This window comes from Emydura macquarii, unplaced genomic scaffold (assembly GCF_026122565.2).
Source record: "Emydura macquarii macquarii isolate MOO-44397 ecotype Brisbane River unplaced genomic scaffold, CSIRO-AGI_Emac_v2 contig_2805, whole genome shotgun sequence".
Taxonomy (NCBI): Eukaryota; Metazoa; Chordata; order Testudines; family Chelidae; genus Emydura; species Emydura macquarii.
This window is the reverse complement of record NW_027132942.1, coordinates 3799001-4835719: the sequence shown is the minus strand read 5'-3', so window position 1 is coordinate 4835719 and position 1036719 is coordinate 3799001. Positions and strand designations below refer to the sequence as shown.

Sequence of the window (1036719 nt, the reverse complement as noted above, 5' to 3'; positions counted from 1 at the left end):
ACCTGAAAGGGGGTTCCAGGGAGGATGGGGCTAGGCTGTTCTCAGTGGTGGCAGATGACAGAACAAGGAGCAACGGTCTCAAGTTGCAGTGGGGGAGGTCTAGGTTGGATATTAGGAAAAAGTTTTTCCCTAGGAGGGTGGTGAAGCACTGGAATGGGTTACCTAGGGAGGTGGTGGAATCTCCATCCTTAGAGGTTTTTAAGCTGCGGCTTGACAAAGCCCTGGCTGGGATGGTTTAGCTGAGGTTAGTCCTGCTTTGAACAGGGGGTGGGACTAGATGACCTCCTGGGGTCCCTTCCAACCCCCATCTTCTAGGATTAGTCAGCCAAGGCGGTGGCAAGCTGGGGGGATTCAGGGGAGAGGAGAGCCCTGATTTAGGGGGGAGCTCACCTGAGCTGAGGTGGGCGAGCTAAGATGAACCCAGAGCAGGGCGCAGCCAAAGCAGTGGAGGAGGTTTGGGGTCACCCTGTGTGGCAGCGTGTGAAGGAGGGAAGCCAGGGAAGGGACAGGCCCCTGGGGGGGAGTACCCTGAGGAGGGCAGGGTGGGGCACAGGGTGGGAAGCAGCCCAGGCAGGGAGCAGCAAGGCTGGGGACTGAACAGGCCTTGGCTGCGTGTTGCACGGTGCCTGGGCTGGTAGCCGGAGTAGAGGCCGTGCCCCGTTCCCCTACCCACCAGTGGGGCAGAGAATTAAAGACTGGCTGAGTCACTGCAGGAGAGACGGTCAGGGCGCCGGGCGCCAGGACTGCCGGAGGCCCCTTGATCAGAAGAGACTGGGAGGGGTGCTACCGCAGAAGGGGGACGCTGCGTGACCTGGCGGAGGCTGAGCACTGGAGCGAGAGCGGGGCTGCAGACTTAGAGAGATGGCCTGCAACTGCGGGAAGGGGCGTTGGCCTTGCAGACCCAGTCCCCAGAATGGCCAGGAGGAGGCGCCATCCTGCGGTGAGTACAGCACCCTTTCACAGTGCCCCACATGCCCCCATGGGCCTCCTGAGACCCCGCCCCTTTGCTGTGGATCTGCCTGGCTTGGGGTGTTACTGGACGGCGCCATCCATACAAGGGCCACATGCTTGGCTGGGGGGTGCCTGGCACCTGTCCCACTCCCCACAACTCCCTGGCTTTCCATAAGCTGGGGTCTGTCCAGGAGCAGGGAGGACACTGCCCCCACCCACCCAAGCACAGGGCCCTGAGGGCCCTGCTGATATCTCCCTGTTATAGCCATTATGGGGTGGCATCAGCTGCCCCCCTCCCTGAGCAGTGTGTCTTAGGTAAAACCCCAGCGAGGTGCATGGGTAAATTGCCCCTCCCAGAGGAATGGGTTCAGGCTCTCTGCAGACTCAGACAGATGTTGCGGCATCGGTTTCACTGGGGCACATTCTCAAGTTTTTCTTCACAGTCACAAGGGCCAGACACAGTGTAGTGTGACTCAGAGCTGACATTCTTTCATCGTCCCGTGACTCCTGGTGCTGGGCTCTGGGCACGGGCCCATTGCAGGTGTGCTGTGGCACATGTGCATGCCCACCACAAGGATACCAGAGCTGCACAGAGACTGCGTCAGTTCATGGCAAGCTGGACAAATGCTGCTACAGGAGAGCAAGGTCAGATCCTGCACTCTGTCGGGGGCACAGCCTGCCCAGGCCAGTGCTACGTGCTGTGCTGGGGGATGGATCTCTGTGCCCAGTCTGACGGGCAGCAGATGGCTCCACAGCACAGGGCCGTCTCTCTCCTTTCCCCGGGACAGGCACTGCGTTTCCTCAGCTCTCTGGTAAGGCATCTTTGATGGTTCCAAGAGTCTGAGGAAAATTTCTCCCTTTCATATCTGGGGCACTGCAGTTGACAGGGCCTCTCTCTGTCGCTCTCTCCCCTGCCCCACTGGCTCACTTTTCTCAGCAACACCTCTCACGGACAGCCAGTGAGGCTGTAGTGTGGACAGCCTTTGCTCTGCACCTTTCCCCACGTGGAGGCCTCAGCAGGAATCAGTGGCCGTCTGGCTGCTTGTCTGCATTTCTTCTGCTTCTCCTAGCTGTGTTCATTCACTTTGTTACGTTGCTCTAGTGGCCTGAGGCCCCAGCCAGGACTCCATTGTGCAGGGCGCTGCACACGCGTATAAAGACAGGGTCGCTGCCCTAGCAAGCTCACCACTGAGTCCTGCACATATTGGTGGTTTGCTGCTGGTTTATCATCCTGACAGCGACTTGGCTGTTTGTCCTGCTGGCCAGGAGGGTAGAGCTGTTGCACTGCGGATTCATAGATTCCCAGGCCAGAAGGATCTACTGTGATCAACTAATCTGAACTGCCCCAACTAATTCCTAGAGCTGATCTCTTAGAAGAACATCCAACCTTGATTTAAAATGGTCAGCGATGGAGAATCCACCACGATCCTTGGAGCTGTGTTCCAGTGGTTCATCACTCTCATCCTTAAAAATTAATGCCTCATTTCCCGTCTGAATGTGTCTAGTTTCAACTTCCAGCCGTTGGATCATGATAGACCTTTCTCTGCTGACTGGAGAGCCATTATCCAATACCTGTTCCCCATGTAGCTAGTTACAGACTGGAGTCAAGTCACCCCTTCACCTTCTCTTTGGTAAGCTAATCAATGGAGCTCTCTGAGTCGAGATCTGTGAGGCAGGTTTCTGATCCTTTAATCATTCTCATAGCTCTTCTCTGAACCATCTCCAGGTTATCAACATCCATCTTGAACTGTAGGCACCAGAACTGGACGCAGGATTCCAGCAGCAGTCACACCAGTTGCAAATCCCGATGTAAAATAACCTCTCAACTCCTCTGTGAGATTCCCCCGTTTATGCATCCCAGGATCCCAGTGCCTTTTTTGGTCACGGTGTCACACTGGCATGTGGGTGTTGAGGCCAGAAGGGACTGTCATGATCCCCCAGCCTGATGTCCTGCCTTGCACAAGCCAGAGACCTTCCCCCAGGGCTGCCTGCAGTGCAGGGAGTGATACAGCCCTCCGGTGCTGCAGAGGGGGAAGTTTGCTGAGTGCTCTGTTCTGTATGTTGGCTGGGGGGCACAACAGCCCAGTTCTGCTTGGACAGACAGATCCCCCCATCCACCCACAGAGACCCCAGCAATGTTCTGAGACACACACACACACGGCCCCCAGATCTGTTCCCCTGTACCAGTCGGGGACTGTTGCATTCTGCACTGAGGCTGGTTGCTTTGCTGACTTTCTGTGCGGCTGGGTCACTGGTATGGGCTGCTCCACAGCTGGGCCGGCCAGGCAGAGCCAGGTTCTCCTCGCTCCATTGTACACCTGAGAGGTTGCTGTCTTCAGCAGAGCGGGCTGCAGGACACAGTGTGCTGGGCAGCCAACTGCACAGCGAGGCCGTGTGTGCAGGGGAAAGGTCCTTCGCCAGCGGTTGGCCTGACATGTGCTGAGTGCCCGGTTAATTAGTTTCCTGGGGAGGCTGCTGTAACAATGGGTCAGTTCCTGAGAAGGCGCTTTGGCTTTTCTCAAGTACTCTGCATATTTTATCATAAAATGAAAGTAGCTGGCTCTGCAGAACGGGGGATCTCATGCCAGCTAGCCTGCCGCTGGCTCCCCAGCAGCACAGAGAAGCTAGGTCACAGAGCGTACCCTGTGCCCCACGAGAGCTCCCCCACGTCTAGCCACCAAGACCCCCGTCCTAGCCTCTGCCCTTGCCCGAGCACTGCACTGCCTCCACTCGGACCGCTCCCTGCGGCCCGGGGCGTGCTGGGCTGAGCGGGGCCGGAGTGCTCCGCAATGTGCAGGACTGAGCCCTAAGAAAAGCTGAATGTCTGGAAAACCATGACTGAGCAGGGGGATGGAGGCAGCTGGGAATCGCCCCTTGGGAAGGGCCAGGGGCCCTGTCACTCCCCGACAGGGGTGGATCCAGCTGGGAATCGCCCCTGGGAAAGGTTGGAGGCCTCGGCCCTCACTGGAGACGTTTGAAAGGAGACCGGACAAGCATTAGGATTTGTGCTGATGGGAATAACCCTGCCTCAGCCCCCAGAGACGGGCTGGATGAGCTGAATGGGTTTTTCTGTCTCTGAGCTCTGTGTTCCTGTGCGGCCTGTGTTCCGCCCTCCCAGGGACACGACTGCAGCTAAAGACACTTATTAACATCGTCACGACTTATGTGACAGCAGCACCCAGAGATCCCGACCGAGATCAGGGCCGCATTGTGCCAGGCACTGCCCACACGTACAGCGACTGAGATTGGGGCCCTGGTGCACCAGGCGCTGCCGGACACTCAGCAACCGAGAGCAGAGCCCTGGCACATCAGGCTCTGCCAGGCACACAGCGACCCAGCTCAGGTCCCCAGCACGCTGGGCGCCATCTGGGCCTGCAGCAACCGAGAGGGCCCTACTGTGGCACCTGCTGTTACTCTGCTGCTACCAGAGACCAGCTATTGCTTTTCCCTCTCCTGACAGCTGCCCATGGGTTATTTACAGAACTGACGGGACGTGTTCTTCTTTCACCCTGCTGCCATGAACTGAATGCGCAGGGACGCTGCCCTGCCCTTTCTCTAAAACTCTGCCCCAGTGAGGAGTGCAGGCAATTTGCTGACAGCTCCCAGCAGCGAGTAGCTGCATGTCCTACCTAATGCTGAGCATGCATAGAGCAAAAGTGGTTTTCCGTAGGAGAGTGGTTCTGGTCAGTGCATGTGGGGGTCCCAGGCAAGGGGCAGTGATGCTATCCATTAAGCAGTTTTAATTCAATTGAGGGTATTGATTAATCAATTAGAGAAAGCTTGACTCCATTTCTCAGCAGTGAGCAAAGTCCCATCCAGTGACAGACAGTTGTGGACTGCAAAAACAGAAGCAAGTTTTCAGTACATGCCGGGAATTTCACTGGGCCTTTGGTTTGCACGTAGTCCTCCATCCACCTTGGATGTCTGTGCCAGTTAACACACTGCCTGGGCCTGGCACTGGGGAAAAATCCGGTTCGTGGGCCATGTGCTGGCTCTCTGCACCCGGGCAAAAGCTGTAGCCTGGGTCTTGTGCCAGCTCTCTGTGCCAGGGAGAATTCCAGCGTCTGAACTGTGTGCCAGCTCTCTGCAATGGGAGAAATTTGGAAGTATGTAACTGATCTTTTAAATCAGTTTCTGTATCAGAGAACTGGAGGATATCTAATGTGACACCGGTTTTTCAATAAGGCTCCAGAGGTGATCCCAGCAATTACAGGCCGGTCAGCCTAACTTCAGTGCCTGGCAAATTGGTTGAAACTGTCGTAAAGAACAGAGTGATCAGACAGAGATGTGAACACGATTTGCTGGGGAAGAGTCAACACGGATTTTGTAAAGATAATCGTGTCTCTCCAATCTACTGGAATTCTTTGAGGAGGTCAACAAGCGTGTGGACAAAGATGAGCCAGTGGATGTAGTGTACTCAGATTTTCAGAAACCCTTCGACAAGGTCCCTCACCAAAGGCTCTTAAGAAAACTAAGTAGTGATGGACTAAGAGGGAAGGTTCTCTGATAGGTCAGTAACTGGTTAAAAGACAGGAAACAGGGTAGGACTAAATGGTCGTTTTCAGAAGGGAGAGAGGTAAGTAGCGGTGTCTCCCAGGTGTCTGTACTGGGACCAGTGCTGTGCAACATATTCATAAATGGTCTGGAAAAAGGGACAAACAGTGATGGGGCAAAATTTGCAGCTGATACAAAACTACCCAAGATAGTGAGGTCCAAAGCAGACTGCAAAAAGTTATAAAGAGATCTCACAAAACTGGATGACTGGGCAACAAAATGGCAGATGCAATTCAGTGCAACGTGAAGTGATGCAAACTAATTGGAAAACACAATCCCAACTAGACCTATAAAATGATGGGGTCTAAATTAGCTGTTACCAATCAAGAAACAGACCTTGGAGTCACTGTGGATAGTTCTCTGAAAACATCCACTCAATGAGGAGTCAAAAAAGCCAGCAGCATGTGAATCATTCGGAAAGGGATGAATAATAAGACTGAAAATATCATAATGCTAGTGTATAAATCCATGGTACGCCCACACCTTGAATATTGTGTGCAGATCTGGTCACCCACCTCAAAACAGATAAATTGGAATTGGAAAAGGGACAGTAAAGGGCAACCAAAGTGACGAGGGGTATGGAACAGCTTCCATGTGAGGAGAGACTAGTAAATCTGGGCCTTGTCATCTTAGAAAAGAGATGCCTGGGGGGATATGATCGAGGTCTATAAAATCATGACTGGCTGTACAGAAAGTAAATGAGGATGTGTTATTTACCCCTCATAACACAAGAACTAGGGGTCACCAAATGAAATGAAGAGGCAGCAGGTTTAAAACAAACAAGAGGAAGTATTTCTTCACACAACACACTTGCCAGAGGATGTTGTGAAGGCCAAGACTATAATGGGGGGTGCAGAAAAGAACTAGATAAGTTCATGGAGGCTAGGTCCATCAATTGCTATTAGCCAGGATGGGCAGGGATGCAACACCATGCTCCGAAGTGTCCCTAGCCTCTGTTTGCCAGAAGCTGGGAATGGGTGACAGGATGGATCACGTGATGATTGCCAGTTCTGTTCATTCCCTCTGATGCGCCTGGCACCAGCCACTGTCACAAGACAGGACACTGGGCTAGACGGACCATGGGTCTGACCCAGTGCGGCCGTTCTGATGTTCTTTTGTTCTATGCCTGGGCCGTGTGCTGGCTCACTGCACTGGGGAGAATTCTGGCGCCTGTGCCGCAGAGTGTGTCTTTCTGATGGCGACCGTTCCGGTGCGCAGGCTGGGTGCCAGCTCTCTGCATCAGGACTATTCCGCTGTCTGGGCTAGGTGCAGGCTCTCTCTGCGCTGGGGGGAAATCCCACCCCCAATTTGACACTCCAGGTTTTCAGCACCTAAGTGTTTTCCCAACAATGTTCCCCGACCCAAGACAGCAGCATTTCTGGAGCAAATGTCTGTCACTCGGAAGAGACAGCTGGATGGTTTGTGGAATGCTCCTGTTCTGCTCTTGTTACAGAGAAACAAGGGGATGAACAACCAAAATTAAAGGCAGAAAAATTCAGCCTGAAACAAGGAGATATTCTGTCCTTTTTCTTCCACACAGGGTGCAGTTGGCCTGAGGCACTCACTGCCACAAGATGTCCTGGAGGCCCAAGGCTCAGCACAATTCAAAATAGGATGAGCCTTTGGTCTGGAGAAAGAGACAACCCCGAGTCACCAGCAAGAGGCTGAAATATAGCCCCCTGAGTCAGGGACAAGCTGACAGGGAACGCCACCTCTAGGCTGGTTATTCCATAACTGGCACCCTCCTCTGAGGCACCTGATGCTGGCCATGCTCAGAGAGGGATTGGAGTAGATATGGAAGGTGGACCTAATGGCTAGAGCATTGGCCTGGGACTCAGGACTCCTGGGTACCAGTCCCACCCCTGCCACAGACTCCTGGTATGACCTTAGCCAAGCCAGTCTCTCACCTCCTCAGCTGTACAATGGGGATAATAACCCTTCCTAGTAGTATTTGTATCAAGTAGTGCCAGGCAAGGACCAGTAGCCAATTGTGCTAGGTGCTGTACAAACAAAGACAGTCCCTGCCCTAAAGCGCCTCCAGTCTGAATTTCAGACAAGAGCTGGGGGCAGAGGATCACATGGACATGATGAGACAGTGTTGGTCAGCTCGATGGGCAGTGCCCTCATCGCACCAGCAGCCAATTATCCATTGTCACTTTTTTCATAGAATCATAGAGTTGGAAGGGACCTCAGGCGGTCACATCTAGTCCAACCCCCTGCTCAAAGCAGGACCAACCCCAACTAAATCATCCCAGCCAGGGCTTTGTCAAGCTGCAACTTAAAAACCTCTAAAGATGGAGATTCCACCACCTCCCTAGATAACCCATTCCAGTGCTTCACCACCCTCCTAGTGAAAATCTGTTTCCTAATATCCAACCTAGACCTCCCCCACAGCAATGTGAGACCGTTGCTCCTTGTTCTGTCATCTGCCACCACTGAGAACAGCCTAGCCCCATCCTCCCTGGAACCCCCTTTCAGGTAGTTAAAAGCTGCTATCAAATCCCCCCTCATTCTTCTCTGCTGCAGACTAAACAAGCCTAGTTCCCTCAGCCTCTCCTCATAAGTCATGTGCTCCAGCCCCCTCATCATTTTTGTTGCCCTCCGCTGGGCTCTCTCCAACTTGTCCACATCCTGCCTGTAGTGGGGGGCCCAAAACTGGACGCACTACTCCAAATGTGGCCTCACCAATGCTGAATAAAGGGGAATAATCACTTCCCGCGATCTGCTGGCAATGCCCCTCCTAATGCAGCCCAATATGCTATTAGCCTTCTTGACAACCAGGGCACACTGCTGACTCATCTCCAGCTTCTTATCCACTGTAACCCCCAGGTCCTTTTCTGCAGACCTGCTGCCTAGTCAGTCGGTCCCCAGTCTGTAGCTGTGCATGGGATTCTTTCGTCCAAAGTGCAGGACTCTGTCTTGTCCTTGTTGAACCTCAGCAGATTTCTTTTGGCCCAATCCTCCAATTTGTCTAGGTCACTCTGTATCCTATCCCTGCCCTCCAGCGTATCTACCACTCCCCCCAGCTTAGTGTCATCTGCAAACTTGCTGAGGGTGCAATCTACCCCATCCTCCAGATCATTAATGAAGATGTTGAACAAAACCGGCCCCAGGACCGACCCCTGGGGCAGCCCGCTTGTTACCGGCTGCCAGCTAGACATGGAGCCATTGATCACTACTCATTGAGCCCTATGCTCTAGCCAGTTCTTTATCCATTTTATAGTCCATTCAGCCAACCCATACTTCTTTAACTTGCTGATAAGAGACTGTGAGAGACAGTATCGAAAGCTTTGCTAAGGTCAAGGTATATCACGTCCATCGCCTTCCCTACATCCACAGAGCCAGTCACCTCTTCACAAAAGGCAATCAGGTTGGTCAGGCATGACTTGCCCTTGGTGAATCCATGTTGACTGTTCCTGATCACCTTCCTCTCTTCCAAGTACCTTAAAATGAATTCCTTGAGGACCTGCTCCATGATTTTTCCAGGTATTGAGGTGATGTTGACCAGTCTGTAGATCCCTGAATCCTCTTTCCTCTCTTTCTTGAAGACGGGCACTAGATTTGCCTTTTTCCAATAATCAGGAACCTCCCCCAATTGCCACGAGCTTTCAAATATAATGGCCAACGTCTCTGCAATCACATCAGCCAACTCCCTCAGCACCCTCGGGTGCATTGCATTTGGCCCCATGGACTTGTCTATGTCCAGCCTTTCTAAATAGTCCTGAACCTGTTCTTTCAGCACTGAGGGCTGCTCACCTCCTCCCCATTCTGTGCCGCCCAGTGCAGCAGTCTGGGAGCTGACCTTGTCTGTGAAGACAGAGGCAAAAAAGGCATTGAGTACCTCAGCTTTCTCCACATCCTCTGTCCTTTTTGTAGGTTTCCTGGTAAAGGAGCGTTGCTAAGGAGGGATTTGAAGGCGGATAAAGAGGCTGCTTTAGGGATGAGCACAGGCCGCAGCCCCCAAGCCTCAGGGGCAGCGTGAGAGAAAGCACAGAGGGGCTGATTTGAAAATGTAACAAGGAGCGATGGGCTGGTTGGAGGCAATGCGTTGTTTGCCTGGCCTGGGCAGGGACCCTCTCTCACTATGGACTAGACCTGCCATGGTGCAGTGATGCGTTTGCACTGTGCTCCCCGTCTCCGGCTCAGAGCCGTCGCGCCAGTCACGGCAGACTCGGGCAAGTTTGGGTGGGATTTACGCAGCAGACAGCAGGGCTGTGTTTGAAGTTGTTTCGTTGCCAGGACAGTGCTGAGACCTGGCCCGTGAACCATCCACGTCTGTTAGCTAGAGAGCAGGCTTCTGAATGCGCTGCACACCGCACGCCTTGCGCCGCTAACGAGCCTGACCCTCGCCGTGGGAAGCCGTCACCTGTGCGTGTGGAGAGTGACTGAGACTCTTTCTCAAGCACTGTCTGGCCGTTACTGAGGATGGCAGTTTAATGAGCCGTGTGACTGGCCGCAGCAAACTGTGCTGAGGCATCAGAGATAGGAAAGAAATGCTGGCGCCTTCTCTGCCCCGCTCCCCGTTAGCACGGGGATAATTAATAACAGCTCCCAAGGACCTTCTCCTTACCACAGCACACATCCCCATCCACAGGCCGTGGGCCGGCTGCAGGGTGCACGGGGGCCTGGGTCCTGCACAGCTCAGGCTCTACAGATAAGGCATAAACAACTGCGAAGAAGCAGAGAGTTCAGCGGGATTTATAGGGTAATAGCCAGTGCAGCCGGCTGTGCGGGCTGGGTCCCAGGTGTGGGTGACTAGGCGCTGCCGGCAGCCTGGCTCTGCGCCAGAGGAGACCGTTCAGAGAACCAGCGCCCTGCCCTCAGACTGCCATGCCCGCTGTTTGGGGGGCTGCCCTGCCTCCAAGGGCTGGGATTCCTCTGGCCTTTACTGTTCATGCCCCGCCTCCGGCATCGCGCCCATTCCAGGGGCTGAGCGCCTGGCCGTGCTGTGGCATTAGCGCTGTCACTTACTGCCAGAGCCTTTCCGGCATGGTGCCTGTGTGGGGCACAAGCACATCCATCCCCCAGGGGCACCGCCACGCGGGGCTGAGCAGGGGTTTTATCAGCACTTGCGCACTGCCTTGCAGCCAGCCTAACCTGCCCTGGGCAGACGTGGGTGTGCACAGCCGTGGTGGCCAGGGGACAATCCTTGCACACGTCCTGACCTGTCTCGCCCTCCGCACAGCCTGCAAGGTGCTCACCGGAGAGTCTCAGGGAGCACGCTCCCAGCAGTCCCTGCCAGCACCCACGGCAGGAGCGCAGCTCTCCTCTGGCAGGCTGATGCAGGGCCAGCATGCTGCCAGCTGCAGCCCAGTGATCGGGTCGCCCCGCTCCGGGCCCTGGCTGCCAGAGAGGCTGGGGAATAAATAACAGGAGCTGAGTGACCGCCAGCCAGAGCTGAGGGGCTGGCCAGGCTGCTTGGCTCAGCTGAGGGGTTTAGGTACGGGCCATGGAGGCCTTGAGCTCCGCCTGTGACCCCGTGCCTGGGTACCTGACTTCAGGGCCTGCCTTTCAGGGTGTCGAGCACCCAGCTGCACCCGTCCCCTCGGTGGGTGTCTCCCGCTGCACCCAGGAGCCAGCCTCTCGGCTCCTCGCTCTGCAAGTCCTGGCCCCTGCTATGGCGCACGAGGGCTGACGCGGGAGGGGCTTGTCCCGTCCTGAATCTGGTCCCACTGGTCAGAGAGGAGGCGGCTCTGGGGCAGCCGCTGCCTTTCACCAGCTGTCAGGCTGCTTGATGCTCAGCAAACGATGCTCAAAACCACCTGAGATGCAACCACCTTCCGCTCCCCGTGCCCGGCCCGCGGCTCTGAGCTGCACATCCAGCACAGCGGCTGCCATACGGGCCCAGCCAAAACCATGACAGCTTCCCTGGGAAAGGGGGAGAGGGAGCCCGTGTGGCAGGAGCTGGTCTCTCTTGCTCACGGCTCTCTGGGCAGCGCCCAGACACCATGGGGGAGACCCAAGCGCATTGAGTGGAATTCTGCACGGTGCCTCCCAATGGCGCCCTCCCCGCTCGGGGCTCTTGGAGCCGGCCAAGGTTACATTCCTGCTGCAGCTTGCGCGGCCTGGCCCGTAGCCCCTTCCTGCTGGGCCCTTCGGCTCGTCCAGGCCGGCGGGATGGCTTGTGGGCAGACGCTGCCCAGGCCAGCCAGGCAGGGATGATGAGCTCTTGTGAATCCGGAGGTGTTTGATTAGCCCCAAGGAAACGAGGCGCTTCCTGGTTTATTAGTGGGGTGACATTTCGGTGCAGACCTGGCTCTGGCCTCTGCTGACGAGATTGATGGGAATGAAAAGGCCTGGCTGAGTGCCTGCCTTCCCAGCCACGCACTGGATGGCCGGAGCTCCCAGAGAGCAGCTCCAGTTCTGCCAGCAGGCAGACATGGGCCTGGGCCTCCGGGGGATACAGGAGCCCCTCCGCGCCGGATCTGTGGGCAGCAGCTGGCAGGAGCGCTGGGTGTAAAAATTCAGAGCAAGTATTAGCGCGGGAGGTAATAAACGGTAAACCTGGCCAGCGAAAGGGCATCAATCTTGTTAGGTGCCGTTCACTCGGCTGCTTCATTAGCCCATAAATCCGCTGCTCGCTACATTGCAAAGAGCTTTCATCTTCCCTGAAATAGGTTTTAATTTAAATTGACATTTCCATGTTTCTGACGCCTTCCCCCGGCTCCTGGCTCCTCCAGTGACGGGGCCGGCCGGGGCTGGCTCTGGGGGTCCGTGCTGCTGGCTGCGTCTCACGGTGGAGTCTGTGGCGTGGCAGACATGGGGCAGGGCACTCTTTGGGGTGCTGTAGGACGGAAGCAGACCGGCACTGTGGCCAGCGGGGATGGCCCGGCCTTGCATCCCCAGCTCCCGGGGCTCTTCTCCCAGCCCCACTGTGCAGCTCCTCAGGCAGCAGCTTCTTGTCCCCCATCCCTAATGTGGGCTGTGCACAGCCACAGCCCTGTCTTGTCTGCTTGCCCCAGGAATGACCCGTCTCTGGCTCCCTGCCCCGGCTCCGAGTCCAGCAAAGGATCTCTGTAGTGTCTCCCCCTCCCTGCGGGGCTGGCTGTAGACAGGTCCAGCTCTGTGCGGTGCTGGTTGTGGTATCTCGGTATGTCTACGGGCTCGTGAGTGCCTCCTGCTCCTCAGGGTCCCTTGCCCCTCTTGCATAGCTACCTCGAATGACCTGGGTGCCCCTGCAGCCCGGACGCCTTTAGTCCAGTCCTGCTGGTGTCTCTCTAATGGCTGGATCCCCACAGTAGTCCCGTCTCCAGAGCTGATGCTGGCCTGCTGTACTCCAGATCCTGCTTTCTCTGTTGGCCGTCTCCTCTTGGCGGGGGGATCTCCAGCTCTCTGGCTGCAGGAGGTCTCCTCTCTCTGGTAGCAGAGTTTTGGCAAGCGCTCTGGACCCAAGGAAACTCTTCGCCGTTTTCACAGCTCAGTCCATAAGGGCAGGCCGAGGTGTGGTGGTCAAACTCCCATTCGTGTGCAAATGCCTTGAATTCTTCAGAGGCAAATTGGCTCCCGTGTTGATGAATACAGTGGTTCACAAAGCACGCCTCCAGTTTGCCAGTCACTGACTTGCTTCTTGTATCAGGCAGGGCATGGCCCTCCCAAACGTTTGACCAGCAATTCACTGCAGTCAAGTACCGCTTTTCCTGGAAGATAAATAAGCCCACACCACCTTTGTGACGCTGGCAGGGTTTGAGGGACCTTTTATGATACTATTTAACATCAATATTTTAAAATTACAATAACTCACGAGCCAGGCCATGTCAGGTACCATTAGAAAGGTTATATTTTGCTAAGGACAATGACATTGTTTATGTGCATGTGTCATATTTGCATTGGACGTTATGGGTGTGTCTGTATTTCACCTTGTGCTGTGTTTCTGGGCGACACCCCAGACAGGATGGCTGCAGCACTAGCTGGCTTAATGGCCCATTAAGGAAACTCACGGGTACAATGGGCCCAGGGGGAGAAGCCAGGGATATACCTGATGAGTCACCAGGACTTACTCATGTGACCCTGGACTCCATCTTATTCCTGTAAATTTCCACAAGCAGCATGGCAAAGGCCAAGGGACATAAAAGGCAGCTGCACCATATGACATCCATTTTGTCTTCAGTCTTCACCTACCTCTGGATCAACTCATCTACAACTGAAGCTGTGAAACAAAGGACTGAAATCCATCCAGGTGTTGGATGTGCACCAGAGGGATTATACAAGCCTGCAAACTCCACAATTCTACTAGAAACCCGATATAGATGGACTTTCAAATCATTTGTATGTGTCTGATTGCTTTAATCCTTTAACATTTCTCTTATAGTTTGTTTTTTTCCTTTTATAATAAACCTTTAGTTTTATTTACTAAAGGATTGGCTGGCAGTGTGGTATTTTGGGTAAGATCCAAACTTATATTGATCTGGCACTGTGGCTGACCCTTTGGGTCAGGAGAAACCTTTTTGGTAAAGAGCACAGAGTTTACATAACTGGTCTCTTTACTGGACCTAGTGGCTGATTGGGAGCCAGAGACTGAAATGCAGTAAATGGGGCTGTGTATATTTGTATATTGGCTTCTTGATAACCAGTGTGGGGAATCAGAAGCAGTTTGTGGCTGGTTGGGAAGTCTGGCTTCAGTGTCACCCACCAGTGCTGGGAGAATCTGCTCTCCTTTTACAGCCCGCCCTGACCTTGGTATATTCAGGTGGCTGCCCTAGGCACGGACGGGTCACAACCTTTTCTATAGTTGGGTGGGCAGGTCATGGGGAAACAGTCTCTTCCTGCTGATGGTTATCACACGACTGTCAGGAGTGACGGCCTTCTGTCGAAGAGTGGACGTCCCAGACAGCCGTCAGTGCCAGGTGTGCGGCGTGCTCATCTTTCATTAGCAATTACGGGTCTGCTCCTGCCGGTACTTGGGCTTTGTTTTCTGGCCCCCTGCTAGCATGGCTCTCGTGACTGCCTGGAGCGGGGTGGCCTTCTCCGGAGCTTCTTCGATTTCCATCAGCATCGCTGCTCAGCGTGGGAGATAGTGCAGCCTGGGAATGGATTCCTTGTCCTGGATAACAGTCTCTACCTGGCGGCGCTGGAGACGCATCACCTTGTGCTGCCCTGTCTCCGGGGCACTGGGAAGAGACTCTCAGGTTTGTGGCCCGTTTGCTCTATTACTGGGTGGCCATAGGAGCACTGACTCCTTGTCCTGGATAACAGCTGCCAACGAACACCTCGTCCCTCCAGCGCATCGCACTGCAGCGCCAGCGGCTCTCCCGGCAGGTTGTACTTCAGGACAGGGGCATCCGTTATCAAAGGCTGGTGTCCAGCTGTCCTGCAGTGACTCGCGCGTAGCTACCAGCCGCCGGGCAGCCAGGGCACAAGACCACATGGCTGTGAGTCTGTACTTAGATTTCACCAGCCAGGTACCGAGTGTGAACGCCCCAGGCACTGTAACAGCTGCCCATGGAGTCACAGACAGTCCCCGGTGTACTCCAGCCTGCCTCGCCAGCCCGGACAGCCTGCCTTTGTGACAGCTGGGCCCTTAGGCCAAGGAAGGATCACAGCAACGTTCAGGTTACTGCCCGTCCAAAGGACTGGTCACCTACCCCAGGTCAGATGCACCTTGGCTCTCACAGCAAAGACAAAGCCTGTAGCCAGTCCTACAATGAGCTGCAGACAGATGTGTTACCAGGGAGAGGCAGTCCGCATTATTGACCAGGTTACAGCAGGTAAAGGTACGTATCCAAATGAGGTACAACCTACGTTTCAAAGCAGCGTCTATATTCAGCAGTGTCTGAGTGCGGACCTGGGCTAAGCAGCCGGGGCTGCCTCACTGCTGCCTAGAGCCTTGCCCAGAGTCCGAGCAGCGCTGCAGGAGCGCCAGGTCCGTGTCAGGGCTTTTATTAACCCTGTCCCGCCCTCTGCTCAGAGACTAATGGGAGGAATTCACTCATCTCCCTAGGGTGGGTGGAGAGGAAACAGCGAAGGCTTTTGTGCTCTTTAACGTTCCATTCTAGGTGGGCTGGTGTCCATCCAGCTTCCGTATCCAGCAGGAGGGCAGGGCGTGGAGCCCAGCACCTCACACTAGCTGACGTCTCTCCTGGCTGGCCATTTACAGGTATAGGGGCTAACAACGAACATGTTCAGTGCGCAATGCAGATGCTATCAGTGCGATTAACGCCGCAGCAGCGCGCCAGCGAGTCCCAGCGCTGCATGCCTTCGCATGACTCCACGCCCCATGTTAACAACGCCAGCACTCAGCCCAGCTGGGTGTTGTCAGTATCCAGCTGAGGCCGGGGGAGCTTGGCGTGAACTCACCTTTAGGGCCCTGCCCAGTCCCACTGACCAGCCTGGCCTGCAGCTGACACACGGGTTCCTGGCTGCAGCCAGGTGTGGACAGGCGTTGGGCAGAAAACGTATCGTTCCTGTGACATGCTGCACCCGTCACAGACACGGGGCTGCAAGTCTCTGGCTGCCTGGCTCTTGTGGGGTGCAGAGATGTTGTAGCCGTGTTGGGGGTGCTCTGAGCACCTCTGCTGTGAACAGAGACCCAGGATACGCCCCTCACGCTGCCTGTCACATGTTGGGGGGGTGCCGAGTTTTATGTTTGTGCCCCTTGTTGTTATCCTGTCCCGAACCGGATTTGCTCTTGGACTCAAGGAGACAGTCACGGTGTCAGGGTCAGCCTCTTGTATGTGTCTGACTGAAACTCTCTGGGACCCTCCGCTGCTCCTGCACACACCCTGCCAACATGGTGCAGTTTGTCACATGCCTTGCTGCGCTCTCCTGTGTGTGGCACGGCTCCTCCGCCTGCTCAGGCTGGGTCCCACCTCAGGGCTCTCTGTGCCCCTCTCGGAAACGGCGCAGTCTTCTGGGTCGGCATCTCTGGGGGAGCAGGGCCCTGAGACAGACACAGCCCCAGGGCCGGGGGGAGAGGCCAGCTCAGGTCAGCCTGATCGACAGGGCGGGCAGGCCAAGGAGGGAGCCAGGAGGGGGGGTCCCGTCCTCCGAGTGAGCTGAGCTGCCTGCCTGGGCCGAGAGCGGGGCCGAGCTGAGGACAGAGCAGCCGGCGGCTGGAGGCTGGAGAAGGAGCCCAGGGAGCTGAGCTGAGCCGAGCTGAGCTGAGCTGACCCACAGCAGCAGAGCCAGAGGGGCAGCCAGAGAGTGGAACCGAACCGAGTGGAGCCGAGTGGAGCTGAGCCGAGCGCAGCTGAGCAGAACTAAGCGGAGCTGTCCCCGGGCTAGGGCTGGAGCCGTCCAGAGGCGGGTGGGTAAGTGAGCAGCTGGAGGCAGTGAGGGGGACCCTGGGCAGGGCCCGGCGCAGGGAGACACCCCCAGCCCAGAGGCCGCACAGGTCGGACTGGGAGAGGGCCGTGACCCTGATGGGGCAACGCTGGGAGAAGGGCCCTGCCCCTAGCGCCGGGGGCGCATGTCCACCCCAGAGCTCGTGTCTGACCCACGGCGCAGCCAGGCCTGGGCAGGAGCCTGCGACGTGTGACCTGGACTGTGAGCGTCCCCCAAGCCCAGAGACGCTGGGTGGGGTCCCTGGGCCGGGGTGGGGCTGGGTGATGGCCTGCCACCTGTCCCCTCTTCTCTTATTTGTTTCTGTGATGTTCGGTTGCTGTTTGTGTCACACGTTGTGTTGCTGTGCGCTGCGTGCACTGATCAGTGGGTGCGGGCAGCGCCCGGTGCAGTTAGTGCCCGGGGTGCGGACACCCTAACCCCTGCCCTACGGGACCACAGCAAGGGGGGGTCAAGCCCCGGGATCCTGGGCCCAGCCGTGGCGGGGTTACAGGCACCCACCACACAGGAGAGGGGCGGGGAGCCCTCGCGGTCGGGCCGGCCTGTGGGTAAAGAAAGTAGCAGGCTCCACGGCCTGCCCCACGTCTCTGCTGTCCAGTGCGAGCGCCTCTTCCTGGCGCAGCCGCTCACACGGGGGGATCCCAAGTGCCACAGGCTGTCTGTGCTGGGCCAGGGAGTCTGTCGAGTCCCCAGCATTGCACTAGCGGCCCGTGTGTTCACGGCAGTAGCAGGGGGCCCATCCCCTCCCCTGCAGAGTGGTCTCCGGTGACAAAGCGGTGCTGCCCACAGCGTCATTCTGCTCCGGGCACCAAGACGTGGCTGGGAGGTTCGAGGCAGAGGTGAGCTGAGTGACGCCCTCCCTGCCTTGCTCCCCAGCGAGGTACGGTAACAGTTTTACTACTGGGGCCATTGCCGGGCTAGCCCAGGGCTCCGGGGGGGGGTGGGGTGGGGTGGGGTGGGGGGTGCTCCACGGCTCACTCTACCCGCGGCACTGCAGGGACTCTCTGCTCCCACACGCGACGCTGAACAAGTGGCACTTCATTATACCCGCCCCACTGCTCCCTTCAGCTAGCCCCCCCTGCTCCCTGCTCCCGGGGGTCCCCTCACAACAGCCCTTCCCGGCAACCCAGGCCGTCTGACTCCTGTTCCACGGACTGCAACGCAGCCGCTCGGCGCTGCTGGGTCGGACCCGTCAGTACGTGGCTGGGAAACACCCTGCTGGGCTGTGCTCCTGCCTCTCCCCGAGCACTGGGTCTGCGATCGCCCGGCTGGGGCTCCGTGCCCCATGGATATGCACACCAGGGTGGGGCAGGGCCTAGGGAACAAGCCAGGCTGTTCCAGCTCTCAGGTCCATCACGTCCGTCCTGAGCGGGCTGCGCCAAGGCTACGCAGGTGGCTGCGTTCAGGGCTGCTGCCAGGGAGAGAACGCAGCGTGCGCCGGGATGACACGCAACGTGGGGTGTGACAGTAACTGCCCTCCAGCTGCCGCCTGTGCTAGGCTAGTGCCACAGAGACAGCGATGGTGGCATTGTACATCAGTGACACAGCCTTCTCCTGCACGCAGCGCTGGCATGCTGTGGCAGCCGTCTCGCTGCGCCGCCCAGGGACTACACTTTAAAACGCAGGTCCGACTTTCCAGCCCATCTCCCCCTTTGCATTTTTCTTTGCTACATTTTAACAATTTTAAAAATACTTTTAACTAACGTTCAATCTCCCCCCACGTCTGTCTGCTACTCACCCCTCACCTGTCGTGTTTGTTTGCATGCGCAGCCAGAATGGGTCCCACCTGGGTCATTGGCTGGCTTTGTTTGCAGCGCCTGTCTCTGGCACGTTTGGAATAGCTTAATCTTCATCTCCTGCTTCCACAGCTCAATTTGTAGAGTTTGCTCAGTTGATTGTTGAGTCTCTGGAACAAACTGAAGAGTGGACGGCTGCTATTTAACTCTCCAGTGTCTGTCTCCGGAGTGTCTGACATAGGCGAGCCAGTATTTTTCTTTACAACAGCTGCAATTCTCCATCCTTCTTCTCCATCCAGTTTGAGACAAACGTAGTCCCTAGGTTCCAGGTCAGATAATTCGCTAACTGAGTGACACTGCCTATAATAAGCGCTTTTATTCTTGTGATCCGATCTGTCTTTTCTGGCCCTCGGGCTGACCACTCTGGGGCTAGATTCTGTTCCAGGGCTGGAGTAGGAGACCTGAGTTGCCTTTCAAGAGTTGGGCTGAGGTAGCTCAGAGGAGCAAAGGCTAGATCTTCCTGCTTTGCTATTTTCTGGGCTGTCTTTACAGCCCCCCTCAGTTTCTACGTTTGCTGGTAGGGACCATGGGCTGCTGGTGAAGTTTTGTTTTGGGATTTACTGAAACTGAGCTGCAGCGAATGTTGGTCCATGTCTGGTCAATGCTTGTCTTGGAATACCGGTAAGAGAGCGTGCTCTCCGATGTCTGGACAATACCGCTACATGTTGTACCTTTCAAATATATGATTTCAATCCAGCTAGAAAAATAACCCACTACAGCCAGATAACGATGGGCTCTGAAAACGCGTACAGCTGCTGCTGGACTCTTCCAGTCGCTGTCTGCTCGAGGGGTTGTTATTAGAGGCCCTTTGCGTTGTGTTGCTCTGTTAGTTCTGCAGGTGCTTCAGGTGCTTGCTCAGGTGTGTGCGCGCCCACGTGCACAGTAGCCAACATTTGTTTCCCGGAGCAGTCTCCGTAGGGCCGGCTCTGGCGCCTGCTGAAGCCCCCGCACTTATGCTGTGGTATATGCGGCACTGCTGGCCCTGTGCCCCTCAGTTCCTTCTCTCCACCCGTGACGGTTGTGGGAAGCACTCAGTTAGGCTTTAGCAGTTTCAAGTTTTAGTAGTGTAGTTATGTCAGTGTCCTGCTTAGGACGTTACCCCGTAGCGTGGCATGCCCCGCCCCCCGGGTGTAAGCCCTGTGCGACTTTCTGCTCTGTGACCCCCACGACAGCTGCCGGCAGTGTCCGGGGAGAGCACGTGTGAACTCTGTAAGGGCTTCAGACCCCAAACCCAAAAGGACAGGGAAATCCCACTAAAAGCCCGGCTTATGGAGGCAGCACTGAGACCAGCCTCCAAATGCTCCCGTGCCAAGTTCGTCAGCCTCGGTACAGAGTGCCCTGCCGGCACTGAGCTCTTCGCGGCACTGCTCCTCTGCTCCGGCTCCCAAGAGGAGAGGGACCAGTCCCTGGCACCGAAGAGATTGAAGAGGGGGGCACCGGGCACAGAACCCTTGCCGGACCAGCGACCCGAGCCAAGCCACCTTAGTCCAGGGGCTGCCCCTAGAGCACCGGCCCCATTGAGGGAGCCACCTCCGACTCCACCGGGCGTAAGGGGGCCCCTCCAGTTAAACGTCCCATCGACGTTGGAGGCGTTTCCGGCCACAAGGGACCTGATAGACCATCCACTGCTGCCGACCCCGAGGATCGCTCCAGCTCTGGATAGAGGGAAGGCCCCGTTGTTGATGGGGAAGCTGGCGATGGCTTCCTCATGGCACGCACACTGGTCAGCATCGCCAGGCCCACGTTCACCAGCACAGAGGAGATCTCCACCCGCACAACACCAGGCATCTGGAGCACATGTGCAGGCTCCGGTGCCCAGATGTTCTTCCCGGTCCTCAATATCCCGGCACCGGTTCTCAATGCCTCGGCATAATCCAGGGAATCCCGGCGCCGATCCATAGCGTCCCGCGTCCCAGCACCGCACTGGCACCCATCAGGTCGATATGAGCATCCAGAGGTGGGGAACGCCCCAAGTGGACCTCTTTGCTCCCAGGTGGAACAAGAAATGCAACCTGTTCTGCTCAATTCATGGGACCGAGTGAGGGGCACTGTCTGATGCTTTCCGCCTCCCATGGACAGGGTCGCTCGTGTACGCCTTCCCCTCTGATCCACAGAGGCCTGCTGAAGATCTAGAGGGAGAAAGCAGACGTGATTTTAATAACTCCCTCCCTCCCCGCCCCCCGGAATTGGCCCATTGGCCAGATCTGTTGTTGCAGAACAACGGACATCTCCTACCCCCAGATTTAGTCTCCCTCCACCTGACAGCATGGAGGCTGAGTGGTTGACTACGGATGAGTGGGCGTGCTCATTGCAGGTCCAGCAGGTTCTCATGGGCAGCAGGAAACCCTCTACCAGAATATCCTACCTAGCCATGTGGAAGAGGGTCTCCTGCTGGGCCACGGATCAGAATATCCCGCCCCTGCAGGCCTTGATACACTGTTCTGGACTTCTTATTGGGGCTCCAGGAACAGGGCCTAGCGCTCTTGTCAATAGGGGTTCACCTCACAGTTTTATTTCAGTTTTTCACCCGCTGATCCAAGGGAAGCCAGTGTTCTCTCACCATATGTCGGCCAGATTCCTCAAAGGTCTGGAAAGACTTTACCCCCAGGTCTGGGACCTGTTGTCTCCATGGGACCTAAACCTAGTTCTGTCAAAGCTAACGGGGCCCCCCTTTGAGCCCTTAGCGACTTGCTCCTTGTCGCTCCTTTCATGGGAAGTGGCTTTCCAGGTGGCTGTTATGTCGGTGCGTAGCGTCTCTGAGATAAGGGTGCTCACCGCGGATCCGCCATACACGCTATTCTACAAGGATAAGGTACAGCTGCAGCCCCATCCAGCTTTCCTGGCCAAGACAGTATCCCAATTTCACAGCAACGAGAGCATATTCCTGCCGGTGTTCTATCCTAAACCACATCATTCCCGTGAGGAGCGTCGATGGCATACCCTAGATGTCAAGTGGGCGCTAGCCTTCTACAGTGAGAGGACCAAACCTTCTCGCAGGACCACGCAACTCTTTGTTGTGGTGGCGGAAGGGATGACCTGTCTCCTTCTCATGGGTATCTTCCTACATCAGGCTCTGCTATGAGCAGGTGAGCTTACCTCCACCGGAGATCATCACAGCCCTCTCTACCAGGGCTCAACCCTCGTCAACAGCTTTCCCAGCACAGGTCCTGATACAGGACATTTGTAGAGCTGCTACCTGGGCCTTGGTCCATACCTTCACGTCCCATTACGCCATCATCCAACAGGGTTGGAATGACACCAGCTTTGGGAGGGTAGTGCTTCAAATGGCACATCCGTGAACTCTGAGCCTGCCTCCAAGGTACTGCGGGTAAGTCACCTAGCATGGAATCGACAGGAGCAAGCACCCGAAGAAGACGAGTCGGTCACTGACCTTCTGTAGCGGCTGTTCTTCGAGATGTGTTGCTCGTGTCCATTTCATGGCCCGCCCGCTGTCCCCGCCGTCAGAGTTGATGGCAAGAAGGAACCGAGGGGGCGCAGGGCCAGCAATGCCTCATATACCGTGGCATTAGCGCGGTGCTCCAGAGCTTGCCAGAGCCGGCCTTATGGCTACTGCTAAGGAGAAAAAATCCCAGCTACCGTGCATGTGGGTGCGCACACCTGGACTGGAATGGGCGTGAGCAGCACAGCTCGAAGAACAAGTTACAGAAGGCTAGTGACAGTCTTTTTGCATGAAGATACTTTATTCTGCATGTGCTTGCTGATTCCAGGCGACCACACTGACTAATTGGCCCCTTCACGGCATTTAGTTAGACCTTGATGTCCTTCATGGATGAGCTCTACCATTTCTCCTCTCAAAGCACTTGGGCTCGCAATGCGATCACCTTTAATCATTAGTCCATTGAACTTGCTTAATTGTCCGCGTACAGCGAAGTCGTCTCTTGCCACAGCCACAGTGTTCTTCCAATACTTGGGCCTTCCTGCCTGAGTGTAGTTGAAAACCTCTCGAAATTGCATATCTGCCAAAGTTGCTTTTGTAGCAGGTATCGTCTCCTACCTGACACCGGTCTGTAACCTTCCACACCATCCATGTAAGCCTTCACAGATTCCTCCAGCCCACAGGTGTCTGAGTGGGAGACAGTCTCTGTGGCAGTGTGTCTGCTCTTGTCAGATTTTTACAAGGGATATGCTCAGCGACTGGGTTAAATCACATTAGCCCAATCAAAGGACATTGGCATCTCAGTGGTGCTTGATCCAGGCCTTTTCTACTGATAAAGGGTCCAGAAGGAGTGTGGCTGGTTATCAGTTTCAAGGAACCCACCCCACACAGCTATTTATAGCAGTTCTCACGTGCCCGGCACTCCTCTTCCATCTGTGCATATTGGTTTTCTGCCTCTCTGAGTCTACGAGAGCAGCCTGCTACTGGCAGGTAACCGTAGCAAGACACACCAGGGCCATCGCTACTGGCACCAGCGCTGATCATTGTGAGACCGTGTCTGCACTTGTCGCCAAAGCTGGCAGCAGTCGACTGGAGAGACGTAGCTTGCGTCTCTCCCATTGACTTCCTGACTCCTACTTAGCGCGGTCTCTTCAGTTCGCTGCGCCAATGGGAAACGCGCTCCCACCGATGCAGCTTGACTCCACTTGGCGGAGGTGGATCAATAGCATCGATTTCCAGGGCCATTGAGTGGGTCTCCATTTCCGCTCCATCGAGCTGAACAAATGGATCTGACAGTGCCGTCAGTCTAGCCACAGCCTGCGTTTGTTCAAGCTGGAGCAGTTGAGATACTTTCTTTTGCCCTTTTGAAGACAATCTCCTGCTTTGGCCCTCATAGCCAGGGGTGTTGGACCTTAATAGTTCCTTCAGTGGCTTTCTCGCTGTGGAAAGGGCTTGCTGTATTAGCCACGCTAACTCACCATCTCTGACTATGACACTGGTGGGTCTCTCTCTAATTGGTGTAGGCAGAAAACACACTTTTCTTTAGCTTGAGTCTGGACACACTGATTGAACTCAGAACATCTTGGAGGGTTTTGTCCTCATCCTCCATGGATACGAAAATGCCAGCCACACAAACGATAATCATGTCACACAAGCCAAGCCTCTTAGACAAGATTCCACAGACGCCCCAGTGTTTTGGCCAGGCTGGTGGAAACACCCTTTCTCATAAAGCACAGTAAACTGCGCTATAAAATGCTCATCTCACTTAGCCGGCTCCACGTGGTCATTGTTCTCACAGCTCTCCTCTGCAAAGGCAAAGGATCAAAGACTCGTTCAGCTTCCTGCCTGTGGCGTAGAGGCAGGAACTTGTCTGCACCTCTCCAGCTCCTCAGGGAGCTTGGCTGTGATGTGACACTGCACCAACCGCTCCATCCAGGCGGGTCTGGCGAAGCTGATGCTTTCTGGGGCATGAAACGTTGGCATTTGGACAGAATTCTGCTGTTTCTATTGTTCTTCTGACTCCCTGTCGGGTTAGTGCCGCAGACCGGCAGCCTCCGTGTAAAGAACCATGCAGCCTGCCTCTGCACTTGGTCGCCATGTGTTTCGTGATCTTCTCACAAACCAGACAGTACAACGCAGCTTAAACTTTCCTTCCCGGCCTGTGCTCACGAGCCGCGCTCCTATCCTGCCACTGCTTGAGAGCAGCCCTGGGCCTCAGCCGTTACCCAGCCACTGCAGTGCTTTGCAGTGCCGCGAGCCAGCAGCGTGGCAGTCGCCTTGCAATCTCCAGCACTAAAACACATCCCTTCCTATCCCACCAGCCGTCCCTAGCCCGCTCCAGAGCAAACAGCGCTCGCCCTCCAAACAATCCTCATCCCCATCAGAGGCTCTGCGCCCAGAGCGCCTCATGCCTTGCGCTCCGTAGGCGCACTCCAGCAAAGCAGCCTCAGGGTAAGTGCTGTAAGTCAACCCTGCTGCCTTGGGGTGGAGTCTGTCCTTCCTCACCCGCGTCACTGGCTGCCCATACGCCTGTCAGGGCTTTGCAGCCCCTCGACGGAGGCTGGGCAGAGCTGTGCTCTCTGTGGCCAGGGAGGCCTAGAAAACTTTGCCCCCCGAGTTCAAACAGCAGAAAGATCCAGTTCGTTTGTTAGGGGCTTGTATTCCCTTCCCACATGTGCTCTGAGCTGCAAACTCAGCTGATGGGAGGAATCCACTTGCCTGACTCAGGTTCGGGGGGGGGGGGGGGGGGCAGAGCAGCCAAGTCTTTTGTCCTCTTCAATGCTCCCAGCCTGTCCGCAATCGATGGACCTTTCCTTCCTGCTAAGCTCAGCCCTTCACACTCGTTAATGGCTCTCTGCTGCCCAGTGACTGTCACACTCACAGAGCTCACAATACCTACACGGTGGGATACAGATGTTATACCCAGGCAGCAACTCACACGCATTCTAAACACCGAACACCTTCTTCCTCTGCTTCGAGTGCTTGCTCTTGTCTGCCCCACGAGTGTTTACAAAATGCATGGCGGTGCTGGCGGCTCACCTAAGATGCCAGGGCGTGCAGATTTACCCGTACCTAAACGACTGGCTGATCAAGGGCCGGTCTCACTCTCGGGTCCGAAGCAGCCTGGACCTCGTATGTACCAGCTGCTGCCATTTGGGTCTGTTAATAAACGAACAGAAATCACCACTAATGCTGGCACAGCGGATAGCATTCACTGGAGCGGGCCTGGGCTCCACGCGGGCCAGAGCGTTTCTGCTCCACCGTCACTTCAAAGCCATGTTGGACATTATTACTCACCTGCACGGGTGCCCTCACGATAGCCAGGTCCTGTCTGCAGCTGCTGGCCATACGGCGGCTTGCACGTAGGTCGTGAGGCTCCCACGCCTAGGGCTCAGGCTGCTTTAGTCATGGCTGGCTTTGGTGTACATCTGAGCAGGCACTCCCTGAACCGAGCATCACGGTCCCTCCGCGCGTCCTGTCCTCACTGGAGTGGTGGCAGGACCCTCGCTCGGTGCTGCGGGGCATGCTGTCCATGGAGTACAGAGTCTTGGACCCATCCCCATTTACCTCTCTCCATTGTGAAAACTGACCATTCATTCTTAGCCTTGATGTCCTGTCTTCTAACCAGTTACTGATCCAGGCGAGGACTGTCCCTCTTATCCCAGGACAGCGTACTTCACTTGAGAGCCGTTGGTGAGGGACCTTGTCAACGGCGTTCTGAAAGGCTGAGTACACTACACCCACTGGCTCACCCGTGTCCACATGACAGATCGCTGAGGCATGATTTCCCTTTACAGAAGCCATGTTGACTCTTCCCCAACAAAGCGTGTTTGTCTGGTTATTCTGTTCTTTACGACAGTTTCTACCACGTTGCCTGGCACTGAAGTTAGGCTGACCAGCCGGTAATTGCCAGGATCACCTCTGGAGCCTTTTAAAAAATCATTAATTTATTGATTTGTTCCCAAGCCATCTCTGTTGATATAGCTGAGGTTAGTCCTGCTTTGAGCAGGGGGTTGGACTAGATACCTCCTGAGGTCCCTTCCGACTCTAATATTCTATGATTCTATGACACCTCAGTCTGGGACGGTTCCTCACATTTGTCCCCTAACAAGAATGGCGCAGGGGTGGGCATCTCCCTCACATTCTCTGCAGTGAAGACTGAATCAAAGCTTTCATCTAGTTTCTCTGCACCGGCCTTGTCTTCCTTGCATGCTCCTTTAACACTCCGATCAGCCCGTGGCCCGGCCGATTGGCTTCCTGCTTCCGAAGTACTGTAAAGATGTTTGCTCTTAGCTTGTGTCTTCTGCTCGTTGCGCTTCAAATTCTTTTGTGACCTGCCTAATTGGTACTTTTACACTTGACTTGCCAAATGTTATGTTCCCTTTAGTTTGTCTCGGTGTGATTTGTCGTCCAATGGTTGAAGTTGAGATATGGTGACCTTGGCATGAGCTGGCACCTGGTCTGCCAGCCTCACACTGGTATTTTGGGGGAGGTTTGGAAAGTTTGCCTCATGCCGGCGCTTCACACAAGCTGGGGGGCGAGGCAGAGCCTGGGGTAGTTGTTAGGGTAGGTTTGTGCTCTGATGTGAGCCAGGTTTTCACAGCCCGCTGACTCTGCACAGGCCTAGGGAGACGGTTCTGCAGCACAGAGCTGTGCTTGGGAGGAAATCCCGCCACTCCCTGGCATGCTGGAAGGGAACTCTGCATGTGCAAATGTGCACAGACATGCAGGCACACACGGGGGGGTGTAGCCATGCTCTTGCTCTCTCACATACACATACACATGCAGCCATGCACACACACACACACGCACACACACACACACACACACACACACACACACACACACACACACCCCAGGATGGTCTTTATGCACACGCACACACACTGGATGGTCACCCCCCCCTGCGGGTGCATACACACAAGAGGGTAGCCATGCACACCTGTGTGCACACACAGATCCTGGATGGTCACCCCATGTGAGCACACACACTGGCAGTAGCTATGCTCACACACACACATGCATGCACACACTGGATGGTCAGCATGCTCACACATACACACACACCCTTACACTCTCATTGGATTGTCACCATGCTCACACACGCGCGTACACACACACCCTTACACACTCATTGGATCGTCACCATGCTTACGCACACAATGCGTACACACACTGGGTGGTAGCCAAGCTCACACATGCACACACACACCCTTACACACTCATTGGATGGTCACCATGCTCACGCACGCACATGCATGCACACACTGGGTGGTAGCCATGCTCTCTCTCTCTCTCTCGCTCACACACACACACACACACACACACATGCATGCACACATACTTGCACATGCACACAGGGCATGGTAGCTATGCTCACACACAGAGACCCGGGATGGTCACCATGCAGACGTGTGCACGTGCACACACGGGTGCTCCTCACGCTCACGCCCAGGCTGGTCTCCATCCCCCTCTGCGGGCAGTCCCCAGTGGGAATCTCTCCCTCACGCTGGCTGTGCTGACAAGGCGGCTGGTTCAGAAAGGAGCCATGGCCACCCTGTGTCTCGCTCCCTTTCCCACACGCTGCCTGGCCTTGATTGATGGCGGAGCGCAGGGGCCTGCAGCACTGGCTCCATTAAGCATGCAGATCAGCCCAGCTGCCTACACAAGCACGGTCCGCAGCCACAGCTCTCCTGCCGCTGCGGCACAGAGCCGCCGAGCTGCCTCCCCGGCGCGCTGTGTGCTCAGCAGATGGCCAGCGTCTGTCGAGAGAGCAGCGCAGCCAGCAGCCGAATGAGGGCAGTTTGCTATTCTCCTTAACTACCTGGAGCTCTCTGTCCATCTGCCTCCGCTGAGCAGCCAGGCCCCGTGGCTGCCCCACACCCGGGGAAGCACAGCCCGGCGTGGTGGGGCTGTGCTGTGCCGCCGGAGCCAGCGTCAGGGCCGCTGGGAGCTGAGCGCCCTGCTTCCCAGCACCGCGCAGTGTCTGCTAGACCCCGAGCCAGGCACTGCCGCGTGCGGGCCCACCGGGTAGGGGGAGCAGAGGTCCCGGTTTTATAGGCACAGTCCCGATATTCGGGGCTTTGTCTTATAGCAGCGCCTGTTACCCCGTCTGTTCACCTGCCGCCGTGTGACGGGAGCCGCCTCTGCCGGCCTTGGCCGGAGGAGCCAAGGGTGAGATGCTGGAAATGGGTCTGGAAACCAAGGGTCACCTGCTGGAACGGCTGGTGCGTTAGCGAAAGGGCGTCCCTCTGCTCAGGACAGCCGACGACTGCCAGTGCGACAGGCCTGGTGGGGAGCCCAGCGCTCCGGGCCCTGCCCTCGCCACGGGGCTCTCTGCAGAGCCAGGCCCGTCTGTGCTTGGGGGGCAGAGTCAGCAGTGCAGCTCACAGCTCAGCCTCAGGCCGGGCAGCCGCATTATTCACGATTCGTCATTGGGCTTTGCATCATCCTAGTGCCAAGGAGCCCTAGTCACAGGCCAGGCCAGCCTGCTCTGTGCCGGGGGCCGCACGGACACAGAACGAGAGACAGCCCTGCCCCAGAGCGCTCACAACGGACGCATGAGACAAGAGACATCCACTGGAGACGGGGGCACAGGGGAGCAAGGAGGCCATGCTGGGCAGTGGTCTGTTGTCAGGTTTTATTTTGTAGGCATCCCGGCAAAGGAGAAGGGGAGGAGGGATTTGAAGGCGGCCGTTCTGCAGCTGTTCATAGGGGGTATTTACCAAGCGTGGGGGACAGCAGAGGAGAACGCACAGTGGTGCTTGTTTGACAAAGTGACAATTGGAGAGAGGCCAGAGGAGAGCGAGAAAAGCGAGACAAGGTTTAGAAAAGCTGACCTGTGCGGGAAGGGTAGCAACGACGAGCATGTTTAGTCTTGAGAAAGGAAGGCTGAGGTGAGAGAGACCGGATCTCTTTTTTCATGAGCTACAAGTCTGAGTCATAAAGGCAATAGTGTTGACGTAATATACTTAGATGTCGGTAAGGTGCTTGACTGGGTACTGATTACGCCATAAAATTGACACGGCACACATTAACTGGACTAAAAACTGGCTAACTGATAGGTCTCAAAAGGTAATTGTAAACAGGGAATTGGCGTTGCGTGGGTTTGTTTCCTGTGGGGTCCCCCAAGGATCGGTTCTTGGCCCTATGCATTTAACGTCTTTATCAATGACCTGGAAGAAAACATAAAATCATCACTGATGCAGTCCGTAGATGACACAGAAATGGGGGCGGGGGGAGGGGGGTGATAAATAATGAAGCGGCCAGGGTCACCGCTGCTGAGCACTCTGGATCGCTTGGTAAACTGGGCACAAACAATCAATGTGTGTTTTAATACAGCTACACCTCGGAACAAAGAACAGAGACACTACGCCCAGGATGGGAGACTCTCCTGGGGGAAGCAGCGACTCTAAAAAGGATTTGGGGCTCCTAGCGGATAAGCAGCTGAAGATGAGCTGCCAGGGGCTGGAAGCCGAAGCTAGACAAATTCAGCCAGGAAACAAAGCGTGAATTTCTGACGGCGCGGCTAATTAACGACTGGAGCGATTTGCCAGGGGCTGTGGTGGATTCTCCGTCTCTGACAATTTTTAACTCAAGGTTTCTAGCAGCTCTGCTCTAGGAGTTATTGCAGGGCAGGCTGCTGCCTGTGTCATGCAGGAGGTCAGTCTCGATGGTCACAACGGTCCCAGCTGGGCTTGGAACCGATCAATCTATGAAAAACCGTCGTCAAAACCGGTAAGGGCGGTTCTTAAAGGACAGCGCCCATTTCTTCTTCATGCCCACTGAGAGTCGGACACGAAGTCCTGGTGTGACAGTGACGCCTGCCCCTTTCATAGCCTGGGGCGGGCAGGGACGGAGCCTCCTGCCCCTACTCCAGAAAGAAGAGAAGCAGGCAGGTGCCGGGAATCAGCCTGCAGCTAATCAGCATGGCGTGATGGGCCACGCGCTCAGCTGGCCCATGTGAAGGGGGAAGACCAGGAGCCAGGTGCTGCAACCAGGGAGGAGTCTGCCAGCCTGCCTTCCCCCCACCCCGTATGGAGCCCCTCTGGGTCAGAGAGGGCCCTGCCCTACCCAGCAGCCACTGGAGGAGGCCAGGCTGAAGCCCTAACCAGACTGTAGTTTGGGTTCCCTTTTGCACACCTTTCGTTCGTGTTTGTGACGCCAGTACACAGAGCCCTGAAGAACAGGACAGGAAACGATCCTGGGCGTGGCTGTGTCTGTGCCCAGCGCGTGCCTAGGGCCACCAGCATGCGGCTTCAGCTGCAGCAAAGGGAGCGTTAGGTTGGATATTGGGGAAACCTTTCGAATGTCAGGGTAGTGACGGGCTGAACTCGCTCATCACAGGGGGCTGTGGAGTCCCCGTCACGGGAGAGTTTAAAGACCTGGTTGGACGAACACCTGTCAGGGATCAGCGAGGTTTACTTGGTCCTGCTGAACTCTATGACCTGGCCGGATCCCTTCCAGCCCAATGTTTCTATGTGAGGCTAACAGCATCTCCGCTCGCCTGTAAAAGACTCAGTCTCTAGCCCGCATGACTGCGCTGAATACCTTGAAAACGTGACCTGCGTATCACCAATACTGCAATGTCTGCCGGAGTCTGCAGAGAGCCTGAGCCAAGTGCTCTGAGAGGAGGAGCTGCCCCGAGTACCCAGTGCAGTGATGCTACCTGACTCTGCCGCTCCTGAGGAACGCTCCAGGGAGGGCTGCCAACTTGGTCATATTTAAAAAGCGGGCGCTCCAGCAGGAGTGCCAGGACCTCCCTCACTTGGCCTCATCCTCAAGGCCCCACCCTGCCTCCAAGATCCCACCCCTGCCCTGCCTCTGCCCCCCACTGCTTGCTGCTCATCCCCTGCCCAGGCAGCTCCAGGGTGAGCCTTCAGGGAAGATTTGCTGGTCCGTGGGTCCTCAGAGCCCCGCGGCTCTGGTGAGGGCGACACCTGGGAGAGCTGGGGAGGAGCGTTTTGTGGTGCGCAGATGGGGCATCGTTTATGGCCAGGGCATCAGCTGGAAGGTGGGCAAGGAGGGGTGACGGGGTCTGTGTGGGGCTGGAGGCAGGACCCCGGGTGTGGCAGGGATGGGGTGGGAATGGGGGACCCTGGCGTGGCAGGGGTAATGGGGTGGGGGCCCTGATGTGTGGTATGGGGGGGGTGATGGGGTCTGTGTGGGGCTGGAGCATGGCAGGGAAGGGGGGGCCCTGGTGTGGCAGGGGTATGGGGTGGGGAGGAGGAGAACGGGGCGGGGGCCCCGGCGTGGCATGGCATGGCGTGGTATGGTATGGCATGGCGTGGTATGGCGTGGTATGGTATGGGGGCGTGATGGGGTCTGTGTGGGGCCCCGACCTGGAGGGCAGCACTGCAGGGTTTGAGAGGCAGCGTTCGTCGCTCCTCACTCTGTGCTCCCTGGACGGGGGGGTCTGCGCCCCGGCCCCCCACAGGGCTCCCAGCCCCTGCCCCTGAGCAGCCCCGGCCGGGCTCTCTCTGCGTGTCCGCGGTCGCTCTGCCCAGCCCGCGTGGAGGGGGGCTCCCGTCCCCTGGGGAGCGCTAATGAGCCCTGCCGAAGCCCAGGGCCTGGGGCGCGGGAGCAGCGTGTGGCGGCTGCAGACTCAGGGACTCATTAGCTGCCTTTGGAGCCGGCACAGCTGCTGCGGCGCTGGCTGGGGCTCGTTAACCTGCTGGCTGAGCACCCAACCCGCTCGCATGTTAATGAAGAACCTTCCTGCAGCTTCCACGTTCCCAGACTCCAGCACACGGCACCAGTGGCCCTGAGCGCTGGCCGCTCTCACCTGCCCCAGTGCTGGGCGTGGGGCCAGACTGGGACAGGCACTGCCGGCCTCCATCAAGGGCCCCGCTCCTGGCGTCATCATACTCCAGGGTCATCGCAGCTTTCACGTCACACCCACTCCTTTTCTGGCCATCATGGCTGTGACTAAATCCTGAAAAACCTGCCCTGCGGTGCCTGCCTGGGTCTGCAGAGAGCCTGCGCCCGTTGTTCTGAGCGGGAGTGTCCGGTGCATCTCAGTGGGGTGTGATCTCCAAGATCTCAGTGGGGTGTGTTCTGGGGGGGACTCTGGCCTGGCCACTCCACGACAGGGTGGGTCATTGGGCAGATCCACAAAGCATCTAGCCCCAGATTGGCTCACGCCGGCTCTGCCTTGGCAAGATTATTGAGACGCAAACTGGCTCCCATGTCACTGGCCTCTGCTGGGATCCTGCCCCTGCCAGTGTGACGCCAGGCCCTGGCACGGCACAGAACCTGCCCTGGGGAAAACGCGGCTCCATGCAGATGCTACACGTGTGCTGGCCAGGAGGTGCTGCTGAGCTGCCGGCCGGCCTGCCCCAGCAGGAATTGCACTGGTCAGACCCTTCCTTCCCAGCAGCCTCCAGCTGCTCTGGGCTCCTTCCCCTGCACCCGCCATAGGGGTGGATGTGCTCAGCCCCCCACTGCCTCGCAGGCAGCCGCCCATCACCCGTTTGCTCAGCACGTGGAGGAAGGAAGCCTGCAGCTCATGCCCCACCCAGGAGAGACGCGGGCGGGCGGCGGGCCAACTCCCTGGCCTGGCCTGGCCTGGCCCGAGCGGTTCAGGAGGGAGTTGCAGCTGGTCGTGCCATAGCTGCCGCCACTAGAGCCGGGTGGGGACAGCAGATTCCCCCAGAGCTCTGTGCCCTGCCCTGGCCCCCTCGCCGCTCCCCCTACCCCCGGAGGCACTCCTGACCTACAAGACCTCAGTGGGGGCGCAGGCTCCTCCATGGGCTGGGTGTGTCCCCAGGCAGTGCCGCCTGCAGCCACTCGGTGGGCCCTGTGCGCTGTGGGGTTTGGCTCCCTGCCGGGGGTTCCCACGTGGGCCATGGGGGAGCCCCCGTGCCTGGCGCAGGCCGTGCCGCTGGCAGGGCCTGTCTGGGCGGGGGGATATTGTTCTTCCCGGAGAATGCTGGCTCAGACGTCTTCCGCAAAATGTGTGTTTGTCACAACAATTTTGTCAGCTCTGAGCAATTCCCCTGCACCCCTATAATCTCGGTGCCAATCAGCCCCTTAACAGCTACCTTGGTGGGAAGCAATTCCCAGCCAGCCCAGGGCTTTGTTGCTCTGCACAAATATTTAATCAGACGCTATAATCATGCTGTCAGCAGAGCCCGCCCCCCGGCGTGCTCTGCCCATTGCGCTGCGCAGCCCAGCTGCTTCATGGGGCCACAGCGAGGAAGGCGGGGCTCGGCCAAGGGGGCTGCCTCCTCCAGAACCAGAAACTGCTCTGGGTGGGGGAGCTGCCCCCTCCCTGCCCTCCCCGAGCACACGGGCACAGCAGCCCTCTGGGCCGAGCCGGGAGAGCCCACCTCTGTTACGGGCCACTGGCCCCACTGCCACTGCCCCACCCGTTCGCTGGGCTGGGGAGACATGGGGCGCAGCGGGTCAGACACGATCTCGTTCTCCTGCTGGGGTTTGGTGTGTGTCGTCCCTCCCCCAGCTGTATCTGCTCCTGGCCGGTCCAGGGTCGGAGCAGGGGGCGTCGTTGAAAGATGCCAAGCAAAACTCCCGGTGCCCTGTGGGAGTTCCTGGCAGCACCGCCCGTTCCCAGCCAGGGCTGCCTGACGCAGTGAGCGATGGGCCTGCCTGTCTCGTGGGCATGGCGAGGCCCAGGCTGCAGGAGGGAGCGGCAGTGCTGAGCAAACACAGGGGAAGCGTCCCACGACGGCTGCGCTGAATTCCCCAGGGCGCGTAGGTGTTGCAGACTGGAGGCCCAGCCAGCCCAGCGGCCTGCCTCCAGCCGGGCCACCACCAGAAGCTGCAGAGGCAGGTGAATTCTTCCAGTCCATCCTTCAGCCTTTCCAAGTGCTTGGCCTTGACTCCCGAGCCGTGCGTGTGGCTGTGCCGTCGGGACACCTGTGTCCTTTGAAGACGCTGGGTGCAAGCTCCACGGGAGAGCAAGCTTGCGGGGCGAGCGTGTCCTGAGCACCCGTGCCCGAGTGCGAATCCCAAACATGCCCTGGTGAGCGGGGCGAGCTCCCTGCACCGGCTCGTCACACGCCAGCCCCTGCCACCTGCGGAGGTGCTGTGCCTGGCGCTGGCGAATAGACCAGACCCGGGGCCTGTGGAAGTGACACCCTCAAGAGCCTCTTTCAGGGCTCTCAGAACATTTGCCAACTGCAAATCAGGCGCAATTCCTCCTAGAAAGGAGCCGCTGGGGATAATTCGCGCTGCTCCGGGCAGGGGGCGCCTGCTCTGAACATGACCAGAGAGGTGCATGGGACACAGGCAGCAGCTCAAGGCATGCCGAGGGCGCCGGTGAATGGTGGAGACGTCTGTCCGCGGGACTGCTTCCTTTTGCAGCCAACCAGGTGGGCTGGCGAGGCCAGCCTGGAAAGCAGCACGTGTCAAACGTGAGCCTGTGTCTGCCAGGCACCGAAACAGGCAGCAAGGAGCAGGCGCTGGCCCATCGAGCAGGAGCAGAGATTGATCGCAGCACGTGACCGGTCTCGCTGCACGTCCCAGGGGGAATTAGTGCAGAGACAAATTAATAGGAGCCGCCCGGCCTCAGCGCCATCCCACAAACACGCAGCAAAGACAGCTCTGCTCCACGGGGACCTCCCAGTGACGCCAATGCCGGCGCTGAACTTCAGCTCGGCCCACCCGCCTGGCTTCTGTGAGCCCATGGCCTGCACCCAGGCAGCCAGACACCCACAGCTGGGCACATGGGCTCCCAGGCTCATGCCAGGCTCCCGCACCCTCACCCCGTGTTCACACAGGAGCACACAGGGAAAGGGCCCAGGTCCCAGCTCATTCCTGGCCCAGCAGCTGGGTCCCCAGCCCTTCCCGGGTGTGGCTGTCAGCCTGTACCGCCGGGGAGCTGGGAGCACATGGGGGCACCGGGGCAGCGAGGGGAGAAGCGAGGAGCTGCTGCTCACCGAGGCAGGGGACGCTGTCTCGGACGGCGGCGGGCTGTCTGCTGAGCTCAGCGAAAGCGCGCGCAGCATGCTGGTGCCCGAAGGGCTCTGACACGTGGGAGCTCAGCCCTGCCCCGCCATCACACACACAGCACCCAGACCCGTGCCTGGACGTCCTCAGCCACGGGCTTGCTGGCTGGCCCGGGAGCGCGGCACAGGCACGTCTCCACCCCCCCACTCTGCAGCGAGGATGCAGCTAAGGCGTGTGTTTGGCTAGTCGCCAGTGCACCCCCGCCATGCCCAGGGCCTGCATGGGCCGTGGGAGCTTCCTGCTGGTTCGGATGCAGCCCCGTGGTGCTCAGCCCGTCATTGCACAGGCCGGCTCCAGTTCAGACACTGCTAAGTGCCGCTCAGCCAGACAAATGATGCCCCCACCCCCCACTCGACGTGCTGCTCGGCCCAGAGGCACATCCCAGGGGTCAGGTCAACCAGTGTGTGAAGGTGTGACGCCGGGGTTCTGGCAAACACGGCAGAAACCTGCCGTTATAGGACACGCTCTCAGGGACGGGGGCATTAACTGGGCCCTGTCCCAGGCAGGGAGCAGGGCCAGCCTCTTACGTCCACCTCCCACAAGCTGACGTGTGGGATGGGGTGACTGGCCATTCCCCAGCTCCCTGCCCCACTATGAGGACTTGAAAGAACTGCCCCTAGCACAGAGCCCAGCCTCCTGCACGCCCACAACCTGAGTCAGGGTGGCTCCTTGGCAGACAGGAGACAGACAGCACTGGCTGAGAGCCTGGGGCAGACAGGCTGGAGTCACAGAGCACCCCCAGGCCAGAGCCCCGTGCTGGAACCGGCCCTGAACCAGACCAGTGACCCCTGCTCCGTTTGGGGATGGGCCCAGAGAGGAAGCGGCAGGACCTGGGGAAGTGGTGCCGGCCATCGCTGGTGTTGTCTGGAGTTACACGCACGTGCCCTCGCATGCTCCGGGGAACTGGCGCCTCCCTGCTGCCTGGGGCCCCAGGACCATGCTCCAGGGAACCCAGGGCTCGGCTCGGCGTGCAAGCGGCTCCCTTGTTAGCTCAGCAGTCCGGGCATTCGCCTGGGCGGCGGGAGGCCAGTTCCAGTCCGCGCTCTGCAAGGGATTCAGACGGCAATCTGCTACTTCGCAGGTGGGTGCCCGCCCCTGGGCTGGGGGCACGTCAGTCTCTGCAGCAGCTGTTACACTTTGTCTATAGACCGAACGCACCGCTGGCCAGAGACGCAGCCTGGCGGGGAGAACGCACGCCTGGGGGGATGGTGCAATAACTGGGCCTGGCCGTTCCCTCATTGTAAAGCGCAACGGTGGGACAGCAACGAACGAACGGGCTGTGAACAGACGAACGACGCCAGTCCACTGCCTGGCCAGCTGCTCCCTCGGCCCCGGGCGAGCCAGCGTGGCTCTCAGCAGCAAGGCATTCTCGCGCTTGCCCTGCGTGCTGTGCCCTGTACCCGCCCCGGCATGGCCGCGGGACGGACACGCTGCCTGGGGGGCTGGACCGGACAGGCCCTCAGCCCTGCCTGCTCCCTTGAGCCAGGCATGGCTGGAAACAGACGCTCCTGAGAGGCCCTGGCAGCAAGGAGGGGGGCTGGGATCAATGGCTGGGTCCTGCGGGGTCCTCTGCGGATGGAGAGGGCTGGGGCGCAAGTGGATGTGGTGGGGTGCTGGCCAGCACCTACCATGGAGACCCAGTCAGCGTGCTGGCCTCCACGCTCCTGCAGCCAACGGGCCACCGAGCCCGCTCCAGCCTGGCCGGCGCCGGCGGCAGGTGATGTAAATGGTGTGCTCAGTTCCCGGGACCCCGTGGCAGTGCTGATGGGTGGCAGTGCAGGCTCTGGGCATGCCCTGGCACGTGCAAGTGGACGGCTCTGCACACGCCAGGCCCTGCGGGCACCTGAGCTGCAGCATTGACGTGGGACTGGCTGTGCCCAGCAGACGGGGCTGAGAGCCGGGGACCCCGCCGTGGTCCCAGGGGTGTGAGTGGCTGGACTTGCTCTGTAGCCCCAGCCCCCCGTGCAGCCAGGATCCCAGCCCTGCCACATCCCTCAGAAACAGCTACAGGTGTTTGCAGCACAAAGCACAACCGCTGGAGTCCCCAGCCTGGTGCCCATCTCTAGCGCCCCTCTGCACTGGCGTGGTGTGAACTGGTTTGACACCCAGATTTCCAGGGCAGCGCATTCACACAGCCGCTGTCTCTGGCTGTCGCAGCTTTGGTGCAGCCAGAACGAGTGCATGTCATCCATGTACCCACTGAGTCGCCTGCCCTGGCCCCCGAGCAGCCTGTGACTGCTGCAGCGGAGTGCGGGTGTGTTGCATGCTGCCTGGCACGGGGGCGGTTGAGAACCAGCCGGGATCGCCAGCCGGTGGGCTGGGCTGACAGAGCCGTCTCGCCCTGCGCCAAGACAGCCCTCCGTCCTGTATCCTTGGCAGCGGGGATTGATGGGCTGGGGGAGAACCTGAGAGCTCAGTGCCGCGTCCGGGCGGCAGGTGCTTGGTGCTGGCTGGCGACACACACGGCCAGCACGAGGCTGCCGCTGCAGAACCGACCCGGCTCACCCGCCTGGCACAGGCTGGCCCAGGACGCAGGCTGCGCTCCGTGCAGCCACGACGCACTGTACGCAGGGGCTGAACGCGCTGCACTGGGGAGAGTTGTGTAGCCAGGCCTCGTGCGCAGCAGAGCGGCTGCTTTGCCAGAATCAGCCGCTGGGAGGTGAACGCAGGGGCCGTGAAATGTCGTTGCCCTTATTGTGCGAGTAAGGGGCAGCAGAGCCATGTCGCCTGTCCTCAGTGAGGGGCACCCGCCGCTGACCTGCGCTCGCCTGTCCTCCCCTCCCGTCCTCTGCTGACCTGCGCTCGCCTGTCCTCCCCTCCCCTGTGCTCTGCTGACCTGCGCTCACCTGTCCTCCCCTCCCCTGTGCTCTGCTGACCTGCGCTCGCCTGTCCTCCCCTCCCCTGTGCTCTGCTGACCTGCGCTCACCTGTCCTCCCCTCCCCTGTGCTCTGCTGACCTGCGCTCGCCTGTCCTCCCCTCCCCTGTGCTCTGCTGACCTGCGCTCGCCTGTCCTTCCCTCCCCTCCCCTGTGCTCTGCTGACCTGCGCTCACCTGTCCTCCCCTCCCGTCCTCTGCTGACCTGCACTCACCTGTCCGCCCCGCCCGTCCTCTGCTGACCTGCACTCACCTGTCCTCCCCTCCCGTCCTCTGCTGACCTGCACTCACCTGTCCTCCCCTCCCCTGTGCTCTGCTGACCTGCGCTCGCCTGTCCTCCCCTCCCGTCCTCTGCTGACCTGCACTCACCTGTCCTCCCCTCCCGTCCTCTGCTGACCTGCACTCACCTGTCCTCCCCTCCCGTCCGCTGCTGTCCTGCACTCACCTGGCCTCCCCTCCCCTGTGCTCTGCTGACCTGCGCTCACCTGTCCTCCCCTCCCCTGTGCTCTGCTGACCTGCGCTCACCTGTCCTCCCCTCCCCTGTGCTCTGCTGACCTGCGCTCGCCTGTCCTCCCCTCCCCTGTGCTCTGCTGACCTGCGCTCGCCTGTCCTTCCCTCCCCTCCCCTGTGCTCTGCTGACCTGCGCTCACCTGTCCTCCCCTCCCGTCCTCTGCTGACCTGCACTCACCTGTCCTCCCCTCCCGTCCTCTGCTGACCTGCACTCACCTGTCCTCCCCTCCCGTCCTCTGCTGACCTGCACTCACCTGTCCTCCCCTCCCCTGTGCTCTGCTGACCTGCGCTCGCCTGTCCTCCCCTCCCGTCCTCTGCTGACCTGCGCTCGCCTGTCCTTCCCTCCCCTCCCGTCCTCTGCTGACCTGCGCTCACCTGTCCTCCCCTCCCCTGTGCTCTGCTGACCTGCGCTCACCTGTCCTCCCCTCCCGTCCTCTGCTGACCTGCGCTCACCTGTCCTCCCCTCCCGTCCTCTGCTGACCTGCGCTCACCTGTCCTCCCCTCCTCTGTCCTCTGCTGACCTGCGCTCGCCTGTCCTCCCCTCCCGTCCTCTGCTGACCTGCGCTCACCTGTCCTCCCCTCCCCTGTGCTCTGCTGACCTGCGCTCGCCTGTCCTTCCCTCCCGTCCTCTGCTGACCTGCGCTCACCTGTCCTCCCCTCCCGTCCTCTGCTGACCTGCGCTCACCTGTCCTCCCCTCCCGTCCTCTGCTGACCTGCGCTCGCCTGTCCTTCCCTCCCGTCCTCTGCTGACCTGCGCTCACCTGTCCTCCCCTCCCGTCCTCTGCTGACCTGCGCTCACCTGTCCTCCCCTCCCCTGTGCTCTGCTGACCTGCGCTCACCTGTCCTCCCCTCCCGTCCTCTGCTGACCTGCGCTCACCTGTCCTCCCCTCCTCTGTCCTCTGCTGACCTGCGCTCACCTGTCCTCCCCTCCCGTCCTCTGCTGACCTGCGCTCGCCTGTCCTTCCCTCCCCTCCCCTGTGCTCTGCTGACCTGCGCTCGCCTGTCCTCCCCTCCCGTCCTCTGCTGACCTGCGCTCGCCTGTCCTTCCCTCCCCTCCCCTGTGCTCTGCTGACCTGCACTCGCCTGTCCTCCCCTCCCGTCCTCTGCTGACCTGCGCTCGCCTGTCCTTCCCTCCCCTCCCCTGTGCTCTGCTGACCTGCGCTCGCCTGTCCTCCCCTCCCGTCCTCTGCTGACCTGCGCTCGCCTGTCCTTCCCTCCCCTCCCCTGTGCTCTGCTGACCTGCGCTCGCCTGTCCTCCCCTCCCGTCCTCTGCTGACCTGCGCTCGCCTGTCCTTCCCTCCCCTCCCCTGTGCTCTGCTGACCTGCGCTCGCCTGTCCTCCCCTCCCGTCCTCTGCTGACCTGCGCTCGCCTGTCCTTCCCTCCCCTCCCCTGTGCTCTGCTGACCTGCGCTCGCCTGTCCTCCCCACCCGTCCTCTGCTGACCTGCGCTCACCGGTCCACCCCCCCCCGCCGCTGTCCTCTGCTGACCTGCGCTCACCTGTCCTCCCCTCCCGTCCTCTGTCCTCTGCTGACCTGCGCTCGCCTGTCCTCCCCTCCTCTGTGCTCTGCTGACCTGTGCTCGCCTGTCCTCCCCTCCCGTCCTCTGCTGACCTGCGCTCGCCTGTCCTTCCCTCCCCTCCCCTGTGCTCTGCTGACCTGCGCTCACCTGTCCTCCCCTCCCCTGTGCTCTGCTGACCTGCGCTCACCTGTCCTCCCCTCCCGTCCTCTGCTGACCTGCGCTCGCCTGTCCTTCCCTCCCCTCCTCTGTCCTCTGCTGACCTGCGCTCACCTGTCCTCCCCTCCCGTCCTCTGCTGACCTGCGCTCGCCTGTCCTTCCCTCCCCTCCCGTCCTCTGCTGACCTGCGCTCACCTCTACTCCCCTCCCCTGTGCTCTGCTGACCTGCGCTCACCTGTCCTCCCCTCCCGTCCTCTGCTGACCTGCGCTCACCTGTCCTCCCCTCCTCTGTCCTCTGCTGACCTGCGCTCACCTGTCCTCCCCTCCTCTGTCCTCTGCTGACCTGCGCTCACCTGTCCTCCCCTCCCGTCCTCTGCTGACCTGCGCTCGCCTGTCCTTCCCTCCCCTCCCCTGTGCTCTGCTGACCTGGGCTGGCCTGTCCTCCCCTCCCGTCCTCTGCTGACCTGCGCTCGCCTGTCCTTCCCTCCCCTCCCCTGTGCTCTGCTGACCTGCGCTCGCCTGTCCTCCCCTCCCGTCCTCTGCTGACCTGCGCTCGCCTGTCCTTCCCTCCCCTCCCCTGTGCTCTGCTGACCTGCGCTCGCCTGTCCTCCCCTCCCGTCCTCTGCTGACCTGCGCTCGCCTGTCCTTCCCTCCCCTCCCCTGTGCTCTGCTGACCTGCTCTCGCCTGTCCTCCCCTCCCGTCCTCTGCTGACCTGCGCTCGCCTGTCCTTCGCGCCGGTCCCCTGGGCTCTGCTGACCTGCGCTCGCCTGTCCTCCCCTCCCGTCCTCTGCTGACCTGCGCTCACCTGTCCTCCCCTCCCGTCCTCTGTCCTCTGCTGACCTGCGCTCACCTGTCCTCCCCTCCCGTCCTCTGCTGACCTGCGCTCGCCTGTCCTCCCCTCCTCTGTGCTCTGCTGACCTGTGCTCGCCTGTCCTCCCCTCCCGTCCTCTGCTGACCTGCGCTCGCCTGTCCTTCCCTCCCCTCCCCTGTGCTCTGCTGACCTGCGCTCACCTGTCCTCCCCTCCCCTGTGCTCTGCTGACCTGCGCTCACCTGTCCTCCCTCCCGTCCTCTGCTGACCTGCGCTCGCCTGTCCTTCCCTCCCCTGTGCTCTGCTGACCTGCGCTCTAGGCTGGGCGCCGAGGTGCGCCCACGTGGCTGCGGCTAAGACCCCAGCAGCCGTGCGGCCTGCCCCTCTCCTGCAGTTAATGACGGCGCCGATTCGACCCGCCCGAGCATCCTTGCCCCTGGTGGGTGATTCCTAGAGCCGCTCTTGTTCCCGCGTCGGTCTAGGAGCGCAGCCGTCGGCCGTGTCTGGGGACAGGGAGACACAGCACTCGCTGGCTGTGCGGGCCCTGCCTCCTGCTGGCCCCTGGACACGACGCTGTGAGAGCGGCAAGCAGCGGTGGCTAGTGGCAGGAAGAAGGAGCCACGGTGAGCCCGTTGCAGCGGCAGCGGCACAGACATGGCTGGCAGGAGAACCCCGGGAATGCAGCTCTGCACCCCAGGACAGCACCTGTGAGTGGGTGCAGCAGAGGGGGAAGGGCTGGTGTGTTAGGGGACGTCCGTCTGTCGGCCAGTCACACCGCAAGGTGGGAAACTGAGGCAGAGGGTACGTCCCAATGCACTGTGGGATGGTGTTTGCCTTTGGTCCCTGCTGTTGACTGTGGCTGTGCTGTTTCCCAGCTGGATGCTGGGCTGCTGTACACAGATGCGGAGCGTAGGAGAGGGACGCATGGCCGCATGGGGTGCCCGGGGTTGTTAGGTTTTCCCAGGTTACTGGCTGAGGGCTCGAGCCGGTTCTGGTTTGTGGGGTTCAGAGGAAGCCCTAGACATCGAACCCGGCCCTTGTTGCCTGGCAGAAGGGTCACGCCACATTAACCCATCACTGGCTGTGTCCATCTTCCCGTCAGCCGGCTCATGGCCGAGGGCGGGTGGGACCCAGTCCTGCTGGCCGCCCTCAGGACCAAGGGCTGTGGACTCAGTGGGGCCAGCAGAACTGGGCCCCGGGCGACCAGGCCTGAGCGGGACAGAGCCAAGAGGCTGCCAGCCCTGCTGTCGGGGAGCAGGTGGGGCTCTCTGCCCCCCAGCGCAGTGGGGTAAGGAGCCTGGTGTGGGCGTTGAGGCAGGCCCCCTCCTGCACAGGGCGGCGGGGCTGTGGGGCTGTCAGACCCTGGCCAGTGGCCCATTTGCTCCCTGCCGTTACCCCAGGGTGAGTGGTAATTCCCTGGGCCCAGGCTCGGTCCCCCACCCTTGCAGCGCCCGGGGCTCCTGCCGGCTGCACCACCGGGCGAGTCAGAGCCCGTCACTCCCCGCCTGCCCACCCACGGGACGCACACATCCCGCTGGCGGCCAGACTGAAAACAGGATCAAAGCGCCACTGCCGCCAAGCTGAGAGATGCTCACAACCAGGCAGGGCAGGCGGGTCCTGTCTCTGCCACTTGGCAAAGCCAACAGCCGGGCCCTGGCCGCCCCGCCCCACGGCGCAGCCGTGCCAAGCCAGCGTGGGCCAGCCAGGCGGGGCAGGGTGCCTGCCCCCCTCGCCAGCCAGGAACCGGGGGGAAACGAGCTGGGGGCGCAGCAGGCGGGGCAGGCTCCTCAGGGAGGGGGGGCACCAGCCCTGGGCACAGGGGCCTGTGGGCTCAGCTCTCTGCCACCAGCTGGCCGCTGCCCCGGCTCGCTGGGGACGGGGCTAACGTCACGCTGCTAACTGGAGAGTTGGGGCGAGGGGTCCCAGGAGACAAGGCGCTAACCCAGGTGCTACAGCAGGGAATTGAACTGAATTGTCGTAACACAAACGTACCCAAAACCTAGGCCAGCCCCCGTGAGGAGCTCTGCCAGGGCTTGGTCGGGATCACGTACGTCGCTCAGGGCGTGACACCCTGCGCGTGTGAGGGACGTGAGGCAGACATACGTGCCTGTGTGGGCAGCGCTCCCGCCGCTGGTGGCGGTGGTTTTATGACGTCTCTGGCGCGCTTTCTCCCATTGGCCCTGGGCAGCTACACGGGCAAGCTGACAGCAGCTGCAGCGGTACAGCCGCAAGCTCACTGGTGTAGACGTGGCCTGAGTCGCTTAGCAGGGGGACGTCCGTTCTGGGTGGGAGGAGAGGGCAGGTTGGCTGCTCAGCTCTGAGAGGTGCAGCTGCCGCATTCCTTGCTTTTGACAGGCAACAGGCCGTAAAGGGGGGGGAAGTCTGGCCTCGGTCGATGTGCTCAGGATTCAGCACGGCCGGCTGCTCCAGGCTGGCTGGTCGGCCGTAACAACAGCTGCCCTAGCCTCTGGTGCGTCTCCCAGGCTGGGGGCTGAGCCAACATCTGGCTGAACGCATCCCCCGCCTTCACTGGTCTCGCGCCGCCGGGAGGATGGAGGGGGCTGGCTCGGCTCATTGCGCCGTGGCCGGGTGGCAATGGCAGTGCAGAACTGAGCACCACGGAGACAGGACAGTAGGGGCAGAAAGGAAGGGCCGGAGCCGGCTGTCCCGTGGCTCTGCCGGCGTGGCAGGGATGGCGGCTGTCCTGTGTCTCTGCCGGCGTGGCAGGGATGGCGGCTGTCCCGTGTCTCTGCCGGCGTGGCAGGGATGGCAGCTGTCCCGTGTCTCTGCCGGCATGGCAGGGATGGCGGCTGTCCCGTGGCTCTGCCGGCGTGGCAGGGATGGCCGGCTGTCCTGTGTCTCTGCCGGCGTGGCAGGGATGGCGGCTGTCCCGTGTCTCTGCCGGTGTGGCAGGGATGGCGGCTGTCCCGTGTCTCTGCCGGCGTGGCAGGGATGGCCGGCTGTCCCGTGTCTCTGCCGGCGTGGCAGGGATGGCCGGCTGTCCTTGCTTGGGGCTGCACGTCACGCTGGTGCCATGGCTCTCGGGAGGCTGGGCCAAGGCTGCTCAGCTGACGTCAGGCTGCTACAGACAAGCGAATGGCACAGGCCCAGCTGGATGCTTGGCCCATTTTCTGTAACCGTTTGTTCCTGGGGGACGGGGCGGGGACACACCAGTTTACAACCTTTCACCAGATTTCCCGCAGGGAGGCTCTGAACCGGGCTACGCTGCCAGCTCAGCTGTTAATACGGGGGCCTGCGAGCCCCACCCAACACCCCCACGCAGGCTGCCAGACAGCGCCGGGCCCACAGCCCCGTAAGCAACGAGTTCCTAGGAGCCCCCGGCCCCCAAACAGCAGCAGGGATGTCCGGCCCGCACCACTCCAGCCACCGGAGGGCTCTCTCGCCCCATAGCAAGCACCCCCCCTGGAGCCCTGGAGCCCAGGGACACCCCGCCCCCTCTGCCCCCCGCCCCCCCACAGACACCCCCTCTCCTCTGCCCCCTCTTTCTCCACCAACAACCCACCCCCGTCGCTCCCCTTCCCCCACAGACACCCCACCTCTGCTCCCCTTCCCCCACAGAGGTCCCCCCCCCCCCCCCCCCCGCCACTGACACCCCATCTCCCTGCGTGAGGCCCAGCCCCAGGCAGAGCCAGCCTCCCGCCCGCTGCTAAGTCAGGCTCCAGGGGCTTTAATAATTAACGCTGCTGCAAATTAATGCGGCACCGACGCAGTCGGGGCTCGTTAATGGGCGCGTGGCGGCGCTGCCAGCACCCGGCAGGGCACCATCCTGCAGCCCAGGCTTGGCCGTGGCCGGGCCCTCGCTGACGCCGGCGCCCTGTGGCTGCGGCAGCCTGTGCCCCACGCATGCTGGCTGGGCGGCAGGCCGGCTGGGGGCAGCTGTACCCGCACAGCCGGCTGCCGCACGCCACGCAGGCTCAGGGTAGGTGCTGGCTGCTGCTGGCTGCCTGCCTGAGCCGCTGGCCACGGGCCCCACAGGCCAGGTAACAGGCCTGGGCCACAGCTCGGCCATGCCCCCGTCTTACCAGCCATGCGCCAAAGGCCGTAGGCACCCGTAGTGGGGGGTGGGGGGGCTCCTCAAGCTCTGGGGGTGCCTGGTCTGTGCCCCGCTTGTAACCATCACTTGGGGGTGAGCTCGTCAGCGGGCCAGGCCTCGAGGCCACCGGGGAGGTCCCATGGGCTCTGTGACGCCACTGCCACCCCTGCCCCGTGCGCTGCATGGTGCCGTGCCGCCAGTCCAGCCACGCCAGGCTCCCGTGCCCGGTGCGGGCACCTACCCAGCTGCTTCCAGCGCGAGCTCCGCTCTGCCGCCTGGGCTCTGCGGCGCATTGCTGCAGGCTGCCGCGTGCTGTGTCGCCAGCCCTGAGCGCTCAGCGCCAACGTGCCCCTGCGTGCTCCAGATGGGGCCTTTGCTCTGGTCGTACACGGGGGGTAGGGTCACTGGATGTGAATGGCCCAGCCAGTATCTCTGGGTCCTGCATGCACGCTGTAGCTGGTTGTGCCATGAGGCCAGCACCTAGTCCCTGCCCTTTACATTCAGGGCATAGCAGTACAAAGCCCCAGGGAAACTGAGGCACACCAAGGGATCATAAGAAGAGTACCAAACGTCCCGGGGCAGCCTGCCCAGTGAGTGGAGTTATGGGTCCTGGCGCCGTGTGCCAGGGCCTGTTCTCACATCGCTCCGCTCCCAGCATCACAGCCATGTGCCGATGCGGGCGGGGCTGGACTCAGGACCAAATTGTGCGAACTCTTGGACTCTCTGCGGGGGCCCAGGAGGGTGAATGTGACGGAAGGTGAGGCCCTGGGGCTGGGAGCGCTGACTGCACAGTCCAGGCTCAGCTCTCTGGCGCCCCGCACAGGGGGTGCGGCTCCATGGGGCTGTGCAGCTCCCTGGGGTCTGGCCCCTGCCCACCCCTCACCCCCGGGGCAGGGGCCAGAGGCTGCATGGGCCCACATAAGCCCTCGCTGTCTGGGCCAGTCCCATGTGGCTGGGGGCGGGACACGGGCTGCATAATATCCATTCCCTGGCACCAGGGCGCGCCAAGCACCAGGCGGAGGAGTGGGGGGGCTTGGCTGGCCGGCTGTGCCGTTTGACTGGTGCCCATCCCTGTGGTATCAGGGCACCAGGCGGGTGACGAGCGAGGCATAGCCAGGGCCCCAGTGACCTGCCTGGCATCAGCCCCAGGGACCAGGTGCGGTCGGTGCATTTAAAAATGAGACCTTGAATAATGGCAACAGTGTCTCGCTCTCTGTGTGTGTGTGTGTGTGTGTGTGTGTGTGTGTGCACACCTGCCCCCCCCCCCCCCCCGGGAGCTGCTCATCAGCCCCACACCCTGCTCCCCGGGGCAGGGGCAGACAGCCCCCCTAGCGCTAGTCGCCAGGGCAGGAGGCTCTGGGTTCGAGTGCTCTGCAGCTCCCTGACACCTGCCCTGGCCCTGCCTGGCCCCAGCTTTGTTCTGGGAGCTGACTCACGCAGGGGGCTGAGACGGACACAGGAATCGCTGGCTGGGCGCGTGGACCAGGGAGTGACTCGGGCAGGCCACACGTGTAATGTTCCCTTCTGGCCTCCACATCTATGAATCCAGGAATTAATCTGCCTCCCTCGCCGCCCCTTTGGCTGCCCCCCGGCGCCTCCCCGCTCCCTGCCCTCACGCCCAGCGCCCCCTCCTCCCAGCACTGCACTGCACTGCACTGGGGGCTCCTTTCTTCTTGGCCGTGTCTCTAGCACGGTGGGGCGGGGACCGGCTGCTGCCATACGGGGGGGAGGCAGTGCCCACCCCTCTGCTCTGTAAATGCCTGCACACGTCGCCTTCGTCCCTTGCTTGCATTTGTGCTGCCTGGGAGCAGGCCAGCACCCCGTGGCCCCCCTAGCGCAGAGCGCCCAGCGGCTTCTTCTGGGGAAAGGCCTGAACCCGTCCCCACGCCGCCAGGACTGGCCCAGCCGCTGCCTGCAGGCCCGAGTGCTGGCTCTGCTGCCCCTGCTAGCATGGGCGATGCTGGCTTGGTGCAGCTCTCAGCACAGAGATCCCCTGCAGCTCCCCACTGCTGGCCGGCCCAGGACAGCAGGTGCACTGGGCCCACGCCACGGTGGCAGGGCAGTGTGGGGCCGGGCAGGACTGACGCTCACAGCAAGAAGGCGCTGAAGGAAAAGCCAGAGACGTTTCCTTATCTGCAGCATCAGGGCTTTGCTGTCATTAGGAGCACACTCATCATCTCATTGACAGGCTGTCGCTGCTGGGATCTGCCTCTCCAGGGATTTGCTCTGCAGACTCGGTCCTCTGGAGCTGCAGCGCCCACGGAAAGGAATGGGGGTCTGGCTCCAGCCCTGCAACCTCCCCTGGACAGAGCAACCCGGGCCCACATGGGGAACTCAGCGCTGCAGCCTGTGTGTGCATCCCAGGGGGTGGGGCCCACTGCTGGGGGTGGATTGGCCCAGGAGAGGTGCAGGCTGGGCCACCTGATCCTATTTGTACTGCAGGGCAGAGGCCTGCAAAGATCCCACTAACCCCACTAGCCCGGGGTCCCCACACTTCGCCTCCTGCCCCGCTTAGCAGTAATAGAAAGTGTCCGCACGCCCCTCCCCGGGCCAGGAGCTGAGAGCAGGGCCACAGCCGGCGCCAGGGATGGGGACGCAGCCGAGCTGGGTGCAGAGTAGGGCTGGGTGGCTCTCCCTCCCTGCCCCCCATGGGGGCTGGTCCAGGCCCCCCACACCTCCCGGATGTTCCTCCGTGCCCCTCTGGGAGACACACCCCACAGTTCGGGGAGCACTGCACTAACCGCTGCTTAGCAGAAGGGGGGTGCTCTCCCCCCTCCCCCGTCTCTGCAGGCCAGCTCGGCCGGGAGGGGGAGAAGAGGTGGTGGCCTTGCTCCTGCTTTCCCCGGGGCAGGTGCCAGCTCTCCAGCACCTGCCTCTCCTCTCTCTGGCCTCCGTTCCTGCTCCCATGGGCCTGCTCCCCCAGCAAACCGGCGCAGGAACACAGCCTATGCCCGCCTCTGGGCCTGGTGTTCTCGGGGCAGCCGAGCGCCCGGCAGGCAGGGACCGGTGCTGGCGGGTGGGCAGGGTTTGTGGCCACCAGCAGCGCTGTGCTCCCTGGGCCTGGGGAAGGGCTGAGCCCAGCCGACGCACTCGGCCTCCAGCTGCAGCCCAAGGCGAGGGGCACATGGCCCCCCTGGGCTTTCGGACTGCAATGAGCAGCACAGCTGCCCGGGTAGCCGTGGCTGGGTCACGGCCAGAGCCCGCGGTGGAGCTGGAGAAGTCCCTCCATCGCACGCATTCCAGCCCCCAGGGGCGTGGCAGGAGGGGTCCCTGCAGAACAGGCTCTGGGCAGGATAATACCAGAGACAGTCTAACGCCGCTAGTGGTACAACCTCGTCTGAACCGTGAGTAGCCTGGGCACCCCTGTGCGGGATTGTGCAGAACGAGCGAGGGCCGAAGGCAGCGCGAATTGTCACGGGCCTGGGAAAACTGGCGTCGGCAGAGACCAAAATGACTGGGACTGTTCCGTAGAGAGGAGATGAGCAGGAGAGGCTGTAATTAAGTCTATACACTAATGGCCTGACTAGAGAAGGGAGATCAGGAGCATCTGTTCTGCTGGGCTCCTGGCACAAGGATAAGGAGACGTTCAATGACGGTGAAAGGTGGGAAACCCAAAACATAACAGGAGATTAGACTGTGGAACTCACTGCCACCTGATGTCGCTGAGGCATAGCACTTGGCAAGGTTCAGTGAGGGACTGGACTGTTGTTGGGATAACAAGAATATCCAGAGTCATAATTGCACGATGTAATCCACGACGAGACGAGCTGGGTGGAGACAGGTGAGCCTGTCATCCGGTCTGCCACTGCGAAGAAGAGCTGCCTTCCCACGGGAGGCACTCTGCTTAAATCCAGGCAACTGGGGCCCAGCCGCTCTAAGTCCCTCAGGCACTTCTTATCTAACTACATTTAACACTACTTAACAATTACTTAACGCTGAGTAAACTACTTCGAACAACATAGAGTTCGAAGAAGGGGAATAGAACTTGCAGAGAGCAAGGCTAGTTCCAGCAACCCTCCCGGGCGGAAAGAAAGAACTGAGGGGGCGTAGGGCCGGCAGTGCCTCGTGCCGTGGCATGTGCATGGGGCTCCAAGGGGCACCAGAGCCGGCCCTACGGGGTCTGCTACGGGGAAAAAAGTTCCAGGAACCAGTGCACAGTGGCGTGCGCACACCTATAGTGGAATGGACATGAGCAATGGATCTCAAAGCAGAACCTTACGCTTCATCTGGGACGTCACCTGATCTCTCCCTGCTAGGACAAGATCTTCCTGGGGGCCTGCAAGCCCCTGCAGCGGCTGGGACGGCCACGGTCAGGCCAGGATGCTGGGCGAGGTGAACCATGGGTCCGATTCAGTCTAGCAACGACTCAGTTCGAGGGCCAGGAGGGCCCCCTGGGACCATGTAGTCTGACCTGGCTAGCGCAAGCCAGAGCTGCCCACCCTCATTCCTTCTCAACGCTAACAGGATCCACTCGAGTTCAGAATCGCCAGCGATGGGACCCCCACCCCTGCTGGATGCGGTTCCCATTGCCCCTCCCTCCCCCCCCCGGCTGAAACGTTCTGTTTCTGGGCTGAATTTGGCTGGGATCAGTGCCAGCTTTGGATCTCATTCAACCTGCACCCGTCTGTTATCAAACTAGCTCCTCCCCCGGGGGCACCTGGCATCGCGCCTCTGACGTGTCACTGGAGAAACGCAGGAGAGGCGCCCTCAGGAGAGGCGCTGCCAGGCAGGTGTTGCAGGCCCCAGATGGTGTTTACAGCGCTTCCCGGAGCCTTTTGAAGCGCACACCCAGTGTCCAGTGACAGCCGCACGAATGCGCTACTCAGCCGTGACACCACCTCTCTGCCACCACTGCCCTGCTTAGCTGTACACGGATCACCGTCACCCTCCTAGGGCTTGTCTACACAGGGAAAGCGGCCAGCCTACCTATACCAGTAATGCTATGCCGGGAATTCGCCTGGGCAGACACGCCCTGACCTCCAGCATTGTACTGAGAGCTCATGTCCAACCGGTTTTTCTGCTGTGAGCTCCGTGTCCTTTCCTCGCAGTCTCTGATACAGGCTCCATCTTACAGGTGCATTCTTGGTTTCTAGACACAGGACCCTGCATTCGGCTCCATGCTGTTCAAATGAGCCCCTTTAACCAAGTGATCCAGATCGCGCTGTAGAACTGGCCTGTTCCCATCACGTGCCACTCCGGAAAATGTGCATCAGCTGCAGTTTTACCAGCACTGCTTGCACAGTTCCCTCCAGACCATTGATCAAGATATGGAATAGCACTGGGCCGAGAACAGAGCCCTGTTGGACCTCACCAGATACTCCCTCAATGGAGGACGAGGCCCCATTTTCAGTTACTTTTTGAGGCCTGAAGAAGAACTCTGTGGAGCTAAAAAGCTTCTCGCTCTCATCAACGAGTTGGTCCAATAAAAGATATTCCCTCGCCTGCCTTGTCTCCTTCTGAGATCTGTCAGTGAACCTGTTTTTAATCAGCTTCATACGGGCTACACTGATCACTGTACAGAGCTGCTTGTAAAAAACCAGCCTGTCATGCAGGACTGAGCCAAACGCCTCACACCAGGCTTAGGATCACCCCCTTTTGGCCAACACTCCTGGCCTTGCGGGCTGTCTCCTGCAGGAGGGGAAATGGACGATGGAGCCGGGCGCAGTCCTGTTTGTGTAGGTGGAATGTACAACGCCCCATTTCCCTGAACACAGGAGAACAAACAGCGGCTGGCTCAGAAATCCAATCCAGGCCCATGTCCCCAGGGACATGTCTATCGCTGCATCCTTCCCAGGCCATGCTTACCACTTCTCTTGCTATCTGCTGGCTGGCCTGGTTTCTCCGTCCCACCCTGATGTGCGTAGCTGCAACCATCAAACCCCAGCCCCAGGGAAACCCTCTGGTTCTGGCCCACATGGCTCAGCTTCCTCCACTCAGTGCATCCGGCCAGACAGCAGCTCCCTCTGGGTTCAGTGCCCAGGGCTAGTTCTACACAAAGAGCCCCGTGCAGCTCAGTTCCCTCTTTCACCAGCAGAAGTTGGTCCAATAAGAGTTCTTACCTCACCCCCTTGTCTCACTACACAGAGGGTCATTTCATCGCTCCTTCCAGGCAGTGAGCATGAATGAAAGGTGGGTAGGACACCCCTCGACTGTGTGTAAGCAGATCTCTGATTGTTCTACAGAGCAAAGACACACCATTAACACACCATTAACACCTTCCAGCGTAACCGTCTGTTATGTCGCTGTTACCATTACCAACCACACTTGTGAGCTCATTTAACAGCTCTCAGGTTGACAAGACACATTTTCCATAGAACTATATTGACTGGCGTGAATTGTGCCGCCATCCTTTAATCTTTTACTGACTGTGTCCCTTTCACATTCTCTCTGGTAACTGATGGAATAGCAAGTATGCAATTAGCACACGACGAGATGAATACCTCATCCTGCCGCTTGCAGAACAGAAATACGGATTGAATACGTTTGTCTTTTCTGCATCACGACCGATCATTTCACCATCCTTCTCTAGGCTCAGTGTGAACCACTGCTAAGATCTGGTTTGTTCCCGATAGATTTAAAAGAATTAATCCTTATCATCCTTAGTCCTTCACGGAGAGTTTAGCTTCCCTTAGCAGTTGTCTGTTTCCTAGCTGCTAATCACTGCCTCCAGCTTTTACATTTGTTAAATATTTATTTTTATTCTTCGTCCACCTCACAGCCCTTCCCTTCGCAGACCGGTGTGTTCTGGGAGTCCACAGCATTCCCAAACAACTCCAAATTCTCACATTTGTATGTTTACATATTTCCTCCCCCTCACTTTTGCTGAGGATGGTTTTCAGCTGTGGCAATGGGCTGGGCCCTTTTAATGCACCAGGCTGTACCTATCACTGTCCAGGACTACAAGGTGGGTGAGGTAGTATCTTCTATTGGACACCTGCTGTTGGTGAGAGAGACTTCAGCCAAGCCTTCAAGCTACAGAGCTTTCCTCAGGTCTGGGAAATGTACGGAGAGTGTCACAGCTAAATCCAGGGTGGAGCAGATTGTTTAGCAAAGTAGTTAACACGTTTCAACACCTCTGTCCCTACAGACCAGGACACGCCAACGCAAAGCGACACCAGCCCCTGCCAGAACAACAGACGCAAAATCCGCAGCCACATCTCCATTGCTACGATGATCAGCACCCCCCACCACCGCAATAACACCTTTCCAGGTCCATGGCTCCCCACACGCCTATCACAGCACGTGCTACACCTCACTCAGCCTGTGTGCTGACTGCCCCAGTCACAGTGAAAGCAGGCGCTCACTATGCTCGCCGAGGAGCCCACCCAGGAAAAAGACAAACACGCCCTGTCACCCTGTCTTCCCAAAGCGACGCACCCCCCTGCATCTGACCTGTCCGTCCTCATCCTCCAAGCAAACCCGCACAGCGCTGTCAAAAGACGAGCCAGGGTGCTGAACTTCATACACACCATGGACTGGCCAGAGACGCTGGATTCACGGCTCATTACAACCCACTAACAACCCCCCACCGCCGCCTCCCTCCCTCCCTCCCGTGACTGGCAGGGTGTTAACGGCCCCTGCACCTGGACCGGTCCCTTGAACCGTGCTGACCACTCACGCTAAGCCACCTGCTGCACCGTGGATCTCGCCGTGCCGTGACCTGCCCAGGACACTGCGTCACCAGAGCTGAAGAAGAGCTGCGGGCTCTGCATAGCTGCAGCCTCTTGGCAGACAAGCTGGCGCGCCCAGTCCCAGCTCCTCGACTCTGCAGGCCTCGCAGGCCAGCCCTTCCATGGCCGGCTTCCACTCCAGAGCCGGGCATGCCATTTCCTGGCGACGCCAGTCAGTGCCTTTCACGCCCACAGTGCCGGCCCAGCCTCCAGCGCGGCAGATTCTCCTCCCCTGCAGTGGCCACGGCGGTGTCAGGAGCGTGACCGGTGCTGGCTGGGAGCTCTGGCCTGCCCGGGACCAGGCGCACACTGCACCAGCACCAGCGCAGGATCGGTGCAGCCAAGCCCCGTCTTACCCGCGGCTCCATCGCAGGGACCTCAGCCGCACACTGCAAAGCGCAGCCGCCTCGCCAGACGCTAAGCCAAGCCCTCACCCCAGCCAGGCTGGTGCCGGCCGGCCAGAGCTGCCTGCTAATGACCGAGGCCCCTCATCGCAGCCTGCCCCAGAGCCTGGCCAGACAGCCCCCCCCCCCCTCGCCCAGGGTCCCTGCTGGGCGCGGCCCTGCATTTCTGCACTGCAGCTGGCTCCTTGCCTCGGGCCCCACGCCGTGCCCAGCCCCGCCCCAGGATGTCTGATGGAGGCACAGCAGTGGGAGGGGAGGCGAAGGGGTTCTCTGCCCAGCTCCGCCTGCCGGGGGGTTTGCCTTCACTCAGCCAAGCAGCTGCCCGCCCCCCCTCCACAGCCATGCAGCCGGGTGCCGCGCTGCGAACAGCATCCCGCCGTAGCTGGCAGCGGGTGCTGGACCCAGCGTCACAGCCCCCGGGCGAAGGGCGCTGCGTCGCCAGCAGGAAGGCAGAGCTCCTAGGGCTCCCCCAGCACCCAGGGCTCCCCCGGGCAGGGATCACTGCAGGCTGAGGGCACGGCCTGGGGATTCCACCCCACAGCAGGGATTAGTGGGGCAGCGGCTGGACAGGGCCGGCTCCCCATGGCCAGGGGTGTCCCGGCCCTCACCGCCCCGCTTGTTAGTGGGGCTGGCCAGCTCCCCGCCATAGGCTCTTGGCCCCTCCGCCAGGTGCCCTTCCGGGGCGAGGGCGCAGCTGGTATCTGCCCATGGGGCTCCCAGCGAGCTCCCACCAAGGTTTTCCAGGGAACAGGGTCTCCAGCTGGAAGGCAGAGCGGGGCAATGGCCCGAGGCATGGAGAGAAGGACTCAGCCTCCCTGAGCCCTGGCCTGCCCCACTCGGGCTGGCCCCGCACCTGCTAGTCAGGGATGTTGAAGTGCCTTGTCCAAGGCCACAGAGCCATGAAAAGAGAAACCATCTTTGGAGCCTTTGCTCTCAACACCAGACCCCGCTGCCGGCTCCCAGCCCCCCAGCTCTACCCACCAGACTCCACTCCCTGCCCAGACCTGGGCACGGAACCCAGGCGTCCTGGCTCCCAGCCCCCCACTCTGACCACCAGACCCCTCCCACGCACGCACAGGCTGCAGTTCCCAGTAGCCCCCTTGCTCCAGCACTGCCCCACAGCCCAGCCCCGCTCTCAGCACACGACTGCAGGACAGACCCTAGACTAGGCAGGCTCCTGGGCGTTGCTCCTGCGCACGGGGAGGGCCGGGGCTTGGGCCTGTCACTCCAGCCCCCCAAGGCTCCATGGGGACACGGACTGGGCTGCAGGAGGCCGTCTGTTCACAGGAGCTGCCCTGCCACGTGCTCTGGGGACAGCAGCCAGCGGGGCCCTGCCCCTTCCCCATAGCCTCTGCCTGGCCAGGCCAACAAGCCTGACCCCTCGGGCTTTCATGGGGACGTTGCTCTGCACCCCTGCCCCCCAAGGCGAGAGCAGGACAGGCCACGGGGGGTGAGGGGGCAGCAGCCGCAGCCCGTTGCAGAGACAGGCCCTGGCTCACAGGGGGAGAACGTAGGCCAGCCAACGCCCCGTGCGGCCTAGGCGCAGGGAGCTGCAGGCGGCTCCCCACTGCAACGGCTCCGGCTCACGAGTGCGGGGAGCAAGCAGCAGAGGGGCAGTGGCTGGCGCGCTCTGCCGGAGCAGGGCAGGACCCGAGCCGCGCTCTCTGGGGCGGGGCGGGATGCTCGGTGCGCTCATGGACGGCCAAGGAGCAGCTCTTCTCTTCTCGTCGGGTGCTTTCGCAGCAGGGCTGCGGGGCCTGGCCCAGCCCCCGGCGAGGCAGAGCTGGCGGCAGCACGTGCCAGCGGCGCGGAGCCCGTCGGGGTGTGGCAGCTGCTCTCCGTGCCACCCGGCTCCCCGCAGGGCCAGCTGCACACGCCACAGCCCCCCTCCCCATGCCACTCACATGCCTCGCAGCAGCTTAATGGAGGCCATTTATATGCAAAATCTCCAGGAAAAAGTGGTAATTAATGAAGTCCCTTTCATTACCATTATGCAAATGTGATTAATTTCAGCTGTTATGAATATGCAAATATTACAATTATTATCTAATTGCCAGTGCGTGTGCAGACAAGCAGGCGGGATGATGAATCACAGCCTTGGCCCTGGAGCCGCCGGGCTGGCACACGGCACAGGGGGCACCTGGCACATCCACTGGGCGCTGGCTGCAGGGGCTGAGTGCAGGAGCGGCGCGGCGCCCGCCCGGGGAGGGTGCAGGACTCTGGGCTGAGCTCGCAGCAAGCGCCGGGGCAGAGCGAGGACGTGACTTGCCTGAGGCCACGCACTGAGTGTGAGGAGCAGGAAGTAGACCCAGGTGTCCTGGCCGCCAGCCGCACGCTGCTGCGGGGCTCCTCACCGCGAAGGCCACGCGTGCAGGGTCCAGCCCAGCCCCGTGCGTCTCTGCTGGGCGGGTTTCAGTGGGGTCCCGGCGCCAGGCCAGGGAGGCGCTGCTGCCCTCTGCAGAGCCCCCAAACCCAGCTCACCGTCCTGCACCAGGGCACAGGATGGCACAAAGGAGGGGGTGCAGGCAGGGGCGGTGCAGCTGCTCACGCAGGGGAGGCAGCGCCAGGGAGGGAGGACGCAGACACGGATGGCCAGGCCAGCCGTTGCACCCTCGAGCACAGAGGAAGGAGCTTCTGTTTGTTCTCAAATTGCTGGGCCTGGCCACAGCCCGGCAGCCCTGACGGGCCAGCGCAGCCCAGGGGCAGGGCCCTGCACCGCACACGCCGCCCAGCAATTACTTGTGCTCTCCAGAAAAAACAGTTTAATCAGAAAAGCCTCCATAAAACCTGTGCCCAGCATGGGCCAATTCCTGTGCCCTGGTGCAGAGAGAGGCCAAAGCAGAGGCCAGGATGCAGATGGCGGGAACCGGCTGGCGCGAGGTGCATGGGGAGGGCAGGGACGTTTCAGACGTGAACGCTATTTCTGCATCTGTGTCTAAACAAAATCTCCATTCAAGTGTCTCTGCACAGACACACAGTGACCGAAATAAGGACCCCGGCGCGCCAGGAGCTGCACAGACACACAGTGACCGAGATCAGGGCTCCGGCGCGCCAGGAGCTGCACAGACACACAGTGACCGAGATCAGAGCCCCGTCGCGCCGTGTGCTGCATGGACACACAGTGACCGAGATCAGGGCCCCGGCGCGCCAGGAGCTGCACAGACACACAGTGACCGAGATCAGGGCCCCGGCACGCCAGGAGCTGCACAGACACACAGTGACCGAGATCAGGGCTCCGGCGCGCCAGGAGCTGCAGAGACACACAGTGACCGAGATCAGGGCTCCGGCGCGCCAGGAGCTGCACAGACACACAGTGACCGAGATCAGGGCTCCGGCGCGCCAGGAGCTGCACAGACACACAGTGACCGAGATCAGGGCCCCGGCGCGCCAGGCGCTGCACGGACACACAGTGACCGAGATCAGGGCTCCGGCGCGCCAGGAGCTGCACAGACACACAGTGACCGAGATCAGGGCTCCGGCGCGCCAGGAGCTGCACAGACACACAGTGACCGAGATCAGAGCCCCGTCGCGCCAGGAGCTGCATGGACACACAGTGACCGAGATCAGGGCCCCGTCGCGCCAGGAGCTGCAGAGACACACAGTGACCGAGATCAGGGCTCCGGCGCGCCAGGAGCTGCACAGACACACAGTGACCGAGATCAGGGCCCCGGCGCGCCAGGCGCTGCACGGACACACAGTGACCGAGATCAGGGCCCCGTCGCGCCAGGAGCTGCAGAGACACACAGTGACCGAGATCAGGGCCCCGGCGCGCCAGGAGCTGCACAGACACACAGTGACCGAAATAAGGACCCCGTCGCGCCAGGAGCTGCACAGACACACAGTGACCGAGATCAGAGCCCCGTCGTGCCGAGTGCTGCATGGACACACACTGACCGTACACACAAGCCCATCGTTGCTTGGGCCTGTCTGCTCCAGCCCTGGGCTCCTGGGGCTCTCTGCAAGCTCCACAAGGTCTGTTCTAGCCCACGACGCCTGTGGTCGCAGGTCACCGCGAACGCTTTGCTGGGGGCCAGGCTCTTGCTCGCCCTGGTGATGGGCACTGCCTCGTGCTGCTGTTGGCTGCAGCACCCGCAGCTCTCTGGGGTCTCTCCCATCGCTGCACTCGCCCGGCCCGACCCCTGTAGTTTGGGAGGCCTGGGCCCCAGTGGGCTGGCTGCAGCCGGGTCCCGCCCGGAGCCTGCCCCAGCAGCCAGGTGTTGCTGGCTGGAGCCATCCCACTGCAGCACCAGGCGCATTACAGCCTGCTCCCCGTGTGCGTCCGGGGGCCCTGCTGCCCTGCGTGCACGTCTCCGGGTGGTAGTGCCACGCAAACCACGGGTGCTGCTGCCAGCCCAGACGGGCTGGGCCAGGAAATGCCCTGTCCCGGCTGCAGACCTTGCATCCTAGCAGCTGCCGTGGCCGTGGGGTGCGTGGGGGCAGAGGCACGCATGGAGGGAGGGCTGGCCTGCAGACAGACCGCTGAGGCGCTGGCATTAGCCTGCACCAGGCTCAGCCCGTCTAATGAGCGGTGCTTAGATCCTGCCTCTCCCAGGGAAAACACTAATTACACGGCTATAAATAAAATAACATACTCGCTGCTGCGGCAGCCAGGGCACGTGCCAGCGCCGCCGAGGAGCCCTTCCTCCCAGGCAGAGCCCGCAGCGCACAGGGAGGGGCGGGCTGCAGGAGGACTGGGTCCGACGCCAGCACCAGGCCTGCAGGACCAGCGCCACCTGCAGCCAGCTTTGGCGATGCCGGCGTCACCCGGGCGTTCTGCGCGGCAGGTTTCGGGGGGCGGGAGGGGTGTCGGGCTGAGCCGTGTGAGCCGCCTTGGCCCCAGCACCCTGCACCCCGGGGTGACTGGCGGGCGTTCCGGGTCTGCGTGCTGCGTGGTTGCCTGGGGCCGGTGTCCCCGTGTCTGGTCCCTGACCTAGCGGCCTGACGGCTGGCGGGTCAGGTCGGGGGAGCGTGGTCTGCGTCCTGTGGGAGGCGACCCCCCGCACTTGCTGTCCCGGCCCATGCAGCACCGGGGGGCTGGGTCCTGCTCCCGTCTCAGGGAGGTGGCCCTGGGTCCCCGGAGATGCGACCCAGCTGCACACGCATGATCCTGGCATCAGGGGCAGGCCATACGCATGTGTGCATGTGGCTCTGTGCCGACGTGTGCGTTTGCACATACAGGCTGTGCCCACTCACGCCCTCCCCCGCTGTTCCCTGGCTCAGGGGGATGGGACTGCCACGCAGAACCCCGGGGCAGGGCTGGGGACAGACGACCCCAGCCTCCTGGGCACCGCTGGGCTCCAGGGACCCTACAGGGCTGGCATGGCCCCAGGTGGCTGACTGCTCCCCCTACACCTCTCCTGCCCAAGACCTCTTGCATGGAGGCTCCTGCCCGCATTCGTCAGGGCACCTCCTTCCCAGCGGGTAAGCCCCGTTCCAGGGATGCCAGCCGGCTGGCCTTGCTGCCTGGGTCAGTTGTGTCGACTCACACATCACAACTCTCTGTCTAGGGCGCCTGACCTGTGGGACACTGGGCCCATGTCGTTGGCTCCGCTCTCTTCCCCTTGGCAAAGCCCGAAAGGGAAACCGGCCCCTGTGCTGCTGGGACACAAGCAGACGTGCTAGGATGGGGCGCTGGCTGCGTACAGCAGGGAACTGCGGGATGGTGAGGGGGCCCTGCAGACCAGTGCCCTGATCTGTCACTGGGTGTCTGCAGCGCCCGGCGCGCCGGGGCCCTGTCCTCGGTCACCATGTGTCTGCAGCCCCCAGCGCTACGGGGCCCTGATCTCGGTCACTGGGTGTCTGCAGCACCTGGCGCGCCGGGGCTCTGATCTCGGTCACTGGGTGTCTGCAGCACCTGGCGCGCCGGGGCCCTGATCTCGGTCACTGGGTCCATGCAACACCCTGTGTGATGAGGCCTCTTGGTGGCCCCCTAATAAAATAAGTTTCCCGTTTGGGAGCCATGTTCCACCTCCCCCAGGATCCCTGGTAGTTTGTGGCTAGGAGATTCCTATCTCGGTGCAAGCGCCGCAGCCGGCCCGAGGCAGGTGCATTTCCGTGGTGGCGTTTGGCCGGAAAGGCTCCCTGGCACTGCCATCCTCCCTCCCAGTGGACGGGTGCGAGTGGTTCCTATCAGCAGCAGCATCGTGGCTCACACAGTTCTGCTGCACTTGGGGAATTAGGTAACTAGGCAACTAAGGAAGCACCAGTACTGGAGTGACACGGAGTGAACAGTGACACCGAGCCACAGCGCAGCCGAGGTCCGGCTGGTCCCCTCCCCCCACAGCTAGGCAGCAGCCTGCACCATCACCAGACCCCAGCTGCACGCTAGGACGACAGCTGTGTGACCCACCCACATGGTGCCCCCATGATGCCCCCCGCCCCTGGTTCCAGCCGTAATCCCTTCTGTCCCCTCTACACGGAGCTTGTCCCGGCCACACCGGTGCCAGCATCTTGCAGTGCAGGGATTTCCCTGCACCCCACCCCCAGCAACTCTCCCATCACCCCCCAGAGGTCAAACCAGCCACGATGACGAACACGCCAAGAATATACCAACTTGTCATCTGAAGCGTCAAGTGTTGTACCTGCAGCGAGCAGCCCAAGCACCAGCACAGCTCCCGCCTAAAGAAAGTCCCTGCACAGCCCCGAGGCAGTCCCTGATGTCTGCCGGGCAAACGTTTCCCATTTGCTGACCTTATAAAAATGGCGACTGCTGCACCTCTTGCAAAACAGCTGATGAAGAAGGAAAGCTTCCCACTGTTACAACGGGAGGAGCTTGGTTTGCCGCACCGATCAGCAAAGCCAGTGCTGACAAACTACCTCGGAAGGCTGCCAAAGACCAGGCCTCTCAGAAAGACTTACAAGCCAGTCCCCGACAAAGCCAGTTTTCGAAGTACTTACTGCGGCTGTTACGAATGCTGGAGCTGCAAACAAACATGGCTGTCGCATCACACTTTCGACGTAAGCGAGAGAGACCCACACTACAAACTGGAGGCCAATGTTCAGCGTACTGTCACGTGCTAGTCCTGACAGTTGGACGCTGGTTCTGAAGAAGGTTGGTAAATGCTCACTGTCCTTCTGCAAGAAATTCAACTGATGGGTTAGACGCATGCGGAGCAACAGCAAATGACTCAGCAGCTGCAAAAGTGAAGACCTCTCTCACCACGTTCAGAAAACGTGCACACCTGGCTGGTGACTGCACCGAGTATTCAGGCTGTGCACGTTATCTTGATGTCCATGGTAGGCCAGTAGATGGATTTCTAGATGTTCAGGTTATAGAAGACACATCTTAGAAGAGTTAAATGCTTGTAAATTGGACACCAAACAGATGGTTGCTTACGCATTTGACTGAGCAGCAAACTTCTCTGGAAGACATGGTGGAGTACAAGCTTTGCGCAGAGAAAAGTGTGACCTTAATCTCTTCTATACACACTGCAGAGACCATCATAACTTCAGTAACCGAAAAGATAACGGAGGAAATAATTAAGCAATCAATTTGCAAACACCTAGAAGATAATAAGGTGATCAGTAACAGTCAGCATGGATTTGTCAAGAACAAAGCATGTCAAACCAGCCAAATAGCTTTCTGTGACAGGGTAACAAGCCTCGTGGGTAGGGGAAATGGTAGATGTGGTATATCTTGACTTTAGCAAGGCTTTTGATACTGTTTCATGTGACCTTCTCTTAAACAGCCTATATAGCAGCCTTTAACTATCTGAACGGGGGTTCCAGGGAAGATGGAGCTAGGCTGTTCTCAGTGGTGGCAGACGACAGAACAAGGAGCAATGGTCTCAAGTTGCGGTGGGGGAGGTCTAGGTTGGATATTAGGAAAAAGTTTTTCACTAGGAAAAACCCCAGAAATGTGATGGCTTCGCTAGACTCTTTTTTGTCAAGAAAAGTCCAAAAAGACGATTTATTCATGGAAAGAACAGAAGATGTTCTGGGACTGAAGTGCCAATTAGTCCATCCTGGGAAAACCTGCTGGCTGTCTCATGAGTGATCTTTGGCTGTTGTCTTAAAAATGACTGCAATTGTTATTACTGGCTTTGGAAAGTATCTAGCGAGATGGGACGGATCTAAGTAGCGAGGTGGGTGGGCAAGAGAAGACAATCATCATTCTCTCTCTTGTAAGTTACTGTTGCAACGAGTTGGGTCATTAACCAATGACATGCAGACATCTGTTACAACAGTAGTCGATCTGTGTCCTGCAGTAGAAGCTATACTTGGATCAGAGAGATGTCCATTGAAAACACACTGGAAGAAGCAAAGACTTCAATCCAGAAGTTGACCAGTGAAGACTCTTACATTGAATCCTTACGTGAAGAGGACAAGACGTGTTTGTGAAGACAGATGAAGAAGTGCAGAGACTTGATTGTTACAAACCTACAACAGCAACTTCCGGATTCTGCTCAACATACAGATGCCTGTCGTATAAAACACCGACAGCTGAGTGGAGCGAGGCACTACCAGGAATGGGGCTGGGACAGGACAGGACAGGAAAGGACAAAAGAGTGAATATGAACCCAGACTGGAATGGTATATGACGAATGAATGAGTGAAGACTTGACTGCAACTTCTTTTTTTATCATCACTAATGGCTCAGCCTGATCTTTATGCTGCATTTCTGGGGATGAAAGAAATCGGAATTCCTCTCTTGCTACGTCCCGCCACACCCGGTGCAGCTGAGCGTTCTGTTAGCTCGTTGAACAGAACTTTGGGCTCAGAAAGAAGTCACCTTCTGCCTGATCATGTGACCGAACTAATGCATGTATCAACTGAAGGATGGACGTACCGGAAAAGCAACACGCCGCCGAAGCCGAGCGCCCGGCGTTTGAGAAGCTGTGCAAATTTACAGCAAGAAGGATGGCGCGTCACAGGAGGCCTGAGTAGCCAACTTTAATTTGTGTGCTGGTTTTAAAAGAGGAGTTACATCTACTAGATCGGCTGTGAAACACTTTCCAGTTTTGACCGAGCTGCCACACAGCGCACCTGCAGACTCACCGGCTCACCCCTTGGCCTCACCCTCCTGTAAATTCAACCCCCCATTTCAAGTCCTGGGGGAAATACTGCCCTGCAGTCAGTGGAGGCACTGCTCTGTGGTGTTCACTGCTGGCGCACAGCACCGAGCCCATCTCTGGGCTGTCAGGGCTGCCTCTTGCTCATGGCTGGCAGGGACGACTCCCCTGCTAGCAGTGCTGGGGGGACACAGCGGAGAAGGGGAGAGCGTCTGAGTAGATCCGTGCACTGTCCGGCACAGCGGGGCGCTGATCTGTGCAGCCTCTGTGCTGGAGTGTGGCCTGCATCACCCCAAACGCTCATCAGAGCTGGAGCCAGGAACCTCCCGCTCCCAGGGGTGCTCCAGACACACCCACTTTCCCTCCACCCAGGCAGCTGCCAGGCCCAGCATGGGGAGGAGTCGCCGAGGCATTCGGTCTCCAGCTGTGCCTGGCACTGGCTCTGAGCCAGCCAGCCCCGGGCTGCTGTGGCAGGTGCTGTTAAGCTGCCGTGACATCTACAGGGGAGAGTCTGCAATCCTGAGTGGGCCGTATCCAGCCCGCCAGGACTGGCAGCTTCTCAGGGCAGGGACGTGTCTCACTGAGGGTGTGTCCTGGGCTGAGCGACCTAGGCTGCTGCAGAGGGAGAGATTTCCTCAAAGCCAGAACAGTGCCGGGAAAGCACAAGGACCAGGCGCTTCCCCAGAGTAACCGTGTGGCCTGCCTGTTGTCCCCCCGCCACGACTGGAGCAGACGTGTGCACAGCACGTCTCCAGCTATTCCACTTCCACCCCAGCGCGCGGCCCTGAGGGAGCAGGGCTGTGCGTTCCAGGCAGGATTCAGGGGTGGCGAGGCGGAGGGCCGGAGTTGCAGGGCTCCCGCGTGTCGCCAGCTTTGAAGGGAACACGCAGGTCTGTTTTCAGCGGTTACGTTGTGGTGACTGTACGTTGCGGGTGCAGCCTCCCGCTGGGCTCCCCGGCTCCGCCACGCTGGCCAGCACCGCCTGAGAGCCGTTGGCAGCCGCGCTGGCCCCCGGAAGGCAGAGAGGAGGAGGATCGTTCTCTAGCGGTGACAGAAAACATCCTTCACGCTTTCTAAGTCAAACCCCAACAGGCACTTGAGTGGCCCCCCCGTGCTGTCCGTCGGAGGCAGCTCGTGACGCCCGGCCTGGTGCCAGCAAGGGCCCTCGGCATTTGACACCTGCCTTGCAGGGAGCGCGTTTGCTGCATGTCCACAGACAGGAGGGCAAAGATGCCATCAGCCTCTGCCCCCCCCCAGTGGGATTTCCAGCCTCCTGCCTGGAGCTGGCCGGGGGCAGCCAAGCAATTCCAGGATGCTGCAGCTCCTCCATTAAACGCAAGCCAGGTGCAGGGAAGCACAGAGCAGGGTGGCTACTGGCTGGATGCAAGAGAGGCAGCCGGGGTGGATAGGCTCTGGGGAGAGACAGGACCCCAGAGAGAGGACCTGGCTTGTTCCTCTGGGCCCATAGCACCATCCCCTGGCCCAGCCGGCAGATGCCCCACCTGGGCCCCCTCTGCTGCTCTCCGCCCCCCCTGTGCTCTCTGGGTGCCTGGGGGAGCTGGGCCACAGCTGTAACTGGCCAGCCAGCTGCCGTGACACTCCCGCCCGCCCAGCGTGCTCTGCAGAAGGTCATGCCAAGGAAAGGCTGCAGCCGGCGTGCGCTCGTTCCAGAGAGCTAGTGTCATCGGGGCTGCAGGCCCGGGGCTGCCCTCAGCAGCACAGTCTCCTTCCTGCCCCAGTGCACCGATGCCATCCTGCACGGATACACACAGGGCTTCCCCAGGCCCCGGCAGCTGCAGCCTCCCTCAGCAGCGGGGTCTGTCACAGCCGCGTGCTGCATCCACACCCTGTCAGCCTGGCAAAGGCCCCTTCCTCTGAGACGGCAGCGCCCCCACAGCCCCCGAGATGCCTTTCCTTGTCCCTACTCTGCGGGGAGCGAGTGTGTGCTGGCCCTGCACCCCGCAGACTGCAGGGTCCTAGCCCAGGGCCAAGACCTGGCCCAGGCACCAGCGGCTGGTCTGTACGGCACCCAAGGGTCACGGCCAGGCACCCTGCAGGACACCGCTCCCAGCCCACAGGTGCCCAGCCTGGACACACATCACCCACACGTGCCAAAATCAGAGACCAGGCCCCCAGTCACACGACTGGCCCCAAACCACTTTCTGCACGGATGAAATGCTGCCTTTGGGTCCCCGCCTCCTGCCCCGGCACGCAGCAGACGGATCTGCTCCCAACTCCTGCTCCGGGCCCCTGCTGCAGCACCAATGGCTGAAACCGGGGCTGCCTCGTGCTAGGCCCAAACCCACACGGCGCGGGAGGGTCCCTGCCCCACAGCGCTGACAGCCTGCTGCTGTGTCTGTGATGCGGAACCTGGACCCCACCCAGCTTGTCACAGGTAGGGGCCACCGAACAGCTGTGGGGCTGGGCAGGACCCAGCGTGGGAGCCTGGGTGAGAGCTCGTTAGCGCCGCCTGGGGCAGCCGCCCTGCAAGCCCTAACGTGGCACTTGAAGAGCCCGGCTGTGAGAGCTGCAGGAAGGGAGCGGAGCTGTGACCTGCCTGGCGCACCCCCGGCTCCCGGCCGGCCACGCCGGGCTCCTACAGGGACAGCACCTGTTCCTGCACCAGAACAAAGCAAACAAGGATTCGTAGGGCAGCCACATGCACACTAAGCACGCTGAGTCGCCGCCCGACCCGCAATCCAGGCCTGACGCTAGCCTTTCTACACACAAGTATGGGGATCTTCACCCCCAGCGGGGCAGCATCTGCACCCACAGCCCAGCCCAGCCCCCTTCGCTCCAGCTCCAGGCAGAACCAGGCAGGGGGCGGGAGGGCAGCTGCTACCTTCTCTGCAAGCCAGGCCGCTCACGGCCACACTACACCTGCTGCCCGGGGCATCCCACCAGCGCTCCAGAGACAGCTGCGGGGCCCTGGCCATCAGCTTTCTTGGTTTCTTTTCCTGGCTTGGGGAGCAGAGCGTCCCCTCGTGGTTACAGACTTCACAGCCAAGCGCAACAACACCCTGGTGGGTCGGCCGAGGGGCCGGAAACGTGTGGGGCTCTCGTGCAGCCCGCTCTCGGCGGGGAGCAGTGACAGAGCTGGAAAGCCCTGGGCTCCCCGAGCCGAGCCATGACAAAACACGGTGCGAACGTCCCTCACGCAGGGCACGAGCTCCTCGTCAGACACCTTCCTTCCCAACGCCGCGGGGGGAAGGGGCACAGCCCTGGCTCGGTTCTGTGACCCGGACGGGTCTCCTTGCAGCGCTGCCGAGCAGTTCTCAGCTGTCACCTCTGCCACGCGCTGACCCAAATCACAGCGCGGCCCCAGCTGTCCGTGCCATCGCCAGCCGCCTGCAGCAGGGCTGCCGCCTGCAACGCGCGGGTGAGAGGGGTCCATGCCCGGCAGGGCGGGCGCGGGGTGAGGAGGAGGAAGATTCAGGCTGAAGCTGAGGCAATCTCTGCCAGCTGCGGGGAGGAGCGGCATTGCTTGGGCCAGCAGCACTAGAGAACCCAGCGCCCAGGAGAACAGCGCCCAGGGAGCTGGCCGGGGCTGGCCGGCAAGGATGGCAGGGGGCGCCCGTCCTGCACTCCTCCGGTCCTGCGACGCGGTCACGGCCGGCCCGGCTGCGCTCCCTTTGCTTTGGATTCCTGCAGCCAGTTTTGGCACCAGGATTTCCCCAGGCTGCTGCGATTCAAACAAAGGCTGTGTGGGAGCCCCAGCGCTGATGGCATTAATTTGTGTGTAATGGGCTTTAATTAGCACCAGCTCCTCGCACCTCAGGGGGGAATAGAGAGAGAAAACAGAGCAGCAGGGTGTCGAATGACTGGCGGGCCACCAGCCCACTGCTCCTGCACCTGACAGCATAGCCCTACACCAGTGTGTGTGTGTGTGTGTGTGTGTGTGTGTGTGTGTGTGTGTGTGTGTCTCTGCGTAGCCCTGCACCACAGAGTGTGTGTGTGTGTGTGTGTGTGTGTGTAGCCCTGCACCACAGAGTGTGTGTGTGTGTGTAGCCCTGCACCACAGGGGGGCAGGGGGTGGGCGCGCTAGCAGCTGGGGGGCCTCAGGCTGTGTTTACACCCCCCCCTCCCGCCAGGGAGCAGTGCAGGGCCGTGGCCCTGAGCTACAGATGGGACGGGAGGCCTGAGCGGCTGAGTGACTCGCCCCAGGTCGCACCTTCCCAACACCTGCAGAACAGCCGTGTCTCCCCTGGCTAGCCCGTGCCCCTGCCACCTGTCGGATGCAGCCAATGGTGCCATGGCCAGACTGTGGCGCCCCATGGGATTCACTGGGCCCTGCCCAGCACCATCTGTAACGCTGGGAAACTGAGCCCCAGCGGGCCCAGGACATCCCCATGCCTTGCCAGGCAACCGTGCCAGGCCTCCTGACTCTTGGTGCCAGCCGTATTCCCTTAGACCACGCAGTCTGCCCTGGTACCAGGCGGCAGGCTGTTCCCCCACCCCTGCCCTCCAACCGGCCAGCGCTTTGCCCAGGGACTGGCCTTCTCCCAGCTGCACTGGTAACAAACAGCCAGGATGGGAGAGATCTAGGACTGCTTCCTGCCTGATGTTCCCAGGACCGTCCCTCGCTGACCCAGGAAATCAGTCAGGGGGCTCAGTACACACTGCCAGCGGCCCAGTTTTATGGGCTGCCAGCAGGGCAGTGAGAGGCAGCAGGGGCTGAGCAGCTGCTTCCAGAAGGGACCTCTCCACAGGGCTAGGGTGGAGGCAGAAAAGGGCCTCCAAGCTCCCCTCCCGTACAGGGCCTAGCACCGCAGAACCTGCAGAACCATCCTGCCAAGCCAAGGACTGGCCCTGGGGGCCAGGCAGCTCTGTGGGGCCTACGAGCAGCTGTGACGGGCCCAGTCTCTGCACTCGCAGCCGGCTAGAGAGCAAAGTTATCAGAGCCCAGCCCGACACAGTCAGCAGAGATCTCCCATATCCTGCTGTCTGCTCCCTGCCTCCCCGCTGACAGCTCACGCTGCTCCCATTTGTGCTCAGCGCCTAGCCCTGGCTGGGAGATAAACTCCCAGCGATGCAACCCAGCCGTGCGCCGGGCAGCTGATCCGGCGCGATGCTGGTGACATGGCACAGGGATAATTAGCCAAGAGAGAGGGAGGGCTCCCCTCAGATCCATCCCTTCCTCTCCACGCCCACAGCCAAAGCTCTTGTTCCTGCCCCATTCTACCCTGCAATGTCCTCTCCCGGGCCTGTCTGACACGCCCCTGCACCCCACGCTGGTGCTGCCAGTTTCCCTGTGCCCCACCCGCTCTGACTCCCCATTTACTACGACAGCGAATTTCAGCTCCTTGGCACCCCGTGCAAAGCTCTGCCCTCCCCGGCTCGCTTTCCTTGTGAGGCTGCAGGTTGTTCTGACCCCTCCGCCCCACCAAGCTGCCTCCTTCCTGGCCCCTGGGCCAGACCCTCACCGATGCGCCCTGTCCTTCTCCCAGGCAGCCGGCTGTGCGCGGTGCTGCCTCCATGAATTCATGCCCGCCACATTTCAGTCCCACCTCTCCCCTGCTGTCTCTGGATAAGGCACTGCCCCTGCTCTGCCCTCAGCCTCCCTGCTGCCCTCAGATCAGGCGCTCGCTGGCGGAGCAGGGCCCGTCCATGTCGGGGAAGCAGAGAGCATCTGCCGATAAAGAGCAAGCACGGCCCTCGAAACGCTGACGTCTCAGGGACGCCCCCGCAGACCCTCTGTGGAGGCCTCGTCCCTGGGCAGGCCCGTGGCTGTAAATCATCCTCCACTGCCTCTCCTTGGAGGGACATCACAAACGCATCCGTGGCGAGCACTGGGAGAAGACGCCACAAGCCAGATGAGGGGGGCAGGCCAAGGGCAGCTGCCCCCCAGCATCGCCCCCGCCAGCGTCCCCATCTCTGCCTCTGCCCCGTGCGGGTGGGGAGCGCAGTGCGCTGTACGCATGGCCCTGACGCTGCTCTCTGCCCCGGATGTCTGCGCCCCAGCATGGCATGTTTGTCACAGCAGCTCGCAGGAACGGGAGCGCCAGGGGGCCCCCACACTAAGGCTTCTTCCCCACAGCTGGACAGATACTTCTGGCTCTGGGAAACGAGGCTAAAACCTCTGCCCCCTGCAGGTGTCTGCACCCAGCCCGGGAGCCTGGCCCGGCAGGGACCTGCAGCTGGGGGATGCCCCATACCCAGACATCTCGCGATCTTACACCATGGCATAAGCAAAATCCAACCCCACCTCAGGAGTGAGGCCAACCCCAGCTTCCTGAGGGCTGGCACTAACCACACGCCATCGCCATCCACGGAACCCCACTCGCCACGCCAGGCAGACTCGGTGGGAGTACGGGCCCCAGAGAGTGGCACCCCAGTCCCCTACACACACACACACACACACACACACACCCAGCCCCCTACATGTGCGCACGCACACACACACACACGCACGCACACACCCAGAACCCCAGCCCCCTACACACACACACGTGTGGGGGCAGCTGTACTTGCAGGAGGGGGATGTGATCCTGGGACGCTGTGACACTGGACAAGACTCAGCGCATGTGCTGGACAATCAGCTGAGCTGCCAGCGTGAGGCTGTGGCCAACGATGCGTAAACAGGGGAATCTTGAGCAGGAGTCGGGAGATTATTTGACCTCTGTATTTGGCTCTTCGGTCTAGCAGAGACAGGCCCAACGTGATCCAATGGCTGCAAGTTGAAGGCAGAGACATGCAGGCTGGAAATCAGGCGCACATGTTTACACACATTTTTACCAGCGAGGGCAAAGAACATTGGCACAATGAACCAGGGTGGATTCTCCATCCCTGGCAATGTTTAACTCAAGGGTGGATGTTTTTCTAACAGCTCTGCTCTAGGAGTTAGCTGGGGACAGGGCTCTGGCCTGCGTTACACGGGGGTCAGACGAGATGATCACGATGGTCCCTTCTGGCCTAGAAATCTATGAACCGATGTCCTGTGCAGCGACCGTGCACGAAGGCGGACACACCAAGTCAGTGCAGTCACCAAGAGAAGCAGCCACAACCTAGGGAAGGGGCAGGAATGGGACTCCCCAGACCCTCCTTTCAGTGGGCAGGAGACGAGTCGGAGACCCGGCGTCCATCTGGAAAGGGGCTGGGGGCAGTTCCATGGGGTGTAGCAGGCAGACATGGCTGCAGGGAGCAGAGCAGGAGCGGTGGCTAAGGAGGAAGCTGCCGGCTGCACCAGTCCCAGCAGGGGAGGCCGTAGGGCACAGAGGCCATGGGGCGCAGCATGGACATGCCAGCTTGAGACAGCAGCTGCAGGAGCAGAGCAGGTGCCAGCCCCGTGTTCATGGCCGTGCAGGAGGCTGGCGTGCCGTGGTGATGAGCGAACACCCTCAGCTAATTGCTCTCCTGCAAGGCCCTGTGTGTTTTCTAATCCAATTACATTCAGAGAGATTTCTTCCTGGCAGCGGCAATCGATGAGCCCCGTGTACTGCATCTCTCCCCCCTCCACAGAAAATGGATATGGACGAGGGGAAAATTGAATTTGCAGCCATTTTTACTGGGATTTAATTGGCTAGTCTCACCTCGCTGCCTTAATCCCAGTGCTGACACACGGCAGCGAGGCCGGCAGCTCCCCTTATTTATCACTTCTCAAATATTTGCCTTTTTGCAGTTATGGGAAATCGATGGCCTGGCCCAGGGCACGGTGGGAGTGGCCTCCCAGCCAGCCGTGGATCCATCAGCCTCTGCCACCGCTATCGACAAGGTGATTGGGCTTTAAGAGGCGCTTTGATAGCAGAACTGGCGCACATTAAGTGCTCGTCATTGGGGTGATCATGACTTATTACAGCGGATTCTCTCCACACAATGGCAACGAGGCGGGGCCTTGCCACAGGACTCGTCCATGCGCTGAACAAACAGACGCTTCGCCCCGCCATTGCAGAGAGCAAAGGGGACTAGGGCACCACCGCCAGCGCCCTCGGCCCCACTGGGGAGGGGGACCCAGGCCTGCCCTGTCCCATCCCAGCCCTAGGTGTTCTCTGCCCATCCCAGCTGACATCCTCATCCATCCCTACTGCAACTCCCTCCCTCCCTGGAGGTTTCCACTCACCTGGGTCCGTCCAGACGAGGAATTTGAAGAACTTGCAGCAAGCTGCAGGAATCCCTGACGGGTCACAGCCCTGGGAGGCCAGCTCAGCCAAGGCTACCACACCCCGGCCCCCCACTAAGCCGTGAGTCTGGGAGTCTCTCAGGCTAACAGCCGCCATTGAGAGCACAGGAGCGACACTGCCATGCGTCCCCAACCACTGCACGCTGCTCCTCCCTGCCCCAGCGCCCGCGTGAGGCTGGCAGGGACTCGACGGGCGGAGGTTTGCAGGGCGCCAGGAGTCAGCAGGCCATGCTGCAGGGCTACTGCAGACTGCCTGCCCTGCATTTCCATCTTGCGGAGCCCAGCAGGATCCAGAGGCCAGACCTGCTAAAGCGCTCAGTTCCCCTACGCACCTCCACACACGACTGGCGGGTGTGCTGGGTGCATTGGGGGTGCCAAAGACAGGGAAATCCAGCCCCGAGCAGGGGGGACCTCGCCCTAGTGCAGGCCCCAAACATGGGGGACCCCAGCTGTAGCAGGGACCCTCAGCTCTGGAGCAGCTCCTGGCAGATGGGTGTGCTCCTGCCGCCCTTCTCTGGCCCCAGCTTCCCCTGCACACTGCCGGCTGCCCCTGGGGGTCCTCCCTGGCTTGCCCTCCGCCCAGCGGCCCTTTAAACGGGTTTCCGAAGGAGCAGCATCCCCTCCTCGGGACTTCTACCACTTCACTGGGGGGAACCCTGCACCCTGCTGCGCCAGCTCCAACCCAGGGACCAACAAACAGGAGTCACGTACAGCTCCCTGCTCCCTCTCTGCTACCTTGCAGGCCCCATCCCAGCTGGCCCCTCATCATCACCCTCAACTCAGGGTTACAGCCCCAGGGCCGGGCTGGGTCCTCAGCCTGCAACGCAACCAGAACAGAGCTCTGGTTCCCCCTCAAGCTCCCATAGCCCGAGTCCCAGCCAGGGACTGTGCTGTTGCTAGGCCCAGACCTGCCTTTTATTGGGGCCTGCTGGGCTCCAATTGGCTGCTTCCATATGGCCCCTCTAGGCAGACCTGGAGGACCCACCTTCGCTGCTCCATCTGTGCCACACTGCAGCTTCCTGGGGCGGGCTGGAGAGGGCCGCGGGGGAACCCGACCCGAAATCCCTGCATGCCCCAGGCAGCAAGTCCTACCTGACTCCTGCCTTCCCGCACCCTTCTCCAAATGTGGGTGGAGGCGGTTTGGGAGCTGGGGCCCTGACCCGCGCCCGGTGCAGAACCCGCGATCGGACCCGCCCTGGCAGGCAGGGGAGGCTGTGCTCTGCTGGCAGTGCTCACACAGCGCCAGAGCTGCACTGAGCATGGGGAGTGGGAGACCTGCACTGGCCTGTGCTCCTGGCCCCACAGCTCTAACTGCATTGCTCAGCTCTGAGCTTTGCCATCAGCTACTGGAGCCTGGCTGATGGCGCCCCAGCAATCTCCTGCTGGCTGGCAGGGACTCTGCTGTTCGCACCCTGCCGTGGGGCTCCCCTCCCGCCAGAAAGGGTTCCAGGGCCCTCGGCGCCAGGATGCTGCCTGTATCAAGCAGGGACCTAGAGCCGCTGGGTCGGACCCTCTCCAGCTCATACAGGCTCCGTCAGGCCGCCCCCTGCCATCCTGGCCTCCAGATGGTTGCAGTGAACCAGGCCACACCATGCCCCCCGCACGGCCCTGGCACCGGGGGAAGGGATCGCCACGCAGCGTAGCGCAGACATGCCCGTGCATACACTGGCAGCTCCCCCGCAGCCATGCTGCTGAGCAGAAAGGCTCAGATCACGTCCAGCCCAGCACTAGCTGCCAAAGGGGCAAGTCCCCAGTCCACAGCTGCTGCCACTCAGAGCTTTTCTCTGTGACAAGCTCAGATCTCCGGAGTCAGAGCCGGCCTGGCTCTGCCTCGCCTCCCTCCCACCAGGTTTCCCAGGACAAGCCCAGGGAGCTGGACTGGAGGAGACACGGGGACGGAGGGGAGCAGGGCACAGCGTCCGACTGTCCACGGCCGTGCGGACAGGCTTGGCTTGTACCTGTGCAAGGGGTGGGTGCCTCTGGCTACACAGGGCTTGGCCGCAGGTCCCAAGTCTGCCCAGCCCTGAGATTTCCTCCTCACGTGCGCCGAGCTGGCTGCTGCAGGGGCCCAGACAGGACCCGTTGGCATAACTGGGCCCACAAATGTTCCCAACTGTGAGCGCAACTGTGAAAAGCGGGTGCAAGTTCATAAGGTGTCAAAATGTGTTCTGAACTCCAACACCTTCTGAACAGAAATCTGCTGACCTCTAGCTTGGGACGTGCAATGGGTATTCTGTGCGATTTCTAACACGCCTCGATGGGAGCCGGTGCCAAAGAGAGACTGACAGAACGACCGAGTTAGTCTGAACAAAACAGCCTCTGGTATCACTCCGGCACCCTGTTACCATCACGCCTGGGAAACACGAGAGTCAGGGACCAAAAACTAATAAACCAAAATTGCTGTGTCAGATATTAGGCCTGCCGTGTACAAAACAATGCAGGGATGGGCTAGTCCACCCATTGCTCCCGGGGGTCCTTCAGAGAGAGAGACGTTTGTGGGAAAAACTGGCTGGCAAAAGAAGCTTCACCACCCTGGCTCCCCCGCCCCATCTCCTGGGACCCCAGCCCTTCTTCATCCTAACGCTGAACGACGCCCTGGCCAGACGGGGCCAGCGGGAAGGACTCAGATGACATTGCCACCTCCACTGCCCCCAGCTAAATCCTGAATGCCACCTGGCCTGTGAGACTTTGTCTGTCCCCTGCTCCCACTGCCCCGGAGCCTCAGAGTTGGTGCTACACCCCAGCTTTTAACCCTTCTCTTGGCAGAGCCCCCTCGTGGGGCAGACCCCCAAGGACTCTCACTCTTCCTTCCTTGACTAGGACCTCTGCGCTCCAACCCCCATTTCACACCAGGAGCGCCGCTCAGGGAGGCTGACTCCTGGCAGAGACTTGTATGCGTCCAGCAAGTATTTGCAATGACACCAAAGAGCCTTTTCCAAACATTGGCCAACGGGAGCGCGGCGCGGGAAGCGCTTCGGTTAGCAGAGAGAAATGCAGCCACCGCAGCGCCCTTCTGGTCAGCCGGCGCTAGGCTGTAGAAGAGTCCATCTCAGGCAGCGGCTCTCTGCAGTCGGGTCCCAGTGACAGCAGACAGCTTCTTTTAGAAGCCCACGCTTTATCCCGCAGTCCTTTGTTCTCCAGGCAGGTGAACCCGCTGCAGCATAGGCCAGCCCCCAGCCCACTCCCCACGGTGCCCCCAGCGAGTCCCCAGCCCCACTCCCTAGCACCCCCGAGCAAGCCCCCGCCCCACTTTCTGCAGCGTGGCGCCCCTAGCGCCACACTGGGCTCAGCACTTTGTCCAAGGACACACCTTAGCATCATGCTACAGCGGTGGGCTGAGCCGCGCCTGAGGGACGCGCCCCTCGCCGCAGCGACCCCTCATCCAAGGATTGGCCCAATTCACCTGAGCCTTGCTTGCTCCACTGGGCCTGCCAAGTCTCAGGGCCCGTCTCTCGCCATCTCCAACGCAGGCCTCGTGTGTGACGGAAGTGGGCAGCTCAGCGCAGTCTTGCTGCACCTGGGCGCTTGGCCGATGTCCAGTAACGAGCAGCCAGCGACAGCGACGCCGGGAGGCAGCAAGCAGCCGCTGCTGTCGCCGCAGACGTGACTCCGGCAGGTCTCGGAGCTGCCAGCTTGGCAGGCGTGACACGGCTCTGGAGCGACGGACTCAGAAATGGCCTTGGGGGGGGGCCTGGTGCAAACTGATCTGGCTGGGCACGGCAGCTTGGCTCCCTGCACGGGCGCAGGGGAACAGTCACCAGACCTCCCAGTCTTGATGGGCACGGAAACCCCTCCCAGCAGACCAGCACATGGCCCTGAAGCTGGTGGGCGGTGGAAATGCTGCCACATGGCAGGCTGCAGCTGGCGGGCGGTGACACGGGCAGGGCGAGGAGCCTGGCAGGGGCAGGCAGGGTGTCTGGGTTCCCAGTGACGTGCCAGGTCCTGGGGACGGGCAGGGCCTGGCAGGCAGAGGAGGCAGCTCCCCTCACAGAGAAGCCCCCCATCTGGGTCCCAGGCATCTGTCCTCACAGTGCCCTGCCCCACTCTGCTGGGCTCCCCATGGGCACGGCCCTGCTGCCAAGGCCCTTCCATCCCGGCAGCAGGCGGTGAGCACAGGGCTGGAAGGAGGTGAGATGGAGCCCCAGCCTACTGGCGGAGACGGGGCAGGTGGCAGGGAGCAGCGCGTCCTGCATAGGCTCAGTGCAAACCCCAGTGGGAGGGCAGCTACCACAGGCCCTCAGTGAGGCCTGCCAGAGGTTGGGGGGGAAGCTCCAGCCCCCCACGGGCCAGGGGAGTAGCAGCAGCACAGGGAACAGCCAGGGATTAACAGGGACCGAATGGGTCCTGTCCCTGCCCCATCCCTGCACGTGGGTCCTGAGCGCTCAGCCCAGCAGAGCCCGGCAGGGCGGCCCCTGCTCACCCACACACTCCCCGCCCCTCGCACCAGGCCTGGCCCCCGTCACGCTCAGCAGGGCTGTCTCCCCGGTGCCCCGTCACGCTGGCTCAGCGAGCGGGTCCCCCGGCCCCGTTACCCCCTCCCGGCACAGACTGGCTCTGCGCCCTGGCCTGCCGGGCACTGCCTCGCGGGGACCTGGCTGGGGCAGGGACCTGGCAGCACAAGCTGGTGCGTAGCCAGGCCCCTCGTGCAGCCTGGCTGTGGGCAGGAGGGGGGCAGTGAGGGCACGTCAGTGACACCCCCGGCGTGTTGCCCCCTCCTCCCCAGCCCCCTGTCTCTGGTTGGGGGCCCAGCCCGCCCCAGACCCTTCCATGGGGTGGGGTGTTCACGCTGCCCCCCCCCCCCCCCCGCTGTGGAAAAGCCCTGACTCCCCCGGGCTGACCCCTCTCACCTCACCAGCCCCCCATCACCGTTGCCGTGGTTACCAGCACTCGGTGCCCTTTATCCTGTGGCATTTTCCCCAGCCAGAGACTTAACGAAGAAATGTTGAAATGAGCCTGAACAGGCCCTGTGACGCGCTGCCCCTCCCCCGCTCTCCCCACGGGCTGGGCCCCGGCTTTGCCCGCTGGACACCCCCCCCGCCCCGGCTGTGCTTGCCTCCGCCCCCCAGCCGCCCTTCTGCGTGCTCTGCTCCCGGCCCGTCCCTGCGGCTCCATTCACTCACGCACACCAGGCGCGCACCACATCTGGGGCAGAGCACATCCCCGTGAGCCGCACCCGCTTCCCGCCACGGCCGCCACAGACACCCCCCGGCGCCTTGGGTCCGGCCCGACGAGGCGCGAGGAGTCTGACCCCGCGGCCAGGGGCTCCCAACGGCACCGAGGTCCCAGCACTAGAGGGAGGTGGGTGCAGGTGGCACAAAGCCCACGGGGCAGAGGAGGAACTCGCCCCATCACCGAAACGCTGATTGTGGGACTGAGACGGCCGAGGGAGGGGCCAGGGCAGCAGGAGCCGGCTGCTGCGGCTGGGCCAGAAGCTGGGTTCACCGTGAGCACCTGGCCCGGAGCACGAGGGAACCCCCGGCACTCCCCAGCCTGCGAGCGGACCACCCGTGCCCGCGGCGTTAGCGATTCCCTGCCTCCAGACGGGCCGACACAGGACCCGCAGGCTGGGCACTTGGCCCAAGTCCCGGCTGGGCAGGGGGAGCCGCGCTGCTGGGGGGCTGCCCTAAGGGCCCTCAGTCCCGCTCTGCCCCTCCTCCCCAGCAGCAATCTGCAGCCTCGGGCCATCTCTGCTCAATGTGCACACCTGTCCCCGTGCAGCCAGCGTGCACACCTGTCCCTGTCCTGCTCAATGTGCACACCTGTCCCCGTGCAGCCAGCGTGCACACCTGTCCCCGTGCAGCCAGCGTGGCGGGGCTGGGCCAGGCTCTGGGCCATCCCACAATCCCCCTTAGCGCAGACTTGGCTTGGGGCCCCTCCCATATAGCCCTCCCGAAAGGCAGGGGAGTCCCGACCCCCTGGGCCTGCTTGTGCCTGACAGGGATTTAAACCCCCCTTTGCCCTGTGTCGAGCAAGGTTCTGCCGAGAGCAGTCTGTGCTCTGCAGCCGCGGGGCCCAACCCTGCCCAGCTGGCTGGCCCCTGCCCCCGCCGCTTCTCCCGCCTCTAGGCAGGGGCTGGCTGAGTCCCCTGCTACTACGCCCCAGTCCCAGCTGGCTAAACCAGCTGGGCAACCGACCCACAGGAAGGGCTGGGCCGCCTGCTTCTGCCCCAGAGAACAGCGGGGCCGGAGGGAGCGTTCCACTGCCCGGCCCCGGCTGCTCCAGCCACCCTGACAGCTCTTGCAGTACCACCCCACTGCACAGCTAGGCCAGGCTACAGCGGCCCAGTTAGACGGTCTCCAGCCTTGCCCAGGCCCAGGGGAACACACCGCCCGGCAGGGCTTCGCAGGGGGAGGAGCAGGCAGAAGCGCGCATGCTCCTTTCTCCTGCTCAGCAGGACTGGCCGGGGCCTGGGATGCAGCGATCCCACCTGGAATTCCCGAACAAAACGCTTCTTCCCCAGGCAGCTCACGTCATTAGTCACGTCCCTTCTGGGCACAGCAGTGCCGCTGCAGCTGCAGGCTAGAACAGGCGTAGTACTATGACGGCCCAGTCCTGTCCGTTAGCCCTCTCTGGGAAGGAACCGAGGACTCGGCAGAAAAGACCCACTGAGACCCAGCACCGGGAAAGTCTCACAGCACTTCAGCAGCAGCAAAGCCCGGAATAGGAGCCAGGCGTCCGGGTGCTTGTAGCCAATAGGGGCAGCGCGCCTCCCACCGCCCCAGCCTGGCCCATGCGCACACACTGATGAATTCGTCAGTCACTCTAACCCCTGCTCAGCATCGCCAGCCCTTGTGTGCGAGCCACCCTTTGGCTTCTGCCTTGCAGGTCTGGTTCAGGCCTGTCAGGGCAAGGACTGGCTCTGTGCTGTGCTGTGTGGGGTGGGGTGGGAACACCCCGGCGGTGGAGTGGTGTTGAACAAGCCCCAACGCAGGTCCTGGGCCGCCTGGCTCAGTGCACAGAAGCAAAGCAGCCTGGCTGCAGAGCAGCTGCCCGCCACTTCACCCTCCCTGCAGAAGGGCCGCCGGGGAAGCAGCCAGGTTTTGTGCCCACACAAAGGCCTCTCTTCCCGCAGCTCATTTAGATTTCGGCAGCGTTTGCTGTCCCCACGAGGAGCGAGGGCCTGAGCACAAATGCAGGCTGCTGCCAGCTCCTGGGGAAGGACCCAAGGAGCAGGGCCGTTGGAGAGGCAGGCTGAGACACGGCCCCTGCCCCACCCTCAGGCACCTCGGCTCAGAGAGCGACACACCCAGAGAGCGAGCACACCAGGCCAGGAAAGAGCCCAGTATAAACGGGGACGGAGGAGAGAAAACCTCAGCTCCAGAGAGAGCGCAGCTTACCCCACCCGCCGGCGTGCCGGGGTGAGACCCCGCCTGGGGACTGCTCCTGGCCGGGTTCTGGCTCACTGCTGTCCAAGCTCCACCACCCCGCTGCCAGCGCTGCCCTCGGCCGGGCTTTGCCAGGGGATTTTTAGCACTTCCTGCCTCTCCCCAGGACTGGCTCAGTCCCCACCCCCCATTGCAGGCCCACGGGGCAATCGGGGAGACTGAACAGTGGCCTTGATGCTTTCCTGGAGTGAGTCTCTTGCCACGGCAGCATGGGGCCGCCAGAACCAGAGCCCTCAGCCCAGTGGAGGTTGGGATCAGCAGGGCAGGACAGGGCAGAGCATGGTGGGCGCGGCCCCTTCCCCAGCAGCAGCTCCTGGGCTCTGCTCATGTGGCTGAGACTCGACTCACGCCTGGAGATGGGGCTCGCAGGCCAGGGGCGCAGGGCAGTGCTGGCAGCCCCGGATGTTCCTGGGCAGCCCTTCTGCCAGGTCTGTGGGCAGCGAGCAGGGCCCGGCCCGTGCCAGGATCCCTTCAGAACTGAACGCCCATCCATGCCCCGCCCGGAGCGCCGGGCCAATGCAATCCCTCGCTGGCGACCCTTCGCAGGCAGCACTTCCCCACGCGCTGGGGCCAGGGAGTAAAACCAAAGCGCGCTTTACTGGCGGGCGAGTGGGGGGCACGAACAGCCGTGGGAAAGCCGGCACTGTCCAGCTGGCCAGCCCCTCCCTCCCTGGGCTGGGCAGTCGTGTCAATGGCAACCAAGGCATCCGCCACTCCCTCCTCCCCCGGCACAGCCCCTTGCAGCCGGCTCCATCGCTTTGGTGCTGGGGCGGGGCGGGGGCGTCCCAGAGACCCCCACCGAGGTTGCTCCTGCTCTGGCTGACATCGGTCCAGCCGCCCCCGGGCTGCCCATTGCTTATTCTCTCTCCAGCCTTGTCCTGCACCGCTGCTCCGCCGTGCCCGGCTGCGGCTGGCGCAGGGGGCGTCCTCATGCCAGGCACACGGGGGGCCATCCTCTTCCCACCAGGGATCAGAAGCTCCATCACCCCCAAACTGGCCCGAGGCTGAAACGTGAACAAGGCCTGGCTGTTCCCTGGCCCCCCCGAAGGAGGCCTGGCCGTTCAGCTGCGCGCCCAGGCTGGCAGAGAGCCCCTGTCCCCCGAGGGTGCTCAGCCAGCTCTGGGTGGCTCTTCGCACCATCCGCCAACAGGTGTCAGCCGGGAGCTCCCTGCTCTCCGGGGCCGCAGAGCCCCAGCCTCATACGTCTAGCCCCAGCTCAGCCAGCCTAGGCCAGAGCAGCAGAGCTGCCCCGCAGCCATGACACGGGCGGTGCAGAGCGGCGCCTGTGCCCGTGGCCCAGCTCACTGCAGGCTCGTGCTCCCGGTCAGCCTCGCTGGGAGCAGTCAGGGCCCCGCTCTTGGCAGGCAGCCTGTCGTGATGCCGTCCCTCCGCAAAGGGGCCTTTCAGGGCAACTCTTCCAAAGAGCTCAGGAATGGATCCTGCAGGCTGCCCCCCAACAGGGGCAGGAGACAGATTCCCCCCACAGTGGGTCCCCCCCCTGCAATGACCCCTCTGCATGGAGTTCCCCCCCATGGGGTCTGGCTGCCCAGGCGCTGGGTAAAGCCTGGAGGCCTGATCCGTTCATGCCAAGGCTGCTGGCACGTGATGGGCCCCTGGACCTGACCTCGTGCGGGACAGCCAGGCTGGCTGCGTTCCCCAGTGCAGATTGTGCCCCATGGGGCCGCTCCGGGGGCTTTCGCTGCATTAATGGGGGTGACTTGCAGCCTCTGGCTGCACAGGGACGGGCACGCACAGCAGCATGCATAGCCAGGCGCAGCTAGGCTGTGGGTGCAGCACGCTCGGGGGCAGGGCCGGGTACATGCTCGGGGGGCAGGCGTGAGCACAAGGATGCAGGGACTCAGGAGGGCACCAGGCAGGTGCTCACACACAGCGCTGCAGGGCAGGTACTCCGTAGAAGAAGGGGCTGGCTTGTCAGCAGACCCCATTCCTGAGGCGGGCAGACGGGACACAGGAACACTGCTCTGCCCGGGGAGTTGCTGCATTATCAGGGCCACGATCGAGATGTTGTGTCTGCAAACGGACAGACTCTGGCTTCCAGCTCCTCACAGAGACACGGCCAAAGGGAGGGTGACGCAAGAGAAGTGGGGAAGGCGAGAGCACAGCAGGAGCAGCATGGCTGACGTGAGAGCGCCCAGTCAAGGTGGCCTTTGGGCCCACCCCTCCCCGGTCGGGTCTGGGCGCTTGTGCTGTGTGGCCCCCCACGCCTGGGCGCAAGGAGCTGGGAAGCTGAGAGCTGCTCCTAGCAGGAGGCAGTGCAGTCACGGGCGGGGTCTGGGGACATGGGTCTTGCCCTCCGTGGTGCCGCATGCCTGGAGGCCTGGCTGGAGACCCCCGGCTGGGGCCTGGCTGGCAGAGGGCGGGCACCCCCCTCAGTTGGCTCTGGGGGCACCTCGCGTGTTCCAGGCCCAGTGCAGAGAGGCTCTGTCGGGTCCCTCGCCTCAGAGGCAGGGCTGGTTGTGCCCTGGCCGGGGCGGGCAGTGTGTGTTTATGGGGTGCCGGCCCCGGCGCTCCTGCCTGTCTTGCTCCCAGGAGGCCCCGTTCCAGCCGCAGCAAGACACCCCCCACCCTCCCCCGGCACCCGGCTCCCTGCTCTGCGTGCAAAGCTCCCCTCACAACCCATGTGCCTCTGGAGAGCCAGCCCGCGCCAGCCTGGGGCTAATTCAGAGCCAGATGGAGCGACTTGCCTGGGATGACCCGGCCAGAGGGGGGCAGGGCCCCACCGAGAACAGACCGTGTCTCCGTGGCCCAGGTCCTAAGGAGCTGGCCACGCACAGAGAGCCGCAGGCACTAGCCCAGGGATTGGGCTTGTCTGGGAGCTGCCCGGGGGTTGGGGCCGTTGGTATCAAACCCAGCGCTGCACCCACGCACTGCCCAGCAAGCCAGGCCTGGTGCAGCTGCACGCTAGCACTAAAGGGCTGAGTGCCGGGTCGTCGCTCAGCACCTTTAACACTGGACACACCGACGCACGTGCCAGCCCGACGCCCGTGCGCTCACGCAGCCGTGGATGCTCCCCCCCCCCCCCCCAGCCGCTCTCACCCTGAGTGTGCACACGCCCCCCCCCCCCCCCGTCCCGTGCACTCACACAGGAACGCCCGTTCACCCCCAGCTCAGAGCCGCAGGAGTTTACGCCTTTCTTTAGAGGCATTGTCTGACTTAAGGCACAACCGAGCAGCTCCTGTGTTTCTCACACCCTGGACTGGCACTCGGGCATCGTGGAAGATGGGACAATCCCCATGACGAGGCTAGAGGAACAGGTTCCAAAGCTGCCCCTGCCTTCCTGGAATCAATGCGCAGGGACTAAAGCCGGAGTGAAAGCAGCACGGGGGGGCTGGAGCGTTGCAGCAGGGTAATTTGTTTCCTTGTTAAGTGATATTTTTCAGTGGCCTGTTTATGGGAATGGAACCGCCCCGGGTGTGAATTATTCATGACTCCTGCCATCTCACTCTGCAAATATCAGTTTCTCCAAGCTGAGCCAAGCAGCACTTAGGGCTAAAAGCCTCGTTAAATGGAGCTGGGCCCTGGTGACCTGGGGGCAGGCGGGAGGGAGGCTCACACCTGAAAGGGGCCCTGCCCCAGGGGTATAAATGCAGCGTGCAGGTCTGCAGCTCACGCAGGGCTCCAGGAGCAGAGCCTGGCACTCCAGCCCCCCCCAGGGGAGATGAGCCCCCTGCTCCGTGATGCACGGCATGGTCTGGCCTTTCCAGGCTGACTCCTGCCCCTCGGTGCCCGAGACCCTGCGAGCAATTCCCATACACAGCCCAGCTCTCAGAGCGGAGCCAGAGCCACTGTGTAGAAAGGAGCACCCGTGACTCCATGGCCTGGGCCCCCTTTGCAGCTTGCAGGGATCCAACTCCTGCCAGGCCCAGCCGGGAGAGGACACACCGCTCTGCCCCCCAGGGAGACTCTCAGCCCCTGGATCCAGCAGCGCCAGGCCTAGGACCCGCGGCCCCAGGAGCAGCTGCCCAGAAGCTGCCAGTGGCAGAGAAGCTGTGAGCGAAGCGGGTGTCTTGCAGTGAGACACCCGGCTGCAGACTGCGCCAGAGACCACCATGCAGCCAAGATGCAGATTGGCGGCAGGCAGGAGGTGGGCCTAGCGACCCTGGAAGGAAGCAAGGGGTTCCCCAGGGCATGCCTGCCCCGCAGCCTGACAGGTGCAGGGTGTTTACCTCTGGCTTCTGGCGTGAGGCCGGGAGCCCTGAAGGCTGGCACAGAGGTGGGGCTCTAGGTGCACACGGGGACTAGCCAGCCGCGGCTCCCTCAGCCGGCATGGCAGGGCTCCTGGCTTTCTGCAGCGGCACGGGCGTGCTGGCGCCTGCCTCGCCGGGAATCACAGGCCCCGGCAGTGCTGGGAAGCTGCTCCCTGCACCGCTCTCCTGGCAGCCAGCGCTCAGGGCAGCCCCACGCAGCCCCCTCCGTGTTTGCATTCTCTGGCCTGCACTTTGCACCTCATGTCCTCACCCCCCTGCACCGCTGTCGACCTAAGGGAGCTGGGGGTGCAGCCCCCTCTCCTCCCGGCCAGGGTTAGCCAGAGGCTCCGCTGGACTTGGGCTGCAGCTCCGGGCACTTTGGAGAGCCAAGCACCCGCTGCCACACGGCGCAGCTGGGCTGGGCTCCCTGAGCAGGGGACAGAGCCGCCCCCCGGCTCCTGCAAACGGGGGAGCAGCTCAGCATCCCCTGACCCGAACACAGGCCTGAGAGCCTGCCCCAAAGGGCCCAGGGGCCCGGCAGGCATGCAGGGCTGGACTGAGCATGCAGGCACACACACCCTGTGCCCTCTGTCACACACCGGCCCCCCAGGCCCTGCATGTGCCTGTGCACCCCATAGCTGCAGCACCCCGCTGTGAACCAGGGTCCAGCTGCAGACACCTGGAGATCAGCATCTCAGCAAGCCTCACTGGGCGCACGGGGAGCAGCTCACCCAGCTGGGACTCTGCAGCGGCTCCACATTCCTCTTTGCTTGACTAACCACAGGAGCTTCCCTGCCTGCCCGCGAGGACAGCCTGCAAGAGCCTGGCAACGGCTGCGGCAGAGCCCACGAGGACTGAGCCGAGCAGGGCCCGCACCGGCCCCAGCGGACAGGGCCTCTTGCTGCCCCAGAGGGGAGGAAGCAGGGGTGCAGAGGAGGAGGAGAGACACCAGCATGGCAGAGAGAATTCACAGTACATGCTCCTTCACCGAGACGCGGCCCAGGAGAGCAGAGGGAGCGCCATGCCGTGCCGCGCTCGTGGGTAACGGCAGCAACCGCGGAGAAAGGGGCAGGAGCGCTGGCCGGGGGGCAGCTCCCAGCTACCGCAGCAGGGGGCACTGGCTGGGGGGGCAGTTCCCAGGTACCCCAGCCCCAGCGCCGTGGGCCAAGATCCCCGTGACAACAGGGCCGGGCTCTGAGCAGGGAAAGGGGCAAAGGGCCCTGCCCTCGAACCCAGACCGGGATTCGTAACGAGAATCGAAACACCCCAGGGGTGGGGGGAGGCGACAGGGCTCCTCCCACAAGCCCGGGGGAGGGGGGGAGACACGGCTCCCCCCTCAAGCCCATCTGAAGGCTGTGTTCTGGGGGTTGAATGCAGAACAGTCGCCCCCCCCCCCAGCCTTGGATCGCTCAAGGGCAGGCCCGACCGTCCCCCCCGGTCTGGGCTCTGCCCTCCCTGCAGCAGAGCCCCCCCCCTCCACCCATCAGAGCAGCCCGTGGGGCGGGCTCTGGCCTGGGGGTCTGGTTGGCTGGGGACTCCCCACCCCGCAGAGCGCCCGGGCTGGCGAAGAGCTGCCACCACGTCCTGCCCCCCTTCCTGGCACGGGCAGGCTGCAGGGGGCTGGTGCTGGGGGCTGGTGCTGGGGGCGCAGGGACCCGGCCGGCCCAGAACCTGAAGCGGAGGGAGGGGAACAGGCCGAGGATAAGGGGAGAAGAGGCTGCTGGACCAGGGGAAGGGGGGCCCTCGCTGAATTCCTGCCTCCCCCGGGGGGAAGAGAGGGGACCAACCTGGCGGAGAGGGCGGCCCCCCCACAAATGAACACCCCCCCCCCGCCCCGGGGAAACAGCCCAGAGTGCACCTCCAAACCCACCTGCGCCAGGCCCCTGCAGGGTAGCCCCAGGTGGGGGGCTCCTGAGTAGCCCCCCGTGTCTTCAGGGCCTGGCCCCCAGGAGCCGGCCCACTCTCTGCCAGGGCCCCATGGGGGAGAGGGAGCAGCCTGGGGTGGGGCAGCGTGCAGGGCAGGAGAACTGCCCCCGGCGGGCCAGGGCACGGGCAGGGCTGCCCCACTGAGGGCTGCCCCCAAAGCCCTGCTCTTGCCCCGCTCCCCTGGCGGGGCGGCCCCAGCGCAGGAGGCAGTGGCAGACGGGGAGGAAGGAGGCAGCAGCTGGGCAGGAGCCGGGGCTGCTGCCGCTGTAATTACTGATTAAAATGCAGATGCTCCCGCAACTGCAACTTCTCATGTACCTCGCACGCGCGCTAAATCACAAGCAACAAGCCAGGACAGCAGCGGTTGGTGTAACAGGAGCGCGGGGGAGAGCCGCACACAGGGCCCGCTTCACACCAGCCAAGGCAGCCCCTGTGCTGCGACACGTCCTGGGCGCCAGCCCCACAGCCGGCCCCACAGCCGGTGCCCTCCTGCAGAGCGCATGGCCCGGGTGGTGGGGTGGCGGGTTAGCGGCAATGGCAGCGCATGGCCTGGGTGGTGGGGCGGGGGGGTTGTGCCAGTGGCAGTGCATGGCCTGGCAGAGGCCCAGCTGGAGGGGGCAGTTAGTGACGGTTGCTGTGCATGTCCGGGGGTGGCCCAGATCGGGCAGTGAGGGGAGGGCGGGTTAGTGCCCGGGGCAGCATATGGCCCAGGGTGCAGAGGGAGGGGCAGGGCAGGGCAGGGCCAGGCGGCTGCAGCGGTGAAGGACGTGAGTGACCAGGGAGACGCAGGCAGCGGAACAGCCGGCCAGGACCTTACCGGGCTGCTGACTGCAGGCAGAGATCCTGCCCCCCACGTGTGGAGGAGGAGGGCGGGTGGGCACAGGCAGGGCAGGGCGAGGGGAAGTGGCTCCGCAGTGACTGGACCAGGCCTGGCTCAAGGGAACCAGCTGGGGGCTGGAGCCAGGCCCCTGTGAAATGCACGGCTCAGTGGGTACCAGCCCACCCTGCCTAGCAAAGCGCCCGTGACGCCTGGCCCCCAGGAGCCGGCCCAGGCTCTAGCTGGAGTCTCCTGCGAGACGAGCAGACCCCGGGCGAGGCACAGCCATTTCCGCGGGTGACGATCCCTGCGGCACGGGGACGGCCGGCCAGCCCCAGCCCCAGCCCCGGCGCACACCCCGTGACCCCTCTCCGTCTGGGCTGTTATTTACACCCACTGTGCGAGTCCAGCCATTAACAGACGGCCTACAGCCCTGCTGGTGGGTCACTCCGTCACCCCGGCCTAGCCGAGGGAAGAGCAGCCTGCGGTGCCGGTGACAGAGGCCCCGCTAGCCCAGAGCCCCACTGCACGCTGATGGGCACAGGTGTGGCCGGGCTCACCAGTGAAGTGGTCCCGTTAGGGCTGGGGTCGTGCGCACACAAGGGGCCGTGGTTCAGGCTCCGGGGGCACAGACGCAGCACTAACGCGCGTGTCCAAAAGCCAAGCACCCCCACACCTGGCTCACTGCCCAGAAACCTCCAGAGGAGCCCCCCCATTCAACGAGCTCCCCCAAATTCAACGTGCCCCCACAAGCTCCCACCTGCCCCGGGCTCTGCAGAAGAGGCCTGGGGAGGCAGATGAGCCCCGCAGGGCAAGATGAAGGTAACGACGCAGGCGGTGGCCAACAGGCATAACGCAACGGTGGCGCTCAGCGTGCAGACCTGGCCCCCCTCAGACAGTTAGCTGCAGACTCGAGGGGTTCTGGGAAGAGCGAGGAGAACGGGGGGGGGGGGGGGGGGGGGGGGGGCCTGGGGAGCCGCCGCACGAGAGAGACGGGGATTGTTGCCGTGGGGGAGACGCAGGAGAGCAGGCATGGCCCAGCTGCACAGAGATCTGCAGCCGCGCACCCCGTTAGCGCATGCCCGCGCGCAGGCTGCCTGCGTGGCCTGTGCACAGAGACACAGGCTGCAACTCCCACTCCAGCTTGTCTCTGCACCCCATGCCCACCCCCCTGCACTCCACCCAGGCTGCCTGGGGCCCGGCCCCTCTCCCTGCGCCAGCTTCAGTCCCTGGTGCCCCAGCCCCTGGGGGGCTCCATTGCAGGGAAGGTCCTGCTCAGCCCTGCCCCCCTGCATGCAGCACGCTCCCCGTCGCGCTGTGGGGTGGCCCAGGCACATTCCCGCTGGCACACAGGAGCGGTGAGGGGCCGGAGCACGCTCAGAGCAGGTGGAGTCTTCAAAGAACTTAGCTGCCGAACACTAAACGCCAACGGAGCACCTGCAGACCCATTCGCTGAGGCTCCGGGATTGGCTGGTCGCATGCAGGCACATGTCACAGGGGCAGCAAAAGGTACCATGGGGACCCCCCCACACACCCTATTTCACATCTCTGCTCCGCAGCATGGAGGTGCGAGGGCCTCCCCGTGAAAGGGCTGGGGGGGGAATTTAACAGGGGCTAAATAATGAATGTTCCCCCACTCTCTGTCTTGGAAACGGCTGAACCGCTGTAGTTGGAACGTCCAGAAACATTCAGCCTGAGCCAGACACCTGGTTTGGAAAACGTCTCCCACCCACTTCAAGGTTGGCACAGTCGTAAGCGACTGAAGACAGGGTCTCTTACAGTGACAAGTTCTAGTCAGCCTTCGCTATAGGCATCACCCCAGCTCTGCCCCATAACGCACGGCCGAGAGGCAGCTGAAGGGGAGCTCCTGTGCGCCTGGCTCAGAACAGCACAAGAATAAGGGGACATTCAATTACACTGAAAGGTGGCAAATCCAACTCTGGTCAAAGGAAACACGGTCCCATACACGTGTAATTAGACTGTGGAACTCACTGCCACAAGATGTCGTTGAAGCCAAGAACTTAGCAAAATTCAGCGAGACTGGATGTCTAGAGGGACGGCAAGCACATCCAGAGTCAACCCACTTCATGTAAACAACATTTTGGGAGGAATAAAAACCTGCTTCCTGTCGGTCCCCCCAACAGGTGGAAGGCTGTGCAGGTGAGAACCCAGAGTGCCAGTGCACTGCGCTTCCTAAGTCCACAGGCCGACGCAGTCTGCCCTGGCTGCCCTTTGCCAATGACATGAAGGTGCAGCCCCGCTGGGGATGACCCTTAGGGAACTGCATCTAGGACAGGGACGGACGCAGCCTTCCTGCCACGCCTCGCTGGTGAGACGCTCACTTGGGTGCTGCTAGCCCCAGCAGCAGCCGGGGCCCCCAGAAGCCTGCCTCCAATCACTAGGCACTGCCTCCCAGTAAGGCAAGAGTCGGGCCTGGAGGATAACCGGGGAATCACCGCCCCAGGGGCTCTTTTCTGACCCTGGAGAGGCTGATATACCCCAGCCCCTCCTTGCGGGCGTCACCCAAGCGAAGGCTCACCTCTCTGAGCAGCACCCCAGCGCACCCCAGCACAGCAGGCTGCATGTGTCCCTCCCAGCCCAGCTCCAGGCTGCTCCCAGCAAAGAACGCCCAGCTCCGTGCTGCAGGGGAAGTGGGGGCCCTGGGCTGCTCGCCCCCAAAGCAGTGCCAGGGATTAGGACTTCCCCCACTAGCACTGGCCCTCTTCCCACCCATCCTACCCCAGCCCAGCCAGCATCATGGCAACCGCGAGAATGAGGCCGCGGCAGCTGCTCTGTCTGTAGCTGAGGCCTGCTAGGTCATCCCAGGCCAGGGAGCCCATCGCGGGCCCTTCATCCCAGCAGAATGGAGGGGTGATGGCGCGTCCCCGCCCGGCGTCACCCTGCTCTAGCCACGCCCAGGCCCAGCACAGGGAGGAGCCAGTGGGATGAGCGCGACGAAGGACAGCTTTGGCTGTCAGGGTGGCCGCGGCGCGGGAGCTCTGCCCTGAGCATGTGGCGTCCCACAGCCAGGAGGGCCCGAGGCAGCAGGGTGTCGGTCCTGCACGGCGAGGCCCAGCTTAACCCCTCGCACCCACTCTGGACCAGGAGCCCCCCTGCACTGGGGCACCCCCAACCCCGCTGTGGTGCAGGCTGAGCTGAGCACTTGGCGGGGGTCCCTGCTCCACACACGCACCTGGGCTTCATCCCCACAGCAGCTAGCTGTGGGCAGGGGGGCGCGGCGCTGCAGTCCTTGCCCCCGGGCAGCATGAATTCAGAGCAGGTCGCTGCACGCTGAGACGCGGCAGGCGGCGCGAGCCCCACATTCACTCCCACTCTCCCGGGGACTGAAGGGCCCAACCCTGCCCCACCTGGGCCCACGTCTCCAGCTCAGGACATCCTCGGAGGGAGACAGCTGCCACAGCAGGGTGCCAGCTAGGTGCCCCCAAGGCAGGCCACAAATAGTGGCTGCCCTGTACCAAGTCCCCCCCAATCCCGGTGCAACCCCCAGCAGCTCTGCACAGCACACCACGGAGTACTCCCCTCCCCGGCCTGCCCACACCCGGTAACCCTGACAGGCGGGGAGGTTTCTGCTTCGGGGTAGCCAGCTGGGAAAGGGTCCCAGCCCCAGGAGAGCCTGGGGGTGCTGGGGGCCACAGGGCTGCCTCCCCCTCCTGGCACCGCGCTGTCCAATGAACTCCTGCCATGCACTTAGGGAGCACGAAGGGCAGCCCAGGCAAAGTCAGAGGCCAGGTAAGGGCTGGCTGGGAAGATGGTCTCAATCCGTGCCCAGGACCCCCAATGCGCCCATGGGACAGCGACCCTCAGCCTGCAGACACACCACACTGCCCAGCGGCCCCCCCACCTGCACAGCAGGACACTCCAGGGGAGCCCCTCTGAGCCCCTCACCTGCTCGCCTGGACAAAGGGTGTTTAAACCTCTTCAGGATGCTGCAGCTGTGACATCACCCTCATTCCCATGGCAACGAGAGCCAGAGGGGAAGCCCAGGTTTAGGAGCTCCCCGCAGGGGTGCAGCCTGGCTGAGCCAGGAAACCAGCCCCCGCTGCGCCGGCGGGGGGACCCGCTGCTGCAGAGGTGACCCCGGGGGCTGGGTAATTAGCCAGGAGCAGACGCCCGCCTGTAAATACCCCGTGTCTAGAACAGGCACGGCCGAGCCCTGGGGCTACCCTGCAGGGGCCTGGCGCAGGCGGGTTTGGGGGGTGCACTCTGGGCTGTTCCCCCAGGGCAGGGTGTGTGTGTGTTTGTTAAGGGGGGGGGGCCTCTCCGCCAGGTTGTTCCCCGCTCTTCCCCACAGGGGAGGCAGAAATTCAACATGGGACAGCCCCAGAGCACAGATCTCACGCCATGCCTTCAGCAGACGGGTCCGCAGCCCAGGGCCCGTGTAAGGAGCGTGGCCGGGAGCAGGGCATAAATCCCAGCCTCCCGCCAGCACACTCCTGCCTCCGCTTCTCAGTGATGGGGCAGGGCCCCCCTTCCCCTGGGGCAGCAGCCCTTTCTCACCTGCTCCCTGGGCCTGTTCCCCTCCCTCCGCTTCAGGCTCCGGACCGGCCGGGTCCCTGCGCCCCCAGCCCCAGCCCCCTGCAGCCTGCCCGTGCCCCTGCCGTAGGGCAGCCGCCTCCTGCCAGGAAGGGACTCCAGGCCAGGGCCAGCCCCCCGGGCTGCTGTGATCAGTGCAGAAGGGGCTGTGGGTGGGCATAGAACAGCCTGCCCCAGGCTGGGTCTGGGCAGCAAAGACAAACGGACACAGGGCACAGCTGACACGCAGAGCTCAGCCGGCGGGGTGGGGGTGTGACGGAGAGCTGCGTCTGGCGGCGCTAGGGCCGCCGTTTTCCCGCCTGCCCTGCCAATCCCGTCTCCCTGACGTGGGAGCAGGCGTGGGCGTGCAAGAGCGAGACTCAGCTGTGAGTGTGCAAGGGAGAGGGGGTTTGTGGGGGTGTTTCTGGTGCAGGGCTTGGGTGTGGGTGAGCTGTGGGGGTTTCTAAGTGCGCATGGGGGCGTCGCCAGAGGAGGCTGCTCTCGCCCTCCCTGCAATACCCAGCCTGCCGGCTGCCCAGAGAGCTGCCAAGGAGAAGGAAGTGGGCACTTCATCTCCCCTAAGTGTAATTCATGGGCTGCAGAGCTCGCTCTGTGCTGCTGCCTTAATTGGTACAAGCTGCAAACGCTGTGGAGCCTGGAAAAACCACACTTGGAAATGAAAAATATAACAAATCAGTGACTCTTAATGAAGCTGGTTCAGGGCTGTCTGTCCCGGGGACGCCACTGCTTCCGAGACACCCGCGCCCGCCGGGGGCCCCCTCTGGCCCTGCTGGCTTCGAAGGCTCCCTTCAGAGCCCGCCTCGTTAGCCCCAACCCGCAGTACAGGGATAGGAGCAGCACCCTGTCCACAGGTGGCTCTGCTGGGGGCCGTCCCCTGCTTTGCTGGGTGCTGGCACAGGGTCACCTCTACCAGCCCCACAGGCACAGCCGGCGCCTTGGCTGGGGCCCACGGCAGGCCGAGGGGAGCCCATCTTATGCCAGGCGGGGAGCCCCGGGGAAGGCGCCGAGCAGCAGCAGGCTTGGTTTGTGCTGTTGGTTCAGCGGGTTTCTCTTTCCACTGGGGGCTGGGCAGGGGGACCCGGCCTTATTTGCATGAGGAGGGCGGAGGGTGGGGGGCTCTGCTCTGAGGAGGAGTGTAATGGCCTTGGCTGTGCACAGAACATTAGCTGTGCTTCGCGGGTATTTACAGCGGGGAAAACAAAGTCATAACTCACCCGACAAATCATCTGCCAGGCTCTGTGCAGGGAAGCCTGGTGGCCCCGTCCTTCCACCATGCAGTAGGTGACAGCCCCACTCCCAGCGACCCCCCCACCCCCTCCGCAGCCCAGACCTCCCCGCAGGCTGCACCCAGCAGCAGCTGAGCCAGGGTGCTGGGCCGTGGCAGTGTCCCACGGAGGGGAGAACAAGTGGCGCAGCGAAGGAGACGGCTGGGGAAGGAGCCAGCAGGCTCCTCTCTGGCCCAGCCACCAGTGTTAGCGGAGAAGCTTTCAGTGGGCAGGACAGGGGCGAGGCGGGGGGCCCACGGGGAGACAGCGCTGCGTGTTCTCCCGCTAATGGAGGGCGAGGACAGCAAGGTGCTGGTGCCGGGGAGACGCTCTCCATCCCTCTGGGCGCTGCCCCAGAGACGCAGTGAATGAATAAAGCACCGGGGTGGGGGGGCGACCAGCCCAGAGGGCTCGGAAGGGGCGAGGTGCCGGGCAGCCAGCTGGCTTCACACAGGAATAAGGCGCAGGAGGAGCTGTGCAGAGACCCCGGCTCACTCAGCCAGGCCTGTCAGAGCAGGCAAGGTGCAGCAGACCAGGGGAGCCCGTCCCAGGGGGGTGCAGAGAGCAGCACCACGTCTGCGCCCGGCCGATGCTCCAGGGCAGGGCCAGCACTGCAGGATACTCCAGGCAGCAAAGCAGGGGCTGCGAAGGGGCTCCCCCCCCCATTACCTCCACGCCCAGGAGAGCAGCTGCCATTGCCAACAGCCCGGCCTGGGGCGAGCTCTGCCAGCAGCGCCTGGGAACGGCTGCAGGGCAGGGGCTGCCGTCACTCTTGGTTTGCTCACGGCTCCCAGGAGAGGATTGTCTCATTCCTGCCGCTTCCAAAAGGCCCAAGGAGGAGCAGCTTCACCCCCCCTCCCCATGTCCCAGGCCCCCCAGGCCCAGCTGCTGCTTGGCACAGGGGCACAAGGGCACAGGCAGACACCCACGCCCAAAGCCACCAGCTGGGGGGGAGGGAGGGGTGTCTCAGTCAGGCATGGCGGTCTACGCTGAGCAGCGCCGAGAGGCAGGAGCTAGGGCAGGATTGCCCCCCAGCCCCTGCAGGCAGAACTCACCCAGCAGGCCCCACAGCGCGTGCGTGGGGTTTACAAGTAACCCATGCCGGTCCTGCTTCTTCCTGCCGGGACCCGGGCCCAAAGCAAAGCTCCAGAGAGGCTGGAAGCGGAGGGAGGGCTGGGAGCGAGGCCGCTGGCTCCGGGGCGAGGCAGGGCCTTCACCCCACTGCTCACAGGGAGACCCCCAGCGTGATGCCCCTGCAGCCCAGGGAGGCAGAGGGAGGCGGGCTGGCTGGCACTCCACTACCCCCATGGGCCCCCTGCCAGAGTCAGCGCCCAGCACCAGCGCGACGCCTGGGTCCGGCGGAGATCACGCTGGGCTGGATAGGGTGACCATGGGACCACGCCCCCCCTCCAGCCCAGACTGATCGGGGAGAAGGGGGGGAGCTGGCCCCAGCATACCGAGTACCTAGAGGAAATCCTGCCCCATGCCCTGCTGCCCGACTGGCGGAGGGAGTGGGAGCTCAGGCCTGCCCTCGTGTGGCAGGGCACCTGGATCTGGGGCAGCCGGCTGGCCCAGGGCAGGGCTGAGGAGGAGACACGCACTGAGACCGGAGCACGGGGTTCGGGAGCAGCAGGCCTGAGGCTGGGGCTACGGGACCAGGCCAGGAAGCTGGTGGCTACGGCCCCAGCATAGGAGCCCTGGCCAGCATGGCAACCCCAGGAACAGACCCCAGGCAGCACAGCTGCGAGCAGGACTCACCCCACACCCAAGCATCAGTGCCCAGTGCTGGGGCAGAAGGTGCCTGGTCTGGGACCAGGCCGAGAACGTCCCTCTGCCCATCAGACGCTGGGACTCAGCGCATTGCGCAGCAGTGGGGAGACTCCCCACGGGGCCCCCCAGCCCTGTGTGCAGGTTTGGCTCTGCCCAGGTGAGGGTGTTGCTGGGTTAACGCCTGCCTCCCCAAGCGCAGGGAAGGGCAGCAGCAGGCTGGGCCCAGGGGAGGCAGGCAGGGGTCTTCCAGCATCTCCCAGGACTCAGCCCCGCCTAAGCACAGCAACATACTTTGAGCAACAGTCCAGCCCCCACAGCCTCAGCGCAGCCCCAGATCGAGAGCTCAGAACTGCCCAGCTGCAGCGCTCAAGGGTGGGAATCAGCCCCCAAAGGGGTTCCCCCGGGGCTGTGCCCAGCCTGGGGGCACCACTCACCGCGTGAGGTACTGCCTGCTGCTCGCTCCAGGGATTAGCTCATCCGCGGTTCCCACAGCGTGGCTCCAGCTGCACTGCCCACCCGCAGCACCTCTCCGCGGCTCACCTCCCGGCCGTGTCACTGGCCCTGTTCCCCCTCTGCTGGGCTGGGAGTTATAGCATCTCACTAGCCCTAGCCAGGCTGCCCGCTCGCAGCCTGGGTGCCCCTCACCCAGCAGCAGGGAGGGGAAGCTGGGCCTGCCCTTTACCCTCAGCTCAGCAGCCTGGGTTGTCTCTCTCTGGCCTCCCTGTTCTATCCCTGGGCTGCTTCCTACCACTGGTCCCCCTTCCTCACTGGGCCTACCAGGTCCCAAAACCTCTGCCGTGTCCATCCCCCCCCTTCTCCTAGCAGTATCTGCCTTTTCTCAGCAACCCCTTTGCCTTTCAGCTCCCGGGCTTTATAGGCCCTGCCTATTCCTGCCCAGCTGAGCCTCCTTAATTAGCTGCCTAATGGGTTAATTGGTCCATCTGGCCTGCATTAAACTCTGCAGGGTGAGGGTGGGGTGCTCATCCTGTCACACAGCCCTGTGCGATGTAACATCTTTATCAATGAGCTGGAAGAAAGGATACCAGTATTGTTGGTAAAATTAGTGAGCACACAGACACCGGTGGAGTAGTAAATAATGATTCCTCCAGTCCAAGGCCAGAAGGCACAACTGCGATCATCTGACCTCCTGTATAACACAGGCCAGGGGACCTCCCCACAGGACTTCCCAGGGTGGATCTGTTAGAAAAACACCCCATCCCAATTTAAAAATGGCCAGTGATGGAGAATCCACCAGGACTCAGGTCCCCCAGGTCAGTTATACAGAACAATCTGGACCACGTGGTAGCTTGGCACAGCTCAATCTGTCACACGTCTAGAAACAGAGACTGTGGCTCACTCTGACGAGATGGGGACGGTGTCCTGGAGCGTAGTGACAACGAAAAGATCTTTGAGGTCCAGCTGGAAATCCAGGGACCAGGAGCTCCCAGTGCAAGGCAGGGCTAGAAGGGCGAAGGCGATCCTTGCATGGATGAGGAGGGGATACTGCGTGGTAGCAGGGAGGCGGTGTCACCCCTCCATGTGGCTCTTAGAAGATACGGCGTCCAGTTCTGATGTCAACACTTCAAAAAGGGTGTTGAATAACTTGCAAGGGTTCAGAAAAGAGCTACAAGAATGCCTGGAGGTCTGGAAACCTGCCTGCTGGTGAAAGATTAAAGACGCTCACTCTATTTCGTTTACTGTCGAGACGGTTAAGAGGTGACCTGCTCACAGACTGTACATGCTTACATGGGGAACAGAGTTCTGCTAGTGGATGGCCCTTGAGTTGAGCAGAAAAAGGCAGCACAAGATCCAATGGTTGCACACTGAAGCCAGACACATTCAGAGTAGAAATGAAGCTGTGAATTTTGAACCACTGCTGGAGGGTAATAACCCCTCAGAACAGTCTACCTAGGGATGGGCAGAGTCTCCACCACTGGGTGTCTTTACGCTTTGTAAAGGACCTGCGGTGACAGGCTGGAGGCAGGAATCCCTGGGTGAGGTTCACTGGCCCCGGGCGAGCAGGAAGTCAGGCTGGATGATGGTCTCCTCTGGCCTGCAAATCTACCAGTCCTTGCACTGGGGCCGGCCGGAGCTCTCAGCGCCTGGCTAGGCTTGTGCCTGCTCTGGGGCAGAGGAAGGAGAGGGAGGTGGGGTGAAAGCTGGCCCCAAGCCACATAGGGCTACGGAAAGGAAGCGTGTTCTCTGCAAGGACTGGGCCAGGAGTCCTGTGCAACTCCCCTGCTATGCCGCAGCTTCTCCTCTCTGATATGGGGAGACCAATCCTGACGTGTCTCCCGGGGGCCATGAGGATTCACCAGCCTAGGTCTGAGGAAGCTCGTTTAGATTGTGAGCTGTCTGGGGCAGCCCCGCAGCCCCCGGCCCCTCTGCCATGCCAGCGTTCGCAGGAGCTAGCTGTGTGACCGTAGGAGCCCCGACCGTAGCCAGCCAGGAGCTGTGTGACCGTAGCCAGCCAGGACCGTAGCCAGCCAGGAGCCCCGGCGTGGGGTGTGCGCAGACCCATACAAAGAGTGCTGGAGCCGGCGGGAGCAGTTTCCGCAGGAGAGGGGAGCTTATCATGCGCCAGCCAAAGAGGTTCCTGTGATTCACACGCTGCCCAGGAAGGTGCCTCCTTCGGGGCTTTCCAGCAAGTGTTGGGGCTGTAAGCCCGGCAGGCGTCCCAGCCCTGGGGCAGCCCCTTCCCTGCTACGCAGCGGGGGGACAGGTCTGATGCTGCTGCTCCCTGCCGGGGGCCGACACAGGGCGCATGGAACAAGCCAGAGCCACGAGCCAGGCAGGCTGGGTATTTTCATCCTCTGTCAGGGTGCCCGGGTGTCCTGGCGCACAAAGGGGCAGCCGGGAGGCGCTCGGTGCAGGCCGGGCCGTGACCGGGCATGGAGTGTGTCTGCCTGGGGCCATGGGCACCGTCCCAGCTGAGTAAGGGGGTCTCCTCTCGCGGGCGCCAGCATGTCAGAGCCACTCAGGGCAATGAGCCCAGCCACACCAGGCCCATGGACCGTCTAGAGGGGCAGCTAAGTGCAGCTCTCCTGGGGGCAGCCCCATCTGCGCAGAGCGCTGCCCCGCCCTGCCTGGGAGCCCCACCGGCCCACTGGGGCCTGTTTTCCCAACACTCCTGGGGTCGCTGGCACTGAAGCTGCCATTGCTCGGGGAAGGGGCTGGTTGGGGGCACAGGAGCCAGCCTTTTGCTCCTGCCACTCACGCCCCCTCCGGGCCCTGGCTGCCCTCCCCGGTGTCTGCTGCACGATCTCTTGGATGTCTCTCATCTCTGTGACCCGGCTGGTTCGAGCGCTGGCCTGGAACTGGCTGCAGGGCGACTTTGCAGGCTGCGCAGAGGGAGACAGAGCAACAGTAGCTCCAGCCAGGCCAGCGTCTGCAGGAGAAAGCCCGGCGGAGACACTACCATTGATCCGACACAGGGTGGCGGGGCAGATGCCTTGTGTTGGTTTACCTCTTTCCCGGAGGGCCCATGGCCATGGCAGCCAGACACCAGCAGTGAAGGCTCCGGAGGGGCAGTGCCTGGCTCCATGGACAGCTTGCAAGTAAGGCCTGGCCCCTGGAGCCGGGGACAGAACCGAGCACTTATAGAAATGCAGCAGCATTCAGCTCTCAGCTGCGAGGGGTTGCAGAGGCGTGTCTCGAACGGCTGGCCCAATCGCCAGCGCCAGGCAGCTGCTCCTGATAGCACAGTCAGAAGCATCTCGTGTAGGGAAGCCCCACGCTGGGATTACAGCCCGGACACCAAGGCTAACATCAGGTTCTCCAGAACGGGCCACAGAGTACGTCGCGACAGCCCGGAGCAGGACCTGGGACTAACACCTCCAGCAGCAAGGCCCCCCCCCGGTGCGGCACCAATCTGAGCGGAGAGCACCCCCTCCGGAGCCCACGCCCTGCAGCACGGGGCTGGGGCACTGGGTCAGCCCCTATCAAACCACCCATGCTTATCACTGGCCTCTCTGCCCGGAGGAAGCCCAGTCTCCCACCGGTTCTACAGCAGTTTCGAGCGCTGATCATTTCCTGGTGCTTTAATGCTAACCCCGCAGTCAGAGCAAGTCCTAGAACCATGGGAACCGTCAGATAACGATCATTCGTATTCAGCACCTGTCACTCATGGCCGCGACTCAGCTTCTGCCGGGCCAGCCACGTCGCCAGGTCTCCCAGGCTGCTCTCGGAGTTGCTACTGGCAGACGTGGGAGCCTATTTCCACTGGGTTCTAGTTCTAAGAGGGGATAAATCATTTAAAATAAAAAGTCCTTTGCACCTGCTTAGTGCGTTCACGCTTTCAAAGCCCTGGCTGCACATTAACAAGCCTGAGCCTCTCCTGCCCTGCCACTGCTCTGGTCACCAGGGGCAGCCTGCTGTTTCCTCTTCCACCAGCTCCTCTTGCCCCTGCCTGGCCAGACCCTGTCGAACCATTTCCAGACGGGCAAACTTGTAACCCACTCTTCTCTCCGCCCTGCAGCCGGAATGTCCCTGGATGTCTGTAGGCTTTAGGTGGGTTGAATCTAACCCAGTCACTGTCTACATTCAGCAGTGTCAGACAAGGGTCAGGGCTTGGGATCCGGAGCCCTCAGCCTGCTTAGCGCCACGCCAAACACACCATCGAACACCTTCCCGCCTTTCTTAAAGATACAGAGCAGGGGGCGGGGGAGTTACAGCATTTGAAATGTGACGTGTTAAATACACCTTTCATTGTAACCACACCCCTGTCCCTTCCCCCTTCACCGGAGAGCTTTAGACGGAAACCTCCTTGCCTGACCGTCTTTTAGTTGGTACGAAAGATGGTGATAACCGTCCTTTGGCGGAAGAGACGTGAGCTGAGACGAGCAGGAGCTGTCATCCCTGTTGCTATTAAAGTCTGATCCTGTTTCCTAGAAGACAAACACCTACCAGAGGGGAGAGAAAAGCACAGCGGATGGAAAACGCAGCTTCTCTCTCTCTTGCCAGCGTCACTGCTGGAGAAACACAGCCCCAGCCCAGGGTTGTATCAGCCACTCCAAGACCTGGCAAACTCGTACCAGCATCGGGCTGTTCAGGACATTTAGCTTTTAGCTGCCTCTTTTTGGTCACAGTCTCACAGCAGCGCTGCAAATACACAATCTTGGCTGGCTGAGCCAGACTCTCATTAGACAGAAGGAAAAAGCAGAGGGATAAGAAAAAGAAACACGAACACACTAGGATGGGGTGGGGCAGGGATTTGTGACAAAGCCTCACAACCCAGGCAGTGCCAGTGGAAGTGGCGATGTCATCTGGGTCCTTCTCTCCAGCTCACTCTGGTCCAGAGCTCTCTCGCGATCTGGGGTCCCAGGAGAGGTGGGGGGCAGCCATGATGGTGACGCTCGCTTCAGGAGTCAATTTGTCTCCCCGAAGTCTCCTTCTTTCAGGACCCCAGAAGGCAGCAATAGGAGAAATAGCCCATGTCCTCATATTGTGTCCACCTATTAGGCCTAGTTTCTGGGTCCATTGATTCCTGGTCCCGCCCTGTTCTTGTTTACCCGGCGTGATCGTAAAACGCAGTCCTCGAATTCCGTCAGGAGGCCTTTTTGCTGGACTAATTCAGTGACTCGCTTTTGCACCGTCCCCATCAGTGTTCGTTGTTCCAGGCTATTGTGACATCTGAGGAATTTACATTCACATTTTACAGCTGAGCTCACAATTAGGGTGAATTTGTATGCCCAATTATTACTACACACCTTCCTGAGCCCTGGGGATCCGCGCTCATTTCAGTGACATCTCTCTCTTGCCAGTCACTGCTGGTGAATCAATCAGTCCCTTCTTCGCCGTCTTGGAGCGGAACACTTTTCATGGAGGTGACTCATCTCTCCAAACACAGAATGCTTAGCCGTGGGCTTTGGTTCCTTTCTGTTTTGATTGTTGGTTGAATTACTAGTGAATATTTTATCTCATGGATTGTGAAACTGTCACATTTCAGTTATCAGTATATATTCATTTTCTTGGAATCCTCTGCAAGCTTCAGCACACATTACAGAACTATACACCACGTAAGTATAGAGATCACTTCACTTCACCCCCCACTGAAATGCAGCCACTTCTCGGAGTAGACGGGAGTAGCTGTTTAGCAACGCTACGCAGCATTGGAGGGACAGAATGAGAGGGATCCTGCTAAAGAATGAGTAAATTGCAGTTACTCAGGTGCCACCCCTAATCTTGCAAAAAAGGGAACCAGGGAGGCAAAGGGTAAACCAGCAAAGGGTAAACCAGTGGCAGGTTCAAAGGCTATTCAAGCCAAACAGAAATGCTTCAAACTTTGTAAATCTAACCCTCACAAAGCCAACACACAGGAGCATAAATCACAGCAGGTGTAAGTCAGAGAAAAATTAGAATGGCCAAACTACAGTTCGAAGAACCAATAACTTCAGTGAGACCTGGACAAGCCAGGAACCAATATCTTTAAGTCTATCCCAAGCAGGAAGCCTGGGACAGAACCGGTGAGTCCACGGGGTCACCAAGGGCTAAAGGGAGCAGCAAAGGACGAGCAGGACACTGCTGAGACACTAAATAATTCCTTAGCTTCAGTCTTCACCACCAGGGCTCTTGGGGAGAGCTGACCCCCCCTTGCTGTGTTCTGGCACCAAAGACGAGGTTCTCTCAGACACCGAGATGGCCAGAAGTAACACTTCTAGTGCAAACTGATCGTTTAAAAACCGGTCAGTCTCCAGGCCCAGATGGTATAAATCAAAGAGTTCTTGACGGAGCTTAAGTATGACGTAGCTGATCTGCTACCAAAACTCTGCAATCCCTCATTAAAACACACACTGTTCCAGTGGCCGGGAGCGTAGCAAATGTACCTATCTTTAAAAAGGCTCTCAGGATGATCTGGAGAATCACCGTACACCTTACATTTGGCCCTGATACACTGGTAGAAACAATAACGAAAAATAGAATAACAAAACTCCTGGAAAAAAGAGAGAGAGTTCTGTGGCACTTTAAAGACTAACAAATTTAATTTTAGCATGGAGTCTGCAAAGGAAAACTGTGTCTCACTAATCGCTTGAAATTGCTTCAACGTGTCAGTAGAGTAGTGGGTAGAGGAAAACTGGCTGACGATTTATTTAGACTCCAACTGGCCTTTCACAAGATCCTGCACAAGGGGCTACCAAAGAAGCCAAGTCATCTTTGGGTGAGATGCAAAGTATTGTCATGGATCAGAAATTGCTAACGAGCCAGGAAACAGAGAGTAGGACTAAATGGTCAATTCTCATCACAGCAGAAGGCGAACAGCAGGGCTTCAAGACTCTGTACCAGGTCCCGTGCTGTTTGATATGTTTGTTAATGAGCTGGAAGGGGAGCAAAATCTGCAGATGACAGAGAGTTATTTAGATTAGTCAGGACCAGAGAGGACTGTGAGGAACTTCAGAGAGACCTGGACAAGCCAGTGAACGGGCAACATGAACACAAATGGAATCCAACATGCACGGATAAGAAGGGCCCGATAAAAGCTTATAAAAATGCATGTTCTAGAGATGAGATCAGGAACCTTTTTTCTTCCTGTCTCACAACACAAGCGAGGGGACATTCCGTGAGACTAAAGAGGGAAACTGAAAACCAATCAAAGGAAACAGTTTTTCACACACTGTGTACTTAGCTGGTGGAACTCATGGCCACAGGAAATCGTTGAGGTCAAGAACTTAGTAAGACTCACAGGGGAGCTGATATTTCAGAGGCCAGAATACCCAGCGTTATCAGTACTAGGGTCATAGATTTTGTGGCAGGGATATTGAACCTGCTGCTTCAGGGTTCAGGCCAGTCTCTAGCTGTATGACCAAGATGAGAACAAATGTGGGGCGGCCGATTATTGCAGGGCTCGCACACCTTCCACTGACGCACCTGGGGCTGCCTCTGTCTGAGGCAAGCTACTGGGCACAGTGGGCCTCAGGTGGACTAGTTCCTGGTAGCACACAGAAGTGTGCCGAGGTCTTTTCTACCTCCTAGAGCGGGAGCAGTGCGCTGGGGTCTTTGGGTCAGCACCGAGCCAGGCGAGCGAGCAAACTCAGCAGCACACTGGGTCGTGATGCTCAGCCAGTCACCCTGGCCGCTCCACGCAGCACGTCAGCTTTCCTCAGGGGGCTCCCAGCCAGGCACTGCCGAGGCATGCCCAGGCCTGGCCCTGCTGAGCTCCTAAGAGCCACTCAGCTCACATCCGAAGGCAGCACTCACCGCTTTCCCGCCTGCCTCTCACATTCCAGCCTCCTGCGGGTTCAGCGATCAGCAGCTGCTGGCCAGGCCCACCCCGGGGAATAGAGGCTCCCGCCTCAGTCGCTCTGGATCCTGGAGGAAGGGTGCAACAAGCCCATGTAAATGTCCGAAAAGCCACCCGAGTCCTTGCCACTTGCTGAAAATTGTCCTTCCTGCCCCTCCCGACGTGCTGACAAGCTCAGTGCCTCCACTCCAGCCCGCGGTGAGATTCGGGGGCCCATCGGGCCTCACCAGAAACGCCTGCTCGTTCTGCTGGCTTGTGGCGGTGCCGTCCCTGCCTTGCAGTGCTGCGAACGCTGCTGTCCTGCCGCGGTCAGCGGCGGCACCACGTGGCCACAAAGCCACGGCCTGGCTCTGCGCCACGGCAGCACCAAGCCTGCCAAGCCCCTTCCACCCCCCCAGGCCCCCCCTTCTCCAGGCAGGAGACCTGAAAGAGATAAGCAGAGGGCTTGGTCAGCTGGTTCCTTGTAGGCACCGAGTGTCAGGGACCAGGCTGTGGGTGGTGTGGTCAGAGCAGGAGTCAGTCCTAGTGGTCAGAGCAGGAGGTCTGAGCCAGAGTCTAAAAGCCTCAGGAGCCATGGCCGAGGGTCCCTGGCATCAGGGAAGGCAGGAGCAAGGCTGGGACAGGACCAGACCAAGGGCAGGGCAGAAGCAAGGCGGGAGCAAGGCATGCACAGGAAGGCAGGGGCTGCTGGGCTGCTGGTCAGATCAGGTGCTGAACCTGCAGCCGGGCCGGCACTGGGGTGACTCCGGCAGTTCCCAGGCAGTGGGGCTGAGCCGAGTGGCTGTGGCGCGGTGAAGGGAGCAGGGGAGCAGGGTAGCGGGAGGAGCGAGGCTGCAGCAGGTAGCGGCTTTAAGAGCTGGTGTTCTGCGCATGGAGGCAGCCGACAAATGGGGCAGCCAGGCCGGTGCCGTTGGCAGAAGAGGGGATGGGGGCGACCGAGAAGGGAGAGGGCAGATGAGCAGGACGCACACAGCTGGGAAGGGGAGCCGGCAGAGAGAGGAGCGGGTGACATGGCCACAGAGGCAGCCTTGGGGGCCGAGTCCGGCGTGGATGGAGGGGTGAGGTGGGTGTGAGCAAGGCCGGAGGAGAGAGCGGGGTTTGCTGCCTGGATGGCGAGACGACGTAGGAGACCAGGTGGGAGCAGGCGGGGCAGGGGCACGAGGAGAGGGTGCCCAGATGGCAGGACGGGAGCCGTGAGAGGGCAGGTGACACCCACTCAGGGTAACTGAGCCGACCTGGGTTCCGACGGGGCCCCTGTGGGAACTCACCCTCGTGGGTGACCAGGGTGTTCGGCCCCTCTGCGTCAGCCCGGCCTCTCTCCTGGGCAGGAGCAGCGCTCAGCCCTGAGAACAATGCTCCCTTTGTGTGGAGCCATCTAGGCCTCCCGTTTGCCAAGGGCTGCTCCTGGTAACGGCCCTGCGCTTTATCAGTGCTTTCATCTCACTTCCGCTCGCGGTGCTCTGTAAATCCAGGGCTGCGGCTCCGTCTCACGGGGCATCTGCACTGGCTGCAGCCAGACCCTGAGTGCGAGAGCATTTCCACCCCTTCGTGTGCTGCGCACGTCCCGCTTCCCAACACGCACTTGTGCTGCTGCGGCCGCCCCTCGGCCCGGCCCGGGGCCCGGCCTGTCACAACAAGCAGAATCAGCACCGCCGGGCACCGCACCCTACCAAGCACAGCAGGGAGGTGGGCACACCATGGCTCTGCCCTGCCGGGCTCTGGCGACCACAGGCTCGCTGGAGGGGGCTGCAGGCCTCAGCCAAAACGCTGCCCGGAGGAGGTGCTGAGCTGTGTCCTCGCTGCCCTGGGCCTGGAGCCCACAGAGGGAGCAGCACCCGGCAGACTCCCCACGCTGTGCGCACCAGGGCGGGGAGCAGAGACGCCAGCCGCCTTTCAGCCGCCTGCGTCCCAGAGCCGGTCCCTGAGCGGCTGGACGCCCCGTGCCCTGCCAGCCGGGGAGCAGGCGGCGCTGGCTGAGGGGCTGGGCGCTGGGCAAGGCTCACAGCCTGGTGGAAGGAGCAGAGTGCCAGCACCGGGCACACGTCCCCCTCCCCCCCGGCCTCGGCTGCAGAGCACTGGCTGGAGACGGGCTTTGCCCCGGGCCTAGGGACTCCGCTGGTTACTATGGCAACAACTGTGATGTCACAAGCGCCGCATTGAGAAGCTGGGGCGGGAGCCCTGGGTCGGGCGGGAGCCGCCCCGCTAATTAGATGGTAACGGTCTCAGAGGCCGTGGGAAAGGGGCTGGGTTTGGCCGCCCCGGCTGTGAAATCATTGCCGGGCTCCATGCCTTGTTGGGGATGAATTCCGGGGCGAAGGACTGGCCCCAGCAGCAGTCACCCGGCTCCCCGGGCACTGGCTGGAAACGCAGGATTGATGCCCAGCTACGAGGGGTTTGGGGCGCTCGAATTAATAACACAAACCTGCGTTTAAAAGTAGATTAGGCCATCGGTTACTCACCACAGGTCTGGGAGCTCTGCTAGCAGCAACCAACAGCCAGTTGATCAATGGTTTCATGGGTTTCAGAAGCTCTGAATTATGTGCGGATAGGACATTTTCTTGCATTAATTAACATTTTGTAACAAGCCACCACAGTTAATAGCATTTCCTCTCTCCCGTCTCACCAGGAGCCCTGGCTCCCCTGCGGGAGAACCGTCCCTCTGACTGTGGGCAGGCTCCCTCGAGCTGGGAATTGGAGCCGGGATAGGCGGTGGGGGCGAGCCGCTCCAAGCTGCGACATGCATTGACGCCCCGCCTCCCGTTTAAAGCAGGGTGTAGTACCAATGACCGGCCCAAGCGCCTTGCCTTGCCACAGTCAGGCATGGCCCCAGTGTGGACAAGAGCTAAGGGGTAGGGGTGAGACTGGCCCCTGGGAATTACACGGTGCCCAGACCTCGGCACAGCTCTGCAGAGGGATGAGCTTCACCCTAGCGGAACAAGCGGCGAGGTCTGTCTGTCCCAACACGCACCGTCCTACGAGGCAGAATTGGAGCACGCCGCTCTCGCAGCGCAGCAGCCAGCCGACGTAGCTGAGGGGCCGGGCACAGAGCAGGCTGCGGTGCTGTGCTGTGCTGTGCTGTGCAGACGGCAAAACAACGCCCCTGCTGGGCCCAGGCAGGGACCCCTGGAGATCAGAGCGATGCTGCGGGGAGAACGGGGCTCTGGCAGCGTAGCAAGGGACAGGGCTCTGCCTTCCCCAGCACGGTAGGCGTTCGGTGACGGAGAGGGGGCTCTGCTGAGCAGAGGCGCATGCCTGGTTCCCTCTGGCAACAGCGGTCCCTGGCCCTGTGCTTGGAGGTTAATTCTCAGCTGTCCGGTTCAAAGGCAGCCCTGGGGGGGACGCAGCAGGTGGGACGCAGAGCGGAAGGGGGAAGCTGCCGCAATCAGCTCCTGTTCCCGCTGGGAGAGCGAAGTGTTCAGCCTCTCTGCTCAGTCCCTGCCGGACACATGAGCAGAGACCCTCATCGGGCCAAACCCCGGAGTCAAACCCCCAGAGTGGGAGCCAGCGGAGCGGCCCGCGCTGGGCACCCTATTCAGTGACAGGACCATTCGGTGGAGAGCAGACCTGGGACAGAGCCCTGCAGCTGCCGCCAGTGCCATCTAGACGGCCTGCAAGGCAGGCCCGGGGGAGGCAGGAAGGGTTGGACTAGCCCCAGAGCGCCTGGGATGGGGGGTGGGTGACTGTGCCCACCCACTTCGAACAACCAGACACGCCAGCGGAGGCGGCAGCAGAGAGCCTGGCTGGGCGATGTGCAGCCGCAATATCTGGGCCGCGCAGGCTGGTGCGAGCGGGAACAGGAGCGTGTCCCCTCGGAGCTGTTGTGACAGCCAGCCACTGCTCTGCAGCCGGCCGGGCAGGCAGATTCCTGCAGACCCTGCTCAAGACTCCCGAGGGTTTGCGTTCCCCTGGCCCACTTTTCGTCCTCTGGCAGGGTTTGCTGTTCGCCCCGGCTGTGTTTCTGTGCTCCCCTGGTGCTGTCAGGTAGCGCCTCGCGGCTGGAGGACAGGCGGCAATGCAGCAGACCTGACCGAAGCATTGGCACACACGACCCGCGAAAGGCCTGGTACATGCTGTGAGGAGCGGGCACTGGAGCTAGATGGGCAGGAAGCGCGACCACCCGGAGTCTCCATCCAGCACAGGCAAATCAAAGATGGCACTGGGTCCGTACTGCCGACTGCTCCATACACGGGGCCTGCCGGGCACTCTCCCTGCACACAGGGAAGAGACCACCCGGAAGCGGGGTCCTGGCCGGGCTCCAGTCACTTTCATTATTGCTGGGGCGCAGTGTCTCGTCCCCCTGGGATTGCTCGGCTGAGCAGCACTGGGCATGTCGGAGAGAGGCTCAGGCGCGTTCTGCAGCAGCGCCCAGGAGCTGGGGAATGTAAGAGACGCTCAGTGCAAATCCAAAGGCAGCCGGACTCCAGCTAGACAGGCCTGGTCCGTCCAGCTGCACACCTGGGCTTTGATCAGCCAGCCGAGCGGGCGGGAGGGAAGCAGCTGACAGGCCACCCTGTCCAGAATCATCAATCCGAGACTCCGCCGGGGGGAAGGGAGATGGAATTATTATTATTGTCCCTGGGGCGGCAATGAAGCAAGTCCAGAGACGTGGAGTCAGAGCTGCAGGGTTGGCAGGGTTCCAGCACGGCCAGAGTCTCCGGGGGAACAAGCAGCACTAAGCATTTACTCTGCTCTCTGCCATCAGGTGCTGCAGTGATAAGCAGCCAGGTCTGGGGGGAGCTGAGCTTGCTGACCAGCGCCACGAGCTCCCCGGGCCCACCGGCCAGGCAGGCTGAGCCGTCAGCGAGCAAGGCACGGCCTTAGCCAAGCGAGCTAGGACCCAGCCAGAGGAACAGTGCCCTCCAGCCCGTGGGATTGGCAGCAGCGGATTTGGGGGGGCTGATAGTTACATGGGGCTGGGCCTGTTTGCACAGGAAGCAGGAACTCGGTGTTAGCAGCCCCCGCTGCATGTTACCCGGAGCCAGCACTGAGCACCCGCAGGGAGAAAACCCCGGCCGGCCCCAGGGCCTGCAAACTTTACGGGAGGGTTTCTGGAGATGCCTGGGAAGGGACGGCAGCGCCAGCACTTGGTCAGCCCCACGAATTCACTTCTGTGCTCCGTCGTCCAGCCTCCCAGCCCAGCACACGAGACAGCGAGGGTCTGCTTTAGTCAGTCTGCCACAGCTCCGCAGGGACCAGCGTCTCTCAGCCAGCACACAGCTGAGCGAACATCCAAACACAGCAGGTCTGCTGCCCACCACGGCTGCAGCTCCCACCCCCAGAGCCTTCTCCCCTGGCCTCTCTCCGTGCTGGAAGGAGGACAAGTCCCCACTCCCCCCCGCCCTGCCCTGCTGCAGGACCCCATCTCCCAGCTCCAGCCCCTCCCAACTGAGCCATTTGCTGGCTTCCATAGTCACTTGATTGACTCCTTGCCAGCCGGCCCCAGGACTCCCGGCCCAGAAAGAGGCGGACCAGCCTGTCACAGGGCCACCCGCCCCATGCCCTGCTGCTAGCCGCAGAGGGTATTCCTGACCCCCCTTCCATTCTGCAGGGAGGCCGACCTCAGACCAGCCACCGGCCCCGAAGGACTTCCCCAGCTGCCAGGCCTGGGAACCCCAGGAGGCGGCGGTGGGGCTGAAGCAAGGGGCACACAAGGCCCCGCCCCCTTGGTTCAGTCCCACGCAGTGCCTGATGGGTCAGGGCAGCCAGGGGTCACAGCCAGAAAGGGCAGCACACGTCTGAGCATCGGCTCAGAGCTGGGCTCCAGGACTCAGCCGCCTGCCTGCCGTGAGCGACTCCGTGCTGCAGAACAGAGCCACGCTCATCCTTGGTGTAACTCCTGCGACTCACCCCCAGCCAGAGTTACAGCCCAGACAACCCTGGCCCTTCCTGGAGAAGCCAGAGGAGACGGCTCCCGTGCTTCACCAAGGCCCCTGCCCCCCCAGGGGAAGGTGGAGTTCAGCCTGGCAGTGGATTCCCCACCACGTCGGCATCACCCCGTCAGCCCTGGTGCGCTCCAGAAAGGCAGTAGCGGGGCAGGAAGCTAAACGAATGACGGCCCTTTCCAGGGCCAGCCCCAGCGAAGCTGGAGTGTGACATCCCGGTGACGGACAGCGTGCCAGAGGGATCGCTTTCCCTACCTCACCGAAATGGAGCACCTCTGGCTTGGAGGCTGAGAAAGAAAAAGGTAGCCGCACCCTGAGAGAATCAGCAATGGGACAACTCCAGAAAAGCCGTGCTTCCACTCGAGACGCCGGTTAGCTTCCGCCTCAAGAGTGGCCAAGGTATCCTGAGGCATTGCAGAGCAGATTTTCATTTTACAAGGTCAGGAAACATCTGTGGTCTGCATGATGAATGGGCCCCACAGTCACACGGCAGATGCCAATCACACTGTTCAGTACCAGTAAAACACAGAGCAATTTCTGGAGGCCTATAGCAAGTCTCCCACCCAGGGACTGGGAAGTCAGACAGATTCCTGGGCCCCCAGTACCTAGCCTCATCCAAGAGTCTGACCTTGGCAACCCTTTTACAATTAGCATTCTTACCACCAAGAGAAGCTTTGCTGTAAGCCAACAAGTTCCTATATCTATGGTCAACCCTCACCTCTCTGTGCACGAGCTGAACCTGAGGAACCTATCCGCCTCCCACTCTGGCTTCGCCAGCTCCAGTAATATCTCGATTCCTTGCCTTCCTCAGCTTCTGCCATATCATCCGCCGGGGAGGTCTTTGCAGTGCCAGGACTGGAGGAACTCAAGTACCAGACAAGCATTAACACCGCTGTGTCTAACAAGCCCCGACGGTACATCCAAGAGTTCTGAAAGAATTCAAGTATGAAGTGGCGGAGCAGGTGGCAAAACATATGCAAATTCTAATTAAAAAGAGCTACTCTATCTGAGATGGAGGGTAGCAAACGTTATACCTGTATTTAAAAAAGGTTCTGGGATGATCTGGGGAAATGGAGATCAATAAAACTTACTTCTGTACCTGGTAAATTGGTTGAAACAATAATTAAAAATAGAATAATAAACATCTGGAAGGTCAGAATATGCCAGGCTCTGACTAACATGGATTCTGCAAAGAAAAATTGTGCCTCACTGATCTATTAGAATTCTTCAAACATGTCCATAAATTAGTGGATAAAGAAGAACCAGTTGACATTTATTTAGATTTTCAAAAGGCCTTTTGACAAGGTGCTGCTTGGCAGTTTACTAAAGCAGCCAAGTCGCCATGCAGAGGAGAGGCAGAGTGTTGCCACAGACCAGAAACTGCCCCAAAAAGCAGAAAACAAACGGTAAGAACCAATGGTCAGTTCTCATCCTGGCCAAAGGTGAACAGCAGGGATCTGAAGGGTTTGATATATTTATTAATTATTTGGAAAGGGGAGCAGTGAGGGAGCAACATATACAGATGACACAGTTATTTAGGTTAGACCAGACCAGGAAGGGTTGTGAGGAACTTCAGAGAGATCTGAACAAGCCAGGGAACGGGCAACAGGACGACAAATGAAATCCAGTGTTGACAAATGTAAAGTATGCACACTGGATGGAAAAACAAACTCCTTGAACACTTGTCAGGGCTCTAAATTAACGGTATCAGTTCAGGAAAGGGACCTGGGTGTCCCTGCCCACAGCTCAATGGAGACCTCTGCTCAATGTGCAGCTTCAGTCAAAAAGCAAACACGATGTTAGAATGGGATAGTGAATAATATTTACACAACTCAGAAGTGCAGCACTGCTCCTCCCATCTCACAGAACAAGGGGTGGGAGGCTCAGAGCAGGGCAACAAGAGTGATCACTGGCCTGGAAAACTCTCCGAGGAAGAGAGAGTTAAATTACTGGGATCGTTACCTCGGAAAGGAGATAAACATCTATACAACCAGACTGGTCTAGAGAAGGGAAATCAGGGGCATCTGTTCACTGTGTCTCAGAGTAAACGAACAAACAGTCAATTAAATGAAAAGATGGCAAATTCAGAACTGATCAATAGAAATACTTCCACACCAACTGTGTAATTAGACTGTGGAACTCATCGTTACAGGATGCTGCAGAAGTCAAAAAGAGTCAGATTAGCAAGATTCAGAAAGGAACTGGACATGTCTATGGAGAACAGAATATCCACAGTTCTCAATAGTAAAGTTAACAAATGTTGGACAAATATTTAACCACGTGACTTAAGCCAATCTCTGACCAAAGGGATCAGGGTGGGCCCTAATGAGAAGGCTGAGGCTGGTTTCCCACATCTGCCTCCAGTAGGTTCTCACACCAACCTCCGGGCAGCCAGGGCACAAGCCCCACATAGCCTGTGAGTTCTGTACTTAGATTTCATCAACCAATTACTGAATATAAACTCCTCAGGCACTGTACCAGCCTGACCATGGAGTCACAGACAATCCCCTTGGGTACTCCGACCTGTCTTGCCAGCCAGGACAGCCTGCCTTTGTGATAGCTGGTCCCTTACACCAAGGAAGGATCACAGCAATATTCAGGTTACTCCCAGTACCAAAGGATACATCACCTACCCCAGGTCAACTGCACCTTAGATCTCACACCAAAGACAAGATATGTATTCAGTCCTATAATGAGCTGTATAAAGATTTATTAATAAGAAAAGAGTTATTTGTAAGGTTAAAGCAGATAAACATACACACACAAGTGAGTTACAATCTTAAATTTCAAAAGGTAATAGACGCTTCTATAATCAGCAAGCTTTTTATGTCCTTTAGAGTTAACCCAGGCTAAGCACTGGGGATCTCTTGCTTATGCCTAGAATACCTTGCCCCCCCGAGTCCAAGCAGCTCAGCGAGAATCAGTTCCTTCTTGTTTGTAGGTTTTATTCTCTTTTAGGAGGTTTTATTCTCTTCTTCCCACATACATTTGGCTGCAAAACTCAGCTGATGGGAGGAGTCCCTTGCATGACTCATCTTCATGGGGAGGAGGCAGAACAACAACAAAAGTCTTTTGTCTTCTTGTTGACAGTACACAGGGAAATTCCAGTTGCAATGTCCCACAACAGGCCGTCTAGTATTGATGGACCTTTCCTTCTGGGAAGGGCATAACATCTTCTGTTGGAGATCAGCCCTTCCCACTAATCAATCTCTCTTTCCTGTCTGGTGATTTACAGTCCCAGAGGCTCACAGTACAATGGCTCACATGTTACCCTTACCATATGGGATGCAGACGTCTTCGTAAGTGAGATTAATGCTTGTGAGCAAATCACAAGCACTCGGTACATTCTAACCACGAAACACATTCTTAGAGTTCCAACACGCGTGTTGACAGCACTAACTCACAGGCCAGCCAGGCCGACCCAGCTAGGTGTTGTCAGTGTTCAGCTGGGACATGGGGACCTTGGCATGAGCTGGCACCTGGTCTGCCAGCGTCACATCCTTCTGTCTACAGCAAGGGCACGTCGTCACTGGCTATGGACTGGCATAGCAGTAAGTTTGTATTTTTGCCTCTGGAGAGGCCAACCAAACTGGGGGCTGGGAACAACGGTGTCCAATCAGATTGCATATGCAGATAACTGCCTCCTCATTTGCCACAGCTCACCTGGACCCCGCACAGTCAGTCAGATAGCGCACAGATCTATGCTTGCTGAAGGGTCATGGAGGTGACGGACAGTTCTGCTTGGCTCGTCACGTTCCCGGCCCTGAGCCGGCCAGTGTGGAAGGGAAAACAGTTATGCTTCAGCAACGCCTGGCACGAGGAGAGTGGAGAACGTCCGGGATGGCTGGTACGGGCAGATCCTGGGGACAGGCTGATGCGCATGCTAGAGTGCAGGGCAGCCACTGCTGGTGGGGGGCACCTGTAATGAGCACCCCTTTGGATCCCATGTTCACCACTGAAGCGGAAGGGGCACTGGCCCCCTAGGCTCAAACCAGGCTAATGAGATAGAAAAGGGGAGCTGGGAATGGTCTGTACCATTCCATGATGCTGCCGGTGCAGGGGCTGAGCAGCGTAGTGCATCTCCGTGCGAGGCAAACCGTGCCGTGCATGAAGGGGAGTACGAGGGAGCCAGCTGCTGTGCTGAGAGCAAGCAGCGCTGCCCGTAGCAGGTGGAAGCGGGAGGGACGGAGGGCCAGGAATCTCTTACTAGTGAGATTCAAGGGACCCAGCGACAGGTTGGCCCCACAGAGCAGGGCTGCATTAGCTGTCTTAGCACAGCCACCTATGGCTGTTTGCACAGCAGATCCCTGCCAGCGCCAGCACCCCAGCCGCTTCAGTTAAACCCCTTCACACCAGACGTCCAAGCCGGGCGGTGTCCAGTTCTGGGCACCACATTTCAGGAAAGATGTGGACAAATTGAAGAAAGGCCAGAGAAGAGCAACAAACAGGATTAAAGGTCTAGAAAACATGACCTAGGAGGGAAGATTGAAAAACACTGGGCTAGTTTAGGCTGAAGACTAATCTGTTCATTCCCTCTGCTGCACCTGCGTTGGCCAGTGCTGGGAGACAGGATGCTGGGCTAGCTGGACCATTGGTCTGACCCGTGTGGCCATTCTTAAGAAGCAATGGGATCAAACTGCAGCAATGGCGGGTTTAGGTTGTACATTAGAACAAACTTCCTACTGTCAGGGTCGTTGAGCCCTGGAGCCAATTGCCTAGGGAGGTGTGGAATCTCCGTCATAGGAGGTTTTTAAGAGCAGGTTAGACAAACCCCTGTCAGGGATGGTCTAGAGAATGCTTGGTCCTGCCGGGCGTGCAGGGGGCTGGCCTGGATGGCCTCGCGAGCTCCCGTGCCGCCCTACGATTCTAGGATGTCCGATTGCACCAGCACCGGCGCCTTGACTACTGAGCAGCTGTTTGGAGTGACGACTTACCACCTAAAGATGTGTGCGGCATGGTGGGCACACAGGGGGTGACTCACAGTGCAGTGCACGTGGGGGTCCATGTCCTGGTCACGCTTTCCAGGGGTGCTGCACAGCTGCATGGGGCAGGCACGCTGGGTGCGCATCCCAGGATCACAACAGGTGCCTTGTACCAATGCTCGGTTGCACAGAGCAGATGCCTCCTGGTCAGGCTTCCCTGAACACAATAGCTGCCGTGTTTGGACATCACTGGTTTATCCTGCAGCGCACGTTAGACACGTTCTAACCGCCTTGCCTCGGACACAACCCAGCGGCCGCGCAATGCATTGTCCTGCTGCGAGTCACAGGGCCAGGCTCACCGCCCGATGCTTTGCTGTGGGGGCCAGCTGGGTCCGTGGGGGCACCCAGGCCGCCGCTGAGCCCAGCAAGACCCAGGCGTGGAACACACTCGGCTAGCCAAAGTGCGTCGCACAGCCCAGCGCGGGCGAGGCCAGCGGCAGAGGGGCTGAGGAGGGGCGTGTGCACGGGCTGCAGCTGGCAGCAGTTGGGGCAGAGGGAGGGGATTTCTCGGTTCCCAGGGTTACAAAGCCCACCACAGAGCAAGTTCTCACAGGGGTTGGGAGCTGCCATCTCTGTGACAGCCGCGTCAGTCAGACTCTGCTTCCTTCAATGGAGACAGGGCCCTCCCCCTTTTCTGACAGCAGCTTGGAATAATCCAGGTTACCTGTTCCGGTGCAGAGCCCCTGCCACGGCCACTCGGCAGCTCCCCCGGCCTCCTGGTTCTCCCTCCGCAAGAAGACAGCCGGCCCGGACTGTCACACGAGTCTTGCTGCTCCAGCACCGCCTCACTGTGGACCCCTGGTGCCAGCCAGCACCCAGCGCCTTTGCTTTAACTAGCCCAGCCTGGCTTCGCAGCACGCAGGCTTTGCCCCTTCGGCCTCACGTGGGGACGTCCCAGCTGGCACCTGCAATCTGTCTCTCCAGCCCCCAGGGCTTCTAAGTGCCCAGAGGTGGCACTAGCCAGTGAGCGGCTGCTGGGCCCCAGCACAGACAGCGCACCGCAAGGAGGGACCCTGCCCGGGCGCCTGGGGTCCTGGCACACCGAGCCCTGCTCACCCATCTGCCGATCAGCGCTGAGCGCAGCCGGCTGTCAGTGCTGGGCCACGCGGGCTGCAGGAGGGATTTCCAGGACATTCCTCTCCCGCCGAGGCAGACGGCTCAGCCCAGCCCAGCCAGCAGGGACTGTTGTGATGCTGCGGCTCCCGCGCCTGCCTTCCCTCCTGCGCGCAGTCACTCCTGTGGGATTGCTCCGAGCCTCCAGCAGCAAGGCTGGGCACGAGAGGCAGCTCTAGCTCCCGCGTGCACCCGCAGCCAGCCCGGGAGAGGGCAGGCCTGCAGCCACGTGGGGCGCAGCCTCTCTGCCCAGCCCGGGCCAGCCATTCCCAGCCTCGCTGCAGACAAGTAGCAGCCCTCGGCCTGGCTTGGAGGACTGCACGGTTTGCACCAGCGGGATGGCATGCTGCCGGCTGCCCTCTGGGGCTAGGGGCCTCTTTCCACCCCACAGCCCCTCCCAGAAGCCTCCCGGGCGTGAAAGGCAGCGAGGGTCCTTAGGCTGCCCACTGCCAGTCATAAACAGGGCAGGAGCTGGGGAAGTGAGAGGACAACCCCTGCCAGTGCCGGCGCCTCCTGGCACCTCCCCCTTGGACTCTCCTGCACCACAGCCCCCTTCCCAGGCCCTGGAGCCCTGCGAGAAGCTGGCACTGTCAATGGGAGAGGGGTCGGGGAGCCCAAGGCAGCAGCCAGACCAGGGCTCCTGGCCCTGCCACGCAGAGGCAGAGGAACACCCACACCGGGGCCAGCTGGCTCTTCTCCTGCCTCACTGATCCTCGCCCGTCCGCATCTGGCTCAGCCAGGCTGGCGCAGGCTGCGGGACGAGGGGGTGCATGTGTCACACGGGCAGAGAAGCACGTCGCTCTGTCTCCGGGGCTGACAAGACGTACAAGGCCCCGGCTGCCACCCCCACTGTGGCCCAGCACCTGGGCAGCAGGGAGCGGTCGGGGCTGGCGTTTCAGGGGCACGGAGGGGGAGGGCACTGATCAGCGAAGAGAAACGCAAACAGCCTCCACACCAAGGCATCCCAGCCATCTGAAGCAGCAAGCCAGGCCTGCAAAGCAAATTCCTGCCACGGGGCCTGCTGTGCAGAGAGCCTCAGGGCCCCTCTCCTGGATGCCGGCGGCATTAGCCCAGGCCCTGGAACGCTGGTGGCTGCCTGCCAGGTGCAGAGCAGGGCAGGGGCCTGGCAGCACACGCCAGGGTGGGCGTATCTGGCACCCAGGTGCTGCCCGGGCTGGAGGGACATTCCCACGCAAGGGGCAGCGAGATGGGCACTTGGAAAAGCAACAGAGAAGCTGTTTTCGTTCACCCTGACATGCCTATTTGCCTCTCCCCTCTTCCAAGCCTGTGCCAGCCCGCCCAGCCCTTTCCTCCTCTCTGTCCGCTCACGTCCCGCCTGCTCCCTCTGTCACCTTCGGCTGCGGGGACCCGGGGGAGTGGTGCTGAGCGCCAGCAGGCTTTGCTTCGGGGGACTGAATGCATCCTCCTCCCACGCAGGCTGTTCTCGCCAGACAAGGCACGTCTGCTGCGGAGTCTCCTGGGAACGGTCCAGGGTCGCTCAGGGCTGATTTCAGGAACAAGGGACAGGAACGGCAGCACTGAAGGAACCTGTGGAGAGGCAGCCAGAGGGTGCAGCGCAGCGCGGAGCAGACAGGGCCGAGCTCACCAGGCTGCGGTGCGAGCTGGCACCCAGAGGGTGTTCCCAGCCATAGGCTCGTCCCTATTGGGCTAGGTCACAACCCCCCTCCCTACCCGTCCCCCTAACTCGCCCTTGGCTCAGGAGAGCCCCAGAGAACGGGAGAGGGGAACGGAGAGGCATGGCAGGGCTCCTGGGCTCCCTGTAAAACAGGCCAACTGGAGCTCCCACCAATTCCTAAGATAACCCACAACCCTGTGGTATGGCAGCCCCGCTGGTGCCAATCTCCTGCCTCTTGCTCAGGGCACAGCTAAGCGGGCAGGGCGAGGAGCCCCCACTCTAGTTCTTGGTGCAGGCCGTAGAGTGGGACCAGCAGCTCTCAGACACGGGCGGGGTTTGCCATCTGTTAGCAGAGCAAGTCACATTGGGCCGTCCCCCCTGCAGAGTCAGGCAGGAGCTGGGAGCTACCAGGCAAGGTCTGGCCCTTTAAGTCCTGACTAGCCTTTGCGCGGCTGGTTCTAGAGCAAAGAGAGAGCGCAGTGAAAACCCCTCCCAGCTCCAGCGGATCCGAACCACAGGGCCTGCCGGCAGCATAGTCCACACTGCTCAGCTTTCAGCACATCCGCACCACAGACGCGCTGGGGGTTTGAGGGAAAGCTCTGCACGCTCTGCCAGCAGTTTATCTAGCGCGCCGGGAGCCGGCGTGCAGGTACCCAGCACACTTGCTTGGGAACATTCACAACTTGTTAACGAAACAAACGGCTAACGTCAGTCGACACCACAGCCGGGCGCAGCACACGGCAGCCGGGCGCAGGCTACTGCAGAGCCCAGATCTGCTCACTCGGCGGGAGGGGACACAGATGCAGAGGGGGACGATGCGTGCTGGGATAGGTAGCATGTGCCTCCGAGGAACGTGCCTGTTTCATGTAGCCGAGGAGGAGCTGTCCTGCGGCTGGGATGAGCTGCCTGGAGATGCCACTTGATCTTTCATTTGCTCTACCCAGGGTGGCAGCTGGAGCTCCGTGTCTCTGAGGTGTCAAGTAAGCCACCGCCTCTGGAATCTGCACCATGAATTGTTTGTCCTGCAGGTGAGACAGCCCGGGCCGCACTCACCCCAGTGTTTTGGAGCCTGAAACGAGCAGGGAAGGAGGGGGGCGGGGGAAGGCAGCTTAATCACAGACTCTTAACTCTCAATCATTTGCTTTTTAAAAGCTGCCTTTGCACTCAATTTGGAGTCTCTGGGGCTGCAGACTCCAGCTCTTTAAAATCAAATGGTGCTTAAAATTAATTCTCTTCACTGATGAAAGAATTTTGATTGATGAATTACATTTCTCTGCCTTTCTAAATGAGTGTTGGCCTGGGAGTCTCTCCAGCCTCACACCCATCCCCCACGCATACCCTGTGACCTCATAGCTCTTCCCAAGGCAACGCACTATGACATCAGCAGGGCGGGATCAACTGTCCCGGGGGCCCCTGGATACAAATCTTTCTCCTAAACTAAAACAAAACCATCACATTATGGCAGCGGGGCTATTAACGCTACACTAAACTTGCCTTTTCATTAACATAAAGCCATTCTGTGGTTACATAAAACTTGGAGAACAGGGGCGGCCATCTGTGGCACGCGTGTGTGCCAAACCTGGCACGCGGGATGGTTCGGAGCGGCACTCGCACTCACGCTGGGCCCACGGCACGTGGGAGAGGGGCGGGGGGAAGAGGAGGGCTTTATTTTTGTGGGACCCCCCTTAGCCTGAGGCCCTGGGCTGCAGCCCCTAAAGCCCCTGCGTTAATCCAGCCCTGGACATCGGAGCGACAGCATGGGGGAGGTCTCGGGGCAGAGAAAGGGATACGGGACCTGGGTTCCGAGCATAGTTAGTGATGCACTAGAGAGCAATTAAACAAGACCAGGAGCGAGTCCTTCCTGCACAGGGCTGCAAGGGCTGTGAACCCACCCGCTGAGCCCTTAGAGACAAGTCTACCTTCCCCGCCCTTCCCCTTAGAGGGACCACTGTGGGACCCCCCAGCTGGGGCTCTGCTTCTTCAGAGCCCGCCCAGGCCCTGCCCAGCTGGGTGACAAGGAGAGGAAACTGTCCGTGGACATTTGGGGGACATCAGAAAATGGCTTTGGGGTGTTCACTCGCCCAGGCCGTCAGGGCTCCCCAGTGTTTGCTCAGGGACTCACTGGGGCGCGCCTGGGAGAACCTCCCTTGCGAAGCCATGCAGGGGGGTGGAGAAAGGGCGAAGAGCGGAGGAGGGGCCCGCCCACTTCAGAGCGGCTGCAGCGGTCAGAGCTCTGTCGCTGCCAAGCCAGGCAGGTGAGCCCAGGCACGTGCGAGCTCCGCCCCAGCCAGGCTGCGGAGGAGGGAAGGGGCCCTGCAGAAGCGTGTTGACGATGCTCTGCTGGTGCTGCTGCCCCAGCACAGGGCCATGGCCATGGCCTTCCGGCAGAGCCCTTCCTGCTCCAGCGGCTCCAGATCACGGTGCACGGTGGGCCCAGCAAGGGCAGCTAGGTGCAGAATGAGGCTCAAGTCCCACAGCCAAAGGCCAGACTGGCTGGCGTGCTCCTCTACCCCTTGGCCAGAGCCCGGACATGGGGATGTGACCATGCCCTCCCCTCCCCAGCCAAAGCTGTGACTGCGCAAGAACGCTGCAATTACTGCCTGCCAAGGACCAGGGCGAATGGAGATGGATGGTCAGCGCCACACCACATGCATTGCACTCCTCCCTCACCACCGGTCAGAGCTGTGCCGTGGAGCCGCGTGTGGGAATCCCATCTATGCTGGGATGTCAGAACGGCGGTGAGTGGCAATGGACAACAGACAACGGGAGTCCAGGAAAGTCAGTATTAGATACAGGAAGTATTGCTGTGCCTGGCTGGGGCTCGGTGCTGCTCACACAGCACAAATAGTGACAGCCATGCCCCGGGATGGGGTCAGTGCGCAATGGCGTGGGGTCGGAGCTCCCCAATGCCACGGCCTTGACTGAATGCCCTGAATGAGACTGATGAGACCCCTGGGCAGAGCCCTGGCTGGATCCCCAGCACCTCAGCAGCTGAGGGGTGCCAGGTGCCCAGTTTTCAACTGGAAAGATATCTGGCCAGACCCCAAAAGTGCGGTTAGCACGGGGCGGGGGCAGGCGCTGGCTCCTACCTGTGGCTACCCCATAGCAGTTACATGAGCTGGACACGGATCCGGCTGCACCTGGCCACGTGTGCGTGTGAATGCTGTGACTGTGACGAGGGAAAGTTAATTCAGCACCTGACTCAACCAACACCACTACAATCGCCCCTTTCCCTGGCGGTCAGGCCGGTCTGGAATGGCCCAGAAATGTCTCCGGGAGGCCGCTGGAACGCCACACAGGGAGGCAAGGGCTCCGAGAGGTGGTGGTGCCCTGCCACTCTCGGTTACAATTGCCCGTCTCCAGCCCCAGAGCACAGGTGACTAAGCACGCAGCACAGGTGACTAAGCACCCAGCACAGGTGACTAAGCACCCAGCACAGGTGACTAAGGCGAGCAGTCGTACATCAGTGGTAACAAGCCGTACGCAAGCACAGGGAACCCAATGAGGGAGTGTGGTAGGTATGACTGACCCCCAGGAGTGCTGGGCAGGACATTTCCCCCCCAGTCCCCTTCCTCAGACGTTGGTCTGGGAGACAGTTCATGCCCCAGTCACACAGCAGGGCTCAGCCTCCACTGGCTGTCTGGGCTGCTGCTCCAGGGAGCTCTCTCTAGTGGGAAACATTCAGCAGATAACCTCAAATAACCAAATGCCCTCCAGCTACACCTCACGTGCTGGGCTGGATGCGGGGAATCAGTGGGGAGGGGCTCTGGCTGGGGCCAGGCAGGAGCTCAGATTGGGTGGGTACAATGCCCCCTCCGGCCGCAGCAGCCATGAAATTGTAAGCAGCCCAGCGTGTTCGACATTTGCTGTATGCACCGTGCCCTGCAGGTACCTCTCCAGGCTGCTCTCCTGCACGACCGTCCGCTGAGGAAGAAGGGAGGCTGGGGGCTGGGCGACGCGTCCCCTCAGTAAAGCTGTGGGTGGGAGTTCATGAGAGAAGTGGGGTCTCTGGGCCAGCTCAGCCCCGCTTGCACAGCATCCCGGGCTGCTGGAGTAGCAGGCCCAGCACCCTTCTCCGCTGACGGCTCTTTCAGAGGGGCTCCCTCGCTCTTCCCACGCCGCTCGGTGCTGAAAGGTTTCCTCTGTTCATCCAGCTGCTCTTTAAGCAGCTCTGGGGGCTGCAGATGCCCTCCCCCCTAGATCAGGGCGGATGTTGTGTGTGATGGTTCTCACCCCGCTGTGACCTGGCACTCCTGGCTTTGCTCCTTTCCCTCTGCTGCGTCCTTTTTGCAGCTTGGCTGCGACCGAGTGCTCTGCATCAGCAGGCTGAGAGGAGCATATTCCCCAGTGCATTGCTCAGACGCCAGGCATGCGATTGATCCAGCACACTCAGCAAACAAAACACCTCCGCGGTTCATGTGCTGGTCAGCGGGGATAGCACCCGGCGGGCGCATTCACACAAACGCCGTAGGAACACTTTCCTCTGGAAGGCATGGCTCCTCCACTCCCCAGCCCCTCCCGCAACGTCCAGGGAACTGGACAAGGGCCTGGCCCCAGCCCTGAATAGCTCACACACCAGGCAGACAACAGGCAGGAGACATGCTGGCCAGGGCACAGTTGCTAATGGGCCGGCCCTTTCTTTGGGTGTTTGTCCTGTGCCTGTCCCTTCCAGCCTGGCCCCCTTCCTGCAGGCACCCCACGGGGTGGGGGGTTGGCTCTGGGCCCAGCACGGGGGAGGACTGCACTGCACGATTGCCACAGGGAGAAAAGGACATTTTCATGTATGGGCTGAGAGGGCCGGCTGGGAAGGAGAGAGACGGGGGAGTGAAATGTGGACACTGGCCGGCTGAGCTGTAGCCCCCCGTTCTCAATCTCCTGAGGCCGTCAGGACGTGACAGACGGGACGCAGCCCGGGCTGGGCCTTCGTAACAGGACCACGGCAATTACCCATCGAAGCTGTCCGTCAGCTGCCCTCCGTGCGTGGAGCGGTGTCTGGGGAAGGCAGCAAGGATGCTGGTAGAAGTGCCGGTCCTGTCCCCGGGCCGGGTTCGTTGTTAACGGGTATTGTTCCAAACCTGCTCCATGTTAGCAGTGGTGGCGGCACAATGGGGCTAGCTCGGCCCCTGGCATGCTTTGCTGCGATTGCTGTGGGCAGCGAACTTTCCCCTGGGACCAAGCCATTCCCAGAACGGCAGCCCAGCCCTCCGCATCAACGCACAAGGAAACACCGTGTGGCCGGGGAGAGGGAAGGGCAGGAGGGAGCTTGGCAGAGCAGCCCCAGACAGATGCTCACGATATCTCCTCCCTCCCCTCCCCGCAGGGTTTGTCCCTCTCTCGTACGCCCTTCCCCTGCGCCAGTGAAAAGCGACACCTTTGTTGTTTTAGAAAAGGTCAGAAACCGGGCAGGGTCTCTCCTCCTGGGCCTGGGAACTCCCACCAGCCCTGGGGCATGGCCGCTCCCACTTCCAGTGCATGCAGCTGTGCAGCCCTGCCCGTGCTGGCCACGGCTCGGCTCGTGCGGCTGAGAGAGATTCGGAATCAAGAGGGAAGGCGCCAAGGAGCCGAGCCTGAAGTGAAGTCATGGAGATGCCTTTGAAAGGCATGAGGGGGAAGTAAAAAGGGAGTGACTTGGACAAACACAAAGACGTGGCTTCTACCCAGAGAGGCCCTGGCTGCCGTTTAATCATTTTTCCCAACGAATCTCACACAAAACGTCTTTCATTTGGTTTTCAAACGTCGCAAGGTTTTCTCTCAATGTAAATAACGGCCCCTTCTCTGCGTGCCCAGAGAGCTGCTCCCTGCCTGCCCGCCAGGCCCACGCTGCCAGGGGAACGGCTCTCCGCTACCCAGTGCGCAGCAGTGTCACCGCCGTGGGGTTAAATCACTGTTGGCTTATTCTGCCACCTCGGAGTGAGCTGGGCACGGACGGACCGGCAGCCTCGAGTCAGGGCGCAGAGCAGGTCGGCTGCGCGTGTCTGACTCACTCAGCTCCACGCTCTGCCCTTCCCAGCTACAGGGCCATGGCACCCGCCCTGATGCCACGTGCCAGCATTACAGCAGGCCATGGGCTGCAGCCCTCCCCACGCAGTCTAGAACCTGCACCTCAGTTGCCTCCCACTTGTGTCTACTCTGCAGCCAAGTATCACCAGCCTGGCGCCTGCCCACGGCTTTCCCACAGCACGGTGCCCAGGGAGACCAAGCATACACGGAGTGCCTGGTGCAGTGGGCACGGCCCAGATCTGATCTAGACCAGCCCTCCCAGCTCCGCTTCCCAAGCCATGCCCACAGTGCATGCAAAGTAGCACCCAGAGTTCAGGGCCATAGGCACCAGCAGCCAATCAACTGCAATAGTGCCACAGCTGCTTCACAGCAAATACAACTAGCAAAGATACACACCAGAGCCCTGGGCTCCAGCTGCTCAGTGCCAGGGCTGTGCTCAGGAAATCCTCTATCACCCATGATCTCATCATGTCCTGGGTCCGTACTAGTCAATATTTTCGTTAATGACTTGGATAACGGAGTGGAGAGGATGCTTATAAAATCTGCAGAGGACCGCAAGCTGGGAAGGGTTGCAAACACTTTGGAGGACAAGATCAGAATTCAAAACAACCTTGACAAATGGGAGAATTGGTCTGAAATCAACCAGATGAAATTCAATAACGACAAATGAAAAATACTTCACGTAGGAAGGAAAAATCAAATGTACAACCACAAACGGGAGTAACTGGCTGGGTGGCAGTAGTGCTGAAAAGGATCTGGGGGTTACAGTGGATAGCAAATTGAATATGAGCCAACCACGTGACACAGTTGTGAAAAAGGCGAATATCATTCTGAGGTGTATTGAGAGAGGTGTGGTATGTATGTCAGACACGGGAGGTAAGTGTCCCGCTCTACTACACTGGTGAGGCCTCAGCTGAAGGACTGTGTCCAATTCTGGCACCACATTTAAAGAGAGCCCAGAGGACATCAATGAAAATGATAGATGGTTTAGAAAACCTGACCTGTGAGGAAAGGTTTAAAAAACTGGACATGTTTCTTCAGAAAAGAAGACTGAGTGGGAGCTGATAGCGGTCTTTGAATATGCCATGGGCTGTTAAAAAGAGGACTGTGATCAATTGTTCTCCATGACCACTGAAGGTAGGACTGGAAGTAATGGGTTTAATCTGCAGCAAGGAAGATTTAGGTTAGATATTAGGAAAACCTTTCTAGCTATAAGGGTAGTTAAGTACTGGAACAGGCTTCCAAGGGAAGTTGTGGAATCCCCGTCACAGGAGGTTTTTTTAAAGAACTGGCTAGATGAAAGGAGATGTCTAGAAGTATTTTCCGCTGACTTTTTCATTTGCCACCTGGGAACTCATCCAAACTTCCTCAACTTTGGAGAATGGACAAAGTGGCAAAAGGAAAAACGAAACTCTCTCTCGCTCTGGAAGATCACCAAAGCTGAGGAAGTAGCAAAAAGAGAAAATGAGAAGTGAAGAAAGAACTCTTGGATAAGCATTCACTTTACAGCACTCACTGACAAAAGGAGAAAAGGGGGAGAGAGGATGAAAACTGAAATTTAAAAAAATACAAATAAAAATTCTTGAATAAATTATTTCGTTTTGGACCCTGCCAAATGGAAACAAGTTTGAATTCTTATCATGAAATTGTTATTCTAGTCTGGAGGCTAGAAGTGAAGAAAATCAGCTGCCTTGCACTGGAAGAGCATGCTGGGTAATGACAGCATGCAAATGAGTATCTCGCTTTGCTGAAGAAATCCTTTCCGCAGCTCTAACACAAAGCAGCTTCTGATCAGGATGAGAGTTTAACTAGACCAGATGTCCATCTATCAGGATGTGTTTCTCCATGTTAGGACCCAGCAGCAGGGGTCTGCACAGGGCAGGGAAATGTGTTAATGTGACTAGTATAGGAAAGGCTGAGAAAGAATTAAGGAGGGTGTGACACTGGCTAGATTAGGGGGGCTCTTGAGGTGTATTCAGGAGCTCTGATTACTCCCTTCTAAACCAATCTCGCGTTGGGGGTGTCATGCTGGCTGGATTGGGGGGGCCATGTATTATGTTGTTTAACATCAATACATCGGAATCATAATAATTCATGTGAGATATGCCATGTCAGGTGCTGTTAGAAAGGCTATAATGTGCTAAGTAAGATAATGTTTCTGTTCATGTGTTGTGTGTGTAATGGAAGCTATGGATATATTTGTATCTGTATTTCACCTTGTGCTGTGTTTCTGGGCGACACCCCAGACAGGATGGCTGCAGCACTAGCTGGCTTAATGGCCCATTAAGGAAACTCATGGGTACAATGGGCCCAGGGGGAGAAGCCAGGGATACACCTGATGAGTCACCAGGACTTACTCATGTGACCTTGGATTCCATCTTATTCCTGTAAATTTCCACAAGCAGCATGGCAAAGGCCAAGGGACATAAAAGGCAGCTGCACCACATCCATTTTGTCTCCAGTTGTCTTCAGTCTGGATCAACTCATCTACAACTAAACTGAAGCTGTGAAACAAAGGACTGAGACCCATTCAGATGCTGGATGTACACCTGAGGGACTATACAAGCCTGCAAACTTCACAATTCTATTAGAAACCTGATAAATATGGACTTTCAAATCAATTGTGTGTGTCTGATTGCTTTAATCCTTTAACATTTCTCTTATAGTTTCTTTCTTTTTATAATAAACCTTTAGTTTTAGTTACTAAAGGATTGGCTGACAGCGTGGTATTTTGGGTAAGATCCAAACATATATTGATCTGGCACTGTGGCTGACCCTTTGGGTCAGGAGAAACCTTTTTGGTAAATAACTGGTCTCTTTATTGGACCTAGTGGCTGACTGGGAGCCAGAGACTGAAATGCAGTAAATGGGGCTGTGTATATTTGTATATTGGCTTCTTGATAACCAGTGTGGGGAATCAGAAGCAGTTTGTAGCTGGTTGGGAAGTCTGACATCAGTGTCACCCACCAGTGCTGGGAGAATCTTCTCTCCTTTTACAGCCTGCCCTGACCTTGGTCTTTTCAGGTGGCTACTCTAGGCATGGACGGGTCACAGAGGGTGTAGGCAAAATATGTCAGAGCTGCCTCTGCACTAACTCTGGAAACCAGGGGAATAAGCAGGAAGAATGAGAGGTTCTCATGCATGAACACAATTGTGATGTAGCTGGCGTTACTGAGACCTGGTGGCGTGACACGTGACTGGAATACCAACAGGGAACTACGCAGGGAAGGGCGTCATTAGGGGGAAATAAAGGATGTAGCTCCACATATCAAAAACGTACATAAAAACCTTGGAGTGCAGACACACATGGGAGGTGGAAATAGTGAAATCCTATGGATGACAATAAAGGAAGCCAGAAGCACCGTGTGAGGCTAAGCACAAGCCATTAGCACATGAGCCATCGTGCAAATGAGATGTAATGTGAATGTGGAAGCAATTGTGACAGTGCATCTGTTCAGGCCCTGAGCGTGCACAGTGCTAGAATAGATGTTTCAGATGCCGGAGCAGAGTCACACTGAGCCTCATGCAGTCACGGAGAAGTGCTGGGCAGTCGCTTCTGAGCGCTCGCTGATATTGTATGGAACCAGAAGCTCTATCAAACCAAAGCTGGAACAATCACCCCCACTTAGGGTGACCATATGTCTCCTTTTGGGTGGGACAGTCCCCTTTTTACGCTCTGTCCCAGGCATCCCGATTTTTTATGGCAAAACTGGGCCTTTGTCCTGTTGCTCTTGCGAACAGATCACCAGCTGGCAAGAGCAAATGGAACAAATCTCCCATTTTGCCAAAAAAGTGGGACTCGCCTCCCTAGTGGGGCACAGAGGAACATTCAGGGGGCGGGGGCAAGTGGCAATGCCAGCCCCGTGAGTGCGGCGGGCAGCTCAGGCCAGCCGTGTATGGGAGGGGGGGAATCTCGGGCGAGCAGCTCTGGCCTGCTCCAGGCAGGGGCGGGGGGTTGGGGGGGTCCTGGGGCATGCTCCATGCAGTGTCCTGTTTTCCCTTTGGGAAATATAATCACCCTACCCCCACTAAACCCACTCAACTTGCAAAGCAACCTTCCAGAAAGAGGGAATTAGTTTGAGCAATAGTTTGAAACATTTCTCATCATCCCAGAGTCTGCCGAGGAGGCATGCACAGAGCCGGCAGAGATGTCTGTTCATATGGTGAACTATCTAGAGCAGACCCAACTCGCTTCATGGCTCAGTTCTAGTGTCTGTGATGTAATGCCAATGACTGCGGGTTCAAGTCCAGCTAATGTAATAGTACTGGAGGTTCGTGATACTTCTACAGCTGCGAGACTTGGGTGACCTACAGAAAACACCTGAAAAACCTGGAACGCCAGCACCAGCACTTTCTCCAGAAGACAGTGTGACCAGATGTCCTGATTTTATAGGGACAGTCACAACATTCATGGCTTTTTCTTAAATAGGCACCAATTACCCCCCCACTCCCATCCCAATTTTTCACACTTGCTATCTGGTCACCCTACAGGAAGATCCCCAACATAAAGTGGGAGGATCACCACACTAATGTCAGTGTCCTCATGGAGGCCAACATCTTCAGTGTTGAGGCCCCGATTATCCAGCACCAAATGAGGTGGAGCGGGCACTGCATGCGCATGCCTAATACACATCTACCAAAACAAATGCTGTACGCCCAACTCACCAAAGGAGAACGGAAACGCTTTAACGACACCCTCAAGATGGCTTTGACATCACACACGGGGGGACAGTCACCCAAGACAGGGCTAACTGGCAAAGGACTTGTCAGAGAAAGAACGGCCACTTTTGAGAAAAATAACCTTGCCCTGGTCACAGAAAAATGCCAGAAAAGAAAGGGCAGACAACTGTCATGCAGCAATCGTGGCCCTACCCTGCCTTCCAACATCACCTGCAACAGTCACCAAGGGTCCCATATAAAATAAAACCTGTGAAAGAGATCATCCTCGACCCTGAGGGCTGGCTGACAACAGGGGGAGGATGTGTCACAGATTGTGGATACCTTAGAGCAGATCTCTTATGCCAGAAAAAAGTGTCATTTTATTCATAATTAAGAACAATGCAGATTAGCTGATGCACTAGTGACTGACTTAAACCTTGAAGTTCAGACAGAGGATCTTGGGAAACTCAGCTACTCATTAAGAACTGATAGGCTCATAGGTAGAATATAATTAAGCAATTGACGCACAGAGTGCTGTGGGAAACTGACTGAACCTGACCCTGAGCCAAAGACATTTGGGGTGAAGTTCACCCTGTGCAGAGGAGGGTCAGCAGAAGGGCTATGCACCACTCTGGCTCTAGAGGAGGAGCGGGTGAATAAGCCTTGCAGAGGTAAATGCAAATTAGGGCTCTAAATGACTTGGTAGAGAATTAATAGCTAGTGCATCAATCCAAAGAGAGGAAGCTAGAAACGAAGGAAATCAAATAGGAGTCAGAAGTGTTCTGACAGGTAATAATCCCAGCTCACTGAGAACGCAGGACAAGGACTTGTTTCACATTTAGTCAAATATGCTATAAATGCAATAGAAAGTCATTTTCAATAGAATGTTGCACAGTTGTCCCGGGTGCCCACCAGTGTGCAGAACAGCGAGACAGATCTCCTTCCTGGCGGGGGCAGAGAGCGACTGCAAAACCACTGCTCCAGAAGGGCAGCGCTGCAAGGTAAGTGCTAGCAGGGAGATGTCCGAATGCGTACGGTCAGGAGGGCTCCCAAGTCCCACTGAAATCAACAGTCAACACCAACCCTGAGCATTTGAAAATTATGAGACAGCCTCCAACACCTTTGAGATTTTTAAAAACAACAGGTTTTGCATTATCTTATTTACCTTCCAGATTTTGAGCCTCTAAGGGTGCCTTGGGGTCAGGCTTTCAATCATTTCTCTGCAACCATAAGAGCTAGAAACTTACTTTTTTTAATCCAAAATGAAAGCAGAGAGATTCTTTTGTTATCACATGACTCCGGGAGATAGGGCTTTAAGAAACAAACACACCAAATATAGACAAACTCATGAAAACATAATGAGTTTTAGCAACACGGAGTTGGATGCCAAATTCCCACATTATTCCTTTGAAAATCTCCCTCTGAAACCTAAAGCCAAGATTTTTCAAAAGGAACTAGTGACTTTGGATGTCTAACTTGAGAGACCAGAAAGGGTCAGAATGTGCTGAGCAAGCACTCAACATCAGGCCCGTTTAGGGCCCAAACTTGAGTGGCCCTAAAGTTACTCACTATTTATTTTTGAACATCTTGGCTTAAATTTTAAAATGTCTGCCTAGCGAGTGTCCCATCTGAGACAGCTGGAGATAGATTTTCAGAGATGCTGAACATCCACAACTCCAGCTGAAGGCAACAGAAAATGCAGGTGCTCAGCATCTCTGAAAATCAAAGTTAGGTGTCTCAGGTAACACTGGAGCAACCAAAATCAGTGGGTGCTTTTGAAAATGTAGGTTTAAATTATATCCTCTGTGGAGACAAAATCGCATAGTGGCGTCTGCAGCGCCACGTGCACCGCCCCCACCACGCAGATAAAGAGGCAGCCTAGGGAGGGTTGACTCAGCAGCACGAGCCGCACGTACCTGTCTCCTTATAAGAAAATGAAGCGACCTCACTTGCTGGTGCGTGGTCAGCAACTGCCCGGGAAAATTGGAATCACCTGGTTGGCTGGTCCATACCTGCCCGGGAAATCAGGAGCACCTGGTTGGCTGGTCCATACCTGCCCGGGAAATCAGGAGCACCTGGTTGGCTAAACGCAAGCCATGATCTTAGAAGATCATGCAGCAAATAGCAACCAATGGGGCTTAGCCTCTGCTGACCGCAGGAAACTATAAAAGTTCAAACCCAGGTAGCAGAGAGAAATTGAATCCATCCAGCATCCCGCGTATCTCCTGGTTGTGTCAGTTCGGCGGGCTGACGCACTTCCCCAGCCCGCTTCGCTGTGAACTGATCACTCACAGTAGCTCTCTCCTGTCTGCAGTATCTAAAGCAAATGGCAATTGAATTTGGCCAACATGGTATACCTGTATATAATGTTTGAGAGTATGGATTAACTGTTTTCTGTTGTGTTTGTCTTGTAACTTCTTTGGGGAACTCCAAAACCGGGCACCCTAGTGTCACACACTGGCAGCCATGCGTTGATCCGGAGAGATCACAAAACGCTAAAGTCTTGGGTGGTGCATTTTATCCTTTCGCGCACAGAGTTCTCCTGCCCTTTTCTATCACTGTTTGCTGTGCAATCGTTTGCTGTGGAACTGTTTATTATAGAAATAGAACTGTTTATTATAAGGATAGAATTGTTTATTGTAAAATAAAGGGTTTATTGGTTAAGCAAACCCCTAGAATCATCACTGTCTCGCCGATCCCCCATATCCCAAACCGAACCTATCTGAGAGTTTTTCTCTCTGTTTCCACATCCTCTAAATTGGAAACCAGAGCACAATGCAGTATTATCCTAAGGACAACACAGAATATTGTAGCTAAAGAAACTATTCAGAAGCCTAAAGCAATGCTTGTTTCATAGTTTGGACTTGCAAAATACCAATACAGCAGCAAATAACTACTAAAACTTGTTTTTAAATAAAATAGTATCATGTAATAACTTCCTGGCTGTAAATGCCACCAAATTGCACATAGGAAATCCAACCCTCTGCAGTGGGCCAGCCCAAGTTTTATGCAACAGTTAAGTTCCACTTAAGCCCAGATGTTATCATAAAAAACATTACCTACACTAGCAAAACTTAGTGTCTGTTTTTCAGCAACTACATAGCGGCACTGGTTCTCAAAAAACAAACAAACAAAAAAAAACAACCAAGCCTAATGTTTGCTATCACAGGCCCAGCCTAGGAGAATTACCAGATGTCTGGTAAGGCTCAGGTTGTCAGGAAAGAGAATACCACATTAAGATAAATTAGTACTCCAGTGAACCACCACAAAGAAAAACTCTATTAGCCCTAATAAAGCAGAAATGTAACAGAATATGGTAAATCTAGGAATTAGAGAAAAAGTTATAACAATTTACAGATAGAGTTTACTCTGTGTCGGTAATTGAAAAGCCGAATGCAGTAGAGAGATGCTTTAATGAATAAATGCCCTTCTGTGACACACCATAACCCAAAGAAGCACCATATTCATCATTCCTGTCTGGTTGTAATAGTTCATTCTAAGCATGCCATAGGAGAGAGCTAATGAAATGTCATGATCTGCTGAAACCCATTGGGCTGTCAAAATATGTATGTTGCTAGTATGTATCAAGTGATGAGATTTTGCTGCTTTGAAATATGTTATAAGCTTGCTAGTAACACCTAGAAGGCATCCATGCCCAGGAGGGACTCAGCAACCATCAACCAGCAAAGGAGTTGTAAACAAAGGATTTACAATACAATGACAGTTGCACAAGACTATACAGTAGAAATTGCTCAACTCTATGACTCAGTCGCACAAGATGACGCTGGAGGGGATTGAGCAACCTTGTGACTCAGCAGAGCCTGCCTGGACATGTTCGGACTAGTGTCTTCCAAAAACATGGACATGAATATAAAATAAGGGACAATAGCTGTATGCCTTGGCCTTTCTCCTCCCCCACCTACGCTGAAAGCAACAGAGACGCTGGGAAGACAAAGACATAAACTGAAAAAGACTGACCCTAGATTTGAGGGGAAACCCTGTGTATTAAAGAGCTGTAACATCCAGTGGGGTGAGAACAACGGCTTAATTAGATATTGTCTAGTGTTATAAAGTTTGTCAGATTGCGCATTTATCTTTATTTTCTTTGGTACCTCTCTCTGATCTTTTATGTCTATCACTTCCTCTCACCTAAAATCCATCTTTCTGTAGTTAATAAATCTGTTTTTTATTTTAACTAAAACAGTGTGCTTTGGCTGAAGTGACTGGAAAATCTCAGCTCACTTAACAAAAGCTAGTATATATCCTCTCCATATTGAGGGAGGGGTGGATTAGGTGATAAAATTATCCTGGTCCGGCATCTGACTAGGGCAGAACAGGGCAACTGAAGGGCACAGGGCAGGGAGATGAAGTAAACTGGCTGGTGCCTTTCTCTGTGAGATTCATGAGTGGCTTTGGGAGCATTCCTGCAATCTAGCTGGGTGTGGGGCTTCACATGCTGTTGTGCTGAGTGGCAACAGCACCTGGGGGATTTTGCTGCTTGTCACTAGCACAGCATTGTGAGGGACAGCCCTGGCTGGAGAGTTAAGAGTTCACAGTGGTACCCCAGTCCCAGGTTGTACCCTGGGGCAACCTATCACACCTTCACAATCTTTTAATGTCTTTACCCTCACAACAGCCCTGGGAGGCAAGGCAGCAGATGGGGAACTGAGGTACAGAGTAGCTAAGAGACTTGTCCAAGGTCACACAGGAAGTCTATGGTGGAGCAGGCAATTGAACCTGGGTCGCCCACATCCTGGCCAAGTGCTTTAGCCACTGGACCATTCTTCCTGCCAGTAATTTGTGTTATTTAAAGAACACCATCAAACCTTAATATTATCCTGTGACAACAACTAGCATGGCAGATGAACTCTCAGAAGAAAAAAAAGACATTTGCAGTATCAGATGAGGGTCATCTATTTTGGCAAGTAAACCTCAATGAGACAAGTCACAAGATCTTTAATGTAACATTTGGATGTTATAAATGTAAGCGAATGACCTTTAGCATTAGTCCTGCTCCTGACGTATTTCAAACAGTAATTGTGTGGATCTTTGAGGGTTGAGGTGTTGAAGTTTTGATGGCTGCTGTTTTAAATTAGGCTAGAACTCTTAAAAAGCACAACTGAAGACTATAAGTTTTACAGAGAGCAAGAAAAACTTCAGGATGAACTTTAAAATGTCAAAATGTAGTCTGGCAGAAATGATCTGTATTGAGTTCTAAATTGAGCGAAGATGGTTTCATTGTCAATTGAGATAAAATAGAAGCAATAGCAGCGATGCCCAATCTATAGTGTAGAGCAGATCTACAGACATTTATGGGCATGATAAACTTCTTGGCAAAATCTATGGTCAATATTCCTTTACCAGAACAACTGGCAATTGAAATTGCATGACATTGAGCAGACATTGGAAGGGTAAAAACTCTGGTCATTAGAGATCCTGTATCGAGAATCATTGCAGTCACTAGCTTGCCCAGGGCTGCCAAATCCCAGTGGGACCAGATTGAAAGCACAGAACAACAAGCCTGGAGCAGGCAGTTAGTAGTCCTGTCCTGAGGAAACCAGCCAGGCACTGAACATGGACACCGATTATGTCTGACTAGTTACCAAAGAACCTTTTAAAAGTATTTTTTTTTAAATCTATTGGCCAGCTTCAGTACGTGTCACATTTTCTCAATGGTAAAAGTTTCCCTTTTCTGGTGGCTCACTTTGAGCCCAGGTAAACTCCTGGCCCCACTGAAGTCAAAGTCAAAACTCACAGTGACTTTAATGGGGCCAGGATTTCACCCCTGGTGGTTTCACAAAGAATAATGAGGTAATATTAAGAAGAGAATGCTATGTCTGAATATCAAGGGAAACCTAACCTGACAGGGAGCTCTTCTGGCAGAGACCCTGCCTGAGAGGTGTTTGTACAGTACCTAGCACAACGTAGTCCTGGCCCTAGGCACTTCCACAATCAAAATAAATAGCTATGGATTACTCTTCCAAGAGAATCCCTTGACTTGTTTAAGCTTAGGCTGGTCAAACCACTGGAGGATGTCCCCCAGAGAACAGTCCTGCTCTAACCCCAGTGAAAGTAGGAGTTAAACTGCCTCGTCTCTTCTCTTTTGTAGAGCACTCGGAGCTCTGTGGATGAAAAGCACTAATAAATAAAATAGTAATATCAATAACAAGCTCTTATATTTTCCACTTCTTTAAAAAAAACCCCACCCACCACACTATGTCTTTATTTTGGAAGCTTTAACAGGTTTACAAACCCTATCCATGCCCATATTAGAGACCACACAATAATCATTACAACCGTGAGCCTTTGTTTAGACAAACATTATACAGTAATGCAAATACTGATCTCTATTTAACAGGGTGTTACCGTGGGACAGAGCAAGCACCTTTGCACTAAGTCTCTGATTACACATATTTAACAAATGAGGCATGTCTATCAAATGTCCACATTTTAAAAAATAAGTGGACAGGTGTGGTAGGATTTTTTTGGAGGTGAATGTACTTTATCTGAATATTGAATAAATGGTAACCAAACATCTAAGTATCTATTTGTCTTCTGTCTCCTTTGCTGGATAAGTAATTGGGGAGTTATTTTTTCCGTAACAACTTATAACCACTCATATTTTTTTAACCATTCCTCTAGAGTTAGCCTTCTTCAGAAAAAGAAATATAGTCCATCAGAAGCCCAGCAGCTACTATCAGATGAGAGATTAATTCTTCATTTCCTTTTGTAAGATCATTTCTGCTAGGAAGCCCCAGGAAGATTACTAAAAGAACTTTTGGTAATACATATTCAGTTATGAATTGCATCCTAATACTCTTTAATGACTGGACATATCCACCATGTATGCATAAAATCTCCTCTTTCACCACAATTTCTCCAACATTTATCCTCATTCTATCTATCCATATAGTGAGGTACCATTGAAACAGTATTTTAAAGATATTGTCTTTTATTGTGCTTCAGACTGAGTTGCTGATCCTCTTTTCCAGATCAAACCCTATTCTTCTGGGGGTAATTTGTCTGTCCAGGTCTTTTTCCCAGCCTGTTACATATGGACTCTTTTTTGTTACGAAAGCCGTCTGCAAAGTTCAATATAAATTAGTTATAGCTTTGTTTGTTTCTTTCCTATTGACCAGATGCCATCATTTCTAGACTAATTCAGACTGGAAATAAGGCGGACATTTTTAACTGTGGGAGTAATTAACCACTAGAGCAATTTACCAAGGGTCTTGGTGGATTCTCCATCACTGACAAAAGAGTATATCTAGAAAATTGAGAAACACAATGCCTACCTTGGAAGTATTGGTACCAGGGATAGTTAAGGTAGTTTTGATCTCTAAATAAATTAGAAAACTTTCTTTGCTGAATAGCTGGTCAACCATATGTACTCCATGGCTCTTCCAATCTTTAAAGCTCTCTGGTTTGGATTAGTATCTTGATTGTTTGCAGTGGTGAAGGAAAAGAAAAGAACTTTTATCATCTCTGGTTCAATCCCAAACCCATCGGAGTAGTCCTCACTAAAGGAGGTGTATACATTTCTGGAGGGCATGATTTTATTTTTATTAATCTGTGGTAGCCTAGCAATGTTTACACTGCTGCCATTTTCTTGTTCAATAAAGACCCAGTGTTTGGTTGGTTAGAGCACCCCTAGTCCACTACGGCTTCGAGGTGGCTGGCTTGACAGTACCATAGACGATTTGGAAAAGCTCATCCACCCTGTTTAATGGGTCTGTGAAAAGTATCTGCTCACACTCTTGATCTTTGCTTATTCCATATAAATTCTAACAACATCTTCCATGTTTCTGCTAGTTTTTATGTGGGATGATTACAGGAAGATTTTAAAACAAGAAGACATCCTTGGCAAAATGTTCATTTTTACTGGGGCTAATCCTCCCAAACAAGAAACTGCAGACTTCCCCCAGCACTCCAGATCCCTTTCTTTGCTGAAGAAGTGATTTGACATTTAAATCATACAGCTCTTCTAGACTGCTAGATTTTAATTTATATTTTCCATTTCTAACTTCTGTTGTCCTCAAACCACCTTGGACAAGCTCATAATCTGCATGTTTCTGTTGAAGGACTCAGCCCTGGGAATTGCTCAGCACCAAAGCCTCAATCTAGCAAAACACATAAGCATGTGCTTACCTGTAAGCACATCAGTACTCCTCACTTACACGTATGCTTAACATTAGAGTAGATGCTTTGCTGGATCAGGGTTCTGTTACTCAGCATCTTGCAGGATCAAGCCCACAATGATCAGTACTAAATAGTTAATAATTCTGAATCATCGTTTTCAGAATGAACAGCCAGTTGACGAGAATGCAAGATGTTCATCCCTTTCTTGGAGCTAATATTTTAGGCTGATTCTTCTTGCAGACTCTGGAAGTCAGCACTGCCATCAGCAGAGGCGACGTGTGGGCTCACGTGCCGCCCTCCCCCAGATTTGCTGCTTGGCTATTATTGAGCATGCTCACACGGGCCGAGCATGCTCAGTAACACCGCTGAAGCTGGTTGCCTTACACTGCCCCTCCCCCCACACACACACACGCTATCGGCAGGCATGGGTCGTCTCTGGCCATCAGGTAGTATTTGGAAGATTCTCTTTGCAACCAGAAGGGCTGGTAACTTAGCTTAAACTATTTTAAAATGTATATCTCACAGGCACTGGTAGCGCTATCGGAACTGAGCTGGAAGGTCACTCTGGCCTCGTCTAGCTTTCTTTGCAGACATTTTATACCACTGGAACTGAGGTGCGCACACAGCTCCATCAGTACCTGGCAAGTCATCAGACAGGTGGCACATCACATTCACACACGTCTGTGAGCTTTTGGAGTCTGAAAGCAGTTTCCATTCCCTAGGTGATCTTTCAGTCTTGGAGGCTTTCGTCAAGGACAGAGTCTGGGTCATTTTACTGTTCCAGGCATTTTTCTGGTGCTGGTCATTGTCGTGAGGCAGAAATCCTCTCTGAGGAACAGCTCTGAGCTCAGACACCGTCCATGTTATGTCTGTGGTAGGAAAACATTTATTTGGGATAGCAGATGGTCCAACCCGTTTCCCGCCAGCACACAGCAGAAGGGATACACCACTGGCAGTTTTCACAAGTCATTTGGTTTGTAAATGGTACCACCTTTAGTGTCCTTCAGCTCTTGGGACACCACTTTGTTTCTTCGTGTGGTCACAAACAACAAGTAAAGGTGCCCAGCGAGTGCTCTGCACTGACACGTTTGTTTCTGCTGGAATGCCAGCCACCTGGCACTGGTGCTTGAACTACTTTCAGTCAGTCTGCTGTGCTCTGTCAGTGATGGTGAGTGGGTGCGGTGCCCGTGCCCATTAAGAAGAGACTGGCTGATAGACAGATCTTTGTCACTGATGTCTGTGGGATGACTGAGGGGATGGATAAAGGGTCTGCAGCCCATTTTACAGGATAACTGGTTGGCCTGTGAGTACCGCTGACCCAGAGGTATAAGACAGCCAACAAGAAATACAGACTTGGAAAGGCAAAAAAGTAAATTGAAATTACACAAAAGTGAGGTGAGTCACCGGAAATAAGCAAAGAGACTATAAGACAAGTAGAGCCATGACCTGTTTACTAATGTACCCGGAACAATAGGACACAGAATCAGCATAAAGATCAGCAGGTGATGGCGTAACTTTGTACTCATGATACAAAGTCCAACCTGTAACACGCTCAAATGGTGTACGTTCAATGTCCTTCGTTTGGACAGGTTTGTTCCTGCTCACGTTGCAACATTTAATGAGTTAACATTTCAATGTAAAGACAAGAATTCAGGACAGAACGAGAGCTCTGCAGAAGAGCCGTGCGCTGGGGAGGACTCCAAAACAGCTTAGATTCCATAGAACTATTTCTGATCACTCTTCAATAACTGTAGATTCATAGATGTGTCAAGCTGGAAGGGACTTGGAGAAGTCATCAAGTCCAGCCCCCGGCGCCGTAGTAGGACCAAGTAAACCTAGACTGGCCCTGATAGTGTTTGTCCAACTTGTTCTTAAACATGTCCAGTAATGGGGATTCCACAACCTCCCTTGGAATCCTAATCCAGGGTTGAACAACCCTTAGAGCTGGAAAGCTTTTCCGAATAGCTAATCTAAATCTCTCTTGCTGCATATTAAACCCATTACTTCTTGTCCTGCCTTCAGCAGACATGGAGAACACGGATCATTGTCCTCTTTAGAACATACCTTGACATATTTGAGGACTGTTATCAGGTTCCCACTCAGTCTTCTCTTCTGAAGAAGAAACATGTCCAGTTTTTTTACCCTTTCCTCACAGGTCTGGTTTTCTAAACATTTTATCATTTTCATTGCTTTCCTCTGGACTCTCTCCAATTTGCCCATGTATTTCCTAAAGTGTGGCATCCAGAATTGGACATATAATAACAACAACAACAACAATAATAATAATGAGGAAATCAGGGAATCTTGTACAGGAAGCAGAGAATTTATCAGGGAGCAGCTTGAGAGGCCAAGACCAAAGTATAAACATAGCGATGGTAAGAGTATCTGACAAAACCACACCTATATATTGTAAATCTGCAGAGTCACATGTGGTTTGCCTGAGAATTGAGAAATCACTGAAGAGAAGCTCTGAAATATAATCTTCCATTTATCATGGGACTCAGAAGAAGCCTGCGAAAGACCAAATGTGGCTTCTGTCTACTGAAAGGGTGGGAAAGCAGGGCAGGACTGTACCAGCCAACTCTCCACACCTCTTTTGCAGGCAAAATATTCGACCACTCCCCTCTTTCTCTCTTTCTTCCTGGGCCCCTCCCATCTCTTCCTTTTCTTCTTGTTACTCTCTTGCTGAACCTTCAAGTGCCTACCAAGGGACCCACTGAACTGCAGTAATCAAAACATTCGGGTAAAGGCAGTTTGCTTATTGCACTTATTTCTTCTCTACATACATGACTTTGTTTTAACCCTTCCAGGATGTCAAGAGGGAATTTGTTTGCACTTGGCCTTTGTCACTGCACCTGGAATCATTTGCCAAACTCAAGTTGTAGGGTTTTGGGGGTTTTTTGGCAGGGGGAGGGGAGAGAAGTCAACTGTGAAATCAGGCAGTCAGCATAGTAAGTCCTGACCCAGGTAACCAGCGTGTGTGTTTGTGGGATCTACAGGAGCAGAGGCAGAATCTGCCACTGCAGGCTGCTTTGTGGCCCGTTCTGCAGCAGCACAGCCAGCTCTGGAGCCCATTCTGTCCGGAGGAATGGCCAGCGGCATGTGGAGCTGTGAAACCTCCAGTCCTGACCCACTCCTCCCCTCTGCATTAGAACAACCTTGCTCTCCCTTTATCAAAAGGCCTCCTCATTAAGTAACTGACTGCTCCATCCCCTCACTTCCAATAGGTTTTGTGGGTGTGACAAAACCTAACTGGTTAAATTCCAACTAGATACAAGTATTGTAGTGTGGGCTCTGAATTGGTTGAGGAGTCAGGATCAGCAAGTGACCACTAAAGGTGAAACTTCCAAAGAGGTAACAGCTTTGAGTAGGTCACTGAAGGAGTCAGCATTTGGACCTGTATTTAAAGTTGTATTAAGCAGAGAAAGATGTAATATCACCCATGATTGATTTTAACCAGATGGGCAGCAAACACACAGCAGAATGCATCCAAAGTGACCTGGAGACATTAAGGCACTGGACTGCATGCAACGAGATGAGATTCCATGCCAATAAATATAAATCCATGAAGCTAGGGAGAAGAAACAAACAGCAGCAAGTCTGAGAGACTGAGGCTAACAGGTGATAAAGCTACTAGTGTACGCTCCTGAAATATAATGCACATGTGAAGAAAGCCAAGATTATTCTCCAGAGTGCATGCATGGAGGGGGGGAGAAGGGGACATGCATGTACAGATAACAGGGTAATACATGCCCTTGTATGACCTCATCTGGAATGCAAGGTGCCCCTCTGGTTTATTCTATTCTATTCAGGTTCTCATCACCCCTTCCAACCACGCATTAAACAACGTGACTAACATCCATCATCTGTTGTTTGTTCTCTCTCTGGGGGAGAATTGTGAGTGCAGTGGGGTGTTCTGTTTTGGTAGGGTTTTGGTTGGTTGGTTGGTTGAGTGTACGTGCTGCTCTGTGTTTATGCTAGAATGGTTCCCAAAGTTTTGGAAAGATATAGACAAAAATGACACAGGGATTGAAACATACGACATAGCAGAGACTGTAGGAGCTCAAGTTTTATAATTTTGCACATGGAAGAGTTGGAGGAACAGAATCTCTGTCTATAAATACCTTCCAGGTAACAATATAAATGAAGGAAGGGGGTTAATTCATAGTCTAGACGTTGGTAGGACACGGAGCAACAGCCTGAAGTTAAAAGGGGAAAGCTTAGGCTAGATATTAGCAGGGCCGTTTTAAGACCTTCGTAGGCCCTCGGCACACTTGCCTTCGTAGGCCCCTGACCGAAATAACTAATTTGATTTTAAGCTATTAATAAATAGTTTTTTAAATAAAAATAAAAAATTATATATACAAATTTTTTTTTCATAGGCCCTGCAAGTTTCGTAGGCACTGTGCCTAATGGATAATACGGCCCTGGATATTAGAACAAAATTCTTACCAGTAAGAGCATTGGGTGAGGCCTCATCACAGCAGAGACTGAGAAGAGGTTAGAGAAGGTATTGGTGAGACGGGTAAGGAACAGTCCTACAGAACGCTATCCTGGAGACCGTGAGCCAACCGGGATAGAGCTGGTGAAACAACCACCACAAACTGCTGGCAGCTAAGAGGGGGGGAAATCTTTCCAAGTTCTGACTTGCCAGCAAAGATTTATGATGTAGCCAATGCCTTTCTCCCAGAGCTCAGAGGGGCTGCTGGGAGCTGAAGGATTTGTTCATTTATCGCTGCTAATGGGGGCAGCCCTTGAAAACTGAATGCTCCCCCTCCCCCCAGAGCAGGCATAGCGTGGGCAGCGAGGGAGAGAACATTCAATCTTTGTGGCCATTTGCACCTTGCCCTCTCTGCTGAAACTACTAGAATGCGCCAGGAAATCAACACCTACCTTCACAGCTCCAGTAACCACCCCAGATAGAGCCAGAAATCAGTTAACAGCCAGGCACTCAGAACCACTGAATATGCGCCAAGGAGAAAAGCTGGGATAGGCACCTTGACACGCTTAAAATCCCCTTCACGAAAGGAGGACACCACCAAGAATCCGCTCGCATCATGGAACAGGCCACCCAGATACCCCATGAAAAAGTGGTTCGGTACCGGGGGCGGGTGGGGACGACACAGAGGGGGAATCCTCCAACCCATCACCTGCTACCCCACACTGCAACCATATGAAGTAGCATCAAACAATTACAGCACATACTCGATGGGAACCCCAACCTTAGAGATATCTTTCCCAAACCCCCTCTTCTGGCCTTCAAACAGCCCCCCAGCCAAACCAAGCTCATCCTCAGAAGCAAGCTGCTCACAGACCAGGATACAGCCACTCAAAGCGGCACCAGACCCTGCCTGAACAACAGATGCGAAACCTGCAGACACATCTCCACTGCTACCATGATCAACACCCCCCTCAACACACTTTCCAGATCCATGGGCCTTACACATGCCTAGTTATAACATGCACTGAATGCCCCAACAATAACTATGTGGTGAAACCAGACAGTCAATACACTCTCAAATGAATTTGCACAGAAAACTGATAGAAGTCAAACACTCTATCATCTGTGGGGGACACTTTTCACAAAGCGACCCCTCTGTCTCTGGCCTATCAGTCCTCATCCTCCAAGGAAACCTGCATACCACTTTCAAAGGTGGCGCCCGGGAGCTTAAACTCGTAACTTTGCTAGACACTAAAAATCATGGTCTCAGTAAAGACACTGGATTTATGGTGCCTCACAATCTGTAACGCGTTAACCCCGGTTTTTGTCCTATGACTGGAGAAGTGCTAGCGGGCTACTTAACTTTGAATGGTCTCTGGCAATGCCAAACAATCTGTTCCTCCTTGTGTTTAGCTCCAACACTCAGAGGGTTGGCCTTCACTACAGCCTATGTCAGTATCACTGCGTCATTCAGGGGTGTGTGACACAGTTACAGCGACCTAACCCCCCGGTGTAGACAGTGCAATGTCGACGGCAGGGCTTCTCCCATCAACATAGCTACTGTCTCTTGGCGAGGTGGAGTATCTACACCAACAGGAGACGCTCTCCCATTGGTGCAGATAGCGTCTTCACTAAGCCCTACAGCGCCACTGTATGTGTGGACAAGTCTGGAGTACCTTTCCCAGACCTGAAGAGAGCTCCCTGGAAGCTAGTTTCTCTCAGCAGCGGAAGTTGGTCCAATAAGATATATTACCTCGCCCACACGTATCTAGAACGTGCCCACTGCGTTTGGAGCTTCAGCGCTGTAGCACTGTGCTCTAAATCCATCGAACTGCCGTCAAGGGGAAAAGACTTCCATCCATTGCCAAGCTCAGCTGGATTAGACCCGGGCCCTGGGTGCTCTAGGCTCCACTAACAATCCTTGAGCCACGTGGCTCCCTGAAAGACACTGTGGCTAATAGCCGGCCAGTAGCCACTGCTGCCACGCAGCCGTGGCAGGGTATTTTAGAAGGCAGGATCTGCAAAGCCTCCTATGGAAATATCTTTGATGGGATCCTGGGGCAGCAGAAGAGAGTTGGGACCCGTTTAGACCCCAAGCAGTGATAGAAACTAAGAAGCAGGGATGCCTGTTAGACAGAGATGAAGGAAATCTGCTGGGTGACCAGCTGATCCTGAGCCAGTTCAAATTGTTCCCTACAGCGTATTCCCTGGTACAACATCACCCTGAAAGCTCCACCATTTCATGTCCATGGGCCCGTATGTATTGTGTCTCTGCCCATGCAATACATCGTAATTTCATCTCCCCTGCAGGCATACTGACTGTGCTGATAACGCCCTATCGCAGATTAATACAGGTGTTAATTAACACTGTGCCTGCAGTGCTGTGGCGTGGCATACTGCTGCTTCTCATTGCCTCCAGCTCCTCACCAGACAGGTGGAATTCATTTTCCAAAGAAGGTTTCATGAAGTCTGTAACAAGTGCTGCACCCCCTTCATCTGCTGATGATGCTTATGGGGCAAGATTTGTTCTTTAGAACATGCTCTGGGTGCTTAGTTATTGTCTAACTGCTTAGAGATTCTTTCACTGGAGATGGAAATTGGGTTTACTCATCTGCCATTACCAGGATCACTCTCCTTCCAGTTCTGAAGACTGGTACTACCTTTCCTTTTCTCCAGTTCTCTCTGTCCACCATAGTCCTACATGTCTTAAAAACAACCCAGCCGGTAGTTTGGTAGGTTCATTAGCTAATTAAGGGAGTGAGCTTGGGGAGGGGGAGTTAAACTGAAGCATGATTTGTGGCAGGGATAGGGTAGAGGAGATACACATCAAGTTTCTGTTAGCATCATGGTCTAGGAAGGAGATACAGTGAGGGTTGATTAGGGGGCGTCAGTAGCTGGATCTGGCTTTGCAGAGGATCAGGAGGCAAGCCAAGGAGGAGTATGTTGGAAATCGCTTCTGGCCGTGAGCCAAGATGGAGATATCAGCAATAGGTAGGGACCAGGAAGTTATCTGCAGGGCTTAGAAAATAGCTGGAGTGCAGGGAGGTGACTGAGAAGTGGGTGTGCAAGGAAGGAAGAGGGCCCAAGGCTTTGCTGGGGAAATAGGAGGTTGGTAGGGGGTTAGAGGGAATACGAAGGCGCTACCAGTGCAGTTCTGCCAATTCTCAAAATAACTCATGTTTTTCTCAAAGCCCCAGTTTCTGGAGACATTATTTATCATTGAAATTAAATTGCATTGTAATCCCCCCTTCAGATAGCTCATACAAATTCTTTTTGGGCTGAAATCTTAGACCAGAGGGGACTGATTTTTTAAACCTCTCAGTAAATCCATTCTGAATTCTACCTTTGTGTACAAAAAGCTGACTAGCTGTGTCCTGTAACTTCCAATCAGAAATGTCATAAATGATAAATCAACAACATCAGAACAAATTTTGCTCAAACTTAACTTGTTCCATAGATCTCAATGAGATCTCAAAACAAGCCCATGTTTGAATGAAATTCATTTGGTATTTTTGAAGTTGAGGGTCTATCTTTTTTTAATGCATATGCCATAGAGATTGAATTTTCAAGTAAATCAAGTACTCAAAAGTGAGAGTTAATCAGACTTAATGTAGCATTAATGGTATGTTTAGTTTTCTTTGGCATGGGATTAGTGAGTTCAATAATGTATTGACATTCAGACTTCTGAAGAGAGCCGATGAAATCCTGCCTCCACTGAAATCAATAGGAATTTTGCCATTGACTTCAATGGGGCCAACGTTTCATCCATAGCAAATGGAGCCATATTACACAGTTCGAATGGCAGCTCTTATGGTTTGCAGAGCCCGGCATGAATACAATAGTTGTAAAACCATTCTGGCAGGCCATGCTAACCAGGAAGGGCAACCATGACTCCTTTTTCATTTTTTTATAAAAAAGAAAACAAAACAAATGTGAATGAACTCGTTTTCGTTATAACTATCTAAGCTATTAATAAAACATCGAGAGTGCTGTGGCACCTTAAAGACTAACACATTTATTTCGGCATAAGCTTTTGTGGGCAGAAGTCCCACATGATGCATGAAGTGGAAACTTCAGTTTGGTAGGTGTGTATACACACGCCAGGATGGGTGAGTTACGTCACAGTGAGGAGGGTAAGGGCTAACACGGTTAATGCAATCAGGGTGCATGAGGCCATTTGCTACAGTTGATGAGAAGGTGTGAATGTCAAAAAAGGGAACTTTATTTTTTGTAGTGGGCTAGCCACTCCCAGTCGCTATTCAGACCTCGTCTGATATTATTAACGTTAATTATTAATTAATTACTAACTAAATTATTAATGACAAAGCTGTGTTAAAGGGAATGTCAAGTTGAAGAGTATTCCTTTAAATCGAAAATGTTAGTTTGTTAAATCAGTTCAGAGTTTAAGTTAAAATGAAAGTGAAAGAAGGTACAGCTAAGCCTTCCACTACCTTCCTTACATCTTGCTGGGATGATCCTTCTTTTCCTAAAGCAGAATGCTGTGAGTTAAGGATTGACTGATCCTTACATTTTACTTTACTTCTGCCAACATGTAAGGCAACTGACAGTAGCTGTTTGCAAAGTTCTTCAAATTCTTTGTATTTGCTTTTCTTTCTAGCAGGTGCTTCAATGCTTTTAGTTCTATAATAAACAGAAAAAATCATATCTCCTTTAGCTCCAACAGTCACGAGTGACCCTGAAATAACAACTCAGCCTACATATGAGTCCTAAGGAGCAATCCTTTAACAGTCTGGTATACACACACAAAGATGAAGGAAGGTACAGTAACAAACTAGTGCGTGCAGCCTGGAACTCACTACAGTAACAAAACAACATAAGAACGCAACATGCACCTGCTCACTGAAGGGACAGACACTTGTTCAGGGAACAGAGATAGCATCAAGCTTTTAGGAGGTCATTATATCTAAAGTGCTGAGAATGTTCCAGCAGACACATAAAAGGCAAGGTCCTTGCACGGGAGAGCTCAGAGTCCAATTCCAACAAAAAGTTTACTCCAAGCTACAGTGAGAAGAAAAATATGATTACAAATCCTTTGACGACATCCTTTTACAACCTTATATATTTTGTGGATTTTTTAAGAGGTCATAAAATGTGCAGTTTACATCTCGTGGGAAAGTGCACAAACAAGCAGGTTTCTCAAATGTGTCTGTGTATGAGCCAAGCTGACTGTCCAGTAAACACATGGCTAGGGTGTTTTCACATTAATATTATAGAATCATAGAATCATAGAATATTAGAGTTGGAAGGGACCTCAGGAGGTCATCTAGTCCAACCCCTGCTCAAAGCAGGACTAACCTCAGCTATATCATCCCAACCAGGGCTTTGTCAAGCCTCACCTTAAAAACCTCTAAGGATGGAGATTCCACCACCTCCCTAGGTAACCCATTCCAATGCTTCACCACCCTCCTAGTAAAAAACTTTTTCCTAATGTCCAACCTAGACCTCCCCCTGCAACTTGAGACCGTTGCTCCTTGTTCTGTCATCTGCCACCACCGAGAACAGCCTAGCCCCATCCTCCCTGGAACCCCCTTTCAGGTAGTTAAAAGCCGCTATCAAATCCCCCTCACTCTTCTCTTTTGCAGACTAAACAAGCCCAGTTCCCTCAGCCTCTCCTCATAAGTCCTGTGCTCCAGCCCCCTAATCATTTTGGTTGCCCTCCGCTGCACTCTCTCCAAATTGTCCACATCTTTTTTGTAGTGGGGGGCCCAAAACTGGACACAGTATTCTAAATGCGGCCTCACCAATGCCGAATAGAGGGGAATAATCACTTCCCGTGACCTGCTGGCAATGCCCCTCCTAATGCAGCCCAATATTCCATTAGCCTTCTTGACAACCAGGGCACACTGCTGACTCATATCCAGCTTTTTATCCACCGTTACCCCCAGGTCCTTTTCTGCAGAGCTGCTGACCAGCTCGTCGGTCCCCAGTCTATAGCTGTGCATGGGATTCTTCCTTCCTAAGTGGAGGACTCTGCACTTGTCCTTGTTGAACCTCATTAGATTTCTTTTGGCCCAATCCTCCAGTTTGTTTAGGATTATGCATGTGACTGAAGCCAATCCAGGTTTCAGTATAAATATTCTGCTTTTTAAAAGTTGCAGAGGCAATGCCGGGCGGGAGCACACAGGGTCACATGCCCTTCCCCCCTGATTTCTGCCAGGGTTCACACCAGAACCTTTAAATTGTGACACTCCCTTCCCCCCACTATCAACAGTTACACATCGCCTCTGAAAAGTTGCATAATTCCATACCTACACAGGAAGCCCTCCTGCCTCTCAGGCACCTGTGTCTGAACTGTCCCTTTGTGCAGCATGTGTGCGGCTCCTCCACAGTCTGCACCAGCCTTGCTGCACAGGCAGCAAAGCTGATTTTTAAACAGCAATATATTGGCTCTCTTTCAAAATACCATCTCTGCTTCAACTACTTTTTGCCTAATTGCTTCTCAGATTTATTGTTTAATTAAAACCGTTCCTGGGTTATACAAGCAACAAATCCCAGTAACCCTTTGTTTTTCAGAGGGGTTTTGTATCTATCTTCCTCACCTTCTGAAAGAATTACTGGCTGCAGTGTGAGATGCTGTTTGCCAAGTTTCACCTGGTGGCAAACACGGAAAGCTGCAGTCTATAATGGAAGCACTGACAAAGCTTTATCTACAGCATCACAAGTGGCAACGCTAAACACCGTTTGAAAGCCCAGTGCAGCAGGCATTTTAAAGCAATGCAATGCAACATATTCTTCATTATGTAGCATCCTTCACACTGAGTGTCTCAAAATGCTCCAGAGAAAATTCATCATGAGCCAGAGAGAGAAGCAAATAAAGCTTGAGGGTGACACTTGGAGAATGAGGGAGAGACTTGGAGAGAGTGCATGTCGTGTGGGTGGGGGAAGGGAGACTTTCCTAGCCCAAGGAGAGTCGGGGGAGGAGCAGAGAGGAGCACCACACACAGGAGATCAGAGAGTCAGGCCCGTGGAGTCTGTAATACCAGATAAACTAGTCACTGGATTCAGTAACGGGGGTTTCTCTAGTTCCCTTGTAGGCTAGTCTTGGGATGCTATATTTTGGGTTTGCAGCTCAAACATCTTTCTAGGATAGGTTGATTCTGAACACTGCACCTAAACACCCTGAACTTGGAGGAAACTTGGCTGAGGAATTCTTAATTTCAGGATTAAAACCTGGATTTGCCTGTTGTAAAACCTGGAGTTCAGATCTGAGTTTTCAGCTGGGACCATTCTAGAACAGAAATGCTGACAATCTGGGAAATGATGCAGAGAGCAGAAGCTTTAGAGAGATCTGGATTAAGGAGGATGCAGCTCTCGTAGTGATTCTAGGCAGCATGCATACTAAAGAGCTCGTTAGTCTAGCAGAGAAGAGTTTAATGAGATCCGGTGGTTAGAAGATGAAGCTAGACAAACGTGTACAGGAACCAAGGCGCACATTTGTAACAGGGAAGGTGATTAACTATCGGAACAGGTTCCAGGAGTGTGGTGGATTCTCTTTGTCTTCCAGTCAAGACTGAATGACTTTCTAAAAGATACGTTCTAGTTCAACCACAAGTGATTGGGTTGGATGCAGGAATTGCCAGGTGAAGTTCTCTGGCCCGTGTTATACAGGAGGTCAGAAGAGTTTATCACAATGGTCCCTTCTGGCCTTAAAATCGCTGAATCTATTGTATTAGTGTTAACTGTTGTAAAAGTGAAAATGGATCCCACTATGAAAATACACAAAGATTTACAGATACCCAAGACACCTGTTATTTAAAATAAAATTCTAAATTGGAGGTCTTCGCACGCAGGGCACAGTCACGCTATGAGACCGGGAGCTTTCCTCTTTTTGAGAGAGAGGAAGGGGGATGGGGACTGGGTCCATTCTCTGGAGGCCAGGTTCCCCTGATCTCTCTGTAGTAACAAAGAAGACGACAAAAAATTGACTAGTTAAAAAAAAAAACCCCAACACTATCCCTGGCTCTGTAGAAAGCAGTCATGGGGAAGGGGAATGTGTGGGAGAGAAGGATATCATTCCCCCTCAAGTGCTTGTAGCAAATTCACGGAAGAGCTAAGGCAGTCTGAAGCTTGCTTTGTGACTCACTCTTTGCAGTTTCAGGCTTTTATCAGTTTAGATTGCTCTAAATTGACTCCTAAGACAGTGCCAGGGCGTTGTGATGATCTATAGAAATGCCTTGCACTCAGCAAAGCTTATTTGTTTTTTGTTTTTTTAAAGATTACTTAGGATTTCATTAGAGTTAAATTCTCAGTGAAGGTTTGGTTTCTTGTCTACTAAGATAAAGTGAATAGCTTGGAGTTCTTTTTCCAAATCCCCTTCCTCCACCCTTTTTGCATGTATTTTTTTTCTTACCTCTCTTTATTGAACATTATTGCTCCTTTTCTTTTCAGCTGAAGACTGATGTGGAGGGAGCCACCATTTAGACTTTTTAAAAATGTTGGATCTGTTCATTTCATTATTTTCTTTCAGCACCTTTTAGATAGTAGAATTCTTAATGTAATTAAAAACACAAAGCTTAAGGAGAAAAGCTCCAAGAAGCTGTCTTCTTGTACATATCCATTGTAATCAAAATGCAAGAAGAAAAGTAAAGAGAAAACTTAGTACAGAATGGCTTTCTGCTTTTGTGAGGTCTTCTCCAGTTGCCCTGAAGGGCATGAATAAGGATTTCAGGATATAGGAATATAAAAATTGCTGACTAGATCAGCCCCAAGGTCCATCTAGCCACCCTGTCTCTGACAGTGACCACATCAGATGCTGCAAAGATGTAAGAACCCTGCAACAGACAGATGTGGGATAATCTTTACCCCACATTAGTTCTCATCCTGGTTCTAATAGCTAGGGATTAGGTTAAGCCCTAAAGCATGTGGTTTAATATCCCTTCCAATTTTTTTCTTGACCTTAATTATGACAACTGAATATTCTTGATATCCATATGAATGTAGTGCATGGATAAGATGAAGATTGACTTGGCTTCAAGTCATTCAGTGGCCTGGGCCCAGCATATCTAAAAGAGCATAAAGCTCTTGGATGAAGGCTGTGGTCAACAACTCTGCTCTTCAAGCACAATGGAACTTTTGAATTACAAAGGTAAAGCTCATCCATGTGGATGACAGATTTCTCAAGGGCTAGTCTTAGACTGTGGAGCAAACTTCCACAGGAGCTAAGGACCATCACAAATCTCTCCACCTCCTGCTCCATAAGCCAGGTGCACTTCTCTGAGTGCCTTCTCCACCATAAACTCAGAGCAGTGTGTGCATTTAAAAACAAAAATCTCCCAAAACAGAACATTCCATTGCATACAGAATTCTCCCTCTTGGGAGAGGATGAGAGAGAGAATAACCCGCACAGAACAGACGTTAGGCAAGTCGCTTAATGCACGACCGGAAGGTACTCAGATACTATAGTGATGAGGGCAGGATAGAAATCTATGCAGAACAGATGTGGCAATGCTGCACACATGGCAAGTGGTGACTTGCAGACAGGGAAACGTGGGAGGGAATGAAAGCACAGGATCAAGGGTGACTTAAAATTTCTGGTCTTGGGAGTCTGCCTCACGAGGAGTCAGAGATAGATCTGATACTGAAAGAACAACTAGTTCCCAGAGGGCCGACTTCAGTCCTTGAAGCGTTTAGTGGGTGAAACAAGATAGGTCAGGGAGCTGAACAGTTAGGGGTTATCTGAACAGAAAGGACATACAAGGGTGAGTAAGACTTCCCAGTTTGAGGAGGGCAAAGAATGGAGCCGGGCAGCTCTCCACACAGAAGGGGTTTGGGGAGATAAGGAACTAAGAAGTGTTGAGCCAGCCAGTCATATTAGGTCATTTGTTGAAGATGTTGAGCCCTTCAGTTTTGGAGAGATGTGTCCCCAAGCTGCTGATATGAACCCAGACAAACACCACTCCCTCTATAGTATTTGCAGAGTTCCTGTTGCTGTGGTACATCGGAGCCATCTCTCCCCCAGTTTGAAGTGATACTTTTAAATGCTCTCTATTCCAAAGTCTGATCAATGACTGCCTCACATTTATTACTGGTCCCCTCTCTGATTTATTGGCCTTATATGTTTAAATCTGCACCTTACATTTGTAACCTCTAAGGCTTGGAAATGTATGTTAAGTGGTTTCCATGATGATATGAAACCTCAATGAGCATCCTGGCGGGGGGATATTTATAAACAACATTAAATTATTATCACCCCCTTAGCTGCTGTTCTTACATTCACAGGACTGTACCATTCCACTGGCATTCAGATGGAGGTTTGTTAGATGCAAACAAAATTGATATTCTGAATTTCTGATTCACTTGATAGTTTTTCCTGAGAAACTTATAACCCTTACTCACAGTTCTGGCACAGGTAGAGAACCATTTGTGCCCTTGCAGCTGATTTCTCAATGGCTCACAAGGCTGTACCTGTTATTCCAGCAGGGATGACTTCAGAAACAAGAACACCAGACTGCTGTTTACATAGAATAAGTATCTATCCCAATATCTCCTCAGACAGCACCCAAATGTCTTTCCTTGTCAAAACCGTGTACTCATCCTGTAACAAACACAGTAAAAGATGACAAGCAGGAACTTACTTGAAGGCTGGACCCCAAAGCAAGAGGTACAGGTGCTGACAGGACTTTAGCCAGTCATCCATCTCAAAAATATCATGAAATATGTATCTGCTATTACAAAAGCATTTTTTAAAATGACCTCTCAAGGCAACTGGTTCCTGTCAGGGTTACCATAAAGGTTGAATTAAATGCAAAAAACTCAATAGGGGATAGTCTCACCCTGCTCCCACACTCACAATTCTCCCGGGGTGAAATTCAACCCTGTGCAGAGGGGCAGCAAAAGCCTCATGTCCTGCTCCAACTCATAGGGAGGGATTAAATAATACATCGCGTTGAGCTGGCCCTCTGCCCAGGAGAGACTATCACTCATGGAAAATAATGGGAGTTCTACACACAGAGCAGAGGGAGAATATCACCCTGTGTTTGTATAACATTAAGGCAGAGATGTTAATTGCACTAAGGTCAGGAGAGGCAGCATTATAGTTTTCCACAGCGGCTGTGATCTAACCCTGCTGTGTAACTGTATTAAGGGCCTAATCCTGGTCTTTGCAGAAAGCTAACCACAGCCACATAGGTAGTTGCAGTGGGGCATAATCTAATCCTGCTTCTCCCAAGCCTGCGGCAGGGCATGCATAGCAGCTGTAGTCTCAAGGCTGCTGTAGCATGCACGGCGAACTCTGACTCCTATACATGGGATTTGGCCTTTGGATCCACACTTCCATGTATCTGCTGGACAGGCCCTCCCATCTCCTCCATGGACCCACTACAGAGGATTACTATACCCAACATTCCGCTGCCTGGCTTCTCCATACACTCCCTCTCTTTGTAGAGCAGAACTACATGGATTGTACTGTGGTGATGGGGAACCCTGTGACCGTTACAAGGCCCAGGAAGAATTGCCACAGCTGTTGCTGCAGTCAGGAAAAGAGAATTGTCACAGACCAGAGGTTTGGGATTAGCTGCTGCAAGAACAATCCGTTCATTTCCTCACTTTTTCAGGATTACAAATTTACAGCAGGGGTTTCCTCTGAAAAGGGACTCTTGGCTTATTGTGACCCAGCAACCTCAGGATCAAATGACTCAGTTTACAAATTTAAAAAAAAGTTTTTATAAATAGCAGCCTTCAGACCTTGGGATCTGAATCTCAGTTTGGGGTCTTTCCTGTCTGCATGTCATCCTCAGCGGGAAAGCTGCTGCAGGGCAGCACCATACCTCAGTTACACAGGCACAATTGTCTCTGTCTTCTAATTACACCACTACTTCTCAGTTACACCATTATCTTCAGTGGGGTTGCACACATGCAGCTGAGGACAGAATTTGGCCCTGCAATCAGAACTCAGGTGCATGAGAAAGAACAGAATTAGTTCTGTAGTGCTAAAAGGAGTATAAAATTTAAAAAATCATTTTTCTGTTACTAAAGTTGGGAGCTACCACTCGGATAGTGGCAGGCAGCTGAGCTATTTGAACAAACAGCTGCTATTTTTACAGAATCGGTTTTCAGATCAGAATTGCATTCCAAGATATTTGTCTTGCATTGATATACAGTATTTTGTATTACTGCATCTGCTACATGGGTCACAATTTGAAACTTTGAGGAGGATTTTTTATTGCAGGTAGAAGGTGTTGAGAGTTCCCTCAGTATAAAAGTACCAAACCTTGTAACAAGGTCTATGAATTTTCTGTAAGATTAAGGTAGTCACTCCCTTTCCATTCTAAATGCTTATCAGGGTAAGAATTTAATAAAAAATCCACACTTGTACTTAGCCGATAGAATGTCTGATAGCAGCATTCCTCATCCAGTACATACAAGCCAAGTGTGAAGTTTTAAAACAACATGGTCTCTACGATATTTGAGCATAAAAGTCTCCACCATTTTCTTAACTTGTCATGCCTGCTTTTTAAAACGTTTTTAAACATGTTCTGGTAACAAAGACAAACAAACAAGCCAGCCAGCCAAATTGGGCTAAAATTATAGTTGACAGAAAAGATGGACTTTGTTAGCTTGAGACCAGGCAGGTGATCTTTCAGCCCTAATGGTAAATGTTATGACAAGGTTAAAGTTAACTGAATACAGGAGTTTTGTCAGAATATCAGGAAAAGCTTCTTGGCAGTGAGATGTATTGACCTGTGAAAAAGACACCTTCCTTCCCAAGGAAAGTATCAAAATCCCCATCACTGGCCCAGGCCAATGATTCTCCCACATCAAAGTCCTGAGTTAAATTTAAGATCTCAGTCCCTCTTCTCTGGATTGCCACGGTCTGTCCCTTTGAGTGCTATTGAGCTCAGGGGGAGCTGAGGGTGTTCGGTACCTCTCAGTATGAAATCCTAGTGCCCAGACTATGAAGGACCACTGCTGAAGGGCTCCAAACTCCAGAAGTCCTAGCTAGTTCTCCTTGGCTGGGTATAAAGGCCATGATAAGAAAAGCAGCATGAATTTAGAGATGGGTGGGGAAGAATATTGGAAAGACTCTGACCCCAAACAGGCACAATAATGTGATTTGTAAAAGGCAAGCTTGCAGGCCTGTACGATGAGATTATGACATTTTCAAGTCTGCAACTCTGGACCCATGGGAATACAGGAAGGGTTTCAATGAATTATTATTATTTATAATGGAATGGTGCCTTGAGGCTCCAGCTGAAATCAGGGCCCCTTGGTGCTAAGCACTGCACAGACACATAATAAGACACAGTCCCTGCCCCACAGAGCTTACAGCCTCAATGGATAAGACAAACAGAGAACGGGAAGGAAAACAGAGGCACAGAACATAAGAACAGCCATGTCCATCTAGCCCAGTATCCTGTCTTCCGACAGTGGCCAATACCAGGAGCTTCAGAGAGAATGAACAGAACAGAGTGATCATGAAGTGATCCGTCTGCTGTCATTCAGTCCCAACATCCGGGACCAAATCCCATCTAGATGAGACCAGCTGAATACCTGCTTCAGTAAAACACAGTTGGAGACTATCTTCAGACTCTGCCGTTGCAACACCCAGGACCCTGCACCACCAACCAAAGGATGGAAATTTGTTTGAAGACAGTGTCACGCTGGCTGGATTAGGGCAGGGAGGGGGGCATTTATTATACTATTTAACACCAATATATCAAAATCATATGCGAGATATGCCATGCCAGGTGCTGTTAGAAAGGCTGTAATGTGCTAAGATGATAATGTTTATATTCATGTGTTATACATGTAATGGAAGTTATGGATATGGTTGATATATCTGTATTTCAAATTGTGCTCTGTCTGGGTCACACCCTAGACAGGATGGCTGCAGAACAATAGGCTGCTTAATGGCCCATTAAGAGATCCACAGGTACAACGGGCCAGGGAGAGAAGCCAGGGATATACCTGATGAGTCATCAGGACTTACTCATGTGACTCTGGACTTCATTTTGGTTCCTGTAATATTCCACAAGCAGTATGGCACAGACCAAAGGACATAAAAGGCAGCTGCCCAGGGGCCCATTTTGTCTTCAGTCTGTCTTTCAGTCGTTACCTACCTCTGGATCATCTCATCTACAACTGAACTGAAGCTGTGAAACAAAGGACTGAGACTCATTCAGGTACTGGAGGTACACCTCAGGGATTATACAAGCCTGCAAACTCCACAATTCTACTAGAAACCTCATATAGATGGACTTTCAAATCATTTGTATGTGTCTGATTGCTTTAATCCTTTAACATTTCTCTTATAGTTTCTTTCTTTTTATAATAAACCTTTAGTTTTATTTACTAAAGGATTGGCTGACAGCGTGGTATTTTGGGTAAGATCCAAACTTATATTGATCTGGCACTGTGGCTGACCCTTTGGGTCAGGAGAAACCTTTTGGGTAAAGAGCCTAGAGTTTTAAATAACTGGTCTCTTTACTGGACTTTGTGGCTGATTGGGAGCCAGAGACTGAAATGCAGTAAATGGGACTGTGTATATTTGTATATTGGCTTCCTGATAACCAGTGTGGGGAATCAGAAGCACTATTTGTGGCTTGTTGGGAAGTCTGACTTCAGTGCTACCCACCAGTGCTGGGAGACTCTGCTCTCCTTTTACAGCCTGCCCTGACCTTAGCCTTTTCAGGTAGCTACCCTGGGCATGGAAGGATCACAGCCAGTGTTAAACAACACTCTGAGGTGTCCCTGTATTTGTAACTCTTCCTCCAGGTGCTGTCAGTAGCAAAAAAGGCCAGCTTCAATGTTTGAACGCTTAACAGTGGTTCAAGACCCCACCCAGAAACCTAGGAAACTATTTACATTACCCTAGGCACCCTTGGGCAATACTTCCCTGCTTGCAAGCAGTGAGTCCAGGAATTTAAAACAAGGAGGGAGGGGGGACAAAAGAAAACACTTAGGAAAACCAGCAATTAATAATATTAGATAAGCCTCCCACCCCTCCAGGATGTTTTAACAATAGTCCCCACCTGAGCCCTCCTCTGCTAGTGAGTGGCAGATGCATTCCAGCCACTTCCCTCCTCCCTAGCTTCTCACTCACAGTTTGCTGTCTTGAGTAGGTGGGATATAAAGATTCTGCAAGGTCAGTGCTGCCTGGTCTGCTCTGCGGTGCTACCACCTGCCCCAGCTGAGGTGATTTCAGCTTTAATTGCTGACTAGGGAGACCACACCTGGCTCCCTTCGGCAGGCTGCTGCTCTCTGCAGCTTCAACCCAAACTACCTCAGCTCTGTACTGTCCATTGCCACAAAACCAACACAGCTCTTTGCAGAGAAACCACTGCTATCTAGGCCCCTTAACCAGGTGGATGCCCTCAGTAGAAAACAACACTCTTTTTCCTTTACTGTAGCCCAGTCCAGGAGACCTTGTCCAGCTGTGCCGGATTGCAGTCACCTTCAGAGTGACCACAGGCACGTTGGGTGCAGCTGTCTCCTGCCTTCATCTTCCAACATGGCCAACAGCATTTTATTGACCCCAAGCTCAAAATTTAATGTAACTTTAATCAAAATGCTCCAAACTGTTAACAACAGGAAACCAATGAAGCCTAGATCTGTCAGTCAATTCTTCCAGCTCTCCAGCAGATCCTAGCTAAGAGCTGGCTCCTCTGCAAAGCCCCTATCTGTCTGCAGTTTTTAGGCAGCTCTTCTCTCTATTCACCAACAGGTGTCACGAGTGAGCTCCCATCCCTCCATGGTTTCAAGTCATAGGGTTACATGTTGAATAGAACGACCCCATTTCCCCGCCAACTCTTCGCCTCTGAACATAACTTCCATTGAAGCTAGCTGTGAAGACACACACACACACACAAAACCCCCAAAACAGTCTCCATGCACCAAGAAAAAGTACTAAAAACAATAACTGACATGGGAAACTCAACACACCATGGTAAACAGCGAGGGAATCTAAGCACAGTATTCAGAAGAGATGTCAAGACTGTTGACAGTGTGCTAAGGCTCCTGCTGCCCTGCATGCCAAAAGAACATCAGCAACTAAGGGAGACAAGGCGATAACCCACAAAACACCAAAATCATCAATGCACATGAGCCAGAGCAGCCAAAATACCCTGATCATCTCAAAGGCATAGAGATAATTCAGGCAACCTCACCTGTGCTGGTTAAAGCATAATAGGAGATACTAGTGCTGCAAGGAACTGCTTTGAGGCCCAGGGGACAAAAGGGGAAACAGAGCAAATCAATACAAATATTTATAAATGCCAAAACTGAATCCAAAGCCTGGAATAACCCTTAACAGACCTAGCTCCTCACTTGAGTATGGTCAGAATGGAAGTGAAATCACAGCTGGACTCAGAATGGAGCTCATCTGCCAGTGCCTCAGAGGCACAAATTTCCTGGAGTAATAGAGGAGCTCTGGTTTATCACCCAGTGAGGAGCTGAGAGACTCAAGAGTGGGGATCCAATCAATATGGCATCATTAGAGAATGTAAGGTTCCCCACACTATCCTGACATTGTGCCTCAACCTCCTTCTGAGGGAACTACTGCTAAGTATCAGCACAGATCAGTTTTCATGGCCCATTCCATCTCCCTCTCGGCTATGACGATCAAGGAAATTGGTTGAAACTATAGTAAAGAACAGAATTATCAGACATGTAGATGAACACGATTAGTTGGGGGAAAGTCAACATGGCTTTTGTAAAGGGAAATCATGCCTCTCCAATCTATTAGAATTCTTTGAGGGGGGTCAACAAACATGTGGACAGGTGTGATCCAGTGGATATAGTATACTTGGACTTTCAGAAAATCTTTGACACGATCTTCACCAAAGGCTCTCAAGCAAAGTGAGCTGTCATGGGATAAGAGGGAAGGTCCTCTGATGGATCAGTAACTGGTTAAAAGATAGGAAACAAAGGCTAGGAATAAATGGTATGTTTTCACAATGCAGAGAGGTAAATAGAGGTAAACAGGGGGTGTCCCCCAGGGGTCTGTACTGGGACCAGTGCTGTTCAATATATTAATAAATGATATGGAAAAAGGAGTAAACAGTGAGGTGGGAAAATTTACAGATGATACAAAATTACTCAAGATAGTTAAGTCCAAAGCAGACTACGAAGAGTTACAAAAGGATCTCACTAAAATGGGTGACTGGGCAACAAAATGGCAGATGAAATTCATGTTGATAAATGCAAAGTAATGCACACTGGAAAACATAATCCCAACTATACATGTAAAATGATGGGGTCTAAATTAGCTGTTACCACTCCAGAAAGAGATCTTGGTGTCACTGTGGAGAGTTCTCTGAAAACATCTGCTCAATGTGCAGTGACAGTCAAGAAAGCTAACAACATGTTAGGAACTATTAGGAAAGGGATAGATAATAAGACAGAAAATATCATAATACCACTATATAAATCCATGGTATGCCCACATCTTGAACACTGTGTGCAGATCTAGTCACCCACCTCAAAAGAGATATATTAGAATTGGATATGGAACAGCTTCTGTATAAGGAGACATTAAAAAGACTGGGACTTTTCAGCTTGGAAAAGAGACGACTAAGGGGGGATATGATCGAGGTCTATAAAATCTTGACTGGTGTGGAGAAAGTAAATAAGGAAATGTTACTTACTCCTTCACATAACACAAGAACCAGATGTCATCCAACAACAGGCAGAGGTGACACGTGGGGGGGCACATGGGGTCACGTGCCCCCCCGATTTCTCAGGATGCCTGTCACTGGGACGCCCAGCAGTGAGGAGGCAGCAGCTCCCCCCCAGCAGCAGCACTCACCATGTGTCTGTGCAGCATGGGCAGAGAGGAAGCAGCAGGGTGGCTGGCTGGGCCCCCCCGCTACATGGGGCTGCTTCTCCTTCGCTGCTGCTGAAGTCCCGGTGCCTCTCCCTGCCTGCTTTGCAGACTGCCCACTAAGATGAGTCCGGGTTGGAGGCAGAGGCAACATGTAGGGTGGTCATGTGCCCCACCAGAACCTTTCAGTTGTGCTCCACCACTATCCACAGTTACTTGTCACCTCTGGCGGCAGGTTTAAAACAAACAAAAGGGAGGATTTCGTAACACAACGCACAGTCAGCCTGTGGAACTCTGCCAGAGAGTGTTGTGAAGGCCAAGACTATTATAGGATGCAAAAAAGAACTAGATACATTCATGCAGGCTAGGTCCATCAATGGCTGAGAGCCAGGTGGGCAGGGGTGCAACCCCATGCTCTGAGCGTCCCTGGCCTCTGTTTGCCAGAAGCTGGGAGTGGATGGCAGGGGATGGATCACTTGACTGCCTGTTCTCTTATTTCCCTCTGAAGCACCTGGCATTGGTGGCTGTCAGCAGAGAGAATATTGGGCTAGATGCACAATTGGTCTAACTCAGTATGGCCGTTCTTATATCAGTTGCCAATTAATTCCAATTGTGATGTTGATATTTGTCCACTATGAACTTGACGGTGACCACCAACTCATTTATTGTAGCCTATCCATCCGAAAGCAAGGACTGCTGGTCATTGCTGACCTGGGCCAGATTCAAGCCAGTTCCGCAAACCCATCTCTTTGACTATGTTAAAATAGTGAAATCATGAATATGTAAAAGCTGACTACTGAGCATGCACTAAAACTCTTCTGGTATTAATTTATTCATCTTAGCATTGTGATGGTTCCATGTTATGGATCAATGACAAAATGAATAGGATTTACATTGTAGATAATATGTAGATGAAGTACACCACTTGCTAAAAAACAAATTAAAATAAATTCTGGGATTAACGTAAAATCACTCCCTTCCCTTTCTCTTCCTGTGAAGTGCGGGGAAGAAGAACAAAGGCACTGCACGAACTCTGCTATTCCCAACTTGAATGAAGGAAGAGCCAGAGGACTCATTGCAATGGGGCAATTGCCTCTTTGGCTTTTCTGAACCATCTGATCCCTCCATCCCACCCAAAATGTCTCTTTCAGAGATATGCTCCATTTCATCTTTGATGAAAAGGTAACACCCAGTTGCCACAATCTGTTTCATTCTCCCATGGCTGCTGTGGCTGCCATTGAAAGGCTCTCAGGAGATCTTGAGCGGTCATACACATAAGGATCCCCATGATGGTACACTGAGGAATCTTTGCCCTTCCTGCTGAGTTTGGGCAGAAGCCACCCGAATGTTACTTTTTCAGCCATGGTGGGGGTGATAAGAATCTAGAGACGAGCACAGTGAATGGGGATGAGCGAGGGGGTGGAACAACGGAACCGGGTGGGGTGAGAGAGAAAGGAGGAGGATAGAACAATAACTCCACACTTCGGTAGTGTTTGATGTAAGGATCTAGGAGTGCTTTACAAACATTAGGTAATGAAGCATCACAAACCCCCACAGAGCCAGGATTGAGTCTTTTACAGATGAACAGTGCATCTATTGGCCCAGTGTGGCTGTATGGCATACTAACATGTTTCCACTACACACCTGCACCCCTGGTGCAGCTCTCTTCTTTCTCAAGGGCTGCTTGGCTATGAAAGGCAGTCCAATCCCTGCTGAAGACCTCCTTCTACTTTATCTGCTCTTCCTGACAGATACCTCACCATCTCCGGTCTCCAGCTGCCTCCTACTTTCCCTGCACCCCTACTCCTTCCCCTGCCTATTATCCCTTAGCACTGCAGGATGCCAGCTTCAAAGTTATTTGCACTCACCAGCAAGCTATGTGGATATACCCCTCAATGGTGCTGGATAGCTGACCTGGCAACGCCTACTGGGACTATACAAGTGGCATTAAAGCTTGTAGCAATAAGACAGTAGTTCTGGCAGCTGGGGAGGACTGAGCTGGTTTGGGGGCCAAGGAAGAAGACTCTAAACTGGAGGGGAGCTGCAAAGGAGGAAAAAGTAGGTTCTGATCTGGCAAGGCTGGCAATGGGTAATCAAAGGAAGAAATGGGCTGATTTTAGGAGGGGAATGAGAAGAGAAACAGTGTGTGAGTGAGTGAAAGAACACAAGGAATAAATCCAACAGAAGGATGGAGGAACAAAAGAAAGAGACAAAGACAGGAACTATGAGAGAACAAATCTATAAAAGATTTGGGAGAAAAGATGGGAGAAAAAAGCTGAAAAAGAGAAGGTGAATGTTGTTTACTTGATTGGATTTTTATTTCACAAATGGCAAGGGGCATGTTTTTGACGATCACCGCTAGTGCTCCTTTCTCCTGACTCCAGCTGCTCCTTCCTTTTTGATGCTTCTGCCTGTCTCCATCCGTCTTCAGTCTCTTCTTTTTGTCTCCATCTCTTCCTCTCCAAAGGTAGCTCAGATGTGGATCTTTAGTATATGCCTGGCAAATCTTGGCCCTAAGGCCGGGCCTACTCCAACAAGCAAAAACTCATGACACTGTCAAGAGGCACTTGGATTCATGGAAACATGGGAGAAAATGCATGACGTTGTGATTTTTATGAATGATTTTTAACAGCCCCATGAAGATGTGAGGTGCACTGAGTGCCAGCTTGATGCAATGTGGTGCACACCCATGTGTTCAGGAGGACCACCCCCCACCCGCAGGCCCCTCACAAAAGAGGAATAGCAGGTTTATCTGCCTCCTGTCAGACGTTACCTGTCTCCACTGCAGGGGGGGTTCTGCAGGTGAGCTGCCCCCACCTGAAACAGCTGTGGAGCCCAGGGGGAGAGGAGAGCAGGGGGCAGACTGTGACTACAGCTGAGGTTAGTGTGGGGGCTGCTCACACACCCCTGTGAATCCAAAGCAGGAGAGTAAGCAACAGTTTAACTCTTCCCTGCAGGAGAAAGCACAGGGGCTGGGCCCAAGCATAATTTTTTCGGGGCCAGTACAAACTTGTAACAGGGGCCCCCGCCCACAAACATACCCATGGGGGTTGCAGCCTGGGCCGGGCCCCCCAGGGCCTCCAGGTCCCAGTAAAGTGTACCCTTCCCCCCCCCATGTGGGGGCCCTGAAGGGGGGGGGGCACTGCTACCCACCAGGGTGCCCAGGCCAGGCTGTCCCGAGGCAGGCCTGCCATAGGGCAGAGAGAGGGAGAAGGGCAGTGCAGGGGGGCAAGACAAAGGGCAGAAAGCAAGGTGGGGGGAGCCCCGGGCTGAGAAGCCAGGCTGGGGGGCAAGGAGAGACCCCAGCCCAAGGTGGCTGGTGTGAGGATGCTGAGTGGCACTGAGTGGGGTGCAGGATGAGCGGGGAGCCAGGTGCTGAGGGGAGGCCAGGGTGGAGGGGAGGGAGGAGTAAGGGGTGGGCAACAAGAGGTCAGTGATGAGAAAGCAGAAGGGGCTGGGGGGCAGAGGTGAGGGAGAGGGTGCAGGGGGCTGGGGGGCCAGAGGCGAGGGAGGGAGAAGTGGGGGGCGGGTGCTGGGGGGGTAAGGGGGAGAGTGGGGGGGCTGGGTGCTGGGGGGCAGGGGTGAGGGAGGGAGGGAGAAGCGGGTGCTGGGGGGCAGGGGTGAGGGAGGTGGAAGTGGGGGGCTGGGTGCTGGGGGGCAGGGGTGAGGGAGAAGGGAATTTAGCGCTGAGGGAAGATGGGGGGTGCGCCAGAAGCATTGGGACGACTGGGGGGGCTGGATGCTGAGGGAGGGGGGGCGGGTGAGAGGGCGGGGGTGAGGAGAGGGGCAGCGGGGCGCGCTAGGGGGGAAGCGGGGGGCAGAGGTGAGGGGGCAATGGAGGACTGAGGGCCCGGGGTGAGGGTGGGGAAGCGGGGTCTGGGCGCTGAGGGAAGAGGGGCGCGGCGGGACGGACGGACGGACGGGGGGTGCCGGACGCGGGGGGCCGCCTGGCGCAGCGCCGCTGTGGAGCGGAGCCCGGGCTCGAGCACGGGCACGCGCTGCTCGTGCGCACCCCGGCCGCGGGCGGCGGCGGCGGCGAGCTGGGCGCGCGGGCACGCGCGGCTGAGGCGGCGGGCGGTCTCGGTCTCGGAGCCGGAGCCAGCGGAGCGGCCGGGCTAGTGGCGGACGGAGCCGGAGCCGGATCCGGAGCGGCGGGAGGGCAGGCAGGCAGGCAGGCGGGCAGGCGGGCAGCATGCGGGCGGGCGGCGACCCCAGCCCCGCGGTGAGTCGAAGCGCCCTTCGCGCGCGCCTGCTCCGGTCCGGTCCGGTCCGGTCCCCTTGGGCTCGGCGCCCCGCCGGGCATCCCGGTGCCGACCCGCGCCGGCGGGGCTGGGCTGGGCTGGGCTGGGCTCGGCTGGGCGCTGCGAGCCGCCGCACGCCGCCGCCTGTTGAGCCGGCTCCGGAGCCGCTTCCCAGGGCTGCCGGCTGCCCGCGGCGGGACAGACCCAGCCCGGCCCGGGAGCCCCGCGGGGGGAGGGCGGTGTGACCGGCTCGGCCCCGGCCCCGGCCCGTCTTGGCCGCGGCGGGGGGCGGCGGGCGGGCGGTGGCAGCTGCCCCGGGCAGGGGCCGCACACACTCCCCGCTGGGCCGCGCTGCCGCCCGCGCTGTGCAGACGGGTCGTGCCGCCTCAGGCGCCCGGCAGCCGCGGGGTTGGCTCGACCCCCGTGCGAACCTCTGCCTCGGACCGCTCCGTCTGTCTGACCCGGGAGCGAGCCCCAGAAAGTCCGCCGGAAAGTCGGGCCCGTGGCAGCCGGGCAGCCGGGCGCTAGGAGCGGAGTGCGGCGTTGTCGGGCCGTGGCTGGCTCCTCGCAGCCGCCTCCTGCACGGAGGACTTTGTGTTCCCTCGTTACGAACAGCCCCGGGTCTGGACGCGTAGACCCCGGCAGATCTGCACTGCTCGCGCAGGGTCTTGTTTCCCTTCGTTATTGGTAATGACAGGGCTTTGTGCACTCCCTCCTACCTGCTTGGTGCTGGTGTATATTGTGTTTTCACCTGTGTGTCTGAAATACGGTTTCCTTTTTCTTTTCTTTGGCAAGCACAAAACTCCTTTTTATCAAATGGTGGCGTTGGCTGATTTGCAGAGAGAGAGCAGGCACTTTACTTTAGCAGACGCACATTTAGGTGGTTATAGAAAATCTTCTCCAGTTTTAGTCTTTGGATTTTTTTTTTAACCCTTTTAAAAACCAATTTACTTAGAAGGAACAACAAAGGAAACAATCCAGGTACAAATTAACTCACAAGAGAGGAAAGTGTATTGATGTAATGAGCCTTCAACTATTAATGAAAATGGCCGAGTGACCTTTTTCAGTGGAAGAATGTACCCAAGTCGTCATGGTTTTGAAAAGTTCATCATTTCCGGTTTCATATAAATATTTCTCCCATTGACACTTTTAATAGGTAAGGAATACACATGATCAGACTGTCTGATTTTACCTGGGGGTGCCTATGATAGGAAATTTCGTAGGAATGTTGCCTTGCCTGCTCCTCCACCCAGAGACAAATGTTCAGAAACAAAATTTTGGATTTCAACCAGGTCTACCATGCAGTCTGGAAAAGAGGCAATGAAATGACACCATTCTAGTAGTAACCCTCAAAACCAGATTCTTTCAGAATGGCTGCTTCACCCTTTCAAATGGCAATGGAAAGTGTTGGGCTTTTTATCTTCAAAGCTTTTGTTCTTTCAACTGCAGACGATAGAAATATAATGACAATAACCTGACTTTGGTTATACTGGTTTGTGGTTTTATGCTTTCAGACAGCTTTAGAAAGGAGCCTTCTTGCTTCAAAGTAGACGCTTAGTGATTTAAGCGAAATATGGAGTAATTAGAGAACTACCTAAATGCTAATAACTGTCAGTGCAAAAATGTGTTTTATCATTTTTTCCTTCAAAGAATGAAGTGCATTAATATGATTTGTGAGCCTCGTACTCATGCTGTTTGCATATTTTTTTCTGTGATGAGGGTCGGTGGTGGTCACTTTCTGCCCTAAAATAATATTAATGGATGACAAAGAGAAAAATGATTTGAACTGTCTTATTGTTATGAATAATGGTAATGGTGATTTTTAAATATTGAGTAGGTTCTTATAGGTGGTGGCATGTTGGGTGCTAAGAACAAAATTATTTTGATAGTAATTCTCAAAGGCCTTTAACAAGGAGTGGAAAATAATAGAGAATTTCCGCTCAGAGTTAGATATGAAATATTCAATGATAGTTGTCTATATGATAATTTGAAGCTGGAGAAATATTTTTAAACTCCAATCTAGCTCCCTCCTTTTTCTCACAATTTATTCTCAGAGGGGCACTAAAATAAAATGTGTAAGATTCCAAATTTGCCTCCTATTGGGCTGGTGTGGTGTCCTTTAGATTAAAAGAAAAAGGCCCATTTTAAAAATGCAAATGGCGTAGGTACTTTGTGAGCAAGTCACCTGTTGGGTTGTTTTATTAAAAGAGCAGTGACAGGCAGATTGTATGAAATCCCAAGACTTCTGAATTATCAGGACCTAAAGTAACATTTTTAGTGTTTAGCTTCTTGGGGTTTTTAATTTTCTCACAGTGGGCCATATGACAGTGCAAAAGTATAAGCCGTGAAGTCATAATATTGAATCAGAGTTCAGTTTAGACATAAAAAATATAACTAGAGGAATTATTATTGTGGAAGAGGAAAAACTTATTCTGCAAACTAATGCATTTAACTTTCTGATATTTCCAGTATCTTGAAACTATTTTTAAACTCCAACTTGGCATTTCAGTTGAAGTTTAAATGCTTAGCATAAATTAAAATTTATAAAAATATTTCCACACTATTAAACCAACATATATTCGTATAGATAGCTCATACAGAAAAAGATGGATTCTATTTCCAGGACACTGACTGGCAACTGTTTCAAAGCATTTTGAAGATCCATATTTATTTCAACTATCACAGATATAACTAAATTAAGTTGTACTGTCAATACCAAATAAAATGTTCTCTTGTCAAGTATAGAATTGAGTTATAAAGAATGATTTATTCTGGAGATAACTGGATAATCGTAGCTTCAGATGTGCATTCTGTTGAATATTTGCTGTTTTGGAACTCTCCAAAGACAGTTAACTTGAGCAGGGAAGGTGAGCAAATACAGTCTCTTTATATAGCCTGTACAACCATCTTTGTTCATTTTTCAAAGTAAATGTTAGAGATATGACCAATTTAATTTCAGATTACTAAAGTCCTACACTGTAAATTACTTTACTTTGTTACTGGGGTGATTCTTCCAAGTCTGACAACGTGATTTTGAAAACAGCTTTTTAAATAAAGTATACAGCACTCCTTACAATAAAGTGGGAATTGCTTGGCTCACAAGAACAGTTTTATGGTGGGTGTCAGTGTACTTTAATCCTGATTTTATTATTTCTGCCATGGTGGTTAGTTATGAATCTGAGAACTTAGTTGGGTAATATATCCATATGCTAAAGTGTATGATCAGCAAACTGAACTTTGTAATCAAGAAGTAAAAGCTGCGTATCACAATAGCCAATCTTGTGACCTGAATGTGTAGTAGATAGTTTCAGGTTATCTGAGTTTCTAATGTGCTTTTAACCCATTGACTCTGTGATTTTCTTGACATGTATCTTATTTCTGGAATAGGATGCACCATGAACATTCATGCAAAGGAGTTAAAACAGCTTATGGCTGAAGAGTTAATCTATCTTCAGCTCAAAAGATTTTTTATAATTCAGCTTAGTTACAAATATTGCCATCTGCCATTTTCTTTTTATGTGCATGACCATAAATGTATCTTGGATAGATGTACTATTGTGGCTCTTAGCAAAATAATAAAGAAGCCATAGTTAATGTTTTATTCTGATACATTCTGCTACTGAAAATGTAAGTTGTTGGGTAATCAAATTAGAGACAATTCTATCTATTTGTTTGTGGATTGAGAGGTGTTCAGGTATTTTTAACTTATTTTTTGCTTATGGCACTACTTTTGGGTATGTTTGGACTGGGTTTTGTGCTTCTCTCAATGACAGTTGCCTGAGCTTGTGATTATAAGGAGGAAGATCTAAGCTTATGGGTAACAGAGAAGAAATGTTTTCCTCTTTGTGTCCACATAATGCAGGGCTGTGGGAAGAGATACTTAATGAGGATGATTATTGCTGTGTCTGTGGCTTTCTATAAATCCACTTGTAATGGAGGCTTTGTACAGTTACTTCTGAATCTGTACATTTAAAAACTGCAAATAGCGATAATGGAGCTGGCTAATAGCAGACTGTCAAGTAAGTGCAATCCTTGTGATAACATTCAGCCATAGATCTCAATTTAAGTATTACTTTTACCAGCAAATAGCAGTTGCTGTATATGTAGTTTTGTTTTTTTTTAAATTTGTCGCTGCCTGTTTCATCCTTACTTTCTTGACTCTTAACTAACTTTCTAATTAAAAACAGGTTTTTCTTTCTCTCCACTCTGTCTCAGGGAGACTGTACAATAGATTCAGATTGTAGAGATTTAACGGATGCAGAAGATTTGCAGTTTGGTAGGAATTTTATTTGATGTTCAGAGACTACTAGTAACCAGTAGGAAGAAGTTTAGTAACCAGTGTGACCCTTCCGTGCCAAGGGTAGCCACCTGAAAAGGCCAAGGTCAGGGCAGGCTGTAAAAGGAGAGCAGATTCTCCCAGCACTGGTGGGTGACACTGAAGTCAGACTTCCCAACCAGCTACAGACTGCTTCTGATTCCCCACACTGGTTATCAAGAAGCCAATATACAAATATACACAGCCCCATTTACTGCATTTCGGTCTCTGGCTCCCAATCAGCCACTAGGTCCAGTAAAGAGACCAGTTATGTAAACTCTAGGCTCTTTACCCAAAAGGTTTCTCCTGACCCAAAGGGTCAGCCACAGTGCCAGATCAATATAAGTTTGGATCTTACCCAAAATACCACACTGCCAGCCAATCCTTTAGTAAATAAAACTAAAGGTTTATTATAAAAAGAAAGAAACTATAAGAGAAATGTTAAAGGATTAAAGCAATCAGACACATACAAATGATTTGAAAGTCCATCTATATGAGGTTTCTAGTAGAATTGTGGAGTTTGCAGGCTTGTATAATCCCTGAGGTGTACCTCCAGTACCTGAATGAGTCTCAGTCCTTTGTTTCACAGCTTCAGTTCAGTTGTAGATGAGATGATCCAGAGGTAGGTAACGACTGAAAGACAGACTGAAGACAAAATGGGCCCCTGGGCAGCTGCCTTTTATGTCCTTTGGTCTGTGCCATGCTGCTTGTGGAATATTACAGGAACCAAAATGAAGTCCAGAGTCACGTGAGTAAGTCCTGGTGACTCATCAGGTATATCCCTGGCCCGTTGTACCTGTGGATCTCTTAATGGGCCATTAAGCATCCTATTGTTCTGCAGCCATCCTGTCTGGGGTGTGACCCAGACAGAACACAATTTGAAATACAGATATATCAAACATATCCATAACTTCCATTACACGTATAACACACGAATATAAACATTATCATCTTAGCACATTACAGCCTTTCTAACAGTACCTGGCATGGCATATCTCACATGAATTACTATGATTTTGACACATCGGTGTTAACATAATAAATGCACTCCCTCCCCCCTCCCAAAAATCCAGCCAGCGTGACAACCAGTTTAAACAAAAGCATGATTAATATGCTTATTAAATTATATAATAGGCAGCAACCATTTTTGTAATGAGGCTTGCATGATTATGAATGAAAAGTTGAGACTTGTACTTTATAATAGGATTGTACATTTGCAAACCGATCTAGTATTTGTTGGATCAGCTAAATGCCACTAGGCAGCAGTTTTATCTGGTCTTGTTAGTACATTATAAAGGGCAAACCTCTGCATTCTGATTTTACAGTGGTTTTTAAAGTGCCTTTTAGAATTCAGGCCTGAGTTAAACTACTTACTTCCATTATGCAACTTAATAATAATAATAATAAAACCCCAGAGCTAAGATGGCAGGGGAAAATGCTGATGTTATGCTAACACAATAGAGAAGACTGTAAAATAACCCCTCCACTTTACATAAGACATTATCAACACCTTACTCTCTATTAGGTAATTTGTGTAGTAGTTTGTAAGTTAAAATTGCATCTGTGCACAGCTGAGCTATATGTTAAGAATGTGTCTTATAGTTGTCACTCATGCATCCTGTCATCCCGTGTGCTCCCACTTGGGTTCCTAGGCTGTGTCTGCCTTCTGCAGCCTGGGGGACAGAAGATCAGTGCTTCCCTCCCTCTGGCTCCAGCAGGGTCCCCAGTGCCTATGAACCCAGGCGGAGTGCTTTGCCGTGTGCCCTACTACAGCCGGGGGAAGCACTGATCTACCATACCCTTGGCTCCTTAGGCAGCGGCTCCCTTCTGCAGCCAGGGGAATGGGAGATCAGTGCTCCCCTGCAGTGTGGGGGGGGGAGAGGGGACTGCTTGCAGAGCAGCCAGGATCCACCATGCTTGAGGAGTGGCAGGACTCTAAAAATCAGTGCCTTCCAATTTGGCTTGCACTTAGCAGGCTACCCACCATGACTTAGCTGCCAGGCCATGTGTTTCAGTGTGACGTGACAGTCACATCTACACTAGTGCTTTGTCTGTGAGTGTGACATACTGAGAGTAATCTGCAGGTGTAAAATAGTGAATGTAAAAATGAGCACCGTAGCATCAAAATGTTTACTTTAAATATAGAGTGATTTGTAGTCCTTAATGGTGTATATGTCAATACATTTTTAATGAGTTGATAGACTGGAGGCCCTTCAGGGTTGTAAAATTGATATTTGTGGCTCCTGCGCCGAAAAATAGCAGTGGTTCCCAACCTATCTTATCTTATCTGTACATACACTTTAAAGGCATGTTTACTTCAGGCAAGAAATATGAAATTCCCTTATTTCCTTTTCTCATCTGATATCATGTGAACATAAAGAAGTGATATGTGTGGCCGTACATTGGAAAAGCCTTAATGAGAACAGGAAGTAAGTGTTATTTGGTTCTGCAATTTGTGGTGGTGATGGAGATGATCTTCTCTTTGCATTAGGAACCTAGACCACAGTGTTGGGGATGTCTTAGTTCATTAATTTCTTTTAATATATAAAATGGTGACTTCTTCAGTATATTAATACTTCCTTTTTTCTATTATATATATCTTGTATAAGTATAGATTCTTCATTTTCTTTCTATTATCTACATAAACGTTGTTCATTGTTTGGAGTATTAACCAAGAAACAAAGCTCAGAATCTTGCCAGAATCTTTTGTGAATACAAGTCTCAGGTGATATTATCAAAGTGAATACTTAACATTATGCAACAGGGTAAAGGCACAGTAATTACAGAATAAATGTGCGGGAACTGCTCTTCATTGGAGTGGTGTGGGTTTTATTTGTAGATCTTTCCTATTTATTTATTTTTCACTTATTGTGCTCATGCTATATTATTGAAAATGCCACAGAACTATAGTGAAATTAACCACAAAACTTAGAGGATAGCATTCAGTCTAGGATGCATATGAAAAATGTTTTAGAAAAAGACCTAGTTAATTGTCATTAGTGGACAACAAATTATATATGAAGTTGCAGTACGGAGGCCAAAATGACTGACTTTGGGCTGTGGGTAGAGAGGCAGAAAGTCTTGTACCTGTAAAATGATAATCCCCGCTCTCTGGGGCTCTGCTGAAATTACATCTAGGAGTGCAGAACATCTAAACTCTGGTAAAATTTTCTCATCAGAAAGCTCATCCTACTGACCTGGAGGCCAATAAGAGAGATTAGTAGAGTGGAGGACATCAGTGTCCAGGGGCAGTGCCTGGGTGAGAATTTCATGAATGACTACTTGGAGTGTGGTGCTTATTAGTGCCTCCTGCTGGAAGGACTACCCATATTTCTCAGCCTTGGCTAACAGGTGGCAAATTTTGAAGGGCCCCCACCCCAATGTCTTCATCCCATTCTTTTTTAAAATATCCCTAATTCATCTAATTACTCATCCCATTCCCTCTTCACTCTCTCCATTTTCCATCTTCTTTCTCTGTTATGGGGGATGTATAATTCACTGGCATCAGTCTTCACTTCCCATCTCTTCTGGTTCTTAAGTTCTTAAGCATTCCGTGGAGGGATTGGGATCGTCTGTGACTCTTTTTAGAAACGCAGGGAGGGGAGCCTGAATATGTTGCTGTTATTTAATATTTGTTACAGTGTATGGATGACCACTGTACTTTACAGAAAGTCACAGCCCCTGCCCCAACCAAGAGGCTTACAGTCTGGGAACCTTCTCTTTTCCTGAGCTTAGGATATATAGACTTGAGTTGTTGGGATTTTGGGGGCTGGGCTATGAGGTTCTCCATTGCTTTGGAGAGGAGAATGGGAGCAATATAGGTAGCAAACCCTGGTTGGCAGCAAAACTGGAGAAGCACCCTACCATACCAGGACAGGCCACTAGCAAGAACACCTCTTCTAGTTCTGTCATGCAGTGCTATCCTCTGTGTGGCAGAAGCATGGAAGGAGTAATCCTCAGCAAAGGGGCAGAGTGCATGCAGAGTAATCTTCTTCTGATCCGTGTCCTTCCAGGATAAACTTCCAGGATACAACTTTCCAGAAAGGTATTTATTTTTCAGCACTAAACTCCCAGTTGCTCCTGATATGTAGGTAAATACTTTCTTCAAGCCTTACCAATGAGGAGAGGAATTACATTTGCACAAGGGGGCTATAATTGGGAGTTGAGGGTTGAAATTGAGCAGAAGAAAAATGTAAGGATGAATATGTGGCATCATGTCTCAAGGGCAGTGGTAGCAGAACACCATCACTTATTTAAAAGTAATTAAGCAAATCTGTTATATTTACTCTGGAGAAGAATCCTGTACTGGGGTAATAGGCCTCTACCATTTATAACTTCCAAAATTCAGTGGAGTGTTGAGCATTGAACTGCATGAGCTTCTTTACACGTACGTTCTAGGTATAGCATTCAGGTCTGTCTCTATAAGATATATAAGATATATATAGTGCAGCTGCTTATTTTTTTTCCAGTGTCTGGCTTTTTTCTTTCTGTTTCATTTTAACAGATATCATTGACTGGGATCCTTGAGCTTTGTACCTTTTGGGGGCAGGAAGTTATTAACATAGGACCCTTGATTCATGATTTAAATTTCCTCCTGTTTAGCTTGAGAGAACCAAAGTTAGACCTTGTGATGTGCCTGGAAGACCACACTGTTTGCACACATTTTCCTGGAATGAGGGTGGAAAAGGGGTGGCTGTTTGAGGTAGTATTTGGAACTCTTGGTATTTCAGTTTGTCTTTTATTTTATTTTATTTTTTTTTAATTCTCCATGTGCCTAGAGATGTTTTGGTAGGTTCACTATATAAATTGGGAAGTAAATGAATCTGAGAGGAGGTGTAAAGTGAAGGGATGATAATATCCCTATCTTTGATGCTGTTATGTGTATATATTTTATGATGTGTGATTAAATATGTAGTTTGTAAAGAGCTTTGGGATTCTTTGAGTTGAAAAAACACTGTGTGAATGGTGCCAGTTGTACACCACTACTTTAAACCTGACGGATTAAATGTGTTACAAAGACACTGTATATTTATTTTGTCTTATACATATCAAGATAAGACACAGTTCCAAGGAGGAAAAACTGAAATTATGTTCTCTGAGGGAACTTTTTACTAAGGTGCCCATGACTTCAAATGTGAAATAGTTACGTTTGCTTATATTTTGTTAAAGGGCTATCATAAGGACAAATTTGGCCCAAAGTTTGTTATGCAAAACCCATGGTTTTACAAAACATAAAAACAATAGAAATATTTTTAAAAATTCAAAGGAAAGTTTTTTATAAAATACAAATCGCAATCTTTGTAACTTGTAGCATGCATAGAACTTGAAAGTGAAAATGACATAAACATAATATAAGATTTTCAGTAGTCTATTTTCATTGTCCAAGCAGAAGGACATGCAAAAAGTAACTAGCAAATAGAAAAAAATTAGGGCACTAAAGATAAATACATGTAGGCAGGAAATAATTTCATGCATGTATATAGTCCTGCTGCCTTTGGGACTGCTCACATGTCTAAATGATTTCAGGATTAGGATCTTAATTAGATTTAAAAAAAAAATTTTTGTATTAAGATAAGAGAACCAATGTAAAAAAATATTTGTAACCTGTCAGTTTTAAGTGTGCATTTTTTATCACGTTTTAGTTATCTGTTCTAAAGGTAACTTGGCCAAATGTTGGTTGTTGACTTGAAACATTTCTCTTAAAGTACGTTAATTTTTCTCCCTTTGTGGAGAATTTGATTACTGAGGTTCTGTTTCCTTGTGCTAATCTTGTTCCTGGGTAACTTTCAATTATTGCAATGTTAGATATGAAAAAGAATTAAACCCATGGAAACAGGTATTTCAGCAGATTGTAAGGTAATGGATTTAGTTTTCCCACATCTCTTGCTATTAAGATAAAAATGGTAAACTTTTGAAAAAAACCTGATTGATTCCTGTAGACCTGAGAGACTGAAGTTTCTATTTCTAAAATGGTTGCTTTTCTCACTGGTTTTATTAATTTGCTGTGGTTCTCAGTAGTACTTTTTGGGTTTTTTTATTTTGTTGCTTGGGAGCAAATGCTTCCTGGCGGGGTTTGAGTGTCTGGATTGAACCTTTCATTTGGGTTATTAATATAAACCAATCAGATGGATTTAAAATAGGATAGTACAGAGTGGTGTAGCTGCTTCCTATCCCATTGTAAAACTAATTTTAAAAATTCCCCCACCCCAAGTTTAACCTCCTTCCTCACCACAACCTACAATCCATGTAATTTACAAAGGTGTTTAAGGTCTTCACAATTTTACTTGCTTGTATGCTGTATCCCCCTCCCCTGCCCTTTGTCTGTTTGGGTCTTTAGGCTGTAAATTCTTCAGGGTAGGGATTCTCTTTTTTTTGTGTTTGTATAGCACCTAGCACAATGGGAATGTGACCCTAAGCACTCCTTGATGCTAACTGGCAAAGAATTCACTGTTCTGTAACAACAACTCTTATCAGACCTGACAAACTCATTGCACCTAACACTTCGCTATCATAGTAGTTATCTATAAAGAATGTCATGTGAAATCTTAAATGAATGCCAAGATTATGCTGGTCATTAATATTGTTAAGAAATGCATGTACTGATTATATTTGAAAAGCTATGTGTATATACTGAAAATATTTCCTTATAGTTTGTATTAAAGTTTTACTCCCAAGCAGAGGTGAAAAACTGGTTTTGCCAGACAAAAGGATGTATTTTCAGATGTCTGCCTAAATTCATATGTAGATTAAGCATTGTAAAACCACCACAATGGAAGCTCTATTTACATGTGAAAGTCAACAGGAAAAACCGGTCCACAGGGGAATGTGAAACAAACAGGAGCATGGGAAGACACCTTGGAGCCAGCACTCCAGGAGGAGAACCACTGGGGTCATTCTGTCTTTTGGGGAGAAAACAGTGAGTTTTGGGAAATATAAGGAAAAACAAAAAGACATTGGGAAGCAAAAAGGATAGCGCTTTTTGTGTTCATGAAAGTTGGATCCTGACCATGAGGGCTAGTGACGCTGGGAGTTCGCTTTAGGTGAGAAATAGCTTTAGGCAAGGATTTTAGACTGTTAAGTTTAGACTCTAGGAAACATCCTTTTTGTTTTACATGAGTGACCTGTTCTTCTTATCCTTGCTCATTGGTTCTTAAATCTTAATCACTGAAAATAAGCATCTGTTCGTTTTCACCATAAGTAGATTCCAATACTGTGTTGTTCTAAAGGGACCTGATCCTGAGTTGTACCAGACAAGTGTGTGTATATTGTCTCTTTGGGGAGAGCTTACCAGTAATTATGGTGAGTGTCCACTGACTTGTTGGATATCGCAGGGGGGCACCTCTGAGGAGTGCAGGGACTGTAATGCATCAGCTGTTAACCTGAAAGGCAAAGCACTGGCCGGCAGAGCCCAGAGGAGACTGGTTGAAGGGCTGAGTGTGTCAAGGTGTATAATAAAACCAGCAAGGTGCATAATTATACAAGGTGTATAATAAAACAAGCTTGTGATATCTCATACTAAGGCCAGGTCTCCACTAGAAAGCATTTAATGGAATATCTATATGGACAAACCCTCCTGGTGTAGATGGCAAAAAAGTGCTTTGGCGGTATAAGTTACACTAATTCCCTGAGTAAAATAAGATATGCTGGCAAAACCAGGTTTTTTTTGCTGATATTGCATTTGTGCTAAGGCCTTTGCTGGTATAGAAATATTACAGTTACACTGGCATAAAAGTGCTTTTGCCAGTATAGTTCATTTCACTTGGGGGAACTGACATTAAGCTACATTGGTAAAAGCAACTTTTTGCCTGTAATAAGTTGGAGAAATGGTCTGCACAAAGTTAAATACCTCTAATCAGTTTAAAGTAGTATTTTGTTTCTATTTTTCCTTGTTTCCTGCATACTACTTAGTTATCTGGGGCTACTACAGCCTGGGTCATGCTCATACAGAGCTGTTTTCACCACTGTACACTGCTGTGTCTTGTGACAAAATTGGAAGAGCTTTATATATTCAAAGTATTAATAATTATGCTTAGCTCTTACTATACTTATAAAGCTCTTACAGACCTCAGTGATAAAATTGTATTGTATTCACTCTTATAGCTTGTATGATCTCTGCATATATCTTTCTTAATGTTAGGGAGCAAAGGGTGAGTGGGTTGTGTACATTGGGTGTAGTAACAGTGAATTCTGTGGCATTTTATGGTAATGAGCTGCTAGACTTTCTATTGATTTCCAGACATTATGTAATGTTTGGTGGTACTTCAAGCTGTAGAATTTTTCTAAAAAAGTGAATAAGGGTTTCTACAGGGGCTCAGATACTAAGGTGATTAAGGCCCTGAAAGTACCTAGATGCAGAACAGACAATTTTCTACTTCTTGAAAAATAGCCTGCTCAAAATCACAAGAATTGACAATCTACCCACAGCGACAATGAGAACAAGAGCCTTTAAATACACAACAAATGATACGTTTTGCTCTGTTTGCCCAGTTTACAAGCTGTGTGGGGAAGGAACCATGTGCAATTTATTGGTACTATGTGGTGCTGACCATGTTAGTGCTGTAAAATATTAAATATGAATTGGTACTAATAGTTAAATTAATGAAAAATAGGTTATCTGTACATATAAAACTGAATTAGAGGTGGATTATTCTTAATTTATTAAACTTTAGAGAGTTGTACTTTGAAGATTGTCGTCTTTAGCAAGTAGGTCAGGGCTGTACTGCTTTTCCCTGGTTCTCTTTCTTTTTATTACTAAAGATGAGTGCTGGTTTTAGATGTGATCAGAAGGGTAAACATTTTAGTTTGGGGTTTGGTTTATTGTTGTGACACCCTGGTGCTGGAAGTAGCCAATATAAACATGTAGTGTAGCAACTGAAGGGCAAGTGTTCTGTCTGGAGCTGGCTGTTGTGAAATTATTGGTTTTCTGTATATCTGAAGTGAGTTGACAACCCACTGGATTTTAATTGCACACTGTAATTAAAATAAACACTATAATGCTAATCATTTATGCATTTTGCCTTTGGTTGAAGTTTTAAATTAGAAGCTGCTATACTTTAGTGAAAGTGTTTTATTGTTGTTGTTGTTGTTATTATTATTATTATTATTATTATTATTATTATTTTATTAGGCTTCCTTTTTCCAGCCCGGTAGTATTTCTGTGAGAGTGGATAAAATATTGGTAGACAGACTCATTTCTGTTTTTCATTACCTAATTGTATATTCTAGAAATAAAGTAATTATTGCTTTTAACAAAAACTGTCTGACTTGAGTGTTTAATTTCATCAGACTCAAGCAGTCACTGATGAAGTGAATAAATGACAGGTTATACATCGATGTAAATTTGCAATTATTTATTTCTTTGAGGGGCAAATAATGATATTTTATTTCTGTCCAAAAACTAGTGTTGAAAATCAAAGTAACATACCAGATGTTTTTCCTAATGACTGCAGTTCATGGTCTCTTTTGTATGGAGGAGGGTTTTGAACTGAGTTCAGCTCCTGTCTTTGTAGTTTCTCTCGCTTGTTAGTGCAGCGCTTCTCTAACTGTTTCCATTCTGTGGATCACTTCATGAGAGAGTTCAATGGACTAACTTCCCTCCTAATCTCCTGCTGCTTCTAAAAGTGCTTCATTCTGTCGACTGCTGGTAAGGGATCTATGGGCTATGGTTCATGGCTCAAAGTTTGAGAGCCTCCGTTTAAATTATATATTTAGTTCATGTAATTTTAAATTGGTACAGTGTTTTTCATAAGTGAAAATGGGTGATAGTGATGTGCAGTTGGGAATTTATAGAAGTGAATGATTAGCTAGTGCTGCTAAAGTTCCATCCCAGTCCTAACCGGTAAAGGTCCTGCTGTCCTAGTCTTGTTCTGAAATAAGGCTCTTCAACAGAGTTTGAGTCACAGTACAATTTTCCTGAAAGATATAGATAGACAGGAATTTTTTAATAACACAGTTGAGAGAAAGTTCCTTTTCCCAGGAAACTAGGGGAGATAGTTGTTGCTAATATACTTTCTGTCATTGTGATTTAGGCTTAATGTTAGTGAATTGTGCGGCAGTTTGACATGAACAAACCAATTAGGATTAGTCTGAAATCTCAAAACTAATCTAATTTGTGACACAATCAAATTTTGAATCTTGGTGTGGAGAGCTGTAGTATGTTAATCCACTGCATCATCTACCATTCCCCAGCCAGAGTTGGCATAGATCACCTTAATGATGGGGCTATCTAGTCTTGATGTTAATTAAGATGATTTTTCCCTTCTCTTACTTATACTAGGTCAAAGTTCTCTTCATTTCTAAATTGCTTATATTCTGCTTCTATGGAAAGAAGCTTTCAGATTTGCTTGATATGTATAAAAAGCCCTTGAAGAAATTAAGATAATTCTTGGGATATATAGAGATTATTAGAAAAGTCAGATAAAATATATCAGAAAAAAAGTCTTGTGGATATAACTGCTTTTCTTAAAACAAAAAACCTCCTTTTTCTGTTGAATCAGATTGTCATTCTAAGGTCTCTAAATGATATAAAAACATAAAATAATTTCCCTTCAGGAATCTATTAAAAATTATCTGGTTCAGTGAACATTCAGCGCAAGTTCATTTTTGGAATCCATTACGTGCCTTTAGAAAGGCATTTAAAAAAAAGCCACCAGAAACCTTGGTCTAAGATTTGTCTAGGCAGGAGTGCATTAGGGAATATCATGGTTTTATTTTTATAATGAAATTGTGCAGAATTAATATTGATTTATTGTAGCAGCTTGCTAGCACCACTGTATCTAAGGGTCACTTGCCAATTCTGTTTGTATAGTTGTGCTTCTGCGTACTTCCTCAGTTAAGCTCTGTTGTTGTGGGGGGTGAGGTAGTAATGGGGATATTTTATTATTTTTAAAAATCAATTTTTGAAGACTTTATTATCTGACTTAAGTTCTTGTCAGGCTGAAAAACAGCACATAAATTCTTGGGGGAAGTAGAGGCAAAACACTGTTAGAAATGGGTTAAATTAAGATGTATTTTAATGCTAGATTTATTTTCATTTTCAGACATACTTCTTAAAAAAACAATTTCTGCAGACACTCAGTCCTAGTGTAGACTGGTGTATTTTGGTTCAAGTCATTTTAAATGCTTGGGTTTGTTAACTGTGAACAGCAGCTATTGTCCATTTACATTTTCCATACCATATATATTTACATTCCATATCAAGGCTTCTATCAACAATTCAGTGGGCGTCTGATTGTTAATACTTAATATATCAGTGTTTAGTATTTCAGTACATGTTGAAGACTGGTTCATTCATAGTGGTGTAAAGTAAAAAGAGTTTTAAAAAAAGCAGGGATGTAACAAATATTGCATTCCTGTTTGCTTTGTATATGAAGAGTGATAATTTCCCAGTGTTTTAATTTAGTAAATAGCAATCCAAGGAAAAAGCAGAAATAATGACCAGACCTTGGTGATGTGGCAGTTAATCTGATTGTTTTAGAGTGCTGTTTGCAGGTGTGTCAGTGCAGTATTTGGACAGTCAGCATTCCAGTGCAGTTAGTCATGCTTCATTTGGCGGGAGGCCAAGTTGTTGATATCCTTCCCCCTCACCCCCCCATTTTGTTTTTATCCATGAAGTCTTGTGTTGTAGTGAATACATGGACTGGAGTTTCACAATGCATATTTTGCACTGACTTCTTATGCAAAAACTGACTCCACGTCTCAGATATCGATGAAAGAAGACTGTGGGAATACTCTACAACAAAGTGCAGATACCTTCATCTTCTAAAATAGCCTTACACAGCTTTATTCACCCACTTGCCAGGATAATTACTTTTTTTTTTGAGGGGGCAGACAAATAAATAATTATTTTTAGTTATAATTGTCACCATGATAAAGGCTGGGCAAATGGATTTTGTATTTAGGCTGGTAAATTGACATGAAAATGTTTGCAGGGCTTCTCTGAAGTATGCAGAAAAAACTGTGGGTAAATTTATTTACCTAATCTCTTGGGGGTAATACAGCTGCAGGCTACACAACAACCATAGTGAGGAACTAAGTGAAATTCTAGCATGCCAAAATGTTCTAATTTAAATAACTTCTCAAAAAGATATTTAAGTCCAGCAAACTGAATGACTGCTATAAAGATATGTAATTCTGTTGCCAAAATTTTTTGCTGAACAGCCATTTTTATTGCAAGTCAGTTATTTGTTTAAGTCTCTTTAGCCTGCTTATCATTGGTTTGGCCAGTGTTAATAGAAAAGTTGCAGGTATATTCTGTTAACTCAATGTTTTATTGCAGTCAGCTAGAAAGTTGGCCATTTTTAGCACTCAGCCTACAGCTCAATTGCAAAATCAGTTTTAAGAATGTAGAACTTCACAGAAGATCCATGCTTCACATTACCTCATTTTAGTTCGGATATCACCTGTTGTGGTACCCAAAAAACCCTATCAAAACGTTGATAGCATTAGCGAACAAATCATGGTCATGTATGTGATAGTAAAACAAAATGTTTCTGAATCTTCCACTGAGAATTCATATTTCAAGTGTATTGTTAAGTCTGAAAACTATTCAATAATCTTTGTTACTGGTTCATCAGCATCACAACACAGGATTCTTATATCTTTCAAACCCATGCATACCATACCTTTCTATTACTGGAAGCACTGTGCTATCCATCTTTCAAACCTTTTTGTCCAAAAGTCTCTCTTTGTATCCATTATTTGTCAAATATCTCTTAGCTATTTAAATGCTAGATACAACACAGTATGTTTGCAGGATATATTGTATTGTCTTATCCCCTACTCTGAACTAGTTCAGTAACTCATATTGTGCCTATGTAAAGATGCTCTGTGTGCTGTTTATGCTGCAGATCTAACCATGTTTAACTGTAGTTGTGAAACATTGTTACAGGCTAAATCCTTCTATCACACTTTTGCTTACCTTTGTGGACAGAAAATATTCATTTTAGAACCAAGTTACAGAACCACATTTTAGTTTGTTTGTTTAAAATTGTGTCTGCACTAGACTTTTCCCCCTAAAATTTCATGCCATTGCAACTACTAGTGAAAATGCTAATCTAGACCAGCTGCTGATGTTCTGACTTCTATATCCTCTAACCTAGAGGACAAGGTGGTGTAAAGCATGAGGGATTCTTTTTCCAAGAATCAGACAATACTGAAGAGGTTTATTCATGATACGGGGAAGTCTGATAAATCAGCTTCAACTTCATGGTGTTACAGTGGTCAATTATATACGCTTTCTTATCAATTACATAGTATGTTTAAAATTCTTTATCTATTCATTTACAAATACAGACACTGTCCCATCTGGAGAGAACAACATACAGAGACACTTTAATCACTCTACTTACATCAAGGATCCTAGGGCTACACTCAGGGCGGGGGTAGGATGGAGGAAGAAGGGGTAGGGAGTCCTTACAGATAGGTGGCAGGTGAGACAGAAATTCTAAAAGCAAATGTGTTGTTCTCATTGGAATTAGAATCACTAAGAGGACATCTGGCTACCTGAGCCATCGGATGTTTACACTAGCCATTGTCCTTGAGGCTCAGGTATGCTCGTTAGCTATTTAAATGAGTTTCGACCTACAACTTGTTAGCTGAAAACAACCTCAAGCCTTACAGTGGTTAAAAAGTTGATGGCCAAGGCCCCTTGTCTACACTGGCACTCCGATTGTTGCTAATACCTGTGGAGTTGCACTGGTGGTAGTATCACTGGTAAATTATAGGGGAAGAAACGCTAACGTAGAAAAGGACTATTGAGGTTATAATATAGTTCTGTAATATGTTGGTAACGTTTTTCTGTCTATGCTGGCAAGAAAAAAGCATGTTTATAATATGGTTTGGTCACATGGATTTTGTGTGGCATTGACAGGATTCTACTTTGAATTTCTTAGTTTTAGTTGATCCAAGTCCTGCTTAACACATTGTTTGGCACACAAAATGAATTAAAAGCTGACCAACTGCTAGGTCTCAAAATGTAATGGTAAATGGGGAATCACCATTACATAGGTGCATTTCTAGTGGGGTCCTGCAGCGATTGGTTCTTGACCCTAAGCTGTTTAATGTTTTTAACAATGTCTTGGAGGAAAACATAAAATCATCATGGATAGATTTTGCAGATGACACACACATTCGGGGAGTTGTAAATAATTAAGAGAATAGGTCACTGTTACAAAGTGATCTGGATTGCTTGATAAACTGGGTGCAAGCAAATATTATGCATTTTAATATGGTTAAATGTAAATGTATACATGTAAGAACAAAAAACATAGGCCATACTTACAGGATGGGGGACTCTATCCAGGGAAGTTCTGAAAAAGATTTGGGGTGATAGTGGATAATCAGCTGAACATGAACTCCTACAAGGTGTGTGGTGGATTCTTCTCTGCCAATTTTTAAATCACAATTGATTTTTTTTTTTTAAAGAGATTTTTTAGGAATTATTTTGGGGCAGATCTTTGACCTTTGTTATATGGGAGGTCAGACTAAATGATTTCAGTGGTTGGTCCCTTCTGGCTTTGGAATCTGAATCTATATATTAGACTGTATTAATGCGTACACACAAGGGGATCAAATTAAGGTTGCACAGGCAGCCTTAATTTTGGTATTTTCTTACTTTTGATTGCTTCAATTTGTAACCTTAATGTTCTTTTAACATAGTTTCTTGTATGTAATCTCTTAGTTTTAAAAAAAAAAGTAAACTGAAAAACCAGAAATTCCCACCACATGTCATCATTTTGATACTCATATTTTTCATCAGCAGGGCTGGAACCTTTAGATCTACCACACACCTCTGCCACTGGAGCTAACAAAGTAACTCATAGCAGTAGTAAGTTATTATCTATGTGAACCAGCACTAGAGGGTGATGGGGTACCTTACCCTCCGATTTCACAGATATATGCAGACAGAGAAATGGTGAGACTCAGGAATCTTGGGTTCCATTCCAGATTCTGGAAGGGAGTATGGGCACAGACTATTCTGTCATTCCCCCTAAACTTGACTCCTTCTTCCTCATCTCCTCCAACCTATCCCTGTCACAGTCCTGTCTCTACGCTGCCTCTCCCTTTCCATTCCCTTCACCTAGTCAGTTCCAGTATTCACTCCTCAGGCATCAGATTAATGTATTATTTTTTTATAGATGGCTTTGCTTCCCTCTGAACCATGTTGATTTTTTTAACCAGTACGGCCTTCTTCCTCGATTGAGAGTTTTGGGGCATCTGGTAATGTGTTCTTAAATTATTTTCAATTATCATTCACATTTTTCTGATTTAAATTCTTCCCAGCTGATTTGGCTCATAATTGTTTGTTTTCTGAAATTGCTTTATTAAAGCACCTGGTAGATATCTTATTGGTCTGGACTTTATTCTGCTTGCACCTTGTAAATGCAAACATGTCATGATAACTTGTATCTAATTACATGATCATAGTATTTTTTCCAAGGACCTTTACCTTATTCAGTGCACAGAATGGACAGTAGCTGCTCAATAAACAGCTATTCAGCATGTTGTTTTCTCTTTGTTATTTAACATGTGGCCTTATATCTCCTGTATGCTATTGAGAAGCATGAGGCCACACATTAAACCATGAGAAGAAAAACAAAATATTGAATACTATTTGTTAATTGTGCATTAAATGAGGCAGGCATCCTCTGGAAAAAATAGTACATGATCACATAATTAAAGACTATACCATAATACATATGCATATGTCATCCTGACCTTATCTAAAAGAGTACAACCCTTAGGAAGGAATAATCAGTTGCAAAAATACAAAATGGAAAATGACTGCTTAGGAAGGAGTACTGCAGAAGAGGATTTGGAGGTTATAGTGGATCACAAATTAAATATGAGTCAACCATGTAATACTTTTGCAAAAAGAAAAAAGCCTGAACATCATTCTGGGACGTATAAGCAAGACCCAAGAAGTAATTTTTCTATTCTAGTCAGCACTGATAAGGCCTCAACTGGAGTAATGTGTCCGATTCTGGGCGTAACACTTTAGGAAAGATGTGGAGAAACTGAGGAAAGTCCAGAGGAGAGCACCAAAAATGGTTGAAGGACTAGAAAACATGACCTACGAGGAAAGGTTGAGAAAATGGTTTGTTTAATCTAGAGAAGGGGAGATGGTGGGTGGGGGGGACAGATATAACAGTCTTCAAGGACATAAAAGATTGTTATGAGGAGGAGGGTGATAAATTGTTCTCCTGATGCACTGAGGACAGGACAAGAAGGTAATGTACTTGAATTGCAGCAAGGGAAATTTAGATTAGACATTAGGAAAAACTTCCTAACTGTAAAGGTTGTTAAGCACTGGAACAAATTATCTAGGGAGGTTGTGGAATCTCCATCACTGGATTAAGGTATAGACAAACATCTGTCAGGGATGGTCTAGATAATACTTAGTCCTACCTCAGTGCAGGGGGATGGACTAGATGACCTATCAAGGTGCTTTCCAGTCCTACGTTGCTATGATTGTATGGTCAGTATTACAGCAATGTTTTTAATAGAGTTTGCTTCAAAACAAACTTTTTTGTTGGGTTTAAATTTCAGAAAGTCTTGTGGTTTTTCTTTAGTTTGTGTTCTCAATTAACCACTCTACACACTTCTGTATAATCTTGTTAATGAAATTAAACTGGTTCTGCATGATTGCTGAGGCATCTCTGAATAGGTAATAGATTTTTTTATGGACCAACAGATTTAAGTGATTCCATGCTTGAGATACAAGCTTTTAAAATGGACAAGTTCACAGTTAACATTGAAGCATTTGTGAAGAATGTATCTGCCTTGGTGTCTTTCTATATGTTGATGTACTGAGAGGAGTACAGTCACATATTGCTGTGCACTGGTTTGGAGACAAGACTATTTTAGGATGCAGAATAAAGTTAGTTTGATTTGTTGAAATAAGTAACATTTTTTGTTCATTTGTTCAGTGTTACGGTGCATGAAATACTGTCTATTGTGATGGTTGGATTTAAAAGGTGAATAAACTGCTGTTTTAATTTTTAGAGTAACTCAGTTGTTTCGCTTGTTAAAATATGTAATTGCCATATGCAACACACCTTTTAAGTTTTTGGTCATTAGTCACCTACCTTTTGGATTGTTATACATTGGTTTAAGTTAGATAACTGCTCATAGACTTTCTCAAAAGGATGAACTCGAAATGAATGAATTCACAGAAGCTATATATCAAATAAAGGCACGTATCATCATGAAAGTAAATATGGAAAACCAACCCAGACTGGTAGCAGAAGGTTCAGGTTTCAGAGCAATTCTTGTGACCTTGACTGTGCACAGAAGAGCTAGATGTGGTACTGGGGGGGGTCTGAGTGGACACTTGCCATCTTGCTTTGGTTATTAGTGAAATTTTTTTCTTTTTTTGGGCTGAGAGTTCCAGCTACCAGATTTTTTTTAGATCTTTATTTGAAAGTGTTTTTAACAAGGGACATGAGAGACTGAGATATAAAGAAACCTTTTGAAGTTGAAAGTGGGTCTGCATGAAAATGAATTGCTTGTCTGTAAAAAGAGTCAAGTGTGAAAGAACAGGATAGTTCACTAAATGAAGTTGATATCTGAGTAACACACTATAGCAAGGGAGAGAGGAGAATTTTTAAAGGTCAGAAGTGGTCACATGATCTTAAACTAGGCAGTGGAAAGACATGAAAGGAATTGAGTAGAAATGCTTCAGTTTACATTTTTCACTTGGAAATGATTTTTTTGGTCATAAAGAGAGAACTAGAAATTCACTGAAAGAAGCGGAGAATCTGATTCCCCTGGGATCTTGTCCTTTTTTCATTCAACATTTGCGAAGTTTCACATCTTTGAAAGATCAAAGAAAAAAACAGTTCTTTATTACATGCACTTTTCCATTAGAAGTAACATTCTATGCTAAATACTCTATTCATTTAAAGTGCCTTTGCAGTTTTTGTCTTAAGTACCGGATTTCTAGTTACTGCAGGTTTCTTGTCATAAATACTTCAGTGATCAACATAATTTGCAGGTTCTCATACCATAAATAGTTTTTCTAACTGAAATAATTTTAGATTGCGAAATGTCTTCTAAGCACCAAATACTGTTTAAAAAGGCAACTAAAATCTAGGACTGTGATATATGGATGCCCACATTTTATTCTGGCTCACCAAGAGCAACTGAGATAGTTGAGTTGTCATAAATCACTGTCCTCAGATTGTCTGGATTGGGCTTGGGGCGTGGCCTTCTTGATGGTGAAGCCTCATCTGTGGATGAATAGCTAACTAAAGCTGAATCCAAGTAAGAGAGATGTATTGTTGGTAGACAGAGAGAAAGCTTTTGAAGGACTGGTCAGAACCATAATGTTGCCATCATTTGAGGGCATCTGCTTTCTGATAATCAAAATGATTCACAGGGTCTTCTGTTTCTGTTCACACAACTGCTTTAGTAAAGAGAAATGCCTTTTACTGTCAAAAGACTTTGCTGTCCCTGTTGGATGCAGTTATGGTGATCCATAGTGATCCAAATGTTTGTCACCTCCAGACTTGACTTCTGCAGTGCTCTATACCTAGTGCTGAAAGTGAATGTGAAAGTGAATGCTATCAATAAACATCTAAAGGACACTTTAGTCACATTCCCATTACACCAGCATTGTAGGAAGTATTTATTAATCTTTGGGCTGAGATAAAAAATGTGTCCGAAAAGACAAACTTTTGGAAAAGTTCAAATAGAGAGAAATTGAAAGCTACAATGCAACTCTTGTCCAGCCTGGCGGTGGAGGGAGGGAAGGTTGTGATGTTGTTTGCTGTGGCAGGAGAACAAGGAAATCTGCAACTCTAATTCTTATGGGTTTGAGAGGGCTAATTGTCTGTACATTTTTAAAACATGCTTTTATATGCAAAACTCTGTTTAAGGTCCTAAACCACATACAAGTTATATGTTTATATGTGTTTTGTTAAAGTAAATTTGCTTTTGAAACAAAAGGCCTTGACTTCATGGCTCAGTCTTTCTCATGACATCATGGATCCCATGACAGCTCTCAACATTAATTTGTTTATTTGATAAGCAGCAGCAAATACTACTGTACAAGATGCGAAGGAAGATATGTTCCTAGCCCCAGTGAGCTTCCATTGTAAATACTGTAGACATATTTGAGACATACACATGCAGGAAGATGGAGAGAACAATGTTTATTATGTGTTCAGCTCTTGTAGAGGAACCGCCTAATGCTCAGGTCTTGGCAGGAAACATAACTTTGTTTACTTTTAAAATGCATTAGAATACTATAACTGTCCATGTATTTTATTAATGATATAAGATCTGACAGTCTTCTCACAGGTGTTTTCAAATATGTTTTGGTTCACTTTTAAGATACGATGCTACTAATCAGCCTTGCAAAACTTTTTTTTTGGATGGGCCAGTAAAAAATAAAATATCATTTTGATTTTTCCTCATGATTTTAGTAAGGTTGGGTGAATAGATTTTTGCACTGCGGCTGGTAAATTTTCATGATTTTGCAGTGCTCTGTTGATATTTTTATTTTCTACGGGCATTTCTACAGCCTACTTTATAACAGTCGTATGGTATTTGGAATCTTACACACTAATTTTTGTTTTTCAGAGAGTTTTACAGTTCATCTTTAAAATGTAGCAAAATTAGTTTTCTAACTAGCTAGAGAACATTTTAGCAGCTTCCTCTATTAGTCAAGTTTATGAAGTAAAGTTTGATTTAACTGAAATTAAGTGGAAAGACCACAAACTACAAGTAGGCTAGTAAACTCATTCTAGATTGATGCTATTAACTACCTGACTTATTTTTCCCTACATCTTTCTCTGTTGTGTTCTGGATTTATTTACTTTTTATTGAACAGAATTGTTTTGAATTCCAAATCTTATTTCTTCTTTAAAATATTTTCCTCAGATTTATTTCTATAACGTATAGTTCATGGGGGAAAATGGCCCTTTATGGAGAGGGATAGATGTTACACATAACGTTAGGAAAATGTTGGATTTTGAAACACCAATATGGAAATTCGTTTAATAACACTGGTGAATGTAATGTGGTTGTAGAAAAAGAGATATTTTGGTTAGATCTTGATGCAGGTGCTTTAGGTTTATGGATTCTAAGCTTAGCATATAAATTGGTAAACTGGGCAGTGGATATTTGATTTTGGGATGAAGAAAATCTTTTAGGCAATGCAAATAGAAATATAGTTTCAGTGGTGCAAAGTAAGTATTATCTCTAGGGTGGGGGAAGAATGACACTGATCACCATAGTTAAGAAAGTCTCTCAAAATTTAAACTTTGATTACTTGGATTTCTTCCATTTAATAAAAAGGGAAGGATCAAATCATATGATTAAATATCTTTTTGTGGGAAAATCCAAAAGAAGGAAAAATCAGCAGTGGTGACCTTGTGGAGTTAGTCATTTCTTCAGAAACCATGCTGCCATTGTTCCACAGAGGATAGAAGGCACTGAAAGGAAGATGATAATCTAAGCAGCATTTATGTTTTGGCAGGATTTTAGGGGAGCAGGTTACAGAGTGACTGTTCCCCATCTCTAGGCAAACACATTCCTTTTCCAAATCTGTAGAGTTTGAACTGCAGTGTTTTCTCTAAGGGGCTTCTGCATGCTTTTGGGAGTAGAGCCATCAACTACCCTTTTTCCACCCCTGTTCCTTGATTCCACAAGATTCGCTGCAGCCCTTAATAATTAGTTACAAAGATTACTCTAAAATATTACTCTTGCCTGATCATGTACTTCATTTCTGCACAAAACATTATTTGACTAAGCACTTTCACAGCATGATGCGAACTGTCCATAGCTTCTTCAAATGTCTGCAAGCTGTGCATTGCAACCAAGGGTATAAGCAATATCTTTCTCTGTTATCATTATGCTTTGAAACTGTTCAAGAAGGTTGCATTTATTTATAGTTGGTCTCTGGGTAACTTTTGGATGTTAACGGTATGTAATGTTTGCAAATACGAATTGGTAGCTCGCTCAAGTTGTAATTTGTGACTAATTTTTGAAATAACAAAAAACCATTATTTCATTTAATACATTTTCATGCTGAGTCAAAATAGCTCAGTTTAAAAAAAATTCTTCTGACCTCATGCTCTAACATTTATGTTTACAACAATTAAACAATGTTTTATTGATTAGGAGAAATAGATAAAGCAGAGAATTAAGCAGAGGTTCAGAGAAGGGCAAAAAAAATGACTAAGGACCTAGAAAAACTCTTATGTGGAGGCAGATTGAAAAGATTGGGATTGGGATGAATAAGAAGGAACATAATAGTATTTAAAATAAAAAATTGTCTACAGAATGTAGATCAAGACCTACTATTCTCCCTGTTCCATAATACAAAACAAAGGGACAGACAATGAAATTAAAAGGTGGCAAATTCAAAACTGGTAAAAGGAAATGCTTTTTCACACAATGTTTAATTAGACTTTAGGATTTATTTGTGCAGGAAGTTGTTGAGGTGAAGGGTTTAGCAAAATTCAGAGTGATTTGATGGCAAGAGTTGATAGTTATTGCTAACAACAATTTTGGAAGAAATGAAACCCATGGTTTTAACCAGTCTCTAACTAGTAGAGTAGAATGAATCCTAATGTGTGAGGCAGATTATCCCACATCTCCTTGCAGTGGGATTCTTGCAGCTTCGTCTGAAACATCTGGTGCTGCCACTGTCAGAGATAGGATCCTGGACTAGATGGACCTTGGGGCTGATCTGTTATGGCTGTTAACGTAGTTTATTTTCATCTGTTTGGCTCTGTGTGTAAAGGGCAAAGTGCACTTCATAGTCTGCCTTGCAAGTAGGATTCCTATGTAGTGGGAGACTTTAGCACTTATTTAGTGCTCTGCAAACTGACAGATTATATCTGGGCTATGTAATAGAATTTTTACCTGCTGGGTAAGTATTAAAGATTTTAATATTTAGTTTAATGCTCTTATTTTCCTTGTATCTGATCTAGTGCCCATTGGAGTCATAGAAAGGCTCCCATTGACTACAGTGGACACAGGGTTAGGTCCCTTAAGAGACATTCCTGTATTCTGTCAAAGGGTGTTGGCCTGTATCCCCTAGCCCAGGAAGGATTAATGTCAGTCTCATGTCTTCCCTCAGGGCAAGGTTTATTAATTCAAACAAAACCAAAGTAACACAAAACAAAGCTATTCCCCTGCCCATCACAGGCTACAGGGGCCCAGAGGCCTTTCACTCTGCACCTCTTTCTCTGCTTCAGGGCCAGTCACAGGAGCTCAGCTCCCTCCTGCACCTCTCCTCCAACTGAGCTCTCTCAGCCCTTTCCAGGGATCACCTGACCCTTTCCAGCTGGGTCTGAAAATTGAACAGGGCTGCCTTGTCCCTGGGCCTTTAAAGGAGCAGACCACACTGTTACGCCTGTGTTTTATGACATATAAAGGACTGATCTGCCTTTGCTTGGCGATTAAATACTGATCTGGGAAAATTTTAATTGCAGGTAAGCAATAATTTTGCGTAATATTACTCTGGGAGGAATTACTCAATTAACATGTTCCCAAAAGCCTGTCCCAAAGTATTGCCCAGCTAGCAATATTTTTAGCCATCTTAGATTGCATGCTTTAGAAAGTAACTTCTTTTTCTGTCTAATTTGCCTGTAAAAGATATTTTGTTTAGTGCAACTTGAATATAGTCTCAAAACTGGGGCAGTCACTGAAGGGCACCTCAGAGGGAGAAACTGCCCTTAAATCTCCTGAGACACAAGGTGGGTGGAGAGGTAACATCTTTGGTTGGACCAACTTCTGTTGGTGCGAGAGAGAGAAGCTTTCGAGCTTACATAGAGCTCTTCTTCAGGACCCAATGTAGCTCAAAGGTTTGTCTCTCTCACTAACAGAAGTTGGGTCAATAAAAGATATTAACTCAACCACTTTGTCTCTCTACTATTCCGGGATTGACATAGCTACAACAACACTTCAAATCTCCTGTAAGGCAGAGCCAGGGTATGTAGCTGTGTAAGCTCAAAGTGCAGTCAGAGCAGCAGTTGTGATCTCCCTCCCAAAACTGTCAGAGGAGTATAGGGAGAGTCCAGTGAACTGAAAGGTATCAGATGTGGTCACCTCCACATCATTCTTCGTAGCACTCCTGTCAGGCCGGCAGTATCCTGAGTCCACAAATGAAAAGACTGAGGCACAGAAGTTTCATGGCTTGCTGTTTCCTAGCTCTGGGCTTGAACTACTGTATCACACCAGTACCTAAGTGAAAACACTTTTATTTTGCCATTCTTACCAAGAATGAAGGTCAATACTCTACATTCTTACATGAGGGTCAATACTCTACATTTAGAACCTTGTTTAAACTTATTTTCAATGGAAAGTAGAATTCTCCTAGCAGAATTATATTTCTTTTCTTGGTCCCCTCTGTCAAAAGCAAAGCTTTTGATACTGTCTCCCACAGTATTCTTATCAGCAAGTTGAAGTATGGGTTGAATGAATGAACTATAAGATGGCTAGAAAGCTGGCTAGATCATTGGGTTCAATGGCTCGATGTCTACTTGGCAGCTGGTAACAAGCGGAGTGCCCCAGGGGTCAGTGCTGGGGCCAGTTTTGTTCAACATCTTCATTAATGATCTGGAGGATGGGGTGGATTGCACCCTCAGCAAGTTCACAGGTGACAGTAACCTGGGGGGAGTGGTAGATACACTGAAGGGCAGGGATAGGATACAGAGTGACCTAGACAAATTGGAGGATTGGGCCAAAAGAAATCTGATGAGGTTCAACAGGAACAAGTGCAGAGTCCTGTAGTTAGGATGGAAGGATCCTATGCACCGCTACAGACTGGGGACTGACTGGCTAGGCAGCAGTTCTGCAGAAAAGGACCTGGGGGTTACAATGAACAAGAATCTGGATATGAGTCAACAGTGCGCCCTTACTGCCAAGGCTAATAGCATATTGGGCTGCATTGGTAGGAGCGTTGCCAGTAGATCGAGGGAAGTGATTATTCCCCTCTATTCAGCACTGGTGAGGCCGCATTTGGAGTATTGTGTCCAAGTTTGGGCCCCCCACTACGGAAAGGATGTGAACAAATTGGAAAGAGTCCAGTGGAGGGCTGCACTTTACCCCAAACTGGAAGTTCTGCAACTCCAGGCATGGCTCTTGGTTGGTTTTCTGATTAGAGACTTCCTGCTTGACAGAGGTACAGCAGGTATTGTTAAACAAGAGAAAAGCATATCTGGGAAATACATTCAGAAATGGAAGAGATTTCACCATTAGTGTAACTGGTAACAAGTTCTGTCTGTTCGTTCTTCTCTTTCCACTGTCCTAGACTACCTGTTGGAATTTAAAAGGTCAGGTTTGACTTTCAGTTCCATCAGAGTTCACTTGGCAGCTATCACAGCCTTTCATTCAACTCTGGAAGTTTTTTTAAATTTTTGATCACCCTACAAAGTCAAGATTCCTCAGAGGACTGATTCATCTTTTTGCACAGATTAGCATACCTACCCTAATATGGGACTTGAATTTCATTCTTACTAGCTTTATAAAGCACCCCTTTGAGCCATTAGCTACATGTTCGTTGCTTTACCTATCCATGAAAACAGCTTTTGGTGGCCATCACTTCTGTGTGGAGGGTCAGAGAAGTAGGGCCTTTAATGGCAGATTCTCCGCTCCCAACAATGATTTTCAAGAAAAAAAATCTCATTACGACCACAGTCTTAAGTTTCTTCCTAAAGTGTCTTATGAATTTCATATTAATCATACCATTCATGTTCTCTTTTTTCCCCTAAAACCATGTCAGACTAGGGAGGAGACCTTTCACACCTTGGATGTCAGGAGGGCATTAGTCTTCTATCTGGACAGAACCAAACCATTTAGAAAATCTCCCAGAATGTTAGTTTCAATTGTGGACAGATCCTAAGGATCCACAGTTTCCATCCTAAGACTCCTGAGGTAGATCTCTGGGTGTGTTATCTTGTTATAGGTCAGCTAACATTCAGCCTCCTGGTATGTTAGCTCATTCGACAGTGTCTGAGTCTACTCCTGTGGCATTGCTCAAGGATATTCCAGTTGCTGAAATTTGCAAGGCTGCAACCTGGACTTCACTACGTACTGCTTGCAAACACTGTGCTTTAGTTCATGCCTCTAGACCAGATAAAGCTGTTGGAAATGCAGTTCTGTCTTCAGTATTGGAGTCTGCTCTGAAGCTCCTTCCCATCATGAGGATACTGCTTGGGAATCAACTGAGGTGGAGCATCCGTAGGCACAAGGAGAGGTTACTCACCTTGTTCAGTAACTGGAGTTTTTTGAGATGTCCCCCTCCCCCCCCATGGGTTAGGATGACTCGGCCTTGGTTGCTCACACCCAAAAAGATATGCAGGAAAGCACATGCAAGTTTGGGTTGAAGATTAACACAAGTGAGACCAAATTACCGTTCCAGCCAGCCAACAGACAAACTGGTAACAATGTTAGACCCGATATTGTCATCAATGGTGAAGCTCTAGAGAGTGTTAACTTCTTCACTTACCTGGGTATCACAGTGACAAATGATAACTCTGCAGATGCTGAGATAACTTCACATCTTCAAGCCGTATCTAGGGTTTTTGGCAGCTTCAAAAAGCAACTTTGGTCTCAGCATGGGATCAAACTGGCTGCTAAGGTCAAGGTCTACAGAGCAATGGTGATACCGTCTATGCTTTACTCTGTGGAGTCAGTGACACTGTATAGAAGACATTTGAAAAAGCTGATGAGCCTCCAACTGAGACACTTGCTGCAAATCATGAACATCAAGTGGCAAGACCGAATTCCTAACACTGAAATATTAGCAAGAGCTGAAATGCCCAGTGTAGAAGCAATAGTTACTGCTTCACAGCTGAACTGGTCAGGATATGTCACCCATATGCCAGAACACTGGCTTCCGTAAATCCTCTTTTATGGGGAACTGAAAGAAGGTAAACAAGCTAGGGATGGTCAGAAGCTACGCTACAAAGATGTCCTTAAGAGACATCTCAAGACAGTGGGCATCGATGTGGACACATGAGAGACACTGGCAGAAAACCGTGTACAGTGGAGAAATGCTGTATCTGAGGCCGTTGAAAAGTAGAAGAAAAACGATTAGCAACTTATCAGCATCAACATCAGCTAAGACACATCGTGGCTTGAAATCAATAGAGAGAAATCTTCTGCCCTCATTGTGTCTGATGTTTTTGTTTAAGAGCTGGACTTGTGTCTCATCAGCGTGCGGGAAAATGCCAGCTGCTCTCTACAATCATAATAGTTTGCGATGGACAGCCGAAGAAGAAGATACATCTTTGGTACAGGAGATGAGGAAGCGTAGAGTGCAGTTAGTGCACAAGGTTAGTTATCTCTCCTTCCCTCTTCCTTGACATGGTACTTCTGCATATGCAGTCCAAGCTTTGATCAGGCTGTCTTGCCACCATCTCACATTGCAAGCCGTATAGATCTCTTTTTGCATCGTTGCTTCCCCTGGAGTTACTGGTGTCTTAGATTATTTCCCCCTCAAATGAATTTGCTGCATTCTTCCAAGGAAAATCTCATTATTGAATTGCATGATTCTCATCTTTCTTTGTCCATTTGTATTTTTCTCTTCTCACTGGTGTTTGCAATTCCTTCAACTTTAGAATCATTTTTGAATTTCAAGAACATACATTTTACTACTTGTACTGGATCATTAACAAAGATGATAAGACCAAACCTAATACAGGTTCCAGCAGTACTGAGGAGACACCTTCACCAGCTTAGTATTTGATTCTCATTTTCCTTTGTTTATGGTCCTTCAGCAAGTATTCAGTTCACATCCAAGCCAATTTTGATAGTAAGATGTCATAACGCAGCATCAAACGGTTTACTAAAATCTGAGTATATTACAACTACTGTATTATCTTTATCGACTAATTACACTTCTCAAAAATAGCAATCCATTTTGTCAGGCACAATGTTACCTTTATAAACCTCAATGCCACTTATTGCTTCTGGTTGTAAGAAGATAATGATCTTCTAGAACAGTGGTTCCCAAACATTTTCCCTGCATGACCCCATTTTCAGATATGTTGTTTCCCATTACCCCCAGACAGCATGGAAATTGCAATTTAAAAATGGTGCCCTCCCTGCAGTGTGACCTCACACACATTGTACATGCAAGGTCACGCCACAAGGAGGATGCTATTTTGCTTTACAAAATGGCGTCCTCTGGACTGCATGACCTCACATACACATGGTGTGTGTGAGGTCATGCTGTGTGGAGGGTGACGTTTTGTAGAGCAAAATAGCTTCCCCCGTGCGATGTGACCTCATGCATATGGTGCATATAAGGTCACGCTGTGCGGAGGAGGCCATTTTGTAAAATGGCCTCCTCTGCATGCTCGGGATTGCCATACCCTCATCTGCTGATGAAGCAACTCCACTTGGGGTCACGACCCACAGTTTGGGAACTGCTGTTCTAGAAGTTTAGTGTGTTTTTTTTAACCCTCTTAATACAGATTCTTTTACTTGGAATTTGCAATAGCTATCAACTCTTGCTTTATATCTGTAATGAAAACAAAAAAGAAAAACATGGAACTGCAACATTATGTGTTATCAGTAATGCTCCCTGAGAATAGTTTGCCTGTCATAATTTTGATTATCTATCTAATTGAGATTGTAAGATTTATTTTCCTGTAAAGTACCATGTGTGCCTGTGATGCTATGTAAATAGTTTTTATAAGGTCTTAATTACATCCTGATTGTCCAATATTTCTTTATTTTTCTTGTTAGACTTTAGAAAGGTCAGTATGGAAGCCTCTTTGGCTCTTTTTAATTTTTCCTCCTTCATCATTTATTAATGGTCCAATGTTCTCTTGAATGGCCCTCTTCAGCATGATCTCACTTGGCTTTTACATTACACTTACCTTGTCCTGCAAGCCGTTACTGACTATAACTATTGTTTGTTTGCGCTCCCTCTCGCCATTTCCAGTACAGGTTTGTCAGACTTTTTGAACAGTCTCTCTGGAATTCATATTGATCACCACATTGACCATCATATTGTTCATTCTGCTTGTGTGTTTTACTGCTTCCCCCACCTTGTGTATGTCTTGTCTATTTAGATTGTAAAGCTCTTCAGACCGGGAACCATCTACATGTTTGTACAGTGCCTATCACAATGGGCTCCTGTTCTTGGTTGGTCCTTAGCACTACTGTAATAAACCTGATGAATAATACTTGTTTCTTACATTCTCCCTTTTCAAAGGGGCTATAGTTTGTTGTGCCTTAATTAGGATGTCTTTGAGAATTCCACAAACTTGTTCCACACTGGTGGATTTTAATACTTCCTCCTATCTGACTTTATTAGACTTTTAATTCCACAAAAACTTCTTTCCTGAAATGAAATAAATACCTTTGTTCTGCTGCATGCTGTGAACATTGTCCTAGTTCCATGCTTTGCTGAATTCAAATAGCTAATGGTCATTGGCAACAAGCTTTTCTATTTTCACATCCTCAATAGGTTCCATTTATTTGTAAGAAGCAGATCCAGGATGGCTTCTCCTCTGTTTGGAATCTCTCTTTTTTGAGAGTATAAGGTTGTATGCTATGTAATTTAGGAACCTCTTTGATGCCTGTTTGGCTGTATTGGTTACTCAACAGGGAACTGGCTAATTAACCTCCCCTCCATCCCCCAGATGAATAGAGACTCCTGTGGCTCCCAATACTCAGGGAGTTACTCCAGGAATGTGTTTTTTTGTCCTTCAGATTTTGGGGTCTGTAACAGATCCCACAGTTGTTTCTCCTCTGTTTTTTTTTTTTTTTAATTTCTTTTATGCTTAACAAAAGAATTTAACCACCATGCTCTTCCTTGTTAAAAATCAGTTTTTGTTTTGTAATAGACTTGGAACTTTTTTCTTTGCTTGTAATTCTGATCTCTTCATAGTCATCAAATGTTGCAAGTTCTTATCATCCCTAGAGCTCTCTTGATGTTGCTGCTTTCTAGGCTCTCTCTCCCACCCCCAACTTAATATCTATTTTGGATTATTTTTCTCCAGCTTTAATTTTTCTAGGTTGAATCTGATTTTATTCCCTGTTTTAATTTCTGATCTCTTGGTCACTGGATAGTGTTTTGCTGTTTTTCGATGTCTCCCAGTTTTTAATATCTGAAAATGAAATTGTGGTATTTATTCCATCTTTATATTATTAATGAGGATATTAAATATGGCCAGTCCAAAATTCTGATCCCAGTGTTACCTTACTGGGAACGTTCCCCAATGTGTTTTATTGATATGTGTTTGTTAGTCTTTTACTTAGTTTCCAATCCATGTACTGAGGCCCATAGTTCTATTCAAGCTTGTTTGAAATTAATTTTTCAGAAATAGTTTTTCTCTGGCATTTTTTTTTGTTCCTTTTAAAGAGAAATGACATATGTTAAAAAAATTTTTTTATGCTGTATCAGAATCTAAAGTCCACATAGTCTGTCTTAATACAGTTTTTTCTGGAAAACTTTAAATATATGGTTTTTAGCTAGTATTTGCAAATAAACAATAAAACAATATCTCTAAATTGATACAAAATCATCTTCCCTGGCCAATAACATTTTTTGTTAAACAGAATGGCATATAATTTAAAAAAGGAATTAATCTAAAAGTAGCACATAATAGACCAAGAGAGGTAGGATAACAAAACTTGATTTTTAGAAAAACATGTTGTTTTTTAATTAACTGCAGGTTGATGATATGCAGGTAGAAAGATATGAAAGCAGAGCATAGTCATGCACTTGAGAGACTTAGTGTGGGAACTTCCTTCTGTTTTCTTTTTAGTTATAGGAAAACCAATCATTAACCTTTACAATGAATAGACAGATGGTGTAACTTTCTTTGATGGATATTTAAGATAACATCTGTCAACACAAAAATTGGTAGGTAGATTTTGAGTAGATCTGGTGCAACAGATGTTTTTTAAAAATTGGTTTTAGAGTTTTAAAATTGGATTTAGCGAATTTTTAGCTGTAATTCGTCATAATTGAAACTTTATGCATCAACAGTTGCTGTGTGGGATAAACTTTGTGACATTGTCCTTACCTGTTCAAAGCATTTAATCAGCTTCCATGGAAAGTTAATTTTCACAGAGGCCTATATAAATGGTCTAATAGGCCTTATATACTGATATAAAGTCTGGTTGGTAAGGGTAAATTTGTAAGTTTGGTATGAGAAGAAAGCTGCGTTAATTATCAATACTCATCTGTCTATTGAACATGTATTTTTAATGCACCCCAAGACCCTGGCACTTGGTTGCTGTATAGATAAATAAAAGAGAATCTCTCTTATCCAAGAGGATCCCAACTTTCATCTCTTCAACATTTTGTCACTTTAAGTGTGATTTTCTTCTGTTGTCTTCATTTAGGAGGCTGCCCGCTACTGTGCAGGGGTTATTAGAGGGAAGGCTTTCACGAAGAGGTGTATATTGTGTATTGCTCTCTGGAAGAGGGCTTAACCTGATGGCGGTGGTGTGGAATTTCACAGTCGCGGGTGCCTGCCACTGAAAGTGCATAACTCCTGAAAGTTTCATCCGGGTTTTAGTTAGCCAGAGCATCCCTGTGGATTATAGCTGTTGTTTAGGTGCATTATGGAAGCAGTCCTGAGATAATGGGGCCTTCATTATTATAAATGTAAGTAGCAGTCGAGATCTCTGTCAGAATTGGGGCCCCACCCCACTGAATTCTTTAAAAATCATCATGACTTTGAAGCAATTCTACAGCTGGTTACAGTGCACCAGCATGATGTGGTGTTACCTCTTTATGCTAGCTAGAAAGCAAGCTGATTCATGCTGAGGACTAGCTGCAAACTGTTGCAGCACATCTCCAACGTTCTGGGCTGTTACTTGTCTTTAGTGAGCTGTGAAAAACATTTTTAATATTTTGGGAGAAGGCTTGTTCCAGCTGATCTAAGCCAGGCGTAAACAGAGAAAATAGTACAACTCCAGAGAAAATAATACAAACACCCCTCATCCCCCCAATAATGATAATAAGTAAATAAAAAGATTTCATGGTCTAGTCAAAAGCATCTGGCAATCCAGATTTGGACCCCGGTCCACCTGCATACTACTTACTACCCCTGATCTAAGCATTCCAATTTAAATGCTCAATCCAGGGCACCATTGCAGTGATTTGGTAATGCAAGGAAATATTGAGGAGAGTATTCTTTCCTTAGCTGGAAAATAAAGTATTTTATTGTTGGGTTTTCCAGTCCAGTAGTTGAGGATCAGTTTTGCACTCTAATAATAGCCAAGCAAATTTTGTCCAAGTTTTTCCTCAACCTTAAAATGAAATACTAGACTAAGATCCCATAGATTCATAGTAAAATTGTTCCAGACTAACACTTGGCAAAGTGATAAACTTCTGAAAACAGAAGCTCATAATGGGAATGCTGATGCTAGCATAACCATAGCGTTGCAAATGTGATGTTATGAGAACAGCTTTTGCATATTGTTCATGAATAGCTTGGAGGTAAAAGGATTAGTATTTGTTAATCCTGTGTTGAGTATGCTACATTTTTTTGGTTGCTGGACTCAACACATACACTGGTAGTGTACATATGCTTAATACTGTATGAATCTTCTTCTCTGTTCCATTTTTTTCCTCTAGCTGAGCATTCTCTTCTGGTGTGAAGAGAAGCCTTTGTTGTCATTTCAAATTTCCTGCATCACCTACCTGGATTTGTCTGCAAAGAGAAATTAATACCAGAAATAACAACTTCAGTTCAGTTTGTAGTATTTAATTTGCTGTCTGAAAGTACTTTTGCGCATTTTGTGTGTGGGACCAAATGGAGGGAAGGGGGGGATTGTTCTATCTAAAAATAGCATGATTGCTTTTTGTTAGGTGACACCATACTACTAGAGGTAAAACAGTAGATTAACCCCCTTTTACAGAAGGGAATATGGAAAATAAATTGCCTACCATGCTGACAGGTAAGAGCTGAAAATAATAGCCACATTGTGAGATCTCTACAAACAGGCGTGTGGGTTTCTTTATTGGCTATAAAATGAAGTATTCTTGTGTGAATTTGTGTTTGTGTATATATAAATCTTAATTTCTCCTTTTTGAACATTTCCATCATGTAGAAATGACTGCTCCCATCCCAGCTCCTCTGGAAATGCTTATATATTCCCTTAAGAATGAAAACAAAGAAAATCCTGAGTATCTGTTTAAGTAGCTCAGCCTCATTCTCTTTTTTCCCATTGCTGTTGCCATAGTCACCCTGTGGCTGGGCTTTATACTGTCAACTTTGCAGGGAGGTGTCAGCAAAACATGGTGTATTTTAAATATAATCCAAGACACCATCCAGCAGCAAATCAGCTCTTTTATTAAAAATTTCTTTCCTCCACAAAATCTTCACTTTAATTTGTTCCCTACAGAAAAGGGAACAAACTTTCATTACTTTAATTTTTAAACAAATAATAGTTTTATAAAATGGGTGATATGCATGATTATAGCCAAAATACAAGGGCTGCTGCTGCTGATTTACAATAGGAATGGCCTAGATATACTAATAATAAGGTTAGTGAATATATAGGAATCATTAATCTACTTGACAAGTGATATCAGTGGAAAGTCTGTTGGCTAGAAAATAGAGAAAGGTGTTGTACAAACATGGCATTATGATTTTTTTGAGGAAACTGTGGTTTTTATTCAGTAAAATAAATATGTAGATCAAAGAAATTTGAATTAAAAAAAAAAACAACCTAAGAAATTGAGTCAGTCATTATTGCTTTAATTCACCCTGTTGCTGTACCACACTTTTTCAGACTATGTAGCATTGGTCATTTTATTCTGAGAAGGTATTTGAAAGCTGGGTGTGTTTCATTTGGATGTACTTCAGTATGTACGGTGTGATTCAATATAGAGAATAAGATGAATTAAGGTGACACTGTGGTAGTCTTTAATTTCTTTAGCTTTAAAATAAATAAATAAATAAATGCAGAAACAAGTATTGTGCCCAGTTAGGATACGCTATGGAAGGGAATGTCCTCTAGGAGGGCTTGAGCTAGCCAGTGTTCTTATTAAAGTCTTCTGTTAGTACTTTTTAATAAAAACCCGTAGATTTCTGACAGAGTTGTCTTCAACTCAATTACTTTTTTCAAAAAAGTGAACTCAACTTTCTCAGCGAAATTGAGATGCTTCCCCTTTTTCAATTTCAAATTCCACCACAGTGGAACATCATCAATGGGCACTAATCAATAACCACTCTCAGTAACTGATTTTTTGCAAATTAGCTAGTATACAAACAAATGCAATGCTTTCCACTGGAGCATCATTCCTGCTGATTTAGAAACCAATTTAATTGAATCAGTGCACCCCCCTGATGTGGACAACTCCTATTTTGTGTTGAGTACCAACTTCAGTTTTGCTGAAGAGCCAAATCTAAGCAGAATCAAAATAAGGTACTCTTAATCTGAAATAAGTGGGTACACCAAAGAGTGTTTGCAGAGTTGTTGTCATGTTGGCCCCATGATATTAGAGAGACTCACAGACTCTAAGGTCAGAAGAGACCAATATGATCATCTAGTCTGATCTGCACAACACAGGCCACAGAACCTCATCCATCCACTCCTGTAATAGACCCCTGACCTATGACTGAGTTATTGAAGTCCTCAAATCATGGTTTAAAGACTTTAAGGTACAGACAATCCACCAGCAAGTGAGCTGTGCCCCATGCTACAGAGGAAGACGAAAACCCCCTAGAATCTTTGCCAATCTGCTCTGGGGGAAATTCCCTCCCAACCCCAAATATGGCAATTGGTTAAACCCTGAGCATGTGGGCAAGACTCACCAGCCAGGCACCCAAGAAAGAATTCTCTGTAATAACTCAGAACCCATCCCATCTAACATCCCTTGACAGGCCATTGGCATATCTACCACCAGTAGTCAAAGATCAGTCAGTTGCCAAACTAGGCTGTCCCATACCACCCTCTTCATAAATGTATCAACCTTAGTTTTGAAGCCAGCTGGTTTTTTTTGCCTTCGCTGCTCCCCTTGGAAGAGCATCACTCCTCTGATGGTTAGAAACCTGCATTTAATTTCAAGTCTAAACTTCCTGATGGCCAGTTTATATCCATTAGTTCTTGTGTCCACATTGGTGCTGAACTTAAATAATTCATCTGCCTCCCTGATATTTATCCCTCAGATGTATTTATAGAGAGCAATCTTATTCCCCCATAACCTTTTTTTGGTTAGGCTAAAGAAGCCAAGCTCTATGCGTCTCCTCTCATAAGGCAGGTTTTCCATTCCGCGGATCATCCTAGTAGCCCTTCTCTGCACCTGTTCCAGTTTGAATTCATCTTTCTTAAACATGGGGGACCAGAACTGCACACAGTATTCCAGATGAGGTCTCACCAGTGCCTTGTGGGTTGGTGAGGAGATATCTTTTATTGGACGAGCTTCAGTTGGTAGGTAAAAGAGACAAGCTTTTGAACTTACACAGAGCTCTTCTTCAGGTCTGTTCAGTCATCTCTGCGTAGGCTTGGCTCTTTCACCAGTCCAATAAAAGATATTACCTCATTCATTTTATATCTCTCATACAGGTGGGCTGGATTTATTTAACTACATGGCATGTAGAACAGCCCTAAAAAGATCTCTCCACCTGCTGGAGGAAGTCTAGGTTGGCATAAGACTGCTTTAAAAAAAGAAAATCAAGTAAACAAAATCAGCACTAACTTTTTACCCAGTGTCTTCTGCAGCATTCCTCAAGAAACTAAAAATGTTCCAAAAATATCTGTAAGAGTTAAAACAGGCATCCCCTTGAAATGTTTTTTTACTCTGAGAGGCTTCTAGCAGAACTGAAAAGAATCAAATGGGGAAAGGGAGAACATGGGATATTTGATGCTGCTTAAATTCACAAGTGCATGTGAGTTTGAAAGAAAATTTAAATATTTGTATGGTGCTCTTCTTTGAGTAGTGCCCCTGTGGGTGCTCCACTCTAGGTGTGTGTGCACCTGCACTGCTGATTGGAGAATTTCAATAGCAGTCCATCCTGCGCATGCTCCCTGCCTACCATGAGGCTAGCCAGCATGCACGGACATTTCCTCCTCAGTTCCTTCTCCTCGGCCTCTGCTGGAAATGGCGTTGAGAGCTGTTTGTTCACGGATCATTAACTCTTACAGTTTTGCAAATTTTTAGCTTCTCCTGAAACTCTTTTCTTTTAATATCTTGTTTTTCTTAGTTGGACATGCAAAAGAAAAAGAAAAGGGAAAAGAAAACATAAGAAGAGTTAGTTAGCTGAGGTTAGTCTTGCTCTGAGCAGGGGGTTGGACTAGATGACCTCCTGAGGTTCCGTCCAACTCTGTGATTCTAAACCTGGTGGCAAGGTCAGCCCTGGACAAGGGTGTGCCTGGCTCTCCAGGCTCAAAAAGTGTATTAACTGCAAAAAATCCATCCCAGTGATGGACAGACATTCGCAGTGCATTTGGCATTTGCTACTTCGGGGGGAAGCACAGCCAACAAAAGTGTGAGTGGTGCCAGCAACTAAAAGCCAGGTCCAGGAAGGACAAAGAGTTAAGTCTTAAACTCCTGTTTATGTAGTCGGCCCTTCAACCTCTGGAGTCCTGTCAAGAGCTATCACAGCAACCTTCTACACTGAGGGCAGGTGATCCTAAGGAGACAAGCCACTCACTCAAGATCTATAAGAAAAGATCTGTGAGTCCCCAGAGCGAACCCCGATGGAGCAAGAAATGATTTCCGGCCCCCTCGATATCTTTTGGTACTGGTGATACTAGGGACATGGTCAGTGCCGCACTGACAGAGGAAATTGGTTTGCCCAAAGACCTGATGAGCACAGCCAGGAAAGTACTGGTACCGCGGGAGTGTAAGAAACATAGAAAATCTGCCCCAGGGAAGGCTACGTTGACTCTGACAGTGGCATTGACATGGGTGTGTGCGGCATCAACTGGCTAGGTCCATGTCTCCAACTCCATCGAGCCTCTCAGCACTGACAACTACAGTCCATACTGTCACATTTCAGATGCGGAGCGAACCTCTCAGTGCCCGATGCACTGGACTTGCCCCTATTTAGCACCGGGAATCCGGTACTGAGTTTGCCCAGACTGCTGTATTCAATGACATCTCTGGGCCACGCACCGCCTTTTTCCTCATTAGAGTTGGACAGTGACCGAGAGAACTTGGATTCCCACTGCTCATTTTACCTGCCATACGGGTCCCAATCTCTTAGGGGTGCCAGGCATACCACCCACCTGACCCTCAACCCCCATGGTTTGGGCAACCATGGTTCCAGCCACTGGCCCCCTACTCTCTGTGGCTGTATTGGGACCCCTGGCAGGACCAGAGGAAGAAGCCTCCCAGGCACAGTGTGGTGTACCAACAGGGCTTCGGAACTTCCTGAACAACTGTGGAAGGAAACTGAAGCTGAGATGAAAACAGAGGACACATCTTAGGTCCACTTTTCGTTGTCCTTACACGATGAGGTGGTGATTTCCCTCCCCCGCTTCTCCATTCATATAGATGATTTTAAACCATACCAAGACTCCGCTCAGAGGGTGGTGGAGGCTTTACAAATACAACTGCATGAGGTGACAGAGGCCCACTACAAACTGATGGATATCTTACACTCCTCCATCTCTGCCAGAGTGACCCTCCTAGTTAATGAGGCAATCCTGGACCCTGCCGACTTACATGGCAAAGCCCTGTGTCCATCCTGTTGACATGCAAGGGGGTGGACAAAAAGTATTATGCCTGCAAAAGGCATGGAATTTTTAATCTGTTTGGCAGAAAAGTGTATTTGTCAGCCACCCTTCTGTTCTGAGTAGCAAACTAGCAGGCCTTTTTGGCCAACTGTGACTACCAAAATTGCATTATGTTAAGTGCATTTATTGACCACATCCCGGACCATCTCAAGGACCAATTTATTGCGACAATCAACGAGGGCCAGCTAGTGTAAAAAAACGTCTCTCCAATCTGTCTTGGATGTGGCAGTCACGGTGGCACATTCAATATCCATGGCTATAGTTATCTATACACCAGCCTACAAAAGAAAATACAACCCTTAACCGCAGTTCGAGCCCTGGTCATCGCAGTACACACCAATACCCATCACAGAGGTCATACGAGCCACTGAGGAAAATGTCAAAGTTCCCAAAGTGGCAGCAATCAGGACCAGAGCCTACCTAATCTCAGCCCTCAACCTCGAAGCGGTAGTTTTGATGGGTTGGTCAAGGTGCCGATAGAATGCTCCCTCTGCTACTGTATGCTGGAAAACCCCACTCCTCCTTTTGGAACAAGTACTGACTGGTGGGATCACATTGTAATGTGGGGTTGGGATAACAAGCAGTGGTTGCAGAACTTTTGGATGCAAAAGGCCACATTTCTGGATCTGTGGCTGAGCTTGTCCCAGCCCTTGCAGGGATGGCAGAATGAGAGCTGCATTGACAGTGGAGAAGCAAGTGGTGATTGCATTTTAGAAACTTACAATGCTGTTTTGCTACGGATTAGTGGGAAATCATTTTGGAGTTGGAAAATCCACAGTGGGGCCATTGTCATGCAGCTGTGAAGGGTCATTAGTTGTCTCCTGTTATGCAGAACTGTGACTCTTGGCATTGTGCAGGATATAGTAGATGGATTCACAGCAGTGGGGTTACTGACATGCGGTGGGGTGATATATGACATGCATATTCCTATTTTAGCACTAGCCCACCTTGCCGCAGAGTACATCAACAGAAAGGGCTACTTTTCTATGGTTATGTAAATGTTGGTGGATCATCAGGCCTGATTCACTGTTGTCAGTGCAGGCTGGTCAGGGAAGGTGCATGATTGCTCATGTCTTTAAGAACACAGGACTGTTCAGAAAGCTGCAAGCAGGGACTTTCTTTCCTAACTAGCAGATTACCATTGGTGATACTGAAGTACCGTTAGTGATTCTGGGGACCCAGCCTACCCCTTGTTCCACTGGCTCATGAAGCTGGAAGCTGTACACTCAATAGCACCAAGGAAAGATTCAACTGCTAGGTCAGCAGATGCAGAATGACTGTTGAATGTACTTTTGGTGGATTGACGGTACAATGGCAGTGTTTACTCACTATGTTGGATCTCAGTGGGAAAAATATCCTAATGGTTGTAGCTTCCTGTTCTATCCTGCATGATATCTGTGAGGCAAAGGGGGAAAAGTTGCCTCCAGAGTCGAGGTGGGAGCGGTTTGCTGACTTTGAACATCCAGACACAATGGCCCCTAGAAGGCTCAGCATGGAGCTATGTATTGAGGGAGGCTTTGAAAGAGCACTTCATTGATCAGCCACAGTAGTGTTCTGTGCTGGACTGTTTTCTTGGTCTGAAGCTTTGGGTGGTGGTAGGAATTGTGTATCACTTGATGTACAATTATAAATATTGGACTGTTTTACTGGACATATGTGCTCTTTGAGGAGTGCTGTACCACTGTGGATTCTGCAATTTGTATTCTGAACTAATAAAGATAATTTGGTTAATAAAGATAAAATACATTAACACGTTTTGTTGGGTCAACATGGTTTTTGTGAAGGGAAATCATGCCTCACCAAATTACTAGAATTCTTTGAGGGGGTCAACAAGCAGGTGAACGAGGATGACCCAGTGGATATAGTATACTTAGATTTTCAGAAAACCTTTGACAAGGTCCCTTGTCAAAAGCTCATAAGAGAAGTAAGCTGTCTGCGGATAAGAGGGAAGGCACTTTCATGGACCAGTAACTGGTTAAAAGATAGGAAACAAAGGGTAGGAATAAATTATAAGTTTTCAGAATGGGGAGTGGTAATTAGTGATATCCCCTAGGGTCTGTACTGGGACCAGTACTGTTCAACATATAAATAATCTGGAAAAAGGGGTAAACAGTGAGGTGGCAAAATTTGCAGATGATTTAAAACTACTTAAAATAATTCAGTCCAAAGCAGACTGCGAAGAATTACAAAGGGATCTCTCAAAACTGGGTGACTAAGCAACAAAATGGCAGATGAAATTCAACATTGATAAATGCAAAATAATGCACATTGGAAAATATAATCCCAACTATTCATAAAAAATGGAGTCTAAATTAGCTGTTAGTCGTCCAAAAAAAAGATCATGGAGTTATTGTGGATAGTTCTCTGAAAACACCCACTCAATGTGCAGCAGAAGTCAAAAAAGCTAACAGAATGTTGGGAATCATTAGGAAAGATATAGATAATAAGACAGAAAATATCATATTGCCTCTTCATAAATCCAGGGTACCCCCACATCTTGAATACTGTGTGCAGATCTGGTCACCCCATTGCAAAAAAGATATATTGGAATTGGACAAGGTACAGAAAAGGCCAACAAAAATGATTAGGGGCATGGAACAGCTTCCACATGCGGGGAGATTAATAAGTCTGGGACTTTTCAGCTTAGAAAAGAGACGCCTAAAAGGGGATATAGTAAAGGTCTATAAAATCATGACTGGTGTGGAGAAAGCAAATAAGGAAGTGTTATTTACTCCTTCTCATAACACAAGAAGTAGGGGTCACCAAATGAAATTAATAGGCAGGAGATTTAAAACAAAAGAAAAAGAAGTATTTCTTCACACAACACACAGTCAGCCTGTGGAACTCTTTGCCCGAATATGTTGTGAAGGCCAAGACTATAACAGGGGGTTCAAAAAAGAACTAGATAAGTTCATGGAGGCTAGGTCCATCAATGGCTATTAGTCAGGATGGGCAGGGGATGCAAAACCATGCTCCAAAGTGTCCCTAGCTTCTGTTGCCAGAAGCTAGGAATGGGCGACGGAATGGATCACTTGATTGCCTGTTCTGTTAATTCCCTCAGAAGCGCCTGATATTGGCGACTGTCAGAAGACAGGATATTGGGCTTGATGGACCGTTGGTCTGACTAGTATGGCCCTTTCTATGTTCTAATTTTATTCTCCAGAGATAGAAATGTATAGAATGGCAAGGACGGTGCAGAAAAGCTGTGTGCAAAAAATCAACATGCAATGCAATATGAAATTTTAACACAAAGTAATGGAATGGAACTTTAAAATTGGAAAGGCAGTAAACATTTCTGTCTATTTCAGTGCACATATGTAATTGGTTGTGGATACAAGCACAAGCCGTGGCTCTCAGAGGTCAGTGTATGTGAAGCTGTGATTTTCCTTGCTGTCCCCCAGTGTGGAGTGGTAGATGTAAGGTTGCGGCCTGTGATTCCATGTGGTACGGGGAGAAGTGTAAAGCGCTGCTACCATAGAGCAAAGTGCGGGGAGCTTAGAATTTTGGGACCTGTAGGTCAACCAGGGTCGGCAGCATGTGGGTTTGCTACCTGAGAAAGATCCCTTATGCCCCAGTGCATCTCCCTCTTGTTTTCCTGCTGGACCTCCTGGTCCTTTCTCCTGTCATGCTGTCTGCCATGTTGGCCCACCAGGCCTTTTGTTCACAGTGTGATGAATTAGTGGCTTGTAGGATCTTACTGAACATGTCCTCCTTAGTCACCATCTTTCTCCGTCTCATTAAGGGTCAGGAGTTTTGTGTGTGTGAAGGTGGCACCCCTCAAGGCTATGATGGCAGCAGCTGTCTATAAAGGCAGGATGTATCATCGGATTTACAATCAAAACCGAAAGGAAAAGCTAAGGTTCAAAACTCCCTTCCCTGATTCCCATAACATTTTTTAATAAGACATGCTTATTGACACTTCAGCTTTGGAGTGTGTCTACAAAGCACCACTGTCCAGCTGCAGACATGTTGAGTATGGCTGTGGGAGGGAATTTTGGTTGCATAAAACAATAACATTTTCATCCCTATTCCATGGATATGAATCTAGGGCAGTGGCTCTGGATATTGTCACTGTTTTCCACAGGCGGAGGTGGTTTTAGCTGATGTTTCACTCTGGAAGGTAACAGAGGTCACAGCAGCTACTGGCATCTCGAAGCCACCCAGGCTCATGTGCCTCTACTCTAGCCTGTTTACTGCAGTGGTGCCAGCTGATGTCATTGCAGTGCTGTGTGAAAGTGTCCTACTGTGGACGACGAAATTACGCAGCAATCCCTAGAAACCTTAGAGAGAGGATTGCATAGATCTCCATGAAAGCTTCCTGGAGATCTCTTAGGAGTATACCAGGGACACCCCAGTGTACATAAACAAACTGCTCCTCATTTCTTCCGTCTCTTCCCTCCATTTTCCTAACTCAACAGGGGAATGAAAAGCAGATGCCAACTCTACCTCTGCTGTACTGCTATCTCTTCTCATATGCATAAAACAATGAAACGTTCTTACCTGTGTCTTGTTAACTGGGGATGGGGTGGGTGCCGTCTTTAAATTTAAAGGTTGTAAAGAAGAATGCATGCATATATTTGCCTGAGGTCCCTTCCCCTTCATCAAACTTGTGTGTGCTTGATTGGCATGGCAGGACCCATTCCCTTGCTGCATTCCCTGCCCTCTTTTCTCTGTCTGGGGCTCCTCCGAAGTATCCATGTAGTCTGTGGGGCACTGTGGGGTCTCTGCCAAGTATGGCATGCAGCTTGTTGTAAAAGCGGCAGGTCTGTGGTCAGCACCACAATGATTGTTGGTCTCCCATGCAAGCCTTATGGTATCCCTGGCAAAGTTCCTTTGCTTTCACGTTGCACTGCTGCTGATCTCTCTCTCATACCCCTTTGCCTGCATCCCCTGTACAATCTTTTCAGTGATGGCCATGTTACTATGGCTGTTCCATAGATCGGCTTGCACCACATCTTTTCCTCACAGGCCCAGAAGATCCCATACCTTATGTCTACTCCAGGCAGTAGTGCATTGAGTGTGTGGAGCTGGCATAGTCGGTTGGGCAGTTGCACATTATAAGGGAGAGCATGTAGAAGTGCTCCCCAAGGTGGACAATCAGGAAAAGTCATTTCAGAAGTACATATGGTGTGTGTGGGGCTTTCAGGAAGGGTGTGGCTTTTGGTCTCTGTGATCCCTGGCCACTGGGGTTTATTTGTTGTGACCAGAATGGTCAGTGACTTAGGGAAGGGGTATTGTGGGGCAGCTTCAGGAGGGCTATTAAGGCGGACACAGGTCATGCAGTGTCTACACTCACACTTTGTCAACTTTAGTAGGTCGACCATGGCTCTGCTCTGCTTGGGGAGGTGTTTTTAGTATGTTGCCATAATGGAGCACTTACGTCAGTCAAGAGATAAATTTGAGTGGTAGACACATGCACAAATAGGTTGAAGCAAGGTGTTTATGCTGACCTAACTTTGTAGAGTAGACTAGGTGTGATCGACCTGGTCTTAATCTATGCCTCCATCTACCCATCTGTATAATGGATTTAATAATATCTCATAGGAAGAGGTTTTTGAGACTTGATTGTTTTTAATTAATTTGTGGTCCTTTTGGGAAAATGTTCTATAATTGCAAAGGAATTCTTATTCATATAGTACACTAGGGATCTGCTGCTCCTCATTTCTGAAATTAGTGCTGCTTGTTCACTTCAGGATCTGCTCACTTACAGTCTTTAGTACTTAGTATTACTTAAACTAGTCATGAGACCACTTTATTGTATCAGAAAACAGCAGGTAAAGGAGCCCGTATAAACATATATTGTAAAGTATCACTGTTAAGATTTTGTCAGTTATTTTTAGTAAAAGTCAGAGACAGGTCGCGGCAATAAACAAAAATTCATGAAAGCCCGCGACCTGTCTCTGACTTTTACTAAAAATAATGGGGGAGCTGACTGCTCGAGCCCTGTGGTGGTGGTGGGGACTGACAGCCTTGAGCCCCACTGGGTGGGGCTCCAGCTGACACCACAGCTGCAAGGGCTAAAGCTGAAGAAGTCAGGGAGGTTCATTAAAGTCACAGAATCCATGACCTCTGTGACTAAAAGTATCCTTAAATATCACTAAAATATGACATCGCTACTGGCATTATTTTAAATATGTTTCCAGATTTTTGAATTGCCAGTGTAGCATGAGTAGTGACTTTATTTACATGGGAGTATTTCCTACTATGTGGAAACTTCTCATTCTTTGCTTAAGTCTTATTCAGAACGTTAGTGTGTCTTTCTGAAATTCAGATGTTTCACTGCTTTATAGAAGTATATCAAGTGTCATAACTTCTTAAAGAACCTTATTTTGAGAATGTGTTATCCTTGATTTCTTAAAAAAACCACAATCAAGGGTTTAGATCTGTTGAACATTGTAAGGGTATGTTGGTTCTTTTAACTAAATGAGAAATTGACAAGTAATAAATCTTCTCTCTGATCCCAAGAACATTTGTGGCACTTGCCTTCCATTTGGGGTTTAACTAGGCTCAGAATGATTTAGGATTTTCCTACCTGGGGAAATATTCTGGAATATCTATTCCAATCAAGCTCCGTGTTTGGACACACTATTCTGGAATAAAAATTACTTTATTCTGGAATAACTGGTGCACTTCCAAAGTGGAATAATTATTCTTTTTAAAAAAACCACTGTTTTTCTGGTGTAGTGTCCTCACATGGAGCTATTCCAGAATAGCCATTCTGGTCCATTTCCCTGAGTAGACAAGCCCATACTTTAAGCAGAGACCGTACAAGCTGTTGAACTGGAGGTGTAGTTCTTTGCTCATAGTCCCTAGTCTAGGAACTGTTTTGTCAGTAGAGGGGGCATGTCACTATTATGCATTGCCTAAAAATACGTATACTAATTTTACTCATATATTTCAATTTACTTGTATATTTTTGCTGCTGCATTTAGTATATTTGTGAGCAGAAGCGTCCAAGATAATTCTGTGCAACTTTGTCTTGTGTAATGTCTTTCAGACATATACAAAGTATGGGAGCATAGTGAAACTAAGTAAATATTGGGGAGAAGCCGAAAACTCAAATGAAGAAACATCTTGAATGCTGCAATTAAACAGATTGATGAAAGAGCTCAGTTATGCAGGATATGAACATGGAAAAATGAATTCTGAAAAGCGGAGATGATGATTGGATGGCAGGGTGACAGCCTTTCTTGGATGGAAATAAAGGAAAACCACATGAAAATTAACGGACAATGCTTTATTTTAATAGACATTTAGGGGAACCTCATTTCCTTTAGCATATCATGTATTTTTCTCTCAACCGTACATTTCTGTTGCCCTCATATATATAATGCAATTATCATAAGTTTCAATTTAATGTTTAAAATGATACTTCTGTCAGTTTTAAAATAAACGCTGCATTGTCACCCTAAGAGACAAATCAATGAAATAAGAAGCAGAACCTTGAAAGAAAGGACAGGTGGTCACCCTATGGGGCAGTGTCCCTGGAAACATTCATTTCATGGGAGAAATGATGAGAGAATTATGGGAATGAATATATAAACATGATCATAAAAGTCGAAGTTTCTGGGTTATTAGGGAGGTCGCCCCAATTACAGGGGAGGTGCAGAAATTGGAGTGGAACATTAATGGTCTCTTTTGTTTGTTTTATTTCCATTGAAATGAAGGGCCTCTGTTTCAATAGGCATTTTGTAGGCATTAGTTCAGAAAGAAGTACAATGCAAATAGATGCCCCAAGATTAACAGATACGTGAAATTTACTGAAGCCTCTTTCCAATCTCTTCCTCCCATTCACAATGTTACTGATAGGAAATGCAATAAGAGACTGTTCTGACCCCTCATGTTTTGCCTCTTTCTGAGCAAAGAGTTGCAGACCAAATGTGTCATCTTCATCTTGATACATCAGTTGTTTTCCATGCATTAGGGAGGTGACATCTCCACGGAAATCTTGGGGGTGGCAGCCTAAGATGATGATAGTCAAAATAATATATAGACTGATATTAAAGGAAATCAATTAGAGATAGCTAAACTCATGGGCCACATGGAATAGTCGATGCTTTCACTTCTTATAATTTCATATATATAAGAATTGCTCATGTTTGCTTGTATTCCTCTCCTATACATTTGAATGTCACTTGGCTTCTTAGAGTGTAAGCTCTTTGGGGCAGGGACCATGTCTAGTTTAGGGTTTTATAGAGGTACCTCTTACCTTAATAACTGTGTGCTTCCCAGGTTAGATTGGAATAGGTGGGGTGCCTAATGGATTTCATGGAGTCTCTAGCCTTGGTTTTCCCCTGCAGCTTCAGCTTGATGACATCAGCCTCCCCGTGGTTGGTTACTACTTGGTAGTTTGAGTGTAGGTAGCCCTGGGATCACCCACCTGTATGCTGGATTGCTGATCCCTTGGTGCTCTGCCACACTCTTCTTAGTCTTCCTGGTCTTGCCTTTCTTGGTCTCCAGTTCTGTTCAGTCTGCTCCATGCTGCCTCAGAGTCCAGGTTCTCGTCCTTAATTCCCTCAGTATATTCTTTCCTATTTGGACAATCACATGTTGGGGTGAGGGCAGTTGGGGAAGCTGCAGGCCTTGAGAAGCACCACCTGATGGAAATGCAACATCTTGACTCCTCAGGATGTTTGACTTTAGGGAGTTACCAGTTGGTAGCCTACTTGGTCAAACTAATTTTTATCCATTGCCTCTGTGCAAGTGGATTTTTCAAACCCTGACTTTAACTACCTTAACTACCCTTCCTTCAATGTAGGAATTGTCTGCACTGCAGTGCTGTAGTGGCATAACTGCAGCTAGTATAGCCAGTGCCATAGATGCTTCACTTTGCTTATAGTGAATTTCACTCCACTTTAAAGGACTCAACTGTGCTAATCCTCTTGCATTGTAGCACTTGTCATCTACCAGATAGGTGTTAAATATTGCTTTCAAAGAGGATTATCACCTGCTCTGGTTGCAGAAAGGAAAAAGGAGAAGAGAAATTTCCACTCTTCTATGAGGAAGGAGTAAAGGGGACGCCTAATAATATGACTGTAAAGGTGTGAAAGCATTTTGGAATCCTGCAGGATAAAATAAGGTGTTATATAAATGTAGGGATTCATTATATATTTGAGATGGCTTTTGATTTAAATCCATACTCTGGAGGTGCACAGTTACTGTTGTATCACTAGAACCAATTGTCATGTAAAACCTGCATGTTGACATAGGATAGTATTACTATAGGAACATATGATTTGGCTATTTTACTTGTGTGCTAAATTTTTAGTAAATGACTGCAGAATGCACCACTGCTGCATGACATAACTGAAATTCTGCTCTGACGTGATTCTGGTCTGAGAGTTGTCATGTTTCACAATAAATTGATATTCTACATTTACTCAGGTTCTCTAGGTTGTTGGTGATTTTTGTGAAGCATAATAAAAATACTTAAAAATATATGTTGACTAACAATAGAAGAATAGTGGGTGTGTTGTGTGTGTGAAAACAAAAAAGTATGGCTAGAAATCAGGCCTGACACACAGATTTGCTGCTGTTACAATGTATTTCAAAAGTAAGTTTAAAAGAGAAACAACAAACAGCAGGGAACATGGATTACTGTTGTGCTAGGAAAGATCCATTAAGTAGATATATTTAACCTGAGAAAACTCTTCAGCAAGCTTTACTTGTTCTTTACACACTGTTGGCAGTCTATACTAATGGAGTTTATTACAGCTGTATCATCTTTTAAAATACAGACTACAATTTAAAATTTATTTTCATTGAGTTATTTCAGGTTTCAGCTTAGCTGCTGACTTAATGAACAGCAAATACTGGGTATATCTACATAGCAAAGAAAAACCCATGGCTGGCTCAAGCCAGCCGACTCAGTCCCACAATGGGGCTGCTTTGTTGCTGTGTAGACTTCCTGGTTTGGGCTGGAGCCTCGACTCGAGGACCCTGCCAGATTGGTGGGTCCTGGAAGTCTACACCGCAATGAAAAAGCCCCACAGCCTGAGTCCCGTGAGCCTGAGTCAGCTGGCATGGGCCACCCGCAAGTTTTTCTTTGCTGTGTAGGTGTACCCATGAAGGTAAGAGTTAGCTTCTTGCCCCGTGGAACTTCTACCGAAGAGAATGGCCTGTTTATTCGTAAGAGCAGGACTGGCTTCTGAAGTACTGTATTAGTAGGGATGTGTTGCCTATGCAGTGATGAAGAAAACAAGGGTAATGTATGCTGCAGGGAGTTTTTTATGCATCTGCCCAGTTTTATTTTTATGTGGTATATTTATACACATGTGCTATCACCCCAGTTTAGTTCTAAAATCAAGTCATCTGATTCTGGATGTGCAGTTTTAAGAGGCAAAATGATAGAAAGGAAGGAAAAAGGATTTGTAGAATATATATATATCAACCCCCCCCAAAATTTGAAACCTTTTGTTGCTCTAATGAATTATTGCAGCCTGTTATGTAGAAATTAGAATTCTGGCTTGAGAATTGTAGCAAAATACTAGGAGATTCAAGCTGTCTGATTGTAGGCTTTAAATACCCAGAATGATTCATCCTGCTTTCTTGTTGTCTAAACCAGTAGTTAAAAATTACCATGTACTTTAAGAAAATTGAAGGAGGATTGCCACAAAAATGTGAAAATAAATGTGAATGACAAAACATCAAATTATTTTCAATTCCCTCTTTATAAGACTGTTCTTAGTTCAAAAAATGATTATTATTGACCTGCAGTGCTATCAAGGAGTTCATAATTTTCAGTGGAGTTGGAATTCATATTTAGCAGTTGTGTATTCAAGAAGTGTGGGCGACTTAAGCAAATTGAGAATTGGCAGAATTAGATGAGAATTGGAGTGCACAAGACACCACACACAAACTACTAGTAAATTAGCACAGAGGTATTGTTTCAGTACCATTTCTCTTTCGAGTCTTCTCAACAAGTCCAGGTATTGAGTGTTTGTTGCTCCCAACCAGTGGTCAGAAAGGAATCATAAAGTCCTTCAGTAAGTCAGTCACCCTATGTATAATTCTCTTGCTCTCCATCAGACTCTAGCATCTCCAGAAAGTGGAGGAACAGTAACCCTCCTAGGTTGAGAAAAGAAAGCAGGCCTCTGAGACTTGGAAGTCATCCAGTCACACTGTTTTGTGTGGTTGCCTCCACAGCTGCATATGAGGTATGGACAGCCTTTGGGCACTCAGTCCCATGTGCAACAGGCATCTTTAGGAAAGTTCAGCATGGCTGACCCTGGCAAGAGTTATGGGGCCCAGTTCAAGGCAAGACAGTGCTTGCTTCCAGGCTCCTTTGCAGCTGAGCATAGCGAGGCCTTCTACTTGAACCATTCAGAAGGGGGCAGGATTCACTGGAAACTCCTCCCCCCCACAGTCAGATGAGGCTGAGAGCAAGGGGTACTCTTGAAGAATAGGTCATGGAAAGAGCTATTTCTGGAGGGGTGCCCCAAGCAACATGTCCTTTCCTCAAGCTCAGGCTTCTAGGTGTCTGGCCTGCAAATCTTCCAGTGGATGAGAAGAGGAAGAGAGATGAAAGCATTGGCAGGCTCAGTCATCATCCATGAGGCGATACATTCCGAGGAGCAGCAGCACAGCATACCTGCTTCTCCTTATTGCATGGGGTAGAGAGAGAGAAGATGTGCTGTAGCTCATACTCATATATCTCTGGGAAGCATGTAATAGAAGAATATGTAGAACTACTTCCAGCTCCTTCATCCCCATCATTGTGGCTGCAGCAACAAATCAGCTGGTGTTTCAAGCAACAATGCTTCCTTGAGGCAGGCCAACTGGCTTGGGGATTAGGATGCACCACTTAAAGATGCTCTTCACAAATGGTCTCTCAGCCACAAGGCAGTGCCACTCACTAGGAATAGGGGCCATGTGGTGTCTAAGGTCTTCTCTGTCTTCTCCTCAGAGCAAAACGGGAGAGGGACGAGTAGAAAGGGTGCCAACGTGACTTCATTTTCTAAAAAAATCCCTATGTTTTTATAAAATAAAGGAGATAAATGAGAGCACCTGACTTATCTTCTCTGTACCATTGATTATTATCTATATATCATGTCTTGAGAGATACAAGGTGGATCAGGTATTACCTTTATTGGACCAACTTTTGTTGGTAAGAGACTACCCGAAGAAAAGCTCTGTGGAGCTTGAAAGGGTCTCTCTTTCACCACAGAAAGTGGTCTAATAAAAGATACTACCTCACCCACCTTGTCTGTCTTGTAGCCTGGGATGAACACAGCAACACTGCAAACATCTGTCACATATCCTCTTTTCCATCTCTATTCTAAACCAAAGAGTCCCAGTCTTTCCAGTCTTCTTTCATGCAAGTCTCTCTGGGCTTCTAATCATTTTTGTCACTTGTCTTTGGACCCCTTATATTTCTGCCCTGTCTGTTTTGAGATAAAGTGACCAGTGCTGAGGAATTTTTAGAAGGTCCATTATGCTGTTAGCAAAGCAATATTACTGTTCTTTGTATGGTATTCTCTATGAACAGATGTTTAGTTTATCATCCTGACCTTGCTTCTGGGTGAGTTAGTAATAGGGAATGAGGAAAAAATAAGGTTATTTTTTCAGTTGGCATGGGAGGGTGGAAATTAAACAGTGAGTGTGCAGCTGATCTCTGGAAAATCTAGTCATGAATCATAGAATCATAGAATATTAGAGTTGGAAGGGACCGCAGGAGGTCATCTAGTCCAACCCCTTGCCCAAAGCAGGACTAACCTCAGCTAAATCATCCCAGCCAGGGCTTTGTCAAGACGCAGCTTAAAAACCTCTAAAGATGGAGATTCTACCACCTCCCTAGGTAACCCATTCCAGTGCTTCACCACCCTCCTAGTGAAAATCTGTTTCCTAATATCCAACCTACACCTCCCCCACTGCAATTTGAGACCGTTGCTCCTTGTTGTGTCATCTACTACCATTGAGAACAGCCTAGCTCCATCCTCCTTGGAACCCCCTTTCAGGTAGTTGAAGGCTGCTATCAAATCCCCCCTCATTCTTCTCTTCTGCAGACTAAACAAGCCTAGTTCCCTCAGCCTCTCCTCATAATTCTTGTGCTCCAGCCCCCTAATCATTTTCGTTGCCCTCCTCTGGACTCTCTCCAACTTGTCCACATCCTTTTTGTAGTAGGGGCCCAAAACTAGACACAGTACTCCAAATGCAGCCACACCAATGCCGAATAGAGGGGAATAATGACTTCCACCGATCTGCTGGCAATGTTCCTACCAATGCAATGAGGGGACATACAAATGGAGAATGGTTGAAGGGGGAAGAAATTAGAAACTAAGAATATCGCTTGGGATGTTTTAGGTCAGTAAAAGGAAACTTCTGAGGCTGTTCTTTAATTAAAAAAGGTAGTTTATTACCATCTGATGGCTATTCTGTAGATTAGGAACTGGACTCAACTCCCCAAACTCATTTCATGTAATAAAAACACCAACACAATTGGTGGTGACTTGACTCCTCCCTTTCAGATTGGCAGATTTAGCAGAGAAGGGAAGGACTGAATAGGCCACAAAGAAAGAACTCTTCTGTCACCCATTACAGTAGCACCACATCCCATCATTGGCAGAACACTGTGGAATAATCTCATTGCTTCTCCATACTCTTGAGGATGTCTGTTTTGAGGATTTCCAGTTCAGCACCATTCATATGGGAGAAAATTGTGAATTACCCAACTCCCTCCTCAGAAAAAGAGTTTAACTTTTTAAAGATTAAAGAAATCCCATAGCTACAGTTCTTATAGTGATGGGAAAAATAGCTTTTCAAATTTTATTATCTAGACCAGTGTTTCTCACTGTGTCAGGAAGATCTCAGGGACCAGTTCAGGTCCATGGACCGGTCATTGAGAAACACTGATCTAGACTGCGGTTATCATCATAGTTTATCACTCCAAAAGTGCTGCCAAAATTTGGTAATTCTTGGAGGCACAGACTGTTGATAGAAGGCACTACATCAAGCAGTGTTCAAATGTCTGCCTAGGCTCTCCACATTCCCATTTGTGGTTGCTCTTCAGCTTCTGCTTTGTCATACTGTCATCAGTCTTAGCCACCCCGGGTTTCGCTTGATTTAGAGTATACCAGTCTTTTCCTTTGAGGTCAGAGCCTGGGGGGGAATTGGTTTGAAAGAACCAGGTTCTCCAAGATGATTATTTCCTGGCATTTTGTAACTCCATTGCCTTCCACAGTGGTATTTTGGAGTAAGGGATTTTCAGAGGCAAAGCTCTTTCTGCACTTCAGCCTCTTGGGTGTGGATTATGTCCATGCAGGGGGCATCTTGGATCATGCATCATTCTTTTCTCTCTCCTTTTTACTGAAGGTATCCCACATCACGAATGGATATGCAGTCCCTGTGAGGCAGTACAGCGACATCGTGTGATTGAGGTTCAAGATCTCTGTGATGATCCTACAGGGTTGATTAAGTTTGGTATCAGTTCTGTTAAAAAATGACCATACTGGGGCACTGTACTCATCAGTGAGTAGCACAGAGTGAGAATGATTGCTTGGAATGTTTTGGGGTCAGCTCCCCATTTTTCTGTTGGCCATTTTCTGGAGTACACAATTCCTGGAGTTCACTTTCTTTTTCAGCTTATTAATGGGTGCTCTTTGAATGTCAGCTTTCAGTCAAATGTGACCCCAAGGTACACTGGAAAGTCATAGTGCTTAAATAGTGTAACATCTCCTGATATCTGGAGTTTTTGCTTGGTATGATGGTGTTTCAAGTGGAAGGTGCATGCTTACGTATTAATAGGATTGGCGTTCAGGAACCAAGTGTGATGATATTCTCCAAGCGCACACAATGAGTCAGTTAGAATGCGCCCAATGTTCTCAAGTGACCCGCTAGACAGTGGTCAGAGATTTAAAAGCAAGAGGTTCAGGACAATCAGCACCAGTTACTTGACGTTGTGCATGCATTGGTACCAGCAACAGTGGTCTTACTGATCAACAATGTCATTCTTCAACCGCCATGCACCATGTGGCGTACTCCAGCCACATGCCCCCCTACCCCGAAGGGGGCTGAGAAAAGATACTACATCCCCCCAAAGGGTCTGAATTTTTATTTTCACGCCCTCCACCTAACTCTGTGGTGATCCAGCTGCGTTGGAGTGGACTAAGCAATAACCCATGCTCCACCCCAACAGAGAGGGAGGGCAAGAGACTAGACCGTATGAGTCAAACCGTCTTCTCATCTGGACTGTAATTCTGCATCTCTAACTACTTGGCACTGATGGCCAAGTATGATTTTATAAACTAAGGACAGATGGCGGAGTTTGCAGATAAATTACCTAGGCTGGATAGTTCCAGATTCTAAGCAGTTTCACAGGAAAGCAGATTAGTTGCCAGGCCCATATTTCAGGCCGCAGTTGATTCAGTGGACATGGCCTCATGGATATTGGTGACTGGAAGTTTCATGCGGAGGGAATCCTGGTTATGTTCTTCAGGTTTCCCTAGAGAGGTACAGAACACAATCAAAGATCTCCCCTTTGATGAATCACACCTCTTCTACCAGAAGACATCGATTCCTTACATTCACTAAAAGATTCTAGAGCCACCTTATGATCTTTGGGCATTCATACATTGGCACCAAAGTGAGAATTTTATCGTTCACTGCCTATACAATGCTACAGAATTCCATACTTCTATGAACAAAGAGCCTATGAGCCTCCTCAGAAACACCGCAAGGTCCACAGAACCGCCTGTTTTGGCAATGCAGACCTGCGCACAACACACTCAGTCATCACGAAAATGATGTTTCTGAGTGTGACTAGAGAGTTGTCAACCACTCTATACACCAACACTCCTATCAACCGTCCCTTTCAGGGGCCATCTCAAACTCTTTCTACCAGCATGGAGAGCAATAACAATGGACAAGTGTGTCCTGGACTTTGTTCGCTGCAGCTGTACTATTGAGTTTATGACGATGCCATTTCCACATTCCGTGCCCCAATCCCTTCTCAGGGATCACTGTCACAACAGTATTCTTACCCTAGAGGTGGACTCCCTCCTGCAGATATGAGCAGTGAAGCCAGTCCCTGCAGCCGTTCAGAGCATAGGGTTCTGTTTAAACTACTTCCTCGTACCCAAGAAGAAGGGGGCGATGGAGACCAATCTTGGGTCTCCGATGCCTCAACCGTTCACTCACAAACCAAAGTTCAGCATGGTCATGCTAGCGGCCATCATTTCCTCACTAAAAAAGGCTTGTGGTTTACAGTTCTTAATATGCAAGATGCTACTTCCATATCGACATACATCCAACCCACAGACAGTTCTTGAGTTCAAGGTGGGTCCTTGACACGTCCAATACAGGGTTCTCCTGTCTGGACTTACCACTGTCTCAAGAGTCTTCCCAAAGTTTTCTCTGTGGTAGCGGCTCACCTCTGATGTCAAGGAGTTCTTGTCTTCCCATACCTGGACAACTGGCTGCTAGCAGCACAATCCAAAGAGGAAGCTTAACAATCAACATCCCAGATTTTTCTACTCCTCTCATACCTAGTGGTGAGTGTCAATGTAAAAAAATTGACTTTGCACCCTACACAGTCCCTGGAATTCATAGGATGACACATTAATGTGGCTTCTGCATGGGCTTATCTGCCAAGGGACGGGTTCTAGAGCCTACTGGACCAGATCGCCCCTAGTGACTGCCAGCCTTTTGGTCTCAGCCAGGACCTGTCTTTCCCTCCTAGGGCACATGGTGGTCTGCACATATGTCACAGCTTTCATTCGTCTATGGCTACACTAGCTACAACTGTGGCTGCACAAAGTCTGTTCCCATATGCACCAAGCCATGGACACCATACTCAATGTTCCATCTGAGGTCATCACTTCACTTTGGTGGTCGGCAGACCTGCTACAAGTCTGCTCTGAGATGCCCTTCCTTCCATCCTTTCTGAGTGTGACCGTCATAATGATGTGTCACTCGCAGGGTGGGGCACCCACACAGGAGATCTCATGACACAAGGCACCTGTATCGCATGAGAAACCAGGGTGCACATAAACATACTGGAAATTTGGGTGGCACGCAAGGCATGCCATGTGTTCTTACTGGCTATCTGTTATTGTCATGTCCCCATTGTGTTAGACAACATCACCACAGCATACAACATAAACAAATAAGGGGGCACAAAATCCTCAATCTTGTATACAGCCACAGTATGTCTATGGAAATGGTGAATGACACAGCATATCCTTTTGTCAGCAGCCTACCTGAAATATGATTGCCAGTGCACTCACTGGGAACTTCGTAACCAACCACAAATGGGACTTACACGACACAGTAGTCATGGACATTTTTGGTCGCTGGGGTCTCCAATCAGGGACCTCTTTGCATCCCACACCAACCCCAAGTGCACTCAGTATTGCTTAAGAGGGGGACTCGGTGCCTGCTCACAGGACGATGCTCTGGTTGTCTATTGGTCAAACTGGATGAACTATGCCTTTAGCCCCCTATCACTTCTACTGTGTGTCCCCAACAAACTCCAGCGTGAGATAGTGACAGTCATTCTGACTGCTCCGTTCTGGTCCTGCCAATTCTGGTTTTCCCTTCTTCTCCGCACATTGAAACATCCTTCATTCCTGCTCCAGATGTTTTGCTAACACAACACAATGGCAGATTAGGGCACCCTGATCCATGGATGCGCCACCTGTTAGCTTGGCTTTTGGATGGACACCTCCCTTAGCATGAGAATGCTTGTTGCCAGTAAAATTCGTCCTCTCCAGTGTCCGGAAAGATTCTGAGAGATACTCCTATCAGGTTAAAGGGGCACGTTTCACTTTTTGGGCACAACAACAAGACCTTGCCCCTGAAGCTGTAGGAATCCCAATGCTCTTAGACTATTTTTTCTATCTGAAGACCTCGGAACTCGCTCTTAATTCCATCAGGATGCATGTAACAGCCAGTAGCGCTTTCTACTCTCCAGTGGAAGAGCATTCAATTTTTGTTCATCCCTGAACTGTCCAATTTTGGAAGGGCCTTATACATAAATACCTGCCCATTTGGCCTATCGCCCCCCTAGTCCTTACCTCATTAATAAACTCTCTCTTTGACCCTCTGGCCTCCTGCCCCCTTTCTCTCCTTTTCATGAAGGTTGCTTTCCTCATGGCCATTACCTCAGCGAGCGGGTTGGCGAACTGGGGCCCATGATGGCAAACTCAGCTTTCACCACATTCCATAAAGACAGGGTTTCACTGTGACTACGTCCCAAATTGCTGCCAAAAATGGTTTCCCAATTCCACCCAAGTTAACCCATACATTTACCTGTCATCTTCCCCAAGCCATATGCATCCAAGGAGGAACGGCGACTCCATTCCCTCAATGTATGTAGTGCCCTGCCTGTTTAACAACAAAGGACGAAGCTATTTTGAAAATGGCCCAGGCTATTTGTCGCCATAGCAGAGAGAATTAAGGGACAGGCCATCTCCACCTAGAGAATCTTCAAGTGGATCTCGGGATGTATTATACCCTCCTACCAATTGTCGGGACGATTCCCGCCGGTTGGGAAATGAGCCCATTCCACAAGTATACAAGCATCAACAACAGCTATGCTCCATGACGTGCTCCTTGTGGACATATATAAGGAGGCCACGTGGAGTTTGGTACACACCTTTTCCTCTCACTATGCTTTAGAACATGGGTGGGGAACCTTTTTTCTGTCAAGGGCCTGATGGTGGCCCTGGAGGTGGGGGGGAATCGGCGGTGGCGCGGTTTCACGGCGGCGGGGGGTTCCGTGGGGGGCGTGGGGCAGTGCCCGCCGCCGAAGTCCCCCCGCTGCCGAAAAGGGGCAAACGGCGGCAGGGTTTCAGCAGCGGGCACTGCCCCCCCCCCACCACGGAAGCCCGCCGCCGCCGTGAAACCGTGCCGCCGCCGAATTCCCCGCCGCCGCCAGGGCCAGACCAAATGATTTTGCGGGCCTTATACGGCCCGCGGGCCGGACGTTCCCCACCCCTGCTTTAGAACATGATTCTGTGACGGACGTCTCATTCAGTGTAGCAGTTCTCCATTCCACAGTTCCATCATTGTCCTTCATTCCTCCTTTTATATAGGTGTTGCTTGTTAATCAGCCTCAGTGGAATACAATAGGGAACATCAACCGAAAGAAAAAGAGGTTACCTACCTGTAACTTGAGGTTCTTCAAGATACATAGTCCCTATCTGTGTTCCAGTCCCACTGTCCTTCCTCTCTGCTGTGAATCTGGCAACATGGTTGGTCCGCCTCGCCCTTTATTGCCTCGGGTGAAACCAGTAGAGGCAGTACAAGGGTGCATACCTGGACCAACAAGCAATACTACTTTGAAAAGCTCCGGCCCTTGGTACGTAACACATGCACATAACCCTCAGTGGTATACAGATAGGGACCACACATCTCGAAGAACCTCCAGTTATAGGCAAGTGACCTTCTCATATGGATTCCCCCATAGTCCACATATTCCATAATGGCTATCTCTGAAGACTGCTCTGGGAAACTCAGAGAGAAGAGCAGTGCATGCATAAAATCTTTTTACACAGTTAGTTTACTCACCCTGATGTGGTGATGGAATAACCTATCCTGCTTATGAGGATTTGAGGCATGGAAACAGTGTCAACAGATAAGGAATAAACTGTTTCTTTTATTTCTGAGACCAGGTTTTTTAAAGTGGTTCTAAAAATAATCCTAATATAGAAAATATTCTGCACCTAGAAAGTAACTAAGGGCATGTCTGCATGAAGCAGCAGTGTGCACTAGAGGGATGTGGTTACATAAACTGTTAAAAGAACATCCGGGTTGCAGATTCAAGCACTCAGAAGTTAGGAAATGAATACCATGCATTCCATGCATGGACTGGCAGGGTGGTCAGGAAGAAATAGTACATAATTGTGTAATTAGATTATCATAATGCATTTGCACAAAGGACAGAATTAAGGTTTCATTGGACAACTGTGATGCTGGCCTTTCCTAACTTTTAAGTGCTTGACTTTGCAATGTTACTATGGTTTTAATGTAGCTATTTGTATGTAATACTTAACACAGCTCTATACAGTTTTTGGTATGAAATAATAGAAAGCAAAGTTATTAAAAAAAAAAAAAAAGGAAATTCCATCATGTGGAACACATTGATCCCCAGATGATGTATCATCAGGGTTGGGGCCTTTCGTTCCACAGCACAGACCTCTAGCACTTGAGCTGATAGAGTAACTAGTAGCAGTAGTAGGTTGTTATACTTTATGTGGACTAGCCACTAGAAAGGAATGGGGAATGCATTTTTGCCAGTGGGGTTCACAGCTGCCTGTTAGACAGCAAAGGAATGTTGAGATTAATCAAGCAGCGGTTCAGCACGAGGTTGTGGAGGGGCATGTGTTGTAGTGGTTATAATACTATTTGCCTCTGTCATAACAGCATGTCCCTGCTGCCTTCTGCTACTGATCTCTTCCCTCCCTTCAACTTTCCAACTTCTGTCCCCTATCATGGTCTGTCATCAGTTCCTGTCCCATTCCCCCACATACCTCACCCCTTTGCATTAGAGTCATGTTTTCCATGCTCCCTGGCACTAGTGAGGGGAGGAGTTGAGAGCACAGGAGAGACTATCTCTGTTCTTACACTGCAGTTGTTTCCTGACAACTGGGAGAAGTAATTGCAGGAAAAATCCTGCTCAGTGCTGGGGTGAAGCATGTGCAATCTGGCTGGCACATAGGGAGCTGCGTAGTGATGGTCTAGGCTCACTGTGGATGGAATCTTTGGAGAATAATGTTGCCAACTAACAAACCTCTAAGCATGTGTGACTTGTGATTAATTTTAACTGTTAACAGGTGTGGCTGCATCCTCAGGAATTTTGATAGTCATCCACTTCTTAGGTAAGTATAGTGGAATGAAAAAAATTACAAATGATACTAATACAGTATATCTTTAACCCGTTGTATATCAATGTGCATTTGGTTGCAGCTTAAGAGGTTGAAACGTCAGGGCCAACAGAGGTACACGTTTCCAATATGTGACTTTAATTGGAGTGTTTAATATTAAGCTTAGTTAGTATTTCTGAAATGCAGCTTGCCCCCAGCCCCATACAACTAGCTTGAATCTCTTCACTAATACATACAAAGATAGATGAGTCCAGTTTTAGTTTTGAAGCAAGGAATAAAAATCCAGCAAAACCAAACTGAACTCTGCCATCCCAATGCCAGCTGAGTGGATTTAAGGTTGTGAAAGATGGTTTTTATTCTTTTATCTTTCTTTACCAGGGATATTGCTTTAATTAATGTGCAGTTTAGCTAGTCTGCATGAAATCAATAACTTTTACAAGTGGCAGATTATTTTTCCTCCTGAAGAAAGGAATATCTTTGCAGATTTAGATTGTCTTCACTCTGAACTATAAAATCATTACTGCTGAGAATTTTACTCCATTTATAGACCAAACTATATGCTCAGTAACCAAAGGAAGGATTTAATATTTTGGGGTTTTGTAGATGTGTGAGAGATTTATAGAGCTTGATTCATTGTGTCTTTTTAACAATTCACACCTCAAGCTTTTATTACAATGAAAAAACAAGAAATCAGTTGTTTACTTAAAAGCCTAGCAGAGCCTTCTACAACTGTGTATCCCATTGTAAATCCTGTCTTGAGAATGACCCATTTTCTGAACAGAACATTAGGAGAAGCGGGGAACTCTACAAATACACATTTAGTCTTAGTTTGAAAAGGTTTCTGCTTTCTCTAACAAACAGAGTGAATGGTCTCATTTACAAAAACTGACTACAACTTCATGGTGATTCCAAAACAAATTTTAAAAAAATTCTAAAATTCTTTATAAAAGAAAATTATATGCAAGATTGCCCTGCTCACATAAAGATTGCATTTGAAACTTCCAGAATTCACTGGATTACAGAGAGTTGTAGAGAATTACAAGTATGCTGTGCTGTCTCAGTGCCTGCCTATGGGGAGCATTGCCCTCAAATAATGTTGTCTACGGATAATAAATCGGCATTTTACCATCAGACACCAGGTGATTCTCAAATGTCATCTAAAGGTGCCTGTTCACTCTCGGATTTCTGTTGGAGGCTGTAGCTGCCATCATATTGTATTAGGCAGAATTTTGTAGGAGGGAAATGTGACCTTTCTTAAATGTTTCAACTGTGCCATCAGAAGTATCTTTTTAATTAGTCTCTGAAAACTTTGAGGCATCTAGACCAAAATCTGCATCAGAAACCAGAGGATAAGCCCTAGTGAAAAGGACAAGTCAGGAAAAACTTGGCATTATTGGAGTGGGTATCCAGCTTGAACTATAATCTCTTCTAGTGACAGCAAGTGTACACAGCTAAGAGATTGGTGTGCTAGATATGGATATTGTATGTATTTGTGACATTAAATAGTATCTCCTTTTTTTGGAGGAGACATAAACCAGGAAAGATTTTGCAAGACCTTCTTACAGTGCTGCATTTTTATTTTAACAAGTTGTTGAGAAATGTTATGCTCTGGGAACTGGACTTTCAGTGCTGCCCTTATGGTTGAGACTCCTTTGTCTTATTTATCTTTTAAAAACCTGGTGGGAGAGTGAAAAGGAAAGACTGCTCAGCTAAGATGGTGGCTTCAAAAGCAACCCTTCTTCTCCCTACCACCCACACCCTTAGGATTCACCAAATCATGAACTGAAGTTAGGAAAGGTACAGAGTAGGAGGAAGGTAGCTATAGATTGCCAGCTGTTTGATTACATCCACTGCTCTGTAGGTAAACACTGCTGGATTACTATATAGAGAATAGAGAGAGAAAATGGCATGATCCAAAGTAGGCAAGTGTTTGTGTACACTATTTCATAAAGCTGAAGGTTAGTTGTTGAAATGCTATGAATTAAATCTCATGTGGCCAAATTTTAAAATGACCCTTAAAACATGTAATTCCACAGCAGTGCTCAGCAAATTCTTTCAGATGACCTGAGTTTGGGATTGATGGTATGCAAAGCGTAATCATTAAGAGAGTGGAGAAGAGGCTGTCTCAAGACTCTGAGACTGCATCCTTCTCCCTGTGTTTTGTCTTATTGGAGGAGGTCAGCTGGGAGGGTTGAGCTCACAATCTACTATATTTATATAAGCAGGGGCAGGACTTTCAATGGAACTCTGCATTTCGCTCCCCTGGCATCAGTTGTGTCATTCTTGGGCTGAGGTTTGGTGGTGCTTTTTAGTTGTATAAAGCACCTTAAGGGTAGAAGTAGCTGCATCTCATCAGTGAAATCAATCTGAGTGAAACAGATTAGTAAATCTTTAGTTGAGAAAATCTTAAAAGTTGAAATGCTTAAAAAAAAATTGTGGTGAAAGGAGAGGAGAAGATGGCATGCCATGTGGCAGCTGAGCTGCGTGTCAGTAATGCAAATGAAATTAATGCTGAGATTGCCACAAAGATTTCAGTGAAGGGTAAAGCCCACTCTGTTAAAATATCTCTGTAGGCATAACACCACGGGAGAAGGGGAAGAAGAGGTGGACGTTAAACTGTATAATTTTGTATTGCTTTAAATAAAAGGTGAGGAAAGCTTTCAAGGCAGAGTGGGCAAGAGAATACAACATTTCAAAGTATAGTATAGGAAGGCTGATTACCTTTCAGTATGGTCGTTTTTAAGCTGAGGCTTGACAAAGCCCTGGCTGGGATGATATAGCTGAGGTTAGTCCTGCTTTGAGCAGAGGGTTGGACTAGATGACCTCCTGAGGTCCCTTCCAACTCTAATATTCTATGATTCTATGGTGTAACCCCCTCATTATGATTCCTTCAAGAAAAACTCATTATTAAGATTGGTTAATCACAGTGAAGGTTGCTTTTATGTCCTCCAGTGGTTGCTAAAATGAGTCAGTCTTGTTGGCACAATTTAGGAGGCTAATTTCTAATCCATGCAGCACTGAGTCTCTCTTGTTTGTAATCCCTGCATTCAGGAGTCCTTTGAGAGACAAGTTGGTAACTTTAGCCATAAAGGGCAGAGAGTGATTAGGCTGTTTGGCAGAGTGCTATTAGCCATCCAAGGTAGAGAAACAAAGTATAGTAATTGCAGCTGTCATTTTTAGTACAATACAAATAGCTGAAAGGAAATAGATGAGCTAAAAATGGTTCTCTAATGGTAGCTTCCTTTGTATGATAGGGGTGCCAAATGAGTGGATCTGAGTGCTTGGTGCAAAAAGGAGTTGCAATTCCTCCCCATAAAGGTGTTATGAGAATGCTTGCTGCATCCAGGAGAGCTCTACTATGCTATCTGATGAAGTGAACGTTTGGTTACGTTATTTACCTACCAGTTTAACAGTTCAGGCATTTTTCAGTCATCAACCTACACAAAGGTGTTAGAATTTTTTTTACAAATCAGTGTAAAATGTATTTTTAACCTTCATCTTTGTTCCAAAAATGCCAAAGATGGGTTTGTTCAAACTTAAAAAATTACCTTTGAGCTGTGAGCAAGGATGGAGAACTTCAGTGTAAAGGGTAAATGCATGTTAAAACAGGATTAGAGTGGAAACTGTTTTGCAGGTTTAATTATTCTTGTGGTGTCCAGCCTGATTGCTATATCTTTTAGTGGACAATTTAAGGTTATGAGGCTTCCTCTTGTGAGTTTGAGGAGATTTTCAAATGCACAAATGGCTGTTAGGTATCCAGTTCCCATCTGTGCCTTTGAAAATCTTGCCTTTTATGTGTGTGTTACGTGTGAGGTAAATAAACCAAATCTCCCTATGACTGCTGCTTGATATCTGAGTATCTAATACAATTCTGATGGCTGATTTTACAAACCTTGCATCTATTTCAATGACATTTTGTTTTTGTAATGCACACCCTTGCAGTTCACTACTGAAGACATGAGTAGTATCTAACAGGAAAGTAGTATTTACTCCTTGGAAGTACAGTCAGTGATTAAATCAACACTTGCGCTATAATCTAAATCCAACATATCTCACCTGGGTGCAAATCAAATGATTTAACTGGCTTTATCATGCTGAATACTGTCTGTATTTTATCCAATGCAATGCTCAAAGAGAACAGTCTTTAAATACTTGGATTTTCATTTATGGTCACACTTGAACAGGCATAAGCAGTCCAGTGAATCTGCAGAACTTTGAGCATGCACCAAGGTTGTCTCAAAGCTCCTGTTAGTTTTCTTGGTTATGTTCTGCCTCCTACAGAGGGACCAAACCTTCTTTCAAATTTTTTTTTTATTAGGGGTATTCCCACAGTTCAACTAGTCCAGCCACGTCATAAGAAAACATCTGAAAAGATGAAGGTTAAGGGAAAAATAAATAGGTGCCTCTCTTGTGGTGCAGCAGTACATCCTGCTTTGACTTGAGGGCTTTGACTCTCATGCTAGATTTCTCAATTGCTGTTTGCAGTGGTCTGAGGAAACTCACCCCCAGTTTCTCCTCAGCCTCAACTTGAAGCCAGTGAGGAGCAGTCTTCAACAACAGATCCGCCTCAGACACACATCCCAAAAAGGAACTTGCTCTTGCAGACATGGTCCATTTCCTTCTTAACAGATTTGTCTGATAGGAAGGTCTTTGGAGCAGCCAAAATGCTTCTGGAAGAACCTCTCCTCTGCCCCTGCCAAACCAAACATAGCACCTGTTCAAACCTCTATTCTTGAAGTAATCCCATCCTGTTATTTTCCAGGAATGCTGCACTGATCGCTTCTAGCTAGAGAGTGGCCTCCCTGCTTAAATAGGAAAGGAACACTTTTCTTACCTATCTATAACTAAATAACATGTATCTGATAGACAAGTGCTGACTTTTTAAGGGCAAAGCTTTATTCTATTCTGTTTTAATGCTAATTGTGTCACTAATATTCTATTTCTCCTGTCCTGCTTCTAAAATATGTCTATTTGACGATAGTTTCTGTTAGTGACTTGTAATTTGAAGTTCCTGGAGGAAAGTTATTCACTTGAAAGTGGACATTTGCTTGATTCAGCAACCAGCTTCTTTCCACCCAGGTTTTTCACGTCTCAGCTTGTAAAATATCTGTTTATTGCAAATGTGTTGCAATTTGCAGCTGTAGAAATTAACAGGAGGTATGACACATCTGGGTTGACTCTCCTGTCCTGACATAGCAGTTATATGTGTGTTTGTTTATTTGTATTACAATAGAGTGGGGGAGCCCCAGTCATGGGCCAGGATGCCATTGTGCTAGACACTACAAACATAACAAAAACACAGTCCCTGCCCAAAGGGCTTAAGATATTAAATATAAGACGAGGGACAACAGATGGATGTAGACAAGGGAGTACAAGTAAATAATGAGACAATATTGGTCAGCGTAGCAGGCAGTTTTTGCAGCATGCCAACAGCGTACCCATTGCCAAGCTTTATGTAGGAATCCCTGTAAAGGAGACATTTGAGGAAGATTTTGAAGGTCAATAATGAGGCAGCATTGCAGGAAATACTGCCAGAGGTAAGAAAATTTCCTATCAAATGGATTTACCAAAGTCTATATCACACTTATGGGATGGGAGACTTTGTTTTGGAAAGCAGTGACTGAAAAGGACTTGGGCTCCTGGTGGATAACCAACCAAACATCAGCTCCCAGTCTGACATTGTGGCTAAAAGGGCTATCCTAGGATTATAAACAGAGTAAACTTGTGCAGAAGTAGAGTACCTGTGTGGACAGAAAATACTAATTTTATAGCCAAGTTACACAACCACATTTTAGCTTACGTTTATTTAAAACTCTCTGTCCTAGGCCTTTTCTCCCTAAAATTTCATGCCATTTCTACTTCTAGTGAAAATGCTACTGTAGACCAGTTTCTAGAGTTCTGATTCCTGTATCATCTAATCTAGCTCAGAGAATTTCTAGATGAAAAGGTGGTTAAAAAGTTGGTGGCGATGGCACTTTGTCTGCACTGGCACTCCTGTCGTCGTCATAACCTGTGAAGCTGCACTGATAGTATCACTAGTAAATTTTTGGGGAATAAAGGTTAGCATAGAAAAGGCCTATTAAGCTGCTAATATGGTTCTGTAATGTGGTGGTAAATTTTTCCTGACTGTACTGCAAGAAAAAAGCATATTTATAATATGCTTCATAAAATCATAGAGTCATAGAAGATTAGGGTTGGAAGGGACCTCAGGAGGTATCTAGTCCCACCCCCTGCTTCAAAGCAGGACCAATCCCAACTAAATCATCCCAGACAGGGCTTTGTCAAGTTGGGCCTTAAGAACCTCTAACGATGGAGGTTCCACTACCTCCCTAGATAACCCATTCCAGTGCTTCACCACCCTCCTAGTGAAAATGTTTTTCCTAATATCCAACCTAGACCTGCCTCCCTGCAACTTGAGACCATTGCTCCTTGTTCTGTCATCTGCCACAGCTGAAAGCAGCCTAGCTCCATCCTCTTTGGAACCCCCTTTCAGGTAGTTGAAGGCTGCTATCAAATCCCCCCTCATTCTTCTCTTCTGCAGACTAAACAAGCCTAGTTCCCTCGGCCTCTCCTCATAAGTCTTGTGCTCCAGCCCCCTAATCATTTTTGTTGCTCTCCGCTGGACTCTCTCCAACTTGTCCACATCCTTCCTGTAGTGGGGGCCGAAAACTGGACACAATATTCCAAATGTGGCCTCACCAATGCTGAATGGAGGGGAATAATCACTTCCTTTGATTTGCTGGCAACGCTCCTACTAGTACAGCCCAATATGCTGTTAGCCTCCTTGGCAACCAGGGCACCCTGCTGACTCATATCCATCTTCTTGTCCATTGTAACCCCAGGTCCTTTTTTGCAGAATTGCTGCCTAGCCCATGGTCACCAGTGTGTAGCTGTGCATGGGATTCTTCCGTCCTAAGTGTAGGACTCTGCACTTGTCTTTGTTGAACCTCATCAGATTTCTTTTGACCCAATCCTCCAATTTGTCTAGGTCACTCTGTATCCTATGCCTACCCTCTAGCATATCTACCACTGCCCCCAGCTTAGTGTCATCTGCAAGCTTGGTGGGGGTGCAATCCACTGCATCTTCCAGATCATTAATGAAGATGTTGAACAAAACTGGGCCCCAGGACTGACCCCTCGGGCACTCCTCTTGTTACTGGCTGCCAACTAGACATCGAGCTGTGGAACACTGCTTGTTGAGCTCAATGATTTAGACAGCTTTCCATCCACCTTATAATCCATTCATCCAACCAACCCATACTTCTTTAACTTTCTGACAAGAATATTGTGGGAGACCATATCAAAAGCTTTGCTAAAGTCAAGTTATATAATGTCCACTGCTTTCCCCACATCCACAGAACCAGTCATCTCATCATAGAAGGCAATCAGGTTGGTCAGGCATGACTTGGCTTTGGTGAATCCATGCTGACTGTTCCTGATCACCTTCCTCTCTTTCAAGTGCCTCAAAATGGATTCCTTGAGGACCTGTTTCATGATTTTTCTGGGGACTGAGGTGAGGCTGACTGGACTGTAGTTCCCCGGATCCTCATCCTTCCCTTTTTTGAAGATGGGCACTATATTTGCCTTTGGTTTGCTTACGTAGATTTTGTGTGTAGAATAGACAGGATTCTACTCTGAATTTCCTGGTCCAAATCCTGATTAACACATTGATTGGCACATATTAAGTGGATTAAAAACTGGTTAACTGATAGGTCTTAAAACATAATGGTAAACGCGGAATCATCATCGTGTGGGGGTGTGGTCCTGCAAGGATTGGTTCTTGGCCCTACACTATTTAACATTTTTATCAATGACCTGATAGAAAACATAAAATTATCCCAAATAAAGTTTGCAGATGACAAACAAATTGGGGGAGTGGTAAATAATGAAGAGGACGGTTCACTGATACAGAGAGACCTGGGTCACTTGAAACTGGGCACAAGCAAATGATATGCATTTTAATACAGCTAAATGTAAATATATACATCTAGGTTCAAAGAGCACAGGCCATATTTACAGGATGGAGGACTCCATCCTGGAAAGTAGAGAGCATGAAAATGATCTGGGGATTGTGATGGATAATCAGCGGAATATGAGCTTCTAGTGTGACGATGTGGCCAAAAGGGCTAATGCGGTTCTTGGATGCATAAATGGGAATCTCAAGTAGGAATGAGAGAGGTTACTGCTGCTGGAATACTGTGTCTAGTTCTAGATTTCACAGTTGAAGAAGGATGAAGATAAATTGGAAAGGGTTCAGAGAAGAGCCATATAAGTGATTAGTAAACAGACTGGAAATAAAGTATAGATTTTTAATGCTGGGAGTAATTTGGAACAACATACAAAGGTTCATGTTGGATTAGTTAATTATTAGATATTTCGTTACTTGGGTTTAAAAAAAAAAGTAGCAGTTTGACACATTTCTTTCAATATTTGATGCAAACAACTTGATCGGCTCCTACCATAGTTTAACCTGCTGTTTTGATTTAATCCATGCTAAAGATAACTTTTCAGGTGCAAGCTATATAGTTTACTGGTGAAACTCCTTATGAAAGTATGGTTAATGTTGTAGCATAGCTACATGTTACTGTGAATCTTAAATCTAGTAATGCAGTGCATCTTAGTGTTTAGCTATTTGGATTTTGTTGTAAACCTCTTAGATATGATACAGTGGAATCCTCTTAAACACAAATTCCATGTAACAAGTGACAGAACATAATGAAAGCATAAACTGTTACACAAATAAAACTGTCAGATGCATAACACCACTGCTGTAAACAGCTGTGGATTTCAGTATTTCACTGAGTTTAACATACTGGGTTAGGATGCTTGTTTGGGGGTCAGTTTTGACTGGCATGGAGGAGTTTTCAATAGTATGAACATGAAATAACGTTTCTTGACTTGAGAGGGAAACATTTGCTGTTAGTACCTTAAAATATCACTGCTAATGAAAAATGAATAACTGCTCTTATATAATGCTTTACATGTTCATAACACGGTACAAACGTTGGCTAATTAGATTGTTAGCAGGTGCTGTGTGTCTTGAGTATGATTCAAGTAAAATTGTGTTTTGAATTTAGGAGTCCAGTATTTTTAGTTTTACATACAATACTTACATCTGTAAATATGAGTATAGTATAGTACTCAGCACTTACAGAGCACTGTAAAAGCAAATATCTTCATAACTTTGGGATGCAGTCAAAGCAGTATCATTGGTGCCATTTTATAGGAGGAGCAACTGCGGAATAGAGAGAGGAAGTGACTTGCCTGATGCCACATAGTGAATCAGTGGCAGAGCCAAGGAATGGACCTTGAGAACTCCTTGCTTTTACCCTGATCTCTGTGTTCTGGACCAGGCTATCACTAATAATAATTAATAATAATGTTTTGCTGTACTTCTCAGGGAGTTGAAATAGTTGTGGAAGAGGTAGTGGTGTGTAGTAACATGGTGTTAGCTTTATTTTTGTCAGAATTGCTGCTCCTTTTTCTTCTGGAGAGGAAGTAAGGTGTTGGGAGGGGTCAGCTACCAGGCACTGCATGATTTTTAGATTCTTTTTCAAGTGATGGTCCCTATTTTATTCCACTGAGACTTATACACATGTGCCATGCATCGGTAGCTGGAGATTTTGAAAGTAGTAGTGTCTGTTGGTTTGCGCATGTGCCTTTGCTCCACCTCAGGGTTTCATGTGAGGTGAAAAAGCGGGGCAGACCAATGTCTTCCTTCAGTTCTTTCTGACTGTCACACGGTCTGAGTAGAAACCTCTTCTGTTCTCTTGTCTCTTGCGACACACTTCTAGAGACTGAGAAAAAAGACTTTTATTCCTGTACATAGTTAGTATTTTTAGTGTTAGTAGCAGTTTTTTAGGACTTTGGGATGCTGTTTTCACTGGTTGTCTGCTCCCCTCCCCCCAATTACCCACACCTGGGTACTGGATTATGCCAAAGACACTGGGGTGCAAGGTCTGCAGTTCCTGCCCTTGCTCGTTCTTGGTCGATGATGATCACCAACACTGCCTTTTCTCTTTGGGGGAGGCCCACATTGCATTGTGGGAAGGCATACTTTCCACCTCAAGAAGCACCTCATGGAGATTGCCAGGACGCTGTAGTTGGATCCAGGCCAGGAAAACCCCTATACATCAGCCTCAGCAATCTAAGAATATGCCTCCTACTGAGGAGTTCCAGTCTGGTTCCGCTGGTATCATGACTATGGACCCTGTGTCGGGGCCTAGCCATGAGGCAAGGAAGCACGCACATAGCATGGCAGCAAGTCTTCCTCCAGATCGAAGAGGGATACTGCTCCATTCACGAGTTTCGACCACGGAGAAGTGACATTTTCCAAGGCACACAAGCACGACAAAAAGCTTCACAGACCATTGGATCTATCAGTTCCGTCCACCGAGGTTCATACTCCTTTCAGGTTGGCACTGCCAAAGTCAAGGGAATCTTCAGTTCCAAGACAGTGCTCCATTCCAGCTCCGGTTCTGACTGAGAAGTGCATACTGCTGACACCATGGATACTTAGGTCAGCCACTGAGCCTCGTGAACTGTTTGTCTTGGATGAGGTGAGGTCGCCACACCTTCATGTGCTGTCGTCTCCTCTGTGGGTGTGTTCCCCTACACTAGACTTGCATCCTTTGGCTGTGTTTCAGCCCACTCCCCTGGGGCTCCTACGGTTTTGCTGGCATCACCATTTAAACCAGCCTCTGATTTCTCAAGATTGAAGGACTCAGATGGGGCGCAGGGTACGCCACTTCTGTACCGACAGTGTGACTGCCCCAAAGCCTTGCTGGCTTGATGGCAATACACTCTCTTTACCCAGCACCGGGGTCATTGCTACCCTCCTCCATGAGGCCCTCCTCAGCATCTGCCAGGATGGCCGTACTGGTGATCATGGCCACAATATCCACCGTCAGAACCTTTCCACTTTACTTATGAAGAGTCTTCAATCTCAGTCCTTTGGCTGTCATTGAGTAGGTGTTCCAAACTGCTGTTAGAAGATGCACTACTTAGCCCGACTCCACTGGTATCACCGGAACTGGACACTGTGGTGTCTTTGATTCCCTCCTCATCCCCAGATGACTACTGACAATTCCAAGAACTGCTTCATAGGATGGCTGGTGCCCTCAGTATCCCACTGGAGGAGGTGCAAGATTACAGCAGCTGCTTGATATCTTGCATGCCTCGATACTGGGCAAAGTGGCCCTACCAATTAACGAAGCCATCCTTCATCTGGCCTGGACTCTCTGGTACCCCCAGCCACCCGTACATACATCCCTTAAAGGGGAAGAAAAGAGGTACCACATGCTTTTGAAGGGGTCTGAGTTTCTCTTCTCTCATCCCCCCCACTTAATTCCCTCATCATTGAGGCAGTGATGGAATGGGCCATGAAAATCCCTGGTATAGTTGGGGGTAGAGAAGCCAAATATTGAACTATAATACAGTGAATACACCAAGAAGCTGGATATGAGTTAACTGTGTGCCTTTGCTGCCAAGGCTAACGGCATATTGGGCATTGCCAGCAGATCGAGGGATGTGATTATTCCCATCTATTCATCATTGGTGAAGCCTCATCTGCAGTACTGTGTCCAGTTTTGGGGCCCCCAATACAGGAAAAGATGTGGACAAATTTGAATGAGTCCAGCAGAGGGCAACAAAAATGATTAGGGGGGTTGGGCACATGACTTATGAGAAGAGGCTGAGGAAATTGGGCTTACTTAGTCTGCAGAAAAGAGTGAGGGGGGATTTGATACCAGCTTTCAACTACCTGAAAGGGGGTCCCAGGGAGGATGGAGCTAGGCTGTTCTCAGTGGTGGCAGATGACAGAACAAGGAGCAGTAGTCTCAAATTGCAACAGGGGAGGTCTAGGTTGGCTATTAGGAAAAACATTTTCACTAGGAGGATTATCTAAGGAGGTAGTGGACTCTCCATCCTTAGAGGTTTTTAAGGTCCGGTTTGACAAAGCCCTGGCTAGTATGATTTAGTTGGGGTTGGACTAGATGACCTCCTGAGGTGCCTTCGAACCTTAATCTTCTATGATTCTATGACACAGTAACTGGCAAAAACAGTGTTGATATTGCAAATACACACATTCCTTAAGAAGCATTAGGCAAAGAGTACTCACACAAGCACTTGCCAGAAAGGTGGTACCAGAACATCCCAGTACCAGGAATGATACAAGCTCACTCCCCAAAGATATGAGGACACACTGACCTCTCTTAAAGATAAGGTCAGGATGACAATGTGATAGAGATCTTTTCATCAAACCATGCTGTACTGGATAAGGGGCAGTAAGTACCCTATTGCATCAGAGGGAGGCAACTACAAACATCAGAGGGGCAATACACAACTTATTTGTATCAGTGTATGAAAGATGGTCTCAAAGGGGAGTGTCTTTGTTTGGCCACCTGAGAAAAGAAAAGTCCCGCCATTCACTGAGACCCATGAACATGTGTTAAATCAAGGCATAAATTTTGTACAATACTAAAATGCATTGAAGTGTTTTGGGCTGCCTGCATAATTTAAACAAAGTGATTTTCACCCCAGAGAGGTTACTCTGGCATGAGGCTTTAAGTAATTTGGATGACTTTTGAGTGCATGCAGTTCATATTTTGCATAATGCTGAGTTTTCAGGTGACCTGCTTTGTGACCCAGTATTCACTTTCTCTAGCAGCTTTGTAAATGTACGTAGTGTGAATTTGCTATGCAGAGCATGCTGTCCTCTGCTGCCACCATTTCCACGAAAAGAATCTTTCTTGCAATTCAGGAGAGATTTCAGTCAAACTTCGTTACATCATTACTGACAGAGCTATTTCATTTGTGTTTGTATAGCCTGACAAATAACATGCTGAAAACTCGGTGATAAGAGACTCTAAAATGTTTAGGTTCAATAAAAGAAACCAAAGCAGAAAGTGCAAGAGGAAGAAATCCTGGTTGTTGGTCGTTGAGTCACATGCTGTGGAATCATGATCCTAAAAAGACGCTGCCTACAAATCTCCCAGCACACCATTAAGGGAAATAATAGCTAGTGCTGCACTGGCAGCCCTTTCAGAGAAAAAAACTACTTTGTAAAGATTCACAAATGTTCCCTTCTGGTGTAATTTATGGAGGCAACTTGCACTCTCTCTGCCCTTACTTAACAAAGGTTGACAGAATCTTCATGGAAAACTCTAGCAATAGAATGCATACATGAACATATTACTTTCAATTATAAAATTAATTACAGGAATATTTATTAAACCAATCAATTTAGTTCTAAAGTTTATAAAAGTTACTGTGAACAGTTAAAAAGAAGATCTTTTTGAAGTGCATGTTAACTGTAGCATTGATTTTGACTTGAAAGTGTCCAAAAAGCGAATTTAAGGCAAATAAAATTGGCATGAAAAGACGTGTTTTGCTTGTATACATAAAGATGGTACTTCAGGGATTTATGTGAAATAGAAAACCTTATGCAAGTTGCATGAAGCGTAATAAATTGTGTCTGAAAATGCCCCCAGTTTGACTATAAAGGTCTTAACTCACCCATGTAAAAATATTTGTGTAAATGCATATTTCATATTTGCCTTTACCATCCTTGAGTTGCTTTATACTTTTATAAATGACATCTGTACTGTTTTCTTGTAGTGGAGACAGCAAAAAGCGTACACTTTTTTTGATGTTAGTCCTTTGACTTTTTATAGTTTATTTTGGGTACAAAGGAGGATTGATAGAGCAGTGTATAAAGACGATAAAAGCAAAAATAGGAAATTTTTATAGAGCTCTTTGTTTAACTTGCAATTAACTTAAGCAATTTATCACTTACCCACATTGGTTTTAAATGTTTATGTTTAGTTTTATATATTAGTGTTCTCTCTCCTGGTGCCAGCATCACCCCCACTTCAAACTCTAGCCATTTTTCATCTATAGTAATTCATGATATTAACATCCATATTTAATATGTTTCCTAGTGTGCTGCCATGGTTAAGAGAAACAACAAGATTCTAGTATTTATAAACAGGAGAATATTGAGTACAAATTGATGTTATGTTCAGTTTTGGTGTTAACACTTCAGAAAGGTTGTTGAAAAATTGCAAAGTGTTCAAAGAACTGCTACAAGAATTATTCAAATTCTGGAAACACTCTTTGCAATGAGAAACTTGAGGAGCCCACTAAATGATTTATTGAAAAAAAGGTTGAGGTGACTTATTCTATAGGTCTATAGGCTATAACAGGGGTTCTCAAACATTTTTTTCTGGGACCCCCTTTGAAAATATAAGTACCTACCCAGGGGGAAGACATCTGACACTAAGGGCTCTTTGTTTTAGCAGAACAAAGCATAACAAGATCCAGTGGCTGACAGTGAAACTGGAAAAATTCAAAATGAAAATAAAGTCCAAATTTATCAGCGAGGGTAATTATCAATTAGAACATCCTACCTAGGTTTTTGATAGATTCGCCATTACTTGAAATCTTTTAATTCAAGATTGAATGACTTTCTAAGATATGCTCTGGCTCGACTAAAAATCATTGGGTTTGATACAAGAATCTGGGTGAATTTCTATGGCCTATGCAATGCAGAAGGTCAGACTAGCTGATCATAATGGTTCTTTTTGGCCTTAAAATCTGACTGTTGGATTTATCCAGCTAAGCCTCAGGCTTCTTTGAAGTTTAAAAAAAAAAAAAAAAAAAAAAAATTTTTACCTTCTTCTTTTTTTGATTTTGTCTTCATGATATTTGTAGCTGAGCACTTCCTTATCTTTAGACATAATTGGTAAAACATACTAAGCCTGACTGATTTACCCAAATCTCTAGGTCTCCATGTATTCTGGAATAGCCTGCCAAATCATAAACAGGAGAGTATAATGAGAGAACACACATCTCAAGAGGTGATCAAGCCCATTCTCTCTTGAGATCTGGCAATTGGCTAAGTAGTAAACAATTCAATGACCACCAGCAGGATTGCCTGAATGGAGCTAAAGCATCTTTTTCCAAATCTTCCAGCTAGCAAGACAGTTGGTGATTATAGAACCATCTTTTATGGAAAAGCCTCCCACGTTGAGTGGTATGTGGGCCATAGCCTATGCAATGTGTTTTCCTTGTCCCTTTTTGAAGCATTGGTAGAGGAGAGAACTTTGCAAACCTGCTGTTTGCTTTATTTGTTCCTTGTTGAAGTGGGTACAAATCTCATGGCCATCTTATATTTTCCTGAGGTTATGGGTTCTTAGGCTATGTCTGCACTGATGGTGGCAAATTTGCTGCCGTCAGATCGATTTATCCAGTTTGATTGAATGGAAATGAAGACCCGCTCAATCGATCCGGACGTTGATTTAATAAAACGATCTCCAGAAAAGAAGTAATGCTGTATTGAGGAGTACACATTTCCCATTGGCGCAGCATAGTGGAGACGGCACGCAGAACAGAATTTAGGAAAGTGTCCTAAGTTACTCAGGCTACTCTACGTAGCTTGCGTAACTCGTGCCAGCTGCCACTGAATTTGATGGTAAATGTAGACCAGGCCTTAGTCTTTTACTCCTTGATCTGCTGTCCTTGGTCTAGAAGACAGTAATGTTTCTAGTCTGTCTCAATGAAAGAGACTCCTTTATGATCAAGAGAAAAAGCACTTGCAATGTGATTAAAACATGTTTTAAACCTTCCTCCCCAAAACAAACACACACTTTATGCAATTTTTATGTAATGGAACTGTGAAGTCTTGGAACTTTCTCCTTAAGCCACCATCTTGTTACATGAATCTCTGACACTTCCCATTAGTCTGTGTAGGAAGAAATTGACTGGCATTACAATTGTATTATAAATAAAGAATTAGACTAGAATGCAAAGAAAAATACAGCTATCTGGGTTCCTTACATCTCTGTTTCCTATTTTCGCCAGACTTGCTAAATATTGAAAGCTTTTTATTTTCAAATGTAACTTCGCACATTCTCTCAGATTTTTAGGACTGAAGTGTAAAATATTAAATTCTTCCCATTAGTGCTAGCCTCCCCAAATAAGTGATATAATAGCAGATTGGGACTGGCTGCATGAGCTGATGATGATTGGTGGAGAGGGGTAATTCCTACTTGGTTTGAATAAATATATGAGCATCGTAGGAAATAAAATCCTTAAGCTGTAGTTATTGTGATCTCAAAGTAAAACCTTTGTGAATTTCCAGCAAATGGGAGTCTAACATTTGATATCCTATTTCCTGTATACTGGCATGTCAAATTCTTCACTGGTAAGTCTATTTAAAGTTTGGTTGCAGGAAAGAAAAGAAGTAGCACAGATAGAGCAAATGTTAACATGGACTAGAACAACCACCAGAGATTGGCAGAAGAGGCCTTTGCTTGATGATCCTCGAGACAAGAACACCTTCTTGTTTCCCCCAACAGTAGCATACTACAGTATCAGCTTTTGGAATGAGCCCAAACTCTTTTCTGACACTTGAACCCAAAATATACCAAACATCTATAAAGTGGTTGCATTTTTGTACTATGATATACTGACTTAGTTATTAGAATACATGTTGATTTACTTACCAGAATGGAGCCAGGACATGAATTCACATGCCAGCATTGGTGCTCTGGTATATGTTTGCATTTATATAAATATTAAGGAATATTTTTTAGAAAAGGGAAACACAGATTTTTGATTGCAAAGGAAAGGCACTTGTTCCAGGCATGTTTTCGTAGAAGGGTAATTTTAATTAGTTTTAAGGGTATTGAAGCCCCAGACATCTTGCTGTTATTTCCATGATATTACAGTAACTGAATTACACCAAATCTATTTTAACTACACTTAAAAATGGACTATAAAATGGATAGAGAACTGGCTAGCGCATAGGGCTCAACAAGTAGTGATCAATGGCTCCAAGTCTAGCTGGCAGCCGGTCACAAGCGGAGTGCCCCAGGGATCGGTCCTGGGGCTGGTTTTATTCAACATCTTCATTAATGATCTGGAAGATGGGGTAGACAGATGACACTAAAATAGGGGGAGTGGTAGATACCCTGGAAGGTAGGGATAGGATACAGAAGGACCTAAACAAACTGGAGGATTGGGCCAAAAGAAATCTGATGAGGTTCAACAAGGACAAGTGTAGAGTCCTGCACTTTTAGGACGGAAGAATCCCATGCACAGCTACAGACTGGGGACCAACGAGCTAGGCAGCAATTCTGCAGAAAAGGACCTGGGGGTTACAGTGGATAAGAAGATGGATGTGAGTCAGCAGTGTGCCCTGGTTGCCAAGAAGGCTAATAGCATGTTGGGCTGCATTAGTAGCAGCGTTGCCAGTAGATCGTGGGAAGTGATTATTCCCCTCTATTCGGCATTGGTGAGGCCGCATTTGGAGTATTGTGTCCAGTTTTGGGCCCCCCACTACAAAAAGGATATGGACAAGTTGGAGAGAGTCCAGCGGAGGGCAACAATAATGATTAGGTGGCTGGCGCACAAGACTTATGAGGAGAGGCTGAGGGAACTAGGCTTGTTTAGTCTGCAGAAGAGAAGAATGAGGGGGGATTTGATAGCGGCCTTTAACTACCTGAAGGGAGGTTCCAGGGAGGATGGAACTAGGCTGTTCTCAGTGGTGGCAGATGACAGAACAAAGAGCAACGGTCTCAAATTGCAGTGGGGGAGGTCTAGGCTGGACATTAGGAAAAAGTTTTTCACTAGGAGGGTGGTGAAGCACTGGAATGGGTTACCTAGGGAGGTGGTGGAATCTCCATCTTTAGAGGTTTTTAAGCTGCGGCTTAACAAAACCCTTGCTGGGATTATTTAGCTGAGGTTAGTCCTGCTTTGAGCAGTGGGTTGGACTAGATGACCTCCTGAGGTCCCTTCCACTCTGATTCTATGAAAACAATTTAAAGAGTGCCCATGGAAGGGGATTATGCTGATTTACCACAATCGATTTAGAAACTGATTTAGTTAAATCAGTGTAATTTGTATGTGTAGACAAGCCCTACATTCATGTACATGCTGAGGGAACTAGAAGAAAGATGTGATGTACATGAACTTACACTTTGAATTTGACCCTGAGATTGTTGTAATACTGCACTAAAACAGCAAGTAAGTTCTTGTGAATCAACCCTCAGAGGTTAGCGGCCTTTAACTACCTGAAGGGGAGTTCTAGGGAGGATGGCGCTATGCTGTTCTCAGTGGTGGCAGGTGACAGAATGAGCAATGGTCTCAAGTTGCAGTGGGAGAGGTCTAGGTTGTATATTAGGAAAAACCTTTTCACTAGGAGGGTGGTGAAGCACTGGAAAGGGTTACCTAGGGAGGTGGTGGAATCTCCATTCTTAGAGGCACCTTAAGGCGTGGCTTGACAAAGCCCTGGCTGGGATGGTTTAGTTGGGGTTGGTCCTGCTTTGAGCAGGGGTTTGGAGTAGATGACCTCCTGAGATCCCTCCCAACCCTAATCTTCTATGATTCTATGAATGTTTCTAGAACATACTAAGTTGATGTAAGTTCTAGAGTTTAACTTGAAACCCATTTCTGCTGTATGGAGAAGCAATGTGATGACGGCTTAGAAACAGCAGATCTTTAAATCAATCCAATGCATTTAGAGTAGTTACTGGAAAAGGATAAAAGCCTAATTCAAATAACTGTAGTCACGGAGTTTAATGGTAATGTTTTCATAGGGCACACAGAAGTCATTATATATATTTTATCAGAAGGCACAAATCATTAGGGCTTGAGAGCACAGCTGGAGATGGATTGTCAGAAACTCCAATTAAATGTCTGCTCTGGAAGTGGGTAAATGATGTAATGCATAACCCACAAGTTATGAGAGTCTTTTGGCCAAGAATCAAGACATGCTAATTCCCTGCAATTAGGAAATTACTTTCTGGTTAAGACCAAGATGCAGTATCATAAAAAACTGCACAGAGTTTTTCCAGTCGCACAGGATTAATTCTGCACCATGATAAGTCGATTACAAGTATTAGAGACAGGTTAATGAGAATGCTCTGTTGAAAACTCTCCTCTTGATCTGGGCACTAGGTTTAGCTTTTTAATTAGTTCAGATTACAATTTGATTTGTGGGCAGGTGAAGGGATGATGATTTGTAGTCTTCTGGAGGTTTTGAATAATATGCTGCTGTTTGTGTTTCTTTAATTTGCATATCCCATGCTAAAAGAGCTGATGATCAGGTTAATATTTCTTCACACACTGGGTAGATTTTGAAAAACACATTATTTTGCAAAATTGAAACTAGCTCAGAATTGCCAGACAGTAGCTGAGAATAAAGAGATTTGTTGTAAAATCCCCTTCTGTTTAAAAAAATAAATAAATAAAAAATTCAGCCAGTACCTAATTCAGAGAATTTTTCTCTGTTCTTCAGAGGCAGCATAATTTTTATATGCCACATACAGAAGATTCATTCAAATACAGACTTTAATTTTTTTTTACTGCCTCAACAACACAGTCTGTATTTGTGTGTGTGCGAATGTTTTTATTTAAAAAAGTGCTAGGTTTCGAAATGTTTCCTGAAGACTTTGTGCGTTAGCACGAAGTACATGATATCAATGCAGTCGGAACAGTTTAGTAGAACCCAGCGAAAGTTAGGTTGAAATTCTGAAGTGTGGCACTTCATCTTGTAAATGATGCATACAGTAAGTCAACATTTTGTATCATTATATTAAGCAATGGTTTAACCTTTATATATATTAGGACAAATACATTAGATAAATATTTTGTGTACTTGTGGGGTTATTTGTGCATATTAACCCTTTCTGATTATGTGAAATAATATCAAGATGTTTGGTGAAGATTTCTCTTCCCTGTTTTCTCTAATCAAGATACAGTGTTTAATCTAAGCACAAGGAAACCTGTAAAACACGTAGACCTTGACAGCAGTAAAGTTATTTGAACAGAGTGAGTTACTGAATGGAAAGGAATGTGGATTTGGAATTACTTGATTTGGAAGAGGGTCTGTTTGTGCAATGACTTCAGAGGGAATTAGTTTGCCCTGGTGAATCCAAGACAAAAAACAGGGATTTTTATCAAGGCAGGTTGGGGATTAAATATCTGTCCTCTTACTTTCATCATTGGCTGAGCTTCCAAAAGCCTTACGCTTTACTCAGTGGCCTTTCTCTTATATACAGACAGACATACAAACACACAGACAAAGGCCACCGAGTAAAGCGTAATGCTTTTGGAAGCTCGGCCAATGGTGAAAGTAGCAGGACAAACAGGTTGCTGGCCCCATTAGCACCTTCCAGTGAAACAATAAACCCCATCTCAAATCTGCCCATCCTCCCAATAGAGGTTAACATGTTAACACTGAATAATTTAACTGCCAGATAGAGGGAAGAATTGGGGGGAGGAGGAAGGGGGGAAGATATATGGGTGTGTGTGGGATTGTGGGGAGTTACAGGGATTCCCTGATGAAGAGGGACATGGGAGAGTGGCGCACAGGGAGCTTGTGAGGAATGGACAGATGCAGGGAGCCTCTGGGGTGTGTAATGAACTTGGCCAACAGAAGCTATGGCGCATGTGACTCCCTAGTTTAGTTTGTGTTAAGGTATGTGATTTTTATGACCTCTAGTGTAGTCAGTGTGGGACATAGGGAAGGAAGTTCTCTCTAGAGGCCGGGAATGGGAAATGCCTGTTGCTTGCATCTCTTGCAGTCCACTCTGGGTCCCCATTGCATGAAGAATTCATGTGAATGCAAATCAGGTGGCTGTTCTTTGACTCTAAGGATATGTCTACACTGCGAGGGCTACACAGCTTGATGCAGCGTGATCAATTGAGTAGGCTGTGGAGACCCGCTTAATTGATCCTGGAAGTGCTCTATAGCTGATGCAATAAATCCACCCCCTGAAAAGAGTAATGCTGCGTTGACCAGAAGGCATCTCGTGGAGACACTGGGGTAAGGGAATGTAAGTAAGTTGACAGGAGGTACGCAAGCTACAGTACATAGCTTGCATATCTCCCGTTGACGGCCGCTGGCAGTGTAGACCAGGCCCTAGACTTGCATCCTTTTATAAGTAAAATTAACCAGACTTAATACAAATCATTGTTTAAATGGTCACTACCAAGTTTGTAATCTGCCCCCCCCGCCAGTGGAACGTGGTGTAAATCATTGATTTGTTTCCTTGTACTGTTGTAATCACTGGGCCACTTAATCCCCTGCAATCACTGGGCCACTTGATCACTGCAACCTCTCGATGTTACTTGGGGCAGGTCTACGTTTAAAATGCTGCATACAGTTGCACTGATGCTGCTGTGCCGCTGTAGCACGTTAATGAAGATGCTCTAAGGTGATGGAAGAGAGCTCTCCCATCTGCATACTTAATCCACCTCCCTGGGAGACAGTAGTTATGTTGACGGGAGAAGCTGTCCAGCCAACATAGCACGGTCTACCTGAGGGGTTAGGTTGGTTAGATTTTTCACACCCGTGAACAACATAGTTATACCGATATAGGTCTGTACCGTAGAACAGACCTTAGCCTCTTACTCTGCAATCTAGCCCTTAATCTTTCTGTAGCCATAGTCAAATGGATGTTTAGTTTTCCTGATAGCTATTATATTTTCACTTTCAGCCTTGAGAAGCCTCTATAATCTTGTAATAATTATGCGAGAAATTCCTTCTTTGTAATGTTCTAAGGATTTATATGCAACTTTCGGAAAGTATAGTCAACCTTACTTAAGGTCACACATGAATTTTTCTGTCTAGTAATTCGTCAGAATGGAGATTCTTTGTTATGTTTGGAATCCCACTAGGGCCTTTACTATAGTGTTGAGTTTAACTGGGTATAGTTAAATGTTAGTATTGGCCTATGTTTAACTGGCACTATCTATCATATTTCATTTGCACATGCCTTTACATTCATTGTAAAGCAATGCAAAGGACAGTGGTGCTGGATTAGTTGTAATGTGCAAGCTAATTTGTCCGTCTTTCTCAACTTCTCTAGTACTGTAATGTTACAGGCTAGCACAGTGTAAGTATATATGGTTAGATTTTTTGCAGCAGGGCTAAGATCAGTTGTATAAAACATAGTCATACTTGGCATGGCAACATTCTCTAGTGTAGATGAGGCCTAAAAAACTTAATCCATGAATTGGACTTCGTGTGATTATCAAGGCTGTGGCAGTACTTTGCCCATAATCTTGGAGTCAATATTTATAGAGGATTCTTTGTGAACTGAAGGAAGCAGAAATTAATTCTGAATCTATTATTGACTGCTAACATAAAAATTATGATCTGTGGGCAAGTATCTTACTTGTTAGTCTGGAACGTGGGATTTAATCATTCTTTTAGGTGCTATATGCCATTTGCTATGTGCAATTTAACATGAGGAGAATGGGGTCAATTCTTTCAAACCAAATGTATCTTCTCTATACATATATTTTGCCAATATATAGGTGTGAATTGATACGAACGAATACTGCTAGCGAGCAATTCAGTCAAAGAGGTTTGTTTGCAAGCTTTTAATGAGCAGCTAAGGAGAAGCCAAAGGCATAGAATGGAAAAATAAAGTTTGTAGTGACAATTACAGTTTTATTTGCATATTGATTAGTGGGAGAAGAGTACTCAAGTGCTGTCTGCCTTAAAGGACACATGACTGTATTTGTTGATGCACTCATCAATGTAAAATGACCCTCCTTAGAAATTTCTGTTGAAACTTACTTTCTTTTTTTTTCCCCTTGGGGGATCATCTTGAGTATAGACATTGGGAGAATAATTCTCAGTCAGTAATGTTTCTAGGTTCTCTCTGCATTGCCTGACAAGCTTTTGGTATCATGTTGTCACCTGTGTAGTTACTAAGATGTATTAAACACTAGCCTCACTGTAATATAGCTCTGGGCATTGGTTGATTTTTGCTTGAGTTGCTGTGCACACCGACGCTAACATGTCAGATGCAGTTTACACAGTTTGAATGAACATCAGCCCTCTAGCAGGGACTTTTCAAAACGTTACTCAATAAAATTCAGTGCAGAGTTGAAGTAGCAAAGAAGATAATCTTCCATTTTGCTTGTTCAGCTGGTGTTTATTTAAAATAGTGAACGGAACTGAAGAGGGTATCTGTGGCTTCTGGGGGGATGTGTATTAGCATCTTAGACTTTGTGCAGATTTGCTTTGTCTCAGAACAGAATTTGAGCAGAGTGTCCATGTATTACCCAATTTTAAATGTCGCTTTAGTGTAGAGAGAGGCTCGTCTTGTCTCTGCAGTTGTTGGGCTGCCAGCTATACATGTTTAAATGCAAAATGCCAGTACTTGTACACCTTTTAAATGTTGGAAACATAGTGCAGTTTGTAAAAGTGTCATTTCCCTTTGGCTTTCACAGACTGTACCCAGCTTTCTATGGTTAATTCCCTCTGTACTGAAACATTAAACTTTGCTGAAATCAGAGGACTGAGCCTTAAACTTGAATTTGGTATCAGCCTTAAAAACTAAATCAATAGTATGAAGGGCTGAAACTCCTTATGAAGAATGAAATCCTATGATCATATCTGACATAAATCACAGGCCTAAGAGAATATCTGATTTTGCTGTTCTATTCTTGTGTGCATATTCTGTTCTCATTGCCCACTATGTGAGGTCTGTGGTGGACCTGTTACGGCTTGTGTTTTCCTTGGGAGGTAAAGGGAAGTAGAAGATACTGCAAAATGAGAGCTCTGCCCAGCACAGTAATAGAATGAAGCAGATCTTTAATCCAATTGTTGCTTTGAGTAAATTCTCCCTGCAGAAGGTCCACTCTCTTTCTCTGTGCTTAGCAGCCTTTGTCACTGGGGCCTGCTTCCTTTAGAGGTGCTGCCAGAATGTCAGACCATAAGCTATTTTTCCTACATTAACACAGTTGGTAAATTCTGTAGCTGTGGGACCTTGATTCCAGAGATCCTAGATCGTCTTTCACTACTGCTTATATTGGGGCTTAAGATCAGAATGAACAAACAAACGTGTTGAAGACCACATCTAAACAAGATGAGGAAATTTAAGACTTTGCCTCATAATGCAAATTCTGCAACCTCCTTTAAACAGTATCAGAGTCATGCAAGGTATGCTTTAGGAGTTTAATTGCACAGAAAGCGATTTAAAAATAAAATGGAAAAAACCACATTCAGTCGCTTGAGGAACTGTCTACCCAACAGAGAGACTGCCTCTCCTTCTGTCCAGCCTTGCCATAGGTGAGGTCATTGGAGATGTTTAAGCTGGAGCTTCCTTTGGCCTGATCTACACTAGATTGTTTTGTTGAGAAAAATAAGCTTTTTTCAACAAAACAGGGCTGGTGTACACCCTGCAATCACACACACGCCCGCCCGCTGACAAAACTGCTCTGTTTTTCGACAAAATAAAACCATCTCAACAAGTGGTGTAGGGCATTTGTCAGCAGAGTTAGGGTGACGCTCCCCTTACATGGGCTGTGGGGCTGTCAGTCTTGTCAATTTCACAGGGAAATTGACAAGAAAGCCCAAGCCTGGGCTGCTGCAAATCTGGGGCCTGGTACCTGCATGTCAATTTCATGGCTCAGCCTGGCTCCCAGCCCCAGCTCTAATTGACAAGGCTGCCCTGGCAGGGAGCAGGTGGAGAAGCACTGGGACTTCTGGCCCTGGCTCCTAGCTGAGGGTGGAGACCAGCAGCCCAGGCTTCTCGCCCCACTCCCACCTGCCAGGAGGCTTCTCTGTTCCCCTCTCCTCTGGAATGGTGGCCATGTCCATTTCATGGCTCAGCCATGTCATTGACAAGGCTACCCCAGCTGGGAGTGGGGGAGAAGCCTGGCCTGCTGGTCTCTGCTCTCAGCTGGGAGCCAAGGCCAGAAGTCCAGGTGATTCCTTGAAATTGACATGGCTGTCTTGGTGGGGGAGGGACAGAGAAGCTCTGCATGGCTTCCCCTGTCTCCTGGCAGGGAAAGCAGAGGGGAGAAGTCCCCAGCTGGGAGTGGGGTGGGGGGGGGGGGGGGGGGGGTGGCGGCGGCTCCTGGCAGGGAGCTGAGAGATGGGGATCTCAACTCCCCACGCTGCCCCGCCCCTTAGGTGGGTGGTGGTGCTTCTAGTGAGCACTTGGATCCAGCGACCCAAGGAGGGCAGTGTGGACATCAGCCACCGCTATGAATACCTGTGATTGACTATATTGGCAATTTATTTTTTAAGTGTAGACAAGGCCTTAGTATATAAGAACTGTAGCTGCTGACAGAGTGTTTTTTCCTCTTGGGAATTCACTCACTCCTTGTCCCGAATAGCCTGAGTCTGTTTGCTGTTAAAGGCCATTACAAAGCTCATCTATTGTGGCTGGCTATTAGGGAGTTCTGGGGAGTGACTTTTGTTGGCCCACTCTGATTAATTTAATGGTAATGATATTGGCCAATTTATGGATTCAAGCTACTCCAATAAAAAAGACATATAGTATTCCATATTTAGGATGGCAAATGACTGTCTCTTCAACTCATAATGCACTGGTCCAAGAAAATGATACTTACGTCACTAGATATGAGATCTTTACACAACCGATCTAACGAAGTAGTTAGTTACGCAATTTTTATCAGAAAGCATACACTTTTAGTTGTACTAAGGCTGATTTACTAGCACATTTTAATGGGCTTGACATACCATCTATTACCAGTAAAGAACAAAATTCTTTAGAGAAATTGTTCTCTATCTCTGGTGTCTTGATCACTGGTGGTCTGTGGGAGCACTGTGGGTGGTCCACCAAGCTGCATTCTGGGAGGTCTGCAGAGCTGCTCTTGTTACAATAGTAAGTCATCCATCAGTCTTCAAAGTGACACTTGCGGCCAGTAGTAGCCTCCTCTAGGGAATCCCAGGATTTCTGGAGGTTTTTTGATCAGCTAAATTCACAGGAATAAGAAGAAAAATCCAAATATTTCCTTGCAAAATTGGTTCCTACCAGTTTTTTATTTAAATTCAATCCTGATCAAATATGCAGACAAAACTAAAATATGGTTAGTAAACATTGGAGGACACCTTGTTGTCTTAATCTTATCATATTATCACTTTCATGTAGTCAGGTACTCTAGTTACTACAGGGGGGAGGGTGCAGGATTTGGATTAGGTGTATGAAAGAATCTGTATTTTAAGTAGTGGTCTGCAACATGAATGTCTAAGGACCACTGTTTTAGAGAATTTCACAAAGTAAATTACTGAAGTTCTTAAACGTGTGTGTGTGCTAACAGGACCAGATAGGTGTGTCTAATTTTACTTGCAGTGTTTGTGGATGCAAAGGAAAAAGCGTATTTTGCAATAGAAAACCTATCATTTGTTTGATGACCAAAAGGATAAAGACCCATAACCCTGAGAAAGTAACAACCTATTTTCTCTTCTCAGCCTGGAGCTTAAGGTATGTTGTACCGTATTAGGCAGAATTATTGAGAACTTAATACCAAATCTGTCAGAAATGCAAGGACACTTTTCCATTTGAGGTGGAAGGTCAAAGATTTGTTTCACCCTTTTGTATGGTGTTGCTAGATGCAGCAAAGGCTTTTGACATGGGGGAGTGGAACTCTTTGTCCTATATCCTGAGGCTATTCAGAGTTGGACCTAATTTTATTAAAAGCATTATGCTTCTTTAAACCAGTGGCATCTAAAATGTGTAATTTTCCACACACACAGCTTTCATACTGTTCAGAGACCCTAGACAAGGCTGTCCACTACCTTCTTGTAGTTTAAAGCCTCTGGCAATAACCATTAGGAAAAATGCATCACTAAAAGGCATTGCTGTGGGGAATGGATTATACAAAGCATTTTATTATACTGGCAATATGCTGTTACTCCATAAAATTACTATGGATCCATAGTACTTAAGCGTTTACTGATGTTTAACATATGTGTCTGAATTCCATGACTAAAATTAACTAGTTGAGGAGCAGTGTTGCTGTTGTGTTTGATTGGGCTTTCAGGTGGCTGCATTATGAGAGTTCCTGTGGAGAGCTTGCACAATGGGATTGTCCTGACTATAGTGGGAGGGACAGTATTACTCCACTGTGAGGGGATTCTGTCTGTATTTCATCCGGGGGGAGATGCCTGAACCTTGCATGGAGCTGCACAAAAATAGTTAAATGGTTATTGTTCTGCCATTCAGCTGCTGGTATCTGCTCAGTAATTCGGCATTGCTAATGCCAGTTATAGGAGAGAAAAAATAGAGTAATTTAGCTGGTACCAAGAACATCATGGTTGGAAAAGAAGCCCTCTTCCCTGCTGGCTAATGGGTGAGTTCCAACAGTGATTTAGCAGAAATTTAATTTGCCACATTCTTTTGCTTTGTGCACTGTGCTTAGTGAAATTCACAAGTGAAGCAGGCCAAGTTCTTCTAACCTTCACTCAGCTGTTTGGAAAACTGTGGGTATGGCTACAAAGAAACTGTGAGTATGTCAGCAAAGAGAAACCCATGGCTTGCCTGTGCCAGCTGACTCAGGCTCACCAAGGTTGGGCTGCCGGACTCTTCATTGCTGTGAAGACTTCCGGGCTCAGGCTAGAGCCTGAGCTGTGGGACCTTCCCATATTGCAGGGTCCTAGAGCCTGGGCTACAGCCTGAGCCCGAAAGTCTGCTCAGCAATGAAACAGCCCTGCAGCCCAAGCCCATGAGCCCCAGTTGATTGGCAAGGGCCAGCCTAGGTGTCTAGTAGCTGTGTAGACACATGCCCTTTGAGAGTAAAAAACATTGATGTATAGGTATTTTTGTTGTACTCATCACTATAATGTGTAGTGAGAGTGGCGGGTGAGAGAGAGTAACTTCCTAATCCTTTTTCTATCAGTGGACATGAGGACTGTGAGGACTTTCTCCTGGGGAGTAGAAAGGGGACTCCCATCTCCGGGCAGCCAGGCTAAGAAGCTCCATGGTGACCTTTATAGCAACAGGGATTGAAGGAGAAAAGAAAGCACGTATCCCTTTCCTTCTAAGTAGCCCTGGTTAGGAGTGGGGCAAAGAAGAGGAGAAGCCCATATTAATCAGACATTCACAAACTGAGGCCAGTATGAAAAATAGGGTACTCCATTTTGTGTCTTTGCTCAGTTCATAGTGTTTCTTGAAAAGGATCTTGTTTTGACTTGTTTGCTAGATTTTCTGGGGCAACCTTACCCATGCTTAAAAATATATTCCTATTTTATGTAGCGTCCCATGCTCTCAGAATTTATTTTTTTTAAAAAGCTATTTTCCTTGGTCAGTACCTGATTTATTCAAACAATGAAAGGAAAAATGGAGAAGAGAATTAGTAGTATAGTTTTATAACAGTTCAAAGCACTACAATTCTGAACTTCAATAACAGTTCTTCAAGGCTCAGTTAAGGTTAAGTTAGTGTGGTTCCAAATCGTGCATAGAATATATTGGATACCTGCACTTCTTAATAGACATGAGTGTGAGAATCTAATGATTGTCAACATTGTAGAAGAGATGGGGCCAGTACTCTCACATGATAGTTCTGCTCTTTAATTAAACAATATTGGTGCTGAATAATGAATGTTGTTGATAGGCTGTTGGAGTGAACCTTAATTATTTGCTCATTCTGCGTTATGTTCTCTCTTCCTGGAGGCTGGACTGGCTTTAGGGACAGAGATCCTTGCTTCTGCCACACTCCAACACCAAGAAGCATCATATGGGATGTTTTCCTTATTTGTGTAATAATATCTATTGTACATTAGAGGATGCCTAGTGGTTTTATTGATGCAGTTCAGAATTTTGTTCCTCCTTTTTATTTATCTTGAATTGTATTTATTCTTATGTGTAGCACAGTAATAGTTACATTCTGTCTCTATGGTCCTCATTATGAAAGTGTTGGTGATAGAATTATGGAGAGTATTTTCTAATGTTCTACATTTAAATCTGGCCAATTTGAGGACTCATTCTGTAGGTGAGTTTACAGCATTCTGCTAGATCTCTTCATTTGCTAATTTGCATTTGTTGTATATGTTCTTTGTCATTGTGTGTATCTTTGTGTAGAAGATACAGAATATTATTGAAAGACCAGGTAATTTAAATCAATGAAATAGTAAAATCATCATAGCATGCATCTAATGTGTTTCTTAATCAAAACTTGTATGAAGCAGAAGTAAATTGCTTGTCCTTTTTGCTCATTTCTCACTTTAATTTGCAATGTACATTAGTTATAGTGAACTGGTGCCATCACTCTTTTACTCCACGTTAGTCTTAAGTGAACTTCTAACCATGACATGGTTCTGTTCCTTTATCCCTTGTTGCATTTATTAAGCTTTCTTTTGACAAGTTGCCCAAGATATATTTTTAGTATTGTTGTCTGATGAACTAATTTAAGTCAATACCTTGACAAATGGTGGAGCCACTTGGAATAGTTGGTGATTATAGGTGGTCTCTGTTCCTCTGCTGATCTTTACAGCTGATCACTTAATTGCTTTGCTAAGGGTTAGGAGAAGAATACACACTGTAGCTGTTAAAGGTGGCTCTAATAATACATAGAATAAAAACACATTTTAGTCATTTGGTAAGGATTATAATCACGTTATTATGGAAATGTAAGTAGTTTGGGGTGTTTAAAGAGAATACTGCTAAATAGTTTAGGTTCCACATTTGACTCACTTTCAAATTGCTATAATCTGATGGAAAATATTCTTTTGATTCTAAATAATTTGAATCAACATTTTGTTTCCACCCCCCAATCAAAACAAAACAAAAATATCCAACATCAGACAGTCATGGATTTAGGCAAAATATATTATGTGCGCCCAAGCTGCTGGCCCCACTACAGCTGTTTATTAATAAAGTTTGTCCCGTGCTGGGCTGATGTGTGTGCACACAAAGAAATAAATATGCATAAGGTGCATTAAAAGCATGGCAAATTCTTGACTTGTAACTTAGAAAAGGACAAAATGGTTTGAGGAAGATGTCTTATTTTCAAGGGTCTAATAAGGTTTTACTAATGATGATGGAGTAGTAACTCCAAAATAACAAACAAATAAAAAGGCAGTGATCTTTTGAGGTAGCTTGTGAAAGAGAATAATCAAGAAAAGCAACCATTTTAGCAATGAGCTAGGGAAGCTAAAGCCCTTATCAGGGTGAAGTAAGGCTCTTTGAATATGATTTGGAGACCACAAGGAGTTAAATGTGCTTTTAGATATAATTTGATCTCTCTGATTTTTTTCTTAGAAACCAATGAATATGTGTTAAATTTATCTTGGCATATGAAAAAAGATGTAATGACTTCTGCTAACAAGATAAAGGAGAAGGCAGCACTTAATTTCCTAGGTAAAACACAAAATAAAATGATTTGCATGTCTTCAGATGATTATGCACAACCTTGTTAAATGCAGTACAATACAAACAAAGAACAAATGAGTTACCAAGATAAGGATGCATTTTTGAAACTCAAGACTGCTGTCTGCAGAATTCTAATAGAGATGCAAAGCAAGCAGAACTTATTCTGCAGTGGCTCTCAAGTTTTTGATAATCATTGTTGGTAATCAATCAAGATGATGTTTTGAGGAGCACAATGAAATCAAGAATTAAAAAGAGCAACGAAATATCAGTATGAGATTTCATGGGTTACATAGTGGTGCTTTAGTGAGGGATGTGCTCATTAACAGAATCTAAATTGACTAAAGTTAAACTCCTCTGTACATATTTGTTTCTTCCCTGATATCCATGAAACATGCATGTAACTCATTGGTATCACTTATAATTCTGGTTTGCTTTTCTGAAGATTCTCCCATAATTTGAGAATTTCTGCTTTGAAGTATTTTTCATGCAAATAAGCTCTTGGAAGTGATTTTAGAGGGCAGTTAGTCTATTTGCAGACTGTTATAATGCATGATGGTGCTAGTAATGAAGACCAGCCAGCGTACAGTATATTGACTAGTATAGCTCTGTAATGAGGCATAGGGAGCTTTATGCCTAGTTCTGTCTGTTAGAATTGTCTGTCATTGCTTCATTATGGCTGAAACTGTTTATTGGGTATGACTGCCAAATTTTCCACAGGTGCCAGATTAATTATGATGTATCATACTTATAGCAATGACTGTGCATGGTTACTTTTTTCATTGTCTCTTCTGGAAAGCCATTAGAGGAAATGTTTAAACAATCAGAATAAACTAGCTGTAGTACTGTAAATAATTATTTGTAATTCTTTAAAAATGTCTTTAATGGGAAATTAATGCTTGTAAATGGTGCCATGTTTCTATTATAAAACTAGTCTAATTTAAAACTGCTCTGAATTCTCAGAACAGTTGTCATAGATAGGGGCTGTACAAGCTCTCACTGAATTGCTCTGCTACTCTCCCTCTGTCTCCATTTCAGAGGACCTCCTTTAGAGGAGATGGCTGATTTCATGCTATGCCTGTCATTGGTGTCTCTCTTGAGGCTTCTAAATGGGGAACAATTGTGAAGATACTTTTTGAGATGTGTGGTGCTTTTTCTTTGGAAGCTTTGTTGGCTTCGGTCAGAAACATCTGCCTGCTTTGTTTCATACTGTCTGCCACCAATGAATGACCACGAGGCCACTATCCTTTCCTTCAAATAACTATTCAAGGCCCGCTCCTGCTTTGTTGCCATCAAGAAATTGCCAGTTACTGATGACTAGGGTGTGGGCAAAGTCTGTAGCACTATAGCAGGGAAGATGTTGTGGACTGTAAACCCCAGGCTTTTGGTGTTCTGGGGAATGTAGCTTGGTAATGGAATGACCATTTTGTTGTAGGCAGTATTGCATATGACTGGGTAAATTAAAGATTGTAGATTTGACTTATTATATTAGGATATGGTGATGCGTTACTTAGTCAAACATAGGTGGCTTAATTAGGGGTGGGATGGTAGAATCATGGAAGATTAGGGTTGGAAGGAACCTCAGGAGGTTATCTAGTCCAATCCCCTGCTCAAAGCAGGACCAACCCCAACTAAATCATCCCAGCCAGGACTTTGTCAAGCCGGGCCTTAAAAACCTCTAAGGATGGAGATACCACCACCTCCATAGCTAAACCATTCCAGTGCTTAACCACCTTCCTAGTGAAAAAGTTTTTCCGAATATCCAACCTAAACCTTTGCCACTGCAACTTGAAACCGTTACTCCTTGTTCTGTCATCTGCCACCACTGAGAAGAGCCTAGCTCCTTCCTCCCTGGTACCCCCTCTTCAGGTAGTTGAAGGCCGATGTCAAATCCCCCCTCATTCTTCTCTTCTGCAGACTGAACAAACCTAGTTCCCTCAGCCTCTCCTCATAAGTCACGTGCTTCAGTCCCCTAATCATTTTCGTTGCCCTCTTCTGGACTTTCTCCTATTAGTCCACATCCTTCCTGTAGTGGGGGGCCCAAACCTGGACACAATACTCCAAATGTGGCCTCACCAGTGCCGAATAGAGGGGAATAATCACTTCCCTCAATCAATGCTCTTACTAATGCAGTCCACTATGCTGTTAGCCTTCTTGCCAATAAGGGCACACTGTTGACTCATATCCATTTTCTTGTCCACTGTAACTCCCAAGTCTTTTTCTGAAGAACTGCTGCCTAGCCAGTCGGCCCCCAGTCTGTAGCAATGCAAGATTTTGCACTTGTCTTTGTTGAACCTCATCAGATTTCTTTTGGCTCAATCCTCCAATTTGTCTAGGTCACTCTGTATCCTGTCCCTACCCTCCATGATATCTACCACTCTCTCCATCTTACTGGCCTCTGCAAACTTGCTGAGGGTGCAATCCACTCCATCATCCTGATCATTAATGAGGATGTTTAACAAAACTGGCCCCAGGACCAACCCTGGGGCACTCCCCTAGTTACTGGCTGCCAACTAGACATCGAGCCTTTGATCACTACCTGTTGAGCCTGATGATCTGGCCAGCTTTCCCTTCACCTTATAGTCCAATCATCTTATAGTCTTATTCACCTTATAGTCCATTCATTTAGTAGCACTGATGCTACTAAATACAAATAATATTGACAGCTCTTGTCAAAGAGATTGCTTAATCTCTAGAACAGTGGTTCTCAAATGGTGTTCCGCGGAACCCTAGGGTTCCGTGGGCTGAGCGGAAGGATTCCGCGAAGAAGACTGACCATGCCGCCGAATGTTAAAAAAATCTGGCGCCGCCGATCAGCTGTTCGGGCGCCGCCGATCAGCTGTTCGGGCGCCGCCGATCAGCTGTTCGGGCGCCGCCGATCAGCTGTTGGGGCCGCCGATCAGCTGCTCATGCACCGCCAAACATCTGATGGGGCTGCCGAAAACGGCCTTGAAAGCGCGCCGCCGAATCAAGCAAGTACCGTGCCGCTGAAAAGAGGAAGATTTCCTTGACTTTTCGGCGGACGGTATGTCGTGTGGGCAAGGGTTCCAAGGTCATGGTATGTTCGGGCAAGGGTTCCGAGGGCATGGCATAGGCGCGCAAGGGTTCCGTGGGTGGAAAGAAATTGAGAACCACTGCTCTAGAAGTACCTTTGGCTTGATGTGCACAGGCTATGGCTACACTACAGATTAAGTCAACATAATTTATATCGCTGAGGGGTATGAATCAGTCACCCCCCCAAGCAATATAATTTATGCCGATTTAAGAGCTGGAGTGGACAGCGCTGTGTCGATGGGAGAAGCTGCTGCTGCTGGTGCTCGCAGGGGCTCGAGTAATTAAGCCGATGGGAGAACACTCTCCTTTCAGCTTAGAGTGGCTACACTAAAGAGCTTACAGAGGCACAGCTGCATTGGTGCAGCTGTAAAATCTCTAGTGTAGCCATAGTCACAGGTTCTGTAAGCACATGCAGACACTTAAGTACATGAAGAAAGATTGAGCAATGTGTAAAACATGGAATGTAAATGTTTTAGTGCAAGGTAAATGAAGGTTACTTACTTGTAACCAAAGTTCTTCAAGATGAACTGTGTGTATTCGTACTTTTGGGATGTGCCAACCAGGTGCAGCTGGGAAAGTAGAACCTTCTAGTAGTGGTGACTCTTAGGTGCACCTTGCACCCCCTTCTGCCCACAATGCTCGAGTGCATCCAGAGGGCGTAACCCTAGGGGCATTGGTGCTACTGCCATCTCGGTTCCCTTCGATCGCTGAAGTGGAACGATCAGTAATCTTAGAATTAGGACTCTGCGGAAGTGGGGAAGATTGTGTGAATGTGCAGAGTCCATCTCGAAGAACTCCGGTTACAAGTAACCAATCTTCATTTCTTCTTTGAGTGTCCTCTGCATATTTCCACTCTTGGGATAGTTTGACAAGCCGTGTCTTTATAAAGGAAGGAGGGAGTGGAGTCTTAATTAAACAATGACTGAAGTATCGCTTGGCCAAACCTAGCATCAGATCTGGGTGCCAGATCTAAGGCATAATGCTTTGTGAACGTGTGAATTGTACTCCACATAGCAGCCATACATATTTCAATAAAGGGAATATGTTTATCGAATTCTACACGTATAGCCATCTATCTGGTACAATGGGCTATAAAAGGATCTGGAGGGGAGAGCAAAGTTCCTCTATAACATTCTTGAATACAAAGACTAACCCATCTGGATATGGATTGAGCTGAAATGGCCTGTCCTTCAGAAGTACCAGTGTATGAAATAAATATCTTAGGAGAAAAACTGAAGATTCTAGTTCTGTCTAGATAATACAAGAACACTCTTTTTGCATCTAAGACATGCAGTCTAGATTACCATTTATCTGTATGGAGTTTAGGAAAAAACATAGGCAATTTGATACTTTGGTTAATATAGAACTCCAAAACTATCTCCAGGAGGAATTTAGGATGTGGTCAAAGAACCACTTTATCTTTATGAAAAGTGGTGAGGGGAGGGTCTGCCACTAATGTGCATGCAGTTCACTAATTCTTCTAGCAGAAGTAATTGCTATTATGAAAGCTGTCTTAGTAGACCGGTAAAATAGAGAAAAGTCTTGTAAGTTCAAATAGGGAAGATGAGTTCTGTTTAAAGCAAATTCAAATTCTTTTCAGGGACCCAGTCAGAAACTGGATGATAAAAGTTCAATAAGCCTTTAAAAAAGTTCTTCACCAGCTTATACGAGAAAATGGATTTACTGTTAACTTGAGTAAGGCCTCCTGCTGTGGACTTTAAGAGATGATTTAAATAAACCATTGTCTTTAAGCGTAATAAATACTCTGAAACTATTTGAATAGGGAATGAAACTAGGTCAACATTCTTATCAGCAGCCCATATAATAAACTTTTTCCAGTTAGTCATAACTTCTCCTGGTAGATGGCTTTTGAGCATTCATAAGAATTTGTTTCACCTCCATGAAACATGACCTTTCTAAAGTCATCAGAAACTTATCACCCATGCTGCTAGATGTGATGATTGGAGATCTGGATGGAGAACTTTCCCTTCCTGATGGGAGAGCAAGTCCGTTGACAGTGGGAGTAGTTCAGTGTACCACTGTTGTTTTGGCCACACTGGAGCAATTAAAATCACTCTGGCCGAATCTTTTTTTTCTTTAGGACTTTGGGGATTAGTAGGAATGGGGGAAATGCATATGTGAGACCCGTTCAGGAGTGCATCTGTCAATAACTAACTGTCTGAGTCCACTCTTGAGCAAAATTGGGGACATTTCATATTGAGTCTGGTGACAAACAGATCTGTGATCAGAAACCTCCATTGCCTGTGGATGTTCTGAATCGCTGAATCCTTTAGAGACATCTCTTGCATCTGTGAAGAGTCTCTGTTGACACGATCCTCAATCTCATTTTATTGTCCAGCCACATGTAAAGCAACTGTGTTAGATATTGAATGGAATGCACAAGTTGTTAAGCTTTATTGTCTTGCAGCAGAGTGGGGATGATCATACTTTTCCTTGTTTGTTTATATAAACTGTGGACAAGGTGTCCGTAGCCACCTTGGTAACCATATTCCGTATCTGTGGAATACGAGCTTTGAGAGCCAAACAGATCATTTGCAGTTCTAATAAATGTATATGTAACTAAGATTCCCTGAAACTCCAAAGGCCTTGAACTATGAGGTGATGGAGATGAACTCTCCAGCCTATTTTGGATGTATCTTGGGTCACTATTAACATTGGAGGGGGGTGGATTGAATGATACACTTTTGAGTACATTTCATGGATGAAGCCATTATACTAGAGAAAATCAAATTTCTTTTAAAGCCGGTCTTGAAATGGTCACATCATGAGTGTAGTGTATGGAGTATGTTGTAGGTGCCATGAGACCTAGAAACTTTAGAAAATATATAGCCCTTTGAAAGGGTTGTAGCATCAGTGTCTTTATGGCAGTAGTAATTTTCAAAAACCTTTCTCCAGTGGAAAAGCTCTTCCCTCATAAAGCTGAGCATTGTTCCAGTGAAGGGAATCTTTTGAGACAGAAGAAGCAGGGACTTTTCTTTTTATAAGGAGACCCAAGGCTTCAAAAAGAGAAGAGGTCACGTGAATGGCGTCTTTTAATTCCTGTTTGGATTGGCCCTATAACAGCCAATCATCTAAATAAAGAAAGATGAAAATCTCTTGCTTTCTTAGATGTGCTGCTACTGGAGCCCGACATTTGGTTAAAAACAGTGTGGTGGAAAGGCTGAAGAGTAAGACTCTGTATTGGAAGTGGTCTGAACAGAGGACAAAACTTAGATATTTGCATTGGGATAACTTTACAGGCATATGGAAATAAGCATCTTTGAGGCCAGAGCAACAAACCAGTCTAGAATAGATGGGTAGAGAATGATTGGAGCCTGAGAAAGCATTCTAAATTGAAGTTTATTGATGTATCTGTTTAGAGCTCTGAGATGTAAAATCAGTTTGAGTCCTCCATTCTTTCTGGGGATTAAAAAGTAACGGGAGTAGAACCTCTTCTTTGTGGAGTTGAAAAGTACTCATTTTATAGCCCCTGTGCTTAGAAGAGCCCATACTTCCATTGTTAATAGTCTCTTGGGAAGGGTCCCTAAAGAGGGAGGAATTGGGGGGGAGGGGAGTGTTGCATGGACGAAGGGATTTCAGTTGGATGTTATAGCCTTTCTTTACTGTATCTAAAGTCCATCTGTCTAAGGTGGTGATAATCCATACATCGTACAAATTTGGACAGATGGTGTCCAAAAATGAAGGTGGGATCATCCAAGATTGGTATGAAGTTCTTAACTAATATGTGTCAAACCTGAGTCATGACACTTGGTAGGGAGGATGTCACTGAAGAATTCTTTATCCTCATACGAGGTTTGTAAGGTTTCTTCCTTTGTTGGGATTGCGAAGATGTCTGCTGTTGAAGATGCTGATGGTAGTAAGGCTGTCTCCTCTGATTATAGTACGAAGACGATGAAGAAATTGGGATATATTGCCTGTGATATCTGAACATAGGCGTAGATGTCTTCCTTCTATAAAGAAGCAGAAGACCCAGAGATCTTGCTGTCAATCAAGCCTCTTTGAATTTTTCCAACATCTCATCAGTTTTTGAGCTGAATAGGCTCCCTTTGAAAAGGGTAAGTCAGTTATTTTTAATTTCTTATCAAATGGAAGAGAAGATGAACATAACCATGTATGCCTACATAGAGTTATCATGGAAGCCACTGATCTTGAGGCAGTTTCAGAGACATTGAATGATTGACAATCTAATTCAAATCTTCTTTCCCATTCCCGGTTCCGATCTCCACCATTGCTGAGTACATTTGGTCATGTGTTGGCCTTCCTTTATAAGAGCTGATGTTAACTTTCTCTTTTCCTCTGGTAAATGTTTGGGGAGGATAGACATCTCGTACAGTTGGAATTGATAGCTAGCCATAACTGCTTCATAGCTAGCTATGTGCATATTCAGAAATGCTGAGGAAAACTGTTTTCTTCCCAGAGAGTTCAATTTCTTGCCCTTCTTATCTATGGGAGTTGAAAGCTGAAGCGCTGATCTAGATTTTTGAAGTGTTGCTACTATGACCAAAGAATTTAGCTGGGCACGCACATGGAAACAAGTAAATCCCTTATGTGGGATTTGATAACATTTATCAAACCTTTGTAGAAATCGGTTGATGTGAAGCTGGTTTGGACCAAAGGGTGCTGGTTGCCGCAATCCTTCTGAAACAGACAAGTAGACTGTAGCCTTAGCAGTAGATCCCCAAATATCAAAGAATGGACGTGAGGTCTCCTCCAGAAGAGATTGATGATGCTGATTGCATAGCTGAATCCATGGACTTCGGCTTCAGCATTTCAGTTGATCTGGAACTAGAGCCTGGCACCGAAGCTCTTACCTTGAATCTGATGGTTTTGTGAATCTGGAGATAGTTGGAGCTGACTCCAGTCTCCTACTCGGATAACTCTAAGGGATCCTATAATATGATCTAAAAGTTTAGCTGACAAGGCTTATTATAGTTCTAATGCATCTAAGTGGATTCATGTCTTAATGCTGAGGCCGTGAGAAAACTGAGATGGCAGTAGCACCAACACCCCATGACCATGCCTCCTGGATGTGCTTGAATGCTGCAGGGGGTAGTGGAGAGTGTGGGGTGTGTCGCTACTAGTAAGTTATATTGTCTTAGGTATACCTGGTCTAAACATCCCAAAAATGGGAATATGCAGAGGACACTTGAAGAAGAACTAAGTAATACTTTTTAAAGGGACATTTTATGTCTTGTTGCACTTCATTGAGGATAACAGTTGGATTATCTTAAGTTTCCAGGTTTCTGAAAATGGTTAGAAGTGATATTTGCCAATTCAGTGACTAAAGTTTTGTAGTCTCAGTAATCTTGGTCAGACCATTACGCAGTTAGTGTCTTCTGAGGTAATTCCATCCCTGCTTTTATTTTGTTGTTTCTGATAAATGAATTCATCTTTAAATCTGTTTCTTAATAGATCTATTTAAATGTGTGATATCTAAATGCATACAGCACTTTAACAAGGGGATGGTTGGTTGCACTTCTGCAGAGAGTTTGTTGAAGGAGCAAATAAAGAACATATAGTTTTCCCTTTTGTGTGTTGTACTCTGACTTCAGGATCTACAGCATGTGAACTTATTTGAGTAAAAATATTTAAAGTGAAGAATAGAAGCTTCTTAGCTCATGTAAATCTTGTGTGATATGACAAGCTAATGAACATTCAGCTTGTTCAATGTATTTTTTGTTTCTGTTGCCTTCAGCATGTTGAATCTAAAAATGTTCATGTGCTGTAAAGAGGAAAGAAACTAAGGTAACATCCAGAATCTAGATTTTCAAGTTTATGTATTTTAAGTGGTGAAAGGAAAGCTGTTCCTGAGTTCCTTACCCCAACTTATTCTGATATTCTTGTTAATGCTGCATTTTGGACATTGGATATTCTGACTTATTTTTCCCTCATCTGTAATTTTTGCTTTTGATAACCATTGTATAAAAGTTATTCAGCATTTCCATTTGGTGTGTTTGCTGTTCACATATTTAGCAAGGGTTTGTGAATTTTTCTATTTGTATTGGTCTGTGGAAGAGGGACTGAAATACTAGAGCATTTCTATGCTTTTGTTGCCATTCAACAGCTTTCATTTGAAGGTTTGTGATGGAATTTGCTGGTTCCTACAGGACCAATCTCATTTAGTATTTCTGGCAGTATGTATTTGCTTTTGTTACAAGGAAATACTCTAGAAAAGCAATAGAATTTTTACAAAATGAAAATCTTTTATCACAGTGTCTGCAGTTTATAAGAGGCTCTGGGGAAAAGAGTGTGTGTAAGTCTGTATATGAATGAACCTCACCTTCTTTCCCATTCCTGTATCCACCCTTTCTGTTCCTCATGTAGACAGCAACTCTAACTCTGGGAAGGTCACTGGAGTAATGAAAACAAATAAAACTGTTCTATCCTCTTTTGAGATATTTATTGTTTAATTACTTTTTTTCTATTAACTTGTGCCATCAGTGCAATAATTGTCACAATCGTCATTAATACAAAATTTCTCATCTGTGAGCATATTTACGATATTTAGGATATCTCATTATGGTTAAAGGAAATGGATTGTGTTGCTGAAATTTTGGAGGAGCCTAGTGAAAAGTGATCAGGACTTCTCAAGCTAAGATAATAACTAGGAATGTCAAGCGATTAAAAAAATTAATCACAATTAAGTCGTGCTGTTAAACAATAATAGAATACCATTTATTTAAATATTTTTGGATGTTTTCTACATTTTCAAAAATATTGATTTCAATTACAGCACAATACAAAGTATACAGTGCTCACTTTATATTTATTTTTTATTACAAATATTTGCACTGTAAAAAAGAAACAAGAAATAGTATTACAGTTCAGCTCATACAAGTACTGTAAACAAATGTAAATATAAACAAATATGTTTGTCTTAGTGATTGGCTGAACAAGAAGTAGGACTGAGTGGACTTGTAGGCTCCTAAAGTTTTACATTTGTTTTGTTTTTGAGTGCAGTTATTTAACAAAATTCTACATTTGTAAGTTGCACTTTCATGGTAAAGAGATTGCACTACAGTTCTTGTATGAGGTGAATTGAAAAAATGCTATTTCTTTGTGTCTTTTTACAGTGCAAATATTTGGAATAAAAATAATATAAAGTGAGAAGTGTACATGTTGTATTCTGTGTTGTAACTGAAATCAATACATTTGAAAATGTAGAAAGATATCTAAAAATATTTATAATAAATTTAAATTGGTATTCTGTTGTTAATAGTGCAATTAAAACTGCAGTTAATTGTTATTAATTTTAAAAATCGAGTTAACGCAAAACAAAGTAATCACGAGTTAACTGCAACTGATTGCGAGTCCTAATAGTAACTGTAATCAACTCTCATGCTTCAGAGTATAAAGCTAAAGATCTTTAGCAATTAGAAAAGATTTTTCCACATATTTCCACTGTCTAACATTTTACAACTGAGGTGCATTGTTTTTTTTTTTAAATCTTTCTCTGACGTATGAGGTACTGTAGTGACCATTGCTTAGGTAAGATACTTGACAAAATGGTCTCGGTCACTGTAAGAAATTGAATGTTTCTGGATAATGTAGCTGTGGTGTAGGTTTATTCATCCTTGCAATTTCTAAAGTACAGCAGTACAAGTTAAGACTACTGGTCAACTCTGTCTCATAATTGCAGATAAGCTATATTAATTCTCTGCATCACTCTTAACTGTGGATGATATGAGGGAGATTTCCCCTCCTGAGCCACTCTTTTACATGACAAATCTGAGGAACTGTCCCAGATTGAGGTGTCAGTAGAAGAGATTTTGAAATAAATTGATCAATTAAAGAGTAATAAGGCACCAGGACCAAGAATTCTGAAAGAACTCAGACATGAAATTGCAGAACTATATTAACTGTGGTATGTAATCTATCACTTAAATCAGCCTCTTTACCAGATGACTGGAGGCTAGCCAATATAACACCGATTTTTAAAAAAGGCTCCAGAGGGGATTTTGACAATTACAGGCTGGTGAGCCTAACTTCAGTAGCGGGCAAATTGAATAGTAGAGAACAGAATTATCAGATACATAGCTGAACATGATATGTTGGGGAAAGAGTCAACATGGCTTTTATAAAAGGAAAAAACATGCATCACCAATCTATTAGAATTCTTTGAGGGCACATGAACCAAGGGTGATTCAGTGGATATAGAGAGAGCTCTGACAAGGCCCCTCACCAAAGGCTGTCAAGCAAAGTAAGCAGTCATGGGATAAGAGGGAAGGTCCTCTCATAAATCAGTAACTAGTTAAAAGACAGGAAATGAAGGGTAGGAATAAATTGTCTGTTTTCATAATGGAGAGAGGGAAAAGCAGTGTCCCCCAGGGATCTGAACTGGGATGATCTGGAAAAAGGGATAAACAGTGAGATGGGAAAGTTTGCAGACAATACCAAATTGCTCAAGATAGTCCATTCCAGTTCTGGCTGAGAAGAGTTACAAATGATCTCACAAAACTGGATGACTGGACAACAAAATGGCAGATGAAATTCAAATGCAAAGTTGATAAATGCTAAGTCGTGCACATTGGAAAACATAATCCCAACTATACTTACAAAATGATAGGGTCTAAATTAGCTGTTACCACTCAAGAAAGAGATCTTCGAATCATTGTGGATAGTTCTCTAAAAACATCTGCTCAGTGTGCAGTGACAGTCAAAAAAGCTAATGTTAGGAATTATTAGGAAAAGGATAGAAAATAAGACAGTAAATATCGTAATGCCACTGAATAAAATCCATGGCATGTCCACACCTTGAATACTGCATGCAGTGCTGGTTGCCCCATCTCAAAAAAGTTACATTAGAATTAGAAAAGGTACAGAGAAGGGCAACAAAGATGATTAAGAGTATGGGACAGCTTCCATATAAGGAGAGGTTAAAAAGACCTGGGACTGTTCAGCTTGGTAAAGAGATGACTAAAGAGGGATCTGATTGAGGTCTATAAAAACATGAATGGCGTGGAGAAAGTGAATAAGGAAGTTTTACTTATCCCTTCACATAAAACAAGAACCAGGGATTACCTAATAAAATTAATAGGCAGCAGGTGTAAAACAAACATAAGGAAGTACTTCTTCATACAACATACAATCAGCCTGTGGAACTCATTGCCAGGGATATTGTGAAGGCCAAAAATATGACTGGGTTAAAAAAAGAATTAAGTAAATTCATGGAGGATAGAACTATCAATGGCTATTAGCCAAGATGGTCAGGGATGTAACCTTATGCTCTGCGTGTCCCTAAGCCTCTGACTGCTAGAAGCTGGGACTGGATGATGGGATGGATCACTCAATAATTGTCCTTTTCTATTCATTCCATCTGAAGCATCTGTCATTGACCACTGTCAGAAGACAGTATCCTGGGCTAGATGGACCATTGGTCTGACCCAGTATGGACATTCTTATGCTCCTAATAGCCTTCGTTTCGTGGAGTTTTGTTACATCCCTGCTATAGTGGGAAGTAGATTTTGAGATTATTATAGTTTACTAAAGTATTTATGATTAAACTCTGAAACAAAACTCAGACCAAACTAGAAAGTAGTGAAGTTGTGATGAACATCATCCTGCAAGGTACATTGTCTTAGCTGCCAAGAATGATTCTTACTGGTTTTTATTCAGTGAGAGAAATATTTGGCTGGGTTGTTAATTAGGAACCAATATGAGCAGTTGTGACTTTTTCTGTTAGTTCTTAAATCGCTTATCTCTTTGAATACAAACGTTAAAGTTAGTCTAAGAGAAGCTTCTCTGCAGGCCTTAAATTTTGCTGCTGAATGACAATGAAATTAGAACAATTAAATTTATGCACAAAATGAGATGAACCATCTCTCTGGCCTTCATCACCATGCTACCTGAGCACCTATTTGAAAGGTTAGTTTGAAAGATCTTGGTGAGATCTGCACAAGATTAGATTGTAATTGAAGGAAGGCCTATTTAGGAAAGTGTTCACTGGTGTATTAAGATTGTTAAAATTGTTTCTAGGTCATTGGCAGTCTTTTAATGGCACCAGATGACCAAGGACCTAACCTTAAAAACCTCCAGTGATGGGGATTCCACAATCTTCCCTGGTAACATGGAGAACAATTGATCACCAATATAACACCTTTCTGGATCTAAAACTTAAGTCATTTGGTCAAAAGGAGGACTGATTTTAGAGAATTATAAATAAAAAGAAGGTAAAAATGGAATCTCTGGGTAGGTAATGTTGATGTAGTTTACCAATCTGAGTGAGCAGATGTGACTTTATCTGTTAGTTGTCAAATCAGTTATCTGTTTGAGTACAAACTTTGTTAGTCTAAGAGAAGCTTCTCTACAGGCCTTAAATTTTGCTGCCGAATGACAATAAAATTAAAACAATTAAATTTATCCACAAAATAAGCTGTATATTGATGATGCTGACATCCTCCATTACTTGTAGAACATGTGACCCTGGTTATTGTACGGATGTCTCTTCTTGATAGGTTACTGTGATTGAGAATTGGAACTTTAAAGCATGGCGTTATCCAGCGAAAATGTGTATTCGTTTCTGAGAGCTCAGGTTAACTAGTTGTCTAAGCAACTTAATGGTTTAACTTCAGAACATAGAAATTGCTTTAATGTGTTTGTGTAGCCCTTTGTGAATATATTGATATACTGATTTGGATTAATATAAAGCTGCTTTATTATTCAAATACTGATAGTCGTATTTTTTGTGTTATCTTTCCCTCTATTTTTAAATGCTTTTATATTCCTATTCCTATCAATATTGACTCAGTGGGGAATGAAGGACCCTCAGGAAGCTTTGTTTTCTCCTGGTTGTGGAAATAAATATTTGGTGACTCCACAGATAAATGAAAGATAACAGATTCACTCTTTATGAAAAGTAAAGTTCCTCAACCTGTGAACATTTTGTAGAGCTGCATATCTCACCAATAGCTGTTTGAGACAATGAGTGAGCAGCAGTATTCAGGAGATCTCCCAAGCATACATGTTGTGGTTTAATGTATTGCAAATTATATTTTTTAGAGATGGGGTAAATCATTGATATTAATAATAATAAAACAAAGACAATAATCAATGCCCTCTCTTAGCCAGGAAGACTTGTTGATGAAGTTTAATAACTTGTGTTTTCCTCTCTCTACCTTCTGTAATATCTGAATGTCAAGGTTTGTTGTCATTGCTTGTTGTTTTCAGTGGGTTACCTGTCCTGTAGACAAAGGTTTTTAAACTGCAGATTGAGACTTGAACAAGCTTTCAGCATGGATTTATGGTTTTTTCTACCATGACATGTGGTAAATGACATTACTAGCCTTTAAACAAAATCCTTCTTACACAGGAAGGACAAATCAATCATGATGAAGCATGGTTTTGAAAGAAATGCAGTCATAAAAAACAAGTGTAACTCCAAGCTTTTTAGGATCATTTTGTATACTCTGTGTATTGTACAGTAAATTGGTATTTGCCTATTTGAAATGTAAATCTGAAATGCAATATTTATTATATGTATTGTGTTAACATCCAGGGGGGCTCATCGGGGGAAGGGGACAGGTCCCTTTTGTTCTGGGTGCTTTACAAACATACTGAGAGAGTTTCTGTCCCAAGAATTTACAATCTAATTTAAGAGAAGATAGAACAAATGGATATAACAAATTAAGTTCAGGAATGGGGGAGGTAATATTGACAGGGAAACATGGTTCTTTTGATTGGGTGTCTGAATGACCTGATGGCCTTGAGTCAAATAAATTCTCTCTATATAAAACAAATACAATTTGATACTTGTAAGAAATCTAGTTTTATTTAGCCTATTACATCAATTTCTGTTGAGTACACAGTAACTTGCCACCTGATCAGAAACCGGCATAGTGGATAAAAGCCCAAACACTGTGTGTATCCCTGTTCTTAGTGCCTCTTATTTGTCTATGACAGATACCTGAGGATCTGACTCTTTGGCAACATTTATAAAGCTTATCATGCCAATAAAATGTCACTGAATTGAGGAAATTGAGTCATAGGTTGTTTTGAAATGTATGTGAGTTCTTGCCACCTGGCCACTCATAGTGATTCCATGTAAATTACTTTAATGTAGTGCTAGAAATGAAGATGGCTAATATTTATTCCTCTGCCATAGACTGAACACGTTTGTTGTATTACTTATTGTATTGTATTACACAAAGCTAGTTAGGGTTCAGATTTGAAAAAATAGCTCTTTTAGAACCTTAGCATTTATGTGAATTTACTCCTTAGCAAGTCTAATTTGCAAAGATTTATTTCTACTGATACTTGAAGATCTAAAGTGTGATTAAGTCTCATGGATTTGTAACCTCTGGAATTGTATGTATTTATATGCAAGTAGCTGGAGAGAACATTCAGTACTTTGAGAACTAACTGAAGTATAACGTAAAGTTGGCAATTTCTAAGTGTGCTTTCCTGCTGGTTCCCTTTCCTCCTCTCTCCTGCATGCTTGTTCTTCTTTGAATTATTGTTCCCATGTATAGTGTACTCCTTGCACATGCACTCCATGAGCCCAGGACCAGACATTTTCTTTAGCAGTGTCTGTGTATGTATCCCTGCTTTTCTTGCGCTCTGCATTGAGGGAAAATTGGGGCCTGTTGGAACACTCATGTTCCAGGGCACAAAGTTTCAGTATTCATGCTGAGTTCTTTGACTTCTTGTTTTAAATACTTCAAAAATTTTTTATAGTATTACTTTTTAGTACAGTTAGTTAGGAATTAATTTAATAGAGGTTTGGTTCCTTATCTTGGAACCCCACACTGGGAGGAAAGCTGTTGCTGTAGCCCCCCACTCGCCCCTGATCTAATGGATGCGAGGGAATGTGCTAAGGATCCCTGGCTTTAAAAACTGCAATATATACTACAAGCTGTTCCTGGTCACAGACTGCTACGACAGCTGTCAGTACTGCCTTTCCAGGTGCAGCATCTGCAGCTCATTCCCCAGTTGGAGTAAACAGTCTTGGGAGTTTCAGCTCCATAAGTTCCTCATAGAGGGAGCCATGGAGGCAGGATCACTTTTTGTCCAAGGAGACCTCTGGTACACTGGCATGAAGAAGGAAGGAATGGCTCCTCTTCTTCTTTGGTCCCAGGTGATTCTAAGAACTCCACCGCTCCTCCAGCTTTGAGAAACATAAGTGCTCCCACATGTACAAGACGGAAGGTTCCCTGTCCAAGTTCTATAATAAGAGGCAGATGTTTCTGTCCAAAATTAAATCATCTGGAACTTTCTGGTCTAGAGAGGGACCATCTAGTACCAGGAAGGATTAGACTGAGACTTCAAATGGGAAAATCACAGCATTTTTCAGTATTGGGACTGCTTCTTTGGCATCTAAATGCTTGTTGGTACCAATGGATCTGACACTCTCTACTTCAATGGGCCGAGTTGTGGAAATGACTTCATTGACTCCAGCTCACTACTCGGCTCCAGAAGACTGTCCATTGCTCCTGGAACTAGAGTCACCACTTCTCTTTAGACATCAGCTTACACCACTTAGAGATATTGGTACTGGATGAAGTCCATGGTGTTCATCTATCCACATTCACATGTAAGGGTCGAGCTAAATTGTCTCTAGTACCATCAACCGCCTCCTCTTGATCTGGAATCAGAATCTCCACAATTGGAAGATACCCAGCCCCAGACAATGCCCCCAAGAGATCTCTTGAGAGGCTGAAGCGTAAAAAAAATATTGGGAGTTTCCAGGATTCCTTACCATTCCCATATGAGAGACTATCTCCCTTTACTCATTTGTACTCTGCCCCCTCGGGCCCAGTATTGACTGGTTATAAGATCCTGCAATTGCAGTATTGGGTCTCAGAAGATACATGGGATTACCATCCAAAATACACCTGGTGGCACAGGGGATCCAAGCACAGTTAGGGTTCCCAGAGTGGAAGAGGAGCTTTCTCAGGAACCACAGCTCCATCTCCCTGAGGAAGAAGAGCAGCAGGAGTAGGAGGAGTCTGTGCCCTGGATGAGGCAGTGTTTCCAGCTTCCCATCATACCCCGTTGACCCTAAGGCCGTCTGGGACTTAGTCAAGAGAGTGGCAGAATCACTTCAAATTCCCTTGGAATAGGTCCAGGAGGCACCTATCAAATTACTGGACATCTTGCCTAGAATCTTAGAATCATAGAAGATGAGGGTTAGAAGGGACCTCAGGAGGTCATCTAGTCCAATCCCCTGCTCAAAGCAGGAACAACCCCAACTAAATCATACCAGCCAGGGCTTTGTCAAGCAAAAACCTCTAAGGACGGAGATTCCACCACCTCCCTAGGTAACCCATTCAAGTGCTTCACCACCTTGCTAGTTAAAAAGTTTTTCCCTAATATCCAACCTAGACCTCCCCCACTGCAACTTGAGAACATTGTTCCTTGTTCTGTAATCTGCCACCTCTGAGAAGAGCCTAGCTCCATCCTCCCTGGAATCCCCCTTTCAGGTAATTAAAGGCTGCTATCCAATCCCCCCCTCATTCTTCTCTTCTGCAGACTAAACAAGCCTAGTTCCCTCAGCCTATCCTCAAAAGTCATGTGCTCCAGCCCCTAATCATTTTTGTTGCCCTCTGCTGGCCTCTTTCCAATTTTTCCAAACTGTCCCAAAACTGGACACAATATTCACCAGTGCCAAAAAGAGGGGAATAATCACTTCCCTCGATTTGCTTGCAATGCTCCTGCTAATGCAGTCCAATATGCTGTTTACTTTCTTGGCAATAAGGGCACACTGTTGACTCATATCCAGCTTTGAATCCACTGTAACCCCTAGGTCCTTTTCTGCAGAACTGCTGCCTAGCCAGTCGGTCCCCAGTCTGTAGCAGTGCATGGGATTCTTCCGTCCTAAGTGCAGGACTCCGCACTTGTCCTTGTTGGCCCAATCCTCCAATTTGTCTAGGTTGCTCTCTATCCTATCCCTTCACTCCAGTGTATCTACTACTCACTCCCAGTTTAGCATCATTTGCAAACTTGCTGAGGGTGTAATCTACTCCATCCTCCAGATCATTAATGAAGATATTGAACGAGAGTGGCTCCAGCGCTGATGCCTGGGGTATACTGCTTATTACCAGCCGCCAACTAGACATTGAACCGTTGATCACTACCGTTAAATCCAATGATCTGGTCAACTTTCTATCCACCTTATAGTCCATTCATCCAACCCATACTTCTTTAACTTGCTGGCAAGAATACTGTGGGAGACTGTATCAAAAGCTTTACTAAAGTCAAGGTATATCACGTCCACTGCTTTCCCCACATCAACAGAGCCAGTCACCTCTTCATAGAAGGCAATCAGGTTTCTTGAGGACCTGCTCAATGATTTTTCTGGGGACTGAGGTCTGACAGGTGTGTAGTTTCCTGAATCCTCCTCCTTTCCTTTTTTGAAGATGGGCACTGTGTTTGCCTTTTTCCTATCATCTGGGACCTCCCCTAATCGCCACGAGTTTTCAAAAGATAATGCCCAATGTCTCTGCAATCGGATCAGCCAGCTTCCTCAGCACTCTTGGATGCATTGCGTCTGGCCCCATGGACTTGTGCATGTCCAGCTTTTCTAAATAATCCTAAACCTGTTCTTTCACCACTGAGGGCTTCTGACTTCCTCCGTGTTCTGTGCTGCCCCGTGCAGTAGTCTGGGAGCTGATCTTGTCTTTAAAGACAGAGGCAAAAAAAGCATTGAATACTTCAGCTTTTTCCACATCATCTGTCACTAGGTTGCCTCCCCCATTCAGAAAGGGGTCCACACTTTCCCTGACCTGCTTCTACAACTATTTGTTCAGCCTGCTCTCTATCTTCCTCAGTGTGGGTGGGCATTACAAATCCAGGATGAAGGACGGGCTTGCCACTCCAGCCCAGCCATACTTCACCTGAAGGCATGGTGTTTGGATGGATGTCAGATTTAGAGAATGCCTGTTCGACCTTTTTGGTGTAACTGACCAGGTTCCCTTTTTATAAGCTAAGATCCCAGATGTTTTGGACTACTTTTTGTCCTTAAAATTAGCTCCCTCAGGGTCCAACTTTTGGCCATCCATACATTTCATAATCTCTTGAGGGCAGGGACAGTCTGGTACAGCACTCAACATAAGGGGGCACTGGTCCTGATTGGGGTCTCTAAATGGTATTGTAATAGAAATAATAATCTGTAAAAGATTTTTGATGTCATGAAATGAAATGTTAAGGGATAATAGTTTAAATTTCATATAACCTTAGTAATATGCAAACAAGTTCAAACTGGTTGGATGTTGACAACCAAGACTTCTAATGTGCCTCTCTGTGGCTTGCCCATAAAGCTTCTACTAACCACATTTACTAGGAATTGAAATAGAAACAGTTGTGTGAATGCAACATTTGGTTTGGGATTTTAGTTGTATGAAAGCCAGCTCATTCCATTAGTTTGCAGCAATCTTTTGTATTACAATATGGACGTTCATTATGTGGTCTCTCAGCATGCAGCAATACCTTTAGTGTGCATCTTGTGAGGTATGCAGTGAGGAGCAATCTCCTCTAGAATTGGTGTAAGGTGACTGGGGATAGATGGTTTGGATGCTGCCTATCCAAATAGTTCCTTGCTATAGATTTTGATTTCTTTGCATGGTTAACTACTCAAAAATCAGAAAATGCCAATGTTAACTTTGCCTCCTTGTTTGTATGTGTTGAAACATAGCCATTTAGATATGCTATCATAGGCTATTTCTCAAATATGAGAATGTAATTTTCTCCTATAACTTGTGTAGTATCTTCTAGTATTGTGTCCTACTCTGTGTATGGCATTCAGACAGAATCTGTGAAAATCATCTATAATGTGAAGAGTTCACAATAAAATTTACTTGCACAAAATACTATAGATTGTTTACAATCGTAAAATATTGTAATAGTGAAAATGTACTGCCATCTATACAACCCATGTAAATTTGCAGCCACGTTAGCTATGTAATAAGTACCTCATCTCCTAAATTGATCTTAAGGAAGGCTTCAGTCTGCATGTGAGTGCAGGTAAATTAGCGTCATAATTGCTTCATCCCTGGAATCTCATACACAAGGAAAGCTGTGCTGATAGCTGAAAAGAGAATGCATAATAAGTGGGTATAGAGCATAGTGGTAAAAGAAGTTATCCTATAAACATTCCAAATCAATAAAGATGTTCTGACACTACCCACACCTTTTCAGCTCATTAGACTAAGACGTGTTTGTATCAGTAGGTGTCTCCTGTGGGGGAAGTGTGCCTCTGATCAGTGATCCACTGTTAGTTTCCTTTCCCCTTCTGCTGGCTAGTTTTGTGTTAAATGTTTATCCCATCAGTGTCTTGGCCATGGGCAAAGCTTTGTGCTTCTGATATTTAACACTTCTGTATTTGAGGAAAATATCTCTGGTGGGAATCTGTGTAACTATGGCAGCTTTTGCCTCCCCTCTTTGATCTCTCTTCATGGGCAGTGCTAAACAGATTTTGTTAGCCTGTGCCTGTGGACATAGACTTGGTGAATTTTAATTTTGGGGGAGAACGCAGAATTGTTGTTAGCATATAAATATGTTTTAGCAGCAGTGTATAATGCTACTGACTGGTGTGTGGCAATCAGAAAATTTAAAATCAAGATTGGATGTTTTTGTAAAAGAGGTATTCTCTAGTTCAAATGGCAATCAATTCTGGGAAGTCCTATGGCCTGCGTTATGCAAGAGGTCAGATTAGATGATCACAGTGGGCCCTTCAGGCTTTGTCTATGAATCTTTGCCTTGAAGAGTGACGGACAGTCTTACCCTGCATTTGGTTTTCCCCTTCAGTTACTAATTGCTGATGTTTCATGTTTTTTTTCCCTTCTCTTCACTTCCGTGTAATGCAGTGTTCATTAAAAGCCAGTCTCTTTAGGGAAGGTGTAAACAAGCCAGGTCATAATGGAGAGGTGGGACAGAAAGGGTTAAATGGACAAATTCTCCAGACATTCGATAGGACTCCACATGAATAAGGTGGCCTTAAAGATTTTTCTTTTGTATCATTTGGATGGTTTTGGAGACCCAAGTATAAAGGTGGAATATTCAACTACTGAAGAAAGAATTTACAGTGCCTAGGATATTGTTCTGAGGACTCAGGGTGTTTCCTTGACATTTGTTTCAAACTCCTCTCCCTGGTTTAAATTTTCACGTGGTTGTATAGAAACAACCTTTAATTTTATGTAAAGGTAAAATGGAATATCTTTAAAAGATTACTAGAAGGAATATCATACCACATATATAATTATTTTCTAAATGTGGTTCACATATATTAACTTCGAATGCAGCTATGTAAAACGAGCACATTAACTGACTGTAGAGTTGTATAATGAGCATGAAATGCTATATCAACACAATTGAAGTTAATCTAATTTTAAAGAAGGGTATTATTTTAGGCAAACGATGGATTAAATTTTTTTTTTAAAAAGGCAGAGTAATCACAGATCACATCGGAGGAGGAGTAGGAAGCAATGGGAGTTTTCTAAAGAGAACGTTGAGGGCATATTTCCTTGTGGAATCCCCTCCAGAGTGTACTCATTTGTATTGGGTGCTACTTCTTTGTGTTTACTTTGCTGACCACCAGTTGAAATCCCGACTTCCAAAGTGCTAATATAGTGGGATGGTGGGTGGGTGGTGAGGCAGAAACATGAGCTGAGAGAGCTCACAGGGATGAGCGAGTTACCTCTGGCCTGATTCTGACTAGTGTGGGTCTTTCTTAGCAGTATACTCTCTTGTAGTTTTATTATGTGGATCATGCTTGTGAATGTCTTACTAAATTTATGTAACTAATCAATTCAATCCAAAAAGTTAACATAACCTGAATTCAGTTTGTACTGAAACTTAATCCTCTGAATGGCTCTTTGCAAGCACAGAAGTAATACATTTAAAGAAAACCTTATTTCTAAAAAAAGCTTTAGAACTGGATTTAAAGGGAAAACATTTCATTGTGATGCAAAAGTGTCTCATTAACAGGGAACTTCACTTATCAATATAGTATGTCATTGTGTTCACATTCTCCATTACTGGTACTGTAATGCACCTGCTTGCTCAATACTGGTAGTTTTCTCTCCCACTCTGGCTGAACTAGAGGAAAAGATTCTAGCCAGGGGACGGCTCAGGGGAGAGCCAAAGGCTGCAAGAGAGTAGGAGCGTGGGAGATGCTTACAGAAGAAAGGCCAGGTAGGAGGGATCTTGGTTGCTGGGACTGAAAGCTGAGGGCAGGGTAGAAAAGCAGCCTGTTGCTGGCATGGGGCCAGTAATAGTTGCATCAGGAGGATTCAGCATGGTAGTCTGCAAGTAGGAAGTTTGGGAGCAACTGCACAAGCGTAGCAGGATGACTTATTGGGGTCCCCTCCAAAATGAGTCACTTTATTTCCCCTGTATTGAGCCAAGGGGCTTGGTTAGGAATTGTTGATTTGATCTTTTATTGTAACTTCTATTGTGTAAATACCTTAGGCACCTTTTAATTCTGTTAGCCCAAGTAAAATGAATCACAGAAAATGTGTGAATGTTTAAGCGAAGGAACCCACAGAGGACTACAGTCTGTAGAGCCTACTGCTTGGAGTAATGACGTTGGCCTCCAACTTGTGGTATAATGGGGACTGTTTGACTGCATTTAGTGACATCTTGTAGTGGGGTTGGTTACAAAAGAGAGGGGTTGGCCTCCCTTTGAATGAGAGTTTAGGACTTTGGAGCTATTCAGTTTGTGGCTAAATGTGGCTTTCAGCAGTAACAGGTGCCATCTACAGTGTAGAGCAGGGCTTCCCAACCTTTCCAGACTACTGTGCCCCTTTTAGGAGTCTGATTTCAGCCTTGGGCAGCAGGGCTTGGATTCAGCTTTAGCTTCTCCGGGCCCCTGCTTGCCGCTCCCTAACGCCAGCCCTGCATTTGTGACACCTCTAAACCTGTCCAATGAACCTGCTGAGGGTTGCCACCTCCAGGTTGAGAAACACTGATAGAGTATGTAGAGCAGTATAAACTTGCCATTGTATGAAATTTTAGTTTGTACTGACTTCGCTAGTGCTTTTAATGTAGCCTGTTGTAAAACTAGGCAAATATCTAGATGAGTTGATGTGCCTCCTGAAAGACCACTGTGTACTCCTGGTTGAGAGTCACTGTTATAGAGTATGTTCAGTTTGTTTTCCAGACATATGGGAAGTTTGCCTGTAGGAAAATTGTTTATTCACTAGTGTAGTTGTCACACTTAGCATTGTTTTCAACAGAGTGGACCTAACTATGTCCAAAAATAAATAAATAAATCACATTACATCTTTATTAAAGTTACTATTTTATTTAAAAGACAGATGCAGGTTATTATATTATCAAAAAAAAAAAAAAAAACCCACCTCTGCCCGCACATCGACTCTAGTGACACCATCACAGGTTCTAGCCACATCAGCCACACCATCAGGAGCTCATTCACCTGCACATCTACTAATGTAATATATGCCATCATGTGCCAGCAGTGCCCCTCTGCCATGTACATTGGCCAAACCGGACTGTCACTGCGCAAAAGAATAAATGGACACAAATCAGACATAAAAAATAATAACATCCATAAACCAGTTGGAGAGCACTTCCATCTCCCAGGACACTCTGTAGCTGACTTGAAAGTTGATATACTTCTACAAAAAAACTTCAAAACCAGACTTCGGCGAGAAACTGCAGAGCTGGAACTCATCTGCAAACGTGACACAACCAGACTGGGTCTGAACAGGGACTTGGAATGGTTCTCTCATTACAAGAAGTAATTGTCACTGTTCACACATTCTCACCTTCTGATCAGCAGTTGTGAATAGGACCCATCTACTCTAACTGAATTGACTTTGTTAGCACTTGTCCTCCCCATTGTTGTTTCTTACCCTGGGATGTATATCTGTGATATTTATACATATGTATATCTGTGATAGATATACATATCTGTGATTTCCATTTCATGCATCTGAGGAAGTGGGTTGCAGCCCACAAAAGCTTATGCTCGAGAAATTGGTTAGTCTTTAAGGTGCTACGGGACTCTTGTTGTTTTTGCTGTATACAGATTAACATGGCTACCCCTCTGGAACTTATTTAAAAAAAAAAATTTGACTGACACCTAAAAGTTTCCATAAGAAAAATAAACTAATCTTGGTTAAATATGGAGATCCTGTAGATTATATTTTTTATATCCAATATAATTAATAATGCAGTGAAATAACATTCTGAAGCAGTACCAGACCTGTGGGATTAATGTGCAAAGAAGATCTGATCCCTGTATTCATAGAGTCGTAGCTTGTGGACAGGTGATTTATAACTTTCCCTAGCTCAGAAGCTGTTCTGTTCTCCATGTGCAGCTCCCATGCATTTCTGTGGGGTTTTAGAAACACGTTGCTTGCCATAACTGAAAGGTTTTTGAAGGCCGTCGTATCATGCCAATGTCCTCATCGCATGAGAACCGCAATTCTAAATCAGTGCATTGAAAGACACAGCAGAAATGCTGAGCGAGGGTGTGTGTCTGGATAGACAGGCGAGGGAAGCTTTTCATATATATCAGCGGTTCTCAACCTTCTTTTCCCGAGTACCACTCGGGTCAGGTACAGTCACTGTACCTGGCCCGAATGGAACTCGGTAAATAAGCGGGGGGAACACTTTCAGCAGCAGTGGGGATACATACAGGAACCAATGGGCCGAAACCCTGCCACCGTTTGACCGTTTTCGGCGGCAGGTAGGTGGCACTTTCGGCGGCAGTAAGCATTCGCGGCGGCGGCGGCAGGGTTTCTCTGAGGGAGCAGCGGGAAAGATTCGGTGGCGGCAAGCTTTCTCGGGGGTGGCGCGGGGGGGGGAATCGGCGGCGGCGAGGGGTGGGAATCGGCGGCAGCAGGGTTTCTCGGCGGCGGCGAGGGGGGGCATCGGCGGCAGAAACGGCAGCAGGAAACGCCGCGTGTACCACCGAGCCATCTTCCGCGTACCACCTGTTGAGAACCCCTGATATATATATATATCTTTGCTTACTCATGGTTTGAACAGCAGTATCTGCTTTCTACATTGCTGAGCCTGTTTTAAAAAAATAAATGAGAAAAGGTAGAGCCCTGTTGGAGATCCTCTCACAGGCAGAACAAAGATTTAGTCTGATATGAGTAAATTAGCATCTTGGGATCTCATTGCTTCTGCCAAAACAAGTGACTGTGTAGTTGGTTGTAAGCTATTTTGGCAGAGGGGATGTATGCGTGCGAGAGAGAGTGCTTGTCTTCACGGTGGGGTAGTGTGCCCTATGGATATGTGATTTCTCAAGCACACTAACGTGCATTAATTGGTCTGTATAGATTGTGCTAGTGCACACTAAAGGTTCCCTAGTACACTTTAACATAGTGCTGTTTCAAAGAGTGCTACGGTAAAGTACATTGGGGAACCTTTAGCGCATACCAGCAGGGTCTACCTGGACCAATTAGTGTGCAACACATTAGTGCACTTTAGAAATCACATCTCTGCAGTGCACATTGCTGCTTTTTGTATACAAGCCAAGAGCGAGAGAACCATCAACTGCTATAAGGTCTTGATTCTGTGTGCAACTACAATACAAATACTAAATAATTTCTGTTGAGTATTTTTCTCCACAATGCAGACAAATTGCCCTGGGCCCAGCTGTTGTCTTTGGCTGATTTACTCTAAGGATGTATCCTACAGATTTTAATCATGTTGAAACAAATTCTAAATGGTCACCTCCTTAAAAGACTGCAAAGGATTTCCATTTTGTTTCATTGTGTTTAATTAATATATATACAGAAGCTTTGGCACTCGGTGTATATTAAAAAATAGAACTATAAAGATTAAATAGACAATGTTGCAATGCACAAACTCTTATTCTAGTAAATGTTAAACTTATGTTAATGGGATGCCAATGATACAGTTTTAACAAAAAATCCTGACTTTTGAGTGTTTTTAAAATTTATCCTTAGCATCCCAGTAACATGTTTATAAATGCACTAGTGCAAGAGCTTGTGCATTAAAATGTTGCTTTATATTCTGTTTAATCTTTGTAATTTTATTATTAAAATATATACCAATTCTATATCAATTCTCAGTTACTTAAACACAACAATGTTGTACATACAGGACACAGTTTTGTCTGCACATAAATCTGGGCAACTCCCATTGAAGTCATAGAATCATAGACTATTAGGGTTGGAAGGGACCTCAGGAGGTCATCTAGTCCAACACTCTGCTCAAAGCAGGACCAGCCCCAACTAAATCATCCCAGCCAGGGGGATTGATTACTCAGTTGGGTTTTGAGAGAATATATGAAGGGATGGTATTGGGATATATTCAGGTTTTTGTTTAACGGCATGACTAGAAATTCAAAAGACTACACATGTAATATGGACGAGTTAAAAAGTTTGGTGATTGTTCGTGGTTGTGAGAGCTTGCAATCTAATTGAGACAATTTACAAACAGTGGGAAGGGAAAAAGTGACTCTGTAGAATGTTATTCTAAGGACCCATGTTTGTTTTCTCAGTGACTTCTGTTTGATTGTTCTCATTGTTAAAAAAGGTATTTTCCATAACCCTAGGCTTGTAGAGGTGACTTGGTGTCTGTGGTCAAGCTGTATTCTTCCTGGCACATGCATTCATACTAGTAATAGAGATTCTGTGGGTCTTTCAACCTGTTAACCTCCACTTCTTTATAAAACAAAAAAACCCTCACAACACCCCTTCCCCTTCCACTGACCCTGCCCAAATAGCATGATCTCAAAGAAGCTAATTCTCATAATCACAAATTGTCTTTTAGATCAGTGTTTCTCAACCTTTTTGATACCAGATCTGGTTTGCTGCCTGCCTGAACTGTCGGTGAGTTCTCAGGGACTGGTGCTGGTGCATAGACCGGTCGCTGAAAAGCACTGTTCTAGGTATACTCATGGCTAACGTATGATGATAGAACTAAAGAGGGGCAACGTTGATTTAAACAGGTGTTGTCTATCAAATAGTTTTCATTTGCAGTCTCGCAAATAGTGGAATGCAGTGGCTCCAAGAGCACAATTACTTCTTTTTGGAGGGAGAGGCAGATGTTTTGATAACTTATTTTTACGAATGGAAATATTCTCAGTAGCAAATATCATCAACAGATGCCACAACTCTCACTTCGTAGTGTCTGATAATAGTGGGTAGACTAAGATCTAAAGTGGCCAGTCTACATATTTCAGCAAAATATGTTGCCCTCTGTTGCCTTCAGAGTGGTTTTGTTTTGTTAAAATTGCTTTTTACGTCCTTGCTGTGGACATTATTCCAGAAGGTTCCTTTGTGAAAAGTAAATTTGTCACTACTTGGTAAAAGTCTTTCTGCAGAGGTCTTGCAGAAATGTTGCCAGACTCATTCTTCTCACCCCTTTATCATTGCTCAGATATCTCTCTCAGCAGAAGAGGGTGGCTGTCTACCTGAAGCATTTTCTGCTCTATGTTCCTCGGATAATTTTCCAGAACAAGTCAAGAAGAAACTGAATATTGTACATGTGAGAATTCTTGAATTAACTCACTCCATGCCACTCTGCTAGTTCCGAGCACGTTATTGCATAAAAATGCTTTTTCTCAGATAGGGACTATAAGGTTGAGTTGATTACAGGTGGACTTTTGTGTATATATATAAACATAGGCATCCAAACCAGAAACAAGTGATTTATGCCCATAAAGTACGGAATAGCTGAACAAAAAGGAGTGCTGTAAACATACCAGTTTATATTGCTGCTCTGCGGTTCGCCATACCATTATGTACACAAGTGTTCACATATTTGGGCAACATTATGTTTAGGGTTTGCAGAACCATAATCAGCTGTATGAATGCAGAGAATTCAAGCTACATAATAATTCCCTGAATCTGCCATTTCACATGCTTCATTGTTGTGGACAGAGGCTGGCAAATGATAAATTGCTAGGAAATCAGAAATTGTTCATCATGTGGAAAGGCTCAATGGGGGGAAGGTAGAGATGTAAATGTTCTTTTTAAAAACAAACTGCAGTCTTCGTCATTGGTAAAAAGCAACATTTTCTCCACATTCAGTTAAACTGAAAAAAACCCTGGAAAATAATAAGAATTATGACTGGCTTTGTCTTCAACATAGCAATATTCTGAATAGAATTGAAAATCTAACCAAATTACTAGGCTGTTTTATTTCAGCTGTTGATATTTTGAAAGAATAGACCATCGTCTAATGTTATAGCCAGAGTTTTGTGGATGTGTTTATTGTGTTAGTGTAGCTGGAAGGTACTTTTAGGTCTTGTTGAAGCTTATCCAGTAGCAAGATGTATTGAGATGACTTGCATATCTTAATAGTAAATTTTTCATCTTATTAATAAGGAGGAAATGTAAAGAATGCTATCGGAATATTCTGTCTGACATGCAGAAAATGTTAAACTTTTATCGCATTACAACACAAATAAACTCATTTACTGCTGCACAAAAATGATTATGCCTTGTGTTGCCTACTATAAATTTGATTTATTCCTGTAGTGATTACAGTGGTTGATTTGGTGAAAGTTGAAAAAAAAAATTTCTCTGCGCATAACAAGACTTGTGTTCCCATTGCTACTGCACTGCAACATTTTGAACTTGCTTGGCAGACATGACAAAAGAGTTTAATTAAAATACTAGAAGATAAAAAAAAATACATTTGTCTGCATTAACTCTGTACACTTCTCATAATTCTTTTATTCTAGTAATAAAGGAGAAAAGAACATGACTGAAATAAGAGGGTGTTCTCCCTCCACCAGAAAAGGACTGTGTCAGAGCTACGGACCGGATATTTTGGTAATTCTACTGAAGACCCTGAAATGCTATTTAAATGTTAGCTATTGATAAATAAACTGATGAACAGAAAATATGTGGGTCTTCATTCACCAGCAAGGGTTTGATTCTCAACCCAGTTATTACTTGGGACAGCTGAGAGTTTTCAACTTCCTAACCATTTTCAAAAAGCTTTCCCACTACAAACAAACGACCTATCTTTTTGTATTAAATGTGCACCTCGATCCTCCAAATGCAACTGTAAACACAAGTTTCTGGTGCTCACTTTTAAAGTATTCAAGCAAGTCTGAGCAAATAAACGACTGTGATACTGAAGGAATAAATCCAGTGTATAAGAGGCAGATGTGTGCAGTTATTTTGGTGGAACACTAAATAAGAATGGTGTTTTCTACTGTGCAATACCTGTAGGTTAATATTTTTGTATCTCTCACTTATTATTGTAATATTTTAATCATACTGGGGGTGGTGGTAACTTCTTTAGTTGAGGGTCCAACTGAGTTTTTGCTATAAGCCTGCTTTTGGCCCCATCTAAAATCCTGAAACCAAAGAATATCAGCCACAAAATTTGTAGGTTAGCTTTTGGACTGAAATAGAATTTTTCTACCAAACTTGAAGTGAATTGGACAAAGAGCTCCTGAATTATGATACTCTAAAAATAAAGCTGATTACCAGAGTTCAAAAAGTCTAACATTTTTTGCTAAATCTCCCATCCTTCTAAAAATCAACCTCCTCTCCCCACTTCAGAAACTAAAAACCCACAGCAGCAATGTGGAAAGAAGGAAACTCAAGTTTTTGAGGATTTGGGTTATTCAATGCAAACAATATAGGTATAGTACAAAAGTTAAGATACTCCAAAATTGTATTCCTGTTGCTATGTTAAGTTGGCCATTGTGTGAAGAATTTACTGTTTTATACTGTTACATTTATTCCTTAATATATATCTTTAATGTGGTTTTTTGTGGGAAACTTCATTTTATTTTCTGTTATTTACCTTCTCAGCTTTAATGTGGCATTGAATTTTCTGGCACTTTTAAAAAGAAAGGAAAGTTTGAAATACATACAGATGTGGAATTACTGAGTTAAATAAATACAAAGCATGTATTGCATTCATTTCACTGTTCTTACATGTGTATGCAATTGGACATTAGCTTATTATTTGAATGTGTAATTATTACAATAAATGCAGCAACATGCTCAGATAATGGTATACATGTAGCAGATGGATTTTGCAAAATAAAATGTACAGTGTATGCACAGTAGACAACTTTTAATTGCTCTTAATTTTATTATTATTTCAGTTTTAACAAAGCACTCTTTGGGGAGTACATCCATGACAATCTTGAAGTGTTTATAATGAAGCTGTTATTGACTTCTTTTAGAATATAAAAAAGCATATTTTTTGGCAAAGTATAATTCATATATATTTTTTTCATGCTCTCAAATTCAAGCAGAGAAGGGTTTATCCAAAATTAACTCCTTCCCCTCTGCTTCTCCATCCCCTCCCCTCCCTCCTGAAAAACCCCAATCCTTCTGCCCTTACATTTCAGAGAAGGCTCAGATGTTCCAGCCTGAAAGATGCTTGTTGCTTTCGTTTTCTTGGTTTGGTTTTAGAACTGAATGTCCGTCTTGGCTATAGTACCACTGTTCATGTAACAGAACCATTTTTAGGGTCAAACAGCTCTGCATTATTCTTTCTTTGTTTTATTTATTTACTTACTTTTTTTGATAGTCTTGAGAAAGATTCTTGGTAATGGTTCTCAGGAAAAAAAACAGGTGTAACTTAGCCAAAGGAATCAGCTTTTTGTAAAATAATGGTCGAGTTCAGTCCAAAGTACATTGGTGGTTATGGTTATCCAGTTGGGACATACCTGTTAGTTCTCTGAGCATTAATTTGTTCCAAGGAGCCATCTTGGGGTCTTGTGCCAAAACTCTAGTAGCGAGATGGACTAACATAAACTGATGGAGGGCATTCTTCAATCAACTTCAGTGTGAATATAATCTAGTAGTTGCTCTGAAATTTTCCGACATGATGTTTTGGGCCTGCTCTAGATTTAGAGGCTAGCAAGCTGTTAATACCAGCTATTTGAAAATTATTCTGTTATGTGAATAGATTGATATGGGATTTCACAGTTGATAACAAGGTGCCCTCTTTATATCATGAAGCTCATTCTCTTTTTCTCTCTACTCCCAGTATATTTTCACAGTGTCCAGTGAGCCCACAAATATTTGAGGTATGTTTTTAGAATCGTTGAATGAGGATTTAGCCATGTATCTTCCATTAATGTGAATGCAAAGTGAGTAGCTGAAATCTTCCCAGTAGTGTTGAAAATGTACCCATTAGATCTAGCTATTAGAGAATTGCAGCTAGCATTGTAACAGCACTTAACTGCTGAAGAATACTGTGAATTTCAGGCTGTAGGCTTAATGCTGTCATCCTGTTCAATGGGTTTGTCTTGAATCAAGCCACCATTCTCTGGCGAAATCCTTGTACCTTTAGATCTGGAATGACTGATTCACTTAGTAATGTAAAAGCCCATTTCACTTCTAGTCAGAGTTCCAGTTTTTCTGTATTTAAGAAGAGGGCTACCATCTAAAAAAATTCAGAGCCACTAGTCTTAAGACAGCAGTCTTCTTGCAGACGCTATTTTAGAGCCTTCCTGTCCTGATTCCTCACTTGCTCTCCAGCATCTATAACACTTGGTTATGTAGAAGCTAATGTCTTGTACCTCATTTTTTTTGTTCCCTATGACTATGAGTCTCTGTCTCCTGTGTTCGTGGTCTCTCTGGTGAACAGTAGTGGCAGGAGACCAAGGCTGTCTTCTCACCCAGATAGACTCTCCTAAAAAAACCAAAGTGATCCCATTCCTTTGGCCTCCAAGTCTCTAAGATCAGTAGTTCTGCTTGATGTCAAGAACCAAAGTGTGGTCAGCCTACATGAAGCCACAGCTAGAAATCTCCTGTGAACAAAACATGGGATTCTGGTGAGCCCCCTTCCAGAACCAGTGTAGCTCAACTCTCTAGTCTGAACCCTATCGGAATCAGGATAAGGAAGCTACTTGAAACTATGACCACAAAGTGGTTTCCTCACCAGGGGCTCTTGCTCTAATTTCTCCTATTCCCTAGGAGGATGACCAGGGGAAGTGCCATAAAAGATCTCCGATGTGTTCAGACCCTTTTAGTTGCTCCAACCAAAAGAACAAATCTGTGCCTGTCTCCCTATCTGTTTTACTTTTATGGACCCCACAACTGTGGAATCTGAGTGCCTCCCAGTCTTTAATGTATTTTTCATAGCAACACTACTGTAAGATATGGCAGTGCTATTATCTTGAATTTACAGACCTGAGGCACAGAGAGCCTAAGTGACTTCTCTAGAGTCACACAGGAAGTTTGTGGCAGAGTGAGGAATTGAACCCGGGTCTCCCAACTCCTAGACCATCCTTGCTTTCTGTCAGCACTGTGACCATCTCTGTCATCACTTTCTGAGGTATATAAAAAAATGAAGAGTCAGACCAGAAAGGTTCTGGTTAAAAAAGAAAAGAGCCCTGAGAGAAGGAAAAGTTTTCCTCAATCCCCTTAATCTTTGGCGTAATCTGAGTCCAAGATCCCTTTAGGAGGCAGAAAGCAAAGTTTGCTTCTGACAGGTGTCACGAATCCCTATATGTTTTTTGATAGGAGGGTCAGCTCACATCCTCTGACCCAAATTGAAAAGAGGTTGTTGTTCAGGACAAACATTTTTCTACTGATGATTTTAGTACTAATGCTTAAAAAGGCAGTAGATATAGTGGATTTGCTGCCAGAGGAAATCCCTACAAGGAGAAGTAAAAGAACAAAAGCCAGTCTAACAGAGAAAGCAAGACCACCAAGTAATATTACCCTTCTGGTTCAAGCTAGAATTTCATATTCCTGTAAATATGCCCTTTGAGAAAATTATTGAGGAGCAATGGGAACTTCCATGCAAGGCCAAAAGACTGAGTCAGGTGGCTAACCACCATTAACAATCAGATCTGGTCTTCCTTTTTAAGGTTGATTCAGCCCTTTCTTTTCTAGTCAAGGCCACAGCCATACTCATCGAGGGGCATCTATTGCCATAAAACCCCACAGATAGGAGGATTGAATCAGCGACAAGGAAATATTTAAAAGCTTCGTCTACCCTGTGGACTTCAGCTGAAACTCTACTTGTTTTGCCAGAGCAGTAGTGGCCGAGGCTAACAATCTCTGACACGGTACTGCTAAAGTATAGAAAAGCCTTTAATCTGGCACATCTCCAAAAAAGATTTCCTTAGCTGCTATATTTATATCTGATGCCTCCCTGGATGCCCTCAAATACTCAGCTAAGGCCAGAGGCTACAGTTCAATAGCAGCTGACATGTAGCTCCAGGATTGGATGGCAAATCAACAGGAGAAACTGCTCTTAGCCACCTGAAGATACAGAGGCAGTAAGTTACTTAGCAGAACCAAAGATAAAGTGGTAGGGGACTAGTCAGAAAGGTCAAGAGAGATTCTAGCCCCCAACAAGCAATAGAGAGAGACTACAGAACTTACTCTAAACGGGGCTGTCCTTTTGTGCTGTCCAACATAGAAAACCCTACAGGAAAGGATCTAGCTGCACCAGAGGAGAACGGAACAGATCTGGGCGACAAGTGACAGCAGAAATGAATTTTCTGGTCAAACATCAGCCTCCTCAAAACAAACTGCGCAACCTGCTGGCAGCGCAGTTGACCGGGATGAAGTCCCGAGTCAGTGATTTTCTTCTCCAGGTCGCAGCATTCTGTTACTGCAGCAGTAACTTTCATCAGATGGTTTTGGAAATATTACAGAGGGAATACTCTTTGTAACCTTTCAGTTATCAAGGGCATGATTTTATCCCCTCCCTTTTCAAAGGATATGCAGACAGCCATTCCACATCTACAATGAAGAATTTACTCTGAGTACCAATTAATAATCCCATATCCTTCCCAAATTAACAGCCCATTCAGGATGGTTTGGATCTATGGACCTTATTACTCCAAGAAAGGGAATTTTCAGGTAAGGCACAGATGGACCTCATTATAAAATGTATCTGTGCGTTATCTGAAAATTTCCTTTCTTGGAGTATAATGAGGTCTACAGACCCAACCCGTCCTAAATGGGCTGTTAATTTGGGAAGGATATGGGATTATTAATTGTATTCCTTATTCTGCAAGCAGGGTTGTTGCTGTTTAGTCTTAGTGCTTAACACTTAGGTTTCCTTGATGACATGAAGTGGTTAGAGCTTTCCTTGGTGCTGTAAACCTGTCATCTGCCAGGTTTCTCAGAGATGGAGCAACAACACCCCTGCCATTGATTGACAGGTCTGCCTCCAAAGCTGCATAGTACAGAAATCCTGTTAGGTCGACGTAAGTTGTGTTAGGTCAGTCTAATTCTGTAGTGTAGACCAGGCCAGTGTCTCACATGGTGTTGGCAAGGTGGAGTTATTGGGGTGTGGACTTGTTTGCTTCAAGTGTCTGAAGTTTGTCTGGAGAGTGAACAGAGACCCACAGTGTGTTTCAGGTGCCTTTGTGTTACACTCTGAGAAAGAACTTCTATATATTGAGTGCTGAGAAATATTCAGTAGAACAGAACCACAGTGGTGGGTGGTGGGACCTGGTCTGCTGTGCTCAGGCGTGACTGTTTCCAAATGCTATTAGTGTTGCTGGTGCTGCAGTGCTGTTAATGCTGCTGGTCTTGGCACACTGGTGTGAGCTGCACCTACAGAGAATGCATCTTGCCGATTCAGCGGACCTCGGTGTTACTCAGAAAGAAAGACAGATGCTCGGTTGGATGGTAAAGGAGCTTGGCCTTATTTAGCTTTATTTTCAGCAAAACATGACCAATGAGTCACGGGAACACAACACGTATGCTTTTGCCAAGGTAAAGGATCAATCACAATGAAAGGATGTTTGCCCCTCCTGTGACTTTTCCTTTCATACATATATAGAAATGAGTTATGTATTACACTTCAGATATTGTTAGTTACCACCTTTGTAGCTGCTAATATGAATGAAACATCCTCGTCCATTATCCTGTCAGCCCCTCCTGATCTTTATGAGGGGTCTGTGTGTTCTTGTACTATCTGTCAGGTTAGGAATGTGCTTACTTCATTAGCTGATATTCTGACCAGGCCTGTTTGGCTCACAGCCTACTTTGGTTCATACCATTAGCCATGCCTGTGGCTTCAACAAGGCCTACATCAAAGATCATATGTTTAATCTTTCCTTTCATCAAAATCTCTTGTCCCAGAAGAACTGCAGGCTTGAACAACATGACCTGAAGTCCTTTTACCTGACATGGCGTTTGCTACATTTCTAAGTCAGTTATGCTGCCAAATGGAACCAGTTTTGAAACTTTGCTATTGGCAGGGCCTTGACCATATTTCGTGTTGGTTCCAGTCATTTGGACCGTCTCTTGTCTCTGGTGTTAAAGACTCCTTCTGGCTGCAAAAAAGCTCAGCTTAGCTTCTGTTTCTGCCTTTCATATCCCTGTGAAAATAACTAGGGTGTCTGTCAGTTCCCTGGCGATTTTTAAAATGTTATTACAAACTTGTATGCTCACATCTGTGAGTCTGCTGATCCTTGTAACTTGAGCTTGATGTTAATCAAACTCCTGAAGGGCCCTTTAAGCTTTCTGATTATTTCTTTTTGTACCAGCTCTCACTGAAGTTTTCATTATTAATGGTAATACCATAGCTAGTAGGGTCTTAGAATCTGATGGGTCAGCCCACCCTATCCCACATTCCACAAAGTCAAGGCAGTATTTAATTTCATTCATTGTTTTTTAACAAAATTGTATTGATTTACATCTCAAATCAGTTAATATCACTCCTTGAATTTTTTCCCACACTCCTGTTACCAGTGGAGGTAGTGATATCATATCTTGGATGCAAAAAGGCCTGTTAGCAAGTATTCACACAGGACTAAACAGTTCAGAAAGTCAAGCAGATTATTTGTGACCTTTAGAGAAAAAACTGAAGGTCAGTGCATCTCAGCTCAAAGACTGTGTAAATGAAAAACTGTCTCCAGTCATGATGTGGGCTAACTGATGCCTGGATATCAGAGGGCTCACTCGGTCAGGGGATGCCAGCCTCTCTAGCATGTATCTGCAGTGTGCCTCATATGAAATCAGCACCTTCTTGCTTCTGTCATTATTCACTAATAGAACACAGAGGCCACTTCTAGGAAATCTCGTACAACGGGGCTAGGTTACAGCAGTGACTCTTCCGCTCTGGGCTGGTCTATACTTACCGGGAAATTAGGCAGCAGTCGACAGGAGTTACGCAGGCTACGTATAGTTGCTTGCGTAACTTATGTCGACTTCCTAAATTATCTTCTGCGTGCCATCTCCACCATGCTGCGCCAATGGGAAATGCTTACCCATCGATGCAGTGCTATGCTCTTTTTGGAGGTGGTTTTATTGAATCAACTTCTGGATTGATTGAGTGGGTCTTCACTTCCGCTCAGTTGATCCAGATAAATCGATCTGACGGCAGAGAATTTGGAGCCATCAATGAAGACATACCCTTTGTGTATTTTTTCCACAGAGCCACTCTGATCTTCCCTTACCCACACTACTTCAGAGCCCAGCTCCAAATAAAGCTTCTGGAGCTAGAAGGGAACTATGGTTGGGTGGAGGAAATTTAAATCTTAAGTCTGTGGAAAGAAGTGCTGAGGGTCCTATGGCCATCTGGCATGCAACTCAGCATTCAGAAGGAGAGATGGGGGCCTGGAACTTATAGTTACAGAGAACAAGAGTTTCTGTTGGTGAGGACCGACCCCCTTTTAATGATTATTTATCACTTGTATTATGAGAGTGCCAAAGATGTGATAGAGGATAGTGTGTATGTATTTACAGCAGGCACATAAGCTCTCTGTTCTGAAGGGTAATTTTAATAGATTTCAAGGCCAGAAGGAAACATTCTGATCATCTCGTCTGACCTCTCGTATAACATGGGCCAGAGATCTTCCCAAAATAACTCCTAGATCATATCTTTTAGAAAAACATCCAATCTTGATTGAAATATTGTCAGCGATGGAGAATCCATCATGGCCCCTGGTAGTTTGTTCAGCAGTTAATTACTCTCACCGTTATAAAAGTACACCTTACTTCAGTCTGAAATTGTCTAGCTTCAACTTCCTTATACCTTTCTCTAGTAGATGGAAGAGCTCATTGTTAAAGATTTGTTCCCTGTGTAGGTACTTCTAGTCTGTAATCAAGTCAACCCTTAGCCTTCTTGTTGTTAAGATAAATAGATTGAGCTCCTTAAGTTGATCACTGTAAGCCAGTGGTTCCCAACCTGTGGCCCTCGGAGGCTTTCATAGTGGCCCCTGGGGTTTTCAGAGTGGTCCGCAGCTCCCCTCCTGATGACTGCAGAAGGGAGCTGCTGCCTAAAGACCCAGGCAGAGGGCATTGCCACAGGGATAAAAGACTGGTGCAGGGTCCTTGCTGCAGTCAGGGGGACAGGAGATCTGCTCTCCCCTGCTCTGCTGTAGGAGGGAGTATGGCAAAGTGCTCCGCTTAGGTCCATAGGGCTGGGGTCCCTTCTGGAGCCAGAGGGAGAGGAAATCAACACTCCCCTCCCCTGGCTCCAGCAGAGAGCAAAGCAAAGCACTCTGCCTGGTTCCCTAGGTGCTGGGGTCCCTGCTGAAGCTGGCGGGAGGCGAGCACTGATCTTTCGTCCCCCTGGCTGCAAAAGGGAGCCACTGCCTAGGGACCCAGGTGGAGTACACAGGACTACAGGATGTGTACGGTTTCCCTGCTGCAGCTAGGGAGACGGGAGATCAGCGAGGAGACAGCCTCCTCGCTGAACTCCTTCCGTCTGGCTACAGTGCGGAGGTGGGGGGTGGCTGCTGTGGCCCTTCAGGGTTGTAAAAATTATATCTGGCCTTCGAGCCAAAAAGGTTGGGAACCTTTAATCATTTTTGTGGCTCTTCTCTGAACCCTCCCCAATTTATCAACATCCTTCTTAAATTGTGGGCACCAGAACCCAGTATTCCAGCAGTGGCCACACCATTATCAGATACAGAGGTTAAATAATCTCCCAACTGTGAAGGAAAAGAAGATGGGGTCTCTGTTTCTGCTGAGAACTGATTTTTAGTAATGGCTGTAAAAGCCTGAGATGGAAAGTGCCTTTCTAGCAGAAGTTTAAATCTTAGAATGTTAAGGGTTAACAAAATAGTCAAGAGGCCTAGACGCCAGCAGGGATGGAATTCAGAGAAAGACCTTGTAATTTAGATAAGGAGAGTTGAATATACTCAGCTAGAAAAATTACTAGATAGTAGTTTTTCTTAGTATGTATGACCATGGAAACTGTGACGTGTAAAAACTTGTTTATACCACCCTATAAATATGGTCAGTTTTTGGTAAGCATTCGTCATTCCTTATATTTGAAGGGATCACCTTCTTTACGTAAAGAATAAACTTTGACTTTGCTAAATCTGTTGTTTGGCTATTTCAGGACGATCCGCTGAGCAAGAGAAATTGTAAGTAAGGACCCCTGAGTTTGGGTTCTTCCACACAACTAATACTCAAGGTATTTCTGCAAAGCAACCCAGAATCGCATTAGATCTTTTGGCCACAGCATCACACTGGGCATTTATGTTCAGCTGATTATCCACCATGATCTCCCAAATCTTTTTCAGAGGCGCTGTTTCCCAGTATAGAGTCCACCCTCATGTGTATATATGGCCTATATTCTTTGTTCCTGGATGTATATGTTTACATGTAGCTTTATTAAAATGCATATTTTTGCTTGTGCCCAGTTTACCAAGCAATTGAGATTGTTCTGAATCAGTGACCTGTCCTCTTCATTATTTACCACTCCCAATTTTTGTGTCATCTACAAACTTTTTCTTTTAAATCACTGATAAAATGTTAAATAGTGCATGGCCAGGACCCTACTGGAAAAACAACCACTCGATGACAAAACCTATTTACAATTACATTTTGGCACCTATTAGCCAATTTTAAATTCATTTAATATGTGCCATGCCAGTTTTACAATGTTTTAGTTTTCTAATCAAAATGTCCCATGGTAATAGGTAAACACGTTACAGATATCTGTGTGTATTATGTGAACACTATTACCTTTATCAACCAAACTTGTGAGCCTATCAAAAAAGATATCAAGTTAGTTTGACAGGATTTGCATTAATTATAATATTGTCTTCTAATTCTTTAGTAATCAAGTCCCATGTTAGTCACTTCATTGTCTTGCCCAAGATCAATGTCAGGCTGAAAGGCCTGTAATTACCTAGGTCATACCATGTATTCTTTTTAAAAATTGGCACAACATTTGCTTTCCTCCATTCTTCTGGAGCTTCCCCAGTGCTCTAAGACTTATTGAAAATCACCATTAATATTCTAGTAAGCTCCCAAGCCAGCTTTTTTAAAACTCATGGATGCAAGTTATCTGGACTTGCTGATTTAAAAATGTCTAGTGTTAGTAGCTTCTGTTTAACATTCTCCAGAGATACTAATGGAATGGAAAGAGTGTTATCAACAGGACTATATCATCTATTGACTATATCATCATGAATATATCATCTATTTTTTCCACAAATACAGAGCAGAAATATTTATTGAACCCTTCTGTTTTTCTGCATTATTATTGATAATCCTACCATTTTGATCTAGTAATGGACCAATACCATTGTCAGGATTCTTTTTATTCCTAATATACTTTAAAAACTCCTCCTTATTGTCCTTAACTTTGCTAGCCTTAGATTTCTCCTTGTGTCCCTTTGCTTTCCTTATCAATTTTCTACAATTCCTAATTTCTGATTAATATTCATTACTACCAACTTTCTGTCTATATGTTATACATCATTTCTTTATAGCTTCCTTCACATCCCCTCTAAACCAGGTTATTTCTTTAACCAGCCCTTCTTCCTCAGTTGTGAGATTGTAGCCTTTTGGGCATCTTGTGTGGTGTTCTTCAATGATTTCCCAATTATCATTCACATTTTTCTAATATAATTTTTCCTCCCAGCTGATTTGGCTCTAAATATTATTTTTAAAAAGCCATATATAAAGAGTGAAGTAGAGAGGTACAGACAAAATGCATGCAAGTTTTTTATTATACACTTTCAAAAACAGGTTTATCAACAAGTACAAGGTCACAGGGAGTGGAACATTGAAGGGCAGCCAGGGAGAGAGAGAATGTGTGGATATATGAGGAGAAGCAGGATTAGGAGAGAGGCTATCACTAGTGCCTCACTATCAGGCTGAGGCAGAGATAATGTGATGGGTGAATGGGAGGCTAAAATATTAAGTTTATGGAAGCAGATGGGAGATGGGGATGGAAGTAGTCAATAAGTTTGAAAAGCCTGGTGGGCAAGTTCGAGCATATTGCTAGACCAGAACTGGGAATGCAAATCTGAAAGGATAGCGAGGGAGAGTCCTTTGGGATTAAAGGGTTAAACTTTTCTGAAAAGCAGAGTTCACTGTGTTATCATTCACCATTTGGTGATTTCTTCAACCTTAAATTGATTATCAGCTCACATGTTTAGAAATTAACAATGAGTCCAACTTTCTCCTATTATTGGATGCTGACCATTGTATCTTGGGATGGGAGCGCAAGGGGATGGGAAAGAGCATATTCTCTGTTACTGCCATGGAAGAGGAAACCAATATACCTCAAGCTAGTTACATGCACCTGTATGCTTTTGTTTGTGAGGTTAATCACTAGAGGATTAGAATAGCAATCTAAAGGAAATGTTTTATGTTATATGAACTTTCCTTTTTGCAGTCTGAGATTTATTTATAATGCCGTAGGCATGTGACATGGAATCCTATATATGTTAACTCCTCTTTAGCTGCTTTACTGGGAACTTTAAAGCCAGGGGTGGAAAGTGTTTTTGTCTAGGGAGTCTCCACATCCTTGGGATCTTAAGGGTCCTACCTTTCCCTGCTTTAAAACTATTCTCCACTCTAGAGATCTGATGTTATAGCCACATAGTACATTTTTCTGAGGAGGATTGAACTAACCTCCTTCTGAGTCCATTAACACTGCTCCTTTAATCCCCCAGAGAGGGATTGCTACTGAGTGACACAAGGCAGTAATTGCTCCCTGCCTCTTCTCTCCAAATTGAATGAGCTATGGAAGTCATGGGACTGGGAACATCATTACATTTCAGAGCAGCATAGTGGTTATAAGCTTCTGAACTGAGAAATTCGTGTGGCATTCTAATATGCAGGGAAGAAGAGGGCTGAGTAACAGGTGGTATTTAGAAACTAATTAATATTTGTGAATAACAGTGAGTTACTGGTAAGAAAACAAATCAGCTTGTATGTGAATATTTATGATGATTTTCAGTGCTGCTTGGATCACACGATCCTTTTCCAGCTGCTGTGTCTCCTCTCGTGTCATAACATTTCACAGAAAGGTGAAAGCCTTTCTACAGTGTGGAGCCATGTTGTTGGGAGCCAGCCAATTGAGCAGATTAGCAGAGTATAATTTTTTAGCAGAATATTCTTGATAGCTGGGTATTAATGGGCCACCAGGTCCTTTTCCTGGTACAGTAAGCCATGCAATTTAGTTTGAGATTCCATCCCATTACGAGCCAGATAGTGCACACAGATAATGCTATGTTTCAAGTGAACGCAGGTGTTAAGTTTGTTCTCTCTTTTAATGTTGTATGCAAGTGTTTTACAGTAGATCAAATTTGCCTAATGTAATCTTCATAAAACTTTCATTTAAAATGCTCCCTGTAGTTTGTGTTTGTGGAATTGAAAGAAGAGAATCTACTTTGTTTCCTGGTGGGCCAGGGTTTTCTATTTCACAAATGTTCACTTTGCCATTTGAAAAGGATAATAGGTTTTTAACCTCTGTGAATGTTAGATTGTTGCATTTGTGCTCATGGGGCTCTGCTGTATTTCTTAAAGCTTTGCACAGACAGCTAACCTTGCTATACTGGTTTTTCTGTACTCTTTGGATATTTCTACACTGCAATTAAAACCTGCGGCTGGCCCATGCCACCTGCCTGGGGCTCACAGGGCTTGAGCTAAGGGGCTGTTTAACTGTGGTTACATTTGGGCTCAGGCTGGGGCCCAGACCCTAGCACCCTACATTGTGTCCTTTTTCGAAGTTTTTAGACTTCCTTGGTCTTTCACAGGAGATTCCCTTGCTGTGTCCAAGCTATGGTAATGGTATTTACTTTACCAAAATGTGAGGAATGTCATTGCTCTGTGCGCTAATTCTCTATGAAATTAGAAGTCTATGGTTGCTGGAATTGCATATTCTCGTATTAAATAATTGTCATACAGAATCATAGAAATGTAGGGCTGGAAGGATCCTCGAAAAGTCATGAAGTCCAGCCCCCTGCATTGAGGCATGAGCCAGTAAACCTAGACCGTCCCTGAAAGGGGTTTTTCAGATCAGTTTTTAAAAACCTGCAATGATGGGGATTCCACGACATCCCTTGGAGCATAGTATAAATAGAAAGTTTTTCCTAATAGCTAACCTAAATCTTGCTTGCAGGTGATTAAGCCCATTACTACTTGTCCTGCTGTCAGTGGACATGAAGAGCAATTGATGATAGTCCTCTTTATAACAGCCCTTAATATATTTGAAAACTGTTAATCACGTTCCTCAGTCGTCTTTTTGCTCAGCTAAACATGCCTAATCTTTTTTAAACTTTCCTCATAAATCAGATTTTCTGAACCTTTTATCGTTTCTGTTGCTTTCTTCTGGACTCTCTCCAGTTTGTCCACATCTTTCCTAAAGTGTGGTGCTGGAATCGGACACAGAATTCCAGCTGAAGCCTCACCAGTGCCACGTAGAGCAGGATAATTACTTCCCGTGTCTGACATTGACACTGCTTTTAATTCACTCCACAGTAATGAGTAGTCTTTCTTGCAGTCACTTCACCTTGTTGACTCACATCAATTTGTGATCCACTATAGTCCTTAGATCCTTTTCAGCAGTACTGCCACCTAGCCAGTTATTCCCCGTTTTGCAACTGGGCTTTTGATTTTTCCTTCCTATGTGAAGTACTTTGCACTTGTCTTTATTGAATTTCATCTTGATTTCAGACCAATTCTCCAATTTGTCAAGCTCATTTTGAATTCTGATTCTGGCCTCCAAATTGCTTGCAACCCCTCCCAGCTTGGTGTCAACTGAAAATGTTACAAGCATATTCTCTACTCCAGTATTCAAGTCATTAGTGAAAATATTGAATATTCCCCGACCCATATCTGACCCCCTGCAGAACCCCACTATATATGCCCTCCCAGTCTGACAGTAAACCATTGAAAAGTATTCTGTGAGTACAGTCTTTCAACCAGTTATGCACCCACCTTGTAGTAATGTCATGTGGGACTGCATCAAAACCCTCACTAAAATCAAGATATATCACATCTTGCTTCCCCCTATTCACTAGGCTAGTAATCCTGTCAAAGAAGGAAATTAGATTGGTTTGGCATGATTTGTTTTTGATAAATCCATGCTGGCTATTCCTTATAACCCCTTTACCTCCAAGTGCTTACAACTTGATTGTTTAATTATTTGTTCTAGTATTTTTCCAGGTATTGAACTTAGGCTGACTTATCTATAGTTCCTCAGGTCCTCCTTGTTCCCCTTTTAAGATAAGTGCTAACTTTGCCATTCTCCAGTCTTCTGGGTCCTTACCCATGCTCCAGGAGTTCTCAAAGCTAATGAACTTTGGTGTGTTTGTATCAGATCTTTAGTGTGTTTTGTGTACTCCTCTTTGCCCAGCCCACAGAGGATGAAGTCTGTTACAAGAAAGCCTGGCTCATGCTTGTAGCATTGAAGGGGCTCATGCTTGTAGAGGCTCATGCTTGTAGCATTGAAGGGTATCCAGTTTGTTTCTAGGAGTTGGACAAGATGGTAGTTGTCACATCATATCATGATTCTTCTTTGAGTGCTTGCTCATGTCCCATCCATGTTAAGTGTGTTCATGCTGTATGGACAGTTGCCAGAGATTTTTCCTCCAGTGGTACCCGTAGGGCCAGCTCTAGCACCCTCTGGAGCCATGCGCATTTGCACTGGCATAAGGGGCTGCACTGGCCCACTGCCCCTTCAGTTCCTGCTTGCCACCCTGGACAATTGCCAGAACATCTTTTCTCTTGCTCTGCAAGAATCTCCCTTTAGTGGTTAATCAAATAGTGTCTTTCCATAGTTTTAGTTATATAGTTATTGTAAATATTAGTGTATATAGTAGAGAGATCGAGTTAGGTCACAACACCAAGGGACTTCACACCCAGGGGCCCAGGCATGCCCCTGTCTCTGGGTTTCAAACCCTGTGCCTTCTGCAGGAAGCACATGCCCATGAGTGACCCCCACACTGACTGCCTAAAAGTGCCTGGGGGAGTCTTACAGGAGAGACAAGTGCAGCACCTGCTGGGGATTTGAGCCCCACACAAGGAAGGAGTGGGACATAAGACTGAAGGCTATCCTGGTGGAAGCCACCTCAGCCCTGCTCCAGAGCCCAGCTGCTCTGATTCCACCCCAGCTACGCTAGGGTTGGTGAGAAGTGTGGTGCCAGCGCTGAGCTCTTCCTGGCACCGTTCTCCATCTGCAGTGCCGAGGAGGAGGCATAAAAGCAGCAAACCAACAGAGGGGGGTCACCTGCTCAAGTAAAGGACAAGCGGGCGGAAGAGTGCCAGCACCAGCGTTGGCACTGTCAACTCCACAGAGGGCTTTGAGTCCAGTGCAGGGCCCACCACCAGTGCCAGGTGATGCTAGTGACCTGGCAGTCTTATCAACACCTGAGGCCTTTCAGGGAGCTAGGGACTTGCTGTTCCTGCCGGTTCCCCCCCATTCCTTTAGGGCTTAGAGTTCTGGCAACCCCTGCAAGCAGAAAGGAACAGGAGGCTCCGAGCACCATTTCAGCTCTGGACTTTCGGGCAGTCTCTAGGGGCAAGCTTCACATGTTACCGGCACCCCAGTGCCCGGCTCACCATCGGTCCCCCTCTCGGTACTGGTCCCTGGAGCGTCATCAGTCCCTGGAGAGGTGGAGATCCCCGGTTCAGCTCCAGTCCACAGGTCTGTGAAGGTCCCAGTCTTGGCACTGGTCCCCAGCTCCGCATCAGTGTCTGACGCATCACCGATCCATGGGGCAATATCAGTGCCCAGGCCCCTGGCACTCGATGGAGGCGGAGACTAGCACAGCCCATTGTGGTCACCGGGGGACTCCTCCTCTTTGGGTGCCGAGGAAGAGCCAGTGATGCCTCCAAGACATTATAGGAAGCACCCAGCCTACCCACCCTTGGGACTTGGCACTGGCCCTCCCATGAGCGTGTGGCCGGCAGGCAAATGGCCAATGCACTGGCTGTATTGGAATCCCTGGGTTTTTCCCCCAGCACAGGGATTGCTGTCGCACCACTTGGATTCGGCGGCATCCGACACATGGGCACCATGACTGCACACTCGGCACCAGATCCCAACTCTGATACTGACCCTCCAGTACTGAGGTCCAGGAAATGCTTCTGGGGGACATAGTGGAAGCAGAGGAGGAGGGAGCCCCTCCCCCAGTTCAAGACTCCTCATTGTCCTCCCCAGATGGGGTGGTGGCAGGACCTAGCAGTCTTTTGCCACAAGATTACTTCCTAATCCTGAAGGCCAAAGGCTTATGTCGCCTCAACCAATATCTCAAGAAACTAAGGTTCCGCCTGGTTTCTCTGGCCTCTGTCGTCCCCTTCCTGGACCCAGGAGACTGGTATGCCACTCTCGACTTAAAGGACGCTTATTTTCTCATTTCCATCTTCCCTGGCCATAGAAGTTTCCTCAGGTTTTTGGTGGGCATTTGCCACTTCCAGTTCACTGCCCTACCATTCAGCCTATCAGTGACCCTGAGGGTTTTCACAAAGTGCATGGCGGTTGTGGCAGCTTTCCTCAGTCTTCGAGGAGTGCAGGTCTTTACCTCACCTCGATGACTGGGGCAACAAGGGTCGTTTGCAGGCATAGGTGCAACTCAGCATCAAATTAATCCAAGAGGTGGGCCTGCTGATAAACAAGCAAAAGTCTACCCTGATCCTGGCTCAGAGGATAGAATTCATTAGTTCAAGTACTCAACTTGACCCAGGCCAGAGCCTTTCTACTGGAAGCTCGGTTTCAGACTATGTCAGACTTCATCTCCAAGGTCACGACTCATGCAATAATGACAGCTCAGGTCTGCCTCAAGCTGCAGGGATACATGGTGGCATGTACCTACATGGTACAGTATGTGAGACTACACCTCAGGCCCCTCCAAAAATGGCTGGTGTCAGTGTACTCCCTGAGGAGACATCACTTGGACTCGGTGTTTATGGTTTCGCCTCCTCTCCTCGTGTCCCTGACCTGATGGAAAGACACCAGTTCAGTAATGGAAGGGACACCTTTCGCTTCCTGTCAGTGGCCTGGCTGGTGGGGAGCCCAACTCAGAAGTCTCAGGACGCAGGGCCTCTGGTCTCAAGAAGAGCTCTCCCTGCACATAAACATCAGAAAACTCAGGACCATGCATTTGCCGTGCCAGGTATCCCTTCCCAGAATCTCAGGTATGGTAGCGCATGTCCTAACAGACAACACAGCTTCTGTGTTTTATATCAATAAGCAGGGAGAGGCCTGGTCTTTGGCCCTGTTCCAGGAGGCATATCTCCCGGGAACCCGAAATGTGTTGGTGGATTGCCTCAGCAGTGCGTTCTCCCCACACCATGAGTGGTCACTCCACCCAGAGGTCGTCACTTTCATTTTCCAAAGGTGGTTGTCTCCCCAGATGGACCTATTCACCACTAGGCAGAACAGGAATTGACATCACTTCTGCTTGCTGAGCGGATACAATTCGGGCTCCCTCTCAGATGCCTGTCTGATCTCATGGTCAGACCACCTTCTGTACGCTTTCCCTCCAATCGCTCTTCTTCACAGAGCTCTCCTAAAAATCAGATGGGACAATGCGAAGGGTCATTCTCATAGTATCAGGTATGGCCACGCCAGCGTTGGTTCGGCACACTGCTGGATCTTTCAGTAGCAAAACCCCACACACTTCCGCTCCACCCAGATCTGATTTCACAGGACCACAGCAGATTACTTCACTGGAACCTCACCTCTTTGCACCTGACAGCATAGTTGCTTCATGGTTAAAGCCCAAGAGCAGGCCTGTTCGGCAGGTCTTGCTAGGTAGCAGAAAGCCTTCCAGCGGAGCAACCTGCCTAGCTAAGTGGAAATGTTTCACATGCTGGGCTTCAAATGAAATATCTCCCCATCTCATTCTTCACTACAGACCATATTGGACTACCTGTTCCACCTAAAGCAGCAGAGCATTGCACTCTCATCTATAAAGGTCCATTTGGCAGCCATCTCAGCCTTCCGCCCACCAGTGAATGGCAGATTGGTGTTGTCCCACAAGATGATGGTCAGGTTTCTCAGGGGATTGGAAAGACTCTACCCTCAAGTCTGACAGCCCCCTCCACTGTGGGATGTGAACCTGGTCCTCTCCAGGCTCACAGGGCGCACTTTCGAGCCATTAGCGTTGTGCTCCCCACTTCTTCTCTCGTGGAAAGTCACCTTCCTGGTCACAGTCTCTGAGATAAGGGCTCTCACGTTGGAGCTTCCCAGTGTTTTTTAAGGATAATGTCCAATTGTCACCCCATTTGGCTTTCCTACTGAAGGTGGTGACTCAGTTTCACACCAGCCAAGACATCATCTTACTGGTTTTATTTCCAAAACCTCACAAGTCTGCTGAAGAGTGAAGGCTCCATACTTCAGATGTTGAGGGCCTTGCCTTTTACATTGAGAGGACTAAGTCCTTCTGTAAGTCCACACAGCTCTTTGTAGCGATAAAAGGCCTGCCGGTGTTATCCCAAAGAATCTTGTCCTGGCCTGTATCAAAGCATGCTATGAGCAGGTGAACGTTAGGCCCTCAGCCATCGTGACAGCCCATTCCACAAGGGCCCAAGCTTTGTCAGCAGTATTCCTCACTCAGGTGCCAATCCAGAACATCTGCAGAGCCATGACTTGGTTATCGAGCCATAGCTATGCATCCCACTTCTCTATTACTCAACAAGCCCGGAACAATGTCAATTTCGGGAGAGCGGTGTTGCAATCAGCATGCCTATGAACTCAAAGCCCGCTTCTGAAGATACTGCTTGAGACTCACCTAATGTAAAATGGACATGAGCAAGCACTCGAAGAAGAAAAAACGGTTATTAACCTTTCCTAACTGTTTGTTTTTTGAGATGTGTTGCTCATGTCCAGTCCATGACCCACCTTCGTGTCCCTCTGTTGGAGTTGCCAGCGAGAAGGAACTGAAGGAGTAGGGGGGACTCAGTGCAGCACCCCTTATACAGGCGCATATGCACATGGCTCCAGAGGGCACTAGACCCAGCCTTATGGGTGCCATTAGGGGAGAAATCTCCGGCGACCACGCATGTGGCGCACTCACACCTAACATGGAATGGACGTGAGCAACACATCTCAAAGAACAACAGTTACGAAAGGTTAGTAACCGTTTTATCTCCATTGGTTATTTGCATCGAGGGATGCCTCTTGCGTTTGGAACACCTTGGATGTATTTTACTGTCAGGTGGATCCATGTCTCTGTTTTCACCGTATGTCTGAAATGATGTTACTGATCCCATACAAGATGCAGCCTCCCTCTTCTTCTCCTAGTTGAGAACATTTGAAAATGGAGCCTTTCACATCTATGGAAGTTGTAGCGGAGAGGCCAAGGATAGACTGTGTGGGGTTCCTCATCTCTGTGGAAAATTTTGTACTGCCATTCTCCATGGTATAAAATTTGTGCCAATATAATATCTCCCCAATCACTGTAGATTCTAATGCTCTGAGCCGCCATCATGGAGACTGCAGCATACTACATGGAAAAATTCATCAATGCGGGTTAAACTTCTTGTTAATATTTAAACTAACTAGTAAATGCGCAGTGTTTATACACAGTCTCTGTGTAGCTGAATTTGCTCTCTATAAAGCTGGATACAGCATCCAAAACTGAATCAGTCTAACATTTATTTGCAGCTGACAAAATTACATAATATTAGATTTATGACTCAAACAAAACCCAGGACATTTGGAGCTGAAGTGAGCACACAAATTTGACTGGTCTTGCTGTATTTGGGTTTTTCAGTGGCCTGAAATTGTCTGCTGCAAAATCTTGGTATGACTGAGAGTGAGTTCCAACCTTAACCTTGAATTTGCTTGCCTCTCTGTTTCTCTGTCTTCATATTTCCAAAACAGAAGGGTGTTTTGGTAGCACACTTCCTTTACTTATGATATTATGGGAAAAAAGGCAATGTGTAGAAGAGTTGCTGACTTGAACTGCCCTTGTAGTATAAATACAGTATGTACTTAAAAGCATCTAAAAAAAGAACTTTTATTGAGTAAGTATAGGTATGCAATAGGAGATTGCAATTACATATGTTGGGGCTATGGAAAATTACATAGGGTGTCCAGAGAAGAAATACAAAAAACGTATGTAAAAAGCAATGTCATAGCAGCAGAAATTGATACTAGAAATGTGGGAAATTAATATGAATTGCTGGCTTACATAAATTTCAGGCATTTTCTATAGATTTAATAAAGGGTTGCTGTGTCTGAATATAAACAGCTTAAATATCCTTCTCCATACATAATACATCCCAGCATTTAACAAACCACTTACTGACTGAAATATTATTGGAAAGCTTCCATTCTGATATGACTGCCACTCTTGCAAGAGGAACTAGCTGATGAAGGAGAGGGTGAAAAGGGCTAGTCATCACATTGGTACTTCAGGGGTTTTGAAGGCATATTTCACCCACCAGATTATAACAGGTCTAAATCCTGTGAATGATAGAAAACGTATTTAGGATGGTATTGAAACCTCTAATTATCAGGGTTTAGTGTAGGAATATGAACACAATCTGAATATCATAACAGTGAACTCAGATTCTGTATGCTAGTGTATTTAATATTACACAATGTATACATTTTTGAAGCCTATTTAAATGTAATTTCTTTCAAAGCAGTGGCATTAGTTCGGGAATTGCATTCCAAACTTGCAGAGTGAATGTGCATTATTTTTGTCTTGCTCAACACTTAGCAGACTGTCTGTGCTTCATAGACAATAATAAATAATTAATATACAGATTTAAGGACAGCACTGTTCAATCTTCAAAACGGTGCCAAAACTCCTTAGCAAATATGTTAGTTTTTTGCAGAGTCTTTATTAATAACATATTATACATATAGCAGCTGTACTCAAGTGCCATGTTTTAACTAACAGTTAACAACTTATTCAGGCTCAGACAGCCTCAAACAAAGCAGAACTGATGTTCTTCTTGTAGGATGTAGATCTGGGGAGTCCACCTATGGGATTTGCAGTCATTGAGTATCATGGAACCCAGTTCCTCTGGGGCTCTCTGCCCCATCACTATGCGTTATGGGGTTGGGGGCAGTGCTGAACTGAGCGTGGGACTGGTGGATCTATGCGTAATTGTTCCCCTCCGTTGCAGCGTTCGTTTTCATGGAGGCTGGATGGGAATCTGTGTCAACCAACACTCTCCCCATTTCCGCTAACACCCCCCCCATACACAAATTTGACCCTGGTGTGGGATTTATGCCACAATGTGAGGTTTTAACCCTTTCATTCTGTGACTTTCTTTGCTATTATGCTTATCCAGGAGATTTATTTTTCTCTCTCTTATTTTTCCAGGTACTTTTATGGCCACTGTCACCCTAGTGTTTGAGCGTTTCCCGAGCATTTATGGATTTATCCTCAGAACATTCCTGTGAGGTAGGGAAGCATTATTACTTCCATTTTACAGACTGGGAACTGAGGCACAGGGAGATTAAGGTCACATAAGAAGTCTGTAGCATGGCCAGAAATTGAACTGGGAATGCCACTATCTTTTGCCTTGTTCACATACCTGCTTATGTTTTTTTCCTTGTCTAAGCTTTCCCAGAAGTAATCTGTCTCGCACACGGGGGCTGGGGAAAGACCCTATAAAAATACGGTTAGGGTTTTAATGTCCTTTTTTAGTATTGTTAGAAATGAGCTGAAATGCCTTTCTAAAAATATCATCAGAGCTGTTTATGATGTTAAATTCTACAGATAAACTATAAAACATCTTTGCAAGTTAATCCCTCTCTTATCTACGTGCCTAGACTTGGGGTTACGGATCAGCTTTACCCTGCGTCAAGTGAGGCTGTCTCTATCACCTAAAGCAATGCAGAACATGCTGCTTCCTGGCCTATTGTGGGTGTTGTCATCAATGAGGAGCCCTGGATTCATGTCTGGGCAGGTGTGGAATTTCTCACACACACATTTATGTATGATTACGGTTTCACTTACATCATTTTTCAAAGGTCACTCCAGTCCTCCTATAATATTCAGCTTTGTGCTCCTAAATTCTCCTACAAGTGAAATGTTGGTGTCTGATTAGTGACGGTGTTCCTTTTCAAGCAAATATGTCAGAAATCCTGCAGTACGTGTGCACACTGAGCTCTGATTGACATTGTAAAATCAAGTATCAGAAATAGCAGCCTGAAACATGTCATTTTTTTAAAGTAGAGAAGGTTAGGCTCGGGGTTTCCCTCAAGCTTTTCCTTCTCTTCAACAAGTTGATATTTAAATCAGGAGTTTTACTGTATTAGAAATGTTCTTAGAGCTACAGCAATGTTACAAATTGTGGAGGCACCAGCAGAATCCTGCAGTTTAATATTATATTGTCTATTAAAATAAGCAACAGAATTAAATGTGGTAACGTGGAAAAGAGAATATTTCATGCCATCTTTCTAATTTAGCACTCTGTAAAATACACGCATTGCACAATATTTATGCTGTTTATCAACATATATTATATTTTTTCTGTCTGCAAAGATAAAAATTATAATGACTCATGGAACTGTCTGAGAGTATACTAAATATGATTAAAGTGCTGGGCATTAACCTTAACAGTCAATTAGGCTATACCTTGCTCGGCTGGTATTTAGGTGTGTAGAAAGGAAGCTAAAGCTCATTAAATAGGATGCTGCTCTTTGAAACAATTAGGATGTCTTTAAACCAGGAAATCGGTCATGATACCTAAGCGAAGATGGAAGCACTTAGAGGAGGAAAATCTTGTTCTGTGACGTATTCTTGAGACGGTCTCCCAAATTCTGCTGGCATGATCCTGGGGAGGGTGAGGGGAAACTAAGTCTAACCATAAAGCTGGAAGAAAGCAAAAATATTCAGAATCTAGGTATTTTAGGATAAACTCTTCCAAGAACAGATAATATTCAAATAGGCAACTGGCAAACAATGTCAGAAAGAGTACTGGGAAGGTGGTATGTGCAAATCAGGTCAGAAACAGTGTTAGCTGAAGATGGTGTGAATGGGAAAGTGGGTGCCAAAATTCTTGTGCTTCAAAGGGAAAAAATGACAGAGGGGAACTTGTTGGCAAGTACGATTGGAATTCTTGTTTTGCTTACAGATGAACCCAAATTTGACACATTTTGGGTCCAACATATGCTGGATTATTCAGCAGAGTGGGTGAGGAACATCTGAACGTGTTTGCACACAACTGCGAAGCGTTGTTAGAGTTTGGATCTGTGTCTCAAGCAGGTTGGGAAATATAAAACTGAGGAGCAGTTAATGCTGAAAAAGTACAGCCAAATCCTATCCACCATGGATTACCCTCAGTAGGTGTTTAATTGGCCCCTTGTTGATTTTTGAACATCATAGCCCCAGGCACATCAGCAAAGTGGTTAAAACCTATCTAGTAAGAGGAAACATCAGTGGCTGTGTTTGGGATTATACTGTGAGAGCAAGGAGACGAGCCCAGATACCATGAGAATTATGGGAAATTTCTGTAATAGATGAGGGAACGTTCCATAACTATCTGATTACTTATAATACCCTATACATGAGCATTCTCTGACTGCCTAAGGGAGAGTGTTTAGAAGGTTATGTCAGTGCCCTTGAAGGAGGGCTAGCTAAGTGGTGACATACTGAATTAGTGCCCTGTGTAATGACTGCGTGTCTTTGTTCTGTTTAAATTTGCATTGGTTAGTCAGACTTGATGTTACTGTTGTTCAGAGAAGCATCAGTTTAGATGAATCTTCAAATGATTCCCAATTGTATAGCATTTTTGTGTGTTGTACATACAATTCTGAAATACAGCATTCTGAAAGTTTTCAGCTGGCTTTGAGTGGTTGTCATTCCTTGGTTCCTAATGTGAGCCTATCTTTTCTGCACATCTAAGAAAAATGAAGATTAAAACAGGCCTGTCTTGCCCATGCAATATATAGCTGAAAGTGAGATTTGAGTGGCATACAGTAACATCTTTTAAAGTAACTTTTTTGTTTTATCAGTTAAATTGGACAGGTTCTTACTGATCTAGGTCATAGTTTAACTTGGGGGGTTTCTTTAAAATCATTTCCTCAATAAAATCAATCTGATCTGAATGGGAAAAAAACACAAAAAAACCCTAACCCCCCAACACCCCAGCCCTCTTCCTGCTAGTCAGACGAATGGGAGTAAAAAAAGAAAAGGGGAAAGTTTTCAAAGTTGCCTTTTCAGTCACATCAGGTTGGATCTAAGTCAGAAAGGAATGATTTTACACAAGAGCCCCGAAGATAAACTGTAACCTAGATTGGCAGAATTCACATTGTTTTGTAAAATTTTATAACTGCCTTACTTCCTGAAGCAGGCTCTACAAATTGTTTTAAACATAAATCATTGTATGGCTTCTCTTAAAGGAATTTAAGTTGGCTTTTGAACATTATAGTCATGAAGTTAATAAGCTTCAAAAAACTGCTTGGTACAAACTATTTAAAAACTGCAGTTTACAAGAATTTCCTTTAGAAATATGTAAGCCTTGGCAGAGATTTGGGGAAGGTAGGGGGAGCTTTTTGTTTTTTCATACTGAAACTGCCATCATAGCAGTTTTGAAGTTTCAAAGTTAGTTTGGAACACATACTTTAAATTGAGCTTTCTCTTTGCAATTAATATTCTAATCCCAAATTACAAAACAGTAATAATGGTAATTGATGTCATCTTCCAATTCTTTGAATACTTCTATGTTTTAACTTCTGTGCATTTTGTAAGATGTGTTTTGATAACAAGTTTTCACCTGAGAAGTTAAGTAATTAGATAGCAACCCTCAGGGGCTACAGTTGAGCCATGCCTGGCTCCACTGACTTTAAAGCCTGCACCGTGTGTGCAAAAGTTTTTTCAGTGAGTGATCCTCACGATCGCTGCCTCCGATGCTTCGGAGAGCAGCATAGACAAGAGAAATGTAAGATCTGCAAGGCCTTCAAGCCGCGGACCCAAAAAGAGCGGGACGCCCGCCTAATGGCCATCCTGATGGAGTCTGCGCTCCACGCGGACTCCGAGCCACCGCGATCACTGGCGGCACTGAGCGTCTCCTCGGTGCGGAGCTCTCCACCGGCACTGAAGCCTGCGGTGCCATAGAAAAAGAAGCGGCCGAGGCCGCACACATGGACTCCTCCCTGCAACCGGTACAGCAGGGAGCGACAGAGGAGATGCCCTAGCCACGTGCCATGGAGGTTACTCCGGCACCGGCATCTCGCCGGGGGCCTCCCCCAACTCCTGGGGGTGGCGGAGTGCCCCTGCAAGGGCTGTCGACGCCAGAGGCTTTCGCAGCGACATGCGTCTTCATGGGCCTGCCCACGCCTCCGTCCCCCCCTCGGCCGAGGGTTCCGGCACCGGCGTCTCGGGGTAAACCTGCGCTGGATTGCCACAGTGGGTGGAGGGGACAGGAGTTGAGGTCTCCCCCCAGACGGTCGAGGAGGGTCGAGAGTGCGGGCTCCCCTCCTAGCTCCAACTCTGAGTCGTCGAGCTCCTTGACACCGTGTTACCAAGGGCGGTTGAGAGGCAAACGTGCGAGGCGACGCCGTTCCAGTTCTGCCTCGCGCAGGGGTTGCAGCTCAGGCTCCGATACCTCAGTAGAGAGCCTCACTCGGCACCGATCCCTAACACCGGTGCGCAGCCCGATGCGGGTCACGGTGCTTGCCACTGCATCAAGTGCCTTGGCACCGACTGCTTCGGTACCGACTGTTTCGGCTCCGCAGCCGGCTCCGGCACTGTCGGCTCCGACAATGCTTGCCTCGGCACTGTCGGCTCCATCACAGCCTGCTCTGGCACCAATCGCCTCGGCACCGAAGAGTCGATCGCGCTCCAAGTCAACACCACGGAGACATAGGCAACCGCTCCCTATCTAGTTCCCTATCTAACCGCTCCCTATCTAGTTCTTTTTTTATTATAAAGTTATAGTCGTGGCCTTCACAACATCCTCTGGCAATGAGTTCCAAAGATTGACTGTGTGTTGTGTGAAGAAATACTTACGTTTGTTCATTTTAAATCTGCTGTCTATTAATTTCATTTGGTGACCTCTAGTTTTTGTGTTATATGAGAGAGTAAATAACCCTTCCTTATTTATTTTCTCCACACCAGTCATGATTGTATGGACCTCTATCATGTCCCCTCTTAGTTGTCTCTTTTCCAAGCTAAAAAGTCCCAATCTTATTAATCTCTCTTCATACAGTAATTTTTCCATACCCCTAATCATTTTAGTTGCCCTTGTCTGTACCTTTTCCAATTCCAATACATCTTTTTGACATGGGGTGACCAGATCTGCATGCAGTATTCAAGATTTGGGCGGACCATGGGATTTATAAAAAGATAATATGATATTATCTGTCTTATTATCTATCCCTATCCTAATGATTCCCAACATTCTATTAGCTTTTTTGACTGCCGCTGCACAGTGAGTGGATGTTTTTAGAGAACTATCCACAATGACTCCAAGATAGCTTTCTGGAATGGGAACAGTTAATTTAGATACCATCATTTTGTTTGTATAGTCAGGATTATGTTTCCCAATATTCATTACTTTGCATTTATCAACACTGAATTGCATCTGCCATCTTGCTGCCTAGTCACCCAGTTTTGTGAGATCCCTTTGTAACTCTTTCGCAGTCTGCTTTGGGCTTAACTATCTTGAGAAGTTTTCTATCATCTGCAAATTTTGCTACATCCACTGCTTTCCCCTTTTTCTAGATCATTTATGAATATGTTGAACAGTACTGGTCTCAGTACAGACCCCTGGGGAACACCACTATTTATCTCTCTCCATTCTGAAAACTGACCATCTATTCCTACCCTGTGTTTCCTATATTTTAACCAGTTACTGATATAGGAGAGGACCTTCCCTCTTTTCCCATGACCACTTACTTTGCTTAAGAGCCTTCGGGGAGGGACCTTCTCAAAGGCTTTCTGAAAATTGAAGTACTCTTTATCCATTGGTTCACCCTTGTCCACATGCTTGTTGACTCCCTCAAAGAATTCTAGTAGATTGGTGAGGCATGGTTTTCCTATTTCAAAAACAATGTTGATTCTTCCCAAACAAAGCATATTAATTTATCTGTCTGATAATTCTGTTCTTTACTATAGTTTTAACCAATTTGCTTGGTACTGAAAGTAGGCTTACTGGCCTGTAATTGGTGGGATTGCCTCTGGAGCTTTTTTAAAAAATTGACTTCACATTAGCTATCCTCCATCATATGGTACAGAAGCTGATTTAAATGATAAATTAGATACCACAATTAGTAGTTCTGCAATTTCACATTTGAGTTCCTTCAGAACTCTTGAGTGGATACCGTCTGGTCCTGGTGACTTATTGCTGCTTAGTTTATCAGTTGGTTCCAAAACCTTCTTTAATGACACTTCAATCTGGGACAGTTCCTCAGATTTGTCACTGAAAAAGAATGGCTCAGATTTGAGAATCTCCCTCACATCCTCAGCTGTGAAGACTGATGCAAAGAATTAATTTAATTTCTTCGCAATAGCCTCATCTTCCTTGAGTGCTCCTTTTGCATCTCGATTGTCCAGTGGCCCCACTGATTGGTTTGCAGGCATCCTGCTTCTGATGTACTTAAAAATCGTTTTGCTGTAACTTTTTGAGTCTTTGTCTAGCTGTTCTTCAAATTCTTTCTTGGTCTTCCTAATTATATTTTTACACTTCACTTGCCAGAGTTTATACTCCTTTCTATTTTCCTCAATAGGATTTAAATGCCACTTTTTAAAGGATGTCTTTTTGCCTCCAACTGCTTCTTTTACTTCATTATTTAGCCACAGTTGCATTTTTTTGGTCCTTTTACTATATTTTTTAATTTGGGATATTGCACCTCTATTATGGTGTCTTTAAAAGGTTTCTGTGCAGCTTGCAGGGATTTCACTGTTGGCACTGTACCTTTTAATTTCTGTTTATCTAACTTTCTCATTTTTGTATAGTTCCCCTTTCTGAAATTAAATGCTACTGTGGTGGACTATTTTGGTGTGTGTGCCCTTCCTAACCCCTCAGTGATGTTAAATTTGATTATCTTATGGTCACTGTTACCAAGCGGTTCAGCTATATTCACCTCTTGGACCAGATCCTATGCTCCACTTTGGACTAAATCAAGAATTGCCTCTTTTCTTGTGGGTTCCAGGACTAGCTACTCCAAGAAACAGTCATTTAAGATGTCAAGAAACTTTATCTCTGCATCCCGTCCTGAGGTGAGACCCAGTCAATGTGGGGATAGCTGAAATCCCCCATTATTACTGAGTTTTTTATTTTTATAGAATCTCAAATCTCCCTGAGCATTTCACAGTCACTATCACCATCCAGGTCAGATGGTCGATAGTATATCCCTATTGCTATGATTCTTATTATTCAAGCATGTAATTACTATCCATAGATATTATGTGACAAAGTTTGGTTTCTTTAAGATTTTTATTTTGTTTGACTCTATACTTTCTTTCGCATATAGTGAGAGAGAACTTTTTGGGTAGAGTGCTGACTGATAAGAGGCTTGGAATTGTAAGAAAGAAAACTGTCTCCTGTTGTTTGTGCCTGCTGTGTTCAGGAGACATTTTATATACAAAAAAATGTCCATAAACAGGATTGCATCAAAGAAATACCAGATTCAACATGGATTCACCAAGGGCAAGTCATGCCTGACCAACCTGTACGGCCTATTCTGTCCTTCCAGTATATTTGGTACCCTGGTATTACTGTGTCCCATTGATTAGCCTCATTCCACCAAATTTCTGTGATGCCTATTATATCAATATCCTCATTTAATATGAGACACTAAAGTTCACCCATCTTAATATTTAGACTTCTAGCATTTGTATACAAGCATGTTAACAAATTGTCACTTTTTAGCTGTCTGCCATTATGTGATGTAATTGAATGGGATTCTTTTCTTTGACTGTTTCTCATCAGATCCTATTCATATTTTATCATCTTCCATTCTCTTCTCGTTACTAGGATATAGAGAATCTCCATTAATAGATCTTCTCCTAAGGAATGTCTCTGTCTGACCCATGTGCTCCTCCGCACCTGTCGACTTTCCTCCAGCCCTTAGTTTTAAAATTGCTCTACAACCTTTTTAATTTTACGTGACAGCAATCTGGTTCCATTTTGGTTTAGGTGGAGCCCATCTTTTCTGTATAAGCTCCCCCTTTCCCAAAAGGTTCTCCAGTTCCTAATAAATCTAAATACCTCCTCCCTACGCCATCGTCTCGTCCACGCATTGAGATCCTACAGTTTTGCCTGTCTAACTGGCCCTGTGCATAGAACTGGAAGCATTTCAGAGAATGCTACCATGAAGGTCCTGGAATTCAATCTGTAACCTAGCCACCTGAATTTGACCTGCAGGACCTCTCTCCTATACTTTCCCATGTCATCGGTACCTACATGTACCACAACCACCGGCTTCCCCCCATTACTACACATAAGTCTGTCTAGAAGTCTTGAGAGATCCACAGCCTTCAAACCTGGCAGGCAAGTCACCATGAGTCTTCTTGTGGTCATCACAAAACCAGCTATCTGTTTTACAATTTGCAGTGTTGTTGTAATCATGTTGGTTGCAAGATATTAGAGAGACAGTGTTGGTCCAGTAAAAGATATTACATCACCCACCTTGTCTCCCTAATATAATGAACAGGATCTTGAGGCCCACCATCAAATGGAAACTAGTGAATAACGTCACAAAGCATTGACTGACCTTGTGGCCTATCCCAGCATTCCTCCAGATCACTGTGTAAGGTCCTTTGGATTTCCAAGTCGAGAATTGGCAGTGAGATATGTTAGTTCTTTTACCTAACAAATGAGTTGAGTTTGGAGTACTTGAGTATATTGATACCTCAAGGGGTTAGCTGTTGGAGTTACCATTAGTTTCATATGGAGTGAGGCAGTGGCAGACTAATGTGTACTGATGGTGAAGTTCATTTTTAGTTGAAGCCGCATACTTACCTATCCTACATTGTGGATTTCTTTGCAAAACTGAGTATCTTAGAAAACAGTATTAACAGGCAGCTGAAGATGGTGCAAAATTTAACCACATTTGCAAAATTGAACGTAAGCACTAGCCCTCCTTCAGCTTGGTTTTGTTTTGTCATATTATCTACTAAATTAATTTTGATACCTAAGGTTTATATAATAAAGGTGAGTGTAGAAACATCGTATTTGGCAATTTAGCTTTCTCATACCACATCGTCAGCAATTGCTAGCACTGTGAAGCAATGAGTTTGAATAGTTTCCACACTATGTGCATGCTTTTAAACCTGAGACAACTGCTGAACTCATTAAAAATACAAGATCTACATCTCTGTGAATGTATGGAGTTTTGGTGCCAAGATCTCCTTTGGGGATCCATTTAATGCTAATTGAATTGGTTATGTTTTATCCAGTACTAGGGCAATCTTGCTGTTTGGTTAACTAGTGCCAGACTGATGCAGATGTTAGTGTTGGAACAGTGTGGGACGGGGTTTCAAATGAGAAAAGACTGTGTAGTTAAAAAGTAGGTGGGTATTTTCTGTGGTAGGAAGGAACGGCCTGTAAATTGCCATTCCAGGTTCTGTAGTCACATTTATCGACATCAGCTGGGAATCTTTTTGCAGGTATTGGCATCCAGCTGTAGACATTCTGGATGCAAAGTTCCATGTAGAGTGGATATGTATCACATTACATTCTTAGGCAAGGCTGTGGAGACCTAAAAGCTGCCTGAATGAATTGGGCTTGCCATACAGTAGTTGAACAATTACGTGGTTACCTGACTCTTCTGACACAATCAAAACAGCATCTGAATTTTACGTATCTACCGCCAGCGCCGCTCTCTGAGGGATATACAAGTATTAATTCCTCTGCCGCTTTGCCTTTGAGCTCCCTACTTTTACAAAGGTTCCAGTGCCCAAAGGGCCATTCTCTCCCCCCTCAAAAAAAACCACCTAGCTGTGAGGGAGCACGCCGTGACCTGCCCTTGTTGGCCAGCACCCAGGTCACTCACTGCACTGAGCACATACTGGCAGCTGGGCCCTCATCTGTCAGCTACCAAAGAGGCTCCTCTTGGTGCTGGGGACCTGCCGGGTCTGAGAAGCAGGAAGGCTGAGGGCTGGTCAGCAGCGAGAGTAAGGTAAGGGGAGTTTGTGGGGGGAGAGGGGGTGTAGGGGCTCTGAGAGGGTGAAGCAGGTGGGAGAGGCTCGGGCTCTGGAGGATAGAGTTAGCTTGGGCCCTGCCTCCTCCCATTCTTCCAGTCTTTCTGGCGCTTGTGGTACTTCCCCATTATAGCACAAAGATCATTGTTAAATGGCTCTTCAAATTATGGACAACTTTTCAGTAGACAGAAAGTGTGTGAAAGGTCTTATTGACAGTAATATCTGACATATGAACAGTTAAGATGTGCATGGGTTGAAGAAAAATCTTTTGGTATAATGATGTAGGAAATCAAGCTTGTTTCTAATGACTTCTAAAAATCAACAGTTTTACATAAACTGCACTGAAAGCAGACTTCAGTACTTTGTGAGGAAAGAATATGACTGTTAGCAACTATCCTACAAGTAAATACCCACATACAGATGCATATTTTGGAGTAGACTGTTACAATATTGTCTTCTAATGCTAGAACTATCATAGAAGTGTAGGACTGCAAGGGAGCTCAATAAGTCGTCTAATCCAGTGCCTTGTACTCAAGACCATCCCTGACAGGTGTTTGTCTAACCTGTTCTTGAAAACCTCTAATGATCAAGATTCCACATCCTTCCTAGGCAATTTGTTCCACTGCTTAACTACCCAGACAGTTAGGACATTTTTCTTAATGTCCAACCTAAATCGCCCTGGCTGCAATTTAAGTCCATTGCTTCTTGTCCTATCCTAAGCAGTTAATGAAAACAATTTTTCACCTTCCTCCTTGTAACAATCTTTTATGTACTTGAAAACTGTTACAATGTCCCCCCATCTTCTCCAGACTAAATAAACCCAATTTTTTTCAGTCTTTCCTCATAAGTCATGTTTTCTTGAACCTGAATCATTTTTGTTACTCTTCTCTGGACTTTCTCCAGTTTGTCCCCATCTTTCCTGAAATGTGTGCCCAGAACTGGACACAATACTTCAATTGAGGCCTTATCAGTATGGAGCAGAGCGAAAGAATTACTTCTCGTGTCTTGCTTACCACACTCCTGCTAATACATCTCACTATGATATTTGCTTTTTTTTTGCAACAGTGTTGGTGTTGACTCGCATTTAGCTTGTGATCCGCTATGACCCCCCAGATCCCTTTCTGCAGCACTCCTTTCTAGGCAGTCACTTCCCATTTTATAAGTGTGCAACTGATTGTTCCTTCCAAGGTGGAGTACTTTGCATTTGTCCTTGCTGAATTTCATCCTATTTACATCAAACCATTTCTTCAGTTTGTCTAAATCATTTTGAATTTTAATCCTATCCTCCAAAGCATTTGCAGCCCCTCCCAGCTTGGTATTGTCTGCAAACTTTAAGTGTACTTTCCATGCAGTTATCTAAATCACTTATGAAGATATTATAATTAAGATAATGTAATTGTTATATTGAGTTTACAGGTGGCAACACAAAAAAATATCTTTGTTTTCCTGTTACTAGGGTTGGATCCCTACAGCAAAGGAGAGCTCAATTAAAGATGGAGACCAAATTTTAAAAATTACTGCTGATTTCTGACACTTTCTCAAAATCATCCCCTTTAAAGTATTTAAAATTAGACACATAGGAAATGAGGCACTCGCATCACTAAACACTTTTGAAAATCTTTGCCAGAATAACACCTCTGGCTGCACCTTTAATTTATAGAAACGTGGCCTGGTAGGAGTTGCCCTAATGTAACAGGCCAGTGGTCCATCTAATTCAGTATCCTATCTCCAGCAGTGGTTAGTGCCAGATGATAATTCAGAAGAAAGTGCAAGAAACCCTGCAGTAAGTACTTACTGAATAACCTGCCCACAGGGAACTTCTTTCTCATTAAAAGTCTCTAAGGACGGAGCTTCCACCACCTCCCTAGGTAACCCATTCCAATGCTTCACCACCCTCCTAGTTAAAACGTTTTTCCCAAATATCCAACCTAGACCTCCCCCACTGCAACTTGAAACCATTGCTCCTTGTTCTGTCATCTGCTACCACTGAGAAGAGCCTAACTCCATCCTCCCTGGAACCCTGCTTCAGGTAGTTAAAGGCTGCTATCAAATCCCCCCTCACTCTTCTCTTTTGCAGCCTAAACAAGCCTAGTTCCCTCAGCTTCTCCTCATAAGTCTTGTGCTCCAGCCCGTTAATCATTTTTGTTGCCCTCTGCTGGACTCTTTCCAATTTGTCCACATCCTTTCTGTAGCAGGGGGTCAAAATCTGGACTCCAAGTGTGGCCTCACCAGTGACGAATAGAGGGAATAATTACTTTCCTCGATCTGCTGGCAATGCTCCTGCTAATGCCACCCAATATGCTATTAGCCTTCTTGGCAACCAGGGCACACTGTTGACTCAGATCCAGGTTCTTGTCCACTGTAACCCCCAGCTCCTTCTCTGCAGAACTGCTATCTAGCTCGTCGGTCCCCAGTCTGTAGCAGTGCATGGGATTCTTCCGTCCTGGGTGCAGGACTCTGCACTTGTCCTTGTTGAACCTCCTCAAATTTCTTTTGGCCCAATCCTCCAATTTGTCTAGGTCACTCTGTATCCTATTTCCTACCCTCCAGCTTAGTGTCATCTGCATACTTGCTGGTGGTGCAATCCACCCCTCCTCCAGATCATTAATGTTTAAGTATTGACAGCATATGTCATTCAGATTGAAGTTCCCCATGATGATGCAATTTTTCAATAAGGTCTTGCAAGGATATTGCAGGGAATTGCTGTATCTGTTACAACCGTAACTGTATTCAGTATTCTAGATGAGGTTTTACCAATGCCTTATGCTTTGGTAGTAAATACTTCCCTATTTCTGCTGCAGACACTTCACTTGATACATCCTAGAATTGCATTTGCCTCTTTTAGGGCTGCATCACTTTGGTGACTAATAAATGTCCTTTGATCAACTAATACACCCAGGTCTTTCTCCTCCTCTGTTGTTTTCAGGTAATGAGCCCTTGTATGTGAAGATGGTAATCTGTTAATATTTTATGAAAGGTGCAGTTTGGACAGAGCACAGAACAAAGGGGTCCCAGATCCTGATGACGCCTTTGTGTGCTAACATAATATAAATTATTAATAAAGTAAACTAAAATGTACAGTGTCTGGGGAAATAGTGAGATGTTCACTTGTATGCACTCATTTTGGAAACTTAACATTTTATTCCAAATTACTGTCCTCAACGTATAGTCTGAGCCAGCAGGCTGGTGTGCTGGGGATCTTGTTAAGGAGTTTGTTGAGGAGGAGGATTTGAGGAGGCAACACAATTGTCACTGTCTTATATTCCAGCTTTAGAGCTGGAGTAGCCTCCATTCCACCTGTGCTTCCTCTCCACGGGGGAACTGGCTATTAGTTGTGGATAGCCACAAATCCATCAAACTTACTACTCTCACAGTCTGTCCCACCCAGAAATCCCTGCTGAGGATGTGCACAGAGTCCTTGCTCAGCTTCCACCTATGTATACATCTCTACACAGCTTTCCCAAATCCTACCCATCCTTGCTGTGCTGCAGAACCACTCCAGTTCTGCTGCAGACATGATTCTCTGTGTGTAAAAGAAAAAGGATTTACTCCTAAATATCCCTTAGAACAGGATTTACTCCAGAAAGAACTGAAGGTGCATATTTTGCAAAAGAATATTTGAGCACTAAATACTGTACAGTGTCTCTTATTATAGTCCTCTGTTTATTTTGCCAATGTGCTCTCCTTTATTCCCCTACTAAATCAGCACGTTATTTGCCATACCGTCATTTAACCTCCTTGTTAAACTTACATGTATACTCTATAATTGCTAGTGAAGTACTCTCTAATATTTTTTATACAAATGAAACTAGACAAACCTGAATTGTACTGTACTGTACTGTACTGAATGTTAGATGGAGAGCCTGGCTTTGTAATATAGGATAAAACGTGCATGATCAGAGATGCTCATCATCTTCTGTTGCTATAAACTACTGAGATATCATGTGATCAGTGACTGTCAATATTTGATTTTTCAAAACATCCCTGCCAAAGCAACAGTCATGAGCTTGTCACAGTTGTATGAAATCCATAACCTGCAATGGTTAAGTCTTAATATTCATAGACTGTGCTTAAAGATCCAGAATGAATCCTGTGGAATGAAACCTATGCAGTCTGATTGTTGGCTCTCTGAAATTTCATAAGGAGGTCATAGAGCTTTAAGCTTTGCCTTATGAAGGGTAGTCACTGTTTCATGACCTTGATCAACAGTTACATGGAAATGCTTGTCTTGAAAAGGTTTTGCTGATTTTAGAATATTGAAGAATTTAGACTAAAATGTCTTTCAAGGTCTGATTTAATCACTTAAAACTGTAATCAGGCTGCTTGACAAAGGACCAGACTCCTCACTCTGAAAGACTAATTGTCTGTCTTGCTTCTCTTTCCCCTTTTTGTTAATCATATAGATGCCCTTTTTTAAAGTGTTCCATTAAATTAATGAGGCCACCTCATTCAGAGGTGTGGCTGATTTAAGATTACCTTCCTTCATAGTCATTAGCAGTCTTCAGGGTCTAATTTCTTCAGTTAGTGATTTCGAAGCTGACCCTGCCTGTCTGTTGGAGCATAGTGCTTTGCATTCAGAGAGATGGTTCTTATATGATGCCTGAGAGACTTGAGACAATCTGTATAGTTTGGGTTGTTTGTATAAAATAATGTATTCTTTTCCACTTTATAATATTTGTAAAAGCCTTAAAATTAAGAGTATAAGAGTTTGAATCCTTTTTTTGGGTATCTCACTGAATTTTGCATTGATTCTTGTTTCTAATCTTCCACATTTTCTTTGCAAGCGTTTCCTTGCAGTGGTTGCACTTTGCCATCAGCCACACAGGCAAGGAACAAGACTTCCTCTTGATTTTACTTTATTGTAATTACTTCCAGATGGCAAATACCTTTGTCTGCTGTGACAAGGGGTGTGCTATTGGTACAGTATATGTGTGAAAGAGGAAACATTGGACAGGGTTTTTTTGGATGTTTTCACTTGCCCAGAGAGTACTACCCATCGGCACTATATGAATCAAGGTGTTTAACTAATGAAATATACTGGAAAGAAGGTCTGATAAAACCAGTCTGTACATGTTAAGACAAGTATGTTCTTCTTCAAGTGTTTGCTCATGTCCATTCTGAAATTAGGTGTATGTGTGCCACATGTACAGATGCCAGAAATTTGATGGTATCTGTAAGGGACGGCTCTGGCACCCTCTCAGTTCCTTCTTACTGCCTGTGATGGTGCTGGAATGCTCTCTTGCTTTGCAAGATCTTTCGTTCAGCCTAGTGGTTTTCAATCATCTACATGTATATAGCAAAACAGCGAGAGTTCTGTGGCACCTTAAAGACTAACAAATTTATTTGGGCATAAGTCGACAAAGTGGGTTTCTGCCTATGAAAGCTTATGCCCAAATAAATGTATTAGTCTTTAAGGTGCCAAAGAACTCTTGCTGTTTTGCTAAAAACAGACTAACATAGCTACCCCTCTGGAACTCATCTACATGCATATAGTTCTAGTTTTTTGCTGTTAGGTAAGTTTTTATTGGTAGCTTCCAATCCAGGACTCAAGGTGGAAGAGCTAAAAGAACCTGCGGATAACCTGTTTGGCATCCTGACAATGGCAACCCCATCCAGGATGGCACTTTTGGTTCACAAGGGTGTAGCAAAGCTGGTGAAGACCCTGTGGCAGACCCTGGCCTCCCTGTCACCAACATCAAAATGGGCGGAAAAGAAATATTAAGTACCTCTTCAAGTACCTACACACCCGCCTCTGCCCGGGGTCCCTGGCAGTAACTGCAGCCAATGAAGGAGACAGGCAGGATCATATGAGTTTTACCCCCTAAAAAAGGACGTAAAAAAGCTCTACCGTTTTGGGTGTAAAGTTTATTCTATGGTAGCTTGCAGCTGCGCATATCTAACCAGCAAATCCTGCTAGGTAGATACAATTTCAACATTTGGCAGGATTGGAAAAATTTGTGGACTCCTTGCCTCAGGCCTCTAGACAGGACTTTGGGGCAATCATGACTGAAGGTATGGCAGTGGCCAGAGCCTCCTTATAGGCAGCTTCAGATGCGGCAGACTCAGCGGCCAGAATAATAGAATTGTCAGTCTCAATGAGAAGGGCGCCTTGGCTCCAGTCATCTGGCCTCTCGGCCAAGGTCTAGCAGTCCATCCAGGACCTCCCTTTTGATGGCACAGTCCTGTTTGCAGACCAGACAGACTCTAGGCTGCATGGACTGAAGGATTTGAGGGCCATGTTGCACTCCTCAGAGCTGTACACTTCCTGCCTGCTAGGTGGCACTGTAAGCCACAACAGCCTCACAAATCCTGGTGCCAGCCTAAAGGAGACCCCTCCAGGAAAAGGAACAGGGGATATAAGCGCCAGGGCCAATCTACAGCTGTAGCCCCCCACTCGGGCTCGAGCTGTTACCAACCACGGGGAAAGCATTCCTTTTTGAAGATGGCCTGCACCCAAGATTTCCCAAGATCCGGACCATCTGTTCTTTTCTCATCACCTTGCCCCCTTCCTTCCGGTGGGGGCTACGATAACATCGGACTGTTGTTCCTTAGTACGATAGCTTCCGGGTATATCCTGCAGGTCACCTCGTTCCCATCTTCCTACCCATCCTCCTCGTCCCTCTCACGAGCAACTTCTCGCCCAGGAGGTGCAAGCCCTGTTATGAGTGGGAGCCATGGAGATAGTTACTCAAGAACGAAGGGGGACAAGTTTTTATTCCCTGTACTTTCTAATACCAAAGGCAAAGGGAGACTTGAGGCCTATCCTGGATCTGCGAGGCCCGAACAAGTACCTCAAAAGAATAAAATTTCAGATGATGTCTCTATCATCCCTTCTCTGGATCCAGGTGATTGGCACACCACACTTGATTTAAAGGATGCATATTTCCATCTTCCAGGGGCACAGGAGGTTCCTGTGTTTTACAGTCAGCAAGCAACATTACCAGTTTATAGTACTTCCCTTTGTCCGGTCATCCGCTCCCCACATGTTCACCAAATGCATCGCAGTGGTCGTGGCCTACTTCAGACAACAGGGTATAAAGGTTTTTCCTTACCTGGATGATTGGCTCGTCGGAGGTTGATCAAAGACACAGATATGCCACAGCATCGAGATTGTCCAGCTCACTTGCCAGGTGCTGGGCTTGTTGATAAAAGTCAACACTCATCCCAGTGCAAAGGATAGCGTTCATAGATGCGGTCCTAGACTCCACATGGGCAAGAGCATTATTGCTGGAAGACCGGTTCTGAGCCATGTCAGAGCTTAGAGCCCAAGCGTCTGCCTACCTGATCACTACAGTGAGAGTGTGCTTCTGACTTCTGGGACACATGACAGCCTGTACTTATGTGGTCCAGCACGTCAAGCTATGCCTCAGACATCCTGCAGATGTAGCTGGCGACAGTATACTCATCCTCCAGGCACCACCCAGACATGGTCCTCACAATCCCTCCATGAATACTCACTTTCCTTTCGTGGTGGACAATACCGCATCATGTGCTCAGAGGCGTTCCTTTTGCACCCCCATGGCCGATGCTGTTGCTTGTGTCAGAAGCGTCAGATCTAGGGTGTGGGGCTCACCTGGGCACCATGCAGATCCGAGCCTTTGGTCCATGGAAGAGCTGGCATTGAATATCAGTGTTTGGGAGCTCAGAACAATTTGACTGGCTTGCAAAGTGTTCCTGTTCCAACTATCCAGCAAGGTGGTCCACGTGTCTACGAACAACATGGTCGTGATGTGCTATATAAACAGGCAAGGAGGGGGGCCAGGTCCCCAGCCCTTTATCAAGAGGCCATACGTCTGTGGGACTTCTACATAGCCCATGATGTTCTCCTCGAGGCTGTACAACTCCCAGGGTTCAGAAACACCTTAGCGGTTTGCCTCAGCAGGTCATTTTTCTCTCTCCACAAGTAGTCCCTGCACAATGACGTGACTGAAGCAATTTTCTGTAGGTAGGGCACTCCCTAAGTGGACCTGTTGGCCAACGGGTGGAACAGGAAATGCGAGCAATTCTGCTCCCTGTAGGTCTGGATAATGGCTCCCTGACTGACTGACTGCCTTTCTAGTACCATGGTCAGACGGTCTCATGTATGCCTTCGCACCGATGCTGCTAATCCACAAGCTCCTTGTAAAGCTCAAGAGGGACAAGGCGCGAGTCATTCTAATAGCCCCACCATGGGCCCGCCAGCAGTGGTTCGGGATCCTGCTCGATCTGTAAGTGACCCGTCCCAGGTCACTTCCATTACATCTGGACCTTCTCTCGCAGGACCAAGGCCGGCTGCTTCATCTGGACTTGGCCTCCCTGCAACTGACAGCGTGGCTCCTCTGTGGCTAAGCTTGGAGGACCACTCCTGCTTGGAACAAGTTCAGCAGATCTGGTTGGGAAGTTGGAAGCCTTCCACCAGAATGTCTTACCTGGCCAAGTGGATTTGTTTTATCTGCTGGGCAGCCGCTCATATCTCCCCGTCTGAAGCGTTCCTCTAGACCATCTTAGATTTCTTACTCCACTTGAACTGGGAGGGTCTGGCCTTGTCCTCTGTCAAAGTGCACCTGACAGCCATCTCAGCTTTTCATCCACCTATAAAAGGAAAAATGGGTATTCGCTCACGGCATGATGAGTAGATTCCTAAAGGGTCTAGAGCATCTTTTTCCACCCGTGAGAGACTTGATCCCTCAATGGGACCTCTACTTAGTCATATCCAGATTGACTGGACCGCCTTTCGAACCTCTATCCTACTGCTCCCATCTACACCTGTCGTGGAAGGTGGCGTTCCTGGTCGTGATTACGTCCACAAAGAGGGTTTTGGAAATTAAGTCCCTGACCTCCGAGCCCCTTACACAGTCTTTCACAAGGTCCAGCTTTGCCCTCATCTGGCATTCCTGCCGAAGGAGATATTGCATTTCCACCTCAACCAGGTGATATTCCTTCTGGTCTTCTATCCAAAGTCCCACAACAATGCTGAGGAGAAGCGTCGCCGCACCCTGCTTGTCAGGAGAGTTTTAGCCTTTTACATCGATAGGACTACACCCTTCTGGAGATCTACTCAGCTCTTCGTTGCCATTTCTGAACAGATGAAAGGCCAGTCAGTATTATCACAGAGAATATCATCCTTGATCACAGTTTGCATCCGCGCCTTCAACGAGCAGGTAGGAGTTTCTTCTCCGGCTTTGCTCATGGCCCGCTCAACAAGAGCACAGGCATCTTCAACAGCCTTCCTGGCCCAGGTCCCTATCCAGGACATATGTAGAGCAGCTACCTGGTCTTCGGTGCACACCTTCGTGGCCCAGTATGTATTATGCAGTGTACCAGAGACAACACTGGCTTTGGTAGGGCTGTGTTACAGTTAGTGCAGCATGTCTGTGGACTCTTTTCCACCTCCAGAAATACTGCTGGTAAGTCATCTAATTTGAGAATGGACAAGAGCAACCACTCGAAGAAAAAAGTAATTTACCTTCTTAACTGTTGCTCTTCGAGATGTGTTGCTCATGTCCATTCCACAACCCACCCTCCATCCCCTCATGCTGGAGTTCCGGTGAGAAAGAACTGAGAGGGAGTGGGACTGGCAGCACCTATATACTGGCACATGTGTGCACCGCTGCAGGAGGCGCCAGAACCAGCCCTATGGATACCACTAGGAAAAATTTCCGGCATCAGTGCGTGTGGTGCACCTACACCTAGTTTGAGAATGGACATGAGCAAAACATCTCGAAGAACAACAGTTACAAAGGTAAGTAACCGTTCTTTACATTTTTTCCTCAGTAGCAGAGTGGCTGATTGGCTGCAGATGTTCCTGACATCATCTGAGAGAAGGGGTTATTTTATCTGAAAACAGCATATTACAGATGAGAGAGCTCCAGAAAAGCATCACTTATTTTTACTAGTGACGTCCATCATTTCCTAATTATGACTGCTTTCAGGTAAAGAAACAAGTTCTCTTCACTGTCCCATTAGGAACTTTCTTGTCACTGCACTACACAGACAGGGTTAAAGCATTTTCTTTTTGCTGGTGGCACTGGAAGCAATAGGAACGTAATGTGTGTGTATCTGTATTATATGTACATACATGTGTGCATATATATGCTCTGCGTAAAATTGGCAATGACCACTATAGTTAAGGTTGCATAATTCTTTCTATTTAACCATTTGTTTTCAGCCACTGAATATCTGTGGAACTTTGAAGGCTGAACTTTTCCATTTTTTTCTGTATTTTTTAAACATAAATCAAAATAGTTTAAGTGGTTTTGAGAGTAAGAAGAATGACAGAAAGAGAAACTTTTCCCATTAAAAGAAAAAAAGATTAGGTAGTGAACTGGAGAAGTGACTTTTCCTATTCTGGGGGGGGGTTGGGGGAGTCACTTTGTGTATGTTTGTGTGTGAAAGGGTCAGTTTAATTGCACTGGAGTTGTACATTTTTTGAGATGTTAGTAACAGATTATAGATTTGTAAAATTTTCAACAGCATCAAAGTGATTTAGAAGGCTGAATCCCATGGAAAAACTAAATTGTTTTGAGGAGTTAAAAGTGGTTCCTCTATAACTCATCTCTTACTTGGTTTCTATTTTGGGGCTCCTCAACATAGCATCTGTTTTATCCTACTCTTCAAGATGAGAGTCCCGCCTTTTATTTTGTCCAGGGAGGGCTGCTCAGGGCTGGCTCCTTACCTTGTTGTTGGATTCACTGAACCAATGGTTGGATGTTTCCTCTGCTCGCTATCCCTCCTCCCGGGACCGAGCATGCTGCTACCTCAGTGTGGTGGCTTGGGCCAAGGTTTCAAGAAAAGCCACGAAAATGGGGGAGTTGTTTTTGTTTTGTTAGTGGTGTTAGGGTGGGTTTTTCAACAGCACTTAGTGTTGACCTAACTCAGCTCCCACTGAAGTCAGTGGTAAAGCTCCCAGAGTTAGGCCAACTTTGAGAGCTTTTGAAAAATCCTACCTTTATGGCCGCATTCAGAATTCTAGTACAAGCATTGTCTAGAACTCTCCAGTGCTGATTCTAAAGCCATCTCAGTTTCTTGGCATAAGAGCAGACATTAGCAGCTGCATCTATTATCTGATGGACTTGTTAATCTGAAAGCTTCATGTCTGCCGGAGTCCTTTGAATAGTTGAGTATCTGAATTTTAATTTGTTTGATCCTAAATTCCATGTAGGTTTCAACTCTTCTACTGGACTCTTAAGATATATTTTCCTTACAGATGGTATATCTGTGTGAAAACAATTTGCTTGTATTAGCCTTAAAGTGAAAGGAGTACAGTGGATTTACTTCCTTGGGTGTGATGTTTACAGTTCAGATAGAACAAACTGTCGGTTAAAGTTTTGATTGTGCTTATGCAGATACGTGCCATGTATTGTATCCATAAGAGAACCTGTCTGTGCAGGTTTCTTTTGATTTATTTCTTGATATGCTGCACATATATTAAACCACACATATATAGGCATGTGGATACCATGCTGTTAGTGTCAATGTAAGTGCCTGTGTAGATATATACATATGGTTTGGAAAGGAAGGAATGGAATAATGAATATTTTTGGGGGTTGCTGTTTAAATCAGATAACTTTGCAGATGGTGAAGTATTTACAGTTGTTAACACTCTGCATAGCCCTGTGATGTCTTGTCTCTTTGAAGAACGAGTGCCTTGCAGCCCTTTCCTGATTGCTGGTAAAAGCAATAATTAAATGCACCTGGTAATGACATCCCTGCGTTGATACACATTCTGTCACAGATGCTGACTTCCTAAATCAAGAATTCCCATTATATTCTTACACTGGCCCTCAATTTTAATTCAGGCTGAAGGGCAAAATCCACAATTCATAAATGATGTGGCAGTAGATATCTTAATTCCCTACTATATACATTCTTGGCTTCCTCTTCTGAGTGGAATTTGGGCAGTAAGTATTTTCTTATTAAACTGAGATGCTTGTTTGTTTATTTCTTCTTCTATTTGTACTACTAACAATGTGCTGGATGCTTTGCAGGGAGATGCCAGGATGACACCCTTACCCCCGAAGAGTTTACTTTCTAAGGGCCCAGTGCTGCGAACACTACATAGTAAAGCACCATGCTTGGTAGTTAGTGTTTGCAAACAGTGCGTGGAGATCAACTTTCCTAATCAGACTGGAAAACTCTCTGGGTTTAGGGGTATCCATAAAGACCTTGACTTTATAAACAAACGTATTACGCATTTGAAAGGTTTGTGTACCAATATGTTTGAGTAATCTGCAGCCTGTATTTGAGGGGATGGGGAGTGTTCTAATGTACCCTGGCAGAACCTGGTGTCTGTTCTACTTAGTGGATGTTAGATAGCATGATGTGTGCTTATACTTCAGTAGTAACTTTTAATTGTATTCTCTCCAAATTAAAATGAGCTTTTTAATAATGCACAGCTAGAAGAAGTGCATTTACATAGCTCAGCTGCCCATCATCTGGGTTTTCCTTTTCATCTAACCTGTGTTTTTGGTATCAAAGCCTGCTTTTCTTGCCTTTTTTATTATATAGTTTCCAGAGCTGTGCAAGGCACAGCAAGACACAATCCCTGCACCAAAAAGTTTATAATCTAAACTTAGACTTGGTTTAATGGTGAGGGTGCAGACAGAAAAGAGCAGAGGGGGTAGGTTAGGTAATGATAATGTGGATACTTTGTTTAAAGCACTGGCATATTGCTGTATTTTTAAATATGTGTAAAAATAAAATGGATCAGATTAAAAATATTGAAAGTAATTGACTCACTCATTTTATACATTGTGGAAAAAATGTGTCTTCAGAAGAAAGGCCAGGTAACTTCGTAACAACAGAAGCAGGCTGCCGGAAGCAGCACATAGCATTCTTATTAGCCACTCTTTCAGTGAGCAGCATACTGCTGATGGTAACACAATAGCACTTACCAGTATAAATATCATGGGCCTGATATTCAGAGGTGTTGAGCAACTTTCTTTGATTTCAGTTGGAATTGTGGAATTTTTTAAAATTACGCTCCACACATTGAACAAATGGATCAAAAATCTGTCTAGCCTAAACCCCAAAGATTGTTGCGGTTCCAAGATAGAAATTTGTTGAACTAACGACTTGTAGGGAAGTTTGTATTCTCCAGGAAGTTTTCTTCAGGACTTAATTATTTTAAATATATTTATTTTTTGTTGGTTGGAAAGATTGAAGTGGATAGTTATCTACCAGCTCCCCAAAGATTAATTTGTGGGGAAGGTGGTGCCAGAGTGAAGTCTTTTACATGGAGGGTGGATAATGTCATCTGACAGTATTACTCTGTGCTGCTTTTCTGATGCAGTTAGAAACTTGTAGTCTAGGAGTTGTCTCTGCTGTAAGTAAAGCCTGTTTCAATTCCCTGTGCTCTGATATTGAAGTGAAACATGGGTGCACCAGGGAAAATGGCATTGATAGATAAAATGCTCTCATACAAGCATATAGCTTAAATGTCATCGTGGATAAACATAAAACAGATGTTAATTGTAAATCTGGATTCCACTTATTTATTTTTTCTCATTAAAGAATTTGGTCTAATTCAATGTATCTGAACACATACAACTTCTGTGGTTATCCGCTATAAAAATATTTCTTTGAAATAGTTCTGTGATTATGCAAATACATTGTTTTAACAGAGGGGAGAATAGATTTTGGAGACTGATTAGAAAGAGTGTTCTTATTTGTTAGATTACATTTCTGAGGGCAACAGTTGATTTCATCGTTTGTTTTGAAGAGGGGAATTATAGGTCCACATTTTTCTCATCCATTAAGTAAGCAGTTTGACTAAAATAGCAGTTTTAGTCTGTTTTAATGATGTTTTCTCTATGTGGAAGGGGCTATGAGATATTTAAGTCTAAAGGTCTATTGGTAATTGACTAATTGATGGAATTGTTTACAGATCATACAGTGACTATTGCTTTCCATTGGAAGTATGCATAGCTGACCTTTATTCTTGGTTTAAAGTGCAATTAAGGAATACATGCCACTGTGTGTTTAAAAAAAAAAACCCAATAAAACCATGTCATGCACTGATTGCACTAAGTGTATTTTATATTTGTATTTGCATTTTAACCATGGTACTTTTTCTTAGGAAAATACCATGGTTCCTGTCTCCCAATACTTTCTTCTTCGAGTAGAGTCCCTATGGGTGCCTCATTATAGGCGTGTCTGTGTCCCTGCGCTGCTGATCGGAGAACTTTGATAGCAGTGTCCATGGTGCCTGCACATGTGCTGTCTCCCTTTGTGCTGCGCCAGGAGGTTAGCAGCGTGCTTGGGCTAACTGTACTCAGTTCCTTCTCAGCTGCACCTGGCTAGAGACGGAGCATTTAGCAGTCCGTTACCTTCCCTTTCAAGTGTTAATCTTTACTTTGCAAACCTCCCAGTTTGCTTTTTACCTTTTATTTGGCCAGGCCCCCCCCACCCCCCCCAAAAGAAAGACTTTTTTGTACATCGACCCCAGCGAGGGGAGATCCCCCGGGACAAGGGTATGCCTGGCTCTCCGGGCTTGAAGAAGTGTCGCACTTGTAGTGATGCTATCCTGGTTGGAGTCAAGCACTGTCAATGCATTCGCTGTCTGGGCAAGGGCTGCAATCAAAGGAAGTGCTCCATCTCCATCTTGCTTGGTCTCCTCAGCACCACAACAATCCAGTACCCAGGCCTCCTACCAACCATTCAGAGCTTCTAAGTCCATGGACCATTTGTGCATGGGCACCAGTCATAGTACACAGGGAAAAGGGCGGCTGCCCTCAGATACTCCCAGTACATGATCCAGTATCGGTACCATCAGTACACAACCGGAGAGGTTGGCATGGGCAAGATCCTGATCACCGGCACTGCCACCAACACCGGGGCAGTCAGTGCCAAAGTGTTGCCATCGGTCCAAAGACCAGACAGTCCTAGAGTATCCCGACTCTCTGCACCCTGATACCAGGACTCCGGAACTGCGCCATAGCTATTCTAGGGACAGTTCCTGCGGTCACACCCGGCCCCATCATTGTTGAACGCAGGTTTGGAGAGTGAGCCAGATGAGGCCTTCATGTATTCTTCCTAGGCTCCATATAGGACCCATTACCAACAGGGTCCAGGAATGTAACATCAGATGGAACTGCCGCCATTGTGGTATGGGCACCCATGGGCCCCTTCACCAGGCCCTATGCTGCCACAATGGCTCTGTTGTGACCCTGGGCTGCACACTGGCAACCTGCCTTGGGAGCACAGAGTGTGGCCCAAGATCCCCCCCAACACGCTGTCTCGGTCACAGCATTGAAAGCTTCGATCTGAGATGTGGAGCAGCAAGAAGGGTCACAGAGGAGGTGGTCATACCCAACGCCATATCCTCATCATCCCTGGATGATACACTCATGCTGTCACCACCATCTATGACAGATGACTTCAGACAATTTCAAGAGCTGGCAAAAAGTGTAGTTGACACCCTTTATATACCCAGGGAGGAGGTGAAGAATGCTCATCATGAGCTGATAGACATTTTACGTACCTCAGTTACCTCCATAATTGCTTTGCTGGTTAATCAAGCTATTTTAGACTTGGTCAAGGTAATATGGTAAACACCATCTGACTTGGAAGCGAGTGGGTAAGAAATATTATGTCCCCATTAAGGACTCAGAATTTCTTTTTAACCATCTGCCATCCAGCTCCCAACATCCCGAGGATGGCAACGTTATGCTCGAAATATGCTGTAGAACAGGGATTGGAAGCGCCTGGACCTCTTCAGCAGGAAGGCATATTCGTTGGCCTCTCTGCAGTTTAGGATTACAAACTACCAGGTGTTACTATCAAAGCAAGACTTCACAAACTATAGTAGATTCAATGACTTGATTGAGAAATTGCCAGAAGCCTCACAGGACACTTTTAAAGCCATCATCCAAGTGAGACAGCTAGTGGCAAAGACAGCCGTACAATCGGTGGCCAGGACCATCTCCACGGCTGTGGTGATGAAGCAGGCATCGTGGCTCCACTTCTCCAGATTCCCGAAGGAGGTGCAGACCACGGTTAAAGACCTTCCTTTTGAAGGTATAAATCTCTTCACAGAAAAGACCAATGCCTCACTACACTCTTTAAAGGACTCCAGGTCAACTCTCAGATCTCTGGGCATCTATACGCCAAGACAAAAGAGACATTTTAGTGGTCAATACCAACAGAGACCATACTCGACCTAATTTACGCCTCAGTGCAGTTATGAGCTTCAGAGAAAGAGAAATAAATTCTCTAGATGCAAGTCTTCCGGGCCTTAGCCCTCTACCCAGCCACTTTCCCAGAGACACTTTTGACAGGCAGGTTTAGGTGCTGTGGGACCACTGCCATCTACCCTGTTTGGCCACTGTTTGGCCGCGTTCTGCAGCACCTGGGAGTGCATAACCTTGGACAAATGGCTCCTGGAAATCATAGAGCTTGGTTACTTCATCCACTTCACCTCCCTACTCCCTCCACATCCCCTTCCTCAGCCCTCTTCAGGAACCCTTCTGATGAGAGTGTGCTAAGGCAGGAGATACATTGTCTCCCACAACTAGGAGCCATAGAACCAGTACCTCCGCATCTCCGAGGCAAAGGATTCTACTCTCGCTTTTTCCTAATACCCAAAAGGAAGGGAGGTTGAAGACTGATCTTGGATCTCAGAGCTCTCAACAAGTTTATCAAAGCTCAAAAATTCAAGATGGTTACCTTGTCGGCAATGATTCCCTCATTGGAATAGGGATACTGGTTTTTGGCCTTCGACCTACAGGATGCCTATTTTCACGTCTCAATAATACTGTCTCACAGATTCTACCTGCGGCTCACCCTAGGAAATGATACTATCAGTACAGAGTGTTTCCCCTCGGGCTGTCATTGGCCCTGAGAGTATTCTCCAAAGTCCTCTCAGTGGTACCTGCCCACTTACACTCTCGAGGGATTATGATCTATCTCTACCTGGACAACTGCCTCCTCAGGGCTCAATTGCTACCGGAGCCACTGAAGACACAGTACACATGTTCACAGAGTGAAATCTCCAAATCAGTGCCCAGAAGTTGACCCTTGTACCGGTCCAACATCTGGAGTTCATGGGGCCAACCTGGATTCCCTATAGGCCAAAACCTTTCTTCCCCAGGCCGGGGTCCTATCTTTGGAATCGTTTATAGACACAGATCAACACAGTCCTCAAGAGTCAGCCAGAATCTGCATCCAAATACTGGGGCATACAGCAGCCAGCACCACAGAGGTACCACACGCCAGGCTCCACATGCAATGCTTACAGATGTGGTTTGGCTCGATGTACAAGCCAAACAAAGAGTCTGAAAAAACCTTTGTCACTGCCCCCCAAGGTCAAGGAATCCCTCAACTAGTGGAGGAACCCAGCCAACATTGGGAAAGAGTCTCCCTTTCTTCAGATACTGCCGTCGGTACTCCTCACTACCAATGCATCCCTTGGGGGATGGGAGAGGTGGGTGCATCTCAACAACCTAAAAGTACAAGGAAAATGGTCACCTTTGAAAATATCCTTACACATCAATGTCCTAGAATTACGAGCGGTCAGGAACCCCTGCACTAATTTCCTACCACCCATAACAGGGTTTCATGTAAAGATTCTTATGGACAACATAGGTTGCATGTACTATATCAATTGCCAAAGTGGAACCAGAGCACACTCCCTGTGCTCGGAAGCAATGAAGCTGTGGAACGGGTGCCTTCCTCACAATGTCTCCCTATCTGCAGTTTACCTTCCAGGTGCATAGAACGTAGTATCGGACAGTTTGAGCTGTAAATTCCCACAAGATCATGAGTGGGAACTACTCCCCATGGTACTTCATGACATGTTTGCATGTTGGGGAGCACCATCCATAGATCTGTTCACTACCCACCAGAACAGAAAGTGCAAGCAATACTGTTGCAGAGCAGGGATCAATCAGTGTTTCCTGAGCAATGCTCTTCTTCTCCCATGAGACAAGAACTTCCTCTGTGCCTTTCCCCCATTTTCCCTTCTACAGACAGTCCTGATAAAGATAAAGCAGGACAGAGCCCATGTAACCCTTATTGCTCCCACGTGGCTGAGACAGACTGGTACTCTTACCTGATTCAGCTCACGATGTGCCCACTGATCTCTGTTCCAGCCAAGCCGCATCTCCTCTCTCAGGACGGGGGACACACCACGCATCCCAACCTGGGGATCCTGTGTCTCAAGGCTTGGTTCCTATGTGACCCCTCTGGACTTGATCCATATGCATTCCATGATATCATTCTCCTCATCTGTTGCTTTCCTTAAATACAGCCTCATCTCAGAAATCTATCGTGGCGACATGAGCGTCAGTCTATACCTTCGCGAAACACTACGTGGTTACTGGGGATTCAGCCTCAGATGCTATCTTCGGCTCCCCAGTATTATCAATGGTGACTAACTCAACTTCGAAGCCCCAGCCTTCCTAAAGGGGTACTGCTTGGTAGTCACCTACAATGGAGCACCCAGAGGGACACTACTCGAAGAAGAAGTTACTCACCCTGTGTGGTAATGATGTTCCTTCAAGATGTGTCCCTCTGTGGGTGTTTTGTTATCTGTCTTCCTCCCCTCTGCTTTGGAGTTCTAATGGTTGACTCTGTGGTAGAGAAGGAACGGAGGATGTTTAGCACACGTGCGCGGCTACCCTGGTGGTACAGCATGAGGGGAGACAACGAATGTGCAAGCACAGCAGAAACTGCTACTCAAGTACTCCAATCGGCGCACAGGGATGCAGACACACCTACAATCGAGCACCTGGAGGGACACACATCTCGAAGAAACGTTGCAGAGGCTGAGTAACTTCTTATTTAAGGGCCTCGTTAAATAATTCTCTGCTACAGTTCTAATAACATTAGATAGAATCCTACATAAACATGATTCTGGCTAGCAAGATGCTGCCTTGCATTTCTGGCCATGTAGGTAAGACAAACTCTCTTGGTTTTTTTCTTTTGCTAATCATGGTGGTATCTGAGCACCGAAATACAGAAAATGAATAAATAGAGAATATATGATGGTGTGGTATAAAGATTTTATTGACATAACTTTTAAATAATAACTTACACTGGTTTCTCAGATTATCCCAAAAAAGCGCATATAAAACAGTCATTCCAGGCTACTCCCTGATGTATTCTCTGTATAGGATATCACATTTTGCAAATTTTTTATTAGAGACTTTCATCTACCTCCCACTGTAAATCCAGGCTCATTTATTCACTGTGTGTCCATCTTTGCAGACCTCAGAGGAGAGAGAAATATTAAACAGTTCATTTTTCTAGGTTCGCTGTTCATAATACCATGACTCCTAAGGACTTGTGTCTCTGGATCTGCCAGGGCTACATAAGTGTTGAGTACTGCTGGGAACCTCTGCTTCCAGTAGCCACATCCTCTATTTCTAGGCTTGATGATTTCAGATGTTGGAGCTTATACATGTCTCTGTTCCAGGATTGAATATTGTCAATTAAGTCTCAATTCAGTGCATTGTTTTAAAGGGGATTTTACGTTTGAGGGTAAAGGAGATTTTTGTCTGGTTGGTAGTGTGATGGCAGAAGTTGTTTTTTGAAAGGAAGTTGTAGAGAGCTGCTCAGAAGTTGAATGTTAGAAGTAGTCCCAGTAGAGATGCATTTGAAGGCAGAGTGATGCAGCAGTGGTCAAACATACATGATAAATAGAGTGTATAACATGGCTATTATTTCTACTCATGTTCTTTATGCCATTTTGTAATGCTGTGCTGTAGACCAAGGCTTCCACACCATTCCTAAGAGAAATACAATCTAATTCAGCATAAATCAAACATTAAAACTGCTGAATAGTTGTGTTCATGTGTCCTTGCTTTTCTGTTCCTATTCATGCCCTGCTGTTATTACATGTTGCATTGAATTGTTCTTCTAGGAGGGAGCATCTACTGAAGAGGGCATCTTGGTCCTTAATTGGACACTGACAGTCCTTCTCTTCTTTCCCTTTGTTTCGACAATTATGATGGGCATTATAAATGTAGAGAGAGGTCAATCTGAAGGAGATTGACCCTCACAAGTGCTCAGATACTACAGTAATGAGTGCTGTGTAAATGTTTGGATAGCACAAGACGACGCTGAGGCACGAGAATTGGTAAAATGAATGCTGCCAATGGATAGTGAATTGCTATGCCAACTGCAGTGTAATGCCAACCCACCCTGAAGTGCAACAACTCCTGAAGTGTAATAACCATGGTTCTGAATGAGATTTTTGCAGGTTAAGCCTTTGTTCTTCAGCCAGTCAATCATATGTTTACTATGGTTGAATTTTATGTAAATAATCCTACTCCACCTTTTTTTAACAGTTGTACTGTTTTAGCCATAAATTGCAAATAGAATAATGCAATTCTTTTTAAAGAGAGAAAGTAAGCAGGAAAAATGTGTCTCCAAACAGAACAAAGATGCAGTTTAGAAACCAATGGTCAGAGCTCTGACACTTGGTAAAGTCTGTCGTACCAAACTCTGTGGTAAAAGATGCCACAAAATGAGGAAAAAAAGTAAACAAAAGCACATGCAAGAAACCACAGCTTTGCATGCAAGAAATTGCTTTTAAAAATAAGCACTAATATTTGAGGGAAAACACTGCCGTACCTGAGCACAGTTAGCTGATGGCTGCTCCGATCAGGCTTCCAGTGAGTACATTTTCATATTTGTTCTGAGAACACTTGGCTAGGCTAGTAGCATGCTGTGGGGTATTTTTCGGTACATATATCCTTCTCTAACAACTTCCATATAAGGATATCAAAGCAATTGAAAAACACTAAGGAATGTATCCCCACTAAGTAAGTAGTGACTTACTAAAGACCTCGAAAAATCTGTATAGACAGTTCTTCTTCCAATATTCTGCTTTCACCACACCACTAACCATCCTTTCCAAGACTTCGTTTTAACACTAGGTAACATTGTAATATTGACAGCTTCAAAAGGCCACTAATTTACAGAAATGAGATGTTTTTCTTTAACATATACACATCTATATTGTGCTCTAACCTGCTTGAAGAGGGATCAAAATCCAGCCAGGTATCTGTCTTGGGACTCACTTGTTATTGCACAGGATTAGTGAAAACAATTTTAAAAGGACATTAGAACAACAAAAGTTACAAGCAAATAGTCTCATTTCACTAATGTTCTCTGTTTCTTTTCCAATTATTCATTTAAGATTTGGCGCACAATCGATTTGTAGTTTACTGTATGTCTGAGTAGAAAGATCAATACTACAACAGAGGCATTGTAATCACCTTCCTCTTCCTACTACCCTACACAATGAAGTCAAAATCCTGCATTTGGAATCCAAGTTGGTCCTTTGTTGCCAGATTGACTTCAGAAGTGTACATTGTGATCTTATTGAATGGCAAGAAGTGTAAGGAAAAAGACTAAGAAGTTCAAACACTACTGTCTTTGCAAAATTTCAAGATGATTTGAAATAGGATTGTTTACATATGAAATTGAAAATGTACATCAGTGTAATGTTATGACTTCAAATTTCAGTGCCTAAAAAGCCAGGAAATACTAGTTAAAACTTTTAACCATCTGCATGCTGCCCCATTTTGCCTGTGCATTGTGATACAGTCTTTGATAACATACAGTTTCTAAAATACAATACATGATGCACACTTTTTTGCAATTATTTAATTTTTGGAAATGATTTCATTTAAATTACTTGAAGCCTTTTCTACAAGACCTGAACAATATAAATCTGTACTTGTATGTGATTCTGGGTTTGCCAAATGGGATTTGTGCTCCTAACTCCCTTAGGCACTTCTGGAAATCTTACTCTAAATCTAGTAAATGTATATGTATTTTTTGTATGAAGGGTACTATTGAAAGCTAATATGTCTGAGAAAAGTGGAAAATCCTGTATACACTTGGATGTAGCAACTCTCTCATGGGCAGAAAAGGAAAATCTGATAGATTGATAGATTCCAAGGATAGAAGGAACCTTTTGATTTTCTAGTCTGACCTGTATAACACAGGCCAGAGAACTTTCCCCAAAATAATTCCTAGAGCATATATTTTAGAAGAACCACCCAATCTTGAGTTAAAAAATTCTCAGTGATGGATAATCCACCATGGCAGTCAGTACATTGTTCCAATAATTAATTACTCTCACTGTAAAAATGTATGCCTTATTTCCAGTCTGAATTTGTCTAGCCGCATTTTCCAGCCATTGGATCGTATTATACTCTTTCTCTGCTAGACTGAAGAGCCCATTTTAAAATATTTGTTCCCCATGTGGATACTTACAGAGTATGATCAAGTCATCCCATAACCGTTTCTTTGTTAAACGAAGTAGATTGAGCTCATTGCTATGAGGCAGGTTTTCTAATCCTTTAATCATTCTCGTGGCTCTTCTCTGAACTCTCTCAAATTTGTCAGTATCCTTCTTGAATTGTGGGTACCAGAACTGGACCCAGAATTCCAACAGTGGTCACACCAATGCCAGATTCAGAGGGGAAATACTGTTTACTCCTACTTGAGATGCCCCTGGTTAAGTATCCCAGGATTGCATTAGCTTTTTCGGACACAGCATCACTTTGGAAGCTCATGTTCAGCTGATTATCCACCATGGCACTCAAATCTGTTTGAGTCACTGCTTCCCAGGATAGAGTCCCTATCATGTAAGTATGGTCAAAGTTCTTTATTCCCAGATGTATACATTTACAGTAGTTGCATGACAATACTTATTGTCTGCTTGTGCCCGGTTTACCAAGCGATCAAGATTGCGCTGAATCAGTGACCTGTCCTCTTCATTATTTACCATTCCCCCAGTTTCTGTACCATCTGCAAACTTTATCTGTAATATTATGTTTTCTTCCAGGTCATTGATAAAGATGTTAAATAGCATAAGGCCAAGAACTGATCTTTTTGGGACCCGACTAGAAACATACCCTCTCAATGTTGATTCCTCATTTATACTGACATTTTGAGATCTATTAGTTAGCTAGTTTTTAATCCAATTAATATGTGCCATGTTAATTTTATATTCTAGTTTTTTAATAAAAATGTCATGCGGTACCAAGCCTTACAGAAGTCTAAGTATATTATCTCAACATGATTACCTTTATCAACCAAATTTGTAATCTTGTCAAAAAAAGATAGCGTGACAGGGTCTATTTTCTACAAACCCATGTTGATTTGCATTAATTAAGTTACACTTCTTCAGTTCTTTATTAACCAAATCCTGTGTCAGCTGCTCCATTATCTTGCTCAGGATCGATATCAGGTGACATATAATTACCCAGGTAATCTCTTTACCCTTTTTATAAATTGGCACAATCTTAGTTTTCTTCCAGTCTTTTGGAACTTCCCCAGTGTTCAAATTTGCCAAGATGGAGTTAGAGTGAATGCAAGAAAAATGTGGATCTATAAGAAAGGAACAGTAAATGACATGCAAGCAAAATGCTATTCTTCAGTGAAGACGTTCACCACTGTCTTTTATGAGATTCTTTCATCGCTTTGTATAGGCACCTGATGTTCTCTGACCTGCTTTGTCTTTGCCTGTACTAGTTCACAAGATCCTTGAGACAGCTTTACGAGCGTCTACTTTCATGCTTAATAAATAAGTGACGTCAGTTTTAATGACTAGAGGACCAAATACCTATCTTCTAATGTGCTGATATAACACGTGCGTAATACTTCTTGAACTAACCGATATGTGTCCAGTCCCAATTTTGGATGGAATGCTCTGTTTACTGCTTTGATGCAAATAAAAGCACTAAAAGCACGGTTTCAAAAATTCATGTGGAAGCAGCAGGTACTACAATATCAACAGCAGCACCTGAGGCATAGGCAGCCTGCTTCATAGAGCCACTAGTAGGTGTCATGAGAACTTCCTCGCATTTGGAGTTAGGGAGAATATCTGTCTCTCTGTTGAACTCCTTGTTGGCCATCATTATGCTTATGACCATAATGGAGGCTCCAGCAGCTAAACTGACACAAAATGGAATGGATGGACACCCATATCTCACTATTTTATTTTACATCTAATAGTGCCTGCTGGCAGAATGTGTGAAGTATTTGAATCACATCTTTATTTGTTACAGAAGAACCATCTGATACCATCAGAACATATTCCTTCCTTGCAGTGTATTTTCAGCACTAAATTTGGATTGTGTTTGCTGTTTTGAATGTGAACTGTTCTCTTGGGCCAGACGGCATCTGCCACTAACGTAGTACCTTAGGCAAAATTACTAGATCAACCATTTCAATGTGTGTTTCCAAGATCTGGAAAGTTGAGGAGAATAGATCTTTAGACAAGTTACATCTCCCCGGGGATTCTGAAAACAAATAAATGAGTGAGTTTGTGGGGGGTAGGAAACTAGTCCAATAAATACTACCTTCTAAACTTCTTTTAAAAAACCATAGGCCCTTACTTTCCCTCCCCCGTCCCCCCCACACACACGACAGTGGTCAAAATTTTGTTCTTCATTAAGACATGATGATGAAAAATTTATTGTGGTATTTCTGTTAACGTAGCCTATACAACAGGAATAAATAATTAAATGTGAAAGTTTTCAAATTCTTTACATTTAATCTTGATATAAATATTTTAGAAGTCATACAGTGCAATATCAATTTTCTTCTCTTGTTTTTCTTTTAAATATATGCTGAGCTAATTTTTGACCAACAGTAAGGTATTTAGAAGTTCTCTGGGTAGGAAGAGCTGTAGTTTCTTAAGAGGGGATCTTCAGCCAGTTCTGAGCATATTAGGAAGGCCAGACCAAACAGTCACATAGAATGCCAAAGGACATGCCAGTTTAGAGAGATGCTCCAGAGCTAATGCTATCGATCTAACTTATTTGCGATATTAATAAATGTCTAACAAGTAAAGACCATATTCTCATTTCTTCAAACAAAGAAAGGATATTGTCATGTACCTATGGATACATTTCCCTATTTTGACCAAAAGGCTACTGCATAGAAGGGCCAAGATTACTAACTAGGTCAAATGGTGAGAGCCCCTCCTAAAAACATTTCTTTCCAGAGGCCTGTAAATCCTAATACCTGTACACCAAGAAAGAAGTATTAACCAATAGAAGAGAGAAAAATATTTCAAAAAAGAAAACTAAAGCAAAATGATAGAACAACATGACACGTGCTAAACATTCCCTCTCAGCTACGTTATTTATTGTTCCATTGTTGTATCTCATCATTCTACTGTATGTCAACCATGTCTTTGGGGCCGGACTGCAGTCTTTGGTTTTTTAAAGTACCTAGAGTGTTGTGTGGTATTATATGTAGTCTCTGGTAAATCAGGTGAGCAGTAGTTGCCAGCTAGAATGGAATACATTGGTGCTACTGCATCTTCACGTAAACATTCTTCAAGTACTTGGATGCTAAGCATCTGCCACCAGCTGCAGTTCTGCTCTGAGTCCAGTGTTGTGTGACTCTGGACTCAGACTGATTACTTCACTTTGATCATTTTTCCTGACAGAAATTGTCAGCTAAGATGTTCAGAGAATTCAGCTCTCTATCTATAGGCTGGTTTTGCTCTTCTGCCTTGTAAGTCTTTTCTCCAACTGTTATGAACTTTCAGGTTCCATCACGTTTCCGCACTCCAATCAGTTGGTCTGATTGCCTGAGCAGTTCATGAGATAGGGCCACAAAAATCTTTGGTTGCCCCAGGAAGAAGATAAATACCTGATAGTACATTTCTAAACAGGATCTCCTCTCATTAATAAATCATTATTGAGATGTAATTGTGCTGTTTCAAAGAACTTACTCAATCTAGGGGAGTAGTAAATCTGCAATTCTTTTGTCTCCTATTCAGAAAATCTGGCATAAAGGGTGTCGATGCATGTGGCAGTTACTTTGACACAAAAATTGGTTAGACCACCCACAAATATTCAACAAAAAACAAAAAAACCCAACTACACTTGTTGAAAGGGGTGATATTCATGAAGGTAAAGAAGGATTCTATCTTCAAAGAGAAGGGCAGAAGAGTCCTTCCATTTGAAATCCACCATTGCTAGTGCTTCCTCTTGGAGTCCATTGTCTCCAGAAGATTTAGACTTCAACAAATTGTTGTCAAGTGTTATCACTGAAAAAGTAGATATTCCCCTAAATTCTTCATTAGGGGATGGTAAGGACTTCTATGTGCATCTGATATTGAGTCTTTGTTACCAGAGGTGACATATATTATAACAATTAAAGAGTATATGAAAATCCAGGCCCTGCACCATGGCTAGTGCTAGTTCCTGTTGATTTGCAAGTCTCTTCTGCTCATTTAAGGGAATATGTTATTGTTTTCAAATGATCCAAGCTAAAGAAAATTAGATGCTGTCTTTCACAAAGCACATGATTATACTATTAAAGGCATAAATAGCATTGCCCTATTTTATTTAAAAGTTTAGGGATTATAGAATATGGAATTGAAACCAGAATCCTTATTTGAGTTACCTACAGAAAAGAGGAAGAAGATATCAGTCTGGTGATTATTTTTTTTTAAATAATGCAGAGCTTTTCTTGATGGCCTTGAATTATGTTCTCAGCTGCTTAGTGTTCATGTCATCAGTTGTAAAGCTTTATGGTTAAGACTTTGGTCAAGGAATTTTTCTTCAAAGTATTTAATGACTCTATTTAAGGCCTATCAGCTTTTTTGAGATAAAATAGACTAAGCACAAAAGATTTGGTAGGTTGAATAAGGTTCTCATTTCCCCCTCCGCAGACTAGACTGTTCTTTCATCAGGAACTACACTCTGAAATCTAGATTTGGCTCTTATTATCAGTGCTCTTATCCTGACGCAGGACAAGGGATTGTCTCAGAACCACTCGTATGTTCAAATCTGAAAGAAGGTTAGATGTAAGGAATCTATTCTCTTCTGTCGACCCCTTTAATGGACAGGATGGCTTATTTCCAGTGGGCAGAAAAATACATAATAAAGGGAAAGTGGATATTTCCATTCAGCTTTCTGTGTAGTTGGAGGAATACTTTGTCTTTCATTTTATTCTATCTAGTACCTTCAAAAGCTGCAATACACAAATAATGTCAGATTCACTTTGTCATCTATATGAAATTAAAACTAGTTGTCCCTCTCTACTCTTGAAAGGCGTGTAGAGGTGCTCTCTGTTCTTTCTAATTTCAAAAAGAACAGAGCAGTTCAGATAGTTACTGAATCTCTAATGATTGAAATCTTACATCACATACAAGCACTTGAATATGGACCCTATAATCATTCTTTGCTGCAGCACTATTGGTAACAGTAAATGTTTTGTCGTGGCCAGTTTTTATTACAATGTACACGCATGTTCAGGTAAACATGGATACCATAACCCGTTTCAGGCCAGCCACCCCTTTACTGCACAGTGCTGTGTTTGACACTTCCGAAAGCACAATTTACCTTTTAAAGGATCATTTTTTAAAAATGTTTTCCATAACAGAGGTAGCTTGTGAGACACAGGGTCAGATCAGATGGCTATCGGAGAGTTCTAGAAGGCTGTTATGTTATCCCCAGGATCAGCAAGTCCCTTTTCCCCTGGTAGCTGAGCAGGGGTTACCTCAGGTTAATTAATATACCTGGAGCCAATCAAGGCCCTGCCCAGGACTGTTACAAGCCTCCCCTCCAGAGAAGGGGTGTGGCTGGAGTTGTGGGAGTGAGGCAAGACACTGTCAGAAACCAGGAGGGTTTAGGAGAAGGAGCAGGACTTTGACAGAAGAGATCCCTGTAGGTGCAAAGACTGGGGGAGGGAAAAACCCTGCCCAAAGAGGGAAAAGGACCTTTCCCAGGCCTAGAGGCCTAAGGAAAGAGACCCCGCCAGAAGAGGAAGATCGAAGTGGACATTTGGTTCGACACTACCACGCCCAGTGGGGCTGTCAGAGGTCAAGAGCCTCCCCTTGCAAGGAGGGCCAGGAATGGCCCCTGTCCTAGCAGGGTACAGACATTAAGTCAAGCTAGCAGCTTTCCTGAAGCCACAGCGTGAGGCTGCTACTTGTAAGGTCCCTGGGTTGGGGCCCGGAGTTGAGGGTGGGACTGGGCTGCCTTTTACCCCACTGGCCATTCACTGGAGGGGCAGGAGCCCCAGCGAAGAGGCAAGAGCTTCTGAGAACCAGAGAATGGACTGGGAGCCAGCAGGGAGCGGCCATTTTAGAGGCTGTATTACCCTCCCCCCACCACTAGAGGGTGGAAGAACACTAAGGGGTGAAGCAGTTCCCTGATCTACCACTAGAAAGAACCGCTAGACCCACCGAGGCAGAGGAAGAACTTTGTCACACTTGCTGCAGCCTGTAATGTTATTTATCTTTTTAGCTAGCATCTCCCTTCTGCAGATCTCAGAGCACTTTTCAAAGCTGGATGACTTTAGCCTCTCCTTATCCCTGTGTAGTAGGTAGGTTGGTCGATATTACCCCACCTTACAGATTTGGAAACTTAGGAACAAATAGGTGAAGCATCGTGTCCCACAATACTGAAGGCAGCTGACAGATCAAAAGAAATTGGCGTCCTTGTAGATTGCTAGAAGGAGGTTATTGACACAGTGTCTGGCCTGTACCAGGCACAAGACCTACTTGACTGGCATCAAGAAAGCCTGGGGACTAGAGATGATCCAGAATTACTCTGGTGCAACCTTCTCACCAATCTTTCCCCTCAAAACGGAAGATTGGACACAGATCAGCAGTAAGATTGTCAATGTGAAGAGATGGTTTCCCGTTCACTAGGGAGAGACTATCGCACAATTACCTTAGACCTAAATTATTAAAGACTTTATATAACATCAGCAGGAACTTACATTGCATCAGTCAGAAATTATGGGCTTGATGTAGGAATTCAGTGTCCTATGTTATGCAGGTGATCAGACTGGATGATCATATAATGGCCCCTTCTGGCCTTAAAATTGATGGATCTGTTTGATCATGGACAACCAGTGCAGACCACAGAGGATAGATAACTGATCCCTTCCCCCTTTACTGTGGAGCAACAACACAAAGTTATGCTCAATCTGCTGGCTCCGTTGCAAGAGTTAACTAATAATAAATCTGATTTGCAGAGCAGGGCTGATATAATTGAAAATGGAGATTGTTTGGTATGATACGGTGCTATGTACGTTTTTTGATAAACAAAAGAGGCTGGAGCAATGTCTGTTCCATTTGAAACACAAGGGGAAAATATATAATGGACAAATGAAAACAGATAAATCAGTTGGGAGAAGGGATACTTGTTATCAAGCTTCTGAGATGGTATAGTTTATATTGGACAGAAGAGTAAACAAGCAACCATTTTCCGCAGCATCCTTTTTAATCTAAAGCTAATTCATCCAAATCGAGGTGCACTAAGTAATTTACTTCAGTATCTTCAGCTCCGTTTTGGCCATTAGTTGCCCTTTTTGCAATTGACAGGAATATTCCAACAGCACCTACTCAGTGAGGCATGTAGAATCTGCAGCAGCTCAGCAGTATGTACACATTTAATAGCTCAATGGGTGGATGTGCCTACCTTACAGACGGACAAAGGTTCTTCTACTTTTTAACTTTTATGTACACATTTAATAGCTCAATGGGTGGATGTGCCTACCTTACAGACGGACAAAGGTTTTTCTACTTTTTAACTCTGAACAAAAAGGTTAACTTCCGTTCAGTATGAAATCTAACCACTGATAGGATATATAACATATAAATTCATGGAGCTCTTGGATGAGTAGATCTCACTTCATTTTCTCTCTTGAGAGTCAGAGGGCATCTATTCTAGCAGAATCTGTGACATCATCCATTTTGCAGACAGTTGTGGAATTGCAAAATAAAATACCAGGCTGATTCCAGTAGTTTGGGGGCTGGGCTTTGTGCTGAATGGGAGTAAAACAAAACCAGCTTTATGAGGGGTTGTTTTTGTGCTTCTCCGGGGGAACTGATGGAAGTCTAAATGACAGATTTTCTGAAGGCTATTTGAGCCAGGGCGACTAAAAGTATGGGGTGGGAGTGTTACTTGCAGAGCTATTATCGGGACTCTCAGATGGTTGCTTAAAAAAATTAAAAGTTTCCATCAGCTGATGAAGATATACCAGTGGGAGGTCTGTAATGTCTGTTCAATATCAATACAGGAAAGCAGTGTGTCCATCATGGGGAGAAAATACTGGGTACTAAAGGGCTCTTTTAGCAGAGAAACGCATAACAGGAATCAGTGGCTGGAATCTGAAGCCAGACAAATTAAAATTAGGAGCAAGGCACGCATTTTGAACAGTGAGGGCAATCAACCACTAGAACAAACTCCCAAAGGAAGTGGTGGATTCTTCATATCATGAAGTCTTCAAATCAAGACCGGAGGCCTTTCTGGAAGATGCTTTAGTCAAACGCAGGTTATTGGGCTCAATACAATGGTAACTGGATGAAACTTAATGTCCTCCTCTGGCCTCAAACTCAGTGACTCTGAGTCTGAGAAACCTGCTCACTAAATGCAGATATTTTGGATAATATTGGCCTCAGCATTGCAGGAAGGCCAGGAGGGACCACCAGGTCATTGAGTCTGAGCTCCTGTACATCACAGGCCACTAACACCACTCAGTCAATCCCACACCAAGCCTAACAGCTACAATTAAACCAAAAAATTAAAGCCCAAAGGAGTCTATTATGTTCCACAGGTGGAGAATAAGAGCGATCAAGGTCCCTGCAATGGCAGGGTATTAAGTGAGCTATACCCAAATGATCCTAGGAATCAACCTGGGTCTATTTGCAGAGGAAGGCAAAAATACCCAAGTTCCCTGCTGATGTGACCTGGGGGGAAATTCTGAATATGGTGATCAGTTTGACCCTGAGAATATGGGCAAGACCCACCAGCCAAGCACCTGAGAGATGCCATTTTCAGTGCCACCTCAGAGCACCAGCCCAACTGATCAGGTGTCCCATCTCTAACCGTGGCCATTTCTGATGCTTCGAAGAAGGAGACGGGGAGAGGAGGGGACAGCAAACAAATTTACAATACTTCCTAAGGCAGGGCTGGTAATTCCATTTTGGAACTTGCAGGTGACCACCTAAAGCCTGGAAGCATGAGATTTTTAGGAACATAAGACAAAGAATCAGAACGGACCTCTAAAGCCAAGAACCCAGCAACCCTATGATATAATCCGACTTATAAATGTCTCAAGCTCTATCTTAAAACTAATTAGGATGTTTCGGAAACTCACTCTGTTGTTTAGAAACTTGCAAGGTTTGTACATTTTAAAAACAAGCAAACCCTAAGCAGATTTTCATTTGAGCACATTCAGCTGAGTTTGAGTCAATGATTTCACATAAGATACAGATCTATTTTGCATTAGTAAGTTGCTATAAGCATCGTCTGATGGTATTTCTGAAGAGGATAGTAATAGTGGTAATGAAAATCTTGCTGGCCTGCATTCAGTGTGTGGTTTGTTTCTCTCTAAGGTATCCTTGTTTCTGTTTAGTATTCTGTGTACCATACTGAGACCTGGGTCTTGTTTTAATCGGTTTGGTTCTGATTGCTTCCTTGTATCCATGGGTCGCATCTTGAATTCAGTGTTTTGCATTACAAATCTGCTCTCTGGAGATGGGCAGACTATACAGCTCCATCTGCCATGTCTAGTTTTAGCCTTTTTTCAGTGCGTTCTGTTAAAAGGTGAAATACTCATCCCCTCAAGGCTCCAGCTAATGTGTCAGTGTACAATTAAAGATGAATGTTGACCAGATACTGTACTGCAGCCTGTTGAAACTATTGGAAGGCACAAAAGATAGGAGGTGTTAATTTTTACTCTCGGTGCAGATTGTATGTCTGGAGTCATGTGATTTGCTTTTACTTTGAATACAGAAATGCATCCTGTAGGCTAGACTATTCCACTTGTGTGCCTAATTTTAAATGCCCATGAAGATACAAGGAAGGTGGATTACTCAAAAGAATATCATTTGAGCTCTTTTGATCTTGGGATTTGGCTAGTAATATTTCTGAAATGATTATTTGTCATTATTACTATTACATAAAGGAGTTTATTCTAAAAGCACTGTATGAAAATACTGATAAAGACTCTGATACTGTGGTCAGGGCTTACGTAGATTTAAATGATAAATGTATTTATTTACCTCTCAGCGGTTTCTGTGCTGGAGTTGTTTTTTAAAAAAAGTTTGTTTATTTTTGTACTCTTTCATCTTAAAAATGACTGATCCATTTTTGCTCTCATTTTCACCAAAAAACTCACTTTATGGCTATTGACTCAGTCAGAAAAATGACAGTTTTGAGGGAGTTTTAAGGAGTGAAAACAAGTGATATTAGAAAAGGTTGGGTAACTTAAATAATGTCTAACAACCTTTCTAAAATCCCAGTAACTAACTCTAAGAAATGTCTCTCATCTTCAGGGTAGCAATAATAATACTTGACAGCTTCATAGTGTTTTTCATGGTCCGAGCACTTAAACTGATTCTCACAAAAGCTCTGAATAAGTAGTATCCCTATGTCACAGATGGGGAGCTATGATGGGGTGTACACCCCACACAAGGCTTGACTAGGTAAAAAGGGCCAATTCACCCTGTGACAGGCTGCGCCTGGAGGACAGTCACAGCTGATCAGGTCTAATTGAGGGTGAAGTCCAGCTGAACAGGTATAGGCTGAGCTGGTATGAAACCATAAGTGGAGAGCAAGAAGTGGGTTGTAGGGAAGAACACTATAGTCATTCCCGAGAGAGTAGAGGAGTTGCAAAGAGTCCTAAGGGGAGTAAATCCTGGGATCCTGCCTGGGAACACACACTCTTGGAAGAACCTGAGGGGAGGGGAGTAGCCACCGGGAGCAGAGCAAGCTGCAGTGGTAACTGGGGATGAGAGGGGCAGAAGATAGGGAGGAAAAGCAGGAAAGAGCCAAGGGAAATGGCAACAAGGTGGAGTGTGAAGAGACCTTGGTTGCTGGGCGTAGGTTCCCTGAGCTAGACTCCAGAGCACTGGGTGAGCCCAGGTTCCCCTACTAGCCATCAAAGCAATGGCACAATCTGGGCAGTTAATCACAAGACTGCCTGTGACAGGGGCTGGTGGACACTGAGGGTTAAGCCAGCCCCCTGCCACTGGAGCCCTAATTAAAGGGGGAATGGAGCCAGCTGAGTGAGCCTGCAGGGACTGGGCTAACGAGGAGCAGCTGTGAGGCCCACTGGACAGGCCCTATAAGGGCTCACAGGAAGAGACTCAGGACTGACCAGAGGCTCACCGAAGGGAGGTAGTAGGAGCAGTAGCAGGAAGGGGTGAGGAATCAGTCTGAAAGGGAGAACCCTCAGGTGGAGGTGAGCTGCCCTGATCTGGTGGCAGAGACCGTGTGGCCCCTGGCCTGGGACTGTCCCTGTGAATAGTTGGTGGTGGGAAGAAAAGCCTGTAAATAAAGAGCAGTAGTGGGGAGCACGAAGCTGCATCTGCGTGTGGTTTGTGGGGGAAGAAGCGTAAAGCAGCCCGGGGGCGAAAGCGAACCCTTTACATTGCCCAAGATGGATTGTCTAGTGGAACTTGATAACCCTGGAAGGGGAAAACTATAGTGACCTGACTGGAGGGCCAAGCCATGAAGAGGGAGTAACATGAACCCAGACACTGGGGGGAGTGAGGAACCATGGGGCACTCCTGCAAGGAGTAGTAGGCCTCAGGACAGGAGTGTAAGGCAGAGAAGTGAAGTGACTTGTCAAGGTCATGGGTGGAGTCAGTGTCAGAGCTGGGATTAGCGTTCTGGACGATCTGATCTGATCTGATCTGATCACTATGCTGCTTGTCCTTCTCTCTCTCTGTCACAGTGCACAGAAGTGCAGCACAGCTCTGGTGGTGTCTTTGATTTGAAGAACTGATACTTTCTCTCTTCCTGACATCCTTCAAGTGGCAATGAGGGGTGAGCTCAAGATATGTGGCAGGATGGTTGTATACTTTGGAGGTGAGCGGACAGAAAATCCTAGGTGGAAGTCAGCTGAAGATGAAATATTGACGGTTGTGGCTGGTTCTTCTGTCACGTGATTGAAATTTGTGGTTGATACCAATTTCTTTATAAACAAAACCTTAGCGTATTTACAAGGAAGTCAAATAGCCAGAAGAGGTTTGTAAAGTAAGGTCTGAAGAACAGCAGCTTTCTTGATTGGTGGCACTTGCAAATCACAAGGAAAGTGCCTAACTACGTCTCCTCTTCTGAACATTGCCTGGCTTCAGGAAAACCTCATTCCAGGGTTTTTCATTTGTGACACTGTCTCAGAGGGCACAAAGACTTCACCAGCACTTGGACAGCTAATTTAGAGATGCCACAAAGTACAAGAAGAATTCCTTTTAAAGTGGGGTAAGACATCAGAGCTTCCGAAGGACATTTTAAATGCCATAGATGGATTTGTTCCATCAACTTTAAAATGTACAGTTTCTTCAGTAGGTACAATGTATTTGGCAACTGAAACTAAAAACTTCTGCCTGAATAATACAGAGAATAAAATTAGGGTCATGGTGTTCAGAGATGAACCAGAAATGTGAATTTATATAAAAACTATTTCCCCATCCAACCTGTGTTTTATACTATGGCTGCCACTAAAACAGCAGCTCTGATACTGGTATCAGAGGGTACCACAATTTTTCCTATATACAAATTAGGAAATAATTGTGGTTAAGTATATGGGTATCTTTTTAATGGTGACCTCTATGCCTGGTAGGAGTTGCCTTTTTATCATGTGAGCCTTGAGAATAACATGCTACATAAACTGGCCGCAGCGTTCTTATGAAATGCATAGGTAAAGTCATCTTCAGTTTAGTCACTATGAAGTCAAATTTAGTTAAAAGCTAGAAAGCTAAGTAAGTTGAATATGTGAGTGAGCAGTGGTGAAGCAGCTTGAAAATGCTGGCTGATAGACTGGAGTAGTGGCTCCGTGGTGGGGCACTATTTCATCGGTGGCAATGGGGGTAGGCTGAGAAATTGAGTTTCTGTGAAAGAGATGTCAGTTAGATTAAACAAAACATTTAAACATAAGCTTCATTTTTAGTGTTGGGATATTTCCTATAAACACTAAGGCTCATTTGGTAGTTTTATTAGAAAGGTTATTGCCTGAAAAAGGCATAAAAAAGCCCAGGCAATTGAAATATATTTATTATGGTTACAACTGGTATTCTCCTTAGTGGCTTGATGGAATAGGCCTTTACCTTGACCCACCGCTACTACTAACCGTAAACTGTTTATAACATTTCCAATAAAAATATGAATCTTTTGTGAAATTAGATATAGATTTTTATATGGATGCCTGATGTTAAAATAGATGGAATGAATTTTGTTAGCATTTGTATTCATAAAAGTATATTTCCAGAGACTGTAAAAGATGAGATGCAGACTGTTACAGGTTTATGGTATTATATGGAGAAAGCCTACTTCTCAGTTTCTAGAAAGCCTAACACTAAAAGCTTGTGGTTTTTGAATGATTGCTAAGACTGCTCTGCCCTCCTCCCACTTCTGATGTAATGTTTTTAATGAATATTTTTATTTTAAATCGTTCCAGTTTTACAGTCATGGTCTTAAGTGACCATTCTGGATGAAGCAAATCTATTCTGGTTACATCATCAGACCACTTATTGTCTACACAACTGATAATCATTCTTTGATTTGTGCTATTAGAATAAAGCTCAGACCACAAGTGGTATCAGTACAATATTCTCTTCAAGTTGCTGTTTTGTTTTGTTATCTGTTCCTGGTGCCATTGACTTAGGTACTTTAGAAATAGCTTTAGTTTATTTCTGAAACCTAGTGTTATATGCCTCCAAGTAATTAAACTTCTGTTTTCTCAGTGCTCTGACTCCAGGTGTGGAGGCCGCAGACCCATTTCTTTGGTTGGATTGGGAGAAGCTTTGCTGTAGAGTAGACTGGCTTCTATGAGTTCCTCCTTTCTCATCATTACCAGGCATTTCAGTTGATTAAACCAAAGCTGAAAACATCACAGTCATGTGGTTTCTGGGAACGCTGGATCCACCATTTGTGAGGTCCCTCGTCTCATCGTTTCAGGCTTTTCTTCTTCGTTTTCATGTTGAAGATGAATGCAGAAAATTTGTTTTTCATAGCTTGGAAATACACGTGCTTATTGTTGCTGCATTCATTGCACCTACTTGTTTGCCATACTCCCTTTGAAGTTGCTTGAACCTGGCGCCTCGAGCAGCACAGATCAAGCTTTCTGTTAGGATCTACCTGCGATATTCAGCAGCAGCAAGATGATAATGTTAGGATCTTCCTGATGGTTTGGATTAATAAATATGGGTAAACTGTGCTGCATTAGCTGAATAGGCATGTCATTTTATTCCTCACTTCTTAAATGACAGGTGAAAAGCTTCGGCTAATGTGTCTTTAATAATTAATTGGTGTGTACAGGCTCATCTTAGAGCCATTTTCATTTTATATGGTATGATAGACCTGTGATTAATTACTCCTGCTTGTAGAGTTGTAATAGATTAGTGCATTACTTAATGGGAGAAAAGCCTGTACTTTTCTTGTCATTGACCAGATAATAATGAATCAGCTGAGGGACAATCAGCTAGAGTTGAAGCATATTTATTTAAGCAAAAAAAAAAAAAAGAATATATAATGTATATTGTATAAAAAGCATACGTATTTTGATCATACCCCTCTTCCCTACTTTCTTACGCTGCTTGTATTTTTCAGTTGAACTGACTATTGTGAGCACTACTGGAATACAAGTAATTTATTATTTCAAAGATGAAGTAAAAGGGTTGAACCAGTTAGTTCTCTTCTTTGCTTGCTTACAGATTTAAACTACCGGGTGTGGAGTCCAGATCCAGATTGCAAGCAATGTACTTGGAATCCATGTGTGATATGCAAACTCCAACTTTCCCCAGGTGGTTCTCGAAGTAACAAATGCTAGAGAATGTGAGAAGGGGGCATTGAGAGGGGAGTGGAAATGCAAACATAAGAGGCTGAACTCAGGGAGTTCTAGAGCCTGGTCTCCTGCCAATTAAGTTATATGTAAGCTTTATAACTTTATTTATTGCCGGGAACGTGAAGAAGGGCTACCCTATAAACAAGTTCTTATATATTCCATCATAAATTCTACTCAAGGACTCTAGTTTCTGCAGCAGCTTGATTTAAATATCAGATGGACGTCTTTATTGGATTTAATATGAAAATGAATAATAAGATAGTGGCCCAATGTTTGTTTATTTTTATATTAATTTTTACAATTAATTTTACAATTAATTTTTACTGTTTCAATCTGTTTACTGTTTCAATCTGTTTAATATGAGTGATAGGCATGTGCATGGTACTGATGAAAATAAGGCAGAACCCATATTGCCTGTGTTTTCCTCTTCTCTCCCCATCTTCTACTTCTGGATATTACTTATGGGTTAAATAACTTGGTACTGTTTGGTACACCATATATAATCAATAGAATGTGAACATGCTGTCCTGAAATGTGTGTGTTCTGCTGAAAAAATAACACAATGAGAGCAATGCCCAAAAGTGTATTTTAAATCAGTACCTCATTGTTCTTGTAAAGGGTGAGTGTGTCCCACAGATAGTGTAAGGAAGCCTGTGATGTATTTTACCACATTAGAGATCACTGGGTCAGATATTAACGGCAAGCCATCCTGTAGCTTTGTGTGGAGTCACTATTATATGAAAGACTGTAATGGTATGCGGTACCTATTCCATCTATTATGAGCTCCTGAGGGAGAAAAGCAATAAAGTATGCAGTAAAAAATGTCCCAATTGTCCCTGCTATAAAATGCTGTTGGGCCTTCCGGCTGAATGTAGTGAGCAAAAGAATGGGGCTGCCCAGCTGTCAGCAGTCATTTAGTAATGAAATACCACACAGTCATTCAGTAATTCTCTCTCTCTCCTTCCTCAGCACTTTGCAGTTAAACTCACTGAAGAGAAGATTCCATGAAATCAATTAACAGATTTACCAGTTTCATGCTGGGTGGAATTAGTTGCATGGAGAAATTTCATTCTATTTCAGTATTCGGTGAATTGTGAGACCAATTAGTCACTTTAAACTTCAAGAAGAGGCTTGTAAAAATAGCACTGCTAATTTGGCATGTAGACATCAGCAACTTTACCAGCAGTATACTAGCTCGTCTAGTTAGTGATGTCAACCGTGTTAAATATTAAAACCTTAGTCTGCCCAGTTTTTAATAGGATACTAAAAGCTTGTGTTTTTTTAACTATTGCTAACACTGCCCTGCCTTCCCACGTATGAATTTCTTCAATACACATGTATGTAAACTTTGTTTCTATTGAAGATTGGCTGACATGGATACAGGAGTTAATCTGGCTCTGGGTAAATGCATATTCTCGCCACTAATCTAAATGAACTGTGATGGTTGCACTTGTGTTAGGTAATATTTTCTTTAGAAGTATCTAGATTTAAAGGACATTTTTTATTCTTAGTACCTCCTGCCACTGGCCCTTCCTTTAACAGTAGCTGAGCGCAGAATGGTTCAAAAGATTGTCTTGTACAGTTCAAGATTCAAAGCCACTTGAAGACATTCAGGATTCTAATAAACAAAAGACTAAAGAGCTGTTTTGCTGTTTTTACCTGTACAGTTGCCTCAGGCTTTCAGCTGTCCAGAAAAAATGACAAATTGCATCAAACAGAAGCAGTTATTGGTGGCAAGACATTTTTTTGCTACTAATTAATTTCAAAAGAATCCCAACCCAATTTTTATTTTTGCGGTTTCCAATGCACTCTATTGGCAATTAACAGCTTGAAACCTGTTAAAAAGAGATTTAAAAATTCTATGGTATGAATCATGAATTTACAAAGTCCCAGGAGGTAGACATCTTTCTGTATTAGTGTTAACTGGAAATGTTTTAAGATAATGGTTTAATAAATATTTTAGCACTGTCTTAGTGGAATTTTGACCTTTTCATCACCCTTCTGAGCTGAGGATGTTAACAAGGGAAATTGCAAATGATACGAGTGGAAGGCTTGGGCTAAATTACTAAAGTCTTCAGTTCCTTCTTGTCCAAAAAAAAAAAAAAAAAATGTGGATGTCTGTAATTTGAGTTTCTTTGCAAGTTACAGTAGTTACATACAGTACTATTTAACTCTTAGCTCACCAACATTTGAGAGATTACCATCTGTTTGAATGTATATAAACATGGGAATATGCACATCTAGAATCTCTAAAGGGTTAAAAAAGGCTTGTAGTTAATCCAAAACACACAAATGCTGCTACAGCAGAATTGCTTCAAGCTCTTTTGAAAGTCCTTTCAAGTTAAGATGACATTGCTTTTGGTTTTAATGTAACATATTCAGTAAAGCAAGTAGGCACTAGCTCTTCGTTTTCTCGCTCCCTGGTGATGAAAGGGGGGTTATGAGATTCTCATTGAGCTAGATGAAATCTGACTTGCGTGTAGTATGGTCAATTTAAGTAGAACTTTTTTTTTTAAAACAATAGACCAAGTGAATGTGGTTCTTAGACTCAGTAACACAATAGAAACCTTTTAGTACAGCTGGGTGAGAGAAGAGTTGTGTGGTGTGCTCCCAACAAAACAGTGAAAGCATCTCATTGTAAAAGGTTTGGTCCTATGGATCATACAATTGTCCTTCAGCTAGCAATTTTCAGTTTTAAAAAAATGTTTTAGTAGCAATCAACCCCCCTGTGAGCACTATCTGAATAACTGACTGACTTTCTCTATGAACCCTCACTGCAGAACCAGCACTTACGATCAAGTCTCTCTTGTCTCCATCCCCTACATAGATGGAAGAAAATAATTCTGGCTTCTCTTGGAATCTGGGTGCTGAATAGTAAGGTGTCCAGTAAAAACATCAAAGGGCTGACACTTTCATGTGTGATTGTGGTCTCTGCCAGTTCCTTGAAGTTGTTCCTTCCTCCTCTCCATATCACCTCCATCTTGCTAAGGCTGAGTCTGAGCCTGTTGTTTTTCATCCAGTAAGATTTCATATATCTTCAGTCTTCACTAAAAAGAAAAATGGCAACCAGATACTTTTATTAATAACAAGGGGGAAGCCCTCGAATGCAAGCCACACAGGGAAAGAACAGATTAAGTAATATTTAGATAAACTAGATGTACTCAAGTCAGCAGGGCCTGATGAAATTCATCCTAGGGTACTTAAGGAAGTAGCTGAAGCAATCTTGGAACCATTAGCAGTTATCTTTGGGAACTTCTGGAGAAAGGGTGAGCTCCTAAAAGACTACAGAAGGGCAAACATAAGACCCGCTTTTAAAAAGGTGAACAAAGAGGACTGCAGAATTACAGACCAATCAGTCTAACTTTGAGATGTAGCAATCAATTTGTAAGCACATGGAGGGATAATAGATTTATAAGGAATAGCCAGCATGGATTTGTCAAGAACAAGTCATGCCAAACCAACCGGGTTACTAGCCTAGTGGACAGAGGGAAAGCAGAAGATATGGATTGGAAGGGACCTCAGGAGTTCATCTAGTCCAACCTCCTGCTCAAAGCAGGACCAATCCCAACTAAATCATCATAGATGTGAAAGTATCTTGATTTTAATAAGGATATTGATACAGTCCCACAGGACATTCTCATACACAAACTAGGGAAATATGGTCTTGATGAAATTACTAGAAGGTGGGTACACAACTGATTGAAAGACTGTACTCAAAGTGTACTTCTCAATTGTTCACTACCAAACTGGGAGGGCTTATCTAGTGGGGTTCTACAGGGGTCAGTCCCAGGTCTGGTACTATTCAGTATTTTCATTAATGACTTGGATAACAGAATCGAGAGTATGCTTATAACATTTGCAGAGGACACCAAGCTGGGAGGGGTTGCAAGCAATTTGGAGGACAGGACTAGAATTCAAAAGGACCTTGACAAATGGGAGAATTGGACTGAAATCAACAAGATGAAATTCAATAAAGACAAATGCAAAGTACTTCTCACAGGAATGGAAATTCAGATGCACAACTACAAAATGGGGACCAACTGGCTAGGTGATGGTAGTGCTGAAAAGGATCTGGAGTTAAAGTGGCTCACAAATTAAATATGAGTCAACAATGTGATGAGCTGTGAAAAAGTCTGTTATTCTGGGGTATATTAACAGGCATCATATGTAAGACGTGAGGTAATTGTCTTCTATTTGGCCCTGGTGAGGCCTCAGCTGGAGTACTTTGTCCAATTCTAGGAAAGATGTAGACAAATTAGAGACACTTCAGAGGAGAATAACAATAATGATAAGTTTTAAAAAACCTGTCCTATGAGGAAAGGTTAAAAAAAACTGAATGTGTTTTAGTCTTGAGAAAAGAAAACTGAGGGGAGGAAGCTGATAAGTCATCAAATATGTTAAGAGCTGTTACGAAGAGGACAGTGATCAGTTGTTCTCCATGCCATTGAGGATAGGACGAGAAGTAATGGGTTTAATCTGCAATAAGGGAGATTTATGTTAGCTATTAGGAAAAACTTCCTAACTGTAAGGGTAGTTAAACTCTGGAATAGGCTTCTAAGGGAGATTGTGGAATCCTGTCATTGGAAATTTTTAAAAACAGTTTGGGCAAACTTCTGGCAGGGATGGTCTAGGTTTACTTGGTCAAGACACAGTGCAGGGGTCTGGATTTGATGATTTCTCGAGGTTCCTTACAGCCCTATATTTCTATAACTTTCTCTCTCACACACACACAATTTATATTTAAAAAAAAAATCCCAACATGTTCTCTCTCTCTCTCTCTCTCTCTCTCTCTCTCTCACACACACACACACACACACACACACACACACACACACACACACACACACACACACACACACACACACACACACACACACACACACACACACACACACACACACACACACAAAGCACTCCACGGCACACATTTCTTCCTTTGGGGAAAGGATGAGAGAACAAACGTGATCGCTGCATGGTTTGTTGCGTAATGGAAGGCACTCGTATCCTTCAGATACTACGTTGATGAGTGCAGTATAAGAACCTATACAGCATAGAAGAGACTCCAGAAGCTTCCTTCAGATGTTTGGGCGGCTAGGTGGCACCACTGTTTGCTTCTGAGGAGAGAGAAATGTAGAAATAGATGTTTGCATGTTGTTAGCCTTTGAGCCTATGGTGTCTTATGAGTTCCCTTAATGGTCTGACATAAATAGAAATGGAGCCTTGTGCAACTCCTACATGAGAGCTCTCAGTGAATAGTGGTTGGGATCTGCTCCAGAAGAATGAGTGAAGTTGCCCCTTGAGAAGTCTCTTATTGCCTTCACTAGTGTTGGGATTTCCCTTTTCTGAAGGATACCAGTTTGGCTCAAATAACTACAACCCTGCATGGATACAGAAATGTGGATCTGCATCCAGTCTGCATCCCTGAGCATCAATGTCTATGCCTTTGGGCCATACTATGTTAAGAAGGGTCCCATGATCTTCTGTTTTCTCATATCCAGAGAGGCTTTATTAGATTCTGTTGACATTCTTAAAAGAACCAGATAATAACTCTTCCTAGCTGCCAATTGCTCTGGAAGCTTTTTTCAGTAAAAATGTTGTGGCTACTGTGTTGGAGAAGGAGAACTTTCCAATCTGCCTCACAGCTGTGGTGTCACTTTGGATGAACTGTGTGCACAATGAATGGTGGGGTTCCAGCTGTGACCTGCTCCACCTGTATTCTGGTCTCTAGCCCTCATGCTTCATCTCGTGCTGGTAGCCTATGAGCCAGTGTAATCTGCATGGGCAGTGTAGACAGATGGGGTTTTAGGGACAGTGTGTCAGTGGTGGTGTAGAGCAGGTGGTGGTTGTGTCTGAAAATCCACCATTGCATTGGACTTACAATACAATGGATAGCAGTCTCCATCAGACCAATTGGGTCATGTGGGGCAGATGAGTCTTCTCAGTCCTTTTCCTTAACTAATGGATGGGTGGGAAGGCTCAAACCTCTATTGGAGGGGATAATGTCTGCTTCAGAAGAGGCACAAGTGATTACGTCTCCAGCTTTGATATTGAGGCTGAAGATCAAGTCTGTAGTGCATTCTGTGTGAGGAAATCTGCACGCTACCTGGGACAACCTCATATTTGAAATAGCTGACTAGAGATCCCTAGCTAGTGTGTTGGGAGCCACTTGCATAGATATTGGCGGCACCTTGGCAATTCCATTCCAAGGCTTGATAGTATTTCCGTTAGACATTTGATGAACCTGTGCACTACTAGGATTCCTTTATTGGGTATGTCCCTGACTCTGTTGCAAGGTGTTTGGGGTGGGGTATCTTCAAGAGCTGAGGTTAGCGAGAATGGCATTTTGATCACACCACCTTTCATACTTTCTGAGGGTTCTGTTTTGAAATGGATTCTGTAACAAATGGAGCTGATACTTAGATCAATCTTTCCTTTTATCATCAATTGGATTTCACTGCAATTTTCTCATGAGATTTGACCAAATGAGTTGCAGTGGGTAGCTATTTAAGTCGCTTTAGATAATCTCTTAAAAGGGCTAAAAACAAACCACTTCTCATAAACCATCTGGTCTGTGTAAAATATGTTCTGTAGTGCCAAGATCTTCCAAGCAGAGTTGGATCTGTAATCCAGCTCTGCCAATGCTTGGGTATTCAGTTCGTCCACTTAATGAGCTGGTTATTGATGTTTTTCCAAATGTTTTCATGTCTTTAATGCTAGTTCAAAAATGTAATGTGTTGTGAATGCAGACAGAGAGGATACCAGCTGCATCAGGCAAACTCCACTGTATGCTCTCCCTGCTCCCTATAATGGAGTCCCATGCTTCTCCACAGCTACCCTTTTTCCAGAGCCTACGATGATTCTCTTTTCTTAAAAGGCGGTGAGAGGGAATAAAGTAAAAACAGCATGATGAATATTTGCAGATGATTCAAAGCTCTTCTCAAGAGTACCCTTTGCTGGAAAAATGTCTCTTACATTGCACAAGACTTGGATGGAGATTTTCTTCCTCATAGGTTTCAGTCCCAAATAGCTTTTAAAAGAGTACAGTTGTCAAAGGAAAAAGTGGAAGGTTAAAACCCTGAGATGCCCCATGCTAGAGTCATATTCTAAAGCAAAGTGGAACCTGTGGCGTGTTCTCCCTGGTTGGTGATCTTAATACCTGTTTCTGCCTCTGCACATCCCCAGCAGCCACATGACACTGGCTGGTGTCACTTAAATGAACTAATTCAGGGTTTCTCAGACTTTTTTTTGCTGGGACCCTCTTTGAAAATATTTCAGGCCGTGATGACACTCCCTCCCCCCACCATACCACCCTTACTTCTGCACGGCTGCTGCTGGTGGCGGCGTTGCCTTCTGAGCTGGGCACCTGGCCAGCAGCTGCCGCTCTCCGGCCACTGAGCTCTGAAGGCAGTGCAGAAATAAAGGTGACAATACCGTGACCCTCCTACAATAGGCTTGTGACTCCCCAGTTTGAGAAGCACTGAACTAATATTAAATGATGCCTGTGCGTTGAAAGGAGAATATAGTCAGCGGTTTGCTAAAAAGGGGCTCTACAGTAGAAGAGGCCCCATACCTGGTACATCTTATTTTCTGTAGTGTGCTGAGACCACGGCCTACCATGCTGACCGATATTGTCTCACTGTTACTTTGTGTTTCCCTGTCTATATCCATTTGTTGTCTCTTCTTTTATACTTAAATTATAAGTGCCCTGGTGCAAGGACCACCTTTTTGTTCTGTGTTTGTAGTGCCTAGAAGAGTGAGCTCCTGGTCTGTGACTAGGTCTCCTAGATGCTGCAGTGATGCAACACTGGAAGGCTGGGGTGAATGAACACTTAAACTGTGTGGCGCTCCCTCACCTGGCTGTGCAGCAGTAGTTTATCTATTACCAGAGCTGTGTTGACCTAGGAATCACCAAATTGCCTTGTTAATGGCAGCTTCTTTAGAAATAAAGGCAGGCATTACCAGGCAAGGCAAGTATTGTAATATTAAAATTAAAATGTAAAACTTTTTGTGGTTTTAATACATGAATTAATTTTTTTATGTATTCAGTCTTTAAAATGTGCTGACTGTTACCTCTTGGTGTATGTGTGTAATTATTGAAAACCACAGGATTAAAACAGAGCTACGAGATCTCATAAAGAACACACCAGTAAAAGGAATTCTGCCCCTTGCACCATGCGATCAGCGGAAAGACTGAGTAAATACATAGTCCTTGCTACCTGGTAAAAAACTCTGATTTTTGGACCAGTAGAGGATGCATAAGTCAGGTAGCGTCTTCGATAGGTGGGCTACAAATCATATAGAGTTGTATCTCTCAAAGCCCAACGTCTTGAATTGTGCAAGTTAATATGTCCCTGTGTGAAAAACACAGCTAAACAAGCAGGCAATTGATTTGCACATAAAGTGAAATTTCTGAGTGGTGTTCAGGAGTCTCACAAGTGGAGTGCATTGCTGTATCCCTTCTGCAGGTGACAAAGGCCTGAATAACTGGTGCAGTCCCACATCCTAAAGTAAAAGTCTCAAGCACCAGAACAATATCTGCTAAGAGACTCAACGACTGAGGAGCATTACTCCATACGTCTGTTACTTTGATATGCGTGTAGTTGATGAATAAGATGCTACGTCTTCTGTCAGTGGGTGAACTATAGCATTAGCTCTGTTTAAGAGCGTAGATTAGTTATTTCCTTTCCTTGGAGTTTTAGTTGCTGAATGCCACATGAGGGTTTCCTTTATTTTTCCTTAATTTGGATACAGGCTAATATTAAATTTGGATACAGGCTAATATTTTTCCCATTAAAATTTGCTTTGTTCCTTTTTACATAAAGCTTTTGCCTTCAGGAATTTAAGTTTTGGCAACTATCAGAATTAAAATGGCTTTCCTGCTAAGTGCTATAAAGTGTGTGTGTGTGTTGAATCAGATCCTAATGACTCTAAGTGTACATATCAGCACATTAATGCATGAATGGATTGAAAAACCAACTAGCAGTAATTTCTTTCCTTGTAAAATTTTACTGAATGGTATCCCAGGAGGCTGCACATTATATATCCCCTTTATATCTTACACAAGGTCACTTAAAGGCTGTAGCCTGGAAAGAAAGAGTGAATAACTTCACTGCAGATAGCAAATGGAATGAGCCTTTTTTCAAAGGTCTTTTCATTTGCTATCAGCAAAAATCTTCATTACAAAAGGGCACTTCTTTGTGAGGTGCATCACTCTCTCAGGTGGATCTTTTATTAGGGTCCAGGTTTATCTTGAATTGGCCTATTCGTATGGGACAATTCCGTTAGTAAAGAGGACATAAAACTTGTGAGGTGTAACTGAGATATAAAGAAAACATCCTTGTAATTGTTATAGTGGAACTTTTAGATTAGGTAAAAAGTGAAACATGGGCCTCTCCTATAAAACAGACTTCCGCCTCTTCACCTTTCTGGTTAAAGATGAGCAAATAAATAGAAGTGGTTAAGATCATGGGTAGAGTTATCATGGAAAGTGAATATTATCATATCTGTCAGATGAATGTAATGTTTGAAGTCCCTGATTACTGTGGCAATCTCTCCCATGTATAGACTCAGACTTTAAGGCCAGAAGGGACCATCCTGATCATCCAGTCTGACCACCTGCACATTGCAGGCCACAGAATCTAACCCATCCACTCCTGTAATGGACCTCTGGCTAAGTTACTGAAATCTTCAGACCCTCAGCAAGACCCAGTGGCCAGACACCTGGGAAAGAATTCGCTATGCTATAGGAACTCAGAGCCCTCCCTGTCTAGTATCCCATCTCCAACCGTTGGAGATATTTGTTGGTAGTAGTTGCAGATGGGTCACATGCCATTGTATGCAGTCTCATTATTCCATCCCCTTCATTAACTTATCAAGCTCAGTCTTGAAACCAGCTAAGTTTTTGCCCCCACTGCTTCTGATAGGATGCTGTTCCACTCCTCTGATGGATAAAAACCTTCATCTAATTTCAAGCCTAAACTTGTTGATGGCTAGTTTATATCCATTTGTTCTTGTGCCATTGTTGGCACTTAATTTAAATAACTCCTTTCCCTCCCTGGTGTTTATCCCTCTGACGTATTTATAGAGGTCAATCGTATTTCCCCACATTCTTCATTTGACTAGGCTAAACAAGCCAATCGTCTTAAGTCTCCTCTCATAAGGTAGGTTCTCCATTCCTCTGATCATCCCAGTTAGTCCTTCTATGCTCTGTTGCAGTTTGAAATGATCAGTTATAATCATGGGAGACCAGAATTGCACACAGTATTCAAGATGTCTCACCAATGCCTTGTATATTGGTAATAACACTTCCTGTCTCTACTGGAAATATCTCTCCTGATGCAGCTTGGGATTACACTAGCCTTTTTCACAGACACATCACATTAACGGTTCAAAGTCATCCAGTGGTCAACCTGTTACACCCAGACCTTTCTCCTCCTCTGTTGCTTCCAACTGATATGTCCCCATCTTATAGTAAAAAAAATTCTTGATAGTCCCTTTGCACTATTAAATTTCATCCCATTTCTATTAATCCAGTTTTCAAGGTCATTCAGGTCGTTTTATATGATAGTCTGGTTCTCACCACATTGGCAATACTTTCCAATACTTTGTGTCAGCCGCACATTTTATTAGCACACTCCTATCTTTTGTGCCAAGCTCATTAATGAAAATGTTAGGTATAACTGGTCCCAAGATGGATGTCTGAGGAACTCCACTAGTAATCTCCCTCCAGCCTGACAATTCACCTTTCAGCATAGAATATTAGCGTTGGAAGGGACCTCAGGAGGTCATCTAGTCCAGCCCCTTACTCAAAGCAAGACCAACCCCAACTAAATCATCCCAGCTGGAGCAGTCAAGCCGGGCCTTAAAAATATCTAAGGATGGAGATTCCACCACCTCCCTAGGTAACCTATTCCAGTGCTTCATCACACTCCCAGTAAAAAAGTTTTTCCTAATATCCAGCCTGGACAACCCCCACTGCAACTTGAGACTATCGCTCCTTGTTCTGTCATCTACTACCATTGAGAACAGCCTAGCTCCATCCTCCCTGGAACTCCCTTTCAGGTAGTTAAAGGCTGCTATTAAATCCCCCCTCACTCTTCTCTTCTGCAGACTAAACAAGCCTAGCTCCCTCAGCCTGTCCTCATAAGTCATGTGCTCCAGCCCTCTAATCATTTTTGTTGCCCTCCGCTGGACTCTTTCCAATTTATCCACATCCTTTCCGTAGCGGGGGGCCAAATCCGGACACAGTACTCCAAATGTGGCTTCGCCAATGCTGAATCCATTGTGGTCTCCCCTTCAGCCAGCTCCTTACCCACTTTTCACTTCTCATCTTAATCCTCATCTTCTCCAGTTTAATAATAATTTCCAGTGTGGAACTGTATCAAATGTCATATTGAAATTCAGATTAGATGTATTGCATGTCCTTTATCTAAAAAAATCAGTTATCTTCTCAAAGTAAGAAATCAGGTTGGTCTGGCACAACCTATCTGTTGTAAAACTATGTTGTACTTTATGCCAGTTATCATTTACCTCTACGTCCTTAACGACTTTCTCTTTCAAAATCTGCTTCAACACCTTGCCTGCGATTGAGGTTAAAAAAAACAGGCCTCTATTTCCTGTATCCTTTTTTCCCTTTCTTAAAAATAGGTTCTATATTAGCAATTCTCCAGTCATAGGGTTCGACCCCTGAATTTGGGTTTGCAATTCATGTGCCAGTTCCTTTAATATTCTTGAATGGAGTTTGTCCAGGTCCCCTGATTTGGTCCCTGTTTGTATTTGACTTTCACCTTGGTTGAGGTAATTTATTCTTCTATTCCTTGTTTCCATTAGCCACGTTGCCATTAGAATCATAGAATCATAGAATATTAGAGTTGGAAGGGACCTCAGGAGGTCATCTAGTCCAACCCCCTGCTCAAAGCAGGACTAACCTCAGCTATATCATCCCAGCCAGGGCTTTGTCAAGCCTCAGCTTAAAAACCTCTAAAGATGGAGATTCCACCACCTCCCTAGGTAACCCATTCCAGTGCTTCACCACCCTCCTAGTGAAAAACTTTTTCCTAATGTCCAACCTAGGCCTCCCGCCCTGCAACTTGAGACCGTTGCTCCTTGTTCTATCATCTGCCACCACCGAGAACAGCCTAGCCCCATCCTCCCTGGAACCCCCTTTCAGGTAGTTAAAGGCCGCTATCAAATCCCCCTCATTCTTCTCTTTTGCAGACTAAACAAGACCAGTTCCCTCAGCCTCTCCTCATAAGTCCTGTGCTCCAGCCCCTAATCATTTTTGTTGCCCTCCGCTGGACTCTCTCCAACTTGTCCACATCCTTTTGTAGTGGGGGGCCCAAAACTGGACACAATATTCTAAATGCGGCCTCACCAATGCTGAATAGAGGGGAATAATCACTTCCTGTGATCTGCTGGCAATGCTTCTACTAATGCAGCCCAATATGCTATTAGCCTTCTTGACAACCAGGGCACACTGCTGACTCATATCCAGCTTTTTATCCACTGTTACCCCCAGGTCCTTTTCTGCAGAGCTGCTGCCTAGCTTGTTGGTCCCCAGTCTATAGCTGTGCATGGGATTACCCCCTAAGCTCTTCATTATCCTTATTAAAAACTGAGGTGAAGTATTCATTTAAGTGTTGGGCCATGCCTAGACTATCTTTACTTTCCACTCTTAGTGATCCCACTTCTTCTTTCCTTGCATTCTTTTTTATTTATGAAGCTAAGGAACCTTTTATTATTGGTTTTACTTTCCTTTACAAAGTTCAATTCTGCTTGTCTTTTGAGAATTTTCATATTTTTCCTATACTTTCTGACCTCAAAGAGGTAGCTTTTCTTGCTGATCCATCCCATCTTCCATTCCTTTTAGGCTTTCTGCTTTCTCTTAATAACCTGTTTGAAATGCTTGTTCATCCCGTTTGGTCTGCAACTCTTCCCTATGAATTTTTCCCTGTGCTTGGGATACAGGCTCTAGATAGCTTCTGTGACTTTGACTTAAAGTAATTCTATGCCTCCTCCACATTCAGATCCTTGAGTTCTTCAGTCTAGTCCACTTCCCTAACTATCTCCCTTACTTTTTTTAAAGTTTGCCGTTTTGAAATCAAGGACCCTGGTTGCAAACTTTTTTTGTTTGTTCTTCCATTTATTTTAAGCTGAATTTGCTAATGATCACTCAAACCAAGGTTGTCCTCTATGACCTGTTCTTCTGTGAGGCCTCACTACTTACAATAGTAAATCTAAAGTGGCATCATCTCTTCTTGGTTTGGGGACTGTTTGGTGAAGAAATCCATCAGCTATCACATCCAGGAATATCAGGGCCCTGTATTATTAATAGTATTTATCCTTCAGTCCGTATGTGGGAAATGAAAGACTCCCATAATCACACTATTCCCAGTAGTTTTTATTTCCACATCCAGATCGGATCGTAGGGATCTGCAACTTACCCCAAGCACTATCCCAGTGGAGTGTCTAGTAGCTTTCTTCCCCAGTGTGATTTTGACCTGAATAGATTCTATTTTATGCATTCCATCACTTCTAATTTATTTAGTCTACCTCATTAATATATAATGCTACTATACCACCTTTACCTTTTTATTTCTCTCTTCCCTGAACAGCACAGACCCTTCAATACCTGTGCTCCAGTCGTGACTACTATCCCACCATGTTTCTGTTATCCCTATATTATAGAACTAAAAATCACCATAAACTGATATGCAGCCATCATCTACTCACAGTTTTGGCTGCTGGTCACATGGTTTTTGTAGTAATCAGTATCATCCAGATACCAAGGCAAAAGCTGAATAAGTTTGTAGTGAGCTTTCTGGTGCGTGGAGAGGTTAAGAGGGTCTGAAACAGCCAAAGTAGGAGGGAATACGGAGCCCTTCCTGTATGAGCACTGCACATAATTATTTTTTAACTTTTTTGCAGCAGCCTCTGGATTTCACTCTCATAGCTCATGGGAGCAGTAGTACAGGCTGATGCAATTAAAGTGTATAGTGTGTTCTTGCCCTCTCCCTTTCTCTCTGCCTTTCCCAATCTGAAATGGATGAGACTCCGTTTTGTTGAAGACTAGCATGCAGCATGGAACAATAGCCACCCAGGAGTGTTGCTGTCTTCCTCTCCTCTATGCTTACAGTGCTCACACAAGGCAGATGCTGCAGTGTGCACACTCATATGGTAATATTGCAAAAATGTTTGCAGGAAAATATGAACAGAAAGACAGCTCTGGAACAAATCTTGGCCTGTTCTGCTGGGCAGAGATCTGCCTGTCTGATCTGGGGACTTGCCATGTGGTGTGAAAGTTGGACGTGTTGGAAGACAGTCTGTTCATCCCGAAGTGTTTGATTTTCTGCAGTCTCAGTGCAGCTGTCTGGGTCTTTTAAGCTGGAAGTTACTCTGAAACCTACTGCCAAATAAAGAAGAGTTGTAATACATATTAATCGATTTTCTTCAAACATTATTTTGAGCACATGGAAGAGGGTGATAGACTTAAATGTAGTTGGGTCTGAAGACTGTAGTAGTGTTATGTAAGGTACTGTACAGACTATCGTGTAAGAAGTTCATGTTTAGTTTTCTGTATGTGTGCAAGAACAGTTGAGAGAGAGTTTGATGGTAAACTAAAAGAAGCAGAGTTAAGGTTGAGTTTTCAATGTCAGCTCTGAATTTCCTGGTTTATGAGCTCTGGATGTCTCCACCTGAAATGTGCATTCATCCTTGGGGCTGATTCTCAGTTATCTTGAGACTCCTCTGCACTGGTCAGGGTGAATAAATTGTATTTGCTTTTTGCAGAGCAATGATAAGGGGCCCTAGTGTAAATGAGAATCAGACCTTTATTTTTCCCTGAAATTATTATTTTATCATTGCCATGTCTTAATTATTTTACAGGCTATAGAGAACAGTTTTTGTCTCGTGTTCAAGGTGAAGAAAGTTGTTGCAAGAAAAACTTGTTTTTTCACATCCCCTAGTTATGAATACAAATATAGTTGTAGGGATATATTCCATCTATCTGCTTGCTTATTTGACCTTCCTCACTATTGTCTGAGTACCTCCTGATTTTGAAAAGGATCATGTGCAATGTTAACGAAGATCAAAAAGGAAATTAAATCTAATAAAGCAGCAATTATAGGCCATATTAACTAACTGCATATAAAACTGATCATATATCATGTCAGAGCAAAGGTTTTTGAGAATCAATTTCTCAACACCTTTAACTATTGCTTCTTGGAAAAACTAGTTCTAGAGCACACAAGAGAAGAGGCTGTTCTGAGCTTAGCCTTTAGTAACACACACTAGGATAGGTTCAAGAAATAACTAGTTGAGCCATAATAGTGACTATAGTATAACTGAGTTCAACATCTTTCAGGAGGAGTAATACCAGAATCTACCACTGAGAACATTCACGCTTACATTAGATGAGATTTTTTTTTAAAATCAGGGGTATAAACCCTCCATCACGGCATAAATCATACACTATAATTGTCCTTTCTAGAGTGATTCTGGTACCTTCTTTTGAAATATCTGGTACTGCCCACTGTCACAGATAGGATATTGGGTTAGTTAGACTGGAACAGTTTCCACTTCCGTAGGCACTCAGATACCATGGTGAGAAATATACGTAGAGAGAAAAGTAGAGTATACCATTGTGGACTGCATTAATGCATGTATGAGGATTTGTACTTTTAGTGGCATAGAAGCTTCAGGAGAGCCGGGTGGGAGAGGAAAGAGGACACTATACCACAGTTCCAGTCAACCTGTGGAACTCCTTGCCAGAGGATGTTATGAAGGCCAAGACTGTAACAGGGTTCAGAAAATAACTAGATACGTTCATGGAGGCTAGGTCCATCAATGGCTATTAGCCAGGATGGGCAGGGATGCAAAACCATGCTCTGAAGTGCCCTTAGTCTCTGTTTGCCAGAAGCTGGGAATGGGCAATGGGATGGATCACTTGATGATTGCCTGTTCTGTTCATTCCCTCTGATGCACCTGGCATTGGCCACTGTTGGAAGAGAGGACGTTGGGCTAGATGGATCATTGGTCTGACCCAGTATGGCCGTTCTTATGTCTGTCTGTCTGTCTGCTGTTGCAATGTAAGGACTAATCAGTACGTTTTTAAGTATACACAGGAGATACTTCAGGAAATGACAGTAGCTGAGATGAGCCACTAAATATTATTGATACAATATAATTAGATTCCACAGGCCAGATGGGGTACCACAATGTGACACACTGACACTAAACTTCAGAAGGGGCAATTTAAATAAAATGAGGTTAGTCACATACTTACAAATGGTTATCAGATTCCCTCTGTCCTTTTAGCTAATCTGTATGGTACTTGCAACTTGTCTTGTATGTTAGTCCTTTCAGCTCCTTAAACATTTTGTTAGTCAGTTCTCTCCAACTTGTTTTATGTTTATCGTTTTGAACTGATGTTCTGTGCATGGTCTCACCTTGGTCTGCGAAGCACATGCAGCACAATCGTATTAGCTTTTTTACCTCTCTATTTTATTGCAAGCTCATATCCAGTTTCACCCTGAATCTCTCTTGGTATCACAGCCTCCCAGATATTTCTCCCATTGAATATCTTTCAGGCTTGCCCTATGGTTGGCAGCTTGCAGTACTGCGAGACCTAGTCTCATTTTGTCTGTCTTGTTCAGATTGCTTACCTTTTAGGTTACTTTATATTATATTCCTTACCCCCTCTAAACAAAACAAAGTCAAAGAAACCACACTGTGCTAAAAATATGTTTAGGCTGCAAAGTGAAACATTCACAAGACAAGTGAGGAACTGCCTGCACAACTCTACACTGTCATTTTGTGTATATGAATGTGGTAGTCTTCAGTTCTGTAGTTCCACGTTTTCCGTTCCTTGTTCAGAACACAGATCAGATATTTTGCACTGAATGAAGCAGCTGATTTTTATAGATTATTATCCTCACTGTTAATGAAGTAGCCTGCCTCATTCACTGCTCACCATTCTACCTATGCACCTGCCTTGCTTTGTGAGTTTTAAGTTGTTGTTTGTACAGTGCCCCAAAATGCTATAGACACTTCTTCCCATGCTAGTGAGTCAGTGTCTTCCTGAGGGTGGGTAGGGAGTGCAGTGCGTCTTCCGGGGTATTATGTACAGTGCAAAGCGGGGTTCCGTTGTGCTGCAGATGCAGAAAGTCTGGAGACGGCAGGTAGAGTTGCAGCCTCCCTTGGGATTGGGTTTGAGCAGTTCATATCTCCCAACCTGCATATGTGGGCTGATGTTTGAGAGCATTTAAGACCTTTCCACCATTAAAAAGCAGATCCCTTTTGTTCTTGCTTTCTTTATGAAAATTTGTTCCTTGTCTCCTATGTCAGATAAAGACACAACTGATGTGCTGGAGTTATCTTCCTGCTCAGAAAAGTTTCTGGAGGGAATCCCATTGATTTCTCAACAAAGTTGGGATCATTTTTATCTTGTGATCATAAGCAAAGCTGGATCTGGCAGTTCTTCCCCTACAGAAATCTTCGATTCAACTACTCCTTGTCCTCATTTGATTTTCAAGTTTTTCCAAGCATCTCTGCCTAAGTAGCTTAATTTTAATAAGTGTTTTTTTGTGTGAGTCTCTTTTTTTCCTCCTCTAGTTTCTTTGAGACTTCTCATCCAGCTTTTCAGTGTGCTGGTCAGTGCTGGTGACCCACTTGCTAAATTTGTTAGAAGCTCATGGAGGACTTGAGATATTCAGTGGTGGTTATGATTTCTCTCAGTATTTTAAAGTTAACCTTCTCTGCCTCCTCCCAACAGAGCCTGCATGCTCCCTGTATTCTCCAGCACTGCATGAACCATTGGTACTCTTGGCTTTGTTTCTAACAAGTCCAAATTTTCTTGCTTGTTTTCTATGTCTGTTGTGTTTTCTTGTCAGGTTTTTAGTTTTTCTGCCAAACTACAGATAAAGGGGGTACTCGGTACCCTAAAAATTCAGGGGATTTTTGTTTGTTTTGTTTTTGTTTTTAATTTTTTGAGAATGCGAAACTCAAAACCATTAACACAGTGTCTGCCATCTGGGACACTTAGCCCCTCGCTCTTTTTGGATTTCATGTTTTAGGTCGGTCTTATAGGTCCATTGCTGTCAGATGAGGAAATGGCAGTTGGAATCTGTGAAGGAGCTGCATCTGCCAATATCTTTGCTCACAGATGTTCGCTCAATAGTGGGGTGCTAACCAAAAGAAGTGAAGTTAAAGAGGGATTTGAAAGAGGAGGGTGGGTGGAGTGAGGTCATTTGATACATGAGAGACAGTGCAATGTGTAAGGGACAGCAGCCTGGGGAAAGTTATGGGGTTGTGAGCAGGCAAGGACAAAAGGAACAATAAGGCGAACAGAGTCAGCAGATATAGAGCATTAATTCACTTGGATTTGTGCTGCTCCACATCTGTCCCTGCATTGAGCCTGTATGTTCTTGCTTAGTTCATTATCAAACTTATCTCACTTGGTTTGTAGATAATTTTCTTCTCATGCCACCCCTACTCTTAAGGGAGGAGCTCCTCTCTCAGTCTGGTTCCGGATTTCTTCCTCTGCTGGCTGTGCTGGTATGGGTAACGTCAGCCTCCTAAGGGTTAATTGAGCTTAACTTGACTTCCTATTACATCGTATCAAGGGTTGTCTGATTGGGGAGAGCAGTTTGTTTCTAGAAATGGAAGAGTTGAACCACATAAATAGAGGCCCTTTTCATGTTTTCAGTTTCAAAACAGAACGACAGTTTCTCAGATTTATAAAAAATTAAACTATTCCAATGTAGAGGATTTTAATGTATGTATTTAATTTTATTGCATGTAGACAGTTTTTCCCATATACACTGTACTAGGGAGGCAGGCAGAGAGAGGTTTTTTCCTATTGGGTGCAAAAAAAAGACTATGGGGTGGTGGGGTGAGGCGAAGCGAGGCAGAGAACAATTTTGCCTAAAATCTGGTTTCTCTTAACCAAGATGGTAAATTATTTTAAGGTAGCAAGATGAGCCGGTTTATAAAATAACTTATGGGACAACTGATAATTCATCATTTTCTTTTGTTGCAATTTGTATCCAGCTCCTGGGCTTGAAAGGAAAGTCATAAACCTGAGACCAGAGCAAATTTGAAATCGTTTGCTGGAGGGAGACAGGAGTGAGGAGAGAGATCCCTTCTCTTAGTTAGGGTTTCTCTGCAAGTTTTCTCTGAATGAAGGACATGGGAAAATAGGCTGCTGTTCATGTGACATTGTTCTGAGCATTGTTTGATGGAGACAGACCTGAGTCAATACTCTCCAAAAACAACTCATTCAAAAATTGGTCTGGTACATACCCAAGTTGTCTTCTGTGCTAGTTGTAAACCACATTCTCCACCTGATCAGAGGTGATATTTGACCCAAAAGATTAGTTTTGGCCCAGTAATTTTGAATACTTGGGTGTCTGTTGTGGGAAGAGTAGCCTGTTAGGCACTATCTGCTGCTGAGCCAGATGTGAGAGTTCTGCATAAAGACCTCACTCACTCACTCATCTATTAAATAAGTTAGCACTGCACATGCAGAAGTTAGGGGCATAATCTTCACCATTAGTCCAGGCACTCATTCTCATTCTTTTGGGCTGTCATATTTGCAGAGCAGTTTAACACTGGGCAAAAACCAATGGAGGCTTGAATTGAGTTTCCCCTTGGAATAAAGTTGATGCTGCTGGTAATGATACAACTATCTGTCTCTGTCTCTGCAGAGCGGGACACCTTAATAGAGTTTTCAGTAACTCTTTGGTGGGAGACAAATGAGGATTTAGGGGTTAGATACCAACCGGAAGAGAACTGGATGTCAGGCTGTTATGAAGGACATTTTTTTCAGCATGCAGAATCCTGCTTCTGAGCATAGCTGGATTTATTTTTGTACTGAGGTAATAGAAGCAGAGATGGAATAATCAGTATTCTCTCTGAATCTAGTTTAGAACTAGGTTATTTTATAATGGACCCTCTGATGCTTTTGCTGTAGAAGACACCACATAGATAAAAAATTATTTGTATTGTATGATATTATAACATGTGAAGAGATTTACTGTATAAAACAGTAAGAGAGGGAAGAAGAAACACCACTGACTATTAGATAATATGATAGGATGTAAATATTTGCTTTGGTGGATTCTCCTGAGATTTTCCTGAGCCCTGTTATTGGTACCATTGTCTGAACACTTTGTGGTTTTTTTCCGGAAGGTAATGTCCCTAAAATGCTATGCTTGTCCTCACCGTGTTACCAGATTTGCCCTTCACCTTGGGGTATGCTCATTTATTAGGGTTACCTTCCCGGAAGGGGGTGTGATCCTAGGGGTGGGAGCCTAGGGGTGTGATTCTACTAATATACGGCTTGTGTTACCTGTGTGTTCATAGGGCTACAAGCCCCCTCCCAATGGAGCTATCCTGCAGGACCTAAGGTTTTCAGGGCTGGGTTCCTCCAGCACCTCAGTCAAATAAACCCCCCACAGATACACACACACATTCCAGATTAACTGAGTGCAGTCTGAGCGGACCGGGCTATCAGCACTATCAGCTGACCCCTTGTATGTCCTTCAACTCAGCAGGCTGGGTGACACCACACTCTCAGTGGCTACCCTTATATGCCCCTTTGCAACGCACCAGAATACAGCAGGCTGGGTCCAAACAGCACCTTTTTGGCTATTCCCCTTAATTGCCCCTTGGACTCAGTCAGGCTGGGTCAAACAGCACTTGAGCTGCACCCTCATTTGCCCCTGGACCCCATAGTCTAGGCAGAGCAGCACTTCCTGACTGTCCCCTTCATATGCTCCTTTACACCACAATTGTTCTAGCAGTCACCCCCTTGATGAGCAAACCCCACAGGATTTTTGGGCACTCCAGAGATCTTTGGCGTAGGTAAGAGAGGCGTTACTACAGAGCAAGATAGGGACCAAGGACACAAAGGAATAAAATAAAGTTTGGAAAGATAGAGAGAGAAAGTGGCAACCAGCTTGATTATAACAGTTATTTTATTGCTAGGTATATACAACTTATGATAGTAATAGTGATACCATACAAGGAGAGAAAAACAATCAAACACTTACAATACTACACAATTACAGTTAGGGTATTGGAGAAAGCTATCCCAGGTTTGATTACAAAAGTAGAAAGTTATACCTGGACTAAGAGAGAGGGGGGGGGGGGAGAGACAAGTTGTGTTGGGGGGGTTGATCTCACCACTCCATGCAGTTCAGAGGTTCCCAGGAATAGGTTTGTCAGTTCAGGGTCTGGAGTGCTTTGAGTCTGGCAGAGCCCCCAACACGATCAGTCAGGAAGAGAAGACAGGTTACAGTGGAACTGATGCAGAGTTTGGATCCAACCATCAGAACAGAGGTTTGAGCTTTGATAGGGGATTTGTAGATGCCAGGTTTGTTTATGGATAAACAATGTCTGGACAAAAGGAGCTGATCCTTCCTGGAAGGGCGTCTTTTCTTGAGAGAGGGCTCACAATGCAACCAGGTTTCAGTGTTTTGCATACCAATAACTAGAATGGTCTGATAACTGTGCAGCTGGGTGTGTACAGGTGTGAGTTTAGTTACATGGAGAGCAGAGATTTCCCAACATGCAGTGCTTCCCTACTTCAGCAATCCCAGAGTTCAGTGCGTTCCCTGCTTCACCAATCCCAGAGTTCAGTGCGTGTTCCATCTTCGATGTAGAGGAGGCTTCTGTTCTCCATTCATGTGCTAACTGAGATGCTTATGAGGCATGGGGAGTTGTCTCACCCTTGATGGGAGGGTTTCAGTTGTGTCTCCTGCCTTTTCATATTGAAATGTCTTTGGTTTCTGGTTCAAGCAGCCTTTGGTTTCTGGTTCAAGCAGCCTTTGGTTTCTGGTTCAAGCATGGGCTGGTGGGGGGGTAATTCAGGTGAACCAGAGAGAGAGAGTTGGGGTTTTGCGCCCTGGTTCCCCCAGAACACAGAGCTGCTAGGTAACAACCGTCAAAAGGTGAATCTTAGAAAAAGGTTAAAAAACAAAAACAAAAAACCCAAAAGGAAGAACATCCAAAATCTTTGTCCCCAGAGCTAGGAATTGAGCCCTTCTCTGAAATGCTTGTGAGCAGAAACAGTGTTGTGAGAAGTGTAGTGTGCAGTAAATGATCACAACAATGCTCAACTTTCCTCCCAGAATGCTCATAATCTACATGCTGTGCTTCAAAACAGGGCCCAGGTCTGTAACCTGGATACTTGTCTCATGTCACAGAGGCACTTTTGACACGGTGTTGTTAAAGTAGGAAAGATGGTTAAACTTGATTTTAAAAAATCTGGGTTTATGATATATTTATTTGCAAGTTGGGGTGAGGTACTGGGACACCGTGGTCTAATTTTACTGTCTTGTCTTTGAGATTTGATCCATTTTCTCTTATTCTCTTTGTTTATAGGAATAAGTCTGCATCTCTTAATGCTGGATGTATTGACCACTTGCTTCAGACTAAGGAGAACTTGCTCTGCTTTGGAATATGGTGCCTAACTTCTGCGTCCCAGTATTCATTGTGCCAGCAGTAGTTCTGTACTGCTTGATGCCTTCAACGGAGGCAGACAGTAAGTAACATTCAAACTGTGACTTTCTAAAATCTCAGAAACACTCAATATTTTCTTATGTTAAATATTTACCCACTTGGCTAAGGATGTGCTGGGAAATAAATGGAAAAGTAACCCTAATTGTCTTTCCACTGTGATTAAATAGTGCATGCCTGGGAGGGACAAAATAGAACCATATCCTTTTCTGAGACTTTAAAAAACAAACTGCCTATAAGAGACGTGGCATTGGGGGAACAATATGTCCAGTGACTGTGAAATCAAACCCTTAGATTTTATTCTCATCAGCTATAGTGAACTAAACAAAATTTTTGTATTGGAAGGAGGAGGTGCTGCCATGCACAGGGAATCTCCATTACTTTATTTTCCCCCTTCTTTCACTCATTTCGTTGTTCCTCCAAATCTCCATGCTGCTGATGGAGCCTACCAGTCAGATGACTGTATGGATACTGATAAATTGGAGAGGTTTGAGAGAAGACCCATGAGAAGGATTTAAAAACATGCCTTATAGTGAGAGACTATGGAGCTCAATCTAGTTAATTTAACGAAGAGCAGGTTAAGAGGCGACTTGATCACAATTCACAAGTATCTACAAGGGGAATAGAAATATGATCATAGGGGGCTGTTCCATCTAGCAGAGAAATGTCTGACATGATCCAGTGGCTGGGAGTTGAAGCTAGATAAATTCAGATTGGAAATAAGGTGTAAATATTTTAACAATGAGGGTAATTGTACACGGGAACAATTTACCAAGTGTCGTGCTAAATTCTTCATCACTGACAATTTTTAAATCAAGATTGGATTTTTTTGTTAAAAAATCTGCTCTAGTTGAAAAGGAATTTGGGGGTGGGGGCAGTTCTCTGGCCTGTGTTATACCAGGGGTCAGACTAGATGATCACACTGTTCCCTTCTGACCTTGAAATCTATGAACGGGTTGGAGCTGCTGGAGATTGATGAGGTGGCCCTGCTGTAGTGCACATTTCAGTAGAGTGAAAGTAAACACCAGCACTAGAGTGAAAATATTCTGAAGCCCCCAGTTCCGCCATGGTTAGCCCAGTTCAGGAGAGAAATGAAAAAACCTGTGAAAAGGAAGTTTGTGACGGTGGGAGAGGGTAGAAGAGAAATTTGGCTAACTGGACTACTGAAAATGTGTTGCAAGAGTGCTTTAGTGAATGCATTACGCAGCATGCAGAAAGCCCTGCAGGCTCATTTTTCAAACTTGTTTTTCAACACTCAGCTTGAGCAGCCCCTGGATTAGCCAGGCCTAGCCCTAGGTATTTGTAGGGCCATGTCTAAGGTAAGACAGCTCCCTCTGTAACTATGGTACAAGGTTCCCTCCCCCTCATCTCCCTGTACGGGTGGTAGGCACCAAGTCACCACCAGCCAATCTGCTTCTTTTTTTGGGCTGGAGTGGCTTTCCCTTCTACTCCGTTTTGTTGTGAACCTTCAAGACTTCTGATGTTGTCCTTCACATGAAGCAGAAAGGAGAAATCAGAACTCAGCTTTCTGAGCAGGGGAGGAATGGATAATTAAGAAGTTGATGCAGTTGTCTGGTACCAGCGCTGGATGGGATAGCTGCTGAGGAATAGGAATGGTGCTCTGGCTGGGTGTACATGAGATGCGTGAGATCCTGTGTCTCTCCATAGCTCCTGGCTTCCACTTATCTATGCCAGTGGACTGATTTTTCAGAAAGGCTCAGCACCCAGAAATCTCACCGAAATCAATGGAAGCTGCAAGTGCTCAGTGCTTTTTGCAAATCAGGCTGCAAGGGGATTCTCAGTTTTTCTTGAAAATTAGAAAGTCAGGTTTGGGGGTAGATGGCTGTGACGTGCTTCCCATGCTGCTGCCAGCCAGCTTGTTACAATAGTTAGCTGCTTCCCACACAGTTTTTACTTTGTCATCAGTAATTAAGCTACAATTTTACAAATATTAGAGGAAGACACTATAGAACGTGGTAAGAGCCTGGATGGGAGGAGGGAGGGAAGGGATTGAAAGCTTTTAAGTTTGAGTGAAGGAGAGACAGTGGGATCAGAGGTGATGGAAGTGGGATGAAGTGTGAGGGGAGAATAGGCGGAAAGATGAGCAATTAATATTTTGCCAGCAATAGCACTTCTGTGCATCTGGTGACTTAATGTAAAATCTCAATCAGAGTCTCTCTAAGTGGGCCACAACTGCAGCTGGGAGAATGGTCATTAAGCCAGAGCTATCCCTTTCTTAGGTTCTCTAGGGTGTGCTGTTGGCTGTAAACTGTTCATTCTCCTCATCTTCTATAAATAGTTCTTAGTCTGTTTTTGAATAAGAGAGTGCAGGCCTTATCTTCTAAGGTTCAAAGGTTCCTAGTGGATAATTATGCCTAAAAAGAACAAGGAGCATTGCTCCATCAGATACAAAAGCAAGAGAAGTCTGAGGTATCTCAGGACCGTTCTGGTTCTAGTGATGCTTTGTGTTACTTACATTTTGCTAATTCCATGGAATGTTACACTTTTCCATGTTCACATTTCCCAAAATTGGCAGTGCTTCACAGCCCCAGTCCCAAATACTGATGTTTGAGATGTGAAGCGCTGCCTCTTGACAGGCAAGCAGGTTTTTTTCTCAGGCTCCGAGTGACTGAATTGCTTCTTCATGATATGGGAGGCAGATCTCCTGGATGATCTTGCACCCTCCTGGACTGGCACAGGTTAATCGAGAGCTTCTTCAAAAGCTTGGCCCCAGTATGTGACTCTAAATTCCAGTTCTTCCTCTATCCCTGCACGCACTGGCTCTTTCTCAATAACAGGGTGAAACTGTTCAGGACAAATTGGTCTGGATCACAGTATCTGGGGAACAGAAAGGAAGGAAGGAAATGACTCAGCTGCCAGTGGCAGGCGTGGAAAAAAGTGACAATTTCATTTTTCTTTTCTGAACGAGGGACAGACAGGTTTGGGAGCAATCAGATTGACTTATCCGCAGATGGAAATGGTATTTGGTAGAAAATAACATTGCATGCATGGCCATTGAGACCCTTAGGATTGCAGCCAAGGCAGGATACATTGGTGTGTACCACATTGGGATATCCTGGTCCCAGAGGAGAAACCTGGGGCTTGAGGTAAAGAATGAGAACCCCTGCCCTAAGATTTGGAGCTGGATTGATGCATACATTAGTGAGAAGTGACCTCTAGATCACCGTGATTATTCTTCTTACCAGTTGGAAAGCTGTTTTGGAGGGTGCTACAGAGGTGTCAGGCTCAATTAATATCTGTTGAGTGCTCTAAGTTCCTCTGATAAAAGGTGACAGAACAGGAAAAATAGGACTATCATTATTTCTAGATCGTAGGCTCAGTTTTGATAGAAATGGTAAATAATTGAAGGCGAAGGGGGGAATATGTGTGGCTCAGCAGTGTCGTGTATCTGACAACTAACTGTTGCACTGCGTTGTGCTCAGGAGCCCACACACAACCTGGGTTTCCCTGCTTTCTAAGTCTGTTGTTGTTGTCACAACAGATTTTAATGCTGCTGCTTTAGCTTCTTGACAATTAGGCGGCTGTCATATAGTGAGAGATTGAAGGGTGAGATGAAACAGATTGAATATGCATTACATATTGGAATTAGTGCAGGGAACTTGCTACATTTACTTGCTTGGAATTGCGTTCACAGAAGCTGCAAGTAATGGCAGTGCTGAAGAACTGGAGGGTAATAGAAAGGGTGAATGTGTGTCACTATTTCAGAAAAGAGGTGAGACTATGGGTTCCGCTCTGTAAGGGTACCAGAGTCAATGGTATCGCAAACCTCCCTGGTGAGTTACCATCAGAGATAGGTGAGCGTAAGGGTGGGTGGGTCTGTATTTTATTTACGCACATGCAAACACACACACATGTATTGGTCTGGTGCTAGTTTGGTCGAAAGTGCTTTCATATTCTCTGATTGCTTTTGCAGGCTGCAGTGGAGAAATTATTAAATTTTCTCTGCAGTCTGACTGTGTTTCTGTCAGGGTGACCCTAATTCCATTAGATCAGCTTGGAGCTGATTCAGGATTATTGTTTTACACTTTCTCCCTCAGCTTGCTCATGTTTTTCTTTTATGCACACTCTCGGCTTCTCCTTCTGTTAGCTCTCAGCTATACTGGGGAAAAATCGCTTAGCAGATTTCATTTAATGCTCAGTTCAATTGTCATGGAAAAGTTGCTCTTTTCAGGCCTTTGGAATACGTTGCTTGCTTTAATTTAAAAAAAAAAAAAAAAAAGTTTTCAACCAAAATATGTGGAGTCTAGGAAAAAAATCAATACTTTCAGCAGAGGCCATCATTGCTCTTTCTTTAAATTAGGCTTTGTGTTTGACATCCTGGGCATGGCTTCCATTAACTGAGGGGTGGATGAAGTGACCCACCAGAAGTCTTTTCTAACCCATGTGTGTCTTGGATTATCTCAGGCAGAATTCCAAAGGATTTAAAGAAGAAAGCTTCTTCAAAAGTGACCTTGTAGGTTGGAAGAGCTGAGGCAGGGCATGTGTCAGCTGAGGTGTGAATCTGATATTGGCCCCATATTCATTTAAGTATTTTGATTTCTAAAGATTTTGGATGAATTTCATCTTTATTTATTCATGGGGGGGGGGGCAGGGTCAGTAGTGAACTTGTGCTAATAATGGCAGATTGATTGATTGGCATCACACCAGTGATATCTTGGTATGAACTGAGAAACTGAGTGCTGGCTTGTGTCGGAAGGCCTTTTTCCCTGTGGGGAACTGTCTATACAGTAGAACCTCAAAGATACGAACACCTTGGGAATGGATCTTGTTTGTACCTGACTGAAACGCAGACCCAGGAGCGCCACTGTGGGCAAAGCTTGAGCGTATCAGGGTGTGCATGGTGCGGGCTGTGGCCCTTTAAAACTGAGGTGTCCTTCCAGAGCACAGCGGGCCAGCCGCAGCGAGGGCTCCGGCTCCGGCAGCTGATGCTCTAGGCCTCTGCGTCCTTGCAGCATCAGCAGCTCGGGCTGCAGCTTCATTCCCCAGCTGGGACTGAGCTTTCCAGCTTGTCTCCCTCCTGGTGCAAGGGGTGTGTGTGTGAAAACAGCACCTGCAAGAAGGGCACCCACCCCAGTGCTGCTTCCGCTCGGGCAGCTCACACAGCAGTGCTCACAAATCTCTGCTGCTTCACCCCGCAGGTGGCGGGTGAGGAGAGGCAGCTCAGATGCAATACAGGCTCAGTGCAGCGTTGTACCATGCAGTACAGGCACAGAACAGCGTTTGTTTGTTTGTTTGTTTGTTTGTTTGTTTGTTTGTTTGTTTGTTTGTTTGTTTGTTTGTTTGTTTTTGGTGTCTGCTGCTGCTAACTTACTTCTGGTTCCACATGGTGTGCGGTTGACCGGCCCGTCTGTAACTCTGGTGTTCGTATCTTTGAGGTTCTACTGTCTAACAATGGAAGGACACATATATCAAGTGAGGACTTTTACCAGCAGCCCCACACTTTTTGGATCCTAACTTGTGTCAAAAAGAGGAAGCCAGAGATTATGGGAAGATGATAAAGAGTTGTTCATATTTCCAAAACCTAAGAACCGAAAAAGTACTGGTGCCATTTGTAGACGTTTGACCCCGAGTGAGCTCTGTTCTGCTGAGGAGTTTTTATATTGGGATATACAATACTATGTCTGGAAGCTTTGGCAGGGAAGAAAACCGGGGCCCTTATTATTGTATCCCCTTTGACTTTTACCATAGCGCTATCTTTTTGCCCTCATTGCTCTAACTTCCTGGGACGCAGCAGTGACCCTGACTGACCCTGACTCCTTGATTCAGCTGTGACTTCTCAGGCTTGCAAGGTGCTTGACTAGTGGTGACTCAGCAACTGATCAACCAGGAAGATAACTGGTGCAGGCCACCTTTGTGTGACAGCTGTCTCCTCTAGGTGAGAGAGGTATTGCAGAGCCAGGTGGAAAGAACCTCAGATGAAGTTCTGAACCTGAGACTTATCCTTTACCTCCTCCTGTTCCTTTATTCTTTGTTTTTCATTATGTCCCTAAAATGATGTGTGTGACTGTTTAGTGTGGCTTTATAAGGTATGATCCAGATACCAGTGTGTTTTATATTACAAGTAGTTAAGTAAATATTCAAGTAATTTTCTACGGATGTTACCTGTGTTATGTTTGGGTAGCTTAACCATCTCCACTAATAAAGGCCGGAAGCAAACCTATTAAATATTCTTTAGGAAAATACACAATCCCTAAGTTGCATCAACTGCAGTGTGAACTGCAGCATTTGGGGCTAGGTTGGAGTAGTAACCATATGTCACCATGCAGCTTTATTTTTGGTGTTCAGTCCTGACCTTTATTCATCATAGACATAGCGTTAAGAAAGAAATGAATTCTCCTCCTTGAATCCTTCTCAAAATTAAAACATTAAAGCCCCCACATTTGTCCCTTGAATCCCAGCGACCCGTGGTATCCTCTGGTCACCCTAGGGAGACAGACACTACCTTGAGATTAGACAACCATTGATAACCAAGCACCTTATTGCTCTGTCATTCATGTACATTCTCCTCTGACAGCTTGTTTGGGTAGCTACTGTGGTTTCTAAAGCAGCAGTCCACAGTTCAGTTAGGATTTGTCTACACTAGTACTTATTCTGGCAAAACTTTTGTCACCCCCCTGAGCGACATAAGTTTTGCCAGCATAAGTGCTTGTGTGGACAGCGCTGTGTCGGCAGGAGACGCTCTGCTGCTGACATAGCTTGTTTAGGTGGTTTTATTAAGTTGGCAGGAGAGCTCTCTCCCATTGACATAATGCAGCTACACAAGCAAGAGCTCTTACATCAGTTTTAAGTGTAGACCAGCCCTTAATCTTTTGTTTGTTTTTGTCTCTTAAATCCATTTATGACATCATTCACTGGTTTTTGTGTCAAGCCCTTCCTATCCTGGTTTGTCAGGTTCCTCCTATACACATGCATGTTTAGTAATGTTCACAGGAGAGCCAAACCCCAAACATTAAAAAAAACACCAAAAACAAGTCAGAAGCTATTTCTTCCTCTGGGCTTCCCAGTGCATGTATTTTCTTTGTTTTTGACAATGAGACTCAAAGGTCTTTGGACAGGGGCTCTCTTATTTTGTGTCCCATACAATGCTGAGCACATCAGCAGCAATTAATAAATAATAAGGAAACAGTGATTTCAGTGATGAATGTGGTATGGAACTGCCTCTACCCTGTATTTCAGAGAAAGGAGTGGAAGCTAAAGTCCTGGTTAACCCACTCATTGCTGCTGAAATGTGCAGGATTCTCTCATTTTCTGCCAGTGTCAGTTTAGGCTGACATGAAAACTGGGATTAAGCTGCACAGCCAGAATTGCCTCCTACGTTTGCAAGGAAGTTGCTATACTGAAATCCCAGTATTGATCACCCAGCATATTCAGACGTGCTGAGACAGAGTTAATATGTTTTATATTTTTTGAGAGGGTCAGTTGTGTCCTCCTTGGTTGGGCTGCTGTTGAAAGAGATTAGTAAAGTTTCTCTCTCTAACATTTTATCTTCAGCAGAGAATCCAACATTTTAAGCCCCAGAGGGACCCCTATGATCTTCTAGCCTGACCTCCTGCATAACACAGGCCATGTAATTTCACCCAGTAATTTGTGCATCTAGTTTAACAATTTGGAGTTGAGCTAGAGCGTATCTTTTAGAAAGATGTCCAGTCTTGATTTAAAGGCTCAGGTGATGGAGAATTTACCTGCGTCTTTTGGTGATCTGTTACAATGGTTAATTACCCTTACTGCTAAAACTTTACATCTTATTTCCAATTTGATCTTTGCTGATTTTTTGCTTTTACATATTGGGTCTTGCAACTCCTTTGTCTGCCAGATTGGAGATTTCTAGTATCAGCTATCTTCTGTCTGTGAAGGTACTTTATAGTGAGAAAGTGGGTGAGGTAATATCTTTTATTGGACAAACTTCTGTTGGTGAGAGAGACAAGCTTTTGAACTACACAGAGCTCTTCTTCAGGCCTGGGAAATATAGTTGGAGTGTCACAGCTAAATATAAGGTGGAATAGACTGTTTAGCATAAGTAGTTAACACATATTTCAAGGTGAAGTGGTCCATTAATACCCTTTCACTCATAGTGGGGAAAGGTAGCTGGAGGAGTTGTTTAGTGGTAATAGATTGTTGTAATAAGCCATAAATCCTGTGTATATTACCTCACCCATCTTGTCTCTCTAATGTCTTGGGATCAACACTGCTACAACAACACTACATACAAGGTACTTTATATAGTAGACTGTGTGGAAGAAACAAAGCTTCACTCTAAAGTTGAAGTGACTTCAACAACTGTTATCAAGTCATCTCTTTAACCTTCTTTTCTTTTCTATAAACTAGATAGATTGAGCTCCTTCCCTTTCTCGTTTTAAGGCATGTTTTTCAGACTCCAGATTATTCATTCTTGTGCTGCTTCTGAACCACACACAGTTTCCAGCAAGTTTTTTCTGAGGTGTGAACACCAGAACCAGACACACTATTCCAGTTATGGTCTCTCAAAGGCCGCATAGAGAGAGAGAATATCACCAGCTTTGTAAACTTATTTGGTATTCTCTGTTAGTATTAGGTATGATCTTAGCTCTTTTTGCCACAGGATCACACAAAGAGCTCATGTTCAGTTGATTATCAACAATGACCCTTAAGTCCTTTTCTGAGTCACTGCTTTCCAGAATGCAGCCTCCCACCCTGTGATTGTGACCTACATTCTTTGTTCCGAGATGTATGATCTTGAATTTATCTCTATTAAAATACATTTTGTTTGTGCCCAGCTCATCAACTGATTCAAATCACTCTGTATCAGTGATCTGTCTTTTGTATTTATTTATCACCCCACTGGTCTTTGTGTCATCTGCAGGCTTTATCAGCAACAAACCCTTTGCTCTTACAGGATTCTTTTCTCATTTCCGGAACTAGCTATAGGCCAGTTTCATTTGTTTGTCCACATCTCATCCAGCTAAAAAAGTAGTAAGTGTATTTGTAAATATACAGGCAGTTGAGAATTTCTGAGAAGGAAATACTAAAAAATCTTCCATTTGGTGAATTTGGCAGTTTTTGTGCATGAAACTCAGGCTCTGTGTTAATGACATCCCTGTTTTTACTAGTCCATTGAAATGGAGCATAGCAGAAATAAAACCTGCTTGTGAGTAATCACAGAACAGTGAGGTCCATTTTGCTTGCTACTACAGTGTGCTGACTTGGGATACCAAAGAATAGTGGGGATCTTTGCTGGAGCTTTTAGTGTTCAGATGAGCAGTTGTGGGAAGCAATAAAAAGGTAATGGAGACACTTCTGTTTAGTTCTCTCAGTATTTATTATGATGGTGCTTCAAAATGCTTCTGTAGTTTGAGATGATCCAGCTTGTTTTTATAAAGAATCCAGAGTCTGAAATATTTTTACTCAAAACATTCATCAGATATTTTTGATAGTGAGTATATTTGTAAAAAACCAACTCCCATCTGTTCATTAACAATGTCTCCTGTAGTATCTTTACATGTCAATAAATCAGACAGTGCTGTATTTACAATTGCATCCCATGTCCAGTCCCCTGAGAAAACTAGGTGCTTTGCCTATGATGAAAAAAAACCTCATTTATTTTGTAGTGTTATACTGTTGTAGGTGAAATTCTCAAGACGTAGCAATTCTCAAGAAATTCTTTAGTCTTGCACTCTATAAGCATGTGATTGTCAGATTAAACCAAAATACTAATGGTTGTTATGGACAATCACTTTTTCATCTGGAAATGAAATGTAGGTAGCATTACCAGGGTTTTCCCCTGAATTTCATTTAAATCTGGGCTTTGTTTGCAGCATTATTACACCAGATCTTCACAGGATGGCGGCACCTTCGCAGCCTCAGATGGCACCAGTCAGAATGTCTTCCAGTTCTTACTGTGTACGTTGGAATAAGTCTTCAGTGTGTGAGACTTTTCAATTCCCTAGTCAATGGATAGGTTTTCCTGGATTTCCAGTCCTTATTACAGGGTTTAGCAATTACACTTCCATGAATATATCTTGTAAAATGAGTTTGACAGGTATCTTTTGGTCAAAATATAAAAAGTGAAAATTCCACAAAGGAGTCACATGGGACCAAGTGAGTGACCATCCAGAATGGCACATTCTGCAATTCAGAATGTAAAGAGAAACCTTCTGGGACATCACTGAAAACCATAACAATGCTAGTCGCTCAAAGGGGTAGTTGGTCCCTGTTTAATTTGGCTTAAGCATCTGACTGGTTACCGTTCCACCTGATCCAGGATAGGGGTCACTAGTAATGGTCTTATGGAAAGTGTCATGCCAAGTTAGACCAATGGTCCAGCTAGTCCAGTGCTGACCGTGGTCAGTACTAAAAAGGAGAGGTCACGTCCCTTTTTTTCATTGTAAATTCCGTCTGTGCCTGGAGATTCTCTTCACCTTAAATTCCAGTGATAAAAGCCCTTACAAGGTGGCTGTGGTGTATGGAACAGGAGATGACAACTCTTGAGCCTCTTTGGGCATACTTCACAGGCTGCAGAATACCTAGTTGCTTGACTTGGCTCTCTCTTTGAGTGAAACATACTCACTTGACCAGCTAGTGCAGCTGCTCTGTTATTACTAAATAAAATCTATTTTAACGGTAGAGCTTTAGAAAGCCCAGGCAAGTTGCATATGTTTTGCTCATGCAGCAGTTCTGCTCCTGAAAACTGTCTTTGTGATAACCTTTCTGTGCCTTGGCTTGAGAACAAATGGGCTGGGCAGATAGAATAGTATGTTTTCACCAGCTTGAGAAAACCAGTTAATCACTTCTCAGGGTGTTAGTACAAATTTGTTGCTAAACTGTTGCTTCATGGTAGAATTATACTTAAGGCTGTACTGAAGAACTCTGACTTTCTGCTTATGCTACCTTTTGAGCTTTTGGAAATTCTCACAGGTCTCAGCCATGACGGATTATATTAGGGGACAGTGCATTTAAAAAAAAGAGAGAGTAGGGCAAAAACAATGCCACTTTGTTCAGCTGAGTTCTGAAAACATGGGAAATGTTTTCAGCTGTCAGGGAATTTTTCAGATGCTTTTGTTTTGCTTGACGAATTAAACAGATTTTAAAGAGAATGAGAGCATGCTTTACAGTTGGCATAAACCAGGGTTTCAGCAAGGACTTGTCCCTTTGACGTGTTTGAAGAAATTTGTTTTAGAAATGAGAAGGCTATGATCCTTGTCTACTGGCCAGGAACCTGCTTTCTATCTGAAGAAAGATGTATCAGGAAGAGTGAACTGTGGAAGGTAAAAGTCAGATGTTGCCAAAGATTTTGAGGCTGAGAAAGATACTTAATCAAAATACTTAATATTGATGTAAACAGCTGGGTGTATGTTTCAGCACCTTATTGTGTCATGTGGAACAGTGTGCCTTTTTGTTATGTCAGACTGGGTGACTTTGGGTGTCACTTGTAAAGCAGAGTGAACTTTTATAATTTGGTGTGTGCAATGGTAGTCCAAAAACAAACAAACAAACAAAGGTTTGACTGCATGAAGAATAGGATAGAAATAACTCTTCCTGAAAAACTGCGTTCACACTTTCTCAAAAAGAAATTAGCAGAAATAGAGAGGGTTTCAGGAAGGTAATGAGAATAATTAGAGGCTGGAAAGCCTACCTCACAAAGAGAAATTGAAAAGATTGGGACTGATTAGTTTAGAGAGGGAAAAGATAGATGTGTAAAAAATAATGAATGGTCTGGAACAGGCTCTTCTGATTAAACAGTACTTTTTTACACCTACACATGATTACCTGGGGATAGGGCTTCTGATTTTAGGTTTCAGCTGATAAACATAGATAAAACATCCCCAATACCAAAAAAAAAAAAAAAAATTGTGTTTAAACACTGGGAAAACACTGGAAATGGTTGTGTGTGTCTAAGGACTTGTCTACCCTGAGCAGTGATATGCACTACAGGAGTGTGATTTCTTTCGTGCGCTAATGTATTGTGCATTAATTGGACCAGGGAGACCCTGCTGGTGCGCACTAGAGGTCCCCATAGTGTGGTTTGATGTAGTTCTCTTTGAAACAGTGCTGTGTTAAAGGACACTAAATGTTGGTTCTGGGGCCAGTTTTATTCAATATCTTCATTAATGATCTGGAGGATGGGGTAGATTGCACCCTCAGCACATTTGCAGATAACACTAAGATGGGGGGAGTAGTAGATACGCTGGAGGTAGGGATAGGATACAGAGTGACCTAGACAAATTGGAGGATTGGGCCAAAAGAAATATGATGAGGTTCAACAAGGACAAGTGCAGAGTCCTGCACTTAGGACGGAAGAATCCCATGCACAGCTACAGACTGGGGACCGACGGGCTAGGCAGCAGTTCTGCAGAAAAGGACCTGAGGGTTACAGTGGACCAGAAGCTGGACATGAGTCAACAGTGTGCCGTTATTGCCAAGAAAGCTAACAGCATATTGGTCTGCATTAGTAGGAACATTGCCAGCAGGTCAAGGGAAGTGATTATTCCCCTCTATTCGGCATTGGTGAGGTCACATTTAGAGTATTGTGTCCAGTTTTGGGCCCCCCACTACAAAAAGGATGTAGACAAGTTGGAGAGAGTCCAGTGGAGGGCAACAAAAACAATTAGGGGGCTGGAGCACATGACTTATGAGGAGAGGCTGAGGGAGCTAGGCTTGTTTAGTCTGCAGAAGAGAAGAATGAGGGGGGATTTGATAGCAGCCTTTAACTACCTGAAAGGGGGTTCCAGGGAGGATGGAGCTAGGCTGTTCTCGGTGGTGGCAGATGACAGAACAAGGAGCAACGGTCTCAAGTTGCAGTGGGGGGAGGTCTAGGTTGGATATTAGGAAAAACTTTTTCCCTAGGAGGGTGGTGAAGCACTGGAGTGGGTTACCTAGGGAGGTGGTGGAATCTCCATCCTCAGAGGTTTTTAAGGTCCAGCTTGACAAAGCCCTGGCTGGGATGATTTAGTTGGGATTCATCCTGCTTTGTGCAGGGAGTTGGACTCAAGGTCCCATTCAACCCTATTATTCTGTGATTCTATGGTTACAAAAAGATTACTCATTATAGCAGTATATAGTGTAATAAATAATGTGTATAATATGCATTACTCATTACTGTGTATGCAAAAACGAACTCTTGCTTCCCTCCCCCATTTTTGGACATCCGTGTAAAACTCAGAAATTGCCTCAAGTAAACGTCCAGAATGATATTAATGTTCCCAGAAAAACACAATACCTACCTGGTGAGCGTCTTGCCACAAGACATTTATATATGTGGTCAGAACATTCTGGTTACCCTAGATAGGGTGAGAGGTATACGTGTCCCCATCTCCTGAGGCATAGGCCCAATCACTCACTGTCTGGGGATAGAAACTGGGATCCCCTGTGGGAAAGTTATTCAGTAATGGTCCATTATTATGGGCTTTTTTGCACCTTCCTCTGAAGCATCTGGTATCAGCTATTTTCAGACCGGGATTACTAGTCAGGATGGACCACTGGTCTGATCTGGCATTCATGGATTTTAAGTCCAGAAGAAATCATTAGATCATCTAGTGAGTCTGTCTTATCACACAGGCCATAGAATTTTATACAGTTACTCCTGTATTCAGCCCCAATAACTTGTTAGACTAAAGCATCTTCCAGAAAGGTATCTAGTCTTGGGTCTGGCAATTCCTGTTTTCTGATGCAGTGTTTTCCATAAGAAGTGCTGAGCTACAAAAAATAATATGCTGCACTTCTGATGAGTTAAAGGTCCTGCCTGTTCTTCTGTCATTTGCTTGTACGGCACGTTGATCTCCGCACACTTCCAACATGGCATGCAGACGTGGGACAAGTCTGCACAAATATTCACACTAGAAGTCATTGTTTCGGTTACTATAACTTTCTGAAGATTACACTTTTGACTGAAAATTTCCCAACTTGGTCTCTGGCTAAAGGTGAAAGGTTTTGTTTGTTTGATTTTGAAAGTTTGAGCAAAAATGCTTCTGGACATTTTTGAGAATGAGGCGAGTAGAGAAAAATACTTGGTCTGTTTATAAAATAAATACAAATAATCATGCAACATTATTAAAAATACTGCACTACTGAAATGGCTGAGGTTAGAAATCTGACATGGACTAGCTCTCACTGGAAGTGCCTTTCAGTGGTCCAGTGAAAATGGCATTTGATTTGATCAAGATACGACATGTTGAAAAATATGCCACATATATGCATGGTATATTTTGCATTGAGTTTTCTTGCGAAATCATCCAGTGCACTCAGCTAAAGAGTGCTTAGCTTGTATATGACTAATTTAGCTGTATATTGAAAATGTGGTTAAACTGTGTGGTGAATGAAGCAAAGGTCTTCATAAGGTAAAAGTTGCAGAAGGGATTCACCGCTCAAGATCTTATAATCTGCGTGGTGTAAGGCATTCAGGTGGTCTCTACTCAGATGGTTCTGTATTAATAAATATTTCCCTCTCTATTTCTTAATCATGTGAATATGTAAGTCATTTCCATTGTTTCCAGCATTGTGGTTACACTCTAGGACACAAAAGTAACAAAATATCTCGACCAAGACTACTCAACCGTAACTCTGTCCCCTGGTGTATATATAGCATTACAGCACAGTCTGTACTAATGTGAGTAAATCATTCCTCAAATACTATCTAATATCATACTTTTTCTATAACCCTAGAGTTACATGTGAAATATCTTGCAATATCTTTTTCATTGTTATAGGGGCCCAGAATGTGTTTATTGGATTGGACATTTTTATGATAAATTCTCTTTTTTTGTATTTGATTTAGTCAGTGAACACGTGCTATTGAATTTCTTTTTAACCAGAAGCACAGCCTTCGGTAGGGAGTGAGACATTGACTGTGAGGCTAATTTAGTTAAAATTTGTGGCATTTTACTTAATCTGTAATATGTTATGTTGGAATAGCTCACTGCACTTTTGAAGACTCAAGGAACTCTATTTATTTGGCATACATTGAGCAGTGTATCACAAGATGTTTCCTCTGTGTGTAAGATTATAGAAAAATCTGTATAACATTATACATTATATTGTAGTGGGATGATAGGGATTGCCAGACTGGAGTTAGACCCCAGGTCCATCTAGGCCAGGATCCTGTCTCTGACAGTGGCAGTAGCAGATGTCGGATAACCTACTCCTACATTAGGTCTCCTTTTGATCTCTAATGGTTAGAGAATGGGCTAAGGCCTAAAGCAGGACATTTAATATCTCTTCCACAAGATATATAATTAATATTGATAACTGGGAATTCTGTTCTCAATTAAAATGTCCAGACCCTTTTTTAATCTAGGGCTCTGACTTTATCTGGCAGTGAGTTCCATAAAGGAAAGACATGTTCTGTGAAAAAGTAATTCCTAGAATTGGTTTTGAATTTCCCTTTTTTTAATATAAGGGTCCTATCAGCCTAGGGTGGGAGGAAAAGGGGATTATTGGCTATAGATGCCTTTGGAGCCAAAAGCTATATTGATGTAAAAAGTCAGGAAATAGTAGAAAAACAGTCAATAAGTTCAATATTTTTCTTTTCTTTACATTAATTTTCCCCTTCACTGGTTGAGCATCATGGCTGCATGAGTTGTTGTTTGGTGATACGGTCCCAGGTCTGCACCGATGGGAGCTGCTGCATGGTTGTGACATCAAAAAGGCCGAACTAACTAATGACTTGTAGTTTTACTAGTTTTGGAAGACTAGCTATGGGGGGAGGGAGGTAGCCATCCTATTTCAGCTCTTTGTGTTACATTTCACTTACTGGGTAAGAAAAAGGTATTGCATTTACCTCTGACCATGGCTTTCGTATCCACACAAGCGTCCTTTCCTCTTTCATGTAAGGGACTATTTGCTCTTTAAAGTCTTAGAGCTTATCTACACTTACGGCACTGCAGCTGCACTGCTGTAGGGCTTGGTGAAGACGCTTCTCTTATTGGCGTAGGTACTCCTCCACCCCAAGAGGTAGTAGCTGTGCCGATGGGAGAAACCTTCCCACAGTGGCAAACTGTGGCTCTCTGCCACCCAGGGGCCAATACATATCTGTGTGCCCCCCGTCCCCTCATGGCGGCAGCAGTGCCAGCACCCCTTGGGGGGGTGTCTTGGGCCCGTTTTCCGCTCTCCCTCACCCCCCGCTGTGAGGGCAGCTGGTGCGGCAGCAGTAATGTACCGAGGGGGCCATGCACCTGGGTGCCGGCCTTGCGGCAGCACCGACCAAACCCTCCTCAGAGGAGCCGCCCCCTGCTAACATCCCCCATGGCTACGCCAACCTGGCCGGTGGCTTCCTTGTTGCACCCAGCATGCGGGCTCAGAGGACAGGAGGAGGAGGGGCCGGTCACAAACTCTGCTGGTCAGCGTTTTTGGCTCTACAACTGGTTGGTGCGGCCGCCTGGGATGTGAGCCGGGGTGGGGGAGGAGGGGTTGTTCTTCTGAAGAGGGCCTGGCCGGCGCCTGGGGCTATGGCCCGTTTCCCCTGCCCCCCTTGGCATGCCATGGCTCTCCCGTCAAAACAGTATTGTCTACACCGGGGGTTAGGTCTGTATTGCATTACTCAGTGATGTGGATTTTCCATGCCCCTGAGCGACATAGTTATATCGACATAAGTTTGCAGGGTAAACCAGGGCTTAATGTATGCATATTTTATATGTATTGTATATTCTCACATGCTGTTCTGAAAGCTCTCTTAAGCTAGTCAGTGCAGATAAAAAAGCACTTGTTTTTTTAAATAGGAAAGAAACTCTTGTACCTTTGTCTCAGAAGCAAATAAAGATATTGTCTGCTGCGTGAGTTGCAGAGTCCCGCAAACTCGATCTGTTCTGTGTTGTTCTCTGCAGTCATTCTGTGGCTTTAAATAGTTAATTTGTTTGTAAGAGTGAGAATAAAATCTGCAGCCTGTTATGAATAATAGACTATGGTAATAATACTGCTATACACACAGAAACTCTACAGACTGACAGCTCAGCTGCTAAGTGTTAGCTTTTTAAAATATGTACTATCTTTTGTCAACAGAATTAAAAACAGGAACATTACAAGGTTTGTTCTGCATGAGGGTATTTGGTAAGAAAATTTAATGATCAACTTTTCTGCATTTTGACCTTTTAAAATTTTCCGAGCTCTTACATCTTCTGGTGAATTGGTGAGGCTCTCAAATTTAGACATGCAGAATCTTAATGGCTACTCTGACATTTTGCTAGACCTGGCTGGATACCTGTGCTTGATTAGTTTTCTAATGTGCTTGCTCTGCCAAGCCTGAGACACTAGCATTCTGTGCAGTTTAGTTTGCTTTGAAGTGATTGCACTGTAAACCTCTTTCCAATTAAAAGGTGATGCTGCTTGGGTAATGGAAAGTTGTTTTATTGTTCCTGTCCCCTGATATGCATGAAAGTAGAAAGGCTGTAGGAAAGCGTTACCGCCGTTTTTTGTCGTTCTTTGTTCTCTTCTGCAGATCTCTATATACAGAAAAGTAAGAAATCTGTGTGGCTGGCTGATAGTGAATACAGATCCAGATGACCATTATAGGGGGTACAGCTGGGCTGCAGAAGATGCTTTTCTGCTGCTAAAGGGTTTTCCTAGCTACTCTGTAACTTGGCTGATGCACTGAATCTTGCTTAGACCATGGGAAAAAACAGCTCAAGGGTGGGAATAAAGAATCTAGGGTCACTTCTGGATCTAATCCTGATGGGGAGACAAACTCCATACCCTCAGGCAAATTAAATAATGGCCTGTTGCCTCTTATTCCACCTGCAGAGCAGAAACTCAGTGAAAATGAGAGGGAGCTGAGCTTTTTTGAAGAAATAAATATGAAAATCATAATACACATGTAATTTTCCCTCATCATAATGGGAAATGCAAGAGTTGACTGTAGAATCTTGCTATTAAATGCTAGAAACAGATAACAGAGCTAACTAGAGATGCATGGCCTGGGGTCCAGGAAACCAGATACAGTTGAGCAGTGTTGAAGTGCTGCTTGCTGGTTCCCCCTCCCTAACCTGCAAAGAGAAAGACAAATGTTAGCAGTTCACTGATTGTCTCTATGCTGGCAGTGGGTCCCAGAACTGATTTATAGCACTTATTGTGCTTTCAGCGAGCAGCAAATGCATTGCTTAATTATTCATGGCAGATGTATTATTGCAGGAAATTAAGACATCAAGGAAACAAGTAAAAACTGTTACTGAGTAGAGCTATAAACAAGGCGAGGCGGAAGGAGATGTAGGATGGTGCTATTGATATGTCAGAGAGCTCTCAGGAATATTTCACACTTTCAGAACCTAATGGGTTAAAATTCCCAAGTTCTTCAGCATGTAACTCATTGCATGTAATTAATAGTTTGCAAGTGGCGTTTCATTTATTAAATTTGTCGTTTAAATTATCACATTTGTGAACGTGAAAACCCCTTATATTGTCACCTTCAGCAGACAAATTAGTATAAACAAACTTTTCCCTGCTGCTTATGTACATCTTCAGCTATTTTTTAAATACCTGGTGTTTAATTTGCAGAATTGGGCTAGGTCACCTGAGGAATTGCTGTGCCAAACACAGCAGCTGTGGGCCAAATGCAGCACCCTAATGCAAGAAATTAAAACTTACTTTTATCGCAAAGTGTTGCACCAGTATGTTTACACATACAGTTCTACCCTTTAACCTTTTCCCTATTTGGTGTTACTGACTGGGTATAGGATAGCACATCTTCACACCTCTGTGGATGAATGACCTTTGTCCGTAGAGATTTTCTGACAGGGAATCGGGGAACCTTGAGTTCCAAAAGTGTTGAAACCCGTTTGGTCCATAGGTGCCATTGGAAGATCAATTTTTTGCACGACTGTACTTCCATCCTTCCTTTGTCAGATGAGCTTTCTCACTTGCAGTCGTTTCAAGGTTCTCTTAACTTTATGCCCTATAGCTTTGATTGCCTATTTTCAATTGTACACTCTCGATGCTTCAAAATAAAAGTAAAGGGGAAGAAGGTGGCTTTCTGCAAACATTTTCTGTCCTTATTTTTCTCCAGTCCTCCTCATATTGTGGTTATTTCACTCCATCTAACAGAGCTGGTAAAGATGCCAACTCCAATTGATACGTAACCTCAGGCTTCCAGTTTTACAAATAAGTAAGATGGTCATTTCTGTACATCTGTCTCTGGACTGTATCTCCATCCAGGCCATATGCTGCATACTGTCAAGAATACATTTCAGTTCTCACGGGATTGGCATCAATCTTCCATTGAAGGAAAGAAAACTTTTCTCTGTGTGTGGTCCTGGACTGAGTCTTGTTAAACGTATTTTATCTTGGAGAAATTTTCCTTGTTATTCATTGCCCTAAATAAGTGATTTTATTTATAGTTGCATAAATCAGATGCATTTGGTGCTAAGAGGCAGCTGAACAAATGGTTTAGGTGTCCCTGTGCCCTAACTGATGATGATAAAAAATTATCCTCAATGTCCTGTTAAATGTAGTTTTAAAACTTGGCTACAAATAAAGATTTGTTTAAAGTGACTCCAATTTGAGGAATAGGTAGTCTAAAACATAAATATTGTTTTTCTGATGAGGGAATTTTCTCAGTAACTGGTATAGGATCTTTCTATCAACCCACCATTTAAAATATAGCAGTAAATTTAAACTTGTGAAAACTCTACTTCTTCAATTCCCAAATAAATTACATGCCCGTGAAAACCGATAGTTTATAGCACTGAGCACAATGCTTACATAATGAATCATAGCAGTGCAGGCTTTCCTTCACATGGACCTCTGCCAGTGTGCCTCAGTCTCTTACATGGAAGAATAGAAAGGGGAGAGTGTTAATTTTCCATGGCCCACTAAATCTTTGGCCTTTATACTGAGACTGCTGATGAAATGGCCAGTCTGCTTGTAACTGAATTGAGGACATCAGGAGAGACAAGGTGAGTGAGGTAATATCTTTGATTGGACCAACTGTTGTTGGAGAGGGAGACAAGCTTTTGAGCTGCACAGAGCTCTTCCTCAGGTGTACAACTGAGTACATCAATTCATTTCACGTATAGCCGAGCAGCAAATGTCTATCATGGGGCTGTAATTTTTTATCACGGCTGCCTAAATTGCACTGTTTCCCGGGACCTATGGAAGATGTGATAAGCTCTATCTCCCATCACCAATCCCCTGTACTGCATTACAGTGGAAACTTAGTGGGCCTTGTGAAATAGCAAAGCAGGTGGAGGAGGTTGACAGTGACTCTGCTGGATGATAAAGCTTCCTTGAGGGGAGTGGTGAATGTATTTTCAGGTTGTTAAATGAGATTAATTCATCAGCTTCCAACTGCTCCACTTTGCTAGACGGGAACTCTTTGTAGATGCTCCCTTGTTTGTTTATTTTTAAATGCCTGGATTAGTTTAGTGTGAAACTGTTGAGAGAGAGAATTTTGCACAAGGAGTTGATATATAGATCATGAAATAAACACTAATCGGGCTCTTATACAGCCTACAGAAGAAACTTTGCTATATCCTTTCCCTTGCTGTGTTCTCTCTTAGCATGGAGGCTAAATAACGAGCGTTTGCCATAAGGTACTCAGACCTGAATGCAGATGGTGTTTTTGTCATCCTTACAAAGAGTAGGACCTTCAAGTCAGAGTTTAATATCAGTGTCTGGATAACTAACGTTGCATTTGGCATGTGATTGGAGTTTTTAATTGAGTAAGCCTTTGCTTTTACTACCGTTCATATCCATTTTTGAAAAACAATGAAACCTCTCTATCATGTGTTAACTGTTGGAATATCTTTTTCATCTTTTTCTTTTTTTAACAGATTTATCTCGATTTTGTCTACTGCTATTTCTGGGGTTTTGTATTGTATCTCTGCTCATCTGCAGTAACAAAAATTGTTTACTAAAGAAATGTATAGGCAAGGCCTTTTTCATGTAATTATTTTCACTTTGACAAGAGTAATTAGAAAGCTGAGTGGTTTGAGAATGAATTGATTAGATTTTGTGGGAATGGCAATGGTTGGATGATATTGAGATACACGTATATAGAATAACAGATTTTAATGAAACCAAATTGTTTCTGAATGCTTTATAGTTGCGTCCACTTCAGTTGTTAAGATCTCTTTTTGTACAATTCCTTTCAGATACTGAGAAGATGCTGTACTTGGTGACTGACCAAGATGTGAGATTACAGAATATGTTTTCTTACTTTCTCTTACAGTTAGCAAAGTCATCCACTAGTATAAATTGCAACTAGATAATTGCAACGGTTCCTATTATGGAGATTACATGAGGCTATTTTGTCACTTATTTGGGAGATCATGACTAATAAAAGTTCTTGAACTCTTTCCAGTTTATGTATTTGCCCCATAGAAAAGACATGTTTCAATCATTTTAATATTTGCCCTAGACTCACTGTCTGTGATATGGAGTTGAGCCATCCATTTGTTTGCCTTAACATGGTTGCTTGTCTACTGAAATAGACCTGTTAATTTAATTCTATTTTTTAAAATTACATTAAGAATGTTATCAAGGTTGCAAAGTCAAGCACTCAAAGGTAGAAGATACCAAAATTAAGGTGGCCCATGCAACCTTAATTCTGCACCCATGTGCGTATACATTATGATATAATCTTTAATTATGTGATCATATACTATTTTTATGCATGATCTCTGCTTCGTTCAGTGCACAGGATTGGCCTGCTTTTAGAGTTGATCAGGGTTGTGTAGCCAATGAAGTTGTTATTTGTATGACCCCTGCTTCATTTGTTGCTGAAGTTGGAATTTATGTAGTGAATAAGGCAGGGGATTGAAGGTAGAGAAAAAATGATCTCATGATAAAGGCACTTGGATGCTACCTAGAAGAACAGGGTTCTGCTAACAATGAAGGTATTAAAGATCTTTTAAGGAGGGTAAAATAAAGTTAGAAGAATTTTTAAAAGGGAAAGTGTTAGGCAACCTAAATATAGGAGTCTTTGCCACTCCCCCTATAATGTCATGGAGGAATTTATCGCCCAGACAAAAATATATCATTTATCAGCCTATAAAAAGTTTTAAAATGTTTCCTGTGTGTAACATTTTGGGAATGTTAGTGGTCAGGTATGTATTGCCAACCCCTCCTAAGAGAAGCATAAAATGAAGTCACTGACTGCATTGAGACTTGGTGAAAATGCTCAAAGCATGAACTCTGAGTATGAAATCTTCAGACTGAGAAATTGTGCATGGGAAGAAATAGGCACATCTATCCTGGAAGACTTTAAATCTCTTTTCTCAAACATTTACAGGTGGATCACCTTACAAGGAAAAAATCGTGTTTTGAAAGTTGCAGAGAGGTCCTCCAGCTGTATTTAGCGCCCTGTATCTTTTTCCTTACTCCATCCTGCACCTCAGCCCTTAACAGTTGATGCTTTTCAGTACTGGGTCACTTCTTTTGGGCTTTTTATACTCCTCTTCAAATCTTGTTTTCAAATCATAACTCTGAATGAACAGTTCTTCTGGGGAGTGGAGTTGGCATGCTCTATATTCCACTCCCACTAAATTCTTTGGTAGGATATTTGTTGAAATTTCTTAATTGCTTGATTATGACCAGATATTTCTGTTGTTATTGCTTGATTTATTAATCATGAACAAAGTGTTCAGCACTGTGCAGATATAACAAAATGTGGACTGCATGTGCCCCAAAAAGCTTCTATTCTAAAAGACAGGGATGCACTAAGAGCCTGTTTTAAGGTGTCTACTAGTCAAGGCTTGGTGCAAAGTGAACATACATTTTGTGGCAGATTCTAGAATGTGTAGTCTCTTTGATTATTTTGTCTTAAACTAGGTTTTGTAACAGTGAATTCAATACGAAAATGAAATCAGATTAATCAGACCGTGATTCGAACCTTTGGTATTGAACAGAAATCCAGCCAGCCAAGGAAGTCTATGGCCAAGTTTGGTAACATTTTAATATCTGTGTAAAATAAGTATGAGCAGGGATCATGTTAGAACCTGGACATGAATACTGAAGGGACTCCATTTTAACAAGTGGCTAATCTACGTGAACTCATGGGGTGAGTTGCAGATTCTTGCCGTAGCTCAATAATGGTGGGCTGACAGCTGGAGGCAAGAGAAAGTGAACAGGTCACTGATTATTTGGAGGGGGATCGTAAAATGTAGCATTGGAGTACTGGCCCCATCTGGGCCTAGGTAATGCTGATTTCAGTATCTCTATTTGTCCAGAATAGCACAGACTTTTAAAACAAAATGTTCCTTACAATAATGCAAACACAAACCTTTTAAGAAGGTGGCTGTCTGCCTAAACTCATGCTGTTCTGACATTGCAATGATGTTTTCTGTGTAAGCAGCTTCAGTGGCTAAAGTCTGACAGATGGCTACAGAGGGAATGGTAGAAACAGGGTGCTCCTATAAAACAAAAGTCACAAAGAGAATGTGTGTGAGCTGTTTAAATAAAATATTTGTAAAGCATATTTAAAATTTTGGGCCAAACATTCTGTATATACTGTGATTGGTAGGTGAAATTTAGTATTAAGTTTGTTTGGGGATTTTTTTTCCCAGTCAGACTATATTCCAAGTAGTGCAGACACTGACACGTTGTCTGGTCTGGGCAGCTGCATTTCTATACTGGTGGTGAGTGGATGGGAGTAGAGTGACGTGAGCTATGAGGTTTTTCCCTCCATAAGTGTCCACTCTGGGCCCCCCGCTACAGGAAGGATGTCGACCAATTGGAGAGTCCAGCGGAGGGCAACAAAGATGATGAGGGGGCTGGAGCACAAGACTTATGAGGAGAGGCTGAGGGAACTAGGCTTGTTTAGTCTGCAGAAGAGAAGAATGAGGGGGCATTTGATAGCAGCTTTTAACTACCTGAAAGGGGGTTCCAAGGAGGATGGAGCTAGGCTGTTCTCGGTGGTGGCAGATGACAGAACAAGGAGCAACGGTCTCAAGTTGCAATGGGGGAGGTCTAGGTTGGATATTAGAAAAAACCTTTTCCCTAGGAGGGTGGTGAAGCACTGGAATGGGTTACCTAGGGAGGTGGTGGAATCTCCATCCTTAGAGGTTTTTAAGATCCGGCTTGACAAAGCCCTGGCTTGGATGATTTAGTTGGGGTTGGCCCTGCTTTAAGCAGGGGGTGGGACTAGATGACCTCTTCCAACCATAATCTTCTTTGATTCTATTATAAGAAGATTTTTATGCACTAATTTTGGGTACCATATTACTGGGAAGGTGTTTACAATTTTGAGGAAGGAGGGACAAAAGACTATAAGAGCATGTCCAGTCTGTCTTGGACAAGGAACGACTGAAGGCTCTATTCTGCCATCCTGTTGATATGAAATAGGCTAGGTGGGTGAAAAATCCACAAGTACTGTTGGTCTGGAGGACAAGGAATAATTCCAAGGGCCATAACTAGAAGGGGATGGGAGGAAATGTCAGAAAAGGAAAATGTAGTTAAATTTATGGAAACCTCATTTGGAGGTATTTATAACAAGACTTGATCCATTTTTAAATCTTAAATCAAGAGCTGAAGCATCTACAGCTGGGATCCAGACAGCGCTAAAGCATATCAGAACTCCCATATGTTCTAGACAACTCAAGGTTTGAGTTGATCATATAAATACATTTTTTAAAGTTTTAACTTGCTGATTTTTAAACATTCAGAACATTAAAACTACTACGCTGATTTTCTTCAAAATTGTCTTTTTTTAAATTATCTCATTTGACACTTTAAAACCAAACCAAGACTCTGTATATTATAGTTAACTTTATGTAGATAAAAGTGTAAAAGAAATTCCAGTTGTAATATACTGTATTGTGTTAACTGACAAATAGTTATGGTACAAAGAGAAGCCCTATTTTAACGCAACAGACCAAGGAGGCAGTTTTAATAGTTGAGTTTCAGACCTTTTACATCTGCATTGCCTGACTTTTGAAAGCTTGATTTCATATAATCATAGAAGATTTGGGTTGGGAGAGACCTCAGAAGGTCATCTAGTCCAACTGCAACTTGAGACCGTTGCTCCTTGTTCTGTCATCTGCCACCACTGAGACCAGCCTAGCTCCATCTTCCCTGGAACCCCTTTTCAGGCTGCTATCAAATCCCCCCTCTTTCTTCCCTTCTGCAGATTAAACACACCTAGTTCCCTCAGCCTCTCCTCCTTGTTCTCACCTCTAAACTTAATCCAGAGACTCTCAACAGGTTTTTCTCCAGTTTCATACTGAAGGTCTAAGCAGTGATATTGCTCTCTTACATACAGTGCAACTCCTTCACCTTCACTCCGCTGCCTGTGCTTCCTGAACAGTTTATACCCATCCATGACAGTGCTCCAGTCGTGTGAGTTAGCCCACCAAGTCTCTCACCATTAGCTTTGTATTAAAGCTAGATTTATATATAGGGCCTCTGTAATTATATCAGATGGTCCAAACTGTGAATTTTGTTACTAGATTACTACAATCTTGATGTATGATTTTAGTCCCTTGTGACACCTTATATTTTGTGTACTGTTTGTTAGCCTAAAATGCTGGCAGTTGGGGAGACTCCTCTTTTTAAAATGATTGAAGGGCAAAAAAATGTTTATTTTACTGAGTATAATGAAGGACTTCCCTAGCAATGCATTTTAGTGAGTTATTCCAGATATTTCTGTGAGCTGCCCCACACAGAACCTATGACACCAGATTCGCAGTCTCCTGGTATGACCTTTGCCTAGTACCTCAAAGTCCCAGCAATCACTGCCCATTACTGAGCCCTGTATTTTCAGTTTGACTGGTGATGTTCTTCCAACTCTGCAAATGAACTTGGATCAGAGTACTTTCTTGGGAAAGCTTCTCTTTAAATGTATTGAGTTGTTAAATCTAATGCCACAGATACTTTCTCAGTCCCCATAGAAAATACTTTTGCAGAAATAAAATAAATTTGTAAATACAGAAACCTCCTAGAGAAGAAAAAAATGTAATCCTCTCCTCAGATGGTTCCTGTAAAAACTCTAGCAGTATGTTCTTTAAGTGGTATCCATTTTCCTGTTTTGTATTTGTGGATGGCTTTGCAAAGGTAAACTTCAAGTACCATTGCTGTCTTAATACTTTTACTTGGTAATGAGATACAGCTCACTAATATTACCTCACTGTATTGCACATGAATTGTGATTCCATGTACTGGATTTCCATCAAACATGAAACTCAGATTCATTTCTCTCTCACTGTGATGAGGGTTAACGCTCTCTTGAACCCAGAAAGAATCTGAGATTTCAGTCTCAGAAATTCCTTCCCCTCTACAGCAAATGGAAATGTACTGAGTGTCAAGCCAGGTTCTAGCCCCATCTCACTCACCATTCTTTTCTCATCTCCTGATTTCAATCTTCTATTGCTTTATATTTTAAAGTTTGCATACTTTTTAATCTGCTGGAATGTCATGTAATTTGTAGCCCTGTTTGGATTTAGATTTATCGACTGGAGATTTTTTATAACAGTGCAAAAGTACAGGAACCTACTCTCTGTCCAGTGTGAAGAAGGTCTTAACTCAAAACTAGCGAAAACTATCTTTGGGTCTAAACTAAGCTTAAACTTTAGGTTTTAAAAATCTGAGAAGATATTTTACCGAAAACCTGAAATGAAATAGCTACTTGTGCAGCAGAGTTTCCACTATGAGTAGAAAATTTGGGGTAGAAAATTTAAAGTCAAATATGCCATATATAAACTATCAAGGGGTGAGATTTTTTATTATCACTTATGGTTGAGAATTTTCAACACTAACACTTTACACCGTGTCTTAAACATCAGTAACATTAGTGGTTGTCCAGCTAATTTATTTCTACTTAAGGAATATAAAGAGAGAACTGGGATGTCAATTCAAAAGCGCAGTTTTCTACAAACAAAACCAATGAGAGTTCTGTGGAACTTTAAAGACTAACAGAACTCTCGTTGTTTTTGCTGTGTACAGACTAACACGGCTACCCCTCTGGAAGTTTTCTACTAAGGCATTTTCACATGCCAGTGAGGCTAGTAGTTGAGCTACTAATAGGATAAATAAGGTAGATCTAACATTGATCCAATGGGTAGGCACCAGAGTTTCTATTTCCGGCTCTGCATTGGTTTATTGTGTGACATTGGTTAAGACACTTAATGTCTGAGCCTCAGTTTATCTATCTATAGAATGGGAATAGAAATGCTTTGTCATCTACGCATGAAAAGCTGCTATATATGAGGAAAGTGTGTGGTGGTGGTAATTATCAACGTCTCTATTTCCCCCTTAGTTTCTTTTTAAGACAGCTTACAGTATTTGTTAGATTGTTTTCGATTTCTTGTTAATTAATTTAGAAAACACTAATTATAACAACAATAATGATAACAAGGATATCCTTGTGAATTTAGATGCACTTTAAGTTAATATTTTTGTTTGTAGTTTTCCTGGTTTAAAAAAAGACACACGGAATAAATATTGAACTATAAAACATTCTGTGATGCTGTCTGTGAGTGCTTGCCTCTAGCAGACTGTCAAAAACAGGGCAGACACCCCAAAGTGGGGGTATGTTCTAGAATTAGATTTCACCAGCCCGGTAACAAATGTGAACTCATGGATCACTATAAGTAGTCTATCTTGCCATCCAGGCAAGCTGGACTTAGTGATAAATGGTCACTTACACCAAACATCACAAAATATTCAGGTTGCTTTCAGTCCCAAGAAACCAGTCACTTACCCCAGATCCATTGGTACCATAAATCTTACAAAATTGGCTACAGCTGTTGTCATTGGTGTAAGGAAGTATCTAAAGGTTTATTAACTGGGGGGGGGGAGGGGGGAGTTATTTATAGGTTAAAGCAAGCAAACATACACACACAAACAAGTTACTATCTGATTCCTAAAGATGACACAGATGTGGTAATCTGTCAATTCAAAACGTCTTTCAGGGTGGACCCAGGGGTAACCCTTGGGGATCTCTGCCTTAGTTTGACTCTCACAGGGCCAGGGACATTAAACAGCAAAAAGATGAAAAATCTTCTTGTCAGCTATTTTTATTTCCCTCTTCCAGCATTCAAACCAATGGGACGAGGCCTTCTGCACATACTTCTTCAAATGTGGACGGGGCAACTAACAAAGCTTTTGTCTTATAATGGTGCGCTTAATTTTTGATAGTCCGCTTGGATGGGCGTGGGGTGGATGATTTCCGTCTCTGGATTCACAAGTTTAGAGCAAACATTTTCAAAGTTATAAAGCAAAATTTACACATTTCCTTATAGCATAAAAAAGAAATGTTATAAGTGAGATTAAAGCATGCAGCAATTTACAAGCATTTTACAGAGTCTAAACACCAAATACATTCTTATAAGACTAATACCCACTTTAAACACAACTAACATACAGGTGAGCTGGTTTGATTTCCAGCTATGAGTTTTCAGTTCTCAGTTAACACCTATTGCCTTGGCCAGAGCTGGCACTTCGTTTACCAGCATCACACATTCAGTAAAGGATAAATGTTGTTAAATTATAGATAAACTTCATATGCTATTAAATTATAACAGAATATTAATTTTATCATTATTTCTCTGCTTATTCCCCATCCATAAGACAACAAACTAATGAAAACAATCCCTACTCCCCTCTGTTAATGTCATTTTACAAGATACATTATGACAAAAGTAGCTGAACTAGGAGCAAGGAAAAACATCTTAATTTTCGTTTAAATGGGATAAATCTGATTGCACAAAGAGGTTGTGTGGGAGGCTGCAGTCACTGTAAGGATTTTAGATGAATATATTAATTTTTTTTAAATTACAAAAATGGTTTTAGAATGCAGTAGTTACAACCAAGAAGTTAGTAACATTACTGTGGTAAATGGCTGGGATGTGGATCATTGTTCACTGGACTAAGAGCTTTCGGAAGTCGGACAGTTTGAGAAAATAGCATTTTCTTGATTACATAACCCAGGTCACTATGACACCGTGTGACATCCATTCACAGAGTACGTTGGGCTGAAGGGGATAGCAGACTGATGATGAAAGATGTATTTTCCTAACATCTCATGAGCAGCTTCAGGAAACAGATGCATTTGAAGAATGCAAGAAGGCCAGCAAGTGTAGAGCTGATGCATTTTGGTCTGTATCTCCCTTGCAGATAGCTATCTTATCTCTTCTCCTCTTTTAGTTGTCTTGCCTCTTTGTTTGATCTCCTTTTCCTTCCCTGCATTTGTACTGTTTTCCTTTTTGGTGGTGGTGTGGTTTATATTTTTTAGGCTTTTGTCTAGCACTTTTGTTGGTCGGGGGGTGTTATCCCCACCCTGGCCAATACAAGTTTTACCGACAGAAGCACCCGTCTGGACAGTGCTGTGTCAGTGGGAGACGCTCTCCCATCAACACAGCTACCACCACTCGTAGGGGGTGATTTAGTTATGCCGATGGGAGAGCTCTCTTCTGTCAACTTAGAGCGGCTACCTGGGAGACCGTACAGCGGCGCAGCTGCAGAGGTACAGCTGTGCCGCTGAAAGGTCTGTAGTGTAGACATGGCCTTAGAGGGTGGTGGGGCTGGTTCCTAAGGTTATTTACTAGAGCATGTAACATGTGTTGTAAGAGCCGGTTTCCCCTGTTGGGAGGGTCTGCATTATTTGTAAATGGGACTGTCTGTAATTTGAACACCAGTAACTAGTCATGATTTCCACACAAATAGAAAGTATGTATTTAAAAAAATAGATACCATAGCGGTATCTGTTTTAGCTCTTCTTAACTGTTCGGGTTCTCCTGATCACTTCATATCCCCATCATGCCTCTGAGGCTCATTCATTTGCCTTCCTGGGAGGGCCCCACATACCAGAGGCATTCCAGTGGGAATACCAAGGAGCAGATGGTGGTTAACACAGCTTGGACCAGGGATTCCCAAGCTTTTCAGCGCATGGGCCACAGATACCATTTTTACAACTGTGAAGGGCCACCAGTCTCCGCCAGTAGCGGGGCCCCCACATGGGGTGGGGGAAGGGTACACTTTATGGGGGCCTGGAGGCCCTGGGGGGCCCGACCCAGGCTGCAACCCCCATTACCTTGAGGAAAAAATTGAGGCTAAATTGTAGATCATGCCTGAGGATATTAATCGAAATTTACTTCCCTGTATCTATTGTCCACATCTTGTGAGATTTGCAAACCTTGGAGATTTGTAGCGCAGGAGGGAGCCCGTGTTACAAGTTTGTACTGGGCCTGAAAAAATTATGCTTGGGCCCTGGCCAGCAGCTCCCCACCCCCTACTGCAGCCAGACGGAAGGAGTTCCCCGCTGATCTCCTGTCCCCCTGGCTGCAGCAGGGAAACGGCATGCGTCCTGTAGCCCTGTGCGCTCCACCTGGGTCCCCAGGCAGTGGCTCCCTTCTTCAGCCAGTGCTCCCCTCCCTCTGGCTCCAGCAGGGACCCCAGCATCTAGGGACCCTGGCAGAGCACTTCACCCTCTGTTAGAGCCAGGGGAGAGGAGGGGAGCACATCTCCTGCACTGGTCTTGTACCTCGGTGGCAATGTGTGCCGCCTGGGTCCATAGGCAGCAGTTCCCTTCTGCAGCCAGCGGGAGGGGAGTGGTGAGCCGTTGACCCTGCCGGGCACTTCTGGGCCCTGGGGTGGGAACCCCTGGCTTGGACTCTTCATATGTTTCGTTTTGGGGAGGCTGTCAATGGAATTGCTTGGCCCAAATTATTGCTGCTCTGTCCTGGGGTCACCCTAAAGTAAAGGCTTCAGTTTTGATCAGCTGACAAGGACCAAGATACTCCTCAGCACAGGTTAGTGTAGGCATGAAGTTCAGCGCCTTAAAGTGAGACAGTTTTAGAGGGAATTTTTAAATGAATTTATTTTGTGACGTATTTGTCAGACACTTAAGCAATTGAGAGAGCACCTGTGGAGGTGGTGATTATGCTGTTGGGAATCAGTGCTGTGCTTGTTTGGTGGGAAGAAGGGAGTGCTTTTTGTACGCAGTACCATCCGTGTGCATATCTGCCTTATGCAGTGGTGCGCAGTGTCAGTCCCAGGATGTTAGACACATGGCGGGTGAGGTAATATCTTCTGTTCGAGCACCTTCTCTTGGTGACAAAGACAAGTTTTTGAGCAGCTCTGTGTGGCTCAGAAGCTTCTCTCTCTCACCAACAGAAGTTGATCCAATAAAAGTTGCATCTGTCTGAGATATTTATGAAGTCTGTTGATTTTCAGGGCATGCTTCAGGACACATCTGTTTGTGAGGGCTGCTGCCGAGGTGGGATTTTGAGGGCAATCAGATTTGGCGCGGGGAGGGATTTCGTAGTTTTCTGGCTGTTAAATGTTGTTTTTTGTGATTATTGGCAGGGATGCTTGGAGCTTTGCATAGGCACCAGTCTTTATTTTTGTAAGCAATGAAAGCACCTCCCAACCCCATAAATATATAAAACAAAGAAAAAACAACGAGAGTTCTGTGGCACTTTAAAGACTAACAAATTTAATTTTAGCAGGCAAAACAAAGAAGTTATTTATCACTTGTATCTATTACTTTCTGGTAAATTCGGACAAAGGTAATAGCCTGTTTCCAATTACTGTGGTTCTGCTTTAATTAATCTGTCTTCCATTTCAGCAGCCCACTTCCTGTGAAATAGAAATGGCAGGGTAGGCTCTCTTGATTTAGATTTTTAAAATTCCCCCAAGCCAAATATCCCCAACACAAAACAATGTGTTCCCTCTGCTGGAGAGGTGATAGCTACACTCACTGTGAAATCTAATGGCTGCAGCAGCTGAAGCTCAGGCTGACTCACCAATTAGATGTGGGAGCTAATCAGTTTTAGGGACAGATGACCATCAACATTACACCTAATTATAAATGCGTTTTAATTTCGTAATGTTTCCTATTTGACCTGTGCCATGTCTGATCCTTGGAGCCTCTGTGATTGGTGCCATGGAATGCTGTCTTCTGTGCATGGTACTTTGTCTGCCTGGTTTTCTCGGCTGTGCCTTTCTATATCAATCCTCTCTAACTGAGATTGAGGTAAATCCGTTTAAGATAAACAGATTAACACATTTTCCCATGTCTGACTTGAGAACTGAGAGTCTGTCATTTCCCTAAAAGCATTGCATGCGACAGGTCCAGATGCTGAGCCCCTCTTGTCCAGCTGCATTATTTACTTGACTGGATTGGTTTTACAGCTGGTGTCCGGCTGTTCTTTGTTATGTTTATCTGCAGTCTCTGGGGCTAATCAGATTAGAAGATAGCATTATCTTGCTAAAGATTGGATTCCCCTCTGAGTCCAGGGGGTGTGGGCTTTTCCAGTCTTTATCATTGCTAAAACGGGCTGTGCTTTGGGACACGAGTGAGATCAGTCAGAAATGGCAGCTGTGCCTCAGGAGAATCGCTAGTTTTATGCTAGATTCCAAGTTGTAACCTAGTCATTGCAACTTTCCACTAGGACTTTTATGTTTCCTACATGAATTAGTGAAAAGCTTGAGGATAACGTAAAGTCAGTTAAAAGGAATTAAAGTTGAGATTGTTTCTGTTACATGTTTATCCAGTGGGAGTTTTCACCACCTTTTAAATCCTTGCACTATTTTTTCTTCAAACCAAGTCACCATTGTTTAATTGTGGAACTGTGGGTGGTTCAGGAGTTGAACATGCAGGTTACAGCAATGCCACCATCCTTTGTCATAGAGAAATTGTGGCCGTGCCTCCAGTATAGATTTAGTTACTTTTATAGCACCAGAGCTATGCTCTTTCCTTTTCAGAACACAACATATAACATAAACTTGCTTATGATTCTTGCCATAAAAATTGTATGGACACCAGATACACATACACAGTGATGGAGGTGTGAGAGTGGAAGCGTATAAAGCCTTCAGGTCATCAGCAATGGAGACAAGTTAAAAGGAAAGTAGGTTTAAAGGTGAGGGAGAATGTTTGGAAAGCGTAGAGGAAATTAAGAGACTGTTGGTGTTTTCCTGTATAAATCTGACTTTTCAGAGACTTTATAACTTGCATATAAATATTCCCCTCTGGGTTTAAACTTGGCATAAATATCTCAGCCTGGGGTCAAATTATTTAGTAATTTATAAAAATCTGTTTGGCAGGATTTTTAACTGTAAAGTGTTCAAGAACACAATGTGATTAATGCTTGTAAATGCATTGTCTAGATATCTGTTACTTAAAAATATTTGGATTTTTTAAATGGAAATATTCCATGCTATTAATTTTAATGTAGGTTAGTGCCCACCCTGTTTACACTAAGGGAAAGATTATTATAGCAGTTCTATGTCTGCAACAGTTGGCGCTTGCAAAAACTGTGTACATTCAACAACCATGCTAGCTATTTAAGTATTGGTAGTACTGCTTGGGATGAATGTTTTAATGATGGGCTGGCTAAACCAGTTAGTTCTGCAGTTGTTTCTCCCTTCTGTGGATGCCAAGTTGCAAGAATTGCAAATGCAATGGTTTGGCATGTCATCATCCTGTTTAAGGAGTCCCTGAATGCAATGATGCAGCCATGTCATAAGATTTGCCACACTGGACACCCCAAAAAGCGTTGTGGCCAAAAATGCTGCCTTATCTAGCACAGTAATAAGTATGTTAGAAATACATGGGTCAAGTAAAAAAAGTGAGCTATTGGGATTTAGAAAAGTGGCCATTGCACACAACCTGCCTTTTAATCCCATTGGGGGTCCCTCGGTCCCCCCATTCTCTGCCTGTGACACATAATAGTTTGGTCTGCTGCGGGGTTTAATACTTCAGTCTCATTTCGGTTGTTTGGTTTAGTGTGTGGATGCTCGGTGGTGTTGATGGCCTGTGATATACAGGAGGTCAGACTAGATGATCCGGTGGTCCCATCTTACCTTAAACTGACTCTATGATTAACATAAGCCTAGGATATTTTCCTCCTGTAGACTGTGGAAACAAACTTCTTGCATCTTCGTGTCTGGCTGAAATGCTGCCAATCTCACACTATCCTAAATGTTCAGATAGGCCCTTCAATTCCGTGGTGTCTTAGAGTTCTTTAGTTTTACTCATTACAGTAGAAGTTTGAGTTCAAGAATTTAAATTTGCAGCTAGAACGCTAAAACCTTAGCACCCCCTGAGGATTATTCTGTGTCAGTAGAACTTGGTTTTACAATACAGCTACTGTGGTTCAATAAGCAGAATGGAAAGCAAGTTGTACACCCAAAGGAGGGATTCCTGTGGTAATGTGGTGTCTAGCTGGAGTCCTCTGCAGACCCAAGTTAACCAGCCACTTAATCTTGAATGGTCCCTTAGAATATGTGCTAACTACTTATGCTAAACTATTTGTTCCATCTTGTATTTAGCTGTGACGCTCTTAGCACCTTTCTCAGACATGAAGAAGAGTTCTGTGTAGCTCCAAAGCTTGTCTCTCTGGCCCACAGAAGCTGGTCCAATAAATGATATTACCTCCCCCCCCTTTGTCTCTCTAATATCCTGAGACCAACACGCCTACAAGAATACTGCATAGGAGGAGTTATGTTGGACAAGAATGAGTGAGAGATCAGCCTGACTCACAAATTCTTGTTTTTCACTACCATGGAAAATGCAGAAGAAATTAAATGACAAGAAAAGTCAGCAAAGAAGATTTTGGGCCTCATTAAAAGCCAGAAAAAGCAAGACACCATTTGCTCTCCCAACCCCCTTCTGTGCTGCTGCAGGTTGTGGTACTTTCTGAACAGTGCTGTCAGTGGAAACCTGTGGGTGTGTTTTCCACCGAGCGTCTGAATCTCAGGTTTTCTGCAAGGGGTTCTGATGAGCTAGTTTAGTGCAAGGCTTGTAATGTGAGATATGGTGACAGGACTTGTGAGGACTGCTGTTTTGGATGCATGCGTCTCCCTTTAAGGATTCGTTCATATATGGCACATATCCCCCTAAGTGGAGTGCATGTTCTGCATATGGCTGCATGTTTATTTCACTAGTCCAGTTACTTTACCATTGAGTTTCCACAGGAACTCCATGATCCAAGTGCATGAAAATTTATTCCGTTATCTGTCAGTACTGGCTCAGTTAGCACATATCACTACTGTATTTTCCTTTATAGCTGTCAATCTGGGACCTGGGAGTCTGATCTTTGTGTTTCTGATCTTCTTTGGATTTGGGTCAGATTTTTTTTGTTGCTTATAAATCTGTTTTCACAATGATGATATACTCTTATATTGGCTGTATATGCAGCCCTTCCCTGAGAAAGGTATTGAATGAGCTGGAGAGGGAGTTCAGAAAAAATGGTGTGCGTTGGAAGGGCACTTCCTTGTACTCCTTCACTGCACAGGGCACCCTAATCAACAGCATTAAGGGACTAAAGGTTGCCACTGTTTAGATGGCTTGCATGTGATTTGTTCCAGGCAGGCTGCGGTGGGATTGCAATTTATCTATGCTTGCTGTGAAATTTAGCCTTTTAATCCCCAGGATTATTGCTTAGAGTAACAGATGCTTGGAGTGAGAAGTACCATAGCCAGTTCAGTTGCATAGACTAGTCATTAAGTAGTTTTACTGGACGTGTCTCCCCCTGTCAGTATAAAACAAGTATTCTCTTTTGTTGAGAGAATGACAGCTGAGCCACACATCTGGTGCCAAATGGAAGCTAACATTTAAAACACCATACCCTTTTTTTTACATCTACCTGTCAATTGCATAGTTAATAACTAATGACAATGGTTTTGCTGCCTTGGCTATGTTTCATTCCAGACAGACTGCGATGGGATTGCATTTTACTTATGCATCTGGGAGAGGTTACCAGTTTGCTCTTGATTTGATATGTGTTAAAAAAGTGTTAGATTTCTGTATAGACACTTACAATCCCTTGTTCTCTTTTGTGCTGGGCACGAGGGTAAAGGTGAATGTAGTGAGCCAAGACTTTCCTCATTGTGTCACATGTTGATACAAAGAGTATTCCTACTCTGTCCTGAGGATATAGGAAAGTTCTTAGATTGAATTGATTTAGGATTTCTTGAACAGTGTCTCGCATAGAGGTATCAGTTTAAACAGAGAGCTTTCATTTAAATTGCACACTCTTCAGGGCAGGGGTCATGGATTTCTGTTGTTTCTGTAAAGCACTTAATATGCTGTAAGAATAGTAATAAAGTGGCAAAATATTCACTGTTTTAGCCCCTGATCTTATAAAAGGCTCCTGTGGTGTGGCACTTGCTGCCTGCATGAAGTCCCTTGGAAGTCATTCCATGCAGGATTGGGGCCATGTTTCTTAAAAAATGAAATTCCCATCTTCTTCCTGCAAGTTCATGGAGAAGTGTGTGTGTGCGTGCGTGCATCTGTGTCTCTCTCTCCTGCCTTATTTTTGCTTTGGCAAGGGGTGTATGTGTGTAACAAATAGGCTGAGATTAAATAGAAATGCCTTTTTAAAACGTGATCAGTATGTGTAAAAACAAAGGTGGGTGTTAACACACACACACACACACACACACACACACACACACACACACACACACACACACACACACACACAGAGAGAGACAGAGAGACAGAGACATTCCCATAGGAACCCTTTAGCACAGAGCAGTGCTTGGTAAAAAAAATGGATTGGACAGTTCGTGTCTGTACCATGGAAAAAGTGGACAGTTGGAAATGTATGTATTTACTTTCTGAGGCATCCGTAGTGCCTGATGAACTGGAGAGGCTGCTGATTTTGTCATTAAAGCACAGAACTGGGAATCAGGAGATCTGGCTTCATGTCCGAGTTCTGCAGTGCCACAGACAAAGTGGCTTTCTTTCCCCTTCTGTTGCGTGCGTTCAGCATCTGCAACATGGAAGTCATCCTGACCTACATCACAAGGAGCTACGAGGCTCAGTTCATGAGTGGTGGTTGAGAAAAGGGAGCGTACGAAGTGTAGGACTGAGAAATAGCCTCTTTGACCTACTAGACATACTGAAAGCATTTTCCGTTTTATCTTTCTTCGTGGATTCTTTGGAACAGAATCTTTCAGTTTATGTTACTGTTAACTCTAGACAATCCCAATTTATATTGGTATCCCCAATTCATGGTGGTAAAACATTTACACCATCATATTCCCTATATTATGGTGCATAAAGATCTTCACAAGGAGAGTATACTGGGGACTAAAGATCCCTTTAATCTAGAAGAGAGAGGCATAACAGGAACTAATGGCTGGATGATCTAATGGTTCCTTGTGGATTTAACATCTAGGAATATAAATATATGCTCACTATAATTTAGAGTATAGTAAGATCGTTAGTTAATTCCCTTAATATCCTAGACCTTGGTCCTGTAAAGGGTTGTTCCAGGTGTATAACGACTCCTGTATGGAGCCTCACCGATTTCAGGTTAGTTATACATTGTGTGTATATTAGAACAGAAAACTTATTTGTTTTAAATTTACCTTTTTCAATTTCATTGAATGTTCCCTTACGCTTATGTTAGAATCATAGAATCATAGAATCATAGAATATTAGAGTTGGAAGGGACCTCAGGAGGTCATCTAGTCCAACCCCCTGCTCAAAGCAGGACTAACCTCAGCTATATCATCCCAACCAGGGCTTTGTCAAGCCTCAGCTTAAAAACCTGTAAGGATGGAGATTCCACCACCTCCCTAGGTAACCCATTCCAATGCTTCACCACCCTCCTAGTAAAAAACTTTTTCCTAATGTCCAACCTAGACCTCCCGCCCTGCAACTTGAGACCGTTGCTCCTTGTTCTGTCATCTGCTACCACCGAGAACAGCCTAGCTCCATCCTCCCTGGAACCCCCTTTCAGGTAGTTAAAAGCCGCTATCAAATCCCCCTCACTCTTCTCTTTTGCAGACTAAACAAGCCCAGTTCCCTCAGCCTCTCCTCATAAGTCCTGTGCTCCAGCCCCTAATCATTTTGGTTGCCCTCCGCTGCACTCTCTCCAAATTGTCCACATCTTTTTTGTAGTGGGGGGCCCAAAACTGGACACAGTATTCTAAATGCGGCCTCACCAATGCCGAATAGAGGGGAATAATCACTTCCCGTGACCTGCTGGCAATGCCCCTCCTAATGCAGCCCAATATTCCATTAGCCTTCTTGACAACCAGGGCACACTGCTGACTCATATCCAGCTTTTTATCCACCGTTACCCCCAGGTCCTTTTCTGCAGAGCTGCTGCCCAGCTCGTCGGTCCCCAGTCTATAGCTGTGCATGGGATTCTTCCTTCCTAAGTGGAGGACTCTGCACTTGTCCTTGTTGAACCTCATTAGATTTCTTTTGGCCCAATCCTCCAGTTTGTTTAGGTCACTCTGTATCCTATCCCTACCTTCCAGGGTATCTACCACTCCCCCCAGCTTAGTGTCGTCCGCAAACTTGCTGAAGGTGCAATCTACCCCATCCTCCAGATCATTAATAAAGATGTTGAACAAAACCGGCCCCAGGACAGACCCCTGGGGAACTCCACTTGTGACCGGTTGCCAGCTAGACATGGAGCCATTGATCACTACTCGTTGAGCCCTATGCTCTAGCCAGTTCTCTATCCATTTTATAGTCCATTCATCCAACCCATACTTCTTTAACTTGCTGACAAGAATACTGTGAGAGACAGTATCAAAAGCTTTGCTAAAGCTTGTGAGAGTGTAAATAGTAAGTTCAATCAAGTGCTCCTATATGCAGTTTTCATGCATCTGATGAAGTGGATTGCAGCCCACGAAAGCTTATGCCCGCAGGAATTGATTAGTCTTTAAGGTGCTACAGAACTCTGGTTGTTTTTGCTGTATACAGACTAACACGGCTACCCCTCTGGAACATATGCAGTTTGTTGTTTTATATTTCTCTGTCATGGTCCTTCTTATTTATCACATTCTTAGTCTTTTCCATGTTTTCTCATGTAGAAATCTCTTCAGGCTTCTAAACATTCTCCTTTCTTCTCTCTGAACCCTCGCTAAGCAGGGTGGGGAGGGGTGACCAGATCTGTGTGCAGAATCCCAGAGAGACAAGGTGGGTGTGGCAATATCTTTTATGGAGTCAAGCTTTTGAGCCTATATAAAGCTCTTCCTTAGGTCTTGGAAATGTACTCACAGGCTGTGTCTACAATGCAATAAAACCCCATGGCTGGCCTGCGCCAGCCGACTTGGTCTCCCGGACTGAGGCTTCAGGGACTGTTGTCTGATTGTGGTTTAGAGTCGTTCTGGCTTGGCCTGGAGGGGAGGTGAAAGGGTCCCAGTGTTTGGGCTGCAGCTGGAGCCCACACAGCCCTGTAGCCTGTCCCCCATGAGTCTGAGTCAGCTGGCACAGGCGACACACCCAGGCCTGGTCTGCACTACAGTGGTGCTCCTGCCCTTGTTACTCCCCCACTACATCAGCTTAACTCCCCCTGTGCCAGAGGCGTAAGGCTTAGGTGGAAGCAGTTAGGGCAGTGCGGTGTCAGTGCAGACAGTGAGTTACTTGCATTGCCTCTTGGCTGTCAGCTAGGCACAGAGCTCACGGCAGGAGGCCCCCTCCCCGCCGTGGGGCTGACAGCCAGAGCGCTGAGCCTGGCTTGGGGCTCAGTTTCGCAGAAGGAAGCCTACCAGCAGTGACATTGACATTCTGATCAGTTTCATGGCTGCTGTTGTTTCACATTTGGGCTCTGGCTGTCACCCCCTGGGGGGAGGGGCTCCAGCCGTGAGCTCAGCATGGCTGTCAGTGCCCCACAGTGCCCCACGTAAGTCAGTGCACGTGCTCCTGGTGAGGCCATTCACCACCAGCAGGATGGCCACTTTCATAGCTGCCCTGGCTGTCGGCTGACCTAACTTAAATCAACCTAATTTCGTAGTGTAGATAAGCCCCCAAAGTGTCACAGCTAAACCAAGGTGGAACAGATTAGTTAGCATCCGTAATTAACACACATTTCAAGGCACCATTCAAGGTGAAGTGGCCCTTTGCACCTCTCCAGTGGTGGGTGGGGAGAAGGTTGTTTAGTGTGTCTTAGTTTGTTGTAATAAGCCATACATCCAGTGTGTCTATTCAGTCCATGATTTTTAGTGCTTAGCAAAGTTATGAATTTAAGCTCCCAAGTTCATCTTTGGAAGGCTTTATGCAGGTTTCCTCTTGAAGAAGAGGACTGAGGGGTCAGATTTGGAGTGATTTCTTTGTGAAAAATGTTCATCCACAGTGATATGGTGGTTTTGTCTTTTATCATTTTTCTGTAAGAGTTCATTCTAGAGAGTAGTGATTGTCTCGTTTCACTCACACAGATGTATTCAGTGCAGCACTGAATGAGGTACACCACATGGATCTTGAAAGGTATGTTGTGGAGGTGTTGATCATCGTAGCAGTGGAGCTATGTCTACAGATTTTGTGTCTGTTCTTCTTCTTCTTCGAGTGTTTTTCCCTAGGAGGGTGGTGAAGCACTGGAATGGGTTACCTAGGGAGTGGTGGAATCTCCATCCTTAGAGGTTTTTAAGCTGTGGCTTGACAAAGCCCTGGCTGGGATGATTTAGCTGTGGTTAGTCCTGCTCTGAGCAGGGGGTTGGACTAGATCCCTCCTGAGGTCCCTTCCAACTCTAATATTCTATGATTCTATGAACTTTTTCCCACCTCCGGAGACACTGCTCATGATTTACCTAAATTGGGAATGGACGTGAGCAAGCACTCGAAGAAGAAAGAACAGTTACTTACCTCGTAACTGTTGTTCTTCGAGATGAGTTGCTCATGTCCGTTCCATACCTGCCCTCCTTCCCCTCCGTCGTAGTTCCCGCAAGCAGGAACTGAGAGGGAGGGGGAGCCGGCAGTGCCTGTATACAGGCGCATGTGCGCGCCGCTCCAGGGGGAGTCAGAGCCAGCTTGTATAGGTACCACTAAGGGAAAACGTTTTCCAGCACTTGTGCATGTGGTGAGCACACATACCTAAACTGGGAATGGATGTGAGCAACACATCTCAAAGAACAACAGTTATGAGGTAAGTAATGAGGTAAGGGACTGGTGGTGTTGTGAATTGGTGTGTCTGGTGTGTGGGGAGCTTGCTTCTGAAGATGAGCTTGGCGAGGTTGTGGGGGCTGTTTGAAGGCCTGAAGAGGGGGCGGGGTTCAGGAAAGGTTAATTTCAGGATGTGGTTCCCATTGATTATAGGTTGTAATTGTTTGATGATACCCCTCATGGGTTCCAGTGCAGCGTGGTAGATGACAACTAGGGGTGTGCAGTTGGAGGGGATTTTATTTCTGTATGGAAGTAGGTTCTCATGGGGTATTTGCTCCATTTTGTGATGCAATATAACTTCCCTGGGGGAGTATCCTTCTTTGGTGAAGGTGAATTAAAGTGTATATCCTGGACTTTCTCCTTGGAGCATATTCTATGGTATCTGAATGCCTCGCTGTAGATAATAGATTCCTTGGTGTGTTTTTTATATATAGATATAGATATAAATCCAGGAAATTGATGCTAGTATGGGAGTGTTCTAGAAATAATTGAATGGATGGCTGATGGTGGTTGAAGTTGTAGTGGTAATCTATGAGAGCGTTTAGGTCATCTGTCCAGAGGATGAAAATATCATCCATGTATCTCACATATATCATTGGTTTTGTGGTGTATTTGTCAAGAAATTGTTCTTCAAGATGGCACGTGAAGAGGTTGGTGTATTAGGGAGCCATTTTAGTACCAATAGCTGTTCCTGTTTGGTTTGGACAAAGTGTTGAAAGTAAAATTGTCATGGGTGAGGATGAAATCGATGAGTGTGGTGATGTGTTTGGGGTGGGTATCTGAGTGTTGTCCATTATCTTGTAAATATTGGAGGCAGGCAACAATGCTGTCATTGTGAGGATGTTTTAAAAAAATAATAGTGGTAATCTTGGGGAAACACCACAGTCCAGATATGAAATGGTTAAGCTAATGCTGTTTTAAAAGAAGATGATAAATGCTTTAGAATTAAGATCCTAGATAAGGAATTGAGTTAGTACTGAACATTTAAATATGTGGATTTAAAACTGTATTGTAAATACCAGGAAATCATAACATGATTTCTTGTATTAAAGATTAATTTTGTCCTCTAGCAAAATAATCTCTTCTACACTCAGAACTTTTACCTGCATAGCTTACAGGTTTTAGCAGTGTGATGCCATGAATTCATAAGTTGTTCCTATAGTTTTGTTGTGTAAATCTGTGGCTGTTTAGCATACTGAATAATTGGTATAGCTTCTTAAATATGAAATATTGTGTCCATGTCAGTAGGTAGAATCTGCAAGGAGGGGCAGAGCGTTCTGTAAAGTTCAATTAACAAGGTCTTGCAAGATACTGTGGCTTGAATGCACTGGTCTGTCTTTGCTACAGTTGTCTTCGTGCTCTCACTCTCCTGTGGGCTGTGTATTGTTATCGTGCAAAAATGCTCAGAGCAGGTACCAAAGGTGTATACATTAAAAGAAAATTTTACAATAGGATGGATCTTATTCTTTGGTACTTTGATACAAATAGAGTGCACAAAATATAAGGCTTTCTGACAAGATTAGAACGCAGGAGCCCTGAGATCCTTGTTTTCTTTTTTCTCCCCACAAGATTTTGGATTCAGTATGGGGCACAGCAGTTACAGCTGGAGCTGTGGTCAAATATTTCTGCAATTTTTCTCCAGTAATTAACAGGAAACTTAAAAACCAAAACTAAATTTAATTCTTGAACACAAGAAGCAGTGTTTCCTCCTTTTAAATTCCTAAGGAGATTCAGAGATTGAAGACTTTTTAGAGCGAGCAGTAAATGTACAGACACCGTCCTTACTTGGAGTATGCTGGCTGAGAAGTTAATGATACTTTTCTCTGATTTATGTATTTAAGGTTAATAAGAGGAGGGCGAGAACAGGTTTTAGGGAGCAAATGTAGCTAACAGCTTCCTACAGATAATGATCCTTTTAAAACTTCCTAATGCAGTGTGTTCCTCGTTCACCTAATAATACATAATGGGTTTCTTGATGTCAAAAGTTATAAGGTCTTACGCAACTAGATGCCAACGCTGCTGCTGAGTCACTTGGGTACCATCTATTTAAATTCTGCCAAGGTGGCAGTGATTTTGGATCTTAATTTATTTTACAGAACCTTGAACTGCGCTTTATCATGCAGACCTACATATCCACCAATCCTCAGTGGAATCATGAGCAGAGTATTTGCAGAATGTGAAATTCTAAATGAATAAATCCATTCTCCCTCCTCTTACCTACCAGCTACTGAGTTCAGGTTTCTTTCCCCAACCACAGCATATGAACTCACTGACAACACAGACATGTCAGGTAACATTTTTCTACACATTCTGCTCTCTTTAGGGTGGTTGACATTATGACCTGTTTAAGCGGAAGCACAGAGTCCTGAATTCAAGTTAAGGAAGATATGATTTTAACGTTTATGTTTTAGTAATTAATTTTCCAGCTCTCCTGTTAAAGACTTTTAACCCATAACATAAAAAAAGAGAAGATTATCAAAAGCATCATGCATTATAGCTGCCACTCAGTGGAGTTCTTGGGTCTGTATTTGAGGACAGCAGTCTTTGTACACTAACCGTCTTAGTAAATTCAACTACTCCACTGCCCAGGAGGAGTCCATTAACACTTGCTTGGTGGCAAGCCAACCTATCAATGTCTAATGGAATTATGCGCAATGTAAATATACTCAGAAACCACAGTGGGCAAATAACATACCTGGATGCCTGTAAATATAGTGTGGACATCACTAATACTGCGGTTTGTAAGTTATTTCATGAAGTTCACTTATTCATAGGTGAAGCACCAAATAAGCAAAACAGAAGTGGCTGGTAATGTTGTTAATAATGATTGTGGCAGTCTGAAAGATAAATCCCTTTCTGCTGCTGCAGGGTGACCTTTGAATTCATAATACACTGGATGAGGATGTCTCACAATTGGAATCTTAAATATTGTCTCGTTAAATATGAGTTGATGCTACTGTAAATACAGTATTTTTAAAACTCTGTAACTTGGGTAAAGGCTGCATTTCACTTGTTAATGTAGTGTTTCTCCATCCTCCAGTGCATAAGAGTTTCACGGTCTCACAATGAGACATGCATAACACAAAAATGTTGGACGTTTGAAATAATGTGGGACTAAATTCTGTAATGTTGTATTTTCGCTAACCGTAAAACTATCCACAAGCCTTTCTGATCTATAATAAATAGCAGAAGAATACCTGGTTGAAGTAAATTTGGGTCTGATATGATGAGTGGTCCAGGGGGTGAATACCAAAACATTGCAAATCATTTTGTGAGCTATCATTTTAAATTGTAAGTAGTGGGAGCCTAGGAAGCCATTTCTTTGCTGTAAGTAAAGTTCGTTTCCACAGTTTAAATTTGTGTTTTGTTATCTTATGATCATTTTTAAAAAGACAGAAAATGCATGTTGAAATACTATAATGCCAGCTGAAGTGTGCATGTTTGTACATTAACTAACATGGTCAAAAAATGTGTGTCCTTTCTAAGACCTCTGGCTGGTAAACAGACACGCTCCACATTCACAGTGAAAATGGAGACATGGGCATGCACTTGGATTTAGAAAGCACAAGTGAAGGTTTTTAAACGGTTTTAAATGCCCCATCTCATTTTCTCTTTGACAAGCTCCAGGATTCTCCTGGTATTCAGTTATCACTGTGCAGAATTTCTGCTTTTAGAAATATTGCTGCCTCAATTGCTATTTGGTACAGAAAACCTAGACTCAACAACCCAATCGGTTCCTGCTCAGCAAAGGAAGAGGAGTTCCTCTTGATAGTGTTTGTTCCTCTGGAGCATAACTGCAGTTGGCAGCCATCTACTTCCCAGCCAGTTTAAATAGCCAGGCTTTTTTGTAGAGATGGAGTTGTTCTTGCAGTGATGGTTCTCAAACAAGATCCAGTTGCCAGTCACAAATATGAGTGAATTCAGTGCTAAAAGAATTGAGGGACTCACAACATTTGCTTGAATCGAGCTTAATTGGACAAGGTGTTTTGCATCTTTCTCCCACTTATGCCAGATTATGTGATGATTTACACAACCAATGTGCATGTGTATTGACTTGCATTAGGTCAGAAAGGTTCCCACTCTTAAGTCTCATCTTTTCATTACATGGAGATTCAGATTCAAATCCTAGTTTGGGTCCTTAATGAAGTGTACTGGGTTATAAGACCCTTAGGGTAGAAAACATGCTTACTTATGTATATAAAAATATTAAATGTGCTCAAAACTCACACTAAGTAATGAGTCAGCTTGTGTCAACCTAATCCCTAATAGACATTGGTCCAAAAACCAAACCTACCACAAAGGTGGTACCTGCTGTTGAAGAGAATCCCAGAACTAGAGTAGCAGGATGCTGCTGCCTGGCAGGGCAGAGCTGAGTTTGGGGCACTCAGGACTGGACAAGTCAGGCAACATGAAATGCCAAAGTTGAGATGATATTAGTGGTTTATTTTCATGATCACCTGAATCACACCTTCCCATTCACAATTTTGGAAGACAATTTTAATTGTTGGAAGTATGTCTCGTCAAATACTGGTTAGACCACTGGGTTAGTCAACATTAATCTGTAGGTGACATAATTGTTTTCATGGGTCCTGACTTTTGGAGCATGCTCTGAGCTGCAAACTTTAACAATGCCTGGCCAGATGTGTTATCTCAGATTGAATATATTTTACAAAAAGAGGCACACATGCCTTCCTGACCATACTCCAGGGGTGTTAGATGGTTTCTGTGGAAGAAGAGATGACTTATTTTTTTCCACCAGCTGTAGAACCCAGAACTGCTTATCTCTCACTGTGTACCACAGCAAGCTTTTCTTTCAACTGAGCTTTTGTATGTTGATATAAAGGTTAGTTTAATTAAAATGTATGTCATCCTCTCCAGACTTTTAAAATGTTTGCTGACACTGACCTAACATCAGGATGTGAATTGCATGGGAACCCTTCTCCCATTCTCCAGACCAAGATTCATTATGCCTTCTGCGTTTGGGACTGGGATGCTTATTCCTTGGCTAATAAGTTGTGCTCCTAGCTCCATTCTTTAGCGAGGTTAGAAAGTATTAGCTCAAACACTTCCTGCTTGATAGCGCTTACGTGCCGTTTTTTGACCTTGCCACCTCCATGATGTCTGCTTCAATGGTTACCGCGCCTGGATGGGCTCCCCTAGAGGTGCTGACATTGTCAAAGGAAGTGGAAAAAACTTAATTTTTTACGTGACAGAAGGGCCTCTTTTGGACAAGTTCAGTCCCTTCAGGGAGACTTTGTCATGGAGTGTGGCACCAGCTCATGCAGTGGGTGCCTGGCCTCATTATCCTCCTCAGTGCCAGTATCACTGCTACCCAGAACATCTGCCCTGATGAGTCCTTACAGCTCTTGAGCTGGCTCCCCCAGACATGCTCAGCTCCCTTTCCTTTGTGCCCATCTCCAGTATATTTAACACCAAGCTTGCCTATGCAGATTAGGATTCACCAGCCAGAAGCATATGAAGATAATTTACTGGGCTCCTCCTTCAGGGAGATCTCCTTGGGAATGTTCTCTGCAGTTAAATATGGGATGCAAGTATTTGGCCCTTCCTTATTTCCAGGCTGATCCCAGTGTACATGGTTGATCTTGAGCTGTACTATGGCTGGGATACAGTGATTTATGGCTGCTTCTCTTTTGGGACTAATGCTTCGTAGAGTTGGGTCTCCCTTGGATCTTGATATGTTAGCAGGGAAATATCAGATAGGAGTAGGTTCAGAAAAGAGCCACGATTACGTACTGAGGTCTGGGAAACACTCCTTATGGTGAGAGGAATTTGATTTATTTAACTTATTGAAGAGAAGATTAAAGATCATGTAACCACGTTCTAGAAGTACCTACGCAGGGAAAAGACATCAGATAGTAGAGAGATCTTTATCCTAGCAGGCAAAGGCATAGCAAGGCGGAAATGGCAGTTAGTAAAATTCAAAGTGGAAGTACTGCACTACAGCGATGGTGATTAACCATTGGAACAACTTCCCAAGGGACATGGTGGATTGTCCATCACTTGTCATCTTTAACTCAGCAGCAGGTGTCTTTCTAAAGATCTGCTCTAGCTCAATCAGAAGTCATTCGGGTCGATGCAGGAATTATTGGGTGAAATTCTCTGTGTTACGCAGGTCGTCAGACTTGGATGGTTACAATGTTCCCTTTGGGCTTAAAAACCTATAAATCCATGAAACAGAAAGTTGAGGAAATGACCATTCTTCAGTATCTCTAAGAAATGTGAGGACTCTGCCTCATAGATTCTCTTTCAGAACCTGAGCTGGAGGAAAGTTCTTAAATTGGGAAATAGTGTCTTTGAAACTCCCATTTCTTGAGGACTTGAAAACAAGACGAGGCAAAATCCAAGAGAAGGGTGTGTGAGTGAGAAATGTTGTGAGGTGCCTAGCCACACACTGAAACTTTACACGCTAGTAAACATTTAAATGTATAAATGATATTTTGTTTGTCTGCAAGCACTGCTTGTGGACTCTGAATGTGAAAGTGGTTTCTACAAATAGGGTGAAATGACTTGTATAATGGGACTGCCAGAGTGCACTCATCATTAGGCAGGATGCTTTCTTCCTCACCAAGTAGATGAGGCAAAGATCCAATTCACTGCTAGGGGAAGGACAGAACAAGATACAGTATAATTAAAATGAAATACAGTCTCCCTAGCAAAAGGCCTTTTTGAGAGCCAAGGAATTCGTTTGCTATTCTAAGCAGATTGCTTACAGTGGATTTGAATGGAGCCAGTGTCCTATATTTACAAAATACGGCACATTTACTTGTAATTCTTAAACCCAGGGAAAACCTGACCCTGGCAAAGCCCTTTGAACTGCTGAGTCAAGAACCAGCTGCTACAAAGAGGGTTTAACCCTTTCAATCCCTTGTGTAAAAGCGTGTTGTGTTTAATGTGGCAGCATGCGCACAAAATTAATTTTCAAGCAGGAGATTCCAGCCCTGCGTGTTCTTGCTCTGCCTTTTTTCCCTGGCGCTGCATACGCTAGGGGCCCTTTGCACTTTGCAGTACAAAGTAAAACTTGGAAGTTTTGAAGAAAGTTGCAAATAATAAACTACAGATTAGGAGAAAAATCACAAAAGTGAGGCGGAGCAGCCACAGCTGTGCAGACTGAGGCAGCGCTATAGCTACTGAGCTGTTTAATGCCCAGCAACCCGCACTGCTAATCTTCTGCCCATTGTATGTCGTCGATGATGGTAGAAAAGGCTAAATTCAGACATGAAGGTAAACTTATTTAGGGTTCTGTAGGCAAACAGTTGAAAGCATTCAAACGTATGTTGTGTAAATGTGTCTGGCAACCTCCCAGCCCTACCCTCCGAGGAATGAAGTCCAAGGCCAACGCCGAAGGCCCAAATGGGCTGTAAAAAGAGAGGCCGAGGAGTTTATTAGGTCTGTATATTGCTAAGCTACCAGGAAGTGCCCTCAAGGTATAATTACATGGCTGTTTTGGTTCAATTTTCAAATTTTAAACAAACTACAGAGCTGCAGGCTGGGTTGTCAAGGTGCTGAAAGGCGCTTGATTTGAAAATTGCGAACCATTTGTTGCTTCTTCCTGCCACCTTTTTTTTCTCCTGAATAACTGCGATATTGTTTCAAGACTGAATCCAGATGGGCAGTCCAGGACTCTCCAAGTGTTTCCAACAAAGTGAACACACAGATCACAGCTTTTTTTCTGAGTGCAAGAGCCTTGCTGGGGTTGAGGGAGCTGAAAGGAAAGTGGGGTGGGGAAGAGGTGAAGATTTGTTTTCATTTTCTTTCTAAAAATGTCCCGTTGAGCAGTTTTGCAGCCCCATTTTCTTACCTTTTGACATGTTTTCAGAGTAGAGAGAGCACAATGTTCACAGAATATAGTTGTTGAGGAGTATCCACACAGTGATTATATACCTCCCCACCCAGAATGCAAGGAATTGCATATGAGAGAAATGGCAGTTTCATCAGCCTTGAAAAATTGTGATGACAGTTTACCAGCCCTCACATTAAATCTGCTCAGCCACCCTTGCCACGCGGAGAAGGATCAGACTGAACTGCCCCCTCCCCAGTCCACCCCCCTGGGAATTTTATCCACCCATCAAAATCGCCACTGGCTCCAGGTGAATGGGAAAGTGGAATTTTGCAAGGTTGCTGACTAAGTCCTGGTCTACATATAAAACTTAGTTTGTGACCTAGCTAAGTTGCTCAGAAGTGTGAAAAATTCACATCCCTGAGAGACACAGTTAAGCTGATCTAAGCCCTATTATACACATCACTAGGTTAACAAAGAATTCTTCTGTTAACCTAGCTACCGCATCTCGAGAGGGTAGATTTACTACAGCGACCAAAAAAACCCCTTCCATTGCTGTAGTGGTGTTGTAGAGTAGAGCAATGGGACTGGGATCCCTCGGGTCCTGCTGCAATAATAGCAGGAGGGGGTAAAATGCACTTTGTTGAAGGCAGGATTGGATGGGCCAAAAAACTAGACTGTGGTAATTTGTGGGACAACACTAAATCTCTCGTCAGTTTACCATGTAAAAATGATGTCTGAATTCCGTTTCTATATCATATATCAACCGACTGTGGTTGTGGGGTTTTTTGTTTTGTTTTTTAGTAGCGTGGGGGAATCTCTCTCTCTTGCAGGTTTTGTGGGATCTAAGCTTTTTGCAGGTGAAAGCGGGATGAAAATGCAAGGAACAGTGCACGCTGGGAGTGGGTATTGTGGGATGGGAGTGGGATTAAAAAAATAGTCCCACACAGGGCTCTAGTGTAGACAGACTCTGACTGTATAGTGTTCCTGCACTCGGATTGGCTGAGACAATTCCATTTCAATAAGATGCCAGTTCATGGTAGGCATTTAATCTCTTTTCAGCAAGGGTTATGGTTCATTGAGACAGTATTAGAAGTCTGCTGAAGTGCTAAAATACTATGGTAGGCTATTGCTATAGTTTATTAATACCCAACAGTCATGGCCTTACCACTTAGAAGCATTAATCGCATTCACATTACACTTCGGTGGAATGAAAGGGAATGTCTCCCATGATCAGTCCTTAATGTAAACACCTACTTTTTATTATTTATTCAGTATCATCAATGTAGAATGGTGGTTTTCATACAAATAAACAAGGACAGGCAGCTAATCAGAAATGGATTTATACCAGCATTTATACCATTTATATTGGTGCTTTAATAAAAGAGGGAATTTTTAAAATAGTGATCTTAGCTGCTTTCATTTAAAGGAAAATTTCTGTTTCTATCAGACTTTATATCATGCAGGATTCTCCATAACTGACCATTTTAAATCAAGATTGGATTTATTTTCGGAAGTTCTATGGTCTCTATTATATAGGAGGTCCCTAGATGATCACAGTGTTCCCTTCTGACGTTTGAATTGATGAACCTTTAAATCAGGGGTCTGCAACCTATGGCACGCATGCCGAATGTGGCACACGAGGTGATTTTGCGTGGCATGGGTCAGGGTTGGCATGGGTCAAGGTTGGCATGGGTCAGGGGTGGGGGGAAGGGGCAGAGCTGGGAGGGGGGAGCGGCCACCACACAGCGCTGCTTGGGGCTGGGAGGGGCTCCTGGCCAGGGCACTGCCCCACGTCATGTGGGAGAGAGGTGGGAGGAAGATTTGGCATGCCACTTCCCAAAGGTTGCTGACCCCTACTTTAAAACATATAAAAAATTAAAAGGCTTCAAGGAAGGCCAGTGAAAGTTTCAGCGTTTCTGTGCCACTGGGTGCCGCTGAGCTCTTAGAGGCAGCCATGCCCCTGTGAAAGGGCACAGTATTAATTAAGTGGAGTTGAGAAAGTAGAAGTGGCAAAAAGTAACATTCTCATTTGAGAGAGGAGTCAGTGACTACAGAAGAGTGGGGTCTGAGGCATTTGTGTACCAGTAAAACTCCCAGATGTGAGACACAAGGTGGGTGAGATAATAACTTTTATTGAACCAACTTCTGCTGGTGGGGGAGAGAAGCTTTTGAGCCACACAGAGCTGGATCTTAGTTTATCATGGTGCCTGTCAGTGCATAGACAAAACGGCAGCCTCCACCGACTGAACAAGTTTTACTATTTTTCATTAAACAGAATGATGGTTTTTTAAAGAAACTTGTTCGTTGATTTGGTGCAGGATTGTATGATTCTGAAAATTTGAAAAATCATTGAAGATTTGACTGAATATGTTAATGGAAGGGTCTGATGCTGAAATGATTTCTTTATCAATTATTCACTTGACTTCACTTTGTGTGAATTTGTATAAATATCTACACTTTGGGAACGTTAAGAAATGCTGGGTGAAGAGAAATGCAGCTTATTTTGAGAGAGTGATTGTGAAAAACACTCTCACTAAAATGGAACTGAAAACCCAGAGCAGTTTGTACTAGCTATTGGGCATGTTGTAGATGTGAAAGCCCAAGTAACAGTTAGACTCCAATTGGGCTACTGCAATACAGAGCTTGCCTTACAATCTGAGGACTGTAGCATGCTTTGGTACCATGTTGTGTAAATGGGATGTGCGCACATTACAAAAGAATGGGCTACAATCCTTCAGTTAAAAAAGAATGGTGAAACATGCACGCTCCTTATTAGCCAAATACTTAATAGTTGGTTACAAATGGCTAAAGTTCCAGCACAAGTGTCGTTTTCAGAGCCAAATAAACTCTGAACGTAAAAAATGAACGAACAGCACAATCACTGATACCAGCTGATATCAGTAACCCGCTATCACAGACAAATAATTGCAAACCATTAGTAAATCAATTATACTAAAAGGAATACGCAGGATCCTCATACTTTAAAATTACAAATTAATCGGGACCACGACCTTTGAATAAAAGACATACAGTCAGGCGGTGTTCCTGGAGATAAAGATTCAAAATATCCAATTTACACTAATGCTCACAAAGGGGGATAATATGCTCGTTGAGGAATCATGGTTAAACAGTGGAATAAATCAGAGGGAGGAAGAAAAAACACCAACCTTTCTTACCTATTTATGTCAAAGGCGATACAGGATGCAAAGAAATGGTGGAGGTATTCCTCCTCCGTACACAGTCCCCCTATTCTGGCCATTGCCATTCTAGGACCCACTGTGCACAGAGTTAAGCTGTTGTCTAGCTGAGGCAGTGGTTCTCAACCAGAGGTACGCCTATCAGTTCATCTAGATATTTGCCTACTTTTACAACAGGCTACATAAAAAGCACAAGCAAAGTCAGTGCAAACTAAAATTTCATACGGACAGTGACTTGTTTATATTGCTCTGTATGCTATACACTGAAATATAAGTATTTTTATATCCAATTGATTTATTTTATTACTATATGGTAAAAATGAGAAAGTCAGCAGTTTTCAGTAGTAATGTCCCTGTAACACTATATTTGTCTGATTTTGTAAGCAAGTAGTTTTTAAGTGAGGTGAAATTTGTCGTACACGACATTCAGATCCCATATAACAGCACGGATAATAGTGTATATAGTTCCACTTCATAGCTAGCTGCCTGCTACCCTGAATTGTGCTTCAAGAAGGGTGTGCAACTATTTCTCCAATATGCTGGAGGGAATCTCCCTCTTGCCTCCCTGCTAGAGTCCATAGGAGTCCTTCCTCAGCCCCATCACACCTTATAAGATGCACAGGGACTGGGACAGTTGGCTACTGTACATTTCAAACTCCATTAGTAGTGCACACTTAACTTACCTCCTCATGTATACCCAGCTGGCTTTTTCCAGCATCATTCTCATAGATCTCTTCAAGTGTGAGGAAGGGATCCCTTCTCTTGCGCAGCTTAGCATCCTTCCTCAACCCCTTACAGTCTGCAAGAGCCTGTTTGACTGCTTCTGGAGGTCCCTACTGTACCAGCATATTGCCATAGACGCTTCTGTGAAACTAAATTAGCCCGCTTCAACCGCAAATACTTCCTTGGCTGTGCACTTTACAAGTTTAGCCAAAAAGCTGCACATGCTCAGTGAGTAGCTATCCGACCCTGTTAACTGTGAAATAAAAATCACTTTTGGAATGCAAATAGATCGCTGCTCTACGTGAGGGCTATTACCATGCCAAGTGTTACCCTTCAGACTCACCTGGAGTGCTGTCTTTTTTTTTTTTTTTTTTTAATGTTGCAATGATTTTTATAGTGAAAATGGTACACTTTTCCCACTTTCTTTGTAGTCACATGCTGAACTGTTTTCCCTTAAATTTTCCCTTTTAAGCAAAGACCTAGCATGGAAAAGTTCATAAAATTACGAGTAAGTAGAAATAGTTAAGCAGCATTAACTGTAGTGGTCATTGCAACTCCCACTATAATGGTGAACGCACTACTTGGGTGAAGAGTGGAATAAGAGTTTGTTTAAGGATGTGGATCTAACATGTTCCAAGGATCTGCCACTTTTAATAATAAGAGAAACAGATATCATTGTAGAGATCTTGCAGTGGTAGAGGGTGAGGTCAGGCTGTGATGGGCATTTGGCCATAGTATACCACTCCCTTCAGTCACTTTCACGTATAACTTTCCCAGAAGTTTCTCTCTTGGGCTGAAATTTCACAAGCTTGGTCTGATTCCAAAGCCAAAAATTTTTGTGAGGAAGTTTGAGTAAAATCTGTTCAACTATTCCTGGACCCTGAGCATGAAAGTACATGATGTTCCCTTGAAAAAATGTTTTAATTTTTAGATTTGCAGTTTGTTTAAAAAAGAAGTAACTTGGATTTAAAACTTCAGATCTGGCATGAACATAAGCCTCCATAGAGACTAGTCACTTTGCCAGATTTAGAGGGAGAGAAAAAAGAATTGTGTGTGCTTAAAAAATTGCATGTTAAGTATTTACGGTATACAGTTTTCTTGCTGTGTTTCCAGTGGCTATCTGGAGAGATGCAATTCAAAACAGGGTTAACAAACAGGTTCAGATGGGTTGCTTGAGGCTTTACCTGGCCCTTCTCTTCTTGTTGTCCCTCTCCCCATAACTTATTTTAGTGGTTGAACGCTAATCCGCCTCACTCTGGAAAGAATTCAGCGAGGTATCTTTTACTCAGTCCATGTGATACACGTTCTTCACAGTTGCTTAGAGTCCCACACGTTCACTGACACTCTGACTGAGAACTGCATAGATGATGACATTTTCATTAGTCATCACTGACATACGTTTCAAGAGTGGTTGACATACCCCCATCCCTGTATATGGTGAAGCACTGGAATGGATTTCCTAGGGTGGGGGTGGATTCTCCATCCTTAGAGATTGTTAAGGCCCAGCTTGACAAAGCCCTGGCTGGGATGATATAGCTGAGGTTAGTCCTGCTTTGAGCAGGGGTTGGACTAGATACCTCCTGAGGTCCCTTCCAATCCTAATCTTCTATGATTTTATGGTAAGGGGGCCAGGACACGAGATCTGAACTTGGTTGTTTGTACTGTGACATGCACCAGGGTAAAACCTGGACTGAGAATTGCTGTGCCTCTTAACTCTCTAGCTCAGGGTGCCTCTCACGCTGCTCTGCTACTGACAAGCAGGCCCTTCAGACTTTGCTGTCACACAGCCATTAGCATGTGAAGGCCCACGGAAAGTTACATGAAAGCTTTCACAGCCACTCCTGAACATTATACAGGGAGATACCTGCAAATTCCCCCAGCTTTGCACCCCAGAAATGTGCATCTTACACTGCTCAAGACCCCCTTGATCAGAGTAAGCTCATTGATTAGTTCATCATACCATCAAAAAGTCTGAATATGCACCAGCCTTTTGTAACCCGAGTAGATTCCCCAAACTTCAGTCAAAACGTACTGGCTTAGGTAAAACATGAAAATAAGTTTATAAACAACAGAAAGATAGATTTGAAAGGGTGTAATCAAAGAAGTTCAGAATTGGTTACAACAGAAAATAGAAGATAAAAAACTGCAAGCTATTTCCTAAATTTTATTAGGCTAAGTCAAATTTGAAGCCATGAGATTTTTCTTTCCCTAAAACCTACAGCAATCTGTGCTAACTTTTTCCAGTTAGGACTGCACTCCCCTTCAAATGTTCTTTGTCTTCCAAATGATCTTGTTGCCTTCACTATAGATGGGGGAGGAGAGGTGGTCTGATGATGTCGCTGTCACTTATTTTATACTCTCCTCCAGGTGCTGGAAGATCCTTGCTGCGTAGCCCCATGATGTACATGCTCGAGCAGCTGTCTTTCATGTGAATTGTAAATCTCTTCTGTACACCTCCTCTGCTGGTGATGGTTGCTTAACTCTTGGCTGGGGGTTGGTCGCCCCTTTGTTGCCACTGAGGAGCTAGTCTGTGGGTATTCAACATGTTTCAGTAAGAAACATACAGCAAAATGTCATCACTTCATCTGCAATGATGGTGCATTTTAACACGATAGCGATGCTCAACAGATCATAACTTTTCAAGTGATACCTCCCAAAGCGTACTTTGTACAAAGTATATCAAACTGTATACAAGTGGGGATATGACGGTACAGGGTGTTGTTTTGAGGTACAGTGAGTCACACATGTCTTTATCCATGTATGTGGTCAGAGGGTCAGAACATAAGATCTGAGTCTTGGTTGTTTGTATAATCTTAACTCAGAGTTTCCTGACTTTCAGAACTTCAGTTTGTTTTTTTTGTCTTTGAGACTATCAAAATTAATGAATTCATATGCATTTACTGTCTCAAAACTTTTTGTCTGTGAATTTGTTTTATATACAGATATACCTTTATGACTAATACAATCTTTGTGTATTTAGACAGTTGCCAGAAATTGGTGTTGCTTAATGAAAAGTGTAGGGAGAAAGCAATTAATTCCAATGGTGTAAATGCAAGCTGAACAAGGCTATGAGTTTTCCTGGTTTTATTACCTGTGCAAGCCCAATTTCCCTTTGTTCCTTTTTTAAAAAGTTTTTTATTTTTGTGTGTTTAAAAAAAATCAATAAGTTCTCAGAATATACAGTCTGGGGAATAGGTATGCAATGAGATATATAATTGAACTGTGTTCTTCAAGGACAGAAGTTTTGGGCTGTGTTGTATTTGTCATTTAATACATTTACATTAGTTTACTAGCATCACAAAGTAAATAACAAAATCAAAAGAACAAATCAACTGCAGAAATTCGATACAAGACAAATCAGCTCAGCACACTGCATTTCAAAACAGTCAATCGCACGGCAGCCACCATTGGCATGAACAGTAAATCAGGATTTCTCTGGGATTGATGGTAGACGGGAATAAGTACAAATATCTGTCAATATAAACGAAGTAGAAATAGATGTGATTGCAGATAAGTAAATATGTGAAATCAATGCGAGTCAAGCAACCGCAATTCATAATGACTTGTCTTTACTGTCACGACTCTGCGTCTGCTGCAAGCACGACATAGGGAGCTATACAATTTCAGTGTTTTCGGGCTAGTCTACACTAGAAGGGCTACAGTGGCACAGCTGCACCGATGCAGTGCATCTCACTCTATGTTGAAGGGAGAGAGCTCTCCTGTTGGCATAATAAAACCATCTCTGAGAGTGGCGGTAGCTGTGTTGGCAGGAAGAGCTCTATGGGTGTTCCAGCCACTCGGCAAGGTGTACTGAGACACTTGAATGGGACTCTGAATGTGCTTATGGACCGTGAAAGAGACTTCTCACCAAAAGAAATTGGTCCAATAAGAGAGATTATCTCTCTAGTTACCACTGTTGGGCATCTCCCCTTGCAATTGATGTTCTACTGACCTCATGGGGAGATGGCTCACCTCTCGTCTGACCCTTGTTTCCCTCCATTTGATTCCTCAGGCCTCTGCGTATGCCTTTTATAGACTCTTTACAAGATTGCTGATTCAGGTACCCAGGTAATCCAGGTGTCTAGAGGGGTGATAACTGCATGTTCCCGAATCAGGCTAGAATATGGCCGTGTCTCGCGCTCACCAAAGGCTTTTCAGATGCCTTTTAGATAATACATGAAAGCTCTTGTTGAACTGCAGATTTGCCGTCACCCTGGTTGTGGTACTGGCCCGATAGAAGACTATTGTATATCCTTTCCTTCTAACACCAGGGCAGTTATTCCCACACATGGCAATGCCTAAGTACACTGTAGTTACTTACAAGTGCGTTGTGGTGTTCCCAAGCAAACAAACGGTAGTAGCACACTGTGCTGCACATGGAATGGATGTGGCATTGCCTTTGGCCTGCTTCTTTTTCTCTAGGCATTCAGTGGGAGGGGCAGAGAACAGGTCTTCGGTCCTCTCTGACTTTGTCTAGACTAGAACTGAAAGTTGGGTTGTTAGCTCAAACTAGCTAGCGCCATCTAACGAGCACCCTTTAGCACTCTGCTCAGGACGGGGCAGGTTGTTTCCATTTGCTAACTGGTTGAGTTATAACCTTGGGGGAGGCCAGGATTTAATGTGATCAGTTAGCACGTGGTGAAGGAGAAGAAGAATTCTGGTTTTAGGTAGAGCTAGAGTCTCACAGCTTTTAGCCCAGCCAGTGAAAAGTTTTTCTTTAGTACTTGGATGTCCTGACACTTGGGGGAATAACAGGTTTGTTTGTTAGCGTTTGACTCATTCCTTAACTATAAGGATATGGAGGCATTCAGTGCAGTGCAGTACTCAGGATAGATGTGCTGTGACTATTTTAACCAGCCTGCCACAAATTATTTGGCAGGTCACACAACAGAAGACTTCTCTTACAATGCCAGAAGAGCCCCTGGATTTGGATTTGTGAGCAGGGAAGGAGGAGGCACAGGGGTGGTTACTCCTATCTTTCTACACTGCTACTGAGCTACAGGAGGAAGGTTCCCTCCTCTTTGTCATATTCCTGAGCTCTGCAGGAGAGTGGCTCCTTCCCTTAACCACCTGTGATTGTTAACTCACAAGTGGCAATAGGAGAGGGGCGTCACCATGGCTGGTTTTAACTGTGTGTGTCTGTGAGTGAGCAAGAGGTGTTATTGAAATGACAGCATGTGTGCCTCAAACGCTTCTAACCAAGCAAAGCAGTATAAATCTTGCAAAAATCCCTACATAACCAAGTGCTGCAGTATTCTGTGGGACTGAGTCTGCCTAAGAAAAATATGAACACTACGTTCAAAGCAAATAACTAATGATATTGACATGCAGCATAGTCATATAAGTCCAGAAAACCAAGGCCATATTTCATGAAATGTCTTATATTGATAGTTAAATTGGTAATTTTTTTCCAGTTTTGCTGAGTCACTCAGGCCTGAATGTCACTCTGGTTTCTTTGCTCACTTCCAGTTTTAGTTAATAGTCTTTTACCAGTCATGTGCCAGGCTGTACAGATGTATGGATACTTGGATCTTGTTGTAGATCTGAGCCTAATTTTGAATTAAAGACTCAATTGTGCATTAATAATAGTACCCATTGATTTTGACTAGATTCTGAAAGGTCTCAGGAAAGGTAATTAGTGCCCATGAGCAGTATGCGCTGAGCAAACCTCGGTGTCTCAGTTGTTCTGTTATTTCTAGTGATATGATCATATTATTTACCTGCAAAAAATTTATTTACAAAATTAACAGGTTTTAAATTAGAGCACAAAGAACCTGTCCCCAAGTGTCATCAGCCTGAGTCAGTGGGAGTGGGAGTCTGCATTGCCTTTATTTCCACACAGCCAGATGGACTCTCTTATTTAAAAAAAAAAAATGTTTCTGAGCTGAAACCCTTCTTGCTCTGCTGCAGTCTACACTGAATATGTATGACTAAAGCTGCTAAAATTGGTGTTTATAGCAATCGCTCTGGTGGTCCTGACAGGATAACGTGGTACCCACTTCCTTTACTGACCTATGCCTTGCCTATCTGAGGTGGCTGACTCTTGGTGGTGTGGTTGTCTTCCAGGCAAGCCAAGCTTTATGAAAGCTCCCGAAGATCAGATTGGGGTTTCCGGAGGAGTGGCCTCTTTTGTGTGCCAAGCAACAGGAGAGCCCAAGCCTCGCATCACATGGATGAAGAAAGGGAAGAAGGTCAGCTCCCAGCGGTTTGAGGTAACTACGGAGATTTGGAACCAGGTCTGTTACTTGCAGATCTTAGCACGCAGAGTGGCCAGTGTCAGAGCCTGAGTTCTTTCAGTTGCTGTAGGAGACGGGCCTGAGAACTGCTGCATGGGAAATTTTTCCTTCCTTCAGTGAGTCCTGCCAGACATCAGACATTGCCATGGGTGAGCCAGAATTTGACCAAACGTACTGACTTCCTGCTTCTGATAGGAGTCAGGTCTAGCCTTCGTCACCCCAGAACCAGAAGCAGCCCCTGACTAAGATGCCAGAGCTGAGTCATAACAAGCAGTACGTCTCTGTGGGGGTTTTTGGTGTTAGTATGGGGAAGAGGAGGGAGAGTGGGCATGAACGCCTGCTTAGCCTTCCAGCCGCAAGCAAACCAAAATGGCATGCCACAGCCCTAGATTAAAGCTTTCCAGACAGCATTGCTGCCATCCCCGGGTCTGATTTAGATTCAGAATAGGAATAGGGAGGAGATGCTAAGGGGAGAATCTGATTTTTTTGTAAACTTTAAATCCCAAAGAGTAACAAGCATGGGGGAAAGCAGGGCTCCCCAACCTAAACTGTTCTAAGATTTGTAATAGGAAAAGCAATTTGAATTCCTTTCCTCACATCTTCCCCTTCGGGTCAGGCCCCTTACACTCCTCCAACCTTGGGAATGTAACGTGTCTTCCTACCCCTGTCCTCAAAGCTTCCAACTCTTCGATGTTTTTGCTTTTCTTACTGGAGCTGCCCCCTGACCTATCTGCCACTTCCTGGCTCCTGAGGTGGGTTTTCTGGAGTAGAGTTGTCTCCCTTGGGCACAAGAGGCTTCTCACCAGTGAAGTTTCAGTGCCCCTACTTATCTTTCAACTTTTGCTTGTTTCTCTTATTTCGTGCCACTTCATCTCCAGTGGTTTTTGCTGACCACTCTTGTCAGTCTTTTCTCCTTTATCCTTTGAATGTGTAACATTGAGGGTGTTTCACGGGACACAGCACTACATGCAGGAGTGGAAGTAGCCCAGTGTCAACTGGATGCAGGTTATTCTACTGCTCATTGTAGCTGAGCCACTTCATTTATGACCTGAGTGATAACATGATGAGGTGAGGTCTGTGCCCCAGAGGTGTAGCCCCGCTTCCTGGATTATCACTAGCATAGTTCAGTTTTTAATGTTTCCAGTGTGTTGCTCCTTTCAGTATTTGAAACAGGATGAGTTTAAAGTTCACTGGCCTGAGGCTGTGGCTTTGTAATCTGCCATTAAAGAATGGTTTATAATAGTCCAGAAGTATAACAAGTCCCCCTTTTCCCTGCCATGTAGAAAAGTTAGAGTATTACTTCTCCCACCTTTGCATGATGGAAAGATGGGTAAGTATTTATTATACTTGGAAAGGGGCTGTAATTGTGGGTAGTGGTGGCTGTGCTACTGTTGTGAAGGGCCCGATCCCGAAAGGTGCTAAGCATCCTCAGCTCCTGCTGAAGTTAGTGATTCCTAAAGGGGCTCAGCATATCATGTATCAGTATTTCTCTTATAATCCACATGATTTTAAAGCTGTGCTCGTTTACATTTATCAAGGTCAAAGTTGGCACAGTGTGATTAGTAAAATTCCCAGTGTAAATGTGGTTCAGATGTTTTAAGTCAGAGGATCCACATCTGTATTAGCAGGCTGATGTTTTTTCAAGTTTGAATTGTTTCATAAAGAACAACATTGGCTCTCCATTTGTTCCGGGACTCCTCAAAGGACAAATATATTCCTATCCCTGAATTTTCTTGCTTCACTGGATTAGAAACGTCTCTTTGTCAGGTGCTGTTTATTTGTGTTTATACATTCCATCCTTGGATTCATTCTCACTTGTCTCCATTTCAGTAGGAGCACATAAAAAAACCTTTTTTCTTTTCCTTGTCAAGGTTATTGAGTTTGATGATGGGTCAGGATCAGTTCTCCGGATTCAACCCCTGCGTGTTCATCGAGATGAAGCAATCTACGAGTGCACAGCAACCAACAGTGTTGGGGAGATAAACACCAGTGCCAAATTAACAGTGTTAGAAGGTAGGTGGGAATCTCTCGTGTTGGCAGAGTGGTTGGTGGTATGTTTTTTGGCTTTGATATCTGCAGGTGTTCTTAGTGACCCCAGATAATACTGAGGTATTCTGAATTAGTTCTGGAAGGCCATAAGCCTCCAGTATCATTTGCCATTGTTTCCTTCAGTGACTGAAGTCTTTATCTGCCTCTTAATGTTTGTGAGCAGGAAGAAGTTGTAGATTCTGAACTTTACTTTGATGTGCATCATATGAATCATGTAACTGAGGCGTGCCATGCCCTCTGCCAGCTTTTGGGATCTAGCCAGAAAGACACCTTTATGGTCTCTCATCTGTCACAATTATCCTGAAGTGCCCATCTCCATGGTATCTAAGAATCTGTACTTTGAAATGTGGAAAATTAATCTATATTTCTACCCCTTCTGGATAAAATTGCCACAGTTTGTTGAGTATAGGTTTGCAAATCAGTCTTCAGCTTTTGCAGCTGGTATGGAATTTAGCTGTTTTTATTTATATAGTGATTGTGTAAATTGCTCAGAGGTGCTCAAATGCAGGACTTCTCCTTCGAGTGATTGCTCGTGTCCATTCCACTGTAGGTGAGTGCATGCCACAGTGCACGGTTACCGGAACTTTTTTCCCCTTAGCAGCCCCCGTAGGGCCGGCTCTGGTGCCCCCTGGAGTCCCGCGCACATGCCGCGGTAAATGAAACACTACCGACCCTATGCCCCCTCAGTTCCTTCTTTCTGCCCGTGGGGTTGCTGGAACTATCCTTGCTCTTAGCAAGCTCTATTCCCCTTTGAACTATTGTTATTCAAAGTAGTTTAGTTAGTTTTAAGTAGTTGTTAAGTGTTCTTAGCATAGTTAGATAAGAAGTCCCTGAGGGACTTAGAGCGGCCGGGCTATGCCCAGGTCGCCGGAATTTAAGTATGTGCCTCTTGCGGGAAGGCTTTCGCACTCACCGACCCCCACGATCGGTGCCTTAAGTGCCTGGGGGAAGAGCACAGGAAAGACAGGTGCAAGATCTGCAGGGCTTTTAAACCGCGGACTCAGAAGGACCACGAGATCTGGTTTAAAGCCCTGCTCATGGAGGCAGCGCTCCGCCCAGCGTCCAAGCTCTCCCGCTCCATCTAGGCACTGAGCGTCACCTCAGTGCAGAGTGCACCGCCAGCACCGGGATCAGCTCGGCACCGGTGCCGAAGAAGAAGGGGCAGCGCGCGGAGCACGTCCACTCCCCTGTGCCATCGGTACAAGCAGGGTCGAATGTGGAGATGCACTGACCTGGGCCCATCGATTCTTCTCTGGTGCCTGCATCTCCACGCAGGGAGCCTCCTCCGACTCCTGGAAGTGGGAGAGTGCCCCTGCCAACACCATCGCCACTGGAGGCTTTTCAGGGGCAAGAGCCTTGTTGGCCTTGCCTTTGCCACCTCCGCCCTCCCTCCATCAAGGGAGAAGGGGCCAATGTCCCGGGGCAAACCCGTTTTGGGTCCCTGCGAAAGGCAGTGGAGATTCCCGGTAGGGGAGGAAGATCTCCCGCTGAACTGCCACTGGGAGTAGAGCAAGGACGCTCCCACAGCAGTCACTCCAGATCGGCGTCGTCGAGCTGGCCTGCTTCGACTCAGGATGCGGAGTCTCCCTGTCGGCGCCGACGTTGGTCCCCGGCACCAGAGGCAGCGCAGGCCAACAGGCGGCACCAGTCAAGGTCTGCCAGGTGGCGCTCGGATAGCTCCCATTCAAGATCCCCGGCATCGAGGAGTTTGCATGCACTGAGGACCTGGCACCATGCAGTCCACGACGCGGAACTCAGTTGCCGGAGTCCGGCTCAGCACTGCGGTGTTCGGAGCAGCGCCAGTCTCGGTCACCAAAGGGCAAGTGGAGCCGCAAGCTATCGGTACCGAGATGGTGCTCCGGTACCGAGAGCTCTTCGGCGCACACCTCCGTCCGCCAGCACTGCTCGCGAAGATGGAGGCGGTCCACGTCATCCTCCACATCGAAGGCATCGAGGGGACAGTCCCCGGCACAGAAGGGCGCCCAGGACCGAGGACATGCATGACACCACTGGTCCAGTGGCTTGGGGTCCCACGGGGGGACAGTCATCGGGACAGCCGATGCCCCCACAAGGCATCACAGCAGGTGGCGCAGTCAGCCCCAAGTGGGCCCCAGGGACAATGGCCACAGCAATGGCCTTATTGGGCCCCATGGGGCATCCAGATGGGTCCGGGACCCCAATCCATCCTGTCATCGGGGGTTCAGTCTGTACCTCCAGCACAGGAGAAGGCCCATAGACACCACTCCTTGGACGAGGAGTCGACCCTATGGTTGGACCCTCTATGGGCGCACGTCAGGTGAGGGAGCACCTGCAGGATGTCCGTCAGCAGTCCTCTTCCTCCTCCCCAGACGAGGCATTCTCCCAGGATCACATGGCGCCAATGGAGGATTTCAGGGCACACCAGGAGCTGCTCAAGAGGGTGGCCTCTAACCTGGGGCTGGAGGTCAAGGAGTTAGTGGAGGCCGATGATAGCCTCTTCAATGTGCTGGCAGTGGCTGCCCCAGCGAGAGGGGCCTTACTAGTCCACGATAGGTCCTCAAAATCGTAAAGGCCCTGTGGCAAACCCCTTCCTCGGTCGCCCCTACTTGAAGAGTGGCAGAGAAAAAGTATTCTGTCCTGGCCAAAGGGTTCAAGTATCTGTTCACTCACCCGGCCCCGGGAATCTGGTGGTAGACGCAACCACCCAGCGGGACAGGCAAGGTCAACCAAGTTCCACTCCCAAGAACAAAGACAACAAAAAGTTGGATTTCTTTGGGAGAAAAATTTATTCCACAGCAGCCCTGCAGTTCAGGATTGCCAACCATCAGGCCCTCCTGGGTAGATATAATTTTAACTTGTGGGACTCCCTCGAGTGGTTTGCTGAGGCCTTGCCCCATGACCAGGCCACAGAGTTCACCATCATCCTGGATGAAAGAATCAGGGTGGCTAGGGCAGCGCTCCAGACGTCCAGTGACGCTGCTGACTCAGCAGGTAGGGCCATAGCCTCCACCATTTCCATGAGGAGGTGCTCGTGGCTGCAATCCTCGGGCTTGTCCCAGAAGGTGCAGCAATTGATCCAGGACCTCCCCTTCAATGGGTTGGTCCTGTTCTCCGATCAGACCGATGTGAAGCTGCATGGTCTGAAGGCTGGTTTTGTTCAACATCTTCATTAATGATCTGGAAGATGGGGTAGATTGCACCCTCAGCGAGTTTGCGGATGACACTAAGCTGGGGGGAGTGGTAGATACCCTGGAAGGTAGAGGTAGGATACAGAAGGATCTAAACAAACTGGGGGATTGGGCCAAAAGAAATCTAATGAGGTTCAACAAAGAAAAGTGCAGAGTCCTCCACTTAGGAAGGAAGAATCCCATGCACAGCTACAGACTGGGGACCGACAGGCTAGGCAGCAGTTCTGCAGAAAAGGACCTGAGGGTAGCAGTGGATAAGAAGCTGGATATGAGTCAACAGTGTGCCCTGGTTGCCAAGAAGGCTAATGGCATATTGGGCTGCATTAGGAGGAGCATTGCCAGCAGGTCGCGGGAAGTGATTATTCCCCTCTATTCGGCATTGGTAAGACCACGTTTAGAGTATTGTGTCCAGTTTTGGGCCCCCCACTACAAAAAGGATGTAGACCAGTTGGAGAGAGTCCAGCGGAGGGCAACCAAAATGATGAGGGGGCTGGAGCACAAGACTTATGAGGAGAGGCTGAGGGAACTAGGCTTGTTTAGTCTGCAGAAGAGAAGAATGAGGGGGGATTTGATAGCAGCCTTTAACAACCTGAAAGGGGGTTCCAGGGAGGATGGGGCTAGGCTGTTCTCAGTGGTGGCAGATGACAGAACAAGGAGCAACGGTCTCAAGTTGCAGTTGGGGAGGTCTAGGTTGGACATTAGGAAAAAGTTTTTCACTAGGAGGGTGGTGAAGCACTGGAATGGGTTATCTAGGGAGGTGGTGGAATCTCCATCCTTGGAGGTTTTTAAGGTGCGGCTTGACAAAGGCCTGGTTGGGATGATATAGCTGAGGTTAGTCCTGCTTTGAGCAGGGGGTTGGACTAGATGACCTCCTGAGGTCACTTCCAACTCTAATATTCTATGATTCTATGACTCCAAGGCCACGCTTTGCTCCCTGGGCCTGTACACGCCCCAGGCTTCCAGGCAGCAGTCACGGCCCCAGGCACAGCAGCGACCAAGGACTCCGCCTAGGTCCTTTCAACTCTACAGAAATAGGGACAGAAATAGGGGGTTTAGAAGACGGAATCAGCCCCCCAGCTCACCCTCAGCCGCCCAGCAGGGGACCCCCAGGGGGTCGGGTAATCGTAGGAGGCAGGTTTGATGGTGCACCCAAGTGTGGCGCCCCTACTGCTCTCCTGGATCTGCCCCACCCCTTCCGAAACAGGTTAAGACCCTTCTATCCCGAATGGGCAAAGATCACATCAGACCGTTGGGTCCTTGGGATAGTCTCAGGGGACTGCCCTATAATTTACTTCTTACCCCCCCCCCCCCAAAACAACTCCATGCCACATCCCTCTTCAGGGACCCCTCTCACGAGCAACTCCTCTTGCAGGAGGTGGACACCCTCCTCAACATGGAGCGATAGTTATGGTTCCTCAAGGCAGAAGGGGGAGGGGGTTCTCTTCAAGGTACTACCTTATCCCCAAGGTGAAGGGGGTCTGAGACCCATATTAGACCTGTGTCGTCTAAATAAATACATCAAACGATGCAGGTTTTGCCTGGTCTCCCTAGCCTCCATAATCCCTTCCCTGGATCCAGGATACTGGTATGTTGCCCTCGACCTCAAGGACGCACACTTTCATGTGTCCATCCTCCCCAGCCATAAGTGCTTCCTCCGTTTCACGGTGGCTGGCTCCCACTACCAGTTTACAGTGCTACCTTTTGGCCTCTCATCGGCCCCCAGGGTATTCACCAAATGCATGGTGGTAGTGGCTACCCACCTGAGACGAAGAGGTGTGCTAATCTTCCCTTACCTGGATTGGTTGATCGGGGCAGGTCCAGGTCCCAAGTGTAGGAGAGCGTGACCCTCACTTGCTCCATGTGCAGCAGGCTGGGACTGCTCATAAAGAAGCAGAAGTCCACATTAACCCCAGTTCAGCCCGTAGAATTCATTGGGGCCACCCTGGACACCTCCCAGGCCAGAGCCTTCCTGCCTCAGCCACGTTTCGAGGCGATGGTCTCTATCATCTCTCAGCTGCACTGATGCCCCACGACAACAGCCAGGCACTGCCTACAGCTGTTAGGCCACATGGCGGCCTGCACATACGTAGTGAGACTAGCTCGCCTGAGGCTCAGACCGCTTCAGGAATGGTTGGCCTCGGTGTATGTACTGAGCAGACACCCACTGGATCGGGTGGTCAGAGTTCCCCTGCCCGTCCTAGCCTCCCTAGACTGGTGGAGGTCTCCCAGGGCAGTGTTGAAAGACGTTCAGTTCAGGGAACTGGTCCTGTCAGTCACCCTAATCTCTGACACCTCGGATGTGGGATAGGGAGCCCACGTCAGCGCCAATCTGAGCACTCAGGGGCTCTGGTCGGGGGAGGAGAGGTGCCTGCACATTAACGTGAAGGAGCTGAGGGCTATTCGCCGAGCGTGCAGGGTGTTCTTCCAATTCCTGACAGGCAGAGTGGTGCAGGTGCTGATGGACAACACTGCAGCCATGTTTTACATAAACAGGCAGGGAGGGGTGCGCTCCTCGACTCTCTGTGAGGAAGCTACCCGGCTGTGTGACTTTGCCGTGAGGCACGATTTCCACCTGACTGCCTCTCACCTCCCGGGAGTGAGGAACGACGAGGCTGACTGCCTCAGCAGCTCATTTCTACCCCGCCATGACTGGTCGCTGCACCCGGAGGTAGTGACTACGATATTCCAGAAGTGGGGCGTTCTCCAACTGGACCTATTCGCATCGGCCTGGAACGCGAAGTGCCCAAGGTTCTGCTCGCTTCAGGGTCACGAGACCGGGTCGATTTCCAACGTTATTCCTCAGTGACTGGATGGGGACCCTCATGTACGCGTTCCCGCCCATTCCACTGCTGCCCAGGGTCCTACTGAAAATAAAGAGGGACAGGGCAGACGTCATACTCATCGCTCCAGCCTGGCTGAGACAGCACTGGTTCAGCATGCTGCTGGACCTCTCGATCACCCCACCCCTGGAGCTCCCAAGGCAGCCTGACCTCCTATCCCAGGACCATGATCGCCTCTTGCACCCAGACCTGGACTCCTTGCACTCACGGCCTGGAGGCTCTGTGGCTGACGGAGGGAAAGAGAGCCTGCTCGGTGCAGGTCCAACAAGTCCTGCTTGGCAGCAGGAAACCTTCTACACAGGTTGTGTATTGGGCTAAGTGGAAATGGTTTACTTCTTGGGTGGAGTCCCCAGGTATCCCGCCCAGCCTCTAACCTCTGCAGGCAGTCCTGGAGTATCTGCTCCAGCTAAAGTTCCAGGGTCTGGCGCTGGCCTCATTGAAGGTTCACCTGGTGGGCATTTCGGCCTTCCATCAGCCGCTGGAGGGGAGATCGCTATTCTCCCACCCCATGTCGGTCAGGTTCCTCAAGGGGGTGGAGAGGCTTTATCTGCAGGTCCGTGACCCGGTCCCTCCCTGGGATCTCAACCTGGTCCTCTCGAGACTCACGGGGCCCCCCTTTGAACCCATAGCTTCATGCCCTCTGCTCATGCTTTCATGGAAGTTAGCCTTCCTGGTGGCCATTACCTCAGGTAGGAGGGTCTCCGAGATTAGGGCCTTGACCTCGGGGCCCCCTTACACCGTATTTTATAAGGCTAAGGTGCAGTTAAGGCCTCATCCAGCCTTCCTGCCCAAGGTGGTTTCCCAATTTCATTGTAACCAAGGTATTTTTCTCCCCGTGTTTTTTCCCAAACCGCACGGTTCGGAGGAGGAGAGGAGATGGCATTCGCTGGACGTGAGACAAGCCCCGGCCTTCTATATCGAGCATACAAAGCTGTTCCGGAAATCGACACAGCTCTTTGTCGCGGTGGCAGACCGGTTGAAAGGCTCACCTGTCTCCACCCAGCGCATCTCCTCCTGGATTACATCATGCATCAAGTTCTGCTACGAGCAGGTGAGGATGCCGCTTCTGGGGACCATCACAGCACACTCAACCAGAGCTCAAGCCTTGTCTACAGCCTTCCTGGACAGAGTGCCCCTGCAGGACATCTGCAAAGCTGCTACCTGGTTGTCGGTGCATACCTTCACGTCCCACTAGGCCATCGTCCAGCAGGCGAGAGAGGACGCAGGATTCAGCAGAGCCGTGCTGAGGGCAGCTCACCGGTAACTCCTACCCACCTCCAAGGTGCTGCTTGTTAGTCACCTATAGTGGAATGGACATGAGCAAGCACTCGAAGAAGAAAACAAGGTTACTTACAGTAACTGATGTTCTTCGAGATGTGTTGCTCATGTCCATTCCACAACCCACCCCCCGTCCCTGCTGCCGGAGTTGGCAGAAAGAAGGGACTGAGGGGGTGTAGGGCCAGCAGCGCTTCATATACCGCGGCATGTGCGCGGGACTCCAGGAGGCACCAGAGCCGGCCCTAATGGGTCTGCTAAGGGGAAACAAGTACCAGGACCCATGCACGGTGGCGTGCATTCACATGTAGTGGAATGGACATGAGCAACACATCTGAAAGAACATCAGTTACTGGTAAGTAACCTTATTTTTCTCCAAGTGTAATTTTTATTTGCATTTGATGTCTATGATAAAAAAGGAAGGGCTGTTTTCAAACAAAAGATTAAGCAGAATACTTGGTTAGTATAAACCGATGGATAGACTGTTGAATAATAAAATCCTAAAGTGAGGATGGCTTGACTGTGCTCTGAGAACTAAACCACCACATTCAGCAGAAGTTCCTGGCTTGTTTGTCATTGCCAGACTTTACAGAAGAGGAAGGACACTCCAGTGGTTAGGGCACTAGCCAATGACTTGGGAAACTGTTCCGTTCTTTGCCCTCCTGCATAATTCCTGTGTAACTAACACAGTTTTTTTGGGCCTCGGTTCCTCTTCTGTAATGTGGGGTAGTGGCACTGCCCTAGCTCATCTATAGAGGAAGCACCAAGCCCATGGTGGGCATTACCACAGTATAAACATAATAAATGTGTGATTTTGGCTGAGATTAAGCAGGGAATTTCATCCCAAAAGGAAAATGTTTATGAAAGTTCTGAGGGAGTGGAAATGGGGTTTAAAATGGAACGTCTCTTTCAACCCCGTATGTGGCTACATGCATGCTCATGCAGTTGTCAGCTTACTTATTCTGGTAAGGGAACCAGGGAATCTGCCATTCACATTCCCTGAGGGAGAAGATGAACTCTGTTTGTTCAAATATGGTACACAGCTCATTAGACTTGCAAACAACGATTTGTACTTTTTTCCTCCTTTGCGGATTTTTAGAGACAAGTTCTTATTTTCTTAACCAAATCTTTGCAATTCTGTTCTCAGTGCCCCTCTGTATTGTGCCGTTATTGCACCAGATGGCTGTTGTGCATGAGCCTGGGGGTTCATTTCACTTCTGCTACGTTGTGCAGCTGCATTGTGCTGCTGCATTGGCTGTCCCTGAAATCACTTCTTTCTTTGCTCAGGTAATGTCAGAGTGGATACTAAAGATCCTAGACCTGGTTAGCTGATCCTTCAGGGTGCTCTCCAGCATTCACATCTCAGGGCATGTAGTTAGCTCATGGTTTTCTTCAACAAGAACTCCACCCAGCTGTTGGGAAAACGGCGTATGTTTTGTATGAAACAAATGAGAAAATTAAATAGGAGGGTGGAATCCTCAGGGACCTTAGTGGGATTTGGCTTTTTCTCTCTGATAGCAGGGTTAAAATAATTTTTATAATTGCTGGCAGATGGAAATTGAAATGGCACAGATCTACTGTCTTTCCTTTCAAAAACATGACTAGTGCAAAGATCCCAGGTGCATGGCAAAGCTCTGTTGATCATAGACATTCTCATGGTTATATGCTGCTAAAGACACAGCACATATTGATTTTACATTACAAACCCTTTGTAACAATATCTTTTAATTCTTCTCTACAATTTGATCTGTAGAGCACAGACCTGAGCACTGAAAACAGAAGTTCACAAACACTCAGGGTTTAGCTGACTTCTCTGTCCTTGTTGCAGACTAATCTGGAGCTTTATTTGATTTAGATTTCTGCTCTGTTTTGTGCATCAGTGGCACATTGTCTTTTCTGATTGCTAACTTACTCTATTCAGTATATTAAGAGACAAGCTGCAGTCTCATCTCTTCCTGGAGGAGCCAGGAACTCAAACACATGTGAATGTTCTATAACAGTTTGATTCGCTGCCACATCTTTAATCTGCTGCTTCCATCTCCCTGTTTTTTTCTGTCTAACTTCAAGTCGTGTTTGTGAGCAGAGCTGCATATACTTAGCGTAATTGAAAATTATTTCTCCTGTTGATAGCGAATGAGGTAGACACCTCTTCTTCTCTTTTTCTCCTGGGCAGCTGATAAACTGAATTATGTATGAGTCATATTGAACATTTCTGTCTTTTTCAATTATGACCTGAAGCAGTATACAAGTACACTCTTGCATGCCTAGGAGCAGGGTGAATGCAAAGCAAACAGGGCAGGGTTATAATTAATAAATTGACACACATTCCCAAGGAAAGCTTCAGGGACAGTTAGTGGGCCCTCTGTGTAACAAATTAATAAATATATTATTCAGTCGCAGTGCACAGGATTACATCTAGCACTATAGAGCTTTTTAAATAGGAAGATTATAGGAAATGTAAATAGAGAAGGATGAGCAGCGTGGCAAGAATCTGGCAATATTTCCTACACTGACCAAAACTGATTACAGGAGTCTCCACATAGTGCTCTTTAACAAAACACTTTGCATCTTCAGCATCATGGCTATATTAAGACAGGCAGTGGTAATTACGTTCTCCGCTGGTCTCCCGAAATCTGCATTCTGTCAGCATTGATTTACAAATTCCAATTTGTAGGTATAGGGAAAAAAGCAGGGCAGGATCTTTCACCAGGGTTTACCATTGCCCCTGCCAGTGTAGTGAGCTCGTTCAGATGTAAAGTGCTGTGATGTCTGTCTCCTTTCTCCGAAGAGTTTGGAACCTGGGCATTGTTACACTTCGATTTGTAGCCTTGATAAACAGTGCTGAGAAATGGACCTCAACCTCAGTGAACCTTCATGCTCTGTGAGCAGACTTTTCAGCCCTCTGCAACCCAGAGCATCTTGTGTCATATCAAGGCAATATTGAAGGAATACATTTAGAGTTTCATTCTCCTTGGTTTCAAGTTGTTTAATGAATGCTAAAATATTGTCTCTAACTTTCATTTCCAGCATTTGTTTTTACACAAATCCCTTGTGCTGTGTATCCTAGATTCCTTACCTGTGGCATAACTGAGCCTTTTAGAGCTGATAGCCCTAGTGCATTCATCTTGAGTATGCTGCCAGACTCCACCAGAAAGTAGCTCCAGTTGAGGAGAGACAGAGTAGCTGCAGAGGGACTCGTTACACAGTAGGCTTTAGTTTCAACCTAACCCAGCAGGTTAGTTTCCCGTGATGAAGTTTTGCTGCCAAGAGTCAGGGAAGTTCTGGTGCATTTCAGTGGAGCCCTAGAATCTGGTAAAACTCCAGAGTGCACTGTATTGGAATGGGAGGCATCTCCATCTGATTATGGCTCACTGATTACTGAACCATGTCATGAGCTTAATTTCTCTCACCATCTGCTGGCTCCATCCCAGCTCCTGGAGTTACCCAGTTTGAAACACTTTAAATGATAAACACTTGACAGTTACAAATGATTTCTGCAGAGAGCTGGATCTCCGAAGGCCCAAGACAATATGTCCTGTTGTAAAAACTCATCTAACAGCGGTTTCACCCTTGCAATGGTAAACAAAAGTTAGCTGTGTTTAATCCTTATTTATGCTTGGCTAGTTACAAACGGATCAGTAGAAACAGTGTCATTTGGCTAATGTTTGTCTCATTTTCTTTTGCATCTTCTTGCCAAGAAAAACCATGTCAGTAACAGTTATAAAATCAGAGTAATTAGGGAGGAGAATTTGGTTCCATTTAGATGCAGTATGTCTGTATGCAAAGCTGAATGCAGCAACCCCAAATGTACACTGTAGCTCATCTTAAGAGTGTTGAAATGTTCCCTTTCTGTAGAAGAAGATAGGATTAGAAATGTCTTGTCCATCCTCTTGGCCAATGCAGGACTGCTCTCCCTGGTGTATGCTCAAGGAGTCTAGTTGTATATGGTCTAAGTAAGGGTCTTCTACAATCTATCTTGGGAGACTGTGCCACAAACTTAAATCTCACTGTTCTTCTTCATTGAAGTTGGTCTCATTACAGAGAATAGAGATGTGAGATTAGATTAAATGCCCTCTGTAATCATTGCATTGCTGAGTGCTGTAGTACAGTGAGTTTCTGCATGCTTTGTTGCATTGGGAAACTTCCTAATAGCACTGTGACATGGCTAGAAACAGAGCTGCCTAGAAGCATTTTTTGCCTTCGCTGGTGGTGTACCACAAAGAAAAGGAAAAATTAAGCTAATTAGTTGTGGATGACCTATTTTTGATGCTCTGCACTGCCATGCAGGAAAGCCTAGTTCACTGTTCAGTCTCAAGCCCCATGGTGGCAAGGTGCACGTTCTGTTCATAAGGAAAGAACACCTTGCATTACTCAATAGCAAACGGCCTTCTATTGCTCTGGCAGACAGACTTAGCTGTGTTGACTGGCTCAAAGATTTGTTCGTTTCTCAGCTGCTAAAGTGGTGACTACAAAATGAGGCCTTGAGGATGGGGGAGAAATGGGAGGTTTCTTGAGGTTCTGACATCCTGAGGATCATGGGGTAGAAGGGAACATTATGGACCTAACTTTAACTAGGACCAAGAGAATTCACAGTCGCTGTTTATTGCCTTGGTAATAACGGTTGTTACATGCATTGTATCCTGTGTGCTGCTAATACCTAGGCATGCCAGGGTATCCTAAGTGACAGTTTCAGCTGTTCTATATTTGATACTTACAAATCACCCATCACCTCAGAGTCCAGGTGCTGAATTCCCTTACTTATGTCAGATTAAATGAGAAGTATAGCATTAATTTAATGTTATTTTTAAATTTATTTTATGAAAGTGGCTTTCCTGGCTACAAACGAGACAATTTAGGAGTAATTTTCTTAGCTGAAGAACATAAGAATATAAGAAGAACATAAGAACGACCATACTGGGTCAGACCAATGGTCCATCTAGCCCAGAATCCTGTCTTCCTACAGTGGCTGGTGCCAGATTCTTTAGAGGGAATGAACAAAACAGGGTAGTTTATCAAGTGATCCATCCTTCTGTCATCCAGTCCCAGCTTCTGGCACTCAGAGGGTTAGGGACACCCAGAGCATGGAGTTACATCCCTCATCATCTTAGCTAATAGCCATCGATGGACCTATCCCCCATGAATTTATCTACTTTTTTTAACTTAATTATGCTTTTGGCCTTCACAGCATTCCCTGGCAACAAGTTCCACAAGTCGACTATGCATTGTGTGAAGAAGTACTTTCTTATGTTTGTTTTATATTGCTGCCTAGTGATTTCATCAGGTTCGCATGTTATGTGAAGAGATAAAAACACTGCCATATTCACTTTCTCCACACCATTCATGTTTTATAAACCTCTATCATGTCCTCCATTAGCTGTCTCTTTTCAAAGCTGAACAGCCCGAGTCTTTTAAATCCTTCCTCATGTAGAACCTGTTCCATAGCTCTAATAATTTTTGTTGCCCTTGTCTGTACTTTTTTCAATTCTAATATCTTTTTTGAGATGAGGTGACCAGAATTTCAGTATTCAAGTTGTGGGGGTACCTTGGATTTATATAGTAGCATTATGATATTTTCTGTCGTCTTTTCCTGTCTCTTTCCTGATGGTTCCTAACATTGTGTTAGCTTTTTTGACTGCTGCTGCACATTGAGCAGATGTTTTCAGAGAACTCTCCACAGTGACTGCATGATCTCTTTCTTGAGCTAATTTAGACCCCATCAGTTTGTTTGTATAGTTGGGATTATGTTTCCCAATATGCATTACTTTGCATTGAAGTTCATCTGCAATTTTGTTCACAGTCATCCAGTTTAGTGAAATACCTTTGTAGCATTTCACAGTTCGCTTTGGACTGAACTATCTTGAATAATTTTGTGTATCATCTGCAAACTTTGCCACTTCACTTAACTTTTTCTAGATCATTTATGAATATGTTAAACAGCACGGATCCCAGTACAGATCCTATCTCTCTCCATTTTGAAAACGGACCATTTATTCCTACCCTTTGTTTCCTATCTTTTAACCAGTTACAATCCATGAAAGGATCTTCCTCTTATCCCATGGCTACTCACTTTGCTTAAGAGCCTTTGGTGAGAGACCTTGTCAAAGGTTTTCTGAATGTCCAGGTACATTATATCCATTAGATCACCTTTGTCCACATGTTTGTTGATCCCCTCAAAGACTTCTAGTAGATTGGTGAGGCATCATTTCCCTTTACACAAACCATGTTGACTCTTCCCCAACAAACTGTATTCATCTATGTGTCTGATAATTCTGTTCATTACTGTAGTTTCAACCAATTTGCCTGGTAGAGAAGTTAGGCTTGCTGGCCTGTAGTTGCCAGGATTGCCTTTGGAACCATTTTTTAAAAATCAGTGTTACATTAGCTATCCTCCAGTTATCTGATACAGAGACTGATTTAAGCAGTGGGTTACATACCACAGTTAGTAGTTCTGCAATTTCATGTTTGAGTTCCTTCAGAACTCTTGCATGAATACCATCTGGTCCTATTGACTTATTACTGTTTAGTTTATCAATTTGTTCTAAAACCTCCTCTGTTGACAACTCAATCTGGAACAGTTCCTCAGATTTGTCACCTAAAAAGAATAGCTCAGCTGTGGTAATTTCCCTTACATCCTCTGCAATGAAGACCAATGCAAAGAATTCATTTAGCTTCTCCGCAATGGCCTTGTCTTCCATGAGTGCTCTTTTAGGACCTCAATAGACGAGGTCCCACTGAGTCTTTGGCAGGGTTCCTGCTTCTGATTTACTTAAAAAAAATTTTTTTTGCTGTTAGTTTAGTTTAGAAAGCTTAGTATTGTTGTCAATCTCTCCTCCAAATAGGAGAGTCAGCAGATCTGTAGAATTTATCAGACTCAGATACCGTTATTTCCATCTCTTATCTCTTTTTAAACGATTAACTAATGGTACATGACCATATAATGTATCCACAATGGCCAATTCCATCAGAAAACTGCCATGCTCTGAGATTATTAGCCAGGTTCATTCCACTAAGTTTATGAAGCAAGAAATACAACCTTTGAAAAGTTTTGAATGGAATCTAACATAACCAATACATAGTGAAACCGTTGGGAATTGTATCGTGATGTGAAAACCTTGAGTTTGAAGAGACATTGACCTCTTAAACTTGAATACATTTCTGATTCAGAAACAACTGTTCTCTATTTCGTCTACCAAATCAGATCTCCTGTGATTGTGTGGGTAGTGGTGCAGAAAGTTGTCATATCTTGCCTGGCATTCCCGTGGCATCAGTGGTCTTGAAACACCTGAAACTAGTACTTGACCCAGGAAAAGAATGTAAGATTTGGATAGAATTCTGCCAGGTAGAAGTGAGAAAATTATAAATGATAAACAAAAGAGAAAAGAGAACATATTTCCTTGCTATCAGATTCTTGCAATAAGAACTTTTACTTAGAATGGGGATACACACTAGGATCAAGTATATACCAAATAGTTTTCAAAATCCAAAGTACTAAAAATGTGATTCCATTTAGAAAAGTATCTGTATAAAAAAAATCACCATCTTACTCAACCAGTTTGCTGTTTGTGTGTATTTAGAGGTATAAATCCTGATTTTAGTGACAAAAATCACTTTCAACTCTTTTTAAAAAACTATCATCCTACTATGCCAACACAGATAATAGTGCGACATGGATTACATATATTCCTCCTTCAACAGAATTGTTGACTGAGATCCGCAAATTACATCTGGGAACATGTGGATGAGATGTGAATCAGACAAGGGATCCTCTTTGTTGTGACTCCGTGTATTCTCGTCTCTGTAAATGTCCAATTTATTTTAATCTTCCTAAACTTTTGGTGTCGATATCATCATTTGGCAGAGAATTCCTGAGGCTACATGGTACCTTGTTTGTAGATGATAAATGTATTCTTTTATTCATTTTAAATATTCTGCCTTTCAGTTTCATTAAATGTCATCTTGTGTCTGTGTTCTAGGAAATACGAATGAGAATGGTAATTGTACCATTGGTATAGCATTTATTTGCTATACTTATGTAAGGTGTCCTCTCTGAGGTAATTAGTCCTTATCTTTTCAGTCTCTTCTCCTATGGACGTTTTTTGGTACCTCTTACCATTCTTATTGTAACACCTTAACCTCCTTTATTTATGCAAAATACTCTTTGAGACAAGATAACCACATCTGAACACATTAATTTAGATAAGGGCATACCATTGATTTATATAATAGTGATATAATTTCTCCAGTATTCTTCATCCGATTTCTTATGCATGCTAACAATGTTTCCTTTTTTTACCCACTGCTGCACATTGAGCAAAGGTCTTGATTGAACTAGTTACAAGGATGCCCAAGTTATTTACCTTAGTGGTTACAGTGAATTTAGAACTCAGCAAATTGTATCAATAGCTCAAATTATTTCTCTTGGCATAGACTGCCTTGCATTTGTCAATGTGGAATTTCATCTGCCATGGTGTTGCCCATTCACTGAGCTTTCTTTGGCCCCTCTGAAGTCCCTCACAGTCATATTTAGTGTTCACATTAAGCTAAATAATTTTGTGTCCTCTGCAAATGTTGCCTCCTTGATACTCATCCCTTTTTCCAGATCATCAGTAAAGCTGCTAAACAGCACAGAGCTGTATGGCTCAAGAACTGATGTTTCTCACCAACAGAAGTTCGTCCAATAAAAAATATTACCTCAGCCACCATGTCTCTCTAATATCCTAGGACCGACACAGTTACAGCTATGCTACATACAACAATGAAGGAAGTTGAGTTGCATGCAGTGGAGGCATAGTGGAAGACCATGGGATTACATGGGTGTCACTCTGTCCTGATTCGTCTGCAGATCATTTTGCTGGTGGTAATGTGTGAGACAGAACCCAGTTTGACTCTGAGATCACAGATTGAGTTTGGAGGGCTGACAAATAGACAAAATATTTTATTTGTGAGCTGTGTACACATTTGAACTGGAAGTCATTCAAAGAAAATAGACATGGAAACCCACAATGCTGTTTTATCATTGTATTTTACACATAAGATGCACTTAAATGGAGATTGAGTTAATTCCACTAGAAAAGAGAGACAGAGATCTAACTAATGCGTAACTTGGGGAGACTTCAGTAGTTGCATCCATAAACTTCAGTAGTTGCATCCATGAGGTGACTGGCTCTGTGGATGTAGGGAAGGTGGTAGATGTGATATACCTTGACTTTAGCAAAGCTTTTGATACGGTCTCTCACAGTATTCTTATCAGCAAGTTAAAGTAGTATGGGTTGGATGAATGGACTATAAAATGGATAGAGAGCTGGCTAGAGCATAGGGCTCAATGAGTAGTGATCAATGGCTCCATGTCTAGCTGGCAACCAGTCACAAGCGGAGTGCCCCAGGGGTCGGTTCTGGGGCCGGTTTTGTTCAACATCTTCATTAATGATCTGGAAGATGGGGTAGATTGCACCCTCAGCAAGTTTGCGGATGACACTAAGCTGGGGGGAGTGGTAGATATCCTGGAAGGTAGGGATAGGATACAGAAGGACCTAAACAAACTGGAGGATTGGGCCAAAAGAAATCTGATGAGGTTCAACAAAGAAAAGTGCAGAGTCCTGCACTTAGGAAGGAAGAATCCCATGCACAGCTATAGACTGGGGACCGACAAGCTAGGCAACAGTTCAGCAGAAAAGGCCCTGGATATGAGTCAGCAGTGTGCCCTGGTTGTCAAGAAGGCTAATGGCATATTGGGCTGCATTAGGAGGGGCATTGCCAGCAGGTCGCGGGAAGTGATTATTCCCCTCTATTCGGCATTGGTAAGACCACGTTTAGAGTATTGTGTACAGTTTTGGGCCCCCCACTACAAAAAGGATGTAGACAAGTTGGAGAGAGTCCAGCGGAGGGCAACAAAAATGATTAGGGGGCTGGAGCACAGGACTTATGAGGAGAGGCTAAGGAAACTGGGTTTGTTTAGTCTGCAAAAGAGAAGAATGAGGGGGGATTTGATAGCAGCCTTTAACTACCTGAAAGGGGGTTCCAGGGAGGATGGGGCTAGGCTGTTCTCAGTGGTGGCAGATGACAGAACAAGGAGCAACGGTCTCAAGTTGCAGTTGGGGAGGTCTAGGTTGGACATTAGGAAAAAGGTTTTCACTAGGAGGGTGGTGAAGCACTGGAATGGGTTACCTAGGGAGGTGGTGGAATCTCCATCTTTAGAGGTTTTTAAGCTGCGGCTTGACAAAGCCCTGGCTGTGATGATATAGCTGAGGTTAGTCCTGCTTTGAGCAGGGGGTTGGACTAGATGACCTCCTGAGGTCCCTTCCAACTCTAATATTCTAGGATTCTATGATTCTATAAACGCTATTCATAAGAAAAGAAGGCATCCCATCATATTAAACTCTACTAGTGTCCATCAGAAGCTAGAGAATAAGAATTCCTTACTTATGATATGTTTCAAGCTCAAAAGACCTTTCTTTCTGCTGGATCTCTTTCAAGACATCCCATTCTGAGAGCTTCTATGGAGATGCGTGGCAACCTGTTATTGATAGATGTGCTCTCTGTAGTACATATGTCAATCCTGTCTGATTTCTTCTGCTGACTGATAAAGTTGTTAGTGATATGTTTAGAGCTTTTGTAGTCTGCGAGGCTATAGAAATAGTCTCCGATTGAAAACAAAACTGGAAAAATCCCTTGAAAATATCATAGGGAGAAAACCAGTATTGGGCCCCTAGGGAAAGAGACTAGAAAACAGACTAGATGATCTGACAGGTCTTTCCCATTCCTTAACATCTATGGCAGAAATTAACTTCTGAATTAACTCATCATAGCATAAACTCCTTTGTACTTAAAGTTATTTTGGCATCTATGTTGTCATCTACTGATTTGTTACAAGGTAATGTACGTGTGTGTGTATGTACTGACACACATATATAGAAATGGAAAGTCTTAGTGCTACAGTGATCTTCAGTAACTCCCTCCACAGAAGTGAGGGAAGCACGTGTCCAGACAGAAATTGTGTAAGTTGTTCCATGGGAAGAAGACCGCAGTGTAGCCCATAGGGCTAGCTTGCCTTTTTTATATTCACTGCTTTCCATTATATTCAGCAGTAATGCAAGGAACCTACAGGCCTGTGTCCTGTAAGACATTAGCTTCAGCAAGATAACATAAGGCTTGAGACCTGTGAACTTTGAACAGATAAAATTCTGTTCAAAGTTCATAGGTGCAGGGACCGACTGGCTAGGCAGCAGTTCTGCAGAAAAGGACCTGGGGGTTACAGTGGACAAGAAGCTGGATATGAGTCAGCAGTGTGCCCTGGTTGCCAAGAAGGCTAATGGCATATTGGGCTGCATTAATTGGAGCATTGCCAGCAGATCGAGGGAAATGGTTATTCCCCTTTATTTGGCACTGGTGAGGCCGCATTTGGAGTATTGTGTCCAGTTTTGGGCCCCCCACTACAAAAAGGATGTGGACAAATTGGAGAGAGTCCTGTGGAGGGTAACAAAAATGATGAGGGGGCTGGAGCACAGGACTTATGAGGAGAGGCTGAGGGAACTAAGCTTGTTCAGTCTGCAGAAGAGAAGAATGAGGGGGGATTTGATAGCAGCCTTTAACTACCTGAAAGGGGGTTCCAGGGAGGATGGGGCTAGGCTGTTCTCAGTGGTGGCAGATGACAGAACAAGGAGCAATGGTCTCAAGTTGCAGGGCGGGAGGTCTAGGTTGGATATTAGAAAAAAGTTTTTCACTAGGAGGGTGGTGAAGCACTGGAATGGGCTACCTAGGGAGGTGGTGAAATCTCCATCTTTAGAGGTTTTTAAGCTGAGGCTTGACAAAGCCCTGGCTGGGATGATTTAGTTGGGCTTGGTCCTGTTTTGAGCAGGGGATTGGACTAGATACCTCCTGGGGTCCCTTCCAACCCTCATCTTCTATGATTATATGAAATAGCCTAATGGAAAACTCAAAGTATTGGGGAGCTGAAAATAGTGTGTTTAAGGGGCATTTCTGACCACAGGTACATGATCCAGCCACAAGAGCGTCATGGCAACGAATTGACATATATAGCGAGTATATGAGCTACATCCGCAGATACCTAACCCCAAGAAGGAGCATGGTAACAAATTGACATATATGATAAAAGATCATTGATATACTAACCGATAGGAGAAGGACACTCCATCATTACTAGGGTGAGGAAATACAACTGATAAGAAGGGGGAAATCCCCTCCTCCACATACATCAGACATGGTGGCGTCAGTGTATCATATTATAAAAGTTACATCCTAGGATTAGGGCAGTAGGAGAAGGGGATGTAGTCCTTGGGAGGTGCCAGAATGATGCCCTCTGAGGAGGAGAGGGAAGGTGATGGTGATGAGGAAGGTTTCAGAAACATTTCAGATTGTTCTGCAAGGGATGGTGTGAGTATATGGATGTGCAGATGTACATTCTATAGTCTCTCTATATACCTTACTGAGTTGGGGTGTTTGTGACTGTGCTAAATGTATTAATAAACTATTTGTAAATATAGAAGAGTTCCTATAGTGTGAGGGTTGTAATTGTGCACACCAGGGTTCCCAACTATAGAATAATTTGAATAATACTGGGCCTGATTTTGGGACAAGAACCTGTCAACCCCCAAAGTGATCACTGGGGATTCTTAAGTAATCAGCATAATCTATGGATCAGGCTACTGCAGAGAGAACAAAACATTACAATAACGATCTAGTTGCAAAGAATTCAGTGCAAACATCTACTACAAAATGTCATTAAACCCTATGCATATGAGAGGCGTCTTACCCAGCCCTCTCTGGTTAGAGATCCAAAGCGTTCCTGCTAAAAATCACAGCACCAAATAAATAATTCTCAAGACAGGAGCCTGTGTCCTAATGAGACACCCACCAAAAATGCAAGTTTGAAACATCAGTGTGCTAATGCATTCAGAAAGCTGAAGTAACCATAACTGTTTAAAAGCCAGACCTCTATGCTGGGAGAAGTATGATAAAGAAATTTCTCATTCACATATCACCTACAATATGTATAGAGGAGGAAATGTCATTGATACTTTTCCCCTTCCTTCCCCTCTTCAAGAAGTAGTATAGTCAGACCATTATTGTTGATTGACCACCTCTTGATCCCAGCCTGAGGCATTGACAGTACAAAATGAAGCTGGCTTGCAACAAAGACTTGCCAGTGGTGATTATTTTAACAGTTGGTTTCAATACATTGAGCTCAGTCACAAGGCTCAGCTCCTGTTTCTTCTTGGATCTGTGGTTAAAGCACCTATTAACATACAGTGCCAGTTACTGACCAGGAAAAGCCATTGACCTGGTCTCCCAGGGAGTTGGTGCGAGGCATTACAGATACATAGCATTGCCTCAGGAAGGCGTTCTGTTGTTGTTCGTTCATTCATTGTATTCTGGTTTTGCACCTCGCACTGTTGGTGTGTTGAGGGTTAAAATACTTGCCCTCCATAGGCTCTTTCAGAAGCTCACCTGAATGTTAACCTAACTTTAATATTAGCGTATGAAGGCAGCTTCTTCCCGATAGCAATTGCAAACTGTTGATTGTCTTCTAGGAAATTTCTAATAATACAGGAGTCGTTCTTATTGATATTTCGCATCTGCTCGGTTTCTCTCTGCTGAGAGCTCCAGAAAATCTAGTTAAAATCCTTTCTCCCAAAGAAAGCCAATGAGTGTGAGGTATTATAAGAGCCCTCTTTTCAAGATCATCTAGCCAGTATGGATGATGCCAGGGAAAAAAACTGCAGTGTGTTCATTTATCATGCTAATCCTTTGCTCTATTGCATCAATCCCTTTATCACATGGGTCCAGCCCGAATGAAATTTCTCCAAATTCGAGGTTTGTGAGTTCAGTGGAGACATGCAAATGCTGATTTATAGTTGTAACTTCATGAAGTTATATTCCAAAACTGACATTATGATCTTTCAATCACTTTTCCTTGCCCATTGGGGATGACTGGAAGCATTTAACCTGTGGAGTACGTCCTCCAATTTAGAATCCAAAGCCTTGCTTTTTGCTTCACAGATCCATAATTTGTACATCACCCTTACTGTATATTTGGGCGATGCGTGGCCCAGGATCAGGGAATGTTCAATATAGAGAACAAGAGCAAGGGAGGATAAGGATGAGTCTGTTTAGGAGTGAGAGAGAAAAAACAGGCCTTATATCCTCCCACTTTGTGATTCACATCTTGTCATAACCGGGACATGCAAAGCACAGCAGCTTGTGCCTGCAACATCTCAAAGAGGATTTACCTACCAGCTGGAACTCTACCCAGAAAACACTCCAAGCAATGCCAAGAGATGGCTCTCTTTTCCAGGAGTGCAGAAAGAGGGTGGCACTGTCTGTCTGTAGCTGATACTTGAAAGCCATCCAGAATCTATGGAACATGCTGTGTACATTGTTTTTGTGTTGGTCTCAACCAGCTGTTTCTTGGTCTTTGACAGTGAGGAGATCGGGAAATGCTGTCTTGATTCACGCACCCATGTTGAAAGACACATTCGTCCCCTTTTTTCCTAAGGGTGAGGCTGATTAGCTCAATCCCTAGGCAGAGTCTTGCTGTGAACATTTTCAAGTGAATTTCTTCTTTGGCATTAGGTGACAGTTAGATTACACCACTGAGCTTGTTGTCAACACTCACCAGATACTAATGAGGGACAAATCCCTCTCAAACTGGCTATGTGAATACAGCAATTGGGTACCCTGATGTTGATATACTGAAGGTGTCCAATAAAGTGACTTGATTGGTTCAAATGTATCTGCAGGAGCAACATCTCAAGAAAAATTCTCTGCTGGCAGGTTAAGGAGAGTCCACCTGATTAGCGTGGAGTGTAATTATTACATTGCCGCTTCCATCCTCCATGTGCTTGTCATCAAAGACTTTGTAACCGATCAGAGGACTAAAGACACGCTTTGCATGCAGTGAAACTGTACAAACCCTTTTACCTTCACAGTGTGCTGCTCATGAAGGAGAGAGAGGAGAAGGATGCAGAAGGTTCTTGTCTTTACTAATCAAAAGTGATGGAAGTGTAAAGAGAGAGAGCGGGTGTTGCCCCAGGCATGAATTTTACAAACTTTAGTTTGTTGTTCAGTTTGGTTCAGTGATCGTGTCACAACTGATGATTCATTAAGTTGTGACTATGGTAGAAATTACAATGTGCAGATGAATCTGAACTGCACATCTGGGCAATGCCAATGTGTTAATTATTTTAAAAAAATACTCTCTGTAGCTAGTCATCCCCTGCATTCCAAATGCCATTTGATATTCTTGAATCCTTTCCTGTGGATGGCAGACTCATGGCCTTTTTATTCCTGTAATACTATCGGATGTCTTTTTTCCATATTTCAAACAGTGGGATTTGGTTGCCAGCACAGCCTTTGTCCTTGTAGGAAGGAAAATCATTGGTCTTGTAACTCCTTTCCTATGCTACCTGCATTTTTATCTGTAGCTTGTCTTCTCTGTGTCTTTGCCTATAGGGAGAGACTGGCTTCTTTCCTGCACTGAGTCATGTAAAGTGTGATCGCTTCATAGGGGTGACCTTCTGGACTCTTGGGTATTAAGATTTAAATAGTTATCATTGCTTTAGGTAATAACATAATGATAACGACTCCCATTATGCAGCACCTTTCGTCTCAAAGAGTTCCAGGACACTTTACAAACTGTCAAAGCAGCCGCCTTTGGACAGAAAAGAAGGTGACTGGTTAACAGCTTGCAGCAACACTGCTCAGTAATTTGATCTTTAAACAGTGTGCTAAGCCCCATCTTTTCCTAATTCAGAACTCTCTTTGGGCTAGACTTCACTAGAAAATTACACGGAGTTAGAACTCCACCCTGAAGAGTTGTCTGCTAACATCATACTGAGCATGACTCTTCAGTGAGCATAGACAGGGACAAGTCAAGTAAGTCCAGCAGTGTGTCAGCTGGTTGTGGGTAAATGCCGGTCACACACAAGTCGTAGTCAGTATTGCATTAGTTAACATAACTCCTCCTGATAATGTTCTAGCTCAATCTAATTTTCCAGCAAAGATAAGCCCTTACAGATTCCCTCTCTCCCTCATGGGGAGTGCAGGGCATGGCCATTTAAATTAATACCACCTAGTGTGGCTTGCTGCCCTTGTGTCTGTCTTTCAAATTTCAAGATCCTTGGGACAGGGAGCATCTTTCCAAGTTTCTAACGCACCAAATACATTGTCAGTGCTTAACAGCTGTCTGTTGAAATTGTCTGAAATTTGGCCAAATGGTTGGAGTTACCATCCTGACCTTTAGGGAAAGTGCAGTGGATCTTCAGTGATCACAGATGGACAGGGCCTCAGTTTGATGAGCCATCCAGGAGACAAAGTTACCCTACATCATCTTATCTTTCACACAAGCAGTCATGGAAGCATTGATGGCCATCAGGGCCGCATGCTGTGAATCTTGACCATTTGTCTGCTAAAAGAGAGCAGAGAATGCTCGGGGCCCTTCTAACAGAGATTGTCACCATCTCTTGATGAGCGGAATAAGCCACCCACTTTAAAACATGCAATAGCCTAAACGAATGGTGATCAATGCTAGACACATCTAGCGTGTAATCTCCCTTTTCTAAGCAGTAAAAACAGGTCTCCAATTCCACCTGTCAGCTTCCAGTCTCCTCTGTATCCTTCTCAGTAAGGTTTCAGTAAGGCACAGTACAGAAAGTTTCTCTGGAAAATGGCCACTTCCTGTCCAAAGACAATGATTGTACATCCATGCTCCTTCTGGGGTACCTCTTCGTGGGCTTTGATACAGGAAATACCAAATTATAAAAATAGAGTAAGATGTGTGCCGTTGACATTCCACTCAGGTAGTGTCTGTCTTGTCCATTGAGATGACAAATTCTTTGGGAGTTAAGGCCTATGTGTTTGGACAACACCTAGCACTTTTTCTTCTTCTTTCATATGGCTGTTGTAGAGCAATAACTACAGTTTCACCTGAAGTTGATCAAGCCAGATGGGTATGGGCAGTAGGTGGTGATATGTTTGATGGTCTGTTGATTTTCCATTTTCCATTTGTGCATTAAATGTCTGCATCTACCATGGTTGATTCGATTTCGGTTCAGAGTTGACCAAGATGTCCAATGGAGGGGAAGTGTTTGATAGCAAGGTATACTTTTTGCAAGTTTCAGCATCAGGCCCTTAATCCATACAGTGTCATATGCAGATGACAGGTCCTAACACTTTAGGACCATCAGCCCTGATTGAGACCCTTTAGTGACACATGGTACAAGTAATAACCCTATGCTGTCTCCAAGATACAGCCGTATGGAGCAGAAATCACCCAATACGGTTCAGGTCCTTCTCAGACCTGGGCAAATCTCCTTTCATCTCCAGAACCCTTGCTGACCAGACCCACAAGTTCCATCCTCTTCCCTGTGTTGGTCACATCTGATGATGCCTCTGGGAGAGCTGATGAGGCAACATGGCTTGGAATGCCAATAGTACATCACTCTACGTCTTCTTTACATCAAACATTAACAGCACCATTCCCCAACTGCAGTCACTCCCTGGTTAAAACTGAATCCAGATAAAATGGAAATCATACTAGTAGGATAAAGGGAGGCACTTTGAAGTACACACCATCTCTGTAACATCTCTCACTATTGAGGGCATCTGCCATCAGGTTGGGAAGTAGGTCCGCAGCCTTGGGCTCCTTTGGGATCCTCATTGCTGTTGGATGCCTCAGGAGTATGTCGGCCATTTCCATTTGCAGCTACCCAGAAGGCTGCTCTCCACCCATCGGACACAGATCTGGCTATGGTGATGCACATGTTCATGACTTTCCAAATTGATGATTATCAAAACAGCTAACAGAATGTAGGGACTATTAAGAAAGGGATAGGTAATCAAACAGAAAAAAAACATAATGCCACTAAAACCTGGCAGCGTGGAGGGTTTTATGGTCCGAGTGATAGGAACACATCTCTGAGGGATAGACAGTAATTCTGTTCCCCAGCAGCGGGCACAAAACCAGAATCTTGTGGAAGTCTTGGGTGGTGTCACACAGAATACTAGAACATCTCTGCCTTGTCCAAAAATCTGGCATATAGTTGCACTCCTCTCTGTGGCACTGATGGCGTACAAGATCAGTTTAATGTCAGCCTTCTCACAGGAGCTACGAAGAAACTCCACTGAACAGTGCAAAGAGACAGCTTCATTATGCCATGCGACAACAAGCTTCTTTGAGCAATTCTTCACATGCAGGAGCGTTTTTCCTGCAAGGTATGCAGTTAACTCGTCCTTCGTGTGAATATGAGATAGTAGCTTCTTCATTCTGACACTGAAGATGTGTGTGAAGTCAGTGATTTTGTACTGGAAAAGTGCAATGCCATGGAATCTTTTCTTTCTGATAAATTTTTAATTGATTCCTCTGCATACATGTCAAACATGAGGTAGACTTCGTCATAGGCCCAGTATTTTCTCTGCAGCTTCATAATGAAGTGCTCAGCCAAATTTTGACAGGTGTTAACAATTCCTAGTTTGTCAAGACCTTGTACGTCAGCTATACCATCTCTGATTGCTGTGCTGAAAGGCCTCTGCTGACATAAGGCACTGGTCACGTCAGAGGTGTTGGGCTTTGGAAGACCATGCAAGATGTGCATTAGTTTGCTTTTTGCCTGGCACATATGCATTGTTTTTCTTCGAGTGCTTGCTCATGTCGATTCCATTCTAGGTGTGTGCACACCTCCATGCACGGTTACCGGAATTTTATTTCCTTCAGCAATATCCATAGGGCCGGCTACGGCACCCCCTGGAGTCCCGGCCCTATGCCCCCTCAGTTCCTTCTTTCCTCCTCTGATGGTTGCTGGAACAGCTCTGCTTGCTTCGCAAGTGCTCAGTATCTTCAGTAGTTTTGATAGTTGTTGTTATTTGTTCTCTGTTATTTAAGTAGTTGTTAATAGTTCAATAGTTAGGTTAGGAATAGTCTTACTGATGGAGGCAGTGCGAAGACCAGCCTCCGAACTTGCACGATCCACCTTGGTGTCGAGTATGTCATCAGGGCAAAGCGCCCATTTGGCACAGGCCCTGATATGGGACCAGACCTCTTCCTCGTCCCCCTTCAAGGAGGAAAATGAAGAAGGAGCGTGTCTCTCACCATGGCGCAAAGGGTGACACCATTGAATTTACGACTCTGCAGGTTTTTATTAATCGGATGACACCTACCTTTAACTTCCTGTCATTAATTTGCTCATGAAATTACAAATGCTTCCAGACAATAAGTCGCATCTTTGTTGGTGCAAGAAATAACTGGAGCTGAGTCAACATGTAATAGTGAAAGCTCGTTCTATTGCCCATCTCGAATTAGTACTTTTACCTTTGTCCTTGTTGTATGTGCAGAGTCGTATATTCAATAACTATTAAAAATATCAAAAAGATGGGGCACTAAAAAGAAAAGCACTAAGGCCTTGTCTACGCTGGAAGGATAAGTCAACTTATATTTGGTCGACATAAAGCCACCACAGTAATTACTGCGATGATGCATGTCCACCCTGCCCTCCTTGAGTCAACGGTGTGCATCCTCACCAGGAGCCCTTCCACCAACCTAAGAGGCCAGTGTGGGGAGCTGAGAGACCAGCTTCTCAGCTGCCTGGGGCCTGTCTCCCCTTCGGAGCTAGAAGAAGCCTCCAGGAGCTTCTCACTCTTGGGGAGCAGGGTCCAGCTACTTCAGCTTCTTTCTCCTCCCCGCCAGGAGCCAGGCAGCCTTGTCAATTTCATGGCTCAGCTGGGAGCAGTTTCCCTCCCCAGGATCCAGCTGAGCCCTGAAATTGACAAGGGAATGACATGGAACAGCCAGTGTAAGGAACAGTCTCTCTACAGTGACACTGTGTTGCCCTATCTATGCTGACATAAGCCCTACACCTTTCGTTGAGGTCGTTTAATGATGTCGGTATAGCAAGCAAGTTACATGGATGGGGGGGGGAGCATTTCAATGAGTACACCTCCACTGTTTTGTTGACAAAAGCTGACTTGTCGACAAAACTCTCTAGTGTAGGCCAGCCCTAAGTTTAAAGAAATTGCGTGGAACGTAAGTTAAGTCACAAAACTTGACAGCTCATCTTCCCTCCCTTCCTAACAACTGTGTCACTAATACTCACTGAAGCATAGAATCAAAATGCCTTCTCTTATCACTTAACCTTTTCTTTTATAGTATATCTATTTTTTAAATTACGGGTAGCAATATACATTAGTTCTATGCTGCTATTCTAAGACTGACAAGTGGTGGTTTTTATGTAGCTGAAAAATTAATCTGCAAAATCTGAACAACACACAGTGATTCATTATCTTATGCCTGTATCATTGCCAAATAAAATGAAATTGTCCTCTTGATGACATGAATTGCTGATCTTAGAGCTGTTGAGGAAAAGCAGGCAGGGCACAGCCAAATATCTGTGTCGGATCCACCAGCAGGAACCACCCAAAGCTCCAAAGCTGTGTTAGTAAGGTCGTCTCCATACCGGCCAATATGAGGCTTTCAGCTTTTTAAAGGTTATTTTGACATTTATTGTTATAGACATTTTTATCTTAAAGATTTAGGTGACAGATGTATCTGAAACACTGATCTTTGGAGAGGAGGCTGGATAGTTAACTGCAGACCTGAATTGCGTTATGGCAGAATTAAACAAAACAAAGTCTTGGGTTTTAATGTCTGGGTTAGTTTTAAACCTGATGGAGAAAGATGATGAGAAGAACAGCAATGAATGTGGCTTCCAGTCTGGCAGCTGTTCTTGTCTTTTCTCTAAGTACTATTTAAGTTAGCAAATTTTGAAAGTACTTTAGTACTTGTTTAAAATCAAGCACTAACTCCTGTCTGGTTCAGTTTTTCTCTTCAGTCCATTGGCCAACTGTCAAGGCTGATTTCCCTTCCATACTAAAAGAGCGGAAGGAGGGGACATATAACTTATTATTTGGATTTTTAGAAATCTAGAATATTTTTTAAAGGAAAGCTGTCCCTAATATTTTGATGCTGATGCTTTTCAAGGAGGAGAGGTTCCATTTGTGTGACAGCTTCCTTTATTTTGGCATCTTTGGTCTTGTCACCTATTCTGGGCAGTAGAACAAGAAAGCCAATGTTCTGCCTTTACAGGGGGAAAAAGCCTGTTTATGTGCTAAGGATACTTTGAGTGTCTTCTTTCTTTGGATTTATAAAGTAACGAAAAAGTACCCACCATGAGCTCTGACTTTCTTCCCCAAACAGAGTGACAGCTGCTCCTTCTTTCATTTGGCAAACCCTGAATCCTGTGAACAGAAAATACTTTTGTTAAATACAACACAAAACTCTTAGTCAGAAAGCATCTGTGCTATCTCTGTCTGTCACCTAATATGTTAATCACTGCAGTGTATCTAGGTGCTATAGACAGAATAAGAGTTACGTTACGTCTGTCCCTAACTTAACTGAATGCTCCTCCCATTTTAATCCTCCTCCTCCCTTGGGATGGACTCAGTAGCTGTCTTGCAGCAGATTGTGCTGGGGTATTCTGCTACTCTAGAGCAAGAAAGGCCTGCTTAAAAAGGTGAGCCTTGCACTATCTTAGAAGTGGTGATATTCAGATTCACCTCCTTTTCATGGACAGCAGTTGGAATGAGGGAACCAGCACCCTCACACGCCGTGTATGCGTGTTTTTTCAAGCACTCAAATGATTGTTTATTTGCATTGATGTAGCACCCTAATCATGGACCCTTCTGCAGGACCCCACTGTGCTAGGTGCTGTGCAAACACAGAATAAAAAAATGGTCCCTGTCTCCTGTAACTTACAATTTAAGTCTAAGACAAGAGACAGTAGGTGGATACAACAGACCCATCTGAGAAGCACAAGTAAACTGGTCAGCCTGAAAAGCAGTGGTCACAGCTCAACCGTTGCTGAAATTGTTGTAGGCATCATACAAGAGGAGAGTTTTAAGGAGGATCCTGAGGGTAGCTTGGCATATGTGTGTAGGAGGCTCCTACCAAGTACAAGGGGCAGCAGGGGAGAAGTTGCAAATGTGCTTGTTTGAAAATTTCACAAGTAGGCAGGTGAAGCATCATTAGCAGAGCAGAGATCGGGACTCGGTGTCTCCAGGGTACGTGATAGATGATAGACCAGATGGAGCTAGGCTGTGAAGGGCCTTAAAAGAGAAGACAAATAGATTGTGTTTGATGCAGTGGAGGAGGAACTGGGGGAGGGATGCAGAGAGACGGGTGAGGAGGCTGAAGTGACCATCCAGGAAAAGTATCTTAGCAGCAGTCGTTTGAATGGGTATAATGGTGGCAAGATGGAATTGGTCAAGGATGGAGAAGAGGAGGGTGCAGTAGTTGGGATGTGAAATGGCGAAGGTCTGGAAGAGAGTTTTAGCTGAGTGGAGAGAAGAAAGGGCAGATCTTATAACTGTTATTCAGGAAGAATCTAGAGACAGATCTGAACTGAAGATGATGATGCCTTAGGTTACGGGCCTGAGTAACAGGCCGAATGGTGTTCTCCACCGTGATCGCGATCGGAAGCCGTGGGGTGGGATTGGCGGTGGGGGGTTAGGAGCTATTTTATCCATGTTAAGTTGAAACTGATGGCTGGACATCCACAAGGAGATGCCAGAGAGACAGGCTGAAGTTTTTGGTTGGTTGGAAGGAAAGACTCGGATACTGTGGTTATGGACACCAGTATAAATGCCTGTGTTGATATCTAGATCATTAACAAATGAAAGGCATTCATTTTAGCTGACAACTGGTTCCTAAGCGTTGTTTCACCCCTCTTTATACAATATAGTAGAGCACTGGGCTGATTTTGGCATCAGGTTTTAGAGATGCTTATTTGGGTAGCTTCCAGTGCTCGATCTATCAGGTTACAAGTCAGTCTCCTCAGGAAGAAGAGCTACTGGCCATTTTGCTGTAGATGACTTGTGAGATGAGAACAAGAGAGCCCTTCCTCCTGGTGAAGTTGCTGCTCCATGACAGGATTGGCAGGCTGGTGCGGTATTCATTCCTCAAAACATATTAGTCCATTTAGCTGATCAGAGATTGAAATGTCTTATTTGCAATGCAGTCCAATATCTCTACATACTAGACACCTGCACTGTGTGGTTAGCTGGCAGGGTACCCTCCCCCGGACAAACTCCTTGGAAAGAAGTCATCAGCTGTCAATGGTGGGGGATGCTAGTGAATGTTCTGTTTGATCGTGTTCTGTATTGCATGGAGAGCAGACGAAGTGTGTTACCTCAGACTTTACTGAAGACTGAGCAGCTCCAGGGGCTGATGGAGAAAACATCCTGACTAGTGAAGATTTCCTTCTAAAGTTCTGCTTACTTTGTGTCCACAGACAGACTCCTGCTCCCTGGGCACTGCCAGTCCCACAAAGATGCTAACACTCCAAGTACACAGATGATAGCCATACAATTCTACTTACAAGGTCTGGCTACAGTAATTAATTTACATCGTATAGGTTTATGATGCCAGCTTGCCCATGAGAGAGTTTCATTTTTCCAAGCATCAAGACCATCTAAAGAGCATTTCCATGGGGCTGTTCATACTTTCTCTGGATTCTGCTCTACGTGCCTGAGGCACACAAAGCATTAAACAGTGACTAAAGCATAGAGGAATAGGGAAGTATGATCATTTGAGTAGTAACTCTTTCAGCTGAATCAGACAACAGCTATTAGGGAAACAAGTGGCAGCTCTAAATTCTTTTCTTGAGCAATAATTGAAGCCATTAGCACAATCATTTTCACTAGTTAATAGTAGGCGAGTTTCTGAAATGTTGTGGAGTGAATCTCTTATGACTGGCTTTACAGTTGGTGTAATCTGACATTTATTTTCAATTGTAAATACAAAAAATAGGCGTGAAATGTGAAAAATGTGATGTGTCATAAAAGATACAGCCTCCTCATTAAATTTATTACATGTTTCTGAGATACCCAGCAAATGGATTGAACTGGGATGTGTTTGCCTCGCAACATAGTTCAGAGATTTTCTGAAAGATTTGCAAATAAGAGGCTGAAATATAAACCAGCTTTTTGTTATCTGTAGATTTTAGATGGTCAAACATTAACATAATTATCAAGTAGACCAGTTCTGCTTGAGTGCCCATTGCCTCCAATTGACTGCACATCTGTTGCCTGTGAGCTGCTGGTTTCCACGGAAACTGCATGTACCACTACCTGTGAATAATTGAGAATGACAGCTGTAATGAGGGAATTTTGGGCAAATTGTGTAAATATTCGTAACCAGATTACACTGATAAAATATTTTCACAGCAGATAAAGACATAACTTCCGGGCTTAAGGAGATCAAACTGAAGAGGAGCAGGAAAGGGTCCATCTGTGTGAAATCCAAGGGAAGAGTGTTTTAAAACCTGTAACAAATTCCCAGTGTTTCAGAGCAGTGTTTGAGGAAGTTGGATTCTGTGCACCACCTCAAGGGCCTGAAATCCTTTGTAGATTTGTTCCTGGGGGCAGGTAATTGGAATGCGTGAGCTCTGAATATGTAACTACTCTGTGGGCCAGGAAGGAAGAGGCTAGGATGCAGCTGCCTGCTGCATTGATGCCAGTGCCTCATTTGTGCCATACTTTGGGGTACACAGGCACACATGTGCATGCACACACCACCGAGTCTGGAATAAAACAGCTGAATAACAGCCACCAAAACCCTCTTCCTTTACATCTTTCATTTATTTAAAAAACTTGGGCTCTGATAGTTTAATATTCTGAGCAGTCCTTTGTTCTGCAGAGTGATCTGCATAAGCCAAAGCAGAGCTATACCAGCTAGTGTTCCAGTTAAAGAAAGGCTGTGTGTGTGCGGGAGAGAAGGAGTTAGCTGGTTGTAACTGGATTGAGTGTGATCGCTGCTCAGATACTGTAGGCTTGTATTTATGTTGGGTTGAAATGACCTGAAGAATTTCTGTTGCTCGTCTTTGGGTGTATTGTCTCTTGCACTGAGCTTGCAGAAGAAACATGTGCAGTCATGTCAGCAAGGAGATATTTGTATTCTATATTAGCCTAAGATAAAAAACCAGAGTGACGGTTTTGTGTGCTGCAGCTAATGAGAATGTCTGGACCAAGACAGCATAGTTAATGCTGTACAAAGTTAACTTTTCCATTGAAACGGGATTTTTGTTTTGCCAGTAGCAGTTTCTCACCATTGGTAAAGCTGCAGTGCATGCCCATTCATGTGTATGTCCTGCAAAAGCCAGGGGCTGGAGTAACCTGGAGGAAGAGATGTCACCTTTTGTTGGGAAGCCTGTACAGTGTCAACATGTCAGCTCTGGGGTACAGTGTATGCGGCACTCTTAGATATTCCTGATTACCTCTGTGCAGCTAGAGTTATTTCTTCAGTCTGGGAGAAATTCTAGTTGATGAAACAGTTTTCCCCCTTGAAATAATGAACTTTAAAGACTTCAGATCTTGAATGTTACCAGGCTACTTGATTGGATAAATTTAGCAAAGTCTTGACTATGCCTTTCTGAATAGGGTAAGGCTTCCATTTGCTATTTAACAGTCTGTAGTCACAGGAAGTGGTAGCCCAGGGTAAGCATCTTCGCAGACTAGTTAATCTGATGATCTGTTGTAGTTCTGACTTGAGAGACTGCATCTGTGCTGAAGCTGGTCATTGATTTGGGGGCCAGTGGCTATAAGAAGCTTTCATGGCACCCAACAAACACAAAGAGAGAAATGGGGGATATACTGGCAGTGCCTGATTGAAAAGGAATTAGTTTCCACTTCTTACAGTCAGTGATACACAAATATCGAGCAGCCTTAATTCTTCATTAAAAAGTGAGCTGTCTCTAAGGATTTCCATTCTGGTGTGTAAAACAAGGTCCCTTTTAACTTTGTAGGGCTGGTTTTTGTTTTAACAAAGAACTCTGCTGTTGACTGACATGGACTTGTCAAAATTGATAATAAAGGAGGTTTAAATGGAAAGAAATACACTTGTTCAAGTCCCAGTCCGTTCAGGATGCCAGAGCCTTGTCAAAGTGAAATGTGTAACACAGGCTGAATGGTTGAGCGACTTCCATCTGCTTCAAAATCTCTCAAAGATAATCAGGAATGATGAAAATTGTTTCTTCATTTTTGACCTCTAACCAGCCTGTTAGCCTTGTATCTATAAAACAAGGGAAGCCTGCAGACTGGACATAAATTCTATATGATGCTATAGATCACAACATAGTTTGTCAATATGTGAAGTAGAAAGAGTTTGTATAGTTATGGCTGATGTTCATAGTATTCATAAGGAAAAATCCCTAGCTCCAAGACTTACTAAATACACAGACTCCCAAGCAGTACAAATCTTACTCTGTCACTTCATGCAGCAAGTGACGTCCTGGGGGCAGACTAATAGACTGAAGATCACCAGACTGCAGAGTCAGCACCCGCAGAAGAGGGTTAATTCCCAGTGCTGGTCATCTTTCTATCAAAGACAGGGATTCTCCTTGTCTAGAATTGCCACTGTGTTATGTTAGTGTCGTGGCTGAGAAAACCCCGTCTTCTCTGTTCAGCTCAGTTGCTGCCAATACCACCTCTGCCGTGCAACCCTGATCACTCTTGTTGCTCCTTTGTTTCCTCTCTCTACCCCCTTTGGGCCCTTTTCCTGCTGTACCCTACATCCTTTTTCTGGGCACCAAATGTCCTTATTTGCCTTTTCACATCCTCAAAACCCCACTACCTTTGCATTTCCTCATCCACTAGCCCCCACTTCTGGGTGCTCTACAGCTCCCTCTACCCTGCTTCAGTCGATCAGTACAAGATCAGAATTTATATGCTTGGTCAGCTATATCATTGGACGTGTTCTTCTTTATTTTAATGCTCATTACCATGCTCCTGCCCTGAATTCAGCTGTCTCCATGGTCTGTATGTTGGATTTAGTTTATAAACTCCCCCGGGAAAGGAATGTGTAATTTTTAATCTCCGCAAAGTGCCATGCAAACTTATGCTGTGTGAATCTTTATCAATAACAATGATGATGACTCCTCAACAGCACATTTCTGGACAGAAAGGTTTGCTCACAACTGAGCAAGACTTGATGAAGGCACAATATTAACCAGTTCATTCCTCCGCTGGCCTTTTCACCAAGAATGAATGTGCGAGGGGAGTGTCTGGACCAATGACATCTCAGATATTTTGCCAGCTTATTGAATGTGTTTTAGATTCTAGCAGTGGTGGCCCTGGCTAACATAGCCTGTCTCTCTAATGATGCTGCCAGACCAGTTATGTTGCCTGTATTCCCCAGGTGACAGCACTGATGTTTACACACACAAAACTCTAGATAGCTGTCATCTCTCTCAGAATGTCATTCAGTTTTCATTTTAGTGGCTGCAATCTCTGTCTGACACACTCACTTCCCTGGAAGTCTTAGCATAGTAACTCTGAAGTGGCAGGGCTCTGCTATAGTGACTATCCAAGACAACAAAAGGAGGGTTACTGGGGTCTAATCCTACTGTCCTACTGGGAAGAAGTTAAAGATTAGCAACCTGCTGAGAGGAACGGTTTGCTTGGAACAGATGTAGAGGACCCTGAATAACAGGAGCAGAATTGACTGGGGAGAGGAAAAGCAGCAAATATACTTGGCTAGTTTGAGCAGTCTCTTGAAAGATAAACATTTATTACCATGGCAGAGTTGCTGAACTACTAATGCACTTGATACAGCAGAACTGGAATAAATGAACATTGTGTCAGTCAATCCTTTTCATTTTTCTTCACTACTAACCTAGTGATCTGTGCCAGACAAATCGCCTGACTCTTACCTAGTCCAGAATGAGAGGATAATGCACTACCTAGTTGTATCCTGTGTCCTTCAGAGACCTGCAACCAGAGTGTCACCCCACTACATGACATTTGGAATATGCCATGCAATATGTGGTTTTCAGACAGTACTTTGAGACAACTGGCCATCTCTCCAGAAATCCCTTCCTCTGCTGTTGACTGGTGAGTCTTCAAGGAACTCTGAATAGAAGTCTTGTCTTGGATTAAACCTGGGTATTAACATGAGGAAAAACTGGCCTGCCTGGAACATCTTGTTCATCAGCAATACTGAAAAGAAGGCTCATCTGTGGAAGGAACTGATTAGGGAGTCCTTGATTAAAATAGGAAAGCATGTGTTGAGGCTTTGGCTGGTACCAGTTCCTAGATTCTCTGCTGCTGCTTATTGGTAGTTTCAAACACGTGTGGGTGTGTATCTGTGTGTGGTCCATTTTTTTAAAGCTTTCTGTCTTTCTGACTGTGCATTTCAGAAGAATCTTCCTTCTTGGAGGCACGTTTGGTATGACTGGGTGTTCTGTTGCTGAAAGTTTGTGCCAGGTGTCGCTGGAAGTGGGGAACCATTTGAATCTAATGGTTCACTTGTAGAGTCTTGCTCACTAGGTGGCCTGCCTTCGACGATTACTTTATAGTGATAGCACAGCCATTTTTTGAAGTAGTCTGCATGCCAAAGGCCAGACTGTGACGTCTGCTACTGATGGACTGGCAGCGCTGCGTTGTTTGCTTGTGGGGCTCACCTGAACAGAGCTGGCGGTTGCTCCTGTCCTAGAGCCAGTCAAACATGGGGGTAGAGCAGGAGAGGATATTGGTTTGCTGTTTAATCTCCTCTCCCTCCCTCTGCTTTGCTTTCTGCACTAGCATCTTTTCATAGCAATCATAGTAATCTGTGGGCCCTTGGCGTCTGACTGTGTTGGCAACTTTCTAGTGAACCATGTGTTGCTTATTATCATGGTTTCACTGGCTGGTGTAGACAGGATCCGTGTTACTGGGGTATGGTACACTCAACAGAACTGTATGTGTGTGTCCCTGTTACAAGGAGACATGACTGTTGAGCATTTCCCTACCAGTTTTCCAGTACGTGTTCTAGTCTAGGCTGTAGGAGTTTGTGTTCTTTGATCTACTGCATCACATCTGCATAAAAGGATTAGCAGAAAGCTCCCACCTCAGCAGCTTATGGTTGTCATATACTGACACCTGTATTTTGGCAGTTGCAAGCTAAACCCGTACACTTAAACAAATAAACGAGCTGTGTTCTACATGGATAAAATTGTAGGATGAACCTTGCTTTAATTAGAGATGGTGAAACTCCTCAATGCTCCTGCTGTTTGCTATCATAAACATATTGCATACACTGCAGCACAATGAAAAGGAAAGGCTTAGAGGGGCAGGTGTTGTTTTTAAAGCAACAAATCAACCTCAAGATAATTGAAAAAGCTACAGTTATTTTCAGAGCAGGTGGATAATACAGAAGGGTTTGAGGGAAATGTGGCTACCAGACGTCTGGTGTAAAATTAATAGACATTACAAGATAGAGTCAGAGTGCAAGGCCAGAAGGTGCCACTGGACAGTCTAGTCTAGTCAGTCTAGTCTGACCTCCTGTATGCCAGTGCCGATATGATGAAGTGAAATATACCCAGGTAATCCTGGCAAGTGACCCGCATCCACGTGCTGTAGAGGAAGGCAAAAACCCACAAGGTCACTGCCAATCAGTGGTGTACTGAGGGGGACCCAAGCCTCCGGATGCCGGGCCAGCCCTTCACAACGTTCAGGGGATGGGGGTGCACCAGCCCCTCCAACGCCCCCCACTCTCTGCCCATCGTGAAGGGCTGTCCTGGCGCCCCCAGGCTGGGAGTGAGGCCGCCCCATCCGAGCCAGCGCCGGGCTGCAGGACTGGAGTGGCGGGTCAGTGTGGGGCTGTGGGCTGGTCCGTCATGAGGCTGAGGGGCGGCTGCTCCCACACCCCGAACGTGTCCTGAAAGACGCCCCCGTTTCCCTCCGAGGCAGCGCAAGGTTGTGGGGCTGAAGCGGGAGAGGAGGGTACTGCATGGTGGTGGGGGGGGGTGGAGCCAAGCCTGCAGTTGCGTCCCCCACCCCAGGCCTCACACACACACCCCACAGGCACAGACCCCCCCAGGGCAGCTGGGGGGTGGCACTGGGACCCCTCCTGCCCTGCTCAGGGAAGGGGAGACCCACGGTACACCACTGCTGCCAATCTTACCTGGGGAAAATTCCTTCCTGACACCATCAGTTAGACCCTGAGCATGTGAACAAGAACCAGCCAGCCAAGCGCCTGAGGCGGACAATGCTTGGTGTCATCTCAGACCATTGGCCCACCCCATCCAATGTCCTATCTCTAACTGTGACCATCTCTGATGCTTCAAAGGAAGGAAACCAACCCTGCTTGCTTGGAGGGAATCCCTTCTTGATCCCTACGGAGGGTTGGCTGAAGATCTGAAACATGAGCTTTTAGGAACATTAGACATGAACTGGAAGTAAGTCCCAGAGCTACTGAACCGTGCCCCTTACCATCACAAACAACGCATCAATTAATCACACTCCTAAATTTGTCCAGCTCTCTCTGAAAATGAATTAAGTTATTTGGCCCCATGACACGTATTGGGAAGCTGTTTCAGAACCTCACTCCACTGATAGTTAGAAACCTTCTCCTAATTTCCAGCCTGAATTTGTTCATGGCATATTTATACCCATTTGTTCTTGTGCCCGCATTGACCTTTTAGCTTAAATAGCTCTTCATCCTCCCTGGTGTATTTATAGAGACCAATCATATCCCTTCTCAGCCTTCTTATTGCTAGGCTGAAAGAAGCCAAGCTCTTCCAGTCTCTTTTTATAAGATTGGCCCTCCCATTCCCTTGATTAACGTTGTAGCCCTTCACTGTACCTGTTCCACTTTGAATTCCTCTTTCCTGAAAGTAGGTGACCAGAACTGTACACAGTGTTCGAAATGATCTTACCAATGCCTTGTGCAGTGCCTTGCCTTGATAATAAAATTGCATTTGCCTGTTTCAAAGCTACACCGCTCTTGTGGCTCATAGTCGTCCTGTCATCAACCCCACACAGCCTGGTCTATCTCCTCCTCCTCCGTTGCTTCCAACTGATGAGGCCTCAGCTTGTAGCTGAAATTCTTAAGTGCAATAACTTCTTCAAGTAATGTCCCTATGGGTGTTCCACTGTTGGAGTATCTGCGCCCCTAATCAGAATATTTAGGTAGCAGTATCCCTTTGGCCGGCACATGCACCCTGCCCCTCTCATGGTCTGCCTTGAGGCTATCTAGTGCTGTGTGGGTGAACCACCCTTCTCACCTGCCCTTGGCCTGAGACAGAGTGGCTAGCAGTTCTTTTTATATTTGATCGTGTTTAATTTATAGTTCTTCTTAGAGTTTCTGCTCCTTTTTGTAATACCTCTAGAGCAATCGTTCCCAACCTTAGGGGGATGCCAAAGATTCCAGGGGGTCAGCGAGGCTTCAGTAACCTTGAGGTCATTTAGCCCTCCAAGCTCCATGCTGAGCACAGCCGCCTCAAGCTCTGCGCAGGTTGGAATGGAGGAGTAGCCCCACACTGGTGGGGGCCTGGAGTGGCCCTGACCAACCCACCAGAGCCTGCCTCCATTACCCTCAGCCCATGGGATGAGAAGGGATGGGAAGAGGCGGGGCCATATGGGGCGTGCGGTGGTGGCTGTGCCAGGGAAGGCTTAGCTTCTTACCTGGGTAAGAGTCATTGATTATTATGTCATTTAGTGTTGTTATTATCATTATATGTGTTTGTTTATGGACAGTGAGTGGGTGGGGCGGGGAGGTGAAGAAGCCCATGTTTTACCTAGTGTTAACTAGTGGGGCTTTCACTCAAAAAGGTAGGAAACCAGGGCTCTAGAGCATCCATTTTTCATTTCTAAAAATAAAAAAAGTTATTTTGACCTGTTTTCCCTCCTTTTGTTGTGGGATCAACCCCATGAGGGCATACCCGGTTCTCCCCGTTTCAAAAAGTGACTTTCCAGCAGGGAGACCGTTTCCGTGATGGACGGATACTCTTACTGGAGCCAATGCCTTGGAGAGGCGCACATTCTACAGAAATGCACCTTCTGCCAACAACTGAAGGTTAGATCCCAAAAGAACCAGGTGCTAAAGCTGAAACTAGAGAGGTGCTTTTAAACCAGCATCTGACCCCAGTTCTGAGTCCTCTCCAGGATGAAGATAGTCCCTAAAGCCTTCAACCTCTAGGGAAGGAGAATCGTGGAGTAAGCTAGCTGACTCCCAACACAAAGCCTCTAGAAAAAGGGTATCAAGCTCCCAAACCGAGCTCTTGACCAGTCAGGGGAGATTCCCAGTGCATTTGGTCACCTTGGTACTGGCTACTCCAAGACACGGCACCAAAAAAACACAGGAACCCCCAGGTATGAGCTCCACTGTAATGCCTAAACACCCGAGGGGCACAGGCTCTACAGTGATGACACCATCTCCCAAAGACAAGAATAGAGACTGTACCATCTCTACAAAATCGGTATCAACAAAAAGATCATCGGCATCGAGCACTTCAAAGCAGCCCTCATTGGAACGCACCTCCCATTAAAAACACACTGGTACTGATGAGTCTGCACTGGCAATCCCTGATGGTGCCGATTGCAACAACAGTACCACAGGAGTTCAGTTTCTCTATGGACTGTACAATCTCAGAGGAACTGGACTCCCTACTACTTGGTACTGGACCTCCAGTAGTGAGCATATCTCGGTCCCCAGAATTACCGATGGCACCGCAGTGCTCACCTCCAGCGACTCTGTCAGCCTCGCCCTACTGCAGTGGGGTATCAGACAGTAATCAGGATGACAATTTCTCTCTGGTCTCTTGCCATAACCTACCGTTACAGCATCTGGGACCTTCTCAGTACCCACACTCCACTCCCCAATTTTCCTGGTATGGTCATCCATGGGTACCGCCACCCATGCCCTTCCCACCCCCAGTGGCCTTACTGGGACCCGTGGGCAGTCTATAGACCTCCCCCCCCCCCACTTCTTGGACTTCTAGTGTCTCCCACAGGGAACCCACCAGGCATTTCTCTGTGGCCTCCATATCCAGAGCCCCAGGAATAAACTTTTGAGGAGCAGGATGCTAGACTAGAGGTGAGGTGTTCACAGGTATGGCTCAAATTTGTCTACTCTCCAAACAAGGTCTAGGTAAACAAGCTGCTTTCGATACCCTCCAGATCCACAAATCTTGAGTTGTCTGTTCCACCTTCTCTCCCCCTTCTTCATTATACCTTCATATCCCCATCTGAATTTCATCCTTGTCGCCAGCTGTATCTTGAATCCTTGGATCTTCTCTGCCATGAGCTGTGTCAGGTGACATTTTATGCATAAATAGCTTCTATCAGATGCACATTCAAACGGGTGCTGGAACAACTTTTAAATTGGGAGTGCTGAGAGCCACTGAACCAAACTGTAAACCTTGCATACAGTGGAAACCACTTCAAGCTAGGGGGTATGGCACCTCACCCCCAACCCTAGTTCCGGCACCTGTGTACTCAAAGATGATGTACATCTAACTTCTGCATCTGGCCATCGTCTTTGTCTCCGCCTCAAGTTACTGCTAGTTCTGTCTCAATAGCCATTGTTGTCTTCTCTTCCTAGACTCTATTCCTAAGGGAGGAACACCCCTTCTTAAACTTCACCGTTAGCTGCTGGAAAACAAGTGTAATATTAGGTCTCCCAGGGTGTCTCCCAGCAGATGCAGCATTGCTCTCTGGAGGACATTTACAGTGTTTTGTCCAGTCTAGTTTTATATATCCCAGATGATGGAGCTCAGTGTCAGGCAGTATTCCTTGTGATCAGCCCAAACTTTTCTCTCCAAAGCTTGGTTACTTTAGAGTTAAAGTTACTCAGGTGCATGTATTCGCAATTCAAACACGAGAACCCAATGCAATTCTAAATTAGGGCACCATTCCCACCCAACACAATACCAGTGTGCCACAACACCACAAACCATTATCCCAGTGTTGTCTCAACCCTCAGCCACACTAATACACTCACAGACATACTCACTTTCATCCAAACAATACTTTTATCCTGAATGCACAGATCAAAGAACTGGAAAACATACTATGGAACACAACCTCAGCTCTGACCTGCCAGTGCTCTGCTATTCAGTAATTTAATGCAAAGCAGAATGGGGTAATTTTTTACACTCTTTTGTTACAGGTGTAAATGATGATCCTCAGGGCAAGACAGTGGAGAAAGCCACCCAGAGTGCTGCAAATGGATTCTTCATCACTGGCAATTTTTAACTCAAGATGGGATGTTTTCTGATAGATCTGATCTGCTATCTAGTAGCTCAGACTAGATAATCACAATGGTCCCTTCTGACCTTAAAATCTCTGAAAATGTGGGAAGGGATACACTATGCTCATGCGTAACAAACAGATTTAACCCCTGATGTAAAATGCTACTTTCACCACAACTTCAGCTATGGAGCCATGATTGCACCTGGCCCCCTTCAGAAGCATTAACTTCTTATATATTTCTGCTATTACTCTTTTTCCTGTGTAGCCTGTACTTTAGACAGTGATGGATCTCTGTCCTCCTCTGATGTCTCGGCCATATGGGCTTAGGAGTTAGCTACTGGCTTTGAGCTAACAGAACTTGGTCTTCTAACTTGGGCAGCTGAGGTTTTTAGGTCCAGAGTTCCTGGGTTCAGTCCTTGCTGTCAGTGACCCATCTGTGGCATCACATTAATCCTGCAGCCCATAATTATGTTGTCTTGTTTTCTGGCCTCCCTACTTTTCCACATCTGGTGTGACTTCTTTTTACCCTCCCACCTTTTGTCAGCCCCTTGTGAAACCTCATTGACTGCTGCTTGTTCCTTGCATTCTTTTTGTCAAAGAAATCATGCCTATTGCATCTTAATTTTGGTGGCTTTTAGGGTTCCCTAACTTTATGCCATGCTTTTGTGGCTTTGATTGATCTTCTCTTGCACGTTAGTCAGTAGGGGCCAAATCCTGCTTGTCTCATTCATGCAAAGATGGTGGTAGAGCTACATGTAGGCTTCAGCCTGAATCCCCCCCCAAATTTGCTTTCCTGAAATCTAAAACCTTGGTGCTGCTGCACTGAGAGAGCCTCCTCCAGCCCTTGCTCTGCTATACCCAAGTAGTTCAGTTTCAAGCTTCTCTTTTGTATTCATACTCTGAGTTAGTTCTTCTCTATTCATGAGAAGTTGATCCAGGATGGTTTCCCTTTGGGTTGCAATCTCTTCCCTTGTTTGACCATGAAACTTCCTCCATAATGTTTGGATAAGTGTTTGGCCTGTTTGTATTTTTCCTCAGCCATTATCTGGATAGTAAGAATTCCTTCAGAGCCTCTGATCCCGCAGCCTAAGTTACCTTAAGAGTTGATGCCCTCTGTGGTTTGTCCTTTCTTTTTTATTCCTTTGATCCTTACCCAGAGAGCAACACTCTATTTTTGTGGAATTGTAGCTCGCTGACCTAAGTACTTTGGACTAAATCTCTGTCCCTTCCTCTCCCTCTCTGTAGATTTTACTGAGCTATATCAATAGTCTAATGATGAGACTCCTCTCACCAAGTTCCCATTCTGCTTAGCAGATCATAATATTCCTTCTTCAGCCAGTTTGTCATGCTCCTTGCCTTGAGTTCTGAGCCAGCTTTTACCCAACTTGCTGCTAAAACAGCCTAAAAATCTCTCTCTAAAATAGAAGTAAAATGCATAGAACAAATACACCAAAAAGTTCCTTTATTTCTTGGTTAGTTTTTCATGACCTCCTCTGGCTATATTATAACTGCTTTGCAGATATTAATCAAAGGGGAAATAGAGTATCGGTGATAATGGGTGCATGGGAATTTCTATCTCAATAAGAACATCATCCTGCACCTATGCCTTTAAGAATTCCTGGGATATTGTAAATGGCTGTTAATTGTGTTTGAGGGTATGTCTTGGTGTCAGTGAACTGATGGAAAGATCTCCCGCCCTTCGTGGCCTTTGTTGTCCTTCATTTCCATGAATACAAGGTATTCTATTATGAATTCTCTTCATGGTTTCACTAAGGCCTTTGCAAATCTGCAGAAGGGAAGGCAGGCTGCAAAAATATCTCAGAAACGTCAATTACAGAAACCACCTTCTGGAAGAATGGCTTTTTAGATGGATAAATGAAGGGCTAGAATCCAAAGCCCCCCTGAGATTCTAACCTTAACTTGTCTATACAGTAATATGAATTTTTGAATTGCCCAGAATGTTGTTTCCCTGTAAGTAAATAAACCAAGAGAGACTCTTTATTATGGTCTCAGTGATTTGCTCTTGAGAGACGGGCATAGGCTAGCATATCCTAACACCCTTTCTTTGGGATCACCAGTATTGGCTTTTGAAATGGTTAAAAGGAAAATGTGTATAATGTGAATAAGTAGATTTAATTTAGGAAAGAACAAATGGGTGCATGGAAAATGTGACTAGTTTTCACATTTTCCAACCCTGTCAGAGGGTGTTGAATATTTATATACCTTAGGGAGAAGGAAATGAACTAGTTTTTAGTGCAGGAGCAAACAGGCGGAGAATTCTTGTATTAGGATTCTGGTTCGTTGCGTTCCATGCTTGAAAAGCAGAGATCACGTGGAGGAGTTTGTAGATTGGTGCGAGAACTCCCCTCCACACTCTAGCTAGGGTTGGGTGCAGTCTGAAGTGTCGAACAAAGGTTTATTCAAATTATAAAAAAATACAAAAGGGGGACTCAGTAATGAGAATTTTGCTCTGTTTCCAGAAGGAAATCTCTGGAAATGCTTTATATTACCTACTTTATGGTTTAGAATGATTGGCAATTTCTGATTTTAACCTCTGTACAACACTGTAAATGCCACAATGTATACAAAAGAGGTGGTGGTCAGCAGGTCACTGATTGCCTGTGAAGATGTGCTGTTCCAGGCCTCTCACTCTGCCCTGAAAATCAAAACAGGGACATTTCACACTTGCATTGGTGTTGATTTTTTTCCTGATGCTGATAAGTGCAGAGATATTAAAGTGAAAACATCCGTGACTTCTCTCTCTCTCATGGGCAAGAGACTGAGCAGATGGAATATTTTACCAGGGCCAGGACAGAACAGGATTTTCACTGCATATATGGATTTGAAAGGGTCTCTGTTGACATTTTTTCCCTTGGAGGCTATTGATTTTTTTTTTCTCCATGGTGGTAGAAGGTGAGACAAGATGTTCATTATAAAACCCCCAACCCTGGGGAAAGGAGAGAGTGCCAGGGCAGATGTGTGTTCTGTGTTCAAGCCAACACACCTTCATTTCCCTCTTTGGTGCTTTTGCCTCGACTGATGATTCCTGCTCTTCCTTTCAGTGGACAGCTTGCCTGCTTCTCACTGAATGTGCGTGGTGCTTGGGGGAAAGAGAAGAAGCTGGGTAATCTGCAACAGAGTTTAAGAGAAAGTAAAATATTCTAATAGTGCAAAAGAGAGGCAGCCCATAAGGAGGAGAACTGAACTACTGTAGTGGTTGTCATGGCCCTTCCCTGTCCAAAAGCTGGAACGGCAAATGTTAGACATTTTGAAATAAGTTAAAATGATTTCCTATGTAAAATTTGGCATTGATTAGATCTGAGAAGATGGGCGGGTTTTTAATATTTCAAAGGAAAGGGAATTAAATCCTGCATTAGGAGGAGAGAGACTACACACTTCCACTATTTTGATTTTTGCATGCCACACTTTTCCGTATGCAGCTCCTATAGCACAGAAGCCCCCCTGTGATCCTACCGTTGTGCAGCACAGAATGGAAATTAATCTGGGGGTTAGTAGGTATTGAAAAAAGTAATTTTAGCTTTGTGCATCTTGTACGTATTGAGGTTATTAAGGGTTTTAAGTGGGAAAATAAGCTTACTAATGGTTTTGACAGCATTTATCTGGAGGATGGTATTTAAAGCATCACATCAGTGGTGCAGAGGTTAACAATCTTTTATTTTCATTTATTTATTTTGGTGAAGGACCAAACTGTGGGAAATAAAATTTGTTGGAAGGCTCACACACTTCATAAACTGGTGATATTCACTCCCTTCAGTGATGAGACAGGAAGTTGGGGGAGTCTTTCACGAGCTTGTTTTACCAGTCTGCTCTGTAGAGTGTTGCATTGCATTCATATGGGATTTGCTAATTGATATCCTGGGAGTCTTGCCTCACTGGGCCAATTTCCCTCACTGTAAAAGGGGCTGGTAATGCTTACTCTCCTTTCTAAAGCATTTTGGGATCTCTGGATGGATAGCAGTAATATAAGGGCCAGGCATTATTAACGCTTTTTAGCTAACACCAGAGAGCAGTACACTAGGGGAGGAAAAATAGACACCCTTAATTCTTCTTCGAGTGAGGTCCCAATTGTATTTCACTTAGGGTTTATGCATGTGCCAAGAGCCAGAGATTTTGAAAGTAGTAGTGGCTGTTGGTCCATACATGCATCCTGGGTTTTCCTCATGGTTTTTTGTCTAAGGTGATAAAGGGCGGGGCGGGACAGACCAACCCTATCTCTCTGCTGCATGGTCTGGGTCAGAACTATTATGTCCTCTTGGGTGTGTTGCACTTTAAAATATTTACAATTGGACATAGTTAGTTTTACTGGTTTTTTTATAGTTTTTAGTAGTTTCTAGTTTTAGGAATAAGATTGGAGGTTCTTTTTTTTTTTTCTGGAGTTTGGTTCCCTGTGAACCACTGGATTATGCAGAAAACCTCTGACTTTAAAATCTGCACCTCCTGCCCGCTTTCCTTCTCAGTCAGCAACGAACATCAACACTGCCTCTACTCCTCTACTGGGAGAAGCCCACATTTCATCCAGCTGCAGTATCTGCCGGTCCTTCCCAAGCCGCACCTGAGAAGGCTGGGCTCTCTGCCTCTGGAAGTACCTCATGGAAGTCGCCGTGAGACCTCATTCAGACCCTGGCCGGGCAACCCCCCTGTACATCGGCCTGAAGCTGCCAGGAGAGCATCTTCAGCTACAGAGTCAAAGGTCGGTTCCAGCAGTACCACCACTATGGACCCCACGCCAAGGCCTAGTCAGAAGGTAAGCAAGCATGCGCATAAACATGGCAGTAAGTCTTCCTCTAAACCTAAGACGGGAGAGACTCCTTCCACGAGTTCCAGTCATGGGGACAGAACACGCTGTAAAGAGCACAAGCTCAAGAAGAAACTACATGAAGCAGCGGATCCGCCGGTACCAAGTGCAGGCCCACATATACAGTCAACACCAGCACTGCTCAGAGCTCAAGAGCCGTCTGCTTTGGGGAAGGCTATTGCTCCTGCATCTGTTCCGGGGACTAAAAAAAGTGCCCTTGAACCCCGGTGGATCGGGTAAGACCCTCTACTTCAAGGGAGTCATTATCTCCAGCACCAGATATGCCATATCTTAGGCACGCCTCACTCCCTGCTGTGGCAGTGTACACACTTCTGCTGGCTCCGACGGTACCGCCCATGGAACTGGTTTCTGAGTTTTCATCTTCAGAAGAATAAGATGGGGGTCAGGAACTGTCCATCCCTTCTTGCCACTACGAGTACCAGAGGCTGCCTTCTACATTGTGGCAGGTATCCTTCACTCCAGCCACTGCAGTCACTGGTTCCCTGTGCTGTGGGGCCCTCTACAGCGCCCTCAGGATCCATCATGCTGGCCCTAATGAGGATCCTGACCCCAATACTCACCTTCAGAATCTGTCCATTGCATCAGGGAGGTGTCGCCTATTTCACCATCTCAGATACCTTCAAGTAGACTCTCGGAACTGGTAATGGAAGATGAGCCGCTCAGCCCATCTCCGATGATACCTCTGGAACAGGAGAGATTCGCATCGTCCTACCTGATGTGACAGTGACTTCAGCTTTTCCCCCATCCTCTGATGATATCACCAGTTTCAGGATCTCCTGCATACAGTGTCAGGAGAGTTTTGCATTCCCCTGTAAGAGATCCAAGATACTGAGCACGAGCTGCTCGATATACTTCACTCATCAGTGCCGACCACAGTTACTCTACCAATCAGTGATGCCATCCTTGAGCCAGCCATAACAGTTTGGCATACGCCGGCCAGGCTAGACAACACCACCCACGCTTCACCCCATCGGAAGGGAAGGCAAGCTACTGGACTTTTTAGGCCGCGAGGTCTTCTCTTCCACCAGTCTTCAGTTCAGAATTTCGAATGACCAGGAGTTGCTTGCCAAATGCAACTTCCTGAATTGTACAGCAATCACAGCAAATTGGAGGACTTTGTATACAAACTATCACAGCAAGACTGGACCTGCTTCCAGGCAATAATTGATGAGGGGTTGCTAGTAGTGAGGACCTCGCTCCAATCAGTGGTTGATCAAGCTCGATGGCCACAGGCATCATCATGATAAGGGAGGTACAAAATACCATAGAAGACCTCCTTTTTAACCAGAAACTGATGATTCCTTCTGTACCCTTAAGGATTCGAGAGCTACACTCCATTCCCTGCACCTGCACTGACATGTAAGTTCTATCATCCACAGCCCACACAACATTACAGAACCACCCAGTTTTTCCATCAGAGGCCTTACAAACAACCAGGGAAGCACGAAAAAGACTCCAAGATCTCATCCTCAAGTAACATCCTCGCATTCTTCCTCCTCCGAGATGCAACCCCACAGAAGAGATATTTCTTAGAAACCTTAGAGAGCTGCCAGCCACCTTGCCTGTGCCCCCTTCGTGGCTTGTTTCGCACTCTTTTTACCAGCTTGAAATGCAGTAACAATAGACAAGTGGGTGCTAAATGTCACCCTCCAGGGCTACATGATAGAGTTCATCACACTACTTCATCTACATCCTCTTCCCCACTCCCACTTCAGAGACCACTCTTAGTACAGCATCCTCACCCTAGAGGTGGACTCCTTACTACAAAGAGGGGCCATAGAGCATGTCCTTCCAGACTATCAAAGGAAGGAGTTCTATACACCTACTTCCTGATATCCAGAAAGAAGGTTGGGTGGAGATCAGTCCTCGATCTCCGCCGTCTCAATCGCTACATCCACAAACCCCAGTTCTTCTTGAGGATGGAGTGGTTAACACCTTAACTTCCATTAACACATGAAATTACATTGGGCTAGGGGAGGTGCCCAGAGGGACAGAATGGAAAACAGATAATTTGTGAGTACACAGGGACAGATGAAGTAATAAATAGAGCTATGACAATTTACACCAGTGGAGGATCTGTCTCTTATTTTATAAGAATAATGACTTTCCCTGTTCTGGGGTGGGGAAGGTGCGTGCTGAGGACCTTGGATGAAAGTTGCTGTCACAGTCCAAAGTGGCCCTGGTTTTTAATGAACAGTGCAGTCCATTGAATAACTGGACCTGTGGTTAGACCCCGGCCACAGCCTGCTGTTGGAGCATGCAGCCTAAGGTTTCCTCCTCAGGAAGAAACTACCATCATTTGCAAACTCTACTGCGCTTCCAGAGTCTCTGCCCTGAGGTGACCTGCTAGCCATAAAATCGTGCATCTCGGACTGTGAGCGCACGTGGAATATTGAAATCATCCCATCGTCACAGATGGGTGTTTCTTCTAATGAAGATACATTTCAAGAGCTGCTGTTTTCAGAGAATCAGTGACAGCAGAATGCGAAGTCCCCAGGTTGTGTCTGGCGCAGGCATTGTTGAACAATGGTTTCAAAGCTGTATGAATGATATGGATGGTGTAGGGGCCCAAAGAAGGAAATAAACAAAACATCATCTTCCTTTCAGCTGTGTTTGAAAACAAAGGAGGCGGGGACAAGGGAGTGTTTCCAGTGCTTGCCAAGTGGATCCCATCAGCAGGGTAGGAAGAGAGTACTTGTTAAACAATGGTGTGTACCTGGAGACAGTGTAACTTCATAGTAGCCACAGAGTTCAGCTTCCTCGTGTCGGTTGTGTCTGAGCTAGAAGTACTGACAACAGGCTAGCTGGTTCCTTCCTGGGTATCGTGATGACTTAAAGGGCAAAGCACCCTGAGTCTCTACATCGAGCAGAAGAAGGCTCTGTTGGCACTGGCTGTCTGGAATTGACATTGTGATGCAGAGCCTGCATTGAGATGTCTGAGGCTTGCTGCCCCAACGGAAGGTACTTCTTTGAAACTGGTGTTGTCTGGTGTTGGAGGGGAGCACGTTGTTGTGTGAGTGCCTGTAGGGTGCTTGACCACAGACAGAACATGAAAGAGACAGACAGAGGCCTTCCCCAAGCAGTTTGCGATTTATAGAGACAAATGGTAGGTGCCAACGCAGACTGTTAAAGCCCCGGGTGACCTGAAAGTGGGCTCTGCAGACAGCAGGGCAGAAGCTGTTATCAGACAAAATCCAAACCTGCTACAAATAAGAGAGCCCCATTCTTAGCCTTCAGAGCACTATGAGAAAAGGAGTTAAAACCTTTACAGCCTTATTGATCCTATCCTTTCTGAAAGCAAATTTGGGACGAGCTGAGGCAGTGTCATTCTGATACTGGCATTCTCTCCCCCCCTTCCTTCTCCCGAATGGCTTTCAAAGTGTATTAGCCATGAATGGTTTCAAGCTGGTCCCTTTTTTCTTTTTTTGTCTATTATAGCCACTAAACTGATTCAGACCAGCCCTTCCTTACTGTGTTCTATTCCGTTTATCACTTTTGGGACCTGAGCCCCTCGTTTCTCAGAGTTTGGTCAATTCATACATGGGGGAAACATCTCCGGAAATGGGCTTTGGTTTAGTATGATGCTGCAGGCTGAAGAGGAATAGGGAAGCCAAAGGGGAAAGTTGTGAATCTGTTCCTAATACCGTGAATCCTTGTCTGCCTCGCTCATTGGTTAGAAAAGATGGTTTCCTGTCTGATTAGACACGCAGCAGCACTTCTGCAGCTCTGTTCTCTGTGATAATTAGAGAACGCAGGCACTTGGCACGACTGCATCTCTTCTTTTTGGTCATTCAATCCCCTTTTTCTCAGAGCCCATTGTGCTCTGCAGGAGACCTGGTGACTGAGAAGCTGTTCCCACTAGATATCGCTTCCTCTTCATTGTCCTCTAGATTGTGGCCAAGCCACGCTGTAGTGTGTAGTGTGATGCAGAATCACATCCCTCCCATTTCTCAGGAGCAAACGTTTGAGGCCATGACCTGCTTTCTCTTAAAATAAGGCTGTCAGTGGCATATGCACTGACACGAAATCATTCCTGACGGGAAAGAGACACGCAGCCAGGAAAGAAGCATCCCTGACACTGTCAGGCAGGCAAAGAGGAGATGCTTCAGCGTGGAGGCCCCTAATGTTCCAAGCCAGACACTGGAGAGGACACTGGGGACCAGCGTTTGCTGACCAGCCCAGTACCTCGCTTTCTTTCTAGGGGCTTCTTAGCTGCTGGCGCTTTTCCCCTGCTGGCTTCAGGTGTCCGTTTGTCTTGAGGATAGCTGGGACGAGAGCCGCGGACAAGTGGACAGTAAGCATTTTTGGGGGAATTGGTTGGGAGTGGGAATGGGATAAGAACATAGTATCTAAGAACCCGAAGCGTCCCTCCTCCTCTCCAAACAGCACTGTGCCTTTCTCCTCCATTCGGCAGACTCAAGGGGCAGGTGTGCGTAGAGAAGCAGGGTTTTGAGAGCCAAAATTTATCTTACCTTAAAAATCATCAGACATGACTTTGTATTCACTCTGTCCTGCTAGTTCTAGGAAACCCACTTCTGACACAGGGCCTGCAAACAAAGTGAAATTAAAAAATGATTCTGCTGCATCTCTCTGCTCAAACAAGCCCAGGGTACTAGTGTCTGTCTAGGTTCCTATATGGGTGCCCGTCACTTTTCCTCTCCACTCAATTCTAATGAGTGGGCAGGATATTTAAATATACAAGAATGCTGTCTGGGGAGGAGGAGGCAACAGGTGATGCGCACACATTATGCATGTGTGTGCACCTGAGCTACAGCTGGGAAGCTTAATTTTAGTTTTCATCAACTTGATTCCTCTTTAAATCAGCTACACACACAAAAAAATGTCATTGGTGGAATATGACAAATCCCAACTAAATCATTTCAGCCAGGACCTTATCAAGCTGAGCTTTAAAAACCTCTAGGGACTCCACCACCTCCCTAGGTAACCCATTCCAGTGCTTCATCACCCTCCTAGGGAAAACGTTTTTCCTAATATCCAACCTAGACCTCTCCCACTGCAACTTGAGACCATTGCTCCTTGTTCTGTCATCTGCCACCACCGAGAACAGCCTAGCTCCATCCTCCCTGGAACCCCCTTTCAGGTAGTTAAAGGCTGCTATCAAATCCCCCCTCATTCTTCTCTGCTGCAGACTAAACAAGCCCAGTTCCCTCAGCCTCTCCTCATAAGTCTTGTGCCCCCACCCCTAATCATTTTTGTTGCCCTCTGCTGGACTCTCTCCAACTTCTCCACATACTTTCTGTAGTGGGGGGCCCAAAGCTGGACACAATATTCTAAATGAGGCCTCACCAGTGCCGAATAGAGGGGAACAATCACTTCCTGCGATCTGCTGGCAGTGCTCCTACTAATGCAGCCCAATATGCCACTAGCCTTCTTGGCAACCAGGGCACACTGCTGACTCATATCCAGCTTCTTATCCACTGTAACCCCCAGGTCCTTTTCTGCAGAACTGCTGCCTAGCCCGTCGGTCCCCAGTCTGTAGCTGTGCATGGGATTCTTCCGTCCTAAGTGCAGGACTCTGCACTTGACCTTGTTAAACCTCATCAGATTTTTTTTTTTGGCCCAATCCTCCAGTTTGTCTAGGTCACTCTGCATCCTGTCCCTACCTTCCAGGGTATCTACCACTGCCCCCAGCTTAGTATCATCTGCAGCTTTGCTGAGGGTGCAATCTACCCCATCCTCCAAAGCGTTGATGCAATCACTTTTGAACACCACAGCGAATCTATTCCAAAATGTTAGGAAATGTTCTAGGCATCAGTAGGCAGAACCCTGTTGATTTTGGTGAAATTAGGGAAACTGGGAGGAGGAAATGGGGCTGTACAGAGCCCCTAGCATCTGCTTAGCACAACCAGCAGCTTCAGCCAGGTATTGGAATCGTATTGGACCTCCTAAAATACTTTGTCTCCTACTCTGTGCAGGGTTCAGAGCTGTGGCAGGGGAAGTTTGGCTAGGACACTGGAAATAATTGGGAGGAAACAGTGTTGAGAAAAGCTCCCTGGTTGGAACTAGCTTCTGAAATTAGGCAGGAGAAAATAAAATTGTTCCTACATCTGGAAACTAGGTTTAATGACAGTTGAAGGAAACAGGACCCAATGCTGATGATCCCCCACCTCCAAAGAGAGGGAAAAGCAGTCACTTTCCTCAGTGCTACTGACTCTCACTGTTTAACTCAAGTCTTGCAATATTTGGTGTTTTCCTGAAAGCCCAGTTTTCTCAAGCCATGTGAGTACTTGAGAATCTCACCTTCTAATCTCATGGTTGTGGAGAAAAGCTTGAAGTCAAAAACCAGATGGCAAAGGAAAAGACCCAGAACTGCTTGGAGAACAACCAAATACTGTAAGATAACTGGAAGTATTCCTCCACAAGGTCGCTGGTTGTATGTACTGTTCTCGCAAGTGGGCGTGATAGCAGGCTGCAGGGTAAGACTGGTCAGCTTTCCAAGAATCCCTGATGAAGAGCTTTGTCAATGCCACGACGCTGCATGCGGACTTTTCTGGCACATAGTTACTGGGAGCTTTGGATAATAATTTTCTATTCAGCTGATTGGTGCGTGGTCCTGCACAGACCGTCCTGTGAGAGTTACTCTTGTGCACCTTACACAAGCATACCCACAGTATCCCAGAGCACGAGACACACACACAGGTCTCTCAGACTAGCTTGTCTGAAAACCTATTTTTTCTGCATGTTTTTTACATTAACTACTCAAGGCTTCTCTACCCTAGTAGCCTCCATGTCATGGTTGTCTGGAGATCTGACAAGATCATGCTGTCCCATGTACCATGAAAAGGAAATCTCTCCTGTCTGACTTGTGACTGCGTAAGGCAGTGGTAGGGCAGTGGTAAGGCAGTGGGAGGGCAGTGGTTCCCGACCTTTTCGGCTCAAGAGCCACAGATATAGTTTTTACAACCCTGAAGGGCCACCAGTCTGTGCCAGCAAACCCCACCCCACCCTCCCCTCGGCCACTGCAGCCAGATGTGCGCTCCCCCTGGGTCCCTAGGCAGTGACTCCCTTCTGCAGCGAGGGGGAGGGGAGATCAGTGCTCCCCTCCCTCTGCCTTCAGCAGGGACCCCAGCATCTAGGGACCCAGGAGGAGCGCTTTGCTGTGCTCTCTGCTACAGTCAGGGTGAAGGGAGCACTGATCTCCCGTCCCCTTGGCTGCACCAGGGAGCCTGCATCGGTCTTGTAGCCCGACAGCAACACGCTCCGCCTGGGACCTGAGGCAGCGGCTCCCTTCTGCAGCCAGTGGGAGGCGAGTGGCAAGCCACTTTGAAAGACCTCGCGGGCCACTTTTGGCCCCTGGGCTACAGCTTGGGAACCACTGGCATAAGGTGTTACCAGGCTACTCTACCTCGACTGGTCCCTTCAAATATGTGCTAACTAATATGCTAACTCCAGGTGCTGCTGGGAACACCTGTCCCAGACCTGAAGAACAGCTCTGTGTGGCTCAGAAGCATGTCTCTCACCAGCAGAAGTTGATCTAGTAAAAGATATTACTTCACCTGCCGTGTCTCTCTGAGATGCTGGAGCCGGCACGGCTACAACTACACTGCGAATGTCAGACCAGACTTGACAGTCCTGAAATTTCTTAGGAAAAACGAACGTTTGTGTCTTCTTTATGCGCCATAAAGAAGCAGTAACATGGAACAGACCAAACCTCCACCTTTTGGGGTTGTCTAGGTCACTTTTAAAATTAAATAGGTAAATCGTGAAAAACTGAGCCAAAGAACGGTTGCTTCTACTGATGATTAAAAGTCTGGACTGTTTACCCGCACTGATCTTTCTGGCACACCCATCACTGCACTATCGGTAAACTCTAATTCCAGAGAAGAATGAGAAGCCAGTCACCATTCAGCTTAGTTAGAGACACAAACAATTCCGTTTCTGTCCTGGCCAACCACTGAAAGGAGCCTGTTCTTTGAGACAAAGGAGTACAGCAAATGGCTAAAAGGAACAGGCTGGGCTGGTGGTTCCCATCTGAGTTACATGGTGCTCAAATAAATATGGATCTCTCAATCTGAGAAGCTTGGAGACTATGCAAGGAAAGCTAGGCCAGCCGTGATTATGTTCTTCAGAACTCATGGCAGAGCGTTCTCAGTTGAGGGCAGAGGCCTCTGGAAATCCCTCTTCTTGGGAATCCACTGGAACTCAAGGTAGCAAGCTTGAGGGCATCCTGCCGGCATATTTTTTATTTACTTTTTCTATTTAGTTAGTTTTGTGTTCAGAATTAATGAAACACAACAGTAAGACAAAACATAGGGAAGAGACTACAGCCTGACTACAGGCACTTGACTTCACACACATCTTCCATGTACCAGCCACTAGTACCCACAATGTGATGACAAAATACAGCAAGTATGGGAATGTGTGTGACTGTGATGGGCAGGAACAAAAGGAGAAGAAGTCTAAGACAAATATTCAGTCTAGGGAAGAGGTTACATTGTATTAAAGTAGCACTTCTCCTGGTTGTTTCATGGGGATTAGTTTGTTCATAGTCTAAGAAAGTTAAGCCATGATACAGGTGGGGAGTTGGGGAGAGAAAGGGAGGTTAATTTTTCCATTTACTCTTGGAAAACCCATGCTGGTTGCTAATTTTACAATGAGTAAGTAGTTAGAATGAGAGTGCTGTAAACATTCATTTATCTTCTCTCTCTGTTGAGAGGAGGGGGGGAGCGGGAGAGGACATATGCAAACAAGGTAGGGGATTGATTTCAGTTTAAAGCGCAGCTTTAACCCCTTTCTTGCTCTGCTGCACCACTAATGTCTTGAAACCTTTTAGCTCTGGCAAATCAATCCGCACAGTCTGTTCAATGAATAAAAGATGCAGATTGTTAACCCTGCGATGTGGCGGAGTATCTGCTCTGCAATATTTATGAAACTGTCATCTGTTGTTTTGTGCTGGCCTTGTCTCGAGTGCTGTAGCCGTGTTTGTGTGGAAGGTACACTCGCCACGCCCATTGTCTCTGCAGGTGCTCAGTGAGGGGTGGGGGTGTTTGTGCGTGTGGGAGGGGGAACGCTAATACATTCAGACTCACTGTGCTGAAGAGATAAATAGAGTTGCCAGAGGGTTACTAATATCTTGTAAAAGGAGAAATATTCTCTCTCCCTAAGGGATGTGAAGAAAATTAGAGCAGTTACATACATGTTATGAACTTCTGTATCAAAGGGAGCAGGAGAGAGGGCCAGTGAGTAAAGTGAGAGGAACAGGACAGAGAATTCCCACTCAGTGTTCCACGCTGCATAGTTGCGGGGGGAAAGGGGAGTTGGCAGTATTTGTCTTGTGCATGTTTGGTCATAAAATTAGGAAAAGGCAGGATTTTTTTGCCTAGGTGACTCTACTGCAGAGAATATTAACAACAGGTGTTCTAGTTCCACATGGAATGGCTTGGAGCAGAACGTATTTGCACATGCAGGAAGTGCAGGTTCTGAGCAGTACCATGTCTCGATGTAGCATGTCCAGCAGCATTTCTGGAACTGAGAATGAAAGGAAATGTGGCTTTTTTCTGTTAATGCCAATTGATTTTTCCTTATTAAACAGAGCTCTCTGCTGCAGTCCCTGCCACTGTGTAACTGGAGATGCTCTGCTTGCTGGTGACTGTGAAGTTAGTCTATTTTCCACCTTTAAGTAATGTTTTAGGGTTTAATGCAATTTATCGTCATTGAAATTTCAGAAGATGTCAACACTAAAACATTTGCTACTGACATAATAAACTGGAGGCACTGCTGAGCAGAGGTAGCAGTCAAGAAACAAATATTTTTAAATAATCTAGTACAGCAGCTTCTACTGGGAAAAAGAGGACTAGATGCTGTATGAAGGAGCTCTCCACTGTTTGTCAGATGAGGTTTAGGTGAGCAGGAGCGAAGCTGGACTGTGCTCTCTAGATTCCTACTCCTGGGTCTTGTTCCCTGACTTACAGACTTCAGAAGCGAATTGTCTTATCAGGTAATGTTTAGAGCCAGCTCTGATCCACTGGTGCATTGAGGGCTTTATATGCCTCAGATAGTCAGTTCCTTTTCTCCTGAGCATGCTGGGTGGTGTCATTTATGTGCTTGTGCCAAGGAAGAGATTTCTCTGCTTCCAGGGCCGTGATTGTTTCCTACCATATTTTCTTCTTGCCTCTGGTTTCACCTTTCACCCAGTTTTTTCTTTATTTCGGGGCTGGACTGTTTTACTTACACAAACGTGCAGTGTGCATTGCAATTATGCTACAAATCATCCTGCATGAAGTGAGGTGGTCCTGATACTCAGGAAGATGAGAAGGATGCTGAGACTGCTTTCCTTTGCCATCTTCCCCAAGGGAAGCAAATAACTAGCCTTGGCTGAGCTTGGTATAGCCCCTTGGCAGTGGAGATTCTGTCAGGAGATTCTTACTGAAGCAATGGAGAGACTCTTCTCTCATTTTCTGTGCAGTTATGTCCAGCTTTTTAAAGTTATTTAGGCATTGCCGCACTCACTGGTGCAATGCTGAACAGATTTAGGAGCTGAGATCTCATTTTCAAAAGTGATTTAGGCTCTTAGGAATCTAAATCCCATCGACAGTCAATGGGATTTTGGCCCCTAGATGTCTGGATCCCTTTTGAAAATGAGATTTAGGGTCCTAAACCAGTTAGGCATTGCAGCAATGAGCACAGCAACATCTCAATACTTTTACAAATCGACGAGTCTTTGTGAGGGAATTAAAGTGCTTGGTAGACGTGTGCAAGTGGTTGAAGAGTAGGGGAAACAAGGCCATATCTTGCAGGCTAGGCAGGTGAAAGGCAGTGACAACATGCAGGAATGCAAGTTGTTCAAAGTGGCCCTCTGAGAACTGCATCCGACTGCTCCTCCCAGAGTTCAAAAGCCAACATCCAGTGGGGAGCCTGCCGGGAGAGCTGAGAGCTGCAGCATTTTCCGCTCCCTGTGGCTAGAGTACAAACACCCAGTTCAATTCACTTTGACTCAGACATACTAAAAGAGAGTGAAAAGCCCAGTTACAGGATTTCTACATTGACAAATTCTCCTTCAGTGCATTGCTGTCTCAATTGTTGTTCAAAAATACTGCGTCCCAAAAAGGCCTTTGAGAAGAATTCCTCATGACTGCATGTGGTGAGGAGAAATCTGCAGAGCCAGCAAGTTCCCTTCCAGTTCTGTTTGACTAATGCTTCCTTTGCCTTTTTTGAAGAGTGAGGTAGCAGATTAATTTCTGGATTACTGCAATCTTTTTGTGAACAGATTTAACTAGGCTGCTCTAAATCTTTGTCTTGCATGAGGGAAATAACACAGAGGTGATAGCAGTATTAGTCCTTTATTGCCTAAGAAATGGTGGATATTATGTTTTCATAAGAAAAAAATGAAGTGTCCCAGTAAGGATTGGCAGCCAGAATCCTGCAATCTCTTATTTAGGTTTACGTGCACTTGAGAAAGATAGACAAGTCTTCTGTAAGGCCGGGGTGATCTGAACAGCCACACTGCCATCATTTAGAAAGCTCTCGTGCAGACTGATATTCCTTGCTAAGAAGGAATAGAGTCAGTTATAAAGTATGTTCTCCAGTACAGGGTTCCCAGGAGTCCTTGAGATTATGAATGGAGCATGTTTAAATGAGACTTCTTCCTACACTGCCCTTTACTGTCAGAGGAGAGGAAAATGAGTTAAGAGACCCGGGAGTTTATTTCCCTATTGCACCCTCCCCCAGCGCGTGCACACACCCTATCAGAATGATTCCTGAATTTTTTAAGTCACCAAGCCCCATCATCTGGCTGGAATGTGCACATACTATAAATCGCCCCTTGTAAACTCCACTGAATGAGTCCTGGAGTTGTTGCAACATGCACTGGAAAAGAATGCCTCAAACCACTTTCTCTGTTCCCACACAAAAAATGTTGATAGCTTCAGACATGTCTCTGCTTGGGAAATTTTCTAACATAATTTTGAAAAGGCCCAATTAAATCAACTTTAAATCAGTGAAAGCCAAAGTCTAGATCTGGTGGTAGGTGTTTTAAGGTATCCTGATCCCTGTTTACCAAATAGCTTTAAAGACCATCTGAAAATGGGTATATGCAAGAACTGTACCCAGTTTTAAAATTGGTGCTGGGGTGGAAGATTTCCCCAGTGTAAGCATGACCTTAGAATTTAGGTTGCTGAAGGGTATTTCATTAGAGCACAGCACTGAAAAAGCAAGGCAAGCGTAAATTATGGCTACATTCATAGTATCCATCTCCAAGATTTAGCACTGTTGGCATGACGCACGCCATCACCTGAATACTGGCTCTCATACTCTGACTAGGGTGACCCTACGGCCCGTTTTGGCTGGGATGGTCCCTTTTTAAGGCCTGTCCCTGATGTCCTGACTTTTTTGGCAAAACTGGGCGTTTGTCCCGTTTGCTCTTGCCAACTGCTCGGGGCATGTTCCCCTAGGAGGGCAATGGAGGAACGTTCAAGGGGGTGAGTGGCGACATTTGGGGAGGGGGAACTGGAGGTTGACTGATGTGTCTCCATTATGCGCTGCCTCTCCAATCAGGGAGCGATGGGGTGTCGTGCTCACTCTGCAGCCCAGTCAGAGGGCAGTTCAGTCAGGGCTCTAATTCCAATTCTTCTCTGGCCAGGCCAAATCGTGGGCCCCAAACCCTACTGGGCAGCCCGGCTGGTAAGTGCCTGACTGGATCCCACAGCATCCGCTTGTGCTGGGGCACAGAGCATGGCATGATCTCTCCAGCCACCCCCTAAGCGGTCCCCAAAGCTCCCACCTTGGCCTCATGGTCCTCCCTGCACATCGTCCTTCGGGGCCAGTCCCCTGAGCTCTCTCCCCTTTCCTGCCCCAACCAGCTTCTTTCCCTCCCGAGTCTGTCTCCAGTTGCCTACTTCTGCCACTTCCCGGCAGGGGCGCCATTTGTTGCTGAGAGTTGTGAAAAAAAACCACACACCCTGATCGACGTACATTTCGCCAGTGATGTTGGTTGCTGAGGGGATTTGTTAGGTGTGGGCTGCGAATAGTTTTTTGTAGCTTCCTGTTTAAATGCCAGTTAAAGGGGTTGAGTGACTCCATGGGATGACAATGATTAAACATTATCAACTACTATCCTGGCAAGGACACAATTAATTTGGTTATGCAGTGCAATTAATTTGGTACGCAACTCAAATGCTTTCAGTGGGTATTGCTTGCAAATCCCACAAAAGGAAGCTTTCTTTTTAGGCCCCAAATGTGCCTCATCTATGTTCAATTGATCCTGAAGGGACTTGACAGTGTCCCTTTGTGTGAAAAGGAGCTGCTGGTTGAAGTCAAATGCACTCTATGTATTTTTTTTCCCTTGAGGCACGTACAATGATTGTCTCTTTGGAGGGCTCTAAACTCTACGATATGAGCCTGCAGATCAGTTCCCAAAGCCTCATGGGTGAATGGAGACAGAGGAAGAGTGGGAATCTATAACAAAATGTTTACCTTCAGGGAATTCCAATTAAAGGGATATAATGTCCCTTGTTAATGGAAATGAAAGCGTAGTTTAGCCATCCAGTTCAAATTGTTCTGTGGTATTTCTAGGGCACCTATTGCTGTACAATGTAAGTGCCTTGAAAAGTAATTAAAATTTGCCCGGCATTGTCCATACTGGAAATGTTCACACATTTTTCCATTAATTCATAAGAAGGCGACAGTCACACACAGTGTAACAGTTTTTTAATTACCATTCTTTCTACCCCCTCTGTGTTTTCTGTTTTGGCTCCTGGTTAGGTTGGCGAATGTCAAGTTTATGTTGTTGTTAGTGCAGCAAACTTTGTAATAATGGAACTATGATACAATGGGTTCTTTGTTTTGAAACTTATTAATAAATGGAGAGAAAAAAACTCCTTAAGAAGAAAGAAAGGGAGGGGGCAGCAACTTAAATGCAGCTATTAAAGCATATTACTGGGACCCTGGGTTTGTTCTTAATAGAGGAAAATTAGCAATGCAAATATTTCTAGTCACCAATTATCCTTGATATAAATAGAAGGAGGTTGGAGATTTGCATTGTTAATACCAGCAGTGTTGAAACCTTTTCTCAGCAGTTCATCAGCAAAGAAGTTTTGTGTTTTCCAATCTGTATTCATGTGGTTTGTTAGGCTTTGTCTCCACTAGCGCTTTTGTTGGTAACATTTCTGTCGGTCAGGAGTGTGACAAAAACACTGTGCCACTGTATGGTCTGTAGTGTAGATGTAGCCTGAGGTGCCTGGAGATGCTGGTGGGGATGGGAGTTTGGAAACAGGTCTAAGGGGCTGTAAGGAGTACATCTTCTTCTGCTACGATAAACAAAATAATCTGTTGAAGCTCTGCTTTCTTAAAAAAGGCAAACAGCCGTTATTTCCCTGCAGTGTAGCTCCTCTGTAGTTCTATTTCTGTCTCTTCCTTTTAGGGTTCAAGTTGTGAACACAAGCAAATAAAGAGGTGACAAGATCTAAGGCTATGTTTACACTAGAAAGTTTTGTCGACACAAGTTTTGCTGGCGTACAGCCACTGCTGTCATTAAACCGCTCTTGCACGTCTTCACTGTCTCCCTGTGTCAGGGGAGTGCATTCACCCCATCAGCTCTTCTGTTATCCAGGGAGCAGTGCACTGTGGGTAGCGATCACACTGTTCAGCTGGCCACAGGCTGCTTTGGGAAGGGTTTGCAATGCCTCATGGGGCAGCCCAACATCACTAGATTGACAGCCACTTTTCACCTGCCCGGCCAGCCACACTGACACTGCTAAACACAAGAAGCCCCCAGAAGTTGGGGGGGAGGAGAGGTGTGTGTGTGTGTGTGTGCATGTGTGCGTGTGTGTGTGTGTGTGTGTGTGTGTGTGTGAGAGAGAGTGGTGGGGGACAGTGTCCGCTCACTGTCTCTTTTAGTTCAGACAGCAGCAGCTGGAAGCAACCAATCCTGAGGCAGAAGCTGCTGCACAGACAGCTGATGTGCCCCATCTCCCCTCCCCAGCTCAGTGGAGACTGGTATACCCTGGGGTGGGGGGCAGCCCTCTCCTCCCTCCCTGGCTGTGCACAGGATCCGCGTTTGCTGCTGCTGGGGAGTGAGTTCTCCATGGTGAGTTATTTGAAAACTTCCTAGGGCTTTGAAAGGGGACGGGGTGGACGGCTGCAGGTGTGGGGCAGCCAAGTTCAAACTGCTTACCAGAGCGGACATGCTGGGCATTCTGGGATATGTCCGGAGGCCGTTTACAGCGATATAACCAAGGGTCATGCCTGCACTGACGCTTTGTCACTTAAATTTTGCCGAAAAAGTCTCTGTCTGTCATCGAGGTGGTTTTATTTTGTCAAAAAAACAGGGCAGTTTTGTTGGCAGGGGAGTGATTTCAGTGTGTACACCAGCACTGTTTTGCCCAAAAAACTGACTTTGGTCAAGAAAACTCTCTCGTGTAGACCAGCCCTAAGACACATGCTCTCAGGAAATACGGGATAACAAAGCTGGTATGTGGAGAACAAAAACCTGAATGGTCAAGTAGCTGCTTATAGCAGGTCCTTTACAGTTCCACTCTTTTCCATCTGCTTGTAGTCATAGGCACCTAAGAGATGAACAAAATGTCTTCCGGGTTAGGGCCCAGAAATCTCTTCTACGGAAGACCTAACCTCCAAAACAGGCGATTTACCACTTCTTTTTTCAGTCCTTGAGCTTTAAATGTTCTGATTGAATTTAGTGATAACAAGTCATTGCCAGAGGGGAGAGAGCTCCACCAGCCCTGGGGCCGTGGGAGAGAGCCAGCTCCTCTGGTCCCGGGGCTGTGTGGGGCACAGACAGTGCCCCTCCAAAAGCAGCCACGTTCTTATTCCTGTGCACACCCCTGGAAAGCAAGAGTCCCTTAGCTCTGATGATCAGCTCAGTGCACTAAACCATGCTTGCTCTCCTGCTGTGGTCAGTTTTACCATCTCCTATGGTTTTATCTCGAGTCTCGCAGTATGTATTATCTCATTTAAAGCCCCAGCTCCTAGAATCAAGCAATGATGTGAGAATCTCAGCTGTTGTTTAAAACAAAAGTAAATTTCTCACCATGATAGTTACAAAGAAAAACGAAAATAGGAATCAAGTGTCCCCTAGAGATTCAAAATCCAGAAGTCAAATGCTGACTGACAACACTCCCCCAAACTGAAATTTAAAAAAAAGTCTCATGGTTTTGGAGGGCTTGACTCACGATTTTTGACTGTTTGCGGTTGGCGATAGTGTGAGCTGCCCCTTCTGGCCACAGGTTGTACTGACTGTTCAGGTCAGCAGGCTGTGAGGGGGAAGGGAGCTGCTGAGGGCGCTATCTTCATAGCCCCAGATTGGTCAGGGATGCTTTCAAAACACAGGCAGCAGTGAGAACATTTCATAAACCCCAAAGGTTAGGCCCTGCAGCTGCAGTGAAGCTGTGAATTATGTATTCTCTTAATCAAAACTCAGGGCCAAACTTCTAGCCTCAGGGACTGCCTTATATTAATTATATTCTCACAAAGCAAAGGGCTAGGAACTTAAAAAAAGAAAGTTGAATTGATCTCTCACATCTCAGGGCCATCAAAGTAGAGGAGCAACAAAGGCCCCAAAGATGAGGTCTGATTCCTTGCTGGTGCTGTTGTGTTCTATTTGGATATTAAATTGATTTTTACTAGAAAATAATGTGTCTGATATAGAGTCTCTCTTTAGAACAACTTTTGTGTTCGTCTGTATAGTCCTGTCACTGTCCGAGTGCTGCAGTGGATGTGCACGCAGTGCTGTTCTAATAATAATTCTTGGCCCTTTGGCATCTATGGGAATTAAATTTGGTAAAATTCATAGATGTGTAACAGTGCAACTAATAGCAGAACAGTCAATAAGAATATGTGCAATTTTGGGTCCCTCCTTCAGATCATATACAGAATCAGAGTTTGTAATAGCCTCCTCAGTAATGTTTGGATAAGCTGAAGATGAAATAAAGTATTCTCTTCACCTGAAATAAGAGAGAACCTCAGTTAAAGGGGACTTACAGATTGCAGAGAGTTACAAAGGGATCTTACAAAACTGGGTGACTGGGCAACAAATGGCAGATGAAATTCAATGTAGATAAAAGCAAAGTAATGCACATTGGAAAACATAATCCCAACTATACATAAAAAATGATGGGGTCTAAATTAGCTCTCACCACTCAAGAAAGAGACCTTGGTGTCATGGATAGTTCTCTGCAAACATCTGCTCAATGTGCAGCGGCAGTCAAAAAGCTAACAGCATGTTAGGAACCATTGGGAAAGGGGTAGATAATAAGACAGAAAATATCATAATGCCACCATATAAATCTGTGATATACCCACATCTGGATACTGTGTGCAGTTCTGGTCTCCCCGTCTCAAAACAGATCAATTAGAATTCGAAAAAGTACAGAGAAGGGCAACAAAAATGATGAGAGGTATGGAAAAGCTTCCATAGATTAAAAAGACTGGAACTGTTTAGTTTGGGAAAGAGATGACTAAGAGGGGAATATGATAGAGGTCTATAAAATCATGAATGATGTGGAGAAAGTGAATATGGAAGTGTGACCCCAATGAAATTACTAGACAGCAGGTTTAAAACAAACATAAGAACTTCTTCACGCAATGCACAGTCAGTCTGTGGAACTCATTGCCAATGGATGTTGAGAAGGCCAAAAGTGTAACTGGTTTCAAAAAAGAATTGAACAAGTTCATGGAGGAAAGGTCCATCAGTGGCTATTAGCTAAGATGGTCAAAGATGTAACCCCATGCTCTGAGTGTCCCTAAAACTCTGACTGCTAGAAGCTGGGACTGGATAACCGGGGATGGATCACTCGATAAAATACCATGTTTTGTTCACTCTGAAGCATCATCTGGCACCAGCCACTTTCAGAAGACAGGATACTGGGGTAGGTGGACCATTGGTCTCACCTGATATGGACATTCCTGTGTTCTTATAGTTACTTTGTGAATGCATGTGCACGTATCGTGTAATCATTCATGCTGACAGTACAACAGTTGTTAAAAAACATCCTTCAGCAATGATGAAGCAAACATACACTGAGAGGGATGAGCTGATGGTTAGGTCCTTATGCTCTTTCTGTGCTTGGTAACTGTGGAATTGGTATGTTATGGAGTTTGAATTTTTGCATACAATCATTTTAGTCCTGTCTTTAGATCACAATTCAGCAAGACACGTCCTTTGAAAACCACGATTATGTGATAGGGGCCCTCACATGTTTGTGTGGACTTCTACTCATCTTCGTCCCCAAACAAAGATTCACAGCAAGTGCTTTCCTCTCAGTGGGATCATGCTGTTTTCATTACTCTTTATTCCCAGCTGCGTGCCATGTCAAATCAGGCCATAGGTCCATCTAGTCTGGTATTCTGCTTCTATATGCTTCAGAGAGCACCACAACCACATGAGCCTGCACCTAGCGGAATACCTAAGGCAGTACGTGTGGGGAGCTGGAAGATTTCCTCTTGGTTTTCCCTTCTCACCAGCTAATTGTCATCCTTGATGGGTGCTTGATCTAATCTGTTTGCACCCTTGCCCTGGAGGACATAGAACCACCCCCAAGAATTAGCGGTTTGGACTGTAAGTAGCAGGGTAGCCTTGGTAGCATGGGTAGTGGCAGTGAAGGCATGGCTTGGCCCTGCTGAAGACTAGCCACCAGTTTCAAGCGGGTGTGTACTCGGCATAGCTCAGCCAAGCATTTGCTGCTGCTGCCTGTGCTCTCACAGCCATGCTACTATTTATACTCATGCTAGCGCAAGTCTGTTTATGCATGCAGGAGAACCACACCCTTAATTTGAGCGTAGATTATAATGGGCTCCACTTGCTGCTAAGATACATCCTTCTGGCTGCCCTAGGGATTAGCTCATTTCAGATGCAATGGCCCCTTTTGCTGCTCATTTGCATGTACCTTGCCGTGTGACTTGGGGTGCTTCTCTTCGTGGCTGGCGCTCCTTCCAGGTCACTGTACTCCTCCCTTTCTGGGATGTCACAGTCTCATTGTACACACTGTCTCCAGCAGTCTTTTCAGACTGCCGCTTTCCTCAGTGGTTGGTAGGGGAACCCAGACCTGTCCTGTACTCTGGGTTCCAGCCCAGGCACCCTCTAATTAGCAGCCAAGGTTTGCACCATCTTGAACTTTGCTGCCATTACTCTGCACTTTTTCCTACACCCTCTCCCCCTACGTTTCCTTCCTTCCTTCCTTCTTTAAAGTCCAGAAAGTGGCCACTGGCTCCCTCGCTGCAGCCCCTTTCTGCTGCCAGCTTCCTGGCTTTATCCGAGCCCCAACTCTTCCTTCTCAGCTGGCCTCTGTCATCAATCCAGGGTTATGGGCCATCTAACTCCCCTCAGCTATGGCCTGTCCAGTTAATTGGCCCCTTCCCAGCCTCATTAATCCCTTCTAGACTAGTGTGGGATGAACACCCCAATACATAGACATAGCTTCAGACGTGACACAAACCTAATAGACCTTCTGATGCATCGAGAGAGCAGGCCCAGTCCACCGACCCCTTCCTTTCAAACACAGAACTGGGACATTTCCCTCTGCCCCTCCCCCCATATACAGCGAGGTGAGCGGCAAGAATAAAATCATGCTGAAAAGCAAAGCGCTCACAACCTAGTGGCTTTGCCTGCAAGAGCAGCTTTTCCTTTACAGACTGTCTGCTGTGACTCAGCATATTCCCAAAGCCCTGAGGGAAATGCAGGAATTGCCTGTTTCAAATGGAATAGCGGCCGATTTGCTTGTAATTTCAGGGGATAAAGACTTTTAAGAGTCCAGTACGGAGTGTGGGGACTGTTCAGGAGTTACTGAGCCCGCGTGGGATACACAACGGGTTGGTGCCTGCACACTGTCATTGCTGCATTGAGGAGCCTTTCTGCTTTAAAGGCTTATCTCCTGAATAGCAACTGAGTCACCCAGCACAGTCTGATGTGAACATGGAGGAGGGGGGAGCTAAAGAGCAACTTCTTCCATAGTGAGCGAGGGAGAGAAACGCATGTAACTCCTTTGGAGCCCTGCTGCACTTGGCCTTCTCGTCGCCATTTGCCGCCTTTTGTCGGTGGACTACCCTGTGAAGGAAAGAGATCTGGATTGCCTGGGTCATGTTATGCGGGTCTGTGTTAGATTTGCAACTGTCAGTCAGCTCAGTGCGGACTTTGGAGAGAAAACCGCCTGGAATGTGATGATTCAGATGGGTCTCTAGAGGCGTGTGTAGTGTGACCGAGTCAGACCTGACACTCTCTATAAGAGAATGGTGGAAAGCAGGTATGTCAGCCCCAGAATGGTGAAGGTAGCCCTATCAACTGAAAAGAGGTTACCTCAGGTTAACTACAGACACCTGAGGCCAATTAAGGGCAGCCGGTGACCTTTAAAAATGTCCCTTCTGGTTAGAGGAAGACGAGGGATGAGTAGCAAGCTACAGCAGGGTTAGTGGGAGCAGGGAAAGAAAAGGCTTCTCCTGGATGGAAGGCTGTCTGTCCTCCTTATGGGAAAAACAGCCAAGTTAATTAACTGTTGTTTGGCAAAGCACTGGCCACCAGAAGGCAGCATAATAAGCCGAGAGCCTGGAGAGGGGGCAGAGAATGGTGTTCTTTTTTATGTTGAGTTTGGTTCTGTTGTTGTTTGGCTTAGGAGAACTATTCGGGCCTACCCCGAGGCCAATCCTGTAAATATATTGAAAAATAAACCACAGTGAAGGATAAAAATGCAACAGAGTAGGATTGATTTACTCCAGTCTCACCCCCCCCCCCCGCTGCCCCCCTCCTACCCTTTCATATTGCCAGAGGGAGAAACTCTGAGGCCAACGAGTGGAATAAGGTGCCTTGACAAAGTAGCTTTCTAATGGCATCACCAGAAATAGCCAATAAAATGATGCACTTTTGTTGCGCAATAGGCATAAAAATTAAGCTTTCAGGTGTCTGTGGTTTGCACGAAGTGCTGTGGGAGACTGGCACAGTTTCTGTGCCAAGTGGGTTTAATATTCAAACCACACATCCAGGTGTTGCCTTGTGTACGGTTCATTGGCCTACCAGCATGGTTTATTTCTGGGAAGAGCAGAAATAAATGAAGGGGAGGGAAGCACAGTGAAGAGGAACAGCACAGGACAAATAGATTGAGACAGAATGTTTGTTAAATCACATCCTCTACCACCTGACTGACCAGTTGTCACCCCATCATTGACCCACATCTCTTCACTCCCTTCAGGTCTCTTTCCTCAGCAAGTTAAAACAACTACTTCTTCTCATGAAGCATTTTCATGCCCACATCTCAGCTCTCTTGTCCATCTGGCACTTCCTACATCTCTTTCCCTAAAGCTACCTTTCTTGTCCTCTTCTACCCATGACTGTACCTTTTCCATATCACTCACTACACTGCTTGGAATAATCTGCCTTATGGTAGCATTTGAAACCCTAGGAGTGGTACATACTCATTACTGGATGAGGATGGTCCAATTGTTAATGATGCAGAAATGGCAGAAATGTTCAATAGCTATTTCTGTTCTGTACTTGGAAAGAAGTAGGATGCTGTACTCATTTCACATGAAGATGATTAGGTTTTCCAGTCCATTAATGACCAAGGAGGATGTTAAACAGTATCCACAAGGGAGAAACATTTTTATATCAACAGATTGGATAACTTGCATTCAGATGTCCTAAAATAGCTGGCCGAGAAGATCTCCGGTCTGCTGTTAACTTTCAGTGAATCTTGGAATCCTGGGAAAATTGCATGAGACTGGAAGAGCGGTAATATTGTGCCAATATTCTAAAAGGAGAAGTAGGGTGACCTCAGTAATTATAGGCCAGTGAGATTTATGGAATATACGTATGTCAAACAAACCTGATACCTTTTTTTGATGTAAGAATACAAGTTTGGTTGATATGTACTTAGAAGGTAATATACTTAAAAATTAATAGGCAGCAGGTTTAAAACAAATAAAAGGAAATGCTTCTTCACACAATGCACAGTCAACCCCTGGTAGAACTGGTTGCCGTGGGATGTTGTGAAGGCCAAAACTATAACCGGGTTCAAAAAAGAATGAGATGTCCCTAAACCTCTGACTGTTAGAAGCTCAGACTGGATGACGGGATGGCTCACTCAAAATTGCCCTGTTTAGTACATTTTCTCTGAAACATCTGACACTGGCCACTGTCAGAAAACAGGATGCTGGGTCATTGGTCTGACCCAGCATGGCCATTATTATGTTCACATTTAAGGTCATGTGGTACTAATTAAAATGTCTTACAAAAGTTTGATTTTAAATACCAGCACTATATAATATCAGTAAAACTTGTTACATGGATTAAGAGCTGAGTAACAGGCAAATCTTAAAAAGTAATTGTCAATGGGGATTCATCACAAAATGGAGGTGTTTCCAGTAGGTTTCCACAGGCATCAGTTGTAGGCCTAATCCTATTCAATAATAACTTTATCAGTGAACTGGAAGTAAATATAAAATCGCTGCTGATCAGATTTACAGATGATGCAAATATCAGTGAAGTGATAAATAGCAGTGAGGACAGGGCAGTCATATGGAGTGTTCCAGATGGAATGGTAAGCTGTGCCTTTCCAAACAAAATGTGTTTTAATACAGCCAAATGAAAAATTATACAGCTAGAAACAAAGAGTATTGGTTATAGCTACATGGAAGGGATTTAATGATCATGGTGGACCAATACCTTGACATGAGATTCCCAGTGTACATATAAACAGGGAGTAGTGAGTAGGAGTAGGAAGATGATTTTACCTCTGTAGACTGCATTGGTGAGACTGATAGTGGAATACTGTATCTAGTTCTGGTGTTCACATCTTTAAAAGAATGTTGAAAAATTGGAGAGGCTGCAAAAGAGTCACAAAAATGATTTGAGGATTGGAGAAAATGCCTTGCAGTGAGAGAGTTAAGGAGCTCCAGCTATTTAGCTGTCAAAAAGAAGATTGAGAGGTGACTTGATTACCATGTTTAAGTACCTCCTTGCAGAAAAAATACTGGGTACCAAAGGGCTCTTTAATCTAGCCGTGAGAAGCTGAACAAAAAGCAGTGGCTGGAAGCTGAAGCCAGACAAATTCAAATTAGAAATAAGGCACAAATTTTGTGTGTGAGGGTGATTAACCAGTGGAACAAACTACCGAAGGAAGTGGTAGAGTTCCCATCTCAGATGTATTCAAATCCAGACTGAATGCATTCGTGGAAGATATGCTTTAGCCAAACACAAGTTTTTCAGCAGAGAAGTGAGTGGATAAAATATAATGGCCTATAATGTACAGGAGGTCAGATTAGGAACTAATGGTCCTTTCTAGCCTTAAAATCTCTGGATGTATGAAAACATTTTTCTGTGCTTTTGGGGCACTTTTCTTTCCTTTTATCCCTCAAGACTTCTTCATCTCGTACCAGTTCATTTTAAAAGAGGACCTTGAGCGGGGAACGGTGAATCTGGCATCATTGTCAGAGTGAAAGGGGACACACTAAGGCCAGAACAGAGATATAGGCAGTGGTCATCTTGTATCGAGCAACGAAGGAATTTACGAGACACTGAAACTTACTGAGGGCAGGAAATAGGGAGTCAGTGGAGTGACTCAGGGATGGCTGGAGGAAGAGTAACATGATGAGTCAGCAGTGTGCCCTTATTTCCAAGAAGGCTAATAGCATATTGGGCTGCATTAGTAGGAGCATTGCCAGCAGATCGAGGGAAATGATTATTCCCCTCTACTTAGCATTGGTGAGACCACATCTGGAGTATTGCATCTAGTTTTGGGCCCCCCACTACAGGAAGTATGTGGAGAAATTGGAGAGAGTCCAGTGGAGAACAACAAAAATGATGAGGGGGCTGGAGCACATGACTTATGTGGAGAGTCTGAAAAAACTAGGCTTGTTTAGTCTGCAGAAGAGAAGAAAGGGGAGGGGTGGGTATGATAGCAGCCTTCAGCTACCTGAAAGGGGTTCCAGGGAGGATGAAGCTAGGCTGTTCTCAGTGGTAGCAGATGACAGAACAGGGAGCAATGGTCTCAAGTTGCAGTGGAGGTGGTTTGGGTTGGATATTAGGAAAAACATTTTCACTATGGAGGTGGTGGAATCTCCATCCTTAAAAGTTTTTAAGGTGCAGCTTGAAAAAGCTCTGTCTGGGATGATTTAGTTGGGGTTGGTCCTGCTTTGAGCAGGGGTTTGGACTAGGTCACCTCATGAAGTCCCTTCTAACCCTGATCTTCTATGAGAGCTGAGTGGCAGCTAGGGAAGATAATGAGGAATAACCTTCTGGGGTGGACTCAAGAGTCACAAAGAGGCAATTATGAAGGCCTGTGAGCAAAAGGTTGTAGATCAATATCGTAACACAAGGGGTTGAGAGAGAAAGAGGGTTTTTAGAAAATATTTTAGGGAAGGAAATAGGAGTTGGGCACAGCCTTGGAGGTGCAGGAAAGAGGGCAGAGGGACACGAGAGCTGGAAGGGAAGATATGCAGCTTAGTCTTTGCCATGTTGAAGTCAAGTGACAACAGGACATGCAGGTGACATGTCAGCAAGGCAGGTCTTGAAATGAGCTGGACAGGAGGCACATGTGGTGCTGGAGGAGGAAGTTTGTGAGATCTCAGCCTCTCCTGGTGTCCCAACCGCTCTCCCTCAGCATCTGGGACTGTCTGATCTAGAGTCACCCAAAATCACGGTGTAAGAGCAAGCAGACTTCACTCACACCTGCTGTGGTCCCGGGCTTGGGTTTAGAGCCGTGACTGCTCATTATACAATTCTCATACCAAAGTATCTTACTAAGATTGTACAGCAGGATTTGAGACCCAGATGTTCTGAGTCGGAGCAGTAAACAGCACAGAAGGTGAGACATAAGTGGTGTCTATTAGCCATGACCCCGAATTTCTCTCAGCAAATAAGGCTGCTTGATTTCCCTTTCCCCTTCTAGACCCAGGCACACTGTATTTCCCTCTTTGAGCAAAACAGTTGTGCCTGCTCTGAGCTTAGCCTGGGAATAGGTTGTGTGGCCGAAGGCTAAGGTGACAAGACAGGCTGTTTAATGTGCCAAATTCCTTCTTGCTCCCCCTTCAAAAGTCTCCTAAATAGCCACATTTTCTGTGAAGCATGACTTCTACTAGAACCAGACCCTAGTCTATGTTTAGCCTGTACTGCAGTCTCAGGCCTCGTCCCTGCTTGCATCACTAGGCTCTTTGGTCAGAGAGCTGGTGAATGTTTGCTCTGACTCACCTGCTGTATGTGCTCGGTACGTTTCTCATGAGTTCAGATTGTAAACTCCTCAGAGCCTGGGCTGCCTCTTATTCTGTGTATGCAGAGCACCTAACACAGAGAGCCCAGATCCTGACTGGGTGGTATTGCAACAGGCATATTAAATATGAAGCAAAATAATGCACCGGTAAGTGGCTGTCAGTCAGTAAGGATTTTAAGCTATACTTATCTGTTTAGACCACAGTAATGGGAGACAAAGTGGCTAGTGATGAAAAGAATGCTATGCTGTAACCTTGGCTACCACTTCAGCCAAATGACAGTCAGATATAAATCCTGAACCCAAAAGGGAAAGGTGAGCTAGGCAAAGAGCAATAATCTGTCTGCAGATCAGTGGTTCTCAACCTATTTACCTTTGTGGACCGCATCCAATGCTACCTGTCTGGCCCTGAGGATGTCACGTGAGTCACAGCTGTGTGCTGATTGGCTGCAGGTTGAGAACCACTTGTGTAGATCCATTTCACAGCTAATTGAAATTGGATCTAACAAGTTTGTCGGTCCACAAATGATATAGTGAAACCTGTAACACTTTATTACAAAGCCACCGTGGCTTACGCAGCACTTCTTATGTGAGTTCTGTAGAAATGGGGGGTCAGAGGGAGAATACATACAGATACAGTAAAGGAAGTTCTTTAAGGCTGCGACTGTCTTTTACTACGTTTGTACAGTGCTTAGCGTAGTGGAGCCCTGATCCTGATCGGTGCCTCTGTGTTCTACAGTAACATACACAAGAAACCCAAGCACTAATCTAGCCTTAATGTGAACAAATGTGTTTCAGCTGGTGTCTGCTGCCATGATTTCCAGTGGGGCAGAAACACTGTTTTTAGAACAGAGAATTCATCACCAGGCAGAGTTAACAGGGGAAGGCTTCTGTCATGGAAAGCCAAATTTTGGCTGTTTGAGAGCCACGAAAACCCTTGATCAAAAGAGAGAATTTCTTTCTTTAAAAAAAAGGTAGTGTCTTTGGTCCCTGACAATGAGGGGGGCTGATTGCAAAAGCTTCAGCTAAATTGCCATATGTTCTCATTTCCTTGTATATTCTAAGAAGATTTCACTGCGTATATTGCACCTGACCTGCATGCAGCATCCTGCTTTGTTTTTATACAAAAAGCAAAAACATGAAGAGCAAAGTGAATCCCACAGCTGCTGGTCAGTGCTTCATTTAAAACATGAACAATATATCAGTGGTAAAGGTTTTGCTTTGAAAAATAATTTGAGGCCTCTGCTACTCACTAAAGTAGAATCATCTTAATTGGCACAAACCGACCAATCATCATGATTATCTGAACACATTGGGCTTGTTCATACCCATTTTTATTTAACCCTTCTTTCTGTTTTACCCCCCGCCCCCTTAATGGATACAAAGCATGTTTCTTTCAGGACTTTTTGCTGTAGCTGCTGTTCGCACCATTTTTATTCCTCAACTGCCATCAAATAAAGTTCTTTCTAAAATGCCAGTGTCATTTTAACGTGACTCTTATTCTCAACTGGTGCTATGTCCGTATGTAATCATCAGTTATTATTGCTCATTAAGCACCAACAATCTGCTTGGCCTTGTGCCTTGCACAAAAACAGAGCACTTCTGCTGTGAATATTTACAATCTGCTGGATTAGAGATGGCCAAGGAAACCCCAGTAAGGGGAGTAACATGGAGGTCTTTTGTTTTGAAATAGGGTAGACCACGATGGAATAGTGAGTGACCTTGCTATGATTCTGCAGCCTCCACTGGTTCATCCCTAATTTCTCCTACCTTTAGCCCAGCCACTGGCTTATACATGTAGGAATAACTCTCTCAGGCAGCCCAGCTAGAGAGTTTTCTTTTCTCTTTCAGCTCAGCTGTGGAACACGACGCGTCCCTTTGAGTGGAGCAGAACCCTTTCCCCCTTGAAACTTATGTAAGATAAGGAGCTGGGTTTTGCATTTTTAGTCAGACTGGCTTACAGTAAACCTTACTCTGTCAGTAGCTAATAAAGTATGAATCCCCATCCAGAGCGCTCAGGGAGACAGAGGGTTAATAACTATAGTTTTTTTAAGCTCCACTTCATGGAATTGTTGTCTAATGGCGCTTCAGCCTTTGATCTGAAACTAGTGAGTCTATTCATTACCTACTGTATAATGCAGTTGACTGCAGGCTCTTAAAGTGGGTGACAGTGTTATAAATCAACAAAAGCTGATCAAAACTGAGGCTGAAATAGCACTGTAAATACAGACTGTGTAATCAGTTATTGGAAATAGTTTTAACAGTCATCGTTAGTCAGTTTCCTTTAAATCAAGGCACATAATAATCTGGTAATAATAATGACAAGCAGCCCCTGGGATGTCATGGATCAAACCCAGTGTTAGCCATCAAAAATATTTATTATATGCCTTTACAATCCATGCCATATCCCCGGTTATCTGGTCCTGCACTTTATATCACTGTTCTGCTTTGGATCTTTACAGGCCATTGCCTTTGTATATATGTTTGACTTCTCCCAGTCCTCTTCCTTTAGAGACCTGCAAGCCAGCCTGGTGTCTGTGAATCCAGATCTTAAGACCAGTTACATTTTTATCTTGATATTTTTGTATGCATTTTTCTAAAACACATACTAAGCAAGGCATTAAATAAACAGAAGAATACACCTAAGAAGGTTCAAGAGTTAGCCTGGCTGGAGACTTGACAAAGAATTTTTGCATTCTGAAGAATTCCCTGCATTCCTGTGTCTCAGTGAACTCTCATGGCCTTGATATAGTTTCCATCTTCATCTTTGGCAGGAAACTAACTCGTTTTGCTCTCAGGGTTGCGCTGTAGTACATGAGATTGTTGAGCGGTGGACTGCAGCAGTCTCCACTCTCACAATAATATATTGCAATGATCAAACCTTGATGAGTGCAAGGTTGTATAATCCCGGCTAACAGTGGTTTTTCCAGCAGAATGATTGATTCTGATACTGCTGAGAAGATGCCCTTTTTCTGGCCTCTATTAAAAGTGGAGGATGGAATGGTTGTCATCTTGTTTGGTTGGAGCATGGAGATTTACTCCTCCTTCCATTTCAGCTAACTTTAAACTTTCTTCCAGCTGGAACAAAGCACTCCTTCAGTCTAGGTAACGATAACTGAAGCTGTTGGAAAGGAGTCAGACAAGGGCACTAGATTTCAAGGAGATTTAATATAAAGTTGCTCCACAGTAGTATGTGAACTTTCTGCCAGAGGCCATGATTAAGACTGCATTTGAGTGCGTTAGACATTGTCAGATGCCTTTCCTTGTGATTTAATTAGCTTTGTAGGGAGGTTTAGTGTTGGCTCAGAAAATAAATGGAGTGGAGGCATTTCTGGCCCTGTTAACCACCCTTTGAAGTGGTATGTGAGAATTCAGCTTTAAAAGTACTTTTCTCAAATGTAAACTACCGTTATCATAAATCACGGAATAACCATTTAAAGTTGCTCCCTACACTGAGCCTACTGGAGAAGTCTCCATTGTCTAAAAGTTTACAAGAAATTACATCTTGAGGTTTGCTCTGATTGGGGTTGGATAAAGAGGTGATAGATAGTTCTGGGAGCATGACGGAACAGGAGCAGGGCTTCCCATGCAGGTAAAAACAAAACAATAGGAAAGGCAGTTTCTCTCAGAGCAATCTGTCTATGCTTTGAAATGCAGAAGCCAAATATTTACATTGGCTGCATTACATACTTCATTGTACTTCTGCTCTGTGTCCTCTTAGAATCATAGAAGATTCGTGTTGGAGGGGACCTCAGGAGGTCTTCTAGTCCAAGCCCCTGCTCAGAGCAGGATGAACTCCAACTAAACCATCCCAGCCAGGGCTTTTTATCAAGCCAAGCCTTAGATTCCACCGCCTCCTTAGGTAACCCATATCAGTACTTCACCACCCTCCTAGTGAAAAAGTTTTTCCCAATATCCAGCCTAGACCTCCCCCACAGCAATGTGAGACCATTGCTCCTAGTTCTGTCATCTGTCACCACTGAGAACAGCCTAGCTCCATCCTCCCTGGAACCCCCTTTCAGGTAGTTGAAGGCTGCTATCAAATCCCCCCTCATTCTTCTCTTCTGCAGACTAAACAAGCCTCGTTCCCTCAGCCTCTCCTCAGGAGTCGTGCTCCAGCCCCCTCATCATTTTCATTGCCCTACCATAGACTCTTTCCAATTTATCCACATACTTCCTGTAGTGGAAGGCCCAAAACTGGACACACTACTCCAGATGTGGCCTCACCAGTGCCGAATAGACGGGAATGATCACTTCTCTCGATCTGCTGGCAATGTTCCCTATCAATTGTAGCCCAAAATGCCGTTAGCCTTCTTAGCAACCGGGGCACACTGTTGACTCATATCCAGCTTCTGGTTCACTGTAATCCCCAGGTCCTTTTCTGCAGAACTGCTGCCTAGCTCGTCGGTCCCCAGTCTGTAGCAGTGCATGGGATTCTTCCGTCCTAAGTGGAGGACTCTGCATTTGTCCTTGTTGAACCTCATCAGATTTCTTTTGGCCCAATCCTCCAATTTGTCTAGGTCATTCTGTATCCTATTCCTACCTTCCAGGGTATCTACCACTCCCTCCAGCTTAGTGTCATCTGCAAACTTGCTGAGGGTGCAATCCACCCCATCCTCCAGATCATTAATGAAGGTGTTGAACAAAACTGGCCCCAGCACCGATACCTGGGGCAGCCCGCTTGTTACCGGCTGCCAACTAGACATGGAGCCATTGATCACTACCCGTTGAAGCCGATGATCTAGCCAGCTTTCTACCCATCTTATAGTCCATTCATCCAACCCATACTTCTTTAACTTGCTGATAATAATACTATGGGAGATCGTATCAAAAGCTTTGCTAAAGTCAAAGTATATCATGTCCACCACTTTCCCCACATTTGGAGGAGGGGACTGCTGGATCATCCCAATATTTTCCAAGATGGTGGCACTTTGATTGACTCCTTTCTGACTGCTCTAGTTATTGTTGCCAAAACTTAACAAGTGCTTTTTTCCGGCTGGAAAAAATATAAAGTCAGCGAAAATGGGGGAAGAGTAAATATTGTCCACTGTGCTTACAACCCCTCTCCCACAACTGCAACTTTTCCTGGTGACAGCCAACTTTCGAGCAGCCTCTGTTTAATTTTACAGCCATAGTGGCTTCTTCCAAGATGTCAGTGGTTCCTGATGCTGTTAACAAGCTTCCTGCAGGGGTTCTGCTATGACCTGGTGCCTCTCTTCCTTCAATATTGTGGCAGGTGCAGGCTCCATTTTACTCAGTTGGCAGCTTGCTGATAGCTACCCTCTATTTTTAGCTTGTAAGCCCTTCAGGGTAGGGATGCCATTGTTGTCTTGTGTTGTCCAGTACTCAGCACAAAGTGGTCTGAATCCTGTTGTGGTAACACAATAGATGATGATGATAAGATATGGTAAGCTGCTGCTGGAGGTGGGGATGAGGAAAATCTGACTCCTGGCTGGTTCCAGTGTAGCCATGTCCTCTACACAGACAGCTCTCTCCCCGTCGGTAATGTACGGGTAGGCTAATGTAGGGTTGTTTCAAAGAAGTGGAATGATTCCGTAGTGATTCCATTCAAATCTGAAAGGCATCTTACTACTGAGAAAGGGCCAGGGTGTCCTAGATGAAAAGAGTTGAAATCTTGCTAGTGTAATTGGACGTTGTTTTTGCTTCATCTAAAATATGGTTTCAAGTGGAGCAGCATGTCTTTGAGATGATGGTATTAAGAGACTGAGGGCGTGCGTCCGTGCGCACGCGCATTACCAGCTGTTCATGAGCTCATCTGTCGTGACACGATGTGTAGAATCCTGCAAATATATTATGCTTTGCAGTTGCATTAGTATAGAGCAGTGAATAGTATTAAATCAAGTGCCAGCGCTTACGTCAAGTTTAATCCTACTGCAAATTAAACCATGTAAAATCTCTGCAAAACTGGTTTTTTAATAGAAACAGCAGTTCCGTTGTACCAGTGCTACTAAAATACATTTTTAATGATTTTCAACTCTTATTTGCTACATTACTATTTGACAGTGTTTCCATGACTGTTGTATCTGGATTCATGTAGCTCTACCCCCCTTGTTTAACCAAGTCTTATTTTAGTGACGCTGAAGAAATTCATCTGGGCAATTTTGCTTGTACTGTAAACACGTAATTAGGCTTGTGCGAAATTAGTCTGCAGTTCTGTGTCACTACAGGATTTGGGTCAGCAGGCGCTGAACCCTGGTTGAAACCCATATCTCAGCACTGGAGTCACTTCAGGTGATCTATATGCAAATCTATATAATGGTGCTTAAACTTTTGTTTCAGCTTACTGTCTCTTTCCTTTTAAAACTGGCTGTGTAACAAACACCTGGTAAAAACTTTACCCATTTCCCCCCCAGTTCTAGAGAATGTCTGTCCTTTTTTCAGTAATTGACTGCTAGGGTCCCTGTGTTTCTCAGTACATGAAATGTTAATTTGACATTAAATGTTATAAATCTGAGGCTATGGCTGAAAACAAAAATAAAACTTGCATGTAATTCAGAGCTATTTTCATAACTGATGAATAAGCTAAGGTTTTATAATATAGTTATGATTCACTCAATAAGAACACTTGTAGGTCTGTGATTAACAGAACAAAATCAAATTAAATACCTTGACAAAATTCTCTATCATGGGTACGTTTTTGATTTAGGCCATATCTACATTTACAAGCTTACAGCAGCACAGCTGTACTGATACAGCTGTGCCGCTGTCAGAGAGCCTGTGTAGCTGTGTTATGCCTCTTTCCCGTCGACACCATAAAACCAGCTCAAGGAGCAGTGACAGCTATGTTGGCGGGAGACATTCTCCTATCGACATAGCAGTGTGCACACGAGCGCTTATGCCGGCAAAACTTACGTCACTCGGGGAAATGTTTTTTTCACACCCCTGAGCAACAAAAGTTTTGCCGATATAAGTGCTAGTGTAGACATGGCCTTAGTCTGTGAGGTCTACTTCAGGAAAACATTTTTGTGATGCCCAGTAATATTTCTCCTGTAAAACAGCAGAATCATTTTTGGGGCTGTCAAAATTAGCTCTGCACTAAAATCATCTCCCGAAGGCCAGAGCCTGGAATTGTTTTATTTCTTTGCAAAATAAAAAAGGAAGTACAAACACAGGAGGAGGAGAGGTTTTTTCCAAAGCTATTTTTATACAGCTGTATCTCAAAAACAATTTTATGTTTTAAAGTAAAATTGTATGCAGCCTGTGAAATTACTACTTCTGATGTTCTGTAAATAAAATATTTTGACACGGCTGTGATATAGAATGCTGAAAGCTGTCTATTTCATATGTGCACTGTCTAATTACCCATCCTAATGGCAATTATGTAATCTGCTATGTTGTTACAAGATTAGGGTAGTTATTTATGTAGTTAAATTCCTGAAATGTTCAAAGCACTGAAAATTACTGGGGGGAAGGGGAAGGAAATGCAAACATTTGAAAACTACATTTAGAAAAGGCCTTTAGAGTTAGAAGACACACTGCCAAAATCAATGAAATTCACAATCAAAGAAAAACATTGTGAATCTAAATACAAGAAGATGATGCAACTATATTAATAGTGTTATTGGAGGGCATATGTTGGAGCTGGTTAGCATCTGGACAAAGACCTCTGACCGTGCTCATTGATTACACAAATCCCATTTGGTAAGGATAGAATAAAATAACAGATGTCCCTGGCAGAGGGACGTTCAGACTGTGTATACTCTTGCTAATTGCACAGCCATACGTTACCGCCGGTGATAGTATGGTGAAAGCTCTAGTGTAGACAGGATTCAAATGTTTTTATAACTGTGTCCTCTAACCCTGCTTTAGAGTTAGATGACATGGTGGCAAAAGTGCCTGAGGCTTGCGTACACCCCAGCCTCCACCATTAGTACCATCAGCAGAGTTGCATCAGTGTTGATCCACGCACAGCGTTTGCTAGTACTTCTGTGATCGTGTCTCAAAAACGTGGTGCCATTTTCAAATTTGAATTCGTTGTAAACATGGCAAGTCTTTGAGAGTTCTTTAAATCTTGGGACCTTTTCAGTTAAAAATGCTGCGAACGATTCGTTTGCTTCTTCCATGGCATGGTGGAAAGTGAATAGATTACGTGGGGTTTAGCCCTTCAGGTCAGGCCATAAATGTTCAGTCAGAAGAAGATGAAGAATCAGTGTGCAACTTAAACTAACCCATCATATGTCTGCCTATTTCACTGTGAACTGAGGAAAAGTATTGAAAGAATTCAGAATTGTGCTTCAGGGAGGAGGCACTGTAACAGGGAAAAAAGCTAAGGAATAATTCACAACACTTTCGACTGAAGAAGTCTCAGAAGAATAGAACTCTTAGACTTCAGGCTTTCACCATCAGCATAGGCTTGAAAATGAGACAAAGTTTTTGACTGAAGTTAAACAGCTTCTCTAGGAAAGAGACACCTGCAGGAGTGGTTAATGCGAAGAAAGAAGAATAATTAAGCAAAGTAAGACCTAATAAAATGACCCATTGTCAAGGCTGTATACTGAGGGAATGGCATGGCTCAGAAGATTGACAGTGGGATTTGCAGAGCCTTTCCATCTAGGTCATGGGTTCCAATTTGTCTTAACTTGCTAGTGAAAGTTACCATCTGATAGCTATTCAGTGAACTGCTTGAAATGAATGTTATCTCAGAATTATTTCTATCAGACAGCTGCTTGCAGCACAAGAACCACTGTCACAATTGTCCTCCTTGTTGCAGCCTCAACAGAGAGGCAAGGACTAATTGTGACATAAACCCTGACCTCCTCTCTTATATCTAGTGAGAGTCCTTCCAAGGTAAGGCAAAAACGCACAGGCAGGGCAGCGTGGAGTTAGCTTGCTGCAGATTCTCTGCCTGTTTCATGTGTCCAGTCTGCAGGGTTGTCAATCCAGGAATAGATTCACTTTCATCATAATGTTCTGATAAGCAGCATCTTCTGGACCAAAGAATGGGTGAGAAAAAGCTCTTGAAGGCTTTAGGACAACGGAGACGCATCTGCCTCAGTATCAAGAATGGGTTCAGTTGGGACTGGGGACAAGAGGGCAATGAGTGATGATGGCAGAGGGAAAAGAGGAACGTTGCCTGAAACACATATCCCGTTTGTTTAATAGATCTCATTGGGCTTTCCTCTTCGGTACTGCTATGTAAACTTTTAAAACTATATTCACTTCCTCAGTAGCATCAGTCAAGCCTTGCTGTGGATATTTTTTAGATGAGATTATTTTATTGAGTCAAGCACACAGACATGTTTATCTTCTCGTATTGCAAGAGCTAAAATAAAGCATATATGCCTTAACCCTGTGTCTTATGCCACAGTCTCATCTCAGAGACCAATGGAACAATCTATAGGATCTTATGACTTTTGTAGCTGGAATATTTTGAAATTAAATACGTATATGTATATATATAAATCAGGGAGAAATAAAGTAGGGAATATTTTGCTTCCTGTCCTCAACTGCTGCGTAGTGTTAATGCGAGCTGTTAAAAAGCTGATTCATTTCAACCCAGAGGTGGCTGTACTTTGGGTGATTTCTGTGTAGAGCTTCTGCAGACTTTGGGATCTATTTAGCTAGTAAAAGTAAGATTATTATACCTCATTTTGGCATTGCTTTTCCAAATGTAATCATTTTTGATTCTGTGAATCTTTTCTTATTGGTCAGTCCCTATAATCCATGGGGAAGATTTTCAAAGGCACAAATGGCAGGTAGGTGACTAATTCCCAGTGAAAGTCAGCAGGAATGATGTACCTAGATGCCATTGGTGTCTTTTGGAAATTCTTGTTGTCTCCCCTCTGGATTCCTGTGGTAAGTCACTGATGCCTTTCGGGTGCTGAGGTGCCGAGAGCAGAATACTTTGCCCTAGGTGGGGTCTCCCTGGTATCTGTAGAAAGAAGCCACAGCTTACCTTCATGATCTTCTGTGTGAGTCCTCTGCAGCCCCACATCACATACTTTGGGGTCTTGGCCCCATTTCACCAATACCCAATTTGCCGCCAGCTGGGACTGTCAGGTCTTCCTAGCATAACTGCTAACTGATTTTTACTGAGCTTGAGTCTTATTGCGGACAGTACTTCTAGGGTGTCCCAATGCCTTCATGTTACGCCTGTCCTTGCTGGTATTAGTAGCCCAGGTTGCATTCACAGGCAGTTTTACCCTCTTCTTCCAGATTAATTAACATGTTAAATAAAAACTGTCCTAATACTAATCCCCAGTGGTGACACACTGCCATTTATCCTTCCCGTTAGCTACGGACATTCAGTAAATGTTCAGTCCCTCGGCAGTGTTCTAACCTCAGCCCATTTAATTTGTGTGAAATGCTGCAGCACCTGCTTTCCTCCAAAGAGCTCACATTGACTGGTCCATTTGCCCATTAACTTTCTAATTCTATCAAGAGAAACACTCCGGTTTCTTTGACATCTTTTGTTCTTTGCACATCCCCAGTGAAGCTGCTTATTGCAGGGTTCCTGTTACCATTACAGTATGCGTTCACATTGTTTTATGATTGCTGGGATCACTCCTTTTGTCTTTTCTGCATAAAGGTTTGCCTGCCTTTTCCAATCCCCTGATACCTCAGGCCTCTCTAGGGTCATTCAAAAATAATTGCCGTTAGGTTAGTAAATTTGTTAGCTAATTCCTTTTCAGACTGGGATTAAATGATCCAGCCCCACTTTTTTCCTTATTTTTCTTCTAAAAATTGTTCATTGCCTCAAACTCTTCAGAATCTTCAATCTCATCCCCCCTCTGCCTTATGAACGGATCCGCTTTTCCCTGCTTTAGCTGTAAAATCTCCTCTTAACCCCATTAGCAGCATTAACTCATTCTGCTTTCCTGTTGCCCTTCTCTCTCCTGTGCTCCTCGTTTGGTTCTGTATCTTTCTTTTCTTGCTTTGTATCATTCCCTGTCTACGTTTTCAGGCTGGATTTTGTATTTTAACCCTCAGATTCCTAAGAAGCTACACTGGCCTCCCCTTGTCTTCTTCCTTTCCAGCATAACGTGATTTGTTGCATCTTCACCTTTAGGGCAATCTATTCATCCTTAGAACTGGTAGGCAAGTACACAGCCAAGAACACTCAACTACCATCTTTCTTCTCTTCTCCCCTCCACTGTGCCTGCAGACCGGCCCTTCTTCACACTCTGGGACAAGGCTTTCCTACATCTTGTGTCAGAGTAACAAGTGCCAGGAGTGGGCACCCTTTCCTGGCTGGCAGCAAGCCTCACGCTCCCCATCCATCTTAAGGGAGCTGTTTCTGAGCTGCCTCCCTCCTGTTGCTTTCATGCTTGGGGAGGATGGGACAGAATGTGCAGTGGATGGGGAGTGCATGAGGACTGGCTCTGCCAAAGTGTCCTAACCCACTCCTCCCTGCCAGCAGCCACAGACTGCCAGTGTTACACCTCGGGACAGGAGAGTGCTGTGAGAGCTAATCCTAGTGTCTTGGGATTCTTCAGCCTTTTTTCATACTGCCATACTTCTAGGTTTCTTACTCCTAAACAGGCTTCCTGGGAAATCTAACACCCTTCTCTTTCTACAACCCCGTATTCAGTCTGCATTCTGTTAAATTATCTCATTGTTCACAGCATTGTGCTTGACATTGAGCTTTGAATTCCTTATAAAAGACCTGCAACTTTAGAAAACGCCCTACAGTGCGGGGAAAAATATTCTCTATTTTAAAAGATGAATATTCAGAGCTAAAGGGGAAGAGGCTGGGGAAAGCAGAGCAAAGGAAGGAGAAGATTAGCTGTCAGCAAAAATGTGGGGAAAAGAAATAACGGTTCCCATTCACACAAACCAGGGGCTAGGGGAAGAGCATCAGGCCTCGACCAGATAGAGCAGGGACGTTTCACAAACTTATTAATGATAAATGGCACCAAACCAAGCAGGATTCTGAGATGGAGGCAGCCCAGCTCTAATTCCCATTCTTGACGTATCTGTGTCAGAATCAGCACAATAATGGGACTGTCTTTAATTTCCCTTTTCTTCTCAGTAATGTCCTGGCATTTGCTCTTTTCTTTGGATGTCTGAATGGATAATAATAGATTTCTTTTGAAATAATTTTCCCTCATCACTTTACATTACAGCAGCATATTTGGATGTCTAAGGGCCTCTTCATACACTTCTGTTGAAATAGTTTTTTCCTCAGTAATGCTAGTGTAATGGAGGTAGGGTTGTATTGAAATAGTATGCTGACTTTAAAGGCTGAATTCTATTTAAAAATGAAAAGGAAAATGTGGGCATTCTTTTATTAAATCTCTGTTCCATACATACTGCTATCATCAAACATACATACATTTTGTGAATGTCCGAAAATGTTTTGTGTTGAAATACAGGAGGGATGTGCACACGCCTGGAAGTCACTTTCCCTGAGAACGCTAATAATCTTGCACTTATCATTTTAAAAATGAGGGACTGCAGCAAAGTTAGCTTGCCTGGTGATGCAGTACATGTGCAGTTTGTATTACAAGTACCATCCTGATGAGATTTGGAACAGCCAAGCCATGAATACCTGGGAATGAGAACAAAAACACTTCTGACATCACCTTAACAATGGTGATCAAACATATATCCTGTCATTGACATGCGAAGCGACAGAACAACTGACACAAATCAGTTGGAAAGCACAAGAATTAGCTGATGAGATTCTGATCTGTGCAAATAGATGATATTTACATTTAATGAGTTTAAAAATCAGCTACCACAAATGCAGAACAGTGTACTTGAATGGCAAAAACGCAGTCACTGTACCTGACTCATTGATAATGGTCTAATAAGTGCTACACATAGTGAAAATGCAGCAGAAGCGGTACAGTGAAGGCTAGAAAACCAGTGATGGGAGCGAAAGCATCATTCGTCTTAAATTCAAAACAGCGCTCGGATTTAAAAAAACAAACAAGCTTTTAAAATGCCAAGTTTGATGTAATCACAGTAGAGAATAAGTGGTCCTTTCGTAATGGTTTTCAGCTGAAGAAATCAAATATAAAAGCTTCAGTGTGAGAATAACCCTCTCCATCTCTCCCTCCCGCTCTCTTTGCCATACATGTGCATACAAGTTCATATACAGACATCTCACAACCAGCATGTTTTTGAGGGAAGGCTTTTCTCCCAGTGTTCTCAAGTAAAACCAGTACAGAGGTTTGAGCTCACTTGAACAAAAGCAGAATATTGCTTCAGACCTGGTAGGTAAACTGTGGTTCTGTGTTGGAATGGATTCCCTCTGTCATTGCAGTGCCTCCTGACAACTTGTTGCTTCTTCCAAGCACATCACTGTGAATCTCCTCAAGTCGGACTTGCTGTCACACATCAGTCATTAGACACAGAAAATCTTGCAGGGCACTAGAAGCGGTCCTGAGCCTCTCTGCGCATCTGATCTATTCTATCTGTAGATTTAACTTAAGCTACTATGCAGTAAGGCCAGTCTGTACCATTGTGTGTGTATGTGTGACCCTGGTCATGATACATCCTGCCAACACTTAAATACCAATACACATGTGGTAGGCAGGCTCTCAGAGCTGCTTAGGAGAATGTTAAACAACACAGAAAGTAAGTGCCTAGAGAGCTGAATGTATATTAGAGTGTGAAAGAGTTTGTGGAGCAATATGTTGAGGTGTAGGAGGCAAATCATACGGGGCTAGTGGTTAGACAGAGGAAACTCAGGCCCTGCATCACATTGTACAATCTAAATGGACAGTTACACAACCAGCAGAGAGACACTGACTAGTCTGAATGACCAAGGGTGAAATGGTTATAGGGAATTGCAGATACATTGATAGTAGCTTCATATGAACACTTATTTGTTAGGTGGCTAAAAAGGGGACATGTACATAAAATCTTAGTTGTGTAAGGCTGGTTAAAAGATAGGAATAAATGGTCAGTTTCCATAGTGGAGAAAAATAAATAGCAGGGTCCATCTGTACAGGGACAAGTACTGTTCAGTGTATTCATAAATGATCTGGAAAAAGGGGTAAACAGTGAGGTGGCAACATTTACAGATGATACAAAATTACTCAAGATAGTTAAGTCCAAAGCAGACTGAAGAGTTGCAAAGGGATCTCACAAAACTGGGTGACTGGGCAACAAAATGGCAGATGAAATTCAATGTTGATAAATGCGAAGTAATGCATAATGGAAAGCATAATCCCAGCTGTACATACAAAATGTTAGGTTTTAAATGAGCTGATAGCACTCAAGAAAGAGATCTTGGAGTCGTCATGAATAGTTCTCTGAAAACATCTACTCAATATGCAGTGGTAGTCAAAAAAGCTAACAATATTAGGAACCATTAGGAAAGGGATAGATAATAAGACAGAAAATATAATACCACTATATACATCCATGGTACGTTCACTTCTTGAATAATAACTGCGGTTCTGGTCTCCCCATTTCATGAAACATATATTAGAATTGGAAAAAGTGCAGAGAAGGGCAACTAAAATGATTAGGGGTATGGAACAGCTTCCGTATGAAAAGAGATTAAAAAAACTTGGACTATTCAACTTGGAAAAGAGATGACTAAGGGGGAGATATGATAGAGGTCTATAAAGTCATGGTGTGGAGAAAGCAAATAAGGAAGTGTTATTTACTCTTTCATATAACACACCAACCAGTTACTAGGCAGCAGTTTAAAACAAACACAAGGAAGTACTTCTTTACACAATCCACAATCAACCTGTGGAACTTCAGGGAATGTTGTGAAGGCCAAAGGTATAACTAGGTTCCAAAAAGAAGTAGATAAGTTCATGGAGTATAGGTTCATCAGTAGCTATGAGCCAAGATGGTCAGGGATGCAACCCCATGCTCTGGATGTCCCTAAACCTTTGATTATCAAATGATGGGACAGGAGAACAGGGAATGGATCACTCAATAATCGTCCTGTTCTGTTCATTCTCTTTGAAGAATCCGGTTCTCACCATTCTAGGAAGACAGGATTCTGGGCTATATGGACCATTGGTCTAACCCAGTATGACCGTTCTTATGCTCTTAGGTTGGTCTGTCTTTCAGAACTTTGAGTCTCTATACATTTAACTTCAGAACTTGGTAGATTCCTAATACTACAAGCAATACCTAGAAGAAAATACTGTAGAAGGCACCAGGGGTTCATCCAAAGTAAATCATGTCTGGGCTCTGTGTTTACTCCTTATAGCACCCCAAAATATGAGCATTTGGTAGGAGGTTGCTTTAGAGAAACCATTGTGTCAACCATGCTCAGAGGAGAGTGCACTGGTCCAGGATTTGATCTCCTAAATCCACCAACAGGTCTTTTGATAGACATTAGTTAAAGCCTTTAACTTGTTCACACATGGCATTTCATCAGAGAATTGGAAATGTGTGCTTGTTAATGCCTCATTTGGAAGCTGTTGTATATGCATTGTTGTTTTCTGTTCTGAGTTTCTCCAGACAATAAAGAAGAATGTCATTCAACACCAAAAGGAGAGTTTTTATTTACACGTGTATCTCTGCCATAGTGCCATTTCTCCCAGACATTTGAATCCTATATTCTGTGGAGAAGCAAGCAGAGACCTATGTGGGTGTTAAATCAGCATAACAGTAATTCAGAATTTTGCATATAATTCTGTTAATGATGCATGAGCCAGAATAGGCTCCAGCTCTCTCTCCCAGAACGAGGCTGATTTTGCAAAGTAACAGGAGAAAGACATATTTAGCTGTATTTTTGTTAATAAAGTGAGCAGATGTGCTGACTACACATAGGGAGCAGATCCGTTAAGTAAAAATACACAATTTTTATACATTCATTCTTCTGTCCAGAGTCACTTTTTAAAAACAGAAAGGATTGTTTGTAGCTCACTGAGAAATGTTAAATGACTTCATTGAACATTCTGTTAATTGACAGAGATGTGAAAACAAAAAGATGCAGGCAAAGAGTTCCTTTGCATCTGCTCTTTCTCATCCAGGTATCAAAGACAAATCCCAGTTGGTGGGGTGGGGGTGGGACGCAGGCAGGTTTGGATAAAAGGAGAACTAGGCCTGTTCAGCAGGGAGAGAAGATGGCTTGTGGGAGACGGGCGCACCGCCTGCTACATCAGAAATGGGGACAGGGAACAACTGTTCTCTGCAGGCTCCAAAGACCGAAGGGCAAGAATGGGCATAAGCAGCAATGGGGAAAATTCAGGTTAAGTATTAAATTAGCAAAAGCCCTGTGAGAACAGTCTGGGTGATGGAGCCTGCTGCAAAGGAAGATTGTGAATCCATACCTGCTAGAGGTGTTCAAGCAGAAGACATGAAGTTTCTCCTCTCACACTGCTGGGGGATGAGTAAGACGCTCCTTCTGCAATTCTACCCCTCCCCGACAGAACTGTCCTGTGATTCCAGCTTGCAGTTTACAATCCAACATTGATGAAAAAGTGAGCCAAACAAATGTCTTCACCAAGACATTTTCTAGTTATTAGTATCTAAGCAGCTCTTATGAGGTGTCTGAGATTTGTTATAGAATCTTTCCTATGCAACGCCTGACATACACATCTGAATTTATTTTTTTCCTGATCAATTTTAAAGGTGTGTAATCATGCGAAACACAGTCTGTTGACAGCACAATTTTAATTCTTGCCAGACACTCGACAGGCAGTCGGTACGCCAGGAGCAGAGTGCAGATTCCACTGTCCCCTTGTTTTAATAGATTCATTGCTATCGCCATTTCATTAATTGCCCCACCTCTAAACACAGCATTAAAATGTGATCAGCCCGTACTTGCTGTTGCATATTCTTACCATGCTCAGGTGCCACTGCAGAAGAGGGCTGGTTCAGCTTATATCGTCGTACAACTAACTCTGTGAGGTCTTTAGACTAGGGTCTCTCTTATTCTCTTGCTTATGATGGGACCTGATCTTGATTGGAATCAGTGTTAGGGACCCCATTGCAATTCATATATGACACAAGGGACAGCTTGAAGTTTTCATGTGGCAAGTAACTAGTAGGATTCTTCCCCCCAGTAAGTGGAAGATGAGCGAGGAGAAGAGTGCAGAGTGAAGGCTGCTGTTGTCACTGAAGTACTTCCAGATTCTTCCTTTGAGCTTTTTAAGCTGCTGGTATGACTATTATTTCCTCACTTCCAATTTTTTTTAACTGCAACACAGTAACAGTGTTGTTTTAAATTATGTTATTTCTTTTTGTAGCATTCTGAAGTGTCCATGGCACTTGAACCATAACATCATATCTGTGGCAAGGGAGTTTGTCTTGGCTCGATCTTCATTTAGTTCTAGGAACATAACTGTATAAGGAGAAGTGTTGCTAGAGACTAATTGAAAACGTTGCTAGCAGTGAAAGTGAAATTACCCCAGTTCTTTGTAAGCACTGCTCCGGGGTGGTAGTTGTAAACAATGTTAAACATTGGCAGGAAGGAAAGGGGGAGTGAAGGACAGATCTAGTAAAGGGGATTTTCAGAACCTTGCCATGCCACATGATTGGATTGTTGGGACTTTCCAACCACGGTGCAGCGCCACCTATTTCAATGAATCATCTTTAAAATGTGTTAGTCATCAATATATAAAAGGACTCGATTAGAAGTTCCAACGTATTACAGAAGGCTGCTAATAAGAGCCATTGTATGAAATCCAGTAGCAATCTGGTGATACAGTTATGGCATCATGGTTAATGTCCAAAATATTAAAGAACTCATTGAAGTTCAATCATCAATCAAGGTAAATTGGTTCTTGTAGCAAAGAATGCAAATGCGTTCTTTTGATACTGCATGAATACTAACCACCCAAGCTCTGCTCATGCTTGTTTCTATGGTTATCAGTTTGTGAACAGCTGGGTGAGACATGGGAGGTGGGGGTGGAGGAAGGAGCAATAATTAACTTTTCATTTACTAATTACTAGCTAGAATTATCATGATAATCCTGTTTACTGGATTAGTTCTCACGTTATTCCTTCCTTCTTTCCCAATGTCACAGTCCAAAGTGGTGTCCCAAGCACCGTACTTGGCACAGTGATTGCTGGGGCGTTCTTTGATGTCCAGGGGTTTGTTACAAGAGAACATGTTGGGTTTTTTTAAATTTCAGTCTTCCTGCAATCAGAATTTCCCTGAAATACTAAACGTGAGTGAGAGGGTCTCAGTGAGTCATAGCAAGATTATCATTATAATCAAGATATCCTTGGAGTAGAAGCTTGCTTGCCAGCTGTTTGGACCACATCAGTGCCCTCTTCAAATCCCTCAGCTGGTTCCTTCTCACTTTCCATGTCCAGATCAAGACTCTTGTCCTTGCCTTCAAGGCTGTTGCACAACTTTTCCTCACCAAGATCTCCACTCCTGTTTTTATGTCATCCTTTGAGAGAAGCCAGCCTATTTTCTTCTCCCTTTCTGGCTGCTTGCATGCTGTCCTTGTGCATGGAGCTGCCTCCTATCCCAGTGCCGCAGGCATCCAGCCATTCTTCATTAAAGTGTCTCTCTCAGGCCAACAAGCACTAACCGGTGTCAGTTAAAGCCTGTCTAAGTTAGCACCATTCTCCGGGTCTGCCAGCATGCTGTGTCGTCAGCCTGGTTTACTTGCTAAACTCCTCAGTGCTGGGAGCCTGTCTCCGTGTTTTTGTACAGCACTGAGAGCAATGTTAATAATCATCTAATATCCTCTCAGACGCTGCCGGTGGTTTCTGGTCACGTAAAATGGTGTGAAGGAAGAGATGTTTCAAATAAACAATGCGCATGAAACTCCCCTCTGAACTGCACAGACCACGTTCTTCATAGCAACATGAATCTCCATGCCTACGGAGCAGTGTGTTGCTCAGGACTGCCTTTCATTTCTCTGCGTCCGGCTCCTCCCCCTCTCAGCCAGGTTGACCTTTGAAGATCTTTACTGCTTATCTCCATCCTCCACTCAGGATTCTACTCTCGTACATTTTGTTACTTTTCCAACACACACAGAATTACCTACACAGAGACAGGCATCCAATTCACCTAAGCTCTGTCCCAAGATTGATTCTGTCTGTGTGCAGAAGCAATAGAGGGCTAATGGGCACTAATGATAAACACTGATCTCCTCTCATGCTGCCTATGCAAATTTTACACTATGCTTTTAAAATGCAAAGTGAGAAAAAGCCATTTCGTACTAAGGACAAAGCTGCACCATGGGCTATGGGTACCTACTTCTGAAACCTTGCCAATACTGAGATTATATATATGAAAATTGCTGTGGTGAGAATTACATCGTTACATTTCATAAAAACATTCTCATTAAACGTTTTCTTTCAAAGATTAAACTGTCCGAAATAGACTCAGATTTATAATTAATTTTTTCTCCACACACTGCTCTCTATCCCGCTCTTCAGACTACTTTCACGTATATGTGATGTAAGTGTCTGGCCATTATATGGGGACCATAGGAGATGATGCGCCAAAGAACTCACCTGGTGCTGGAGAACTCAGGTGGGTGTTAAAGAGAAGATGGGTCAGCTGTTCTGCATGTGGATGCAGATTTTTTGAGAGATAATCACTGCCATGCGACCCCTCTCTCACATGTCACCAAAGCGCTTGTCAGAATATGGCAATCTACCATTTATAGCTTAATCCCCTTGGTCCCCCCTTGTGGATGCTTTATTTTTGAAAACTGTGGAGATCTGATCTGCTTTTCTGCAACTTGTTTATTTTGAAATGTGGACAAGTAAAACTCCTGCACACTATTGAACTTCAATCTGCGTCTTATAGGTGAGTAATGGCTGATCGGTGGATGTGGAACAAACAGGAGTCATTCAAATATGTTAGTAGCAGGGCATAGCAATGGGTGGGCCAGGGCCCACCAACCTTGAAAGCAAACCCACCCAAGCATTGCTTGAACTACCTGCGCAACTGGATCTTTCTCAGCCGGTGGCTCCCTAACGTCCCGCTTCCAGTCACGTGGCCGGAAGTTCGGGAAGCAAGAATCACTAAGTTGCCCTTGGCAACTGGAGCGCCAGGCATCCTAAACTTCCGGTCATGTGGCTGGAAGCGGGAAGTCCGGGTTTTTTGACCGGCCCACCCATCAGCCAGAAGCCGTGCCAGAAGATCACATCTGGCTAGGACTCTGGTTCGTAGCAAATCATCATCTCAACCTTTCTAGACAGTTTCCAAACTGGATCCTAAAGTCCTAGTTTGCTCCTGTGAACAGGATGGCAGACTCTAAGCCCCTGCGCAGGAAAAAGCAGAACTGTTCTGATGGGTCATGTGAAGGGTCCAGATACATTAAGGTTTGGGGTAATTACTGCTGGATCAAATTGGCTGGTGAGCCCAGTTAGCATCAGGACATAAAAGCGGTGGCAGTCTCCCTTTGGCCAGAGGAAACTACGGAGCTAGTGCAGTGATGCTCTGAGGAAGCTGTAGGAACAGCCCAGCTCAGAAGATGCTTAGGCTGAGATTGTGTTATTGTTTCTGACTTAACACTAAGCCAGGCCACAGGGAATGGGTGAGTTTGGGATGCTGACTCTGGGACCAGGTCATCTGTTTACACACAGTGTGGAACTGAAAATGGAGTGCTCCTAGGAATATGGACGGACATTGTATGTGGTGGTTGGTGCTCAGGCCATCAGACTTCCAAAATATAACTGTTTCTCAAGGTTGTCAAAGAGAAATTGGCAAGCCCAAAAGCAGGAGAGGCTATGGCTGAGCACACTAGTTGACAGAAACTGTTGTCACATTTCTACAATTGTCAGTTAGGACGAGAAGAAAATCTAGTACAGAACTTCCAGCACATCTGGCATAAACTAAAGGTAAGCAGCTGTCCTCCAGGCTGGCCAGCTACCCATTAGCCAAGAACAAGCTGCACAGAAGAGCCAACAGGTAACAGATGGCGTGAGCACATAACTTAGTTACATTGGTTGCCGCTGCCAGTCAGATTCTCTTAATGAAAGAGCCTCCTTTTCACCTGCAATATAAAGCCTTTGGGAGTCTTGTTGTGGGCTAATTACATCTACATCAACAAGGCCATTCTCAGGTCGCTTGATGCTGGTGTGCTAGGCTTACCAACACCCACAGGTATCAGATTTGGGAGCCTGCCATTTCCAGTCTGCCCCTTTTCTCCGGAACGCTGCTCCATCACTGATGGTGCCACTGTTCCAATTTTAGATTAACACCTCAAACACACTTGTTTTCCTTTGGTTGTCATTTATTAGCAGACTATTTCATTCAGTGACTATACACCCTTTCTAAAGCACTTTGAGATGCTTTGGCACAATAAGACATCTAAGTGTAAGTGCTAGTTGGAACTGGAAAACGATTCCTGCAGAAAGAAGGCCAAGTTCACACTCACTGACTCAGAACAAACTAGTGTTTGGGGCAGACTCTGTGCTAGGCAGGGGCAGTACCAGCTGCAGTGAAGCAGGGGATGATTAGTTAAGCATAAATGGAGCACTCAGATGGCAAGTGCAAATATTCTTCCTCCTAACACTAGCGTCTGCATTTCTTCCGCCGAGGCACCCGGCACATGCATAGATTCCGAAGCCAGAAGGGACCATTGTGATCGTCTCTGACTTCCAGTATTACACAGGGCAGAGAACTGCCCCAAAATTATTCCTAGAGCAAACCATTTAGAAAAACATCTACTCTTGAGGGGAAAATGGTTAGTGATGGCACATCGACCACAATCCCTTGTAAATTGTTGCAGTGGTTCATTACTCTCACTGGTACAAATGTACACCTTATTTCCAGCTTTATCTTCACTTCCATCTGCTGCCAGCCATTCCCAGGGGGCCTGTTTGATGAAGTTGACCAAATTCCCTCCCGCTAATTTTGCCTTGTCTTCAACTGTTGCCTATTTCCTTACTGATGAAATGATATGAGGTGAAGTCAGTCTCATCTCAATCCCTGGAAAAATCATGGAGTAGGTCCTCAAGGAATCTATTTTAAGGCACTTGGAAGAGAGGAAGGTGATCAGGAACAGTCAGCATGGATTCACCAAGGGCAAGTCATGCCTGACTAACCTGATTGCCTTCTATGAAGAGGTGACTGGCTCTGTGGAGGTGGGGAAAGCGGTGGACATATTCTTGACTTTAGCACAGCTTTTGATACGATCTCCCACAGTATTCTTATCAGCAAGTTAAAGAAGTATGGGTTGGATGAATGGACTATAAGATGGATAGAGAACCGGCTAGATTATCGGGCTCAACGGGTTGTGATCAACGGCTCGAAGTCTAGTTGGCAGCCAGTAACAAGCGGGGTGCCCCAGGGGTCAGTGCTGGGGCTGGTTTTGTTCCACATCTTCATTAATGATCTGGAGGATGGGGTAGATTGCACCCTCAGCAAGTTTGCAGATGACACTAAGCATGGGGGAGTGGTAGATATGCTGGAGGCTAGGAAATAGGATACAGAGTGACCTAGACAAATTGGAGGATTGGGCTAAAAGAAATCTGATGAGGTTCAACAAGGACAAGTGCAGAGTCCTGCACTTAGGACAGAAGAATCCCATGCACAGCTACAGACTGGGGACTGACGGGCTAGGCAGCAGTTCTGCAGAAAAGGACCTGGGGGTTACAGTGGACCAGAAGCTGGACATGAGTGAACAGTGTGCCCTTATTGCCAAGAAAGCTAACAGCATATTGGGCTGCATTAGGAGGGGCATTGCCAGCAGATGGAGGGAAGTGATTGTTCCTCTCTCTTCAGCATTGATGAGGTCACATTTGGAGTATTGTGTCCAGTTTTGGGCCCCCCACTACTGGAAGGATGTGGACAAATTGGAGAGAGTCCAGCGGAGGGCAACAAAGATGATGGGGGGGCTGGAGCACAAGACTTATGAGGAGAGGCTGAGGGAACTAGGCTTGTTTAGTCTGCAGAAGAAAAGAGTGAGGGGGGATTTGATAGCAGCCTTTAACTATCTGAAGGGGGGTTTCCAGGGAGGATGGAGCTAGGCTGTTCTCAGTGGTGGCAGAAGACAGAACAAGGAGCAATGGTCTCAAGTTGCAGTGGGGGAAGTCTAGGTTGGATATTAGGAAAAACTTTTTCCCTAGGAAGGTGGTGAAGCACTGGAATGGGTTACCTAGGGAGGGCGTGGAATCTCCATCCTTAGAGGTTTTTAAGGTCCGGCTTGACAAAGCCCGGACAGGGATGATTTAGTTGGGGTTGGTCCTGCTTTGAGCAGGGGGTGGGACTAGATACCTCCTGAGGTCTCTTTCAACCCTAATCGTCTATGATTCTATGAAATGACCTGTCTGCTGGTGGAGATTCCTGTTACTTAATGCCTATGTCTCCCTGTTTCCCTTTTCTATCTTCCCACTTGATATCCATGATTGTTTTTATCCAGCTTTTGTATTGAAACCTCTTCCCAAATTCCTTACATCACTGCATGCCAGTATCTCATGTGCACATGGTCATTGAGTTGATGTAGCGTCTGTCTGCATCACCTCGTTCTGGTTCTTAGTCAGACTCTTCCTCTCCAGAGATCTGTTTTTGACCTGCCCAACTGGTGCCATCATCCCATTCCCATCAGCCCCATAACTGATACGAAAAATTCCTCTGAGCAGATTGACAGTGTTGTCTGTTTCCTCTTCTCCAAGCTGAAGTGTGTCTTTAAGATTCCTTATGGACTTTAAGGTGTTCTGGTCTCCATACTTGCCAGCTCCTCCTCCTAACTGCCTTCGTCAGACCTGCATTCCTTGATAGGATTACCAGGTCACTTGTAAGTGTTATGTTCCCCCACTACTTTATTTTGCTACATCCGTCACTCCTGCTAAAGTGCAAAATGAAATGCCACAGGTAGTAAACTTTATTCTTACACCCCCCACAACATTACTGAATTAAGTATTTTGAATGTTAAATACCTGAATTGCCCCTGTCAAAGCCAGGAAATGTAGCAGCAAACCATCTTTTAAAAAAACGAGATTTTAAAAGCTACAGGCTGTTCACGAGAAAACCTTATTCTATTTGCAAACAACCCTACCAAACACTTCATACATAACATATGGAAATATTTTATTTCAGTGTGTGTATGTTCTAAGAGAACATATATAAAAGCTGTCAGTAAAGATATACTGAACCTTTATGTCAATGAAGGATGAATATTTTTTTAATTACAAGATGACATGCAAATATCTAAAAGTTATGTGTCATTGCCTTTGACAAATTGTAAGACTGTAATGCATACACACTGTAGGAACTGAATTAAGGTTATGTATGCAACTTAACCACAAAACCTTAACAGCATCTTTTTATGGAATATAAAATATGCAATGAACAAACAAATCTTTTTAAAGTTTCCCTGAAGTTTCAAAGGATCTGTTAGCAAATTGAAATGTGCCACCTATAATTTTAGTGGAAGACGTTACTTGAAAAGGGTCAATTTTACACCAAATGAAAGTGTATTGGTACAGCGAACTTCAAGCCTGCCATGTGAGGCTCTGTACTATGTGTTTGGGGAGCTAATGTCCCATCTGTCCAGAGTCGGGAGTGTGGGACAATAGTGGAAAGGTGAATGGGGCAGAGTTGGGGTATCCAGCACATGAAGCGAGGGTAGAATGTAGAGGGTAATGTATCAGTGTGTGATCTCTGGCCCGTTTGAGGATGCAGGGCGCAAGAGGCAGGTCTCCAGTCTCGAAGTAGGGGGTGGGTTCATAGTTCAGAGAGTAACCAATAGACCTTTCACTGCCATAGTGTGTGGGGATCAAGGGAAGCTGTTCAGCCCACAGCTGAAAGCTAAAAGGGGAATGAAGGTTAGGGTTGATGTTAGAAGCATTTTTGCTTTTGCTTTATTAAGCAATGTTCTAAGACGTTTGGTTTTAGATTAGTCGATGTTGACTTGTCACCTGCAGTTTCTTGAAGCTTTTGTCTTTTTGGTCATTTTTAAACGAACTCTTCTGAAGTATTGCTTCCCTGAGCCTAGTGCAGTGCCTGATGCTCCTCTGCGATGCATCTTGTGTTGTTTACACTTTTTCATACATTCACAGATTCCAGGGCCAGAAGAGCTCACCGAATCATTTAATCTGACCTTCTGCATCGTACAGGCCTGGCTAGAAACCAATATCTTGTGTTTGACAAAATGTAACTTGTGTTCAGCTAAAGTAGATCTTCCAGAAAGGCATCCGGTCTTGATTTGAAGACATTGAATGGTGGAGAATCCACCACTGCCCTTGGGAGTTTGTCCCAGCACTGGAAATCCAGGATGGAGCTACGCTCCAGCATTTCAGAAAGCTGTGCTCCAGCAGCTCTGCCTTGTCGTTTTCAGAGCCACCCCTGTTCATGCCCCATTCAGCTGTCAAGGCCTGGCAGCTCCAGGGCCAGGAAGGAGGTGGGCCATCATGGGGGGAGGATGCACATGTCATATGATGCTGTGATGGGCTCCTCTGAATGTAAAAGCTTTGAGAGCCAACAGGCCGGAGCGGGAAACAGGACCCAGCGCTTTGGGACAGGAGCTACCACTATGGGGTGAGTGCAGGGTGGCCTCACTCTTCAACTTTCCCTGTGCCTGCCCTTCACACCAGGCTGAGATAGAGATTTCACAACAACACACACACACACAGGAACCTGCTGAATGAATCCTCCCCGCCACACAAGAAAGCAGACTCCTCCCACACACTAAGGGGTGGGGACCTGCACACCCAGAGATGCCTTCCCCATAAAGCTGGGAACTTGATCGCTCTCCTGCCCTGATTTAAAGCCGCCTCAGCGAGCAGGGCTCTCCCAGCACACACTTCCCTTGGTAGAGTTTTCACAAAGGAGGGGTTTGTTTTTCAAGCCCTTCCACACTGTCTCCCAAACACCTTGTTCAATTAATTTCAGACTTCCTTGAAAATTTCTCCATTGGCAGCAGCCTGTACATGAGACTTCCTGCATTTGAAAATTGGGAATCTAATTAAAATCGTAACTGTACAGTCACTGCCAAGATGCCTTCATCTGTATATATACATAACTAAACTTTGAAATATTTCCTGTTGTCTTTTGTACCACTGGAAGCATCAAGATAAACATTACCCCCAAAAGGATTATCCTATAATTAGTTGTAGTGAAGTTTGTCCTTTTAACATTTAGGACTGACAAAGATATTATATCTGTGTGAGTGAAATTAAACACAGATTCGCGGGAAATTGCAGTTCTAAAGTATAAAAGATGGATGGCCCAAAGAGCTGCTACAATAGCACTATTTTGTTTTTCAGTACAGAAAATCTGCAGAAAGAATCACCACATGTAATGTGTACAATAGAAAATCTATTGCAACTATTAAAAACTTCTTACAGAGACTTTTGACACCAGTGAAGCAGATTGCACTCTATCAGCTAGTACATGGAGTTCCTAAATAGTGCAATAACTGGAGCTATGAAGTCTTACAATTATAATTGTGTAGAAAGAAACACAGCATGCCTTCCCCTAGGTTATGTAGTCCTCTTCTTCAGTTCGCCCCACTTGCAGGGTTTTGGAGATAGGAAAGATGTGCAGTTTTGTTAGCAAAGATCACAGCCTGCAATCAGACATCATACGCCTTCATACTTCGAAAAGGGAGCAGAGCGCCTATTGGGTTTCTGTAGTATGAAACAGGTGTTAGAAGCCTCCAAAGTTAAGCAGTGCTGCATGCTTTTGAATGTGTACATCTGGAACAGTTGCTCCCGGTATTTCAATCAATGTGGCTGTTATTCTTGGTTTCCCTTTGCTTTCACTTCACCATTGTCCTGTCTCTTATGTTTTTAGGGGGGTCCTTTTTCTGGCTGTGAGACTTGTATGCATGCTTGTTTCTGCTAGTGCAGCCACGAGCCATGGCCTGAGATCAGCTTGTGTGGATGTGCTGCATTCTTCCAGCTTCTACCCGTTCCTGTACACCAGTGCATATCTGTAGTGTAGATGAGGTCCTAATGTCCACCAGCCTTGGCTAAACTGGGCTCAGCCTTCTTTGTCTCCAGCCAGCAGTGTAGCAGCATCCTTTGCTACGGGCTCAGTTTTAGAAGAGACTAACTTTTAATCAAAGGCCACTGGCAGCCCCCAGGGGAGTTGTGCAGATGAACTTGGTTAAATGGACTATGTGTCACACGGGTATTCAAGTTGAAACATTCTGTCCCTCCCCCCCCCTTTGCAGAGTGCTGCTCCTTTCCCTCCGAGATGCTTTAATTCAGAGAGTGCCTTCCAGAGACTGCATCATCCAGAGTGAAATCAGCGATAACTGACAGGCTCCCTGTCTTCAGAAATCCCCAATAATTGTAACGTACACTCAGTGCCACGGGTTGGTGCTGTGCCAGCTGCCATGGCAGCCTGGCGGCTACCACAGCTGCAAGACCAGCACTTCGTGTGTGTGTGTGTGTGTCCGTTTCGGAAGGGATTATTTTCTGTGAGTTAGGCTGTGGGATGCTGCTTTTCAAACAGGTTGGTGATGCATGCAAGGTAAGGCTTTAACTCTTCCCATCTGGGACCAGTTCTGGCAGAAACAACTGAAATGACTTTGGTAGTCGCATCCTACTCCCTGATTCGTTCATATTGTTAAACAATGGCAGCAATGGCAATTTCTGTTCAGGGAGAATACACAGTGGAAACAATAGGGTTTGCTACAGGTGAGGTTTTCAGCAGCATCTGCAGAGCTGTGTGTGGGGAGGTTAGGCTAGAATAGCGGGGAACACGGGTTGGAATTGAGGGCCATAGGCAGCGTCATATGAGGAGCCACTTATACAAGTGGGGGGCAGGTGTGAGCTCTAGGTAAGGGTAGAAGAACAAAAAGGACCAAGAGAATTACAGACCAGTTACAGCCTAACCTGGACACCTGAAAAGATACTGGAGCAAATCATTCAACAATCAGTTTGCGAACACCATCCTAGAGGATTATAGGTCATAACTAATAACCAGCATGGATTTGTCAAGAACAAATCATGCCAAACCAACGTAATTTTCTTCTTTGGTAAGGTTACTGGCCTAGTATGTAGGGGGGAAGCTGTAGATATGATACATCTTAATTTTAGTAAGGCTTTTGACACAGTGCCGCATGAGATTCTCATAAGCAAACTAGGGAAATTGGTCTAAATCAAATTACTATAAGGTGAGTGTAAAAGTGGTTGAAAGACCAAACTCAGAGTAGTTATCAGTGGTTCGCTGTCAAACTGGGGGATGTCTCTACTGGAGTCCCACAGGAGTCTATCCTGGGCCCAATACTATACAATATTTTCATTAGTGACTTGGATAATACAGTGGAGAGTATGCTAATAAAATTTGTGAATGGACCAAGCTGGGAAAAGTTGCTAGCATTTTGGAGCACAGGATTAGAATTTAAAACCACCTTGACAAATTGGAGAATTGGTCAGAAAAAAAATCAAATGTACAATTACAAAGTGGGGAATAACTTGACAGGCTATAGTACTGCTGAAAAGTACCTAAGGTGATCGTGGATCACAAGTTGCATATGAGTCAACAATATGATGCAGTTGCAAAAAAAGGCCAATGTCCTTCTGTGGTGCATTAAAGGAGTGGTGCATGTAAAACAGGGGAGGCAGTTGTCCTGCTCTATTTGGCACTGGTGAGATCTCAGCTGGAATATATTATCCAGTTCTGGGCACCACACACACACAAACCGGAGAGAGTCTAGAGGAGGACAACAAAAATGCTAAAATGTTTAGAAAACCTAGCCTATGAGGAAAGGCTAAAAAACTGGGCATGTGTAGTCTTGAGAAATGAAGACTGGGAAAGGGGAGAGCCTGGTACCGGTCTTCAGTTATGCTAAGGGCTGTCACAAAGAGGACAATGATCAACTGTTCTCTATGTCCACTAAAGGTGGGACAAGAAATAATGGTTGTAATCTGCAGCAAGGGAGATTAAGGTTAGATATTAGGAAAACTTTCTAACTATAAGGGTAATCAAGGTCTGGAACAGGCTTCCTAGAGAGAGAGTGGAATCCCTGTGATTGGAGATTTTTAATAACAGGTTGGACAAACACATCAGGGATGGTCTATTCGGTCCTGCCTCAGCGCAGAGAACTGGACTGGATGACCTCTCGAGGTCCCTTCCAGCCTGACATTTCTATGATTCTGAGACTATTGGCTGGGTATGAGAATTTGTGTGTCTAGCTGTGTGTGATGTAATGGGGTCTAGTCAATGTGATAAACCTCTCGCTGTCTGGGCGCATAATTAAATCAGATTTTAATGGCTGGTAAAATATAAGCTTGAAAAAATCTCTCTTCTGGCATATATCGGACTGCTGACCGTCCGGTTTTTATGTTGTTTTGCACTTGCTTACCCTGCAGCTTCTGTTTTATTTCTGGATTAAAGGATGTAAAATTTTCTTCACTTTAGGATCTTAAAAAAACAAAGTAGCTAAAAAGCTGCAGTACAGAGGTTGATTCCTTTGGAAAGTGTTGTGTCTGACGCTAAAGCTGACTGAGTTTGTAAAGTCTTTTTATGTGTGGTGCTTAGGACATGAAATGCTTCTAGTAGCCAGAGTGCGCCAAGCGCTAGGGGAGGAAGAGAAGTATGAAAGGTGCAGCTAAGTTGAAATAAAATTTTCATTTTGAAGTGTGTCTTTGTAGCAGTGGGAATTTCTCTCCCTAAAACAAGTGTTTGGGTTCGGCTGACTGAAGACGTGTCTTGAAGTAGGAAAAAGGCTATCTGCAGATTCATTCTTTCTGTTTCTTGGAAGTTGTCTTGTCTGTAATGTAGATGGATTTTAATGAGCTATGGAGTCACTTTGAGGAAATTGGCAACTCTGCTCACTGCTCTGTGAAACAAGGGGCTAGAGCCTTTTTTTTGTTCCTTCTGTAGCATCATCAGATCTGATTGCAGAAACCTGCTAAGGCTTTAATCTGGGCACCACAGAAACCACCACTCAGGCCTTCTCCTCTTTATCCATCTTGCTTCTGGGCCAAGTTCCTGTTGCGGCCCATCACACTCAATGTTTTCTGGCAAAAGGCAGCTGAGGCCTCCTTTGTTCCATTAGCTCCTTTATCATGGCATTGTTTTCTGTGTGGAATTGAATACTTTCCCATGCAGATATCAAATACATGCTAAGGACTGCGGGTGGGCCACTCTCACCAATTCTGCTTTAAAGTCTGTAATTGAAGGGCCAACTGTGAGCTAATGGTGCGAGCATGCTGCTGGGAGTCAGGAGACCTGGTGTCTCACTCAATGACCTGGACTTTGGATTTCACCTCTGTTTGCCTCCTTTTCCACATCTGCAGTGGGGGTAATGATACACTAGCAAAGTGCTTTGAGACTGACTGATGGAAAAGCGCTGAGTGCCCCCAGTGTGCATTTAGTACTGGTTTGTGTTTGCTCAGTGCCTGGAACCAGACAATCCAACGAGGAGGTGGGGAAACAGAGTAGCCAGAGCTTGATGCTGTGTTGTGGGAAGGGCTACGTGTGCTTCGCATTCCCTGAGCTCTGACCCTCTCTGTTCAGGCCCACTAGAGAAGCCAGCAGGTGTGAATTTTTCATTGCCATTTCTTTACCATTCCTCGTTGCACTGTGAACTGCGGTTTTGCAGACTTTCACCGCTTCACAGCAGGAAAGGTCAGGAACCTCATAAACAAGCGAAGCAGAGGACTGGGGAAAAGCAGAGCAGCGGTCCAGGCAGCTGATTCTTTTCGACATTAGAGCACTAATGAATGTTCTGTAATGGTCCTGTGACTATTTCAGGAAACATTCTTCTCCCACCTTCCCAGGACCTCTGGGTTCCCAAGGTTACCTGCCATGACTTTCCTGAGAGAGAGAGAGAGAGCTGCAGGTTGGTTGGTCTGGTGCACCTGCAAAGACAGCTCAGTGTGGGGCTTCACCTACTTCCAGCTGCCGCTGCTTGCCTGGCTCCCTCTCCACTGCTGCCTGAGGTGTCATTTATTCCACTGGATTTTATTTTATGGAGGAAGGATCATATTAATTTTGTTTTGCTTGCATAACCCGGACTGTTATCATCTGACTAATTACTCACACATTTTCCTTCAGACAGCAAATGGGAGAGATAAAGCTGCAGCAGGTTTATGTGATTTCTGCTTATCAAATTACTGTAATTATTTGAAGAATGGCTTAAAATTGTATGGAATAATGAATTTAATTATGAGTTTGCAGTGATGCCTTCTGCTGCACGGGGCTCACAAGTGGGCAAGTTTATCAGAGGCTCTTTGCAGAGTCGCAGCAGGCGAGGATGATGGAAGTTCCTTCCAAAGAGAGGGTCTGACGCTTTCACATGATGCCGGAGCGGCAGGAGGACACTTAGTAGGGCAGCTTGACAGATAGTTCTCATAATCTACCAGCTTGTCTAGTCCATTTTTAATACCAATTGGAGTAAGACAAAGTATCTGAGCTCTCCCAGTGCTGTGTGCGCTGAGGTTAGTTGGCTTATTCTGATATTTTCTGCCTCTCCTGCATTGGCACTGCCAAGTGCATGTGAGAAAACTGCCCTTTTGCCCAGGCATTAGCGACTTCCTCTGTGAGCTGATTTTATTTCAGAATAAAGCCTGTTGGGCAATCAGGCAGTTCTGAGAGGGCTGCTAAACCTGTGGCCCCAGGGGCTCCACATCTGACCTGCACCCCGTGTCGCGAGTACGAGTTGCTTCATGCTGACAGAGATTCATGGGGAATCAAGATGCGATCCTTTGGTCTTGTAGTCTGGTCAAACAGGACTAAACGTTTTCCACACTTGAGATGTGTATTAAGAGTCAAACATCGTTTGACACAAATCAGACATTAAAATGGTAACATCCATAAGCCAGTTGGAGAGCACTTCAATCTCCCAGGACATTCTGTAGCTGACTTGAAAGTTGCCATACTTCTACAAAATAACTTCAAAAAACAGACTTCAGCGAGAAACTACAGAGCTGGAACTCATCTGCAAACTTGACACAATCAGACTGGGTCTGAACAGGGACTTGGAATGGTCGTTACAAGAAGTAATTGTCACTGTTCACACATTCACAACCATTGATTAGAAGGTGAGAACAGGTCTCATCTACCCTACTGAATTGACTTTTTTAGTACTTGCCCTCCCCATTGTTATGTTTCTTACCCTTGGATGTAGATATATACCTCCTATCTGTGGTTTCCATTTCATGCATCTGACGAAGTGGGTTGCAGCCCATGAAAGCTTATGCCCGCAGGAATTTGTTAGCCTTTTTTGCAACTGCATCATATTGTTTAGCAAAGCTGCTTTTCCAAGGTGCGCTACACAGAAGTTTCTCTTAGAAACTTTTCTCTTTCTTTAAGGGATTGATGCAGTTTGCAATAGTAAGTGTTTACTTTACTTGGGTACCAAACAAGTACAGTTAGCCATGTAATTATTGAACTATACCAGAAGATACGTCGAAGAAAACCTTCAAGCTGAAAGGTAGCATAGAATACTTCCGTACGTGAGGAAGAAACGAATACAAATTTAGTGAAGTACCTCAGAAGGCCATGGATCTAATTAATGCCAGTTCAGGAGCCTGAGAGAACCCAGAAAATGAGGAACTAGGTCGGGTCCTTTATACTCCAGTGCGATGTAACTACAGGGGTATAAAACTGTATTCAACTAATGTCCGTGACCACAAACAAGATTAATACCTACCTACCATCCATATGTGGCCTTCCAGATCTCTACAACTACATCTTTATTTATTACTATTTCTGAATAATCCCTGTCTGTAAATGAGGTCCAACTACCTAATGTTACTACCTACTCTGCTGTATGTACCTTCGTGAGTATTTGCTGATCTCTCAGACTGAGTGTGCAGAATTTATGACCTGAGTTTATCTCCTTAGGCCTATAACATTTCAGCTAAGACCCAGCTGTTAGCATAACTCCTCCCACAAGGCCTCACACTAACACAAAAGACCTTAATCTTAGCAAGCCTCTTAACCCACCTACTTATATTTACCTACTTGCCCCCTTGTGTGTTCAAAATGAATAAGCAATGCATCCCTGTCAGTGTTATACCCCTGTAGTGTCATTCCACTTATAACATGTTTAAGATTAGTCATGAGACATGAGCCAGTCCTTCTCCTGCTGGACAGAAAATCTCTGTCTGCTGCATCCCTAGCTCCCTCCACCTACACTCTCATACCAGTTCTGGGTGATTCTCCCCTTGCCCTTTGTAAAACTGTCTTCCTTCTCCATCCCTACCCAAAATTGGCATGGCGTAAGATTGAGGCAGAGTGCAAAAGAAGGTTGCACAGTGACTCTTGGGGTACGTCTACACAGCAATTAAAAGCCTGTGGCTGGCCCAGCCAGCTTCCTCGGGCTCATGGGGCTCGGGCTGTGAGGCTGTTTAATTGTGGTATAGATGTTCAGGCTCAGAATCAGCTGGTGAGGGCCAGCCCCAGGTTTTTAATTGCTGTGTAGACGTACCCTTAGACCTCGCAGCCAGCAGCCGAACTGAGTGGCTCTGCAGATGGCCTTGAAGTGGCCCTGCCTACTGCCTCTTTCTCTGTGGCATAGCTTGTGTTGGCTTTGCCTTTCTTGCCAGTGGAGTGAGTGATAATGTATAAATGAAATTCCAATCTGTTGGCTAGGATCTGTATTTTAACGGACTCCAGATAGGCTGCTAATTGTAGGGTTATTGATTTGCAGAAACAGATTGTTGATACAGGACATCATTTTTTACATCATATGCTGCTGCTGCTGTTTATATCGTCAAGTGACAAAGAAGAAAAGAGTATTATAGAATGATAGACATGTAGGGCTGGAAGGAACCTCGAGAAGTCATCAAGTCCAGCCCTCTGTGCTGAGGCAGGACCAAGTTTGCCTAAGACTCTCTCTCACAGGCGGTCATCCAATCTGTTCTTAAAAACCCCAGTGATTGGGATTCCACAACTTCCCTTGGAAGCCTCTTCTAGAATTTAATTATTCTTCAGATAAAGCCCCTTACTTCTTGTCCTACCATCAGGGAGCCTGGAGAACAATTGATCACTCTCCTCTTTAGAATAGCTGTTAACATATTTGAAGATGGTTATCAGGTAACCCTCAGTCTTCTTTTCTGAAGATTAAATATGTTCATTTTTTTAAACCTCTCCTCAAAGTCAGGTTTTCTAAATCTTCTATCAGTTCTGTTACTCTCCCCTGGACTCTCTCCAATTTGTCCACAACTTTCTTTCATAAAGTGTGGTGCCCAGAATTGGACACAGCACTCCAGCTGAGGTCTCCTCAGTGCGGAGTAGAGCGGGACAATTACCTCCCATTTCTTAAATGCAATACTCTTCTTAATACATCCCAGAATGAGATTAGCCTTTTTTGCAACTGCGTCAGGTTCTTTACTCGTGTTCAATTTGTGATCCACTATAACCCCTAGATCCTTTTCAGCTCTCCTACAGCCGAGCAAATTAGTCCCCATTTTGTAGTTGTGCATTTCATTTTTTCTTCCTAAGTGTAGTACTTTGCACTTGTCTTTATTGAATTTATCTTGTTGATTTCAGACCAGTTCTCCAATTTGTCAAGGTCATTTTGAATTTTGATCCTATCCTTCAAAGTGCTCTCAGATCCTCCCAGCGTGGTGTCAGTCACAAATTTTATAAGCTCCATTATCCTTCCATGTCATTAATGAAAATATTGAATAGTACCAGACCCAGAACAGACCTCTGCAAGACTCCACTAGAGACATCCCCCCAGTTGGACAACGAACCACTGATGATTACTCTATCAACCAGTTTTGTACCCACTTTACAGTAATTTAATTTAGCCCGTATTTCCCTAGTTTGCTTATGAGAATGTCAAGTGGGACTATGCCAAAAGCCTGATAAAATTGAGATGTGTTGTGTCTACAGCTTCCCCCTATCCACTAGGCCAGTAAGGCTGTCAAAGAAGGGTAGATTAGGTTGTTTGACATGATTTGTTCTGAACAAATCCATGCTAGCTATGCCGTATAACCCATTTATTTTCTTACAAAGTGATCGTTTAATCATTTATTCCAGTATCTTTCAGGTATTGAAGTTAGGCTGACTTGTCTATAATTCCCAGGCTCGTCTTGTACAAGCACAGGAGAAGACAATGCACCTTGAAACCATAACATTAGTCAGTATAATAGGCATCTTTTCCATGAGCCTGGCCGAGCTGGGGAGAAAGCAAAGGCTTGTTTTAGTGGGAAGATTTGTAGAAGGTTTGTGCACCAAACTCTGTCATTGCTAATGAGCCGATGGAGGTCAGAAATGGAGCAGCACAGGGAGGCATCCAGGAGTTTTCTTTCATTGAGATCTATCCGATCATTGGCCTTTTTTTAGCTGGGTGGCCAACACCTAAAAAACACCTAGCTGGGTGGCCAACGCCTAGCAGTGGCCAACACCTAAAAAAAAATCAGCCTCTGTATTCCCATCATGTCATTGGCCAGTTGTATAAGTTCTGGGTTTGGGACAGGAGGAAGAGAATTCCTTGTGCCTTGCAACCTGAGATTTCATTACCCTTATTGTTCCCAGCTTTTATAGCTACAAATGTTATTAAATGTCATAAAATTGTCCAGTCCTTTTAAGTCCAGCCATAGTATTTGTCCCAATTTACCAACACACAAAGAGAGAAGCAAAGGCTGTCTCTGAAGAAATGAGAAAATAACAGTCATCTTAAATTCTTAAATTCATGCTGAAAACAGGGAATAAATTTAGCAATAATATTTTGAACACAACGCTGCCTTCGGGAGTGATCTGTGCAGGAGGAAATAACAGTGGCTAATGTTTACCCCCCTCAATCATTTTAAAAGGTCACATCATGATCAAAATGCACTTGCTAATTTAATTTCTGTTCTCAGTGTAAATGTAAGATGTTGCTTTTCTCCATTTGCTAGCAAATAAGTCTTTGGCTTGTTCCCAGAGTAAGTGTGACAGGGTCTAACCCCAAAGCAGAATTCCAGCCTCACAGCCATCCATCACCGTGGCATATGAGTGCCTCACAATCATTAATGGATTATCCTCACAACTCCTCTGCCAGGTGGAGAAGTACTATCCCCATTGGACAGGTGGGGAGCTGAGGTGGAGTAAGCAATTAAACCAAGGTCACACAGGAAATCTGTGGCAGAGCCAGGAATTCAACCAGGAATCCAGAGTCCCACTCATGTGACTTAGCCACTAGGATATCCTTCCTCCCTTAAGAGTGGGAGGAGAAACAGGCCCAGAGAGAGAGTGTCAGCATGTCAGTGGCAGAGCTGGGTTAAGAACCCAGGCCTTCCTAGTCTCAGGCCAGTGTTCTCTCTACAAGACCAACCTGCCTCCTTCTCAGTTCTCTCCCATAAGCTTTCCCTTTCCCAAGCATTTTCCCCTGCATTTATCTTTTCCCGGTGTCCTCCATCCGCTGGATGCAGCCAGCTCTATGCAGTTGCTCCTGGGTTTGGAAGATAGCACAGTAGGATGAAAAGCAGCTGATGGGAGCGCAGCTGAAAATGGCAAGAGTGTGGGAGAAAGAGGAGGACAAGGGAAGACGGCAAAGAGGAAACACGCAGCCCCAGACAGCCCGATTCCCGTGTTAAATTAAGGAGTTTCCAACTCTCCACCTGCCCCCTCTTGTGGGAAACTTTCCAGGCATTACGTAATTCATCCACCCTTCCTTTCAGCCCAGGAGGAGTGATTTTCATTGCACATGTACTGAAAAAATTACTTGTGTGTCCTGCATCTGATGGCAATGAGGTGATATGGGATGTACTGCTGTGCTAGTCTGCAGTGCAGGAGTGACAGTCAGAGCGCTTAACCTTTTGTCAGCTCAAGGGCCTTGGTGTGTTGCTGATAATCCTTAGAAATACGACTAACGGATCAGAGGGTTTCTTGCTAACAAAGATCTTCCCAGAGTCATCTCCCTGTCTTTTAATGAAATTGACAAGAGCTCCCTCACCCTTCTTAGATGAGAGACAGGTCACAATGGGGTCTGGCCACTCCTGGAGACACTCAGGGCTGTGTCTGTGTTGAGGATATCAGAGATCCTTTTATTACACAATTAGTCTGGACCTGCCCTTGGTCCCCTCAACCTTTTTGACGAATTTAATGTAAACTGTCCTCGGCGCTGCACTTCTGTTGAAAGCTGTTGTGCGCCATCTAAATAGTGAAGCCTTGTTATGCTGTTTTTTCCTCTCTGACATTTGCACCAATCGCTGGTTCAGTAAAGTGAATGGCTGAGATTCTCAAAGCTGGCTATGAGAGTTAGCTATACATCTCCTGTTGATTTCAATGGGAGTGTGGCTGAATCCCCTGGTCAGCTTTGAAAATCACAACCAGTAACTTCAGCAGACCAGAGCTCAGGAGAGGGACTGCTGTCACAGTCGTTTCACTGGCGGACACCTGGGAAGCTTGTGTTAGCTGATTTTTCTTATGTCAGAGCCAGAGTGTGTGCGTCTCATTTGTTGGTGTTGGACCCTGAGCAGCAAGTCACGTTTACTAGGCTGGGAATATAAAAATTAACCACTATGGTCTAATCTGCCAGAACTAGACAATTCACAGGCTGCCTCCTCCACAGCACCACCTCTGTCCTACAGAAACAGATAGACTTTAATCAGCATCTGCTCAGCAGAAAGTTAGAGACCAGATGAGTGATGTATATCTTCCTTTGGCCCGACTTCTTCTTGCTAATATCCAGGGACCAACACAGCTACAACAACGCGGCACAATAGACCGTTCTCTCCCATGCCGATCGTTACAGCCCTGGAGAGCCTCCCCCTGTCCCTGGCCCTGACTTACATCCGTGAAGTAACCTGGGAGTGGGTTAAATAGTTCTTTGAATATCAAAGAAAGCCAGTGAGCTTCACTCAAATCACTTGCTGAAAATTGCTCTGATTATCTGTATGTATCGTCACGCTGTATATTAAAAGAGCATCTTAAAGGGAAACATGGAATTGTTTAATGCCTCCAAAGACTAGAGAGCAGAGGCTCTGCGGCAAATGCCTCTAATCTAGGATCTGAGGCAGACCTGGAGTCCAATTGCTTTTGCGGTGTTGTAAAACATGCGTAATTTTGATATGGTAACTGAGGTTTGTTTCAGAACTTCCTTATTAATTGTACTTCATGCACATCACATTTTAGAGACTGAGCTAAATAGCAGTGCTCATGAAAGATGAAACTGACTCAAGGACGGAGCTGTTAAGGTATATAATACTCAAGATAGGAAAATAAATTGTCTTTAATTTGGCATAAATCCCCAAAACTATCACATTTGTTATGAGGAATGTAGGGCTTTTTTCTTATTAGCTGTATCCAAAAATGCTCTCACATCCAGCTTCAGGAATCTAATCTGGGACTAGGGTTGAGCAGCTGATTGTTTGGGTATTAAAGGGTGGTGCTGTCCGACCTCTTCTTGTATGGTCGTTATCAAGTCGCAGCTTAGCTGATGGTAAATCACATTACATCATCGCTTCATTCCAGTTCAGTGTCACTGACGTATTGTAATGACCATACCTGCACTCGTGCAGACAGTCCATGAAAACGAAATCACGTATGGGCTGGCTAGGTCAGGTCGAGGCAGCTGCTATGGCGTTTCCATATGCAGTTCAGCCTCCGGAGCCTCCATTGAAAACATCTGCTCCAGAAGAGGACGAGCCCCTATCTATGCAGGTTTTCTTCAACCATTGAAATGTCCATGCTTTCCCAGAAAGCCTTGTCTAAGCTGGGCTGGGATGATAGCGATGACATGGAGCCTTTTGTCTTCTGGTAATGGTAGTGAAGTCCTTGGAGCTTACGAAGTAGAACAACCCAGTGGTTACACTGTGGGAAACAGCTCTACAATGCCCATTCGACAGTTCCTGCATGTATAGACAGAGCAATGGGCAGTTGGGTCTGGTCTAACCGCTCCGCTGGCTAGTTAATAAGCAGGAAATGGAAAACAGAGAGAGCAGTAACATCATCCCTTGTTTGAAGCTGGCACCATAAACAATTAAGTCTTCCAGAAAACAGAGGGCCATGTGGGCATCTCCAATTTTGTTTCTCATTTTGGGAAATTCACCTTTTTTCTCCTCCTGTCTTATCCTACGACACTAAGTAAAGAATCTCACACACATCACTGTTTGGGATACTTTGAGCTTGCAGCACGAGTGCAACATCTTAGGCACACACGGGTGTCCCAGCAGCCTTACAAGCACTGGCTGTACCTGTAAATCCCATCAAGTGGGCCTTGGCTCAGCTCTGTCTGACCTGGTACCCACCACACTGGTTTCTCCTCCGCGTGCATTGGAAGTCGCAAGCACCGCAGCGGAACTGGCTCACCCAGTCCTCCTCACTCACCCCCCAGTGCAGCACTTCCTGATGGGGAAATCCCTGGCTTCTAGTGACTGCCTTGGATACTCTGGGAGAGGCTGAGTCAGAAGTCCCAGGGTGCATTGATGCAACCATTGTTGTAAGATTTGCTGTGTGTAGAGGGCCAGAAAGGTGGTGTCAGAAATAGTCTGTCTGTCTGTCTGTGCCTTTCCCCCGGCGCCCCTGCTGCCATTCAAGAATAAGCCATCTCATCCACTCAATGTCCTGGCAGTAGTTTCCTCAGAGAGAGACCATAATTGCTGTGTTTTAATTCTGATCTGGTGCATATTGATTGCAGTTCAGTAAGAGATGGAAATAAACTTATCTACTGTAGTAGCATAAAGAAGTTGCACTAGTAATTGTCCTCACGTCTGTTTATCTCTCACTTTGATGTTAGGATGTCTTGCATAACTGAGTTGTGGGAACTGTACACTGGCTGCCATGTTCTCCCTTTTCTCTGGTTTAAAAAAAAATTAAAAAGAAATCCTTTAAGAAATGAAGGAAGCTCTTGGGATTTCTCCTCCCGTGTAGACATAGGACTATGTGTGGTCCAAACAGAGATAGAGCCAGCTGTGCTGGGCTGGCAAACCACAACGCTCTTTAAAAGTTTGGGTTACAGTATTGTCTCTTGTCAAGGGAAAAAGATCATCTTAAATTTCTAGCTTGAGTTAAACTGAATCCTGCAGATTGCATTAAAACACTTCGTGAATGAATTCAGGGGGCTGAATTCAGGGAAATGCCCCTCTGCTGAGCTGAAAGCTTTCCCAGAGGGAAAACAATAGTGTTCCTTGTATGCCTGTGAAAATGATAAAGAATCCCAAGCCATTTTTTTTTACCAGTCATTTTGAAAATTGAGACACTGGAACATGTGCAAATGAGAATAATGTTAGGAAATACATTTTACCAAGTGACGAAGAGGAATTTTAGTTGATCTGCTGAATTGGTTTGTATTAAAATGAAAGTGTGAAAGGTGCTCTTTTGATTCCTATGGCTGTGATTGGTTCCCTGGCTCACTTGCCATTTGTCTGTAATTCATGAGGGCCTGCACAGGGGATTTGTGACATTGTGAGCAGCCATCACTTTTGCTGTACATGTTTCTGAAAAGATGGGTGTTATTGCGGAGCGGTAAACAAAGGATTGAGCTTCTGTAACACGTGCAGCGTGGGTAGAAAGTGTGATGTCCTCCCATTAAACTCATCAGTCACATCAGCCCAACGTTAAAAAGCATCGCTTGTCAAAAGCCAATGTTTTATTTGTTTGTATCTAGATCACGGACGTGCTGCTGGCCTCTGCCGGTGGACCTCTGTTTCTGCCGTGCATGGTCTCTGAAAGACCCGTTGCTGTCCGAGCCAGGGCCATTAGTGGTTCCTCTAGAAAGTACAGTCTAATAGCTAAGGCACAGGCCTGATAATAAGGAAATATATTTCTGTCCCTGGCTCAGCCACCAATTTGCTGGGTTTCTACCTCTTTGTGGAAGTCCATTCCCCGCCAGAAAAATACGGAATCTAACTAATTGCCTCCAAGGTCTTGCAAGTCTTAATTTGCTAATGTTGGTAAAGCATTCTCCTCCCCCAAATCAACCTATTTTGCCATAACTAAACCAATCTGCCTGAAATTCCACATTTGTTATTTCAAGCCAGGATAGAATTTGTCTTCAGTCAAGGTATTTGGGAAACAGGAAAGCCAGGAAAATGCCTGATCTCACTACTGGAATGTTTTCTTAAAGGTTACTGTATTTTATTTGTTGTTTGTCATAAATCAAAAATAGCTCAGCCTGAAAATCCCACATTTCTTTGAATTTGTTGTTCTTGACCCGGACTGGTGCATTAGACAAGTTTTGAGTGGTTAGTTAGCTAAATTGTTTAGTTATAAAAAGCATTTTAATGTACTTTCTGGGTGTTTGGTGCCCAGAAAGCAGATGGCTACACCTGGGGAAACGGCCGGCATGGAGGACTTGGGGGGAGAAAGTGGGGGAGCAGGAAAGGGAGTGCAGGGAACAGACTGCCATTTGATGGGATACGGGAGGGCTGGGATAAGGAACCATACAGGGAGGTGAAGAGGAAAGTGGTCTGAGGGGAAGCAGGTCTGATTACTGCCAAATTTGTCTGCTGCATAGGAACTCTTCTAACTCAGCAATCCTTAAATGTTGTTTTAAGAAAAACCCTTCATTTAAGGCAGTGGTCCCCAAACTGTGGGGTGTGCCCATCTAGGAGAGCATGGAGGAATGTTCAGGGGGACGCAGCAGGGCCTGGGCCAGCCCCCATGGGGGTGGGGAGGAAGAGCACCCATGCCTGCTCTGCACCTAGCTCCGCTCTGGTCCCAGCCCCGACAGCATGGCCACAGCTCTCAGCCCGGCCGTGGCCTCAGTTCCCAGCCTAGCCCTGCTTCTGGCCCCAGCCGGAGCTCCAGGGGGAGAGCAGGCAGGTTACGTTGGGTCAAGGGGGAGCGTGACTTAGAAAGTTTGGGGCCATTGATTTAAAGGGTAAGTTTGATAAATACCAATGGCTGGAATGAGAAAATCCTCACGAGAAAAAGCAAAGCCTAGCCTGGGAATTCGAAAATATACAGTTCATCGGCAAAGCCACTAACCACCCCTACAGCTCAGCCTTTCTGGGGCTCCCTAAGACTCTTTCCCTTTCCTCCCTGAGATCACAAAGCAAACAGGGTTTGATTTCTTTTCCTTTTTCTAAAGAAGTGTCAGTTTTTTCAATCTCTGAATCTCCAACCTTGCTTGAACTGTGCATGTTCGCTCTTGAACTGTGCGTGTCCCCCTTGAACTGTGTGTGTCCCCACTCTTTCTAAGCGACATGGTTGGCCTTTTTTTTTTTTTTTTAAGTGCAATATTAAGTTTTAATTTCCAGGCTTTCAAATGTTTGTGATTTGGGAGAAAAACTATAATATTCGCCAGGCTTTTTCTCTTCAGGAATTGCTGCAGTGACTGCCATTTACAAATCACTTTCCCCAGCAATTACTGCACCATGGCAGCCTGAGATCCATCCATTGTTAGCTCATTTCGACAGAGGGAAAGGCTGGGCTGTTGCAGTTGCCATTGTGTTGCATCTGCTCATGTGACATTTTAAAGGTGACTACTGTTGATATTTACAAACTTACTCCATTTTAACAACCTTTTTGCTTAAAAATTGCTATTCTCGGTTACTTGAGTGTTCTCTCCAATGGGCATGACTTTCCACCAGAGGAAGAAATACCAGTGGATTGGCAGCATTACAGATGGGCTGCAGGAGCCAAACAGAAATGAGATTTTAGCAAAGTCCGACCCTTCAAATGACCCCAAATCTTGCATCCTGGGGTGTGAAATAGAAGTGAATAAACTGTGTATTTCAGCAGAGTGGCAGCAGGAATCCTTCCCGTAAATCTGCGGCCAAGCTTTAGAAAATATGGGAGAGTTATGCTGTCCGGTTAACTCTGTTCCTGTGCATTTTTTTTCTGCTTTGAGCTGCAACCATACTCCAAATGGATCACAAGTCAAATGCCCCATTAATTTTAACAGCAGGTTAGAGTTAATGATATATGGAAATGCTATATTGATTATGTAGCTAAAATGAAAATCTCTGTGCTAGTAGCATGTCAAATCAATGCAAGCAAAGAAGAATGGAAGAATATAATGGATTAATTGATGACTTAAAATAGGAGTAAGAACCAATTATATTATTTTCTTTGAAAACCATTACGTTTTTTCCCTACAAGGGAGTGTGTTTTCTGTACTTTGTCACATTATTGCAATATTACAGTAAAATGAAGTACGTTACAATATTGTGTTGTTTCTGAATACAAAATATTTTTTAAAAAATAATGGATTGAGAATAATTCTAGGGACAATTCTGTTGATACCAACAAATTTACTAGAGCCCCGTGGACCTGCCTGAAAGAGCAACTTTGGGTTCCTCCTTACCATTGAGTCTAAGAACCTGCTCAAAACCTCTGCCAAGGGAGGGTTGAATTATGTTTAAAAATGCAAATACCTCCCACTTGTTACAGTCCTTTTCTGAGTAATGTTTTTGAATCAGCTGCTGGATATGGCCAGCAAAACTGGTTATGAATTGTAAAATTCTTGGAAAATATCAGCAGAAAAAAGTCTCCACTCTCTGGCTGCTTTCCCCTGAATGAGGTATAAGGAGGGAGGGATCTTTCTCAATCCTGTTCTGTAGCCATTTCAGGGAATTTTAAAAGCATATCGGTTTTACTTTTGTTTAAGCCTCTCCTCACCCAATCCTAAAAGTTTTCACTGTCTTATACTTTGTCTTGTGCTTATACCAATTCTTATACTACCCTCATCACCATAGCAGAGTGCTTTCCACAACACACCTAGCATCTAACACTTGTGGTTTATTCTTTCTCCTATCCGATCCCCAGGGGAAGAAGTGTGTGTGCAGTGCCGTCATGGAATCAGAGAATCAGAGAAGATTAGGGTTGGAAGGGACCTCAGGAGGTCATCTAGGCCAACCCCCTGCTCAAAGCAGGACCAACCCAACTCTACAGCCAGTGTTGAGAGTGGAGGACAGGTTTGGTATGATGGCAGGAGCCCATGTTGCTGAGGAGATGAGCGGCAGTGTTCTATATAGTTGAAGTTTTCTAAGTGCTGAAGGCTTTGTGCTGAAGTATATTACGTTGCTGTAATATACAACTGAGAGATGGTGAAGCCATGAATAAATGAGTCCAGGTTGTTATCCGCCAGGACAGGAAGGAGTCTCCTGACCAGTGAGAGATGATAAAAAGCATTCCTGGCAGATACTATTATGCGAGAGTTCAGTGTCAGTGAGGAATCCCAGTGCACCCCCAGACTCTGGTCTGAATTGAACAACTGTGGATGTGAACTTTCAATCAAGGAAACTGCACCATGGTGGCAAATTCTTCAGAATACTTTCCTGAGCCCACACGCACTATCTCTGTCTTGCTCAAGTTCAATGTCAATCAGCTGTTCTTCATCCATGAGCTGGTCCATGGTGGTGGTAGTGGTGTGGTCATAAGTGGTGAAGGATAGTTACGCTGCCTGTCATCTGCCTGTTGCTGGCCCTTGAGTCCAAGTCCTCTAAGAGTCCAAGGCCCTTAGTCGCTGTATCTAGCTGTTGAATAGGACTGGAGAGAGAACTGGTCCCTGTGGGACTCCCGAAGTGAGGGGCCTCGTGGTGGAGGTAGTTTCCCATCACTGTTGTTGGGTGTGTCCTTCCAGGAAGGACTCACCCACTTCAGTGCATTACTCCTGCATCCCTGCCACTGCACTCAGTCAGGACAGCAGAATCTCGTGGGTCAACAGTTTCAGATGCTACAGAGAGATCCAGGCAGTTGAGAATGGATGTCTGTCCTCTGTCCATTGACACAAGAAGATCATCCATCAGTAGCAATAAAGGTGATTCCACCTCATGTCCTGGGTCTAGTTCTCTGTGAACTTGCTGAGGTGTAGACGCTTTGATACTGGGCTAGAACAGATGTATCCAGGGTGGGTTTCTTTAGTGCCAGTTGCACTATTGTATGTTTGAAGCAGGAAAGGAAGATTCCAGCCCTGAATGAGGCATTGGCTATTTCAGTCAGGAATAGCACTGGTTCCTCATGATTCTTTCACCAGTCAGGTAGGGCATGGGTTGGATTCACAAGTCTGGGGTCAAGACTCCTTTTGACAAGTGAGTGCAGTGAGCTCCAGGAATGCTGGTGTGTACAGGCAGAGCGGATCCAGGCTGTCTGAGAGGCTTTCTGAACGCACGTGATCCTTTCAGCACAGCAGGATGATAGCTCTTCACAGTGCTCGGTGCTCGGTTCTGCTGCAGATTGAAGAAATCAGTATTGATTAAGTGGTTTACCTCCTTGGATCCCTCCCTGGGATGAGATTTGGTGACTCTGGTGGAGGCTGATAGGAAAGTTCTCTTGGCATATAGCACAGCCTCGGCACAGGCGTGGAGAAATTGGTTATACTTCCACCAACCTGCTCCAGCCTTTGTTTTCTGCCATCAGGGTGTGAGTTTCTGGCCCTATCTCTTCATCTGGTGCTGGGCATTAGAAAATCAAGATTTCCATGGGCGCTGGGGAAAGAAGAACTGCGTAGGGTCCAGGCTGTCAATTGTCACGCCTAGCGTACTCTCATGTATCCAGTTTGTTTGGATTGGGAATCTTGCTCTTTGGTTAATAAAGTTTCATAGCATTTATGTAGCATGTTGCCTTTTGAGAGTGCTATACAAACATTAACACTTACCCCGCACCCCTGTGTGCTAGGCTACTGTTATGCAGTTGGGGAAACTGAGGCACAAAATGATGATTTGACTTGCTGAAGGTCATACATTGAAACTGACAGAGCTGGGGTTAGAACTGAGCTGTCATCCAGTAGAGCTCCTGCCTCTTTGTAAGGCAGGCCTTGCTTCTCTGAATGATAAACGGTCCCTGGGAGGAATGTCTAGCTGTGTTGGTGGGAAAGTACGTCAGCTGTTATGGGGTGTTTCATGTGGTGAAGCTTGGAGAAGAATCTCTCAAGGGCTTGGTTTTGATTTTATTTTTTTTCAGTTAAAATGAACTTTTTAAACTGCAGCCTCCACACGTCATTTTTTCGAGTGATGCCACAGGACATCAGCGGGTTTGTCATTGAAACCTGTCGATGGCAAGGTTTTGGTAACTGCATAACCTGTGAGAAGCTGCTTTAGACTTGCCATCCCAGGAATTCATACTTTGTTGCCTTTGAAGTACTTTAGTTTCCCTGCACCACTTTCCCTAGGGCAGGTACCACAGTGCTGCCAGTGCTTTTGGGGCGTTCGTTGAGCTGCATGAGACTTGGCACTGGTGGTGAACGTGCACATACGCTCTCATTCCTCCCAGCCGCTCCCCACGCATGCTTTAATGTGGGGCGATGGGAGCTTTCCCAGAACTTGGCTTTACATTGCACTTTTCTGCTGTGGGTTGATATGGCCATTGGTAAAAATACAACCCCATGAAGGAAGAGTCTCCTCTCAAAGCTATTGGGTAGCGTTTGTTAGGCATTCATTAGACAAGCCAGTACATCTTCTTGTCACACAAAATGATGCCACTCTGTTGGGCCCCTGCATTGCTCGGTTGCTTTTGCTTGACTTGCATTAAGTGAGCAGCAGTTCTGTGTAGCCTGTGCTGGAGGAGTGTACTGTGCACTGGTGTTTCGTTAGCCTGCACCTTCCATTGGTTGATCGTGCCCGCTATTCCATCTTACTATCACTGATATTTTTCGTTTGCTCTTGCATTTTAATGCCTCAGCAGGCCTGCCAACCGGGGAGAGGCAAAGGAAGCAATTTCCCAGGGACCCGGCGATTTTAAAAGGGGCTCGAGCCATTGGCTAGCTCCCCGTTCCGCATCTTCTGCACATGGACCATGCCCACAATCCAGCCCTACTCCGCCCCAGACCCCACCTCCTGCCTTGGCTCTCTCTTCTCTTCCACACTCCCCTTCCCGCTTGGCCTCCCTGCAGCTGCAACCCCCCCCTCCCCTCCGCTGTCGCTCACCGCATGTGTCCTTCCTCTCCTCCCCCGCTCGCCATGTCCCTTCCGCCCCACCCCTCCACCAAGCTCCTCCAGCTGTCACTCACCGCCTGAGGAAAGGGGAAGTGTGTACGAGAGGAGGGGACTGAGTGAGGAGGGGCGGGGCCGGGGATGGGGCAGGGGCGGGGCTGCAGGTAGAAGGGGCGGGACTATTCTGCCTGTGCCTCAGAGGGCGTTTGGGAGGCTTGTGAAATGTATGAAGTACTCGTGGTCGTCGGTCAGGTACAGACCTGTTTGAAAGGTTCGTGAGTAGATGGTGCTCGCTCCTAACGTACCCTTCGGTATGTCGCTACCTCCAGCAACCAAGCGTAACACAGGCCTCTTCTCGGGATCCCGTGAGGAGTAAATAATGTCAGCATGGAGGGTGTGAGGCCCACTCACTGCCGTGAGCCACGAGAGAGCGCTCTCCGACCGCACCGCCCTCCCTGTGTGGGGGGTGCACCAGGGCACTCAGCCCACCTGCATTCTGTCGTCACTCCATTTCCACCACGCCTCTTTCTAGGACTCCATGCCTCTGAGCAGCTTCAAACAGCCTGGACTCTACGTTGGACTGAGAGACACTAGGGTGAGGGGTGCTATAGAAAACCAGAGGATGGATAGACTATTTCTAACCCAGTGACAGGTTTATGGCCCAGTAACTCACTAGGAATGAGCCGAGAATGTGCCTTGCCAGAGGCATAAAGCTGTGATCGATTGTGCGAGCTTTAACCTCACGGTTCTCGTGGAACGTATCGAAAAGGTACTTGAGACAATTTTTTGTTATTTTCAAAATATATTGGGCATCGTTTTTTCTCTCCCTCTGCAGCCCGACCGATTGGACTTATGGCACGAAGGGGGCCTGGCTTTACAGGCTGAGGGATATGGAGAACAGTGCACATAAAAATGTTTACAGTTTTCACTATCATTTCATCTAAAACAGTCTTTCTGAGAAATACGTTGACGTAAACAAACTCCCGGCTGTTGTGGGGTAACGGTTTTATGGGTGCCCATTTGTGATGACCTGCAAAGCAGACTCGTGGTGTTACAACCGGTGTGTACGGTGACTAGGCTCCTGGCAATAAAAGGTGCACACCACACCGTAGTACGTTTCTTCTCCCGAACAGATACACCCGCAGCTAGCGACGGCCATTTCCCATTAACAGTGTTAGGTCGTAGGCACATAAATCTCCCAATGAGGGAGCAGGCCACACGGTGTCTGTTCTCTAGGGTAGATAGCATGGGCTGACTCCTCAGGAGTCTGCTGCCAACAGCTGTGTTCACCATGAGCTCTTCTGCTACCCTTCGATGACAGTGGCTGTTATCCATGTGTTTACAGTCGCACTTTGGAGCTGATCCATGTGGTCCCATAAGACTTGTGTTTGGGATTGACTGCCTGTCCCGCACCCTCACTCCAGCTGGTGCTTGGAGCCGTGCAGAAGATGGGAGAAGGGGGCATGTGTCATGAGCCAGTATCCTCAAGAAAAGTCATTGCCTTCCAAGCTGGTGAAAGAGCATAGTGCCTGCAGCTGCCGAGTAGGACAGCTGCTGTGGATGAGGGGCAGGCACAAGGTGCAACATCCCTCTTCATTGCTCCTCTTCGGGGACACAGGAAAGGCTTTCCTCCGAAAGAGGAAGTACAATACCTGGGGAAAGAGGATCCCGAAGAGAGCGCGGTACACATTTCAGTAGCTGAACCTCAGGAAGGAGACTTTAGAAAGGGGAGCAGCCCAAAGTGAGCCTGTAGACTCCTCGGGGCATGCTATTTGGCCCTCTGCATGCCAGTGGGGCACTCCCAGTTCCCTGATGGGGGACAGGAATTCCTCCTGCCTGCAAGAGCTCGGCCTGCTCCCATGCTGTTTAACGTTTCACCTTTTAACTGGGAAACCACCTGGCTTTGACCCTCCCTCCCTCCTTCCCGCTTTTGCTCTTCCGAGGGGAGGTGAAAGCTAGGCTGTGGCTTTGGCTGCCACATGTGTGTTAAGAGCTGCAGTGGTGCCAGGGCTCTGCTTGCCCTGGCCCTGACACTGACTGCCAGCCTGGCTGCACCTTGCCCCGTAGCTCCCAGCTGCCTTGGTTTAAAGTAGCTGGATCACAAGGAGAGGAGGCCTAGGGCTTGTCCGTACTTGAAGATTAATTCGGATTGAAGTAAGGTGTGAGTTTAAAGAGCAGCAGCTATTGCAGAGTAGCCGCATGTGTAGACAAGGCCTTCAAGTGGTGGGTGCAGCTAGTGAGAGTTGGAAGGAACTCAGCCATGGCCGAGCTCGGTAATTACACCTAGATTAGGCTGTCACCCAGGGGGTGAGGCAGGTGCGGTTGTGAGCTCCTCTCCCTGCTCACAGAGCTTGAACACAGAGAGCTTCGAGCGGGCGGTATTTAAACAACACCCTCCCACACACACACACTATAGTGGTAAAGTCAGCAGGGAGGAATGAGCCCAGCTTTCGCTTAGTAAGTGGTGTTTAGTGGGTGAGCATGAGCAGTGCCAGCGCTCTGCCCTGCTGTGCGGCCCAGAGTCACGCCCCAGCAGCTCTTCTGAACACCTCGGGCGGGTATGGCGTGGGGCTAGCAGAGGGACACATTCAGGCCATGGAAGAGGCCAGAGTAGCTCCCTCACCCCTTGGGAGGTTGATATGTGTCACTGAAGCCCTAAGACCATCCCCTGCCCCTGCAGAAGCTCTCACCTGCCTCTTATATTCAAGCCCCGAACAGTGAGGCCCTGGACCTGATGGGGGTCTTTGGTGGCTGCCCCAGTACTGCTGCTAGCAGTGTGCAGGAGGGACCATATGCTCCGGGAGGGGCCCAAGGAGACACCTCCTCTAAGATTTCCCTGGGCCTTGTACCGCTCAGCTCTCAGGAGCAGGATTTTGACTTCCTGGAGGCATGCCCCTGCGCCTATCGGCTTCCACTCGCTCTACATTGGATTGACAAGAGACCGGCTAATTCTAGGTGGGTTTGGACACGTCACCGTGTCGATATTGACTCTGTTACTGTAAGTGTCCTAGAAGCCCTGTCTCTATCCTGGGGTGTGCACAGCATTGCGACAGCAAGCACACACTGTGTGAAACTCCCGGCCCTGGGCACTTTTCCAGCGTCCTCCCTGTCCAAGGTCCTGGAACAGTTCCTAGTGGAGAGGGATGTGCTCTTTGTGCCTGCCGGTCGCCCCTGAGCGTCCAGCCTTCCGTCAAACTGGTAGAGAGCACGGGTCCTGCAGCCTGTATTGTTACGCGGTGGGTGCTAAGTGCCATGATGCCGTGGGTCTCCTCAGACCCCAAGAAAATGATTTTTAAACTGCTAGTGAGAGGGCGCACTGCATTTTCCGCTCTCCCAGGTCACCTTCTTACACGCTTGTAGCGTGTTCCTGGATTGGTCTCTATTGTATTCCATGAAGCTAAGGTTGGATCATAACATCTTTTCCTATCAGTGGTTCATCACAAAAGCCTTTCCTCTTCTTTGACTTAGTCATTTAACAAAGATGGCCAGGTTAGTGCCCCATATGTAGGGGCTGACCCAGGCGACTGGAATCAATATTAAACTTGTGTGGAAGATTCCTTTATCCCATGTTTCTGCGGGCAGGGATCATTGCAGATAACAGCGGAATCTCTTGCACAAATGCATGTTTTTGATTTGATGATTGTTTAATGCTTAACCTCCATGCACACTTTGGATCAAGTTAATTATGGGATATTTTGCTTAGCGTGTTCTGTGTAAACTCTTGAAGAAGCCAGCAAAGACCGTAAATATTCAGCATGGTGATTAAGTTAAATCACTTAGGGGTTTCAGCCTCCCCAGGCTGAACATCTGCTTTCATATCGCAGATAGCAAGGTGCTATGCTTTAAGAACAGGTTATGCGCCGAGGGAATTTCATTGTTTAAAACTGTGTATCTCTCTTCGCAGTTCAGGCTGTACACCACAGCAAAGTGTGGAATCTCCTGTTTTGGGTTCATTTTGAACTATGGAGGAGTAGGTGTTGTGGTTGTGTTGTTGTTTGTTATTGAATGCTGGCTCTGGTGTCTCTGTTTAAGCTCTGCATGCCTTTTGTCTTTGAAAAATCAATGAAGAGCAAACAAAACAAAGGAACTACTTTCAGTAGTACCTTTCACAGAGAGCCTCTTATGTCTGCTGGTAAAGGGGGGTTTCTAGGGAGGTCAGACTGAGAGACAAAATGTGGCTTATGCTCTTAATAAGCTTCAGTAGTTTTTTCCTTTAGAAAACCCCGGCTGCCCCTCGCATCCAAACACAGAAGCAACATTCTAGCGCATTGTTTTGTTTACAGCAGCAGATGTTCCTTGTGCTGTAGAATCTTGATGTACAAACAAGCGGGAAGCGTCTTGGGGATTCTCCCAAGATCCTAGGAAAGGACGTTGAGGACTAGTCACCAAATGGGCCTAGTTTGTGCTGCAGATGTGGAACTTGAAAATAAAAGAGAGAACCAAAGTATCTTTTTCTTGGTGTTTCCCTGGCGGTGGGTGCAGTTTGAGGGAGGGCAGGCTTCCAGTGAAAGGAAAGCATGATGGGGACACAATCCCAGGGGACTTTAAGGAAAATGTGGGGCCTTGCAGATTTGAAATGTTCCAATGAGCAGACAGTCTTGTAAGGGCAGATTTGCAGGTGAGGAACGGGTTTGCTTATTTATGTTCTTCTCTCAAACGAGAAACGGGGGGGCATGCTGAAAATATCTGAATTCCTAGTGCTTTTAAGGCTCCTTAATGTTCCACTGGCTCTCTCTTTCCATGGCAGTGTGTCCTTTTTTATTGCCAGTACAGTACGTCTTGCCACAAAAGTGAGTAAATGAACACAGTCCTGAAGTTGTTTGCCGAATTGGAGCTTCCTCAGGTTTTCAGCACAGGCTACCTAATGCATTCAGCTCCACAGCACACACAGTTAACCTCTGTATTTCCAATCAATTGTATCTGTGCTTTTAACAGTTCCTCAGTGTGATGCTTTCATTTATACCAGTTAGGGATGGAAAAAGTCGTTTAATGAAGTACCCCTTTAAACATCTAATAATAACTCGTTTAAACGGTGAAACGATTAACGTACCCTGGGCAGCAGGGCCCTTTCAGCAGGGAGTGGAGAGGGTCACCTGCGACTGCGCCGCTGACTTCCTTCCAGCCTGCTCCCGGGGGCCCAGCCTTTGCGCGGCTATCCCAGAGTTGCTGAGCCGCAGCTGGGCGACTTTCGCTCGGTGGAGAGGTGCTGAGCCCAGCGCCTGGGCAGTCAGCCCTCTGCACCAGCCCAGATGCAGGCAGGTGCAATGCTGTGCAGGGAGTGGGCGCCGCTGAATTCTTCCACCCTGGACTCCGCTCAGCTCCTCCCAGGGCAACGTTTAAACTAATCACTAAACGCTAAGGCTGCTGCTTACCGTTTAAACATTGAACCCTTTAGCTGCTTGCATCCCTAATAGCCGTAAGCCATGCCAGGGTGCGCATTAGTCAGGCAGTGCACGCCTCCAATGCGCTCAGCTGCGCGTCATAGCTTCCTAATGCACGCTCTGCCATGACTCTCTGATGAGAGCGGGGCTGTCAAGTTTACATCGTTTGTTTCGGACAGGCTCTTTAACACCTGTTTTGGGGCAGGCAGAGGCTTGTGACGTATCCTTCTGCTGTGAGGCTCGTTCCCAGTGGAAGAAAGGAAGGTGTTTCTTTGGTCTCTTTTGAACATTTTTCTTGTTCAGTTTGTTTGTTTTGAAGGTGGCCTGGCCTGTTTGGCCCGAATGGTTGCTGCATGTCTGCGTAGCATCCAGAACACCTGAGTCCTCTTGCGTAAAGGCAGACACCTGCTGTTAGAGTTTATTAACATCACGAGGTTGAACTTCCATATCAGGGAAAATCATGGACATGTCCCGTGGCAGTTGATTCAGAGTTAAATTTAGCGGCGCAGTGAGTGCTCGTTAGGGGGTCTAGTGTGCTTGGAGGGTTTGAAAAGTTTCTGCATGGGGAAGTTGGGCTGGTGCTCTCCAGCAGAGGTGGGGGCGGGTGGCTCTGCTGTCACCAGGACTGGATGCCAGCCTGACGTGTATTGTTTCTTATTGCAGAAGACCACCTCCCATCTGGCTTTCCAACCATTGATATGGGCCCACAGCTGAAGGTGGTAGAAAAGGCCCGCACAGCCACTATGCTCTGTGCTGCCAGTGGCAACCCTGACCCTGAAATCTCTTGGTTCAAGGACTTCCTTCCTGTGGATACAGCAACTAGCAATGGACGAATCAAACAGCTTCGTTCAGGTAAGGCAGAAAAGCATGTAAGGCTTCCCTTTTCCTTCGCTCGTCCCTCCCTCCCGTCCGGTTGCCATTTCAGCTTTTTGCATATAACTCTGAAGTGCAGCTATGCACCTAAGCCTCAACGTTGACTGTATTTAGACGTGTTCCCATGATGATATTCAAATCAGCTTTTGGGAGCCAGTTCCTCTGGTAGGATATCATGGCCTGTTAGAGGGAGAGAGTAGCACAGACATGCCTTTGGGTGCATCGCACAGATTCCTCTCTCAGTCGGGGTGTCCGCTGAAGAGGACAGCTCATAATGGGATTGCCTCAGATCCAGGGCAAGATCAGACACTTCACCACCAGCTGAACAGGTGCTCGGATACTGCGGTGATGAGCACAGTATAAGAACCTCTCTAGAACAGACTAGAGAATTCAGCACACAGGATGTTAGAGTCAGGGGCCATAGGCTGCTACCCCCGGCCCAGAGTTTCCAAGACAGCACTCTTCTTCCTCTTGAAGTCTTCACCAGTCTCCAAAGTTGACAGAACAAGTATAAAGAAAAAACCACAAGCTGAATAGCAAATAAACGACTGGTCTGTAGATTTTGAGAACAGACAGGCATAGTTTCCAAGATGCACTTTCTTATTTCTTATTTAAAAAGTCAACCACACGAACGTGCAATACATGCTGCAGACTTCTGTCCAACACCCTGGCACAAACTAATCTCCCATGGATGGAGATGAACTTGGGTCCCTTAATAATGATCTCTTGCATTTCTGTCATGTCTTTCCATCCCCCAGGAGCTCAAAGCCCTTTTCAGAAGTAAGCTATATAAAAAGATTGCTTAATCTGTCGCTGAAGTGCAGCCGCCTCTGGGGTGAAACACAGCAGCTGTTTAACAATGCACAGCAACACTACACAACAGGGCCTACGGTATCCAGTTGAAAGCACAGAAGAGAGTGGAGTTGATATGGGAGCCTCCTGACTAGAAATATCTTTGGTTGCAATAAGATAATGCAGCCTGCGTGGCCTACCAATGGTAGCTACTGGCACCCAAAAGGCATTGCTTTGTCCAGTGCTGCCAGGACATTCCCATATTCTCTCCTCATAACATGGACATTTAATTTGTGTCCTCATTGTGGAAGCTGTCTGTGGTGCTCTGTCTCTTGTGCTGGCATGAAACAGCCTTTAACTGGGAGAGTAGGTAATTAGCCATCTCTGTCACCTACGTTAGAACTTAGCCTGGCATTCTGGTTTCACCTAGGTATGCTAGTGACCTCTCATTACACTAGTACATCTGCAGCGTAGGAAATTTCACAGTGACCTTTAGCTTATCTCTCCGGCAAACATGGTTTAATCTGGATATGTTTGTGCTGAAAGAAAATATCACACTTGTTAATTATTCTGAGAGGCATTAGGCAAGCAGCAGTAGGAAAGTGCATATGGATCATTTGCTTTTCATAACTGACTACCTCAGCATCAGCAGGTAAAGCTGTAAAGGAGCAAGGCACTTGCTGAACACATCCTCTTTTTGGGCACTTGCCCATCTCCTGCCTGCTCTGCAAGCTTGGAGAGACAGCTAGAGTTTAAAAAGCAAACTTTAACCCCTGCCATAGTGTCCAAGTTTTGTTTCCTTTTTCCTGTTCTTAGCAACGTCTCAATTGAATTTCAGTGGAGGTTCAAACTCTAGAATTTGACTGCTAGTTGAAGACACAACAGTTATCAAGGGAGGTATCAAGGGAACCTTTTAGAACCTCCTCAGCCGTGTGAGAGAAATTGATTAGGCTCTAGTGTAGTACACTGCAGACTTCCAGGTAGGTTTTTGTTTTCAGGGGTGGGCAAAAAGGATGCAAAGCCAAGGTTAGGAGGAAGATTCTCCCATCTCCTAATAAAAGTGGGAATCGAATAATTTACAGCATGAGGCTCTGGTTTTACCAGGTCAGAATTTAGCAGCTGCCGGCTTGTGGTCATGCTTGTAAGTACAATTTGAGCTAGAACCTGGTGTGGAATATGGATTCTTCCTTGCCATGTGCAGTTGTGCTCTTTGTTGCAGGGTACAGGTCAGGCAGTCTCGGATCCAGTCCACCGGCTGCTATTGGAGACTTCAGCAGAATCTAGTAATGAAGGAAAGTTGCTTTTCAGAGGAAAATAAATTTAAACAAGCATTTCGTTATAAAGTATTAATCTTCCTACATAAAGAAGTCTCTCTTCCATTAAGAGCAAAATCAACTGATACAATAGTATCTTATAGCCAGCCTGGCGGCATATCTACATAAGTGTCACCATAGACTGTCTTGGTCTGAGCACAAACTCATTTCATTTAATTTAATTAAAACTAATAAGACCCAGATAGACGTAATGTAGTTAAAATAGTTGCATATAAACAGTAAAGTCCAGATATGATTTCCTGACCGAAATATTCACCCAACACACAGTCATTTGCTAGCTGCTATTTTCCAAAAGGGCCAGAGTTCTACCTCAGCTATATTGAAAGTCAGTCTGAAAATGCCAAAGCCGCTTTGGAAATCGAAATTCTCTCTTGTGAGAGAGACAGTTTTTTCTTTTATTTCTTAAGGCTCCTGGGACAGTATGAATAGCGAGATATAAATAATAAGTCAGACACTTAGAAAAGGTGCACTCCTCTGACACTCCTATTGATATGGGCTGGCAGCGCTGTAGACAGCAGCTTTGAAATGATGTGCAATCAGACCATGCATGCTCAAGAGAGGCTCTGTCCAGCGGTTTTTAGAGGCCTGGTTGTCCTCTGACAGGGGTCCTGGAGATCATGTGCATTGAGAGGAAGACCAGTCAGAACCTTAGGCAGCTGTAGCTCCATAACACTACCAACCGGAGTCTTTGTCAGAGAGAGAACTCCTATTCATGCATGTCCTGGGAGTGTCATTCCTGTCCTTTCTCTTCTGTTTATAGGTATATGCATTTTTTAGTACATTTGTTCATAGTTAGCATGGCTCTTTAGTTTCTTTTTATAAAAGGAATGTATCCTCACCCAGGAACAAAACGTTACTGCTTCTTAATGTCAAGTTTTGTGTAGCAAGTTGGGGTTCTTCTATAGAGGTCCACATAGCAATAGGTACAAAATCTTCTCTAGCTTGTCCACTAAACAGTCAAGGATCAAGACAAGGGATCATGTTCCCGACTGGTGGTATTAAACATTTCCAATACCAAAGTTACCCGTATTTCCTTCCTTTTGTGGTACGTAGGCTTTGCTACAAACCAATCAATCAAAAGACCTGAGTGTTTCCATCCAGGAAGTACAACGTCAAGTCAGCGCCTCATAATCATCGACAGAGGTCGCAGGATGTAAGGCCTGGAGAAATTTTCCCTGAATGCTAACAATTTTAAAACAGGCTCAGCTGAGCTCATTTTACCAGCAGCAGCAGAGGATGTGTAGTATAGTAGGTGGCTTTGAAACAAGTTCAGGCAACTAGGAGCTCCAACTGGTTTTAAAATAGATTTGGGTGAATTTGTTTTCAAACTAGTTAGTGATTTTCCCCACAGTTTATGGCATTCATACTTTCAGCCTCCTCATCACTTCCGACACATGGGTTCAGGAGTCACATGCAGGGAAGTAGTTCTGCCTTGCTCATCAGAAAATTGATTGATAAAATGTAAAAACATTTGTAAAAAAACAATGTTGGAACCAGCTGTAACAACGCTAACATAGACTCATGGATGTAGGACTAGACTCAGCAGGTCTTCTAGTCCAGTCTCTTGCACTGATGCAGAACTAAATATTATCTAGACCATCCCTGACACGTGATTGTCTTCAAAACAGGTTAGACAAATGAAGTCTTTCTCCACCCCAGGTTAGAGGAGGAAATGTGTCAGTAATACTGTTTTGTGATGCCAAAAATTCCGTATCAGTTAAACAATTAAACAATTGTGTTTAACAAGTGTCATCCTGCTGCTGATGTATTTTAGTTCATGGTGACTAGACCTGACAATTGCCAACAGGCAGCTGATTTGATAGTCAGGTCATGAAACATGGCTCTGCAGAAGATCCCCCATCACTCTCAGTGCAAGTTTGGTGCCTCACTCCATAGTGACCATGTGTGCAGCTGCTTAACCAGATTATCCCAGGGTACTTGCGTGCTCTGAGTTGTTAGCAAACACGTTCTCTCCAGTTGTGTTTGATCAGGTTGTAAATCTGGAAATCAGCTTGGCACCTGGCTGAAAAGAAGAGCTGCATAATATCCCTGCAAGAAGCAGGGAGGTACTGTCCAAAGGGACACAGTTCCCCACGTGAAGTGGGTGAGCTCTCTCAGAAATGGGCTGATCATATGGCCCAGACAATACCACTGCCAGCAGACAACATACAAAGGTTTAGAGAGAGGAACTGTAGAGTAAGAATGTATTGTTCTTTGAATATTTGTCCATGTAACTCTCAGGGCATGAGGTGTATGCACACAGCAATAATGGGTCTGCGGAACCAAAGTTACTGGGCAAGGTAAGAAATCCTCTCTCATGTGCTCACATCCCCGAAAAATAACTTGCTTTAAAGAGGCTTCATTATAAACTAGCTGATCTGAGCTGAACTGAGCTTTCTGGGATGGGATATTACTAACCCAGCTCCCTGCTATACTCAGCCTGAGATCCTCAGAAACTAGAGTTGGGGGTTTTCCTTTCTGGGTGTTTTGTTTTGTTTTGTAAGGTGAACTGTGTGTCTATGAAGAGGTCCTGGATTGACAACCCTGGGGCGAGTCTGTGTCAACAGAAATCAGTCCCGTCATTCTCCGCTAGTGGCAAGCAGCTGCTGGTGTTTCTACCACCATGTTGTCTAGACCTGCTTTGGTTGGCGCTATCAGCCCCATCCGCACTAATGCTTCCGTCATTGCTATGGTGGCTGCAGCTGCACCAGTGGTGAATTATGGGTCGGGCAAGGCCACGGAGACTGAAGTCTGCCCTTATCTGAAGAAGGGTTCATCACAGACTGTGGCAGTGCGAGCGTCCCCAAATCCTGTGCAATGTGCTCCAACCAGCCCCTCCAGTGAGGGAGAGGGGATCAGGCTCTATGTCCGCAGAGTCCCTGGCATCTCTGCTTGCTGCTAATAAGGAGGCTAATTTAGTGCCAGTTACGGTGGTGGTGAAGTGATAAGCTCTTCTCACTCGTGAGTGCGTCCGGTCATTGGAGCACACACAGGATTAGGCTGAAAGCTTGTTACTGAGCTGCCCTTTGTCGTAAGGCTGCGTGGCAATCACAGGACACAAGCTGGGCTCAGTAATGTATCTGTTCAGGCGATGCCATCTACTTATTTGGACTCTTTCTCATGCTGGCAGCTTCATGCTCTGTGCTATGCTAAAGCCCTTCTGGAGTGCGAGGGGGCGTCTGCCTTGTCCTGTGATTTTGAGGACTTGTTGCCTGTTCTCTCTGTCACATGGAGGATCCCATACAAAATTTTACATAGCTCCTCAAATACCATGTTTTCCACAAACATCCTCACATCAGTGTCCCTCTGAGAGAGCGTGAAAATGTCCCAAGCCTGCAGGGGTGACTAGGCCCCTGAATAAATATTGTTCTTCAACACCATGAAGCCCTGGTAAGCCAGCGCTCGCAGGGGCAACACATGTCAAAGCCATGGGGAATAAGCTTCAGTGCAGGAAGAAAATGAGCCACTCACACTGAGTTTGCGGGAATCTGTTTCCAGTGGGCACTTGCTCCTGGAGCTCTGTGTAGACAATCACACATCAAAGAAAAGGGTCCAGCTTCTGTGGTGGGTAGATTTAACGATTTGCTTCAAATCTCCTTGGGGTTAGCCCCACTTCAGTGGACCAAGAGCATGGAAGGAATTCCTGGGTTCTGCTCCAGGGATGTGTTCTGTGTCGTTTCAGCACCTGTGTGGGGAGTGACCATTTGTGGTGAGGTTTTTTACATGGTGGTGGAATAGGCAGAGAAAACTGAGCACTCGCCAAATCTTCCAACCGGACAAGGAGAAATGACCCTCTGCTCCCTGTCTGTGCAGCATCAGTGCTGCGTAAGCATCTCTGGCTGTCACTGTTCTGTCAAGGGTAGGAGTCGTTACCAAGATGGAGAAATAGGCAGCAGACGTATTACGGTAAAGAAGAGATTACCCACAACTTCAGCGACTACAAGATCTTCCTTGATGCTTCACTCATCTGTGGACAAAAAACCTCAGAAAATATAACCAGTCCTAAAGTTAAAATGGGGTAATGTCATCCTGGCTGAGGAGAATGCGAAAATGAGCAGTCAGAATTGCTATTCCGCTTCTGCCTAAAGGAACAGGAGTTAGGAGAGAGAGAGAGAGAATAAGTGTAAATATTTTAATTACTTTTTAAGAGGCAAGTTAAACATGCTTAAAATCTGCCTTCTTTGTATTTACAGAAACTCTTTGAGTGTCTTTCTTTGTTTCCCATTGGGTGAGCATTGTTGTGGATAATGGAACGGGGAGCTGTAAATCTGAGATACACAGCACTCGTGTATACATACTGGTATTTATTAATCAATACACTGAACATGATTTGACACTCTGTGTCTGTTTAACCCTGTTTTTCTGTCTGTTTAAATTCCTCAGTTTTCTTTGGTAAGTGCTTGGTATTCAGATCTTACAAATCTGCATAAAGCCAACACCTACCATGAACTGCCTACAGATTAGATATGCATGAATCTCTCCCTCCTACTAACAGCCTTCATACGTGCAAAATAAGACCAAGGGGACAAAACTGGGCAGTAGAGGGATTCACTGCCAATTTGCCTGCCCGGATCTCCACACACGTGACTCTCTGTATTGTTCATTAACCACTTAGTAACTAACTCAAGGCAATAACTGTTTGATGCTCCACATGCTAATCTTAAACCCAGCGATAAAACACACCTTTGCTGACTGTAGCATCCCGTCCACCGGACCTCGTTTTCAAAGAGCCCTCCTTCTAAGATGCACTGCATTACAGCAGGTCAAAATGAGGGTAAGGACTCTTTCCCCTAGCTACTGTCCATATCAGGCAGAAACAGGGGAGCCTGGCTGGTGAGCCATCGTTTCATACCCGTGAGTAGTAGAAATTCTGTGTGGTTTTGTTTGAAAATATTTCCTGTAGAAAGTGAGTTCTACATGACACTCATCTCCTTGCCAAGAAGGAGCCTAATACAAGTTTGTGCAAATGTGCTCTTGTGGAGTGTGAGTTTGCTCTCCTCTTAATTTCATTTCTTTAAATCAACAGATTTTGTCCCACTGGTCACTCTAACCTGAAAGCAAGAATGTGCCCCACGCCAGCAACCATGTGCTTAGCACCCCAACCCTCCTAGCACACTCACGCTCACACACCACTCAGGCTCCACTACGCCACCCCCCTACTATGGAATGAAAGGGCACTGCACCATCTTTCCAATGTCTCTTCCATCTCAATTGCTTGAATAATAATAATGAATGCAAGTGGGCAGGCCAGTCACCAGCACCCCTGCAGCGTAGTGGGGCCCCTGTTCGGGAGGGTAGTAGCTGAATGGCAAACGCAGGGCTGGCTGCAGCACTCCTGGAAGCAATGAGCTTTACTAACCTGCGAGTGTCTCTCTGACTTTACTGCACATCAGTTTCTTTTATTTGTTCCTGTCGCGCTAATACAGATTCTAGCTTTAAAAAACTTTCTGCTTTTTAGTTATAATTTTCTTCCGTTCCTCTTTGTACTAACGCTTCTCTCTAATCTTATTTGCATTCAAATTACCTCACCAGGTGGTACACCAATCAGAGGTAAGAATGCTGAAATGTGTCACGTCACTTCATTTCCTGTCTGCCCTGCTCCTTTTCCACCACTGTTTCTCATCTCCAGCTTTTTTCTCAGCCCTAACTCTGCCAGTGCTCTTGCTCATCTGCACTCTCCCACTAGTGTGTTGATTTTGGTTTATTTTTAGCGTCACTCCTTGTGGAATCATTCATTGCGATTTTGCACTGTTGAAAGGGGGTTATTCAACAGAAAGTTTGCAAACTGGAAATGCTCCTTCCATGTGCCCCAGAGGGGCCAACTCCTCCTGCGGCTTCAAGAACTCTCTAACCTGCCGTACAGCACTGTACAGTAGTCACCTTCTGGGTGTCTGTGCACAGGGAGCTTTAGATCAGTCGCTTTGGTGTAAGTTTAAGGCTGTAACATTTTCACAAGAGAACAATCATCAAGCCCTTTTTTCACTCTGCTGCTGACAGGCATGAAAATCTAATCAGACAAAGATAAATTCCTGAGAGTTCAGGCAAATCTGGCTGTGGGATCAGCAGCCCCTTTGTTTGAGAGCTGTGTGTTTGCTTTCAAGATTGCTAACCCTGTGATGCAGTGGCAGAGTGAGGAGACCCGAAGAACCTGCCCCCTCCCGCTGGAGCCTGGCCAGTTGGCATGGCATTGTAGCATAAAGATTTGTTTTGAGCCAATGACTCAGAAACAGATCTGGCTGCTGTAAGTCTCCATTAGTTAAACCCACCTACGGTTTGACAGCCCAGCATGGACAGGCTTGGGCTAGTTTTTCACAGCCTCTATGCACCGGTACTGATTTTCCAATTGGAGTGTTATTTTTCTAGCCTAACGCTCACAGTTGTCCCTTTATATTAACTTTAGTATGTTAATCTGTGTGGAAAGGCCCTTTGAGTTCTCTTGTGATTTTTGTTACCATTGTTGACTGACCCCTAAATTTCTTGATAGAATTATTACCCCTCCAAATTGTTACAATCTCATTTGTCCAATGCTGCTCCTTCTCTCCCCTCAACCCTCCACTGAATCACTGCTGGCAGTTAATAATTTGACTCTTTGGAACTGGTTATGTTGCTGTGGATTAATGTTTTCAGCTCCTGTAACGTGATTTTAGAGCAAATGTGAATTGCTGTTTCATGTGAATTTGTATCAAGTTGCCTGTGTAGCAAATCTGGGTCAGCGAAAAAGACTGAAATTTGTTTATTTATTTATTAAAAGTGAATCGGCTTATGCGTACGTCATTCCTACCTTTGGAATGCTCTAAAGATAAGAAAGCTGTGATGTTACAAGCTCCTTAAACTATTTCTTCATCTCTATTCCTACTACAAAGCCTAAAAGGAAAGGACAGATTGAATCCTAACTAGCTGAGTGCACCAAGCTTCCAGCCCTGCATCCACAACACATTGCTTTTCTTGGGCCTTTCCTTGCACAACTCTCACGTGCCTCTCTCGCTGTCTGATGACATTAGTGACTCAGCATCAGAACCGTGTGGATGTGCCATGCCCCCTGCTTGGGAACGGAGCATATCTCTGTAATAAGAACCATCCATCTCATAAAACATAAATCCCTTCCTTTCAAATCCTGACAAGGTATTGTAAGAATGTGCTTGACATTATTTAAAATGTGTGTGTCCTGTGTGAATGTCAAAGATGACATTTCTGTGAGTGCAGACAGAAACCATGTGCTCCTTTCTGCCCTCCCTTGGAGGATTTCTGCTAGTCTAACGCCTTTTGTTTAAAGCAGAGGTCGCTGAATTTCTAAAGCTACCAACAGAGTAGATAACACTTGTATAAAGGAGAGATTATGCCCACTTAGATGTGACTGTTCTGCCATGTTCTGTGCCCAGCTGCACTCTCGTTCCTCATTAAGGTAAGTGTGCTGCTTCTCTGGAATCCATTAGCCTGGTCTGAAAGGAAAGCTGCCTCTGCCTGAACCTCCTTTGCGTGAGCATTGATCTTTTTAACTTTGGTGTCATTCTCTGTTGACAGGTTTGGTGTGTGAAGTGGGTTGGGAGTTCCAAGCGTTAGCCCAGTATTTTATGGAGGACAGGCCTAGAGCAATGACAGACCCATTTGCAGGAGTCAGTGCATGATCAACGGGAGAGTAAGATAAGAAATTCCTTCTAAATAGTCCTCACTGAGCCAGGATAAGATTAATTTCTGTGACTAACCTTTTCTTTCAGTTCTAATACTACCAGACATGCCCTTTCTATCCAAGCCTGCAGTAATTACTCAGCAGTTTCTACTCATTAGCCAATCTCCTTAGCTGTAGATGTTATCTCTGCCTTTCAGGTGAAGCCCTGGCTGCCAGTCCAGTCTCAGACTTCTGTTACACTGTTCAGAAAGACATGGACCCAGCCAGTGATTGGCGTGTTAGACAGACAGGTGGACGGGTGCTTTGGAATGGCAGCCGCTCTAAGTCTGAGGAAATGATGCCCTGCCCTCTGTTTTCAAAGTATAAAGCAAGATGTTCGTTTTTGATATTGCTCTGCAATCAAGCTTAATCAGGCAGTGTTTTGGCTGTTCTTTCCTGCTATGGTATGTGTGTGGAGCAGGACGTAGCAGAGTTTCATGGGAACATTAGGTGACATACCAGGTACATGGGCAGCACCAGAAACAGTAAAGAGACATGATCAATTTTAGCATTTCCCTTCCTTACTCTGGTCTTTGTTACCACACTATTGTTTCAGGTAACACCTAAGATTCCTGTGTGGGCAGGAGAGTACAGGGACGGGAAGTATTTTCCTCCCTTTTTTGTGTGTGTGTTTGTGCTTTTGACGGCAGTTTGTGTTCGGTCAGTTTTGCTGTTTCCCCCTTCTCTGTGGTTTTCACTGTCAAAAAGGGGGAAAACAAACTTGTTTTAAAATGTAGAATGTGATTGCAAAACCACAGATGTTGCCAGGGAGACACAGATGGGGTAGCTACTGGAACTATCGGTCACTTGCTGTTTTTAGACTGACTGGGTTTCAAGTTGACTCTGTCCTTTTAGAGCCACACCAATAGGTATTCCTCCTCTTTAACAGTATTGTCATGCGCTGCTGATCCTGAACCCCTGAGATTTATAGAATCCTTTCCAATACCTGGCAGTGAGAGTTCAGAGAGTCCAAGATCCAGTAATGTAACAGGAGACCAAAAGAGTCACTGCTTGTATTCTGTACCTTCCTTTTCCACTGTTTGCTCGAGTTCACTTCAGTTTCAGAGGTCCGGTGCCGTCACCAGCTGTCTCTGGTATATATCAGAATGATTTCTCAGCAGCGCTGGCATCCAGAACAGGTCCCTACGATGCCAATCATCAGAGCCTGGGAGGTAATGAACATAGTGGACACTAACAAGGAAAATATTTTGGTCGTTATCTTGTTTGCATAATTGGCGCCACTAATGGCTAGTGTGGGCTGGGTTTATTTGTCTATTATAGCTGGAAACTGACTTTTTAGTAAAGTACAAAGTACGTAGAACGGAATGAGCCAGAGAATACTAGAAATGCTTCTGTTAACTATTAGCTAGTAAGAGACTTTTTTAAAAAGTATTTGGAGTATGAGACGGTCACAATGTTCCTTGGTGAGCTCAGATTATTTGGGGCAAGTTACTGCAATGAAGCTCTTGCCTCCTCCTCAGAGCAGATTCACAATCCATATCCTTCTGTCCTCACTCCACCATGCCAACACTTAAATACCCATAGCCAGTGTTTCTGAGGGGCAGAGGGGAACCAGAAGGAAGAGTGCTCTCACCAGCCTGAGGAGCTTTCCATGTGGTGTTGGGATCTCTGCAGTGTCGCCTGTCCTTTGGAAAAGTATAGGATCAGAAAGGATTATCACAAGCCCACTAACATTTCCAGGAGGATCTCCTGATAGCTGGGCTGTAAAACTCCTCTGTGCAGCTCTCACTTGATCAGAACTGTTTTCCCACGTCCAAAAAGTGACTGAAATGACTAGAGACCAGAGTCTAGGCACCGGTCGGATTTGTTCCCATGCCATTTTACACATGGCCTTTTGCTCTCTTACTTCATTCAGTTTTCATTAGTGTTATTGGCATGATTAGTAAAGGCTAAAGCATAGTAAGCGCTAGTGTCTAGGACAGGTTTTCGAGCCGTAATGGAGTGGGTGGGTTTCTGTCACGTATCTCTTTCATGTCCTGGGGCTGTTTCTGGAGCTTATTCTTAGCCCAGAGTTAGAATTTGTTCTCTCCTCTCTTTGTGTTGCCATGTTTAAAACACAGGGGGCAGCTGCTTTTTATTTGCTGCCAGTAAGAGTGATTCTGTTAGAATGGAGCAGAAGCCAGCATGGCTCCATTTCTCTGATTTCGTCGAGTGCTGGTCCCTATGTGGATTCCAGGTGAGGGTATGCACGTGCGCCATACGCTGGAGGCGGAACTGTTGAAAGCAGTACCCGGCAACCTGCGTGCACGCCTTGCATCGTCCATGTGGTACGTCCAATGTTTCCTGCAGCTGTGGGGGTCAACGCCTCTCCGGTTTCCTCTTACCACCGCATGGTTAGAGTCAGAATGCTCCCCTTCTCCTCGTATTCCGATATATAGCAAAAGGAAAAAAGAAAAAAGTGTTATAGTTCGCAGAGCTAAGAGATCATAGTTTTTAGTTAGAGCTAGTGCACTGCAAGTTTTCCCCCTCCCTGGGGCAGGCTACCTCACGCGGAGGATTATGCCAAACAAGTAGGATTCAAGAACTGTGTCATATGCCCATGATCGTTCTCGGTAAGCAATGAGCACCAGCATTGCCTCTACTGTCTTGGTGAGACACACATTGTTATGTGGTGCTGCTCTATCTGTCACTCCTTCCCTTTGAGATCATCTGAGGCAAGAGAACTCCAGCTTAAGAAATATCTGATGGAGGAAGCAATGCATCCACGTATGCACCCAGAGGTGTCACTGTTGGACCCTCCGGAAAGACCAAAAGCACCGGTGGTGACCAACTCCCCAGTCGTGACAGCGACAGTACCGACTGTGCTGACCAAACCACATTGTGCTCACAAGAAGCATAGTCATGGGCATACAGACGGATTCCCAAGAGGGGCCACCTCCAAACACCGCGTTCCCTCCCCGGGCCAAGATCAGCCAGGCAAGAAGTCGCATACGAACACGGTGGCTCCCGCCCCTAAACGGGCTAAGAAGGACAAAAAGTCTAAACACGTTTCACATCCTTCCCTTCGGGATATCTACCACACCCCGCGTGTTTACAAAGTTCTTTGTGGTAGTTGTGGTATACATGTGCTGCCGGGGCCACTCTTCATTCCCATATGTGGACGACTGGCTCCTAGTAGCACCATCCCGTGAGCACTTACTTGTTACCATTCAGGCCTTGTGAACACTTCTGGATGAGCTTGGAATAGGTATCAACGAAGACAAATCCACCCTCATACCCATCAGAGAGCTCATATTCATCAGAGCCAGATTGAACTCTTGAGCAGCACGAGCCGTTCTACGAGGAGATCAGTTTACCACCCTCACAGCCATGGCATCACAGCTACAATAATCCCACGCACGCACATCCACCACTGCCTTTCACTCCTGGGACACATGGCAGCATCCACATCAGTCACATCACATGCCCGATTTCTTATGAGATGCCATCAACACTGGATGATGTGTACAATCCACGGAGGGATCACCTCAACAAAAGAGTCTCCCTCTCACCGCCAGTGGTTGCTTCCCTACCATGGTGGTGCGACCCAGCCAAGGTTCTGGCAGGTATCCCCTTCCACCAACCCACCTCAGATATCACTCTTACAACGGAGACCTTGCTCGCTGGCTGGGGCGCCCATGTACAGAACCACATGGCTCCAGGACTGTGATCACCCAGGGAGGCGAGAATGCATATCAACCTCCTAGAACTAAGAGCGATCCAGCATGTTTGTCACGCATTATTCCCACTCCTTCAGGACAAACATGTACAAGTCTTCACAGACAACATAACAGCCATAACTTATATAAACAAACGGGGAGGAGCCAGGTCACTATCCCTTTGCCAGGAAGTACTGCGACTGTGGAACTGGTATCTATGACACATCACTCTGCAGGCAACCCACTTACCTGGCACAACACCTTAGTGGACATGCTCAGCCGCTCCTGCCATCACAACCGCGAGTGGGAACTCCACAACCCCATTCTTTGCAATATCTTCCGGCGGTGCAGTACTCGCTGCTGGAACCTCTTCACCATGCTGGAAAACCACAAACTTTTCTGCTCCAAGGGAGCTCTAGGATTGGGGTCACAAGGAGATGCCTTTCTCCTCCCATGAAAACCAGGCCTTCCCACCCATCCCACTCATTCCTCAAATACTGTGTGAAATGAAACGGGACAGAGCAACACTCACTTTCATAGCCACATCTTGACCTTGCCAGCATTGGTTTACAGAGCTCCTCCACCTCTCATCCCGCCCGCCAATCTGCCTTCCCTCTCTCCCCTCGGTCACTCAACAATGAGGCCACATCGAACATCCCAACACACAACCACTCCATCTCATGGCCTGATATTTAGATGGGGCTCACAAATAGATAATGTGTGGTCCACTCCAGTACAAGACGTACTCGCACATAGTCAGTGCCCCATGACTATTGCCTGCTACCAAACCTAATGGACATGGTTCATGATGTGGATCTCCAATAATCACCACGACACGTCAAAGATATCAATACCCACCGTCCTGGATTATTTACTCCACCTTCGGTGCTCTGGCCTCACCCATCCATCCATAAAGGTACATCTGTCAGCCATCAGTGCCTTCCTTCCACCAGTTGATGGGACTTCTGTGTTTAGCCACCCAACTTCTGTTAGATTCCTAGGTGGCTTACTGAACTCATTCCCTCCTGTTAGGGAACACACCCCAGTCTGGGACCTCAACCTCGTCCTTTCAGCTCCGACCAAGCCACTGTTCGAACCCTTGGCCACTTGCCCCCTAATCCTATCTATCTATGAAGGTAATCTTCCTTGTGGCTGTCACCTCAACCCGGCAAGTCAGTGAACTAGGAGCCATGATGGCAGACCCTCCCTTCACCCTGTTCCACATGGACAAAGTCTCCCTGTGACTCAACCCCAAATTCCTCCCCAAGGTGGCTTCTGTGTTCCACCAGAATCAGGTTATTCATCTCCCAGTCTTTTACCCTAAATTTCACTCCTCCAACAGAGAATGTACTCTGCACTCCTTTGATGTCCTTCTACCTCCACTGTACACGCAATTTCTGTGCCTTTCTGCAATAGCAGAGCACTGCAAAGATTGTGCTCTCTCTTCTCAGAGAATCTCAAAATGGATCACCCACTGCATCACAGAGTGTTACTCCCTCTGCCGCATCCTGTTATTGCCTACATCAGGGCTTATTCCACACGGGCGCAAGCCGCCACGTCTGCATTCCTTGCCGACATTCCGCAGCCTGGACCTCCATCCACGTATTCACGGTGCATTACGCCATAGCTAATGCGTCATCCGCTGATGCACTAGTAGGCCATGCACTACTGCAAACTCTCGCATCAGCCGAGCCCTAGCGCCTACCTCCAAACTGATTACTGCTCGCTATGCTACTGACATTTTGAATCCACACAGGGACCAGAACTCGAAGAGGGAGAGGTGACTTACTGTAACTGATGGTTCTTCGAGATGTGTGGTCCCTGTCTGGATTCCAGTCCCACCCCCGTCCCCTCTGCTACAGGCTCAAGGCTTGCTAGTAAGAGGACAGTGGAGAGGTGTCGACCTGTGCAGCCACAGGAGACGTTGGATGTACCACGTGGATGATACGAGGCATGCACGCGGGTCGACAGATACTGGCTTCAACGGTTCTGGCTCCAGCGCATGGCACACATGCGCACCCACCCCCGTCTGCAATCTAGATAGGGACCAGCACATGAAGAACCATCAGTTACAGTAAGTAACCTCTCCTTCCATTGGGTGTGCTCCAGCAAAAGCACCTGATGTCAACAAGAAGTGACCTCCAAAGACAGTGTCTTTAAATGACTTTAGACAAAGTACTGGACTTAGAAAGGACCTGGGCGGGAATCCCCCTCTCTATCAGTGTGCATTTTAGTGAGGGGAAATGCAAGGCATTGGGCCTCAGCACCATAGATTGCCCAGCTCATCAAACTGATGATGCTGAAAGCACCTTCAGAGGAAGCCACACGTTGGAGTTCTCTCTTGTGGCGGACGTTGACCTGCTGTTCAGGGCAGAGATGGAGAGGATCTGGATAACAAGCTGCCCTAGAATGCCAAGTGGGTGAAATTCTGTCTGTCTCCTATAGACCCACTGGCTGAGGAAGGAGAGTGGGATCCATTAGCACCAGCATTGTGACACTCCCTTTTACATAAACGCAGTCGCCCTAGGTAGTCTGGTGATTCCTGCACATTTCACTTTGTGTTCATCTTCTTCATAGTCCAGGGAAAAGGTAAAACTCTTCTTGTCTTTGTGCCCTCATGACAGAGTCTGAGAATTCACCTGCTAATAAAACTGGGCTGCACTTGTGGCAGGAAAGTAGCCCCAAGAGATGCTGTGCAGAGCTCCCTCCGCTGGTGTCTCACTGAGCAGCACAGCCTCTCCTGACTGGTTCAGGGTTAGGGTTTCAGAGAGTTAAATTGTGTTGGAGCTAGAGAGCTTTCTACACTGACTCCTCCGCACACTAGAGCCCAGCCCGCCGTAGCATATCTGCCAGGCTGATGCCCTTATCAGGATCTGCCTTCCCCATGTTCTGCACAATGCGCTTTTTAAATGCCACTTTTAAATGCTATCATTACAGCTAATGATTTTTCCTAGCAGCCCAATTGTATTTGAATAGATAGGGATCTCAGAAAGCTACTGCGGGGCTGCCGTCCGCGCCCATGTTTAAGGAGAAAAAAAAGAAAACTCCAGAACGAAGATGTGATTGGCAAGGAGGCACGAGTGCAAAATAAAGAGCTGCTTATCAATCAGCAGCACGCATTTCTTCCCTCAGCTCCAGCACGTTCAGCCTCATCACTGGCCTTCCTGGCACCGCAGAGCAGCCAAGGGCTTTCTCAGGGCTCACAGCTCTCTGGGGTGCTGTGACGTTGTCAGAAACAGAGCTGAGTTGTGATCAAGATCGGCTTGTCACAGCAAGTGCCTCTCCCAGCCACTTGTGCTCCCCCTGCCCATGGTGGAGAATGGCATTTTGTTAAAAATCCTGCCACAGTTTCCTTGTCTAATCAGCAGTGTGGCTATCATATCGCTGGGTGGTGGGACAGGGGGTCTGCCATCTGAACCCTTCCCAACAGGACCCCCATTGTAGGACAGTGATGAAAATACTTCATGCTTATTGAGCAGGTTTAAGCCCCTAGATTTCAAAGCTCTCTACAAAGGCAGGTCAAGGTCGGTGTCATTTTCCCAGGTGTTCAGAGGGACATATTGGGGTGGAGAAAGGGGAAGAGACTTGCCCAAGGTTACCCAGTGATTCAGTGGCAAAGATCTCCAGATTCCCAGCCCTTGCCATAGGGTAGCAAATGAGTAGGAAATGACAGATGTGGCTTTCCCAGCAATTGGCAAGTGAGTAATTGTTGATTTGACAACTGTCAAGTTCATCAAAGTAATTAAAAGAACTGATAGCATATACCAGTGCTCTGAAACCCCTCATCACTGTGTCTTCCATCAGCTCGAGACATGAGGGCCCATCAGGATACACTCAGTCCTTCATCCCCACCAGGATTGTTCCTACGGTATGTTTTCTAGTGCCTTGTCCAACCTGCAAATGAAGTTTGCAAACGATGAGGCTCCCAGGAGACAGTTCCAGAGCCTAAAACACATCACTGCCTGGGGGATTTTCCTCATTCTCAGCCTACGTTTTCCACTCTCTTTTCAGCCTCTCGATTCCAGCTCTGCCCTGGCCCCCTTGTTTCTCTTCAGATAATTCCTTGTGGCAGCCACACCCTTCCGATGTTTGCAGATGTGTACATCTCTGTGTCTGTCACGTCATCATTCGTTTGTCCACGAGGAGACCAGTGCTTACAGCCCTGCTGCTAGCCATCACAGTATCACGATGGGGCAGCTTCCTTTTAGTTGTACTGACGACTCTTCACATTTGTTTAGTGGCGATTTCTTTTTTGTAGTGGTAAAAATCTCTTCTGTGGCACAGACTGGAGGTTTCTTTTTACCTCCTACATCTCCTGGGACCTCTCAAGCTCTGTCCATGCTGTGCTTTGTGGCCCTTGTCACTTGTTTCAGGATGCCCGTAGCCATACTGGACTAATCTAGTGGCCTGAGCAGTTTGTAGACTTCTTGCTGAAGCACAGTGATATACACTGAAAGCACCGTTCTCAGAACCACAACCCTATCTATACTGGCTATGGCAAGCTGTGATAACGTTTCATCTTCACCAATCCTCTTTGCATATCTCTTCCTTCATCTCCCCCTTGCTTTTCTCCCCCCACCTACCATAGCTCTGACACTTGGGTGCCTTGAGATTAAGTACCTGTAGATTGGCTAAGGGATGGTCAAGGAGAGGGGGGTCATAAATCAGCACATGCATGAAGGATGCAAGCCCAAAGACATTTACTTACCAGTCTGAATAACAAAAAGGATGTCCTCTTGTGTCGGCCCTATCCCCCTTCTGTCCTCTCACAAAACCTTTACACCCGTGTTTACTGGTGCCTTCATCCTAGGCCAGCTGGCTTCTCTGGGGCTGTAGTCTAAAAATAACGTGTGTGACTTTCAGTTGGGCTGGTAACCTTAGTTCTGGGAGCCTCAGAGGGAGAGGCAGTCCTTAATTTAGTCATAAGTGGAGCACAGGATCTGGTCCAAGAGGTGACTAGAACTGAATTGCTCACTAATAGTGACCATAAGATAATTAAATGTAACATCTGTGTAGGGGGAAAAATACCAAAGAAACCCACCACAGTAATGTTTCACTTCAGAAAGGGAAACCACACAAAAACGAGAAGGCTAGTTAAACGGAAATTAAAGGGAACGGTCGCAAGAGAGCAATGCCTGCAAACTGCATGGGAACTTTCTTTTTAAATGCCTGCGTGCCAGATGCTGGGACTGGACGACAGGGTGGATCGCTTGAAATTGCCCTGTTTTGTTCATTCCCTTTGAAGCATCTGGCATTGCCACTGCCAGAAAACAGGATACTGAGTTAGATGGACCATTGGTCTGACCCAGTATGGCCGTTCTTATGTTCTTTGAACCTGCCCACTATGTAATTAGGGCGAAGGATAAATCACTGCTGGTAGTGCTCCAGTGCCTTCCCACAATTCCTTCCCACTCCCATGTGCCCAGAAGGATAGATAAATTCTCCCATAATTCATTGGGAAGGAATCATAGATCAACTCAGCTTTCTGTAGCACAAAGAACCATGGGATATGCCCTTAGAACTCCTAGGCCTAGTCTACATTGCCAGCAAAATTTGCTGAGCAGAGTAGCTTGCGTAACTTCCTGTTAGCACACTGTCTCCGCTGTGCTGACAGGAAATGCATACCCGTCGACGCAGCGCTACGCTTTTTGGGGAGGTGGTTTTATTAAATTGACTTCCAGGTCGATTGTGCGGGTCTTCACTTCCACTCAGTTGATCTGGATAAATTGATCTGATGGCAGCAAATTTGTCGCCGTCAGTGTAGACATACCCCTAGTGACATGTGCAGGGGGGTGCAGCATCAGTGAGAGCACAGTATTTCAGCAATGGCTTTGCAGTATGGTTGCTCACGTTTGGGTTAAGATAACCTGGTTGCTCAGCACCTGAGTTAACTCTGAAGTGAAGACATATCCCAGAGAGTAACAGGAGGAAATTAAGAGGGGGTAAAATTGGCTAAATATCAGCGAGATCATCCCGCCAGCGAGTGCTGCGAGGCTCTGGCATAGATTACCTAGGGAAGTGGGAGAAGCCCTAACATTTGGCACATTTAAAACTGAATTGGATAGAATGCTAATAGGTTACAATAGCGAGCCATCCTGCACTGGCCCCGGGGATGCACTAGATAACCTAATAGGTCTTTTTCCAGCTCTAGATTCTATTATTCTCTCCAGTTTGTCGGGGCCGGGAAGCTTCCTTCTACTCTGCTGCCTGTCATGCTGATGTCTGCTTGAAGATGTTTTTCACTGCGAGCCTGAGGAAATCCAGCATCCCCCTGATTTCAGCAATAATGCACTAGAGACTTCAGGCTGAAACCGCATTTCGAAAGGGTCCAGAGATCTGTGTGGTTTGAGGAAGATAGCAAGGCCTTTTGTTAGCATGCTGAGTGATTGTTTTCTCTCTCTTGCTGAAGCCTCATTTTCAGCTCTTATGCAACAACAGGGAGGGCTTTGGGCATCATTTGTATTATAGGGCAGAACTCTGTGAAGTTCATTTTTTTTCTCCATGACATAGACTTACGCTACCATCCCCATTTGTCCTTCTAAATAATGTAGGTGGCTGCAGTTGATTCACATCAGTTTTTCTTCTCTTCTAATGATATGAAAAATTGACTTTGACCTCCTTGGCTTGAACTGAGAAGAAGGGAGACGGCAATTTCAGCAGCTATTTACAGCGCTGCTCTCCACAGTTGTTTTGAACCGCGGCGGATGGAAATAGGTTCAAATTCTTACAAGCAAAGGGGTTAATATTTTCTTATAGTTCAAGTATGTGTTTTGTGAGCAGAGTTCTCCTCCTACAAGCAGCTAGAGCCGGACGAATCTGAGCACTTGGAGATGCTTTAAAAATGATTTCCTTCTTGCCTTGGGAAAAGCAGCCGAGCAGCAGTGAGAGCAATGTCTAGGCATTGGCCCTTAACAGTGGCAGGTTACTTTTTAGTCTTGTCACCAAGTGTATTCTGGTTTTTTTACATCATTTTCTCACATCTTTCCTCTTAGGCTCCATCTGCAGCCCAGGAGCAGTGTTTAGGTCCATCTATACAAGGTGGAGAGCAGACATAGCAATGTTAAATGCCATTCCTGCCAAACTGGTGCTGAACATGCGTGGGACAGCCAGTTCCCCTGCAACGGTTGGAAATTATGTATAAAACGTTAAGGTGCATAGAATCATAGACGATTAGGGTTGGAAGGGACCTCAGGAGGTATCTAGTCCCACCCCCTGCTCAAAGCAGGACCAACCCCAACTAAATCATCCCAGCCAGGGCTTTGTGAAGCCAGGCCTTAAAAACCTCTAAGGATGGAGATTCCACCACCTCCCTGGGTAACCCATTCCAGTGCTTCACCACCCGCCTAGGGAAAAAGTGTTTCCTAATATCCAACCTAGACCTCCCCCAATGTAACTTGAGACCATTGCTGCTTGTTCTGTCATCTACTACCATGGAGAACAGCCTAGCCCCATCCTCCCTGGAACCCTCTTTCAGGTAGTTGAAGGCCGCTATCAAATCCCCCCTCATTCTTCTCTTCTGCAGACTAAACAAACCCCTAGTTCCCTCAGCCTCTCCTCATAAATCATGTGCTCCAGCCCCCTCATCATTTTTGTGGCTCTCCGCTGGACTCTCTCCAACTTCTCCACATCTTTTTTGTAGTGGGGGGCCTAAAACTGGACACAATACTCCAAATATGCCTCACCAATGCCGAATAGAGGGGAATAATCACTTCCCTCCATCTGCTGGCAATGCTCCTACTAATGCAGCCCAAGATGCTATTAGCATTCTTGACAACCAGGGCACACTGCTGACTCATATCCAGCTTCTTATCCACTGTAACCCCCAGGTCCTTTTCTGTTCAACTGCTGCCTAGCCCGTCGGTCCCCAGTCTGTAGCTGTGCATGGGATTCTTCTGTCCTACGTGTAGGACTCTGCACTTGAGCTTGGTGAATCTCATCAGATTTCTTTTGGCCCAATCCTCCAATTTGTTTAGGTCACTCTGTATCCTATCCCTACCTTCCAGGGTATCTACCACTCCCCCCATCTTAGTGTCATCTGCAAACTTGCTGAGGGTGCAATCTACCCCATCCTCCAGATCATTAATGAAGATGTGAACAAAACCAGCCCCAGGACTAGCCGCTGAGGCACTCTGCTTGTTATCAGTTGCCAACTAAACATCAAGCCGTTGATCACTACCCGTTGAGCCCGATGATCTAGCCAGTTCTCTATCCATCTTTTAGCCCCTTCATCCAATCCATACTTCTGTAACTTGCTGATAAGAATACTGTGGGAGACCGTATCAAAAGCTTTGCTAAAGTCAAGGTATATCACGTCCACCTCTTTCCCCACATCCACAGAGCCAGTCACCTCTTCATAGAAGGCAATCAGGTTGGTCAGGCGTGACTTGCCCTTGGTGAAGCCATGCTGACTGTTCCTGATCACCTTCCTCTCTTCTAAGTGCATTAAAATATATTCAAAGTAGACACTGCCTTGATCTCATGCAGTTAGTGCAACTCTCTCTCTCTGTTCTGGGGGCTGCTGTTACAATTTGTACCCTTGGTGCTTGGCGGTCTGGACGTGCGAGGAGATAACTTCTGTGCCGAGACGCTTACAGCTGAGTTAAATGTTCCCGGGGCAGAGGGACGCACAGGGAACTCTGCAATGTCCTTTGTTTTGTAGTTTGTTTTTGCTATTTTTTATTGTCTGTAGTCAGGTGAGAAAGCAAAGAGAGAACTGGCCTGGTGAGAGATGATTAAAGGCAAGTCTAAAGATATGGCTTTTGAGGAGGGATTTGGTGGAGAAGAAGGAGGGTGAGCAGGCCGAGCAGGCAGCAGAGCCATGGTGCTGTTCAGCAGAGGCCATGCTTTGACTGTGGAGAGGGCAGAAGCAGTGATTAGGTTAATTTTTGTTCTGCTGCTTTGATTGGAAAAAGCTAATTTAAAAGTCTGTTAAAGGTCCTTTTATTAAATCGGAATCCCTTCCATCTAACACTGTAATTAACATGTAGGTATGTGTGTTTTTCTTTAGTTAAGCAGTGCGTTTAAGTACTTGTGTCAATTGGAAAGACATCAATAACTGGTTTTCCCATGCACTTAAAAAAACCTCACCCTCACCAGCCTTTGGTAACAGCATGGACACCATGAGGCTGCAGCTAGGTACCACGGAGAGTCCAGGGCAGCATTATGTGGTACACTTACCCAGGAAAGCTACTTCTAAAGAAGTGTGTGTGTTTCTTTCTCGTGTGATGAAACTGTTCAGTTGTCCTCTCTGGACTTGCCATAACCTGGGATGTCTTTATCGTCTTGTTTGTGCACAGGGGCTCTGCAAATAGAGAACAGTGAGGAGTCGGACCAAGGCAAATATGAATGTGTTGCAACCAACAGTGCTGGAACCCGCTATTCTGCTCCGGCTAATCTTTACGTTCGAGGTAAGAGCAGCTTCTTTCCAAGGGTCACTCTCTCCCTGTTTAATGAACTGTGTGGCTTTGCAGTGAATGAGTATGTGGTCCTGTCTTTGTGCATTGATAATACTTTGTGGATTGTGTGTCTTGAGTGGCCATTTGCTCAAGATTTGACAAATTAAATCCAAAAGTATTTTTGAATAACCTTAGGCTTTCCTCAAATTAGCAAGACCTGGAAATCCATCCTTACGAGCTTATGGGGTGCTTCTGCTGTCAAAACAGCTGAGTTAAGGCCAGAAGTTTAATTCCTTTGAATTCAATTTTGAATTTCTTAACTTTGTGTCACAGTTACATAAGTGGAGGAGGGGTGTTTCAATCTCTTTTGTATAAAGACAAATCTTCAGTGGAGAAGTATAAAATAAAGTCCTATTCTCCCACTAAGCCAAGGCTTGTCAATAGTGGATGAGCAGGTATTTAGACACCTGCTTTGGAATGTTTATCTTTAAAAACTAGAGAACAAAATAGCTTTTTGAAGTTGTCTCGGTCAATCTTATATCTGCATTGAAGTTAGATCCTATGGGTATTAAAGATACACACTGAAAACCCTGCTGAAAATTAGCTGCTATTCATGCGAGGAAGTCGCTTTCTAATGGTTATTGTCTTGCCTATTTAAACCTACTGTTTTCAGAACACAAAAATGACCAGGCTTCATGGCTGATTGACCTCTTGCCTAATTTCTTTTTCTAAATTAAGTAAGTTTGAATTGTAAGTTTGGAAGGAGGGAGGGGTTCTTTAAATAGCTGATTAACTCTGTCCAGTTCATCAAGAAAAAAAAGTGCTTCCCTAGTTGGGATCTTGTATAGCCAGAGCAAACAGTCAGAAACCCTTGAAAACTGGTTTGGGATTTGCCCAAAGGGGAGGGGGGGGGAAGGGGGGAAAGAGGAGGAGGGGGGAGAGGAGAAGAGAATGTTACCCAATGCTTTTTAAGTAGGTGTTTAGAATCAGACTTTATTTCCACATAGTAACTCAAGACACTGACAACTGTTGGCAAATAAAATCTCATCTTCATTTCTTCCTTTCTCTCTCCTTTGAGAAAAAAACCCCAAGCCAGTCTGGGAAGCTGCACATGCTTTGGTCAGTTGACGACTGGACATCAGGATGATAAAAGGTCACATGCTGTGCATTTGTTTCTAGGTGCAGCTTCCTGCCTTCTGCTCTTTTTGTTTGTTTCTAGGTGCAGTGTCTTGCCTTGGGTTCTTGCTTATTTGGGGTGGGGGGTCATTCTGCAGTGTCATTTGGATTGTAAGACTCTTTGGCAAACTAAAGTGTCTGATTAAACATGCGCAGAAGGTTAAGCTTTATCTGTGCAATGGAATCACTCATTTCATTCTCACAGCATAACTATGGGTCATTTAAACTCCCTGTATTCTTGTAAATTTATTTTTCAGGTCAACTTTAGAAAAATTGATCCTCAGGTTCTCACTTCACTTCACCTGAGGGAGAGGACGTTAATGTGAATTTGTCACATTGCCTGTTGTTGCACTGCCTTTGGGGTATTTACCTGCCTGCCACCATATTTGAGTGTTTTCCTTCCTGCACGTGAAACATGCCCTGTCTTTCATAGAAATGCTACTGAAAATGCTACAGTATTTCAGCTGAATGCAGCAGCTTTTAGAGATGGAGGAACCTCATCTTAAATCTTCCTGATTTCCCCTTAGTGGATGTTCAATCTTTATTTACCAAGAGAATCCCCTTAAGACTGTAAGAAATACAGTAAACTACAACACTTGGCTTGCCACACCGAAGGGGTTGCTTGGCCTGCATGTACTTGAGGATGAGAATGGGTTTACACATGGATGAGAGGATCCAGATGCTTAGTGGAGATTATGCTCCAGACCTGTGCTCAGTTAGTTTTCTGTTTACCATTGCTTTCCTTTTGTGTACATTTTGGAACAAGCCTTTTATTGCACATAATCTTTACAATGTCAGTCTCCAGCCTGCATGATCCTGATAAAGCTCTGCAGTATATAGAAGACAGGTCACTCCATAAATTGTCACCTGATGAAATTCACCATATGTCCTGATTCCTAGATAATATTTATGCACGAGGTATCTGATACCTAGTGTTTTTTACAAAACAAAATGTTCATCATTAACAGGCCAGTTAGTGACTTCAACAAGCCAGCTAACGCAAGAACCGTAGTTTATACCTTTATCAAACTGAAAAAGATCATTTCCTTGTCTCTCCCATCTGGCTTGCAGAATAAGAAGAATCCCTTGTTTCTGCCCATGTGGTTATTGTGCAGTGTTAGCAGACTCGGTAACTTTCAATGGGGTCCTTGGAAAGTGTCTACATATTTGCTAGAGAAGACGTTAATTAATGCTAAATTACAGTAGAATTAAGTGTTCCAGCTACACCACCACCACATGATGGTTTTATAATGATTGACCTTATTACAATGAATACCCAAGGAATTAGCCACTTACTGGAAAGTGTGGCTGAGTATTGCTTCTATTGTAGCTTTGTGAGTGCGGTATTAATTTCCATCCAGTCGTAGTTCTCAGGAGGGCTTGTGCCTGCTTTCATTTACAGCCGATTGGTTTTTTTAATAGCTCAAATGTTTGTTTGTCATTTGACTCCTGGGGTTTCTGAGAATTTCCTTCCCTTTCCCAGCCCCCCAGGAAATCCTTTGTGGGAACCGTGGGTTACAAAACACAAGCTCATTAGCATCTTTATTACATCCCTCACACTAACAAAGGAAGTTCCTGGGTGCTGGGAGTGAGAATCCTGGCACTGCTCAGGGCTTCCCGTATCACTAAAAGAACAGAAGTGGGATGGAGCCGGCCACTCCACAGTGCCTTGCCTCTGTGAATCCTTCAGAGCCAGCACTTCAGCACAGATGGACTTCATTAAAAGTTCAAACATTTCCACACGAGGCATTTGTAAAGGAAGATGGTTGCGTTTTTCTTCACGCCGTTATTTTCATTCTAATAAGTGTGCTGAAAAACAGCCCTCAAAAGTGTTCTTCTAAAATGACAGGTCTATCTGTCTGTAAAGAGAGAGCTGGGCCCACGCCACGCCGCGCAGCCCTGTGCTGTGTGTGTGACAGAGCACTTCACTCTGTGAATGGCTGGGCTTCAACCCAGAACAGCTGGCAGGAGATGTTCTGTGTTCTCTGGAGAAGCAAAAGCATTAAAGAACATGCCAAAGAGAAGGGGCTTGCAGGCCTGAGAATGCCAGGCCGGAGAGGCAGAATTGATAGCGATCTCCCTGGCGTACAGACTCACCAGCTCATTTTTAGAACCACGAATCCTTCTGTCCAGGCGTCCTTTAAACCCGGCCTAGTCTGTCCGAACGGATCGGTAGCCCAGTGCCTGTTGTTTGTGTGTGATTACAGTAGTGCCTCGAAGTCGCATTCAGGATCAGGGCCCCCCATCGTGCCGAGAGCTGTACAAACACTCCTGCCCCAAGGAGTTTACAGTCTAATTTCAGACACGACAGAGTAAGTGAATGTAACAGTGGGAGGGAAGGTGGGCGTAGTAGTAAGACCATGTTATCGCATTGGTTGGTCTTGTGCCCAGCATAATGGCTCCAATTCACGGAAGACCTAATTTCATCCGTCCTCCACTCGTCCTCTGGTTGCCTTCAGCCACAAACACAGGCTAGTGATGTCAGCAAAGGGCTTTGCACATCCATGCCACCGGGGTTGTGCAGGCTCAGTATGGCGCTCACAGCTGGAGAGCAAGTTTTAAACAGCTGCCAATGCATGAAAGGGCCCTGTTCTGTCCTGCAGACAGGATTGGCCTCAGCCTCATTTATACAAGGCAGCTTGACAGGCAGGCTGCATGGCATAATGTAATCAGAGAACGCTCCAGGATTCTCTAGACCTGGCCCCCACCCCACTGCTTGGGGTAGCGCAACTGTCATATTTTATTAAAAGATTTCATAGCCGAGCATTTATTGTGTATTGGGTAAGACAAAAACTCCTACTGTCCAGCAAATGGCCTTTGTTATAGGAGCCTCTTTTTGGATCTTCGAGGCATGACTGGAGCAAGTTGTTGGGGTCTGGGTAGGCGAGGCAGACACAGTAAATTCTCCACCCCAAAGGGTCTGACATGTGCTGTGCATTACAGAGCAGGAACCCTCAAAACTGGTTTTCAAAAAGACAGCTTTAAATGAAGGCACTGCCCCAGAATTGTAAGTCAGTAAATTTAACAAAATCACAGTGAATATAAACGGTATTAATACAATCCCTATATATTTTCCTGCTCTGTCTTTTACAAGGCCAGGCTGGAATTTAATTTGGAAGGGGTAGAATTTGCTTGGGGGCTGAGATCTTACCTGCCAAGTTTCACCCTACTCACTCCTGCGCTATGCTGTGTGTGCCTCCTACCTAGAACCAAATAAAACCAAAATAAAAAATTAGGATTGCAAGTCACTCTGGTCCTGATGACAGCAACCTGATGAGAGTGTGGCTAGCATCTCCAGAAGTATGGCGGGGTCTCCAGGGCTATCCCTGTGGCCAGCTCACCTAACTAAGCAAATTGGCTGCCTTACCGAGACCATCATTTGTGTGTCTGTAAAGTGCTGTGCACATGGTGGGCACTATACACATCACGCTAATAACGCTTACTGAGTAACGCTGGCCTGGAGCAATGGCAGCAGGATTTGAAATATTTAAAAGGAAATGTTTTGCTTATCTAAAATTCGAACCAACTAAAGGAGCAATGACATTCAAAGCTGAGGGCATTGCCAATAGGACAACAAAAGCTGAGGGCATTGATCAGTGATCAAAGCAGAGGGTCCTTGAAAAAGGCTACAGAATAGGAAAACTGCTCTGCCATCAAATACTACACCCACGCTTACAGCAACATGTTCGGTTGTAGTTGTCTCTTATCAGTTCTGATTTGGTGGAGCTGTACAGATCCAGAGAAGGGCCCTGGACATGGTCGCATGCAAAGACTGGGCCTGTTTATCCGGGCAAGGAGAGAATGCATTACTCACAGGAATCTATGACTTACCGTGTTGGAAGAGTTTCTTCGCAGACAGGCTGGCTAACCTAGTAAGGGGGCTTTAAACTAGCTTCGCCGCGGGACAGGGACCTAAGCCAGCAGGAAAGTGAGGAAGTGGGGCACCAGAAGGAAGCACAAGGAGAAGGGGGAAACAGGGGAGGCCTCCTGGTTCATACTGAGAAGGTCGGGCAATCGGCCAGTTATCTTAGGTGCCTGTACACAAACGCAAGAAGCCTAGGAAACAAGCAGGAGGAATTGGAAGTCCTGGTCCAGTCAAGGAACTATGATATGATTGGAATAACCGAGACTTGGTGGGGTAACTCACACGACTGAAGCACTCTTATGGATAGATATAAACTGTTCAGGAAGGACAGGCAGGGGAGTGAAGGTGAAGGAGTTGCACTGTATGTAAGAGAGCTCTATGACTGCTGAGAGCTCCAGTATGAAACTGGAGAAAAGCCTGTTGAGAGTCTCTGGGTAAAGTTTAGAGGTGAGAGCAACAAGGGTGATGTCGTGGTGTGCGTCTGACTGCTATAGACCACCAGAGCAGGAGGATGAGGCAGACAAGGCTTTCTTCAGCCAACTAATGAAAGTTTCTAGATCACAGGCCCTGGTTCTCCTGGGGGACTTCAGTCACCCTGACATCTGCTGGGAGAGCAACACAGCCCAGCACAGACAATCCAGGAAGGTTTTGGACAGTGTTGCAGACAACTTCCTGGTGCAAGTGCTGGAGCAACCAACTAGGTTATCTTATCTTGACCTTATCTTGACCTGCTGCTCACAAACCGGGAAGGATTGGCAGGGGAAGTAGAAGCGGGTGGTAACCTGGGCAGCAGTGACCATGAGATGGTCGAGTTCAGGATCCTGACAAAAGGAAGGAAGGAGAACAGCAGGATACGGACCATGGACTTCAGAAAAGTGGACTTTGACTCCCTCAGGGAGCTGATGGGCAGGATTCCCTGGGAGGCTAATATGATGGGGAAAGGAATCCAAGAGAGCTAGTTGTATTTTAAAGAAACCTTACTGAGGGCACAGGGGCAAACCATCTCGATGTGCAGAAAGAATAGCAAATATGGTAGGCGTCCAGCTTGGCTTAACAGAGAAGTCTTTGATGAGTTTAAACACGAAAAAGAAGCTTACAAGAAGTGGAAGCTTGGTCAGAGAATTAGTGGGGAGTATAAATATACGGCTCGAATATCAGGAGTGAAATCAGGAAGGCCAAAGCACGATTGGAGTTGCAGCTAGCGAGAGATATGAAGGGTAACAAAGGTTTCTACAGGTATGTTACCAACAAGAGGAAGATTAGGGAAAGTGTGGGTCCCTTACAGAATGGGGGAGGCAACCTAGTGACAGAGGATGTGGAGAAAGCTGAAATAGTCTATGCTTCTTTTGCTTCTGTCTTCACAGACAAGGTCAGCTCCCAGACTACTGCACTGGGCGGCACAGAATGGGGAGGAGGTGAACATCCCTCAGTGCTGAAAGAACAGGTTCAGGACTATTTAGAGAACCTGGACATGCACAAGTCCATGGGGCCAGATGCAATGCACCCGAGGGTGCTGAGGGAGTTGGCTGACGTGATTGCAGAGCCATTGGCCATTATCTTTGTAAACTCATGGTGATCGGGGGAGGTCCCAGACGATTGGAAAAAGGCAAATATAGTGCCCATCTTCAACGAAGAGGAGGAGGAGGATCCGGGGAACTACAGACTGGTCAGCCCCACCTCACTCCCTGGGTTGTCTTCTCAGGTGCTCTGGGATAGTACAGCCAATTTCTCCTTTTGTAGTTTTCCGCTGTTGAGAAGTGTGAAAAATGAAAGTCACAGTAGAAATCGTGGCGTCCCGGGTCTCAAAATGCCATTATGTGAATGGGCAGGAACAGATTAATTGCCTCCGCTGGGTTTTCCTAGTCTTGTCGGTGTCTGACTTTTAGGTTGGAAGGTCTTTGGGGCAGGAAAGCTCTTTGAGATCTGCTGATGAAAAGTGCTACAGACGAGGTAGGTGGTATGGGTCTACGGTTTGTCTGTACAGCACTGAGTACGCTGTGATACTCAGCAACTGAGGAGAGTTCCAGCAGAATTGCAGTGCCAGTTGGACTTGAGCTCTCTGGGTATTTTAGAAACTATTTGCTGCCCACTCTGTAGAGCCTTGGAAATCTACCAGTATTTTCTTAAGCTCACGATCATTGTGCTCAGCCCTGTGTGGACATATCCTAGACACAGGCCCCATCTCGACTGCTTACACTCTAAACTATCCAATATCTGTCTGCAGCAAGCGTCTGCAGTGAGAATATTGCTGCTGCTTCTGCATAAAATGATCCTGTCTTGGACGAGTATGAACCAGATTCAGTCAGCATGGGGATTTCAGTGTTCAGAGTCCTGGAGCCATCTGAGGATCTGGGCTGGCAGGCACGTCTCTGACATGGCCTTGATCTTTCTGCTTCCTTGCTGTCTCTATCTGGATTGGGGAGAGAGTGATTTTTTCTGCCTTGTGTGATTGGCTTGGCTGCCCTCCTGCTCGTTGCCATTTTGATGTTGATTATCAGTGTTACCAGAAAGGCAGATGAGTTTGAGTCCTGTTGGGAAACTCAGGGTTCGTGAGACACTGTGGACACCTGGCATGCCATGGCTGATCAGGCGCTCCTGGCGTGGGGACACATGCCATGTCTCTAAATCCTGTGTCCTCATGGCACAGATACCACTGCAGTTTTCACTGTCACTATTCAAAGTCCAGGGCTCTGTAAAAAGGTGACAGGCCTGTTGGTAAGACATGCTTTCTCAGCGTAGGAGTGACAGCAATAGAGAACTGGAGATAAGAGAGAATTGGAATGGGAGCTGGAAGGAGAATAAACTTTCGATTCAGTGTGTGTCAGTCTTTTTTACACACAAAATAGCCACAGCAGCAATTTAAATATTAGCTAAAGAGAGAAGGGAGAGAGCGTTCTGTCTGGGGCTTTCTCTTTCGATAGCCTTTCTGGAGCAGCCTGCTGTTTATTTCCTACCGTCCATTAATATAATAAGAGATTAAGAGATAATCCAGCAATTAGTGATGCGTAACGGACGCAAAACTTGTTCTTGTCTGCCAGGCTAGGAAGTAATCTGTTTGCAGAAGCTTGTATCGCATGCGTCCCTTCACCTCTGGAACTGCAATCGAATGTGTAAATACTTCTGGGAAGGCCATTGCCCGACTTGCTGCCAACATCCCAGTCCCCTCCAGCATTGTGCCCACCTGAGATTTCAAAGTGGAAAACTGCCGATCCTCCAAGAGGACCATCAGCCCATCCTAAAGGCCAGGTCCTATGTAGCAGTGATTCCTTAAGGACTGTAGATACTTGGTGGTGGGTGCGGTGCATGAGATGTACCTGGGCACACTGATGGACTATGGCTGCCACAGCTGCTGTGTTACTGGACCTAGCCATTAAACTAGGGTTGTGGCCTTTCTTACTGCCCTTTGCTGCCCTGCCCTGTTCAGTCGCAGGGTTCAATAAACCTGACTTGTTTCCTCACACTTACCCCACTTGATGTTGTTTTCTGGGCCCTTGTATTGTCTCATGATGCTGCCTATGGTATTATTATGCACTGTGCTAAAATAGGGGCTGCGTGATTGTTTCCATGTATTGCCTATTGCAGTGCACTGGCCTTGGGTACCTCCTTGTGTCTGAATCCGAGGAATGCCAGAAAGCACCACCCCTTGCTTGAGAAGAGCTCAGCTGAGACTCAATCCCTCCCACCCTGCTGAGGCCCCTAGAAAAGGTGGGAACAGGCCTTGCTTTCGGAGAAAGTGTCACAGCCCAGCGGCTGATGAGAGCTGCCCTGCGGCCTCCCACTGGGTGGGGTTCTGCCTCTGTGTACGTCCAGGATGAAGCCGTTCTCATAGGAATAATTGGCATTGATCGGAGGGAGAGGACCGTGTCTGAAAGGGACTGAGGGCGATTTGGGCCTGGACTCAGGGCTGTGTTGGTAACAGACGTTGGAGAGGTGTGATCTCTGCTCTTAGCACTTGCTCTCCAACTGCTGCTGTGTTCCCAGCTGGCTGGTTCAAGTTCCCTCCTGTCAGTTAATTCAAAGAAATAAAAGCAACTGTTTCGCTGTTCTCCTCCAAGCTCCATTACACCTTTTCGGCCTCTGCTGTAGCCCATATTAGCAGTTCATTGCCTGTTCTACATCATGTCAGTGTTGGTTAAAATCCTCTCCTCTTTGTTGACTGACTGTGCTGTACACAGTGTAATGCCACATGCTGGTTTTTAATTTGCAATCTTTCTTCTGAAAAGCGAGTCTCTCCCCCCATATCCCCACAAAGGAATGTGACTTGCAGCAGTCTTTCACCATCAAACCTGCTCTTTGTCTTCTCTCAGCAAGGGTGCGATAACAGCCCATGTGCCACAGATCTCGAGCTGGAGTGAGGTCGTTCTGGCTAAAGAAAAAAGATGTCCCTTATCCATAAGGAAAATGTAACTAACCTCTTACTGTCTCTCCTGCAGGAACAAAAACGGGGACCTCCACATTCATTCCGGGTGTTCTTGTTGCTTTGATTTCTTGTCTATCTAGCACAGTGCACCATCAGGCTCTGCTGCGACTTCACGTGTCTGTCAGTTGTCTAATATCTTTCTGCCACAATTAGCTCTTTGGTTGGAGAGGGGGAGCAGCTCTTCCTGGTAGAAGATTTTCCATTTACCACAAGGAACATTTTCTCCATATTTTGAAGTTATGATCTACATGTATATACTCTTCCCAGTGTGGTCAATGGGTTCAAAGTGCCTTTGCCATCATCTTTATGCTTGGAATGGGAGCATGGGTGTGTATGGAGCAAACCCATGCAGTAACTAAAGTCGTGTGTGTGCGTGTTGCATGTGAGCACATGTCTGTTCTTCTAATACCTGGCCAGGAGAGGGGCTGCCCACTGAAATGCACCTCAGCTGCTGGTGTGTGTGCTGTGCACTCCTGTCTGCTATGTCTCCATGAGTCACCAGTTGGTTAGCGAGGTGCAAAGGCCATCCCCGCTTGTCCCTGGTCAGAGCAGTGCATGTGGAAGGCTCTGTGTTCTTTGCGAGCGTGACGTGTGTGTGCATTGTGGGGAATCCTGACTGACTTCTGGAGTCTTGTCTTGTTGTTTCAGTGGTGTGCGGACAGATGAAGCTTGGCCTGTTTTTACTCTCTGTGTTTTTCCTTGTCTTTTTTTATTCCCTCCTCATCTTCATCGCACTCTGCCATCAAACAAAACAAACTTTCATCTCTCAGATCAGCGAGAAGGTTGGTCCTTTTCACTTCTTATCCATCTACAGTACGCCACGTCAGATGGGACGTTTCCAGTAGGGAAAGGCGAGCCAGCCCCAAAAGGGGCGGGGGCCCTACAGACCCTGGCTCCCTGCCAGGCACGGTCACAGCGTGCCTGATGAAATCTGCTTACTGTTTGCTATGACTTTGGTGATGGCATTGATACACTGCTTGCATGCTTTTGTTGCTTGAGAGTTAGAATGCACAGAATATATTTGCATGCAAAACATCAGCTAAGGTTTCTTTATTTAAGGGGAAAAGTGCATGCTACTGTATGTGGGGTTCTGCTTAACCCATTACCTGTACTAGGCTCTGCACTAATACAGCTGAATTGCTTCTGTTTCCTGGTAGGAGACCCAGAGCACTGTTTGGGAGCTTTGATCTGAATGATCTCCCTCTTTCGCTTTGTGAGCTGCTGGTGGAGAGCAGAAGCTGCCCTTTCTCCTTTTGCTTAATTGTTTAGGTTTTTTTAGATTGCTAAAACTCACTTTTGATCACAGCTGTAGACAATGTCTTGAGTGCTTTTCTCCCCTGCACCAGTATAAAAATAGGGGGAGCTGAGGAGACTGGCCCTGTGGCCGGTGCCTTTCCTCCTGCCCTTCTGTGATTCTCACTCACTTGGCGTGCTGGGTTCTTCAGGCCTCCGAGCCCCCTTTGCATGTCCGGGTGGCAGGGTTTGCCTTTAGCTTCCTCACTTGTGCTGGGTCTTTGCCTTCCTAGTAGCAGAATTAGGAGAGCCCCCCTGATCTCAGCCTTGCTCGGGTGGTACCTTGATAAGCCCAGATGCTGTCCTACCAGAAGCTCTGGGTCACTAGACAAGAAGCAACTGAAGGTTGCTTTACACTCCTCTGTGTCCTGATGCAGCTCCGTGGCCCTGAGAGCAGCGTGTGACTAAAGGACAGTCAAACCTTTACACTGAAATCCAGATCTAGGCCTGTGCTGAGGCCTTAGAGATTTTGTGACGCATTGAGTGCTGACGGAAGGGCTGGGTGTGACAGCCCTGGAGACAGTTTTATTCCAAATGGATCCCTCGTCGGCAGGTCCGTGGCAGGTTCTCCCTGCACCTGCTGAATTGGAGTCACCACCTCTAAGGGGTGGAGGGCGGGGGCGTTATTATCTGTGGCCCATTCAGCCCTTGGGGCCTCTGCTGAATTCTCCAGCAGGGTACCAGTTAGCATGATGGTACTGTGATGTGCAGACTTGCCCCCTGGAGCTGGAGGGACCCCAGCTTGTTTCACACAAGCCGCCGAGCAGCCATCAGAGTTGGTTCTGTTGTGAGGATGATCAGAGCATGTGTAACAGGTCGTGGTAGCAGTAGTTTCAGTGCAGTAGCTTAGTTCCCATTTCCCACGCTGGAGCATGCGCCCATTTAAATTGGACTGAGACAGAGCCTCTTGTTTGCCATCTAAAAACAGACTTCTTGGAGAGTAAAATTACTGGAACCTAGGACAATAATGGGAAATGAGAACAATGAAAAGAAAGAAAAACCCACAGCTGAGCCCCAAAGCTGCCTACGTTTCTGAGTAAACCCCAGACGTTACCTGGCACGTCAGCATTTCGGTGACACGCTTCAATGGACTGGAGCTGAGCAAGCTGAGAAAATGGGTCTCCGCCAAGAGGAGCAGATAATGTCTCATTCTCTCCTCTCTCCATTGGCGTCTCCCTCTCACCCGACCAAAAATACACGTACACAAATATTGAATGTAATGGCAGAAATTAGTTTCTAAATATTCCAATGGGATTTGCAGTGCTTGTAATTTGTTTGGCACTGATAATTACATCTTAGGTTTCTCTAGCTTTACTTAACCCTGTGTACTGCTCACCCAGGCATTGAATTATTGCTCTGCGCCTTCTACAAGGCTATTTATTAAAGAGTTATTTTATCTTGATGCAGTGGATCTTTTCTCTTCTTCCCTCCTTAATGTTGTATTATTTTCATCAGAGAAATTTCAGAGAGTGAATGCAAATTGCCTAGCTCCACAATCTCCCTCTCCCGTACTTTGCTATTAGTATGTCACTATGCTGAATGCTGATGGCGCCAATGCTGCAGCACTGTAATGATATATCCTCTTTTATATGTGGTTGTCAGCGCAAATAATTAGACCTAAAAGTTATAGCTGAAATATAATCCAAAAATGGCAAGGCCCTGTTTTGGAAATTGTCTATAAAATGTCAGCACTCAAGGATGCATTGGGAACATAAATAGTACAGCATTGTTTGAGCACAAGATTAGACTGTAAATGCATTTTTCTGGTTCCAGTTTTTTCCTCTCCTGCTGTTGATTCTGACAATAGATTGTGAGGCTCCAGTAACTACCTTTCCATTTGGAGACTTTGCTTAAAAGAGAGAGATGAAAGGTGTCTACAGCTGGGTAAACCATGCAGACCAGTGAGCCTGTTTCTAGGAGGTTATCTCTTCAATTCGCTCCTTCCCCGCCTCCAGAATGCGACTTGCGGGGAAGAGCGGCGCTGCAGGCGGTAGGGTGGTAGTCCAGGTGCCAAGGCATTCCACTTCCCTGGGATTCTCTTGCTCCCCGGGTCGAATGTAATGAAATTGGGAGTCTGTCACCTCAGAGACGTCTAGTCTCCTCTTTTCCCCACCCTTCTCCCCAAGCCCAGGACAGGGTGGGGGAGCAAAGCGTTCTAGCTCTGCTCCTTCTGGGGGTCGGGGAGCAGAGCAGCTGCTCTTTTCCCGGGAGGGAAGGGAGAGAAGGGCTTGGGTGCAGGAGGAGGAGCAGCTGGCAGACGGGGGGTCCCTGCATACCCAGAAGAGCAGCAGAGACAGGGCAGCAGCAGCAGAGGCTCCAGTGAACGTAGATGAGGGCAGCACTGATTGGCTGGGGGGACGAATCCACCTGCCATCCCTCAGCTGCCACTGTGTGTGGCTGGCCAGGAGAGTGGGAACCGGGAGGCGGGTTGGTGCCAGCATGGCAGTGGCAGCTAGAGCAGCCCAAGGCACAGGTGCCTGTAGGTCAGGGCAGAAGCGGGGCGGGACGCTGACTTTTGGGGAGCCGGAGCAGCGGGAGCTAGAGAGGGAGTCTGGATTCATTTTGGCGGGGTGTTTTTTGGTCGTCTGCTATGGCCAAGATAGCGAGTGGGAAAAGACAACTCCACTTCCCCCTCCCCCAGAGCTGCTGCTAGTTGCCCTGGTTTCACTTTGGGAGTCTATCCCCTGCCTCCAGCGCACACGCGCACGCACACACACACACACACACACACTTGGACTGTAGCATTGCCACGGGAGCACGGCTTTCCTCCAGCGCACGGGGGTGAGAGCTGGAAAGGTCTTGATTAACCCTGGAGCGCGTGAAGCCTTTGGTTCGTGCCTACAGTCCCTCAGGCTGAATAGAGACCGGAGCAGGGGAGAAAGGGAGCTCTGAGTGTGAGGAGGTCACTCTCTGATGGAATCCGAGACTTTGAGAAAGAGCCGCACCAGTAGTGAAAGGAGCAGGGCAATCGATCCGTGCTCTTTGCACTGGATACAGGGAATGTGCACGTTAATGCTTGCTAAATTATTAACACGTCTCCATCTCTTCTGTCTGTGCTGTGGTGTTGCCTGCTTCTCCTCCATCTCCTCAGAGACTCTGGTGCTGGTGCTGGACTGCGTTGTGCTTTCCTTTCCTTTCCTTTCCTTTCCTTTCGCCCTCTCCTGTATGAGACAGAGCAATGGCTCAGATGGCGTTGGGGCACTCACCACTTTGGGGTGTCACTTTCCTTCGCAGGCAAAGGGGGAGCCTGCTGAACTGCGCTGCATTACGCAGCCTCTCGTGGTGCCTAGTCCGGGCTGAATGGCAATGAATCTCATTTTTGACAGTCGGCAGGTTTCAGTAAACGTCTGACTTACACTCGTGTCCATTAAAATCAGGTTAACAGTCACAGCCATTTTCCCCATGCTGTTCTTGTAAAACCTCCAAATCACCTTCTTTGATCTTTATCCGAAAAGAAGATTAAAAAAATTGCAAATTCTTGTTGAGAAAATTGTGATAAAAGGGAGGAATAGTAAGTGTAAGAAATGGAAAGTAACAAAAATTTCCAAAGCGTTTAGGTGGCGGCATAGGCTGTGCTAGCTGTTGTGATTTGACTTGTAAATGAGATGAAATTTCTGAAGAGAGCTGCTGTTTGAGGGAGTTCTGCTGGTTTAAATTATTAGTGGGTTCTCATGCTAGGGGAAGCAAGAGACTTGTGCCAGAACAGTGTGTGTGGATGCTGGGAGAGCACAGCAGCTCTCTCTAATGCTAACTGACAGCATCTCTGCTTGTCCCACTGGACCAACCACTAACAAAAGCTGCCAATTATCCCGAAACGATGGGCTGGTTTGTGTTAGGTTCACCTCGTGCATTTCCCTTACGTACAGTCTGGCTAGATTCTAATCATGGCCAGATTTGTAACTAATGGCATCTCCGAGCCTCCCCTTCTCTCTTCTCCCCCGGCCCCTGTGTAAAAGCTACGCCCTGTCAGTGGGCTCCATTTTTACCAGCCGAGACGGTAGAACTGAACGGAGACTGCTCCTCCCAGCTCTCAGCAGTGACCCCATGAGCCCACCATCAATTTCCCAGGCCCGCTCTAATGTGGGAGCAGGCCAGTTTTGTGGCAGCTGTGCAGTGCATCACCAGCAAGACTGAAACCTTTGGAGGCCAGGTTACTCTCTTTCCATCCTAGGTGTGAGAGGAGAGGCTGTGTGGGGCCCTAGGGAGCAGCAGGGGCTGCCATCTGCTCTTGCTACCCCCATGGTGTGTGCAGATCAGCTTTCACAGGGCACTACAGCCAGCAGCTCCCAGATACTGAGGCCTGAGGGGGGGGGGGGTGCAGCAGGGGGGTTGGGAAGGGAACAGAGGCTCTTGTTTGCATGCTGGTCTGCAGAACCTGGTTGGTTCACCTCTAGGGCATGCTGCCGGGCCTTTGTGGGTCCAGTCTCTCCCTGGTTCAATGGCCAATTTCCCTAGTGATCCAGGATGGTCTGTCAGTTCCTGTTGCTTTCTGTTTTGCAGTGATTTTAAGCTGGTAAATGTGCCTGGGGCAAGTTCTGCACAGGTGGGGACACCCTGGGGTTGCCCAGGCCATTCTAGCCTCTCTCTGTCATGGTGAGAACAGCACAACCCCTCTGTGTAGTGAAGAGGCCCCGGTTCCAGGGAAGCAGCGTGTGGGAGAAGAATGGAGGCAATGCCATTTTCTCCTCATCCTCCCTGCTGTGGCGTAGTGGCTGGCGCGATGTCAGCAGCTAGGACCATGGCCAGGGATTGTGGGAACTGCAGAAGCCAGCCAGGCTGACAGTCATCTGGGTGACGGGGCTGCCCCAGAGTAACGGGGCATCTGCAGGCGGCTGGTGAGCCCTCCGGAGGGGAGAGAGCTGGGCGTTCAAACAGTGCACAGGCGGCGTGAACAATCCTGCCAAAAGTGCCTCCATAAAGGCGAAATGGCGCAGAGCTAGTGACATGTACCCAGGAGGGCTCCTGGGTCGATCTGCCTGCCTCCCTGTCGCTAACGGAGAAGGGTTTGCCTAGAAACCTTTTCCTTTTATTGATTCACTTTGGAGAGGGGAGGAGAGAGTATTTTCTTTGCCATTCATCCCGTCCCTAGGCACACAGACACCCAGCTCCAGTGTATTGTCTAGCAGCCTTTTCTCTTCCCCTGCCGATAGAATAGTAAACAGCAGCTTTGAAAGGGGCTAGAGGTTCTCTCAGTCGCACTCTGCGGACCGAACGGAGACGCTTGCGGCAGATTCACAAGCTGTGTTCTTTCTCAGCAAGGGAAGACAGACTTCCTCGCCGTTACTAAGGAGACAGCCCGGCACTAGGGTCGTTGGGAATGCAGGGTCCGTTCCCAGCCTGAAGTGGATGGTGGGGTAGTTTGGGGAGCAGCTGTGTCTGCGGCAGAGGCACTGTCTGTGGGGTGCAAACAGGCCATTGTAGCCCTGTTCTCGCAGGAGTGGGTTTTGGGAGCTCTTCCTGCATGCTGGTTTTTCTGCGACGCCGACCCTCCTGCATGGCCTCTCCGAGAGAAGTCACTCTCTTGTTTTCCATTGTCCAACGTCCGCGTACCCGAGTCGGCGTGCACCTCCCTGCTTTGCCCTCCCTTAACTCGCACCTTTTTCTTCCTGACACCATAGCGGCCTCTCTTGCCTGCCTGGTGCATGTCCGGTGAATGAACAAAGCTACAGCTTTTCTCTCACATTTTTCTTCCTTTTGAAAATGTGGGAGGGGCGGGAGGGGCGACGGGGGTTGCTGTCCCTGGACTAAGACGGTCCAAATAGCTGCTAATTGGAATAATTTAACGCCACGTTCATTGGAAAAGGAAACCTGCCTCTAAATGAGCAGTGCTGGGGAGCGTTGACTGAAACCACACACCATCATGTTAAACCCATTGCCATGTCCATTGAGTTAACGCGGTGTTCTCATGACTCTGCAGCGCTCGAGGAGACTTGAGTGTCTGTCTGGTTTGGGGATCGCTCCCCTGTCAGCCAGGTAACGCCTCACTGGCGATCACACGTACAGCGATTGAGCTGCGATTTAATAATTGATTAAAAGAAACAACCCGCAAGACTTTGGATTTAGACATCTTAAAAACCACACGTTCTCCTTCCTCCTGGCTGGGAAGGAGCTAATGAGCCTTGTTTTGTTGCCAAGAAGATGTGTCGTACACACACAATGTTGACAGCATTGTCTAATTCATCACCCAGTCATAGCACCGTTGTACACGCCAGCGGGGGGGCTCCTGTGTTCAGTCTCTTTCTGCAAGTCGGTTGATTTTGGAAGGAGTCATCAAAGAAGAGCGCTGGTGACGTGTGAGTCACAGAGGCAGCCCGTCAGACTGAGCTGGTGCGGCTGAGGCTAGTCAGCAGCTGCACAATTTCTCGAGTGTTTTCGCAGTGCCGGGGCTGATGTGGGAGGATGCCCAGTGCCACCGTGCTCCCCACAGGCCCCAGCGTAGAGAGGCCTTCCAACGCCCCGGGCAGTGTGTTGTGACCTGGCGCTCCTTGGATTCCTGACAGATTTCCCTTTGAGGTTCCACGTTGTGGCTGTTTGCTGCTCTGCCAGCCGTGATTGCGCTGATTGAAGAGGACGTAGTTTGAGGAGAGTAATTGGGAAGGAAGGCTCCATGTGAGTGAGTCAGTCAGGAACCCTCCCTGGGCTTTGACATCTCCTTTCTCCTGGAGAAGGCTGGGGAGACCAAGGCTTCCCGGCGAGACACATTCAGGCAGTTTCCCTTTTAACTACAGACCAAAACGAATGTGCCCAAAGCGAGCAGAGATTTACCGAGCACAGTCGTGTTTCTCTACCCTGCTTATGTAGGCCCATAACACTAACCCTGCAGAAGGGGCCTCATTTCTTAGTGTCATTTCTCTGACTGGATGCATACGGCTGGCAGCTTTAGAGCTTTATTGTAGCTGAGAGTTGCTTACAAATAAGTCTTGAGTGAAATACCCTGTGCGGGATTGATAGGAAGAGACGTTGTGCGATGACATAAGGGGAACGAGGTCTCCCAGAGTGCTGCCACGAAGGTGGGAAGGGTTCTGGCAACCCAGCCCTCTCCTGTCAAAAGGGATGTGATGTTACATCTGTCAGGATTAGCGTCTCCTGCCCAGCAGGCTGATCTGGTCAGGCTGTGACGGTGTCGTGCAGCTCTGGTGACTATTTCTTTTTCTGAGCCTGAGTTGCATTTTCAAAGCGGTAACACCAATGTTCATTCGGAAACAAAACCGCCAGCAGCCCCTGCCAACCCCTGCGAGGTTAGGGAGTGGGTTGCTTTGCTCTGAGCAGGTAATTTCATTTTGCAGAGCTTCAGTGGGCCCCGTACAAAGGAAGAGTGTGAGTGGCGTTTGGGCAGGCTTTCCCATTCGAGGGCTGTAATTTAAATGGGGGATGTTTCGTGTTAGTCAGAGCCTCAGTTGGGGGGCGTGGGCAGTGCCAGTGGCTAAGGAAGGAGAGCAGTGTATCTGCTATTTGACAAAACAGCGAACAGCTCTTGTGCTTCATTATATCTATCTCTATGGATAGATACACGACCTAGCCGTGAAAATGTTGAACCTCCCACACCTGCGTGACGCAGCTGAGTGCCATGGGCCGCTTCGGTGACCCTACTAACGGACCCCTCCTTGTTACAGTGCGGCGTGTTGCGCCTCGATTCTCGATTCCTCCGAGCAACCATGAGGTGATGCCTGGGGGCAGCGTGAACCTCACGTGTGTGGCCGTGGGGGCGCCAATGCCCTACGTGAAGTGGATGGCTGGCGTGGAGGAGCTGACCAAAGAGGACGAGATGCCAGTCGGCAGGAATGTCCTGGAGCTGACCAACATTTTGCAGTCTGCCAACTACACTTGCGTGGCCATCTCCTCTCTAGGCATGATCGAAGCCATGGCCCAGATCACCGTCAAAGGTAAGACACTGGCACAGCTTCCCCTCCTTACTGCCCCCACCGCCCTTCATGAGCAAGCTCTGCTGCTTTTCAGCTGGGTTTGGCTGGGCCTGGGCCTCCCACCGAATGCCTCTGGTTCACGCAGCACCCCACGGGCGTAGCAGCCTTGTGGCCCTTCTGGCTCGGGAAGGGAGTTCACAAACCATGGCCTGATTTTCCATGCGTTTTCCAGCTTAGATTTGAAGCTTCACTCCAGCGGCCTGTCTCCTCCCCATGCGCATGGAGTCCATGCCTCATTTGGCAAGGGAGAGCTGTGGGAGACAGACTCTGTGGGAGACAGACTCTGTGGACAGGCCCTGGTGTGCCAAGACTCATGTGCCAAGACTCATGCCAAGACATGTTCTGACTCATGTCTCCAGCCAGCGAAGCCTGGCTCACCCCAGTTCCTGGCTGCGTCTTAGCCAGGGCACCCTGCAGCCCCGTGACCCAACTCCCCTTCTTGTCAAGAGACCCCCAGGGATGGCAGAACAAGCAGGATAAACCCAGTGAGACATGCCCAGGGGCTGTGTGTGTAGGGACTCACCAGGGAGCTCCTTGCGTCCACCCTACGGCAGGGCGGGTCCTGAAAGAACTCTTTAAACTGTCCTCTGCACCCTCAGCCTCCACCCCTCTTTCTTTCCCTCTTTTTGCCTCTCTGTCTCTACCCTCCCATCCTATACTAGCTCCTGCTCTCATGCTGGCAGGCACTGCATTTCCTTGGCCCCAAAATTGGCTTCACATCATGGCTGATTCCTATGGATGCAGAGGCCTGGTCCTGCATTTGGTCCCAGCTTGAGGCCTGAAATTCTGGCTCTACGTTTCCAGCTAGTGCCTGGGTAGGTCCAGAATACCCCTGCCCTCCCCCTCCCTGATGCTCATGTTGCCCCGGGTGCGTTATTCTTTGGATTCTGTCTCTTCTTACAAGCCCCCTCCTGTCTCACGGTCACCTCTGAGCACCAAGCCCCTGCTCAAACAATCCCCTGGAATTGAGATTTGTTCCCCTTTGACTTGGGAGTTTAATACAAATTCTCCTTCTCCAGGTCCTATCACAATAGTGTTTTAACCCTCAGCCACATACCGCTCCCTTTCCTCACATTACCCGGCACCGGTTTCCTGTCACATCCCTGGTTCTCTTATAGAAGACAGGGTTGGATTATTCCTTGCTGCCAATATCATGTGCGCAGCTGAGAGTGAAAGGGAAGAAAGGAGCAGGGAAGGGACTGCTGGGGCGGGGCGGGGAGCACACTGGTTGCTCTTCCTATGATCTCTTTACTTCCTGCCTGCTCCACTCTCCCCCACACTCGGGTGGCCTAAGGTGACACCTGCAGTTTGACACAGAGCTGCTTGTGGAACAGCAACTCGGGCCCTCACATGTCAGCCCCTGGAAGGGGCCCAGGTGGTGCCCAAGGCTTTCTGCTCAGTTCTCATTAGGAGCAAAGATCTTTAAGCCCCTTTCACTCCATTGTTCTGTCCCCTCTCGGGCTGGGTGTTCTCTTAGGCGCCACAGTGTTGTTTCATCTGGTGCCTGCAGAAGCGCAGGTCAGTCACTAGACAGAGGAGGAAACACTTGCGTGACAGTGCTGGTGAATAGCCATTATAAATCAGCCCCCTGGGCGTTCCATGCCGTGTGTTCTAAACTTCACTGCACCGAGCACTGGCCTGCATGCTAATGAGCGAACTAGATTCGCTCTCGTGGGCCATCAAGTGAAAAAAAGCAGATATGTAGCATGTGTCTCCTCTGTGCTACTGGCTGTCCCCTGGGAAAACGTGCGATACCATGAGAAACGCTTGCACCCGCTCAGAATACTCCAGTTCTGTGAGTCGTTGGGGGAGAGCCCGGCCTGCTGCCAGCATCCCCAGCACCGAGCCAGCATCAGCAGGTATTTCACATTGCATTGCCTGAGGCCCCGTCAGAATCTAGCTCCCAGCACGCTCGGTGCTGTGTGCAGTGCCCACGCAGGCAGGGCTCTGTCTCGAAGAGCAGACGTTACTCGGCTGTCCGTTCCAGGAGGCTGTTCTGTAACGCCTGAGAGCAAAGCCTGATCCAAACATCCACATGTCTGACATAGAATTGGATTGCTTTTCTTAACAGCAAGATGGTGGGTATCTCACTTTGGGACAAGGTTTCATTCCCTTTGTGCTCAGACTCGGGCATTGTTGCAGCACAAATAATTAATAACCAGTTACCCAGGCCAGTACGTAGGAGACGTCATTACTGTTCACTTTATTTCACTTACTGTCTTAATGGCTTTGTGCTCTGCAGATTTCTCGTGCTTTATTATCGGCAAATCTGGAAATGTTTTTCTGCAGCAACTACCCCGCTCAGTAACACTTTCGCTCTCAGTGTCCCAGAATTCTTGTGCAGCAATATGTTGTCTGGTTACAGTTTGACACGCCACTCTGTGAAATAATGGCTGGAAAAGTTGGTAATTGCTCTGGCCGCATCCCCTCCCATGTACTGCAGTGCTATCATCAGACCAGCTAACGGCACTTGCCTAGGATGTTGTTTCTCTGGAGTTAGTGGTGTGGCCCCAGGTTGTGTGTGGTACTTAGGCTGTTTCACTGTGTCCCTGCATGAACCTAGCTCCCAGCGGTGTAGCCTAGCCAGGTGAGCACCTCTCGGCTGCCAGCCCAGCCACCCCGACAACAGGCATCCCTCTTAGATTACCTTTATTTAGCCTGCTGCCAGCAAGTGCTTCAGGCACATCTAATACTATGATTGCTCTGTTTATCCTTCCATTAAGAACCACTTCAAGCAATATATGCTAATATCCAAATGCACGTTCCAGGGCATGAAATGATTTCTGCCTTTTAAAGAAGAATGTTAATGGGAGGTGGCAGCTCCATTTTTATCCCTCTGCACATTGCAGGAGTTGAGCGGAATGAATTATTTAAAATGCTCCTTTCTCCTTCTAATTCCAGCGCTGCCGAAACCACCGACGGAGCCATTAGTGACTGAGACCACAGCCACCAGCGTGACCCTCACCTGGGACTCCGGCAACTCAGACCCCATCTCTTACTACGTCATCCAGTACAAGCCCAAATCCTGGGAGGGCCCGTTCCAGGAGGTGGATGGCGTAGCAACAACCCGCTATAGCATCGGCGGCCTCAGCCCATTCTCGGAGTACGAGTTCCGCATCATTGCCGTTAACAATATCGGAAGGGGTCCTCCCAGCGAACTGGTCGAGGCCCGGACAGGAGAGCAGGCTCCTTCCAGCCCGCCCCTAAAGGTCCAGGCGCGGATGCTGAGTGCCAGCACCATGCTTGTTCAGTGGGAGCAGCCGGAGGAGCCCAATGGCCAGATCCGAGGGTACCGGGTTTATTACACGACCGACCCCCATCTGCCTCTGAGCATGTGGCAGAAACACAACACTGATGACAGCCATCTCACCACGGTGGGCAGCCTGATCACAGGGACCACCTACAGCATCCGGGTCTTGGCCTTCACCTCCGTGGGAGATGGGCCCCCCTCGGACATCATCCAGGTCAAAACTCAGCAGGGGGGTATGTATTAAACCTTCCTCCTTAGTGCTCCGTGCCCCTTACCCTCCACCCCTGCAGGCGGCTCTTCAGGGGGCCTCCTGTTTGAGTTTCTGAGCCATGCTGATGTTTTACCAGTTCCGTGCATGGTGCCAGAGACAGCAGCTTTAAACCGGCCGTGCGTGCTGTGGGGAATCGGTGTCAATTTCAGCAAAAATAGCAACCTTCACAGCTCTGTGTTGGATATGACACAACTGGCTGGACCTGTTGGATGGAGCCTGACTAACAGACTTCTGCAGCTCTGCCGGCTCTTTCTGGGAGGCTTCTGTCTGTGCGCGCAGTGGAGTAGGCCTAGGCTGCCCGTTTACGCAGGGGCTGCCAGGGAGCATGGCCTGTGCGGCGATGTTATGTCTGCACTGGAGCTGGAAGATGTGATTCCCAGCTCAGACAGCCAGCCCACGCTGGTTCTCATCGCGCTGGTGTAGCTGTGGCGGCATGAGCAGCGGGATGGGCTAGTCACCAGAACAGGTATCTAGGGTTTCGGCTGGGATCACCCTCCCGGAGCCGTGGCTACCCGGCTATTGTTAGTGTGCTCGCTCGACGAGAGCTCAGGTGGGCATGTCTGCTCAAGTAGAAGTGACCACTTCCAGCTTCCGTGCAGCCATGCACCGACCCGGCCAGGCATGAGAACTGTCGCCTGCCCCTGCCCCTGCCCCGGGGAGTAGGAAGAGAGGATCAAGGCTAAATACAGAAGACCCTTTCCAGGACCAGGTTCAGCCTCTGGGAGCAGACTCTCTGCTGCCCTTCGCACTGCCCAGGCTCTCACTAACAGTTGTTTTGTTGGTCCCCAGTTCCAGCTCAGCCAGCTGATTTCCAGGCAGAGGCAGAGTCTGATACCCGGATCCTGCTGACGTGGCTGCCGGCCTCCCAGGAACGCATCACTAAATACGAGCTGCTGTACTGGGAAGGGGAGGAGGGGAGTCAGGTGAGGAGTCTGCCTTTGCTTCAGCCAGGGCCAGAGCATCATGGCCCAGCCGCTGGGGAAGATCACCGCTGCCTTCGCTGGAGGGTCTCTGGGTGGCTGTATCACCGGGCAGTGACAGAACGGCTTTCTCCTGAAGTCACTGGGCTCAGGGATCGTTCACGTGCGGTGGTGTGAACTCTAATCTCAGCCTCTCTCCCCCACACACTGCTTCCCCAGCACTTGGGTGATTCCAGCTGTTAGATCTGGGGCACGGTGCAATGGTCTCTGGTTTTCAGCGAGGCGCTCCTCATGCTGGGACAGCAGAGGACAGACACATGGAGGGGAATGAAATGAAAGCTTTCAAATGGGCTGCAAAATTGATTGCGAAATGTGGCTGCATGGCTCCAAGACCAGAATGGCTTTGGAGGCCGTGCGGCCTTGGGAGCTGGACCTGTAGGAAAGGCCTTGCAGCCCAGGAGAAGGATGTGGAGGGTGAAGGTGTCCTGGGAGAGTCCCTCCAGAATCCGTGTTGGGTCCCTGGAACAATCAAGCCCAACCCAAAGCAGCCCTCTCAGATGGAACAGTGGGTTCAGTGCAGCATAGTGGTGACGATAGAGACCCAGAGCTGTCTGTGCTCCCTCCGATTCCCGCTGTGGTTCTGCCAAAACCAGTAACCGTCGCTTTACAGGTTGAACTCCACTGAACCAGAGTGAGTTCTTGTAAGCAAGCCACTCGCCCTTCCTGAAGGACAGGTGGTGACAGGGACCCGCCTTCCCATGGGCACCTGCAGGCCTGCTACAAACACTAACCAGGCTGGGGTGAGGTCACAGCTGGACAGGGACTTGCCCCGGGTCTCAGTGCACGTCTGAGGCAGAGCAAGCAATGGACCCGGCTGCCCTGAATCTCAGGCCCGTATTTAATGACTAGGTCATGCCTGCTCCCGCACGGGGCGCAGGGAAGCAGTGCTGTGGAGACAACCGTGCTGTGTGGGCTGGCACCGTGAAGCGTAGCTGCTTCCCTGTGGAGTCACTGTGGCTTCATTCAAGAAGCTCAATAACCTGGGAGACTGGAGGGGTGGCATAGTTCAAGTGTGGGAGGCTGTGTCGGGTACAGGGAGTTCTCTGGGGATGCTTGGCTCAGCAGTTCGGAGCGTGTGGTGGCTGGCTCCCCCTGGCGCCGAGAGCTGAGCCCCAGGGAGACGTGTTTATCTCCCCTTCTCTAAGCATGACAAGTAACGTCAATCTCCCGTCCGTTTTCCAGCACAAGGTGGACTTTGACCCAAGCTCCTCCTATGCGGTGGAAGGTCTCAAGCCTGACACGCTCTACAAGTTCCGGCTGGGCGCCCGCTCGGAGCTGGGGCTGGGAGTGTGCACCCCAGTCATCGAAGCCAGAACTGCCCAATCCAGTAAGTGTCCACAGAGCTGTGTTAGTGAGGAGGAGCAGAGGCGGCCTGGATCTCACCGGGGCCTGGGCGCATCGGGCATTGTGAGACTGGCCAGAGACGCGGCCAAACGGTGTGGGCTAGGGAATGCCAGCCAGAGCTCTGGGGCTGGGCCTGGGGGGCAGAAGGCAACATAGCCAAGTGGTAAGTCCCGTCTTTGTGTCGTTCAGCCGCCCCCTCCTTCCCAGCCGGTAGACTCAGAGACACTGCGGCAGCTGGGAAAGTGCCTTGGACAGAGGGGCAGGCATCTCCGAGTTTGCTTACACGCCGCTGTGCCATTCAGCCAGGCTCTGACTCTCCTAGACACTGGTGCCTCGTGAAAGTGCCTGTCTCGCAAGCCGTGGGACACTCATTCCTTCCCCTACCCTTCCCAACACCTCCCCAGTAGCTTCCAGCTGCCTCTCTGCTGCTCGAGCGCCAGTCACAGGGCGGCGGGCGGGCGCTCCTGTGCTTGTCAGGTGGCTGGGAGGATTGGCGTAGGAAAGTGGCACTGTGTGCGTGCGCGCGTGTGTGTGTGTGCGCGCGCGCGCGTGCGTGCGTGTGAGCGAGTGAGGCTGCTGCTCCTGGGACTGCAGGCACTAGGGGAAACAACAACAAGCGGCAGTGAAGTTAATAAAGGCCAGATTGTGAGGTGACCCTGGCAATATCAGTTTCATCCTCTCCTGCCCCATGAGAGCACAGAGCAGAGTTCACACTGCCGTGCCTGGCAGCTCAAAGTGCTCTGCATAAGCAGATTAGGGCTATCAAAGGGCTGTGCGATAAGCTCATTTTCACTAACAGTTTCGGGGCTTGCTCTCATGCAAAGAGCATTAAAAGGCGAGAAAGAGACATTTCCATTGTACCATCTGTCTGGGATTTGGTGACCATGTGGGGTGAGCAGTTGGGGAGGCAGGCGGCGTTTCCCTGGGGAGATGCTGGGACGAAGCGGCCATTGGAGAAGGAGGGCAGGCAGAGAGGAGCGGCACCACTCACGAGCAGAATGACCTTCCCTTCAAGGAAAAGGCGGCTGCCCCGGTTTTTCCTACTCCCCAATCACCAGGAGTCCAGCAGCCCACTCCAGCTAATGGAGCCTTCGTGCCCGTGCCAGAGACTGGACATAGAGAAGTTCAGATCAAGCTGTTATCAATGTGTGAATGCTGGGGAACGTGCTCTGAATATGGGAATTTGGCATCTTATTTTTTAGCTGGTTTTGATGCCACTCTGCCATGGATAGACAAAGGTTTGGGCACCTCTCCGCCACTCGCATAACAAAGCGAAACAGACAACTGTCCGGGCACAGAGCTGATGGGATTAAGCTAAACAGGAACCAGGCATTCTTATTGCAGGATTAGAGTCTCCACAGAGGGCGTTAATCAGGAACAGCCCCGTGTGTAGACAGCTCCCCGAGGAGCCCTGCATAATCAGAGTAGGAGAAGCCACTCCTTGAGGACAGGGTCCTGAAGGAGGAACAGCCCCTTAGCAGATCTCCGGCTCCTAACCTCTGCACACACAGGCCACTCACTAGCAAGTCCAAACTCACCCTTTGGAGCTTTGGCTTTATTAACAAAGACCACAACAGTAACAAGCAGTGCTGTCCTGGTGGGGTGTCCACACGACAGGCAGGGTGCTGACGAATTGGAAAGGGCTCAGAAAAGAGCCACGAGAACAAGTTGAGGTCTAGAAAATTTGCTGTAGAGTGGGAGGCTAAAGGAGCTCGGTCTGTTTAGATTATCCAGGAGACGGTTCAGAGATGATCTGATCGTGGTCTACCAGGGAGAAGATTTCTGATCGTAGATGCCTCTTTATCCAGGAGAGAAAGGCAGAACAGCTGGCAATTAAAGCTGGACAGATTCAGTGAGAGTAATTACCCAGGAGAGCAACATACTTACGGGACTGGTGGATTCTCTGTTAATTGGCGTCTTTAAGTCAGCCTAGGACATCTGTCTAAAAGTCTGCTCTCACTGTGCCTGAAGCTGTAGGCTTGATGGGGAATCGCTGGGTGGAATTCTCTGGCCTGCTGTGCGAGAAGTCAGAGATAAGATAGCTCCCCCGGCCTTACAATACAGAAGGCCATGAGTGTGGTGACTCTGTAGGTCTAGTGATCGTCCCACCTGGTTGTCCTGGAAAAGGCACAAGTGCAGTGGGACAGAACCAGCAGAAGCAGGTGGACTTCTTCGATCCAAAGAGTCTGTTTCAGGTAATGTTCCTGGCACTGACAAGCGAGTCAAGGGTAGTGCAAAAGGCGTGTCCTTAACGAGGCCGTTCTGGGTTGGGTGGGCTTTCCCAGCAACGGCCACTCCCCTGCTGGAAGTGCCCTGCAGAGAGGTGAGCAGAACCTTTCCAGCATTCATTGACAGAACGGGCTGGGGCCAGGTCACCCTCCACTCGCTGTGGGAGGCAGCGATCCAGGTCTGCACAGGAAGGAGAAGATGTGCTGTCTCTTCACTTAGCCTCCAGCCGCACAGTAGGACCCCCATCTCCTGCGGGCTGTCTCCAGGGCAGATCCTTTTCCTTTCCTATCTGCTTGGTTGAGTCGAGTTTTGCTCAGACACCCTCGTTCTCCTGAGGGTCCCAGAGGCACAGCGATCAATACAGCCGTGCAGGAGTCCATAGCAGCACCATACGAGAGGTGTCGATTAGCAGCGGGACTGTGCCCCACAGTGCTACCTTTGCCGGGGGGCAGGGACGGTCGGTGCTGCAAGGAGACAGGTTTTGGTAGCTGTCTGTGTATCAGTGAATAGTCCCGAGTCGCCTGCCGACGTGATGCTGAGACGCCCCAGAGGGGGGCCCATCCTGTGTTTGGTGAGAAGCTAGTTAAGAAGCTAGTTTAAATTCACCTGCTGGGGCTTTTCACAGGGATCTGGAAGTTAGAAGGGGCCGATGGATCCCCCAGGCAGATGTGGGAGGTGGATCAGATCTCCTGTCCCACAAATATCCTCTCCCTCCCCAATGCAAATGCTTCTCTCTCGAGATCTTCCAGGATGCTTGGGACAGATTTTCCCCTGTGTAAGGAGCCAGTGACCTGGTCAGGGCACAGGCCTGCTCATGCCCAGTGCAGGGCAATAGTACAAGCTTTCCTGGGTGGGTGTGAACGGGAGGGCAGCCGTGTGTCTGCGGGGGAGTGTTTGTGTGGGAGCATGCTGCCCTGCCGCCTGCCCTGTCCGGGGGGTGGACACATGCCATTTCCATGCCATGGGCAGTTCAAGTCGACCCTGCTTATGTTACTGGGTTTCATTTTATTTCCTTTAAGTGTTAAGCGACTGCTTGTGTGTTTTGCACATTGTCTGTGTGACTCTTACTCAGCCAACAGGCAGGAAGGAAAGGGCCAGCGAGGCGCCTCCCTGCACTGCCTTTCAGAGACCCTCCAGAGTGGGTCCTTGTCCTCGCTTTGGGTCCTGTGCAGAGCAAATCTCAGAGCTAAAGCTGGCCTGGCCTTTGCCGCTGGTACCGAAAGGGAAGGGCTTTCCTGCAGCCTCCTGGCATCTCACTTCACAGGCAGCTCCTCTGAGGGGTCCCACAAGACTCCATTCTCTCCCTCCTGCCTCCTCTGTCTTCCCTCTAACTGTCCGTTTGGGCTGGCGCTGCTCGGCTGCACGTGCTGTATCTTTCTGTGCCTTTACTCTCTCCCCTGCCCACGCCGACGGCCTGTCCTCACTGGAGGATGCTGGTAACTCGTCAGCACAGCCTGCAGGTCGTCAGCCTTTGCTAAGACCCCTGCCCCGTGTTCTCGTCCTCAGTCATTCCCCGCAGTGCCAGGAGCAGTGGGCTGGGTGGAGTCTGGGCCATCCCTGTGGCTTGATCACCTCCTCACAGCCCACCCACCCCGCCCCAGCCTGCAGCTGTCACTCATGCTGGTCTGGCTCAGAAGTTACTGTTGGAGGCAGACAATTTTCACGTCAGCTTTGAAGCGAGCCCATGCCTGCCTCTGCCCCTTGCTCCTGTGCAGGCCAGGGATCGGGATGAACCCCATTTACAAGTAATGAACAAAGTGGGCCCCTTTCCAGACGCCTTTTTCACACATACAGAGAAGCCCTGCCACATCCCTGCCAGCCTCAAAAGCGCCGCAGGCTCCCCCCCCATTTCAGGGTACACTGCACAGTTGCCTGTCTTGGTTTTGCTCCAGCCTGTCTTACAACTGTCTTCTCTGTGTTCTCCCGCTGGGTCCTGCCCTCACCTAGCACCAGGCTCCTCTCTGTCCCTTCACACAGTCTCCCCACTTCTGGTGCAAGAACCTTCTCCTCTGTCGCTCCAGCCTTCTGGGTTTTTTGCCATCTCTTCAGCTCTGCTTGTTTCACAAATCAGCTGAAAACATCTCTTTTCGCCTTGCCTCATGTCTTTCGCTCCCGTGTCCTCTTCTCCTCTCTACACTGTTCAGTGCTGTGGCTGCATTAAACTCCAGACAGCTGGGGAGGCAGTCTCTGAAACGAAGCCATATTGTGTTGCAATGCTGCCCGTCAGATATTCAGATACAGATTGCCCCTAATGACATCTCAAATTACCTGTAAAGAAGGAGTGAGAGTTTGCAGGCTCTCCGTGTGTTGCATGGCTGTTACACAGTGCTCAGTTGGCTGGGTAAGAGTTCCCTCTACATTTTGTTTTTCCTTCCGCTCATTTCCCTTCATCTCCCCACTATTCCTAGCCCCTTCCGCCCCACCCCAAGAAGTCGAGTGTGTAAGCACCAGCTCCACTGCCGTCCGGGTAAGTTGGGTGCCCCCGCCTGCTCAGAGCCGCAATGGGCTCATCACGCAGTACTCCATTGCATACCAGGCGGTGGAAGGCGAGGACAGCACGAAGCACGTAGTGGATGGAATTGGCCGTGAGCGCTCCAGCTGGGAGATCAAGGACCTGGAGAAATGGACAGAGTACAAGGTGTGGGTGAGGGCTCACACAGATGTGGGGCCTGGACCAGAGAGCTCCCCGGTGCATGTGCGCACCCATGAGGACGGTAGGTGTTACTGAGCTCCTCCTTCAGCCACTTCCCTTCAGGCAGCCAGGGCCCTTCCTTGCTGTTCTGCTGAGAACCACTTGAGAGAGGGGACGCTGGCCCTGTTAGCATTGTGCAGCCCGTGCCCAGGGCACTGAGGGTGCTCGCTGCTGGCAGTGCCGCCTGGGCCCGCCCTGGCGGGGACAAACGCCTGCATTCACTTTGGGGAGCGGGGGAGGAGAGCACTGAGCGCTCTGGTTCCTATTCTCACAGACCGTGCTCCAGCCTTCCTGCCTTTGCCACACGCCCCTCTCCTGCCGCTGGCCTTTGCTCTGGCATTGCTGTGCCTGGTGTGGGGAGCTCTGGACAGGCAGAGTCCTGGATAACAGTGGTGCGGTGCGCCCATTGCATTTCGGCCCTGCTGGGCAATCCAGGGGGGCGCTTGCCTGGCACTAGGAGAGCAGCTCGCCTGCCCTTGCCTTCCAGGATTTTGTGGGAGCAAAATTCCTTTGTGATGGAAGTGCTGTAGGGTGGAGCCCCCCAGTCAATGGCCACTCCCTCCTGCTTTGAAGGGTCAGGATTTAACCTTTGCTTGTTGGCCAGAAATGCAGAAAATCAGAGAGAGGAAACGAAGCCCATTCGAGACTCCTAGATATTGTGGGAAAGCTGCTTCCACCCTGGCTCCCCGGCAGGCCACAGCTTATATAAATCTGTTCTTCCTCTGCAGAGCCAGAATATCACATGTCCAGAATGCTTTACTGGCTGGGACAGCCTGACAAAGAAATTGCATTGCATTAGCAAGTCTGTCCATTACGTCGTCATGACTTAAGCCATTGCCTTTGAAAGTGTCAGTGCTGAGGGTGACAGGAGGAACTGCCACGGTTTCACGCTGCTCTCAGAAGCTGCACATTGTAATGGGAGGGGAAAGGGAAGCGGCAGACAGGCGAACAGAAGACTTATCTCCGCATGGCCCAGCCAGCTTAGCAAATTGAGACCAGACATTTTGCAGTTTCACTAAATGTGCTGCCACTGTCCCTTGTGCCTCTTCCGCTGTAGGATGTGCTGTCTGGAAATGTTGGTTGACTGTTTCCCTGGGTTTACGAATGCAGCTGTGTGTATTGCTGCCTGTATTGTTTGCTTCAACTCTCATTCAGCAGCGTTCTAGCCCAAGGGAAGCCGCTATCCTAGAAATGTCACAACAAGCTTTCCTGGTTAGTTTTAGGGCGCCGTGGTCGGGCATCCCGGTTCAGCTGTCAGAAACGATTTCAGATTCTTCCAGCATGCTGATGCTCGGTAGATCTCCCTAGGGAAGGAATGTGGAACTCTTGAGTGAGGTGAAAACAAACTGAGCTTTCCCTCTTCAGTCTCAGACCTATCCATGCTCACGTCGCTGGCCCAGGCAGCAGAGCAGAGGGTAACCCTCCCCGCCCCCCCAGGACCGGATTCCTAGAAAACACAGCAGTTAGGGCTTGGCCACAAACTTCTTCACGTTAGCATCCCTTGGTGGCCACCGGGCACAGGAGCTGCTCCTGCTGCTGCCTGCTGGATCCCTCACTGCAGCCTCCTGCCAGTGCTGAGCTGCTGTTACCCAGGAAAACTCAGCTCAGCAGCATCTTGCTTTTTGCCCAGGTTCCCAGATGGGCAGGGGTGGGGTGCAGGGAAGGAAGCCACGTGACTCGCCCACGGTCACTGAGGGATTGGATGACTGCAGGATGCACCAGGCTTGTGGTGGTAAACTTGACCCGAGCCCCCTCGTGAGCTGGCCCAGCGATGTTAAATACTCTCTCCTTCCTTTCTCCATTTTAGTTAATTATCTACAATTAAGAAGGACATCTGGGAAAAATAATGAATTGCCCTGAGGCTTACAAATGGTGCTTGCCTGCTGGGTAGCTGTTTCTTCCCATCTCGTTGGTTGGAATAGCAATATACATTATTTCTGGATGTCAGCTATTCATCCCTAATTATTACCTCAGTGTGATGATTTCTTGCTGGGCGGGGAGTTGGTTCACATAGCCTCTGGAGTCTCCCTGGGGAAGGAAGAGTGGGTGGGGGTCCCTCAGCAGTGGGACAGAGGCCTTGAGCTGTGTCCTGTAGCTAGCTACTCAGCGCTTGCATGGCTAGGATACCCTGCAAAAGGAATACGACCCTGTGCTCCCACGGGCAGCTTTCCAAGAGCAACTGGGAGGCCACGTGTTTGGCACTGGCAGCATTCAGTCAGTGTTGGAGCAGAAAGCAATACGGCTGTAGTTTTTCCAAATGGCATGTAGGGTGTAAACACATGTTTAAAGGTGCCTCACCTTGCAGGGAAATTGATATTTTCAGGGCAGCAGAACTTTTCATTTTATTATCAAAAAGCATTCACTAGCCAGGCATGAAATACAGGTCCCGCAGGTGCCTCTCTGGGGGGTGCAATGACTGCTCTCTCTGCACTCTGGGTTATTGGGTTAGGATGGTGTTTGTGTGCGAGCCGGGCAATGGTGGTGCACGTGGGCTCTGCAGGACAGTTTCAGGGCCTGTGTTATATCTGCCTGGAGCTGCACGCTTGTATTTGAGCAGGGCATCCACCCCGGGGGAAAGTAAACAGCACACTGCAGATGGCGGGGTGTGCTCCTCTTGATCAGTCACAGCCTGATCCATTCCCACTGGGAACAGTAGGCTTCTGTCTGGAGACCCAGGTGGGGAAGGGTGATGGAACATGATCGCACAGGACGGGCAGGGCTGGGGCCAGGAGCTGTTCTCGCTGGCTTGGGAGGAGGCAGGAGGTGGTAGTGGTAGAGTGACCCCTGCCATTAACGCTGTCTGTCCCATGTGTGTTCTAGTGCCCAGCGCCCCACCACGAAAGGTGGAGGTGGAGTCTGTGAATTCAACGGCCATCCGAGTCAGCTGGAAACTGCCGCTCTCCAACAAGCAGCATGGACAGATCCGGGGATACCAGGTCACTTACGTGAAGCTGGAAAACAATGAACCACGAGGGCAGCCCGTTATCAAGGACGTCATGTTAGCAGAGGCCCAGGTACGGCACGGGGACCGAGGGCAGGTGGGCACGGGACAATCACTGTTGCGCTGTCACACACAAGAGCTGGGCTGACGGTCTCTGCGTAAAGCGCTGCACAAATGACTCCTCTTTGCAGCTGCATTGAGGCTCCAAGGACAGACACGCTCTGATGTGCAGGGTGCAGGATGCAGCCAGAGTCACTGGTGAGACCAAGGGACAGACAGAGCTGAGTCCCAAATCAGACTTGTGGCTTCCCCACTTTGAAACAGGCGTTTACAGGTGAATGGGCTGCTGGCGAGGGTAATGGGACCATATTACATTGACCAAAGGTAGGACACTGTCCGTCTCCCTTCCACCCCGCTGCCTGCTCCCCAGCAGACTCGGGTGAGAAGAGAGAATTTGTTTCTCGTAACCCCGTCCCTGCCTGTTCGAGGGACGTGGGGAGCTGGCAGGCAGTGTCTGCATCTTGCCAAGAGCCACGGTCAGGTACAGCTCCTCAGGCAGCACTTCTTAATGTTTGCCTAGAATCAAACCCGGCCCCGCCTGTCTGCACATTGCACAGAGAGCCGTGCAATTCCCCATTGCCGGGCTCTGCCCCTGGACTCCAGCCAGTGGAACAGTCACAAGGCTCAGCCTGGCCCATTTACAGCTCTGCTTTTTTAAGGTGAGACTCCACCCAGATTTACCATTTGAAACGCAAAGGTGAACGAAGCAGGCAAGTCAGGGCGGGACTGGCAGGAGGCGAAGAGGCGAGGCGTAGCCTGCGAATGGATTTCCCTCTCTGCAGGGTTCCACGTTCCCACTCACGTCATGCATTCGGCCGCCAGCAGGCTGCGTGGGGCGGCTCTACTGCCGTGTATTCCATGGGAGGTTTCTGACCCGGCTCAGTCCACGCTTCCAGCACAAGAAAAAGCAGTTGCCCCTCCCTGGGAGGGACTTTCCTGTGGCCAGGGGAGGTCATCAGAGCCTCTGGAGGAGGTCCTGAGCCCTCCACAGGATGGACCTGTGCCGTTCTCTGCAAAGATAGTCGTACAAACGAGTACAAGATCCGCTGCTGCAGGTGACCGATTTGGGCCTGGCCTGCTTGAATCAGGCCCAGTGTAAACACTGGAGATCTGCAGCCATTAATTGGTCCGGCTCCAGAACGCAGCTATGACTCGTGTATACGTTTCTCAGCAGGGAGCCAAGTGCTCAGAGGAGGTTTTCCCCTTCGGATCGGGAAGGATTAAACCCAGTCATGTGGGAAAGGACAGTGCATGTCATCGGTGTTTAAGATGCTGCTTTATGTGAATACGTAAAAAAGCTGCCGGGCGCCTTTTCCTTTCCCACATGAGCATCATCTTCCCTGCCACAGCATGAGCCATTGTCACCTTCTCGTTGAGTCGGGGCTAGGGGTTGATCCCAGGGTTAGGTGAGCGCCAGCACTATTGGTTTGTGGTCGTTTTCAGAATGATTCTCTTCATCCAGTCAATCTCATTTGCATTTCTTGCTCGTTTCATGGACAACGGGGGGTTTACAGAGAGCAGCTCTGATGTCTGGAGGCCCTGGCCAGCTCACCGCGATGAGGACAGATTCCAAGGCTAGAAACTTTCCAAGGAGCGTTCAACTCTTCTTACATTTTCCCTGAACTCCCTTGTGCAGGGACGTGTCCCTGGCCCTGTCCCTGGCCCTGCTGGAGGGGTCAGCTCAGCTCTGAGTCTGTCGGAGACCACGTCGGTATTTCACAGCACCTGCGCAGCAGTTCTGTAGCCGAAGATGTACGAAGGGGGTAGGCAGTCCTCATACATTGACTGTCCTCTTGTCTTGCAGAGAGACTTTCCCGTCCTAGGCCTCGAACGTTCTGGGACTTTGTGATGGGGTTTTTGGCTTGTTTGTTTTTCACACAGAGAAGTAGTGGGCAAGCAAGCCAGTTCCTGGGGTTTTTTTGGCCCTTTGGAGTGCTTCTCGGTCTCTGGCATTTAGAGCATTATGTGGAAAGTTCATCGCTAGCTGTGGATTGCTCCCAATCCTGCCAATCCCTTCATTTCAGGGAAGTCCCATGCAGTGAAATTAGAAGGGAAGCTAAGGCGAGCAGGTAACTGCCATGAGGAGCGTTGCTCTCCAGGAGTGAGTGACTACAGGGGTGAGCTGATAACCTTGCAAAGAGAGGGTGCTTAGGGGAGAACTTTCTCTGTCATAGCGTGAGGAGCTGTCACTGCTTGTGCAGATATGTTTAGGCTCTTCCAGTTGGCCAGTACAGTCATGCAAGCCTGGGCTGAGCAGAAGCAGCCCACTCAACCGTGAACATGCGGAGTGTGGGAAAAGTAACGTTGTTATAAGGGCAATGAAAAGGATTCACCGGGACACCTACTGTGAAGGCCAAGATACAGAGGCAGTTGGAATACATTCACTTTGGTTCTGTTTCACATCCATACAAGATTTATTCCAGTGCACAAGAAGAGAATTAAACAGATGCATATCTGGGGTCAGAGAGGAAGTTTTCTTCAGAGCATGTGGGCAGGACCCCTCCTGGATCATCTGCTGGTTGTGAGCAGGCATATCCTACACAGTCTGTTTCCTGCAGTCGGTATAAAGACATTGGTGTTAAAGCTGATTCATAACTTTGCACTGTTTGAAGATGAGGAAAATAGCGGAGGTAAATGAAGATGAAAGGAAGAATAAAGGGGACTGAAGATGTTCGTTATTCAGATAATAGAGATCCATAGTTATCAAAACCATGCGAGCTGGGTGGAAAGAACTGAAAGAGGCTGGAGAACGCTTGGTTTCCTTTGCCAGCCACCTTCCCAGGGAGCATAATTGGTTGTTAGAAAGCGCCTGTGATGGACGCGAGGCCTCTCTCTTCTGCCATAGAGACGCCTGTGACTTATTTTCCCATCAGAATTCTGTCTATCTAAGTAAAGGTTTAGTCTGTGCCCTCACGTCCTACTGAGAGCCACCAGCAAGGCAGAGTCTGCGTCTGGGCCTCGTGGAAGACCTCCCGGACAGTGACAGGTGCTGCGTCATGGCAGACGTTGGCGGGCGGCATCGCACGTTTGGGCTCTGCTGGCGATGCGGGAGCTAAGCCAAGGCTGGATGCTGGCAGGTTCTAGGTCGTGGAGGGCTGCGCTCCTCCCCCGCTCTCTTCCTGTGAGTGGTGGCTCCCCATTTCTCTGCTGGCTTTGGGACAACCCACAAAAGCCGGGAAGAAAGGATGGGAATGAGTGGAGGAAGAGCCGTTTCTTTCACCTGTGCTGGGTCTTTGGCTCCTGAGTCTCCCTGGGCTCCATGGATGAGTCTGAGAGCGTGTGATCCTTCTCCCAGCGAGACTGGGGTTCTGTGGCTGCCAGAGATTGCCAACGCAGTGTTGCATGAGCACTAGCTTCCAGAGCAAATGGGGAGCCCCCTCCGCCCCCCCATGGGGTCCTCTGCCTCTGCTCAGCCGACCTTTCGCTCTATGTGCACCAGCAGCAGCAGCCATGTTCCGCCTGTTCTTCCCTTCTCGAGCAATCCCGGCATCGTGGTGGGTGCGTCCAGGAGAGAGAAGCCGGGTCCATGACCCTTCTCCAGCTGCCAGTAACTGACCCGTTACACTGCAAATCCGCACAGTGAGCAAAGGTGGGACCAAGCGAATCACCCCCAGAAGGTGACAGAGCTCTTCCAGGACATCAGCTTGTCATTTCATCCTCTGCCCCCGTTTATCAGCTCACGGTCACCCCAGAAAAAGGGAGGCGCTGTCAACGTACGTGCTTTGGATTCCGATGTCAGTTGAATGACGTGATTTTGGAACATCTGGTGTGATGGAGGTAGGCTCCCTGCCCCAGGCCAGGGGCTGGCTGGGTGTTAGAGACGGCTGAGCTCTGATCCTTGCTTCTTACAGACAGTCAGCAGAAAACCCATGGAAGATGGTGAGTCAGCTGCCTTGGAAAGTGACCTTTTCCAGTCAGCTTTCCTGGTGAATCCTGCTCACCGCTGGAAATGGCTTGTGTCTTCTGTCACCTGGGTTTGCGAGAGAGCTCTCACGGCCCCGCACGGTCAGGCGCTGTGTTTCCTTTGGAACGTGCGTCCGTGGCTCTTTCTCCCAAAGCCACGGAGAATGGCCGTCTCCCTGGCACGGAGCAGCCTCCAATTTCAACATGTCCAGTAGCTGTCAGCGAGCCCTCTCCACACACACGCCTCAGGAGACAGCGTATTAACCCCCTTTGTGCCAACCCTCTGCTAATCGGGGGGGGTTCCCATACAGCTGCTGACTCTGTGAGCCAGCTGGCTGTATGGCAACCTGCCCTGGCTGCTGCCTCCACTGCTCCTTTCTGGGCGTTAGCCATGGAGGCCAGCAGGCTACAGGAGCATGTATGGTCCCAAGGGAGATGGTCATGGGGAGGCTGAGGGTGATGTCACAAACAGTCATGCTCTGTCCGTCTCTCCAGCATCACAGCCCGTCTCGGCGCATGTCCCGCCATGCTTCTCAAAAATAGCAGCGGAGTGAAAATAGGTTCTCTCTGCCTAGAGTGCCTGGGAAATTAGGGAGCCCCATTTCCCCTCTGCCCTCCCCTCTGCCTACCGCGCACAAGCATAAACAAGATGGCTTGCACTGAGCCCCTCCTGCTCTGCTTGTAGGGTGATCTGCAGGGATCCTTTCTGAAGCCTCCCTTCCCCTGTGATTATTCACCTGGTTAGGAGCCTGGCTTGGGAGTCAGACTATGTACCCTGCTTTCATGAATGGGGCAAAAGTGAAAAGCATCTGCCAAGAAGAACTCTGGAGCAGGAGGTAATGCGAGGAGCCAGGCACCGCTGGCCTCTCTGCAGCCCGCATTCTGAGCAAGCACCGCACGTACCTGAGATCTCACTGTAGCCACCACATTCAGGGGCACAAAGATGGTCAAAAATCTGCCGTGCCCAGGTGAGCTGGTTGAGAAGGGCCCTACGTCAGCGCTTTAGCCAGAGCCATGGCCAGGGAAGGCAAACGTTTCCTTGTGAGAGGGCCATAACTGTGCTGTGCTGTGCTGAAGTGTAAAATGAAATGCCGTAAAAGCACTGCAGCAGCCATAAATACATGCTGTTAGCGTTAGCACTTCTGCGTGCCATCTTGCTTCATGCACACAGCACCATCGGAACCTTATTTATGACGGCGTCTGCATTCTCAAGAATCTTACTCAGCACCCTTAAACACTTGAGGAGGTAAGTGAGCTGCGTTAGGAGGGAAACGGTTTTATGTGCAGGTGATATTTGCATAATGAAACTGAATTTAGAACCGAGTCTTTGGCCAGGCATGGCTTCTCAAACATGATCCGACACCAGAGATCAAAGGGGTCCTGCCCCCGCTGTCAGCTGAAAGAAAATTAAAATATGTGGAAGATGCAAATTGAAATGGCTCCACCATGGTAAAAATTCATTCTAAAATCCACTGTGCAGCTACTGCATGTACCTTGTTGGCTTATTCCACCCGCTCAGCGTAGTGCGAGGAGGTTAGTGGGGGCTCTGGCCTGCACCTGCACCTGCTCCACCGTTCAGCACATAGGCATGGGGCCGTTGGCTCCGCAGTGCTGCCGCCCGTGTTCTCCATCACAAACTCCCCAGCAGTATTTGGGATGGTGCTTTAATCAAGCTTCCTAACCTGCATGTTCTCCCCTCCCCCCAGAGGCACAGTGCTGGGGGCAGGAATGGACTCCTGAGAGAATAAGCTGCCTGTCCTTGTATCCTTTCTCTAGCAAGACTTCAGGCAAGCTGCTGCAGAGCAGTGGAGTGGACCACGAAGGTTGTGTAACTGCACCCAGCCACCTCACCCACTGCGGGGTGGTTAGTACAGGCAGAACGAGAGCTAGGCAGAATGTGATCACTCCAGTCGGACTGAAGATAACACGCAGGTCTCGTGAAAGTGGCTCTTTAATGATTGCACTCGGTCAGGACCTTGGCTTTATATGGCACCTCTGGGGATGACCTGACCTCTTCCTTGAAATAGACTTTTAAGATGGTTTACGGCACAATTTTAGTTGCAGTATAATGCAATTAAGGTGCAATATAATAGAATTTCAGAGGGCAGTTTATCCAATAGCTGGTTCCCATGAATTTAGAGATTAAACAGTAAAACCTTTGTACGTTTTAATGCTGATGAACGTCTACCAGAGCCCCCATCATTCAGGTATGGCCCAGTCTGTGGCAGTCACCTCGGGGAACAAGAACGCAAGGTAGCCCTTCTAAAGCATCTGCCACCTGTGGCTCTCCAGGCCCTTTGCAAACATGAACGGGGCTTAGCAGCCACCTCTGTGAGGTAGGGGTGGGAACCCTGCCCACACCCGGGGAGGAGCTGAGGCACGGGATCAAGTGACTTTCCTAGGGCCTCACCATGAACCATCAGCACAGCTAAGAACACAACTCTGATTGCCCGACTCTGGTTCCTGTGCATTGACCACTAGACAGTGCTTCCTCTAGCATAGGCATAACTCAAGATGAATGTGAGGCCTTAGCCAAAAGACTCTTTCCATGATCTCTGTGGCCATTCCGTCTGTATGTACAGGAACCTAGCTTCCAGCACGGCCGGTGGTAGCCTCGCTCTAGCTGAGGTTTCAGTGACGTAGAGGCCAGCTGATGTCTTGGAAACCCAAATTCATTAGTAGGGATTCTCAGAAGTCCGTGTCCCTCCCTGGGACTGCAGGTTCACCTGCCCCAGTTGGCTCTTCGGTCTCTTCGCAGGAAAGGTTTCACGGTAGCCTTGCCCACGGGGAGCAATTCTTTCCTAATGTGCATTTACCACGTGCCGCTTTGTTCTTCCACTGTGCGGGGGTGTTGTTTGCATCAGGATTTCTCATCCGCATGTTCCCTGCTTTCCAGGCTCTGGTTTGCAGGGCTGCTCATTCTGTATGAGCCGTGGGCCTCTTTTGTGCTATGTTCATGTGAGGTGGGCCCCAAAGCGCCATAAGAACGGACATGCTGGGCCAGACCAATGACCCACTAGCTCAGCATCCTGTCTGCCGACAGCGGCCAATGCCAGCTGCTTCAGCAGGAATGAGCAGAAGAGGCCATCATCGAGTGATCCATCTCCGGCCATCAGAGGCTAGGGACACCCAGAGCATGGGCATCCCCTGCCCATTCTGGCTAATAGCCATTGATGGACCTATCCTCCATGAACTTACCTAGCTCTTTTTTGAACCCCTGATCATTTTTGTTGCCCTTCTCTGTGCCTTTTCCAATCCTAATGTGTCTTTTTTGACATGAGGGGACCAGATCTGCACGCAGTATTCAAGTGTGGGCGTACAATGGCATTGTGATATTTTCTGTCCTATTATCTATCCCTTTCCTAATGGCTCCTAACATGCTGTTGGCTTTTTTGACGGCTGCTGCACATCGAGCAGACGTTTGCACAGAACTCTCCGCAGTGACTCCAAGATCTCTTGTTTGAGTGGTAACAGCTAGTTTAGACCCCATCATCGTGTACATATAGTTGGGATGATGTTTTCCAACGTGCGTTACTTTGCATTTATCAACACTGAATTTCATCTGCCATTTTGTTGCCCAGTCACCCAGTTTTGTGAGATCCCTTTGCAGTCTGCCTTGGACTTACCCATCTTGAGTAATTTTGTATCAGCTGCAAACTTTGCCACTTTCTCCAGATCCGCCTTCTTGCAGATGATGTAGTATCAAAAGCCTTTTGAATGTCACATCAGCACTTCCTTTAAGATGAACCCCTCTGTTATTTCTTGTGTTTCCAATGGCCGGAAAGTCACCATTCACAACACTCTGGAGCAGAGAGCGGATCTGTGATAGGAGTTCTGGGTCGAAAATCAGCCACCATTGTCCAGAGCGGGTCTGGATGACCCAGTGATTGTAACGTTCAGACCTTGTCTAGTTCCGCTCGTGGAGCTAGCTGTAGGCAAGGCTGGGGGGGACCCTGTCTGCTCAGTTAGCAAGTGGTCACCTCTCCCTCTTTGGCCCTGCTTTGTATGTGTTTTCTCAGCCCTGCTTCACAGGCTGGCTGCATGCGGGCCATTGCACTGTATCCCATGCCTGTCCTTGGATACAGCCCATGCCGCGCGATCCTCTTGTGTGTAAGTGTTATAACCCGCATCCAGTCCTGCTAACCCTGCTATTGTCATGCCCAGCCCCCTTCCTAGAAGGCCTCCCTTAAAATTCTGTCTTCGTTTTTCTCTCCTCCTTCCTTTCTCCCCATCAGTGGAGGGCTGAGGACTCCATCGACCATGTAAGTACCACTTGTGTGTGTGCCAGTTTGGATCAGAGGGGTCTGGCAAATCGATTTCTGAATTTTGTAGACATAGTGCTGTCAAAACATCCCTTTCACTCCCTTAATGAGGCTGGAGAGTTACACTGTGAAGCCTTCCACAAGCAGCAAATCCAGAGAAAATTGGCATTTAGATTGCTGCTAAATGCAGAAAAGCAATTGACATTTTCTATCATCCGTATTTCCAGCTTGTTGCAATGCAATTTTAGGCAGACTCAAGTGATCGACTCAGGAGGCGCGTCCTGCTTTCTGCAGTAGTTGGCTTAGCTAGTTGTATGGTAAAATCAGATCTGTAATCTTTAAACCATATTGATCCTAGTCATGAGAAATAACCTACCCTCTCAACCATGACCTTTGGCTGAAACAGACTAACAGAAAACAATCACTTTGAAACAGGTACATCCAATTTTTCCCAAGTAATTTTGAAATATAAATTTGGAGAAACAAACTAGAAAATGACCTTTTTAGAATCCGCGATTCAGTCACACACCCACTGTGGGCTTTGCAGGCCAGGCCGCTTCTCCCGGTGTTTAACCTGAGGGATTTTGTCGGAGTGATTTGGTGATGACAGCCCTATGTTTACATTGTGCAATCCACCCCTTCTTTGATCATCCCTCATCTTCCTTCCCTCTCCCCTGCTCACTAGCTTTGCTCCCAGTGGCATGCTCTCGCCTGAGAATTTTCTCTTTGCATGGATTTGGGAGGAGTTAATCCTCTTGGGATGTTGAGAGTCTGCCGCGTTCTTTGTGGGTCGTCCTTTGTGGCTCTGTGGGCACCAGTTGTCCTGCGCACTTGCTCACTCGCACCCACACAGGTGTGGAGCGGGAAGGTGGAATCTCACTCGTGCTCTGATTTTGGTGTCCCTCTTGTTGGTGCCTGTTGATTTGTCTCTCTGGCTTTGCTGATTACACTCTGACAGTGGGGTGGTTGAGGTGAGCAAGGCTGGGCAGGTACCTTCCTGGTGGGTCTGGACAGAATCTGTGGTGACTGACCCTGCTGGTGTTTGGACGATCGATGAATGGGAGAACAGCAACGATTCCAGAGCAATCAAAGAGAAGATCCCTTGACAGGCCTTTAAGGAAGCCTGGAAAGCGCGCACAAGTCCCAGGAGGCAGCAGCCCCCTCCCCGCCCCCCCGCCCCCCCTTCCCCCCCCGGGGTCCTTCACACATGATCCTTCACTCCCTTGCCATCCGGCCCGAGTTATTCCTTGTGCTTTAGTTTATGTTCATCCAGTAATAGTCCAGCTCTGGTATCTTGGCCAGTAGCTTTAACGTGGGGCACGGAAGCCAGTGGCTGGGTCTGAACACCTGAGCCCATGGCTGTGGCAGGGTGGGGGGGCGCTTTCCTACCTAGCCCCGCTCAGCTGGAGAGTCTCGCTCAGGGGTTCTCAAACTTTTTTTGCTGGGACCCCCTTTAAAAATATTTCAGGCTGTGATGACCCCCCCCATGCCAGGCCAGGCCAGGCCACCCTGACTTCTGCACTGCTGCTGGGGGTGGCACGGCCTTCAGGGCACCCGGCCAGCAGGTGCTGCTCACCGGCCACCGCTCTCTGAAGGGCTCCTCTGGCTGTCAGCCGTGGCATGTGCAGGGGCTGACAGCTTGCGACCCCACTCCATGATAACCTGGTGACCCCTTGAGAGGTCCCGACCCCCAGTTTGAGAACCCCTGGTCTAGCTGGTGTTTGAGTCTGCAGAGGGCTTTTCAAGTGGGGTTTGCCTTTCCAGGAAGCCCCTGTGCCATCCATAGACAATATGAAGGCCCAGTGGGAGAGGGTCTGTGGAGGGGGGACTCCCCAGAGGAAGGTGTGATAGTTTTGCTGTGGATAAATCCCAGTGTCCCTCTGCACTGTCTTCAGGCATTGGGGATTCACGGGGAACGCACCAGAGGCCCATCTCGTCTCTCCAGATTAGCCGGGCTCTGCCCTCTGGAGTGAGTTAGCGTGCGGTGTGGCTGTGACTGGCCGTTATCCACCCCTGCCCCTCAGACATCGCCACTGGCACCCCCTGCCAGCCTGGCCTGCAGCCCGTGTCAGGCCTGTTAGCCAGGACAGCCGGGGGAGCGCAGCAGCGTTACAGCCGGGCCTCCGGTCTCCCAGCCCTTCTCCTGCATGGTTTGCCTTTGGCGGGTCATTGTCATCAAAGCAGATTCCCTTTCATATGATGGCCAAGTGCTCGGGGTAGTTGCCCTCAGCGTCTGTGAGTCCCACGTGCCAGTCCCCCGACGCCCTCCGTGGGTGGAGCCCCGGCAGCTCAGGGGCAGTGGCCTGCTGGTAGAAAATGGACGGGGCTGGTCTGGCCCAGTTCTTTGAGGGCTCAGGCCCTCCTGGGGACCAGGGAAGGTTAGGGGCTGGGCTGGGGCTGCGAAGCTGCTAGGCGCACTCAGCAGGAGCCGTCATGTTCTGAGCCCGGCCTCCTGGCCAAGCCTTGCCTCCACCAGCAGCAGCGTTGTGCCTGGGGCCGGGGCGAGCTGTTGGACTGAGCTGCAGTGATCCAAAGTTACTGTCCTCTGGCCAAGCCCAGCTCTGAGAACTCGCCCCACCTCCCGTCCGCGTGGCCCTCCCGTGCAACGGTGCCGCAGCGGACTTTCAGCATGTGGGGCCTGAGAAGCATTGCCCCGGTGAGCCGTTGTCTTGCAGTGTCTCACTCCCCCACCCTGGGTTATCTTCCAGGAGTTCCCAGCGGCTCTGCTGCAGGATTCCAGTCAGCTTCAAAAGGAGCCCAGTGCGGGTTCCACGGCTGTCTGCTGACCTGGCCTTTGGCTTCTGTTTGCACCTTTGATTTGTTGTGAGCCTCTTGTGCTTGCTGCCCGGGTACTGGCTGGCTCTCGGGGCTCTCCGGCTCGGGTCAGAATTCAGCATCCGACCCCAAACTTCCTGGGACCAGCGGCTGTGGAGGCGGCTCAGAGGAGTTACTCTGCGCTGGGGTCGGGATGGCCGTTACGCTCTCTCAGCCTCTGTTCCTAGCAAGCTTGGACAGTCCTGTGGCCAGCTTTGGGTATGGGAGTCAGGGAGGTCCCCCCTTCCTGAGGGATGGCACGCAGGATGCCAGAAACGTGGGCCCTTGCACGATGGTTGGCGTTGTTCCGTTAACGCCGCGCGTGCGTGAGGTTTGAGCCTGCTGTGGGTGTGAATGCACGAAACCAAACCAAACCCTTCAGGTGCTGGGCCTCGCCTCTCTGCACCCCGAGCAGTAACAATATTTGTTTCCTGTTGCTTATTTTCTGCTCACTTTATGCCTGGATCAACAGGAAGCCATCATAGGAGGCCTTTTACCGGAAACCACCTATTCCATCACAGTCGCAGCCTACACCACCAAAGGGGACGGAGCGCGCAGCAAACCCAAAGTCGTCACTACTACGGGGGCAGGTGAGTGTGCGCTGCTGCTGGGTGGGCTTCGTGAATTCCTCGCGACCTAGCACAGCTGCTGAGGCTGAGATCGCGGGTTTGGAAGGAGTGGGCAGGGCAGGGAGCGTCCTGGGGATTTCTACTTTTGCCGTGGGGGGAAGGGATGAGAGTTCAGTCTGCATCCCTTGTGCACAGGCTCTCAGGCGTGGAGCACGTGGCCGAGTTGTGCAGGGTTCACACAGAGCAGGGGTGCAGGTAGGAAATGCACAGACACAGAGAGAGCAAAGGGGGAGAACGTGGACCTGCACTATAGAAGAGATGTACATCTCTCAGCCTTGATGTACCACTCAGTCCGGAGAGAAGGGAAGGGGACGCCTGGGCCTATACACCAGAGCTCAGCCCAGCTCCGAAGTGAAGCCCTTCTTGCACTGCTTTCTCATGCATTGGAATCTGCCTTGGGGCAGTTGTGGGGAGTAGCCAAGAGCTGTCTGATGGTGGCTGTAGAGCCGCCTGCGGCAGCCTTCGAGAGGTGGGTAGAAGTGGATCCAGCCATTCTTGATGCTGCTTCTCTACATACAAGTAGACAAGCACAGCTGGAAACCAGCACGTGCTCCTGCAGAAGTGCACCAGACCCACAGGATCTTGCTGAATCCAGCCAGTGTGTTTCCAAAGCGCTACGCTCTAAGTGGACAAGTGTATCCAAAGCTAGGTCTCCGGAAGAGCCCAGGCCCTGGTCAAGGACACGTCAGGCACTTGGGTTTTCTCTGGGAACATGATGGAAGCAGATTTGTGTTGGTCTTGGGGAGAGTAGCATTCTCTAGTCATCGGTTTTTGGATCGCTAGCCCTGTCCTACAGCTGGTAGCCCTTCTGGTCGTCAGACCAGCCCCAGGATAGTATTTGTCACTCGTTATTGTGGGAATGCATTTCGCAGGAGCTGGATAGCTGCATTCGTGGTGCTTTTAGCCAAGGAGCAGCTCTCTCTCTCCACACTGCTCCAGATGGCACAGGATAACTGCAGGGGTAATTACCATGTTCAGCGTCTCAGCTGCACTATCCCCCGTGCCGCACCATGCTGTACATTTAGTTCGAGTCACCACAGCAGTCCTGTAAACGGAGGTTTCCTAAACATCCCAGTGCTATACAGGAAACTCCAGCGGATCCTCCCAGGTTGTGATGCACATTTAAAGGTAAGGATAAGATGAATCAACTTTGAAAAATCATCCGTCCCTAAACACCAGCTGCTGTTAGACACTGAATTGTAAACAGAGGACAACATTAGCAATGTCAGTTTAATCACGTGTACTTAAATAGTAACAGAGACCCCAGTGCTGCCCTCCTTTAGATTTGTCCAGCTCCAAGGGTCTCAGAAGGGAGCTGTGTTGTGGTCCTGTAAGGGCAGAATCAGGCCATAATACCATCAAATACATGTTAATTTGCTATTTGCCTGTGTGGCTGTTTACCACATTTAAATACCATGAGTGGACATGCAGATGTATTTCGTAGGTGGGGTTTTCTTACCACCATGACATTGTCCCACTCATTCTGACTAGTTTCCTCATTGGTTGGTTTGTATCCCAACCTGATCTCATTTGGAGTGGTGACACACCCGCAGTTTAAGTGGAAGGGAGTCATTTTAAATGAACAGTTCTCAACCTGCGAAGGCAACAATCTTTAACTTGTGCAGCGTAAGCAGAATGTCAGTGCCGGGACTGCTGCTCCGCACCAATCGACATTCTCATCATGAATTGGTTCATCAGCTAAACCAGAATGTATCCTGATTGCAAACAGCCGACCCAGCTCCACTTCCTGCCTCTGCAGATGGCCACATTGCAAGGTTTGGGGATTACATTTTTCTGCATCCAGATAGCGCAGGATGCTGGATGTGGGTTTTGTGCATCTGTTGCAACGCAGCACATCAGGGTCCAGATTTTCCTGGTGCTGTGGCACTTGTCTGCAGAGAGGGTACCGTTTGGAGCGGTCCAGGTAAAAACTTGGCTGAATCCAGAATGATCTGTGAGACATATTGAGGTGCACTTTACGGCATTGTACTTCAGGGTCTGGAGTTTTCTGCTGTAGTGTCAGCTGGTGCCTTCATTGCCTGTTTAGACAGTAGAATTTGGGGAATCAGAACCCAGAATTTGCTTTCATCAGCAGCTGGATTTGGATCCATCCAGGTTTGTTTACTGCACTTTGTTATCTGAGCACACGGTTACATCAATCCTCTCGGACTCAGTAGCGCCAAGTTTTCTCTTCTCCTGGCTGCAGGGTGGGTTTGTGGATAGTCACTGTGTGTTTATGTTCCAGTCCCAGGAAAGCCCACCATGATGATTAGCACCACAGCCATGAACACAGCTCTCGTTCAGTGGCACCCGCCCAAGGAGATGGTGGGGGAGCTGCTGGGATACCGGCTGCAGTACAAACGCACCGACGAGGAGAAGATGAACACGATCGACTTTGGGAAAAATGACCATCACTACACCGTGACGAGCCTGCACAAGGGTGCCACCTACGTCTTCAAGCTGTCTGCCAAGAACCGAGCGGGCCCGGGGGAGGAGTTTGAGAAGGAGATCACCACAACTGAAGATGTGCCGAGCGGCTTCCCGCAGAACCTGCGCGTGGTGGGGCTGACCACCTCCACCACGGAGGTGGCCTGGGACCCTCCAATGTTGGCTGAGAGAAATGGGAGAATTACCAACTACACGGTTGTGTACAGGGATATCAACAGCCAGCAGGACCTGACCAACGTCACCAAGGACACACGCATCACCCTGACCAACCTCAAACCTGACACCACCTATGACATCAAAGTAAGGGCCCACACCAGTAAGGGGGCTGGGCCGCTCAGCCCCAGCATCCAGTCCAGGACCATGCCTGTTGAGCAAGGTAGGTGGCACTGTAATAAGCCTTAAAGTCTAGCCCCATCTCCAGCCGAGTGACCCTCCTGTGGGCGTGCAAGGCTGGGTTCCCCTTGGCTCTGGTGAGCAAGGCCACAGAATACCTGGTTTCCTAGCGTAAAACTGGCTCGACACACGAAGCCTTGCTAAAGGATTCCCCCATGTTACCTGTTTCTAGGAGGAGGATTGTTTGGTGGCAACATAATTGCCTTTGTCACTTCACACACTCCCCCGTTTCATCTGTACTTGAGAGGGTCTCTGCTGGCACTGGTGCAGGCCGGCTGCGTAGGATATCTGTGGATCCCGCACCCGAGAGCTGCTGTCTTTTGGCCATGGCAAAGGGCCCAGAGAGTTGTTGGGGGAGAGGAGAGCTGTCAGTCAGTCTGTACCTGCCATTCTCTGGCGTCCAAGAAGGTCGTGACAGTCGGGAAGTGCTGGGCCTGAGGGACTCACTGAAAGGCTGCAGATCTCCCACTGCAGCTGCATTCAGTGAGCGTGGCCGCTGCGTCAGTGGGGGCGGCTGTGCAGCTCAAGGGTTTGTTTTTAATTGCAGTGTTTGCGAAGAACTTCCGCGTCAGCGCCGTGATGAAAACGTCGGCGTTGCTGAGCTGGGAAGTGCCCGACTCCTATAAGTCCGCAGTGCCTTTTAAGGTGAGGGCAGACTGCCCGGGGTGCCCAGGTGCTCCCGTGGCAGGTGAGCAGCGCTCTGAGCAGCAGCCCCTCTACCCGCTGCCCACCGGATGGCAGAGCAAGGTCCCGCTGCTTGCCATCTCGGGGATGGTCCGAGCACAGCAGTAAGGCTTTGGAAAGCAAAGATGCTAACCAGGAAGTGCTGCTGCTTTCTCACCCTTCTTCCTGGCGTTCTGTGGCTGCTTGGTTTTACTCCTGCTTTCCTGGTCTCTAGCCGGGTGCAAACCAGAGCCAGCTGCACATGCCAGCGAAAGGGGTTGGCAGCGTGGGGTCAGAGAACGGAATGATGGTGTGGACGCCAGCAGGCGATGCCCCATGGGAAGCCATGTGCCGAATGCTAAGCCAGGACGGTGGTGCCCACCGTGGGAGGGCATGTGTCACGTTAGGGCGTGTTCTTTAGAATGTGCGCCAGCCCTGGGAGCCTGTTGCACCGTCTCCTCCTAGACAGGTCCCTCCGTGAGCCCTCCGGGTGCCTAGTAATGACAGGCCCAGGCTGCAGACACTCAGCCAACCGCTGTCCAGATAAAGACCTGACCCGAGAACATTTACTCCATGTGTGAAGCCTCCACTTTTCCCTGGCCCTGGCCCACTGATCTCCTTCCACGGTCTCTTCTCCAAAGCATCCCCCTGCTCTGTGCTTGCCAGCCAGCCAGGAGGAAGATTAGTGCAGTCGTCCTGAGGCTGTTATTAATACCTCTTCCCCGCTCATCCGCGGTAGGTGCTCACACCTAGTCTGTCATGCCCACCTGCCCCACCAGGTGTCTGGAGACCGGCTCCTACCTGGAATCAGCTGCACGAGATTCCCACTTCCAACCCAGGCAGGACGCTCCCTGCCAATGCCTACATGAGATGCTTCTGTTCTGCTCTGCATTGGTTTATAATCCATTCTTGCCGCGCTGTGCGGCACAGCACAGCTGGGGCGACCGTACAGCTCTGGGCACTGAGGGTGAGATGCCAGCCCTGGACGTAAGGGAAATACCAAGGCTGCAGACAGTCCATGAGTGATCTCAGCACAGGAGCTGAACAGGGCAGAACAGCTGCAAACCAGCCAGTTAATCAAACCTAGAATGACTCCCTTTGCCCGCCCCTGAATGAACATCTAGCCTGTTGGCCACAGAGGCGTCAGAGCAGGCGTGGCTCCAGGAAACTCTTTAAAGTGGAGCAGTCCATAGTCCCCTCTCTGACGTCTGTCTGGGCAGACCCTGCGTGAACGACTGCTGCTCTGGCTTGTCCAGCACAATGCTGGGCGTTGTTAGCCGCCAGGCCCGGCATGGCTTAGTCACGTGCTGATGGTAATAATGGGCCCAAGCCCGGCCATCTCCCTTCAGCAGCCCCAGCCTGGATTGCTGGGGTGGGGAGCAGCCGAGGCCTGCGGGGTGGATTTCTGCAGACGTGGTGCAGGCTGGGTGAGAGAATCTTGCAGAAAGAAGCGTTTGCTGTGCGGAAGGGCACAGATGGGAGTCTGGGCAGACCCTCCTAATCCATGCCGAGGTGATCACTAGCACTTCCAGGCATTGGGGCTCTCCTGGTGCACCCCCCTGGAACTCTGAAACCAGCAATGCAATGAAACGTGAGTCCTCAGTGAGTCCATTTCTGTCCCCACCCCCATCACCGTAGTATTGGAGCAGCTCACAAGCGCTGATGGATTTATCCTCACCCACCCCGAGAGACAGGAGAATAATACCCCAGTTCTACAGATGGGAACTGAGGCCCAGAGAGATGCAGAGAGCCTGTAACAGAGCCAGAAACAAAACCCAGGTCTCTCGAGTCTGAGTCCAGGGCTATCCTTCCAGTGCTTAATTGGTACTGAAAGCAATTTCTTTTACGTTCATAACTGACATGGCAAGCCGAAAGGTGCTGCCTGCCGGGCCTCAGATTAAGCACTGCATCCTTCTCGGCAGCCTGAAAGCCTCTCACTCGCCAGCAGTGAAATCAAGAGAGCCGGCTTCCGTGGTGAGGATGAACGCCTCTCCGAGGGGAGTTCTGCCGTGGCCTGTCAGGTCGCTCAGTGGGGAGGGTGGGCAGGGCGCATTACCCGGCCGTCGGGCTGGGGCGCACGTATGGAATCGCTACCTGCCTTTGTGCATCTCTCCCCTGCTTGCTGCTAACGTATGCTATCTCAGTCCTCCCTCTCAATTACAAGGATCAGCAGGAATCACTTTGAACTTGCCGAGTTCAGCGGGGAAGAGACAGGGCTTTTGTCTCCCAGGGAGTCGGAGCACAGCAATCAGAGCTCCCCGGGGTTTGGACAGACAGGAGTCAGACACGGGGACGGGAGGGGAGGAACATAGCAGATGTTGTGCAGTGCCTTGAATGGCCAGTTCGGTTTCCTTATTTAGGTGCAGTGGTTTCCCGCCCTGGTGCGTAGGGGGGGACGATGGGGCTGTGGGGTGGTTAGAGCAGGTCAGGTTCCAGAAGGAACAGTGCTGATGTCTTGTAGCCAAGCCATGAGCCGTGCTTCGTTCAGTGTCTGCCCCTGCGGGGGGGTTAGCCCTGCTGTGACGCGGGAGCAGACGGGGCTAGGTACTGGTAGCTGAAGAGCAGCCATGCAAACAGGCGCGCGCGGTGTTAAAGCTGTTTCTCATCTAGCACCTTGCCAGACATGCGGGTGCATGTGAGCTGGAAGGATCCACCCCGGGGCTTTGCCTGCATTGCCTGATAGAAAGTCTCAACCTTCAGGAGTTTGGTTTTACAAGCAAGACTCACCCCTTTACTATCTGCTTAATTCAGGCACATGAGATGCAGAGGACAGAGCTTCGTAACAACTCGCATAGCAGCTAAATCTCCCTGGGAACAATTAGTATTATCTACACTTGATAAACAGGCTGGCACTAAATCTACATCCCAAAGGGTGTCAGACTCCACGTGAACAGATTTAATCCCAGTCGATATTGTTCTGATTGTGAATCCTGATGCTCAGGCAGAACCTGGTGTTATTTTAGTGGGTGGCGGGGAGGAGTGAATGGAGACCTCTGCAGTTTTCCCTATTATGAAATCAATAAAGCAGGTTTCAGTTCTCTCCAGGGAACGTTCACAGCTTCATCTGAGCCAGACTAGAAACTCCCTGCAAAGTGTTGCCTGGCTTTGATGGGCTATTTTAGAGATGTTTCATCCCAGCACACCGGGCCGTAAGCCTCTAACATTGTTCCTAGGTTCCAGGGACTTTCCTTCTTGCATATTTTTCAAATAAAAGTGACATTTTATGCTGGGTGGATTCTCACCCTTTTGAGCTAGGAGCTGGTTTGGGCATTTCTGGGGCTCTCATGGGAAGTGCAACCTAGTAACCTCTTGGAACTTAACACTTGAAACAAAAATGCCAACTCTGTCTAATTGTCCACCCATTGCGCATTTTGTTCTGCGCTGTGTTTTAGAATCCTAGAGCCATCGGGTTGGAAGGGATCACAAGGGTCATCTAGTCTAGCAGGATTTGTTGTGTCTAAACCATCCAAGACAACTGTCTGTCCAGCCTCCCTAGGCAGCTCATTCCATTGTCCTACTGTTCTTACAGGCAGGAAGTTTTTCCTGAGATTTAATCTAAATCTGCTCAGATTCAGTCTGTGCATGATTCAGTTCAGAACATTTTCAAGTGAGCATAAAATCAGCCAGATAAAGGGCAGTCAGCCTCGGCTGCATTATAACCAAGACTCAGTCCCTGAGCAATGACATTTGGACCCATCCAGCTTAGCAAACCTGCCTCTGTGAGCGAGATCCGCAAGAGCAGGGATTTTATCGCGTGCAAGGGCTGGGTCGGCCCAGGGTTTGGCAGCCCAAAGCCCGTTGGCCACATTTCACGGCTTACTGGAGTAGGTGTCACGGAGCCGTTCTGCACCTTCTGATTGGCATTCTAGCCTCCGGGTGTCTTTAGCTCCCACACACACTGACTCTATCCCTGCGCCCTCACAGCACTGTAACGCTCCTGGAGAGGCACTGCTAATGGTGCGTAGTGTCTGAGAAGGTAATGCAGTCTGGCAGGTAAAGGAACAGAACCATTGTGGCAACCGTGAGAAGGTGGGAGAGTGGGGAACGCCAGGAGAGTGTGCCAGTCCCGCTGGCTCTGGACACCAATGTCCGTGCCAGGCAATACAAGTCATCCTCTGACGTCAGTGTGAACACAGCAGTGCAAGTTTGTGTCGCTTCTCAGTCAAACCCAAGGCAGTGCTGCATTAAAGCCCCAAACTGCCCATCCAGTCTGCAGCACTTGTGGGCCTCCTCTGCCCCCACCCCCAGGAAAATAGCACAGGGTTGTTGCTAGCGCCATAGTGTTGCAGGGGTGGTGTGCCTGCAGCGGCCCGGTTTCCGCACCAGCAGAGACAGTAGGCGGCTGACTCAGCAGACCTCCATGTAAACCATGGTGTGGTGGCGAAGGCTTGGCCAGGTTTGTTGTCAAAGCACATTACCGGTGCCCCTGTTCACTGGTTACAGGCGCTACAAGTGTGACATGCCGAGGTCTCAGCTAGGCCAGTCCAAAGCTGCTGCTCCTCGCCCACATCGAGACAAGCAAGTTCCGTGTTACACTCCCGACGTTTCTAGTGACCATCCTTGTGCCTTACACCTTCTAGTTCGAACAGAACCTCCTCATCCTTTGTCCTGCACCCTGCTGATCTTACCAGGGCTGTGTGTTCCCGGACCATCCTCCTAGGCAGGTGTGAGGGAGTTCCTTGTGTCCTCAGCAATGTGCTCGCTTGCTCAGCTGGGAGCTAGTGTTACTATTTTAACAAGGCCTCCTTGGGTTCACACATCATGCCTCGGGCTCCAGCACGGCCCCAACCTTCACACGCGCATTGTATAGACAAGATGCCTTCCTAAAGCGCGCACACACACACACACACAAGCACTTTGGGATGAGTACCAGCACTTAGATGTGGAGACTGGGTGGTGGGAGATCCCGCCTGGTGCAGAGTCTGCGGTGCAGAGCACAGTTAGAGCTGGGTTGTGTTATTCTCGTGTCGTTCTTTGTGGCTCTGAGCGAGTTGGGTTAGAATCTATCCCCAGCCCTGTTCTTGGCTGGAACGTGTTGCCTGCTGCTGCAGTATTATGTTCGTGTTGGTAGGAACTGATGCCAGGACAGACTGCAGAGCTGCTAACGTAACCTTGGCTCTTCTGGTTCTGCTGAGTCTAGTGTGACTGAGCAGGGGGAAACCTGCCAACTCCATGTCTGACATTCCAGAGGCTTTGAGAGGCATTTCTGTGTCTTGATTTTTTGCACTCACTCTAGCGCCCGTCTGATGTGTGTCTCTGGAGAAGGGGATTAAAGCTGAGGAAGAAATAGTCTAGGAGAAGTCACAGCAGAGAACAGTCCCTCCTTTCATAGCCTCTCACCCGGTGCATTGGGGAGCCAGCAGGGGTTTCATCACTGTAGACATCTTTGGTTTTTTAGCAGTGGGACTTGATTTTATGCTCCATCCCTGGGACTGGAGCATGTCAGTGAGAAAATTGGTCGTGTCCGTCCCTCTCCCTTTGTGCTCTGTCACATCTCTTCCTGGGTCCGGAGAAGAGGTGGCATGTGGATGGACTGAGTCCCCAGCCCAACCTCAGCAGAGTGCAGAGACCCTGAGATTGTCCAAAGCCGCTGGGGGCATGGCTACTTTGGTGACATACAAACAGCACCGTAAACCTCACTCCAGGTTTGCTGCCTGTGCCTGGCTGCCCCCAGGGTTTCTTCCAGGGCCTGCTGCTCCTCCTAGCCGCACTTCTCCCTAGAGAGGCTCGATTCCCTGTGGAGTTAATGAGCTGCACCTGCCCCAGTGAGACAGCCGCATTCTTCAGGGCTCTGACCCTGCTTGCGTCCCCTCTCCCTCTTACGCTGCTTCGCCAGGCCGAGCTGCGCCGGAGCCGGAACAAGGGTCATTGGCTGCCGCGGCTCCATTCTCTGGGGACCCCTAAGGCAGAGCATGTTTGTAGGTGCGTGGCAGCCATCTCCACCTGCTCTGGGCACACCCCTCACCAGGTCATGGCAGCAGCTCTCTGCACATTGCATCTTCCGAGCGGTTTGTGAGCCCCCATTGGATTCCGGGCGCGCCTTGCAGGGCCGGGGTTGCCAAGCAGAGAGGAACGTGCCTCAGCCGCTGTCAGCAGGAGTGCGCCTCTGGGGAGTACGTGCTTTTCTGACTCGCCACGTCTCCGTTAAAGCTGGGATTGGGAGATGTCCCTCCGTGCTGGCTCTTCCCGAGTGTTTGGGCCAGCGTGCCGATCCAGAGTTTCTGCCTGAGCCCAGCAGGTGCAGTTCTGCTCAGGCCCTCCCTGGGGAAAAAGCAGTCACCCCAGCTGGAGCCAATTCAGACTGAGCACGTGGGGCAGGTGTAAACTCAGGGACTCCAGCAACCCCAACAGAGCACCCACAGCACCACGTGTCCAGGAGAGAGAGCTGCTCTGTGTCAGCCAGGTGGGTGCGTTGGGAAGCTCCATGCCATCCGGAGACTGCTCTACCGCGTGTCACTTCCCATCTTCTCCAGCAGCGGGTGCTGCCAGTGATCCTTGGCAAGGGCACAGCCGGCAGAGGGAAGGTTTGAGCCTAACCTCTGCTCAGATGGCAGCACGCCAGGGGCTGCTGCGCTGGTGCCGTGGTATCAGAGCAGGGAGCCTGCGTCTGAGGGACCTTCATTCCACGCTGTCGCTGTAAGGAGCCGCGAGTGCTGCTCGGCTGTCTGCTGGGGCTTGCTCTTATTTATGGCTCTCTGTGGAATGCACACAATCTGAACCACCTGCGGTAGGGCCCAGAGCCCAATTATCAGCTCGAATGCCGCCTTCTGTCGTGAGCACGTTCCATCGGCAGCTGCCTGCTGCATGACGTGTCCTTTCCCGTTTCAGATCCTGTACAACAGCCAGAGCGTGGAGGTGGATGGCCATTCCATGAAGAAGCTCATAAGTGACCTTCAGCCGGACACAGAGTATTCCTTTGTGCTAATGAACCGCGGCAGCAGTGCCGGCGGGCTCCAGCACCGGGTGTCTATCCACACGGCGCCTGATGTCTTGCAGAGCAAACCCGTCTCCACAAACAAATACATGCAGGAAGGGAAATTCACCCTCGCCCTTCCCAAGGTCCAGGCCTCAGCGCCAATTAGGTAGGTGTCCCCGCTAGTGGACCAGTGGGGCCAGGGGCGATAGCAGGGTGGTTTGTTCGCTTTATATTCCCGTTGATTCAGTACAATTGCAGAGCAGCCCGCAGATGCTGGAGCCAGGGTTTCCCTTCACCGCCTGACCGCGCATTGTTGACGTGCTGAGCTGCTACGTTTGTGAGACAGGGTCAGGCTGGTTCTCATGCACACAGCTCCCCGTCACCTCTGGGGTGGGATTGACCCAGCTGAGGAGGAGGAGGAGGTACTTTCTCTGTCGCTGCATAACATCTCTTGAATAAATAATGTCTTTAAAGACTTGAGGAGATGAAAGAAGCCAGTTGACAGAAGTCTCGTTTGTCACTGTGCTGTTCTCATGCTGAAACACAGCCCCTGGGGCCCCTGCTACAGCCAGCTCCTATAAATGTCCTTACCCCCGCTCCTGCTACCATGGGCTGTGTGTCTTCATTAACCTAGGGATTGCTAGTGGGGAAAGTTTTGCTCTTCAGAGCAGCGGGAACTGGCCTCTGACTCAGTGACGCTCTTTTGCTGATTGCACAAGGGGAGATTTGGGGACGGGGTTTGATGGGAGGCATTTTCAACTTTTTTCTTCGATCAGATGCTAAAGAAATGTCCTGATCTCTCCTGCTAGTCCCAGCCGCCTGCCCTGACCCTGCTTTCCTCCCCAGGTGGTACTATATCGTGGTTGTGCCGGTAGATCAGACCACCAGCAGCCGCACGGCCAGGTGGCAGACGCCTGATGCGATGGAGCTGGACCAGGTAGGAGTCAATGGGAATTGGTTCAAGTGTGATCTCTTGAGCTTCGCCCACGCTGTCTGGGTCCTGGGAAAGGTACTGGCACGGTGGTGAATTCGGCCTGTGGCTTGTGTGAGATAAAATGCACAGCCAGGCCTGCCAGGCTAGGGATTCCAGAGATTCGAGGAGGAGTCCCCGGAGCTCACCTTTCCCCTCTGACGATAGGATCTGATCATCATAATACTTGGCACTGCCACAGCCTGCCCCATGATCCTTTGCCGGTTTCTGTTTGAGGCTCCCTCAGCCCTTTGCAAACATTAATGGGTTCAGGCCCCCAGCATTGTCCCATCTCTGAGAATGTCAGTTACAGAGCTGAACCAGAGCCCCGGTCTCCTGTGCTCTCACCCCTTCCACGCTGCACAGCACTTTTCATCATCGTCTTAACCATCGCAACTCCCTGCCTGTCTTCAGAGTCAAGTCTGAGCAGTCAGCCAACACCGGGCCACACACGGAACGAGGAGAAAACAAAATACGGACTCGCTGCTGGTGACGAGAGACCCGTCCATCCAGTGCGCTGAACGAGGCAGGGTCCTGTGGAAAAAACAGGGTGTGATTATGTCATTAAAACCTGTGTCATAATACACAGGCACCAGGGGCCGAATGAAAGCTGCATGGGGAGCCTTGAGTGTGGCATTTCCGACGGTCGAACCCTTGACATGCTTTACTGTTGTCCTTTGTAAGTCAGATACGTAGAGGTGACAGTAGCAGGTAGAGACTCCAGCTGGAAACGGGACCCATTGTGCTGTGTGTGGGGCAAATACCTGGGCGTCTTCTGTGCCTGTAAGAGTTTAAATATCATTTCAGCCAAGACGCACCAAGGGAAGGGAACAAGGGCTGGTCACCACGAGGCTGTTGAGTTTGGTTTTAATTTACACACTCACTCACAGAGTTTAAACTGCAGCTGCCCAGAGTTAGACGCAGTTAGGAATATCATCCAGACTAGAAGGTACAGCTGTGAGAGTTAATACGTAGCCCCTCTGAAGAGGAGGTGAGGAGGTTGGGGAGCACAGTACATGAGCTGACTGTGACTAACGGTGGCTCTGAAGCATGCAAAGATTTTTTTAATAGACACTAAAAGGGGCTTTCACTGATGCCAACTCTGCACAGCCGCACTGTAAACAAGCGTCGCGATCCCATGGTGCTGGCATCAGAGCAAGGATCGAAGAGTGCAGATTAGAAGCCAGGTGTTGTTCGCTGCCCATTGTCACCCTTGGCTAAAAGGGACCAAAGAGCGACAGTGGGCAGCAGATATCTGTGGTGCAGCTGGAACTGACAGTTCAGCTGTGATTTCCCCACCCTGCATCTCACATTCATCCCTGCCAGAGCCCTTCGGTCCCGGCCGTGTAACAATGCAACACATCGCAGGCTGTTGGCGTTCTGCCTCCCTGCCGCACGGTTCCCAGGAGATGAGCGTGTAAACACGAGGCTTCTCCTTTTGCCTGCTTTCTTTAGTGATGTTACAACCCCTGTAAGAGACGGTGGCCTCCCTGAACCACCCGCAAAGGCAGGAAACTGAAGAGGAGAGCGAGGCTCAGGCCCTTTGACGACCTGTTCAGACAGGCTGAGCCCGTGGGGACTCCTTAGCCAAGTCAGCCAGGCTGCTGTGTGTAAATACCAGCGTTTCCAGCTCCGCTGCCCCTCTCCGGCTCAGCCCTGGGCCCCGGCTGCTCCGACAGGTTTCTGTGTGAAATGTATTTCATGCCTCCTCCTTCGTTTTAAATTAGAGCTTCTGTTCAGAGCCTGAAATTCATTTTTATTCATTAGAAAATCATCTTTTAACATCGGAGTGGCATTCTTTTAGCGGCATAATTGAATTTTTGTGTGTTTCTGCCCTTTTTCATGGGGTTGTGGCCAACTATGAAATTTGCCATATCTGCTCTGAACGTCCCGTGAAATCTGTTATTGCTCTCCCTGATCTACACAAAGCCCTGCCTGCAGCTCAGACAGCAGGGCAAGACACCCAATATCACTTCTCTTTCTCTACAGTCGCTGCTACCGTAGTCCATGCCCGGTGTCTGCGGAGAGCCCCGGGGCTCCGTGTGCCAGCGCAGAGCGCGGCCCGGTTCCCTGGAAAGCAGCTGGAGTACGTCCCCTGGGCTCTGGCTGGTTTGTGCAATGCCACCTCGGCCCTACTGTGGCCGGAAAGAGAACGAGTCGCAGCGTCTGAGCTCAAGGCTCGGAGCTCTCTCCCTGAACCCGCCTAGATGTGCAGGCACTTGCAGTAGATTCCCCGGGGATGGGAGTCCCTAGCAGTGCCCTCAACAGCTAACGCGTCAGTCACGCTCCCTGTGCCGTACCGTTCCCTGTAACTCAGCCAGGCTCCTTCCCTTCAGCCCAGCATCAGCCTGCGGTGAAGTCAGAATTGCCTTGCGTTTGACATCAGGCTGTTGTCATGGAAATGAGCGTGATGTCGCAAATCCAGCCTCTGACTTGAGTGCAGGGTCGAGAGGAGCGGGAGGGGCTGGACCGGGGTCAAATGAAATGGGAGTTGCATGAAATAAGTGGGGAGGAAAATTCTGCGGCTCCTGCGCCTTGCTGTGCGTTTCGAGCTGTGCCCCAGGCGATGTGCAGCCCCCATGCTGTCAGTCCGTGTAGCCTGCGCGTCTTGAACGTGGGGGCCAGGGATGTAACCACCCAACTTCTTTGTCCGCAGCTCCTGGAGGCCATAAACCAGGGAAGCCAGGGCAGGCGCCAGCGGCGTCAGGCAGACAGGCTGAAGCCCTATATTGCTGCGCAAGTGGACGTGTTGCCAGAGACCTTCACCTTGGGAGACGAGAAGACCTACGAGGGCTTCTACAACAAGCCGCTCTCTGCGGCTCTGAGCTATCGCTGCTTTGTGCTGGCCTCGCTGGAGGATGGCGAGACGGTAAGGGCTTCTTGCTAGAAGGGGCGTCTCGCTCTCCCCGCGCCCAGGGGCTCAGTGCAGGAGCTGGACGCTTGTCGTGAGGAGAGCAAAGCGCAGTAGCTGCTGTCCGTGAATGGTGTTTCCCAAGGAAGGAGCAGGCAGATTTGACACAGCAGATGGGCACTGAGGGAGAGGGCGAGCTCCACCCTGCTGGCTGGTTCGTTCCGCCAGCAGAACTCCACGCGTCTGAGACGCCGTGCTGCTCAGAAAAGTGACTGCGGATCCTGGCCTGTGCTCTCGCAGCGAGCGGGCTGGGAACCCGTGCCCAGCCGCCTCCCCGACACGTCCTAAACCGCTCGTGCTCTGCTGGGAGAGGGGGAGCCTCAGAACTGACGCAGAGAGCAGTCCGACAGCGCTGGGGGGCGGGCGAGGGGGGCTGTCCCGTCCATCCCAGTGGGGTTGGCTCCAGTGTCCTGGGATGATAGTTTAAACGTCAGCGTTGTTCACTGCTCCATCCCCATGTCAGAGGCCAGGAGGGTTGCAGACCCACGCCATTTTCTGCAGGTGCTGTCTCATTTCGGGGCCACAAGTGGATGGCGCTGGTGAGATGATCTATTTTTCCTCAGAGCAGGAGCCGGGCCCAGGGCACGTACACACCCCGCTGCGGGGTGCTCTGCATTCCTGTTTGGAGCATCTGCCCAGTCTACAGGGATGGGGCCCCCTGTTCGGTGACTTACGTGGGTGGAGGTTATTTTGTGGGCAGCACTTGACTGAGGACCACCACGGTTTTCTCCAGTCCCCGGCTCCTGTCAGCGCTCCAGCTGGGATCTGCAAAGCAAGTCTGCACTCTGCTTTGTGATTCCGGAGGCAGCCCTGGTGCATGAGGCAGGGCGGAGTCCTGCGTGCCCCACAGCAGCCCTGGGCTCTGGGTGGCTGAATAGGTCTGGCTCAGAAGCAAGTAAATTCGCCTCTCTCTGCAGCTGGTTCCCACGGTAGCCGGGTCTCTGCTGAGTGAAAGCGGGTGGGTTCCCGTTCCCTGGCGCCTCTCCTTGCTAAGGAAAATGGAGCCAGCCTGTATCTCTGAGGCAGGCTCCTGGCCCCAGCAGGCCAGGTTCGAAGTGGGGGAAAGGATGGCTGCTGCAGTGAGCATGAAATAGCAGAGCAGGAGTGTGCAGCAAGAGCCTCCTGCAGAGTGTTTTGGGGGCAGGTGGCAGCAGCGCGTGTGTAAATAATGGCTGGTAATAAAGATGCTCAGGACCCTCTGCTCAGCTCCCACACTGCGGCTCGCTTCTTCAGCCTCATTTACTTGTCATGGCTCATTAGCACTGGTCAAACTCGCCATGACTCATCCCGCCCAGCGTGCTCCTGGCAAGGGGCAGACAGTCCAGGGCCGAGACTCAGTCTCGGATTCGCAGGGCCTCGGAGAGCCCCGCCTGGGGGAGCAGCCCTGCGAGGACACTGCCAGTCCCACCTCCGGGGAAGCTGGATGCCGAGCGTGTGTAATGTCGGCCTGGTGCAGCCCTCCTGCGAGGCAGCTGGCAGCAGCGTTAGTGCCAGCGGGGCTCCTCCCTGCGTCCCTGACGCTTCGGGCCATTCTCATGTGAGCACCAAGCAAGCTGTCGCCAGCCCCTCCTTCCAGACTGCCTGCTGTGGCCCCCGGGTCCCTGGCCGGGCGCTGGGAGCCCGGCTCGTCGGGGGGCACCGTCTCCGCCTGGAACGGGCCGAGCACGTGGTGGCTGCCACTGGAAACGTCCTCACCAGGGTCCTGCAGGTCGCCGGGCTCCTTCCTGACCTGGGGGGGGGAGGGGAGGCCAGTCAAAAAGGCCAGACGCAAAATGTGAATCTCAGGCTCCTGTGTGAAGTGCCTGCCGGCCGCCTGGCCCGGCCCCGGGACTGTGGCTGCCTGTGACAGCAGCAGCTAGTCCCGTCCGGCAGATGTAGCCCGTAGACCCGTGCACCTTCCCCAGCAAACAACAAAATCCCAGCCTCAGTGTCCAGAGCAGCATGAGCCCCTCCTCCCGCTCCCCAGGTCCAGCCCCGCCTCTCGTCCCCTGAGACCGAGCTGCAGCGAGCCCCCGCGTCAGGAAGTGGGCGAGTGCCGTCGGGGCTGCGCACCCCGCAGCTGGGAGCTAAGCGGGGTCCCCGCTGCTCCCCAGCTCCCTGAGGGGCCCCCACAGACATTGCCCAGGGAAGGGGAAGAGGCTGAAGCCTGCAGGACCCCAGGCCCGAGGGCACATTGCCACTCGGGAGCGAAGCCGTGGGGGGGCCCCAGGTGAGCCAGCAAAGCCGCTGCTGATCAATCCAGCAAGGCCAGCCGGGTGCTTGGCCTGCGTATTGCCGGGAGGACGTCGATGGCAGGGCTGGCTCTGCCGCACGTGTTTGCATCCAGGCTGATTGGGATCCAGGAGAGGAGCTCAAGATGTGCATTGATGTGAGACTAGCCCGCTTGCTTTTCCCGCCCCCCCTTGGTGCCTGCACCCGGGTGACGAGCGTTTTCACTTTGACCTTAAAGCAGGCAATTTATAGATGCCCAGGGCCCCTTTCAGTGACCAAAAACTTGGTCTCTGGCAAGGTCAGTGTTTCTCGCTGCCTACACAGGCCAGCCACGGGCACGTGGCTGATACAGCTCCGGTTTCCTCTGGTAGGTGGAAGGGATTGCTGGGCCGTGTGTAACCTTCCGACCCAGTACGGCTGAGCTGTGAAGGGAGACACGGCGGCATAGCAAGTCCCCAGCTGGGCACTGGGTCTGTCAGTCCTGCCCTGCCAGGCCTGGTCTAGGCAGCCTCTCAGAGGCCATAGATCCCAGAGCCACCCCAGCGCTCAGCGCTCCGGAGAGACCCTGCTAGCAAGAGCCGCTGTGCGCGAGAAGCCCTTTGCCAGGAGTCCTGCTCACGGCAGAGCCGCGCCAGGAGCAGTGTCTGGCCGGGCAGGGGTTCTCGGCTAGACCCCAGCCGCGCCGTGTGCCTAGCAGCAGCAGAGGTGTGAGAAACCACTTAGCGCTCGTCGGCCAGCCTGCCGGGGCTCCCACAGCCCGTAATTGGCTCCTGGGGCGCCTGGTGGGGCGAGTGGGCTGTTCCATTTCGCTCCCTGGGGAGTGTGGCTGGCTGGAGAATTGCTCTGAGTTGGCTTGTTCCATTTCACAAGAGGGGGAGGAAGCGGATGTCCATGGTGTGCTGTGTCCTGGTCTGTTGCTCCTGGATGGGGGCGCGATGGCCTGGTGCAGCGGGAGCCCTCGGTGTGCTGCTCAGCGCGTGCGGGGGCCAGGCCCTCCTCGTGCTGGCACTGGGGAGAGGAGAGGGTGGGAGGTGGTGGTTTCCTTTAGCCTAAAGGCCGTTTGCACCCCCCCCCCCTTCGCTCTCTGCAGAAGAGATACGCAGCCAGCCCCTACTCGGATGAGATTGTGATGGAAGTGTCTTCCACCAAGCAGCAGGACGAGCCCGAGATGCTGTGGGTGATGGGACCGGTGCTGGCCGTTATACTGATCATCATCATCGTCATTGCTATCCTGCTCTTCAAAAGGTGAGAGCCAGGCTGGGCCCGCGCCGCAGCTCTGGACTCCCAGCGCGGGCACCACCCAGTCCGTCTGACAGCCCCTCCCAGTCCAGGGCCCCAGGGCATGGGGGGGACCCCCCCCACAAGGCAGCCTGCAGGGCTGGGTGGTAAAGGCAGTGCAGGGCTGGGTGTGACTGTGACTCCGCAGGTACAGAAAAGAGAGAGGCTGGAGGTGTCGCAGGCCCACGGGGCAGTGGAGGGAAGGGGAAGCGATCTGTGTCCGTGATGCCGCTCCCGGGTGAGCAGCCCCAGGGTGCTTTCCAGAGGGGAGGTTGAAGATGTGGGAGCCTGGCTGGTCCCTCTCAGGTGCCCCATTGAGGTTTTGGGCAGGGGAGCCGGTCTGCTTCGCCCCGCCCCTCTCCTCGGCAGGCCATGGACACGAAGGGCTAACCCCAGACAGAAACGTTCTCTTCCCCGACACCCCTCACGGCTCTGGCTGCCAAGTGGTCCCACTGGTGCCTTGTGCCCCCGCTGAAGGAACTCCATGGGTGAGTCCCGCTCGTGGGCCGTAAGGGCTCTGGAGTGTGGTCCTGTATTGCAGGTCTGTGATGAGCAGTCGGCTGCGTTTGCATGGGTTGCTGTAGCCCATTCAGCTGTAACAGGTTATAGTCTCTCAGCTGCACGCCCAGGTTCTGCTGCTCCTGGATTCTCTGTTTACACGTGTGTTCTGTGCTGGGGAAGGCAGCGGGCTTTGTGCTCTGATTAATGGAGCTCTGTGCTGTGCGTGAGCACTCATTGCTTTTCTCTATCAGTGACCACCTCCTTTCTTCTCTTTCTGCTCTTCCCTGGATCTAGTAAACAAGAAAGGTAGGACTCCATTTTCTCTTCCCTTTTGTTTAACGTTTAACATCTGCTTCCCCCTTTAAGAACCTACTGCCTGGCGTGACTGAGTCTCCCTCCTTCGCATACGTGCAGGTGTGGCAAAAGCCAAGGGTTTTTCTCAATGCTCACCTCACAGCAGGCCATATCCTAGTCTTTAGCGAGTCAGATGGCCAGCAATCACAGCTCGCCAGATTGTTGCCGGATTGTTTTGCAACTGAAATGCGATTGTAAGGGGTGACAGGTGTTTTCTGCACGCCCAGTAACTTCAGACTAGCTGGTCTTTCAGCTGAGAACCTCGGTGCCACTACTCTAACCTGGATCCGGGTCTCCTGCAGCTGGTGATGTTTACCCTAATCTTCCCACGGGTGTGTTGCTGCCAGCTTGTGTCCACTGCACTGACAATGGACTGTGCTGTTTGGGAAGGTGTCATCTGGCCCTGGGCTCCGTAGTTCAAATCCCTGCCTTTGCTCATTAGACCACACCCAGATGGCTGGCCTGTGTGGTAATTCACCTGTGTTTCTAGGAAGGATTTTTGTAAGGAAGCTGACACACACAAGCCGTTTCTGAGCCACCACAAGGAATGTTTGGTGGAAGGGCAGGGTAGATATTTCCTCCTCTGAGTTTCCCACTCTGTCTGTCTGTCTGTCTGGCCCCTTTGGGTGCTGGGCCCAGTTTGGCGTAATTGTGTTTTATCTCTGGCTCCCCAGACACTGGTGTGGGGGGGACTCTTCATACGTTAAATACCTGCACTGGCATTATGTACCCTGCTGTATCTAGGCCAGGCTGAGACAGCATCACCTGACACACCGGCCTCCCAGCTCTCCTCCAGGTGCTGTTAGGTTGGTTTATCCCGAGGCTTTGCTCATTAGCTTCTCTTTGGAGGGTTTCTCCCCGAAGATATTTCTAAGCTAAGAGCGTTTGCTGGGTAGTTCTGAATCTCACGTGAAAATGATTGAATCTAAATATTGGTACATTGCATGGCAGTCTGGAGAGCCTGGATTTGGGGTTCCAGGGTAGCCCTGGGTGGGCTTTTGAAACTGACTAACATCAAACTCCTCTCATGCCTCCTACCCCGCAGAGACCCAAGCCACAAGCCCACGGACTTGGGGACTGAAGCACACTAGCATGTGCCGGGTCTCACCATGGTGTCGGAGAGCAAGAGAGACGATGCTTCCATGTGTGCTTCCCCCTCTCCTCCCAGTGATGCTCTGCAGTCCCTGAGCTCTCCTGTCTGGCTCTCAGACTCAGAGACGGGTTAGATGCTTGGATGTCTCCACATGGTGTGAGGATCACATGCTGCTCTTCCCCCGGGCACCTCCAATGTCTTGCCGTCTCAATGTCCAGCTGTGTTGGCTACAACCTGAACTGCAGGCATAGCGTGGGTGCCCAGAATGAATGAGCTCTGCTGCTCCATAAAATCCAGTAAATAACCAGTGACGTCCTGGCGCGCCCTACGCCGAACGTCAGTGCAGAAACACCTGTGCACAGCTCCGTGGGAGCGTGCCAGCGGTAATACCCTCTGCTGACTAGCGCATTTCCTCCTCCTCTGAGTCTCTGCCCTCCCACCAGTCTGAAAGACAGCTACTTCTGGCTGGCACATGCACGGCAGCTCCTCAGACCAGATTCGAAAGGGAAGAATAGCTGGTCCATTTGCAAAAGAGTGAATCGATGTAATGACACAGGTGAAAATTGGCCCAGGATATTCGTGACCACAGCCCTGCCTCCTACAGAAAGACCTGTGGGGTCTTCAATACTCCCCAGTGGGGCAGCACCTTGGGTTTATGCTTTGCTCCAAAGACACAGCCTCCAGGATCACAGAACCCTCTAGCTCTGTGCTGAGGCATTGAGTCAGCGCTGACTCAGAGACGTGGCCCTGCTCTGTCCCTGCAGCACAGCGCCTCCTGGCGCCGCTGGGGCATTCGGCTCGTTTGGAACCCAGGAGGAAGAGCGGTGCCTTCTGAAACATCCTAGCACTTCTTGCAGGGCCACGTTTGCCTTAAAGGTCTCCCATCCAGTTACCAATCACGTCTGTCCCTGCTTAGCTAGTGAATTATACCACGATCAGCGCCTGAGGTGGTGACATAAATATAGCATTAAGAGACAACAGTGTGTTTTATTGTTCCGTTAATACTTGCCTTGGGTGTCTTCAGCCATTCAGGACATGTATTAATGGCCCAATAAAACATACCCGGAAGAGTCTTTACACCATTACATTATAGCTCTCTGCATTTAATTTTTTTTAATACTTAAAAAAAATCGAACATATCCTTCCGCTTCGGGAAATAGGTCCTACAGGGAGAGGAGAGGAAATGGGGTTTGCTTCCTCTCCTTGCTCCTGATAAATACCTTAGACAGAATATTGCATCTTCGGAGCGCTTCACAAACACGAGCTAGGTAAGCCTCTGTGTCCCGGGCGGGAGGTCAGAGTGCTCCTCCCTGGTTCCCAGGTGGAGAATCTGGAGCGAGGTGAAGGCAAGCGATGTCCAGGGTGGTGGCAGAGCAGGCAGTCACCTGCAGGGTCCTGACTCCTGGGCCTGCTCTAAGCACTTCCTACCAGTCCCGCCCAAGCTGGAGGAAAAGCCCAGGAGTCATGACTCCCGCTGCTGTGCTCAGCCCTCGTGGCCACCCCCCAACACACACAGTGCCCGGGGCATCCAGAACCGCCCGGCTGCAGCCCTGGGCCGTGCAGGGAGGGCTCCTAGGTGGTTTTGCTCTCACTCGTGACAGCAAATGGGGGGCCGGTCTAGCTGCTGGGGGCGTGGCGCTCCCACCCCTGTGCGTGCCATCACCGAGCTCCGGGCAGAGGGACCGTCGGTACGTCAGGCCCTGGGCCTGTGGTGACACTGACGCTGGGAAGCCGAGTCTGCCCTGCTCGCCAGGCAGCTGCATGCGCGTGTCCCGTGGTGGGACATGCACGGCCTCGCTCTGGAGCTGCCCCCTAAATTACACGTTTTCCTTCTCTAGGAAAAGGGCCAACTCCCCATCCTCCAAGGACGAGCACTCCATCGGCCTCAAGGACTCCCTGCTGGCTCACTCCTCCGACCCCGTCGAGATGAGGCGCCTCAATTACCAGACGCCAGGTAGGAGGCTTTGCCCCACCTCCCTGCCCCTCTCTGGGTGTTTTCTGGCGCTCCCTCCCACGGTCTTCTCCTCCTCTGAGATGTTCTGCCCCTTCCCAGCCCTAATGATAAAGGCCAGTGGCCTTTCTGCAGACTCCTCGCAGCTCCGCCATTTGGTCAGACCGCACTGCTCCCCCGGCAGTGTGACCACAGGCGTACAGTGCCTGGAGGGGCCCAGAGTGCAGAGGCCTAGTGTGTTACGTGTGGGAGGCCCTGCCGGTAAGCGAGACTTGTGCACTATCTGGCGTGTCTGCAGGAGGCTGAGCAAGAGGAATTGCTGGGACGTCTGTGCTGAGCCTGTGGGAGGGGAAGTCTGCACGGCTCAGAAAAGCGCTCGGGGTTTTACATTCCGACCTGCCGCAGGGATGTTGGTTTGTCCTGGCACTGACCGTGTCCGAGGAGACTCAGCCTTGCCAACCAGCAGAGTGAGCGCGGAGGCTGGCCTGCTGAAGACAGCAGCTGCCTGGGTTACCCCTGGCAGACTGATAAATGGCTCGAGAGCAGGATCCTCTGGGGAAGAGAGGCTAGCTGTGGCCGGGGCTCCTGTCCAGCTGTTGCCCAGGGAGGGACGCTGCTCCTGGCAGTTCTCGCAGTATGAGGCCGGGGGCTCTGGAACAGCCAGTGGTTCCTGCATGCAGTCGTTTGCCGGGGAGCATCTCCGGTCATGCCTGCACGTCCTGGGGCGCCTTGGGTTCCGGAGATGGCCCAAGTGAGGCAACTGCACTTTCCTTGCAGACAAGTCTCACGCCGCTGCTTGGTAGTCCGTGTGTCACTGGCAGCGCTGGCAGCGCAGTGCCTGTCATTAGAGGATCAGACACCAGCTTGCCCAGCCGCACTGAGACCCTAGAATAGCCCAAGTCCTAGACGAAGCAGAAGGGCCATTTGGCTGTCCCAGTGGTGGGTAAACGAGGGCGGGCTCAGCTCCCTGCTGCCTTCTAGCCTGTGACTTTTCCTCGGACGTAACCTACTTCTCTTTGCTTCCTGCTGATCAGCCGTCTAAAAGCTTTGTCTAACAGGAGGCTTTTGACAGGAGTTTTCCCTGATGGAAACCTGCTGGGTCTGGGCGGGGAGGGTGAGCGTGCGCGGTCTTATTACCGCTTGCAGCTGTTCCAGTCAGCACCACTTCCCAGCTCTCCCCTTCTCTCTGCTGAGGACTCGGCATGACTTGTTCAGCGCAGCGCTGGCGTGGGAAGGGAGGTTTGACAGGCCAGGCCAGGGGCTGCTGCGGGGGGCACTGGCTGGCAGAGCTGCCGCACGTGTTCCAGGTTGGATGGGGAGGATGCGGCAGCAGCTCTGCCACGAAGAGCGGGGCGTGGAATGAGGCAAAGATGCCGCGGCTTTGGAGAAGGTGGTGTGTTGCGGTCTGGGAGAGGGAAGAGCTGCAGCAAGGGCTGTGCCCGTGCCCAGGGTGCCGTGTGGGGCTGGGGAGGCGGGAGGTGCATGCAGCAGCTTCTGAGGGTGACAGTATCTGGGGGTTTGCTCCAGCTGCTCGTGCGTTGGGCACACGCTTTCCAAGCCCGGTTCCCATGCACCGGCCTCACTCCCCAGCTGAGACGCAGCCATTCTTTGGGGCACTGGGTCTGGTTGGGGTTTTGTGTAGATCCTGCCCCTGCTGTCCCTACCCCAGGACACCCCCCGAGGAGGTCAGGTGTGCTTCTGTCACCTGCTGCACAATGGGGCAAGACCCGGCACAGATCTGCACAAGAACCACTTTCAGAGGGCAGAGGGGCGCAGGCCACCCCCATGCATCAGGACGAAAAGGAGGCTCAAACTAGGGCGTAAGGACCCTTGTGCGTGATCGAAGGGGGAAGAAAAGCCCAGGTCCCCTGGCTGCAGAGCCCATGGATCCTGCGACCTGACACTTCCCAACCAAGCCGCGCCCAGAGACGTTGCGCTCTCACTTCCTGTCCCCCTGGTGCTTCTGCTGAGACTGCAGGTCAGCAGGGGAGTCACGTGGCTAGAAACGAGGCGTGTGCGCTAAGTAATAAAGGGGCGCTGAGCCCCGGGGGCCCCACGCCTGTCACCCTCAGACGCTGGGCTGAGATGGATGGGCGCTATAGAGACGAGACACACTGCACGGGCTGGTAGCTGATAGTCCCTGCTGGAGGCCAGAGAGGCCTGGAAAACCTTGTTTAATGCATAATTAATCCGACTGCCATTATTAAATATTAAGCCTGATCGCTCTAATGGTTCCTGCTTCGACACAGGTTGTTTCACGAATTGTCGGCCCCTCTGTGCTAATGGACCATTTTTCCAGGCTGTGTCTCTGCTGAGCCTTGGAAGGTTTTATGATGGGGCTTCTTTGGCTGAGGTCGGCGAGGGCTAGGAAGCCACAGGCTGGAATCCCAAAGGCCTGCCATGGCAGTGGGTGGGGCAGTGCCACCAGGAAGAGTCGGGTTTCTCCTCCCCCCAGGGCACGTCACACCCCTGCCCTGCCTCCCTCGGAGGTGTGGGCAGCGAGTGGCAGAGGGTCAGCGTGGGATGTGTGTTCGTGTGATAGCCCCGCTCCGAGCAGCGCTTCGTTTGTACACCAGCTGCGGTGAAAGGCACCGCTGGGGGTTAAAAACCTACTCCGCCGGCCAGGCCGGGCGCCCTGCAGCTTAGCTTCGTGCAGGAGGAGCCTCCAGCCCATCCTCACTCTCTGCAGCAAACTCTGTGCTTTCCTTTGCATCCTCATCTCTCTGTCCTTTCCCTCTCTGAACCTCTGCGATGACTGTCTGACGGCTAATGGGATTTCTGTTCTTGCCCCGTTTTTTTTTTTTCTTTGCAGGTTCCAGTGTCCCCAGTTGCCCGAATATCTCAAGTTAGTTTTCACTCCTCCTGTATTTGTCTGGACACTTTGCTTTCCTTTCTCCCCTTTCTCTCGTCTCTGTACTTTTTGTTATGTCATTGAAGGTCACCCTCACTCACGGCCGATTAGCGTGGCAGTAATTTCACTCTCTGACATGATTAATGGGCCAAGACCTCCCACGCAGGCCGAGCTCTGGTGCTATTTGCGTCGCACTACAGCAGTGCAGCTCGGCACAAAAGCAGCCTGGGGCGTCGAGGCTTTTGGCCTTGAGGATCTCAGTCAGATACTCCCAGCTGATTAGCAAACAACGGTTCCTCTTCAGCGCTGCGGTCCAGTCTCAGCCCATGCAGATCAGTCTGCTGCGTCCCCTGGCAGATGGCTGGGCACAGCTGGGCGCTGCCGCAGCTGTGACGCTCCCTCTCAGGTGTGGGGCTGGAGAGGCGGCCACTGAAAGGCCCCAAAGGGATAAATTGCAGGGCTCTCCACGGCCCGGGGGTTGAACACACACTCCAGTCACCTTGGGTGGACCAGCTGCCACCGACTGACATGCAGCTGGTTTCTAGTTCTCTGGCTACGGAGAGACACTGGTCAGGGCTTGGCCACACGTGGAGTTATTCTGGAATGGCTGCTTCATCTTTACATTCACACCCACATTCATCCAGAATCACTCACGTGCGTCCACAGCCCTCGGTCCTCAGCTGGCCAGCGGCCGGCGCGTCCCACTGACGCACAGAGCTGTGTGTGTTACAGTGTGGCCGCAGAGTTGGGTGCAGTAGCCAGGCCTCACTGCTGAGTTCACCGCCAGGGACTGGTACAATCTGTGCTCCCAGCGCCGGGGAGCCGAGCGGATGTGCCGGCGGCACAGGAGAGGGCACCAGTGCCAGGGGCCTGGAGGGATTAGTGGGAGCTCTCTGGCCTCTCCCCTTCCAGGGCCTGCCAGAGCTTCCCACCGCTTCGCTAGTCCCCACTCCGCCTGGCCCAGAGGCCTCTGGAAAAGCGGGTTGAAGGCAAGCAGACGGCACAGCAGAGCCTCCAGCCCCCTGCCCTGGCATGTGGTGCTGTTCTGGATCCACTGCTCTGGGGAAGCTGTAGCACCCCCCCAAGGCTGCCCTTGGAGCCGGACCAGCGAAACGGGCCATTGGGGCTCTCGTTTCAGAGAGAGAATCCCAGCTGCAGCTGTGGTGTGCACTGGGGTCCCACGGCTCCGCCGTGCCGATTCGCACACTGCACACGCACACTGCAGTTACCTTCCAGCCGTCCCCCTGCCGGCACGCCCCTCCCCGCCGGTTCTCCTCTGCCCAAACGCTCATCAGCTGCTGCAAAGACGGCTCCCGGCCAACGCTCCCTGGTGCCCTGGCCCGTGGTGCGGGAAGCGTGGGGCAACGGGGCACTGAGCTGTGCCCTCGGCTGGCTAGGTCAGCGTCCTCCGTGACCCAGGCTGGGGGTGGAGACCGGCCACAGCTCACTGGTGAGATGACCCTAGTGCCAGGGGCAGAGGGACCCTCCCTTGCCCCCAGGCCAGTTGTGGGGCAGCGCTCCATGCCACAGCGTGGGCTGTGCCTGGCGCTGGGCGGAGGGAGGCAGTGCGTGTGTTGGACTCCGTGGTGTGAATTCCCTTTATGCCCTGGGCCAGGCCCGGCCCGCATGGCTGCCTGGGAATGTGCAGAGACACTGGCAGGTTCTCACCTAATGGCTTGTCACCGCTGCTGCAGAGCCAGAGCTGGGCCGGCTCTGTCGCCTCTGCAGCCCGGTACCGCCATCCGGGGCGCCACTCAGGCCGCTGAGCTCCCCCAAGGCTCCTGGCGGGGCACCAGCCTGCCTCCCTGCATGCAGATCACCCGCGTGGCCCTAGTAATCCGCATCATGAGCCGGGGGTCTGGGACAGCCCCAGAGCAGCCCACGTGGTCACAAGCCCCAGCAATTTGGAGGAGCGGTTTTACAGCCACGTTCTGCCAGGCCATCGTGTCAGGCATGGGGCAAAGGGTCCTTCGGGGCCCGGGCTCTGCACCCCGCCGGCTGTAATGAAGCGCTCTCTGGTCGCCTTCCTGCCCCTTCCCTCCTGCTGCCAGACCTGGACTCCGCTGGCCCGCGCTCGTCATCCGGCCCAGGGCACCTCTCCCAGCAGGGCCGGGTGCTGGCCCTGGGGACTTCAGCGAGACACAGGCCGGGGTGCAGGAGACGCTGGGAGGCAGCCCGGCCGGTGAATGGGAGCCCTGACGTCCGGAGCAGCCCGGAGTCCAGGCCTGGCCTGGGGTAGCGGAGGAGGAGCCGGCGCTTGCCCAGTGCTCTCACTCAGCAGGGGGCCGCCAGCCCGCCAGGCTCTTTCCGACCGCTCGGGCCCCTGGTAGGGTCAGTGGGTGAATAGCACCTGGGACGTGTGCCCTTCAGCTGCCGCCAGGACTCCCCTGCCCCTCTCGTTAGGGGTAAGTCAGGAGGCGCCCCGGCCCCGGAGGGAGCTCGTGAGAATCCGTGTGTTCAACCTCAGCCTGTGTGGGAGCCCCTGGAAGAGCCGTAACGTAACGCCGGAGCAGGGCTTCCCCTCTCCACGGCCGGGCCCGCAGCGTGTGTCTTGGCAGCCTGCGCCGGGCCGGGGGCCGTCACGTCTGAGCATGCTCACTCGGCCATGCCCATCTGCACATCACCTGTCTGTCCCCCGCTGCCCCGTGTGCTCAGAGTGCGCGCAGCATGCTGTGCACTCCCCATCCATCCCGCCCGGCGCGTCCCATAGTCACTGTTCACATGCCGTCCACGCACCTCGGGCTTGCTGTGCACATGCTCTGGTCACTCACGTCCCTGGGCGCAGAGCAGTAACTCTCTGTCCCCCCGCCCGTTCTGTTTGGTCTGGCAGGTATGCGTGACCACCCGCCAATCCCGGTGACCGATCTCGCTGATAACAGTGACCGGCTGAAGGCCAATGACGGGCTGAAGTTCTCACAGGAGTACGAGGTGAGCTGCACGGGAGGGGAGATGGGTGCAACGCTTGCGAGCCAGCCAGCGCTGCAGGAAGGGGCCCAATCCCCCGGTGGAGGTGGCGTTCAGCTGGCTGGCCGCCCTGCCAGTCGCAGGGGTGGGAACGGGCTGTAATGGCAAGAGCCCTACGCCGGGGAAGTGCCCTTGGCAGTTGGGTGCTTGCTGGCCCCTTTGCTGGCATGAGCATAGTCACGGTCACCCCCGGTTACGTGGCCAGGGAAGGCGAGACCAAAGGGGTTCCCGTGTCTCAGCGTCTCGCCCGGCTCAGGGCCTGAGCTGATCTGGTTTGATCCATGCCTCCTCTGGGCACTCAGTCTGCAAGCACCCTCCACTCTGCCAGGTCCCTGCACACGCCAGACTCTGCCCGGGGGGTTACCCACCTTGCTCTCCAGTTCCCCACACACCACTCAGGCTGAGCTCCAGCTTCCAGCTGCTCCCCTCTGTGCAACGGCATAGCTGTGCCGAAGCACCCCAGAGCTGCTCTGCAGCACTCTGGTCCTCCGCTTCTGTCCCCCTGCACTGCCCGGATCCGCTCTGCCAATACCCCTCGGTCCCGGCTAGCGCCTGGGCTCCCACACACAGCTCTGCCGATGCCCCTCAATCCCGACCTGCAGCCCCCTCACCCCCACCCCGTTTTCTCAAGGACAGCTTGCCAAGTCGTGTGTGGCAGGGGGACGTAGCGTTGCTGCATCTGCCCCGGCACGCTCCAGCCCGTCTCCCCCTGCAGCCATTCTCCAGGCTGGACGGTTCGTTTGACGAAGTGTAATGATGGGGGAAGTTCCCATGCAGCCACTAGAGCTGCAGTAGCAGAGTAAACGTTGCCTCTGCTTCCATACACCCCACAGGAGCCACTTCCGCTGTGCCGGCTTAGATAGTAAATACCTTCCCCCGGTACTGAAGAGGGAATGAACGGGGAACGTGTCCTTTGCATGTGTTATCGCGTCTGGGAGGTGAATTGTTCTCGGCCTCTGCCTGTGGCCTCCCAGTGCTGTAGCGATCTCCATTGATTGCTGAGATGGGACCAGAGGTAAGATTAGATATGCTGGAAAGGAAAGACCAAGCACTGTGAGGGACAAATTCCAGCCAGCGTGAGAGGCCCTTTGTGATGGGGGGTGCGGAGCTGCGTGTCTAAATGACTGGGGGAGCTGCCACTGCACACAGCTCTCCTGATCGGGAGATGTCTTGTCCCCATTAATACCCTTAGCTAGCAGCTCAGCCATGCCCCCCCTTTTGTGCATCTGTGTGTGTGTGCCGTGAGCACGGCGTCCACGCTCAGACCCACCTGCCGTGTGGCTTCGATGGGAGCCCAATTGAAATTTCAAGCAGAACTCTCGGAGGTGCCGTAACCTGATTCTGTCTTTTGTGCGCCGTGAAAGGCCTGTGAGCGCTTGGCTGCAGCGTCTCGTGCGCTGTGAATCCTGCCCGCGTGATTCGTGCCTGCCACACTGCAGCTGGCTCTTGAACTGGTTCAGAAAGTGAGCGCTCAGTGCGTTCCCGTAACCGTTTTCATGGGCTGCTCTGGTCTCGTCTCCCTGTAGCAGAATGTCGTGGCTGGCTGAGAACACCTCTCAGTCATACTCTCCATGCTGAAGCAGCTCTTAAGTCGCTGATTGTTACGTGGGATTCTTCCCCTGGATTCTGCTGCATTTGGCTGGAATCACTGAATGCAAGAGGCTCATAAGGCTCCGACACTGGGGTGGGCTGGAAAGCAGAGGGAAGGGGGCGTGGTGCAACCACCTCCTAGCTCAGGAGACCCCCGAGACAGACAAACCTGGAGTAGGTTTGTGCCAGGGCCCCTTCATCCCATTACCTGGTTGGGCGAGATTGTCTCTGACACCCCCCGGGGCGGGGGCTGGGAATGGAACTAGCAAGGGAGGGTTTGGATGGCCTGGAGCGCGGTGTAAAGTAGCACCGGCGGGAACGCTTTGCAGGGAGTGTTGGAGCAGCCTGAGCGCACTGCAGCCTGAGTGAGCATGTGCACAAGGAAGCAGCTGCCGTGCCCGGAGAGAATTCTGACCGGCTGGAGTACCGGCTCCAGTGACCTCTGCTCCATTACGTCTCCACCTCAGCTGACTGCCCCTTTCCTGGGGGCTCCAGTGCCCGGGGAAATCGGACTCCAGCCTGGGGAAGAATCCCGTGCCTAAGGAGATTGGCACTGCCTGTTCTGCTGGCCTGGCCTGGGGAGCAGTGCAGCTGAGTGAAACGCTCCAGAGGAAGAGGGGAACGTGTTAGAGCTCGGCCCCTGAGCCCCGTGTCCTGTGTTTCGTTTTCGGAAGAGCCACATTTGAAGTGTTTTCACACACAAACCCGCAGCGGAAGTCTCTGTGGAACCGAGGGATCGCAGTGCAGGGATCGCAGTGCAGGCGCTCGGCCGCCCAGACGCAGAGCAGCTACATAACAGCACGTCAGCCAGGAGCAGAGCTGACCAGAGTCGTCAGCCTAGCCATGGTGTGAGCGTCTTAGAGACAGGAGCCAGGCGCACCCGGGGCCTGTGACTGGAGCAGGGGAGGTGGCCTAGGCCTTTCAGTGCAGAGGCTGACCTGAGCGCCAGGGCGCTGCTTGTGGGCCAATGCCTGTGGTTTGGGGATGGCTGGGCGTGGGGAAGGCGCTCCCAGAGGCTGCCAAGAAGGGACCTGACCCTGACCCAGCAGCCTGGCCTCGGGAGCGCGATCCCCGCAGCAGAACAGGCCGGCAGTGTGCAGGGGTGGGGAGCCAAGGCCCGCCCTGTGCTCTGCTCCACACCTGCAGCGCGGGCAGGGGCGCGGCGGGGTCGCGAGCGGGCCTGGGGCCAGGCAGAGCTCCTGGCCAGAGAGGCCAGTTGTAGCTAGAGCCAGAGGCTGAGTGATTGACAGCCTGGGATTAATGGGACTGAATGAAGACAAGGGCGGTTAATTACGCCTCTCACCTGGGTGGCTTTGCGCTGCGCCTGTGTTAGAGCTCCCCCCGTTGGACACCTGCCCGCACTGCAGCTGTGAAGGGCCCGCGCCGGCAGGCAGCCCCGCCGGGGAGTGAGAGCGTGCATTGTGCAACGTGCCCACGCTCTGCTCAGACACCTGGGGTTTGTCATCGCTGCCCCCGGCTCATGGGCCCGAAACGGAGCAGGGAGTCGGCCGGGCCTGGCTCCCGGCCCCCTTTGGTTCTGGGCTGCATCTCCTGGGCACGCTAGGCTGTGCAGGGCCGGGGCACCCGGTGACTCGAGGGCAGGGAGAGGCTGCCTTCCCCTTTCAGCACCAGTCACGCTCCCAGCACTTCCTGCCCTCTGGTTCGGACGCCTGGCGCTCGCCCGGCCCAGCTGCTGCGTGAGTCCGCCTGCGCTGGGGAGAGCTGCAGCGGAGCAATGTGGCAGAAGGGCCGTCTATGGCGTGGGAAACCCCCTTTGTGTCAGCAGGGCCATGCCCTCTGCAGCCAGGTGCCCGGGGACCTGCGGTTCCTAATAGGATGCTGTGGACGGCCCGAAAAAAGGGGAGCCCTGGGAGGTGGCTTGGGGCTGTTGCAGAGCATCTCCGGGGCCCAGACTGGGTGGAGGCTGGAGTCATGCGTCCAGGTAGCGCCGTCTGTGAGGGCTCCACTCGACCATCTGTGCACACGGCCCCCGCTCCTGGAAGGGTGCGACTGCCGAGGCAGTTGGAGAGAGACGTGGTGGCTTCCCAGACACCAGCCCCGTGCCTGGTGCTCGCGGGAAGGAGTGTGTGTGTGTGTGTGTGTGTCCGCTTGGAGGGGTGCAGTCATAGCAGTGAGGCACTGGTGAGCCACGTGGCCAGCCAGGGGTCAGCTCCTGGTGCGCCCAAGAAGTAAATCACAATTGGATTGTTCTCATCCCAGCAACAAGCGGCTCCAGCTTCCCTCCGCCTGCAGGGGCTTTGTGTGTCTCGTCTCCTCGCTGATGGCCAGGCTGGCTGTGCCCCTGCTGCTCAGCACAGCTCTGCGTCCCAGGGACGACCGAGGCTGCGGGGCCAGCGTCTGGTGGACCCGCACTCCCCTTCCCCTGCGAGCCCACGTTCTGTGCCAGTGTTGGGAGGAGAGAGGTGCCGTGCAGCCCCCCTTGCTGGGAGCACTCAGCTGTTACCTGTCTGGAGCCGCAGACAGCCCTGCGAGAGAGCCCAGCACCCGGCTCTGTCTGGGGCTCCGTTTGTGTGGGGTCTGACGCTGTCAGAATGCCTGGCTGCACTGCACGGGAAGCTGAGATGTGGCCAGGGAGTATCCGTGTTCCTCTGCCTTCTCGGTCCCACAGGCCCTTGTGAGCCCCCTTTCATTGTCCACACTGTACAGTGGAGAAACTGAGGCACGGAGCAGGGATGTGACCTGCCCACGGTCACCCAGCAGGCCAGTGGCAGAGCTGGGAATAGGACCCAGGAATCCTGGCTCTCCAGCCAATGTCATAGCCACCGGACGACCCTTCCTTTCAGGCACAGACGTTAAAGCAGGAGCCAGCTGCTGTGGCCGCGGTCCAGCTGCTGCTCAGCGCTCGGCGTGATGATCCGTTTGCTTTCAGCTGCCCCGGAAATGGCCCGTGAAATGTTCTCCGAGAGCTGTATGGAGGGAGGGACCGAAGCAGCTGGCGAGGCCCGGGAGCTGTGTCATTGGGATCCAGACCCATGGTTCCTTCTAGTTCCACAGCTGTTGAGAGGAGTGTTTGGTGTTTGACAAGGTGCAATAACCCCCTGCCTGCTAGCTGAGGGAGTCCTGCCCACCCCGGAGCTGGAGCCGGAGCCGGAGCCGGGAGGCCAGGCACCAGAGAGCTGGAGGGATCAAAGAGCAGGGTCGGGGGAGAACTACACTGAGCATCCACCCTCAGCAGGGCCGCCTCTCCGCACCCCGATCCCCTCTCCCGGGACAGGCAGCCTGCTGGGCACCGCAGCCCTCTGGGACACTTGCAGTCTCACCCCGGGCAGCCGAGCACCTCGCTCAGTGTCACTCCTCGGGCCGCGGGGCTGGGGCTACCCCAGCAGGGTAAGTAGCGAGCTGTGATCCTTCGGGCTGTGCAGTTAGAGAGACCCGACACAATGCAGGGAAGGCTGGTGCTGTGTGTTGAGTGTGCAGTTGTCTGGCTGCAGTCAGCACCTGCATTCCAGGAGTGTGGCGAAGAAGGTGGAAGCTTTGCCAGGGGTCGATTCAGCAGCTCATTATCTCCCCGGTGAAGCCGTGGTTTCGATTGACAGTGGTCACTGGCTATGCTAATCCGGCTGACTTCTCAGGAGGCTTGGAAGTGCTGATGGCTGGCAGCAGGGCTGGAGTCCCCGTGGCCAGGCCTGATTCTAACAAAGCGGGTTTCTCAGGGACAAGCTTGCCAGGCTTAAAGAGCTGGGAAGTGGCCCTGCTGCTTCTTCTGTGGAGCGCCAGCTTCTCGTCAGGGCAGCTCTGCTTCCCCCGATTCTGGCTGCGGGTGAGTGGGTTTGCCAGGACTTTGTTGTCAGTGGTAAAGGAGCTTTGGGATCCTGGGGGATGGGCTCAGTTCATCAACTGCTGCGTGAGCAGAGGGGACAGGCAGCGACTGCTCTCCCTGGCTAAGGAAGATAGTGGAGATGGTGGCATGGGGGCAGGGTACGTGACTGGGAGTTGAGACTGGCTTCTCTGCTTCGTCTGCCATGGATTCCTTCAGGGGCCTGGGACGGGCTGGCCCCTCTCTGCAGTCCAGGTTCCCCACTGTAAAGAAAAGTTGGGTTAATGACATTTCATCCACGTTTGCAAAGTGCTTTGGGATCTGCTGAGGGAAAAGCATCCCTACCGCGCTCTCGCTGCCTGGACCAGCCTCTGTCTGCGCGTTAGCTTGGCAGGATCCCGCACTGCGGCTGACTGGCTCGCTCCGAGAGCTTTAATAACCCACCTGCTCCTAAAGGAGCTCGTCTGACGTGCTGCTTCTTGATTCACGCTCCTGGTGTCTTGAGGCTTGTTCACCGGTCGTTGAAAACCCCTGGGATGGTGCCAGGCTGTTTCTGGCCCCTCCCGTTGCTTTGTGCCTCTCGGCTTTCTCGGGGAAAGGACCAGGGGGGAGCAGGCCCTTGTGAAGTTCGTACACCGGTGGTCATGACCCACTGGCTTCGTTGCGCCGCTGAGTGGAGAGAGGGGGTCTCCCCGCAGGGCTGGGCCGTCCTGAAGCAGACCGCAGGGAGCCTGCTGGCTAACGCGCAGTGGGGCACGTGTGCCGGCCCGTCGCAGAGTTCTGGGTGATGGCTTCAGCTGCGTTCCAGGCAGCCCATCAGCCTCCCATTTACTGACTCATTTGCTTGCCTGAAAGGGGGAACAGGTGCACATTAATTCATCACCAGCGCTTAAATGAAATCATTTCACTTCTAAATGAGCCGCTAATTTGCAGAAGTATTTAATTAGACCCTCTTCACACCCAGGTGCTGCATTGCTCCTGCCTTTCTCACCTGGTCGCCCTCCGAGGGGCTGCTGGTGATCAGACCGGTTCTGCACCTCAGCACAATTACCCTAATGGCAGCGCCTCACATCTGGGCTCTCTGCAGCCCCGTCCCCACCTGAGGAAAGGATCCATTCCCTCGCTGCATTCAGACTCGATTGGCAAGCGTGGGGCTGGGCGGCACTGGATTGTTCTCCCCGCCTGCCCCCAGCAGGAAGGAGCCCGTGAACCCGGCCCCTGCTGTGGGGTGTCTGCTCAGCCGCTGCTGGGCGGCGTGACGGTGTGTAACCCGCAGCCCCGGCTGTGGGGCAAGTGCTCGTCCGGGGCCGGGCGGGGTGAAGGTGTGTGATGCTTCTCGCTGGTGGAAAGAGCTGCACAGCTGTCCTGTGCTCTGCGGCGTCGGGGCGCCTGCTGGGACGGCCGTGCCTGCACAGACTTTTAACTGACTCTGCAAGGCGGAGATGCCAGGAGGGAGGCTGCAAAACAGCCGTGGGTGAAGGTCAGGAGGGAATGCCGTCCCCTCCCTCGGAGCACTGGGCCCAGCTGGCTGAGGGGAAGGAGAGAGCTGTGCGGTGTGGGCATAGGAAGCTGGGAGATCTCTGCATATCTGCTGGGTCTGCCCCCAGGTGAAGAAATGTGGCTAGTGGTGGTGATGCTGAAACACGGTTGGGCACCAGGGTTACATTACCCAGTTGGCTGCCGTCAGAGACGGCGCTAGCGCCTTTGAGGAAAAGAGAAGTTAGCGGAGATGGGCTGGAGCCGTCTTTGCGGTGGAAGTTCTGAACCCAGCCCTCGCGTTACAGCAGGCCTGGTTGTTTGCACTAACGCAGCCTGTCTGCTGCCCTCTCACTCTCTTCCCCTGGGCCTTTGTGGTTCTAGGTCATTGTGACCCTTCTACCAATTTTTGCTCACTTCTTACCGTTGAACTTGCCATTAGGGTAGAACTGTAGCCCGTTATCACAACTGGGCATGCCCCGTTCCACTCCCTGGCCCAGCCTGGACCCTCCCCTTGCCCTGCGTCTCCTAGTCCTTCCGCCCCGCCATGTGGCCTTCAGTTTCGCTCTCGGGACAGGCCCGGGTTCCAGACGGCCCGTCCTGAGCTGGGGGCGAGCAGCTCCCCAGCAGCGAGCAAAGCAGGTGTGAACGTTCTCTGTGGTGCAGACAACGCCCGGCTGCTCAGTAATTGTAACTGCTCCCGAGCAGCCGCAGCTGGCGCTGTGGAACAAGCCAATTGCCAGCATCAGCGCAGAGAGATGTGCGGGCGCTTCAGCCAGGAGCTGGGTGCTGGCGTCCTCCGCGCCCCCTTCTACCAGCACAGCACAGTTGTGCGCCGCCGCTGCTGCTCATTACGCTGATAATAGAAGATTACAGGGTGTCTGCTGGAAACAGCTATTTACAGTCTGCATTCCCCAAACCTCCCATTAGCTTTGCTGTGATGCCACATCCTCCCTGCGAAATCCCTGCCTGCCGGGCAGCGTGCGGCCTCCAAGACCCTGGGTGTGAGACGCGTGGTGTGCTGTGAGCAGCGAGGACCTGTTCATCCTGAGCTCTGTGCTGTGTGCCTGCCGCAGGGTGCTCTGGTGACCTTATCCTTCATGCTGATTGCAGGGCCGTACAGGGAATGATCACATGGGCCGGTGTTTTCACTGGGTGTGTTTCCCTGAGTGATCAACAGATGCTGCTGGCCCCTGGGAGACTTTCGTAGCTGTTAAGGACTGTTACGTTCATCTGGCCTGGCCTCCTACATCACACAGGCCATAGAACCTCCCCCGTGACTCCTGTACCCAGCCCACATCTGGGGGTTGAGCTAGAGCATTGTTACTAGCAGGCGCTGACGAGGCTGGCGATACAGCTCCCAGCATTTCATGGCATGACTCTCGTACCCAGAGCAGGTGTTGGGATGAGGAAGGCTTTGACCATCCCAGCGCAGAGACGTGTTTGGGATAGGCCCTCACTCCGCTCTGTTGTGCATGTCAGAAAACATGCCTAGGAGGAGGAGGAATTTTGGAAATATGGCGGCCAGGCAGCCCTGTGGGGGATGGGCCATGCTGGGTACACAGGCGTCTGTGTGTGTCTGTCTGTCTGTCTCCCTCCCTGGAGGGGTTGTGGGTGGGGGGTGCCGGATTCCAGACGGCCCGTGGCATGTATGTGGAGAGGAAAGGGTCCATATGGGCTGTGGTGGGTACATGGGGGTCCCGGATGGGCCGTGGCAGGTGCGCTGGGGGAAAGGGCCCGGATGGGCTGTGACGATTATGCTGGTCAGGAGGATTTCAGCCCCGCAGCACGTGGGGCAGGACCCGCCATGTCAGGTGTGTCACAGAGCACAGCAGAGGAGCTCGGGAGGGGAGGAGCATCCTTTGCCAGGAATGCAGGCGAGATGGCACTGTCTCCCCCAGCCAGCCCCCTGGCGTCTGGGCCTGCTCCCGGATCTACGAGCACGTCTCCAGGTTCATGGTTCCTGTCGCTCCATTAACTGAAAGGAGCGATGTTTGTGTTGCGTAAGGAGCTGGAGCAACCACTAATACGCTGTCCGTTGTCATGCCTGTCTCCAGAGATGCCTTGTTCGCTCTCCTGCAGGACGTGCTTTAGTAGCCAAACCTCCTGGGCTGCAGAGGCTCCCACTGCAGCTCAGCCCAGTAACACCACTGGGGTCGATATGGGGGTGTGGGCTCCAACAGGAGCCGGTCTCGTGGTGCAGTGATGGAGGCGATCCGCATCGCACCAGCCAGCCCGACTCAAGCCCCAGCAGAGAGGCTGTTTCAGTGGCCTTCCAGTTGCTGCAGGGCAGGATTAATATCCTGGCAGAGATTTGGGGTCGGTCTCAGCTGAGCGCTAGCACGGAGACAGAGAATGCCTTGCTCTCCCCCGGGCCTAACGCAGCTCGGGGGCCATAGAACCTGGATCAGAGAATCCTAGAAGATGAGGGTTGGAAGGGACCTCAGCAGGTATCTAGTCCAACCTCCTGCTCAAAGCAGGACCAACCCCAACTAAACCATCCCAGCCAGGGCTTTGTCAAGCCGGGCCTTAAAAACCTCTAAAGATGGAGATTCCACCACCTCCCTAGGTAACCTATTCCAGTGCTTCACCACCCGCCTAGGGCAGAACTTTTTCCTAATATCCAACCCAGTCCTCCCCCACTGCAACTTGAGACCGTTGCTCCTAGTTCTGTCATCTGCCACCACTGAGAACAGCCTAGCCCCATCCTCCCTGGAACCCCCTTTCAGGTAGTTAAAGGCTGCTATCAAATCCCCCTCATTCTTCTCTTCTGCAGACTAAACAAGTACAGTTCCCCCAGCCTCTCCTCATAAGTCTTGTGCTCCAGCCCCCTAATCATTTTTGTTGCCCTCCGCTGGACTCTCTCCAATTTGTCTACATCCTTTTTGTAGTGGGGGGCCCAAAACTGGACACAATACTCTAAATGTGGCCTTACCAATGCCGAATAGAGGGGAATAATCACTTCCCGCGTCCTGCTGGCAATGCTCCTACTAATGCAGCCCAATATGCTATTAGCCTTCTTGGAAATCAGGGCACACTGCTGACTCATATCCAGCTTCTTATCCACTGTAACCCCCAGGTCCTTTTCTGCAGAACTGCTGCTTAGCTCGTCGGTCCCCAGTCTGTAGCTGTGCATGGGATTCTTCCGTCCTAAGTGGAGGACTCTGCACTTGTCCTTGCTGATGGATGGCCGCGAGGGGTGTGTCTCCTCCAGCCGGCCCCGTGTGCTGTAACGGCCTGTCCTCTCTCCCGCAGTCCATCGATCCAGGGCAGCAGTTCACCTGGGAGAACTCCAACCTGGAAGTGAATAAACCAAAAAACCGCTATGCAAACGTGATCGCCTACGACCACTCGCGTGTCATCCTGACCTCCATCGACGGTAAGAGCGGGGTGCCGGGGTGGGGGTGCCTGAGGGAATGGCATGACAAGCAGCTGGCTGGGGGTCATTTTACCAGCAGCAGACCTGCTCCGCTAGTGCAGTGTGATTAGTGGGGGGGAACAGGCAGGTGAGGGGACGTGTGCGAGGTCCCCCCTGCGCCTCACGGGGCTGCCCTGGCTGCCCTGGAACGGGGGCTTTGAGCAGCCCAGAGCTGAACGTCAGCACCAGATCCTGCAAAAGAGCAGCACAGCTCTGCTGGCCCTTCCAGTGGTCCACGGCTGTCCTGCCCCGCCCCGCCCCGGGCCACGCTCAGCCGTGGCACGTCAGCCAGCTGCTCCTAGGGGCCATGTTCATGGCCCAGAGGGGCTGAGGCTGGCCAAGCACCAGCATCTCGCGAGTGCCCATCCCTGCAGGCGGCTGGCTCCGGCTCCCTGGCGCTGCACCTGGCGTTGAGGTGGTGGGAGGAGCTGGCTGGACAGCCCTGGAGGGGGATGGCTTCTGGCCACAGGAGCTGCCCCCCCCAAAGGGCTACGCCTGCCCGCACGGGCAGTGGAGTGTGCAGCCCGCGGCCTGCCCCACCCTGCGCTCCCGGGGCCCTCGAGGCCATGCGGCCACCGGCTGGGCCGCTCCCCTGGCTGGGCCCCTCCTTCGTCTGTGGTGCCTGGATGACTGGGGAGCACCCAGCTGCCTCTTGGAGCCACGCCCCCAGCTGGCCAGGGATGCTGGCTTGGTGCCCAGTGCCTAGGGACCAGGAGAAGCGGGTCGGCTCCGGCTGGCAAATGGCAGAGCGCCACGCGGCCCCTCTGGTCCGTCCCCGTCCAGGCCCCAGGCAGGACTGCTCCTGGCGGACCTTCCTCGGGGTTTGGGCCAGGCTAGGTGTAAGTGCCCGAGCGGTGGGGCTCCTGCAGAGCGGGCGATGGGACTGCGTCTCCGTCCCCGCCGCCAGGCCCAGCCTGGCCCAGGAGCTCTTTAGGCCAGAGCGTGTGTGGGTGAGAGGCCTGGGGCTGAGCGCTGCCGTCCGAACCCCTCGCCCAGCGCTGCGCTAGGAGGCTGCTGCGCTGACGTCTGCACGCAGAGCGCTGCATGACCGCAGCCACGTCCACCAGGCACACGCCCTCCTGTCTGCTGTCGGCATGGAGGGAACCCGCTGAGCGCTGGGCAGAGGAGCTGGCTGGGGAGGCAGAGGGCAGTGCAGGCTGCTCTCTCTCCCGTCCTTTCTATGCTAATGGGCTGCTCTTCGCGGGGAGGAGGTGGAGGAGGATCGCTCCCAGTGGCATCGTCGTCCTCTTGCCCTGTAGGCTGTGGGGCTCCCATCTAGCTGAGTCCCAGTGATCAGAACCCAGTTACCGCGCGGCTGGGCTCTGCACGGGGAGAGCCCATCTCAGTTCCTGTGGCCAGCTTCGGTAGCCGAGCCATTCCCAAAGCCCCCTGCCAGGCCAGCTCCCTCTCCTTCGCTGCAGGAGGCTGCAACCAGGGGAGGAGGCCAGCACAGGCTAGCGACACCAGCCAGCCCTGCCAAGGGGAAGCAAGACAGCACCCCTCCAGCTGATCTGGCCTCCAGGCCCCAGACTGGGTTACGGCCAGGGACAGGGCGCTTCCTCCCCCTCCTCCCCGGCTTTTCTGACACAGGTTCTGCTGGGAAGCTGCAGGACATTCTGCTGGGGGCGGAGGGGGATTATTCCTCAGCCTCCTTTCAGGGAAAGTGTGAACACGCCCTCCCTGGGGGCATGCGGGAATCCCTGCTCTGCTGGGTCCGGTGCCTGCTCCCCGGGCTGAGTGGCTCCCGCAGCCCATCGAACCTGTTCTAACATTCAGCTCCAGGCCAGAATTTTACTGCGTTTACTTCAGTGGCGGCGCGTTGGGTTGAAAAGGCCTGTCCAGGCACATGCTTCGCGCTGGAGGGGCATGCGGGGTCGGCGGGCGCTTTATACAGGGGCTGCATACGGAGGGGGGTGTATGCATGCGGGAGGGGGAGCGCCATACGCTGGGGGCAGCATGCAGAGGCCCAGAGGAGGGGCAGCTTTTCACATCTTCCCCTTTGCAAAGGGAGGTGAGTGAGTGTGAAACTAACAGAGCAGCCACACTTCGCAACGTGCTGAAAGACCCTAACAGAGGCGGGCACGTTCCAGACAGCCATTTCAGTCTGTCGCCTGGGGCTATACCTGCCCCTTAATATTCCTGCCTGCGAACGGCCCTGTGCGTGCGAGGTGGCAGCTGTCTCGGCTTTCATGTTGCTGATTGCTCCGGTAAGGTGTTAGTTCCTGATCGCCGGGCGGGGAGCGACTCCATGAGTGTCTTGCAGGTTCTGTGTACCGGGGCGAGGTTTGTCAGGAGCATCCCAGTCGTGCTGGCCTCCCTCCGTGTGTAACGTCTCCCTTTGCCTCCGTAGGGGTGCCCGGAAGTGACTACATCAACGCCAATTACATCGATGGGTACCGGAAGCAGAACGCTTACATTGCTACCCAGGGGCCCCTGCCGGAGACGCTCAGCGACTTCTGGAGGATGGTGTGGGAGCAGAGGACAGCCACCATAGTCATGATGACCCGGCTGGAGGAGAAATCCAGGGTATAGTGCTCCTCTCTGCATGGGAGGGACCAGGCAGGGATGGGGGCACAGTTCAGAGCATGAAGTTTCTGCCCCGGTGAAACACAGGTCACCTGATCCAGGCGCCGTGTGGGAAGGAGCTCTGCTCGGGGCGGGGGGTGGCCCCCGGGTTTCATGGGAGAGTCTGCACGGCAGGGAGCAGCAGGCCTGGAGCCAAACTCTTCTGAGTAATTGCTTCCACCCACACGCACTCTCTACCTCCCCTGCGCCACCCCCTGCAAATACCATCGGCCCCACACTGCCTCTCCACACTGCCTCGCCATCGCCCCTCCTGCCCAGAGATGAATGAACGGCTCTGCAGTGGGGCTGGCCCGGGCGCCCGTACCAGCCAAGGCAGGGCAGACAGCGCTGGGAGCACTGGCCAGCCTGGCAGCGTCCCCAGCGATGCAGCATGGCGGGTGGAAGCTCGTTGCAATAACTGGGCTCCTTTGAACCTGCCCCTGCAGGAAGGATCCAGTCCGCTGCTGCGTTCGGCTTTCTGCAGCGCACACACGTCCTGCCCGCTGCGCGCTGGCGGGGCAGAAAGGGGCAGTCGAGGGTTTTTCTGCTCTTGTGCGTTGCTGCCCTGAGCACGCACCGCGTGTAAACGCTCCCTGGGCAGCGACGCTCCAGCAGGAGCCGCTCCTGCGTGTCAGGGTTGGGTTTCCTGCGAACAGTAAATGTGAGCAGGGAGCATTTGCACTTGCAGGATATTTGACGTTGCCATGGGGACGGTGGCTCCCGCTGGAAAAGGCGAGTTGTTTGCAGCCAGGCAGGCCGGGGCCGCTGGAGGGAGAGCGGCGAGCCGGGGCTGAGCCAGAAGCATGGTCCGTGCTCTGCCCTCCCGCGGGTCTCCCCATGGAAGCGGGGGGTCAGCAGCACCTCGAGAGGGAGCCGCAATCTGGCCAAACAAACTGCTGGCCCATGGCTTCCGGGCCCCCCCGATGGGTGCGACCCACCGGCACCTCGCTGGGAAACGTCCGACGCACGCACGGGCGGGCTCTGCGCAGGCTGCAGCTGGCCCGACGGCGCCTGCCCACCAACGCGGTGCCTGGCGCTGGACTGAGCCTCAGTGCCGCCGGCAGCCCAAATGGAGCCACGGGGCGTCTGCTCCTGCGCCAGCCCTCGCCCGGACGCTCTCCTGCAAGGAGGAGGGTCTGCGGCTTCGCAGTGGCCCCTGGGAACGGGCAGTGTCTAAATGGCGTGAGTGGCCCTTTGCATTTCTTTACCTTTGAGGTGTGAGGAACCAGCCCTCCTGGTGGCAGAAGAAATCACTGGCCCTTCGCTTCGAGGCGGTTCAGCTCTCAGAGCCACTGGGCGGCTGTGCGCTTGTTTAAGACAGCGGGTTTCTTCGGCCCCTACCGGCACTTGTCTGCCTCATGCGTCACCGCTGCTGAGCCCTGCATCATCCCCCCGCGACACGCGCTGTCCTCCCCGCCTGCGACCCTGGTCCTGGCCTAGACGCAGGCCCTGGCCTGGCTGCCTTCCTGCACTAGGCCACGATGAGCTGAGCGGCGCCGGCACCATGTGCAGTCTCAGCCACAAGCAGCGGCCAAACGCAGCTGGGAGCCCCGGGCCCCCGGCTCTGAGGGGGGGTCCGGCCCCTGGGCACGGGCTAGCACTCCGACAAGTCGGGGCAGCGCTGCCCCCAATCCGGCCAGGCCCAGAGCCCTTCCCATCATCCCCACCAGGCGCGCGCCCAGGGAGCAGGGAGTGGGGAAGGTGTACGGGGTGGGCCTGAACCCAGTTACCCCCAGCAGTACAGTTACCAGCCCACAGCTCCCCTGCCGACCTTCTGTGCCCCTTACGGAGCTGGCCCAGGCCGGGAGAGGCGGGGACAGGGCATGCTGGAGGCAGTGGGGAAGGGGGCCCGGTACTGAGGGGTCAAGGAATCGCTTCTCCATGAAGATTTCTCTGGATTGCACTTCCTCTGCGAGTGCTCCCGGGGGAGATCTCCTGCCCCCTCCATCGGGGATTCAGTCCCTCACGTGCAGCCTCTTCCCTTGTCATCGCCGCCCCCCCCCCCCGCCCCCCATTGCCTTCTGAAACAGATACCGGGGGGGTTAGTGCTCGCCTAGCGCTCCTCTTGGGCTCCGTTGGGAGCCTGGCAGCCTCACTCGCTGGGACTAAGGCAGGTTCCCTTCGCCAGGCGCTGCTAACCACAGGGCCCAGAGCCTTGGTCAGCCCCCGGCAGGCTGCCCTCCCTGGATTTCTTGGGACAGGCCCTGGTTTGCTGGGCTCAGTCCTTGTGCAACAAGCCGAGCTTAATGCTCCTCCCAAAGTACCCCAGCCCCTGCAACACCACTGACCCTTGATGGTGCAACAGGGCAGTGGCAGGAGCCTGTCCCAGAGACCCCCGTCTCGAAAGCCCCATTGCCCCGCGCCTGTGCAGGCTCAGTACGGGGGCTGCGCGGTGCAGAAAGGGGCAGCCTGATTTCGGGGCCGAGGCCCACAAGTCCCTGCAGTAATGGGGTGTGTGAGGACAAGCTGGCCTAGGCCGTGTGGGGCGACAGTGCTGGCTCTGGGAAGGGGAGCACGCTGCAGGAAAAGGATCTTTAAAGAACATCAGCTTTTATGTCAGCATCTGAGCCGGCGTGATGGCTCAAAGGACCTGCCTTGTTCCTGCGTGCCCACAGGACACACATGGCTGGCTCCTGCGATCTAGCTGCCTTCAAAGCTTTACAATCCCTTTCAGAGTCAGCGGGCAGCCGTTCAGAAACCCAGCCAGAGCTTGGCTTTCCCAGGCGCTGAGCCATGGCTTTGCCCACCCGGTGTGGTGTGCACATGCGTGCGGAGGCGTTACCGCCGGCTCCTGGAGGTCCCAGAGAGCCCGTCCCGGCTGGCCACGGCTGCTGTGTGGCCATTAACCAGCCGGCTGCACCAGAGCAGGGAGGGAAGGCAGGGCCTGACCCGCAACTCTCCCTGAACAGGGGGTTCGTCACTTGCCTCGGGGGGCGGCGGGGGCCTGGCTGCCTGTGTGGCGGCTGGGCCTGGCCCAGGAGTGGGGGGGGTCGCTCAGCAAAGCCGGCAGGAAGTGTCTGTTCAGGACACGAGCGTGTTCCTCGCCTTGACTGAGAAGTAAGCGCTGCCAGAAGAAACCGGCTCTTATCTGCTTTAGTGCCACCGCGCATCGGCTTCAGCATCAAATTTACAGAGCTTGAAAATGGGGCATAAACATTATGGGTAAATTTGGCAGAAAATGGGACTGTCTCTTCTCTGGTCATGAATAAATAATTTTCAATTACCAGCCCAGGCGCTGCTGGGAGCCTCCCCAGGGGCTTCGGGAGCCGGTTCGTGTTGGTACAGTAGCAGCACTGCGGTTTCCACGTGATGGGGGAAGGAGGCGGTCGCGCAGCACCGGCAGCGAGCAGCAGAGCAGCCAGGGCGTATGCAGCCCGCAGGCCACGCTCCGCTTAGCCCATCACTGGGAGGAAGACACGGGCTGGGGGGGGAGGCAGCAGCTATAAAGACTGTGAGAATCTGGCTCTGATTAGCCCCGTTCGCTTCCTCCTGGAGCCGGGGGTGGCTCTGGGCTCAGACTGCAGGTGGGTGGTGCCGGCTGCAGCTGCTACTCACCGGCGTGAGCGCAGCCTTGTTCGCGCTGCAGCCGGGCCATCCGCGGCCCAGATCACCTGCACGCCCACCTGCACGCCCAGGGGTCTTGGGGCGCACACTCCCGAATCCCAGCTCCCGTCTCTAGGACGCACCTCGCCAGCTTCTCCTTGGGCCGCGCAGGCCGGGAGGGAGATCGTGGCCAGGCCCTGCCAGAGACCGAAGCAGCTCGTTTGACTGAAAGAGCCGGGATGCCAGCAGCCCCAGGGCCAGCTTGGATGTGCTGGGAGCTGGTCCCCAGCCCGCCCTGCCGGCAGCGCCTCCTTTACAAGGCCGAGCCCCACCGATGGCTAATGACTCCCGTTGTTTCCCTCCCACACCTTGCCCTGCACACACAGCTAATAACCACCTTCACCATTTCCTGACAAGCACAGATGAGCTTCCAGCCACCCCCCGCTCCTGGGGTGGGGCCGCGGGTCCTGTGCGGCTCACAGGAGGGGATGAAGTCTGTCTGTTGTCAGCCAGGCACTGCTGGGCGTGGGAACCAGGTGCAGAATTAAATAGGGACTGAGGGCTGGAGACGACAAAGAACAAGAGGCAGCTTGTAAAAACCGAACTGCAAAAAGCCGAGTTGGGGAGCGCAGGGGAGCTGATGCCCCGGGCAGGTGAAATGGGGGAGCTGATGCCCCGGGCAGGTGAGGCTGGAGTGGGGAGCAAGAGGTAAACTAACCAAGAAGTCCCCGTGGAACCTGCCCTCACCGTTTGGGGAGGCAGAGGGGGAGGAGATGCAGCTGTGATGGGAGGATAGAGTGAAATGAACCAGATGGAGGGGGCAGAAGAGAAGCGGTCCAGCACTCCTAGGCAGCGCCCGCAGCGAGCGCCGTGACCAGCACCTCAGGCTCCCCTGGCCCCGAGACGGGCTGGCCGTGCTGCAGTGCAGGGCCGTCGCCTAGCCTTTGTGAAGCAGCATTTCTCGGAGGGCGAGGAGCCGGCCGGGGCAGAGCCACGCAGGCCGCGGGTGGGTTAGGGCTGTGGCAGGTCTCCAGGCTGAGTGCAGGGGGCAGGACGGTGGGGCCACTTACCAGCACCCCACGGGCTCACCCAGCCTGGCACCGTGCCTGCAGTGCAGGGGGCACCGGGCCTAGCATGCCGAGCAGCCAGGCATGGAGCACTGCGCGCGGGGACCCGTCTCTCCCACGGTGCCTCGCGTACCAGCAGGGAGGGGACAGTGGTGCTGCCGCCGGGGGGCACCAGGGGAGCGGGAGAGCTGTGTGCTCACCCCACAGCCGCTGAGCCGTGGGGTGCAGCCCAGCCTGAGGTTCCTGTTCCTTCCCCCCAGCCTGGAGGAGACGGGCCCTTGGCTGGTTGCCGAGTGTCCGTGCAGGGGCAGGTGCCATGGTGGCTCACTGGCTGCGTCTGTCTCTCACCCCACCACTCGTAAAGGGGCGTCTCGCCGGCCTCAGACAAGGCTCTGTTCGCCTCCGCACACTGCGCTGTTAGCAAAGGAACTTGCTTCCAAGCCAAGGTCGGTGACTCCCGGCGGGGCCAGCTTGTGCCTGCAGCCGTCCCTGGGGCAGGGCTGATGCGCCCCAGCGGCGGTGCCAGTGGGGTTCTGAGCAGAGGATTATAGGCTCCAGGTGGGCTCCCGCAGAGGGAGAGGCAGCGAGAGCGCTCCTCTGCAGACACCAATCTTCTGAGCGCGCAGGCAGAGAACAGAAAATTACAGGGGGGGAAATTGCTTTTTGCATCAGCGCGTCTCCTCTGTGCCCATTAGCATCCCTCCCGCGTTCCCTGCGCTCTGTGACGGGTACGTGGCAGCAGCCTCTGGCGGCTCTTCCCCCAGCAAACCCCTCCGGGAACATGGCCCGGGGAAAGCGCGCCACGGGGACCGCGAGCACGCCTGGGGCTCCGTGTGCGGCGAATCGCGAGTGAGCCGTGCCCAGAGACTCGCGTTCCTCTCAGGGTGGGCGGCTCGGCCGTGACCCAGCGCAAGCTGCTTACGTGAGGTCCCGCGTCCCGGAGAAGCCTGTTCTCTGTCCCCAGCCTGACCCGCCTTCTCTGTCGTGCTGCAGGTAAAGTGTGACCAGTACTGGCCGGGCCGGGGCACGGAGACCTACGGGATGATTCAGGTGACCCTGCTGGACACAGTCGAACTGGCGACCTACACCGTCCGGACCTTTGCACTCTACAAGGTAACGGCTGGGCGGTGGCTCTGCCCTGCACCCTGCTGCGGTAGGCGCAGCGGCCGTGCGTGGCGAGCCCGGTGAGCAGTGGCTGGCTCACACCCGGCCAGGGCCAGGCACGTGCTGCACTGGATCTCTGCGTCTGGCGGAGCAGGGAGCTTCTCCTGCCCTGGTCAGGAACTGCCCGCCACGCCTGCGAATGCCCGGACATGACAGCGGGCAGCAGCCCGTCGCAGCTTTGCACAGGCTGTGTCTGAAGCCTGCTGGTGGAGGGTCCCTGGGCAGAGGCTGAAGCACAGGGCACTGCTGTACGGGGGAGGGGCAGCTCCCCAGGAGGCGGCCGTCTCTGGCTGGCTGTCTGGCTCCCACGCGGCGCTGCGTGCAGGCCTGGTCCATCGCAGGGCAGGTTATCCACCGCGAAGCTCCGGCGCCCACTGCCCCGTGTTTAGCTGTCCTCGCAAGGCCACCCGCATCATTGGCATGATGAGAGCAGAGAAACTGCCCCCTCTCATGTCTTTGTGCCTCAGTTTACCCACCTGGGGGTAGGGATCCTGGCCCGTCCGTGTGCGGCGCTTAGGAGGGCCACTCACCCTCTTCAGTGTGATCCAGATCAGCGCAGCGTACACGGCGCTTCCTCTCGTGTCAGCTGCACGTGCAGCGCGCTTCCCTCGGCCTCCTCCGCCTGGTCTCTGTGGGGAAGGGGCTGACGGGGTCTTTGGCCCTCTGGCTTTCGAAGCCTGGATGCGTGTGCATGTCAAATGGGCATGGTGAGAACCCCCCTTGTTCCGTGGCTGAGTCCCCAGAGACCGGCTCGTTCCCGTGCTCAGCTCCAGCCCTCTGGTTCCTTGGCAGAACGGCTCCAGCGAGAAGCGAGAGTTGCGGCAGTTCCAGTTCATGGCGTGGCCGGATCACGGGGTGCCGGAGTACCCCACCCCCATCCTAGCCTTCCTGCGCCGGGTGAAAGCCTGTAACCCCCCTGACGCCGGGCCCATGGTTGTCCACTGCAGGTAAGGGCCGTTGCTGGAGGAGCTGCTGTGTCCTTAAAGGCTGCAGAGGGGCACACGCGTTTTAGTCGCGAGAGCCTTGGGCTGCCGAAATAAAACCGGTTTCTCTTATTCCTGCTTAATGGTCACGTGGCTCTTGCTGCCGGCAGGGATTTGGCGCGGGGCGTGCGTCCCCCGGCAGCCCGTGTCTTTGCTGGCAGTGGCGCTGGTCTTGTGGCTTCGCTGTCGACTCAAACCACACTTGGCAATTCAGAGGTGCAGGAGCCACAATTTTCTACATTTCCGGGAGAAACGGCAAACCCGGTTTAGAACCGACAACGTGCCCAGAGCTGCCCTGCGAGTGGGACTCCCCGTGGCCGTGCGGGCAGCCGGACAGACAGCGTTTCTTGTAGCTCGGGGGGGCAGGGCTGCATTCATGGGACGAGCATTCGCTGGGAATATTAGTCTGCTGAAAATCAGCATCTTCTCTGGCCTGAGACTGATCTCCACAGCAGAGGGGAGTGGTACTGACCAGACCTGCCCTCGCCAGCGCCTTCGAAAGGGGGTTTAATGCTCTTCCGTCAGGCTCTGGTTCAGCTGGGAGTGAGGATCATTAAAACACGTACGGTACACCCCAGTCCACCCGTACTCCCCTGGGGTGTCTCTGCTGGCTATTTCCGGGAGGGGGGACTTGGGGCGCGCTGGTCTGAGGGTGGGGGGAGCAGGCTGAGTTGCGAGAGCTCACGACAGGCTGGAGCTGACTCCCGCTCTGCGCTCTGCTCTGCAGCGCTGGGGTGGGCAGGACGGGCTGCTTCGTGGTCATCGACGCCATGCTGGAGCGCATGAAGCACGAGAAGACGGTCGACATCTATGGCCACGTGACGTGCATGAGAGCCCAGCGGAACTACATGGTGCAGACCGAGGACCAGTACATCTTCATCCACGAGGCCCTGCTCGAGGCAGCCACCTGTGGCAACACCGAGGTACCCGCGCGCAGCCTCTTCGCTCACATCCAGAAGCTGACACAGGTGCCCCCGGGCGAGAGCGTCACAGCCATGGAGCTGGAGTTCAAGGTAAGCCAGCGGTGTCGGTGCCCCACCGAAATCCCCAGGCCTGGGCCCCGCGGTGTCCATCTGTCCCACCCCAGCAGAGCAGCCGGCAGTCCGGCACTAGCGCTGGGAAGGGAGGGAGGCGGATGGTGCTGGCCATCGTGAGTCTCTTGTGAAACTCCCAGCCCAGTTCGGCAGCTGTTAAACTAGATTTGGACTGTGGAGTCTGTGCTGCTCCGTGTGTGGTGCCCAGCCGGGTGTGCAGTTATTGGCTATGTCACGGTGGAGGTGCCCCGGCTCTGCCCAGCAGAGGGGACTCTCCCACCCGGCATGAAGTGCAGCAGCTGCTCACGTCGGTGCTGTGGTGCTCAGAGCTTGCAGGGCACCATCCTGCCCTGGAGACCCGTCAGCCTGTGCGGCAGAGAGCGGCCAGCTGCGTGACGTCACCCTTGGCTGCCTTGCTCTAGCATGTCTGACCAAAGCCCGGGGCTCCAGCCTGCTACCGATCTGCCCTCTCCTTCCAGCTGCTGGCCAGTTCCAAAGCACACACCTCCCGGTTCATCAGTGCCAACCTGCCGTGCAACAAGTTCAAGAACCGCCTGGTGAACATCATGCCGTACGAGCTGACGAGAGTCTGCCTGCAGCCCATCCGAGGGGTGGAGGGCTCCGACTACATCAACGCCAGCTTCATCGATGGCTACCGGTAAGGGCCGCGCGAGCAGGTGGGCCCGTCCCCTCCTGCCACCGAGCGGGGACGGCCCCCATTGCGGGCCGGAAATGGAGGGGTGAGATTTGAGTTGGATCGTGTTTCTCTTCGTTCCATTGGGATCCTGGCTGCAGGCAGGTGCCGCCTGACACGTGAGCTGCCCCCTGCCTCGCTCCCAGCGTCTCCCTTCCTGGCCCCGTGCTGACAGGGTCACGGTGCCTGATGCCGGCACCCACGGCCATAGATCCCCAGCTCGGGTCCCTCTGCTCAGAGCCCACCACGCTGTATCCTGGCTCCCTGCAAGCCCAGTTTAAACCGCTGGAGTAGCCGGAGCAGCCTCGGAGAGGAGGGGCCGTTTGCTGCTCACAAACGCCCGGCGAGCAGCTGGCGGCCCCTTGATTCCAGGGGAGTTCTGGGGTCTCGGACAAAAGCTTGGGACAGGCAGAGCTGGTGCCAGGCACCAATGAGAGCCTCGCGGCGTCCTGCTCTCTGGGGACCAATGTCCTGCGTGACACGTTCCCACCGGCCCTTCCAGACGTCTGCTCTGCCCACGCCGGTGCAGCCTGTTCCCAGCCCCTGAGCACCGGGGAGGCGAGGCGAGGCAGGGCAGGGCAGCGGCCATGCCAAGTGCACCATGCAGAGCCTCACCCACGTATGAAACCGCCCCAGCCCTTTCCCTTGGCTTTCACCACAAACTCAAGTGCAGCTGGCCCCGGACCCCGGCCCCTGTGCCCCAAGGGAGACCTGCTCGGCGCTCGAGCTACCCGGGAGCCACAGACGCTGCAGGAGGAGTGGGAATGCAGAGCCCCCCCATGAAACTCTGCCCCACAGGACAGCAGGGACCAAAGGCTGCTCTGACATCGCAGAGGCTCCCGCAGCCTAGCCCGGGCACTGCTCGCAGAGCGCTGAGAGCGGGAGATGGGTCGGTGTCCATCCAGCACTCTGTTCTCATCTGCCTGCTGGCCAGAGAGCAGCTGGACCCGATCCGTGTCCGGGGAGAGGGCAGGCGGGTTAGAGCGGCATGAAGCCAGGAGCTGCCGGCGGGCAGAGCTGGCCTCGTCTCTCTCTCCTGCCCTGGAACCAATGCAAACTCGAGCTTCCCAACTGGGCCACGTGGGGAGGGCTGTGCCCAGGGCTGCCTTTCAGCTCCCCGCCTGGCGTGCTGTGCCCCTGGCGGCCAGGGTCTCGCAGAGGTGGGGGGGAATGGCTGCAGAGCAGCAGGTGGTGCCGGTTCCGGCTCGCTGAAGGGCTTGGTTCTCTCTCCCTGTCCACTCCGCCGAACTAAGCGTCTCCCTGAGCTGTATCCGAAGAGATCAATTGGCCCCAGCTGCCGGAGACGTCAGGAAAGCTGCATCTTTATTAGCTCCGCTGTGTCTTCCTGCACCTTCACTCTTCATTTTTATGCTGTCCTATAAACCCGCCTGGCAGCAGCCTGCGTCTCGGCTGCACATCACAGCTGTCCCGCAGCGCCGCCTTCATCCTTAGCCCCAGTGGAGATTCCATGGTGGGGAACGCGACCGGGCCCCTCTGCTGCGACCTCCAGCGCCCCTTAGTGGTGGAGACACGAACGGCTCCTCGCCCTGGCCACGGCTCCTCCTTGCTGGTCCCAGCCTGGCCCTGCGGCGCGTTTGCCCTGCCCTCACCGAGCACAGGGCAACGCAACCGCTGGGTTCTCCTGGCACGACATCTCGCCAGCGGAGTGCCACTGCGCCCTCGGAGCCCCCTGTGCCTGCCCCACTCCTTCCCCTGGGCCAAGGCCGATGGCAGTGGCTGGACGACCCTCGGGGACCTGATGTAGGGCAGGATCCTTGCCCGGGTTCCTGAAGCCCGTGGCACGCTGGAGCCAGGCCGTGCTCTCGGGCGCTGGCCAGGCCCTCTCAGCACAGCCCGCTGGCCTGTTTGCTGAGCTGCCTTCATCACCCTGGGTACCAGCACCGCGCGATCCCCCGTCGCCGGGTCTGTGCGACCCAGGGGAGTCTCGGGCCGGTGCTCGCTGCAGGGGGAGGCGGCTGGGTGCTGGTGGCAGGGTCGGCAGCCCAGCCCCCGCGTGTCCGTGCAGTGCCGGGGGAGGCGGGTTTGGGGCTGTGTGCAGCAGAGGCGCGGTGTGAGAAGAGGGGCTGTCGTGGGGACAAAGGATTCCCGCTGGCTCAGCGACTCCTGTCCCGCCTCGGCCCCCGGAGAGTCCAGCGCGCACAGGCCGGGGGAGCCTGGAGGCAGGTGCTGTACAGAGCCCCACCTCCCCTGGGTCCCTCCCACAGCCCCACAGGACATCCTCCTTCCCCTCAGACTGGATCCCCCCTTTACCATACCTGCCCCCTGGCTGCCGCGGAGCCCTGCGCCCAGCCGGGGGGTGCCCAAGCCCCTTGAGTGGGTCGGACGCTGGGCGGGGGCTGGCAGGGCCCCTCGCTCGCTGTTCTGAGGCCGGCTCGTGTGTGTTGCAGGCAGCAGAAAGCCTACATTGCCACGCAGGGGCCCCTGGCGGAGACCACGGAGGATTTCTGGCGGATGCTCTGGGAGCACAACTCCACCATCGTGGTGATGCTGACCAAGCTGCGTGAGATGGGCCGGGTAAGGGCTGGGGGGGTCCTGGGCCGGGTAAGGGCTGGGGGGGGGGGTCCTGGGCCGGGTAAGGGCTGGGGGGTGGTGGTCCTGGGCCGGGTAAGGGCCATGCTGCCAGTGGCCTGGGCTGTTCCCAGCCCCGTTGGCTCTGCCCTTTCCCTGCCCCTGAGCTGTTACTGGGGGCTGGTGCTTGCGCTCAGCAGCAAAGCCCCTGCCAGCCTGGCTGGCTCCGCGCTGGAGCCCTGCAGGAACAGGCCAGCTCTGGGGCCAGCAGCTAGGGGAGCTCCCCTGGGTCCCTGCCTGAGGGGGGAGGACACGTTTCTGTCCCTGACCATCTGCTGCTGTGGCCTGACGTCAGCGCGCGGCTGGACGTGATGTGCCAGGACACCTGATGGGGGCCTGTGCAGCTCCGGGGGACGCAGGCGGGGGGCTGACAGGAGAGGGCTGGCTGGTTTGTTACACCCCACGCCACAGGGGGTTGGCCCAGCCCTTGGCAGGTCAGCTGCCCCACTGGCTTTGAGACGTCTGCCCAGTGCCTGGCACGGATCCGGCAGGGAGGGGCAGCTCGTAACAGGCAGGGACGGAAATGGGCTGAAGGGCCGCCCCCCATTCCCCGCCCCGGAGAGCAGAGATGCTCCTGGGCAGGGGGAGTGGGGAGAATGTCTGGGAGCTGAGAGCAGGGGATGGGGCAGGGCTGGGAACACACCTGGGCGGGTTGTTTTCAGTAGCCTCGGTCCCTGCTGTTGACACAGCCGCTCGGGGTCTCCCCAGGGTTGGGTGGCCCCATACGGCCCTCCCTGTTGTCTCTGGCTGGCTGGCGAGAGCCCAGCTGATCCCCCCACAATGGGGGGCTCGGAGAGTGAAATAGCCCAGCCTGCCAGCACCCCGTGCTGAGGTGGCAGACGGCTGCGATGGGGACCCTCGGCCATAGCCCACCCACCCCAGCTGCTGTCTGTGCAACAGCCGGGCAGCACAGAGCTCACGGCTCATCTCCGAAAGCGCCAGCAGGAGTCTGGGGAAGGCCAGAAAACGGGGAGAAAAGCCGGTGGCCCCGGATCCCCGTGTGCCGGACTGGAGCCAGCTCTTCGCTGTGGAGAGCTGCCCTGGCAGGTGCCGCTCAGGCCCGGCAGCTGGTGTCCCATCTTCTCTAGCGAGCGGAGCCGAGGAACTGGGCTGGGGTGAGGCTCCCCCTTGTGGGACCTGGCTTTGCGTCTTCACGCATCTCCTTGCCTGCAGGAAAAGTGCCACCAGTACTGGCCCGCGGAGCGCTCGGCCCGGTACCAGTACTTCGTGGTGGACCCCATGGCCGAGTACAACATGCCGCAGTACATCCTCCGGGAGTTCAAGGTCACTGATGCCAGGGTGAGTGGGAAGCCCCCGGGGTGTGACTAGCTGGCTTGGCCCCTCGGCCAGGGGTGTCCTGGGAGCCAGCCAGCGAGAGGAGGGGTGCAACCCGCCTGGCCAGAGCGGGAGGGGCTGGGATCCCCTCGTGGGCCCAGCAGACACTGAGGGGCGGGTCTCGTTTCTTAGGGCAGGACCTGGTGGCCTGGCTGCGTCTGGGGAGGCCCGGTGGCCCAGGCCAGCGAGGGACCCACGCCCTTCCCACCACCCCAGCAGCGGGCAGAGAGGCAGCGCCCTCCTCCTTTGGGCTGGGGGCCGATACGCCAGGGCAGCCTCCTGAGCTGGGGCTGGGCACCCGGCACTGAGGGCCCATTGACCGCGGCGGGCGCCGCTCCGCTCCACGGTAGAAGTCGGGCGCAACCTCTGCGAGAGAAGAGCCGGGCCCAGACTCGCTCCTGGGTCGCCAGGCCCAGCTCTGCGAAGGCACAGCGGGTCGCTGGCCCCGGGGCCCAGCCCTCAGGCCCTGCGTCCTGGCCCGTGAGCAGCACCCACACAGACGTCTGCTCCCCGCAGGATGGGCAGTCGCGGACCATCCGCCAGTTCCAGTTCACGGACTGGCCCGAGCAGGGCGTGCCGAAGACCGGAGAGGGCTTCATCGACTTCATCGGCCAAGTGCACAAAACCAAGGAGCAGTTTGGCCAGGACGGGCCCATCACAGTGCATTGCAGGTGAGCCGGGCCGGGCCGGGCCGGGCCAGGACTGCCCGCGGACACCCGGTTCTCTGCAGAGCTGCGGGCGTCCTGCTCAGCAGCTCTCCCTGGTGCCCTCCCACTCTGCCGACGGCGCCGCAGGGCAGATTGGAGAACAGCTCCCCTGCCGCCGGGCTGCGCTGCTTGGGAACGGGGAGAGCTGCGGGGCTGCTGCGTGGGACACGCCTGAGCGCCCGTCCCGCCGACCGACCGAGGCACCTGGGAGTTCAGCAGGCCCCCTCCAGCAGAGGCTGCGTGCGGCAAGGCGCAGGGCGGGCGGGTGGCGCCCACGTTGCAGGGGGACGGGAAGCAGGGTGCCCCAAGAGAGTCTCTGTCAGCCCCTGGCCGGAGGGAGCCTGCCTCCACGTGGGCACCTTCGCCAGCCGCAGGGCAGGGTGTCCCCGGGGACCAGTCGCCATCCTCGAGGCCTGTGGCGTGAGGCCTGGGGGGCCCGAGGGGCGGCCCTGCTAACAGCCCCTCTTCTCCCCGTGCTGCTCAGTGCCGGAGTGGGGCGCACGGGCGTGTTCATCACGCTCAGCATCGTCCTGGAGCGCATGCGCTACGAGGGGGTGGTCGACATGTTCCAGACGGTGAAGACCTTGAGAACGCAGCGACCGGCCATGGTGCAGACAGAGGTAGGTGCCGAGCGCCCCTGCCAGCTGTGGGCAGCAGGCGCCGGGTCTGGCCTTGCAAAGGGGAGGCGGCCAGGCCGCCGGGGGGGGGGGGGGGGGGTCTCATTTCACAGAGCTGAGTCGGCTAGTCGGTCCCGGCCTCCCGGCCGGGCACAATCAGTGAGGCCTGGACTCACCCTCTCTGCAGAGCCAGCGCTGCCCGACGGGCTCTGCTCCGCACCCCGCGCAGCCAGGCCGGTTTGAGGCTTGTGCTGTGCGGGGTGGGAGCGGCAGGCGCCTCAGTGCGGGTGGCTGGGAGCTGCCGGCTGGTGCGGCCCCAGCTGTGGCTGGAGACCCGGGCCCCCGCTCAGCGCGGCCTGCCTGCGGCCCTTCCTGCAGGCGATGGCATGGCCAGAGCCAGCCTCAACCTCCTGAGACACTGGCTCCTTGTTCGCCTTCTCTTCCAACGCCCCCAGAGGAAGGGATGGCTCCCGCCCGCTGCCCCTCGGCCTGGGGTTTGTGGGAAGTCCAGCCTCAGTCCTGAAATCCCAGGGCTGCCCTGTGCAGGGGTGGGTGGGCCGAGCCCCTCCTAGACCCTTCCCTCCGCTGCGTCCATCCCGGGCCCTGCCTTGGCCCCCTTCGCAGTCCGTGGGGCAGGCTCTGCTCCCCACTGCACTCATGAGAACTGAGGTCCAGGGATGTCACAGGGGCTCCGGGGCAGAGCAGGTCTCCGGCGTCCCAGGCACTCGTGCTCTAACCACTGGGCCGCCCTGCCTCCCGGCTCTCCTTGGGAACTTCACACCCCACTCAGGGAGGAGCTTGGCCCTGGGCAGAGACATGGGGGTGGAGGGCACCTTCCGTTTGCTCAGGGTGAGTCTCCCCCTCCTTCCGCGCAGGGCCCCCCCCCTTCACACGCCTCCCTCCTCCTTGCAGGACCAGTATCAGCTGTGCTACAGAGCCGCACTGGAGTACCTCGGCAGCTTTGACCACTATGCAACGTAACTAGTGCTTTCCCCCGTCGCGGTGGGATGTCTAGGAGCGGAGACGGGTCCTTCTGAGCCACAGCCGCCCATTCTTCAGTCCTTCTCTACAGAGGAGGCTGTTGCCGAGGCAGCAGCCCTCCCATGACCAACCAATTCTGAGCACTGCATTCAGGAACCTCGCCCCGCGCTGCACAGGGAGTCCCACTCAGCAGCATTTCCAGTGTCCGGTCAAATTTCTGCTCACTTGCCTCTCTCTTGCCCCCGCGGGCGACTGCATTTCACAGCCAGGCTTTCGGTGGATGGAACGGGGTCTCTTTATATGTAAAATAGTTACTCGTACTTTTATAATCTCTTCCCTTCCTTTGCTAGTCCTGCCCTCTGGCTGGGGCAGAGCTGGATCCGTCAGGCCTTCTGGGGTTGAATTGACTTTTGCTTTGCTTTTCCCCTTCTCCCTGGTTCGGATCCGCCCCTGCCTTCGCTGGTGCTGTTCATTTTAGTGCAGCCCCTGGGGAGCCCCTAGCTGCAGCCCCTCACCATCCCCATAGGCTGCTTTTCGTCCTCTGTAGCATATCCAATTTCACAGAACAGGAGCGAAGCTACTGATGAGTTTGTAGCTGGTTTCCCCGTATTTCCTGTGCGGGGGAAGGCACTCGGGGTCGCGGGAGAGACAAATTGTTCAGTCCTATTGAACAAGAGCGTGTTACACCAATCGCTGCCCCGGTGTGTTGGCAGGTCCCGATATGACATGGCTTGTGAGAGCGCCACAATCCCAGACTCCCAGCCTGGGGCCTCTCTTTGTGTCTCACAGGGGGGCGGGGGAGGCAAGCGGCGCTCCCGGGAGCAGAAGCCGACTGCCACAACGCATTCCTTGCCCTTCGTTCTGCGCCATCCTGTTGCCTAGGCAACTCTCAACCCCACCTCTCACCTGCATCCGAGCATTTCCACAGGGGAGGAGCACAATCCTGGCAGGTCCCGGCAGGGGCCGCGCCAGCTATTTTTGGAAAATGGGGAACTTCAGGGACGGGGCAGCGGGGGGTTGCCCACGATTTTGGCCGTTGGGTGTATCTATAATTTCTGCTCTCCTGCAAACGTTTCAAGCCGTTAGAATATTTACTGTCTGCTACTTCAGGACTTCTAATGAACCAGTGTGACAAGTCCCCGGGGTGTAATTTAACGGTACTCTCTCTCCCAGCTCCTCCTGTCGCGTTCGCACTGCGCAGGAGAGCTGCCTTCTCTCTAGTGCGTGAGTTATAAATAGGGGTGGCGGGAATCGACTTGTATTATCCAATGTATTCCGAGCGTTCGAAGCCGAGCGACCTTGAAATCCGCAATCCAGGGTGGGGTGCTGGAGCCACGTTCATTTTTACCGTGTGGATGCCTAGTGCCGTAGGGTCACTGTTGTACACAGTCTGTTTTCTATTTGTTAATAAAAACAATCGACAGCATCACTGCATCATTCTGGATGTGAATAAATTTGAATAATCGGGTTTCATACAAGCTGGTCTTGCTGCCTCGTTTGTTCAGCAGTAAACAGCCAAAGGCCCTCGTCCGCTCCCACCCGCAGTGGCCGGGGCTGGGTGCTGCTGGCAGGGACCCCTCGTGGCCAGGAGGCAGCTGCATGTGCCTGGCTGAGAACAGACGCGCGGGGAAAGGGGTGGGGACTGCTGCGCTGGGGAGACGGGAGCCTGGGCCCGGCCAGAGGCTTAGCAGGTGAGCGCCTGCATTGCTCATGCTCTGAACCTTGTCGTGGGAGACCGACCTGACCCTCCGCAGTCAGCAGACAGGGTTAAAGAGCCGCTCTTGTCCCCATCCACGGACTCCCTGGGGTGACGTGAAGTGAAACCCGGGGCACTGCGGGGCTGACTGGCTGCATCAGAAGTCAGGCGCTTCTTCGAGGGGCTGGAGGGCAGCTCTGCTAAACGTGGAGGGGGGCTCCCCCTCCTGGCCTCGGTGGGGCTCAGACCCCCTTCCGCAGTGGAGTGAAGTGGGGACAATGGGCACTGCCGGGAGGGGCAGCTGGTGCCAGGCGGGGCAGGACACCCAACCTCCCTACACAAACAGCCCCTGGCACCCTACAGTGGGTCCCAGGTGGGATCCCCGCGGCGGCCTGTCCTCTAGAGGAAGAGCCCTCCCCTGGCATTGGCCGGGGGAGAGGGGATCAGGGCAGGTTCCTGCTCTGCCGCGGTCCCCCTCCCCACCGTACAGATTCTCCATGGGATGTTTGTGGGAAGCTACCCCTCAGCGCCCAGCAGCCACAGCCGCGCTCCGTCCGCCTGGCCTCGCCGCAGGCCGGGAACCCCGTTCTGATACACTGCAGCGTCTCCCCGTGGTGCCGCACCACGCGAAACGGTGAGACCGAGACAGGCTGGAACCAGTGTCCGGGGTCCTGGCGCACCCCTTGCTGGGCAGCAGCCCCGGCGGCACAAGGGCTCTGCACTAGCCGCACCAGCTGCTTCAGCGAGGTGTGACTGCCACACACACGCCCGTCCGTACCGGGCAAGGCTGGCATGGCCTGCGCAGGGGTGTTGCCACCCCCTGCCCTGAGGCCAGCCGTGGCTTCGTCTTTGCAGCCTCAGCAGGGTCCTTGCCAGCAAGTCTGAGGGCAGGGTTGGCCAGCACCCAGCACAGGGCGCACGCACCCAGCCACAGCAACACAAGGCCCTTTGCCGTACAGCCAGCCCTAGGCATCTGCGCAGTGTGAACCAAAGGCCAGGCCTGGCCTTGGAAGACTGACAACTTGCCGGCTACGGTGTCAGCGGAGCAAGGCAGCCGTGCCTGGGTGGAGAGGCTGGGGCCGGTGACTAGGTAAGGGGCCAGGGACACAGCGCTCCCGTGTGAGCGCCGGCGGGGCTGGCAGGAGACCAGCGGAGGCAGGGGGTGTGGACAAGCAGCGCCAGGGATTGAGGCAGTCACGCCCAGCGGCCGCGTTTGTAGCATGGGACGAAAGGAGCGGTCACGGACGAGGCCCTGCTGGGCACAGCAGCCTGGTGGTACCCTGGGCGCGGGCACACACGTGAGTGTCCCTGTGGGGCACCGGGGCTGGGTTTTGGCACCCACAGAGCTGGCCCAGCCCTTTCGCCACCGACCTGAGCCTGTCTCTCGCCGAGTCGCAGTGCGGCTGCAGCCCCCGGTGCACCAAGACCAGGCAGGGCCCACACACACACGGCAGGGCCCACAGGAGACGAGGCCATTTTCCGGGGGATGCGAGGGCCCTGGCTCCGTTGGGCCACGGTGGCCCAGGCCCATGCAGCTTGGGTGCGCTGTTGTTTCCTTAGTAAAGTCAGTTCCCAGCAGAGTCCCTGCAGCCCAGCCTGACCTGCTGCTCCCTGGACTCACAGGCTCGGGCGCCCTGGCACAGAGCGTCTGGTTACACAAAACACGAGGCCACGTAGCCAAGTACAAGGTGCCCCCCCCACACCCCTCGTGGCCAACCCGGCCAGACGTCAAAGCCTGGGCCTACTGGGGCCAGTCCAGGGCATGTACCCCCGTCCCCAGCTCACCCCTATGAGCTGCGCAGCATCAGGGGTGCCGCTAGTACCCAGCAAACGGGCTGGCTGCAGAGCGTGGGTGTGTGCGTGTGAGGGAGGAACGGCCTTTGCCAGGGTCAGGCACTGGTGATTTTGGCGCTGTGCACGGCAGACGGGGGTGAGCGCCCACATGCTGAACATCCTGTCTGGTGCCAGGGCTCCTGGGTGTTACTGAAGTGCACCAGTCCCGACCCGCCCACCAGCGAGCTCTGGGTGTAGGGCTTTTCGGAGCTGAACGTTCTGCAGCCTCTGCTCGCCAACGCACCCCTGCATTGTGCTGCAATCCCACCAGTCAGTGCTCAGTTCTCGGCAGCACCCTGCCATCTGCAGCTGCTCCATCAACAGCCTGCGAGTCCTCTGCGCTGTCCATCAACAAACGCCCCGTGACGATGTCCTCCCCTTCCGCCATGTGATGCCAGTTGCTGCAGCACTTCCTGGCGGTCTGTGAGGACAGGCGCATTGTGTGTCCTGCGTTAGCAACGTTCGCCAGAATCGTGCCACGCTCCGGGACCTCCATGCGTGTGTCAGAGCTGGCAGACACCAAAACGTGCTGGCTGGGATTTAAAAAAAAAAAAAGGTGTGAGCGTTCTGGGACCTGGAATGTATTAGGGGCTGGAGAAAATTGCATGCTGGGTATGTGACCCCCCTCGCTGCCCAACCCCCTGGGTGACTTGTTACTATCCCACACAACACTGCACAACTGTCTCACACACACACGGCATTGCCGCAAACACTGGTGCGAGCTACACTGGGCTGCAACGCACGTTACACCAACACAGGCACGCTTGGGGATACGTGCAGCACCCATAGAAGCAGACACAACGCACAGCCCGAGCAAGGTACAAACAGCAGCGGCTGTGCAATGCTAGCGTTTGCGGCCACTGACGCGTGGGGTGTTGCCAGGCCAGCATAACCCCAGAGTATAGATGCCCCCTACACTGGCAAGGGGGGGGGGTGCACCAGCAGCGTGGGAACACCCTCGCCCTGAAAAACAACAGCTAGGGCAACGGACGCAGGCTTTCACTGACCCAACCCCCCCCCCCCCCCCCCCAGCTGTGGCTACACTGGGGGTAAGTTGGCATAGGTGTGTTGGTCAGGAGTGCGTGTTTTCACACCTATGTCAGTATCGTGCTTAGGGCCTAGCTCACTATAGGGCTGTGCCACATCTGGCACAATGGTGGGGGGGGGCATGCTCCCACCTGGGACGTCGCAGGGCTACTTCGTCCGTCATTTCGCTTTTTCAATCCTCGCCCGTGTTAGGTGCAGCCTCCACCTTTGTGTCAGGCTGTTGCTTTCTGAAGACTTTTCCTGCAACACATTTAGGTTGTTTTCCTCCATTCACATTGCCCAGATGTGATCTTTTCCCTCCTGTGTCCCTGACTGTCTTACGGTCCCATGTGTTGTCTGGAAGCAGGTGCAGCTAAACCCCACACAGGCGCGCTCAGAGAAGACTAAGACCGTGTCTACACTTAAAATGTCGCAGCTGCACCCCGGCAGCGCGTCCGTCTGCCGACTCACCAGAGAGGCGGTAGCAGGGTGATGGAAGAAGTCTTCTGTCGCACGCGTGCTGTCTACGCCGGGGTTAGCGCCGCACAGCTCCTAGCCCTGGTCCCAAGGACACCTCGGCACCCTCACCTGCACGTTCTGCTGTGCTGCAATGCCCTGTCATGGCTGATACCAGCCTGCTGCCTTTCCCCACATTTACTGACTAACGCCACAGGTCACTTATGCCAGGGCAGCTCTGGATCCACGTACAGCTCAGTCTCCGTGACGCTTGTCAGCGTCCTGCGGCAGTGTTAAGGGCGTAGGGCAGGCCGCTGTAATGCTGTATTTTCTGCTTTGCAGACGTTTACAGCTAGGCACATTTGATGTCTGGACGGACACAAGACCCGCTGGGCTGCCTGACCACTGCGTTAAACGTGTTTTGGGGCGGTGAGGAGGGCCTTGTAGTTTGCAATGATTCTGCATCCCTGCCTTGGAGAGGGAAAGAAAACATTGGCCATCAAAGACTGGCAACACACCGTTCCCCTCTGCAGCACGCGTGTGTGCAGGGCACATGCCGCCCTCAGCAGCAGAGGACAGCCAGAGCCCCGGGGCGTCAGCCTAGGGGTTGGCATTTTAACCTGCCAGCTGCAGCTGATTTCAGGGGCTAAGGCTGCTAACCCCCCGCCCCCCCCAAACTCCGCCTGCTGTAGCAGTTGTGGACAATGGTCCGCTGCACTCACGCGCCAGTGCTTTACGGTCACCGTTTCACATGGGGCGGGGTGCTACCAATCAGACGGGTGCTTCATGGAGAAAACAAAGGCCCGGTCCCTGCCCCCAAGCCCCCTTGCAGCACCAGAGCCAAGGCACCGTTCTGAGGACTGGCTGAGGCAGGGTTTCGGGAAGGAGTTACACCGCCTTTTGCTCCTAAGCACCAGTTCAGACCAGCTCCAGGATGGTCGTGACCAAAAGCTGTCCGGTTTTGATGGCTCTCTGGTGGCCTTCGTGCAATGAACTGGGTTTGACGGGGGCTCAGACCACTTGGTGGATGGCCTCCCACTCGCACAAACCCCACCACCAGCAGTAGCACTTACAAGAGTCTTAACGTTCACCCGTCTCCACCTCACCGGTCGCCCTGCCCCGCTCCGTCCTCCTCCCCTTCACATGCCCTCCGCTGCTTTAGGCTGGGCTACTGTACAGGTCGTGGCAGTGTGCAGGCCAGCCCCCAAACGCCCCCAAACGCCTCTTCTGAACTGGGCAGAGGTGCACAGGATGCAGGCAGCCTATAGTCCTGCTCTGTGCATCAGCGGGGGCCGCTGTGTGTGGGCTGCATTTTATCTTGGCAGGGAACTGCTGCCTCATCTTAACAAAGCTTGCGCTTCCTAGCCAAATTAATGGGGCAGGGAAAACTAAACCACGTGTGTATAGTGCATGCCAAGCAGCGTGTCTCCTCTACACAGGCAGGGGCACAATCCGGAGCTCACACGCACTGATGTGAATCGGGGATAATTTAACTGAAGTCATCACGTTAGTGTAAAACTGATGTAAGAGGAAACTAATCCATGAGGTCCAACAAAGCCCCTGGCATACCTGAGAAGGTGTAGATACCACAGAAACAGGCACTGTACGAAATTCTGGTGGAAACATTCATTAATTAAGCAAATTGGATTAAGCTAAATGGCACAAAGGCACATAAGTGTGTCCACAAGGGATGCTAATGTGGAATAGCTATTCCAGGCTAGTGCCACATGTAGACAATCCCTCAGTTGCCTTGGTGAGGACACTGTCTGACAGCTTGTCCTGCTGCACCCTAGTAGTGCTCTATATTCAAGTGCTTTGCTGTCCGTCAGGGGCAGGCTGGGGCATTGCATAAAAAGGGCAGCATCTTGGAGCTGTGAGGACAGCCACATGGTATCCATCAGCTAGCGGTGTGAGAGAGAGGAGAGTGGCTATCAGCGTGTACTGGATGGGGACAGGTTCTGCACGCTGTCAGTAGCATGGGAGGCTGGCTGAGCTGGGAAGTGGCCCGTTCATCTCAATGGATTTTCACAGATGAATGAAGCCTGAAACAATAGCTTGAGAACTGTGAATTGCTCCGTTCAGCTGAAGAGACATTCTCATCCTCCTCTCGCCGCTTGTTTGCACACAAAAGTTGTACTGCTGTAACGATACCAATACACTTAACACGGTACAATGACCTAGTGTGGATGAAATGTACTCGGATAAAAGTCCTGATACTGGCCTAGCATTCCCAGCTGGGAGGGGACTAAACGCTACTGGTAAAAGCACGTGTATTCCTGCCTAACTATGTCCGCATTGGGGGTGTTGTATTGGTGTAACTATTTCAGTAAACAAGTCATCCCCTTGACCGGTGTCGTTATACCAGTACGAGCCTTGCCTGTGCCATAATTAGCTGCCTCCTGGTCTAAAGGGGCAGGACTAATTGGGCTCAGGTGACAGCCTGAAATACCTGGGCCTCATAAAAGCCAATCTGAGAAAACTCACTTTGGAAGTGGAGCTGCAGGGAGCAAATTGGGCTCCTGTAGAAAGCCCTAAAGTAGGGTCTGGTGCTCTAGCCCAGAGCAGCGAGGCTTAAAGGTAGCTTTGCCAGGGCTGTGGGTGTGCGAAGGAAGCAGCCTAGGGGGTCAGGGCTCTACCCCAGAGCCCAAGCATTGAAGGTAGCCCAGGGGCCCTAGGAAACCCAGGGAACTAGGAATGCTGTCTGGAGGGCAGGCTGAGGGTGGAAGAACCTTCCAGTTTGTTTGGATTTGGGTTACCCTGAAATGGGATTGAACTTTGAAGCTGACCTAGCTGGAGAGCTGAGCTATGTGAATTGCCAGGAGAGAGAAAAAATACAGGTAAATTGTATAAGAAGCTCATTGAGGGGGGGCTGCATCTTGAGACCCACTTGTTCAAACAGCTGCAGCCACTACCCCAGGGGGTTCCCAACCTGTGGTCTGTGGACCCCCTGGTGCTCTGTGAGGCTACTACAGGGGAGTCTGTGGGGAAAAGAATGACATCCTCACCAAGGAACTGTACAATTTCAAATAAAAACATAATGTAAAACCAACTAGTAACGTGGTGGGCTGTGAAATGTTTGGATGTTGAAAAGGGGCCGGCACACTTGAAAGGGGTGGGAACTGCTGCACTACCCTATTCCCAGTCCCTGGTGAAGCACAGCAAACTTCAAGATGTTCTGAATATGCCAGTGGAGTTCAGAGCCCTTGGGAGAATCAGCTGTTAAACGGTAAGACAGTCGAACCCTTTAACGGTAGCAGTGACCTTGCCCCACTATAATATCAGTCCCCAAAGTACTCCCTGCTTTCTTGACCTTCTTGTTTAGATCCCCATAGTCTCAATGCCCCCTCACAGAGCCCTGCTGCAGTTGCTGGTCCTGAGGAATAGGGCAGCATTACTTGCATTCCACGTTCTTTCCCCATCTGTGGTGGGGGGAGAGTTCTCAGCAGAGATGTGAACTGACCCAGCCCTTACAATGGGGTGTCAATGCCAAATTCTGATGATGGCCGGTTAAAGGTTATTCATTTATCGTTATTTTAGGAGGAATGCTTAGCTAATGTGTTCATTGATGTGGCATCATAACTGAATTAAGAGCCACTAGACCATAGCACACCCCCTGCAGTCTGCTCTGTTGTTTTTTTTCCCCAGTCTATTTAAAATATTTCACTTCCCAGTAGTGAGGCATTGGGGTACTTCCAGCCTAATCCACACTCCAATGCAACTCACTCCAAAGTTTCTCCTGTTTTAAGAATAAATCTTATTTTCTATACTTGTAATCCAAGGCTCCAGGTGAGCCACCAAGAAAAGGAGAAAGGGGGCTCACCTATCAGAAGAGGTTTGGAAAAGGGGATCTAGAAACCACCAAACAGGAGGGAAGATGGGGTGACCACCAAAGGTGGAGATGTAACTAGTGAGGGGTGAGCACAGATTCTGTAAACCACTCTGACACTGGGCCAGGAAGGGTTAAACCTAGTAGGCTGCAATAACCCAAAATCAACCTTTAAGGCTATGTTTAGGAGTATTGAAATAGTAATTGGGGCCATTCCTTGCCAATAGCTAACAGCCCTGGTGTATAGAATCAAGTCTTTGAAATGCAAGTGTCTGTTGTTAGGTCTCTGTCTGTGCTTACCTATAGCTCGATGAACTGTCTTTCCTATCTATTACCATTGTTCTACTGAGTCGGAGCTAAAAATGGAATAGTAATATTTCAGTGAACTTGAGTGTAATAATATCAGTGTCTGTATTTCTCTTTGACGTTAAAGTGCAGTGTCTATTAACAGTTTAATGGATCATTACTGATGTGTGCCTAGGAAGCAGAAGTTACTTCAGAGCGACAGGTAATGATCTATTATGCACCCAAGGATTATCTGCTGTGGTGTCTGCTGTCAAGTGGCTCCCCAAGCCTGCTAACAGGCTATACAAGAGGCCTCAGCACCAATCCTGTTCATATTAGGACTCCTTAAGCCTTGACAGGGACGGGTTGAATCCAAGTCTAGGATCCCAGCCTGTTCTGCTCCACCCTGCTACTGCTCATGGCAGAAATTCTACAGACTCTATGTATGGACTGTCCATGGGACTATAGCCTGGGGCATCGATTGGGGCCTACCCTAGCAACTGCCCGCCCCACAGGAGCCTCCGTAATCTGCCTAGCAACAGCCCCTTCCCCTCCTCTTTGATTGGCTAACTCCTTAGGTGAGGCTAATTCCTAGTGGTTGGAAGCCCAGGTTGCGCTGTGATTGGCTTAGAGCGACGGCGAGGGCGGGAAGCGGGTGTGCGATAGGAAGCGGCCGAGGGGGGCGGAGCGGGCCTGGCGGATTCTTTAGCGCTCCGAGCGGAAGGATATCAAACGTCTCTATAATTTAAATTTCACCTGACGTAACATCGTCGCGCGCATCCGTGTATCCATCCGCGCCGGAACTGATTTCGGGAGGGGGGAGCGGTTCGTCCGCGCTCGCCGCGGTGGGGGCGACGCTGGGGGAAGACGAGGAAAGTGATTGACAGGGGGTCTCGGCCAATGAGGCGGCGAGGCTGATGCGGACCCCGTGGCGATTGGCCCGCAGCGGTGCGGCCCCACCAATGGGACGCGAGGTCGGTGCGGGGCGGGGGCTGTTTTCTCTCGTCTTCCTCCTAATCGTGGGGCACTGGCGGAGGCAGCCTGAGGGGAGGGGTCGCGGCGGTCGGTGGCGGAGGTGAGGCCGGGGGGGTACGGGACGCCGGGGGCCGGGCGCGGGCCGGCCTCGGCCCGAGGGGCGCGGTGGGGAGGGGCTGCCGGGTCTGGTCTCCGCCGGCTGCGGCGGCTCCGCCCCGCCTGGGCCGGGCCGGGCCGGGCCCTCTGAGGCGTCGGAAGCGGAGCTGCCGGCTGGGGCCAGGGCCGGGGCCGGGGCCGGGCTGCGCGCGCGGCGCGCCGGGAACGTGGCGCGGGCAGGAAACGCCTCCCTCCGCGCCGCCGCCGGCAGCGAGCGGGCGGGCCGGGCCGGGCCGGGGCAGCTCGCGGGGCGGGGCGGGGCGGGGCGGGGCTGCGAGTGCGCTCGGGCGGGGGGAGGCTCGGAGGCTCGGCGGGCCGGGCCGGGCCGGGCCGGGGCGGGGCGGGGCTCGGCGGTCCCCCCCGCGCGGCGGTGAGCAGGCTCGGCGGCCCGGCGTGCTCATGGCCCCTCCCGTCTGTGCCCAGGTTCTTGCGTGGCCGAGGCAGCGCGAAGGAGCGAGATGGCTTCGGAGCTGGAGAGCCTCAACCCCAGCGCCCGGATCATGACCTTCCGGCCCACGCTGGAGGAGTTCCGGAACTTCAGCCGCTACGTCGCCTACATCGAGTCGCAGGGCGCGCACCGGGCGGGCCTGGCCAAGGTGAGGAAGGCGCGGCGGGCAGGATGGGGCTGGGCTCCGGCTCCGGCTCCTGCCCCGAAACGCGGCTGCCGCTACCTTCCCCTGCGAGTGCTGAGAGCGGGGGGCTCTGCTGGCGATAGCTACAGATGCGCCACTCGCCGCAGAGATGAGCGGAGTGAGCCCGGCTGTATGTGGGAGGTGTCAACGACTTCGCTGTCGGGCCAGCTCTCATCTGGCTAATACCTGTCACCGCCCCCTGGCAGGTTCAGGGGTCGCACTGTGACATCCTCCGTTTAAAAGCGCATGCTGTGTCCTAGACAGCCTCACAGAGCTCTTCGTGGGGTGCCCCCATGAACTCTGACTTAATCCTGAGAACTCGAGTTTTAATTTCACAGGTTACTGCACCTACCTTCCGCACACAGTTACTGCAGTGGTCTGTAAATGGGTCAAATAACAAAGAGCAAAAACAAGACAGGTCTTGAAAGGCTGCTGCATAATTCTGCCATCTGGGCGATGCTGCATGCATCACTTACTGGCTAAAGCCCTGTTCCTGTAAACCAGGGGTCAGCAACCTTTGGGAAGGGACGTGCCAAGTCTCCCCTCGTGCCATTGGCCCAGCACCCTGACTTACCGGGTGTTCAGCGGTGGGGGTGTCTGGGGGCCTGTTTCCTGTGGTCCCCCTTCTCCCTCTCCCCCCTACTGTGGGGGTGGGCAGGGAAGGCTGCCGGGTCCCTGTGCGTTTGGGGTCCCCGCAGTCCCCTCCCAACAGGGGGGGCAGAGGAGGGGACAGGAGACTGAGGGGCCGACCAGTTCGGCTCGCCACTGGCCCTGGCCAGGAGGTACTCCAGGTTCCTAGCAGGGCTGCATGGCAGCTGCTCCTTCCTTCCGGCCCTGCTTTGTGCCAGCTCCAGCCAGGACACCGCTGGACCGATGTGGGGGAGGGGCGGGGCTGGAAGGGCGGGGATAGCAGCCACGCAGCCCTGCCTAGGGCCAGGAGCGGTGTGGCTCTGGCCAGCAAGGAACCGCTGGGCAGGGGCCGGAAGTGCGGAGGGCCACCATGCAGCCCTGCTTGGGGCTGGAAGTGGCACGGTGTGCCACTCAAAATCATTGCATGTGCCACTTTTGGCACGCATGCCACAGGTTGCCAACCCCTGATGTAAACACTTATGTGCATGGGTAGTCCCACTTACAACTTGTGTGTGGAAACTCAAGTGTGTGCCAGCTCCCAAACCTGCAGATGATGACTTTCAGTGTGCTAAGCACCCAGAATTCCATTTTAAGTTAATGGAAGCTGTGAGAGCTCAGCATGTCCAAAGTTCAGGCCCTTAGTCACTACGCAAGGGCTGTATTCTACTCTTCAGTCTTTATGCAGACCAGCCATTAGCAATAGGAGAGCTGCCATGGACAGAAGGTAGTACAGAGACAAGATGGGTGAAGTAATATTTTTTTATTTGACCAGCTTTTGTTGGTGAGAAAAACAAGCTTTTGAGCTTACAGAGAACTACAGAGACGTGAAGAAGAGCTGTTTGTAAGATTGAAAGTTTGTCTCTCACCAACAGAAGTTGGTCCAATAAAAGATATTACTTCATTCACCTTGTGTCTCTTAACATCCTGGGACCAACTTGACTACAACAACACTGTATACAAGAAGGTAATATAGTATGATGAATCTAATTTTGTAGCTCTTTATCACAGACTTAGAATTACCTTTAATTCTAAGAAGTTTGAAATCTTCCTGTTCCTGTTACATTCATTCCTTAGAACTGTTGCTGACTAAATAATCATTGTCTTCTAGATAAACCTTCTCTCATTTGTTGAATTGCTAGGTTTTCTGATCTTCTTGCCTTTTATTCTGTGAACCATCAGGTAATTCCTCCAAAGGAATGGAAGCCCCGAACATGCTATGATGACATTGATGAACTGGTCATCCCAGCTCCAATTCAGCAGGTGGTGACTGGACAATCTGGTCTCTTCACACAGTACAACATCCAGAAGAAGGCTATGACTGTCCGGGAATTTAGAAGAATTGCAAATAGTGATAAGTAAGAGAGTTTATGCCTGCAGTTTTTACATCTGTGGGGTTTATGCATGAGTTACCATCACAGAGTTTCTCTCCATTTATTGTATAGTTAAATGGACTCCCTTGGATAGAGATGTAGTTTTTTAACTAAAGAAAATTTCAGTGATTGTAAAACTTCCTTTAAAATGGTATATTAACAGATGTCCTATCTGTATTGTCACTAAAGACAGCAGATACAAGTAAGTCTCTGCTACATTTTACTTGTTAGTCCTGAAGACAATGGAATTGCACAAGTGTTGGTGAGAGCATAACTTGGCCTGGAGAACCTTTATTACAAAAGAATGGGCATGCTGGGTCAGACCAATGGTTCATCTAGCCCAGTATCCTCACTCTGACAGTGGCCAATGCCAGATGCTTCAGAGGGAATGGACAGAACAGGGCAATTATTGAGTGATCCATCCTCTGTTGTCCAATCCCAGCTTCTGTCAGTCAGAGGTTTAGGGATACCTGGAGCATGGGTTGTATCCCTGATCATCTTGGCCTGACCTCCATGAATTTGTCTGATTCTTTTTTTGAACCCAGTTATGCTTTTGGCTTTCACAACATCCCCTAGTAACAAGTTCCATAGGCTGTCTGTGTATTATGTGAAGAAATACGTCTTATGTTGGCTTTAAGCATGCTGCCTAGTAATTTTCATTGGTTGACCCCTTGTTTTTGTTTTGTGAGGGGGTAAATAACACTCTTATTCATTTTCTCCAAACATTCATGATTTTATAGACGTCTATCATATCCCCCCTTAATCATCTCTTTTATAAGATAACCAGTCCTAGTCTTTAATCTTTCTTTGTAAGAAAGCTATTCCATACCCCTAATCATTTGTGTTGCACTTCCCTGTACCTTTCCCATTTCTAATACATCTTTTTTTGACATGGGGTGACCAGTATTCAAGCATGCAGTATTCAAGATGTAGGTGCACCATGGATTTACATAATAGGACAGAAAATATCCTAATGCTTTTATCTATCCCTTTCCTAATGGCTCCTAACATTCTGTTAGCTTTTTTTGACTTCTGCTGCACATTGAGCAGTTAGTTTTCTGAAATCATCCATAATGATTCCAAGATCTCTTTCTTGAATGGTAACAGCTAATTTAGACCCCATCAATTTGTATGTATAGTTGGGATTAGGTTTTCCAATGTGCATTATTTCACATTAATGACCCTTGAATTTCATCTGCCATTTTATTGCCCGGTCACCCAGTTTTGTGGGATCCCCTTATGACTCTTTGCAGTCTGCTTTGGACTTCACTATCTTGAGTGATTTTTATATCATCTGCAAACTGTGCCATTTTTACCAAGTCTTCCAGATCATTTATGAATATGTTGAACAGCACTGGTCCCAGTACAAATCCTTGGGGTGACCCTGCTATTTACCTCTCTCCATTCAGAAAACTGACCATGTATTCCTACCCTTTGTTTCCTATTTTTAACCAGTTACTGATCCAGGAGAGGACATTCTCTCTTATCCCATGACTGCTTACTTTGCTTAAGAGCCTTAGGTGAGAGACCTTGTCAAAGGCTTTCTGAAAGTCTAACTATACTATACCTACGGAATCATCATTATCCACATGTTTATTTGTGCTCCCCCTCCCCCCAAATAGGATTCTAATAGACTGGTGAGGCATGATTTCCTTTACAAAAGCCGTGTTGACTCTTCCCTGATACGTTGTGTTCATCTATGTGTCTGATAATTGATCTTAGCTATAGTTTTAATCAATTTGCCTGGTACTGAGTTAATGCTTACTGGCCTGTAACCTCCAGCATTGCCTTTGGAGCTTTTGTAAAAAATAAGCATTTCATTAGCTCTCCGCCAGTCATCTAGGAGAGAGACTTACTTAAGTAACAGGTTACATGCCACAGTTAGTAGTTCTGCAGTTTCATATGAGTTCCTTCACAACTCTTGGGTGAATACCATCTGGTCCCAGTGACTTATTACTGTTCAATTTATCAGTTTGTTCCAAAACATTCTCTGCTTAACTCAGAGGAATTATCCCAGATCGAGGTGTCATCACCTAAAAAGAATGGCTCAGGTTTTGGAATCTCCCTCACATCCTCTGCAGTGAAGAGAATTCATGTAGTTTCTCTACAACAGCTTTGTGTGTCTTGTGTGGTTCTGTAGCACCTCATTGTCCAGTGGCCTCTGTAATTGCTTAGCAGGCTTCCTGCTTCAGAGGTACTTAAAATGTTTTGCTGTTATTTTTCAAATTCTTTTTTGACCTGCCTAATTATATGCCAGAATTTATGATCCTTTCTACTTTCTTCAGTAGGATTTAACTTTCAGTTTTTAAAGGATGCCTTTTTGCCTCTTAACGGCCTGTTTTACTCTTTAGCCAAGGTGGTGTTTTTTGATTCTCTTACTTTTTTTTTTTTTAAACTAAAGGAAAGGATGCAGATTGACCTGCAGGCCCTACATAGAGTTTAAGGCCAGAAGAGACCATCAGATTATCTAGTATGATCTCCTGTACCATAGGCTTAAACACCACCTGGCACCTGCACAATGAACAACTGAAATTACATGTAGTTTGCAGGGCTGGAAATTAGGAACAAATGTTTCTTTAGTGGTTAACTGAGAACCCTTTACTGAAAGACCACAAATGTGGAACCCAACAATGCTATTTTTGTTGTCACTTCAGAATAAAACTGAGTTGTAACCATTTCTCTGCAGTATTTGAAACTCCAAATGTTGCATTACAACGCTAGTTCCTGAGACCCAGAAAGTGAAATTCTCATTAGTTTCCATTGTTCTAGCTGAGAAATGTGAAAAGTGACCTAAACTTCTCTTACCACTACTTTAAGAAATACATTTGATTGTTATTAAACTGACTTCTTAAGATATTGTTCCCTCAACAAGATGTGGCTTGGGCACTAAAGAGCGAGCTAATTAAATGCTCATTACTCCATTTTTGTACAGTGCAGGTTATTCCTTCAAACAATGTAGAATAAACTGTATGCTTTGCAAAGCTCGTAACTTACTGTGGGTGTTATCCTGGGTATTAGTAGCTCCTACAGACCCTAGCTAAGATGGGGTCCCATTTTGCCAGACACCATACAAAGAGTGGGAGGGGAAACACGGGCACACAGGTGAAGTGACTTGCTCCCCGTCATATAACAGGTTATGGCAATGTGGGAAATATAACCCAGGTCCCCTGACTCCCAGTCCAGTGTCCTAGCCACTGGGAGATATGATAGATGCTGACTCTTTACTCTTTCATTAACTTTCTGAACATAGCCTTCTACTTGCATTGTCTTAATTCTGAGATGTTGCTGTAAACTCTAATGTATTGAGTTGCATAGTTTTTTTTATGATGAAATATGGCTTTTTTTTCAAGATACTGCACACCCCGATATACCGACTTTGAGGACCTTGAGCGGAAATACTGGAAGAACCTCACTTTTAATGCCCCCATCTATGGTGCTGATGTTAATGGCACGCTCTATGAGAAGGTGAAGGAAAATGTTTTGTCTTCTAGTAGCATAATCATCCTTGCAAATCTTGATAGGGTTTATCCTATAAGCTCTCTGCCCTAGCATTCAGCTCTGGGAAGTTTCATTGGGGTGTTAATGATGTTCATAGCAGACTTCTATCTTCCGAAAGATACTATCTTGTAAATGTAGTCAGTTGTCCCTCTAACATGTTTATCATTTAGTCAGGATTGTTTAGGCAGACTATAAGAGCTATCATTGAAAATATTTGTGTGTGTTCATCCATCACTGCTTCATTGTGTTACAGTTGGAAACTCCTGGGAGCCATAATTAATTAATTAATATAAGCATAGGTAAGGCACAAAACTGACTTAATGATCAGTGCTCATGTACTTAAGGACACAAATGAGCCTGAAATGGAGACTAGCCGTGAACATGTATCACCTAAGTATCCCACTGCTGTACACAGTACTGTGGGGGACTCTTTGTAGTCTGATAAGCCAGGGGATCCCAGACGTTTTCTCCTGAAGCTCATCTGTGCAGCTGCAGTAGGCACAATGGCCCTCTATTAACACGTCTTGAAGAAAATTTATTTATTTTAATTACTATATACATATCAACTATAACACTGTAAATAAACAGTGTGCATTTCCTTGTTATTTTAATGTAAACAATTGTAATGATAGAAATCCCTAGCACTATGCACTCAAATGCTTCAGGGTCTTTGAAAGCAAGCAGTTTTAGTCAAACTACATTTTTAAAAAATGTTGAGAGCAAAATGTGGTGTTCAAACAGGGAAAACCCAATTTTGTATAAAAATTAACAATAAGCAACACAGTAATGTTAACAAAATTGTTAAAACACAGTGTATTTGATTTTAAAACAAAATAGTTGTCCAACTTTGAACACACTATTGTTTTTCAATTTATTTAGGGTAAAATCTGAATTTCTGTGCTGTGTAAGTAAAGACAACCCTATTCTCTACTAATTAGAAAAGACTCAAATATTGTAAATAAAAATATAAAATAACTTAGACCAGGAGTTGTCTTGATGGGTTGGATGTGCCTGTTTCTCCTTGCACAATGCGGACGTGTTAATGAGGCTCAACCTGATCTCATCTTCAATGTTCAGCCTTTCAGCCAGCTCAGGGAGTAGCTAGGGCTGTATGCAAGCAGGGGGAAGGGGTAGCTCAGGGTGTAGGGAGGGATATGTCCGAGGAGGGTGCTGCTGCGGGGCCCAGCCGTGCACTCAATCCTGAGTTGGCATTGTGGGTGCTACTCCACTCCTTGTGACTGCATGTGGGCTGGCCCATGCTGTCCTACATGGTCACTGTGGTCACCGGCACCCAGTAATTTGCAGGCACTGAGAACTGCACCTACCTGAGCCTGGAGGCGTAGGGAAACTGATCTGGATGCTCAGAGCACCTGGCATCGCCGTCTCTTTCCATCAGAACTTAGTGCATAATAATGCAGTCACATTTTGCCTGTTAGAGTTTATTCCAATTCTTTAACAGAGGTTTGGAAGGGAACACGGTAGGAAGGAAAACATGACAGTTCTGGATGGTGAAGTCCTTTACTTGTTGGATAGGACCAGTATAGTGGATAGTGGTACAAACTTCCTACACCAGTCCAGGGTGAGACAGACATACACTGGCAGAAGTGTTTTGTTTCTAGAGGCTAGGGGATTTCAGTCTTATGTCACTTTGATTTCTGGCTGAAATGTTAATGAGGGGTGTGACTAGTAAGAGTTAAACATAAGCTAATGCAAAACGAGACTTTTATATTTGAAAATGAGGAAAAAAGTTACTGGGAGGTGAAGACTTCAGATTGGTCAGCAAAATTGAAAAATAAATCCCTCTGGGTCCCAAAATGCAGAGTGAAGTAAGGGCCAGTGTTATATAGCTGACGTCTTGCTAACATGTTGTTGTCCTTACTGATTCTTGTTTAATGTGAGCTCCGTGTTTTGTAGCATGTGCATGAGTGGAATATTGGCCGGTTGAACACAATCCTGGACATAGTGGAGAATGAAAGTGGCATAACCATCGAGGGCGTGAATACCCCTTACCTCTACTTCGGCATGTGGAAAACCTCCTTTGCCTGGCATACTGAGGACATGGACCTCTACAGTATTAATTACTTGCACTTTGGAGAACCCAAGTCATGGTAAGGTTTCCTAGAGCAGCTGCCAAGATTCACTAGAAAGAGAATACCATGAACTATTGGAGTCCCTTGATAAATGAGGAGGGACAGATGGATAAATAAGGGATAGAGATGGAGGGGAAAAAATGCAGTATTTTCTTACTATCTCCTTCAGGCTACTGCTCCTTCTGTCATTATAGCCAGGAACAGCAGGATTGTGAATGCTGAATTCTGCAGTAGAACTTGTTTGGTTTGATTACCTTCTGGAATTGCAGATCACTACTGTTAGCCACTCAAAATTTGTTTTAGGGTGAATGAATCGCCTATGCTGCTGTAGGAGCAAAACTACATCTAGAGTTACAGTACATACATCAGGAAGGGTAAATGGGTTTATGGTAGATCAGTGAAATGTAGCTGTTCTTTATCATTGGTCTTGGTAGATGGCAGGTGAGTGAATCTTATACCTTTGTTGAATTTTAATGTCTGTTTAAGGCTGGAGTATGTAGGTAAATCAGGGGTTCTCAAACTCAAAACAGCATAGACCACATTTTAATAGTGATTCATCCTCCTTCCATTCACAGGTACATAACATTCCTGTAGCAACTACAAGCAATTGCTTATGTGACCATGATACTAGAAACAAGTATTTGTTTGCGTTTTTCATCCAGCTTCACAGTTGGAAATGAGCCAGCACGTGACCAGCAGGCGCTCCATGTAGCACCAGTAGGGTTGGAACAAAAGGATGTGAACTATTGAGCTAAATTATACTAGTCCTATCTGCAAAGCCTCTCCCCTTGGTATTTTTAAAGTGGTCAGTGAAAAGAATTAATTGTGTTGGCATCTTAAACTTGATTGGTTCACCTGACTGCCAATTGCAATGAATGGAAGAAGTTCACACTACTGAGTGGTGGTGTTTGAGTGCTACAATTTATTACTGCAGCCAGAAGAGTTAAAAACTGTTTTGAAAAATAGAAAGTATAGAGCACATGAGAAGAATATGCAGGGAGACCCCCGCATTCTGTGCTAGTGCTTTCTCTTAACCCCTTCTGCACTATGTTTTTTAATGTAGTTCAGACTTCTCCCTCTTTGTTATGCCTTCTGCACAAACATGCTGTGATTTCAGGTACTTCAGAGACTTCTCCCCAAGCTTTTGCCTAACCAAATGAGATTTAATATTTTTAGTGGAAGTTAAGACCAATTCTTGGGTAATTTTAGGTAGAATGAAATAGCAACATTTGCTTGATAAAAATTGTAATTTGATAAGAATTAAATAAAACTAAGCCTAATGGACAGACAGTTAAACTGATCAGCGTATTATTATCCTCAACAGTGAGAGGGATTTTAAATTCCCCTTATTGTAACTTAAAAAGCTGGCTGGTTATCCTGACCTAAATGCTTTTCTTCAGCATTTGCAGGTTTCCAGTGCCTTGCAGTGAAGGAACTGTGCTTTTCCAGCAAGGGGTTAGAGGAGAGTAGGGGATTATTCCTTGATAGGAGTACTTAGACTGTATGGTGAGGAATGCCTTAGAAATAATGGAGTCTTTAGGTCGCAGTTTGGTACCCCGTGTTGAGTACGGCAGTTTCTGTAGTACAGACACAGCATTGGAGCTGGGTACTTTACATTGATGGGTATCTGCCAGGAAGGGTACCTAAGTCAGTCATTCTAGCAGAGGTGAAATTAAACTTTGCCCTTTTTCTCTGTTTAGTATGAATCCAGGTGGGAAAATGGCTTTTCCAGTGGGAAGAACAGAATATGCGGGGAGGTCCTCAGACACTCAAGGGCTCCCTTGTATTACCAGTGTTTCAAACAATGTTCTTTTCCAGCAATCTGTCTGCAACTAACAGGAGGCTCAAATACCACTTTGAACTAACTCTGTCTTCAGGTACATTTCCCAACTTGTTCATGTTGGAAAGCAGCTGTTTGAGTTCCCAATCTGTTTTCCTATATGTAACACAGTCAAATCAATACTATATCACTGTCCTAATCAATCATTTCACCAGCAATTCCCTTGTCTGTCCTTAGAGAAAAGAGAAAATTGAGTGAGCTCATATAGGTTGGTGGGATAAATGGGCAATCTACATCTTACTGACTATTTTATATTTGAAGTTGGAAGTGGAATTTTTTTTTTTTTTTTAAAAAGATCCAAAATCTTCCTTGTCTCCCTTTTTTAACTGGTTTGTTTTTGTGACTTCAGGTACTCCATACCTCCAGAGCATGGGAAGCGACTGGAGCGACTTGCCAAAGGTAATCATTCAGTTCTTCTCTGTCCTGATCCTACACTCTTCATCTTGCATGGGGTGGGGGGATAATTGATAGGTTTCAGGTCTCGGCCATGTATTCATGTGTATTCATATGTATTCATGTGGGTAAGGACTGTAGTTCTATATGTGGTGATACAGTTGTATTCCTAACTTGTTACTAGATAATGTGGGATTATTTTTGTGTATTTGCCTTTTTATAAGAGGAACACTCAAGACAAAAATGTTTTATAAATTAAAACTAAGGCTATAAAAACTGCACGCATTCCACCATTCATGTTGAGGTTTTTGCCCTTAGTTTAGCTTGGAGAATGGAATTAGACTGGTTAACCTTGCATTCTGCCTGATGCATAACAGTGCTATTGCTTATGGGTTATAATAAAACAAGATTATTAAATCCCCATGAGCGGTCTTCATTGACTCTCATTACAGTTTCAACACCTGTTCTGTTCATATTGGTTTTGCTGAACTTCTTTAAAAGGCTGCATTTTCAACATAAACTACTTGGTTGCCATATATTAAAAACTTATATAACTTTCCAAAATAGGAAGTTACACATCTGTTGCTGTCACTTGAATTTACTTAAGACAAGAAAAGACCCAGATGGTCCTTGCTCTTTTGATAAAGGTTTCTGTTGACTTCTGAAAGGTGCCTGCACCCCATTCCCTATATTGTACAGAGGGCCTCTTTGAGGCCTGCAATTATATTTGCTTAGATCACCAGTTTGATTTCTGACCATGATTTCCTCATAATAGTGTAGGCTAGTACAGTCCAGAATGGAATACGTCTATTCTAGGCCAGAAACAAAATACTTTTGTGTGGGCAGTAACTTTCCTACTAAAGTATTGATTAACTTATTCTCTCTAGATTGCAGCAGCACAGCATTTAACATCTCTCATACCCTTCTTTAAACAGGCTTCTTTCCAGGAAGTGCCCAGAGTTGCGAAGCTTTTCTCCGTCACAAGATGACCCTCATCTCTCCATTGATACTGAAGAAATATGGCATCCCATTTGATAAGGTCAGGGGAAAAGACCTGGGGTACTCTTCAGTATAGCAAATGCAGTCAAAGAGTTCCCGGAGTGTCTGCTGAGAGGCAGGGTGGGAACTTTTGAGGAGGGGAGGAGATCTCTTTTGCAGAAATTTTTAAATGTAAATTCTTATGATGCTTGTGTGGCTAGGACTTCTGTTCTAGAAGCAGGCACTCTCTCCTTATCTTCTGTAGTCTTGGAGTGTTGGACCTTGCCTGTTTATGCAGATGAGTGTTTGCAGGTGAATTGCTGAGGACATATGTTTTGAAAACAGTTTTCTGCCATATAATTAATAATGTGCTGTCTTGAGGCACTTTTTTTTGGTTTTTTTTTACTGTACTTCATTGCACTGCAATAAGAGATCTTGGTAGGGCATGAATCTATTTACTTGCCTGGCCAGCATAGCTTAAAATAAACATTCTAAGTCATTTTATCTTCACTGCAATTTTACCAGCTACTGCTGAGTGAGTTTCACCAGCATGGTAAGGAAACTGAAAATTTTTGCATTAGAGGAGAGCAAAGGCGGTTTATAAATCAAACCCAGGAGAATGGGAACTGTTTTGTGAACCAGTTAACAGTCTGTGTGGGCTTCCCTCCTTTTAGGTGACACAGGAGGCTGGAGAATTCATGATAACTTTCCCTTATGGTTATCATGCTGGCTTTAATCATGGGTTTAACTGTGCTGAATCTACCAACTTTGCTACTCTTCGGTGGATCGAATATGGAAAGCAGTCTGTGTTAGTAAGTGGTCTATTGTCCTTTATTGCATATGGGGGAAAAAATCTGCTTTAGTGTATTTTTTAGCACCTGATTCTTTGACTAATGCTCTAGAACAAACCATTTTTTTTAGCTGTGTGGTGTGTTTTTGTAACTACAGACAGCAGAGTGAAATGAGCCTCCTAATCTTGTGGTTTGGTGCCTATTTAGACTATGGGCACCAAATAATGAACATAGATCTCTAGATCTGTGTATATCAGATCAGATCATGTTAAGGGTTTAGAGCAGTGGTTCTTAACCTTTCCAAACTACTGTACCCCTGAAGCCCAAGTCCCACCCCCACGGGGCTGAGGCATGTAACTTAGTTTCATGGCGCCCCTGTGGCTCCAGGCAATTACCTTTCTTGCCACCCCCAATACCAGCTCTGCACTTGCGACCCCTCTAAAACTCCAGGTTAAGAAACACTGGTTTAGAGCATAATAGATTAAAGTTCCAGGGGTGTCCAACCTACGGCCCATCGGCCATACGCGGCCCACTAGAGCATTTCATAAGGCCCACGGCCTACTTCAACACAGTATGCTAACGGCTGATTCATTAGCATTTTGTCATGTTTACATTTTAGTTTGCATAAGTAAATAGACAATACTGTACATAGGTTATTTCTATCTAAATATATATGAAACAAGCTGAACTTAAAATATAAATCAGTACAGTTGACTTTAAATCTTATTAAAATATGTGGAATCTGTTTAGCCCACGAAAGGTTGTGCTTAGGTTTATGTGACCCTCCTGTCTAATAAGGTTGAGTACAGCTTAATTAAATTATAACTGCTGTGTAAGACTGAGGTGGTGCTGGAAGGTTGCAGATTATGGTTTGGTCTTAGGCCTAGTCTATGCAGTTTTGTACTGACTGTAGCTGTTTCACTTAGATGTGGGGGTTTTGTACTGAAATAGTTACATTGGCACAACCCCTAGTGTGGATCTAGATATATTATTATAAAGTATGACTTATTCTGCTTTCCGTAAGGGAATAAGTTATACTGGTATAAATACCTTGATACCAGTATAACTAGTTGTACTACCCTAACTCTGCCAGGATAGTTAAAGTGGTACAACTTTGTGTGCAGATAAGCCCTCAAGCAACAGAATGTTTGCTAGAAAACTCAGCTAAAATGTCTGTTTGGGAAGCTCTAGAGCCTGTTGAGTCCAAACGATATTTCCCTCTCTGCACCATGTAAGCCACCCTTACTTTCCCATCATGGACACTGACTCGCTGCTTGAGACTTGCTAGCCCTGGAAGTAACTCTGGGCAAGAGGGTTCACATTTTAGCCAGTTAAGCAGAGAACTTTTGAAGCTAAAGCTTCCTGGACCCAATTACATTGTCATCCAAGCTGCAGAAATTTTGTTTCACCTCTGCAATGTAATTCTCAAAGGACACAGAGCAGAAATTTCTGTGAATGGGGAGGAGTTCCAACAACCTGCAACTAACTTAACTAAATGGGTAACTCCCTCTTAACTAAATGGGTAACTCCCTCTTAACTAAATGGGTAACTCCCATTAGGCTGATAGAGTCTGGTGTGGTTTTTCTTCTTACCTAGCAATCTGCTCACTCTCTCCTTTTTTCTGTTCTATCATTATTGCTGACTTTCCTATGTGACCTTGGAAAAGTTACTTAATCTTTGTGCCCGCTGATTTTCCAGTTATATTATATGGACAATCCTGACGAGAGATTTTAGACGTTTGAGTCTCACCACTTGGAGATATTTTGGGTCAGTTGAGCTACAAAAGAACAAAGTGGTATGGGGTTGAAAAATAAAATGCTTGTGTAATTGGCCTAGTGCCTTCTGTGCAACTGCAGTGCTCATGTCGGAAGGACATGGTGAAGATCTCCATGGATGTTTTTGTGAGGAAATACCAGCCAGATCGCTACAAGCTCTGGAAAGCTGGGAAGGATGTGACTGCCATTGACCACACTCTTCCAACACCAGAGGCAGCAGAGTTCTTCAAGGGGGAGCTCCTTCAGAAAGTCAAGAATGGAAAGCAGTGCATTGAGGAAATAGAAACTGGGGAGGCATGTAAAGAGGATGTGGACATGGATGAGAAGAAGAGGTAAGTCAAATAGTGGTGAATGCTTTCCTATTCAGTGACTAATGCAACCTACTGCGTTTTGAATTCTTTACGTTTCTATGGAAGAGGAGCAGCTGGGATTGGACTGGTTCCTGTCTTGGAAGAGGATTTTCACTTAAGTGTTTAAGTCCAAGCTGATGTGTATCTGGCAGGGGAGAAATGACGGAACTGTACATCGCACTAACTTGATCCACCATGGTTTGCCTACTTGGGTCACTGCTGTCCAAAGCCTGAAGTTGGGTAACAATGTTGTATATTGGAGACCAGAACAAAGAAGCATTCTGTTGGGATTGTGGAAACATCCTCCATGGCCAGATTCCAGCAGTGTCAATGCTGGACCTGCCATGATAGTACACAATTCCTATTCATTGTTGCTTAAGGAACAGTTTACTTGGTATTCAAGGAGAATTTACCATTAAACATCTTTCAGGTAGTGATGTCTAAGCTAGTGGTCTTGAATTTTACTTAAGGGGAGGGGATGTCTTGGGACATGCTCTGGCGTCTGTTAATCCTGCATTGTGAGGCAGAGGGAAGCGAAGGATGAGTGGGAGCACACACGACTATTTTTGAATAGCCAAGGGACTGCATGGTTTGCCCAGTGCTGGTTTTTAAAATTCCCAGCATGAGGCATATGATGCAAACCAGGCATTTCTTGAGGGTACTGACCTGACATTTCACTTGAGTTCTGTGTGATCATCCACTTGTGGATTTGTTTTCTGCAGTCTGCCCAAGCACCGAATAGGAACCAAGAGGCACAGAGTCTGCCTGGAGGTGCCCCAAGAGGTGAGTCAGAGCGAAGCCTTTCCTAAGGAGGAGCTGAGCTCTGTGCAGTATGAGGTGGAAGTGGCAGAGCCTCCTGTCAGACCCACTAGTGAACTTGTGCAGCAGGGTGAAGATGGACTCTCAGTTTCAGGTAATTGCTTCTCAAGTTCTACCTTACTATATGGTATAATAAGTTTGTGTTTAAAGTTCAGGCATATCGGAGTCACTGGTGCTGAATCCAGGTCATTCCCTATTCAATAAGAGGCCATTTGAGTTTGACAGTGTTTTACAAAGGCCTGTTTGAACCTTGATAAGCAGAGTGTTTGGAATATTCCTGTGTCTGGAATTTCCTTCTCCAGCGTCCCTCTTTAGAAAGCTTTCAAGTTACTGACCTTTGCTCCTAGGTGTGTGGCACTTTTGCCTCCACCACTGACTGGTTCATAGGGTCACCACTTCTTATCTAAATGATTTCGTTAGCACTAATGTAGGAGGCATGTCTGTAAGAGCAGGAAGAAGAGACCAACATGGGCAGGTTGGAGCTGGGGGGGGAGGGAAGCAAGGGTGCAGACAACTGTCTTGTGGCCGCTTGGATGACGGAAACTGTCCTGAGTGTCTTCTTTCTAAGGAGCCTCAAAGGGGAGAGGAAGTGTTTCATAAGATTTCTGTGAGAAAGCTGGCCTTTCTAGCTCCAAGACATCTCTAGTTTTTTCCATTTCATCATTTTCCCTCTGTCCAGAAACATATTAGGTGCTTCAACAGTCCTGGCCTGAGAGTTTCTATTACATTAGACAAGTGACGAGACAGAGGAAAAGGCAAGGGTCAGTCGCTCAGTAAAGCATCTTCATATCTTGCTGTAGGATCCTGCATGCTAAGCAGTGTATGAACCATCTGAACAAATCAGCTACTGCTTCCTGGTTGTGTATTCGTTCATGGTGCATTCCGTTCCTTCTACATAAGCCAGGAACCTCCTGTGTAGTGGTTGTCTTCTCCCCCATTTCACTTCATGGTATTCAAGGCAGTCTTCAAACTGCCCTGACGTCATGAAAAAATCTTTGTTCCAGATTATGTGACTTCTTCAGAAGTTAAATTTGAAGAATTGAAAAATGTGAAACTGGAGGAGGAGGAGGAGGAGGAGGAGGAAGAGCAAGAGGCAGCTGCATTGGATCTTTCCATTCCTCATTCTGTCAGTTCCACCTCAGGCCTAACTGCTTCTAAGCAGAGTTCATCTTTCAGCCTTCAGTCCAGCTCTCCAGCATATTCTGCTTCTTCAGACTCTGAATCAGCTGAACTATTTCCCAGACAAACTCTTGGCCAAGCCGGGGTTCTTACTGTCCATAGCTATGCTAAAGGAGATGCCAATGGCACGGACAGTGAACATGCTTCAGGGAAGAAAGCCAGCACTACAGCCAGTGTGAATGAACAGGAACTTGCAGAGGTATGAATGGAAGGTGGTAATGGGAAAAGTTAAGAACTGCATTATGCTGTGGTGGATTTGGTAGGTTTGTTAAATTGTAAGTGTTCTATGTATTGCACTCAGGCTTTGGATTTTACTGGTGTCTATATAATAGATCTCCTTGCTTGGTAATTGCTCTGACATTTATTCTTTACACACTGAGACCTGACTGTAATTTTAATTTAGATTATCATCCAGTCCATCAATATTTCAGTACTGTCACCTCATTAACTGGATAGAGAGAGACTTTTTTCCCCTTTTGGATGTATACTACTACAAAGAGACCCAAGTAAAAAATCACCTATTTTGAAAACCAGATTTCTTTATCACCTCAAATCTCTAAAAGTGAACACTTGGAAAAATTTCCCAGGCTGATAAAAGGTGTCTTGAGACCAGCAACATATGTTAGTAAATCCTTGTTTTACTCATGTCAAGTTATTGCTGGCTTACCCCCTGTGTAATAACCACCATTAAAACTTGTTACATTTTTACTAAACTCACAAAGAAAAAAATGTTTTGTTTTAATTTAAATTTTTTTATATTAATGCAGTACAACTTCTGTTGTTCCACTTCCCTTTGGTTGGATAGTCCTGTTGTAGTAAGAAACTCTTCTTAGTCTTCCTAAATGGTTTTAACTGTTGTATTTTAGGGGGAGATTTTTAGCTCAGGTAGCTTTTGAAGTGTGGGTAGTGGTGAAACAGGATCAGCCTGCCTTTAAAACAAACAAGGCAATCTGTCAAACGAGCATGACTTGATCATTCTATGTGAGCCCAACAAATATAAAGTCCAAACCAGTAATGGTATACTTGGTGTCTTTAAAGGGCCAAGTTTACAAAATTAGGAAGTTAGGAGCCAAATCAACTGGTAGAATTCATGCAGAAAAATGTGAATTAAGCAGTTCCCAGTCAGAATATTTTACTAGATGGCTAGAAAAGCCACAATCAAGGAAGTAGATTATTTATTTTTTAAAAAAAACAACCTGGCCAAGAGGGGAAGTGAAAGCAGCTATTAAAAATAAAAAATGGTTGGTTGGTTTTTTCATGAACATAAACTAGAAGCTAGAAACTGTAGAAAATTGATTGTGAAAGAGAAATCAATGGCCAGCAGAGTTACGGACAATAAGAATGAGTTTTTTAATACGTTGGGAACAAAAAGGAACCATATAAGTGGCACTGGTCCATTACAAGATGGAAGTGGTAAAATAGTCAATAATAGTGCTCAAATGTTCACTTAAACATTTCTGTTCTGTATTTGGGGTGAGAGGGGGAGTCCGATATGTGCATACTTTATGATGAAATACTTTTCATTCCAATGGTAACACAGGAGGATGTTAAACACTATTAAAGGTAGACATTTTTAAATCAGTTGGTCTGGATAACTTGCTTCTTAGTTTATTAAAAGAGCTGGACAAGGAGCTCTCTGAACCATTAATGTTGATGTTCAATTGATGTTCAATAATTCTTGGAACACTTGAAGTTCCAAAGGATTGGAGGAAAACTAGGTAAATGGGATGACCATGGTAATTATAGGTCTATCAGTCTGACATCAATCCTGGTCACGACAATGGAACTGCTGATACAGGACTTGATTGATAAAGAATTAAAGAAGGGTAATTAATGCTAATTAACATGGATTTATAGAAAATAGATTGTCAAACTAACTGGATTGATTTTTTTTTTTTGAGGAGACTACATGTTTGGTTTGATGTGAACGTAATCTGTGTAGGCTTCTGTAAGGCATTTGACATGGTACCACATGATGTTTTGAGTATAACTAGAACAATACTAAGTCAACATGACACACATTAAATAGATTAAGAATTGGTTAACTGGTAGGTCTCAAAATGTAATTGTAAATGGGGAATCATTTTAAGCAGTTGTGTTTGTAATGGGGTTCTTCAGGGGTAAGTTCTTGGCCCTATGCTATTTAATACTTTTATCAGTAGCCTGGAAGAAAATATGCAATCATTACAAATAAAGTTTTGCATATGACCCAAAGATTGGGGAGTGATAAATAATTAACAACTCTGTATCAGTGACCTGCCTGTCTGGGTTTCTCTTGAGCTGAGTGCAGATAAACAATGTGTGATTCGGTACCAATGTAAGGTCCTACTTATAGGGTGGTGGACTCTATTCTGGGAAGCAGTGATTCTGAAATGGACTTGGGTCATGGTGGATAATTGGTTGAACATGTGTTCCTGGTATGATGCTGTGGCCTCTAGAACTAATGCAACCCTTTGTACATCCAACAGTGGAATCTTGAGTAGAAGGTTATATTACCTCTGTATTTGGCCCTGTTGTGACTACTACTGGAATACTGTGTCCAGTTCTGGGGGCCACAATTCAAGGAGGATGTTAATAAATTAGAGAGAGGTTTAAAGGCTTGGAACTATGCTTTATAGTGAGAGAGTCAAGGAGCTCAGTCTCTTCAGTTTAACCAAGAAAATGTTAAGGGATATATGAGTACCTACATGGGGAACAGAAATGTGATGCTAGAGGGCTCTTCAGTCTTTCAGAGACCGTTTTATAACAAGATCCAATGACTGGAAGTTGAAGCCAGCCAATTTCAGACAGGAAATGAGGCTCATATTTTTAACAGTTGTGTTAGTTAACCATTGGAACCACTTACCAAGGGTTGTGGTGTATCCTTTGTTACTGGAAATCTTTAAATCAAGATTAGAAGTTTTTCTGAAACAGATTCTCCAGTCTACTTTGAACAGGAATTAATTCAGGAAAATCCTACTGTCTGTTATACAGCGGTCAGACTAGATGATCACACTGGGGTCTTCCAGCTTTATAATCCATGAGTCTATGGAAAGGGGAGAGAAATCTTCTGCTTGCGACCTAGCCTCAGAGAAATTGTGGCTGAGAAGCCCATGTGGTAGGTCCATATAGAGATCTGGTAAACTTTCACCAGTGTCAGGTTGTTTCAGGCATTGCTTTTAGCTGTCTTTCTGGTCACAGGCTCACAGTAACGTTGCAAAAGTTGGAGTTATCTGGGCAAAATAATCCAGATTCCTGTCAGAAGGGGAAAAGATGAGCAATAAGGTGTGGAAGGAAAATGATGGGAGAAGGTGGGAGAGAGTAGGAACCCTGGTTATACTTCAGATGTTCAGGATTTTAGCCGAAGCCAATAGCGCTGTAGTGAGGTCATCTGTTTCCTTCTCTCTGGTTTGATCTAGTCAGGACATCTTTCAAGATGGGGATGGCAAAGGTCAACAATGTTATGTTGGATCCGAGGCTCCCACGGGACTGTGGGGCAGCACCAGCTCTCGTAGCAAGTCTCATTCCTTCTAGTCCATGCATCCTGCTGGCTTTTTCAGTGGCATGCTCTTGCCCCCCACCCTCCCAAATAAACAATACCTAGAGGAGGGTGGCAGCCTCATCCTTTAAAAGTAGTAAGTCACACTTCTTTCAACTGTAAATTGTTTTCTCCCATTTCTAGAATCTTTTCAGCGTGTCTTCATACCAAGCCAGGACTTTACCAAGAACCTTGAAGATGGCTTATCATGGTTTTTAACTTAAACAATCCAATTTGCTAGTGTGTCTTCAACTTTAGCTTGCTTTATGTAAACAGACTTGTATAACGGACTGAGTTAGGACTGGTTATCTTGTCCAACACAGATTACACAACAGATCTAAGTTACTTTTCACCATTGATTGGTGACTGTTTAACTTTATGTATTTCGCTCAGTTTGAACGATGAAACAGTCACTTTTGCTGTCTGGTTCCCCTATAGTACAATGCTAAAATACTTGTTGCAGATACTTTGAGCATAAATCCAAAGTTTAATATGAATTATGGAAATTTTCTATTTGTTTTAGTCTTGTAAAAATGCCCTCTTTTTTTAAACCTGTTTCTGGCCAAAATGGATCTGACTGGCTGTAATATGATTGCTGAGTTGCTGCTTTGCCTTATCTAGGTTGCAAAGGAGTACATGAGATCAATGAAAGAGAGTAAAAAGTCAAAGGGTCGTCGCCAGCCTTTGAGTAAACTCCCACGTCATCATCCTCTTGTGGTTAAAGACTGCATCAGTGATGATGGTAAGTTCTATATGTTTTAGTCAGGTAGGGTTCAGCTGTCTGTGGAGGCCTTGGATGGGGAGGTGGAGAGCAGGGCTCCAGGTGTCTGAGGACAATATGGCATGCTCCATGATGTAACTGAAGATATATGGAAGGCATCTAGGCATGTGACTCCTCTCCAGCTTAGGAGAGGTTCTTAGTTCTTCTTGGAACTCTTCTTCATTCTCAGGTGCACACCCTCTGCAGTGGAATTGTTTCATACCTGGGTGTTTACTCTTTCATACTACTTTCTTTAGAATCGGAATATTTTTTCCAGTCATGGGAAGACACAACCATGCACACTAGTCAAACTCTCTAAAAGTATCTGAATTTCATTTCTTTATTCAACAGTTCATGCTTCCTTGGAGCTTTTCAATAATCCATTAAATATCCATATTTTAAAAATATGGATATTCTTGACTGATATATCGACCATTTAGCCTGTATATGCTTTGGATCTGGTTAAACTGTAAGCTCATTGGAGCAGTGAAGGGGTTCACCTCACTACAGGTGTTCCTCCTTGTGATTGGGTCTGGAAATTAGCTTTTGCTTCATCTAGTGCCCCCTTCTGTTGGTTGCTTGCACTGTGACTGACTGCGCCTCTCTCCATGACTAAGGATGCTCCCTCTTTGTGACTTGGCCCTCTGGCCAGGTCACTATATTGTCTGCCCGATCTTCTGGGTAACAGAGTCCCATCAGACATGCTGCCTGTGCAGTCTCACTCTTTGCTGCTGTTTCCCTGGGCTTCTTTCTACCCCACTTCTATCTCGTGGCAAGTCAAAGACTAGCAAATAGAGATTCCCCTGGTCCCCATAGCTACTTCTGCATTCTCACTCTTTTGTCAGACTCCCCACCCTAGGATAGGAACCAAGGCTTACTGTTGTCCCTGTGGATCTCCTCCTTGGCCCTAACCAACTCCCTTTCTCTCCAGGGAGTGACTGCAGACCTCTTCCCTGCAGTCCTTTCCTGCTCTCACTTGCTGGTTTATAATCCTATCTCAGCTTCTTCCCAAACTGAGCTTCATTTGCCATTAGGTTTTATCAATCCCTGGTAACCCTCCTAGTGCAGCAAATAAGGTTAATTGGCTCCCCTGACCCACCTGGTCAGAGCTTGTGTGGGGTGGATACCCCATCATAAGCAGAAACGATATTATGCATGCCTATACTTTTTCATTTTTATTAATCTTTTTGTGGAGTACTTGACTCTTAGAATCATAGGACTAGAAAAGACCTAGAGAGGTGATCTAGTCCAGTACCCTGCACTCAAGGCGGGGCTAAGTATTTCTAGACCATTCCTGACAGTTGGTTGTCTAAGCTGCTCTTAAAAATCTTCACTGATGGAGATTCCACAACGTCCCTAGGCAATTTATTCCAGTGCTTAACATCCTGACAGGAAGTTTTTCCTAATGTTCAACCTAAACCGCCCTTTCAGTGGTTTGAGCCCATCGCTTCTTGTTTTCTCCTCAGAGGTTAAGGAGAACAATTTTTCTCTCTGCTCCTCATAACAATCTTTTATGTACTTGAAAACTGTTATGTCCCCCCTCAGTGTTCTCTTCTCCAGACTAAAGAAACTCTCTTTTCAAACTTCCCTCCTAGGTTGTTTTCTAGACCTTTCGTTTTTGTTGCTCTTCTCTGGACTTTCTCAAATTTGTCCACATCTTTCCTGAAATGTGGTGCCCAGAACTAGACATGATGTTCCCAGTTGAGGCCTAATCAGCACGGAGTACAGCGAAAGAATTACTTCTTGTCTCTTGCTTACAACACTCCTGCTAATGCATCCCAGAATGGTTTTCTTTTTTTTTTCTTTTTTTTCCCCCAACAGTGTTACACTGTTGACTCTTTTAGCTTGTGCCCCACTGTGATTCCAAATTCCTTTCTGCAGCACTCCTTCCTAGGCGGTCATTTCCCATTTTGTATGTGTGCAACTGATTTGTTTTGATTGTTCCTTCCCAAGTGGAGTACTTGGCATTTGTCATTATTGAATTCCATCCTATTTACTTCAGACCACTTCTCCAATTTGTCCAGATCACTTTGAATTTTAATCCTATTCTCCAAAGCATTTGCAACCCTTCCCAGCTTGGTGTTGTCCACAAACTTTTAAAGAGTATTCTCTATGCCATTATCTAAATCATTCATGAAGATATTGAACAGAACTGATCACTGTGGGACTTCATTTCATATGCCCTTCCAGCTTGACTGTGAACCATTGATAACTACTCTTCAGGAACGGTTTTCCAACCAGTTATGCACTCACCTTACAGTAGCTCCATCTAGGTTGTATTTTCCTAGTTTGTTAAATTTCTGCTAAATTTCATCATGTTTCTTCTGGTTCGGTTTCTTCAGAGGGAAATAAACAATTCCTTACCCTTCCTGGCATGTGTGTACTTCCCACAGTCCAAGATTAGAGCCCCCCTCTACTCACTGTTCCTTGTCTTGTCATAAGCTCTTCTTACAACACAGTGACAATAGCAGGACATATGACTAAGACTAACAAAACCATTTCTTATTGCAGAGATGTCAGAGCAACTAACTCCAGAAGAAGAGGCTGAGGAGACAGAAGCCTGGGCCAAACCACTTAGCCAGCTGTGGCAGAATCGCCCTCAGAATTTTGAGGCAGAAAAAGAATATAATCAGACCATGGCTCAGCAGTCCCCTCATTGTGCTGTATGCATGCTCTTCCAGACATACCAGGTAAGCATTCTGGACTCATCCCAGAACTGCTATTTATATGGCAGAAGCTGAGGGAGAAGGCAGCTGCCACACTCCCTCGGGGTTTTGTAAACTAGTAGGTTGTGAATTTATTTCCTCCTTTTAAAACAATGTTGTTTCAGCCTTTTGCTAAATAAGACTGCAGGCTTGTGTGATCCCAGTAAACAGTATTGATGTCCCCCTTTATCACCTCAGGTTGCATCAAACTTCCTTGACTGTTTCACAGCTGCATATATTTTGAAACTTCCCTCCTTAGCTCTGGCTGAGTTCAAATTTGTTAAATTCCTGTCAATGTTACGAGCATGGCTGCATTTGGAGCAGAGTGCAAGACCCCACCTTTCCTTTCCCAGAATAGCACCTCCCTTTCAGATTAACATTTAGTTTTCAAGAAAGAATTAGGTTTAAGGTGGGTCTCTATTTCCTGATAGCAGGGATGGGGAAAGAACATTCCCTTCCCTTTATTATAAGTAAAGGGAGATGACTGGATACAACTGAAGGCTAAGTCTGTGCAGAAGTAGAAGCCCTCTTCTTTGAGGCACTTAGGATGGAGAAGGACTGATGGGCTAAATCGATAATGGTTTTTGGGAACACCATGATTGTGTTAGATCTAGAAACTAATATATTTACGTCTGTATTTGGAAAGAAAATGAGATGTTTAGGGCAGGTCTTTATTAAGGTTATGCATTTTAGGATGGTCACTCCTAGTTTGTGACAAGCATATGGAGCACTGCATTCAGAGGGTTAAAATGTAAAGAGAGAATAAACCATCTCAAACTGGAATCTTTCTAAGAGTCTATCTCTAGAAGAAGTTGGTTGCCCCATAACTGGTATGAGGGGACTGTTTGTGTTTGGCTCTTGCGCTAGTTTTGCTGGCTGTAGGGAGTGATAACTTCAGACAAGCAATAAAATGCACAGGGCTTTTGTTAACTCCTGCAACACATACAATCACTCATTTGCTCAGATAACTCAAGTAACTTTGGTCTCATCTTGTATTGTAAATGGCATAAGCAGATGCAAAATAGGCAAAAATAGTTGAGCAAAGGAGCAGCTAGAGTCTGTTTATGCGAGGCAGCAAAGTGGGAAACGTTTTCCAACGGACTGAGCCCGAGATGGGAGTTGACAATGCTTGACTTCAGTTACTTAGTCCTCCATAAGTTGTAGCGGTAGTCCATTACAGATGCCTTAAGTTTAAATTGGCAGTGTTGTAGCCTGAAGAAGAGCGCTGTGTAGCTTGGAATCTTGTCTTTCACCAACAGAAGTTGGTCCAATAAAAGAGATGATCTCACCCACCTTGTCCCTTTTGAATTTTAATTGGTATCTAATTTGACATTGAGTTTATAAAAGTCTTTTGGGTTTTCAGTGGAGAGCTGCATTCCAGGGTCGGTCTGTCTGTCTCTGCCCAACAACAAGTATCAGTTTGAGACAGTAGTCTTGTTTACAACTAGTCTCGGTGGCATGTACAGTACAGATACTTCACGCCTAGCTAGCATGAGTATAAATAACAGTGTAAATGGTGAGACACAGTTTAGGTGAGTAGAGTACAGGGACATCAGAACCTTAGGGTATATATCTTGCACAGCTCTGTACATGCCCAAGCAGTGCCTTCCATGTCTAAACTGCTGTTTTCAGCAGTGTAGTGTCTTGCTACCATCCTGCTGGCAGAAACTTTCACAGCCACCATGAAAAGCTCCCAACAGCATGAAAGATTTGGATCGGGGGAGGAGGTAGCAGGAAAGGGTTCCAGCAGCAAGAAGCTGCTGGAGCCTTTCCCTTCTGTCTCCCCTGCCAGAGCCTGTCACTGCTGTGCAGCTACGAACAGCTGTGTGGATGCAGCATGTCATCACATGTATCCTACACATTGTTACAAGTGTAAACAAGGCCCTAGAGTATGAAACAGCAGGGGATGTTTAAAAAATGTTTGTATATTCCTTAGAATCTTACTTAGATATCTGAGGCTATAAGTAATGAACAATACTGCATATAGTAACACCGCAGTCCTCTGTGACTCTGCATCTGTAGAAGCCTAGGCATTGTAAAGGTGTGCCAGAGAGACCCTTCTGGTGGGAGGGACAGGCCTTGTGATTCCAGATGGTCCCTTTGGCAGGGGGGGGGCATGCAGAAAAATGTATCTTGTGCTGCTTGTCACAGAAAGTTGTGGTTCAAACATATTTGCTCTTATTCCCATCCTACAGGACTAGCAGAGTATCTCTGGGTGGGAAGCTGCTTAGGCTGAGAATTCTGTAGGGCAGGGGGAGAGCATGGAACACTAATGGTGGGTTTTGTGAATAGGTTGTTTCTTCACCCAAATGTGACTGGGTTTTTCAGAAGCATGAAATCTAGGTTCTTCTCCTTAAACATGAGGTCATGTTCTGAATGATGCAGGCAGTAAAGTTGATCTGGTCATTAGCTTGCTGCTGTGTAGCAGTTACCCTTGTCTGGTGCTTCCTTCTGATAAAGCAGGTGGTAAGAGGGAAATCTGGGCTTTTCAATATTCCCGGTAAAATACACTTACGTTTCCCACCTCTCTCTCATAGGCAGAATGTGGAGGCCATGGTCAGAGCTCTGCAGTTGCTCCAAGTACTGCCACAAGGAAGGTCCGAACCAAACCTCTGATTCCTGAGATGTGTTTCACTGCAACTGGCTGCAGCACTGATCTCAATCTCTCAACCCCTTATCTGGAGGAAGATGGAACTAGTGTCCTTATCACCTGCAAAACCTGCAGTGTCTGTGTTCATGCTAGTGAGTACAGCCCAGCCCCACACCTAGGCACTAACTTGCCCTGTAGTCCCATCCCGTACATTGTAACAATTCCACCTACCAGCCCATCTTAGCTATATAAAGAACTGAGTCCATTCCTCGACTGGATCATGGAGACCCTGCAACACAGGACCTTGTGAATGGAGGGATGAAGGGTGGTGTAAGGGGGAACCTGAGGTATATGGAACCCACGTATGGGGATTATGAAGTGGAGCCTAAAAGCTGCAATTTTCACATGCTCTCTTTGACCTCCAAGGTGAGATATTGTTGAGATTAGGCCAGTGTTGTTTCCCTAAGCAACTTGTTTCTGTTATAGGCTGTTATGGTGTGTCTCCTGACAAGGCCACTGAAGACTGGATGTGCTCAAGGTGTATAGCCAATGCTTTAGAAGAGGTAAGAAAATGGCTTGTACAAGCCTTGCTTTAGTTTGCAGTTTTCTCTTTCAGGGCTTGAGAGGATCCTATTAGTCAGGTATCCAAGCTATACCTGCCTGCCATGGGGAGCCCTTGAACAGATGGGGGACAAGATCAGATGGAGGCTAGTTGCAAAGCTCTTTCTGAAACCTTACACAGTGCAGTTTGTCTGCTCCTTTTGTGATAAGACTAACTTAGAGAACAGTTCCAGAGTGTGATTCTCTGCCGTTTGGCCTTTTGATTCAGTATCTTCTGTCTTAAAGAACCAGCTACCCAGTGCAGTGATTCAGGCTGTTCTGGAGGTCAGAAATGAAGATGGGAAGTTCCACAGGAATGCGGTGATCTGTTCATCTCTGACCTCTGCTTGTATGACACCTTCTGCCCTACAAAATGCAGCTAATTTGTTGCCCAGCTGTGGCTGTTGCAGAGCCTGGGGACACAAATCTAACTTACTGAGGAGGAAGGTGGCCCATAGTAGAGGGGTTCTTTCAGAAAGTGTCATAGGCTCTGGACCAACAGAAGAAACCACTGTATCTCTTCCAGAGGTCAGTCCCTTGACTTGCATCCACCAGAGGGGTTATCCAGCATTGCCTACCTGGGATAGGATAGGATTTTGTTTTTCTGGTGTGAGCTCACAATGCTCTCATAGTGTTTTTCCCACCCATCTTCAGAGTAGCTCTGCTTAGTTTACTCTGTCTCTATAAGTAGAGAACTACGAGTTGGGGTCTGTTTCTCAAAAGTAGGAGGCCGTTGATAGCTCTTAATTGGGCTGTTCTCTGCAAAGTGATTGTACCAGTGGGGCTACGCAACAAAGCCGTTCCTCTGGATATGTTCTCTCAGTGAAGCTGTGGTGCAAGCTTGCTGCTAATAACTGTGGTCTTCATTGACAGCCGGATAACATGATTCCTCATTTTCTTCTTTGTGCAGGACTGCTGCTTGTGTTCATTGCGAGGAGGTGCACTGCAGAGAGCCAATGATGACAAGTGAGCATTTCAGCTTTGTTGTTCACGATGGAGCAGCTTAGCATATGGGCACTTCTACGGTTGTTAAAAGTGCATTGCCTAGTTTGAGTGTACTGCAGGGAGGATGTAGTGACCAAGGGCATCTTTCAGATGGGTATACAGGTTTTATGCAGAGGCATGTAAATATACATAATATAGTTCAGGATGTGCAGACATGATGCCTAACACATCAGGACTTGGGTGGATGGCGCAACATAATGGAGACCCACAGCCAGTCACTGATTTCCCAGGAAATGCCCCATCCCAAGGTGTAATAGCTATTGTCTGCTTATACTTGTATTAAGTAAAATTATCTTTGGCTCCCAGAGCCGTGTGAGGGGCCAGGAACTCTAAATACCAACGTACAGAGAGATCATGCCCATACAGCAACCAAAGACTCCACATACCCCATTTCTGCTAAGAGACTGTCTAACTTTACACAGCTAGTGCCTTCAGCTTGGTGCTTAGCTGGAGGCAGGTGCATCCTAGGATTGCTGCACAGCTTCCTTTGACTTTTCCCAAAGAACACTTCACTGACTTAGGCCCTGTCTACATTCGCACTTATACTGGCAAAACTTTTGTCGCTTGGGGGTGTGAAAAAAACAGCCTAAACGCTTGTGTAGCCGCGTTATGTTGACAGAAGAGAGCTCTCCCACAGATATAATAAAACCACCTAAACGAGTGACTGTAGCTATGTCGACAGGAGAACATCTCCTGCCGACATAGTGCTGTCCACACGAGCACTTATGCCATCAAAACTTGTCGCACAGGAGTGTGTTTTTCACACCCCTGAGCAACAAAAGTTTTGCCGGTATAAGTGCTAGTTTAGACAAGTCCTGAGAGAGATGAGGCCCTCCTGCAATCCAGGGTGTTCTGCCCCAAGGTTGGTTTGAGGCAGCTAAAGTATATGAGAACTGATGGAAAAGGACACATTAATTTGGCTTATGTCTAAAGTTCTTTGATGCAAAATACATCGGTATTTAGTGTCTGAGACTTAACTTGCAGTGCTAAGGGGTAAATTATGGGAATTTGGCCTGAAGACACTAGGAATGGCCTATGGAGCCGTTGACCTCTAGGCCACTGTTTCAGAACCATGGCAGTAGTGATTGCAAGTAATGAAACAAGCTTGTAGCGCACATGTGCCTGCAACACAAATACCACAAGCACAAGTCGCACTCAATCGCTCCCCTGTTGACTTCAATGGAGAGGCCAAGAACTGAATGGATGAAGTCCACTTTGCTCCTGGATGTGCTCTGTTATCAGAGCTAGTACGAGGGAAGCTTGCACTAATTGAGCTCAGTCTGTTGTATGGATCAACAAAGGATTTCACTCTTGGGGCTGCCAATCTGATGCACTTCGTTAGCACTAAATGTGCTTAAATTCCCAGCTGTCTTTCTCCAGTGTGTTAGATGTTTTCCCCTCCAATTCTGGCAGGTGGGTCCACGTGATGTGTGCTGTAGCTGTATTGGAGGCAAAATTTGTGAATATTGCAGAGCGCAGTCCAGTGGATGTTGGAAAAATCCCCCTGCAGCGCTTCAGACTGGTAAGAAACCTCTGGGATTCACTGTTAGGCTTGCTGGTCTCACTGAAGTCCTATTTGTGGGTCTTCTCTTCTGCTCCTGAAGGAGGCAACTTCCTTCTATTAACTGGAGGTCAGAGAAAATCCAAACTCAAGTGGGTGGATTGCTAAGTCAGTCCAGTTAGAGTACTGCCAACTCCCCGAAGCTTGGTGCGCTCTTGGGTATTAATGCAGAGCCTGATAATTACCTGAAGTTAGAATTAACAAGGGGGTCAGTAGAGTGTCTTGTTCTAATTTATCTGGTGGTTTGAATTGCATAGTACAGTAACCTTTTGGTATCTTGTGCAGGAATCCCTAGGCATATTAAATAACATAAAAGCTGGGTCTGTTTCACTTGTCTACAAACTCAGTTTAAAGAATGTTAGACTCTCCACCTTTCTCTTCTTCTGTCTAAAAGAGTGAGCCTCACTCAGTCCAGAAGAAAGGAGCTGTGCTACGTATGGCTTTAATTGTACATCATACCTTGTTGTTAACCCTCTCCAAGTGTGGCCTAGGACTAACAGAAGGTATGATGCTTAGTGTGTTTCTATTCTGAAAAGCAAATGTGTTTAAAAGGCACCTTGGTAGTAACCAGATGGTCTCCCTGTTGTCAGTCCTAGCTGCAGACTTCAGTAACCAGACAGCTCTGGCTGTTTGCTCTGCAGAACTCAAAACAGCTATGGGAGGGAGGTGAGACTGGGCTCTCTTCCTTCCCACATACCACCTAGAACAATCAGCTAAGTTCCAGGGCAAAACTCTGCCCTTGCTTGCCCAAGTGTACCTGGGGGGTGTTGTATTTAGCCTGCAGAATCTTACAGTGAGAGTGCATGAAAAGGAAAGAACCCAGCTTGAGTTTGGAGAACTTGGATATAGGAAAAATCGTCTATACTTCTGAATGTGAGAACACCTGTTATGGAGTCCTTGAGACAGCTAATGGAGAGTTCCATGATGCCCCTTTCCAGAACAGAATGGTAGTCTAAGACTTCCAGGGGTGCGTCTATATGGGAAAAATTCACTGTGGAAGGGAATGTGTGAACTAACTTTTTAAACGACTGTCCTTGTCAGTTCTAAGGATAAAGTTGTTTTAATGCTGAGCTAGCTGAAGTGTTTTAGTATTGCAGTGCATTTCGCCAGCAATAGAGAAGGTCAAAGAACTGATCAGAATATACAGACTGAGAGACTTGAAGGTGAAATGGTACTTAGTCCACAAACCAAATGCAGTCCATTGTAGCACTAGCAGAAGTGGTGGGGTGGGACTAGTGGAGTTGGAGCCACTGGAAAAGCAGCATAATAGAGGGGAGACCACTGTCAAGAGCATTCTCAATCATTGAAGAGTCTGAGGTGACAGCGTTGAGATTGGATTGTGAATGTAGACCGAGGCTCTTCTCCGTGTGTATGGAAGGGAGATCTGTCCCATCTGGAGAAGCCTGTTCTGCACATGGGTCCTTGGTACCTGGCCTGAGTCCTAATTGTTTTTTTCATTTTTAGCATTTTCTCTTTATTTAAGGCTTTGTACATTCTAGCCACGCGTGAGTGAGTCTGATGGAATTCGGGGAAGGTGTCAATACTTAATGCCTATTTCTCACATAGCACTCTTCATCCGCAGATAGAAAAGTGCTTCACAATCATTTAGTGTATATATCCTCAACACCCCTGTACTTAAAAATATGACAATGGACTGAAGCACTTTCTTATTAAAAAAGCTTCAGTATTTCGGGGCAAACAAGGTGAGAACTGTTAAATAAAAAGTTGTATGATGACTTCAGCTGTAAGATATCGGTCTTCCTGGCTGGCACGACTAATTTTTAGAAATACTTAGTTTTAGAGCATTTCCCTCCATTTGTTTAATCCTGCTTTAAGATTAGAAACCAGTGTTTGTGGCATCCGTCATTTACCACAGATCTGCTGGCCCAAATTTAGCCTTCTGCCTTTAGGGTAAGGTTATGGAATATGCATCTGTACAAATTCTACTCAGTTCTCCCTTCTGAAATTTTGTCTCTGGTTCTATGAAATCTATGGGATACAATGTTACTTTAGCCCAATGGTCTATTTCTATCTTTGTATAACTTACAGCCAGGTATTGTAGTGGGCCATGGACTTTTGTCACTGCTGAAATGTGGTAGACTGACGTGTACAGGTCTCCTTCCCTTACATGCATTTCAATTCACAGGCTTGCTGTTAAGCTTGTTGGATTGGTATATTATAGACCGTTACCTTTTTGCCTGTGTGCCTGTTTCTAACTCCTGAGATCCCTGCCCTGTCATAAAATAAAACAAGTACCCTTCTTTTCTCTCCAGAATATGATAAATCATGGTGCCTCTCTAGGATTGAGAGTGATGGGCATAACTTAGTAACAAAAAAGATATTTACACTAACATGGGGAGGCTTTCAGCCTTCTGTGGCTGAAGAAAGCCAATGCTGAGCTGTAATCTGTAGTTTCCTGTCTGCAGAAATGCATCTTCTGTAAGAAGCGGAGGAAGAGAATTGCAGGTTGCTGTGTGCAGTGCTCTCATGGTCGCTGTCCTACATCCTTTCATGTCAGTTGTGCTCAAGCAGCTGGAGTCATGATGCAACCTGATGACTGGCCCTTCGTTGTCTTCATTACCTGCTTTAGGCATAAGATCCCATCCCAGGCAGAGGTGAGTATTTGGGCACAACCAGGATTTGTTCTGGAGTAGGCCAGAGTATCAAGGGAAACTGAAAAGCTTTGGTTGTGTTAGAGAGAGAAGGCGGATGAGGTACTATCTTTGACAGATTCATACCAATAAGAGGATTTCTAGGTGGTGTTTGTATGAGAGAGAGAGAGAAGTAAGTGATACTAATGTGCAGAGTTAGTATTGGGAGCCCAGTGGAATGTCCTGTTCTTTTGGCCAGCCAGTGGGTAATGTTCCCATACATCCCTTCTGCCAAATGAGCTGCAGCATTCTACTCAAGATGGGCCTGTAGAAGGCTTGCTGCAATGTCCTCAAATTGTCGTGAGGAACCAACTCTAAAGAGCGAGTGCTAGTCGCTCTCTAAGTGGCCTGAGCTATGCACCGGACTGTCTTGGCGACTGCAGCTAACAGGTTTGGTTTTTAAGCATCTAAAATACTATTGGGGAAAACTCTTAAAGATTGACTTCAAATCACTGGTGGATCCTATGTACAATGAAGAACTCTTCACAAGTTTAGTTCAGTCCTCTCTCATCTACCAAGGCTCTTGTTTGGTGCCTGTACACTGACCTTCATTTCAGCTGTATAACAAGAACTCTTCTTCTCTCAGCGAGCTAAAGCTGCTCTGCAGGATCTCTCAGCTGGGCAGATAGTAATCAGCAAGCACAAGAATGGTCGTTTCTATCAGTGTGAAGTGGTCAGCCTTACAAAAGAAACCTTCTATGAAGTCAACTTTGATGATGGCTCCTTCAGCGATAACCTCTATCCAGAGGACATTGTGGTATGTTGTGCATAAAAGAGCTGCTCCACTAGAGGGCATATGGTACAAGGAAACTGTTTGTTTGTGTAGCACCATTGTAGGCGCAAACGTGTCAGTGGGAAGTACTGTACTCTCATCTGAGTAGAGAATTTCTTACAGCTCTAGGTTTCTTCCCACTTAGACCTGTCATTGTCTAACTTAATGCTTTGGTTATAAAGTGCCTGTGTTGGTTGTCTTTCTGATTTGTGAGCAGTCTTATTCATTGTCCTTGTCAGGCCTTAGTTAGCTGCGGTCTTTATTTTCCGTTCTGTACCTAAATGCATGGGGGGATGATGCAGAAGATGCAGGCTGATCTATTGATAGCCCCATCTTCTTCAGTAATGATAATAGCAGCATGGTGCTGTTCTTGGAATCAAACTTGCATTCCCTTTGCCTTGTGTATCTTGGAAAGGCCCCTTTTCAGAGGCACCCTGTGTATGAAGGGTGCCATGTGGGGCACACAGAACTGGGAGTTGGGGTAATGAAGGGCAAACTGCAAGGCAATGCATTTGCAGTCGTAACTGACGGTCTCTGTGACTGGAGCTGAGCAAGAAGTAGTAAAGGATCCAAGAAGCTTGTTTTTTTCCCTTCAAATTCCAGACCATTTGAAATGGCTGGGATCAGGACACACCCTGTATTTGTGAACTGATGATCTAGTTGTGGTACTCCTGTGGCTCACTTTCCCTCTAGACTGGAATATCAACCTGTCTCCAAGGGCTGTTTTGTAAGGTGCTTTGGCACTCTGATGGAAGGCCCTATAAAAATGAGATGGATCTCTGGCCCTGCTGAATCTTTGTGCGCACATATAGACGCTGTTAATGCTTGCTTTTCCCCATCTCCCAACTTGCCACCTTGTGCCATCAGAGTCGAGACTGTCTTCAACTGGGTCCTCCTGCTGAAGGAGAAGTCGTGCAAGTGAGATGGACAGATGGACAAGTCTATGGAGCCAAATTTGTGGCATCACATGCCATCCAGATGTACCAGGTATAGAGTTCCTATTCCTTTCTGCTGCCCTCCACCTTTCAGTATTTAGATAAAATGCTCATCACAGTAGTCCCTAGACACCTCCCCATTGTCTGTTTTAGAAGCCGTTTTGTAGAACAGTGGTACTATTGGCAAGCCAAGGGCTAGGGATGCTCTCTAACTCCTGTAATCAAATCCCACTTGGCAAGGGGCTGGAGTTTGCGGTTTGTTCCTGGCATATTGAAAGGAGAGCTGCATGGAGAAGAGATTATATTTTTATGGCACTAAAATTAAGCCTTTATCCTGGATGGAGCATAAATACTGACTAACTTGGTGCTGAGGACTCTGTTATAGCTGAGCTATCCTTTGTGACCCACCGATTTATATCCAGGTACAAGTGGGTGGGATCTTTCTCCACATCCCTTCTGCACTGGAAATAATCATTCAGGTGCTATGCTGTTAAGAGATTCCATGCAGTAAATTTTGGGAAACGCTGACCTCTACTAAATGTCTGCACAGTGAGCTAAGCCCTTCTGCCACGACCTTCAGCAGTGAGCCATGCAAGTGTGACTGTTGGGTTTCCAGACACCATGGGAGCCAGCACAACATGGCCAGGTTCAGACTCAGATGTGAAAATGGCTTGATTTTCAGAGGTGCTGAGCAGTGCCTGCTGAAATTGGCAGGATTAGGGATGCTCACCACCTCCGAGAATCAGGCTGCTTTTATCTGACTTCCTACCTGTATTTGAAAATGAGACCCAATATTTAAACTCCTGTAGCTGAATCTGGCTGAAGCAAAGTTAAGAAGAAAAAAACCTTAAGTTTTATAGTAATTGTGTACACCCTTTCCTCTTCTCCCCACTCTGCTGGTCAGGTAACATCAGGAGTGGCATTGAAGCACCCAGTTAGCCTGATGAGTAAAGATTCCCATTGAGGGGCTGGCTTATTGCAAAGTGTTCTGAGACTATTCCTAAAACTGGTCATTCCCTTTACTGATTAATCCTAGGCAGATTCTGGGCTGTGCCACTTCCAGCTACTCTCAGGACTATTGCTTGCATAAAGTCTGTTCCCAATACTAGGTATAAATTAGCTGCTGCAACCTCCCTCACTTACACATGACCATCTGCTATGCTAGAGAGTACATGTGTACTGAAAGTTTCATTCTGGGAGCTCACTTAGAGAGCTCTTACTACACTGGGTACTGGACAGGGAGACGGTGGTGGTGGTGGTGTGGATCTGGATCTTGCAGTACGCTATGGTTTGTGTGTTAGGTGGAATTTGAAGACGGATCCCAACTGATGGCAAAGAGAGATGATGTGTACACCCTTGATGAGGAGCTTCCAAAGAGAGTCAAATCAAGGCTGGTAAGTAGTGGTGGACATGCAGATGTGTTAAAAGTCCACTCCATAATCTCAAAGTCCATGTGGTTCCCCTGAGAGTAGCCTGCCTTCATGGGAGCAAACTTGTTGGTGCACAGCAGCAAGGATGTTGCAAGGTGAGCCATGAGAGCTTTGATATTCCAGCACCTGGCCTAGCACAGTTCTTGCTGTATTCTGCCAGCATCGCTTGCCACTTGACCACTTGTGGGATTTGAATAGTGCAATTCTGCAGCTCTGAAATAGTGAGGCACACCAGGAAGTGACTTGGTGTCCTTGGTGTGCATTGTTCCAGAAGCCCTGCTAGGCACCTTGGCCGTTCACAACACAGGTGCATTGCTGATCTGAGAGGCAGGTCCTGTGCACCTGCCTGACTCTCCTAGCTCAAATATAGCACTCATTAATAAGCATGCATGGTGTCATAGTCCAAGAAGGATAGGTGTGGGGCATTACTGCAGCAGAGCATTCACTTAGAATGTGTGCTTAAAGTTGCCTGTCTCCATAGGGCAGAGGCTGCTGCAGACCTACTGGGTGGTTTGTTTGGTGATTGCACTGACACCCAAGTCTCCTCATTTGGCATTGAGCTAGAATCCTTTGGACCTCAACGTCTTGTTTGCCCCTTAATGATTTCAGTGGGTCTAATGACTGTTGGTTTGTTGAACTCTCCACACTGCAGTGTCACTTGGGCTTGTGCACAACTGTCCTGTCACCCCATGCCCCAGGCGAGTTCTCTGCAGCGTGGGAGAACATGTATGTGGATGGGAGTTAATAAGTTAATCTGAGCAATGCTGTGGGTGTCTAATTCTGCTTTACTCTTACAGTCAGTAGCTTCAGATATGCGCTTCACAGAGATCTTCACAGAGAAGGAGGTCAAACAAGAGAGGAAGAGACAAAGAGTGATCAACTCACGCTATCGGGAGGATTACATTGAACCTGCACTATACCGGGCCATCATGGAGTAAGCCCTGCCTATGGCAGAGAAGAGATGCCAACATCCCAATGAATTCTAACACTCCTGTACAGTAGAGGCCAAACTTGGACATTTCAAATACCTGGGTTTTTTTAAAAAGGAAGCTTACAATACTGATTACTCTGCAGTAGCTGAAAGGAGTTTGTTGGACAGTGGAACCATTCAGTGTCATGCCTGCCTGCAGGCTCCTCGCCTGAAGTTGTGTCTGCACTGAACAAGTATCCTGCAAGCCAGCTTGGCAGTTCTGCCTTCCACAGCTCATCTCAAGCAGTCTCTCATTGTTTCTCCTTGTCTAAAACAAAATTGACAGGTGGCTAACTCTTCTGGGAACTTCAGCCAGGAATCTTGGCAGCTGCAGGATGATAGTGTATAGTTTTTGATGAATAATGTTCCTGATTCTGGGAGTTTCTCCCCAATGGCCACACCTGCCGTGAGCAGGCAGTATTACTGGTGCTTGACATTGAACCCCTTTTTATATTTATATCTGTGTGTTTTGTCTTGAGCAGCCCACTTCCTTGTTTCTCAGCATCTCCCCTCTGAGGGTGGAGCCTTGGGCTGTGCAGAATCAAGTAGATTGGAGGCGTTTGTGTGAAGAGATGAAATGTGAAAATCAAATCTTATTGGACAAGCTATTTAACCCTCCATTTAGTTTTTGTTCTGATTTTATATTTTGAGACTCACTCATGTTTAACTGTAATGATCTGTGCCTATGTATAAATAGGAATCTGTTTGGAGCCTCATACAGTGCAACCCTCTAACAAGAATATTCATTCAGCCCCCAAAGAGCACTTGAGCATACCCTTTGCTAAAGCAATAAAGACCAAAGGGTCCTCCTGGAGCGCCAAACACCTCAGTATTGGATATGACAGGGCAGCAGTATCTGTAGCAGCCTAGCACTTCCGTGGCAATGCTGCCACAAGCTCTTACCTATGATGATTAGATTTGAGTATAGGAATCAGTTACAAGATGCACTGAACTGTACTTGTTAATGAATAGTGATGTAGTGCCACTCAGAAGCAGAAGTGCTGCCACGTTGTTCTGCCATGCCACAGCTAGTAGGGCATCTGTTTTTTAAATCCTGTGTAGAGCATTAATTGGACACTCTTAGTTGTATTGGAGAGACTTGATTAGCCCAACAATGGAGAGCTGTCAGTTCAGGAGCCATGCATCACCTGTTGTGCTCCTAGTGAAGCATTAGGTTAAAGCAGCAATTGTGTAAGAATGTGTGGCTTTCCTATCCTCTGGGAAAGGGATTTTAGGCTGTGGGCAGACTCCATGCCTTCCAACTGCATGGAGTGACTTCTTTTGTTGAGAAAAAAATTGTACAAATATACTCCGTTATTTTCTTTAACTATTTTCACTGACATAGACCCTTTGCTGTAGTAAAGGGACCTTGTGTACACAATACCCTGATTTATAGCAGTTTCCTCTTTGTTACAAAACCAAATTATTTTGAAATCTGGTGCATCAACTTGTGATTAGCAATAACATGTAGTGTTGTGCAGTGACTTTTGACTCTTGATCAGCAAAGTAATAAATCACAAGCTTTTTTGAAAAAGAAGCCTCTCTATACCAAAACTCTTGTAGGACCTGGATGCTGATGTAACTAGTGACCATACAAATTTCTCATGTTCGGACTCACTCTTGGATGTTCTCTTACAATTTGTGGGAGAAGGCCTTGTTAATCAGTATTGAAGCCTTGGGCAGATTCCTTAAAGGGCTTTTGCTTTGTACATTTTCCCAGTAACTTAATTCCTCATGATCTGTTTCAAATGTTAATGAATCATTCTGGTGAGCATCAGGATTGTTGATCTGTAAATCTGGGACATGTAAAACTCATAGTATCTGCAAGTGTGCTGGTCCATTAAATGAGAATCAATTGGAGCTGCAAGTAGGCAACTCCTTTGGATGCCTTTTCTGTGGCTAACAAAAGGAGGGGAAACTGCCAGCATCTTTCTGAATCTGCCCTCTAGTTGTCTAACGTTTTTAGGATTCATTCTTAATTCCCTCTAGGCTGAATGCTGTCCTGTTCATCACTGAAAATCATATTCTCCATTCTGCTTCCCCACCCCACAAAAGGTATTAATTTAGTTGTCTGAATGATGTACAGGCTTCCTACCCAGGCTGCTCTATTACCTGCATGGACTGAGTTTCTGTTCTAGGTGGTGATACTACATGTCTGGTACAAATGCCTATCTACACAGAATGCTTCCACCCTAAAATGACAATATAGTACAAGGCAGCTGAGCTTGTGCTCTGCAAGTGTTCCAGTTCAGTTACACCATACTTTGTCACCTGCCTCTCTCAGCACTGAGTGACTTTCAAGAGTTTCTGTGCTCGGTATTACTTCTGGCAAGGGAGCTCTGACCTGGTGTGTCCCATAGCGTTCTCTGGAAACAGACTTCAGACTGGTCTTGTTGGCTGGCTGCACTGTCTTGGAAACCACTGCCATCCTTGCTGAGTTTCTTGCATCCTTAGGTAAAGGAAGGTTTTCCTATTTCTCATTAACTGCATTTAACTATATAGCTTAATAAACAATCTAGCTGTATAAGCCAATTGGAAATGAGGTTTCCGTAATCCCCTTTGCAGTGACCTAGACCTGCACTCCAGCCCAGGCTAGGTGTATAAATTGAAGTGAGATCAGAATGCCTCGTGTTTAAGACGTTAGGGAGTCCATGTCATTTTTTGACTCAAGTAAAATACTTAAATTTTTAGACTGAAATTCTGTTGGGACATGCATTCATATGTTTTAAAATATAATTGGCAGAGAATAGCTTTAAAATAACAGCTGTACAATATTTAATTAGTGTCTCCACACTGTCCTACCTTGTGAGAAAACTAACCATTGCAGTGACACATTCTGGTGTGTGGTTCCTTCACACAATATTTTTGTCATTGGAAAATGTCCTAGTTCCCTTCCTCTGAAGTCCTTCCAGTCTCAGAACAGGGGCCATTAGGATGTCAGTTGGGCAGGTGCTTTTGGAATATATTTAAAATAGGCTGTTACTTTTAGAAGTGTTCAAAACACAAACATTGATGCTAACCTGCCCCATAGGGAATCTCTGGGTGAGGAGCTGTTCGTTCGTTCGTTCCATTTCGTGTGGTGCAGCATTGCAGATCATGGACTGCCTCCCCTGTCCTCTTGTGCTAAGTCTGACTTTAATTCAGGTTGGTCTCTTAGCAGACTGTAAAATGGAATTGTTTGGATGTAATTCTGGGCAAGGCTGACAGGTCAGTTTTCCTTTTCCTTTTTAGAACTGGGAAAAGCGTGTCCTGTTTTGCTAACTGCTTACTGTAGATGCCTGTTTGTGACCAGACTTCTAGGAGAACTCCTGCTCCACTAGCAGGGCTTTCTGACAGACAGCGACTGTAACTTCAATGGTTACACCCATTTTCTAAGATCATCCTTCCCAATTTCTAAATGACACAACTCTGATCTGGGATTAAATGAGTTGTGTTGGCATGATGAGGAATGCCTGGGATGAGAGGGGTGGCCTTCTCTGGCCACCCAGCTTGAGGCTTACATATGTATCTCCAGTTCCCATGCTCCATTTGAGCTCCTGTTTGACGTATCTGCAGTTGTGCTTGGGTTTTTTAATGCAAACGTGGGAAGGAATAAGACTCTAGCAGTCTCTGTATTGTTTTTTTATTTGATCTAGTAATAAATATAATTAACTTCAAAACAATCTCTGGACTGATTTAAATCTGAAACAATTCAACTTGGAAATCCTCAGGGGTTCATTCAAACTGCACTATGATAAAAAAAGCTAATGGTAGGGACTTAAGATGTGTACCCTTAACAGTTTACCACTGTATGTTTCTGTTTTTGTTTTTTCTTCTCGAAGGGTAATAGGGGATGAGATTCATTCTACCACTATTCTAACCAGTTCAGAATCCAGTATGCTGGCAGGAAGGTAAGATACTTAGTTTTATTTAATGTCTGAATAAGCTACTGGTGTCTCCAAAGACTTTTCTTACCTGCCATCTCCACCCCTCAACAAAAGGGAATGAGACATTCAGCCCAAGCTGTTGAGTAAAGTCTTCTTTCTCAAGAGCAGTGTGCCTAGGTGCTGTGTTGACAGCCAGCAGCAAAGGTGCTGAGTGCCGAAACAAACAGCCCAGTTCCTCTTGGAGTGATTATACATGTCCATTCCACCGGAGATGATGTGTGCACACCCCAGGCACAGTTGTTGGAGAATGTTTTTCCCTCAATGGCACCTGTTGGAGTGATTTGAGTGCCCTCTGCCACTACGTACCACTGCATGCTAGTATGAGGGTGGAAGATGCCCTAAATCCTCCTCAGTTCTTCGAGTGCTTGCTCATGTCCATTCCATGGTAGGTGTCTCTGTGCCACATGCACGGTGCCAGAAAATTTTTCCCTCAGTCTCCTTCCACCTCCCCCCTATTCTCCCTGTTCCTTATGACCACCCGTGATGATGCTGGAACATCCCCTTGTCTTGGCAAACATTACTACAGTATTAGTGTAAATAGTTGTGTTTTAGATTAGTTATTTAGTCGTTTTAGTCCCATGGGGGACATAGCCCCAGGGATGGGACATGCTCCAGTTCCTGGGCTTCAAATTATGCACTTCATGTAAGAAGCTCATGCCCATAAATGATCTTCACAAGAGTGGCTTAAAGTGTCTGTCTGGGTGAGACTCACATCCAGGATAAGTGCAGGATCTGTAGAAACTTCAGACCCCGTACTAAGAAAGACGAAGACATCAGGTTAAGAGTGCTCTTGATGGAATTGTTCTTATACTGGCCTTCAAGCCAAGCCGTTCAGAGTTGGCATAGGCTTGAAGCATTCCTCCAGCACAGAGTTCTTCCAGGCACCAGTCTTCATCCCTGGTGCCAAAGAAAAGACATAAGAAGTTGCACACCAGAAGAGGGTACTCCTTGATGCCAAAGGAGGACAAAAAGGAAGCGGGATGACCCAAGACCTGCACAGGGCCCCTCATCTTCCCCAGAACTCAGGTTGGCTATAGCCTCACCCCTTATAGTTTCCAGTCCTATCCAGGACCAACCTCCAACTTCTAGGAGTGGTAGGGTACTCAGACCTCCCAGTGTCGTCCATGCCTGAGGCCTCTCAAGTAGCTAAGGACTTATTCTCACTTCCAGTGCTGCCCTCTCCAGCAGCCTCTGACGCGGCCAACTCTGCAGCCAGGACAGTGGCATTGGCTGTCTCAGTTAGAAGGGCCTTGTGGCTCCAGTCTGCCTGTAGTCCAGCAGTCTATCCAGGACCTCTAGTCTGAGACCCCATAGTCTTGTCCAGACTTACTGGGCCTCCCTTTGAGCCCCTGACATCCTGATCCCTCATTCACTTGTCATGGAAAGTCGCTTTTCTTGTAGTGATTATTTCAGTGAGACGAGTCTCCGAAATCAAAGCTCTAACATCAGAACCTCCCTCCATGGTGTCTTACAAAGATAAAATCCAGCTGCCCCCCACGCAGCCTTCCTGCCAAAGGTGATATCGCAGTTTCATGTCAACCAGAACATCTTCCTGCCAGCCTTCTTTTCGAAACCTCACAGCTCCAGCAAGGAGAGCTGCCTGCATATTAAGCCCTTCCGAAAATCCACACAGCTTTTCATCACAGTTATAATCCCAGAGGATTTCCTCCTGGATCACTGCCTGCATCCAGACCTGTCACGAATAGGCAAAGGTCACTCCCCCTGCCACTCTGACAGCTCGTTCAACAAGAGCACAGGCATTAGCGGTTCTCGTAGCTCAAGTTCCAATGCAGGACGTTTGTAGGGCTGCAACGTGGTCTTCTGTTCACACCTTCATGTCCCACTGTGCCATCCCGCAACAGGCCTGGGATGACGCAGGCTTTGGCAGAGTGCTGTTGTGATTGGTGCGTCGAGTGGACTCCGGTGCTGGTGGAGCGCTCTGCACCGAGGAGGCGCTCGGTGCTGAGGTGGAACGCAGTGGCTCGGGAGCCGGTCGGAACGCCACTTCCATCAAGAGAGCCTTCAGCCTAATGTCCTTCTCTTTCTGAGTCCTGGGCGTGAAGGCGTTGCAGATTTTGCATTTCTCCCTCCGATGCTGCTCTCCCAGCACTTGAGGCAGCAATCGTGAGGGTCACGGACTGAAAAAGGCTCGCCGCAAGCAGCGCAAGGCTTAAAGCCAGGTGAGCCGGGCATGGCCCGGCCCCCTAAGCCCCTAAGGGCTTCTAGTCAATTGCTAACTACTCTATTAACACTACTTAACACTTACCTACTAAACTAACAATAACCAGTTCTACAAGGGGAAGCTACTTGCAAAGAGCAAGAGACATTCCAGCAACCGTCAGGGGCGGAAAGAAGGAACTGAGAGGCCGCAGGGTCGGCGGTGCCCCATATACCGCAGCATGAGTGCGGCGCTCCAGGGGGCGCCCAAGCCAGCCCTACGGGGTCTGCTAAGGGGAAAAAAGTTCCGGGAACCCGTGCATGGAGGCGCGCACTCACCTATATTGGAATGGACGTGAGCAACACATCTCGAAGAACAACAGTTACTGGTAAGTAACCCTGTTTTATTAAATGATAGCCAAGGAAGAGCATATGGAAATGCCCAGCCAGGATCACTTCCAGCCACAACTTTGTCTTCTGCCTTTGCCTACACACTACCCAAAATGAAGAACAGCCTACCCTGCCTCCGCCTCCATACGCCAGGGAAAGGCAAACATCTGCAGTGCCACAGTTCATGCCGAGGTTAAAATCTTTCCCACAGAACTGCGGCAATTGGTGCTACCACAAGTGGAGAACTTTGATACATTTACAGCTGGCCGTTCAGTAACGGTGGATGCACTGTGTGATCTGCTGTGTACACTCAGGTACCATATTTAAACCAGGGCAAAGAGGAGCATTAGGAAGCTGCACTCAGATGCACCATCCTTCGCCAGGTGCTGCGTGTGACACCGTGGCTGCCAGGCTACTGCCGTTGCCGAGATCACGTGTTTGTCCGGTTCTTCACAGGCCACATCTGTGAGCACAGCTTCGGAATGTGAAAAAATCTATTGTAAAGTCCTTCTTTGGCTGTCTAGCTCATGTCAGGAGTGCAGTTCTGTGCTCACCGCCTTGGCTGGATGTAGCTTCAAACCAGGTGCACAGGGGCCTCTGGAATAGTTTCATGGGAGTTTGATCGTCACTAAGCATTTCTGGACTTCTCAATGTCAGTCTCTTGTGTAACTTTTGGATTTCCCGGCTCTGTTTTACACCATGCAGCTCTTCTAGGGGATTGGCTCTGTAGTTAATGGTTTATTTTCCAACTGGCTTTGGTACATTTATTCCTCCTACAGGATCGATCACTTCACTGCTCCTATCTCCCTCGGTTTCTCAGCAACTTCCCTTCCATGGTCAGGACTACGGAACAGCTGGATGTGCAGTTTGTAGCCCCAGCGCTGTGCCTCGGCCAGACTGCTGTTCAAACACCTGTCCTGAGCCAGAGCAGGCTGGAATCCTGTAGCTTGTCTTGGATGTCACAGCAAAGTGTGTAGATGCTCTGGTGATGGGCATGACTGGAGTATGTTGCTACTGATCTCTAGCAGCTGTGAAACTGGGAGGAGCCAGTGAATCTGCAAAGAAAAGGTGGGACCAGACAGGGTTAGCGCCATGGCAGACAGTTGCGTCTGGCCTGTGATAGCCAAATGTTGCCGGGGGCTGGCAGGAAGAAGGTGGCTGGCCAGCGTTGGTCATTAGCTTCCTGCCAGTGCAGTTTTGCCTGGTTAGATAGTGGGAACGTGCAGCACTGGAGCTGTGGAGATCTGAACTCCACTAAAGGCAGAACGGGACCTTGTTCAGCTGCTTTGCGGCTCATTTCTCTGCTTCCAGCAAAACAAAGTGGCCTAGCAGCAGGTCTGTCTTGATCTGGAGCTTTCTGCCTGGAGACAGCACCCTGAGCTGCCTAGGGTGGCTGGGCTGTGCCCTAATTCAGAGCAGTGACACGGCTATGGAGGGGATGACAGGCATGTGCAGTCAGAAGGCTCGAGGGTGGGACGATGAATCTTTCTCTCCGCCTTGGTCACAGATGTCAAGGATGCAGAACGGCTGGGGTCCAGCGGGATGGTCAGGAAACAAGTCACTGCGGTGCTCCAAGTCTCCTGTCTGTCTCCTTCCAAGCAGGGCTAGAAAGCAGAGCAGCCAGGGCAGGAGTGGTGTGTCACTTCCTTTTCCCTGGAGCATGTTCTGTAGGAGACACAGAATGTCTGTGGCAAATCCCCTCCCTTTCCCTTAAGGCAAAGAGCGAGGGCTCCTAGACAATCTCGAAGAGCCAGATGGCTGTAACATCTTCCACAGGAACTGGAGGAGGGATGCAGTTCCCTAGAATGAGCTAAGCCAGGAGCATCATAGCTCTTCTCCTTTCCCCCAGCCATGGAAAGACTGAGGCCCTGCTAAAGCACCATGGGGAAAAAATAGTGCTTTCATGGGGAGCAGCGTGGTTGCGTTACCGCTGGGATGCAGGCCAGGCGTGTTGGCAGACAACGTTCCCAGCTAATTCCGTCTGTGCGTGCAGTGAGGAGAGAGCACGGCAGTTCAGTGAGCAGGGGAATCCTGGCAGTGGGCAAATTCCCATCCTCACCCGCCCTGCTCCAGCTGCAACACCTAGTAACTCCCTTGGAAACGCCTGTTTCACCTAGCGCTTCTCTCTGGATTCGCTGTTCGTACTCCAGCTACCGGTCTCTCGCTAGTCCTGGCCCCTGTGACACCGGTCTGCCCTCGACCGCCTTGCTGGGAGCTGGGGAGCTCGGCAAAGACGGCTTTGCTTCCTTCTCGCCCTGCTCCTTGCTGCTGACGTGGATGCCCGATCTTGCTTCTAGCCCCTCTGGCCTGGGGCAGTCTTCCTCTAGCTGCTGTGCTCCGTGCTCCTGCTGGGCAGCCTCCAGTGGGAATGTGCTTTGCATGGATTCCTGGTGCTGCCCTGGAATGCCCAAGCAGCACAGAGCAGGTGTTCTCAAGCGTGGGTGCCCGGGGTAGAGGACACACATGGCAAAGCCGACCTGTCCTCTCAGCTCTGCCCCACCCTGGGAGCCACAGGCAGCATGGCTGACTTCCACACTATTCCCGCAGTAACTGTATTGGCCAGGGCCCAGTCTCACAGTGACGAGAGATGCTTGAGCCTTCTGACTGGTTGCCTGCCCCACTTGCTCACCTCCAGGGAGAGAGTGACTGACTAATCAGGGCTGCTGTAGGCAGGGGTCTCTCCCCGTCCTCTTCGCAAACCAAAGCTGCTCTCCCAAGGGCAGGGGAAAGAGCAAAAACCAGGGAACCCCCTCACATGAGACTGGAGCAGTGAGGTAATTTTGCCTCTTTATTTGGCACTGGTGCAATCACTGCTGGAATAACGGGTCCAGTGCTGGTGCTTGAGAAAGCTTGTTGATAAATTGGAGAGGGTTCAGAGAAGACGTGGACTCTCCATCACTGGCAATTTTAAATCAAGATTGGATGTTTTCCTAAAAGATCTTTTCTCTAGGAATGATTTTTGGGCAGCTCTCTGGCCTGTGCTATGCAGGAGGTTGGAGTAGGCGATCACAATGGCCCCTTCTGGCCTTGAAATCTCCTCTCTGAAGCATGGGGGTGCAGCCCCGCTGGCTTGGTGTGGCCAAAGCTTTCTGCAGCAGTTGTCAATCCTGCCCCACACCAGCCTCCGGCTGCCTGGAGTCAGCAGCACCTAGAGGAAATGCTGGGGGGCTGGGGCTCGAAGCCGGAGGGCAGAATAGCTGCCTTGGAGCCCTGGTGGCTGGGGCGTGCTGAGCAGCTGCTCCTGTGCCTGTGGCCCATTGGGTCTCCCCTCTCAGGTTCCCTCGCCGGTATCTGTCCAGTCCTTCTTCCTGGGGCAGCAGAGCAGCTGCTGCGGGCAGGGGGCTCTGGCAGGCCCTGGAGTCGTGTGCGTCTCCCATGCGAGGAGCAGACAAGGCCCAGCTTGTGCTCCCAGGCAGCCCCGCCACTGGGCCCTGGCACAGTCGTGCTGTTTCGGGGGTGAGCAGGAACGCAGCCTCTGTCCGGCGGGAAGGGGGGTTGTTCTTGCTGGACTGTGACTGCGGTGCATGACAGTGGCACATCCCCCCGCTCCCAGGGCCGGGCCGTATTGATTCTTCTCCCAGGGTCCGCTGCGTCCTCACCCCTGAGATACCGAGGAGAAACGTGAGGCATGCCTCTGGGATTGGCCAAGTCAGGACTTCGTCTGTCGCCCTAGACCCCCTTCCCCTCCTAGAGAGGGGAATAGACCCTCAGCAGTCCTGCCCCGTCCCCAGCTCTCGCCCCCTAGACCCCGCTGCCCTCCTGGAGTGGGGAGGTAAAACCGAGGAGTCCTGACACTGCCCCGCTTTCACTGCTAGGTCTGACGGGCTGTGATCTCTCCTTGCAGCCAGTGAGCATGTGGCCCCGGGCTCTGGGAGTTGGCGTCTAAACGGGGCCATGGCAAACCCTGTGCTGTGCAGAGCCGCTCGGAGGCGGGTCCGCGTGCCTGTCAGGGCTCAGGTTGGCTCTGGAGCACCCGGAGGAGCTCTCAGTTCCTCCTGGCCAGGCAGCATGATCGGTGGGAGCCAAGCACAGATGCTGGGCACCAGGAGGGGGACCTAGCTGTCTGTCCCATCACCAGCCTGGTGCAGAGACGGGCACTGGCCTGGCTAGACCCATGGGTCCCCTTACTGCCGCAGGCTGGGTGCCTCTTCCCCCACTGGGCTGGTCACGGGTCCCATTTGTCCAACTGCCTCAGCCTGACGCTGGAGGGGCCCGGGCCAGCGAGGTGGGTGCAGCGTGCTGGGGGTGTCTGCGCACGCCCTGGCCACTGCGCAGGCCTGTTTGCTGTGGGTGTGTCTGAGCCAACTCTGGCCGGCAAAGCCGTCTGCCCCATGCGCTGCGGGGGGGTTAGCTGTGTGGGTAAAGCACTGGCCTAGGGCGCTAGTCCCTGGCACTGCCGGGTGAGACCCGCAGCCTGGGCAGGTCACCCTGGGCCTCGGTTCCTCTCTCTGACCCATCCTGGGGATGAGGGGAACTGGGAGGTGCTGGCACCTTGCCAGAGGGAGGGGAACGGTCTGTCTGCTGGCCGAGGGTAGACATGACTGCTGGGGCCAGGCTGTCCGCAGTGGGCCGGCCAGGCAGCATTTGGCAAAGGAGGGCCGGAGGGTGGGGACAGGCCAGCAGCTGAGGTGTCTGACGGCGCAGGGCAGGTCAGACAGATCCCTGGTAACCTCCTCTCCTGGCTGTGTGAGAATTTCAGGGCGGTGTTAGCGCCTGGGCGAGGGGCTGGGGATCAGGGGCGTCAGCAGAGCTGCAGGGGCGGTGGGGGGGAGCCCAAGGCTGGGAGTTGGGGTTGAGGGGCGTTGGCAGAGCTGAGAGGAGCGCAGGGCTGGGATTGCAGGGGGCTGCGGGTCAGGAATGAGGGGCACCGGCGGAGCCGTGGGGGGGATCCCAGGCCCGGGATAGCAGTGTGGAGGGGCGTGGGAAGAGGAAGCAAGTGCTGGGCCGCGGGGAGCGTGTCCGGCATACTAATGCCATGTGCTGCTGGCGGGGCCGGCACCGCTGGCGGGCGAGCCTGGCGGGCAGGGCGTCGGAGCGAGCTGGCACCGAAGGCAGGTGTGAGGGAGCCGGGGCAGCTGTTGCAGGGCTCGTCAGCCTGGCCCGGCCCGGGGCTCAGGGCAGCCATGGCTCCTGGAGCCGAGGCCCAGCGCGGCCCCGGCTCTCAATAGCTCTTTGTGTGCGGCTCTGCGAGCTGAAAGGCCCGTTTCCCGTTAGCGGGGGGAGGGGCAGCTGCTGTCTGCGGGTACCTGGAGCCGAGCGCCGTGGCTGAGGGTGGAGGGCAGCACGGCTCCCGGGGGCAGAGCTGCCGGTGCTGGGCTGCCTGGCGGGGCCCCCTTCCTCCGGGAGCGAGGAGCTGGCGCAGGAGGGCGCCCGGGGGTGGGAGCAGGAGCTGGCGCTGAGCAACGGCTGCAGGAGCAGCGTGGCAGGGAGTTCGCCGGGAGCAGCACTCCAGGTGAGTGTGCGAGGAGCGGCGTGTGCGTGTGTCCGTCTGTCCGTCGGTCTGTGTGCCTGAACTCTGCCAGCAACCTGCAGCCCCCCCCGGGCTGGGCATGAACTCCCCAGGATCGTCTCACGTGCGCCCTCCTCTGCACGGCAGGGCCTCCCCCACTGGTGCCCCCCGGCCCTGGCACGGTCGCTGGTCTCCTGGGGGCCGAGCAGCTCTGGCCGGGTGTCGGTGGGGTGTGGGTGCCGGCGGCCTGTGGTGCACAGCTGGGCTGGCCCCAAGCTGTGGCTGGGCCGTGCTGTTAGAAGAGCCCTGCTCTGCTGGGTGGCGGGTTCCCTGCCCCTGGAACGGGCTGCTCGAGGGGTTAGACCAGGAGTCCCAGCTCCTGGGCTTTGTGCCCAGCTCTTCATTGGGCTCCCAGGTTCAGCTGGAGCCCCACCCCCTGCTGTTAGGGTCAGGGCCCCGCTGTGCCAGGTGCTGCACAAACACGGGTCTCTGCCCCAAGGGGCTCACAAGTTAAACGGTGACAAGCTGGCACTGCCATGGCCTCCCTGCAGCGCGGTTGCCGCCTGGTGGGGGGGGAGGGGGGGCTGGGACGGGCCCAGGGCTGGGCTGGTTCTGTGTGTGGGTGCCAGGCTGTGCTGGCTCTTCGCTCTGACAGCCCGGTTCACGGCACAGCGTGCTCCCGGGCCCAGCAGCTCGTTTTTAATCCTCTCTCCGTGCGCGGGCCTGCGGGCGGTGCTGGTTGCCATGGTGGGGAAGCTGTTTGTCCCCGTCCCGATGCTCCACACGCAGATGTGGCCAGGCCAGAGCTGTCGGGCGCAGGCTGGGGGTTGTGGGGCGCTGGAGACCACCCCAGTGCAGAAGGTCTTTGCCGTCTCTGCGGGCGAGCCGGTTCGATAGAGGGGTTCAGACACGGCGAGGGCGGGGGTGGGAGGGGAAGCCTGGGCTGGCCTGGCCTTGAGGCCTGTAGCTGGGCATGTCCCAGGTGCACCCGCACTTTGTGGGGCCCCCTCCTCTCAGCCCAGCCGCAGTGAGGGCAGCAGGGGCTGGCAGGGCCTGTGCAGTCGCTGTCGACGTTGTCGGGCCACTCGCAAGCATTCGGAGCTGACCGCTGCCCCCCGGTAACGGGGGTGGTGAGCAGCCAGGACGACAGCACCCAGCCCCTCTCCGGGGCCCGCTGTGCCTGGCTGCACAGGGCGCCTGGGCTGGCGAGGGGGTGCCCTTGGTGCGACCCGGTTTGGTGGTGGGGCAGGGGAGCCCCCCAGTGCTGTCCCCTCATCCCCATCTCTCCTAGCCCCACTGTGCGGCCTCCCCCCTCCCCGTGGTTGCACTGAAGGGATTTGGCCGGCCGTTGCCTGGCCACAGTGGCTAAGACGGGCCAGAAACCCTCAGTCCAGCGTCTCCCCGTTTGACTGTGGCTGACCCAGCCTGGAACCTGTTCCCACAGCGTGCGCTGCCCGCCAGGGTGGGACCCAGAACAGCGGCGCCAGGGACCAGCCCTTCTGCCTGTGGGGGGAAGCGCCCAGGGTCTGCCCGTCTGTGGTCGCTGTTTGTGGCGGTGTTTGCCCGCTCCCCAGGCAGGGGGCACAGGGTGCAGAGGAGCATTTGGACAAGTCTTTTCCCAGCTGGGGACCTTGCGGGGCGTGGGCTCCTTTCTTGGGGGTCTCGAGGGTTGTCGGGGGACCCACTGATTCAGTGGCGCCCCCGCCGCCCGTGTGCAGGAACAGCGGCACTCCGAGCGCACGCGGCAGCGTCTGGAGGCACTGGGGTCCGTCCTGCTGGTGTTGGGGCCTTGGCAGCGGCAGCGTTGCTCACCTGCGCGGCCAGCATCTGCTGAGCCTGGGAGGCAGGCGCTGCATGGCCAGCCAGAGCCCTGCCCGCTGCCGGGCGTGAGCGAAGCAATCCGAGAGCCCGACGGGCCCTGGCACAGGGCGACTTGAGGACATGTTTGGCTTAATTAGCGTCTAACCCAGCTGTAATTGCTCTCTGGCTGCGCAGCCCTCGGATCCCGCCCTCAGGGCAAGTAATCAGAGGCTGTGTTTACCTCCGGGATGCTCCCCCAGGCGTGGCAGCCTATCTAAGGAGCGCTGGAAATTAGCAGTAATTGCTGCTTTGGCACCAGCCTGTTCCCCTGGGGCGGCGCTCCCACAGACCGTGGGAATGGGGGTGGATGTGGACAACGGGTTTAATTAGCTATGAGTCTCCCCTGTCCGTGCCGTTGGCCGAGTGTCCTGCTGTGGGCAGGCTTGTCCCACACGCCGGGGACTTTGCAGGCTGGGGCTGGCAACCATGTGCTAGTTATTTGGAAAGGGCCGTGAGGCCTCCGAAGGAAATCCTCCGCGATGCGGGAAGCACTGTGGGTTTGGCTGGGAGGCTGTGGATCTCCACTGTCCCTTCATTTGGGACATCCTTGCAGAAGGGTGGGCTTGGGTTGGGGTTCGGTGTCTGCCTCTGTTCTGGTGTGTGACTCGGGTCCCACGATCAGGCAAAGGTCGCAGAAGGGCTTTCACAGCGTGTAGAGGAGGCTGCACGTCCTGCGCCCAGCCCTGTGGACGGTCCCTCCTGACCAGGCCCAGCAGAGCATTAGTCCTGGTGACCTGTGCTTTGCAGGAGAGACACCCAGAGAGACTTGGGGGCTGGCGGGTGCAGAGGTTTGGCCGCGGGGATGTTCTGCTCCGGGAATTGGCCGCTGAAGATGCCGCGTCAGAGGAAGTGGTTTGCCGTGGCTGTTGTCAGAGGTTAGAACTACCTTGGCTTGTGGTTGAGCTGTGGCTACGTTTAGCGAGGTTTGAGGTTGCATTGAACAGCTACAGTCAAGTGTATTCAGGGGATCATTTAGCTGCTGGTGACTTTGGGGCTGGTTTAGTCACGTTCCCGGGGTGGCCCTTTGGGGCTGTTTAATTCGCGCCCAGAGGCCGGTGGAGGTGCTGATCTGGGCTCTGAGGGGGATGTGAGGGTGGCGATTCTATCTGGGCAGGGATAAGATTTGGGGCCTGGTTAATTCTTTCCCTAACTCCACCAGGACATCAGTGGAACTGTTTCTCCAGCAGGCTGGGAAGAAGAAAGCGGGTGCTGGTTGCTTTCTAAACGCCTGGAAGGTGCTGTGGTGACGGGCAGCTGATGGGTGGTAGGTGGTGAGGGATCCCCGTGCTTTGTGTACGGGTTCTGGTTTTGCCTGGCTAGACTTGTGGCTGGCTCCCAGGGTGTGGGTCTGTGGGACTCTTGTTGTCTGGGGCAGAGTCCTAGCCCTGGTTAACTCGGGCTGGGATTATCTGCGTTGTGGGTGTGTGCAGTGGTGGTGGCTGTGTCAGGCCCTTGGCTGCAGGCTGCTGACGGCTTTGGCAGCTGTGGCTTTTTCTGGCCGCTGGAGGTGCCGCCGTGGAGTGGAAAAGTAAAGCCGCCGTCCTGAGCCATTTGTGAGCAAGGATCCCCTGGCTGGGGAATAACTCGGGGAGGGGGCGGCGGCTGAGCCGGGGCCGACAGGAACGCTAGGGGCCTTGGTGGAACGGACGCCGAGTGAGCGCCCGCGCGGCTACTGGGGATGCAGGTGATTGTGGCTGTCTCCCATTCGCTCTGGCGCGCTGCTCCCCGCAGGCGGAGCCCACGGTCGCTCGGCAGTCCCAGCGGGGGGTTTCCTGGCTCCCAGTGCTTGCCATCAGCACGGCTGGTGCAGGGTGATCGTGCTGGGCTGCACCAAATGCCTTCGAGCGGCTGCTGGCAGAAGCTGCCCCTCCGCTCCACCTGCTGCCATGGGATCCTGCTGTAAATATTGCATCACCCGTCACCCACTCATCTGGCCTTGGGCCGCCCAGGCAGGCGGCTGGCCCCTTGTTCTGCCCTCAGCGGAACTGCCTCTGCAGCGGTTGATGAAAACTCTTGTGGCCCCAGCTCTTGCCCCTGCTGTGACGCGTTGGGCCGAGGCACGCGCCCGCAGGCAGACGGAGACGTGCACGCCAGCAGCAGAAGGGCTCGGCAGCGCCAGTTGTTTATTTCTCGTGCACAGAAGCATGCCAGGTGCTTCCTGCGCTGGGGCCTGCTTCAGTGAGTGCCGGGCGTGAGCCTTGAATGGAGGAAGGGGCTGGCAGGGACGGTGGGACCTCACGCACACAGCGCTGGGCTGGGGCGGGTCCGGGGGGGCTTATTCTCTTGACAGTGCCTGGAATGAGGAAGACGAGACGGTTCCCGGCAGAGAATGGGATGGAGCCTGGCCTCTCTGCACAGCAGATTCACGTGCGGTGCGGGTCCGTGCGTGCCAGCTCGCTTGACTGATGGCTGTGCAGGGGCCCGGTGTGAGCTGAGCTGGGCTGGGCTCCTGGCAGACCAGTGTCCATGTCCCAAGAGACTGGGGTGGGGACTGAATGAACCTCTTTCTTGTGGAGGGCGGGACCCCCGGGACAGGGGAGAGGCAGCCTGTGGAGGGGGCTTGCCCTGCCCTGGCTCTGGAATTGACACCAGGCAGCCTTCTCCCAGGTTGTCCATGCAGCACCGAACGCTGGCAGCTGCGGCAGGCGAAAGGAAGCGGTTCCTCTGTCTGCTGCCTGCTTCTGGCAGCCACAGGCCGGCTGGAGACGAACCCTGCAGCAGAGCCTCCCCCAGCTGGCGGCCAGGCTTGGAGGGCAGCGCCAAGCGCCAGATGACATGCTGGCTCTCTGCCCGAGGAGAGACGACGGGGATTGGCTGGCAGTTGCCTGGGTGCACAAGTGGAAACGGCCTCTCAGACGCTCCGAATGGAGCCTCCAGCTGCGTGGCTTCCCTTGCCAAGTGAGTCAGAGCAGGTGTGAGCTGGGTGATGCCCTGTGGATTGAAGCTAGCAGGCGCCTCTTGGATTGTCCTGCCTGGGCCGTGGGACCCCAGGGTCCGTGAGAGCAGCAGGTGCTTGGGTGGCAGAGTGGGGGAGTAGCGCAGGCCAGCGCAGCCCTGTAGCGGGAGCGCTGCTGCAGGAGGGGCTGGGTGCGAGAGTCCCTCTGTCCCTCCAGTTCCCTGCAGCCCCCAGACCCTGCTGCTCCCCTTCCCACGTTGCTCTGTCCTTGCCCACCAACAAAGGAGGCCGTGGCTGGGCTGCTCATGTCTTCCCTGCTCGTGCCAGGCAGCCGCTGCGCACCGGGTCCCCCGTGCACTCACCCCTCCACTTAGCCCCGTGGCACTGACTGCTCCCCGGTGCCCTCCTGGATCCACATGGCCAGGCTGGATCAGACCTCGGTCATTCCAAGCAGGATGTGGGAGGTGCTGGGCTGGCCACTCGCTTGTTGTGGGAAGCCCGTGACCTGTTGTGTCAGCGCTGACAGCGTGTGGTCGCGGCGCCTGGCACGGGTGCAGGCAGCCCTGCCTGCCCCGAGGGCTCTCATTGGGCGAGCAGTGGGAGGATCCCCTTTCAACTCCGGCGGCATGCCTCTTCCCTGCCTGTGGGTACCGTGGCAGAAGTGAGCCTCAAGGAGGAGCCTGGATGTGCCCCGTTCTCCCTGACACAGTTTGGTCCTGCTGGACCTGGCGGGTCTGCTCCATTGCACAACAATAATATGAGCATCACATGCTGCGGTGCAGGTGCAGGCAGGGTCTGGAGGTGCTGCGGGGAGGGGAAGAGGCGTCCGTGTTTGCATGAGCGCACCTACCCTGTTCAGGTGCTCAGCATGACGGGTGCTTTGCCCGAATGATCCCCTTGGCTGGTGCTGGGTTACAAATCGCTGGAGCGCTAAATGCAGGGGTGACAACAGTTGTTGCCCTGTTGTATGAGCAAAGGGCAGCAGCCTGGGCTTAGCCTGTTCTGACTGAAGGGTCGCTATCCTCTGAACTGAACTGAACTGAACTGGCCAAGCCAGGGGCTGGGCTGCCAGAGCCCTTGGAAGGCTGATGGGGCTGAGGACAGATAAAAGCCTTGGGCAGGGTTTAACTTCTCCCTTCCACTGTTCAGAGATCGAGCTAAGTAAGGTGGTTAGGAGTCTGTCCTCTTGTTAAGTGCCCGCTAGAGCCGAAACCATTTACTGTGGGACAGCTGGGGTTCACCCCTGAGAGCTGGGCGGACCCTCCAAAGACTGACGGGCAGAGATCCCAGAGGAGAGGCAGGTGGTAGCAGACGGCGATGGGGTGCAGCACAGCCAGCGGCGCGAGCAAGGTGCCTTTTTCCCTCTGCCGCTGACCAGGGTGGGAGGTGAACGCTGCAGCTGCGCCTCCTGGGTCCGCCCTGGCTAAGGACAGCCGTGAGTGCGGGGCTGTGACAGGAGGGGCACGTCACAGGAACTTCTTGTGGCTGGACTTGAGGCCCCACGTACTCTGGGGTGGGCATGTTGTTCGTGATTTTATGCGTGTGAATCCTGCTTGTGGCGTTTTCCCACGTTAACGCTGCGTTACTTTCCCTCCTTTTGTATTCAGCCTCTGCTTGCGAGCGGGGAAGCGTCCCCTCGAGAGGCGCCCAAGGGGTGTGTGTGATTGGGTTGTATTGCTGGTGAAAGAAACCCCTCGATATTGGCCCCAGCCCTTGCTGCTGCCGACTCCGGCTGGCAGGAGGGTTACACAGGCATGAGCACAACCAGCCCCCAGCAGGTCAGAAACCGCCTGCAAACCTGCCCAGCTCAGCTCTGACCAGGGCACAGTGATCTGCACACTCCATGCTTGTCAGTCAGCCAAGCCCCCGAGCCGAGCTCCCCTTCTCTCCTGCGGGATTTCTGTTTCCTAGATGGCGAGAGGCGACGTCTGACGCGATCCCTTCGCGGAGGTGCTCGGGAGGGTCGATGAGAGAACTTCTCTGCCATGGATTAGCGATTTCTCTCTCTGCGCTGCCAGGGTAACAGATACAGTAGCACGACTACAGTCAGCCCACTCCTGGGGATATTTTTAGGTCTGCCTGTGCTGATGCACAGGAGATGAAGTGACAATCTCTCTCTCTCTCAGCCGCTCGCTGCCTTTCCCAGCCTGTCTGCCGGGATTGCCCACCGAAGGCTGGCTGCCCTGTGCTGGGAGGGAAGCTCTGGAGTCCAGGTGAGTGTGTGTGTGTGCAGCATGCACCATAAATGCCCACCTTTGTGGTGTCTTTTACATCTTTATGGACAGTTTCTGGTGCCTCTGACAAGGAGGAAAATCGACCTGTATAACGTGTGTGGTCTGAGTGTGTCTTACGGTGTCTGGGCACTAATCAGAGCTGATCACCGTAGTGCGCACAGTGGTTTGCAAATGTTCTTGTGGCTAAATGGGGTGAGTCTTTGCTGCTGCTGGTTGTGGGGATGTGGGATTTCCTACTGAATGTTTGTGGAAACCCCCCGCCCCCAGGTTTCACAGAATCTGTCACCAGGGACTGTTCTCTGGAAGGTGCTTGTGTGAAACGTTTGACAGAGAGGAATGCCAAACACAGCCTGCAGGGAGGAGGAGCAATGCCACGTGACTCGTAAGTGGCTAATCGCAGGCTACAAATAGTCAAGAGCATGTGGTGGAAGCGAAGCGTTCTCTGATGTTCCTCGGGGGGCTGTTTGTCCTGGGAAGGCTTGCAGGGTCTCAGGCCGATGCAAATATTAAATTCCCCTTTGGGTTTTGGGTAAAGTCCCAACACCTCTCTCCTGGCTGCCTCTGAGGTGGGAGGAACAAGGGTTTCAGGAAGGGAAGATTGTCTGGGCAGCTATCTGCAATCCTTGCCAGCTCTCCTCAGTGGTGCTCACAGTAACCAAGACGTTAATACTAAAGGCCTCCAGGGGAACAGTTTGCTCAGGAGGGGCCGTGTGCAGGTGTCCAGTTTGGAACAGTCCCCATTTTACAAATGACAGGTCATTCTGTAATAAGAAACCAGAGAGACAGAGAAGGGTGCAGAGGCAGTGAGAAATCGGGCTTGGTTAGATGAAATGGTTTCTGGATCTGTTCAAAGGACATTTAAGACCCAGACATCCCTCCATCTGCTTCACTTTCCATCTCCAATACCGGCCAAGGGACCAGACGCTCCCTGGCGGGCTAGTGATAGTTTGGTGGGATTTGCAGGAAGCCATGCTGGTTTGTAGAAGCAGCCATGCACATTTTCTTTCCTTGGCATAGAAAACACTGTCCAGGTGCTGTGTTCTGTTCCAGGATGGGGAATTCTTCCTGGGGGTGCAGTGGGGAAGAATTTGGAAGGATGCAGTGCTGGACTCAGAGCTTAGACATCAAGGTGAGAGAGAGACTAAAAATACCAGATAGAGAGAGGGAGCGAATCCTGTCCCTCTGCTATGCGCATAGACCTGGCCGCAGAAGAATCTGTGTGATGCTAAAGATGGGGGAGCCAGAGGTAGGACTTTAGGAACTTTCTCAGGGTGCCACGGAGCTCCGAAACGAGCTCAGTGGTGTGGATTTTTGTTCACAGCAGGGATTACATTGCTACTCTTCAGGGATCAGGTGCATTTCCCACTTGGGGAGGAAGTGCTTTCACCCAGCCCTCCTCACTTGGGCATTTGAGTGCTTTCCAGAAATGCTCTGAGACACGATTAATGTGTGCCAGATGTAACATGTTCTTTCTCTCGTTCCGTTCTCTCCCCGTGGGCAGAATTATATGAGTAACGTGGGATGTTGCTTTGTTTTTATGAATTAGATGCACATGCGGTTCTGGGTGATATCAGCGAAGGCCGGTCAGAGAAGGTCCTGGCACTGAGAGCAGAAAGTGGAGAGTTTTGAGGTTCTGGGAGAGTTGATTCCATGGTCTGGGACCAGCCCCCAAGAAAACTCTGCTGTAGAGCGAAGCTTTACTCCTGTGTTAGACCATTCATTGCGCCTGACTATACTGAAAAACTGGACGAGCTACAAGGATGATTTCAGGTCTGGAAAATCTGCTCTGCAGTGATAGACGAAAGGAGCTAAATCTATGTAGTCTATTCTGGAGACGGTTCAATGGTGGGTTGATCAAGTTCTAGAAGTATCGGCATGGGGAGAAAGCTCTTTAGTCTGGCAGACAAGGCCAAAGAGATCCAATAGCTGGAAAGGGAAGAGAGCCAAATTCAGACTGGCGATAAAGCCCAGACTGTTAACAGTGAGAGTGAGTGATCACTGGAATGACTTAAGGATGGACCAGGCGAGTTCTGTCACTTTGTCTTTGAATCAAGATTGTATCTAAAACCTACGCTGCTGTTCCACCACAGATGTCTGAGATCAGCAACGGAATCCCTGGAACAGGTGCTATGGCCTGTGCTTTGCAAGAGGTCGGACTAGGCGATCATCCTGGTTCCTTGAGAACATTAGAATGGTCCCAGTGGGTCAGACTAATGGTCCATCAAGCACAGTATCCTGTCTCCAACAACAGCTGGTGCCAGGTGCTTCAGAGGGAATGAACAGAAAAGGGCAATTATTCAGTGACCCATCCCCTGTTGTCCAGTCCCAGCTTCTTAGGGACACACAGCATGGGGTTTTGGATCCCTGACCATCTTGGCTCAGAGCCGTTGTTAGACCTATCCTCCATGAACTTCTCTCATTCTTTTTTAATTCAATTATACATTTGGCCTTCACAACATCTCTTGGCAAGGAGTTCCACAGGTTGACTGAGTTTTATGTGAAGAAATACTTCCTTTTGTTTGTTTTAAACCTATTGCTGCCTGTTCATTTCATTGGGTGACCCCTGGTTTGTGATGGGGTAAATAATACATCTTTATTCACATTCTCTCTGCCATTCATGATTTTATAAACCTCTATCATGTCCCACTTTAGTCATCGCTTTTCTAAGCTGAACAGTCCCAGTCTTTTTACTCTCTTCTCAGATGGAAGCTGTTCCATGCCACAATCGTTTTTGTGGCCCTTCTTCTCTGTACTTTTTCCAATTCTAGGAGATGGGGGTGACCAAAACGGCTCACAGTTTTCTAGGTGTGCGTGTAAAATGGGTTTATAGAGTGGGATTATGATATTTTCTGTCTTATTATATATCCCTTCTCTAATTTTCTGTTAACTTTTTGATTGTTGCTGCACACTGAGCGGATGTTTTCAGAGAACTATCCATGATAACTCTGAGATATTTTTCTTGAGTGGTAGCAGCTAATTTAGACCGTGTAACTTTGTGTGTATAGTTGGGATTATTTTTTCCAATGTGCATTACTTTGCATTTATCAACATTGAATTTCATCTGCCATTTTGTTGGCTACTCAGCCAGTTTAGTGAGGTCCCTTTGTAACTCTTTGCAGTCTTCTTGGGACTTCACTATCTTGAGTAGTTTTGTATCATCTGCAAACTTTGCCACCTCACAGTTTGCCCCTTTTTCCAGGTAATCTTTGAGTGTGTTGAACAGCACAGATCCCAGTACAGATCCTTGGGAGATTTCTCTCTCTCTATTTATCTCTCTCCATTCTGAAAACTGACCATTTTATTCCTGCCCTTTTTTCCCCTATATTCTAACCAGTTACTGATCCAGGAGAGGACCTTCCCTCTTATCCCATGACAATTTACTTTGCTTAAGAGCCTTTGGTGAGGGACCTTGTCAAAGATTTTCTGAAAGTCCAAGTATTCTATAGCCACTGGATCAGCCTTGTCCACATGTTTGACACCCTCAAAGAATTCTAATAGATTGGTGAGGCATGATTTCCCTTTACAGAAGCCGTGTTGACTCTTCCCCAAAAAACCATGTTAATCTCTGTCTGATAATTCTATTCTTTACAACAGTTTCAACCAATTTGCCTGGTACTGAAGTTAGGTTTACCGGCCTGTAATTGCCTGGATCACTGGTGCCTTTATTAAAATAAATTGGTGTCACATTAGCTATCCTCCAGTCATCTGGTACAGAAGGTGATTTAAATGACAGGTTACATACCACAGTTAGAAGAGTTCCAGAGGGTAGCTGTGTTAGTCTGTATACGGCAAAAACAACGAGAGTTCTGTAGCACTTTAAAGACTAACACATTTAATTTCAGCAGGCATAAGCTTTCGTGGGCTTCAGCTCACCTTCCTCAGATGCAGTTGGTAGAAATAATACAACAAATAGGTAACATATATAGTAGGCAACATATACATATCCAAAGACATAGATAACAATGGGGTAGGTGGATAAAAGTACCCTCAAGTACCCGGCTTTTATACCACAGTTAGTAGTTCCGCAATTTCACATTTGAGTTCCTTCAGAACTCCTGATGAATATCATCCAGCCTTGGTGACCTATTACTGTTTAATTTATCATTTAGTTCCAAAACCTCTACTCACACCTCAGTCTGGGACAGTTCCTCAGATTTGCCACCCAAAAAGAATGGCTCAGATGTGGTAACTCCCTCGCATCCCCTGCAGTGAAGATTGATGAAAAGTATTCATTTAGCTTCTCCACAATGGCTTTGTCTTCCTGGAGGGCTCCTTTAGCACCTCGAGCGTCCAGTGACCCACTGACTGTTTGGCAGGGTTCCTGCCTCTGATGTCCTTAAAAATGGTTTTACTCTTCACATCCACAAATCCCTATGTTAATTCTCACCCTGGATCTGGAATTTCCATCTGTTACACTGGGCTAGGAGATAGAAGTGGCTTTTGTGAGAAAGGAGTATTTCAGGCAGCTGAAGTGCAGTGTTTGTGGTTTGCAGTCTAATGGTGTTGATGGAGATGACTGTAATGCTTTGTTTCTTTATTTCTTCTTCTTCTTCTTTGGCGTCCTTCAGTCTCAAGAGGCCATGGGTTTGCGTCCCTGAGAGAGAGAAAATGTACTCAATTGGTTTGCTGGCAGCTGCGGCTGTGACTGAAGAGACCCACTTGAGAGAGACAATCTCAGCCGCATTTGTAACATTTAAAGGGGGTGTTTCGACCCTTTAGGCTCTGCCTTCTGCGAGCTCTTTTCTCTTCTGCTAAACCAGGCTGCTTCCTCTCGTAGCTTTGGAGACCTTTGCTGAGCTCTTGTTTCCAAAGGCTGTGGTCCTGAGTGTGATATTCCCAGCTATCCACGTCCATTTCTTTGCGGTCTCACTTGCACACATACCTGAAACACAGTTTTGGGCATCCTTTAGATCTTTTCCCAGATGCCAGTTCGCCATAGAGTGTGTCCTCTGGGATGCGTCCATCATTCATTGGGCCTGTGTGCCCAAGCCACTGGAGGCGTCTCTTTTAGGGGTGTTTGCATGCTGGTTATGTTGCTGGCCCACTGGGGCACCTCAGTTTTGGTGACTGTCCCTCCAGAGGATTCCAATAATTCGACGAAGACAATGCGTCTGAAAGCTGTTGAGCCTTTTTTCTTGATGAGTGTATAAGGTCCATGTCTTGCTAAAGAGTACTGACAACACATGCTTGATACAAGGATCTTTGTGTGTTTTGCCAGGCCTGTTGCTCAGTCTAGATACGGTTGCGGCAGCTTTCCCCAATGTGGATATTGAGTTCCTTTTCCAGTGAGAGGTTGTCTGCAATGACAGACCCCCAAGTACGTGAACTCCTTCACCACTTCAAGTTCATCATTATTTATGTTGATGGAGGGTCCTCCTTCAACTCCTTGGCACATTGTTGGTCTTTTTTAGGCATGTCTTGGCACGCTTTGGAAGAACTGTCCGTGAGGTTTTGGAGGTGGACTTCTGTGTGGGTTGTCACTGCTGCCTCATCAGCAAAAAGGAGATGTCGGATAAGGGCCTCCTGAGTCTTGGTTGTAGATTTCTTCTGACTGCTTGACATCTGCCTTCCCAGAGACCTCAACTCTGCCTCCTCCACATGTGTGTTACACGAGGTGATGCCATGACCCTGGGCAATAGCCCAGGCTATCCCATGGATGTGTGCCCTGTAAATGGGCTCTGTAATTGCATGAGTTAGTGAGACTTGCCTACCTAGCTGTGCAGCTGACTTTGAGCGGAGCCGCCCTCTCACCCCAGCCGTGTGTAGAGCCTGGGAGAGCTGGCAGAGTTTGGGGGTCCCTCTTTCCCAGGCTGCAGCTCAGGTATGTTGATATCTGCTCACCAGAACGGGTGGCGGCTGAGCATCCAAATGTGTAGTGAGTGCTGATTGTTTGTTTGAGAGGCTGCAGGGCTGTGTGCTGATTTGTCCCCTCTTTGTCTGGGATGGGGATAGTCCCACGAGCAGACACTACTTCCTTGGAGATAATGAGGCTTATCTGAATCCAGCTTCCACTCATTCTCACCAGGGGAAAGGTAATCATTGCGGTTAAGGTTCTGTCCCAGGTATTTTTAGTAAAAGTCAGGGACAGGACACGGGCAATAAATGAAAGTTCACGGAAGCCTGTGACCTGCCTGTGACTTTTATTAAAAATACCCTGGGGGGGACTAACACTCCGAGCCCCAGCGCCAGCAACGGCTCGCGCTCTGCTGTAGCGGGGGCGGAAGTCATGGAAGTCTGTGACCTCTGTGGCAAAACTGTATCCTTCATAATCGCTGATACTAACGTGAGAGTCATCGTTGCACCGCAGAGTGCTGAGAACGAGGGACCTTCCCCGCTAAGCGAACAATTCTGCTGTGCCTCCCCCTGCTTGGCGTGCTGTGGACCACAGAGAATTCAAACAGCCTCTTTGGTGAGGCCCGGAAGGCAGATTTCAGAGGGGAATTAGCAGGGGAGGCCCATTCCTGCAGAGGGCTTCTCCCTGCCATGCATTCTGACAGGAAACCTCTGGTCTGTCTTCAGAGCCACCTCCTGCCGGGCTCTCAGCTACCCCAGTAACTGGCGCAGGGCGAGCGGTCATGGAATAGCAGTGGCATCCCCCCCGCTGAGGAAGCAGCACACCCCTCTGTGAGCTGTCTCTCTGCTCCCCGCACCGTGTTGCCAACTCCAAATGTTCAAAAATCATGAGTGGCTTTAAAATCATGGTTATGTAACAATAAGAGCTTTGGTGTTCTTTGTATCTGCCTGCTGCTTTTCCAGCCTTCAGGGTGACCTGGGCTTGCGTGTGGAAACTTTCTCCACAGCCACGGGGGCTAGCAACTTACTTTTCCTTTAAGAATGAAGACTGAAATCACCACATAGTCACTTGACTCCAGGAGCTGGGGCTTTAAGGAAAACAATAATGATGATCATGAGACTCATGACAACATTGCCCCTTGGTGAGGGCCAGCTGGGTAGCCCGTTGGGCACCGGACCACATCCACACCGCATCCAGGGTGTCTCATCCGACACCTCAACAATCCTGTCTTTGTGGTTGTGGCGAGAGCCCCACCCCCATGATATTTCAGAGGGTCACACCAGGTCGACAGCAGGAAAGCATTGGAAGCATAGCAAACCCTCCTGGTGTAGAGAACAGCTTCTACCAGCAAAGAAAGGGTTTTTGTCGGACTAGCTTATGGCAGTGGGGGTGTAAAATAAGCTATACTGGTGACGTGCTGTCATGGCTCTTTAAGGGAACTGGGTTTTGCCGCCCCCGGGACTGACCAGCTGATGTGGTGAGGCCAGGGACGGGTGATAGCTTGAAGATAACGTGGTGCTCATAAAACTCAGCAAGCAGCTGAGCTGTAGGGGGTAGGAAGGATCTTGAAGCACTCCGGGGCAGTGGAGAGTCTGTGGCTGTCAGGTGCGTGGCGTTCTCGGCTCCCAGGCAGCTGGCCGACAGCGTGCAGTCCTGTGCGGAATAGATCGGCCCCTGCAGAAAATCCTGCTGCGGGGGAAAAGCAATGAGTGATGTGTCGAACTTGTTTCTGTGAAGAAATAAAGGAGTCGCTGAAGAGGGACTGGACTTCTGTGGCCGGAGGGTGCATGGGCCGGCCCGTTAGCCCATTGGCTTACAAGTGGCCAATGCACTTGCATGTGGGTATAGCTGCATCTATGCTGGGGCTTCTGCTGGTATAAAACATGACCACGCCCTACCTGCCGGTGTCCAGATGTCCGCAGGGGCCCCGCAGCATGGCTTCCAACCTGCAGGCAGGCTGCTAGGAAGCAGGGCACTAGCCTTACCCTGGTGGTGAGTTCTACAGATTTCATCAACCAGCTATTGAGTGAGTTCTCAGGCACTGTAAGCACCTGCCTGTAGCGTCACAGACAGGCCCCTGGCACTCCGACCTGTCTCGCCCCCCACGTGAGCCTGCCTGTGTGCCAGCTGGTCCCTCGGATCAAGGATCACAGCAACATTCACGTCACTCCCTGTCCCAAAGGGCCCCTCACCTACCCCAATAGCGCCTTAGATTTCCCAGCAAAGACAACTCCGTAGCCAGTCCTATAATAAACGACCGAAAGGTGTATTAAAGAGGAAAGGGAAGTGAATTATTTACACGAGAAAAGCAGGTAAAATACACGCACACGAGCTCCAATCCTAGGTCTCGACAAGTAACAGAAGCTGCTATAACAAGCAAGCTCTGTGTCCTTTTGGGCTAACCCAGGCTAAGCACTGGGGATCTTTTGCTTTTGCCTTAGTAACCCTTGCCGCGCCTCCTCCCCCCCCCCCCCGAGTCCAAGCAGCATCAAGACCCAGTTTCTCCTGGTTGGAGGCTTCTGTTCCCTTCCCCACTTCTGCTTTGAGCTGCCCCCTCAAGCAGTGGGAGAAAGTCACTTGCAGGACCCATCGTCCCAGGGCGGGAAGAGTAAACAACAAAATCTTTTATGTTCTGCTCTAGTCTGTCTGGTGTCGATGGGCCTTCCCTGTCAGGCTGGAGACCAGCATTTCACAGCGGGAACGTCTCTCTCCTGTCTGGTGATGTACTGCGTCACGGGTGTACAGTGCAAAGGATAAAATGTACCGTGCAGTCTGGGATACAGATGCTATAAACAGGATTCATGCCGGCAGCAGCTCACAAGCATCCCATGAAGTCTCTGCACTGAACACGTTCGTAGAGGGGCAGACCTCTGAACTGCCTGCACCTACTTCTTTGCTTCCCCCTCAGCTCCGGGAGTGCGAACAGGCTGTGGTGGTGACTCCCATGCTTTGTGTCTCTAAAGGGTGGCGTCAGGGCCAGGACAGTGTTAATGTGGTGAGACTACAGCGTGGGGCGCTCTAGTCCTGACAGCTGCTGTGGCAGTGGTGATGGTGGTTGATGTTAAGCACTGTAGGAGCAGTGTGGGGCCTGGCCCATTGCACAGCAAAGACAGTCTGTGTGCCCTGGAGCAGGTCAGGCCAGGGCAGCGGGAAGGGATGACAACCCGAGGGGGGAGAACAGTCTGATCATGCAGCAACATGGGTGAGATGTGTCCTGTGCGTGACAGAGCTTGCTTTCTGCTTGCAGTCTGGATGCAGTTTGTGCCTCTCGAAGAGCTATGTTGTGAGAAGGGCAGAGAAATAGGGGGCAGGGGCAGGGCCAGGATGGGGGTTCCAGGCAGCGGAAGAATGACATGAAGGGGGCAGTCAGCCGAGGGGAGGGAGAAGTCTGATGGGGAGGCCGCGGGGCGCTAGTGAAGGGATTTTAGCAGGAGCTGTGTGGGGTGACGGGGTGGAAGGTGCATGGTGGTCACAGACGGGCCTCGCCGGAGAGGGACGAGCTGAGTGTTGCAGGGGCATGAGTGCAACAGGAAAATGATCATTTTGTCCCGGGGGGCTGGGGTGGTGCAGTTAATGCTGCAAGATGTGGTGACGGTGTCTGTGGGGCGAGGAATCACAAATGACAGCCACCCGGGAGGAGAGGATGCGGGGGAAAGCTGTCTGAGGCGGTGGGACATCCAGCAGACGAGGGAGGCAGGGGGCCTGGGAGCCAAGTCCTACACAATTGAAGCAATTGAACATCAGCGCCGTGCAACAAGTCGAGCCGGCGAAAGGCTTAACTGTGGCTTGGTGCTAAACCTGAACTGTGCTGGCCAGGCCAGGGTGGCAAGGATGGGCAAAGCGTGGGAAGTGCAGGTGAAGAGGAAGCTGTGACGAGCGTCCTTGGCAGGGGGAATATGGCAGAGACTCGGTTGAATCACAGCAGGGATCTGCTTGCCAAACCAGGATTCTAGTCAGAGCCACAAATTCATTGCCCTCTGCCAAGGATGTGCTCAGCATGGAGATTTCAGGGGCTCAGGATTTTGTTTTAATCCAAACCAATCTATTTAAAAGCAGAGGAGGGGGCACTCTGCCCAGGACAGGCCAGGTGCTCCTTCCCTATGCACAGGGCAGGCTCCTCCCTCCAGGAACAGAGCCAGGGTACGTGTCCACTTCACCTGGTTTTGCTGCTGGCCTGTTTCAAAGGAAGAAGTGACGGTTTCTGCACAGTGGGAGCCATTTGTTTTCTTTACATTCCCTTTTAACTCAAACCCAGCTCAAGGGTTTTGCTTGAACTTTCAAAAGAAGCCGTCTTCTGGAGAAAACCAAGTGTGGGAAATGCCTCCCTTTGTGAACGTTACGCTCACTTGCAAGGGGCTGACAGCGGGAGCTGCAGGGCAGGTGTAATGCCAGTAGCACTACTGCCAGCCACTGTAACACACAGGTGTAGACTCCTAGAAGTCAGAGATGAAAATCACCTGTCCCTGCCCTCCAAGGCTGTTCCCTGGGGTATTTTGAGGGCTCTGGCTAGCCTGGCTTTAAATGCCTCCAGGTGCTGGGCCCCCCCACTTCCCTGGGGAGATTTACAGCCTGATTCATATCAGTGTCAGGAAATGTATTCAGATATTTCCCCCTACTTGCACCCCACCCTCCAGGTTACACCCCTTTGTGCCGCCTTACGTTATCCCTCTTCCCCCTCTGTTCCTTGGGTTCTCACCCTGTCATTTTTGTAGGCAGTTCCTTTTGCACTCATTTCTCTGGGGATGCAGATCCATTTTGGACCAGACAGCCTTGACTGTCGGCAGATGGGGCTTTTTTTTTTTTTTTTGCCCAGGCTCCTTCCTCTCTTCCCAGCCTAGTCCCTCCACTGCCAGTCTCACCTGGCCCACCCCTGCATTCCTCCCATCCTTCTCTCCCTGACCCCACTTCTGCTCAATACTGCAATGCCCTCCCTCTCCCCACAATCAGAACTAACATGCTACGTGCCAGATGTCCAGACCATAGGGTTTCCTTGTGTCCCTTTCTTCCCCATTGCCTCTTGTTTGTAAACAGCCATCTTTTCCAGCGGTCTGTGTGCCACAGAGACAGCTGTTCATTGTAGTGACAACAAGCAGATTCTCCTGCAGTCAGCCCCGCTGAGGCAACAGGAGAAGGAGCTGGATTCTTTCTGGGCTTCCACATCCTCTGTATAATTGAGTTCCAGCTACAGCCTCCTGATTACGAGTGGTAATGCCAAAGGGAAAAAACCCAGCTTTATTTCCAGAGCCTGTTTCATTTACTGGGGTGGCTGTTGGAAAGAAACCTCTTCCATGCCAAATAAACTGAGGAAATGTGATCTGAAGTCATTGAGACTGATTTCAACAAAGAAAAACCTGTGGGCTTCCCCTGTCCCCCCCAGACTGGCTTCTTAGGGTACATCTACAGCAGCTAAGCAGTGCAGTGGATTCGTAAGGAAAGTGTAGGATTCATCAGCACAGAGAAACCAGAGTGGGTTAGATCAGCTGGTAGGAGGAGTTCTGATATCGCATTTGTCTCAGTGGGTCTTCTCTGGCCCCACTAGCTATGGTTCTTTGAAAGGTTTAAGTCTGCGTTGAATATCAGGAGGGTTTAAGTGCGGTGTTCTCTGCGTGGGCTCATACTGGCTATGAACTGTTCAGAGCTCTTCTGGGGTGGAGGTGTCCGCTACTTGGGCTTTGCCAGAACTTCCCTGGGATTTGGCAAACTTTGTTTCTGCTTGCCACATCAGGCTCACTAATCCTTCAGCGCAGCGCTTGTTCCTTGTGTTGCAGACTCTGGGGTGGGCCCCAGCTGAGAGACTCGTCTCTGAAACATGCCCAGAATTGGAGAAATTGGCTGCAAAATGTAAAAGTGCACATCAGAGAGAGGTACGGAAAGGAACAGCTGTTGTGATCTGTCTGCAGACGCTTCCTTTGATTATCTCATCTCCACCCCCATCCTATGGGGCTGAATTCCCCTCGAACGTCATTGCCGGCCACAAAGGTTTTGTCTTTCTTGCTGGTGTTATTTAGTAGATTTTGCAAAGCATCACTTCTCCTCTGAGCGATCAGCTGTGTCCGGCTGAGAGCTGGGTGAGCCCCCCAGTGTTTGCATAGCAACTGGAGAGAGAGAGAGATCATAACTGTCATAACCAACGTGCCGTGCAGAGCATGTGCAGGGCAGGAAATACCAGAGCTGTCTTCCTCCCAATGCCCTGGCAATGAGTCTTTCCCTCCAGGACCTCCGTTTCTATGGCCCAAACAATCCTTGGTTGGTCTGTTCATCTTTCTCATGGCCCTGTCCCTGGGTTAATTTGTAATGAAAGGGGCCAGGGCTCCAGCAATTTTTTATTTTCATAACTGATGCAGCAAGCTCAGAGGTGCCAGGTCTCTGAACTGTCCAGCCTAAAGGTGCCGGCGCTCAGCCCTGGCACAAATTCAGCACCGGCCCTGTCACCCTAGTCTGTCAGCGCCCTCAGTCGGTTATCGAAACTGGTGAGAAGTGTTGAGCAGGGACAGTTAGTTCTCTGCCTGCACTGCGCTTTAATCTTTGGTTTCTCTGACTCTAGCGCCAGCCTTTGGACACGTGCCCCAAGATCACCAGCTCATTTCACAAGGGTTGTTGATCAGCTGGCAGATAGTGACCAAAAGCTGTTACCGCTGATTTAGATCTCATTTCCAACTGCCTGTCCCTTACCCTCCCCTGAGCCATCCAGCTCAATGGCCTAGATTCAGCAAGTGCAGTGCTCTGGTGTGCAGGGTTTCACTTATGGCAGCGGGTCTCAAACGTCATCGCACCGCAACCCCCCTTGGATAACAAAAATTACTGCATGAGCCCAGGTGGGGGGGAGGGGCCTGAAGCCTGAGGGGCCCCAGAAAGTCTAACGCCAGCCCTGGCGACCCCACTAAAACAGGATCATGACCCACAGTTTGAGAAGCGCTGACTTACGGTATGTCTCTGTCACTGGCTTGTCGTACAGTGACTGGCTCTCTGAATCTCACTTCCCCCCCCGTAACAGGGAGAGAATGGGACTAACTTCCCTCTGGGAGTGTTGAGGTTTAGTTAGTTAGTTAACATTTGCAAAGTGCTTTGAGATCCTGAGGAAATGTTGGAGAAGAAGCTGTAATGTTACTTCTACTGCCCCATGGCAAAGGAAAGGCTGGGTAAGAGAGGGGTGTGTAGGTGGCACTCTACATTACACAACACCCTGTTCTGGAGTTAGCCATAGCTCACAACCAGAGGCTATTGAGGGCGTTGGCAGCAGTGGGCTAACAACAAAGCCAGAAGAGTGTGCGGGTGGGGGTCTGCTACAGAACACTGAATCAAACCAGAGCACAGGAGGAGTTGCTCCTTCTGCATCTGTGTGTAATGCATGGCTAGAATAATAGGGTTGGTATGCAGGTTTCACTTTGGCAGACATACATGGGCGGTCTCATGAAGCTAGTAGTAAAACCTCTTTCTAATACCGAAGGCATTGCAGCCAACATGAGAACTAGTCTGACCTCATTATGATGGATAAAGATGAATTAATCAAGGGGCTGGAAGTTGGTGGCTGGCTCGGGACCAGTGATCATGACGTGATTACATTCAATATGGGCAAACAGAGAACAGTCCCAGCCAGTAATGTATATGCTTGAAGCTTCAAATAGGCTAATTTCCAAAAGCTGAGGAAAATTATGAAAAAAAATTGTTTGAGGAAAAATGTAGTTAGAAAAATGTAAAAGAACATTGGGAGTTATTTAAGATGAGTTTATTAGAGACAAAAAACCCATGATCCCACAAGCAAGAAAGAGGGCAACTTTGGCTTAAACCCATCCTAGGTCAGTGGCAAAGCGAAGGCAGCAATTTAGAAATATAAAAACTCAATCTATAATAAATGGGGGGAAAAGGGAACTAGAAATCAATATAGATTTGAAGGTATGAAGTGTAGAAAATATATAAGGGAAGCTAAAGTCATCAGCTAAGAGTTCTAAAAGAGTTGGCAGAGGAGCTCTCTGGCCCACCGATGTTAATTTTTAATAAATCTTGGCATAACGGAGAAATTTCAGAAGACTAGAAAACCAAATGCTAGGGCTGTCTTACATGAGCTGGTTAGCCTGACATCACTCCTGGGCAAAATAATGGAAAAGCACGGAGTAGTACGAGGGCCTACCATCAATCAAACATTATCCTTGTCACCGGAAGTCCTGACCCATCTGGTCACCTGACATCCAGTCATGGGGATTTGCATCAACGGGGTGGGGGGGCTATGTCGAATTAATTAATAGCTGTCTGGTTTATTAACATCTAAGTGTGGAGGGGTGTGAAAATATTGGCAAGTGAGTTTGTGTGATGCAGAATGGACCAGGTTAGATTGATTGCCCTAAAACAGAGGGAATGCAGCAGAGTGATTTATGTGTTTGGCAACCAGCCTGTACAGGCACCAAGTGATATTTTCATTTTGGGATGATTTTATTTACTGAAGAGAAGAGGGACACATGTTACCAGCTTTTACATTCTTCTAGCAGGGCTGGAGCATGTTTCCATTGCTAATATGCAGCACTTTCAGAAGATGCAGTAGGCTGCCTGTGTTACTATTATACATACCGTATTGTGGTACTGCCAAAAGTCCTCAGTGATGCTCGTGGGTTGCTTTGCTATGGTAGGTACTGGACCAAAAAAAGGCAGACACAGTCCCTATCCCAAAGAGCTTACAGCATCCTCTGTAAAAATGGCAGGAACATTTTCATAGGCTAGGCCTGATTTATAATCACTGTGCTTTCACTTGGTCACTTTGAACAGAAAAGCACCACAGAATTCAGGAAAAGCGGTAGGGCAATATAGAGAGAGAGATTTAATCAGACTTAATTATTCCCCAGCTGTCCTCCTAGCAACATCCAGCTTGACATCTGCTTGAGAATAAAATGTGTAAGCTATGCAGGAACATGTTCAAACCCAAGCCCTGCTATTTGAGCTAAATTACTCCACTAATCACTGCCCTAATTCATCTCACAGTGAGCAGACAGCTGCCTGCAGCGGGGGGGCAGTACCTGGTTTCCCTGGGTGCACAATGCTTTCCTCTTCAGATTTTAATTTTGGTACTTTCCAGGGTGCTGACACCTGTGAGTATGGAGTAATGTTTTCAGAGGGACAAATCAGAGGCTGACTAACAAGCCAGGCCCTCATCATTATAGTCTTACTGGGTAGATTCTTGCTTCTCTGGCTCTATGTCAAAACCAGGTCATCTGCTTTTCCTGTATACCATGTGGTTTAATTTCATAGACTTTAAGGTCAAAAGGGACCATCATGCTCATCTTGTCTGACCTCCTGCACATGACAGGCCACAGAACCTCATCCCACCCACTCCTCTAATAAACTCCCTAATCCCTGACTGAGTTACTGAAGTCCTTAAATAATGATTTAAAGATGTCAAGTTCCAGAGAATCCACCATTTACACTAGTTTAAACCGGCAAGTGACTCCTGAGCCGTGCTGCAGAGGAAAGTGAAAAACCTCTAGGCTTTCTGCCAGTCTGACGGGGGGGAAATTCCTTCTCAACCCCAAATCTGGTGATCAGTGAGCTCCTGCCCATGTGGGCAAGATCCACCAGCTCGACACCCGGGAAAGACTTCTTTGTAGTAACTTAGAGCCCTCCCCAGCTAGTGTCCCATCACTGGTGGCTGGAGACGTTTGTTGCTCGCGGTTTCAGACTGGCTATGTGCCACATTGTAGGCAGTCTTGTCATATCATCCCCTCCATGAAGTCTTGAAGCCAGTTCGGTTTTTTGCTCCCACTGCTCGCCTTGGAAGGCTGTTCCAGAGCTGAGGCGGTAGCATGCAGGAGGGAGATGAGGGATGCATTTGATTAGCATTAGGTAGAGTTCAGATGGTGGATTAGATCTTTCTCTAGGTTTTGGCAGGCAGTTACCAGACTTTGTATTCTTTGCAGGTGCTGGCATCCATTGGGGGACTTCTGTTTTTTGGTCATGTTTGAGAATTGTGGCATACAGCCAAAAACACCATCACAGTTGACAATCTTGTTGGCAAGTTCCTCAGAGAGAGACTGAATGATCCATGGAGGCTAGTCACCCCGACAGTGGCCCATGGACGGCATGTGGTGGGGGATATGTAGGAAGCTTGTGCTGCTGTTTTTCATGCTGTACTTATCCTGGGCTTAAAGAACTTAATTATGGTGTAAAAGAAAAACCATGATAAGTTATTTTGGGCTTATCTATGGCAGGCGTGGGAGAAGTGGTTATGCTGTGCCACTCCCTTTGAATGCACTATTCTGCTCCCCTGAGGCCCTCGGTCAGCCTCTTTTCTATCCCTCGGATCTGACTGCGGCCTTTGCTGATGCTTTCCTGGTGCGTGACTTGGCTGAGCGCTGTGCTCCAGCTCTCCGCTGACTCTGTGTGGCCTGGTGGCTTTCACTTAGGGGGCATCTCAGCCTTGGATTGGAACCGATGTCTTGGAGCCCGTGCACTCTAGTCTTGTTTCCGTTCTGCAGCCATCTGAAGGAAAGGTCCGGACTAATTGAGTTTAGTGGATTTGGGGACACAGAGGGGTAAGCATCACACTTTGAACACGGGCCCTAATTTTTGGGTCCATGGAGCTTTTCTTTCATTTCTTGTGGTACCCGTGACGTATGGAGGTCAAAGATGGGACAGTCCTGGCGGGGCCCAGGCAGTCCTGATGATGCAGGCGTGTTCCCTCCCCTATCGCTTCTGCGATCAAGACTTCCCTGCTACCCCCAATTTTTCCTTTAGTTCCCTGTTACTCTCCCCCTCATCCCCACTTACATTCATCTCCCTCCTTCCGCCCCAGTAGGGAATGTCCTCTGGGTGTGGACGTTGTGCCCTGGGTGGCAGCAGGGTCCCTCCCTGCGGGAGAAGGGGGACGGGGCAGGGAGCTGGGGGGCAGAGGGGTAGGGGGATGGGGGCTGTGCAGGGGTGGGGGGCAGGGGCTGGTCTGCAGGAGAAGGGGGCGGGGCAGGGAGCTGGGGGGGGGTGTGGGGACGGGGCAGGGAGCTGGGGGGCTGTGGGGGGGGGTATGGAGGAGGGGTAGGGGGATGGGGGCTGTGCAGGGGTGGGGGGCAGGGGCTGGTCTGCAGGAGAAGGGGTGCGGGGCAGGGAGCTGGGGGGGCGGGGCGGTACACAGAAGGGGCAGGGGGTGTGGGGGCGGGGCAGGGACCAGCCGGGCACTCTGTCGTGGTGCTCCCGCCCCCGGCCGGCGGCGGCGGCTCCTCAGCGCGGCTGTGCGGCCCGGCCCCGGTGATTGGGTCGCGCGAAGACCCCCGCGCCGGCTGATTGGGTAGCGGCCCGCCCGCCCCGCCAACGGGCCGCAGGATGGTCTGCACCGCCCGCGGATTGGCTGGCGGCCGCCCCGCCCCCGCGCTCCGATTGGCGGGCCCTGGCGCCCCTTGGGCCAGCCTGGTCCTGGAGCCCCGGCCGGCCCGGCACCTCCTGCCGCCGCGAGCCGGCGCGTGGCGGTGTGCGCCCAGGGGCCGCCGGGGCCGGGGCCGGGGCCTGCGCCTGCGCCGGTGAGGAGGGGCCGCAGCCGGGCGGGGGGTGGCGGGCTGGGCCGGACACCCCGACCAGTGTGTGGGGAGCGGCTCGGCCCGGCCCTTAGTTACACCCGGCCCTTAGCGATCCCCGCCCAGCCCGGCCCGGCCCCCCAGCACCCTCCCCCGGCCCTCAGCGACCGGCCCGGCCTTCAGGGACTCCCGCCACCCCGGGACTCTGGTCTCTCACCGCCGCGCCGCGCCGCCCCCCTGGTCCCTGTCCTGCCTGTCGCCCCCCCGCCCCGCCCGGCTCTCTCCGGCCCGCCTCCCCATCACAGCTGCAGAGCCCCCCATCTCCCTCCCCCCATCTCCGGCCCCGGCCGTGGGGAGAGCAGGCTGGGCACCGGCGCTGGGGTCGGTGAGTCCTGCAGAGGCCGGGCCGGGCCGGGTGCAGGGCTTGGGGCCCGGGGGTGGGGGCGGTTTGCTGCAGGCGGCCCCAGGGGCAGGGCTCCGATTGCTGCCTGCCGGCTTGGGGGGGAGGGGAGGGGTTAAGCTTGGCCACCTTCAGTCTCTGTAAACTTCGTGGTTTGTCCGAAGGTCGTGTGGTCTGTCACTGCAGCTGCACTAGCCTTTCTCTGGAGGTGAACCGGCCCTGTCGGCTCCTGGCTCTGCCATTGACCAGGCCCGCCGGTGGAGACGCGACACAGCTTCTAGGGCTGCATGAAGTTTCTTGTCTCAGTCCTGAACTGTTCCGTCCCAGGATAAATGCTTTTGAGCTCTTCAGACCGCACGTGGCAGATTGACCGGTCAGGTGTGAGCGCCTGCTTCGCATGGCTCCCTGTGCTCATGTGCCCCAGCAGCCGTTGTGCTACTGCAGGAGCCGCAGGCGCCAGCATCACCTTTGTCATCTTCAGAACGTATCTCGCCATCTCCCTGTTGCAGATAGTCTCTAGGAGGGAAAAGTTGCACCACGTGAGTCTGGCCAAAAAGCATAGAGCTGAATGGCTACCAGAATGCGCTACAGGCCGCTGCAATCTGCAGGCATCTAATTGTCACTGCCTTCTTAATCCTGGTGGAAAGCTGTGAAGAGCGTTGTTGAAGCATCCCTTCCATTCTCTCTAGATTCCATAGGCCAGCTGAGTTGACTTTTTCATAAATGGTACCAAAGATTGCCATCAATGACATCTGACTTTTGCCTGTCACCAGAAATGTTGTTAATGGTGTATACCAGTGTAATCTCTAAAGAGCTATTCTTTTGGTAACTGTGTCTTAAGAATTCTTCTTTAATGCAATCCTTAAATCCATTATTGAGAGTCTTTCCTGACCCATGGCTGTCCTCCAATCTCCCATGCACAAATGCTGTAACTAACCATCACCCGCAGGGCATGGGTACATCTCATAAATTGTAGTCCAAATTTCCTCCAGTCTACCCTGAACTTCTGTAAACGAAAGACAAAATTCCACTAGGGAAGATGGTACATTTTTCATCATTGACTTTGATCCCACTGAGACAGTCAATCCAGGTGTGGGTATTATCACTTGTAGTAGTGACACAGTAGGTGGAAAATCCTTACACTGATAAAATGCTCAGCTGTTAGTGCGTGGAGGCAGGCTGCTCATGGAAGAAAAGAGCTCTTGGGGTCCACCACAGCTACAGTGCATCTGTCTTGTATGGTTCTGTCTGATGATGAGGGAACCTATGAGGACAATGATGGAGTCGCTCTGGTTGAAGACAAAAGACCACAATATCCTCCTTAGCCATTGCCTGCAGTGTGACCTTGCTGTAATGTGGCTATCTCCCCTTTTTCCATTATTTTGAATCCTCATGGTGAAGGAGGTGATACCCTATAGTGGTGCAAGCGATGTAGAGAGGCTTAGAGAATCTACTGCTCTTATTTCCCCCCCCATTCTCTCTCCCCCCCCACTCCAAGATTCCAGATGTCTATCTGTAGGTATCCCTTTACCAGGCTATTTGTGACTAGGGCTCCCTAAACTGCAGAAATAGAGAGGAAGTTTCTTTAATCATCCCCTTAATTTTAGTCTTAAAATTTCACAGTGATCTGGGGGATTATGTTGTGTGACGCCCTGTGATGGTCATTGTGGCAGTGACACCATTAAACCTTGTTGCAGTGCTAGAAACTGTAAAGGTCAATGACTTCTTTCTTTGCCATGAAGTAGTAGAAGGTCAGAAGACTGAACTAAGCAGTATGCAATTCTTTGTTTAAGCTTATTCGGAAGCATGCATAAGGGAGCAACAGTATTCTGGGCTGCTCCCCCTTGGATAACTGTATTCCCTGTAATACTACTTAATGTTACATTTGCCCTGAAACTAGAAGGGTAAAATTTTTCTTCTAATATACTGCTATGATAGAATGTTGCAATGCATGCTGAGCTGCTCCTGTGCTATGAATGGTACTCATGGTTACGGGGGATGCTGCTGTTTCCTTTAGAGATGCCCAAATGTGCCTCTGGGGTTATAGCTGGCTGTTGGATGGGGTACTGGAGGTTTTGTTCTGCACAGAGGCGGCAGGATGGGTGGAAAATGTACCAACAGTGCTGCAATGATGAATGCTACTCAAAAGTAAACTAAGGCATCCTCAGGAAGCCTTCCTGTGGATGGCTTGTATATGATATTACAAAACACAGACTCTGGTTGCAAACACACAGAGATATGGGAGGCAGGAAATGGGAATTCTATCAGTTTTTCAGTAACTTCCATTATTGTATGCAGCAATGTTGGTCCGAGGATATTAGAGAGACAAGGTGGGTGAGGTCATATTTTTTTATTGGACCAATTTCTGTTGGTAAGAGAGACAAGCTTTTGAGTTACACAGAACTCTTCTTCAGTTCTGGGAAAGGTGGAGTCACAGCTAACTACAAGATAGAAGATAGTTTAGATGACCTCCTGAGGTCCCTTTCAACCCTAATCTTCTATGATTCTCTGATAAGTAGTTAGCATATATTTAAAGGGATCGTTCAAGGTGAAGTGCCCCATTAATATTCCTGTGGTCATAGGACAAATAGGGGGTAGTGGATTACGGATTGTTGTAATAACCCATAAATCTAGTGTCTTTATTAAGACTGTTTTTTTAATGTCTAGCAAGTTATGAATTTAACTCCCAGGCTTGTCTTTTGAAAATGTTTTGCAGGTTTCCTTTGAGGAAGTGGACTGATAGTTCAGATATAGAGTGACCTTTTTGTGAAAAGTGTTCACCCACAAGTGACGTGGTGTTTTGTCTTTTATCATTTTCCTGTGCAAGTTCATTTGAGAGTGTAGTGACTTTTTGGTTTCACCACATAGTTGTTGTTGGGGCACTTAGTACACTGGATGAGATGCTGGATGAGGTATATCACATGTTGTGACAGGCATGTGTAGGACTCATGGATCTTGAAAAGTGTGTTGTTATGCAGTTTTGGTTATTGTAGCAGTGGACATGTCTGCAGGTTTTACATATCTTGTTCTGGCAGGGTCTGGTGCTGCTTTGAGATGGTGCGCCGTGGTCTGTGGGGAGCTTGCTTCTGTTGACGAGGTTGGGGAGCTGTTTGAAGGCCTGAAGGTGGGATTTAGGAAATATTTCTTTCAGGGTGGGGTCCCCATCCAGTATAGTTTGTAGTTGTTTGAAGCTACCCCGTATGGGTTCCAGTGTGAGGTGCTAGGTGACTAGTAGGGGTGTGCAGCCGAGGGGTGTGGTGAGTGTTGTTTCTGTATTGAAGCTGGTTCTCTAACTACTGACTACTTATGCTAAGCTTGTCCCTCTAGTTTTAGTTTTTGGGATCTTTCACTGGGGTTCTCTGGAATCTCCCCAGTGTTTCTGAAGTCTGACTATTAAAGTTAGGCTGAGGAGATGAACTTTTGCTGTGTTTGAAACAGATAGTTTAGAATAGTAGCTTTCAATCTGTGGTCCACGGTCCCTGGGGGTCTGCAGACTAAGATTTCCAAAGAGGTCTGCACCTCCATTTGAAATTTTTTAAGGGTCTGCAAATGAAAAAAGGTTGAAAATCACTGGTTTAGAACAAGGCTTGAGAAGGGCAGAAGCCTGGGGCTGGCTCCCGGTGGTGAGTGGGGGAGGGAGCAGCCCACCGGGAGCCTGTGGGACTCCCAGCAGGAAGCTGAGAGACCAGGCTTTCAGCTCCCCCCACTGCCCCTCTTAGGTCAGTGGAAGTGTGCCTGGTGAGCATGCGCTCCACCAACCCAAGGAGGGTAGTGTGGACATCAACCAGCCCATGTGGCTTTAAATCATCCTATGTTAGGTCGACTTATTTTTCTAGTGTAGACAAGGCCGTAAGAAATCAACCGTCTTCTTTCTCCAAGTGGCACCCTTTTCATCTCTGCCACACAGGACACAAGAAGCTCCAAGAAGCTGTTTTGTGAACTTCCCTGGATTGTTTTGCCCATGTGTTTCAGTCCCAATCTACAGAGCCCATCTATAGGAAAGAAAGGAAAGTTCCGTTTTTATGTTCTACTTAGTCTTAATCCTGTCTGCTGACACTCTTGGAAAGGGTATCGGTTGTTATGATGGCTTTTGGTATCGAGTACACTTTTGCATCAGGATTTTAAATGGATAGTTAAATCATATAGGTTACCACCCAGCCATTGGATGATGATTATTTTTGGTCATTGTTACTTTGATTGGACTGATAATAGGATATGGAATTATTCACTTCTAGCAAAGTCATGTCCTGAGCGCTTCAGTCCCCCACTTACTTAGTTTTCTTTTCATTTAACCAGCATGTTGGTATCGTGTGTTTAATGCAGTCTGTTATACAAACTAACCTCGTTAACACCTTTCAGGATGATTTCAGTTGAAGTCTTTTAAATGGTGTTTTGTGCTGCCTCCTGCTGGTGAGAGTAGTAGAGGTAAAATTTAAGCACTCAGGTGAGTTTTCTTCCACGTTGCTAATTAAGGAACATGCAACAGAATTATAGGGGTAGTCGAGGGAAATGAAATCCATAATTCCACACACCCTATTTATTACTTCTCAGGAATTCTTGTGTGCTTTGAATGTTATGGTTTGCTTCTGATACTTTCCAGGCTTTTCTATGCTGCCTTCATTGGAAGAAAAGTCAGCTTGTTTAGGGTCTGCTTAGCTGTGACTGTATTTTATGAGGTGAGCTGGCTGCGTGCATGCCATCAAGTGGAAGTGAACAGGCTTCTTGTTATGTAATGTATTAATGGCTCTTTAGAATGGCAGTTCCTGACTGAGGCCAAAGAGATTTGCTTAGAGAGGTAGTGTTAGTTCGCTGGCATTATATTTTGATAACTTGTGTGAGTTTTACATTGATCAGAATATTGACTTGCTTCTTGACTTTCTCATGTTTATAGTACGCTTGCTCTTGAATGAATTGCAGCTAGATGATTCAAGGTTCAAACTGTTTTTCTTCTCCAGGTCATGTAGAAGAGCAGATTTCATATGAAGATGGGACTGTTGGTGTTTATGCGTAACCTGCTGCTGGCCCTTTGTCTCTTTCTGGTACTTGGATTTCTTTATTACTCTGCATGGAAACTGCACCTTCTCAGATGGGAGGACACAAGTAAGTATAGGAACTCTCACCAATTCCTCTTTAAATGCCCATGAAGCTGCTGTTACATGGTGGTGGTGTTTTGGTTTTGTGTGTTTCAAGTTTGATGGTATTAGAGTGATGGGAATAAGCCCAATCAATTGCTGAAGCCTTCCGTGTACTGTAGGGGTTGAATTTGTAACTATTTACAGATTCTCTTTATGGCTTTGGATTATCAATGGGTACCAAGAACAAAGCTCATACATCTATTGACCAATTATAGGCTTGCAGTTTTTAGGTTTTATTTATTTTGTGGATATGGGATCCTTAATTATATTGTCCAAACTAATTGACCTTTGGAATTATTTGTATCTGTTCTGGGATGAGATTTTGCTCACTGTGTATTTTTTGATCCTTTTGGTTTGTGTCAAGCAGATAAAGCTAGCTGCTCTCTCCAGGTCCTTTTGAATTTCTTCAGCAGGCTCTTCTTTCTGTCACTGCATTTTTACATTCTCTATTCAGCCTTTTCTTATTTCTTCCTTACATCAATTCTCATTTTCCCTTTCTCCACCAAGTTTTTCAATACTTGCCAGTTATCTTTCATCCTGAAGGATGTCTCCTCCATCCAACTGAAAAAGCATGTCCTTATTTTTATGTTCTGAAAGCAGTTACTCAAATCCAGGATGATTATTTAATGTTCCTTTTCATATAACTTTAGTCTCCTACTGGTTTCTCACTATACTGTTTCTGTAGTAGAGGATACTCCTTATTTCTAGATCTCTTGGTTTCTTCTCCGTAGTTGTCTGATGACTGAGTCAATGAGCTACAAGTACCTTTCTCTCACTTTATAACATCATTTGGACAGCAGGAATGCTGCTGCTGAGTTCGTTTTTAACATGTCTGGTATTAGAGTAGGTTAGAAGATGCTTTAGATTGTAAGCCCTTCTGGGCAGGGATTTGTCTTTGTGTGTGTGTGTGTGCTCAGAAGCCAGCATAGTGGGGCTTCAGTCCTGAGTGGGGCCTTTCAGTGCCACTACCATATAAATATTTATAGCTTCTACTATTAGTAACCTGTGGGAAGCGCTTTTCGTCTGAATGGAAGGAAGAAGCAGAGTGAAGTTTTAAAATGAGTGCAGTGTGGTAGGAGGCAATGGCACAGCCTGTCAATCTGTCTGACAATACAGTGCATCTTCAATCTTTTTTTTTTCCTGTTTTTTGAACAGCATCAAAAAGTGTTGAGGCTTTCCAGAGCCTATTGAAAGACATGGTTCCTATCCAAACAGATCACAATCTGATTTTAATTTACTTATACTGTCTGTGCTAGCATGGGCTCTGAATTTCCTTGATTTTTTTTTTTTGCACGTTTTTGTCTTTTGTTCATTAACTTTGTGTGTGATAGGCTAAAATGACTGACGTTTTTAACTCCAACATGATTCTTTGTTATGTTATGTTCAAATGCTTAACTTCTTGTTGTTTCACCCTTTTAAGTTAGTACACGTCACATCACAGATCTCCAGGCATTTAACATCTGAATACATGATGCTGTTGGTTGTTACAGGACGCAGCCAGGCCCTAGCAGAATAGTTTCTAATGTATAGAAGGGCCTACTTTCTGAGCATGTTTCAGATCCCTACAATGCTCAGACTCAATTAGACAAATTTGGGATGAAGTAGCAGCTCCAACAAAGTAGTCTGTTTGAGATGTAGCTTACTGATCTGACAGTCTGTAACTCCTTTTCTGCTCTTATCTGCAGTACAGAACATGTCACCAGGAATGTTAGAAATGATGTCTTGTTGATCCAGAGGAGCACTTACAGATACTGGTGTAAAAATGCAAGCTTTCCAAGGTCCAAGCAAGCACTGGGTTCCTCGTAGGTTCTAAAAGAGTGTGTGTAGAGTAGATAGTGATTCCCCCCCCCCCCACCCACACACACACACACACACACACACACACACACACACAAACAGTCACATAACTTCTTCTTTCAAAAAATAAGAAGTTAAACTTCATACTTAAAAAAATACAAAACCCCAGGGATCTACATACAAAACCTGTTAAAAGAAAGTTAAGGTTGCAAAGTCAAAGACTTGAAAGTTAAGAAATGCCAAAAGTAAGGTTGCTCAGGCATTCAGTATTTTTTTTATTCTTGCTGTTCAGTGTGTGCCCATGCCATGTCATTAATGACTGTACAGCATAGGCATGAAAGAGCAGAATTAAGGTTGGCGTTTACTAACTTAAGTACTTGACTTGACAACCTAATGTACTGTTTCTTTATGTGATTTTATATACTCATTCTCCATTTTCTCCGACTAGTGTTTTTGTCCTGTGTGACTGAATGATTCTTCAGCTCTTGTGGTGTGATGTTCATCTCCCTTGCCTTCTGTTCCATTCTTTGTGCTCCCAGCAGCATGAAATTCGCTATAGTCCCGATGACTGATGCATCTGTGCTCTCTTCAGAGACCATGATTCTAGTGAATGTAACTCTTGTGTTCTGCTTGGCATTGAGTGGTATAGAGTACAGCGAAAGGTGTATGCCCTGAAAGTGGCCTGCTTCACAAACCTTTGTGTGCACTTTGGTCTCTTTGGTGCATTAGAATATGTTTGTGCTCCTAATTATTATAGATGAGTGTGAATGGTGACACTGTAAGGAATCTCGCCATACTAGGTTTTAACCTTTGGATCTGTAAGCAGTTGCTATACGGTTTGATCTAAAAGAGAATGCATAGCCAGAAAGCTTCCTTTACACAGAGTTAAAGTTCCATAGAGTTTAAGGCCAGAAGGGATCATAAGATCATCTAGTCCAGTGTTCCCATCCTTTTTGGCTTGAGGGGCACAACTATTATTTTTACAACCATGAGGGGCCACCAATCTATCAACTCATTAAAAAATGTATTGGCGTATACACCATTAAGGACTACAGATCGCTACATATTTAAAGTAAACATTTTGATGTTACTGTGCTCATTTTTACATTCACTATTTTACACCTACAGATTACTCACAGTATGTCACACGCTCTCAGACAAAGCACTAGTGTAGATGTGACTGTCACTGCGCACTGAAGCACATGGCCTGGCAGCTAAGTCATGGTGGGTGGCCTGCTAAGTGCAGACCAAACCGGAAGGCACTGATTTTTAGAGTCCTGCCCCTCCTCAAGCATGGTAAGTCCTGGCTGCTCCACCAGCAGTGTCCCACTCTCCCACTGCAGCCAGACAGAAGGAGTTCAGGGAGGAGGCTGCCTCCCTCCCCGCTGATCTCCCATCCCCCTGGCTGCAGCAGGGAAACTGCACGTGTCCTCTAGCCCCGTGCGCTCTACCTGGGTCCCTAGGCAGTGGCTCCCTTCTGCAGCCAAGGGTCTGGAAAATCAGTGCTTCCCTCCCTCTGGCTTCAGCAGGGACCCCAGCGCCTAGGGACCCAGGAGGAGCACTTTGCTGTGCTCCCTGCAACAGCCAGGGGGAGGGAAGCGCTGATCTCCCGTCCCCTTGGCTGTAGCAAGCAGCCTGCACTGGTCTTGTAGCCCCGCAGCAATGTGCTCTGGCTGGGTCCTTAGGCAGCGGCTCCCTTCTGCAGCCAGCGGGAGGGGTGCGGTGGGCCACTTAGAAAGACCCTGCGGGCTACTTTTGGCCCCCGGCCCAGAGGCTGGGAACCACTGATCCAGTCTGATCTGCTCTGTATTCTGTTTCCAGAGGGTAGCCGTGTTAGTCTGTATACAGCAAAAACGAGAGTTCTGTAGCACTTTAAAGACTAACAAATTTAATTTCAGCAGGCATAAGCTTTCGTGGGCTTCAGCCCACTTCCTCAGATGCAGTTGGTAGAAATAATACAGCAAATATTGGCAACATATATAGGAGGCAACATCTACATATCCAAAGGCATAGACAACAGTGGGGTAGGTGGAAGGATCCTCTCTTTCTCTCTCATATATACAGCACACACACACTCATACACCGTAGAACTTATCCCAGAAGCTGAATTCAGGCATGCTTTTATAAAGATATCTGATGACTCCAAGCAATGTTGAATCTGCCTCCTCTCCGGGTAAGCTGTTCCAATGTTGAATTTTGTTTGCTACTAGGCGATTGCATTTTGTTTCAAGGTTGAGTTTGGTCTAGCTTCAGCTTCCAGCTGTTGGATTTTGTTATGCTTTTGTGAGCAAGGTTGAAAAAGCTCCTCCACTATCAGATATATTTTTCCATGAGTAAATACCTATACTCAGAGATCAGGTCACTTCTCAACCTTCTCTGTGATAAGATGAGTTCCTTAAGCCTCACAGTGTAAGGCTTGTTTTCCATCCCCTGGATTATTTTTTTGATCCTCTTTCAAATTCTTTTAAGTATTTTCACATCTTTCTTGAAGTGTGGACACCAGAACTGGACATAGTTCTCTAGTAGAGGTCTGATCAATGATTTGTATAGAGGCAAGATCTCTTCCCTACTTCTTATACATTCCTCCTTATACATCCAAGGATCACATTAGCCCTTTTTGCCACAGCATTGCACTGCGTGCTCATGTTAGGTCATTGTACGTAATCACCTCAAATCCTTCTCTGAGTCCCAAGCCGGTCTTCCATCCTGTAGCTATGGAAAAACATATTTTGTTGGATTGTAACTGTCTTCCAAGGTGATTCAGATCACTCTGTAACAGTAACCCATCTTATTTAATACCCCACCAATCTTTGTCATCTGCCAATATTACCAGCACAGATTTTATTTAATTGTCTAGATTGGTGATTTTAAAAAAATACTGAATAGTATTGGACCAAGAACCGATCCTTGGGGGACCCTGTTAGAAATGCCCTGCTCCTTGATGTTTTTCCCCATTAACGACAATATTTTGAGTTCTGTAAGTGAGCCAATTTTTAATCCATCTAATGTAAGCTCTGTTAGTTCCATATAATACAAGTTTTTTAATCAAAATGTCATGTGGTACTAAGTCAAATGCCTAGGAGAAATCTAAGTGTACTGTATCAACATAGTTGCCTTTATCCTCTAGACCTGTAATCTTTTTAAAAAAACAACACAAAACAAAACAAACTAACCCACCCAGGCTTGAGACTTCTTTGACAAAATCTGTCTTCTGACTGGCATTAATTATATTTATAGCATCTAATTCTTTGAAAGTCCTGAGTTAACCATTCCATTATCTTCCCCAGTATTGATGTCAGGCTAACTGGTCTATAGTTCCCTGGATTATCCCTTTTTGCTTTCTTTTTTTTTAAAAACACACATTGGAACTAAAAGATCAGCAGCTTTCCAATCCTTTGCAATTTTGCCAGCTATCCAAGATTTGTTAAAAATTAACTCATGATTCAGAGAGCTCCTCAGCTTGTTCCTAGAAGACTCTTGGGTGTAAATTATCTGGCCTGTTGATTTGAAAGTGTTTAATTTGAGCAGATGTTGTATCACATCCTCCTTTATTGCATATGGTAAACTTTCTATTCCATCCACAATACCATACTGGATAGACACATCCTCCTGCTTTGTTTCAAATGTAGATCAGAAATATCTATTGAATACTTCCATCTCTTCTACATCAGTGGTTCTCAACCATTCCAGATTATTGTACCCCTTTCAGGAGTCTGATTTGTCTTGCGTATCCCCAAGTTTCACCTCAGTTAAAAATGACTTCCTTACAAAATCAAACATAAAAATACAAGTGTGTCACAGCACACTAGTACTGAAAAATTGCTTTCTTTCTCATTTTTACCATATAGTTATAAGATAAATCCATTTTAATGTACATTTGTACTTACATTTCCATGTATAGTACATAGAGCAGTATAAACAAGTCATCGTCTGTACGAAATTTTAGTTTTGTACTGACTTCGCTAGTGCTTGTTTTGTAGCCAAGTGTAAAATTAGGCAAATACCTAGCTGAGATGATGTACCCTCTGGAAGACCTCTGCATACCCCCAGGGGTATGCGTTCCCCTGGTTGAGCACCACTGTTCTACATCACTATTTACAATTTTACTATCTACATCTAGCAGTGAACCTGACATAGGGCTTTTCTTGTTCCTAATGTGTGTTAAACATTTCTTCTGACTGTCTTTAACCCTGTTGGACCTTAATATTTCATTAAGGGAATCCTTTAGTTTCCCTTATGTCAGCTACGTTTTTAATTTGTAACTTATATTCGTTGCTGTTTACTTCCTCTCTCTTCCATTCTGATTTATTTTATTACTGCTTTCACATGTCCTTTTAACCAGGATGGCTTCCCATGTAATTTTTTTCATGTCTGTGGAATCATGGCTGTTTGGGTATCTGGTAGGATGTCCTTAAACAGCTCCCAGTTTTCATTAACACTTCCCACTTTAAATTTCATGTTCCTAATTATGCTGACAATTGCTTTAAACTTTGGAAAACAGGCCCTTTTAGAGTTCCAAATATACATATTATTGATTGGTGCCATGTTCTGTTTGTACACAAAGTAAATGTAACTAGATCACAGTCACTGGTGCCTAGGTAATTGTTTGCTCTTAGGTCAACAACTGACTGTTCCTTGTTTGTCAGAATGAGGTCCAGAACTGAGTTATGTTGGGCCTAGCGTGGGGGAGAAGGGACTCTGTATCCTTCTGTAGCATAGGCGGCTTGCCGAGTGTGAAGTGGCCCATTCATCTCAGTGAGGTGCTGGCATCTGAATGAGGATACCCCATTGTGGGAGTACCTGTATTGAACATACCTGTCCTCATTTGCCATCGGACTCAGTCTGTCATGCCTAGTGAGCCTGGCAGAAATTCATTGAGCATCTCCTAACACAAAATTGATTCAACTCTTCTTGTGTCATTCTGGACCTGGGGGTAACAGTGGATAAGAAGCTGGAGATGAGTCAGCAGTGTGCCCTGGTTGCCAAGAAGGCTAATAGCATATTGGGCTGCATTAGTAGGAGTATTGCCAGCAGGTCGCGGGAAGTGATTATTCCCCTTTATTCGGCTTTGGTAAGGCCGCATTTAGAGTATTGTGTCCAGTTTTGGGCCCCCCACTACAAAAAGGATGTAGACAAGTTGGAGAGAGTCCAGCGGAGGGCAACCAAAATGATGAGGGGGCTGGAGCACAAGACTTATGAGGAGAGGCTGAAGGAACTAGGCTTGTTTAGTCTGCAAAAGAGAAGAATGAGGTGGGATTTGATAGCGGCCTTTAACTACCTGAAAGGGGGTTCCAGGGAGGATGGGGCTAGGCTGTTCTCAGTGGTGGCAGATGACAGAACAAGGAGCAACGGTCTCAAGTTGCAGGGCGGGAGGTCTAGGTTGGACATTAGGAAACACTTTTTCCCTAGGAGGGTGGTGAAGCACTGGAATGGGTTACCTAGGGAGGTGGTAGAATCTCCATCCTTAGAGGTTTTTAAGATGAGGCTTGACAAAGCCCTGGCTGGGATGATATAGCTGAGGTTAGTCCTGCTTTGAGCAGGGGGTTGGACTAGATGACCTCCTGAGGTCCCTTCCAACTCTAATATTCTATGATTCTTACCACAGCACCAAGTCCCTCCCATATCAGCCCACTGGCACACTGCCATACTAGGCTTTATATCCTGGGCGCTGTAATGCCTACCAATCTGTCCCAGATTGGGGGATTTGGTTACTGGCGGAGTGCTGACATTCCTCAAATTGGTGCTTACCCTTCCCTTCCAAAAGATAGATGTGTAATAATTGGAATATTTTGTTTTCTAAACTGATTCTAGATAGTGTTTAGTATTTAAGCTTAGGGGCAGCCCAAGGACAAATGGTTCCAAATCTTTGAAAATTAAAAGCAGTTCATTTTGGGGCTGTCACTTGGGAGCTCCTTGACCAAACGACCAAAACTTGCACCACCAACGTATATTCCAGCCCCCCAACTGTCATAAAGTTTTCAAGAGACACATGCATGTAGACTTTAGAGTTGATTTTTTCAAAGTGCTCTCTCAAACCTGCCCAACCATAAACATGGAAGTTATTACAGCTCCTCCATAATTCCCACCCACTATTATCACCAGGGGCGTTGCTACAGGTGGGCCTGGCTTGGCCAGGACCCACCCACTTTGAAAGCAGGCCCACCCAAGTTCCGCTTAAACTATCTGTGCAACTGGAGCTTTCTCAGCTGGTGGATTCCCGAACTTCCTGTTTCTGCTCATGTGACTGGAAGCAGGAAGTTTGGGTTTTTTGGCCGGCCCGCCCCTGCCAGCCAGACGCCCTGCCAGAAGATCACGTCTGGCTGTGCCCCTGATTATCACTAAAAGTAGGCCTCTTTTTCTAGGCCTTCAGCACTAGAGGGGCCAATACAGTTACACAGCAGACATAGGTCTGGGCTATACTTACAACTTTTACCAGTGTAATTCTTTGTTTAGGGGTGTGGGTTTTTTTAACCAAAATAGCTACACCGGGAGAAGCTCTAGTTTGGATGTAACTATGCAGGTGTTAAGGTGACTTACGTGGGATAGTTATTCCCCTTCCTGTACGACTATATAGCACTGTGTTCTATGGCTATAACTGCATCCACACCCACACCAGGTTGTCATGCTGCTTTAACTATCTGAGACTAGGTAAAAGGGTACAGCTTTCTAGTGTAGACAAGCTCTGAGGTCATGGTTTGGAACAGCTCTTAATTCTTGGGGTGCACCTTTTTTTCATCCATGTTTGGAGCAATCTTTTTACTTGTGAGACTAAATTTAAAAAAAGAATTGTTGGCTCTAGGATTGACAGCTCTCTTTGCCATGGATGCTGGTGCTCATCCTTTGGCAGTGCCAGCTGGTGACTCGTTTGTTGAAAGTGTTTGGTTTCACACTCCAGGGCTTGCTTTCAGGAAGTGGGCTAAGGAAAGAGGAGCTGTAGAGGAGTGGCTCAGATATATAAACAATTGTTGGTAGAGAGATTTAAGAAAGCTACTTTGGTGACATTTTGGAACATCTAAGAGCCAAGATATATAGTCCCATATCAGGCGCACCAACATGTTCATTTATCGTACTGCAAATGTCAGATATAAGCCATACGTCGTGAGGGGCATCAATATGGAGGAATGCTTTTGTGTTCTTAATAAAGAAGGTGAGAGTGCCATCCTGTTAAAAACACTTCAAAGTTGATACTTTTTACTTGAAAACTGAGGCTTATAGCTGTTGTGAATCATGGGCATTCTGGAAGGAGGGATCAGATCAACTAGAGACTATTCTGACGGGTCAAGAATTGGACGTAACCTCTGATATTCTGGGGTGACATGCAGACCAGTGTGAGGGCTGTATCAACCCTACCCTGCAACCTTGGGTGCCTCACAATACTTTGCCAACTTGGGTCACTGTCAAACAGCTTGCCAGCATGCAGTTCACCCCTGATGGCACATCTCCCTTTAAAACGCTGTAGATCTTCAGTGAAGACACTGCTATGCTGATGGGAGAGCTTTTCCTGTTATGGGAGAGTTAATCCAGTTCTGTGAGAAGGCGGCAGCTATGTCAACAGGAGACACTCTCTTGTTGATATTGGGCAGTCTACATTGTGGGTTAAGTTGATATAACGACGTCGCTCAGGGGTGTGGATTTTTCGCATTCCTGAGCAATGTAGTTGCACCAATGTAAGTTTCTAGTGTAGACCTGGTCTGAGTGTCTGTGGATAGCTACAGCTCTGACCCCAGCAGCCTGTCAGCACACCCGTCATACTCTGGCTTCCAGCAGCCTTGGTTAGCATTTGCAGGGTGACCCCAACACACTCCTAATCCTGGATTTTTCCCAAAAACATGTGTTTAGCATTGTCCAACCCTCTCTTGGACAGTCCAGATGTATTAGGTCCATAGCCCCTCTCAGGGGCTCAAGATACAAGAGTTTGCCACTTTAAATGGAGTTACCGCCACAGTTCACAACACTGGGTTTGTTATTGATTAAAGAATAAAACAAGTTAATTTAACTACAAAGAGAGAGGTTTTAAGTGAATAAAAGTGCGAAGGCATTAAAGTCAGAAATGGTTACAAGAAAAATAAAGATAAAATACTATTACTAAACTTAATAAACGAGGCTTGGCTGAAGGTGAAATTCTTACCACTTATTTCCTATAGAATTGCTGACCAAGTTTCAGGTCAGGATTTGCTTCCAAGGTTCACTGGCTGTCCTCTTTTATCCTCTTAGGTGAAAGAGAGAGATGGATAGGGAGAGAGAATCTGAGATGGTTTTGTCCCTCACTTTTCTAGTTGTCACCCTTTGAAGTCCATTTTTTTGAGGGTGACCTCTAGATAAAGTTCATTCCAGATCAGAGGAAGGAGATATGCAGTTTGGTAAAGAAGAGGTTTCATGCTGCTGTTTGCTAAGATGCAGATCTGTTTGTTCTTGCCCCCCTTCCTTGCCAAAGAGTGGCTGCTTGATAGGTGACGGCCCATCAGCTTTGATGGCACCTGGCTAGAGACATCAACTTGTCCTTTGTTTTTGGGAAACAGGTTTACCCATTCCTCAGACTTGTCTGATAAACACATTTCAGTCATGATTTCAGCTTACGTTCATAACTTTACATAGAATGTTGCTACATGTATTTCACCATGATGTTATTGACTAGCAAGTTAATAGTGTTTAAATGATACCTTACAAGACGTATTCTGTATAAAGATTATTACAGTAGTGTGGGGGTGTGAATCCAGCGGTGTATTCCATCACAACCTCCCGGGTCAGAATTTTGTAGTTGGTTTGCTCTCTTGAGTCATTACAACATCGTTGGAAAAAGGACTTTATGATCCCACAAGTTACTTCTCTATTTTATTTTCTTCCAATTGTGTAACATTTCTATCAACATATCAAGTATAAAAAATACCTATCTGTGCTTTTGGTATTCTTGTCAAAACTTATAGTCAAAACAGTTAAAGACACGGCCACTCCTCTGGAACTAGTCCCTTACAGATATCTGTTGATGTTGATTTCAATATAAAGTTGACAAGTGAATTCTTACCCTTGGCTTCCAGTTACTATGAGTGCCTTTCCCAGTGCTATTTCTGTGAGAACAGTTAAAGGAAATAGGGTGTTTTATAAGACAATTTTCAACATTCAGACATCTGTTTCCATAGGGACAGAAGTGAGACTTTTAAGCAAACTTTTGAAACTGACTTAGCTTCTGGTGGCAGGTTCTGGTTCTGCTTCCATTTCCATGGAAACCAGCATCAGATTATCTCAAATAATGCTAAACTATTGAAAAGGGAATTAAAAAGCCTTTATCTTAAAATACCTTCTGATTTTTTTATCCTCCTCCAACATAAAAATAGCATTTTTGCCAACTTTTCATTATTCTCAATCTTTTTTTTTTTAAAACAAACATTTTAAATACTTAAACTGATTTTCTACAAGCTTCAAGCTATCCCATCCTCTTTAAACGGCTGAAAGCTTTGCAATATACCTGATCCATTTGTGTATAGATCTGGTATAACTGTACATCTTGTGTTACTGTTTGCTGTATATGTTCCATATTAAATGACTGACAGAAGTATTACATGAAGTGGGTTCTATTTCCTCAAATACACTTTAGTCGAGATGGCCAAAAAAACACAGTTGAGGAAGAATGTCAATTGGTTTAAAAAAAAGAGGGGAAGGAAAGGTAAATAAAATTGTGTGTCTGCATGCTTGCATGCACTCTCACACGCATGGAAGAAAGGGGACATTGATGATGATATTAATCAGAAGCTAGAAATTGTAAGAAATGTATAATGGAAACAAAAAGAGAAATCTATTCCCTCCCCATCCTCCCCCCCTCTCCTCCTGAGAGATAAGGACAATAAGAAGGAATTTAAAAAAATATATTAGAAACAAAAAGAATCATAACAATGGTATTGGTCCATTACTAGATGGAAATGGTAGAATTATGAATAATCATTCAGAAGTGTTCAGTAAATATTTCTGTATCTCAGGAGGATATTAAACAACAGCTACCAAAATTAGAAATTTTTAAATCAGAAACTCAAAATAACTTGCATTGAAGAGTTTTTAAAAGAACTGTCTGAGGCGCTTGCTGGGCCATCAGTGTTGATTTTCAGTAAGTTTTGGAGCAGCACCAGGGAAATTCCAGAAGACTAGAGTCAAGTTTGTGGCCCCATAGTCTTCCACTAACCTTTGTTGCAAATGCAGGACAGCAATATTTCTAATTACTGTACCCACAGTGTTCCAAAAGTTGGTAACAATGTTAAATGACTGCAGGGTATGATGTAAAATAATGCAGCTGTTAGATAAGGAGTGAGAACTTTTGTTAAGGTTGCTTAAAAATAATGTAAAGAAATACTCCAAATATTGTGTTTGGAAATTGGGATTTTTTTTTAACTTTGGACTTCCCAGCTGTTTTGGTTGTAGAGCTGTTTCAAAAAAAATTGCAAGAATTTTTTTTATAATGGGAAAGTGTATTTTTATCTTCTGTCCTCAAAACCATTGAACTGTGTGTATTAAAACCTTTTTAGACTAAGCCTGTGGAATTATCACGTGAAAGATGAGTGACTGACAATGGGGTTATAATGGAACTACTCAAGCAACCTTAACTATAGCTGTTGCTAGTGCTTCGGCTAAAATTACAAGACTAATTACTATGAATTTAGTTGTCATGACCTTTCTGCCTTGTCAGGCTCTTCCCACGCAAACTCAACATTCGACATCCCAAGTGGACCATAAGTAGTGCTCCACTTATATTGCAGTGAAAGTAGCAATAGATTTTTTGTATGTCTAGCACTATTTTATGGTCCACTATCGATTAATGGAGTCTTATTTGGAATATTAAAAGGGCCAGTACCACTTGCAAATATGATTTATTAATAAATTCTTGTTGTTATCCACTTATTCTAGTTCGCAGTCTTGTATATGTACAATACACAACTAAATATAAAAACTTAAGTTAATAGACCGCGAAGATCACATATTTAAATACTAGTAAGAAACTGAGAATGTTAATATCATCATTGCTATGCCAATTGACTCAGAATACATTCATTGTATGTAGTCCATCAACAATAATAGCATGTTACAGAGATGAGCGTTCACAAATGGGGACATGCTCAAGTGCAGAGTTGCAGCTACAGTCTGAGCTCTGTATAGCCCTTTTGTGTACGTGCATTAAAGGACGTCTCTAATCACATGATCACATTTTTCTAATACAGCATAAAGTTCTATAAAAAGTTTAAGTACAAATGTAATCTCTATTTACCATGTGCATCAGACAAATGTCATTTATGTATGTGGTGATCCATACAGCATTGTGTAACGTGTATAATATATGTATTGTAGTATTTGAAAAATAGTATGTTTTCATGTAATTATAAATTCCTGTATCTTCAAACAGCACAAAAAAAGGTAGAGGTAAGTTGGTGTTTCCTAACTTGAATGCTTAACTCCTAATTTTTCAAGATAGTTTTATGGATCTTCCTTGTTTTTAAAAAAATAGAAAAAATATTGTTTTGCTCCTTGATTGACTAAACTCCTCTACAGTATGCTATTGCTATCACATGACAGTGCTTCAAAGGAATGCTCTGAACTCCTTGGACAGAAGGTGCTAGAGAAATCTAATCTATTATTATTGGTATGTATTTGTTTTCTGATACAGCCCTATGGAGGCAAACGTTTCCTATGAGCAGAAAGCATTTTTTTGACACTTGTATCACAGCTATGAGTGGGAATGATGGCCTACCAACATAACTTTCTTGAGAGGAACAAGAGAAGCAATGGTAGAAAGCGTGCATAAATCCTGAGGAGATACTGTACCAGTCAGGTATCAATGCTTGTAATGAGTATAGTTGGTAATAAAGAACTTGACATTGATAGAAATTTCAGGAAGCTTAAAGAAAATTCAGTTTTGCTAACATAAGAGCTACTTTCAATGACTGTATATAGGCTTGAAACCTGTCTGGAAGGCTAAAAAGTCTGGGCTCTGATGGATTAATTACTGCTCTTTTGTATAGTGTTTTCAAGTATAGTTCATTCTTTCACATAGTACCCTTCTATTTGTTTTTGTATCTTTTCCAGGAGGGAGGTGCCCCCATAGCTACCTTTCTTCACCCTTTGTCTCTCCCCACAAGGAGCTTAACTAATCTCTGTTAAAGTTTTCTTAAAGGATTCATTAGAAAAAATGTTTGAAATTTGTTAAAGTATGTGCTGGAACTGAGTGGAACCTGGGACAGTTTGAGGCTTGCCTTTAATGTTAAACCTTTCAGTAGCTTGGCTAACAGAGCTAGACAAAAACAATATGAATCTTTGCTTAGCTGTCAACTTTGTTGCTTGTGATATGAAATCAGTGGCTGCACTGGGAGTGGGATTTGAAGAGCTGTTTATCTTTGTGAGAAAAGTGTTAGCAGTTTTGTGATGTTTGTTGACAGCCATGTACCTCCTCAGGAACTCTAGATTCTGCATCTGGGACTGCCTTTTATAATATCCCTGGGAACTGTTACTGCTTTCAGCGCTGAGCTGTTTTCTTTCCTTCCTATTTCAGTCTGCTATCTTTATATAAACAATGACTTTGAAAATGGCATGTGTTTTGTAAAACACACATAACACTATTTGCCTTTCTGTTTGAGGACTTTTATTTTCCCTCTTTTCCTTGCTGATTTTGACCTTCATCTGGCTATTTTTTTGTTCAGAGGTTCCTTTATGTGTCTGAAGCCAGTGTAGGACTAATGGGCCTATAGCGGTGGAAAAAAGCCTACTAAAGGTATGTCTGTGTTGACAGTGGCGCCAACAGTCCCGATTCTTCAGGTTCAATTGAGCGGCAGTGGAGACCCACTCAATTGATCCGGAAGTTGACAACTTTAATCCACCCCTGCAAAAAGATTAACGCTGTGTCGACGGGAGGGCATTTCCCATCTGCGCACTATAGTGGGGACGCTGCACTACGTAGAAATTAGGAAGTCGATGGGAGATATGCAAGCTACTCCACGTAGCTTGCGTATCTCCCATCGGCTGCTGCCAAATTTCGCTGGCAGTGTAATTGAAGCCTTAGATTCTGGAGTTTGAAAAGAATTAAGTACAAAGTGGCTTAGTGAAGAGTTTGCAATGTTTGCAACATACCACTTGAGGGCAGTAGATCTTTTTTTCTGCTGTAAATCCTTAAAAAGCAAGTGCTGCCCTTTGGGTAAATTTAAAATATATATATTTGACAATATGCTTTGAAAGTCATTTACTTTCTCTGTGGCTCATTTCCTGGCATTGCTAAGAGAACAAAATTTTATCATGATACTTTTCCTATATGGTTCATTTTGTGTGACCTCTCAGGAATTCATGTCAATGACTTGTGTGACAAGGTTGTCCTCCTTGCAGAAGATCGAATTCACAAGCGTGCGAAGGACCAGTACAAATCCTATATAGTATTTAAATCTAAAGGATCCTGGTCTTGATCAGTGCATGCAGAGGATGGGGTTTAGTGAACGAGGCAGCTGTTCAATATTTTGACTTTATCATCATAATTCAGTATGTGTCCCCTTGCTCATTTACTGCACAGCATACAAAACTTGCATTGAATTAGGATTTTTTAAATTTTCTTCTGGGCTTTTTAATTGTATTCATCATTCTAATATTTAATAGTCCCAGAAAGTTTAATGAAATTATCTTCACAACATCCTTGTGAAGTTGGAAAATATCATCTGTTTTCCCGAGAACTCCAGGCACTGAAGGATCAAGGCCAAAATTTGCAAAATTGTCAGCTAATTTTGGTTGAGTTAATGATTAGGTGCCCAATTTGAGACGTCTGAGACCTGATTTTTTTTTAAAGCTGCTGAGCACTCACAAATCCCATTGAATGTGATTGGAGTGGTTGGTGCACATAGCACTTTTGGAGATCCGATACTACGTGTTTGTAGTTGGGAACCCAGAAGATGAGAACTGCCCAGCTGATGGCTACATCTGAAAAGTTTATGGTCTAAGTGACTTGCCCAACATCCTATAAAAAGTCTGTGGCAGAGCCAGGGATGGAATTCGGCATTATTCAAAAAAGCATTTTTTCTCTTCCTACAATCCTCTCCCTCATATTCACTGCTTACCTTCTAATTTCTAAACTGAATGAGGCAAAGGTCCAACAGAAAACATTTTATCTGTTATACAACACTATTTCATTCATTGTCCCTTTTATGAACTGATTAAGAAAGGATTCTGTGGAAAAATAATATAATTAAAGATGATATTATAATGCATAGGCACAAAGGAATATAAAACTAAGGTTGCATAGGAATTTCCTAACTTTTGGGTGCTTTACTTCGCTTCTGTAAGGTTCTTTTATTTATGTAAAGGATTTTTGCCTAGTTTAAAAAAAGTGTCGACATGCCCACCTGGTCATCAGCAGCATTAGAACTTGGAACCTTCAGATGCACTGCACAGATGTCTTCCCACCGCTTGAGGTAAAGAAGTAGCTTCTCTAGCTGGCAGCATGGGCAGTTGTTAGTGGGAGGGTATGTAATAGCATGACCCGGTTACAGATGCCGGAGTAGTCCTAATTCACAGACAGTATAGTCAATCACGTAACAGGATCCAATGGCTGGAAGGAAGTTGAAACGAAACAAATTCAGACTAGAAATAAAGCATAAGTTTTTAATGGTGAGAGTGATGAACCACTGGCAAAATTTACCAAGGATCATGGTGGATTCTTCATCATTGGCAATTTTTAAAATCTAGAGAGGATGTTTTACTGAAAGATGAGCTCTAGGAATTATTTGGGGGAAGTTCTCTGATCTGTGTTATACAGGAGGTCAGACTAGATGATTACAGTGGTCCATTCTGGTCTTGGGATTTATGAATCTATTAATAGATTTAGCACGTTGTTTCTGAAAGGCATTATAATTAAGTGGTTGAGGCTTGGGCCTGTTGTGTTTAAAAAGCATGCCCATCCCAAGCTCTGGATGCCATTGACAGTTTCTAAATTATACAGAGTGTGAAATAAATAAACTCAGTTATTCCCAGAAACACACTACCCTGTACATAGGAAAGACGACAATAACAAAAACTTGAAACCCTCCAAAATCATTTCTGTCTAGTCTCATAATTCTGTTTGCTCCTCAGGAGTGAGGGAGAACTGGGTGGATCTTGCAGTACACCCTGACAGTTAGAAACCTGGGTTCTGTTCCTTGTTCTCTCAAAAGTGAGGTGTGTGATCTGTTATTTTGTCTGTAAAATGGAGTGAGGCTGATACTTGTCTGCTTCTTGGGGTAGAGGTGAGAATCCTTGCTTAGGCTTGGTCTACACCTAAAAATTAGACCAACCTAGCTCGTCACTTAAAGTGCTATGTCGTGACATTTTTAGTCAGACATGAAAAATGGTGTCTTCTCTTCAGTGTGACCTCATCTGCACTGTATATGCAAGGTCACGCTATGCAGAGGATGTCACTTTGTTTGCATGATTGGGGGCTGGATGGAATTGTCCTGCAGGCACAGCTGGTCCTGGGGCATGCCACTGATTGCTCAGGGCTGTGAAAAATGTTATGCCCTGTGCAACGCAGTTAGGTTGACTAGTTAACCAGAGCTTCCACAGCCATGTGGATTCTGAGGGAATGAGTGTGAGCAACTAGCAGTTTAGGAGGGCTGTGGCACTAGTTCTGGGGTCTAGGTGGCTGGACTTCAGGGTCCCACTGTTGAAGACGGGTGTCAGACATGGAGTGTTCATGAGAGACCCAGAACTAGAAACAGTGGTCAGTCACTGCCCAGACTCGGGGCTCAGTAGCTGGATTACATAACAGAAGACTGGTGTTTATCCTGAGAGTGGGCTGGACCAAGTTGTGACAGTTGTATTCAGAGAAACTGAAGGTGGCATGATGCCAAAGACCATACGTTTATGTACCTTCACAGATACGGTGTTTGGCTATCACCAGATTCACTAGTCACAAAGCTTTCAATGGGCCTGTCTTCTCCTTCCACCTGGATATCTCTGCACTGTCATAGCTCTGATTATTCAGTTGGATGTGAAGGCAGTCCTTTTATTCCAGTCCGTCTTTCTTTGATCTCTAGACTAAAGGGCTAGTGGTGTAATCTATTGTTCTTTCTAAAACCCTCTGTTTTTTGGGGTCGGCTTGTGTCCTTAGATCACTAAAGGTTTTCCCCGAATAATCTGTTCTAGTTGTAGGCGTTTGATTGCTGCCTGAAGAAGGTAAGCCTCCCTAGACAGCAGGAGTCTTGGAACTCATCATGCAGTGAATTTTGTTTGGCAATTTACAAAAGAGCCTTAACCAAGCAATGCCCCTCTGCCATGTACATTGGCCAAACCGGACTGTCACTACGCAGAAGAATGGACACACAAAAAATGGACACAAATCTGATATAAAAATGGTAACGTCCATAAACAACCAGTCGGAGAGCACTTCAGTCTCCCAGGACACTCTGTAGCTGACTTGAAAGTTGCCATACTTCAAAAAAACAAACAAACCAAAAAAAACTTTACAAACAGACTTCAGTGAGAAACTGCAGAGCTGGAACTCATCTGAACAGGGACTTGGAATGGTTATCTCATTACAAGAAGTAATTGTCACTGTTCACACATTCTCACCTTCTAAAAAATGGTTGTGAATAGGCCTCAACTACTCTAACTGAATGGACTTTGTTTACAGCTGTCCTCCCCATTGTTGTTTCTTACCCTTGGGGGGGTGGGAGGGTGTGTGTGTGTATTATATATATATACACCTCCTATCTGATTTCTATTTCTTGCATCTGACGAAGTGGGTTGCAGCCCACAAAAGCTTATGCCTGCAGAAATGTGTTAGTCTTTAAAGTGCTACAGGACTCTCTTTGTTTTTGCTGTATACAGACTAACACGGCTACCCCTCTGGAACTTTTCAACCCCTGAATTGACACTCCTCCCCGAACTCCTTTATTCAGATATTCAGCTGTGATTTATAGCCTACTGAGGTATCAAGTAGCTCAGGCCAGACTTAGTATGGTATTTTAGTCAGAGACCCACAATCTCCATTACCTCTCAGATCCCCACTCTGTGCTTGCTAGAATCTAGCTTTTTTTCCCTGCAGATCACAAAATTTCACTGATGTCAATGTAGGTAAAACTACATTGAGGGCTAAATTGAGGAGAGAGATGATGTAGGGATAGAAGCATGGTGGGTTTTGCAGTACTTATAGACCCTGAACCTCTGAGACATGATTCTCTAATGAGCTCAAACTAATGGAACTGTTTGGAAGAGGAGAGCTATTGCATCTTCCTATGCAGTCAGATGGCCAGAACCATGTAGGGATGGGGGTGGGAGGGAGAGAATGCAAATGGCAGTTGTCATTTGAGATACATTTAATTAATCCTTATTGGGTACTTTCATTGGCCACCAATGGAAAAATTGGGTTGGAATGGGAACAGTTTATGGTATTTGAATGTATTACATTATTGCCACCAGCGGTTAGTGTTGGGCACATCTGGGTTGTGATTGCATGCATGGAGGCAGTGGGAATGTTGGACAGAGATCAGCTCTTCCCAGAGTTGCTGTGAAACTGTATTTGCAAACTATTTCCTGAGCAAGAGGATGTTAATGATGCATTCCTCTCAAACCCAAGAAGTGCAGTGACCTTGCTGAGTGTGTTTTCCTTTGTGGACATGCGCCCAAAGATCATTTCTGCTTTTTCTCTGTTGAGGGATGTTGTGCATAGCTATAGAGGATAGATTGGATTCTCCCCCTCCACCGCCCCCAGTGGTTGAACACCCACAACTTCAGTGAATTTAAATGGAAGCTTGTGGGTGCTCAGCTCTGAAAATCAGGCCGTACATTAAAATTAAAAAGTCTCAGATGTGGCAGGCAGATGGGTCTGCACGCACACTGCACCAAGTTCTGAATTTATCTGTCCTGAGTGCCAATCTGTGGTAGCTGACAAACTACTTTCAGAAGTAGAGAACCTTTACATTCACTGCATTGCCTGTTCACACACATTCTGTCCCTTTGCTGAATCTCTTCATTTGTCTTACACCTATCCTGTCGTCTTTGTCCCATACAGTGTGTCACGGAGAGGGTCATAGCAGTGTGACACTTCCACATAATATTGAATCTTGAAGTCTCATCATCTTGCATTTCTGAACTTTTTCCAAAGAGCTAGTGTGGCAGTCCCACGACTTTCTGATGAGTACTTTGAAACCTTGTGCGTGTGGTTTTTTTAATAAAGTCCCTTTAAATAGTCTTGTAAAGTGTGTGTGTGTGTGTGTAAATATATAATACAAAATATGAGTTTTTCTCTTCCTCTGATGACTATAAAAGTCTTTTCAGCCGGGGAAAAGGAAACTGACTAAGGAAGAGTTCACTTGTGTGGATCCAATCCTGGGATCAGAGGCTAAGTTAATATCCAGGAAAGTGAAACTGAATGCAATCAATTGCACAGTTAACAAACAGAATATTTTGTTATTAACTTTTTTCAGTGTTGGTAATCTTGGTTTTTGAATAATGTGCATCGCTATCGTATCTGAGGATTTACCTCCTTGTCCAACCTCATGATGTTTTAGCTGGGAAATTGCACATAGAAAGGAGAGCAGGATCTTGGGGAACTAAGTAGCTTTGTGTCTTAAAACAGGATAGTGGATCTGAGAGAGACGAATGAGGAGCACCTTGATTTTGAGAGTGACTAGAGGGATTGTGGGAAAAGCCAAATATCCCTGGCTTCCAGATACCTTTGTAAATGTTCTTTGAGTCTCTGACTAGTCTCACTTCCAACATGAGAGGGCAGTGTTGGTACAAGCTGCTAATGTGCACTCACTACTGATGGAGAAATGAGCAGCATTGGTTGGTGTAGTCCTCTCTCTATCTTGGTCTTTGGAGCTGTGTAAATTGACTGTTACAAGCTTTTCTTTCAGGTGTCACCCTCCATGCTTCTGTCCTGTCCTCCTGCACTTTGCTGTGTGGTTGTGAACTTGCTCCAAGAGCACTTCAGCCTTGTTAGGTCAAAGCGGTTTCTCGTCCTCATTCCTGCCATGAAGGGGAGAGTTTGGAGGTGGAGTTCACTGATGTGACTTGCTTTCCACACAGGATGACAAAAAGCCAGTCTCACGGCCAATTATTTACTCTCTTCCTCCTTGTTTCTTGTGACTGAGGCAGTGAATTGTCGCCATTCATTTCACAAGTCTGCGTTGCTGGCTGTACCTTTGGAGGTTAACTAGATCAGTGTTTCTCAACAACCGGTCCATGGACCAGCACCGGTCCCAGAGATTTCCCTGACACAGTATAGTCACAGGAAACTGCTCCCTGGTATCAAAAAGGTTGAGAAACACTCAACTAGATGATATCGAAGATTTCAGCCTAAACAACAGTTTCCACTTGGGGCCAAAGAAACGGAAATAATTAAGTTGCAATCAGTGTTTTTATCTATAATCTAGTTGATTGGGTGTACAATTTCCTTCTCCTTCCATTTCCTTTATCCTATTTTTAGATAGTCACTGGTCTCTGTTCTCCACACAGAACAGTTGAAATGGTATTTTCTGAGGTGTATTTATTTAGGGCTTCATTCTGCAGAATTTTAGCTCACCACTAGGAAATGATTTCAGGTGGGTGGAAGGGAATAGAACTTTCCCTTCTGTAGGACCAAAATTTGGAGACTGAATTAAATTTCAGGGCTACAATTATACTACTCTGGTTTTCCATGGGGGTGGGAGAGAAATCCCCTTCCTCCTTCCATTTCCAGTGAAAACTTGTGTGTTCTTTTCTCCTTTGACTTTCCTTAATGTACTATAACCCAGCTTTGCAAAATTTTGTTTATGCTGGGCAGTTCAAATATCATTTTTTTATCTTTGTATTTATGATAACAGGTGGGTGACTAAGTTTTTTGTGAGCAGGCTGATTAATTTTTAGGGCAGTTTTACAAGGATGTTGTTAGACAATATGCTGTGTCCTGGGCTGGCTCAAAGGGTAAATCCCACAAATGTTAATAGGAAATGAGTAATCCTTATGTCAAAATGGACCTTTTTCTTACAAACTCTTTTAAGTGAAGCTTGGGTCTGGCTTACAGCCTGATACATGGGGTGTATAGTAACTCACTGAATGAAATCATGATCGTTTCATGTTCAGCATTTAAGTAGACATCTAGGGCCTGGCTGAATTGTTCCAGATGCTCACTGGTTCTTCCAGGGCTCTCACTGGGCTGTCTAGTATGCCTTGCAGCCTTTTTTGTCATGTCAGCAGATTTTTGGAACTTGAATGATGCCAGAGTTTCATAGTTCTCCTTTGTATTCTCTGTCTTGCCACTGATGGAGCCGGATCTAAAAGTTGTGTTTGAATCAGGCACCTTTAAAGTTCAAGGATGCATTAACATAGCAGTACAGACAATATTTGCATCTTAAAATTTCTGCTACTCTGTTACAAGTTATCAGAAAGTGTTGACTTGTTCACCAGCGAAGCCCATCAGTAGGAAGGCGCCTGGCTGGAGAAGGAGAGGTAAAATTGATGCACAATAGGGACGGAGAGATGAGATTTTTCTTCTCCTTTCCTCCCTCTCTCCTACCTTCTGCTGCTTCAGCACATAGCAGATCCCCAGCAGGAGCAGCAGTGAAACGGATACAATTCTATAAGCGTCCTTTGTTTAGTTTGCTATTTCCTTCCAGCAGAGCAGCAGCAAAGTAAAATTTACTACTAGCAGGTCAGTTTCACTTTTGTGTCTCCTGGAGCCCTCTTTGCTTAAAGCTTCTCAACACGGGGATTTTTACAAGCATAATTCTGCCGGTATAACATAACTCTGTATGTGATACGCTTATTCTGGAATCTACATGCGGAGTTACCCGGGTATAACCATGTGGTAAAATTCCCCGTGTAGATAAGCCTTTAGGAAATTTGCCTAGGGACCATTGGCAGTGGGAGAATGAACTGGGAAGTGAGTGAGTTGGTTTCTTTCATGTACTCTTTGGGATTTTAGGGAAGGGGCTACCTGGAGTAGAAAACAAAACTTGACAGGCTCAACTTGATAGGATAGCCATGGGTCAAGCTGAAGGAGAAGGCAGTGGGAGGGAGTGGTGGTTTTTCAAGCTCTGTCCACATGAAACACTGTTCACAGTAGATATTCAAAGCTCCCAAGCGCTCTCTGGGCTTCATGGTCTTCCTCAGTGAGGTCTAAACGCTAGGGCGCCAGGCTCTCAGCGGGAAAAAATTCAAACTCAGCTTTTAAAGGTAACACTTATCCAATCCGATTCCATCCCTAGTCATCTAACTATCAGTCCGATTCCCTCCCAGACAGAATTGTAAACAAGCTAGCTAATGAATGGGTGCCTGAGACTATGGGGGGCAGGGTGTGTGGACTTGGAGATGAAGTGCGAGAGATGAATCCTGTAAACAAACTTGTAACCTAGCAACAGATACTTCCGGCTTGTTGTCATACAGACCGGAAGCGGGAAGCGGCTGCACCGGGAGCAAGCATCTGCTGCGGCAAGCCCAATTAACGAGAATAAGCCCAAAACCCGCAACTGAGCATGTGCAGCAAGCACCTCGCTTTCCGAACAAGCCCAAATCCGCCTGTGATGAGCTACTTTGGCATCGTCAGCTCATGTTTTTGAGGCTTTCTCAGCAGCAATAACAGCTGGTGACTTTAAAAAAAAGAAAAGAAAAAGAAAAGCTTAATTTCTGGAGAACAAGAAAGCAACCGGGAAGAGATGCTGGCATTTCATACTACCATGTACCAGCCCAGTCCAAGCCCTTGCTTGCTACCCTCTAGGGCTTTGGGGAAATCCCTGAAATGAGACTAACTTGTTTCAGAAATTATTTTAAAACTTAATTTGTATTGCTGCTCCCTAGAGCAAGCCAAATATGATTCCTCTCTTCCGTATTGAGAACCATGTCTGTATCTTCATCATGGGAAAGAGAATGTAGTTAATGTATCTTTCTCATTGTCTTATTCAGTGTCACCTTACTGTCTCACAGTTCTATCACTGCTACCTGGAGGTTGGTTATGCTTTTGCACCACATGCATGGTCTTGTATGCTCCATGTTCAAATGAACACTGTAATCTGTTGGGTCATTCTATTGGTAGCAGATACCTAACCGCCCAGATCTGACAAGGAGCAATGGTCTCAAGTTGCAGTGGGGGAGGTCTACGTTGGATATTAGGAAAAAGTTTTTCACTAGGAGGGTGGTGAAGCACTGAAATGGGTTATCTAGGGAGGTGGTGGAATCTCCATCTTTAGAGGTTTTTAAGCTGCGGCTTGACAAAGCCCTGTCTGGGATGGTTTAGTTGGGGTTGGTCCTGCTTTGAGCAGGAGGTGGGACTAGATACCTGCCGAGGTCCCTTCCAACTCTATGATTCTATAACTGCAGGAGACCCAGCTGCCTGAGGAGCAGACCAAACAACTGCAGAGGGACTAGGTGGATGCCATGATCTAACTCTTATATCGCTTGGGTCGGGGAATTGCATTCCTCAGCTACAAGAATTTGGATGTCTGCCTATTAGATGTGTTTTGACTTGGCGAATGAAGGATGTTGTTCCTGTTGAGAGCTAATACTGAAGACGAATTAATATTCGTGTATAACATTCATGGCCCTAACAGGGACTCTGCAGAATTCTTTCACTCTCTCTAGACTCAGGTAGCAGCCTTATGGATGCCTAATTGGCCCCTTTTTAAATCGAGCCTGAACTCGATAAAGACCTAACTCCGCAGTGAGGCTCTCGCAGTTAGGGCTTTCCTCTGATAAGCTTACCTGATGATAGGAGAGCATACACTTTTGAGTGACAGCCCTCACGCTGTGGAGCAGCAGGGGTGGATTGCATTCCTAGCGTGGAGTGTTCTTCATTAACAGCACAGAGTGGCTGAATCTTCACTGCATTACTAACTCCACCATCAGCAGCACTCAAGCTTCAAGCCATGCCCCTGATGGGTTAGTTAGTTCGAATTTAAAGCACCACTTAACTCAAGCTAGAGGTTTTGTGTGTATTCATGGGACTTAGGTTAGTGGCAACACTTGAGTTATGTGTTATCTAACAACTTTGCAACGAAGACAAGCACAGAAACTGATTAAGCCGTCCTGCAAGAGACTGTACCTTCTTTTGCCCTGTTCATAACTCGTGCTCATCGATAAATCTGTTTCTACTATCTGCCAGTTTCCTAAATAATATGGTTAGTGCCAGCACTGACACCATTGATCTCCCTGATTATGCAGCTGTCTTCCTGGATTTGCCGTTTACCCTCATTCATACATTCCAAGGCCAGAAGGGACACTGTGATCATCATTGACTTGCTGTATAACACAGAATTTCCCCAAATTAATTCCTAAAGCAGATCTTTTAGAAAAACATCCAATCTTGAGTTAAAAATTGCCAGTGATGGAGAATCCACCACGACCCTTGGTAAATTGTTCCAATGGTTAATTATCCTCACTGTTAAAAATGTACATCTTATTTTTAGTTTGAATTTGTCTAGCTTTGACTTCCAGCCATTCGATAGTGTTATACCTTTATCTGCTAGACTAAAGAGCTCATTATCATGTAGTTCTCATGGACTATAACCAAGCCATGCCTTACCCGTCTCTTTTTTAAGCTAAATAGGTCAAGCTCCTTGAGTCTCACTATAAGGCATATTTTCTGATCTTTAAATCAGTCATTCCGCATCTCTTCTCGGAATCCTCCCCAGTTTATAAACATCCTTCTTGAATTGTGGACACCAGAATTAGACATAGGATTCCAGCAACAGTTGCAGCAGTGCCAAACACAGAGGTAAATAAACTCTCTGCTCCTCCTGTTATGGATTCAAGGACTGCATTATCCCTTTTGGCCACAGTGTCACAGTGAGAGCTCATATTCAGCTGATTATCTACCAGGACCCCCAAATCTCTTTGAGTCCCTGCTTCCCAGGATAGAGTCCCTCATCATGTAAGTATGGCTGACATTCTTTGTTCCTAGATGTATACGCTTACATTTAGCCATATTAAACGACATGTTGTTTGCTTGCACCTAGTCTACCAAGCAATCCAGATTGCTCTGTATCAGTGACCTGTCTTCTTTACTGTTTACTACTCCTGCAATGTGTATATCATTTCCAGACTTTATCAGCCATGATTTTTTTTCTTCCAAGTTGTTAATCAAAATATCCCTGCTGGACCCCCACTAGAAATGCATTCATTCTGTGATTATTCTATGTTTACAGTTACATTTTGAGACCTATCAGTTAGCCAGTTTTTAATCCATTTAACATGTTAAATGTATAGCTTTCTAGTTTTTTCATCAGAAACCTCTGTGGTTGCAAGTCAAATGCCTTACAGAAGTCTAAGTATATAATATCAACACTAGTGCCTTTATCCACTGAACTTTTAATCTCATTAAATAAAAATACAAAGTTAGTTTGACAGGATCTGTTTTCCATAAGCCCATGTGGATCTGCATTAATTATATTTCCCTTCTTTAATTCTTTATTAATTAAGTCCCTTATCTGCTGCCATCTTGTCTAGGATTGTGAGACTGATAGGCCTATAATTACACAGGTTATCCTGTTTACCCTTTTTAAGTAGTGGAATAACATGAGCTTTCTTCCAGTCTTCTGGAACTTCCTCAGTGTTCCCAGATTTTTTGAAAATCAACATTAATTGTCCAGGGTGCTCTTCAGCCAACTCTTTTAAAACTCTTGGATGCAAGTTATCTGGACCTGCTGATTTAATTGAAGATTAGGGTAGAACTATTTATAGATCTATTAGATCTATAAATAGTTTAAAGACTTATCCGGATTTTTAAAAAATAGTCCGGATCTGTTATAGATCTCTTCTTATAGATCTATTAGAACTATTTAGATCTTTATTTCTTGAATGAGTGATCATGGTCCATTGTTATATACTGTAAACTTCTGTATCATGCTTCCACTTTTACTAATCCCCTTTGGCCAGCCCCCTCCTCTCTTCTGCTTATGCCTTTCTTTCCTTCTCTTTTCCTGTTGCCCCATTCTATTGATTTTTGTGTGTGGGTGGGGGGTGGGGAGAGGATTATTTCCTTTCATTGTATAATTGTATATCCACCTGAAATCAATAAAAACTTACTATCAAAAATGGAGAGGCTGTGGGCTTGCCACAGACTGGGAAGTGGCCGTTTTTCAGTCTGGACTGGATCACAGGCCTGCCAGCAGCAAGTTTCTGTTAGTTGGCTAGCCAGGGGAGATTGCATTGGGGAGGCGGAGGCAACTGCTTCATCATAAAAAGCTTCATAAAGTAACTATTGCCATTTATGAGGAGCTCTACAAGTGTAATAATCCAAAAATGGTGAAACTGTAAAGTTTGTTAATCTCAATGAGTCTATGAAATCCTGGCTGGCTGTAGCAGGTGGCTGAAAACACATAATAAGAAATTAAGTTCTGTCACATAATGTTACGAAATGCTTGTGTTCCTGAGATTACCCTGCGTCGTCTTTGTGGAAATTGAATACATTTCAAATGGGAAGTTACTCTTGGCAAGTCTCAGTTTCTGAAGTTCCAACTCATGGTGGAATTGAGCTGGCAGTTTCTCACATGCTATGCTTGAAACCATTTAACATTCCAAGGTGTTCATGTTGAAACTGCTCTTCTTCTTTGAGTTATGGCCCCTACTGTAATCCACTGTGGGTTACACATGTGCACCATGCACCTGAAGCATGTGTTTATTGAAAGCAGTGTCTGTTGGTCCATATGTGGTCCCTGGCTCACCTCATGCCAACAACCTACAATCCCTAAAGATAAAGGGCAGGGCGGGCGGATTGTGACCACCCCTCCTGTTCCTTCTCACCGCTACCTAGTTTGGTTGGAATCTTTAGTGTCAGCAGCGTTGGCTTTGTTCTACAAAGTAAGAATCATCTAGGTTTTAATCATTTTACTGGTTAGCGTTAGATTAGTCTAAAAACCGTGGGGAGTCCTCCCCTCTCACTGCATCATTTGGATAACAGACTATGCTCAGGAGTCCGGGCTTCCAACTCTGTGATTCCTGCTGCCGTCCTTCTCAGTCAGTGACGACCACCGGCGCTGCCTATAACTGCCTTGGGAAATTCATGTCACGGCAAGGTGCGGTATCTGCCAGTTGTTACCCAGCCGTACCAAAGGAGGGAGAGAACTTCATCTCCTCCAACACCTCCTGGAGAAGGCCATGAGGCACCAGTTGGACTCAGGCTGGGGAGCTCCCCCATACATCAGCCTGACTGCAGCAGGAGGCACACTCCTTGCTGAAAGTCTGACTCTGGCAGGGGAGAGTCTGCTCCCTACTGACCCCACAGCAGGGTCTTGTCGGGAAGCTAGGGAGAGCACTCATAAGTCTTCCTCTAAGTCCACTTCAGAGAAGTTGGACTGAGCTGTAAGCAAACCCACCAGCTTGGCGTGTGATGCCTTGGGACATACTAAGTTCCAGAGAATCCATAAGCGTTGGGCTCCATTGGTACCGGACCGTGTTTCATTGGTACTGTCTGCCCCAGCTCCTCCCAAAACCTGGGATCTGTTGTCACCGACAAAGTCTGGTCACCGCTAACTTTGGATACCACCCCCTTTGCCGGCTCTGACGGCCCAAACAAGCAGAAACGCCACTCATTCTGGGAAGATCTCAGTGTGTTGCCACCCCACAGGATGTTTTTGCTATCCCAGATCCAGAATCCCCTCCTCCATCAGGCCCCTCCATTTCCAGGGAGATAATATCACCTCCGAAGACATTGACTGCTGGAAGGGTTTTATCACCTGTCCCATAAGCAGAATAAACCTTCCTTCCAGTGGCACTGATAGTACCATCATGGGAGATTCTGAGCCATCTGCGGAACCACTCTTCCCTTATTTTACATGTTCACCACACAAAGGACCTGCACTGCTTTGCAACCACCCTCTGCCTCATCTAACTTGGAGCCGCTGGTATCTGATGCCATGGGGGTCCCTGTTACCATCTGTTGACCCCTCCTTCTGGCCGTATTGGGGGCTTTTGGACCAAGTACCCCCCTGAAGAGTCTATCTAATCTACCAGGGAGATACCCTTTGCCTCCCCTCTAAGGGGATGCCATCGGAGGAACATTATGGGCTCCCTACACCTCATGGCCTGGAGGCTTGATGGCTGAGTGGTATCAAGCGAGCCGGTTCGGCACAAGTCCAGCGAGTCCTGCTGGATAGCAGGGAGCCCTCCACGCAGGTCACGTACAGGGCTAAGTGGAAGTGGTTTTGCCTGCTGGGCAGAGTCCCGGGGTATTCTGCCCGGTCTCTCACCAACGCAGGTGATCCTGGAGTACTTGCTACAGCTAACGCTCCAGGGATAGGCTGTGGCCTCCCTGAAGGCCCAGCTAGCAGCCATATTGACCTTCCTTCAGCCGCTGGAAGGGAGATCGCTTTCTCCCATCCGATGACGATTAGGCTCCTGAAAGGGGTGGAGAGGCTTTATCCATAGGTCTGCGACCCGGTGCCTTCCTCGGATCTCAACCTGGTCTTTTCACGACTTACAGGGCCCCCTTTGAACTCAGGGCTTCATGCCTTCTGCTCCTGCTTTCCTGGAAGGTGGCCTTCCTGGTGTCTATTACCTTGGCAAGGAGGGTCTCTGAGATTAGGGCGCTGACCTCGGAGCCCCCCATACTGTATTTTATAAAGATAGGGTTCAGTTGAGGCCATACCTGGCCTTCCTGCCTAAGGTGGTTTCCCAATTTCATTATAACCAAGATATTTTTCTCCCTTTGTTTTTCCCAAACCTCACAGTTTGGAGGAGGAGAGAAGGTGGCACTCACTAGATGTAAGACGGGCCCTGACCTTCTACATTGAGCACACGAGGCCGTCCCGGAGGGCGACGCAGCTCTTCATGGCAGTGGCTGACCGGATGAAAGTTTCACCTGTCTCCACCCAGTGCATTCCCTTGTGGATAACTTCCTTCATCAAGTTCTGCTACAAGCAGGCAAAGGTGCTGCTTCCGGGGACCATCACAACATACTCAACCAAAGCTCAAGCTTTGTCTACGGCATTCCTAGCGAGAGTGCCTGTGCAGGACAGCCGTCTGCAGAGCAGCCGTCTGGTTGGTGGTACATACCTTCACGTCCCACTACGCCATCATCCAGCAGGCGCGGGAAGACGCGGGCTTCAGCAGAGCTGGGCTGCAGGCAGTTCATTGCTAACTCTGGCCCACCTCCAAGATACTGCTTGTTAGTCACCTGTAATGGAATGGACACAAGCAAACACTCGAAGAAGAAAACAAGGTTACTTACCAGTAACTGCTGTTCTTCGAGATGTGTTGCTCATGTCTATTCCATGACCCACACCCTCGTCCCCGCTGCCAGAGTTGGTGGAAAGAAGGGACTGAGGGGGCGTAGGGCTGGCAGCACCTCGTATACCGCGGCATGTGCGTGGGCCTCTAGAGGGTGCCGGAGCCGGCCCTACGGGATCTGCTAAGGGGAAAAAAGTTCCGGTAACCGTGCACGGAGGAGTGCACACACCTATAGTGGAATAGACATGAGAGAAACAGTTAGAAGAACAGCAGTTACTGCTAGTGACAGGCAGTGATCAATGGCTCCATGTCTAGCTGGCAGCTGGTCACAAGCGGAGTGCCCCAGGGGTCGGTCCTGTGGCCGGTTTTGTTCAACCTCTTCATGAATGATCTGGAGGATGGGGTAGATTGCACCCTCAGCAAGTTTGCAGATGACACTAAGCTGGGGGGAGTGGTAGATACCCTGGAAGGTAGGGATAGGATACAGAGGGACCTAGACAAATTGGAGGATTGGGCCAAAAGAAATCTGATGATGTTTGACAAGGACAAGTGCAGAGTCCTCCATTTAGGATGGAAGAATTCCCTGCACAGCTACAGACTGGGAACCGACGGGCTAGGCAGCAGTTCTGCAGAAAAGGACCTGGGAGTTACAGTGGACAAGAAGCTGGATTTGAGTCAACAGTGTGCCCTGGTTGCCAAGAAGGCTAATAGCATATTGGGCTGCATTAGTAGGAGCATTGCCAGCAGATCGAGGGAAGTTCATATTTATTCTTACAATATAAGTGACTTAGTTCTAGCACATCTTTATTTCTTGTCTATTAGAGTTACATTTCTTTTATGGAAGAACATACATTTCGCATCTCTCTTTATTTAGGAGTTAGAAATAAATCCTATTTCTTTGTAAATATAAGTGATGTGCAGTGTTTTCTTCGTCGTAGAACACATTCAATCCCAAATTTCACTTCAGTATGGAGCCAGTGAGCCTGTAGGGGATGAAAAGCCAGTAACCTTTTCAAATTCTGGAGTTACAGTTATGGTGATGCTGCCAGCTAAGGCACTGCAGCCATGCAAAGACAGCAATGGAAAACAGATCCACGGGCTGAGTCTGTTAAATATCAACTTTCATTTAATAAACGGCTTGTTTTGGGTCCTAGTAATGAAGAAGAAAGTAGGGCATTCTCACTTTCTACAGAGGGTGCCTGTAAATTGCTTTTAGTCAGAAGATAGTTTATCCCTCATATACCTCTTCTCTTGTACCTTAATACTGCCTGTCACTTTTTTTACGTTCTCAGTAAAACTAAGACAGAGTGGAAGTGTCAGTGTAAAGTGCTCTGTGTGAGCTTGCGGACAATTCTTTTGGCAGCTGGGCCAGATGTTGTATGCTTTATGTTTTTGGGAGGCTTTTGACCACTGGCTTCATATCAGAAATAGTAGATCATGTTCAGAGAAACCCAAGAGCACATGTTTCCATGGTGGAGTATTTACATTTCCAGAGCACTGGTTACTCCTGTTGATGTAATAGAACTTCCTTGATGTTAGTTTTTTTGCAAATGTAGTTAAAACAGAGAAATGTCAGTATTTTAAGAGTTTTATATTTTACTCCAAAGGAAAAGGAAAGATGAAAGTGAATCCTATGTCAATTTAAGGGCAAGGGTTGGATAAGTACAGTTTCAGTGGACATTAAAACACTTTGAGGGCATGAAAATTGTGGAGTTAATCTAATCTTCATTTAATTCCATATAGATGGCATTCTTTAATTAAAAAGATGATTAATATAGAACAACCTCATTAAACACTTTTGGATAAATATGTGCAAAACATCACTAATATAATTCCCAGACCAAAAAAGGTGTTAAAATAGAATTAAGGTTGAAAGTACCTATCAATAACTTAAAGGTAAAAAGCATTACAAGAAAACAAAACATGACATGACATGTTGTGATCATTACAAACCCAGGAAATTCAGCGTTCAGGTTACATTTAAAAGTAATCAAACATGTTAGAGTATGGAAATATCCCAGTAAGGCACCCAAACACCCTTAACATTATCATACAGCCCTGTAGCAGCAACATGTGATTATGGTGTTTTTGGTTTGTGGTCCCACATTAGTTTTAAACTGATTTTTAAAGACACATTTGGGTTTTTTCTCTACTTGTTTCTTCTCATAATGGCAAGTTACTAATAGATACTCTCAATCTTTGTGGCATTTTAATGTAGTTTTGTTTTTGTCTGGGAATTTCCTTGGCATTTTAAATAATTATTAAAAGTTTCATACAGGAGCACTAAACAAGAAACACAAATAGAATGCTACCTTACTGTATTTCTAATGATCTGAAGATAAGTATTCTATAAACCTTAATTTCCTTTTTAAAATTGTAACTTTTTTAAAGGACAGATTGTGCTGCTCCAGTGTGCTGGCTAGTTAATCTGGGTTGACATCTGCTTTGTGTCACTAAAGCAGCCAAAGTGTACTGGTAGCTTTGGCTCTTAAGTTGCAATTGATTTATTGGTTTAGAGCAGTGGTTCTCAAACTTATTTGATCGGGCCCCCCTTGGTTTGTATCTGTAGTCCTTTACAAACTCCCCCCACCTCGAGTACCTATACCGCCACCCAGCTCTGAAGGCAGAGTGGAGAGCAATATCGCTACCAATATCAATATCACTGTTCACAGCAGAATTAGCACCCCATTGCCACCCTTCTGCACTGCTTTTTCCACCCCAGGGCTGACAGCCAGAGCTCTTAGCTCACGCCTCACTTGACACATTCCCACGCCTCCCTTGGGAGGCCTGCCCCGTGGTTCAAGAACCGTTTGTTTAGAGGACTATGTTACAGAGGTAAGAGCTGTGTGAAAGGAGGGATGGGGAGCCCAGCCCCTGAGTTCCAGCGTCGCTGTGTTTTAACAGCTTCCCTGTCGTCCTGCTTCAGTCCCACCTTTCTGAACAGTGGAGCTGAGGCAGCAGTGCCAGAGGAAGCCTTTCAAGCACTGCTGTCTAAGCTAGCATGCAGCCATCTAGTCTTTAAAGAGCAGTGATAGTTGAGTCTGCCAAGTCACCAATGAGAACGCTTGACACGTGTCCAGTCTCCATCATAAAGCTTGCAAAACAAGTGGTGATTGGTTTGCTACCTCTGTTACTGTGGCCTCACAGAAGAGTCATCTGAGCTGTTGCCCTGATCTGCCCCCAGCCTATGTGACCCTAACAATTCGTTACAGCAGTCATTAACAAATTAGGCCTGGTCTACGCTACAAAGTTAGGTTGACTTAAGTCACTCTGCGTTGATGTATTTATGCGTGTGTCTACGCTCAAATTTGTCTCTGCATAGCATAAGCATCTCTCTACAGCGATGCGCTAAAACCATGTCCCCAATTGGTACAGACGTGGTTGACCTACTTTGGTCAGTGCAGTGTGAATGTAGACACTACATGACTTGTGTCAACCCAGCCACAATGGGTCTCACATTGCCCCTGTCCAAAGCAGTCACTGTCACAAGGTTATCGTTTTAAACTCTGCTACCCAGGAGTCTCAGACCAGAACTCTGTCTTCCACCTTAAAACCCTGGGTGTTTACCTAGTTATCCATCTTGGCAAGCATACCTAGCAGCTTACTTTTGTTTGTGCCCAACCAGGCATGGCTCCATGCACACACATGGGTACTAGATGTGCTCTTGCCTGGAGCAGGCAAGAAATGTTGGCTCTCCTGGGCCTGTGGGTGTGAAGAGCCTGTGCAAGCCCAGCGATGGACCAGCCGTAGAAAAGTGGACATCTCTGAGCAGATTGCATGGGGGATGTAGGCAAAGGGGTACAACAGGGATCAGCAGCAGAGCCATGTGAAAACAAAGGAACTCCACTAGGGATACCACAAGATGAGGGAGAGCAGCAAGAAATCTAGTGCTGTCCCACAGACCTGCCATTTTTACAGTGACCTGCATGCTGTACTTGACAGTGATGCCACCAGCACCCCACACACCACTGTGTATGCCTCGGAGCCCAAGATGGAGACTCCTTCCCTGAACAGTGAGGAGGAGGAGCGGGGAGATGTGCTGGGTGACTCCAGCAATGTCACAAGCCAGGACCTGTTTGAAACTCAGCAGGAGTCTAACCACTCTTACCAGGCAAGTGCAGAGGAACTGCTGATGGAGGGGAAGGGAGCTGTGGTAAGGGTGTGCATGTATTTGTTCTTAAAACGTTTTATTTGCTTTTCCTTCCCCCTCCCCCTGCCAATTGAAGATGGCTCCTGGCCTACCCGCAAGTGTACAAGACAAAGGTATCGACTTTTCACTGCTTTATTGGCATACTGTGAGAAATTAAAAAGTTAGAAAGGTACATTCCAAACCACTCCCTGAACAATCATGTGGCAGTCTGATTACACAATCCACATTCGTTCAATGTCCTGTGCTCGGGTAGGAGTGGAACAGAGGTAGAGTCGGCCTCTACCTCTCAGTCCTTCGTTGGGCTAGGTGCTGGGGAGGGGCCTTGAGGAGCACTTGGTTTGTGTGACTAAGAAGGTCCCTTCTATCCCTCTGAGAGAGCTCGATTAACATTTCATGGAGATACTCTCCAACCCTCTCCCAAAGGTTTCCAGTGTTGGCGGCCTTATTTCTTCCTCTGCAGCGGGAACTTTCCCATGTGACTCTGTGATGAGTTTAGCTGGTGCTATTGCAGCAAATAGACTAGTGGCATATGTGCGTAGGTGGCTTAGGGGCACCAGCAACAACTTGATTCTCTGTCTTTGAGACCCGCAGGAGTGAGATATCAGCCAAAATCCCCACTGCCTGTGAACAATAGTGCCAGTGTTCACTGCCAACCCTCACACTCGTGCCCAGGGAATAGAGGCTGAAATTCGATAGTTTCATGCAGCAGAAGATCACCCCCCATCCTTCCTCCCCTGCCCACCACACTCACCATGGCTGGAGCTGGAAAGCGGTGCTGTACTGAGGCTCCCCAAAGCTGAAGTGTCCATAGGCATTTCATCTTAAAAGGATTTCGGGGAATAAGGGAAGGGAGTTTCCTTTTCACTGATGGCTGTAAATATAATGGTGTATCTGTCTATTTTTTATCAGCAGCTTCTGGCATCGTGACCTTGAGAGGTGCCCTTTCCACACCTGCAGAATTCCTGATCCTGATGAGGAGAAGGAAGAGGACTAAGGATGACCTGTCCTGTGAGATCTCAGAAGCCCGGGCTTCCCTGGGCCATGAACAGAGGGCTTAGAGGGCCAATATGACTGAGAGCATGGAGAAGGCCAGAGGACAAGCAAAAGGCCTGGGAGTCCCAGCAGGACAAGGAGTGGGAAATGCACCAGGACATAATTGGTCTTCTGAGGTAGCAAACCCAAATGCTGCAGACCCGGTTGACTTAGCGGTACACAAATCCTGGACTCATCAGCCTTTGCACTCCTTGGAGAACTCCAGAGTTGCTGCTCCTTACATCACTGAGCATACCACATGGCATCATGGACTGCATCCTTATCCCTACCGCTCCACGCTGGGGAACTAGGAAAACCACAGCTTCACATACAATGACCTGTGAAAACCACAGATTGGTGTATGTGTAGCCACAAAGGATGATGCTGAACTACCTTTTTGTTTACACAAATGGTCATAAATGTTTACTTCCTTTTCAATAGGAATTTTACAAGTTTCACCCTGTTAAGTTATGGTAAAAGTTTGTATGATGTATGTGTGTGTTTGCACGTTGATTTTGTGCAGTGTGATTTCTTGACTGCTGCTATTCATTCTGTAATATTTGTTGTGAACTAATAAAAATACTTTGATTCTCCAAAAATGGAACCTTAATGTATACAAAATTTCACAAAATCAAACCATACTTTATAAAGGTACATTAAACACCACAGTATTTATAGCCTCAGGAAAACATCTAGCCATATTTATAAATGTATAGCAAGCACCACACAGTTCAAAGTCTGAGGTCCAGCAGTATTTATAACTTATAGCAGACAAAAACCAAAAAATACATCATTTAAATTACTAGTGATGTCGTTTGCCAATAACTCTTCGATCTACCAAAAGTCTCCCTTTTTGTTGATGTACTCACTAGCATGGTGGGCTGATCCCAAAACAGGGATGTGTGTTTTATTTATTGCCTCCGCACAATTCAGGAACCCCGTTGCTGCAGATCCATCCACTATTTCTTACACGTTGCCGAGAGTCATAGTCCTGTGTAGCAGGAGACAATCAATGGCGCTACACACTTGCATGACAGTACCTCTCATAGATTTTCCAGCTCCAAAATGATTTCCCACTGACCGATGACAATCTGCCTTTTCAAGCTTTCAGAGCATGGTTGCCACCCGCTTCTCCGCTATCAGCGCAGATCTCCATCCTTGGAGGTTTTTAATGCCTGGCTTGCACAAGCCCTGGCTGGGATGGTTTAGTCGGGGTTGGTCCTGCTTTGAATAGGGAGGTTGGACTAGATGACCTTCTGAGGTCCCTTCCAACTCTAATCTGTGATTCCATGATTGATCTCTTTCTGGTATCCCTGTGCTGGGGCGAGCGAGGTGCAAACGTGCAGAAATGTGGCCTTTTGCACCCAAAAATTCTTCAGTCACTGCTGCTTGTCCCAAACTTGCATTTGGATCCAGAAGGGGCACTCTGCTGTCTGCAGCTGCTCTGTGAACACCACAAGCAACCTGGAATATTTTTGTTTTGCTACATCCATCAGCAAACGTTCCTTGAAGATATCCTCATCTTCTGCGTTGTGATCTCAGCTGTTGCGGTACTTCATGAAGGTCTGCAAATACAGGAAGAATTGTGTGTCTTGTATTTTGCAGCATTCATGAAATCAGTATTGAGCTCTATGAACTCTATGCTTCTGTCAGCGATGGCAGAGACAGAAAAAGCCTCTGTCGGTTTGTGGAAATTTTAAAAAATGGTGCCAAAATTATGGGATGTGGAATGTATTATGGTCTGGAGAAAGTTGCATGCTGAGTACTTGACCAGTGGCTCCCAGAGCCCCCTGGATGAATCATTAGTATCTCAGAAAACGTTGTGAAAATGTCCCAGAAGGCATTGCATTGAGTGACGGTGGCACGAGGCACACTGGGATACCTAGCTGTGGTGTACTGTGGAACTTTTTGTATCTGCTCAAGCACTGACTGTGAGTGCATGCAGTGCCAGAGCAAGCGACCAAGTATACATGCACCTGAGCAATATACAAACTTTGGTGGCTGTACACCAGTGTAACTTGCAGTGACCGAAGTCTGAAATGGAGACATGGCCTTAGCTTACCTATAACCTCATTTTTTCAAATATAGCCTGTGTACAAGATTTCAAATAACGTTAAATCTGTGGAAAGTGTCAAGAGTTTGTGGTGGTCTCTTTATTATTAAAGTCATTCAGGACAAAGAAAAGATTGATACAGATACTGAAATTCTTAAGGACCTGTTTTAAAATTAATTTTAACTCCTAAACTAAGCAATGGATTTACTTGTAAGTTCTCGGAAAATGTATTCTTGACTCAAAAAGCAAGTGCTGTAAGTTTGGGAGAGAGACACTGTATTCTTCATACATAACAAATGGGCTGACTCTGTTTTAAATACAAGATAGGACTTAACTGTAACTCTGGAACCTCGGCTACCATCTCCGTAATACTACTGTCTGGTGTTCTGGAAAACGAGATCTAATCAGAATGGAAATATCAGAACATTTGAACTTTGAAGATGACTGAGCACTTTAAGGAGATCAGGGTTCTTTTAGTATCTGCTTGGGATTGATCAAAAGTTTTTTCTGTCATCAAGAGGAAAGTTTTCTGATATTCAAGATCCTCCCTTTCCCTCACTCCCACTTACACTCGGGATCTTCCTTCTCTAGACTGAGGAGTAAGTCTGTGTCTTCTCTGTCCTTTAAAACAGGGCTCCTGGAAGTCAAGGTTACCATCCTTGAGCTTCTCCAGCACACCAGCAATCCCCATGTCTCTGGCCATAGTAGCTTATATGGGCTTCCCCTTCTGAAGGGTGAGTCTTCCAGAGGAGTGGTGCATCTTCCTCCACTAGTCCTGAGATATGTGTCTCAGGATAGCCACTGCTTCAGTGAGCCCCCACCCTCTCGTCCAGATGTATGCAGATATTCCTTCTGGGAGGGATGATGATTGAGATGTTCCAGGGGATTAGAAGCAGGACCAGCTGAAGTCTCACCTGTCCTCTCTGGACACCAGTGTGGGCTCAGACCCTATTTCCCTGTAAGATGTTATCTGGAGCTTTCAAGGTCCGTTGGTCTAGGAGAAGATCTGGCCATTTGTGCTCTTCAAAGCTAGGGATACGAAATCTTAAGAAATCAGTCAGTTTTTCAGACCATTTCACTGAAACTCTGTATCTGAGAATAGACAAGAAGAAATGTTGTGTTCCTGATTTGCTGTGGATTTCCTGGAGGTTGTTCTGGACTGTAAGGCCAAAAGCATTTAGGGCCTGCTGTTGGCATCAGTAAATGAATTTTTCACCATTCTTTTCAGGATAAACTTCTGCTCTGACTTGCCCTTTGTGCTGGCCCTGTCTTTCACCTCTGGTTGATTACCTTGTGCATTAGGAGCCGTCAGAGCCTGGTATACGTCTGCCCTGGTGCTGGTGCTGCACAGCTGGTGCTCATGTGAAAACTAGCTCCAAGCGGGAGCCCTGCACACAGCTCTGTGCGAGTTGTGAAGGGTTTATTCTTGGGCCGGTTTCGTACAGCAGTATTTACCTGGTGTCTTGCAGTTCCCTGATTCCACCTGCAGCAACTGGAGTCGGGACCATTTTTCCTGTTTTTTTCAGTACTGGACAAACACCAGGCAACTGTGCCATGCCATGGCATTTCTGTGCTGATACCAAGAGAAACTCGAACTTCAAATGTTGCGGGTTTTTTATTTGTTAAATGTGTCTTGCAACAAAAAGCAGACAACGTCTTAGGCACTTTCTAAAGTGGGAAGTAGAAAGAAAAGCCTGTGGAAGATTTTGGGAACTACAGGGCAGTGAACTGAGCTGTGTCTCTGGGGAGCTCAAAACACAGGAACACTGATAAATGAAGTGCCACATTTTGCTTTCTCACACAGCTTTGTAGGCCACTGGGTTGGGAAGGTTACATAACCGGACTCCATATTACTATTAGTGCTGAGATTAAATCACTTCAAACTTCCCTGTTACTGAATGACTGTTTTGGCTCTGTCAATAAAATGCTTCTGAAACTTTGCCAGCTGGAGCAAGAAAACGAAAGGCTTCCATCCTGGTTACTGCTGGATAAAGGAAATCGATGTGTTGAAAACATTTTAAAGTGAGCATGCTGCAGCGTTTGGAATACGAATATTGAACTTTGCTTTGCAATCACACTATTTTTTCATGAATGGCCTGATGGAGAGTGGCCAAACATGACATCAGTAAACATAAGAACCGGGGAGGCTTTGTAGTAGTGTAGAGAAAAGGGAGATCGGTCACTTAATACAATGGCGAGAGAGGCCTGGGTTAAATTAAAAGGTAACGTTCAGCGCTGATAAAAAGAAATACTTTCAGCATACAATTAATCCATGGAATTCAGTGCTACTTGATATTATTGAGGTAAGCAATAGAATCATGGAACCATCGGGTTAGAAGTGACCACACGGGTCATCTAGTTTAACCCGTTTCCAAGATGCAGGATTTGTTGTGTCTAAACCCTCCAAGACAGATGGCTGTCCAGCCTCCTTTTGAAAACCTCCAGTGAAGGAGCTTCCACAACATCCCTAGACAGTCTGTCTCATTAGCCTACAGTTCTTACACTGAGGAAGTTTGGCCTTAAATTTAATCTAAATCTGCTCTGCTGTAATTTGGACCAGTTGCCTCTTGTCCTGCCCTCTGTGGCAAGAGAGAACAACTTTTCTCCATATTTTTTATGGCAGCCTTTCAAGTATCCAAAGATCGCTGTCATGTCCCCCCTTAATCTCCTTTTCCAAAGTAAACATACCCAGTTCCTTCAGCCTGTGCTCATATGGCTTATGTTCCATCCCTTTGATCATCTTTGTCACTCGCCTCTGGATCCTTTCCAGTTTCTCTGGATCCTTTCTATACATTGGTGACCAAAAATGGATACAGTACTCCAGCTGAGGCTTAACTGGTGCCGAGTAGGGGGTTCCATCACCTCCTGTGACTTGCATGCTGTGTCTCTGTTAATGCATCCTAAAATTTCATATGCTTTTTTTTTTTTTTTGTTGCAACAGCGTAACATTGCTGACTTGAGTTGAGGTTGTGATTTACCACAATTCCCATATCCTTTTCAGCATTGCTGCTGCCAAGTCAGTTATCCCCCATTCTGTATTTGTGCCTTAGGTTTTTTCCCCCCCCTAAGTGTAGCACCTTACATTTGTCATAATTGAATTTCATTTTGTTGTCTATAGCTCAGATTTCCGATTTATCAAGATCCCTCTGAATTTTAGCTCTATCCTCCAAAGTGTTGGCAACCTTCCCTCCCCCCTGCAGCTGTGTGTCCTCTGCAAACTTGATCAGTATTCCTATATCCAGGTTGTTAATAAAGATGTTAAACAACAGTGGACCCAGAACAGATCCCTGTCTTACCTCAATTGAGACCTCCCTCCAATCTGACATCATTCCACTAATAGTTACTCTTTGTTTGCCTCTGTTTAACCAGTTCTGTAGCAACTTAATGGTAGTTCTGCCGAGCCCGCATTTCTTCAGCTTACTTATTAGAATGTCCTGTGTCAAAAGCCTTGCTGAAGTCCAGGTATATAATGTCCACCACATTCCTCCATCCACCAAACCAGTTACCCTGTCAAAGTAGGAAATCAAGCTGTTTTGGCATAATTTGATTTTAGTAAATCCATGCTGCCTGCTAATCCTCCAGGTGTTCGCAAATTGAATATTATACATTGCTCCAGTAGCTTCCCAGGTATCAAAGTCAGGCTGATGCAGCGGTTTTCATTTAGAGACTTCAAAGCTCTTTCCAGAGGTGTGTGTGTATGCACATTTTATATATGAGGAAATTAGATATGGTGAGGTTGAGTGACTTGGCCAAGTCCACACAATAAGTCAATGTCAGAACTATGTGGGGAAAACCTAGATGCCCTAGTCTGGTACCCTGTATGGCCTCGGTCCACGCTGCCTTCCTAGCTTTGTAAGTTTAACGGTGTAATATTTATGAATAAGCAGAGCATCCACAGAAAGGCTAGCTGGGATCAAATGATATGGGCATTTCAATTCTCCATTCAACAAGGGATAAGTAGATTATCACTGGGGTCTGGAAGAAATTGCCTCCATTTTTATTATTTCATAATAATGAGTACTATGGAAACTTTAAGCCTTCTTCTGAAGCACCAGTTGCCTCAAATTAGGAAGAATCTTCCCATAATAGCAGGCTATTCCATAATTGTCTATTATGGAGTTCGTTGCCCTTCCTCTGAAGCATCTGGTCCTGGTTACCATCAGAGTTCAGATACTGAATTAAAGTATCACTTGCCTCATCAGCTATGGCAGTTTTTATGGGCAAACAATGAAATAACAGAGAGGCAACTAGAGGGCTAGTGATGGGGAACATTCATTCTAAATCTGATTACATGACTGAACTTGTACGTTTTGATGCCATGGATGTGAGTGGAGGCTAAGTTTTCTGTTGCTTTATCTTGCTTGTGTTCTATGGAGAGAAGATGGCGATGTTATACTGAGATATGATTTAATGCTAGAGAAAGTTGCTGTGGAAATTGCATTAGTTGAGGGGTATTCGTATAATTTGGAGAATACATGCTGAAGTAAATCCTGTTTCCTTGTCTGAAATACTTCCTGGTTAAAAATGGTCTGATAGCCTGTTGGCTGCCTCACTGCTTACCAATAGCAAAGCATGAAAAATAACTGCTGGCAATGCATTGTGGCGAGAAGAAGGATGGTCAAGAGCAAAGGACTCGATGAGCACACTTAGGAGAGGAGGAGCTCTGTTTCTCCACGAAAATGAAGATATAAGCATTAAATTGAAGCCAGAGAGCTTTTCTCTGTCCCCATTCTTGGCTCAAGTGGGTAGCAGTCATTGTAAAATCAAGTCAGATGACTGTTGGAACTATCTTTCAACTTGCAGCTTCATTGTGCCAAACCTGAATTATCATCTCTTACGAGGTCTTAAACTGCCAGAAGTGCAGGGAACGGGAAATGTTGCAGAAGATTTAGGACTCCCACTAAAAATCAGTAAGCGGTTCATTAATGCTTTTTGGTTGTTTTAGAGGAATCTTGTTTTGAGTCTTGATTTGTTTTGGATTATTTAGCTGTACATTATTTATTTTTTTCTCATGGATTTATACAGTTGTTTTTGCCCATCAATTCGCTGTATGGTTTAATGGGACAAAACTCACTATTCACTGAATTTAAGATTTTGGTTTTCTTTAGATTCATAACTTCCCCAATCCCTTTCCTTTTAAAGCAATGGACATTTTGTTTTGGAAACATGGGCTGGTGTTCAGCAGAAGTGTGTTTCTATCTGAGCCAGGACTTGCAAACCTCCCTCCCCCAATCCCATATCTGTTTCCCAATGTGGAGGTGGCCATGTGGTACACAGGGCAGGTATTCCAATTTAATGAAACAGAAACACAGTAAGTATGTAATGGAACTTCATTTTGAGGCGGTTTATTAAAGTAGAAAATCCGGAATTTATTGGAAATGGTTTTTACAATCAGATGTTTCCTGCTGTTGGATTCTAAAGTGACTTTTTCCTCTTGTAAAGGGAATAAGAATGAACTTTGGGCTCAGTTCTCCTATCAGTTGGAGACAATTCTTGACTGAGGCTCTATTCACATGGTTCACTTGCCAAAAGCTTGCAGTCCCCATGTTTCATGTCACCAAGCACATCTGCAGTCAGAAGTTCGTGAGTGTGCTATATGTGACTTGTTATATATAGTCAGCCTTGTGCTCATGATATTGAAAATGGTGTAATAACTCAGCTGTGAAATGTGGGTAAGGCTTTAATTTCTTGGAGTGCTTATGCATGGGAGTACTTTGTATTTTTAATAGTGTGTGTATATGGGTGTAAATTGAGAAAATAATTGAGTAAAATTTTAGACATATTTCCAATGAACCTCACTGATAATGGGTAAAGTGGTATATAAATGGTGCTCCAGTAAATGCCTAAAGATTTTTTTTAGCAAAAATTTTGCAATCTTGCTAACGTTCTGCATCTCCATTTTGAGTAGCAGTGGTGGAAGCTCTGGTGTAGATAAAGTTCCTGCGGCCACCAGTGTTCTTAACACAGTGCCATCTTATCCTGCTCAGAAAAAGGACAACAAAAGTAAAATGAATTAATACTGCCAAAGGGAGTGAAGTGAAGAAAGAGAGATTTAAGAAAAAGATGGCAGGAAAAGCAATTCTAATGTGAAAGTAGGGTCATCAGTAAATTAGGAGCATGAAATTCACACCTTTACTTGTTTGTCTTAACTTTCCTGAGTGTTCCTGTGTAGACGTAGCCTAAGAATGGTTAAATAACTGAATTCCTTTTCTAATCTGCTGTTAACAAGAAAAATAAAGAGGTGGGAAGTAAAGAAGAAGCTGTCAAATAACTTTTAAGTGCAGGTAGGGATTACTTTAAAAATACTGACGTACAAATAAGTCAGCCATTCCATTTAGGGAATTGACTAAGAGCTTTTTGTACCTCTGTCAATTATTTAAAACAAACTAACCCCATGTAACTAACAGAACTGTGCCAATTCTTCACCACATTCATGTATTGGTATGTTCTGATTTCCTATCCTTTGTCCTTATGTGTATTTTAGATTGTAAGCCTTTAGAACAGGAATTTTCCCTTATTTGTTTGTACAGAAGTCAACCTAGTGCGGACCCAATCCTAACTGGGGTCTTTTGGCAATAGCATAATTTTAATGTTTCCTATTATTATACATAAAATATCATAACATGCGTAACTGGCAGGTTCTTGAAGTCTGGAGAAAAGCAAAAGGTAATACTGATCTCTAAAAAAGCGAAGAGGAATGAACCTGGTAATTAATGACCCAACTTCTATCTCCAATAATGTTATAATTTTAAATTAAGTAATCAATAAACATCTACAAAATAATGGAGGTGTGAATAGAAACAAATTACTAATGGGTGACCCATTATTGGTAAGGTTGCATTGCATGTTCTGTTATGATCCCTGGTTTCCAGTCACTCATAAGTCACTCATTTTCTTAAGCTTTCATCTTTCATGATCTTTCCCTGAAGATGAAGTTCTTTTTGGAAAGATTGAGCAAAAATGGTTCAGCTGTATCTGGGTGAGTGGGATGTGAAACCAACAAATACTTCATATTCTAAACACTATTGAGACCTTGTTTATTTGAACAGCCCTATTGTACACCTGAAATGGCTCAGAGTTAAAATTGGAGCGTCTCCTGCCACAGAGCACTTCTGCAGCCCCAGTGAAACTCCTCTACGGGAATGCGGTGGAAAAGGGTGGGAATATTTGTGTAGTAGTAAATCTTGTGGCCTTGCCTATTCTACAGCCTGGCTAAGATGGTTCGTGTGAGGTGTCAAATTCTGCACTGTCTTAACATGAAGAAACTTGTTCATTTTGGAAGAAAAGGTTAACAGTATGGCATTTGTGATCTCTTAGGAATGAAGTGTTCTGTACCGTGCATAGGCTGCGGCGAGAGTTTTTGGGGGTGGGCTGGAAGTAGTGGTGGAAAGAAAGAGGTAAGACATTGGGAGTAGAGCTGGTTGAAAAAACTTGGCGAATACAGTTCTGCCAAAATTGAAGTGCTTCACTAAATGGTGTCAATTTCACCAAAATTTTATTTTGGAGAAAAAAAGGGGGGGGAAAACATTCTGTCGATGTCGATGTTTCATTGAAATAATATTATCGGAACAAAACATTTTTGATTTTTCCTTTCAAAACAATTTCTTGTTTTGAATGTTTTTATTTCATATTATATAGTAAAATTTAAGAAGTCAACATGAAACAACAATTTTTGTAAATTTTCTTTTGCCGAGTATTTCAAAATGTTCAGGTTTCTTTCCTAATCAGAACATTAACAAATTTTGAAATTCTCAAATCCACCATGAACCAGAATTTCCATTCCCTGCACAGCTCTAATTGGAAAACATGTGTGGAAGCCCTAAAACAGCTGACCCCAAAAGTGGTGATGCCCCTTTTGATAAGTTGGAATTCAGGCGGTATGTTTGGATTTGACTGAATACAAACACTAGTCAAATGGTTATTGTAGATGAGTAAAATGCCATCTCCTTGTGAAATACAGATACAAGGTAAATGTGAGTCCTGATGACTTTGTATACTGTATTCACTCTTTAATACCAAAAGTGCTAGGAGCTCTGGTACTTGGCCGCCATTCTTGACAGTGGCATTCTGATGCCCCTTTTCTTAGCTACCTCTCTATATCTGATGTAAAACTGTTCAATCCTTTACATTAAAATGACTGGAAATGAGTTTAATTGCTACAGGAATACTTTATCACTCTCCCCTCAAATTCAAATAGAGCTTCTTTTGTTGAAATTTTTAGAGTTATGTTTCTGTAATTAGCTACAGGTCTATGGGTGCTTGGGAAAGCTTAGTGGAGTATAGTGTCTAATTTAGAAGAGTTGTAGCTGTGTTGGTCCGAGGGCATGGGAGAGACGAGATGGATGAGGTAATAATATCTTATTGGACCAACTTTTGTTGCCAGCGATGGTTCCTGAGTTTTTTCTGAAGTCCTTTTTCAGAGTTGGTCTCATAGCGTGGCACCAACATAGCTATAACAACAATACAAGGTACTGAATTTTGCTATCTGAAATGGAAATTCCACAATGTGAAGAAGGAAGCCATTCTTTGCAGCAACATCTATTTCCTGACCAGATAAAAGAAACAAAACATCATCCCCAGAGGACACATCTGTAACCCTCTGAACACCATATACAGCCATAAATATGCCAAACAACTCTGCAGCAGGTCTTCAGAGTTCTTGGAGTCATTGTGGATAGTTCTCTGAAAACATCCACTCAGTGTGCAGCGGCAGTCAAAAAAGCTAACAATGTTGGGAATCATTAGGAAAGGGATAGATAATAAGAGAGAAAATATTATATTGCCTCTTTATAAATCCATGATATGCCCACGTCTTGAATATCGCGTGCAAATCTGGTCACCATCTCAAAAGAGATGTATTGGAATTGGAAAAGGTACAGAATAGGGCAACAAAAGTGATTAAGGGGTATGGAACAGCTTCCATATGTGGAGAGAGATTAATAAGACTGGGATTTGGGGGGTATATGATAGAGGTCTATAAAATGAGTGGCATGGAGAAAGTAAATAAGGAAGTGTTATTTACTCCTTCACATAACACAAGAACTTAGGGGTCACCAAATGAAATGAATAGGCAGCAGGTTTAAAATGAACAAAAGGAAGCTTTTCTTCACACTACGCACATTCAATTTGTGAAACTCTTTGCCAGAGGATGTTGTGAAGGCCAAGACTATGATAGGGTTCAAAAAACAACTAAATAAGTTCATGGATAGGTCTATAGAATCATAGACTGTTAGCGTTGGAAGGGACCTCAGGAGGTGTCTAGTCCAACCCCCTGCTAAAAGCAGGACTAACCTCAGCTAAATCACCCCAGCCAGCGCTTTGTCAAGCCGCAGCTTTAAAAACCTCTAAGGATGGAGATTCCACCACCTCCCTGAGTAACCCATTCCAGTGCTTCACCACCCCTACAGTGAAAAACTTTTTCCTAATGTCCAGCCTAGACCTCCCCCACTGCAACTTGAGACCATTGCTCCTTGTTCTGTCATCTGCCACCACTAAGAACAGCCTAGCTCCATCCTCCCTGGAACCTCCCTTCAGGTAGTTGAAGGCTGCTATTAAATCCCCCCTCATCCCCCAACTCTTCTGTGGACTAAACAAGCCTAGTTCCCTCAGCCTCTCCTCATAAGTCTTGTGCTCCAGCCCCCTAATCATTTTTGTTGCCCTCCGCTGGACTCTCTCCAATTTGTCCACATCCTTTCTGAAGTGGGGGGCCAAAACTGGATACAATACTCCAAATGCGGCCTCACCAATGCCGAGTAGAGGGGAATAATCACTTCCTGTGATCTGTTGGCAATGCCCCTCCTAATGCAGCCCAATATGCTATTAGCCTTCTTGGCAATAAGGGCACACTGCTGACTCATCTCCAGCTTCTTGTTCACTGTAACCCCAGGTTATTTTCTACAGAACTGCTGCCTAGCTCATAGGTCCCCAGTCTGTAGCTGTGCATGGGATTCTTCCGTCCTAAGTGCAGGACTCTGCACTTGTCCTTGTTGCATCTCAACAGATTTCTTTTGTCCCAATCCTCCAATTTGTCTAGGTCACTCTGTATCCTGTCCCTACCCTCCAGCGTATCTATCGCTGCCCCCAGCTTAGTGTCATCTGCAAACTTGCTGAGAGTGCAATCTACCCCATCCTCCAGATCATTAATGAAGAGGTTGAACAAAACCGGTCCCACGACTGACCCCTGGGGCACTCTGTTTGTTACCAGCTGGCAACTAGACATCGAGCCGTTGATCACTACCCGTTGAGCCCGATGATCTAGCCAGATAGAAAGTCCATTCATCCAACCCATACTTCTTTAACTTGCTGCCAAGAATACTGTGGGAGGCTGTATCAAAAGCTGTGCTAAAGTCAAGGTATATCACATCAACCGCTTTCCCCACTTCCACAGAGGCAGTCATCTCATCATAGAAGACAATCAGGTTGGTCAGGCATGACTTGTCCTTGGTGAATCCATGCTGCCAGTTCCTGATCACCTTCCTCTCCTCCAAGTCCCTCAAAATGGATTCCTTAAGGACCTGCTCCATGATTTTTCCAGGGATTGAGGTGCGGCTGACCAGTCTGTAGTTCCGCGGATCATCCTTTTTCCCTTTTTTGAAGATGGGCACTACATTTGCCTTTTTCCAATCATTCGGGACCTCCCCCAGTTGCCATGAGTTTTCAAAGATAATGGCCAATGATTCTGCAGTCACTTCAGCCAACTCTCTCAGCCCCTTGGATGTTTTGCATACAGCCCCATGGACTTGTTTATGTCCAGATTTTGTAAATAGTCTTGAACCTGTTCTTTCACCACTGGGGGCTGCTCACCTCTTCCCCATTCTGTGCTGCCCAGTGCAGTAGTCTGGGAGCTGACCTTGTCTGTGAAGACAGAGGCAAAAAAAGCATTGAGGACTTCAGCTTTTTCCAAGTCATCTGTCATCAGGTTGCTTCTCCCATTCAATAAGGGGTCCACACTTTCCCTAATAGTCCATCAATGGCTATTAGCCAGGATGGACAGGGATGCAAAAGCATTCTTTGAAGTGTCCCTAGTCTCTGCCAGAAGCTGGGAATGGGTGTTTGGGGATGGATCACTTGATAATTGCCTATTCTATTCATTCCCTCTGAAGCACCTGGCATTGGCTGGTGTCAGGAGACAGGATACTGGGCTAGATGAACTATTGGTCTTGACCCGATATTGCTGCTTGTATGTTCTTAAACATGTTTGTTCTGGGATTAAGTTCCCAGATAGAATTTAAAATGCCATATTTTTTCTGCAAAATGCATTAAAAAATCCTAGTATCTTATTTCTCATCGTTATTTTACTAATGACTCTTACTGCGCATTCCCCAGCTGGCTGACTTCCCTTCTGGCTCTGCAGAATCTGTCCTTGGCTAGGGATGGGTACGCTGAGCCACTCCTGCTCCACTCACGTTATTCTTCCCTCCCCCGCCGTCTCCCTGAACAATAGTCTGCTTGTTTCCCCACAACTCCTGTAGGGTCCTATTAGTCTGGTTCTGGCTTTAGGGTTTCAGGTGAGTGGTGGTGATCTCTTCACCCACCACATACATTTGTTGTTCCTGGTATATTGTCTGTATTTAATCACTATATTTTCTGTAGCAGACAGTTTGGTTGGAAAGAATCATCCATGTTCATTCTAGGCTGGATGTGTTACTAACTGGAGGTAGGAAACAGTTCAGATGTGTGATGTGTGCACTCCTGATGCTGTATAAAGAAGATTGAGACTTTCTCTGCTAACCCTATATGTGTGTACGTTGATTTGAACAGTTCTAAAGCAGTCACTATGATGACTGAACTTGGTTAGTATAAGGAATGTTTACTAATTCTCACCCCAATCCTGGGATCCAGTTGCAGGGCTGAGGCCTTATTTTCTATTGTTGCTAATTATTTTTGGTCCAGCTCAATGTTTTGGAAAAAAGGTGGTAATGTATTTTCGTCTTGGGCCCTGTTCATAGACTTTGTAACTTGGGGGTTGGAGTTGGCAATAACATTTGCTTCTGTTGTGTCATACCGTAAGGTCCTTCTCAGGCATTTTAACTATATATTACACAATTAGTAGGCGGTGGTAATGTGTGTAATTCAGTGCTGAATGGTTTCTAAATTCAGTCTTGGGGCTGTTGTGCTGTTTTTGTCAAAACAGTTTCTGTAAAAGTCTAATCCAGATTCCCATGGTAGACATGAACTCCAAAATTTGGTGGTGTTATAGTCTGCTGGATTTTTAGTATGCAATCCAAAGTTTCAGACACCTGTGATGGATTGCTCATTTTTAAAAAAGTAAATGCATTATTGCTACCTACAACTAACTTAACAAATGCCAGGTAACTCCCCTTTGCAACCAAAGCTGTCTGTGGGGCTGTCATATTTTCTTTCCTTTCTGAGCTGGGGAGTGTTCTGGTACTGCTAGTTCTTTCTGCCAAGCGGATCCCACTGTGACATGTCTGCTGTACAAAGTAATGAGCGCTAATCATCATCCTCTTCCTGTGCAGAATGGTAGAGTGCTTCTCTTTATCATGGCTCAAACTACTCCTGTGCTTTCACTGGGACATGCCCTTTGCAGGACTTCCAAAAGGGTCAGGAGATGAAAACCTAGTGAGTTGGGAACCTTACCCACCTTTAAGTCACTAAACTATTAAGAGATTAATAGCATTTCCAACTATTGAAATTCTTGAATTTTCCCTGCTGCATCTTAAACCCATTATTTCCTGTTTGAATTTTGGGGACTAATGAAAAATACTGATCCTATCCTTTTTTCAATATGCTATGGAAAATGTGAGGTCTGTATTTGCATGACAGACCATTTCACTTAACAAACAATCTTCTGATTCCAAGGAGAGAAAAAGTGACTCTGCAGCCTCACTTGCGCTGTGATAGTAGACTTCTGATTCATTAGTGTTGCCATTGGAAATCCAATCCCAAATTCAAGTAGCTGAGTATTTCTGGTTTCTGGTGATCAAGCTTTGGATGTGGGAATATTTTTAAATAGAACTTAGTGCTAGCATTGGTTCTGCAGTGGGTCCAACAGGATATCTGGAGAGCAGTGTTATGGAATGAAACACACTGCTCTCCTAACAGCGATCATGGTGTACTGTTTGGCAGAAAGCAATACAGTTTTGAAAGCCTGTACTTTTTTTAATGAAATGTGCCGGAGTGCCGTCTCAGCATATTGCTGTGTTCTGAGTATGGCTTTGTTTGTGAAGCATATTGCTATTGTGGTATGTGACATCATGGTTGTGTTAAACCTTTATTACTAAACGCTTATAACTCCTGTGAGACTAATGGTTTGTGTTTTGTGATTTCTCAGGACCACTTCCAAAACAGCATGCAATATTAGTGAGTGAATGTCTTTTTTTTTTTTTTTTTTTTTTTGGAGGTGGGGGATAGGGGTGTTGGGGGGGTTGGTTTATTACTAAAATCTGTTTCTGCTGAGAACATCCTGGGGAGGAGGGATATGAGAAGATATTACTTCAGTTTCTTTGGTTTCTGGTGGGATATGGCAGTTTCTCAAAATCCTCTGAGAGAGAATCTGTAAAAGGAACAAAAAGCAGCTGGCAAGTGACTTCACAAAGAAACTGTTTTACAGTAAAAGGTCTTAACTGAAAAGGTGAGACAACAGTTTAGAAAGGTGAACTAAAACCAGATTTGGCTGTATCCACGCCACACTGCTATTGTTCACTATGCTCTTTGTCTTTTACCCCATCTTACTTTCATCCTTGCTGCTGAAGTAAGACTCGATAGAGAGACAGGTAACCACTCACTTAGGCAGCGGCACAGGAACCAGGAAACAGAGTGGAAAACGGGGGAGTTTAAGTGGGCCTTAGGGACAGTGGGTGAGTTCTGTGAAGTTGTGTGTCTTTATTTTGTTTCATTTTATTTTTTTCCTTCTGTTTGCAGGAGCTGGTACTGGGTGGTATACTGAGATCAGCTGACCCTAATTAGGGGGCGGGGCTTCCCTAATTAGGGGGCCTATAAAGGCAACCACTCAATCAGGCAGTGGCACAGCTGCAGCAGCACAGGAGCCGGAAAACGGGGGAGTTTGAGTGGGAGCGTGTGGTGTTCTGGCAGGGCCGTATTATCCATTGAGTGGGCGTGTGGTGTTCTGGCAGGGCCGTATTATCCATTAGGCACAATAGGCACAGTGCCTAGGGCCTACGAAACTTTCAGGGCTTACAAAAAACAATTTTATATATAACTTTTTATTTTAATTTAAAAAACTATTTATTAATAGCTTAAAATCAAATTAGTTATTTTGGTCGGGGGGCCTACGAAGGCAAGTGTGGCCTTGTGTTCTGGTATTGTTGGGTTGCTCTTTGGAGGTTGTTCTGGTGGTTTTTTTGTTTCGTTTTTTTGTCTCTCATTGACAGGTAGTAGGGGAAAAGGCCATGACAGATTCAGAGGCGGTAGTGGTAGTCACTCAAGCAGTGGAAGAGACAGTGAAGATGATTGGATGTGGAAGCTGCGGGATGTACATGATCCTGGAGGGGGTACCTCAAAAGAGCTTCGTTTGTATGAAGTGCTACCTCATTGAGCTGATGGAAGAGAAGATTCGAGGGTTGGAGATGCAGGTGGAAACTCTGGTTGAGTTTAGAAGGGGGTTTGAGCAGATGATTGAGCAAAGGAATGAGGAGGCTGAAGGGAAAAACCCAGAATTCCAGATGGAAGCAGGACCAACAAACTCTGAGGGGAGAATGCTGGGTGAGGAAAGTGGCCAGTGGAAACATGTGACTGCGAGAACCCGGCAGAGGGAAAGACAGGCTAGTGAAGGAGAAATCGAGCTCAGAAACAGGTTTGCGGAGTTGGAAAATGAAGAAGGGACACAGCAGGTGGTTGCTGAAGGTGGGAGGCCAAGGAAGAAGAGAAGAGCAGCTAATCCTATAGAAAGAATGGATAAGTCAATGGAGATGCCACCAAATAAGAGCCCCAGGAGGATACAGGAATGGTTGCAGAGGATTGCAAAGGAGAATCGTAGACGAGATGATTTGCAGCCAGAAAGAACAGGAGATTAGCCGGAGAATCACACCGTTAACAGGAAAAGGCAGGTCTCTGTGACTGGGGACTCCCTGCTGAGAAGAACAGACAGGCCTGTAACCAGAGCTGATCAGGAGAACAGAAGGGTGCGCTGTCTGCCGGGTGCTAAGATACGGGATGTGGACCTGAGGCTGAAGAGGATCCTAACGGGAGTGGGAAATAATTCACTGATTGTCCTTTACATGGGTACTAATGATATGCTACATTCTCACTGGAACATATCAGAGGAGACTATACTAGGCTGGGGAAAGCTCTTTAAGAAATCGAGGCTCAGGTGATCTTCAGTGGGATTCTGCCTTAAGTAAATACTACTGGGAACTGTGTGATTGTGGGAGACTTTAACTACCCAAGACAAGTGGTAGTGGTAATAATAGGGCCCAGATTTTCCTGGATGTGATAGCTGACGGATTCATTCGCCATATAGTTATTGAACCAACAAGAGGGGATGCCATTTTAGATTTGGTATTGGTGAGTAGTGAGGATCTCGTAGAAGAACTGGTTGTAGGAGACAACCTTGGTTCAAGCGACCATGAGCTAATTCAGTTCAAACTAAATGGAAAGATAAACAAAAATAGGTCTGAGACTAGGGTCTTTGACTTCAAAAGGGATAACTTTAAAAAATTCAGGGAATCAGTTGGGAAAGTGGGCTGGGCTGAAGAACTCTAAAAGTGGAGGAGGCTTGGAATTACTTCAAGTCAAAGTTGCAGGAACTATCTGAAACCTGCATCCCAAGGAGGGGGGAAAAAAGTCATAGGCAATCTTATTTAATTTATTTATCTTTTTTATTACTGACATTGGCACAAAAAGTGGGAATGTGCTAATAAAATTTGTGGATGACACAAAGTTGGGAGGTATTGCCAATATAGAGAAGGGATATCATACAGGAAGATCTGGATGATCTTATAAACTGGAGTAATAGAAATAGAGTGAAATTTAATAGTGGAAAGTGCAAGGTCATGCATTTAGGGACTAACAACAAGAATTTTTGCTATAAACTGGGGATGCATTAGTTGGAAGTGACAGAGGAAGAGAAGGACCTGGGCATATTGGTTGATCACAGGGTGACTATGAGCCGCCAATGTGATGTGGCCGTGAAAAAAGCTAATGCGATCCTAGGATGCATCAGAATGAGGTATTTTCAGTAGAGATAGGGAGGTGCTAGTACCGTTATACAAGACACTGGCGAGACCTCATCCGGAATACTGTGTGCAGTTCTGGTCCCCCGTGTTTAAGAAAGATGAATTCAAACTGGAACAGGTGCAGAGAAGGGCTACTAGGATGATCCAAGGAATAGAAAACCTGCCTTATGAGAGAAGATTCAAAGAGCGTGGCTTCTTTAGCCTAACCAAAAGAAAGTTGAGAGGAGTTAAGATTGCTCTCTATAAATACATCAGAAGGATAAATACCAGGGAGGGAGAGGAATTATTTAAGTTCAACACTAATGTGACCACAAGAACTAGTGGATATAAACTGGCCATTAGGAAGTTTAGACTTGAAATTAGATGCAGGTTTCTAACCATCAGAGGAGTGAAGTTCTGGAACAACCATTCAGGGGGAGCAGTGTGGGCAAAAAACCTAGCTGGCTTCAAAACTAAGCTTGATAAATTTATGGAGGGGATGGTATAATAGTACAGTGGCAATTGACTGATCTTTGACTACTGATGATAGATATGACAATGGCCTGTGATGGGACATTTGATGGGGTGCATTCTGAGTTATTACAGAGAATTCTTTCTGGGTGTCTGGCTGGTGAGTCTTGCCAATGTGCTCAGGGTTTAACTGATCGCCATATTTGGGGTCGGTAAGGAATTTTCCCCCAGGGCAGATTGGCAAAGGCTGTGAGGGTTTTTTTTGCCTTTCTCTGTAGCATGGGGCACGGCTCACTTGCTGGTGGAGTCTCTGTACCTTAAAGTCTTTAAATCATGATTTGAGGAGTTTAATAACACAGTCATAGTTAGAGGTTTATTACAGGAGTGGGTGGGTGAGGTTCTGTGGTCTGCGTTGTGCAGGAGGTCAGACTAGATGATCATATTGGTCCCTGCTGACCTTAGAATCTATGAGTAATCACATATATTGCACAGGGCATCTGAATTGACTGAGCAGTGGTGATATTAACAAACTGGTATTTTCACTGAGTGATGAAGTCAATGCATGAAAGGATGTCTGCGTTAGGTGCTGTCAGTTCAGCATGGCCATACAGCTTGCTATCTGCTAGAGTTGTATTCACATAGTTCTCAGACTCATTGATGAATCAGTGCAGTCAGGGACGTTCTGTGTTGGATCCAGAGTGGATTGATTTAAATCAAAACAATGTAAATCATCAGGTTAAATAATAATTTAAATCACTAAGGAGGAAACCTTAATTTATGTTGTTGATTTTAATCATGTTTTGCATTTGTACTTTTTAGTTATTTTCCTAGAGAAAGATTGATTCTCGTTAAGGGGTAACGATTAAAACATGTTGTTTGCAACTAAGTATAGCCTTTACATGAAATTTGATGCTTCTTTTTGCTAACCAGGAGGATAGACTATATTTATATGATGTCACCTATCTTGTCTCACATTTGTTTAAGCAATTTACCTTTATTCAGAATCTTAATTTTTACATTTTTTATAATGGTAGAAAATGGTGAATGATGGATTACTTATTTACTAGATGATATTTTTCCTTATGATTTGTGTCATGCTCTGTGGGTAGAAATTCAATTTAAAATATACAAGCAGTATTTTAAATTTTGTTGTGAAATAAAACACTAAAAGTACTTGATACATTAGAAAAAAGTTGTAAAAGTTTATCATCAAAATAGTTTTAAACACAAAACATAACTGATTTATAAACAAAGGAAGTATTATCTGTAATTAAAGAATTTAACTGCTTGTTTCTGGTCATCTTGAAGATTTTAGAACTATCAGATGTCATCCTCTCATGCTTCAGGTTTTATTAATAGAATGAAAAAGGAAACCAGGCTTTCCTGCTTGCTCAGCTCCCAGTTGGTTTTTTACCTCTGAACAAACTAGTCATTGAACTGAGCTTGTTGAATAAACTGAAATGAAGAAAATATTCTCTTTGCACCTGCAGAAGAGGTGACTGCTGTCAAAAGCTGGTTTAGCCCTTCAACAAACTCTGGTTCCAGTTGCTTAGTGACTGACCAGCTCAGTGGTTTGACTTTCTTGAAAAGGTGGCAGCAAACGTGCTGTGTGATGATTTTAACAGATGATAGGTTTAAGCCTTTACAGAGGTTGTCATCATTTCAAATTTAATTTTAATTAAGTTTATTTTTAAAAAATAAACCTGTATTTTATTTAAATTTAAAAACATTTATTTATGTATTTATTTATTTATTTTAAAAAATCAGTGTTTTTAATCCACCCTGGTTGTTTCTAGTATCTGTCCGCTAGTGATCAGTAACTCTTACTTGGAGTAGAAGACTTGTCTAACTAGCTGTGCAGCCAACCTTAAACACAGTCGCCTTCTCATTCCTCGTCATGTGCAGAGCATGTGGAGTTTGGGAATCCTCCTTTCCCATGCTGTAACTTCAGTCACCTTGACTTGATACATACTCATGAGACTGTGTCATGCTGACAGAACTGGTGGCTACTGGGCAGGCAGATATTTAGTGAGCACTGAATGAGTGGCTGCAAGCCTGCAAGTATTTATACGCTGTAGCTCAACTAGAAATGGTTTTGATGAAGTAATTACTGGGTGAAACTCTGTGGCCTGTGTTACGCATTGGGGCAGACGACATTGTCATAATGCTCCCTTCTGACCTTCAAATCCTATACAATTTTTGACAGAGATCTAAAGGTCAAATTCTGATCACCTGAGTTTATTAAAAATCCCATAGCACTTCATGTCTAGTCTGGAAACTTCTGTGGTGACTGAACAGCTAGTGAAATTATGACTACGTCTAAAGAGAGAAGACTGAAAGCTGAGCCGCTGAGAGGACAAGGGATTTTAAAACAGACTTTTAAAAGTTTTAAGTTTTTGTTTTGTATTTCACACTTTATCTCCCAGTGCTTGATTAACACTTAAGGAAAAGGATGTATTTGTTTAAGATTCAGCATCCTTGCCTCTTCAGTTTAGGTGTGGGAGCTCTATCTGTCACAAAGGAGGGAAAATTATAGATGACAGTTTCCTAACTCAAAAAGTGTTGCATCCAACGGGAGGTGAATTTCTATATTTAGAACTTGTTTTGACTGATGAAGAATTTATCTTAGAATTAAATATTAACGGTTTCTTAGGTACCAGTGAGTGTGACTTGATCATATTACAGAATATAGTCCAAACAAGTAATATATGTACTTGGTGCTTTAAAAAGGTCACATTCACAGAGCTGAAAACAATTATGAGACCAATCAGGTGGGAGGAAGAAGTTAAACAGAATAATGTGAATAATAATTAGGAATTGTTCATGAACACTTTACTAGATGTCCAACATGCCACAATACCATGATCAAGGAAGAAGGCGGTACTAGTTAAATACCAAAACTGGTGTAGCAGCGAAGCGAAGGCATCTATAAAAGAATGGAAGAAAGGGGAAGTTGGTAGAAAATAATATAAATTAGAAGCTAGGAATTGTAGAAATTTGATAAGAGAAGAGTTAAGGACAATAAGGAATTTTTAAAGTATATTAGAACAAAAGGAATCCAACAATGGTATTGTTCTATTACTAGATGTAAGTGGTGGAATTGTCAATTCTAAAGCAGAAAAGGCAGACGTGTTCCATAAGTATTTCTGTTCTGTATTTGGGTTTAAAAAAAAATCAGATGATGTGTCTTCATCATGAGAGTTAAAATCTTTTTAAAGAGACACAAGAGCCAACTATCCCAGTGTGCAGGAATCCTAGGAAGTATGGCAAGTGACCACTCTGACTTAACCAGGAGATCTTCGATGACCTGAAACTCAAAAAAGAGTCCTACAAAAAGTGGAAACTAGGTCACATTACAAAGGATGAAGATGAAAAAAACACAAGCTCGTAGGGACAAAATTAGAAAGGCCAAGGCACAAAACGAGGTTAAACTAGCTACAGACGTAAAGGGTAACAAGAAAGCATTCTACAAATACATTAGAGGCAAGAGGAAGACCAAGGACAGAGTAGGCCCATTACTCAATTGGGGGAGGGGGAAGAGACAATAACAGAAAATGTAGCAATGGCCAAAGTGCTAAATGCCTTTTTTGTTTCAGTTTTCACCAAAAAAGGTTAGCAGCGAGCTGATGACTAAAATAGTCAACATCCATGTAAATGGGGTAGGATCTGAGGCTAAAATAGGGAAAGAATGAGTTAGGGTTGGTCTACATTGGTGTAACTACGTTGCACACGGGTGTGGAAAATTCTCACCCCTGAGCAATGCAGTTGTACTGACCTGACTCCTGGTGTAGACAATGCTATGTCAATGGGAGGGCTTGTACAATCTCTCGGGGAGGTGGGTTACTGATGCTGACAGGAGAAGCCCCCCCTTCGGTGTAGTTAGTGTTCTCACTGAAGCGTTACAGTGACGCAACTGCAGCCTTTTAAGTGTAGCCAAGCCTTTAAGAATTACTTAGGCTGTGTCTGCACTACCGCTTTTGTTGGTGTAATTTATGTTGCTCAAGGGTGTGGAAAAAAACTCCTTTGAGCAACATAATTTACACAGACAAGTGCCTGTGTCGACAGTGCTATGTCAGCAGAAGAGCTTTTCCTATCGACATAGCTACTGCCACTCGTGGGTGATTTAGGCCATGTCTACCCTACAGAGTTAAGTCGACTTAAATTATGTCAACGATCATAAGTTGCTTTAATAACATCGGCTGAGCATGTCCACACACCGCTCCTTTTGTTGGCTGAGAGCGTCCACAGTCATTGCTCTTGCATCGACAGAGAGAGCTTTGGATTGGGGTAGCTATCCCACTGTGCAGCTTGCCATCCTCTGTCACCCTCTACCGTTAGGAGCTCTGGGAACAATCGTGGTGCATCATGGGGACATGCTGGCTGTCCCAAGATACTGTTCTTTCTGTCCCATCATTCCATGGGCTTCTGACTTTTTTTCACGCTGTTTTCAACAGCCCTTGTAAACTGTGCGCCTCTCCTCTCTACCTGACTGCATGGATCCTGAGCTGCTGACAGTCTGGTGATGAACGTTATGAACACAACGTGGCTGGTCCTGCAGTATTTCAGGAGTTGCAAGACAGTGTGAATTGGCAATGCCTGCCCTGCTGTCTGTGATGGAGACAAATAATTCATGATTGCTGCTGGTGTTCACGCAACAGCTTGCCACCATGGACCATCGTACTGGGCTTGGTAAACAAGCGCAGAGTGGTGGGATCCAATCGTGATTCATGTACAGGATGATGAACAGTGGATGCAGAACTTTCGGATGCGCAAATCTACCTTCCTGGAACTGTGTGCGCACTTTGGTGCAAGGACACCAGAATGAGAGCTGCCCTCACTGTGGAAAAGCGAGTGGCGATTGCTGTGTGGAAGCTGGCAACTCCAGACTGCTGTTGGTCAGTCACAAATCAGTTTGAACTTGGAAAGTCCACCGTGGGGGGGCGGGGGCCGTGATCCAAGTGCACAGGGCCATTAATTGCCTCTTGCTACAAAGAACTGTGACTCTCGGTAATGTGCAGGAAATAATTGATGGCTTTGAGGCAGTGGGATTCCCTAACAGCAGTGGAGCAATAGATGGAACACACATCCCAATTTTCCAATTTTGGTCCCTGACCATCTTGCGACGGAGTATATCAGCTGTGACAGGTCTACTTCTCTATGGTCTTGCAGGCACTGGTGGGTCACTGGGGCCATTTCGCTGACATCGATGTGGGGTGGTCAGGGAAGGTGCATGATGTGCGCGTCTTTCAGAACACTGGACTGTATCAAAAGCTGACTTTTGTCGACACAACTGTGTAGTGTAGACAAGGCCTTAATTATGTTGATGGGAGAGCTGTCATAGGAAGGGATGGCAACCAGGAGGGAGATTGCTGTGCTTCAGAGTTAGCTGAATTTTGCAACAAAGCTGCGGGGCGGAAGACAGCTTGTGAACCCCTGCCACCCACGAGAGCCCACCATACCAGGTACAAGCTGATTGCAGCATGGAGAGGTTGAAGATAAGCCTTGACCTGGAGTCTAGCTGTTTTTTCACCTTCATAAGCAATCCAGGCCTTTATAGACTCTTTTGAAACACTTAGAGACTGTGTCCCCCATAATTGTAAGACCTTTTAAAGGAGAAAGGGTTCTGCAAAACCCAAATTGGACCTAAAAAGGCCCTGCTTATCCCTGGGTGAATTGATCAAATTCTAGAAGTACCTACATGGGGAACAGAAATTGGATAATGGAGTCCTCCTTCAGTTAGCAGACACAGGCTGACAAGATCCAGTAGCTGGGAGTTGAAGCTAGAGTTAAGGTGTAAAATTATTTTATATCTCAACAACATCCCATAATAATGGGGCATTGTTATTAACTATTAACAACTTTAAAGAGTAGTTTGTTTTATGCCTGTGTCTCCAATTTGATGAGTGCTGTCAACAAATGCAGGCATGCACAGAAAGATACGGTCCCTGGCCCACACAGGGTCAGCATCCAAATCCTTTTTAGTGTGATGTGGGGATGGCCAGCTGCAGATAGTGCTGCAGCTTCTCCCCCTTCTCTTGCTTCCTCCGGTGCTCTAACCATTAGACTTTTGCTGCGCTGCACAGCTAAATGAACAAAACCGATGCTGAGCACATAAGTGTGCGTACCTGTCAGGTTTCTTTTTCATCAGCTGATCACCATCTGAGATTCTCTGACTTAAAACAGCACCCTGCTTTTGCTAGATGCCTGTTTTATGCAACCTTGGGGCACAATGGGCATGCACACCTGACGGGTGGAGAGGTTAATGTTCCTCCTGGTGGAACATAGCAAGGGGGATCACTTCCTGAAAATGGAAGAAGAATGCAGAGTACTGCAAGAAACACATTGCAATGACTTGTAGTCCTTAGCCTTGTAATGGCATTGGGGGTGTCTCTCAGAGTGATGACTGTATGGAATAGGTGCCAGGCTGAGGTGTATTTGCCCATGACAATTGCCAGATGAGACATTGTTCCTGCCCCAGTGCAGCCAGACGTACTCAGAAGGTATGGATTAATTCATGTGCACATGCAGTGCACTATAATGTGTTAAGAATGTTTCTAGAGTATGCAGTCTCTACATGATAAACGGGGAGAGGAAAGAGAAGCCTCTTGTAAACAATTCATGGATTTATTTAAAAGGGGAAAATGAACTTGTACTCTTGTGTTACAGATTCAGTGGTTCTTTCCTTTGACTCCGTTGGACACACAGTAGGCTCAGGTACAACATCCCCTTCTTCCCTCTCTATCTCCCTCACAAAAAGGCTTTTATTTAATTAGACTTGGCAGCCATGTTGGGAGGCAGATAACAATTAGTTAGATTTGGTGCAGGATTACACTGGAAATTGGCCGTCTAACCAAACTGGCTAATATGTCTCTTTGTTATGAGCAGCGGAACAGTTAATGGACTTATTGTAGAATGAGGGCTTGTCTGCATTTGAAATGCTACATTGGCACAACTGCAGGAATGCAGCTGCACCGCTTTATGGTGGACAACGGGGGAAGTTCTCCTTTTGGTTTCGATAATCTACCTCCCTGAGAAGCACTGTCTATACGGGGACTTAAGGTTGGCTTAACTACATTATTCAGGGGTGTGGATTTTTCACACCCCCGAGGGATGTAGATGGGTCGATCTAATTTTCTAGTGTAGACCAGCCCTAAAATGTGAAGCCCCTTCCAATACTCAGTTAGGAAGAAGAGCTGGGCACTCACAATCAAATCAGTGGCCCAGTTTCTAATGTGAATGGTACTGAGATGATGTGGCCCACTGACTGTGGAAAAACGGTTTCATTCTAGCAGGAGAGTTTCTCAGCTGAACATGCAATTGAATGATGTGAGGCAAGGGTGATGAGGAATGTGCTCAGAAGAGAGGAAGGGGAATTTCTACAGTTTCTCAAGCAGGGCTGTGATCTTGTTTTCTGCGGAGCTAAGCAGAGTTACTGAAGCCAAGGGGAGTGTCTGGATGACCACCTTCCCATTGCCTACTGAATGTGGTTGTGTGTGTTACTGGACATCACATAATTAAATTGAAGCAGAAAGCAAAACTGAAAGGTTCTTTTGTGGTTGTGCTGCTTCAAGGAGCTGGTGACTAATAAATAGCTTGGCTGTCTGTAGCACGTGGCCTGTAGCTAAAGCACACTGTACTGACGTAGACATTTCTATATAGTGCCACAACACTCAGTTTACACTGTTTATCAATATGTGTGTAAAGTACCTGCACTGTTAGCTTTTGAAATGCCAAGGTTGTAAAGACTGGGAGAGTCCTTTTAAAAAGTTTCAATCTAGGCATGACCCAGGCCTAAGCATGTCCTTTTCTACCTCCAGAAGTCTGCCCTGATTTCCTTTTCTTTTCAAAAAATGGAATTTGCTCCTGTACTTCTTTTGCCCAATACTCTTCCCTCTCAGGTTGGTAGGAATAGTTCGCTGCCTTCCAGCATGGCACTAGTCTTCTGCCTGCTTGCTTGTAAAACAAAGCCTGCTGCCTGGCACTAACAGTGGAGCTTGTGCAGAGAACTCAAGTCTTATCCCAGCTTTGGTACAGCTTGGTTCGTTTTTAAGCCCCAAATGCATTCTGCTGTTCTTTCATCATTCTCTAGAAAGCTGATCTGTCAAGAGTGCATGCTCTGATTCAGGAACAGCTTAGGGTTGCTGGCACTGAGTGCAGAATGGAAATGACAGCAGGGCTTGGTGAAAACAAAGTCATGTTGGTGCTTTGCATTACCCCTTCCCGCAAACCCTGCCACACTAACTATTGTACTGAGTTTTCTCTTGTACTGAAGGACAGTTTCTTTAATCCTCAGAAGTGGGCAAGAATTGAAAAAATTAAAAGTATATGGAATTTCCGGGTGAATTCAGAAGGAGATAATTTGATCTTGATTTCACCCGTGTGAATCATTCCTTAGCCGCTTACCAGTTTTAAAGCATAGTTAATTCTATGGATAATTTGAGTTTGGCATACCTTTACCGAATCCTGAGCAGTTACTCATAAATACTAAATTGCAGTATTGCCTTCCTATGTGCCAATTTCCTATGAATGTTAAAATTAGGGACATTATCACTAGGATGCTGTGTTACAATTTGAGAGAAGATAAATAATTAGAAATCCAATTTATTCATGAAAAAACAAGTTCCATTGATCAGTGTCTTTTGAAGTTGTGTTTTTGTGAGGAGTGGGGAACAAGGTTAGGTGTAAGCAGGCTGGCTCGCTGGGACTATTTGAAGAGTCAAATCCATGTCCTCTGATTTATTGCATCTCATTGAGGGTGGTTGGAGTTCTGAAGAGATCAGTAAAAATACCTTTCTGTAACTCCAGCTCCCCCAACAAAATCCACTTTCTCCATTCTTATTATGAAGCAATCTGCTACTCAGGGGAGATGGGCTCAGAAATGCCCAAGATAACAGGTCTTCCAGAGATCTGTGTGCTAAATGGCCTTGCTGTTAAACACCTTGGATTTATTATGCTGCATTCTGAGAATTGAGACATGTAATAAGACATCAAGCTGCGTGTGGTCTCTGCCCAACTGAGGGATAGCTTTCCTTGTTAAACAGGAAGGAGAGAGAGAAAACCGGTGACTCTTGTGCTTCCGCCGTCCATCCCATCACACCTTGCTGCGGACCCGGGAACTGGCAGCACCCAGAAAGAACCTAAAGAACCTATAGCTGCACCAGGCCCAGCCATTCCTAGTAGGTGTTGTTTCAGGTTGGGGTATAAAAGGGGAAGCAATTGAGAATTAAAAATACAGTTTAATAAATTAATTATTCAAGATGAACTAGCTGTCAATCACAGCATCATTCCTAGGATTTCATATAGTTTTAAACAAGCACAAGGAAAATTTCTATTTACAAATGGGCAAACTGGGTGCTTCATTTCACTTTTTAGAAGTGCTCATCTATAACCAGTAATTCACGTCTTTCCATGGCCAGAATAATTTCTCTTGGATTGGCTGTGAGACTTTGTCTTGTTTTTGGATTAACTGTTTTGCTTACATGCAATTCTCAGCTTTCAGGAGCACTGGAAGACCTGCTGCATTCTTACTTCTTCAGCTGGTGGAGGTCAGGGGGTAGTCAGGATAAGGCTGTGAAATGTGCAAAAGAATTGTCTGTTGGCCATTGAGCACCTGTGTTTGTTGATTCACAGAATAGCCTTGGCAAGCCTGTAGCTCACTGATGTGCATAGACATGGAGGAGTGAGGTTTAGAAGCGTAAAAAGACATATGGCCCTAAATAAAGGAGATCCCTGAGGCCAAATCGTGAGCTTGCCTGACAATTGAGCTGGATGTTTCTGGGGTTCTCATCTGGCCCATGTGTCAAAAATAAGGACTTGAGCAGCAAGGGAAAGTCCATGCTTTAGTCCTGGGCATATTGTCAGACCAGCTTTTTAATTGGGGCCAGATGCAATAAGAAAGGTCCCGTGTTCTGAACTGTGGGGGCTCCAAAGCAGAAAACAAAGTAGTGGGGGAGTTTGGCTGGGACCTGGATTTCATTCACCTGGAATGGACACTCAGTGCTTTTTTTTTTTTTACAGTTGCTTTGTTTTACATTCAGTTGCTGGCAACGCCCACTTAGAGCTTGAAAATCAAATTTATATCCCACTAATTTTGTCCAAGAGATTCCCCCCCTCGTCTGAGAGCAAGCAGATTAATTGTTTTGCTCTAGGCCTGGGGAAGATAAAAGTGCATTGAAGATATCTGTCCCTACAAAGACTGCTGGAAGCTATGGATTGAGCTTTACTTGCTATCTTGCTAACATGCATGTAGAAGATGATAAGAGCTCTGGTACCCTGTAAGCCTGGTTGTAAATCATACCTGTGCACCTGCACTGTTGTCAGAATGTGAAGACTGATCCCATAAGTACCTTTTGTGTACAGTAGACGCTTGTTTGCAGCAACATCTTGTAAGAGCAACCGCTGCTTACAAGCAACATTTCCCCTGGAAACACTTTCCCTACTATGAATTGTTGACACTTCACATAACAGCAACAGCCACTTACTTAGGAGCAAGGTAGCAAAAGGGCACAGATATGTTGCTGCTAATGAGCGTCTGCTGTAATAGCAGAGTCGCTTCTCGCCAGTGTTACATGGTTGTTATTCGGGCGCTTGATAGTTGGCAACACTTGGGTTTGTGATGGTGATTTTACATCAAGTTCCTGGCTGCCTGTTTACTGTGATACTCTGGGACCTTCTTTTTCAGCAGCCTGCTCTTTATTTCCTAAGGTACACATAGGGTTAAGTTGGTGGGTCAGATGGCTTTGTTTAGCACAGTGGATTTTGGTCGTTTATATTTTTTTATTCTGCAAAACTCCTTCCTTTTTTTGTTAATCTTTGATTAATGGGAGTGACTCCATATTTTTTATTTGTTTTGTTTTATTTTATTTTATTTTATTTTATTTTACTTTATTTATCTGATTACAGACTACATGGGAGATGGTTGAATTTTTGCCAATGACTCTCATTTGCTGGTTCTCTGGTGTAAAGACAGTCTTTACGAGACTTGGCCAATGTATTCCGTATCACTGTCCATTCCTTCACCACCCCTGTTGAAAATGCAGCTATGAGGATGTCCATGTGGAAATTTTGAGAAGTGGTTTGAACTATTTTTATGATAAGATCCATTACAGTGTCATTTTTCTTTGTCATTTGGTATCTCTACAGATCGTTAGTCTATCCTGTAGGTCACTGAGAGCTCATGCACATTACTTTTTTATTAATATTGTCTTGATTTTTACTAGGAAATATGATACAACTTCTAAATTGGAGAAACAAATTCTCTTGAAAGAGTCACTAAGGGATCATTAACTGTATTTACACAAGTGGATACATGGCATTGAGTGAAATAACAGTTTATTTAGCAAAGAATGTGCATAGGTTTAAGCAGATAACTTCTTGGGAGAATAAAGGGCATATGCAGTTCATGGGGTGAAATCTTTCACTTTCATATTGGAATTCATTCCCTGAATTCAGTCTAAACTAGACTAACAGATTTTCCTGTCCATGGAAGTTACTGTAATTTATTAGGAAAGGAAAAAACTCTCAAGATTTACACAGTCCATTCACTTTATTAGGATAACTGGAGCCTCTCGAACTTTAATAATACGAAAACATTGGGTTTGGAATGACATCAGTTATCTCATTCTCTGAACTAGTGAAACTTGTACCTATTTTGAAGGCAGGGTCATGACCGCTAACTAGAGAAACCTCTTCTGATGGATCACCCAGGAAGTGGTATTGGCAACTGCTTCTCAAATCGTTGCTGACTTGCTCTTCTTTGTGGTTGAAGGATGAATTAGGTAATCACTGTGTCTAATGAAGAGGATCTCTCTGGTATATTGCTTTCTACTGGTTATAAAGCCAGGCCAGATGTTTTACGGGTCCCCAGATCAGGGATTACAGTGAAAAGCGAATTAAGGGAAATTACTTGCTTTTGCTGCCAAATTTGGAACAATAAATGGTAGTCTCATGATTTCTGGTGTCACCAGTATTCTCAGGGAATTGGTGATAGGACATGGAGCCTTTTCTCTTGAACTTACAGGTTTGAATGTAGCTGTGTTTGTAGGGCCAAAGATTATTGCCATCTGATGCCATCTGTAGAAAATAGAGTATTGGTCTCAGTGTATTGTATATTTGTCTACATCAGCAGGCACAATTACTGGCAATTTTCATAGACACTAAATGGTAATTATTATAGGCTGCGCTGGTAATAGATTTCTACACTAAAGGTTTCCTGACACTTCTCATTATGAGACCCTGTTCTCAGTCGCTTTTCACTGTGCCAAATTTTAACTGTCTGGGCTGAAATTTCCTATGCTGGCTGTCTGCCTCAGGCTGAATTTTTTTGGGAAAGTTTAAAAAAAAAAAAATAGCCGTTTTTGAGAACAAGAGTTGGGAAAAATACATTGTTTTGTCCATGTTTAAAAAAAGAATTTATAACTGTAGCTTTGAGAAGCTGGAGTCAGAACTTAAGAAATTTTGTAAAGGGGGAATGTTTCATGGTATCAGAGATGTGCTTTTTGCTGTTCCTGTGAGCAAAGAATGCCCAAATTTGGCCAAGTTTTGTACGCTTAGTTCCCACATGACCTGTAGAGAGACTTGTTAGAACTTGACTGCTAAATTCCCCAGATTTCTACATGTACTGAGCATGCTCCAGTCTCAGGTTGCAGTGGCTGAGCAGGGCTTTCCTTACAATTGCTGCTCCGTCGCCAGGTGCAGGAACCGAGAGCAGGGAAACTGTCTCGCTGGTGCTCGGGCGGGGAGGACGGGGAAGCTGCCTGACTTGAATGCAGGGGGAATAGACTGGGAAGAAGAGCAGCGTGGGGCAGATGAACTAGGAGCTAGGGGTGCGGGACGGGAACTCGGCCAGAAGGCTGGGCCTGGGATAAGCAGTCTGGACACCATTAATTCTGGCATTTCCTAACTTTTGCGTACTTGGTTTTGCAATCTTAATGGGTTTTTTTTAAACACTTTTTGTGTTTAATTATTTATATAACCCTCCAGAGCATGCTACATGCTTTATAGATTTTAATAGGTTTCGGCACAAAAGAGATTGCAATTTAAGTAGTAGGAAAATGGTACAACTTGAGTCCCTGCTTCCCCCAACAGTTTCAGTATTACCTTTCTTTAATCCTGACTTATCTTAAATATTGAAGTTATTTAACCCTTTGTTCCCCCCTTCCCATTTTAGTTACCTATAACCCATTGTTCCCCTTCCTCACTGATTTACATATATAGTGACTACTTTTATATATATATATAGCAAGCCTTCTTACTCCTCCCTCTGAATAGTCTTCTCAATCTTGATAGAGATTGAACTGTATCAGGACAGGGTTGACACATGGTGGTGGAGAACTACTACTGGTAGAGGACTTCAGCTGTCCAAACTAATTCCTCTGACAAACAGTAACATTTTCAAATTGCTTTCCCACCATACTGTATAAGTAGTTTAAAACTGTCATTCCATACGTAGCTCTTGATCTGTAAAAGAGCATCAATTCTTGCTCAGTTTTTATAGCACAAATCGTTGTATTCACACTTATCAAGCAGATGTTGAAGGGGTTGCACTTGTACCTTCTGGTGTGATTACTTTTGGGTAAATAATGTTTTAAAATCAGGCTCCTCTTTTTGGAGGCCAAAAATACTGTAGGCCAAATTCATCTCTGATGTATTGACTTCAGTTGAGTTAACACCAGTGAAGAATTTGGCCACTTTGTTTCTATATAACTGTGTGGCTATGGTTGTAAAACACAAATTTGAAAACTTGTATTTGGTTTAATCCTTCATGTCCTGGGACCATCTGTTTGGGTGGTCTGTTAGCAGTGTACAGACACTACACTAAGCATTTCTCACTCTCAGACCAGCAGCTGGGTTACTGTTGGATACTTGGGAGAAAGTTCCATATTTGTGCCAGCATTTAACTTGGCACAGGACGTCCGTCATGTACAGAGATTGCTGTGCTTGGCTGTAGTTCTGTTTGTATAATCCCTGTTATACTTTTGTTATTAAATTGTCGACAGCTATTAGATTCTGATTCAACTCTGGTCTTCCTTACAGTATAAAAATGTGTTTTATTTCTGACCTGCGGAGACCTCGTGTTCTTCTGGGATTGGAGGAAATCACTTCCCATGTTCGTTCAATTCTGGGCTTCCCCACACTACTCTACCGCTTTTCGTCAGCTGTGATCTATAATTTCCTAGCATGAGTGAGAATGCAGTCACCAGGTCTGTTCAGTTACGTCTACCCCATGCCATACTTCTTCTTTATTATATTTCCCCTGTGGCTGAGGGAGGAAACCCTTTTCCAGATTCTCCCTCGTACTGTTCTGTTCTCTAGTGGTGGAGATTCCACAACCTCCCTAGGCATTTTGTTCCAGTGCTTACCAACCCTGATAGTTGGGAAGTTTTTTTTAATGTTCAGTCTAACCCTTCCTTGCTGCAATTTAAGTCCATTGCTTCCTGTCCTGTCCTCGGAGGTTAAGGAGAATAATTTTTCACCCTCCTCCTTGTAACAGCCTTTTATGTACTTGAAAACTGTTATCATGTCTCCCTCAGTCTTTTCTTCTCTAGATGAAAGAAACCCATTTTTTTTCAATCTTTCCTCAAAGGTTATGTTTTCTAGACCTTTAATCGCTTTTGTTGCTCTCCTCTGGACTTTCTCCAGTTGGTCTACATCTTTCCTGAAATGTGGTGCCCAGAACTGGACACAATACTCCAGATGAGGCCATATCATTGTGGAGAAGAGTGGAAGAATTACTTCTCTTGTCTTGCTTACAGCATGTCTGCCAATACATCCCAGAATGATGATTGCTTTTTTTTTTTGCAATCTGTTGACGCATATTACATTGTGATCCACTATAACCCCCAGATCCCTTTCTGTACCATTCCTTCCTAGGCAGTCGTTTCCCATTTTGTATGTATACAACTGATTGTTCCTTCCTAAGTGGAGTACTTTTCATCTGTCCTTATGGAATTTAATCCTCTTTACTTCAGACTATTCCTCCAATTTATCCAGATCATTTTGAATTTCAGTCTTATCCTTCAAAGCACTTGCAACCCCTGCCAGCTTCACATTGTTTGCAAACTTCATAAGTGTTACTCTCTATGCCATTATCTAAATAATTGATGAAGTGATTGAACAGAACCGGACCTGCAGGGCCCCACTCAAATGCCCTTCCAGCTTGACTGTGAACCATTGATAACTATTCTCTGGGAATGGTTTTCCAGCCAGTTATGCACCTACCTTATAGTATCATCTAGCCTTTGTATTTCTCTAGTTTGTTTATGAGAAGGTCATGCGAGACAGTGTCAAAAGCCTTGCACCACATCTGCTGCCCCTCCCCATCCACAAGTCTTGTTACCCTCTCAGAGAAAGGCATTAGATTGGCATTAGACATGATTTGTTCTTGCAAGCACTTACCTGCATTGATTCTCTGCCGGGCCCCCAGCTCTCTCTCGCTGCAGCTGCCGGGGGGGTGGGCTGCAACCTGTGCAGAGGTCCCTTTGAGCACTGGGGCTGCCTGGAGGGGAGCGAGCGTTTTGCTGGTCCCCGAGTTGCTCAGCCCAGTGGCCCCCGGCTCCAGCGTGCGGGATGCTCCTCTGGTCCTGCACAGCCAGCCAGTGCCTGTGGCCCCTTAGCATCCGATGTCAGCCCCCACAAAAGCCAGGCACAAGCTGGGCTCCGGGCACCTTTGGTGAGAGGGTCTTGGGGCCACTCCACTGGCCATTTGCGCCTCATCGCCCCCTCCCCTGAGGTCCACCCTCACCTGCCATTCACGCCTCTCGGGGGAGAGGGGTGGGGGCCGGGTGGGGTGGAGAGGTGGAGCGGCTGTCTGGGAAGGTTTATCCTCCCCACCCATGTTTTCTTGTTACCCTTCATGTCTCTCGCTGGTTTAATCTCATTTTGTGTCTGAGCCTTTCCAGTTTTGTCCCTACATGTTTGTGGTGTTTTTTATATTCATCCTCTGTAATTTGACCTAATTTCTACTTGTGTAGGACTCTCTTTTTGAGTTTCAGATTACTGAAGATCTCTTGATTAAGCCAGTGTGGTCTCTTGCCATGTTTTATCTTTCGTACGCAGTGGGATAGTTTGCTCTCGTGCCTTTAATAACATCTCTCTGAAAAACTGCCATCTCTCACGGACTGTTTTTCCCCTTATACTTACTTCCCATGGATCTTACCTACTAACTCCTGAATTTACTAAACTCTGCCTTCTTGATATCCATTTCCTTTATTCTGCTGTTTTCCTTCCTACCATTCCTGAGAATCATGAACTCTATCATCTCATTGATCACCTTCACTCAAATTCTCAACCAATTCCTCCCTATTTGTCAAATTCAAATTTAGACCAGCCCCTCCCCAGTTGCTTTCTCCACCTTGTGAAATAAAAATTTGTCTCCAGTGCATTCCAAGAACTTGTTCGATAGTCTGTGCACTGCTCTTTTATTTTCCCAACAGATGTCTGAGTAGTTGAAGTCCCCCATCACCACCAAGTCCTGTTCTTTGGATGATTTTGTTAGTTATTGAAAAAAAGCTTCATCCACCTCTTCTTCCTGGTGTGATGGTCTGTAGTTGGCACTCTGCATGGCTTGTGTCCCAGACAGAAAGAAAAGAAATAATAATGATTGCAGGAGTCCCCAAAATGTGGGGAATGGAGGAATGCAAGGAGCCCCTCGCACATGCAATAATCTAAGCCCACAGACGCTATGAAGTGTGCAACCCCTTGGTAGCTTGAATCTTAATTCTTCTCATTTACTGAAGGGGAACTCCTGGTCACAATGAATTCAGTGGAAAAGCCTCCACTGACTTTAGTGAGGTCATGATTTCGTCTCAGGCACATAGTTAAGCTATCTCCTTCTGGCGGTAGATAGTGTGGATGACCTGTGAGCTCATAAGCAATATTTTACACCAGGGTTTCCCAAATCTCTTCATAATGAAGACGGACTTTTAGCAGTGAGGACATCTTGTAGGACACCTCTTCTCACAACTTTCCAGTTACTCAACTTCTCAACTGCACAGACTTTTCTCTTGCTCCCTTTCCCTGGCACAAACGGGAGCAGCATTTTTATTCCTTTGAAAGTAATAATTACTCATTGTTAAATTCTTTGGAGCAGTGATCATGTCTTTGTTCTTTATTTGTACAGTGCCTGGTGCAGTGAAGCCTGGCTAAGGCTCCATGTATGGGTGCCCCTAGGCACTACCACAGTACAAATAATAAATTATACTAAAAAGCAAAAATTAAATCTCTTGCGATGTCTCACCAGGAGTCTAGAGTATTTTATAGTACTTGATTTACAAGATCACGAGGTATTTATAGTTGTTAAAATAAAAGTGTTTGCATTTCATTCTGTACATGAGTCATAGAAACAGACTTTCCAGTGGAACCGTTTCTGTAGCTGTTCCCTGTTGTTCCGGAGTGGCACAAATCCTGATTAGCTCATCCCCAGATTCTCATCGCAGGGCGCCAGAGCTCTCCACTCCTCTCAGATGCAGTCTGTGCATTATCACCTGTACCCAGAGTGTTTGTATGCCTTTATTAGCAACCCTAGCTGGAGAACACTTGTTTAATCACAGAGTTGGAGATATGGGGTGGTCTTAGACAGTCAAAAGAAACTGGAAAGCTGTACCACTTCCAGAAGCGAGGAGGACGTTTGCATGGTGAGTTAGTGACAAGACTAGCTCCACTCTACTCAGGAAAGCGTGGTGTGCCGCCTTGTTCAGCGTGTTGTGCAGTGCTGCTTCTTCAGGCTCTTCCTGCAAATGCCTCAACTAGTGCTAATGACTTTGGAATGAATGAACCTGGAGATTCAGGAGGATTATTTTGGGTGAGTGCACTTCATTAACGTTACTCTATAATGTGTATAGGTTATTGACTACACTGTAAATTCCAGTTGTCATTGCCAGTCAGAAATATTTGTGCTGTTCAGCGAGGAGCGGCTGTACTGTCCTGTGCACCTGATGGGAGAGTCACTAGCTGCGGCTATTACATGAAGTCTCCTGTTTTTGTCTTTCAGAATATGACAAACTGGGCTTTCTTCTGAAACTGGACTCAAAACTGTGAGTAGAACAATCAGAGTGCTACTTCCCTTTGTCTCTTGTTCTGGTTTCCATTGAAGACAATACAAATTCTGGGGTTATTCATGCAGTGTGTGGATTGGTTGAGAGGACCACACACTGCCAGATGGGAGGGATGAGTTTAGGAGCAGCCTGGGAGGTTCCTGCTCCCTGGATTTTGCTGTCTCATGCCTCGCCAGGCTGGCAGAGACTTTGGTTCACTCCCTTGCAGTTCTTGATGGCTGATCAAGAGGGATATTAACATTAACCTTAAACCATATCTGTCTTTCTGCCCTGGGAGTCCTAGTTCTAGTCTGCAGAATGAGGCAAAGTTAATTAAACCTGTAAAACCATGGAAAATAGTAAGCTTTAATGTAACTCGGAAGCTGGAAACTGATTTCTTCACATCTGAGTCATTCACACATGGCCCCAAAAGCACGTTGGAAAATTGGAGAAGGTGCAAAAAAGGGTCACACAAATTATTTGAGGCTGGAAAAAATGCCTGACAGCAAGAAACGTAAGGAGCTCAATCCATTTAACTTATCAAGAACAAGGTCAAGAGGTGACTTCAGTAAAGTGTATAAATACCTTCACAGGGAGATACCAGGTATTCAATGGCTCTTTAACATAACAGAGAAAGGCATCACAAGAATTGGTGCCTGGAAGTTAAAGTCAGACAAATTGAAATTAGAAACGGGGCACAAATTTTATCTGTGAGGGTGATTAACCATTGGAATAAAATATCCAAGTGAGGTGGTGGATTTTTCATCTCTTGAAGTCTTCAGATCAAGGCAGAGTGTCTTTCAGGAAGATACGCTTTAGCTAAAAACAAGTTATTGGCCTCAATACAGGAGTAACAGGATGAAATTCTCTGGTCTGTTGTCCAGAAGGTCTGACTAGATGATCTAATGGTCCCTTCTGACCTTAAAATCTCTGAAGCTATGAGTTGTGTGTTGAGTGGGTGGTGGTGGGAAAGCCATTTGCCACGCCATAGATGGGGGAAAAGTTATGAAGGTTGGTAGGTCTGATTGTGACAGCAGCTGGAATGGCCTTATATCAGTCAAACTGACACTAAATTTGCTGACACTAATGGTGAGCAGCAACTCTGTAGTCTGAGGTCAATGACTATAATAATTTCATTGTAAGAAGTTGTTAGTTGACCACCTGCTCCTGTCTGTGTTGGATGAACAGGCATTGAAACAATCCACTGGTTGGAACGTCTTGAACTTGCGTTACTTGTACAATGCCTCAGATACACACAACTGCTTCCTTGACATTTTGTAAAGATTGGTTGTAGTGGTTGATTGTAGCATCTCATTGAAGCCTTAGCTCAGGGCTGGCTGAAATGCTGCATTCTGCATTGGATCTCTCTCTTGTGAATGGGAAGCCCCATAAAAGCCCTTCTCTCATCCACTGCAAATATTATATGGTGCATAGTGAATAAAAAATTTCTGTGTAGATGCCACTCTCTTTCACTGTACGTTTGGTATGGAAAGTACCATCATCATCTGTTTTTTTCTGGCATAAAGAGTAGTACACAGTAGTAGAAGATGCTACACATGTATCTGAGATGGTAGAAATAGTTGTGTATTATGTACTTTACACATCCCCAAAAAACTATGTTGAAAGAATGTTAAGGTTGGAGGTCAAGGACTCAAAAGTGAGAAAATGCCCGAATTAAAATTGCCCATTCAACCTTAATTTGGCCCCATTTTTCATATGCGTTTTGGCGCAGTTTTTAATTACATGATCAGGTTTTTTTTCTGCAGGACCGTGCCTCATTTCGTGCACAGGATGGGTGGTATTTTTTATCCTCATTCAATATATGGCTCTGTATATTATTTACTGTATGCATCCAAACTCTTCACTACATGCATAATTACTTATTTCCTCATGAACTCTTCTATAGTGCTGTCAGTGTAGTATCTTTGTGCTCTACAAACACAAATGGATTCACCTTCACAGCACTTCTGGGAAGTTAAATATATTATCTCCATTCTATACATGGAAAACTGAGGTACAGAGATTAAGGTAAAAATTGTCAATTAGTTATGGGTGCCCAATCTGAGAAGCCTTGCGCCTGATATTACAAAATACTTAGCATTTTATAGCACTTTCTATGTTTAGAGCAGATCTCCCAATGACTTCAGTTGCAGTTGTGAGTGTATGGCACTTTAGCAATCCAGATCCCAGGCATCTTAAATTGAGTACTCTGAAAATGAGGCTTATAACTTGGTCAAATTTGGGTAAATTTTCACAGAGATTATAAAAGGTACATCCTTGACACCAGGCTGACCCTCCTCTCTCCACTGCCAAATTTCAAGTCTCTGCTTCAAAGCCTGGAGACGGTAGGGCTCCTTAGTTAAGCCACTATAAGATTTTTTTTCCAGCAGGACAAGCAATGTATTTTCCCCTAATATTGTTCTCAGAAATGACTGAAGTGTTTTTGATCTTGCTTTCCAAAAATATTTAGCCAGAGGCAGACACCTGAGAGAGGAAATTTCATCCCAAATTGTTAACTTTGGCACAGTTATAAACAACTGAAAACAGGGACTTATAATGGAAAGGGTCAGGCAGCCTTTGCTATAGATGTCGCTATTTGCACTACCTATAATTATTTGAGAAATTACGATGTGAGTGTGTAGTTAAAGATTGTATTGTAGTGCTGCGTTCGTAGAAGGGATACAGCTGCACAGAGCAGCAGCACTGGGGCATTGTTTGCAGGCTTCCTTGGCTTGTTAGCCAAATGGAGCGCTGCATTGAGACTGCGAGCTGCTAGACCAGCAGCGGCATGGACAGGTGACTGGTATGAAGTGGTGTTTGTTGAAAACGGATTGTCATTGTTCATGGTTAATGCTGGGTAGGAGAGAATAACCAGAAGTACTTTGTACTGTATATAGCGCTAATTTTCCTGCATGCGCCAGTCATAGTGGAACTTTACTGCCTGTATTCCTTTGAAGACTGGGCAAAATGCAGCTTCTTCTCTCCACCAGCTACAGTGATCTGTCTTATCTTCTTGTGTTTTGAAGCTCTCCAGTTTCTCTCATTCACATCTGTAATGCTTGGGTCTTAGGTACACTCCATCTGCAACAATAACATGGGAATAGAGCAATTGAGAATGGAAAAGTAAAGATGGGTTAAAAAACCAGAATGGATGAACATGAAACGGTACAAGCTAAGCGATCTGATACATTTTCTATAGACCTTAATAATGAAGATAGCACTCTGCTGGGAGCAGCCCATGTTGGTGGACACCTGGGCTGAAGGCCTGATGGATAATGTGTTTTGTGTTTGAAGACCCTATTGACAGAAATGGCTTCGTTAGGTGGCTGCTGTTGTAGATGTGATTGGAATTCTGCCACTCCTGTAACTTTATAATGTTGCCTTAATCATTGACAGCATGTGAGAACCTTGAATGACCTGGTGAAACACTGGGACAATAGAATTCAGTTTCTCCTCTTTTCCCTACTCTTTCAGTCGTTCCATGTCTGTCTTTTGTCATTAGTTGGTGACATTTAAGATATTTAGTGAAGGACTAACCTTCCTTATGAAGGTAGACCTGCAGTAAGGGCTTAAATGCTTTAGTTCATGGTTTAAACCAAATAATACACAGGAAATTATTTAGCTGGTATAAATAAAGGGTGGTATTTCACATTTGACAGTTTAATTTCCTCCCTGCAGCTATCTCTGCCTCTTTTACGTTGCAGATGCCCAATCCAGCTTATTCAGATTGATTTATAGTGTAGTTGTTATAATTACAGCTATGTAACAATTATTTTGCTTTTGGGATTCTCCTTTGTTTCTGGGAGTTGCAAAGAAACCAGATTTGTTTCTTCCCCTTTGTAGGAATATCTGGAATTGCTTTGAATTCTATTTTCCTTTGAAATCTTATTTCTGATGCATACCTCCCTGAAGTGGCCTTGCAGGGGGATCTGACTTGGAAGTGGAATGCAGATCTTTATAATATTGTGCTGTTTGTCTTTTAAAGAGACATCTGGAAAATAGTTCTCTTTGCACAGACAGTGTTTCAGGCCAAAAACCTTGTCATTAGCGAAGAAAAATCACGCATCTTGAGGAACCCTCCTCTCAGTTGGGAGGAAAGCTTTGCAATATATTTGTAGTAAGGAAAGACTCCTTGTTCTCTTCTGGCCTTTATTGGTTAAGTATTAAGTAGACTAATTATTCTGTGGAAATTCTTTTCATTTTTTTAAAGGTGGGGTTTGTTAATGAACTTCAAGTGGCAGGAGGGAGGCGGGGAGTAGCAAGGCAGACAAATTTGCAAACAACACACAGGTTCTGAATTAGTTATACCTTCATGGATGCTCAGGGAAAGAGATCTGTTAAATGACTTAGTGAGTTATTTATTTTTATTTATTTACATTTGTACCTACCATATGTGCAATTACAGAAATAAGATTCTTCTTCAAGTAGTGTTCTTATGGGTGCTCCACTGTAGGTGTTTCTGTGTCCCTGCACATTGATCAGAGATTTTTGGTAGCAGTCCATAACACCCGTGCATGCGCTACTCCTTACCAGCCAGGCTAACCAGCTAACTAGGGCATGTGGGCATTCCCTTCTCAGTTCCTTCTCAACCATGGCTACAGAGGAAGTTAATAGCTGTCCATTCCTGGATCATTAAGTCTCTTAGAATTGCTCATTCTAATTTCCTTTGAAGTCCCTTTTTCTTTCCTTTTTTTTTTTCCTGTTTACTTTTTATTTGGCCATGCCTTTAAAAAAAAAAAAAAAAAAAAAAAAAAAAAAAAAAAAAAAGGAAGAATGGGACTCTGTCATCCACACCCTGGTGTGGGAGGCACCTCCCTGGACAAAGGGTATGCTTGGCTCTCCGGGCTTCAAAAAGTACCTCAGTTGCAAGGAATCAATCCTGGTCACTGATGTAGGTATTGGAGATTGTCCAGAGAGGATACTCCATCCATTTCTCCTCCCTTCCACCTTCCAAACCCCCTTCTTCATCCTTCTGCAGGGACTCTTTTCTCATGAGAGCTTATTACCTCAGGAGATAGACCACCTCCTCAGTGTAGGAGCAATAGAGCCAGTGCCTATGCATCTAAGGGGCAGAGGCTTCTATTCTCATTACTTCCTGGTACCGAAGAAAAAAGGGAGTTTGGAAACATATACTGGACCTCAGAGTGCTCAACAAATTCATCAAAGCTCAGAAGTTCAAGATGGTCATGTTATCCACAATCATTCCAGCATTAGAAGGAGGAGATTGGTTCTCAACCCTCGACCTTCAAGATTCATATTTCCACATCTCAGTTATACCAAGCCACAGGTGTTACCTCAGATTTTTGCTGGGACAGAACCACTACTCCCTTTCGGCCTCTCACTGGCCCTGTAGAGGTCGGGAGGTGTGGCCTCCCTCAGAGACAGTGAGGAAGGGCCAGCCCCCCACTGGGGGGCGGAACCTGGAAGTCCACCCCCACCTGGCCGGAAGCAGAGGGGCGGGACAGGAAGGGGAAGTATAAAGGGCTGTCCTCTCAGCTCAGTTGGGAGAAAGCGGCCGAGGGAGAAGGATGTCTCTCCCTGGGTGCTGGGACCGGAGCCTGACCGCTACCCCCAAGAGAAGATGCCAAAGGTGCCCACTGCCTGGGGCCCTGAGGATCTGCCGGAGCAGCCTGAGCCCGGTGTTCCCGATGAAGTACCCGGGCCCTGTGACCTGGAGGAGCTGCCAGAGATCCAGGACCCCTGCGTGCCGGAGGAGATACCTGGCCCTTCTGACCTGGGGGAGCTGCCATCCGCTGATGGCCCCGAGGAGCTGCAGGACCTGCCACTGATCAACGAGGCTGAAGGGTTCTGGAATCTCCCCCTGGAGGAGTACCCTGAGGAGACTGAGGGTGGCTTGGAGGACAAGGTACGCCAGGGAAAGGGGGGAAGGAAGGAGCCCAGGGAAGCCAGGCACTAGTCCGGCTGTGTCGTGGCCTGTAGCTAGGTCGGGGCATTTAGGCTGGAGCCCCGCTGACTCAGTGGTGGAGAGCTCATCACTGCCAGGGCCCTGGGCTGGGACGCAGTGGAGTCGGGTGGGCCTGTGTCCCCCTCCCCCCTTCCTACCCCGACCTTGGGGTGAGCACCCCGCACGGTACTAGAGACTGTCTGCCTTTTCGGCCCCACCCTGCCTGGGGGCCGGGCTGTAAACTCTTCGTGTGCTCTGCCAGGGGCTACACACTATTCTCCTTGCCTGCCCTGCCCTGCCCTGCTCAAGGGCCGGACCTTGGTCTGTTTGCCCCACACAGGGCTAGAGACTGCTCCTGCCCTGCCCAAGGGCCAGGACCTTTAAGCTATTTGCTTACCCTACACAAGGCTAGAGAGGGAATGGTGGACGTGTTGCAGTTGCCTCACCCTTTATGTCCTCGCATGGCAGCATGAGAAGGCACTAGGTGCATGTGCAGGCTCACAGGTGTGCTGTCTGAGCTCTCCATCCAAAAATGGGGCTAAAAGTACCTACTCATCTCATAGAGGTTGTGAAATTACATTTAATTCGTGTTTGTGATGCACTCAGGTATTCCAGTCATGAGGGCTATAGAAAAGCCAGTGAAGAAATTAGTAATTGTGTCTTTAGAGCAGGGTTTGAATAGCATGTAGTAAATAGGTAAAGGGGCCACACATTAAACGTCAAGGAGAAAAGAAATTATTGAATGGCTGCTCATTAAGTGAGCACCATCCGTTCTGTGCACTGAGTGAGGCAGGGGTCCTGTGGAAAAAATAGTATGTGACGATGTAATTAAATACTTACCATAATGCATATGCACTGGAGGAGGGGCAAATTAAGGTTGCACAGGCAGCCTTTATAAAGTATTACCGAACTTTTGAGTGCTTGACTTTGCAACCTTAATAACGTTCTTTTTAATGTCGTTTGTGAGGGTAATTTATTTTAAATTTACAGAATGAGAATTATATTGTGTGAACTAATTCAATTTAATTGACGTAAACATTTATTTATTATATTGAACAAGAAATCTTTGGATTATTTCCAAAAATGAGTGGTGGAGCATGGAGTAAAAACATAACTTGATGCTATCAGCCATTTTTTACAATAAAGTTTGAATGGGAGATGCTCTATCCACGTCATCATTACATTAGAGTGCAAGTCTGATGGCACTTGACTTAATAAAATCGTTGCTGATTGATGACTTACACAGTGATGCACAAGGTTTGTAGCATGTAGTATGAGATATAGAAGTGAAATTTGTATAGTATATGTGCAAAAGATTTGCACAAATAACTAATTTGAAAAAGAAGCTACTAGATTAGCCTGGATGATTATAATAGCACTCACTATTAATAAATAGGATGCTGTAAATAAATTTGGGTTTACATCTGCCTTTTGGGTGCTTATTTAAATAAAATGAGGGATGTTTTTTAAATTTTCTGGGCTCAGTGGCTAGATATTCTGTGGTACTGAGTAATTGTCTTATGTTGTCTCACAATTTTATTTTATAGTGAAGATGTGGGTGATATTACAGAGATGTTTAAATATTCAGTGTAATCAGAAACCTTATCTCATAAGAAATAAAATGTGACGAAACTGAAGTCTTTTTAAAAAATAAATGGAGAGCCAAAAAAACCAAACAAACAACTTTCACCCTCCAAATTCAAATGAAACTTGATCCAGACTGTGAGAGAGCCATAAAAATGGAGGGAGCCTGAGCTAGGAATACACACAGATTGGATTACTGCTGTTTGTTTAAATTTCTTCCCTTCAGAACTTTAGTAATGGAGCTGAAATAAACCCCTTTCTCTTCACTTTGTTTCCGGAGTGTGAGGTAGATTTGAAAGTGTGTGTGTGTCTGTCTTCATGTGGTGCTTTGCCATCAAAAACTGCAAAAAAACTCCAAGTGGTAAACTTGTTGGAAATCTAAACTTTCCTGGTACCTGTTGCTTAGAGATTTGTCCCTGCCTATCTGTACCTTGATTTTTGTCTTTTTTCATTTTTTCCCATAAACTCATAGAAATTAGACGTAACAAATTTCTTCCAAACTGCCAGGGTAGGAACATTCTCTGTTGTGTATTTCTCATTGTTTTGACAAGCCAATTTAAACTGTCCAAATTTGGGAGGCTTTCATCGTTTCCCTTGGGAAACTAGTCTATAGCTTAATACATCTATTTCTTTGCATTATACATAAAGATATATACACTTGTTCTGAGGCCAGAAAGAGGAGGGAGGCAGACCAGTTGAGAGACTGGGGGTAAAGGTAAAAGCATTAAAAAATAGGAATGACGTCATGGTGAGTGTCTACATAGACCACCAAATCAGGAAGAGGAGGTGGATTAGGCATTTCTAAAACAAATGACAGAAATAGCCAAAACACAGGATCTGGTAGTAATGGGGGACTTTAACTATCCAGACATCTGTTGGGAAAGTAATGAGGCAAAACACAAAATCCCCAATAAGTTATTGGATTGTATTGGGGACAACATTTTGTTCCAGGAAGTAGAGGATATAACCAGAAGCACAGCCATTTTAAACTTGATTCTGACCCACAGGTAGGAATCGGTAGCGAATCTGAAGGGGAAAGGCAATTTGCATGACAGCGATCATGAAATGATAGATTTCATGATTCTAAGGCAGGGGTGTCAAAGATCTGGCCCCCGGGCCAGATACGGCCCACCAGCCTTTTTGGTCCAGCCCCTGGTGGCAGCACGTGCTGCCGCGACGTCTCTTGGCGTTGTAGTCTCTAGTGGTGTCACGCGATCTGTGCGCGACACCGCCGGAGAGTGCAATGCCGTGAGATGTCACGGCAGTGCTGCCAGAGAGTACAACCTGGTGAGATCTCGCGACAGCGCACGCTGCTGCTAGAGAGTAAAATGGCGTGAGATGTCGTGGCGTCACGGACTGCCACGAGATCGGAGCACTTTGGCAGCAGTGCATGGAGCGCTGTGTGCAGGAGACACAGTGCTCCAAAAGGCGGGAGAGGGGTAGTGTGGTCTTGGGGCATTGCGCAGTACTATAATTCTTAATCATTGATCGATACTTTTAATCGTAAAATAGTAGTAGTTGTAGAAGTGAATTTACTGCAGTTTTTATATCGCCGATATCTAGCAAATAAAATATAAACCTACATAAAAATGGTTGTGCCTAGTATTTTGATTTATGGTATGTATGGCCACTTGAAGTACATTTAATTCAAATCTGGCCTGCCATAACAAGTGAGTTTGACACCCCTGTTCTAAGGAAGGAGTGAGGGCAGTAGAATAAGGTTAATTAACTTAAAAAAAAAAAAAAAAAAAAAAAAGGCGGACTTAAACAAACCCAGAGAATTGGTGGGTAAGGTGCCATGGGAAGAAAATCTAAGGGAAAAAATAGTTCAGAAAAGCTGGCAGTTCCTCAAGGAGACGGTATTAAAGGCACTAGTACAAACTATCCTGATGCAAAGGAAACATAGGAAGAATAGTAAGAGGGCAATATAGCTCCATCAGGAGCTCTTTAATGATCTGAAAATCAAAAAAGAATCCCATAAAAAGTGGAAACGTGGTCATATTGATGAGGAGTACAACAGAACAGCACAAATATGTAGGGACAAAATCAGAAAAGTGAAGGGGGAAAATGATTTACACCAGGCAAGGGACATAAAAGGCAATAAGAGATTCTTTAAATACATTAGGAGCAAGAAAAAGATAAGGGAAGATGTAGGTCCTCTGCTTAGAGGTAAGGAGAGCTAATAACTGATGATATCAAGAAAGCTGAGGTGTTTAATACTCCAGAAGTTGCTTCAATGGTGCCGAATAGAGGGGAATAATCACTTCCTGTGTTCTGCTGGCAAAGCTTCTACTAATGCAGCCCAATATGCCGTTAGCCTTCTTGGCAACCAGGGCACACTGTTGACTCATATCCAGCTTCTTGTCCACTGTAATCTCCAGGTCCTTTTCTGCAGAACTGCTGCCTAGTCTGTCAGTCCCCAGTCTGTAGCTGTGCATGGGATTCTTCTGTCTTAAGTGCAGGACTCTGCACTTGTTCTTGTTGAACCTCATCAGATTTCTTTTGGCTCAATCTTCCAATTTGTCTAGGTCCCTCTGTATCCTATCTCTACCCTCCAGCGTATCTACACTCCCCCCAGTTTAGTGTCATCCAGGAACTTGCTGAGGGTGCAATCCATCTCATCATCCAGATCACTAATGAAGATGTTGAACAAAACTGGCCCCAGGACCAACCCCTGGTGCACTCTGCTTGATACAGACTGCCAACTAGACATTGAGCCATTGATCTCTACCTGTTGAGCCTGACAATCAAGCCAGCTTTCTATCCATCGTATAGTCCATTCATCCAACCCATACTTCTTTAACTTGCTGGAAAGAATATTGTGGGAGACCATATCAAAAGCCTTGCTAAAGTCAAGGTATATCATATCCACTGCTTTCCCCACATCCACAAAGCCAGTCATCTCGTCATAGAAGGCAATCAGGTTCATTTGCCTTGGTGAATCCATGCTGACTGTTCCTGATCATCTTCCTCTCCTCAAAATGCTTCAAAATGGATTCCTTGAGGACTTGCTCCATAATTTTTCCAGGGACTGAGGTGAGGCTGACAAGTCTGTAGTTCCCCAGATTCTCCTCCTTCCCTTTTTTAAAGATGGGCACTATATTTGCCTTTTTCCAATCGTCCGTATCTTCCCTCAATAGCCATGAGATTTCAAAGATAATGGCCAATGGCTCTGTAATCACATCAGACAAGTCTCTCAGCACTTTCAGATGTATTGCATCTGGCCCCAGGGACTTGTGCATGTCCAGTTTTTCTAAAGTCATGAGCCTGTTCTTTCACCACTGAGAGCTGCTCACCGTCTCCCCCATTCTGTGCTTCCCAGTGTAGTAATCTGTGAGCTGAACCTGTCTGTGAAGACAGAGGGAAGAAGGCATTGCGTTCTTCAGCTTTTCCCACTTCATCTGTCACTAGGTTGCTTCCCCCATTCTGTAAGGGGCCCACACATTTCCTGACCGCCTTCTTGCTAACATTCCTGTAGAAACCCTTCTTGTTACCCTTCACGTCCCTTGCTAGCTGTAACTCCAATTGTGCTTTGGCCTTCCTGATTTCACTAATATCTCAAAGAACCTCCAGTTACAGGTAAGTAACCTCCTCATCTGCACATACTTCAATGGTAGATCCTGAAAAAATAGAGAGATCAAGTTTAAACTTGTAATGATGGACCCTGATGTCCAGGTGCATATTGAGGGGCAGAGGACCCCCCTGTACATAGACTTCCCAGTACCACTAGTGCCCCAGTCACATCAATATCTCAGTTACCAGAAACCACTAGATTGGTAGGTAGTACCGCTGCACTGAGTACTTCTGCGGTTCCAACGTCTTCATTGGAATCTTCCTCTAAACAGGAGGCGGCAGGGAGTACATTTCCACGGGGATCTCAGTCACTGACACAGAAGAGGGCTACCGAGATCTTAGGCCTCAAGGGGAGTTCCATGCAGGCTCCAAGTGATGCCAGCACCACACAGGCAAAGAAGAAAACTCAATCTAAGACAGACTTGGTACCGGGTCTGGGTACCCAGACTCTGACTGGAAGAGAGATGGGTGAAAAGAGTTCTAAACCCATTCCAGAGCGGATAAAAAGTATTACATTCCTGCCAGGGAATTGGAGTTTCTATTCTCTGACCCAGCTCTCAGCTCCCTAGCAGTAGAGGCCATTAATGAAAGAGGCAGGCAAGATAGCTCTAAGTCCACCTCATACAGCAAGGATTATAAGAGGCTCGATACTTGTGGCTGCAATTCCTAGGCTGCAGCCACACTTCAGTTCTCAGAATACTGAACCATCAGGCGCTCATGGGCAAATACAACTACGTAAATTATAACAAATTTAATTCCTTTATTGAGCATCTGCCAGAAGAACACTGTAATCATTTCCAAGCTACTATTAAAGAGGGTCAACTTCTATCATAGACATCACCCCAAGCCTCCTTAGATGCAGCAGATACTGCAGCACGGCCTATATCTACTGCAGTGGTTGTGAGAAGAGCGTCTTGGCTCCAGATGTCAGATTTTCCCAGAGAGGTTCAAAGTACCATTGAAGACCTCTCCTTTCATGGTTGCAAGCTCTTTGCATGCTCAACGGATGCCTCTTTACCTACTTTAAAGAACTTGAGAGCCATGCTGAGATCCCTTGGAATCTGTACTCCTGTAAATAAGAGGAGATTTAGTAGATTTTACACAGCACAAAAAGCATTCCTAGTCTCATGTTCAACCTACCATAGTCCCTCTGAATCCCCGGCCAAGAGACCAAGGTACTCAAAAAAGAAACTCTCATCAGCTACTACATCCTCCCAGACACCCATGTCCTCCAAGAGACTGTTCTGATGGCTGGTTAAGATTCTCAACCATCCAGCTGATGGGACTTTACAGCTGCAATATCCTGACCCCCTTCCTCCTTTTGGATGCCTTACCTCTCATTTTCAGGATGCAGGGGAGCATACAACACCAGATGAATGAGTTTTGGAATTCATAACTTCTGGTTACACAATCCATTTCAAGGTTATCCCTCCTATCCATCTTCAGGAACCCTTCTAATGATCAATTACTAGAACAAGAAGTGATCTCACTTCTAAATTTAGGAGCAATAGAACCAGTTCCTGTATAACACAGAGGAAGGGGATTCTACTCAAAATACTTCCTGATACCCCAAAAAAGGAAGGGAGGAGACCAATTTTAGACATCATGTGAGGTGCTGCTTCCTGATAGTCAGGCTTTGTGGTTGGAGTTGAAGTTGAAGCTGGACCTAGGGTTGGGACTGGGCTGAGGGTAGCATTGAAACCGAGGTCCAGGGACAAGCTGGGGTCAGAACTGAGATCAGAGTCTGTAGACAAGCCCAAATCAATACCATAGCCAGAGTCCACGTGCAGGCCACAGAGTGAAGCCGGGTGGTCAGGGTCCGTGGAGAAGCCAAATCAGTACTGTAGCTGGAGTTCAGACACATGCCAAAGATTGAAGCCAGGTGGTCAGAGTCCAAAGGTCCAGGGGAATCAGGAAGCGGAGGTAAGGCTGGAGGGGGTTGGTTAAAGTGCTGGAGCCAGGTCAGAGGTAGGGTAAAAACAATGCTGGAGGAGACTGGAACAGTGCCTGGGCAAGATTGCAGCAAGAACAGGAACTGGATCAAGAGCAGGCTGAGAGTCAAGAGAATCTGTTGCTCTGCGAGACAGAAGGAGAGTTCCTGGATAGGTGGTGCTTTTCCACAGACTGATTTGCAGCTCTGGTGGAGTAGGGGAAATACCGAAGCCTGGGGGGTCATCTGACCTAGGCTGTGCTCAAGGATAGGCTTCTGCCACATGCCTGAAGTCTGAGTCACTGTAGGCGCTGTTGGAAGGGTAAGTCCATGCAGATGAGTTGTTGCAGCATGCCTGATGACTCACTGCAGCTCTGTTGGAGGGGCAGCTGAACAAGCAGCCCTAGTTTGTCTGTGGGTTTGCCTCACACCTCAAGTCACTGAACGGATGTGTAAAACGGTAAAAATTCAGGATGGGTGACTCTGGCAGCAATAATTCTGTCATTAAAATTAGGAGATTAGTTCATGACTTTCTACCCACACATTCACCCATCACAGGAGATATCTTTGTTTCCAGCTTAACAACGAACACTACCAATACAGGGTGCTTCTTTTCACGCTATCTTTGGCACCCAGGTTGTTCTCAAAGAATCTGGCAGTAGTTGCCGCCCACCTACGTCATTTGGACATAATTGTTTTCCCATCGCTAGATGATTGGCTGATAAAGGGCAGATCCTGTTGGGTGGTGTTGGAGTCTGTAAAGGTCATGTCTTCTCTGTTTCACAGTCTGGACCTTCAAATTGACCTTGAATGGTCTGTTTAGCATCTAGATTTCATAGGGACTTCCCTGGCTGCATTGACAGGCAGAGCATACCTACCTTCCAGAAGATTTCTCATATAGTGAACCTCATCTCAGGGATTCATGATGGTCCTCAAGTTACAGTAAGAGATTGCCTTGAACTGCTGGACACACATCCACACATGTCTTTGTAGTGCAGCATGCCAGGTTACATCTCCAAGATGTAAAGGGTTTGAAAACCCAGCAAGCACAACCTACACTGGTGGAAGGACCCAACCAACAGCTGTGTAGGGTTTCTGCTTATTCACATTCTCCCTACCATAGTAATAACGTCAGATGGTTTGCTTTTTGGTTGCGGGGGGCAGGGGAGGGCACATCTGGGGCCTCGCAAGATGCAGAGCAAATGGTCGCCACAAGAGCAGCTTCTCCACAGAAACCTTTTGGAATTGAGGCAGTCAGAAATGCTTGTCTACGCTTTCTGCGAAGGTGCCAGTGAAGATAATAGACGTGATTTGAAAGCAAGCCGCAAAAAATAGTAAGCTCAGATAATGCCATTCACCATGTTTTCTGATGCCTCCTCAAGGTCATCTTCTAAGGTGCTCTGTGAATGAGGCCATTTCTTTCTTTCATAACAGAGAAAAATAATTACAGAAGAAAGAAAATCCAGGCTTGATCCCCAAAGAAGCAGCTTCTTAATAAGTTAACCACCACTAAGTGTAAGGCCACTCCAGAGGGGGTACCTTGTGTATTCACTTCTGTGCTGCTACCCATCTAGTAATCAGTGCATGCTTCTGTTCTGGAGCTGTCTGATTACTGAGGGCAGTCAGATTTAAACCAGATAGCTGTGTGTGAATTCAGTTGATGAGTTAAATGTGTACTCCCTGCCCTCTTGTACAGCTTCCCAACATGTAGGTCTTCTTACAGAGGAAGGGTTGTAGTCTGGTTTAAGGAAAGACTTTAATTCTGTGCCAAGGTTTGGATTTTGTAGAAAAATCATAGAACAAGTTTATATAAATATTGTTACACTGTGTTCACTTGGATAACCTCACGGGATACTCATCTCACTTTTGAAGAGGTCTCAAGGAGGCTGGGGGCAGCAGTCAGACAGTCTTACTCTAGGGTGTTTCTTTGACCTGGCCCACGTTTACAGTTATTTCTAATGCTGTCTATGAGCATCTTTGTTAGCAGTTGTTTTAAAGCTTGAAAGGTGTGGCAGCTAATGTCAGTGTGGCCTAAGTACATCATCTGGAGGGACCAGACAAATAAAAAACGTCCCCAAATGGAATTAAAATGTAAAATTCCTCTTTCACGGGCTCTGTAAAAGACTAGCCCCATGGGTGGCTAGAGAGGGGGTGATGAACAAGTGCTAAATGATTTGAGACAGCAGCTGCGGCTGGCTTCTGAGTGCTGTTTTGCCTCTGGCACTCCAAAGCATGAGCTTCATGACTACTGAGAAATGTTAACAGCTTTGCCTCTCAGGCATCAGCAGTTCTGGATATTTTTGTGGTTTTCATAATTGACAGCTCAAACATCCACTACACTGGGCACTGTACATGAGTCAAATGCACTGAACACTTCAGCCCATTGTACTTTCACAGGGATTGTACGGATGATGGCATTTTAATTTGATAATGGAGGCAACTTTAGAAGCAGCATAGAAAAAAGTCTGCATGTTTTGTGGTAAGGGGATATTTTGTGTGAATACTGGGATCATTTTGGAGTTGACCAGTGTCATTTAAATAGTTACATCAATCCTTAGCTTCTCAAACTGTGTGCCACCAATGACGGACTCATTGCCATGGTGGCTACAGAGATATTTCAGTTGCTTTAAATTTCGTCTAGACTTTGGTGACAGTGGTTGGTGGTGGTCCAGAGGCCCATGTGTGAGACAAGTAGGTAGTACTAGTTCAGCAGACACAGTTGTTCAGTAGTTAGTGCAGCTTCAGTTTTCTTCTTGTCAGAAGCATTAATTTCCTAAGATTCACATCCATGAATTCTGCATATATGTTAAAGAGCCTTGGGGACAAAATAAATCCTTCCCTCACACTCTGGCCAGTGGAAAACCACTCTCAGTAATTGAAGTCATTGCAAGTCTCTGTTACCACCCCCAACAGACCACAGTGTGAATAGCAAAGTAATATAGCATTGGAATAAACCCAAAACAGCAGAATAGTGCTCTCAGCCATTGGCTTGGGATATCTAGACTCCTGGAGTGCCAGGTTCAAATCCCAGCAGGGGTGATTCAGCTTTTTCTCCTGACGTAGGTGAATTCCACATTATGCAGTTTTATGATGCGAGGATCTGTTGGAGAAAATGTTAAAAGATTGAGAGCCTTTCTGTTCTTTCACTACTTTACTCTTCAGACACTAAATATCCAATGACACTTAAGAGTTAGAGTTTGCCTAGTGCATCTAAAATTTTACCCACACCCACCCACATACAAACAAACTTACACAGTTTGCAGTGTGCTGTGGTCTGGCTGACTGCCATATCACATTTCACCTCAGGGCAACATTTTAGTGGTTCTGGGATCTTTTGAGTTAAAAGAGCCACTTTATTTATATATATATATATATATATATATATATATATTTACCTACTTCACAGTGGTGTCTGACTTATTTGATGTTTGTAAACTGCTTTGAGTTCCTTGATTGGTTGGCACTTGCAAGCCCACACAATCACCATCATTTATCATTAGTACTGTTCTCTGTTTGACAGTAGCAATACAGTCACGATGATTCAATTGTTTGTATGGGGGGGATTTTTCAAAATCACCTAAGGAAGTTAAGAACACAAATCCCACAGAAAGACACGTGCTGCTAACTCCTTAGGAACTTTTTAAAATCCCACCTTTATTGTTTTCGTTTGTATGATAGTAGCATCTCGAGAACCCAGAAAACAGAAGGGCCTGTTATGCTTGGCACTGCACACACACACTTAGTAAGGATAGTCCCTACTCTAAAGAGTTTACAATATAAATAGACACAACAGAGAAAGGAAGTATTACTTTCTTTTATAGATGAGGAACAGATGGATTAAGTAATTTGACTAAGATCAAATCTGGCAGAGCTGAGACTTGAACCCAGATCTTCTGGTCTTCATCTTGTACCTTAACCACAAGCTCATGAAGATTCTAAAAAAGGGAAATTCCCAAGTTAGAATAACTTTTCCTTTCTCCAAGTCCCATCTATGACCAAATGTGTCTAGGCTACATTGCTTAGATGTAAACAGCTCTTAAAAATAAATCAACAGAAGTGAGCTGTTCCTTAAAATACACAGTTTTTTTTTTTTTTTACTTTTCGACTTAAGAAACTCCCTAAAGAAACACAGGAACAAATCTACACGGAAACACACCCTGAACCCCGACCAGGGTTATTTTATCTGCTATCCAAGATCCACAAACCCGGGCGTCCTGGATGCCCCATCATGTCAGGCATTGGCACTCTCACAGCAGGACTGTCAGGCTATGTGGACTCTCTCCTCAGGCCCTATGTCACCAGCACTCCTAGCTATATTCGTGATACCACTGACTTCCTGAGACAACTACAATCCATCGGTGATCTCCCAGAAAACACCATCCTAGCCACTATGGATGTAGAAGCTCTACACCAACATTCCACACAAAGATGGACTACAAGCCATCAGGAACATTTTCCCTGATGATGATATGGCACACCTGGTAGCTGAACTTTGTGACTTTGTCCTGACCCACAACTACTTCAGATTTGGAGACAATCCATACCTTCAAGTCAGTGGCACAGCTATGGGCACCCGCATGGCCCCACAGTATGCCAACATTTTTATGGCTGACCTAACCACCGCTTCCTCGAAATTTGTCCCCAAGCACCTCTTCTTTACCTACACTACATTGATGACATTTTCATCATCTGGCCCCGCGGGAAAGAGTCCCTCGAAGAATTCCACCGGGATTTCAATAATTTCCACCCCACCATCAACCTCAGCCTGAATCAGTCCACACAAGAAATCCACTTCCTGGACACTGCAATACAAATAAAGGATGGTCACATTAATACCACCCTATACCGAAAACCAACTGACTGCAATACATATCTTCATGCCTCCAGCTTCCACCCTGGACACATTACACGATCGATTGTCTACAGCCAAGCCCTAAGATACAACCGGATTTGCTCCAATCCCTCAGACAGAGACAAACACCTAGAGGACCTCCATAAAACATTCTTAAAACTACAGTACCCACCTGGAGAGGTGATGAAACAAATTGACAGAGCCAGACGGGTACCCAGAAGTCACCTACTACAGGACAGACCCAACAAAGAAAACAACAGAACACCACTGGCCATCACCTACAGCCCCCAGCTAAAATCTCTCCAGCACATCATTAAGGATCCACAACCTATCCTAGCAGATGATCCCTCACTTGCTCAAGCTATGGGAGGCAGACCTATCCTTGCTTACAGACAGCCCCCCAACCTGAAGCAGATACTCACCAGCAACCATACACCATACAAGAAGAACACTAACCCAGGAACCTATCCCTGCAACAAACCCCATTGCCAGCTCTGCCCGCACATCAACTCTAATGACACCATCACAGGTCCTAACCACATCAGCCACGCCATCAGGAGCGCATTCACCTGCACATCTACTAATGTGATATACGCCATCATGTGCCAGCAATGCCCCTCTGCTATGTACATTGGCCAAACCAGACTGTCACTACGCAAAAAAAAAAATGGACACAAATCAGACATAAAAAGTGGTAACGTCTATAAGCCAGTAGGAGAGCACTTCAATCTCCCAGGACACTCTGTAGCTGACTTGAAAGTTGACATACTTCTACAAAAAACTTCAAAACCAGACTTCAGCGAGAAACTGCAGAGCTGGAACTCATCTGCAAACTTGACACAATCAGACTGGGTCTGAACAGGGACTTGGAATGGTTATCTCATTACAAGAAGTAATTGGCACTGTTCACACATTCTCACCTTCTAATCAATGGTTGTGAATAGGCCTCATCTACCCTACTGAATTGACTGTTAGCACTTGTCCTCCCCATTATGCTTCTTACCCTTAAATGTATATATATATATATATATATATTATACTTATCTGTGATTTCCATTTCATGCATCTGACGAAGTGGGTTGCAGCCCACGAAAGCTTATGCCCGCAGGAATTTGTTAGTCTTTAAGGTGCTACAGGACTCTGATTTTTTTTTTTTTTTTTTTTTTTTTAGCAGCACATATGGGTGTTCCCTTGCCATGAAAGATTATGTTGTGATAAATGGGCCTACAGATTTACCCTAATTGTTCAGCTGTAAAAAGCGAGTGAAAGTTCATAAAGTATCATAAGAAGCTATCACAACAAATGTTGGGGAGAAAAGGTACAAGAACGAGACAAAGACTGAATTAATCCAGAAAAAAGGGCTTTACTGATTCCACTCATGGACTGTGTTAAGAGGACTGGTAAACGAGGAATAGAGAAACAGAAATTGATGTGTTTAAACTTGGTCTATTGGAGGTGTGATGGGGTGGCCTTCGTGCTCCCGTGGGCCGAGCGCTTTTCCAGTGCGGTGGGCACAAAATGGCCGCCCAGGGCTCCCACCAGTCTTAAGATTGCGGCTGTCTCGCTTCTGCCCAGTCTTCCTTCAGGCCTTCGCAGGCCTTCGCAGTGATCTCGGGACCTTAGGTTCTAAGGTTGGGGTAGGGAGTGTCCGAGCCTGCCCTCTTCTTCAGACACCAGCCCAGAGACCCTGACTGACAGCAGTGGCTGGCTGCTGCTATAAGGCACTGTGTAAGTCTTTTCTCTGGGCTGCTTCCCTGCCCTGGTCTTCGTTGGGGCTAAGTAGCCAATCCACCGGGCAAGCCCCTGCTTTCCTCTGGCTCTTGCCACTCCCAGTTCTCCTTCTCCTTCTTCTTCTCTCCAAAGCTCCAGACCACCAAACTCTCCAAACTTCAAAAGCACCCTGCCTGGCTGGCAGGGAGCTTATATCTGCTCCCAGGCAGTGCTTAATGGGTCTCAGCTGACCCTAATCAGCCTGGAGGAAGCCTTGGGCAGCTGCTAGGGGAACAGGGCCTTGGTCATTCTTAGGCTAATATAGCGCCCTACTACCACCCTCCGGTAGCCCCTGTCACAGAGGTCATAATGAGAAGATGGACTATTCCACCAAACACCCTTTTCTGGTTCTTAAAAAGAAAAATTAGCAGAAGATGCACCTGTCTGCCAACAACTGCTGGAGCCAGCTTTATCATCATCGCTGTCACCCCTGTTGTCTCCTGGGACCTTGGATCATCTTCATCCTAATCCTGAAAGATATCCTGACCAGACTGGACCCCAGCTCCATCTAAATCTTAGATGCCACCTGGAATGTAGAGTTGGGGTGGGTCCTGCTTTGAGCAGGTCTTAGATTAGATGGCCTCCTGAAGTCCCTGCCAACCCGAATCTTCTATGGTTCCCTGTGAGAGTGTCCTTCTCTCTCAATCTCACACACCACACACACACACTTCCCCTCTTAGTGTCCTTTTCCTTCTCCTCCTTCTTTCTTCTCTTTCCTATCCCTCTCTTTTTTCCTTCTGTCTCATAAGTGTCTGGCTTAGTCAGCCAAGACTCTATAGTTTGCAACACAGCTGTGAGTGAGCCTGTGACAAGAAAGACACAGTGCCCTAATCATCCCACTGCTGATACCAGTTTGCCAGGTCTTGGAGTGGCTGATCAGACAGTGGGCTGGGCCTGTGTTTATCCAGCAGTGAGGTTGCAAGTCAGTCAGTATCAAAGACAGAAGCTTCATTTTCTACCTTTGTCGTTCTTTTCTGTCCCTTTTAATCTGTGTTAGTCTTATTTTATTCTAGGAAACAGGATTGGACTGTAACAACAACAGTAACAACTGCAGCTCCAGCCTGTCTTAAATAACATAGTCTTTTTCCCCAGAAAGGAGAGTTATTACCGTTAAGAGACTTCAGAAGGAAAACCCTCCATATTTGACAGATTTTCGGAAGGGAAAGGGATGAAGGGGTGCTAAAATGAAAGCCTTACTTAATACTTTACATTTCAAATGCTTTACCTGGTTTTCCTCTCCCTTCCCTTCTTTGTTTCCTCCTCCCCCACCCCCTTTAAGAAAAGGTTAGAAGGATTTTTAATGGCGTGTTTGCCATGGTACTAAACAGGCTGAGGTCCATTAACCTTGTTTAAAACTGTTTAATGTTGGATAGTGATTGGTCGTGTTAATAACTTCAACTCTTTGGGTCTGTATATTCAATCTAAATTAATGTAACAGATCCCAGTACCAACAGATGTTGAAGGACATTCCACCAGGTCTAAGATAGCTTGCAGCTCGATGTCCCAAAATATTCTGTTGTAGAGATAAGTAAAGCTGCCACCTGCAGTTCTGTTGGTACCTTTACACACCGTTGCTCCCAGGATTTAGCCTCTAGATCAGGCACTCAGTTCAAGAAGGCAGTCCTCAAATCATTGTTCAGTTGAGTCTCTTTGAATCCAACTCCTTTTGGCTTTAGCAACTACTTTCAAAGTAACTAGCAGGGAATCCATGTAGGCAATGCTTGGAGAAGAAAGAACAGTTATAGTAGTAACTGAGATTCTTTGAGATGATTGTCTGCATGGATCCACACTACTAACCTTTTCTCCCCACTATTTTAGAACCCTATAAAAATGTCATTGTTGAATAGTTGCTGTCAATGGTGCAGTGTATATTTATTGCTGTAGGACCAAATTCTCAGCAGTACTGAGCACTTGCCAATTTCCAGTGACGTTGAGTGGTTAACAATGCAACCTTAATGTTGCAGTTCTTTGTATGGAGTAATTATTACTATTTTTGCATAGTAGCTTGCATCCAGGTATCTACAGGTAAGCATTATAAGTATTAATGATTTATGCCTTGCAGTATTTCTGTAATATAAATGACTTATCTCCATTTTCTGGATGGGGAGCAGAGGCACAGAGAGGCTAAGATGTTTGCTCAAGGTCACATACCAAGTCTGTGGTAAAGTTGTGTATTAGACTCATTTCCTCTCTCCCAGTGCTAAGCTTTAACCATTTAGACTATGTTTTGGTTACTGCTCTTTTCTTGATGCTTCTGTATCTTGAGTCACTCACTGCTTTACCCTTAAATTATGTGACAGGCTGTGCTATTAAGCCACTTCCCAAAAGAACAATGGCAGCTCTTTCTGTCTGGCTACCCAAAAGATCCACCCCCTTTAAAGTCTAAACAGTGCCCGATGACTGTAGGCTAGTAGAAATCTGCTTTGTTAATTTGATTACAATGTTTAAAACTTGTCCTGTAAGTAATACTTTCCCTGACATCTTACTTCTAGTCTGCAGTAGAAAAAAAGCCTGAATAAGTGGTTCTCTGTTACCTTTTTATCTTCACTTCTTTTTGGTGAGACAAATCTAAAATAGTATCTGGATAGCTTTAAGTCCTTCCTGGAGCTTCACCTTCCCAAGAGTTTGAAGTCCCTCCATAAAAGTAATGATTTGGTGGTGTTTCAGATATTTCTGACCCGATGGTGGTTCGGTGTTCTCCCATATTAATGTAAAAAAACAAAAAACACCTGTTTCTGTTAATATTCTTCAGAGCTGTTTTGGAGAAGCACTGTTAAGGAAAAGATTTAAATAATAAAAAGATCAGGGTGACGCACTAAACATTTACATACCCTGCAAAGTCTTGACGCTCCTCCTTTTTTCCACAGGCCTCCAGAACTAGCATCAAAGTACGCAAATTTCTCTGAGGGAGTTTGCAAACCTGGGTATGCATCAGCGCTCATGACTTCCATCTTCCCAAAGTAAGTGATCATTTCCCCAGTGTTTGTACTTTACAGCCTTGCTCGTCCCAAGCTGTCTTCCCCCTCTGCATGCAGGATGCTATGTAACCTGGCTTGACCTGAGTAATTGGACAAGAGTGAGGCCTTCATTTCTTGGGAGACAGGATTATGGAGGTAAATGGATCAGCAGGCTGGAAACAGAATGTCTGTACTGGCTAAGAGAAGGGGGAACTCAGGGAACCATTTACAGTGGACAAAATGATAATGAATCAGATAAACCTGGAACATAAGATGAGGTAAAGAATACATCATTCATGGACAATGCATGCTGTACAGGGTTTGGTTCCTACAAAGTGACCAAGCCAATCTCAGAACATGTGGATAGCAAATACAATGTAATGTATGGATGTATATAAAGGAAGAGGTTTGCTGTGTAGCTTTGGATGTGTGGGATACCCTGTACCCACCCTCTGCACTTGAGCCTGATCAACTCGAGTGTGGTTTGATTGTATGCCTGTAAAGGAACCTGAGTGATGAGACTGGAGTCAAACAGAGTTTGTGGGGAACCAAATGGAAGAGGTTTCAGAGGAACCTCAACATGCTACTCGATGCTTGTCCTGTAGATGGTTGCTGTATTATATTGTATTATTTTGCTATACTAATTCCAGTGGATATCCATTGTGAAATTCTGGCCTTCTGGAAGTCAATGGGAGCTTTGCCCTTGATTTCAGTGGGGCCAGGATTTCACCCCATGAATATACAGCATTGTATCTTCAATGGACCAAGTAATAGGTCAACAAAGAGTGTAGGCTCAGGGCCAAATTCACTGCTGGTGTAAGCAGGTGCAACTCCACTGAAACCACAGGTGCAGCTCCTCTGAATTGCACCTGTTCAGTTGGTGGCAAATTTAGCCATCTGTGGTAGAAGGGTTATATTCTCTCTACTTGCTCACAAGGGCAAACCAGCCCTCAAGTGCTTGGGAGTTGGGCAGCGGAGGTTTCCAGAAAGTGTTTACAGAGCCCAAGGCATACTATGAAGAGTCTGCTGGTCTTGCTATATCTCATTCAGTTTTTCCAATGAAACATGGCACTAGTCTCCTCATCTTCCTCTCTGAACAAGTCTGCTGTGGTATCAGCAACCCCAAGTGTTCAAAAATTATGAGATTGCCTTAAAAATAACGTTGGGTTTCTTTTTATTTACCTTTTGGTTTTTTGTGTCTTTCCGGTCCTTTTGGGTCATATTTTCAAGGGTTTCCCAGAAACCATGATGGCTGGAATTTTTTTAAATGAAATTTGAGACTCTTCTTTGGGTGCTGGTCCCTATGTGCATTCCATTGCGGGTGTGTGCATATGCTTGGAGTCGAAATGCTTGCAAGCAGCGTCTGTTGGTCTGCTCATGCGCCTTTTACCTTCCTCATGCTTCCAACCAAAGGGGCAAAGGACCAGTGGCCTCTCCAGTTCCTTCTTGCCACCTCATAGCTTGGGTCGGAACCTCCAGAGTCCAGAGCTTTTCTTGAATTGCTGTGCTCTGTAAATATTTCAAAGTTTGCCTTAGTGCCTTTGGTATATGATTCTTTATAATTTAATTTTTAAAAAAAAAGTTTTTATAGCTTTTAGCAGAATTTTCTAGTGAGATAGATTCCCAGCCTTGGAGACAATTCCCCATACACCATTACAGGGTAATGCCCAGAACTGTGGGCTTCAAACCTGTGTGTCATGTCTCCGTCAGTGCCAACCATCAGAATTGTCTGCATTGTCTTGGGGAGGGCCATGTTGTGGCTAGATGTAATACCTGCCCCTTTTTGCCTAGCCGTACCCATAAGGTGAGGGGACTCTGGCTTAGAAAACACCTAATGGAGAAGGCCATGAGGCTGCCGTTGGAGCCAGGCAGTGAGACTCTCCCCTCCACCCCTGGTACATTGGCTTGAATTGACACGCAGCATGCCTCCCACTATGAGGTCTGACTCTGTTTCAGGGGAATCTATACCCACAGACCACCTCATCAGGGTCTCATTGGAAAGGCAGAGAATGCTTGCATGAGCATAAGAACAGGTTTTCCTCTAAGCCTGCTTCAAAGATACCTGACACCACTCTTTGTAAATCAAGCAAATCTGCTCTTTCAACCCCTGAAAACTTTAGAACGTCCTGAGTCACATGACTCAAAAGCCTGTAAACCAGGAGCTCTACCAGGGTTTGGTGCTGTCCAAGTCAAAACGATTGGGATCTGTTGGTTGTGGCACAATCAGAGCTTCTACCACCAACAGTCAGATCCTCCTCCTGACCGCACAGAGGAGGAGGAATACAAACCAGTTCCTCCGGTACCGACAAGATTGTCGTCGTCATCTCCTGATGAAGTAGTCACCCCAGCATCTCTGTCCCTTCTGGATGATAGTAAACAATTTAAGAATTTATTGCAAAGGGTGGTAGAGGAACTCCAGATCTAATCCACCAGATCCAGTCAAATAGCATTTCCAGTTAATGAAGCTATGCCGGAACTTGCTAGGGCAGCCTGGCATACACCAGCCACATGCATCCATGCTCTCAAGAGGGCAGAGAAATGGTATTTCATTCCAGCTAGGGAAGCAGAATTTTTCTTTGCCCACCCTACACCGAATTCTCTAGTTGTCTAGGCTGCCACAGAGAGATCTAGACAACATCATCTTCAAGCTTTCTGACAAGGATGGTAAACATCTAGACTTCTTGAGAAGCAAAGTTTTCACATCTACTAGTCTTTAGCTTCGTATAGCAAACTGTCTGGCAGTGCTGGCTGAGCACAACTGTCTCAGTTACTGTATTCCAAATTCACAGATTTTGTAGACAAGCTACCACAGCAGACAGAGCTCACTTCCAGGCTCTTATTGAAGAGGGTGACTAGAACTGCACTTCAGTTAGTGGTTGACGCAGCAGACACATTTACCTCCGCCGATGGCAATGGCCATTGTGATGCACCATGGCTTATGATGGCACTCTTCGGGGTTTCCCAATGACATCCAAAACACCATGGAGTCCTTACATGAGTAGAGATTCTATGGCACAGTTTGGTTCATTTAAGATTTTTATTTTATTTGACTCTATGCTTTCTTTCACATATATTGCCCCTCCCTCACCAGTACAACCTCTTTTGTCCTTCCGATGTATTTTGTACCCTGTTATTCCTGTGTCCCATTGATTAGTCTCATTCCACCAAGTTTCTGTGATGCCTCTTATATTAATATTCTCATTTAATGTGAGGCATTCAAGTTCACACATCTTAGAATTTAGACTTCTAGCATTTGTAAATAAGGACTTTAAAAAAATGGTGACTCTTTAGCTATCTGCCATTATGTGATGTGTTTGAATGGGACTCTTTTTCATTTGACTGTTTCTCATCAGATCCTACCCATATTTTATCATCTTCCATCCTCTCCTCCAGACTAAGATATAGAGAATGATACAGATCCTCTCCTAAGGGATGTCTCTGTCTGAATCATGTGCTTCTCCCCACTTGTCAGCTTTCCCAGAGTCCTTAGTCTAAAAACTGCTCTATGACCTTTCTATTTTACGTGCCAGCAATCCGGTTCCATTTGGGTTTAGGTGAAGCCCATCCTTCCTGTAACAGGCTCCCCTTTCCCAAAAGGTTCCCCAGTTCCTAATAAATCTAAACCTCCACCCTACACTATCATCTCATCCACACATTGAAACTTGCAAGTTCTGCCTGTCTAACTGGCCCTGTGTGTGGAACTGGATGCATTTCAGAGAATGCTACCAGGTTCTCTTACCTAGCAGCCTAAATTTGGCCTCCAGAGCCTCTCTTCTATCCTTCCCTATATCATTGGTACCTACATGTACCAAGACCACTGGCTCCTCCCCAGCACTGCACATATGTCTATCTAGATGTGTCAAGAGATCCGCAACCTTCGCACCCAGCAGGCAAGAAACCAGGAGGTTCTCCTGGTCATTGCAGACTCAGCTATCTGTTTCTAATGATCAAATCCCCCATTACTATTGCCTGTCTCTTCCTAATAACTGGAATTCCCTGCCCCCGAGAGGTATCCTCAGTGTTAGAGGATATCATGACATCATCTGGAAGGAGGGTCCCAACTATAAGATTGTTTCCTTCTGCCCCATTTTGATGTTCTTTTCCTCTGAGACTTTCATCCTTCTCAACAGTACAGAGACTGTCAGGCTCGCAAGGTTTGTCTACAGTTCATCCAATCCCACCATGTCCTCATAATGTCAGATAACAAGACAACCATCTTTTACACCAGCAAACGGGGAGGGGCGAGATCAATCCCCTGGCAGGTAGAATTAGTTCCCCTGAGGAATGGTGTATCAGGTATTGAATCACCCTGTCGGCAGCTTATCTTCCAGAAGCTCAGAGTGTGTTGGCGGACTCCCTCAGCAGGCATTTTACCATTGATCATGAGTGGGAATCGCATGACTCAGTAGTAAACAGCTTCTTCACTCAGTGGGAGACGCCCCTCTCAGGACCTTTTTGCCTTCCAAATGAACAAGAAATGCAACTTGTTGCTCTAGGACTACACTGTTAAGGCGATGCTCGTTCTCCTCTGGTCAAACTATCTGAGCTGTGCTCCCTTACCTCTCCTACCTCCCTTTCCTCCTTCCTAACCTTTCCTACCTCAGGTCTTACGGAAACCTCGTCAGGACAGGGTATCATTCTCATCGCCCCCAGATGGCCCAGACCGTCTTGGTTCTCAAATCTCGTATAATTGTCATTTCATCCTCCAATCAACATCCAGTCTTTTTCGATCTGTTGACCCAGGAGAAGGGCAGGATCAAGCATTCCAATCCCAAAGTGCTTCATCTCATGGCTTGATCTTTGGATGGGCATCGACATTAGAAGATTTCTGCTCCAAAACTGTACAACCCATCCTGAATGACAGCAGAAAGGACTCCACTGGGAGATGCTGTTCAGCCAAGTGGAAGTGTTTTTTCCAACTGGGTACAGCAAAATCAGGCATCTCCTGAGTCAGCAGATATTCCCCTCCTTCTGAACGATCTTTCTCTCAAAACAGCTGGGCTTTACCTCAGTTCTGTATGAGTCCACCTGGCAGCAATCCGTGTGTGCCATTCACCATCACATGATTATTCAATTTTCACTCACCTGTTGACTAGCAGATTCTTAAAGAGCCTAATCAGGATTTTCCCGTTAGTAAGGAAATTCTGCTCCTCATTGTAACTTTTAAAGCTTGTACTTTCAGCACTCACTAATCCTCCCTTCAAACTATCAGCTGCATGTTCCACATCTTACATATCAATGAAAGTGCATTCCTTGTGGCCCTCACCTCAGCCAGAAGGGTGGATGAGCTGAGAGCTCTAACGGCAGATCCGCCATACGCTATGTTCCAAAATGACACAATCTCTTTATGACTACATCTGAAATTCACCCACAAAGTAGTTTGTTTCACATAAACCAGTCAGTCCATTTACCTCTGTGTTTTCCAAAGCCACTTGCATCTGAAGAGGAGAGGACATTGCATCCTCTCAATGTACAAATGCACTCTTGCCTTCTAACCACAGAGGATAAAGCTAATTAATGGACCACCTAGATAGTTTCTTGCTATAGCAGAAAAACTCAGAGGTTAGGCTATATCCTCTCAGAGGATTTCTAAGTGGATCTCGGTATGTATCTTGCTCTGTTACCAATTGTTGCATCTTCCTCCCCCTCATGAGATGAGAGGTCATTCTACAAGAACACAAGCAATTTCAGTGGCATTGCTTCAGAGAGTACATCTGCAGAGCAGCTAGGTGGAATTCCATCCACATGTTTGTGAGACAGTATGCTCTAGTGCAGAACTCCGCCACCGAAGCATCCTTTGGGATGGCAGTTCTTCGCGTGGCTCTGCATCCTTGCACCCTCCTCCTCCTTGTCAGTTACCCACAGTGGAATACACACTCGAAGAAGAGAAAGTTGTTTAATTTGTAGCACGGTTAGGGACCACACATCTTGAAGAGCCTCTAGTTTCCACAAGGTAAGTAACTTCCTCTTCCCACGAAATCACAAAATTCCAGAAGCTGGGCCTTTAAGAAAAATACCATGGGCTGGACACAAGGGGAATTAGGCACTCTAATGCTGACATTGCAGCACCTAACTTTGAGGTGCCCTGCTGCGTAGAGGAATTCACAATCCCGAGTTAGGCACCTAGTCTCCCTGTGCAATGCCTGTGGAGAGTGAGGTGTGTAACAAAGGGATACACAGAAGCCAGCATGCTGAGCGAGGAGGTGCCTTAGTTTGCCTAGTAGGAAATGTTGAGGAGGGGGAGAGGCCAAAGCCCTGCCCTCAAATGGAGTTGGGTGCCTAATTTCAGGCTGGAGAGAAGTGCCCATCTCTGCTTGGGGATCACAGCTGTGAACCCTCTCCTGGAGCTAGGTGCCTAAACCAGGTCAGCCCTTTTGCAAGGAAGGTGGAAGTGATGGTGCCCCCCGTTTGCTCAGGTTCCCTAGCGCAGATCAGTGCTCACTCCTCCCACTGAGCCATAGGGTCATTCTCTCTCTCCTCTGGTCCAGTGACTGTTTTACGTATCTTCATACGAAGTGGAATAGCTTCAGCAGGAGAGATTGAGAGAGCCCATTCCAAAATGCCTCCTGTAGTCAATGGTTAGCGCACTCAGCTGGGACGTGGGGAAGCTGAGTTCAAGTCCCTGCCCGGAATCAGGCAGAGGAGGGATTTGAACCCATTTCTTCCACATCCTGAGTGAGTGCTCTAACCGCTGGGATTGTGGACGGTGGCCCCATCACCACCGCCATGTTTTATGCAGAGCCTCATCTGATAGGTGTGCTGCTAGGCAGCCTCTGAACACCCCTACCAGATCAGGCCCTGAGGGCCAGCTGCAGGTGAATGCCTAGTTTGTGAATCCTGCTGAAGTTTAGGCGTGAGTTAGGGCTGAGTTGCTTGGTGCTGTCAGAACTTTGTGCATGCCCAGTGGCGGAAATGTAGGCACCTTTGGGACTCTGCTGGTGGAAACGTAGGTTCCGAGGGACTTTAGCTGAACGATGGTTTTATGAACACTAGTGGCACGTGAATGTTAGGATTTAGGAGCCTAAAGTGGCAATTGGACATCTATGTCCTGCTTGTATATCTAGCCCCAAATGTCCCCAGGCTCATAATAAAATCGTGAGAGTTGCGTCTCCTCTGGCTGAGGGAAACCAGCTTTCATTTCCCAGTCTGGTAGTGGGTCACAGCAGAATAAGGATATTGCTGCAAGTTTACAATATTTTCATTGAAGCTCCTTTCATTCTTAACCTACAGTCTCTGCTGTCTGTTATCTGCCATATCTGTCATGGAAAATCTACATGCAAGAAAGTGCATGTAATTCTAGCAGTGATGTTAGCGGCATTATAGCAGATTCTCACGCTTTAGAGTGCAAGTAAAAAAATAATCTGTTGTAGAAAGGGGAATAACTGAATAAGGAGGGATGGGCTCTTAAAGGCTGAATAAAATAGTTACCTCTTGTTTTACTGAAGTAACGTTTTATATTCACTGATCCCCACATATTCAAAATGTTAAGGTTGAATAAAGTCATACCTTAAAGTCTTTGAAACTAGAAATCCTTTGTCTCTGCCTTCCCCATCTAGAGAGAGAGGTTTGAAACTCACTGTTGTGTATGTCACCTTTAGAAAAAACAACCCTACAAAAGGCAGACATCCAGATTTTCTGTGAAGGGAGATGAACAACCTCTCTCTTAGGAATGTGACTGCTAAACCATAGTTTGCTTGCTAGAGAGTAGATTTAGAGAGTGTTTACCCACAATATTTGCATATCAAAAGGATACCTATAATCTCTTCAGAGGGGTGGGCTACAAAGGCTTTGAAATAGTTGACCGTGAGAGAGGAATGCTGGCTCATGGAGCCTGAAAATTCTGAAAAGTCTTCTGAATATCTGTGGTAGGGCTTCGGGGCTTGATCAATCTCATATTATTAAGGATTACAATGAGAACTTCATGGATGGGCAGACTATCCCCCATCTGCCTGCTGGAGGGTTTCTTGCAATTTTCTCTGAAGTATCTGGTGCTGGCCAATCTCAGCACCAGGTTACTGGATGATATAGTCCAGGGGTCTGATCTAGTCTGACAATCCCTATGTTCCTCGGTCTTAAAAAACACCTAGTGTAGACAGAGTCTTAAAGTGTACAGGAGTAACTTAAGACCAGCATCTGCAAATTGGATTCTGTTTATTGAATACCAACTTGACACTCTAAACTACTTCTGAAGAGATTTAGAAATTCCCGTGGTGGTTTTTGAACTTTTCAGAGGTTGAAAAGATTTTTTTTTAAATGCTTTTCAGAAACGAAGTCGGAAAATAAAATAGAAAATCTGAAAGAGACATAGCAATGTAACTATAAGAATTTAACAAATATTTGCATGTATTGAGAAGACATTTGAGACATCATAAAGGGAAGCAGCTGAACTATCCAGCCTTGGTTATTTTAGAATAATTATTTTGTTCAAATCCTAAAAAAGGAAGGCAAGTTGTATTGAAATCAGTAGGACCTATTTCTGTGTTACCTGTAAGCTTTTCCATAAAGAATGTGTCCCAGATTCTGTGAAGCTGAGTAAGTGTGGCAGTGGGTTCTTTCTTTCCAATACCCAGCTAAGCAGCATATTGTTGAACCAACCTGTGAGAAATTATGTTTAGAATTCTTTAACCTATAATCCTGTCACATGGGGAAACCCAAAAGTTTCACTAAAGTGTCCAAGAACAGTCTGGATCCCTGGATTTCAAGGACTAAATTCAAGATAGCAATCCAGACTTTGGCCATCTTCAGACACTTCCACCAAATAAGGGGTAAAAGTACCTCTTCCCATTGCCTGACATTCTCTCAGCAAACATAGGATTAACACTTAAACATTTTTATTTGAAACAGCACTTCATAGTGATTTTCTTTGATAGAGATGCACATAGAAGGGGTAACAGGTCTTTTCCAAATCTGGAACTATTGCTCAGAAGAGGTGTCTCCTCCTCTAAGTTTTGCCCCTTTGTCATATTTATCTTATTGTCACTGTTATCTTCTATGTCAGTTTTATGAGTTCTGTGTAATTATTGGAAATAAAACTGTTAGGGCCTGAAGAATGGTATATTTTGGTTTCCTTTTCTATAATAGGTCTCTGGGAAACCATCCAACCTGTGTGTTAAGAGTATTATGTCTTAACTGTAGATATAGGAGACTAGGGATCTGGGGTAGTTTAACTATGTCTTAAAATATCTATATCTAAACTATTTCTATTTTAAATAACTGACCCATAAATCTGAGTCCCACCTTCTCCCCAGAGTTCAAATGTTCTCTTAGTTCTCCTGAGAAAAAAATCAGGTTATTTCTAATTAGGGTAATAGGTGTAGGGCGAGACTATTTAATAAATTAATAGATTTTAAGGCCCAAAAAGAGCATTGTGATCATCTAATCTGACCTCATGCATAACACAGGCCAGAGAATTTCACCCAGTAATTCTGTCAGTTATCATGTCCTAGTTATCTTGATTTAAAGATTTCAACTGATGGAGAATCTGTTAAACTGTTCCACTGGTTAATCACCCTCACTGTCAAAAATGTGCATCTTATTTCCAGTTTTCATTTTCCTAGCTTCAGCTCCCTACCAGAGGATCCTGTGTCTTTTCCTCATAGATTACAAAGCATTAAGTATTAGATATCTTCTCCCTGAGTAAGTGCTTATAGACCATGATCAGGTCATCGTTAAGCTTTTCTTCAGTAGCGAAACACATTGAGCTCTCTCATTATAAGGCATGTTTACCAGACCTCAGATCATTTTTGTAGCCCTTCTGTAGCTTTTCCAATTTTTCAACATTCTTTTTAAAGTGTGGAAACAACACAGTATTCCATGCGGTGTTTCACCAATGCTATATACAGCGGTAATGATACCTCCCTACTCCAACTAGATATTTATCTGATGATACAGTCGGGAATTACATTAACCCTTTTAGATGCAATATTGTACTGATTGATTATCTGCCATGACCCCTAAGTCTTATTCAGAGTCATTGCTTTCCAGGATGCCATTTCTCAGTCTATTTGTATGGCATACATTCTTGTTCCTAGATATCTGACCGTGAATTTTGGTTGCATTAAAACGCATGTTATTCACTGTTCCCAGTTTACTTAAGCAATCTAGATGGCTCCGTATAATTGATCTATCCTCATTGTCATTTCTCTCTGCATCAATCTTTGTGTCATCTCTGAACTTTATCAAGTGACTTTATTTTCTTTCAGACTGTTATTAAAAATATTGAATAATGTTGTGCTGGAGTCTGTGCTGTAGGAATCCAATAGAAGCATCCTCACTCATTCCTGATTCTCCATTAACAATTACTTTTTGAGATTTTTCAGTTGGCTGGTTTTTAATCTATGATATGTGTCCTATTGATTCTATATAGTGCCAATACCAAGCCTGACAGAAGTCCAGGTATATTATGTGAACTCACTTATCTTTATCAACCACATTTTTAATCTCATAAAAGAATATTAAATTCTTTTGACAAATCCTATTTTCCATAAGGCCATGTTGATTGGCATTAATTATATCCTTCAGTTCTTTATTGATCAAGTCTCTTAACAGCCATTCCATTGTTTTGCCCAGGATCGATGTCTAACTAACAGATTTATAATTACCATAATTGCACCATTTAATCTTAATTGGCTGTCCTCTTGTCCTTTGGAACTTCCCCAGTTTCCCAAGATTTATTACAAATTTAACATGAACAGTCCAGAGAGCTCCTTGGCCTACTCTTTTAAAACTCTTTGGTGCAAAGTTAAATCTTTTTAAATCAGCGGGTCTGGATAGTTATCCGTGACTCGGATCAGCTAAAATTTTGAGTCCTCAGCTAATGTTCTGACTTTTTATGGGGAAGCTAACTTGTTGCATTTGTATTAACACCAGAGCCTCCTTTATTCCTGGTCTATTTTGTGTCTGTCTGTACATGGCTGTCTCCCCTTTCTTTCTGTACACCCTATTCTTGACCAGAATAGAAATGACACTTCTGCCTACAAACCATAATCTGCTGTTCGTATGCTAGTCAAGGAGGGTTCAGCTACCTACAGCTTTCCAACCACAAACTGATGTGATGACAGCAAAGAAGAGAAAAGGTTTGGGTGGAGGTGAGTTCAAGGAGGAATTGTTCAGCTACCTACAGCTTTCCAACCACAAACTGATGTGATGACAGCAAAGACCAAAAAAAAAGAAAAGGTTTGGGTGGAGGTGAGTTCGGGAGGAATTGTTCATAGCCCATGAACGAGCCTGAATTTGCTGCTGAGAAGAGATAATCTGGGGAAAGTGGTGCTTAAAGGTATTTGACTCACTGAATGAAATTCCTAAATGCCAAATGTCCCCCTGCCTCCCCAAAAGAGGTTCTCTCTTGAAATTGCCCTTTGCCCTAGGGTGAAGTGGATTTTGACCAAGGCTGAGAATTTCTAATCATTTTGGGTTGGGTCCACATCTTTTTTGAGTGGGGGGCCCAAAACTGACACAGACTAGAGAAGAGGGAAAATTCAACAGCCTGGTGAAACTGAGGTCATAATGTGACCACAGCAATTAATGGACATAATGGCACTAGGAAAAGATGTGCATGACCACACTGTATTAGTGGTAAGAGTCTCCCTTGTGTAACCCAAGCCATTCACATGAATCATAGACATTCTTATTTTGTTGATGGGTTGGTCCAGAAAGAAGTTACAGTAGTTTGGTTAATTATTTTGATGCAAGCTTTCTGTAGATTCACAGATAGTCATTCTCTCAGTGTTAGCTCATTCCATTCCAACTCCTTCTCATCTTTAAACCCACACATCATTCTCCATGCTGAGAAAAACACACCCCATGTGAATGTTGCTTGGTTTATATTTCTCTGCTGAATTCTTTTAAATACGTTTCAGAATACATTTTTGAGCTCTCACAAAAGAAGAGGACCAATAGCAGAGATTAGAGCCATACGTAGAATGGTCAGTGGCTGTGTAAACTTCCACCCACCGCAATTCTGCCAGTGCACCTCAGTCCTGATCTGAAGCGTTCCTTGCTATTCTCATCTTGGTCTTTAACAGTCATTCACGTCCCTGCTCCAATTGTGCTTTGTTCATTTCATTCCTGCAACAGTTTTATATGTGCCCACACTGCTCTGTCTCTGTTGATACATATCAATCCTGATTAGACCCTGCTGCTCCTCCAGTCCTGGGTTTCTCAAAGCTCTGCAGGTGATTCTCAGTCTTAACCTGCAATATTTCTAACTAGAGATTGCTGGATCTTGACAAAATGTATCGTGCTTTTTTTGATGTGGATAAATGCGGAAATAGGATGACAGTGTTCCACTCCGTTTCACTGGGTACCTGAAGCAGGATTTGAATTTAAGACTCACAGAATGAAAAGATGAAGAATTAATAGACCATTCCAGCGAATTCCAAATATTTCTTCTTCCAAGTTAAATGGGTGTGCATTGTTAAAGAAGTACATTAGTGCTGAGTCTAGCACAATCAGGTCCCAATCTGGTTAAGCCTCGAGGTGCTTTCGCAATTTACCTGTTAAAAATAACACATTTAAAAAAATCAAGATTTAAAATCCGACATGGAATATGTTCACCTTAAAATGAAAAATCAACATAGTTTAAACTGGAAGGTCTTTCTCCCGTGCCAGGACTCCCCCATCACATGCTCTTGGCTGCTTTGCAAAACAAAATCACATTCACCTCATTCAGCTTCAACAAACGCCCTTTCAAACACAAGTGCTGCAGGAGCTGCTGCTAAGTGCCTATTCAATTCAAAGGCTCCAATTGTCCTCGCGTATTAATTCAACTCATCTAAACTGAGCTAGCTGTACCTTCTGCGGTTGTTAACTCTGCTGTGTTTTCCTAGCAGAGAGATTTATTTCAGTAAGGAAATTAGTTTAATATCTTTGTCACTTTTGCCACAAACCTATTAACTCACAATAGTCCCTCAAATCACACAGCAGGATATAAGTGAGGGGGAACTTCTGCTATCAAATCATAATGATTTAATTGTATCTACCACTCCTGGCACCTGCTCCCTCCCCATCTCCTCCTAGTCCCCTGGTGACGTGTGCTAAGTGCTGGTATCTTGTGTCGGTCTGTTCTTACCCATGCAAGTTAGCCCCGCTGGAGGGGTCAGGTTAACAGTAATGCCCTTGCTAATTCTTAGTGCACCAAGACCTTGTCTAGAGAATGGTGTGAGGCGTTCAAATTGTTTGTTGGGATTTTTTTAAATTCTTAAATGCATTTATTGATATTTCAGAAAAAGCTAAAAGTGAACTTTACCAATAATAATCATTGTAATAATAATAAAAATATCACAAACCTTTTTAAAAGAGACCGCTTGTCTGAAGTGGGGATTCCAACTCCTAGGTGCTGGTGCTCATCCTGTCCTTAAAGGTGAGCTTACCTGTAGAACCTGACCATCCACACAGTAGTGTGTGTGTGCAACACGTCTTCCCCACCCCCATCGTGCCAGTGCTGGACAACAGTATCCTGGGAAAGCTGTAGTTGTATTGTTTCCTTCAATATGGTTTATGCAAGCTATATATTTTAGAAAGCATTCCTCTGTTCAGTTTAGGAACCTCTTCAGAGTTTAGCATGAGTGCATTGTTGTTTTGAGCTAGAACTGTTGGATTTTACTTGGGACCATAGTGATCTTGAAAATGTGTTCCTCCACCACAAATCTAGTCCAGTTCTGCACTGGAACAAGGTTTTGTTTACCTGAATCTTAATGTCTACTTCTGGGTACAGTATGACTCCTGTAATAGGCACAAAACAGCACCCACCCATTCCACACTTTGCAGCACTGTCAACCAGGCAGCTAGGCAAATAAACACACTCGCTTTAAAAAGGCGCTTTTCTGCCCCCTCTTTCATTTTCAGTTGTTTTCACTTTGCTTTTTTTGGTCATTTGCTAACTGTGCCCAGTTAGTTCTTGAGGAATTGTTGCCATTCAATATGTGTGCATCCTGAGGCTATAATAAATCCGCTTAGGTTTGCGCTAATGGCCAATAGCGAAGAAGATTGGTCCAAATGATTGATGCCTGGCACAGGGAACTAATAAACTATGGCCTCCCTCAAAATGTGTAAAGAAGAGACTGAAGTCATGTGGGTGACTTGTGCGGAACCAATAGGGAGGACTATCAACATTGAAGGCCAGTATTTACATCCGGTTTCTGCATTCATTCAAGTACCTTGGGGCTGGTTAGCCGCAAATGAGAAAATGACAGAGAATTGTAGGCAAGGCTGCTGAGCACAGGGTAAGTCTGGCACAAGATAAATAGAGTGCTTTATGATAAGGAAATACACAGGTTACTTAAGAGAGAACTATACAAAACCAGAGTAAGGTCACCTCTTCTGTAAAGACCAGAGACATGGGTGACCAGCGAGAGGGACCTGAGAAGCTGTGAAGCCATTGAAATGAGATGTTTGAGGGCAGTGGGAGGGGTGACATTGCTGGACCACATGCAGATCTGTGGTATCAGGGAGAAGCTGCAAGAGAGGAGGCTGAGATGATGTGGGCATGTACAAAGGATGGATGAAGGGAATCCTGTTAGGAAGGCATTTGAGACCAGAGTTTGGAAAACCTGAGGATAGCCAAGAGAATGGTGAATGGATTGTGTACAAGGGGATGGAGTGGGCATGTAGTGAAAGTTGGACTGACGAGCCGGGAAAGGCTGATCTGGCGACCCAAGCCCTGCTAGCTGGGAAAAGGGAACGAAGAAGAAGAAATCTGCTCAGGACCATGTGATCGTCAAGGGTGATTGTATGATGTTGCTCTTCTTTGAGTGATGGTCCCTAATGTATTCCACTGGGGGTTTACACATGTGCACCATGCCTCCAGAGCTGGAGAATTTGAAAGTAGTAGTGTCCGCTGGTCCACGTTTGTGCCCTCATCTCATGGTTCCATCCACAGCGATAAAGTGTTGGATGGACTGACTGCATCTCCAGTTCCTTCTCACTGCCGCATGGTCCGAAAAACTTACAGTTACAGGTAAGCAACCTCCTCTTGTTACGGTTGGAGGCCCCAGCTGAGGTTGGGGTCCCATTGCTCTAAGTGCTCTACAGACATAGTCCGAGGTCTCGATAGACTTGACTTTGAAACTGTCATGGCATGCTGTGCTAAGATTCTGGAAAGGGGGCAGTATTTAGACTCCAGGTCATTCTTCAACTCAGACATTCTGGCATGGGCTTTGCTTAGTCTGGATAGCACATGATGGAGGCAGAAACTGTTTAAAGAGTCTGGGATTTTAGTCAGCTTCCCAGTGATTGCTGTAATTGTAACTCATTGAGGAAATTCGTAAAGAACAGAGGCAGGAAAAAGGCTCCTTAGAACCCTGATCTGGAATCTTTAGCATCTGGGCAGCTCAAACCATAGGCGGTAACTAACTTTCCTCAGCTGATCTGAGGCACAGACCTCAGGAGGTACCCTGCACAGATTGCACAGTTCCAAGGATTGAGTTCTGGGTGACCATTCAATGCAGGCATGTGTCCCTCAGAGGAGTGCTAAATGTCACTGACTTCCTTAGGTAGCCCCAGCACTCAGTTCGTCAGATCTCATAAAATCCCCAAACAATAGAAATGAAGGATAAAATGGCAACTAATCAGAATAAAAGATGCTCTGAGCTATTACAACAATCAGTATTTCAAACTGCTGTAGAACTACCTGTTTCCATGGATGCCAAGTAACTGATGATTGTGGAATCCTGTGACTTCTCTGCACTTAAAGCACTGCAGCACTTCAGCGTAGACAGGGTGTAGACGGGAGGGGTTCTCCCATCGATGTAGGCGCTCCACCTCTCTAAGAGCTGGTAGCTAGGTTGACCAGGGTTTAGGTCAGTTAAACTGCTTCATTCAGGGGGTATGGATTTTTCACACCCTGGAGTGACTTAGTTATACCAACCTAATTTCCTAGTGTAGATCAGGCCTAAGCTCTCCACCTCTACCCGTTTCCCTCGCTTTCCCCAGCTATTCCAGGGATCTGTGTGTTGTATGAAACCTAAGTATGATCAAATAGCACAACAGCCGTCAAAGCAATTCTGCAGTCAGTTCGACATCTAACCCCAAACCAGTATTTAGTGGTACATACAGTCAGCTCCTTTTTCTCTCTCCTTCCTCTGCACCTGTACTCATTAATGAAAGTCAAAAAAAAAAAAGCCAGCTCTAATACCGTTGCCCAGCTGTCAATCTTATGTCTAGGGGCTATCTGTGGTTGACCTAGTAGAGAAATCTGAAGTCTTTTCCTATCGCCTGTCCTTGGTCGTTCACCATGATGTTTCCTATAGCCGGTTTACATTGGCCAGGCATGTGAGTAACAAAGAGATGCCAATATCTGCATGAATATTAGGCAAATTAGGAACAGTCTGATTACAAACCCTCCAAAACTACAAAAGGCAAAGGTGAGGGTAAGAAACCAGCAACGTTGAAGTTGCTGCTCTCCCAGTGGGAGTGCTGTCATTCACAGGAGGCTGTTTTTCAGATGCGGTGGACAGAGATTCCCAAACTGTACTGGATTGCCAAGGAAAACATCAGGGCTGCACTGCTGGCTGGTTCCATCAGAACAGTGGGCCCTCTCCTCTTGTGCCTTCTGCTGTAGTGCTAGGGTAAATATGCAGTACAAGAAAATCAATGAGTGAATTAGGACAATATTGTATTTCTTCCAAATCCTGCATGTGAACTGTGCAGCACCATCTCATCCCTAAGCTTCAGTGTGAGAAATGAACGGCTGGTGAACAGTCACGTTCAGGATGGGCCGCGTGGTCTTCTGTCACAGTGTGGTGGCTGCTTTTCATTCCAAAGATAGTTCTTGCTTCCTCCTTGGAAGAATGCTCTTGGTTTCAGCTGAGGGAGGGAATCATGGGCGTTAACATGCTGGAAGGAAGAGACGTTTACAGGAAAATTAGCAGGAAGGAGAATCTCCTGGTTCCTCAAGGGCTTTTAGAAACTGATGAAACAGAACAATCTGAACTATCTCATGGTCACTTTACCACACACTGAAAACAGAGGCAGATTATAAGTGGGTAGTACATAGGTGGCAGAATTTGATTTTTATTTTTGTATAATTTGAACAGGGATCAATGTTTATTTTAAGCATATTTTTTATTTTTATCCATTTAAATTGTCACAGTCATGCAAAATTGTGTTTAAAGCATTTTAGTTTAGATTTTTATTGATTTAAATTTTCAGTTGTGGGATATTAAGGGGTGTCAGACAATAGGGTTGGTGAGACAATAATTATTTAATGACCGTAGGCATTGAGGTTAAAGTTAAGATTTATTTAAAACACAAATTGTCAACATCACATGTCAAAATATACAAAGTAAATATCTTTAAATCAAGCTCAAATAAGTTCTCCAACAGCATTTTTCTTATTTTGACTATCTGTAAATTTCAATTATCAATGAAAATATTTTTTCATCAGTTTGTGTGTACAGTTAAATTGACATTTACCGATTAAAAATCTCATTCTTCCAAACCTATGGACACACAAACCTGTTTCACACAACGCACGGTCTGTGTGGAACTTGTTGCCAGGGGATGTTGTGGAGGCCAAAAGTGTAACTGGGTTCAGAAAAGAATTAGATAAATTCATGGAGGATAGGTCCATCAATGGCTATTAGCCAAGATGGGCAGGGACACAACCCCATGCTCTGGGTGTCCCTAACCGACTGGATGACAGGAGAAGGATCACTTGATAATTGCTCTGTTCTGTTCATTCCTTTTGAAGCATCTGGCACCGGCCACTGGCAGAAGACAGGACACTAAGCAACATGGACTGTTGGTCTGACCCAGTATGGACGTTCTTATAATAGTCCTGACACACACACACACACACACACACACACCAAGTCTCTGGTGCTCGCAGCCTGAAAGCCAGGATGTGTGTAATTATGTGGCTCTACCTCCCAAAGGTGGGGAGGGGTGGGGGTTGGGACTGCGAGAAGGACCCCTGGTTTTCTTTCCCAGCTAGGGATAGGGGAGTTTGGTCTAGAAATTAGAGCAGAGAACTGGGGAGCCAGGACTCCTGGATTCTGTTTTTAATGGTTCTGCCTTGACTCAGTGATTTTAGGCAAGTTCCTTTCCTTTCTGTGCCTCACTTCTTTGCAAATGGGGACACCAATACGTCCTTCCTGAGGTGGGATGGGGGGTTGTGAAGCTAAACCTCTGAGATGCTTTGGGGTAGGTGTGGGGAGGGCATAGCCAGTGGCTATCCCATGCTCTCATAGTGTAGCCCAGTTCCACTGTTACCCTCTTGGGTCTGGTAAAGAGTTTTACAGCCTGGCAGAGTGGTGGTCTCTGAAGTGGTTCCCTGCTGTCCTTTCTTCCCTTCCCCTCCCCAGATCCAAGCAGCCAACAGGGCAAGGAACAAAGAGCAGGTCTGGACATGCTGGCAGCGGAGCCTAGTGGTGTGGGAAAGAATGCACCACCTTTGTGAGTGGCGAGCCTAGTGTCCCTTCCACCCTGCAGACTTAAGAAGAAAGGAATCTCTGCACCCCAGAGTGGATGCGGAGGCTGAGACCCCAAGCTGGCAGTAACTGCGCAGCCCTGCGTGAAGTTCCCAGTGGGAACCCTCCGTGTGCTGGCTCAGGGGGCAGGGTGTGGAGGGGTGGGGCCATTCAGGAGCAGCCAGCTTCCTTCTCCTCTAGTTGGGCCCCTGCTCCTGGGATGACGTGCACTCAGATGAGCCAGGGAGACAGTGGAATTTTGTACGGTCCCAGTGTCAGGGTGGGGTGTGTTGTGACATACCTTCTGCTTGAGAACTGCACAGGCTTTGGTGATGCTGATGGGGCCTCAGGAGTGTGGAACAAGAGCCCAGATCCTCAAAGGGATTTAGGCACCTAACGCCCATTCATTTCAATTGGAATTAGGGGCCTAAATAACTGTGAGGATCTGGGCCAAGATCTTCAATCACTTGCTATCATCACAGTGTGTGGGTGGACAGTGCACCAGGGCATTCCTGTCATCCGTGTCCCGTCCCGTCATCGTCGTCCGTCCGTCTGCCCCCCCGGAATGTTTGCATGGCGCCACATTGTCAAGCCTGCCTCTTGCTCCCACCCTGCCACTCAACGCTTTGCCCTTTTCTGGGCCCTTCCATCCCAAGCACTTTACAGACCGCCGTTGCCCACCCTTACAAACTTTGGTGCTTTAGCTGTGCCGGCGTAGTTCAAGTGGCAAAAACTCATGGTGTGGCAGCAGTTAGCCTGGTATAAAACTGCTGAGGTTGGTGTAGTTTATTCTGGTTTTGTGACGCCAGATAAGCTAACGGTCTGAAGTACCCCATCCCAGCTTCCATACACTAGTGCTAAAATCACTTCCCAACCAATATGGTCATGCTGAAAAATCCTGGCTAGTCAGCGCAAATGGTCTTTACTGCCATGTTATTCCAACTGAAATGCCTTCAGGCGTCTGTTTGTATTTCTACTCCTAAATAATCAGGTGTAGCTCTGTTGTGGGATCTCTGCTTTCTGATGCCTTCCAGACATCTGAAATGGTCACTTACACACTTGGATTTCTTTATGTAAATTAATTGACTATTAAATCAAGAGACAAGAACTCTGTTTGGGGGAAGAGCTATTCTCAATATTACGAATTGTTACAATTACTTTAGGAGAGGGGGTGGAGTCAGTTGACCCAAACCTGACAGTCACTGGAGAAGCAGGCCTGGGACATATTTGCTTTCTTCTTCGCAATGGACTGCGGCAGTGACAGTTCTGCTACACACCACAGAGCCAACATCCTGGGCTAGCGTTTCATTGCAGAACCCTGCACCTGCTGCTCAAGTACTCTGGACAGCAACCTTTATGGTTCACAGCATGATTATCTGTCAGCTGTAAATCTTACACTTCCTTTTTGGAGGGGGAAAAATAACTTTTGAAGAGTGTGCTAACGGGAATGCTCAAAGGCACACCCAGGCATTCACCAGGCAGCAGATGAGCAAGGAGCAGCACAAGCGGTCTGTTCCCTGTGACCTTTGTTTACATTTGGATGCTGTTTTCTAAAGCATGTCTTGATGGATGGACAGATATTTAAACTTACCAACTCCAGGCTGCCTCAATGTAACCTGTGTCTTGGCAAACAGGCGTCTCTGTGAAGCAAGTTGTGGCAGACTCTCTGCCTTCCATTTGTGTTTCTTGTTTACTTAAGCATCACCTGGGGGAGCTAGGCAGCTGTAAAGGGAGATGTGGGGCCCACAGCTCTGTTTAATAAGTTAGCGTGCATTCTAACTTCTTCCTGCTGCCCTGTCTGTCGGCAGGGGAGTATCTATTACTCAGGGAGGGCAGGGTAGACCAACAGGTCCTGGGGCAAGGGAGAAGAATGTGAAAAGCCTCCCCACCTTCCTCAGGGACTACTGGGCCCCCACCAAATCAGACTTTTGCTCTCCTTTGGGCAGCCCTGCTCCCCAGGCAAACTGTAATGAACTATTTATGGAACAGCAGGATACCAAACAGTTTATAAATGCAGAGTCTGTTTACTTCTGCTGTGTAAGCTGGTCTTTTCAAGTGGGGATTTCCTCATATGTCTAGGATAAAGAAACTTGGCTTAAATAAACACAAGTTTGTAAGGAAACTGATCACCCTGCACAGGAGTGGCTCAGCAGTTCACTGCTGTTAAACTATCCTGGATCAAATTCTGTCCTCACTTATCTTTGAAGTTATTTGGGTTGCATGAGAATAACAGTATTTGGCCCCTTGAATGTTGTGAGCATGTGATATTACTGGGAGGTTCCTTGATAGTATACTAAGAGTAGAACTCCTTGCCAGGAAGGCAGTAATCTCTGTGCCTCTCCCGCTGCTTTCAGACTGCTATTTGAAAAGCATTTTTCTGTGCCCGCTGTGGTCCACATTAGATCAAGAAAAGAGAAGTTAATTCCATGCAAAGAGAGTTTTCTGTCCTGCTCAGCCAGCCAATTCAGATTTTCTGCTGGGCTCATCAGCAGAGGTAATTTTAGCAGGAAGAGGAAGTTTCCTGTCTCTCCTCCCAGTTCAGTGAGGCAGCCAATCTGGGCAGTTCCCACAGCCAGTCCCAACTAGAGGGCTTGAAGTGCTGCGATATAGTGACTGTGTAGTCATCCCTGAGTGACATGCTTTTCTCTCCGGCTGTACAGCTCAGGGAGTGAGAGCTAGGGGACTCCCAACAACGAGGCCTGGGGAAATCTGGAACTAACTGCTATGTTCATACCCAGCAACGGGACTTGGCTTCCCCAGAGATAGGCAGGGCCTAGACTCAGCCATGACCCAAGATTCTGGAGAGTCTAGGGAATGGACTGGGCTATCCTCACCAGAGAATGACATGTCTCTCTAAAGACTCTTGGACAAGACCATTTATTTTCATTACCTGGGGCTGAAGCGAGCCTGCCAGGATCTGCCTGGGGAATGAAGCTGAGGAAGCCCTTGGTTCCTTTTCTACAGACTGGTCAAAGCAGGGCAGCTTTGTTCTGAGAAGCTTGTACATTAAAGTATTTTGTTTGTCCTATAGTCTCTTTCCTTGTTTTTCCAGTGTTTGATGCTATGATTCTGGTCACTCTCATAGAGAACCCCTTCGCTTCCTGCAACCATTCTGTTTGCTTCTTGCGTTCTGTCATATCAGCCAGGTAGCAATGCAGCTCTTGTGTATGTGTAAACACTTCGTCTGCTATATGTTTATTCTTGGAAGCAGTGGAAGAGAAAAGAAGGAAAGAAGCACCCTTTGGGGAGCCCCTGCCTTGCACTGGAGGACTGTGCACAGTTAGCATCCCGTCACTGCTCTTCTTTTGGAGGTGGAGAAAGCAGTGGCAGGAGTGGGCCTGAGGGCAGTAGCAGGCTGGTTTTGGTAGGTGTACTGAGAATCAAGCTGTTTGATGCAGAAAGAATCCACAATGCGTTTCAGATTCTAGACGGTTATAGTGCTGGCCATTCGCACGATCATCTTTCAGTGTCTAAACCAAGCACATGTATTGGGGAAGTCACTCAGCCATTGTGACAGATGCCATTCAGGGGTCACTCAGACTCCTTTTAATGACGAGAGATGCACTTCTTAAGCAGTTTGTTGTCTTTGGTTTTTAAATGTTTGTTTCTGTTCGTTTGCTATTTGTTTCATTTTGGTGACGGTACTTAGCTTTTTGCAGCGAGGTTCAGTAAGCGGAAAGTAGCCCCACCAGTGAGTTTATTATGAATATTTCACTGACAGGACTGTCTTTATTCAGTTAGACTTCAAAATATTTCAATGTCATTTTATGATTAACTGTTAGCAGATTCCGTAATTGAAACAAGCTAATACCAGGAGGGTGGTTTATTCTGAGATAATCCTGTCTCTAGCTAGACGAAGGGAATGTTTGTCTTGTGGGATTGCAAAGCCTTCCTTGTCCTGAACCCCCTTTACTCCACTGAAGGGAAATCAGGCGCGTTGTTTCCCAGCAGACTAATTGCTCTTGGTTTATTATAGAGACTATTTGGTGCTCTTTTTGGAGGACTGTTTGTTCCGGACAGCATGTTTTAGTGCATGTTTGTATGTGCTGGCAGATTTTTCAGGTTTGTATTTTTTTTAAAAGGTCACCCTGGGTTTAGGAAAGTTTAGAGCGCAGCAACAGCTAAAATAGACGCAAGTAATTCAAACAAATCTAGAAGGTGGTTGGACTGTGGAATTCTCTTCATTCGAGATGCTTCTTGTCTGCACTGCCCTAGAATTGTCAGACGACTTGACGTAATTGACCCGTTTAGAGCTGAACTCTGTTTCTTTTGTTGGCTTTTGTGCATTGCTTCCTTAGGGCTTTAATAGCCTTCTGAACCTGCAGTATTTTATTGATTTCATCTCTGTGCTGCTGCATTGTCTCCATGCTGCATCATTCCACTTATTCCTGGTGGCCACTGAATGATCTCCAGGGCCCTGGGACGGCCACTCTTTATGCCGCAGTGCTTTGTCAGGTCAGCATGCTGCCACCTGCACATTGCACTGCTCCTGTGAGCTGCTGCATTGTCTCCAGGTCATGCTGTTCCATTTGCTGCATGGGCTTCCAAGCCGCCATCTCCATGCTGTGCCATTCCTTTGGGTCATGACACCGTTGGCGTGCGTTTTGCGCCACTCTTCAGCTTTCAGATTTGTCACCCCAGTCTGTGCACACAGGTTATTGCTGCAATAATAGGTGCTCAGTGTTGCTGGGCTTGCATTGCTTTGTTGTCTCTGAATGTGTAAGAGCTGTCCAGCAGACATCTGATAATGATCTTATTGTAATAGTTTGATATGGTGCCATGTGAAGCAGTGCTGGAATGCACTTTGGAAACACCAGAAATGGGTCTTGGCTGGGACTTCACCATGCAGCCCACCAGGCAGTAAATAGCAAATAATTTTAATAGGCACGGAAACCTAAATTTTTCAGGTTCTGGACTGGCTGGCACGAAGTCCGAAAGTGGAAGATCAGCCAGGTGATGTGGGAGCCATGGATCCAAGCAGCTGAGCAGTGGGACCAATTTGTCGTGTGAGCCAAATCGTATACGCATAGCACCATAAACCATGGAATTCTACTCAGGAATTGCTTAACAAACGGCTTCAGAGTATTTCTAAGATTTGACCTTTGCCTTCTGTCTGCACAGCTAAGCTCTCATCTCATCCTTAGAGATGTGTGCAGAAAAGTGGGAAGGACAGACAGACAGGAAAAAGAGGGGAGTGAGATGAGGCAAAAGGGTTCCTACATGGCGGGTGGAGTAGGGAGGTAACCACATTTGAAACAAGTGATCTAGCTCTGCCGGATGCTTCCACAAACCAGCCCAAAGAGTGGGAGCCTCGGACATTGACTGGATTGCCCACCTTCCAGCCAGAGCAAGGAAGGCTGATGCTTTAAGCTGCGCTACCACCAAGTTGCTGTCATTAGTCAGAGGGTAGTGACGCCTGCCCCGCACGTTTTAGGCACTCCTGGAATACAGTACACTAGAGAAAAGAAGATTAAAAACCAATGGACACAAGGCAAACTCTATCACCAGCAGAGTTAAGGACATGAAGGAGTTATTAAAATATATTAGGAACAAAAAGAATCAAACAGTTGTATTGGTGCATTACTAGATGGAAATGGTAGACTTGTCAATAACCACAAAGAAAAGGCAGAAGTGTTCAATAAATATTTCTGTTCTGAATTTGGGGAAAAACAGATGATGTAGTCAAGTCCTATGCTAACACTCTTTCCATTCCACTAGTATATCAGGAGGATTTTAAATAGGAGTTACTGAAATTAGACTTTTTAAAATCAGCAAGTCCAGATAACTTGTATCCAAGAGTTTTAAAAGAGCTGGCCTTGTGATAGATTCAAGAATCTCAAGTTATTTAAGTTAATAAAGAGAAGGTTATGGGCTGATTACCGGTTATAAGTATGTACATAGGGAACACATTTAATAATGGGCTCTTCGGTCTAGCAGAGAAATGTATAACACGGTCCAAAAGCTGGAATTTGAAGCTAGACATATTCAGACTGAAAATAAGGCCTAAACTTTTAACACTGAGAATAATTAATCATTGGAACAATTTACCGAGGGTTGTGGTGGATTCTCCAACAGTGGCGATTTTAAAATCAAGATTAGATGTTTTTCTAAAAGATCTGCTCAGGGATTATTTTGAGGCTCTCTGGCCTGTTACACAGGAGGTCAGACTAGATATCACATTGGTCCTTTCTGGCCTTGGAATCTATTCCTCTATGAATAACATAAATTTTCCTTGTTGCATATTAAGCCTATTACTACTTGTTCTGCCTTCAGCGCCATGGAGAACAGTTGATCACTGTCCTCTTTATAACAGCCCTTAACATATTTGAAGACTTATTAGGTCCCCCCTCGGTTGTCTTTTCTCAAGATTAAACATAATGCCCAGATTTTTTAGCCCTTCCGCATAGGTCCAGTTTTTAAAACCTTTTATCATTTTTGTTGCTCTCCCCTGGACTCTCTCCAATTTATAACATTTTTCCTGAAGTGTGGACCCATATTTGGACACAGCACTCCAACTGAGTCTCACTAGTGTTAAAGCAGAGCGGGATAATCACCCCCCATGTTTTACGTACGACAGTCCTGTTAATAAACCCCAAAATGATGGTAGGCTTTTCCACAACTGCATGATATTGTTGGCTCATATTCATTTGTGCACTACTACCACATAGCTGGTTATTCCCCATTTTATAGCTGTGCATTTGAGTTTCCTTTCCTAAATGTAGTACTTCTCAGTTCTTGATTGAATTTCAGCTTGTTGATTTCAGACCAATTCTTCAAGGTCATTTTGAATTCTAATCCTGTCCTCCAAAGTGCTAGCAACCCCTTGCAGCCTAGTGTCATCTGCAAATTTTACAAGCACGTTCTCCACTCCATTATCCAAGTCATTAATGAAAATATTTAATGTTCCCAGACCCAGCGCTGACCCCTGCAGGACCCACTTAAATATACCCTCCCAGTTTGACAGCAAACCTTGAGAACTACTCTTTGGTCTTTCAACCAATTTTACACTCACTTTATAGTGATTTCACGTAGACCACGTTTCCTAATTTGCTTATGAGCATGTCATGTGGGCCTGTGTCAAAGGCTTTTCTAAAAATCAGGCTATATCATCACATCTACTGCTTTCCCCCATTCCCAGGCCAGTAATCCTGTCAAAGAATAGGGTTAATGGCCAGTCCCGCATCAGAGAGGTCATTGCAGCTCAAAACTCCTATTTACAGACACTTTTAATTTGGGGGGTGGGGGTTACTCGAGTATTCATAAACTCACAGATAGGTGGCAATGTAGACTGGTCATAGGGAAGGGGAAATCTTACTTCTGAACCATGTTGAAGTCTACACTACTGCAGGTTACACGCGCATTTATAAACTGGTGTGGACTTAAATGGCAGCCTGCAGATGAAAAGACCAATTGTGAAGGCACTGATTTTGATATGGTTGATTAGCATTCTGTATACTGCCTGGCTGCCCCTTTTGCATTGAATTGATGCAGCTCTGTGTTTACTGTTCCCATATCCTCCCCTCAGCGTGTTGGTAAGGAGGATTAGTTCTCTGAAAGAACAACAGTTGGGGCTATAGCTTCTTACTAGGAGGATGAAGGGAATGTAAGAGGACAATCATTCTGCTGCGAAGGTCAAACCTCTGCCTCCTGGATACCTAGGGGACTCACGTTAAAGGAAAAGGCAAATCTTTCACGTTTCATTCGAAAGGAGAAGCATCTCCTGAGAGTGCTACAGGTAGTAGTCATGGATACAAGGAAGCCAAGCAAAGTAGCAAAGCCGATGCCCAGTGATACTCACTCCATTTCCCAGCAACATTATCTGTCGTGTCATATTGAAGATCTTTGTTGTTAGCATTAATGTATGCAAAAATGAAGCTGAATCTGGCTAGGTGGACACCCTGTGTGTTGTATGGCAGATCTTTAATCACCTCAGTAATTTTAGATAACATTGTCAGACATGCCGACGGCACGGTATCAGAACACAAACAGCAACAGAAAATAGTACATGTGAGCAGTGTTCTTAGTTACTGTTAAAAAGCTGATCTTTGGAATCTCTTGGCTTTTCTTTGATTGTATTCTCAGTTTAGTGCAATATTATATTAGTGTTAGTTCTCAAAAGGGAACACAATGTGACCAATAAAGAAATAACTAAAACCTCTTCCCTGCCTGCAGTCAGCATTCTAAAACGCTCTAGCTTAAATGTGCCAGGAAAAATTAATAGAAAATACTTTCCCAGGCAGAGTGAATTTTGCTGCTTCGAACCATTCAGGCCTTTGAAAACACTGAGATGCTTTTCTCCAAACCTCTGTTGTAAGAATGTTCCTCTGACCACAAACTCTGTAAAACAAACTCAGTTTGAGGTCTATACCTTAAAGCTATCATTTTCAAATTTGGATGCCTGTCAGGCATCCAAATCTATATTTTAGGCACGTAAATAAAAACTGACTGATTATCAGGGGTACTTCAGCCAATCAGAGCTGCATGTTACCAGTACCTCTGAGAATAAGACCACTTAGTTAGGTGCCTAAAATATGGATTTAGACTGCTTACTGCTAGGAATCCAAGACTGAAAATGTTGCCCTCCATCATTGCTGAGTTAGGAATGCACAAAATTCTAGCTAGTGCATTTGGAAAAATTTCTTTCAGTTGCAACCGGCATTACTCAGAAGTGACTTGACTGAGTACACAAAAGCTTTCTAAAGTAAGTGCCCTTTGGAATGGAAACCATCGTGGAACAATTCAGCTCAAAAGGAATTTGAAAAGGCTTCGTGACAGGTGCTGAGGCCTTGCTTGATTAATGAGCAATGAGGGGCTCACTCAGCTCTGGTGCCTCCTTTCCTCGCACAGGTGCTGGGGAAGATAATGAGGTAGGGCTGGCTCCTCCTGCAGGCTCCCAGCTTCCACAGGAAGAAGGCAGAAATCTCCATGAGAGTGGCTGCTTGGGAAATAGGAGTAAAGGCTTTGGAGCAAGGAGGAATCCCCCACTATATGAATTAGAGGTGTGTCTTTGGCCTGCGTGCAGTGGGCTGTGTAGATTGGTCGTGTAGAGTGTGATAACATCTTGAGGGGTATGCAGGTTTTATGGGAATTTAGAGAAGGTGCTATGGAGTGTGGTTATAAGGATGTGCCAGAGAGTTAGGAAATGGGATGGTTGGAGATGCAGCTGGTGCAGTTGGATGTTTGGGGAACCTTAACTCTGAATTTCCCCTACTAAATGGTTCTAATGTGATGAGTGAGTGTGCATGCTGTGCAAGGCGTCTCCTCTGCCTCCATGGACTTTACACTTTCTCCTCTGGCGGTGGTAAGGCCTGGGTTAAATCAGCCCCGCTCTAGACCGTGTTTGATGTCCCCCTCTGCATTCTCTTATCAGTCCTTTCAATTTACAAACACAAAACAAAAGGGAATACTCTCCCCCCCACCTCCTTTGCTGGGGTGGTGGTGTCCTGCTCTTGGCCCTGGGGTGTTAGCCCTTCCCCTAAACAGGCGCTCCACTTTGGGGATTTCCCCCTGTGCAGAGCAGAGCAGAGCAGCGCAGCCTCTCACTCTGGAGAAGCCTGTCTCCCTGCTGCCACCAGCCCACAGCAGCTTGTCTCTCCTCCTCTCTAACCAGAGGAGGGGTTTTCAAAGGTCTGAGGCAGCCCTTAATTGGACTCAGGTGTCCCTAACTGACCTGAGGTAATCCCATCTCAGCTTGTAGGAAAAAGGGCCTTTATCATTCTAAGGCCACCTGCCTGCCTTCCCTCATTCTCTAGCAGCCGCCCAGCCAGACTTTGTCACAGCATGCGCATGTGCACACACTCAATTTCCAACCCTAATTCTGTCGTAACGACGAGCCTTGCTTGGGCGTTTCACAGAGCTCACCAGGTGGCTGTGTTGGACTCTCACACTGGATCCATGTGATTTTATGATCCCCTGGGTCTCAGCAGGCTCCAGCCACAGTCTCAGCCTCTGGCTTCTGGTGCCGCTTCTAGGAAATGAAACCTTCCATTCCTTCCAGCTGCCGTGGCTCCCTGTGGCCAGTGCTGGTCCCTCAGTTGCTCAAGCACATCATCCCCAGTGCTCCACCGGCTGCGTTCTCTGATTTATGGCATAACCCTTCCGGGATTAGAGAGTTGAAGCAAGTAAAACACAGAGGTTGCAGAGTAATTTCTAAGCCAATCTCTCTCTACTCAGAGACAGAGCAAAGGAGATACATTGATGTAGGCAAAATAAGAAACACCTGTATGCCGTTCCCTCCCTCAAGTCCTCCCTGCTCCTGAGTGTTCTTTGGGTTTTGTTGGTGCCTTCAGAGTCCCAGGTTCCTTCTGCTGGACCCTAGTTCACCAGGCTCAGGCTTCTCTGACTCTGCAGCAAGCTTCCTTCAGCTTGAGGACCTTGCTTACAGCATGACTCTGCTGAGGCAAGATCTCTATTGGGGTTTGCAGTGCTTTTGGATGAATTCGTTCCTTATTGTTTTATGCACAATGCTACGAACTCCTGTCTGTGATGTGTAAAGAAGGATTAAACACTGGGGCACAGCTGCTTCTCCTTCTGTGATCAATTCTGTACCATGCTGTGAGTCTCCTGCTGAAAGCCTCCAGTAACGAAAATACTAGTTCAATGTGGAGAAGATTTTGGCTTAACTCAGGGCCGTAGAAGAATGAGCATAAGACCTTTTCATTCGGCCTCAGCAATTTACAGGGTTTTTCTTATTCTCACGACCAGGTACCCAAACATCTCCTCCCCGAACTCCAGTTTTCTCTCTCTCACTTCCCCCGCTAGTTGCCATCAGGACGTGTAACAGTCCGCAGACATGTGATTTGAATTAAGTGGTATGTCAAACTACTCCCATACCCCATGTTTTTGTTCTTTAAAGGATATTTTCATGGGAAGGGGAAAGCTTTCTATTTTTGTCTGCCATCTATTTAAAATGATCTCTTGCTTTGTGCCTTTGCCAATCCAATAGGCTTGATGCTCAAATGATGTTAAAAATGAAACTCTCAGACCAGAGAAGTGGGCAAACAATTACCTCCTATGCATATCTATTAGACTTCAGAAATGTCATGCTTTTATCCTAGTTGACCCACAAGGTTTTGAAGCTAGGTCATGTGCTTTCAGAGCTGTGCCCTTTGGAATGTAATCACTTCTGTGCCAATTGCTGGATGAGTCATAAAAAGGCTGTTGAGAGCTAGGAGAAGCAGATGGATTTCTGAACTCGGCTAAGATAACTCTAGGACAAAACTGAGGATGTTTTGATGTTTTTATTACCCCTGTTCCCCAGCTTTGTTGCTACTGTAACTCAGTCCTGACCCGCAGCACCCCTGCGATTCCAGTCATGTATCTCTTTTCAATAGACACGGTTCCAGATTGTGTGATGGTCTTCTGGTGTAAGCTTATTTGTAAGTGCTTCTGAGGTCACCTCTGTTAGAATTAGAAGGTGCTGCGCTATGGGAGTAAATCTGAAGTGTTTATGCAGTTATTATGAAGCAGGAAAACTAAACCATACATACAGAAAATCACTTTTTGTCAACTAATGCCTCCCTCTTCCCCAAATCAAACTAAGTGGAATAATCTGTAGTTTGTAATAATAGTTCTTAGGCAGCAGCTCTGGAGAGCATTTTCGTTATGGCATCAGCATGGTACGGGCACCCTCAGCTCAAAGGTGGAGGGTTAGGAGTGGACAGCTGACACGTGCACTGATTGGTCGAATGTCCACTAGGAACTGGATTAAGGCACCAAACTGCTTTTAGTTGTGAGCGATGCCAGACTTGAACTGGGGTCTCCAGAGGTGAACGTCTCTAGCCCTTGAATCCAATGTGTACCTCAAGCTCTGTGTATCCTATATTAGCTCATCTGAATAGCTCCCATCAAGGACCGAATAAAACACCATTTCCTGTTTTGTCATCTCGTCCCTGCTGAACTGATCAACTGAGGTGGGGGAGAACCGCCAGAATTTCCCAACAGCGTAGGGCTAGCAATCCATTGTGTCTGAGTCTCGTACGGGGCAGGAAGTGGTCTAGTCGGATCTCAGTGTACCTCACTATGTAGGGGTAAGCAGGGCAGGTGCTGACCAGTGTACAAAAAATCCATGCGGAGGATTAAAGGAAGGCGTCACCTTCTTCTCAGTGAGTTGTCTCTCACCTTTCCCTGTCCTTAGCAGCACTCCCTGGCAGTCATTTTAAGCATTGGTGAAAACCTGCAGTCACTGTGTGGTGCTTGGGGAGGAGGAGAGAGGACTGAGGGGACCTGTCTCTTTACATTCTCCTCCAAATAGCTACAGAAGATAAATAAATAACATTGTACTTTCTTGAATTTTAAATAAAATTGGGTTATTTTTAATTGTGTGTATGCCTCTTTCCACTTCACTCCCAACCCTTCCCATGAGGCCCCCCACCCGCCACTCACTCCTTTCTACCCCCTTTTTCCGCCCCTCACTCCTCCGTAAGGCAGGAGGGGGCAGAAAGGAGTGAGTGTTGGGCAGGGGCACCTTGGAGGGAGTGGAGAGGAGCACTCACTGGCAAAAACAAAAGTCAGCACCATCTCTCTCATGGCTTTGGAGAAACACTTGCAGGTACTGAGTGGAGGGGACTTTGTAACCTGACCACCTGGTTCTTGTCTTCCTAAGTCCCTGGGCTAAGACCAACTTCAGCACAAAACACTGTCAAAAGAGGAGGTTCTGGGACAAACTGATACATTAATGAGCAGCAAATCACCAGGATGGCTTGACATTCATCCAGCAGTTCTGTGGGGACTTAAAAATGAAGGGACTGAGCAGCTAATGAAAATATGCTCTCTCATTAAGCTTCTGTACAGGAGGACTGGAAGTAGCAAATGTGTTCCCTAAGTTTAAAGAGAGACTATAGAGGATGGTACTGGGCACTGCAGCTCAATTAGCCTACTTCAATAAAAGAATAATTACAAATAGAATTATAAATCACTTGGATGACCATGAAATGATCACAAACAAGAAGATTTTCTGTAAAGAAAAATTGTGCCACTCTAATCTATTAGAAATTTGAGCATGTCAGCATAATATCAGCACCCTCCTTCATGCTCTGCCTCTTCCAGTCAATCAGCACTGGATTTCCCATCTGCTCTCAGCCCTGCCATATGAGGAGAGATTAATAAAACTGGGATTTTTCAGCTTGGAAAAAAGACAATATGATCGAGGTCTATAAAATCATGACTGGTGTGCAGAAAGTAAATAAGGACGTGTTATTTACTCCTACTCATAACACAAGAACCCCAGGGGTCACCAAATGAAATTAATAGGCAACAGGTTTAAAACAAACAAAAGGAAGTATTTCTTCACACAACGCACAGTCAACCTGTGGAACTCTTTGCCAGAGGGTGTTGTGAAGACCAAGACTATTACGGGGGGTGTGAGGGAGTTCAGAAAAGAGCTAGATAAGTTCATGGAGGCTAGATCCATCAATGGCTATTAGCCAGGAAGGGCAGGGCTGCAAAAGCATGCTCGGAAGTGTCCCTAGCCTCTGTTTACCAGAATCTGGGAATGGGTAATGGGATGGATCACTTGATGATTCCCTGTTCTGTTCATTCCCTCTGACGCACCTGGCGCTGGGCTGCTGTGGGAAGACAGGACATTGGGCTGGATGGACCATCGGTCTGACCCAGTATGGCTGTTCTTATGTTTTCTCCTTCCTGCCCTCTCTCCCCTTCTTCCGTGATATGACTATTGATTCTCTCCATAGATTCTTAGATTCCAAGGCCAGAAGAGCCACAGTGATCATCTCGTCTGACCTGCTGTATAACACAGGCCAGAGAACTTCCTTGAAATAAATCCTGTTTAAACTAGGGCAGATATTTTAGAAAAAATCCAAGCTTGATTTAAAACTGCCAGTGATGGAGAATCCACCGTGACCCTTGGCAAACTGTTCCAGTGGTTCATTATCCTCACTGTTAACAATTTACACCTTCTTTCCAGTCTGAATGTATCTAGTTTTAATATCCAAACATTGGAATTTATCATACCTTTATCTGCTACGTTGAAGAGCTCATTATCAAATATTTGTACCCCGTTAGATACTTAGAGATTGTGATTATCACCCTTTAATTATTTTTTTGCTACAATAAATAGATTAAGCTCTTGAATTTATCACTATAGATTATGTTTTCTAATCCTTTAAGCATTATTGTGGCTCATCTCTGAACCCTCTCCAATTTGTCGGTATCCTTTTGAACTTGTGGGCACCAGAACTGGACACTGTATTCCAGCAGCAGTTGTACCAGTGCCAAATGCAGAAGTAAAATAACCTCTCTGCACGTACTCGAGATTCCCCTGTTTATGAATCCAAGGATGGCATTAACTGTTTTGGTCACAGTGTTGCATGGGGAGCTTGTCTTCCACCTTGACACCCAAGTCTTTTTCAGAGTCGCTGCTTCCCAGGATAGATTCTACCATCCTGTCTGTGTGGCTCACATTCTGTGTTCCTAAATGCATGCTTTTACATGTAGCCACATTAAAATGCATACTGTTTGCTTGCACCCAACTTACCAAGTGATCCAGACCGCTCGGTATCAGTGACCTGTCTTCTTCATCATTTAAGATTCCCCCAGTTTTTGTGCCATCTGCTAATGTTATCAGTGATGACTTTGTTTACTTCAGGTCTGTCATAGGGCAACCCAACCGGGGGTGGACTTCTGCGCCAGGCTGTGCCACAATATACGTTCCTGCCTCAGTTTCCCTATATATGAAGGAAGAGTGGAAGTGTTTAGTTAGAGGAGAAACATAAAAGAGATATCAAATAATGAATGGTGTGGAAAGGGTAAATCAGAGTGCCATTTTACCTTTCTTATAATAGAACAAGGAGATCTGCAACTGAATTGAAAAGCAACACATTTAAAACATGTAAAGAAGTCATTCCTCTAACCAAATTAACCTGTGGAACTCAGTACCGCAATATATTGTTAAGGCTCAGAGCTGAGCCAGATATAAAAAATGATACAGTAGATATGAAAAAATAAAGCAGGAAGATAATATATACACTCCTGCTTTAGGGCATCCGTCAATCACTAACTGATGAGAGTTATGAAGAAACTTCTTCCATGAACAGTGTATTCCACAGTTGTTCAGTACAGAGTTTCTTTCACATCCGTCTGAAGCATGTTCCTAGTCCTTGTTTCGGATGGATCACTGGTCTATTCTGATACCGCTTGTGTTACGCTTCTAAGTAACACGCGTTCCACTGTCATATAGATGAGTCAAGACGTGGCTGTGCACATCTCATAGGAAATGTTTTTCCAAACATTAACCTAGTCTGATCTTAATTCTTTGGTTAAGTGATTCCAGCTCCTAGCACAGCAATATGTCAGCACGTCCCATGCAATACTTGGTCTTAGGTCATCTTTGCTGTAGCAAAGACCAGGTAACCAAATACAGAAGTGTGCATTTTACTGTATTTCCCACGAAATCAGCGACAACTGTGGGTACACAGGACACCCCTACCCCCGTTCCTGCACACACGTGTGTGCACACACATGCACAGACACGCCAAGCCTGGTCATCTAGCTGTGTTGGGGTTACCGTGTTGGGACTATAGAATTACGCTATTAGACTGGGTTCATAGTTACCAATGAGACTCTTTCTCTCTCTCCTTCCTCTGTCTCAGACTTGTTCATATGCCAGCTTTGTGACAGCTACTGGACACTGCTACAGAGACAGTTTTCCTACTGAGGTTTGTTCCCACGCTAGCTGTGGGTAGGAGGAGGGCCTGTTCTTGTGGCTATTTGTCATTTGTAACTGCACATGCTCCCCATTTCCATGTGAAACATTTGCATTCAAAAAGCAGCGTATTACTTCTCATGGTGTTGGACAACCTTGTCCAGATCTATTCAGGGCTGCTGATGGAAGACATGGTTGCTTTTTCTGCCCCCTTCTGTTCAGAACATCGTATTCTGGGGACCTGCTGGCAGTGTGTTCTTTACAAAATAGAAGCACTATTCCCTTAAGTGTGTTGTGTTTTGTACAGCTATGATGAGATGGCACTGCCATTGTAAACCTTTGTTTTCAGTTGTTTACAACTTCCTCAGAAACATTACCTTTCTGATTAAAATGGTTCATGCTTGGTCTGGGGACAAGAGTGGATGTGTTTGTGGGTAAGACTTAATACCAATTTGTTCAGTGGGTTCTGAAGAGCGTGTAGTGAGTTTTGTTTCAGAAGTTCCTAAAATTTCAACTTCTCTTTGGATTGTTGAAAACCAACTCTCCCAGAGTGCTGAGTGAGCACGGGCATGCTTTGATGTGTTTGAAGAAACTGTTTTATTTAATGGTCCCAATTAGTGTTCAAGACTTGCCATTTTTTAATTGCATGCGGAGTTTAGTGTTACACTAGCTTCAGAAAGATGCACCAGGCTGCAGTGCACTGCAGGAGCAGAGGTTGGTTCTCTGCGTTTCTGAAGGTCCATCACTGTAGTATCTAGGCTGATGTGACTAAGACACAGGAGATTTTCTGACATGGAGACTTGGCGGTATTTCACTATGTTTACATATCTTCTACAAATTCTGGACACTTCACTCAGAGCGAGTGGTGCTCTTCGGCTTTTAACTTCAAGAGTAATTCTTGGTCACGCTTGAGCTTGTCATCCCGTGCAGCATTGGAAAACTTTTAAAAATAGCTAATAGTTTAAGACACAGAAAATACAAAATGGTGGATATATAAATTCATTTGGGGAGCTTCCTATAGCAACATTTGAAGAGGCAGTAGCTGAATGTTTTAAGGTGCAGGACTCTGCTGGCATACGTACATTTTCATTTATTTATTTATTTATTTTTGTGTCCCGATAGTGCTGTTTGAAACAGGAGTATGTCAGAGTGCATTATGGCGCTTTTAGTGCTGCAGTAGCAGGGTCCACACAGTCAGCTAGCATGCCCGGAGCTAGTGTCCTGGACGTTTACATCCTGGCTTGCCACTCACTGAGGCTTGGTCTTCACTTATCTCCGCGATTCAGCAGCAGTCAACGGGAGTTACGCAAAGTACACAAAGAACTTGCGTAACTCCCATCAACTTCTGTGCTTTTCTTCTGCGCGCCGTTTTCAATGCACTGCACCGATGGGAACCGTGTTCCCGTCAACTCAGCACTTCGCCACTTGCGGGGGTGGATTAATAACATCGACTTCTGGATCGACTGAGCAGATCTACACTGACCACTCAGTCGATCCAGATAAGTCGATCTAATGGCAGCGACTTTGTCGCCCTCAGTGTAGACGTAGCCTCAGTCTCTGACTAGACAAGCCGCAAGTAAACATCCGTTGAAGGTTCACACTTACTAGTTTAGAGCATCCAAAACTGAGCGCTTGCAGCTCCCGTTGAATTCAGTGAAAAATACAGGTCTTCAGCGTCTCTGAAAAGCCGACTGTTTATTCATTCAGGTGCCTAACTTTAGGCCCTGATATTCTAACAGTGTTGGCCTGTTAACTTGAGAACTTTCTAGTCCCATTGTTTCTGGACATCATGGCCAAGCGCACTCAACCTGCAACTCAGCTGAAATGTAAATATCCCTCAAAAGAGAGGGTGGGAATGGGTAGGATGTGGACTTAGCCTGTTTATTATAAGTCTTAATAGGAAATATGAATAAGGTGAGATGTTACACAGGTGTTTGCTCGTGCCAGGGGTGAGTCTGGAGTCACTTTGAACAGTTTTGCGTGAGCACCTTTAAACAGTTGTAGGAAGTATTTCTTGTAGCTATTGATTAAGCCTAGAGTATTGCTATTTTGCTAATTAATGGCAGTTTGCACCCCCTTCCCCTCACAAGGATCCAGGGATAGTTGGCTGAACCGTTTCCTTTCAGCCTTCCAGTTCAGACAGGAAACCTTGAGTGGTCTGAATTATCTGATTATGTTGGGTATTTTAGCTTTTTTAGTGTCCTGCGCCAATATGAAAAATTGTTTTTTGAGAGAGGTATTTTTGGAAAGGATTTCCAAGGACTCTCTTAAAATACACTGTGGGATTTTATTATGGCTTTAAACCATAAATGAATTTCACATAAAAAAAAAAAAACATTGCTTTTTACTGTTACTGCAGGTTTGTATCACCTCTTCTAATATGTATCTTTAATATCTACTTGTGATATTAAGCTCAAACCAGTGAATAGCTAGTTTTTTTTTCTCCCACGAGATAAAAATATTTTAAAAGATAGCTGGGCAGCTTAATGAGGTTGCCTGAGTATTTCCAATCTAGCCCTCTGTTTTCATTCATCAGAAACTTTCCAAAGCTGTCATGTTTCGGCCTGGAATCCTGCAGGGCGTCTCTCTGCTCAAAGATGGTTGTTTTATTATTTAGTCTGAGCAATCCATTTTCAAATGGGGAGAATAAAATGTGTGTGTTTTCCTAAAGGAGAAAATTCTTGCATTGTGGCTTTGAACAGGGGCTGTGGAGCCAGGGAAGGGGCTAGCACCCCGACAGTGAAAGTACTGGAGGGAGGTGGATCTATGTTTCTCCCCCCCCAATGTTTTCCATTCCCTGCAATATTTGCCAGAGGCAAGAGCGGGACCCCTAGAAGGAGTTGAGGGGCCACCGTGTCGCATGAGGTTAGGCCAGCCATCGAGGAGCAGGTAGGACTTCCCAGCCCAGCCTGGTCCTGCCTTTCAGCCCCCACAGGTCTGATGGAGACACCAGCCCAGGGGAGGGGCAGGAGAACGGGTGACTACTACTGGGGTTGGGTGGGGGGTAGGACAAGGCACTAAGCTGGAAAAGGGGACACACAGGGGGCCAGCCACTGAGGAGAGGGGGGAAGGTATCAGGCATCAGATGCTGAGGAACTTCCATAGGAACAGCAGCAGGAACTGCCAGGATGCCCCATCCCAGCCTGGAGCCAGCTTCGTTTGCAGTCCCCCTGAGTCTGCCCCTCCACTCTGCCCTTCACAGGGAGCTTCCACCCCCTCCCACCGGCTTTGAACGTGACTAGAGCCAAAATGTCTGGGATAAAGCGTTTAGTCTCCCTATGCAACCACTCTGAAAACCCTCTGAGGAGTGGACCCTGGATGCTAACGCCATCAATAAGACACATTCAGACTGAAATTCAGTGTTGATGAGGTGCTCAGATACTGCAGGGATGTCGGCCATGTAAGTATGTCAGGACAAACAGGCCGAGGTGGGTGGGGGTAGGAGGGAACAAGAGCTGATGCCAAGAGAAGAAACTGAATAGACTGAATTCCTTCTCTATGGATCCAGCATGGATCCACAAAGCATTTGGGTGATAAGGTCATTCTCTGTTCTTCCCTCCCCTCTCCTCCAGCTCACAGAGCAGTCATAGGTGTGGCAAGATTTCTCTCCTAAGCAGCAGAGCTGCAAATTGGTTGACATTTCATAGTAGTAGATGGCTGGTGGGGCCAGTGGGAGAATATTTGTTCGATAGGAACACACTGCTATTTGTCATTGCTTGCTCCATAATGGTTCGTTCAACTGAATGGTATAAATGGGACACGAATAGCAGCTCAGCAGTACTCGGTGCTGATTGTGGTGATGAGCACCGTGACGGGGGCTCCGCTCACCGCTAGGGAGGCCTGTCTCCTGGCCGTTCTGGGGAATACCTCACCAGGTGGACACGCCTTCCCACAGCTGCACATTGTCTCTCTGAGTCTGCAGTCTCTGTCTCACTCCATGAGCTGCTGCTGCTTTTCTGTGACTCTCACCTCCGACCCAGTCACTCCATGCGTTCTGCTTCGAGTCATTGCTCATGTCCATTCCAATATAGGTGAGTGCGTGCCCCGTGCATGGTTCCCGGGACCTTTTTCCCCTTAGCAGACCCCGTAGGGCCGGCTCAGGTGCCTCCTGGAGTGCTGCACTCATGTCGTGATATATGGGGCGCCACTGACCCCGTGGGCCCTCAGTCCCTTCTGGAACGTCTGCCTCTTGCTCTCTAGCAAGTAGCACTCCCTATTTGAACTCTTCTCGTTCTTTGTCGTTGTTTAATTAGCGTTAAGTAGTTGTTAGTATAGTTGTTATCTTAGATTAGATTAGATTAGATAAGAAGCCCTTAGGGGCTGAGGGTTGGGCCATGCCTGGCACAACCGGGTTTAAGTCCTGTGTCGCTTGCGGCAAATCCTTCCCCATGAGCAACCCTCACGACCACTGCCTCCACTGTCTGGGAGAGCAGCACAGGAAAGACAAGTGCAGGATCTGCAAGGCCTTCAAGCTGCGGACACAGAAAGAACGGGACGCTCGCTTGAAGGCCGTCCTGATGGAGTCGGCGCTCCGCCCGGACTCTGAACCGGCGCGTTCTCCTGCGGCACCGAGTGTCTCCTCGGTGTGGAGCGCTCCTCTGGCACCGGAGTCGGCCCGTCGCCAGTCACTGGTGCCGAAGAAGAAGAAGAAGCGCCAGGGCACCGAGCGCCGGGACTCCCCCGCACCACCTGCGTGGCCTGAGGGGAGTCAGGAGATGCACCAGCCACGGGCCGTTGAGATTACTCCGGCAGCTGCATCTCTACGCAGGGAACCTCCCCCGACTCCTGGGGGTGGGGGAGCGCCCCTGCAAGGACATTCGATGCCAGAGGTGTTCCATGCGGCACGTGCCCTCTTGCGACCCAATCAGCACACAGCTGTGGCCCATGTGACATCCTCAGGGCCATACAGGTAGTATTGGATGTGGCCCACAATGGTAAATAGGTTGAAAACTACTGCCCTACACCAAATGCAATCTTCTGTTCTAATCCCACTAGCATTTTAAGTAACTTCTTTCTACTGGTGGTTTGTGCCATCTCATTAGGCAATTTATTCCCTGGTATCATTGCCCTTACTAGTAATCCTTCTTTTGATAGGAACTTTGATGTTTTAATTCTTAACTCTAGGCCATCATGCCTTATTTTCTTCCTCTCAGCTACAGGAAGAGTTGCTTCCCTGCTTTTTCTTTAAATACTTCTGAGATATTTGTATGCTTTCTCATCTCCATTTTAAGCATTTCCTTCAGTAACTAATAATATTTAGCACTTGTATAGTGGATTACATTATTCTCAAATGACTCATGCCGGTAGCGTCCTTTCTGTAGCTGGTTTGTGCGGCGGGAAAATGGTTGCCATGAAATATCTGATCAAAATGAAATTCCCCTATTTGGGATGAGGAAGACTCTTGCGTACCATCCATGGATTCCTATAGTCCGAAGTCAGAAGGCACCATTGTGAGCATCTAGCCTGACCTCCTGTGTAACACAGGTCAGAGACCTGCCCCACATAACTCCTGGAACAGATTGTTTAGAAAACATCCACTCTTGATGGAAGTGATGGAGGTGAATTCTTCAAGAGATGCAGTGACAGTGAACCCGAGGTTCTGTTCATTTAACCAATAATGCAGGAAGGCTGCCTCTCTCCAAAAACAGCTTCTCGTCATTAGGGAGCTGCACAAGAACCTCCCTCGAGCCCTACTTACTCCCCACATCTCAAATCTTTGAATGAAATCCCTCAAGAGATCTACTGCAGCAGTGGTCAAGGAGCCTATCCACAGCTGATTAGTCTGCTGATAAATGCATCTTGAGTTTTGAGTCAGGGCAGCAAGAGATTGAAGGATGACAGTGTAATGAGCCCAGTGAGCTAGTGGCTGGAAAGGTGAGTCAAATTGTCTGGCGCCTGCAGTGAAAGTGGGAGAGGAAAGGTCATCATGGTTCATGATTTTTTTGTTTGTTTGTCATATTCATCAAGTGGAACATCCATTAGCCAGTATTCTCTCCTCTGCCTAACCTTTAACCTCGCCGCACAGGTGTCAGGAAGATCTTTTCTCTAGAATGTGAAGGGAAAAGGGCAGCATACCCTTCTTGTTGCCTAATTTGTATTAACGTGTATAGAATGCGATAGCACCCTTTTCACCTGGAAATTAGAAACAATTTAAATCTTCATTGGTGTCCATCATACTAGCACAAGGATGTCCACCTTGGAGCTAGCTCTTTGCACCTTCTTCTGTATCTAGTAGTTTTCCCCACCACACATAATTGTCCATTTTGAGTAAACGTAGGCCATTTCTGAAGGGAAAGGAAAGCCATTTGGTCCGTTGTTGGGTGGCCTGTCTAACGTGGGCACTTTCTTCAGTATCCATTCCCAATGCCTTATCCCTCAGAGCAGTTCTCATCAAGAGGTTTTACAAGCTCAGTGTCTTACCCTTGTTTTGTTAAAATATTTGTTTATTTTAAAAAAAATGTATATAACGTCCCCAAGGATCAATGGAGCGAGGTTTTAAATTAAACAGCGCCCATGTTATCTGGCAGATTTTAAAGCATGTTGCTCCACTGATAACTCTGAGTCTGGGGGCTGGAATTAGTAGGGCAGGCAGGCAGACAGAGAAATACATGCAACTGGGCACAGGGTCCCTATCTCGCATATCAATCACTCTCTGGAACAGCAGAGAGACCTGCTGGCATTGGCGCCTGGGGAAGCTGCTTTTTAAAAAGCCCTTCTAAAAAGGCCCACTTTTCACTTCATGAGTATATTCATCTGCTCGGCTTCTCTCTCTCAGCTGGAGGATGGAGGATGCGAAAATCACTGGGGATTCTTGCATATTCTCAGAAGGAAAAAAGGGTCTCTGTTTGGACTTTAAAACGGCCACAGCTGGCTGATACCAGTGGGTCCTGCAAATGCAATGGAAAGTGGATTTCCTTAGTAGAGTAACAGCAAAGTAACATCTGGAATATTTTCCTAGCCAAATTGGGATGGATTCAAGAATACTGACTTTGTAATTTCACTGTAACTAAATAATTACATTCTTTTATTAATGAATTCTAGTCCACATTCTACAAAATGCTGGCTTGACCACCATTCAGTTAACTCATCCTGCGTCTATCTCACTGTTAGAGGGAACAACCTCATTCTGTGATCAGATGAACTGTATATCTTTCATTACTAAAACTGTTTAAAAATCGCATGTGTTCCTTGAACGGCTCTATGCAAGAAGAAGCATGCCAAGGTCAATTCTGTGGGCATGAGGAATTTGTCCAATAGAAATCATTTCCACCCACAGTGTTCTTTGGGTTAGGGTATATTTCATGTCTTTGATGTCAGTGAATGACAATGCTGATCCCAGTCGGATAGCCTGCCTACCCAGTGATTTAAAATGGGGCTGTCACACAAGAGCAAACTAGAAAAAAGAAATTATGTACAAAGAGAAATGTATTTGTCCAGTGTCGTGTGTGTGTGTGTGTGTGTGTGTGTGTGTGTGTGTAGTTTTTTTAACCTTTCCTTTTATTGCAGAGTAGATCTTTCTCCTTCCCAGCTCAAATTTCCTTCTCCTTTCTGTAGTGAAATCATACTCCTGTGTTTAACACCAGGTGACTACCATGGCAATAACTGATGTCATAAATGCAGCTTTATGAAATGGGGCGGAAGCCTCCTGAGTTATACACAAATTGACTTGATAATAAGCAAAAGTGAAAAGAAACATCAAAGCAGAGTATCCATGTGACTTTCTTTGCATGTTCATTTATGTGTGGCCTGATGACTGAATGAACTACTTTCTTTCCCCTTGCCTTGGTCCTTCTGGGTTTAAATGTCTGCTTGTCTAAAGTGCTGTTGGTGAGGAGCCTTGCAATTGGCCTCTCTACAGCAGCTTCTGCAGCTCTCCTCATCTGTCGCTTAGAATCCTAGAATATTAGGGTTGGAAGGGACCTCAGCAGGTATCTAGTCCAACTCCCTGCTCAAAGCAGGACCGACCCTAGCTAAATCATCCCAGCCAGGGCTTTGTCAAGCTGGGACTTAAAAACCTCTAAGGATGGAGATTCCACCCCCTCCCTAGGCAACCCATTCCAGTACTTCACCACCCTCCTAGGGAAAATGTTTTTCCTAATATCCAACGTAGACCTCCCCCACTGCAGCTTGAGACCATTGCTCCTTGTTATGTCGTCTGCCACCACCGAGAACAGCCTAGCTCCATCCTCCCTGGAACCCCCTTTCAGGTAGTTGAAGGCTGCTATCAAATCCCCCCTCATTCTTCTCTTCTGCAGACTAAACAAGCCCAGTTTCCTTAGCCTCTCCTCATAAGTCATGTGCTCAGCCCCTTAATCATTTTTGTAACCTTCTACTGGACTCTCTCCAATTTGTCCCCATCTTTTTGTAGTGGGGGGCCCAAAACTGGACACAATACTCCAAATGCAGCCTCACCAATGCCGAATAGAGGGGAATAATCACTTCCCTCGATCTGCTGGCAATGCTCCTACTAATGCAGCCCAATATGCTATTAGCCTTCTTGGCAACCAGGGCACACTGCTGACTCATATCCAGCTTCTTATCCACTGTAACCCCCAGGTCCTTTTCTGCAGAACTGCTGCCTAGCCCATCAGTCCCCAGTCTGTAGCTGTGCATGGGATTCTTCCGGTCCAAAGTGCAAGACTTTGCACTTATCCTTGTTGAACCTCATCAGATTAATTTTGGCCCAATCCTTCAGTTTGTCTAGGTGACTCTGAATCCTCTGCCTACCCTCCAGGGTATCTACCAAAACCCCCAGCTTAGTGTCATCTGCAAACTTGTTGAGGGGACAATCAACCACATTCTCCAGATCATTAATGAAGATATTGAACAAAACTGGCCTGAGGACTGACCCCTGGGGCACGCCACTTGATACCGCTGCCAACTTGACATGGAGCTGTTGATCACTGTCCATTGAGCCTGATTATCTAGCCAGGTTTCTATCCTCTTTACAGTCCATTCATCCAACCCACACTTCTTTAACTTGCTCATAAAAATACTGTGGGAGACTGTATCAAAAGTTTTGCTAAAGTCAAGGTACATCATGTGTACCGCTTTCCCCACATCCACAGAGCGAGTCACCTCTTCATAGAAGGCAATCAGGTTGGTCAGGCATGACTTGTCCTTGGTGAATCCATGCTGACTGTTCCTGATCACCTTTCCCTCCTCCAAGTGCTTCAAAATGGATTCCTTGAGGACTTGAGGTAAGACTGACCGGTCTGTAGTTCCCTGGATCCTCCTCCTTCCCTTTTTTAAAGATGGGCACTATATTTGCCTTTCTCCAATCGTCCAGAACACTTGGTTTGTTCTGGCCTTCTTTACCAACTGCTGTGCCTCGGACAGGTCTGTCCATAGTTTATATCTCCATCATAGGGTCTGATTCTCTGTAACACCTTTATCATAGAATCATAGAAGATGATTAGGGTTGGAAGGGACCTCAAGAGGTCATCTAGTCCAACCCCCTGCTCAAAGCTGGACCAACCTCAACAGTGACTGTTAACCCCAAGTCTTCAAAAATCATGAGTCAGGCCTAAGATTTATTTTAGAAAGGAAATTGGGTCTTTTTTATATGCCTTCTGGTTTCTGAGCCTTTATCATGCCCTTGGGGGCACCGTTCTAAGCTTCTTTTGCAATCATGAGGGCTAGAAGATTCCTTTCATGAAATAAGTTAACGTTGGGACTAGGGCCTTAAGAAAAACACCAAATAGTGTGAGATGTGTGATAAAATTATGAGAGTTGGCAACATTTCTTTTAGCATCTTGGTGCAGTTTTTACGTCCCTGTTCTCACCTCCCACAAATAAAATTTCTATGTTACCCAGGTTCTTATATGACACAGTGGTACCTGAGCCTAAACAATCCTCTTCCATACAAGCCTTTTCACTATAAAAACAACTCAGTACTAATGCCCCTTCTACTACAGAACCCCTTTCAACAAAAAAATCTTAATAATAATATAGTCCGTGTCGTCCCCCCCCCCCCCCCCGCCCCCCACCCCCCAGCAACTCTCTGACCCTGAAAACGGAGATGTATCAGAGACTTCTTGAAGTCCACTAGGGATTAAGCTATTGATTTTTATGTGGAATTCACTCATACTGTGGTGTTGGTCAACAGTAGTGTAGAATCCTAAGATAGACAGTACAGTAGGTGTAGGACAGGAGCAAAGAGCTCGGGGGTAGTGAATGCAGTTTATCATGTATTTTCCATGCTCGGGTATTTCAGGACAGTCCATACACAGTCGTTTCAGCAGTGACAGGTAGTGAAGGGATAACTGAAGCAGTTGGGCCGCGAAAGACTTTCATGTCCATATTTGTCTCTGTGTGGAGTGAAGAGCATGGTGAGATAATCTTGTAACAACCTTTGACTCTGCACAATGCATAATAATTCTGAAATATGCTTAGTAAATTGTTCCTCTCTCTGTGTCCTGATGATGGGCAGTGGGTTAATGTCGATGTAAGTTATGCCCCTTGCTTGCATTTCCTGTCATGTACAATTTCCTCTTCCCTAAGGCCTCTTCAGAAAGGATTACACGCCCTTTCTGTGTAGTGCCGTTAACACCGACTTTTGAGAAATAGTGCAGGCTGTGTCCAGCTGCTGACTGTTCTCCCCCTTTCTCTTTTCTGTTCATTCATAAAAAACAGCAGTTGCCTCCTGTCCTGGGGAAATGTGAACTGGAACATCAATGTGCTAAACTTTGACTGACTGATGGAATTGCCGATTCGAGGCTGTGTGAGACTGAGCTTGCACCGAAGGCTTCACAAACTCAAAGCCACAATCTCACTCTTTTTTTGCTCACCTTCATCATGTTTCCAGATACCATGTAATCTCATACTTTAGGCTTAGGCCTCTTTCAGAGGCCCTGGACACCCCACCTGGCTTCTGGTAATAAAAACGAGCTGCAATTGAATCTTGCGACTTTGACAGTAACACATTCAATACGAAATATGACATAAGGGACTGGTTTTTAAACCAACATAATTCTAACTGTGTCTGAAACTCTGCTATTCATTCCTTTCCTCATTGTGCCTGGGTATCAGAGGGGCCTGTGAACAATGGGAGATTTTGCATGTTTTGCAAGCTGCAATCTTCAGGCATAATGGGGCAGGTCAGGACAGAGTTTTTCTGCCTTAACTGAATTTCCTGTCTTTTGTCAAGTTGACGCCAAACCCTTCAGTACAAAAACCTCTCTCTATAATAACGTTACTTTTATTTCTCTTCTTTCAAAGTGTTTGGAGAATCAGTGCAGCACCCACTGAGGGCTTCTTCAGAGCAGGTAAACTGGTGACTTGTGTTTTTAATTTAGCCGTTGTCATATCTCCAAGCAGTCTCTGTTGGCATGAGTCACCATTTGCATTGCACAGTCACTGTGCCTGCACTTCGTTAGACAGCCATGCAGTGACAGTCGTATGGATGGTTTAAGTTTACTTGGTCCTGCCTCAGTGCAGGGGCTGGACATGGTGGGTTCTCGAGGTCCATTCCAGTGGTACATTTTATGGTTCTGTGATATACTGGGTCATGACACCTTCAGCATTTAGGAAACTCCAACTAGTACAGAAGACTGTAGCACATGCGCTGCTGCAATCACATCAGACCTACCCTCCATTCTCTACACTGGCTTCCCACGGAATTTTGAATCCAGTTCAAGGTCTCAATCCTTATCTTCAAGGCAGTCTGTGGCATGGGTCCAAGGTACCTAAAAGAGCCTAAAGTTCTGAGATGAAGACTCTGGTTGACAACTGTGCTCCTTTGGCCCAATGGAACTCTCTACAATAAGGTGAAAGTTTGTCTTTGTGGGAGACTGAGCTTTCCCAGGGGGTCAATCCACGACTGCGAAATGAACTCTCCCAGGACCAGCACCAACCTCCCGCCTTCCACTCCCAGTGAAAAGCATGCTTTTTTGACCTTGCATTCTCTAACATACATACATCACATAAAGCAAAACAACAACTCTAAAACCCTACCAAAACAAGACACTCCACTGCATGTGCTGCTGCTTCTGGGAAGAGGATGAGAGAACAAACGTGACAGATATGTAGTCATGTGTCTTAATGCACAACTGGAGGGTGCTCAGATACTGTGGTGATTAGCATGGTGTGAGAACCTATATAGAATAGATGTATACCTCCGCACTAGGTGGTAAGAAGTCTTAAGCAGAGCTGGGTGAATAACTGATTTTTCAGGTCACTGGCAGTTCTGAAAAATAAAAATTAATTTAAAAAAGTGATGTAAGTGAAAAATAAAAAGAAAGGAAAGGAAAGAAAGGACTAGATTAATCAAACAGGCGGCTGCAGTCCCCTTATGCCCAGTAGCCCAGTGATTGGGTCACTCACCTGGGATGTGGGAGTCCCCCTTCTGGAATGGGGACTGGAACTTGGGTTTACTGTATCCTAGGTAAGAGCCCTAACCATCTGGGTATAGAGTCATCCTCGCACTCTTTCCCTAGCCCAATGACTGACTATTCAAGTGTCTTATAGAAAGTGGAACAGCTTGAACAGGAGAGACTGAGAGAGACCTGCTCCAGAATAGTGAATAGCCTGGAATGGGGAGACCTGAGTTCAAGTCCCTGCTCCAGCACGAGAAGTTGAACCTGGTGGCAGGTGTGTGATCTAACCACTGGGCCATTGGGTATAAGTCAGGGGGGAGGGGCTGCAGTGGCACAGGCACCTCTGGCTTTGTGAATGGCACCTAAGTCCCTTTGTGAATCTACCCAAAACATTTTTTTACTGTTACACCAAAGAATTCAGGCACTCTCTGCCTCCGGTTTGGGTTACACTGAAAATATTCGTTATATGTCAAAAACAATAGAAGTATTTGTGTCTTTGTTTCCTTGTTGTTACACTAAATTCTGCTGTTGCTAGCAGTTTCCCAGAAAGCGTATTTTTTGGTGGCATAACGCAATACCTGTGTAAATGGAGGTACATTTCCAAAGCACAACTGCTTTTCTGACTTCTTTTCATTTTGAATTTGGTGCTGAGTGCTTTTGAAACTGGGCATCAGTGGGATAACTGGCTATGGAGAGAACTGTTTTCTGTCCTTCCCCACTGGAAGGAATCTGAGGGATGGCACCCAAAATTGGAAGAACCTGGAGTGATCTCCATCTCCTTCACTTTCTGAAAAGGAGCCTTCACTTTTTGCTTACCCTAAGAGGTTCTTTCTGATGGTAGGTTCTTATGGCTCTCCTGGGGGAATCAGAAACTGGGCAGTAGCCTTGGGGAAGACACTCCACCAAGGCAGAAGCCTCCTTTCACAGCTTGTCTAGCTACCAGTCATGAAGGCCTGTTACCCTATTGTCTTACTGTAGCAGCCATGGGCTGGTAACCTCCTCTTTAGAATGAGAGGTACCATACAAGTTTGTGGCGCTAGAGCATAGCACTGTGCAACCAACACCATCTAGATATGACCATGCAGGGTAGGACAAAAAGGAACAGCCTATAATCTTCGTGGGGACAATACATCACCCTTGGTCTTACACAGAGCTGCAAAGATCTACTCAACATCAGAGAAATCTATGGTTAGTCTGTGACTAAGTAGAACTCTGTATCTCCTGGATTAGCTGCTGTTCTCGCTTAGCCTCCACTTGACATCAGAACCCAGGAATCCAACGAACTCCGAGAGGATATAGACACTGTTTGCTTAGAGACGCTTGGTGCAGACGGCACCGAGAACATCAGCATTGAGACCAACACCTGATATGCAGACCAAGAGCCCCCAAGGTGCAGATGCTGCCATTGATGAAGATCTGTCCAGATCTCGAGGCTTGTCAGTGTAGAGTGTGATCTAGTGATAACGTTGTCATTCGGAAGTTTGAAGCCATTCGCCTTTATAGCCAGGGTCCAAATTGGGGTTTCCTCTGGAAGTTCTCCTATTGAGGGCTTCAAAGGAACCACCAAGAAGCAGTTGATCATCTCATCAGTATTCTGTGCCAGGATGCCAGAGGCATCAGCTAGGCAAGGATCCTGGAAGGAACTAACAGGGATGTTCATGGTACAGCAGCTTGAAGGTTCAGGAGGGGGCTTTGTCGTCAGCCTGGCCACTGCTGCTGTCTGTGGGGTCTAGACGTTGGGATGTTCTGCCTGTCTCATGCTAAGAAGCTGAGACCTCATATAACAATTCTGCACGGCTAGTATCTTTAGAGAAGAAAGCTTTAAGCTTTTCCTGTCCCAGCCACCCATTCGTGGCACAGCCTGACATGCGGGTTGAGGAAAGGAAGTGTGTCATTTTCAGGATAGGGTTAATCCTTTCACATTCTGTTTCTTAAACTGCTCCAGCTCGCTGAAGCTTAAGGAATCTTCAAGCTAATTTGATTTTTGACAGAGGATTAATGTCAATAAAAGATGTGAAGTCAAGCTAGGACAAGCCTGTCCTTCCCCCTGCACTATAAAGCCATGCTACTTCCCTAGGGAAAGGGGCTGAGAAGCAGGATGTACATCAGGGTCTGGTTGGGAAGAGAGCTGTGTCTAAATTAGCCTTTCTCTTCATGCTTTTATAAGTGTTGTACCATGAGAGCTAGTTATGCTGTGTGGAGATGCTGGGTACTTATCAGCAGTTTGTCAGGTTTGGTCTGTCACCCACTAGCTATTTTATTACTCACGTCTCTAGCTCTTGTGCCTGCTTTTGAAGGTGTTGATCTAATCCTGAGTACATCTGATCTGTAAACACAGAGGAGATAGGTTCCATGCCAACACAAATCAGTTGTCTCTCTGTTTACTTTAGAAATCTAATATTGGAGGCTTTATGCACCATTTGTAACCTTTGCAGACTTAATGTGCATACTGTGTACACTCAGTTGCATCCTGCTGGAGTGGGTTTTTTCCTTTTCCCTCTAGTTCCTACTCTGCTGTCCCTCACTAATAACAGAAGGTCAGGTCTACAGTAGAATTCTCATCAGTCTGTGAGTGTGTCTTCGAAATAACCTGCGATGCATGAGGCCCGTAGCCTGTGTATGCAGTACTTAGTGGTTGTCAGTCTAACGTCTTGTTGCACTGTTACAACTTGAAACACACGGTCTTCCATCCGCCTTCATTTTCTCCTCCCCTCTCTGGCACTTAGCCCTGTCCTGTTCTTCCTCTTTCTTGTTCCTTCCCTCATGCAAGGGCTAGCACTGGTTCCCCTTCCTCCACCATCTCTCTAGGTTCTTCTCTCACAAACGTTCAGGGCAAGATGAAGTGTTTGCCTAAAACCAGCACGTAAGGATGGGAGGATTTGTTCAAGTGAGTGGTGTGACCCTTCCATGCCTAGGGCAGCCACCTGAAAATGCCAAGGTCAGGGCAGACTGCAAAAGAAAAGCAGATTCTCCCAGCACTGGTGGGTGGCACTGAAGCCAGACTTCCCAACCAGCCAGAAACTGTGCTTTTGACTTCCCACACTGGTTATCAAGAAGCCAGTATACATATACACACAGCCCCCTTTATTGCATTCCAGTCTTTGGCTCCCAATCAGCCACTAGGTCCAGTAAAGAGACCAGTTATTTAAACTCTATGCTCTTTACTAAGAAGATTCCCTCTGACCCCAAAGGGTCAGCCACAGTACCAGATCAAATATAAGTTTGGATCTTACCCAAAATACCACACTGCCAGCCAATCCTGTAGTAACTAAAACTAAAGGTTTATTATAAAAGAAAGAAACAGACCATAAGAGAAATGTTAAAGGATTAAAGCAATCAGACACATATAAATGATTTGAAAGTCCATGTACATCAGATTTCTAGAAGAATTGTGGAGTGTGCAGGCTTGTATAGTCCCTCTGGAATACATCCAGTAATTGGATGGGTCTCAATCCTTTCTTGCACAGCTTTAATTGCAGATGGCTTGATCCAGAAGTAGATAGGTGCTGAAAGCTGAACAGGAATGAGGACTGAAAGACAAAATGGATTCCCAGGCTTCTGCCTTCTGTACCCTCTGTCCTTGCCATGCTGCTTGTGGAATTTCACAGGAACGAAATGGAGCTCAGAATTACATGAGCAAGTCCTGGTGACTCATCAGGTACGTCTCTGGCTTTTTCCCCCTGGGCCCCTTGCATCTGTGGATGTCTCAATGAGCCATTAAGCAGGCTATTGTCCTGCCGCCAGCCTGCCTAGGGTGTGTCTCATACAGCACAATTTGAAATACAGCTATATCAAATATATCCATAACTTCCATTACGCATATAACACATGAACAAAAGTATTATCATCTTACTTAGCACATTGTAACCTTTCTATCAGTACCAGACATGGCATATCTTGCATGAATTATTATGATTTTGACATACTGATGTCAAACAATATAATAAATGCCCCCCGCCCTCCTCCAATCCAGCCAGCGTGACAAGTGGGTCGGATTCTGCTCTGACTTACATTTAATGAAACCCCACTGATATCGGTGGTGGTAGTTGAGAATTCAGAATTTGGTACAGTATGTAGGGAACTGGATGAATACACACCAGGTCACATGGCTGGCTAGGTCAGCACCTGTCAAAAATAGACAAAAATAGCAGAGCTACAAATCAAGGTGCACAACAAAATGTTTAGAGAAGCTGGTTTGGCAGCTACCATCCCAACTGGACAAACCTAGTAACTGTAAAGTCGGTTCAATGCCAAAGGAAAATGTCATTTTAAAATACATATGGATTAGAGCAGGACTTTCTCTTCTCATTAGTATCCATTGTTCTGAGCCTCTAGGGTTTGGTTTAGGAGAAGATGACTTATGATCAGGTGCAGAATTTTTGTGTGAATCCACACAGAGAGCTAGAAACCTATCAGGATCACATCTCTCCGTAATAATTAAGGAAGAATTGATTGGGAATGCCTAGCTTTGAGTTCTGCGCAGGATCCTGCAATCCAACATCTGTCTCAGTTGTCCTTACTCCCATCTACATTGATTTATTCAGGGATATTCTTCATGCAGTGCATGCCATTCCAGTGACCAGTCATCGTGACACCATGCACTGATGTTCTTAATGGCTTCTGCATAAGGAGCACAAATCTTACAGCTGGGAGCAACATCTCCTGCATCTTGACTTTTTCTTACTCATCATTGAATCGAGTGCCAGTCACTATGATATCTGGATATGCCACTCAGACGTCTTTCTTCTACTTTATCCTTCTGCACCCTCAGGTGCATAGGGTTTCCACCAGTTCCTGTCACACAGCATTCAAGGTGTGGGCATACCATGGATTTTTATATAGAGGCATTATGATATTTATTGTCTTATAATCTATTCCTTTCCCAGTGGTTCCTAACATTCTGTTAGCTTTTTTGACTGCCACTGCACATTGAGTGGATGTTTGCAGAGAACTATCCACGACAACTCCAAGATCTCTTTCTTGACTGATAACAGCTAATTTAGACCCCATCATTTTCTATGGATAGTTGGGATTATTTTTTCTAATGTGCATTACTTTGCATTTATCAACATTGTATTTCATCTGCCCTTTTTTGCCTAGTCACCCAGTTTAGTGAGATCCCTTTGTAACTCTTTGCAGTCAGCTTTGGACTTAACTATCTTGGGTAGTTTTGTTTTGTCTGCGAATTTTGCCGCCTCACTGTTTACCCCTTTTTCCAGATGATTTATGAATATGTTGAACAGCACTGGTCCCAATACAGATCCCCAGGATATACTGCTATTTACCTCTCTCCACTGTGAAAACTGGCCATTTATTCCTGCCCTTTGTTTTCTGTCTTTTAACCAGTTACTGATCCATGAGTGGATGTCCCCTCTTATCTCATGACAGCTCACTTTGCTTAAGAGCCTTTGGTGAGGGACCGTGTCAAAGGCTTTCTTAAAGTCCAAGTATACTGTATCCACTGGATCAGCCCTATTCACATGTTTGTTGACTCCCTCAAAGAATTCTAATAGTTTGGTGAGGCGTGATTTCCCTTTACAAATGTCATGTTGACTGTTCCCCAACTAATTGTGTTCACCTATGTGTCTGTTAATTCTGGTCTTTACTTTAGGTTCAATCAATTGTATGATTCTATGATTCTAATTTGCCTGGTACTGAAGTTAGACTTAGTGGCCTGTAATTGCCTGGATCGCCTCTGGAAACTTTTTTAAAAATTGGCTTCACATTTGCTATGCTCCAGTCATCTGATACAGAGACTGATTTAAGCAGTGGGTTACATACCACAGGTAGTAGTTCTGCAATTTCATATTTGAGTTCCTTCAGAACTCTTGGGTGAATATCATTTAGTCCTGGTGATTTATTACTGTTTAATTTATCAATTTGTTCCAAAACCTCCTCTATTGACACCTCAATCTGGGACAGTTCCTCAGATTTGTCACCTAATAAGAACGGCTCAGGTATGGGAATCTCCCTCACATCCTCTGCAGTGAAGACTGATGCAAAGAATTCATTTAGCTTCTCCACAATGGCCTTGTCTTCCTTAAGCATTGATTATTTGGCAGGCTTCCTGCTTCTGATGTACTTTTAAAAAAATTTTGCTGTTAGTTTTTGTGTCTTCTGATAGTTGCTCTTCCAATTCTGTTTTGACCTGCCTAATTATACTTTTACGCTTGACTTGCCAGAATTTATGCTCCTTTTTATTTTCCTCAGTACGATTTTACTTCCCATTTTATTACTTGACATGGATGTCCTGCTCTAAACGTTTCCATAAAGTATGCTTCATATATGTCCAACGTCTTTGATGCTTTAGGTTGATTTTCTCTAATTAGAATTTCTGATGTTGCAAGAAACTCTTTTCAATAGATTCTGAAGATCTTCCACAAGCATTTACTTTGGAGTGAGTTGATCTTACCAATTTCTGTTGAAGATTTTCATGACTCTTCTCAGTAAGGGAGGATAGTTTCAGCTGAGTATGTAGCAGCAGCCAAAAAGGCTAGAAGAATAGTCAGAACTATTAAGACAGGGAAAGAAAATAAGACCAAAATTATCATAATGCCAATATCCGCCCCAGACCTTGAATACTGTGTCTAGTTCTGGACACCCCATCTCAGAAAAGTTATAGTGGAACTAGAAAAGGTTCAGAGAAGGGCAACAAAGATGATTGGGCTGCATTAGTAGGAGCATTGCCAGCAGATCACGGGAAGTGATCATTCCCCTCTATTCGGCATTGGTGAGGCCGCATTTGGAGTATTGTGTCCAGTTTTGGGCCCCCCACTACAACAAGGATGTGGAGAAGTTAAAGGCTGCTATCAAATCCCCCCTCATTCTTCTTTTCTGCAGACTAAACAATTCTCTTTGTCACATATTTCTAGTAGTTCACTTGGGGGTGGTCTATTTAAAACAGACTGAAAATGTGTGAAGTACTAACTTCAAATTATATGAGATTTCCCTAAAAAGTGAGGTGCAGAACAACTGGTCATATAAGTGCGTCGGAGGCAAATTATAAGGTTGTTACCACTTCTGCTTACTAGCCATTTTTGAAAAAGTTTCTAGGTGTTTGGATTTGGGTGTGTGTGTGGTTTTTTGTTTGTTTTGGAGGGGGCTTTTGTGCAGATTTAAAGATCCAGCTATTGATGTGATGCAGGTCAAAACAGTCGGTCAGTCCAGGTGTACCCAAAGTAGTGCATGGCATCCACTAAATCTTTGGGGGACCTCAACTGAGAACGATATTTAAGAAAATGTACATTTTTACAGTGCGCGTACGCTAATACAGAAACCTGGTTCGTGGGTTTCCATTCCAGTTAATATGTTTTAAAGCTCGACTCTTCTAAGTGCTCTCCGATGAGAATGGTTACTTGGATTGCTTTGAAATTTGTTGTGCCTCAAGGGGCCAGTGGACAGTGTGCAAAAAGTGGGGCAGGCAATTCCCAAATCTGATGATTATTTCTAAAAATTAGATTCACCAAGCCAGCAACAAGCAGCTTCTAATTACCTTACTGGTTATTCAGAAGCCAAAACCACAGTTCCCTTGAAGTCATCCAGCCCTCTGGCTTCCACCCAGATAGTCAAGTCAAATATGGTGGGGATTAATGAAAAATTTTGTCCATCATATAAAAGAAAGTTCTACCAAACCCAGAGGATCAGACACATTACCAACCAGGTCAATGAATATTTCAGCTCTTACCCAAATACACACTTACAGCTAATTCTTATAAACTGAACTAATATTTATTTTTTATAAAGAGAGCATAATGGTGAAATGCTTCATTATATCTACAGACAAGAATAAAGTCCATAGGATTCCGTTTCTGATAGAGATGGTAAGCTGAGTTGCAAAAGTTCTTTTAGAATCAGTTTCACAGGTTAGAGTCCAATAGACAGTCCATATGTAGAGTCTGTGTAATTTTTTCCATAAGAAATAGTAGGGTGAACCAGTTTTATAACGGGGACCTTAGACTGGTGACTTGAACTCCCCCTGATAAAATCCAAGCAGTTCGAAAATGACAGATTTGGGCCCATAGAGACTATTTATAGATCCTTGGTAGGCATATTGGGATCTTCTTGACAGCAGGTGTCTCCTTGAGCAATTAATAGGTGATTAATGTGGCTTTGAAGTAGAAACTCCCTATTTCCTATGCATGCTGGTAACTAGCTACATTAGCACAAGGTGATTTAGTTGGGGTTGGTCCTGCAGTGACCAGGGGGTGGGATTAGATGGCCCCTGTGGTCCCTTCTTTCCCTAATCTTCTATGATTCTATGAAAACACTGGGGGGAAATTTGATGTGTGAATGTCCTCTGGGGAAGGGGCTATCGGGGTGGAAGACTGGGGAACAGCAGTAGAGGGCTTTGGAGCTGCAGCAAGGGAAGGGTGGCTATGGGGATGAATGATAAGGGGGAGGTGTGGGGGTTAGGTGGAGTTGAGAGGTGGGGCGCTGGGCAGGGGGTTGTGGGGTGAGTGGCAGGGGCACCTGTGAGCCCCATGTTTCCTCTCCGTGTCTGTGCCCAGAGCTGAGATGCTCTTGCCGTTCCAAAGATGGGTCTGAGTATCCCCCTCAGTGCCCCCACTGGAATATGGGGGCCCTGCCTCTTGGGGGGGTGTCTAAGCTTCTAGGTGGGGTGTTTTTCCTGCACAGCAAGAAGCTGTGATGCCGGTCACGATGGTTGAGGGCAGTCAGTGATTCCCTGAGGTAGTGCCTGGCACCCCTAGGTCTCTGAGGCACCAGCATTGTGAGCAGTAGTGAAGATGAGGGTTGGAACGGACCTCAGGGGGTGTCTAGCGCTACGGGTTGCCTTCTTTGCTTGTGTAGATGGTGGGCTGGCGGGAACGCAGTGCACATGTACCCAGAAAGAAAAAAAGTGAGTGTGTTTCTGTACTGCTGCTCTACGGCTGCCTGAGTAGTTCGAGGGAATGTGCCAGTGCCGTTCCCCTGGCGAGCACACACCACGGATGTTTCTAGTCCAAAGCTTTGTCCACCTGTGCAACGAAGGTTTAACAATTTGTCTTGCTTGCGTCAAGTTGTCTCTGTTCTAATAGAACATGTTTTTATTGTATGGAGAAGGTTATTGTGAACCCAGCAGAAGAGTCAGCAGCCAGTAAAACCAAAGCTTTGTTCTGTTGGGTGGGGAGGAGCTGGAGACAGAGGGGCCAGAGGGTGGGAAATCAGGATAAGTAATAAGCAAGCCTTGGATTGGTTGGTTGTGAAAATCTTTATTTTACTAGCGTCTCAGGGATGATTTGAAGTGGGTGCAAGTGGCTGTTTCCTGGTCTAGGGGCCGATTAGTGTGATATTTCAAAGGACTCGTAGCACAAGGATTTGAAACTGGTAGTGCAGGACCTTGACCACTGAGGGAAAAGAAATAGATGTGCTGAGAGGATTGCCAGCATGTGGATTCTGGGCAATTCCTGGATCACAAGGCTGCAGGAGAGCAAGGAATACACCATGATATGGGGATTGCTGACTGCAGGCTGATTTGGTGGAGAGAGGTGGTTGCACTGGCATCTTGCCCACTCTGCGGCATCTAACTGGTGACGTTAGAGGCTGTGAGCTACTGGACATTGTGGTGATTCACTCAGATGGAAATGATCAGGGCTGGATTTAGGGGCAAGCAACCCAGGTGACTGCGTGGGGTGCCGGGCTTGGGGGGGTGCCAGGCTTGGGGGGCTGTTTTTGTTGTTAGTGACAAAAGGGAAAACAGAGGGTTTGAAATAAAATGTTTCAGATAGTCCGTGTGTGGATTCGTTTCTCACTAACCTTCTAGAACATTCTGCACTCTGTAGAATCACATGGAACCTCCCAGGCAGGGCTGGATTTAGGGGCAGGCGACCCAGGCATAACAGGCAATTCCTTGATGTTAGTGCATTTTAGTTATTTTTAAAATTAAAATGTTTCTATACGCTTAGAAGAAACGAATTTTTTATTTGCTTAGATATGGGATGAATAAATACAGATTTACAAATCTTAGTATGAAATGTATCCTCTCATATGACAGGTATAAGTCATGCATGCAAATCATGCATCCAAGTTGTGAAATGGGCTACAAATGCAATCAAAAACAAGGTATTCCAAAGTTTAACAAAGGGGGAGTGGAGGGTGCTGGAGATGCTCCTCACCTGGGGCACCAGTTGGTCTAGGGCTAGGAGTACAAGAGGTGGGTCCTTCGGCTCAGTCGCGGTAGGGCCAGGGAAGTAGACAGACTTCTCTAGCTTTCTGTAGGCCTCCTGCTCCGCTACTAGCCGGCAGTGCCCTGACCCTAGAGGAGAAGGAGCGCAAGGAGGAGCTGTTGGGGCTGTTGATCCAGGGGAGACCGAGCATAGAGAGGAGCTGCTAGCATTGCCGGTTGCTGAATACCCCATGAGAGGGAGGAGGACCCTTGGACTATGGAGCCCGACCCCTGGATTGTGGTAGGAAGTAGCCCAGGGAAACTAGACTTGAGTCAGGCTTTGCTGTGAGAACACGAGTCAGCGTGTTTTGGTGAGATCCCTGCTGACTCAGTGGCAGAGGTTAAGGCCCTGGGCTGGGACCTGGTGGAATAGGGTGGGCCCAGGTTCCCCTTCTCCCTGCTGCCAGCCCCAGCCCTGGGGTGACAGCATCCTCATCGATTGGTCAGGGGACAGAGGATTTCTCTCTCAAACATAATGTTTTGGAACAGAAACTTCGTCTGTGGTTTCTCTTGTCAGCCCTTCCACAAACTCCACCCTGCAGCATGTCTGAAACACGACCTGGAACAGCATCCGACTGTAAGCCCTGCTCTGTGCTACCGAGCTAGGTCGATGTAAGGCATCGACTGAACTCTGTCAGCATGTATGCTCAACTGTAGCCTCTACTGATGTGACTTGCCCACTACACCAACTTAATAACTCCACCTCCACGAGAGCCATAACACTTCAGTTGATGCAGAGTCAGTGTAGACCCTGCGTTCCTTACATCGACTCTTGCTACCTTTCAGAAGCCGCCCCACACGACACACCACAGTGCAATCGGTACAAGCTCTCCTGCTGAGGATGTGCACCGCTGACACCAGGAGCACAGTGTGGACATGAAAAGTCATTTAATTACTGCAATGGTTGTAGGTTGACGTGACTTAGGTCAACTTAGTTTTGTAGTGTAGACTTGCCCTAATATAGTTGTCCTTTGCTCCAGACACTGCATGCGAATCAGGTTACGAGGGGCAGGGAGTGACAGCAGCAGACACGTTTGTTTACCAGGGAGCAAGGACTTAAGGGAGATGTGTTCCCTTGCGGTGGGGGCCTTGGTACAGATGTGGGGAGGGGGCCAGGTTGGAGAGGAGAATGCAGTGAACGGGTTGGGCGGGGTGGTGGTGCCCAGCTGATGTAGGTGGAAGCGAGCCTGCGTGGCTTGGTATACAAATTGCAGGACGTGGTATGTACAACTGCCTAAATGTCTAACTCTGCTCAACAACGTCACTTCTTCTGTTCAAATACCGGTGGTGGTTGTCCTTCAGTAGTGTTAGGTGAAATCCTGTGGATGGGTTGTAAAAGGAGATGAAGAGCTCGTTGGTTTTAGCAGCTGTAAGGTTAGCAGAGTAAAGGTCTGTGTGTTTAAAGGGACATATTGGGGTATTACTGAAAGAGGGTACAGGTAAGGTTGCACTGGTAACCTTAACTCTGTATTTCCTGGTTTCCAGAAGTTTGAATGTTGTTTGGCCCAGGATTCTGCAAGGGGATGACATACCACCAAGCAACCTTAACTCTGTGTTAACATAGTTTTTTGCCATTGAAATTTCTAAACACATTTAATAACTGCCAAATGCTTTGAAAATGCAGCATTCCCCCTTCTCCCGGCCTGAGATGGCGGCCGTGTATTCCCCTCTCATGAGCTGGATTGGACAGGTGGGGGCGTATGTGGTGGAGGAGGAGTTCAAGATTCAGTCGCCATGCCAATGAATTTTGAAAATCTCACTTTGTGCTGTTTGCTAATATGAAGACACAGGCTATTTCTGTTTTAAAGTTACACATATTTGTGACACAGCTGTCCTTTGAGTTGTGGTGATCTAGCATTTCAGGCAAAGTGCAGCATTCCCTTCGTAAGCCCTTGAGAAAGCAATCTCTCATGACATAAGACTAACATCATTCAGACTGGTTTCCCCTTTTCTCAGTTTGTTAAACTCCTGCACATTCCTTTGAATGAATTCTTATTTTGGCGTTGTGCAGAAAGCATTCCAGTGAGCGGCTTTTGAGGCTCTGTGTTTTCCTGCAGGGTCATGTAGAATAAACCAGACACATTGCAGAGGGAGGGCAGAACAGCCATTCTTCTGCTGAGCTTTGGCAGACGGCATTTCCCTTTTGCCTGACATGCCTTCTCACCTGCCCTGATTTATAGAGGTGGGAAAAAAGCTTTCACTGGATCTGAAGCCAGTAACCTGCATTGGCTCCTAACATCTCCAAGATGGAATTGCCTTAAGGATTTATGGGAGCTAAACATCTATTCATTCTACCCCCGTCTTTCTCTCCCTAGGAATAATGGACATTTCCCCCACGCGTTTGTTCACATCTTCAAATTTGTCTTTATTTTAAAAAAGCAAAAACACATATTGAATTCCAACCATTTTACACGGATTCTGTGCAAGATATCATTAAATAAGAGACAAATAATTGTAGATGGCTTGAGGCTGTTGTGTTCTTGGATTGAAAGTTCTTCTGCTGGTCCTTTTTTCCTCTCCTCAGTACAATCCTTCTAGATAACTGTGGTCCCTTTGCTGGCATCAGTGTGTGGACACACTCCAGAGTTTGCTTCTCTTGACTGACCCTGAAGGAAAAGTTTCAAATGCTCCAGGTCCCCACGATGTGGTGTATTCCCCACACTGGCCCCTGAGAGGGTAAATTAGGCCAGGGAGCCTAGCTGACCAATTAAGCACCCAGTAGTGGAGAGAGGTGGGCTACAAGGAGGCCACTAATTAGAGCAGGTGCAGCTGGGCAGGAACAGGAGGGGCCTGTATAAAGCTCAGGAGCTGCAGGCAAGAAGCAAGGGGGGCTGCAGGAAGGCAGGTCGTACCTACTTCCAGAGAGGGGGAATTGGGAGGCTGGTGTACCTGGAGAGGGTGGGAGTCGGTGGGGTAGGAAGAAGCCCAGGGAATCAGAGCAGGGGCTAGGGCAGTGCAGGCCTGGGCTGCATGCTCTAGGTCCCTGGGCTGGAACCCAGTGTAGAGGACGGGCCTGGGTTCCCCTACCAGCCCCATGGGCGTGGCACAGGGCACTGCAGACATCAGTCAGTCGGGGTCCGGAAGGACTGTGTTTCCCCAGAAGGGGAGGATCTTAGTGACCTGGCTGGAGCGCCACGCCATGAACTGGAAGGTGTGGCTCCAGGAGGGGGAGAGAGGCTGCACACAGAGAAGAAGATGGTAGAGAACCCGCTGAGGAGGGCAAAGCATCTGGCAGAGCTGATCCCCAGGACAGCCAGGAGAAGGCGCCTGGCTTCAGGACAGGAGAGTAGGCTGGGCTGGAACGATGAGGTGATGATCTTTTCCGTCTCTAATTCCTGCCTGGCTTTCTGTTAAAATAGCCGGGTTTCATTGGAAACGTGGCAGCTGTGTGTTTGCACCAGGAATTCTAGTAGGGTATGCAGCTGTATGCACGTGATGAACAGCACTGTTGCTCTGTTGCCAGGTCAATAATGCGCATTGTGATGCAATTCTGGAGCCGTTCTCCTCTCTCCAGTAAAGGTGGTGGTGTAATCTTCTGCAGGTACATTTTTCCTCATCAAAATAACGGGAAAAATGTAATTATGATAACGTAGCCCATACGAACCAGAGTTGGGGCCTGCCATGTTATCAGCCACTGGGGCAGATTCTCTGCTTCTCCCAGCTTCCACTGGGCACATCAAATGGGGGGCTGACAAAGAGCTGGTCACAGGTCCCTGGGTCTGCTATAACTTGCCTAGCTTGATGTGGTCATTGTGGGAACCGCTCTACCAGATGGGAATTGCTAGAGCGCATCACTCTCCGTCCATTTCCCCCCTTCCTGCCCTCAGCACGCCCTGCGCCAGGAGCGCCGTAAGAGCCTGTCTGCCAAGGACTCCTCATGTCGGGGTTATCTCTAACAGGGTTATTACAGGAGGGTCTGCTTCTCCTTTCAGCTTTAAAGAAACAATGCAATGGGAGAGAACATTCCAAGCAGCGTGTCAGCATTGGCCTGACCCCTGCCAGTTTGTGGCTGCCATAAATAAATACCAGCCCTGGAGGTCAGGTGTGACATTAGCTCTACACCACTACGCTTGAGCGGTGTTGCAGACTAGTGCAGTGGTTCTCAGCCCGTGGGCGCTTGCGGCCCAACCCGCACACAGCTGCGGCCCATGTGACGTCCTCGGGACCGTGCAAGCAGTATATATATTGTGTGGCTGCAGCCCACATAACAGAGAGCTGCATGTGTGGCCCCCAGTGGTCAGTAGGTTGTGACCCACCCACTGCTCTAATGATTGCAAGTGGACAACACCTTGTCTGTCTGTCTTCGGTAATACTGCAGCCCAGTGTTCCCCAATGCTGTGGAGGGGCATTTCTTCAGCACTGGCTGATTATGAAGAGTGCTGCCTGGTCACCAGTCCTGCTCTCGGAAAGAAACAGCTTTTCCTGGAGAACTCCTATGAAATCACTCACTGGAGCACGCTGTGCTTACCTGGAGTGGTCTGACAATCTCATTCCAAGGAGATATGGCAGCAGGACCGCCTTTCTGCACTAAGGCTGCTGCTTAGGGCTGGTCTCCCCTGGAGAGTTTTGTCGACAAAGCAGTGGAGGGGTACGCATTCAAATGCTCCTCCCCCGACGTAACTCCCTTGATATGCCCGCATAATAAAATCACCTCAGCAAGAGGAGAGGTGTAGGGCACGTCGGCATAGATAGGGCGAGACAGTGTCAGTGTAGACACGGCGTTCCCTTACAGCGGTAGTTATCTGTCATTCTTGTCAGTGTCATGGCTCCAGGGCTGCACCATATTTTAACTGGGATGGAATTTAGCCAATAGTCCGTCTTCCTCTGTGGTGGGTGTGCTAGTATCTGGAAGTGGCTGTGTTGCGTTTGCTTCCCAACTTCATCTGCAGCTTTCGTGCTTTTTCAGCTCGCTTTTCCGCTTTGCATTGGTGGTGTGCTGCTGCTGTTTGAATACTATGAAATGAACAGATTTCTGATAGGGTTTGCATACGTGCAGGGAAATGCTCTTGGTGTGTGTTCCCTGCCGGAGTTGCTCCTGCTTGGTGTCATGTTGACCTTTTCCTAAGAGTGGCCATTGTCTTAGCGTTAGGCTAGTGATTCCTCATCTAGGAAAGAACGCACCCATTAGTGGCTGTTGTCTTTCCCTGGTGGAGATGTTATCTAGAACACTGTGTTTCCACAGGCTTTCAGTGCCGGTTGTTAAGGGCAAGTTCTCTTAGATTTGTAAGTGGTTCTGGAGTGACTGTACTTGTTTGGTGTGGTGTGCACACCTCCTGGATCGTTTGTATGTCAGTGCATGGATATTCCTGATTAGAGAAGGAAAGAACTGGCTCTGGTTCCAGTCTCTGTTAGCTATTAAGTGTTTTTTCACAACCTCCTGAACCATGTTTGCATTCTTGTATCCGTGTGGTGGCTCCGATAGTAGCCACATGCGTAGATCAAACGTAAGCAGCCGCCTATGTAGATGCACGTTCATCTATTTTCATACACTCATCCAGCACATTCGTACTCGCAAAGCCGTTCTAGTTCATCGGTATCTAAAATACACCCCAAACACACTGGGGCAGCTCTATCTACATGCACATCTTTGCACCCATGTCTGCGTGAGCACCCACGCATGCAAGTGCCCTCACAGGAGTACCTCCGCTTCCAAGCAATGTGCTCCAGGTGCTGCTGTGGCCAGAGACATGCCCGAGTGCCAATCCTGGCAGGCTTCAGTTATCCCAGACAAACAGGCTTGTGGTTTAAGTGATTAGGGATTAAGTGCTTTGCTGCACATGTCTGTATTGTCCTGCTGAGCAGCTCCTATCCGCTATTTTAGTCAGAAGGTCATTGTTATATTAAATGAACAATGTAGGCTCTCGATCTACTGCCTCCTGCCCCAGCAGATTCTGTGTTTAGAACGTGGCAGGGGCTTGTTAGCATCAACTAAAACCCATTCTAACTTGGACAGTTTCTGGCAGAGCTTCCTGACTTGCTGTAACTAAGCCCACCTGACAGTTTGAGAGTCTGGCATGTCTTTCTAGCCTGCTGAGTGGGAAGTGAGTTGCAGGCTTGTGAAGTGCCACAGTTGTCTTAATATACCCGGCTCTTAACAATAACATATCTCATGCGTGAAACTCCTCTCGGTTCCTGTACGAGCAGTTTCGAAGGGAGCAGTAAAAGCTCACAATAGACCTACAGCTGTTTTCCTCCTGTGGATATGGAATCAGCCCTTGGCCAGTGAGTCCCTCGAGCCTCCTACAGAAAGTTATTCCTCCCCTGGTTGACATTTGTGTGTCTCGTTTTGTTTTTCAGGTTCTCCAAGCCAGCACCAATGTTCTTGGATGATTCCTTCAAAAAGTGGGCACGGATCAGGGACTTTGTACCTCCCTTTGGAATTAAAGGGCAAGGTATGATGGGACTGTACTGTGAGTGGGAGAGCGGATATGGTTGTGAAGTCATGACATTTGCCCTGCAGGTTTGCTTTCCTTTGTAAAACAGAGTGGTTTCTGCTGAGGTTGGATCTGGTTTCCAGTTTGAGTACAGAATGCCACAGCCAGAGCCTCTGCCCCAGAAGCTGGAGTTTTGGGGCACAGTTAAGACCCTAGTGAGAACTGGAGTGCAGCAATGCCAGTGGTATCCAGAGTACTCTACTGATGAGTGTATACAATATTCTGGTGTCACTTGGGATGTTGGTTTCTAGCAATCTGGCTGGCAGCAGGAGAAATGCTCTTTAGGTCACCAAACTGATTTGAAAACCATGGATAGGAGGGTAAGGAGTGCTGCACACTGGTAGGATTTCAGAGCACTGGGGTGACTGTTGACTGATTTTTTTTTCTGTATATGTACCTACATAGTTAGGCTACTTGTGGGTTCCCTGAGATCCACGACAGACATAAAAAACCCACCCAGATACCACAATGATGGGCTTAGTATAAGAAAGACAGAAAATAGCGACCCATATCATTAGCTTTTATTCCTGTGGCTGTTATCGTGGGAGCCGTATGGTCCAGTGTTGGAATATGCTGAAAGCAGTGAGAAGAGCACTTCCTTCTGTGTGGCGGTAATCTGGTTTGAAGTCTACTTGTTGGAGATGAGGCAGGGCAGGCCAGCAAAGCGGGGCCCTAGGCACATCATAACATTCCCACGGCCTGCCCAATCATTTGGAGTACTGGTGGCAGGGGTAGCTCCCCACCTCCTTTCTGAGAAAGCTGGGAAATGTGGGCAATTACCTATCCCCACAGCCAGGGTGTGTGTCTGCTTGGGTCATTCTTCTCCTCCTTCCACGCCAGAGTTCTCTGCTGGTGAGATGTTGCTGTGCCCTCCCCATCTTTCCCCCACTCCCAAGCACTGGATTTCAGGGTTAACACCCCATTGACCTGAATGGGGCACTTCATACCTCTGAGCTATTGTTTCAGATTCTCTGCAGGCCCTGGCAGACATTACACTTGGGTGGGTCACATTTTCAAGTTTTTTCACAGCCATGAGGGCTAGAAACTTCTTTTTTCCTGATTAAAGTTAAATCTTTAGATTAGATTTTGCTGTAACCATGAGCTGGGACGGTTTTAGGCATGGGCCTATGACACTTGTGTCTTAGCCCAGCCTTGGAAGCAGGGTCAGTTAGCTGAATTTGGCAGTAGTAGGAATGAACAGTCTCTGATCAAAGCTCAGACTTTAGTCACATAGAATCCTAGAAGATGAGGGTTGGAAGGGACCTCAGCAGGTATCTAGTCCAACCCCCTGCTCAAAGCAGGACCAACCCCAGCTAAACCATCCCAGCCAGGGCTTTGTCAAGCTGCACCTTAAAAACCTCTAAGGATGGAGATTCCCCCACCTCCCTAGGTAACCCATTCCAGTGCTTCACCACCCTCCTAGTGAAAAAGCTTTTCTTAATATCCAACCTAGACCTCCCCCACTGCAACTTGAGACCGTTGCTCCTTGTTCTGTCATCTGCCACCACCGAGAACAGCCTAGCCCCATCCTCCCTGGAACCCCCTTTCAGGTAGTTAAAGGCTGCTATCAAATCCCCCCTCATTCTTCTCTTCTGCAGACTAAACAAGCTCAGTTCCCTCAGCCTTTCCTCATAAGTCTTGTGCTCCAGCTCCCAAATCATTTTTGTTGCCCTCCGCTGGACTCTCTCCAACTTGTCCACATCCTTCCTGTAGTGGGGGGCCCAAAACTGGACACAATACTCCAAATGTGGCCTCACCAATACCGAATAGAGGGGAATGACCACTTCCCGCGATCTGCTGGCAATGCTTTGACTAATGCAGCCCAATATGCCATTAGCCTTCTTGACAACCAGGGCACACTGCTGACTCATCTCCAGGTCCTTTTCTGCAGAACTGCTGCCTAGCCCGTCGGTCCCCAGTCTGTAACTGTGCAAGGTTCTTCTGTCTCGCACTGCAGTCTTTCTTTCTCCCCTCTGCTTTGTGTGTTGTGTCCCTCCCCCCCCACTACTGTTTCCCTCCCGGCTGAGTGAGAAAGTGATTACTGCTGTGTGAATCAACCGGAAGGCATTGCTGCAAAGATCATTAGAAGCACAAGTGGAAATGCTACATCAGCCCCAAGGGGCAATCAGCCGATTTGTTTTAAGCAGGCACATGAGGTGTCCAAGGGTAGGGCAGGCATTCTGACCAGACTGGGGCTGACTTTTAAAGACTACACGTGACTGCAGCCAGCCCTAATAAAACTCATTTTGCTAAACTGACTCCAAATGGAGAAACTCGCCAGCGAGGGATGACGGAGTGGTTCTGGCAGCCTTTGCTCTGGGTTTCCTGGCTGCTGCCAGCTTGTGTCACCACCACAGTGTTATGTAAATCGGTTGTTTTATATTGGATTTCCTCAGTTAAAAAGAGAAATGAGAAATTGCCATTATTTAAATGGCTGAGAGCTGGAGCAGTGGGACGGAAACAGCTGAATGGGGTTTTTTTTAATGCTCTCTTGGGACTAAACTTTGAGCCAAGTTTCAGTCTAGAGCAATTTCTGTGTGTGGGAGGGATGAATTATAAATCTGTGTAAAGCAGGGTTTCTAATGGCAGTGCTGACAGGCTGCGAGTTCTAGCGATGCGAATGGCGCCCCTTTTGTGTCACACGTCACTTGGAACTCTCGCATCAGTCTTTTCTAGTCGTCCCATGGGACACGTTCCGGATGAATTGAGTGACTTGATGATGGGATCAGCACCTCATTAGGGCCTTCCGTCAGAGCACGTCTAATGCTATCCAAACAACTAACCTAGGCTGGCAATGTGGAGATAAGTCACAGTGCTTGTGCAAGCTGAAGACTGTCAGAGCTGTGTTGTGCGTGGGAAAAATAGAGCAGACTGGCTAGTTCAGGAGATTATGAGGAGAGATGCCTACATTGAAACTGATGGGGTTGGGGCTCTGCCCCTTAATACTGATGCACCTTGTGAAAGGTATTCGGCGTTACAGGCACCAGCTAGGCTGAGATCGGAAAGGTTTTGTTTAGGGCTTGTGAATGTCATCTGGCAAGTTCAAGTCCTCATGGACTAGTGTGCATGCAGGAGACTTATTATGTGAAGTAATGTTATGGGAAGGGCTCTCTGTTCTCAGGGCACTCCTGGAAATTCCTGCCTAACTAGTTACACTCTGATTTTATTACTTGAAGGTAACTACAATGGAATCAACAATTTCTCAGGCAAAACCCTTTTGATGTAAAGTTCTAGTGGGGTAGCCGTGTTAGTCTGTATGCAGCAAAAACAACGGGAGTCCTGTAGCACTTGAAAGACTAACAAGTTTAATTTCTTCAGGCATAAGCTTTCGTGGGCTGTGACCCACTACGTCAGATGTAAGACACAGAAATCAGAGAGGAGATATATGTATACATCTAAGGGTAAGAAACAATGGGGAGGACAGGTGTAAACAAAGTCCATTCAGTTAGAGTAGTTGAGGCCTATTCACAACCGTTGATTAGAAGGTGAGAATGTGTGACCAGTGACAATTACTTCTTGTACTGAGAGAACCATCCCAAGTCCCTGTTCAGACCCAGTCTGGTTGTGTCACGTTTGCAGATCAGTTCCAGCTCTGCAGTTTCAACTCTAGTGACACCATCACAGGTCCTAACTGCATCAGCCACACCATCAGGAGCTCATTCACCTGCACATCTACTAATGTAATATGTGCCATCATGTTCCAGCAATGCCCCTCTGCCATGTATGTTGGCCAAACCGCAAATCAGACATAAAAAATGGTAACATCCATAAACCAGTCGGAGAGCACTTCAGTCTCCCAGGATACTCTGTAGCTGACTTGAAAGTTGCCATACTTCAACAAAAAAACTTCAAAACCAGACTTCAGGGGCTCTGGTCGGAGGAGGAGAGGAGTCTCCATATTAATGTCTGGGAGCTCAGGGCAGTCCGACTGGCCTGCAAGGTGTTCCTCAGATTCCTAGGGGCAGGATGGTGCAGGTCCTCACGGACAACACAGCGGCCATGTTCTATATGAACAGGCAGGGAGGAGCGTGCTCCTCAGCCCTTTGCAAGGAGGCCATTCGACTTTGGGACTTTGCGGAGAGACACGACTTCCACGTCTCTGCCTCTCACCTCCCAGGGGTCAGGAATGACGAGGTGGACCGCCTCAGCAGGTCGTTTCTACCCCGACACGACTGGTCGCTATACCCGGGGGTGATAAGTTTTCTCTTCCGCAAGTGGAGTGTTCCCCAACTGGACTTGTTCGCGTCGTCCTGGAACAGGAAGTGCCCAAGGTTCTGCTCGCTCTGGGGTCGTGAGCCATGCTCCATCTCCGACGCATTCCTCATAGACTGGACGGGAACCCTCATGTATGAGTTTCCCCCCATTCCACTGCTGCCCAAAGTCCTCTTGAAGATCAAGAGGGAAAAAGCGGACGTCATATTGATCGCCCCAGTATAGCTGACACAGCACTGGTTCAGCATGTTACTGGACCTGTCAATCGCCCCACCCGTGCCGCTCCCGAGGCGCTATGACCTGCTCTCCCAGGACCAGGGTCACCTGCTGCACCCGGACCTGGACTTCCTGCACCTGACGGCCTGGAGACTCTGTGTCTGACGGAGGGAGAGAGACCCTGCTTGGCGCAGGTCCAACAGATTCTGCTGGGCAGCAGAAAACCTTCCACCCAGGTGGTGTACCGGGCCAAGTGGCAGCGGTTTACCTGTTGGGTGGAGTCCCAGGGCATCCCACTGAGCTGCTCGCCTGTACAGGCGATCCTGGAGTACCTGCTCCACCTGAAGCTCCAGGGTTTAGCACTGGCCTCCCTAAAGGCGCACCTGGCGGCCATCTCGGCCTTCCACCAGCCGACGGAAGGGAGGTCATTATTTTCCCACCCCATGTCAGTCAGGTTCCTTAAGGGGGTCTAGAGGCTGTACCCGCAGGTCCGTGACCCGGTGCCTCCCTGGGATTTGAACCTGGTCCTTGCCAGACTGACGGGACCCCCCTTTGAGCCCATGGCCACATGCCCACTGCTCGTCCTCTCATGGAAGGTAGCCTTCCTGGTGGCCATTACCTCAGCTAGGAGGGTCTCCGAGATAAGAGCATTGACCTTGGAGCACCCCCTACACCATCTTTTATAAAGACAAGGTGTGGCTGAGACCCCACCCGGCCTTCCTGCCTAAGGTGGTGTCCTAGTTCCATTATAATCAGGATATCTTCCTTCCTGTGTTCTTTCCAAAACCGCATGGGTTGGAGGAGGAGCGGAGATGGCGCTCGCTGGACGTGAGACTAGCCCTGGCCTACTACATCGAGCGGATGCGGCCGCTCCGGAAGTCGACGCAGCTGTTCGTGGCAGTGGCGGACCGGATGAGGGGCTCACCTGTCTCCACCCAACGCATCTCCGCCTGGGTCACCGCCTGCATCAGGACCTGCTACGAGCAGGCGAAGGTGCCACTCCCAGGAGCTGTGACGGCGCACTCAACCAGATCCCAAGCCTCGTCGGCAGCCTTCCTGGATCGAGTGCCCCTTCAGGACATCTGCAGGGCAGTGACCTGGTCGTCAGTTCACACCTTCACGTCCCACTACGCCATCGTGCAGCAGGCAAGAGAGGATGCAGGGTTTGGCAGAGCCGTGCTGATGAGAGCAGCTCGCCGCTGACTCCTACCCACCTCCAAGGTATGGCTATTTAATCCCCTATACTGGAATGGATATGAGCAATCACTCAAAGTAGAAATCAGGGTTACTTACCAGTAACTGTTGTTCTTCGAGACGTGTTGCTCATGCCCATTCCACACCCACCCCCCGTCCCCGCTGCTGGAGTTGGCAGAAAGAAGGAACTGAGGGCCCGCAGGGTCGGCAGTGCCCCATATACTGCGGCATGAGCGCGGCACTCCAGGGGCGCCTGAGCCGACTCTACAGGGTCTGCTAAGGGGAAAAAAGTTCTGGGAACCAGTGCATGGTGGCGCGCACTCACCTATATTGGAATGGATATGAGCAACACATCTCGAAGAACAACAGTTACTGGTAAGTAACCCTGTTTTTCACCTTATCAAATGCCCCTGGCATGTCTCGGTCCAGTTAACCCTGTTTGGCTTATTCTTTTTACACAGATCTGTGATTGGAGATACGCTATCACTGAACCCACACACAAACCTTCTGTAACAATTAGCCAGACCTATGAAAGACCGAACCTGCTTCTTAGATCAAGGCACAGGCCATTCCATAATGGCTTCCATCTTTAAAGCATCAGGGGAGATTTGGCCTCCCCTGACCCAGTGTCCCAAGTAGGGCACTTTGGCTGCTCCAGTTTTGCACTTAGAGGCTCTTATGGGCAAGCCTGCCTCCCTGAGCTGTGTCAGCACGATTCCCAAGTGTTCTTTGTGGGCAGCCCAAGTATTGCTGAATACAGCAATGTCATCCATGTCTGGCTTTGCACACCGTTCAGCACCCGATTGACTAGCTTTAAAAACTTGCTCCCGCATTGATTAAACCGAAGGGTAACGCTGTAAATTGGTAATGAAAGCGGTTTTCTTTTGAGCATCTGCATTTGGGGAGATCTCTCAATGCCCCTGAGTCAAATCAAAAGAGCTGAGATACTTGGCTCTGCCTAGAGTATCCAGCATGTCGTCAAGCCAGGCATGGGGTACACGTCAGGCACTGTAACAGCGTTGAGTGTTCTGTAATCAACACAAAACCTTACAGTGTTGACTTTTTTGGGACCAGGACTATAGGTGATGCCCATGAGCTGTCAGACTCTTTGATCACCCCCAGGTCTAACCTATTTTGCCTGGATTTGCTTTTGTAGCTGGCCAGAGGCCTGGTAGGGTCTGCTGGGAGGGGGTTTGGGCCCGTTTGTGGTAATTTTATGGCTCAACAGAGATGTCTTCCCTGGCTTATTAGAAAACATTTGTGTGTTCCTGCAGCACTGACACGACTTCTGTCCTTTTGCCTGGTGGTAAATCACTGCAGGTGTCAATATTCTCTGGGGTTGAGTCAGTCTGGCATTCTGCCATCAGATCAATGAGGCCCAGTGCCTCAGTTTCCCCTTCTGCCCAGCAGATCATGTTTACCATGGCCTCCCTGCTGTAATAAGCCTTAAGCCTATTTTCATGCAGCAGGTGGGGAACAGCATCATCCTGAGGTTTTTTAATGCAGTGTGTGTCCAGACACCACCTCTGCTACCTCATTAGGCCCATCCCAGGTGTTTTGCATTTTACATTTCCTCACAGGGTTCAACACAATACCAAGTCCCCCATTACAAAAGAGCGTTTACATGTATTTTTATCGTACCACAACTTTTGTTTGGCTTGACAGTCTTCGAGGTCTGCCTGAACCATATCCACCAGAGCTCCTGAACTTCCGTACATATTCAGTCACCGGCTCTTCTCTTATCTCAATGCTTCCCTCCCCATAGTCTCTGATGAGGTCTAGGGGCCCCCTCATCTTCCTCCCATATAGAAGATCAAACGGGGAAAATCCCATTGACTCTTAAGGCAGTTCTGTGTATGCAAACAGCAGGAATGGCAAGAGTTCGTCCCTGTTTTGTCCCTCTTGTCTGCATACTTCCCTAGCATCGATTTTAGGGTCCCATTAAACCTCTCTACCAATACGTTGGCTTCTGGGTGATGTGGGGTAGTCTTCAGTCGCTTTACCCCACATAACTTCCACAGCTCAGTGAACAGCTGTGACATCAAGTTTGACTCACAGTCAGACAAAATCTCTTTGGGGAAACCCACCCTACTAAAAATGGTGAGGAGGGGTCTTGCCACAGTTTCTGCTTCAATATTAGACAGAGCCACTGCCTCGGGGTACCTCGTGGCAAAATCCACCACCACTAAAATATACCTATTCCCGCTGCATGTGGGACAAGGCGTAGGACTACAATGTCCATTGCATCTTTGCGAATACCTCTTGTATTATGGCAAGGGGCATAGGAGACTTGCTGGGGTCCTTCAGGTCTTTTTCTTTTTTGGCCGAGTTCACAAGCCCTGCAATAGCTCCTTACATCATTCTGCATCCCTGGCCAGTAGAAGTTTTTTTTTTAACCTGTCATAGGACCTTTGTGCCCCCAAATGTCCAGCAAAACTGCAATCATGTGCCAGTAGCATTAATTCCCCACCATGGGTGCTGGATGTTGTAGGTGGGGGAAGGCTTAGCCTTCCCAAACAGCCAGGCATGGCCCCGCCCCTCCTGCTGAGTCGCTGGAGCACTGCAGCAGCTTCCTGCCCTTCTCAGCCTCCCCTGAACGAGGTGGGTGGGGCTGGAAGGGGAATGAGTCAGCCCCACCCTTGGTCTGGACCACCTCGGGCATTGCTCTGAGGTGGCTGGGACTGCCTGGTGGGGATTCGGGGTGGCTTGAGCCGCTGGATGCTGGGGCCTCCCGACGGGGATTGGGGGCTGCTGAGGCCACCTGGCACTGGGGCCGCCCTGTTGGGACTCGGGGTGGCCCGGCTCCGGAGTGGGGGGTTCCTCCAGCTGCAGGGGAGGAGCTCCGGGCAGCGGTGAGGGAGGGGCGTAGCCTCAGGTGGAAGGAGCGGGGTCGCAGGCTAGCCTCCCCTAGCGGGCAGTTCACCCGGCGCCCATGCTCCCCACGGTGCTGGATGGGCACAACCAATTGCTTGTAGGGTTGCATGGGGCTCTTGTTCTTTCCCAGAGGGGCTTCCCTTAGCAACCTTCCATCCTCTTCAAAGAATCTCTCTGCGCTTTCCATCCCCCAGTTTCCCTCTGAACACACTTCCTAATGTTCTCCAGAGCGGCATCTGCCTTTTGCTCCTCTGTAAAACGTTGGCAGCTTACATTGGGGAGTGCTTCTTCGGTGATAGGGGTCATTTCTCTCACCAGCCTCAGCTCCCCCACACCTGGAGACGCACCAGTCTCTTCAGCTGCAGTTCCTGGGGTCTCTCCCCTGGGATTGGAGTGTAGTATTACTGGCTGCTGCAGGTCACCACGCTGACAGGCTCAGCCACCTGTGGAAAGTCATTCCCAGTTAGCATTTTGGTGGGGATCTTGTCCAGCACCCCCACGCTTCGATTGCCTTCCAAGCCTTCACACTGCACCTGCACTCTAGCCGTGGGTACCCAAATCCTACCACCTACCACTGCTTCGATTCATGCTTTCTGGCCAGTAACATGTCGCTCTCTAGGACCCAGCCTGGCCAAACCAGAGAAAGTTGTGCACCAGAGTCCTGCCGCCCTACAGCCTCCTGGCCATTTATTTTAATATCCTTGATAAACTCCCTAAAAAATTTGGTTAATGAGCAATCCCTTTAAATGTTCTAAATACAGACCCGTTAAAGGCTGTGAGCTCCTTCCTCTGTGACGTTCAGTTGTGGGGCAGGGAAGCTGAGCAGAATCCTGTGGGTTTGGCTCTGGCTCTTGGAGGGGAGACTAAAAGGTGTACAGGCCAGCCTGGTAAGTGGTTGCTTATTTACTGCAGTGACCTGCTACCTTTGTAATCTTAAATAATGACACACATTGCATTCCAGCTTTATACATAGCTTTTATTGTTTAAAAGTTAAAAGGAAAATGGTTAAAGATGCATAAAAATTCTTGCATTACATTCCAGCTTTATAAATAGTTTTAATTGTTTAGAAGGTAAAATAAAATGGAATAAAATGAGCAGATGCTGCAGCTGGGCGGCTCCTGCTCTCAGGGACAAGCCTTCCCCCCTTGTTTAAATATTTGATTAATTCGCTGAACAGTGAGACTGCTGCTCACCGTTTAAACATTTATCCTGTTACATCCCTACTCCCTATCACCCTTCTATGCCCACATCCACAAAGCCAGTCATTTAAACAGCAGGTGCCTTCTCCAGGGCTTTAAGTGTTGCTGTCATTACATTCACTTGGGCTGGGGGGGTTAGCCCCCTTTAGCAGTGAGCAGTGAGTTTTCAGATGCTCAGTGGAGTTGCATTGATAACACCTCCTTGAACCCTCCTCCTTCACAGGTGATTTAGGGTGGGGTTTTCCAGGAGAAGAAGGGTTCTTGGAGGGTGACTACCTACCCTCCCATCCCCCCTCCTTCACAGGGTTATCATGGATTCCCTCTTTAAAACTGGGTTTATGCCCCACCTTCTGAGGCTTAGGGCATGGACATGGGTGCTTGCTCTAAGGCATCTGCCATTGCAGCCATTTCTATGACAGATTTCAGATCTTTATCCCACAGGCTGTTCCTCACATCGTCTGCACACATGCTTATAAACCTTTCTTGGGCTATGAGGTCAAAGAGTTGATCATAGATCCCAATACCTTTTCCTTTCACCCACTTTTTTAACTAATCACTTAATTTATAGCATATTTGCTATGATGCATGCCTGTATTCTTCTTAAGATTTCTAGATTTCATTCTAGTAAAAAATTACTTCAGGAGTAATCTGAAACCTTTGCAAGACAGCCCTCTTAAACTCTGCATACATTAATGCTTCCTCAATTGGCAGTTCATTAAACACAGGCAAAGCTTCACTGGACAGTTTTGCAGTGAAGGCGGGAACTCTCTGGTCTTCAGGAATTTTGTGTGCTTTGCAGAGCTTTTCAAAAGTAGTAAAGTACTCCTAGATGCAGTCTGTCTCTCCGTAAGGAGGAACACAGCTTATCTAAGGTGGGGGTTTTAGGAGTGGGGCGGGGCATTGGGATACCTGGGATCCTCCCATGTTTGTCCATCATCTCCAGGGGGTATCTTCTCTCCTGCTCCTTGTCCTCCATGACTCGCTGGTGAGCTCTCTCATCAGCTTCACTGGCTTTCTCCGCAGCTTTTCTGGCTGCAGTTTCTTCTTTTTGAGCCTCGTTTCTGCCTGCCACTTTTGAACTCGCGCTGTCTTTCTCTCTCCTGTGATTCCAACCTGGCAAGTTCCAGCTCTGCAGCTGCCTTACTGGTAGACATTTTTATGTTTTCCTGCGCTTATTTCCCTCACCTGAAATCAACAAACAGAAAATAACAAAACTGTGACCTCATACTGCCTGTCCTTAGCCACTGCACTCAAGGCTCACTTAAAATCACAAATATCAGTGCTTAAGGTGTGAACGTCATTCAGAGTAACAAGATGTGCATATACCCTGCTCTCAGTGCACCACTGTGGTGTTCCTCTAGTGCAGTCTGCACTGGTGAGTCGCTGTATCACCCTTGTCCCCCACTCCCGGAGCCCGTCTTACTCTGCTTTGCTGTGAGGACTCCTACCCTTGGGTGTCCACGCATGGCCTCCAGCAAGCAAGTTGCCCCCAACTCAATGAGTGAGTGCTTCCAGCCAGCCCCTCTTTGGGTTCTGCAACAGAACGACCTCAGCCACTGTCCCCAGGCCCAGATGCAACCGTTGGAACTGCCATCTTACAGTGTTCAGTGCTGCCCCCTGGACTCTGCAAGCCCATACATTCGTCAGTTTATCAAAGAAATTGATATGCACCAGCCTCGTCACTTTAAATGGAGTCTCCAACACACCTTAAACCACATGCCCTGTTTTAGGTGAAATAAACAAATTTATTAAACCACAGAAGGATTTTAAGTGATTATAAGTCAGAGGAAAGCAAGTCAGATTTAGTCAAAATAAACAAAAACCAAATGCATTCTAAACTAAGTTTAACACTTTCAGCATTCTTACAAATTCAGATGATTCTCACCACAGGCTGTCTGGTTTCCTTTCCAGCCAGGCTCTCCCCCTGAGTCAGCACTTCAGTTGCTTGGTGGTGTTTGTAGATGGAGGTGGAAGAGAGAGAAAATGGCAAAATGTCTCCCCTATTTAAAATGTTCCTTTTCCCCTCTGAGGGATCAGGTGACAAACAATGTCCCTGTATGGTTTCCTCCATGCCCTGAGTCAGTGAGGTCCTTTGTGGATTCCTTTGTTGAAGTCTAAGCCAGTCTTTTGTTCCTGGAATGTTGAGCTGGGTTGTTCTATACAAGCCTTAATGAAGTATGAACTGCCCTGCTGCTCAGAGAGTTCCTGCTTGGATGTGTTTTAAGCCACGAGACACATCTTTGGGCATATTACATAGGAGGAGCCTCATAACCATACACATGACATTGCAACAAACCTATTACTATAACAACAACATTCAGTACATCATGAGCATTCCAAAAACATCTTACATGACATACCTTGCATTAAACAATACACAATTCCATTATAAGGGTGATCATAGAGGGTGCAGCATGTCACAACAGGGTATCGAGACAAGTTGGGAGTTTGGTAGGAATGTGTGGGTGGAATTTGGGGAGGGCATGGAAAGCAGTTCTGTATTGGCTGCAAGTGGAGGCGAGCATGCATGAATTCAGTCTGCAGCGTTATGAGTGACTTTAGCAGCTCTGTTTGCTCCTCCATGATTTTTTTCATGTGCTCGTGACCTGCTGTCACTTGCTCCTGGTTCTCCTTCCTCTCCTGCCTATCAATTTTCGGACTTTTTGGATACAGTGTGTCTCCATGCCCTTTTTTCTTTTTCTTCCGCCTCAGAGGACTGGAGGTGTTCTTGGAACATCTCCTCTTTGCTTCTCCATGGTCATTTTCTTATCTGCCATAGGCGCTCGGCAGTTGTGGAGGAGTTTCCCCTTAAGAGTACATCTGTAGAAGTACAATAAACAACGAACAGAAGCATGACTGTGAGTGCAATAACAGCTTTGATGCATTGCTGTAAAATACACCTCTTTCTCACTGTCCCCTGGCAAGCGCACAGCTCGACAATCATCCAGGGCATGGTGAGTTGTGCCCAGTGGGTGGGGGCACCCAAGCTGGGGAAAAGGTTTTTGGGTGACTGTTTGGGGTATTGATTCAGGCAGCTCGGGACAACATTTCAAATTGTGCCACCATTTTCCACAGGCGGGGGGTGATAGAAGCCGTTATCTCACTCCCGATAATAGGGATGCTATGGTGCATCTCCTCCATGTGAGCAGCTTCAGACTGGGTCCCTATGCTGCTTGCCTGTGTGCCTCTTTGGTCCCCGCACAAGTGATTGACGATTGGTGTGGGAAAGTTTCCTACAATGGGGAAAGAAACAAAGCAGCTCTGCCGAGGAATCTCCGGCAGAGGATTGCCAAGTACATCCAGGAAAGTTTCCTAGAGATCTCTCTGAGGGATTCTCGTGAAATCATGGTGTGCATTAACACACTTTTCTGCCTCACTGCCTAGCTGAACAGGGGAATGGGAAGCACATGCAAACACAGCTACTCTTGTGCATTTCTATCCCTTCAACCAGCTGTGTAGTGCAACAAAGCAAAGGACAGCTCTACTTCATGTAACCGAGCACCATCAGCTCAAAAAAATCACTTATCCAGGTTCCCCTCTCCTGCATCCTGCATACCAGAGCTGGAGGTCTGGGACTGACTCGAGCTGCAAGTGGGACAGCGTTTGGTGCGTGGAGTTGCCACGGTCAGCTGGGAAAATGAGAAGTGAGCTCTCCACACCAACCAAACAGAAAGTGGAATTTCGAAAATTCCCAGGACTTTAAGGGGGGGAAGGCAGATGGCAGCAAGGCAGTGGAGTTCAAACTGATGGCCATAGCAGTCAGGATGGACATTGTGGGACATTTTCTGGAAGCCATTTACCATGCGGTGTCTACACTGATGCTTTGTCGCTAAAAGTTTGGTGCAAAAAGCTCTACACTTCTCATTGAGGTGATTTTATTTTGTCACAAAATCAGGGGAGTTGGGTCGGGGGAGGGATTGCAGTGTGTACACGACCACGGTTTTGTCGCAAAAAGCTGACTTTGGTCAACAAAAATCTGTAGTATAGACCAGGCCTAAAGGTATGTCTACACTGTAATAAAAGACGGTGGCGTGGCTTCAGTTGGCCTGGGGCAGCTGATTCGAGCTCATGGGATTTGAAGTTTGGGGCTAAAAATTGCAGTGTAGATGTTCGGGCTCGGGCTGGAGTCTGGGCTTTGAAACCCTGTGAGGTGGGAGGGTCTTAGCGCCCGAGTCAATTGAATCTGGCCTCTGAGACTTGGTGCTGTGGGTTTTTACTGCCTGGTAGATGTACCCTAAAAGTGCCACCTGCTGAAGAGCCAGCATCCTCTCCTGTGTGGTGTCTAGCAGGTTTTCCCTTAAGGGTGTTTCCCACCAAGCACTAAGTATGTACAGTCCTGGGGCTTATTGTATGAGGAACGAGGAGATCACAGCACAGGGCGGGATGGTTCCAGGAATCCTGAGCAGTTTATCTATTTTGGTTTTTTTCAGTTGAAATTTTGTCGTTTCTGTTTGTGTAAGTTTCTGGTAGTGCTGCTCTGTTGGTATGGAAGGTTATACTGGGGTGAGCATGCATGCGGTGTTGAGGGACCTCTCGGGTTTCTCTGGCAAGTACACTGCTTTACGGGGAGGATTCTTCAGTGAACAAGCAAAGCAAAAAGTGCTTATAGGACCAGCGAGACTAGTAACACTAAAGGAATCCACCTCCCGCAGCTGGGGCAGAGGAAACCCTCAGATATCTGGAGTATAGAGGGACCAGTGAGAGAGGGCGGAGGACTCCCTAGCTATTTTTGGAAATCTCAATGAATAGAATTTGTCACTAGATGCATCTTAAGATGTATATAAAGCGATTAAGCGGAGAAGCGTGGCTAGTATCTGTCTGTGGCCTCTTCTCTGATGTGGGAAAGGAAGAGTTAACAGGCCTCTTTCCTGGACTTCAGGGTACGCCATGTGAAATGCTTTTGTCTTACAAACTAAAGGAACAAAATGCAATGTGTTAATCTCTTCTCCTGCACTTAGTAGTCATGTCGTTGTTTAGCACTAATTGCCGGTCTTCAGTTATCTTTGTTTCCTCTGGAGCTTTTTTTATGCAAAGCACCTGCTTTTCTGGCTGTGAAATCTGTTTGCCTTTTGAGGTGATATCTGCTTCGTTGGGCGGGGCGGGACTCTCCTGTCACCAGCCCACAATTTGCATTCCACTCTCAGCTGTAATAAGGAAATAGGAAGTTCATCTTTGAAGCATCTTGGTTTTGTTTAGTGTAAAATACAGCCCTGAGAAGGGGACTTGTTGTTTCCATGTGACAGGAGTGACGTCTGGAATTAGTGACAGATTCTGAGACACAGAAATCTAAGGCTTTGCCTGGGCGCACACCCTAATTGCTGTCTTCTGCAACCGTTAATTGTCATTCTTGGGCCTGGTTTTATATTTGGATGTTTCTTTGGTGTGTTGGTGCCTCTGGGAGGAGCTGTGGTTTCAGAGCTGCCCAGCTGCTTTCTGGTTTTATCTGAATAGAAAGCTGTGCTCTCTCAATGACAGTATAGGGTGTGTCTACACAGCAATTGGACACGTGCGGCTGGCCTGTGTCAGCCGACTCAAGCTCACAGGGCTCAGGCTGAGGGGCTGTTTAATTGCAGTGTAGACTTTGGGGCTCAGGCTGGAGCCAGGGCTCTAGGACCCCGTGAAGTGGGAGGGTCCCAGCGCTGCCCAGGGGTTTTTCTTTGCAGTGTAGACATACCCATAGAGTTCAGGTCATGATAGAAGTAGCACATCACCGCACCTTCAGAAAAGCTTCCTACCCTTTCCTTCGCCACACGTTCTAGTTGCATAGCAGTCTCTCTTCCACATCTGGCTTCCTGACAAGAATGCGATTTTATCTCTGTTGATAAAACAGAGTCACTCTGACATCAAAACCAAAATGTACAATGGACCGAAATATTTGTCTCTCACCCAGGACCATGTCTTCACAGGAGCTACAGTGCTGCATGCAGAAAACTGGCCCAAGCTGCAACCCCCATTACCATGAGGAAAAAATTGAGACTAAATTGTAGATCACGCCTGAGGATATTTATAGAGAATTACTTCCCTGTATCTATGTGTCTATTGTCCAGATCTTGAGATTTGCTGGAGCCGATCAGAAGCAGTGTCAGCGCAGTCTCAAGCAGCATTGTGAACAGTGAGTTGCTGGGCCGGCTGGCCCGGCCCAGGCCCTTCTCTAGACTAGAGAGTGTGCTTGTGCAGTTAAACTAGGATTTGTCGTTTGAGACCGAGAGACAGAGAGATTCATGCTCCTCTCTGTGACATGCTCTGTCATATCAAGATCAAGAACTACCAGTCCCAGAGATCCTTGTCCATAGGCAGGAGGGAGGGACAGCTGGTGGGAGGGGAAAGCAAAGCACCATAAGACAGTGGGAGCCAGGGCTGCAGGCCCAAAATATATGTGAGTAAGTGGCTAATTCACTCACAGTCCTACGCGCACACACACACCCATACCGCCATGTCTGGTGGTGGCTATAAATACAAATCAGGCAGCCAGAAACATGAGGTAAAAGAAAGGGATCTCAAAGAAGCTAAAGGACACCAATCTATCCTGCAGTTTTTCAATCAGACAAGGCCTTTCTGCAGTCAGGCAATATACTAACTAGGGAAGCAGATGAACAAAATCGTGATGAAAATGATTTCAATATAGAGACTGTGTCTGTGGCACTGGCAATTGATGACAAAGAAAAGCTGCCAGAACTTGCATCATGTGACTCCAATTTAAGGCTTGAAGATAGCCAGGGAGTATCACCATTAGCACCGCCACATTCAGAAGGTTTACAAGATGCAGGAGAGAGCAGTGCTACACGATCTGATTCTTGTCTTTTCAAAGATCCAGGCTTGTGGCCTGAAAACAGAACAGATTCTATCCATCAAAAAATTATTCTATCTGGTGTCCTGACTTCTGAAGAAATGCAGAAGCTAGCGAAGTCAATGCCAACAGATGTTGACGGGCATAACTTTCCTGAATTTCTTCTCAAATGTAAGATTTCCAACAAGAGAGAAAAGATACCAAGAGACTGGCTTGTTTGGAGTTCTACCAACCAAGCACTGTATTGTTTTCCATGTCGCCTGTTTCCTGAAGGGAGCTTAAACAACACAGTATGCTGGCAAAAAATGAAGGGTATGCACCAATTGTGACAAAATGGCCTAGACTATATATTAAACTTCCTGAACATGAGAAGAACTTAGAACATAAAACTTGCTACTGCCAGTGGAAGCAATTACAGCCGTCGCTGTCAGGTGGACGTGGAGTTTACAGTGAGATTCAAAAACAAATATTAACAGAAGCTACAAGATGGAAAGAAATATTGGAAAGATTGTTGGATGTTACCTTATGTCTTGCTTCATGAGGTTTAGCATTCCAGGAGATGATAATCTGATCGGTGACCCACACAATGGTAACTTTTTATTGGTCCAATACTAAAGATTGCTGGAGTTGCCGGGTCAGAAACAACTGTTGCTAGCGTTGTTGATGTTGCAGTGAAGTTTTCTTAAATAACACAGCTAGAAATGTTAGTCAGACTCGGGCTGTTTCTCTCTGTGTGGTCATTGCCTGCCTGTTTCCCTACTATTTACTTTTAGCTTTTTCCAGAAGCCTGCAAATTTCAAGGTCAATCCGAAGTCAAGATGAACTCGGGTTGAGAGGAACCATGCAGTGCTGCTCTGCTTTTGAATCTTCTGATATTCTGGAGACAAAACCTGGCAGAATATAACACAGCAGCTCAGGGTTCTCAGATAATATCATTTTGCGTAGGCTTTGGCTAAATGAAAGGAGAATGTGTATGTATGGTTGAATGGCAAAGTGTCACTCTATTTATACAACATAGGTGTTCATCGTGACTGAGACAGAAATAAGTCGTAGCCCCGCCCCAAAGAGTCGACAGTCTAAGGCTGTATCTGCAATACAGCCGATGTCAGCATAACGTATGTCGTTCAAGGCTGTGAAGAAGCCACCCCCCTGAGCAACGTAAGTTACACCGACATAAGTGCCAGTCTGGACAGCGCTATGTACTTAGTGGAGATGGTGCTATGATGTCGATGGGAGAGCTGCAGCCCTGTATATGTCGACAAGTCCTAACTTGGACGGGACAGCCACAAAGAAGAAATAATGTCATGGGGTGTTGGCTTTTGCTGTGTACCCATCATCTTAGTTTTGGGGTGGGGTTTATGGGGATTCATATTTTCATTTCAATTTCTAACCGTTGGACACTGGAGCAGGAGGAGGAGCAGCATTATCTGGTGGCTAAGGCGTAAGACTAGAGAGGAGTCCGGACTCTTTGCCCCTTACTCTCAGTGTGCTCTTGGGGACAGCCTTATTCCTTTGAGCCTCAATTTCCCCCTCTGTAAAATGAGCCTCAAACACATAACTTGCCGACTTTGCAGGGGGATGTGAGTCTGAATTCATTCGTTTGGATAAAGTCCTTTGAAATCCTGGACTTTACATGGCTATATTCTATAGCACCTTATTTTTAGTGTCCTAATATGTCAGATGCGAACACCTTGACTCTACATGCAGCAAGGACAGGCGGTAGAGCAAAGAGAGGAAAGCCATATACTATATATATGCTTATGTAGCCCCTAACACACCAGGAATCCTGATGGCACGATACGAACAACAAGAATCACCCCGCTTTGAAATACACGATGTAAAATCCAGTCTAATTGAGCTGAGATGTGTAACAGGTCGGAGACACCCTGTCAAACGCTGTTGATCCCCCTGGTAAAGGATTACGGGTGTTTTGCTGATGCACTGAGGCAGGTAGCTCCTTATATCACCAAGATGTCCGGGAGACAGGAGATGGTCTATGGAGAGTTGCTGAGCAGTCCTCAGGAAGGAGCGCCCTGTCCTCAGAAAAGGCATTGTAACACCACTATGTATCTGTCCAGATTTTCTCAAAGCCCCAAGTGTTGAATGTTAGGGAATCCTGTGAGACAAAGGATTTTGCTACTTAGGAAATGGTGTCTGGGGGAGGGGTGTGTGTGTCTCTAATTTATGCCTGGGTATCTAGATAACTTTTTTCCTGTGGCTACTTTATTTACCAAAGAACCATAAAGAACAGCATGGTGTTGTCCTGCCTGATGGCCTGGGACTCAGACCTTCAATGTGTCAGGATTGAACAACTTCCAGTATAGCCTGGAGATATAGGTAGCTTGCTGAGATGGCATCGGATACCGTGACACTGCCCTACGAAGAAATGCAATCTTGGAATTGTTGGAAATGACACACAGGCACTCTTGTGTAGCTCAGTGGAGGGGCAGGGAGTAGATGGGAGACCCTTCTTGGCCCAGTGCTGTTCCTTGAGTAGTGCCAGAGGGAAGTGAGGGATGAGTAATCGGGATTCATAAACAAATGCAGCTGGTCCAAAGGGCTGTTTCTGTGTTTCCTCATTCTCACTCCCCTGGTGTCATGCAGGAGCAGGGGTGCGCCTCTGGCTTCCATGGGAAATGAGTCAGAGGCCGTTGAGCAAACAAAACGGCTAAGCCTGGGGGGTTATGTTTTTTTTTAAAGGAAGCAGCTAGTCCATTAGGTGTGTTGTCTGGGAGAGGCAGCATCACATGGACACACTTGGCATGAAAACGTTTCCAGTAAAGGCCTTTGAAGGACCCAGGCTCTTACAGTCTGAGTTGAGGTGTTCATGAGGGAAATCCCCACTGTGATGTGTTGCATTCCCAGGAGCCTGGGCAGGAGAGAACCGTGGGTGATGCTGCCCAGGCTGTGCCTGTTCTGTCTACACAGGAGTTCAGTCTAAGTGTTAAATGGAAAGCGCTAGGGAGCTTTCCCAGAGTTGTATCTACTGCTTTTTCTTTTTTGTAAACAGGCCAATATTAAAGCAAGGGGCAGAGGCAGCGAAATGAAAATGCAAGGGTAACCCGGAACAATTCCTCTACCCGTGTGCTCTGAAATCGAGCTCCCTTGCTCTGCTCCATTCTGTGATTCCCCCATTCCTTGCTATGTTCAATTCAAGTAGAGAAAGCTTCCCTCTTGAGCCTTGTCTACATTTGAGAAACTTGCCCATCCACACACGAGTGCTCTGAATGGTGTATGTGTAAATCAGATCCAGTTTGGATTAAACTTGTTTTCAGCAGGTCTAAATACTGGTTTAGTAGGAATCATTCCAGTCTGCGCCATTCTAGTGCCAGTGTGGATGGCATTAGAACAGCTCAGCTAGTCCTGCCACCAATTTCCCAGTCTACATTGGCCTTCCAAAATCTCCCAGAATCCACTGTTTCTTCTTTGAGTGCTTTCTGTATGTCCATAACCCTATAGGGGCGTGCATGTCCTCTGCACCGGTGCTGGAGAGCTTTCTCTAGCGGTGCCTGCAGGGGCAGCTCGGCCTACATCTGAGCTCCGTGTGCAGAGCTGCCTCCCCCTCCTTCAGTCCCTTACCGTCCCTGGGCAGCGACTGGAGCGTTTGTGTTCCCTTTGAACAAAAACTATTAGTCTGCTCTTCTCTACCCAGTGGGACTCCTTTGCATCACTGGATGCTTTTAAACCCTTTATTTTATTTTATTTTATTTTTATTTCAAACAATTTTAGTTCTTAGTTCTTTTGTTCCAGGTGGCAGGGCCTCCCAGCCACGCCCACTCCCAGGGAGCTCGTCTCAAGGTGCCTGGGTTTTAAACCTCACCCAGGCTGCAGAAAGCCTACCCCTGTCAGTGGCTCTCATTCCCACTGTCTCAAGTGCTGAGGCGAGGATTGCATTGGAGACAGGTGCTCCATCTGTCGTGCTTTCAAACCCAGAAAGCTGGGAAGGCGCGTCTCACTTACGTCCTCATGGAGCTGGCCTGGCACTGGCATCAGAACCCCCTTAGTTATCCAAGGGGAGTTCTTTGACTACCTCCCAGCGTGCCCACAGACAAGCGCCACAGTAGATCCCTGTCTCCCGGACAATCTCATTCAAGGTCCGAGGCTTCAGCGCAGCCCCAGCCTCAGAAACGCAAGAAGAAATTGGCGTTGGGCTCTTCTAAGTCCAGACTCCAGGACTCCTCTACAGATGGTCATTCTGGTACCAATGGCAGAGTGCTCCCTCTGGCGTACCGCACCCTGGTGCCGTCTTATATAGCGGAACCTGAGCCCTCAACTCTTGTTGCCTTCTAGGGACCATCAAGACTGGCTACCTCTCCAGTTGCTCACTGTCACGTGTGTCTGTACTGACTACACCAGCGGCTATGCTGTGGCCAGGGACTTGTTTTGGCTGTCACCATGGATTCAGGGTGAAGTCCGTCATCTGGTACCAGCACAACTGCCAAGCCTCTCAGCACTGATCTGTTCTAATTTGGGGCCACCAGCATTGGGCTCAATACTGCTTCCTTCCCCTCCTGGCCAGGTACCAGATCCTCCACACTGCAAGTTACTGGTGGCTAGGAAGTCATCCATGCTTCCTCTGATACCAGGACCCCGATGCTGATCTAGATCTCAGTCACTGAGGACCCTACCCAGTGTCACATCACTCTGGCTCTTGGAATACGCCGATTCTTCATCAGACTCTGAAGCAGGCAGTAGGGTATCTTGATACTGAGAATCAAGAGCTTCCTCCCAATCTCCTCTCCCCCGCCCACGTGGGTTTGAGAAAACTTCCATCAGGGATCAGGACACTTGGACCAGACATGCCTGGGGACTGGTTCCATACCAGACCCTTCAATGGCCCTATTAGGTGCCCTAGGGGATGCTTCCAGGATCCATGTCTACATGACCATGCCTCATACAAGTAGATCCCCCAACAGAGAGCCTTCTCCTGACAGTACTGAGAGACCCGTGATGTTAGGTATTAATCTGCCTTCGGCCACTCAAGCTCAGAATTTACCTTAACCTGCTCTAGATTTGCAGTCTGCTCTGATACCTCAGGAACGGCCTCGGGAGCGGTCTCTCTTGCCTCTCCTTCAAACATCCTCCTCATCACCTAACAAGGGCCTCATACCAGCATCATTATCCCCGGTACTGGATGACTTCAAGACATATCAGGAGCTTCTCAGGAGAATGGTAGCCACTCTGGGCATTCAGATGGAGCTAATGGAGGCAAATACGCACAGGCCGATCAACATCGTATTGCTTCTTTATAAATCCATGGTACACCCACATCTTGAATACTGCACGCAGATCTGGTCGCCCCATCTCAGAAAAGATATATTGGAATTGGAAAAGGTACAGAAAAGGGCAACTAAAATGATTAGGGGTACGGAACAGCTTCCATATGAGGAAAGATTAGTATGACTGGGACTTTTCAGCTTAGAAAAGAGAAGACTAAGGGGGGATATGATCAAGGTCTATAAAATGATGACTGGTGTGGAGAAAGTAAATAAGGACGTGTTATTTACTTCTTCTCGTAATACAAAATGTAATTAACAGGCAGCAGGTTTAAAACGAACAAAGGAAGTATTTCTTCACACAACGCACAGTCAACCTGTGCAACTTTTGCCAGAGAATGCTGTGAAGGCCAAGACTATAACGGGGTTCAAAAAAGAACTAGATAAGTTGATGGAAGATCAGTCCATCAGTAGCTGTTTGCCAGGATGGGCAGGGATTGCTGTTTGCCAGAGGTGGGAATGGCTGACGGGATGGATCACTTAATGATCACCTGTTATATTCATTCCCTCTGTCTGAAGCTCCTGGCATTGGCCACTGTCTGAAGACAGGATACTGGGCTAGATGGACCATTGGTCTTACCCAGTATGGCTGTTCTTCTGTATGTACTTAACTTTCACTGTCCCCCTGTGGTGGGGAAGGTAGCCCTGCCTATCAACGAGGCCATTACGCACCTGGTCAAGAGATTCTGGCAAACCCATTCCACCCGTGGCCAAACAAACCAAATGTAAATACCAGGTTCCATTTCAGAGGTTTGAGCAGTTTGGCCTATGTCCTGCACCTGGCTCTTTAATTTTGGCCACATGGAATGAGAATACCCAGCAAGGCCAGGCTAAGTCTGCCTTAGACAAAGATGCCAAAAATTGGGCATTCGACAAAGATGCCAAAAAACTCAACCTTTTTGGTGGAAAAGATTATTCTAAGGCCAGTTTAGAATTCCACCTTGCCAATCACCACGCTCTGTGGTAGAGTCTGGCTTCTCTAGCGGAGAGGCAATATCTCAGTTAGGAAAGCAGCTGTGGGACAGTTGAGAGAACAGTTTCAGTCATCAGTTGCCTCATCTCTCGATCAGCTCTGCAGGCTTTTTTAGACACAGCAGATTCCGCAGCCTGGGCTATAGCGATGACGGTGATTCTGCACTGTTCCTCCTGGTCGCAGTCCTCAGGGATTCTGATGGACGTGCAACAGACCACTGAAGACCTCCCCTTCGAGGGATGTGTATTGTTCTCATCTAAAACAGATGAGGCCTTGCACATGCTACAGGACTTGAGAGCAGTTTGGAAATCCTGGGGCCTCTACACTCCAGTGATGAAGGGGACAAAATATCATCCTCAATACAAGCCTGGGCAGCAATATTACCTCTTCCATCAGGCTGGCCAATCTAAGAGATGACAAAGATCCCAGAGGACGAGATCGATGCTTTCTGCTTCCTTGGTCTCTTCATCTCAGCATCCCCAGGTCTTGAAGCAGCCAATTTGACGCTTGTGTTGAGGACAGCATACTACCCAGCATAGATCTCACTATCCTTCTCCACCTTTCCAGGACAGGATATCCTATTTCCTGAATGCCTGGCAGTCCACAATCTTGGCCACATGGGAGCTAAGCACAGTGGAATCAGGATACCCTGCTTTTTCTTTCTGTCCTCCCATCTCCATAACCAGTCCCTTTTCAGGGACCTCTCTCACCAGTCTTTACAAAGGCAAGAAGTGCAGGCTGTATGTTCATTAGCGACCATAGAAGAGGTTCCATTTCTACATTGGGGAGCAGAGGGATTTATTACCCTTATTTTCTAATACCCAAAGATCAGGACCATCCTAGACCTTTGGAAGCTCAACAAATATAACAAGAAGATAAAGTTCCATATGGTATCCCTGGCTAAGATTATTCCCTCCCTGCATCTGGGCGATAGGCTTCCTGTAAGTCAAGGGCAGCATGCCAACTTCTGTGTGACGAGGTTCGTCATGGGAGACGACCATTACAATTCTTCATCCTGCCCTTTGGCCTGTCATTAACAGCAAGGGTCTTTCTTTACCAGGTGTATGGCTGTAGTGGCACCTACTTCCACAAAAGAGACATCACATGTATCCCTTTCCTTATCATAGTTTGGCTGAGTCGGGGTCACTCCAGACACCAGCTACAGGTATCTTCATCAAACTCTGTCTTTTCAACATCCTGGACCTGAAATTAAACAAAGAAAAGTTGATGTTATCACCTTTGGATATAATTCATCAGGGTCGTCCAGGGCTTGACTTCTGTTAACACATGTCTGCTTGTTTCCAGATTTCACACCATACAGGACCTCAGTGTGTCCCTCAAGGACCATCCTCAGACCCCTGTGAGGGATTGTCTCAGGGCCCGAGGTCACATGGCAGCATGTACGTATTTGACCCCTCATGCCAGGCTGCGCTTCAGAGCATTGTAGTCATGGCTCATGTTGGTCTGTTGTCCTCAGCTTCGCCATCTAGACAAGCCAGTGTGCGTTGCAGACAGGTTATTGTCATTTTTGACCTGGTGGATGAGTCAAGAGGGCATACATAGGGGAATCCCCTTCTCTCCTCCTCTTTGTTCCATGTCTTTGGTAATGAATGTTTCAGCCCTGTGATGGGGAGTGCATCTGGGCATCTTTCAGTCTCAGCGTTTGTGTGGACCACCCACCAGGCTAGGTTTACACATGAATGTACTGAAATTGTGCACAATATTCTGTGTGTGTTAGCAATTCCTGCTTCAGATTCAGGACAAAACTGTCCAGGTGTTTACCCACAAAACACAGTGGTAATTTATGTGCACAAGCAAGGGGGTGCTGGGTCAGACAGCCTCTGTTGGGAAACAGGAAAGTTGTGAAAGTGTTTTGCACTTGGAGCTCAGTTGCTCTCAGGATGTCTCACTTGCCAGACGTTCAAAATGACCTGGCAGATCCTCAGAGCAGATCCTTCACTTTAGACCACGAATGGTCTCAACACAGACATTCTATCGTGGATGTTCTGCATGGCGGGTTTCTGTCAGTGGATCTGTTTGTGACTTGGTAGAACAGGAAGTCAGAGAAATATCTATCAGAGGCTCTCTTGTTTCCATGGGACAGGAATCTGCTGTCTGCTTATCCTCTAGTATCTCTGATTCCTAGGGTTATTCTCAAGCTCAAACAAGATCATGGCAGAATGATCCTTATCGCCCCAGCCTGGCCCAGACAGACGTGGTATTCAGACCTCTGCTCACTGTCCACTCAGGAACCTTTGCATTACTGCTAAGCGTAGACCTCCTAAGACAGAACCATGGCCGGGGGCTGCGCTGCAATCCCCAAGTGTTGGATCTCTCAGGGGAAGCAAAACAGAATAAAAAGGGCTGTTTTGGTGGTGTGGTAAAAGAGCCTTCTCTTGTCATAAGAAAACAGTGTGGTTTCGAAGCCTTCCTCAAGGCTACCATGATGCCTAAGGTAAATCTCAACTCTGACCAGTGAGGTAGGTGGCTGGCAGGAACCACCACCATCATTGGTATCCCTTGTTCAGAACAACCCCCATCCTGCAAAGGGAGCATGTGGCCTTTTCCTAGGTTACCTCCACTTGTTTGTCACACCACCACGTTGCGTTGTTTCTTAAGTTAGATTGTAAACTCTTTGGGGCAGGGATTGTCACTTACATGTTTATACAGCATCTCGCATTATGTGGCCCTGGTCAGGATCCGCTGGGCTCTGCTGTAATAAATTATAACAGTTCTCCCTTACTAGGCAAATTCTCATTTCAAAAGGACTCTCCTAAATGTGCCAAATGCAATTCTGATCCCTCTGTAGTAGACTGACTCCGTTAGGCACACATTTCTGTTCGTTTATGAGCAGTTGTTAGAGAGTTCACTTTAGTGAATCTTTTTTAACATTACAATGCCTTTGTGGGAGAAGGGTAATAATTCTGCATCAAAAGTTTGTGGCATGAATTCACAGGTGAGTCTAAATTGGTGTAACTTGGACTTCCTTTTGGCTCCTTCAGCACGGATGAGACACCAATTTAGACTGCATCGGACTTACTAACTCAGACTCGCATCACTTTATCATAGAAGTGTAGGACTGGAAGGGACCTTGAAATGTCATCTAGTCCAGTCCCCTGCACTCAAGGCAGGACTAAATATTATCTAGACCATCCCAGACAGGTGTTTGCCTAACCTGCTCTTAAAAATCTCCAGGGATGGAGATTCCACAACTTCCCTAGGCAATTTACTCCAGTGCTTAACAACCATGACAGAAAGTTTTTCCTAATGCCAACCTAACCCTCCTTTGCTGCAATTTAAGACCATTGCTTCTTGTAATTCTTGCAATTTAAGCCCCTCTTCAGAGGTTAAGGAGAACAATTTTTCTCCCTCCTCCTTGTAACAACAGTTTGTCAGTGGTTGCCGGCCCGTGGGATCTTTCAGGGTGGCCCGCGGGTCCCCTCCCACTGGCTGCAGAAGGGAGCTGCTGCCTAAGTAACCAGGCAGAGCGCGTTGCCGGTGCAAGCTCCTTGATGCAGCCAAGGGGATGGGAGATCAGCGCTCCCCTCCCCTGGCGATAGTAGGGGCAGCAAAGCGCTCCGCGTGGATCCCTAGGCACTGGGGTCCTTGCTGGAGCCAGAGGGAGCACTGATCTCCTGTCCCCCTGGCTGCAGAAGGCAGCCGCTGCCTAGGGTCCTGGGGGAGCGCATGGGTTTCCCTGCTGCAGAGACGGGGATGGGAGATCCTCCGTGCTGAACTCCTTCCCTCTGGCTGCAGTGGGGGGAAGTGGGCTGCTGGCTGGTGGCCCATCAGGGTTGTAAAAATGATATTTGTGGCCCTTGAAAACTGTTACCATGTCCCCGTTCAGTCTTGTCTTCTGCAGACAAAACAAACCCGGTTTTTTCAACCTTCCCTCATAGGTCATGTAGTTTAGACCTTTAATCATTTGTGTTGTGCTTCTCTGGACTTTCCCCAGTTTGTTCTTATCTTTCCTGAAATGTGGCTCCCAGAACTGGACACACTACTCCAGTCAAGGCTGTATCAGCGTGGAGCAGAGCAGAAGAATTACTCTTGTGTCTTGCTTACAACACTGCTGCTAATACATCTCAGAATGATGTTTGGTTTTTTTCCAATAGAGTTACACTGTTGACTCATATTTAGCTTGTGATCCACTGTGATCCCCAGCTCCCTTTCTGCAGCACTCCTTCCTAGGCAGTCATTTCCAATTTTGTACGCGTGCAACTGATTGTTCCTTCCTAAGTGGAGTACTTTGCATTTGTCCTTATGGAATTTCATCCTGTTTACTTCAGTTTGTCCAGATCATTTTGAATTTTAATCCTATCCTCCAAAGCACTTGCAACCCCTCCCAGCTTGGTATCACCTGCAAACTTCTTAAATGTACTCTCTATGCCATTATCTAAATCATTGATGAAAATATTAAACAGAACTGGACCCAGAACTGATCCCCGCAGGACCCCACTCGATATTCCCTTCCAGCTTGACTGTGAACCGCTGCTAACTCCTCTCTAGGAATGGTTTTCCAACCAGTTATGCACCCATCTTATAGGGAGGTCCATTTAGGTTGTATTTCCCTAGTTGTTTATGAGAAGGTCATGCAAGACAGTGTCAGAATCCTTACTAAAGTCAAGATATACCACATCTACTGCTTCCCCCCATCTGCAAGGCTTGTTACCCAGTCAAAGAAAGCTATCAGGTTGGTTTGACATGATTTGCTCTTGACAAATCCATGCTGACTGTTACTTATCACCTTATTATCTTCTAGGTGTTTGCAAATCAGTATCAATGACATGTAACTTACACATCATTTCTGAATGCGGTACATAGGATCCTCTTGAGTTTAAGTATCTCACATATGAAGGGTCTAGACTCAGCAGTTACTAGGAGGGCATGCAAATTTTAGTGGGTTACCGCCACTCCTAATGTACACTTTCCTTCAGACCCTCAGAGTGTAAATTAGACTCCCTAGCATACTCCACCGTGCACATAATCTGCATTAAAGGTGAAAACTTGTTTGAAATGGGATGACCTTTCTAATGCCTTCTCTCCTTTCTCCCCAGATAATCTGATCAAAGCCATCCTGTCAGCAACCAAAGATTACCGCCTCACTCCGGCCCTTGACAGGTAAGGTGAGCCCCTTCTGAAGCAGAAGGAGCTAATAATGACTGTTCCTAAGATTTCCTAAATCAAGTCTCCCAGGAGTTGTCTGTGCTTTGGACGTAGGTCAGGAGCCGTGAATAGATTTCTCATTCCAGTGGGTCTGTGAACTCTGGAAGCTTTTGTTAGCTCAAATACACAAGAGAACATTGACATTTTGACTGCTTCCTAATGTTTTCTTCTAAAAGCAGAAAAGCAGCGTGCGCCATTACCAGCTTTTCAGACAGAGAAGAGCCTGGGTTTTGGTAACCGTGTTCTTACCCTCCCTCCATCCTCCAGCAATGTGCTGGCAACACAATCAAATCACCCAAAGGTATTCAGACAAAAGAAAAGGGGTGGGGCTTGTTCTGACAAGGACATTTCACTAATATCTCACTCTGAAACCTGGTAGGTGTGACTGGAGAGATGGAGTTGGTGACAAGAAGGATGTAGCAACTTTCATGGGGACTTGGAGGTTTGAGCTGGTATAATGCACATTTGTGTATTCAGAACAAGCGCCTTCATTCTTCCTGGGTCTATTGTTGAGCTTGTTTTAGATAATCCTTGGCGTGTTTATGATCAGCTTCACACTGCTGATCTTCTGATCCTTTACCATCCTGACTCTTCCCTCCTTGTTTTGACTTCTACCTTGGATTAACTCCCTCACGAACAGTGTCAGTTCCTGGACCTGTCATACGTTTTTTCAGAAGTTTTTATGTGACTTAGGAGCTTTGAAAAATGTTAGCCTTATTCTTCACTGAGCATTCCTCTCTTTGATCTCCCACTAACAAAGTTCCTGCTTTCTGACCACTTCATTGTTTGTCTCCTGACCCCTTCAGCCCTTCTAACCAGACTGTCCATGATCGCCAAACTTATCAGCATTCCCGATATCTCTGCAGCTCTCAGCTGCCTCCCTACTACGCTCTCCTACATTGCTTCCATTATAGTAGAGCAATAGCACTGCTGTAGCTCAGATGGAGAATTGCTTACTGTTAAAAGATAACTACTCTAGGGGCTCAAAGAACGGCCATACAGGGTCAGACCAATGGTCCGTCTAGCCCAGTATCCTGTCTTCTGACAGTGACCAATGCCAGGTGCTTCAGAGGGAATGAACAGAACAGTTAATCATCATGTGATCCATCCCATCAGCCCCTCTCAGCCTCTGGCAAACAGCAATACCTGCCCATCTGATTAATAGCCATTGATGGACCTATTCTCCATAAACTTATCTAGTTGTTTTTTTTTTTGAACCCCGTTATAGTCTTGGCCTTCACAACATCCTCTAGCAAGGAGTTCCACAGGTTGACTATGTGTTGTGTGACGAAATACTTCCTTTTGTTTGTTTTAAATCTGCTGCCTATTAATTTAATTTAGTGACCCCTAGTTCTTGTGTTATGGGTAGCAGCAAATAACACTTGCTTATTTACTTTCTCCACAACCAGTCATGATTTTATAGACCTCTATCTATCATATCCCCCCTTAGGCATCTCTTTTCTGAGTTGAAAAGTCCCAGTCTTATTAATCGCTCCTCACATGGAAGCTGTTCCATACCACTAATCATTTTAATTGCCCTCTTCTGTACCTTTTCCATTTCCCATTATATCTTTTTTGGGATGGGGTGGCCAGATCTGCACGCAGTATGCAAGATGCGGGCGCACTATGGATTTATAAAGAGGCAATATGATATTTTCTGTCTTATTATCCATCCCTTTCCTAATGATTCCCAACGTTCTGTTAGCTTTTTTTGCTCTAAAATGCATATCTGGAGTTAAAATTTGCTGATTCAGGTTGTCTTAACATTTCCTGTGCCTCATGAGAGTGTGAGGTGGACAGGCTTATTGGTCCAAATTTGGGGTGGTTTGAGAAAGGATCTCTTGAGACCCAGCCCCTTTAAAAAAATCATGTGTCTACAAAATCGCCTGGTTCTTACGAGGGTTTTTTGGCGCATACTTGGGGCTCAAACTGTGGCTCTGATCCTCCCCAAACGGAGCTCACCCAGCTAGTGCACAGCACACACTGCCCCTTTGGGGAAGAAATATTTCCCAAGCTGTTGAGGGTGAAGTTTGTCATTCCAGCTCAGTTTAAACTAATCTGACAGACCGACGAGAGTGAAATGCACACGTGCCACAAGACTGCTGCTCTTTTGCACGTCAGAGGCTTTGCAGGGAGCCTTGTATCAGAGTAACTGGGGGGCTCAAGGTGACACAGAATCATAGGACTGGAAGGGAGCTTGCGAGGTCATCTAGTCCAGTCCCCTGCTCTCATGGCAGGACCAAGCATTATCTAGACCGTCCCTGACAGGTGTTTGTCTAACCTGCTCTTAAAAATCTGCAACCTCCCTAGGCAATTTGTTCCAGTACTTAACTACCCTGCCAGGAAGTTTTTCCTATCGTCCAACCAAAGCCGCCCTTGCTGCAATTAAGCCCATTGGTTCTTGTCCCGTTCTCAGAGGTTAAGGAGAACAATTTTTGTCCCTCCTCCTTGTCGCAACACAATCAAACCTTTTATGTACTTGAAAACGATCATCAATCGGCAGACATGTGGACAAGGGTGAAACAGTGGAGATGGTGTACTTGGACTTTGAGAAAGCCTTTGACAACTTCCTTCACATAAGCAAAGTAAGCAGTCATGAGATGAAAGGGAAGGTCCTCTCATGGATCAGTAACTGGTTAAATGATAGGAAACAAGTGATAGGAATAAGCGGTCAGTTTTCACAGTGAAAAGACGTAAATCGTGAGGTCTCCCAAGGATCTGTACTGGGATGAGCGCTGTTCAACATATTCGTGGATGATCTGGGTAAAGAGTTTCGCAGATGATATTAAATTACTCAAGATATTTAAGTCCAAGCAGATTGTGAAGGATTACAAAGGTATCTCTCAAAACTGGTTGTCTGGGTAACAAAATGGCAGATGAAATTCCATATAGATAAATGCAAAGTAATGCGCATTGGAAAACAGAATCCCGCTATACATACAAAATGATGGGGTCTAAATTAGCTGTTACCCCTCAAGAAAGAGATCTTGGAATAATCGTGGATAGTTCTGAGAAAACATCCACTCAGTGTGTCATGGCAATCAAAAAAGCTATCAGAATGTTAAGAAACATTAGAAAAGGAATAGATAATAAGTCAGAAAATTTCACAATGCCACTATATAAATCCATGGTATGCCCATACCTTGAGTACAGCATGAAGCTCTGGTCTCCCCATCTTAAAATATACATGAGAATTGGAAAAAGCATAGAGAAGGGCAACAAAAATTATTAGGATGTGGAACAGTTTCCACAAGAGGAGAGATTAAAAAGACTGAGACTGTTCCTTTTAGAAAAGAGACGACTGAGAGAAGATATGACACAGGCATATAAAGTCATGACGGGGATGGAGAAGTGAATAAAAGAGTGTTATTTACCCCTTCATATAACACACCAGCCAGGGGTCACCCAATGAAATCACTAGGCAGCAGGTGTAAAACAAACATAAGGAAGTACTTCTGCACACAGTGCAGAGTCAACCGTTGGAACTCATTGCCAGGGGATGCTGTGAAGACCAAAAGTATAACTGGCTTAAAAAAATAGTTAGGTAAATTCATGGAGGATAGGTCCGGTCCATCAGTGGCTTTTAGCCAAGATGGTCAGGGAGGTAGCCCCATGTCCTGTGTCCCTAAGCCTCTGACTGCTAGAAGCGGGGACTGGCGACGGGATGGATCACTTGATATATTGTCCTGTTCTGTTCATTCCTCGGAAGCATCTGGCACCAGCCACTGTTGGAAGACAGGATCTCAGGCTAGATGGACCATTCATCTGAGCCAGTCTGGCTGTTCTGATGTTCTTCTGATATGCAAGTACTTGAGCAACCCATTTTGTGTGGCACACCATCCCGTTCTGGAGGTGGCTGGACCATGGTTAGCGGTTGATGATCCTGCTCCAGACGTGGCTGACAGAACTGGCTTTCTCTGCTCAAGCTGTAAAGGTGCTTGGTTTTTACAGCCAGAAGTCCCAGGTTTGGTTCCCACTGCTGGGTGAGCCAGCCTGTGTTGGAGCATTACACATGGTGTACAGATACCCTGAGTGGATTACACCTGCATGTGGAAGAAATTTCTGATGGGAGACGTTGCTTTGATCTAGCAAGAAAAGACACAATGAGATTCAGGGTTTGGAAGCTGAAGCTAGACAAATCTGGACTAGAAATAGGATGCACATTTTTAACAGTAAGAGTAGTTAATAATTGGAACAATTTTCCTGGAGACACGGCAGATTTGCCATCAATTGAGGCCTTTAAACAAGAATGGATATCTTCCTGAACGATAACGATATCTTCCTAAACGAAGTTATAATTCATAGAGCTTGCTGCAGAAATGACTGGGTAGAAGTAGATAGCCTGTGGTTCATAATGGACCCTTTGGTTCTTATAGCTCATGAAATGCACCTTTCCACTCGAACAGTCACCATCTCTTTAATCTCACATCTCAGACCGAGCTCTTTGGTTTTCCTCCAAAGCCTCTTCCTCTCATTGCTTTTGCCAAAACCATGATCCTTCCTGGTACTCAGGCACATAACCTGGGGGCCAACATTGACTCCTTCCTCGCCACATGTGCCAGCTATTACAGCCAAGTCCTGGCGCTGCTTTCTCTGCATCATTTTGAAAACCTATTCCTTCCTTTCTGTACCAATGTCTCGGGCTCTGGTTCATGCCCTGGGTAATCTTTTGCCTTCACTGCTGTAACCATCACATCCTTTCTGGCTTCTGTAACATCTATATTGCATCCTCCAGTCACTCCAAAATGCAGTGGCCAAAATTATCTTAATTGCCAATGAATCCAACCATAGCATTGCCCTTATCACATCTGTCCCTTGGTCAGCATGTCTAGTTTAAGATTCTGGTCCCATCAAAGCTCTGCACAGCTCCTATCTTGTGATGTATCACAACCCATCACACCCTTTACTCTTCCAACAATGACAGGCTTTAATGCCCTTTTATGACCTCCTCCCACTCCAGTTTCAGTGCCTTGGTCCACACTTCTTCCCATTCGTGGTATGTCAGATCCTCATATTCTCACTGTTTATTGGGGCTCTGGGTACCCCCTCAATATCAGCCAGGACCCCTTTATGTTAGGCGCTGTATCAGAGACGTCACCCCTGCCCGGAAGAGCTTGCTATCTAAAGGCTGGAACAGCTGCTCAGTAGGAGTAGTGGGGGCAAACAACCTAGCTCCTCCCTGATAAGTTTGTGGCTGGGATGATATGACGGGGTTGCTGCTATAGCGGGAGATTGGACTCGATGAGTCACATGCTCTCTTTCAGTCTGATGTTCCTAATGTAAGACTACATGCAATGAATGAGTGTGGCAAACAGTTTGAGGGGAGTGGGAAGGGCAGCAGTGGGCAGTGAGGATGCCGTGTACCATTGCATACTAACTCTCGCACTGCGTGATGTTTCCTGATGGCTCTAAACCATCTGAAGGGTTGTTTTAATTTAAAAAAAAAAAAAAAAGCCTAACTGCATTAAAATCTGCTCTCCCCAGCTGGCACATGACCTAGCCCTTGCTGGTTGGCTGATTTCTCTTAGGGCTGATTCAAAGGAGAGGGTGGCCCTAAATTGGGCTTCCTGTCCTTGTTCAAGCCCCACATTAGCTGCTTGGAGATGTTCAGGGAGACTGAGAGTGCCAGAATTCACAGCTGGAATACAAGGTTTCTGGCTGTAGTTCATCAGCTGTTCTGTTGGGCTGAAAGGGTTCCTGCAGTTCCCTCGTATATTGTAGCTGTCCTTGGAAAGAGTTCCTGAGTCTTCCTTGGGCACTGTATTTGTTGCCTCTGCATGCGTCTCCCCCCAGCAGGCCTGTCACCAGGTCAGTCCTCAGTTCTTCAGCTCAACCCAGGCAGCTCACTTCAGGCCTAGTCTCCAGGAACAACATCTAAGCCTGTTTCTGCCCAATTCTGTTCGGAGCGGTTACAGTGAAGTAAACTCCTGGTGATATCAAAGGATTCGTTTTGTCCTTTCTAACAAAGAGGTTTGTTAACATAATCCCTCTCTCGCCCGTTATAGTTGTGGCATTGGGTCCTCTTTGGACTGAGGTGTATTTTAAAAATCTAAGCCCAGTGCTATAGCTTTTCAGGCGCTTCTTGCTTGGGGAGAGGGTGTGGTGGGGATTCCCAGAAGATAGAGCCTATGGAAGCATTTTGGCTGGCTCTCTCAGAATTCCTCGGGGGGCTGTGGAGAGAGCACGCTTGAGCAGCTGTCTTCTCCCTTTGAAAGGTCCTGTGTAGACTCCTCTCACTGACAGCTGCACTGGACCCAACCCTTTCTAGGAAGACCAGCTCTAGGCTCATAAAGTCCTTGTGTTCCCTGCTGGAAGTGTGGGTGGATGGTTACTTTTCATACAGTACTGTGATTTCTTCCAGATGGATTATGGGTGTTTTTTGTCTGAGCATATTAATGGTTTATATTCCTGTAGGATAATATTATAATACCCAGCTCTTATATACTGCTTTTCATTTGTAGATCTTAAAGCGCTTTATAAAGGAGAACTCAGTATCATTGTCCCCATTTTACAGATCAGGGAACTGAGGCACAGGAAGGCAAGTGACTTGCCTGGGGTCATCCAGCAAAGCAGTGTCAGAGCCGGGAATTGAACTCAGGTCTTCTGAATCAAGCACTGTATTATGATTGTGTGTGGAGAAAGGCTGTCATTTAATGTCCCCATCCTATGCATTACCAGATACAATCTGTCAAGCAGCTATTAATTTCCACAAAACAGAGAATTATTTAAATCTAGTTTACTCTATATAATGGAGAGGTTGCATTTTATTATTTATGCATTTATTTCATTATGAAGTAGATGTTGGGTAATTGTTTAAATAATTAATGAGTTTCATTTGACCCAAGCAGACTAAGGAAATGATGAGGAGTTTGCTTGTCCTGGTAGCCCATCTCACCATGCTGCACGTGACGTGAAATATCAAGCAGTTTGTGTTCCATCTGGAGTGCCACCTAGGCACAATGTGATGCGCTAGGATGGAGTGCAGCTCCGCCCTCCTCCTCCACTCAGCTTCCTTCCCTTCATTCTGAACATTGCCAAAGGTTTCCTGTAGTGTCTGGAGCGATGCAGACTGCATGGAAACTGGACTCCAAGCTGCTCTGTGTGTGAGTGAATTTTAACACATGGTTACAACCAATCTTTCCCTGTGCTTCCTCCTCAGTCTCAGCTGCCGGCGATGTATTATTGTGGGAAACGGTGGCGTGCTTGCGAATAAATCATTGGGATTGAAAATTGATGATTACGATGTTGTCGTCAGGTGAGTCCTTGGTATCCCATTTTGTGTATTTTTTATTCATTTGCAGATTAGCATGAGTAGACTCCAGAGTTTCAGCCGCCATTTTCGTTGTTCACAGATAAACCAGTATCAATCTCCATTGGTAGGGAAGTGTAAAATAAATCAAGAATGTACAAATTGTCTGAATTTTAAATATTCGTGGTCATTTTGCCAGGAAAGGTCGTTTGTCTCACTCAACCAACAAGTGTCTCCATGCCGTCCTCCTGGGACCCGCACTCTGCTCAGGAAGCGAGAGGAGGAAAGACTTCAATTCTTCGCACTAAGCCGCCCACTTAGGTTTAAATCCAAAATCCCTCCAGTTTATGAGAAACTCAGAAAATGAGAAACTCCATGAGGCGTTCAGCAGTCTGGCAAAAATAAAACCGCTCCTATCACTAATGATTGGGTGGGTGGCCTGTAATGTGTCATTTCCACACCCGACGTGACCCTTCTCCTCACATCAGTAAATCTGCAGCTAGTCTGTGGCCTGGGAGGATGAGGGCGGCAGCTGAGCACCTGTGCTGGCATGAGGCTGGGAGAGGACGTGAAAAGCAACCGGAAAGGTTAAGTGAAGCCAGGTGCTCAGTTGTGCGAGTGAGTGGGTGAGAGCAGACATCTTCTTAAACGTCTCCACCTGCCTGCTTCAGTCCCATGGAAGTCAGGAGAAGGAGAGGTGCCTTTCTTTTGTGCACAAAGCGTCTTTCGTCCTGGGCTCTTCGGCTGCGTTAGCTAACAGACTTTAGGTTAAGCACTTCAGGTTAAGCACATGAAAAGTCCCACTGACTTGACTGTTTATGGGAGTAAAGTTATGCACCTGCTTAAGTGTTTGCGGGGCCTTATTTTCAGTACTTTGGTTTTATCTATAGCAGTGTTGTGAAATTCAGATAATTACTCTACAGTAGCAGCTCTTAAAGCAACACTATTTATCATTTACTCCATAATAATCTTTAGACGAAAATTTCAAGAGTACAAATTTTCACATTAGTTTTAAATAACCGGAGCTGTGTTTTGACTTCTTAACTCAAGTGGTTTACATGGCCTTGATTGAAATTGCTGCACATTGGGATAGCCCTGCAGAGCAAACCTGACTGATAACAGTAAGATATGGCTGTGGGTAGATGTAGTGCTGGGGTCGTGGTCATGGAAGTCACTTCCCAATGGCTGCTACCTCACCACCCAGATGTGAATGTGAATGAGAATCTCTGGCACTTTCTCCTTTTGTGACCCTGCAGGCTGAACTCTGCTCCAGTCAAGGGCTTTGAGAAGGATGTGGGTGGCAAGACAACACTGCGGATCACGTACCCTGAAGGGGCCATCCAGAAACTGGAGCAGTATGAGAAGGACTCCTTCTTTGTCCTGGCCGGATTCAAGTGGCAGGATTTCAAGTGGCTGAAATACATTGTTTACAAGGAGAAAGTGGTAAGACTTGGCCTGGGTCGCTTAGGTGGATGGGGTAGTGCAATTTTAGTATGTCATGATTTTAGCTACTGCATTTGAATCCTGGGCATCATTTCTCTGCCCCTGCCCAGGAGTCGTATTTCACTGGATGTCCTGTCACTTCCCCGGACCCCGTTTTTAATGATATAGGTTTTGTAATGCCAGTTCAATGGATCTGTCTGCCCATGTATGATCTGGGCTCACATCTTAAGACTGTGACAACAGTCAGTCCAAAAGTCCATCTGGCCCAGAATCCTGTCTCTGACAGTGGCTAGTGCTAGATGCTTCTGGCAGTTGGAGGTTTAGAGAAACTTGGAGCATGAGTTTGCATCCCTCACCATCTTGGCTGGTAGCCATTGATGGACCTGTCCTCCATGAACTTACCTAATTCTTTTGTGAATCCAGTTATACTTCTAGCCTTCACAACATCTCATGGCAATAAGTTCCACAGGTTGACTGCATCATATGAAGAAGTACTTACTTTGGTTTGTTTAAACCTGCTGCCTATTAATTTCATCAGGTGACCCCAATTCTTGTGTTATGTGAAGGGGTAAATAACACTTCCCTAGTCACTTTCTCCACACCATTCATGATTTTACAGATGTCTGTCGAATCTCCCTTAGTTGTCTTTTTTTCTAAGCTGAGCAGTCCCAATCTTTTGAATCTCTCCTCATATGGAAGCTGTTCCATGCCCCTAATCATTTTTGTTGCCCTTCTCTGCACCTTCTTCAATGCTAATGTATCTTTTTTCAGATGGGGCAACCAGAACTGCACACCGTATTCCAGGTGTGTGCATACCATGGATTTATACAGGGGCACTATACTATTTTCTGTTTTATTATCTATCCATTTCCTAAAGGTTCCTAACATTGTTAGCTTTTTGGACACATTTGGGGGCAGTCACCTGAACAAGTGAACAGCTCCATCCAAGTACCTCTTGTGCTCTTCGCTGCTCTGGGATTCAGTGAGCAGAGATGCCTGTTCTCACTTCTACTCAGAGCCTAGAGTTCATAGAAGCAGTATTAGATTCCACAGCAGCAAGAGTTTACCTACCTTAGGAAAAATTCCTCTATATACTGAACCCTGTCAGTCAACTCCAGGCACACCTGAAGACATCAGTCAGAGCATGCCTCAGGCTCCTGGGACAAAAAATGTTCGGTGAGATCTTAAAGTTATTTCTAATTTTCACTTGAACCACGTAATCCATTTGTCAGTCTTCTTTCCTAAGCCTCACGTTAGCCCAGGGGAAGCTAAACTTCACACCCTAGATGTTGTGAGGTCCTCCTCCTACTGTCTGGGTAGGACAAGACCCTCCAGGAATGCTCCCAGCCTGTTTCTGGCCTTTGCGGACAGGATGAAGGGTCAACCTGTGCTCACCAAGAAGCTATTCAAGTGGGTGTCTGATTGTATTGGAATTTGTCTGTATTCCATGACCTGCCCTGCCTTGCCCTGCTACTGCAGTGTCCGCTGTCATCTGGATTCTGTTTTAGTGAAGGAACTGAGGGTAGTTGAGCTCACTCCACGTTTTATATACTCAGGTGAGGGGGGATGAGGGCATCCAGGGCACAGGGGTGTCTCGAACAGACACTGCTCCTCAACAGAATCTGGTCTCACACTAGGATCTCATTCCCCCAGAACGGGAATCGATGTGGACAACACCTCTCCAAGAACCAGTCACTGGAAAACGACTGTTCGTTCCATAGTTGTTCTGTCCGGGAGGGGGCCAAATGGCACACCTGCTCTATTCAGCCAAAAAAAGAAACAATAACAAATCAGAGAATGAAAGATTGTCTCTACCACGTTCAGAGCAGACACCACCAGACTAGCATGCGAACACCCATTATGCAAACTAGTCCTAAAAGGAAATGGTGGCGGGACTGAATCAAAGATGGTTCTCTGTGAATCAGTCATTTCGTCCGAACAAATTACTGCATTTTATAAATTGACAGATTCCAAGGCTGGAAGGAACCACTATCACCTACTCTGTCCTCCTGTAGAACACAGGCCAGACAACTGCCCCACAATAATTCCTAGGGCAGATCTTTCAGAAACACACCCAATCTTGATTTTAAAATTGCCAGTGCCTGAGAATCCACCATGACCCGTGGTAAATTGTTCCAGTGGTTAATTATCCTCATTGTTAAAAATGTACACCTTATTTCCAGTTTGAATTTGTCTAGCATCAACTGCCAGCCATGGGATCATGATAGACCTTTCTCTGCTAGCCTGGAGAGCCCTTATCAAATATTTGTTCCCCAGGCAGCTATGTATAGACACTGATCAAGTCACCCCTTAACCTGCTTTTCATTAAGCTAAATAGATTGAGCTCCTTGAATCTATCACTATATGGCATGTTTTCTAATCCTTTAATCATTCTCAGGGCTCTTCTCTGAACCCTCCCCAATTTATCAACATCTGTCTTGAACTGTGGATACCAGAACTGGACACAGGATTCCAGCAGCGGTCGTACCAGGGCCAAATACAGAAGTAAAATGACCTCTCTGCTCCTACTCGAGATTCCCTTGTTCATGTATCCCAGGATCACATTCGCCCTTTTGGCCACAGTGTCACACTGGGTGCTCATGTTCAGCTGATTGTCCACCATGACCCCCAAATCTTTTCAGAGTCCCTGCTTCCCAGGAGAGAGTCCCCCAGCCTGTAAGTATGGCTGACACAGTCTCTGTTCCGAGATGTGTACATTTACGGTTAGCCATATTGAAACGCATGTTGTTTGCTTGCACCCAGCTTCCCAAGCAATCTAGATCGCTTTGTATCAGTGTCCTCTATTATTTGCCCCTCCCCCAATTTCTGTGTCATCCGCAGACTTTATCAGGGTTGATTTTATTTTCTTGCAGCTTATTGACAAAAATGGCACATAGACTAGAGCCAAGAACCAATCCCTGCCAGGACCCCACTAGAAACACACTCATTTGATGATACTTTAAATGGGGAGACCCCTCAGTTAGCCAGCTTTAATCCATTGAATGTGTGCCATCTTCATTTGTAATCATTCCCGTTTCTAATCAAAATGTTGTGTGATGCCAACTGAAATACCGTGCAGAGTCTGTTACATCAACGCTGTTACCATTGCCAAGAAATCTTCTGATCTCACCCAAAAAAGATACCAGATAAGTTTGACAGGATCTATTTTCCGTAAACCAGTGTTACTGGCGTTAATTATGTTCCCCTCCTTTAATTCTTTATTAACCAAGTCCTGTATATGCTGCTCCGTTGTCTTGCCTGGGATCAGTGTGAGACTGACAGGCCTGTCATTCCCTCGGGCGTCCCATTCACCCTTTCAAAGTGTTGGAACAACATGAGCTTCCTTCCAATCTTCTGGACCTTCCCCAGGGCTCCAAGACGTCCTGCAAATCAACATGGACAGACCGAGCAGGGTCCTCTTCCCTAGACATCTGGCACATGGTGGTGAAGAAGCCAAGTGAGGGCAAAGATTTCACAGGAAATTGGCAGCTTCCAGACTTCCTTCTCTTAATAATTGTGCTAACACTTCCAGTTGGAACCTGAACAGCCTTTGCCAGAAGGAGCAGCTTGAGGAGTAAGCGCCTGAGGCATCAGGAAATTCTTTGACAGTGAAAGTCTGCAGGTGAATGAGCACGGCTTGCAAGTGAGGCTAGGTTCACGTGTTTGCCCGTTGTATAGGCATGCCAGTCTGACACGCTGCACGATGCAATGACAACGTCGGAGAAGGAGCAGCTGTTCTCCAGCAAGTATCAGCACTGCAACAACAGGCAGGGCATAAACTCTCCCCCTTCTGATCCTCGCATGCATCTCCTGCCGGTCACCTGTAGGGATTCAATAAGGTTGATCTCTGAGTGATTCTCATGGATGAGGGACGTTCAAATGCACCTCGCTCCTTTGAACTGGGAAGTTTCCCTCCTACCATGTCTTAGTGCTGAGGACTTCGGGAACCAGCAGTGGAGGAGGACTTTGTTTTTCCTTTCAGTTGAAATAAATTCTCTTTGAGATTTCTACTTCAGAGTCACAGTTGTGTATTTAGTCAGCAGGCTCTTTGTGTTCGTATCTAAACAGAGAGTTGGTAAGTACAGGGCCCCTGAGTGGATTTATCATGCCGTGTTAAAGCAGAAGTCCTCAGTGCTCCAAGAATACAGAATATCTGAGCTCTTTTTCTGGAAGTTCCCTTCTTCCCTCCATGTTACTTTCTTGCTGGGGCTGGCTGATAACTTCCCTGCTCCTTACTACACTGCACATTGCTGATCTCAGACTAACGATTTGTTCGAGAGCTTCCATCACACACTATCTCACGTCTCAGAGGGAGGCTGGAAAACCCTCGTTGGGCCTAAACCAGCAGCTGATACCGTAGGGTTAAAGGATTTTCCCTGCTGTGCACTGAAGAGGAAACTGCTTCTTTAGAGGGATGGAAAGTGAGTCACCAACTACAAGGTGAAGAGCAGAGAGGAGAAGCCCAGAGGATTAACTCTGATTCCTCCAGGAGCTGATATATACCTTCCCCAGCTGTGTTACTCGTACACCTCCAGCTCTTTATTACTAGTCAGCTTTGCAGGGAGTGTGGACAGTCAGAGGCGAAGACGAAACGTTGCTCTCCCAAGAGGTCTGTTTGGAAAAGTACCAATATCTGTGCAGCTGCATTGTCACAGGGGAGGGTGCAAGGTCCCACTTTCAAGCGGTAACATATCTGGTGAATAGCTTCCTGAGAAGCTGCTGGGTACGGCATGGGATTAGTGACGTGGTGATTCTCAGGTCAACTGCAAACCAGCCACTGAGGAGCACAGAACGGAAGAACAACCTCTCTTGGCTCTGGTTATTATTGATTATGTCACGGGGGTACCCATACTGCCACCACGGAGATCAGCATCGTTCCCTCACTATGCAGAGGGGGTGTTAGTGGGCAGACATTCTCTGTGAACTCCCGCACTTGGTCTCGAATAGCCCCCCTCTTTTAGATGCAGTGCAGCCTGAAGGCGGGTATGCCCCTCCTCCTGCCTTTGCTGATATTACTGGCATCAACTCAAAGGCACTGGTTTGTTTCTTTAGCCACACCCTTGTACACCCACACACCGCTCCTTTCTGTTCTGTGCTCTAGAGAGGCAGGATGGGTGGAGTGCAGGCATGCGAGGCAGAAGACTGGATGAAGGCTTAAGCGTTCTGTATTCAGGCCTAACCGTCACTGTCAGGGGAGCCCAGCATCCCCGTGCAGTTGCCCCCTCTCTGTGCTGCTGTCTGCTCTCTCGCTGTAACTCTTCCATTATCAGGCGTGTGTCTTCTCTGTCACTCGTTCTCGTCCTCTCCTCTGTTGCCGTTTCCCACTTGCTGCCCATTGTTGTATTAAAAACTGTAAAGCAAAGAAGTAATCTCTCTCCCTCTGAATAGCCGGGTAAGATGCTCAGCGGGAGACAGCAAAGCCAGTCACTGCAGCCAGCCTGTAGCGCTGATTTGTTAGAGAGAGGAGCGGCTCACACATAGTGATGCGCAGCCAGGTGGGGTTGCTATTCAGTTACGTGTCGGACCTCGGACACAGGAGCTGGACCCTTTAGTTGACCCTGCAAGACAACACTAAAGCAATTGCCGCACGTTTTTGAGAAGGCTAATCAAGGCTGGGGATCTCGGTGCAGTTACTGCGCTTTCCGAGCGCTAGGGCTCTGCCCTTAAACCTCTTTTTAAATAAAAAAGCTCCTGCATGCTAGAATGAGCAGAGTTGTTTTCTGAAGGTTTCTACTGAGTAAAGTTAGGTTTTGGGATAAAGCCATGGTAGGCAGAGGCCGAGAGCTGGGACTTATGGGATCATTTCTGTTCTGACAGGCAGCACTGGACCTGTTTGTCCAGCACAAGAAGCTGGAGTTTAGCTTTTAAATTCAAGTTCTGAGTGGAGCGTTTGCTGTGTGTAAGCAGACTGCCCCCACCCCATTGTTCATGACCGTTTCCAATGTGAACAGCACAAATGGGAGGCTACAGGTCTCTGAACAAGTCCACAGCAGTGTTACACCCCCCACTGTATCTTCCTCTCTGGCGAAGCTGTCCGACGGCAGAGGACAGAACCTGGGCTCAGGGGTATGTCATTGTAAAGGGTTGGTGCGAAGAGGTTGTGCCTGTTTGTTTCATAAGCTTGAATCTTTCCCCTGAATACCCCCTCACAAACGGTCTCTTTAGCCTAGTGCACTGGGAAGGCATCGCTGGTGACTAAGACAACTTGTCTACACCAGGTGTACAAGGAGGCTTGCAATAAGCAAGTGTCAGCAAAACCCTCTCCAGGTTGTGGTAGTCTCAGGGGTGTAGCAAGCTACAAAAGGTCATTTCCACCCAAAGGATTTGGAAGCATTTCCAGGAGAAACAGTGAAAGAGAACTCTTCAGTCCATGTCTCAAAGTACCACAGGGCCGGACTCAGGTCAGCTGAAGTATTAAAAAATGTGAGCCAAAGAAAACACCCTCCACAACACACCTTTCGAGATCCACGGGTCCGACACATGCCTATCACAACATGGGGTGCACCTCAGCCAGAGCACCAAATGCCCCATTAACAGCTGTGTGGGTGAAACGAGACCATCACTGCACTCTCCAATGACCTCGCACAGGAAAATGGGAACAGACAAAAACACCACATCACCTGTGGGGGCACTTTTCCCAAAGCGATCACTGTCCTATCAGTCCTCTTCCTCAAAGGAAACCTGCACACCACTTTCAAAAGACAAATCTGGGAGCTTAAATTCAGAACTTTGCTAGACTCTAAAAATCATGGTCCTAATAAAGACACCAGATTTATGGCTTATTACAGCCATCTGTGACCCACTAGCCCTCCTTTCTGTCCTCTGACTACAGGGGTGTTTAAAGGGCCACTTCTCCTTGAATGTTGCCTTAGAACAGGGCTGTCACCAGAGCGGGGCGGCCGCCCAGGGCACAAAGCCATGGAGGTGGAAAAATGGGGAGGCGTGGGAGGTCACGGGCCCTTCCAGATTTCTGGCTTTCATTTAGCACAGAGGTTTTCAAATTGTGTTCCCCACAGTTTGAAAACCATCGCCTCCTGCCAGGACCCATCAGATGGGAAGCTGGTGGGAGCCGCTTGGGCCCATGGCTCTCCGTGCTCTGGATGAAGAAAATTATAGTGAACCTGAATGTGACGGGGTGGGCTTACGCCGCACTGCAAGAGTTAAGCTGACTCTATGGGTGGTGGCAGTCCCGCCCCCCAGACTCTGCTGGGCATGCTCCAGCTGCTGCCCTAGCATAAAAAGGAGCAGCTCAGCTCATTCAGGACTGACCACCGAGGAGGGAGGAGGTGTTCGGGAGGCTCCAAGCCAGGAACCACTTCAGCCCCCGACATCGGGAGCCAGGAATCCGGGAGATCTCGCTGGAGACCGGCCGCCCTTCGTTGGCTGCCCAGAGCCAGACACTCAAGGAACCGCCTTCACCAGTGGGCCCCACGACCCCGGGGAGATGCGGACGGCGGCTGCACAGACAGGGGAACCTGGACCACCTGGAAGTCCAATCAACAGCCCTATCAACAACTGGATAGGAAGTAGCCCAGGGGGCTGGCATGGCATAACGGGGGTGAAGAGAGGCACCAGTCAGCCTGTTTCAGGAGGATCCCCGCTAACTCGGTGTCTGACTACCCCAACACCGATAGGGCCCTGGGCTGGGGCTCAGAGGAGCCGGGAGGGCCTGAGCCCCCCTAACTCGGGTGCCATCCCCCCCCAAAGGGGACGCCCCACTACTCCAATGGGCTGCCTGGCTACGCTGCCCTGACCTGAGGGCAATGATTGATTCTGGCCACTAGGCCACGCTGCACTGTTGCTAGAGGCAGCGATAGGGCTTTGACTCAGGGCTGAGGAAACCCAGTCTGGTATACTGAACTTGTGGAGGTGCCCCGTTCCCCTCATTATCCCCTCGAACTGCCCTGCTGGCGGTGACAGGGAGGGTTACCCTGCAACACTGGACAACAGCTGTATTGTACATGGGGAAGAAATTGAGTCCTGAGGCATGAGGTTTCCCTGCGCCCCCATCACCCAAGGTTCTTTTTATAATTCAGTCTCCGTCCTCTGCACCTCTGATTCCCACACTCAGAAGTGCTTTTTCCCTTTGTTCTTAATTCACCGGCTGTTAACTTAGTCAGATGGGATAGGAGGGATTTACCAGTATTCACTGTCCCTGCATCCTCCCCTCCCCCAAACCTCCTCTTCATTTCAGGCTCAGTAATCCTATTTATTGTAATCTCCACTCACGTAATTTCCATCCAGACCTCTAATAGTTTTTGCTGCCCTTCTCTGGACAAATTCGTTCCCAGTAACCTCTTTCCTAAAGTCAGGTGATCAAACCTAGACTCCTCTCCAGATGAGACTGAACCATTGCTAAATATGGCGTCCTCCTCAGAATTGCCTCATTCACCCTCTCTTCATCCCAGGATAATTTATTCTTGAAACTTTTCTGATACTCTGCTCCTCCAGTGTTTGCTGCCACACACCTCCCCACACCCAGACATCAAGTGTGAATTTCTCCATCTCTGCTCATGACTCATCCGAAGTCCAGCGAGAAAGGTATTGACCCTTCTCATTTAATGGGCCACCATTTCTGCCCACAAACACTCACTGGCTGTTCAGTAGGGAAGGGGCCACCTGGAGAGAAAGCAGCAAGAGGTGCACACGTTATCTGCCTTCGCTCCTGCTTTACTTAGCTCTTAGTGGTATGTAGATCGTGGTGGGTCCAAGTCAAGGTCACAGTGCAGTAAGTCCCAGCTGTGCAGGTAGCTGAGATAGAAACAGATTGAGAATTTTCAAAACTGTGCAAGGGAATTAATCAAATGTCTGCCACTGATTTTCATGGAGCATAAAGTCACTGAAGTGCAAAAAGGCCAGGTAGGTCCCATCTAATCCATCTTCCAAGAGGCCAGGGCAACATTGTTTCTCACAGTCTGTTCTCCAGGGCTTTACTCAGCCTAAATGTGCAGGGGAACCCTTAGCAGAAGTAGGGATGTGTTATTGCCATTGGATATCACATTAGTGAGACCATTACTGGAGCAATGATGTTCTAGTGTCAACACCCCAAAAAGGATGGTGACAAGGTGGAAAGAGCTCAGAAAAGAACTACAAGAATGAGCAAGGTCTGGAAAACATGCCTTATAGTGACAGACTTTTTGGTCTATGTAATTTATCCAAAAGAAGATTATGAGATGCTTAATCACAGTCTACAAGAACCTACACAGGGAGAACATTTCTGCTGGGGCTCTTAATTTTGCAGACAAAGGCATTACAAGATCCCATGGGTGGAAGCTGAGGCTAGATTAAATTTAGAGTAGAAATAAGGCCAAAAAAATATTAAGCGAGGGGAATTAACGATTGGAACAACTTACTTAGGGTCATGGTGGATTCTCAGTCATTTGAAGTCTTTAAACAAGATATCTTTCTAAAAGTTATAGGCTCGGGGAAATCACTTGATTAGATCTTCTGGCCTGTGTTACGCAGGCGGTCAGCCTAGATGATATAATGGCCCTTTCTGGACTTAGAATCTATTAAATGTCCAAAGTTATGGGCCTCCCTGGGATCCTTGGAGAAAGTGAGCCACAGTTTAAAATAATTCCACAGATTTCCTCTTAAGATAGCATTGCTGCATCGTCATACTGTGCAGTGCTTCAGCTGCCCGTTGGTCTGGCCTGTGTCTCTTCCGGCTCTGGGAGCAAGGCTGGAGGAGGCTTAGATGGGTATGTTGGGGGCTGCGTTCCATGTGCCAGGGAGGCTGTCAGCTGGGACTGCTGCCCAGGGCAGAGAGAGGAGTCAGAGACAAGGAAAAGACTTAGATTTTATTTTGTCATTCATATGTTTCCTGGGATTTTTTATTATTGTTTTATTTGTGTTTTGCCAGTGCCTGTGGTAAATTTCTCTCTGAAAAGAGACTCCCTTACTCAGCTCCAGGAATTTTGCTATCTTCATTTGCTTTCTGTACGTCAAAAAAGGCTGAACAAGAAATATTTATGCAAGATGTGTGGTGGTTAATACGATCCAGACTTGAGTTTTTCTGAACGGTGTCACGATGACAGATGTTAATTCAGAAAGGAATAGAGATTGGACGATTTATGCCTAAAATACATGTGTTCCTTGGCGGCTTCACAGATTACTTGTATCGTTAGGACTGTCTGAGCAATTTGTGAGGCTTTCTCTGCCTCAGAAGCACTGAAAGCTACAGGACAGATCTACATCTCCAGTTTGCTGCAAGAAATGCTGAGGTAGCCGTATGCCCTGATTTCATTTATCTTCCTGGCTGTTCTCAGTGCTGTCACTGCGCTCAGGGTTGCTGGTTTCTTTGTGGGAGGGTGGCAGGTACTCCCCTGAGAAAGAGGGAAACATCTCCTGCCTGCCTTCGAGTGTGAGTCTTGAATTCCTCATCTGGATCTCTGTAGGCTCAACTTTCTCAGCCCACCCATTCTGCGTACACACCCACTTCATTGCACACATCTAGTCGCTGATGCTTGTTAGTGAAGATGAGCCAGCTGATGTGAAGCTATTGAGATGGAGAGGGAGGGGTGTACTGATACACCACACTTTGGCTATGTACACACTGATGGCGGCAAATTCGCCACCGTCAGATTGATTTTTCCAAATTGATTCAGCGGCAGCGAAGTCACGCTCAGTTGATCTATTAAAACCACCTCCAAAGAAAGCGCAGCACTGCGTCGACAGGAACGCATTTCCCGTCGGCACAGCGCAGTGGAGACGGTGCACTAACGGGAAGTTACGAAGTCGACTGGAGTTACGCAAGCTACTCTGTGTACTCCCACCGATTGCTCCCGAATTTTGTCGGCAGTGTAGACCTGCCCCTAGTGTTTTTAGCACACTGAGTTTTTTAGCAGTTGGGAAGTTATGGAATATCTGTGAGGAACTCTCTTTGTGCATCAGTCTTCTACAGGCTATCTGCCTGAGGTAACTGCCCATCACTCACCAAGTACAATAAACACAGAGCCCCAGGGGTTGGGTGACCAGACGTCCCCATGCTATCAGGACCATCCCAATCTTAGGGGTTTTGTCTTACATAGGCACCTATTACCCTCCCTCCATTATTTCCCCCTTCCTGTCCCAATTTGTCACACTTGCTATCTGGTTACCCTACCCAGGTGGGTCAACTCTTTTATCCACTGTGAAACCAAGACTTGTCAACTGCAATGGAATCCGGAGTGGGCTGGTGTCCCAGGCGCGCGCTTGGTAAACAAATGACTTTCAGCCCACTCACACCTGTGTAGAGACTTGGTCTCAGGATTTTATTCAGCGTATTCACCCTGAATGACATGTGCCAGGTTAATTTATTCTTGCTTAGTAGTGAATTGGAGTCAGATAGTCAACATAGGCATCTCCTTACCCCACCCAGTTTTGTAACTGGTTCGTTCATGGTCAGCTAGTTTATGTAGGTGTTGAACTTTTTCCTTGTTTTATTCTTATTACTATGGTGAATGCAGAAGATAAATCTGGGTAAAGAACATACTTTAGGAGCCTGGAAAACCTTTTCCTATTTCAGTGTCTCTGCCTTCCTTTTCTGAAAGTAGGATGCTAAGTAATGTGTGTAATTGTAGATCATAATAATATGTATTATATACTGTTTCATACACATTACTTCACACAACATACAGCCAACCTATGGAACTCCTTACCAGAGGATGTTGTGAAGGCCAAGACTATAACAGGGATCAAAGAAGAACTAGATAAGTTCATGGAGGATACATCCATCGATGGCTATTACATAGAATGGGCAGGGATGCAAAACCATGTGCTTGTTCATGTCTGTTCCCAGTTAGGTGGGTGTGCACCACATGCACCGGTGCCGGAAATTTTTCCCTTAGTGGTATCCGTAGTCCTGGCTATAGCGCCCTCTCCATTAGGGCATGAATGCGCCAGTAAATAGGGTGCTGCCGGCCCCCCTCCCTCTCAGTTCCTTCTTACTGCTTGTGACAGTGCTGGAACACTCTCTTGCTATGGCAAGCTTCCCCATCTAATGGGTCTCTTCATTTGTCTTAGTCTATACAGTTCAATTCGTTGTAGTTAAGTGTTAGTTAGTTAACAGGAAGTTAGATTAGAGATTGACCCAGGGACGGGGCATGCCCCGGTCTCTGGGTTTTAAACCCTAAGCTTCATGTAAGAAGCCTGTGCCAATCAGCAACACGCACCAGAGCTGTCTGAAGTGTTTGGCAGAAGCTCACATGCGGGAAAAGTGCAAGATTTGCAAGAGTTTCAGGCCCCACACCAAGAAAGAGCGAGACATTAGATTGTGGGTGCTTCTGATGGAATTGACACTTAGACTGACATCAAAACCAAGCCGGTCGGACAGGGTACAGAGTATGTCAGCTTCAGTGTGGAGCGCCCCACCGGCGCCATCGTCTTCCTGGCACCAATCGCCATCTCCGGTGCCTAAGAAGAAACAAAAGAATGTGCACACCAAGCGGGGCGCTTGTCTGTGCTGAGATGGGAAACCAGGCAAGACCTGCGTTGGGCCACTGGTCCCCATCGACCGACGAGGTGCCCTCACCCATCCAGGTCCCACCACTGACTCCGGGGAGCAGCAAGGGCCCTCAGCACCTGTCGGTGCCCACAACGCCTGAGGCTTTCCAGGCGACGAAGGACCTTTTGGCTACTCTGGTGCTGCCAAGGCCCCTAGAAGGGAGGCCCTCGGCACCACCTACATCCGTGGGACCTTCCAGCAGGAAACCACCAATGAAACTGTTGCAAAGTTGCCCTACACTGAGGTGCTGGTCTCCGGTTCAATCTCTGGACACTCAGCACCAGTTCGAAGAGCCGCACCATGGTCGGTTGGGCTCCCGGCACCGGGCACCGGAAAAGTGGCATTGAACCCCTGAGTACCATTGGTCTCCCAAGTCTCGGCACCAACCTCCACATAGCCGGGACAGGTCTCCGGTCTCCATATCCCAGTCACTGAGCTCCTACAGCAAGCCCAGAGACAAGAGCCAGTTGAGAGAGGAGCGACATTCAGGATCCCGGCAATGCACCAGCATGCCCACATTTCCACCCTGGTGCGGAAGGGCAAGTCGATTTGGCACTCCCTGGTCCCCAAGAGACACTGCAGACTGTGAGGGAGAGGAAGTGGTCAGGACCAAAGGGCAACAGGCAGGTTCCACCCCAAAATATAAGGATGCAAAGAAGTTGGACCTTTTTGGGAGAAAAGTTTGTTCCACAGCCAACCTGCAGCTGTGCATAGCTAACCAAAAAGCCCTGTTGGGTAGATGTGGCTATAACATCTGGCAGTCGTTAGGAAAGTTCTCCAACTCCTTACCGCAGGCCTCCAAGCCGGAAGTCGAGGCAATCCTGGAAGAAGGTCAAGCGGAGCAAGGGCTTCCCTCCAGGCTGCCTCAGACACAGCAGACCCTGTGGCTAGAACCATGGCATCCGCAGTGTCGATGAGAAGGGCATCATGGCTCCAGTCGTGTGGTCTCTCGTTGGAGGTCCAACAGCCCATCCAGGACCTCCCTTTTGATGGGTCAGCCCTGTTAGCGTACCAAATGGATTCTAGGCTGCATGGGATGAAAGATTCCAGGGCTATGCTGCATTCCCTGGGGCTTTACACCCCGCTGTCCACTAGGCTGACGTATAAGAGACGTCAAGGCCAGTTGCCGGCTTTGGCCACCCAAGCAGGTCCCAGCTGCTACCACCCTGGGGGCAAACAGGACTTTTCAAGGTGTACCCGAGGGTGACCTTCCAGTCATTACCAGGGATCCAGCTTCCCCCATTTTCCTGCCACCTTACTCCATTCCTCCCAGCATGGGCTACTCTGAGATCGGACTATTGAGTTCTACATACAGTAGCGGCCGGGTACGCCCTTCTATTTACCTCACTCCTGCCCCCACACCCACCTTCCCCATTCCTCTTCAGGGAGCCCTCCCATGAGCAACTCCTCAGCCAGGAGGTACAAGCACTCGTGCAGGTAGGCGCCATGGAAAACGTTCCTCGAGAGCTGGAAAGAAGAGGGTTTTATTCCTGCTACTTTCTAATCCCTAATGTGAAAGGGGGTTTGAAATCCATTCTGGACGTGTGAGGCCTCAACAGGTATCTCAAGAAGTTAAAGTTCCGCATGGTCTCTCTAGCCTCCTCATCCTCTCTCTGGATCCAGGTGACTGGTACGCCACCTTCGATTTGAAGAACACCTATTTCCATATCTCTATTTTCCCACACCACAGGAGGTTTCTATGCTTTGTGGTCGGAAGGCAGCACTATCAGTTCACTGTGCTCCCCTTTGGCCTGTTAACAGTGCCACGTGTGTCCACCAAGTGCATGTTAGTGGTTGCAGCCTACCTCCGAGAGTGGGGCATACAAGTCTTCCTTTAGCTGGAGGACTGACTCATCAAGGACCACTCGAGACTCCGGGTCCAGTGGAGCATCGAGGTCGTTTGGACCGCGTGCCAGACACTAGATCTGTTAATAAACAAGAAAAAATCAATGCTAATGCCAGTCCAAAGGGTAGAGTTTATCAGCGTGGTCCTAGGTTCCACACAAGCCAGAGTGTCTTTTCCAGAAGCCAGATTTCTGACCATGTCGGACCTTGTAGCCAGAGTGTCAGCCCACCCTCTCACCACAGTGAGAGTATGTCTGTCTGCTGGGTCGAATGGCAGCCTACACCTCTGTGGTCCGGTACGCCAGACTGTACCGCAGACTGTACCTCACTGCTGCAGAGGACGCGAGAGCTGGCCCTACGGATACCACTATGGGAAAAATGTCTGGCACTGGTGTATGTGGTGCACACGCACCTAACTGGGAATGGACATGAGCAACGCATTTAGAAGAACAACAGTTACGAGGTAAGTAACCGTTCTCTCTGAAGTGTCCCTAACCTCTTGTGATGCCCTGTGCCCCCATGTCCACCCTTATAGTACAATTGTGTATTATCTAATGCACAGTATGTCACGTTAGGTGTCGTTGGAATGCACGTGATGTACTGAACATTATTGTTACAGTAGTATGTTGATTGCAATTTCATGTATATAGTTATGAGGCTTCACTATGTATATTCCCAAAGATTTGTCCTCATGGCTTGAAACATGTCCAGGCAAAACTCTCCAGGAGCAGAGGGGCAGTTCACACCTCATCAAGGTGTGTATAGGACAAACCCAGCTCAGCCTTCCAGGAAGAAAGGACTGGCCTGGGCATCAACGGAGGATCAATTGGACTCTCGAGTGAGTCACCTCCCTTCCCTTGGGCAGCTTGGAACCCTGAGGAAGTAATGCTCACTGACTCAGGACATGGCTGAGTCCACATAAGGACGTTATTTGTCACCTGACCCGAGGGGGGAGGGAGGCAAAGCCCCAGTGGGGAGAAGGAATATTATAAAAAGGGGAGACATTTGCCATGCTCTCTCTCTTCCACCTCCATCTACAAACACCACCAAGCAACTGAAGTAGCACTGACCAAAGGGGAGAGCCTGGCTGAAGGGAAACCAGCCAGCCTGTGGTGAGAATCGCCTACATTTGTAAGGGTGCTGAAAGTGTTAAGATTAGCTTAGAATTCATTTTGCTTTTATTTCTTTTGACCAAATCCGACTTGTTATGCTTTGACTTATAGTCACTGAAATCCTTCTGTTGTTAATCAGCGCACTTGGTTTGAAATGTATTGGAGACTTCACTCAGAGCAACAAGGCTGATGCATATCAGTTTCTTTGTTAAATTGATGAACTCATATGAGCTTACATTGTTCAGTGGGCATAACTAAACATTGTAAAATGGAGGTTCCTAGAGCTGTATCTGGGGTTGGGGATAGTGGCGGGGGTCATTCTGGTGTATAATCCAAGGAGTGGCTCACTCACTTAGTTGGGAGCTGCTTACATGCTGGAGCTTGTGCGTGAACAGCCCAGGAATGGGGTTTCTCACAGCAGAGCAGAGTAAGACAGGCTCCAGGAGTGGGGGATTGGGGTGACACAGCAATTCACCAGCCCATATGACACCAGGGGAACATCATATCTCTGTTTGCCAGAAGCTGGGAATGGACAATAGGGGTGGATCACTTGAGGATCACCCTGTTCTCTTCATTCCCTCGGAAGCACCTGGCATTGGCCACTGTCGGCAGACTGGGCTAGATGGACCATTGGTCTGACCCAGTGTGGCCATTCTTATGTAATGTAGGTTGTTTTAAACGTAGTTGTATAAAGTAGCTAAGAATATTAACACAGCCCAGCAAATAGACTGTTCCTTTGCTGCTGTAGGGTGCCACATAAATGCTAATGGTATTTCATGTCTGTTGCTCTTTGGGACTTTCTTGAAACCATATGTACTTCTCTGCTGTATCATAGAAACACACACATTATTCCTAGACAGAATAATTTGTAAAGACACAGACAAGGTTGCAGACACTAATGGTTTGTCCAGCTATTGTCATTATTTCTCCCAGAAGCTTCTTTCTTCTTTCTTGCTTAAGAAATGTCAAGAAGACTAGGACATTTCTTCAGAAAGTTAGGACCAAAATCCGATTTATTATAATAACAACATTTTCCTTATCTATGGAGTCACTTGCATGGATGCATGATACTATGCATAGCCTCTGTTTAGTTCCTCGCTGCATACTTCAGACAAAATAATTAGACTGTCTTTCAGAAGTGACACTTCTCCCCTTACCTGTGAAACACATGACCAATCAGAAGAACATTCAGACCAAGTTTGTTTTGCAGCTGACCTTTGGGATATCATCGTGATGTCTCATTTCTCCCCAAGAATATCTTTCCTGCAGTGTCCTATTCTCTGGTACATTGTGCTCTCATCGACCCCATTGTAACACCAGAGATCTATTAAAACCAGTGGGGCTATTGTGGATTTACACTAATAAAACTGAGAGCTGGATTCGGCCTCCTGACTTGCAGAGGCAGGCTTGTGGAAGGGAGCAGGCAAGCCATGAGAGGAGGCAGCTGGCATGCACCATGGGAGCTTAGCATTTTTCACCCAGTTCAGCTCAGCGACAAAATGCTCTGCTGTCAGGAGGAACTCTCCCAGATCCACACAGATTAAACAAAGCCTGAAATTCAGGGGATTGTTTGTTTATTTTCCACAAGTTCACGAGGTATTTCTGTGTGCACGTAGGGCAGAAATTTCCCAATGTCAGCCACAGGAATGTACAAGCAGTTGTAGGTGTTGTAAAAGCAGAACTCGTGCTTAAAGCATCCATGCTACACCCACTTCACAGCTCACCTTTTGCCTCCCGGCACTACTGAAGTTGGGGCCTATTGTCAGAACGGCTTCCTGGAGGAGGTGCACTGCAATGTTGATATCTAGGTGATGTGGTCTTGCTTGTGTTGATGTGGTACTCTGCTCGCTGAGGGCACTGGTCTGATCATACATAAAGTAGTGCATGTATTCCATCCACTTGAACTCAAAAGCCTAAGTCCACTGCTTGGAAATAATACTTCTAGTGTTTTCGATCCAAGGATCTCATGGCAAAGATGAATGAATTTAGGCTCATGCCAATGTGGTGGAGTATTATTAGCCCCCTATGGAGATGCATACAATGAAGACGCGTAGGCACAGAGAAGTTAGGTACTTGCCTAGGCTGCAGGAAAAACCTTTGAGAGAGCTGGCAATAGACTTCGGGTTTCGTGGTTCTGCCCTGCATCTTATTCTCCATCTCCCGTTGGGGTTGCCGTTGCTGTGCAGGAGTTTGTCATGGATCAGAGAGGGGAGGGGAGAGATGGGGTGGAGGTGGCAGTGAGGTTAGATTTTCGAACCCATAATAAAAGGTAAGTTTGAATTAGGTGCGTCTTATCAAGGATTCTCTTCACTGCACTCGCTCCTTGTTTCTTAGCCTTTAATCCTCTCGGAGTGTGGGGTGGGAGGCTCTTACAGTGGAGTATGGTGTAAGAGTTAAAGCAATGAACTCCAGATGTGAAACACTGGAGAGGGTTCAGAGAACAGCCACAGGAATGGCTAAAGGATTGGGGGGGAAATGCCTTATCGCGAAAGAAACAAGGAGCTCAGTCTGTTTAGTTTAACAACTAGAAGGTGAAGGAGTGACTTGATCACAGTCTACAGGAGCTGCCTAGATGGGAACAGAAATTTGAAAATAAAGGCCTCTTCAATTTAGCCAAGTTGTAACAAGATCCAATGGGGCTGGAAGCTGAAGCTAGACAAATTCAGACTAGAAATAAGGCACAAACTTTTAACAGGGAGGGTAATTAATCATTGGAACAATTTGCCAAGGGTCGTGGTGGATTGTTCATCACTGGAAGTTTTTAAAACAAGCTTGGATGTTTTCTAAATGATGTGTTCTAGTTCAAACAGGAACTAATTCAGGGACATCATCTGGGCCTTGTTAGGCAGGAGATGACGAGATGAGCACAGTGGTCTTTTCTTTATAATCTATGACTTTATTTCCAGAGGAAGCTGTTTGTAGCAGAAATGAAGAAAAGCAAAAGAAGCCTAGAAGTCCCTGTAAGAGCTGGGACCCGGGGTTGGATTTCAGATGTGCTAGCGCTGGCCTCGGTCTGCTGCCATCACTCTCGCAGGGCGTTTTACCATCGGTTTCTGTGGGATCAGCACTTAGAACTTTCAGAACATCCCAGCCCTCGACTCCACAGCGAGAGACGCTTTTCTCAGCGCATGCCCAGCAGGGAAATGGGCTGGCATAGCCATAGTGGGATAATAGCCATAGCTCTGTGGGTGTAGCTCCCGCATGCAGACCAGCCCTTAGTGTACAGCACTGCCCCTCCCTGCTCCTTAAACAAAAAAGTGGTGGGGAGAGAAAATCAGTCACTGAGCCATTCCTGTGGGAAAGGGTTTCAGGCTCTAATTCCAGAACAGGTTCGTGCTGTCCTGGTCACTGTGTCAGTGTTTGCATGACGAGAGCTCCCGTTTTCACAGTCCGAGAGTGTCTCTGTAAATGTCGCTGTGTGCCTGCACCGCTGGGGTTCTGTGAGCTCTTTTTAGAGTGTCCCTTCAAGTTTAGTAGCTGAATGTTAGGGCTTATGAAAGTGAGGTTCTGATAACCAGGCTGCAGCTGCCTGTGTTCTTCCAGCCCTCATCTCTCCATGTAGTTCTGACTTACTGCCACTGCCCCATCCTCCTGCCCCACCTTCTCCCAGTTCTCATCGCTGAGCTAGTTAGTGCTGGTGATGCAGCTTTTTCCCATTTATAGACTTAGCATTTTCTAGGCCTTAGTACCTGTGTGTGCTCCTCAGACGTGCAGCATGACCTGGAAAGATTCCCCGATGGGAACGTGCTGTCCAGATCTAATAAAGCTACGTCTGAGCAGAAACCTTTTCAGAGCCTCCACAGTTGGTGTTGTAGCAGTCCTGTCTTTTCTTTGTGTTAGCATGACAGTGAATGCTTGTGGGGAGACTGGGATTGAATAATCATGTCCCTACCTGAATGGAGAGAGCCAGAAGGCTCTCCACAAACTGTGCAAACCGGGACACTGCAGGGTTTTGTGACTGCCACGTCTCTTTCTCTGGCTTTTTCACTTCCTGACGCCTGACTTTCTCTCCATTTCAAGCATGATATACCTTGACTTTAGCAAAGCTTTTGATACAGTCTCCCATAGTATTCTTATCAGCAAGTTACAGAAGTATGGGTTGGATGAATGGACTATAAAATGGATAGAGAGCTGGCTAGATCATTGGGTAGTGATCAATGGCTCCATGTCTAGCTGGCAGCCAGTCACAAGCAGGGTGCCCCAGGGTCGGTCCTGGGGCCGGTTTTGTTCAACATCTTCATGAATGATGGAGGATCTGGAGGATGCACCCTCAGCAAGTTTGCAGATGACCCTAAGCTGGAGGGAGTGGTAGATACCCTGGAAGGTAGGGACAGGATACAGAGTGACCTAGACAAATTGGAGGATTGGGCCAAAAGAAATCTGATGAGGTTTAACAAGGACAAGTGCAGAGTCCTGCATGTAACAACGGAAGAATCCCATGCACAGCTACAGACTGGGGACCGACGAGCTAGGCAGCAGTTCTGCAGAAAAGGACCTGGGGGTTACAGTGGATAAAAAGCTGGATATGAGTCAGCAATGTGCCCTGATTGCCAAGAAGGCTAATAGCATATTGGGCTGCATTAGTAGGATCATTGCCAGCAGATCGAGGGAAGTGATTATTCCCCTCTATTCGGCACTGGTGAGGCCGCATTTGGAGTATTGTGTCCAGTTTTGGGTCCCCCACTACAAAAAGGATGTGGAGAAGTTGGAGAGAGTCCAGCGGAGGGCAACAAAAATAAGGGGCTGGAGCACAAGACTTATGAGGAGAGGCTGAGGGAACTAGGTTTGTTTAGTCTGCAGAAGAGAAGAATGAGGAGAGATTTAATAGCAGCCTTTAACTACCTGAAAGGGGTTTCCAAGGAGGATGGAGCTAGGCTGTTCTCAGTGGTGGCAGATGACAGAACAAGGAGCAATGGTCTCAAGTTGCAGTGGGGGAGGTCTAGATAGGATATTAGGAAAACATTTTTCACTAGGAGGGTGGAGAAGCACTGGAATGGGTTACCTAGGGAGGTGGTGGAATCTCCATCCTTAGCAGTTTTCGAGGCCCGGCTTGACAAAGCCCTGGCTGGGATGATTTAGTTGAGGTTAGTCCTGCTTTGAGCAGGGGGTTGGACTAGATGACCTCCTCAAGTCCCTTCCAACCCTCATCTTCCATGTTTCTATGAAAGGTCCTGGAGGCCACTTTCAGGTTGCTAGGTAAGAGATTGAAGTCCAGGAACTCCACGGTAGCGTTCTCTGAGATGCTTCCAGATCCACATGCAGGGCCAGTCAGACCAGCAGAACTCCAGGGTCTCAATGTGTGGATGAGACGATCGTGTGTGGGGGGAAGGGGGGATTTAGATTTATTAGCAATTGGGGAACCTTTTGGGAAATGGGGGGCCCATACAGGAAGGATGGAATCCACCGAAACCAAAATGGAACCGGATTTCAAGGGAAAGGTGTCCCCCACAGACGATAGGAAGTTTTTGTCTTTTATCGTTTTCCTGTGTGAGTTCATCTGAGGGCGTAGTGGTTGTCTGGTTTTGCCCCATAGTTGTTCTTGGGGCATTTAGTGCACTGGCCAAGGTACTGGCTGAGGTACACCACATGCTGTGATAGGCGTGTGTAGGACCCATGGTTCTGGAAAGGCATGCTGTGGGGGTGTTGATCAGTGGAGTCGTGTCTGCAGGTTTTGCAGCTGTGGTTCTGGCCGGGTCTGGTGCCGCTTTGAGACCGTGTGCCCTGGGCTGCGGGCAGCTTGCTTTGGATGATGAGCTTGGAACGGTTGGGGGGTTGTTAGAAGGCCAGAAGAGGGGGTTCAGGAAAGATTTCTCTCAGGGTGGCGTCCCTGTTGAGCATGGGCCATAGTTCAACGATACCGCATATGGGTTCCAGTGCGTGGCGGCAGGTGACAACTGTGTTAACTGCTTATGCTAAACAGTTTTGGGGTTTTTTCACACCCCTAAGCAACAGATGTTTTGCCGACATACGTGCTAGTGTAGACGTGGCCTTGGTTGGACTTAGATGCCCTTCAGTGCAGTCTCGTGCCTGTTTCTCTTGCAGATTCAGTGGCCTCCCGCACAGAGGCAGCATCAGCTCTCGCTCTGCAGTGCCCCTGTTGCTGTTGCTCTGAGTGCTGGGACTGGCTTTGGGGGCTCAGACTGCACTCACACAATCCATTCATATTCTTCTCCCCCTGGTGCTCGTGCAGACAGACCTTGCCCTCTGCGTCATTCTGCTCTCTGTCTTGCTGTGTTCTCTTCCCTTGGTTTTGTGACCTCTTGTACCCAGATGTGCCTTTCCCCAGGCAGGAGGGAGATAACTGAAAGGAACTGGTGAATCTGGCTGCAGAGACGTGTCTTCCCCGCTAGTGGCTGGTGCTTGTCAGTTGTCCTGTTTCTCTCCTTTCAGCCTGAAGAGGAACAGGATTCCAGGGTGGGGTTGAAGGAACTGCTTTGGAAATGTCCCTGGACATCTGTATCAGATAGAATAGTAGCTGCCCTTGGTGAGCACCACAGCAGAGAGGCTAGGAACATGCTGCCAACCCATGCAAGTGGGAGGGGTTAGCAGCAGGCGGCCTGTGGTTTGCATTGTGGTGGTGCAGTGCTTTGCAGCTGGCCTGTGGCGAGCTGTAGAACAAAACCACAAAGCGCGAGATACAGCGCAAAACGCCTGGGTTTCCGGAACCAAACCACAACTCCAGTAATTATGAGCCAGGAAATAGCTTCCTGCAGACCTTTGACAAGAAAGACAGTCCGGAGACTTTGCCTGCTGCATTGGTAGCAAATGTTAAGAACATTCTTCTGACCTTCTTCTGTCTTTTCCTTCCAGATTCATTCTAGTGAAATTCTAGAGGAAAAAATTACAAAGAGAAAAGAGATTCCCGAGGTGGAGCCGCAAGAAGTGGAAGGGAGTGAGACAATGCAGATAGTGAGAGATGAAAGAGAGAATCCTGAACCATTGCAGAGCCACAAAGATCTGAAAGAGAGATGAAGGCAGCTAGGGAAATAACACTAATGCAGGGCCAGAGGAACAGCTGTACCGAAAGCACCAGGCAGATTATTCTACCAGTTTTGGGCAGTATTCACAGGTATTTTGTATCTACACCAAGCTATCTGAGAGGACCACAGGTTTATTCATGCAGGGCCACCCACATGTGTAGGAAAATCCTCTGTGACGTCTCCCTTTCCCCTCTGTCCCATTCCTGTTTCCATCTATGCCCGTTTTGATGCATGGTGTGTCCCGTTGTGGTGTCCGTAATTTAAATTGGGGAGGGATCTGAGAAGAGCCAGGAGAATGATGAAAGGATTGGAAATGGTGATAGACTCAAGAATAGACTCAAGGAGCTCTCTGAGCCCAGGGCGACCATCTGCCAAATTAAGTTCCCTGTCTCAAAGCATGGAGGGGAAGGGGCAGGGCTGGGAGGGGGGAGCGGCCACTGCGTTTCGGCTGGGCCCAGCTGGAGGGCCTGATGAAAGGCTCACACGGGCCGTATGCGGCCCATAGTTTGCGCACCCCTGTTGTAGGCTTTGGGAAATCTTGGATGCAACTAGAGGTGCAAACTTGAAACTAATTAGAGAGAAATATGTTTGGGGATGACAGAACTGACATTTGTTTGGAGATACTATTTCCAACGAAGGTGTAAAACTTGATAAGAGGAAGGCTTCAGCCATTGAAATGATACCATGTCCCCAGTCAAAGAAAGATGTCCAACCATTCCTGGGAATGGCTAATTATCTTGGAAAATTTGTACCTGATCCATATACAATAGCAGCGGCTTTGAGGAGACTTCTAGAAAATAAAAATGAATGGCACAGGGCTGCAGAACAGGAGGAATCATGGGAGGGACTGAAACAACAGATACAAGATCCAGTGTTGGAATTCTATGCACAGGGCAGGCCTATGAAAATGTCAGCAGATGCTTCACAGTCTGGGTTAGGTCCAATGATTTTACAGAAACATGGTTGTTGACAACTAGTGGTGTACGAAACCAAATCACTGGCTGATCCAGAAACCAGATATGCACAGATTGAGAATGAGCTTTTGGGAATATGGTTTGCCTGTGAGAGAGTCCATCAATATATTTATGGCCAGACAGTGGACGTTGAAACTGTCCAAGAGTCCCGATAGCATGATTTGGCAAATTGCTAACTGACTGTATCTGAAGGAGTCAAAGCATGCTGATAAAGCTGTAGCAGTATGGTTTGGTTGTGAGCTACATGCCCAGTAAATTCATGTTTACGCAGATGCACTTTCTAGAGCAGTGACTTCTGCTGCAAAACCAGAGAAGACCTTCGAGACAGAGATGCTAATCTGTGTAGATCTGATTGCAACGTCAATTTCCCATAGCGAACAAGTAAGAGCAAAACCAGGGAAAGACGAGTCACTGGGCATCCTGAAGGAAGTGATAATTAAAGGTTGGCCTGAAGAAATAAGCAGTTGCTGTGCCAAGTCTAAGAGAGTATTGGAACTCCAGACATGAACTTACTGTGATAGCTGGGGAGATTGTCAAGGACAGCAAGGTTGTAATAGCAAACCAGGAAGAAATACTACAGGAGATCCATGAGGGTCATTTAGGAATTGAGAAGAGCGAACAGCGAGAGAAGAGGTGCTGTATTGGCCATGGATCGATCACGACATTACTAATGCAGAAGGAAATTGCTTTTCATGCTAGAAGGAGAAGCCATGCCAACAGGCAGAGCTGCTGAAACCTCACCCACTTCCACAAAGGCCTGGATCCGTACACTGCAGTGCGCTGTAGGCACTGGGGCGGCTGGTGCGTGCGTATCGTTCCCTTTGCAGAGAGCGCGAGGCCTGCAGAGGCCTGGCAGGCAGGGCTTGTGCTACCAGAGGCTGGTGGCTTTGGGGAGCTGACCCCCAGCAGACAGACAAGGCTGCCTCCCACTAAGAGCAGGTTGTGATGAGGCATCTCATGACCCTGGGTATCCCTGGGTAGCATCACAGTCACACTCCTCAGAGGAGTGAGCCACATATTCTGTGATTTCCAGGCTAGAAATAACAGAAACATGGACTTCAAATACACACACCGCATGTGTCCAGTAAGCACACAACTCCTTCCTAAAGGCTGACAGGCAGGCCTGGGGGATAATGTGCATGATGGGGAAATGCCTCAAAAGAGACCAGGTGCTCCATAGAACCATTTCAAGTACATGGAACATCAGCTCCAGGCCATGGTCACGCCTGCCACAATTCCGTTACTTTTGTCACTATAAACTCTTCTTATCCCCAGAGCCAGCATGATGAACCTAAGGGCAGGATACAGTTACCTGAAGAACAATGAAATCCTGCCTGTCCGCCGCCTCTGACCAAAGTGACCTCTGCCATCACTTATACATGTCTCTCATTCTGGCAGCACGAAGTACAGACTGCCTGAGCCTTTCCGACACTGACTGTGCGCAAGAGTAATTGCCTGCAGAGTGGAGCACCTCATAAATCTAGTGACGGGAGGTGCCCTGACAGATGTGGAAGCTGGGCTTAAGAAAAAGACTTTTGGCAGGGTGCGTGATTTGCATAAAGCTTTACTGGTTTATCAAAATACACTGCTGGCGAATGGCTCTTCTCCAGCTCTGCTCTGAATAGACAGAAGGATCAGTTCTAGTTTACCAATCGCTGATAACTTGCTGAAATCTTATGCAAATGAAACCATGCAGAAGATAAAGAAAATCAGAAGTGGAAGCAGAAATATTATTTTAACAGAAGGTTCCCATGATCTCCCGTCTCTTAACCAGGTGATGAAGTGTGCCTGAGGAATCACGGCTCTAATACTTGAGGCTGAAGGAGTATCACTAAAGAACAGCTGCATACAAGGTCTTATGTAGTTCAGACAGACCAAGGGGACGCATTTTGGTGTAATCAAAGGGATCTAAGGGCTTGTCTAGTCCGCTGCAGCCACAGCGCAGACGCTGCCTACAGTGACAGGAGGGCTTCTCCAGTTTGCGTAAGTACTCTACCTCCATGAGAGGCAGTAGCTAGGTTGACAAGAGAATTCCCCTGATAACTTAGCACTGTCTATACTGGGGCTTAGGTCGGTTTAACTGTGTCACTCAGGGGTGTGGATTTTTCACACCCATGAATGACATCAACCTAATTTCCTCATGTGTTTCTGTGTATTTGCACAGGGAAATTTGATTCAGGCTCTTCTGCACAGCTGTGTTTGTACAGTTTGAGATCAGGGTGTCTCCTGGTTGTTCTAATGAATTTCCTTTCTTATGTAAATTACCTTGGAATTTAAGTGTGTTAGGGATAATTCTCAGAGACAAGGAAAACAAAACGTTAGAGTTCCGGTGAGAGGTGGAAACAGTGGGACCAAGGCCTCTGAGCTATGGTGCTTTGGTCAAAGATGATAGCACAAGGAATGATGGGAGTACGTAATATGCCTCATTCCCTACATCACCTGCTGCCGGGTGGGGCTAGTACAGCAGGAAGCAGAAGCTCCTGTCAAGTATTTCTAAAGCTTTCCGTACTGTGCTTAATGCTGGGAGAGAAGTCGTCGTCAGCTCGCCACAGTGTCCTGCTGGGTTCCCTGCAGCTCTGTCTTCTGCGGAAGACTGGACTTGCAGAAACCGTGAGGTCGCCCACATGCACTGTTCCTGCTGCATTCCTTACAGTTACCTTCTGCTGGTAGAAGCGGTGACTGTTTGATGGATTGGTCTAAAATAGCTGAGAATGCATTAGAGTTTTTGTTTAGTACCTTGATAACAGGGGGCCTGTATTTGTTGGAGCTGCTCTATATGAAGAATTCCCCCCCCCCCCCCCCCAACTGTGGATTCCTTATCATACGGTTTGTTTTCTGAGTGGTCTATTAAGAAATGGACACCAAACTTGAAGAAGCCGTAAATAAAGATGCTTAATCCAGTTGAGACATGTCTAAACTTCTCTTCTGTTTCATAAGGTTCTTTACTGTCCATATCGACCTTTCCACAAGACCATTCACTGGAAAATTGCAGCCCATTATTGCTAAAGACTTCATCTGGAATACCATGTCTGGAGAATATTCCCTTCATGCCAGCTATCACTAAGGATACGATTGTCACGGAGGTCATGGAAGTCATGGACTCCATGACTTTCAGAGACCTCCATGACATTTTTCCACTTCAGGGCAGCAGGGCCAGAGCTGTCAACTCCGAGCCGCGGGTGGTGGCATGCTGCGTGGTAGCTCTCAGCCACCATGGGCGGCGTGAGATCTGAAGCTCTGATCTGCTGGCCCTGGCGCTCCCAGTTGCCGTGGGGAACCTTGCAGCTCGAAGCCACTGTGGGTGACTGGGGGACCATGAGCTGCCAGGGCTGCGGTGGGGTCCAGGGCGGTGGTGGGTGCTCTACACCCCCCTTCCCCCCCTGTCTCCGGCTTCAGTCGTCCCCTGTCAACTCCTGTTCCATTATTTTTACTAAAGGTCACAGACAGGTCACGGGCTTCCGTGAACTTTTGTTTATTGCCCGTGACCTGTCCATGACTTTTACTAAAAATAAGCATGACAAAATCTTAACTTTTGCTATCGCTGACTTACTCTTAATACTGTGCAATGTGCCCAGTGTAGACCCTTACTGCAGTGACAGGAGAGGGTCTATAGTCACTGGAGGTAATCCACCCCTGTGAGGCGGAAACTAGGTCGATGGAAGAATTCTTCCTTTGACATAGCATTGTCTACACTGGGGGTTAGGTCGGCTTAACTACGTCTCTGAGAGCTGTGGATTTTTCACACTTCTGGAAGCCGTAGCTAAGCCAATGCAACTTTTCAATGTAGATCAGTCCTTAGTTCTGCTCTCTGAAGTCCTCACAATCCTTCATTAGCATGCAGTTCAAACAAGTGTTATGAAGCCCATTGTGAGAGACATATTCGATTTACATATTAACAGATAGCTGAATAAACACTGTCTGACAGAACCTGTTTTTCACCTACACTGGTGACCAGTACCTACCGATTTTAGAACATAACTTATGTATACATTTCTCCTTGTATAGTATGTGTACATACATGTCACAGTGATTTCTATAACCAGGTGACACAGGCGTTTATTCAGGAATTCACATGACACCCTTTGGTGAACTAGAATGGACACACCAGACATGGGGAATCATTACTGAGCGGGACTGATTCCAGTGGGGTCCCGCAGAGATTGGCTTTTGGCCTTCTGCAGTTCAACATCTTTATCGGTGACTGGAAAGAAAACGTGAAATCATCACTGATAAAGTTTGCAGATAACACAATACATGGGGGAGTGGTAAATACTGAAGAGAACAGGCCACTCATTCAGAGTGATCTAGATCACTTGGTAAGCTGGGCACAAGTAAACAATGTGCATTTTGTTATGGGTAAATGTAAATGTATATATCTAGGAACAAAGAATGTCGGCCATGTTTACAGGATGGGGGCCTCTCTCCTGGGAAGCAGGGACTCTGAAAACGATTTGGGGGTCGTGGTGGATAATCAGCTGAACAGGAGCTCCCACTGTGACCCTGTGACCAAAAGAGCTAATGGGATCCTGGGCTGCATAAACAGGGATCTCGAGTAGGAGCAGAGAGGTTCTTTTACCTCCATATTTGGCATTGGTGGAATCCTGTGTCCAGTTCTGGTGCCCGCATTTCAGGAAGGATGTGGATAAATTGGAGAGGGTTTCAAGAAAAGCTGCAAGGATGATTAAAGGATGCCTTATAGAAATAGACTCAAGGAGCTCAATCTGCTAAGCTTAACAAAGAGAAGGAGAAGGAGTAACTTGGTTACAGTCTATAAGTACCTACCTGGGGAGCAAATATTGAATAATGGGATCTTTAGACTAGCAGAGAAAGTTCTAACATGATCCACTGGCTGGAAGTTAAAAGCTAGACAAATTCAGACTGGAAGTAAGGCATAAATGTTTAACAGTGAAAGTAATTAACCATTGGAGCAATTTGCCAAGGGTCATGGTGGATTCTCCATCGCTGATGGTTTTTAAATCGAGGTAGGATGTTTTTATAAAAGATCTGCTCTAGGAATCATTTCAGGGCAGCTCTCTGGTCTGTGCTACGCAGGAAGTCAGACTAGCTGCTCACAATTGTCCCTTCTGGCCTTAAAATCTAAGAATCTAGAATCCATGACCCAGGAGAGGCCTGTGACCTTCTGCAGCCTCTTGCCATTTGGCATCAAGAGATTCCTTGGTCACAATGGCAAAGAGGCAACCTCCGCTATCGAATCTGGTGGCAGCATTGTGGCTACTAATAGATTCAAAGCCCTCTAGTTTTTCCCATGCTTAATTCTGCTTTCCTCTGACGTGGAAATCCAGACGACTCCCATGTAACCATGGCCTAGATCCCCACACCTGGTTATTGCTTTAGCACTTTTATTGTACGCCTGTTACATTATGTCTGGGTATGTATTCATAAAGGTAAAAAGTCTGATACAGAAGCTGAGGAGGAGTCTCCCTGATCATTGTGGAGCTGTGTCAGCCGGTAGCTAGGAGAATCTCTAAAACGCTCAGCCTTGCTTATTTATTGTCCAGAAGTTTGTCCTTTAACGTGAGCGATTTTGGTGCATGCAAAAAGGGATGGCTCTAGAATGTGATTAAAATGGAGAGAAACTATCTTAGGTCATTATCAGTCCTATTATGAGCCACGTTCTCCCTGTTCTTGTTATGATCATGAATGTTCTCCTTCTCTTTTCTCTGCTGCGTGTGCATGGCACATTACAGAACAAGATAGGTCTCTTGTAAGCTTACAGCCTACTTCAAGTGTGACCCAGCATGGGATGACAGTAAATAGCGTAAAGGCGGGACATGGGAAAATACAATTCACACATAGGAGGAGTATGCAGCATACGGCATCAGTTAGATATTCTCTTGGATGTTTGGCTAATGATTTTTGATCAGCTGTGAACAGTACTAATGATGTGTGAAAGGGGAGAATGGGAACAGCTGTCCCTGGTGGATTTTCTGAGGATGACAGGGCTATGACATCTGTGTTATCTAACGAACTGTGCTTGTTCTGTTCTTTCCATTCCCTAGAGTGCATCTGATGGATTTTGGAAGTCAGTGGCAACCCGTGTCCCAAGAGAACCTCATGAAATCCGCATCCTGAATCCGTACTTCATCCAGGAGGCAGCTTTCAGCTTCATTGGATTGCCTTTCAACAATGGCCTGATGGGCAGAGGGGTAGGTGGAAGGTGGAGCAAAAAATCTGAGGGGAGGGAAGAAGACGACACCAGAACTTGGCTTGTTTACACATCTGCTGCTGGTTGAAAAGGAAATGTGAAGTATGTGGTTGCTGACAACAGAAGTTTTCCTATTAAAAGAGTGTCGGTAAAGATTGATTGGAGCATTAGAACAGACAGATAGTGTAAACGAGCAGAATGAAAACATTCCAAGATCCCCCATGTGTGTAAGGACTTAAAGAAACATGTATGTTACGTTGTATAATTTGAGAGAGAATTTGTGGTCATTTAACCAGACTATCACAATGCTGCATGCACACAAGGCGGTAGAGTTAAGGCTGCCTGTGCAACCTTAGCTTTGGCATTTCCAGCTTGTGTGTGTTGCCATGCAACCTTAATGTTCTGTTAATTTTTCTTCCTAGATTAACCCTTCCAGGCCTGTGATCATTTATACCTCTTCTTCTGACTGCCTTCAGCTGGTCAATATCTTTCGGGCAACGAGAAGCCCAGAATTTGAATGCAGTATTTTAGGTGTAGTTAGGTAGAGCCATATGAGAGGGACTGTTAACTCCTTGCTGTGTGGTGTGATGGCTTTGCGTATAGTCCCAAACTGCATCCTGAATTGGGGCCCAACCTTCGGCGGTAAGATGTGAGAGATTAAGATGTGCGGGCTCATGTCCTCTTTAACAGGAGCAAGTGTGACTCTATCCAGGACCCTTTTCCAATCAGCTCCTATCACCTGACCTTTTCTTCAGCAATATAGCAGTTGCCAGGCCAGATCAGACCAAGAGGCCATCCAGTCCAGTATCCTGTCCGTACAGTGGTCAATGTGTGCTGTTCCAGAGGAAGGTGCAAAACATATATATCACACACACACAAACTACATCAAAAGAACGTTATTAAGGTTGCAAAGTCAAGCACTCAAAACTGAGGAAATGCCAGTATTAAGGCTGCCTGTGCAATCTCAATTTAGGACCTTTATGTATGTACATTAGGACAGTCATTAGTTGTAGGATCACATACTGTTGTCTCCGCATGACTTGTGCCTCATTCACTGCACAGGATGGACGGGGCTCACAGAATGAACAGCTGTTCAATATTTTGTTTTCTCATTATTCAGTGTTTGGCCCAATTCCTTATTTACTGCACACTGTTCAAACCTTGCTCTGAAGACCGAATTACTGATTTCCTCACTGGCTTTTCACATTGTTATTTTCATAACACTTCTGTGAGATGAATGGGTATTATCCCAATTTTCTCCCTTGAGTGTGCTTGGCTTAGTCCCACTCCTGGGATGCTCTGACTGATGCAGCCTGGATGGTAGAGTTGTAGCTGGCAGCAGCCTTTGGAGCACTTACACGCCTCCCTTGCCCCTCCCCTCTGTGCACACTGGAGGTTCCAAAGTGAGAGTGTAAACGGGACATGGCGCTCCAGCAGCCTCAGTTCCTTCTAACCATGACCAGCTGAATGGTTTTGTGTGGGGCTCTAACGCCCTCTTGGAGCCGTGATTCATTAGCTAGTTTTAAATCTCAGTGATTAAGTAGTTAAACTGTTGTCAGTTGTTAATCCTATCGTTATAGTAATATAGTTAGTAAGTTCGTTACTTGATATGGAACTGAAGAACAAACCCTGTTTCAAAAGAAGTGTATTTTGTCCGGTAATGTTCCTGGCATCAGATACACGTTAGGGGTCTCACATGGTTAAGTGAAGGACAGACACCCTCCAAATGTTCAGTTTGCTCAGCGTTCATATTGAGGGCAAAGAAGGAAAGACAAAATAGTCTTCAAGCAGCTCTGTTACAAGAAGCACTGTTGGCAAAATCATCTGGAACTTGAAAAGGGTGATTCCAGGAAAGCCCACAGACCAACATTGGCACCAGACCTGTCTACTAGAAAGAAGGATAAATCCTCCTCCTCCACATCTAACGCTAAAAAAAAATCCAGTGACAAGGATCAGAAAAGAAAACTCTCTGAGGTGTTGGCCTTTTTGTTTACAGCCAACCTTCAAGACAGCCCTTCAGCAGTGTCAGCCTCTGAAAAGAGCCAATCCATGAGATTAAGATTTTCCTAAACAAAACATATTTAAGAAGACAGTGCTTGAAATATATCCTCATGGAAAGACATTCTTTCTCAGATCTGATACTCTTGGATCTGGATGAGCCAGTTCTGAAGGTGAAGGTTAAGGAACTGGTGAGACAAGGGAATGCTGCAGAACCAGTGACTAGTTGCAGTGCGGCACCACAGCAGGCAGTAGTTGAGGCACATACGTCAGATCCATCCCCGATTCAGCCAGAGTTTGAATCAGTTATAGAAGGGGGACAGGAAGAAGATGTATGGAACAGCCTCAGATTTGTGTTTCTCCAGAAAGGAGAGAACGTGTAGGAGAATTTAGAATTTCTCTTCTAGTTTTATCACTTAAAACACCCTCTGTTTCCCCAGAGAAGATTTTTTCTCCAGTTTCCCTTGTTCAGTCAAGAGTACTGCTGGCTGCAGTTCTTTCTGAACTGAGAATGATCTCAAATAGAAGAAAGAATATTATTTGCAGACCAGACTATGAATTGTAGACCAGATCCACACAAGAAGTATTATGGACAAAGGCACTCCTGTGCCTCAGATCTTTCTGCACAAAGATATGTACAATCAGATCCAAATATGTTTTTTTGAAAATGCCACTTTGGGTGCGATGGCCACGTGGTTTTCTCCTGAACCTTATCAAGAACTCTCTACATATGGGAATAGGTTTTCACCAGCTAGGTGCAGAGCGGGTGTTCATTTACCAGATCTGAATTATACAGATCTGATAGAACCAATAAGTTCCTCCTACATCTCTTATGGACAGGAGGGAATTTTTAGTAGAAGAAGAGGAATTAATATAGTTACAGGAGTTAGATCCCGACTCTGAAAGAATGACATCCCCAAACAAAAATGTGGGGGACAAGTCAGCTTCCTCGTCTTCAGAAGATACAATGACATTTCATGAGTTAGTGGACCGTATGGCAAAGAATTTAGATATTCCCCCGGTTTCAGTGGAGGAAACCATCTACTCCCTTTTTGGATATATTGGGAGCAGCTACTAGACAGATGGTTGCACTTCCCTTCTTGGAAGGATTGCCTTTGCTGGTTGTAACAGTCTGGAATAATTCTTCATCTTCCCAACCATGATAGGAAAAGAGTGATAAATTGCAGCAGTTTCTTCAGGAAGGCCCAGCGATGTTTCACACCCACCCGTCTCCCAATTCGTTAGCTGTAGAAGCAGCATTACAAATGTCAAAAGGTGTTCAAGTGCACTCTACTACCTCTGACAAAGAGAAGAAATTATTAGATGCCGTAGGGAGAAAAATGTTTTCTAGCCATGCGTATTTCAAATTCTGAAATTGTCATGGAGATACACCAATACCGTCTATGGGGAAAGATGATATTGTTCCTTGATACTCTACCTGAGAGGAGCATAAGAGAGGAGTAGTGAATGCTTTACTCGTGAAGGGGCAAAACTGCCAAACATGAACTGAGCAGCATTTGACTCCTCATATGCTTCAGCTAGTTTAATAGCTTGTGCCATCACTTTAAGAAAACATTCATAGCTCAGCTCAGTAGGTCTGCTTCATAAGACAAAGATGAGGATTGAAGACTTCCCTTTTGAAGTGGTAGGTCTTTTTAGTGCACAGATGGTTGAAGCACTAGAAAAGATGAGAAATGTGACATCTAAAGTTAGGTCTCAGGGCTTCCCTAATATGAATAAGAGATCGTCTACAGCTGTACATTTTAGATAAGACAATATCCAACTTGTACATCAATTCCTTACCAATATCAGAGGAGGAATTATTATTTTCAGCCCATGCCTCTGAACATCATCAGAAAAATAAGTCTTATAAGTGTCATAATAATAGCCTTCTTATCGCAAGATTAAGAATACATAGTTTTTGTAACGTCTTCTTATAGGTCTGGTTTTCTAAACCTTTGATCATTTTTGTTGCTCTCCTCTGGACTTTTTCCAGTTCGTTCACATCTTAAAGTGTGGGGTTCAAAACTGGACACACTAATCCAGCTGAGAGGCCTCATCAGTGCCAAGTAGAGCAGAACAATTAGACACTCCTGTTAATATACCCCAGAATGATATTAGCCCTTTTCACAATTGTGTCACATTGTTGGCACATAACATTTGTGATCAACTATAACCCATCTTCAGCTGCTGTTGGTGCAGTCTCTCTCGGGATCCCAGGTTTTTTTCCAGCTGGTCCCTTTCAATTCATCTGCATAAACGTGTAACTTAAATTAGTCTATCAGCCCTTAAACTCCAGGAAACTTTTGCCTCCTTGTTGGCTTCTCAAGGCAGCTTGGCATAGGGCTGTTGCCCCTCTGCTATCCCAGACCCTTCTGTCACCCTTTCGCTGTCTATTTCCCCTCCTTTATAGTTGGGCCTGTTTCCTTTATTGGTCTCAGCCGGGATTCATGTCCCATGATTGGCTGTTCTGGCAGTAGAGCAGGGGTGTGATCAGTCTGATTGTAAGCAGGGAAGACTCTCCTCTCCCTTCTGCCTGTGCTCAGGATGGGGCTTTTAAACCCCCTTCCCCAGATCCTTTTCAGCAGCACAACCACCTAGCCAGTTATTCCCAATTTTGCAGTTGTGCGCTTGAGTTTTCCTTTCTAAATGAAGTACTTTGAATTTGTCTTTATTGAATTTCATCTTGTTGAATTCAGACCAGTTCTCGATGTTGTCAAGGTCGTCGTGAATTCTGATCCTGTTCTCCAAAGTTCTTGCAACCCCTCCCAGCTTGGTGTCATCTGCAAATTTTATAAGTATACTCTCTACTCCAGTGGTTCTTAACCTTTCCAAACGACTATACCCCTGAAGCCTGAGTCCCACCCCCACGGGGCTGAGGCATGTAACTTAGTTTCATGGCGCCCCTGTGGCTCCAGGCAATTGCCTTTCTTGCCACCCCCAATACCAGCTCTGCACTTGCGACCCCTCTAAACCCCCAGGTTCAGAAACACTGCTCTACTCTGTTATCCAAGTCATTAATGAAAATATTGAATAGTACCAGATCCAGGACTGACCCCTGTGGAACCACACTAGATAAACCCTCTCCATTTGACAGCGAACCATTGATAACCACTCTGAATATGGTCTTTCAACCAGTTGTGCACCCACCTTATAGCAGGTTCATCTAGACCACATTTCCCTAGTTTGCTTATTAGATTGTCTTGTGGGACTGCATCAAAAGCCTTTGTAAAATGAAGATATATCACATCATCTGCTTCCTCCCTATCCACGAGGCCAGGAATGCCATCAAAGAAGGAAATTAGGTTGGTTTAGCATGAGTTGTTCCTGACAATTCCACGCTGGCTGTTCCTTGTAAACCTATTGTCCTCCAGGTGCTAACAAATTGATTATTTAATCATTTGCTCTAGGATCTTTCCAAGATATTCAAATTAGGCTGATTGGTCTATAAATTCCCATGTCCTCTTTGTTCCCCTTTTTGAAGATAGGTACTACCTTTGCCTTTCTCCAGTCTTCTAGGACCTCACCTGTCCTCCAAGAGTTCGCAAAGATAATTAACTGTCCCAAGATTGTTTTAGCTAATTCATTAAGAACCCTCAGATGAATTTCATCAGGCTCTGCTGACTTGAATACATCTAACTTATCTAAATATTCTTCAACCTGTACTTTCTCTGTTTTGGCTTGTGTTCCTTCCCCCTTGTAGTTAATATTAACTGTGTTGAGTATCTGGCCACCATTCACTTGTTTACTGGAGACTGAAGCAAAACAGACATTAAACGCCTCAGCTTTCTTGATGTCACCAGTTATCAATTTTCCTTCCTTGTTTCATCTTTCTCTTGCTCCTAAAGTATTAAAGAACCTCTTCTGACAACTGGTCTGCCTCCCATCTCCTCCTGGATCTCAAAACAAGAATTACTTTGAACATGGTTTACTCGTGTTATTTTCCGAAATCAAAAAAGTATGGGGTCCTTCATCCCATTTTGGATTTAAGGGAATTAAACACACAAAAAAGTTTCATTTCCACATGCTTTCTTTAACTTCAGTAATCCCTCCTCTTTCCCTACTGGATAGGTTTGCAGCTCTGGATTTAAAAGACACACATTTTAATATTTCAGTAAGCCCTTGTCAACAGAAATACCTGCTTTGTGGGAGGAGAGGACCATTTTCAGTACAAGTTCCTCCCCTTTGAGTTGTCTACAGTTCCTCAGGTATTTTAAAAATACCTTATCTGTAATAGTAGCATACATAAGAAGGCAAGGGATATTTGTGTATCCATATGTGGACGACTGGTTAATAAAAATATCGTCCAAGGAAGACCTCATAGAAATATAGGACTGGAAGGGACCTCAAAAGGTAATCTAATCCAGTCCCAGGCACTGAAACAGGACTAAGTATTGTCCAAATCTTTTACGTCCAAACCTTTTATGAAGATATTGAATAGAACGAGACCCAGGACAGATCTCTACGGGATCCCACTCAATATGCCCATCCAGCTTGACTGTGAACCATTGATAACTACTCTCTGGGTGCGGTTTTCCCGGCAGTCACCTTGTAGGTTCGTCTAGGCTATATTTCCCTAGCTTGTTTATGAGACGGTCATGTAGACAGTATCAAAGCTTACTAAAGTCAAGATATATAACATCTTCTGCTTCCCCCCATCCACAAGGCTTGTTTCCCTGTCAGAGAAGGATGTTATGTTCTTGACAAATCCATGCTGATTGTTACTTATCCCCTTATTATCTTCTAGGTGCTTACAAGTTGATTGTTAAATTATTTGCTCCATTGTCTTTCTGGATACTGAAGTAAAGCTCTCTGCTCTGTGATTCCCTGGTGGTCCTTATTCCCCTTTTTATAGATAGGTACTGTATTTTCCCTTTTCCAGTCCTCTGGGATCTCTCCCGTTCTCCACAAGTTCTCATAGATAATAGCTAATAGCTGAGAGATCTCCTTAGCAAGTTCCTTAAATATTCTAGGATGTATTTTGTCAGGCCCTGCCTACTTGAAGACATCTAACTTGTCTAAGTAATTCTTAACTTGCTCTTTTCTTATTTTAGCCTTAGACCTTACCCCATTTTCACTGATGTTCACTATGTTAGTCATCCGATCACTGCTAACCGTTTCTGGTGAAAACTGAAACTAAAAAGGTATTTAACGCTTCGGCCATTGCTACGTGTTTTGTTACTGTCTTTCCCTCCTCATGAGTAATGGGCCTACCCTGTCCTTGGTCTTCCTCTTGCTTCTCATGTATTTGTAAAATGCTTTCTTGATACTCTAGCTAGTTTAATCTTGTTTTGTGCCTTGGCCTTTCTAATTTTGTCCCTACATACTTACGTTGTTTTTTAAATATTCATCCTTTGTACTTTGACCTAGTTTCCCCTTTTTGTAGGACTCTTTTTTGAATTTCAGGTGTTAAAGATCTTCTGGCTAAGCCAGGGTGGTGTCTTACCATACTTCCCTCTTCTTAAACATGGGGATAGTTTGCTCTTGTGCCTTTCATATTGTCTCTTTAAAAAGCCGTGAACTCTCTTTAACTCTTTATTCCCCTTAGACTTGCTTCCCATAGGATCCCACCAACCAACTCTTTGTGCTTGCTAAAGTCTGATTTCTTAAAGTCCATTGTCTTATTCTGATGTTTTCCCACCTACCATCCCTTAGAATCACGATCTCTCATTTCGTGATCACTTTTACTCAAGCTGTCTTCTGCCTTCAAATATTTGACCCATTCCTCCCTGTTTGTCAGAATCAGACTTAGAACAGCCTCTCCCCTAACTGCTTTGTCCATCTTCTGCAATAAAAGGTTGTCACCAATGCATTCCAAGAATGTGTTGGGTAATCTATGCCTTGTTGTGTTGTTTTCCCACCAGATATCTGGGTTGTTGACCATCATAGTACATGTAAAGCAAATATTTTCCCTGTTTCCCATTCTGGGATTAAAAATAAATTCGGAAAAGTTGTTCTTAAACCCGACTCAGAGAATTCTCTTTATAGGAGCCATATAATGGCTATAACTGTGGAGCCTTCCTCCCAGAAGAGAACAAGAGAAAACTAAAAGTATCTGTATATCTCCTTCTCCAATATCCACAGCAACCAGTTCACTTTCTCCTACAGTTCATGGGTTTACCAGCATCAACCGCAGCAGTGACACCATATGCTCATCTTCGGCTAAGGGATTTTCAACACTGAGTAACAGTAAATTACAAACCAGGCTTACACAACATATATCACAAATTAGTAATTCCACAACAGGTATTAACATCACTAATGTGGTGGACAAAAGCTCAAAATGTGATGAAGGGCACGCTTTTCAGTCCCCCTCCACATCAGCAGTACTTACCTCTGATGCATCGCCACGGGGATGGGGAGCTCATTTAAACAACAAGTTGTTAGTCACAACTCATTGGTCACCACAAGGAAAGAAGCTGCATATCAGTGTATTAGAGCTGGGAGCGATTAGACTGGCTGTAAAGTCATTTCTGCCCTAATCAAACAGAGCAGAGTTCAGGTGGTAACAGAAAATATGACAGCATTCTGTTATCCTAACAGGCAAGGAGCAGGCTCCTTCCCCACAAAGAGCCTTGGGAACGGGTGTATAGAGTGCCATGCTCATCCAGTAGCAGTCCACGTTTGAAGAGAACATAATACCCCTGCAGAACATCAGAGCGGTCAACATGTCAGATGCACGAGTGGTATCTGAAGGATGAAATAGTAGCACACCTCTTCCAGTTCTGGAGGAATCTGATAAACGATCTTTTTGTATCCGGCAGCAACAGGAATGTTGTTCAAGATCTGGCAGAGACAGAGACTCAATATCTGATGCCTTTCTAGTACCCTGGGCTCAGGGCTCAATGTGTGCATTTCCCCCACGTCCCCTTGTTTAGAGAGTGATAAACAAGCTGAGATGCCAGGATAATTGTAATAGCGCCAGCATGGGCCATACAACCGTGGTACTCAGTTTTACTTCACTTGTAAAGAGGATAAATAGAGCCTCTGCCATTCGTACCGGCTTGTTATTGCAACAACTTGGGATTGTTTACCACCCAGATCTTCCATCTCTTCATATAACAGCACAGGGACTAGGACTCGGGGGTTGTTAAAGGGAGTTGTTCTGTAGAGGTACAACATGTATAGGGTGTTCCAGGAAAGAGTCCACACACAAAAGTAATAGTCACAAATGGCAAAGATTGTTATTGTGGATTTTTATGTATGATGAAGGTTAAGACTTTGTCATGTTTATTTTTAGTAAAAGTCATGGACAGGTCACGGGCAATAAACAAAAATTCACGGAAGCCTGTGACCTGTCTGTGACCTTTAGTAGAAATAATGGAACAGGGGTTAACAGGACAACTGAAGCCGGGGTGGGGAGATGGGCACGAGAGCCCGAGCCTTGCTGTGAGGAGACGGGGGATAGAGCACTCACCACCGCCCTGGCACCCACTGCAGCCCTGGCGGCTCATGGTCCCCCCAGCCACCCACAGTGGCGTCAAGCGGCAAAATTCCCCACGGCATCTGGGAGTGCCCGGGCCGGCAGCTCAGAGCTTCGGGTCTCACACCGCCCACGGTGGCTGAGAGCTGCCACCAGCATGCCACCATCCGCGGCTCGGAGCTCCAGGGCCCCTGCCGGCTGCCAGCTCTGGCCCTGCTGCCCTGAAGTAGAAAATGTCACGTAGGTCTCTGAAAGTCATGGAGTCCATGTCTTCGTGACCTCCATGATGTAATCTTATCCTTATGTAAGATATTGATCCAAACACAGCACTAATTACTTATATTTTGCAGTATGTGTTGTAACTCAAAAAACCCCCAGATCTTTCATCATCTTCAGTAAAGCTTCATCTCTCAGCCATATCGGCACACCATGTGCCGGGGAGGGCAAATCAGTTTTTATAAATGATGTAGTTAAAAGGTTCCTAAGGGGCATAAATAATTTATATCCTCCAATAAGACACCCTATGCCATCTTTGGATTTAAACATAGTGCTTGCCAATTGATGAGACCTCCCTTTGAGCCTTTGGGAAGCTGTAATTTATTTCATGTGTCTATTGAGATAGTGTTTTTGATAGCCATCACCACTGCAAGGTGTGTAAGTGAACTTACATGTATTAATGGCTGATCTGCCATTCGCCGGTTTTCATAAAGATAAGGTAGTTCTTCATACACACACAAGATTTTTACCAACAGCGATCTCAGATTTTCATAGAAACCAGTCTATCATTGTATCAGTTTTCTTTCCCAAACCCCATACTAATGATGGAGAGGCTAAATTACATACTCTGGATGTTAGGAGGGCTTTAGCTTTTTATTTAGACAGAACTAAACAATTTACACAGTCCCCAAAATTGTTTATTTCTTATGAAAGAAAGAAAAAGGGAAAAAGCCATTTCTTTGCAAACACTCAGAGTGGGTTAGACTGTGCACTAATGAAACTTATAAGTGAACGAGGTTGTCCCTTCCTCCGCGAATTAGAACACCTTCTACTAGATGGAAGACAGCTTCTATGGCTGTTTCTAGGCACATTTCTCTAATAAGACAGCAGTGTGGAGCTCTGGTCACACCTTTCCTAAACACTGTGCCTTAGATTTAGACTCTAGAACTGAAGTGAGATTTGTCAAAGAAATCCTGCTTGTCCTTCTTCAATGAGGACTCCCTGGTGCCATTGGCCAGGGTCCGAGAGCTGCATATTAATCTGGCCCATGAGTGGGAACGTGCAGAGGACGCTCAAAGAAAAAGTGAAGGTTACTTACCTGTTACCGAGGTTCTTCTAGATGGACTCTGCGTACTGACACTCTCCACCCACCTTGGAGTCCTACTTACCAAAGGGCTGGGCCACAGGTGAAGAAACAGAGGTGGTTGGAGCACCAGGTCCCTTCATATCCTCACTCTGGAACAGCAGATCTTCATAGAGGGGAGGAGCGAGGGAGGCGTGTGAACGCTCCAGATGCTGCTGCTAGCTGGAATTTTGCCATTCAGGCTGCACCGAGTAGGAACAAGCAGAGGCCATCTCGAAGTATCTCAGCTGCAGGAAGTAATCTGCTTTACAGATGGGGAGCTGCGGCAGAGGTGCTAAGTGCAAAAATAGCCACTAATCTTGGGTGTCCAGTTCGAGACACCTGTGGACCTGAATTGTCAGAGCACTTGTACTAACTTTGTAGAATGTCTTCAAAGCACAGCTTCCACTGACTGCAGCTGTAGCTGGGCAGCGCTCGGCACTTGTGCAAACCAGATCCCAGCATCTCGGCTCCGGCACCTGGAAATGAGGAGCGCACAGTTAGCCACCCCTGTGTTATGAGACAAGGTGAATAGGAGCTCCCGATCTACCTCATTTGAACAACAGGTTGTTAGTCTGCTTTGGCTTTATCATGTCCCCTCTGTAAGATAAAGAGTGCTTCTCTCTGTACATGCGCTTTTCTATGCTCCTGATCACTCTCATTGCAGTTCTCTGGATCTCCTCTTTGCTACTGTGTTCTTTCTGAGACGGGGAGACCAGAAGTGAACACCATATGCTAAGTGAGGGCTCTAAAGATGAGTCCTCTGCAGAACTGCACGTATGTGGTGTATGAGAAGTCGGGACAACGCTGCTTACAGCCTGGGAACATCAGACCCCACCACACATTCTCTGCTCACCAGAGCATGGCTTTGGATGGAATATCATGTCTGTAACAGACTAGTTCCCTAGGCTTGCTGCTTTTTCATGAGCAATATAGCAGTCTGGTACTCACAAATCTGTTGGGAGGGAGACCGCAATAGGCCCTGCAGATTCCATTAGCTCTGTACTTTCTGATGGTAGTTTTATGTTTCCTCTCCCTTTGCCGACACACTTCGACCTTTATTCATTAACGACTAAGTGCAAAGAGAGAGTGAGAGACAGTAATAAAACCAGTTACAAATCTCAGACTTGCCTGGGTGCAGCATCTCTCAGACAGCTTCTGGAACTGAATCTCCCTGGGGTCTCTCAAATGCACTGTCTGTGTTCTTCTTACAGCACGAAGTCCTGCACCTGGCACTTGGTTAGCTAGAGAGTTAGTATCATTGATTGGTTCTAGGTTAGCCGACCTGCTTGCTCCTAACCGAGGCAACCCAGAGCGACGTTAGTGCATTTGGTCTGACTGATGATCGCACCATTTGTCATGCTGTGAATGAAGAGTGAGTTGTTTGGAAATATGGAGAATGAGCTGCTTGTTTTCTGGTCCAAGTGCAGTAGGTGGGTGCCGGCGGATAGGAAACTCACTTCTGACGTGGCCAGTGTGCCCCGTTAAAGAGCTCAGACAGAGTCAGTCTAGGACTGTTCTTGTGCGGAGGTCCATGTGTCTCTGGTGGCGTGCTGCTGTACACGCGCACACGTGCTGCTCTGCAGTTCTAGACACACTGCACTGCTGCTCTTGGAAGTAGAGTTCCCCACACCAGCCGTTCCCTCCAGCTAGGAATCCGCTTACCTGCCCTCTTTGTGTTTGTTCTAGTGGCTAGCCTAGGGAGGAGTGTGTCTGTCTGACCGGCCTGCCACACAAGAAGGGCTGTTGCCCTGGCGGGACAGAAACCAGCGGATCTCTCTCGTCTCTGGATTTGTTTTTATTTTTAAACACGTTATCTCAGTACACAGGCTGAGAGGGACGCAGAGTCCCCGAAAACGCGAGTGCTGAGAATTGCGGTTTCTGAGGGTTTGATGGGCTGTTTCACACACACGAGACTGGGAAACCAAGAGGGCTTAATTGGAACCTGGTGTTTCACTTCATGAGAGTCCATTTAGAAGAAATTAGTTTCTGAGGCTTTCAGAAAAGCAGCCTTTGCTGGTGACTTCTGTCGGATTGTGCAAGTGACGGTTGGCTCCATCGGAGGGCCTGCATGGGGCGGCGAGAACACAGAGCAGGAGCTCGGGGGGGGGGCAGGTCCGAATCTCTGCCACAGCTGCATGACGTGGTGGTTCCAGTAGAGCCTCTCCTAAGGGAAGGGAGGAAGGTTGTGTGTGCGCAAATACGATGTTGACGGTCATGCAAGCGATTCCATCAGTGACCTTCCAGAGCTGCACCTTGGACCCAGTGCAGCCGCACACCAAAGGCACGTCGTTGACTTTCGTAGCAGTCCAGAGGCTGAGCAGTTACGCAGGTGAGGGGAGTCAGAGTAGGACCCAAGAGAGACAGGTTTAATATAGACCCTGTCACGGGAGAGTTTAAATGGGAGGAGGAGGAAGTAGGACCCTGCAGCTACAGGTATCGACTCATTCTCAGGGAGCGTTCCTGGGCGGGAATGTGGCTCCTATAGTGCAGGGATCTCAATGAGCATATCCAGATTGTTTCACCAGTGCGGCTGCTGGGAAATAGAGCCCTACAACTGCACTGCAGGGAACAGGCATGGCCACCTCTTCAGTCCAGAACTGTGCTTTAGAAACACCTGTCCCGTCAGCACCATGAGGGCATGCGGGCTGTGTCACAGGGACGTGCGGGAAGGAAAAGGAACTCCCCAGGGTGCCAGCAGTAAAGCCATATCACACCGCAGGGCCGGCTGGCGGGGCTGCATTGCTGCGCTCTGTAAGGTAAAGCCACGTCACACTGCAGATGGTGTCTGCTCGGGGCCGGCTGGTGGGGCTGTATTGCTGCGCTCTGTAAGGTAAAGCCATGTCACACCGCAGGTCGTGTCTGTTTGGGGCCGGCTGGCGGGTCTGCATTGCTGCGCTCTGCAAGGCAGGCCTCACTCAGAAAAAGGCTCCAGGTTGATAGACTCCTTAGTAATCAATGCCAACATGACACCCCATAAAGATCCCACTCCCCTTTGTTTTCAGTGCTGAAATAGCGGCAGGGCTCCTGCAGCACACGGCATATGGCAGCAAGCTGTGTAATGCCAGTTCTTGGCAGGGAGGCTGCGGAGGGTAAGTAACGTGGTTCAAGGCTGAGCTCAAAGCTTTTCCCCAGGATTTAATAAAGGGGGACTGGAGTAACATCCTCTGCTTTGCTAATGTAATTGGGGCCAGATGGGCCCGGAGGAGAAGAGCAAGTACAATGCCGAGGTGTGTTCTGTCGCACGTGTGGCACTGGTGTTCCTTTGAAGCAGTGTGGGGTTAGATGGAGACACAGCCTCACTGGGAGGGGCCGTACAAGGCTGGACACCCACCGTGAACAATGGCCCCTCTTTAGGAGCGAGCAGATTTTCATAAGGCTGCTACAGTCCATTTGCTGCAATCTGTCTGGGGGTCGCCAAGGGGTGAGAAGCACGGTTAGTCCAGACTCCTAAGAAAAGAGCGAACCATTTCCTGTGCTGTGCTGTCTGTGCATTGTAAGGCAGTTGGAGGCAAGGGGAAACCGCTGGTTGGGATCCCAGTGACAGCAGGAGGAGGAGACAGTAGAAACAAGAGATGCCACTTTCAGGGGCAGGAGCCCACAGTGGGCCAGGAAAGTTCAGGGAGAAGGGAACCAGGCAGCTGGAGAAGAGGGGAGGAAAAGGAGCAAGTGGCAGGGCAGATATGGAGGGGATGGAGGCCTAGGCTTGAAGGAAACATGCAGTGCAAGAGGGGACCAGAACAACGGGGAGGAGAGATGAATTTGCAGGTAAAAGTAGAGAGTGTGACGGACCTTTCTCGGCAATAAAGACAGTTTAAAAATCTCAGTCCCGTGCGGTTCCAGGGCTGCAGTTGCTGTGGGTGCCACAGAAGTTTTGCAATTGCAAATGTGAGGAGAGGAGGTCCCGTGATTCTCTCTATTGCAGTGGGATCCACAGTGAAAGGTTGGAGAACCTCTGCCTAGTGGATCGTGTGTGGAGTCGGGGAGCATGCCCTGCAGCTGAGTGACTGCTCTGTACCATCTCCCCCCCTAAAATGACTCCAGCGATATGGCCTTGCCCAGGGTGCCGGGAGGGTGGGCAGTGGATTTCTGTGAAGCCCTATATACAGCCTGGAAGTACTAAGTACTATAGTTATGGGTTTCTACATGCAAACATGTCGTAATCGGTGTCCTGTAAGGACAGGTTTTGTGCCCTAGAAATGAGCTTCCCTTGGGAGCCGGTAGTTTGCCTCGACTCCCCCAGTTTCACAGAACCCAGTGATATCTTCTGGATTCCTCTGAGTTGGGTTTCATGGTGCCAGTTGTGATCCAGACTTACTGGGACAGACTGCCTCGTTCTGCAGGCAGCGTGGTCGCGTGTGTGGCTGTATCTGATGTTCTGAATTCGTCTCCGGGGCAGCACGCAGGCTGACTCAACCTGCCCCAGGGGATGCCAGCACCAGCGCTGATGCAGCTATAGCACTAGTCCCCCAAAGGGTTGTTGCCGTGGTACCATGTGTGTCCTGTGCTGAAAAGAGGTCCGGGTCAGTGCCCATGATGCTTTATCCCTCAGGTGGCTCCATAACAATGGAATCGCTTTGCCTGTTGGCTGCACTGACTGACTGGAATCGGTGATCACTGTGTGCGGTGCACGGCGGGGCATTTCACGTGTCACACTTGTACACACTCACGCAGTGTGGCACTTGGGTTTGTCTCTGTGCTGGCACAGACTGTCTGTGGCACAGTGAGATGTGGATGACTTACTGCCTGTGAAAATTGGACGCTGCAGCCCAGAGTTTCCTTCTAATCCTTCGTTTTGTCCTGTTATAGAAGTGGCTGAGATTTTCAGAACACTTGTTAGGGAGATAAAAATGTCTCCCTCGGGGCGTCACCCGCTGGCCCAGCACTGACTTGGCCAGGAAGAGCTGTGAGCGGGAGTGTTCTCAGCCTATGTCAGGCACCCAGCCATGGATTAGCGCCTCTGCAGAGTGCTGACAGCCTGGTGCACTTAAGGGGATTAACCTTTGGAGATGGGAAGTTAGCACTCCGTTTCCCAAAGCTCCTCGGGCTCTGATGTAGTGTGTCCATGATGGGCAGGCATCCCTCTCTGGGTGCAGAGGTAAGCCCTTGTTGGGTGAATGATGGGGAAGCAGCCGCTTTTAGGTGCCCATGGTGACCTCTGCAGGGTGGGGGTGAGGGCAAGCAGCCCCTCAGGCACCCGTCGTGACCCTTGCAGGACAAGGACCCCATCACACCATCATTAAGCTGTTTTCTTGGCCGGGGCTTTGGCCTCATTACCATATGCAGGCTCACTGGGTTCCTGCCAGTGTGTGCATGAGGGTGCAGAAGCAGCACGAGGAAGTTGTGGAAGGAGGGAGCTGACAGGTCTGCCATCCCCATTATTCCAGTCACAGCTGTGCTTCCTTTTCCTTCACTATGGTACCATCCTAGGAGGCAGATGGAGAGCCAGGAAAAGGGGCCAGTTGGCTGCATTTCCAGTTAGTTATTGTAATTGCTCAAGTTAAACAGCAAGCTTTGAGTGTGCAAGAGAGTGAATGTACTTCTCTGCAGCATGTGCTGGACTGTTAAATCCATCAGTCCAGCAGTGCAAGCTACAAGTGTCAAAAGATCCCCTCTTCCTGATCCCCATGCTGCCCTCTGCGGTGCCAGTCGTCTCCCCAGGAATCCTCCAAGACAACAGAGTTGGGAGACATCGTTACACGCCAGTTCAAAAGTGGTCCGAGTCCTGGGATTGGAGCACAGATCAGTCAGGAAAGACAGGGAGGGGCTCTCCATCTTCCAGCTAAATAGCAAAGCCAAAGTCTACTAGGCCATCACGTCTCCTCTGTTGGCCAGTCACTACCTTGTCCCTTCTCTCCAGCATCCAGCCACTAAGGAGGCTTAGGAGAATCTCCCCCATTTACATAAAGAGGAGGAGGGAGGGGGCAGAGAAAGATAAAAGGCCTGATTCTGCAGCTGACTGGAGCCTTCAGGTGGGCGCAGGGTTCTGCCTGCCTGGAGTTAGGCCCTGGATTTTAAGCTCCCATGGCAGGGACCACGTCCACATCTTGTTCTGCAGGAAGCCGAGCACTTTGTCGGACCTCAATGAGTGACTCGTTTCCTATTTAAAATGGGGCATTTTCCAATTCTGCTCTGCTCAGGTAGACCAGGAGAGCTGCTCCTTCGAGTGGTGTCCCTGCGGGTGCTCTGCTTCAGCTGCGCATGTGCCCCTGTGCCTCTGATCGGAGAGTTTTGGTGGCTGTGCCCGTTGGGCCCGCACATGTGCCCTGCTTGTCCTTGTACACTGTACCAAGGCTCTGTGAGGGTGCACGGGCAAGCGAGCCTCAGTTCCTTCCCCGCCGCCTTCAGGCAGAGTCCCTGGCTTGTGTCTGTTTGCTGTGTGCCGGTTCCCTCTTTTGGCTGAGTGGTTTAGCGCAATAGTTGGTTCTCAGTAGTGGTAGGTTAGGTTCCATAGAGCTGGTGGAACATTTGTCCCTCTTATTCTTTTTCTTTTTTAAAAACTCCAAGGGCATTCATTGTTTGGAGACCCTCACGTTCCCAGCAAGTGTAAGATCTGCCCTTCTTTTGAGGGAAGATCCCATAATAACAGGAACCATTAATGATGGAGCAAGCCTTCAGACCTGGGTACAGAGAGTCCCCCAGACTGGGACTCTCCACTTCTGTCAGCACCCTGTATTGTCGAGATCACAGGCACTGAGAGCTTTCCAGGGGAAAGTGTCATCAAAACAGCACTCCAGTCTCCAGCACTATTCACGAGCAAGGTCCAATAACCAGCACCACTGCTACCGTGAGCTCCCCGCTCAACGTGTAAGGAAGGAGATTAGAGGAGCAGAAGAGAGAGTTCCTCATCAAAGAAGATCCAGTCACTGGAGGTCTCAGGCCCTGAGAGAAGAGATACTCAGGCCCTGAGTACTTCAAGTACCGTGAAGCACACTAAGGCGTCAGTTAAGTTCCTTAGCTCAGCGGTAGAGGGCTTAGTACTGAAGATTACTGCTGCCCAGAGACCAGCTTCAATGGAATCCCCAGCTCCCTTGGTATTGACATCAGTCCTCACACAATGCTGCTGCAGCATCATCGGTGCCTGAACTGAGCACAGCTGTGCTCTTGGTACCACAGGAATTCCGGTACCTGAAAGACCTCATGGTACCAAATGAGCCTGAGTCTCCGACCGCCGGATACCTCTCGGTTCCAGGGTTTGCTTGGTCACTGACAGCTCACTTTCCATGAGACCTACCTCCTCTCCATCTTTGACTAGCCATGAGGAGGGATTGTTGCCTCTGATACAGTATGTGGACTTGGACTCTGAACTTCCTGTTCAAGGCTGTCCAGTTTATTCCAGGAGACACTATTCACCATAGCAGATGCAACAAAGGCAGGACACCAGACCCCTGCCTTCCAATTCTTGGGATGCCCAGCACTGGACGCCCCCCCCCCATGCTTTATGGTCTCCCTCATTGCCCATGGATCCCAATGTTCCATCACCAATTTCAAGGAACCTCAGCTGAGTCCCCCAGGGAATACAGAGGACCTACTCCACAGACATCTGACATGCAGGATGGTCTCCCTAGCAGCCGTCATTCCCTCCCTGGAGTTAGGGGACTGGTTTGCGACCCTTTATCTCAAAGATGCTTACTTCCACATAGTGATTCATCCTTTTCACAAAAGTTTTCTTTGTTTCACATTCAATCACAATCATTACCACTGCAGGGTCCTACCCTGCTGCCTGTCATCCGCCCCAGGGGTGTTCTCAAAAATCATGGCAGTCTTTCCCTAGCTTGATGACTGGCTCCTCCAAGATCGGTCAGGAGGGATGGTCGGCAGTTCAAACAACAACTTAATTATTCTGAAGTCTAGTCCTGCAAATAAATCTTGAGAAATCGATCTTGACCCCTACACAACAAAGTCTCTTTATGGGAGCATTTCTGGATTGGATAATGGGCAGCGCTTATCTCCCTCTTAAAGGGTTCCTTACTCTAAAGAACCTTATACAAAGACTGCAACTCAGCCCTCAAGTTTCAGCACTTGTAATTTAGGGAGAAATGTCTGCTGAGGTCATCCACCATGGTGTTTTGTATAGCTGAGAGGTAAGAAGCCGAGATGAGTACTTGATTGTCAGTGCGGGGCGTATTCCCCCTCACTCTGCACCAAAACGACAACGCTTGGGAACTGGTGCATAGCCAATTGTTATCTCAGGATATGGGTCAGATGCTTCACCCCCATCTGGACAGTCTGCAACTGCAAGCGTTGTTCCTCAGTAGTTGGGAGTGGAGATTGCCTGTCCATGGAAGTACAAAAGGTACTTTTAAAGAGCGGAAAGGAAACTGTAAGACATACATACCTTCAGAAATTGAGACAATATAATGGTGCTATCTTTTTCCTATCCACTCATCTCTTTCCTCTATCTTGGAATTGAAAAATGCAAGCCTTTCTATGAGTTCCATGGAGGTTCAGATAGCAGCAATAAAAGTTTTTCATGTGCTAGTAGGTTTCTCGGTATTCATTCATCCAAGCACAGGAAGATTCCTAAAAGTACTTATCAGTCTTTTTCCATACATTAGAGCCCTACTCAGCCTCATTCTTAACTGTCTCATGAAACAGCTCTTTGAGCCCTAGCTATGTGTTAACGGCTACATCCTTCTATGAAGACAGCCTTTCTGGTGGCCATCACTTCTGCTGGAAGGTTTGGGGAAATGGGGGACTCTAATGGCAGACTACCCTTTTACTTTTTTCTTCAAGGAGAAGGTGTCTTTACAACCTCATCCAAAAGTTTTTGCTAAACGTGTCCTCTGAATTTCACATCAACCAAACTATTCACCTTCTGGGATTTTTCCTAAACAGCATCAGTCTACACAAGAGTCTGCCTTTCATACGCTAGATGTTAAGAGGGTGTTAGCCTTTTACTTGGATAAAACTGGGCCATTCAGGAAGACCCCTTGACAGTTTGTGTCTGTTGCAGACAGTGCTAAGGGAGCACCTGTCTCCACTCAGAGGCTTCCTAAGTGGGTCTCTGGCTGTATTATTGTGGGTTATGATTTCAATGAGGTTACACTTCCCCTCGGAATGACTGCGCACTCTCCTAGATCACAGTCTACATCTGTAGCCCTACTCAGAGACGTTCCAGTTGCTGAAATCTGCAGGGCTGCAACTTGATACACACATTTTCCAACCAGTATGCCCTAGTTCATGTTGCAAGATCAGATGCAGCATTGGGCAACACATTTCTTTCATCAGTGCTGGGCTCTGCTCTGAAACTCACAGCCCCTTACAGAGTTACTGCTAGGCAGGCACCAAAGTGGACCACCTACAGCGGCGCTACTCAAAGAAGAAGGAGGAGGTTACTCACCTTCTGCAGTAACTGGAGTTCTTCAAGATGCATCCCTTTGTGGATGCTCCACTACTTCCCCTGCTCCCTCTGCTTCAGAGCTGCCCCAGTAGGCTTTGTGGCAGTGAAGGAACTGTGGGCAATTCGCCTGCATAGTCCTATCTCGCCTCAGTACGGGGCATGAGGATGTGTAGAGTGTGTGCATGGGCCAAACGGGCACTGCTACCAAAAATCTTAGCCAAAGGCACAGGGGCACATGTGCACCGAAAGTGGAGTGCCTACCGGGACACACATCTCGGGGATCTCCCATCCCTGCACAAGGTGAGTAACCGCTCCTTTTTCCCAAAGAAATAAGACGACATTAAGTGAATGTGTCAGTTGAAGTCACTGTTAATATCCCGTTGTGTTTGTGCTGGTTTTTCAGTAATGTATTTTAACGACACTGTCCTTCTATTTAAGGAAAAAGATGATAATGGAAATATTTGGAAAATTTAGTATTTCTTTGACTGAGCCAGGTAGAACCCCATAAACGACGGGAACTCATTTAACATAATAAGAGTGTCAAGTATTTCTAAAAACAGATTTACAGCAGTCATTTCCTTCCAGCCAAAAGGCAGTGACACGGGAATGACCCTGGGAAGGCATTAAAAACAGCAAGAAATTTCACATGCAGCAATTTAAGTTCAGTCAAAGTTTCACTCTGGTCCTGTTGCTTTAAAAGTGTGCAGGCTTTCCGGACCCAGGCTGGTGGGGCAACATGGCACCCTCCCCATTTAAACTTGCAGGATGGGGTTGGAGAGCAAAGGGAACTGCAGTTTCCGGATGGAGTTCTGTCCTTGGGGGCAAGGGACAGGAGCAGGGATTCACAGGAGAGCAAACTCCAATCCCTTATAGGAACACCCTGTTCTCCTCTTCCCGTAGCGTGGGACAGCATGGAAGGAATATGCCAGAAAGTGGCTCTTCCCTGGCCCCAGCACACCCCCAGAGCTGCCATGCCTCATGTGAGCAGAGCTGAGAGGTGCTTTCATCGGGCCATAGATCTTGGCAGTGGGAGGGGGAGGGACATGCTGCTATCTTGGCTCCTTTGTGCTTTGGAGAAGAAGTGGGGGGTGGGGAGGGAGTGACTCTAGGGCCTTTATTGCGGAATTGAGAGCTCACTTCAGTTTGTAATGGAGGGAAGAAAATCAGACTCAGCGAGCGTCTGGGGGTGGACAGAAGAGAACACTCCAATCAAAGGAATTTTCAGTGAGTCTCCTGGAGGATTTCCTATAGGCAGCAGGGTTCTAGGCTTCAACATCGTGGTACCAAGGCCATGAAACTGTAGCTGAGTAGCAATGGTGTGCACACTTAGTGGCTGCATATTTCTCTTTGCTAGCTGAGAGAGCTGGTACATGGGGGTCTGAGAATATGGATTTAATTTACCGATGATATTGCAAGAGAACAATCTAGGCGTTGCAGCTTAGTTAATGTGAAAGCTGCTACCACAGAGTCAAGTCTTCTAATTTTAGGCTATTTTAGGACCATGCAAAATTATTTTGCTAAGGACAGCAGGTCAGTTCTTAATGTACTGGGACTAGCAACAGATGTTGCTGGTGTAATGTTAGGAGTCAAGAACTCTTTGTGGGTTGTTTTTTTGAGGTTTAAAGAGGAGCAGCCATAGATGGACTCAGATATCCCCCGGATAGGGCCCATACAGGAACTTGACTGGAGTAGACAAGCATTCTCTGTTTTTCTACACAGGCCGTTATAGCCTTGGTTTTTTATTGTACAAGTTACAGCCCAACAGGTACTTTGCTCAAATGTCTGTGACCAGAAGAAAATTCACCTTTTGTTACTAGATTCGGTTTATTAGTAAGCTGTATGCAAACAGAATCAAGATCATGTTTAAAAACCTTAAAGCTGTGACGGTTTGGAAGTTCTCAGTTAAGACTGGGGTGACAATCAGTTCTCCTCAGTTTATAAATTTCATACTAGAAAGTTTGCTCTTAAGTGTTCACTTGGCCAGTAAAAATCCCTCCAGGCAAAGGCCTCAGTTCTCCCGTCAGCTGCCCCGTGGGAGTGGTGCCCGTGTAAGTGGGATCAGGGTCAGGCCATCAGAACCTTCAACAACTGCGTCTTCTCATTACCATGACCAGTCACGTGCTGCTGCAACGCAGTGTCGTAGGGACCGTGAAAGGTCAATTTCTGCCCCCTGTGCCGAGCCAGGACCAAGTAGACCATCCCTGACAGATGTTTGTCCAGCCTCTTCTTCACAATTTCCAGTCAGGGGATCCCTCCTTTGGAAGCCTGTTCCAGAGCTTAGCTACCCTCAGAGTTCGAAAGTTCTTCCTTCTATCTAACCGAAATCGCCCTGGCTGCAGATTAAGCTGGTTATTGCTTGTCCTCCCTTCAGTGGCATGGAGACAATTGATCACCATCCTCTCTGTAACAGCCTAGCTTAAACCTATTGGAAGATTGTTTTCAGCTCACCCCAGTCTTCTTTTCTCAAGACCAGCCATGCCCAGTTTTTTAACTTTTCCTCAGAGGTCAGGTTCTCTACACCTCGTATCATCTTTGTTGCTCGGCTCTGGACTCGCTCCTGTTTGTCCACATCTTTCCTAAAGTGTGGCCCAGAACTGGACAGAGCCCTCCCACTGAGGGCTCACCGTCGCTGAGTGGACTGGGACACTTACCTCCCAGGTCTGAAATCTGGAAGCTTTGCTGGGGAGCTTGGAAAAAGTACGTTCAGGTTCTGTTGTCAGTTCAACTGGACGCCCTTCCAGCTGCATTAGGAAGTTTGAGTTTAATAAATGTTTGTATTTTAGTCACCTGTAGTGTTTGCCCTTTCACAGGTCCCTCCAATATACCACACCTCATAGACTCTGCCCTAGCAAATGAGCTGTGCTCTCAGTTGCTGCTCTTCTCAGGAGCAGGGCAGGGGGCGTTCTTTGCATGGAAAGGGACGGTCAGATTGAGTAGTTCTTTGCTGCGAGGGGGATGGGGGCTCTACAGATGCCAGAGAGAGGACGGAATCAAGCAATCTCTTGCTGCCTCTTAAGCTCAGTGCCTGGTTGGTTCACTTGCTTGGTGAGGAGTTAGGAAGCCCATCGAGCAGTGCTTTTACCCCTTGCATGAGTACGTCACTCAGGCCTGTCTAAACACGGCAGTGGCGCTGTTTTAACTCAGCTGGTGTAGTTCAAGCAATAAAATTCACACACAGCCCAGTGGAGACATACAGCTTATCGCCCTCCCCCACCTTTGGGGTTTCAGTCTTTGGGTGGGTGCAGTTAGGAGCCGACCAGAAGACAAAGGAAGGGGGAGGGTAACGAGAGGAGGGGCTGGGCACAGTGAAAATGCAGCAAGCTTGGATGACGCCACCGGCGTACTTGGTTCCTGCTTGGGCAGCTCTGGCAGATGCTCTGCTGGCTTCGATCTCTGGCTGGCTGCTCCCTGCCGTTTCTTTCTCCAAGGCCATAAGGCTGGGGGTGCTGCAGGGGTCCCAGTGCCCCCCTAATGGGGGTCTCCCCCAGCCCGAGACTCCATGCTGAACCCCATTCATTCTATTCCCCACTTCTCCCTTCCCGGAGGCTCAGCCAGCGTTCGTATTCACCCTCTGCTAGCGGAGAACGGCTGGTGCACTGAGAACTGCAGCTCACTGCTCATGGCTATTTTAAGCTCTGAGAACAAATTTACCCACCTCCAGCAAAGCACTGACCTATTTCGTGAGTCTGCTCCCAGCGGTTCTCGCTGCCCTGTCCCCAAAACACAAAGGCTGGAGAAGGGGAGGTTTCACTCCTACGTGACTCACTCGGCGTTGGCGTGGCTAGCTGGGCAGGAAGCAGCTACCTGGCGAGCAGGACGTGTGGTCGTTTGTCTTGCTGTGGCGCCTTGCAGCCCAGAGCTGTCTCTACAGATCTGGAGGCTGTTGGCTCTGTGAATTAGCACTTGGTGGCAGAGGCAGATTTGGTTGAATGCCCCTCCCCTGAACTTCCCTGCATAGGCAGTGTCACCCCTCTGTCCCAGAGCCACGACTGGAGCCCATGGGTAGGTCTAAGGATGACAACCTGCTAACCATTTGTGTCCTTTCTTTCCACCCGCCCAGAACATCCCCACCCTGGGAAGTGTCGCAATCACCATGGCACTCCACAACTGTGACGAGGTGGCTGTAGCTGGATTTGGCTATGACATGAATTCGCCAAATGCACCACTACATTACTACGAGAACATCAAGATGTCTGCCATAAAGGAGGTAAGCAGCCCTTGTGCTCTGTCCATCGCGCACTAACTGACCGCCTGACTGCAGGCTGTGAGTGGGTGAGGATGCACATATTTCTGTGTGAGAGCATTAGCCAGGCATGCCTGGGCTCCAGCCCCATTCCCAAGCACATGACAACCAGGATGTTTACACTTCCACTTCCAGGGACACTCTCAGCATAATAGCTGTTAAAAATGCTTACAGTCTGCTTGAGAAAGTCCTCTGGAATACACGTGTGCCTGTGGCATTCCTTCCACTTCTCAGAGCTAGCACAGGAGGTGAAAGCAGAAGATGGAAAAGCTACAGATAAATGTAAACTGGAATGGGTGAAATGGAATAATACTGGACTGGTGCTGGGGAGATAGTCTAGATGGGGGCTGGGAGGAGTTTTCCATCTGTTTTATTACTCTAATCAATACACTTTTTTCTCCTGCTCCTCTCCTGTCCTGCTGAGAAGTGTGCATGTTATCCCCAGCTGGCTGTGAAGCAGCAGTTAATTAGTGTAAACACACTTCTTTTCAGCTACACAGAAATATCTGGCAAGACCAGAGCTACACAAGGAACTTTTGCTGGGATAGCCATCTTGGTGAGGGGCGTGACATTTGCAGCATTTCTATACTCATACAATCCCCAGTGTAGACATAGTTATACTGGCATAAAAATGATTTTGCTGGCGTAGCTTATTTCCCCCAGGGAACTGGTGTAAGTTATGCCGGTGAAAGCACTTTTTTGCCAGTCTGAGCTGTGTTGGCACTAGGTGGGTTTGCTGGTAGCAGTGAAACTTTTCTAGGGTGGACCTGGCCTAAGTCTTTTTAAGATGCCTCCTATGGTTTGCCAGCTCTCAGACCCCGGAGAGGCCTTGCCAGCAGGCCAGTAGCTTCGATTCTGATGTTGGCAGTAGAAGTAACGCTAGGATCCCGGCCTGGAACTCACCTAGTTTGGCCCCTTTGTATAGGCCTGTGTTGCGCCTTTTGCAGATTTTCCTTCGCAAACTCTCCCAGTGTCTTCCGTTTTTCTCTGAGCTGTATAATATACTGCACTACATTGCTGCTTCTGGAGTTTTGCTCTTCGCACATTTTGCAGAGGAGATCCAGAATTCCCCTTGGCTGTCTCCCATGTAATAATTCAAATGGGGAAAACCCCATGGATATCTGGGGCTCCTTGCAGATGGTGAGCAGGAGGGGAGGGATCAGGTGGTCCCGGTGTCAAGGATTGGTGGTCACAAACTTCCTCAACATGCTCGTCAATGTTTTGTTAAACGGCTCGACCAGTCCATTGCTGGGGGGTGAGACACTGATAGCCTCAAGGACCTGACCTTCAGTAGGTCATTTAGCTCCGTCAACAATCGAGATGTGAAGTCAGTTCCTTAGTCTTTTAGTATTTCTCTGGTGATCCTCATCAGGCAAATAGTGTATGAGTTCACGGTGACGGCGCCGGATGGGAAAAGCTTTGGGGTATCTGGTGGCGCAGTCCAAGATTACCACTATATATCTGTGCCCCATTGCGGGCTTCTCTAACAGGCCCCCAGCTCTGTCTGTAGTCTCTCGAAGGGTACTCCGACAATGGGAGTGGCACCAAGGGGGCCTTGGGACCTTTTTCTGACTCGTCCACTGGCACTCAGGACATGAAGAAAATAGTCCTGAACCTCTGGGTGGATGCCCGGCCAGTAGAACCTCGTGGTCACTCTGCCCAGAGCCTTCTCCCTCCCCACGGTACTGCTTCCTTTGTCAATTGCCTACAGTTCCTAGCTTCTGTGGAATATTCAGAACTATCAGCTTCCCCCGTCTTCTCTTCGTTATATGGTGTATTCTGGTTAAAACCCACCTTCTCTCCATACCTGGCCTGATGGTTCAGTCTTTGGTAGGGAGCACGGCACCTCAGATTTACACTCCTGTGTGCACTGGGGAGTTATCTGTCACTGAGTCCAAGGCTCTGTACAAAGGTGAGGGAGCGTTGAAAGCTCCTGACGAAAGAACATAAGAACGGCCGTATTGAGTCAGACCAATGGTCCATCTAGCTCAGTGTCCTGTCTTCCCACAGTGGCCAATGCCAGGAGCTTCACAGGGAATGAACAGAACAGGGCAGTTACTGAGTGATCCATCCCCTGTTGTCCATTCCCAGCATCTAGCAGTCAGGTGCCGAGGGACACACAGCGCATGGGGCTGCGTCCCTGCCCATCTCGGCTAATAGCTATTAATGGACCTATCCTCCAGGAACTTCTCTAATTCTGTAGTGAATCCAGTTATAATTGTGGCCTTCACAGCATCTCCTGTCAAGGAGTTCCACAGGTTAACTGTGCACTGCGTGAAGAAGTGTTTCCTTATGTTCGTTTTACACCTGCTGCCTAGTAATTTCATCACTAATCAAAGCATCACTAATCCCCCTTTTATTTGGATTCGTTTCCACAGCTGGGGCTGTTGATGAGAGCCCCGAAGCACCATGAGCGGCTCACGTTTGATATTTGTAGGCAGGTTCCATTTCCGTTTGAAGTATGGTTACCCGATATGTGACTGCCAGGCTAATACTCACGGCTCACACACAGGTTCCTCTTACGTTTCAGGTGGCTGCTACAAGAAAAGCCATCTGCTCCCAGCTATTAATAATTGATGCTCCACCGAGCCCCCACGACAAATTGTTTGCGACGTTGTGGGCTCTGAAGAGAGGATAGTGGTTTGCATTTCTTCCTCTCACGTTAATAGTCATGGCAGCTGGTGAGTGATAGTCACCTGAGGGTGAAGTTGGATGGTGAAGGGGACAGTTGCCTGGGCTATGTCTGCTGTGGCTACTCTCAAAGAATCTCAGGTGTATGGGTTGACCAAACCTAGACTGTAGATGGGTAAAGACCAGAGGTTTTCGCCAAGTTCCCATGCTGGCAGCCTGTCTTAAATGCTGCTCTTAGCACTGACAGCTGAAGCAGAGGTCCTTGTGCGGTTTGTCTCTGCAAATCGTTACTGTGGCAGGACTGTGTCCCCACTGAGGTGTCATCCAAGAGACACAGAGCATCAAGTGCACTCACGTCAGTTCTGTCAGTGGGTCTCTGCTGGCCTCCATCACCAGCTCTTCGCGTTCCTCACCTGGGTCCCCGCCCATCACGGGCCTGGAGGAGCAATTCGTGCAGATTGCTGTTTTGAAGCCATTTGTCTGCAAACTTTGGCCCTGTTTTTAGTTTGATCTAGACATCTGCAGAGAGGGGAGGGACTCCAGTGATAGGGAGCAGGGGAGGGGACGTCGTGTGTCGCTCTTGGACGCCAGTTGAGTGTAGCAATGTGTTCACGTTGGGGCTGGAGTGATCCTCGTGCCCATTCTACAGTACAATCAGCATGTTACTGACAAGAGCCTGAACGGTTTGTTCGAGACTTACCGGGGCCGAAAGTGTCTCTGAAATGGGCCCTCCAGCTAGCCTGGGGCTGTCTCCAGTGGCACTGAAGTAGCCACGCTAGCTGACACTTTGCTCGAGAGAGCTGGGCGGAGTGTAGCAGACAACGCTTGAATTCCTCTGTGAGTTCTGGATAAGGCAGCACCATACAGCCCAGGGTTAAATGAGGCCAGGGACAATTTCCTTTCTCTGCCAGGAGGCCGATGAAATGAAGTCCAGGATTGGTAAGACGTAGGACTGCAGTCAGGAAACCTGGTTCCTCATTTTGCTCTGCCGTGGACCTGCCCTACAACCTGAGGCAATTTGCTGCACCTGCGTTTCCCTCTCTTTCAAAGTGCTTCCAGTCGGTCTGAGAATGGACAGCACTAAGGGAGGGACTGAAACGTCAGTCTGGCTCAGCAACGACCCCTTTGGCTCACTGTTGAGTTGTGGGGAGACATTGGCTGTGGGGTTGTGATGGGGTGTGCACCCCTCACCAGCCATCAGAGGGTTAACGAGGGCCTGAGCGGCCGCTTGGGAGCGGGAGGGCAGGGGCCAGGGTTAACTGAGAACAGAGCTCAGCTGGGGAAGGCCGGGCCAAGGAGCTGGGAGCAGAAAGGGTCTGTGGTCAGTCCGTGCCAGGGATGAGGGCAGAGTGCGCCCTGAGAGCCTGTCCTGGAGAAAGGAGTCTGGCGAGGAGCTAGAAGGGGGTGAATTAGCCACAGGGAGTAAGTCGGCTCCTGTGGTAAACCCAGGACACGGTGAGAGAAGATAGAGAGGCTGGGGCTTGGGACTGAGCAGGCCTGGATTGCTGGTGCTAGCTCCCTGGGCTAGAACCTGGCATAGCGGGTGGCCTGGTTCCCCACCAGCCACTAGCAGAGGGGCACAGAGGCCAAGGAGGGGCCGAACAGCGTTTGGACAGTTACCTGTTAGACTTCGTAGCTCCAGGAGGGACGGACTCGATGGTGATGTGGCTGGACGGCCAAGTTATCAGAACAGAAGCTGCTGCAGAGCGAGCAGCAAGTGGGCCCCCAATGAAGCAAGAGCGGCATTTCCAGCCCTCGCACAAGGAGGCGTGTTTGCAGTGGGGGCAACCCCATTCCATGGGTCCTGCCAGGTTCTGTTCTGGGCCTAGTGCTGTTCCGTGTGCTCCTTAGCTATGGGAGGGTCCTCCCAAGAGTCACAACTGAGCAAAGCAGCCTGCCAATCAAAACAAGCAGAAAGCCAGCGTGATCATTTTGGCTGGAAGTAGCTGTCATGTGACCGCAAGTGACGCACAACACACCCTCCACATGCTAAGAAACATGGCTGATGTTGAACGTCCGGTTCCGGTTGGAGCGGGGCGCAAGGTGGGGGGAAAACCTCAGGGGACAATGCAAAACCGCATTTTTCTGCTAGGTTGGCACTCTGCAGCTGGCTCAACGCTGTGGCGGATGTCAGAGGGTGACCTGGTTGCCCTGATGTGGCCCCACTGTACGTTTCTTCCAACCTAAACGACTGAAAACTGGACAGCGGTCAAGCACTAGTTAGCAGCTAGGTGCAAGAGCTCCTCCCCGAAACCACTTTGATTTTTTATAGAGGAAATGTAAACACAGACGTTCTCCTGGCTCTGTGCGTGTGAGAGAGAATGTCTTTGGGGATGTCCCTCAAACCAACTGCTCATTGGGCTGTGTCTGGAAGGGACCGGGCCTGCAGGCTACACTGTGTTCCCAACCATAAAGTGTGTCACCGATTTACACTCCAGAACTGCTTGACATCTCACTGGATGCCCCTGAAAACACAGTGACTCATCTCGAAGGAATTGGTTCTGATTACACAAAAAAAGCCAGTGAAACACACTCGTTTGCTCACAGCTGGGCGGAGATGGCCCCTTCTGTGCCAAGAGTTGGGTGAAAATATCTCACTGTAGAAATGAATGTCATTCCTCCTGCTGCTGTGTGGAGCTGTGCATGAGAAGCAAAGCACAGTTTGAACAAGTCTGTACGCTTGCTCAGTCTCTGCTTTCCTCACTGGGGCAATGTGTTATGGTCCCTGAATGTCCCAGGATTATCTGTGCACAGAAGGTTTCTCCCTGCATCATGTCCTCCAGTGCCTTATATAGCTGTACAAAAATTGCATGCCCTGCCACCAGCGGGAAAGGCTGGGGACACCTGAATGCTGTGGTTACGTGGCCATCTGAGAGTTCTGTCTATCTTCCCCACAGGCAAAAGTCTTGGTTTGGAACCACTGAACTCAAAAAAGAAGCTTACAAGAAGTGGCAGCTTGGTCAGATGACTAGGGAGGATTATAAAAACACTGCTCGAACGTGCAGGGGTGAAATCAGGAAGGCCAAAGCACGATTGGAGTTGCAGCTAGCGAGGGACATGAAGGGGAACAAGAAGGGTTTCTACAGGTATGTTACCAACAAGATGAAGATTAGGGAAAGTGTGGGCCCCTTACAGAGTGGGGGAGGCAACCTACAGAGGATGTGGAGAAAGCTGAGGTACTCAATGCCTTTTTTGCCTCTGTCTTCACAGACAAGGTCAGCTCCCAGACTGCTGCACTGGGCGGCACAGAATGGGGAGGAGGTGAGCAGCCCTCAGTGCTGAAGGAACAGGTTCAGGACTATTTAGAAAGATTGGACATACACAAGTCCATGGGGCCAGATGCAATGCTGAGGGTGCTGAGGGAGTTGGCTGATGTGATTGCAGAGCTGTTGGCCATTATATTTGAAAGCTCGTGGCAACAGGGGGAGGTCCCTGATGATTGGAAAAAGGTAAATCTAGTGCCCGACTTCAAGAAAGGGAAGAAAAAGGATCCAGGGAACTACAGACCGGTCAGCCTCACCTCAATCCCCGGAAAAATCATGGAGCAGGTCCTCAAGGAATCCATTTTAAGGCACTTGGAAGAGAGGAAGGTGATCAGGAACAGTCAACACGGATTCACCAAGGGGAAGTCATGCCTGACTAACCTGATTGCCTTCTATGAGGAGGTGACTGGCTCTGTGATGTGGGGAAAGCGGTGGACGTGATATACCTTGACTTTAGCAAAGCTTTTGATACACTTTTCCACAGTATTCTTATCAGCAAGTTAAAGAAGTATGGGTTGGATGAATGGACTATAAGTTGAGTAGAAAGCTGGCTAATTCATCGGGCTCAACGGGCAGTGATCAATGGCTACATGTCTAACTGGCAGCCGGTCACAAGCGGAGTGCCCCAGGGGTTGGTGCTGGGGCCGGTTTTGTTCAACATCTTCATGAATGATCTGGAGGATGGGGTGGATTGCACCCTCAGCAAGTTTGCAGATGACACTAAGCTAGGGGGAGTGGTAGATACCCTGGAAGGTAGGGATAGGATACAGAGTGACCTAAACAAATTGGAGGATTGGCCCAAAATAAATCTGATGAGGTTTAACAAGGACACTTGCAGAGTCCTACATGTAACGACGGAAGAATCCAATGCACAGCTACAGACTGGGGACCGACAAGAGCTGGATATGGCAGCAGTTCTGCAGCCAAAAGGACCTGCATTAGGGGCTACAGTGGACAAGAAGCTGGATATGAGTCAGCAGTGTGCCCTGGTTGCCAAGAAGAAGTTGGACAGAGTCCAATAGCATATTGGGCTGCATTAGTAGGAGCATTACCAGCAGATCAGAAGGAAGATGAGCCTTCAACTACCTGAAAGGGGGTTCCAGGGAGGATGGGGCTAGGCTGTTCTCAGTGGTGGCAGATGACATTCGGCATTGGTGAGGCTGCATTTGGAGTATTGTGTTTAGTTGGGTTGGTCCAGGGGGTTGGAGTTTTCATCTTCTATGGGCCCCCCACTACAACAAGGATGTGGAGAATTTCCATCAGTTGGACAGATTGACTTGAATGGAGTTAAGGCAGTTTACACCAGCCGGGGATCTGCAAAGAAAGGGCTATTTTCACCTAGTCCTTTTTGTGCTGGTAGGCACACTTTAAAGGCGGGTTGAAGCCAGGGCCAGCCATCTCCAAGATGAGATCTGGTGATCTTGAATATGTCGGATTATGAGCTTTGTGATTGCCCCCTGCGTAGCACCCGTGCAGCTGGTGACTGTAGCAGAGCACGGCCTTTCTGGGCAATGACTCTCCTGGTTCTGCGTAGTTCTCCAGCAGGCGAGAGAGGCTGGCTGAGGAATTCACTCCAGTGCAAAATGAAATGTGATCAGGTGAGAGAAACGTCCGGGCTGAAGCCTGCTGCTGCTGCTGAGTTGTACATTTAAACTCCTGCTGTGGGACAGCTGGTCCTCACTACCGTGTGTCCCAGGCAAAGGTGGCCCTTGCAGCACAGGGCGTTGCAGAATTTTGGTGCTCCTCGGCATTGTCTCCTCCTAGGAGTGACAAATAGGGCTTTGTGTGATGTGTGAGTTTTACTTGTGGTACCATCCAGGGGGCTCATGTTTCAATCCTGAGTTCTTTTGCTCACAGCTCTGGCTGGGACTTTGGTGCCCAGGTTGTCTGGAATAGCTTGCAGGCTTCCAGCAAACCTCGTTTTTAGCACCACGGAGCTCTTGGCAGGGTTGCTCGTTCTGGACTTTTTTCCTCTGCAACTTCCTCATCCCACGCTGCTGATTTCCCCTCCTGATGGAGTATCTTCTTGTTCAAAAACGCATCATCTGATCTCATGCAGAAAGCAGAAATGCAAGACGCTGTTTTTGATGCCATCCCGTTGCATACTACAGTAGCTACGTGTCAAACAGAAGATGTTGGTGACCTGCCCAGCACTGAAGGACCTGGCCTCACCCTATTAACATCACCTTAAAAGCTAGGATTCCCTCTCTAAATCCCCATGTGTTTCCTCCTGGAGACCTCACCAGTTCCACTCTCCACCTTGCCCAGTATCTTCCCAGCTCGGGGAGTGTCTCTCCCTTGACTCAGTGCGTGGACCAATCCAAAGCATTTTCAGCTGGATTATCTTGATTTTGTTTCATATACAAGCATTTTTAAAAGATTAAAAAAACGTAACTAATAAACTTGTCTTTGTGGTGATCCAGGTGTGCCTGAGCAAACAATAATCCTACAAAATCAAGAGGAGGAAAAACTAAAATATCTCAGAAAAAGAAGAAATGTCTCGAAGGATGCAGTTGCTCCAGTACCATTTATGTAGAGACTTTACTGTCTGGGGTGTTGTGAAATGCCATCCGATTTTCACAGCTTGATTTAGAACAGTTCTCTATCTCAGTTACGCAAATGGCAGTTCCCGAGCCAGTCTCAGCCACAGTTGCTTAAAAGACTTTTTCATCCCACCATGAATAACAAGCTGACAAAGCCACACAACGTGAACAGCCGCTCCCCTACAATTGGGCTGAACAGTTCTAGAGGGATTTTTGTTTTCCAGCAAGAACCGGCTGGTCCCATTCTGATCAGATGATCTCTGTTAACGGCAGCTATTGCAAGACACTGATGCCGCTGAACTGCTGTTATTGCCGAGCACAGTCGCTGTGCAGGCCCAGAGGAGGGGAGGACACAGTCTGGGCACCTAGAGCTTCTGTTCTGAGCTGGTCAAACAGCAACTCACTGGTCTGACTTGTACGGAGGTCTGTGTTCCTACTTCTAAAGCCGCACTGTGTGGTGAGGGGTGGCCTGGGGATCTGTGTGTGTACTGCTTTTCCCCTGCCCACTCAGAAGTCACCTCCTCCACCCTGTATCCTGCAACGGTTCCCTACACAGGGTCTGCTTGATACCTGCAGAGATTGTTCCCAGCAGAGAACGCATTGGCCTGTAAATCTCACTGCCATGATGTCCCAGGTTCTGATTGTTGTGTTTTGTCTCCCTCTGTTAATTCTCACCAATACAGAAGCCCTGAGCAGCTCATCTCTTACAGGACACTTTTTTTTTTTTTTTGCTTCCAATATCTTCCTAGCAGCTTTTGACCCTCAGCTGCCTCTGCCAGTGCTGTGCAGAACAGAGAAGCAAGCCACACCCCTTGCCCGAGCAGAGGTTTCTTACTTGTTCTGCCTTCATGCTGATCAGCTTGTTGGCACTGAATACTAGTACAGTGTGTAGTAGCTTTTATTTTTACTTTCTGTGCAGGGCTGCCCGGGGTTCCCACCCTTGCTCCCGAAGGCCCCATACATGTAAATGTAATCTCACAAACCACTTTTTCTAATGAAGAGCCGGGAAACAGACCGTCCCCAGGAAATCTCCAGATGGGGAAGAATGAGGCTGGAGGCGAGGAAGAGGGAAATAATTGTAGAACAGTAAAACTGGCCATGCCAATCAAGAATACAACAGTAAGAATTATAACCGAGGGTTTTATTGCTGTCACGTGTTACCAGACGAATACTGTGCTTCATGGAGAAATTCATTCAGGGTGGAAAAATTACAGTGATGGAGGCCATAAAAACTGAACATGAGGTGTGAATAAACCAGGGGAGAATAGAATCATGTTTAATCACCTAAGAGGAAATTCATCCCCAAGCAAAAGAGCAGGGCAGGAGCCAGGCACCGCGTAAGCCCTGCTTTGAGGTAACACAGAGCTGCTGTCTTGGCTCCTCTGGCCAGGGGTGGCTTTCCCCTTAGGATATAAAACATGCGGATCTTTTCCTGCAGGAGATGCATTGAAGTAAAGACTAGCCCAGCCAGCTGTCAAGGGGTAGGAGATTGGCAGAAGGGAGTTAACAAAAAGAAGATGCTTCATTCTGCTGAAAAGTGGGTGACGTGCTCACCCCGTCAGTCTGTTTTGTCATGAAGCCTGGACTGGTGGTTCTGATCGCTGATCTCCTCCGAGCTCTGCGGGAAAAACACGTATCCAGTGTGACATTATTACAGCTATCAGATGCCTTTCATACGGTTGGAGACGGGATGTGGTTGACTTACTTCCCTCCAGACCTGGGTGGGCATGCAGGGCACTGCCCTTCCATGGCCTTGTTCTCCTCTCTGGCAGAGATAACAACGGGCAGTTGTGGCCAGGGTACCGCTTGCCTCTCAGCTCTCGGTGTGGGAGGCTGCAGGGCACTTTCTTGTTAGCCCTGGCTGCGGCGCTGTCCGTGCGCCAATGACACGCAGCTTTGGCTCTGTCTCATGCAGCCGGTAGCTACCTCTCCAGTGAATGCCTAAACATAACATTCACACTTTGTCTTCAAAGGGGCAAACAACAGCACTGTGTTAGCATCTGAACTCTCTCTGTTCAGCCGGTCTTTGCGTTTTAAATCAGCCAACATCGCTTGGGAGGGGGTGGACTACTCCAGGCCTCTGGGTGTCTGAAGGTTTCCGTAGCAGGCCAGAAGAACAAAACTCCTTTGAAAACAGCGTAGATGTCTAGCCTGGTGATTTATGGGCTGAGAACGTTGCTATTCACACCTGGCTGATGGATTGTTGCTGGCGTGCCAGAAATGGTGGTCAGCTTCAGCGGGGGACGTAGAGTGTGGGGCCAGGGGACCTCCAAAAGGACGATCTGTTTTGTGGAGGCCTGCAGTGATGACTGACGAGGTTGTACATTTTTTTCCGTTAACTTGTTTAAAGCCACCTGTTTGACTCTGCTATCCTCTTGATTAAATGAAGGCCTCCCGCTCTGTTTCTGTGCATAGAACTGTGCATGCCTCTGAACCAGAACTATACTTGTAGGGACACCCAGGGAGTGAACATGATCTTCCTAGCACGTGAATGAATTGCGGGCATACAGGGCGAACTGTTGGCTTCTATACTCTGGGGTAAGAGCAATGTCTCCAGAATCTTGAGAAAAGAACTGAAAGCTGCTGGCAACTCAGCTGCAAACAAGACAGCAATGAGTGTCCTTCTAACGAGAGGTCTTTTACCACGAGATCTTAGCCCTGGTGGAAGAGATTTCTTGGAATGTGGAATCCAGCTGGAATTTTAGCTTACCCAGCTTCTGCTTAGGATGAAGGATGAACCAAATCTGTACTGATACAGCTGAGCTGCACGCTGAACCCCACACACAAACGCATGGCTGCCATCCGGCAGGACAAAGGTACAGAGATGGGAGAGGAATGTAGTGGTACCAGGGGCTCTAGCCAGGGAATATGGGATGCGGCTGAGCAGAGATAAAATCTCTAGAGCCATTTAGGACTGTTCAGTGCCTGGGGGAGTGAAATGCACAGACCCACCTTGACTGGCCTCCAGGAGGTGGACTTGCATGGATCTGAGAGATCTTTTCCATCCCTAATTTCTACCACTTTCCTTATCAGGAGCATTGAACAGCAGCTATTTCCATGGTGAAAGCCCAGGAATTGTTCACCCTTGTGATAAAAGCAGTGTGTAGGGATCTGGGTGTCTCAGCAGACGGCCCTCTGCCCTTCTGCCTCTCCTGGCATCTCTGTTTGTTGCAGTCCCTCATTTCCTCCTGGGATTGATGTCTGTAAAGAAATTACAGTGAATGTCACATTCATTGAATGACTGGGGCAAAACTTGGTCTGTCCTGAGCTCCTGTGTTGGAGTTAAGAATCCCTGACACAACTGGTGTCATGACTGGTGTTGTCTCCAGCACAGCCCAGGGGTGTCCTGTAGGACCAAGGGAGGGAGGATCCAAACTGGCACGTGCTGTCCGAGGTCAGCAGCTGGCAGTGCCTGTGCTCTTTTGCTTGTGCTGGTGGCTTGTTTTTGACGTCCCCAGTGGATGCTGCTTTATGTAAAACACAGCAGGAGGGGGGAACGGCACCAGGGCTTCGTTAGACATCAAGCCTGTTTGTCCCATCAAACCCAGGCTGGCAACAGTGAGATTCCACCTCTGACTCACTTGCAATATATCTTGTAGCTCACGAGAAGGCTTTCCACAGGGCATCAAGGCAGGGTGAGAAGCAGAGGCATTGCTTCAGAGATGGATGCAAGGTGGCACTTTGCACAAAGCCTGGGTTTGCCAGGCCAGTCTGTTTTCCTGGTGTGCCCAAGCGTTAGTGCAGTACACAAGAGGCAGTGTTGCCCAGTGGATAGAGTATTGGACTGGGTTCTCTTCCTGTCTCTGCCACTGACCTGTTTGGTGACCTTGGGGTCGTCATTTCACCCCCCTGTGCCTGAGTTTCCCATCTGTAAAATGGGGATAATGATACTGACCCCCTTGTAAAGCGCTTTGAAACTTATGGGTGGAACAGTACTATGTGAGTACTAGGTATTATTAGCATTTAGTTAGTTAAAGAGACCCCACTCCCCCGCCCATCGCCGCTCAGAGTCCGCCACTAGCCATGTCAGGTTGCAATCGACCCTGTACTTCCATCCTGCCGTCCTATAGCTTTAAATACGCATTGAGACGCAGCATGGCCAAGATAACTTTGCTGACGGGAATGGGATGAGTCCAATGACGGGGAGGTGAGACTGCCGGACAGGGAGCCTTCTGCACTGAGGGAATGACCAGGGCTCGTCTGTCTCAACGAATGTGCTGGCGAGCAGCTGCGCTGCATTGCCCTGCTGCTGTCCCATGCTCACCTCCTTATTAACCCTTTCCCAGGCCTTGGAGCCCTGTTCCCAGAACTCCAGATTTCAAGGAGACAGCAAAGAACTTGAGGCTCTGGCTCCATGGCTGTTGTGGCCTGCTGGGAATGCAAAGCGGAGAATGATTAAAGGTAACTGCAGAGGGGGAGAAATGGGCCAGTGCCTCTGTTTGCCTCTCTAGGCTGGGAAAAGGGGCCCCGAAATGGTTTCTGGGGGAAACGACTGTTTTTATTCTGCTTGTTTTTAACATTAGACATAAGGTCTTACATCGCCTGGACGGCTCTATGGCAACTGGCCAGCTAGTGTAATTAGGACATCCCAAGAGACTAGAAACTGTAGGTCCTAGAAGGGAAGGGTCCATTTAAAACAGCTTTTTAACCCTCCCTTTCACTTCGCTGCCTGATAAACCAGGGAGAAAGGGTGTCTTTGTTATGGGTTTAATACCTTCCCCCCTCCCAGGAGTGTTCCCAATATGCAGCTCCAGCAGAGCCATCCGTATTTATAACGTACAAGGCATCATTTTAAAACAACCTTTCTAGGTTTTAAAAAGAAACCTCTTTATACAAAGCAGAAGAAGCAAAAAGGGGCCCAAACCCTCAGAATTAAAACGCCTTTGCAGGTTGTCATTAGCCAGTGGCGATCTAGACCCCGACCCTGCCAACACACAGAGGCTGGCTTCAGGCATTGTGTAGCCGCATTGCTCTCAGTGAGATTGCTGTCGAGGGTAAAGGTAAGTGCATACGTAAGCGTTTGCAGGGCTGGGGATCCAGGTAGGAGCGAGAGAGACTTGGGGCCTGTGGGAGGAGGTGGGCTAGCAAAATACATATAATACATACAACCAACTCCTCCTGTCTGCAGTCACGTTCACGGACCGTCCTTCTCTACGAGACTGCACCTGTGCCTCCCAACTGTGAAAGATTCTGAAATCATTCGTCGTTTCTGTGATTGCAAAGTGAGTTGTGGGGGGAAATTCCATATTTTCCCCACAGACCCGCGAGCTCAGATTCTGTTTCCTGCCCTGCGTCAGTACCTCCAGCTAAAATCGCCGGGTGGCAGATCGCTGAGAGTGGGAGAAGTTCAGCAGCTATGGAGCAGAGTGTGACGTGTACCTGAGCGGCGATGCAGAGGTGCTGGCAGGAAAAGGATAGTCCAGGGTCAAGGATAACCCCCAGGTTATAGACATGGGGAGCTCAAATGGAGGTGGACAGTAGGGGTGGCACTTGCGGAAAGCTGGAGCACTTCTCTCTGAGACACTCGGGTAAAAGAAGCTGAGACTAAAACACAAACTCCCTCGGCCAAGGCACGACAAACAGGTGGCCGAGGAGATGTAAGCAGCCACGTAACCGTGGGAGTGAAGGTTAAAGGTGGTCGATAGAAAAGAGCAGAGGGCTGGGAACTGAGCCTTGTGGGGCTGAGAGATTAAATTGTGGTCTCTTGCCCCAGCTTCTCCCATACCATTTCTCTGCAGGTTTTCAGGGCCGGCCCTGTTGATTTGCAGCAATGTGCAGAATATAACAGAAGCACAAGGGTGCTGTGGGAAACTTCCTGCTCACAACCTGCCGTCACCCTTGGAGGACTAGGCGTTGCATTTCTCATTGATTTCACTCTCTTGCTTTAATCTGAATGTATTTGGTGGGATTTGAGTGTTCCAGATATGTACAGAAATGGTGTGCTGTGAGCTCGGCCACTCGCCTGATTGTCATTGCTTACTGTGGGCACTTTTGCTTCCGCTCTTAATGTGTGTGTCCCTGAAACACTGTCACTCAGTCGTACAGAATTCTGCTCAGCTGCTCACGCAGGGACAGAGGGACAAAATCTCGGGTTTCCCACTAGAATCACTGGTCTAGGAATCTGCGAACCGTCTTGCTGCAGCTTTAACTTCTCCTGGGGGCGGGGGGAAGCTGCTGTGCTGCAGACAGGCACAAGGGAACCTGGACTAAGGCGCAGTTAGAGGGTGAGAAATGGGCTTCTCTCGGAGCAGCAGCGAGGGGAGCACGAGTGTAGACAAGCTGCTGGTACTTTAACCACTGTGTCAGCTGACCCTGCTCAGCGCAGCTCTGCACGCCACCGTGGATAAAGTACCAGCAGCCACCAGGGCCTTGTTCACACTGGCACCCCCGCCAGTGCAGCTCCATCAGTGGTAACGAAGGTAGGAAATCTCAGGGGAAGAAGCACGGGGAGGCTAAGCCTGGGCTAGTCCTTACAGTGGGTGCTTGTGAGAGAGCTCCAGGGCAATGTGCATGTAAGGTTGGCTAGAGAGAGCGCCCTGCAGCAGGGATGACCACATGTGGTGGAGTGCTCACCCGAGCCTGGGAAGGAAGAGTTCATGAGGCTGGGAAGGGGCCAGTTACCAAATAGGCCACAGCTAAGGGCAGTTCGAGGTGCTGCTACCCCTTGTCCCCCCAGATTAACAGTCACTCTCTGCCTATGATATGTGGGCCCTGGTTTTTGTCTGAAAGTGGAGGCAGTTGGGGAAGGGGGGTCACAATTGTTACCCAAAAGTCCACAGGGGGGCTCCATTTAAAAAGCTTGAGAGCTGCTGACTTACAGGACAGAGGAGCCAAAGGTCATTAAAAGCCACAGGGATTTAGGCTCCTAAATACCATTTGCAAAGGTGATTTAGGGGCCTGAGTCTCTTAGCACTTTGGAAAATGTGACACCCCCCCCTCCCCCGGCTCCCTCTGCAAGGTATTTGTCTGTCTGCTAAGCTGCTCTGTCCGTGGGCGTCAATTCGTCTCCTGTAATCTGTAACCTGAGCTGGTGCTGAAGACATGGCGCATCCCTCCTGTCTGGAGTAGTCCCTGGGTCAAGTTCTTTGTCAAACGGCACCATGCTGCAGGCTCTGGACTCGCCGGTCCTGGTGTGGGTAAAAGCCCTTCACCGTGAGGGAACCTCTTCTGCTGTGACTTGAAATTCAGCCGCAGAGCGTTGAGTGGCAATGGGTGCCTGCCCTGCTGCTGGGGGGCTGTGAGTGCGTGGCCCTGGGGAGAGGAGGGCTGTGTGCACGGCTCTGGGGAGTGTGTGTTTTGAGAGTATTATGGCACAAAGTCGGGAAGCTCAGCCGCGCCTGTGCTCAGTGTGCGCATCATCCTAGAACTGCACACCAACTGGCAGTGCACGTACCGCCCCGGGAAGAACAAGAAGGACCCCCACCCCGTAGATGCGCTGTAGCGTTTCACATGGTTGTGAGGGTGTTGCACAGATCGGGCTGTGAGGACACAGCTGGCAGCTGACTGGCGACAGCAATCACAGCTCTGAATTCCCTGTCCCAGAGGCATTCAAATCGCAACCTTCAAGTGCCATTAATGGAATCTGCTGCCCACCGTTTCCTTGGCATTAGTCCTGGTCAGGCCTTGGCCCCTCTGCTGAGCCTGGCCCCAGGGGCCTGTTAGCGATGGTTGTGACGGCGCTTTTGGTAAAGGAACTAAGCTAAGTCTCAGTCTCGGCTGAGCTGGGAGAAGTGGAACTGAACTGCAGGTCGTGGAACGGGTGCAAAAATACCCACGTGTGGCTCACGTGCCTTTCCGGAGCGCTGGGCCCGCCTCAGTGGGCAGAGTGCTACGCGGCGGGGGAGCCCATGCCCTCCGAATGCACCAAGCAGTGCCGTGCAGCGAGCCGCTCTAGGCCATGCCGGTGTGACCGGGGTGGCATGAGGAGACGGGGAGGCACTGCTCCCTCTGCTCCCCAGGGGCGTGGGCTCGTCTCCTGAGGATGCCCTGGGCTGCCCACCCTGCTCTTTGATCACAGATTCTTTGGGGTCAGAAAAGTCTTCCCGTGCTGCACCGAGTAGCAGAGGTAATGCCAGAGAGAGCCCTGTGTACTAGCCGCCTGGGGGCTGGTGCCCAGATGTGGGCCACTCCCCGGCTGCTCCTGTGGGGAGGGTGCTCAGGGCGGATGTGGGAGTGTGTGTGAGAGTCAGCGGGAGGAGGAGGGGTTTGGGAACTCACAGACTGTGCATTGGAAGGAGTTTGAGTCCCTGAAGCCCCCAGGAAGGGAGATGGGGGTGGGGGTGTCCCCGGGCTCTGCTTCCATTCCTCATCCTCCAGCCAGTTGGGGCTCAGGGGTGATTAACCTGCTGAGCTCCCTGCGTTCCTGGGCACAGCGCCACATCATCGACCCCCCTCCAGGAAAGCAGCAGGCAGGATGGGGCGAGAAAAGATGACAGGACGCAGGCCAGGGCTCGGGAGGCCAAGAGAGCAGGAAGGCCGCACAGAAGGACTGCAGTGTGCAGGGCCATCGGGTGCAGGCGGGGAAGTGAACACGGGGTGGGGGAGTGTTATCTAGTGGCTAGAGCACTGGGTTGGGAGCCAGAGACCTGAGTTCTGTGCCGGGTTCTGCCGCTGACCTGCTGCGTGACTTTGGGCCGCCCCTTCTCTCTGTGTCCTTCCCCCGCCTGACTTGTCTCCACGGCCGGGGTTGCAGAGGGAAGACAGGGAAGCGGCTGGGTGGGAAGGGAGGAAAGCCCTGGGCTGCAGCACAATGGGCAGGTTCCGTGCACCTTCTTGGGCATGTGTGGGCACCGCTATGACCCAGTCTGGCTGCTCCTGGAGTGCTGGCGGGCTTTGCGGGACGAGACGGAGCAGTTGATGGGGGGAGATGAGGTGCGGGGCTGTGGGCCGTAGCACGTTCCTTTAACTTCTCTGCAATGCTGTTAACTCCAGGGAAGTCTCCACGCACGTGCTTGCGCAGCCAACTTCTTTCTGGAGGGAGAGCCGGGAGCCAGGACACGGGCACACCCCTGCCTTGTTCACACAACCCTCGCCAGCCACTCGGGCTTTCTCTGTACAGAACTGCCCCAAGCCAGGCGTTCGTTCTCCACAGCCCCGGCTCTCTGTTCTCAGAGAAGCAGTTTCGGTTTCTGAGGCGTGTTCGTTTGCTCAGTGACTGTCCTGGAAACGCACGGGCCGTTCCTACTTGTGAACCCCCAAGGAGCACAGCAGCCTCAGAACTGGCGTGACACCCACCCCAGGGGCAGAGGAACCCAAGAGAGGCCAGGGGTGAGCTCTGCATACTGCCCCTGCAGCCCCACATCACCTCAGTCCAAAGCAGGGAGGGCTTGGAGGGTCTCGAGGGCGCAGCACATGGGGTGGGAGGTGCTGCTTTCCCCTGAGGTCAGTCCAGCTCTTCCGAGTCTCACAGGAAGCATGAAGGCCAATGCCCAGAGCTGTCCCCGGGCTCTGCGTTCACAGGGCAGCAGACGCCGCTGCCAAAAGGTGGGTCTCCACCTTCCTTCTGCTGCATGCGTGAGAGGTCCTGCCCTCCAGAGCTGTGAATTGCTTGCTGGACCCCCCCCAAACGGGTGCCTGCCCCTCGGCTGGCTTTGGGGCTGGATCATTTCTAAACGAGGGAGAAGAGGCGCAGCTCTGCAGCTCTTGTCCTGTGCTGCCCAGAGCGAGGCCTGGCTGAGCCCTGGACTGGCTGCACTTCGGGTGGGCAATGCTTGTGTAAGGAGCCGGCTGCTCTGATGGCGGCCTGTGTGGGGGCAGGGAACCTGCTTAGGAATCCTGAGGTTTCCAGAGAGCTGGACGCAGGACAGAGGCGTTGTCCATTTCCCGAGGCCCACACGACATCTGCACAGACTCCAGCAGCCGTGAGGCCGGATACCGGCCTGCTTTCCAGCCCCTGGTCAGCTTCCAGCCGCTCTGCACTGTCTGCTTATCAAGTGAAGGACTGACTTCGAATGAGCCCTGTTGATTTGCAAAGCTCTTGTCTGTGAGGCCTCCCGTGGAGCCTGCGCTGGCGGTCGGGATCTGTCTTCTGCTGTCACCTCCCTGCTGCCAGCGCCCCCGCGGCCCCACCAACTCCATTCAGTTTGCGTGCACCACCCTGCCCACGCCTGGCTCCCTGCTGCTCTTGGATGGGCTGTGTCCGGCCGCACTAGTACGACTGAATGGGCAGCTGGTTGTGGGGGCCTGGCAGGGACCTTCATGAATACGATCATTGTTCTTCCCCGCCACCCCTGTTCTGTCCCAGGGATCCCCACACACCAGGGCTTTGCTCTCTGCGTGTCTATGGCGGGGAAATGCCCCGAGAAGAGGCAAGGCCACGCTTTAAAGCTCTGGGCCTGTCGTGGGGAGGGATCTCCTCCAGCTGAGGAGATGGGGTAAGAGCCCTGAATTGCATGGCTGCGATGTAGGCCTGGCCCGAGTTTATAGATGACTGCGGGAGGGATCGGTCTGAGATGCCTGATGGGCGTCCAGAACGCTGCCTGGGCGTTGCTGAGTGTCTGGCTCTGGCTGGCAGGACGCACGTGTCTGGGAGGAAGGATGAAGGGCCAGGTTGTTAGCTGGTAGTGGAAGGAGCTGTTGTGAAAAGAGCTCAGGGCCGCTGCTGGTGGGCACCACGGGGAGGAGCACCTTGGCAGAATGAAATGGGACTTTGTATTGCTAAAGGCCCCGGGCACCGGGGGACACGCTCTGGGCTGGAGAGTGACTCACTGCTTGTCTCTTCCTTTCAGTCCTGGACGCACAACATCCAGCGAGAGAAGGAGTTCCTGCGGAAGCTGGTGAAAGCCCGAGTCATCAGTGACCTCACCAGCGGAATCTGAGTTGTGCCAGACAGGTGTCGAAGGAGAGACACTGCAGAGAAGGGAGCTGGCAGCGGGAGGATCCCAGCTCAACTCAACGGAAACTCACAGAAAGGCGCGGGTGCTCTGGGAGAGAGATCCTGGGTCTGCAGTCTGCACCAGTGCTGCATCCAGTCCGGCAGCGGGAAAGCTGGCTGTGGGGCTGAGCGGGCGGTCTCTTGAACTCAGCTCTGCACGTAGAACTTCTGTGTCTAGAATTAGATGGACGAGACTGAGGAAAGAAAGAAAAAAACCGGCGGTGACACAAAACAAAGCGTGCCAAACAGGAGGTGGCGCTGGCCGGGGCAGCCGCACCTGAATGTACAAAGTATTATTTTTGAAAGACGCTCTGATGAGCCACACTAAAAATATCAAGGTACAAAGCGAAGCCGGGCCTCCCCACGCTCAGTCTGCATCTCCTCGGCCTTGGTCCTCGCCCCAAGAAAACAACTCCGTCCAAGACTTTTCATATTGTTGGTGCTGCTATAATTTAAAGGGGCAATGGCCTTCCGTTGTTCTCCGCACAGGGTTTCTGGGGGGAGCTGAGCATGGGTTTGTTTTTCTGCACTTTCCTTGCTTCCTGCATAGAAGAAGCAGCAGCAGCCACCCATGCAGCATGCTGTGGGTGCAGGGGCCAGCTGGAGCCAGCTGGCCCTCTGTCTTCAGTGGTACGAAAGTTTCCGAACAGTGTCATGCTTTATTTTTATGTGGGGAGAGGGATAATTTATTTTCTGAAGATCATGTTGTGATCCGAAGCTTCACCGTGTTGAACGGCAGACGGCTGCAGCCGTGTTGATTTTATCTTCCAAACCTGGTCTTGTTCCTGGCCAATGACTCATTGACGAAGGCGCGGGGCAGGGGAGTGACCTGACATGGAACCTTCCTTTCTTCGGCCCCTTCCTGGGCATTTTGCTTTCGTTATTTGCAGGCTGCTCCCCCGCGGCTGCGACGCTGCCACTCTGCTGCTGTTGGAGTGTGTCCATTACTTTCCCATCATGGCTTTGCCAGGCAGTATTTGCACATTTGGTTCCTGTACAATAGACTGAGCGAAGCAACCAAGCTATCTGGGGAGTGAAGTGGCCCAAGTTACGCAGTATCTGTGCAGAGGGGTGCTCTCGGGGGGATGAAGGCTCAGAGGTGTAGCTAACCTTTCCCTCCTGTACCGCAGTGTGACTACATTACTGTGCCGTGCAGCAGTGTGCTCTGGCCCTGTACCTGGATCTGAGCCCCAGGGTGGACATGGACTGGCTATGGGTCTGGGGTAAGCTGGCCCCACTTTTCTCCTCTTCCCACCAGCTGCAGTTCTTGTGTTGGTTAATTTGGGTGCTGGGGAGAGGGCATGCAGGAGGCACGGTCACTGGGTCCACCGAGCAGGTGGCTGGATGCTGCACTTTAATGGGGGTGTCCCTCTCATTTGTTTCCAGGGGGGTCAGGGTCTTGCTCTGGCTTGCAAAGTGAGAGCTTGGTTCCAGAGTGCAGCGCTAAGCCCAGGACAAGGGAGACCTGGAGCAGAGCCCTACAGAGGTTGGCTTACACCTCATCTGCGTCTCCTCCAGCCTGTCCCGGCTGGGGCTCATAAACTCGGAGAGGGAGAGAGAGACCCAGGCAGGTTTCCCAGCGCAAGACGCTGCCTGGGTCAGAACAAAGAGCCAGACATGGCGACTTGAACAAACTCTGCAGAGGCTTGCGTTAAAGTTGTGTGCATGGGCTGGTGCATGGGCTGATGCAGCGTGCAGAGGCAGCTCTCGGGGTAGAGGTGCTGCCTGACACAGGCCTGCTGAGACAAGGCATTGGGTGCCGGCATGGGGGGTGCGCTGCGGTGCCTCCCTGACGGAGACTCAGATCAGCGAGCTCTCTGCTTGCAGGGCCCAGGCCTGGGAAGCATCCCTGTTCTGGGGCTTTGCGTTCAGGGCAGCTCTCAGGCTTGTGTTGTAGGAGCAGCTTGCAGAGGCCATGCCCTGCCCAGTCCTAGGAGACAAAGCAGCTGAGGGCCCTTTCCCACTCCTCTCTAGAGGGTGGCTCTGTCTGTCCAAACATCCCTGCTCTCCGTTTTCCTCTCTTGTCCCTGCTGTGTTCGTACATCCCTCCCCGTGCTGCTTGTAGGAGTGGCCAGACACTAGCTGAGGCCCAGGCGGGAAGGCGTTTGAATTTTCTCTCCTGATTTGTTTTCCCGCCCCCCTAAGCCCATGGATTGTATTTCAGAAAATGACACACTACATTTGTGACCCTTCCAAAGCAACCCTGGTGTGTGGGGGTGGAGTCCCCATCCCAGTTCTCCTGCTGCCTCTGCCGGCCCTGCACAGCGGGCTCCAGGCGCCCTGGGCTGCACCCTGCCTCCTGCATGTCCTATGGCAGAATGGGATGCCCTCGCCCTGGAGGGCTTGGGAGGCCTGTCCACGTGCTCTCCATGCCTTGGGCCCTGAGACAGGGCAGGGCGGCCTTGAAACGGGGCCTGACCATACTTATTGCCCTCCCCGTTGTCGCTTCAGCTCAGCTGGTTGGAAGCTATTGATGACTTCGTGGCAGGGCAGGTCACCCAGCCGGGGAGTGCGGTGCAGAGAGCTGTGGCAGGGCCAGCCATGGGCCCTCATGCCCTGGCAGCTGCAGGAGATGGTTTCCTCAGAGCTGTGCCAGGTGGTGGCGCTGGATCTGAGGAGAGGGGCTGCTTGCCCCCCCTACCCAGTAGTATCAGTATTATCCACAGTGGGTCCCCGGCTGCTCCCCAGCGACCTAGACAAGCAGGGTGAGGTGACGAGCCATTGGCATGGGTGCTGTACCCCTCTCCCTTCCTCCCTCCAGAAACTTCAGACCTCCTGTATGACACGGGCCAGCTCGATGTGCACGTTGCCAGGGTCAGGGATGTGAGGAAGGGACGCTGACCCTGTGCCCCAGCTGTGTCACCTCCATAGCGCCAGGCTGTTGATCCTTCTTAAAGCTGTGATCAGTCCCTTGAGACCTCTCCTGCCCTGGGCTGCGGGTATAAATACTCTGCCCCCTTGAATGGCCCCTGATCCTTTCAGTGCCAGAGCAAACCAGCCCAAGACCCGTGGGCTCTCCCCTGTGTGTGTGTGGGGGGGGGGGAACGGTCTCGTGGGTGGTTCTAGGTGGGTGAGGGCTGGTTTTCGTGAACAATGGTTGTGCACGCCCTTTGTCCTCGAAAGGTGCAGGCACTGGCAGTCTGTAGCCCTGCCAGCCTGCGTTTATGATGATGATTGAGCTCCGTGGTTCTCAACCTTCCCAGCCTCCTGTGCCCCTTGCAGGAGTCGGATTTGTCTGGCGTGCCCCAAGTTTCATCTCACTTAAAAACTACCTGTTTGCAAAAAGAGCCACAAAACCCAGCCGTGTCCCAGCACACCGAGACGTTCTCATTTTGACCAGACAATTATAGAATAAATCAACTGGAATATAAACCTGGTACTTGCATTTCAAGCCATTGTCCAGATGACATTTCATTTTGTGCTGACCTCGCCAGTGCTTTTTATGTAGCCTGTTGTAACACTTGGCAAATATCTAGCTGGGTTCATGTCGTCCCCCCCGGGTGCACGTACCCCTGGTTGAGAACCACTGATTTAGGTTACCCGAGGGTTGAGAAGCCTGTCACAGACCAGCACCCCTTTATGGCAGGTGCTGGACAAACAGAACAGATAGACTGTCCCTGCCCCAGTCTAAGTACAGGACAGGAGACGAGATGGGTACAGATGGACAAGGGAGCGCAAGGGAACAATGGGACAGTATTAATCAGCACGAGCAGCTGTGTTCACAGCAGCCCAGCAGCCTAACCCCACCCGCTGTCAAGGCATTGTAGACAGCAAAGAAGCGCTTTGACCATGTTGTGCCGTACAGGCCTGTGCCCGCTGCCCCTAAGGCCGTCAGGACTAAGAGGTGTCCTCTCCTTTCCTCTGCCCACTCCTGTCCTGCCGGCTTCCTGGTCCCCGTGTCGCTGAGTCCCAGGTTACCGTACTCCGTTCTCCATGCTGGCGCTGGCTGTGAGTGGGGTGCTGCACAAAGCGTTTCTGCAGGGACAGCCTATTGCTGATGCGATCCCTCCTGGCCCAGCTCACCCAGCACGAGCTGCGGCAGAGGCAGGCCCCAAATGGGGCTTTTGAAATGGACCTTGTTTGATTTTTGTCCTTTTGAGGGGGCATTACAGAGCCTCGCTGGAGCTTTTATCCTTCTGAGTCACTGAATCAGAGGCCCCAGCGCAAACTCCCTGATTTGGTTTCACAGGAGCGTCTCATTCATCCCTGCAGGGCCCAGGGGCTGGCCCTGCCCCTGCCCCTGAGATCTGTCCTCTCCCAGGACCTAAGGAACCGCAGCTACTGGAGTGCCACCATGGGAGTCTGACTCCTCCTTGCCCTCTCCCCTGCCAGACTGCAGCTCTCGGGGGGGCTTCTTCCAGGAGCCCCGCTGGCTGATTAGATGGAGATCCTGGTGCCCGGATGGTTGTGCTGGGTAAGAGGAAACCTCTGTAAGACACC

General features: G+C 47.7%; 3 protein-coding genes and 1 long non-coding RNA gene across 11 annotated transcripts; all 4 read left to right on the top strand.

Annotated features, from left to right (window-relative positions):
* Nucleotides 1-158980: 158980 nt before the first annotated feature.
* PTPRF (protein tyrosine phosphatase receptor type F) lies at nucleotides 158981-678779 on the top strand. 7 transcript variants are annotated; one of them, XM_067567836.1, is made up of 35 exons: nucleotides 158981-159082; nucleotides 301491-301571; nucleotides 370407-370566; nucleotides 429088-429233; nucleotides 431129-431270; nucleotides 555150-555338; nucleotides 578107-578217; nucleotides 596573-596842; nucleotides 599783-600364; nucleotides 601192-601325; nucleotides 602565-602709; nucleotides 607364-607669; nucleotides 610468-610661; nucleotides 618787-618813; nucleotides 622100-622217; nucleotides 624502-625080; nucleotides 625645-625742; nucleotides 632589-632842; nucleotides 633523-633613; nucleotides 636303-636515; nucleotides 639859-640013; nucleotides 643833-643948; nucleotides 646758-646790; nucleotides 649627-649724; nucleotides 659860-659983; nucleotides 662373-662548; nucleotides 668191-668310; nucleotides 669154-669308; nucleotides 670072-670357; nucleotides 670858-671036; nucleotides 673481-673607; nucleotides 674835-674960; nucleotides 675513-675667; nucleotides 676188-676323; nucleotides 677233-678779. In XM_067567836.1, exons 3-35 carry the CDS (start codon nucleotides 370485-370487, stop codon nucleotides 677299-677301), a joined length of 5736 nt encoding a protein of 1911 aa, XP_067423937.1. In that variant the 5' UTR covers nucleotides 158981-159082; nucleotides 301491-301571; nucleotides 370407-370484; the 3' UTR covers nucleotides 677302-678779. The 7 variants fall into 7 exon arrangements, with proteins under 7 accessions (XP_067423937.1, XP_067423942.1, XP_067423939.1 ...); XM_067567841.1 differs by lacking the exon at nucleotides 607364-607669; XM_067567838.1 differs by lacking the exon at nucleotides 618787-618813.
* A 6133-nt stretch (nucleotides 678780-684912) lies between these two features.
* On the top strand, nucleotides 684913-727057 carry KDM4A (lysine demethylase 4A). Of its 2 annotated transcripts, none has more exons than XM_067567857.1 (22): nucleotides 684913-685149; nucleotides 687978-688150; nucleotides 689996-690171; nucleotides 693537-693651; nucleotides 695599-695792; nucleotides 697964-698013; nucleotides 698943-699046; nucleotides 699660-699797; nucleotides 701633-701883; nucleotides 702624-702814; nucleotides 703725-704098; nucleotides 708038-708158; nucleotides 710688-710866; nucleotides 713419-713623; nucleotides 713958-714034; nucleotides 714982-715037; nucleotides 716490-716598; nucleotides 719064-719252; nucleotides 719875-720045; nucleotides 720928-721047; nucleotides 722297-722389; nucleotides 723223-727057. In XM_067567857.1, the coding sequence occupies exons 2-22, from the start codon at nucleotides 688013-688015 to the stop codon at nucleotides 723361-723363; spliced, it is 3192 nt and encodes a 1063-aa protein (XP_067423958.1). In that variant the 5' UTR covers nucleotides 684913-685149; nucleotides 687978-688012; the 3' UTR covers nucleotides 723364-727057. The 2 variants fall into 2 exon arrangements, with proteins under 2 accessions (XP_067423958.1, XP_067423959.1); XM_067567858.1 differs by lacking the exon at nucleotides 684913-685149 and adding an exon at nucleotides 687274-687397.
* Nucleotides 727058-742193: 15136 nt separating this feature from the next.
* ST3GAL3 (ST3 beta-galactoside alpha-2,3-sialyltransferase 3) lies at nucleotides 742194-1036186 on the top strand. Its single transcript, XM_067567759.1, has 12 exons — nucleotides 742194-742286; nucleotides 764943-765087; nucleotides 825556-825603; nucleotides 836879-836921; nucleotides 859403-859495; nucleotides 922337-922431; nucleotides 950262-950325; nucleotides 957530-957625; nucleotides 958876-959062; nucleotides 988478-988624; nucleotides 1012787-1012933; nucleotides 1032134-1036186. Exons 2-12 carry the CDS (start codon nucleotides 764967-764969, stop codon nucleotides 1032221-1032223), a joined length of 1131 nt encoding a protein of 376 aa, XP_067423860.1. The 5' UTR covers nucleotides 742194-742286; nucleotides 764943-764966; the 3' UTR covers nucleotides 1032224-1036186.
* Nucleotides 798976-800820, top strand: LOC137166136 (uncharacterized). Its single transcript, XR_010923573.1, has 3 exons — nucleotides 798976-799158; nucleotides 799274-799310; nucleotides 800107-800820. It is a non-coding gene; the product is annotated as an uncharacterized lncRNA (long non-coding RNA).
* Nucleotides 1036187-1036719: the final 533 nt, after the last annotated feature.

Coding starts and splice junctions, on each gene's coding strand:
- PTPRF (XM_067567836.1), top strand. CDS start 370,485: ATGGTGCCTAACTTCTGCGTCCCAGTATTCATTGTGCCAGCAGTAGTT. Junction 607,670..610,467: donor TGTGCGCACCCATGAGGACG/GTAGGTGTTACT, acceptor TGTGTGTTCTAG/TGCCCAGCGCCCCACCACGA. Junction 674,961..675,512: donor TCAAGGTCACTGATGCCAGG/GTGAGTGGGAAG, acceptor TGCTCCCCGCAG/GATGGGCAGTCGCGGACCAT.
- KDM4A (XM_067567857.1), top strand. CDS start 688,013: ATGGCTTCGGAGCTGGAGAGCCTCAACCCCAGCGCCCGGATCATGACC. Junction 688,151..689,995: donor ACCGGGCGGGCCTGGCCAAG/GTGAGGAAGGCG, acceptor GTGAACCATCAG/GTAATTCCTCCAAAGGAATG. Junction 708,159..710,687: donor AGACTGCATCAGTGATGATG/GTAAGTTCTATA, acceptor TTCTTATTGCAG/AGATGTCAGAGCAACTAACT.
- ST3GAL3 (XM_067567759.1), top strand. CDS start 764,967: ATGAAGATGGGACTGTTGGTGTTTATGCGTAACCTGCTGCTGGCCCTT. Junction 825,604..836,878: donor TGGACACACAGTAGGCTCAG/GTACAACATCCC, acceptor TTTGTCTTTCAG/AATATGACAAACTGGGCTTT. Junction 859,496..922,336: donor ATGACTTCCATCTTCCCAAA/GTAAGTGATCAT, acceptor TTTGTTTTTCAG/GTTCTCCAAGCCAGCACCAA.